Source organism: Falco punctatus (assembly GCF_963210335.1).
Source record: "Falco punctatus genome assembly, chromosome: 14".
In the NCBI taxonomy this organism is placed as follows: Eukaryota; Metazoa; Chordata; class Aves; order Falconiformes; family Falconidae; genus Falco; species Falco punctatus.
In genome coordinates, this window is record NC_137594.1 from 1,995,849 (window position 1) to 3,082,503 (window position 1,086,655).

Consider the following 1,086,655-nt stretch of genomic DNA (forward strand, 5'->3'; position numbering starts at 1 on the left):
GGTGCCTGCAGGACTGCGGTGGACTCTGGTCCCCTCCACAACGATGTCCCACAGCAGCACAGCCCCTGCTCTGCCATCCACCCCAGCAGCACTCTGCCACCTTCCCCACTTTGCGGGGAGCAGCACAATTGCCCATGGGGCAGGAGAGGGGTCAGGGACCACCCCACACCTTGGCAGAGCCCAGACCCCACAGCAGTACAAGCCGCGGCCTCTCAGCCTTGGAGCGACAGCATGCCACAGTGGCTGCACCCTGGAAGCCACCAGGACCCTGCACTGTCCTGCAAGTGTCCCAGCATGCACCTCAGCACCCTTGTGGCCAAGGGTTTCTTCAGGCACCTCAGAACATGGCCACGACTTAAAAAAACCAAACAAAAAAAAAATAATCAAAGAACATTTGAAATTTCATCTGCTGCTGGAGAAGTGAATTCACAGAATGAGCTTGTGAAGAAATGCACAAGTTCAGAAGGAAAAAAAAATAATATACAGGCAGTAGCATCCCAGATGTAGAAAACCACTTCTGCTCCAAAGGAGAGGGAAATCACCCCCACCAGCAGCAAGAAGCCCCAGGGAGGGCTCAAGGCTCTGTGGATACAGGTGGCTGTATGCAGGGACAGGGGAGAGGATGCCTGGCAGAACAGAACATCCTCCCCACCATCACCAGGAGAGGAAGAGCCTCCCTGCTCCCAGCCTGAGGACAACGATTACATACGGCCTGAAGGGTGGGAGCTGAAAGCTGTCAGCGGCTGGGCTTGGGTCTTTTCAGGTCACAGACAATCCTCATGGAATAACTCGAGACAATAATCCTTCCTAAAAGATTAACCCAGTCACAGCACACCAGGCACCAACAATCATTTTAATGCCTTCCCTGATGAATGGCAGATGACCATGTCATCACAGCTTGTTTTGCAAGAGCCATGGGGATGGAGCCAGAGGGACTGGCAGCTTTTTACCGAGGCTTCCCAAGGAACACACCTGCTTTTGCTCAAGCTCCCGAGAGCATCCCTGGAGCTCTGAGCCAGCGGGGCCACCAGTCTTCCAACATGGAACTCTGAGCTGCTCTCTGCAACACTAGTTTCTAACATCACACTGCAGGGTTATGCTGGGTTCTGCACACAGGTTTTCCTCAATTTCTGCTTGTGGGACACTTGCTATAAAAACTGCATATAAAGTTACTGGCCAGAGTTCTTCTCCTTGTCCTGTATAACTCTGTAGCTATAAGCTTCTTCCTATGTGCCCAAACACATTAACTGCATCTTGACACATTCTGCAAACACAGCAGCATGTTATGCACCGTTTATTCTAGTGAAGTCTTTTTTTCTGTTTCTATTTTATGTTCAGCAGCAGAGATGACCAAAGGTTACAGTGGAGTCGCACAAGAACTACAGCACCTCAGCCAGCTCAGCCTCACAGGGGTTTCACTACACTGACCATTCTGGCACTGACAGGGACAGCCCTGCACTCTGGCTGTGTCACACAGCACAGGCAGAGGCTTACAGGGACTCCTCAGGATCCTTCACCCTTAAGAACATGTACACTGCTCCCATGTACAAGAAAACTTGCCAGTGGATTAGACTTGCCCAACTCCTAATCACTACTACCCTGCTGAGAATTGATTTCAAAATCCTAAGGAGTTCTCCTTCCTGCAGGAAAAAGCTCATTAGAAGAGCTAACGTAGCCATCCCTTAATTTTTGGGTAACAGCAGCACAGAGATTCCCTGCTCAGTATCTTTGATTCTGGAGCTGAAAAGAGAGTCTGTGTCCAAAAGAAGCCTTCAGAGTCCTCCCATTCCACATCAGGAGTGGGCTTCATACTGGTCTCAGGCGTGGTTCTTCCTCCTCCTCATGGTTTGGTGGCTGCTGGGGCATTTCTTCATCTCTTGTGTCCTGCTTGTCTCGCTCTGCTTGAAGCCAGCTCTGAGGAGCTATCATTTTCTTTGGCCCGTAGGGTGGAGGCCCAATCAAAGCTTCAATGTCATCGTAATTTATCACTTCTTTCTCCAGGAGGGCATTAGACAGCTAGAAAGAGTAAATAAGACATAATGAGGCACAGGCGTTCAAAAACAGAATCTCTGAACTGATGTGAACTTCTCCCTGCCAGCTCAAGTGGGATCTCAACATCTGGACACAGCACGTGCTGCAGCCCGGGAGGAGCAGACCCCTGGCTACCACACCACAGGCAGGGTGACCCGAAAGCCTGCTGGAGCCAGTACAAAGTTCTCCAGGCTGTCGGCACCTTTCACAAGAGCGTGTTTGGCCAAGAACACACAGTATGACCGGAGGCAACGAAACAAGATCTAGAGAATGATTTGGCAAGGCACAAGCCCAGGAACAGTTAGAGAAGTGCCCTTCCTGCCACTGTCACTGCACCTGTGGCCCTGCCCGAGATGCCAAAGCAGGAGCAAATGAGACCACAGTCAGATCGGCACCCCTCCCCTGTATGCACAGTGCTAACAAAGAGCTGTCTGCTCCTGCAGGCACAGGCTGAAGGTCATCAGAAGTTCCTCTCCAGAAAAGTTGAATTCTCTGGCCCCTCTGCCAGCAGAAGGGCCACACTGGAGCAGCAGGTGACTGTCAAACATGGAACTGCTCAATTCTGCTGACAAGATGTGACACACTGGCCTGGCAGCCAAAACATTTACTCTGTAGATACTTTGGCTTAACTTAAAAGTTTTTCTGTGATGAGCCTCTAGCAAACATCTGACTCCTGTTAAATGAAAGAATCAGAACAGAGGAAGCCTGCAGAGAGGAGACCCCCTAACGATGCCTGCCTTCAGAGCACTCCCAGGGCACTGTTCCGGGGACAGGGCTGCGATATGGCCAGCAGCAGGGTGTCTGAGCCAGCAAGCTCTGGCTACCTTACTACGCACAGCAGGCCTGCAGTTGTGTAGTTGAAGGGGATTTTGTTGTTGTTATTTGTTTAAAAGGATTTAAGGAAAAGGACTGTTTTATTTCCAAAATATGCAACACTTGAGTTGACTCCTGGTCAACTGACTTTTGAATGTTATTTGACTCCTGACTTTTGGATGTTATGGACCAGACTTCTGAAGGAAAGATCAAGTAGATACACAGGGTGCTGCAACCCAAGAGTGGCTCAGCCCAGAGCGATGGGTACAGAGCTCCTGGCAGAGAGATGGGGACATGCCACAGTGACCGGTGTGGGGACTGTCAGGACACAAAGGGGAGGAGGTAAAGCTCTACTTCTGCAACAAGGATGCCTTGGTATATCAGGTATCAAGGAGCTGGCAGATGAAAACTGCCTGGAGTCACCAGAAAGCACAGACCAGCACCGATCAGCCAAGGTGACAGGTTCCATATTCCTTCACCAAATCCAGAAGCTGTCCACTTGATTCCTGTACATCTATAGGACCCAGAAGGATGAGCTGTTCCTGCCTTTGTACACTTCACAAAAAACAGGCACTGCTCTCCAGGAAATGACACTGCCAAGAGGCTAGCAGAGAACTGCAGGTGAGGGACACAAATTCTAGCTTTGATCACTTCCACCCTGACTCCTCTACCCTGCAAATACCAGCTGGTGTCAGGAAGCAGACTACTTGCTGCTGGAAAAGGCACACATCTCTCCCCATGTCTGCTCCTAGTCTGGGGGATATGCAGGAAGCAGTCCCTTGTTCACAACACAAGCCCCAGCACATCCACTACAAGACTTTCTAGGACCACAGAGACACTGCAGCAGCCGAACTGCAGAGCACAAGAAGTAGCAAGGCAAGAAACACCAGTTAAAGAAAACCCCACAAAACAAAAACAACCAAACAAAACCAACTTACTGTTTGCAGCTTGTCCCGGTTCTCCAATAAGAGTTTTTCTGTGCGCCTGTAAGCCTGAGCCACTAGGACTTTCGCTTCCTAGAAGACAGTAACAAGACGAGAGATTTGGAGCGTAGGTGGCAAAAAACACAACATGTGAATAAACAAGGAGAGCGCTGAGGGATGGATCTGCAAACTGAGCCAGGCAGAAAGCTGTTCCCATCAACAGAAAATACAGAGAAACCATCTGAAAAAGCACCAAAGGAGTACTCACAACAAGGAATGGTAAACTCCTGCACTAGTACAACTCTTCAGTAGAGTCCCAGCTGATGGGAAATGCAGTCTACCTCAGGAGGCTGTCCAGCAGCAAAAGATGCAGCTCAGCACAAATCCCAGGGAAGCACAACCATAGCACTTCTGAACCACAGTACTTTTTCATTTCCAACTATTTGACTTTTCAAATAAGGCAATTTTTTTTTTCATTAATGAAGCCCAATTTCCTGTCAAAACAGGCTAACATTTTTCAGTCTGAGCCATTGTTTTGGGTAGATAGTCTCTCTGATCTAGGAAGTGGAGACATTTAAGTTGTGCAACTGAATCTTTAAGACACAGGTTTCTTGTAGTCTAAGCACTGCACAGTCATGCTTAGATATACAAGGGGCTCTCGAGGGCCTGGAGAGACTTCATGCCACAGAATCTTTCCCTAGCTGGGTATTTATCTGCAGTTCCACAACTCCCCAATCTCCCCAGACTATTCTTCTTCCCTGGCAAAGCATTTCTCCTTCTCTCCAAACATCACAATTGCACCTCCTGTCTCCCAGAAGCTCACCAGGGTCTCGTCCACACTGGAACCAGGACTGCAGCTTTCACAGTCAGCTTTATGCAGTGCAGCATATTCCACAGCCCCTCACTGCAGCTGCAGGCAGCACAGTGCTACTGGGCTGAGCTCACAGCTCTATGTGATCTTAGCTGTCCTTAAAGCCTCACTGCATAGTTTCAATACACTGTAACAGAAAAGGCAAGCGCTCGCTTGTTGAGATTTAATCTTTACTAACTAAAAGAAAAATGCAAACTGTTTGGGTGCAAGTTACTTGTGTGTTTTCACTGAAGTGAAGACAGTAAAGAACAAATGGGAACATGTAACCAAGGGTGCCCTTACGTGGTCCATCATCTGCTGAAGTCCCTGGCTGAAAGGGCGCCGACCAATTCCAGCTGCACTCTCCAGGTCTGGGAAGGAGAGCTGCCCAATGCTGGGCACCATCCCGTACTGCTTCACCATAGAGTAGGCTATCTGGGTCACCTTCTTTAGGTCATCCTGTGCTCCTGGGAAAGAGTGATGCAATGCTTGTCAGCTCTGAGCTGAGTGCAAGAGAAGCACATCCTGCACAAACATGCATTCCACTGGTTGAAAGACCAGAGGACCCACAGCGGTGAACACTCCACCTGCTGATGGACCTTCCCACACATGCTGCAAGACATGCGCAACGGTGAGCGGATCTGCTGGCAGCGAGCTCACGTGCAGCGCTTACCTGCCACTGCCTGCTGTTATCCTATTTGGATATAACTAGTTGGAAACACGGCACAGAAAGCTCTAGGCCTACCCATGTGTCAAAAGCCTCACCAGGTAATTCCATCTGTGGCCTTAGGCTTTGGAACAAGTCTAAGACAATACAGTGGCAACCAACAACAAGAGACCTCTGTGCTCACAAACGCAAGCCGAAGATCAAAACATGCAATTTGACATTTCTTCCTCCTAGTGCAGAAAACCTCTTGTCTCTTGCTCAGATCACCCTTGGACAGAGCAAGCACGGAAGTTCAGGCTCTCAGCACAACCTCCACCTGCCTGTGCCTGGGTCTGGCTCCTCACCTGTAGTGACTTTGTTAAAGGTGATGGCCTCAGACACTCTTCCCCCCAGCGCCATACACATCCTCTCCAGCAGCTGTTCTTTGGTGAAGAGGTACTGCTCTCTCGGAAGGATCTGAGCAAATCCAAGAGCTGCGTTTGTTCGAGGGGCTATGGAAACCTGCAACACAGAGCCGATCCCTCAGTTCAGAGAGCAAAAGAGCTCCTAACTACAGCAACAGAGGGGAAACAAGGAGGCGCCTGCATTCCCTGTGAAATTTGTCGGAAGCCATGGACGGGCTGATCTACAAAGACGTGGCCAAGGACTGCAGTATGTCACCATTCCTCTGCTGAAGGCTCTGCCTTCACAGCTACAGACATACACTTTGTGCTGAAGAAATGAAAAGGAAATTGTCCTTAAGAGCAAGCCAGCGAAATTCTGAAATTTAGGAGTTGCTTTGGAGGCCAGAGTTTGTAAGGCAAACAGTTCACTGTGCTGCAGAATCACTGAGACTACCTGGAGAAAGACAGGATGTCTTCAGAAAAGTAAGAGCCATTTCCCCCACCATTAAATGAGAGTAATTAACAACAGTTCAGCTTATACAACAGGTCATTCGAAGTGAATTTGCTGCTGGTGGCCAGCCAAGGAGCTGTTGCCCTTGTCATTTCCAGTCCCCACCTCCCCCCACTGTCAAGGCTTTTCAAGGAGATGTGCACCAGAGAGAGTGCACCCCGGGGTGCCAAAGCGAGGCCTTTCCCTACAGAGAAGGGCTTCAGGCAGGCAAGCTACCAAGAATGTCAATCTGAAAAACACATCTCTTTCCATCAGTATCAGAGCAGTTCCTGCAATGATAACTTCACTGGCTGCAACATGCTGGCAAGCCATGGCAGGGGAAGAGATCATATATGCATGCACGCACACATGGAGCAGTGCTTTGCGCCTGGAGCTAGCGCACGAACTGAGCAGCAGTGTCAGGGGACTCAGTTGCTCCAAAGAGCTTTACAGTTGGCTTTTAACTGCAAGGCTTCTCCTACAGCTCATTAATCAGCTTTGCACCATTGCTATCATCAATAGAGCCTAATAACGGACTTCTCCACAGCCTATCTTAGGGACATGGCTTAGTGGTAGACTCGGCAGTGTTAGGTTAAGCAGCTGGACTCGATCTTAAAGACCCTTTCCAACCTAAATGATTCTATGATCCTGTATTTGCCATTTATTTTGCTGCAGTATTCACAGCTCCAAGCTCATGGAGGCCAGGGTAATGCAGCAGGATTCAACACAAGTACTACAAAGCAATCAGTGCATCTTGGACAGGGGAACCCCAAAGTACTGTTTTCCCACCCCGTGACAGGCTTCATTACACAACAGCTGGTAGTGGAGTTACCTTCATCACAGCCTCGGTGTGCTCCAGCAGCCAGCCAACCAACGCATGACCCGATTCATGAAATGCCACAACCTTCCTCTCTTCTGGTGACAAGATCTTACTTCTCTTGGCGGTGCCTACAGGAACGCGGACAAGGATTCAGTAAGAAGCTGGCAAGAGGTGTAATTGGTAGGGCATAACCATGTACACTTAAGTGCACAAGCTAGCACAGAGTGTGGCTGAACAGCCAGCAAGTTTCATGTTGCACTCCATTCTAGGGAGAGGCCGTAAAAAGCCCTTCAATTATGTGCTGTGGAAGAGGTGCTCTCTGCCCCTGCAGCAGAAAGCAATCCACAGCTGGATTGCTTGAAAACACTGGCAGAAACTTTTTCCCCTCTCCTTACAACAGACTTAATCATTAGGCAAATAATTTTACATTTGATTAGATCACAGCTCTCGAATATAAAGCTCTGTTTTGTTCCCAAGTCTGCCAAAGGCATGTTACGCTATATCTCTGCCCAGGGACAGATCTGCAACAAGTCAGTCTACCATTTGGAGGGGAAAAAAGCCCCAAACCAAACCCCAAAACAACAAACCCCGAAACAGACAAGCTAGATATCACACTGATTTCGCTGTATGTTTTTTTTCGGTCCCTTAGGCAGAACATGAGAGAAGCAAGATGTTGCATTATATATGAGAGGCCCCCGTTGAGATTCTTGTGCATTAGGAGTGTTCAAATCAGCAAAAGACCAAGAGTATATACAAAAATCTTTCTCCAGACCCTGAAAATGTCTCTGATTACACCTGGCATGCTTCATATAAGCTTATTCTCAGGCCCCTGGGAACTAGCAAATTAAACCATAACTCACACTTAATACTTCCTCCAAAAAGGTGATTTTTGAAAGTTTCAGTTTTCCAACCCAGTAGTCCATAACACAGAATCAAGTCCAATTAGGATTAAAAAAAAATAAATGCTGAACGGAAGTAAAACTTCTAGCACGTAGAAAAGATGTTAACTACAGAATACACTGCATATCGAGCACTCATTATAGCTCTGCATGTGGAAAGCAAAAAGGTACCAGTACTTTAAACCCGATGTCTCCGCACAGTGCCAGGAACAGTAGGGGGTAGAGCAGGCAGAGTCAAGAGCAGCCTACCTGATGTCTTGGAAAACAACATTCTATTAACATTAATTTTTAAACAAAGTCAAGAGCTTTATTAAACAGGGAAACAGCAAAATTAGTGTGGCAGATCTTGCAAAGTTACTGCTCAGGGGCCCTGGAAACCACTGTGCCCTGCAAGGCATGATGGTGATGGAACAGCAGATTAATTGCAACAGCCTTGATTTTCATCAGTCAGTCCCTTACCCTGTCTTCAGCAGTGTCTGCGCGTGTGCCTGAATGTCTCTTTCCATAGAAAGATGTATATATACACTATATATATATATACACACATACACAGTTTAAAAATTCTGGAAGCATTCCTCTGTCAGCCCACCAAGGTGGGAGGGACTGTACTCTTCACAACAGCATGCACTGTGCCTACAAAGATTATTTCTTTTCCTACATAATGTAATCTCCAGGCAGGAAAGTTCTCTGAAGGCCTATACTTTCCACACTCATGAGACAAACAACCCAGGAAACAGCTCTGGTGCATCTTTGCTGGCCTTACACAGTGTATACAAACCCTAACAAGAAAAGAGGCTCCATTACATCTTCTGAAGACAACCGCTAAAAGCCCCTGTGCAGTCAGCAGGTTTCCTCCCTCACTCCCAGGAGACCTGACTTACTAACTGCTTTCTGTTCCCAAACTAAAAACACAATGGGAACTACCACAGAGAGAAGTTCTTACTCCTCCCTTACAGCAACACAAAGCTTTAAGGCTGACAGAGCCTCTGGACTTGCAAAGTTCTCTTTTGATTCCACACCACTCTTATTCAAACCAGAAGCTTATAATGGAAAGCACAGTAATATCTTTTTTTCTTTCAAGAAAAGCTTTTATAGCAACTGAAATGCCCTCTGGATTATGAAACCCAGAAGCATTCCTATTACATGGCGAGGGTAAATTTAATATATGGGCCTGGAGGGTTGTTTGGGGTCTTTTAGACTTGGTCTAGAAAAAATAGCCAGGTCTTGCTAATATGAAAGAATCCGATTAAGCAACAAAAAAGACTTTATGGCCTCCTACACACCACAGAGCCTTAGTGAAGTAAGCCAGCTTGTCAGCAGTGAAACTGCTGAAGCTTATGCCCTGCAATGCCCCACCACATTAATCCCAGATATCCCTTCTGCTACACATCCCCTGTGGCCTTACTTGGCTTTTTTCCTTATCTTCCAAGTCTGGGGAGCTAAGGCAAGGGTGGAATTCAGCAAGAAAATCCAAGCAAATCTCTACAATTTTGGTGGGTTTTTGCCTGCAGATGGGAAGTAAAGCACACCTTTGCTCTGGCTGATGGGGACTTCTGCATTACAGTTAAGAGTCATCTCGCTGTCCATTCCTAGGAGCTGCTGAGTACAGTTTCGGCTTTGTGCAAGCATGGCCGTGGTTACCCGAGCACTCCAAGGGTTTCATTTTTAAGAGGCAGGTGAAACTGCCTGGAATTTTCTCTAAAATTTTCTTTTACATGAGGAATTGTTAAGGCATTTTCTGATAAAGCAAACTGAGGACTAAATTTCAGGATCAGGAAATAACTGACCTAGTACAAACATCCTGTTCCATACGCTCTACTAAGAAAAGCACAGAATGCCAGCCTGTTTGCTCAGGCTCACCTCCTGGTAATGACACTGCAGCCTGGAAGCAGTTAAGTGTCTGATTATGAAAACCATGGCTTGGCTACAGGGCAGTTCAGATCAAACCCCACCAGACTCAAATCCCTCAGGTGAAGTCAAGAGTTCTGGGAACTCTTTTTCCCCTCCCTATAATATACTGCTACAGGGTAATCTCCAGAGGTTCCTCTGCTGGCAATCGCACAAGCGACAGCGAAAGGCTGACAGGATGTTCTCAGAGGGAGAACAGTACTCTACTGTCTTTCCGTTTATTCTGCCAATTCATCAAAGCCTGGGCTTTGAGGCCAGAAAGAAAAATCTCTAATTTCTTGCTGTTGAGGATGCGTAGCCTGTTTGCTATTCGTGTTTATGTAGCAGGTGTCCAGAACAGCAAGAAAATCCCAGAGATACTTCCACTCTTTTTCTTTAAAAAAGCCCCACACCAAACCCCAAAACCTTTTTAAACTAAAAAAAGCCATACAGATTTGAATTTCTCTCTTTACTGTTTTGCTACTGGCCATCCTCCCTGAGCTACAGGTTCAGGTGGCCTGCAGATTCAGGAAGATCGATCCATCCGGGGTCCTGTTCGGAGAACTTTCTGTGACTATGGCATCTAAAGGCCTTCAGGACGGCTCCACAGGACAGAGCACAGTTCGGACCCATCCGTCTTCCTCAAATGTAACCCACTCAACTTGAGACTTCTCTCAAGAAGCGTGGTACAGACTAGCAAGACAGCAACAGAAATGGCTGGATCACTTACCGGCAATGACTCTTTCCACAGCATACTCAAAGTTTGAAGTATCGATGGATTTGTGACCTTCTCTAGCAGCATGAAGAGCAGCCTCGTTACATATATTTGCTATGTCAGCTCCTGTAGACAAGAGTTTACAAGAATTACATCAGATTTGTTATGTGACAGAGATCTGAGAGGACAGAACAGGCAAGAACAAATCTGGAGAAGGACCTAAGGAAGCCAAATAGCCTGCGCTTTTTTGTTCCTTGGGAACAGAGAGTAAACCTAGTCCACGGTGTTTATGTTGGATTTGAACAATACAACAGCCTTGGCAATGAATTGCTGCATTGCCACACAGAGGATAGAGTTCAGCAATCAATTAACAGGCTAAAGCCAAGGCTGGCTCTCAGCAACAGGGGAGTGGTGTGGGCAGTCTGGGTTGGCATGGGCTGCTGCACTGTTCATACAGCAACTGCACAACCTCTGTGCGGAAGAGAAAAAACATCTGTTCTGAGTTTGTGTGTGTGGGTGACGGTGGCGGGGGGCTGCTGAAAGAAGTCACGAAGAGGCAGTGTGCTGGGGCCTGTTAGAGGGGAAACCCAGAAAGGATATTCCAGGAACTCCACATAAACAGGAACTCTGGAGCCTCTTGCTCAGCACTGTTCCAAACTCCCAGGGACCTACCCTGGAAACAGGCTCAATACATGAGCCAGGCAGAAGTTGTCCAATTTCTACTCTGACCAACAAAATAATAGCTATTCATTCCTCCTATTGCTTTCCCAGTTACATGTATCAGCTTAAGAGTCTTTCCCCAGAAGCACAAAATTTCATCTTCCACAACAGCTTGGGCAGGAGCATAAGCAGTGGTTCCTCCCCTTAGGAATTAGGAACCCAGGCATTATAAAAGCGTATTCTTCCCTACTCCCACACCCTGCTAGTCCCAGAAGCTTCAGAAGATTGAAAATAGCCATGAACAATTGCTCATCAGAGCTCACCAGGGAGCTGGTTAGATTCCCACTATTTCCATAGAGATGGAGAAGACTTGAAGAAAAAAGCCTTTTAGACCAAAATACTGTTAAAACTAAGCAACCAAGAAACTCCAGCTTGAACTGCAGAACCAGCGTAGCAGCAGGCAGAGCAGCCCCGCAAGGGCACAGCACGTCATACCACTGAAGCCCGGAGTCAGTTCGGCGAGGCGCTGCGAGTAGAAGCTGGCATCTTGGATCAGTTTAAGACCCTTCAGGTGCTGCTCAAAGATCTCTCTTCTCTCCTGTAAAGAACACAGAACACCTGAGCCCAGCAAGCTCTCACAACGTGGCAGCTTCAATGCAGCCCGTCGCAGGGAGCAGGGGAGGAGCGGACCTCCGGCAGCGGGGACACGGTGACATTGCCACCAGAGGGCAGGGCTGTCCTTACAGCGTTTCAGTGCTACGGGAGCCCTGATAAACACCCAGCTCTCAAATTCAGAACAGATGTGTGAAGGCTTACCGTGAGTCACTGCTTTCTCTCTCAGGGCGACTCTCCCCTCCCAACTTTCACTCTGATCTGTCTTAACTTTTCTCTTACCATAAAAGCACTCGCAGAAAGGAGCTCCAAATACCTCTACCTGCTCCCTCACACACTGCAAACTGAAACCCCCATCTACTAGCTGCTTAGCCTGCAACCATTTCCCAGAGAAGGTGGGGTGAGATGATGGCTGGCAAGTAGCCAAAGAGTGACTCATTCAGCTGGTCCAGGAGATCCAGATTATAACAATGGGCTCAGTTGCCAGGGTTTTTTCCCCCCTTCCTCCTCGAGGGCAGCTGCACAGTTCAAGCTTCCGGTGCCAGATTCTATCAGGCATTTAAGGTATTTCAACTGAAAACTCTGAGGATGACAGTAAAGCACAGATGGGAGAAGAGCCTGTGCTGGCAGAGCAGACAGATCTTTACTGCAGCTGAGCCTATTCCCAAAACTCTGCTACAAATGTCAACACAGCGGACAAGGAAGGCTCCTAGTAAATGGATTTAAAAAAGCATTCAGAAAGAGAGCGTCACTTAACAGGCTGCCTAAAGGAAAATGAGAAGCCTTACAAGGATAGCGAGACCTAAAGAACAAATGGTGCTCAAGGCACATGACAATTTAAGCTCTGGCACAAGCTAACTTGCCAGTTAGGTAGTTCCCAGTTTCCTTTAGAGAAGACACATAGTTCTATGTCTGCATGGCAAAGAGAACCTCACAAAAGAATTCACTGCCAAAGCTCTTACCAGAGCAGAGACACTTAAAAACAGCGAGTTGTTGTTTCAGAGAAACAAGCAACTGCCTTAGCATGTCAAATCCTTGATTCAGAGCACATAAATAAGGGCAAACAGAAGCTTACCATCTCTGTCTTCTCCAAGCTCAGCCATTGCCAGGCCAGTGAATTACCAGCAAGGACTGGGACACTTAAGTCATTAGGGTTATGGTAAGGACAGGGCAGTAGGTGGAATATACCTGGAGTGTTGGAAGATCGATAAAGATGTGCCTGTCAAGCCTCCCAGGTCTCATCAAAGCGTTATCCAAGACATCAGCACGGTTGGTGGAAGCCAGCACTATGACATGATCTGTGGTCCCCATTCCTGTAGATAAACAAGCAAAAACCAAAGGTGAAGACTTTCACCATCACAGAGACCGTGTTGCAAGTATACAAAGGGATGGGGCAGGGCAGGATGCAGAGAATGTCTTACAAAGCTTCATCACAAAGCCAGAGGGTGTTTACCGCATCCTTTGGAGCAGCTGAGACTGAGAAAGCGTGCTCCTAGCTGAAGAGGACAAGACAGGAAGGAACCTCCCAAGTCACCCAGGCCAGCCTCTGGTCATTACAGACACTCACAAATTCCTTTTTCATGTACTTAAGCCTTGGTTTAAAACTTCCCCCCCTTTTGCCATATTTCAAAATTGCTTCAACTAGAAACCACAACAGAATGAATCTCTATTCTGATGAGTTAGGAGATGCCTTCTCACCCCCAGGCTTAAGTCAATTCCTGCTCCTTTTGCTCCAGGTTGTACAAACAATGTTTGCTAGCTGAGACAGCCTTTCCCTCCCAAATATTTCTGTGGAAAACCCTTTCAGCTTTTGTTTACTTTTAGCCTTCAGTCACAGATAAGACCACCAGGGAAGTGATGGGCTTTCTTCTGACCACCTCGGGTTAATGCAAAGAGAACACAGCCTTGCCACCCAGCAAGGGGCATGTTATAGCACGATTTGATCTCTGTCTTCTCGTTCATCTTGTATCACTCAGAAGGCACCCAGGCATACTGCAGACCAGCGCAAAGACCAACCCTGCAGAACTCACACAACAAATGTGTAGGCAGACAAAACACAACCAAACAGCTTTGCAGCGATGATTAGCATACACTAGCTCAAGCCACAGCCAGAGAAGGTTTTGTCTCCATGTCTGAAACAAGGGAGCATCAGAATCTACAGCCGTGAGAGCAGCCTGCAGTATGGAGGCATCAAAGCCGGCAGGGCTTCCTGGGGAAGCCAGAGCACTAGCAGCTGGAGAAGGGCAGAAAGGGGCAGGCGGTAGTGCTGCCTGGGTGGGGAGCCAGAGATCATGTTGAATCACTCAACCACAGTGCTTATTTATTACATTCCACCAGGTGCCCGCAGGCCCCTGGGTATGAGTCACCTGCTTACAGCAGATTCAACAGCCCTGGCATACAGCAGCCTTCCCAGGGAAAGGACGCGTTAGTCCCATGTGCTTCCTTTGCTGCCAAGTCACATGCTGCAGAGAGGCAGCTTTACGCACGTAAGCTGGGTGAGCTTCAGCTCTCTCCAGCTCCACCAGAAGAGCTGCCAAATGTGTCAGCGTACAAGAGCTCAGCAGACAGATTAAGGTTACAGGTAAGTCAGAGGACTGGCTCTGTCAGCTTGTGCTACAGCAAACCTCACTTCTTCCTCCCTGCAGGATGCTGTCTAAATAAGCTCCTGGAGAGGATGAAGCAGACCATTCTTCAGACATGTATCACACTGCACTTTGGAGTGTGATAAATAAGCAGAGACTGGCAGGCACTTGGGGGATAGCAAGCTTCATTCACACGGCAGGATTAGGTGGTACAGTACATTATCTGCTTTGCAGCTGGGAAGACCCTCTTAAAATAGGTCTAACTATTAGAACAAATAAAAAACCGGAACCGCTGAGAGCATCTGCCTCACATCAGCTTCTGCCCTACTTGCTCTCAAGCCTGTATGCCAGCGCTGCGAAACACTGCTCCATGAAATCTACATGCAGCCTCCGATTCGTATTACTGTCCCCTATGCAACATCACCTGGCATGTAACAGGCTTCGGCTTCCACAGGCAAAGATCAGCAGAGAGAACAATCTACGAAACCAACCCCTCAGTCACATCAACAAATGAAAAACAGCTCTTTAAAATTTAGCCTAAAGAGAGCCGTCATATCTACAATGTTTACAAATGAAGCCACTTCAAAGGAAAAAAGGGTGCACTGGAAATGGCAAGTGCATTATTACACTGCGTAATTCTCCAGCCATTTGTTCAAAAGCCTTTTGGACATCATCTGTGAACAGTATCATTGAAACATGAGCACCTTCATGAGGGAAGCCTTGGGGTCAGAAACTTGCATACAGCACAGATCAGGGGGGAGAGGTCTTGTCTGAAGACCTTGGGTGAAGAGCTACTATCAAAACATGTCCTGCGTTTTCATTCACAAAACACAGATGAACCCAGGACTGTCAAGCTCCTCTCAGATGCATTCAGAACAGAGGAGATATTTGGGTCACATTCCTCTTTGGCTTGTTTGCGGCTTGTGAGGAAAGATTCACTATTCAAACCAGGCACCTGTTTTGACAAAGACTGGAGTACATGCGTCACTCTCATTTTAAAAACAGCTTTTGTACATACAGGCTCCCTCCAGTCCCTCCCCTTCTCCCACCAGACTCCTGGTGCTGCCAGAACACGAACATAGCTGTCAGAGTGAAGGAAACCAAGGTCGCTTGTAGAAGAGCACTACAATTACTCTAAAATCTGCGTACCAGAATTATAGCGTATCAAACTGCACATTCATCCCATACAGCTTAGCATAATGGCTTTTTTCTTGGTGTCCTCAATCCTTCCTCCAGCCTGCAGAGCAGGTCCCATATAGCTCTAACCCTCCTTTTCTTCCTCTACCTCACCTCAGAGTGATCTCATTCAAACACACAAATTTGACAATCACTGCCGATGACTCACAGAACTACTTTTGTGCACAATTTTTTTTTTCCAAATTAATAGCTAACTCTATGGTGTTGCCTTGCAGAACTTCAACCATCAGTTTGAGCTAAACACAGCTAAAACAGAACTCTTAACCTTCCATTTCAAGGATTCCTCACTACAAACACATCACACTCCTCTGCCTGTGCTTGGGTAGAACTGTTAACCTCCTAAAAAAAATCTTATTCACTAACACCCTGAAAACTATTTTGCCATGATGCATATAGCACTTCAGTGTTCGTTTAGTTAACATGCTCTGTTATCTAACATTTCAGTAACGTGTGCCAAGATCACTGCTGATGAGTACAAGTCAACAGTGAGACCATGTTTCTTATACTAGCCTGCCAGTCCTTGCCAGCTGTCTCCCATTTGACACTGTAAACTCCTTGGGCTATTTTTTAAGTATGTGTTTGATAAAACTTAGCAAAATGAGAGACTTTGTACATGCCCCTCATAATATAATAAATAATGAGACAAATAATGAGACAATACAAATTTAAAAATAAACTAGGCAGCACACAGCAAATAAGGGACTATTAAAGTACATATTGAGGATAATATTCACCTTCTAAACTCCCCTTCCAGGAGAGTCGTACCTTAATTTCTGAATTGAGACTCACCAAGAAAACACTCTAGAAACCATGCCTCATTTCTACAGACTGCAGGAAATCAGACATTTTCATTTTCAGTATAGAGATGTGGATTGTACCGACTACGTATCCCTGAACAGACTCATGGGTTCCATTTAATTCAGTATTAAGCTGTTGCCAGCTCACCCTACAACTGTCAGAGGAGGAAAAAAAAAAACCAACAAGCCAGGACTACTGCTGTTCTGTGTGTTACTACTGGCCTTTTGTGTTGAGACCATCTACTATACAGATACAGCTGTAAACAGTTATATTCATGGCAAATATGTATATGTGCTTGGCCAAGTTGCCTAAGTTAGTGCATGTGCAAAGTCCCAGGGAACCGTATACACATATTTAAGGTAATCTCTGCTATCTATGGAGGAGCACCGTGTGTTTCAAGCATGTTCCTCTGATAACCAGATTTCTGTCTGGTTGTTTAGGACCTACTTAAAGCTCATTCCTCTCCTTCAAAACCTTCACGGCACCTCTGCTGAAGCAGAGCATGACCTGGAGGGTCTCTGTACAGCAGGACCACTCTGTGCTGTCTGTACCACACTGTGCTCCTGCTTACCATTTCTCCTCCTTCTGCAGGAAGGGCAGAGATCCAGAATTACAGATCATCTTGTGTGCAGTATGGAGGAACATCTACCCTTCGCTGAAACCATTTTTACAAGTCCCAGCTTTTCTCCTTGAAAAGACAGGGTTGACTCCAGAGCAACCTCGCTGCTCTGATCCATGAGATGCACTTCAGCAGGGCTGCAAGCCATTTCACTGCAAACATTCAGGAAAAAAGCAAGCAGTTTTAACTCCTTTAACAAGGTCTGGAGAAAGTGAGATGCCTTCAGTGCAAGACTGTTTTTAGTTTCTCATATGAAGAGCGTGATGAGACAACGTGTCACAGCTACAGTCAAGGGAAAAGACAGCTCTGTCCCACGAAACAGCAGACCAACACAAACACTCCCTGATGGGCAGGCAGGTAGTTTCTCCTTACCCTGCTCTGCAGTAGTAAGATTTAGCAACAGAAACATTGCAAGTTGGGTCAGTGCTGCAGGCTCTGACAGAGTTATGACTAAGAATAGCCAAAGGATCATTCTTTTTGGCACTTGTGTGAAAGCGTCTGAGAAAAGGGCCGATTCCAGATACAGTACAGCCAGAAACCACACAGAAGTGTGGCATCAGACCAGGACTTGCTTGCAAAGCTTCTCTCTTGCAGTTTAGATATGGGCTCCTGTAGTCAGGCAGACAGCACAGAAGTCGAAGGACAGGAGAATTGATCTATTACATTGCTTATGTCCCTCTGGGACAACTAAACTTTAAACCTTAACAGGCTTTAAACCACTACCTGTCTTAAACTGAATATAGCAAGTATCCAATAACATTTTATGGCCAGCTGGACCTAAATGTTACCCTCTACAGACAGCAGTGCCCTTGCTGCCAATTCATTTTCTTTTGGTTCCCCAGTACTGTAAATAATTCTTCTCCAATTGCCAGTGGGAAAACGTACTCCAGAACTGAAGTCATTTACTACCGTAAGAGTCTTTGGGGTTGCTGCCCTCTGCCAGCCATGATCTCTAATGCACATTTTCTGTTGATATCATTAGCAGGTGAATGCTCACGTGGCTGTTCGTGCAAATTCACTCTGGATGTGACACTACACTCTACTGACTCAGGGTCTTTGGCAGAATCACAAAACCAGCTGGTGCCAGGGTTTTAAAATTTACTAGATTTAGCCCCAAACCCTTAAAAGCCTATATAAATGTCTGGATTTCAAGAGGGTTATCTCCACAACTTAGTCATAGCACATACTCAGAGATCTGTTCTGAACTCAGTTACTTCCTTAGGCACCACCAGCTCTGGAGTAGTCCTGCCTAGGGGACAGATGAAGAGAGATATGGGGCAGCACCTTTAGAAACAGGGACTAACGATGGGGTACATGGGTTCAGACTCCTGCTTGAGGAGATTCCTAAGGGTTCTGCAGCAAAGCCTGGGTCAGAGTGAAGAAAGTACTGGGCACATGACTTCCACAAACCCTGTGCTGAACAGCAGGTGCTGCTGCCTCTCTGCACTCAGTGCGGCAGCTGGTGAAGGGGAGAAAGAATGCACTTCAAGTGAGCGATACGACCACCCCTGAAACCAGAGCAAGGCCAGCCAACAAGGTCACACCAGTGTCCACGGCAGAACAAGACATCCTGGCTTTCAGGGCCACAGCCCCTCCCACTAAGCAGTAGTCTGAAACACAGTTACCTCTTGTCATGCAGGTGGCCTTTTAGCACGGACATGACCAAGCTGTAGTTCTGGGTTTAGTCCTGAACAGACTGCAAGCGCAAGCTGGCCTTGCCCCAGGGAAGAGGGGAATGAGATTTGTTTCAATGCAATGCTAATTACTTCAGCAAGAAGAGAATGCTGAAGAGGCATGGCAAGTTCAAGCAGGAAAAAGATGTACACGCCAACAGGTTGGATCTCTAAAGTGATAAGGGCCCAGCTGCTGAGAGGCAAGAGAAAAATACTGACCATCCATTTCTACCAGCAGCTGGTTTAAGGTCTGCTCCTCCTCAGCATTGGCAAAACCAGATATATTGGTAGAGCGTTTCTTGCCCACAGCATCAATTTCATCGATGTACACTATGCAGGGTGCGCGAGCCTGGGCTTCTCTGAAGAGGCTCCGAACTCTGGCTGCTCCAAGACCTACGGGGGAAGGGAAGAAGAAATGAGCCTTGTGGCTAACATTGTCAGCAAAGCTGGAGAGCAGCGTTACTGGCCCCCAAGACACCTGACTAGGCAAACCCTCAGTATATGACTCCCTCTTTCAACATGCCCAACACAAAGAAATAGCCACAGAACTCATAGGTTTAGTCCTTAGGCACAGCTCCTCCTGGAGCGTGCTGGCTTTTAACTGAGCTCCTAAAACTGCAGAGAAGTCCTACAGCTGCTCTAAGAGGAGCTCTGCTCCCAACTCTTAACATGAACTCCTGTTCCTTACACAGGTCAGGAGCAGAAATAGTCTGCATTTTCCTGCATGTTGACCCGTGTCAGGTCTCAAGAGATCGAGGAGGAAGGAAGAAAAGGAGAAAGATGGAAATCCCAAGGCACAAAGAGGCTATACGTTCCCCATCAGCAGGGAGCAGCAGAAAATCCATCAGCATTCTTATACAAGGAAGGAAGCCTCAGTCAATGGCTTTAATAATAGGTACAGGGAAGTCAGAGATAATGCTTCAGGTGAAGAACCATGGCTGTAACCCAGAAAGAAGCAACTCACAATTCAGAGGACATGCAGTTTAGATACCACATAATTAAGTACCCTCTTATCACCAAAAACCTTTTATCATTTCAGGGGAAGTATCCAACTCATCTTCCCCATGCAAAGACTAAAACTCTGCCCCTTTGGCAGAGGCCCAGCCAGCACCCTCCAACTCCACAACAGACCAAGTAACCTCCACACCCTCCCGAGGAGCTCACCTCCTATCACCTCCACAAACTCAGAGCCTGCCATGGCCAAAAACGGCACTTGTGCTTCTGTAGCCACTGCCTTTGCCAGCAATGTCTTTCCACAGCCTGGTGGTCCAAGTAACAAGGCACCCTTGGGCACTTTAGCCCCAAGCTGAAGGTAACGATCAGGATTCTGCAAGAACAATACAGCTCTGTCAGACCACAGCTGAAGGATCTGCACCACATGAAGCATCTGCACAAGAATACAGCCTCCCAGAGCCTCCCAATACTGTTTTCAGCCTGAGCAACTCAGAGCTCCTAATGGGAGCAGCTACATCTGCATTCCTGTTACAGAACGGGAAATATATAGATTAAGTCATGCTGATTACAGCATAAAAAGCTGTCAGCTAATCTAAACAGAGGCTGCTCAGTATCATGAAGGATGAAGAGAAGAATATACCCTCCCTCCCCAGGTCACCCATCTATCCCAGAAGACAGGTAGCAAGCAAACACTTTGTTCTACTTTTATATACCTTTAAATAGTCCACAAATTCTTTGACTTCCATTTTTGCCTCATGCATTCCCGCTACATCCTTGAAGCCAATCCCTTTTCCAGATTTCCCATCCACAATAGTGAAACGAGCCATTTTCAACTGGTTCTGTGGAAGTACATACAGCACAAGTACTGAAGACACGCTCTGACTTTGGACACGGCAACAGTCTGGAACGGCTATTTGCTATACTTTGGGAGATGGCACAGCACAGGCTACCCTTACCAAATAACACTAAAATGCCCAGCAATCTGTTGGTGCTTTACTAACTTTTGCTTTGGAAATACTTCACTGCCAGACTGTTGACTCAAACTTTATTTATCCACATTTTGTTTGGAAGAGACAGAATAAACCTTCAGGAATAGTCCCAACATAATCCAGCTCAAACTCCAGGTAGAACAGGCAGGGATACTTATTAAAACCATGCAGAATGTCCAAAACCTTATTCAGGATCTTCTCCCCAATTTCTAAATGCTCTGATCCTTAATAGATGGGGGACAGGTATAGTTTTGAGGAATACGTATTGATGGCAAATAATTGTCAGTGGTAAATAATTACCAATACTGTCTTATAAATGCATATAGACAGACACACTGCAATGCTGTCTGATGCTGCCACTAGTTTCTACTGCAACACAACCCAGGACAGAACTATAAGTTCTCAAATTTAAGAGACACCACATTTCAGCCTCCTGGTGTGCGTTAAGCCACAGTGACAGTCAAAACAAGAATTTAGTTAAACGCCTACTTGTAACTGCTCATTATGTTCTACTGAAAACAGCTACTCAGGATTTTTTTTTTTTCATTGGAAGTTTATAGCTTCTCACACCTCAGAAATGTCAGCTTATCCAAATGAAGAGTTAAACACACAGGGTCTAGCTGTTCCCACTTATGCAAGGACAGAATCTAGTTTTGAAGGCCCTCATTACTCCACGCTTCTTTAAAAATACTCTTCTCCTCTGAGCAGCTGCATCCCTTTGTGTAAAAAGAATCCCAAAGCCAGAAGAGAACTGCAGAGGAGACAGAGTGGAAAAACCCAAAAAGGGACTGAAGTCACCATATTTTCATCCCCAAATCCCTGTGGTCAATGGCAATGCACCCTGGGCTGATTTCTACAGTTTCATCAGCTGATCCAGGCAAGGGTGGAAAAGGGGAGGAGATGTGACTGATGTTGCAAGTGAGGCATGTGGATGAGCGGAACAGGCCAACACATAATGAAATCCAGAATCTGAACATATTTTATAAATTGAGAACTCATTTTGCAGAAAGCAGCAATTCCTACTTCTGGCTGTATGGGAGGCATATTGGCAGGACCCAGTGAAAAACACCATCTGCAGCTGCAACTCATTAGCAAGCTTTGAAAACAGCAGAGCAAACTGGACTGCAAATGCACTGAGATCAGCCCTTCCTGCCATTGGGGAAAGAAAGGGCCTCAACTAAGGCCAGTTACAGTACAAACTAGTCAGATGATCAGGGCAGGAAGAGATACAAGATGTCTCAAGACTGGAGAGCCCTTGGCACCAGTTAATTCTCATTCTGCATTGACCTTGCTGGGGAAAGGGGAGGAGATCTGGCCAGCAGAGGACAAGGCTACCCACAAGCTGCAAAACAACATCAAGATCCAGGGTACTCACAAAAGCGTTGAATCCTCCTACACGGCTTGCAACTCTAATAAGGCGGAAGATGCTCCACAGCATGGACACAGCCACAAGTGTCACTATCAGGGAAATGATGTCACTAAAAGGACAAAAGCAACACAAGTACAGATTGAAATGTTCGGCTGCAACTTGGTAAATATTACTCAACATAGCTTTTTTCAGGATTTTAAAGACCCTGACATGTAGGCTACAAATGCAACGATAAGCAGATATGACTAAGAAAACAGAACCTTTACAGGTTGGTTTGATATATATATATAGATATATATATAAAACAACAAACCCCAACAATTACATAACCTAAAAAGTTAAACAGAGGACACTGCAAATACTGCTTTCAGCTGTGGAAGAAATTCGACCTCACCACCCCCCTTCAGAGGCATTTCAGCTTATAAAACCTTCAGGCAGTCAAATCACACCCAGAGCAGAATCCGGTGGGGCTGGCAGTCCATCCAAAGGGAGCTCACTGCAGGAGACCTGTGCCTGGCAATACTAGGGAGATTCCAACTCCATAATCCGGGCAGAAATCCCAGTGCAGGTCTCCCATTAAGAGGTGGCTCTACCTTGTCTGGTTGGCCTTCCCTGGTCAAGTCTCTCAGCAACCCTCATTATTCATTTTCTGGATCTTTTGCAATTCCAGTTGCATTAGGAGGGAGATTAAGAGCAGAGATGACACTGCAGGTCTAATACAGTTACAAGACAAACACGCAGAGGACAAATATCCCATAAGCTCTGAACAAAGGATGCTTTCAATAGGAGGAAAACTGATCATGTCATGTTGAGATTGTGGGACCCTGTTGTGCTTCACATGCCTGTGAAATCCATCTGGTGTTGCCGCACTTCTGTGTCTTATCTTTAAACTAGGAATGTGCGTTCCATCTCTCAGAGGGATGATTTACTGAAGCAAGGGCATCAGCATAGGCTATACATCCAGCTGCATGTTTCTTCCCAGTGAGATCCTAGGCAACACCAGAAACTGAAAGGCACCTTCAGTTTGTCAACTAAGCAAACAGGATTAATTCTGAGACATCAAGCACCCACATCTCAGAGTAAACTGAAACCAAGCTGTAAGTGCTCTGCACCTCACAGGTTCGAACTCCAGACAGAGACTCTGATTTCTCCAGACATTCATCAAATCTCCTGAAACACTTCAGAGCCTATCATCACTCTCAAAAAAACCAACCCCAAACAACTCTTTTCAGGGGCGGGGGAAGCAGCTTGTGTTGGTGGCTGACTGCCTTTTCAGTCTACTCTTCCCATTTCACACGAGTTTGGAAATATTGGCAAGCTCTCAATTTCAACTAAAGGTCTCGGACTATATGATCAATTAAAAAAGTTTCTCTTCATATAAAACATGTATTAAAAATGTGTAAATGTTCAGAGGACAATTAGACAAAATCCATTCATATATGAACACGACATTTGTTTCACATTTTGGTAAGGTGGCTGGGAGGAAGAATTACACACACTGGCCACTCCTATCTACAGTGGGAAAGCCACTGTGCTCCAAAACCCTATGAGCTACTAAAAGCAGATGACGCACCCTGCATGGTGCACGAGCAGGTGACCAGGCCATCTCGGCAGGTAACTGTAGCGGCATGATGCTATCTGTTGTCAGGATTCAGGACTTCTTTACTTCGCAGACAGGACTTGCACGCTACATCTGTTAGTACTTACAAGAAGCAATTAGTTGAGAGCTCTCCAAACACTGGAGTCTCTCCACACATTTATGGAAAGCATCTCTCTACATCAGTGTAATGGCCATCAGTGGGGGAGGCGGACTTCTTCCACAGCCCAGCGAGAGCTTCACAGGTCTGTTTTGTACTCAGGACCCCATAAATCTTGTTTTGCAAATACAAGCTGCTGGTCTCAACAGAAGGGCAAATAAGCCACCTCAGCAGCAAGTGACCACAAAACGTTAGTACACCATATGAAAGCACAGAATAAAGCCCAGCCAGTGCTCTATAATCTTTTGACAGATCTTCCCTCTTCTCACTCATTACGGCTTATTTCAGAATTAAAAAAAAAGCTCAAACCTTTAAGAAAAAAATCTTGGTTTCAGGTAACAGAAAAAGGCTGAAAGTTTAATAGAAGTACTCCTCTCAGTGAGATTTTGTACACTAGCATCAAAGCTGCTCTGCTCAGTATGGGGCACACAGCTGGAGCGAGCACCAGTGCAGGCTGTCCTCTGATCTACAGCTGCCGGAGAAGCAGGCCAAAAGTAGGTGTTTATTTTTACAGGCTGAACAACCACCACAGGCCTTCCTTGAAGCATTTTAATGGGGGAAGGCTTACTGCACCACCAGCATTCTCCACAGACCAGGGTGTAACATCACTTGTTGAGTCAGGATTTCTACCACACTCTGCACTTGAATAATTCATTCTAAGGACAAAAAGTGCTCAGCTGTGCAAGAACGCAGACCTTCCTCAGACTTGCTGACACTGGCCTGAAACATTCTGGTGTGCTGCATGCTGCAGTTCCAGACACCTTCTTAGGACCCTCACTTTCAAAACATTAAGGTACATCTAGAGCATGCCTATTTCTGAAAGACAGCGTTAAGTGCTCCAAAACAGAGACCATTTTTTTTTGTTCTGTATTTATGTAATAATGTTTAGTGACTTTCCCCTCCAAGTGAGGGATGGTGCAACCAATATAAGATCAACAGTAAGCACAAATTTATATCATACTTTCCATAAAAGCCAGGATGTTTGTAGGAAACAGGGATTCTCTCTCTCTCATCAATATTCAGCTCATCCTCCGCAGCTCTCAGCTTCTCTTCAAATTTGTCAATGTTTGCCACCCTCATTGTGAACAACAGGGTAACATTCTGGGGACAGGCAATCAAAAGCACATATAAGTACTGTAGTATAAGGATACAGCAATGAGAAGTAGCGCACAATGTGGACAAATTGGATAAAAGTTAGCCTTATGTTACACCCTTTGACACTGCATCAATGAACTCATGAGCAGATAACCGACACTAGGGCCCCCAAATGAACTTGGGAACACCTCTAGCCTTTTCAGCACCTTATGAAAGCATAAAAGTCAAGAACTAAGTCTCAGCTCTCTAGAAACAAGGAGACACAACAGCTTTGTAGACAAGCTGAAGGACAGAATTAGTATTATAAACCCAGTTATACCAACACCTTGGGCTCTGACAAAAGTTTTTAATTACATATGGAAAACTACATCTTTGGAAAGGAGGGGTCTTGTGCTCCACTTGGACTTCTTGGATCTTGTATCTGTCAAATTATTTCATCCAGCAGTTTGCAAATGGATCATAAGCTACTGAACAAAATGGGATGTAACCCAGAACAGTATTTTAAAATAATCTCTTAAGCCAGCTTGTAATGACTCTTAGTTGCAACTCTTGGAAGTAAGTGCATGATCAAACTTCACTTTGTTTGCATTTTGGAAGATTTAAGAAGGAAGTTTGATGGGAGTTTGACAGAACACATGAGACCTAAAAACCAAATAGGGAGAGAATTTTGAAACAATATCTAGTAATAAGAGTTTACAATCTTCTAGACGCCTTCTTACATATCAGGCTGAGCTGGCAGAAGAAGCTAATGAATTTTCCCAGCTTTTCAGATATAGGTAGGATTTTCTTCCAGTTCATTATGGAAGAAAATTTCATTTTTACAATTTAAACTAAAGTCTTAGCTTTCAGGTTTATGTGAGTAACAGAAGTGCCCCGAAGTTCAAATACAAGAAAGACAAAAATTAATGGAGAGCAAATTTACCAGCTAGATTACTGAACATACGTATTCATTAATTACATTATTTTCAACAGTATAGTCTAAAATCATTCAGCTGTAGAAAGTCACTCACAACTTGTCCATGGGGAGTTCCTCCTGGGTGCAGATAAATTTCCACAATATCACTCTCTGGCACCACTTCAATTCTCTGGACCTCCCCCTTTGCCAGCATCTCATTCACAAAGTAGTTCCAAGAAATGTTGGTCCCTTCTCTGTTCTCACTGACCATGAATCGAAGCATCAGCACTACGAAAGTTATGATGAGAAGTGCCCGTAAGCGTTCAAGATGCATCTGATGTTCCCTTTTCCTGCGCTTTTCATCCTCTTTAGAAAAAACAAGATACCAGAGAAAAAAAAACAGACATGAGCATGTAATTATGAAGCTTTCTGACCCAAAGAAAGGACAATTAAATGACAAAGATCAAACAATAGTACCTTTTGGGGTTTTTTTGTTTCCTTGCACGTTTGGTTTCTCCTGAAGGACTAGACTCAGAAGCAGTACCTAACTTACATTGCATGGGCAATTTTCTGGCTTGGCTCACAAAGGAGGTAGTGTGACTTGCCCAAGGTTATGCAAGTGTGTCAGTTTTTTGGATTGCGTGACATTCCCAGACCTTTCTGGCTTCTAGACTGTCCGACCACAGGGCCTCAGCTGTACACATGAAACAGCACCAAGTCAAAAGCCTGGTTATGAAAGTGCAAGCACTCAGATGTAAACTTAACAGCTACCTGAAATGAAGCACATTTTGCATCCTGCTAGCCAGCAAAAAATCTGCTTGCATCACATTGCTGCAGCTATATTCAGCTGTTCCCCAATACCCCAAAAGCCACACAGTGAGGCACTGTGCACACAGATTACGGAAAAGATGACGGAGGATCACCTCTTTGACTTCCAGTTAGAGGAACTGAAGCACCAGTGAGCCAAAGAAAGCCCCTCACTCCCAGCAATTATTGATTGTGTACAAAGACAGACAGCAATCTCAGACATCTTTTGCTCTGGTCAGCATTTCCTTTTTCTAAGGCAGTCTAATCCTGGTGCAGGAGGCTTCAGATGGTCACAGTCCACTAGACCCATTATAATCCCACCAAACGTCATCTGTTCTAAAACAAAAGACTATCTCACTTGCCTGGCCTAATATGAATATAGGTCAAATAAAGCCATCGGACCCCTTGCTGCCAAAAATCAAACTCAAGAATGACTATAGGCCACTTTTACAAAACATGCTTCTACACTGCCTCGTCCTCAGGTTGTTGCTAGCACATCCACTGGAAAATATTAGGAGTGAGTAAAGCCAGTCATAGTGTCACTGGTAAATCACATAACACAGTATTATAAGAGATAATTGCTTGCCAGTGAGCTCCTGACCTGCTGGCACCCTGTGTCATGAGACCAACAACATTTCAACTACCTAAGAAAACATCTGCATTTGCAGTAAACCTGAAATAGCACAAGAGACATGATATGCAGCTTTCCTATGCGTATAAATACACTGCAAATCAATCTTACTGTCTTAAAATCGCGCAGATTTTCTCCCATGCTTACAACTAACTTCATGTTTAAAAAGGTCTGATAATTTGTCCACATTAAGGATCTGTATTAGAGGCATTGCTGTGCTAGATGTGCTTCCCCCTGCCTTTACTGTACTACTGGCATACTGAAGCGATGAGAAAAAGGGATGGTTTACTTCAACTATTTGCCATCAAGCCTTTTTTTCAGACTCCCAACGTTTTTTTGCACTGCGTCAGCAAATTTAAAATTCTGTGGTCTGCAAAGGACTGCCACAGCACAGTTCAATGTCAGCTGCTAGCTAGTGTTTGAGTTAAGATGACAATAAATATCTCCTCCTCTTTCCAGTCATACGTGGAGGTTCTCAATATATAATTTAGCACTTGTTCTTGATATACAATTTAACATCAACATGGCATACATAAATACTATTCTACACCCAGAAATAAATTAATTCTGTGCCACTGGACTGCTAATGCATCTGCCTGCAGCAGCCCAGATTCGATTTATTTGCAAATTCATAACAAATGTTCTGACACTAGCATTTATCACTAGCCACCAATTAAACCCTACACACACTGCAACAAAACCAAGGGACAAACATATGACCCAGGCAGATGCTAAAAAAAGTACTCTGTCCTTCAGATACGCAGCATCATTTTTCACTTGTTTCCCAGCTCTGGTCCACATTTAACAGGAAAGGCTTGTTCCTAAATAGAAACAATGCAGCTTTTCAGATAACGCCATAATTTCAAAAGACAGTGACAAGCTCAGACACTGCGTCCAGCCCATCCACTTTGTTCTTTGATACCATCTCTTCACTTCTGCGTTATCTGCTAGATCCAGCTTTATTAGAACAAAGCAATTCATCACAAAGCTGCGGGATGACATCGACTATAGTCTTATTAAAGAAAATTAAAATACAGTATGGTAGAGGCCTTATTCTGGGCAACACCCTGAAAAGCTGAGCATGTTCTAGATAAAAAAGATTCTCTAAAGAAAAGAAACTACTCTAGAAAGTGAGTATTGATAGAAAGTCCATCTATTGCTATGCAAGTGCCTTGGAGATGTGAGAGTCAACTATTGCAAAAGCACTTTTCTGTATTAAATTTGACACAAAGTGAGGAGGCATATAATATGTTCTAAAGCACATATAACTGAGGATATGGTCACAAAAAGATCACCACAAGGTAAAAGCTGGCCATTAGGTATCTCGGCACAAACATTCTCTCCGGTTTCTAGGAGTTAGACTTGTCTAGGACCTACTTGTCAACCTGCAGCTGAATAACTTCAGGAAAAAACACCATTTCTAGAAAGCTAGAAGGCAATGCAAAGCTTTCCTCTACTCTGCATTTAATCAAGGACAAAATCAATCTATTTCTAAGCTTACGTAAAGTGTGACTATCTTTATAGTACAACATTCATGTTGCACCATAAGCTACCCCACAATATTCAGTAAATGAGAACCAGTAACTGGATGTGACACTGGCAAGTAACAGCTGTGGGAATACTTCCAGCTTTTCAGTCTCAAAAAGCCTCCATGAAGCAATGATTTGCCATTAACCCCAAATCTGAACTCTCTGATTAAAATCTTGCAAGGGCTGCAGTGACAGTTCGAAGAGTTCTTTTTAATAATTACTGCAGAGACAAGTATTCCCCTGGAGACATGGGGTAGCATTCCACCTCCCAAAGTCAAGCTATCCATTAATCACAGGAGAAAAGAGGCCACTGAAAACGGCATGTTACTGTTTACTAATTTTAACAGCTACAATACTTCAAGGCGCTGTGCTCACAGTCACCCTGTGCAGTCTTGCAAACACCAAGGGCCCCAACCTCTAAGCTCTGACTTGTTTAACCAGGAGTCTTGTGATACCTGCACTCGCATCCCCATTGAAGACTTCAACCCAGTTAAATGGATCAAGCAGGCAAAGGGACTGCTCTTGCCTTAAAGAGACTGCAATGACATGAGTCAGGCTAAAAGTCAGCAGGAGCTGACTGCTTTTACTTCAAAAGTTTGTTAGTCCAAGAGGATTTGACCATTATGTTTAAGCACAACAAAGGAAAAGCCAAGCTATCACATTATTTGATGACATTAGGCAAAAGTTTATCATATAATTCATAAAAATCTATTATGATCTGTGTGACAAGCATGATGTTAAATGCCTTCCAACTCACAGTACAGAGGCTGGAGCCCTCCATCTACAGGTTTAGCCCTCACTCAAAGGTCCAGGAAACAAGCAGCACAGCAGACATCCATGAACCCACTCAAGACATTACCAGCCCCTGCAAGCATCACCTAACGTCATAAAATGAAGGAAATTATCAGCTCTTCCACAAGCATTACTGACAAGACAAGACGGAAGAATGAGATCTTCACTTGGGCCACTTCTGACACCTTTCTTGAACTGCCCCACCAGGCCAGCAGATACAGGACATGCCAATCACCTGTACAGCTTCACAGCTAAAAATCTACACCAGAGAGTCTGAAAAGATGCTTATCTAGAACCTAGAAAATCTTTGCATGCACTTCAGTTCTCAGGAGGAATGTACTCACAAATAAGCAAAGAATTTTCTTTGCAGAAGTGGAAGAGTCAAATTACACTTTTTAAATGGAATGCAGATGTTGTCAATCTACAAATAGCAGAAAGTTGACAACAATACCAAGACCCACAAATCCACTCGTATTTGAAAAATGTTTGGTGAAAACCTACTGGTACATGATAAAAGTACCTCCTACAAGGCTCAGAACCCCGCCTGTCAGAAGTTATGCAAGGTTTTTGTCTAGTACACTAGAAGTATTCCGCTGCACCCCGCACCTCCCATTTTTGTCATTAAATCCCTCATCTCCTTAAGTTTAAGGTAAAGAGAGGGCAATCCTCTAATTCTCAACATCATCTGGCACACCACATAGGTCCCTAGGTTCCAGAACACATTTAGTGAGATAAAACTCATTTTCAAAAAGTCCCATACAGCAGAATACCTGGGGTTTAGGCAGTATAAGACATGCAAAAAACCAGTATCTAGGAAGATTGATTTTAAAAAAATACGAGAAAAATTCTGAGCAAGTGCCATTAGTAACACACCTAAGAATTCTTGAAGGAATCAATTTTTAACTTTGAGCTCTGTATACCACTAGAAGTAGAGACACATCCACAGTGTGGGTAAATGAAAAAAAAACCCCCAAAACAACCCATAAACAGAATCCAGCTTAAAGAACAGAATTTAGTTAATACAACTTTATTAAGTCAAAATACTTTACACCAAAACCTTCTAAGCCAAACTTGATTGATACTACTGTTCCCCTTTACAAAAAGCGGCAAAACTTAAGGTAAACATCAATGAAGTTATTTGCATAGGATGCAAAGTGGGACAGAAAGAATCAGTTTCATGATCAGTCTTGAACCTCGTTATTGCCTCATGTAAGCCAAAATACCCCTTCAAACTTGTTCTTAGACACAGGCTTGTAGAGGTGGTAATTTACAGGTTTACAGTAGCAGAGATTGAAGCAGTACGGTGGACCTTCCATGCTGTCTACACTTACCCCTCACTCACACACATGGTTTCACTAAGTATCTTCTTGACACATACATACCCTCGTCCTCCTGCGGAGATTTCTTTTTGAGTCCTCCATTCTTCTGGTTACTCCCCCGAGAGCTTGAAGTAGTAAAATAGTAAGTGCTACCTGCAGGCAAACACAGTTAAGTAGTTATTGCCAGAGGACCTCAGGAGACAGTGAGAGAGGGGGACAGAGGATGGCAGAAATACACGCAAGCTCCAAATGCATGGAAAGCTAAGCTCCACATCCACTGAAGCGCACAGCTTCCTTTGTGTAGCAAGGAAATGGGACAGGCTCACCACAGGGAGTAATGGGAGGGACAGACTCCCTCAGTTTCCTTATATAATATAAATTTTTCGACAATCCCACCAAAATACGGCTTTTTTCAGAGATTATTTTAATGAAGCAAAGAAAAATTATCTGGAGAAATTTATTCAATGCTGAAACACGTAGATGTTTTCCAAGGTATAGCCATAGTTAACACTGGTATGATCAGTTAAGAACAGCCTCAGACTAGGAATTGTAAATGCTTATTAAGGAAATATACGTACTGGAGTTAAATGCAGGTTTCTCAGTAAATGCTGTTAGGATACTCTTAACAAAAGCCAAGAGAGTAAGGCTACAAACAGTAAGACTCACAGTTGCTGCTATAAAACAATAAACAAAGGCTTTCTGCACCAGGAAAATGCAAAAAGTTCAGAAGCAAGACAACTGTCTTGACAACAGCAGCTTCCATTTCCCATGGTCTTTCGAGAAAGGCTCCAGAAAGGGGAATAAGCCCAGAAACTGGGCTGCTTGTCCACTGCTAATTCTACTAGAAGATTCACTGCCATCTGAAAGATTATGCATATACTGTTATATTAACTTAAAAAAAAATCCTCTCAAAGGTAAAGCAGCCCAAGCTCACCAGGCCCACACTGGCCAGAACAGCTGTGACAACTTTCATTCAAATCTCAAAGGCATCAGCAAACTTGTCTTTCCAATTTGAAGAGGGTAGCAAGAACAATAATTTCCTTTATTTTACCTTGCTGAACTTTTGCTCTAAGAATTCAAATAACATTTCCTAACATACACTTTCAACTTGTTCCAGTGCAAGGTTTTCAACAAGGTCATATGACATGATTTCTGACCAAGGTGAACGACATTTTCGTCTTAGGCTTTGCTAATGAGGCAGAGAAAGATTCTCTACTTTAAAGTCTGCAGTTTTTAAATTAGCTTTTAGGTCTAATGACTCAAGTGCTTACTTAATCATGCTGAGCTTCTTGTGGAAAGGTGCCATTGTTCATCCCTGTCACCAAACAAAAAAAACCTAGAACCCCTGCAAAATGCACACAGCTCCAAAGCCAAGAACAGAACGGGTGGGTTTATTTCAGTTTCAGAAACACACACAGTGAAGGTAAGAAAAAGTCAATACTCTTACTAAGTACTACCTTTTCCCCTCCTCCACCTGTACGGTTGGTCTTTGGGACTCACCTAAGAGATTCCAAAGCCTGACTGGATCTTGAATTATATGTTGTTTCCCCAGGACTCCACTGAGACCTTGACGTGGGGGGAAAAGTGTTTGCGACAGAAGGCTCTGAGGGAAAAAAAAAAAAAATAAAAAAAGAGACAGCTATTGTAACCTTTCTGCATGTCATGAGACTAAGATTTCTACATGTGAAAATATTGTGGGTAAGCTGCAGGACCTGCTTGTGCTGTGCACTTGCCACAAGAATTTGAAAATATTGTTTATAACCCAGTTCAAAGAAAGCACATGCATAAATAGAAACATACTGACACTTGAAAATTTTATTTTTTTTCCTCCCTGTACCTCCGTTCTTCATTCTAAAGATGTTGGAAGTAATTTCTTACAACATAAAGATACCCTCCCACAACAGGAAATCTTAAGGACTACTACTTTGTAACCCTACTGCGTGGCAGTAAGGACAACACAGCTATTTACCTGTGGCAATGCAGCAATAATCCTGCAGTTGATATTCACATTTAAAGGCCAATTCACAACATCTGAACTAACGCGTACTAACACTTTCACCGAACACAAGTCTTGGCCCTTCTCTGTCTCACCACCCCTCTACTGCAAAAGCACAAATTTCTGTGCAGCACACCAGCCAGGAACACTGACTGCTGAAATCCCTCACCCTTTTCTTCTGGTTTGCTAGGCAGTGACAGCTTGTGGTGGCCCGAGACGGCTCCCTCTTGGGATTAGTACTTTCTAGAACGGAACTAGCTTAAACTGATCACAGGAAAACCTGGCATGATTCACAAAGCAGTCCTACAACTGTTTTTCCTCCATCGCCTACTTGGGCAGCCAGTGCTTTTTCCCTGCCCTGAAGAAAACCACAAAGAAGACTGAAATCACGTTGGAGGCCTCGTTTAAACAAGACCCTTACCTTCTGCATGAAGGGGCTGTGCTGGGAGGGCCCTGCCATACCAGCAAATGGGGAACACGCATCTGTGGCACACACCGAGACGGTGGGTGCTTATATCCACGAGACGCAAAGAACCAAGCAGGAAAAAGGTTAGAAACACACCCTTTAATCAAGATTATCTAGCTTACGACAGCCTGGTACCGCTGGTACCCCCCAAGGTACTGCAACGTAGCACTGAAGCGATGGACCTTGGGCATGGCCCAACCGGCGACACCTCCCACGGGAAGCCCTGTCTCGAAGCAAGAGGCCGTTTAAACGCAAAGCCGCCGGGGCCGTGAGCCTCCCACCCCGTTCGCCTGCTCCCTGGGGGGACGCGGCCCGGTCAGCGCCCGGGCGGGCGGCGGGAGGCCACCGAGGAGGCGCAGGGCTTCGTGAGGCGGCGGCGCCGGGCCCCAGCAGCCCGCAAGGCCTCCCCGCCCGCCCAGGCCGGCGGCCCCCGCCGCTGCTCGGCGCTGCGCCCTCCGCCGCGTACCGGGGAGGCGGAGCCCCGCCCCGAGGCCGGCCCCCGCCGCTCCGCGGGCCCCCCCGCCGCCCCGTTACCTGCAGGCCGCGTCCCGCGCCGAGGGGACGGCCGCTGGGCCGCGGGCCGGCCCAGGCCCAGGCCGGGGCGAGCGGCGGGGCAGGCCGCCGCCAGCAGCCCCGGAGCAGCAGCAGCCGCTGCAGCGCCATCAGCCGCCCGAGCGTCCCGCTCCGCCCGGAGGGCGGCAGCTGCTAGCGAGCGCCGAGGGGTCGCTGAGGGGAGGGCCGCGCCCGCGGGCAGCTGCGTTCGCCGCCGCGCCGGGAGCCAGAGGCCTCAGCGGGGACGGAAGTGCCCGGTGAAGAGCACGCGGCCATGTTGGAAAGGGGCCGGCAGCGGCGGCACTGCCATGCCTCAAGATGGCGGGGGCAACCGTCGGCGTCCGTCGGCCCCGCCCCCAGCCGCGCGGGGGCTGCCGGCCCGGCCCGGCCGGTTACTGCGGCAACGGGGAATCCCGCTCTCGGCGGCCGCCGGCCCCTCTCCTGAGGCCCGGGCCAAGGCCCAGCCCAGCCCGGGGCCCCGCGGCCCGGCCTCGGTGGGGCACGTCCCTCGGCTCTGCTTTGGCCGGGGCCCAGCCGGGATCCTGCGGCCTGGCCTTCGCCGGCCCCCCAAGGCGGGCTGCCTCCTGCAGACGAGCCCCAGGCCACGGCTGCCTGCCCAGGTCCCCTGGAGTAGCCGATTCCCACAACCCAGCTAGGCCTTGTCCAGGCCCTGCAGTGCAGGCAGCCCCCCAGCCCAGCCTCGGCCAGCCCTATCTTCGCTGCCCCAACAGATTTAGGCAGGAGGAGAACAAACACCTGGCAGGAGCGAGCAGGTTCCTGCAGGCACAGGAGAGAGTAGAGGCTGCTGCCACCCGCCATTGCTGTGGAGGCATGGCACTAGGAAAGCAGGCCATGCTGGGTCTCAGGGTGTGAGTACGTTAACTAGCTCCACTGTGGGATTTTTATTACTCTTAATGTCACGTCCCACATAATTGTAACATCTGGGAAAAGAGGGAAGAAACAACCTTTGCAATCTTGGAGTCAACAGAGAGACCAGCTCCCTCCCTTTGCAGCTGTTGCTGAGGAAGACTCCCCTTCTGATAGCTCAAGGTATGAATTAGCTGATAGAAAACAGCATTTAGTACCAGCAGCTGAGCATGATGAATTAACAAGCACACTCAGAAGTAAAATGAGTGAACAAATGTATATACATTTATATGTTTGCTCTTTGTCATGCAGGTTAGCTGGCTCCCGTGGCCTATTTTCTGTGGAAAAACCGTTACAATGTGTTTGACAGCTCACAGCAGCCAAACTACAATGCGACTGATGGTCTGCATGCATGTTGGTGCACGTGTGCGGTTCTCACAGTGGTGGAACCCCCCCCCCTTAAGCATTGCACCAGAGCGTGTCAAGGTTATGAGTAGTGTTAAGTTCCCTATGTACAGACACCACAAAGGTCATTGTATTTTAAGTCCCTGATCCTAAATCTTGTGTAATCTCTTCCTATTTTGCACTAGTGAACAGCAGAGTGGGTAGGCTCAAAGTCCTCTGCCAAGTATTTCTTTGGGGCAGGAAGGCATTTCAGAGCAAACATCATCTGCCTCCTGCCACAGTTACACCCTTCTTGCTCTGCTGAAATTAATATTCTGTTTGCAAGGCCTGCAGATCTGATCTCTCTAGCCTGCTTCCTTTGATGTGCCTTCAAGAAGTCATGTTTCTTTCTTTTCTCCTGTCTGCCTGACCAGAATGGTTTCTGCAGCTTTTTCTCCCTCCCTCCTGTCCATGTCTCTCCCCTCAGGTGGCTTCAGAACAACTTTTAGCTATTGTCACTGTTGTTGGTTCTCCTAACTTACCTGTCCTAAAGAATCTCAGGCATTCTTGAATGGGAGGTTGCAGGGCTACATAAAATAATAATAAATATCTCCCTTCCCAGCAGGTCTGAATTACCATCCTCTTTCTAAGAGTCTCTTAGGATGTTAATTGTCATCTGCCCCCTGGGATGTGTCTAAGTAAACCTTCTACCAGCAAGGTCTATTAGCATGTTAATGTCCTCCTCACTCCTGGAAGTCTCTTTGTATCACTGGCTTAATCGTCAAACAGCTTAATTTACAGACACAAAATTAAACTGGTTGCAATTAATCCATATTGGCTGGTCATAGCTTGCAGTGTCGCAGTAGGGATGTGACAGCTGGCTGTGGAGACACCAGTGGCTCCTCCACCCCACAGATACCACCCGGCACAGCCAGATTGGCTGAGCTGCCCAGGGAGATGCAGTGTGGCGTGCACTGCTACCTGCCTCCACTCCATGCTGGCCACGTGGGCTCTTCTAGCATGCGCGCTGTCTGTAAAGAGAGTCACTGGCACCTGCTCTGCCTGGGGAGGGATCTCTGCCCCTTGTCCTGGCTGAGACTGGAGGCTGTGAAACCCAAGGCTGGCCCCTTTGAGGCTACAAGGAGCCCAGGTCCAACACAGGTATGCACAAAGCTAGAGGTGAAATGGGTGCTGCAGAGCTGCGGTGGCTCTAAGTGACTAGACCAGTGAAGGACAGTGGAAAAAGCTCTGGCTCAGCACAAACACGGGCACAGCACAAGCCCTCTGTTCTATGCCGACCCACACTGCTGCAGAGCTGAGTGTCACATCTTCACCCACCCTGCAGAGGTATCCATGGTGGGGGGTTACATACACTCCAGCTGTTTGGAGGAGGAAACGGCTCTTTTGGAAGTGCTGACTGTTGGGGGAGGCTCCCTGTAACACAGACGCAGAGAAGTGCAGTAGTTTCAGTGGGGAAACAGGATGCACCAGGAACCATGGGGCAGTGGGGCCCCCCAGTACCCCCAATCACTGCAGGGTACCAACACCACGTGCATCCCTACCTCTGCTTCACTCAAGGCACATCACACCTTGGTTTCATCCATCTTCTGATTAGACCTGTTGCTAATTAGACCTGATCTATTTTTAAAGAGTTGCATCATTTAAATAGAATTACAGCCCGATTAGAAGTGAAGCAGTGCAGTTTGCTTAACACAGGACTTTACAGACTTCTGCCGGGCTGTCCTGAGAGAGCACCAAGTGCGTTCCATTATGCCTGCCTTAGGTTTGCTCCAGCTTCAGTGAAGACAACCTCACACCCATTTAATGGTGGAGGGCAATGAGAGCTGAATGGGTCCAAACTCTAGCACAGATGACCACCCACAGCTGAGTCTGGGCGGGCTCACTGACTGAAAACAAGCAGCTTTTCAGGTCTGTAGGCCAGCTGGACTCTTGCTGTGACACTCCCAGACACAAGATGCAGGCCTTGGTGTGACAAAACTGTACTGAACTATGAGGACTGGTTATTTACAGACGTGCCACATAGCTGGAGTTGACGCAATTCCTATTCTTCCTTTCACACTGTGCCTCAAAGGCAACCAGATGATGAAGCACCAGGAAGGAGGGCTGGGGATCCTTGCCTTGCTGGTGGCGACACAAAGTGATGCCAGAACGGAGTGTCAAGAGGTTTTGCCCTACATGCAGTCAGCAACTGCTATGGCTGCACTGTGACTTTTGCGTGGACGGCTGAGGCTGTGCTGCGTACGTGGAAGCGAATGCTGTCCTCTGTGTGTGCGAGAGATGACCTTGGGAAAGGTGGCTTCAGTTGCTGCCCTTGGACTGCAATATGCTCCTTTGGGAGTAAGCCAATATTCAGAGAAGACAGATATAACCTGATCCAGGCTTGGCCTCGCTGGGATGTGCTCCAGCCGTGACATCACTCAGCAATGCCACGTGTATTTACTACTGGGGAAAGGTGCTGGATTGGAATCTGAAATCCCTGGTTTATCTCCTGAGCAGGTTAGGAGCAGGAAGCAGCATTAGCTGCCCCGTCTTGTATTTTTCAGGCCAGGAGTAATCAGTTTCCACAGCCAACACTGCTCTGCTAGGTCTGAGAATTCACATCTCCTATTTCCACGCTCCCTGTAAGACAGCCTTGCTGCCCTTGTTCTTGCCCCCCCAGGTCTCAGGAAGCTCTTTGCAGGATGCTGTCCGTCCCCCAGCTTAGCTCAGACTCATTTCAAAACAGCAAACCGAGTGAATGGATACCTAGAATCAGGTGGCTGCTGTGTCATCCACAGACTTCACATCAATAATGAATCAAAGGATTAAATTGAGAGCTGAAGCTGCTAGAAGGTAAATTCAGACTTTCTGAAAGATGAAAAATTGCTCTGTTACTCACCCAGCAGTGTAAGCCAGGACTCCTCCATGGCAGGACAAAAATGCACAGCCCGGCGCTGGGTAGGAGGCCCCAGAGTGTTCCAGCACCCCTCAGCAGCGTGCATCTCTGTCACGTACCAGATGGGGTTTTTTTAGATTACGTCTTTGCAGATGACAAGTCAAGGTCAAGGGATAGATGCTTTCCTTCAGAACAGCAAGGCCAAGCACCTAGGAAAGCCTTAGGCTCAGGAACAAAGCACATGCTTAAAAGACCACACATCTGTCCCTCAAGCACAGTGAAACTGCTTACCAGGGAAAGCTCTGTTCAGCAGTCAGCCTTTTATGTGAGCCAGCCCAAAACCATCACACCTATTCCTCCAGGAACAGCTTGGGATCGCTGCATGTTCCAGTGCTTCCTTGCCAGACCCACTTCTTGACCTGCTCCCCTCCACGCACAGGGGACACCGTGGCCCTTAAACCGCTCCTCCCTGGGTGCAAGGGGGACACCCCATGGCAAGGCAGCCCACGAGCTTAAGGCATAACTGGGACACAGCACTGGGGTACAGAATTTTATCTCTGAGTCGCCTCTAAAGACCAGAGCATTTAACTTTAAGATAGGTAGGTGACAGATGGCTATAGGCAGGGGATCGCAGGGTATCAGCCATATAGCAGCAGTGACCAAACTGTCTGCCAGTCATGGCTTACAAATTACTAGAAAAGCAAAGTAAATGCACGCAAGAAGGACTGACGCCCTGGGTACCTCTCAGCTTAGTTGCCGGGGTAGAGAGGGAGGCGGCAAATAGCTTGTTTCTGACTCAAAGGCCACGAATGAGCAGATTGCTCCACGGGAGTGTGTTCCCTGGAGAGCTGCTGAAGCGTGCAAAGCTCAGGAGCCGCTCAGGAATCCATCTGTGTGCAGGAGGTGGCTGAAGTCATCTCCAAACCTCGCAGACTGGAGGAGGTCAGTAAGCTCCGAGTGAGCAACTGTCACTGCACCTCTGAAATCCATAAGCAGCCTAGAAACCTAAAGCCTGTCATTACAAATTGTAAAAACAGTAATTAGAACAGGACTGTCATGAGTTCACGCCTAGAACATCATATATGAGGCATTTACCCAGCAGCAGGGGACCACTGCCCTCAGAAAGCATCCTTCTTTAGGGATGCAGGATGCTCCATGGACTTACTGTTCGCATAGGCATAAGGTCTCGCAGGGAACCATCTAAATAGACTTACTATCCATGAGAGCAGCTCACAGCTTTGAGGGGTCCATCAATACTGCTGCCTGTGCAGGCCAAGGGCATGGGGTAGCACGGGAGCGAAATCAGCTCCCGGTTTGCTGCCTCTGCCTGTCCTGACCCCAGCGTATGGTCCTGGGGCTTCACTGGGACTCAGCTGATTACACAGTGGGCTGCATCGAGGATTTAAACTTTCAAAAGAATACTGTTTTGGTACAAGTGAGCTGCTGCATTAGTTTAGCCTTATTATTTAATCACATCTCATAGAGCTGTGAGCAACCACCTCATTATAAAGCAGGTGAAAGCCCAATATTTTATTTCTTAATGGCATCACAGGCAGAAGGGCTTGTTTTGAACTGAAGTTGTCCTTTAACGATGACAACAGCAAAAAAATACAAGGATGGCTTGAAAGTAGTTTTATTTAAGAAAAATGAGATTGTGTGCAGAGTTAGGAAGGTTTCTGCTGCAGTACCAAGAGCATCAGCTGTACTCCTTGCTGGCTTTCCAAATGGCTGCCTTTCTAAATGGCTGCTTTGTTTGCCAAAACCATCTTTCTTCAAAATGTTAATAGATGACATTAATTAAAACACGAGCCAAGCTTGAAGTAAAGGTTCTTCTAATCAAAGTTCTTCTAAAGTTTTATTCTCTTGGCCTCTTTGATGTTGGCACTTGACTGGTCACACAGGATTTACCCTGATGTGTGACTGTAGCAGTCATAAATCACACATTGACTAATCTATTAAAAATAGATTCCCATCTTTGCATCCTGATAGGAGCTGAATCAGCAGAGAACTGCACCCACATTAATGCAGACCAGGTATTTTTGACCTTATGGGTGACATAATGGTTCCTTCCACCACAAGACAGTTGCTGTACAGCTTCACAGGAGCTCAGCTGAAGCAGTGAGATGGTTACCTACTGGTTGCAAAAGCAGGTGAGCAGCTGACACAGGTGCCATCTCCAGAGTTAGAGAGGAAAAGAGTAACAGAGCAAGGACCAAAGGGTCACAGAGCTCTTTCCCCAAAGTTAGTGTCCTTTTCTTTTGCTGTAACAGAAATAAGCCTGAAAGCATATTCCCCAAGTGGCCTAATTTCTCTGCCCTCATGCAATGTTCTCTTTCCTCCTCAGCACCAGAGTATTTGTTTTATTTTGGGATTTGAGAGCTTGCAACCTTTAGTGAAGGATAAAGGTGCTCTCAACAATTAACTATAGTTTTATTTCCTCTTAAGAATTGCAATGAAGTTGCAAGGAGCAAAAACCATCCCAGCGTAGAAAAACCAAGCAGGGTAAGTGTCCTCATTGCAGAAGTCTCACCTAGAAAACCAGCAGAACAACCCCCAGCTGAAACCATTCTCCCCTCCTACTCCCACTGTTAACTTTCTTTCACCAAGCACTTTTAATGTCCCTCCCTGAAATAGGCTGATAGTCCACACTGTTGTGTTCAAATAGAAAAAGGTCAGAATGACACAGAAACGATTTAACTTCTTCCCCACCACTGGATCTTTGACCTGGATGACATTCAAAGCTGTCACGGAAGCAGTTACAGCCAACTATATTTAGGAAATAAGAAAACATATTTCCCCTCTCATCTACTCAGAGGAACCAAACTGGCAAACACTTGCAGTGTTTTCAGTGAAGGTAGACAAGAAGCTTAATAGAAGGGAGGACAAAAAAAAAAACCTACCCCAAGAACCTTTTCTTTTGACTGTTTTAGTAGGTCTTATGGAAGAGGAAGATGGGTAGAGATAAAAAGACTAAGCCTAAGTAGAACACAGGACCAGCTTAACAGGCTCAGAATAAATCTCTCTCATGCTGTTATTTAACACTGAAGTTGTCCACGTGCTCCTGAGCCACTCCTCCATCACTACTGAGCCCAGCAAAGGGATTTTTCTTCCTGGGGGACTGCTGGCACATGAGAACAATCCTTTTGGCTGCCAAATGCCAAAAAAGCAATCAGAGTTATGGACCACACTCCTGGAAGAGGGGGTTTAAAAAAACAGAACAATTACCGATGAGGTCACTGGTAGAGCTGCTCTCTCAAGGGTTCTCCATCCTCAGCAACCAAAACAAAACGCAGTGACACAGCTGTGCAGGCGGCTGCCACCCACACCAGGGCACCTTGGCCACCTGGTCTGGGCAAGGAGCAGTGCATGTTATCCCCATTTTGTACTTGCTGTAAAGATCTACCCCATAAACTTCATCTTCCCTGGGGGATACTGCAGCATTTGTTTTACCCTGATGATGCAAAGGGGCTCTGGCACTAGATGTGTGGTGTGAAATACAAGGTATACAATAAGCATTCCTATTCTGCAGAAGGGTGGTGCTGAGCTCAGGCATGGGCAGTGAGTAACAGGATCTACCGGTACTTTTGGAGTTACCTTAGTGCTGGAGAGCATGTGTTTAACAGGTGGGAACACAGCGACTCTTGGGAGCAGATAAGACAGCCTCGCTGGGGCTGGAGGCAGCGCTGCAGCCAGCCAGGACAGGCACCAGCAGTGTTTTCTCAAGTACAGGAACCGAGCCGTCATGTGGCTGCTTGTCTGCACGGCACAGCAGAAGCACGCCTGCACTTCTGCTGCTTCCACAAGCCCAGTGGGACAAAGGCAGAAGGCTTATCCAGCAAGAACGGCCAACCCCATTTGGAGAGCCAAGGGTTTGGTTGTTTTAGAAGAAACCCTGTGAATAAAGACAGCACAAAAAATTGATATTATGAAAGGATTAAAAACCCCACCAAACCAGGCACAACCAAGGCAGCCTGGTCAGGAGGAAGCAACCTGTCCCAGGGCCAAGAGGGAGCAGGGCCTGTTTTGATGCGCCTTTACTGTACGGTAGAGACCACCCAGGCCTGGCAGTGAAGCCCCACTTGGCCGCCTTCTCCCCGGAGGGTGCGGGAGCTGCGCTAACCCCGGTGCCGGTGCCACAGCCAGGCCTCGGCACCCGCAGCTCCAGCCAGGGCAGCCTGGAACTCCACCCGCCTGGTCCATTCTCTCTCTGACCCTGGCAGCGACATACGAACAATGGTTTAGCTCAGTAACTTCCAAGAGAAGTTTCTCGTTAACACAGCCCCTTCTGAAAGTAAAAGCAAACATTTAGCATCAAGAACTTTTAATGAAGACGTAATTAAGGAACTTGGCCACAAACCATGAAGCGATTTGTATTGCAGCATCTATCCACATGCTGCGGCCACACCATGCAGATACAGCCGATAGTTGGATGTAAACACCAAATTAACGCCCGGTGCCTCCTGACGAGCGGCTCAGTAACGTGTAACTTACCGTCCCCTCGAGCCCCCCCTGGCCCTTAGGGTATAGCCCCCCCGCCAGTGCCTCACCCCGACGATGACTTTCGAGTGTATCGGTGCGCAGACGCCAGCGGCCCAGGCACCGGACCCCGCACCCTCCATCAAACCGGGGAGCGCCCGTTCGCGGTGCCTCTGAGCACAAACAAGGGACAGCACCCGAGGCGCGGCAGGTGCCACCACTGAAGCGACGGAGCGCCTGGGCTGCGCCGGCACCCCGGGACTGTCCGCCCGGAGCGGGGCAATCCCGGCAGCCGGTGGGGAAAAGCGTGGGGAGGGCGGCGCGAGCGAAGCGCCTGTCCACCGGGGTGGGGAAGCATCGCCCGCCCTCCCAGAGAGAGGGTGAGGACAGAGCACGGGACCGACCCTGCACCACCTGCCGCCGTTCGTGCCGCTTGGCAGGCCGGGGCGGGTGGCACGACAGCGGACAGTCTGCGTCCCGCACCCCGCACGTACCGCCGGGGGAGCAGAGCCAACCCGCCCCCCCTGCGTCCCGCCCCGGCGCCCAGCGCTACGCACGAAGACCCCACCCCGGAAGCACCGCCACACTCCTGACCTCTGAGGAGCTCGCCAATGAGCGGCCACGTCGCGGGACACGTTGGCCAATGGCGGCCGCTCCCCGCCTCCCCGCTCCCGTCGGCCCCCGCGCGCAGCGGCGGGGCTTGGCTTGGGGGGGGCGCTGCGGCGCCGAGTTCCACCGCCCCCCTCCCTCACCCCCCCGCGGCGGCACTGGCCGCGTTCCGCCAATGGGGCGCGCCGACGCGGCGGGCCAATCAGCGGCAGCGTCTCAGCGGTGGCCGATCGGGCGGGCGGGCGGCAGCGCTGCGAGCCGAGGCCGAGGCCGAGCGCGGCGGGGCCATGGAGCGTGCGGCCGGGAGGCGCCGCCGCTACTGCCCGCGCCCCCTCCGCTAGTTCCGCGCCGCCGCCGCCGCCCCCCAGCGCCGCCGCCGCCGCCGCCGCAGTCCCTTCCTCCCCCCTCCCCCCCCCCCGCCGCCTCCTCTATGCGGCGGGGCCGGCGGAGCCGCAGGCCTCGCTTCCCCGCGAGGCTGCCCTCGGCCCGCTGAGCCCGGAGCGCCGGTAAGGGGCGGCGGGGGGGCGGGAGGCCGTGCCCGTAGGAGCGAGGCCCGGGCGGGGGTGGGAGCGAGGTACTACGGCCTGGTGGTCGGGGAGAGGGGCCTAGGCGGGGGCTGGGGGGCAGCGGGGAGTGGAGGGGCCGAGAGAGGGGGCAGCGGGTGTGTTTGAGGGGGGGTGCGGGGAGAGGGCGGGACGGGGTCGTGCTGTGGGGAGAAAGCGACGTGCAGAGGGTGAGGCCGAGGGGTTTTGAGGGGGGGGCGGTGATGGTGAGGGAGATGAGGGGCCGTTTGGAGCGAGGAAGGGCTTTGGGGGGCTGCGGGTGGAGAGGGGAGCGCGGGGGAGCCCTGGGAGCGGGGAGGGGACCTGGCGGGGCAGGCGGTGGGAAGGGGCTGCGGGGAGCGGGAGGGACGGGGCTGGCTGTGGTGAGGAGGGGTTGGGGGGCTGCAGGTACAGCTCGGAGGCTGTTAAATATTTCGGGGCTCGGGGGCTTGCGGGGGCAACGCGGGCAGGAGGAAGAGGGGGCTGTGGGTCGGGGTCGCGGCCTTGGCCCGTGCCCCCGCCGGGCTGTGTGGGGGCGCGGGTGGGCAGCGCGCACGTTGGGGTGAGCGCTGGCTGGGGGAACAATACCAAAAGTTGTCTGAAATGGTAATTTCCGTTTCCCATTTCATCATCCCTGGGTAGGCGTTAGCCCTGCGTGTGTGTGCGCAGAGGATGGAGCTGAACCGAGCTGCCGCCAGCCAGCCTGGCTGATCCCCGTTTATTTATTTATTTTCTAGTTTAATCTTTAAATTGCTTGGTATTTTTCTCCTCCGAGGAGCCTTTGTGTGCCGGGGAGGGGCTGCTCGACACCTTTGCCCCTTAGCAAAGGGGGGGGGGGGGGGGGGGGGAGAAAAAAAAATAAAGAATCCCAGCCCAAAACAGCTGCACTTCTGCAGTCCAGAATTAACCTCCCCCAGTCCGGTAGATTGATTGCATGTTTAGAAAGGCAAATCGCCGCTCTCCCCCAGCCCTCGCCTCGAAGGGAGCGGGGATGAGCTGAGCCCTTGATGCCCTCTGCCCTTTCCCAGAGAGAGCAGCTGTCCTGCGAGGGGGGTGTGCGTGCAGAGAGAAAATCGGCCTGTTCATTGAGGCACAAGAGTCGGTGTGTTTACGGATTGGCTTCTACTCTAAGCTTGGAGATCTGTTTTGATATCCAGTTGCAGGAAAAGGGTTCCTCCCCCCTCCTGGTTTTGTACACAGAGTACTCTCTTACCACTGGGGACATGGCCCTATAGGCAGAGAACAAATTCCAGGCAGCTCTTGAAGCAAAATTCCCTCCTGAGATGACTTCTGAAATTGGGTATAGACAGTTTTTATTTTTTCTTCCTGTGTAGGCAGAGTTACTTAGCTGAAAACATCTTGCCAATGTAATGCTTTGTAGTGGCTGTGTGCTGTGCTGAAATTTGTATAAAATTAAGGAACTTGGGGTTAAATGTATTTTTCTTTCTGGTTTCTTCATATAATGGAACGTTTTTATGTAATTGCTCCAATTATTTCCTTTTGGGGGGTGGTGGTGGTGGAAAACCCCCACTCCATGAAGTCATGGAGGGGGAGAAGATTAACTCTCGCATGTTTTCAACTGGCATTGGTGCATTCTTTTGTGTGTGCTCTACCAGGAACTAAATATTTGACTTGATTAAAAAGAAAAAGTTGGCATTTTTACAGAATGGATTTACTGGCAGATTAGAGGTGTGTTATTGGAGCACTTTTAAAGGGTTGTGGTGGCTTGCAGGAGCAGGGTTTAAAATGCTACGTGGAGCAGGGAAACTCTTAGGCACCTCATTTCGTTATGCCTGTGAAACGTCGCCCTGAAGCTGCGTGACCTGTTTTCCTTCCATGGGGAATGCTCTGTCAGTGGAAGATCTCACTCTGAGAGGTGGTCCGTGACTGCGTGGGTGTGCGCTCAGGGCTCTGGTCGAGCTGCTCCTGTAGCACAGTTACCCTCACGGCCTTCGCGTCTCTGTCCCTAGAGCAAAGCCTTGTCTGCGCTAGCCTGTCTGTCCTGGTGCCTGCTCTTGCTTAGGCGTGTCTGGGGTTTGTGGAGCTCAGCTTTTTGTATGAAGAGATGCTCCGGGTCTCTGCTGCTGGGAGACCTTGTCAGTCCTAAAGGAGGTAGTGCAGGAAGGTATAAAACTTGCCAGGGCACATTTTGTCTGTGTCCTACCTGGCAAAGGGCGGTCTGGGCTTTGGAGGAGTTTGCTGTGAACCTGTATTGTTAGGCTAGCTGGGACTTGCATCACCTCCAGACTTGTCTGAGTAAGTGGTAAGGGTTTGGTTTGCGAAATTCACAGCAGACTGAGTTGCCCATGCAGCGAACACCGCACTGGAGTTTGGAGCGTGTACAAGCCCTTTGATGTCTGCCCTCCCACTTGATTAGTTCCCAACTACACACACACACACCCCCCCACCCCCACCCATTTCTGTTCTAAATAGTGATTATAGGAGCCCTGGTCATGTAAGTGTTAGCTGCTTTGACAGGCTGGAAACTGAAGATGTTATGTTTAGTGTTTCACTGTTGGTTTTACCATTCAGTTCTGCTTCTGCTTTTAAAAATGAACTCTTGTCTGTATCTCCATTTCATAAAAAACATGGCTCAGGGTGAACTGATTTTTTTTTAATGTGCTGCTCTTTGTTTTTACGATGTTGTAATAGCATTTTCTCAGACTTAAACATACAGATTGTCCAATATGAATGTTGGTTTTGGATGGGGGAAGAGAAATAAAAAAAAAAAAAAAAAACCAGAACAAAACCCCCTCCAGCAAAGTGCTGGTCTTCATTTCTTCCTTCATGTGTGGTAGACAACCTGTTAAGATTATTTTATTTTCTACTTATGTTTTAATTGACTTAAGTCCCCAAATATGCTTCTAAACAAAACGGAGCAGTGTCGTGCAGTGTTCTTCAGCTGTTCAGTAGAGCAGACAAATGTATTTCTCTAGGGTCAGTGAAGACTAGTCGTGTTAATCAATACTGTAGCAGCAGTGTTCCCTTTTCAGTAAACCAGATGGACTGCTTACAACTGGTGGTGATTATTTTAACTGTGTAATTGTAACATGGCTGCATGATGACAGTGTTTCCTGCAGACACTTCAAAGGAAGGTTCCTGACAAGTATATCTTTACAGCGTTTAATCTGTATTCTTTGTCTTTAAGTTGTGGCTTTTGGACATGTGTTTGAAGTATGAAGATTTTTACCTCCTGCTTTTCTGTACATTAAAAGGTGATACTCTGTGATAATGAAGTGTCTCAAGTATGGGAATAAACCCAGGATTTTGGGGGCTCCCACAGTGGTGTATTGGTTTCAGTTAGTTTTAGATCCTTGCAGGGACTAAGGCAAAAACTAGGAAGAGCGTTAAGTAACTTTGGAGACACAGCAGCAGGTTTTTTTGAAGTAGTGCTTGAATCTTCTAAAAGCATGCATGTGGGTTTGTTTTGGGGAAAATATGTTCTGTGGTGACTTGAGTCTTAACTGGGACGGTCTAATTACTTGGTGAAGAAATCCTTCTCCAAGGGAACGAAATGCACAGGACCGGAGCTGGTTAATTACATTTTATAAAATTACTGAGTGACTGCTTTCTTCCGAGGTTAGCCCCTCTTCCTGCCTCCGTGCGGAGTACCTGAATTTCAGGCTTGACAGTCTGCTTTACGGATTGAAATTCTTCCTCAGTATTAAGATTTAATGGTGGTAGCTACAGAGCAAGTGGTGACAGGTACTATTGCTTTTCAGGACAGCAAAGCAAATAATACCTGGAAATACATGGTGGTTGTTATTCTAATTGTATTCCCTTGATGAGGCTCTGGTAGAGGTGGCCTGTCTGCTACCTCCATTATAAGTGAGAATTGTATGTATTTCAGTTGTAAAAGGCTGTGGAGAGAAACTGTGTCTCCATAGCAAAGATTTTAGTGTTTCGTGATACACTTGCATATATTTTTACCCCATCTAATTTAAAACAGTCTGCACAACACTTTACAGGAGTGATTTGTATGCAGCTTTTAAATATTTTCTTTTTCCCTGCAAGAGAGATTAGCGGCACGGAGCTGCTTTTTCTGAGGGCGCAGAGCACTGGGATTCTCAGCCAAGTGTTACGTAATTTGTATGCCACTGATGTACGGTCATAAAAAAATACTCGCATAAATGATAAAGGAAAGCTTGTGTAGTCAATTATTTGAAATCGCAAGCATCCTAAACAGTATGGGTTTGTGCAGCTAGAGCCTCAATAAAGTATGCTTGGGCAAAATGCTGTCTTTGGTATTCTGCTGTGAAAGGGGTAGGAAGCTGTCACTGCCCATGGTCTGGAGGCTGGTTTTGAGTGTTTTCAATCGTACCTGGAATTTTCAAGCTTTCCTGTGTGAGAACTGGTGTGTTCTGTTGTATTTTCTCATGCAACTGTTGGGTATTTAAAAGTCTTTAATTCGTCTGAGTCTGGGTGGTGGTGCTAGCTTCATCTGTGGCTAGTTAGAGGTGATGCCAATTTGTAATCTTTTACAAGTGTATAAAAAAAATAAAAAGAAGCTTAAATGCTAATAGCAGTGAAAAATCTGTTCAGCGTATAGAGTGTGCGAAGGAAGCAGGCACACACGTTGGTCTGTGTAGTCTCCGTCAGCTAAGCTGAGGGCTTTTAAAAATCTGTTCTAATTTTTATGCTGTATGTGGAATGGCTAATCCCATAAAAGCCTCGCACCTTTTGACAGATGAAACGCTGCTGTTCTTAACTTATTTGAGTGAAATATTTTTATAGATGGTATTAGCTCTGTGGCTCCAAGGGTAATGCAGTCCTTACACGAGAAAGATCTTGCTTTGATCTGACAGCTTTCAAGATCCATTTCCAATCACTGAGTTCCATTAACTCTGTTTATAATGGTGCCCTCAGACTTTTTTCTGTTTATGTGACTCTTCAGGGTGTTAACATTTCTGTGTATATGAGTTCTCTTTAATAAACTGAAGGAGTAATTGGGGTCAGGAAAGGAAATAATCCTGTTAGAAGGTGCAGTTAATTATATCAGGTATTTTGGGCTCCAGAATTCTTCCTCTTGATTCTTTAATGTTTTCTCCAAACTGTAGAATGTAGAGAAGTTTGTCAAGTTGCCACGAAAATGGGACAGTGGGGCAAGGTAGTGTCTCTGTGGTTAATTTTGGGAGCGTGAAACCAGTGCGACTGCAGGCTTGCTGACTGTGAGGGACATGGAGGAGCGGAGGGGAGGCTGCACTGGGTCCTACCCCTTCTGCCTTGTTGCGACCTTCAACATGATCTTACCAAGTCCCATGTCTATCAAGCTTGGTGTGGGAGCCCAGATGGTGGGTGCTGGCTGTCAGCAGCCCTCTGTGCCTGCTCTTCTGGGCACCGCTGGTGTCTTGCCAGACCTCACGAATGAGAAACTGTCCTGGGTTTTCCTGTCCCTTTCGGTTTTGGTAGTGAAAAGATGTGAGCTCCTGAAGAGGATTTCTGAAACCTGTGTCTTTTCTGGTTGATTTTCATTTTCTTAAGTTCATCATGTGAATAAGTTGTTCCACTCGTTGCAGTGTAGCTGTTGTGAATGGAGGCTAAAATTGCAGTCTGTGAAGGCTGAGGAATTGGGAGCCACTACCCCAAAGTAAACAAAAAGTGTACAGTAGTCCTTAGCGTTACGGGGAGCAGTGATGGAGAGTGAATTAGCTGTTGTAGCCAGAAGAAAGTGATGTTTTTTTCTAGGTCAGGGTTGAAGTCACTGTCAGGGTGGTGATGTGAAGCATATATTACTGTCTGCATTGTCCCTGCCATATGGATGTGTGCAGTAGTGCCCTTGGCATTCATGCATTGAATTATTTATCCTCTGAAAATCTGTAGGCAGCCTTTCTTCCCCTGTCTCCAAGAAAACCAAACTGATCTGATGAGTATTTTTAAAATAAATCTTCCACTATAAATTATTGCAGTGGCAGGAGCAAGCTATTGATTGCATATTGTGTTTGTATTAGTAAAGCAAAGGTTACAACATCTGGCATTTTGTGGAAACATTGAGCTATTAATTCTGCTGCTAGGTGCAAGAGTGTTCATGCTGGTGCTGGGTTCAGTCAGAGGTGACTAAAATGCATGCCTGTTTCTTCTTCAGCAACAAAATTTTACAGACTTTGAAAATGGAAAGGGTAGAAAACTTTTTAGTATGTGTAAAAGAAGCCTTGTCTCAGCTCTGTGCTGAGGGAACTGATGTTTTTCCCACATATGGACAGCGAGACAGCACCTCCTTTCCTCTTGCGTTGTGTTGGATTTGCTCTGAGAAAAATGTTAGGGGGGTCCTTGTTTGAGCTGTAGGCTTCAGGTCCTCAGCTGAGGACATCAGGGTCTGCAGGGTGTCATGGTGGGGCAGTTAAATAGCTGTGGGTAATCAGGGGAGGGAGGGAAGGGGAGCAAAAGCTGAAGGAACCTGGCTCTAATTTTTTTTAAGAGACTGATGGCTTTGCAGCATAGAAAAGGTTGAAAAATAATTTACCTTCAGAGCAGCATAAAGCTGCTAAAATTGTGTCGCAGGCATGGTGAAGGAGGGAGATGTTACTCTCTAAAATATTCGCCACAATCCAGGGGCAGCCTGTCCCTGAAGGCTTGACAGCCTGTGCGGCAAAAGGCTGAGGAGCTTGGTTTTGAAAATACTGTATTGCTCTGAATGTCTTGATATGAAATGAAAGTATGTGTAATTAGGAACTCCTAAAAAACCCAAACCAACAAAACCATTAAATAGCTTTAAAGGAAAAGAAGGTGAATGGAAACTTCATCATTAAGTATAAAATGCTTAACAACAGTTCATGGTGCATCTTCATTTTAAATAAAGCATGCATGAAAGTGCCCCCCCCGCCCCTCCGCCCTGAGCAGAGTGTTATCAGCTTATCTGGGCAGGAGTTCAGAGCCATAAAAACTATATCCTGCTTACACCTTCCAGCCTATCCTATGACCTGCTCTGTGTAAACAAGTTGTACCAGGAGCTCCAAATTACTAGCAAGTAGCTGGGTTTTCTGCAGGCTGGTTAGGTCCAGGAGGAGCCCAGATAAAGTTCCAAGAAGTTCGCCGTTGGGAATGGCCTCCTGATAGCTGCCTTCTACAGGGAGGAGGTAACTGATACGCTGCTGGCTGTGGCAGTGACCATATCCTAAGAAAAGCAGTAATCTTTTGGGTAGACTTTACACTTTCGGTCTGGTGTTTTCCATGTTCTGCAGGATGATGGCTGTTGCAGATTGTGAAATGTCAGTGTTGTCGTAACAACACACACCGCTTGCTGCACTGACTGCCGTTGCGTCAGGTCTTGGATGGACTGAAGATGTAAGCCTATTTATAAAGTACTGCTATAGTTACAGCTTTAGATGGATGGATGAGATTAGCCATGCTAATGCTGGGAATAGATCTAGGTAGATGAGGGGACTGGGTGTGTGTGTGTGGAAACAAACATCCTGCTCGTGGCTGTGCTATGGCTGTTTAAATACCACTGAGTGAGCTGGTGCTCTAGTTACGGCGTTTGGCTGCTTCCCATAGCTAGCTGTCTCCTTGGTTTCATCTTGCAGCTAGGCACAGGCAGATACATTTAACTGAACTAGATTGTGGGTCTATATGAGCAAGCCTGGGTATTTTTGTGTGTAAAACTCTTGTCTTTCTGAGCAGTCCAAGAGTTGAATGCGCTAACCAGGCTTGAAGATGAAAACCTGTTCTCCTTGGACGTTGACCTTTTTGTTCCAACTCGCGTGGTTTCTTGTCCTACCAACTCGAAAGGGACATGTGAGACTATGCTAGTTTTGAAAATGAGGATAGCATCTCTATTTTTTCTAGTTTCCTTCCTTGCCATAGCCTGTCTCTCCGCACATGTTGGGGTGCTGCGTGCTCACTGTCCTAGTCTCTGATCTGTTTGACGCTCTCTGTTTTGCCACCTGCCCAGAAGGCTTCTGACTGGGATCTGAGGTGCCCTGCATTACTCAGAGCTACTCTCTGTTGTGGGTGATGGTGGCAAATCAAAATTGCCTTCCCCTGTGATCAGCACTTGTACTGGGGTGTTAAACTTGTTCTGTGGTGAGAGCTAATTCAGCCTTTGAGTTAGCCCTCATCCAGAGCAGAAGAGATCAGACAAGAATACAACTTTGTGGCTTTTTCCTGGTGTGCTGAGTAGTGCTCCTTAGATAGAAAGCTACAGGTTGTAGTCTTAAAATGCTGAATTTACTTCTGCAGTCTGTTCTGTCTGCTAGCTTCTCCTACCTCACCCACCATAATATTCCTTCTCCCTTCTGTCTGTGCCTCTTCCTTCCCAGGAGCCTCATCTAATGGAGGTTCTGCTTGCCTCTCTGCTCTTGCTTTGGTCCTCCTCATCCAGGATTCTTGTTTCTAATTTTAGCCTGTCTGCCTTTTGATGTTCCTTCCCGTCTGTTCCTGCCTTTCTCCTTTTCTCTGAGATCATCCTGCGTCTTCATCTCCCTCTGGAGATCTGGGCCTTGTTTTTTGCATGGTGGGAGGAAAGTACTTCAAAACGGGAGCAAAGCTGCAGTAGCATTGAGAGGTGAAGGATCAGAGGGCGTGGAGACTTCTACCAGGGGTTGAGAGTTTGGGGTGCTGGCAGCACTGGGTCTGCTGTTGTGTGCTTATTGTGCGTACCACTAATGGCTCGTTACCTCCTTCTACCACCTGTTGTCTCTGGTTAGGTCAGCTGTCTGAATCTTTCTGTTTTATGGATTCATCCTGTATTTGAACGATGGGGCTCTTTTCCACGACATTACCGGTAATAGTTGTAGGCAGAATTTACTCATATGGAGCAGTGCAGGTAATTGAAATCCGCAGGAATCCTTCTGATAGTCTCTCCGGAGCTGTTATCTTGTCCATCTGGTGCTAATTCACTTGATGCAGCTTGCAATAGAGAAGGGTGCATGGGAGGTCTGCTGGCAGCGTTGCATGAATAGTATTGCCTAGCAGCCTGGCTTTCCTCTGAACCTCCTGCCGTTTGCTAGGGCATGAAAGCTGCAAAGCTGCATGGTTTTCTCTAGAATTTTACTTTGCGTTAGCATGCATTTGCTTACATTTACAGAGAAAAATGACTTTTCTAATGCATATGCGTTTTGACCCAGTGAGCCAGTTCTCCGCAAAAGGGTGCAGTGTGCATCAGCAGAAAGCAGGGTGCCCAACCTGATAGCTGTGGCATCCAGAAGGTGGCTTGGCCTGGTGGGATTCATCTGCTGGAAGACCAGTGAGGGTGGTGTATGTACGCATAATCTGATTTGTGCACGGAATATAAATACTTGCTGTTGCAGACATGCAGCCTGTGGTTTTAGAAGTTCTTTTGTGAAAACAACGTTCAACCTCTCCACCACTGCAGCAAAAAGCTTCAGTAGAAAACCGGTTCTAGCAATTAGTGAAGGTTTTAAAAGGAACCTAGCAACTGCTACTGTAGTTTGATTTGCAGATTTTTATTTGATTTTTTTTTTTCAGTCTTCAGGTTTGCAGCTGTTGCATTGTATGGAGATAGTCTGCATATTGCTATAGAGAGAAAGGATGAGGGAGTCGTGGATCAGTGACTAAATCAGTTGAAATGATAATGGTAATGCTGCTGTGGGCTCTGCAGCAAATGATCCTCAGGGAAAGTGGAGCATGACTGGAATATATTTGGTGGTATGTGGATTTGGTGTTTGAGAGTAACCTGAGCTCACCTGTAAAGAGTTTTGTTACCAAGATACTTTCTGACCTAACTTGCTTTTGTCAACATTCGCACCAAATGATTAACAAATGATGCTCTCCGTGAGTGTGGTTATATAAAATGTTAATATGCAGTGTTTTTTCAGATCAGCTTTATAGCGTGCACAGGGCTTTAAGTCAAACTTCAAAGAAGGTAGTTTGCTTTATGGTTGAACCTATGAGCAGTTTTATGTGCAGGGTGGAGTGAACTTGTGGAGAATATTGCAGTTTTCCCACTGTCATAAAAAGTTATGATCCTCATGATTCAAGTATTGTTCTGTAGGTGGAGGAGAGAGACAGATGCAGAGGTCAGCGGGAGCGTGTACAGAGTAAGTTCAGATGTGTCAGTGGAGTGAATGCAGTCCTCTGTGTTCCCGGCTTGCTGAAACGGGTTCAAAAAGTGCCTTGTGCTCTTTCTGGGTCTTCCTAAGAAACCTGCACCTGTGTTACTTGCGGAACAGGCAGGCCATTTCTATGGGAAAGGAACTTGGCAGGGGGAACCGTGAAACGCGGCTGAGAAGGGTGCTTTTTTCCAATGCAGTATTTTAAACCGTTCTTAAAACGTGGCGCTTCAGAGTGGAAAGGAGACTGTAAGTCAGTTTATAACCTACTTTCTTTGGGCTTTTCTTTGGGGTACAAGCCAAGTGAGTTAAAGAAATAAATAAGTGGCTGCCTCTTGAATGAGCTTCATTCCAATTAACTTCACTCATGATTCAAAAGATATTTTAAAACTGAGATATATTCTGTCAAGAAAAAAAAGAAAAGGACTGTAGGCTAAGTGATCACGGTGGGAGAGTAGGGTAACCTTTTAAAGCCTTAATTGTGGGCTTTTCTAAAAGTATCTGACAAGGGGTTCTGATTGACCTGTGCCGCTTTTAAACTGCGGTGAGGTATAAGGCTCTCCTAGCTGTGGAGTCAGTGCTGCAAATTCTGAGGTATAAAACACTTTTCAGCTTTCAGTAAGTAAGTTATAGCTGATTAAAATAAGGCACTATTCCAGTTTCAGTCAGATCTCTATAAATATTCCAAGTGACTTAACCTCTCATTTAAAACATTTTCTACTGGGATGGGGAGGTATAAATGTGCTCTTTGTTTGCAGCCAGGAAAATTAAAGGATCACAACATTCAAAGCTGTACATGTTAGATCTTTGGAAAAATTGTTTCTTAAAGAATGTAGACCATATCTAAATGTGCAGATACCTTTGTTAAGGTGGTTTGTTTTCCATTCTGTTAGCTTGAAGAATTTTATTCTGAATACATTAAAACTTGGGGGGTGGGGTGGGGGAACTATGATCTTTATCTTTGGATGATCCATTAGCTGTTATAGATTGCCTTTTATTTATTTTTTTGTAAACATATGTGAATGTAAACATTTTATCCAGAATGGCCTTGCAAATGTTCTTGCATTAACATATATTGTCATGGAGAATAATTTTCATTTAACTGTAATTTGCTTTATATTTTCCTCCCTGGTTGCCATAGAAACGCAGTCCGATGTGCCAGTGACTACTCACAGGAGCTAGGTTATGTATTGCCTTTATAATGGACCTCTGTTAATCATGCTGCAGTTTTCACTGAAGGAACCATGATATTTGCAGGAGGCACTTTATTTATATAAACTGTAAGATGCCTGTGGTACCTTGGCTTAATATTCAGAGTTATCAAGGCTGCTTTTCTGTTCTGCAGAAGTTTTGTCATAACTATCATGTATTATGATGATTGTGGAATTGATACATATTTACTTAAATTTAATGTCAGTTAGACTTCATTTTCAATTTTAGTTTCATTTGCTGTAATAGCCTAACTAGTAACACACTTTCCTATGTTCAGTGTAGGATCTTAAATGTTTGAAATACAGCAGTGAAACATTTGTTATCCTTATCTGTGCATAAAAAGTTGACTTGCTTTTCATAATAATGTGTCTGTGTCTTTACGGTGGTGGTTGCAGCCAGGCAAACGCCTTCTCTTCCACCCCAAGCCTGGCTTCTAACAACAGTGAGCTTTGTCTAACAGAGTGATACCAAAGCACTTAGTCATGCTTATAAGGGAAAAAAAAAGTTTCCTTTTGGCTAAGAGCAGGTAGAAAGAGGGTGAAGATGGATTTTAGTCATTTGTTGCCTGTCTGTGGATTTTGGGTCTGTTTTGCACCTCTCATTTCTGGCTGCCTTGTCCATGTCTACCTCACACCATGGCTGCTCTTCTTCTGTACTGTGCCCACGTTTCCTTTTGATTTACTTCCACTCATGAACCCCCCAGGCTCAGAAAATGCAGATGTGAGCATTATATATGTCGACTGCAGCTGGCAGTGGGAAGCTGATTTTACAGCTGAAGATGGTGGGGCCATCCCAAGGCAGAGGTGATTTAAGGCTTTAGATGCTACCCCTGCATACAAGCTGTAGTGTCGTGGTGGGCTTTACCCTCGTCTGAAGGGGCTGGGGGCTGTAAGGGGTCCCGTAAGCACGTAGAAGTGTGTGCTTTCTTGTCTTTACTGTGACTTCACGGGTAAAGTACAACACGATCTCCAGGAGTATTTGTGCTCAGGTGCGTGATGATTTTGGACAGGCTGAGAAAACAGAATGATGCTGATCTCTGCCTTTGTCCATGACTTGTTGAATCCTTGGGAGGACTTGCCTTCCAGCTACCGAGATAAGAATCATGGTGGCATTGGTTCAAACTGAACTCGTCGATTAGGGAATGATTCATTTTTGCTTAGGGATGAGCTAAAGGAGAGAAAATCAACCACATGGGATTCTCTTTTGTCTGTGTGCTTTCGTGGCAGTAACCTTAAATTGTAACTGGAGAAGCAAATTTCACTTGCCTTCTGAATCAGACTTCTCAAAATGAATTTCTGGTTCAGTTTTAGGTCTTAAAGAAAATTTGTATGTTAGCCCTTTCTTTCCTGCTCTTCGTGGTTAGACTCCAATTGTTGGTTACCTAAGTCCGGATTACTCCAGGACGTGGATGCTTTCAGATACATATGGTCTCACAGTTATTTCTTGGTACTTTACAGAAAGAATTGGGCAACATTTTGTTCTGTAATGCAGTATTAAGAAACCAAGCATTTTTTTCTGTAATGGTGTATAAACAAGTAGTGGTAACATCCTATTTGGAGGAGGTAGGGCTAAGGAGGGAAGGCAGGGCTGAATCAAGGTTTATTTTTCTTATACCTACCCACCATATTTTAGTGCAGCTTTGCTTGCCTTCCATGAAAGCTGTGAGGTATTACAAATGAACTATGTTTTTTTGAGGTGTATAAGCACAGTGCAGCGTGTGTGCTGTGGGTAGGGAGCAGCCATTTTAATAGATGTTACTCACCTCTGTTCTCCTTGCGTATTCCCGTGTCTTTCACTCTATCATGTTGGTGCTCCTTTGCTGTTTACAAGAGGCGGATGTGATTCATAGTCAAAGGCCAATCTAATTTTAATAAAAGTCTGAAAAATGGCTTGTCTGTAGTCAGGACTTCTGGATTTTGTGTACACTGTCGTCCCCCCCTCCCCCCCCCTTTTTTTTTTCTACCTGTTGTCACATAAATGACAGAATTGACCAATAGTTTGTGTTCTTCAGTGACATGTTTATTCGGGATACTCAGATTTACCTCTTTAAAGGACGTAGGTAATGCATTATGACAATGCCAGCATCTCTAAGCTATCAGATGGGGCAGTCAGACTTGCTGGCAATTTATGAAATAATTAACACTTGTGCTAGGTAATTTGTAGGTTTATCTTAATTTATTGCGTTTTTGTTATAACTTAAGCTGCTTGAAAATCAAGTGATCCACACTAAATGCTTTATAATTTGGAATTATTTTGTTTGAGAGTTAAGTATGAAAATACGTAGTTGTGCAAGAAAGTATTACAAAGCAATTTTTCATGCTGATGTTGAGCTGATATTTCCAGTATCATAGGAACAGCCTCATATGGGAGTAAAGGTAAAGGTGTAGGATGTATGTTTAGCCCGTGGTTCAAGTCAAGGGGATGGTGTTACATTGCTAGAGCATAGCTGGGCATTCTGCTTAACTTGTTTAAAACAACCAACCAACCAAAATACCCACATGACCCATAAACTGTAGATAGATGGGTGTGTACGATGGCTAATTTGGAGACAGCTTATGTTTTTTGACTTCTTCCCAGGTCTGAGGCAGCTATCTCGGCAAACTTTTGAGGTATTTTTTTTCCACAGGTGTGGTCCTGAAGGGCTGCTTGGTGAATTGCAACGGAGCACAGTTGTAGGTATAAACAAATGCATGTGGTGACTAAGTTACCTTTTGTGGACTCATTGAATAGACTACCTGATTATTGGGTTAAACATTTATTGCTTAGGGAGAGAAGGGCAGAGTGGCTTTGGTGGCAGAGAGAGTATTTGACTTTCTGAAGCTTCACTTTGAGGATATTTTAAGGTTCACTTATTTGCTCTTGGGTTTGGTCTGACAGCTAATACGTTACCTTATCAGAAGTCATGAAGAAGTGTTAATCGCAGATAAAACATTATAAAGCCAGACTGTCGTTCTGCTCCCTCCTTTTTGTGGACACTTTGGTTGACTTTGAGCTACTTGCACCCCATGTCATGCCTTGAAGAAAGCGTTGAATTTAGCTTTAATTGTGCTAGAGATCTGGATGGGAAGAGTGCTTTCTAACACAGCCTGGACATGGTGCTGTTACCAAAAAACGGAGCAGATTTGCTTGGGACGGGGGGCAGTGTAGAGTTCAGAGGAGCTGCCTTGTGTGCAGTCATGGGAAGAGGGATTTCTTCAGGGAGTGGGTGTATTGCTTCCTTCTGCTCTGAACAGCCTCTTAATGAACTGCCCTCTCCAGGGTGTAGGGAGATTAACCTCCCATGGCTAACTTCAACCTGAGAGACTTCCACCGTATCGCTGTCTTCAAATGTTTGTGTCTAAAAATACACTTGTGCTGCTGTGCAATGGACTTGAGGCATGTTAGTATTATTTCTTAAAGGAGGCAGCTTGTGTTGCTGGATGAACTACTGTGTAAATCGTATATTTGCTATGCAAAATTACCATTTTGTTCTTCCAACGGAACAATGTTCTGGTTGGAATTCCCTCTCTGACAACAATAGCAGAAATGGGGTGGGGTTGTTTGAAAATGTTTAATGGTGAAAAGTTTTAGAGGAGCAAACTCTGCCAAGCTGTGCAAGGCTTCGCCGCGTGATTCCTTCTTACTGTTTAGTCTTCTGCAGAAACGTCTGTGTTCTCACAACTGGCTGGTTGAATGGTTTTGACCACTTCTGTCTCAGAAGCATTCTGTTTAAGAATGCTTTGTCTGTATTGGATCTCATTTGCTCTACTACATTCTCTCGTTCAGCTGTGTTCGTTTGGTTGTAATTTAGCACTTGCTTCTCTTCGGATGAGGAAGAATGAAAGCCTACCAGGCTAACACCTATAAGCAGGTGTTTTTCACGTTACTTTTACCTCTGTGTGTGATTTATCTTGGAGGCAGACAGCTTGCTGCCCTCAGTCCCTCACTGTAGTTCCAGACAAATTCAGATGTTGTGCTTCAGCATTTGGCTTGCGAAGTCTCAGTGGTGATGCTTCTGTTTATTATAAGGCTGTGTTTCTAGGTAACTTTGGAGAGTATTTTATGGTAGCAGTAGCACAAGGGCTAGTTTAGACAGTGCGGATAGCTGTAGGTGAGTTTAACTGCCTTGTGTGGAAGGACTTGGTAGCTGATCTTTTTGCAGCAAGTTTTAACTTGAATTCTTGCTGTTTGTGCTGCTGGGGAAGCTGCAGTGGGGCGTTTCGAGGTCTGGGATAAAAAATGACTTGCAGCAAATATTGCATAAGTAGGTGTAGCTTTGGTCTTGGCACTTGCCATTTTCTGTGTGTTCCTATGAGAGAGGCTGTTTCTACCTCTCAAAAGCTATTTAAGATTCAGGGTATATTTTCCTCCTTTCATGTTTGGCTTACCTTGACTCATTTTGATCCAGGAGCTCACCTGCTACATCTGCTAGACTTTTATCTGCTACACCTGCCTGTGTTTTCCCCAAGATCTGCTGTTGATGCTGATCAGCAATAGGGCTCAGTCGCAGGCTACGTAGACAACCTAAACCATTTGTAAGGAAACTTTCTTTGAAATATGGATGGCATTAGAGGGACTTGGTCTTAAAATTAGAAACTGTTTATAATGCACAGTTGTAGTTGTTTACCTTGAACCATAATTATCTTATTTCCTGAGTTAAAAACGTCACGTCAGCTTGCTGAAGCAAGATTTGATGACAAAGGAATTGTTTTTAGCCACCAGCAGAGCAAAGAACGCTTCAAATGTGTGTCTAAATATGATTTTATAACCTGAAGTATAGCACACTCAGGATTTTAAATTGGCTCTGGAAGTTGTGTGGGCTTATGGGTAGGCCATTTGGCCAGGGATCAAGGGACTGGGTTTAATCCTAACTCTGTCCTTTTGTCCTCTGAGCGTTTTCCTTGCCACCCTCTGTGCTGTTTGTTTGGACGGCAGTGTGTTTGAAGGAAGGGATATGCCCTTTCCCTAGGTGTTTGTTGATTTTCTCGGGGTGTGGTTTTGTGGCAGGGCTGGAGGGGGTTCACTGCTGCTGTGGCAGGGGGCGAGGCTCACCCACCCTCCCCTGCGAGTGCTGCCGCTTCCTGGGGTGCCCCGGCCAGCTCAGCCCCTTGGAGGAGCAAGTGGGAGACCAGTGGGCAGAGGGAGGCGAGTAGGCTTTCTGCTGGGCTGGCGGGATAAGCCAGGTTATGGACGAACTTCGGAAGTATCCCGAGGGATCCAGCAGCTGAGCAGGGGCAGAGATGTCCCTGCTCAGCTTGGCTCAGCTGTAACCAGTAACTTCGCCCACAGCCCTTGAGCCCCTCCTGAGGAGCTGGGGTACCACTGACGTACGCAGACAGACATTTGACTTCCTTGTTCTATTATTCAGTAATGCTCTCTGGTGAGTCTCTTGCTGAGGTGGCCTGTGTCCTCCTCTTGCTGTTTTCCAGTCCTGCTTTCTGTAGCTGGGTAGGACTGCAGCAGCCTGCTGCTTCATCACTGTTACCTGGTGCTGCCAGGGTGTTCATTTTTCAGGAGAAAGGAAAACGGGAGGGGAGCAACTTCTTTAATGATGGCAACTGCTACTTAAACTTGTTCAGGGCTTATAATAGAAGGGGTGTGGGGGGAAATCAGTGGAAGGTAGGTGCTTTCAATTTATGTGGTATTTTGAAGAATCTTTTTATTCTGACCTTAATTCGCCAGGACCTAGACAATAGGGGAGAGAAGTTGTGTGTAAATCAAGGAGGCACTTCCCCTACCGTTTCCCCTTGCTGTGTAATTTGAGGCGATTGTAAGGTGCTTGTCATAACTCTGGAAACTGAAGAGCTGAGTGCATTTTAACAATTGTGTTTTTCACGTGGTTTTCTGGGGAACCTCCTGGGTCATCAAGCCAGGTCTGCTGCTGCGGCTGGTAACGGTGTCGTCTAATCCTTATAATGACTGTATGTATCTGGTTGTGAGCCTTTGAGTGAGACCTGCATATTCTTAAGAAAAGAAACCTGTATCTGAGTTAGTGAAGTGTGTGGTTGTAATATTCATAACACTACACCGAATTTTCTTGGCTGAGGAGGTTGTATAATGCTGCTTGGAGTGGGTGATTGTGCACTCCTTGGGTAAATTTCCTCTGTTTTTCTCTTCTTTGATAGATACTATGTGTACATTTTTAAAGACTGAGCAGTGACTTCCTTGACTCCTCCTCGGCTAATTAGTATGTTTTAAAATGGGATACTTGCATCCTTTTCACAAATCAGCTTTCAGAAAGGAAAGGAAATAGTTCTGTTATTAATAGTAATCTGTATCCAGTTTGCCACTGAGTTGCATGGTTGCAAATGTTTGAGACTCTAAAGGTAACAAATGTGTCTTGTCAGTCTTTTTTTTCTTCTTTTTTTTTTCTTTCCTTCCGAAGAATGGTCTCTGTTTTCTCAATGTGTTAAAATTGAGCACAGAGTGAGAAATTGCAGACTCATCTTTTTAAATACAGTGGTGCTCTTCCTAGCCTAGCAGCATCATTAACCCTCCTTCCTTCCCTGAGAAGAACTTACAAAGGGAATTTGAGTGGATTTGAGTAGTAAGGGGCTCTTTGTAAAAGTTACAGGGAAGGTATTAAGTCTGATGGCAGGAAGTATGTCTTAGACCTGCTTCAGATTTGTATTTAGGAGGAATGACAAGGAGAAGGTACCTGAAATTTGACAGCAGCTGTGATCTAACTTTAAATTACTGGTTTAAATCCAGAGAACATACTTCTTGCTTTCACTGGGTTGTTTAATGCGAGCATCTTGAAGCTTAATTAGGACAGGTTGAAGCTTCAAGATTTTCTTAGCTTGGTCTCGTTCTGTTTGGCATGGTGGGTTTTTTTGAGCTCTAAGATGGGCAGTGCTTTTGCCTGTCTTCAGAATTCACCTTTGAGTTCTCTTTTGATGGTGTTTCAGTGTGTTTTTATCATGTGTCTTTTAGCTCTCAAATGGTAGAAATTCCCCTAGGCCACTGGGGTTATTTTTGTTTTTAAGTGCAGGCAGGATGGCTGTGATGAATGTAAGCTAGGAAACTGGCAGCTCAATTTGTTTGCCAGATGAATCTGTTGCAATTCTTTACCCAATTCCTGTCCACAGGTATCTATAAATCTGGCTGTTTTTTGTTAAAAACTTAAATTCTGTAGGTTTTTAATATATGGTAAGTTTTCTAGTAATTGCTTAATTTCTTTTAGTTTTCCCATAAACCTTCCAAATTGTCAACACCTGGGAATATTACTGCTCATGTGGTTGACTCTGGTAGTGCTAGTTTTCCTTTATTTCTACTTGTTTGTATGCCTAAGAAGAGCATTTGTTCTCTTTGCCTCCTGCCTTTTACGTGAACTTACTGAGGTTTGGTTTTGTGTTGACCTGAAATTCTTCTTCTGGATACACACATTCTGAAATGTTTGATTTTCAGTTATGTTATGCCTTTCATTTTACATGCCTACATGTATGTTGCTGTACTTAAGCTTTAAAAACAGTGCTATTCATACTGGCTTTGTATTGTCAGGCTACAGAATAACTGGATTGGAAATTTGCTACTTCTCAGATGGGGCTCAGCAAATGTTTAGGATACAGAGGTTGCAATTTCTGCTCATTATCATGTGAACTAAAAATAATCATGGAACAGTTTTGCTTTGAATATCCACACTATTGTCTGTCCTGGGTCTCTTCCAAATGGCTTAAGAATTAACAGCTTACTACACACTGAAATAAACAGCTTGAGGGTTCTGTACATCTTGTTGCTGAATTTTATGGCTGGATAGCTCACCAGTTCAGGTTATTTGAAAGTAGATATGATGCTGCTGTTCTGTGCTGATTTTCTCGGAAACGCATTCTCGTGGTCTTAATGTGTATATTCATTTTTGCTGTGTACCAGTAATAACAGTGTGTTCTTCCAAAGCAAGACAGTGGGTTTTTGCTTTGCACGTGCAGATAATTTAATAAAGAAATGAGCCTGATGATGCATCTTTTTGGAAGAGATTCAGCCAGGCTGGAAAGACCCAGCAGTCTTAGGTAATTACATTTCATATTGGAGCTCTAAAAAAGACAAATGATAAGGTCTGGGGGATTATTTGGAGGCATTGGGGCTGACAAACAAGGATGCCTATAGCTCCCTGGGTGGCTGAAGTGACACTGGATAACCATTTTTGGGTGCCTAACCATTTTCTTATTTCCATCCATGATAGAGATGGCCATTTGATGTACATTAATGCTGGTATAGGGCAAGCATTGCTAGTATAGTTAAGACATCTTTATCTGTTCGGTGATAAAAGTGTGTAATCTTTAAAGTATTTAACATTTTTTTTTAGAAGTAGGAGAGTTTTCTTTATTAATTTATGCAGACTAAATTGTAGCATGGAAAACAGCATGTCCTTTACACTGGCAGACCAAGCCTTGTCTCTGCTTGCTAGTACAGAAGGGCAAGCTGTAGCCTTGAGCTTCAGTCCAAGGTTGGTTAAAGAAATCACAGAAGCTGTATTTTGACTTAATACTTTCCACTCATCAGAGAAGCCACAGAAGAGGGTGGTAAGGGTGAAGGAGGAGAGATGAGGGAACATGCTTGTATATTTCCAGAACTCTTAACTTCGTGCACAGAATAGAAAAATCTGGTTCAGTGGAAACTGTTCAGGCTTGCTTTGCTCTTCTGCCACATCACACCAAGGAAAAACGAGTTACTTCAATGATTTAAGCTTTCAGGTTATGCTGGGAGCTGGGACACTTCTGACAGCCCCAGTTTTTTACCCTACCAAGTACCTTTAAGGCTGCTTTCACAGATCATTCTAGGAGAAATGATCGGTAATTTTAGAGGTTAGCAATTTGAGATACTCTTGAGGGCAGGGGAATTTAAAGTCTGATGTGAAGAAACCAGATAGCCAGTAGTAAAGTTGGTGTGTCTAGTAATTTCAGAGTTTATTGCTCAGCTACATGTTGTGTGTTTGTAAGGGTCAAACTCAGTGAAATGTTAGGCTTCTGCTGCTAATTGGTTTTTTTGTTTAATACAATTCAAACACAGATAGCATAAAAGTGTATAACTACTTCTTTTGACCTACTGAAATGAACTACAGAATTTTTATTTGAACTTCTCAAGTCTCATTTCTGTAATGGGACAGAAACCTACTGTACATAAGTGTCATTTCCCATTCTCCTTGCAAGCACCATGTTCAGAGTATTTGTGAAGTAGACAGCAACGGTGTGCAGATCCTCGGGGTCAGCCAAGAATATTGGTGATGGAAGTGGAGTCCAATCGTTGTATCAGTGTATAAATGCTGCAGCTGGTGTCGTTTAATGAATAGAAAAAAAGCACAAATCTTGAGGAATACCTGAAACACATTGAAAGTAGTTATTTGACATCACAGATTCTGGGTTTTTCACTGGGTTCATTCACTGGAGGTCTCTTAACAGCTTAGTTGTTCCTGGATTGAGACTACTGTCAACCTCCAGTTTCCTGTGGACTCTGTTGTCCATGTCAGACTTCCAGTTAAAACACTTAAAGGACAATTTGGTTCCACAGGAATTGCATCTTTCCCTTCCATCGTGCTTGTTTCGGTGGGAAGAATTGAGCCTCAGACTCTTCAGCCCACACAGAACTATCTTGATCTGTATTTTTGAGGACAGTATCAGGTTATTTTGTATTTTATCAAGTGGCAAAGATGACAGGAGCTTTAAAAAATGTAGATCTCAGCATACATGTTATCTGCAGGGCAAAATAAAGGAACTTTTGAGAACAAGAATATGTTACCTACTTAGTTTCTGAAAGCTATCAAATTAAATTTTACTTGATGTTACAATTTTGTCATGATCGAACATACTGAAAGGTGGGTTTTTTCCTTTTTTTTTCTTTTAAGTACTAGTGGAGTTCTCTGCACTTGTGTAATTGGTACTGTATGAGCATAGCTGGCTATTAAAATTGCTTCAGAAATATTTGCTTCTTTGTAAATTCTAGTGAGTGGCAGTTTTTGTAGCTCATATCACTACCGGAAATTTCTTAAAATGTAGGGACAGCTGCATGCGTGAGCAAGTGTGACTGGTCTTACTGAACAACAGTTTGCTCAGCATGCATTTGTTTGGAGGTGGTTGGTCTGTAAGCTGCTGATAGGATGCAGGGCATTTCAGTTAAAGGCATGTTATTTATCTCTAATTTCTGCCTAGTTCTTGGAAAGAAATCTCCCCCCCCCCCCCCCCCCCCCAATCTCCAGTGCAACACCTCTCCTTTTCCTTCCTCTTTCTAAATAGCGTCAAGCTGTGTAGAGTGGTCTGGGTGTGCTTTTCCAGGCTCTTGAGTGAAATTGCCACAAATCTGATGATCTTTATTAGCCGTATGTCTGTCAGCGGGCTGGAGGAAAGCCCTCACTGCTGCGGTGGGCAGGACTGTTCTTGGCTTTCAAGGTGGTGTGAGAAAAACCTGCAGAATGAAGGGGAGGCAATAATTTCTACACTGTTTTTGTATATGTGGCATTTTATTTTTTTCCTCGAACTCGCCACTTGTCTGGATTCTTAAGCGACATGGGTGCTGTAACCAGGCAGGAATAGAATCCCTGTTGTTGCAGAAGGTTCCTACAAATACTCCTAGAAGATCTGTAGTTGATAGTAAGTACAGGGGGTTGGCAGTGCTGTCTGCTTATGGATTCCCCCCATTTTCATTCAGATTCTTGAATTGTAATGTGATTTGTGTTTTTTTTTTTTTTTTTACAGTTTCTGAGAATAAGCGTTCTTCACCATTTCAGCAGGGTGAAAGATCAGTTTTTGTATACAGGGTGCTGTGCAGGCAGTCTCTCACAGTTGTTCTGAGCATGCCTATGGGGGTGCGTTGGAAACCATTTCTCCCCCCACCCCCCCCAGTTTGTTGTGCCTGTGCCTCCTTGAGTTCTGTATCTGAGGTAATGGAGCATATCTGAAAGCGTGAGCTCATTGGTGTCTTGTGTGTTCCCCAGTGTATATTTTTACTGAAGCCCTCAGAGAGATGCCTTATTGAAATTCTGTCTCTCCCTGAAATTATTTTGAGGGAAGCAGATGAGCGCTGTGGAAAAGGGCTGTCCTACTCCCTAGAGATTTTTTTCCATTCTCAAGTTGGTCTAAACCAGAATCTAAATATCACACTGATATCCTGTTATGCTTCTTAGTTCTGCATCACCATAAAATCTGAATTGATGCAAGCCTGTCTTTAAATCAAAATACAACTTTTTGCTTCAAAGAAGCACTAATAAAAAATGTAGTTGCTTGTGGGGAGTTTGGCCTCTTGGTTGCTTGAAATGAGGCTTTGGCAGATGGCTTCTTTCTTACTCCCTGTAACATGGAGATTTAAGTAGAACCCTTTCTGCATTCTGTTGATCAAATTTAGAAATATCTAGATGCATAAAATTGTTGAATCTTGAACATATTTTTTAATAGTGACCCTTCTAAGTGACTCTGCGCCTGTACAGAACTGGTCTGGTTTTTTTTTTTCTTTTATGGCTGACATCAGTGTATTGAGCCACCTTCCACCTTGCTGCTGGAACTAGTTAGTGGTCCTCTGCCAGTTTGCAACTGCCTGGCCAAGCTGCTTTGAGCTTTGATGCAAGTAGACTATAGTTATCTTAATGCAAGTATACTTGGGTTTTTTCAGGTCACATCTTGTGGTTGTAAAGCATTTTCCACCTTCAAATACTGATTGCTGTGAAGTTACGAGATACCCTTTTATTAAAGAAGTTTGAATTACTTAATTCCTGGATTTTTTCAGTGAAAGCCAGCAAAAGCTGTACCCTGCACTCTTGATCTGAAGCTTATTGATTGGTGTGGGCATGCAGCAAGAAGAATCAGTAAGTGATCTGTGGGGAGCTGCTGAGGACTTACATGGTCAGTGTTACAGAACAAGAGTTGGTGGGAGAATTTAGAGGCTGAAACTTTTTTTTTTAAATGGAACTCTCTGCTTACCCAGAGTTTCCAAATTACTTCACATTAATGTAAAATAAAACATCACAGGTCTTGAAAGACTGAGCCTGTTTTTAAAACAGAACCTGGTCACCTTGAACACTTTAATTATTCAGGATTTATACTACCATTTCAATGTGAAGGAAGACTGAATGTCTGCCATTTTGCATTGCAAAATGATTTCTGTGTAACTACAGTTAGCTCGGCATGCACCAGAGTGTTGTCCAGTGGTGAGCGTTTTAAGTTCACAGAAGGGAAAACAAGGATTGTAATGTTAGTTTGTGAAGTGATATGTTTTTGTCAGAAGCTAAGAAAATTGAATGGATAAATGTGTCTAACGTTATTAGTTTAGGCTTTTGGAAGTGCAGTTAGTTTTAAGTTGACATATAGGATACTGCACAACAGCAGTGCTGTGTGAGGGACCCAAATACGTATAGCCAGACAGGTATTGCCCATGATCTGTGCGTTGGGCATCTTCCACTGAAGTATTAGCTGTACTTCAGAAGTAATTTCATAACCATTTTGTAAAAAAAAATGAAAATAATGGTACCCTATTCCTTATGAAAGTTGTTTGGCTCATATGTGGTCACTAATTCAGTGTTACAACACTTAATGTATGTTTTATATATGAATTAAGTAATGAATAAAATTGCTCTACATAGGCCAGGAAGCAGGTGTAAATAGAACTTCACAATTGTGTATCAGTACGTCACTGGACAGGATTTCTGTAGACTTTTTGATAATTTTGCTCACAATTGATCATAGTCACTGCTGTCAGCAAGTAGCACTACTGAATTTTGAGCTAATGTATTTGGAAGTTCAGCTTCCCCCCAGCCCCAGTTTATCTTTTATTATTGTTTAAGTGGATAGCTCTTATTAGAGTTGTGACTTCTGTTATGGAGAAGAAGAGTATAACAGGAGCAGAGGAATCATGCTGGAAAAAATGCTGTGTGGATATTGTCATCACACTCCATAGGACTGCAGTTCCCCATCAGGGGATCCTTCAGTGCCCCAGGACTCGCTTGCCTTGGGAAGACACAGGAGGTAGCTGTATGTCTTTATCTCCTTTGCTTTTTTGAAAGAAAAGTGTCACAGAACTTTAATTTGTTTCCTTTTTTGCTCCTTTGGAAAAGTTCACCTGCTGCAGGATTTACTTTCTTTGAGTCATGACCGTGCGCCTTTGTATGTTCCTTTGGATTTTCTGGTTTTACTTTGGCCTGCTCCTTTTAGCTGTGGTTCCTAAGGCTTTCCTCAGCTTAGTTGGTAGCAGCTCTGGGCTGGATGCAGCTGTGTTCCTCATCTGGAAATCTTCCCTTTGACTTTTCATCAGGGAGTGAAAGTTTCTCAAAACAAACCAGGCTTTCCCAGGGCTCCCAGTCCCCTCGGCTCTATATCCCGGTCAGCCGTGCAGTCTCTCCTGGATGGTTATTTAAAGACCATCCTGTTGGAAAGCAGGTGTCCAAATCCAGCTACATCAGCGAAGTGCTTTGTAAGGTGATGGGCAGCAGTGAAGTATAAAATTGAACTGCAAGTCATGAGCTCTACATAGGCCAGTCCTGTGGACTGCGAAGTTGTGAGAACATCATAGGAAACTAAATCTGTTGCTGTTTAAAGAAGCGTTGCACTCTGGAGTGTGGTGTGAGGGAGCTGGGCCTTGGAAGTTGTGGAGGCAGAATTCGGGAGGATAATAATAGACTAAAACAAGGTTTTAAAAGTAGTGGTTGGCTGTCCCAAAGGAGCTCCATGGTAAAGGCATCTGTGTGTGAGAGGTTTTAGAAAAAGAACACAAGAAGCGGAATGTAGTTAGGAGGGGGACCAGTATGTGAAGGTCCTAGGAGTTAAGGTGGTGGTCAAGTTGGGGAGCTTCGGCACTTTGTAAGGCGCAGCTGTAAGTGGAGCAGGTGAATAAAAGTGGTTGGTAGTTTTGCTGAAATGCACGTTTTGTACTTTGTAGTTCCCCACTTGTAACTTTATATATGCAAGGTTTTGAGTATAAAATTGGTTTTTAGAACTTTTCCTTTCAGAAGAAACCCAAATTTTCCATTGTCAGCTGGAACAGGGGTTGGTCACTGTGTCCCTTAGTGTGGTTTACAGAGTCTAGAGATCAGGTGAGACGTGGGATTTGAAGAAGGGAATTTGGCATTGAGCACTATGGCATTGGCAGTTAACCCTTTAACCTGTTTGTCTGAACCAGAATAACTTCAGTCGGATGGGGCAAAGCCCAGTGCCTGTGCTTCAGGTTACTGCTGCTTGCCTGGCACAGCTGAGATTTAGCAGTTGTAGTCTGCGGTACGTCATCAGCTTATTTCTTTTTACAAAGTTCCGCTATTGAGCTGCTTTGCTGTGGAAGCATAGCAGAAGCTCAGGTATTGCTGTTATATATCTAATGCATGTTTTGAAGAAATTTTGCTTTTTTGTTTGGAGCACATATTGACTCTTTCCGTATTTACAGGTCCCTTATGGGTAGAAGTAAGAACCCGCTAACGCTCAGTGGATATCAGGAAGCGTTTTGGTTTGTCATGGATGTAAAAAAATCCTGGGATAAGACAATGTTTTACGTGTGGCTCTGCCCACGCTTTCTGGTCTTCCACATTGCAAACCCTCAAAAGTGCTTATTTGTAGTTCGGGCTTGCCCTTGCTCATATAACTTGTACGGGCTCCTACTGAGCTGTGCTGTCTGAAACTTGTCCCCTCTGCAGCTGGGGAGCAGGTCAGAGCACCTGAAAACCAATATTGACTTCTGTGGAGATCTCATCTGGAACAGACTAGTTTGCTCTGGCTGGGAGAGAAATTTATTTCTGAGCAAACGTGCTTGTCGGGCATGCAGGCGAAGCTGGGTGACTCACAAGAGAGGCCGGGTTTAGCTGCAGCCCCAATGCTTGTCAGGCAAGTTGGGTTTCTGCACGCGCTGACGTGACAGTCACCTGAGACTGCTCAGCTCCACACAGCTGAGCCTTCCTCTGTCGTGAGAAGTGGTGAAGGGCTCAGGTACTGCATTTCGGGCTCAGAATCGTCTGCCAACCCTTTCATGTACACATTCAGTTGCCCAGTTAATGAATGGAATTCCTCATTGCTGTGGGTGCTGAGAGCTCCGGCTGGTTCGTGCCCGACGTCAGAATTTTCACTTATGGGAATTTGTAGATGGAAAAATATCCTTGAAAAGTGCAGCAAGACCTGTTAAAAAAAAAATAAAAATAATTAGAAGCTTGTAATAGATTAGCTGCTATTCAGAGCAAGGATCTGAAGGTATGTTTAAAAAGAAAGTGCTTGTGTCACGGGTAATTCCACATAAGTTGTTCAAGTAAGTGAATTACTGGGACAGGGCACCTGGTAGCACAACGTGGGCAGTTCACTCTCTCCCTGCGTAGTCTGTCGGTTCATGGGTTTCTCACAGTTGGGGGGGTGACATACATTTTTTCCGTAAATAAAATGACTGTAAAACCACACAGATGGTTACAGAAACCTTGAGACAAGTAAATTTTTCTTCTAATCAAATAGAAGAAAGTTATGGAACTTGGCTGATGCTCTGCTAAGCTTTTCACAGTTTCTTTTATTATTCTGGTTGTGCAGATTCCCAATCAGAAACCTTATTTCTGGATCAGGCAAGGATTTGTATTTAGTAGCCTTCATGTACTCAAATACAGCATGCTTGTGGTGAATAAAATTATGTGCTTTAACTTTCTAATGAACAAATTCCTCTGTTTTTCAGATTACACAGTGTTTTTGGGACACATCTCTGTTGGATTTTAATATATGTCCTGCTAACAACAGCTTTCAACTATGGAATCGGTAAATACTTACCTTGCTTCTGTCCAAATTTCCTGTTTTATTACTGAACAAGTGCTTGTGTCCATGTTGATGTGTTTGGATTGGTTTTGTGCTGGTTTACCCCCTCTACCCCCCCGCCTTTTTTTCTTTTATTTTCTGAAATTTGAAGGTAAAAATTGCAAACTTCCATGGAATAACTTAAAGGTACTAACCCAGAATATATTGGGAAAAGTCTTTAGTTCTAAGATGCCCTTTCACTTTTACGTAACACCAAGTGTAGCCAAGTTTTTCCCTAACTTAAAGTTAACTTTCCTGTGGGGGCAGTTCCAGCACTGGTTTGTCCAACAGACTGTGTAGTTTGTTGGTGCTGTTGACTTCTGAGTGTTAAATACTCTCCTGCCTCTAGTATATCATGGTTCTCTACTTTCAAAAAGTCTATTTAAGAAAAAAGTTATTAAAAAGTGCCAGTTGCACAGTGTTATGTCTCCTTGTGATTAGTATAATTGAAACAGATGGCACCTATGTTTCATTTTGGGCAGAGAAACCTCCCAATATGCCGAGAGTACAGTTTGATTTTGCATTAGGATTCAACTTTTTGGTAGCATCAGCAGATGTAGAAATAATAGGCTGTCTTGGAGTGGAATTTAGGGGAGGGGAAAAAAGATTTTTGCCTCAGTATTTCTGAGAGAGGTGGGTGCTGTTCTCTGGAAAGCAAAATGATGTAGCTGGTAAGGAGTTTGTTCTTGCTGAGTTTTTTTGCAGTGCTGGCAGTTTGGTGTGTTGCAAGCTGAATAAAAGCTGTTGTTTGCTGCTGTCCATGAGCTCAGCTTTGCGGTGCCTGTCGAGGTGGTGTTATGGAGGGGAAGCGCATTGGTGCAGGGTTCAAGGTCATCCTCAGTGTGCCCAGAAACGCTATGGAGAAGGCTCTCAGTGGATAACCTACGGTGTGTTGCTTCTGCTGTGGCACCTTGGGTACTTGGCTGACCTCTTGGTTTATGCTGCAGTGGGATTATTTGTGTTGAAGTTGTTAATACGATAAAAGGCCATTATTGAAGGAGAGTTTCTCTATGTGGAAATACAGGTCTGCTCTGTTAGGTGGCTTTGAAAGCTGGTAAGTTTCTTTCATCCTGGATTTTCAGAAACCAAACAAAAGAATCTTACTCCTCAGTGTTCTATTTAGTAAATCTTAGTTATTTATTATTTAGCTTGTCTGTAATAATTCCAAGGTATTTAGATGGAGAGAAGATGTTATTTCAGTTTCCCTTGGTGAATATTAATAGTGGTAGAAGCCTTTCACAGTGAAACAAAACGGACTAGGCATCAGTAACTCTCCCCTGCTGCAGTTAAGTAATTAAAGTGTATCAAGTGTGAGACCTTTTGCTGTAGTGTGCAGTAACTCTTTCTTTAATGGGTGCTCTGCAGTCCCCTGAAAAACTGAACTGAATCCTAACATCAATTATAAACCAGGTTGTTTACTACCTATTGCATTTCATAGTTCGTTACGATGATTTTTCATTTAGAGTTTTGAAGTAAATGGTGTTTTGCTTTCCTGAATGCAAACCGTGCTTTTAAAAACAGGATAGAATTAATTGCAATACCTTCCACTTTATCAAAAACTTAATAAATGTTCAAACATATTTGCACAGTATACTTGCCCACTGGGCAAAATGGCTTGCTTCCTGACAGATTACAGAGCATTACGGTGGCTTGCATCTCTCCAGGGCCTTTTGTCTGCATCACCTGCCTTTTGGCCACTAATACCTTTTAGGATTATTACTGAGCTTAAATTATGCGCTGCATTGCTGTGGTTGCTGCCCTTTAGAAAAGTTTGCCATGTAGGCTTTTCTCCATCTTTAGCCCTTTTCTCTTTGGACATTTTGTACTTTCTCTGAAGCTGCGCTGTGTTGATTGTGGGTCTAGCTGAAACCGTGGATGGAAGAACTTGACAGATGAAGGTTAAGGATGTATCATGTGACAAAGCATTCAGACTGCAGAAAGAAATAATTACTTAGGAAGTCAGATGTTTCTCTGACTTCTGAAACAAAACAAAGAGTGATTTTGCTTTGTGGGTTGTGTGAGCCATGGGAGGAGACAGTTGAGTGACCTTTTCCAGTAAAATTGGTTTTTATCTGCTGTTCTGCAGAGACAGACTATTGTGTTACTTAAAATGCATACTGGTCTGGGGTCTAATAGCTCCATTCCTGGGCCCCTCCAGTATGGAGATATTGGCGAGAAGAGAACATCAGATCCTCCAGTGCTGGCTGAAAAAAAATTACCCAAACCTGGCGTGTTCTGAAACTGTAGAGGTGAGTTCATAGGCTTTGTGCTGTCGGGGAGGCTGTGGCATACACGATCACTGCAGTGTATCACGCAGGTACCAGCCAGTGCGCTGATGTGCAGTTTATGCCATCCTCTGAGTAGCCCAAAGATTGAACAGAATTAATGTCTGGCCCAAGCTTGAGTAAAAACTTCTCCTAAAAAGCAATGATTCTAAAAGCAGGTCATCATCTTTGACTCCTGAGGCTGTGCATGCTTAAAACCCTGGGGTGCTTCCATACCCAAGTGCCAGACTAGCAGTGTGATGATGTGTCACCTTCCGTCTTGTCTGAGGAGAAGCTGTTGTCATGAAAGTGCTCAGCTTTTGTCACTTGTCCATTTGTGACCATGAGAATGAGGTTGCCTTTGCTGTAAACCTGTGAGTGAAAATGCACTGGGGCACAAAACTGGTTTGGTTTTTTTTCTCCTCTGTCCAAGCAACATGATCTGAAGAATGATGCACGGATTCCCCACTGAAAGGGACTAAGGAGCCTGACTTCCAGGACCAAGTTTACCTCTGTAGTAAAATCCTGCTGTGTTCACTATTCCAACAATGCTGTCCCATGCTTTGAGGCTTGGCTAATGGAAATAAAGCTTCAGTGCTGGAAGGGGACTTGGAGGGGTACCACTGTGCTGTCCCCTTTGGTTGCAAACCTAACGCAGGGTGTTTCTGTCCCTGGGAGGTGGTTTGTTCCCATCACATATGCCAATACCACTGCTTGTGATGGTGTGCTGTTAAGCTGATGCCCAAGATATTCAGCATTTAAATAAACCTCTAAACATTTATGTTTTATGTGGACTGTTTGTGGCATGATGTGCTGACCCAGAAGTAGTTGCATTGGTGCAGCTGGAGGACCAGTAATGTTGTGGTATTTTGCAGGGAGGGAGCAGAGGACCTTGTTCCACCGTAGGAAGTGCTATGAAAGTCTGAGATTTCTCCATCTTGGTAGATGGCTCCTTTATTGTGAAATACAGGAGATGCTACAAACATTGCTAACCCTTAGTTCTCTAAAAGAGACTTACAGGGTTTTGTGCATGTTTTTAGGTTCTCCATCCCCGTGCCCCCCCCCCCCCCCCCCCCAGCTTTCTGTAGTAGAGGACCTATCTAAATGAGTGGAGAAAAAGGGAGCTCAGTTGACTGTGTGAGTTGCCAGCTTCATGCAGTATGAGCAGCCGCAACACAGCACCTCTCATGCTGCAATGAGTAGGACAGGTATTTTCTCACTAAACAGTTTTGAACAGTTTCCTCAAAACAAGCCAGGTCCATCGTGGTAGCTGCTTTTTGCTTGTTGACAGCAAGAAATTGCTCCATTGCACTAGGCTTGTTTTGGGGTTCGATGACTTGACTGATTTGCAGAGCTGGTCCCCAGCGCTGGAGCTGATGGCTGGTGTGATTCGCGCTTTCCTGATGTCTTCATTAGGGGAAGCAGAGGGGTCAAGGCTTTCTCCAAGCAGCAGAGAGATTGCAGTGGCTTTTGATGGTGGTTTTGGCTGTGGTATTTTTACGGAGTTCATAATGAATATGTAGGTGTAAGATTAAAAGAATGAATAAGGTAGGGCTGCTAAACAGAATTGCTTTTCAGAGCTGCAGCCGTGCCTTGTTCTGACCTCCTGAGAAGGATACAATTGTAAAGCTGAGGCCCATAGTGGAAAAGCAATTACAATACATGCTTCCAGGATTGAATTGTCCTCTGAAAAAAGTCAGATGCTGCAATAATGGTAGTGTTGTTTAGGTGAAACGTGACTTTACTTAACTGCTTGGTGTTTTTCTATTAATGTTCTTTAATATGTTCATACACAGTTTTCAATTTTCACTGCTTTGGGGAAAATAAAGCTTAGTGTTCCACAAGGAAGATATTTCTTTGCATAGAAGTGTTCTTCTGAGCTCTCTGGCTTTTTTCCACATCTTTCAATTCTTATCCCTTCCGAATTAGAGGGGTTGGAAGATAACACAACAGAAGTGCAGCGTATGTTTTTTTTTTTTATTTAAGATGTTGGTCACAGCCGAGCTGAGCAGGGAGGCTTTCTGTGTGGGTCTGGGGTACGGTTCGAAAGCACTGTTTTTTGGGGTGAGAAGCTGATATGTTATGAAGCAGTGCCTGGAGAGGAGGGGTGGGGAAGCCGTGTGCAAGTGGAATTAGTAGTCCTATGTAACATTAAAGAACTAGAGCTGTGACTTGTGGGTTTGATTGACTTTTGCTGTGGTTTGCACCCCAACCCTGAAATGGTGGAGCCCTTTCTGTCATAAAAAAAATCAGATTTTGAAAGTGCTGCGCAGCAGCTGGGTGGCTCTTTGGGTGCAGGTTTGCCTGGAGTGATTCAAATGAGGGAGTTTGGGTTTGTGCTGCTGCGTGGCTCAGCCAGGGAAGGCTGCAGCCAGGGTGGACAGGAGATGGATTGGTGGAGAGTGTTTCCTACCCAGTGCTCTGCTCTGGCATTGTGCTTGTATGCTGTCGTACCTGCATGAATGCAAGGTGGGTTTCCATGGCCCTTAGAAGTGGTAAACTTTTCTGCCTTGTCTATTTTGTGCTCTGTAATGGACAGCACTGAAGTTAATCTGAATTTAATTTTTAAAGCTGTATCTTCACAGTAAGCAGAAGTTAAGCAGAGGTGGCTTTATTGTGAGCCTAGATTTCTAGCCTGGCTAGAACAGGTGTTGAGTTTTTGGATACGAAACACTGCTGAGACATGCAGAAAATCCTTCCTCTGTCCCAGTGAAAAAGCTGGATTCTCAGATGTAATCTTAGCCTAAGTGTTTGATTTGAGCATATGAATTGCTGCTTTTACAGTTCTCTGTATTTTATCAGAACTTGTTAAGTTGCCGGTGTTACTTACATGCCACTTTTGGCAGATGTCACCTACATGCCCTCAGTCTGGACGTACCTTTTAGTAGAAGTGTAGGTAGGGAGGCTCCTTTCTTATGTCAGGTGTTAGAGAGTGGAGCGCTTGTGTTAATTTACTTTCACTAACCTTTCCACTGCTAATAAGCTAACCTGGCCCATGTGCATAGTGCAGCCTTTAATGAACAGATCTGAGCTAAGCAGGAACTTCTTTGAAAAAATGTATTGCTTGGCTTGTTCTTTGGGTGTAATTCAGATCTGTGTGTTCACCATGGCATAGAGGGAGTTCTTGGTAAGAGCAGTCCACCACCAAATAAAACACTTGTCTTTGTTCTTGTGTTCTGTTTAGAACTAGGCAAAGCTGTGGCAATAATTACCTAAAAAGAGAAAAGGTTGGTGTGTGTCCCCCGCCGGAATCTACTTGGTTTTGAAAATTTATTCTCCGAAGGGGCTACATTATGACAACAGAAATCCTAGTTTTTAAAAGAAGTGTACTTCTGAGTTAGGGTGTTTTAGGTTTGTATCAGCTAAGGACTCTACACTTAAAAATCACGGTTGCGTTTAGAAACAAGCTTGTGACATAGATGGCACACAGGATCATAATTTCCAGTAACTGGCGGAGTCTTATTTCTTGGGGGAAGATTCCTGAGAGACATATAGCCCAGGTGACACACGGAGGCACGATTTTGGGAAGGGAATCTGCAGGTTATTTGGTATGTAAATGGCCAGTTAGTGTTTCCGTTTTTGTGCAGCAGTGTTCCTGGGAGCACCCTCTTCTGAAAGTAAAAGTGCTTCCTCGCGGGTTCTGGTGTGGTGGGTGAGGTGCAGCCTTTGGAGTAATGGTTTTATTTATTTATGAGTGTTTTGTGTAGCACCAAAGTTTATTCTTGAAAGGGACTGAAGTTACAGTCTCCGCCCTGAGGAAGTGACACTCAGGGTGTGAGATGACAGGCTTTGCAGGGGAACGGCAAGATTACACAAAATACGGCTGAAATCGCTTGTTTTCAGAAGATATCCATCATGCTGTGATTAAGTGCAGATGATGCATTTGGCAGCAAGAGGTATGCAATCTGTTCCTACCCGAAGGAGCTTGCAGACCAAAGGCCTGCTGATAAGACCAGACTCACTGTTGTACTTCTTGAATGAATAATGGTTTAGGGTGTTCTTGTTCCATTAACTTTTGCTCTTTTAAATAATAGTGTAGACAGTTGTGAGCCTGGTGATTTTGACATTCAAATTCGTGAATTCTTTAAGTCGGGGGAAGTAGCTTTTTGTGGGTTTGGGGGAATGCATTCCTGTGGCATGAATACTGAGTAGATGCATCAGCGACTTGGGCATCTTCCAACCCCAGCCATTCTGTGATCTTCAGTGGAGCCACAAGTGGGACAGTTGGTGTCCGACAGGTAAAAGTCAGCTGCCTGACACCCCTCAAGGTGGGAATCGGTGGTGTGAAGCAGCAGGAAACACAAGTCTGAATTTTATGGAAACCTTGCATGGAAGGTGATTTGGCTGAACCACTGAAGTGTCTAACACCATAACAGAGAGGTGCAGTCTGTTTCTGTAACACGTACATACATGTAAGAGGGGGAAATGATTATTGCAAGCAAATGCAGAATTGAGGGATATGCTTTATTGATCCCCTTAGAAGGGAACTCCTTATAAAAACAGGAGGTGCTTCTGAAAAGTAAGTCTTAATTGTCAAGTGTGAAGATGGAGGCTAGGTGCCATCATTATTTCTGTTCCCTTGGTTAAGTTCTTGGCAGAGCTTTAATTTTAGAAGGACAGGACGACAAGGGCTGAGATTTGCAGGCTCAGTCTAATTCATTACAGGCTTAATTAGATGCTTTAGAACACAGGTACTCTTGAAAATTTTTGCAACGCTGCTTGTTATCCCTGTTTTATAGTAGTGTGCTGGACTTCTCCAGAAATTCAAAGATCACTGAGTTGTATTTAACAAGTTAATGTTTTAATTAGTATTTTGATCTTGTGTTGAGACTGGGCAGGCTAATTGTTTCCAATTGTGGAGATGTGCAGGAGCTGGGAGAGGGATTTCTTGGGTGTTTTGAAGAAACTTGCATCTTGTGGACATTCAAGCGAGTGAGGGTGTGTAGGCTGTTGCCTGTGCTCTTGGTGGCAGAGGCTCTGAGGGGCTTGAATTCCCAGAACCTCCCCCTGTGCCTGGGTGTTTTGGGAAGCTGACACGCCTGGCTTTTCTGTCCTCAGAAGTGGCTTTGGTTTGGTAGACAAGTACTAGAAGCTCTGCTTTTACTCAGAACTGTTTAATCGACATTGCCTGCCTTCACCGCTGCCCAGGCTCATCCCGGCTGTGGGCAGATGGCTGCAGGCAACTGCATCGGGGCATTTTGGGAAGTCACAGCCTTTTTGAGAGGGCCGTGGCAGAAACCAGAGAGTAAAGCAGTTTTCTGAAGCACTGTGGGAATGCCTAAAACTCTCCTCTTCCCCTGGGAGTGGTGGTCTCAGCTGTAATGTTTTTAACTCTTGAATTTGGAACAGACTTAGAAGCTCACCTTTGGGGGTGGTAGCTTGTTAAGTTGTCAATACTATTGCCTGTAACCATCTGTTCCTACCACTAAGTAGCTGCAAAAATCAGTAATTTATTTTTTTTTTAGGCTTGGGTGTAAATCTTCTTCCTTGTTATTTTAATGGCCTCCCTCATTATAAAAGACAAGCATCTCCACAATGCTGGAAAGGCAGAACAACATTCTTTCTTTAATCTTTCATCAAAATTTATTTGAAATTTAAATTCAAATAGTTACCAATATTAGAGGTTGCTTTGGAGCACAGTAGTTGTTTCTGGTGAAGTCAGTGCATGGGTCTCCCTTATCAAACAGGAATGTGCTTGTGTAACTTCACCTTTCTGGGTTAACCGCTGCTAAGAGGAATGGAAATGGCAGGCGTGTGTACAATTTGTTTTGGGATATTGCCACTGTATATGGATGCTGTGTTTGCTTTTGCAAGTAAAACTTGTCATGGATTCTTATTTTCTATTTATGTTTGTCCTAGTGAGTTACTAATCCAAGTGGGCTGGCATTGGTAGTTTTGATAATCAGTTGCTGGTGGTGGTAGCTAGGGTCACGGAGGAGAGGTGGTCTGGTGGTTGTCGTGTGGCAGTCACAGGAGCGCTGACAGCAGCATCAGTTGTTGGACAGACAAGACGGGACTACTGCATGTTGTACCTTGAGTTATCCAGGGCTGGGATTTCACTCAGAGATTCAAACTGCAGAATCAAAATGGATTGACCTCAAATAATGATGTTAGTGTTTTGGGACGTGAGATCCCGGTTACTGGGGTTGTCTTCAGTTCTGTCACATGGTGTGTAGTAATGACACTTTTCTAATACGGGAAGGCTTTGCAGCCCGAGGCCAGGTGTTCTTCAGTTTTTATTCTCTTCCTTACTGTGTCACTGGAGTTCAGTTCTGCAAATGTTTGTTTTGGTGGTTATCTGAACAGAGTGTATGCCTGAGGGCTCTGTTGAGGTAATGTCCAGTTTTTCCCTTCTTCATACCATCTGCATGCTCACCACTGATGTTGAAAGTTGGGTTTTGTCTGATCTAAAAAACAGCTGTTGGATTTAGATGGGGTGTGATGTGATGTGTCTGCCTGGACTCATCCTATTATACAGTAATGTAAAAATATGGTATTATCTTGCAGTAATATACAAGCAGCAGTGACCTGACCAGCTCTCTTCTCTGGTCAGGCACATGCTGCTGCATCTCTGTGGGCTTTGTTGGAAACCTTCAGGTGCTGTGCATGGCTGAGCAAGGCTGGGAGCAGTGCTTGGGTGAGAGTGGGTCCTGTGCCTCGCTATCGCGGCAGGAGAGCAGCCTTGGTACGATGAAGAAATGGAGAAGCTCTTGAGGGATTTAGTCCTGGCTGTAATGAATGGTTTGGAGGATTTGCAGGATAGGAGTGGTCTCCAAAGATTGACAAGGAAGCCCAGAAACGTGCATCTGTTGTTCTGGCAGCTGTAGCTGCCATAAAGAAGGACCTGGCATGCCACTATTAATTTCTTGTGTACCCTTAGAAAATTTTAATACTTCCAGACTTCAGAGTTTTTCAGGAAAAGTTGTTACTCTAAAAGTTGTCATGCATCTTGCAGGGGGGCTTGAACTCTCTGGGGCAGAGCTCAGGTGTCCTTAAAAGTACATTTTCTGTGACTTGCCTTGGCTTCAGATGATAACATTTAAGCTTAATTCTGAATTTCCTGGAATTCTTGACAGTCAGTTTGTTTCTAAGTTTGGTGAAAGGCAGGAGGGCAGTGTTGAGGACTGGATGTGTTTATGGGCACTCGAGTTTTTCCCCCAAGGCTGACTCGCGGTCCAGCGTAGTTGAGCTCTAGCAGTTGGTCAGATGCTGACAGCAAACTAACACGGGTGGGTGGGTGGGTGTGTAATTCTTGGAGGAACTGTAAAAAGGAGAGGAGCTGGTCAGTTTGATGCATGTGGGTAGGTATGGTGGGAGGAGTTCTTTTGATATTCATCATTTTTGTCCTTCTATATAATTTTTCAGCCATTTAAAATAATGGTATAAGGATTCAAAGGTCAACATTGAATAGCTCTGGTTATTCTCTGCTGGACCTAGACTTATTGCTGGTGTCGTATAAGAAATATACTTCCTCTTCATGTTACACGGTCAGAAGAAAATGATTTTGTCTTCAGTAGTTTTTACCTCATTCTTGTAGTCTTGCCAATATCCTGTATTTGTTTTTTTGCAGGAAGCCTTTAAACGTTTTCTTAATTGGAATTAACTGTTGTAATGGAAATGCACATTTTGGTTGAAGATAATGTAGGAAGTAAATATTCACAGAAATTTTATTTTAAGTTAGTGGAAAAACATTCATTGGAGAGCTTTGCTTTGGAACTTCAACTTCTGAGAGGCTAAAAGAAAGCTTTCTTTGCTCTAATAATAAAGGAATAAACCAACTTTACTGCTCCTGAATTATCTTGAGCAACTAACCTCAGACTGATAGTAAGTCTGTTATTGTATTATAAATGATGTTAATTAATGTAATGATGCAGATTTAATGCTATACAAAAGTTATATGGAGTCAAAATCAAATGACAACAGGTAATAAATAATTTGGCAAAATAAAGACATGAAAACAAATAAAGAATGAAATAATATTAATCATGTATTCTTTTCCTGTCAACAGTTAGGACTGCATCTGTATGTAGCAGCTGGCCAGTCCTGAATTCATTTCTCCTCTAGTATTTAACAATGTTTTTACGGCAGTCTGAAAGATCTCTGTCTAAATGAACTGGTAACAGGGACATGGTGCCTCTGGGCTTCAGTTCGGTGAGGTATCACACAGCTAAGTTCTTTCTTTCTCCCAGTAGTATCTTGGTTATTTAGTGCTTTAATGTAAGGAGTACTTGAATATATGAATTATAGAGTCGAAGGTTTGGTTAAAGATACAGAAACTTTCCTCGTTCCCTTGACCTCAATCTTGCTGAAGGTAGGAATGCATTTAAATACCTATAGCTCTGGCTGTATGTATGCAGCTCTTATGTGTACATGCATATGTATTTTTAAATGTCCCCTATTTCAAGGTCATCAACAATTAAAGTTGAAGTGCAGACTGGATTTCCTGTAGCAAGATACCTGTTATTGGAGCTAATTCCCATGATCTGAAAGGAGTGTGGGATGGGGACCAAAGGTTTTCATTTGAATCCTGTGTGGTGCTTTGTACCTGCTGGGATGAGAAGAGTCCGTGTTGGCAGTCTCTTCCCACAGTAGTCTTCAGAGCTGCTTGATCTGGTTTTTTTTCATACTTGTGAAACGGCACCAAGCTTTGGGACGCTCCTGCGTAAGCTTAGGCAATGATGAGCAAGACAATTAATTAGATCTTCAAGAGAGATAACTATAGCAATGAGTTGTGCATAATAGTAGCTTGGAATTCCAATGACGTGTTTGCAAAATGCTGTGCAACATGCATGCCTTGGCTGAAGCGTAATTATTTCTCAGCGTTGCATGCCCAGATGCCTCTGGGCACTGTAGCAAAATTTAGTAAGCAAATTGTGTGAACAAAAAAGCTCAACTTTGATGGTTTTGCACACACCAAAATAGTTGTCAGTGAAGCGATCAACTGCTGGTTTGGTCATCTGTGGGTGGCGTCTTCAGTGTACTTACAGACGGCAGTTTGCAATTTGGATACCTCCAAGATGCTGCTGTAGGCTTAGACTTACTGGTTTGTAATCCTAAATTAAAGGAGGAAAAAGAATAAAAGAATTAAAATTAGATTGCAAGTATGGGGATTTTCTGTACTGTTACCATACAAATTGTGTACATTTTGACCAGGGATGCGGGCAAGTCTACCTTCTTTCAGAATACTGTGCTGCCCCTAATACTCCTGCCCCAGAGAATTTGGTGGCTTAAAAATAGGTGTCACTTTAAAGTGAAATGCTTTTGTTAGTGAAACTTCACTTAAAATCATCCCCCATTCAGAGCTTTCTTTTGCTCGCAGAAATAGTTTCTATATTCATATTTAATGTACAGTAGCTCAGAGGAATGAAGAAAGTACTGGACTTTTTTCTTTTTTTGTATAGTCTTTATTAAATTTCTTTGGAACAACTCTTGGATATAAACAAGGAGGACACAGTGTACTGGGCAAAGTAGTGAGACATTTTTTGTTAAAACCGTAAGTGTTCATGGCTTTAACATTGGAAGGTAAAAAACGGTGAAGTTCATCAGATACCTTAAAGCAGTTCTAGTTACCACTTGTTCTTTTCCACCTCCTTTTCTGAAGCGATTCTTTGTAGCTTTACCTCTTGATACAGGTTTAGATTGTTTTGTTGGGTTTTTTTTGTGACTGAAAACCTTGCATTTCTGATGATGACAGTAAAGAGCTGTGTTCTGTAACTTAGGAGAAAGTTTGGTCATAATTCAAGATGTGGTCCTGGAGAGGCTTCAGTTAGAAGGTGTTGAAAGATGGCTGTATTTTGAAGTTTTCAAAGTTGGAATTTTTTTCCCTGTTAAAACCTTGGGGATCCCTGGGAAAGGAGCTTGATCCTAGCTTTTTCTGCTGGGTGAGTAGGAATCTAAAACTTCACCCCTCTGCTTTGACCTAGTTATGAAGCCCTTGCCTGTAAAAGTATTAATTTGTGGACTCTGAGCCATTTAGTATTAGGCTTGCAGAGTAGTGTACACTTTTCTGTAGAGCCACCTTGAGTTTAGACGTTAAAGGATGGTGATAAATCTGATAAACTTTGTAGAATATATATTCTAGTGTGCTATAAACCCTTCTTTGTTACTCTGGAATTAATCAATGACTTTGACTTCTTTTTTCCCCTGCTGAGCTATACTTTCAGAAGGTATAATTAAAAAAAAAAAAAAAAGCTATAGTTTTCCTTTTTGTTCAACTCTGCTGTTGTTGAACTATGTGTGGTTTGGACTTCAGCCCTCCACAATGTTGGCAGAAGTTCTTGTCTGGAAAGAAATAGTAATTCTTTTGGGGTTGAAAAATGGGGAAGGAAAGATTGCTGTAGCAGAGATGGTTTAAAGCACAATAAGTCAATATGTGTGTATGTGTCTCAGTGTACGTTAAGGTTTGTGTGATGTTATACAGAATGTTCCTTGGTTTTGTGAGGTTTGCTTATTTTTAATTTATTGTAGCCAATCTTATTTTTAAACCCTTTATGTGAAGTTTAATGCACTAGCTAAAATTGCAGTAATTGAAATAACTGAAATTTAAATATTGCATTTTAATTCAGCTAAAATGATACCAAGGGTGACCTTAAACTGTCTTTTTAATACAAAGTTTTTCCTTTTGCCTTCTGAGTGCGTAACAGAAGACTACATGCATGCCTTTCAAGCAGCTCATGTCCTCTCTTGGGGTCACAGTCTTAAGTCAGCAATCTGTGTGCCAGGCTATTCTCAGGTGAAGTCTTTGTGGAAATACAGATTAGATGAAGAGGAGGAAGGAAGGGGTGCAGACGGGCCTGGCTGCCTCTGCCATCCTGTGTGGGTGGTGGGGAGCAGCTCTTCTGAATTATGGACACCTTATTGGGCTGGTGGTTTTGAGCTCTGAACTGGTGTCAGCTTGCTGTATATCTGGTCCTGGGGCATTAATGCATACCTCTTAACTTCATGTTGGTTTATGGGAAATAACTGAACAGCCAAACATACAGTGATATTCATCCCATTGAGCTTACAGCCACAATACCTGCTGCAGGCCAGGCTCTGCTCAGAGGGATGTTGTGTTGTGTTTACAGGCTGGTGAGTGCGTTGGTGGTCTGTTAGTGCCAGCCTGAAAGATGCTGTGGAGGTGCAAATAGCATTGTGCAGCAACACAAGATGTTCTGTGGCACTGTTCTAGGTGACTGTGCTGGTACATCTGCTTTTGTTTCAAAAATAAGCAAGTTTACGGGAACAAGTATAGGTGCGTATACAGACTGAAAGGGGAGATGTCCACTTCTTTCGGCTGAGGGAGTTGTCATCTCTTTTTCTGGAGAGATTAAGAATGCTTCTCTTAACAGCAGCGCTTATGCAAAGATTATGGACAAGATTATTGCCCTGTCGATACTGGAGGTCAGAATAAATTCATAAACTTTGCTGGCTGAGCTTCTCCTCATTCCCCGGCAGAGACACAGACAGCAGCTTTCCCAGCTACTCATCTCCAAAGAACTGAGTCCTTGTGGAAATCCGTATTCAAATGCAGGACCAAGCTTAGAGTTGCTCTTAGTCTAACAATGTTAACTACTGTGTAGTTTATTCTTTTATTCAGCTTTGTTTTGCTGTGTGAGTGATGTAACTGCTGTGGCTGGGGGGACTGCTGTGTACGTATGGTGCTGGCGGCCAAGCCGGAGTGCCTGGCTGCTCCTGGGAAGCAGCAGAGCTGGAGCGTGGCTCCTCTGCGTTGTGGTGCCAGGAGACAAGGCCACAACGCCCAAGTCCAGGGGCTTTCCCAGGGTCCATGTGTGAAGCTCAGCTTGGATTTGCGGAAGGGTCTTAGCTGGGATTACTTTTTTAACGGTGCGTTGGGAAGACTTGGACCATTTGAAGAAAGCAGATGCAGAACTGATGTGAAGTGTGAGTGGACTGCTGTGTCACAATTAAAATTTAAAAATGGGAAGATTCAGTACTTGATTTCACTATAGGGCCATAACACTAATAACTCCAGCTTAGAGCTATTTTAACAAATTTTCTGACAAGTTGGAGATACAGATGTCACTGTGGGTTCGCTGCGTTCAGTAGCCTCCTCTGTACCTTTGCAATTTTAGGTAGCTGATGAAGCAACATAGTGTTGAAGTACTTGAACAAAGAATGTATCTGGAAGTGGCTAGTGGTCATTCTGGCAGATACTTAAGACCAAAGCTGCTATTGTTTTTCTCTTAGTTAAACAACAGTCAAGCTCATGCTGTGGCTTTTTTCTTTTCAATTGCAGTATAATGTTAGCTTTTATATATCCCCCGGGCCCACACCCGGGTGTGTGGTGGGCCAGCACACAGATGCATTGTTCGGGGTCCTGCATTCCAGGGAGATCAAATGCTCCGTGCACCACATCAGCTGCACATCTGCAACTGCTAAATCCTCTGCAGTCCTTCCGGATCCAGGTGCCATACAATTACTAGGTTAAAGGCATCAAGAGCTGCTGCTTCTAGGTCCTTTCTGTTTAATTCTGCCTGCTTTGATTCACTACAGCTGGTGAAACAGTTAGACTTGGTTCAGGCATGTGTGGAAGAGAGCTCATTTCATGCTTGGAATTGTAATTATGTTCTTTTCTTTCAAGCTGCCAGCAGTAAAAGATGTCTTCCAGTGTGTATTATCTAAATAAGCTGTAGTGTTTAAATGTTTTCTTATTTCATTTTAAGCATGTGGCAAAATAAATTGTGCTTACTCTTCTAGTTTTGGTTCTGGAGCAATTAATTCCCCATAGCTCTCTCCCGTGATTCAGGCATGCTTATTGTCTCTGTGAAGCTGTGATGTTACGCTGCTTTTAAATAGCTGTGCGAAGGAGAGTGTTGTGTAAGTGTAATGGCCCTGCCCTGACTTGCCCAGTTGGCACTGGTGGTGTCTCTGTGTGCTCTGACTGCGGTCAGTATCTGGTGTTAACAATCTGTTCCATCCCAGTAATCTTTTATACTTAAATAGTAGCTGCTTAGTTTTAGTGAATTTTCATGTGTTTAATATAAGTGAGCAAGAGACAGTACAGTGCAAACATTAGTTCTCTCTTTAAAATAGCCTTTTCTGTGCCTGAGTTTTTCCACAACGACTGGATCTGTTTCGGTGTGCCAGTTAACAGTGGGCACCACAGTGATGCTCCAGGTTTACTTCTGGAGGCTGCAGGTGTGAGATTTTGAGCACACAGGTTTGTGTCGCGCTCTTGGTACCAGTCAGCTAGATTTGGGGAGGAAAGAGCCTGACAAGAACGCAGGTGGTTTTAACTCGTGCTCATGGGTATATCTGCAGCTTGGATCGGACTACCCTTGTAGGTAGCACCTATTACCTCTCTTTTCTCACTTCTCACCTTTATTTTTCACGTAATGCCAGCTGTACGGGTCAGATCCTTCCCTTCCCTTGGAGGATAAATACTGTTCCTTGAGAGCCTGTCTTTCAGCGGCCTGATCTTTGGGAGGAGTATGTTCCCTCAAACATGATCCACAGGAGACCGCTCCACTTCTCTTCCCCTGATCGCTGAGAGTCCTGTTGACTTGGAGCGGTAGCTGACACTTAACATGCAGGATAGTTCTCCAGTGGGAGTTTGAAGGCTGCTGTGGGACAGTGCCTTGGCTCATGGATGCGCCAGCTTGCCTTAGGTAGGGAATGTGCTTCCCTACCTATAGTGCCAGTGAACAGTTCTCTGAATGTACCTGATCTTCTGGAGGGGCTCCTGCATGTGCTGTGACCCAGGCGAGTTTCTTTAAAGCAGTGTTTGTGGTCTGGTCCTGGGCTTTTGACTTCCTTACAAAGATAAACAAGGGGGTTTTCCATATGCAGCTGTTGCAGCCTTTCTCTGATTTTTGGGTGTCTGGAGTCAGCACTCGGATCTGCTTTCCCTTGTCTCTGGAGTCTGTCTGCCTCATCTTGTGGTCTCAAGATGAGAGTGCCTGATAGCCATTTCAGTGTCTCTGTGATTGACTGGAAGTCACAGTGGATAAATCTTTCATGATTGGAAACCACTCAAGCCACGAGGTGGCTGATGATCACTGGTTATTAGTGGAGAGGTTCTACCAAACAATCAGAGAAAATTGAGTGGCAGAACATATAATTTATGACTTCATCCCAGCACTGTGGGGGCAAGTCAGTGAGAACTGAAACAGTGAAAGAATTATATTTGACAGATATTTTAAAGAATGACTCCAGTTAGTGTCATTTATTGCTGGAATGTGCGGACAGATCTCGAGTCAAAGCCCTCTTAGGGGCAGTGCCAAAACCAGATATGAAAGAGTGTGCAAGAAAATGAAAACGCAGTATGTGGCCAAGGGCTCAACTTTTCTGACAATGGGCAAAAAGAATGTTCTGAGGTTTTTTAGGTTTTTTTCAGGCAGTTTCCTTTGATAATAAAGTTTACAAATTCTACTTAGTGTTTGTTAAAACCCCTGAGTGAAGGGCATTTGTTGGAGCTTGTAAATTGAGCAGTACTTCTGTTGCATTGAAGACATTATCAACCTACAGAGAAGTCCAGTTAGAGAAACTTTTGGAATATTCTGGAAGTAATTTTCCTTGCATTTAATAAGTGCTTTCAAAAAAATGCCTGTAAAATTATCACTAGGATATCTTAATTTTTGCCTAGTGATGATACATGGCATAGGAGAAGTCTGTTGCCCTTTGCTGGAATGTACTTTAAAAATACCTGGGCAAAAGTTTCATGGCTGTTCATGCTGTTGTATCTTCTTCCGCATGCATGTGACAGATAACTACTGTTAACTCCAAAGGAGGAAAAATTCTAGAAAAACATTCTTTCTTCAGATGTTTTGTAGTGGTAATGTCTCTGAAGGTATTAATCTCTCTTGTCACAATTTGGCACTCGCTCTAGTTCCCAGCAGGAGTTTCTCAGCTAATCCCCGTCTGGAAGATTTTGCCTTACCTTAAGTTAATTTCTGATCCCCATCGTGGCCTGACATTGTTTGAGGGTTTGTATTCAGCTTAAAGCACATCACAGGCCTTCCTATCCCACTTTGGGTTAAAACATCAGGACAGTTTTAAGTCCCTGTAAGTGTTCCTGGAGCACTCACCTGTGCTGCTTGCACTTTCTCCAAAAACTCTATATAGTGGACTGTGTCAGTGTGTTATTCCCTCATGGCCCTGGAGAAATCATGTGAGAAATTTGGTTTCAGATGCAGGATTTTCTTAGCGCAAGTGGCTTGCTTTGAGAGGGAAGTGGCAGATGTTCTCACTTTAGCCCACGAATGAATCAAACATCTGCCTTTCTGCTGGAGTTGTCCCCAAATGCTACCATGCTTGAAAGCCCTTCTAAAACTTGTTGGAGCCAGATAAGCCTGTGTTTGGTGTGCAGTTGGAAACGGAGGCAGCTGCCATCAGCGTTGCTCCTTGCGAAGGCAACGGGTGACCCAGGAAGGAGCGAAGCTGTGGCAGCATAACTCCTTGCTCCGCTCAGCTCGAGCATCTGAACAGCATCGGGTGATGCTTCCCTGCTTCCCGTGCAGGCTGGCTCGTTGTTGGCATCATAGCTGACCCGTGTGGTTACCTCAGTGTCAGACCTAAACCAGCAGTGCTGTAACTGTCTGCTCCGGAGATGTGTTTGGATTTGGTAGGTTTGCCCCCATGTACACAAAAAAATTGCTGTCATCATGTGTTGGTGAGGATTGTCTCAGGTCCCATTTCTCTCTATGTAAGTGCATGAAAACACTGAGGAAAAGGAAAAAATCCCAGGCTTTAACCTTCTCAGTTGTAGCATTTCTCCTGTTGCTTACCTTTTTGACCAACAGACTAGTCCATTTTGTGACTAGGAGGATGTGAAACCATAGCCCTGGATTAGGGCTCTGTACTGCAGGGAAATGCATCCCGGTATGGACTCAGCCAGTCTAAGGGAATGAGTTTGCTGGTTTTATTCTCAAGTTTTCTAACTTCTCAGGAGCTAAAGTTTCTGCCAAGTCTCTGCTATAGACCCAAGGTGGCAGGGGAGAAACAGTTTAACTAATTAAACATTTTAATTACCTTTTTGGGGGTTTAGATTTGTAAAAACAGTTCAAAACAAAGTTTTCAAAAGCAGTCATCTTCCAGGCTTAGCCTACAAATACACCCAGCTTTGCTTGGTTTGTGCTTGATTTATTTTTTTTTCCATCGCGATGGAAGTGAAGCTGCTGGCGATGCAGCCCGAGAGGCTTGTGCTCCCTGCAGGCTTCAGTGCTTTGGCTCTGCCTGCCTGGCTGTGAGCTCTGCCTTGTCGAAAGTACTGAACCTCAGCCTCAAGTTCAGACCTGGTCTGCTTCTTGTCTTAGAAAAAGTAATTGTGAAATTATCTGCCTCAGCCCTGCCATGCCTGGGTGAAGATTCTGCCTGGGCTTTGGAGAATGTTTGTGGTGTCTTGAGAAAGGGAGCTGGCAGTCACACGCTTTGTAGAGGGGGGAGTGTGTAAACTTAGTCTAAAGATAATTTATGGTTTCTAAAGCTGCTGCTGCTGAGTAAAACTTTCCAAGGCTGGCTTCTGACCTAGCTATCATCAGTGCTAAAACTGAGAACAGTCATCTTAAAGTAGCATTTTTAGTTGCGCTGAGGGGAAGGAGGAAAATAGGCTACCTTGCTGCTTAAACGTTTCCTCCGCTGTAGTTTTGTAGCGCAAGTGCAACTTTTTTCCTTTCAAACTTGAACCACAGGGTATCTTTTCCGTTACCTGAGCCTAGACTGGTTTAAACTTGGCTTATCACTTAGCGTATCATGGGGTTTTACTGGGTTCATTTTAACAGCAAATGTGAAGTCAGGAGTATAATAAGACCCTTCTCGGCTGTTTCCGCACAAATGCGGAGCGCGTCTCGCTCCCTCCCTGCGTTGCCGCAGTAGCATGCCGGCACCGGGAGGGAGAACTTCGGGTCACACCGGGTTGAGCTGTTGGCAGCGACACCCGCGTGTTGGCAAGAGCTTTCCCAACAAGATGCTGGAGAGCAGAGGAAGATTTCTCCTTGTTTTTGCAAATTAGCAAATGAAACCCTAAATAAGTTGCTAAACTCACTTTCCTTCTGTTGGGTTAAGAGGAATGGTGTGCTTGGAAACCTTCGAAATCTTAATTGGCCTGAGCGTGCTAAAAACACCTTCTTTCCACCCCAGGCGCTGCTTGTATCTTTTCAATACATTTGGCTCGTTTACTGGCAAATCGTTATTATAACACTTGAGAAACTGTATAGCTTCAGAAAAACAGGATGTGTGCCCTGCCTTATATTTTGGATTTTCTTTCCAAGTATTTTTCAGGGTTGCTAAAAGAAAAAAACCAACTCCCTTTTGGGGAATGCGTTGGAGCTCCGCGCTGGCAGGACAGATAGTGGCACTTGGGCGGCCGTTCATCAAATGATTGATAATTGGGTTAAGGAAAGTGTGGGTTTATTTGAATTGAACGTAGATATCAAGGCAGACTCACCAGCCCTTCCCTCTTTCTGGTTAACTGAATTTCTTTTTGCAAAGGCCAAGTCTCTATCAGCTCCTAACCAGGAGTTCTCACTGAGGTCACGTTCAGATACTGTCCCCCTTCCCCTCCCAAGCTGGGGACGAGTTTCTTGTCTCTTCATCTGACTAATAACGGTGATTCCTCCTCCCCACAGAAGGCACTGGAGTTTTTTTGAAGTACAGTATTGATACTAACTGTTTTCCAGGGTTTTCTGTATTAGGTGGTTGGTTTCTGTTCTTCATGGCTTTGTCCACTTAATTTTGCATCTGATTTGGCATTAAATTATTTTTTTTTTCCACATAAAGTTTCCCATGAGTAGGGCTGCAGTAGCTGGAGAACCGCAGGTTGTGGTGAAAGTCCCATTCTTATTTCCGTTTGGGCAAGAAGCAGGGATTGTAACAAGCTCTGGTAGCGCTCGGAATCCTGACGGATGGTGCATGTGAGGGTTTGTTGGGCATGGAACAGGACGGCAGAGAGGGAGACAGAGGAAGACTGAAAATTTCACTCTAGCTCTTTGAGATGAAGTTTATCTGGAAAGACTGGCCAGCTAGAGCTGGAAATGTGAGGCTGTTTCTCCAGTTATTAAATTATTTGTTTGTAAGTAATTTTCAGAGTGGAGAGCCAAAGTTTGGATATCTTCTAAGACGGTTTTTCCTCTAAACCAGTAGATGAGATTGCCCCAGAAGGAGCTGACATGCACCTGAGGTATCACAGCTTCTTGCAGCATGTTTCCTTCCTGGCAGTAACTGAATATGCATCTGCTGATTTAATTAATGTAGTCGTCATGATATTTTATTTGAATCTAGAGGCAAGAAAATCTTTTCAGAAGGACTTACATTTTCAGGTATGGCAGAGGAATTTTTATTACTGTTTTCTTCAGCTAATTATAACTGAGCAATGGGTGGAGGAGGAGCTTGCCAGGGACGGCAGGAGAACCTGCTGCCTTTCCAAAAGCAGCCTCCAGTCTTGGCTTAAATTTTCTTCCTAGTCCATGCTTTATTGTTTTTAAATAGTGTTTCATTGCTTTTGAGTATAACCACAATATAAAATGCTCTTTATCTCAAATAATATGTCTGAGCTTCTGTGAAGGTAATGCTTTTTGTGCATGCAGCAGCAAGGTTTCTGGCTCAGGGACTCTCCTGATCCATTTCTTTGGCCATTTTTGTTTCTTGGATTTTTCTGACTTTCTCCCGTTTACTCTTTCACAGGGCAGGGAGTGACAAGTTATTTGAGATCTTGCTGTTGCAATTTCTTGCTTTTACGGTTTCATGTAGAGAGCACTTCAGTTTTTACAGTTCCCCAAGGAAGTGATGTGCCGTTATTAAAAGGAAAACATTGACTTACCGCATTTTAGACCTGGCCTACTGGCTTGTGATTGCAGTAGGCTTTAAAGTGACAGTAAATTACTTGTTACAGTCTCCAGCTGCCGTGTCCCAGGGTAGGATGGTCACAGGGCAGTTGATGGGAGTTATGCAGAAGAGCCTGGTAAGCCCTGGCCCCGGATGCTCACAGTTGGCTGCCCACAGCCACCCACTTCTACAGATCTTGGTAACACCATGCTTGAGTAAATGTGGTCTCAGGGCAGGTGTCTTATCATCCTGAATGTGTACAGATATCTGTGGGCTGTGAGTACACAGAGGCTTCTGGATGAGGGAGAGCCAGAAGCTGGAGAAATGGTCTCACCATGGGGAGTATGTATCTAGTCAAGCACTACTGGCACTTTAGCGCACAGTGATTTGGGTAGCTTGGTTTCAGAGCAAACGCAATCCTTGCTTTATAAAATTGAGTCCCCTTTGCAGTACTTCTCCTTTGCCCTTCCCAAAAGCCTCCCGCATCTGGCAGGACACAACGCAGTGCCTGGGGTGGCTGGTGAGGAGTGTGCAGTGCACTGGTGGCCAGCTGGGAAGAACAGGTAGTGGCTGGGCCCTTACCTTCCTGCAGGGGTGAGCATCTCCTGCTTGGCTGCCTGAGCCCTTCTCTTCCTTCAGGCTGGGCTGCGTGCTAGGGAGAGGTGGGCATGCTGCAGCTGTGGGCCTCATTTCCTCAGGAAACCAGGCTAAAAATACAGAAGAAATGCTATGGGAAATGTTGCACATCGTCGGTCCTAAACAGCGTCTGTTCAGCTTGTCCCTGAGTTACGTACATCGTTGAAGGCTTGTGTTAGATGGAGGCACTCGCTGGCTGTTTCTCATTCTCTATTTTCCTTTCACCATACATATACCATTTACAACTCTGTCTCTTAAAAACAAGCCCCCCTTCCAAATCCTTACTCCAAGTTTTAGTTTCCTTTTTGGTGACAGGAGAACATTCAAATCGACAGGAGATTCATCAATCTATGGAGAAAATAAAGCTGCAGTTGGAGTTGGAAGAGTGGACAGTAGAGGCCATTAAGAGCTTACCTTTTAATGAAAGTGGTTCACCTTTTCTCATGGCTTGCTAGTGGTGGAATATTCTTTGATTGGAGTGTCATGGATAGAAAATGACTTGTGGCTGTGGAAGGCTGGGACGCAGTTGGGTTCTGCCACACTTCGCCTGCATGTGTGGGTACAGTGCTTACTGTTCACCTGCCCATTTTGTAGAAACAAAGCTGCACATGGGTGTTAAGTATGTTACTACTTGCACTTCGAGCATTTCACTTCTGTAGGGATTTGGTAACTTGAGGAGGTCCAGCCCTGCTCCACTCATGGAGGTGAATGACAGGAGGAGGAGGATGGGGGGCAGCTTTGCAGCAGCATCTCCTGTTCCTCGTGCCGGGTGCTCTTCTCTGGTGCTGGCAGATGCTCAGAACGAAATAAAGGATTTCATGTCTGTCTAGTGTCTGGCAATCACATTTACATGCACTTAAATTCTTAAAATAGTCCATTTTTATTAGAATCAGGCTGTATAGCCCTTGGGTTCCTGGCATGCTGCCATGGTGTCACTGCGCTGGGCAGAAGCTTCGTGATTGCTCTGCAGCAGCCACCCATGGGTGGGATTCCAGAGGCCCTTCACGTGGGGAGAAACAGTAGCCTGTCTGGCAAGATTTTTATGCGAGTATTTTGTCTCTTCCAGTTGCTTAGCATAACCTGACCAGGGAAGGAGTCTAGGTCTTTAGGGGTGTGTGTGTGTAGATATATATATATGTGTGTGTGTGTATATATATATATATATATATATTTTTTTTTTTTAAGGAAGATCTGAAGTGGTTGTATTCAGAGAAAGAAGTAGGGGTCTTAAATAGGGGCACAACCTTTGGGTATCATCGTCTGCTGATCCCAGCCCTTAACCTTTATCTCTTCAGAGCAATGCTGCTGGGGGAAGAAGTGCTCCTATCCCATGGGTTTGCATGGGAGCACTTCATGGGATTCCCAAACTGGGATCACATAAAAGTGCAAAAAGAAATGCTTCGGTGGAAACTGATCTCAGTCAAGAGATTTGCATGAAGAAAGTTGACTTCCGTGGCTATTAAAGTTCCCATTTTAAAAAAATGATTGATTTCTTTCAAATATTAATTGAAAAAAATCACTTGAAATATGGATGTGTTCTCCTAAAGAGCTTTAAAACATCACACTGAAGTAATAGACAAATTGAAGCTGAAACATTACATTTTTTCCACAAATGTGGACAGACTCCAGGACCATAAAAAGAGTTTGGAAGGGCTGTAAAACACATGTTAAACAATTTTTTACTTGAGGCACCTCTAGAAATATTTCTTTTTAAATAAATTAAATATTTAACTTGAAAAAATAATCTTTTTTTTCTGAAAAGACTTTGGTAATTAGAAACAGAATGTTTCTTCCTTAGCAGATGAATCTTAAGAAAGCTATACGGCAGCATGGTAAAATAAAATTCTAACTGTATAAAACAGTGATTGTACTTAAGGATGTTCCTTTCAAAAGCAAATGTTTGACTTTACTGGCATAAGTAACTCCTGTGGTGTGGTTTTTTCTTTAATGTTTACTATGGTATATATCCTAAACCAGAGTTAGAAAAATAGATGATTGTGAGATTCAAAATCTGTGAAAAACTGGGCAACTTATAGGCTATGTTGTTCTAGTGTCTTTAACTCCCAGTCTCATCAGAGAACCTTAATACTTGATGCTGAAATTAGTTTATGAATTAAGTACTATGGGGTTTTTGTACAGGAAGTAAAACTGGCATTACTGGTAAGTGTAAATGGTATACTTAATATATTTTAATTTAAAATATTTTAAAGACTTACATAAGCTTAGCATTGTTTGAAGAGGAGGATAGACTTTGGATCTCAGCACAGATTTGTTAATACAACTCAAATGTTGAAGCAATGGGAAGTTCTCAAATTTTTTGAGTCTAGATACATCTTTTTAAATTAGAGGGTTTTCAAAAGGGTGCCTCCTGACTGGAGACTAATTCAAGCTGTATAAATGCCAGTGATATGTCATGTGTTAAGTATGTATTATTTTCAGTTTTTACAGAGGAGTAAATTTTGATATTTAAACTTTTCCAAATGTCAACTGTTTCTGCACAAAATAATCTTGCCTTAAGCACCCTTAGTTTCAGCCTAGGCAGTACGTGCATAAAACTCTTCCGCTTTTTACACCTGTTCGTTGAAAATCAGAAAACCTTGTGGGAGTTGAAAAGCAAGAAAGTTTTCCCTTCTGCCCATCTCAGAACAAAGTCATAAAGAAGAGGACATAGTCAAGGGTTGTGAAAACGAGCTCTTAAAGGCAGATGTGTGCAAGACGTGTCTGTGCAGAGGTGTTGAGCAAAGGGAGCGCAGGACCCATGGGAGGCACCGGTCAGACCCCAGCATGTTGGTGGGCAGCAGGCATTGCCGAGCAGTTGCAGTGATCCATCATGGCATGGTGTTTAATACTTAAAATTCAGGATGGTTTATTAAAGCATTAACTTAACATTTTCAACGAGGTCCAGTTTCTATCTGAAAATGAGGAGCAAGTACTCTTTTAAATGCTCCCCCCCCCCCAGCTTTCTAATGCGTGGTGTGGTCCGAATAAGCAGCAAGCTGTGTCAGTATTGAAATGCAGATGTCATGTATCCCTCTTCTCAAAACGGGTCAGATTCAGTGCTAAATCAGTAGTGTTGTCAATATGTGCCAGTTTCATTGTTGGTTGGTGCAATAAATGTTCTTATGGGAAAGAAATGTAATGTTCAGTTGATTCAGCAGGCAAATTTAAAATATTTTTGCTGTCATCATCAAGTTTCTCTGAAGAAGAGGCCACTCTTGTTTGAAGATGAACACTGGTCTAAGCTGTTCCGTGGGCCTTGTGGTAGGGAGAGAGTAGAATACTAATTTAATTTGTTTTGTAGCTCTAGCTGCAAACCTGACAATTTTTCTCTCCGAAGCTTTATTGAGCAGACACATAGTTGGTGTGTTGGACTTCAAAAACTAACAAAAGAATGGCTCAAGTATTTGAAGAGGGTAAGGCTAGGATTTATTGGTCTGAATGTGTCCATAGCCATGGAAGCATGTGGTGCTGCTTCTGTTTATCGCCAGCAACAACTTCAAAGCCTCTGTGGAAATACTGGCGTTTTGCAAGTGAGACTTCAAAAATGCCCCAGAAATAATGGAAGAATGAAAGTGCTGTGTAGCCTGTGCGTGTAACTGGGCCTGCCTGCACAGCAGGTATGGTCTCATCTCAGCACCTTTGCAGCAGAGAAATCCCGATTCTGATGCTGTTTGGGAGGCTCTACTCCCTGCTGTCTCCTCTCCTTATTTCCAGTTCCCAGCTGCTAAAGAATCACCGAAGTTATGTCCTTTGGTTTTTAAAAAGTTTTCTTCTACACATTGTAATAAATGTCTTGCAATTAAGAGGATTATTTGTTGACTGCTTCAACGCTGTGTGTCTTTGCAGTAAGGCCAGCCGGTGTTACAAGGGGTCATAACATGATGGGCACAGAAAATTTTTCAGAAGTTCAGCTTTTTTTTTTTAAATACTATTTCTAAGAAAAACCCAGAAATCATTCCTGTCACCTGGTGCAACGGATACTACCACTGCATTAAGGTGTCTGGTGCTACCAGCAAGGCCAGCATGCTTTGAGCCTTGGTCTAAAACCTGTAAGTCTAGTCTTTCCCCACTCTGCTCTCTCCAAACCTGTGCTGGCATGGTGTTCGCCAGTGTCTGTCTAGTATCTGTGCATATTAGTCCTATACGAGAAAAAGTACTCAGTTCCTACTGTTAGCCTGAGTAATCATTAGGGCTGGTGACTTTCAGTATTTTTCCTAAGCCTCAGCAGAACTTAGCTGACTTAACCTTTAATGAAAATGTAGAAAACAGCATACTTCAGACTTTATATAGTAACCAGACCAACCAGTTCAGTTGTCCCACCTCCCTGGAAGGAATTGCTAAGGAGCTTGTTGGTCTAGATGCTTTTAAGTGTGGTGTTTAAGGTGTAAATGTGGTCAACCTTTTACACATGAAAGCTTGCTTTTTAGCCAAAAGATACTCACCTAGTAAGGAGGGCAACTTCAAAACTGTCTAGAGAATTGTTCACAAACCAGCTATTTATTTGAGAAAGTTAATTTTTCTGATGGCTTGTTTCTGAACTGTCCGTTCATTGGGCGTAATGCTAGGGAAAAAAAGAGCACCGTACATTTTCTTATGGATGAGGAGTGTTGCTTGCAGTTTAATAGCAAGTGGTTTCATTCTGAGAGGCAGCTTCTCTGTCTTGAAGGGGAGAGTTGAAGGAGTTTAAAACCTAAAAGCAGGGTGGTGGATTCCAGGACTGTCCACTTTACGTTGTCTACAGGTAGTTGTGGGTGATGAATTAAGGCTGCTGAGGAGTAATAGGGAAAAATTTGGGAAAACAGGCAGTGTCTGGTCAGACTTGGTTTTCTGCATTTGAGCTATAAAACCTGTCTTCATTGAAGACCCTTCTGTTTGTTTCCAAAGCATGTTAATCCCAGGAGTGACTGAAGGGTTATGGATTTGAGCGTGAGGAGTCGTGTCTGTGTTGGCTGAAGGGCTCTGCATAACCTAACACTTCGGTCCAGGCAGACCTGGGAAGCAGCAGCTGGATCCTGGCTACATGGGGGTAGAGAGTGGGGCTCTGTCTTGGACCCATGCAAATCAAAACTAGTGTGCTCCCACCCTCCGCTCCGTTTGCAGGAACAAATTTTGTTAAAAAAACCAAACCCTTCATATAAAGCTTAGTTTCAGAGTTGCAGTTGAAAAGGCACTAAATTAATGTATGGCATTTGCTTCTCTTTATTTTTAAAAACTGTGCTGTTTTCTAGCCTTCATGTGGCACATCATCAAACACCAAATGCTGTTCACTTGTTTACAGAAGCTGTACTTGGTGAGCATCGTGTTTGCTCTGCTGTGGCTCTATTGCCTTAGCTTTCAGTAGCTGGGTGCAAACTTATGAGCTATTAAAGAAACTTCCACAAACCACTCGGTTTCTCAGACTGCACTGAAAGTATGTGACTGCTGGAGGGGCAAGGTACTAACGGGTCAAAAGGAAACAACTTTTAAAGAGGACTTTCTAAAGAGTTGTCTGTAAATGTTGGATCGTTACAGTTGTGAAAATTGGTAGAAATCCAAATGGTCACCAGACATTGTAGAGGTATTGTAGAAAACACTGCTTGGGGAATACAGTTAGGGATTTCAGAAGAACTGCTTGGGGAATACAGCTATGGATTTTAGAAGAAGTGTTTGGGGAATATAGTAGTGTATTGTAGAAAAATTACTTAGGGAGCATAGTAGTGTATCTACAGCTTTAGAGTGCCAAAACACAGTGGAGAGGTTTGGTTTCTGCACGGTGTGTGACCCTCTGCACAACTTAATGTGGATGTGATTTGAGTCAAGTTTTCAGTTCCATGTGAGCTGGGACATGTGGTCCTGCCTCGAAGCACCTCTCTCGCGCAGCTGCTCTCTAGCGATGGGGAGGCACGTACTGCGTAAACCCCCAGACTGGGCTCGGCTCTAAGCAGGGCTGCTCGGCGGCCTTTCCTCGCTGGAAGGCACGGTCCCGGCAGGCTCCCTTGAGGAGGAGCTCGAAGAGGCTCCAAGAAAGGCACATGAGCGGGGCAGCCTGCCAGCTCGCGCCTCTGCTCTGCGCTGGAGGACGTCGGCTGAGCCGGGCATGGCAAGGACCGCTCCCCTCTTCTCGGGGTGCAGGGGAGCTTGGGTCTTAATGCGGGTGCAATGCCATTCAGCTTCACGGTTTTGGTGCGCCCCAGCTGTCCCAGCCAGGCTGCGGGAGAGCCAGGCGAGGTGTGTGTTTCCTGGGGAGAGTTAATGTTTGAGCTGAAGCCTGTCTCGCCTCCTTGCGTGGAGCAGGACCGACCCAGGCATGCATGGGGCGAGGTGGTCGCAGCCCCCCTTCGTGCTCCCTCCAGGAAACCAGACTGGAGGAATTTTTCACATCTGGCAGTAGCAATGCATTTTATTTTCTTTTAAAGGCAGAACAGCTTTTCAGTGATGTTAATTCGAGAGGAGCCGACTCAGTTCTACCTACCATAGCATTGCGTGATGGGCTGAGGGCCTGACTAAGAGTGCTGGGTGGATCTCAATCCTTCCCTAAACACGCGGCAGTCGGGGTGGCTTTCCCCTCCTCTTGGCAGCGCAGCTGTAGCTATGCATGTCTCTGCTTCGTGAGTCATTTCATCTGTTTCAACAAGTTTCTGGTCCTGGGCAGCAGCAGAGTCCGGTGCTTTTCTCTGGGGTTGCAGCAGTGATTGTACAGTGCTGTTGCCTTACAGCTTTCATGAAAAATGCCCTGTTTTAAGCAGGTTTTTGATCTGGCTCCTGCTTGAATGTTGAATATAGAAGTATCTCTATTGGGGTGGAGGAAATGAAGACCTTTTCTGCATATTGGAATGTCTGTTACTAGTCTTAGTTTTCTCTAAACCTATTAAAATTTATATTCCATGTGGGCTTTTTCTGCTACAGTGCAGGCGTAACTACTCATCAGTTGTGCCAGCGCAGCCGTTTCTGGGCTTGTTGGAATTGGATTAGAGATAGAAATTTTTATTTATTTATTTATTTATTAAAAAAGAGGTTTTTTTTGTCTGGCTGTGTGTGTTTCCAGCTGAGTGGGTTCCTGGATCTGAATTGCAGGCACGGTGGATTGACAAGGAGGGTGGGTTAATTTGACATGATGGTGCTTTTGAGCAACGCCTTGGGTGTGCTAGGGCACACCAAACCCCGTGTGATGACGAGTTCAAAGCTCATGAAAAGGGGTCTTCAAAGATGGTGCAGTTATTAAATGCCATGTGGCTTGCCAAGATCTTGTCTGTGTGCTTTCTGTTGAATGATCCACTTAATGCATATTTAAAAACAAAGCTAAAAACCTTAAGATACTTAAATTGGTGTGTGTGAAGGCACTGGAGATCACCTGGTTGTCCTGGTTTTCATCGTGCTTCTGGTGGGGTAACCTGTCTGAAACTTGCTCCCTTGGCTGGCTGATGTGCCTGTCTGCTTGCCAGCTGTGTAATGGTTTATGCATGCATGGCTGCTGCCGTACAATCTGCAGGGACACGTTCTGGCAATTAGTTGGGCTTTTTTTTTTTCTATACTTAAAAATACCTTATAGGGAAAACGAATCAAATTGACTCTGAGCTTCTGGAGATGCAGTGACAGAAATAGCAAACGTTTTTGTTGTGAACTTGCTGGCAAGCGCGAGGCATCCCTGCTTTCAGTTTAAAGGCTTTTTTTACCCCTCCGCTCCCTACAAATACTTTTCAAATTCTGTGATCCTGTTTGGGCAATGGGGTTTCTTTCTTGAGAGGAGTTTTCAGGGCATGTCCATGTTTTACTGTTCCTCAGACAAGCCGTGGTAGTGCTGCAGCTCAGGAAACCCAGCTTTGTTGGTAGAAGCGATCTGTCCCGATGGAGATGGAGCCCGTGCATGTGTGGTGGGAGGGCCAGGGAAGAGGAGCTGTGGGTGAAGGGGGCCGAGCATGGAGCAGCCCCTGCCTCCCCCAGCCCACTTGCTTCCTCTCAGACAATAGTCGGCATTCCATGTATATTCTTCCTGGGAATTAACTTGTCCCCAAATCACAGAGACATGTACGCACCAATTTGGTAAGCTTCCTTGCACCTGTCTGATGCACTTTACAGCCTCAGCATCACAAAACTGTTTGTCATTCAGGGGGGACAATGTTCTCTTGTGTGCTGGGCTCCCAGCAGGGAGGGGATGGGCGGCTGTGGCCGGGGCACGGCCCCGCTGGCGGATGGGCTTCCCATGTGAAATGAGATGGGAAAACAAATTGCTTCCAGACCAACGTTTCACACAGGAGCAGCGATCCTGCTCGAGCTGTGTTAGCGGCCTGGTTCACGTTTTCCTTAGCTAGGTTAAATATAAAAGGGTGTAAGTGTGGGTGAAGAAAACATGAGTAAGGGAAAGAGCTTTTTGAGAACTCCTGAGGCTCGGCTGGTATGCTGCCTTCTTTCTGGAGATGGGCTGATGGTACTTTAAACACTGGCCTTGAGCAGATCCAGTGCAGAGGATGCATAAAGATCACTGCTACTGCCGAGGAACTTTCTGGTCACATTTGCAGAAATACCTTGGGTTTTGTTCAAGGTCTCTTTTCTGGTGAAACTTTCTGCGTAGTGTCCTTCTCACAAGGACCTCTTATGCCTGTAAATACCATGAAACCTTGCATATGATGTTTTTTTTAAGAATAGCTTTGTGTTATGTGGGTGCCTGGAAGATGTTTTCACTGTAGGAGAATCCAGTATTTTTTCCATGTTGGGTAGGTATATGTTAAAGAAGATGCAGCAATGTGACAATAGCTTTCTTCTTCTGATAATTAAATAGAAATGAGAGTTCAGGATTGTAAATAAACATGAGAATTAAAGTTCAGTGGAGGTAATACAAAAGGTAAAGTACAGACTCACCTGAACTGTCTGTACCTTTGTAAAGCACAGATAGTCTCATAACCTGTTCCAAAGCTCATAACAGAAAAAAATCTTACTGTTACGTAGCACAAACTTGTGAGTTTTGGATAGTTACGATGAAGAGTGTTTCATTTGGGAAAATTGTGATATTGCTACTATATCCAAGTGGTTTGTGGAGCTTGATGTTTGTTCTCACTCGGTTATGCTCAGTGAGAGAGAACTGATCTGCAGTTCTTGTTGCCTGTGTTTGCAAATATTGCAGACCCAGTAGTTAAAATTTCAGTAAAATTTTAAAACTTTTCGTGAGTTGGGAGATCTTGCTATTTCTAACTCCTTCTAGGTAAAGGAAGAAACAGAATTGAGTTGGCTGCCCCATGAGGAAAGAAGCAAAAGAGAAGTATTTCCATTTTCTTGGTGTGCTTTGTGAATTAATTCCCAGCCTTATGGCATGCTCAACACGGTGTCACTTTAAGGGCTACATTATAATATTTCATTAGTGGCAACTGCAGTATCAGCACAGCAGATGATCACATTTATTGCCGGCAAACCCTAGAAGCACAGCACAGGAGCAGTGTGCTGGGACTCCATTCATGTCCCATGTCCCTGCTTGGGTGGGGGCAGGAGGTGAGTGAGGGGACACAAGCCTCCTGTGAGGACACTGTGCTCAGGAAAAGCAGAGGTGGAGTTGCTTGTGGAGCAAAGGATGGGTGGCAAAGGGAGAAATTCCAGGGGGTGGAGAGGAGTGAGTTGCAAGGTTGTAAGGAAGGAGCTTCTGCAGCAAATCTCCAAATGGTGAGCCAACGCTGCCGTTGTCAGCGTCACTCAGTGTGCTGGAGGACATTGGAAGCCCAGACCAGTGAGGGTAATGTAGTTAGCAGAGTGTTACTTTCTCGTTATATTTGCTTAAGAGTTCTTGTATTAAAATGGGTGAGAGTAGAGTCCTCTGCCTGGTTCCTGCAGAGATGAGTTGGTGTTTTCATCAGCTGTTGATCACGGTCGGCTTTCTGCTTGAGCCTCAGGGTTGGGCTTCTGAAATTGAGTTGGAGAGTGATGTGTCTGAAACAGCATTGCCACTGTTAGACAGGGAAGCAGAGCGATGAGGGTTTCCAGCAAGGCCTCTGTGACAGTAGCTATGCCGTAAAGTCCCTTTCGTAGGTTGTTCCTGAGAACAGGGATCTACAGCTACTGACCTGCTGCTGGCACTGTGCTCTGAGCTGCCAGCCAGCAACTGAAAACCAAACACCCAGCAGAGTCCTGCTTTGGACAGGGTGGCCTGGCAAGGGGGTGTGTGGTAGTTCCAGTGGCTCTGTGCTGCTTCACAGGAGGCCTCAGGTGAAAATCTCCTGCTTCGGGTGCAGTGGCTGCTTGGCACAGAGGGCCATTGTGCTCCGTGCTGTGAGCCTCCCCGCTGCCGCATTCACTGGGCCTGGCTCTCCAAAAGCACCTGATAAAGATAATGCAGCCTAATTGCTTAGTCTCTCTTTTGCCTTCATCTGTTGCCTGCATGTCCCCTGTGTTATGAGAAAACTGTTATTGAATCGAAATATCGCAGCTTGCACCAAGTTGAATGAACCCTCGTTTGCAGGTTTAAATAGTAGAGAGAAATGACAACCTTCGTTTCAGATATGATTGTGTGAGGGCTGGGGAAGCCCGTTTCCCGTAGCACCACCTCCTTCTCGCCGTCTCTGCTCCTCTGACAGTGTTGGCTGTGGTGCAGTTCCAGACTGTTTGGTTAAAACCCAACATTACCTATTAAATTAATTGCTCTGCTGAACTAACAGCTGTGGTACATGGGGAGAGGCAGTGTGGGTGACAGAGGAGTCGTAGTCCTCTTGCCAGGGCAGATGTGTAGAATGTTCAGTTGGGTTTTCATTGGCTGGTGTGTCACAGCACTCTCCAGACCAGCCAGCTGCAACAAGGTCTTTTACCATCTCATACCAACGTACCCTTTGTGCCAGTCCCTCTGCTGCCTTCTCCTCGTCTCATCTCCTCATCCCGTCTTCATTCCTCTACAGGTATATTCCTCCAGTGAAGAGAGTTGAGCAAAAGCCTTGAGTAGTGGTCCCCTCTGAAAGGTCATGATGTTGAGGTCATGCAGATTCTGTCACCACTGTGAGTGCAGGCTTGGTGTTTTTTTCAAAATGGTAGATGCTAACATGCATCATTGGGCAGTGCCTTTTGAAGAGGAAATGTGATGCTTGGCGGTAGCTCATCAGTGGTATCTTCTGGGCCAGGCAGGGGCTCCTGTTGTGTTCAGCTGGTGGGAGTTGGGAGATGCTGCCTTTCAGGGAACATCTGCCCTGGTCCTGCTTGTGCTCTTTCACGTCTGCCCATGTGCCATGGAGTGATGGCTCCTGACTCAGACTGTGACTTTCTTGAAAGCTGTAGAAAACTTGCCCATACCCAAGCCATTGCCAGCACGGTTAACAAACCCAAAGTGTGTGCGGGCAGCATGCAAAAAGCACCTAGCTTAAGTGACCATGCGGGCAACCACCATTTGGTCTGGAGGTGCTCTTACCAAGGCTGGCAGCTGGAGCACCGCTATCTGTGCAGCTCCAGCTCTGTGAAGGCTTTGGGGCTCACACGAAGGGTGGGTGTCAGATGCCCTGTGCTGGATGATGGAGTGCTTTGCTCATGTCTTGTAAATGACAAACCCTGGCAACAAATAGCAGGACCACACACACTGAAAATGCTGAAAGGTGGGATCTGTGAAGCAAGAAGCTCGGCGTAAGGTGCCATAAGCTTTGGGTTGAGCACCAAAAGCTGTACCAAGGGAGGTCAGAGATGGCCTCAGCTTACAGGATTTTTAAGGAAACCTCTGATTCTCCTCAGCTCTGTCTAGTTTATTAGAAGAAAGGTAAATGGTCTTAAAATCTTAAAATGCAAAGCTTTATTATTTTTTTTCAGTATATAGAAGTTCATTCTAGCAGCTCACAATCCACATATGGTGCCATGTCAAACCTTCACGCTGGTTTTGGGTGTCTCTTTGAATCAGACCATTCTCTCTAAGTGGAATCAGTATTAAGCAAGGTGTTGACCTGAGGAAGGATCTGTAATCACCAGCGCTGTGAGCTCACATAGGCCTGTACAAGTGCGGGAGTGCAGGGTCTTCTCGGAGCCCTTTCCAGCCCTGCACAGCACACTCTGCTCTCCCCCCTCCCCATTCGTTTGGATAGGCGCTGCCTTTTCTTTCTTTCTGGCTTTGTAAGCTTGCGCTTTCCATCGGCTCGAGCTGGGTGTGTGCATGGCCCCTTCCCGCCCTGCTGCCTCCGGGCACCTTCCCGTTGTACATTGCCTTCTTCCTGTGTCTTGCTCGTGCTTCTGTCCTCATCTTCATCCCATGCCTGCTGCCCAGACTGCCCAGGCACTTCTTGACTTTAGTACTTCTACCAAAGTTTTACAGCCTCAGTGCAGCTTTCCTGCCTAGGTATCTGCTTGCCTGTCTTTAGCGTGTGCTTGAGGCTTTCATCAAGGCATCGGTCAGTGGATTCCACCCAAGTACTAAGATGAATCAAGTCTTTGCACATCTTGGGTGAAGGAAAGTGGGTGTAGGTGGTGTATGGGAACACCTGGGTGAGGCACTGCTTTTCACTTGTACCCAGGTGAAATTTTGTGCAGGGCTGACTGCCAGGTCAGCAGGCGGCTGACGTTTGTAGGACAGCTGAAAATACAGACATTGCTCAGGTTGCTTTGGGATCTCCTCTAGACAAGTGTTGTTAACTTGTGAACAAAGCTTTGGTGGCAGTTGTGTGGCTGTGCCCGCAGCCGTACTGAGGGGAGCAGTGGCCCCCACTCAAAGCCAAGGAGTGAGTGCTGGAACACTGTGGTGAGTGATGTTACAAGGACATGGGTGTGTGGAAAACAACCCAATCACTTGTCAAATGCTTGGCGCGCCTCTGAAGGGCTGGTAGATGCTGTGATACTGACGAGACTCTTCAGCCTTTATGGTATTGAGTGAACACGGGGACCGGGTGGGGTGGTGACGAGGTGGCACTGCGCTGGTTCCAGCGCACTGATGTCCAGCGTCTTGGGCATCATCTCTCTGTGTACGGTAAAAATAGCTCTTCGGCTTGTCTGAGTGTGCAGTAGCACTAACAGAGGCTGCAGGATAGGCCAAGCTCAGTTTTGTGTCATAGTTTGAATGCCAAAAAAAAGAGAAAACTCGCCTTCTTCAGCGAAAGAGGTGAGAATGGTTGTTTATAGCTGTTAAGTTTTGGCTCAGTTTGTTGCAGGGGAACAATGGAGGGTGCGGTGGTGACTGTGGTGGCTTAAGTCTAATGTGTTTTGTCCAGGGACTGCCTGCATAGTCTGGTGATTAAAAAAAACCCCAAACCTGCCCTGTGCTCAGGCTTCTGCAGAGCTGAGCTTCAAGGGACCTGCTGCTTCTAGCATGGGGCTGTAGCCAGGAACTCGCTGGGCCACAGAAACTGCAGCTTTTTCACTCCTGCCGTGGAAGGCGGGTGGCCTGTTCTAGTCAAAGGGGGTTTCAGGCTGACTACATCACTATTTTATTAGTAATGTATTTGGTACTCTTTAGAATTGGGATTATTGTGCTTAATGCAGTGCCTGGCACGAAAAGGCATGTATGTGTTTAGAGAAGATAGTGTCAGGCTGGGGGGGATGTGGCTCTGCTGTGCAGCAGGGCTGGTGTGGAGGAGGCTGGCAGGAGCTCTCGCTTGTATGTGGCTTTCTTGATCCAGGCCGGAGGAAGGGAAGGAGGAAAGAGAAAAGGCTCAGCTTGCTGCTTGTTTTGCTCTTCTCAGCGAGCTTCATGTCCTGGGTATCTGGCCCGGGGTGGGTCTCTAGGGGCCAGCTGCTGAGACCGTATCTCAGGGAGCTTCTCAAACATTAAATTGCTCGAGGGAGAAGCCACATGTCCTTGCGATCAGCGACAGGCGGGATGTGGGCTAGGAAAAAGCTTCTGACCCGGGTGTTATCCTGGACAGTAGTAGCGTGTGCGAGCTACTACTCTGAAGCAAGCGGTGCGGGGCTGAGCACAGGGTCAGCCGGTCTGCCGGGTGGCACAGGGGGAGAACGCTGCAGCGAGAGAGGAAGATGTAGCAAATACAATATTGGGAAAGATGAAAAAATGAGTGGGTGGCAATGAGAAGGAAGAGGAGGAGACAACTCAGACGATGAAGGAAAACAGGATCTTCTGTAAGAGATGGCAATACTGGAAGGAAGCCAGGAAGGAAGCCTGAGGAAATGGAGAGAGCACTAAGGCAGCCAGTATTGCTCTGATAATTTCAGCAGGTATTCCTGGCATTCAGTTTCAAGAAGCTGCAGAGCATTTGAAAGCCTGGTAAAATCTGGTGACATGCACTGATAGTTTGAATATGTTTATCTGAATTAAACTTTTATTGTCTTGACTTTTTTTTCAAATGGGATTTGGTGCGTGGTTTTGACTTGTCCAAGGAGGAGGGAGCTGACCTTGGGAAGGGCTTAGGGTGCTTGCCCGTGCCATTGTGGCTAGGAGAAATCATCACCTATTTAGACTTCTCTGTACTAGGCAATTTAATGGATTTTTCTGTGGATTCTGATGGGGAAGCTTCCCTGCCAAAAAAAAAAAAAAAAAGTAAATAATTTTTGGAGCTGGTGCTTGTCCATGTGGGCAGAAAAGCCCTCTGCTTTGCAAACGGTGCCCAAATTCCCTCCTGGTCTGACAGCAGCGGGTGCTGGGCTCCCACCTTGGCCCCGAGAGCCGCCTGGATCCCTCTAGCCCGGCTGAGTGTGGTGAGCCAGGCTCGGAGAGAAGCAGCTCCTGCTCCGGCACCGCAACCCATTGGTTAGTAAAAATAGCTCGGCTGCTGGCGTCAGTGCCAGGCCTCGCATCTGGCTTCCCCAAGCAGCTCCAGCACACCCGTCCTCCCTCCAGACAGGGTCTGCTGGAGGACACATGGTGTATTACGGCTGCAGCACCGTTCGCTTCCCCTCCTGCCTCCAGCACTGTCGTGACAGCCCTGCTGTGACAGCCCTGCCGGCTTCAGCCTTCAGGAAGTGCCGTTGTGCTGGTGGCTGTCTGCAAACCACGGTTTAATGAAATAATCTCTGCTGCTGCTGCTTGGTAGCCCTGTCTAATAAAATGGGAAATAATCTTGAATGAGTTAAGCCAAAGGTGTCTCTCTGAAGGCCGTACCCTGCAGCTGGAGGTTTCGTTCAGAGCTTTTTGGTTGTTTAGGGAAAAGGTGAACAGCTGAATGAGCGTGCAGACTGTGTCTTGCTCCCTTGTTGCACAAGTGTTGACTTGAGTAGGTGTTTAAAAACAGTTTTTTAAAGATGGCCGTTTCCAGTGTCGTGATTTCTTTTTTTAGTTTTGCTTTTTTTCAGCGTTTAAGCTACTGAAAACAAGGAGATACCTAATGAAGTGCAGGAATGCTCTCTTTGTAGACGCAGAAAGAAAATGAAGCAATGTTGCAAAATTGCCTTGAAAATTTAGTGGTGGGCTTGCATCTGCTCACCTGTATGACTGATAGTGGAACTGAATGTTTTACATCCTTTTCTAAAAAATTAAATTACTGGGGCCCCAAATGGTATTGCAAAACTGTTGAATCAGGCAGGCTCATGGTGTAAGGTGGCCCTGCAGACTGAACTCCTTTCCCAGCCAGGGCTACTGCCACTGCTCCCTGCCCCAAACGCAGACCAACCGCCTTTGCCATCTGATCAGGGATTCAGCCAGTGTCTCACACGTGCCAGGAAGAATAATTTACATTAAAAAAATGCTGTGGATGTTTTCTGCTTTGATGTCAGTCTGCGATCAGCGCTAGATCACTGCTGGGAGCTTGCTCTGCACACCATTGAAAGCCTGCAGAGGATTTCTCTTCCTGTGCCACTGGTGAGCCCGGATGGCTGCCTGCTACCTAGCAGATGTTTCTTCAGTTTGCAGCCTGTAATTCCTGATTCTTCTCACGAGAAACATCTTGAATGGAGCTTCAGGATCTGGTGAGCTTAAGGCAAGCTCCTCTTCATGCCATCCCCAGACCTCCTGAGCACCACACCTCTGGAAGCATCCGTCCTCCCAGCTGAGGGAGTGCAGGAGAGCCGGGCCCAGCCCCACCGCTGATCCGGTGCCATGCAATGCAGTGGTGCTTTAGGTAGGCTTCATTCCATGGCCTTAGCTCCTTTTGCTTCTTACAGTGTGGAGTTTCAGTTGATGAAATTTTTAGTTTTGGAAACGATGAACTAGTTCAGTAAATGTGTGAGTTTTTACAACTTCAGTATAACTGATGTTGCTTTTACATTGAAACTGTTTCTGGAAGGCAGAGGGTGATACAAACCTACCCTGCTTCCAAATTTAAGCCTGAGGAGGTCTGCACATGTGTAAGGAGGAGGGGAACAAAACCATGCTGGGCACCTGTGCACAGCTCTGGGCGTTTTGGACCAGGACAAGATTTCGGAGGGGCCACCAGCAGCCCTGAAACCTGGCACAAACCTCGCTGCTGTAATCTGGGAATTTTCCTCACTTCTGTTTAATGTAGAAGATAATTGAAGAAGTTTTGTTGTAGTAACTGGAATAATATTTCCAAGTTATTAACAGTTTTGTTTTCAAATTACTTGCTGTGAAGTGTACAGTTTTCTTTTTCGGGGAACTCAAAACAATTAGCAGCATACCTTACGTAATTACTGCTTTGCTGGAAATTTTGTGTTTTTAATATATACACAGGGCACATGTTCATGTGCTTTAATTCGGGAATGTTAGCCTGTTGTTTCTGAAATCTGCTTGTTCAAGTGCCATCAGTATATTTTTATCTTAAGAAAATGTTTAAAGTATTTACTCAGTAGAGGATAAATGAGACTGTCTAGTGGTTGTGTAACTTGGGAGTCTTCAGAGATGTGGACAAGCTGAAGGAGGAGTAAGTAGGAGTAAAAAGTATGCACTGTTCAAGACACCTGCAGATTTTGAATGTCATCCTTTTATGCGTTTCACTTCAAGGCCCCACGTAACCGTGTGCTCCTCTGGTCCCGTAAGGCAGAGTTAGCATTTCTGAGTGCTGGTGAGGCCAGGAGATCAGATACCTCTTTGGTAGCATTTGTTACGGTAGGGTTTCCACGCCTCTCCACATGTTGGTTCGGCACATTCATCTGTGCTAAAATGTGTGGTGTTGGAGGGGAGACAGAGCTACTTTCCACCTTTTCTTTAAGAATTTCGATCGAATCCTGAAGTTACATGGGCAAAGTCCAAACTGGGCGTTAGTCTGGTGTCAGTTTGTCCCTGCATCTTCAGCTCTAAACTCTTGGGCACAAGAGCAGGGGTATGAAAACCAGCTGCTGGTCTGCTGGTGGTGTGTCAATGGACGCTTCTCAGGCTTTTAAGGCTGCTTTTTCTTAACTGAGACTATTTGGCACCTACCTGATCTATAGAGCTATTTCATGACAGACCCTGAGATTTTTTTTAAGCACTTAAATAACATGATTTTTGCTTGATTTTCTCCGTGCCTCTTAACTAAATGAGACCGAAGTAGCCAAGCCTGGACCAGGCGGTTCTGGCTTCTGCCTAGGGAGCTTCCAGGCACTGTCATGTCCCAGTGTCCATGTTCTTTAAAGTAGGCTGTCTCCAGCTGCAGCATTTTCAGGTAGACTCTTCTTTTTTTAAAAAAAGAGGATTTTATTCCGTAAGAATAAAAGCTCTTTGCTTAAAATTGTGCTCTGTTACTGGTTTAGTATTGCCTTAAATTATTTAAGGTATAGTGATGGGTAAGGAAATAAACCTGTATGGTTGAGAGCTGTGATCTACAGAGAGTTAATCTCTTTTCCCTCGGAGGAAGCTCTGTGCATCATGTAAAGCATTAGCTTTCATTTCAGTCATTGATTAACAGCTCCCAAACCTACTCTATAGCCTGCAAATCTTGAATTTTGAATAACAGAGTTTATAGCTTACAGTCAGAGTGGCATAATTTAGACTCAACTATTCTATGCTTTCTTTGTTTGGTCAGTCAGCTTGAAAATCTACCTGTCTATGATGAAAAAATAATAATTGTACACTTTGTGTGAGCTGAGGTTTAATTTATTTTAATTCACTGTTAAGCATGCAGAAGTCTCTTCTTGCACTGGGGAGTGGGCAGGGGGAGTTGCCCAGCTCTCTCAGCTGCCTGTTTGCGGTTGCTGGATTCCGGGGGGGGGGGGGCTTGTGGGCCCTAAGGTGCTGCTCTTCTCCCAGAGATTAGTCTTTTTTTATTTCTGCTAGAGTCTGATGGTTGAGTTTTTGGAGATGCATACCTTACAGGCTTGTCCGGGCCCTTTCCTTTCTACTGGTTTAATGTGTTCTCCTGCCGAGGTAGCGTTGGCCAACCCAGCTGCTGCTGGCTAACACAGCTCATGAATCCACAGCATTTTTGGTGTGTTTTGCTGCTTCCATCTGCAGCCCATGCTTTGCCCCAGGTGAGTGCTGGGCTGTCAGCCCTGCCAGCTCCTGCCCGTGGCGGTCGGCACCCCAGTGAGAGGCAGAGCCAGAGCTCGGGGTGCTCCCAGGACCTGCTGTGCCCCTTGTCTGGCTGAGCCATGCTTGTACTGCCGTGGTGGGGTGTAATTCTGTGTGGTAATGAAACATCACGCTGAGCAGGCCAAAGAACTAAAGCCTTATCTCCATGGCTCATGTTATTTTGCTTTTTATCTCCCATCCTGCCTCTTAACTTATAGATAGTATTACCCAGCCCAGGGCTCAGCTTTGGGAGATGCTGCTACTGGGGAGTCTGGTGATGGAGCGCTCTGGCTTTGAGGCTGGTGCAAGAGGTGCCTGGCCTTCGGGGTGGGCAGGGAACCCTGCCTGCTCTGCCTGTGCTGGGCAGCCACCGTGGGGGCAGGAGCTGCATGTTGGGCTTCCTCACTTGCTGCAAGTTGTCCAGTTTAAAGAGTTTAAGTATTTAAACTTGAAAGAGCACATGTTAATTGGAAGTAATGCTTTGGAGTTAAAGGAACTCTCGGATGGAAAAGCAGCTATTTGGTACACATTCCTGTTCAGTGTTGAAGGAAAGCACGCCTGTATAGAAAACAAACTAATGTGCTGGCTCACAACAGCTTTTCAGAGTTGGTTGAAGCTTTAACCTGTCCTCGCAGCAGCAGCAGCTTTACAATTGGACTCCAAAATAATTTCTCCTAGAAACTGCGGGCTTTGGGGAGGTGCGGTTGTCTGGGATTTTTTGTTGTGTGTGTTTTCTTTTTTTAAAAAAAGTTATAATATTCCTGTGCTCCTGGTCCTGTTTTTATGCATTTAAATGTGCCATCAGCTTTTTATAATTGCTTCCAACTGAAAATAAACAGCAAGCACTTTGGTGGAGGTAAAATACTATTTTATTTCAGTAGGAGACTGGGGAATGTATCGGTAAACAACACAATTCAGCTTCAAAGCCTTTTCAGCTAAAACGCATTGTTCATCCTTTGAGTCGTTCTGCCTCACACCCTAATAAAAGTGGAAATCAGGCATGGGGGATGGGGACGCAGCAGAAAACACAAGCTGAGAAGTGGAGATCAAAAGGACAAACAGAAGCAGAAGGCAGCGAAAGGGAGGCACAAAGAGTCACAGCTGAGCGTGCGAAGCCTGAGAGTGATGGAGGAGAGAAAACAGCTATTAGAAAAGGCGAAGGAACAATGGGGTGAATGTAGCACGTTTTTAGCTTTCATTTCGGTTTAACAAAGCTGCCTTCCACCAGCATAACTCCGCGGAGGCGGTGGCCTTAATTCATCTTGAAAGTTGTTGGCTTGCTGCTCGCCAGGGCGCTGGCTGGAAACACGCTTCGGCACAGAAACTGCCCCTTGCCGAATACATGAATGTCTAAGTGGATGGACCCGTTCGAGGGCCGCAGTGATGATTGCTTTCTCCCAGTTCACACTGTGGCAAAAACGTTTCCCAGTTTGAGTTGTTTTGGGTTGGTGAGAGTTGGAGTCGAGGGGACTGTGGGAGAAAAGAGCTGCTGCTGACAGCGGTTCTTTTCACTTAAATTGTGTCTTGCAAAGCCTGAACGTGCTCCCTAAGCACACTAACAGCTTCTCCAGCTGATTAAACCAGTTCTCAAAACCTGGCAGCCTGTGTGCAAACCCAGCTTTGTTAGTAAAGCCTCAAGGCTTTCAGTGCAAGTATTTATTGTAACAAATAATTTATACTGGATTAAGAATGAGGAATATTGTTTTTGTAGAGCCAGCAGTACATGTTGCTTAGGCTAGCACCAGGCAAGAAGGCTGGCCGGCGGCATGGCCCCCTGGCCGGCTGCGCCCTGGCACCGCGTGCCCCCGGCATGTGTGGCACGCAGGCTCAGTCCTGCCCTCCCCGGCTTAGTGCTGGAAGCTGCTTATTCCCTCTCCCCATCTGCCTCACCCCGCTTGGAGCTGTGCGTCTGGGGGGGCTCATCTATGGCAACCCCTGTTCCGGGGGTGCAGGGAGGTCCCTGGGGAAGGAGCAGGGTTTATCTGGCAGATGGGGAGGCGACTCCTCAGCCTCCACGTTATTCACAGTTAACTGCTGCTGAGCTGGGGGTTGAGAGGTTTTCGTTTTCCACCTGCACACGGGATGAGGGCTGTGCTGCTGGGGAGTTTGCTGCGAGGCGTTCTCAGGCAGGCAAAGCTTTCCCTTTGGCCGTAGGAGTTTCTAGACCTCGGTTTGATTGCGAAAATAATAGCTGGGCAGGTCAATGCAGTTGTATCCTGCTCCTCCCTTACAGCCCGTGTTTGCTTTCCTTTGTTTGGGCCTTGTCTTGCTCCGACTTGCCTCTGCCAGCCTTGCTGGATGCGGCTTTTGCAGAGCGAACGCTTCTGTGTGAGCTGCTCTCTACCTGGGCGCTTAATTAAAAGGAGGAAAGATGTATTCCAGAAATACTTGGCTTTCTCGTCTGACATGTAGCGTGTTGCGAGGCTTGCTGAGCTGGTGTTTGAGAGAGGAAGCGAACGCAGCATTCAGCTGACATAGCATCTGAATAGCCGTTTGGGGCCGAGGGAGCGATAGTTCAGGAGGGGGAAGGGAAAGTGAAATGGATGCTGAAATCCTGAATCTGCTTCTTAAATTTCCTCTCTCCCTGGAGAGGGAGGGAGCGAAGTTCAGCGTTGCGTGTTTGGCTTGGCTCCCTGTTACCTGCTGTCTCCTCCTTAGCTGTGCACTTGTGGCACAGATAAAGGATGGAGGGTTTTTTATGGTGTGAGAAAGTACTTTTTCCTTCAGCAACATTTGCTTGTTTGTGGTTGAATCGCATTAAAAAAAATAATCCACCATTATTGAAGAACGAGTGGGCGAATAGCTGCATCAACTACCATGGTAACTTTTAAAGGGCTTCACCCATAACTGTCAGAGCGAGATTTTTAGTGCTATAGTGACTTTTAATGTAGAGTAGTTTCCAGGCCATTTAATTATTTTGTCTCCTCATTTAAAAACAAAACAACACAAACCCCCTCGCTTCTCTGAACTACCTTTCTGCTGATGTTCTTTCTGACCTGAATACATCTGTACGGTGGGGCCCCGTGTCAAGTACCTTACTGGTGCTCGTGTCTAAGGAGTGTACATGCTGCAAACCGCTGCTGGCCACGTGCTGCACCTCAGGCAGCCTGTGGCAGAGGGTCCTGCTTGTGTAGCCCTCGTGGAAAGAAGCTCCACGGTGGGTCTGGAGTCTAGCTGGTGGCTGGGAACCTCTCGGGGACCCATTCCCCTGCAGGAGGGCAGTGGGAGGGCTCTTGTCCTCCGGAGTGCTGCTGTGCTGCCTGTTTGTTTTGGCAAGGTGGCCCAGTCCTCCCAGCAGCGTAGTGGGGTGTTGGCTTTGGGACACCTCTGTGGACTCCGCCCTGCATTTCTCTGATGGGACCCATCTCCTCCTACCTGAGGCAGCAGCCCACAGCGTTGGGAACCTAGGTGTGCCCAGTCACCCAGGAAGAATTTGGCGGTTCTCGGACTCCACGTGCCACCCCTGCTTTAGTCTCCCATGCCTGGGGGACAGCACAGCTGCAGAAATGGGTCTGCAGCATCATCTGTGAAGCACATCTGCATGCATGATGGTTGTGAAGCCACCATGTTGCTCACCAGGCTGCCCAGGCACATGAAGGTCACCATGCAAACCGTATTCTGCTCGGCTGTCTTTATTTCCGTTGCTTTATGCTGGGCTGGCAGGAAGAAAATACAGGAATACAAAGGCGTTTAGTGCTCAGACATCACCGATGGCGTGGCTTTGTGGGAGCCTCCTGCGAATGAACGTGGCATGGCAGGCCCCTGGGCCTTGCACTCAAGTTGATGTTGCATCTCTGAGTGTGATGGGGTACCCTTAGAGCTTTGTGTTCAGTTAGTTCAGAGTGTTTCATGGCATTGGGTTCAGACGGTATCAGCTCTAACTGCATTTGTAACCTTCTGTGTGAGGAAGACCTGGTTTCTGGTCATGTCCCTGGCAGCTTCCTCTGCAGCACCACCCATCTTAGCTTTGCTCAGCATCCCAACAGAGTTTAAAATGGTTTCATTCTGAATAATTTATCTCCCAGGGAGAGAGATGGTGGAGCAAAGTGGGAGCCGTTGGTGAGGGGCGCTGCAGCAGGGGCAGCAGGAGGCAGGGGTGGGGGACGGGGGACGGGGTGCTGCCCACCCCCAGGCGCAGCGTGCCGTGCGTCGCAGCCCCACGGCCTCGAGGGGCTTTGTTGCTCCCGGCATTTTCTGCCGAACAAAAGCTTCGGGTCCTGGGCAGAGGCTCCCGTGGGAGCCCTCCCGCCTCCTGACCCGCCGCTCTGCCCTCCGGTCCGCTCCGGCACCTCTTTGTTTCCCTGCAGGCCTTTTCAGCAGGCTCCCCTGGCCCCGTCACCCTGCCTGCAAGCGGCTGGCAGCGGTGCCGTGCCTGCCCGGGCAGTGGGTGCGATGGGCCGAGGTGCAGGCAGGTGGCTGAGCGGCGGCACGGCCGGCTCACCGGGGCAGGACACGTCTTTCTTAACGGTTGCGAGCTTTAGTAAAGAGTTTCAAAATGGAGGCAGCTCTGCCTGCCTCCCCATCGTACGGCATGGGTATGCGCTGCCCTACTTCTCGCTGGGATCAGACAGCCCTTTCTGAAGCTGTACAAAGAGGTTTGAATGCATTAGTTTACATGGAATTAATCTCCAGATTCCAAACATGCTTTCAAGCTGGTTTGGCCTTATTTTCCTGCAAAAGGAGGCCAGCTCTGCGTTGTAGGCAGTGACTGTTGTAAGTGAGAGTTGAGCTGGAGCGGTGAGAGACTAGCACAGGCACCATATTCAGTCCATTAGAAGGAATTTTTGGCTGATGGACAAAACAAATTGAAAAATCTCATTCTTTGTGTACCACATCAGCGGTGACAGAAAAACAGAGCAAGGTTGTGGGGTGATCCTTCTAGTAACCACTGTGCTTTTCATAAGGGATTTGAGGTCCAGGTTTTGATAGGAAAATGATAAAGAATTAAAATGTGCCATGAATGATTGTTTAGAAAACCTAGGGTGGGGGGGGAGTGCTGGAAAAGTGTTGTCGTCGGAGGTCAGGAAAAACTGGTACACTACTGAACGGAGGTGAGGTGCTCCCTGCAACAGGTTGGTCTGAAGTTCCTGGTGCTCCTTTGTCTGCTGCTGGAGTGATGCCATCCAGGGAGGGAACAAGGAGCTCAAGTGCTCCTGTTATTTTTTGGATAGCCTGTCATCCCTTAGAAAGGAACAGTTGTGTGGGGGTGGGGAGCGTCGTATTTAAAAGTGGGTGAAATGGAAATGAGCCAAAATTCTGCAAATTTATAAGGAACAGCAAACACTGATTTCTTTGAGAAAAGGTCGGTGCGTTTACTTGTAAGCACAGCCCTGGTAGGAGTGTGCGAGGAAATGGAAACTGTGCTCCACTATGCAGGGTTTTTTCATAATTTAACCAGGCAAAGATACACAAAGATGCTTATTTTGGGAGATGGTGGAATGTTTCTGTAATAATTTCAGCAAATTTTGGTTCACACAGAGCATCTGTAAGAGTAGCACACCCACAGTTTCATGTAATATGTTCTATTTGTTGAAAAAAATTGCTTTCCCTTGAATTTGGAAGTGGTTTAACCCAGAAGAATCTATGCTGCGTTTATTTTTCCTCCTTGTTTAGTATCCTAAATCTGCCAGGTCCTCGCTGCTTGTCTCAGTGACGAACATAAGGCGTTTCTGTCCGAATGATACCTGTCCCGGCTGCAGATCATGTGGAAGCCCACGCTGGACTGCAACGGGCAGAGCTGAGAAGCACACTGATCTCAGCTAGAGGAAAATAATTAGAAAAGGAGCTGAGATGGCTCTCAAAAGGAGAGGGTTGAAACGAATGCAGGAATATCCCTGCGGGGCCTTCGCAGTGCACCTGGTAGCCTGCTGTATAGCTAATAACTCATATTAGGAAGACTTCATTTTGGTCTGACAGTTTTTTCCCCTTGTTGACATTGAACATGTAGAAGCATGTAGCGTTTGAAACACAATATGCAAAGCACTGTATTAGTAACCAACTACATAACATTCCGGCGTTGCAGCTAGGCTGCCTACAGTGTGCTGATTTTATAAGCCTCTCATATGAGCTGGCAAAGGGAGGACGTGGAAGTGGTGAGCTGGAGTCACAAGTGAGCACGAGCGATCGCCTTTAACCATTTAACCAGTACTCAGGCTTCCAGTGGCCGCCGGAGTCTCTGTGTGTTTGCTCTTTCCAAAGGGAGGAAGATACCAACCTTCTGCAGCTTCAGCTGGTGTCGTGTCTCTGGAACCGGGACGGAGTATTTATTTTTGTATCGGCTCTCACGGTGGTGGTGTGGTACGGCTGTACCTCTCAAAGGCGGTTGGTCTTAAGAGGAGCGAGGCTTTGGGCATGTGGAGTCGCCACGAGGTACAGGGAGGTATCAGCTGGTGAGCATTTGGCTGATTGCCTCTGGGCAAGCAGAAACCGGATTTATCTTCAGCAGATAAGCAATAGCAAGAAAACACGATGGTGTGTTTTACTGCATACAGGAGTCTGTTTTTTCTGTAAACAAGTTCTTTTGCAGAAATGTCTGCTTTCAGACAACTGGCAAGGAAACTGAGAAGCCAGGTAGTGTGAAAACGTTTGGCTGGAGAACAGGGCTCTTAGTTGGCCATCTTGGCTTGAAAAGGAGATGCTGCAGATTGCTCTGCCACTTTAAAATGAATTTGAAAAAAAATACATTCAGATCAACAGCGATGCTGGGCTAGAGTACAGCCAACTTGCTACAAATATATGAAGAAGAAGCCACCAAAATAGAAAATTTCATCATTGCTCACGGGGCGGCAAGAGCTGAGCGCAGCACGTTGCTGAGAGCGATTGCAATAGTGGAACAGGAAGTCTCCTCCCCCTCCCCGGGCTCCGTGCAGAGTGCTGATCAAAAGGATGTAAAGCTTGTTTACAAGATGTATGCAAAATATATTTGGGAAGAAGCGTAAGGACTTTACAGACCAGGATGCACTAAGAATAAATGATGTCACGTTAATATAGGTTGCAGACTGAGGCTACAGAGCATGTGACCCAAAGTCTTCTTAATGTCGAGGAGCAAACCAAGAAGGTGCCTTTCTCTGTAGGATTGCATCTGGTGAGCTGCTCGAAATACACGCTGAGAAAGCTTCCTGTGTGCCTGATAATGAAAGCTAGTTGTCATGAAGTCTCAACAGTACTCCAAGAGCAGCCTTGTGCCCGCAGCTTTAGGAGCCAGTGGCGCTGCCATCCTTGGGATGGTTTCTCTTGGGCTGAGTGCTTTGAGTAGCGCTCCTGGTACACAGTGGGAAGGAAAGCGTTTGGCATTTGAAAGATGCATGGTGGTTTTGAAGCCACTTCGGAGTCTGGAGTGAAATGGCAAAGGTGCTGCTAGACTGATGATGGATCGGTGATAGACTTGCCTGTGTTTGTGCGTATAGAAACAGGTCACTTCTGCAGTGGTGATAAAGTCGCACTGTACAGCCTTCAGCCTCGTTCACCTTCCTCCGCTTCTGTGAGAGAGGCACTTTCCTACCTCACAGGGAGTCTTAAGGCTTAATCCATTGTTTGTAAAGCTCTTTAAGATCCTTGTTTGGGAGCACTGGAATCCGCAGGATTAAAAACAATTTATTTTTGTGTATCTTGTATAATGTGCATCTCAAAGACTTTCCAAAGAAGGAGGAATTGTGAGCCAGAGGGAGATGGCAGGTCTGTAAGGTAAACACAAGGGAGGAAGTGGCTTGGAAGAACAAAGGGGGTAAAAGCAAAAGGCTGGTTCCCCGTTGTGGATACTTGGCTGCAAGGAGGGTGGGTTTCCAGCCCTGGAGGAAAGGGCTGGATGTAGTAGAGCTGTCTTCCTTTTAATCCTATTTAAAGACCCATCTGGTCAGTGCTGCTGCCTTGTTGTGAAGGGCAGCGTGCACGTTTTCCCTCTACTGTGTATGTGCCCTTTGGTCATATGTATAGGGAGGTGGGAATCTCACTTGTTCTCACCTGGTCTGTTTTGTCAGCCCTAAACTATCAAATAATCTCATAAGCATTTATGTCAGTGATCTGGACAAGGATGGTTATTTAAAACCAGATCTAGAATGGTCAAGGAATGGCCCCGCTTTCCCTCTCACCATGCTGTCTGCAGGTACATGCGGTGTGTGCCCTGGTTTCTGCTTGCGTGTCCGTGCCCTGTCCTCGGCAGGTCCATGGGTGAAGGTGCATCTTCCTGGGGGAACCCCGTGGGGGGGGAGACCTCGGCCATGAGGCTCCTTGCACCTACCAGAAAAATATCGCTGGAAGCACTGCCACTGTGGACCTGCCCAGTGCTCCTCTTCTGGAGAGGCTGTGCATGTATGCAGACATTGGTGCTCTTGCTCTCAGAGAGGGCTTTGCCACCTTCCTCATCCTCACCTGCCTTGTCCCCATGTCCCTGGTGCAGTGCTGTCATCCTCCAGAGCAGCTGCCACAGCTTCTTTTCATTTCCAGAACTTCACATGCCAGGTCTAAAGCATTGGAGAAGAGGCGACCCACTGCTTTGGACACAGGCGCTGCCTTGGCTCCCGTGGGGGAGCAGAAACTGGTTATTACATTCTTTCCCCAGGTGCAGGCCTGAGTATTTTGCGTAGGTGTGTTGCCATCACGTGACTCGTTGCATTTTAAAGATGATGTTTTACCACATGAATTTGTTTAGGGTCACAGAACATGTTTCTGTTGTTCTCGATTGTAGCTGAATATAAGATGGGGCTGAACTTAGACTGCACTGGCTGGGATTTCTGGTTTGGTTTCTCACCAAAAGGTGCCCTAAATACTGGTGATGTTACAAGCAAGCGTCAAGGCAGCGGTTTCCAAATGATGTCCAAGCACCCTCGAGACTCTCAGTATTTTGTTATTTGAGCCCTGTGATTTTACAGAGAGGGGAGCTCAGCAGAAGTGGCCACCAGCTGTTACTTGAGTGCAGGGGAGACTTGTGCGGGGCTGGAGATGGCTGAGGCTGTGGTGTATGTTGGCAAGTAAGTGCAGGTGTGGCACAGGGAAATTCTTGAGGTGTGGGTGTGTTGGAGCCGGGGAGGGTGAGTGACCAGTGCCAAGGGCTGAGTGAGGCCAGTGACTGGCACTGCTCACCTGCAGGTGATGCTCGGTAGCATTGTGATGTGATACAAGGGTTGCTCTGGGTCCCAGGGCCACTGCTGTTTTTGTTGGCCTGGCACCATAAGGTTGGGTTATCCTAAACCCAGTAGTATTTCTTGTTTCCCAGTACCCCTGGGGTTGATGTGCTCCCTGTGTTATAGGAGCCCCTGAAGGTGATTTGGGTAGTAGGTGGGACCAACTCCCAGACTGGCTTTGCCATAGCATAGCTAATGAGATTAACATAGTATTCACTTAAAAAAGAATAGAAGAGGCTGGTTGGTTGAATGGGACTCAGAAGACTCGTTTCATGCATTGGGAGCTGGAAACACAAGCTATTTAGCTTAGCAAGGAGAAAGTTGAGAGCATCTGGTGGGTTGGAAGCCCATGTGTTATTGACTGCCAGAGCCTGGGCAGGGTGCTGGGGAGTTTATTCGCCTTCTAAACATCTGCTGCCCTCGGGTTTTGGGCCGACCTTGCCTGACACCCATCCTGCTTGCTTTGTTCTGGGATGTTTTTTTTAAAAATCGAGGGAAAAGTCCCTGCCTGCTGGAAGTTGAACCTAAAGAAATTAAACTGAGAAACAAAGCACCAGATTTCTTGGGAAGGTGGCTGGTGTGAGATCAGCTTAGCTGGTGGCTGTAGCAGATCTTGCGTTTCTTAAACATAAGGACATTAGGCTCCCCTTTAAATGCTGTCTTGGTTTTATAATATCTGTTGTAGTTGGTCTGTATTTGTAGACAATGCAAGGAGAATTAACTCAGGGATGTTCTGTCGCCTGTTGGGCTGTTTGCCGAGATGACTGCAGCAAGTCCTTTTGGCTTTGAAAACAGTTTTTATTAATTTGAACTATTTTCCTATTTTTGCAGTTCTTTCTTCACTTACCTCCGTTATGCCTGTGGCTCTCTTGCCTGCTCCACTAACGACTTCTTGAAAAACAGTTACTTCACGAGGGCACCAACTTAACCTATTACAGGTGCAGCTGTGCCAAATACGTGCAGTTCCCTTGTGATCTTTGCAACAGTTATCTTTGCTTTACCCCCTCCCTGTGATCTGGTAATCTGTGCTGGCTTCCCTGCTTCCTCCTGGTTCTGTGCAACCTCAGCTGAAGGTTATTTGATGGGGACTTCAAGTGCTGTTCGAGCTCTAGAAGTCACATTTCCCTCAGAATATATTTTCCCTTTTGTTCCTCTTGATCTTGCGACTATTAAGTTGTTTTAAACAAAGATATTTTTTTTTTGTCTTTTGCACCCTCTGCAACAATGCACGGTAGCTTTTGAACAGGCACCGAAATTTTCTCTAGCACAGTAGAGAAATAATTCTAAACTTGACATAGACTTTCTCTTCCCCATGACTTCATTCGCTGTACGCAGAGCTGGTGTGCATCCCCCCGTCCCCAAACCGTCGCAAAGTTTTTGTAAAGCAAACAGCATATTGTGCGCGTTACAGAAACCCAGTGCACGCAGAGCAGAGCAGAACGAGGGCAGGTTTCCTCGAATGCCCGGAGGAGTGGGAGTTGAGCGTTTCAGGGGAATTTTTAATTCCTTAGGGTTAATCTGTGGCACATGAACAGCCATGCTGGAGTTCTGTCTTTGGAGCAGAGGTTTTATGAAATTCCACTGCTGACACTGGGAGCTGCTGGCAGATATTTCAGTTTTTACTTCTGTCAGATCTAACCTCGGCCGATGCAAAGCTTGGATGCAAAGCCGCTCTGCACATATAACAGTGGGAAGATTTGCTGGGGTTGCTATAGTGAAAGGCTGGAGATGACTTCAGGAGTTTAAATTAGGCCTGTGTGCTGGTAAACAAGGGCTCCGCCTATAGTACAGGCTGCTGCGGTGTTTGGAGATGTGTCGGATGGTGTGGGAGGTGGCGTGCGCTCGCTCACGGGGTGAGCAGGGGTGCTTGCACAAGCCTGTCAGACTGAGTGTGCCAGTGGCATGCCCAGCGAGGAGCGGGCAGGTGCCAGGGGCTCGCTGGTGGGGTGGCGTGATGTGCTGTATTTCAGGGAAAAGAGAAGCTGGAGACACTGGTCGTATTCAGAAACGTGCTACTGATTTTTCGTGGTTGAGCAACAGCCGGTTAGTTATTCCTGGTGCCTGAACCTCCTCCGCTGGGGTCTGTGCCCTGCTGCTTTAGTCCTCCTGTAGTCTAAACCAACAGGCTAGAGATATTGCTCACTGCAATATCCCAGCCACACTTTTATTGTCCTCTCCTTCTCGACTTCATTACATTTTGATCTCTGTAACCTCTTTAACATGTGTAAATACTGAAATGAGATTATCTTTAAAGAGCCCTTTATTAAAAATGTACTGACCTTCCTAATCAGAAGAAATGTTCGCGTAGCTGCTTTTCTCCTTTCCTGCATTTCAACAAGCAGTGAGGGCAGAATGGTGAATCATCTCACCAGGATGACAGCTCAGGCTGAAAACTGGGCAGGTTTTTCAGACACAGCACCAATGTGATGCTCTCTGTGCAGCACATTCCCAGCACCTGCGGCACTGGCTGCTCTGTAGCACGGGAAGGTGGGGTTGCTCCCACGGGAGGGTCCCAGGGACATGTACCTCTTGCTGGGCTTGCAGTTTAAAGCAAGCCTGAACCTCATTAACCTTCAGCTTGGTGGCCCTCAGTGTGGTGAGCACGGTGCTGAGGCCCACTCTGCTCAGCTCACGATCAGACTTTTTGGGTCATCAGTCGCAGCCGCTGCGAGCCATGTCCCAGCACCTACCGAGGGGTTTGTGCATGGTGCGCTGGTCTCCAGTAGATACAAAGGTCCTGATGAATATCCTCCCTGCTTCCCCTCCCAAACCAGCCCTGGGTCTGAGCAGGTCGAGCTGACGTGGGACCTGCACCCCAGCATCGTGCCGGCAGCCCCCTGGTCGATGAGGCCAACCAGCCCTCCCTGCTGGGCTTCAGCCCTGCAACCCTCCTGCCGGGAGGGTGTTTTAAAGCAGAGGGAGGATGAGGTGTATAGCTGCGTGCTGGCTGCAGTGGGCTGTCAGTGCAAAGCCTTCATCAGGCAGAGAAGGCGTACCAGCTCTTAGGCCCTGCACAGCGGCTTTGGGTTCCTGGCAGAGGGAGAGAAAACCTGCCAGGAAAGACTGGCATGTGAGGGGCTAAATTGCAAATAGTTTGAAGCCTTTTCAGTACATGCTTTTAATGAGAGCTTTACAGATATTTGAATCCAGCATTTGTTGCGTAGAGCAGGGGCAGGAGAGCAGACAGCTTCCCCAGCGAGGCGGCCGTGGCCCTGTTGCCACCTGAAGAGCAGATGGGTGCTGTGCCCCTGCAGCTGTGGTGCTGCCCATCCTCAGGTTCTCAGCCCTTTGGGCAGCGTTGGTATTTCTCCTGCCCTGGGCAGCAGAGCCCTTCCCTTGGGCCCTGCGGGCAGCTGTGCATAGTTGTGCCTGGGATCCTGGGTTCCTTGAGGGATTGCTGGAAACTCCCCGCATCCGTGTGCTGTTCATCACTTCAGAGCTGAACGCTGGATGAGCAGGGTGGTCTTAACTGCTTTGGCACTGATAATCATCGCTGGAGCTGCTCAGCCTTTCCTGTATGGTTCTGGTGTGGAGTCTTTGGTGTGCAAGGATGATCAGAGAGGTTTTTTGGTGGTGTGTTTTTTTTTCCCCTTGTAAAATATATTCCAGCTCCAGTTTGTAATGTGGCAAGAGGGGGAGCGAGAGAAGGGAACAACAGCATTAGCGGATGTAGAAGTAGCTGGAATGAGAAGCTTTTGTGCCATTAATAACAGTCCTGGCTGGCAGCCAAGGCTGGGAGTGTGGGATTAGCCTGAACAATCAAGACTGCAGGATCAAAACAAGGAGGCAGGAACAGCGAGGTCACACTGCTGCCATCTGCGCTGCCGCAGTGGTGGGAGGGAGCGGAAGAGGGGGATGCGCTGGAGGAGCGATGCCGGTAGCGCAGGCGGTGGGGCACCCGCCGCCTCCCCCAAACCAGCCACCGCCACCGCCCCGGCTCAGGGCTTCGGGCTTCACCTCCCGGGGCTCTGCAGGCACCTTCCCGGCGGCGCTGCCAGCCCGTGGAGGGGGCGGCAGCCGCAGCCTGTCATTTTTAGGAAACGGCTTCTGAAAAACAGAAGCGCCTCGTTAGGGCTTGGTTCGTGCACTTCTGTGCTCTGGACTGAAGAGCCGAACGGCCTTTCTGGCCGTGGCTTTGGGACGAGCGTTTTCGTGTGACAGTGCCGATAGGCCGCCCCGGCGCTGGCGTCGCTGCCGTGCAGCTTGTGCATCCATCTGGTGACCGGGGGTGGGGAGAGGTCACCGGACGGATTCAGCTGCAGCTTTGCTGTGTGCAAAGGCTGCCTTGCTCTCTCCCACGGCGTGTGGGGCGTATGGGCCTTGCCGGGGCTCTATGTGCTAGTTTACATCACCCCTTTAAAAAGAGTGACTTGAGTTTTCTGCCGAAAGATGATTTTCAAAGCAGATGGAGGCAAATTTGTTCTGTTTCACTCTGGTCTCCATCAGCTTTTGCTGAAGCACCTTCCAAGAGTATCAGAAAGCAAAATGATTCACATCGTTTACATTGCTTCTCCTATCTTTTTCCCTCTGACCTAGTAAATCTTACTGTCCTGCAAATGTAAATACAAAAGCTGAAATGCAATGGAAGCAAAGCAGTGTCCCACAAACAGCCTCCCAGCTCTTGCTAAAAATATCTCTGTGCGGTGCAGTAACTCCCAGGCATTCTTTTGTCTGACTGCTTTTGAGTTCCCTAATTGAAGTTGGTTGGAGGGCAGTGCACCAGTTTCCTGAATAGCTCAGATGTTGATTGTGGGTTAAAAAACAAGAGCAAAATTGTTTTCTCTTTGTGCAGCCGCACTTTTATTTACCTCCTCCCCCGCCCCTTCTAAATCTCTGTATTTTTACTTGCAATTTGATTTTGTAAGACAACTGCATTCAGTACATCAGTACATCTGTGGAGAAGGGGCCCAGGAGGCAGCGAGCAGGAAGACACAGTTTTCGGTACGTGATGCCACGTGCGTGTTGGAGCTGGGGTGCCGCTCCATTGGAAACGTCCAGGCTGGCGCAGAGATGCAGTGTAAATGGAGCTTAACGTAGTAGGAAGTGTTAATAATGGTTCCTAATTGCCTACTAATAACTAAATCTGTGGGATTTGGCAGCAATTGGGATATAGTTTTCTCCTGCAATCTGTCTGTTCCCTCCAGAAAGAACAAAGTTGCTTCATTGACATACAGCAACGAATCTTTAAGTCGCTGAAGGTACTGGGGGAAAGTTTTCCAGATTCCATGTGGCCTCCACCCCTCCACAGAGCCTGCAAGGGTGCTTCCCCAGGCGAAAGCTGCCCTGTCTTGGTCCAACTCTCCAAGATGTATCAGAGGAAGAAGAATAAAATCAGGCTGGTTTCTGCCTTTCTGTTCGCTTGGGGGTTTTGTATTTTTCATTTGAACTTGGAAACAGAGAAACCCAGGCTCGTTTCAAGCGCTTCCAAAAGGCTACTAGAAGCACCCTGTGTGCAGACAAAGCACCCAGATGACTGAGGGTGGGTCTCTGGGCTCTCATGGGGACAGAGAGGAAAAGTTCGTGACCAGTAATTTGTGATAAGTCATGGCCGGTCCAAGAAGCTCCCCAGAATATATCTGTTGGGTAAATGTGATAAACAGCAAGTGCTCGGTGCTCCTCTGTGGCCGGTAAACAAACACAAATGTTGCTTTCACTACAGCCTCAGTAAATTAAAGGTTTGAAATTGTGATGGAGATTGGAGAGAAGCTGATTTCAGATGCTGCTTCAGGAGCCGGGATTTATTCAGGCTCTCTGTGGTGGGAGACATTTCATAGCTGCTCAGCAGCAGCAGGAAAACAAGCACAAATTTTTCTGTCTTCAGGGATAACTGCAGTGAAGCATGCAGGGGGGAGGGCTGTGCCTCGCGCTGGTACCGAAATACCTCCCCATCCCCCATGCGTGTCAACAGGCCCTGAAACTTCCCCAGCACGTGGGGCTGGGTGCTGGGTGCTGCACCTGCCCGCAGGCATGGGGACCAGTGCCTGCAGCCCCTGGCGTGGGGGAGGCAGTCTCCTCCGGCACTTTTTTGGAAATGGAACATACTCATAGTTCGACACACATGAAAATAAGATGCCAAACGGGTGCGAGCTGGTGGCCTGTGAGCTGGGTTTGCTGCCTCGCGCTCTGCCGTAGAGCAACACCAGGAAAATGTGTTTGGAGGAGCCTGCAAGCATGTGCGGCAGCAGGGAGAGTGGCATCCTGCCTCCAGGCACCCCACTTTTGTGTGCAGTGATTGGGGGGCCCAGGTGCCGGCTCCCACCTTGCTTTCCTTGCCCCCCTTTCCCACAGGCAGGTGGATTTTATAGGGGAAAAACACCCTTATTGCCCAAAGCCTCCCTTCCTCTCCAGAAACCTGGCACAGTGGGTGCCAGCGCCGTCTGCTCTTGGGAGAGGTGGTGGCATGGCCGGTGGTACTGCGGAGGAGCCCTGCCAGAGGCAGTGCAAGGGAGCCAGGCTGCTGACGCTGGGGCAGGAGGGTTGCATGCTTTCCTCTTAGCTCCTAGGTTAACGTTTAACCTGTTTGTGTTTCAGTACTGGGTTGTTCAACGTTACAGGGCACTTTGTATGACTGTAGATGAGCAGCCCCATCCAAGGGGTACGGATGTGGAGGAACGTGAAGAATTTCATAGGGAGGAAGATTTTTCCCTTTCCTTGTGGAGGGAAACCAAGTCTGGGTGGGTGACATTATAATGTTTTATATACACAGGCAGCTCCCTGCTTTGGGAGCATACAGTTTCCACCTGGGCAAAACATTTTGCTCTGACTGTAAACCTTAGAGGGGAGAGTGCTCAAATGGAAAAGTTGACGCAGCCTTATCTGCGGCACGGCCTCAGTATGATAGAGGAACCCGAGCCCTGGCTTATGTCAGGCTTGAAGCTTTCCGCTTTCCATCCAGCAAACTGCATACCGTTGCCTTGGAGCCGTTCCTTCGCTGGGGGCACATCCTTCAAGGAGCGCAGTTTGGTCAAGAGTACAGGTCTGGGTTCACTTTAAGTATATATCAAGTGCTGCCTCCTTGCAGCAGCCCAGTGTCTCTTGAATGGTCCTCCTTGGAGTGCCACGGCATCAGGCTCCCAGTGAACGGCAGCATCCCTTTCCCAGAAACTTTAGCCCTTGCCTTCAGTGTGCAATTATTCTTGTAGGAGACATTCAGGTCATCCGTCCCCCTCGTGTAGTAAGTGACACTTCTACGAATGACTGATGCTTAGCATAGTCAAGGGTCACCTTACCCAGCTCTCAGTGCCTAAGGCTTTCATTGCGGTGTGCATGAACAGTCTTTCAAACTTCCTGCCGGCTCTGCTGCCGGCAGTTCATTAACAGGAAAAAAAGAGGCTGGAACTAAATTTTCCAGCAGTGCCCAGACCCCATCGCATCTCTGCCTGATGAGGTGGGAGCCACTGCCAGAGCTCACCGCTCCCCTTGCACCATAACCCCGATAACTGACCCGAAACGGCGGCTGCGGGGTTAGGCTGACATCTGGCACGCTACCGGCACCGCTGCCAGGAGGGGAGGGAGGTGGAAACGTTGGCTGCAAGGGAAGGAGCTGGAGGAAGGACTGGAAGGGAGGGGGAGGGACAGAGCCAGGAGCTTCTGGAGCTGTGGGGTGAGACATTAAACCAGAGAAGGGGCAGAATATAATGCTCAGTGATTTTTGTGCAAGCAGACGGCTGCTTCCACAGGACGTCTCAGGGCTAAAGGCAGTGCTTGTTTTCTAGCAAGACACTACAAATAATAAAAATAACAGTTGCAGTTAATTGCCATGTATCCATCATGCCTTGGTTTTCATTTGTCTTAAGGCAGGATGCATTTGCAGATGAATTTAGAAAATAGCTGAGGATCAAATGTTGGTGGTTTTTTTTCTTTGGCACTGATTATTTTGCTGGCTGTTCGTGTTCGGTGATGCAGATCTGCATGTGCATTCAAAGCCTGTAGCTAATGTTACAATTTTCTTCCTGCTATGAGCTTCTGTTTTCTATGCTCACACCTTTCTGGAAGCCTCCTTTCAGGCTACAGTATTCCCTGCTTGGTTTTGTATTAAAGGAATCTTTTTCTCTAAGGGTTGAGAAAAATAATTTCCTTTTAGCTTTTGGTACATAAAGGAATAATACTCTTTTCACCTGCTAAAAAAACAGACCAACATTTCAGAAGGCTGAGCCTGCTACAGTGCGTTTTGTTGAGGAAAAAGCATTTCCCTAAGTGGAGCAGCTTTTCCTGCTGAAGCAGATGTTGACGATGTGTTGTCCTGGTCAACACCCCGTTCCCCAGCTCTCGGGGTGTTGTGTGTGTGTGTGTGTGTGTGTGTGTGTGTGTGTGTGTGTGTGAGGACTCCCCTGCTGCCCGCTCCCATCCCATGCCACCCAGCATGTGGGTTTTGGGAGCGGGTGCGTTCCCGGTGTTGTGGGGCAGAGTCGGGGGCTGTCCTGCTCCGGAGGCGACTGGGCTCGGTGCTCCTGGCTGACCCAGCTCGCCGCGAGCCCTGCCGGGCGAAGTGAGATGGGAGGAAGGCTACAGTGCCCGGTTGTTTACGAGATCGCCCGTTTCTGTGCCAAGATTGCCACAAACAGGCTTCCTTTTCTTGGGTGCTCCGAGCACGTCGCGTCTGCAAATGGGGGCTGGTGCTTGTGCACCCTCATAAAGATCTTAATTTGTTCAGATGGGAATTTACTATTTTAAAATGGCTTTGATTATCATACGGAAGAATTGTTTACTGGCTGTACATATGCTATGCTGTCTCTGTCCCGTGCTTTGCTAAGAATAGAAACCAAAGCATTACTCTGCGCATCTTACAGCTGTGGCTGTTGAAAAACTGACTTGCCCAAATGTTTTGTATGTTTGTGGCTGAGTAGGCAATGAAGCTGAAGTTCAAAACTGCCACTTCTCTGCTCAAACCACTAATCAGCATTGCTTCTGAAAGGACTATAGATAGTGTGTGCAAGCTGATACTACAAAAATAAACTTTTCATAACCTCCCTTTGGTTTCTGTAAATCCCCAGACTTGCAGGCCTGCACCATTATCTATAGGCACTCACAAAGCCATCCTCACCACGATGTTCTCACCACTCTATTTAATTGCAGAGGAGCCTTTTGGAGTAGCCTTTAAAAATCCCTATCACTGTTGCACTATCTTCATTAAATGAATGGGGCTGTTGTACATCTGACAGCTGCCATTTTAATGCTGTGGTATTGTATTTCCTTGCAGGAGGCTCAACCTCACGAGGCAGATTAGGACTGAGAAAATCCAGGTTCCATTAGAAACCATTGGAAATGAGTTCCCAAGTTGTTCTAAGGTAAATCAATAATGAATATAATCTCCCTGGCTGGACACAGTGACCGAGCCAACAGTTCATTTAACCACTTTTGGTTTTTTTAAAGCACTTCCAAAATCATTCCTGTTGAGATTTACTTCTCACTCTGAATTGCTGTTATGAAATTCTCAGGCAGCGTTTGTTTTTGAGTGCTGCCAAAACGTTGGTAATTTCCTCATCCCCATGCTTCAGAGGAATTGTAGTCACTGCTGTGATGCCCAGCCTTGCTTCAGTACCGAGGTAGCCACTAAATTGCTGTGAGTTTGGGAGTGGAGGATGTTGCTCAGCTTGCACGCACCTCCACTCCTAGATGCGCTGCTCAGACCCTGCATCTTGGTTCTGCCTCCCCACACAGTGCCGTGTGAGCCCTACGTTTGGTGTGTCCCCAGCCCCCTTGCCTTCTTCCAGTCAGTGTGAGTAGCTGGGAGCGTGCTCCATGCTAGAGGCACAAACATAATCCTTCATTCGTCACCATTCCTGAGGGCTCTGTCGCGCTGCCTCTGCTGTCTTGAGACTGACCCTGGAAAGGAACAGGAGTTTGGTTACAGAATAATCAAATTGAGAAAGAAGAATCCGTTTCAGTATTGCAATAACAGTTTTTTCTAATTCTTAATGTATTTGAAATTAGCTTTAATAAGCAAATTGTCCTTTCTCAGAGCAAATATTCCAAACTCATGTATCTTTCAAGCTAAATATGATAAAGGACCAGTGATTTTTCCTCTTCTGTTTGAAGTAATGCTTGAGTGAAGTGAGGAAGATGATTAACTTGTAAATGAGTGCAAGAATGCAGCCAGCTCCAGTGGCTTTCCATGCTGGCACTGCTGGGTTGCTTGGCACTGTGAGCCTCGTTGGGATCAGGCATGAGCAGGCTATCGTGTCTGTTGGATTATCCAGCACACGGGGGATGGCGTTCATGTGAGCCCTGCTTGGGGCTGGTGACAGGCGGGTGAGCAACACCCGGTACTACACAGAGCTTGGAAGGGCAGAGTTGCAAATTACACTGCTTTTTTATTTTTTTTGGTACCAATTTGAGGTGATGCAATGAGTTTTTGTACTAGATAACTGTTTTGTGTGACATGATAGTCATCTTTTTGATTCTCTAGTAGCTGCCTTGTGATGAAATTTATAATCTTTTGGAAACTCAGCCTTATTTAGCAGTACTTGAACTGTCAGATAGTAAAATAATGTTTCTTGAACCACTTGAATGGGATAAGACTTGGCTTGATGTATGGCTGTGGTCTTAGAAAACCGGTAACTCCTCCTCCTCCCCCTGCATTGATATTACTATCAGATTTTTCCTTTTAGCTGTGGCAAAAAGAAGATTGAGTTGCTAGAGCATGATCTGTTTTGATCAGTAAAAATCTCAGCGCTGCTAATTTAGTCAGCTAGTACGTTACAAATGTAGGTTCTGTGTGTTCAAACTGTTCTTAGTTCTTTTACTTAATAAGTTCTCCAGATAGTTGCCATGGAAATAGTCCTGGATTCTGAGAGGATGTAAAGGTCCTGAGGATGCTGGAGCAGTGGCAGCAGTGCATGGTCTGCATGCTCCAGGCTCTGCTCCTGGTCAAAACCTGGTTTTCCATGGTGGTGCCACCTCTAGGATGGGAACCAGCTTGTTCCTCCCGTGGCTGTCCCAGTTTCCCCCTTCTGGAGTTTTGGGCAGAATTCTCCTGATATTCATAGTGAAGAAAAGTTGAAGAAAATGCTCACTGCTGCTTTTCACTGCTCAGAGGTTAATTACAATTTTCTATCTTGTGTTTGCCCTGAATCGTGCTAATGTGAAAGGCTTTGGCTGTTGCCTTTGCCTTAGCCAAGCCTCTGTGGCCGTGCTGGGGGCCTGCACGGAATTTGAGAAAATTTCCCCTGCTGTGCTGCCGGAGTGCTGGGTGCGGGTCTTGCTGCATAGGGCAGTACCGGCCCCAGCAGTGCCGCAGCAGGAGCCTCTCCCGGGCCCCTGCTGGTGCCGCAGAACAAACCTGCTTCCTCCGGGCCTGTGTTTTCTTTTTCAACAACTTCCTTTTTGTGCAAATGTTGCATTTTCCATGAAGTTTCCTTGCGTCGTTTTCAGACACAATCATTGTATGTCTAAACCAAACTTGGGTACTTCTTGTTGCTTGAAGTAAACCAACCAGTCCTAATTGCAGGAAAATACAGGTTATTTACCTGGCTTTGTAAGACTTGAAAAATACTATATTATTTAAGCTGGAATTGACTTTAGTTTGAAGCAGGGCACAAATATTTGATGCAGCATATGGGATATGTGAGTCCTCTTGGGCAGCAGGATAGGACCAAGTGCAGGAGCTGTAAAAACAGCAGGTCATCTTCCTGCACCTGGTTTTTGCCAGAACAATTTCCTAGGGAAGCATCTCTTTGCAGTGGTAGACACCCTGAAGAAGCTAAAGTTAAGATTTCATTGCCTTCATATAGATATCAGGCCAAACAAACAGTGTGTATATATTTCAAAGGTTTGAAGAGTGGCCATGGTAGATTTAATTTCGAGGCAAACAGTGGAAGAGGGGTGCTGGTGAGTTGTATGGACAGAGCCTTGAGGGCTGCTTTCCTGCGTGGTGGGCCAGTACAAAGGGATGCCGTCCCTTCCTTCGTGGTGAAATACAGGTGAACCAGACCTTGGCTGTGCACTTCCAGTTATTAGCTGGAACAAAAACCTACTAGAGATTTTTCCCTTCATTTTTTAGATTTAATTTTTTTTCCTCTGGAGAGCTGGTGTGCTTTCTCCTCCACCCCCCCCCCCCCCCCTCAATATTTACATATGTTATTGAATAGCTCTTGCTGTGATGCCTAGGAAAACATACAGTGCATCCTGCCCTTCGCGTGGCATGGTAACAGAGACGGAGAACCCTGCCACACTGCTGAGACATCCCACCTTTCACTCCCCTGGAGCATGCTCGCCCCGAAACCCTACATGTTTCGGTCATCGCGGCGACCAGGGGAAGTCTGAAAGGCAGGTTTTAAAAAGCCAAGTCAGCACTTTAACACAGATTGTTGAGACCCCAGCAGCGTGCAGTAAGAGCCCACCTTCCTGTTCAGCTTGGGGAGGAAGCCAACCAACCCAACCCAGCCAACGGTCCTGCATCCTTTTACACTGCTTTGGGTGTATTAAATTAGCAAGCAGAGTGACAGCTGGGCAGGAGGCTGGGAACAATGCAGATAAAGTTAGCTTTCAGCGATGTGACCCTCTCCAGGCTGCGCGCCAGAAGACTATAAATAATTGATAGGAGCAACCACCCTCGCCAGCACGCTAATGTACAGCGTGGTTCATACAGCGAGCAGAGCTGCATTACCCATTACATCACCGCTGCTCTCAGCCCGGGCTCTCCTATCAGCAATGTAATTTTACTGCTTTTAAATAATAAATTGCACTGGGAGTTGAAATACTCCTTCGCCCCATTCAAGCCTACTAGGGTGTGCAACTACACAAATGAATTTTACATATGGTAAAATAAATTTTGTATCAAGCTAAAGAAAATTTCTTGCAGGAGGAGTTTAGCCCCACGGTCTCGCCCAATATCGGTAACAGGGGTTTAGGGCATCAAAGGCAGGCGGTTCCAGCTAGTGACTTTTGATCTGGCTCGGTGTCTGGAATGATTTTGAAGCTTGACTTGGGGTCACTGGCCTAAGTTCATGGGTGGTTTCAGGGGGTAAAGTTCTCCAGTGTTGCAAGTCAGAAAAATCCCCTTGGCTGCAGCCGTTTCCGTGAGCGGAAAGCGTGCGAGCGGCATGCATGAGCTCTGTGGTTCCACAGCACAGGAGCTTTCACTTTCAACGGCTGTAGTTTTCAAGTAGTGAAAAGACCTTGATGTAACCCAAACCCTGCTTTTTTTTCCCCATGGTCTTTAGAGAAGTCCTGCAACCTCTGCTTATCCACGTATTTGTGTGGAGAAGCTAAAATGTGCTTTGAATATTCCAGGCTCTGGGGATGGGGAGGGACAGGGGAATGTCTACATATGGGGGCGCTTTTGGTGGACTCTTGCAGCATTTTATGCTTACTTGTGTGGGTCTCCAAGGGCTTTGAAAGTATGATTTTTTTTTATTTTTTTAAAAATCATGTAACGGCTACACTAGAATCTGTAAGCATCAAAACCTGCCCAGTTGTGCAGATCGTGCTGCCCCATTGCTGTTAACTTAGTGGTGAATAGATGGAGAAATCAAACTGGAGAGCAGTCAGCTGTTGGTGTGGAAGAGATGAGTGACATTATGGGAAAGCACAGAGCAAGGACCTGTGGTGTGTGAGCAGAGCAGGCTGGCAGCAGTGGGGCACAAAGGTGAAAGATGCTGAAAAGCAGGTGTTGAGGGTGATGCAACTTCATTCAGTGGGACATGGTGCACAGTGGGAGGGTGGGCTCAACTGAGTCCTGTTGGCTTCCAGCGTTGCCAAGGAGGGTGCTGATCCCGCTGTGGGAGTGGGGACAGTGAAACACAGCACTGGGGGTGTGCAGTGTCCTGCAGCGAGACAGTAGCTGGGCAGGGAGGAGAGCCAGTGGCTGGACAGTGCTCCCAGGAGGTGTGCTGGCAGGCATGCTCTCGGACATGGTAATTTCAGGACAACCAGCCTTTTTTTATAGGAGAAATAAAATTTCGGAATGGTATCATAGGAGATGACTTAATTTGTTGAAAGAAGGTAAGGAACAGACTTTGGCTGAGGGTATGGGTCAGGTAAAATTGGAAGCACATATTGATGGTACAGGGTGCTGGCATGACGGGCTTGTATCTGGATGTAAAATTTCTTCTGTGACTCCTCAGAAAGATCACCTTGCTTTGCTCTGCACTGAGTATGAAGTAGATGTTTGGGACCTGCTTTCAGGAGACATCTGTCCTATGTGTGCACCTTTACAAGTCTCAGAATCTCTGCAGGGTTACTGTGAAAACGGTGGCTTTCACACCTTCTAGGGCAAGACTTAAAGAATTATTATTTCCAAATCAGGAAGTGAGCAATGTTGCAGAGCCACATAAGACAGCATAAGCTGCTTACGGTGGATTAAAATGACTGACCGTTTAGCTATGCAATTAGATGGGGAGATGGTGTGATAAATCATGAGTAACTAGCTTACCTGTCCCGTGATATTGTTTATCTCCAGGCACATGTGCACCAGTTTCCATAGGGTGTTTGAGCATTTGCTTTTAAAGGCATAGGTCCCTGAAAAAAAAGGTGAACGTATCTGGTTTTTGTATGGTTTTCTGATGTTTCTTAGCTACCCTGGAATGTCAGGTTTGCCCTTCAGTTAAACCATAGCTGTTTCCAGAAGAGTCCAGGTGTGTGTCACCCCATTGAGCAGGCGGCTGTGCCACAGCGGGGAAGTGGGGCTGCCCGAGGCAGGCAGAGCTGCAGCTCCCGCTCAGAGGTGAGGTGGCTTCCATTTCTCAGGGGGATCCCAGGCTCCTCTGGCACAAGGCCACAGGCTGCCATGCCTGCGACGATGGTGGCACCAGCCTTTTTGTGCCCTTCTGGAAGCGAGACACCCAGTCTCTTGTCATACCGATACCATTAAGTACGAGTGCAGCACCCAGGAGCTGCCCTGCAGTGGGACCTAACAGGAGGCCCGACAGCCCACGGGAAACTAGGGTGTTTTCCAGGGATGCTGAGCTGCATCAGCATCTAGGCATTGCATGTGCTTCCAAGAGGATCTTGTGGTTATCAGGCAAAGGTCTTCAGATGACGAGGTGATGCTTGTTCTCTCAAGCTGTGGAGCATGTCCATCCCTGCAGAGGTCTGAGGTGTTATTGACTTAGATTTGCAAATGCTCTGGACATAGGGAAGCTTTTATAGGGCAGTAATGTGTAAGATATTTCAAACTGTTTATTGGTCCTGCCAGATGGCTTTGGGGCTCTGGGGCGGTCTGACTGCCTGCAGCGCTGTGGTCAGTCAGTCCCTGCTGCGGCAGCCATCCGTCCGGCGCATCACTGCTGTGAGGCTCTGAGTTTCAGGACCAGCAATTCAGCAATGCCAGGTTTGCTTTTCCCCATCCCGAGAACTCTGCCTTACCTTCTCCGGCTCAGCAGCATCTTCTTCATCTCTCACAGGTGTACAGCTTAGCAAACGTATCCAAAATGCTTGAAGATTTTGGCCAGCTCCAGTTTGGAGAGCTCAGCCCATGCAAATGTGTTCAGCGTGTCTCTTTTCATAACAATGTGACTGTTTGGATCAGTTATTTTCTTGGGTGATGGTGACAGGTCACTTTGTGGCCAGACAGGAGCCCAGCCCTGCAGATGTACTGGCTGTACCTGGGGCACAGTGGTTCTCGTACTGATATAGCAATCCAGAATTTTAGTGTCTGTCTGAAGATTTGACTCCAAAAGCTCTGAGGTACACAAACAGTCATGCAGGCTACAGAGAGGGACTTCCAAAAAAAAAAAAAAAAAAAAGAAATTGATTATAAAGATGCCAATTAGACATCCTGGAGATCTGCTGAGGGCAGAATGCTAGCCTAAGCCTCTGCTCGTGCAAGCAGAAGAAAGGCAGGAAGCAGGAGATGCTGCTGCACCTCCTTGTCTGGGACGTCATCAGCCTGGTCCCACGCTGGCTGACCCTGGCCCACACGGTCCCCTTCTCCCCCTGCGGTTCTCAGAAACTTCATCCTTCCCCTGCATCTCACCTTTCCGAGCGCTCAGGAAAGGGGCTTTGCTATTCTTAGCATCTCGGCAGAAGTGCTGCCGCTCCAGCGAGACGCACACAGGAGCCTTTGATAAAAGGAGCAGGGGAGTAACCATGGCAGGCTCGCTGAAGCTGGTAACCATGGATTACAGAAATTAAAGGCATAAAGCAAATAGCAGGATTATCTTTGGCATGGTGGTTTTCTAGTGAACAGAAGGCATTACCTGACTTCCACATTTAGGTGAGGCACTGTAAATTACCTGTAGTTAAAAAATAATGCTAATTAAATTCAAATGCAATAACGATTAACACTGCTGATCTCAATTCACTGAATTTCCCTGCAACTCTTAATTGACAGAGAAAAAAAACCCAGCCCTGTACAGAAAAAAGGAGGGGGAATTTCTTGCTTCTGGCTCTGTGCTGCATCCTTTTTCTGATGCAGCTGTCAAGTTTGCATTTTCCATTTCCCTAGCCTTATTATTTTTTATTTTTAATGCAGGGCGCTTCACAAATCTGATGAGCTTGATTTGCTGGTCCGTTTGTAGGTGAGCGTGCTGCGGGCAGGGTGCCTGGTGGGCCAGGTCGGTATCTGGGGAGCTGGCCTGAAGCACTGCCCGTGCCGCACCCAAGGGACCTCGCCAGCTGCGCAGCAGACAGGTGGCACGTGGTGAGTGCCGACACCGAGCCCCCCCGGCACCCCATATCCCCCTGCACCTTCCTTGCCCTGATGTAGAAGACACTCTGCCTTTCTCTTCCCTTAATCATCCGGAGGAGAGGGCGAAGGAGTCCAGGTGGCTTTGTGCTGCAGGAGCAGCGTTCCTCGGGTCCGCTTAGCATGCAAGCTGTGTTCTTTGCACAGCAAATTTTGCTTTCAAGTTCAGCGAGTGCTAAGACTCTGCCTAAATGGGCCTGCTAAAGATATTTTTTGACATTTGAAAATCCTATTAAGCCCATTTCTCCCCTCTCCTCTCTCCCTCCCGGTGTGCCAGTTTAACATGGAGGCACTGCAAAGGTTTCTTTAGCCGGCCGGGTCACATCCTGCACAACAGACCTCAGAAATATGGGTCACAACGAAACGAGGAAAACAAAAAGGTTATTGTCCTCATGTCTTACGCTGATGGCTGATTGAGGGACTCCCTAAACGGACAGTTTAAGATCTTAATGAGGTACCAAACATGAGGTAATGCAGAATATGCCCCTTTCATGCTGTCTGCTCGCCAGCATGGCCTTCCAGAAATGGGTTCCTCCTGTGTGTTTGTGCCTGATGCTGCTTTAACTCTTCTTTACCAGGGGCACGGGCCTGGCAGCACGTCCTTAAAGCGGAGTTTGCCACGGTTCCTGTTCACAGTTTCTGCGTGAGTCAGTGATAAAGCCCATGAGCGCATTGTTTATTTTCTTATTTACAAATAATTCTCCTAAGTTGAGGTTATTACTCATTGGCTTGAAGCACAGGGTTGTAGGCTGGAGCAGGTCTCCTTTAGCCTGCTTCATGCTGTGTGAGGTTATCTGCAGATTGTTCTCCAGGCTTTTTAAAATTAAATTTGAAGAGGGATTTCTATTAAATCCTGGTTTCTGGGAAATTTCTGAGAGTAGCCTGCAGTGGGGCAATCACCAGTTGTCCAGGTAGGTGTGTAATTACACAGGTTTTGGGGAGCGGGGATGCAAACAAGTTTGCATACATTGAATTACAGGCAGTGTTTTAATAGTATGTTTTTTAGGTCTTGGCTTTAATCCAGAATTTTTTCGTGCTATTATCCTCTATTTACAGCTTTCAGAAATCAGCTGATGTCACTGCACATATGTTTAGAGCCGTTGCTAAGGTGATTAGCTCCAGAATTCAACGCCTACGCAGTCCTGATGAAAAGCTGAGAAACTGCTCGGCAGCGTCTGTTCAGAGTGGTGCATTGTCGGCTTGAACTATTAAGAACCATAAAACAATATTACCCAATTTTAGGGTAAATACGTTGGCCTTGACTGATAGTCATGCATCAGGTTTTACAGGAACAGAGGCTTTATCTGGCATGTTTAACGAAGTCTGAGAACATTTTTCACTGAGAAAGCATTTAAAATTACCCGATTCCTAATTTCCATGAGCCCGTGCAGTGTTGGCAGGGTTTCCTCTGCCTGCCGACTTGGGAGGCAGAAGGTGGCAATCCAGGAGCAGGACTGCTGCCTCGTAGATGTCTAATGTCTGTCCCATCACTCGGTCAAACTTGCAGAGCGCACGCGGCAGAACAGTGGACTGCAGCCCAAGCGTGGGTGCTTTGCAGCTGAAGCATTGCCCAATATCCCATTCAGTGGTCAGCCGCTCACGTTAAACTGGGAACTGTCCTGTAACCACCACAGTGACTGGGACACGCAAGACTGTATGTCTTGCTGCTTCCCAGCGTTGCCTGCTTCTCAGCTGAACAGAAATCGCTCCTGAGAGGAGATGACCGCCCACCACCTCAATTTCCATGTTTTCCATTTTCAGGCATCCAGCTTGCGCAGTGCTCCAACAGAAGGACCCTGTCTCTAGTGGGAGTCTGTCCTCTTTTAATAGAAATTAAAGTAATTTACCTTCCTCTCCCCTTTTAAAGAACAGTATCAAGTTGCCTTTACCGGTGGGGCTGATGATCCTGTTACCTACTGGGCTCCTGCTTTCAGTGCAGCAGAAGAATAGCTTTTATTCATGGCAGAGAAGCCATGAAATACAATAAAGTTGCCCATAGCCTGCACCAAGGACAGGCTACCAGATTACATTTTAAGAGCGTTGTAGGCGAAAACCACTTTTCGGTTTAAGTCGGTGCATGAAATGTGTATGAAGAAATCTTTTTTCCAGTCTAAGGTACTTTGCTGTCCTTTAAAAAGAATTATAATAAAATAATCTACCATTTACAGTGTGAAGAGATGTGGATATGTATATGTATTTTTTCCCCCAATCATCTAGTGCACAGTAAGATTCTTAGATGATAACAAACATTTTCTTCCCTGGGAGCTCACTGTTCTCTCACTGATTATTTTTTTCCCTTTCCCTTTTTTTAAAGCATACCGGCTAAGGCTTGACCTAGTTTGGCTGTGATCACAACGTGAAACGGTGTAAATGTGCACCTAACATAGCTACCTATATTTTTGTTCTATAGGCTGTGCAAAAATAGCCATGCACAGCAACGAGCTGTGTGTGAGTACCAGTGCAGCATGTGGTTTTGCAGGGACCAGGGCTGAAAAGATGGTTTTGCTCATTCCCTTCCCTGGTCTCTGTGTCAGGGGCTCTCTCAGGGTGCAGGCGGAGGTTGGACTGGGCAGTGGGAGGGGAGGTGTTTGTCTGCAGGAGTAAAACCTCGTTTACAGCTCCTGTCCCCCACTGAAACGAGGAGGCTTGGCTAATGGAACAGGTGTGCTGGCACCACTGTGGGAAGCACACATCCCCGGGTAGCTACTTTTAGCATAAAATATAAATCGTGTTAATTACTGACTGTGGGAGAAACACTGGGTCAGGGGTGTGCAAAGGTGCTTGCATCATCCGAAACACATTTGTCCATTCGCAGGGTGAACTGGGATGTGTTGCATTTGCCGTACAGCTGCACCCCAGCACCCCATTACTCTTGCCTGGGCCTGGTGGCTGCTGCCTGTGGTCACATGCTGCCCTGCGCGGGTCTGCAGCGTGCGTGTGGCCAGGGACCTTCCCAGGGGGTGTCCTGCCTGCCCGAGCTGGTGCACGCACAGCCCAGCATCGCTAGGCGTCCTCCCTGCAGCTTAAATGCCCCCAGTCCTATGTTTTCTGGTGTGGCCTTTTCTTTCAAGAAGTGGCTTGATGGGGATGGTTGCGATCTCGTTGCATGGATTCCCCCGTTGGGGTCTGTACCGATCCCCTTGAAAGTTTCTGATGAAGGAGAGCAAATAGGTTGATGCAGCGCACCATCCTTCCACCCAGCCTGGCTCCCGAACTGTCCTCGGGCCCCTTCCCGGCTCCTCCTCCCCCAGCTTTCCTGTCCTGGGCTACAAAGATGTTCCCAGGGCTTGGGGAGGGTGAATAGAGGTTGCACAGCCCAGTTCCCGCTCCACTCCGTGGGGCCTAGAGCCCGGGAACAAAACCCAGATTATGGCCTTTCTCTGCAGAGCTGAAGGGGCCAGGGGGACATTGATATGCAGATCCTGTGTGTCGGGGAACCGCAAGTGGCATTGTTTTGAAATGTCCACATGTAGGGTTCATGAAGCGATAGAGAAAAGAAACTAAGTGAAATATTCCGTGCTGAAGCGTGATACGAGAAATGCTGCGGTGATGTAGCAATTTTCTAATACAACCATATTTCCAGGAGGCCTTGACTACTAAACTACACTGTTTATATAGAATTTGCGCGCTTTCCCAACCTTCTAATTTTCTAGGGTTCACTTTAAATGGATTTTTTTTTGTTGTTTAGCTCTCCATTTGCAGTAACGACATCAAAAATTTGAAAGTGATGTTTGGCTGACTTTTGTTCTGCTTACCTGGGGCCAGGCTAACGCACACAAAAGCAGTGGGAGGACTGGTGGTTATCCAGTGCTTTTTAAACAAGATTCTTGTGCTTTACCCTCTTCCCGAGAGCAGCACAGCACTGTTCGAGTGCACCCTGCTCCTTCTGCACACCTCTTGGCTTGTGGCAGAGCAGGTGGCTTTCCCGAGGGGCTGCCCATACTGAGCAGCTGGGATGAGTACCTGTTCGTGACCCACTGGTCCTGAAGCTCTGTAAAACATCGAGGTGAGCCCTTTGCTTTGTTGTGACACAGGGGTGGCAGCGTGCATACGGCACACCGCAGGAAAACGCTTTCTACACCAAAACTTGATGTGAGCTGTGGGAGCCAGAGCCCATCTCGTAACTTTCCAGAGGAAAAAAATGCACTAAACAGGAAAAGTTGGTGGGCTTGGTTGGGCCAGCCTGTCTGCTCTCGGGGAGTTACTCGCTTGGTGTTTGCTACTTTGATGTTCTTGTTTCCTTGCACGGTGAGCCCCTGCTAACAAAGTGCTTGAGAAAGCTTGCAAGGACACAGCAGCCAGCTTGCTGGGATGACAGGCAGAGCATGCACACCCCTCCGTCTGAGCTGCTCTTTCAGCTGTGTGTGCCTGCGGATGGGCACTGCTGGGGCTGACACCAAAGGTGAGAGGTTGAAGGCTCAGTAAAATTAGAAAAGAGCTTGGCTTTTTGGGCTTGTTTGTTTGTTTTTTTTGCTTGTTTTTTAAACGGTGCGTTGAGGTGGGTTATTGTAGCACGAGTTGCTGGCTTGCCTGTTGCTCCTCACAGCATTGCAGGTGTGTGGGAGCGCGTTGTGCTTCATCCCCATAGCAGTCTGGGGCTCAGTGATGAGCTAAGGGGTAAAAAGAGGATTGAAGCAGCAAAGGTCCAGCAGGCAGGTGGGGGGGAGCCCCAGGTACACCTGGCATGTGAATTAACCACCGGCTACTCTGGGAAAAGGAGAAGGCAGCTGGGTGGTAGGTTTGCAGACAAGGAGCTTAGTAGGTTTTGAAACCCAGGAGGACAGTTTTCTGGGCTAGCTTTGGGAGCAGGGGAAGCACTGTCCTGTCCCTTTGGTTTGATTCAGCTGCTTCAGAGCGCAAGACCCCCGGTGAGGGCGGCCGGCTGCGGCACAGCTACGAGAGCGGCTTCCCGGGTCAGCTTCTCGCTCATCTGGCTCTGAAGTTCAAGGCTGCTGCTCGGACCCTCCTGGCAGCTCTTGATCTGTGATGGCCATCGAAAAGCTAAAGAAGCAACAGATAGCCGAGGTTTTATCTTAGTATGTAAGAGTTTTAGGAATTGTACCTTAAATAAACAAACCAGCAAACCAACTCATGACTCCAAAATGGCATTGCGTGGCATCATGTGTTCTGTGTAGTGGAGAAGTCTGTGGTTTCTCCCCTGCTTTGGAGCAGCGCAAGCATTCCTCGAGTGGGAAGGTCTGCACTTACCAGCGCTGCTGGGCCGGTCATGCTGCCAACATCTGCAGAAAGAGGGAAATATTGCACTTTTTTTGCTGTTTCTAGAAAAGTCTTCTGTCTTGCTTTCAGCCTCACTGCTTTGAAGAGTGCTGGGCTCTCTTCTAGTCTTCAGCCTGCTCCCGTGTTGGGGCATTTAATAGCTCCTGCAGTTCCTGGCCTACAGACATCATCTCCTGTGGTCTGGGTGCAAGTGGGGATTTGCATGTGTGTGGGAGGGGTGTAGCCACGCACACCCGCCTGAAGATTTGAGCTTTTATTCTGGGAATCCAAATATAGTGCCGTGTGATCAAGTGCTCATGAAGAAATCAAGTAATCCATACTTGGGACAAGTCCAGGGTTTAAAATCGGTAATAGCCTTGTTCCCGGGCTCTGCAGCATGTGCTGTGCTGAATACATTTTGAGAGTCAAGGTCTTTGCTTCTGATGGTTTAATTTGGACAATGAGTATCACTTAATAGTAGCATTTTATTACATTCGTTTCACTCTTACTTTTCAAAGAATTCTTCTGATGCATTCAGGCTCCTGCCCTTTGGATGCTAATGGACTTCTGCTGAGATTTTGTTTTTGTTATTAGGTAGCACCAGGGCTCCCATTTGCAGGGGCTTGGTATGAAGAATGCTCTGCCCTGAGACAATGCCTCCATTCACCGGCCCTGATACAATGGGGGTGGAACAGTTATAATGTAAATTAGTATGCAAAGCCCCATCCTAATCAATGCGTTTTGCTTGGTGTCTGTGTGCTGCATGTACCACTCCTGCAAAGTGCTGAGTTGTTCCTTCTGCACAGCCAGACCGTCCTGCACATTTCAGTGCTAAAATAGATGTGTTCCTGAATCAGTTTTTAGAAAGCAAGAAAAAATTCCCCGTTCACAAGAGTGGAGCATCTGCAAAAATCGTGGTAGATGGAGACCAGCTCTGTGTGATGTCCACAGCTATTTTTGCCTGTCCTTTTTGAAGTAAAACCACTACAAATAATGGTTGGTCCTTGCCTCCTACATCTGTGTGGACTGCTGGAGCAGGGGGACAGTGCAGTGCTGGCTGATGGGGAGAGCAAAAGGTTGAGAAAAGCCTGGCTCACCACCCCGGCACCGCACAGTACCGGTGCCTTTATGTGCAATATTGCTCATCTTCCTAAGAGCTGCAGGTAAGCATTAACCTGCAGCAGATTATTTTTGCAACCTTTCATATATTCTTTTAGGCCATGCATGTTGGCCCTTGTTACTGACCGGCACAAACAGCAGCTACATGGCAGAGGTTTTGTTTGATGGAGCGATAACAGCGTTGTTTTGTCCCAGCCTGTAGTTATTAACGGCTTTTAAATGCTCTTCTGGCAATAGAGCTGCGTAGTGTAAAGTGAAAGAAAATAAGGAGTTCTTTGGACTGGCCTGCACAAATCCAGCGGGCTGGAACATGAAGTTTCCCAGTCTATAACCAACAAAGTAATTGTGCCTGAGCAGGGGGAAAGCCTGGCAGAGGATCTGCAGCTGTTTGGTGGCAGTGGTTGAGGAGACGGAATCATCCCAAGGTCCAAACTGAGGCAGCTCAGGGAGAAGCAGAAAGGTCAGGATCCTCTGCCAGGCTTTCCTGGCATCTGTGCACCATGCTCCCTGTCGTTTTGTGAGTGTGGTGGTGCTCTTGTCGCCCAAAGCCAGCTCACAGACCTGCCTGCGTAAGAAACCGTTGCTGTTCAGTGATAGCCAGGCCTTGAGAGAGTGTTTGGCTGGTGTTTCTGCATTGCTGTAGCAGGACAGCATGGCATGTTAGAGGAATTTGCTGGAGCTTTTACCAGAGGAGCTGTAAGCAGAGGCTGTGCGTGAAGCAAGCATAAAATCCCAGATTTTATAGCAACCTTTGCAAAGCGTCATCGTAGAGAGCCTGGAACAAAGCTCTGATGCACTGGGAAATACCTGTATCTTTTGTGAAAGCGGTGTATGGTTCTCCATTTGTTCCTTTGATATAACACCTTTTGATCTAATGGCAGAGTAAATTAATCCATCAGAAAGTGGGGAACAGGGACTCAGATAAATCCTTGCAGAAATAGGGGAAAAAAGGCTAATGGAGGAGCATGGTGCTACACATAGGGGCTACAGCGTGATACATCCTCACTAGATAAATGCGTGGTTCTAGCCAGGCAGAATTGGTTTGTTCATCCAAAGGTTAAGCTGTGGTCCAGAGGAGGATACCAGATTAATTTAATTCGCTGTCATTCATCCTAGCAGAGGGCAGCGTAGCCACATTTTGCTGTAAATCCAATACCAAAATATCCCATAGAACCCAGTATCATGGGATGTGCTGGATGCATGGCGTAGGCGCAGCCTAGGAGCCCTGCCTGGGCTCATGCAGTGGTAAAGCATTGCTTCTGCCAGGGTCAGTGCCTGTGCAGACCCGGTGCGTCCCGGCACAGTGTGGCACCTGGTGCTGCAGCGTGGAGCTTGTATCTCATGCAACGTCCCTGTGCCGTGGGAGCTGCTGGCGTGCCCGTCCCTGTGCCGTGGGAGCTGCTGGCGTGCCCGTCGGCCGTGCTGTCAGCTCCCACGGGGCAGGCGCATGGGCGCTGTGTGCAGCAGCTCGGCCCTGTGGGATGTATTGGCTGAGGCCGGGTGTGACATGGAAGCAGCTCTCTGGGTGCTGTGTCAGAACCGGCTCCGGAGCAGCGTGGCCGCGCTGGTGCAGTGCCGCATCCCGGCTAACAGCCCTGAGCTGGCTCGCCTCTGCGCCGCAGATAATCTCAGCCTGGATAATCTGGCCGCGGAGAGCTGGGAGTCAGTGGCATTAGTGAACCTCTGGGCCCAGAAAGGTGTGGAGGTTGCGGGAACAACCTGGTGATGGTCCAAGCATCTGCCAGAGAGGACTGGGGGTGAAGCGAGGGCTGCCCGAGGTGGCAGAGACCTACTGTTGCTTGTAAAAAAACCCAGCAAGATCAGGAAACACACGGTTTGTCCTTACACCCTCCGGTTGGTACCTAAAGTAAACAATTAACGCTTTGTGTTGCAAAAGCTGGTTTTAATCTCTCAGTTTCAGTCATGAGGCTCCAAGGTGAAAGGGTTTATAGAAACTGAAATGAATTGGGCCCGTCCCCTTCAGCACTGGGAGGTGGCCGCCAAGTGATGTAGTCCTGGCATAGCCAGACTGTGTGATCCAACGTGCCAGGAGGCACAAGAGGCCGTTCCGCTGCCCGGGCTGGCCTGCGGAAGGGTCTGGAACACAACGGGTGCCGTGGCTGGGACAGGAGGCTCCAGAGGTCCATCCCTGGTGGCTCCTGGCATGGTGCAGCAGCCTGTGGTGGAGTACCACTGGATTGGTTTGTTAGCGACTGGCATTTAAGGCAGTTGTAGCTGAAGTCTGGCCTTAAGGAGTCTTGTCACTCGTGCTATTTTCTGTGAAGGTTTGTTTGACCTCTGTCAAGTGGCAAATTAGCCAGGCAGTGTAGGTTGGAGACCTGGCCCTCGAGTCCAGCCACACTGAGCTACCTTACTGAGCTGCAGCTCTTGTGAGCATCAGCACTGTGATGGTGTCCGGGTGCCAAGCCTGGGAGTACAGGAGGGTCTCGGGGCTGTGTAGAGGTGGTGCCATCACCATTCTGCCTCTCCAGCTGCCAAGAAGAACAAGTCCAGGAGCTGATGCCATCCAGAGGAACTCCACTGCAGAGGGATTTTTCAGCCCAGGCAGGTTCCGTGATTCAGCTCACGGCATGGCCCTGAAAGCGATTGCTCCTGATGGAATGAGATGACAGGCGGCAGGGGAAGCGAAGGTGGCTTCAGCCAGCAATTCTGGCAAAAGCAGCACTCAGTGAGCGAAGCCGTGAGCGCCCGCTGTGGCGTGGGGCTGAGTCGATCAGAGGCAGGCAGCAGTGACAGCGGTTTCGGTCACCCAAATGCCTATTGATTTGGCGTTAATTCAGGACACAGTTCAGGGAACTGCTGCCCGGATGTTCGCAGTGGCTTTCTGTTCTGGCTGTGACACAGGCAGCTGCCCCCCGGCTGCTGCCCACGTCAGAGGGATACCAGGCTGGCAGCAGAACTGGGTGTAAAAAATTGCAAAAAGTGGTTTAAAACTGGATAAGATAAATTCCTTGATCTACTTGGTAGTGAGCATTGGAATGGCTGATGGAAAGCAGGAAGAAACCATGGCGATGTTTCACGAAAAGCAGTGTAAACCACTATTTCGCTGGAAAGCAGATAATTTTTAAGAAAACGTGATAGCAAGTCATTAGAAAGGCTGAAAAGCATATTGAAAACTTGCAGCGTTGCTGTTGGAATTTAATATCAGTGAGGTTCCCAGGCAGTGACTCCATAGAAGCGCAGAGGGGGACAGGAGGCTGGAGGAGTCATGTGCATTTAAAGGAGATGAATGAGAGATGGCTTGGGACGTGTCCTCATCACAAATGAATAAGTAAATAATGTGGGTCTGACCTTTACTGGGTGTCATGATGGTGTTTGCAGCCTGTGTTCTTGTGTAACGGCCACTCACCCTGATCAGCAAACTTAACTCTGCAGTAAGATTGGTTTTTTGAAGTTCTTAAGGCTTCTTAATGGACTTAGAGGGGGGTCGTAAGAAAGATGGGGACAGACTTTTTAGCAGGGCCTGTAGTGATAAGACAAGGGGTAACGGTTTAAAAAAAAAAAAAAAAAAGGGTAGATTTAGATTCGAGATGAGGAAGAAATTCTTCCCCGTGAGGGCGGCGAGGCGCTGGCCCAGGCTGCCCGGAGCAGCTGTGGGTGCCCCATCCCTGGCAGTGTCCCAGGCCAGGCTGGACGGGGCTGGGGGCAGCCTGGGCTGTGGCAGGTGTCCCTGCCGGTGGCAGGGGGGGGACTAGATGGTCTTTAAAGTCCCTTCCGACCCAAACCGTTCTGTGACGTAGATTTACAGGGTAACCTGTAAATTTTAAATTTAAATTGTTTGCCTTTTATTGTATGGGAGAATTTAGCACTGAAAAAAATGTCAATCCTATGGAACTCAGAATCAAAAAATGTTAAGGGTAGCAAAGAGTTTTAGGGCTTGCTAAAACAGACAAATAATACCATTTTTTATAAAATGTAGCCAGGAATAATTTCTCCACAGGGGCTACGTTCAGCTGTCCTTCCGAACCTGAGCTGCCCTGGCCACTTGGGAAGGAGCTGCATTCCAGAGCATGTGGTGGGCTAATCGCCCTTGAGAGCTTTCCTTGCTGTTTGTGTCTTGGGCGAAATGTTTCCCTTGCTGCTGTTGTATAGAAGGTGGGTTTGGGGGGAACACCAGTCGGTGAAGCCCCCTGGTGCGCTGCCGTCTGGGCTGTGGGAGCTGCTGGGCACGGGCAGGTGTTTCCTGGCTCCAGCCGTTCGGTCTCTGGTGGCTCAGGGCACACCGACCCCAGCTGATTAGCCGCTGCAGTTTGGAGTGATGGGGTAGAGATAGACTTTACCCATACAGTGCTGAGGTGTTAACATTTTCCTTTGAATTTTAAGCAAATTGCTTCATATGCAGGCTTGGTTGTGACTCACACCCTTGGGCTGACAGCAGCAGCAGCGTGTTTAACTTGCACTACAGTGAGGGCAAAACTCAGCTGAAGACTGGAGTCATGTGCCGCAGGTGCAAAAGACGTAAGGATGGGAGAGAAAACCAGCCCGGGTGAGGTCCCCTGACCCAGCGGACAGACCCCTTTCCATCCAGCATGGCAGTGGCAAGCCAGCTGGGAGAGCCTGCTTCCAGCTCCAGACTGGCAGTGTTCCCTGCAGGCACACACACTTATGGACAATATATTATGGCCCATCAAAAGTAGAAACAGGTGTTTTCTAACATTAGAAAATCAGAAAATTGTCCTCTTCATGGCATAAGGGTCTTCCCTCTGTGCTCTGTGAAATGTTTAGTGTGCCTTTAAAATGGGAGAAAGTGGGAATGGGATTGTGGGTGATCTTTGATTCCACATTGACAGACTATGGAAAGCTGTACTGCTCATTTAAAAAAAAAAAAAAAAGCAGGGGGCACGAGGAAAGTCAAGCTGAATTAAATGTGCTGCTTATAGCTGTTCCTGTAAAATCATGTGGCGGCTTAAGGGTCCAGCAAGGTGGGGAAGTGCGAAGCTGTAAATGGGAAATCTTACGGGAGGTCTGAGGCTCAGGAGAGAGAAAAAGGAGGAAAAAAAACCCCACAAACCCAGAAAGGTTAGAGCCAAAGGAATGGGCTTGGCTTCAAATCCTTGCACTTTTACTTAACTTAGTGAAAATAGGTTGTTACAGTGTATGGATCATACAGAAACAGGTTGGGCATAGGTGGGGATGTGAAAATGCCTTTGGGTTCGGTCAGTGGAAATCTCTACCTACATAGACGGGCAGTGAGATACGGTGATGTGATACAAATGGATCGTGTAGGTCCCGTCTGAAGCTGCTGCTTCTCCTCGCTCTCCAGTGGTCTCTGCTGGAGTGGGAGGAGAAGGAAGGCTGGGGAAGTCTTTGAAGGTCACTGCGCTCCCGAGCTGTTCAGGGTAATCTGACTCGCAGAGCAGCGCACCAAGCCCGCCAGCCATCAGAAGAACATGAAAGAATTTCTGTGCGGTTCTATTTATATTGATATTCTCAAAAACATGGCGAGTAAAAAGCTTTTAGAACCATTGGGGAGTTCATTTCAAGTATTGTAGCTATGCAGCCTGCGCTTTCCTTCCAAAAACAAAGACAAGGGCAGGGAGGACCGGAGCGTACGGACTGAGGTGCTTTGGTGATTGCCTCTCCAGCAGCACCGAGCAGCCCGGTGGGGCAGGAGCCTGCACCGGGGCAGGGCACAGAAGAGCCCGTCTCAGGCTTTCGACTGTGGCGTGTATCTGCGCTGCTGGATCAGGCTGCTCCGTCCCGGGGCTGTGTCTGCTCTGGCTGAACGCTCCAGTGGGAGCAGGTTTGTACAGGAACCCTGTCCAGACCAGGCTCTGACTAATTCAGTTCAAACCCCAGTGCATGATGCGTGCAGGCGCTTCGTCCTGGTGCCAGGCAGGGTTTTAAAATGTGACTGCGTTAGCTACCTTGAAAAACATCTCGGCTTATTACTGCAAGTTCCCTTAGAAAAAAATGCTCACACAACAGTCGTTTTTAAAGTGAAAACTGAGCTGCTTGCTGCAGCAACCGGTGCATCCTGAAATCCTTGACAACTGCCTTGTAAAGTAATCTTAATGCCTATCTGTCTTGACAGTGCCTCTTAATGGCTTACTAATAATGCTGTAAGATTTGCTGGAGCTCTGCCACAGCCCTGCTGTAGGTTTGTAATGGTCTACTAAGCTCTCCTCCAACCTGAGATCCCCCCAGTTTTCCACGATGAAACAATTCCTCCAAACTGGGTAGCTTGGAAGGTATTTTCCAAGTGTCCTGTTGTGGGAAGGCGTCTGGAGCGGGCAGGGGGGTCTCTTCTCGGCAGTGTTCAGGAGTACTTTCAGTTGTGGTAGAACTGTGGGTTCATTATCATCTATAGCCATTTTGTCAAGGGTGATACAGGAGCTACAAGGATTTCTAGGAATTAAAATAATTACATGAATTCCACAAGCAAAAATTCCAGCTCCATAAACACATTTTGCTACAGCGTTGGTTTTGTGCCTGTCCTTATGGGAAAGGGGTCGTGTAATCCAGACATAGAGCACTGGATTAAATTATTGTGTGCTGTAGGGTATTAAATCTCAGTTTTTGCTCTCCTGTGTGTGGGGGAGGGGGATTACTGGTACAGACCAGCATCGCAGCTAAGCTGAAGGATGTTTTTTAATCTAAAGTAAAATAGCAAGCAGAACTCTCACTACATACCTGGGCTTTAGTCATCACCAAAGAAGGTTTCGTGTACAATCCTGACAGCTCTGCCAAAGGGTGGGTGACTCCGGAGCGTTTCTGGGGGGAAGAGAGATGTCAAAGCGAAAGCAAATGGAAGTGAAGAGCTTAGCTAGTGAAATATTTGAACGGTCAGCTTTACTTGGTAAATGTTTGGGAGAATATGTAGGTTCAGCCAAGTAAATGAAGAAACCTTGGACTAAACAGGGAACAGAATTCATCGTAAGTCCGGATTTTGTATTTAAAAAGTACTGACATGCTGTGTGCTCTAGCAAACAGGCAAGTGCCAGGCTCTCCTCTCCGGCCAGTCCTTCCTCCCACTCCCCTGGGGTTAACTTACGCCGTGTTAATAATTACTAGAATGTACTTTCAGGCAGGTTATTTGTTTTCCCTCCTCATGATGTGCAAGAGCGGATAATGAAATTAATTTGCACACTTTGTGAGTTTGCAAAGCTGGCTTCAGCCACGTTGCCACGATACTGTGCGGGTGCCAGCAGCTCCCGGGGCCAGTGTTTGCACAGCCGGGGCAGCAGGCTGCTATCGTGGGTAAACAGAGCTCGGAGGGGAGATGGGATGTACCCAGCCATGAGAAATGCTCTCTCCAAAGCCAGCGTGGAGCATGCAGGCTGTAAAACCCCTTCCCAATGCAGAGCGTTTAACTCTGCTGATGCCAATCAGTTAAGCAGGTAAACAGCCAAACGAAGCCCTGAAATTCCAGCGTTGCTCCTGCAGATTGTGGAGCTCACGGTACTGGCACTCAGGCACAGCAGAGGAGCCTGCCGGTGAATTCAGATACCATACTATACCCTTGTCTTTAAGTAATGAGTCCCGTACCCTCCAGCTCGGGGTTTGTGGTATGCAAGCCACGGCGTTCTCTGGGAGCGCTGGGCAGTGGTCCTCAGTGCTGGCCAGGCTCTGCAGGGCAGCTGACAAGGCTGCATGGTCTGCGGGAAGCTCTGGGGGGGTGGCAGGGCTTCACCGTGCAGAGGGTGGGCACTGCAGCTCTGGGTGTTTTCTGTCCCCCTCGCCTCTGTGCTTGGCTGCGGGGTAAAAGCAGTTTGCAGGTGTAGACCTGGCTGAGCCATTTTCTGCGCCCTAATTCACCGCACAGGTACGTGCAGTAAGGGACCAAGCCAGGAGCGTGAAGCACCAAGACTGTCCAAGCCTGACACTCCTGTCCTGCCCTTGAGACCCGCTGGGGCTGAGCCCTGTCAGCACCCTGGTGGGCATCTGCATCCTGGCACGGGTGGGAGTGGGCTCGGTGTGGCCGTGCGCTGGGCTGGTACTGCCATACAGCCCAGGGTTGCGTCCTGGATTTTGAGAAGGTTTAGTCCTCAGATCACGGAGACAGAAGCTGGTTGTGCTCGCCTCTCAAGGCTGTTGTTCACAGGTGGTGTGGTGCCTGGTGCAGTGTTACCGGGAGAACCAAATGTCTCCTTTGCCTGCTGTGATCCTGCTGAGAGCACGTGTGCGGTCTGCCAGGTGCCAGCCACGTCTGCCTGGTGCAGACCTGGGGGACCAAGTATAAATAGTACTGCTCTGGTCGTACCATTCCTACCTGTATCTTAATGATTTATGCTCCAAGGCTTGGCTCTACAGGCCCCTTAATGTGTTATTTTAATCTGTTTGCAGACTGACTTTGGGCTGCTCTTTGGGCAGAGACTACCTTTCGCTGCTGGTTTCTGGGTTTTTTCCCCTGGGGTCAATAAGCCTGACTTTGATCCTTCCCTTTTCCAAATTTTACTGCCGAGTGCCATGTTGTCACGTTGGGCTCCTCAGCCTGGGGGAGGTGGGCGAATCCAGGACGCAGCTGGGAGACAGACCTTTCTTTTTTAAGGAAGACAAGGAGGCGGCAGAGAATCTAGTTGTTGGGGTTCCCCCCCCCCCCCCCAACTTGCCACACATACGTTTTGTCGGCGTATTGCCTTTTTAGAGATGCTCGGGCTCCTGGGCGAGCCACGGTGAGGATGTGCGGTGGTGGTGGGACATCTGCAGAGCCTCACGCTTCCCAACATGGCACGTGGCCGGTCAGCTGCTGAAATGCAGCTCCAGATAGTCTCAACTTGGCTCAGTTTTCGGCGAGTGTTTAAGCAGTAGCTTTATAACAAATTGTCTTACAAGAGGCCTCGTGTACGTGTAACTTAATTAGGCTCAAAGTCAGGAGAGGCTCTCAATTTTTTTCGAAGGGTGGAGGCCCATGCCCTTACAGAAACGATCTGTTAAAGCAGGCCCTTTTTTACAGCTTTCCATCACTCCTGCTCTGATGACACATTCAACAATAGCTTTGTAGAGAAAATTGAATACAAGAATATCCCCTTTTTGGTAAATGCATTCCTATGTCTTTATGTACAGTAGGTCACCTTCGAAAGCACTGTAATTTGAGAGATGGAGACAGAGGAAGAAGACAGGAGAGCTGCAGAATGAACCTTGGTTTGATTCTTCGCAAGCCAGCAGCAGGGTTGTGTTGTGCCCAAACCTTCCCTGCCATCCCCTGGAAGAGGATGGCCACTTTGTTCTTACGTGCTTACAGCTGGGGTCCTGGGCAGCGTGCTGAGCCAGGTATGAGCCTCCTGGCACCGGTGCGGCCGTGGGCAGGGACCCTGCCGGCACCCGCAGCAGCGGAGGCACCGCTTGTTGGACCAGGAACAGGAAAAGCGGCCAGGGAATTTGGCTTCTGAAACAAGGCGAGCAGAAGTGACGAAGGTAGCAGGCAAGGTGCTTCTCCCCGTATGCCTGGCAGCCGGCAGCGGAGGGCATGTGGTTTGCTTGGAGAAACTCAATGCTTTGTTTTTTCCGCGTTGGCTGCAGCGCGCAGAGCCCCACAGAAGCCACAGCAAGCTTTTTTCCTGTTGTACAGCTTGTTAAATAGCAGCGTGGTGGTGGTCTGTCATCAGCAGACGCACAGCTACAGACAGAGCTCTACTTCCAGCTCGGGCTGCAATAATCTGGGAAATCTGCTGTCCGTATCAGTGTGTCGGGGCTCAGGGAGCCGCAGCATCGTTTTAAGTAGTACAAAAAGCGTGGTGACAGTTTTGCTGGGAGGGGGAGCGGCGGTGGCTGGGAGGAAGCATTAGCAGTTCAAAACTGTGCATGGAGCCAGCTTGGAGAGCAGCACCGTGTGTGTGTGTGGCTGCCCTGCAGGCCAGAAATGTGTGCAGCAGACCTTCCCTAGCGCTCGCTCCCCCTTCCCTCCCTGCCTGCACTGCAGCACAGACCTTTGAAACTGGCAAAAGCCTTTCCCCCTCCGTAGCCCGGTGGTTGCCTGGCGTTGGCTTTGTGCTGTGCTTGCTCCATGAGGTGTGGTGTGTTTGTAAGAAAAGCTTCCCTGCCCGGGTGCTGCCCTGGCAGAACATTGAAACTTTACATGGGCTAGACTATATTTCCCCCACCAAGTTCCTTGCATGCTTACAGGCTTCCCAGTTTAATGTGAGCTATGAATCAGTCTTTTCCATATCTTGAGGGAGAATGTCACATGAGCTTGGTGTTTTGCTGGGAGCACAGCAGATTTGCAGCTTTGATGCATTGTCCTGCGCTGGGTTTTGGCTGTGGTGGTGGATTTGGCTGCTGCACCTCGTGGTGGACAGTGATGCCTGCAAGCGCTGAAGGTGGGAGGTCTGCCTGCTCAGGGCCCTGGGCTTGTTAGTAGAGAAGGAAACTCCTTCAGAGCAGAACATGGCTTAGGCACCTTGGGTATTCTCAGGATGTGCATCTGCTACCATGGCGTTTGGGGGTTTAGGGGAAGCAGAAGTCCCATGCGTGAAGCCGGAGCGGTGGCCTGGCAGCGTCAGTTGGAGGGGTCCGCCAGCTCACCGGCTCCACCTCTCCGCTTGAAGGCAGGTTCTTGCCAGCACTAGGTCAGGGGGTATTACCTTGCTGTGTGTTTCCAGTATCAGGTGTGTGTGCCTGTGTGTGAATAAAACTTTGAGAAATGTGTTAATAGAAGGTTTGGGAGGCTGATGTGGTACTTCTGATGTGAGCCCTGTGTAACTGGAGTCTTCTGGTTAGTCTGGAAAATCAGAGCATCCAAGGTTTTGCTGTCTTCCCTTCTCTACTGGAATAACACTTCAGGGTTCTGGGGTTTTCTGGTTCTGTGCAACTGTTTTTTTATGTCCATCTCTGTTCAGTTCTTGCCCTGTTGTTTAAAAGCTGCCAGTAGTATGGCAAACAAATACCAGTTTTGCTGCAAAGTGTTTTGTATATGGATAAAACATCGATCTCGAGCCCACTGGCCTCAGTTGGAAAGGAGAGAGGCAGACAGCCAAAACAAAACTCCTGTGTTTGCAGACCCAAATAAGAGTAAATCAGTGAAGTTCTGTGTTTGCTTTTTCCGTAAAGCCTGATGCCTTCAGGGCCCCTGTCTGGAAAGTGGTTATGTGTGAGGTTTGTTCTGTTGCCTGGTCCTTGCTGCGAAAGTCACCGAAATACTCCTGAAGTTCCTGTGCTTGAAGGAAGCTTTGCAGTTTGCATCAGGATGCAGAGATGGGGAGAGGGAACCTGGGAAGAATTGTGCAAGAACGGGGAGGAAGAGAAATGTTTTGCTGAGATGATTATGGTCTTTCATGCTCACAGCTGGGAGATGATGTTACTTGGCTGTTGCAACATCGTGGACTGAACACGAGTTTAAACACAGACATCCTGAAGCATTTGTTCAAATCCGCCAAGGGTCGAGCAGAGCTTTTGTTAGGGTGTAGCTGGTGACTGCAGAGCCCGTGCTGCGTGAGGCTGGTTGTAGCAGAGCTCTGAGCTGAGGGTCTCCTCGACTGGAAGGATCCTGTTGCAATGGCTGTGGCACCTTTTACAAAATATTTTTGGTTTCTTTCTTATGTAATGAAAACGTGCTTGGTCATTGTCTCCTCTGGGGTTTAAGGGCTTAAGTCATGTAGGTTTCTTTGTAGTAGAAGTTGGTCTTTGTCTTAGACTTGTACGTAATGAAGCATGGAACACAGAAAATTGGACAGGACCGGAGCAGGAGCCTTGTTTGGGGTTTTACTGCGGTGTGCACATACATTAGATGTGTTTGTGTTTTTGCATGTGTGTGCATGTACATATGTATATACAGAGATACACACTAGTAATATGTAGTTTCTATTTCATTAAAGCAGCTCAAACTCACAGGACTGAGTCTCGGTTCACTGCTAAAATCCGCCTGCTGCGCCCCAGCCCAGCTGCATTACGTCAGTGCAGATACCGAGTTCCTGGAGGGAAACAAGGCACAAAGTTATTGGTGATTTAGCCACGTAACAGAGACACCTGTGTGAACTTAGATGGCCAAAAACAAGCACAAATGCATTCTTCTTTCTGATACCTTCCTGAGCCTTCTCTGCCGCTAAGCAGCAGATGGGGCTCACAGGAGCTAACATGAGCTTTCTGTAGGAATGGTGTTCACCCCGCAGCCTCCCCTTGGGACAAGTCACTAGTGCCAGGAATGGGAAGATGGAAAACACGCAGGTGGGGAATGCAGAGCAGTCCGGCCGAGGACGGAGCAGTGTGTGCCAGCAGACCCTGCCAGCCTATCACGCCTGGGTCCCCGGGCTGCCACCGGGACAGTGGGGTAGGTGACGCAGCTCGCTGCCAGGGCACCGTCGCTCGCTGCTGCTTCATCTGTTGCCCTTTGGTTCACTGTGATTTAGTCGGCATCAAATCAAGGATAGTGATGGTCGGGAATTTGTCTGCACTGACATGTTTCTCCATCTTGAAAATCGGGCCCAGCTCGTTTTTGGGGCTTGGCGAATGCTCATGAACCCCTCGAGCTGCAGTTCAGCAGAGCAAGCCACAGCCATAGCACCCTGCCAGGCACGGGGAGGGGGCAGAGCCTGGCTCCCCAAACCGTCCTGGGAACAGAGCAGATTGTGCAGATTTGTGTTGTTTAGATTTTGCCAGAATAATACAGCTCTGGGGGATCCCCATCTTTCCCTGCTGGTGGGACCTTCAGGACAGGCTCTCGGCATGTTGGTGCACCGTGTGTGCTGTGGAGGTTCGCCCCGCTTGCGTCATGGTGAGCTGCAGGTATGGGCTTTGCACTCCTCGTACCTCTCAGGCCATCAGGGTCTTTTTCTTTTTCCAAACCATCCTGCACACAGAAAACAGGAAATTTTCCCCCTGTTTTCTGTGTGCAGGATGGTTTGGGCTGCGTTTTCTCCTCTTAAATGCATGTGACATGCAATATGGTGTGCAGTCTGCTTAAAGTTAGCATTGCCGATCACTGTAGGTGCACAGTATTGCTTTCTGTAAGTCCTTGGGATGTAAATTAGGGAAATATTTTTCCTCCCATATACAGCAGCAGTGGGAATATCCGAGTGGAGTTCATCCCTCTTTTAAGGAGGTTGATGTGCAAGAAGTCCAGTAGGTGATTGTGTGGCAGATGTGGTTACAGCTCTTACCTGGTTGAAGCCCAGTGGGTTTCTGTGCGAAGCAGAGAGGAGATGGGCCAAGTGCAAAGTCTTCCCTCTCCAGCAGGTTTTGGTCTGAGCCGGTGATCTGGAGCCATCCTGCAATCGTTCTGAGAGGGCATGGCGTCGTAATCGGCTCTTCCACTCTGACTAATGGTGGTGTGGCAGGGCCACACACTGCTCCAGCCTCCCTGCAACGCACCAGCCGCTCTGAAGTTTTCCTCATCGCAGCTGATCCCACTCCCAAACCACAGCTCAGAGAACTGACTGAAACAACAGTTTTGTAACCTTGGCCAGAAACCAGATAATCAGTGGCATCCAGAAATGTAGCAATATCAAGAGGCAGCTGCATATAGGTAATTGAGGGAAGAGTTTGTGGGAAAAACTGCTCCCGGAGAAACCACACAGGCAGAGTGGTTGCTCGTGGTTGCAGGGTACTGTCAGGGCTCGCTTTTCAGACTTAGTGTATCCCAAGAACGGTCCCAGCTGGAGTATTCTGAATCACAGGGTAGTTGGTCATAAATTTCCAAATATAATCTTGTTAGATAATAACACTGAATGGAGCAGAAAAACTTCAGAGTTGTCGGAATTTGAGACCAGTGCCCGGTCTTCTGATGCTGGGCAGGAACTGACACTGGCAGGTTATGTGTAGGGTAGCAGTTTAAATTTAACCCATTAGCAGGGATGGTTTCATATAACAAGTCATGGCTGGAGAACCATTGAGGAGCTGGATGTTCACAGCAGCTGGTGAGGTCCTGAGCATCATCTTGACCACGGTCCTTGAAGATATAAGTGCACATCTGTGTGCACAAACTGCTCAGCAGGCTGAGCTTCTCCATTGCGTTGTTTTCTGCAGGTCCTAAGAAACACCAGGAAGGGGCATCTGTTTACAAGTCATTGAAATACCAATAGCTGCTTTAGTTCATGTTGCTGAGTGTACTTGGCTGGGGCATATTTCAGAAACCAACGAAGCTTTGCCTGAGCCCCAAGCCAGTCCATCCAGGTGTGAGTCATTAGAGGCACATCAGGTGGTCAGGAAACACTGTGTGGGTTAAGGCGAAATAAATATTTGAGAAAGGTGGAAGAAAGGAAAGTTATTGTGGGGACCAGGTACTGATTTTGAGAACAGGAGAGAATCCATGAAAAAAGGTGAAGAAAGATGTTTCATCCTAAGGACCAATATTCCTCTTCAAAAGTCAGGAATAAAAAGAAAGCAAGTTCCCCAGGGTAAAGAGGGAAGATGTTGAGTCGAAGGTGAGGGCATGATGGAGCTGGGAAACTGGGGTAACCCCAGATGTGACATCAGGCAAGTGTGCTTTCCAGCCGGCTGGGTTCAGAGCAGGGAAATGTGGAGATCTCTCAATTTCCCTTGTCTTGGATAATGGCTGTAAGAATTAGCACCTCGTGCTGCACTATCTTATTAATAGCTAATCTTTGTGATTACCCATTGTAAGGCTGCTGAATGAAACACACCTGTGTTTGCACTGCTGGCTTGCAGGCCTCCCGCTGTGCTCTCGGGCTTATGTACCGATGGTGGAAAAAGACGGACTTTACTCTCCCAGAGCCAAGCTGGAGCACAAAGAACAATTGTTCCTTGTTCCCCAAAGTGCATGTCCCATCGGTGCTCACAAGCAGTTTTAGGCACTAGTCGTGAGTTGTGTAGGCCTAACAGGTAAAGGAAAACACGGTGAAGAGCCTGTCTTTGGTGCTGGGAGCATGTTGGTAAACCAGCACTGAACAGGATGCAGGTGGGCAGTGCTGGGTGGAGGCTGTGATGGTGTCTTTTTTGAACGTGCAGCCTGTTAGTGATACACACCATGATTTTTGGTGCGGACTCAGCAGGTGCTGTGCTACTGCATGGCTGGGAGATGGTCTTTGCAGGGCTGACGAACATCTCGGTGAAGGTACCAGCAGGCTGATGGAGAAGGACACAGTTCAGCATGTTGAAAGACTTGAACTTTTGTTTTATTTCCTGTACTTTCCGGTGCTGGGGAGAGGGAGGGTGTCAAATTTTGGATGCGATCTGTGTGAGTTGTTATTTTAAGGCAATATTCAGAGATTTAAAGACACCTCTTTTTCTGGACAGAGTCCTCAAAAGGAGCCTGAGGTTTAAAATTTTTCGTGTTTTGGTGGGGCTTGTTCATATTCCAAATTTTTCAGACCAAACAAATGTGTTGAATTTGTGCAAATAACGTCTGTGCCTCTAATTGCCATCCTTGTACTGGAGTTTTTTGTAAGGGGTAAGAGCCTCCAGCCAGCTTTTTTCTTATTGTCTGGCATTTAAGGAAGTCTGCACAATCTTCTTTACTCCAGGCTGCAGGGTATGGGCAGGCTCCGATGCACAGATCTTGGGCATGTGCTAATTTGTTGTGGCTTCAGATAGAGATGGCAGGAGCCCGGCTGGTGTGCTCGCAGCGGGGTGAGAGGCTGTGCAGGGACCTGCGGGAGGGCAGGCTTGGAGGGACGGGGTGGGCAGCCTGTGGTGCAGGCAGAGCCAGGGAAAGCTGGCGCTCCACCTTGGATATACGTCTGAAAGCATTTGAGGACTTCAGCGTTTTTTGCATTTTCTGTTGTCACAGACGTGGATGCTGCTCTCTGTGCCCGTGAAGGCAGGAGAGGTAGGGATAGAGGTTTGGATGCACACGGGGTCCCCGCTGGGTTTGTTAACGGTGGGGAATCTCCCCCATCAGGCACGATGTTGGCGTCGGCTGGCTGGGGCTGCGTGGGCTCTGGCCATCCCTGTGCCTGTCCTGATTTGCCCATGGCCTTCACTGGGAGCCTGGTCCTGGCTAACTGGTGTGACTGGTCCTGTGCTGCCTCCCAGCTGCCCAGACGGCCTGATGGGCTGAGCATGGAGCCAGCAGTGCTCTCCTCCTCCTCCTCCTGCAGCTTGGGGGGACAGATGACCCCCCCTTCCCTTCCCTTCCCATCCCTTTTGGGACCATTGCCTTTTGAGGTCCTCCACAGAAATGTTTGGTCTTAGTGTGTGGCTTCGCCTTGGCATGCCATGGGCGGAATAAAAACCATTTTCAACTGGTTCCTCGCCCCGGCGAGGGGAGAGGAGGGGATCGTGTGTGCTCGGCCAGACTGGCTCTGCAGAGCCCCGCTGTTCCCGGACGCACAGCTCCAGCCCCGCTCCTGGCCGTGCCCCCACAGTCCCGTTTCTCCACCCTCCAGGAGGGTGCTTGGGGATGCTGTGAACCCCCATCTGCCAGCCCCTGCCGTGGGGGGGAGGCAGCGGCCAGGAGGGTCCCCAGCCCAGGAAGGGCCACAGGGCAGCCCATCTCCCGCTGGGCTGGGTGTCGTGTCAGTTTTTCCAGCTTTCTCCCTGCAGGCAAAGTCGTGTGTGCCATGCTCCGGCGGCTGGGACCGCAGTGGCCTTCCCCGCGGGCACGTGGGGCCGCTGGCTGGAGCTGGCTGTCCCAAACCGGCGAGAGCTGCCACGGCCGGGCTGGCCGAGCCCCAGGGCTGAGTCCCCTGTCCACAGCTGCTTCCCCAGGGGACCCGGCGTGGGACCCGGCGTGGGACCCGGCCTGGCCGGCTGCGGGAGGGTGCTGCTGGCCGGGCGAGGGGCTGGGTGCAGGGGACGGCGGCGTGCGCAGCTGGGGCTGGCTGCTGGCCAGAGGTAAACAGCTCCTTTGTTTTCCTGGAGAAGTACGAGGGATTATATTCTGTTGAGCTCACTCGGTCTCCCACTTCTTATTGTGCAGCAGACATGTAATCATTTAGTTCAAGGAGCTTAGTTAATTGTTTACAAAATAGGAAGGGTGATGATTGTCTCTTGGTAAGGAGGTGAGGTTGAGAGGGGTGTGGTGGAAAGGGGGCGACTTGTCCAGCTCCCAGATTAGGAGGGATTGAAGCCAAATCGTAATTCTGCAGCCCTAGATTTGCGACTTTGAAATGCTTTGCCGTCGCTCCCGCAAGCTGGGGATAGCTCTTCCAAACCGGGAATTTGTACCTCCCTTCTGACTCTTATTAGACCGTGCTTAAAAATGAAACGAAGACTGTGTGAGCCTTGTTGGTAATTGTTGTGCAAATGTAATACTCCCTCCAAGCTGTTAAACAGGCCAGTGCTCTGTTTACATGGAGAGGCAGCCAGCTTTCCAAGTGTAATGAGTCAGCTAGATGAACAGAAGGGGTGCAGAATTAATCTGGCATCCGTCTGGCCTTTTCTCAGTTAAACAGGTTTTTGAAGCTCCACGTGAATAGGTACCTACCCCGGTTACAAACAGCCACAAAGGCATCAGGAGTGGGCAGAATTTTTTCGAGAATAAATTGACAGCGTGCAGGCCATGAAACAGTTGTAGCGAGGCGCTGGAAACAACGTGGGGTTTAATTTTTGGCTGTTTGTGGTCAGGAGCGGAGTGTGCCCTGGTCCCAGCCGTGCTGGTCCCTGCGCTCATCACTGGTGTTAAGTGAAGCTGCTTGTTTTTAATATCCTTTCCCGAGTGCAAATTTCCATTGCCCTGCACATCATCTGAATTGCCACTTCTTAGATTTGCAGTGAATATTGAAGGGAATCTGTTCAGGTGTGTGCAGACTGTGTGTCCTCCGTACAGATGCAGTGCTCCTGCCCAGTCCTGCTCCTCACAGGCATGTGCTCAGGCACTTGCTGGTTTCTCCTTTATCTGCACCTTAATGAGCACCAGTAGGTGAAACTGAAGGGAAAAAATTCTTAAACTTTACAAATCGATTAACGATGGCTGATGGTCATCAGTGATGATGAACAGTGATGTTCTTGAGGCTGTAAATGGCTGGAGCTGCTTCTAGAGGAAGCAGTTGCAGCATCTGGGACCCCCATAGATGTGCAACACTGAGGGAACGCCTCGGGCTCCGGAGCAGTGCTTTTGGTGGAGTATCACCGGCGCCAGGAGAGCCTTGCTGCTGTGATACGTGATGTCTCTTTAGCCACCGAGCCCCTGGTTGGGTGTGCGGCAGCACAGGGGCCAGAGCCGCTCACTCTTGCCTTCAGGTTTTGCGAGCTCCAGCCTCTCTCTGCCGGCACCCGGCGTGCCCGAGGACGGCTGAGCTGCCTTTTTAAGGTGCTGTTTTCAGTCAGCCCTTGTGGTGCTTGAACTTTGGCACTTGTCTTGGGCTGCAGGCCCTTCAAGTGATGAAGAGCAGAAATTTGGAGACACAGATTTCTGTAGTTGGTTCCCATGCTCTAACAGAAGATTTTCTTTTTCCATTCTCTCTTTATGGACATGCTGGGTTGGTATGCTGAATTTTCTGCACTTTCCCTGCTGTTTTTGCTTCCCAGCTGCAGTGATGAGGAGGGGGGCTGATCAGCCTGCTTTTGTCTTTGCCAGTTCAGGTCCTTTCCTGCTCGTGCATCTAAAAGGAAAAGGGCTGGTGACTTCTGGTTGGGGGTCCCAAAACTCAGCACCATGGCTGTCCTTGCGTCGAGCAGGGAGACATGAAGAGGTCTCAATCCTTGGAGCCTTTGTTACAAAACACGGGTGACCACCATCCCATAGCACAGGCAAAGGAGCTGGGGCGGAGGATTAGCCACCTTGGAAAGCACGTTTCCTGCTGAAAATGCCAGCTCCGGGATGTCTCAGCACTGTCTGTGCCGAGTGCCTTGGTCTAGGAGTTTGTGCTGCTGCGGGGCTGGGCTGGGACCTCTGAATCACTTTTTTAAAAAAAAAAAAAAAAAAAAACCAAAAAACACCAAACCCAACCCAACCCAAAGGGCTCTGAAGCACAAATGAAACATTTAAATTATGAAGGGATTTCCAGAGAGCTTCTAAAATACGAGGCTGATGAAAGCACCATGCTAGTGTTCCTCCAGCCCTTAACCCCCTCTCCTGCCCCGGCCGCCGCAGGTGCAGGGACCCAGCACCCAGTGAGATGGTGCTGGGCTTTCCTGGTGCTGCCCAGGAATGCGGTTCAAGGTCCACGCTGCTTCGTCCCCCGGCCCTGAGCATGCGGGAGGGGTTGGCTCCTCTCCTCTCCTGTTTTCTTTCACTCTCCCCGCCCACAGAATTCCCATCTTGTGATGGAGCGCTGCATGACTTTGTTCCTGGACAATTTCCTGCAATTGTAGCTCTGCAGAAACCCAGCCGCTATTATAAGAAGTTAATGGGTGCAATGTGTAGTGTTGTCAGGTGGCAATTAGCTGGGGAAAGCATTTTCAAATGGTGCCTGTTTATGCTGTTTCAGCGTAAGTACGACGAGACCTTTGCTGTAGGGATTGATGTGGGTCACTTCTTGGAGATATACTGTTGCACGGATGCTTTTTAGCCTCTGGTCTCGGGAGAGGAGATATTTTTGTTCACCTAAAAAGGCCTCGCCTGCCTTGGCTTCAGCCAGTATTTCTGATCCCTGTTGCAGCTCATGCTTCGCTGTATTTCAGAAGTCAGTTGTCTTTTCAGCCCTGTAACCAGGCAACACATGGCAGGAGCAGGGAGCGCTTTGTTATTCTCCAAATTGTCTTACCTAAGCCAAGGTATGGCAGCAGCACTGGTGCCAGGGTGAGGAGCCTGTGACAAACTGTGCCGGGAACACTGTGACCCCCTTGGCAATTTCTGGTCTCGTCTCATAATGGAGACATGTTCAAAAAGTGCATTTTATAAATAGATTTTGTAATTGGGCGAAGTGTGTATTGGTCCTGCGAGCATCTGGAAATTCTGTGTGACAAACTGGAGGGTCAGGGGTGTCCCTGCCCCAGACATGCACCTGGGAGGTCCATCCCCGTGTCCCTGTACTCTGGACAGAGCTGTACCTGCAAGAAACTTTTTGTAGGCTTGGAGTGATGCTGTGGGTGAAGAACAGGAGGGATATTGCTCTCTGTTTGGGCATGATCTGTTTTAGGCTATCCCTTGCACATCAAACAAGTCGTGTCTGCAGCTGCAGGTCCCAGCTCGCTTCTCATTTGGAAGGTGGCAGAAGCCAGCAGTGGTTTTGCCCGCTCTCATCTGCGGTGTGCGGCATTCAGAGGCGCTCAGCCATCCTGGTGTTGCCGTTCAAGGGCTCGGTGGGAGTTTATCCCCATGGGAAGTGTCTTGCCTTTTTTCCCCCCAGTGGAAAGATCCTTTTGAGATGTCTAACTTCTTTTTTCCTCTCTCTAAACAGACGGTTGATGATGAGGCGATGGCAGCATAAATGAAGATCAAGTAAGGAAGGCAGAACGATGCCCAAGGGTGGGTGTTCTAAAACACCACAGCCAGAAGATTTCTCTCTCAGCAACGACATGGTGGAGAAACAAACGGGGAAAAAGGTAGCACGTTTGGTTCGCTTACCTTCCTTTAGGGATGCTGCCTCTTATGCCTGATGTCTTTTCAAGCCATGGCTGTATTTCATGTGGCAAGAGGTTGCCATGGGCTGTTACTATCAGAATCAAATCAGCGTATTGGCTCTCTGCCAGCTGATGCGGTCCACTTCATTTCTCAGTGGCCGCAGTACTTCCCAGGAAGTGCTGCCACTGTGTAGGCCCGACCCGGCCGAGCCATGGGGGGATGCTCTGCAAGATTCTCTTGCAAGTACTGTGCATTTGTAAGCTTCTGTGCACTAAGCCACGGAAGGACCAAATGCAGCGATTGCGCGATTGCGTGCTGTGCGAGGGAGGAGTTTCTCCTCCTCTGGCTGCAAATGCTGTGCCGGTGTCAGACTCGGCTGGTCTTGCTTCACCCAGAAGTCTGAGCGTGGCCTGACCAGGACTCGGCATGTGAGCTGCTCTGCTGAAATTACTGTTTCTGTGGTTTTATTTGAGGTGTTTAGGTTTTGACTGGGCTTGAGGTGAGGTTACTGAGATGAAATCTGAGTTCAAGGATAAATAAGTTCATACTTTTCCTCTTCGTTCCCAAGTTCTTGTTTTGCTCCAGGCTTTAGCTCTGCTTCCTCTCATTCAGCTTTTTTTCATCCTTCTCAGTATTGGTAGTTTCCAGTAAATAGTTGTGCAGAATGCTGTGTACGAATGTCACCTTTAAATATAAATTAAAACCTGCATCTGCTGTATTCTGCCAAGGAAACAACTATCATCCACTTCCCTTTGATCTCCTTGCTCCAGTTTCTCAGCATTCCCCCAGGAGTTTCTGCCAGGCCCCGGGAGCTGAAGCCGAGCTTTGCAAGCACCAGCGATGCTGTGTCTCTTGCTCTGTCACTTCCCCTGCCATCCCACCCGCACTGATGACAGTAACTCCTCTTATGACTGAGGTCATATTATTGCCAAAATGAGGAAAATGACAAATAACCGATGGGAAAATCCCAGGCAGAAATTTGATTATCCGGCACGCTGGTAGCACCTGCCCCCTTCCCCTTTCTGTTGGCCATGCATGCGCAAGTCCAGAGCAGGAGCATCGCCTCTGTGCGGGCACTTTGCTGGGCACAGCATGGGGCTCCTGGGAGGGGGGTAAAAACTGGGAGCAGGGGCGTTGGAGGTGAAACAGCTGCCCTGTTACATGGGGAAGATGTCAGCATTTACCCTGGCAAATGAGGCTGAGCCCAGCAGCGCAGGATATGTAAATACGGGGTTTTGTCTGCGCTGCGTAAGAAGCTTAATGTTGGCGCAGGTGCTTCAGGGGGGAGAGGATCAGTTATAATATGAATCAGCTCCCATTTTATTTCATCCACTCACGGTAGCTTAAAGGCTGCATGTTATTTACAGAGCAGGTTTGTTGAGCAGTGCTAGGGACGCCGGGAACTGGAGTTATCTCCCGCTGGCTAAATAACTAGGACACAAATGATTTTATGCTTCCCATTCAGAGGCATCGGCGCAGACCTGTGGAGAGCGGTATTGAGTAAGGATGGGGAAGAGCCTTTCTGCCTGCTTAATTCGGGCCTTCTCAATGGAGAAGGCTCTTGTGCTCCGGGGATGGAGCTGAGATCCAGCCTAGGTGGCCGAAGGACACGGCGCAGCGATTCACCCTGTTCAAGTTAACTCTGAAGTGGGAGCTGGAGCAGTGACTCAGGTTGAAAGCACTCGGGCGTTAGACCTCCTCCTTCCAGACAGCGTCGTACCTGCCTGTCAAGCAAGCCTCTGCTTTTAATTTATCTTGCCCTTGTCAACACTCCAAAGGCCCGAGCCTGCACCTTGGCACAGGCTTGCTGGCGGAGGCTGGCTAGGGAAGGCAGAGCGGCTGCGGCAGAGCCCCGGCCGTGCCACGCAGAGGGACCCACACCCACCGAGGCTGCTGGCGATGGTGCACGGGGAGAGCGCAGCAAAGCTATAGCTGCATCGCCACTTGAGTGTTTTCCTCTCAGTGCGACCTTGGTATCCACACTTCTAGCGTTGAACAGGCTTCATGTGCTTGGGCTCCGAAGCTGTAGCACTGAAGGCAGGTGGGGGTGCGGGGTGCAGGGTGCTCCTCGGCCCTGGTGTTGCGGTGGGCTGAGTGCTGCAGGAAACACGTGAGTTCTGCATTTGAGCACGGTACAGCCAGGCTCTGGGGGAGGCTGCCCTTTCTGCACAGGGCTCCTGCTTGGTGGAAGAGGGTGTGAGCCGCTCTCTTTCAGTTGTAGAGCTCACTGTAAGAGGGAACTCCTCCTGGCTCTCTGCTCCCTGCCCTTCCATGGGAGGGACGTATTAACTAGTGAGATGTCGCTCGAGCAACGAGAGTGAAGTGCTTCAGAGGCTGTGTCTCTGTTGCCCTCCGTGGCCAACAACATGAGATGGTCCATCTGCTTTGCTGCTGTGGAGCAAGGAGCAGTTTCTCCCGGGGTTAGCGGAGGCAGCGGGGCAGCCGGTCGGGCCCTGGCAGCCTTATATGGCTGCGCACAGCCTGCCCGGGGCGGGCGCTCGACAGCCCCGCAGGCTCCTTCTGCTTGAGTTCTGACTGAAGGATTTTGTAAAAATAAGCATGCCATATATGAATAATTCTCCTTTCTGGTGTAGATCCACAGATCCCCATACCAGGAGCAGATTACTCACGACTTAGGCTGTGCAGAGCACCACAGCAAGAATTATATCAGTTGTCGAAACCATTTCCTGATGTGCCTGGGACCGCTTGCTGCGTGGTTACACCGTGTGCTCAGAGGCTGCGGCAGAGGATTTGTCTCTTTATGAGGAAATGCTCCCACTTGTGCAGTTTAAATTGTATTTTTGCTGCAGTGATTGAACTGAATGCCAAGCAGAACGATGTTTGACCACCGGTTTTTGCTTGTAGGAGCTAGCGGAGGTTAAAAGAAGCTTTTGCTTTTTCTCCTTCCTTTTCTCCCCAATTTCAGAAAAGCAAACATAGTCCTTAGTTCTTGATTCTTCTTGAAACTTACCGGGCTGTTAGGGCTTTCCAGCACAGTATGGACAGGCGCTGGGCTCTGTGTCCAGCACAGAGTCACTCGCCAAAGCGTGAAATGTGCAGGAGCACTGGGTGACTCAGTGACGTTCCAGTGAAGATGAGCAGCCTGTAGTCATTGCAGGGTAACATTTCTTACAAACCTCAATGCCTGAGGCATACAGGAATGGGACTTCGGTCCCAGTTGACTCCATACTTCCAGTGTTTTGTTGCAGCATTGATAATGACACAAATTCAGACTTTTTGAAACTTTATGTGTTGTCCTCTGGTTTTGGAATGGATACAAGGGACCCAGATTTAGGGAATACCAGGGTTCACTTTCCAGAATGTTCACTGTGCTCTCGGGGTAAAATTGTGTCCATCCCTTTTTTGTGATGCTGGGTGAGAACTACTCCTGCCACTTCTCTCCCTCTGCAACGGGCAGAGACCCGTTCGGGAAATTACATGCTGCTGTCACTGTTCGAGCAGGGAAACTCCTGCTCTTGCAGTATTTGCTTTTTGCAGCGTGGGTTGTTTTGCCCACGGCAGGAGTTTGGTGTGCTGGCTTGGCATGGGGCATCACCCGGGGGATGCAGGCGTTGGAGCCCTTGGTCCTTTTGCGTTTCTCCTCGCAGGCTGCCGGTGCTGGTTTTGTTCGTTGCTGCTTACTTTTTACTAGCATTGCAACCTGAAACACTTTCAACTCATTTTGGAGAACAAAGGGCTTTGGGGATTTCCATCGCTGGTAATGCAAGTCTTTGCATAAGCGGCTGGGACGTGAGTCAGGTTTTTTCAGTGTGAAGCGCAAGCACGGCTCTGGCGCAGCTCTCGGCGGGCGGGCAGAGGCAGCGGTTCAGCGTTTGTGTGCGGGCACTGATCGCACAGCCCTGCTGCGTGCGACTCGGGCGGACAGAGGGGAGGAGCAGGCTGCAGATGCACAGCCCATCCTGTAAAGCAAGCTAGAGACTTGCTTAGCTTCTCTGCTGGAAATACGGATTTCTTCGCATGGGTTTGTAAGTGGCTCTGCCTCGCAGAATCTTGCATTTGGAAAGAACTACGTGTTTGGTTTTGCTCTGAATACCAGTGTTTGGACAGTAATCTGACCTAGCTGGAGTTTTACATGAAGGTGAAAAGTGGCTTTTATTTGTCTGTGTCATAATGACCTGAGCAGATCAATATCGGGGTCTCGCTCACTGATTAGAGATCTTTGTCCTAAAGAGAAGTTGGCGCAGACCCAGTTAAGCCCTTCCACTCCACACACCACGTGCATGGCTTATGCCGACATAGCATCTCGCATCGGGCCAGTTCATGATCGGTTTGTGCTCCAAACCACGACAGCTGATAACAACTCGTGAGGCTTCTTTTAGCTGTAGCAAGCATAACCCAAGGTGGGTTCAGTTATTCCTGTAGTAAGTCATACTAAGAACATAAAGTGACAGTAGGGGATTTTTCCTGAAGTCACAGTCTGCCGTCTCCCCTTTGCCAAAGCAACTTTTAGTAACGCCTACAAAGGGGAACTTGTTTCTGTTGCTGAGCTCTCAACAGCACCCCCAGTCCCCAAACTCCCTCTCTTACTCTCGGCAAGAGCTGCCCCAGCCTTGGAGAGCCCCAAGCCTGTCTTACACACAGACATTCGTACAAGTTTCTCTGCAATGTCAGTTGATTTGGATTTGTTCCTTTTGTGAAACCTACTTCAGATGAGTCTGAGCTTACTTTAAACATGAGAAGACCTAAAAATGAAAACAGCTTTTACTCATAAAAAGGACGACATTCTTCATTACCAAATTGGAAATAATTAGGGAAGTAAAGCTTAAAATAAGAACATGAAAATGCACGTTGCTTTCAGGAATATGACTCTCCCAGCTGCCTTAATTTCTCTGCGATGGTTTCACGCCAACTGCTGCAGGCATCCTCAGCGGGTCGCTGCTTTCCAGGGGGGAGCAAAGTTTGGATCTTCCTTGCTCCAATTAGTATAAAAGGTTATCATTATGCTACTGTACAAATTAATCTTCAAAGCAGTGCTGGGACTGCCACCGCTTCCTTCGTTCCTCGGTAATTTAGTTTTGCTGAACTGACTGGATCGGCAGCTCTGAGCGTTTGGACGAATGCAAACGAAGCATTGCCCGAGCGTGCCCAATGCTGGGTTTCACAGAGCCGTTTCCATCTCCATGCCGGGCTCACCATCTTGCCTGGGAAGGCTTTTTGCCTAGTTCCTCTGCTCTGTCTCTCCTCCAACATGGAGTCTTTAACAACGTTGCAGAACTTTCTAGAATAAGTTGCGTTTTCACCTGTCGGCGCTTTTTCTTATTCCCAAGTGCAGAGATCCCGCACAGCATTAACATAGCAGCCTGACCTGGCTTGCAGGCACTGCAGCCCCCTGGCACCTGCAGGTTTAGGCTGTTGCGCCGCAGCGGCCAAAGCCAAAGATGAAGGGAATTTTAGAGAAGGTATATTTTAAACAAGCTGTCACCAGTTGTTTGCATTTAAGCGGGGTGCAAGAGCAGCAGTGCTGCCAGCCGATGCCTGGAGCTGGGTTGCCCATGAGGCAGAGTGCTTTTTGGGCAGCAGAGGACATGACGTGATGGGTTTGCTCCAGCTGAAATCTGTTTAAAGGTAAACAAACAATGAAAAAAATGTAATTTTTGTATTAAGCACAATTGACCTCTTGTTGGAGTTCTCAATGTGAAACGTGGTGTCTGGAAAAAATGCTGGGAGTGTAGGAAATCCCACTGCAGGGTGCCGGGGGCTCCGCCGCATCCTGCCCCAGTGCTGCGAGAGCAGGCAGAGCATCCCGGTACTGAGGTGCAGGAACAGCCTGCCTGAAGGGGCCGGGCGAGGAAATTGCAGTACAGACAGCGAGCACGGCGGCTGGCAGAGGGAAGTGTCGTTTTTGAAGTGTCAGCTATGACTGATCCACCTTGGACTCTTCTAGAAGTGTCTCTCCTACTGAGGACTGCTGCCGCTCGGTGCTGGCAAACCCGAGCTGCCGGTGTCGGGCGTGAGAGGTTCAAATGCACCTTCAGAGCCCAGAGAGGTGCCGGGTTTCACCGGCACTGTGATCCTGCGGCTCCCGATGCTGGAGCAGCTCGGATGCCATGTGTGCAGGTGTGCCCTCAGACCTGGGCGCCGGGGGAAGAGACGTGCACGTGGTTGTCTCTGCTTTTATGCTCTTGTCCCAGGCCCCGACTTCTAAAGGGTAAAAAGGGTTGGGGTGACGGTTGTCTTGAAGCGCAGTTGAAGTTTTTGAGGGGGACGCAGGGAGCCATGTCTCTGCAGTTGTTATCCCCGGGGAATGTTCCCCCCGCATCAGCATGGCCTCTCGGATGCTCAGTGGGGTTTGAGTGTAGCGTTGCTGGTTGAGGCTGTGTTAAACTGGGGAGCAACAGGGCAGACCAGCATACCTACTTGCAACAAGGCAGCCCTGGGAGGCAATCCATGCTCCCTGGCCTTGCTGGCACCTCTGAGCTGTTGGGAACAGCAGCTGGCATCATTTGTTGTTGCAAACTATTTTTATTCCCGTCAGAAAAAATAAGATTAAAGCTTTTAAACCTGGAGGGTTTAAATGAAATGCTGGAGTGTTTGTTTTGGCTGTAGTGACTTTGTCCCGTTGCACTGCTGACTCCTGTGCTGAGGAAGGGCTCTCAGCGCTGCTCTCAAGCAGGGCTGCCCTTCTTCAGGCTCCAAACGTGCCTTGGCTCCCTCCAACCACAAAAGCCACTGTCAGATAGGTTTGTTTAGCTTGCTTTACCAAAAAAGGGATTCCCCAACCCATTTTTTGGTCCTCACTGGAGCGCAGGCGAGAGGGGCCGAGCATTGGGTGTGCAGCCACAGGGCTGTCAGGCTGCCCGTCGCGAAGGGGACGTGCAAGCAGAACCCGTTGGTCCAAGTAAACAGTTTGTCTTTAACCTGCGGGTGAAGTCTGGTTGCCAGACAGAAACTCAGAAAGAGGAAGGAGCAACATACACAGTGACGACGCGGTCTTGTGACTGCTGGCACAGGAGCCACCTGCCAGGGTGCTGAGTCTGATGCAGACAGCATGACTGGGCTTCTGTAAACAAGGGAATTTCTGTTAGATTTACTTGTCTGAGTTTCTAGCGATGGTCTTGCATGATTTAATGCATTGAGATAATCTTAACTCTGTATCTAAAGCTTAGGGTCTAGGTTTTGCTAGGTTATTGAAATCAGATCTATCACAAAGCTGCTTGTTCTGGCCTTGTTTATAGAGCAGTGGCACAGTGCTCAATCCAGAAGCGCTTGCTTAAAATAATACTGTTTCTCATGTACAAAAAACAAAAGTGCATGACTTCAGTCTGTATACATTCACAGCATACTGAACTCCTGAAGTTTGAGTTATGTACCCGCTCTTGCTGTTTGTGTGAAAAATCTTGTCTGTCTCAATACTTTGTCTTGCTCGGGATGTTTCTTCAAAATTTCTTCCTGCTGCTTGTACCAGGGAGCCCCCAACATCACCTTCTTCACCTTGCTGCATGTTAAAATCCAAACCGACCCGAATAAACAAGACGTAGGTTGGCCTCTCTGAGAAAGCAGTAATGCTCAGCCAGCATCCGCATTGCTTTCCTTGCATTTATGCAGCGTTGGTAGGTTTGTTCTCAAGGTAGCTTCTCCTTCTACAGTCCCAGTTGAAGCTTGCGTGGGAGACAGACAACTAAACCATTCAGCCTCTGGGAATGCCTCAGCTGGTGTTTGCACATAGTTGGGACTTAGAGTTGATCAACCCCAGAGTATCCAGCAATACCCAGCATACCCCAAAACACAGGTCTGGGGGGGGAGCGAGCTTTGCCAGGGCTGGTGCTACTGGAACTGCTGCTTCGCTGCTGGATGTTGCCACCACGGGACCCTTTGCCCCATGACGGGGCAATTGCAGGAGCACCTGCGGAGCTGGGAGCACCTGGAGCTTCTTGCCCTGGGATGGGGGGTGCTGCCTGCAGATACCGGCAGGGCCGTACTGGCCTTTCTGGTACGAATCGTGACGCTGACTGTACAGTGCAAACCTTGTAAGTGCATTTGGCTGCGGTGCTGATCCTGTAAACAGTCAGCAATGTTAACAGACTTATCGGCTGCCAGAATATTCTCCAGAGTAACATGTTATCACGTAAGCTCAAATAGTAATGCTGTATTCTTGTGCTAGAAATACTGCAGGCCCCAAGGAGCAGCCCTCAGCTCCTCACGTTGAACCAAGGGCCTTAACGCTGGGTTTTGTGTGTGTCCCAGGCGTCGTCTTTGCACTCCCCTCCATCCCACTTCTGCTTGGGATTGGGAGCCTTTCCCAAATGATGGATCCTCGGGTTCCCCAACCCCAGCCTGTCTTCCCCTTGTGCTCACAGCAGGCACACCCCTGCGGCACACGAGGTGTTGGCTCCCGGTTTTCACGTGAATTGGTTGCAGGTTTGGCACCACGTGGCAGCCTTAGTTGCCCTTGCTCTTCTCTGGTGCTGGCTGAGCTTTTTAGCTCGGTGGAGGCTGCTTTCCGCAAGACACTAAACCCTGGTGCTGGAAACCCACAGTAGAAAGGAGAGAACAAGTGCTGTGTGAGGCTGGTGCAGGACTTTGGGGGTTTAGGTGAATGCAGTCCGCGGAAGGCTCTTATTAATCTGGTCTCTTCTCTTTCTAGGATAAAGATAAAGTTTCTCTAACCAAGACTCCAAAGTTGGACCGGAGCGATGGCGGCAAAGAGGTGAAAGAGCGAGCGACCAAACGGAAGTTGCCTTTCACTGTTGGAACAAATGGAGATCAAAAAGACTCGGATACAGGTACAGAAATGACATATTCCACCCTCAAAACATGAGTGTTGGGGCTGGTGGGGAGCACACAGCGTCCGACACACAGGCAATCCATATTGAAGTGTTGTCTGAAATTTCCTGTATTTTAGTTGAAGGAAGAGGCATGTGGACAGGAAGATAACTGTTTTGGTGTGCACGTAGACATCTGGAGCTGAGTGGGTTAATGCCGTTAAGTTCTTAATTATGTATTTAACTGGACCAAGGGGTGGCTTTCCTTCCTTTGGCTGGTGGTCCCTTCTCCTCCATTTCTAACTAGTCCAGTTCATGAACTGCAGCTTAGACAAGCCAAGAAACGGTGCTGGGCTTGTTAGTAAGAACTTGGAAAATAAGAGAATAAAGCTGAGTACCCTTTTAAAAGAAAAACAACAAGCAGAAAAAAAAATGAGCTTGCATGTGGCTGCTTAAAGTAAACCTGATGCATATGTGTGTGTATGTCTGTAGGAATACGTATGTATACCTCTCTAGCCACGTTTTGTTGTTTTGAGGCTTTAAACTTGTTGTACTTCACTGTCTTAAACTGAACAATTATTTTCAATTGGTGTGTGTAAAACTGCCTGGAGGCCATACTGATGGGCTGGAGGTGTGACTTTGGTGACTGGACCTTTGAGCGTTCAGCTCGGCTCGCTGGGGCTGATGCAGGTGGTCCTCAGGACCATCAGGGTATTAAGGTGACCTGTTTGCCCCAGTTCTTGGGGCTGCCAAGGTTGCAGCATGTTTGCAGCGTGACAGCGGCATGTCCTCAATCCACGCCTTGTTTCTGGGAAGCGTTGGTGCCGCTATGGGTATTTCAGCCTGGCTTGGTCACGGTCAGGCAGGTCACAACTCGTGGCAGAGAAGTGGCTGGTACTCGTGGCTCTTGCCCACCGTGGTCCCACGTAGCTGTAGAGATGTTGAATGGGCTGTTTGATTTGTAAGTGATTGGGAAGAGCTGTCGCAAAGCTTTGACAAGGAGAACATGATGCTGTTTGCTTGTAAGGGGCTAAGCTACGGATTTATGGGCAGAGGTTTGAGTAGATCTTCTGTACGTTTCTAGGAAATACGCATTTGGAAATAGTTCTGGTCAGGTAAGGATCAATAATTGTGCGAAGAGAGAGACTGGACTAAAAGTTGGGAATATGCTTATAAATGGTGAAAGATGTTTTGCTGTTACTCTCCGGTGAGCATGTGAGGTGGTTTGGCATGGGATGCAGTGCATCGGCCTTCCGTGAGCTGTCGGCCAGTCTCCCCTGGTTCAGAAACTGGGAGGGCAGAATTTAAAAGGTCACAAGTGCCACCTGGGACATGCAGCCACTGCAGCAGTGAGGGCTGCTTCACAGGCGAGGTGGCATGTCCTGGGGCTGGCCCGGCATTTCCGTGGGTTTCTGTGTGCTGGATGGTGATTTTCACAGTTGCTGAACTCCCTGTCCGGAGAGAAAGTTTCAAAACATTGATTCATTTATTAGATGACAGCTCATACTGATGGCTGTTTGCATTTGTGCAGGCGGGCGAGCACATCGCAGAAAGGATAAATTGGGGTTTGCCGTTGTGGGAGACAGGGTGGTCCCGGGCCACTGGGGAGCAGACGGGGTTACAACCCAACGCGGGTGGTGTTCAGCCCCTCCTGACAGGCATGAGGGGAGTTTGTGGTGCTGTAGTTTCACTTGCATAAATGAAGGGGGGTGTGTCACCTTTGGAGGGAGGATGGCCAGGGCAAGGCAAAGCTGATTAGCCAGAACCACAGCTTCTGCTTTTTGTCAAGGGTGTTTCTGCCATTCGATACTTGGTTGAGAATTTAAATGCAAACTCGCTTCAGGGCTGTCTGACCCTCATGACAGCTAAAATGTCATGGTAGGGCTCCATCAGCTCGCTTTCCCTGTCTCCCAGCAGCAGTTATCTGCTTTTCAGAGGGCTCTGGTCTCTCTCTGGCTGTAGAGATGTTAGGAATGTTTCTCCTGGCAGCAGCGAGAAGGAAACCAAATTAAAAAGAGAGCAGCAGGGCAGGGAGCAGAGTGCTGCTGGGGGGAGGCTGTGGCTGCTGCAGGGTGCAGAGGGGCTGCAGCTCAGCCCGTGAGACACCCCTAGCCATCAGCTCCCACGTTACCCCTCTGCTTTCAGCAGGCGTGTGACTTGATCTTCTGACACATCTTCCTCTTCCTCTTCAGGGCTTGTCCTTCCTGGGGAAGCGGGGGTGCAGGCGGCAGGGCCGAGCCGAGGGGCAGCAGCAGCCCAGCTCCCTGTCGGCACGCAGGACAGCCAGAGACAAGGAGGTGGTGGTTGTGCTCCAAGATGCGTTTAAAGACAAGCTGGGCTCGACAAATGCTGGAAAGGTGTAGGCGAGCCTCTAGCAACCTGTTTGGTGGAGACTGAAGGGAGGAAGTGACTCAGCCACAGGGGAGGAGGAGATAGCAGCAGGGAGCTGCGGATAAACGCACGCAGAGTCAGGCTGATACTTAGCAGGAGCCAGTTTCTCTTCTCTGAGATCTTTTCCTTCAGGAACCAGATGCTTGAGATGGGGAAAGACTTCCTGGCACCTTGCTCTCCTCTTGCACCACCCCACTGCAACCGTGGGGCGTTACAAGCCCTTCTGTTCCTTGGCCTGGCTCAAGACTGGCTGGAGCAGGTAGAGGCGTGTTCATCAGTGCACAAGAGTTGCATGCTTCATACGGGGGCGGCAGGGTGCCCCCGAGCCTGTGCACGTGTAATCAGTGGCACTCATCTAACGACACGCACCGGGCAGTGCACACTCAAGCCTTCATGGCTAGCAGGCTGCCGGAGGACGCTTTTGTCTCAAACAAAGGGGCTGCAGTGCACACACCCTGCAGCCCCTGCTACCTCCCCCCTGCCTGGGCAGAAACACTGCTTGCCCGCATCCCTGGAGGAGGAGGAGGCTGTTTTTTCTTGTTCTGTTCCTAAACTTTGGTTTCAGCTCTTGGGAGAAGTGGGATTGCAACATCGGTGTTTGCCATGCCAGTTGCAGAGTTGACCTTAGGTGATTTATGTAACGCAGTCGTGCTTCCTGGGCTGCTGCACACAGGCTGTTGCGTGTGTGTGAGGGTAGTTTTGCTAGGGTATTCCAGAGCAACATGGAATTTAGCTGTAAGGATGTGGAGCTGGGAGCTAGGAGAGCTCTCTTTTTGCCCGTAGTGGGCTATTTTTTCCCCTTCTTAAATGTTTAAGCAATAGCGTGAATCCTCGTCCCGATTCATTGCAGTGACTCATTTTCCTTAGCACGGTGTATCTGTTGCTTTTTTTCCCAAATAGCTCTGGCTCAGCTTTGATATCTGTACACTGTACGTGGGGCAAGAAGGCATCTGTTAATGGGTTTGCCTTGCCGTCAGAAGGCAGCGAAGCCCCCACCGGCCGGGTGTTGGGCAGCAGCCGGGTTGCCCATCGGAGCCGTCCTGTGTTGGCAAGATGTGCTGCAAGCTGTTGGCGTGCCGTCCGGTGCCGGGACAGCCAGTGAGAGCCCGTGTGTGTTATTGCCTCTGTTTGCCTCCTCGGTGCATGGGCACCGTCCCCTCACCAGCAGGTTGCAGACGTTAACCTATGCCTCTCGCGTGCGCCTGTGCCGCCTGTCACCGGGATGGCTTTTCCAGTTGCACCCAGGTGTTTGCCAGGGATGCGTGTGGTCCTTCGCTGGAGGGGGGCAGCTCGCCTGCCCCTCCTTTAACCCTGCTCTTGCAGCCCGCTCCTTGAGCTGGCTTAGGAGGGTGTGCTGCTGGCAGAGTGCTGATGCGTTCAGAAAGCGAGCAAGTAAGCGATTTCGTTCTTGATCTGGTTTTATTTGCAGCAGCCCACTGCCAGCGTGGCGTGCCTTTACCGTGTCCTGGTCCTGAGCAAGCACTCCCAGCACTGCTCCAGGTTTGTTCCTGTATGGAGACGGGCTTGCTGTGAGCTCCTGGAGGTGCTGCTGGCCAGTGCTCTTTTAGTATCATTTTGGTACAGTAGGTTCAGTGCTAAATCTTTTCAAAATTATCTCCTTCAAAATGGTTTCTAGAGCAACAATTCTGGCTCTGGGGTTCCTCGGAGTTAACTAAATAAACTGTCTTTAGGAGGGGAAAAATTGCGTAAAGCTGTGAGCTACCAGACTCTGCACGTTACAAGATCCAGCACTGTGGGAGCAGCATCTCTCTGCCTGAGACTTCTTCCTTCTCCTTTCACTCGTGCAGCATCTCCCCACATCCACAGACGTTGCCGAGAGCCTACGTGCTGCCTGGCAGCCACCAGACAAGTAAAGCCAGCTTTTCTCCCAGAAATTTCAGCAGCTTGTGTGAGGCTTCGTGCAGCTTCTTGTTTGTGTGCTGCCCTGAAAGGGAGGTGAGGCATTTTAAAAAAGAAATACTAGAAAACTGTAATATTAAGAAGCATGCGGAGGAGCGTCCTGCAGAGACGGCAGGGCGAAGGGGGACAGTCCTGCTGGGAAGCCACCTGCGGGAAGGCGGCGGGAGAGGTGGGCACGGGCGGCTGGCGCAGAGCGGGGGGCACCGGCGCTCCTCCCGGTGCTGGTGCCTGCGGCACTGAGCCGCGGTTGAGTCATGGGCTGACTCAACGGCACCAGACTGCTGGCACAGGGCCGGCGCTCCCGCCTCCTGCGCAGCCTGCAGAGCCGGCGGCAGCGCAGCGGCTTCGCGCGGGCAGCTTTGCTTACCGCTCTGTGTCGTGCGTACCGGGTCAGGTAATGCTGCTCGAAGGTCAGCTGTGAAACGCACAGTCCGGAGTGCAAAATTAACTATATCCACTCGTCCTGCGGTTTCGTTTGCTGGATGTCAGGCTGTCACTTGAATCCCTTGGCTCGAGGTGGAGCTGTGGTTTCCAGGCCTTTAGTCATCATTGGGGAGAGTTAGGACTTAGTATGAATCTGTGAGTTAATTTTGGCTGCCGAGAGCTCTTCCTGGGAGCTGGAAAGACCTGAGCAAGGTTGGGTCAAAACTGCTGGTCCGCAGCAGTGCGGGGTGCCCCATTACCTCCCTGGGTGCAGATGGTCTGTCTCTTCTGAGGATGCTCTCAGGAGAAGTGAGGAATACACTGGATTTTATTTTACTTTTGCAGGGTTACTGCTGGGGTTTTGTGCCTCTCTCCCCTCGACTTCCAGCGCTGCTTCTTGGGCTTGTGCAGAATCATGAGGACAGGGTTTGTGTGTGTTCGGTGGTGAAGTCGGTGCCTGTAAGAGAGAAGCTCAGTTTTGTCTAGATCGTGTCCAAACCTTGCCACCACTAAATAATACCCAGGGTTAAATAAATGTACTCTTTAAAGCAGAGGCACTGAAGCCATCCTGTGCTCCCGCTCGCTGCCACGGCCACGCAGAGCTAGTGCAGCGTCTGCTGCTCTTGGCCGGTGGGAGCTGCAGGTGGGGTGCCCAGCCCGCAGCCAAGCGCCTCCCTTGCTTCCCAAACACCAGAGAAATCCTAATTGTGAAGTGTTTTGTCACAGAGACTTTGATGTCTCTGGCAGCTCTTGAGCTGAGTGCTTTGCAGAGCTGAACTCTCCCTACAGCTCCCCGAGGAGAGAGCAGGGGGAGGCAGGAGGGGTTTGCGTGCTCTGAAAGTGCTGCGGGAGGGGATCTTGCGTGGGTTGGATGCAATGTCAGCCCGGAGGGCGATCAGCTGAAAGCTGGAGGCCTCGGGTCCAGCGGTGATGCCAAGCTGCCTCCTCCTCCACAGCCCAGCAGCGGCACGCAGCCGAGCAGGAGCCCAGTTGTGTCCCGCTGCCTCTGACCCGAGCTGTGCTGCTTCCAGGCCCTGGGAGGGGTCATCGGTGTGTGGTTTAGCAGCATTGTGGCTTCAGGTCATGGGATTTCTCAGCTTCGCTTGACGTTGTTGTTGTTGTTGTTGTTGCTACAGTTGTTTGAGTTGAACCAAATGTCACAGCAGGCTGCACTGCCATGGTGGGGCAAGCGGCGGTCGCGGTGGCAGTGCCATGCATGCCGTGGTGCAGGGCACGGAGCAGGAGGAGGCTTCTGTTCGGGAGATGGAGAACAGCAGCTTCCCGTGTTGACAGAAATAACAATGGCATCATCTGCGTCTCTTGTGGTCTCGTGGCATTTGATGGTCATCTCAGCTCAGGGGGGCGGGGAGAGGTGGCCAGTCTGTGGATGGGGAGGAAAGATGGAAAACGTCGCCTGAGAGCCCGGCAGGCCCCACGGCTGAGATGTGAACGTTCTTAAGCTGTTTCTGTGCCTCACTTTGAAAAAAGAAATAAAAGCAATAGCATGCTTTTAAGTTCTTGAATAATAAAGTAGGTGTAAGCTGGGAATAAGAAGCTGGTGGAACCACTGTGCGTCCCCAGCCCTCCTGTGCCACCAGCCCCTTGCTCTCTCTTGCCACCCCTCCGGGCTGCCCGTCACACACTGCCAGTGTTTGGACGGGGTGTGGGTGACACCAGCCCCGGGCTGGCACTGTGCGGGGCTGGGCAGGGTCCAGCCAGCCAGCTCCCCTCTGGCTTGGAATGTCTGGGAGCTTCCTTGCCCCCACCCTGAGGTGTCTTCTCGACCAGGCAGCAGGTTTCTGAGGGTTTCCGTTGCAGTCCCCGCGATTTCTTTAGAGCCCACGATATATTTATGTGGCAAGCAGCCCTACCCCCGGAGCAGGTACTGCTGGAGGTGCTGTGGGTGCCCCTGCCCCTCTGCAGAGCACCTGAGCGCCCATCCCAAGGCTCCACCTTGGCACAGCGTGGGTTTGCTTTTTGGGGAAGAGGGGAGAGGCAAACCCCCTGAGCTGATCTGTGCACCCCGACCTTTCCCTGGCTCTGGAGGGCTGTTCAGGAGCCCAGGGCTGAGCCTGGGGGCCCGTAGCTGGCTGGGGAGGTGCTGCTGGTGGACTGGGGTTGTGTGAGCACGGACAGCGGGAGCTGGCCTCGGAGCCTGAAACTTCTGCAGCTTCTCAGCCTCCTTCGTGCTAATCCCCCGAGTATGTTATGTGGCGCTAATTGCTAGGTTAGAGAATGCTTGATGAATCAGATGACCTGAACCATCATCCTCTCCTGGAGCGGCTGCTGGGTTGCCTAATGCCTGTGAGTGTTCTGAGCGACATTGCATGGGAACGGGCTCGTTAGTCACAAGTAGCGAGGCTGGCGAGGGAATCCGTGAGAAGCAAATTGTTGGCTTATTAAAAAATGCATCTGCGTACGAAACTGTTATTTGTGCGCGTTTTCTGTCGCTGGCTTCGGTCTGATGTGTGCAGCTGGAGGGCTCTAATGGGCTGTGCTGCATTGGGTCTTTCTTTGGTTGTATAATTTCAGTCCTTTTACTAAAATAGTCAAGAAACTGTTCTCACCTAGCAACCAGGGAGAGAGTGAATGTCAGAGCTTCTCCGTTTCTAGCTGGGCTCCATAATGCCGGTACAGTGTGGATAGACTGGCAAACACCAGCCTTCAGATCACCCTTAGAAACTCCCCGTGTGCATCAGCCATCTGGGAAGTGCTGTGCGGAAAAGCAGGTCGTTTTATGACGAGAGCTGCCATAAATCTCCCTCCTCCCCTCCCCTGGCATCACCTCCTTAACATGCAGAGTGAGAGGTTGCAGTGTGCTGTGTCTCTGTGAACCAAAAATCTATCAATGATGGCTTTTTCCTTAATACAAGAGCTTTTATCAGCGCTGTCTGCAGAGTGTCCTGCCCCCAGCTCCCAGGAGGGGAGGGCTGGCCGGGCGGCTGTGTGGAGCCTTCCTCCCCCGTCCTCCCTCCTTCGGCTCTTTCTGCTGCGTGGGAAATGAAAGGTCTGGACCTGAAAATTGGTGTCTCTCAGAATTATTCACATTTAACATGGAGATTGTTGTTTCTGATAGAAGTCTCTCAATTCCTCTCGCAGCAGTTTGTTAGCCAGTGGCCACTCTGGTGAGAAGATGCATTTACACATTTCTGCACAACTGTGTTGTCTGACCTACAAGCCTAGGGAAAACACTTGTATTTGGATCGCAGGCTGTCACACAGCATTAAACCTCCCTAGCCGAATTAATACTTTTAAAAATACTGCAACCACTGGGGTCAGGGCCTGCAGATTCTCTGTCCCCGGGGAGGCAGCTTGAGCAGTGAGGACGGTGGGCTCAGCTCCACGCACAGTGACCTGACGTGGTCATAAACGGGCTCGTTCCTCCCACTGGCACCTCTCCTCTGCTTGTGACTGCCAAACCCGACATCTCCGCCATCCTTTCAGCTTAGCTGTGCAGGGTGAGTCTCTGGCTCCGGACTCTCTCCATCCTTCAGATTAGGGAACACTTACTGCTGTACAGGAGCGGCTGGGGGCACCTTCCTTGCCATTCTGCCAAAGCAGACCCTGCTACAGCCTTTCCTCTCGTTTGCCTCCTGTTTCCTTTTTGGCACCTGCTTTCATTTGGCTGATGAGCCAGACATTGTCTCCCATTCCAGCCCCCAAGCCCGTTTGTCCTGCAGGCTCTGCAGGGTGTCCGTGATCTCCTGGTGCAAATCGTGCCTGCCCCCGCACTGGCTCTGGGGCGCAGCTCTCCAGCTAAAGTGCCTTGTTCCTCTGCTTTATGGTGGTCTCCTTGCACTCGTGCCAGCCCCGTTTGCCCTTCTCGCAGAGCGCTCTTCAGCCTCGGTTCGCCTGGCTTCTGTCCTGCTCCCCTGCTGCCCTCTCTTGTTTATCTGCCCGTGCCATTGTGCTGCTTCCCATTTCACGCCGCTGCTGCTGTCCTCCCTGCGCCTCTGCAGTGCTGCCACCTCAAAGCCTTCGCATTGGCACCGTCCTGGGTGCTGGTCCTTAAATTCTGGGGTGCCCACAGAGCCTTGGGATGTGCTTGTATCGTGCGGCTGTAAACCTTTCGACTCGTGATCAGTTCTTCAGCACAGGCCGGTCCACATCTGCAGATGCCCTGCGAGCATGTGTAAGCATCCGCGCGCTGGGGCCCTGGGCTGCCCGCGCTCAGGTTAAACCTGCTTTTCCCCTGATCTGAGCTGACATGCTCCAAAACGTTTTATGCCCTACAACTTCTGCAGTAAAAATGAGTCACTCTTACGCATGCTAGGCTGTGGATGGGGAAAGCAGAGGCTTGTGCGGTCTCTCGGGGGTGCAGTGCAGTCTCTATTGCTGTCTGTGCCGTTCTAATTTATTCTTATTGATCTTTTGTTTGTGTGCTTGCTCGGCAAATAAACTGTTGAAAATCCCCACTCATCAGCAAGCCAACAGTCAGTTTCTCCTGTGCAGCACTGAGATGTTCAGCATGAGCTGCTTATTTGGAAATGGTATTTTTCCTCAGGGTACCACCTTATATGCGTGTGTTGTCATGTCGGAGCAGTTTAAACAGATGCTTTTTGCATTACAGGGTACGACGCGTTTGTGGGGAGCGAGGAGCTGTGCTGCTCAGCCACAGCTCTGGGTTGGAGCTCCCATCCCTGCAACCTGCCATCGTCTCACACTGTGTGTTCGAGAAATCTCTGAAAGATTTTCCATCGCTGCGCTTTTCTCTCCTTCCTTCCCTGCCTCTCTTCTCTCTCCCATTTTGGCGGGGGCCGGGGGCCTGGCACGCAGAGCCAGCCCAGCAGCACCGAATGCCTCTGTGCAAAGCAGCGCCTGCCCTGGGACCTCTGCGGAGGCCTCCAGCAGCCCTGGATTTGTGCTCCCCGTTGCGGCAGCGTGAGTGTCGCATGACCCGGAGCCTAATTTGAGCATGAGAACCACCTGTGGGCTAATGCTCAAACGCCTTTGTCCTGGGAACCTGCTCCGTTTCTGCCTTCCGTGAGCCTCTGGGGTTTAGTGCGATGAAAGGAGGGAGCAGCAGTTCCCGGGCTGTGTTTGGCAGCCACAGCTCTGCTCAGATCCTGCTTTCCCCTTTAAGCTTGTGCACGCGGTTCCTGCTAGCGTCAGCGTGAGGGAAGAGCCGAGCAGGATCCCCAAATTAAACCACGGCAGCGCCAGGCTGAAGCTTGTACTCTGTAGGTTTGCAGAAAGCTGAAGCAAGCAGCAAATGAGCTGCTTTAAAAATAGCTGAATGGAGGTGTGGCTGAGCCCCGGGTGGGTGCACAGTGCATCCCCGGCTTGCTGTGGTCTTCCTTCCCGCTGGGATCGGTGTGCAAGGTCCGGCCACCATCTCTGGTGATCGGCAGTGAGATAACCCGGGGGAGGGGGCTCCTCTGCCCACCCCCTTGTACCTCTGTTTTTTGTGCTTCTATGCAGAGACTGGCATGCATACAGCCTTGCTAACCTGTATTCGTGTTTGCTGAGGTATTTAGCCACTGTGAGCGTTTCTCTTAATTTGCTCCATGTTGCTGCAAGGTGTTACAGAAAAGCATTTAATTACAGGAGAAGGAGCAGCCTGCAGGAGCTTGAAGCCATTCAGCAGAGATCTTTGTGCAGGTGCCCCTTTTAAATCTGCTGAAAATCAAATTCTGATTATAAAGTCTGAGTTGAAATAAAACACGTTTGCAGTTCTGTTAGCCTGGGACCAGCCAGGGCCAGGGAGGCCAGCCCAGAGCCTTCCTGGGCGCTTCTGCTGAGGCTGAGGGTGGGAAGCGGAGCTGCCAGCGGCGTGTCACACGTCTGCTGGGAGCAGCTCCTTCCCTATCCTTCCTGCTCACCTTTCAGACCCGCTTTGGGGCCTCGCTTCTGCAGTCCCTCCGTGTGGCACGATGCTCGGGCAACGCAGGGAGCTTGGGGCTGCCGTGCTGCCCGTACCGGGGTGCCAGCACTGGGAGCCATCAGCCTTGCCCCGCTCCTTAGGCCACCCGCTTCCCCCCAGCGCCTAAAGAAGTCGGATTAACCCCTGTGCTGCAGCAGCCATCTATTCACCCGGGGGGTAGTACTGCTTCTCTGTGCTGCCTTCCAGCCTCAGGGGGGTGGGAGGAGGGAGAAATCCCTGTGCTGCTGGGCAGGAGGAGGCACCACGGAGCAAAGCGCTGTGAGCAGGACTAGATGTGATCCTTCAGTAACAGGGATCTGCGCAGCACCGGGCGATGCCGCCTTCCCACAGGGAAGCACGCGTGAGCCCGAGTCCTCGGCTGCCTGCACCAGCCCTCGCTGCCTCACCACGAGTGAGAACACAGCAGTCGCTTTCCAATTTATTTTTATCTTGTTGATCACATGCTTTTTAATGTTAAATGTTCTGTGGAGGAGGAAATTTCTGCAACTGCAGAATTAATAGGAGTTTAGGGGATTTCAGTAGAACTTGATAATCAATTTTTGCAAATCACAGGTTCATGCTGACAACCTGCAGTAGCCAAGTAATATTAATGAAAATGTTCCCATTCTAATTGTGGCTTCCCTCTGCACAAACGGATGGAGCAGCCCTCTACCACGTACAACCCTTGTGCATCGCTTGTACTTCAAAGACACTGCCCGGTGGCACTGGCTGAGGTGTAACCCCTGCGAGCATCTTTGTGCCTCGCTTTGCGGCACGGCTGGATGCGGCCAGCAGCTGCCTGCTGAGCCGAGATGTGTGCTGAAGCCGAGCCTGGCCAAATGGATTTAACAAGCCTGCTCTGAACAGCAGCTCTGGAGCCTAACGAGGAGGAGGAAGGTGCTGCCTATGCAGATCAGGTGTCCCTGTGCTCAGAGCGAGCGTGCCTGGTGGGACATGCAGATCAGTGGCATGGCTCCTGGAGCTGCCTGGGCTAAGTTGTTTTCTTACCATAAGCGCATTGAGTTTAATTTTATTTTAAGCCATTCAAAAAATATCCACTTTCCTGTGATCCAGTTTCATCTTCTAGTTCTGTTACAGCTGGCAGGGTGACTTCAGTGTGGCTTCAGAGAGTTAGACCGGGATTTTCCTTCAACACCCAGATGTGTTTCCAGGGCTTGTATTTGAAGAAGGGTGGCTCGTGCTGTCTGGTTGGAGAGGTTCCCTGTTACGGAGTTGTTGTTTCTTAAATGTACAGGATCCCAGATGCAGGGGGTCGATGGAAATCATCTGCTCTGGGTGAGACCTTTGCAGAAGGGAGAGCAGCAGAGGATGTCATGCTGCAGGGAAAAGGTTTATGGAGCTGCCTGCTCATCAGCCGAGGGAGTACAGGATATGCAAAAAGCACGAATTGAGCTGGAGCAGTGGCAATGTCCCCACACGTTGCTGCCCTCATCTGCCGGAGACTTACTCCGCTGGCAGACTGGCGGATGAACGAGGAAACCTGTGCAGAGGCACAAGGTCCAGTGACTGAGTTCAAACCCGTCCTTTGGTAGTTTCGCCTGTTGTGCTGGACTTTGCACAGAGGCAAAGCAGGCTCTGTCCCACTCCTGGCCACGTGCCAGCGACCCGCGATGGAGTTTGACAAAATGACAACGTTGGATGAGCAGAGCTGGGTTAGAGGTTGCAGGATTTGCCTTTCCCCAGGCTGGCAGACCCTGCCCTGGCAAGAGGTGGGGGTAGGGAAGGGCCTGGGTGCAGCTAGTCGGTTAAGCTTGCATCTGTATGATCCGTCACAAATCATCTTGGACCTCTGCAAGCTCCCCATGCACTTTTGACTGCCAGTTCCAGGGTGCTGGAGCTTGGGACTGGGCAGACACTGGGTGGTCATTTAGTGGGGTTTCCCCTCCCTGGCTGCTGGGAGTTGAACCCTGGTTTCTTGGAGAGCATTATCAGATGTTTACTTGTTTGCAAACACCCTTGTATCCACCTGGGATTCTCAGAATATCTCCGGGAAAATAGTAAGTATGCTTAGAGTCAAATGTCTGAGTAGATGAGAGCCCTCGCCTATGCTACCTCACTGCAAGCCTTGGCTTACCGTATCAGCAGCATGGTCCGACCACGTTGAAGTATTTCTTCGGGGGGCAGGTACTTGCAGGCTCGCTGTGATAAATAACCCCTTCAATTCCTCTATTCTGGCGGTGTCTGGCGAGTATCAGTCCCTGCTGGGGCTGAGCCTGGCAGGACCCAGGGGCTGCTGGCCGCGCGAGTCAACGTTCTTTTGCATGAAAAAGATTTTTACTTTGTGCTTCAAAGTCACAGGTGGGTTTTGCTCTCTTGAAAAACAAGTGGGATCAGTTTGAGAACAGTGTTTCTGCTTGTACAAGAGGTTTTGAATCATCTGTACTCGGTATTTTCGTTACGTCAGGGATGCAGCGAGGTGTTCTGCTGCTCGCGTTTCTTGAGCAGCATCGAACCGGCCTTGGTTCTGACTGATGTCCGAGCATGCGATGTGAGGGCAAGGAGCTGCTCACCTGCGTTTGATAACTTTCATAGCTGGGGCTGCTAAGAGTGTCATTACCAGCTCTCTGCACGCAGCGGGAGCCCTGCAGTTAGCCTGGTTATAAACAAATTATAGCAGTGCTTAGAAATAGGTGTGAGCAAAGTTGGATTGGCCACTTGCACACACCGTTACCTTTCTTATGCTTCTTTGTGAGTTTAGGACAGTTGCCTGGTAGGAGGGATGCAGCTTGGCTGCTGGCAAGCAATTGCCATGCTGCTCTGCAGATAGGTACTCTGTCTGTCTTGCTTGGCTGGCTCCGTGAAAGGAAACTTAATTTTTGTTTCCTGAACTGGCACCTTGAAACTTTGCTCACCAAATGCACCCCTGCAGTGGGACTCTGTCATGGCTGCGGCTCTGCAGATCCGCTGGAGAGCACGCAGCAGGATTTGTGCTTTCACCAGATAGCATCAACAAGCAAGCAGACCAGAGGCGCAGAGGAAGGGCTGCTGACTCTCCTTGCATGGGAACAGGATCAATACTGGCATAAAGAAAGCTGGAAAAATACTTAAGAAAAGCTGTGGAATCAGGCTTGTTGCAGAGGCTAGGTGTGCGAGCTGGGCTGAGTTGGGCAGCGGGGAGGGAGGCAGTAAGTTGCACAATGCTTGGCAGGGTCCAGTTCTCACCAGCTTGCAGCAGGCTGCTGTGTGGGTTGCTGGGAGCGAGGCTGGAGGTGCAGGGAGAGGCTGGGGTTTTGTCTCCTTGTGCACATGGCATGCCAGCAGCAAATACCGGCTCCAGAGGCAGTTGCACTCAGTCCCTCAGCAGGAGCTGCCTTTGTGGCTGGATGATTTAGGAGACCGAGTGTCAAGCTGGGATTTGAAGGGGTGACAAGCCAGGCACAGGGGTTTCTTCTTCCCCTCCTATTTGTTTGGCAATTTTTCAGAGGGATGTAGGAGTAGATGTGGCTGAGCAGTCGTCGGCCTGACTGCAGGTGGGTGCTCTGCGCTAAGCTGGAGGCAGTCACTTTGGGAGGAGAGGGCCAACCCGGTGCTCCCCGGGGCAGTGCGCCCCTTTGGCTGCAGTCCTTGCTTTGGTGGTGATGAGGAGGAGGAGGAGGTGAGATGGCAACGTTTCTAAGCTGTCAGCCTTGTTAGCACTCTTTGTTGATACTTTTAGATGCCTCCGGTTCAGTCTGTGCTGTGGTGGTGTAAGGCTGCGTACGCTCCTGGAAGCACCATGGCATGGAGGCCCCTAGGAGCAAGATGGAAGGTACCGTGCTGGCAGCAGCCCCACGAAGGACCCGCTCCCTCCCTCTTGTACTGCTCTTTGATGGTGGAGGGAGAATTGGTAGAAGCCTGTGCCAGGAGAGGCTGTTGGAGGAGCCGGTGGGCAGCAGGAGCGGTGTGTGTCACAGCAGCATGAGCCTGTGCGGCTGGCCCAGGTACCGGCGCATCCTTCACTGCAGGCTTCTCAATTTGTGAGATACAGAAACGAAGTTGGAGGGCCGTTAGCACTTTGCTCAGAAATGAACGTGGTTTTCAGTTACAGCAACATTCATGGCCTGTGCTTCTGTGTCTTCTTGCACCACAGAAAAGCAGGGTCCAGAGCGGAAGAGGATTAAAAAGGAACCCGCCACCAGAAAGCCTGGCTTGCTCTTCGGAATGGGCCTTTCGGGGATCCGGGCAGGCTACCCGCTCTCCGAGCGCCAGCAAGTCGCTCTCCTTATGCAGATGACAGCAGAAGAGTCTGCAAACAGCCCAGGTGAGATCTGGAGGGTGGTTTTGCTCAGCAGCGTGGGGGGCGGGTGCAAGCTTTGCAGCCAGAGGTTCACAAATACCTGAGTGCCGAGTGCCCAGCGCTGGGGGCACCAGGCACTTCAGGTAGCTCCTCGCTGGAAGCAGAGATGAGCTGCCACCCCCGGTGTGGTGCAGTGGGGCTGGGGGGCTGCTCCATGGGGGCTCCCCACTCTCAGCACCGTAGGTGGGATGCTGGAACGAGGCAGCAGGACACCCACTCCCACGGGGCGCTGCCAGGCACAGGCTGCCGCTGGGGTTCTCACATGGCTGCGGCTGCCATTCCTTCTTCTAGTGTAAGGCAGGAGCAGATACTCCACAGGCCACATCCAGGCCACCACTGAGCCTGCCCTGGCTGCTTAACTAGAGCTTCGGTTCCACAGGAACCTCCTCCACGTCAGAGCTTCGCATTTTCCACTGGCGTCTCAGGCTAATTCAGTAAAGGAACATTGTGAATAAAGTTAAAATATCATCCTCTGTGGGTTTTTTTTTATGTTTCTTCTTGTGGAGGAGGGATAAGACATGTAACCACTGCAACTGTAACTTGAGATGCAGAGCAGCTGGAATGTGTTTACCACGGATTCTGTATTTTAGTAATTTTTATCTGTTGCATACATGACCCCCCAGGGTTTTTAGACGCTGTGCTATCTGTACACGCACATCTGCATCCTACACATAAACGTTGCAGCTTTGAGCCACGTATGTTGTTCTTAACACCCATCTAGCTGCTTGCGTTGCTGTTACTTGGGGCGAGGGGGAAGGCAAAAGGCTGTGCAGTCTGGAGAGCGTTCAGATGTTCTCCCAGGAAATGCGCGGTCTCCTCCCAGGGCTGCCAGACCTCACATGTACTTGGTAAAAAGGCCGCTTCCCTGAGGAAAGGAGGTTTTAGGGTAAGGAGCTGCATTGTCTGCTCCTTAAATCATGGGGATCGCCCACGGCCTTTGCAAGGCCCGCAGTTCTCTCCAGCGGGCTTTGGCAGCCCGCAGTCAGTAGCCGCGCTACGCAGGCGGCGGCTCCCCTCTGTTCGCACCGGCCGCAGCGGCGCCACGCTGACACGCGTTGCAAGGGCGCCCCCTAAGGGCGAAGGGCTGCCTTCGGGCTCGCGCGGTCCTGCAATCGTTTCGGTTGGAAAAGCCCTTGGAAGATCGTCAGGTCCAACTGTGTTTAACCCATGGCTGAGTCTGGTTCTCTTCTCCCTGCAGTTGACACAACACCAAAGCATCCCTCTCAGTCTACAGTTTGTCAGAAGGGAACTCCTAACTCTGCCTCCAAAACCAAAGATAAAGTAAATAAGAGAAACGAGCGAGGAGAGACTCGGCTGCATCGAGCTGCCATCCGAGGAGATGCCCGGCGCATCAAGGAGCTCATTATTGAGGGTGCAGATGTCAATGTGAAAGACTTTGCAGGTAACCAGCCCGCTGGCACCACTGGCGGGGTAGCCCACGGAGCTGAACCTTTTCCCACCCGGTTGCATGTTCCGCTTCGAGAAGGGCTCCCACCAGAGAAAGCAGAGCAAGCAAAACATGGGTTTGCTCCTTGTGAAAAGAGAGGATTAACCAAAAATAATCATTTTACCCTTTGGGGAGGAAAAAGTCTTGTTGTCCTTTAAAAAAAAAAAAACCACAACCTACTACAGATTTATCAAAATAATAAAACCTTGAAAAGCATCGGTTCCTGTGTTGGAGTTCGGGAGCTGAATTCCCAGGCTATCCTGTCTGCTCTGAACATGCTCCCAGCCGGGGCGGTGGTGCTGGGCTGGGCTGCATCTGTTGCGATCCCTGGGGCTCCACGCTCTGAAACTGTGACCGGGACCCTCGGGTGTGTTTTGTTGTGCCCTTGCACATGGGTGCCACCTGGGAATTCTGGAGGGGAATTTGCAAAGGGAGGTGGGCTATTTTAGCTCTTTTTTTTTACTTAAAATACAAGAAGTAATGTGCACCAAAATGTTGCAAAGAGTGAGTTTGTAAAGTCACGGCTCCAGAGTTGAATGGCTGATGCCTACAGCTTTCTGGGTTGTTAAGTACCAGACGTGGGAGTGCTGCTGATGGGGAGCAGAGCGAACGGGAAGGGTGAGGTCAGGCTCCCAGCTGTGCTAGCCAGGCATCCGAGTTAGAGGAGATGTTGACTGTCCTGAGCCTCAGCTCAGGAGCAGCACCACCTCCTCTGCCTCCTCCTCAGCAGTGCTGCCAAGCTCCTGCTTCTGCTGCTGGGAATGAGGAAAGGAGCCTGGGTCTGCTGTGGCCGCAGCCAGGCCTGGGATGGGAACAGCCCTGAGTCCTGTGGCGAGAGGGCAGCTGTGAGATGGTGAACGGTGCTGTTTGTGCACACCCGTGCACCAGCAGGGCTGAACAGGCGCGAGGCAGCCTTTCTTCCAGCACCTCCAGGAGCTTGACTTTGCTCCTCGCTGTTCTCTTCACACGATTTTGGGGCTATAAATAGATATGCGTGTTCCTCCGCCTGTATGATTAATATCAGTGCTAGACTGAAGTATCAGTTGTGATTAATTCTGGTCACAGGTGCCCCTCTTTAAAGCACCGAGTGAAGGTAACAGAATGAACTCCCACGACGCTATCAGCAAAATACCGAAGGAGCCACGCACGTTCTCTGGGAAACTTCAAAACAGTTTCTGCTTAAAAATAGTCTGTTTGAACATGATAAAATACTCCTTTCTGTGTTCTTTGGAGGTTTGTTTGAGAACTAGAGCCACTGTTACTGTGGAGACCTGCTGTTTGGTTTCTCCCAGAGCTGGGGGCCTGTTTTGCAGCGGCATGGCTGCTTGCTTTGGAGAGTGCACAGAAAATATTTGTGAAGTCTGTGTGGGGGATGTTTCAGAACGATGCCTGCAGCTCAGAGCCCAGTCCTGATCCGGGCGGCAGCGTTTCCCTTACAGAGGAGTTGGAAGGGGAAGGGATTTGAGACCTGACTTCCACTCAGCATCAGCAATTCTCTTAATTTCCTACATAAAACTCTGCCTTTCCATTTCCTGCGGCTGTGTCCGTTCTGGCAGATGATCTGTCTGTAGCACATTGCGTGACCAGAGGGAAAAGTGGGATTGATTCAACCACCGCCTGGTTGCAGTAGCAAGGCAGAGCTGCACGTTTCTTCCTGCTGTGCCATAGGGAGCCAAGCAAACGAGCCCCTCATCCTGGCCATCAGAACAACAGACTCCTTGACACACCGGCACCTGCAGCGCCTGGGGATGGAGGTTACTTGTCACTGTCACTGACTTTTCTCTGTGAAGGTGATGTCCATGTTCTGAGTGTCCCTTTGCTTGCAGGCTGGACGGCATTGCATGAAGCATGCAACCGGGGTTATTACGATGTCGCGAAGCAGTTGCTCGCTGCAGGCGCTGAAGTCAACACAAAAGGGTTGGATGACGACACCCCGCTGCATGATGCAGCAAATAACGGGCACTTCAAGGTTGGTTTTTGCTGGATTTCATAGCTGTGTTTTTAATGACTTTTTTTTTCCCCCTTGTGCTTCAAGCAGCCAACTGTGCAAATACAGAGATTCTAGTTATTTTATTACCGTTTGCTGCTGATAGCCGTGTAGCGGGAAAGAATTTCCCTGCCCCAGTGCTTTTCAGTGGTTTATTTGGAGTTGCCCCGTGCAAGGGATAGTTCATTCTTCCTTTTCTGGAGGTGGGGAGAGAGCGTTGTGTCTTGTTCTTCTCCCTTCCCTCCTGCCCAGGTTGGTTCGTGGTGCTGGCTTTTATCTCCTTTGCCACTGGTGACTGTCAGTGCCACCAGTGTGCCTTGAGGACATCCCCTGTTAGTTACGTACGGAAGTTGTACAAAGAGCCTGGAATCGAGACGTGATGAGTGCTCAATTTCTGTTTTCAGGTGGTGAAATTGTTGTTACATTATGGAGGGAATCCTCATCAAAGCAACAGGAAGGGCGAGACGCCTCTAAAAGTAGCTAATTCTCCCACCATGGTGAATCTGCTCCTGGGAAAGACCACGTACCCCTCTAGTGAAGAGAGTTCAACAGGTGAGATTGACTTTTATGTGAACATGGGAGTGATGTTTGTGGCCTGCAGCTGTCTGTTAATACAGAGACATTAAGAGGACAGTGAAGTTAGACTCTTGTCAGAATATCTGCACGCTGCTGCCACGGTCAGGAGTCCATCTGTAGCTGTAACCCAAATTCAGACAACATAACTACCAGCTTTAGCTCCGGGAGCTCTAGCTGTTTGCCCTGGAAGCCTACGTTGAGATCCCTTGCCTGGTGCAATCGAGATGTAGGATTGGAAGCCAATTGCAGGTAAATTGATGTCTTACCTTTAAAATGTGCGTAATATTCCAGCTTGTGCGTAGAGAGGAGGGTGTTTGCGTGCACGTCGTGTGTTCCCATCCCTCCCTCGCGCTCGGCTGTACCCGTGCTGACGATTCAGGTTGTGCTCCTGGGCTGTCCCTCAGCAGAGCGCCCTGCTAGAGCCTGTCCCGCGGGTGCCACCATTGTGGCTCGCCAGGTGGGAAACGCTGCAGGTTTTAACCAGTGCTCATTAGAGTTCCAGTCTTACGGGGAGTCCCCACTATGCTGTGTGCAGTCGTACCCCTGTTAAGAAAAGTTCTCTCGATACAGCCAGGTGGTTGTTTTGAGGAGGACCCCGTGCAGGTTTGAGACCAGGTGGCTCTTCCCTTCTAAAAGATCATCTCCCAGCCTGGCATTTAGAGCTTTCGGTGGCCAACTTAGCAAAGGCCAGGTGAGGCCAAAGGACGGCAAGGCCGTTCGCAGGGGTTCACGTCTGTGGCAGACCGATGATGTTCCCTCCCCGAAGCCCCTCACAGCCCTTAACAGATTGTTCTTCTCTCTCTGCAGAGACCTCAGAAGAGGAGGATGCCCCTTCCTTTGCTCCCTCCAGCTCTGTTGATGGCAATAACACAGACTCAGAGTTTGAGAAGGGTTTGAAACACAAGCCCAAGGCCCAGGAGCCCCCCAAAACCATCACCCCGGTGAAGGATGAGTATGAATTTGATGAGGATGATGAGCAGGACCGGGTCCCGCCAGTCGATGACAAACATTTGCTGAAAAAGGATTACAGAAAAGAGACTAAAGCAAACAGTTTCATTTCCATACCCAAAATGGAAGTGAAAACTTATACTAAAAATAACACAATTACACCAAAGAAAGCTGCCCACCGCATCCTGTCGGACAGCTCGGACGAGGAGGAGACCAGCGTTGCTGTGGGGACGGGGGAGAAGCTCCGACTTTCGACCCACGCGATATTGCCCAGCAGCAAGATTCGGGAGCCCGCCAGCACAAAGCCACAGAAGGAGAAAAGCAAAGTAAAAAAGAAGCGGAAGAAGGAGACGAAAAGCAAAGAGGTTCGGTTTGGCAAAAAAAATGACAAATTTTGTTCCTCTGAATCAGAGAGTGAAAACGTGGAGAGTGAGGAGGATGATAGAGACTCTCTTCAGAGCTCTAGCTGTGTAAAGGACTCCAGGCTAGTGCTAAAGGAATCCTCCTTGTTTAACTCTCTGTCTGCCTCATCGACCTCTTCTCATGGGAGTTTAGCATCCCAGAAACATAATCCTAATCTGACAGAACAGCACTCCAAGCACTGGAGGACGGACAATTGGAAAACCATATCTTCTCCAGCTTGGTCAGATGTCAGTTCCTTATCGGACTCCACCAGGACGAGACTGACGAGCGAGTCAGACTACTCGTCCGAGGACTCGAGCTTAGAGTCGCTAAAGCCAGTCAGGAAGAAAACAGAGCACAAAAAGAAAAACACCACACACAATACTGTTTCTGAGAAAAAGAATTCATTCCATAGCAATGTGGATGGAGCAATTCCAAAGCTGGACAAGGAGGGGAAGGTTGTTAAAAAGCATAAAACAAAACACAAACATAAAAACAAGGAGAAGGGGCAGTGTCCCATCAGCCAAGACATTAAAATAATCAAAACGTTTTCTTTTGAGTTTGAGGACTCTAAACAAAAGCCTGAGAAAGGCTTGATAGTAGAGACAGAAAATCCAGTCGAAAACAAATTGAAAGTGTTAAAGCATGAGCGAGAGCACAGTAAGAAGGAGGAGAAGCTCCCCAAAGGTAAAGCGGAGGAGAAGGAATGGTTGTTTAAAGATGAGACTGGAAAATCCTCGAAAGAGGAGAAATCGTTAAGAAAAGTCAAAGATGGCAGTAAAGACATGAGCAAATCCTTCAGAGAAGGATTAAGTAAATCGGAAAAAGAGAAACCTGTAAAGGAAAAGTCTCCCAAAGAGGAGAAGCCGAGACTACACAAGGAGGAGAGAAAGAAGAAGTCAAAGGACAAGCAGTCAAAATCTGAAAAGAAGAACGAGCTGAAGGAGGAGAAGGTTTCTAAACTAGAGAAGGAAAAATCCTTCAAGGAGGAGAAAGAAAAATGCAAAAAAGAAAAGCTTTACAGGGAAGAATCTGGATTTGACGAGTTTAATAACAAAACCCAGTTTCCCGAAAGTGAGGACACAAAGTTCAGCCTTTCAGATGATCAGCAAGAAAGGTGGTTTTCAGACTTGTCTTCTGATTCATCCTTCGATTTCAAAGGTGAAGATAGCTGGGATTCTCCAGTAGCAGATTTCAGGGAGATTAAAAATGACACCGTGGCAAAACTAATCATAGAACCTGTGAAAGAGGAAATTAAAGACAAGAAAAAGGAAAACAAAACAAAAGAGAAGAAGGAATACAATGAGAAACGTAACGAAAAGGACACTTTCTTAAAGAAGAAAGAGAGGGACTATGTGGACAAAAGCTCCGAGAAGAAAAAGGACCAAACGGACAGGCACAAAGTTACTCCTAGTTACTTGCCTGAAAAGGATAAGAAAAGGAAGGATTCTGCAGAGAGTGTCAAGGAGAGGAAAGAGAAAGATACAGGTGAAACCAACAAAGACAGAAAAGATACCTCTGATGGCACTAAAGATCGAAAAGATGCCAAAATGAAGCAGGAGGAGCCCTATCGAGATGACTTTAAAGAATATGGCTGCGAAACGTTCTTCAAGGATAAGTCTGACGCTGAATTCAGTGGTAAAACTCTGGAGAGCTGGGAGAGGCACCATTCTGGGAAGGAAAAGGAGAAGAAAGATGCTCCCGATAAAGAAAAAAAAGAAAAGGTGAAGCCAGAAAAATACAAGGAAAAATCCAAAGAGGGCGACAAGGAGAAAAATGAAAAAGTTGCTCCTGAGAAAATGCTGAAAGACAAAGAGCTGGACAAGAGTTTCAAAGAGAAGAAAGAAACTAAAGAGAAGTACAAAGACCTGCACAGCAAAGACAAAGAAAGGAAGAGTTCTTTCGACCAGGTAAAAGAGAAGAAAGAGAAAAACTTCTCCACGGATCGAGAGGACTTCTCTGAGAAAAAGGATGAGAAGAAAGGCAAGGAGAAAAGCTGGTACAGCATTGCAGACATCTTCACAGACGAAAGCGAAGATGAGAGGGACGATTACAGCTTGACTGGGTTCAAAGTTGGTGACTCTGCTGGGAGCGAAATGCATCGCCTGGACAGTCTGCAGGAGAAGGACGACGGTGCAGCTGCCGAGAAGGAGCTGTACCCCGACAAGCACCGCAAGTACTCCTCTGACCGGCAACATCCAGGAGAGAAGCAGAAGGATAAGGACTCCAAAGAGAAGAAGAAGGACAAAGGAACATCAGAAGGAGGGAAAGAGAAGAAGGAGAAGAGTTCCTTTGAAAAACACAAAGAGAAGAAAGATAAAGACTCTACCGAGAAGTACAAGGACAGGAGAGACAGAACGTCCATAGATTCCACTCAAGAGAAGAAAAACAAACAGAAGCTCCCGGAGAAGGTTGAAAAGAAACATGCCAACGATGACAAGGTGAAAAGCAAGCATAAGGAGAAGCCGGATAAAGAGCATTCCAAAGAGAAGAAGTTTTTGAAAGGAGGGGAGTCAGAGAAGAGCCTGCTGGAGAAATTGGAGGAGGAGGCTCTGAATGACTACAGAGATGACTCCAATGACAAAATCAGTGAGATCTCTTCTGACAGCTTCACAGACAGAGGTCAAGACCCAGGGCTGACCAGCCTCTTTGAGTCTTCTAACCTCTCTCTTACTGATGCTGCTGAAGAAAAGTTTAAGGACTCTCTCCCTTTACCCTGCTTGCAGGACAAACTCAAGGAGAAGGAGAGACACAGACATTCCTCATCTTCGTCAAAGAAGAGTCACGAGAAGGAGAAAGCGAAGAAGGAGAAGACAGAGAAGAAGGAAAAAACAGAAGAATTCAAAGATTCCAGCAGCAGAAAGGATTCCACTCATTACGAAAAAGATTTCTCGGTGGATGGGGAGGCTTTTAGCACTTCCTATAACATGAAGGCAGAGCCTGATGAGGAACCAGAGAAAAGCATTGATTACTTATTTTCTGAAAAGAAAGATAAAAATGATTCTGAAAGAGAGCTGTCAAAGAAGGCGGAAAAAGAAAAGACGTACAGTTCCAGCACCATCAGCACAGTTAAGGAGAAAAAGAAGCGAGACAAACACAAGGAAAAATGGAAGGAGGAAAAGGAAAAGCATAGAGACAAACATGCAGATGGTTTCTTTAAACATCACAAAGATGAGCCAAAGTCAACACTGAAAGACAAGGACAGTCCTCAAGTTACCACCTTTAAAGATAAATCAAAGGAGGACAACCTCAAATTCGGTGAAACCAAACTGAAGGAGAAGCTCAAGGAGAACCAAGAGAAAGACAAATCAGAGTCCATAAAAATAAGCAATGGGAATGAAAAAATAACCCTTTCCAAAGACAGCGGCAAGAAAGATGCCAGGCCAAGGGAGAAACTTCTGGGCGACGGCGATTTGATGATGACCAGCTTTGAGAGGATGCTGAGCCAGAAGGACCTGGAAATCGAGGAGCGCCACAAAAGGCACAAAGAGAGAATGAAGCAAATGGAGAAAATGAGGCACAGGTCTGGAGACCCCAAATTAAAGGACAAACTTAAGAGCTCGGAAGATGTGCGCAAGAGGAGCCTGGATCTGGCAACAAAGAAGCCATTAACGCTGGATACTCAGCTCAAGGACAAGAAACTTAAAGAGTTGGGTCCGCTGACTCCTATACTGTCACCGGAAAACAAGGCGCAGCCTGCTGTTGGGACGGACTCGAAGGACTGGATAACGGGTCCTCAGCTGAAGGAGATCCTCCCGGCATCTCCCAGGCCGGACCAGAGCCGGCCGACGGGTGTTCCGACCCCAGCATCTGTCGTCTCTTGCCCGAGCTACGAGGAGGTGATGCAGACACCCAGGACTCCTTCGTGCAGCAATGAAGACTACACAGACCTGATGTTTGAGTGCGCGGACTCGCAGCACTCACTGCCCATATCCACGATGTCCATGAACGCCTGTTCTCCATCCTTCTTCGACAGATACGCGAATGTTTCCAGTGGGCTCCCCGAGAACCCGAGTCAGACCCCAACTCGTACCATACCCTCCACAAACCTGTACCGTTCCATCTCGGTTGATATCAGAAGGGCACCTGAAGAAGAATTCAGCGTTGGAGATAAATTTTTCAGACAGCAAAGCGTCCCGGCGACATCGAATTACGACTCTCCAGTGCAGCATTTGATGGAGGAGAAAGTTCCCCTTCCTTCTGTTCCTGCTGAGAAGTTCCAGTGTTTATCTCCTGGGTATTACTCACCAGATTATGGGGTTTCATCGCCAAAAGTGGAAGCTTTGCACTGCACGCCAGGGGCTGTCAGCAGCGTCGCCCAGTCGCCTGAAAGTGTCTTTTCTGGTTTACAAGCAAAATCCTCCCCTTCGCACAGAGACGAATTGCTGGCTCCTTCAGTAGAAAGTGCTCTTCCCCCCGACCTCGGCATGCCCTTGGATACCACGGAAGAGCAGCAAGCTACTGCCTCCATTATGCCACCAGAATCTACCTACTTGCCACCAATTGAAGAAAACCATTTTAGTTCGGGTATGCCAGAACAAAACAATATAGACTGGGTTAACCCTCCTTCCAGAAACCCCAACGCCACCATTCCTCCCAGCCTGATGGGTAACCCAGCAGAGCACCCTGTCACCTGGTCCATGGGCTCAGAGCTTCTGATGAAATCTCCCCAGAGGTTTTCCGAGTCCCCTAAACCTCCACTCTGTTCCCTAGAGCCGATTCATCCTACACCAGTAGCCTTCATTCCCGCAGACAGTTCCTACCCTGTCTCTCCCATATCTTACCCTCTGTCAGTGTCTGAACCGGGGCTCGATGAGGTCAAGGAGGATGCTGAGGAAGCCGTTCCAGGAGAAACAGCAAACGCCGAAGAGCAAGCTCCGTACATGTCCCCTACTAGGTTAGACACGTTCTTCAATAACTGCAAACCCCTTCCGGAAGAAGCACCTGAGATACCTCCAGAGCCCCCTTGTATGCCAGCAGAACCTCAGGCAGAAGTTGTTAGCACACCAGAAAACACCTATTTGGAAAACAACAATGCCACGCCTGCAAATACAGAGGAGGCGGTAACGTGGCCTGATCCCTTCACCAACACAGAAGATGACTTGGACCTTGGCCCCTTCTCCCTACCAGAGCTGCCGCTCCAACCCAAGGATGTTGCAGAGGCAGAGATGGCCGAGGCAGAAGCGGTGGAAGAGAGCCCAGCAGCAGCTTCGGAAGCAGGCGCTGGGATGGGGAAAGCGAGCACGTCCGTGATAGCGTCCGGGGAGCCAGAGGAGCCTCTGGCCAGCCAGGCAGCTGCTGTCCTGCCCGTGGAGACGGAGCCACAAGCCGAGGAGCAGAAACCAGAAGTGGCTGCGCAAGAAGCCACCTCGGAAGCACTGAACGCAGCTGAGGAAAAAGGAGCAGAGGACTCGGAAGCACAGATTTTCCAGCAGACCCCGTCCGAGTCTGCTCAGGCAGAGAGCAAAGAGGTGGAGGCCGTGCACGAAGACCTCTCTTCTTCTGGTGGGGTGGCAGAGAGCGGCTCCCAGCCCTGTCCCCCACCCACGGCCCCCTCCGAGGGCAGTGTTTCACAGGAGGGTGCTGCGGCACGTGGGGGGAGCCAGGTCCCTTCCTCCCAGGCTGATGTACCTCCGGGCAACGCTCAAGCAGAAATCGCTGAACCAGTACAAAAACCAGTAGCAGAAGCTCCCAAGCCACCCAAAATAGAAGAGATTCCTCAGCGGATTACCAGGAACAGGGCTCAGATGCTCGCCAACCAAAACAAGCAGAACGCTGCCTCTTCTGAGAAGGAATTTCCTCCCGTTTCCACGCCCGCCACACGTGCCAAAGGCCGCATCACAGAGGAGGACGATTCCCAGGCTCAGCACCCGCGCAAGCGCCGGTTCCAGCGCTCCAACCAGCAGCTGCAGCAGCAGATCAACACTTCCACCCAGCAAACGAGGGAGATGATACAGCAAACACTGGCAGCTATTGTAGATGCTATAAAACTGGACGACATTGAACCTTATCACAGTGACAGGTCCAACCCCTACTTTGAGTACCTCCAGATCAGGAAAAAGATTGAAGAGAAGCGGAAAATCCTCTGCTATATTACTCCCCAGGCTCCACAGTGCTACGCTGAATACGTTACCTACACGGGCTCCTACCTGTTGGATGGCAAGCCTCTCAGCAAGCTCCATATTCCAGTGGTGAGTCGTCTTCTCTCTTTAAACAGCACCATCAGGGACCGTCCCCTCCCTTGCTGCTACAAGCACGGCCAGATTGTCCCCTGTGTGCCACGAGAGTCTTTGCAATGCTGAGAGTGCCCCAGCCACAGCTTTAGCCTACTTTTAGAACACGCTTGTGATGACGAATCTAAGTCTCACTAAGTGGATGGCTGCGTGATAAATGCATCCTTTGAGGTGCTGCGTTTTTGCAAAGAAGACCTTGGGCTGTGCTTAGGAACCTGAGTTTTGTTCAGGCTTTAGAGCCAGTTTGTATAAATCCACTGGATTTGAAGCTGGAAGGCAAAAGTGCTTTTACAAGCAGTATAGTAATTGGATAATGAACCTAGAAGGCTAAGAAAAAGACAACTGGGCTCTTAACTCCTGTTTTCGTTTTCCCAAGCTCTGATATCCGACTGGCCGATAGCACTTGCTCCTTGGCAATGGGATCTGCATTTCACTGCTGTGCTGCATGAATGGACTTGCTAATACAAATGCATCAATAAACTTAATGCTGCAGGCAGTAAATCCAGGATCCAGCCTGGAGGAGGAGGGTCGATATGACCGGCTACGTCAGGCTTCGTTCCCTGCTGCAGGCAGGGTAAAATACCCGGGTCTGCGGGTATTTCTGTCGCAGCGTAGCCCATGCACAAGTTACCGTTCGCGTGTGTCCTGCAGCAGTTGTAGCCTGTGTTCACATCTGCCTGTTCCTTCCTAGACTGACCCAGAGCCACCTGCGCCTGTTCTGCGGTGCGGGGCTGTGCCGGGGCAGCGCCTCGCTCCCCGGGGAGGCGCAGGACAGATCGGGACACGAGCACCCTTCCCACTGCGCGGACTGGGCTCTTCCCGGCAGCGTTGCTCCACGTGTGTCATCCTCTGTGTCAGACATGCGCCGTGCCGCAGGGGCGGTCTGTAGGGTGCTTTAGGCTCTGGTTCTGCAGGCCGAGCTCGCCTCCCAGCACTGGACACCTCTTGCCGTGGTGCCTCACCCCTCGCTGTGGTCTGAGCACCGGCAGGACGTTGTCCTTTGCCACCTGCCTGCTGAGGAAACGAGCTCAGGCGAGCTCGGCATAGCACCCCGCAGGGCGGCACAGAGCCGGTGGCCGGTGTGCGTTTCGGCTGGGTGGCTGTGCTGCAGGCAGGGCCCCTGTGGCTGGGGAAGCAGGCACCTGCCGGCCTGCACGCAGCAGCGTGGCTGGCTCTAACCCTCCGCTGTCGTGTGCCCGCAGATTGCCCCGCCACCGTCGCTCGCGGAGCCTCTGAAGGAGCTCTTCAAGCAGCAGGAAGCCGTCCGGGGGAAGCTGCGGCTCCAGCACAGCATAGAGCGGGTAAGGGAGCGCTGAGGGGAAACTCCTGCTGGGGAAGAGGCCTCCGATTCCTTCTGCTGGGGAGACAGAGGCTGCCACGCTCACTGCTTCGTTTGCTTTTCCTCAGGAGAAGCTCATCGTCTCCTGCGAGCAGGAGATTTTGAGAGTTCATTGTCGGGCAGCAAGGACTATTGCCAACCAGGCTGTGCCCTTCAGTGCCTGCACCATGCTGCTGGACTCCGAGGTCTATAACATGCCTCTAGAAAATCAGGTCAGTGCCTGCCCTGGTAGGGAAGAAGTGTCTCAGAGGTGCTGTGCAGGACCCCGAGGGAGAGATGTGCTTTTCTGGAGGGAGGGATGTGTGCAGGAGTTACTAATGCTCTTCCTGCTCGGGTGCCTGTCGCCCACCGCAGCACACGGATGCTGCTGGAGCCCTCCCCAGCACGTGCCCAGGTTGCACCAATTTCTGGTGTCGCATGTTGTGGGATACCCCGTGTGCGTGCCAGGGAAGGAAATACATCCAGGAACATGGGGATCCAGGGAGCATCATGTCTTGTTAGAAGCAGAGATGACTCACCATTTATCAGTGAGTCGCAGGATCCTCTGCCCTTCTTCTTGAGCTGGATCGTCTACACGCTTGAAAGGTTTCTTTTACTGCACTCCGGGATACCTCTTCCTGTTGAAGGAAGGGGAGAGAGCCATTAAATTGATTTGTGTCTGAATAGTGGCTTTGAAAGAGCCAGGCTCTGTCTCACAACCCGCAAGAAATAGTCATTTCTGCCTTTGATTTCACATCGTTCAGTGCTGGAGAAGGGGGAATCACGTCCAGTTTCTGCAGCCGGCGGCCGCACGGTGGCCCGAGCCATCCCGCCAGCACCTGCAGCCTGCGCCCTGTGGCTGCTGCCAGCCTGGCTGCTCAGGGAAGCAGGCTGCTGCGAGGCCAGAGGGATCCTGTGCAGGGACAGGATCCTGGGATTTATTAGTGACCTGGTGTGTTGATCCAGGAGCCTTGATTTCTCCCGCAGCGTTTTTCCCTCAGAGTGTCTTGGTTTCTGCAGTGAAGACGTTACTATCTCGGGCGTGGGTAGAAGGAGACAGAGAGGTGCGGGTGCTGTGACGGGCTGGCACGCGCAGATTCTCTGCAAACCGAGTAGAAACGGGGAGTGTGTGCACGCGTGTGCACCTCTGAGGCTGAAGCCCTGGCAAAGGGCTGCAAGAGCACCTGGGAGCAGCGTGCTGGGTGCAGGCACCTTTCTTGTTTCTGATGAGTGTGTGTCCTAAGAATGTAGCTTCTTAGACCTGTAACTGCTTAAAGTAAAAAAAAAAAAAAAAAAAAAAAAAAAAAAGAGAGATAAAAAGAAAGAAAGAAAACCCACCGTTTAATTCCCTTTTGCTGTCGTTTGCTTAGGGAGACGAAAACAAATCGGTCAGAGACCGTTTCAACGCGCGACAGTTCATTTCCTGGTTGCAAGATGTGGACGACAAGTACGATCGGATGAAGGTGAGCAGGGCAGGTGCTCTGAGCTGCCGCTGTGGCATGTGGGCAGCAGCAGGTCCTGCTGCTCTGTCTCCTGCTGGGAGGGTTTCTCCGAGAGGGGGTCCTGGCTGCTGCTGTAGCCTGGGATCCTGCCTTCGTGTCCCGAGCCGGGCCGAGCAGCGTCGCACAATGAGGGACGCTGCTGTGCACGGCACAGTGGGGAGGTGGGAGCTTGGCTGGGGCTGGGGAAGCACGGTTGCCTCTGCTGGGTCCAAAAAGGGGGAAAGCAGAGACATTCTGCTGAGGGTCGGCTGGCTGGCTGTTATTTTCCTTCAGCCATGTGGTCTGGAGCTTTCTTGGTCAGTTAAGCCCTCGGGGCCTGCTCTTCACCAGCGATGCGTGCTGCAGCAAGCTCAAAACCTACGGCAAACTTCAAGGTGGCAGGAGCCCATGCAGGGATTTGCAGAGTGCTCTGCAGAGCTCGGGGTGGCAAACTGGCACGGTAGGGAGCAGGGCCGGTTGTGCTCTCAGCTGCTGACACGCAGGGAGTTGGCAGCTCCCACGAAGGGAGCAGGACCCTGTTCCCAGGCAGCCAAGGGCCACTCTTGGGGCCGATGGGGACTGGCTGCCAAGGCTCGGTGCTCTCGAGTGCTTATGAGCCTTTAAGAGCTGCGCCACAAGGCCCTTTCGGGTCTGCCCCAGCCGGAATGGGGCTCAGCAGACATCCCAAGTCCAGGTTTCCTTCCTGCGAGGATGCATGTGGTGCCCCTTGCTCGGCTTGCTGCTCTGCCCGCTGCGATGGCTGCAGGTCCCCTGCCCTTGCTGGGTGGGACCCGCAGCAGGAGCCTCCTGCCCTCTTCCCCCCTCATCTCTGCTCGGTTTTATTTTCCCCCGATCCAGACGTGCCTGCTCATGCGACAGCAACACGAAGCTGCCGCCTTGAACGCAGTGCAGAGGATGGAGTGGCAGCTGAAGGTGCAGGAGCTGGACCCCGCAGGGCACAAATCCCTCTGTGTGAACGAGGTGCCCTCGTTCTATGTGCCAATGGTCGATGTGAACGATGACTTTGTGCTCTTGCCGGCATGACAGTTCAAAATCAGGAGACATCACTGAAAACTGGCACGGACGGGAGCCCTCCGAGGTCGGGCGGTCGAGCTCACATTCACCCTTACCGCTTGCTGATGAATCCCTGGTCAGAGGAGGAGGAAGCAGCTATCGGCAGAAAACAAAACAATAAGAAAAATAATTGCACTTTCTTCACAACGTGTCCCTCGCTTCCGGACTGACGGCAGCTCCGCCGGGCAGCGGGCCGGGGCACATCTCCTTTCCAACCGGCTGCTGCGGCAGGGAGGCAGCCGGTCTGCGCGGGCAGCGAGCACTCACCGGCCAAGAGACTGGCAGAGGCGTGGAGGGAGGAGGCCAAGGACACCATTTGTGTGTGGCAGAAGCTGCTGAGCGGGGCCAGCAACCACGTGATTCATGTACTTGTGAACACCGTGATTTCCAGCTCTCTGTTTTCCACCGGTCGCGGATCTCCTGTTGGAGAAGCTGCAGTAGGAAACCATGGGGGGAGGGGGGGGTGTTTTGAGTTTCTCGTTCCATCCTGGGTATGTCTGAAAAAAAAAAAAAAAAAAAAAAAAACGACAAAAAAAAAAAACAAACAAAACCACACATAAAAACAACCAACAAAAAAACCCAACAAAAACAATTAGAAACAAAAAGCGTCCAAGTTGGGCAGACGCGGCTCTGAAGGTGTGGACGGCTCCGGCTGCGAGGTGGGGTGCGCCCGCGGCACCCCCGCACCAGCCCCTCGCCACCGTTTCGGGAGAGCGGAGGAGCTGCCTGTGCACCGTGCGCCGGGGCGGCACGGCCAGCGGCGGGCGGGGAAATGGCGATGCAGAGAAAGGACTTTGCCAACTGTGTTTTTAATGGAGTAAAATCCATGTGGTTTATATATTTTTTCCTTTAATCTTGGGCATTTCGTTTCTCTTTCTGAGAACATAACTTGAAAACACTACAGAGCCAATACTCATATAAAGAAAAATTGTATCCCATAAATGCTGTACAGTTTTTATATACATTAACAATGTACTTTTGCTGCCTTCTAGATAATTTATTTTGCAACACATTACTGCACAGTTGTAAATAACTTATGTACTGTAACATCACTTTCAGTTATGTGTAAAGAAATAAATAAATTAATTAAAATTATCTTTCTATGTATAGTTCACCCTAGGCAGCACTTTCCCTGTCAAGGAACAACCAGGGCCCAGGACGGTGCGCGGTGTTACATGAAAGCCCCTCAGATGCACTCGGGTAAGCGCAGGTGGTCCGGCCGCGGTCCGTGCTGCAGGGGTCTCCGGTCGCTGACCTGGCTTCTGTCACCGCCTCGTTTGTCTCCTCTTTCCTTGGCCTCTTCACGTGCGGGGGAATTGCAAGCCCTGCGGTGCCGACCCTGCAGCTGCGCCGCAGGTTGGGTCGCAGGGAGGGGGGAGCCCTGCCTGCTGACGGGGGGCACGGGGCAACGCGGTGGAGGCTCTTCGGGCTCGGGCTGCTGCGCTGACAGACCCCGTAGCCGCTGCGAGTCCGGGAGCTGGTGTGGGGCTGCCAAGCCTGGAGAAGGACGGGTGGAGGCCGGCGCAGTGCCAGGGTGCAGCTCGCTGTGCCGGGCTGCCGGCGCTCGGTTGCGGGCAGGGCGGGCAGGGCAGGCAGCGCGATGGCTTCCTGGCAGCTGGGGCAGCGCTGCCGGCGGCGCCTTGTTCTGGGGTGCTGCCACCCTGCGTGCCGGGGACAGGCGCCTGCCAGGGTGCCGCACCGGCCGTGCTCCCGGCAGCCGCCTCCTTTCTCTGCTTTTTGATACCGAACCTCGGGAAAGGGTTGCGTGGGCCGCTGCCGCCCTGTTTGCTGAATCCACCCGTGCTTGTGGGGCTGGTGAGGATGGCGCTGCAGGGCATGCGGTGCCGCCGGCTGCGCTGCCCTGCCGGGTGTGCAGTGTGTGCGCTGCAGGCGCTGCATGTGCACGGTGTGTGCGCTGCATGTGCGTGGTGTGTGCACTGCGGGTGCGCGGTGTGTGCACGGTGTGTGCGCTGCAGGCGCTGCATGTGCACGGTGTGTGCGCTGCATGTGCGTGGTGTGTGCACTGCGGGTGCGCGGTGTGTGCACGGTGTGTGCGCTGCAGGCGCTGCATGTGCACGGTGTGTGCGTGGTGTGTGCGCTGCAGGCGCTGTGGGTGCATGGTGCGTGCACTGCGGGTGCGCGGTGTGTGCACTGCAGGTGCGCTGCAGGCGCTGCATGTGCACGGTGTGTGCGCTGCATGTGCGTGGTGTGTGCACGGTGTGTGCGCTGCAGGCGCTGCATGTGCGTGGTGTGTGCGCTGCATGTGCACGGTGTGTGCGCTGCATGTGCGCAGTGTGCGCTGCATGTGTGTGGTGTGTGCGCTGCGGGTGCGCAGTGTGTGCATGGTGTGTGCGCTGCAGGCGCTGCATGTGCACGGTGTGTGTGCTGTATGTGCATGGTGTGTGCACTGCGGGTGCGCTGCAGGCGCTGCATGTGTGTGGTGTGTGCGCTGCATGTGCACGGTGTGTGCACGGTGTGTGCGCTGCAGGTGTGCTGCAGGTGCTGCATGTGCACGGTGTGTGCGCTGCATGTGTGTGCGCTGCATGTGTGTGGTGTGTGTGCTGCATGTGTGTGCGCTGCATGTGTGTGGTGTGTGCGCTGCGGGTGCGCTGCAGGCGCTGCATGTGCGCTGCCTTGTCCGCAGGCCCCAGCCTGGCGTGGACGCTGCCTGAGCTGCCCAGCCCCGGGAGCCAGCCCGGCGCTGCCGCCAGCCGGCGGGCACAGCCAAGGCCCGTCCTGGCAGAGGATGGAAGCGGTGCCCGGTGGGAGCCCGTGGCCTTTCGGCAGGTGCCGTTTTGCAGGTGGCATTTTCTGCCATTGCGCGGACGGAGCAGAGCACCAGCGCGATGCTATTGTCTTGGTGAATGAATTTTTAAAAGGAGAGACAAAACAAAGAACCAGTTGGTGCTTTGTTGGCTCTTCCCCCTGGCTCACCACGGTGCTGGGTGCCAGTGGGGCTCCAAGCAGTTCCCTTCTGGGGGGGCCCAGACCCCCCCAGCCCCCTTTGGGGTTTAGGGGGACCCGGGTGCCTTTGTGGGTGTTCACAGCCGGGCCTTGGCACCCCCAGCTGCACCCCAGGACCCCCAGCACCAGCTGGACCCATGGGTCCCCCAGTGCCGAGGGGGTGCCTTGGGTTGGAGCACCATGGGGCAGGAGGGCAAACTGGGTTTGGGGGGATTAAGTTGAGGCTGGGGGTACTGAGCCAGGGCTGGGGCAGCCTGAACTGGGCTTGGGGGGGTACAGTGGGCTGGGGGGGAACTGAGTCAGGGCTTAGGGGAGTGAAGTGGGCTGGGGGGTGCAAACTGGGCCTGGGGGGGACAAACTGGGCTGGGGCACTGAGCTGGGGCCGGTGGGGGCACTTGTCCAAGCTTGGCAGCCCCACACCAGCTCCTGGACTCACCGCGGTGGGGGCTCGGAGGGGAAACCAGGCTGGAGTGACAGAGCTGGGGCTGGGGGGGACCAGACTGGGCTGGGGGGGGGGGAAACCAGGCCAGAAGGGGAGAGCTGAGCCTGGGGGGTGTGAACTGGGCTGGGGGAGACAAACTGGGCTGGGGGGAGGCAAACTGAGCTTGGGGGGAGACCTGGGGGGGTTAAACTGGGCTTGAAGTGGGGGCACAAGGCTGGGGGGCTGAGTCAGGGCCTGAACTGGGCTTGGGGGCACTGAGCCGGGGCTGGGGGCTGGGCTGGGCTCGGGGGGGGGGGACACAGAGCTGGGGCTCGAAGGGGCAAACTGGGCTGGGGGGGAGCGGGGAGCGGGGCGAACAGGGCTGGCGGGGGGTGCTGAGCCGGGGCGGGGGGTGCTGAGCCCCGGGGCTGGAAGGGGCGAACCGGGGCTCGGGGGCCGCGGCCGGCAGGGGCGAGCGCGGCAGCCCGGGGCGGGGGTCCGGCGCGGCGGGGCGGGGCTGTCGCGGGGGCCGGTCCGCGCCGGGGCCGCCCCCACCTGCCCGCGCCGAGCCCAGCCCAGCCCGAGGGTCCCGGCGGCGGCGGGCGATGGCGGCGGGGGCGGCGGCGCGGCCGCGGGGTCGGCGGGCGGCGGGGGGGTGGGCGCCGTGCGCGGCGCTGGCGCTGGGGTGGGCGCTGGGGTGGGCGCTGGGGGCGGCCCCGTCCCACCGCTGCCGGCCCGACGCGGCGCTGCTGCCGCCGCCGCTCCGCCGCCTGGCGGGGGCCGCGCTGCTCCGCGCCGCCGTCCCGCGGCTCCGCGGCGGCTGGAGCCCCTGCCAGCTGTACCGGTACCGGCCCGGGCCCGGCCCCGGGGCCGCCCGCCCCAACGGCACCGGGCCCTGCACCCGCGGCTGGCACTACGCCCTGCCCGCCGCCGGGCTCCGCTCCAACCTCGTCACCCAGGTTGGGGGGCGCGGGGGGGCTGGGGGGGAGTGCCCGGGGGTGGGGGGACACCCGTGGGTCGGGGGGGTGATCTGTGGGTCGGGAGGAGGCCGGGGGGATGGACGGCTGGGGGGGGGGGGGAGTGCCGGGGTTTGGGGGTACCGGGGGTCCCCAGGGGTGGAAGGATCTGGAGGGGTCCCCTGGGGACAGGAGGGGTTGAGGGGTGTGGGGGGGTCGGGTCTGGAGAGCCATCTGGGACTGGATGGCTAGGGGGGTGAGTGTCTGGGGTTTGGGGGGTCCCGGGGGTGGGGGACACCCGTGGGGCTGGGGGTGGTCTGTGGGGCTGGAGTGATCAAGGGGGGGCTGGGGAGGCTGTTGGGGCTGTTTGTCTTGGGGGTACCTCGGGACTGGGGGCTTTGAGAGGGTCCCGGCGGGTCCCAGGGGTGGGGGGGTTCTGTGGGTCTGGAGGGGACAAGGGGAGGGGGCTGAGGCGGTGGATGTCTCTGCGGGGGGGTCTAGGGGGTACAAACTGGGGATCCCAGCCCCTGGAACAGGGACCCCAGCACAGGTCCCCCAGGAAAGCCCTGGCTGTGGAGGGGGGGTGTCCTGGGATGTGGGGGGTGAGGGAGTTGGCTTGGGGGGGAGCAGGGGTCCTGGGGAAGGGAGGGGGTCCTCAAGGGGAGAAGGTGGGAGACACCCGGGGCGGGGGGGGCAGCTGGGGGGAGCGCTGGGGAAGGGGTGCTGAGGGGCTCTAAGGGCCACCAGCACCATCCTGTCTGGCCCCACATTTCTGTTTGGGGGGCGGGGGGGTCTGCCCAGAAACCCCTCGACGCACCTCCTGACTGTGGTGGGGGTGGGGTGTCTGCCGGGATGCCCGTGCTGACGTCCCCCCTCCACGTGCCCCCTCACCCGCAGTGGGACCTGGTCTGCGCCTCGCGCTGGAAGGTGCCCCTGGAGCAGACCACGCACTTGCTGGGCTGGACGCTGGGCAGCGTTGCCGCCGGCCTGGCCTGTGACAGGTAACCGGGGGTCCCCGGGGGCGGGGGGCTCGAGCCCAGCCCCGCTCACAGCCCATCCCCCGGCAGGTTTGGCCGCCGGGCTGCCTTCGTGGTGTCCCTGGTGCTGGCGGTGCCCTTGGGGCTCGGCGTGGCGTTGGCCGTCGACTTCGTCATGGTGCTGGTGGCGCGGCTGCTCTTCGGGGCGGCGCTGGCCGGCGCCTTCCTCTCCCTCTACGTGGCACGTGAGTGTGGTGCGGTGCCCTGGGGACCGGGGGTGCTCCGGGATGCTCTGGGGGACAGGATGCCCCGCACCTGTGGCACCCACGGTGCACCCCTCCCCCCCTCCCCCCCCCCCCACCAGGGCTGGAGCTGTGTGACCCCCCGCACCGACTGGGGGTGACGATGGTGGCCGTTTTCTTCTGGATCGCCGGGGAGCTGCTGCTGCCGGGGCTGGCTGTGCTGTGCCGGGACTGGCGGGTGCTGCAGGGCACCGTCACCATGATCCTGGCTCTGCTGGCTGCCTGCTGGTGGTAAGGCCCCCCCGGGCTGGGGGGTCCGTGCTCAGGGAGGGGGGTGCCATGCCCAGGGAGTGCAGAGGCAGCACCCAGCACGCCCTGCCCAGGGCGGCGGCGGGGATCAAAGGCTGCTGGGGGCTCTTCAGGTGGGGTGCGGGACCCCCCGCCCTGGGTAAATGTTTGCTCAGGTTTGAACTTGAGGGTTTCTGGGCAGCGTTGGCTTTGAAACCGGGAAAGGGGGGGGGGGGGGGTCAGCGCTGGCAGGGGGCCAGGCTCCTGGGGAGCCCTGTGACACCAATGCTCGTGCTCCAGGTGCCCGGCACTGCTGCTGGAGTCACCGCGCTGGCTGCTGGCCACGCAGCAGCTGGAGAGGGCCAGGAAGACCCTGCAGGCGCTGGCCGAAAGCAGTGGCCCTGGCGACGACAGCTCCGGCCACGAGGAGAGCCTCCTCGCCGGTGCGTGGTGGGGGCTGCCAGTGTGGCTGCTGGGCCCCCTCCCCAAAACTGTGGTGCCGAGGGTGGTGGGATGGTCCTGGCTCTAACCCGGCTCCCCTGTCCCGGCAGAGCTGGAGTCCCTGTCTGAGGGGTCCCCGCAGCCCCGGTACCACGCCGTCTGCGAGATCTTCGGCACCAGGGTCATCTGGAAGAACAGCGTCATCCTTGGCTTCACGGCGTGAGCAGGTGGGGGGGTGCCGGTGGGGAGGGGTCTGGCCCGCGGCCCCCTGACCCCAATCTCCTGCAGGTTCATCGGCTCTGGCATCCGCCACTGCTTCACCCGCAACCTGGCCCCCCACCTGCCGCATTTCTTCTCTTCCTACTTCGTCCTGGTGGGCACCGAGGCAGCTGCCTGCCTCTTCGTCTGTGTGACGGCCGAGCGCTTCGGGCGCCGCGCCATCCTCCTGCTCTGCGCCATCCTCACCGGCATCTCCTCCCTTCTGCTGCTGGCCCTCACTCAGTGTAAGGATGGACAGGGACCCCAGCCCTCCCTGCAGTGGGATGCAGCCCCCAGCTGGGGGTGGGAGCAGGGTGCTTGGTGGGGGTTTGTGTGCAGGATTTGACCCCTGATGGTGCTTCCCCCCTCCCCCCCCCAGACCTGCTGGACCTCATTGTCCTGACCCTGTCCGTGGTGGGCATCACTGCCTCCCATGCCGTCACCATCCTCAGCATCTTCTTTGCCAGTGAGGTTCTCCCCACCGTGGTCAGGTAAGGGGGCAGCCGCCACCCTCCCTGTGCTACCCTGGGGTGGGGTGGGTGGATGCCTGGGGAGGGTCCCCCGGGCCCCCTCTGAGTGTGTTTCCTCCCGCAGGGGTGCAGGGCTGGGCCTCGTCGTGGGGGCCAGCTTCGTGGGCAAGGCAGCCGCCCCCATCACTGCCATCCCCAACAGCCGCGGCTTCTTCCTGCACCACGTGGTGTTCGCCTCCTTCGCCATCCTCGCCGTCCTCAGCATCATGCTGCTGCCAGAGAGCCAGGGCCGCAGCCTGCCCCAGTCCCTGCAGGATGGCGAGAGCCAGCGCCGGCCCCCCCTGTTCCGCCAGCCCCCCCGCGAGGACCACCTGCCCCTGATCTCCCCCCACAGCATCCCCCATGACTACTCCCACCTCGCTGCCTCCACCAAGGGGTTGCTGAGCTCCCCGGCTGCCCCCCACAAGATATAACCATGTCCCCCCTCCTCAGGATCTCCCCGCTGTGGGGGAACTGAGCACGGTGCTGGGACCCCCGCCCGTGGGTGCTCGCAGGGGCGGTGGGGTGCAGCAGGACACATGCAGCGGCCGGGCTGGGGGGGCTGCGCACCCACCCCATGGCGGGGCTGGATCCTGCCTCAGGAGGAGCTGTGCTGGGAGCCCTGGGGCGGGGGTGATGCCCCCCCAGGGTGTCTGTGGCAGGCGCCCGTGGGCTGCCAATAAAAGTGCCTTGTTTGTAGGGGGGGCAGCTGGCATGGTCGGGGTGCACAGTGCCCCTGCCACCGGCCTCCTTCTCTGGGATCTTTATTATGGGGGTGACCGGGGGTCTCCTCGCCCACCCCACCCGGCTCTGCGGGGCCTTTCCCCGGGGTGTCCCCCGCCCCCCAGGGTTGCCCATGTGCTCGGCCCCTGCCGTCCTGGGGTTTGCTGGGCACGGGGGCTGCGGCCACGTGCAGGCAAGCAAGCCCCTGCGCAAGGCCTCTTGGTGCACACGCGTGTGCAAAGCCCCTGCAGCCGGGTGTCTTGTGCACGGCCATATGCAAAGCTGCTGCACCTGGGCATCACGTGTGTGCACAAGCCCCTCTGCCCGTTCCCTGCCCCAGCCCCTCGGGTGGGCAGTGGGGTGCCCTCCTCCTGCCCCCCCCCAGGTCCCTGCTATTGCCCGTAGAGGTCGGCCAGGCGCCGAAAGCGTGGCCCCCACTCGTTCAGGTAGTCGTAGTCCTGGTCCTCGTCTGTCAGGCTGGAGACGATGGAGCTGAGGGGGCTGGCGACTGAGCCCGAGCCCTCGTAGTCGTAGATGAGGGCCGTGTCATAGGGGGGCATGCTGGGGTCGCTGTCGGCCGCCTCCAGCCCCTGTGGGGACAGGGGGACATGGTCAGCCTCGCCAGAGACGGGGAGCTGAAGGCAAGGGGGGCTCTGAGCCCCATCCCCACCTCGTTGATGAAGTCCTCGATGTCGGAGGGGCTGCTGGGCAGCTTGCGGGGGGGCTGGGGAGTGACAGAGCTGAGCGGGGCGTCCCTGCGCACCGGTGGCTTGGCCCGCAGTGAGAAGAGCTCGGGGTGCCGAAGCTGGTTGATGTCGTAAGCGTCCTGCGGGGGTGGGGGGTCAGGGGTGCGGGGCTGGGATGGGCACCCCTCTCCCGCTTCCCCGGGTCCTGCTCACCTGGTCCTCCTCGCCCCCGCCCTGCTCGTCGTAGTTGAGGATGTTGTCCCGCATGTCGTCCTGCGAGCGCTGCAGCAGCCCCTTGCGCAGAGCCCGCCGGCGCCCGCGCGCCCGCGCTGCCCCCAACGCTGCCAGGACTGCAGGCAGAGGGGGGAGCATGGGCTGGGGGACCAGGGGCGTGGGGCACGCAGGGATGGGTTGGGACAAGGGGCGATGGGTGGGGTGCAGCTGGTTGGGAGAGTGGGATGGGGATGCAGGTAGGGATTTGGGGTGGGGTGGGGTGATGGGGTGGGATGGGTGATGAGGGAAACGGTTGAGGGGAGGTTGGTCGGGGTCAGAATTGGGTGATGGTGTTGGGAGCCATGGGTAGGGACAGGATGGGATGGGCCAGGAGCAGGATGGGGACATGGGTAGGGACAGGATGGGGCGGCCAGGAGCAGGATGGGGCGATGGGTGGGGGGCGAGGTGGTGGAGCGTGCTGGTGGCACTCGGGATGGGTGGGTAGGACCAGTGCTGCGTGGTAGAGCCACGGGGCTGGGGCAAGGTGGAGGGGGCGAGGATGGTGGGGGTCTCACTCACCAAGGAGGAGGATGCTGCTGCCGAGGATGATCAGGAGGGCCCCGAGGGTGATGCCGGCCCCGGTGGCGGTGGCAGCCAGGACACCGTCCTCGCAGGTGCCCTCCCGGCCGCAGTGGCACACCGAGACGTTCAGCAGTTGCTGCCGCTCCCGTGGGGGGGTCCCCGAGTCCCGGAGCAGCAGCGGGAGCGAGTAGGACCCCCTGGGCAGCTCCACCAGCACGGCCAGCACGGCGTGGGTCACTGCAGGAGGGGCATGGGCAAGGGGTGAGCGGGGCCCCCCCGGCCCCCTGTGCAGCAGCCCACCCCCCGGGGCACCCCTCACCATTGAAGCGGGTGATGCTCCAGTTGCGGGCGAGCTGGGGGTGCTGGGGGCTGAGCTGGAAGTGGAAGGGGGCACCGTGGGGGGGCCGGTCATCGTCCGTGGCCCCCAGGAGCAGGCTCCCCCCGCGGCCTGGCCGCCCGCAGACCACCCCGGCTGGCAGCTGCAGCAGGGGCGCGTGGTCATTCACCTCCAGGATCTCGATGGAGAGGGTGCCGGTGGCGGAGAGCGGGGGCTCGGCTGGGGGCACAGAGCAGAGGGTCAAGGGGGGAGGCAGGAGCAGGGGGACGCAGCATGGGGGGGCCGCTCACCGTCATCGCGGGCGAGGACCAGGGCGATGTACCAGCCGCCCTGCAGGAAGGCGGAGGGGTGCAGCAGCTCCCGCTTGGTGCGGACGGTGCCGGTGTGGGGGTCCAGCTGCAGCCAGTCCGCCGGGTCGTAGAGCAGCGCGTAGCTGCGGGTGCAGGGGGTGCATTACACACCCCCCCACACACACCCACCCTGGGCTGCGAGTGCGGGAGCTTCAACGCAGCAGGTGCCGGGAGGTGAGGCAAGGGGACCGGGTGCCGAAGCCCATGGCCTGCGACTCACGTGAGGGTCTGGAGCTGGCGGGTGTCGGGGTCGCTGGCGGTGTAGGTGGTGACAGGGGTGCCCGGGGGGGCCCCCTCCAGCACGCTGACCCGCCGCGGGTTCTCACGGAAGATGGGCGCCTCGTTCACGTCCCGCACCCGCACCCGCACCGTGGCCAGTGCCCGGGGGCTGGCGGGGGCCGTGGGCTCCAGCGGCTGCTCATTCTGCACTGACACCGTCAGCTCGAAGCGGTCCCGCACCTCGTGGTCCAGCGGCTGCCGAGAGGGGCCACGGGTCAGCCGAGCCACGGGACCCTCAGGCCTCCCCCCGCTGCCCTGCACCCACCTTGGCCACGGAGAGCACGCCATCGTTGGTGTAGGGGTCGGTACGGATGGCGAAGGCACCCTCGGGGTCGCCCTCCAGGATGGTGAATTTGGCCAGCCAGTTGGGCGAGCCGGCCAGGTCTTTGTCGTGCACGAAGACCTTGCCCATGTCCACACCAGCCGCCTGCTCCTCCACCTCCATGGAGAACTGGGGGAGAGTGGCGTGGGGCTGGTATCTACCCCCTTGGGATGCTGCTGCCCCCGAGGGGGCTGGCTCCCTCCCCACAGACCCCTGCATGTCCCCCCTGGCCACTACCTCCTCCTTGGTGAACTCGGGAGGGTTGTCATTGATGTCCTCCAGGTAGATGATGGCCATGGCGGTGGTGGTGAGCCCATCCCCGGACATGTCAGCTGCCTGCACCGTCAGGTTGTACACCCCCATGGTCTGCGGGAAAGGAGGGGGGGGTGGCCCTGAGCCCCTCCAGCCCCCTGGACACCCACCATGTCCCCACGCCTGGGGTCTGCTCATGGCTGGAGCTGTGGTTTCACCAGCCAGGGGGTCTCTGGCTACCCCCAGACCCAATGCTGCCTGTGCCCCCTCTGCCCGCTACCTCGCGGTCAAGGCCGGGCCGTGTGGTGCAGATGTCGCCGGTGGTGGCGTTGATGCTAAACATGCTGGTGGCACCCTGCTCCAGGATGGAGTACCGCAGTGCCGCGTTGTCAGTGTCGGGGTCATCAGCATCAGTAGCATCCACCGTCATCACGCAGGTCCCTGTGGCCACAGGAGCCCCCTGGTGAGTGCTGGCAGGGGGGATTGGCTCAGTCCCCAGCCCCCAGCTGGACCCACCTGGCTCAGCCCCCTCAATCACATGCCCAGTGAAGACATCCTGCCGGAAGAGGGGCCGGTTGTCGTTCTGGTCCACGACAATGATCTCCAGGTCGGTGGGGTCCTCCAGCGTCACACCGCCCAGGTCCAGCGCGAAGGCTTTCAGCTGTGGGTGCAGAGCGGGTGGGTTGGGGCCTGGCTGGGGGGGGCGGGGGAGCTGCAGGCAGCCAGGTAGCATCCTTACCCGGAAGCGGTCGTTCTCCTCCCGGTCCAGCATGGCATTGAGGAAGACCTTCCCGCTGAACTTGTCAATGGAGAAGATGCCCAGGGGCTCCTCGTCCACCCCCGGCCCCTTGATGCTGTAGATCACCCCCCCCGGCTGCTGCTTGTCCGACTTGATCTACCCCAGGGAAAACAGGGCTGGCAGTCCCAGGGCTGGGGGGGGCTGTCTCCTGCCTGGGGTCCCCCTCTGCCCTGGGTCTCCCCCAACACCATGTTCCACTCCTGGGGGCTGCTCAGAGTGGCCCCCACTCTGCCACCTGAAAGAGAGGGTGGGGGGCTCCCCACCTACCTGCACCAGGAGGTGAGGGATGCGCTTGTGGTTCTCCGAGACGCTGATGGGGGGGATCACCCAGGCCCTCTTCACCCGCCGTGGACCCTCGTGCTGCCTCCAGGGCTGGGGGCTGCCCAGGGCTGCGGCGCCTGGCTGGGCTGGGCTGGCACCCTGAGAGAGACACGCTGCTGCTGGTGTTGCTGGTGTGGTCGGTGCTGCCGGTGACCCCAAAACCTCTGGAGGGGGTTGCGGTGTCGGGGCAGTGGGCAGGGCCTTGCTGGGTGCACAGGTGCTGGGGTGCACGGTGCTGGGGTACACGGTGCCAGGGGCACGGTGCTGGGCCCCCCTGATGGGTTTGGGTCTGGGGGAGTGGAGTGGTCGCCCAGCTCCCCAGGGAGCTTAGTGCCAATGGTCCCCTGACAACCCAACATGATGGTGGTGGGTCTCCCACCAGGCTCGGTGCCTCCCAGATGACCCCAGTGGTGCCCTGGGCACGGCCCCACGCCACAGCTGGGCCCCATGGGACCCCTGCAGTGGGGACAAAGGGGCTGTCCCGGGCTGGCGGTGCCTGGCCGCAGCCCCAGCCCATGTCACAGCATGGACGTGGCAGTGAGGGCAGAAGGGGCAGGGGCAGGTTTAGGCTGCATGGGTGGCCTGGCTGGGCCGCAGAACTGGGGTGCTGGGGGGGACAGGGAGCTGGGGGGCTGGAGTGGAGCTGGGGGATGTGACAGGGAGGGGATTAGGAACAGAGTCTGGGGGAGCAGGTGTTATGGGGGGCTGCAATGGAGGGGGGGAGCTGCGTGGGACTAGGATGGGTTTAGGAGCTGTGAAGGGCTGAGCTGGGGGGTCAGGGATTGGGGGCGTGGTACGGGGGTCCAGAGCAGGCATGGGGCTGGGAGGTGAGGGTTGGGAGGGGCGCAGGGAGGTGCATGCAGCCCGCAGCCCACATCCCCCACCCCCAGGTCCATGCCACCCTCGTCCTGGGACCCGGGGGACCCGGGCTGTTCCCTCCCTAGGGAGGGAGCACATCTGGGCAGCATCAGCCCCTGCACCCACATCTGCACCCACCCGTGGCTGCACCCACCCCGGGTGCCGGGGTGTCCCGGGGTGCCCCAGGTCCCCGTGTGTATCCAGCCCGGGCTGGGGGAGTGGGGCAGCGGGGGTGGCTGCGCTGGGGGTCCCTGGGGATGGTGTGGGGCTGTGCAGGGTAGGGGGGCTGCGTGCCTGTCCCACGGGATGGGCAGAACAAGGAGCTTGTTTTGAGGCTGTGCCGGGAGCTGCCCTGTGGCTTCCAGCTGTCCCCCTGCCCTCCCCGGGAGAGACTCCCCTGCTGCTGGGGGGCTGCTGGAGCTCAGGGAGGGTGGGGAGGGTGTGAGGGGGGGCGATGGGGGCTCTACTGCTGGGGGGGGCCTGCCTTGCAGGTCCCCTTTCCTTCCCCTGCCCTGAGCACCCGGCCATGGGCTCCAGGCCAGAACCCCAACAGCCCCATGTGGCTCGGGCCTGAGACCACGGCGAGGGGCTCTTGGGTGACATGCGTGGACAGGGGGGTGCAGGGAGGGGGTCTGGGACCACAGCTGGGATGGGAAAGGGGGGAGCAGAGTGTTTCCGAGTGCCTAACCCTCCCCCAGATCCCATCTCCTGGTTCACAAACGCAGGCAGTGTGCCGGAGCTGCAGGCTCCCCGCTGCCGCCACCATCTGTGGGGTGGGAAATGCCTCCAGAGGGGCAGCAAGCCCCCGTCCCCCCATCCCCATCCCCGCCGCCCCCCAGGACATGCCTCCACGGGGTCTGGGGTCCAGCCGCCCCCCGGCACCGCGTCTGGGTTCCCCATCCCGTCCGACCTTCCCGGGGCATAGACCGTGGGGGTCCCCATCCCTACCCGCACCCCATCCCCATCCCTCCCCCGTCCCCCCGCGCCCCTTACCCGAGCGCAGAGGGGGGCGAGCAGGCAGGCGAGGAGGAGCGGGGGGCCCATGGCGAAGCGGGGCGCAGGGCGGCCGCCAGCCCCGAGCTGCTCGCCGGCCCCGAGCTAAAATAACCGCGGGGCTGGCTGAGTGACAGCACATGTGCTGCCGGGCGGGCCGGGCCCCCCCGGCCGGGCAGCTGTCCCCGCCGCCCCCCCGGCGCTGCCTGCAGCCCCTGCCCGCCGGGGGCCCGCCGGGGCGGGCGCCGGGGGGCCCGGGGGGATGCAGAGGGGGGCGCCGGGGGGGGCCCCGCTGCCCGGGGCGGGGGGCCGGGGTGCGCGACCCCCGGGGCAGGGCGAGCGGGAACGCGGCAGCTGTCGCCGGGCGCGCCCCGGGGATGCCGCGACGGGGCGGGCGGGAGGCAGAAACCCGGCCCCGCTGCCCCCGCCACGGCTGGCCTGGCACCGCCAGCGCCACCGCCACCGCCACCGCCACCGCCACCGGGACAGGGACCGGTTCTGCCCGCCCCGCTTCGCCGCGCCCCCCGTCGGGGCGAGCCCGCCCCGGCCCCTCGGCCGTACCCGGGGCCGCCTGCGCTGGCGGCGGGGCCGGGGGGCCGGGGCGGGCTCGAGACAGCGGCATCCAGCGGTGTCCCGGTCCCGGTGGGTCCCCACGGGGCGGAGCAGCACCGGGCTGCTCCTGGAGCCCCGGCAAGGCCCCCGGTCCCGCTGCCGCCCTCGAGCCCCAGCGCCGGTCCCGGTGCTGCTCCCGACGGCCGGGGCAGGTCCCGGTGATGCCCCCGACCCCCAGTGCCTGCCCCGGTGCTGCCCCTAACCCGCGGGGCCGGTTCCGGTGCTGCCCCCGACCCCCGCTGCCGCCCCCGACCCCCGCTGCCCTTCCCGGCGGCTCCGCGAGGCCGCGGCACCAGGTGGCAGCATCGTCCCGGCCACCGGCCCCGGCCCCGGCGGTCCCCGCCTCCCGGGGTCCCGCAGCGGGGAGCGCCCCCCGGGGGGGGTCCCGGGCTGCAGCGGGGCTGGGAAGCCGCCCTGGGCCTGGAAATTCCCTGGCTAGGGAGTATGCGGCGTTTCGGTGACACTGGTGGCATCACTGGCTGCTGTGGGGACCCCGGCCCGGCCGGTGCCGCTCCCCTTCTTGGCAATAAGGGCCCTCGGTGCCCCCCCAGTGTGCGGCATCATTTGGGGCGCGGTGCCCTCGTAGGGCACTGACACCGGGTATGGCACCAGGTGTGGGACGAGGGACACAGGACATGTCTTCTGTCCATCCCCAGCAGCTGAGCGGTGGTGGCAGGGCTGTCAGTGCCCCAGGGACCGTGGGAGGGGACATGGAGCCATGCCATGTGTGGGTGAGCGCTGGGCACCGGTGACCGGCGGCGTGGCTGGGCCCTGGCATGGGCAGTGGCGCTCACTTGCCTGTCCGTCTGTCCAATCCCATCCATCTGCCTGTTCGCCCCGCCACCCCGCATCACCGTCACGGCGAGGAGCTGCCCCGCTGGTGCTGGCTGGGGGTCCTGGCAGCCGCCGCTGACCCTAACGCGCCGTGGCAGCGGGGTGGTGGAGCAGATGTTCCCTGCCACCGGCACCGCGGCACGGGGGTGCGGGGGTGGCAGACGTGACAGGCTCTGACAAGGTGCCAGTTTCAGCTCGTGGTGCCGGTGCTGCCAGTCACAGGAGCTGCCTGGCGCCGGTGGCATGGCTCTGGCAGTCACGGCCTGACCTTTGCCCCCGCACCGCCATCCCCTCCCCTTGCAAACTGAGGCTCCCACTGGGGGGGCAGGGCTTTGGGGTCCCACAGCTGCTGGGCCCAAACCTGCGACCTCCCTTGTCATGCCAAGTCGGAGAAGGGGTCACCCTATTTTGGAGGGGCCCAGTCCCCCTGTCCCAGCTGACACCCTCTGATGTGCCCACGCCACTGCAAGAGCTGTGGGTGTTGGGACCAGTCGTGTCCCTACTGTGGGTGCAGTGGGACCAGTTGTGGCCCCAGCGCAGGGACTGGGGGGGCTGGGCAGTGCCCTGTCCCCACCATGCCCAGTGCCGGGGAGAGCGAGCCGCCAGGAGCGCGGGTTGAGGTGCTCAACCACGAGGTGCCAAACACAGCGCAGCAGCTATAAAGTCACTGGAGCTTCGGGTTTTATGTGGCAATAAAAGATAATGTCAGCGATAAAGCGCGGAGCAGGCCCTGGTGTGCCAAGCGCCTGCCGAGCCGGGGCAGGGTGAGCTGCTGGGCGCGGGGTGGGGGGGACATGGGGGCGTGGGCATCCCCAGGGGACACCCCGGCAAGGTATCACCTTGCCCGGGGCAAGCAGGTCCCCGGGTGCCCCAGGGTGGGCTGCAGGCAGGGGGATGCTGTGGGATGGCCAGCACTGGTGGGGCCAGCATTACTGGTGGACACATAAAAGGTGCTCCTTGGGCTTGTTGTTGTTTTAATGGTTTTATTGCGCGATGCTGGGACGGGCCTGGCAGGCCTTAATGAAGGAGATTGATGGCTTAATAGCCTGTAGCCATTACGGGGTAATTGAATGGTTGTGTACATATGATCAGACCATTAATGCGGACGTGGCTCGCAAGCGAAGCGCCCGGAGGAGCCGTGGGGGGGACATGTGCAGCCCTCCCACACCCCTGACGGATGTAGCATGGGGGGAGCAGAGCCCATGGCCTTGGGGAACCCCATCCATCCCTGAGGTCCGTGCTGTGTTGGTGTCCCAGGGCCACATCCAGCAGTGAGGGGATGGAGCAGGTCTCCAGGTTCATCCAGTGGCACCGGGTCACTCAAACCCATGTCCTGCCAGCTCAGCTCCCAGCCTGGGCTCTGGGCCACCATAACCAGGTGCTTTAACAAGGCTTTTAATTAACAGGCGCCATATATAGGGGTAAACAGCAGTGAGGGAGTAGAAGTGGAGCTGTGGGGGTTCTGCAGGGTTGGCAACCCCAAAACAGGGCTGACCACTGACCACCCTCCCTGTGAACGCCGCCACCGAGGAGAAAACCCAGCAGAGCTGCCGCTGGGTCCCCGAGCCAAGGTGTGAGTCAAACTACTCATTTTAGTGTGTGACAACCAGGTGTTTTACAGTATTTGCTACCTGTGATCATCCATCAAAGCAATCGATAGCGTTCCTGCAGAGTTTTATTAATGATCTTGTCACCGGGCTGGTGCTGGGTGTCTGGGGTTGTCGAGAATGATAGATCATTAAGAGCTTTTGCTGCTATTTATTCTCCAGTGACCTTGTCTCTCTCCATTGTTGCTTGCTTAAGAGTTATGAATGTGAGACATGATAATTTGATATTGATCTATTTGGTAAGTTAAAAAATTTACTGCATCGTCAATGTTTTAACAAAGGATCTGCCCGGTCCCTCCCACAGACCGGTGGTTGCTGCACTCCGCGGCGAGGGGGCAAGCCGGGCACCGTGCCAGCATCCGTGGGCTGGAGTGCTGGGCCTGCCGGCCGTGGGATGGCGAGGGGTGGCTGCGAGAGCTCTGCCGTGTTCCTGGTGCCCCTGCGAGACCCTGTCCCAACCCCTGCTGAGCCTGGAGTACCGGCACCCTGGTGCTGGCGCTGCCCTGGAGATGCTGCCGCGGGCAGGGTGCAGCAGTGGCCAGAGCGGGCGCCCGGCTGTTCGGTGTCATCACTTGTGCTCCCTGTCCCTTCCCAGCGCCTCCAGGGTCCTGTCAGCTGGTGGAGAAATCTGGGGCTCCCTGTCACCCCCTTGGCACCGGACAGGACCAGACCAGCATCCCACTGCTGTGCTACCTCCCAGGGCACTGGACCCACTGGTTGGGGACCCACAGCGCACGGCCGCCATCCCTCGCTGCTGTTATTGATCGCCACCGCCTGCTGCCGCGGGGCTGGCAGCTCACGCATGAAGTCAAACAGGGACAAAAATCCGTTTATAAAGGTACGGCTTATCGATACTGCCTGTCCTCCAGGAAATCGATGACCTTCAGACGGGGGCACTGGTGTCAGCCGCGCACACACATGCAGTGTAATTCATGTGCTGCATCTGCTCCCCAGTGCCTCCAACACCCTGCTCGGCTCTGCCCCCACCCCACCCCAGACCGTGGCCCCCCCGTGGCTTGCACCCCTCACCACTCCGTGGCCAAGACCAAAAGCCGAGCCCATCTCCGGCGCCTGCCCAGCCACGCTGTTCCTCCCCATCTCCCTGGGCTCCCTGCATGTTCCTCAACGCTTCACAGCTCTTCTGTCACACTGAGGTCACCGCAAGCCCCTGGCAGCCATCCCGGCCCCTTCCTCCCCGGGTTTTTCCCCTCCCCGTTATGGGGCAGGTGCCACAGGGCTCCTCAGCACTGGCCAGGGCAGCGGGGCTCTGTGCCGGTGGTGTCACTGCCCCTGCCATCGGTCTGCGCCGGGCACGGGCTGGCACGGGAGCACCTGGCTGGGGGAGATGTGCTGGGCTGGTAACCGTAAGCCAGTATTTGATTTTTACATTTATTCTTTACTTCTTCACTTCTGCTGGGAAATGGGAGGCAGGGCCTGGTGGAGCAGGGAGGTGGATGCTAACGATCCACAGCAGGTAATGGGGCATCCCATGAAGAGCAGGATCCCACCAGTGAGAGGATCCACTCGCCCTCTCAGGCTCTCCTCCCCTGTAAACCAGACTATCAGGAAAGCTGCTCAGTCCATGAGAAAGGGCAGAGAGGATGCAAAATTACCAGGCGTCACCGCAGCTGGCTGAAGACAGTTTAATCTAAAGAGTAATTTCATCTGGCGATGAGTTGCACGTGGCCTGAGGTAGAGCTATAACGAGGACGAGCATCCAGAGGCAGATGAAGGCAAGGTGGGGAAGCCAGGGTGCCCGGACAGCCCTTCCCACCCAGGCAGAGCAGCTCCACCGGCTTGGCATCATGGGGCTGAGACCCACCGAGGGCCAGCCGGGCTCATCTGCCCCAGCAGCTGCGGCCGGGACCAGCTTGGGGTGGATGCGGGGGTGTCTGTGGTGTCTGCTTTTCACCTGCCTCCCACCACCTCCATGGGGGCTAAATAGAGCAACTTTGGCCAGCAAGCGCCCGCTGCCAGCACTGGCACGGGTGGCAGTCCTGGCCCGGGACCCCCCAGCATTCATCCCACTCTCCCTTCTAGACCCAGGGCTGCTCTGAGCCCCCTGCAAGGGGCTCTTGCACAAGAAAGGTGGCCCTGCAGCTCTGGCTCACTTCAGCCAAAGAGACCACATGGGTTGAATCCCACTTTCACTGGACTTTATTTGTGGAGCAGCCTGCAGTAAGCCCAGACCTGCCACTGTTAATCACTGCTGGCACCTCCTCAGCGCTGTTGTAGAGGGGGAACGGATGCGGCGGAGGACCAAGCGCCCCGGGCTCCCAGTCCTGCCCGATGCCGTGCACTAGGCTGGGTAAAAGCGCTGCAGAAGCTCCTTCTTGTTGACTTTTCCCATCTGATTGCGTGGGATCTCCTCCACCACGATCAGCTCGGTTGGGATGGTGTACGGTGCCATGGTCTCCCTGCAACGCAGAAGCGCAGTCTGTTACGGCTGACCAAGACCAGCACTTCCAGCTCATCCTGAGCCCCCTCAAATGCCACCAGACCCGGGGATTTGCTCCAGGACCCTGCATCCTGCAGCAACTGAGCCACCCCAGTTCTCCAGGCAGCGGGGCCACAGGTTTTGGGCAAATGCTGGCCATACTCTGGCTCTTTCCTAAGGGCTCAACACAGACCCTGAGAGAGCCGCAGGGCTGACTTCACACCAGTCACGCATTGCTGTGCTGCAGGTGGGGGTTAGAGAGCAGCCCCTCTGCCGGGTGAGCTGTCCTGGGAGCACCTGTGGCCCCATCAGCCCCAAGCGGCCCCACCTGGGACCCCCCCCCACACACACACACACCCCCAGGAGCCCATTCAGGCTCAGCTCTGAGCTCCCAGTCCCCGCTGAGCTGTGCTGTGCGGTGTTTGCTCCCAGGACAGGTTCAGAAGTGGTCTTGGAAAACATAGATATTCAAAAAGGACAAATGTGAAGTTCCACACTTAGGTAAGAAAGGGAGCTGTGTCGCCAGCAGCTGGTCCCAGGAGGGGACCCCTTGGCGGTGCAGAGCTCATCTCTAGCCCTGTCCTTGCCCAGTCTCCTGGGAGGACTTTGCCCCCCCCCCCCTCCCCCCCACCTCCATAGCTCATCTCTGGCCCTGTTCTCCTCCTGCCTGTGCTTCCCCGGCTGCACCCTGGAGCTGGCTCATCACTTGCTGTGTTTTGGGCTGGTGAGGGACCCTGCACCTGGTACCCAGCTCCGCCTGCCGCGCTCGGCCCCGCCGCAGAGGACACCACCAGCGCTGCGCTACCCTTGGCCGCCCTTTGGGAGCCAGCCCTGCCATGCAGCACCTAGAGCACTCGCAGAGCACAACGCACCCCAAAACACCCAGCTGCCCCTCGGGAGGAGGCACGGAGAGCCTTCAGCAGGTCAGCTGGTGGCAGAGCCCCCAGTGCAGACTCGCTGGTCCTCCATGATAGAGGCAGCATGGGAAAGCAGCGCGGTGGCACGATGGATGCTGCACCCCGATGTGTTCCTGGTGCCAGTCCCTAAGGGCAGGCACCACGGGTTGCCCACCTGGCTAAGTGCGTGCCGGTGACTTGCCAGTGACTCGTGGCCATGCGCTCCGGCCCACCGGGGGGGTCTTCCCGCTGCGGGAGGGAGTCTGAGTGCTGAGCACCATCCCCCTGCCATTTGCAGAGTGCAGAGGGGGGGCTCTCCTGCCTTCTGCTGCCTGTGTGTCACCAACCTGGGGCCGTGCCCAGCTCCAGCAGTGTCCTGGCACTGACTCTAATGCGAGATGCCAAGTCTGCTGAGCCCTTCAGCCATCGCCCGGCCCTCCTCCTCCCGCCCGCCACCAGCACCCCCTGCCATATGGATGCCTCTAACTCGGGATGGCGCCTGTCGCTGGGAAGCACGACTGGAGGCGAAAGCTGCAAAATGAATCACTCTGAAGAGGGACATGTGTCTCCTGCCAGGGAGCGCGAGAAAAAGGGCCAAACGAATGTAAGTGACATAAAAAATAAAGGGGAGAGACAGGGCGAGAGGGAGAGGCAAGTGGAGGGAGCTGGAGCAGTGCCTGGAGCCGGTGCTGGGCAGGGAGAAGCAGCCCCGGAGGACCCTGGGTGGGCAGTCAGCCCCTCTGACTTTCTGGGGGCTTTAGTTTCAAGGGCTCTCACTCCTGCTCTGCACAGGCAGAACAGCACCGTGTCTGCCCACTGAGCTGGGGATGGCGATGGGAAGAGACGTGCAAGGACAAGGGGGAACATCCTGGGAGGGGGGCAGGCAGTGGAGCACATGGCTGGCTGAGCGTAGCCCCCTGCCCTGCATCAGGGACCCCCAGAGCAACACTCGGGTGACCTATAAAGTGCAGCCATGATGGTAGATAAAAGGATCTGCTGGGGTCACCAACGTCCCTGCCAGGAGGCTTAGGGATGAGCAGTCACCACACAGCATGGTGACGATCTCCCTTCCCAGCTCTCCATCGCTCCTGCTCTGTGCTGAGGCCATGGAGGGCCCTGGACGGAGAACCCCGGAGCACCAGACCCCGTACCAACCAGGACAGGCTCAGCCTGGCTGAGAAGGGGTATCTCGGCTTGCACCAGAACATCAGTAAAATGAAGCAAAAGCTGCTGGTGGCTGTGGGCTGCCCTAGGCGGAGCAGGAGCCCCAGGTGAGTCTGGTGTCCCTGTGCACTCACAGCCCAGAAAGCCAACTGTGCCCTGGGCTGCACCCCAAGTAGCGGGGTGAGCGGGTTGAGGTTGAGGGGGGGATTCTCTCCCTCTGCTCCATTCCGGTGAGGCCCCCCCTGCAGTGCTGCATCCAGCTCTGGGGCCCCCAGCATCAGGACATGGAGCTGCTGGAGCGAGCCCAGGGGAGGCCACGAAGATGATCCGAGGGCTGGAGCACCGCTCCCCTGGAGACGGGCTGGGAGAGCTGGGCTGGTTCAGCCCGGGGAAGAGGAGGCTCCGGGGAGACCTTAGAGCAGTTTCCAGCACCTACAGGGGCCGTCAGGAAACCTGGGGAGGGGCTTTGTACAAGGGCCTGTGGTGACAGGACAAGGGGGGTGGCTTTGAGCTGGAAGAGGGTGGATTTAGATTAGAGATGAGGAAGAAATTCTTCCCCGTGAGGGCAGCGAGGCGCTGGCCCAGGCTGCCCGGAGCAGCTGTGGGTGCCCCATCCCTGGCAGTGTCCCAGGCCAGGCTGGACGGGGCTGGGGGCAACCTGGGCTGTGGCAGGTGTCCCTGCCCGTGGTGGGGGGGTGGAAATGGGGGGGCTTTAAGGTCCCTTCCAACCCAAACCATTCTGTCATTCTATGACCAGCAGCCAGAGGGTTAATGTGTGTGCGCAGTGCAGAGGTGCCAAGGGACACCCTGGCAGGGTCTTGGCCCCTCTGCCCCAGCAGCCACCCATGTGCATTTCATTTCTTTGTTTGCTTCTCTTCCCCCACTACGTAACTGTTTAATCAGAGCAGCAGCCGGCCAGCTAGCATCTTCCTTGCATTTGCTAAATCGCAGTCCCCCAACTGTGATTTTTGCAAATCCAGGGGAAATCTTTAATTGGCTGCTGCACAGACCCTGATGAAACAAGTGCTCCTGCCGCTTACAAAATAGCGCCAGCCTCGCCAAAAATATCCGCAGCCTGAAGGAGGGAGTTACCAGGAAAAGAAAGAATCTGCTATTAAATATTTTGCTAATGAAATATTAGCGATAAACGCGGTGATTCTGCTTCCTGGCTCCCGCCTGCTTACGCTCCCCTGGCTGATGCCTGAAACCCCAGCACTGGCCGCACTCTGATTTAAACAAGGAGGTGTGGGTTTTCATGCCAAAATGTTGCAGGGTGGCAGGTGGCTGCTTTGCGCCATGCTCATCAGTATTGCGATGACTCCAAGCAAGGTCTGTGAGCTCTGGTGTCTCCCCCCCTCTCCCAATCCCATGGGAGAGGTCTCTGGGGTTAACTGGGCACTGGGCTGGACTGGCTTCCAGTGGAGAGGAAGGCAAGCAAGGAGCGACTGCAGCAGCACCGGGAAAAGCTGAGCAAACGTTCTTGTTGCTGAGATAACACGAAGCTTCCCTTGTCCTGGTGCTCACTCTGTGCTTTTCTGCAGGCAGCTGGGCTCGGGGCTGTGGGGCAAGAGCCACTTGGCCGCACCACACAGGTCATTTATCAAAGGCACTTTTGGGGTGAGAGGCCCATTTATTTCCATTATCTCACATGCTCGGTGACCTCCAGGTTGGAGCTGTGGTCTTTTCTCCATCCTCAGAGCCTGAGGCACTATGTCATTGCCGGCCACCTCTTCACCCCTCCTCTGACATGTCCCTAATGAGGATGCTGCAGGCTTTGAGCCCGCTTTCCCTGTGCCGTGCTGCTCACCATGCACTGCCCCGTGGCACCTTACCTAGCCCAGACTTTCAGGTCCTTCACGGAGAGCATCTCACCCTTGCGCAGCTGCACAACAGCACTGACCCGCTGACCCCAGACCATGTCCGGTGGCCCGATCACAGCTACATCTGCAGAGAGAGCAAAAGACTCAGGCTGAGAAAGCAGAGCAATTTCTGGGGTCAGGGGTGGGGTAGAAGAGGGGTCCAGCACTGCTGGCAGGTGCCTGCGGCAGTGGTGTGCAGGGAAGAGCCGTGTGTGGAGGAAGACGCCATGGGATATTAGTACAGGAAAACACCGGGGACTTCTGTGCTGACACAATTTCCAAGAACAGTGCTTCTCTCTGGGGAAAAGGCAGGAAGCCCCATGGTGTTTGAACAATTTAGAGTCAACAGGGAGCAATATGATGTAGAGAGCGGTGCAGAGCCGGGGACACCACTTCTGTCCCTTCACACAGGGTCACGCACAAGGGCAGGAGAGAATTAATTACGGTCCCACTTCCAAAATCAGATGAGATTTTGGAAATGAGAGATGAGAGCTGCTGCTGACTCAGCACCCGGCCACAGGCTTCATGACTTCAGCCCTGGGAGACAAGTAACAGCAGGCTTTAAATGCAGCCTGCTCTTTGCTCAGACCCAGCCGCGCTACGGGGAAGGCTGGAAAAAAGCCTCCAGGCATGAGTGAGCCCCCGGGCAGCCCCGCGTCTGCACCCCGAGCCAGGTCTGAGCCCAGAGCCAGGCTCCCATGTGCCATCCCTTCTTGGCACAGCCCGGCACGGGGACCAGGACCACCAGCATACCTGTTATGTGTGGGTGCGCGAGCAGATGACGCTCCACCTCCAGAGCACTGATTTTGAAGCCCCCGTTTTTGATGATGTCTACCGAGGTGCGGCCCTTGATCCAGTAAACGCCGTCTTTGTACGCTGCTGTGTCTCCTGAAAAGCAAAACTAGCTCAATCAGAAGCCATCCCCTTGCTTCTCCTCTGCCTTTCGTGACCCGTGGATGTGACACTGGTGATGCCCTGGGCAGGCGCTGAGCCCAGCTCCCTGTACTGGCCTGTGGGGACAGCTGCACTTAGTGCAAATATCACGAACATTTCTGCAGAGACCGCCAGGGATGGGGTGTCAGCTTTCCCCACAGGACAGCCTGCTCCTGGGGTCACACCGAGGGGAAAGAGCCCTTGCTTTTCTGTGGAAGGAAAGGGAAGAATAAGGCTATGTACCCAGAAGTCCTTTAATATGGAAACAATGAAAATGGGAGCCATCGCTACGGGTGGAGATGTTCCCCAGCGCACTCTCAACACGGGCCACAAGACAAGCAGTCTCCAGCTCAGCCCCTTCCTCGTCTTCCTGGCAATCAGCACATCACAAAGATCTTGGTTGTCCCTTCCCCGTAGGATGTGACACTTCCTAGACCTCTGCCATCCTCTGCCATCATCAATGCTGCTGAGGTCCCCATCACACAGTCCCCAGCCTCCTCTTCCTCCCACCCGCTTGCCTGTGCCAGTGATGAGACACCCGCAGCCAGCAGCCTGCAAGAGCCGTGGTGGGTCTTTCCTGGCAGCTCCGGTGCCGTGAGTGCCCTGATCGCAGCCACCAGCCCCTGCCACCCCCTGGAGCCGCCCTTGCGCTGGGGACCGCCAGCTGCTTGTGAAGGGGCCTTTCCCCCACCCCTGCGTGGCTACCGCTAATAATAAAAGGTGGGGGGTGATGTTGGGAAGAGGAGACCGACCTAAGCAACACGTTGGATCTGACCTGTCCTATCTGCGGGGGAAGAAGGCGTGTGGCAGGTGTGATCCGGTAATTAGCTGCTCGTGCTGAGGCTGGGAAGATTGAGGAGAGAGGTCATGTCAGCACAACCTGGCTAAATGCTTAACAAGCTGGTGCACTTTGATAGCTACTTAAGATGATTACTCACATCCTGCTAATAGAGCCTTTGCCAACCGGTGGGCAAGGGGGGGCTGGGGACCTCGCATTTCCATTTCAGAGCCTTGATGGCAGCACCAGGGGGGCCCTTAGCTCTCCCCTGCGTGTCAGTCTCCATCCTCTCCTTAATGATACGCGCTGCCATTGTGTCCACACACCCGGCCCGCTCCCCGCTGCGGCTTCACTCGCAGACCTCATTTCACTGCTGGCTGGAAAGCTCAAACACGGAGATGACACGGAGATTGGCAGCGGGGAAAAAGCAGCTTCAACAAAGCAGGGTGAGCCGGCACTGCTGGGTCTGCAGGAGCTCCCCCCGTGCTTGCCTTGCCCCCGGTCCAGCCACACGTGCAGAATATGGGGAATGAGGACGGCCGGGGGTCGTGGACCCCAGCATCCCTGTGGCCGGGAGCCCGCAGGGCCAGGAGGACCTGCTAAACCTCTGGTGAGGGGGAAAGCTGTGTAAGGAGCACACCAAGAGGGCTCCGAGGGCTCTGGCACCCGTCTTGAGACCTGGGAACTTCCTTGGGTGGCCCAAGGAAAAGCCTCCCTGCTGCCAAGGACCATGTGGACCCCCATCCTCTCCTTCAGAGATGAGGTCCCCTCTCCTCCCAGGGACTCACAGTGTCACGCCAGCAGAGGCAGGCACACCCCACCATGCACATCGCTGAGCTCCACCGCACTCCCCTCCTTCTTGGTGCTCCTTTGGGCCCCCTCAGCGCTGCTTTGCAGCCCTCCCAGCACGCTTCACAGCCCAGGTACCGCAGGACGCGTCTGTCGGCTACGCAGCTTAACAACAGCCCCTTTCCAGCTCACATCTGGCACGCCGCGGAGTTTGCACGTGGTGTGTGCAAAGGCAGCGAGCGCCCAGAGATTTACGGTGTCAGAGCAACGAAACATCGGCATCAGTTCTGAATTTGGGCTGCTCCCCAAAAGAGCTGTGTCCCTGCTCAGCTGGCACATGCCGCAGTCCTGAGCAGCTCATCTTGCTCAATTCAGCCAGGGAATGATTAATTGTTCCTGTACTTGCCTGCCTGCCTCCTGGCACTCCTGTGGATGTTGAAGGATGTCTGGAATATTTTAAAAGTTGTGGGAGAGTTTTAAACTCGGGCTCTCTGGGTGTTTGGCTGCTCGGGGTTGGAAGGAATTCACGACCGCTGTGATAAACTACCTCCTGCGCTCAGTATCACTGTAGCATGTGTGACTGACACAGGACCAGAGAGTGAACATTAATTAAAACGTGGCGCTGGGGACCGGAGAGCCATGAGCTTTCGGCAGGGAGATCAGGAGCTGCTTATTCATGCAGAGAAGACAGGGAGAGGAGAGGGAATTCAGACCTGGTTCAATGACACACAGATCTCATGTTGCTCTTCAGGACTTAAGCACATGAAAGCTGCCACATTTGCATTTTCCTCTGCTCTGCAATGAGAGAACAGTCCCAGGGACAGGTCCAAGGGACAGTTGGGACCATGAGGCAGATCTGGGTGGGGGCAGGAGATTTCTCTGCACCAAGGTCTCCTGATGTGAAAGCTGAAAGGCTCTGTGCCTGTCCAGACAACTCATTCCCCTCATCTCTGCTTACAATGAGCAAGGACTGAATTCACCCCTGGTGTGCCGTGCTCTTGAGTCTGCTGGGGACGTGGCAGCCACGGCTGATTTCTCCAGAGCCTGTTTGCAAAGCAAACCGCCAGGGCAGAGCCTGTCACCAGGGTCCCGTCTCTGCCCCGCTCCCACCCCCCCATGCACGGGGCTCAGGCAGAGTGGGACACACAAGCCCCAGCATTGCCCAGCCTCAGATCCCACTGCCGGGGAGGGAAGTCTCTGTGCTTTACTGGTGGCAGAGGGATTTCAGGGCGCATCCGTACCATAACAAGACACCTGAGCTGGCAGCAGCTTGAGCGCACAGTGCCATGTGGAGCACCCGCCCCAGCCCTGCAAGCTGTGCCGAGGCGCTGCAGGCGCTGCACTGGAGCGGGGTTGTTAGGCTGGGCGCTGCACCGGGCTGGATGAGGGCTCGCCCGTGTGAACATCCCTGCACGGCCACTGCCTGCATCCCTGCGTGGCCGTCCCCTGCCTTCCCGGCTCTGGCAGGAGCACGGGCAGGGTCTGCTCACACCTGCCTCACACTCAAAGTGGCACTGTCAGCTCCAAAACGGGCTTTTTGAAGGAGATGCTCCCCAAGCTGCTGCCCTCCCAGATGTTCCCCACACAGCCAGGGACAGGAGGAAGAAGACAGACAGGACTGGGCATGAAGAAGGAGGGGAAACCCCCTCCTCGCCACTCACTTTCCATCCCTGTGCCCCCCACACCGTCGCTGCTGCTCACACGGATCCCTCCAGCCCCGTCAGCAGCGTGGCACGGCGGGTGGTTAGCATTATTATTGTGACTATTGTGAGCTTCTGGGACCAGCTCTGTAATTTCCCCCTGTCTCTTTCTTTCTGTCTCCTCTCTCCTGTAAGCCGAGCGTCAGGGTCTTGCTGTCACTTCCCGGGCTGACAGGACAGAGCACGCTCCGGGGGACTGCCGTCCGCCGAGGACAGCCACATTACCCTCTGCCCCGCGCCATCTGCTACCAGCCGAGCACATCAAGACAGCGTGTGCGCCGGCACATCCAGCGCAGCAAAGCGCTCGCTGCCTCCCAGGCCAGCGGGGATTTCCTGGGCCAGTGAGACCAGTTAAAAGGATGCTGTCGTTTGCTTAATGACTCTCCCCCACATGCTGCCATTAAACAGTGCTAAGAGCATCATTTCCAAACCCGGCACTGCACCGAGGGCTCGTGGCAAGGGTTGCACCCATCTCCCCTGGACTCCCAACGTGTGTCCTTGTGCATGAGCCCACCCAGCCCCTGCACCCAGCCCTGCTGCTGGCGCTGCGCTCCATCCCCTGGCTGTCCCAGCTTTTTCTGCTCCGTTACACAGGCTGCCCCGCCAGCAGGCTGCAGACCACAGTGCCCCTCGCCCAGCAGCTCTGAGCGCTTTGCCAGTGCGGGTACCTGCTCCCCAGCAGGCAGGGGCAACGGAGGTGCTGGGGGGGCATTTCCAAGTGGTGAACGGAGCTCTCCCCCATGAGATGGCACCACCTTCCAAACCACACTTCTGCTGACACTCCTTTCCTGTTGGCCATGTCCATGGCTCCCAGGGAGCGCTCAGTGCCACAGCACAGGGACAGGAAGGATGCTGTGGAGTGGTTCATCAAACTGTGGGTTCAATACCTGCGTGATGCTGCTCCTGAACCACCATCTCCTCTTGTGTGAAATGGGAACAACTGCCCTTGCTATCTATCACCCGCCCATCTCTCCTCTCATGCCTCACGCCAGGGCTCCCATGCGCCCAGCCTGGCCAGAGGCCAGAGCCGTGCGGCTGGAGAGGAGCCCAGCCAGCTGGAAGATACCCCAGCCACCCCAAAGATACCCCAGCCACCCCAAAGATACCCCAGCCAGCTCACAGATACCCCAGCCAGCCCAAAGATACCCCAGCCACCCCAAAGATACCCCAGCCAGCTCACAGATACCCCAGCCAGCCCAAAGATACCCCAGCCACCCCAAAGATACCCCAGCCAGCTCACAGATACCCCAGCCACCCCAAAGATACCCCAGCCAGCTCAAAGATACCCCAGCCAGCCCAAAGATACCCCAGCCACCCCAAAGATACCCCAGCCAGCTCACAGATACCCCAGCCACCCCAAAGATACCCCAGCCACCCCAAAGATACCCCAGCCAGCTCACAGATACCCCAGCCACCCCAAAGATACCCCAGCCACCCCAAAGATACCCCAGCCAGCTCAAAGATACCCCAGCCAGCCCAAAGATACCCCAGCCACCCCAAAGATACCCCAGCCAGCTCACAGATACCCCAGCCAGCTCAAAGATACCCCAGCCAGCCCAAAGATACCCCAGCCAGCCCAAAGATACCCCAGCCAGCCCAAAGATACCCCAGCCACCCCAAAGATACACCGCCTCCTCCTGCTACACCAGCCTCCTGCCCGTGCTGCTCCGGAGCTGCGCCCCTACTCTGCTGTCAGGAGGACCGATGTGAGCTTGCAGAGTGAGACCACCTCACTTTGGGAAAGGTGAACCCCAATCGCACCCCACCACCTCTCCACCCTCGCTCCCAAACCCCTTCCTGCTCCCTCCGGCACAGGAATCGCCCCGGCAGCACACAACAACACAGCCATGCCTGTGCTCCAACACTTCCCGCAGCACCAAGCCAGAATCAGTATTTCCTTCCTCACAGCCAGCTGCGCGGGGACGGGGATTTTGGCTGACGAGAAGATTATGGTCTCTGACACCACATCTCCACCTCTGCTTGCCCAGGCCACCTCCAGCCGGGCTCCTTTCATCAGACAAAGCAGCCAGCAGCAGAAGCCTCCATTGCACGTGGCTCAGCGTCGGTGCTGCGGCGCAGCTGATGCTGCCGAGGCCATGGGATTTTTGTTTCCCTGACAGCAGCCATCACCGCTACCTTTGGATTTGTTTCAAGATGCTCAGTGGGCATCTGTTCTGCGAAATGTTAAAGGCTCTGCTGAGCTGCATACTGAACAGGCTCCTGCGCTGGGCGAGCTGGGGGTGGGCTGCACTTTGCTGGAGTTTCAGGCAATTTTATTTTTTATATACGTATATATATATATATATGTATATATATATATGTATATTTATATAAAATCATAGAATCATAGAACGGTTTGGGTTGGAAGGGACCTTAAAGGTCATCCAACCCCTCTGTCACAGGCAGGGACACCTGCCACTAGACCAGGCTGCTCAAAGCCCTGTCCAGCCTGGCCTGTTGTATACGTATATATATATATATGTACTAGGCAGCAGACTGGCCTGAGCGGCATGGCCCCGAACAGCGAGAGGAGGATGTGGCCAGGCCATCAAGCTGCCAGGGGCTGCCCATTCAGCACCTTAAAGCAAGCCATGGACATCTCCATCAGGCTGCAGACTCAGCAAGTAAGCACCACTGCACGCTGACCCATGGCTCAGCCTGCAGAGACCAGAGGCTGGCAGGAACCGTGCCATGAACCACCAGGCACTGAGTGAAAGCCATAAAAGACTTTTTCCAGGCTACCTTTGTTTTAAAAATGAGGCTTTGGGGTGAGATCTATTTATAGGGAAGGGCTGTCTATAGATAGTGACTTGGCACTGGCCGCTGTACTGTGGAATCATAGAATCATAGCATCATTTAGGTTGGAAAAGACCTTTGAGATCACCAAGTCCAACTGTTAATGCAGCACTGCCCAGCCCACCACTAAACCATGTCCCTAAGCACCGCACCCACGTGTTTTTGAAACACTTCCAGGGATGGTGACTCCACCACATACCTGGGCAGCCTGTTCTAGCGCTTGACCACCCTTTCAGGGAAGAAATTTTTCTTAATAGCCAATCTAAACCTGCCTTGGCACAACCTGAGGCTGCTTCTTCATCCTATCGCTTGTTATCTGGGAGCGGAGCAGGTGCACACAGATGCATGCGTTGCCCAAACGAATGCCAAGCAGCAGCCACGCTGCCATGGAGACCCTATTTCCCAACTGAAACCCCGGACATCTCCGCAATGAAGTTCTTCAAGTTGCAAAATACTTGTTGCAAAGACGAAAGGGCTCTTGTGATTCTGCCACTACAGCCTTCAGTTTGTGCACCTCCTTCACAGAGTGGAGAGATGTCCCGGTGACTAATGGGGATCCTGAGCCACTTTCACAAGACGTGCTGAACAAGAGCCTCTTTGCTTCCAAGAGCCAAGCTACTGGAGCAAACCCTCCCTGGAGCTCCTATGCCAGCACCCTTACCCAAGGGTCAGCTTGTTCCTGGCAAACGCAGCAACGTTTCTACATCAAAGGTGTCATGAGCAAACAACTATTGACCAAGAGAACACTTTGGCTGGAGAAAGGAAATGCTGAGCAGCTTGGAGAAGCTCTGAAAGTGGAGAAGTGCACAGGAAAAAAATGAGACTTTCCAGGTTAACCATGAGGAATGGTGACTTCAGCCCAGTCTTGGTGCAGAGCTGGGAATGTCTTAGGACCTGCTGGAAAACCACAATGAACGGTGATAGTGCTGCCCTCGTTAACAGGTCTGGCCCACTGGGCTTCATTAAGCAAAGACCTCAGCCCTGCCCACGGTGCTGAGGACAGGATGGCACCCGGGAGCTGCACCTCTGGAAGAGCCCACCCTAGACACAGCCGCTGCCAATACATCCCTGCTCACGAGGGACAGGTGTCACTCTGACGCCTGGAAGGACATCGGGACAAAAGATTGTTTGGCAACATGTGTCACCAGCTTTGTGGCAACGACAGCATCGGCTGCGCTGCGACATGCCAGCTTCAGCTGCGGCTCTGCGAGCCGAAAACTGCAACACTGAGATGACACGAGAGCAACACGGCACCACACTGACTTGCAAATTGTCACATGGCCTTTCCTGCCTTCTGGGAGGTTTTTTGCCATCCCCGCATTACTTATACACCTATTCCTTTGTGTTTAAAGCAAAAGAGAAGCACCAGGCATTTCCTCAGGGGCTTGCCCTGGTGCCCCAGCAGATGGGACGCAGGACAGCACAGGCACCCGAGCACGTGTCCTGCAAGGTTTGCAAACCAAAGCCACGCAGTTACCAATGCCACAAACAGAGCCTGGCCCGGGAGTGCCAGACCGAGCGGATTTTGCTGTTTGCAGCTGCAATACGAATGACTCACTCAGGACCTCCCGGGCTGTGTTGCTGGGCAGGATTGAAACTGGGTAGATCCAGCACCGGTAATGCTCGGCATGGCAGCATTTGTGCACTTCAGCAGTGGGGAAAAGCAGCAGGGAATGGAGGCCAGTGCCCTGGACTTGGGTCCAGCCTCAAGAGCAGCCCTTCCCGGGCTCTGCTCAGGCACTGGCAGCCTGGGCTCACACCAGGTCCAGCCTTCACAGGGGCACTAGCGAAAGACGAAGATAGCAGCAGACAGCGCACAAACCCTTTGCTGGAAGCATGCGGGAGGCTTTATAAGACACACTGTGCACAGCTGTGGTGTCAACGAAAACCTCAGCCCTGCTTCGTTGTCAAAACTGGTCCAGCTTGAGGACGTGGCCCCTGAAGGACAGGAGAGCTGGGATGCTCGTGACCGTCTCCCCAGGGCACCTCACAGCTGAAGGGCCTGCGAACATCCCTGCTCACCACTACACAGTGCTTTTGCAGACCAGGTGTCGCTGCACAACAGAATATACCGAGAAACAGCAAAACATCCCTTTGAAAGGGAATCTATTTTGTTGAGAAGCAGGATGGTCCCCAGGAAAGCATTCTGATCGGTCACAGTCCCTGCTGTGACACTGCTGACACTCTGCTCCTGCTGCACTCAACACCTGCTCTTTTGGGAGCCTGTAAGCCTCCCGACCCCCGACCCCCCCCCCAAAAAAAAAAAAACAAACCCAAACCAACCTCCAGGAGGAATCCCCTGCTGTCACCTGTTCTCTTGGCATGATGATCCCTCATTTCCAGAGAAGAGCTGGATGCTCACCCTCCCGCATTCCTCTGCACTGCCAGTACCTGGAGAATTGCTGCTCTCACCAAACGAGCATGTTGGGGGGACTGGCAGGCTCCCAGCTGGCAGACCCCTGGGAATCTTGCAGGGAAGCAGTCAGAAAAAACAGTCTTTGCCCTTCTCTGGTGCCTTTCAGCTGAGGATCTCCAAGCACGCTGATCCAGAGGCTAATTAGGCAGAAACAGGAACAGCTGGCAGGACAGGGGAGGGATGCAAAGGGGCCTCAATTGCTGCTGGAACTGCAGCGGGCAGGAGGCTGTGTGCCTCCGCTCTACCCTGGGATTAACTCTTACCTGTCTCCCACTTCCCCAGAATGGTTGTTGATGCTCCTGGCCTGCCCCAGGCTGAGGCAGAGCTCACCCTCCGGCAAAGAGACACACATTGGGGCAAAGAGACACACATTGGGGATTAAGACGATGTTTTCCAGGTAGGATCGGTCCAACAGTGTGGGCAGGCAGTGAGGAGCCTGAGCCCCGATCCTGATGCTCTTACCATTTTGGAGAGCAGAGCAAAACCCTGGGGGCCCAAACCCCCTCTGCCCGAGCAGGGCTCTGCTGGAGGGAGTCTCGCCCCCGGGCCAGGTTTCAGCAGCACGCACAGCCGCACAGGAGCTCGCAGGGGCCCAGCCGAGGCTCCTGGTGGCCGCCCTGCCCACTCCAAGGCAGCTGTGGCGCACAGCTGGCAGGCAGGTCCTCCTGCCTTGGAGCGCAGCTTTCCACGGCTGCAGACCAGGTGAACTGTGGGCTGTTACACGCAGCCCAGCAGCAGACCGCAGGAATACTCCTTCCCAGTCTGAACACCGAGTTTTTGGCTTTGGGAGCCCCCTGGAGCAACAAGCTCCACGTGCCCATGATGCCTCATGTCTTTCCATGAGTTTCAAGTTTCCGTGCTCTTTCCAGGCCAGTTCCATGTCTCACTGGTCTCCTAAATTGAAGGAAATTATTTATTTGTAGGTAATGCAGGCACAGTGGGACCGGGAAGCTGCAGAGCATGGCATGACAGCGTCACTCCTGCAGCCACTCTGCCCGTCTTCCCAACCCTCTGAGCACAAGCTCCTGGCGCAGGTCCCAGCCCCAGGCCCGATGCTCAGAGTTTCTTCCCACTGCCAGAGGCTCCTGTGCTTGAGAAAAGCCACGTAAGATGCAGGGTGGACAAACGATTAGAAGGCAAGTGCTAAAGGCCGTCTGTGGGAATTAGTCCTCTCTGTGGCCAAGTGCCCACCTTGATGGGCAGAGGGACAGGAGGCTGTGCGATCCGTCTCCGTTCTGGACATAAACCTTTCCCTCCCCCCATACAATGAAAACTGCATCAATAGATCCCCCATCTGCTCACATACATCACACACTTCACTCCAGTTTATTAGCTGGAATAAATCATAAATATTTCATTATATATCAACAACGCTCGACTCCGGGAAGGTGCAATCCATCACCTCGACACTCCTTGCGACCTGCCGCCATGCAATAAGCTTTCCAGTCTATTAAACAAGATTGATACAGTGTGCTAGGATGGACTAGGGGAATTTATTTATGGAGCACTGGGAGAGCGAGGGCATTGAACACATGGTGCTGCATGGGCAAATCGGAGCTGCTCCCGTTAGCCCCTTGGACGGGGCAGCCCAACCAGAAAGCCCTGGAGCAGCAAGAGGCAGAGTCCCCTGAGCGTGGCATGGGACAGCCACCGTGGTAAGAAGATGCCATGCCAAAGCAGGCTGCAGGCTGAACCCCAAGAAGCCCAGATCCAGATGCAGGTCCTGTGCCAGGAAGGGGAGCTCCTACACCCAGGCTGGACTGCAGGGATGGATCGGCAGAGCTCAGGCAGAAAGCTCCCACCTCTGCCCTGCTCAGCACCCCCATGCTCAGCGACATAGAGAGGAGAGCCCAGCGCTGCTGTGGCCGCACAAAGAGCAGCAGCTGCTGTTCTGTGTTGGTGCATGGGTTCCTCAGCGCTGTGAGAGCTGCTGGGCCCAGAAATATTTACTGTAGTGCCAGGATTTTGTTGCATTTTGTAGCTCCAGGCTCATTTAATGCCACACCTTCTCCTTTACTTCTGCCTACTGTGAAAGCAAACAAGCTCTCCAGCTCAGCAGTGGCCAGCAGCACATGGAAGGGACTTTTCCAATGCACAGTGCAACCCCAGCGCTGCTACTTGACCTCTACTGCCACCACATCCTAACATGTGGGGCACTGCCACCCACGCTTCACCCTTACAAACCGTGCTGCTATTGCACGCGGCAGCAATGCTCCCACAAACTGTTGTTATCTCCCCTCCATCAGAGATGCGAAGATTAAGTGATTCAGCGAGGATGACACAGAGCAGCTCTGAGCCCAAGCTTAGTACTCGCAGCCCCTTTCCACGCTGGAGCTGACGGAAAGCCCAGCACCAGCCCGGCAAAAGCATGCTTCCTCTGGCAGGGACCTTGCAGACAGCTGCAGGTCAGCCCCCAGCTCAGGAATCCAACCTCATCCATCCAAGAGAGACCTCGTCTCGCCAAGCCACGTCTCCCTTTAGGAGCAACAGCGCCACTGCTGCTAGTAACTCCGGTTGGGTGTTGGGTGTGCTGAGTTACCAACGCCGGCTGGATGCTCAGCAAGATGCTAACCTGCGCAGTGGTAACCCGGAGCCTCTCCGCGGCACGCTGCACTGCTGGGATTGATTAGAGGCAGCCTTGCTCCTGGAGGGGATTGACACAGCCTTGGCAACGATGATGTATGTGTACATATCTATTTAATGAAATGCTAAATGATAGGCTAAATAACAGAAGCAACTTTAGCTTGATTTATGGCATGGAAATGAGTAATGTTTGTCACTGCTGTCAGCCATCTTGGCTAAGAACAGAGGTTACGGGCACAAATTGTAGCTAATTAACAGTAATTAGCACTTCTGAAATTGTGGATTTTGGCTCCTTCGCAGAGGCCAGTTGCGCAGCACCGCGTGTCCCGGCTCACGTGGGTCACCTGGCTGGGGGGCCGAAGGCTCGTCACCTCTCCCCACTCACTCCCATGCACCCCAGCACTCCAGCACACAGGTTCTCTGAAACCAGGCTGCTTTCCCAGCCTTGCTCTGCTCCTCCTCTGCTCCCCCACTGCTGTCTTGCATCCCCAACCGCTTTAGCAGGAAAACGCAGCAGGAAAACCTTGGGCTCCTCTGACATCCTCCCGGCATCAAAATTAACCAAAGCCACCCCCAGACCTCATCCTTTCTGCAGGTTCTTGGATCCTCTTTTGAGTTACAAGGGGATCTGAGAAAGCTCCTGCTAATCCTGATCCAGGGCATAAAGTTGAAATCTTGAACTTGAACTTCTACTTCTGCACACCTTTTCCCTCCTGCACAGACCACGATGGCGAGACTGGCCCAACACCCAAAGACCAATTTGCTGCTGCTGCTGGCGCCTGTCACAGCAGTGGAGCAGCTCCCTGAGGGTACTCAAGTCCATCTACCTTCACCTGATCACTTGGACCAGCAAAATGCATTCCCTGGGCTCACAAAAGACAATGACGAAAAATAAACGGGCTGCTTCTGCAGGGGCAGGGGGCTGCTGCAAGGCACCACTCCTGTTGCGGTGTACCGAGGGTTTGGTGTGCGCTGCAATCATTAATAAAGCATCAAAGGCTCCTGAGGGGGAGAGTTTGAAACTTCTTCAAAAAACACATGCATATTAATAATGCACCAATTATTCATGAGGAAACCATCTCCCCTCCCAGCAACTTCCAGGGCTCCTGCTTGCTCGGGTGCTGCCTGGGTGCAGTGCAAAAGCCCTTCCCAGCGACCCAGCCCCGGCACCAGCTCTCCACTGGGAGAAGTGCCGGCACTGTGCTTCTTGAACCTGCAGCTACCCTGGCACTGCCAGCCCCGGTGCAGCACCTCAACGCTCTCGCTGGCAGCAGCCCTACCTATCTGCTACCCGTCTTGCTGCCAAAACCCTCCAGCGGAGCCAGGGAGTCGCAGAAAGGAGAGCGGCTCAGCAGCTACAGCCCAGAGATACGTTCCTGCAGTTGCGAGCGGGCAGGTCAGCCCGGAGAGGAGCCGGCTGCTCCCCTCGCAGGTCCGAGAGCCTGGCGAGCCCTGCTGACGACGCTTTGCAGGGCAGTGATGGGTTTCCTAGCAAACCCCAGCCCACAGCCCCCTCAAGGTCCACAGCAAGCTTGGCTTCAACCCCCTGGAAAGGAAGAGCTCTTCAGCCTCTGGTCAGACGCAGGAGCTGCCCTGAGGGGTCTGGATGATGCCTCTTGCTCTCCTGACGTGGGCTGCACAGCCACACACAGGGAGGGTTGCTGCTACCTTCACTCAAACTGCCCGGCAGCGGTGGGTGCCCTGGAGGGAGCATGGACAGCCAAAGACAGCGATACAGCGAGGATGGTATCGGTTGTGCCCATGCCTCCCCACAAAACAATATCTGAGAGTAATAGGTGGCTGTCATGCTTTGTGGGCCACTGTCCACTGAGGCAGAGCAAAATTTCGACACTGTTACAGATTTCTACCTGTGTGAAATCTGGAGGTAATTTAATGGCTCACGAGAAAGGAAATAAATCTATTAGAACGGAATCGCTGTTTGTTTACGTATCTTGCCATGAACATCACCACGAGCAGCAGCAGCAGCAGGTGTATGTGCAAGCACCATTTATTTACATAATAAAATTGCCAAGTAGATTTGTAGCTCAGGGGCATCCCTGCCTCTCCGTGCGCGTGCCTAACTCCCATTAGCACTAATGGCAGGCGCTGTGTGCTCAGCAAGCGGGGAACAGACCCTCCAACTGCCCTAATGGCTGGTACTATGAGATGTAGGGATGTAGACTTGGTCAGGGGATGAGAATTACATCGCAGCTTCAAGCTGCTTTGCAGTCCTCCCCATCTGCAAGAGCTGTCGGGTCTGCTGTGAGCTGCCTGCTCCTGGGAGAGAGGGGGTTAAGCAACTGACTTCCCAGTGTCAAAACTTCTCCAGAGACCCCTGGAGCATCCAGCAAGAGGAAAAAAGAAAAGCAGAGGAAAAAAATGAAAAAACGCTCCAGCCTGGAATGAATTCCTGTCATGCTTTGTAATGGGGAAGTTTGTTTGTATTCCACAGGCAGCAGCACTGAGCCTGCTGTCAGAGCCACGCTGGGAGAAAGGGCAAAACCCTGCTGAGATGAAAGAATGTGAAGCACTGGTACAGCCTCCCCTGGCATTTACACCTGGAAAAAAAAAAAATCACTCAAGGGCATCTCACAAAGAGCTGTGCTAATAAGGCACTCCTCCCCACGATGTGTGGCTGCCCTGGTGGAGTGGGAGATGGAGCGGTGCAGGGAATGCTAGCAGCATCTCCAGGTACCTGGGAGGCGACAGCTGCAGATAAGAAAAGTCTGATTTCAACCCAGTAATCCTGAGCTGCACTCTCCCCATCTCTGCTTCCAGCTAGGGGAAAGGGGGGAGTTGGGGACTTGCTGCTGGACAGATGAGGAGTGCAGTTACCACTCGTCTTGGCTGATAAATCAGTGATACCTTCCCCTCACACACACGTTTTTTAAAGGTTCCTTGAGTTTCTGGTACCTCTCCGGCAGCAGGGCGAGAAGCCAGGATGATGCCTGCTGACCCCATGCTGCACCGAGGTCTGCCCTCGCGGCTCGCTTGCACAGCGCATTCCCTTTGCCACCCCAAAGGGTGTTGGGTGCAAATCCCCCCCTCCATGCTCTGCCCTACACCCCAACCTGACCGCCACGAGTGGGCTCACGCACCACAGAGACCTGCCTCTGCTCACAAGAGGACTTTTCTCCTGGGGGACCTGGCTCAATCAGCCGAGCACAGGAGAGAAGACAAGGTGGTGTTTAGGCAGGGACAGGTTAACCTCTTGTGTCACTTTGTCCTGCTGCACCGTGCCTTCACGCAGGATTCACCCCAAGGGTGCAAAGGGCTGGTTTAAGGCTGGCGGTGGTGTTGGCAGTGCTCTAAATCCCAGAGACGAACAGAACTAGCAGCTTGAGCTTCATCTGCAGACACATCAGGGGAGCTTGGAAAGCATCATCCACTGCATCCCTTCCAAATTCCAAACCCACTCCCACCCCCTGCAAACAGGTTTCCCAGCATGCACAAACGGCCAGCAGGTTTTGGCTAGCAAACACAGAGGCCCATCTCCATCCTACAGTTTCAGGACCTCAGGGATTGCTGCATATGGTCCCTGCTCCAGCCTTGGCTTAGGTTGGCATCAGACCTCCTTCCATGCCATAAGCCAGCAGACAAAGTCCTGGGCACCAGCTTCCAGCCAGGAGAGGACAGGACCAAATGGATTAACAGAAAACTCAGACCTTGGCAAAGTCTGGCAGCATCCTGGGTCCTGCCTGCCCTTGGCATCGGTGCTGGACCTCATTTCTGGGTACACTCGGCACATGTAGCTCAGCATGACCGGGAGCCTGTCCAACCCTTCAGCACATCGCAGACCTGAAGGACAAGCAGCAGATGAAGACTCCACAGGCTGCACACCCTGCTCCAAGGGTGCCATACTCCTCTAACAGAAAACAGCAGACAAACCAGCCAAGCCTTTGAACGTCTCTGCAAGCCAGGCAGCCAAGACTTTGCAGGTTCACTCATCATTACCAGGAACTCATGGGTGACTGATATGACACAAGTAGGCTGGGCAGAGGGAGCCCCCCTGCCTCCTGCAGCCAGAATTACTGCAGATGGGTTTGCCCAGAGGACAAGCCAGAAAAGAAAATGGGTAAGTAAAAATGAAAAACGTTTGTGTGGTTTTTTTTTTTTTCACATTAGCATTTAAATATTTATAGAAATCCCTGCAGACAACAAGATGAAAAAGAAAACTCAAAGACTAATAAATAAGTAAATGCTCCAAGGTGTGGCAGCCCAGCTGAACACAGCTGCCACTCAGCTGGCGAAACTTTGAAGAGCGTGGTAACCATACGTGCACAGCTAAAAATAATAATTGTGATAATAAAAACATTAGACTAAACCCCTCTGCTTTGGCTTCTGCCCTCTGCAGATCAATTACACCTTAGCTAAAGAGTGCAGTATCTCTTCTTTTCCGTGCGGTGACTTGTCCCAGTCTCCGGTGAGACAAACTATTAAATAAAGCAGAGATAATGATGGGAGGCTGTTGACTAAGAGAGGCAGTGGTGGGATACGAGGAAAGATATCTGCCTTAAATTGTTTGCTTAAATATACAGAAGCCTATACTTTTGCTTACAGCATACTACCATTAGTCGTAAGTAAATATGTTCTCAATTGTCTTGAGCGAAATCCAGAGGGATGACTCTTGTGGAAAGTAAAGAGCCTCTCAAAGCCAGGGGTGTTCAGCTCTTCATCAAGCACTGTTACCAGCCCAATAAAATACCTAACAAAAACCTCACCACTTCACAGTGCTCAGTCTTGGATCACGCTTGCTAAAAGTGATCCCTCGCTTTCCCGTGCTGAGGAAGGAAGGAAACCGGGCCACTGGCTTCCTGGCTCGTCCTACGAGCTGTAATCAACATGGCAATTCCCTGATCCTGCTCTGCTCACGGCTGTGTGCTGGTTTAAGTAAATCAAACACCAAAAATTGTTCAGCAAGCTAAACAGATTGTGTGGGCACCGGCAGAGTGCCTCAAGCAACAGGAAACCCGGCAAACAAGGAGGAAGGGAAAGCTGAGGATGTAAAATAAAGTGGAAAAAAGACAGACAGACAAAGGTGGAAGGAAGGTCTATTTTCAACAAATTTCCTCTTGAGCTGGGCATCTCTGGTGACAGGTCAGGGCTGAAGATAACCCCCATCATCACCCAAACCTGAAGAACAGGCACCCCTGTGGCAAGCAAGGCAGCCCTTCCCACCCGTGGGCTGCTTTAGGGGAAGCTCCCGGTGTGGGATGCTGTGCAAAGCAGCCCACCAGGACACAAACAGTGTGTGTGGCAGCTGGGACACAGGCCCACAGGACCATCAAACCCAAAACCTGCAGTGCAACTGTTTGAGCATCCCCACTGACCTGCTCCTGCTCTCTGCCCCAACTCCTCGCAGCCTCTGCAAAATCTCAGAGCGAGCAAACGAGGAGGTTTAGCTCCTGCCAGATTGTTGCCAGAGTGAAACCTTCCTCCCAAGAGCTGGGCACGGCAGCTTGAGCGGGATGAGGCCAGGCAGCAAGCAGGCTTGCCTTGGCAAGGAACTGAAAAACGAAGCACAAACAGTCTGTACGTAGATCACAACTCTTGTCTGGAGCAGCGAGTTGCCAGTCTGGCATCTGCAAAGCTCAACGCTGTTTGCATTTTGGGCGATTGCTTCAACATTCAGTCTTAATCGTTACCTCTCCTACCCTGATGCTCTCTGCGGGGCTACAAGTAAATCCAGCCCATCAGTCACTGCTGCAGACAACTCTCTGAAGCACCGATCCTTTCTGCTGAAGAGGCTTTCCAAAGCCTCACGGTCACGGGGCAATCAGTGGTAGTAAAGACACAACGAACACTTAAGTCTTCACAGCACCCAAACCATGAGCATGGACCAGTGAAATTCCCTGGGGCCCCGTTCCAGTCGTACTCAGGACAATTTCATGCCATGGTCCTCTCTTCTGCACGACTGTGCAGGGATCTCACTCATCTGATTTGATTCTGACCTTTCCCTATGGGGTATTTAATTTGGCACTGGAGGAAACATGCTATTTATACAGCAGTAAGTAGCCACTTGAAAGAAAGCCTTGCCAATGATCCCACGGGCTCTGCCAAGTACCATGAGAAAGACGATTGTTCAGCCCATTTCTTTACCACATCCTGAGCTCAGTCCTGCACTTTCCCTCTTAGCCCACTTGCTGGCTTGCAGTTCTCCTGCTAGATCTTCTGACAGGCTTGCAGAGCCCAGCTTGACATCCCTACAACATAACCCAGCTGGAACTGCAGCCAGGACTCCTTGCAATAGTCCCTGGGATGGGATGGGAAGAATCATTCTCAGTGACCAAAGCCTAAACGAGCCCCTCTCCCTTCAGGCTGCCGTAGCACAGCTTGAAAGGGAAAAGCAAACAGAGACTGGAAGGGAACAGCCTGGATTTTGGAGACGCAGGTGCCTGCTGTTCCCACCGGCTCTCAGTTGGGGTGCAATTGCTCCGTGCCTCTGAAAAATTGGATGTCGTGTAGCAGAGGTTCTCAAACAAGTAAAGGGCTGGCATCCAAGACGTTTGATACAACTAGAGCAGAGCTTTGCAGAGAGTAAACAAATTCTGTGCCAAAAGCCGCTCTCATTTACAGCTACAAAAATCCCAAGTCACTCTCTGAACTGCTGAAAACATCAGTCTTGCAAGCAGTCAAGGAAACACAGGGTTTCATTTCGCTGTGTCCTGATGACCCTAAGACTTCCAGCCATCAGGTAAACCCGGCAATATTGTCTCCTCAAGAAGAACGAATAAATACTGAGGCAGGAAGCAGAAAAAGCAGATTCCCTCTCCACAGTGTTAGAAGTGTGTGTGTATAAGGAACATTTTGAGAGGATAAAGGAATCTTTACACACAGCTGATATATTGGACACCATGCCATCTTTATGTTTTTACTTCTTAAATGAGGGCTGAGTGGAAATGTGAGCCCAGAACACATCTGGTTTGGCTTCACCCGGAGAGGTGCCCAGCAGGTGCCTGCAGCCTCTCCTGTCCTGTGCGATATCCCAACGGGATAGCCTTCCTAAAGCAGCACGTGGAGCTGTGTTTGGGGTATGCTTGGCATTTTTTTCGGGTGTCCCTTCACGTCATCTGTGGGGATGTGGGTCCAAGTTCTAAGCCGCTAGCAAAGGGAGCAGGTGAGCACTGCCACCCTGCCCAACTCATGAGCTTAAGCTATGACAGACTCAAAAAGAAGCTCCCTCAGCCCAGCCTTGGACGAAGACAATGCTTCAGCCAGTGGGCTTACCAAACTACATCATCTGCAACACATTATAATTAAAGAATTGTTCCTTTAAAGCTAGAATTTGCATTAACTGGATTTGCGACTAGGAAAGACACTGCAAACAAACAGAAAACCTGCAGATTAGGATGCTAATCAGATGCATTTCTATTTATAATCTGCCTTGATGAAGCTGAAGTATTTTCTGTTTCAGGTGTCAGTGCTACACCCACGAATGCAAGCAATTCCCCTGGCAGGGAAACACCTGCTAGTCTCTGGAGACAGGCAAGTGCCAGGGAAAAAGCCTATGCCGGAGGGACGGGGGGTGCGTCGCTTGCTACTTCTCCTGCCCCTTCTCCTTGGGGACCAGCCTGAGAAGAGGAATGGGTTGTGTCTGGCCAAGGATGACCTACGCAGGGTGTTTCCTCAAACACCAGATTTTTCTGTGCTGGAAAACTGCAGGCAGCTTTGCCTCTTCCATCAGAAGTGGCGGGCTGGAAATCTCCAAAGAGCTGTGGCTGGGAATGGCAAGGATCTGCAGCTGGTGCCAGCGGCCATACCCAGCCAGGGACTGGAGAGCTCAGTCTGCAGAGGACAGATGGACAACAGGAGATCCCTGAAACCTGTCCGAGAGGGTCACTGGGCTTCTTCCCTTGGGATTCACAGCTGCAGCAAGAGCAGGTCCCATTTCTGCAGCAACCTGCAGTGCTACGTAGGATGCTCCCAGCTAAGCCAAGGCTTATCCTTGGTGCCTGAGTTTGTAGATCGCAGAGGAAAGGCCTGAGCTGAGAGAACGGCATGTTCAGCAAGCACAGGCAGATGCACAGCGTGCTGCCAACTACCCAAGCTTGGCAGCATCTGAACGCCTGCCAGAACTGATGGGTGCTTCTCATTTCTCCTGATGGTGTCTTACTCCAAATTAACAACTTTTTTCCTTTTTTTTTCCCTGGAGCTCCCTCTTTCACTCCAGAGCATCCATAAGGAATAAAGAGATAGCAGGTCCACCCTGTTCTCCTTTTCTTCTAAAGCCTTCACTAATGCTATATGGGAAGTCTTTGGGGCCATAGGAATTATTGTTAATGAAAGTCCGGGGAGGGCTGTGACTTGCATAAAAGGATCTAACAGGAATTTGGTGATAAACCAGGACTTAGCAATGTGAAAACCAGCTACAACGTTGTTTTTTTAAATGCAGCTTAAAGAAAGAAACTTAAAAGACATGAGTCATCATTTTGAGATGTGCATCAAACAAGTTAAATAACTCTTACTTTCTTAACGACATATTAATCAAAGTGCATTGATTCTTGAATCAGATTCTACTACCAACAAGCCTTCTATCTTCTCCATCCTGATGCATGCATTAAGAGAGTTTTACTCTGACAGATACAATATAGCAATCAATAAAATCTTATTATATGGAGCTGAGATACATGGATTTGTTGCAGGATTTATGCACTACTTTCAAACCTGGTGCTATTTCATGTCTCAGCCTTAATCTGTAATTGAAAATAAATCTCCCTGAATACACCAGATTCTAATTTTCTGGATGTATGGGCAAATGTGAATGGAAGCCGGCCTTCCCTCAGGGAGAAGTCTGCTTTCTGATCGTATCACTCCCCCTGTGCACGCCACTGTGTTGCCAGATTCTTCTGGAGAAAGCACCCTGCCTGGCCCTGCGCAGGCAGGAAAACATGTGCGCAAACGGGTAGCGCCTGGTCACCACGCTGTGCAACTCCATCACGCCTCCAAACCCTCCGTCCCCTTCCCCACACCTCCAAAGACACTCGCTGCCCGAGGATTGCTGCCTCCTGGGCAGAGACAACGCAATCTGACAGCACTAGAGCCTGAGTGACATGAGCATCGCAAGGCTAGGTTGGATGAATAAAGATCAGGGAGAAGGATGACTGGAGACGCGGGTGTTTCTCAGCTGCTTTTCTCCAGCTCCCGGGGTTTGCTCGGGGATTGCTCATAGAATGGTTTGGGTTGGAAGGGACCTTCCAAGGTCATCTAGTCCAACCCCCCTGCAAGAAGCAGGGACATCTCCAACTATATCAGGTTGATCAGAGCCCTATCCAACCTGACCTTGAATGTTTCCAGGGATGGAGCATCTACCACCTCCCTGGGCAACCTGTGCCAGGGCTTTACTACCCTCATTGTAAAAAATTCCTTCTTTCCTTATTTCTGTCTTCCATCCTTCCTGCTCAGCATGCTGCACGTGAGCCTGCGTGGAGATTGCCTCTCACCTCACAAGGCGTGGGACAGCTGGGAAGGTAATGCAGGCATTTTTCCTTTGGGTTCGTCTCAGTCTGCAAGGGCTCGGTGCCGCTTGGATGTATGACAGCAGGTGGATACCCAGCAGTCTCCCTGGAAATGGCTGGAGGGGACTTTGATCTAAGCAGCTCTGTCAACAGCGTTAATACAATAAAAATAATCAAATTCACTCAGATGGGAATGAGAGAGATGGAGAGATAGGCAGACAACAGTGCAAATCGGAGGCAATAAAGAGGACAGGAGCAACAGCAAATCACCTATGCAACACCACGAGTTCAGATGCTTCTCAAAAGACCCGCAATCTTGAATTCATCAAAAAGTCACTGCAGCATCATGCCTTTTTTTCTGCTTTCATTTTTTTCCTTTAACACATAACACACGTGCTTGTTCCTTTTCTAAGCAGAGGCACAAAATGGGCACATTTTCAGAGGGAGGTCTGCATGGCCTCCTGCGTGGCACATACATGGTATCTGCCTCTCATCCCAGGGGAAGGAAACACAGGTTTGCAGTTGTTGCACTAAGTGCCTGGTCTTTCCAAGATTTCCCTAGAAACCGAGCAGAGAGCTGCAGAAGCATGCTGAGGAGTGCTGGCGGCTAGAGTATGCATCGCTATTTTTTTCCTCCTATCGTGGAGGGAATGACCATCCTCAATATGAGGCTGTTTTCTCGGGAAAGACAGTTCCATGGGAGAAAAGGGGATTTCAATAAAGGAGTTGTCAATTCGACAGGAATATGACTCCTCCCATCAAAGTGTTGGCTCTTCTTTTTTTGGGTCCCTATACTTTCTGAAAAAAAAAACCCCATGATAACTCAATTTACAGGAACAGCAACCAGAAACGGAGAACTGGCCTGAGGAAGGCACTAGGGAAATAAACAACAAGCAGCTAGAAAAGACTTCAAAATGCAAGACTCCTTTGTGAGCCTTGCATTGGAGGAAGCAGCCCAGAAAAGCACCCACTGGAACACTTCAGCAGGTGGCTCGCAAGGTTTAAGCATCATCCCTCACCCCAGGGGCAGGTGTGGAAAGGAACAGGCACTCAGACTATGCAAGCCCCATGCAGCAGTTCCAGGTTAACTCTGATCACAAACCCAAAGGAGGGAACGAACTCCACTGACTCTTGGCTTTGCGCGTGTGCCTCCGAGGACGGATACCCAGGCAGAGCCCCACGCCGGTTACACTCAGCAAAGCCAGCAGGACATACCACTCCGTGAGATGGCAGTAATGCACGGGGAAGGTATGCACGGAGCGCACGGAGCCCGCGTTCGGTGCTCAGCATGCAGAGACATCACATCGCCTTCTGTTTAATAGTACAGCAAGCGCCAACCGCGGGACGCTCCTCCCCACGTGCCCCATCCCTGTGCGGTGCCACCCCAGAGCAGTGCCCTTCCAGTGACAGACTCCCACAGAGTGCTGCCAGGCAGCATGCCAGGGCTCCCCCTGCTATAATTATTCTTCATTTGCTGACCCACTGGTATATTTTGGATCACCATTAACAATGACAGCTGAGGAGCTACCCGCACGGTCTCCAAATTTACCCTCTCGAACCTCGTCCCTGCCGCAGCTGAGTGCACATTCCCCATGTCCTTGGGGGACGGGGGGACCTGGTGGCTGGCTGCCTGCAATCACACCGTCATCTGCTTTAGCTGACCTGTAGGTCACTTGGGTGGGGACCCGCACAAGGGTCCGGCAGCGAGGGGAATGCTAGCACGGTCTAAGAAATACCATCACCCATTTTTTGGGAGCACCATGCACACGCGTGCAGCCTCACTTTTAAAACACTGACCTGTATGACCTGCAAATGTCAGATACAGCAGATTACAGCCTGGTAGCGGCCAGGCTTTGCCTGTTTTGGATTCTGTCAGTGTAGTCTCCACTCCAAAGTCACCCACCTCTGCTTAATGGGGATAATTCACCTTCCAGATCCCAGTTGCTATGATGGGACACAACCTCCTCGCTTCCCTGAAGTGTTTTTTTTTTACCACCACAGGGACATTAGCCGTTTCTGAGTGATCTCTGAAGACTGTCACCGTGGCAGTGGCAGCAGGGCGAGCAAGGGGCGACAGGGCTTGCTCACGGCACTGCCAGCCAAATGAGGCTTAGGAATAAAATAGCCCCATTGACCCAACATCCACCAGAGATGCAGCAAGCGGTCAGGGGAGGAAAGGAAGGAAAGAAAGGCAAAGAGTGGGGGAACGGGATGGGGAAGAGGTTAAAAGCCTGCTGTCCTCCCTAGGCAGCTGCAGGGACATTGGGGAGGCAGCCTGGCCAGGGGTCTGCCACTGAGGGCGTTCAGTCAGGTACCCTCAACCTGGCCCAAGCCCCACAACGGCTGTCTCCACTCCCCCCCCACCCTTATTTCTAGCTCTGAGTTTTGCTCAGCTAGCGAAAGGGTTAAGTTTAATTTATACTGATTTCTATTTAATATCATTCTCTCCCCGTAGGAGCCGGCAGCTGTGAGCTGATTGTACTCTCTCATTATGCAGTCTGTATCACTAATGGCCTGTGACAAAGGCATGCCATCTTCCCGGCCTTACCCCCGAGAGCCAATTAAACACACATACTCCCTTCCTGTTTGCAGAGCATTACAATGAAATTAAACTGAATTTCAAAATCATTTTCTCCTAAAGACATCTCTTTGCAATAATTAATGCATGCTATTCCTTTGCATCTGAAATATTCATCAGGAGTGTCGACTAAAAAAATTTTTAAAGCTGATTGCCCTGTACCCTACACATTGCCTGATGATGCTCCAGTCCCAGCCTGCGGTACCTGCCTGGGATGGGGACCCATGGTGACACTGCTGGCAGGGCAGCTCCACGTCTGCTTCTGGATAACAATAATAACAAATCACAGCTTCTTCAGGAACCATAAATAAATAAGACTACACAGAAGGCATCAGAAACCCAGCCTGACTCCTGACTTGGTGGCACTGCTAACGCACAGTGAAAGAGGGGACTGGCAAAGTCAGAGCTGTGTATATGCTAAGGCCAGGCAGAAATGAGCCAGCCTGCCCGTCTACACCGGCAAGATTAACCGGCGGTGGGGCTCGGTGCAGGCAGACAAGTGCGCTGCCTGTACCTACCCCACTGCCCAAAGAGCTGCCAGCCGGCAGCGGGGGCAGCAGGAAGGTGGGCACGCCAAGATACCAACCAGCGGCCGGGGCCAGAGCCTACCCACCCATCCTGCAGCTGGTTTAGTTCTCAATCTAAATTGCAGAATGGCCCTGGGGGCCAGGAACCTCTGACCGAGGAGTCTCTGATGCTCGTCATGCCACACGCAGATCGGGAGGTGTAATTTGAAGCACATAACTTATTCATGGCCTGTCAGATCTATTCCATTTGGGAAAGGTCTTCAGCCCGGTATCCTCTTGAATTTGTTATCCCCCATGATGAGCAGGATTAGCCATGAGCTCTCCTCCGAGAACTTGCCATCCCAGCCACAGCAGCTTCAGGTGGGGACAGTCCCAATGGCATCTGCTGCTACCACAGGGTAATGCGATCTTTCTTCTGTTTGCAAATATTTGATAAAACCTACCAAGGCACACACTGGACCCACCTGCAATAGGTATTATTATTATTAGGGTATTACTGTCTAGTGAAATTTGATTTGAAAGAAGCAAATATCAGAGGTTTTCCCATCCCTGGAAACATTTTATGCTTCAGAAACTGTTCCCTTGCTTGAAAGGGAAAGGCAAATCCTAAGAAAACCCAGAAAAAGACACATTTCCTTTGCATTTCTGCAATGTATCACATGTAAAAATAAAATAAGCCTTAGTTTCAGATTAAAAGGTCTCATTATTTGGAATACTGAGACTTTTCACTTTAAAAAAAATGTTCTGGCAATTTCAAAACCCTTGCCTGAACTGCTCCCACACTGAAGACACCCGCTGTGATTTTTCCCCAGAAAGTTCAGCTTTCCATCAGTTAGTATTTTCTGACTTACAAACAATGGTTCCTTGAAAAGCTCCCTCCTGACGCCGGCGACCAAGCTCATGACCCCAGCCCACCCCATGCGGCCGCGCTGCCCGTGCTCATGACTTCAACCCTACGCACCTTGTCCTTAAATACTCAGCCATAACCAGGAGAGCAAACTCCCCCACAGACACCCAGCAGGAGGCAGGACAGATCCAGCACCTTGGAGTTTTCCACTGATGTGGTCCCCATGTAGGTTAAGCTAAATCCCACCCATTTACAAAGTTTAAGTCCCCATAAAACATTAAGTACCAATATAGTATGCTTACAACCCCAAACATACCCCATTACTTGGCTAACTGTAGCCAACATAAGCAAAGCCCCTCCCCGAGCCCAGCGTTTGGAAGCATGTCCAGCCTGCATCCCTGGTCAGGCTGTGACCATCCCATCTCCAAACCCCCACCAGCAGCCAGGGAACCCCAGGGACCAAACCAGAGCTGCTGCCCCCCCGTCTCCCTGGGCTGCCCTCTGCCAGGCACCACGGGGAAGCCATCCCAGTACCTGTTTTGAACCAGCCGTCGGGTGTGAAAGCATCTGCTGTTTCTTTGGGTCTGTTCCAGTACTCGCGGAAGACGGAGGGTCCCTTCACAAGCAGCTCCCCTTCTTGCCCCTCAAGACCCGGTGTCACCTAGGACAAGCAGACAGTGAATGCATCCCAGGGAGCAGCAGCAAGGAGTTGTCCCTGCAGCCGCATTGCCTCCACCACTTGTCCCCCAGCACCATGGTTTGCTATGCAGCATGGTGGGGGGCAAGCAGGACCCACACCATGTGCCCTTCCAGCCTTCACCAACCTCCGATACAGCCTGCCTACCTGCAAGACCTCTTTCCTCAGATGGAAGGGCTCACCTAAGCACCTTTGATATTAAAAAGCACTGAAAATAGACATCTGTGTTACATGGAAACATGAACTGCCATCCTGGAACCACAGCCCAGGCAGGCTGACGCCTTCCAGCTGCTGGCAGAGAGCAGAGGACAGATCTTGCATGCAAACATGTGGGAAATACTCTTGGGAAAGAGACGGTCCTTTCTGACCCCTGGATGGCCTGATGCAGACCGGCTTCGTAAGAGCTCTCTGCACCCTGCTCCCACTGCAGCACCCATCAACCTCTGCCAGGGTCAGGTTCTCTCCCAGGAGGTAATTCAGGGACCCCTCGCCCCAATCCCCACTTGCTGCCCTCGGCGCTTCAGCACAGTCTGGGGAGTAGGATACTGGGGGTGCATCAGCAGAGGCAGCGTGTCATGCTGTGCCATCTCCAGGCACCTCAATCCGGGCACCCACCGGGTCAGGGGTGCCATCGTCTCCCATCTCTCTCTGGCAAGATGGCCCTTCCCCACAGCTTAGGCTCTTGGGGGATGGATGAAACCAGGTCACAGAGGCCGTGTCCTGAAAGACCCACGCATCCCCAACTCCAAGTCCCATCCCCAGAGTGCTGCCGACCTCCAGGCCTGTAAATCTGGCAGTGACAGCAGCAAGCCGAAAGGGCGAGTGGCTGGCTCAGCCATGGAAAGAGCAGCCACAGGGGCCACGGGCCACCAGCTGCACTGCTTGGCACTCGCAGCAACCTGCCGCTGGGCTGGCAGCAGCGAAGCCCTGCCCTCCCTGGGGAGGGGAAGCACGGACTGCTGTCCCACAGCAGCTGTGAGATCGGATCCTCATCTGATGTTGAAGGCACCGCCACCACTCGCTCTAGATGCACTGGATCTGGTGTCTCAGGGGCGAGGACCACCGTCCTGCACACAGCAACCAGGCAATGCAGCCTGGGGGCCGCCACCGTGAGGCAGGGGGAAGCAGGGGATGATGCGCTCCCATGGCTGTGCCACACTGCTGTCTGCTTTGTTGATAGATAGAAAACTTGGTTTTCCAAAACTGTCAATCTAACACTTTTTTTTTCCTGAGGAGGTGGCAGGAAACACCATCTGATTTGTTCTCTGGAACACGCGGCTCCTTTCAGGCTCACTAGAAGGCAACGCTTGTAGTGACAACTCAGCACCCTGCAAACCTGCACGGGCAGGTTTTCTACGGCAACAAAACAAACATCCTGCTGTTATGGAAACTGGAGAATCACAGGAAGGTCACAGACTTGCCTGACATGGCATGGTATCTCATCTCCCCTGCACATACATTGCTTTTTAATTATAAGGACGGAGGCAGGCTATGGGATGAGGCACTAGAGAGGCACAAACATCACACTACTCGTGGGACTGCGGCAACCTAAAGTCCTTTGCAGGGAAGATGTGCAAAGCCACTCCTGGGATGGAAGGTCACTGCGAGATGTGCTTGTACACATTGCTCCATCCCTTTGCAGAGAACATTCCAGTAACAGGAACTCCGAGCCACTTTGTACTTGAGCTGCTGCAACACGGCCAAGATACATCTGGGACCCCAAAAGACAGCAATGCCAGAAACGCAGCCACAAGGGAAAGCAGTAATAGCAGAACTGGAGTGCCAAGCAGAGTCCCAGAGCAGGGCAGGCTTTGTGTCTCAGCACAGCCTTTGGATGGAAACAAAGCTCCTCTAATGTAAAATACTTAGAAAGCTGCTTTTAAGGCACAATTTTTGTTTTAAGTCGTTCCTTCCTGATGTCCTGTCTTGGAGGATGGGGTGACAAGAGGATCTCTGCCCATACAGCCCAGGCACTTCTACAGAACTGCCTACATGCCTCTGTGTGTCCCGGGCTGGGCTGAGCCCCCGGAGCTCTGGCTGTGCATCATCCCCACTGCCTGGAAGATGCTGCAGGAGAAAAGCTCATTAATGCTGATGACAAGAGTTTTGCTGAGTGATGGCAAGGTGAAGATGGTGCTGGATGAGTTCTCCCCTGGGGATCTGAAAGAGGGAGCCTGAAGACCAGACCATCCACAAGCAGGACAGCACAGAGAAACGTGAAGTCAGGAGAGCCCAGGCCCAAACCTCCGTACCTGCAGCAGCAAAAGGGCAAGAGGCACAAAGCCTGCGTGGCAAGCATGTCAGGGATGTGGTGGGTGACACAGGACCAGCAAGGCAGGGTTTCAGTGCTGTTACAGAGGCTGCATGTAGTTTTACAATGCAGCTTTTTCTTCTCGTTCCTTTTCCTCCAGCCATGGAATCAGAAAACAAGCAACTTCCCTGAGCAACCCAGTGCCCACAGTATTCCCAGTTCCAGTTTTGCCCATCACGTAACCCAGTCTTTAAAACCGTGCCAGCAACACCTTTCCTCCCAGGGGGAAACTCCACCACCCATCTCCCTGCAAACGCTGTGGAAACGCCGCCACCACTGTATCCCGTCCGCCCCTTCTCAACTAGAGATAACTGACTATCAAAATCACCCTCACATTAAAGGCGCTTTAATTACTAGTGCGAGCCTGCAAAGTTAATCCCTTTAGCCGTCAGGCTGCTTCTGACTCCCCCAAAAGGGCTGGGGAGGGGCTGGCAGAGGTAAGAACGGTGAAGACCTGTGAACAGTTGCCTGAGCTTCATCTACAGATCCTGCCAGATTTTGTCTTCTGCTTGTCGGCGCTGAACACGAGAACGGGTGGAAATTTGGCTACTAGAAGTGTCTCCAGCCCCCGCCTGCCCAGCTGAGCCCTGCCCTGCACAGGCATTGCACAGTGCCAGCCCCACCTGCACCGTGCCCCGGATCAGAGCAGCAGAGCTGCCCCAGGGACCAATCCTGCACAGTGTTTACCTGCACGCTGCAATGTCTTGTGTGAATCAAGCCTTGAACCAGCTCCAAATTTCTTGTCATATCAACTCAAATTTTGGCAGTGGCTCAACCCACATCTTATCTCGAGCAGAGCTCCTTGGCAGCAGGCACCTCCCTGTTGTGTAATTTAATGATGTTATAGCTGGCTTGCAAACAGTAAAACAGAAAGGCCGTGACGTTATCTTAATAGGATTTTGCTTGCTGAACTCCGAATGTCACCGGCACTGCTCCCCAGTGTAGCAGAGGGGACACAAACCACCCCAGTGCCAGCAGCTTCTGCTGCTTACAAACAGCATAAATTAAAATTCAAGGTTCGAGGCATTTAGCTCCTACAACCCCTTGCATCTGATCCCTGCTAAAATCCCACGTACACCAAGCTAGCTGGCTGCTAACCCACTTTGAAAGCAGGATTTTGATGGCAGCAGCATGGCTAGTCTGTTTGTTTCCTTCCTTGTCAAATCTCAGCGGCACCCGTCGTTGATACACTGGATCGACGTTGCAAGCAGCTGCTGAAAGCATCAGATTGCTAATTGCACAGATATCCTCCTCTCCCAGTGCTATATTTTAATGCATGTTTCAACCGCTTTAATGCATTCGAGCAACTTTAACACCCAGGCACAGCGTGCCCCCGAAGGTTGCCGTTTGATAGCTTTCTGCTGTAAAACCGATTCGGCAAGTTGAGCTGGGCCAGCCGGCATACTATAGATAAGATTACATTTTCCACGCATGAAAATAAAAGGTTGTAATAAATCCTTTGAAGGACTAAAACTGGGTGATTATAAAATTCATATTTTCCCTGCTTCCATTTTACCTCTTTATTAAGAAGGAAGCGAGGGCAGTTTGTAAATAGCAGGGAATCCCCGCTTGGCAAGCGGCCCTGGGATTTGTTCAAAGTGGCCATTTGTTTTCTTGCGGTCTCTGATATACGCTGCCCCACGCTCCTCCGGGAACTGCGGGAGAGGAGCTTGTAATGGACTGTAATGGAATTAGGGGCTTTTATGGAGGTAGGCTCAGAGCAGCACGTTTTTCGCTGGGAAGCAGGGGAGGCACGGTGGATTCCTAAGCAGAAACATGTGGAAGCCGCAGAGTGAAAGCTGGAAGGCGAGGCTTTAAGGGGAGGTAATAACTTGTTATTGGGCTGATAGGATTGGGAGGAAAACAGACAAGCTTTTAGGAAAAAAGCCAAACACCTTCTTCGGGCTGCAAACAGTAAGTTTCAGGACACATTTAACTTCTACCAGACCCCTCCTTCCCCCCACCCCCCAAAAAATAATAATCTGAACCTCTTTCCTCTGGGTGAGTACCAAAGGCTGCGGATCAGAGCATCTTCTTCAGGAGGGATGTTAAAAAGGACCTTGCAACTCTCATGCCCCAGAAGCACAAGACAGTGCAGTTGCAGAACAGCAGTTTGCCTGAATGGGCTGAAGAGGAGCAGGGCACCGCAAGGGGGTCTTCTTACCCTGCAGAATGATCATTTTCCTTTTACTCTACTTACACCTCTGTCCCTAGGTCCCCACTCCCTGTTCCACCCTCCTGCCCACTTTCCAAACCCTCCGCGGTCCTGGTTGCATGAAGAACCAGTTCCCAGCAGCCAACCTGCACCCACAGCTCCCACCATGCTGGGCTCTGAGCAGCCCAGCTTCTTTCACAGCACTGCTGCCAGAGCAGGAGAGAATAGCCTGGGGCATGCACCAGCTGGGCACCATCACTGGTAACAACCAAGAAAAGCAAAAGCCTTTACATTTGTGGGGAGGAAAGAAATGCCTCTGCAGCCCTGCCGCCTCCGCCACAGCCCTACTGCACTGCTCAGCTTTGGAAGTGCTTGGCATTTTTCCTCACCTTGTAAATAAGTGATTACTGTGATCAAAATAATTAAGCAACCTAGCCTTTTAAGTGACTAATAGAAGACAATAATTTATATGCGTGAGGTTTATGGAAGTGATGAAGCCCTTTTAGCAGTTCTCGCAAAGTAGTAACTTTTCTCCATTGTGGGTTGTTGTGGGTTGTTTTTTGTTTTTTGTTTTTTTAACATACCAGAGCATGGAAAATAAAATAATGAAGCCAAAGTACTGCCGCGCCTGCCCCTGGCACCCCAGGGTGAAGCTGCGGAGCATGGGTGCCCTGCCACACTCCCCACCGCACTGCTGCCGAAGCTTGCCTGCTACCAGCGCTTCCAGACACAGGCCCTGTCCCTCATGAGACCACTCACCCGCCCTTTCAAGATTTTGGTGGCCCAGAGTGCTGCAATAGAGCAAAGCCCTGCCCCAATACAGCGTCCAACAGCTCAGCCCCCACTGACCTGGAGAAAGCACGGGAGCTCCAGGCTTTGCTCAGACTGCTTTTCCAGACCTGGGGATCACGCTACATCCAGAACTGGTACGGTGGGTGATGGCATGCTCACCTGCCTCCAAAAGGAAGCTGGAAACCAATAATCTGCTTGACAGTGCCTTTTAATCACTGTCTCCCTGGGCCATATTTGAATGGATGTCCTAAAGGTGTGAGGCTTGCTAGAGCATTACCAAATTCCCAGGCAATTTGAACTCTCATGCACATTCATAATTAAAAATTCCCTGCTAAGTTGCTTGGTTTTGTAAAAGCATTATCGTTCCTCTGAGCTCCGTGTCCTGCAGCATCCTGCAGAAGGCTAGCAGGAGGCAATTTAGACACAGAACAATTTTCCTCCTGCTGGAAAAAGGCAGATTTCTGCTCCTTGGGGACACAGCACAGAGAGAAAGAGGGGAAAAAAAACCCCAACCAAAAAACCCCAAACCCAGGCTGTAATCTACAAGGCCACATTTCACATCTGTTTTTGCAATGTTAACTTTTATAAAAGGGCTGGGAATAACACAATCAATTTACTTTTCATTTTGGAGGGTTATAAATTTAAAAGCAAGACTGGTGCACAGTGGAGCTGGAACACTGAAACTTATTTTCAGAAAACCCAGCCCTCTACTTAAAGCAAATGTTGCTCCACTGAAAACAAAAGTGACTGTATATATTTTTAGGCAATACTGATTTTTGAAAGTTACCAGGACTGATTAACTCCAGATGATCCCAAAAGAACCACAGAAAACAGTTTGCGAAAGGTCAGTCCTCCCTGCAGTTGCTCCATGGACCCAAAACTTCTTGATCTATATTAACACCATAAATTAGACATGTAACACTATTCCAGAAACGCCATCAGCTCTCCACGCTGCTGTTCTCATCCCTCTTGTTTGCAGGCTTCAGAAGATAATAAACGAGGCGAGATGTCAGCACATCTTCCCACTCCCTCAGCTCTCTTCATTAGACAAAGGCTCCTGACGTGCCCTCACAACGCCCGCTCTGATTTTGTGCTCGGGGGCAGGCAGAGGACCAGGCAAGGATTCAATTAGCAGCCCACCTTCGGTTCGTTTTTCATAAGCCTCACTTAAAAGTTGAGGTCAGCAAGGCTGTGATGTGCTGTGACTACAGACGATCACGCTGCCTCTAATTGCTTCCTTGTGCTAAGCCATCCCGCAGTAGCCAGTGCCTCCTTCCTTTGGCTGGAAGCGCTCTGGGGCAGAGATCGTCCCTTTTTCTTCTGGTCTCTGTGCTTCAGCATCTCCCCACCACATCCAGGGCTCTTTTGCAAACATCTCCAAGACACGCTACAGCAGCAACAGCCTCCACAACCCAATGGAAGTCCAACAGGCATATCATGGGAGAAGGCACGCAGCCTGAACCCATAGCTCAGAAGGACTCACCTGTGAAGTTGCAAAAATCAAGCAGAAACAAGCACCAGCAACTGTGTTGGCAGGAGACCTGCTTTCATCCCGTGCCTCCCAACACCAAACATGAACACCCCAATCTCCCAGGCTCTCCTGGCACAGGCAAGGACACAGAAAAGGGTTGAAGACCAACACCAGCCAAGATGGGATGAGAGAAGAATCCACCCACCTCTTGTCACTCATGCTGGGAGAACCAGGACTGCCAGCCTAGTGAAAGGGACCGGTCACCGCCCCGCTACAAGGAGAAATGAAAGCATAAAACAATAATAAAGAGATGAACAGAGATCTTGAGGGTGCTATGACAAAGGTTAGCTCAAAGGGAAGACTTGTGGAAAGAGGGTTCTTCTTGACAGATTCAATTTCAACGTGCAAGAAAATAGTCTTCTGGAATCAAGGCTGCTCCTGGGATAAGAAAACTTTTCAGCTAAGAAACAAAGGGACATGATGCTAACACAATTTGCCTCCCTCCACTTCTACTACCAGGAGGAAATAAAATGCAGCTATTTTCACAAATTAAAAAAAAAATAATCAGAGGACAGACAGAAAGAAAGAAGGAGATATAAATACCTATGAGAATGCAATTACTGACTGAGTTGACTAAAGAACTGGATGAGATCAATGAGAAGCAGCTAAAATGTTTATACAGTAATGAAAGCAGCCTGGGCAACCAAGTGGAGAAACTTGAATTACTTGGGCAGGACACAAAATAGGATACCGAGGAGACGAGAGGAACATAGTGAAACAATAATTGTAACGGGAACATACACAACTGCAGTGTCTAACACTGTGAAGGCTTTAGAAGGAGTTTTTGGAAGAAGCAGAGGCAAATGGAAAGTGGGAAAAAATGCACACAGCTTGAGTTTACCAAAGGTGGATTGCACCAGAAAACCTGAGGACTGATGTTCCAGATAGAAGAAAAGCAGCAGATCTGATTCAGGCTGCCTTCAACAACACATTCCCCACGCTGCCTGCCCAGAAGGTGGCTACTGACAGGACAGATCACAGGGCTGAGAGCAAGATTCATGAGGTGGGGGCCAAGACCCAGGTAGAGGAGACTAAGCCCAAAGCATCCCGCAAGCCCCTATGGTAGCCAGCCAGCCTCGCTAGCCAGCCTCCAGCTCTCCATCGCTCAACTCGAATGTCACCCCAAGTCTCAAGTCACAGCGTGACCCTGAATCAGTGACTTGCTGTCCTGATGAAGGCACTGTAAGGGGCTTCAGCACCATATGGCATGTCCTGCACCTATAGCAGCAAGCCGCTGATGGTAGATGGAACTGGGACACTGGAGGTAAGGTTCATCACCGAGACACCTGCGGGAGGTACCAGTACCTGCAGATGGGATGCAGCAGGGATGAAAAAACAGATGGAAAACTGTACCATCGGGAGGAGAGATGTCTGGGAAGTGTAGGAGCACTGAGGACAAAGAACACACTGGTTTAGGCTGAGGTCTTATCAGGATAGGAAAGGAACAAACCAGGGTGGCTCCCTGGGCCAGGTGGTCATGTCCCCACCAGCATGTCCATACCTGTCCATTTTCAGGAATGCCAGTCACAGCTGGCATGTGCCTATCTCTAGCTTCAGGAGCTACACACAGGAGAAGAGCCAGGTACATCTGCACCAGCTGCTTCAAAATACCTGGACGGATGAGAAAGAAGAATCAACCACACAAGAGGTACATGTGCAACAGCACCTCTATGTGGGACCTGGCCCAGAGAGGTGCCAAGTATCCAAGTCATAGAATCATAGAGAAGTTTGGGTTGAAAGAGACCTTTAAAGGACATCTAGCCCAATCTCCCTGCAAGGAGCAGGGACATCAACTACATCAGGTTGCTCGAAGCCCGGTCCAACCTGACCTTGAATATTTCCAGGGATGGAGCATTCACGATGCTCCTCCTTGGGTCAGCAAAAGATGGGGAGATGCAAAAGGTCCACGGCACCCACCCCCAGAGGCAGCAGCCATGGGGGGTGCCCAGACCTTGGAGGAAGCCTCCAAGACAACCCTGGCAGCTCAGTGGTGACCAAGCACCTCCCCACCGCTTCTCCAGAGATCTGGGCTGAATGTCAGTGAGATGGAGCCATTCCTGGTCCTCTCCACAGGGGCATCAACAGTCAAGACCTCCGGTCATAACAAAGGGTGACGGTGCCAGCTGCCCCCAACACCCACAGCCCTGCAGAGGTGCTGGCAACCAGCAGCAAGCTGCTAGCAGATGGCAGAGACGCAGGAGGCATGGGGAGGAGGGGCCAGGAGATACTGGTGGCTTTCGGAAGGGATGGCCGCAGCCGAGCCGGTTCCAGTCCAGGACGACAGCTTGCATATGGATAAACAACGAGACAATTACAACCTGAGGGGGGGGGGGGGGGGGGGGGGGGGCGACGAGAAAAGCCCATGGCTGCAGCGTCCTCCTGCTGCCAGCTCCTGCAACCCATACGTCCTGCACAGCTCCCTCCGCAGCCTCATCACGAGAAAATTACTTGCCATAAAAGCCCTGGCTAGCGCACTGCATTAGATACAGCTGTGAAACCATTTATCTATTGATAGACCCCTATTGTCAGGGACTAGGGTTTGGCTTTCGTGTGAGTGAGCAATCTGGGGAAAAAGAAAAAAAAAAATCAACAAAAATGACAACCCAAAAAACCTACCAACCAACCAACAAACAAACAAATAAAGAAGGAGAGAGACAATACCCGACAGCTTGCAGGGTTTCCAGGCCTCTGCCAGCTGGGAAGCTAAGCATATGAAATATGCATTGCACTGAACAAAGCAAACTGAAACGTTCAGCACTGGAGAGCTGTAACCCTTTCCTGTGTACCAGAGCCAGGCATGGGGAGAGCGAGATCCCTGGGCTGCCAAAAGTTAAGGGGGTTGGGGGTGGGGGGAAACAGGAGAAAAAGCATCCAGGGCCATGGGTAAAGATTACTGAGCCTGCCTATATGGTCAGACAGACTCAACAGGCAGCTGCTTAAGGTAGGTTGAAAGTTTAGGAACTGCTTTGGACATGAGTGGCTGCAGGAGCAATAGCTGGGATGGCTCAAAGCAAGCAAAGCTGCTGCCGTCTCCTGACATCCACCTCCACACCTCTGCTCTCCAGGGATGCATCCGAGGGGAAGCACTTCTCCAAGCACTCGAAGGACAGTATGTCTCCAAGGGACCGTGCTCTGCATCACCATGCTCCTGCACAGGCAGGAGCTGGGGGACACTGTGTCACTGTGACACCAATGGCAAGTGCCACCTCCTGCCCACATGGCCCCACCGCAGATGGGCCTGTCCCACACCAGGTTACAGAGCATCCTCAGCTGGGAACAGACCACGCAGTGAGGGGATCTCATCGGGCTGGAGCACCTTGCTTCGGCGTTGGCAGTGATGGTGCAGATTCAGGCAGGGCATGGGTGACAGCCTGATCACACACGGCTCCATGTCAGCTCCGTCAACCAGCCTGCAGCCCAACGTGTGGCAGCAATTAGCAGAAGCAGCACAAAAGCCAGCCAGAAAACCTGAGCAAACTGGGTGCAATGGAGCACAAGGCTCATGAGAGCTGCAAGGAGATTGAAGGGCTGGAGCACGTGCATGAAAGGAATCCAGCACTCTAATCAAGGGATGGGAGAAAATGAAGGGAAGAACAGAGATCCAGCAAACTTTCAGCTAAGTAGATTATTGATCTTCAGGGTGTGCCAGAAACCAGCTTTGCAAATTACAGCAGTCCCCTGCTGCAAGCTCAGGCAGTTACCGGATGGCAGAGCAGAAACACTCCCCACCTCCCAGCTCCAGCCACCCACACACCTTCCTCTGCCACCGCCGCGATGCCGCTGAGCTCCCGTTTGCATCTCACTGCGGCAGGACACCCAAACATGTCCAAAGGGTGGCACGAAAGGAACCGGCGCGATGCCCCGCCATCTAATGGGAGAGACAGTGTCAGTGGGGAAGAAACAGCTCAGCAAAAGTCTTGTTGTCTTCTGTTGTCAAGAGGGAGCAGAAGGCAGAAACCTCAGCCCAACACGAGCGGGGAAGGCGGTGACCTTGCAAGGCTCATACAGCTAAGCAAATCTTTTCCTTGGCAAAGGCAGGCACTCTTTCTGCTCGCAGTCGGGAGGGTTTCTGCACAGCAGAGCCAAGGTGTGAACGCCTCGCAGATTGCCCTGACAATGCGCCTAACCCCCGGCATGAAGATCACCTGCTTGCAGCAGCCGAAAGGCTGGTGAGAAGAGATGCCTTGGAGCCCAACTCCTATCAGGGTGCTCAGCATCCCAACCAGATCTTGCCCTCAGTGCTCACCCTTAGCCCTCTGTACTGCCAGGCACGGCCACCCCACAGCACGGCTGCCCCACAACACAGCCCTGTATCCCCACTGCGGCCAGGACTGGCTCCGGCTTGGCAGTTTCATTATCATCTGTGCAGCGGCACAGATGTGCACTGCGCTTTCTGTGTACAAAGAGAGGTCCCTGCCCTGAACGTCATATAACTGTGGCAGACGGCAGGCGCTCCCTGCGCTGGCCCAGCTGCTGGGAGGTGTTTTTTTCCAGCAATCCATTATGTGACATTTGGTAATTTTTCATAGTATCAATGCCAAACCAGAGAGAAATGCCCAGAGCAGGGATGGGGCTGTGGATGCTTGTTTCAAACCCAGGCAGGCAGGCACTGGGAGGGCTGTGTCCCTCCTGCCACCAGCCCCCCCCGCCACTGTCCTTACACTGGGACCCCTCTGCCTTTGCCAGGTCCGTGCCACTGACATCCTAGTCCTCGACCAACATGCTGGAAGCCTCAGAGCCCTCCTGCGAGGGAGGTGAGAAGTATTTCTTTATTTCTTTTCATAAGAGACAAGGAAAAGGCCACACCAGGGTCCTCCAGTGGCACAGGCAGAGAGGGTGACATCGACTGGGTCTTCTCATCCCAGGGACAGCCCCTTTGCCATGCAGGAGCTGGTTTTAAACAAAGCCAGGCCTTTCTTAGAGTGGTGGAGCGTGATGAGCGCTCAGACTGTCAGATCCTCCTTGTTTTAAATAAATTCCACTGACATACTCTCTTCTGACATAAATTATTAACCAAGCATGATGCACACAGTGTGCCAGCAGCAGCATCTCAGGGCAGGAACAAGCAGCAGGTGAGGCTTTCTGCCTGTGACCGCAGGTGTGAAGCAGTTAAATTACACCATCACTGGGAGAAGAGGTGTGCCACCGCGGCTGCCACCTGCCCGCAAGCGGGCTACGATGGAAAGTCACACTCCATATAAAAACCAAACGCCTGGCATCTCCACGCACCCCTCGGTGCCAAGACATGCTGAGAGCGGAGACCATTTTTCCCACCTTGCCATGGCCCTTCTGGCAGCTCAGGGACAGAGGCAGCCGGCTCTGCTCTGCTCCTTGAAATGCTGTGGATGTCCTGGAGGTACCCAGCCAGCCACCGTCTCCTACAGTGGCCTTAAGCAGATGGGACCATTTCTCTCCCTTTATCAAGAAGAAACTCCCAGTTAAGCTGGGACAAGGGTCAAGGTGAGTGAGATAGGGAGAGCCTTTCAGAGAGTTACCTACCCATCAGCCAATGCCCAAAGGCAAACTCTACCATCTCCCCACGTCCTCCCCAGCTGATGTCTTGAGAATTCACCAGAACACCCAAAATAAACCCAAGGGAGAGCCTGATGGAAAGCCAGCCATTAGCAAGGGGTGCGGGGCCAACGCCAGCACTGACGGGAGCTCCTGGGAGCACTGCGAGACATTGGTATGGACCTCAGCTGCCCGCGCCGGGGACTGAAGGGTGCATGTGAGAAGCGGCTGAGATACAAGGGCAATTCCTCTGCCCCAAATATAAACTCAAGCAGCCTGAAGCCAGAGAAAAGTTATGTGAGCCTGAGCTCTCTGGAGCACTTTGGGGGAGGTGGGTTTCCAGCACCAGATACAGGTCATCTGGGCTCCCCTTCTCTGGTCACTCAATACAACCAGAAAGAAGGGGAAGGAGTATTGAGCAGGAAAAAAAAAAATTACATATTTTTCCTCTCATAATTTAGAAGAACAGTGTCTATGTTTTATCCTGGAAGTAGCTACACTTTGGGGATTCTTGTGTCTGAGACTTAATTTGTAAAGCACCTAGGCATCCCTTAGGGTAAAAAAAGCATTATAGGATCATTATTAAAATGGACATATATTTCATATCTCAGTTCCACACAAGTGGAAAAAAATGGCCAAGATCTAACTCCAGGATGAGGGGACAAAACCGTGAAACATAACACTCATCCAGCAAAGTGACAAAACAGAGACACTGCTTCCTACTTACTAAGCGTTGCACTGATGCGCTGCTCCAGGTCTCCTGCTTTGCCCACTGCTCCGCCATGCCACAGCAGTGGCACAGAGTAAGAAGCAGCAAACTTTTTTTTTTTTTTTTTTTTTTTTAATAAAAGTCAGAATCCCTGGCCAGAGTGGTCCCCCCTCTCAGCTCTCCCCTGGGCTTGTTTTGCATGTTTGGGGTGGGATCCAGCACTTCATTACAGCATCAGAATGCAGAACATAACCTGCTGCAGCCTGACTACAACCCACACGTGGGGCTGCCCATGATCCCACTGGCTTTTCCAGCTGCCAGCACAGATAACCTAGAGGGAAAAAAAAAAAAAAAAAAAAAAAAAGGCTTTCCAAGCCTTTCACCAGCACTTAACACCAGCAGTGTCCCTGGTATGCACTGCCACAGACCGGGAAGCTCCTTTCAAACCCTTGACATGTACCTGGCTAGATGAGAAGCTATTTCCCCAGAGAAATAAGTGAAGCCACACATTTCAGGTTGAATCTCGTGCCTGCCTGTCTCCCACCCACACGGCGCACACGGTTGCTGGCATAATTTCTCTCAGGCATACAGCATCTATCTACTCAGCAGAGTCCGTACATCACCTGGCTATTGATCTGCTGGAGGCGACATGACCTGCACCTGCAATGAGGGTACAAAAGAAGATGCAGCGGGAATGCAGTCCCTGTTCAGACAGAGAAAGGGGCTGAGGCAGCAAGACACCCTGGACCCCGGGCTGGGGGCTGCTTCTGCAGCGGGGAATGGCCAGCACCCCAACAGAGGGGCAGCTCACAAGGAAAAAAGCCCAAGAGCTTCACCATCAAGGATATCCAATTTCTGAGGTACCAGAACTGCTGGTGCAGATATCACCTGGCAGATGGAGCTGGACTTTCATGGAAAACTGATGGGTTTCCCCCTGCATTGTTTCTAAATGAACGCAACCCTCAAGGCCACAGGTCCTGCCCTTCCAGTTCTCACTGCTAAACCTCTGACCAAACCCAGTGAAATAAACACAGACCCTATTTCTAGGGTGAGAAATCACTCATCCTCCCCTGCAGACTGCAGATATTTAGTGACTCTTTAGACCAGAAAATCGTCCATCTGAATCCCCTTCTATGCTTTGTTCTTACCTTCTACAGTAGACTTCAGCTTTTTGTCCTGGCTTTCAAAGCGCAGGCACTGCTCAACTCACTGCTTTCCTCTCAGTCATCAACAGCCTTAGCAGACACAATTACCATCATCTTACACTGTAGCCTGTAGCCCTTATGCTGCTTTCACCTCCCACCCCCATGCAAGGGGTGCTGTTCTCTCAGGTGGTGCTCACCTATGCAAGGACAACCCTTGTGTGGTTCATAAAGCACCATGACTATTGTAGCCCATAAAAAAAATAAATACCACAAACAACAACAAAACAAACAAGCAAGAGAAAACTCTTAAATAACATCACTGAGTTCCTGGGAAGAACAGCAGTGCAAGCCTCAGTCCTTGGGGCTTCAAAGGGCTGGGGAGGAGAGAACTTTTCATGAGACAAAGCGAAGCAGCAGAGAACATGGCTGAGCACTACCTGTGTGTTGTTTTCATCTCCCTGAGCATGGATGGTGTAGGAACGACCACCGTTCTTCAAGGTCTCAGTGGCAATGCGCACTTCCACCCCTGGGAGCGGGGTGCCCACAGAACCTACAAAAGAAAACAAGACTGAGACAGTGGACAGCCTCTGGGAAACAACAAAATCGAGGATGCAAAAGAGCAGCTGCTCATCTATCAATGGCATCTGCAGACTGTGCTGGCACTAAAGAACTTCCTAGCAGGGGGTTACCCTTCAGGAAGGCTTCGATCATATCGTATGTCTGCATGCAAATGTCACTGCGGTGCAATACGCTGTTGTTCGCTGAGCAGGCAGTGTTGGAAATGCCTAGGAAAACAAATGTGTCTCCAGCCCTGAACAGTCTCTCTTGGCCATTCTTTGAAGACATCAGCACAGCTTCGTAGCTCAGTAATGAAGCTGTCTTTTTTAAAAAAAAAAAAAACCACACCATGAAACCTACACAAAGATGCGAAAAGAAAGAGCACAATGATTACTACAGTGGCTCACTGCTTCTCTATAGCCTGGACCTGACAGAGAAGGCAAAGGCTTAACAGTGTGAGAATTGCAAGGGATTATCTCAGTTTTATGAGACATCAATACACTGTATATAAAACATCACAGGAGAAAAGCAGAGATCAAAACCACACCATTCTTCCACAGGTTTCAATTTTCAAAGCCAGGGAATCTGACACAGTGTCTCAAACAACTGCTATTAAGCTCCAAGATGGTTCTGTGACCCAGAGCTCCCCTACCTGCAGCCTGCAGCGTTCCCACCCCTTGGTTTAGTGCATGCTCTTCTTGGTGAGCGTCTGAAAGCACAAAAGAAAGGGCAGCTTTGTTGCTGCAACCTCTGTCTGATGGGGGGCTCTGGGCTCAGCAGCAACCAGAAGTCATGGGCATCTGCTGGCTCAGCAGGTTTCGCTCTGCATATCGACAGCACAAGAGGCTTTCATTGCAAGATGAGGCCCTTGACTTTTGCCTCCTGCCAAGTGGGGAGAGAGACATCAGCAAACAGCAACCTGCGGCTCAGGAGAACTGGACAGGTCTGAGCTTAAATCAGTAAGATTTTTTTAAGAGATGATCAGTTTTTCCCCCTGAGAGCCTCCAGCTGGTGATGCTTTCTGGGTCTGCTAGTATCAGCTTGGCATTGGAAAGTCCTTAGAGCAGGGTGTGCAGGACCTGGAGCTCAGCACTGTCTGCCCCTTGTCTTCTGTATTTCAGGCATCTGGGTTCCGGTGGCATTTTCCCTATCCTGGTCTCATTCTCCTGTTCAAGCCCTGGAGATCCGATAACCATGACATCATGATTTTGTTTGCTACATCGGTCAGTTGCCATGGAAATAGATATGTCGTCGTAGCCCAGATTTATGGCATCCCTGCAGGATCAGCTAAGAGCAGATGGACTATGAGGGAGTGAGATTTTATTGCAGCAAAACTACCCGAACAATTAGCAAATCTGGCAAGAAATAAACAGAAAGCGACATGGCAAGTTCTGTGATGCATGTCTGTTCAGCTTGAAATTGCCTTCAGCATTCAGGTCAGCCAACATGCAGCCAGGTCCTTCTCTTACCACAAGCATCGCCTGGGCTGCTCTCCTCTCGTGGCCAGGCACTGCCAGGAGTCGGAGACAGCAGACTGCAGCAGGGTAAGGAGGGAGAAGCATGAGCCAGAAGAAGTGTCCGGAGGTGCTGTGTAGAGGTATTTATGTATTATAAACACTCTGGTACCTGCCACGGTAGACTCCAGGAGGACTCAAAGCAAGTACCAAGTCATGGAAAACACACCAAATGTTTGCATGCCGAGCTTGCTGAAGCCACCTTCTAGACTTCTATGGGAACGTTTTCTCCAGTGTGAAAAATGCCAACCTGCCTGCGAGATGTGGCAAGGGATGGCAGGCAGACACTGCAGAGTCAGTCTTGCAAAGCTCACGGAGGGAGCAGTAACCAGTGCAATGAACTGCCATGGTTGCCACCTCTGGAACCTTTCAAATCAAGATCAGGTGGATGCCTTCCTGGAAGGCTGCTTCTTCCCTGTGTGCAAGCTACCGACCTCAATGCAGAAATGTAATGGGCCGATGCACAGGCTGCAGAACTCAATGATTAGTGCTCACTTCTAGTCTCAGGCTTTGAGAATGAACTACCGAAGATCAGCACAGCACTGTCAAAGAAATCCGAAGACACAGAGAAGGCAACACATCCCCCATACAGTGTTTCAGATCACTTACAAATACAGCTCCATCAATTTATTTCCTACTTAGCTAAAGTAAAACCAACATTTAAGATAAGTTCCTCATGGAAGGCTGTTTCCTTATATTCAGTCTGGAAGAGGCTTTCTGGTATTTCGGAAAAATGACAAACTTAAAAATCAACATCTGTAAAGGCTGAAAATGCTCACACAACATTGATTAGAGCTACATGAACCTGACAGTATTTATCACATTTGTGCAAAAACAATGACTGGAGCTTCTCAGGCCCATCTGCTTTGTCAAGATGCATGCCGTGCCGACTCCAACAGGTCAGCAGAAGGTTGAGCCTGTTCCCAAAGGAACAGCACCAGAGGTCCTGGCTTCACCAAGACCACAATCAAGGGTGATCAGAAGGCAGTCAACATTCAGCACTGGCTTCCTTTTTTGCCCAGCCATACTCCCAAGGGGAAACTGGGGGAGAAATCCCTGCTCCTTCCCCTCTTGCTCCCTCCCAGCTCTCTCCAATTTGCAGGCTCCTGAATGTTAAGAAATGCTGGCAACATGCCCGCAGTGTCAGCTCAGCCAGCATCAGCCAGGCTGCAGTCGGGAAGGAGTGACACTATTATTCTTTCACCCGTTCTCCTCTGTTTAAAAAAGTTGTCAGCTCTTCCCAGATAAATTTAATTGGCCCTGCGGTCTGTGTCCTTCGGTATCTGGGGACCTCAATGCTGTTATGTGCAGTGGTGTCCTGGGAGAATTGAAACAGGCCAACGATAAGGCACTCAACGATCTCACTGTCAACAATACACGGAGTCCCCGCTGTAGGAGCTATTAGCCGCCTCTGATCTAAACCTCCAATTAAAGTGGTGATTAGGCCCAGTGAGGCATTCTGTGTCCATGAATTATTCATCTCCCTTCACAGTAACAGCACCAGGGGGGATTAGAATGAGAGCTGGTGAAAACAGAGGCATTTTAAGCAGGGTTTTAACCATATACAAGCAAACATTTATCTTTCATATCTTTCATCTTTTCTTCTTCTGTAAATTAAAGTCCCCGGCTGCTGTCCCTGCCCCTTCAGACCTGTGCTGCTGGCGGAGAGCAGTGCCACACTGCCAGAGACACTGGTGGTGACATGGGCAGGACAGGCAGGTTCCGAGGACTCACCCCTTCCCCAGCCACACCAAGCGGGTGGAAGCGGGCAAGGAAAGCCCCAGAACCTCTCCTCAGAGGCTCATGAAGCAGCAGAAAAGGACATGTGCTGCTTCCACTCCAGAAGAAATCCCCTGGCAAGCGTGAGGACCCCTGGACTTATGCACAGGGTAAAGTGCCATGCTTGCAGTGCTCCTTTTTCAAAATACAGCTAGTAATCATTTTGGCCAGCGTGCAGGTCTGTGGTCACCACTGCCTAGCATCGGTCCCTGTAACACCAGTACCAGCGCCAGTGCCGTCTAAAGTCTTTTTTCTGGATACTTCACTCTTCCTCCTGCCCAGGCCCTGTACCCAGCCCCTCATTGCATTTGACTCTCAGCTGACTCTCTTGCACTGGATGCTCTGTGGTACCTGGTGACCTTACATCCCAGCCTCTAATGGGGTACTATATCAAAAGCTTTTCCACAGCTCCAGTAAATTATGCCTCAGCTTCACCCATCTGCTTCCCAACTGACACTTCCTGAAATAAATTAATCAAGCCTATTCGATTATATCCTTCTTTCTGTAAGGTCTCTCACTGATCCACACCTTTGTGAGATGCTTTTCTCCCCTCTTGGGGCTGCAGTGAGCCCCTGGGCAGTGGCTGGAGTGACGGTCAACCGGCCTTTATCACCAGCCCCTCTGCTCGTAGGTGGACAACAGAATTTGCCCCCAGCTCCCCTGAAGACACTGGTACGCTCACAGATCCTGCCTCAGCTCTGTTCAGGAGCGGAGCCACGCAACTCTGGAGTAGGAGCTGCCCTTTTGGGTGATAACATCTGTCTTGCCCATGTCACTTTCAGTCTTACTTCCTTTCTCCTTCTGTCTCCTGGGAAACTTCTAGAGCCTCCACTCATCTTCCCTCCTGAAGATGAATTAAAAGCAAATATAATCAGGCCACAGGGACATTCAAGTGATCTCAGCACTGTCACCCTGTGGCATGGGGCTCACGGACAGCTCAAGCTCATACAGGTGGGAATCTTGTTTCCCTGCATGCAGGGATGAGACTTCTGGAGGAAGGGAAGACTGGCTGGGGTGGAGGAATGACAGTTACTGTGCAAAAGTAAGCTAGAGTTTGCATTTCACACAGCCCCTGAGCTGTTCTCAGGCTGAGGAGCCAGAACAGGGGAGCTGTGGCTTCTCTCCCTGTGAGATCCCTGCAGGGGCACGGCTTCTGCATCCCGGGGGACTGGGATGCTGTGGGAAGCCATGATGCCCAGCACAGCCCCCCCCTGGGTAACACCAGTCCCCCCAGGACACTGGGGACCAAGACGATGCATATGGTGCTATGCCTGCACAGACAGCATGCGGGGAGGAGAAGGTGGTATAGTGGTGGGCTGGGTTGCTCGGCAGACAGATGGCCACGTTTTTAACCAAAGGGAGGGTGAGGGCATTTGATATTTTTAATGTTGCAGATCAATTTAATTCTAGGTTACATAAAGTACAGATATTGAGAGAAGTCACAAAGTGTAGCTAAGACAAGTAAGACAAGGAGAGAACAGAACCAGAGTGTACAATGAGGTGTGACAATTTCTAATTCCTGAAGAGTCAAGAAACTTGCACTAAAATAAGAGCGAGCAGACATCCTATTTTAAGTGTTCAGTACTGATCAGTTGGACAACAACTGCTGTGTGGAGAATCCTGTGTCAACACTGTACATAAATACAACTCCATAGAGCAGAAGCTGAAGATGCAGTCCCATCACAGTACTTGAACTTGTTAAGGCTTTGGAAATAATAAAGCATCAGTATGGTCCCTGCCTCCTGGACAGAACCAGCCTGGCTGGTCAGGCCATCACGCACCACCGTGAGCTCTGCATACACACCTTTGCCAATCCACCACAGCCAGGGAAACCCACCAGCCACCGCCCATGCCCCCTCCTGGCTTCCCAATCCCAATTCCCCTAGCAGGATCATTGTTCCTACCGTAGCCTGTTCCCAATCATGACAAACAGCAATTAGATGTATACTCTCTGTGATGAGAAAACCCAACAACACTTCAGAGCCAAACGCCTCCAAACAGTGTGCACCCTCTAGAGACTCCTACCTGGGACACGAACTCCATGCAAAGGGTTAGAAAGCGCCATCCCAATCTCAGTCATCCCATACCTCTGCAGCAATGTGTGCCCAGTGATCTTCTTCCACTTCTCCAGGACAGGCACAGGCAGGGCTGCTGAGCCTGACACCATTAACCTGCACAAGGAAATCTCGTGTAAGCAAGTATCCAAGATCACCTTTGCTCCAGGGAATCTGCAGTCTAACATAGGGTTACATAAAGCCCATTCCTACATAAAACCTTAAGACAGACACCCAAAAGCCTTTTAACCTGTACCAAAGATGTTCCTCACATATAGAATATTCTCTGTCTGATATGGGTTTTAAGTTAAGAAAGGACAGCTTCCTAAAAGAAGATCCTCAGGTTGCAGGACAAAGTCCTCAGTCTTGTGCTATGTGGGGTGACATAATGAGCGTGCAGACCCATTCTGGCTTTCCCATACAAGACTAGCTCTTAATTAAATAATGTCACCCTTATTCTTGCCAATGAGACACTAAAGAACAACCACCAGCACAGCAAAGAGGTGATGCTGAAAACTCGGCAGATCCACTGTGGAGACAGCCAGTCACCAGCAGCTCCTGCCCAAAGGGGCATTGCTCACCCACCTGATGTTCTGCTGGCAAAAGGCACGCACAAAATCCTGGACTTGGGGCTGAGAGAAGTGCTTGTCATAATACTCTATCAGCTTGGCATAGATAGTGGGCACTGCCATGAAGACACTGATACAGGGAGCTTGGGAACTTAGGAACTTCTTCCAAACCTAGAAAGGAAGGACACACACGTATAAAAATACACCTCAACCTAAAGTGTAGAGAGAAGCAATTGTCCACGTTGTCAATGCTACACTCCCTCAGCACCTTTGAGAAGAGGTTCACAAGTGAGGGCGCTACAAATGCTTCACAGGGCAGTAAGCCCTGCCCCTGCTCCTTTGTATAGTGCAAGGAGAAACTGAGGTACAGGAGTGCAACAGGCTTGTCCAAAACAAGGCCACCCTGGGCTGGTCACAAACAGCCAAACCTCCGCTATCTAAGACTTCTGGAAAGTGCAAACAACTGAAAGCCTGTTGTGTGCACCTCATCCACGTCCGGAGCAATGGCTCTCAACCTTCATCATGCCCTTTTTGCTCAAAGCACGATATTCAACTTTCTCATTCCACCAGAGGATCACCCACCTGCTTTCACTCTCAGTGAGCACAAGATAATGGAAATGGCATTTTTTAGTACTTTCATGTTACAGCCAAGGATTTGCTCACGAAGCCATAAGCTTGTGACAGAATCAGTGAATTCCTTTATCATGCACAGCTCTTTAAAGGCTACACAAAGCCACCAGCCTTTCAAAGCATGGGAGCTCTTCTTTGGAAAGACACTATGCCACATCTGAAGAATACGACACGGGTATGAGCCCACAGGCTCAAACCTTTGAGTGAGAAATGCTTTTAAGACAGGTGGCAGAGCTGGAGAGAGAGATACCACACTGGAACTGGGAGTGAGACTCCACTGCAACAGAAATGGTCATCATCTGGGGCGTGGGTACAGAGACAAATGCCCCCAGTGAGCTCAGACCAGCCATCAGAAACCTCAGGTAAGCCAACTGCAGTCAGGAGGCAGCAGCTAGCCCAGAGGGCCACTACACCAACCATGCTCTTCCCAAGAGGAATGGCCCCTGTGGGACAGATGTCTGTCAGCTGCAACTCCTGCTGACCTGTGGGAAATACAAATAGAGGCAAATTCCAGGAGCTAGCTCTGCTCCTGGAGTGGATGAAGACTAAGGGGTCTGCCCTGGCTGAGAAGCCCCACCTAGGAGCAGCTAGAAACAAGTAGGAGCCATCAATATTGCAGCTGGGCCCGTTCCTTCCACACCTCACCACTCTTCCCCCTAGGTAAGCTCTTCCCCAAGACAGGAATGATCCAAAGACATCAATAAATAAAAGGCTACAGTGACGGCCACCTCTTTCCTTTTGCCCCGGTCCCTGCCCCGTTGTTGACAAATGTATTTCCTAACAGCTCCTGACAACACGTACCGCCTCTCCCCTCCCTGCCCACATATGCTCAGCTGCACACAGGCGCGTGCGACAGCGAGAAAAGGCAGGAATTGATTGAAGGTGAACAAGTGATTCTCCTTCATGCTGTCACTCTGCCCACTTCCCTCTGTCCTGCTTGCTCGGGCTCTATTTCATTACTTTCTACTTCACTGCTCTGGTGCCGCCTCCCTCCACATCTCTCACTCCACTGCTTCAGAACAATCAACTCCTATAAAAAAACCCCAACCACCACCATGTTGTTATTCTTAATAGAGCAGGACACATCCAACAAAGGCACCGTCCTGCCAAACAGAAGGGAGTTCACGCTGCCTCCGAGCCTGGAGATGGTCCTCAATGGGGTGAGACAAACGCACAAGGTGGAAAACCCCTGGACACCTTGGGAGCTGGGACATGAGCACTGCAAGATCCCCTCAGAATCAGGGTAAGCAGAGGAGGAACAAGGCTTGCCCAGACCGACGGGTGACATGTCTGGAGAGGGAACATTGCACTCCCTTGCAGAAACCAGCACGATCCCCTAAAACAAGCCGAAACAGGCAAAATTGCATTTAGAAATTCAGAAGGATCTAACCCCTACCATACCGCTCCCAGCCTCTTTTCCTAAAGATCTTTTTTCTCTTCAGTGCCCCAGTATCTGTCCCATTCCATGCAGCAGGATGGAGAAGGACATCCCCAAAGCCAGGGGTTGAATGCACGGACCTGCTCTCCTCAGCCTGGTGCTTCCTAGAGCCATTGCTTTGGGCATGGAGAGATGAGTGATGGTAAGCAGGGATCAGGACTGTGCCGAAAGAATTGAACGGAAACAGATGCTCAGGGCTGTTCGATCCTTGCTGTGGTATCTTCTTTTGCCTTCAACCAGTCCAGAGCAGCTGTGAGGAGCACAGGCAGACTTCCAGTCTGGCCACGCAGCAGTTATTTTCACATGGATTTGGATCTCAAAAAAACCCAAACCCATCACTCCAAAACACAGATGATCTCTCCTGCACCCCAGAGTCCCCTGTCCTCATAGGCCTGCTCAACTCCTGCCCTAGATAAACTCCTCCCTACCACCGCTCCAGCCACAGGAGCGGCTTTTTCTGTGTCAGTCTGACTCGCGCCAGCAACAGCCCCTTCCTGAAGATAAGCAGCTGCCTTTGGATTTGTGCCACCAGCTGCCGGGGTGATCTGCTGACAGCCAAACATCTCCACCTGCTCTGTTCCTGCTCAGCCAAATCTGGATCCTTCCCACGTGTTTTAATGGTACTAAGCACCGAGCCGTGGTACAAAGCTGGCAGTCCCAAACTCTCCGCAGACCCTGAGCTGTCCGTAGGGCTTGTCACTGCCCAGCCAGCTGTAACAGCTATTTCTGTTTTATAACTATAACTTCACGGTTTGAGAGAAGGATCTGGGAAAGTCTCACTACCTGGGACTAATCAATCAATCCCAGGGCTTGGACAAGCTTGTAGCAAGAGGCCTGCTTTGCCCATCCAGCACACGGTATCCTCCAACACCGTCAGGTTTACAGCAGCACAATCAATCTTGCTCTCCGTTATCCCATGTGTCACCATCACCACATCAATTACCTGTGGACAGCTTATTGGCAGCCCGTCATTTCATTTTATTTTGCTCTCCTGATACCTCAGGACTCCAAGTGCTTTTAAAAAGCCATGGAGGCAAACACAGCACTGCATGCCAGGGTTGCCGGACTTTACAATGAGTGTTCACTGGACACAAGGGAAGCAGCAGTCTTCCCATGGAATATGTTCAGGAGATGGACTAAGATTCCTTTTAAAATAAACAAGGGCTTGACACAAAAGGTCTCTAAGTGGAAGAAAGCAAGAGTGGGAACAGCAATAACGGCAGCAAAAGCCCAGGGCAGGCTTACAGGACAGGGCTGCCTGAGCCAGCAAAGAAGTGGGAGACCTTCTGTTCCCAAGAGTCTTCCCGTCAGCACAACATTCCTGATTTTCTTCCCCTCACACTGCACAAAAGCATATCTGGGCAGTTCCATGGGCTGGCCAGTGGGATTTTGCCATCAGCAAATGAAAAAAAAAAAAAAAAAAAAAAAAGAGAGAGAGAAGATTACACCAGTGGGTACAAAACAACCTCAGTGAGACACAGCTGTAAGATTTTTTCCCACGTATTCCTTCCAGCACACAGATGGCATGATGGTGAATGACAACAGAGGAACACACAAGCTGCTCCAAGAGATGGTCATTTCACACAGCAACCTTCCCAACCAGCCTCCAGATCTGCTGAGATCACCTGAATCAAGAGATGCAAGCACAGAGGAGAAAAGGCAGTAATTTTTTTCCCCCCTTTACAATGGCCTCACCTTCAGAGGGACATGTGCAATACCCTAAGCTAGACAGAAAACACCAAATCTACCAACACCCAGACATCTTCTAATGCAAAAAAGAAGAGGAGATGGCAACAACCATTTGCATGCTAAATCCTGCAAGACTTTGCCTGATACAAGACTCCCAAAAACATCCAGAAGAGACCCCAAGCAACAATGCCCAAAAGCCATAAAGGAAGCGAGTATCAGCATGGATTTTCCCATCAGACCACAAACGGGTAATAGACAGCCTGCGTTGCTGCCTCTAACAGATACAACAGCTCTTCACTTCTATAAAATTATTGTATCATTTTCAGTTGTTATTGAATTTTTTTTAAACCTTTTCAAAAGTAACAATACCTCTAATGCAAAGTTAAATCATCCCTTTACTTCCCTTTTGATCAGGGAGATGGGTTTGTGTTTTGCATTGATCGCTGCCATGCGGGTAGCATCGCTGGTGAGAAAAAAGGCTCTGCAATTTTCAGAGTATCTGTGAGAGCAACAGGCATCAACGTGGCTGCAGCTGAACCAGCTCCTTGTTTGGCGAGACCCGGTGCCTCAGACCGAGGACAGAGAGCTCTCGTAACTCTTCGGAAGCACCGAAAGGATGGCAAGACCATACACCCGCATCTGACGCCAGTTCACCCCTGACAAAGGCAGACAGGCACAACATACGACGGGAGAGCATCAAGGGGAGCTCTGCTCTCTCCCAAGGACTGAGCCGCAGACTCGGTCGTGAGCAATATGCAGAAAGAGAAACATTCTTCTCTTCAAAGGGAAATTGGGCCCTTGGTGGCTTCGTCTCATGTTTGTTATAACCCCAAACTGTTTGCGCTCTGCGTGACTCTGGTTTTAATCATTTATTCATCAGTGCAGTTTGATGGCCCCTCTGCATTCCAGGCTGAAGCTTTTAAACCCTTCCTATGCTGTAGGCATACTGAAAGGAGCAAGTGCTTTCCCTGGGACCTGATAATATAAGTAAATATGACAGGCTCTGGTTCCATTTTTTATATTTCCACACACACATCAAAAGACATTACTCCGTAACAGATGCTGAGGACAGACGGCAGATCTGGGGAGACGGGGAGAAAAACTCTAACTTTTTAAAGCCAGGTCTGCAAGAAGTGATCAAACATAATCCATTCACTAGTGACCTGCTCCTCCCTCCATCAACTCCTCTTTGAGTCTGAAATAAAATTACTCCTCTGAAGCCTCCTATTAACAGACAAAAAGACAATTGCCTTTCTCCAGCTGAAACTGGATGGGAGAGACAATCCCCAGCACGCTCCCAGCAGCATCTTAGCAGTGCTCGGTTATTGGAGATCAGACTCCTCTGCTTGGATCTGCTTTTCTTTTTAAAATAAACTAAAAAAGCTGCCCAGAGTGATGTTTGCAGAAGTGACAGATCCAGGGGAGAGGCTCACTGCAGTGCATGCTTCTCCTTCCCAGAGGCAACTGTGACTGCCGAGCCATAGATCTCCCTGCACAGCCCAGCGAAGGTATAAAGCACCAGTGCCCAGCCTCAGCCCAGCCTGGTTTGCACAGATAATAGCAGCAGCAAGGACAAACAGTTTGCCTGCAGAAGCAGCCTGCAGGCTGCTGGCTTCATGAGGAAATCAGGAGTGTAGTGCAGCAGTAACCCTGGAGCAACACCTCACGCACAACCTTTACAAGGATCAGCTCTGCAGCACCCTCCCACCGCGGGATAAAAGCTGCCACAGGTGACAGCACACAAGACATCAGGAGAAGCTAGTCCCAAATCACATGCTAGCTTTGGGCACTCATCATTCTCATCTCACTAGAAAGAAGGGTCCAAATAAGATTAACAATTTTGATGGCTTTGTGTGTGACATTGTAAAACTGGGTATGAATTTTAGAGGGCTTGGTCCTTGGAGGCACCTTAAGTCAGACATGCAGTAATGCTGGCACCAAAACAACAGCTCCTTTTGGAACTTTAGGGCAGTAAATCTGCATCTCAGTGTATTTATCATGGAAGCAGTTGCAGGGCACAGACAGTGTTGTCATTCTGCAGGCAGCACACCACAGCTTGAAACCCACCCAGCAGAGCCAAGTGGACAGCACACCCCACAACTAGGTCACGCAGAGCTGACATTTCTATAAGCTTCCCCCATCACTCAGAGCAAGTTTCTACCTCCATGTTTTTTGAATACTTTTATTTCCCAATCCGCACTTAAGACTGAAAGACCGCCTGGGATCTGATCTCATGTTTATCATTGCAAAGAGCTGACAGAGAACATCTTTCCCTTAAGGTGAGATCAGAGGTGGTCCACAGAAAAGACAAGCCATTCCCATGGTTCAAACTCAAGAGTGGATCCACTTCAGCCAAAAGCCTCAGCAGAGGATCCTGCAAAGCAGACACTGACCTCACAACTCATTCCAAAAGGCTCCTGTTTGCAGGGTGCCCAGCACAGCTGAGTCCCAGTCCAAAACAGGGCCATCAGCATGTGACTATCACAGCAAAAGCACTGGCATGGAGGATGCCCAGCTTCTCTCCAGACTCACTGACATTTCCATCGAGTAACAGTCACAACACAGGGCGAGCTCAGCCTCAGCAGCCATCACTGAATTGATGCAGGGAAAGGAGATGGAGACGGGGAGTCACTAGGGAATGGATGCTCTAGTGTCTGCAAGCCCTGATGCTCACAGCAGCCTTCAAAAAGCACTTGCTCACGGGCTTTCTCCGACACCCAGTAAGGAGAAGGCTCACCTTGCACTCCTTCCTTAAGCACAGGCATTAATCTCTTCTCCTCTGGCCACTAATCTGCACAAGAATTGTACAAATCCAGCATCTTTTAAACTTCTGCTCCTACACAAGAAAAAAAGGCAGGCATTTCAAACAGGTTCAGATGCAGCTGATAAATGCTGGCTGTCTGCAAACAGGAATAGTGCAGCTGGAGAAGTAAACTCTGCTTGGAAGCAAGTTATGATGGGAGGATCATACAGGGATGCTTAGGCTACAGCTTGCTGTGGCTCCCAAGGAGGTTTCTGCCCTCACAGTTCTCATCCTTGAAAAAAGAAAAACAACAACATCGGAGCCACCCTGGCCCCACACAGCTGCTGGGAGGAATGCACTTTCAGGCTCACTGCTGCTTTCCTGCCTGCTCCAGAGTCCACATGCCCGCAGCAGCACCAAAACGTCTCCCCTGCCCAGTCAGCGCTGTTATTCCCAAGCACCAGAAGCACAGGCAGGAGCACCAGGTGCTGCTCCTACAGTCTCCAGGCAGGAGTGTGGGCAGCAGCCCGAAAAGGGCTCCCCGTGAAGACACACTGCACCCCAAGGAGTACACACACCAGATGACTTAGCACGTCACATACAACTAGACTGTAATGCTGGAAACTAAGGGTCCATTTATAAACCCTTTATTAATACATGATTAATAGATGCAGCCATATTTTTTAATAACTTACAATAAAAAGATGCTACGAAAGGCTTAAGCAAGACAGTCTTAACAGATGGTGCTATAAAGTGAATTATAATATGTACAGTAGCTAGCGCAAAGTAATGGATGTCCTCATTTAATAAAAAGAATCTGATTTTATGCAGCAACTTTCACGCTTGAGGCACCTCAATACACTTTAATGAGCCCTTGTGGCCCCTGCAATAGCTTGCACGCTGCCATGGACATCAGATGCTATTTCAGTAAAAGAGCGGACGTTGGTCAGGACACTGGGGTTACTCCACAGTTTTGATTTTTAACCTTTCCTTGGACAGCTACCAAAAGCAGATGGAAGGGTCTGAAAGATGCCACCTCCTAACACTGCACTGCAGGGAACGACAAGCAAGCCTTAGTCCGGGGCTTGAAACATCTTTAACCCAGAAAAAAAAAAGAGCATTATTATGACCACCAAAACCAGACTGGCATCTGTATCCATGACTATAAGGCACGCCGCAAATTATGTAATTTAATAAACACTGTAATAATAAAGTATTTATTTTGTATAATGAAGTGTTAGTGATTAGAAACCAAACACACACTGGGCATGCTGCTGCGGTTTCTCTTGAACCCTTGCCAGTATCACTCAAGGCTAAATATGTCTGCAGCAGGTTGAGAGTAAGTTCCTAGCCTTGTTTTGATCAGCCTGTCAAGTGTTTTAGCTGCCATTCGAGTTTCTTTATATCACACTATAATTGGCTGCTTTCTCAAGGTGCAGTGAAGGAAAAAAAAAAAGCCACACAGCAAAACTCAGGCTCCTTTTGCAAAATTCTCCACTGAAACTCTGCTGCTTTTCTGAAAGCTGATTTCAGTAGCAAAAGGCATTTTGTAAACAGCTGGTGAAAATAGACTGGAACTGAAAGGCAGCTTGCATTAAACTCCACAAGAAAGCCTTATTTACCCTCATGTGCTTTCTTTGTAGTGTCGATCAAACCACTTTCAGCTCCCAGGGGAGGCCCTCGGAAAAATAAAGGGAATAAAAAAAAGGAGAAAAGCAAATTACGTTCTTCAGAGCCTGAACGCACCTGAGAACCCTCGGAACGGCACTCGCTGCAGCAGGCACGCTTGCCACGCCGACCTCCCTGCCCAAGTTCAATCTCCAGGGTCAAGCGGATGTCCCCAGCCCTGTCCCCACTTGCCCTCGATTGTCAAGGCTGGGGGAGAGCTTTGATCAGAAGAGGCAGGCGGGGTGCCCAGCTCCCCCCGAACCTGAACCCATCCTTCAACGTCAGCTCATTCATTTGCAGATGTCGGCAGAGAGCAGAGAAACACGCGAGGGTGTAAGGGACAATCAATCACCGATGGCACAGGACGTGGAGAAACGCGCCCTCCAGAGGGCTTGGCTTTGCTTCCAGCACGCTCCTCTGCCACCTCACCAGCATCACCAGGGCTGGGCACATGCTGAGCTCCAGCTCTCGTGGGGCACGCATCCCTACTGAACCCTGAGCTTTTGGGGAGACACCCTAAAGACAGATGAAGGCAATTTGGCAGTGACCAACGAGGAGAGCACTGGCTACAGCTGCCAAGGGACCTTCCTGCTTTCTTCTACCACAGCATCCTATCTATTTACTCTGGAAATGCAAATGCAGAGAGCCGCCCTTCCAGGACTCTGGGCCTGTTCCCCACCAAAGCACCAGTGCTCGGGCAGCAAGTCGGTGTTCAGGTGTCAGGGCCATCTTGAAACAAGAAAGGAAGCGTGCATTTTCTGTGGTTGTTTCTCTGAGAAGCAGAAATAAGCAATGAAGAATCACATGGTCCTGCAGTTGCTCAGATCAGAGCCCTGGCTCACCCTTGCCTAGCAGCAGCACAGTCATAGGCTTCTGGGTGTATCCCACACCTTTGCACCTTGTCCTTTCGGCCAAACAAGGCCACCCAGCATATGAATAAATATTAATAGGCAAAGCGGCCTGTTTAGCTACAAAGCACAGGCTTGACAGGCTCTTTTTTCACTTTCCCAAGGAGTTCTGTACTAACAATGCACGTCTCCTTCCCGCTACGAGTTGGCAGCAGCACCTGAAAACCCAATTGATCCGTTAACAGCGACATTGCAGATTCCGACATCTCTCATACCACCCACAACACTGGGAGATGCAGATGAACAGCACTGGATCCCAGGGGCTGGTAACTGTAGAAACTGCTCTACCTTATCGTTGGTTGCCCCTTTTCTTCCTCTCTTTAGGTCGGCTGCCTGCCACCACAGCAAGGAACAAAAGAGAAGCAGAGCACTGGGACTGGCATTTCCTGTCTCAGCTAGAAAACAACATTATAAGCATGTCTACTGTATTCAAGCAAGGTTTCCCTCCTGCCACCTCTCCTGCAAGGCTGCAAGAAGCTCTCTATTTGCAAACTCTCTCGCATATCACTGAGTCTAAACCAACAGATCTGTTAACACTTGTTTCTCCACAGAGGAAGAGCAATGCTTGCATGCAAGCGATGACTAGCGGCACTTCTCTTACTTGGACTGCAAGAAACTAAAGCATGTGTTCTGTCATGTAATGTTATATAAAACACAGAGGACACAGGACTGGAAGGGAAAAAAATGCGGGCTACTAAAAATGTCCACAAGCAGCATAGCTTCAAGCAGCACATCGCTAACATGCAGGAGAAAAATCCAGTATTGCCCCCTTCCCTGGTACTACTAAATTAACAACCCTTATTCCAGGTGCACATGCTCTTAGTGGGTATATAGAAGCCCACCTTTAGTCAGAGACCCTCAACATCACGAGGAGGGGCAGCCTAGCATTACGATAACATACATCACACTTAAACAAGTTGTATCCTCCAGAACAGCACGTTTACCCCAAAACTGAGTGTTCAACTAAAAGCTTTATTAATGGACACTGCGAACCACATGCAGCCAATAGCTAAAGAGACTGGAAGTCTTTAAGAACTTATTTCCAAAGTTGCTCTAATTACAATGCATGGGGTCTTACTGCTGAATTTCAAAGGCTACGGCACAATCCCTCCAGGCTTACCATCTGTGCACTGAATTCGGGTAACATGATGCACGTCGCTCCCACCCAGAGAGGACAGAGGAGCTTATTGATCACCCCGTGGACATGATGTAAAGGCAGCACATGCAGAATAACATCCTCCTTCTTCCATTCCCATTTTTCAACCAGTCCTGTGGTCTGCAGAAGAAAACATACAACCCAGCATTAGGGCAGGAGGAAAGACTCTCATTGCTTGGAAAGCCCAAGGTATCTGCACCCCAGATCCCCTGGGCACAGCTGGCGGCAGAAATCCCACACCTCCTGGAATGATGCCTGGGCACAAAAAACCCTTTCCTTTAGGGTTAGCACAAGCAAAATTCCCACCACAACATACAATACAATCTATATAAATAGAAGACACAACTTGTCAGTAGGTGTCTTCATATGCATCAGCAAAGTCCTTCCTCATTACTGAGAAATAGTCAACAGTGATTTTAAGCAAGGCCTACAAAATTATTAGCCTGCTGCTGCACACACAGCATTGGCAGAAATTGTAAGCAAAAAATTAATCTTCCCAGAACTCTGTAGACATAGTTTGGACACCAATGACATTGGGCTTTCAATACCTGTAAGGGATAGTCAATAGGAGCAGAAAATCACTGTCTAATAAAACAGAAAGTAGGCTTTATGTTAGCAAAAAAATATTAGTATATCAAGCTTCTAAAATACTCTGCTATGAAGGCATAATCATCTAAAGTGTTAGACCTCAGGCTTCTGGGTGAACAATGCTCCTCAGAGCCCAGCATTAGCAACTGGAAAGCTTATTTCCAGCCATCTAAAAATAAAAGAAGCATTTGAAGAGTGGAATTTAGTCATGTCATTCACAACCCTCTTCCACAGGGCAGGGAGCAGGTTTTAGGCTTTTTGCAAGACAGCTCAAAAGATGGTGACTGCTCAGGCCACCTCCCAAATCATCAGCATATTTGTAAGGGAACAGATTCTTTGCCCAGTATAGCCAAGCCCTGGCTCTATCCATCAAGGCTTTCATACCACTCCCGACATTGCGGTATCTGAGCACCCAGTAAGCTTTTGGAGGTATCCGTAAGGCACGATGTATTCCCTGCCCTTTTTCCCCTAATGGCATGAGTCTATCAGTTGCAGGCAGTGATAACCAACTGGTGAGGTAGTCAGCAGGCTCATTCAAACTTTTAATTCCTTTTGGCTCAGAGAGCTAATGGATTTTTTGCCTTGGGGATATATAGCTGAATAATGCACAGACTTCACACAGTACTGGGCTGGGCTAAGTTATATTCCTGTTAGGGGCAAAGATTCTTTCCTAGTCACAGTGGAGAAAAGAAAACTGCAAAGAAAGCGGTCTCATTCCTTCTGCTTTCCAGGAAAGCAGGGAGAAGAGTCCATCTGCCTCAGCTACAGCCCAGCAACACCAAAAGGACCAAGTTTAGAGCCTCAAACGCTCTTCTGTGTGTCCATCTTAAAAGTGTTGAGGACTCCCAAGACACAGCCCCACAGCTCCGTGCAGGAATTCGGTTGTGCTAAGGTGTGCTGTGCTTTGGAGTTTGCAGCCCCAAATCACCTCTGAAGGCCAAGACCTCTGTAACTGGAGATTAACTTCGCAGAGAGAAAGCAGCACTCACCACAGCTTGCACATTCTCATGGGTGCTGAGGACACCTTTTGGTCTTCCTGTTGTCCCACTAGTGTAGATTATCATGGCTCCCCTGTCTTTCCATGAGGAGCATGTTGTCAAGGGACCCTCTTCCACTGCTGCATGACTTGTGGATCCATCACTATGAGACCTAAGAAGTGGCAGAACTGGGACCCCCAGCTTCTCCGCACTAGGGGCTATTTTCCCCACATATTCCTCTGCTGCGATGACTAGAGCGCTCTGTGAATCCTGAATCACATACTCCAGTTGTTGTACAGGGTGTTTCTTGTAAAGGGGCACTGCTATGCCCCCGCTCATCCAGGAAGCCCACTGGGCCACCACATATGAGGCATCATTGGGACACAAAAATGAGATCCTCTCTTCCTTCAAGTCCTGGCTGGAGCACTCCAGAGCTCTACAGATCTCCCGGGACAAGCGTAGACTCTGGCTGAGAAGGTCCCTGTAAGTGTGCTCACCATTTTGGTCAATGATGGCGATTCTATCTCCGAAAGCCAAAGCCCTAGAGAAGACAGGGGTAACATCGCTGCTGTAGGTTGCCAACGTGGTTTGCAGACCCCTGTGGGGACAGCCAGCCCTATTCTGCCCACGCAACCCCCATCTGCAACGGTGCAAGTCCCGGACGAGGCATCGAAGGGGCTGGCTCACTTGGGGGAAGAGCAGGGAGACCAGCATCCTGCCAGCACTGCTTGTTTTGAAGTGATTCTGCAGAAAGCAATTATAGGAACAGATAAGTATGTGCAGCAATTACCCAGGTTTATTCCCACAAAGGAAAAGTGGCAGCCTTCATTTGAATAATACCCACTGTATTATTAATGTTTATGATTCAGACTGCTGCATTCCCAGTGTGCTAAGGCCCTGCCTGGATGGAACAGGAAACAGAGACCCTTCCCTAAGTAGTCTCCACATCCCTAAAAAAACAGTCTAACTTTGAGAAATAGTTTTCATTGATCAGTAATCTTAGGACACTAAGTGGTGGCTACCTGAGGTGCCATTCTAACTCAGTGAAACTAGCATTTAAAGAAATTAAATAATTGCCACAGTCCTTAGCTCTCAATTTGCAGTTTCCACCACCTTGGTAAACCATTGCCTTGCTCTGTGCTTCAAGTCAGGCAGCACAGAGCTAGACACAGAAGGTTTAGCCCCATGGAGGACTGTTTCCTGTGTGAGCTTTCCTTCAAGCAACAGCACATCTAAGTTCAGGAAAGTGCCCAAACCCTCCCAACTGATGGGTCATCCATCACAAACCCTGCCTCAGCTCAAAAGCTTTCTTATGTGACAGACCAAGTGGTTAGCAGCTCCCAAACAGCCACAGCCCTGCTCACACCGAGCAGCTGGTTTTCCCAGCAAACAGCAGCAGGGAAGCACAGCCACACACATGCTGACCTGTGGGTTTGGTACCGCACTTCTGAAACTACCAGCCTGGCAGCACCCAGAGCCAGGCAGAGCATCAGGACAAGCTCAGCCGTGGCATCAGGCTTCACCTGGGCAGCCAGAGCTTCATCTGAGCCCAGCCTATCCATCACTCCAGCCATTCTGCTGTAAGCAAGAGCTGTGACATGATGCACAGGGGCATTTCAACAAAGAAAATCTCCAAAAGGGAATGGGGAGGAATACCAATGCCAGTAAAGAATTTACAGGAAGACCATGGGCTGGCACAAACGTTGCCTATTCTGCCATTGTGCTTAGACAGCACGAGGACATTAACCTATCCACTCATGGGAGAAGTTAGCAAAAAAGCTTTTGTGGTGACTGGTGAGAAATAACAGAAGTTTGCTCTTTATCCCTCTTTTTATCATCCCTCTCCCTTTCAAAAGGAAAGGTATATGTAATAGTATTGGACACTACCTGGATCATCTCACAGAAATATCATGGAAAAAGTTAACACACAGCACAAAACCCTTAAGAATATAACGGGGAGACAGAAACCTCAAGGGACTACAGGAACACTTTGCAGAGGAGACCACTGGTACACAAAGACAAGAGGAAGAAGTGATAAACTGAGAGGACAAAGTGATAAATTGAAAGGACTTGAGGAGATGCCTCCAAAGAACCCTACCCCCCTTCTGCACGTAGCATGGATCTCTGGCTGGAAACTCAGCAAGAACAAGCACCCTCTCCATACAGAAACTGACACCAACATGGGAGCACAGAGGAAATCACAGGGCTGTGGCAGAAGAGAAAGGGATTTACTGCACGGCCTATCTAACAGCTGCTATTAAACACCACCACTGAAGTATCCCCCAGAGAGATGCTATGACAAGAGAAGATAGCCGAAGGATGATGACTTCTCACTCTGTAAGAGTGTTCATGACACTTCCTTGACACTGGCAATAATTACTTGATTTAGCACAAAAATTTTTAATAAAAGTCTATTAGTGGTGCAGCTCAACTCCAACAGCCTTCCAGCTCAGCTTCCCACCATGGGGAGGAGCCGAAACAAACAGGATCCAGAAAACTGGCAGCTACACAGGGAAGAGCTGAATACAGCTTAACCCAGCTCAGGCTGCACAGGCAGCAGCGTTTATTTTTGCATAGACATAGCTGCAAGCCCTGCAGTCTCCCATCCACCTTCAGAACATTTTTCCAGCTCAACATTGGCTTTGCATGTATTTTCTTTTGCATACTGACCTCAATTTCTGCTTCTGCAAAAGAAACTTGTGATTTAGTGCGGAAACATCTGGGAGGGAGGGTGAGAGAGGCTTTAAACCCAGAGTGCGGTAACCATGCGCACTCATGACATATAGCATCAGGATGGAAAAAAACCAAAACAGGTCATGACAAAACTTGCATGACATCTTTCCACTTCTCTGTAGAGACTAAAATATAAAAAGGCAACACCACTCATAACCTAAACCAAACCTGCGCCCAAGGCCAGCTCACTGCCGAGATGTTAATGCCCCAGACATTACGAGGGGCATTAATCGGAATCAACCATTTGCCAGGATCATGCAGTGCTCCAGGCCACTGCAGCTAAGTGCACTTGGCACACTCACTGTTCCTCGTACAGCTCTGGAGCAGGTGTTAGCTGCTGCTTCACAACAGCGCCTTCCAAAAATTACATTATCCCCCTTTCGCCACAGCACCAGTCCAGATTTAATGGAACAATAAACAACAGCACCTTTAGCCAGGCCTGCGCATTTATGGACTTCACAGAACTAGTGCTGACTGCGTGTGTGCAGGCTTACAGACACTTGGGTCAGGGTGAAGGCACACCAGGGGCTGTGCCCTTTACGGTGCCCTCTGCTCAGGGATAACTGGTAACACAGAGTCTGGCAGAGCAAACCTAGAGACAAAGTTTGTCCCTGGGAGCCTTGGGCAGAAGACGGTGGCAACGCAGTAGATGGGCCTTTCATGCCCTACCATAGAATCATTTAGATTGGAAAAGACATTTAAGAGCATCAAGCCCAAGTGTTACCCCAGGACTGCCACATCCACCACTAAACCGTGCCTCTCACACCCAGCCTCACATGGCTGAAGCAGGAGGGGAAAACGGCGGGGGGGGGGGGGGGGGGGGGGTCGCCCCAGCTAGAAACCATGAGGCTGAACCGCTCCATCTCTCCCGAGAAGGTCAGGCTTTATTCTTCTTTCACCCCGGGTGGATCTCCCCCCCTCCAGCTCTCTGCCCCTTACCCTACTCACATCCAGCCTCAGAGCTGCAGCAGGACCCCCTCGCCCCACAGATTTCCACGCTACCGCAGGCACATGGGCCTGAGCCCCCTCACACGGGCCGCTGCGAGGCAGGGGGCAGAGCCGAGGCCCCTGCTCGCCCCAAGCACCGCCTGACGGAACGTTTATTGTATTTTAATTAAAAACAGCGTTAATGGCAGCGACACCCACCCTCCCCTCGCCCGGCAAGGCGCCCCTGCCACAGGCCGGCGGGACCCGCAGGGGAGGAGAGCCGGGCACAAGGGCCCCGGCCCGCGGCTCGCACCGGCCCACGGCACCGGCCCACGGCACCGGCCCACGGCACCGGCCCACGGCACCGGCCCACGGGCCCCCTGCCGCCTCCCGCAGCCGCGGCGGGGCCTCACCTGGCGGCGGCACCGCGCCCCGGGACCGCTCCGCCCGCGAACGGGCTCCGGCGGAAACGCGGCCCCGCGGCCCCCGCGTTCCGCGCCCAAACGTTCCACCCCCATCCCGCCCCCGTTTTACGGGGATTTGGACCCAAACCGCCCCCTGGGGGCGGGGCTGGTCGGCGGCCCCCGCTGGCTTGGCAGCGTGCCTCTGATGTCACTGCAGCCCCTGCGGCGTCATCACGGTGGCCTCTGATGTCACGGCGGGTGGCTGTGATGTCATGGAGCTGTGGCTCTGCCGGGGGGGGGTGCCCAAGGAGCTGGATTATGGCATGGCTGAGGGAGGCCTGTGCGGAGCCCGGAGCCATGGGGCCTCCTGCGGGGGACAGATGTCCCGGGGACACAGAGACATCCCGGGACACACAGACATGCCCGGCCATGCGGCCATCCCGGGGACATAGCAGTCACGGTGGTGGCATGCGGCGGCTGAGCTGGGGCTCCCCAGCCATGGCAACACTGCATCCCGCTCCCGCCGCAGCCCCACGGCTGTGTCCAGCACCCAGCCAGGCTGGAGCGAAGCCCCACGCGTGTCCCACGGGAAGGGGCACAGGGCAGCCGGGCAGCACAGACCCCCACCCCGCGGCACCCGGGTTGTTATTTTCGGTCGGTCTGGCTGCAGATTTGCTTTTGTCTCCGCAGCGATGGGGGCTGTGCCGGGCAGCTGGACCCTCTCCCAGCTCACCGGCAAAGCCTGGCACACGGCCGGGGCACCCATGGGTGATGGGCACAGGGCAGCAGCTGTGGTGGGATGAAGCAGGAGTCCCCGCACGGCTTTGCCAGCCTTAGCGCCGGGGATGCTGCTGGTCCAGCCGCGATGCGGGCAGCGGGGCAGCCCCTTGCACAGAGGCATGTGGCCTTTGTGCCATTCAGGCTGCCATGTGCTGGCCCTTCTCTGGTGGCACGTGTCCTGGTGCTGTCCCCTCCCAGACTCCGCAGCCCACTCCTCCACTGGAGCTGTGTTTTTCCGGCTGTGCGCGGCGGTGCATGAAGCGGGGCGGCCGGGGTGACCCCCACCCACCTCCCTCAGGTGCATTTCCACCCAGGGCCGGCGGCCGTCAGCCCAGCCAGGCGCAGCGGAGCTGGGAGCGGAAGCGGGGACAGGAGCCCAGCCTTGGGCAGGGCCCAGCCATGGTGAGGTGCGCACCCCCAGTCCTGTGCTAGCCATGCTGCACCCCATTGCACACCTTCCCAGTATGTACCTCCTTATGGCACAGCTCCCCATTGCACGGCTCCCTTCCATTGCACGTCTTCCCAGTGCACAGCTCCCCATTGCACAGCTCCCTTCCATTGCACATCTTCCCAGTGCACAGCTCCCCATTGCACAGCTCCCTTCCATTGCACGTCTTCCCAGTGCACAGCTCCCCTTGCACGGCTCCCTTCCATTGCACATCTTCCCAGTGCACAGCTCCCCATTGCACAGCTCCCTTCCATTGCACATCTTCCCAGTGCACAGCTCCCCTTGCACGGCTCCCATTGCATGCCTTCCCAGTGCACAGCTCCCCATTGCACAGCTCCCTTCCATTGCACATCTTCCCAGTGCACAGCTCCCCATTGCACGGCTCCCTTCCATTGCACATCTTCCCAGTGCACAGCTCCCCATTGCACGGCTCCCTTCCATTGCACGTCTTTCCAGTGCACAGCTCCCCGTTGCACAGCTCCCATTGCATGCCTTCCCATTGCACAGCTCCCTCCCATTGCGTGTCTTCCTAGTACACAGCTCTCCGTTGCATGGCTCCCTCACTGTTGCACGGTGCCCTGTTGCATGGCTTCCTTCCCATTGCACAGCCCCCCATTGCATGACTCCGTCCCTGTTGTACAGCACCCTCACCATTGCACACCTCCCCATTGCACGGCTGTTGCATGGCTCCCCATTGCACACCCGCCTGTTGCAGAGCTCCCTATTTCATGCCTCCGCAATGCACGGCTGTTGCACAGCTCCCGCCCCATTGCATGCCTCCCCATTGCACACCTCCCCATTGCACGGATCTCTGGTGCAGAGCAGCTGCAGGAGGGACCCAGCAGCTCTGGGCAAGCCCCCAGTGCCAACAGGTGCCCACCTCCCCACCAGAGGGTTCAGGCACCTGGTGCTCATGTGCTGCCCTGCAAAAGTGCCTGGCTTCTGCCACCGCCCGCTCCAGCCCTGCCACCACTGCTTTCATTCTCCTTTTTGCACTTGCCATCTGTCATCAGCCTCCCCTGGTCCCCACAGGCTGCAGGGATTACCGCCACCCCCCCCCCCCCCCCCGTGGGGGTGAGCAGGGGTGCATGCCCGCAGGGGGGTCTCTGATGACAGAGGGGTTCCACTGTCCCTGCAGTTGTCTAGGGGCTGGCAGGGACAAGGTGCATGGAGTGGGGACAGGGCTGTGACAGCCACAGATGCATGTGCCACAGAGGATGTTCCTCTGTGACTACACAGCCCCTCCATGTTGTGCAGGGACCCCTGCCCAGGGCAGGTGATGGGGCCATACTCCCCCCCTGCCCATGGCAGGCTGCCGGGCCAGCTGGCCGCATGTACAGCAGATGTCCACCCCAAGCCACCCTCTGCCGCTCCGTCCCTCGGCACCTGGTGCCCACCGGCCATCTGGAGTCGGCCACGTCCCCAGAGACAATGCTCAGCCCTGGCCACCACAGCACCGGGCCACCACCATCCATCCCAGGGGCTGCCGGGGCCACACGCTGCTCCCCAGGGCCGGGAGGGAGGGAGCTGCCACCCGGCAGTGCCGAGCCAGCCCCAGCCCACACCAGCGCCGGGGGAGTGGGTTATGGTTTATTCAGCAGTGGCGGTGCCATCTCACCCTGTACCGGTGTCTGGCTCCATGGGGAGAGATGCGCGGTGCCCAGCCCCATTCTCCATTGTGGGGACACCGCACCAGGGGGTGGGTCAGTCCAGATGTGCTGTCACAGCTGGGAACAAAACACCCAGTGCCTGTGGCTGCTGCAGAGCAGCCAGGCGCCACAAAAGCTGAGACCCATGTGCAGCGCAGCCCTACCTGCCCATGGACCCCCCTGGCCGTGGGCTCGTGGGGCTGCTGCAATGGTCCCCAGGGCACTTGGATGTCCCCAAGCTGCCACTGTGGTTCCTCACCTCCCTCCCAGCTGGGTAGGAGCCCTACAGCCCATGCCGGTGGGAGGGTTTTCCGCTTGCTCCCCCCGCTGCCTTACACAGCTTGCTGATTAATTATGGATCCAGCAGAAAGCTTTTATTACATTAGAGTTTACTTGTGGCAACATCCGTATTTATTAAAAAAAAAAAAAAAAAAAAAGAAAGTAATTACTCTGGTGGTGTAAACACCGCAAACACCGCTGGGTTACAGGGAGCTCGATGCTCAGGGTGAGCACCGTGGCTGCCGGCAGCTCCAACCCAGTGCTCCATGGTGGGATGGGATGAGGGCACAGGAGGCTGCCACCATGGTGTTGCTTGGAGTGAGGATGGAGCACAGTGAGGGGAGAGCCCATCCATCCCTGCTGGGACACCCCAAGGCCATGGGCATCGTGTCCCCAGCCCCATCCCACTGCAGCCCATAGGAGGGACACAGAGCCAGAGCCCATGCTGGAGTCCCCAGCTGCTGCTGAGGAGGGAGTAGTAAACAAGGTGGAGTGAAATGTTTGATCTCCATCCATCTGCCGGTGCCTAATCTCCCACCCGCAGCCCTTGTCGCCTCCCAGCCCCCCTAATCTGCTCCCTGCTGGCCAGCAGAGGGTCAGAGCTGGGGCTGCTGGCCATGCCCCCTGCCACACACCGCATGGCATCAGCACAAGAGGGAGGCGGCCGTGTTACGGGAGCCCAGCTAGCAGGGCCATATGGTGGGAGAAACCAGATTAACTGTCCCAGTTTCAGGGTTTAACCCCTGTGCTGCTGCTGCAGTGGCGGGAGGGCACGAGCCAGGGGACAGGGTCCTGCTCCGTCCCCCTGTGCCTGCATCCCGTCCAGCATAAGCATCCTCTGCCAGAGCCGCTGCCTACACCGGGGAGGCAGGGAACGGGTCTGTCCCCAGGAGCTGGCATGGGACAGGATTGCCATCGGGACTCCCGGGGGATGGGAGCAGCTTGGAGACGCTCGGCGTGAAGTGGAGCCGTAAGTGCCTCCTGCGTCACGTGGCGAGGATAAGTGCAAAATGGGCCTATTATGATAATTGCGCGAAATTATGATTGATGGAGATTAGCTGCTTATTTGAGGAAATGGCAGGCACACGTGTGACACAGGCAGGCCAGGGGACGACCACCGGGGGACAGGGGCACGGGCAGAGGGGCACGCTGGGATGGCTTCTGGGGCTTTTGCTATGGCATGGACTGTCACTGCCATCCCGGGAGCTGCCGCATCCCCAGCTGGTGGCTCTCAGGCTGGGACATGTCACTGCATAGGGACACCAGGTGCTGCATGGCAGGATGGGGATGCACAGCCCCATCCTGCCCCATGGAAGGCACCTGGCATCTCCTGCCAACCCCATTAAAGGCATCCCTGATTAGCAGGTAAACCTGTTAAACGGTGATGGCAGGCAGGTCTCTGTGTGCCGGTACCTTGACCCGGTGCTCCGGGTGCTCTGCCCCACCAGGCTGTGCCACGGGGCTGTGCCGTGGGGATGGGAACAGGGCAATGGGGCAGCCCCAGCACACCTGCAGCTCTCAATAAATGTGGCTTTCAGTAAACGACTCATTTTGGATGAAGTTGAGCAGGGTGCTGGGAAGCTTGGGGTTGGCAATCCATCCCCGGCCTCCTGCCTGGCCATCCCCACCGGTGTCCCTCGATCTCAGGGACCCTCCTGGGGTATTGGCACTGGGAGCACTTGGGCTGCAGTGGATGCTCAAGCCACACTCCTGTTTCTCCCTTCAAAAAGACATTGAGACCAGGAATTTGGGAAAGAAAAGCTGGAGATGCAGGGATGACTGCAATGCCAATGGCTGGCCAGGACGGAGCCATGGCATGACTGCACTGCTGGGGCCAGGATTTTGGCATCGGCTGGGCACACGGCTGGAGGGCACCCCAAAACCACCCACCCATCACCAGAAGTCCCTCCTCCACTCTCCCCTTCCCAATTTCCCGGGCCTCCCTACGCGGCAGACGGATGCTGGGTAAGAGGTGTGTCTGCGGGAGCCGTGCTCGCCATGCAGCATCGCCGAGCGGGTCTGCGTCGGCGCTTGCCATCCCCGGGATGGGCTCTCCCAGCTGGGCTGGGGGCACAAGTGGAGACAGACGGGTCTGAGCCTCTCCACATGATGCCAGCACCATGGCCAGGCTCCTGTGTCCTCCGCCGAGGGACGAGGACATCACCCAGGTGGCCACGGCGAAGGGAAGGGGTCCCCGGTGGGTCCCCCACCACCGGGCACGGTGAAGCCAGCTCCTCTCTGCTGTTTTCCCCTTTTCCTCCCCCCTTGTTTGGCTTTTGGCAGCGGAGCCACCGCGGCGGCTGGGGCACACGGTGCCGGGGAAGGTCTGCCAAGCGTCGGCAGCCCCCCGCAGCCCCCCGGCCCCCCGTGCCAAGGCTGGTGGCTGGCAGAAGGGCTGCCTGCGCCTGGCGGGGCTCTGTCAGCTGCGGGAGGATCCCTGTGCCGCGCTCGCTGCCAATTTCCCTGTGAGCTGGCACCACAGGCAGCTCCGGAGGCACCGGCGGAGAAGGCTTGGGAGGACGGATTGTGAAAGGGAGAGAGAAAAAAAAAAAAAAAAATGGACACATGCCATCGCTGGAGCGGCGAGGCTGCTGCTGCCAAAACGCCAGCAGGCAGCACGGGGCCAAAACCCGCTGCGGCAGAGAGGAGGGTCTGGCAGCCCATCCCAGCGCGGGACACATGGAGGACGGGCAGCGCGGCAGAGGCACGGCGTGGCCGAGGCAGGACGGGTAGCAGACAGTGGAGCCGGAGAGGAGAGAGGTATTTGCCTTCGTTTTAAAGGCTGCGTGCGTGCAGGTGTCTGCTGCTGGGGCTGCGCATCCCGGCTGGCTCAGCCCTGTGCAGGCTGCCCATGGCCTCCCTGGCCGTCCCACCGCTCTCCTGCCTGCGGCCTGCCCCGTGGCTCTGGCAGCCCTTCGCTGCCTGCAGCCGCTGCCTGGCACGGGCAGGCGAGGGCTCCGGGTGCCGGCTGGGCTCGGCCGGTGGCTGCAAAGGCGGATTTACCATGCCCTGGCCGTGCACGCAGGGGCCGGTGAGGGAGGTTGCGGCTTTGTCTGGCTGGGCTTTGTCTGTCGGCGGCGGCGGGGCCGGGAGCTGCGCAGGCAGCGGGCAGGGGCGGCCGTGGCGGAGCAGGGACAGTGCGAGCCGAAGTCCTGCTGCAGGCAGGGCTGGCACGTGGGAGCCATCCCCTGCTGCCAAACCGGGGCTACCGCGGAGCCCAGCCTGGGGACGAGGGAGCGGTGTGGCCGGGCGAGAAGAGAGAAAGGGAGGGTGGGCAGAGAGCTCTCCGCACCCACTGCCATGCTGAGGAGGAGGAGGAGGAGGAGGGAAGGGGAGGATTGCAGGACACCAGGGAGAGGTGTCGGGAAGCTCACGGTCCCAGAGCCACAAACAGCGTGATGCTCGAGGGGCCGTGGCCACGGGGTGCTGGGTGCAGAGGCTGGGGTTGCAGGTGGGTGTCACGGGCTGTGGGTGTGGGTGTGTGTTGGGAGCCCTGGGGAGGGGGCTGAGGGGCGCAGGGCAGAGCTGCAGTCCAGCAGCACCGATGCTGCCGCGTGCTGGTCCGGGTCAGTGAGCGTGGTGCCTGCCCCGTGGTGCAGGAGCAACGTCAGAGCTAGCAGCAGATGCCAGTGTGCTGGGAACGCCGTGGCTTCACAGCTCTGCTGGCACCCACACGAAGGCAAAGGGCTCCAACCAGGCCCCCAAGCACCAAACCTGGCTGGCACCGGGGGACGGGGCCAGCACTGGGGGAAGGAGCCGACACTGGAGGGAAACAGAGATGTTGCCAATGCCAAGCCCCTGCACCACCCAAATTCCTGCCTGCTGCTCTGCGGCCCTGAAGGACCTGGGCTGTGGCCAGCAGCACCCCTGTGCCCAGGGATGTCCTCTCTGCACCAACACCACCAGGACAAACCTCCCTCAGGGTCCTTGATGCCAGCACCCATTTGCCTGCAGGAGCCAGGGCAGGGCCCCTAGCATCCAGCTCTGAGAGCATCGGCATCTCCGTGGGGGGGATGTGGAGTGAGTCAAGAGGAGCCATCCTGTCCCACCCCATGCTTAAGCATCGCTGACTGGGTTGGTCTGTGCCTGGCCACCCCGCAGCCAGCCCGTGCATTACACCTCCAGAGTGGAGGAGCAGCTCTGCCCATCCCTGCATTGGATATTGGGATTAAACACAGCACCCTGCTTGCAAGGGACAGACCATGCTGCAGCCAGGTCCCCAGAATGTCCCATGGAGAAGGATCAGAAAAGGTCCATCCAGCAGCCGGACGGCACTGCCGCAGCCCCTCCACCGCCCGCAGCCTCCCAGGGCTGCTGTTCACGGGAGGACGAAGCCCTGCGCCCGCCCTGTGCTGCCTGTCGCAGGGCCTGGGGGGGCAGGAACGCTCCCTGTGTCGCGGGATGCTCCCCCCATCTCCCCCTCTCCCTCATTTTCCTCCATATTTCACAGTTCCTGCTTCCTGCACAAGGCAGGGGTCTCCAGGGACTCCAGCCAGATGTTCTCTGCAGCACACCACATTGCTTTCCTAATGAAATATTCATGGAGCCTCTCCGCCTTTTGCCATGAAAGACTTCTGCAGCTCCCAGCCATGGAAACGCTGTGCAGGCAGCATTCCTGCAAAGCCGCCCGCCCCGGGCTTCTGGCCTCCCGCTTCCCGCTTCCCGCTCGGCACCTTCCGCCACTTCCTTCCTCTTCCTCCTGCCGTAGGCAGTGCCGGAGCGGGGCCTCGTCCCTCTCACCTCGTGCTGAGCCATCACCGCCGGCACAGCCAGCGCCAGGTTCTGGGGACATGGGTGACCCTACATGGCCATCACACTCCTGAGCCTGGCTGTGGCTGCAGGGGGTGGCGGGTGGGTGCACACCCCAGTATGGCATGCGACCCCCCCCTCACCCAGCCCCTCCGAAACAGCCCCGGGAGTCACACTCTAGCATGGTGTGCGACCCCCCCTTAGCCCACCCTCCCCGCCAAACGGCCCCGGGGGCAGCGGAGGCCCCGCACAGCCCCCAGTGCTGCCGCCGGCTCCCAGCCAGCCCACAGCATTAGCGATGCTGTGCACTATAATCCAATTAGGTTGTTTATGCAAACAATCAGGTTTTATGTTTCGGTAAAAAGCTTAAATAACCTTAATCAAAGCGAAAGACCTGAAATTATCGCCAGCAGGGGCTGTGGTTTGCTGGGTGGCAGGCAGGATGCGCTGCCCGGCTCGTAGCACCCTGCCCAGCTTGTGCCCACTGCCAGTAGCCCTGGGACCTCCCAGGGGAGGCTCAGCACCAAGGACCATGTTGAGATGATTTCCTCCAGCCCAGCGTTGCTGCCAGAACATCTGAACTGTCCCTGTGGCAATCCCAGCATGGGGGGTCCCAGTGCCTTTCAGCATCACCTCCTGCAAGCCCCATCCTGGCCCTGCAGCCAGGGGGCTGGGGGTCGGAGTCCCTTTGCCTGCAGCCACCCACTCAGTGAGCCCATGGGGACGCAGCACACCTGCCTCTTCCTCCTCCTTGCCCCAAGATCATTAACTGAGACTCCAGAAGCATTAATCAACCAGAGCAAGACCCCAAGGAGGGAAGGGCGGGTGCAGAGTTGCCATGGGGGGCACCGGAGAGATGCTGGGACACACATTTGCTGTGCCAGCCAGGGAACACATCACTTCTACAGCTACCTCTGGAGTTCCCTGCTCCAGGTGTTGAGCACCCAACCCTCTGGTTCTGGACCCCTGGGACCTCTTGTCACTTAACACCTATATGAGTCTATAAACATGGGAGCATCCCTTTGCATCGAGGTGTGGCGTCTGGCTGGGGGGATACAGGAGATGCCAGCCAGCGACTGATCCAGCACGCTGCCACCAGCCCACCTCGCATCACCAGCCCGGGCTGCACCAACCAGCACTGGACAATGCCGGTACTGGGAGAAAATGCCTACTGCTCCAGCTCGGGTCAGGCACAGCAGCACGAGGTGGCGTGGGGGACTGTGCCATGCTGTCCCCATGCCCACCCAGGCATGGTGAGGTGGGGAGCAGGGTTGCTCTGGAGAGCCATGCCTGCCGGCGCTGCCTCCTGCACACCCCGAGTTTCTGGTGGAGTAATAAGCTATGCATGTAGTGTAGAAATAAAACATGTTCTGCAGAACAAATGATGTTAATTTGCTGAGAGGCTCTGAAGCTGAGTATTAGCGAAATGCCTTGAGGGAGAGAGCGGCAGCTGTGCTGGAATTAATGGCAACGTGCCGAATTAGCACCGCTATGCATCATAGTCAGAGGGAAAAATTACCGGAGAGAGGGGGAAAACAACCCCCTCTGTGTACCAGCCCCGACCCCGAGGCACACTGCGGAGCAGAGCGGGCTGTGCTGGGTCCCAGCACCTGGGGGCTACCCTCGCCCCAGCCTGCCCTGGGCGCACGGTGGGGGAGGCTGCTTGCTCTGAGCCCAACGGCCTCCTCTGCAAAGGTGTGTCCTTGGGAGTGCTCAGGATCCCTCTGAGACAATCAACATCCCTCCAGGGTGCTCAGCTACCCTCTGGGATGCTCGATGTCTCTCCAGGGCGCTCAGCATCCCCCTGGGAGGCTCGACATCCCCTCAGGGTGCTCAGCATCCCTCTGGACCAAATGATGCCATTGCACCTCACCCCGCTCCAAGGGACAGTCTCCACCAGGGTCTGCATCCCTGCTGCTCCCCCATTCCTCCCCCTCCTTTCTGGGGGGCTATTCATCTCCTTGTCTATTTATTTCTTCTATTTATTCCTGGTGGTTGAGCACCTAAAGTCTGTAGATCCTCATTGATTACTGACAGTGCATCTGGCTTACGGCTCTGCAGCCTCCTCTGGAGCATCCGTCTTCCTTCCCCGCTGCCTTCCGCCCCACCGCCTGCCACGGTGTGCCCCAGCTACCGGCAGCATGCTGCAGATTGTGCATTACCTCTTAATGGACGGTTCCAGTAAAATCCACACCTCTGATGAATATTTAACACCGACATCCATCTCTGCTGCCTGGGGGGGGGTTGGTTCGGCAGGTCCTGCTGCGGCTGCTGGGTCAGGGCTGCAGAGCTGGCTGTGGCCGCCGTGCTGCTGGATCTCACCAGAAATTGGGCTCAACCCTGGCGTGGCTGAACCCAAGCCCACGCAGGCAGCAGTGAGCAGTCAGCCCAGTGGAGACTGGGGCTGCTGACATCCTGAGCCCATTTCCCCGTGAATCCCTCATCATTCCACATGTCCGTTGCAGCCCGCGGCTGCTCATCCCCAGCATAAAACATCTCCCAGCCTAAAACATCTCCCTGTTTGTCTTGTCACCCTCAGCCTCTTCTCCCACTTTTGCCTCTGCAGGTCCCCAGCTCAGTGGGTGCTGCCTTCCTCGGGGGACAAGGCCACGCTGGACAGAGCAGCCCCAGCCTGGCCCTGATGCCACCGTACCATCCAGCCCTGTCGTGGGACAGTCCTGGGGTTGGGGCTCCTGCCTGGCAGAGCTGCGGGCCACGCCGTGTGATGGATGTGCATGTGCCACCTGTCTGGTCCTTACTGGGATGCTCCAACCCCTGCTGGGCACTGAACCCACTGGGACGTTGTGACGGAGATGGGAACCTCCCCGCATCAGTCAGGTGCCAGCATCCGCAGGAACATGTCCAGGCAAAGGAGGTTTATCCATCTGGAGGCTTATCCATCCAAACACCAGCACATGTGGAGCTTTACCAAACATGCTTAGGCCCTGCCAGATGCCTCAGGGGCCAGGATTTGGCCTCAGAAGGAGAAATGTGCCCCCAGCCATGTTCCAAACCACAGGAGCATGGGGGCTGATGGTGGCATCAACCAGCAGGACCTGCATGGACCCCCCGAGGGCTGCACCAGGAGCTGCTGTGCTCACCCAGGGCACTGTGAGTCCCAACCCCAGCCCTCCTGCCCCGCGTCCCAGTGATGCTCTGGGGCAGGTGCCCCATCCCCACCCCAAGCTGGGAGCTCTGGGTGCACAGGGCTTGGCTCCACAGCACAGGGCCATCCCACCCCTCCATCCTCCGGCCAGGAATTTGGCTGGGAAATCTTGTGAAGGGGTTGATTTTGGAGCAGGAGGTGAGAAGCTAGAGGAGGGTGCTGCGGGTGCTGCGGGTGCTGAGGGCATGGGTGCCCAGGCACAGGCAGGGCGGTGGGGGCTGCCGGTCACTGCCAGGTTACATCTGCTGGGGCACGCAAGAGTGACTCCAGATGCATTAGAAGTGCCGTGCTCCAATTTCAATTTCATCGTCTCACAATCATTTTCAGGCTCCTCTTAGTGCCACATTAACGAAGCCTGCTCGTTTGAATGCATAATTAGCCCAAGCATTCTACCTCGCTAATTTTGAAGCGAGGGAGGGGGGGAAGGGGGGGGGAATTTGCATATTAATTTAGCAGAGGGAGAGAAAAACTGTTTACCACTTGCTTCTTGCTGTTGATCACAGCGGACTTAACTCTTTCCCGGGTGCCATCTGGAGCTGCAGAGCTGGGCACCCAGCCGGCACGTGGGACAGGATGCAAAGGTTACACAGCAGCAATTAAATCCTCCTCATGGCACTGCAGCCATCCAGACCACCCTGGTTGCCTTTGCTACTGGGAGCCAACTGGGGGGACTGGGGCTGCAGCTCCTGGGAGCACAGGGCAGGAGAAGGGTGGCCAGGGCAGAGGTGCAAGCTCCAAGGTGCACCCCAGCCCTCCTCCTCATGTGGCCTTGGGGTGAAAAGTGCCATCATCACCCCCAAGCCCAGGGTGTCAGGGTCCCATCCTGCATCTGTCCCTGCCATCCTTGGCAAAGCTGGTGCGGTGCCAGGCTCAGGGATGTCTGACAGCATCACCCCTCCTGCAAAAGGTGGCTGGGTGCATGCCAAGAGCACTCTGTCACCCTCGGCGTGTCCCCTCCAAGGCAGCAGCTCTGTCCCCACATCCCATTTGCTTTTTAGCATCACTCACCCATAATATGATGTCAGATGCTCACATGTGCCATCCCCAATGGCCCTTTGCAATGGGGTGGCTCGTGGCACTGATGTGTATGGGATGCCCCACAGATACGATGTACCCACGGACAAGTGTGGGCAGCTTTGCTGAGCACTGAGAACTCGCTGCACCCTCCACTGCCGTCTCCCTTTGTTTGGGAGTCTGTGGGCATCTTGAGCTGAGGTTGGTGGTAATTTGTCTGTCTCCTGCAGCGGGCTGTCATCTCGCATCTGCGAACCAGTTCCATTTGCACTGCCATTAAAAAATCTCAGGTCTGACAAGTAGTAAAAAAAAATTGAAAAAAAGGAGAAAAGCCTAAAAAAACCCCAAACACCCTGCTGAGGAAATCCTCGGCAACAGGATGCTGCTGCAAATACCGTGGGCTCGTTGCATCTGTGACCACCCTCAAACTCAGTGGTAGCTGGATTTGAGGGTGGTCGCAGATATGAAAAGCTGTATTTTGGCCTTTGGACATGCATCCCCATGTGATCTGGGCTTTGCATCTCCGTCCCCACCTCATCCAGGCTCCTCAAAAGGGCTTAATGACCCCTGGAGAGCCCCTGTCCTGATGGGGCACCCTGTCTCGCTGGCTTGGGAGCCATCCTGGCACGTCACATCAACTCGGGGGACAGCTCCATCGCTGGCATCCCGGTCTGGCTCTTCCATCCAAGCCAATGCAGAGAAATGCACAAGGGGTTTATCCTGCACCTGTGAGTGCTCCCAGGTCACACAGCCACAGGGCTGGGGAACACCCCACATGCGGACATGGGGTCCCTGGCATGGCTGGAGCATCGCGGGCGCTGCCGTGGCACGTGGGGCTGGCTTGCAGAGGGTTAACAGTTGATTACAGCCTTTGTCTCTGCATCAGTGTACATAATGCGCCCCGCATTTGCATACTGCAGTGTGCGCTCAATTAAAATGAACTTTTAATTTCTTCTAAGTAAATTACTTCTTCCCGGTACGTGACGCGCACAAATGTCAGAATAATGGGAGAGCCTTAATGAGCTGGGAATGAGGGGCGGGGAGGGAGCACTGGGGGCCCCAGTCCCCCCTGGCCACTCCACAGCCTGCAGCCTCCCTGCCCAGCGAAAGGACGGATCCTGCCTTCTGCCTTCCCTGCTGGGTCCTGGGACACCCCTGCTGCCAGCATGTCCCCTGGGCAGGGCAAAGGTCCCCATCTCCTCCTCCCCGTCACCTTCTTCTGCCCATGTTCCTGCAAGGGGCTGGGCTTTCCAGGTCCTGCCTGCATCCTGGCATCCAAGGATGTGTGGGGACACAGGGACATCGGGGCATCCTTGCAAAGGGCTGAGCTCTCCAGGTCCTGCCTGCATCCTGGCACATCTGCATCTGCATCTTCTGCCGAGGGTGCCCCAGGCCACTCTGCCCTCCCCACAGCAGCTCGGGACAATGCTCAGAGAGGGACATGGAACCCTGCACCCCAACCCTCCTGGCTGCCTCCCACCCGGGGCCGGGGCCTGCCGTGTGTCTGCAGGGGCCAGATGGCAGGCAAGATTACTGGAATTTGATTTTCAGATAAATCACAAACCTGGATGAGCGAGTGCTGCTCCAGATGCATTATCCGTAATCCCCTGGAAGGGAACCTTTCGGAGGAGACGGTCCCTGTGCCAGCTCAGCAGCAGCTGGGTAATCCCGGCCGGCGGCACAGCCCCACGCAGCCCGGGGGGATCAGCTGCTCCCTGGCCACTCCACGGTGTGTCACCCGCGCTTGCTGCGACCCACATTTGGTCCCGCTGAGCCTGGGTGGAAACAGATGGGACCAGATGGAATCACACCAGGAGCACATGGGCACCAGGACGAACCCATGCCCGTGGTGCCCGTGTCTGGCTGTCATGCCGCCCCACTCAGAGCTGCAGAAGGAGGCCAAGGGGATACAAGGGGTCGCTGCCAGGCTCCCCCCATCCCGCTCCTCCCCATCAGTGATGCCTGGAGCATCCCCACGCTGCCCAGTGCTTTAGTGCAGGGGCCACGGAGAGCCCTCCTTTGCTCACCCCTCCATGCCCAGCAGTCAGCAGCAAGAGCATTGGTCAGTTAAGTTGTAATGATGCACATCCACTCATTGGACTCATTAACTGGAACGCTGGAGTGAGTCCCAGGCTGCAGGGCCAGCCCTGGTGAAGTGGCTGAGGAAGAAGAGGGAAGGGACAGGTTGGCCACAGACAGGACCTGGCACCTGCCTGTGCCTGGGGGTCCCAGTGCTCTGGGCTGCCTGTGGGAATCAGCACCGCAGAGCTGGGGAGGGGGGGTGTGTGCAAACACTGGGCTCCCCAGCTCTGCTGGGGGCCATGCTGGGGGCTGCAGCTTGCTCTTGCCCTTCGCTCCACCCTAGGGCTGTGCCTTGGGGGCACATTGAGCTTTTGGGGGTTCTTAGTTGGGCATCAGCTTCCTGAGCCCCAAGGCTGCCTTGTCCCTACCCTTGGGAGCAGCCTTCTGCAGCTCCCCCTCTCCTTCAGAAGCACAAATTCAGAGACATCCCTCCACTTTCTGCAAATAAATGCAGACTGCAAGTGGTGGGAATGCAAGGTCCAGCACAAAGCCCCCCGTCTCCCCATGCTGCCCAGTCGAGCGCAGCTGCAGACCCCAGGGCTGACCCTGATTTCCCGGGCAGCGGTGGCAGGGTCGTGCCCACCCTGAGACAGGCCATCCATCACACACCAGGAACGGCAAAACAGGCGACGGTGCATCACAGCACAGAGCAACCCTAACTGGAGGATGCTGCCAATCAATGGGTGCATTAACCTGAGCCTGCGCCCTCTCCCTGGGGGCTGGGGGGAGGCAGTGGATATTAATTCCTCTCCAGCTCCCGAAGGAAGAGGAGATGGCAAAAGCCAAGGGAGGAAAGCAAAGCTTTGCCTGGCTGCTTTTGATGCCCAGCTTTAGCGTGGTCTGGGAATGCCACCAGCCTGTGTATGAGGACAGTCCTCAGAAGGCTCAACCCTGTCTCCACTAAGGGGAAGGGCCCCCCAAGCTGGTTGTGACACCAAGTGTATTAGCAAATGTGTATTTTGGGGAGACAACAGCAATACCAACCCATGGCCATCGCTGGATTCCGCTTTTTACTTTTTTTTCCCAAATCTCCTCTTTTTGCATCCTCATTTACTGGTAGCCTATCTCCCTGGGCTGGTGGCCCATCTCCATGGGCTGATGGCCCTTCTCTGCAGGCTGGTGGCCCACCTCTCCATGCCCTCGATGCGATGGAGCTGGGAGGCAGTGCTGCTAAACACCAGCACCTCTAAGGGCAGGCATTACCCATTCACTCGTCCACCTCGCCAGGCTCAGTGGTCCCCCAGACCCTCTGCGGCAGGGTCCCAGTGGCAGCCAGCGTGTACTGGTGTGCGAGCGAGGGAGCGTGTGGCGTCAGCAGTGCGCGAGAGGCGAGCAGGACCACGCTTTCCCCCCAATGCCAAAATTTACATTGAACCACAAATTAATTTCATAATTTTTTCCTCTCTAATTATGCCAACATCTGCTGCAAGGCCCAAGCTGTGCACATGCATTTTAATACATCCCTCCCCCCTGTCTCTCTCAGCACTGAACTTTTCAGTAATTATCGCCAGGAGAAGGGCTCTGTTCGGCGGGAGGGAGAGCGAAGGCTGGCAGTGGGCAGGGGGACGTGGGTGAGGGCAGGCAGCGCGGGGCGGGCGGGGGCTGTGCCCGATCCGGGGGTGTGGGAAGCTGCAGGCAGCAGTGGAGGATTTGCCTTACTAAAGACTGGGGTTTATTTCTAGGAGAAAAGGGAAAGAGGAAGGATGAGGCTGCTCTGAGGGTAGCTTGGGAGAGTGAAGGGTGGCAGGATTGGCAAGACAATCCACTGCAGCCTGGGCTGGGCTGGGGCCTGGAGTGCCAGCTCTGCCCCAGGGATGCTGCACCGTGCTGGGTCTCCACGAACGGCCTCTGCCCCAGGGATTCTCCCCACCAGGGCAAGGCCAGCCTGGGGCTAGAGGTACCTGGCCCACCTTGGGGACAGTGAAGGACCCCTGCCCCCGGACATCTTGGTCCTGTTTTCATCCTGGCATTTCCAGCTGCACAACAGGCTCTCAATACAGGTCTTTGCTCCTTGGGATGTCCCACCTGCACAGGAGGGGAGTGCTGGGATTGTGTGAGGTCTGGGGGTCCCCGTGCTCAGCCTCCAGCATGCTGTCCCCTGGCCTTGTCCCCATCACCGGCCTGTGGGTCCAGGTGAAGCTGGTGGCATGGCAGCTCCCTCCCGTCCTCTGCTGCACATCTGCTCCCATTCAGGGAGATGTTTCATGGCCTTGCTGGCAGATGCAAAAGGTCATTTGGCTGCCGAGTAATTAAAACCTGGCAATTATCAATTTAGAACAGCAAGCTCCTGGCCTGGTGAGTGCTGCGGTCTTCCTGTGTGAGCTGTGGGTTGCAGTCAAGGGGCAGACACAGGGCAGGCGCTGGGGAGGGGATGGGGGGATGATGAATGTCCCCCGTGCTGGGACCTCACCTTCAGCACAGGCAGCTCACTGGAGGGCCTGCAGGGATGCTGTGCGCTCATTAGATAGTTCATCAAGTGTTTTAATTAAAAGGTGCGGGGATGAAGGTGCCTCTCAGGGTGCAGGGTGAGCTCAGCTACTGCGCTCCAAGGAGGAAAAGCCTCTGTCCTGCTCTAGGCACGGATGCATGGCCCAACCCCAGGTTCAGCCAGCAGCTCAGAGCTGCCTCCATGATGGGAAGGGGCCTGATCCTGCCCAGGACTGAGTGCCGAGTGCGCCATGGGCCATGGCACTGATGGCATGACCAAGGGGGTGCAAATTCTCTTCCCTTTTCCCACCTCCCGCTGCCAAGGGGGGCCCATGGCACGGCACGAGGCACCCCCTCACCCCACGGAGCATCACCCCAGGGGGCGGTGGGGACATCCTGCACCCCACACAGCTGCTGCATGGGTGCTGGCCCAGCACGGTGCCGGCTCTCACGGCAGCCCAGGTGTGACAGCAGGAGTGGGGCCGCGTCAGCCCCGTTAGGCTGCTGCCGCCCGCCCAACTCGCAGCCGGGAACAGATGGCAGGCGACAGAAGCTGCCGATGAATAATACACATCTAATGAGCGCCGCTCCCAGCCGCCCGCTCCTCCGCGCGCTGCCCCACACGCGCCCGCTCGCTCCATCTGTGCCCGTCACCTCGCACGGGGCTCTGCACCAGGGTGCCCCTGCCATGCACCTGGCACCCACGGGTCCTGCCCCATACCAAGGTGTCCCTGCCACATGCCTGGCACCCACGGGTCCTGCCCCATACTGGAGTAACTTTGCCATGCACCTGGCACCCATGGGTCCTGCCCCATACCAGGGTGCCCCTGCCGTGTGCCTGGCACCGATGGATCCTGTCCTGGGCTTGGCTTCCCCTGCCACCCTGTGCGTGCTGAGGCAATAGGATGGCTCGGGGAAGGGTGCTGGGGATCCACCAAGCACTCTAGATACCTTGCCTGAAAATGCTGTGGTGTCACTAGTGTCTCTGGTGTGGGGCTGGCAGGGGAGGAGCATGTGGGTGCCACAGCATGTGGCAGCCCAGCATCCACGCTGCAGGACCAGGAGCAGAGGAGAGGAGGCAGGATGGGGATTGGCTGCCCAAGGGCCTGCTCAACACCTACCCATCTCAGTAATGAGACCCCCGCCAATTAGGGCTCTAGGGAGGGCTGCTGCCCTGGTTTTGGGCTTTGGCTGCTGCATCTGGGAAACCAGCATCGCTTGGGCTGTGGAAGCCTGAGTTTCTCCTAGTGGAGAGCATGCAGGCAAATTTTCCATCATCTGGGCATGTGGGTCCTGGCTCTCCAGACCTGGGCTGCTCCACTTGCCAGCTCTGAGGGGTTTGTGCCTCCATGCCCTGATGCCTTGGCTGATCTCCCAGCCGTCAGCATCGCCCTGCAGCAAAGCTCCCACTTTGGGTCTCCCCTTGGCCCCCCATCACAGTCCGGGTCCCTGCCTGGAGCAGCACCGGTCAGTGGACACCCGCAGCCACCGCCTTGGGAAGGGGAGGAGGAAGGTGGAAAACAAAACGCTGATGGACTGTAAAGCTATTGAAGTGCCAGCAAGTAAACTCCATATTTTTAACGGCATTTAAATGCCTCCAAGCAGATTAATAAGGTCTAGGTAATAGCAGAACCAGTCTATATTTATTCTATCTTAAACGCCAGTTTGTCAGGCTGTATTAATATTGATGGTAAGGCTTGGATTGAGGACAGTAAATGCTGGGACTTCACTTTATCTCTCCCAAACAGGCTGCCTCAGCCCCTTTATCAGGGCTGCGGCTGCGGCAGCAGCTGCCTCTTCAAGGGCTCAGCGCATCCCCTCTCCCCCTCCCCCCGCTCCCTCTTTTTAATCAGAGGAGGAGAAGTTGCTGGCTTGATCGTTCCATTTTTATCTCTTTTATTTACTCCATTTTCATGTCTTTCAGTGCATATTTTATTCCCATCAAGGCAGGACCATTGATAGCTTAAGCTGTCCCCCCTCGGCTCCCCCCACACAGTGTGACGGGGAAGGACGAAGGGTAATTACCAGGGAAGTGTCCCCCCCGCTGCCCCTCCTGCCCCTCAGCGGCCGCACACAGTGTGGCCCCCGGGAGGGGATGAGCTACCGTTTGGGGGGTCTGGGGAGTGGGGGTGTAACTGCTGCTGCCCCCCAGCCCCACCAGCATCTCCTATTGGTGTCACACTGCTGCTGTCCCATCTCCACTGCCACCAATGTCCCAGAGGACTCAGGACTGACCCCTCCATCCTACCCCATCCTGCCCCATTGGCACAGCCCTGGCAATGCCACAGGGCAGCACTGGGCACGCCAACACCCCAAAAAATGCTTAAATAGGTGCTGGGTTTCCTGGGGCTGTGCCACGGGGGGAGAGCCCGCTTGAGTGCCATGGGGTGGAGGGGTCCCACGCTGGCACCCCATGTGGGATGGCTCAGGCTGCGGCGGAGGCTGAGGACAAACCCATTTTCTTCCTGAATAGTCCCCAAAGCCCAGATTCCTGCCTGGCTCTTCCTTGCCAGCATTTGAAATTCAAAGTACGCTCTGTCTTGATTAGTGCTACAAATCATCCAGCTGGGGAGCAGCCGTGCGGCCACGTGGCTGGGGCGCGGGACCGGCATGGATGGCATCACCTCCCCAGTCCCGGGCTCTGAATATTCACAGCAAACTGTTTGTACAGCCCTTCCCTTTCAAGAGTGGGAAAAATGATGCAAAGAAATTTGCAAATGATTTCAGATGGGGTATAGCGCTGGCTCTCAGCTCTGCTTGTAATGAATGCGAAATAATCATAATAAATGCTAATTGCAAGAGAAGGGTTGCAGCCTGCCACAGGTTTTAAAGATAGTCTGTAAAAATCCATGCAGGCAGCAGGACAAGCTTCAGCTCCTGCTGTGCGCATCCTTGTCCTCTTGCTGGGGTGGCTCCTGGCTGGCCCCGGGCACCGTTTGCCAGCTGCCATAGGCACCATGGCCGGAGAAGCGCCTGCTCCCACATCACCCTCCACCACCAGCAAAGCAAACAAGTTGAATTTAACAGCCATTAGTCCTGGAAACATCAAAGGGCTCCTCTGCTGGAAAATGAAAATCCTCATTAACTAATAAAAAGCCCATCGCTCACTCTGCCTTTAATATAATTAACAGCAGCCAAGACTTCAATTAAGGTTTTATCCAAACTTCAAAATGCCACTCTCTCTCTCCATAATTACGGCGGGTGCAGTGGTTCCAACCTTCACCGGGGCTCCTCTGGCCACGCACACAGGTGTGTGCTCACCCACACTGCCAGCCATGCACACGCGTGTGCCCTCAGCCCGTGCCGCCCCGGGGATGGCATTGAGGCTCAGGATGCCGCGCACAGCGCAGTGGGCGCATACATCCCAAATAGGAAATGTTTGTGCAATTGATGCTTGGCAGGAGCCGGGTGTTTTGCTGGGCGGCTCTGACTTCAGCAGGGAAATATGCTGCTGGCGGGGAGTGGCGGTGCCGAGCGATGGGAACAGGCCAGTTCTCACCACTCTCCCCCACGCCGACCGGGACAGCAGCGCTTGTGTCACTTCGGGAATGGGAAAGGCCAGGGCTGGTGAGTCTCGCACCAGGCTGTCACGGGGCTATGTCACCCTGTCTCCCAGCCAGCCTCCTGGGGGTGTGGAGGTGGCCCCGAACCAGGAGACAGCCCCGATGTCACATGGAGGGAGGGTGGCAGCATTGGCTGGGTGCCCTGAGCCCACCTCGGTGCCCACGGGAGGATGCTGTGGGCAGCAAACCCCTGCCACCCTGCCCGGCACCGTGCCACTGGCATTGGCATGGCCATAGGGACGGTGTCCTGGGGCACAGCCCCAGCTGGGCACTGCTTGGTGGGCAGGGGACCCCTCCAGCCCAGTCTGTGCAAAACAGCCTGTCCCACCTCCAAGCAGAAGCAAGAGAGCCAACTTCATGTGAGCAGGGAAAGCAGTGACCGCATGGCTTAGTCCACAAATACATCTAAACCACAACTTTTATAGACCTTTTTTTCCTCTTTTTATCCACCTGATAAATCATTAGCTGGGGTTTTGCCCTGTCTTCCTCCCAGTTCCCAGCCTGGCTTTCCCACATGCCACTCTTTGCAGCCCTGAGGCTGTGAGATGTCATTCCCCCAGCCTCACATCAGTGCCACCAGCTTTGATTTGCAGCACTCAGGACCCTGGAATGTTTTTAGGGCAAGAGCTGGGAACTTTTCCCTGCTCCTTGGGGAGGCAATGGCCACAGCGCAGCTCCAGAGATGGCTTGGGGATGCAGAGGAATGCTCAATTCCCCAGGGACACACAGGGATGCTGAGTGCCCTGGGGATGCAGGAGGATGCTGCATGCTCTGGAAGTATGTGGGGAGGCTTGAGCACCCCAAGGATGCTGGATACCCTGGGGGTGCAGGGATGCTGGGTGCCCTGGGGATACAGGAAGATGCCTGAGAACACCAGGGACACACAGGGATGCTGAATGCCCCAGGGACATGCAGGATGCTGAAAGCCCCAGGAATGTGCAGGGATGCTGAGTGTTCCAGGGATGCTGGATGCCCTGAGGATGTAGAGGGATGCCTGAGCATCCCAGGGATGAAGGGATGCTGGGTGCTGTGTTATGTGCAGGACAGCATGTCTCCCACCCCGGGTGGCTATGAGCCCTTGCTCCCACGTGACCCTCATGGGGACAAGGTGCAAGGTCCAGCCCCACCAGGTGCACCAGGTCGGCGCTGCCATCCTGGGACTCAGCACAGACAAGGGAGAGTCCGGCTGGGTGCGTCAGGGGAGCAGACACGTCAGGAGACAGATACGCAGATGGCAGCTCTCTTGGAGAGACGGGGACTGTAATCCTCCCCATGGGTCCCATTATCATCTCTATCTGGTGAAAAAACTCTCATCCTGGATGTGTCTAATCCTAATCACTCCCTATCGCACAGGACCACCTCAGACGGGCCAGACGGACAGACGAGGCCTCCTCCTGCCCTGCATATCTGCACAGGCAGCCCCCGGACGTGGGGGGAGAGGCCACCCCTTCGCTCCTAATCCCTCCATGAGGCCTTCATTTAAAAGGGGATTTGCTGTTTATTCCCTCTGCAGGCTGCGTGATCATTACAGGGGTCAACATCTGATCTGGGAGAGCCTTGTTAAAAAATAATAATGGCATGTTAATTTAGGGGGGTGGGGTGGGAATTGGGGGGCTGGGTAATGCACTGGCGAGTTTCCAAGCTCAAGAGCTTTGCTTGGGCTTGTTGTCTGCAAGGGAAGGCTCAGGTCTCTGTGGCGGTGGCCAGCTGGGGATGCTCACAGAGACATCCCCTTCGACCCTCCCAAAACATCCTGGAGGTGATAAAATCCATCCTGGGGGTGAGGACTGAGGACACAGCCCCCCCATCCAGGCATTTCCCTGGGTGGGACTGAGATTTGGGCAGCACACAGCCCCTCTCCCCCATGCCAGCCTCCCCATGTGCATTTATTCCAGCCCTCTCCTGCTCCCACATCCATATTTATGGCAGGGATGGGTGCAGAGCAGGAGGGTCATCAGCTGGGGGGGTGTCTTCTGCTGCTCACCCAGCCCTGGGGGGGTGCCTGGGGCTGGCGGGTGTGTGTGTGTGTGGATTAAATCCAGAAGGGAAAATATCCTGCAGCAGGTGCAGCTTGCGACAGGTCTGAACGGCTGCCAGCCGGCTTGGAAATCCCAAACACATCTGTGCTCATCAGTTGGACACCAGATGGGCCCTGGGTTAGTATTTTGGGCTGGGGTGAGCTTGGGGAGGCAGGAGGTGAAGCTGGGAGGGGGCTGGCTGCTCCAGCCTGGGATGCTTACACCCTGCCTGCATTCCCCCGTATACTTAGCCTGGTATTTTTAGTGTGTTTTGCCAGCCAGAGGCCAGACCCCTCTCAGGGTGTGGGGTAGGTTGGGGCTACACCGGCAATCACAGCAATCCCTGCCATGCACCATGGTTCTTTGAGCCCCTGCTCTGCTCCCAGCTTCTCACCCTAAATCCCCTGGCAAAACCCAGCTCCTCACCCCTCCAGGGTCCTGCGAGCATCCACCAGGCGAAAGCTGCAAAGCCCTGCATGCACAAAAGCCCTGCCTAAGCGCTAAATATTATGAAACCCCAATATTCTTAGCCACAGCCACACATCTAATTCCCCGGTGGATGAGGACCATCCCAGGCTTGATAGCATCCTGTCTCCATCCCAGTGTCCTCCTGTTCCAGGCATCGGGCTGGCACAGGAATGGCCGCATCCTCCTGAACCAATAGTTCCAAGCACTCCTACAGCCAAACTGTGCTGGGACCAGCCCTACGTGCCCCAGCTCCCTGAACCCCAGCCCTGTGCACCCCAGCCCCACAGGATAAGAGCTGGAGCTCCCTGTCTGCTCCCCACGGCAGCAGATGCAGCTTGCCAGCCTCCCAGCTCCCTGCTATTTTTAGGAACATGTCAGTGGCTAAATCTGGTGTCGCGTGGGCTCGAGGCCTCCCAGCGCAGCAGTGGCTGCCACCCTGTGCAGCACTTTTGGGCTCCGTGTCTCCCCGTGCAAGCTGAGAGCATCATGAGCACACGTGGGGCCATGTTCCCTGGCTCGGGTGTGCTTAGTGTAGGACCACGCTGCAGGATAAGGAAAGCCATCCTGGTGCAAGGATGGCTGCAGCAAGAGAGGCGTTTCCCAGCCCCATAGCACCAACCCCTGCCCAAGTGAGTGTGGGCCACAAGGTGGGAGACAGCAGAGAGCACCAGCACCCCCAGCCCTCTTTAACAACCTGCTCCTGAGCGGAGGACTGAGAGGCATGCCCTGACCCCAAGCACAGAGATTAAGTACCCGTGAGGATTCAAAATGGTTTTCACCTGGTCTAACCTACAAGCAGGGGGATGCTACTGCCCATGTCCCTTTTCCCACAGGGCTGGGGTGATCAGGGTACCTCTTCCCAACTCATCTCTCCCTGAGCCCCGTGTCCTGGCTGAGCTGGGAGCCTGCAGCTGCTCTGATAAGACGGAGGAAGGTGTTGAATGAAGAAACGTGGCTGTGGGAAGTGGAGCCAGCAGGGACTTGCATGCCCATGAGGAGGAGGAGGATGTGCCTTCTTCCAGCACTGCCTCTGCCTAGCCAGGGCTGAGCCAGGGGGATGCAAGGGGCCCTTTCCCTCTACATCTTCCCCCAGTGCTACTGCCCCTGTGCAGGAGCAGGCACAGACCAATCTCCACCCTCGTCTCCATCCCCGTCTCCATCCCATCCTCTTCCCCACCTCTATCCTCATCCCCATTCCCATCCCCATTCCCACCCCTTTTCCCCTGCCCCGAAGCCCCAGAGGTGCTGGCACAGCCCTGGGGATGCTCAGGGATGCAGCACTCGGGGGCGCTTGTGCCCAGGGCACAGAGCTCGGCACCCCGGCTGGGAACCGCGCATCCCCACGGCTGGCAACGGCCGTTCTGCTCCTCTCTCCTCCTCCCCCCCTCTCTCCCTTTCTGAAAATTGATAATTAACCTTTTGTCCATGGGGCTGTTGTGTTTATTTGGTGCAGGCGGCTGCAGGGCGCTGATATGGAAATCGCAGCCGGCAAGCAGCTCCCCGTCCTCCCGCAATCTGCAGCCTCGCACAGCCGTTGGGCAGAGATAAGCAGGTGCTTATTCACAGCCCCGCAGCTGCCTGTGAGGGCAGCCCTACCTGATCACTCCAATCTCAGTGAAAAACTACTTGAGGTTGGGCTGCCGTGATGGAGAGAGCCGATAGGGACCGCGCCAGACAGCTCCCCCGGCTCCCCAGCTTCGCCTCGCCCGCGCCTCCTGCCTCCCTCTGCCCGCGTCCTCTCCGCTCCCTCCGTCTCCCTGCTCTGTCTTCCCTCTTATCTCCCTCTCCACATCCCTTTGATTTCTTTTTTCTTTTTTTTTTTTTTTTCTTCCCTTAAAGAATTTGTCTTTGTGTTTCATGTGAACTCTCAGCGGCTCCCATCTCCCCGCCTTGGCCGCCACTCTCCTTCCCATCCCTGGCTCTTGCCTTCGCTCCCGCATCCACATTTCCCCAGCGCAGAAGAGGCAGATTTGGACACAGCTGTACGAAAGCCCCATCCCAGCCGCACAACTGCCGGCAGCCAGCACCGTGCCTCCCACCGGCCCAAAAGGCAGCGCCTGCTTTGGGAGGCGGTGGTCTCGGTTTTGGTTCCGGCAGGTGCCGGTGGCGCTTGGCTCACGGGTCATTGCTGCCGCTTCCTTTGCCCTCGGCGTTCCCCGTGCCGGGGCGGCTGCATCACCCGCGGAGGGCAAGGGAGCGACAGCGGGGTGCTGCAGGGAGCGGGGCACCTGGGCAGGGGCAGCGCACGGGGCCGAGGGGGGGCTCGCCAGGGCATTCCCCGGCACCGGAGAAACATGCCATGCCGAGCACAGGGCTGGCCTGGCCCCGGTAAGTGCGAAGGCGGACAGTGGGTGTCACGGTGGGGCCCCGGCTGCTCCCCCGGGGCTTTCTGCCTTTCTGCTGCCCTCTTGCTCTGAGTATGGGGGTGGTGGGAGCCCGTCCCGCTTCTCCTTTACCGGGGGGAAGTTTCCGCTTGGCCGCAAGCGTCTGGCTCTGACTCAGAGAGAAACTGGCTGGGGTGCCAGCAAGCTCCCCAGAGGGTGGGCAGGAAGGAGGGGGCTCACCTGCGTCGGGGCAGACTCCATGCCCTCAGGGGTTCCCCCCAGGCTGAGCCAGACCCTGGAACCCCAGGGGTTCCCCCTATGCTGAGCCAGGACCTCAGGGGTTCCCTCCATGCCAGAGCTGACCCCAGGGGTTACCCCCATGCTGAGCCAGGACCTCAGGGGTTCCCTCCATGCCAGAGCTGACCCCAGGGGTTACCCCCATGCTGAGCCAGGACCTCAGGGGTTCCCTCCATGCCAGAGCTGACCCCAGGGGTTACCCCCATGCTGAACCAGGACCTCAGGGGTTCCCTCCGTGCCAGAGCTGACCCCAGGGGTTACCCCCATGCTGAACCAGGACCTCAGGGGTTCCCTCCGTGCCAGAGCTGACCCCAGGGGTTACCCCCATGCTGAGCCAGACCCTGGCACCCCGGGGGTTCCCCTTATGCCAGAGCAGACCCCAGGACCTCAGATGTTCCTCCCATGCTGAGCAAAACCCTGGCATCCCAGAAGTTCCTTCCATGCCAGAGCAGACCCCATGCCCACAGGGGTTCCCCCCATGCTGGGGCATTCCCCAGCCCCTGGCAGCCTGTTGCCACTGACGCACGGTGCCTGCAGCTGCCCAGGCAGGTGCTCACCTGTTTGCCTGCAGAGAAAACCCTCCCTGCAGGTGACGTGAGGACACACACAGCTGAATGGGATTTCTCTGGCTGGCCCTGAAACCCTCCGGTTTTGACTTGCTGCCCCAGGACGCTCCCTGGGAGCAGCTGCTCCCATTTAAACTCCCGTGCACTTTCTGTCTCCCATTGCAGCCGAGCCTGCCCCTCGCTGCAGGGCAGCTTGGCAGAACCCCGAGGCGATGATGCAGAGCCCACCTGGGCCTGCGGCCACCCATCCCACCAGAAATAAACAGGAAAGAGGCAAGAGCATGAAACACAGATGGAACCCCCACCAAAAGCTCTGCCAGTCCTCAGTCCACGTGGCTGGGCTGCTCTGCCCTTGCTGGTGCATCTCCAGGGCGCGTAGGATGGAGCTGGGATCTCCCAGTATCAACGGCACACAGGGTGAGGGTCTATGGCAGAGGCTCACTGCAGCTACAGTGTCTCCCCTCGAGTGCGCAGCCCTGGCTGTGGTGTGGGCTGTGGTTTGGAGCCATGTGGTCCTTTCCCCTAGCATATTGGCCCTGTGCCGGGGCTTCCCCTCACCTCCCTGCAGCACCCAGACCGTGCCTACCGTCCCGTGGGGCCCTGGCTGTACCCAGAGGGCAGAGATGTTGCCAACCATGCTGGTGACACCCCACTTTGCCCCGCTCTGTCCCACAGCCTGTGCCCCCGCAGCACAGCACCCCTGCACCCCCATGCTCTGGGACCCTCATCCACACTTACACCCCACTGTCCCTTTCCTGTCCTCCCCCCTGGGAGCCCCAGGCTGGGGGCATGAAGCGGGGAGCCCCGGGTACCATCTGTGGGAGCCCAGGTGGCCGCCGAGACACGCCATCTGCTCAGCCACCTTCAGGGACTGTGCAGGCGCTGCTGTATTTTTAGGACACGTTTCCTCCCTCCCACCTGCAGCCCAGAGCCGCCTTTCGGTTTTCTAACAAGTTGTTTCTCTCGCTGGTGGCTGCTGGGGAGCTTGAGCTGTGGCGCTGGGGGGGGGGTGGTGGCCTGGAGCCTGCAGGGATGGGCTGCAAAGCGGGGGTCTGTACTGGCCAGGGGTGTTAGCCCGAGTGCTGAGCAGCCCAGGGCGATGCCTGGAGCCAGGCCGGTGCAGCGAGCCTCCCTGGCTCACGCACAGCACCAATGCTGCAGCTGCAATTCAGGGGACGTCCTCATCCCCAAGGCTGTCCCCATGCAGAGGTGCCAGCAGGTTGTAGGGCTGCAGCAAGGAGGGGAGCCCTCCACGTTGCAGCACGCTGGTTGCACCAGGCTGCACCGTGCTGGCTGTGGTGTGCTACACAGCAGGGGCTGTGCTGCACCAGGCTGCACCACGCTGTGCTGCTGCTACCCCCGTGTTGCACCGGCCATGCTGTGCCAGCTGCACCATACTGCACTGCGTTTCCCACGCTGTCCTGCACCGTGCTGTGGTGCATCCTGCCGACCGTGCCGTGCTGGGCTGCGTCGTGCTGGCTGTGCCACAGCGGCTTGCCAGCGCAGTGCTGCAACTTGACAGCCACACCGTGCCGTGCCGTGCCATGCCACACCGTGCTGGCTGTGCTGTGCCGTGCCGCATGGTGCTGCCTGTGCTAAGCTGCACCCTTGACAGCCATGCCGTGCTGCACCACGCTGGTCCTGCCACGCCATGCTGCACCACACTGCCCATGCCAAGGTGCGCTGTGCCAGCTGTGCCATACCATGCCACACTGTGCTGGTCCTGCCGTGCCATGCTGCATGGTGCTGCCTGTGCCAAGCTGCACCGCGCCAGCCCCTTGCAGCAAGGAAGTGAAGCCGGTGCGAAGGGGAAGTTGTTGGAAAGTCAGACCGGAATGGCTGATAGGGAAGGCAGAGCTGGGCTTGGTCGCAGATGGTTCCTGTTGGGGAAGGACACGGGCGCAGCTGCCCAGCCTCCCCCCACCCGCTGCATTATCACTGCCCAGCAGCTGTTCACCTTCCCCCTCGCCATGGGACACGGCTCTGCTGCCACCCCGGCCTCATCCGTCACATGAACGGCCCTCGCAGCGGGGCAGGCACCAAGCTGGCAGGATACCCCGTGCCCTGCTGGTGCTCAGCATCTCCCTCCCCAGCGCGGCTCCTGCACCAACACGTGGGAGCAGGCTGGCTGCGCTGGCCCCTGCAAGGCTCACAGCACTGGGGCACTGACACCCATTCTCTGGGATCCCCGGGGGACCCCCCAAGCCGGACAGCCACCCATCCTGGCCCAGGGCAGCAGGCAGGACTGGCCAAGGTAAGGCTGAGGCAGAGGTGGGAGGAAGGTGGCTGGTGGCCGTGGCTGTGCCGTGTGCCATGCCATGATGCAGGTGACTCACCCCAATGTCAAATGCAGCCTCGGGTGGGCAGGTGTTCCCTGGGGGTGGCACGTGGCCAATGCCCGTCGGTACATCCCCATGCACTGGCACCATGGGGCACCATGGGCTTGCTGTCGCAGGGACCCATTCAGAACCTGCTCTGCAATTAACCTTTCCATAATGAGTAATCAGCCAGGATTATGTTTTATTTACAGGGTTTCAATGCTGTTTTTATTGGGTGTTTTTGTTCATTCTGGGGTCAGCAGCTCACATGTGGGTCAGAAGCACGTTCTCGTGCTCGCTCCCTGGCAGCAGCCAGATCCTGCATGCACCAGGTTGGTGCCATAGGGTCAGGATCCGACCCCATGGGCTTTCCAGGTGCTGCTGTTTGCTTGCAGTGTGGCAGCATTGAGGCTTTGCAGGGCCAGGGAATCCTACAGCCCTGTGCCAGAGCATCCCCCTGGCAACGGTGTGGCCATGCACAGGGCAAGGGGTATCCCACAGCCCAGCCTCGGCCGGGGGGCGGTCACAGTTCTGGGGGGGCCCAGGGTGCTCCTGCTGGGTCAATGCCCAGCACAGGACAGGAAAGCGGCTGCCGGCTGAGTCACCGGCATTAATCTGCCCTGAGTGAACAATAGTGGCCCTCTGCCTCACTTCCCCTCACACATCCCTCTCCCCAGCGGCACCATGCTCCGGCCACAGCTCCCTTCCCCGCTGCCCAGTCCTGACACCCACCCCAAGAGTTGGGGATGTGGTGAGGACAGGCTCCAGGGCAGAGTTTGTGGTACGGCCTGGGTGCTGCATCCATTGTGCCATGCTGGTTTGCCGTGGATGGGAGCTGTGCTGGGGTCCCTGTCCCCAGATCTGCCACTCGTGGCAAGGTCCGGTGCACCCCCAGTGAGGGCTACCCACCGACAAGGTGCCAGGGGCTGGGTGGGCACAGCACGGCTGTGGCGGCCCACTGGGCACCGTTGGCCAGAAGGCTGCAGTGAGGGGAGTCGTGCAGATTGCTGCGGGCTTGCTGAGCTGCCGGTTAGGCTCTTGGCAGGAGAAATGTTTATTTTGTTGGCTGAATATCTCTGCAAACTTCCTGATTTCCTTGTGGCCGGTGAGGCAGCGATAGGGCTGGTGAGGCCGTTGCCTGCCCCATGCTCCAGCTTCAGTGCGGAGAGCTGTTATCTCTGATGCGCAGCGGGCAGGGAAGAGGTGGAGAAAGGGAAATGAAATACAACAGAGGTGGCACATTTTTTGCTCTTGATAACAAGCCCTGCTTTTAGCCTGGGAACTGGGAAACGATGCAGGTGGCCAGAGACAGCCACAACGTCCCCCACTGCTGCAGCGCATCTGGACCTCGTAACGAATCCCAGACCTCCCCGCTGCGAGGCTGCGTCTCCCCACGCATGGCACGGCACACATCGCAGCCTCCCTGCTGCCGGAGCCTGGTGTCGGGGTATTTTGGCCCCGGGGGAGTTGTGAAAGCAGCCCCAGGGCTTTGCTCCCAGGCTGAGCCCTGTGCTGGAGCAAAGGCAGGCTGTGCTGCTCCACCTCCTGCTAGCTCCGATTGATTTTTGCAGGGATGCGAGGTGTTGGAAGTGCAATGCAAGCTAATTAAATTCCCATCGTTAAAGAGCCCCGTGCAGGCAGTTGCAGCCTGTGGGATGGGGAGGGCTGGCAAGCAGCCAGGAGCCCCATGGTTTTGGGGGGAGAAAGGGAGTGTGAACCCACTGTTAACGTCACTGGAGCTGCTCGCCAGGCAAGGGACAGGGAGCGTGGCTGTGGTGCCATAGCAGGGCTGAGAGATGCTCTTGTGTCCCCAGACTTCGGCATTGCAGGGAGGTCTCACGTGTCCCAGGTGGTGTTAGGGGCCAAGCCTTGATGACGTGGCTCTTGAGGCTCAGCACCACCATTCCCCTTGCCCAGCCCTGCAAAGGGGAGCAGTGCCATGGACAGGGGACCTCTCAAGGTGAGGGACTAGAGGAGCCACGGTGGGGGACATGGCTCATCCAGCATACTGTGCTCACCAGGGCAGCTCAGAGGATTTTATTCAGCATCTCCCAGATAAATCCTGCTGGCCAAGGCTGAGGCTGGCAGGACTTGCTGACAGTGCTGCTGCCTGGCACTTCTCCCATGGGGATGCCACCAGCACCCTAAAGCATCGGCTCCCAGAGGCAGGGCAGTATGTGGCTATCTCCACCTTGCAATTAGAACACTTTCCAGACTCTCTGTGGCAAAGAAAATCTGGAAACTTGGCTCCCAGCAGCCCCAAAACCTTAAAGCACCCAGAGGAATGGTGCCGTATCCCAGAGTCTCCTGGTGTTTAAGCCAATCCGGTGATTTTTCGGATCCTGCGGCACAGGGCAGGCGGAGATGATAAGCAGTAGGGGCTGGTTTCCCTTTGAGTGCCATGAAGCAGGAATGAATCTGTCAGCAAGGAAAACAGGATTTTTTTTTTCTTTTAATGGAAGATGCATTTTTTCCTTTTCTTTATGGAAGTTGTGGGAAAGCCACAAAGCCCCTGAGTCTGCTTCCTGGTGGCAACGGCTAGGGGGGCTGCTCCTTCCAGCCCTCAGCTGAGGAAGCGAGGGGCCAGGGCAGCTGTGGGATGGGTGACCCCGAGTCGGGGGATCCCCACGAGTGGGCACAGAGGGAAGCCAGGCAGAAACGAACCCCCTTTCTTCAGAAAGGCTGGCGAGCGGCACTTCCTGCTGAGCAGATGTCACCGCAGCGGATGCAGCTGCAGCGGGTGATAGCCAGCGGGCAGGCGAGCTGTCTTCCCTGGCTGCTGGCTCCCCACCAGCCCCTTATCTCCCCCATGCATTCCCTGATGAATTAACGCACAGAGAGGTGCGGTGCCAGCCAGGGCTCTTGCTGCAAGCAAAATGCCAAGGGAAGAACGCCTGGGGCTGCAGCTGGCTCCCGGCACTCGCTCTGGGCTGGGTTTAGGCACTGAGATTGAGGCCACCATGTCTGTGCACGCAGCCAGGGCAATGGGACCATCTGTGGTCACGCTGACCCTTCCCAGCCTGGCAGCTCCCTGCCTCGAGCACGGCATCCCCACTGGGATGCTCTGAGCAAATGGGTCCCCAGTCAAAATGGGAATCCCACCAGTGACGTGGAGCTTTGCTTCACTATGGCTGCTCGTGAGCACCTGGCCCCACACTGTCCCCAAGCTCTGCTCAGCGCTGTGCCAGGCAGGCACCCCTGGCAAGGCCACATCTAGTGAGGACCGCAGAGAGGCACGTGGAGATGGATGCTCTGCTCCCCAGGAGGGAACACATAAGAGACTGAGAAACCCAGATGGACAGACAGACTCACTGGGGGTGACACAGGAAACCTGTGGCACACCAGGCACTGAGTGCCTGCACGGCTCGGTGCCTTCACCTCCAGACAAGCCTCCTGCGACAGCCGAGCCGTAGCAGGACCCCCAGCATGGTGTGGCAGAGGGGCTGCGGGTGTCCACGGGTGCTGCCCACTGCAGGGCAGGTCTGCGTGGCTGCCGGTATGCCGGCGAGGGGATGACTCACCAGTGCGGTGAGGGGGAAGGTGTGATAAACCAACACCGTGGGCTTTTTTAAAAAGCCTGAGGCTTGCGAAGGGGGGACGCAGCCTGAATAGCAATCAGCTCTTCCAGGCACGCTAGGAAAGAATGGGGCTGAGCAAGAGCCCAGGTTGCAAGAGCTCAGGGAGAGCCGGGGAGAAGGGGGACAATACGGTGCTGGCAGGAGGCAGAGTGAGGGGCTGAGCGAGAGCTGCGGGGAGAGAAATGGTGGGTCAGCACTGATGGTTGGGCACCCATGAGGTGTGAAAAGGGACCCCAACACTGTGGTGGCTGCAAAGGCACAAGTGGGGCATGGCATTGGGGCTGCCCTGGTGGTGGCAGCAGCTGGTAGCACCCACCACGTTGCCCCCGGCCCACGTGCGCAGCTCCGATAGCGGGCAGGGGTCATGTGTGTGGCCAGATACAGGGCCCGGATGGCATGTGGTGGTGACCGTTTCCTGCGAGGCTTGGTGCCAGTTGCCCTCATCCACCCTCACTGAGCACCTTATCTGCTGGCATGCACCATGCCAGGCCCTGGTGGCCCCCTTCGCCCCCAGGCCATGCCCTGGGGAGCCCCTTTGCCTGGGGCAGGTCCTTGGCACATCCCCAAGCTGCCCCACTGCAGCCTTTCCCCACACACACCCAGCAGGGATGGAGGACATCCCTCCTCACTGTGGATTGGCCAGCACCCACCAGCAGAAGTGGTGGGTGATGGTACCCACACCCTCCTGTGGGACTGAGGCACCCGTGGGGGCAGCGCTGGCAGCAGCAGGCAGGGCAGGCAGCGGTGGCCACTGGGCAGGATGCTCAGCAGCAAGAGATGCTGGCTCCTCAAAACAAAGGGAGCGGGAATTGCCATAACATGTGCAGTTAATCCCCTGGCTGTTGCACGCTGTGCCATCAATCACGCGCTGGCGTGACCCACACCGAGTCATTGCAGGAGTTTCCATCCTCTGACGGGTGGGAACCCGGCGGGGCCCCATCCTGCCCCGGCTCCAGATTTGCCGGGGGAAGGATTGCCAGGCCCTGCACTGGGACAGATCCAGGCAGGCTATCGAGCCCTGGCAGGCACTTATCTTTCAGCCCGGCCGTTGCTTTCCTGCCGCAGCGGAGAGGGGCCACCGGATCTGGGGCCAGCAGCTCTGCCAACATGGGGCTGCTCCCATCGCCTGGCCCGCTGTGCCACATCTGCCCCATGCACCCAGGAAGCTGAGAGATGGGGGCTGTTTCCCCACCAACACTGACCCCAGGGATGCCAGACACCCCCTGAATCCCCATCCGTGGGACCTACGCGTGTGGTGGACACCCATGGAGCACATTGCAGCACCCAGCTGGCAGCCACCAGCCCTGGCTGGGCAGGGAGAAGGCTGGGAGGTGGTGGGTACGAAAGGGTTAAGCCGGGGAAGTTTGCTCACTCTAGGCAATGATTTAAACCAGACAGAAAGGTTCTGTCATCCATCACGCTAACAGCCAGATCATTGTGTTTTAAAGTGTCTGTAATTGCAGCAATACAGAGACTGGGAGAAAGATAAAGGCTGGGAAGATGCAAATGCAGAGGGGAAGCACCAGCCCCTGCAGCCAGCAGGGAGAAACCCGGGGAGCCCTGGGGCCAGCCCTGCCCACGGCTGGCTGAGCAGGGACATGGGTGGGGACAGCCATGGGGACAGCCAGAGGGTGGCACAGGTGTCCTCCTGCTTGGCCCAGCTCCCCTATGGCACAGGGAGAGTGCTGGGGAATCCCCACTGCAGATGGGAGCACCCACAAAACTCCGCAGGGAAACAAAACGAGGGACAGGCACAGGCAGGGAAGGGTCCAGAGCAGGTGCTGGACTCGGTCTGCTTGGCTCTAAATATTACTTCTATATGACCTTTATCTTGTGGCAGCTTATTTATCCCCGGCTTAGCGCTAAGTGGCACTTGTCTCCCCATCTCCTCCCTGTCGGGATCCAGGGATCCTCCGGGGACAATGTACAAAGGATGGTGAGATCCCACCCAAAGCAGCACTTGTCTCCTCATCTCCAGCACTTGTCTCCTCATCTCCTCCCTGTCCCGATCTAGGGATCCCCCCCCCTCCGGGGACAATGTACAAAGGATGGTGAGATCCCACCCAAAGCGTACAAGGAGGTGGCCACAGCCATGGCCACGGGTGCCTGGGCTTTGCCCCACTGGCCAAGGCCACGTGCGAGCACACCGGCAGGGAATTATTAACATTCAGACGAGGCCCGCTGAATAAAGCGAGCTAACACAAATGTTTATTTTCACAGTAGTGAATTATGACTTCAATAGACCAAAATTACAGGCTGTGTGCACGGAATAGAAACGAAGCGGACCCTGCCACCCAAACGCCGCCAGAGGAGTTGTGGCATGGCTCCCTCCTGCCCATGCTGTCCCCTGCGGGTCACGGAGCTGACGCCTGCCCGTCCTGCCAGCACATGGGCAGCTCTGGGCAGTGCAGCAGCCCTGGTGAGGCAGCCGTGCCTGGCTCCATCTGCTTTTGCTGCAAAGACCCTGTGGCGTCGGGCAAGGCAGCGCCCAGCCAGCAGGTATTTGGTAGCATCCTGCAGCTACGCTCCACATTAACCAGGAGATGGAGAAGTTGTGGCTTTTCCAGGCAGGTTGCCGTGAGGTGCCCTAGGCCAGGGTGATGGCAGGTCGGCAGGGACGGTTCGGTCACCACTGGGGTCCGTCTGGGCTCATGGCACAGCCCTAGCTGGGTATTTTGCAACGTATTCAACGGCTTGAACTGCATCAGGGTGGATGTGTGGGACAGCCGGTTCGGCTGAGAGCATGGTCACCCCGACGGTCAGGTTTCTGCTCCCCTGGTGAGCAGCCAGAGCCCAAAGGAGCTCCGTGCTTGCACCCCAGAAGTGTGGGGCTCTGCCTTGGGAGCATCCTCGGGTTGCCTCAGTGATGGCTGGTGCGTCTCAATGCGCGCACCAGCAGAGGACTGCACCGCACACCGCGTGTCCAACTGCACACGCACTGCCAGCATTTGCATGTGCCAGCCGGTGCCGCCTATGCAAAGCTGGGGGGGTGGCGGGGCGTGCGTGCAGCTGTGCACAGGGGCGGATTTTCCTCTGCTGCTCATGGGCCCTTGCCAGTGGGGCCATGACATTCATGCGCAAGAGGCTCCTCGAGAAAGGTCCCATAGGGAATGAGAGCAGTGCAGGCAGGGGCAGGAACGGGGACAAGCCCAGTGCTTCATGCTGGGAAGGGCAGGCAGGGCAGGCAGCCGGTGCATGCACGGTGTGTGATGCTGCCCAGACGCTGCGCAGTGTGCACACACTGCTGACTGGTGTAGGATACAAACGCTACCGAGACTCAGGTCCCACAGCTCAGGCAGTGCAAGAGCATGGCAAAGACCCCTGCCGTGGGCATGCAAAACCCGAGCTGGAGGTCGGGATGGCTGAGAGCAGGGGTGGAAGGGGATGGGTCAGGGTGCTGCAGTGGGGTGACATCGGGGAGCTTGGCTGTGGTCATTTACTGGCCATGCAATGGTCATGCAGTGGCCACGCAGCAGACACGTAGTGGCCATGCAACAGCCATGTGGTGCCAATACAGTGACCACACAGTGGTGGTGCATTGGTCATGCCAGGGCCATTCACTGGCCGTACAGAAGCCGTGCAGCGGTCCTGCAGCGGCGGTGCCACCCAACACTCAGGCAGCAGTTGTGCAACAGCCATGCAGCAGTGACTTGCTGCCTGGCAGAGCTGCCATGGTCCCCGGCGCCCAAGCACTGGGGAGCGAGCAAGGATGAGTAATACAACAACCATACGGGCGGCAAAGGCTCCGCACAGCAACTCGCAGAGGGAAGGCAGCTGCCAAACAGAGTAATTACGCAGAGAGGCAGGGCCTCGGCGCACAGGGAAATTAGCAGGGCTTGTGTTACCCGGCGCACAAGCTTCGTAGTAGGACTTGGGCGGGCAGGGGGGGATTTTTAGTGGTCCCCCCGCAGCTGGCACAGGGTGTGCAGGAAGGGCATGCCGGGGACCTGGCATGGGCAGGCAGCGCACTGAATGCATGGGTGCCGTGCACCGCTGTGGTGGGAGGGCCCTGCTGGCATTCCCGCGGTGCCAGTGCCACGCAGCTGCCCTAGGGAGCCCTGCCGAGGCCAAGTGGGGTGGGGGGCACCCCAAGGCCTGGCCAGGAGGGGCACATGGACCACTGAGGGCTGTGCCCACGGGGCTTGCAGCTGCTTGTGTGACTACTCCTGCTGCATACCCCAGCCCTCGGGCCTCTGGAGAGGGAAGCAACCACACTCCCAGCCCCCCACAGCCCCCCTCCAAACACCCCCACCTCACTCCAGCCTTTGCAAGTCGCAGTTCCAGCGCCTAGACTGTTCCCACGGCCCCAGACAAGCCCTGGCCCCATCCCCTCATAGTACCCACATCTCACGCAAACAACTCCTGGCCCCTTGCAGGCCCCCCCCGGACTTATGCAGCCCCCCCCCCGCAGCCCCCCTCCCCCAGCTTTGCAACCCTCAGTCTTCAGCACCGCCAACCCCTTGCAAACCCCAAGTGTTTTGCAAACCCCAGTCCCCTGCCGCCCCCAGGGCCCACGTACCCCCTGCACGGCTCTCTGGTCCCAGGCAGTCCTCAGCCCCTGTGCAGCCGCCAGTGTTGTGCAGCCCCTCCATGTCCCCGTGCAGCCCCCCCAGTGCCAGGCAGCCCCCCTGGTGCCAGGCAGCCCCCCATGTCTCCGTGCAGCCTCCCGGTGCCAGGTAGCCCCCCGTGTCCCCGTGCAGTCCCTCGGCACCATGACCCCCCCCATACCCCCGTGCAGCCCCCCGATGCCGTGCCCCCCGCCATGTCCCCGCGCAGCCCCGTGTCCCTGCGCAGCCGGCGCCCCCTCCCCGGGCCGCGCACCCCGGGGCCCCGCTCCGGTGGCGGCGGCGGCGGCGGGGCGCCCCCTGCCGGGCGCGGTGGAGGCGCCGTCTAAGGCAGCGGCGCGGGCGGGCGGCGCTCACTCCGGGGCGGGCGGGCGGCGCGGCGGCAGCGGCGGGCGCTGCGGGCGGCCCGGCCCGGCACGGAGCGCGGCCGCGGGCGCCCCATGGCCGCGACGCGGCGCCGGAGGATGCGCCGCCGGGCAGCGCGTAGGGGGTGAACCGGCCCCGCGGATTTACGGGCTTCTCCGCCCCCGCCCTCCCCCGCTTCTCCGGTGCCACCCCTCCGGGGGGGGGGAAGCGCCCCGACCCCCGGGCTGGCGGCCCCCGGTGGCCCCGGGCGCGGCGAGCGGCGGCGGGCAGGTGCCGGGGGCAGCCGCCGCCGCGGGGCCGCGCTCCGCCCGCGCCGGCCTTAACCGGGCCGGGGCCGCCGCCGCCGCCGCCGGGGGCCGCTGCCGGCTCTGCCCGCTCCTGCCGGCGCCGCCGGCCCCTGCCTTGGGACTTACCTCACGCCTCCGCCACACCTCAGGACGGTAAGTGCCGTCCGCGGGCGGGAGCGGGGACCGGGAGGCTCCCGGTTCCCGGCGGGGCTGCGGAGAAGGGCTGGGGGTGCTCTCGGTGCGCAGGGCACGGGGATGCTGCCGGTGCCCGGGGGATGCTCTCGGTGCGCAGGGCACGGGGATGCTGCCGGTGCCCGGGGGATGCTCTCGGTGCGCAGGGGACGGGGATGCTGCCTGTGCCCGGGGGATGCTCTCGGTGCGCAGGGGACGGGGATGCTGCCGGTGCCCGGGTGAGGCTGCCGGTGCGCAGGAGTCCGGGATGCTGCCGCTGCCCGGGGGGGCAGCGCCGTCCCCGAGCACGGCCACCCCCAGGGCGCGCAGCGGCGGAGCGGGGCAGGGCGAGCGGGCACCGGAGCCGCCGTCTGTCCGTGTGGCGGGCAGCGCCGGGAGCGGCTCCTCCAGCACAGGCGGGCCCGGAGCGGGGTTGCCGCCACCGGGGACCCCGCTCACGCAGGGGCGGCGGGATGTGCACCCCGCTCCCCGCCCCGCACCCGGCAGCCGCTTACCGAGAGCCAGGGTGGCCCAGCTACCCGGGGAACCTACGCGAGTGTGCGCTCCCCCCCGCACCTTCCCCGCAGCAAACCCTCCCCACTCGTGGCTCCCGACTTCTGCCCGGCAGGAGAAGTCGCTTTCATCCCTGCATCCCTCCTCCTCCTCCTCGGACCACCAACCCGCCGGCTCCACATCCTGCTCTGGCCGCCACCGATTCCAAGATGTAGCCACGTTTCGTGGCGAGGAGGAGCTGATCCACTCGGGCGAGTTTGAGGGAGGAAACCCAGGGCTGCTCGGTGAAGTTACAGCTGCGGCAACGTAATTCTGTGTTTACATGCAAGGACACAGGGGCCGTGCAGGGGACGCGCACCGTGTCCTGGCGTGTGCCGGGGAACAGGTTTTTGGATGCGGTTTTGGGAAGGAAGGTTGACTTGGGGAGCCTCCAGCTCTCCGCTCCAGCGCTGCCCTGCTTCTGATCCTCGCAGCCATTAATCACTGTCCAGCTCTTGCTTTCCCTTCAGAATTGCATTAAGCGGCGTTTGCTGGCACGCCTGGCTGCCCGCTCCGGCCTGCCTTGGGTAAGGGGATGCTGTCGGCGTAGCGATGGAGCGAGGCTGGCACCGTGGCTGGCACCACGCTCCTCCGTGGCTCCTCCGTGGCTCCTCCGTGGTGCTGGGGCCGGGGCACGGCCAGCTCTCCCCATCACTCCGCCGCGCAGCCCTCGCTGCTGGATGGTGCCTTCGGACACTGCAGAGCATTTCTCTGGTTAAACGCACCTTTTGTTGGATTTCCCCCCACCCCCCACCCCATTAGCCAAGAAAAACTTTGCAACTTTCCTTCGCTTTTGGAGAGGAGCTGCTGCTGCTGCTGGGTTTCATTTTGTTTTTTTAATTTGAGGTCACGTGCATGTTGACAGTGTCTTTGAATCTAAGCGATGGTCTCATCTCTAGCTTAGAGCTTTTGAGCTCTTCCCTCTGTTGTTTTCTCTCTGTTCAGGAACAAAGAGATTTTTCTGCCTTTAATTAAAAGGAATATTAATTCTCCGCTCCTTTGTCGAGCAACTTGAAGACACTCTGCAAACATCCGTCTGCTCGGCACCGCAGTGGGGTGAGCTCTGCTATGGTATGGGGCATGGAGATACGGGGGAACCATCCCAAAACCCCACAGCAAGCGCGGAGCAGCAGGCGGGGAGGATAGAATGCTGACAGCCCTGGTGCCCGCAGTCCTCGGGTGAGGAGCCCTGCGGGACCAAGCTGCCACCCAGGACAGGTGCTCGGTGCTTGGCTTTCCGGCGGCGTATAAGGCAGGTCCCCCGTGCAGAGCATTTCCACGCAGGGAGGAATTTTGAGTGTTGCTTTTGCTGTGGCTGGGAACACAAGTGGAGATGAACTTGGCTATGCAAAGGGGTTTTTCCCTGCCTGCTGCCTCCCAGCAGGCCTTGTCGGTGTCCACGCTGGCAGGTAAGGTTTTATCTGGTGATGGCCACGTCGGGTTTGTTTTGTTTGAAAAACATGTGACTGCAGATGTTGGCTTGTAGAGAGGGAAAGCCAAGATGCGTGGGGCTGAGAGGCTGCTCCCCTGTGGTGCTGGGTGCTGGCACGGGGTGGGTGCTGTGTTTGGGCAGGGTGGCACTGAGGCCTCATGTGGGTGCCAGATTTGCATCTTACATCTGGGACTTCCAGAGTGCAGGATGGAAAATACTGCGATGCTCAGCCCAGCTTTGAGCAGCCCCCCAGCCTCTGCCCGTCGCTGCGGCATGCTCAGCACCACCAGGTCAGGGGCAGCCCTGTGGGCACAGCTGGGGTGGGCTGCCCGCCGCCAGCATGCCGGTGAGGGGGCTCTGGCAGGTCCCACGCGGGGACACGGGCTGGCAGATCTCTGCTGATGTCCCCCATGTCCCTTCCCTGGATTTCTGCTACTGAGCATGGTTGTTTGCACGCATGGAAAACCCCAGGCAGGATCCGGGCAGCGTGGCTGCACAGCGTCCGGCTTTGCCATGGAAATGGGGTCTCGGCTCCACTCGCTGCCGGCAGCCGGCTTAAATCCCGGGCAGTCGGGAGGCAGCTCGGCTCTCTGACCATGGCCGTGCAGCATCCCCTGCCCCGCGGCTGCCTGGGGAAGGGGTGCAGGGTGCTGCGGGACCCCCCGGCAGGAGAAGCACCCCCTAAATGCCTGTTATTACATCTCCTAATGGGAGTCAGCGGATTGCCGGTGAGCCAACCAGGGCTGCCAGTGAGGCATGCACCAGTGCTGGCAGTGGGGCAGGGAGCTGACCCTCCCCAGGGGACACACACCAGCCTCTGCCACCGGCACCAGCACTGCTTCTGCCCCTGGCCAGACCAGCACAGCTGCAGTGTGCACAAGGTTTTGGGCAGATCATGGCCTGATCCTGCAAATGGAGCTGCCTGGGCCCTGGGAAGGAGCTGAGCTTGGTGCAAAGTTGGGCTTAAATGCTGCTGCTGGGGTCGAGGGGGCGTGAGTTGGATGCTGCAGCTCTGGCCAGTGCTTTCCAAGCTGGACCATGGGCAGGAGCTGGGTTTAGCTGTCCCACCAGGCTGGGGACAAGGGGGTTCCCCATGTGGGGACCCATCCTAGCAAGCTTTGTGCTGGCCCGTACGGGGTGAGTCCAGGCTGGTAGCACAGAGGAGAACCCTCCTGCCCGGGTGCCGCTGGTGTTAGTGCCATTGCCCAGTTCAGGATTTATTTTTAGATTTCCTGAAGCTTGTTTTCTGCCGTCCCTCCCAGCACGCTCAGGCTCCCCAGGGGCAACCCCACCTTGACAAGCCCGCAGCTTTCCTTCGGAAGATGCTGACCAATGTTTCCAGAAAACATCCAAGGGATTTCCTGTTTATTTTGCAAAATTCTCATTAATATTTTTTCTTGTGGTATTTGATTCAACCTCACATGGGCAAAATCGCCTTGAAATGTAGCCCGTGGGTAAAAAGTAGACAAAGAGTCGGTAATGCAGCAGCCCAAAGGCTGTGGGGATGCACGGCTGGATCCAGCACCACCATGAAGCCGTTACCATCCTGGTGGCTGTGGAGCAGGATCCGGCCCAGGTTCCCTGGGGAGCCAGCAGTGCCTCAGCATTCCCACGCTGCAGGGACCTTGCAGGGAGCTCCCCACCAGCGCTGGTGTCTGGAGCGGGATGTTTTCCCTTCCCCAGCCTCTCTCTGCCTCCAGAATGCCCCGAGTCCCCTGGCTGCTTGTGCCACTTGTCCCCACTCCAGCTATCCAGGCCACCTTTGGGGCTGAGCGTCCCTGTGCACATGGCTGGGTGGCTGCAAAAACTGGGGCGTTTTAGCCTGAACCTCTCCCTGCCTTCAAACAGCATTCGGCTCCGCAGCTGGGGCATCGGGCTGGTTTTGGGGTGCTCCTTTGGCAATGCATTGGTGGATCAGTTGCCCTTCCTGTGTGGCCACCACCATGATGCACCCACAGCCCTTCTTGCACCAAGGAAGTGGTTTGCAGCCAAGATGTGGGTGCTTTCCAGGTGGGGAGCAGCTTGGCCAGCGCTGCTGGTGGGGTCAGCCCCAGCCCTGTGCCGCCAGGCGTGCTGGGCTGGCCACAGCACTCAGTTTACTTATGGTGTTTAGTCAGTATATTTAATTTCCAGGAGTGTAAGGCAGCTGGGGAGCCGGGGGGGAGGTGTGTGCATGCCCACCTGCCCTTGCTGCCCCGGGAGCTGTTGGTGGGACAGGTCAGACGGTAGCACCAGGCGCAATGCTGCAGGCAGCATTTGCAGCAGATGCTGTGTCCTGGCTGGTGGGCTTGGCAGGGGTTGTTGACCATCCTGCCACTCCTCCAGCACCAGTGGGTTAGGGGACCCCCCCAGGCCAACCCTTTGCATGGGGGGACCCCAATTCCCAGCCCCTTTCTATGCTGGCTGGCCACGTTGCCGCCAGCCACTGTTGACTCACAAGCTCCAATGTCGAGTCCCAGGGCTGAGCCTGAGATGCTTTTACAGGCAAGGCTGAAATGCACAAAATGTTCGACTTGTAAAATATGTAGCGTGAGAAAATAGCCTTTTCTGCTTTCCTCCTCGCTGCTGCCGCTCCCCTGCCCCATCTGCTCGCTTGGAAAGCTTCCCACAGCTGGGGGGGCGAGGGGCTGATGGCGCCCGGGGTCCCTCGGCAATCGCCGCTGGCCCAGTTTGGGGACGGCATCCACCCCGTGCTGCTGTGTCTACATAGAGGCGTTGCCCCTCGGCAGCAGGAGAGCTCCTGGGGGCATCACGGCTGCCTCGAGGATGCTTTTGGTCCATGAGGATGTTGTCCGCATGAAGCCTCCTCCATCCTCCCCGTGCGCTTTGGTGTCCTGAGGTTTCTCTCCCCCAGGATACGTTTTGAGAGCAAACGCGGGGGCTGGTGCTGGGAAAGCCAGGCAGGCTGTGCAGCGGTCGCTGCCGACACAGGGGATGAGACGGGCAGCACTGGCGCATCCCACGGGGCCCAGGGTTTCCGAAACGGGGTGGTGCAGCACTTCTCGGGAGGGTGCCGGGAAATACCCCTGCGAGGCACCCGGCAGCACCCGGCTGGGCTGGCAGGGAGCCGCCACGCCGGAGCTGGCCACGAGCCACAGTTTTCACCAGCCACCTTAATCCATCATTATCTGGGCACATTTCGGATCCTTGCCAAGAGCAAGGTGGGAAGGGGGGGTTGTGAGCATGCTTTCCCTATTCCCCTGCCATCCTTTTTGCTGCCTGTGTGTAATTAACAGAGTAATTAAAAACAGGATGAGTTAATTGGTATTCATTTATGTGGCAGATGTTTTTAATTGAGATACGAAACAATTTACCTGTTTACATAAACAATAGCAAATGAAGGCTTGTAAAACAGAGAGGGCGCTTTTATTTTTTTGGCTTTGTTGTTGTTGTTGTTGTTTTGAGGAAAATCAAACCCATCTCCATCCTCCCCGGCCACGCCGGGGTGAGCGGGGAGCTGGCTGGCACTGCCAGTGCGGAGCTGAGGCAGCGGGTTTGGGTCCTTGGGCTTGAGAACTGGGGTTTGTGGGGCTTGGGGTGCACGGGGAAGCCTGGCTCCGGGTGGTGATGTCCCACAAGGAGCCATGCTGTCACTGCTGCGCTGAGGGAGCTGGAAAGGGGACTGGGCATCCAGGTCCCTGCTGGCAGCCGCTGCCCCGGAGCTGAGCGGGGAGCTTTGCCCATGGTGCATCCAGCAGCGCTGGACACCTGGGATGCTGGCCCGGTGCAGGCAGCGCGGCCGTGGGCTGCTCACGTGTCAGGGCTGTGGGGAAAGCAAAGCAAATCAGGATGTATCTGAGCATGGTGAAGCCTGCTTTGGTCCTGGTGTTGGATGGGTGGGAACATCCCAGCCCGGGCCAGCGGTGTGGAACCTGTCCCGTGGGCAAGGCAAGGATGGCAGGGACAAAGGCTGGCTCACCGACCAGCGCAAAGGGTTGTCACAGTGGTGCAAGGATGGTGGCAGGTCCTGCTCAACTGAGCAGCCAAACTAAATGGCAGGGGCAATGCCCAACCTTGTGGGCTGGTTGGCACGGCACGGCCACCCACGCTGGGCCAGGCAGCCACCACCCTGCCAGCTGGAGGAGCAGGGCAGAGCAGACTTGTGCCACTCGAGGCATGAGCATCCTTGCGAGGATCCCTGACTGCAGGCAGAGTGCAGGCAGGGCCTGGGTTCCTGCAGGGCTGGGCACGGCAGACACCTGAGCATGACGTGGCATTGCCAGCACTCCCCTGGTACCACCGGCGCTCCCCTGGCACCGTTGAGCACATCTGCATCCCACCATCCTTGCGGCAGCCTTTACCCGCGGCGAGAGCTCCCTGTGGTGGAGCTCCCCATGCTGACACACGGGCCAACACCTCCCTGGGCCCGGAGCTGGCCAAAGCTGGGTTTATTTACATCTTGTGCCGAGGATTTAATTAATTGGATTTCCTTTTAAATGGCTTCATTTGCACTGACGAGTGCTGGGGTTTGGATAGCTCCTTGCTAGCCTGGCTCCCCAAAATATGTATATGGAACACCCTGGCAATGGGTGCCCAGGAGTGCCAGGGGTGCGCAGCATCCCTTCAGCATCCCACAGCCACTCTCTTGCTCTCTCCCCCTCCACATGCAGCTGGGGATGAGCCACCTCCAAGCTGCCTGCTGTCACCTACCCCATCATCCCGGTGAGGGGATCAGGATGGGTGCAGGGTGCACGTGGCCAGTGCTGCTGCCTGGCTGCCGGTGCTGCACGCTTCCCTAACGTGCTCCAGCTGGGACAGCTCGGTCCTTCGCCATCTTATCGGGGAGTTGTTCTTGGCCCGGTGGCAGCAGCAGCTGAGGAGCAGGAATGCTTGCTTGCCTTTGTTTCAGAGGCAGCCTGGCTTAAGAGACGTCACCTCCAGCATCTGGATTTCATTTGTGGCCATTTGGAGAGCATGAAGGATGCTGGTCTTTTAATTCCCTTTTAACCCCTTCCTCACATGGGAAGCTTCGTCTGGCCTGGGAGAGGAGGGCTGCAGGAAGCCAGAGCTTTCCAATGGCCACAGCCAGGGCAGCTCCCTGCCCTCACCATCACCCTCCCTGGGGAGGTGGTGAGGAGAGCAGCCAGCCTGGGTGCTGGCTGTCATGGGGCTCACTCTGGGGCTGGCACAGCTCTATCACCTCCTCCAGCTACTCCCTGGACAGGCACCCCAGGCTGGGGCACAGCCTACAGCAGCGGGACGGGCTCCCCGGGGCCCTGGGAAGCAGCAGGCAGCATGCTGGGCTGGCTGCTGGCCCCCATTCCTCAGGCTGCAGGGTGCCATGCACTGGTGCCTGCTGGTGTGCACAGCTATAGGATGCCATGTGGTGGTGCCTACTGGAGGGCTCAGCTGCACAGTGCTGTGCATTGTTGCCCCTTGGTGTGCCTGCCTGTGTGATGCTGCGCGTCGGTGCCCACTGGTGTGCCCGGCTGTGTGATGCTGGGTGTTGGTGCCTGCCAGTGTGCACAGCTGTGTGGTGCTACGTGTTGGTCCTGCCAGCGTGCGCAGTTGCACCATGCCACATGCACAGCCGTACAGTGCCATGCATTGGTGCTTTCCAGCACCCAACACTGCCCGCTGGGGAGCACACAGCCGAGCAGACCCCCGGCCCCAGCTCTGGCGAGAGGCAGGGGACCAGCTAACATCAATGCACAAGCCAGGGCAAGCAATTCAGGGCTTGTCGGTGCCCAGCGGGGTCACAAACCCTAACCCCTGTGGCACCACCGGGGCAGCACAGCGCTGGGTGCCATGGGCAAGCCGGGGCCAAGCCAGGCTTGATCAGCTGGTAGCATCCACGCTGGTGTGTCATCACCCCTGTGGGGACCGCTGGTGTGTCATCACCCCTGTGGGGACCGTGCCCGGACCAGTATGCAGGGGGTTAAACCCTCTGGTGTGACAAATGGGGGTCTCAGGGTCGTGCGGGGGTGTGCGAGAGGTCCGGCATCCACTGGCCCCGGGAGGCAGGGTGGGGGACACCCACTCCTGCCAGCCAAGGAGAAAATACTAATCCTTTTATTTTTATATTATTACTTATTCATCTGGGCTGCACAGGCCTAATGGAAACCAGATGGAGGAAAACAGACACAGCCCCGAGCGGCTGGGACAAATTACCCCAAAGAAAGAAAAAAAAAAAAGAGAGACAGAAGAAAAAAAAACATTCCAGCAGAGTTTGAGTCATGTTGGGGAATTATTGTTTGGAGGCACTGCCAGAGGGCTGCCCCCCAAAACCCCTTTCGCCCACCACCGAGCTTGTCCCATCCTGCAGAGGACCTGGGCTGGTGCCCCGGTCTGGCTGGATCCCACGGCCGTCCCAGGCTTTGGGCACTGAGAAATCCCATCGGGTTTGAGCCATCCCTCATCCCCGTGCCCACATGGTGGTGTTTGCATTGCAGACATTGGGGAAAATTTATGACTTAGAGAAAAAAAAAAAGAAGGAAAAGACAAGAGAAAACACAGCCAGGCCCCGTTTCCCTGGGTGCTTGCTCAGCTTCATGGAAACTTTCGTCTCAATGGGAAGCTGTGGAAAAGATGTGTCGGTGCCAGAATGAGTGTGTCCAAGTTTTCCCCTTGGCATGGGCATGTGTACGGAGTCAGGACACTGAGGGGGACAAGGATGGGGGTGAGGATGCAGGCAGGGATGGGGATACAGGGAGGGATGGTGTCAGGGATGCAGGCAGGGATGCAGACAGGGACAGTGCCACAGGCAGGGATGGGGACACAGGCAGGGACCATGCCGGGGATGCAGGCAGGGGGGAACATCTTGCAAGCTGCAGCCTCCTCCCTCCTTGCAAGCAGCAGCAGAGCCCAACCCACGGGCGCAGCCCCTCCGCACTGGGAGCTGCACAGGCTGGTGCAGGTGCACTTACCTGGGCAAGCTGCCACGCTGTTCCCAAGCTGCTGTGGCTTGTCCCCATGCCCGGTGGCTGTTGCGTGGAGAGCCAGGGCCTGCACATGGGTGGCTGCAGTGTTGCAGACGTGAAGAGCATGTTGCAATGCCTCGCTGCACCGTGCTCTCTATGCGATGCCAGCCAGCACCCGGCAATGCAAACCTGGGTTCAGAGGGGGCAAGAAGGGCGACGGGGTGGCAGTGGTGCCCATGCAGAGCCCTGCATCACGGGGAGGTGCTGGCCCTGCCTGCTGCGGGCGGAAGCTGGCAAGCAGTGGCAATGCAGGCCGTGCTTTGCCGAGCTGGGTAGCAGGCGATGCCTGGGGGATGCTGAGCCCAGGAGGGATCATGTGGACACCTGGCAGATCAAGGTGCTGCGGCTGCGCAGATGCAGCCACCCAGTCTGTGTCGTGCTCTGTGCACGCTCATGGCTGGTCGTCTGCCGTCGGCACTGGATCCTGCTCCTCTGATTGATAGGAGAAGCCTGGAAGTCTGGAGGAGCCTTGCCCAGAGATGGGCATTTCCATGAAAATGAAAATATATGTTTTTCAAAACATACCATTTATTTTGGCAGGCCTGCAAGGAAACAGTTGTTTTATGGGGAGGGATGCTGCTTGGTCTTGGGGTTTCTCCTATGGCTGCAGTGGGAGAAGGGAACAAGGAAAGAGATACTGGAGTGTGCACATCCAGGCGGCTGCAGGATTACGGTGTGCTATGGGCAGGGAGGGATGCTCCCCTGTGCTGGAGCTGTCTGGAGGATGCTGTTGGGACCATGATGGTGACTGCCCAAGATTTTGGCCCTTGTCACTGGCTCTCCCATCTCCTGGTCCTCTGTGCATGGCATCAGCTATGGCATAAGCCCCGATAACATCTTGCTCAGGATGAGGCCCCGGTTTTATTTAGCCTGGACAATGTGCTCTTGCAGGGTTCAATTAATCTCACAACAGTTGTGGCGGATTAAGCATGCATATTAGATTAGTGTTTACCAGCCTTGCCTGGTGGGAAGCGTGCTGGGGCGCAGCGGGGACCCCGGGGCCGGGGGGCAGCCGTGGTGGCTGCTTCCTTCTTTGGCTGGGGCCGACGGCAGCAGCGGCATGGGCTCCGGGTGCCCTGACAGATCACTGCAGCTGCCCGCACTTGCGGCCACCCATCACCGCCAGCACAGCAGCCGTGGGGCCGAAAGCTTGCACCGGGGCTGCCACCACCATCTACAGGGGACAGCGCTGGCATGGTTCCCCTGGGGATGCTGCCACTGCCTGCTCTTTGGGGTTGTCAGTGCAGGGCACTGGGAGGGAGGCAGCAATGCCTGCAGGGAGCCCAGCACGGTGATGGCAGGGAGCCCTGCGCTCCCCCCTTTGCAGGATCTGGCACCTCGCAGGGCTCCTTGGGGCTGCAGGGGGACAGCACGTGGGTGCTGTCATCGCTGCTGCCACCGAGCACCAGCCGTAAGGAACCCACGATTTACTGCCTGTGCATAATCCCTGCCTGGGATTACGGCAGCCCCGCGCAGAGCTGCTGGGGACAGCAAGGGGTTAGTGGGCTGCCAGGGACTCTCCAGACGAGGGCAGGTACCTGCTGGCAGGAGGGTGCTGGTATGTGACAGCGGTAGCTTTGCAGGGACACACACGCTACGCTGTCTGTGTGCTGGGCTGGGCTGTGCCCTGTGTGGGGCAGAGTGATGTCCTGCCCTGTCCCCACCACCCTGCATCCATGCCAGGCCCCGGGCACCGTCCCCAGTGTTATGTGGCTGCACGTGAGGTCGGTCACCATCCCTACTGTCCTGTAGGCATACAGGACACCAGCCACTGTCCCCGCTGCCTGAGCTCTGCCCAGGGTGAGGGCTGCTGCCGTCCTGCTGGGGAGCAGAGACATCCAGGCCAGCCCGAGGGTCCCAAGGGTCCCCTCTGCCCCCAGCCCAACCACCGCTGGGAGGGGAAGGTGGCACTGCCCGGCAGACCCTGCTCACCGTCCCATGCCCTCTCCCTGCAGATAACGCGGAGACGCGGGCCGCCACCATGCCCGACTCGCCAGCCGACGTGAAGACACAGTCCAGGTCCACGCCGCCCAGCATGCCTCCGCCGCCGCCAGCTGTCACCCAGGGAGCCACACGCCATCCCTCCTTCACAGCAAACACCAGTGAGTACTGGGCAGGGATGGGGATGGGGAAGGGATGCCAGGCAGGGAGGCTGCCCAGCTCCGTTCGCCTCCAGGTCACACGCTGCACCCGGGACCAGCAGCGTCCTCAGACCCTGGCACGGTGCTCGGTGCTGGCTGTGCTGTGGGGTGCCATTACCCAGCCTTGCGCTGGAGAAGGTCTTTGGGCTGCACATCCCAAAGCCCCAGCTCATGCGTGTGGCTGCAGGGAGCACCATGGCACTGCCCGTCACCAGCAGTGCCCTGCAGGGTGCTTGGGGATGGGGACATCCTGGTCTCCTGCCACACGGTCACTGAACAGTGGCACAGAGCAGTGCGTGGCCCCAGGTGCTCTCACCCGCAGCAAGGCAACTGGAGGATGCTGTGGGCTGGGGGAGTCCCCGCGAGTCAGAGCTGGCCCCGTTGCAGGTCCTGGGCATGTGGGGACCCAGCTGCCCATGCGTGTGGCACGCAGCTGTGGCAGGGCGGTGCCACAGACCTCCTTCCCCAGCCCAGGCCATGGTGCTGATGGCATCAGAGGACTCGGTGGGGACTCGAGGTCCGAGTCCTCAGCCTCTGTAGCATCACTGAACTGGGGGAGCCCCAACATGCTGGCTGCACCAGTGGCACATGGGCTCACTCCACACCTGCAGGGCTTGCACCAGGGATCGGTCCCTGTGCCGGTGTCACCGACGTGGCACATGGCCAGGCAAGGCGCACGCGGGGCAGGGGCCAAGGCTGGTCTCCCCAGCAGGAGTGGCAGCGGCCATTGTGAGCGGTGGCTCCAGCTCCGCCGAGATGTATCCCAGTCAGGCACATGTGCATGCAAGGATTCTGCTCAGAGCTGCATCTTGCTTAGAAACCCCAGCAGGGAAGAAAACACCTCGGAAACAGCCCCCCAGCAGCGGCGCTCCCTGCGGCAGCCCTGCCACCCTCCTGGCCAGGTGCTCTCGAAGCAGAAAGCAGCTCGTGCAGGGCTGCGCGTTAGGGGTTCTGTTTTCCAATCCGAACCCTGCGGCAGATGTGGCATCCTGGGTTCAGCTCGGTGCAGGACACGGGGCTGGGGGCGCAGGCAGCCCCTCTGCTGCGGCTCGGCCCTGAGCACAACGGTGTTTTGGTTGGTTTTGTTCTCGGGGAAGTGTCGCGAAGCTCCCCCCGTGCCGGGGCTGTGCAGGGGTGGCCCCAAAACGTGGGGAGCGCGTTAGGCAGCCAAGCAGCCCCTGATCTCTCCATCTGGCTGCAGTGGGATGCAGGGACCCGGCTCCATCCCCAGCACACCTGGGTGCAGGCAACTTTGCCCGTGGCACACGTGCCCCCACCGTGCCCACCGTCAAGGAGTGTTTCCTGCAGGGACCCCCGGCTGAGAGCTGCCCCCTCTGCTCTCTCATCATAGCGTGTTTTATTTTGCTTGCAGATCGAGACGCTGGCCCTCCGACGTTTCTGCCTCGCGGCCGTTTTCATGGTTGCTTGAAATGGTCGATGGTCTGTCTTTGTAAGTAAAATGAAGCATCCGCTCTCATGAGAGACCCGAGCCGCAGCCACAGCCCCCCCAGCAGGCACAGGGTCCGGCGGGGGGCACGGTACCGCCGGGGGGGAGCTTGGGCAGGGTGTGCTCCCCCGTGCCAGCCCCTCGCCCTGCCCCAGCAGGTCACGGGCATGTGAACCCCGGCCCCGGCTGAGGGACATGTGTGGCGTCTAACTTAGTAACACACCTGTCGCGGGAATAAAAGCAGTTGTGGCCGCTGGGTTATTTTCGGCACCTCTTTAGCGGGCGGCTGATACTGCCCAGCCGTAGAGCGAGCGGGAGCCTGCCCAGGCAGGCAGGGCAGGCAAGGCGGCACAGGCACCGCAAGGTTAGTGCGATCCCAGGAGCCGGGTGCCCGGTGCGCTGCGGGGAGAGGCGCGGTGCATGCCCGGGTGCCGTGGTGGAGCAGCGTGCGGTCGGGAGATGGGGTGATGCGTGCCGTGCCCGTGCTGGCTGCCGAAAGGTCCCTGCAGAAAGGTCCCTGCACTCGCATGCTCTGCACAGAGGGCTGGCGCAGGAGCGAGGGGCCCGCTGTGCCACCCGTTGGCACCACCAGGTGTCCCCGCCTTGGGTCCCCTGGCATGGGGTGTTCCAGGCAGCTCCTGTCCCCCCCGCCTGGGCAGCGGGGCCTGAGGTGCCAGCGTGCTGCAGGCCAGGCTGAGCTCCATGGGAAATGGCTCGTGGCTTCTCCCTGGGGGGTGCTGAGCAGCTCCCAGAGGGGCAGGATGGAGTCCCGTATCTTGGCTACCTTGAGCACTGGGGAGCAGGATCAGGCCCTCGCTGCGCTGGGGCATGCACTGCATCCCATCCCTCCCTACAGCCCCTCACAGCACCGGGGACCAGTCCAGGGTGTGGCCCCAGAGATGCAGCAGTATCCTGAAGCCTCCTGGGGGATGCCAGCCCTGCAGTACCCACCAGGATGCTCCGGTCCCCACATCCCAGCCTTGTCCCCACAGTGCCAGGGCACAGCCGCCCGCTCTGACCTCCCATCCCTTCTCTCCCTGCAGTGATGAACGGGAGCAGCCACTCACCAACTGCCATCAATGGGGCCCCGTCCACCCCCAATGGGTTCAGCAACGGGCCAGCCACCTCCTCCACTGCCTCCCTCTCCACCCACCAGCTCCCACCGGCCTGTGGAGCCCGCCAGCTCTCCAAGCTCAAGCGCTTCCTCACCACGCTGCAGCAGTTTGGCAATGACATCTCTCCCGAGATCGGGGAGCGGGTGCGCACCCTCGTCCTGGGGCTTGTGGTACGTGTGCCAGGTGCAGGCATTGGGCTGGGGGAGTGATGCACCATCCGGGGATCCTGCACTGTCCTCTTGGGGTGGAGATGCTGCTGGAAAAATGGGAGCTGATTTTCCAGTGTCTCCTGGGATCTGCACAGCACGGTGCGGGGTTGGGTCTTGGCTGCAGGCGTCGCCAGCAAAGCCTTGAGCATGGTTTTCCCTCAAGCATGGCAGAGGAGCCTAGACGGGGGAGAAGTAGTAAAGCATCCCCTTGGGCGTGCAGGGCAGGCGGGGGGCTGTGGCTGGCAGTGCTGAGCCTGGGCTGTCCCTGCAGAACTCCACGCTCACCATTGAGGAGTTTCACGCCAAGCTCCAGGAGGCCACCAACTTCCCGCTGCGACCCTTCGTCATCCCCTTCCTCAAGGTGGGTGTCCCAGCGCGGGCGCTGCGGGGATGTTGGCGTTAGCATCAGCGTTGCCAGCAAAGGGGGATCAGGGGGCGGCTTTGGGGCCGGGGCTGGCAGCTGCCTGTGGGGCTGCCCGCGTCTCCCCAAGCACGTGTGTGTGTCCCCGGCACACCCAGCTCCTTGCATGTGTAGAGTCACATGAGGCCGGGGCTGTTTGCAATAAAGCGAAGAGTTCAGCCCAGCTGGTAACCATTTGCAATTCATTAAAAATCCCCCTTTTTTTATTTGCCTTTTAATTTCGCTCTGACTCTGCACTGTCACCCCGCTCCGGAGGGATTTGCCGGCCGCTGGCACGCCTGGCAGCACCAGCACTGCCGGCAGATGTTGAAGCCCAGTGTCCCCTGTCCCTCGTTAGGAGAGGAATAATGAAAAAGTGCAAAAAAAGCCCCTTTTCTCTGCATCCCCAGCCTCCTGGAGCAGAGGTCCGTGCTCGCCACAGGAATCTGCCTGCAAAGCTGCCAGAGAGGTTTGCTCCTGGCAGGGGATGGCAGAGACAAAACATGGCCAGGCTGAGCCGGGAGGGACAGCAGAGCCCCCATGCCCTCCTGCTTGGGTTTGGGGTCTGCAGGAGCAGCGGGATGGTGCATCCCCAGGTGCTGGTGGCCCTGTGGATTGGGGCGGGCTGGGAGCCATCCCTGCTGTCCCACGGCCAAGCGCGCGGCGGCCCAGCCGGCCGCCCTGGCACCCCGCTCCCAGCTGTTCCCACCGTGGGCTCCAGATGTTTCTCATTATCCTAACTGCAACCAGCCGGGCTCGGCATGCTTCCCAGACTTGGGGGCTTGCTTGTTTTTGTGGGGTTGGTCCCTGGCTGGGGAAGGGGAGGGTCCAGCTCTGCTCGCTGCAGCACGCATCTCCGGCTTCGGCGCTAACGTGTCCGACAGATGGGAGTCTGGCTGCGGATCAGCTGCCTAAAGAGAAACCCAGAGCTGGCAGCCAGAGCGCCCGGGCAGAAAGGGGTCTCTGCTGCTTAATTCTTGCTGCTCTGCATGCTCCTAGGGCTGCGGTGCCAGGGCAGATGCAGCAGGTGGGTGCATGGGGAGTTTGCAACCGGTCCTTGTGCCTTGTGGGTGGCAGATGGGCTGGGGGCTCCCCGGGCCGGGGGGTTAGGTCCCCAGGGTGAGAGCCCTGGGGACAGGGTGGCACAGGTGGCTGACCTGGCTGGGGTATGATGCTCTGCAGCCTCTGCCAGGATGCACGGGGGGCTCAGTTGAATCTGTGCCCGTGCCAGCACATGGCTGAACCCTATGGGGGGCCACATGTGTCCCCCCCTGGCAGCCCAGCTGACCTCGGCACGCTGCAATGAATGGTGTCCCAAGGATGTCCCCCTGCGGAAGATGAGCAGGACCCCAAAGGGAAGGGTGCCCAAAGGCACCTCCTGCTCACAGTTGGCTGGGGACAACGCTGGGGGGGCTGTGCTCGGGTGCTGGGCTTTGCAGGGTGCTCTGAGCCACTGGGTGCCGGGCTGGGGGGGTCTGCAGGGCTGCAGACTGGACTCTCCTTCCCCTCTCAGGCCAACCTGCCGCTGCTGCAGCGGGAGCTGCTGCACTGTGCCCGCATGGCCAAGCAGACCCCGGCCCAGTACCTGGCCCAGCACGAGCAACTGCTGCTGGACGCCAACGCCTCCTCTCCCATCGACTCCTCCGAGCTGCTTCTGGAGGTGGGCGAGAGCGGCAAGAGGAGGACGCCAGACAGGTGCAAGCCGGGGGGATGCGCAGGGTATTTTTTCAGGGATGCATCCCTGTCATCCCCACTGGGGCAGCGGGCACCAGTCTCCAGTGGGGACCAACCTCCTCTCCTCCACCCAGGACCAAAGAGAACGGTTTGGACCGAGACCCTCTGCACCCTGAGCACCTCAGCAAGCGGCCGTGCACCATGAGCCCGGCGCAGCGCTACAGCCCCAGCAACGGGCTGAGCCACCCACCCAACGGGCTGGGGCACCCCCCCGCCGCTCCCCCCCTGCCCCAGCACTACCGCCTGGAGGACATGGCCATGGCGCACCACTACCGTGACACCTACCGTCACCCCGACCCCCGGGAGCTCCGTGAGCGCCAGCGGCCTGCCGGTGAGTGGTGGCATCCCTGGTGTGCCAGGGTTCGGGGGGGTGGGCAGGGGATTGGGGCCCCCCTCCCGTGCAGAGAGAGGGGCGCTGCGGGGGGCTGACCCCTGCCCTGCGCTTGCCTTGCAGTGGTGCACGGGACGCGGCAGGAGGAGGTGATTGACCACCGGCTCACCGACCGGGAGTGGGCAGAGGAGTGGAAACACCTCAACAACGTACGTTGTAACCTTCCTCCAGCCTTTGCTCTCCATCCCCACCGTGTCCCCCAAGGGCGTTTCTCCCAAGCATCCTCTGCTCCCCCCAGCCAAAGTGGTACACCAGCCCTGGCACAGCCTGGCATAGCCCAAATCTCCGCCACAGCACCAGGCACTCCAGCCCCTCAGCTGCTTGCAGCAGAGACCCCCCCACCCTGACTTGTTGCCCCCCCGCAGCTGCTGAACTGCATCATGGACATGGTGGAGAAGACACGCCGGTCGCTGACGGTACTGCGGCGGTGCCAGGAGGCTGACCGCGAGGAGCTCAACCACTGGATCCGGCGCTACAGCGACGCCGAGGACATGAAGAAAGGCAGCCCCCCCTCTGCCCGCCCCCACAACAGCTCCTCCGCCTCCGAGGCACCCCAGTTAGGTATTGAGCCCCGGGGCTGCGGGGTGCATTCAGGGGGCTGCGCCCCTCTCCAGGGTGCCCGTGCTGTTCCCCCGGGGGTCCAGTGCTGCCGGCGGGTGGGTTTGAAGAGGATCGCATCTCCTAACGGCGTCACCCCCTCTCCTTCGCAGACACTCACCGGGAGTTCGTGCCGCGGCCTCTCTCCGGGTACATGCCAGAGGAGATCTGGAGGAAGGCTGGTGAGTGCAGGGCAGGCACCAGCACCCATCAGTGTCTGAGCTGGCAGGGTCTCTGCCCCTGCCCTCCCCATACTGCGTCGGGGTCCCTGTGGCACTGGAGGGGCTCAGGGTGCGCTTGCAGCAGGGGGAGGATGCTCGCAGCCCTCCCAGGGTGCTGCTGCAGCGGGGGATGCACGCAACCGGGGCTGGGGTGCTGGGACACCCTGTGCCATGCTCGGCTGCCTTCCTTCCAGAAGAAGCTGTGAACGAGGTGAAGCGTCAGGCTATGTCCGAGCTGCAGAAGGCCGTGTCGGACGCTGAGCGGAAAGCCCACGAGCTGATCACGACAGAGCGAGCCAAGATGGAGCGAGCCCTGGCTGAGGCCAAGCGCCAGGCTTCGGAAGATGCCCTGACTGTCATCAATCAGCAGGAGGACTCAAGCGAGGTGGGGGCCGGCGGGATCAAGCCGGGGGGGGGGAGGGGGGGGGCGGTGGGGTGGGGCAGGGTTGGTGACAGCACGGGTGTTTGGGACCTGCTCCTTTTGCAATCAAGTTTGCAGCATCTGTGCATGCAAGCATGGATACCAGCAGGGGCTGCGGCCACACCACGGGTTGGGAAGAAGAGATTTCTTGCACCAAGCTGGGGATGGAGTGTGCAGTCCAGGATGGGGATGCACAATCCAGGAAGATGTACATGGTCTGGGATGGGGATGCATGGTCCAGGATGGAGTATAGTCAAGGATGGAGTGTGTGGTCCAGGATGGAGGGACAGTCAGGGATGGGGTGCATGGTTGAGGGGGAGGATGCACAGTCCAGAGTGATGTGCATGGTCCAGGATGGAGGAGTATGGTCCAGGATGGAGGAGCATAGTCAGGGATGGAGTGCATGGTCCAGGATGGAGGGACACAGTCTGGGAGGGAAGTGCATGGTCCAGGGGTGGGGATGCACAGTCCAGGATTATGTGCATGGTCTGGGACGTGAGTGCATGGTCCATGATGGGGTGCATGGTCCAGGATAGGGATGTATGCTCCAGGACGGGGGAGCATGGTTCAGGGTGGGGGAGCACCATCTGGGATGGGGATGTGTGGTCCAGGATAGGGGTGCATGATCTGGACATGAGAGTGCCTGGTCCGAGATGGGGGTGCACAAGCTGGGGCTGAGGTTTGGCTTCACATCCCCACAGAGCTGCTGGAACTGCGGGCGCAAAGCGAGCGAGACCTGCAGTGGCTGCAACACTGCCCGCTACTGCGGCTCCTTCTGCCAGCACAAGGATTGGGAGAAGCACCACCACGTCTGCGGGCAGACTCTGCAAGGGCTGCCGGCCCCCAGCGCCCCTGCTGCCGGCGTGGGGCTGCCGCCAGGGCCGGGGCAGCCCGATGGGGTGGCCACCATCGCCAGCAGCCCCAGCGAGACGGGCTCGGTGGCCGCTTCCCGCGCCGGCACGCCAGCCACCCCGGCACCGCTGGAGAGCACGTCCCGCTGAGCCACCCTTGGACTGCTGCTGCTGCCGCCGCCGCTGCCGCCGCTGCTACCACCGCTCTCCAAAAGACATGGACTGCACTCGATGCAATTTCCTCAGCTACCTGACTCGTGTGACCTCCGAAACGACCTCTCTAGCTCTCACAAATAATCCTCACAGATCCTCAAACTGGGCTTTAAGTGGAGTTAAGGCAAATACCGGTCTTCTCTGTTCTCTCTTCAGTCTTTGTTTTGGCTTTTTTTTGGTTGGTTTTCTATCGGTTGGGGGATTGTGGTTCGGGTGGTTTTTTGGTTGGGTTTTTTGGGGTTTTTGTTTTCCTCATTTTTCTTTCCGGATGAGGGATTTGGCTGCAGCCTCACCATGCAGTGACGTGGGGAGAGGCCAGCCTGGCCCCGGCCCACATCGGCGCTGCCGAGGGGCTCGATTGCAGGAGGAAAGAAACTTCTTTTCTTCGTCTCTCTCTTCCTTTTTTTTTCTTTTTTTTTTTTTTTTTGTAAAAAAAAAAATAAAGAAAATAAAAAAGAAAACGTCGGACTCTTTGGCTTTAAGTAAGAAATTGTAAAAAAGGAAAAAAAAGTAAAAAAAAAAAAAGAAAAATCCAAAAACCAGACGACGCCAAGTCAAGCCGCGTGACGGACGCTCACCTGTAACTACCTTGCTAGCTAGCCAAGAACAGACCAGACTCACCTCTGCTCCAAAGGAAATCCAAAACCAAGGAAGATCCAAACATCTCTCCACTGCCAAAGTTCGTTTCGTTCTGTTGTCGCTTCCTTCCCCTCCCCACAAGGATGGATGGACGTGCCCCTGGGGCTTTAAAGAGTTTCTATTAAAATAAAGCAAAAAAAGGGTGTTTTTTTTAAAAGCAAGCCCCTGCAATGTGGGAGGGGGAGATGGTGGCTGGGAACCGCCCGGGTGGGCGCAGCTGGAGCCGGCACATCTCTACCTCTGCCCGCTGCTGCCCTGGAAAAAGAATAAAAAAAGAGATGAAAAGACTGATTTTTGGTTTTCTCCCTTCCCGAAGCCGTCGGGGGCTGCCTGTGGCCGGACCCCCCAGCCCTCCGCTGCCAGGCTGCTCCCACACCCCACGTCGGATTTATTTTGCAAGGATTTTTTAAGAGGAAAAAGGAAAGGAAAGGAAAGTGAGTGCAACCTCCTTCCTGGCCGAGGAGGCAGCCAAGGACGATGTTGATTATTTTGTATTTCTTGCATCATTGTACAAAGCGCAGAGGACGGGAGTGCAATACGGAAAGTCCCCCGGCTCCGAGAGGAGGGAAGCCCCATGTGGGGCAGGAGTGCTGTACGCTAATGTGAATGTAAATAGTGTTTTGCAGAGGTCCAAAAAAATAATAATAATAATAGTGATAATAATAAGAGACATTTGCCAAATAAAAGATGATGAGAACCCGCTGGAGGCTGTGGCATGGGGGAGCGAGGCTGGCCAGAGGCAAACAGAAGTCGTGTGCTCGATAGGAGCTGTAGTTTTTTCCGCATTTGCAAAAACCATCCTGTGTGTTTTCTGTAGGGGAGGAAGAGGAGGGAAGGGCTTGGGGCTGGATCGGTTTTGTTGCCAGTCACCCAGGGGCCCGGCTGCTGGTGCTGCCTTCACAGCTGCCTCCTGCGTAGGCTGTGCCATGCTGTGCCGTGCCGCGCTGCAGCAGGGCTTGGGGCATGGGGCACCCCTAGGTGACATTACTGGCCCTGTGCCACCAGCACCAAGCCCTGCTGCAGGTTTCTGTGCACCCCAAGATCTTGATGCATTCCCCCAGGGGTGGGTTTGTGCAAACTGAGACCTTGGTGCATTCCCCCGGGATGTTTCTGAGCACCCCAAGACCTCGGTGCATCCCTGGAGAAGGGTTCTGTGCACCCTGAGACCTTGGTGCATCCTCCCGGGGGGGTTCTGTGCATCCTGAGGCTGGGAGCTTTGCCAGGTGCCCCTGGAGTGACTGCTCACTTTATTTATGGTGTGACATATGTAATATTGTCTATTTTTCTTACGTTTCCTGAGAAGAGGTAATATATAAGAGTATTGCAGATGCACCTGCTGTGGGGCCGCCTGCTCTCCCGGGTGTCCATCCTGTCCCTGCCCTTCCCACCATGCGTGTCCCTGCGTGTCCCCACGTGCCCCCAGCCCTGCTCCACGCCGGGGCTCTGCCTCTCTACCTCCGCCTCGCCGGGAAACCGCGGACGAGAGCATTTCTACAGAGACTGCTCTTGCATCCACTCCCTTCTGCTTTGCTTTTTTTTTTTTTCATTATTATTTTCTTCTTGCTTTTTTTTTTTTTTTAATAATAAAAATACCCTACAGAACCTTGCATTGAAACCAAAAGCCGAGGGAGGGAGGGGACAGGCGGCACGGCGCTAGCAGACGTCCAAACCAGAATGACAGCTTTAAAGTGTAATATTTCCCAAAAAATTAGTGATGTGGGGAGGACGGCAGCGGCGGTGTGGCCGCAGGGCTGGAGTGATGCGGACGTGGAGAAAGCTGTGGTGGCTGGGTACTTCCATGGGGTTTTGCTCCAAAATGATGTTGGGACATGCGGGGGGGCCAGGGGACACATGCCCTGTGCCATGCCTGCGTCACATCCTTTGGTGGCTTTGTGGCATCTGGGAGGTGGCAGACGGATGAGCCGTGTGGTGCCGGCACAGCCTGGCTGGCGGTTAGGAACACCCTGGAGGCTGTGGGGCAGCTTGGGGACACAGGGTGCCAGGGTGACCGGGCATGGTCCTCTGCCAGACTGGGTCCCTGTGGCCACCCACAGCTCCCCTTCTTGGGTCTCCTCCCCGCCATCGCAGCTGGGGCTGGGGGACAGTGTTGGCGGTGTGGGGACAGCCTGCCCAAGGTCCCAGTGCAAGCAGAGCTGCTGGGTGCTGAGTGTGGCACCAGGCTGGAAGAATTGGCAAGAGAGATGTGGCTCTTTTCTGGCACTGAGTGTGGCACTGGAGCCCCATCCCCAGCAGGCGAGGGACTCTCCAACTCCTTCCTCACATTCCCAACCCAAATTCCCAGCTGAAACCAAAGTGCCACAACCCTGGCAAGGCTGGACGCCCTGGAGCAGGGGTCCCTCACCTGCCTGGGCTTTGCTCCATCACTGCCGGAGTCCCCCACAACCCCCCCACAGCCTCTCCTCACCCTCCTCCTCCAGGTCCCCCTTCTCCTCAGGGTGCCTCTCTGGATTCCCGTGGGTTTGAGGTCAGGGACAAGACACCGTCTTGTTCCCAGGTCCCAGGGACTGTGCTGAAGTGTCCCAGCCATGGTGGCAGCTCCTGGGGCTCCTCCGATGCCACCAAACACCATGGCCCTGGGAACAAGGTGTTGTGCCGCTGGCCCCTATCGGTCACGGCTGCGTGGGCAGCACCGGTTCCCTGGTCCTGGGGTGCAGGGCTGAGCCCTGCCCACGTCACCCTGCCAGCCCTGGGGACAGGGATACTGGAGTACCGGGGTCCCTGGGGGGCTGGAAACCAGCACCCCCAGCCAGGAGCAGGCAGGCACAGCGGCAGCCTGTCCTGCCCCACCACGTGGGTTTTGGGGGCCAGCCCAGAGAGACGAGGTGGTAGGACTTTCCTTCGGCATGCTGTCCCCCCCCTTGCTGTTCCCCGCTTTCTCTAAGTGTACTGTATGTTTGACCTGTGAAAGATGTAAACTTTATGATTCAGGTTATGTCTGTTCTTAACTCTGTATCTGTGTAATAAAGACAATTTAATATCAGCCGGTGACTCCATAGTCTGGGCTTGTGCTGGGTGCCCTCACGCCCCTCTCCAGGCAGCACCCTGCACCCCGCAGCCTAGTGGGGGGCATTATAATCGGGGGGGGGGGGGCTGTGGAGTCATTATAGCCCCGGGGTCAGTGGTTGCACCGCGTCTGGCTCTGAGGAGTGGTGTCCACAGCGGGGGGGCACTCAGGGTTGTCCCCAGGGAACCCAACGGGATCTTCCCTCCCTGCTGCAGATGCTGCTGCCCCTATGCCAGAGCTGGCTGCGGTCCCCAGCACCACCATGGGGGTCGATGGACAAGGAGGGCCGGGGGGAGTCCCCGAACCCAGGTGGGGGCAATGCCGTGCCCCTGCGCGGCCACGCGTGTGCTCCCCGGGTGCACACGCGTGTCCGCTGCCGCCCCCGGGACTCGAACCAGTAACCCCGTGGCTCACAGCTGGTCAGGGCCGCCTCCCCCGCCCTGCAGGCACAGGGCGGGGCCTGGCGCCGCGCCCTGCCTTGATTGGCCGCTGATGTCTGAAAGCGGCGCGCCGGCGGGAAAGGCGCACGTGGTGGGGGGAGACCGGCACGCGGCGCCGCCGCTCAGCTGGTCCCGCCGGCTCCGCGGAGGCAGCGCAGCATGGCCGGGGACCGGGCGAGGTGGGCCGGGGGACAGGGCCCAGCCCGGGGTCAGGGCCCAGCCCGGGGACAGGCGCAGAGGCTCCCGGGGCTGGAGCGGGGTCAGCAGCTTACTCGCGGGGGCGGGGAGGAGGTTGTCCCTCTGTGGGCTCAAACCAAGAGCCCCGGGGTGGAGGGGTGCGGGTTTGCCCTTGCGGCGGTGAGGCAGGGCTCCCTGCTGCTCCTGCTGTGCAGCCTGGCTGCCCTGCTGCTGGGGCACGTCTTGCCCCCTCTTCCACTTCCCTGCTAGCAGGCTGTGATGCTTGTGCTTGGGGTTTTTTTCCACCCAAGGGAAGCTGCTTCCAGATCCCCTCTACAGCCCCCCTGGATTGTTAGCAAGCAGCTCAGTATGAACTGGAGACCTTTCAGTAGCCCTTGCTCCTGCAGTTGTGGGCTCTTGCTGCAAGCCTGCCTGCAGCATCGAGAGCAAACCGCTGCAGTGGCACCTGTTCGTCCTTCTGCTGGGAGCACCCTTAGAGCCTTTGCCTGGTTGCTGTTCTGCTTTAGGTTCTATGTTAAATGGCTGATTGTTTGTTTGTTAAATGACTTTTTGCCCCTGATCCTCCCCAGTTCTCTTTTCCTGGATGCTTCAGAGACCTGCTGGCAGGACCCATCATCTCTGGCAGCAGTGGAGGTGTCCTGGGACGTGACAGAGATGGCAGCTCTGCAGAAAGCTGCAGATGGTGACTCGGACTCCCCCCTGGAGGGGGACAGTGCAGAAGAGCTGGCTGTGCAGGACCCAGTGAGTGCCTGGCAGAATGTGGAATCTGTTTTCTCTGTTTCTCCAAGGAAACAGAAAACCTTCTACACCTCTCTTCAAGGCTTCCAAAAATTAAGAATAATCTTGGGCACCTGATGTTAAAATCCATGAGCTGAGAAGCTGGAAGTAGAGTTGTTGCTCTCCTGCTGCCTAGCTTTTGCTGCTGGGATGTCTTCCTGGCTGAGCAAAAGTAAATGGCTCGTGTTCGTCACCAGCTTAAATCTCTGGTTCCCGCTGGCAGCTGTGGTGCTTCTGGGGCACCTCTGCTGCAGCACGTGCCGCTGTGCAAGCAAGCATGTGAAAGGAAATATTTGCCTGGTTTTTTTCTCCCTAGTGAAGCTGGGAGATGAAGTCCCTGTTTGTGGGACAGGCTGTTGTCCCCAGCACCCAGCCCACCCTTGTCCCAGCCTGGGAGGGCACTGCTGGTGGAGCTGTGTGCCGTGCAGCACTGCAGTGTCGCAGGCCAGGGTGAGGAGTGGGGTCAGGGCATCCCAGCTTTGTGTGCTGCTGGCACAGGTCTTGGTTTGGGTTGCAGGAGCTGGAGGCCATCAAAGCCAGAGTGCGGGAGATGGAGAAAGAGGATGAGAGGCTGAAGGAGTTGCAGATGGAAGCTGAAAGCCGCTTCATCATGAGCGCAGAGGCAGGTATGGGCAGTCCCTGGGTGTTGCTGTGTCCCCCCAGGGACACTCCTGGGGCATGGGGTGGCAACTGGAGCTGGAGCAGCCCGGGGCTGGGCACATAAGGTGGGTGAGAGATGGGGCTCCCAGGCATGGAATGGTGCTAATGCAGGATATACCCGCTTCCCTGGTAGTGTACAGGCTAAGATGCAGTAAATTAATTTGATTAAATTTAATTCAGTTAAGTAATTGAGTTTAGCACCAATAGCCCCAGTATTCACCCTGCGGGGGGGTTCTGTGAAGAGAAAGGGAGCTAGGGGATGGAGGAGGAGACAGCAGTGTGGGGATTTGGGTATGCCCAGATGTGATGTGGGATCTGAAGAGCTACGCAGTGTGTCAGCTTGGTGGTGGCAACGTTGGTAGCAGACCTGCATGCACAGACATCCCTCTGGCAGAGGGCTCCTGCAGCTGCCCAGCATGGTAAAGCAGCCCTTGTCTCTGCAGGTCTCTTCCTAAAGGCAACTGAGGAAAAGATGGAGGTTGACCAGCGTTCCATCTACGTGGGCAACGTAAGTGGGAGACCCTGGAGCAGAGCCTCTCTCGCTGCTCTTTGTCCAGCCGGACATCTGTCCTAGACCCCTAGCGCGGGGGCCCATCCACTCCCACCAAAGGCTGGCTGGTCCCATCCTGAACGGTTCTCTGCCTAGCCCAGACTGGGAATGTGGCTCAGCATCTGCCTGTGATTCTTAGCCACTTGCAGATAATCTGTTGCAAGTGTCAGCTCCCCAAAATACCTCTCTGGAAGCTGCAGGTTGTGCAATGTTGCTTGTTCTCTCAAAGCAGGGGCAGCTTTAGAGTCCATGGAGTCTCATAGATTTGGGTTTCCAGGCTGGAGCATTCAGCTGGAAGGGTCTCCTGAACCTCAGGAGGTGGTGAAGCTGTGGTGGCAAGGTGTGAGTGGGGTCAGCCAGGCCCTTTGCCTCCTGTGATGGTGTGTGAATGCAGACCCACAGGCCAGGAGGTGCTGGCTGGAGGGCCCGGGCCTATCGTTGCAGGTGGATTACGGGGGCACAGCAGAAGAGCTGGAATCTCACTTCAACAGCTGCGGGCAGATCAACCGAGTGACCATCCTCTGCGACAAGTTCTCGGGGCATCCCAAAGGGTCGGTGTTGTGTGCAGGGGCCGGAGCTGGGGTCTCAAGGATGCTGCCCTGTGCTCCCCAGCCTTTAGGAGCAGTGGGGTGTCCCTGGGGCTCTGCTCACCCTGTCCCTTGCAGGTACGCCTACATCGAGTTTGAAGAGAAGAGCTCTGTGAAGGCTGCGGTGGAGCTGGATGAGAGCATGTTCAGAGGCCGTATTATTAAGGTAAGAGCTGGATGAGGCTCTGGGGTGCTGCACCCATCCTTCCCAGCCCCATGTGTGTGGGACTGTGCTGAATCCCAGTGCTGGCTGAGCCACCCACTGCCTTGCAGGTGCTGCCCAAGAGGACCAACATGCCAGGCATCAGTACCACCGACCGTGGGGGCTACCGGGGCTGCTTCCAAGCCCGGGGAGGGCTGGCCCAACGGGGAGGCTACTACAGAGGGCAGCACCCAAGGGTGCGAGGGAGGATGTACAGGTGAGTGGCTGGGCAGGGGTGAGTCTGGCATATTTGGATCAAGATCCCTGTGGAGCAGAGTGTCCCCAGGATGATGATACCTGCCCCTTACTCTGGCTGTGCTCAGCTTCTCGGCTTTGCACCCCCCACCCTGGCATGGGCAGGAGGAGGGAGGAAGGGCCCTGGCAGGAATATCCTCCTGGAGACCAGTGCTAGAAATGTCTCCTGCGCATCGCGTGCTATTAGCATCACCCCGGTGTCTGTGGGGTTGGCAGGAGCCTGGCGGCTGGCCTGGATGGGACACTGGCATCTTGGGGGGGGGGGGCTGTGGACAGCTGGGAGGGGGAAGAACTGAAGTGAGCAGCCAGCAATGGTGTGGCAGCTGCACCCACACTGCTGTCCCGGCATCCCTCGCAACCCCAGCACAGGCCTGGAGCTGTTCTCCAGCACACCTCCTGCTGCTCGTGCATCTGTGAGCTCGCTGTGGATTAGCTTCAATGATGCCCCAGCCCCTTCGGCACTGGTGGCGAGGAAGCGGGGAAAGAGCTTTGGAAGTGAAAGAAACACGTGGAAATGTGCTGCTGTCCCTGCAGGGGTTTGGGGAGTGGTTGGGTGGGCATTGCATTCTCAGCCTGACCAGTCCCAGAGCCTGGCTTTGGGGCTCCCTGTCTTTGGGGGTTCAGTCTAGGTTGGCTGGGGCAGGAGGGTGAATCCCAGCTCTTGGAGGGGTGATGGAGCAGGTAGCTGTGCTTTTTGGCACCGCTGATATCTCAGCTGAGCAATGCTCCTGTGCTTTAGGATGCTCTTTTTGTTCCCGTTTAGGGGTCGGGCAAGGCTGCTGCCTTGGTATTTTCCATACTAGAAGGGACTGGACTGCCCTGGTGATGCCGATGGGACTGAAATGGGGAGACAGGACTGGAGAGACTTAAAAATACGCCTACCCAAGCCAAAAAAAAAAAAAAAAAAAAGATTTTTAAAAATGCCATCTGCCTGGCTGCAAGGATTACTGGTGAGGCAGCCATGTGCCAGTCTACGGGAGGGAAGACTGGATCCACTCAGCATCCCAGGAGGGTCTCACCTTCACCTTGCTTAGGGGTTTGAGTTTTCATCAGGAACAGTCTCATCCCCAGCCATGGGAAGGGAAGAGCTCTCCCAGATCATCAGGTCTCATTCTCATCCCATAGCAAAGGGCTGTACCGGAGGGTTTGGCTTGGCTTCTAGATGTCAAAATGCTCTCCACTGCGCTGCGGGGGCGGACCTGTCCTGCTCCACCCATGAAACACCCTTTGCAAACTGTTTCTACAGGAGCTGCATGCTGCTTTCTCTTGCTCTTAAAGATCCTAAAGGCCTTTCCAAAGACTGTTTTTCTTCTCCAGATCAGCGGAGAAGGTCTTGGGCTGCAGCTCTAGATCTGGCTGTTGGGGAGCTTTTCCTTCAACAGCCTTGTGGATTAGTGACCTTCCTCTCAGGAAGAGGATGGAGCCTAATGATCTGGCTTGGATCTGTTTTTTTAGCTCTCTGCTGCTGTTGTGCATCTGACCACTACAGGAGGGAAGAAGCATCCCTTGCTGTTTCTCTGGAAGCCTCTCTGTGGTGGTTAAACAAGACCTGGGTGTCAAAACTCTTTTATTACAAAAGCCATCAACCCTCTTTTCCCTGCTCCTGCTTGTGTTCTAAAGCTCCAAGGGTCAAAGGGTGCTGCCAACTTAGATTTTACTTTTTCTTGCAGTAGCACTATTTCAAAGTCATCTCCAAATTTAGTCTGAACCTTCTTCTTGACTCCCATCACCTTTCCTCCTCTGGATTCCCATTTGGGGATGGTGTAAGCCCAGCTAGATTAGAGGGTCAGGACCAAAGTGCATCCCAGGAGCTGGGTACTGGGGAACAAGCGCTGCCTGGCACTTCCCCTTCCTGCTGATCCTTGTGTTTGTGTGAGCTCTGAAACTGCTTTTAGAGGAAAAACTCTGCTAAGAGAGGTAGGCTGTGAACACCAGCAGACTGTTACTGTGTGAAGTTCTGCACTGAAATTGGTTTTATTATATAATTCTCACACTAATCTTTCGGGATCCTTAGTTAGGATTCCTCTAACCCAGATGCAACTGACTCCTAAAGCAGCTTTTCACAGCTCAGGGGGCATTGCCAGGCTAAAAATCCCACTGAATTCTGTGCCCCCCCCCACCCCCTGAAGATCACAAGATTATTTTTTTTCAAGCTTGGGGACTTAACTCTTCATGTTGCATTGATTTTTTTTTTTTGCCCTTTGCCCGGTGTGGTCTGTGCTGCTGAGACTGGCCTTGATCTGAGGTACCCTTAGGCCTAGACTACAAAACTGGCTTTTTCTAGCGCTTTAAACTTTCCATTTAGTAGCTTTCTAAATTCTTGAGACTTCATTTTTAATAAAAAATACTTTGGGGTGTTTAGACTGTGTTGTGGAAGAGGAAATGCTAAGCTCCTGTCTCTGGGAGTGAAAAAAAAGTGAGTATTTTTTTTATATGAAAATGTTTTGGAATAGCAGTGTACAGCTGTGCCTTGTTTAGATGGTGGGAGAGGCTTGAACACTTTCATCTCCCATTATTTGACAGGTTGTTGTTGATTAAATGTATTTAAGTTCTGTTTGAGAAAGTATTGTAAATGTCACTTATTTTTAAAATAAACGATCTTGCTGTGTGAACTTCATCTGCAGTGAGATGGTGCTGGCTGTGAGCTGACGCTCTACACTGACCTGGCTTTCTCCAGGCTTCTTGTATCCTTTGGAGCTGTGCAGCTATTTTTATTTTTAGCTATGTTTTATGTATTTTTAACCAATTGGGTGCTTGAAGCACAGACTGCAGACTGTGGGGCAGAAGTGGAGTAGAGGTGTATAAAGTACTGAGTAGCTGTTTGGTGCCTATGCCTGCATTACCTCTGCTGAACGTGCTGTAGCCGCGCGGCCTCGCAGAGGGCGAGTGTACTGCACAAGTGATGAAGCGGGGATGCCTTTCTAGTTTAGTTTGTGTGTTTTCTGTATAAATACCTGCTATTGATTTGGTAGTCTTTAATTAGAACAGTGGGGAGCTGCAGGGGGAGGAGATGCTAATAGAGTTTAGTTTGGGATGAGCCAGGCAGCTGTGCAATCCTAATGTCTTAATCTCTTGGTGTGGATTTATCCCAGCTGTGCTACCTGTGCTCCCTGGCCTGGGCTAGAAATAACTGCTTGGTGTGCCCGGCCTGCCTGAATGAGGTGCAAAGTGATAACAGCAAATACTGTTGTGTGGGAGTCATCCAAAGATCTTCCCCAGGAAGGCAAGACCAGTGCAGGGCTTGACTGGGTTGAAGGTGGTGCTCTGGGCCCAGCTGTTTGCCGTCTGCCAGAGCCTTCTCGAGTACGTAAACAGTGGCTGGGGCTATAGAGAAACCTGGAGCCTTAATTGCGGAGTTTTCTCTTTCCAAGAACTAACGCAGTAAGGGCATACAGGTCTGAGTGCTCCCAGCTAAGGAAAACCAGGCTGAGGAGCCCGCTTATGTTTGAATTAAGCATTGCTTGTGATGTTCCTGTCAGAATGAGCAGTCCTGAGCAGCAGCAAAGGGGGTTGGCAAACAGCAAAAGGACTGCTGTGGCTGATGTGCTGTTCCTGCTTCAGAGGAACTGCTCTGAAGCACCATTACTTCTGAGGAACAGTGCCACTCTGCATCTCAGCTGACTAAAATCTAGGTTGACCCTAATAATAATCTCCTAGCTGTCTCTTGTGCAGCTGTGCTTGCTCTAATCACAAGCACAGCAGGAACTGCTGTTTTTACAAGCCCAACTTCTACAGAAACATCTGAGTTGCACAGAGGCACAGCTGCACACATTTCTGTAGGGAACAAACCTCCTATCTGACACAGTATCCTTCCTGAAGGGAGAGCTGCCTCTCACATGTTACCTGAAGGCATAAAGCTGAACAGCAACTTCTGTGCTATACTCAGGAAACCTTGCAGACATCAAGTTTATTCTACACAGAATAAAAATATTACACAGAATGAAGACAATATATACATCAATTTGTAGGCACACGCCTACATGTGGGGAATGTTCTCAGTGCTTGGATGAGAAGGGGAGAGCTTCAGCACACCTGCATCATCATGGAGTTCACCATGCTATCAAAAGCCCTAGAGAAAGAAAGGAACACAGAATATTAAAGGAAGCAGCTAGTTCTGCACAGCAGACCTCTTGTAAAAAAGCCAATGGCTAACAGTGCCTCTTACTGGTTAACAAGCTGGCTCTCCCTAAGTGGAATATATGGTTTTACTCTTTAACTACAGCATGCTCCATTGAGTAAATAATTACTTTTAATTAAGTGAAAGTAAGGGCAGGTCTTATCCTGGCTGTAGGGGACCCACACTGGAGCAGCTTGTGAAAAACTGCAGCCCATGGGAAGGACTCATGCTGAGAAGTTCATTGTGGACTGTCTCCCATGGCCTGCCTCAGCAAAGTATAAAAGAATTTGTTCTTGCCTAGGCAATGGAAGCTCCCAACAGAATTAAAATTCCCTGTGAGATTACAGGTGAGAAACGGTGGGCACTAGCCGTCACATGTGAGGAATTACACATGCTGAATGCCCACCTGTCCTCACCCAAGGATAAGTGCAGTTGTTCACTCTTTAAGCTGCTCTACTTACCTACATTTATTTTCATATTTACCTATGGAACAGGCAATTTTTTCTCCTCAGGAAATTAATTTTCTAACACCAGCTCTGAGGTGGGAGTGGGAATTCAATGAAACTTCTCATGAGACTATCAGTTTTCTGTTACGCAGTAAGGGCCCAAAGACAACACAGCTGTTCTCCATTCAGGCAGTTAGAGCACACATGTGAACTGGGCAACCACAGGGGTTATGCTCTTGGTCCTATTAGATCATAGATACACTAAAAGTTCCACAAAGATGACAAAAGATCAGCAAGATCAGCATGGTCATCCCACTTACCTGGAATGGATACGGTCCCCAGGGTTATAAAAAGGGTTGCACATTATGTCTGTATATGAATTATGCAGCTTTCGGAACATCTGAAAAGGGATTATAGTTTATAATTATTTTTTTTTTCTTCTCAGCACTTTATGAATAAGCGGAAGTAGTAAAAACACTGATGTGGCAAGTTGTGCTGATTTCCTGCACTTACGCTGCGGATCTCATTGTCTCGAAGTGCTGTGTTTGAAGAATCCACCACCATAACAAACTTCACCTTCGAATTTGTCACGTAGCCGTATCTGTGCATCTGTTAAGGCATGTGCTTCTGACACACCAGAGCCTGGCAACGCAACTAAAACAAGGCTGGAATACACTCAAAGAAATAAGCTGAAAGGAAACATGATGTTCCTGCTGTGTCCAGCACATAGCTAGGACTAGATCAGGGTAAGCAAGACACTAGAATGCAGGAACTGTATCCCCTTTCTACCTGACTTCTGCCATCTTTGAGTACTCCAGGGCCAGTAAGGCATGCCTTGCAATTTCAGAAGCAGCTTCCCACTAACTATTTTGGAAAGGTTTCTCTCTCAAGAAACATTTTAACGACACAGCCACCTTATCTATTCTTGTTTGGGAGACCACAATCAGAGACCTGGAAAGATCTTCCAATATCGGCCAATGTGACCCACCTCCAACTTCATGAATTAACAACCAGTTTATGGAAACCCAGAAATCAGGTCTGCTGATAACTTCCATCTGTGGGATTCAGAGAAAAAGCCAAAGAAAGTTCAAAAGACCAACTTTGTGACTTAAAAATGCTGGGGAAGCTGTGGCCGTGGAGTACAGATCTTAGGGAAATCAGACCTGGGATTTAGGTACTTGACCAGAGATACCTTCATACTCCTGCTGCTTTTGCTGGAGTTCTATTGGAGTCTAAGCTTTGTCCTAGTCGCAGACAACTGTTTTAACTAATTGGGGAATAAATCACCCAGTTTATGAAAGGTGAAGTCTAGCTGCACCAGGCACTGTTCACACATTGCACTCCCTCATGTAGGCTAAAAGTAATTTTTTCCACCACCTGGTTGGGCAACAAAGCAGATGCTGAACTGACCAAGGCACCAACCTTGAACCGCTACCTGACAAACTGGTCAGTGAACAAGTCTGTACATTTTCTGCTGATGTCTTTAACATGCCACCAAGTAGGAAGAGAGTTTTCCCAGGCAGAGCCCCTTGCAAGAAAGAGCTTAAAGATACGTAATGACATGGCAAAAAGCATTAGAAAGATACACCTTGTAGTCTTCAGTGGGGTAAAGAAGCCCTAGGTACAGTTCCCTCTGATCTACAAGAGCCTTGCCCATCGCAGAGATCTTTTCATCCACAACATCAAGGGAAGTGTGCACAGTGTAGTGGAACTTCAGCTCATTTTCAGTTGGAACACTCCGGATGTAGAGGGGATAGTTCTGAGAAGGAGAACAAGTTACACTAACTAGGACCAGCCACTCTGCTGTGTAAAAGCAATGGCTGATGCCACAACAGTGCTTTCACCCAAAGCACTGCTCTGTTGGAAGTAAACTATTTAACCATTTTACATTCACAGCTGTCACAGCACAACTCCCCTTTACACCTTGCGGTACTTGTGAAGTGGATCTGTCTCCATGCAGCAGTGGTAAAAGAATCATTTGCACAGGCACCGCACAAGGCTCAGATCTCTCCGCTGCTTGACCTGCCTCCTTGTGCCAGCAGAGCCTGCCCCCAGCTCTTTCTGAGGAAAACCACTCTCCTCTCCTGGCAGCAGGACACCCCAGGGCACCTTCACACTGTCCCTGTGCTCGCTGCACCAGCTCCCTCTGCCCTGATCCCAGCCTGCTCCTGCCCAGCCCACTTCAATCTCCAGTGTCTGCCCTGCTCCCGTCTGTATCTGCCAAGGCTATGCTCTGTTTCTCTTGCCCCTGCCCCACAGCCTCACAGCAATGCTGCTGCCATCCTCACCCCTCTTCAGGCCCCACAACCCCGCCTGGCCCTGCTGCTCCACTCAAGACCTGCAGCCCCATACTCTGAGATCCAGCCCCTCTCCCCTCAGATCTGCTCAGGTCCCACCTGACCCCCCTGCCCCCCTCAGACCCCACAGCCTGACACTCAGCCCCACTCCCCTCACCCACGTTCAGGTCCCACCTGACCCCCCTGCCCCACTCAGGACCTCCACCCCCACACCCTGAGAGCCAACCCCTCTCCCCTCAGCCCTGCTCAGGCCCCACAACTTCACCTGTCCCCCCCCAGACCCCAAACTCTGGGACCCAGCCCCACTCCCCTCACCCGTGTTCAGGGCCCACAGCTCCACCCGGCCCCTCAGCCCCGCCCAGGCCCCTCAGCCGCCCCTGTCCCCTCAGCCCCCCAGCCTGAGGCAGCCCCACCCCCCTCACCCCTGTTCACCTCCACCCGGCCTCGCCCAGGCCCTACAGCACCCCCCACGGCCTGCAGGCCCAACCCCGCTCCACCTCCTTGGCGATCACGGCGATGCACACCGCCATCTTGTCCCCGCCTCCGCCGGCCCCGCCCCGCCCCGCCCCGTAGGCGGGTCACGTGACGCGGGCGCGAGCCGCGCTGCCGTAACGCGCGGGGGGCGCGCGGGGCGGCCGTTGCCATGGCGAGGGCGCTGGTGCTGCCCCTCTGCCTGAGCTGGGCCCTGGGCCCCGCCGCGGCCGCGCCGCCCAACCTCCTGCTCCTCCTCATGGACGACGTGAGTGGGGCCCGGGGGGCAGCGGCCTGTCAGCGGGGGGCAGGGGCCCGGGCCACCGGGAGGAAGTCGCTTGTGGGAGGTGTTAGGATGGAGGGAGTGGAGGTTGGTCTCTGGGGAGGGCGGCCTGTTTGTGACCCAGAAGGGGGCTGTGTGCCTGTCCCCAGAGGGGGCTTGGGTACCTGGGAAGGGATCGCTGTGGCTGAGGGAAACTGGGGGCTTGGCTCCACAGAGTGCTTGTTATGGTGTGTGGGCTGGTGGGGCTGGTCACCAAGGCAAGAGTGGGGTGGTGAGGTGGGGTCCCAGGGCTGGCAGAGGGGTTCTGGTGGCAGCCCACCCTCTCCTAGGCCCAGGGTCCTTGGCAAGGATAGGTTGAGCACCAGCACCTTGCAGGCAGGGTAGCTGTTCAAAAATGTCTTGAGGTCTGGGAAATTTCTACGCGGTGCATGCAGGGCTGGTCAGAGACACTGTAGCGGTGGTCCCTGAGCTTGCAGGAGCATCATGGCCTGTGGGCTGGGTCCAAAGCTGGACCGGTGCTAAGGCAGAGACCTTGAAATAGGAGTTTCACCAAGTTGGCTGCCCAGGAGCCTTATCCTGTAAATTACTCTTCTGGACATCCTCCTAAGTACACATCAAGGGCCATTTTTGGGCCTGGCAAGATTTGTGTTTTGAGAGCGTGTCTTGAGCATTTATTTGCTGCTTTGTGCTCCCTAGAGCGCTGTTTCACTGACTCTGTGGAGCAGAGCTCTCCCTGATGTGCACAGTCTCCCTTAAGTCATAGTTTCCAGGCTCACACATCATCCCTTCCAGGTGGCACGGCCTTCGTGTTCAGCTGTGTGCCACATCTGTTCCCTTTGTCAGCAGGCTGGGGCCTGTGGGGTACCACATGGACAAGGTCTCTACTGTGATTCATGGTCAGAGGTCTTCAGCACAGTGATTCAGGCATAACTCGGGGGCTGATGTGATGATCTGGAAAAGTCTGATTGAAATAAGCAGGAATAGTTGAGTAAGTCTGTAGGTACTTACTCTGAAAGCCATCATGCTTTGTTGCTTTCTTGAGTCCTTGCCATATTTTGTGTAAAAAGTGGTGAAGAAATGAAAGGAAGGCCCAGACCCAGCGTATCCCTGCCCTAGAGACACTGCATGCAAACCTCTTGCTATTTCTTGTGTCAATGTCCTGATGAAAACAAATGAGACCTCTCAGATCTATAAAGTCAAGGCCATATGCAAGCCTTTTGGAATTGATGCTTACACACCTACATACCTTATCATCAACCTAATCATCTTATCTATCAGTCTGTTCATAATGGCTGAGCAATTAATTCCTCAGTCCTTGACAAATGATTCCACTGGCTGGTAAATGTTGAAAAACTGTGTCTTGGTGATTTTTCAAACCTTGATTGAATCATTCTGAAGCTAAGACTTGGTTTTGTAGCCTACAAAAATAACTGGCAACCGAATACCAGTGATGGATGTGGTTGTCGTAGCACTGAATAAGGTGTATCTACAAGTGTAGACAAAGAAAGTCCAGTACATTTCAGGACATGTTTTAGAAACCCAAACTCCTGGAAAACTAAACAAGAAGAAAACTCATTCTGCTAATTTTTATTCTCTGAACTGGGGCAGGGGGAAAGCAACAAATCTGAAGAGTGGAGGTAATCACAGATTTGTTTCCAATGAAAAGTCTTTTCATTTTTGCATGTTTTCATTTTTGTAGTGGTCTTAGCCACGTAGGTAAGGAAATACGTTAATTTTCAACACATTCAAGTTGCTGCCATCTTCCTGTTTTGCTTCTCTAATAATATTTTCATGTCACTTCAGGTGTGTTTATAGTTGAAATGCATTGTGTGCTGTTTTAAACTACTTGAAAAGCTAATGAGGGTGGGTGTGTGACTCAAAGGGCGGGCAAGCTCTTATCACCTGTTTGGTTCTGTTCTGCCATTTCAGTGTGACAGTTGTTTTCATGGTGTTTCTACACTCCTGTACAAGATAATTGCCTTGTAAGCCTCATTTTTCTGGCCAGTTGAGCCTCTGGCAGTCCATCTCAATTTTCCATTCAGGAATATTTCCCCCTAAGCTGGCACTTGTAATTTTCAAGATGAAAGCTCCTTGGGACAGTGATTATCCCACTCTAGAAGTGTTGGTATGGCATGAGACATGATGAGGTACATATCCTGACTGGACCTTCTGTGAACTATTTATTTATTTAATATGCTGTTCATTAAAAACACTTCTCCATGGTCTTTTGACTTTGGTCCTTCACTAACTTCTGTGACTCTGTCACTTTGTGTGAATTAGAGCAATGTGGTAATGTTTTTTTTTTTTTCTCCTTGATGGTAAAGATGGGGGTGATCCCACTGAATCCGTTTTAATTCCACATCCTAGTGTTAGGTGGTACCGTTTAACTGCTCCTTGCTCAAACCTCAGCAGCCGGCTCTGCAGCTCTCCAACAATTTTTGTTTCCAAACTGCACCACTGCAGTGTAAATGTTAGACTTTCAAATGGGACCAGACAGATGGTTTTCTAAAGATCTTGATACATTATGCCCTCCATATCAGTTGCTCACCTGATACGCATCTGTATTAAAGAAAGCTATTGCCTTTTTTAAAGCATAATATAATCTCTAGCAACCATGGTGCCTAATTGCTCATTAAGTTGTTCCCTTCTAGAACCTTCTGTTTTAAGTCACTTTTATTTGTATTATTACCAGTAATAGTTTTCAGCAATGAACGCAGTCAACATGATGGTAATTTTATGGTTTTCCTGGCATGTGACCCCTCTGAATTAGGAGGGAGATACAGGGTGAAACCACTGTCTTACAAATAAGTAGAGTGACATATAATGCCTTTGGCAGGTTTCTCCCCAGAGCTTGCTTTTAAGAGAAATGCTTTCTCTCTTTTTCCTGCAGCACTGCTTTTGGGTTTAGACCTTTTCCTTGCATTTCTAGTTACTTGTACACAGATGAATAGATTGAGCAGGCTGACATGGAGTCCTGGAGTCCAACACAAAGACATGTAGCCAGGGACTGAAGGGTCAGATTTTGCAGGTGTACAACATTGAACATACCATGTGTAACTTCCTTTTCCTCCCTGGTATGTTTGCGTTTGCCAGTCTTCAGGCACTTGAGTAAGATTGAAGGCATTAGGGTTCTTACCCTGTTGTGCTACAAGTGTTTTAATGCCTGTTAGCAAGTCATTTAATCTCATGTGTGCCTTGGTTTCCCATTTGCCAGTGAAAAGCATAATAGTTCCCTGCTTCACAGGGCTGGGGAATATAATTTTTATCACGTGAAGTAATCCCTATGTAGGGAGATGAGCACTATAAAGATTTAGAAATGAAGGGATACAATAAAAGTGTTATGTGGGCCCAGAAGCATTGTTGTTGTGGAAGAGTAAAAGTACTTTTACATCTTTTGGTGTGTTCTTTTTACAGATGGGTTGGGGTGATTTGGGAGCTTTTGGAGAGCCTTCTAAGGAAACTCCTAACTTAGACCAGATGGCTTCAGAAGGGATGCTTTTCCTGGATTTTTATACTGCCAACCCCCTCTGTTCTCCATGTAAGTAAACTGGAGTTTTAAACTAGCATATAAGCATGCCACCTTCTGAGAAGATTGGGACGTTTGCCAGCATCGGACGTGAACTAGTAACCAAACCAGTGATTACCCCCAGGGCAGAGTTTGGATTTGGTGCTTTGATCTTGCATTTTGCTCCCTTTTTATTTATGTTTTGATTGGAAAACCTACAATCTTCAGTTCATACAAAGCACTGTTTCAGTGATCAAATCAGTCCATCTAAAGGATTTTTTTACTACATTATGGTTTAGTATTCTAGCCTTAGTTGTTGCATTTTTTAATCTTTCTTGGTTTCGGATAAACAAACAAAGCAGTATCTAAATTGTTGCTGAACATAGTTTGTACATAGTTTGTTGGCTTTGGTAAGACTTTAATGCAAGGAGTGGCAGCAGGTCGTGTCCTGCTTTTGACCCTGGTGGCTTGCAAGATTCCTGGAGAAAGGGACAAGAGATAAAAGAAACGTTTGGGTCTGGGAGACACAGATATTTTTATCCTTATTGGTTTTTTTCTGTGGGATGGATTTTTTTTCTTTTTTTTTCCTCAAACCTGATTGGCAGCCAAGAACTGAAACAAAAACGAGGAACAGGGGCTTTATATTTGGGATTTCATTTAGGGTATAATTTGTCAGTGTACTGATGACTTCCTTGCTCAGAAAAGGCATTTAAGATATGAAATCCTGCTAAGTCAAGTGGTGGTACTGCATGTGCTTAAAGTTAAACATCTGTTTAAATGTTCCCTGCAGTCAGGACCTGACTTTTATTGTCAAAGCTGGACAGCTCTTTCTTCACTATTACATGACTTTTGTTCAGGCAAGCTTGAAAACTTAGCCTTAAGCATCTAATCAGTTTGTGTTAGGATTTCCTCTTAAATATATATGTACATCAGGAGTTCCTTTTATAATTACTGAGATAAGGGGCTGCTGCTTTGACTATTGAAAGTAATTACTCTTTAGCCATGGGTAATTTAACAGAGGGGCCAAATTTCAGTGGGGTTTGTCCTTACTCAAATGGTATTGCATCAGAACCTGACTATCTCCTTGGCTCACCGAAGAGGAGAGTTACTGCGTCTTCTAATGTGAGTGATCATAGTAGCTGGCTGTGGCAAAAGGACACTGACATGCTTCAGTCAGCATGCTGTCCTCAGCCTTAATGCAATAATGTTAATATTAAGCAGAGAAAGCATGTAAAATAAAATGGTTTTTTTGTTATTTGCAGCAAGAGCAGCACTGTTGACGGGCCGTCTCCCAGTCAGGAATGGTTTTTACACCACGAATGCACATGCCAGAAACGGTATGGGCTTCATTCCTGATTTTCCTTCCTCTCTCAATTTCCCTCTGCGCTTGGTAGGAAGTTTTGCTTTGGACAAAGGCTTGGCTCGGTGGTCTTCCCCCATGGATCTTCCAGAGTGGCACAAAAAGATTACCATGTTAACTGCTGCTAATAAGCGTGAAATGTATTGCTTCCTCCTCATCAAGCAGAAAACCTCCTCGCATTAAGAGACATAAACAAGGCTGGTTGATCCATTTGCTTCTACTGGCTGAGAAATGTTTCCTCTGGGCAGTCTAATTGCTGTCTGGTGAAAGAAAGTCACATGGGGTGTATGTTGACACCCAGAGTAAAGAACAAGCTGCTTGCAGTTTTATTCAGCAGCCAGTTTTCTAACCATTTCAGCCTTGGCAGTTTTATAGCACTGTTGTGCCCGTAGTGCTTCTACTGGGCAAGATTACCAGTTCATAACATCCCTGGGTTGATTTTTGTTCCTGTGGTTGGTTCCAGTGTGACAGATGCCATATGCTTGGGCAAGAACCAGTAGCTACATGCTGCATTCACACTGCGTAATAGCAAACGTGCTTGGCTATCTCGGGCCTGACCAAAGTCACACCTTAGATTCTCAAGGGCCAGAGAACTGTGGACATGAGATGTAATTTCTTTCAGCTCTTGCAGTCTGAGCAAGTTTATCAATCATTTGATTTAGGACAAATACGCCTTCAGTTCAGAAAATATAAAGCAAATCTGCAAGAGCAAAGGCAACTCCAGTGCACACCTAAAGCACTTGCTGTCTTTATGAACCCCTGCTTTCAAGGGTGTTATCTTCATTCCATGGTGGCAGCCCCCTTTATTATTGACTGTGGTGTGCAAGGAGATGGAGTTCTCCCTTTGATCTCATTATTAATTTTTTCTCTTCATCTTGTGGCCTGGGAGAACTTCCAAGTAGTGATATTGCTGGGATTTCAAATTAATTGCTATTTCTGATCCAGTAACAGTGCTTCTAATTATAGGTAACCACGAGCTGCTTGCTCTAATATTTGTAAGAGTCAGAAAGATTTTTGTTTGTTTTATGCAGCATACACACCACAGGATATAGTAGGAGGAATCTCAGATTCTGAATTACTGCTTCCAGAGTTGCTGAAGAAAGCTGGCTACATCAATAAGATTATTGGCAAATGGTAAACTTATTTTAAGATGTCTTGCTTTGAGATTTCAGTGTGCATGTTTACATATTGTGAAGGAGCAGCAGAACAACCTGAACTGCAGGGAAAAAAAACCTGTTCTGAAGCTCAGATGTCCAACTTTTGAAATCTGTGGTGGATTTTCCCCCCTGCTGTGATCAATTTCTGAATTGAGTGTCACTATTGCAAGTACATACATATATCTTCATACAAAGAGTTGAAGAGGTTTTAGGGGGTGTGTGTGTGTATTTATTTATTTATAAACCCTTCAACTCTTTGTGCTTTCATCCATCTATCACACAATTTAATCAAAAAATCCAAGATGTTCTGTTGGAACTTGCCTTGAGCACCTACATGCTTTTTATCTTTGGCCCCTGATATGTTGAGGTTTTTTGTTAATAGACTAAATTGTGAAAGCTGCTTTTTTGGGAGCTAGAAGCGTCTGATACAGAAATAGAGATGCAGACATCTCCAGGGCTACATCAAAGATTGTTTTTCAAGTGTAGAAAGTCAGGGTGGATAGGAACAGGCTTGACTGGGACAATTGTTACCAGGTGTTTTAAAAGACCTAGAGAGCTGATGACCGCAAATACTGTGTTCAGGTTTGGGCCCCTCACTACAAGAAAGACATTGAGGTACTGGTGTACATCCAGAGAAGGACGACAAAGCTGGTGAAGGGTCTGGAGCACCAGGCTTATGAGGAGCAGCTGAGGGAACTGGGGTCATTTAGCCTGGAGAAAAGGAGGCTCAGGGGGGACCTTATCGCTCTCTACAACTGCCTGCAAGGAGGCTTTAGCGAGGTGGGGGCAGTCTCTTCTCCCAAGTAGCAAGCAACAGGAGAAGAGGAAACAGCCTCAAGTTGCGCCAGTGCAGGTTTAGATTGGATATTACGAAAAAATTCTTCATGAAAAGGGTGGTCAAGCACTGGAACAGGCTGCCCAGGCAAGTGGTGGAGTCGCCATCCCTGGAGGGATTTGAAAGCCATGTGTTTAGGAACATGGTTTAGTGGTGGTTTTGGCAGTCCTGGGCTGATGGTTGGACTTGAAAATCTTAAAGGTCTTTTCGTACCTAGATAATTTTATGATTCTGTGGTCCAATGCTCTGTGAATATTGTTCTTCAGCTTTATGAACTTTCATGGAAGTACAGTATAATCTATGTAGAGGATACAGAAGAACTTCTAAAAAACAATATTTTGTGATGTCTGCAAAGAATTGGAATGGAAAAGCCTGAAAGATACTCAGATCAAATGAGCCCGGTGGAATTACCAGTCTTAACAGTTGAAACTGGTGCAGTTGTAACATTCGAATTTCAAATGCACTCGTGGGCTGTAATGGAATCCCATGGGGTCTGGGGATCTCTGAACAGTTGATTCACAGTTTGGAACAGTGCTGTAATAAATAAATGCATAAATAGCAACTTCAGAACTACAAAGATACCAGAGGAGTACTGCTTGGTTAACAGAGTAATTGTTAATGAAGAGACTTCAGGCAGGAGTACTGTCAGAGAGATACTGTTTAGGAAAGCAATGGGATACAATTTATCTAACAGTTTCATTAACAACTTAGAGGAGAGCACGTTTGAATTGTGGTTGGATTGACTGGTGCTGCTGAAGCTGGAAAGAAAGCAAACTAACCTAAGACAGTGAATTATTTATTACCACAAATCCGAACAGCAGAGTGGCCATGAAGAATCGGATCAGTGGGCTGAATGCAATAAGATGCAGTTCAGTGCTAATAAATGTAAATTCATACACCCAGGGAAAAGAAATAAACAACACAAATACAGATTGGTTCCAGGCAGTTATTTGGAAAACAGCGAATCTGGAAGGACCTGCAGCTGTTAGCAAGAAGCAGACTAAATACGAATGTGCAGTGCACTATCGTTGTGCACCCAAGAACTGTTAATCCTGGACAGGACGAGGCAGTCTCTACCATTTGTGCATGCCACCTGCTTCCTAGAAAGCTGTAAAGAAATGCAAAGTCCAGTAGTTAAATTGGGGTCTTACCATAGCCATGCATAGAATTTTAGGGCTTTTAAGGACTTACTTTTCCAGCAGAAGATTTTTATATCCTTTCAAAATCCCTTCTAAAAACTTTTCAGGGTGTCCTGTGACAGTAAGTTCCACAGTTTAATTATATGTTTGCAAGTCAAGTATTTTCCATGGCTGTTCTAGAATTTGTTGCATTTCATTAAATATCTTTCTCTTTTTTGTGTTGTAGGAGGGAGAGAGTAATCTGCATCTCTGTAATTATTTGATACTTTTTTCAATTCTCTCCTTCTGTGAGATCTGTTAGGACGTACTCAGAATAAAATATTTTTTAATGTCCCTTGTTGTAGAAACATCCAGGAATAGCTTTGTATTATCATATGTATAAATGAGGAAGGGATAGAATCCTGCAGGTCAGACTTACAGTTTCAATTACATCACTGAGATATGTTCATAGCTGGAATGACGACTGTTTTCTGTTATAACTCATTTTGGAATAGCTCAGAATAACTCTAGGGATCATTTTACTTCAGGGAATGCATTTTATGTCCCTTACATCCAAGAAGTGTGCAGGGGGTGATGGCACAAAATGGACAGGTTGCAGATGCAGACTTGTGAGTGGAAGCTGGAATGATTAAACAAGCATTAGTCTGCAAAGAGTCTTTTAGAGACTGGGAGAGGATGGGCATTCTGTATCTTCAACATGGTATAAATGAAGGAAATGTAGAATTTGCAGTGTAGGAGCTGTGGAATACAGAGGAGCTTTATCTTGAAATTAAGGATGGAGAATTTTCAAGCTGCATGGTAGAATGGAACTGCCATCAGGAGGAGCTAAACAAGTTTTATGTTCACATGTGCACGTAAAGAACTCATTCTCATTTACATTCAGATCTCTTTGTACCATTTTGGCAGCATGAGTACTCCATAAAAGGGATGCAGATATAATGGTACATTTCATGAGCCTTGCTTTGTGTTTTTACAGCTTAGTGGTATGAAAGTGACTTGTCGTAGATCAGAATCCTCTAAGTAAAACGTTATGTACATCTTTGCAATGGCTTTGGGCAGTGTGGTCCATCAGTGCGGATCATCGAGAGAGCATGAGAGAAGACACCAATGGAGGGAAATAACGGAAAACAAAGATTGGACATTGGATTAAAATGGGATATATGCAAGCACTGGAGTAAGTCTGCATGGACGTGCTTGCAGCAAGTATGAGAAAGATCAAGAGAGCGCTCTGCAGTCATTTATTTGATTGAAGTGCTTCAAGATTTTTCTTCTTAGGCAGAGACTGTTTTCTTGCATGCCATTCTGATGAGATTATTTTGTTCCTTGTAGTAGAATTTTAACTCATCTGTTTCTTCTGTTCCTAGGCATTTGGGTCACCGGCCCCAGTTCCATCCCCTGAAGCATGGGTTTGATGAATGGTTTGGATCCCCAAACTGCCATTTTGGACCTTTTGATAACAGAGCACTCCCCAATATCCCTGTGTATAGGGACTGGGAAATGATTGGCAGGTAATTCAGCTACTTGCCTGGTAATGTTATTTTCTTTGCTTTCCCTGCTGACACTACAGTGCTGGAAGATAAGCGCTAGCGTAGAAAACCCATTTCAGTGAAAAGGGGTTGGCAAAACCAGCAGCTGCTTCAGAATCAGAGTTACAGACCTAGTTGGATGGGCAGTCATCTGCAGGTGCTTCACTCTGTGCATAGGACTTTTACAGTGCGTCAAGCATTGGGAATATCCTGCCTCATATATGATCCAAGATCCTTATTAGAGAGTGCCCTGAATATCCTGCAGTTCAGCAGTATGCCAGTGCAGAAAAGATGCTTGTAAAAGGTCATGAAACACATGAACAGCCCTCCTGGGTCAGGCCCAAGGCCCATTTAATCCATTGTAGTCTGCGATGACCACTAGTATTGAACGCCTATAGAAAGGGTATAAGAAAGCATACGTGGAATGGTCTTTCTCTTGTATGGCGGTCCACCTTCCTAAACTGAAGGTTGTGTCCAGATCTTTAAATAGCCACTGACTCAACTTCTATGAACTAGTCTTGTCTCTTTTCTAAACCCATTCGTGTTTCTGGACTCTACAACATCCTGTGCCAGCATCTCATTTCTTGCTTTGCCCTCATACTTTTGAACAGCATTTTCCCTCTAGCCTGGGGATGGCCAATATCCAGCCTTAAAAGGCCTGGGTGGTGGTTTCCAGTGGAGCCAAGACAGAATTAAGGGAAAGCCTTGCTGGAAAACACACAAGGTAGACAGAAATGGGAAGGTATAGATTAACTGTCAAGAGAGGTGTGAGTTTCACATCTAGGAGAGGAAGCAAGGACAGTCCTTCCTGGGGAAAGAAGAGGTTTTGAAAAGGCAATGCTGGCACTCAAGCACTGTTGCCTGGGCAGTGCTTGCTGCTTCTCAGTTGTGGTTGTGGCACTCTGACTTTGCCAGTTAAAGCTGAGATAATCCAGACCTACTTCTGTGGTATGGATGCCCCTCACAGACTAGACATGGTAGTTGACTACTAAACTTTATTCTAAACTCCTAACCACTTTTTGTAGGAATCCTGTCTTCCCCATCTCTACCTTACCATCTAAATTTAAAGTTGAAGCTTGTTAAATATGAAGCTAGATGTTTGATTCTGAGTACCAAGGCAAACCTGCAAGTTGCATGTGGACTGTCTAGGGATGTGACTGCTCTGGAGTGCCATCTGCCAAAGAGAGATGTTTGCTTATCCCATTGAGCCCTAAAGGCTTCCTGTGATGATTTCACTCCTCTACTTCTCTTGGAAGCTGGTTCCATTCTGTACTGAAAGACTTCTTTATTCCTTCTCTTCCTGTTTGTAATAACCTTTTGTCTGTTTGCATAACACCATTCTGTGCTCCAAGTCTGTCGTCTGTGCCATTCCTGTCCATTCACTTTTGAGTCAGATATCATCTTATTTCACTTGCTGTTACTCTCCTGAAGACTGCCCCCAGCCCTTCTTTGCTTAATTGGTGTCTAAAGATACTTCTAACATAATGTTTTCAAAGCAGTCCAAGTTCTGATTCCAGGATTGCTCTGTGTTGCTGGAAGTTGTTTTGTACTTCTGAAAATTTGCATTTTGAACAGCTCTCTATTGAAGGAGTAGCAACATGAGATCTTTAAGCATACTACCCCTGTTCTGCTAGCTTAACAATGAAAGGTCAGTGGCTCAGGTTTGTCCAAAACTTGCAGTTGTCATTAATTTAGATCTAGCTGTTTCACTGCTTTCTCTTGTAAGAAATAATATGGTGACATACTTTTTAATATCTGAAGAGAGTTTGCTGGGTAGCAACTGTGACCTCTTTGTCACCTACTTACACAGTGAGTAAAGGGGAGGGGGGAAGCCTTTTTATGTTGTATATTCCTTATGATTGGGGTTTTTTTTTCTCCTCTCTGATTCATTTTATCTTAAGATATTATGAAGATTTCAAAATTGATCTGAAGACAGGTGAAGCCAACTTGACCCAGATCTACCTGCAGGTACTGTATTTTAATACTGGTTTCTAAGCCACAGTGACTTCATGCTTCTTTTTTTTTGGAGAGATTTATATGGCAGAGGATGATTCTGTTAAATTCATTTTTATTGCTGTTTACAGGAAGCTCTCGATTTTATTAGCAAGCAGCAGGCCAGCCAGCAGCCATTTTTTTTATACTGGGCAATCGATGCTACCCATGCTCCTGTTTATGCCTCCAAACAGTTCCTGGGCACTAGTCAGAGAGGACTGTAAGTCTTGGTTTTGTGGGTATTGGTTTTGTTGGATTTTTTTTTTAATTAATACCTCATGCTGCAGAAACAGAAACCCTAAGCATTGTTTTCTAGATCTGCGCATATAGATAATTTCTCAAAAGTGTATACGTGTGCTGAAATACATTAGTGAGGACTTTTCTTGGATTGTTCTTTTGATGATTTTACTATAATCTGAAATAAAGATCATGTGACTAAAATGGGGTGGGAGGGGGGAGTCTAAGCTCCTTTGCCAGTTGTGTGAGTAATGAAGTGCTGTATGTGGCACAGATGATTTTTTGGAAGGCTTTTGTATGATTAGTGCCTGTTTTAAAAGCCTATAAATCAGAACAGCAAGTAGAAAAGCATGCATGAAAACTGTAATTTACAGGTGGCAAGAGCTCTGTAGTTATTGTGAGCCTTGCTTCTGAGAGTGCAGTTTCAAACCAGCATCCATAAGCAAAGCTATGTTCTAAGTTTCAAGTCGATGGCAAAGTGGCTTTGCCTATGTTTGAGAACTTTACAGCTAGATTTGTATCAGTTGCTGGTCTCTGTCCAAGAGTGGCTTGCGTCTGAATGAATTCTGACTCTTAATACCCAAGAGAGGTTGCTCTCTTCAGGTAAGAGACGCGGGTTTTGCAGTGACAGTGGAAAACTCTGTTGCAGGACCTGATGCATAAGAGCAGTATTTCTGCAGCACAGGTATAAATTATGCCTGCTGAACATTGTGGCTGATTGTAGTGCATTATGCTGTGTGACACTTTTCCTCTTTTGCTGCCTTTAATGTTTTGCATCTACTTTTGCCTCAGATATGGGGATGCTGTGCGAGAAATTGATGATAGCATTGGAAAAATCCTAAAACATCTTCAGAAACTGGGTATCAGTGAAAACACTTTTGTGTTTTTCACCTCTGATAATGGGGCTGCTCTCATTTCAGCTCCTAAACAAGGTGAGTCTCAGATAAATAAACCTGGGCTGGGGCTGTGAAATCAGGGCTTGAATATCTGTCTTGGGGGGGTGGGGAAGAGACATGTACCTGTGGTTTTCCTTTATGCAGTTAGGAGAAACCTCAAAATGCAGAGCGTTTATGTTTAGAGTTAGCTTATGTTCATTACTTCTGGTCACTTTTGGAGGAGTTATCCTTGTTTAAGTGGACTTTTGGCCTAACCCGGTGTGGTTGTTCACCTGTGTGCATTTCTACATGGTGCTCCGCTGTCAGGGGATTAATATTTTTTTATTTATTTAGGACCAGGCACAATATCCATCTACCAAATGCATATTTGAGCTTTCTGAATAATTACAGAGTTCAAGAGTCCCTCCTTCTTTAGCTCTCATCAAAAATGTCAAGAAGAAAAAATATTTTTGTTACTTCGCAAGTTTTCTTTTGTTTAAATGATTGTTTCTCTCAGAGTCATTGCAAATTGATTTTATAACCCACTCTCTTCTATGTGGAGGTAGGTTGTCTCGTGGTTATTGGACCACAGAGCAGGGAGTATCCTGAGTTCTGATTTCAGCTGAACCGCTGTGTTTGACTTTGTGTAACCTGGAATCAGTCACAAGACCTCCCTGTTTTTCCTCAGCAAGCTTAGCTACAAGGTTGGGTTAAAAACCCAGGCATTTCTGCAAAGCACTTCCTATCTCTGAGAGTGAACATCCAGGGAATGCACAATTATTTTTCTCACTCTTGTATCTGCATCTAATACTGCTCTGGTACTTTAAAAGGATTATGAAAAAAAGATACTATTTCTGCCTGAAAGCGTCAGATTTCCTTTAGTTACGAACAGCAGTTAACATCTTTAGAGGGAAGGAAAATGCTAGCAAAGTACTTTCTGTTTGTTTGTATGTTGTTTGGGGGTTTTTTTCTTTGTTTTGTTGATAGCAAGTTGTGTTTAACTGTCACTTTCTCTCTGTGCTGAAAAGACACTCCTACAATTTCATCACAAACAGATATTTTAAAAAAATCCAACGGAACAAACAAACAAAAAAAAAAACCCCAAACAAACAAAGCCCAACCCAAAACAACCCTGGACATCTTATTTGAAGAAACATTCATGCAGAAATGAAAAAACTTAAAACTAGCCTAAACATTTCCTAGTTGACAGTGTCCCTTTGAAATACAGTGTTGCATGTTGTGGGGTTTTATGGCTTTTTTTGTCTCTCTAGGAGGAAGCAATGGTCCTTTTCTGTGTGGCAAACAAACCACCTTTGAAGGTGGCATGAGAGAGCCAGCTATTGCTTGGTGGCCTGGACATATACCTGCAGGAGGGGTGAGTGTCTGCTTGTAACAATTCTGATCAGTCTAAGTGGACTGAAGTGAATGGAGTTGTTCTTGCTGGGTTCAGTGAGCTTCAGTTCGGACTTTTAACATGCCCAGCATGTCAGTCCAGATGCTTGTCTGAAAAAGGAGCTGAATGCTGCCCCAAGAGAACAATGCCATTCTTGTTCATTATTGTGAATTTGCATCTAGAGTGTCTAGGATCAACACTTCTGTGAGCGCCAGGCAGTCTGGTCTTTTTGTCTTCCTGCTCTATTTAAACCCTTCACTCTTTTCGACCATGGTATTTTTAGTGGGTTATGTATTTGAACAAACTGAAGTATAAAGACACATTGCTAATGTGTGCCCCAGTTTAAAGGAGTGTTTTGCCCACACACACTCTCCGTGCCCTGAAGTATCAAGTGATTTGACCCTCAGGGCTCTCACTTTGGTGTTTGATAAAAGTTCCACTTGGGGGGAGGTTTAGATACCAGACTGTTGCTCTTTCCTGCCTGTACAGATATGATCACTTCAAAATAATCCTCCAGTGGCACTACCAGCCTCTCTTGTCCCAGTTCTCATTAAAGAAGGATGCAATCAATTCTTCTGCAGGCAGGGTTCACAGTAAATAATACAGATTCCTTCCCCGTTGTGAGCATCTCTCATCCCTGAAGAAAGTGATACTTCATTAACTGGGCACGGTGCTTAAGACTGCAAACTATTCATAAATAAAACATTTTTCTAAGTTGCATTCCTTTTGATGGTTTGATTGAGTCAAGATAATGATAATTTATCATTTACATTTAGGAGGAAGCCATCAGATACCTTAGATCTGCAGCTGAGGGCAGGAGGGTAGTTTGGTTACATCATTTTTTTTTTAAAAGAGTTCACAAAACCTACTAGGGATGTTTTATTATTTTTTTAATTTGAAATGAAAACAGTCTTTTTGTTTAAATTTAAACATTTCCATAAAGCCTTTACAAGCCAAGTACAACAGCCTTGGGCTAGCATACAAGAACATGAAACTGAAGCTGACTGTTTTGTTTTCCATGTCCAAACAAAATAATGTGCTAAAAGTAAACATGCATTATAAGTGGGGACAAGTAAATAGGAGATTTAAAAATTCTTTCCATTGTAGTAACTCAGGGTAATTAAGAACATGAGTAGAGAAATCACTGTGCCTGCTTATTTTCTAACTGTGACTGGCTGGTACCCCTCTCACAGGTAGTCTTTTGCATGTAGTGCAGCGGTGAAGCTTTACATGGCACAGAACACTCTCAGTAGCCTGGTGTGGTGCATGGCTTCTGCTTCTGCCACGGCTGAAGCTGCTGTTTGAATTCCTGTTAACAGCCATTTCTGTGCAGAGTTAACGTGTTTGTGTAGGTGGGTGGACTGACCTCCAACTATACTATCATGAACCCACACATGCTTGGTGAGCTGGTGAGTGTGCTTAAGGTTTATTGGGGCACGTATGCGCCTGAAAATCCCCTCCTCCACCACTGCTGATATCATCCTTGGCACTTAAGCACATGCTTAACTTTAAAACCTTCCTGTCCTGGGCTCCAATTCGTGATGCTGCCTGCCAAATGTCTGCATCTGCAGGTGTTACATCCCAGATGTCCTCTTGGACTCCACTCTGGTACCTTGAGGAGCCTGTTCTGAACTCTGTCCCCAGGATGTGCTGCTTTGCTGAGTTAGACTGCCATATGATGCTACTGATAAATAAATATGTGATAGCTACTTATATGTCTTTTCTGCTTGTATTCTTGCCATCGAGGCTGCAGCACTGGTACCCACAGCAGCACTGACTACAGGTGAGAGGTTTGGCATTGCTTCTGTGTAATACAGCTCACGCTATGTTGGCCTGTAGGGCACCTGTAGTTATTGATTGATAATTGTCTCTTTCACTGACATGAAGTGACAGACACACATGTTTGCTAGTACAGTTTTGGCTTCTTTTCTGTATCTTACAGAGTCTGTAGCTTCAACATTTTCTTGACTATGAGTTTTTAAATCAGTCAGCCTAACTCCTGTGTAGTCCAAGTAGCTGTAAAACATGGGAAAACTGCTTCAAACTCCTCATTGCTCTCTCTTTTCGAAAGTGTGGAAGGAAACAAAGGCTTGGGAGCCTTGAACCAGGGTGGAAGTGAAAAGCTTCTCAGGAGTGCCAAGCACAAAGCTGAAGGGTCAATTCCTTCCTACACTGGGGTTGCTCCAGGAGCAGTGGTTGTTCCTTTCCAGCCACAGACATTTTGAGGAGCGGACAGACAGTCAGTGACCATTTCAGCACAACTACAGCCAGAAAAAGAGAGTTTGTGTCTCTGGCTAGTGAAATCCAGTTATTGAGTGAAAGGCTTATTCCACTGATGGGATCTGGCAGTTTATTAATGACCTTATTGATATATAGGGTTGGGGGGGGTTGTTTTTATTAAAGAATACATTTGTTTGCTGAAATAAAGGAGTACCGTTTTATTTAAACAAAAGAAGTTAGGTGACAGGATTGTGAACACTTGGCAGGATATCGATAGAGGTTAGGATAATTGGTGCAGTTGGCTGATTTGCAGTTTTTTTGGGGAGAGGAATGCCTCGGGAGTGTGTGTTGCTCTTGGCATCAACATTCAGTTAATTCTGGTCCCCCCTCAGGAATATTTATTCACACACAAACAGGCTTTCTGCAGTTTCCTCCTCAGCTACGTTTTCCAGGTGAATTCACAACAAATCAGCATTTCAACATTCCCCACATCACATCTGCCTTCTGGAAGGATCCAGCTGGAAAAAAAAAAAAAAAAAAATCATATTCTGTTGGTATTTGAATCCTCCTTCTCTCTTCCCTCACCCTCCTCCCCTTCCTCTCTCGTGCCTGCTTCCTGAAGGAGAAAAGAACATATCAACCCAAAGACAGCATTGCAACCTTTTCTTCACTATCTCCCATGGGGCGCAAATTGAAATTGAATTAGACAGGGATATCAGGTCTGCTTGCTGTGATAACTGTAAAAGGATTTTATTTAAAAACACCCTGACATTTGTTCACCCAGTTTCAAATATTTAGCTTTCCTCCTTTCCATTCCTGGCGGGGGCGACTTTATTAATTGTCGCCTTTGATTCAGAGTTAAAGCTTGAAAGCACTGATAACAGCAGTGGTGACTATTTCTTCTAGCAACGTGGCCCACAGCAAAAGGATTTCATTTTCTTAAAGACGTTATGTGTATACTGAGAGTTTATTAAAAAGAAGGGGGGGAAGGAGGGGGGAAAAATCCGTTCTTACGTGCGTAATACCGGCTGTTTCTCACTGATACGAGCAATATCTGATCTCGCTCTTTTTTATATATTATTTATTTTCTCTGGGCTGTTGCCCTCTCTGGATTTTTCTTTTTCTTTTCTTAAAATAAATAAATAAATGAGAAAGGCAACTAGAATGAAAGAGCACTGTTGACAGGAGAAAATGGTAATTTTTTTATTTTTCTCTGAAAATACTTCAAAGTTTTTATATAAATATTAACCTTTCCCCCCTCCCCCCTTCTTCAATGTGGTGCTGCAGAGCACAGATAAATCCAAGTGGCTGTGGCATGGGCATTTAATTTCCTTAAGAAGTTTTCTCTGCTTCACGGAAAAATGTTGTCTGAGACCAGAAACGTAATTGGATGATTAAAGAGAGTCATCTACATCTGGTTATGGTTAATAAGGGCCAGTACAAGAAGACCATAGTGGCCCCACAGGATTGTCACAACACGATGTATAAATTAGATGATATTAGAGGCACAAGTCTCAGGTCACCGATTGCCTCTTGCTGCCTGTTATCAAAAGATTGAGGCGAGGGAATGCAGTGACAACAAGTAAAGTGACTTTTGGATTTGGCTTATAAATTGTGAGAGGTCTAATTACAAAAAGTGTCAGAAACCAGTTTGCCTGCCTGCTCCTGACGTAGCAGTTGTCAGGGAGCAGACGTGTGCCAGATCTCCTCTTTATTAGACTCCAAGCTCTGCATATGGTGTTCTGCTGACCCTGCAGCTCTCCAAAGGCATGCTCGGGGTAAATTAGCCAGCCGATGAGCCTACAAGGGGCTGAGCATCTTCGCTGAGATGCTGAGTGCTTGTAATCCCCTTTGACTGAGGGAGTGCAGCGTTCCCAACACCAGTGGCTCATGAAGCTGTCCAGCTCTGTAAGGAGTGAGCTGGTGGTTTGGGGTTTTGTATACTGTTTTTTAATGTGTCCGTCCTTTCTGAGTGCACAAACAAGACCAGAGAAGAGCCTATGCAAGGGGCCGGTCCAAGGAGCACGCAGCAGTGTCCCGCAGCTAATCCCACAGACGACGTGGCCAGCTTTGGTTCTCCCCAGCGGTGCACCTTTGCCGAATGGCCCCGGGGAGACCAAGGAGCAGGGTTACACCATCAGAGAGCTCAGTTCTGTTTCCCTCTCCACAGCTGTGTATCAGAAGATCCCCATTCTTTTCTCCATGTAGGGAGGGAACTTGACGTATACATCTGCTTTTTGTGAGGGATTTGTGGGCTCACCTCTGTTTGTCACCGCCTACAAGGACAGGCTGAGCATGACCTCTTTCAAGCTGCCTGCTGCAGCAATGCCTGTGAATAAGGCTTAACCTCAAATGCCCGAGACCTTCTGCAAGACCTATTGATCTAGGTCAACTGATCCAACTGCTTTCCTGGGCAAGGATTTCCATGGTCAGGCTTCCTCTTGTGCTTAGAGTTTTGCACTTTGTTTTCTTCTTAAGAGTTGCGGAGGTATTCTTGCGTGCAGCTTTAACTTCATGTGTTCCTGCCAACATCTTTTGATGAATGAAAGCCATTAAATTTTGAAATTACTATAATCAAATAATGTGATATTGTAACGTTAAACTTGTAATTAGTCCCCTGCATGTTGCTTTCTCCAGTTTCTTTCTTTTTTTAACTTAATTCTTCCTTTGTATTCACTTTTTTCAGCCCAGTCTCTTAATAAAAGGCTTAGTGTCCCAGCGAAAATAGCATTTTTCCCTTTAGTTTTTTTTTCTAGAGTCAGCATCTCACAAAAATTCATTTATCACGTTATCATTTGTTTTCGTATTTAAGTAATGGGTGTCAGCTTTCAGGCTGGGAGTCTGTTTGTGAGTAGGAAGAGGATTCAGAGCTAAAAAGTCTTTGATAGTCCCAGCATTGTAATGTTCACACTGCCATTCACAAGGCTGCTGCTAGGACTTGGATTTCAGTCAGAAAGTGCTTCTGTACTTACAGATGGGGGCTTGTATCAGATGGCTTCTTGTTCCGAACAAGTGGTATGGCTGAAAAGGCTCTTTTATGTTGCATCTTGTGCTTGTGTGTCCTGGTGCAAAACAGTCTTGCTCTTGATTTGAATGTATCTGCTTTAATTTAATGTGTCACTGGCTAATTAAACATCCTGCAACAGGTAACTGCAGCATACTGCAAGCAGGGGGGGAGCAAAGATGCAGAAAGAATCAGTCAGAACAGACTTTTTAGGTTTTTAAAATATAAATAATTAAGACCAGAGAGATTAAGTATGGCTTCCAATTAAGGAAAGGGGAAAAAAAGCAGGGGGGGAGGGGAAAAAAAAGCTTGCACATCTCCATTGGCGCCAAAACCAGATGTTTTTCTCCCTTATTAAAATATATACTAAAAGTACCACAACTTTACAGTTCTTGTATTTCTGGAAATGGTTTGCAGATTAAGTCATTGGGCTCTTTTTGTTATTATCCATCTATCCCTGTGCTTTCTGGGAAATCTCTCAGGGCATTCTGGATTCCAGAGATGACCTGGAGAGGCTAGAAATCAAGGACCCTTTTTAGCGCCCCCGCCCTGGGTTTAAGTGCTGTTTTTTCAATCCACAAATTACTTGCAATTTGCAAAATTAAGTTGAACTCTGCAAAAACATGCTCCTGTAAAGCGGATACATACAGAGAAGTGAGAAGAGAGGAAAATGAAAAAATGAATCAAAATGCAAATGTTCACTGGAAGTGGAGAAATATGGATCATCTGCTTTCTTTTATTATTTTAATAGGAGGTTTGCTGATGACCACAGCACTGTAAAGGGAGATATTCTCAAAAGACGTTTAGCTGAGAGGGAGGTTCAGGAACCAATGCTTCTGCTTGGTGGAACCAGCCTGTTTCATTTTGGCTTTTACTGAAGGTCTTTTTGCAAATGCGTTTCTGTTGATTTTTCAGGTCAGTCATCAGCTGGGCAACGTGATGGATTTGTTCACCACCAGCCTCTCCCTGGCGGGATTGCAGCCTCCTGGTGACAGACAGATTGACGGCATTGACCTTTTACCTGCCATCTTGCAGGGCAAGCTAATTGACAGGTTAGTTATGAGCCCAGAGCTCCGACCCTTGCATACTAACTGAAGTGATGCCAAATTTTGGTTTATTTTTTAAATCAGATTTACAGAAATATTTTATAAACTGAATTGATGCCTCTTTGCTCCTGCTCAGTGAGGTGGGGTAGCACCAGAGATTTACACTTTGTGCTCATTCTTCCAGTGGAGCAAGCAGAGGTGAGATTTCCTGACATGTGGCATGTTGCCATACAGTGGAGTCTGGGGACAGATGAAAATGTCAGGGGGTTAGCAGGGATCCCTGGAACAACATATGGCAATAGGGGAGATAAAAGCCTGAGAAACGTAGCCTGGGTAGGGGAGAATACATTATTTATTACTGGAAAAACATCCAAGACTATGCTGGGTCCTTATAGCCCCTGCTCGCAAGAGGTTGAAGGTAAAAGCTGCACTGCTGCAGCTGATCTGGAAGCTCATCTCCTCCCAAGGTCCTGTTTCTGTGGATGCTTCTGCAAGAATAGATTTGGGTTAAAGACCTGGGATCTTTATGGGCATGGAGTGCTGTCAGCTGTGGGTACAGGCACCAAGATCTGACAGCAGATATCCTTGGTGCTCTCATTGGAAGGGCTGGAGGTCAAGAGAGGTCTTGTAGTTGTGATTTTGATGAGAAATTTGGTAGCTTGGGAAACCTGAATACAAACATATTCTTTGTCTGTGAGATAGCAAAGAAATGTGTGTATGGAAAACATACCTGAGTTCTTTTCTGTGTTGGATGTGAACTTTTATTCTGTAAAATTGCATTTGTGCCTGTTAAGCAAAAAGCATGCCTACAGTATTACCTGAGAGCTCAGCCAGTGGCTGATGAGGGGCATTGCAGGTTCCTCAAACAGTTTATCCCATCTATACTTCTGAAAGTTTGTAAAGCTGCTTTGTTGTTTTAAAAGATAACTTCATTGCAGTCACCAACCCCTTGGAACTGGTGCTGTTTGTGTAACAATAGCAGTCAGTCATGGCACATCATGGCTTTTTTTTTTTTTTTCCCCCCTAAACACGACCAGGTCACAGTTTCCACAGTCCCCCAGAAACTTTCCAGGAGATGAAGTTGTTGTGTTCTTTTAATCTTAAAAAGGAAAAAAGCGAATGGGGGTAAAAGAAATCAGTAATAGAAGAATTTAGAGTATGTACTGTAATCCTCTTTCAAAGATGGATTTTTTTTTTTAAAGCAGAAGCCTAACCCCTACTTCTTCAGTCAAAGGGGCACATAATAGCTTGTCAAATAATGAGTGTTTACAGCAAGGAAAGAGGAGACTGGCATACTTTGAGGCATATTTCTTTGGGCTTTTGTTTAATGGTACTGGTTTAAATCAGGTTCTGTACTTGGGCAGATCTCTCAAGCTGCCTTTATTTCACCAGCATTTCAGGTACCTTAAGGATGCAGGAGTGGGCTCTGCTGGCAGTGGCATTTCCCCTTTGTTCACGGACAGTTCCTGGTGACAAAGGAGAAAAGCTCATCCTTTGTGTAAGGAACCTGCAGGGGAGGCTGCAATTTTAAAATAGAAGAGATCTAAGGCCACTCCTGTCATTCAGACATGGATATTTTAATCTTATCTTGCATTTAGGGATTGTTTTTTCAAGGTGGCATCACTAGAGTGAGTATTTTTTGCTGAGTGGCATCTCTGAACGAAAGACAAAGATGTATGTACCCTACTGACAGTGATAAACAGATTCACCATCTCGTCCTGTCAGCAGCCTGAAACAACTGGAAAGAAGAGCTGACTAAGTCTGATGTCCCTGTGTGATGAGCTCCACCAACAAATCAAACTTCTCTCCTGCAGATAGTCCGTTTCAGTAAAATTTTGTACTCTTCCCTCAAACAACAGTAGCATGTTATTGGGGGATACTGCCAGGAATGATGCCCTAGGAAGGGGTATTGTGTGCATGTGGGTGCAGACCAAATGCTTCAAGCGAGGTGCATTTCTCAACTATATTTTTAATTAGGAAAACCTTCGGGGGAAAAAATTGCAGTTTTCAGTGGTATGTTTAGATAGTGCCAAGGGAGGTTTTGCAAAAAAAAAATAGTCAGGAGATAATAAAGCATGTCTGGCTGCCAGGTTTTTCCATACAGAGTTTTCCTCAGGTGTCATCCAGAACAGATCAGCACCTGGTGTCCTCCCTGACAGACTCTCCTGTCCATGTGACACTAACGGTACATAGCTTGGTGCTGCCGTAAAGTGGAGACTAAGCATCACAGAGTCTGCAGATCCCCCTTTCTCTTGTGTGCGCGCACACACACACACACGCCACTTCTGAGGCATTTGGTGTTTAAATCGGCATGCTCTATAGGAAATAACAGGGTCTGATAGTTCAAGGATTAACAATCACTGGCAGCCAAGCTGTATAATGTTTCATTCTTGCGCTGTGTGAGCTCTCAACTTGATGAACACTTTAAAAAATGTTAATTGAAAACGTTGCAGTAGAGACTATTAGGAGGCAGCCTGTTTCTGACTGATAGCCGAATCGGAAGTCAGACACCATTAAAGTGTTTGTCTCCCTTATCAGCGAGGCTGCTGCGGTGGTGGCTGCCTGGGCCTAGTGTGTTGGCGTTTCTCATGCAGCTCTGCTCTCCTTCTCAGGCCCATATTCTATTATCGTGGCAACGAGATGATGGCGGTGAGAATCGGGCTTTACAAGGCTCACTACTGGACCTGGAGCAACTCCTGGGAGGAGTACAGCAAGGTAACAGGACACTGACCTGCACCCTGGTCTCCTTGGTTCTGCCAGGGAAAAAGAACCCTTTAAAGCAAAGTTTTAATTTGGGGAATGTCACTGGGGCACTTGCAAACCAGCCTATTATTCACAGCCTCTTAAGAGCTACCAGATCTGCTGGTGAAGAGGTGTCACCCCTCTACTGAAATCGGAGACAAGTGAAGGAAAATGAGCAAAGTCCAAGTTGTTCTGAGAGGTGCTCCCTTTAATCAGAACTTAATGCCCCTTAATATTCAGCTTCTTTCCCTGTGGAATTCTGAGCTTTCATGTGTACCCTTACAAAGTTTGGAGTCCGATGCTGAATTGATCACGTATCTTACAATTTCTAGTACAGAAGACCTGGTGCCCTGAACTACTTAAATGGAATAGGGATGGGTTTGTTGGTTTGGCTTTTTTTTCCCCTTGAATGGGAAAAGGAAAGCCATAGGAACGGCACAGTGGAAAGAACAGCGGTTGTTGAAAACAGTAGAGTACATGTATTTAATCTATTATCAGCATTTTTGTGAGCCCATATCACACTATAAGATGTTTTACATTTTATTTGCCAAATAAGCACAGCTTTTGTAATTTCCTGGCTGATCTTCTCACAATTGGATGTTAAGCACTATTATTTTTCTTCTTTTGTATCTTTCTTGCCTCAGACTTGTGTACTAAACTCTGGGGCATTTCTTGAATGGCAGGTTCACACATGTGCCTTGCTGATTATACCTTTAGACATGAACTAAATGCATTATGGCACAGCTCTCAGCAATTTTGACAGCAGGCTGGTATTGGGGAGGGATTGTTTGTATGATTTTTTTTTATGTCTTTTTTTTTTTTTTTAACTTATGGTGGGTCCTCAAGGCATCACAGGTGCAGAAATAAGTGCTGATGACATTTGTCGATATAAAAGTGCATGGTTTCTTTCATTGGGATGTCCTGGGGGTAGAACGAAACGTCAGCTCCAAGGGAGTCATTTACATTCAGGGCTGTAAATATGTGCATTTGTCTTTTTAAGACTGTAATGCTCCAGGAATCAAAGTTTCTGTTTTACACAGAGGAAGGAGGAGGAAGGTTGGCTCCAGAAATGCATTGCACACTGTCTCAATGCTAATTCTACGCAGCTAAAATGAGATAACATATCTGTCTAGGTTAGTATGCAAGTAAAACCCATATATCACACGAGGCGCGGTGTGGAGGATTTTCCCTGTATGAGACACACTGGGAGCTTGCATGTACGTGTGTATGGGTACATGAATGGGCTTAGAGGCATGCTTTTCCCACGTGTGTGGAAGATAATGTCACACGTTATTTGCTCTCCATTGTCATATAAGCACATACACACAGTTACCTACCTAGCTGGGAAATAAATAAACGTCTGCGTTGATCTAAACTTATTTGTACATGTCTGAGTATGTGTGTAGCTGTGATAATGGGGACCAGTTACTCATTTCAAAGGCTCTCCTACTGTGAGCAATGGCAGTTGTGCAATTAAGGAATATTTATTTCTTTCTAAGTCTTTGTTTAACCACTGTCTGATAAAAGTCAGCAATTATACTGTACATCAGAGAGATTATTAAAAATTCACTTGCTTTCCTGCAGCTTGTATCACATGTGGTTGATGTGGGTAAAATTGGAGCACATTAGTGGACAGGCTAGCCATTAACAACATGCAGAGGAAGCTGAGACTGAAATTTGTTCCAATTCTCCTCATGTCCTCAAGCCATTAATTACAAACCTTGCAAGTTTAAAAATAGAAATAAATCAGAATGCAGGACAGTTCTACAGTTCTGAGTCCTGTTTTAGGAGACCCGTAATCTCACCTTACAATACAGTTGCCTCTTTTAGTGACTGGTTTTCCCAGCTGTATTGATATTGGACTACAGTTACGCTGCCAGAATATAAAAGGCCAATTTGTTTGCTAATTTAATTTGAAAAATGTATTTAAATACAAGCACGTCTGCGGCATTAGGAATTCTGACTGTTGGCAGGTTTGCCGTTCGATAAGTTTGATTTGCTATCCCAGTAGAACTTCAGCTAATGAGGCCTTGTTAATTGTATGATCTTTAGCATGGGTTCCTACCATACTGTGAATCCAGTGTGATGACTTAGTAAACTTCCAAATATGATACTCTCTCTGTGTGAAGGTCCAAACTCAGACGTGGAATAAACAAGTGTATCTGGTTGGCATGTCACCCATTTGAAAGAGATCTGAAGTTGGCCAGATGTGTCAAAACAGCTGTCTGCAAATTTTTAAGAGGGTTGTTTTATGGGTAGTTGAGTATCTCATTATTTTGACAGATACATGGCATGTTTTAGCCAAACCTTCTTTCACTTTCAAAATTCCTTTAATTGACAGTGTGGGAAATCATTGATACAGAAAACTTGCGCTGTTTTTAATGCACACTCTGTGAGTTTTTGTTTGACTTTTAGATGAGATTATAGCATTAAAGCAGCCAGAACCATGTTTTCATGTTGATATTGGAGAATATGAAATTGGTGCATGTCCTGGGTCTGTTTAGGACTACCAGGTCTTTCAGGATTAACTAGAAGGAATGTGTGCAATTTTGGCCTCTAACCTGGAAAGCTATGTGTTTCATTGTGGCATAAGTTAGTTAAGTAATAAAATATGTATACACAAATAAAAATGTACCAGAGAGACGCAGTTTACGGAAAGCAAAGCCTAGCAAAGCAGAAAGGGATATAAATGCTTCTCTCCATATGGCACTTGGAATATTTACACTGGAACGATCCCATGCAAGCAGTACACAGGTTTACAGTCATCTTAGACTCCCATGACATTAACATGCCCTTACTGGTCTGCATCCTCTGCCTTATGGCCTGGGATTAAAATTTGTCATCTTTCACAAAGATGAAGTGTGCTGTTCTGTTCTTCCTATTTTTTGTTTGTTTATTTTTTAACCCTCAAGCAATTTTTTTCTAGTCTGACTCCTGTCATAAAGTCTCGTAATCTTGCTCAGTGCTGGAGGATACCTTGATGCTGTCTTTTCTGCTGGCTTAACTTGATTACTCTGGTAACTTGCATTCTTGAATGGTTAGTCTTTTGAAAGCATAAAGGGAAAGCTCACTCAACAGAAGCAAGTGAGTGTAAGCACTCTGTGGGTCATTGTCCTGTAGGTTGCATAGGATGCTTATTTGGGTCTGTTTACCTGGCTTCCATCTCCTTTCATATAGGTGGCTCATGTTTACATAGTTTGACATCTCTGACATTCAAGACGTGAGAAGTGGGACAGAGATAAATGAAAGGAAGCATTGCTTGAAAAATGTGTTTATATTTTTAAATAGTAGAAAAATTGTAAATAGTTTGGTGGGGAGAGAGAGATCTTCCTCCAGCCCAAGGGCTGACTCCCTGTTGCTCTAGGACTGGTGGATCTCAGTGCATAAGCTTTCCTGCCATCATTGACCAGCTTTTTTCTTGTAGCAAAAATCAGTAGTGATAAAAATAGCCATGCGCTGTGTGTTGGAGCGGAAGTAAGAACTAAGGATAAAGCTGGGGAGATCCCTCTCTTGTATGGTGTAACACGCAGGACTGGAAGTCTCCTGTAAAATGCTGTTCTTGTTGCTTTCACCATCCATCCTTTTAACCTGTAAGTCATGCTTGTTCATTACCAAATTTGAACTGGATTGCAAAGTGCATGACAGATCATGCAAACTTGGCGTTTCTGTTTTACTGCTGCTGGTGCCCAGAGCCATGATGCCAGGTGCACAGCGTCCCATTCCTCAAATACGCATGCCGAGTCTGCATTGTTATGAATTATTTTGTCCACTGGGTTGAAGGGAGAGGTACATTTCACCTTCCTTGTTCAGGAGAGGTCTGAAAGCAGGGGGAAAAAATGAGTATTCTCTATGGATTTATCTGAGTAGTTAGCAAGTCCTTCAGGAATTGCCTAATTTAATGCTATGTAGAGGAGGCAGGAGTATGAGCTGGCAGGAGAAAGGAAATTTCCTTCTGCCTGCCACAGAGACTATCCAGCAGAAAATAGTTCTTGTGCCCTCCAAGAGCAGTGGTGCAAGAAAGGAAAAAAATAATTAAGAAAAAAAATGTGGAAAACGCCCTTCAGTTTGTTGGAGAGTGGCTGATAACATCAACCTTTCTGCTGTCAGCTTAGTATCTTGTTAGTAGTCTTCAGTGGTTTTTCATGAGAGCTCCTGTGTCTTTAAATGATTGGTGTAGGTGCCTGCCAGAAGACCCTATTGTTTTAATGTAAAATGCCAAAGGGGTTATTCCTGCTGCAGTCTGTCTGATTGCCCTTCTCCTCTACGTGAAGGGATCGATAAAGCCTTTTCTGCAAGGGGGATGTGAAGTCAAGTAGAACCTCACAAATAATGACATTTGATTGTGGTCTTCTGAGCATATGAGCTAGCCATTGATCGCTTCTGCTTGAGAGCCGCTGGAGCCTTGCTGATCTGCCCATCTTCTGGGGTCTCTTCCAGACAGTTAACACATTAGAAGCAATTTTTGTTCAACAGGGTTGAAGCTTGGCAGTCACACTTTCAGGTGTCTGGTCATTCAGAGATCCAGTTTGGGAGGCTTTTGCTGGGAATTGCCAGGCGAGTGAGAACAACCACTTACCCATGCTGTGGCAAGCAGCGAGAAACAACATTCCTGGCTTTAATTAACTGCTGTTCTTTTCTCCTTCCAATATTAATACAGTTCTGCCGCTCTGGGTTTTGTGTGGCGGAATGAGGAGACATGACCAGGAGACAGACCCCAGATTTGCTGCGCCACTATCAAAATCTGCAGCCGCTTGTCAAGTCGGAGGGATCTGGGATAGCGCCAGTGTGACGAATTGCCAGAGGGCTTACGTTAACACAAGTGGTGATTCCATCGCTTGGCGGAGAGCCCAAACTGGCAACCAGCTGTATTTGTCTCATGTCTATATTGACATAGCATCTGTGGTCCATTTGCTCTGGAAATTAAAGCATAAGCTGTGCAACCAATAGCTGCTAGATTTTAGGAACGGAAAAACAATCCAGGTTACATGATTGCTGGGGAGAAGGGCAGAAAGACGTGCTCGCTGAAAGGTTTACCTGATCTGCAGGAAATGTGGGTTTGGTTTTTTTTTTTTAAATAACTGCTGGAATTTGTCCTGCAGCAAACATGTCTGCACAGTGGTACAAAATACTGCGCCTGTGTAAGAGACCGGGTGCAGGAGCTAAGCTATTTCTGGTTGCCATCTGATGCTCTTTTATGGGCTCCCTTAGAAGGCATCGAGCCACTCCAGATAGGATATTCTGGTTTGGCTTTCATGCTTTTGTAATTGAGGAAAAAAGCTCCAAGAATTTGCTTAAACACAAGGAGTGATCTTTCTACTTTGTTTGATCAGTGTTACCTGTGAACATGCAAATTACAGTGGATGGTGTGCAAAGTAAAATATTAGGCATGTGCTTTAACTTGCTATTGATCCCCTGCATACTGTCATTAACAGTCTGACAAATAACTAGCTTGAAGGAAATAACAGCAGATGAAGTGGTAGTTGGTTTGGGGTTTATTATCCTGGTGGATAGGGCAGGCATAGCTACCTCTTTGCTCTTCTCAGACATAACGTATCTTTATTTCTGGGTGAAGTTGCCATCTTGTTGGCAATGCCAGAGAGCTGAAGCTGGTCCCTTGGTGTAAATGGGGAGAGCTTCTCTGCAGCCTATGGAATGATGAGGCTTTTGCTGCTGCTGGGAACCTGGCACATTTGCATTTATTGTTAAAGCCTGCAGTGTTCTTGGGTCCACAAGGCACGTTGTCGGCTCAGGCTTTTACCAAAAAAAAAAAAAAAAACCAACAAAAAAAAAAAAAAAAAAAAAGAAAAAAAGAAAAAAGTTTGTTTAATGAAGGGCAAGAAACGATCCTAAATGGTGACATGATTTAAAATTATAATCTAGAAGACAGTCCCCTTCCTCATCAGCCCTGTTCCGCAGCCTGCTGGGGTAGCAGAGCTGGAAGGCAGTTCCTCTCCTACCCAAGGCATACACAAGGAGTTTTGGCATGTCCCTCTGCCCCAGCTCCCAGTACCACACATGACCAAATTGACATGCTTCCCAAACAACCACAGGCATTGTCCAGATGCTCCAGAGAGTGGATTGTCTCATCTTTAAATATTTCTTAAATCTCAAGCAGATTTATTTTATATTGGTTTTGCTCCAGAAAAGCAAAGCAATCCAGACTTGGGGACCTCAGACTTTCAGTTCACTGGTATAGCTGGTTTTTCTCTTCCCATCCTGAGAACTGAAAATGCTTTGACTTACAAAACAGAATGGCATAGAGCTATGGATGATAAATTAAATATTCTTTTCTGTCAAAGGGACAGAAGACTAGGCTCATACTTGTATCTGTAACGTATTACTTTGATGCGGGACAATGCCTTGATGAGGGGTGTAAGAATATAATTTTATGTCTTATTTTTTGCTCATTTGTTGATGAGCAGGTAGAAAATAATTTAAACTCTCTCTGTAAGCTGAATATTGGCAGTTACACAGTATGTAAAAATAATAATAGTTTTATTTATGAATATAGAAAGGCCTTAGAAATGTAAAGGGTGGTTTCAGCCATATTTTAAGTGTGTTATTTATCAATATCATAAAACGATATGCTTGATTTTATTTTTTAATTTATTTTATTTTTTCCCCAATAGACTACTTCTGAAAAGGGTATTGAATGCTTAGATTAGAAAGACAGGTAGCTTTTGGCTAGCGGCATCAGGCAAGTTGTCACAGCACTTCCTTTCCTGGGAGCCTTTGGGATGTAGCCTGGGCTGTGTTCTGGAGTCTCAGCTACAAGGACTTTATGGGAAACAAAAGATAAAATGTAAACAGAGGATTCTATAAACAAATACCCAAGAGACTAAAATCTTCTTTCAAACTAAAGCATTTGCAGCTGAAGAGCATTGTACCAATTAGCAGGCTCTTAATTAAATTGCTTGTTTGATTTGCATCCAAATTATAATTTGGATGTTATGTAGGCTTTGATACCTTTTCATTAACCGTTCCTTTTGAGGAAAAAAAATAATCTGTTTTTCACTGTGTGTTTCAGAGGCCTGTGGCATTGCAAGGTGGAAAGGTCAATCATTTTTGTATCCATTTAAAGTCCATTATTAGTAGGCCACTACAACCTATCAAGCAACTCTCTTATTTTTCCAGTCAGTGATTCAGGAATCTATAGCTCTGTGCAGATAAATGGGATTTCATGGGCTTCTAAACTTCTTGCTTTATTGAAAAGCAGAATATTAACTGCTCCACTGATCAGCTGTCCATTAAAAACACAGGATATTTTTAGAAAATTGTTTGCCAATCAAATCCTACCAACATCTGTAGAGAGCCTTTTCAGTTTGTTTGTTTTATAAGCAAATGCTAGAGCTGCTTTCCCACCTCCATTGAAATATTCCCATTTACCTTCTCTCCATGTCTGTGTCCGTGTCTCGGGGCATTTTGAGGTATTGTAAGGAGCTCAGCATGTTAGCTGGAATTGTAAACCTGAGCTTTAACAAGTTCATTTGGTGCTAGTCCTTGCTGGCCTATGGGGCCCCCTGCTTTATTTGCCATTCAGTGAAATTAGTGCTTTGCATTTTTTGCTATTCCTAGGGCTTAAATGGGTTCTGTTAGCCCTCAAGACTGCAGGCCAGGCTCTAGGTGGTTAGGGAGCTCGACACCTGGCTAATAACTGGCTGGGCTTCCCGAGATGCAGCCTGGCAAGGCATGCAAGGGCAGATGCAGATTGCTTGCTGCGCTGGACTTTAGAGCAGGTGGCTCGCTTTGTCCCTCGGTGGCCAGCAAGTACTTTTAACCCATTGCTGCTAGCAAAGGAAGAGTCCCAGTACTTGTGCCCTGCGTATCCACTGCTGGGATTATCCCAGCTTCTAACCCTGTAGACTTGAATGTTAGTGACAGGAACATCTCCAGACAATACAGTTCTTTCAGCCCCGATGTGCCTTAGTAACAGCTTGTTATGAATCAGATCAACAAATGCACCCATTTCTTTAAAATTAATCAGATTTGCTTTGTTCTTCATCAAAACAGATCCTTCAGGTCTGCTGTCAGGTGCTGGCAAGCTGTTTTCAGGGAGGCTAGCAGGTGCCCATTGCCTCTCAGGGTGATGCCCCTTGGTTTGGCTGGATGTTTCCCCCTGGGACTGTTGCTTTTTGATGAGAACTGCCAAGTGATCCGATGCTCTCTGTGTATTTCAGAGCCATAGAAACCAAAGAGAAGATAACTTTCCACATGCAGAATTTTTATCATTAAGTGGTTTCACCTCTTTGTCTTTTGTTTTGCCATTTCATTTTAATGAATATTTTATAGAGATTACTTTTTTATAAGGCAAGAATGTAAGGCCTGCTTCAGCTTTTACGTCAGTGTGATGCCAACGCTGTCAACTTATTTTACACCATCAGATCAGAATCCATTTTGCAGACTGAAGTGGGCTCTCAGTTTAAAATAGTTCTGGGTGTTGTGGGTATGTTGGAACAAGGTGCTGAAGAAAGTGGCATCAGCTAAAATTTTGCTCCCTCCCCTGCTTCACCCTTGATGACCTTTCTCCTTTTCACCGCAGGGCATTGATTTCTGTCCCGGGCAGAATGTCTCTGGAGTGACAACACATACGCAGGAGGAGCACACTACCCTGCCACTTCTTTTCCACCTGGGGAGGGACCCTGGAGAGAAGTACCCATTAAGGTGAGCCCGTTAATGAAAACGTGGAAACTCAGCACTGTCAGCATATGCTTTGTAGAATTAATTTGCCTTGATAACGGTTTCTTGCAATCTGCTTGAAACCTGTCCCAGAAAGCCATTACTGGTGAGAGTAGTAAAAGGAAAGGAACAACCCTTCGTTTTCAAATGATCAGGTTATATGGATGTGCACGTGTCCATGGCTTGACTTGTCAGTCTGTTCTTGTTCTGTATCCTACAACCCAAAAGAAAGGTTTGTAAATTGCATGCTTTTGGACAGGACAGGACTGAGTGCAGGGCAGCTGTGGAATAAAGTGGTGGTGCTGGCAAGCATGCGCATCAGAGCTGTGATTCTCTGTGTGTTTGGGGCTAGGGAAGAAATTACTAGTGGTCTTTGCACACTGCCATGTTTTTCCTCTGTGCATTGGAATCTGTGGTTGGCAAACGTGGTAACCTTCCTATCTCCTAGCACCTGCTAAAGGAGCTTCTCCAGAGAAGAGCTTCTTTAGGAAGAGGACTTTCTTCCCAATCCTGTTCCATCCTTGGACTCTCCTGGCTGTCTCAATCCATTTTGCTATAAGCCTACTATTGTAATATTTATCTCTGGCACACACCATGCCCTGAGAGATTTCTGTAGGGATTTATGTAGTCATCAGCCAGCACAGCCCACTTATAAACCTGCCACCTCCAAAAAAAGCTCCCAAGGTGTCCCCACCTCCCTCTCTCCTTCCTTCTACTGACTGAGTTTTACCCTGCAGCAAAACTAGCTGTAAACAGGGGCATGCAGCCTCATCCCTCACCGGTGTCTCCAACTTGGAGAATGTGGAAATAAATAAAGAAAAAAATAGTGCTGCTGTGACTGCCTGCATAGAAATGGGTTTGTGCAGCAGCTTTAACAGAGAGATGTTTTCTGAGCTGACAGGACTGCAATTACTCAACTGTTTTAAATAATTGAGTGGATACACTCGCTCCATTGCTTTCAAAAGAATTGAGCCTGTGCTGTCCACTAAGTGTTTTCACTAGAGAGAGGAGAAGAGGAAAAATATTTTCACTTCTCTCACTTAACAGATGAGCACCCTAGAGGTGCATTATGCAGTGTATAAAGTTCTTCAGGAGCCCAGAACGTTAGCTCTTGCTTTCTATTGCATTTCAGCACTAATAAATAAAGCAAATCTGCAGCTCTTATATTTTGAATTCAGCTCAGTGAAACTACATTACTGGGTTGGGATTCCAGATAAGACTGTGCCCTGTTCAGTTTAACAACTGTTTTGTTTTAGGAAGATGAGTGGATAGAAGTGACCTCTTTTTTTTCCAAAAATTAAACAAATGGGTAGCATGAAGTGAACTGTAGTTCGCCTACTCTTTGTGTTTCCTCTGAATGTGAGGGAAAGGGGCTCTTCCCTAAGAGGTGTTGGCAGGACACCTGCTTCCCTGTTATTTAGATGTTCTTTACCACCACCATGGACTGAGCATTGAAATAAATTCCAGTGTTAGATCTGCAATCGTTTCTCATACAGTTCCATTGATTTCTGGACATTCACAAGCTGTTGCTTTGATTGAATTTTATGGTGAGATTATGACATGATTATGGAAAGCTGTGATGTTTAATATGCAGACTCTAACAGAAAGCCTCTTTTTAGTAAATGAATCTTCCTTTCTGCAGCACGTTCTGTTGCTATTGTCTCCTCTCTGGTCACAATGGAAAACTCATGGGAAGTGGGTCTCCTATATCAAATGTGGTAATTTAATTATCCTCATTTGTGGAGCTGTTACTGTTGTGTATTTTTATTTGGTTTAATTATCCCCCTTGGCAGACAGCCTGTTGGGAGTCCCAACTCTAATGTTTCTCAGAAGGGAATCCAGCATTCTCCTCCAAGCGTGCATCTGTCTGTCCGTACACGCTGGGTGTGCTCATATCGCTTGTGCTCCAGCCCTAGGTTTGTGTGTTTGCAGTCTGTGTTAGCCACGCTCCTCTGTTCACCCTCCTGCAGTCCCGGAGGAACAGGACGTATCGTACAGCTCCTTCACCAGCATGGCTGCTCTGGTGCATTGTTATATCGCCAAAGCAGTTAGAAAATTCTGCATTGCACCCCCGATTTATTGGTACCTTTCCCTCTTTTATGTAATTTACTTTTACCATTTTGCTTTGTTAAACCTGTACTGGATTTTATTAGTTTTCCTGCTGCTGTGGAACGGCAGCATAGCACACTGATGCCTTGTTCTTTCTGCCAGCTTTTGCTCAATTTTTATTTCATTTATTCCTTACTTTAGTGTAGACTTTTCTTCCTAAAATTATTTTAATAATCTGTTATATCTCTTGATTTTCATTAGTTTGGAGTGGGGTCACATGCAAAACCACTAGTGAGAGGTTTCATTGCTGCACGTGAAGGCCAGGCATCACATCTCACTTCCAGAGAGATTTACTGCTTATGTGTTTGGACTGTTCTAGGATTGTAGGGGATCTCCGAGCCAGGGCATCTGACAAATCAGTCAGCTGCAGCAACACTCTTGACTTGCAGCGTGCTTATGCTCAGCTAGTCTCATCTGAAATGTCTTTGGGTTGTGACACTGTGCACACTTAGAGACTTTTTCAAGGCTACAATTTCAGTTCATCTAATAACATGGGGATTGGCCTTTTCAGTCTTTGCTGGAGAACTGGCTGCTAAAGGGATCACTGAAGGTGGAAGTCCTTCAGGATCTAGAGACGGCATGTAAAGTTTTCAGTTCCCTGGGTTTCATGGTGAAGCAGGACAAGTCCTTCCTCTTCCTGACACAGTTCACTGGATTTCCTGGAGCCTGCCTGGAAACACTATCAGCAAAAGCTTATCTCCCACTGGAGCACTTTTCATGCAGTGGAAAAACTGGCCAGGCAATTACAGGCAGGTCCTGTCATCATGTTGAGGACACGTCTGGCAGTTCGGAGCCATATGGCACCCTGCACTTATGTTCCCCTTCATGTAAGGCTGCACATACATCCCTACCCACATCTGACTCTAGGAACAGACCCTCCCAACAGGGTTGTAACTGATTCTTCCTGCTATTGCCCCTCTGATTTTGGCTGGACTGCCTCCTGCACGGACCCCAGCTTCTGCCAGGGGGGACAGTTGTGTTTACCTCTTCACCTTGAAAGATAATTACTGATGTTTCCCCAGAAGATAATTACTCTTGTTTCTCTACAGTCTGGACTGGAACTTCCCCCTGGCAATCCAATCCATGGACTTTGCTTTTTGTTAGCTGGGATTCATAGCAGTGCCAAATGCATGTTACGGTTCTTACACTGCCTGAGCTTGCCCAGGTGACAGCACATTTACAACATCACATCAACAGAGTGGATGGAGCAAGATCCCTGTCCTGTAGTTGACCTTCAGGACTGACATGCTCAGTGCTAGCATCAGATACATTCACTACCAACCTCTTACCTCCCTCCCTCTTGGAAGGAGGAGGGCTCTCCTGAGGACTGCAGGACTTTGGGCTCCTAGCGTTGAGAGAAGCTTGGCACCATAGGACAAGCTCAACATTTATGTGGCTGCAGGGTGAGGTAGGGCATGAATGCGCCTGCAGGTACTGACCAAGCAAAACTGGCATCTGGAGTGACTGGTGACTGTAATAGGAACACCTGCAATACCAGGGTGTATATGGGTAATATATGTCAAAGAAGTGTGGTTACTGGTAATTAATTTTCCTTTTGGTTGTGTAGTGGTAGTGTAACTGCACTGTTACATAAGTAAGAGTTACCTTGTTATCTGGTCCTTGTGTAGTGAGAAGTGAACCTTTTGTATCTTTTGTCATCCAAGCGGTTGACTAGATCTATGTTGGCTGAGATAGAAGATCTGTCTCTTTATGTGCCTCCCCCCACCCCAAGCCCTGCCGGTAGCTTTCAACTTTAAAATAAAGTAAGATTGCATGTTAGGCAGCACACAAAGCAGAAGCATTTCCCCCAAGTCTAAGCAGTATTTTGTTTCCTCCCTAGATGCAATTACTAGGGGTTTTTGCTTCGTACAAAACCACTCAAACTGTGGGGTGCCCTTGTTACCAAATTTATCAGAATGCAGAACTGAAAGACCTGATGAGTCTTTTCCTTTACTGAATTGTGTTATGTTTGGGATATTGTGTGTCCACCAAGTACCACACAGGGAACTTGTTTCTTCATTCAAACCATATGTGACAAGTTCAGTAAAATTATCTGTTAGTAACATCTTCACAACCAGTTGTCAGTTTTATTACCCAAGTCACAGATTACTGTTTATACACACCCTTACTAAAATATTTCATTGCCAGTCAGGAAGAACACAATAATATATACCAAAAGCTGGCACAGCTTAAGATACAGTTAACAAAATACCTAATGCAGACTGAAGTAGAAAGTGTCTTGAGTCAGACTCCATAGCTGCAAAGATAATTTATAACAGAAATCTCTGAAATTCTGTCAGTTTGAGCAAGAGCTGCAAAGCTTTAGTAACAAGTACGTACAGCATGCTCACAGCTTGTTGATACTCCAGATTAGTAGTGACTTCTGCTTTGAGTGATTAGCCTCTGTTCAAAACTGAGTTTACTAACTTTTGAACATCAAAATACCTGTGTTTTACTTAGGGCGATAGATTTTACTATTATGGAAAAAATGGAAGCGATAAGGCTTGGTTGATGAACATAATTATTTTAGAACACATTAATTAACAAGAGAGCTCACAAGTGCCTATTTCAAGCAGATGGAAAATCCAGGAAATCATCAGAGAGGTAATTGCACTGGTTATGAAGCCAGAAAATAAGGGAAGAAGCTCCTGAAGGGAAGCTAAAGGGGAAAGGATCTGATGGAGAAGTTGCCAGTCTCACCTTCCTGATCAGAGCAGAAACCTCACTACGGGGAACAGAGAGAAGGTGCAGAACAGGGGAAAAAAATGTGTATAACAAAAAGCCAGAATCTTGCCCGAGAGAGATGCTGACTCCTCATCTTGAAAAAGGAGGAAATTGTACCAGCTGCATTGCAGGGACAAATTAGCTGCTGCCACAGAAGAGGTGGCATTGAGATGTTCCTAGAACTGTGGAAACCATGGAGAGCTATGGATAAAGAGCCTCAGTGATGCCAGTAAAAACGTCGAGCATCAACCATGCAGGGGCTGGACGCAGCAAGGTTTTCAGAAGTACGCAAGCCAGGTGTCACAGCCAGTACATAGCCAGCCCTGGGGGGAAGAGGGCTGAAGAAAAAAATATGTCTGCAGAGAACAGTCAGTAGCCTGGGGACAAAGAATGGAGGCAAACTTGTCTCAACTGATAGCTGCTCTTTGCCCAGTCCGGCATCAGCACTCTGCATTGTGGCATGCCATCTGATCAACCTGTAACTCGTGCTTAATCATGGCAGACCAGCAGCCCACAGGTGTTTTGATGAGTAACTGTCTAAACTAGAGTGATGCTTTATAAAAAGGAATATTAGAAGGAAAAAGCCATATGAACCAGTTTCAGAAATGCAAAATGCAGTTTGAAATGGATATCATGTTCTTCAGAGACAGGCCCAGGCAGTGCTACAGCCTCAAGAAAGTAGCCTGAAGAAAATTCTGCTTAAATTATGATTCAAAAATACCATGGAAGCAACTGGCAGGAGGATCAGATGGATCGTCGTTATTGTCTGTTGCCTGTCCACGCAGAGACTAAGGCTTTACGTAGTCACTGCCTTTATCCCCTCTGCAATGTGGTTGCTCACAGTGAAATCCAGCAGAAAAGCAGGATTCTCAAAGCTGAGGAGTTCCAGTTTCCATGAAAATATATGATGAGATAGGAGGGTCAGTGTGATCACATCCTCTTGCTGCAAGGAAGGCTGTGGATACCACTAGAGAATCCACGCAGGTGAGAGGCATCATCAGCACTCCAAGTATTTCTGTGGCTGACTGGCCACATGCCGCACACCTCTTGGGGGTATTTGCATCTGGGTCCTGCAGATGCTGCTGGACCAGAGAGGTGGATTAGGGTATGGGGCACCCTTCAGACTTTGCTTTGATTCCTTGTTGGTTTTCCTTTGGCCCTGTGAGTCTCTCCAGTAATTGCAAGTTGCCACGTTTCAGCAGCAGAGCCCCAAACCTGTTGTCTGCTTCATGCATTCTGCAGACTTTAAATTGCAAGTAAACTTGGTAATAGAAGAGAGGAAGTGAGGAAGACTGAATAATAAGACAAGATCAAGACTTGGATACTACAGGGCTGAGCATCCTCAAAGCACTGATAACCGATAAAATCAAATTACCTGAATCTGGGTGTATTTCACAATTAAAAATAATGTTTTTAAATGAAAATAATTCCAGTGGAAGGAAGTAAAATATGCAAATAATTACCCATGTTTTATGCTTTTCCCATAACTTTGTGTGCATCTGGTAAAACATGCTATAAATCTGAAAGCTGCTATTAAGATCCCACTGTCAGGTTTCCGTGAAGCGCACTATATAATACCCATTTTGTTACATTCCTTTCAATAACAACATGGTCCTGTCACTCCCAGGATAGACATACTGCACTGTGCCCATACATGAATCATCAGGACAAGGTATAAAACACCAAGATCCAGATTGCAAAAAACGCTGAAAAGGCTCTTTAACGTGCTCCAGTTCTGATCTGTTTGAGGGTGTATTTATGATGATGGAGAATCGCCCTCTCCCTTACAGCTCAGGATGCTAGCAGACCTGAAAGTGAAAGACTGGAAGAGTAAACCCAAGCTCTACCACCAAAAGTAGCGTGTGAGGCAAACCCTCCTTCTTCTGAACCTGGATTTCAGCGTAGGGCATGGTGGGGTTAATAGCAGAGCAGGTTACACTGGAGTTGTTTGGAGGGAGGAGATGGGAACAGATTGCCAAGGCACAATTACACTAAATGAAGGAAGCACAGGCCACACCTGTGCCTGGGACCCAGTGTTCATAATCCAGCCCTGATTGGATCTCCAGAGACTTCCCGGAGGTAAAGTGTCAATTAGTGTAATGACCCTGGACTTTGTCCACTCTGTTCGCTCATTCTGAGTGTGGAATAATTTCATGTACGCTGGGGGATCTCTTTTAGCAAACTCCTCACAACACCACCTGCTCACCCTCTCATTCTTCCAGTGCTATTCCCAGCTCTCCTTCCTCAGGATTGTTGAACTAGAATACAAAATGCAGCATGCCCCGGAGGCAGTGAGGTCTGGATCCTCATGCAGACAATAATGCCCAAACATCTGTATAGATAATATCATCTTTTTTTGGAACAGAGAATGTAGCAAGCCCTGCCCTGGCAGCCCAGCGCTGCATACGCATTCATGGAAATGATGGAACTCCATGTAGGAGAAGTTCCCAGCTCTGTTAACAGCTCAGACTGATTACCACGAAGTAATTATCTCCATCTTATATACAGATTAAAGGCACTCTTCTCCTGCAGATTTTGTCTCAAAATGCACTTCTTGCGTAGGGCTGGAGGCAGTTTTAACCCCCTATATGCAGTCAGTAAATACGTTATAAATCACTGCATGGATTGTGGATCTTGGTGCATGTTGTGAAGCTAAACAGGTTTGTCTCAGCAAAACCTGAGCTCCTCGGGGTGAGGAATGGGGATCTGCATGGGGCCAAGTCAGGAAAACCAAGCCCCACTGCCAGCACCACGTGAATGCTGGCCCAGGACCAGTGCCATCCTGCAGGCATTGCTCTCCCCTGCTATGCACAGAGACTTGGTACATGTCAGGATGAGGAAGATTGTTCATGTGATCAATGGAGGCATCTGAAGACGATCTGTGATGATCTTCCAGTATTGAATGACACCTTACGGCACTCGGGGTCTGTCGCTGTCGTGTACTTCACCACAAGGAAGACAGCTGGAATCGGATATGTTTTAAGCTAGTGTCAACAGGTTTAGCCAGCTTAAGAGCATGTTAAGCCCTACTGAGACAAGGTTTATAGGTTAGCAGTATGACTTGGAGCATAATCTATACGTGTTCTTCAGCTTTAGCCAGCTTTGTACTTATGTGAGAAGTGCGAGTCTTTTATATGTGCCAAGCTGTTTCTATCATGCTTTTGGGGAAGTCGTTCAGCCTATGCTAAGTGCTGAAATAATCTAAAAGTGTAGAAGCTGCAGGGGAGAGCAGTTCAAAAACACCAGGAGCTGAGGTTAGGCCAAGATTTTCTGTCACTGCTGAGCTAGCTGAAAAAGCCAGGAGTGTCCTGAACATGGGAATTAAAGCAATAAGATGATTTAAATGACTCGAGCCTACTTGTTATACTGCGGCATTCACGTGTCTTAGGTTGCTAATGAGCAACAATGCTGTGGATAAATGCAGTAGTTAAGATTATAGCAAAAAGATTTTTCTCGTTGCAACAGGACTGGCATATTTGGAGCAAAAAGCAGCAGTCATGACAACATATTGTTTATCTTTTATCCAGAGCACAGCTGTGTTTTCTACTGGTCTGTCCAGATTATAGCTAATTTGGAATCCTATGTATGAAAAGCCATTTCGATGGATGAAATTGGGCTATCTCTTTAGCACTTAAATATTTGCAAAGATGCCGTGGAGCTTAATTAGTTAGCAGCAACATTATCTTATGGGTCCACTTCTAAAAGAAGTTCTTAAATGCTGGAGAGGTGACACAAGTATGTGACAGAAATAAACACATTACGTAGTTACAAGAGCAGCAGTAGGAAGCATTAAGTAATTGATATCTAGAGTATCTGTTATACTCTAACAATTGATTAAAATATGTATTAATTCATATTAATCCTTAATATGAGGATCTTAATAAGATGTGATTAGCTCAGGTTTGCAAGAGCTTTCAAATCATGGCACAATAGGTGCATTAGAAATCAAAACCACTGAAATACACGTGTCTCCCTAAACTGTGTTTCATCTCTGTTTCCATCACTAGACTGCATAGGCTTTAAAATGTTTCTGGCTCCCCGTTTCACCCAGTCTCCAGCTCAGATGTCCAACATGCTGTGTGCATCCCTGGTACTCGCCTGCGGTTTTGGGCAGACTCCCTCGGTGTGTTTGTCTCCGCAGCCTTTTCTCTCCATGTGCAGGCTCTCCCATGTTCGCTGTCCTCTGCATGTCAACACAGGTTAGCTTTAAACCCTCTCTGCCTCTTTTAAAAATCGGGTTTGATTTTTTTCAAGCATGCTGCTGGGCGGGCAATCCTGTGAACTTGAAATGCGACCAGAGGGCTTCCAGATAAAATCTCACCAAACTGAAAGGCCATTGTGCCACCGGGATGCAACACTGGCTGAGCCAAGTGATTGCTGCCTTGACTGTCCTCAGCAGGGTGTGAGGCGGAGATGGATGGTCTTTGGCAGCTCCCAGACTTCTGCCTGTCCCTCATTTTTCAGTGGTCTTTGGGGCAGTGCAGGAAGAAGCAGCTGGCTGCTGTGAGAGCTAAGGTGGGATGAGTGGGGAGAGCAGCAAGCAAATTCGGGAGCTTCGCAAGAGCAGTCTAAATGTCAGGGTGGTCCGTACAGATCACACAGGCAGTCTCGGTGATAGCCTCTCCACCAGGATACAGCTAGCTGGGTGTGAGAGCAACAGATTAGTTTGCTCAAGCTTGTCATTTCAAATTCCCTTCCGGTTCTCTATCAGCAAAGCTCAGGCCCATCCCCACAATCAGCTTCTCTCTGGATGGCTGCCGAGATGTGATATTTATAGGGTTTACTGGAAACTGTTGGCACATTGCTGGGCTTTAAAATGTGATTGTTTTTCAAAGAAGGAAATTAGCTGGAGCGTGGGGCTGGTGGCCAGCTTGGATTGTAAGCAAAGGGAGCCCGAGGTCAGGACCAGGCTGCATTGTTTCTTTTATCTTCAGAAGTAATTTGCCGCTCTCTGTTTTTTAAGTGACTCTTAAGGTGATGGACAAAATGAGATCATTGGGTAGTTATCCTCCATTTTAGAAATACTTGAAGTATTAGTGAAGTACACTCTGAACCACTTAAACAAGTACCTACTGGAGTAATCGGGTGGATAAATATTGGGTAATTTATAACCCTGTATGAGGGCTTGGAGCATAACAGATGGGTCCCAGCTTGGAATAATAAAAGCTGCAATGGAAGAATGTAGATGGGGCAGAACCCTGGGATGTTGCAAAATGAAGGAGATATTCTTGTCTTGGACAAGTCACTTCTATTCTTATTCTTCATCTTCCTGTTTGCATAATATTAGTTAATCTTGGTGATTATGAAGTTTTACTAGCCGGTGGTTGTGTTTGAACCCCTTAGCTTGAGAACACTCTTGAAAAACAAAATATTGATATTACCTTTGTTTTCCCTGCAATAAATGCTTCTATGTGATGCACGTGTTACAGAAAAGCACTTGAAAGAGTGGAGGATGAATGCTCAGAGAGCTGGGTGACCTCTTGTGTGATACACTGGAAGGATTGTCTCAGTAAACTTCTTTGTGTATTAATGTGTCTGGCAAGGTGTTTGTCCTGTGTTCTAGCAAGTCTCCCTTGATAATTGTTTAAGGCACAGCTTATGGACAACCCCAGAAGCACCCTTCTTTGTACATGCCACCTTTGCCAACAAGATCCTCCTCGGGAATCACCACAAGCTTGCAGCATATCTGCCCAACTAGGAAGCAATGCATTTGGGGCCGGCAGTTTGGAAAGTTGAAGCCACATGCTGAGATGATCTGCCAGGAGCCATGTGCTGCTTCGGGGAGGCAAGCCACCTGCCATCCTTGCTGCCCTAAGGAGAGCAGCTCAGACCCACAGCCTCCAGACCCAGCCAAGCTGGACTCTGTCAGCCCAGATGTTTCACTCCCCTAGGAACATGTGGGTAGTTAGTATCCACTGCATGTTTACATACTCCTTTACTATGACCCAGGAAAAGTCTTCTGACCCTGCTTAGTGATACAAACACTGTAATGATGCCATGTATGAAGCCCTACTAATAACGTCTGTATTTTTTTTCATGTTCTAGTTTTGCCAGCGATGAATACCAGAGGGCTATGGAGCAAATATCTGTCATTGTCCAGCAGCACAAGGCGACCATGGTGCCAGGGGAGCCACAGCTGAACGTGTGCGACAAGGCTGTCATGGTGAGCGGTTAAGGCATAAATATATTTGAGAATCCTTAGCTGCAAATACATTTTGTAAAGGCTTTTATAAAATGTTACCTAATGTTGGGAAGGGATGGAGAAGAGATGCACACTTGCCCATTTGAAGGGCTGTCTGGCTGTTCCATGGAGGAGGCCTGTTTGTTACCTGTGGAACGCAGTGGCATAGGAAGGTTCATACAGAGTGGGGTTAGGTCTGGGAAGTCTAGCAATGTGCTGTGATAAATTCTGTGGCTTCCTTCCTTAGAGGTATGGCAGTATCTACAGCTGTAAATCCTTCTTCTTTCTAATCTCCTTCTTCAAATCTCAGAAGTCCTCTGTGTTTAGAGTGGTGGGACTGGGACAGTGCTCTTTTTCAGTGATGTGTGTGTTTGGTCTTGCTCAGACTCTTCCAATTCCACCCATGCCTGACTTTTCCAAAGTCTTTATGGCTTGAATCGCAACAAGCATTTTAAATTTTGTTTTCTGTTTCAAATTGCACGTAGGAAAGTTACAGTTTGGCTTCCCTGTCAAATGCTTCTTGGTTTGTTGAGAACCTGGGAAAGAAACTGGATAGTTTGTAGGAGGTGAAGTTGTCAGATTACAAGAGTTTGTGTAGTCTAAGGGGATGTGCCTGTAGACTGACACAAAATAGTAATAGGCAAAATCTTTCTGACATTGAAATAATCTTCTGAAACAAACAAACAGTGCTTGCTGCTTAGGGTCTATCGCCAGCCAGCCAGAAAAGTACAAAATGTGGAGCTGTGTCTCCTTAGTAAGAAGGCAAAGATCTTTTTTAGCTTTGTCACATCTTTTTATTTTTGGAAGTTAAGTAGGAAAAAGATTTGAAGGACCATTGTTTCTGTGTTGTTTTCTTTCATTATTCAACTTTTCCCTTAATAAACACTGTTCTGTGCTCCTCTGGGACTTTCTGGGTTCAGGCACTCTCCCCAGTGCCTGGCTTCTGCCAGAGACCTCCACTGGAAAGGCATTTCTTCTGTGCTAACTCCAACTCCGAAACTGGTTCATAAATTGTAGGCATGCTCTGCTGTTTTGTGGCTACCCTGGTGCAGTGTGTTTAGGTGCTGTGAAAACATCTGGTATCCCTGTTTGTCAACAAACAGTGTCTTTGGGTTGCATAATGGAAAAAGTGCTGAACTAGAGGTCCCATACATTGTCCCGTACTCCAGTCCTCTTTACGGGGCTGTTGAGGGTCAGTCTTCTCCCTGAGCGTGCCTTGTTCTGTCTCGTTTGGGTAGAAGTTTTGCAGACCGTGGGCTGCCACTTCTGCTTTTGCTATGGCCATGTCCAAGGCTTGGCCAGCCCCAAGAAGAGGCAGCTAATGACTGCTCCAGTGCTTGGCCGAGCTCAAACCAGATTTCAGGCCGTCTGAGGCAGAAAGCCCTTCCCGGTGGGCTTTCCCAGGAGAAATGTTCAAATCCCAGCAGGAAATGTTATTAGTTTTCTGTTCTATGTAAACTCCTAACAGGCTAATTACCCAGTCACAGAACTAAAATAAACAGGCAACAAATTGTTGTCTTTTGAGACCAGAAATGAAGATAACCAAATCTTTTTGGAGTGATAGTATTGCTGGAGTTGGTGGGGCCCTAAATCTGTCTTTGGGGGATGCTGGCAGATAAATATCACCTACTAACACTATGCCTAATGCTGTCTTCTAAATTCTGTCACCTCTTTACGTGATATGGGTATTCAATATCATTTCTGGGACAGAAGAGGAGAATTGTCTTTACTTATACATAAGCAAAGCAGATTTGTAGCGTTTTGTAGCTACTGCAGTCTTGGGATTGATGTAAGCACAGCAGCCTCGGCCCTCCTGAGCAGGGGAGGTGTTTGCTGGACGGCTGTGGTGTATCCCACTAGCAGTGTAGCTGAAGCTCCCGTGGAGCCAGTTCTGCTGTGTTTTCCTCCTGTGGAAGTGTAGGAAAAATTGCTCCATGCAGTGGTTCCATGCTGGCTTGACTGTGTGTTTGACTTGCAGCACACATGGTGTCCTCAAGGCTCTCAGCACTTAAAGCACAGATCCAGGAAAACCTATTTGGATTTCAAGACCCAAGCAGATAGGATTTGTCGGGTTTTTTTCAAAAGCAAAAACGTTTCATTTGTTTCTTTGCATCTCTATTGCTTCTACAATGTGGTCAGACCTCTGACATTTCTAGCGGTAGCTGTGCATTTTAAATTTGAGAAACGGATTTAGAAAACAGCATTAATTGTTCTTAAACCGTCTGGAGCCCTTAGTGCAGTGAGGTGCCTTCCTCCAAAGCTCCCCGCTGTGGTCTGCTCCTTCTGCAGCGATAGCTGGTGTCTCACTGCCATCTGTTGTCAGCTGTATGGAATAGAAACCTCCTCTGGTATTTTTTTCTGGCGTTAAGCTTTTCTTCTCCATAGGAATTTAATTGCAAGGAAACATAAATGACTTGAAGGATAAACATAAGTAAAATGAAAGGCAATAGGTCAGAGCTGAACTGACCCTTAATAGGTGACAGCAGCAATCTCCCGTGGATGCATAGACCTTCAGAGAGGGCAGAACAGAAAATGAATGGAAAAACAGAAAAATCTTTTGATTTCTGAAGGCAGAATGGGAATTGTAACCTGCCATTCACATTACCATAGTCCCAAATTTTAAATGGCAAAACCCCTCTGAAATTGGAAAAGTTCTTTGATAAATTCCTTCCTCCGTTAACCCTTTTGGAAACCGCGGTTTGCGTAGGTTTCCTTGTTAACATCATTTCTCTGTTGTACACATGCTGGAGAAAGGTAGTTCGAGAAACATGGAAATGAGGGAGGAAAATAGTTGTGTTCTGCATGCACTGGAGTAGTTGTCTCATAAATGCCTCCTACTCTATCTGTTCATGAATTCATCCATCAAAATGCTCATTAAAATACCTGCATTCTTATCTCTCTCACACCCTTGGCCTTCTATTGCTTTTTGCTTGTTTCCTCAAGAAAGTGCATGGATATCTTAGTGCTAAGAATGGTAACTCTTTTCTGGATCCCAGGAAAATTGGGGGTTTCACCAAAACCTCATGGTCTGGTTGCTCCATGAAAGAATCATCTTCTGTAGATTGTAGTCTTTCCCAAAGCTTTTCTTGAATAGTGCTTGAAGTTGGGAAGTTGATGAGCCTGGGAGCATCAGCTGCAACAGGAGTTTCATTTTTCAAGCAGGGCATAAGAACATCTTTGTGAGGATCAAAAAGGGTTGGTTAGGATTAGGGCTTAGCAGATACTTGGTATAATTCATCTTTCTGTATATTTTTTGTTTGGTTTTAACAGAATTGGTCTCCTCCAGGCTGTGAGAAGCTAGGGAAGTGCCTGAAACCACCTAAGTCTGATCCTAAGAAGTGCTTTTGGCCTCATTGATCTTCTCTGCAGCCCTCAAGAACTACACAGAAAAGCTATAACCAGCTGGACATAGTTTACAAAACATGTCTTCTCATGTTGGCACTCCTGTTTACACAGGAAGGGTGTGATGTATGTATGATATCATCATTTGATCTTCCAAAAGGGCCAGTGTTTATACTGCTAGTGCTCAGGGTTTAGCCCGTACTTTTCTGTTGTTTTAGTTGTTTCCGTAAATGGTAACTTTTCAGTGAAGACTTGCAACTGGAAAAGCTCTCTGGACAACCACAACTCTGTCACCACCTCAGAAATGCCATAGCTGCACCTTTCTTCTTGCTCCTTCCACCCCACCTGCTCTCTCAAATCATTGCTCATTCGGATGCCCCAACAGCAGCCAGGGGGGACTGTTCAGGAAACTTACAGCCGCCAGAAAACCCTGCCCAAACTGCCCTTGTTTTGTTTGCCTGTAACTTGTTGTTTTAACATTTGATTTCCATTGTGAACTCCGGACACCAACTTGTTTTTCCTTTCTTCCTAAACTTGCGAGTCTGGGTGCAGCTGTAAGGCCCAGACCACTGTTGTGCATTGCTGAGTGCAAGCAAGTGCTCCCTCTTTTTCCCAGCTGAGGGGCTGGCTCCAGGAAGAACACCCTGCCTTCCTTCCATCTGTGACTGCAAACATTCCCTAGGTAATGGTGTAAAGAAAACTGAAGAGAGTGTTCATGTAAGTATTGCTTTATTGATGGTGTGCAACACATTCTTGGGGAGCTGTGAGTCAGCTCTTCATTTCAGGGGTTTTCTTCATTTCCAAAAATGTGGGTCCAAATATGGTTTAAGTCGTGCTTCTAGTCTCATGATCTGGGCCGAGCCAACTGCAGGCTCAGAAATGCCCATTTACATCAGATGTTAACTCTTGACCCTGTTTCCAGCGTTCGCTCTCTGAGGAATTCTTGAGCAAACTTTCCACAGCCTGGGTGTAGCGCTTCTTTAAACAGAGTTCATGGTAAATGCCGATCCTTCGCACAATTTCACATTACAAGTTTCTCATCTGCTTTTGAGCCCATTTCACGCCCTTCACTATTGCTAATAAATGTGTCTCAAACAAAACCAGGCCAGATAACTCTGGGGCTTCAGGGAAGCAGCTAGAAACACCCCTGAACATGCTGTTTGCACCACTCACAGCTCCACTTCCACCCCTCCGGTGTTTTTAGACAGTACAAATGCCCTCTCTGCTTGGCACTGTGCTGCCTTGGAAAAAATCGAGGTGCTCTGTACCTGTAAACAGCCCTCCTTTCTTCCCAAGCAAAGCTTGAGGCTGGCTTGGGGTGGGTTGAGAATTCTGCTTCTGTGGTAACTGCTGTGCTGCTGCCTGCCGCAGGCTTCTCAGCTGCTTGTCCTTCCCCTCCCTGTAATCCCAAATGCTCTCATTCTCTCTGTTCCCATGGTTTTTGCTACCTGTAATCCCCTCCACAGTAATTCCTAGTGTATATCTCGTGAAGCTGGGTAATCCTGTAAGATTGTAATAAGAACAGCACTTGAGTCAGCTCTTACTGTTCCACATATCAGAAATCACAGCCAATATTTCATCAGCTGGCAGAGCCTCTGCATCTCTGTGCATCTGCAAATGGCATTTGTTTATAGTCCAAATTTCTTAGCTGCCTTACGATGTTCTTAATTGGCCTTGAAGTATATCAAAGCGTTTCCTACTTCATCCATAACATTTTTACTTGTTTTGACATAGTGTGGATAACTCCAGTCTTGAGAGAGTCTGATCAGTGATGCTGGTATGAGAAGGACCAGTGGGAGGGCTTGCAGCAGTCATGTGCATCTGTCAGCACAGGAGACCGGACAAAACCAGTAACTTTCCATTTGCTGGGTCTGGTCCACCTCTGCTTTAGTGCTTCCATCGCCCAGAATTGTTCAGAGCCCTGCAGCTGGCTATTATCAGCAGATAAAGATACCACCAGAGGAGGGAGTCCATCACTGCAACTCCCTGAAAATCCTTGTCAGCCCTCAAATAGTTGTGAACATACCTGCTGCGAACTCTAACAGTGCTTTGTCTTTCTCTGTGCTGTGTATTGAGAGATCACATCACAGGATCACAGCTCATCGTCTGAGCACTAGCCCAGACATGTTTCTCATTTCTTAGCATTTGCAGTATGCACAACATGAGCATACTGGATGCCTGCTACCCTGCGTCCCCTGCGTGGCTGGCTGCTGCTTCATTCTTTACTCTTTCACAGCTTGCAGTTTTGAAGATACCACTTTTCCCCTGTCTGTGTGACTTGCTTGGACAAGTCATCCTGTTCTCAGTACACACACTGTTTGTCTGGTTACCCAGCACACAGAGTCCTCATTCCTCATTGAAATAATCCCTCAGTGCATAGATACTGGATGTAAACTTTGCACTAGAAAGCTGGCTGCTCTGAGTGAATTGACTTGATGTCTGTTTATTACCTGCTTTATGTCTGTTTATTATAAAAGATCAAGCCTTAATGTGAAGAAGCTACTGCTTTCAATTTAAAGAAGAACAGTAGTTTTACAGCTGGATGGCTAGGAAGAATTTCAAGTCAATGCCTTTCCCAAAGATGTACAGATTTTAAAATTGTGAGATGAAGAGCTAATGAAAAAAAATAAACTGCATTTCATGGTTTGTCTGTGTGCACCTGTAAAACAACTGAGTAACACCTTGCTCTGGGACAGTCTCACAGATAGGCCTTGCAGATCATGGGACTGACTTGGGTTAAAAATAGTTTGTTTTGTTTTTCCTGTATTATTTTTAACATGGATCAATTTCCCAGTCCACACGGCTGCCCAAGTGCAATTCAGAGGCTGGTGCGGGGACCAGGGGCGTACATGGCCTGAAGCTGCGTCCACCAGCACAGCTGCAGGGATGAGCACTGCCAGCCTGAAGCTTCGGTGTGGGGCAGCTCAAAAACACCCATACACACTTTGGATCACAAAGCACCCAGTGTGTATTACTGTATCTGCCCTTAATCCTGAGCCTCTGATCTGAAGTTGGCTCACGTGATAGTTGCCCAGTTTGGGGCATTGCCCATCCCAGGGCAGTTGTTGGCTTTGCAGGAGCCGGCTGTGGGACCTGCCTGGGGTTCTGTGTGCAATGGCAGTCAACGGTGGAATGGGTCTCGTGGGGTTTACTGGCCGGTCAGGAACCTGCAGCAGTGAAGCTGGTTTGCTGGCGGCTTCCTTTCTCAAGCTGCAAGACGTAAAAGCTAAAGGAAAGATGATGTCTAAGACTGCTTCTATTGATGTTCCTTTCTTTATATTTAAATATGACTGCTAAATGATAAAAGCTTAATATCTGCTTGGGCTAAGAGTCCAAGGAATTTCTTTCTTGCCTTTAATTTCCAATTAGCTGAGCCTCTCGAGTCTCCCTGCTCTGCCCCTGAGGCTATGTTATCATCCAACCCTCCATGCAGAGAAGCTTCTGAAATTGATGTAACTAATAATCATGGAAAAAGTCTTACTGCATTTACACTCTATGGCTGCAAAAATGGAGCCTTGATTTAAAATCCTGCAGCGACAAATGGATTATTTCAGTGGCAAATTAGTCTCTGTAGACCAACAATTTGGGGATCTGAACACTGGAATTGGAAACCAGAAGATCAATTCCGAACACTTAAAGCCAAGGTTAATGCCCTGCAAACTGTATTGAGTGCAGTGGTGAAAGATAACATGCCTCTGCATTTTAAATGGGAAGCCGAGGAACACAGTGTTAGAAATGAAAATGGGCAAGTTCGGAAAAGAACGAGAGCGAGTGATCCCCACGTATTTGCTAATAAAACATTACACAGTGTCTGGGGCCTGAGTTTCCAGGAGAGTGCTGAGAGTGACAGTGGGCTTCTGCTAAAGGAGCTGGGACTAACATCGTCAAGAAGGAGGCTGTTGGACTTGGGACACTACTGCCGCGTGGAAGCTGGCAGTTCTCAGTACCTGCCAAGTCAAGCTTTTCCTGAACATGATGGACAGCTTCCAAAAGCCTCCTGGTTTCACATAAAGTGAAGCCGACAAGATGAGGATCTCCCGAAGGTTAGAGAATACTCTTTTTTTCCAGTGAGGACATCTTTGCAGTAACCATGAAAAATAATTTTGCAGCTGAAGAAAGATCTTTTGAAGGTGAGAATGGTTTGAATTGGGGCTTTGGGCCGGGGAGGGCAGTGCTGGGAGGCAGTTTATTGTCTGCAGAGTTGCCAGCAGCCTCTGCAGCACAGCTAGCTGAGAAATCTGTCCCCAGGGATCTTGCTGTTGTCCTCAGCACTGGGAAACTTTACAAACTACACGCACTTTTACTGTCAAGAGTTACTCTGCTTGTCCAGTATCTAAATAACTGTTTTGCAGTTAGAGTGGCTTGTTTTCCATTTCTCTTAGCAGTTATAATACTTGGAAATAGACTTTTGGTTTTGTTTTCTGATAGTATTTGATGTGAGGAGTTTCTTGTATGTTACCAGAAGATGACACTGTGCCTATTAGTTTTTAAGAACAGTTGTAAAGGAAGAACTGAAATCTCATTCTAAGTTCTTTTTTCCTTTGGAAAATGGCTATTTTAAACACCAAGAAAATTCTCCGTTTGCCTGTTTTCTTTATATCCCCTTCCACCATTTAAAGTTTTTTTGTTGCTCGAAGTCTAGTTCAAATTATATAAATCCTAAATAAAGGTGGATCCCTAGCCAAAAGCCTGTGGTCTCTTAGGAGTGAAAAAAACCCTTCTGCCATACAGCTTCTTGAGAGAGCCAATCTGGCAGCTCTCTATGCCTTTGTCCCTCCCGGAGTCACTTAATACCCTTCTGGGTGATATGTAGGTTGGTAGCACGATTCCCATCTGAAAGGGATAGGGGATGAAAAGCCCATCGGCCCACTCGCCAGCAGCGGGGAATGCGTGCCAAATCCATTAGTTCTGGATCAGGCTCAAAATCCCCTCCTGGCTCAGCCAAGCTGGCCAGAGGAGAGAGAGGAGTTTTGTGTCTTCTCCAAGGGCCTGATCCAACCTGCTGCAGCAGGCAAGAGGTGCTGGGCTCGGCTCCATGCAAACAAGGGTGCTGTGGAAGAGTAGAGCTGGTTCATGATGCTTTCGCCTCTTTTAGGGGGGCAAAGCTAGCTCGTTACTCAGTATGGACGCTTCAGTCCTGAGACCAGGGAGCTGGCTGGGGAACTGCATTCTTCTGCTGTTGAAATAAGATATTTCAAATTTGGTTGTTTTTTTTTTTTTTTTTTTAAATGGGTTTAAAGTGCATGCGTTTCTAAAGCTGAAATTGAGACGAAACGTTCCAGCGGATTTGAAAGGAAATTTTCGTTCTCATTTCCCCTTGTGGGGTATGTTGAAATTTTGGGCATTTTGTTCCACTTCACACTGAAGTTTTAAAATCCTTAACGGAACAGAAACTTCCATATTCAGCACAGCTCTTCTTATTGCCCAGTTAAGCTGATCAGAGCTAGCTCCCAAGTTTTTATACCCCCAGTTTCTGTGTTCACCAGATAACAATGTGTCTCGTCTCAGGATCTTAAATCACTTTTAAATCATTGATTACCTCTTTTGGCATCCAAAAGAGAGGCAAACCAGTGTTCCTCTGCTACAGTACCCTCTGGGGGTCCATATCTGAGGTGGTGGTTCCTCTGCCAGGCACAGAACAGCCCTAAAACTCTCCGAGCTGCAAGCAGATGTTGAGACACCTCCCCCGTGATATTCTGGAGCTGAAGTCCTTTGACATCACATTTGGAAATTGATCCTAGGAAAGTTCTTTTCAGATGGAAACTGCAGTAGGAGTTAGCACTGTTGTTTGTAAGGTTGAACAATTACAGGGAAAACTTACTTTGGATGTTAAAAACCAGTCTCTACTGGTAGGTGCAATTCATATCCTTTGAAATGGAGGATTAATGAGGTGAAGTTCTGACAGAGATCTGAGAAATGTTTTTTAAACCTGAGCTGGCATGTGGCATGATTTCTGGCACCTGAATCATTGGAAGTCCAATTTGGTGTAATCTTTATGCTCTTCCTGGCAGAACTGGTCGTGTATAAAAGGCCTGATCCCACGTCAGAGAAGGAGAGATCCCCCCAGCTGTTTCTTCACCCAGCTGCAGGACACAAAGGGACCCATGGGAGCTCTTGGCAGCTCATCCTGGTGAGAACTGCTGGTTTGCCCAGGGTCGGTTGGCATGAGGTGCCTGGAACCTCACTTAGCCTCAAGAAAAATGCGGTGGCGTCTTCTGCTAGTATCGGTGGTGGTTGTGTAGGAGGGTCACAAACAAGAAAAGCATGATGAAGACCCCAGCTTATGGTTTCTCCAATTAGTGAAGCAGAAGGTAGGGGTGCCTGGTGATTGCACTGCAGGCAGGCTGCAAAAGAGCCCTTTCCCAGCTCCTGCTTATTTCCATGGGTAGGCAGATAAATTCCATCACTTCCATCCGCCAGGAAGAAGAGGAGTTGCTGGAATAGCTCATTGTCTGGTATCATGGTTGGTAAGAGAAACCCTTCCAGCTCATCCAAGGGAGTGAGGGTGTTACGAAGCCCCTGTTCCAGTGGAAGGCTACGTGCTTTGTCCGTGTTGCTTCACTGGAACAGCTGCTAGAGAGGACTTTTCTGGTGCCAAAGAGATAATCTGACTTCAGGGAAAATCTTAGTCTGTAAGGGAATGGTTGTGAAAGGAGGCACGCTGACCTCCTGTGCAGGCTGTCTGCAAGAAAGGGAGCAATCTTTGTGCTGGCCTTCAGCTTGTCTCCGTTTGCACCTCAGGCAGACACCCGTTAAACGGGTGGCTTTTGCAGTCTATGGATGAATTAGGAAGAAAACAGAGCAGTGGAGGACCCAGTGTGCAGCAAATGGTTCCCGAGGGTTTGCACCAAGCACTGGGAACTACACAATGGCCCAGGACGTGTTGGCTGCTGGGTTGCGGGCAGAATCGGTTGTTTTGTGAGCTGTACTGTGTGCATGTGCCCATCACAGCAAAGTTGGAGAGGACATCAGCTTCCCTTCTGACAGCTGCTCCTCCCGTGTGAGAGCACCTCCTGCAGCAGGGAAGACGTGCGGGGCTGTTGGGAGCGACCGGTCCAGCAAAAAGTAGGAGAAAGCAGCTCCACGTTCATTACCAGGCTGCTGCAGCCCTGAGGACCCATCCTATGGGATCCACATCAAATCACTGCAAAACACCTGGGGGTAGCTGCTGGCACACTGTCACCCGCCTCAAAGGCAGGCCCTAACGGCTGTGCAGAGGGTGTGGAGCTGAAGCTGCTCCCATCGCAGCTATCAGCAGCAAAACACTGAGCTCGGTCAGGGGTGTTGGCATGCTAGGACTGCCTTTGCTTCCTGCAGCAGGTTGTACCCAGATGCATTTGGACCAGATCCAAGTCGTATTTGCTAATGTAAGAGATCTGTACTCATTCAGCAGTGTCTCTCCTGCCCGAAGTGGATTTTGCATGGACAAACGGCTGTTCACCCATCAGGAGGTGGGAGATAGGAGCTGTGTGAGAGTGCCCTGACCTGCCGTACATATGAGTAACACCAGTAACTGCTGAGCTGTTAGTCCGGGGCGGATGGCTGTGTTATCATCCTGTAATCCAACGGTTTTAACAAACACAAAATGCAAATCCAGGAGTTCACAAGAAGTGACCGAGGGTTAGAAAAGCGGGAAATAGTTCAGTCCTAACAAGCTTGCTGTCTATACAGGGTGCTGGGCAGGGGTGAGGGAGGGTGGAAATGTAACCCCTTGGGCATGGGACTCCTTTCTGAAGCTGGGGGAGGGGCAAGGCAGAGTCCCAGGGCTCCGTGCACTGGGGAGATACGGCTCCACACACTGCAGGTACCAGAACAATCTTCAGAGGGGAAACTGGAGCTCCGTACACCAGGATACCAGGGCTCCACACAGCAGAGGCACCAGGTTCCAGAGCACCATGCACTGTAGGTGTCAGGGCAGTGCGCATTGAGGTGCCGGGGCTCCCTGCTTTGAGGTGGCGGGGTGCCATGCTCTGGGGATACCTGGGCTCCCTGCACTGGGATGCCAGAGTTCCATGCTCTGGGGTAGCGGGCTCCATGCACGGGGGTGCCAGAGCTCCATGCACCGAGGGGTTGGGGCTCTGTACCCCAGGGTAGCAGAGCGCTATGCGCTGGGGAGGACCAACACTCTGTACCCCAAGGTACCAGAGCTCCAGGCACTGGGGGGGACCAGTTCTCCATGCCCTGGGGTACCAGAGCTCTGTGCACCAGGGAGTTGCGGCTCCGTGCATGGGGATGCCAGAGCTCCACACATGGGAGGATTGGGGCTCCACGCGCTGGGGGGGGGCACAGTGCTCTGCACCCCGCCATACCAGACCTCCTTGTACCAGGGACTCGGGGGCTCTGTACCCCGGGATAGCAGAGCTCCATGCACTGGGGGGCCCAACGCTCCGTGCCCCGAGGTGCCAGAGCCCCGTGCCCCGGGGCACCAGAGCTCCACACGCTGGGGCAGGCCGATTCGCCATGCCCTGGGGTACCAGAGCTCCGCGCCCCGTGGTACCGGCGCCCTGTGCGCCGGGGGTTGGGGGTGGTCTGTGTGCACGGGGGTGCCAGAGCTTTGTGTGCGGGGGGGTGGGCGCTCCGTACCCCGGGGGGCACCGGCTCCCCGCGCCCCGGTGGTCAGGGCTCAGTGGTGCGGGGGCTCCGTGCCGCGGGGTGCCGGGGCCCCGCCCCCGCCGGGAGCCCCGCCCGCCCGCCCGAGCTGCGCACAGCGCGGCCGCCATGAGCGAGGAGCGGCTGCGGCGGGTCCGCGACCGGGTGCGGCCCTTCCCCGACTTCCCGGTGCCCGGCGTCCTGTTCCGGTGCGGAGGGGCCGAGACCGGGGCCGGGGCCGGGGCCGCCAGCTCCCTGCTGCCTGCCCAGCCTGCCCCGGCAGCAGCCGCCCCCCCGGCGGGGGCAGCTCGGCGGGGAGCCGGGCCAGCCCCCGGCGGCACTAACCGCTCTGCCTCTCTTTGCAGCGATATCAGCCCCTTGCTGAAGGACCCCGCCGCGTTCAGGGCTTTGATTGATCTTCTGGAAGATCATTTGAGGGTATCTTTCCCCCAAATCGACTTCATTGCAGGTGAGTGACGGTTGAAGCATCCCTGCAGGCCGGCGCCCAGCACCGTGGCCTCGGGCCGCCCGCGGGAGCCGGGGAGGCGCCTGGGCTAACGGGCAGCGAATGCTGTAGCCCTCGGACACGGTAATCACCTGCGTGTTGGCCTCAATGTGTGGTAACGCTGAGACAGGTTATACCCTTAACCTACTCCTGTAGTTTCCTGAAATACTGGTTTGGGATGTGGCAGGTACCATCTGATGATATTTCAGTGCCAATTTCATAATTCGTTGCTTTTTCATTTAAAAAAAAAACAACAAAAAAAACAACAAAAAACACAACAGTTAGGGAGTGCAGAAAGCATGCTGCGCCTGTAAGGTCTTGCACGGTCCCTGTGGCAGGGACGGACCCTGTTCCAGCATGTTTTCCTTCTCAGGGGGCCTTTTCGAGCCAACAGAAACAGTCTCTGCGGCGATACTGCCTTGCAGCACACCTGTGGAGGAGGCTGAGAATGAAAGTGCTTAGGAAAGCAGTGCTTGGGCTGGGCGATAGCCCAAAGTTCAAGGCGTCTAGACCAAGCTGGGGCCAAGTGCCTCATGATAACTAAAGTCTGTCCCCACAGCGAGACAAAGTCCTTGGTTGTGTGGCCGAACTGATAGCGGGGCTTCGCTGAGCTTATCTCTTAAGAAAGGGAGCAACGGGGAGGTGAAATGGGCTGATGGGGGGGGGATCGGTGGGGTGCCCTGAAGCCCATCAGCAGCACATCTTGCCGAACACAGGCAGCACAGGAACGTGGCATGTGTTTTCAACCCACGGAAATGACGCCTAAGAGCAGATTGCTTCTAGACACCCCCCTGAACATGGGAGGATAAACCTGGGATGTTGTGCAAAGACCCGCCCTAGTCAAATGGCTCCGTTCTGAGTATTCGTGCTGCTCTGCTCCCCCAGGCCTGGACTCCCGTGGCTTCCTCATAGGCCCCCCTCTGGCTCAGAGACTGGGGATTGGCTTTGTGCCAATACGGAAAAAGGGGAAACTTCCCGGTCCAACCGAGTCCGTCTCCTACGCCTTGGAATATGGCAAGGTAATGCCCAGGGAGGAGAAGAGGGCTTCCAGTCTGGTCAGTGCAGGACGGGGGGTGTCAGTGAAGGGACAGGGTGATAAAACCAGTGAGGGGGTCCCCAAGCTGGGTTTCACAGCCAGCGCTGATGCCAGGGGCAGCCTGGCACAGCACAAGCTTCAGGAGCAGTGCTGAGCTTCACCTGCCCCAGCATGGCAGCTCCCTCCCTGAGCCGTGACACATGGTGTCAGCGAGCCGCACTGTGATTTTTTTTTTTTTTGGGGGGTGGGGTGGGGGGGCTGGTGGTAAGACTTGGTGCTAAATTGCTTTCTTTGGCTTGAATTCAGGGGCACGAACATGGAGTGTGTTTCCCACTCTTCCAGTAAGTGGTACAAGTAAATGCCTTTATTGCATGGCTTCAAAAAGAGCGTTCGCCTCGTAACACCACAGCCTCGCTGATGGAAGAGCAGAGGTGTAAGCCTAATAACACGCTACCACTGTAACTAACAGCAGCCAGGGACTAGCAGCAGAAACCCCAAACGTAGGCATTATTTATGAGGATTGTTTGGGCCAACCCCTGCCTGGGACAAGGACGTGCCTGTGATGGTTTGGGCCTGCCTTGGCAGCGCTGTCAAAGCAGAGCGCTCCAGCCCGGTGCATTACAGGAGATTTTCCCCCTGGAGAACTGCTTTGGGATAAGGTTTCATGATGGGACCATAACTCACTTGATGAATGTTTGGGATCTTGACGTGCCAGAGGGTTGGCCCAGCAGTCACCTAACCTGCTATGTATTTCCTTGACACTCCCCTGTAGCTGGAGTATGTGTTTTTTGGGCGTTTAGGTGCTGAGTGTTAAGGTTGATCTTTGCTGAAGAGTTGCCTGCGTTCCACCATGTGTTAGCAGTTTGTGAAGTGTTTCTCTGTAGGGCAAGACTAAAATGAACCTGCTCTTTCCATCCTGCAGGCTGAACTTGAAATCCAGAGCGATGCCGTGGAACCGGGACAAAAAGTAGTTATTGTGGATGACTTGCTTGCAACTGGAGGTGAGGGAAGCAGATGATGTTAGAGCATGTGTAACCCCTGCAAATGTGTGTTGGTAGCAGCAGGAGTGGCTGTGGGGTTTGAAGCTTGCCTTGGCGCTGCTCAAGTGACAATGTTTGCGCTCAACCTCTGTGTCGCGCAGGTACCATGTGTGCAGCCTGTGAGCTGATGAAGAGACTGAAGGCTGAAGTCCTGGAGTGCCTGGTGATCATAGAGTTAAAACTCCTGAAAGGATCGGAAAAGCTCAAGTCCATCCCTTTCTACTCTCTGCTGCAGTATGACTGAGGAGGAGCAGGGAGAAGGGAACACGCACCCTGAGCTGCGAACAAGTTTGGGTTTGGGGCTTTATTCAGTGACTCTTGATGTCACAAGGGGGTGGGCAAGGGGGAACCATACAATTTTGATCCTGGCTAAGTGCTATACAGTCTTAACTCCTGTTTTATTTTCCAAGCCACAGATTAAGATGTGTTGAGTGTAAAGATGATTTTTGGAGTTCATCCTTTTGGGAAGAAGGAACAGCCTGATTGTTTTGGGGGATGAAGACCAAGACGCAGCTTCACTGAATATGTATTGTTTTAGGAGACCAAAGTGAAAACACTGCTGCTGAGGCAGGAAAGGTGGGACAGCTTAGGGGACCCAGCATTGCCTTTTGGTTGAGCCGTGCCTCGTCAGCCTCCTGGGAACCCATTACAAGTTTGCCAAAGAAACAAAAGATGAGCAAAAATCGATTATTTGTCCAAGGGATCAGTTCCTTTTTTTGACCTCAGGGGATGGTCTGGTTGCTCTCTGCTGTTGCTCATGCCAGAAGAGCAACTTCTGCTTGCTGAGTATAAACTCCTAAAATCAGGAGGCAGCCTCTGCCAACGCAGCGGAGGTCATGGGTATAGATGAGCTCAAACACCGCGTCAGCTTGCAGCCTGGCTGGTGTTCTCCTTCCCTTCAGACCACAGCAGGCTGAAGGCGTCTGCTGTGGGAAGCCGTCTGCCTTCCCTGGGTGCAGGATGGTTATTAGCAGTGGTTTTTTGCAAAACTAGGAGCAAGCTACGTCATGAGAAGTAGCACACAGCTGGGTGACAGCCAGTGAGGAAAGGGACATGCACATGCTCAGGGCTGTTTGCCTGCCTTCTGTCCAGCAGCACTGGCACCTACCAAAGCCTGCAGCTCCAGTTGGGACTGGCAGCTTTTGTTTAGCACAAATACCTGTCCACCACGAGGTATCTGCCTGCCAGTGCTGCCAACCCCTCTCTGCTGCGTTAGCCTTGGGGCATTGAAGGGACAATGCCAGTTTGGAGGCCATTCTTGCTGGTACGTTTGGTGTCACATAAGGCAAGAGGAAAGAAAGAAAAGGTGTTATGCCTGCAGCTGAGCTCTGGCAGTCTCAGCTTGCGTGATGGATGACGGGTTAGGACATGTTCTTCTATAGCATGGTTCGGTTTGGTCACAGGCATAGCTAAAACCCAGTATGCCAAATCTTTCACATACCTGAAAAGATTAGGGACTGTGTCCCTGTCCTAGCAGGAGCTGAACTCACTGGTAAAATAAATGTTGACTCACTCTTACTTTTTTTCTAAACCGTCTCAGAGCTGTTCTTGCAGTAGCTGAAGCTGTTAATTACCCTTGTGAGCATCCTCCTCCAAACCCAGGCTGTCAGTGGAGAACAAGGCTGTGGTGTGAGCTCCCCCTTGCCACCCCAAATGCTTGGAAGGAATCACTTGCCCAGACTGAGCACTTCAGGTATCTTTTCACCACGCCGGGCACCATCCTCTAGCTGGGGTGGGGTACCCAGGCTGGTCCTGCTGGATTGCAGTGGAATTTCCCAGTGCTGGTGGGAGTGTAGACCAAGCTCACCTGCTGCATACCCTGCTCTTACACTTGTAAGCGCTATTGCAGCTATTTTTGTCACCGTTTCTTGAAAAGCTACTTCATCGCTGCTCAGTTTGCACTGAGAAACACTATTCCCCTGGGAGAAACCTACTCCAGGGCACTTGTTTTCACAGCCAGCCCCTGCACAGAGCCAAGGGAGGCAGCGCCTCGCACGCATACTTGGCACAAGGAGATAGTCCCTGCTGCGAGGTAGAGAAGGGAAAAATTAGTTCCACCCCAAAGAGCTGTGGAAAGCAGCTGCGCGCTGTGGAAGGGAGCGTAAGCCCTGCCAGTGCCAGAGCTGGCTGCGTGAGGGGCCAAGAGGTGACATCAGGGAACCCAGGGACAGTGCCTTCGCCTTGGCCAGGCTGTCAGCGACCATTGATGCAATTTGCTCGCAGAGACAAGGCTGTGCAGGCGTGGCTTGCAGGTGGGAGGCAGGGGTCCGTCCCACGCAGCAGCACAGGAGCTCGCAGGAGCGTTCCCGGGGCACACAGCACCTGCCAGGCTGCCGAAAGCGGCTCCTCTCCCCCACGGCGAGGTCGGGCAGCCTGGCCAGGAGCCCAGCCTCGCACCCCCCAGCCCTGCGCATCCCTCCAGCCTCTGGGCCAGGCTTAAACCCCCTTCCCTGAGAACGGGGCTACCCCCTGCCAGCAGTGCCGGCCAACTGGCTGCATGATGGCAAGCAGGGTCTTGGGGAGGAAGAGGAGAGCCTGCCTGCTGCCAGCACTTCAGGTAGGCATGCCGCCATGGTCCCCCACCCAGAGGGATAAAGGACAGTCACCTTTCCACACAAGCCTTTGACATCCCACGCCAAAAGCAGCCCAGTTTGGCTCAGGAGGCGGCGCGAGGTGTGCCCGACGTGGCACTGGGGCAGGGGCAGCTATCCCCTCCTCCCCTGCACCAACGCTGCCCATCCTGCAGCAAACGCCGACCTGAGCCGGGCACTGGGCCAGGCCAGCACCTCCGCAGCACCTCCTTGTCCCTCTTCCCAAGCCGCTTCAGCCAAGTGGTCCGAACTTTTCCCTGGGGAAGAAGCCCACCCCTGTACCCACCCCCAGCCCTGCCTGTTCCTGTCCCCACGGGAGCTGCTCTGCAGCCCCCATTTACAAAAGCCACATTCAGTTCCCTGCAACCCCACGCTCACTTTTTCCAGTAAGTCTTTCTCCAGGAGCTGGATGACCCAGCCCTTCCCTGCGTGTGCCGGCTGGCGCCAATTGCCATGGAGAACCGCGGAGCTAATACGGCACAGAGAGGCAGCTCACCGAGGAAGAGCGCTGGGTTAATACAAGTCAGCTATATTTAAAACATTTAATACAAATATGTTTTGACAAGTCCTGTAGTTGTTTCCAGTGAGTGCTGGAGATGAGTTTTCCCTCCCTTAAAAACAGACAAGGCCCAGAGCTCCAAAAACATAAATTTGTGACTTCTTCTCTCACTCCTTCCTGCTCGTCACCCTCTCACCCTGCCCAGTCCTGCCTCCACCCCACCAGAGCCACACAGCTAATGGAAGAAACCTCCTACATCAAACCTTCTGGAGAAGGCAGCAAAGGCGAGAAGAGGGTGCTAGCTCCTCTTCGCTGTCTGCATTGTCACCCTAGGACGCAGGACTGCCTGCCCCCCCTCAAGAGTTAGGGGAGCTACGATCCTTGTGGACCCTGGCGGAGGGGTTAGTTAAAATAAGGCATTTTGCTCTTCCTCAGACATCCCGGAGGACGAACCCTCCCGTCAACCCATACCAGATCCCAGTTGAGATTTGCTACATTTAGAGGAGATTGAACAGGGGAAGCCTCAACCCTTGGGGGGCTCAGAGGGCTTCTGCCTCACTTGCTGCCTTGGTGAGCCTCTGGATGATGAGGCTGAGGTCCTTCCCTTTGTCCAGTTTGATGTAGGTGTCTGTCCTGATGGCGTGGATTCCCACCCAGTCGGGCAGCAGCTCTGCGAAGAGGTGCAAATGTTTCTCCATCTCACCTGCAAACAGGAGCAGCAGCCACTGAGTCAGAGCTCAGCTCCCCAGCCCCATCCTCCTGCAAAGACCCTCCTGTGCTGGTGAGACCACCCCTTGCTTTCCTACCGGGAAGCATCTGTGTGGCGTAGCTGTCAGCCATGCGGGCACAAGCCACCTCCATGGTCAGCGCCTGCTTCTTCTCGGCCACGAAGATGTTGCGCAGGATGCGGGCCATGGCCGGCAGCCGCCCCAGCATGGCGAGCCGCTCCTCTTGCTGTGGGTCCCGTGTCATCAACGCCTGGAGCTTCTGCGCCTCCTTCATCCGGATCTAAAGACGGTGGATTTAGATTAGATATTGGGAAGAAATTCTTCCCTGTGAGGGCGGTGAGGCATCAGCACAGGTTGTCCAGAGCAGCTGTGGGTGCCCCATCCCTGGCAGTGTCCCAGGCCAGGCTGGATGGGGCTGGGGGCAGCCTGGGCTATGGCAGGTGTCCCTGCCCGTGGTGGGGGGGTGGAACTGGGGGGGCTTTAAGGTCCCTTCCAGCCCAAACCACTCTGTGATTCTATGATCTTGGGGAGTGGAGAAAATGGGGGTGAAACAGGCAGGTCCCCCCAGCACCAGCGTTGCGGCCAGGATTGAATTACTCACCCTCTCAAGCAGGGCCTGGGACACCCCTTTCAGAGCACTGGAGGTGCTGGCAGGGGACGGTGCTTTGGAAACGGCCGGTTCTTCTGCACCGGCTTCAGCGGTTCTCAAGGCCAGGTTGGCAAGAGCTTTTTCCATCTGCTCATGTGGAAGGAGGAGGAGTTGGGTTACAGCTGGGAGCCGCTCGCACTGGAGGAAGGAGAAGTTTTCCCTCTGCCGCCCCCGCCACCACCCTGCAGCCCAGCGCTGCCACTCCAGCACGTCCGACCCATCCCTGCGCAGAGGACAATCGGGGTGCTGCATCTATCTCCTCTGCCAGCCCCCAAAATCAGTACTGACAGCTCCTCTGGCCTGAAACCAGCAGCGGTGACAGCCAGGCTTGCATTCCCACCTGCCTACACATTTCACAGTGCTCCGAGCCCTGTGGCTCTGAAATGGTCTTTCCCGACCTCGGTGGTGACACCCTTCCTGAAGAGACAGCTAGTTTGAGGTCTGCCAGCCCCAGACGGAGCCAGACCCCAGTTCTGACTCACCTTAGGGATCAGCATCCCCCGAGCCGTGCTCAGCACCTCCTGGGCTGTGGTGAGCCTGTCCTCCTGGGGCGGCTGTGGCAGCTCTGCTGGGCTGATGTCCGGCACCTCATCCACTTTGAAGCGGGGATGCCAGCGGGTCAACTTCTCCTCTGGCACCACCATGGGAGGGCTGAGGGCAGCCAGGAATGCCTGGAGAGAGGCAAGAGTTGCATCATGGCACCTGTGGGCCAGGTATGGGGGAGCCGACCGTTGTCCTGCACTCCCACTATGGCTTGGCAACACACGGCAGCTGGCTTGGAGGAAGATCAGAGCCAGATTCCAGCTGCCATCCTCCTCATCCACATCCAGCTGCCAAGAGCATCCCACAGGAACCAGACATGTTCCTTAGCCTGGATGCCAGCCCGCACCTTCCACCCGCTTCCTAGACAGGAACCAGAGCAACCCCAGACTGCAAAAAACAGCGGAGGGTGCCAGGGGTCCTCACCTTGTGGTGCTGCTTGACAATGTTCACCAGGTTGTGGTTGAACTCCTTCCTGCGCTCCAGCAAGCGCAACGCCGACAAGTGTGGGCGGCCGTTCACTTTCTCCTCTACAAGGACAGACACGAGCATTACCTGCAGCACCTCAGCAAAGCACGGCAGCACGACGACGAGGCCCAAACCTCAAGAGCCTCAGGAAGCACAAGATCAGAGCCGTGCCGTGGTGCTGAGCTGCTGCCAGAATCACTGCCCCGTCATCCTTCCACTTGTCCCAAAAAGCATTTTCCACTCCTAACACGCTCAGGCTCTTATGCCTCTAACAGACCAAGCAGGGAGCATCCCTGGGGATTCAGGGATCCCAGCCAGGGCTGAGCGCACCCCAACTCTTTCAGGCACCCCCCGAGTCATACATACCTTCCCCCAGCACTGGCTCCAGTGTGAGTTGGTAGTCAGACTTCTTCATGCCGTTGCTGAAGGTGGGGATGTTCTTCTCCTGGCGCAGCCGGTACGAGGTGGGGTATACCGCCTTGATCTGCCCCATGTGCCGCTCCTCAAACTGCCTGCAACAGCACTGGAGGTCGGGAACCCCAAAGGCATCGGGACAGCAGGGCAGCAGCCCCGATAACTTCAGCTGGGACCCCCAAACGAGCTGCCCACTGCTGCTAACTTACTTGCGCATCATGTCCTGCACCCCCTGCTTGACCTTCGCGAAGGTGATGGTCTCGGCACGGTTGAAGAGCATCCCAGCAATGGTGTCCACACTACGGAACATTTCCGCCAGCACCTTGAACTTGTAGGGCAGCGTGAGCCCTGGGGGCAGGTCCTGCGCGAGGGTGTGGAACCGCTGGTACGCAGGGGCCTTCTCGCTGCTGGGAAAGGAGAGGTCAGGGTCCCCCGTGCCCAACAACCACTGGGCATGGTGACTGGTGCGGGGACAGCCCTGAGAGTGCAGCCAGGGACCGAGACTGGCCAGCATGGGGGTCCCACTGCTGACAGGGTGGACTCCAGAGCCCAGGAGCTGCGTGCCCACCCTAGACAGGGGAGACCCCTCTCCTCTCCCCATTCCCAAACCCTTCCCTGAGCAACCCATGCCAGTATCTGGGTCACATCACCCATCCAGGGGACGCCGATGCCCCAGCGCTCACAGCAGTCAGGGTGGCTTGGACCACGCTCAGGGAAGCCCTTTGCATGCGGTGGGGCCCCAGAGAGCCCCAGACCCCCCTCATGGGGTGGCAAGACCCCTGCAAAACTGCTGCAGGGCTGAGCAGTGGAAAAAGTCTGTGGCAGCCACTGGGACAGCCCAATTTCCCCTCAAACCTGGGGCTGCATCCCTGAAGCTACTCCTCACCCAGCCTCTGCTGCAGGAGCTGCCACCCCAGTGTCCTCAGACGGCTGCGCCTCCAGCACGGCTTTGCTTCCCGCTTTCTTTTGGCGGATCCGCAGTTCCAGCTGCCGCACTTGCTCCAGACGGCTTCGCAGGCTGATTCTGGCCTCAGCGGGGACAAGGGGCGGCTGGGCCAGCATCTTCATCCTCTGCAGGCGGCACCGCAGCTCGGCCAGGTCCTCCTGGGTGGGGAGGGGGCACAGGGTCAGAGCAGGGCTGGTGCAGCGGCAAGGAACACAGCAAAACATGGGCACAGAAAGCTGGGCTCATCCCGCACCCGCTGCAGCTGCCTGGCTGTCCCCGGGGGGGCTGTGCTGGGCTGTGTACCCCCATCCTGCTCGCGGCCGGGGGAGAGGATGGTGTTGGGGGGGTGGTCCGCTGCCAGGTCCTGCGCGGGGGGCGTCGGGGGACATGCTGCAGCTGGAGACGAGGGGCTGGCGGCCTGCAAGAGAGCAGAGATGTGTTAGAGGCTGCCGGGGGATGTGTGAGGAGCCCACCCACCGGGAACCCCTCCCCGATGTCCCCCCACAACCTTGCGGGGGGGGGCGGGGGGGAAGCCAAGGAGGAAGCCTGCACTAGGGGCAGGGGACAAGCCCTGGAGAGGGGTGTCTGCACCAGAACGGGGGGGGCGAGCCCCGGGGGGTCTGCACTAGGGGCACGGGTTCAGCCACCGGGGGGTCGCTCCAGAGACGGTGTCCCGGTTCCACGGCTCCCCCGACCCACTCACCGCCCCAGCTCCCCCCCCCCAAGCCCGCAGCCCGGGGGCTGCACACATGCCCGCCCCCAGCGGCTCCCTACCGCAGCCGGTGGCCCCGGCTCCGCGTCCCGGTGCAGCTCCAGCCGCTTCCGCGCCGATTTCCCGCCCGGCTCCCCGGGCCAGGCCCGCGCCGGTGTCTCCGCTTCCATCTCCCGGCGGCTCCGCTTCCTGCCCGCCAGCCCCGCCGCGGCCGGCCAGCCCCCGCGGGCCGGGGTGCGCGGCGAGCCGGGCAGCGAGCTCAGCCCTGCCGGGGCACCGTCCTCCTCCGTCCCCCGCGGCACCGGGGAACCGGCGAGAGCGGCCTTGGGCCGGCGGCCGCCGCCGCACTTGGCCGAGACCCCGGCGGCCGCCTTGGTGCGGCCGAAGAAGTCGGTGAGGCGGCGCTGGGCCATGGCGGCGGTGGCGGCCCCGGCCCCGGCGGCGATCGCGGTCCCGGTGCCGGTCCCGGCGCACCGACACGTGAACCCGCTACGGCGCGCGCCAAAAGCTCCGCGCTTGGCGGGAACGCACGCGGCCCCAGCGCCGCCCACCGCTGGCCGGGAGGGGTCACGTGGGCGGGGATTGGCGCCACGGGGCTCTTAAAGGCGCCGTGTCCCCATATTACGGTGCTGCACGTGGGGGCCGGAGAGCCCGGACCCGGCCCGGGGTGGGGGTCGCCGGCCTCGCCCGGGGCCGCAGCGTCCGGTTCCGTGCGGCATGGGCAGGGGTGGCGGCTGCCCAGGCTCGGGCTGGTGCAGAGGGGGAGGGGCTGCGAGCGGGGGGAGCCCTGAGCAGGGGAGAGTTGGGCAAACAGCATCAGAAATGGTGCTGGCCCAGCTAGCCCTTGGGCTGGTGGTCGCCCCTCTTAGCAGCCCAGGGAGCTGCTTGCTTGCAGCTCTCACGGGGCCCAGCCCTGCCTGGCTTCCAGCGAGAGCTCTGTGGTGGCCACAGGGTCCCCTTGAGGGTCACTGCCGCCTTTCCCTACACTTGCAGCTCTGGGCAGCAGCCGGTGCTCTGGCTAGGGATAGCCGTGGGTGCAAGGGGCTCCAGAGGCACCCACACCAGCGTTCCCTGCCCCACGGCGTGCCTGCGTGCTAATGGCACTGCCCGGACGTGGGAGAAGCTTGCTCGCCCATAAACCGCCTGGCCGGGCACTCAGGCCATGCCCGCAGCACATTACGGGGCCGCACGCTCCTCCAGCATCTCTCTTAACGCCTGAGCCAGGCCGGCAAAGTGGAGCGAGGCCACTCAGGGCCGGATTCGGCAGCGCGAGGCAGGGCTCTGGGGTGCCGTTCCCGGTGCCCATTTACTCCCACAGCCTCCATCGTGCTCAGCGCCGGGCTGGGAGTGAGATGCCGGGGTGGATGCTGTGCACCACCCTTTCCTGGATCCATTCTGGGTGGGGGGATGCAGCCCGGGGCTTGTGCAGCGGTAATTTCCACGCCTGGGTCCCACGGACGTGGGGTTAATGCAGAGCCGGGTGGCTCAGCACCACAAATGCTTTATTTACATGAGTGAATCCCTCTGGGTCCCAGTGGTGAGGGTCGCTGCGGCTGGGCAGAGGGGCCGAGTCCCTGCTCAGGGGTGGTTTGGGCAGCCACGGCCTGTCTCAGCTCCCACGAGGGGCTGTGCCCAGAAAAACTCATCTGGCCGCAGGTGTTTGGGGGCCCTCAGGCCCACCCGCCCTTGGTTCAGTGGGCAACGCTGTGCAGGGGGCTGGGGCTGTGGCACATCTGGGGTCCGGGGTGCAGGAGAGCCCCAAGAACACTGGAGTGAGCCCAGGGAAGAGAGCAGAGCCCAGCAAGGTGGGGAGCAGGTTGGCAGGCAGCCCGCCAGCTGGATGCTAATTTATTAAATGAGTTCGGAAAACAAATGCGGGGAAGCCAAGGAATGCGGAGAATTTCATGGGCCGATGCTTCCTGTTAGGGGCTGGAGGTTACCAGCGCTGCCCAGCTGCTGCCCGCCACCCAGTGCCTGCAGGTGATGCCACCTGTGCCACCAGCTGTGCCCAGCACCCTCCTGGCCAGGGCTCAGCTCAGGCTGCGGCGGTGAGTGTGGCACACAGCCCCCGGGCTGTGCAACTGTGCGCCCAGCACCCCTCATCTGGGCACCCAGCTCGGTGGGTGCGTGGCCACCCATCTGCCTCCCCAGGGCATGCCGCGCGCACCCATTTCCAGGGATCTGGGGCCACGCACCCAGCGCTGGGACACAAGATCCAGCCCCCGAGGTGCGCAGCCAGGCACCCAGCACCCCTCGTCTGGGCACCCAGCTCGGTGGGTGCACAGCCGTCCATCTGCCTGCCTGCCCAGGGCGTGTGCTGCGCACCCATTTCCAGGGATCTGGGGCCACGCACCCAGCCGTGGGACCACAGCCCCCGGCCGCGCACACGGCTCCGGGGGGCACACGGCCCACCTCCCCGCTCCCGTGCGGGGCTCTCTGCCCCGGCTGCAGGGCTCCGCGCCCCAGCGCCGCCTCAGCTCCAGCCTCCTTGGTTTATTTATTATTTTTTTTTTTACTACGAAGCAAACAGGAAACACATCAGCTTTTTTAAAAAAAAAAAAAAAAAAAATTTACGATAGCTTTCCCCCCGTGCTACCCTTTCTGCCAGCGGCGGGATCCGGGGGGGCTGCGGGGTCCGGGGTCGCTACCCCGCACCCCAGGGCCGCAGCGCGCAGCTCCCGGGGCCGCCCCCGCTGCCGTCGGGGCTGAGACCGGCCAACTCGTGGCAGCAGTGGCGGGGCTGCAGTGCCGGCGGGCGGCGCTAGGCGGGGCGGGCCGTGCCGGGCCGGGCCGTGCCGGGCAGAGCGCAGCCGGGCCGTGCCGGGCAGAGCCGTGCCGAGCCAGCCCGCCGAGGGGGGCGGGCGGCGCCGCTTATAAAGGCGGCGGGAGCGGGGTGGGGGAAAGCGCGTCCCTTCGCCGCGCTGCGGGACCGGCCAGCGGGGCCTGCCCAGCCCCGGCGGGGCGGAACGGCTCGGCTCGGCGGGGCTCGGCGGGGCATGGGCCGGCCCCCCCCCGCCGCCTGAAGGGATGGAGCGGCGGGCGCTGTGCGCGGGGCTGTACTGGCTGCTGCTGCCGCTCGCCCTGCTCGCCGGTGAGTGCGGCCGCACCGGCCCGGGGGCTTCGGGAGGGCTTTGGGGTGCGTGCGGTGTTCCCCCTCCACGCGTGAGCCGGGTCGCGGTACTTCCCACCCGAGGGAGGCGGGCGGGACGCGCGGCTGTGGCGGCCCCCCCTTCCCCCAGCCCCACGCGGGACCGAGCCCGCTCCCGGGGAGCGCTGCGGCGCCTGCGGGCCGGGTGCGGGCACCCCCAGGCACCCGGGGGCCGCTGAGGGCCAGAACCGTCCCGGTTTGTCGCCCCGCTCGCCACTCTGCCCGTTCCAGGGTGGGCGTGTGGAGGGCGCTGGGGCAGCGGGGATGGGCGATGCTCGGGGGGTGGCTGGCACCTATCGCGGCCCGTGCCCGGGTACCACGCTGCCGCCGGGAGCGGGGGCACCCAGCCGGGCTGCAGAGCCTCTGCAGGGCCGTGGCTCCCAGGCTGCTCCCTGCCCGCTTTAAGCAACGCTGGCCTTTGAAGGCAGATGCGCCACCCACCAAGGCAACCCTCTGGCTACCGGCCTGGAAAATACCCGTGTCCTGGGACGCGCAGAACAAGAATCAGCTCTTTGAACCCTGGCTGCTCAGGGGAGCCTGTTCGGGGACTCCCCGTTTACCTATAGACGCAAAGGAAAAAAACCCGTCTCCATAAACAGGATTGTTCAACGGGTTCCTTGTGCCCGGGCACAGGCAGGGTCTGGCTGCCGCTGGGCTCGCAGGACCCGTGCGTGGTGGCACGGCTTTTGGGCTAGCGTCACCCGGAGAAGGGGTGTGCGCCCAACCGGAGCAGTGTCCAGTCAAGCAGCCCCTGTCCCGGCTGCATTTTGGGGTGCACGGTGCTGGCCGTGCCGCCGGCACGGGGTGAGCCTCGCTGGCAGGGGAAGTTGGTGACTGTTGAAAAAGCTTCTTTATTTGCTCTGGTTTGCTCGAGGAGTGACTCAGTGCATCGCGCAGGATGTGAGGAGGTTAATTATAACCCTGCCTACGAGCGGGGCTGGGAAGGGAAGGTGGCCGGGTGCTGCTTGCACAAGGCCTCCCAGCCGGTGGGGTGACACCGCCGCTCCGGGGCGCGGGAGCTGCTGGGTGCATCCCGTGGGTGCACGGGGCGACACGTGGCCTCTGGGTGCGGCCTCGCGCATGGGGCCCGTTTGCCCCAATTTTGCCGATTTGGCTCCAAATTGTGCCAGGCTTGCTGGCATACTTGCCCTGCTCCGGTTTGGGATGTTGTGCTGGGGATGTGCCGTCTTCCGCTGCCGGTGATGCTGGTGGCGTTGGCGTTCCCCCCGGTGAGCTCGTAGGTGGCTTGTTTAAATTTGGGGCCCCACTTGGGTGGGGGCTGCCCTGGAGGAGCGGCTCCCTTCTGCTCCAGCCGCTTGTCCAAATAGCCGTGGGGGTGACTCGGCGGGGGCCTGGGGCCTCGCACCTGCGCCAAGAGGGGAAACTGAGGCACAGGGGCATGTGGCTCGTCCTGCTGCACCTGGGGGGGAGGAAGAGCCCCGGAGCACGACCCGCCTGCAGCACTTCCTTCCCCAGCAGTTAGGCTCTTCCCAAACGTCCGGACGATGTTTCCTGGCGGCTCCCGGCCAGCTCCAGGCCAGCGGAGGTGCAGGAGCTGTGTGTCCCATGGCTCTGCTTGGGGCAGCCCCCATTCCCATGGCTGGTACAGGCATGGATCCCTGCAATGCAGCTCCCAGCCGTGCCACGGGACGTATCCCCACCCTGCGCAGGGAGATGTCTCGGCTCCATCCTGCGTGCTGGGGATATTGGGGTGCACGGAGCCAACGGGGGCCTGCTGTGCCTTCCCAGCAGCATGCACCCCATGTGTGGGGACACCAGGCAGCTCTGTGCCGAGACACCCGGGCTGGGTGATGGTTCTGGCTCACAGCTCTGGTGGCTCCTTGGTGCTTGGTCATAAGTGATGGGTGAGGGTGGCAGCCCCCCTCCCTGGGCTGTGGTGCCTCCCAAATCGCAAGGCCTGACTCGAGGTGAGGTGAGGACATGGCCCCTCTTGGATGAGCCCCCCTGCCTGGCCAGAAGGTGATGGGGTGCCAGGGGGTCCCTGAGGGGTCCTGGGTGCCACAGGGGGCTGCTACCCAGCTGGGTGCTGGCGGGCATGTGGGCTGCAGCCAGCTGCCTCCTGCGGTCAGGTGCTTTTTATAAAATGAAGGGAAATAAAAAAGAGGAGGGGAAAAAAAAAAAAAGAAGAAAAATTAAAAAAAAAAAAAGCCACCGCTGTCTCCAAGAGCAATAACTGCCGTTTCCTCCCCAGGCGCACAGGGGGATGGGAGGCACCGGGCCGGCTGCCGGCAGCCTGCCCGGGCTGTGGTGCCCATCTCCCCAGGACTGAGCCTTTTGCAAAGCCCCATTGAGGTGGGTGATGCTGTGGGGGCTCCCTGGGGGTGCAGTGGGTCCCCGCTTGGTGAGGAGGGGTGTGTGTGTGTCTGTGTTTGGACACTCCTTAGCGCTACTGTATGGCAGCCACTGTCATGGGAATATTATGGTGGATCTGGGGATGTCTGCGTGTGATGGGGATATGAGTCCTGGTGCGCAGGCGGGTGTGCAAGCGGGAGATAGGCACAGGCATGCCGGTGCTGAGCCCACGGCTCTGGAGGTCCCGAGGGCTGCTCCAGTCCCTTGGCACGGGCTGTGCCATCCCAGTGCTGGCCCCCATCCCAGTGCGTGCCCGGTGTAGGGGCTGCAGCTCCGGGGCTGTGGGTGCTGGGGAAGGGGGTGTCCCCAGGCACTGGGGTGGCAGCGAGCAGCTGTCCCCACAGCCGCTGGGTTCCCTGTCCCGTGTGTTCCCTGTCCCGTCGCTGACTGGCTGCTGGGGTTTCCCAGGCTGCAGCCGTGGCACACGCTGGCACCCAGCCCAGTGCCCTCCTGGGGCAGCTCCTGCGGCATCCCTGGGGAGCAGGGCTGGGGGCTGGCAGGAGCAGGATTAACTTTCCACAAAAACAGGATATGGCGGGTGAACCAGTGGGGCTGCTCCCTCTTCCCGGAAAGAGGAGCCGGGGCTGGGAACACGCCGGCGGCTGGCTCTGCCGACCCAGTGGCTGGCTGCTTTGGGGCTGACCAGATTTTTGGCGTGGGGAGAACCTCTGTGGCCGAGGTTCGTCAGCCTGCCTCTGGTTTACAGCCAGTGGATGCAGAGCGCAGGGTCCTGGGTGCAAAGTGCCACCCTGGGGAGCCTGTCTGGGTCACCCTGGGACCCCAGCTGGGGCCGGTTAGGGGGGAGGCAGGACTCGGCTGCAGGGAAGCAGATTGGCAGAGCTGCCCACTTCCAGCAGCAGGTAACGGGCCTGTGTGAGAGCAGCAGGGCAGGCAGGGAATTAAAGAGCTCTTCTAATTAATCCTGAGCGGCCGCAGGTCCCCACAGAGCCAGCAGCTGCGCGGGTGCCAATCGGTGTATGGGCCATGTGTGGGCACAGGCGGGCTGGTGCCGTGGGGCTGGCGTGTGGGGCTCCCCATCACTGGCAGGGTCCGGGGAGCCCCCTGCCCCCCTGCTGTTGGGTATGGGTCCGTCCCTGGGAGCTGGCTGGGCACGGGATGGGTCTGGCACAGCCCCCTCCCTGCAAACCAAGCACCCAATCCTCTCCCGCAGCTGCTCTTTCCCGGTGTGATTATGGTGGGAGAGACCCCGATGCCAGCTCTCCCCGGCTGCCCACACCTCACCGCTGGGTCCCTGCCCTCCCCCGGGTCCCCGCTGGCCTCCATCCCCTCCCACGGGGGGACCTCAAAGGGAGATTATGGGTTGCTGCGAAGGGAACCCAACACATCTCGCCCAGCTCCCTGGCGCTGCAATTTATCCTCCTCCCGGCACATTAACGTCGTTAATATTTCACTCGCCGCTGGTTGCCAGCAGCGGCCGCGGTGGCGGTGAACTCCTGGCAGCGTGGGAGCTGATCCGGCTGCTCCCGGGGCTCAGCAGGGGGGTCTGGGTTAGGGTCCAGGGTAACCTTGCCGGGGGTGCAAGGGGGATGCTCAGCACAGGCCATATCCTGCCCTGTGTGTGTGGCAGAGGTGAAACCGTGGGGTGTCGTGGGTGGTGGGTGCTGCTTGCGCAGGGTGGGGGACGGTGGGTGCCACGGTGCTGCACCCACCTGGCTCCTCACCGGGAGGATGGGTGCGGGCAGGTGGGTTTCGCTGCAGGGCTGCTCTCCCCACCATCACACTCCCCACATGCCAAACTGGTTTTTCTCCCGGCACTTTTCCTGCTGTCAGCACTGTGGGGAACCGGTTTCCTCCGACTGTGCAGGACAGAGCACCCACGCAGGCTGGCACCACGGCACGCCCCGGTGCAGCCGGCCCTGCCGAGGAGGTGTGGGTGCAAAGCTGGGCATCGTGGGCTGCGCCATGCCGGGGGGCTGCTGGCTGCCCAGCACACCATCGGCATCTTTTTAATGTGGTTTTTTTGGTTTGGTTTTGTTTTTTTTTTTTTCCTTCGTTATCCCTTAAAAGCTGGTTGAAGCTGGCAAGCACTGGCCACCCTGCCGGGAGCTTTCCTGGTGATGCCTCAAGCTGGGGCAGAGGGGGAACCATCAGCGAGGGGGTCCCATGGGTGCTGGTTTTCAGCCCCAGGGCGCAGTGGGGTGCCCTGCATTTGCAGGCAGCTGCTGCCAGCCCTTCCTGGTGCCACAGGTGACCCCAGGACACTGCCACCGAGGTGCCTGCTTTGTGCTGGCCCCTGCCCGGGAGTGACGTCCCCAGTCCCAGGTGCCAGTGGCATAAAATACGTGGGTCACACTGTTGCTTTGGGCACGGGTGCTCCCTGCAGCGTGTGTGTGCCCAGCGATGCTGGTGGGTCTCCCTGCAGTGGCCACGATTCCTGTCCTCCTCGCAGCTCTTGGGCAGACCCCAGGTGGGCGACGCCAGCGGAGCTCTGGCACAGCCAGTCCCCTCCGTGCCACCAGCACCCCCAGGGTAGCCATGGCTGGTTCACCCAAAGGATGCTGCCCTGGTGCAGCGGTGGGGTCGGTGCTGGGGTGGAGGGTGCCGGTGGCTGCCGGGGGGCTGGCTGGCTCCCACGAAAGCCAGAGCAGTGGCTCGCCCCCGTGCTGGGAAGGCTCCTCTCAGCCCCATCACCGCTGGCGGGAAGGAGAATATTTGCTCCATGAGATCATGGTTTGCCGAAATGTAGCCAGCAACCCTCGGCAGTGGGGAGGTGACACGTCCTGGGGTCACCGCGGAAGGGTGGCTGGTGGGATGGTGGTCCCAGTCCCCCCACCCTGGGCACCCTGTTGCCCCCCCCCCCCGTGGGGGCTGCCTGCGCTGCCCGGGGCGGGGAGCCGGCTGGGGACCCCGGTGTGGGACCAGCTTTAGCCCCGACAGGTGCCACGTGGGATGTGGCCCGGGCTGCTGGGTGCGTTCCAGGTGCCTCCTCTCCCGTCAGCCCCGCACCCTCCAGGGACACCCTGGGGTGCTGGGCTGCTCATGGGGGGCGGCGCAGTGTCCCCCTTCACTGCGTTGTCCCTTGCCCCAGGATGTGCCGTCCCATTGAAGCCTTGTAAACACAGGAAGGGCTGTGCCGGGCTGGTGGTGCTGAGCACGTCTCCTGGCGCTTGGCCTGCCCCTCGCCTCGGCCCCCAGCCCCATGGGGCCGGGGGCTGCCCTCTCGGCCCCCACTGCCTCTCCCTGTTCCCAAGTGGGGTGCCAAGGGGAGCAGGTCCCCTGGCTACACAAAGCTGAGGTCCCCAACACTGGGGCTGTCCCCTCCCTGGGCTGCTCCGGGGGAATGTCCCCTACCCAGAGTGGGGTCCCCCACCCTGGAGGGATCCCCCTACCCAAAGTGAGGTCCCGCCAGCCTGCTGGGGGGGTGACACTGGGAAAGATTCCTCTGGTTTGCAGGGGAGAGGATGGAGGGACACCCTGGGACAGGGGCTCAGTTGAAAGCGAAGTCACCCCTCCCCGTGACTCCCTTCCTCTCCGCTGGGCCGGCGGGTGCCTCGAAGTGGCCGTGCCCATCACCGTGGCCTCATGGCTGGGCAGCCACAGGTCTGTCCCGTGGCTGGTCCCAGCTCGCACCGCTCCATGTGGCGGTGTCTGTCACCGCTCGTCTGGCGTGTGCATGCAGCCGATGGGAACGCCACGTCCCGTGCGTCCCCAGGCACGGCGGCAGCTGCCCTGGGATGTCCCAGCCTTTCGGTCTCTGTCCCCGCTGGTGGCAGCTCCACCGGGTGCTGGCTCATCCCAGCTCCCTGCCCAGCTCCTCATACGGTTTCGTGCCTGCAAACAAGCTGTAATTTAGGTCTAAAAATAAGCGAGAGGGAAGGTGGTGAGCTGGTGGCGCGCCCGCGCCGGGGCTGGGTGCAGGTGAGGGGCTGTGCCAGCCCCGGGGTGGCCGTGGGTGGGGGTCCCAGCCCAGCCGCGAGGCTCCCTGCGAACCGTGGCGTGGGCTTGCAGGAGTGATGTGCAAATGCAGCAGGTTCTGCTCGTGGCTCTTGTCCCCCTGTCACCCCACATGTCTGGCAGTGTGTCCCCTCCCTGTGTGGGTCACTGGGACTGACCCAGCCCAGGCTCCTGCCTGTGTCCCTCCTCCCACCGGTGTCTTACGGGGGGCTTGAGCCCCCATCCAGGACTACCCATCATTTTGGGGTGCCTCTTGTTTTGGGGATCCCCAGGGTGGGAGGGAATGTAGCCAGGAGCCTAGTGGGGTGCAGCACCCTCCCGGTGCTGCATCCCTGGTGCTGACGCTGCCCGTACCTGTGCCCGCAGCCTGCCTCTTCCGCTTCAACGTCCTCTCCCTGGTGTACCTGCTCTTCCTGCTGCTCCTGCCCTGGTTCTCGGGGCCCACCCAGCACTCCGCCAGAGGTAAGGGGCTCAGCCTGGGGTGCGGGGGGTGGGCAGCAGGGTGGGCAGCTCTGCCTGGGGGAGGTGGGCAGCGCGGGGGCTGCCAGCCATGCTCCAGTGGGTACCTGCCCTCCTTCCCCTGCGGTTTCCCCCCGGCTGAGCAGCGTGGCTCCGCGTGGCAGTGTTGCTCTGTTAATTATAGCCCAGTGTGGCTATTAATAGGCCTCCTGCTCCAAAACGGCCAGTTTTGAGCCCCAGCCTCATTAACCAGAAACCTCAGGGCCAGGCTGTGCCTGCCAGGTGGGCAGGGATGGACCACAAGCAGCCCCCCCACCCTGCCCGGGCACGTGTGTGGGGGGCACGGGGGATGCGTCGCCCGTGGTGGGTGCATGGGAGCATGTCCCCGGCAGCGGGTGCATGGGACGTGCCCCTGTGCGGGGCAGGGAGTGCCATAGCCCCCGCTGTCTCCCTGCCCTCGGTGCCACGCTGAGCCATGCTGTAGCACAAGCCAGCAGTGCCTGGCACGGCTGCAGCTAAAAGCTTTGCCCTCTGAATATTTCATGGGCTCGCACGGCCCCGCAGCCCGGGTGCTGCTGAGAGCCTTCATGCGGATTTACAGGAAAAAACAAGTGGAGGGAAATTTTTTGGCCCAGGGCCACCCCCCCGGCCGGTGTGCAGCTGTGGTGGGCTCGCTGCCTGTCCCGTGGCTGGGAAAACGGGCACATGGCCCAGGGAGCTGGGTGGGATGGGGGCACAGCTGCAGCTGGTGGAAGATCTGATGGAGCTCACGGTGTGGGGGACCCCTTAGCAGCCACCCCCAGTCCCCCTCCAGGACATTCCACCAGGGATCGGGATGGGGATGTGAGCTGTGTCCCGATGCCAGTCCCCATACGGTGGGACCAGGGAAGCGCCTGATGCCAGCTGGGTTGGAAGGTGCTGCAGGGGCGACGGGAGGGAGTGTGGTCCTGGGGCTCTGGCTCCCTGCATTGCCCTGTGTCTCGGTTTCCCCAGTAATGCAGTAGAAAGGATGCTCTTAGGCTGTGCTGGGTGCATGGTGAGACCTGCAAAGTCCTGGTGGGACCCTGTCCCTGGGGAAGACCCCTCGCATCTCTGGGCACAGTTTCAGTGCACCCCTTCCCAGCTCTTCCCAAGGGTGCTAGGTCCCCGCTGGGGATGCTTGTTCTCCCCGGGGCCACCTTGGTCGATAGGTAATGGGTTGCCCGTGTCTCACAGGTCACACCAGCTGCCTCCTCAAAGCTCTGCTGGGCACCAGCATCCTCTTCCTCCTCGCCCACTTCGTTTTCCAGATATGCCTGTACACGCTGCCCGTCCTGGATCAGCTGCTGGGGCCCAGCTGTGAGTACAGGGCACCAGGGCAGGCTGCCGCAGGGGTGCCCGTGCCTGCCCTCGCCCTCCCACACCTCTGCTCCCCCAGGCTTCACCCACTCACTGTAGTGCCCCGGGGCTGGACCCCCAAGCAAGTGACATGCAGGTGCGGGGATCCCATCCTGCTGGGTGCTGGGGGGCCACTGGGGCTCTGTGGGATCCCAGCGCTGGTGCATGCTGTGCTGTGCCAGGGTGCCCACTTGGCAGCCGCTGCACTGGGCGCAGACCCCATCCAGGGCCCCCATGAGCTGGGACGTTCTCCCTGTGGGGAAGCCCCCTGCTCTGGGTGGGCTCGGAGCCTGCCCACGTGGGGTCTGCCAAACTCAGTGCCTCCCTGCTTCCCCACAGGCAGCACCTGGGAGGTCCTTGCCCGCCACATCGGGGTCACCAGGTAAGGGCACCGCAGCAGTGTGGGGTGGGGGCTGGCAGCGGTGGGTGGGGGGCACCCCCAAGCCCTTCCCTGCCCCGTGTTCCCTGCTGCAGGCTGGACTTGAGCGACATCCCCAACTCGGTGCGTCTCGTGGCACCCGACGTCGGCATCCTGCTGGTCTCGTCCCTCTGCCTGTGTCTGTGCCGCCGCCTGGTCCCCAAGGCAGGTGCTGCCGCCCGTGGCCGGAGACCCGAGTCCCTGGAGCCCCTTGAGCAGGTAAGAGCCAGCCCAGGCGCCATCAGCAGCATCCCACCCAGAGCGTCCCACCGAGCCCCTCCAGCCTCCCTGGGGCATGGCGGGGGGTCTGCTCCCTGGGGAGGGCAGCCTGGCACATCGGGGCTTGGCAGAGAGGTGTCCCCGGTGGCTGGGGACCCGGGCTGGGGCAGTTTTGGCCGCCTGGCTGAGCAGGCGGTGGTGGAGGGGCTGGGTCATCACCACGGCACCTCCTGTGGGTTGGGGTGACTCTGCCGTCAGCAGTGCCCGTGTTTGCTCCCACGTTGCCGTAGGGATCCCAGCAAACAGCCCGGCCCCACAGCACCGGTTGATGTGGGGCTGCCCCCGGTGAGGGGAGCGTGGTGCGGGCACCCCCAGGCTCCGGCTGGCACTGCCACACCGAAACCCCTGGGCTCGGGAAGGGCGGTCGGGGGGGCTGCTGGCACCCAGCTGGAGCTCGCCCACAGGGTGCAGGGCTGGGTGCCGTGCCGTGCCAGCAGGGCACCGGGGCGCTGGGCTCACGGCACTGGCATCACCCGGGCAGATGCTGATGGCACCCCCAAGCTCAGCAGACACCTCTCGGGGCTCAGCCCCGTTTTGGGGTGCTTGGCACTGGTCTGGGCTGTCGTGGCGGGCGCTCGGCTGCGGCTGGGCTGTAACCGGAGTGCCGGCCGATGCAAACGCCTTTGCCGTGAGCGCGGGGCCAGCGCGGGAGGCAGCCTGGAGAAAAGCTCAGTGCTGGGAACCTGGGTGCCGGCGCCAAGAAAAACAGCCGCCTTTCGGAGGTGCTTTCCAAGCGGCTAATGAGATAAACACGGCCCGGTGCCGGGCTGCGCGCCCGCACAGCACCGGGCAGGATGCCCCGGCTGTCCACCCATGCTCTCCCTCAAGTGGGAAAACTGAGGCATGGCCTGGAGCAGCCTGGAGCTGGTGGGCTGCCCAGGGTCAGGCCGTGGGGCTCACGCCACGCTCTCCTCACCTGGCAGGGGGAAGAGGAGGACGTGGAGTGGCACGGTGGCACGGCTGACACGAACACGCCGCTGAGCACCAGGCTGCGGGTGACGGCTCACTGGCTGCTCTGGGTGGCTGGGAAGGGCCTGGCCATCCTGCTGCTGGCCTTGGCTGGTGGGTATGGGACGTGGGGGGCATTCGATGCCCTGGGGGGTGTCTTGGTGACCATACTGCCAGAGGCAATGCTCGGCCCAGGGCAGGATGCTGGGCCGGGGGCGGCGTGGCCGGAGGATGCTCGGCTGTGCACTGACTGCCTGTGGGTGCTGCTCCCCAGGGATCACCCTGCCTTCCGCCTCCTCCAGCGTCTACTATCTGCTCTTTGTGGGGCTGTGCACGTGGTGGGCTTGCCACCTCCCCGCCAGCCGCCTTGCCTTCAACACCCTCTGCATCCTTGTCGGCGTCTACGCTGCCGGCCACCTTGTCTGTCTCTATGCCTACCAGTCACCCTTCGTCCAGGGGGTCTTCCCGCCCCCCACCATCTGGGCACGGTGAGTCCCTGGGGAGGGAGCCGTGCCATGGGTCCCTGTGCCACCCTGGTGGAGTGGCCAGCCCGATGCCTTGCTTGGCTCCCATCCCACTGCCAGCTGCAGCGGGGAGGGTGCTCAGAGGCTACCCGGTGAAGCCATGTGCGGTGCCAGCACCGGGACGGGACCTTGGCTCATGATGGGGGTCCCGGTTGCAGGGGTAATGCCAGCTGCTCCATCCCTGCAGGGTGTTTGGCTTCAAGGACATTGTCCTGTACCTCAACTGCTCCCGGCCCAACGCCCTGGTGCTCAACACTGGCCACCCCTGGCCCGTCTACACCAACCCTGGCATCCTGCTCCTGCTCTACTACACCATGGCCACCCTGGTGAAGCTGCGCCGACTGGAAGCTAGGGTGAGGGGCTGCAGGGCACAGCCGGACCCCTTGCTGATGCCCAGCGCACCCTGCTGCTCTGACTGCCGCAGCCCTGGCACCGGGGGTGCCTGGTGGAGGGGAGGTGGGGGTCAGGGGGGTGCCTGCAGCAGGGGGGTGCCTGCAGCAGGCCTCCCCCCCTGGCAGCTGCAGGTGTGCCCTGAGCTGGCTCCTGCCCCTTGCAGAGAACCGTGGCACCAGCACAGCCACCAGCGAGGGAGTTGGTGGAGCTGGAGAGCTGGCCCAAGAACTCCGATGGCATAGCTGAAGACACCAAGGTGGGTTTGGGAGGGATGTGCCCCCCCCGGTGATGGGGGAACAGGTATGGGGTGCTCTGGGGGTGCCAGGGTGGGCTCTGAGCCCTTTCTGCCCCCCCAGCCCATGCTGTCCTCCAGCACCGGGAAGCCGGGCAACGACACCGAGAACTGCACTGTCCACATCATGGGCAACTCGCCACAGCCGGGTAAGCCCGTCCTCACCACCTCCCCCTGCCCAAGCCCTGCCCATGGCCCAGGGGGTGGCTCACGGTCCCCTTCCCCGTGGCCAGGCAGGAGGCGTCCAACGGAGCGGCTGCCCCTGCACACCCTGGGCCACGTCATCATGAACCAGAGTTATGTCTGCGCCCTCATCGCCATGATGGTAAGGGGCTGGGGAGGGGGATGGGCACGGAAGGGCCACCTCCCAGCCTGAGCCCGGGCGAGCAGCCGCATCCCACCTGCCTGCAGGTGTGGAGCATCACCTACCACAGCTGGCTGACCTTCGTGCTGCTGCTCTGGGCATGCCTCATCTGGACGGTGCGCAGCCGGCATCACTTCGCCATGCTCTGCTCGCCCTTCCTCCTCCTCTACGGCATCGCTCTCTGCAGCCTGCAGTACGTCTGGTGCATGGACCTGGCCCCCGAGCTGCCCACCCGCGTCGGCTTCATGAGCCTTGAGCAGCTGGGGCTGGTGCGCCCCAAATATCCCTGCTTGGACCTGGGGGCTAAGGTAAGCCCGGTGCTGTCCCTGTCCCCATCCCTGCCAGCACCCAGCTGTCCCTGCTCACCGCCTGTCCCCGCAGCTCCTGCTCACCCTCACCTTCTGGCTGCTGCTGCGGCAGTTCGTTAAGGAGAAGCTGCTAACGAGGAGGTGCCCAGCCACCCCGCTCCTGGAGGTGACCATCTCGGACACAGGTGAGGGCTCCCAGTGTCACCCATTCAGAGGGACCCTGTGCCAGGCTGAGCGTCCCCAGGTTGCAAGCGCCCGGAGAGAGGCAGCTACTGGGTGGGGGGGGACACATGTGCCCCCCGCCCGACTGCCTGCAGCCCCTTCCCTGCCTGGCAGAGCCCAGCCCGCAGCGGGACGTGCTGAAGGCACTGGGGGACCTGGTGCGGGATTTCTACGCCAAATACTGGATCTGCGTCTGTGCCGGCATGTTCATCGTGGTGAGCTTCGCCGGGCGCCTCGTTGTCTACAAGATCGTCTACATGTTTCTCTTCCTCCTCTGCCTCACCCTCTTCCAGGTAGGGGGGCCGGGGACCCTTCCCTGTCCCCATCCCCGTCGCTGGCGCGGCCCCGCTGATGTCCCTGTCCCCGCAGGTGTACTACAGCCTGTGGCGCAAGGTGCTGAAGGGCTTTTGGTGGCTGGTGGTGGCATACACCATGCTGGTGCTCATCGCTGTCTACACCTTCCAGTTTGAGGACTTCCCCATGTACTGGAGAAACCTGACAGGCCTCACCAATGAGCAGTGAGTGCCCCCAACCCGCCGGGGGGATCCCTGCTGCTGCCAGCCCCGGGGTGGCACCAGGACGTGGCCAAGGGATGTGTTGCGAATGGGGAAACTGAGGCACAGGGGGAGTGGGGGTTGAGCTCCAGTGTGGTGGCCGAATGCCCATGCAGGATGGGCTGAATGTGGCCCCACATTAACCCTCCTGTCCCCGCCCAGGCTGGGCGACCTGGGCCTGGAGCAGTTCAGCGTCTCCGAGCTCTTCTCCAGCACCCTCATCCCAGGCTTCTTCCTCCTGGCCTGCATTCTCCAGCTCCATTACTTCCACCGCCCCTTCATGCACATCACTGACCTGGAGCACATCCCCGCTGCCTCTCCGCCACCCTGCGCCATCCCCAGGTAAAGCCCTGTGCCAGGGTGACCACCCCTGCACCCCGAGCCCCCCGTCCCTGCTCTGAGCCCACCTCCCCACAGGCCAGAGGAGCTGTATGGGAGCCGGCTGCTGCGGGGTGCACCTGCTGCCGAGAGCGCCGAGACAGGCGACTCCAGCACTGTGTCACAGGGTACCAGTCAGGGATGGGGGGACAGGGCTGGATGGGGTGTTCTCCAAGCTGGGAAGGGGCTGGAAGGGAGGCAGGGATGGATTTGGGGTGTCATCCGAGTGTGGGAGGGTACAGGGATGGGTTGGGGCATCCTCTGAGCCAGGAAGGGGCTGGGAATGGGTGCAGGGATGAATTTGGGGTGTCCTCCAAGCGTGGGAGGGGATGGGTGTGGGTTGGGGCATCCTCGGAGCCAGGAAGGGGCTGGGAATGGGTGCAGGGAAGAATTCGGGGTGTCCTCCAAGGCTAGGAGGGGATGAGTATGGGTTGGGGTGTCCTCTGAGCCAGGAAGGGGTTGGGAACAGCTGCAGGGATGGTGGATTGGGGTGTCCTCCAGGTCTGGGAGGGTCTGAGGATGCATTGGGGTGTCCTCTGATCCAGGAAAGGCCTGGGAGAGTACAGGGATGGATTAGGGTGTCCTCCAAGGCTGGAAGGTTGTGGGAATGGATTGGGGTGTCCTCCAAGCGTGGGAGGATACAGGGATGGGTTGGGGTACCCTCTGAGCCAGAGGGGCTGCAGGGGTGTCCGTGACAGTCCATGTCCCTGCAGCGCCTACCAAATGGGGGCTGGTGCTGGAGCGCCTGATCGTGCTGGGCTGGACCTTTTCGGACAAGCTGACCCGTGGACAGGTCTTTGTGGGGCGTCTACTGGAGCTCCACATCCTCAAGCTGGTGGCTCTTTACACTGTCTGGGTGGCCCTGCAAGAGGTACCAGCCCTGGGATGCTGGCATGGGGGGGGCTCAGCCAGGCACCCTGGGGTGCTGACGTGGCCACTGCCCCAGGTATCGCTGATGAACTTCTTGCTGGTTTTGCTGTGGGCCTTCGCCATGCCCTACTGCCGGTTCCGCCACATGGCCTCCTGCCTCTCCACCGTCTGGACCTGCATCATCATCGTCTGCAAGATGCTCTACCAGCTCAAGATTGTCGACCCCCACGAGTACTCCAGCAACTGCACCCAGGTGCCTGGGCGGCCGTGCCAGGGGCATGCCTGGTTCTTGGGATGCTTGTGGGTTCCCTGGCTGGAGGGGGGGTCTGGTGGCAGGGGCGAGGGGTGCTGACGCCCGGTGGTGCTCCTCTTTGCAGCCGCAGCAAAATGGCACCAACCTGAGCCCAGAGGAGCTGGGCAACTCCACGCTGTACCGCGGCCCTGTGGACCCTGCCAACTGGTTCGGCATCCGCAAGGGCTACCCCAACCTGGGCTACATCCAGGTGGGCATGAGGACACCCTGTCTGTGGAGACCACCGTGTCAGGGGGATGCTCAGTGGCATGCCGTGGTCCTGAGCATCCCCCCCGCCCTCCCTGCCCCCAGAACCACCTCCTGGTGCTGCTGCTGCTGGTGTTCGAGGCGGTGGTGTACCGGCGCCAGGAGTACTACCGCAAGCAGGAGCAGCTGGTGGCCCCCGTCACAGAGACCATCTTTGAGGACATCTCCCGTGAGCACCTCGACCATGGCCTCGGCAGCTGTGCCAAATACTTCCTCAACTATTTCTACTACAAGTTTGGCTTGGAGGTGGGGAGCAGGTGCTGCGGGGTGGGGTCCCACCACTCCCAGCACCCCGGGGCTGAGCCTCTGCATCCCCCCCCGCCCCAGATCTGCTTCCTGATGACGGTGAATGTGATCGGGCAGCGAATGAACTTCATGGTGATCCTGCACGGCTGCTGGCTGGTCGTCATCCTGACACGACGCCGGCGGGCGGCCATCGCCCGCCTCTGGCCCAAGTACTGCCTCTTCCTCGTCATCTTCCTCCTCTACCAGTACCTGCTGTGTGTGGGCATGCCGCCCGCCCTCTGCGTGGGTAAGGGGCAGGGCTGGGGGCACCTGGCCTTGGCAGGGGTCAGTGCAGTGGGGGTCCGTGTGCGGGCAGGCTGCCTGCCCTGGCTCGGGGCTGGGGGCTGGCATGCAGTGTGCCCGCTGCCCCCCCAGACTATCCATGGCGCTGGAGCCGGGCCCTCCCCATCAACTCGGCGCTCATCAAGTGGCTCTACCTGCCCGACTTCTTCGTGCCCCCCAAATCCACCAACCTCATCAGTGAGTACCCCCCTCCCCAGCCCCAGCCGCCCCCTACCCACCGGGTGCCCTGGCTCCCTGCTCCAGCCCCGGGCGGGCACCGCCCTGCCCATGGGGCACCCCCAGCCCCCGCCATGGGGGTCCCAGGCAGGCAGGAGGGGTGGGAGGAGTTTGGTCAAACCCCACCCCCTTTGGGGAGGAGGGGCCTGGGGAGACCACATCCCCTTTGGGGGAAGCTTAATGAAGTGTCTGAGGGGAGGAACCCAGAGGGGGAGGAGCATGGAGAGGTCACGCCCCCTTGTGTAAAGATCAATGAACCTCGGAGAGGGAGGAGCCTGGGGAGGCCACGCCCCCTTGCGAAAAGCCCAAATTAAAAACATCCGAGGGGGAGGAGCCGGGGGGCCACGCCCCCTTTGGGAAAACTCAAGCTCACCTCCCTTGGGGGAGTGGCCTGGTATGCCCCACCCTTTTTGGGAGGGGCTTGATGGGTGCCACGCCCTTTGGAGGAAAGGGGTGTGGCCTACCAGAGCCCCGCCCTCCCGGGCTGAGCCATATGCCTGCAGATGACTTCGTGCTGCTGCTGTGCGCGGCCCAGCAGTTGCGGGTGTTCAAGGCCGAGCGCACCGAGGAGTGGCTGCGTGCAGCTGGCGAGAACAGCGACCGGCTCGACCTGGCCCGGGACCCCCACAATCCCACGCCCAACTTCATCCACTGCCGGTGGGCACCCGCCGCTGCATGGCACTGCTCCGCAGCCTGGGGCTGGGGTGGGCTGGGGTGCCTGGGGCCGTGGGGGTGGGACCTCCCCTGGGGTGGGACTCCTTGGGGGATGGACAAGACGGGACACCCCCTCCCCCCCCGGCCCCCAGAATGACACCCCTTGGGATATGGACAGGATGAGACCCCCAGGCAGTAGGACCTGCTGGGTTAGGATCCTCTAGGATGGGGATGGGAGCCAACCAGTGCTGGGAACCCTTAGGGGCAGGGAAACCCGCCCCCTGATGCTGGCATGGGACCCCCTGCCACTAGGATGGTGTCCCCTGACTGGGACAGGAGCACCCTGAAACTGTGTTGGAAGGAGATGTGGTGGTCCAGGACACCCCTGGTGATGGTGCAGGACCCCTGTGGGCACTGGGACCCCACAGACTGGGACAAAGCACTTTTTGTCTCCAGGATGGGACTGATTTGGGGACTGGGACCATGCTGGTTTGGCTGGTGTGGGGGGTAGCATCTCACTGCACCCTAAACCTGTGTGGTGGCAAGCATAGGTGCTGGGAGGAGATGGGGACCCTGCTCTGAGGACCCCGTCCCACAGGTCATACCTGGACATGGCGAAGGTGGTGGTCTTCCGCTACCTTTTCTGGTTTGTCCTGGTGGTGGTCTTCATCACCGGGGCTACCCGCATCAGCCTCTTTGGCCTTGGCTACCTGCTGGCCTGCTTCTACCTCCTCCTCTTCGGCACTGCCATGCTGCGCAAACCAGCGCGGGCTCGCCTCGTGCTCTGGGACTGCCTCATCCTCTACAACATCACCGTCATCATCTCCAAAAACATGCTGTCGGTGAGGACTGCTAGTCCCTGGCTAGGCAATGGCACCTGGGCTGCTCCTCGGGGCCACCCACCCCCTGGGCATCCCCTGGGGAGGGGATGGGTGGCAGCACTGTCCCCATCTCGCTGTCCCCAAGCCAGCCCATCACTCTGCCCTCTCTTCCTGCAGCTCCTCTCCTGCGTCTTCGTGCAGCAGATGCAGAGCAACTTCTGCTGGGTGATCCAGCTCTTCAGCCTGGTCTGCACCGTCAAGGGCTACTATGACCGTGAGTTGCCAGCTTGTTGGGGTCTGGGGGCTGCCCTGCCTGAGCTTGTGGGATTGGGGGTGCAGATTGGGGCTGCTGCCTGACCTGCCTGCACCTCTGCCTGCCAGCCAAGGAGATGGGCAAGGACCAGGACTGCTCGCTGCCCGTGGAGGAGGCGGGCATCATCTGGGACAGCATCTGCTTCTTCTTCCTCCTGCTCCAGCGCCGCGTCTTCCTCAGCTACTACTACTTACATGTTATGCTGGACCTCCAAGCCTCTGCCCTGCAGGCTTCCAGGTGGGATTGAGGTCCTGGAGGGTCCCTGTGGGTGCCGGCGTGTGGGGGTGCCCCCCTTCACCCTCCCGCTGTCCCTGCAGGGGCGTCGCGCTGTTCAAGGCCAGTGTCCTGAAGAGCATGCACTCCCACCGGCAAGCTGAGAAGAAGTCGCTGGCCCAGCTGAAACGGCAGTGAGTGGGTTTTGGGGGGTACCTGGGAACCCTCTCTGCAGCTACCAGCACCTTGGGACACCCCTGTGTTGGGGGGTGGCTGGGGGTGCCCCCAGGGGGTTTGGGGGAGCAGGCTCCACAGCAGCCTCTGCCCGGCAGGATGGAGCGGATCCGAGCCAAGCAGGAGAAGTACCACCAGGAGCGGCTGCCCGGCAGTGGTGGTGAGGGGCAGGATGAGGCCAGGCCAGGTGAGAGCTGGGGGGTCCCTCCCGTCCCCCCCCCCAACCCCTCTCCGGGCACAGCAGAGTGACTGCGACCCATGGCCAACGCTTGTCCCGGTGGAGCCCCACGGAGCTGCGGTGAATCCCCTCCCCGCGCCACCGGCTTGCCCCCGCGGCGGGTGCCCCGCGTGCAGCCGTTCTCAGCCCCCTCCCCATCTGCCGTCCCACAGCGCCCGGCAGCCCGGCGGACCCTTCCCGGCAGAGGGAGCGGTGGTGGCGGCCATGGTTAGACCACGCCGCAGGTACTGCCCCGGCACGGGGCGTAACGGGGCGCAGCCCCTCGGCAAGGTCCCTCCGCTGGGGACCACTAACACCCACGGGGAGCGGTGGCGATGATGGTGCTTTTGGCAAGGTGACACCCTGCATGTCCCCTGTCCCCGTGCTCGGCCGCAGGGCACTAACCAGGGCTTCTCCACTTCCCAGCACTAACGGGGCGTTGGACTGGGGGTGCTGGGCTGGGGTTGGGCTTACCAGCATCGCTTGTCACCGATGCCGGAGGGACCCCGCTTTGGTGACGTGGGAGTTGGGTTGTTCACCCTGACGGTGAGGATCCCCCCGGGTGTCCTCGGCACTGTGCCAGCAGCGCCGTGCCAGGCAGGGCGCCCTGGGGAGATGGCAGCAGGGCCAGCCTGGGCGCCGGCCATGCCGTGATGCCCTGTGCCGTGGTGCCGGCCATGCCATGACACCCCGTGCCACCCTGGCAGTGCTGCATTCAGGGGAATACTTCCTCTTCGAGTCGGACAGTGAGGAGGAGGAGGAGGCAGTGGTGCCAGAGGAGCCGCGGCCGGGCAGGCAGAGTGCCTTCCAGGTGAGCATGGCTGCAGGGCTGGGGGGCCTGGGGGCGCTGGCGGTGGCACTCACAGCCCCCCTCTCCCTGCCAGCTCGCCTACCAGGCCTGGGTGACCAACACCAGGACGGCACTGCGGCAGCAGGAGCAGCAGCAGCCAGAGCCACCCGGTACCGAGGTCGCTGCAGGTGGGTCTGGCTCACCCCAAAATGGGGCTGGGGTCCGGGGGGGGACACCGCCCCGTCTCGTGCCCGCTATTTTCCCTGGCAGCAGTCGGCATCCTGTAATGGGGCATTGACTCAGTGGGGTTCCTGGCGTGTGTGTGGACTCTCTGATGGCTGCAATGGGATTGGGCACAAGCCATGCAGCTCTCCTTTGGTGCCCGTGCTGGTTTTGAAGCTGAGAGGGGACACACGGGGTGATGAGCAGGAGAGCCCCAGTGGGGGCCAGAAATGATGTCCATCCTCTGCTGAGCTGGTGCTACCCCTTCCTGGGGGAATCTGACCCGTGCAGAGGACAGCGGAGCGAGAGAGGAAGAGTTGCAGGCACCCGAAGAGGCTGAAGGCCAGGAGGAAGAGGAGGAGGAAGGCTCAGGTAGGTGGGCAGCAGGATTGCAGCACAGGGGGATGCTGGGGTGGTCTGAGCAGGCATGAAGTGGTGACACACCCACCCACCCCCCCCCGCCACCTCTCTCTTCTTGCCCTGGCAGAGCGGGGCAATGTGGTGCAGCGGGTGCTGAACACCCTGCGGTTCCTGTGGGTGCTGTGCCGGGCCATGGTGGACGGGCTGACCCAGTGGCTGGACGCCTGCACCCAGGAGCATGCTGACATGTCCACCGTCCTGCGCCTCGAGAGATACGTCCTCACACAGCGGCTGGCCAGGGTGAGCCGGGGGGGGGGGGGACACACAGGGGCACGGCAGGGCAGAGGGGGTGGCAGCCCCACGGTGGCACTGACCACCTGCCCGCTGCAGGGAGAGGATGTGCACCGCGGGGTCCTGGATGAGCTCTACCTGCTGCCGCCGGAGGAGCCCCCAGAGGAGCCAAGCCCACAGGGGGCTGGGGGTACAGACCCCCAGAACAGCATCGCTTCCAGGCAGGTGCATAGATACCCCCCAGGGGGGCAGCCAGCAGCGCCACAGGCAGGGGCTGGTGGCAGGGAGCTCACCCCTGTCCCTGTGCCGTCCCCAGCAGGCACCGAGGAGCCACCCCCGCCCCAGTGGGATGCCCGCTTCCCACTGGCAGCCAGGAGCAGGTGACACCCTGGGGGTCCCAGGAGGATGTGGCAGGGTCTCGGGAGCTCCTGGCCCTTCCCCAGAACCGCAGCCGGACAGCCAGCGAGCTCCTCCTGAGCAGGTACGGGGCTGTGGGGATGTGGGGCTGGCGGGGCTGGGGGCGGTGGGGCTGGCTCACCCCCCTCCCCACACCTTGCAGGCGGCTGTACTTCCCCGAGCTGGAAGAGTCGGAGCGGTTTTATCAATCCCACAACCGGTTCCTGAAGCTGCTGCTGGCCGGGTACCGCTGCGTGGCTGCCCACTCCGAGCTGCTCTGCTACTTCATCATCATCCTCAACAACATGGTGACTGCCTCCGTCATCTCCCTCTTCCTGCCCATCCTCGTCTTCCTCTGGGCCATGCTCTCCATCCCCCGGCCCAGCAAGCGCTTCTGGATGACCGCCATCATCTTCACTGAGGTGGGCAGTGGGTGCCTGAGGAGGGGGTGATGCCACCCGGCCCCCAGCTGCCACTGATCCCAACTTCTCCGCAGGTGATGGTGGTGGTGAAATACCTCTTCCAGTTTGGGTTCTTCCCCTGGAATGGCTACGCCATGCTGGTGCGCAACGAGGGCAAGCCCTTCTTCCCACCCCGCATCCTGGGCTTGGAGAAGACTGACCGGTACATCAAGTATGACCTCATCCAGCTCCTGGCGCTCTTCTTCCATCGCTCCCTGCTGCTGGTGAGCCCTGGGGCACGGGCACTACTGTGGGCATTGCCTGGGTGGGCGCCCCTGGGAGCTGGACGTGCTCCTGGGGGTGATGGGTGCTCTGGAGAGCACCCAGTGGGTGCTTGGTGGCTCTGCCTTGGTTTCCACCCCAGGCACCCATTGCTGGTTGGGTCCCTGGGATGCAATGGGAGCTGATGCCGCGGGATCGGGGGATGCGGTGCACGGGGATGGGGGGCATCAGGAGCCCCGTCCCCCTGACCACGGCCCTCCTCAGTCCTATGGGTTGTGGGACCACGAGGAGGACCCCTTCCCCAAGAAGAAGGCAGAGGCGGAGCGGGTAGAGGATGAGGAAGAGGAGGAGAGGCGGGAGGAAGCAGCATCCCCGCCGCCCGCAGCGGACAAGGAAGGGATGGAGGCGCTGGCAGAGCCAGGGACACTGGGTGCAGCCGCGGGGCCGGAGTTGGAGGGCGATGCCGTGGGGCAGGCAGAGGAGGCTGGGGCCACGCAGCTCCGCTTCAGGAGGAAGAGGCGGCAGGGGAAGAAGCAGCCAGAGGCAGCTCCGGAGGAAGGTGAGCCCCGGCTCTCACCCCTCACACCCCGGCAAGGGACAAGGCTGGTGTCCCCCAGGGCAGAGGGGTGCTGGGGCCACGCAGGATGCAGCCCTGCAGGACCCTGCCTGTCACCCATGCTGCACCTCACTCACAGGGGATGAGGAGGAGGAGGAAGAGGAGGAGGAGGAGGAAGAAGCAAAACAGAGCCACGCTCAGAGGAAGCTGAAGGCGTTTGGGCTGCGGGTCAAGCTCTTTTTCCTCACCATGTGAGTGCCCGCGGCGCTGGTTGGAGTGGGGGACGCGGGGTGCAGCTCCTGGTCACACGTTCCCTCTGTCGGTCCCCTCCAGGGCACAGAACATGTACCGGCCGGTGCGCGGGTTCTTCCGGGACATCCTGCACACCCAGCACCGGGCAGCCACCGACGTCTACGCCTTCATGTTCCTGGCAGACGTGGTTGACTTCATCATCATCGTCTTCGGCTTCTGGGCCTTCGGGGTGAGCAGAGCCCTCCTGCAGGGCACCAGCCGGCCAGCTCCCGCCGCAGGGACGGGCTGGGCTCTGTCCTGACCTCTCCTGCATCCCCAGAAACACTCGGCAGCTGCCGACATCACCTCCTCGCTGTCGGATGACCAAGTGCCGGAGGCCTTCCTGGTCATGCTGCTCATCCAGTTCACCACCATGGTCATTGACCGTGCGCTCTACCTCCGCAAGACCGTGCTGGGCAAGCTCATCTTCCAGGTCATCCTGGTGTTCAGCATCCACCTCTGGATGTTCTTCATCCTACCAGCCGTCACCGAAAGGTACCGAGCATCCCCCAAAGATGCCTCCCCAGGGCATGGTGTGGTTCTTGGGTGACACCTTTGTGTCCCCAAGCCCATGTGGTGGCCTAGCCTGGCCAGGCAGGTGGCCAGAGGGATGACATCTCCCTCCCGCAGGTTGTTCAGCCTCAACACGGTGGCCCAGCTGTGGTACTTTGTGAAGTGCATCTACTTCTCGCTGTCAGCCTACCAGATCCGCTGCGGCTACCCTACCCGCATCCTGGGCAACTTCCTCACCAAGAAATACAACCACCTCAACCTCTTCCTCTTCCAGGGGTACGGCACGGGGCCACACAAACCCCCGGGTGCCCAGAGGGTGCCATACCAGTCCCCTCTCCCCCTGTGCCCCCCAGGTTTCGCCTCGTGCCCTTCTTGGTGGAACTGAGGGCTGTCATGGACTGGGTCTGGACAGACACCACGCTGTCCCTCTCCAACTGGATGTGCGTGGAGGACATCTACGCCAACATCTTCATCATCAAGTGCAGCCGTGAGACGGAGAAGGTACATCCCCGCCGTGCTGGGAGGGGCTCCCCAATAAGCCCCTTGTTGCTGGGGGTCCCCCTGAGCCCTCCTGGCGCTGTATGCTGTCTCCTCCCCTGCCCAGAAATACCCCCAGCCCAAGGGGCAGAAGAAGAAGAAGATTGTGAAGTATGGCATGGGGGGCCTCATCATCCTCTTCCTGGTGGCCATCATCTGGTTCCCGCTGCTCTTCATGTCGCTGGTGCGCTCCGTGGTGGGCGTTGTGAACCACCCCATCGACGTCACCGTCACCCTCAAGCTGGGGGGGTATGAGGTGAGGATGCAGGGGGTGGGGTGCTGGGGTGCCTGGTCTGGGTGATGGGGTCCCCTGCCTGACTTGATGGCACCCTGTCCCCCCGCAGCCACTGTTCACCATGAGTGCCCAGCAGCAATCCATCCAGCCCTTCACCCCCCAGGACTATGAAGCCCTCACCAACCAGTTTGAAAGGCAACCGGTAAATCCTGCCCACCCCAAACCCCCCTGCTCCATCCCACTGGGTGCCCAGGGAGGGGGGCTGGCACATCCAGGGGTGCCCCCTGCATGGGGGTATCCTTGGGTGGGGGCTGAGCTGTGCCCCCCACCCCGGCGCCAGGTGGCCATGCAGTTCATCACGCTGTACGGCTACGAGGACATTGTGACAGCCCGCATCGAGGGCAGCTCGGGCTCGCTCTGGAGCATCAGCCCCCCCAGCCGGGAGCAGATGCGGCGGGAGCTGCAGAACGGCTCATCCGACATCACCCTCCGCCTCACCTGGACCTTCCAGAGGTACAGCCAGCACTGGGGGGGGGGCGGGGGGAAGCCCTGCCTGCACCCCCCGCCGTGCACACAACTCAGCTTCTGCTGCCCTCTGTGCCCACAGGGACCTGGGCAAGGGGGGCACGGTGGAGCACACCTTCGACAAGCACACCACCGACCTGCAGCCCGGCGCGCCCCAGCGCATGGAGCTGGCCCAGCTGCTGCAGGGCACCCGCGATGCGCCTGTGTGAGTGTCCCCGGGGGGGCTGGACTCCCGTGCTTGGTGCCCCCCCCCCCCTCCGGCTCACCCCACTCTCTTGCAGGCAAGTGCCCAAACTCTTCCCCAAATACATCCGGGCACCCAATGGCCCTGAAGCCAACCCTGTCAAGCAGCTGCTGCCAGGTGAGTCCCACTGTGTGCCCCCCCTCCTAAAAAAAAAAAAGAAAAAAAAAAAAAAAAGAGGTGTTGGGGGCACATCAACAGCTGTGTTGTGTCCTGATGGTGCCACCCCCTCCGGCAGATGGGGAGGACAGCTACCTGGATGTGGAGGTGCAGCTGAAACGGGAGCGTGCGGGTGCCGGCCGAGGAGGTGACAGCTTCTTGGAGTGGTGGGTGGTGCGGCTGAAAGAGGCCCCCCCTCGTGATGGCAACATCCTCCCCATGGTCATCTTCAACGATAAAGTCAGCCCCCCCAGCCTGGGTTTCTTGGCTGGCTACGGGTACGTGGAGTTGTTGGGCACCGACCACCCCAAAAGGGGTGCAAAGTGTGGGGTGGTGGGATACAGGATGCCAGAACCTGTGTGTGTCCCCCCCCCTCGCAGGATCATGGGACTGTACGTCTCCATCGTGCTGGTGATCGGGAAGTTTGTGCGGGGTTTCTTCAGCGAGATCTCGCACTCCATCATGTTCGAGGAGCTGCCCTGTGTGGACCGCATCCTGAAGCTGTGCCAGGACATCTTTCTGGTGCGGGAGACGGGTGAGCTGGAGCTGGAGGAGGAGCTCTACGCCAAGCTCATCTTCCTCTACCGCTCCCCCGAGACCATGATCAAGTGGACGCGGGAGAAGGAGTAAGGGGAAGGGGCTCTGACCCCCCCCCCCCGCCCCCAGCTCCCAGGGACATCACCGCCAATGCCTTAACCAGCCCCCCCCCGAGCTGGGGCTGCATCCTGCCGGGGAGGCAGTGGGACGCAGGGTTCTCGGCGCTCGCTTTTAGGGAGGATGTTTTTCTTACGTTGCTTTGAAGCCGTCCGAGCTGTGGAGACCATGTTGTGCCTTCCCAGGGAGGGGGGGACAGGAGCTGGCCCCTCCACCCCACCCACTGGGCACCCCTGGGTGCTGGGGGGGTCAGGAGCCGGGTCATTCTCCCTCCCTGCTCTCCCCAGCCCCGCTCCAGAACCAGGTTGAACTCCGAAGCAATAGCTCTCCAGCCCAGGATGGGGGTCCTGGGTCGTGGCCACCCCTCAAGCTGGGGCCGGGGGGCGGGGCTGGCAGCCCCAGCCGGACTTTAGACACTTGTGACTTTGGTTTTGGTTTTTTTTATTAATTCAAATGGTTTATTTATACAGATATCTAATAAAACAAAGCTGAGGCCTCCCCGGCTGACGCACGGCTGGGGCAGGGAGGGGGTGGGGGAGTGCAGGGTGGGACAGGGGACCTGCTGCCCTGGTGCTACCAGCACCCCTGGAACCCCAAAATGTGGTGTAAAAGCAGCTGCCTGGGTGCTAGGGCTGCCCAGGGGCTCTGGTTCCCCACTATTGTATGGAGCATCCCTGGAGGGGGTGGCACCCTGCCCCACCAGCGCCCCAGGGGGATGGGGGTCTGCATCCCCCACTGTCCCCAGCCCCTTCAGCTCTTGCTGGGTTCCTCATCCTCCAGTGGGACCTCCTGGCTCTGCTGCTTCATCTCCGCTCTGCAAGGGATGGACACCATTGCTGGATGGATGCAGCACTGGGAGCAGAGCCAGCGTGGAGGGGACCCCCGTGCCCCCTACCTGTGGATCCTGCGCTGGGCCTCGGCACGCACGTAGGGTGGCAGTGTGGCAAGAGGGCCCTGCAAGAGAGGGGCTGTGGGGATGGGGACCCCCATCCCTGAGGAGAGCCACTCTGCTGCACCCCAAAAGCCTTACCAGTTCCTTGAAGGTGAGGCGGCAGCCGTAGCACAGCAGCGGGATGAAGGCAGCTCTGCTCTCAGCCCTGCGGGGACAGGGACCCTCAGCAGTGCCAGGGTGGTGACCCCGGCGCCGGCACAGCATCCCCCCTGCCCATGTGCTCACCCCGCTGCTGGGGTGTCCTGGCAGCACCCGTTCTCCTCTGGCTCTTCTATGATCAGTGTGGGCTCCAGGGCCAACTCTTCCTCTGCAAGAGCCGGAGCACAGGGGTGCTACTGGGGGCTGCATGGCTGCCCCCCCCCCCCCCCCCAAATCCCCTGAGCCCCCACCCTACTCACCCCCAGCGATGTCCAGGGCACACAGGCACAGCAGGCAGCGCTGGGACTCGCTGCTCGCCTTGGCTGGAGCTGGGCTCAGCTTCTCACCCGTCCTGCAGCCAACGCAGCAGGGTGAGGGGGTGCCCCCCACTAACACCCCCCCCCCCCCCCCATTGTGCCCCTGCACAGGGGATGCTGTACCGATAGACGGTGCTGATGGTGGAGGGGAAATCCTCCTGCAGCCCCAGGAGGAAGCGCTCAATCACGCGGTGGATGCTGGGCTTCTCCCGGCGCTGGGGGAGCAAGCAGAGAGGGCAAAGGCAGGATGAGAGTGGTCCCATCCCTGGCATGGGGATGCGCAGCTCGGGACCCCCCCCCCCCCCCCGCACGGGACAGGAGATGCCCCTACCTTGGTGGAGAGGAGTGGCATGATGACGGTGGGGACATCGAAGAAGTGGTTGTAGAAGGCGATCTCCTTGGCCATGTACTCCCGCATGGGTCGCACCACCACCACGTCGCCATGGCGGTTGTCCATGAAGCCCTGCAGGTACATGGCTGCTGGGGGACCGCGCCACCACCAAGCCACAGACTGCCAGTCCCCTCACTCGGTTGCATTGCGTCACCCCTCTGGGTGACGCTGGCTGTCTCCAGCTTGGGGACAGGGTGCCAGTATGCTGCTCACCGTGTCAACAGCAAGGAAGGCACCACGACCCAGCGCCAGGTTAGTGAGGAGTTTGATGGCCACACGGGTACAGCTCTCGCCTGTCATCACCTTGGCATAGCCCCTGGTCCGGGCCGTCTGCAGGATGAGATGGATCCTGGGGGACAAGGTGACACCGGCTCAGAGCCACCGTGCCATGCCCAGTGCCGGCGCTGGGCAGGGTCGGTCCCTCACCGCAGCATCTGCAGCAGCTCCTCTCTTGCTGTCGACGTCTCCACAGCCTCAAAGAGCTGCAGCAGCTCCTGGGTGCGGGCAGCAGCAGGCAGGCGGGGGAGGGGTGGGGACCCCCCTGGCATGTCCTGAGTGCTGAGGCTGTCCCCGTCCCCCTCCTGCCTCTGCTGCTGGATGAAGCCCTCCACAGCCTCCTTGTAGGAGGTGCTGGGCTTGCTGGACCCCTCTGGCCCCGGCTGCAAGATGGACGGAGGCAGCTCCAGCGCCTGCGGGCAGATGGATACCAGGGGTGGTCAGGCATGTCCCCCTGTCCCAGTGTGTCCCCCCCCCCCGCCACCCCATACCTGCTCCAGGTGGACCAGGTGGTAGGGGAAGCCGGTCGCCTGCAGCAGGGTCTCCATGCGGGCCAGGCTCTGCTCCCGCTGCGCCACACTCTGCCCACGCACCGCTCCCTCTGCAAGGGCAGCGCCGCGCTGGGGAGAGGGCACCCCCCCCCCCCCATCCCGAGGGCGAGGGGGACGCTCCAGGGTGCCAGAGCCTCACTGGGCTCGGTGGCAGCCCCCAGCCCTGGCATGGAGCCCGTGCTGGGAGCGGGCAGTGGGGCAGGGAATGGGCATGGGGCTGGGGGCTGGGCTGATCCTCACCATCAACGTAGATGATGCCGGGGACGAAGCGGAGCCTCTTGGCCGTCTCCCGGCTGAGCCCCTGGCAGAGGCGCAGGGTGAGGGGGGTGGGTAAGTCGGGCCCGCCCAGACCCCCCCCCCCCATCACCCCTACTCTCACCTCCTGGACCTGACGGAGCATGGCACTGGAGGCCGCCCCCCCTGACAGCGCCAGCAGCACCTGCGGGGACATGAGGGATGGTCACTGGCCCTGGTGGCACCACCCAGGTCGCCCCCCCTGCCCCCTGTGTCCCCCCACCCGGTACCTTCTCTCCCGGGAAGATGACGCGGTTCTTGCCCAGCATTGCACGGAACTTGTGCACAAAGTACTCACGGAAGCAGCCGCTGCGGGGACACAGGGACACGGCCCTGACCCATGGCACGTTCCATGGCCCCATCCCCCATGTCCCTGAGCCCCCTGTCTCCAAGCCTTGATGTCCCTGAGACTCCGTGTCCCCAAGCCACAATATCCCTGTGCTCTGCTGTGCTCAAGCCCCCTGTCTCCATGCACCGCTGTCTGTCCCCAAGCCTTGATGTGTGTGAGACCCAGCGTCCACAAGCCCCGTGTCCCCAAGCCTTGATGTCACAGACACTCAATGTCCCCGAGAACCGTGTCCCCAAGCCCCAATGTCCCAGAGACCCAATGTCCCCAAGCCCCATGTTCCCAAGACCCAATGTCCCCAAGACCCGTGTCTCCAAGCCTTGATGTCCCCAAGCCCCAATGTCCCTGAGACCTGTGTTCCCAAGCCCCAATGTCCCAGAGACCCAATGTCCCAGACGCTGTGTCCCCAAGCCCTGATGTTCCAGACATCCAATGTCCCCAAGCCCCATGTCCCCGAGATCCGTGTCCCCAAGACCCAATGTCCCCAAGCCCTGATGTCCCAGAGACCGAATGTCCTAGAGACCCAATGTTGCCAAGCCCATGTCCCAGACGCTCCGTGTCCCCACACCCCGATGTCCCCAAGCCCTGTGTCCCCACACCCCATGTCCCCACACAGGGCAGCCCGTGTCCCGTCCCGGTCCCTCACCGGCAGAAGGCATCCCCGACGCGGATGACGAGGGCGGCCGAGCCCTGCCCGCACTTCACGCAGGGCCGCGGGTAGCTGCGGGGGCACGGGCGGTCACCGGGCAGCACCGGGGCACCGGATCCCCACCCAGCCCGGGGCGGTATCGACAGGGGGCGGCGGTCCCGGTCCCCGGGGCAGTACCGGGAGATACCGGAGGGGACACCGGGGTAGCACTGCAGGGGGATCAGAGGTGGCAACGAGGGGCTGCCCAGGGGGGTACTGGAGGGATAACGGGGGCGGTACCGGGAGGGTACCGAGGGCAGTGCCAGGGACAGCTCGGGGGGTACCGAAGCCATAGCGGGGACAGCACCGGCGAGCTATCAGGGCGGTACCGGGGGTTACCGAAGGTACGACAGGGGTGGTAACTGGGGCAGTACCAGGGACAGCTCAGGGGAGTACCGAACCGATACTGGGGACGGCACCGGGGAGCCATCGGGGCGGTACCGGGGGTTACCGAAGGTAGCACGGGGGGGGCACACGGCGCATCCCCGAGGGACCACCCCGGGTGCCGTGTCGGGCTCCCACCTGTGTCCCGGTACGCGGCGGCGCCGTGCCGATGCCGCGTCCGCCCCGCACCCCGCATCGTCCCCCGCCGCCTCGCACATGCCGGTCCCGTCCCGTCCCGCTCCGCTTCCGGCGCGCGCCGGTGACGTCACGCACGCGGTGCCACCGGGCACCGCCCCGCCGCCGCCATGTTCCGGAGCCTGCTGGTGGCGGCGGCGCAGCGGCCCCAGGCCCCGGGCGGGTCCCCCCGGCCGCCCCCCGCCTCCGGCCCCGCCGCCGAGGCGCTGGAGGCGCAGTTCAGCTGCCCCATCTGCCTGGAGGTCTTCCACCGCGCCGTCGGCATCGCGGGCTGCGGGCACACGTGAGCCGGGGCTGGGGGCGGGGGCGGCGGGGACCCCCCATCTGGCCCGGGCCCCGGGGCCGGACCCGCACCGGCATCGGCATCCCTCTGCCCTGTGACCCCAGCCGCTACCGGGGCCCCTGTCGGGCACCCACCTCGCCCCTGGGCCGGTACCGGTATCCGCCCCATAGCTGACGCCTGGGCCCCCTCCCAGCCTGGCGTGGGGACCCCGATTCTTTCCCCTCCCTTCAGCCCGGTACTGGGACCCTCCATCTCCGCACCGCGGCCCGGTACCGGGGCCCCCAGCCTGACCCCCCTTGGCCTCCATCCCTGCTGCTGGGCCCTGGGACCCCCATCCCCCCCCGGGCTGCTCCATCAGCACCAGGCACCTTGCTCCCGCCCCAGACCCCCTTCCCTGCCCGGGGAGCTGGGTGCTGCCCTGTCCCCCCAGCCGGACCCGGTGTGGGGGACACCCGGGGGTCCCTCCTCGCTGAGCACCCCGACCCCAGCCCCCTCAGTGCCCAGGTCTGGCTCCTGCCCCAGGTCTGGCAGTGCTGGCTGGGGTCTCACCTGGGTGGGAATGCTTCCCCGGGTGCCATGCCCTGTGCCCGGGGAGGGGCTGCCCGAAGCGCTGCCACGCGGACCTGGGGTTTGCTTGTCACCCCAGTGTTTTGGTGGCACCTTGGCCCCCTTTCACACCTGCTTTGTGGGACGGCACGGCTGCCTGCTGAGGCTGTGGCTTTGCTTGGTGCCCCAGTGTGGTCTCGCTCTTCCTCCCCCCCTCCCAAGCTTGTTTGGGTCTGGGGGCACTTCACAGGGCTGATGCCAGGGAGCTGGGGCATGGGGCACTGTGACCCCCTCGCACGCTGTGCAGTGGCTTAGCAGCGTTTCGTTCCCCCGCCCTGGGTGCGGTGGGCTGGGTGGGCAGGCGGAGGGGACGGGGGTGCTGTGACTGTGGGGACCGAGCCCCTCCCTCTGCCTCGCACCTGGGGGTGCCTTCCCACCCATCCTCTGCTGCTTTGATTTCTCACCGGCGCTCCTGCAGGCGTAAGGACCTCGGAGGGAGGTGAGCCGGGCTCTTAACGCGCTCGCTCGCTTTATTCCTGCGTGGCCTGGATGCTCGGCGCTGGGTTTTGTTCAGTTCCATTCAAATCCGCTCCCGGCTGTGGATCTTGGAGCAGCGACCGTGCAGGGGAGCTCCTCCAGGGCTTGGGCTGTGCCTGGCCTCCCGCACCCTCACCCACGCTTCCAGTTCTCCCAGTGGGGATGCTGATCCCCGGGTTTTGGGCCTGCCCTGCAGCCTGGGGTGCACAGGAGCCCCTGGGAGTGGATGTGCTCTGGGGCTGGGGTCCTGCTTTTCTCCCCCCTCGTCCTCCTGGGCTAGGACACTGCTGGGCTGCTCAGTGCCACTCTCTGTGTCCCCAGGTTTTGCGGGGAGTGCCTGCAGCCCTGCCTGCAAGTACCATCCCCACTCTGCCCGCTCTGCCGCATGCCCTTCGACCCCAAGAAGGTGGAGAAGGCTTCCAGTGTGGAGAAACAGCTTTCGTCCTACAAGGCTCCCTGCAGGGGCTGCAGCAAGAAGGTAAAGCTCACAGGGGAAGGCTGCCTGTCCCCGTCCCACTGCCAGTCCTGCAGCCGTGGCACCGGGGGAGGAAGGTTGCTTGCTGACTGTGGTTTGGTTTGTGGAGTCCCCTGTTCAGCAGGTCCCCAACCTGTGCCTGTGAGGTGTGGTGTCCCCTGCATGTCACGGCTGCTGCTGTGAGCCGGGCGAGCGGGGCTGTGCAGAGATGAAGGTGCTCTCTCCTAGCTGCCTTTGTCAGCAGACCGGAGCTATTATTAGACAGTGGGGACCTTCAAAAGCAGGCTGAGGTTTTCCTGCAACACGGGAGAGGCTGAGGCAAACCAGCTCTGCTGCTGCTCCTAATAAGGGTAAGGATTTAGCTCTTGCTTAAGGTGCTGTGATCCCAATGGCCGTGGGGAAGCTGAACCAGCAGCATGGCCTGGCCCAGCCTGGGGCGAGTCTGGTCTGGGACGCTTCAGGGACCAGTTGTAAAGCTGTGATTCATGGTGTGCCTCCGCTTATGCACTTCACTTTCTGGCTTCCGTTAACTCTGGGGATCTTCTTGTAACTCCCTGGCTGTGGCCCAGGAATGATCCTGTATGGTGTCAGAGTGGTTTGGGGTTTCTGCCTGTCAGCAGTTCCTCCTTTGCTAAGGAAAACAGAGCTATTGCTACAATAACACAGCCTGGGTGGCTTGTGTGTGACCTCTGCGGGTGTGTGCAGCAAGCATGCAGCCCCATATCTCTGTCCTGCAAGGAAGGAAAGGCTGGTGCGGCGTTTCCACGCTGGTGTGGGTCACCCTGCACAGACCAGTGTTTGCTCTGATGTCAGTTGACCGAAACTGAGCTGTTAGCGGAGGCTCTAGTGCTGTTTGGAAGGTGTTCCTGCAGCCTCTGGGAACATTTCTTCTTGTTTTCCAGGTGACCCTCGCGAAAATGCGCTCTCACGTCTCGTCCTGTGCGAAGGTGCAGGAGCAGATGGCCAACTGCCCCAAGTTCGTTCCAGTTGTCCCCACATCCCAGCCTATTCCTAGGTACAGTTGTTTGTTGGGCAGGGAAATGTGTTCATCCTTGCAGGCTGCACTGTCACGTCCCCTCCCTTACAAGCCCTAAAATCCGAGCGTGTGTTTTTACTTTCCCCTGGGCAATCACAGGGGGAAACGTCAGCACCTTTTCCCTCCTGGCATCTGCACTGCCCTGTGTTTCAGAGCGTGGTGTGAGAGGAAGGACCGACCAAACCAGGGTGGTTCAGCCTGTGGCTAGGGTGGGAACGGGCTGGTCTGGTTTCTGCTGCGGGTGGGTATCACAAGGCTGAGCAGGGGGTGGCTGGGTTAGTTTGGAAGGAGTTGATCCAGTCCCTTCCCAGGGGATCTGAGCTTGTCCTTGCTCTCTTCAGCAATATTCCAAATCGCTCAACGTTTGTGTGCCCGTACTGCGGGGCCCGGAACCTGGACCAGCAGGAGCTGGTGAAGCACTGCATGGAGAACCACCGCAATGACCCCAACAAAGTGGTGAGCGACACCAGGGTGCTGGGATGGGCTGGTTCTGCATGGGGTAACTCCTGGAAATGCAAATACACCATGGTCGATGCTGCATCTGAGGCCACCAGCATGCAGAGTTGCTGCTGCATGTGAAAGTTCAGCTGTGTTTCTAGCTGGTTTAGTTTGTTTAAGTCCCTTTGATGGGAGGTGGGGACCTGCCTCTGTTTGCTTTGTTAAGAGACTCTCTGGAATGAGCTGCCTCTCTCCCCCTGTGTCTGCAACCTGGGTGGTGCTGGATTTCCTCTCCCCATCCATGCTGGGTTGCCTGAGGTGGGGAACTTGCAGTTCCAGCACTGTCTCGGAGGCGCTCAGGTGTGCGTGTAACTTGTCAGTAAGCTAAAAGCAGCCTGGGCCATGTGCCAGAGGCTCTGTGCAGCAAGGGATCTGCTCGGGGGACTGAGGGATCCCCTATTTAGCACATCCTCTGCAGATCGCTCTGTCAGAAAGAGAGGGAGCACTACTCTCCTCTCCAGGGGATAGAAGTGGAGGGGTCTGTGGTCATAGTTGTCCTTTGTCCCTGCCCACCGCAGGTGTGCCCCGTCTGCTCAGCCATGCCCTGGGGGGATCCCAGCTACAAGAGCGCCAACTTCCTCCAGCACCTCCTCCACAGGCACAAGTTCTCCTACGACACCTTCGTGGTGAGTACAGCCCTGAGCCGAAACAGGGTCACCTCCCCCGTGTCCTGTGCCGAGCAGCGGGGAGATGAAACCAGGTCTTCCCTTCCTGTGCTGGGAGCAGCCTGTCCTGCCGTGCAGCCCCTGGGGAGGGGAAGGGGACAGATCCTCCTTTGGGCTTTGTGGGAGGCACGTGGCACACACGTAGCCCCACTCAGGACACCCCCGTGGGCGTGGGGGCTGGACTCCCCACCTGCCCTGGGGGGTGCTCGAGCTGGTTGCCATCAGACACGCCAGGAAAATGTCTCTGAAGGCGAAGGGAAATGTTACAGCTCTCCGTGAAGATGGGTTGTTTCCTCTGTGCGCTCCATTAAACTCTTCCCCTGAGGAATTACGACACAAAAGCCCGTTTCTTTAAGGCTTCACAAGTAGTGGGAGGGGAGCAGCCCAGCCTCAGGGCTTGGGGGGGGGCTGGCTGCTGCACGTGGGGGGCATCTGTGGCCTGCTCTCATGGAGTCGCTGACCCCTCCTGTGTGGGGGTGAGAGTGTGTTCACCCAGCCTGTGCTGCGGGGCCTGAGGGGAGGTTTCATTAGCATCCTTTTAGTGCAGGGCTGTTAGGTTTCAGGCAGAGGAACCTCTGAATATTTACAGAGATATATCCCCACTTAAGGAGCTATTGCTGTGTTGCATAAACCTGAACTGGAATGCTGGAGGAGCCCGTGGTCTGGCTGGAAAGATTTGCCCTTTGGCCGCAGCTTCTCATGCGGGCATGTTTCATCCCTGCCTGCTGCCAGGTCTAAGAGCAGAGCCGCCGACATTGGCAGGTTCCAGGCAGGAGGAGGGCCGTGGGCGCAGAGGACACCCCAAAGAGCAAGGTGTCCCTGGGACCTGCCTCCCGGAGGAGATGGAGGCTTGTGGCCTCACTGGCACGATGAGGAGCAGAAAGGGCTCCTTGCTGTGGTGGTCCCCTGTGCTTGTTGAAGGAGAGACTGTGTGGCCCAGCTGTGCCGACTCTCCTGACCACCCCTCTCTTTTTTTTTTTTTTTTTTTTTTTTTTTTTTTTTTAGGACTACAACATCGATGAGGAGGCAGCATTGCAGGCTGCCCTGGCGCTGTCACTCTCTGAGAACTGAGGGTGACTGCAGAGCATTGGTTTGGACCCTCCTCATCACCCCGTCTCCTTTTGCACACTCAGCCTTCCTGCCGGGAAGGCACAGAGCTCGTCAACTGTCCGGCACCCCTGGAGACCCGCTGCCGCCTCTCTTCCCTCTCCTCTCTGGGCAAATCCCACCTTGTTTAAGAAGGTGGAGTCTCTTTAGCGTCACACTGGACTGGTGAGTGAGCAGAGACGTCCCGCTCTGGGAGGAGAGAGGAGTTGACACCGAAGGGCTGGGATTGTTCCTTGGTTAGGCATTTCATATCCGTGTACGGAGTATATACCTGTGTCCAGATCTATTTATTAGTAGATGCTTTTTGGCACCGTTTGTCTTCATGCTCTCTGTTGCAGTTGAATAGGTACGTAAAACTATGATGCGTTTTATGCACAAATGCCCTGGCTTGAAACTGTGATCATCCACGTCCTTTCCAAAAAGGAAGAAAACGGCACGGAGCATCTTTTTTTAGACTCTACAAGGCTCTTTCCAGAGATGTTGGTCTGTCCCGTCCCCCATGCTGCAGGCAGGAGCTGCCTCCTTTGCCTGCTCCTTGCCAGGCCAGGCTGAATCCCAGGGCGAGACGGTTGCCCTGGTGTGCCCCGTGACAACAGGGGGTTTGGAGGAGTCCATGGGGATGGCACCCAGCATCCCGTGAAACTCTCACCTTCCTCGTTTTGTACCGGTTCTTGTGATACTGAGTTCTTGCATTTTTCTACATTAATTGGCGTGATGCCTTTTCCACATTTTATAGAGCGGGAACAGAAGCTGTTACTCTTCACACTGCAATATCCGTCACCAGGGACAAGAATATTTTTATGAAACATTATTAAGAAAGTATATTTTTAAAAAAAAAAAACCACAAAACAAACCAAACAAACGTGCTGTGGATTTGAAATCAGGTGGGAAGCAGGAGCCGGACCCCAGGCTGGCGGGTAGAACTCTCGGGGGGCCATGGCAAGCACATGGGTGTCCTCTTTGGTTATTTCTGGGCCGTTTCCTTCCCTTGTTGGCATGTTCCTCTGCAGGTGGGTGGTGATGGAGGAGAGGCCGGGTCAGAGCAGCACCTTGTCAGCTGGAGGAGTGGGTGCCGAGCAGCTCACCGGGCTGCCTTTTTGAGGAGCAGCCCCGCTCGTGTTCTCAAACAGCTGTTTGGCCAGCTGTGCTCTCTGGGCTGCTGCCCCTGGCCCGGCTGTGCAGTCTGGCTTGGGACGGCTCTCCCTTGCAGGCAGAGCTCTGGCAGTGCCGGCTGTGGCCGCGGGCAGCACGAAGCCTGGAGCGGTGGCTCTCTGCCCTGAGGGTTGTGGCGTGCTGGCACTTGGTGCAAAGCAGCTGAGTTGTGTCTGGGCGACGGTGTGCGGGAGGGGTGTCTGCCCATGCAGGATCCCGTCCTCAACGCTGAGCATCTTGTCCCCCTGAAACAGGGGATTGCATCTCTCTTTCCCAGATCTCTTCCCTGGGAATAGGGCACATCTGGGCAGATGTTCCCAGAGGTGCCCCCTGGTCCCTTTCCTCTTTGCCCTGCCTGCTGCTGGTGGAGTTTGCTCTGCTGGGCTGGGAGAGGGTGGAAGGGAGATCTGCGCCAGGCCGTGGGTGGGCCGCTGCCAGCCTGAGCGTGGCCCCCCGCCCTGTGCAGCACAAGTCCCATCCCATCTGAAGGGTCCTCGCTGGTGCTGGGGGAGAGGAGCTTTGTGCTGGGACCGTGCTACCCTTTGGGATCAGCTCAAGGCTCACCGAGGAGCTGTGGTGATGCATGATACCTCCAGGTTTTGCAGGGAAGAGGTGTAGGAGAGCCATCCTCTGTGTGCCCCTACTCGGAGAAGTGCCCTTTCGTGATCTGTCTGAGACTTGGCTCCAGCTCTGCTCTAGCAATACAGTCTTGTTTTTTACTTTTGGTTTAAATAGTTTGGGGTGGGTTTGTGGGCTGTGAGCCCCTCTGTGCCGCCAGCAGCCCTACGAGGAGCGTGCAGGGACCATCTGCTCCCCTGGCAGAGGGCAGGGAAAGGGCTGGAGCTGCTCCACTCCCCTGCCTCAAGCTGGGCTAGCGAGGAGGGACGGGGTCTTCTCTTCCCAGCAACAGCATTGCTGGCACCTGCCCAGCCCGGGGGATGTTCCTGGTGGGATGGAGAGCACTGGCATCTCCCAAAATGGACCCAGGAGGATTTCCCTGTCCCGTCCTCAGCTGGGACCCTCAGGTCCTGGTGCAGCCTCCACCAGAGCTCTCAGCTTGCAGGGAGCTCCCTGCCTCTGGGACAGCACTATTAACCTCTTTGTCTCCTTCCTTCTTTCCTTCTCTTCCTTTTTGCCCCACCACGCCAGAGCAGGGGCAGCAACAGCTGCTTTTGTAAAGCACTTTTAAGGCCCAGGCTGTGAGGGCGCGGGCGGGCGCTGTGCTGACGGGCAGCTCCTGCCTCTCCCCACTTTGTTCGGGGTCGGATCCGGCTCTGCCCGCTGCCAGCCGGGCTGTGCCAGGGATCCCACCGCGCCGCCGGCTGTGCTCGTCAGCGTCTTACCCGCAACTTTTTGCATAACTAGAACTTTTCACGAAACGAGCTGTTTTTTGAAGAAGAATAAAATCGATTACGTTATTTGTAGCGAACCATTTTTCTCAATAAAGGCAGTTTCATCCATGGGTGGCCTCCTTCTGCCGCGGCTCCGGGTTGTGGGACATTGCTGGGGGTGGGTGCCCCCCCCCACCCTGGTGTATCTGGGTTGCTCCTTCCCCAAACACAGGGCTCGTCTCTACACCTTTGTCCCTGGCTTGTCAGCTCTTAGCGCTGCGTGCTGCTGCAGAGTTTGGCGATGCTGTTTCATTGCCCTGGGCTCCCCCAGCCCGAGCACTTCACAACCTGCTGTCCCAGTGCCGTGCGTTGCCAAACTGGCTGGGCGCTGGTGTGCTGCTGGGGGGGGGATCCCCTGCCCCACCCCCCAGCTGCATATGCCGCTGCTGGCAGCCAGGCCCTGACACATGGCACCGTGTGCTGTCCCCAAAGCCTGGTGTTTTTTCTCTGGGTGTCCCTGGGAGGTGTCCTGGCTCCGAGCCTGCGTGGGGCTGTCGGGGTTCCACAAGGACACAGGCTGTACCCAAAGGAGCCGATCCTGGGAGCAGCTGCTGGTGTCCCCTTGGAGGGTTACAGGGCTTCACCCTTGTCCTGGTGCTGGCCAGAGCGTGCTCCTGTCCCCAGGTTTTGGGGATACAAGGGCCAGGGCTGATGGCATTGAGGAACAGTCTTACCTGCTCCCTGGCCCTCCTCAAACAGCCCCTGCCAGGCTTTCTGGGGCTGGGAGGGCACCGCGGTAGAGGGGACAGGCATGTGGCCATACAGCCAGTGGGGTGGCTGGGGGGGTCCCTGTGACCTGAGCTGCCAGGTCTGTCCTGCCCCAGCTGGGTGCCAAGGGGGGGCCATGGCAGGTGCGAGCCAGACTGGCTGGGCAGGGGGATGCTGTGGGCAGCGGGAGCCCGGCTGTGGAGCACGCGAGGTGACAGTGCTGGGGGACAGGGCTGTCCCCCAGGCTGTCCCTTGCACCTGCAGCGGGGCGTGCTGGCAGCCAGGGCCAGCCCTCGGGCAGCGGTTGGCCCCAGGGCTCCCCGGGGGCTGCCCATGCTAATGAGCCCTGGGGCCTTATAGCACCCGCTGGCACCTGTGGGGACACGGTGCAGGGACACAGCCCTGCCTGGCCTGCCTGTCACCCTGCCTGCCCGGCCATGCCCCGCTCCTTCCTGGTGAAGAAGCCCTCCAGCACCCGCGTCCCCAACTACAGCCAGCTGGACACCCGCGCTCACGGTAAGGCTGTGCGACACCGTGGGCACCCCGGGACCCCCTGGACCCCTGGCTCCCACTGCCACCCGGTGCCCACCCATCTGCAGGGGACCAGGGCACCCCTGGCTGATCTCGGGGTGATGCTCTGTGCCACAATGCTGGGGGAGCGTCCCTGGCTCCGTGCCCCCCGCCCTCAGCCCCATCCTGGGTGGCAGCTGGTGCTGGTGACAGTGCCAGAGGTGGGGGGGAATTGGGATCACCCGGGGGCTTCCCAGGGACCGTCCCCTCCAGCACGCCCCTATCCGACCCACCCCTGTGGGGGTCTCTGTGCTGCTGGGGGGCGCTTGCCAGCGTGGTGCGTGCGTGTGCGCTCCCCCGGCCATGCTGCCGCAGGGGATGCCCAGGTTTTGGGGTGCACCCAGCCCAGAGGAGCTGGCACCCAGACTCAGGCTGGGCTCTAGCTGGTGCTGGGAGTGTCTGAGATCTGAGGCTCCCCTTTTTTGGGGACAAAGGGCCGGTTTTGCTCTGTTCTGCAGTGGGTGCGTTGGTGCTGCCATACAGAAGGGCGGGAGCAGAGGGGGGACCTGGTGCAGATGAGCCCCCACCAAGTGTGGGACACCCAGGGGGGCTCCAGGGACCAGGCGGGCAGCCCGGCTGCCGTCCCTTGGCCCTTAACCCCGCTCTCTCCTCCTGCAGAGCTCAGCGGCTTGTGTGACTGCGGGGGGTTGCTTGCCCCCAGTTACCGCCAGCCCCCCGTGCCCCCCACTCCTCCTCGCCCACAGGACCACGGCCACCTCCTCGCCCGCTTCTCCCTCCCACTGCCCCCCGATGCCAAGGCTCCCCCTGTCCCAACGGGCACCCGCAGCCAGGGCACCCCCCTGAAGGACACTCAGACCCTCAACCTACCCCCGCGGCGGGGGCCACACCAGCGGAGCTTCAGCTGCCGGCACTGCGCCCAGGCGTACGCCAGCCTGGGCACCCTGAAGATGCACATCCGCACCCACACCCTGCCCTGCCTCTGCCGCCTCTGCGGCAAAGCCTTCTCCCGGCCCTGGCTGCTGCAGGGCCACATCCGCACCCACACAGGTAAGGACGGGACCCCCGGCTGCTGCTGGCCCCGTCGGCACTTCTGCTTTTTGGGAACGATTAGCGCAAAAAATGTTTTGCGCATTTGCCACAGCTTGGCATCGCTTGCTCTCCGGGAGGGACCTGCTTGGGGTGGGCACAGCTGAGGATCCTGGTGCTGGGGTGGTGGCACGCACAGTAAGCCCCGGGAGAGACCCCACGGCAGGTCCCACTGTGGTATCACCCACTGGGAAGGCACCGATGGGTTCTGGGGACTCCTGGGTAGCGCCAAGGGTCGGGGAGAGGCATGGGGAAAGGTGATGCATGGGAGGGGATGGGGCACGGAGGGCCAGGAGGAAGTCGGGGTACAGGGGTGCCCTGACCACATGTCCCGCAGGGGAGAAGCCCTACGCCTGCCCCCACTGCAGCCGAGCCTTCGCCGACCGCTCCAACCTCCGTGCCCACCTCCAGACCCACTTGGACGTCAAGAAGTACCGGTGCCACGCCTGTGCCAGGACCTTCTCCCGCATGTCGCTGCTGGCCCGGCACGAGGAGGGGGGATGCTGTGGGGCATCCTGAGCTGCCCACCACACCCAGCTGCCCCAGGGAGGGCAGAGAGCCCCGCGCTGTGCCGTGCCGCACCGTGTCGTGCCATGGTGTGCCACGCTGCACTGTGTCGTGCCATGCCATGTTGCACCATGCCGTACTGCACTGTGCCGTGCCATGCTGGTGCAACACCCCAGGAAGGGACACGAGAGTGTCGTCACACAGGACTGCCTGGACTTTCGCAGCAGGTCACCGAAGCCCCATGGCTGCTCCCCGGTGGCTCTGGTGCCGGGGGACACGGTGCCTTGCCTGCTCCCCTGCGGCTCTTGGGGAGGTTTCTTACCCCTCACATTGCAGGAGACATTAAAAGCGGAGCTGAGCACCGCAGGCATGAGCAGAGCACACGTGCCTTATTGCTGCCGGGGCTGTCCCTGCGCAGCCAGCATCGTGTCCTGCCAGCCCTGGGGCAGGATCCGACCGGGGCCTGACTGCCACCCCTTCTGCGTGTTTTGGAGAGCATCCTCCTCCCTCTCCTGCATCCCTGCAGCTCCCTACCCTGAGAACGGGGACAACACTGCTGGGGGACCGCGCAGGGCCCCTGCCTGGCCTCGTGCCCCAAAAAAATGGATCTGGTGGACGTTTGGGCTCGGGGCTGCATGGCCCCAGTGTGGTGCTGGGCACTGGCCTGGCCAAATAGCACTGGGATGGCAGAGATGGCAGGCACAAGGACACCCCGCAAGTGACCCTGAGCATCTTCGTGGCGTGGTGAGACTCAGGGTGACGGCGGTGGGACCACCCTGCTGCAGGGGTCCCGGCACCCTCTCCACAGTCCTGTGGTGGCGGGGACAGGGCTGTCCCTGCCGGTGTCACCACGGCTGCTGGGGCTTGGCTTGGGTGGGTGCCAGAGGAAGCCGCCGCGTGCACCCCGTGCTATTTGCAGCTCTGCCCGGCTAAATCGGGCCCCGCACCTGTGCCGGCAGCGGGGGGAAAGAATCCCACACCCCAAAATAGCCGCATGCCAGCCCTTCCCCTCCCACCCATGGAAAATGCTTATAAATACCCCGGGGGTTGGAGGGGCACAGCTGGGGAGCCCCCCCCCCCCAAGGGGATCCTTCGCTATGCAGGGGGGCAGGCAGGGGGATGCTCCTTTCATCCCTCCGTTTTTTTATTCAGGGTGGGGTAGGACCTGTGCCCCTCACCTGCTGGTGGTGACACTGTGGGAGGGGACCGTGCCCCCCAGCACCACGGTGTCACCCACGTGCCCGGCGTGTGCCCCCCACCGCCCCTGGGCACCCAGATTTGTGGGATGTTTTCCACTGTGAGTGACTGGAGGATAAAAATATCCCGGGGGGACACACACACGGGCGGAGGGGGGGCAGCCGGGGGTGCCCAGGGGGCTGGGATGGGGCCTGAGGGTGTGCTGGGGGGCACTGGGAGCACTGGAGGCTCTGGGGCTGTGGGGGACGAGGAGCACTGAAAGGATGCCGAGGGCAATGGGAGCACTGGAGGGGCACAGGGGTATTGGGGTACTGGGCATAATGGGAGCTGCAAAGGCACTGGGAGCACTGAAGACAGTGGGGTACTGAAGACTCTGGGAGCACTGGGAGGGTACTGGGGACACTGGGGCAGCGCTAAGGTAACTGGGAGAACTGGTGCATTGGGGATATGGGGGATATTGAGGTCACAGAAAGCACTGGGATAACTGGAGTGCTGGGGTGTTGGGGGCAGAGGGGTGTTGGGGAGTGCTGGACCGATACTAAGGTATTGGGGTACTGGGCATACTGGGAGCACTGGGGGCTGCAAAGGCACTGGGAGCACTGGAGGCAGTAGGATAACTGGGAGCCCTGATGCCTCTGGGAGCTCTGAGGCATTACTGGGCATGCTGGGGCAGTGCTGTGGTAACTGGAAATGGTGCATTGGGGTTCTAGGCATAGTGGGAGCACTGGAGGGACACCGGGGCAGCGCTGGGGTAACTGGGAGCACTGGTGCATTGGGGGCACAGGGGATATGGAGATCACGGGGAGCGCTGGGGTTACACCGGAGCACTGGGATGTTGAGGGCAGAGGCGTGCTGGGGAGCACTGGGGCGCTCGGGACCACCGGGTGACCGCGGTCCCCCGCTCCCCAAGGGCGCATGCGCAGCTCCTTCGCGTCTCGAAGATGGCGCCGCGGCGTGCCCGTCCCTGCGCCGCCAGGGGGCGGGGCGAGGCGGCACCGCCCCGTGGTCCGATCGCTGCCATTGGGCGCCGAGAGCCGGGCGCCGCGGCGCCGGCCAATGGCGAGGCGGGAACCCGCCACGGGCCACCATCACGTGTGTAGCTCGGGGGCGGGACCTGAGGCCGCCCGGCCCCGGCCGGGAGCGTCCCGGTAGCGGCGGCAGCGCTATGGCGGAGGAGCGGCCGCTCGTCCTGGTGACCTGCACGGCCCCCGTCAACATCGCCGTCATCAAGTACTGTGAGTGCAGCCCGGCGCCGGTGGGCGTCTGCCGGCTGGGGGCGAGCGGGGAGGCCGGGCTGGCCAGGGCCGTGCCGTGCCCAGCAGTGCCATGCCGTGCCGGGCCGGGCCGGGCCGGGCCTTGCAGTGCCGTGCTGTGCCGTGTTGTGCCATGCTGTGCCATGCCCAGCAGTGCTGTGCCAAGCTCTGTTGCACCGTGCCATGCTGTGCCATGCCGTGCCGTGCCGGGCCGGGCCTTGCAGTGCCGTGCCATGCCGTGCCCAGCAGTGCCATGCCGTGCTGTGCTGTGTTGTGCCATGCTGTGCCATGCCCAGCAGTGCTGTGCCACGCTCTGTTGCACCGTGCCATGCTGTGCCATGCCGTGCTGCAGTGCCAAACCAACCTATGACAAGCTGTGCCATGCTGTGCTGTGCCGTGCCCAGCAGTGCCATGCCGAGCTGTGCCAAGCCCTGCTGTGACAAGCTGTGCTGAGCCGAGCCGTGCCGTGCCACATGGTGCTGTGCTGTGCCCAGCTGTGCCGTGCTGTGCTCTCTTTTGCAGGGGGCAAGCGGGACAATGACCTCATCCTGCCCATCAACTCCTCCCTGAGCGTGACGCTGCACCAGGACCAGGTTGCTGTGGGGTCAGGGTCAGGGTCAAGGTCAGGCCCCTCTGCCACCAGCCCGTGCCTGTGGGGTGCTGAGCCCCCCACCCATCGCACTCACCCCGCTCTCCCTGGCAGCTGAAGACCACCACCACAGCTGCCGCCAGCCGGGACTTCACAGAGGACCGACTGTGGCTGAACGGGGAGGAGGCCGACGTGGGGCACCCCCGGGTGCAGGCCTGCCTGCGGGAGGGTGAGTGTCCCCCACCCCGGGCACCGCAGGGGGGCTGGGCGGGGTGTCCCCCGTTCCGCCCCCCTACCCGGCTCCTGTCCCCTGGCAGTGCGGCGCCTGGCCCGTAAGCGCCGGGGCGGCAGCGCCGAGGACACGGCCGCGCTCAGCCTCTCCTACAAAATCCACATCGCCACCGAGAACAACTTCCCCACCGCCGCCGGCCTGGCGTCCTCCGCTGCCGGCTACGCCTGCCTGGGTGGGTGAGCGGGGAGCGTGGGGCACTGGGAGGGGGTGGCCGGGGTGTCCCCCTGCTGCTGACCCCCTCCCCTGCCCGCAGTGTCGGCGCTGGCGCGGCTGTACAGCGTGGAGGGCGAGCTGTCGGAGGTGGCACGGCGTGGCTCGGGCAGCGCCTGCCGCAGCATGATGGGCGGCTTCGTGCAGTGGCAGCGGGGCGAGCGGCTCGACGGCAGGGACAGCCTCGCCCACCAAGTAGCCCCCGAGACGCACTGGCCGGAGCTCAGGGTTCTCATCTTGGTGGTGAGGGACTAGGGTCGGGGGGAATGGCTGCACCCCCTCCCACCCCACCCTGCCAGGCTGGGTGGGATTTGGGGAAGGGGTGCTGGGAGCACCCCAACCCCTTGTGGGTGCAGCGCTGGGTGCTCAGGGGCTGCCTCTCGCTGGGGTTGGGGGCTCGGGGCAGGAGTTGTGTCCTACTGCCTGTGCCCCTCCCCAGGTCAGCGGGGAGAAGAAGCAGGTGGGCAGCACGGCGGGGATGCAGACCAGCGTGGACACCAGCCCTTTGCTGAAGGTATGGGGGGCAATGGGCCCGATCCTGCCCAGGGCGGCTGCCTGCCCCCTGCCCACAGGCAGGGCTTGGGGTCCCAGTTCCCTTGGAGGGGGGGCATTTCTCCATGCTGGCAGGCACTGAGGGAGGCGGGGCGGGGGTCTTGCTTCTGTGGTGCCGCCTGCGTAAAGCCCAAAGGGTCACGATGCCTTGGGTGTCACCGAATTGGGGTGACTGTGACCCACCTGCTACGGCAGCACCGGGCAGAGGTGGTGGTGCCAGAACGCCTGGCCCTGATGATGCGGCACATCCGTGAGCGGGACTTCGAGGGCTTCGGGCAGCTCACCATGCAGGACAGCAACCAGTTCCACGCCACCTGCCTCGACACCTTCCCTCCCATCTTCTACCTCAACGACCTCTCGCGGCACATCATTGCGCTGGCACACCGCTTCAACACCCACCACGGACACACCAAGGTACCAGCCGGCCCCGCGGGGCTCCGGGTTTGCTGGGTGCTGTGGTCCCTCACCGTGGCCCCCCTGCATCCCACCACAGGTAGCCTACACCTTTGACGCTGGCCCCAACGCCGTCATCTTCACGCTGGCTGACACCGTGGCTGAGTTCGTGGAGGTGGTGAGGCACAGCTTCCCCCCCGCCACCAACGGGGACCAGTAAGAGCAATCCCATCTCTTACTGGGGGGCGGTGGGATGGCAGGGGCTGTGAGCAGAGGGGCAGGGACTGAGCTCCTGGCTGTGCCGCAGGTTTGTGCGGGGGCTGCCTGTCGGCTTGGCCTCGCTGCCGGAGGAGCTGCTCACGGCCGTGGTGACTGAGCCGGTGCCGGGGGCTGTCCGGTACATCCTGCACACCAAGGTACAGGGCTGGGGGGGGCTGGGGGGGTGTGGGGCAGGGGGACCCATCTGCCCAGCCTCTGCGGTGATGCTCTGGCCCCGTCCTCATCACCAGGGGGATGCACAGGGCCCCATCCCTGTCCCCAGGGGGTTTGTGGGGGACCCCATCTCTGTCCCCTGGTGGCGGTGTGTGGGACCCCATCCCCAGGGTTGCACAGAACCCCATCCCTGTCCCTGGTGGAGGTGTGGGACCCCATCCCTGTCCCCAGGGTTGCACAGGACCCCCATCCCTGTCCCCAGAGGTGCACAGGACCTCACCCCCATCCCTGTCCCCAGGGGGGTATATGGGACCCCATCCCCAGGGGGGTGTACAGAACCCTACCCCTAGGCGTGTTCCCACAACCCATGGGCTGGTCTTTCAGGTTCTGTGGGGCCCAGAGCTGCCCCACAGCCCTGAGGCGGGGGGTCCCTGGTGCCAGAATCTGGCCCGTGCTGCCTCTAACCCATCTCCTGCCCCACAGCCCGGCCCCGGTCCCCAGCTTGTGGATGACCCCAGCCAGCACCTCCTGGGAGCGGACGGGCTGCCCCGCTGCCGTGCCTGAGCCCGAGGACACTGCCAGCGACGGCCGTGACACGCCGGCGTGGGGGGCTCTGCCAGTGCTACCTGGGGGGCTCAGCGCTGAGTCGGGCCTGGTGCAAGGCTGTCCCCAGCCCTGGGGCAGGATGTGACCCCCGGGGCTGGTTTTTACTGTTTTGTAAGGAAATAGAGGGTTTCTGGCTGCAGCGCTGTTTCGGCGTGTGCGGGCTCCGTGGGTGCTGCTGGGTGGGGGACATCCCCAGCCAAAAGCAGGGGGCGGGAGATGGGGCGGGCCCTGCTGGGACTGATCCTGCCCACCTGCACAGCCCCTGGCCCCCCCTATCCATTGTGGGCTGCTGCTTCCGTCCCCTGTCGCTCCAGTTGTCCCTTGTGGGGCTGATCCTGTAGTCCTGCACAGGCCTCGTCCCCCTACGTGGCCCCTGTCCCCCCACCATATCCCTTGTGGGGCTGCTTCTGTCCTCTGTCCCCCGAGTTGTCCCTCCCTGCATAGTCCCTGTCCCCCCACATGGCCCCTGTCCCTTGCAGGACTGATCTTGTCCCCGATCCCTCCGTGTCCCTTGCGGGACTGGCCCTGTCCCCGCACGGCCCCTGTGCCCCCGAGCCTGGCCCTGGTCTGGTGCCGTGTCCCTGTGTGGGCGGGGCTTGCGGGAGGGGGCGGGGCCTACGAGAGGGGGCGTGGTTGAATAGTCTTCCGGGTCTGCCCGAACCGAATCGGGCCGAGCGGAGCCGAAGGGACTCGGGCGGCGCCATGGGGCAGATCGAGTGGGCCATGTGGGCTAACGAGCAGGCGCTGGCGGCCGGGCTCAGTGAGTGCGGGGGTCCGGGGGCGGGTGGGAGGTGCTGGGTACCGGGGACCTGGGTGCTGCACAGGGTGCCGAGCGCCTCCGCGTCGCGCAGCGCCCCCGGCCCGGCCGTGGTGGTCCCCGGGGCAGCCCGTGTCCCCAGGCTGCAGGGAGGGAGCGGCGGCTCGGGGGGCTGAGCCCGGGGGTCCCGCAGGCACGGTCCTGCTCGAGGGGGTGGCAGCCCCGGGGGGGTCCGGTCCCGCCGGCCGGGGGGCGCTGAGGGCGGCCGGGACGTGCCGGCCCCGCTGGGGGTGCCAGGGCTAGAGGCTCCGCTTCCTCTTTCTCGTCTTCCTCTTTCTCTTTCCTTTTCTCTTCCCTTTCCTTCTCCTCTTCCTCTTCCTCTTCCTTTTCTTCCTCCTCTCCCCCGTCTCCGCCCAGGTTTCCTGTCCCCGCCGGGCAGCCGGAGGGGACCACAGCTCCGTGGCTGGAGCTGGCACGTGGCCACGGGGGCAGAAACCTCCCCCAGGCTTGAGCCCCCCCCATCCTGGACCCCCCCAGCACACCCCAGCCTGGACCCCCCAGCACTCTCCAGCCTGGAGGCCCCCATTTCCCTTCCCTGAACCCAAGGGGTCCCGCACAGCATCTCCCCAGCGCCCCGCACATCGGGTGATAACCCTGGGGTTGGGGGGGGGCTGTATTGCGGGCTGGGGGGCTGTGCCCTGGCTCGGGGGGCCGTATTAGTGGGCAGGGACCCCAGCATCCTGCTGTGTCCCCACAGTCATGCTGACAGGTGGCATCGTGGCCGTGGCAGGGCAGTTCAAGGACTGGTACTTCGCGGCGTATGCCATGTATCCTTGTGGAGAGGATGCCCGGGGCTGGGAAAAACCAGGGGAAACCCCTGTCCCGGTGAGGATGGAGGACGTGGGTGGGGGGAGACACCCTCCTTCTCCCCAGTCCGGGTGTAAACCCCCTCCTTCCCTGCCCCAAAGAGCCCATTTTTGGGTGAGGGGTGTGACTAGGGACTAATCTTGGCCCCGAGCGCCTCTTTCCTTGACCCCCCGCAGCGCAGCAGGTGCCTTGGTCTGCCTGCTGGAGTACCCCAGGAGCAAGCGGAAAAAAGGCTCCACCATGGAGAGGTGGTAAGTGGTGTGTCCTCCTCCCTCACCCCTGGGACTTGGGGGTCCTGGAACCCCCCCAGACACAGGGACGTGGCTCTGAGGGTGGGAGCAGTGGGGCTGGAGCAGGGCTGGATCCCACAGATAGGTTCCTTGGGGTGTCCCATGCAGGGACAGTGCAGAGATGAGGGTTCTTGGGGCTGGGTGTCCCCCCTGGGGTGGGGGTGGCCTCTCTGACCTCCCCAGTGTTGCTCTGCAGCGGCCAGAAGTACATGACGGCGGTGGTGAAGGTGTTTGGGCCCCTCACAAGGAATTACTACATCCGAGCCATCCTGCACGCCGCGTAAGTGGGGTGGGAGGTCAGGGCTGAGGTGCAGCCCCCCCAGCCCCCTCCTGACCCCCAGTCTCTCGCACAGCCTGGCTGTCCCTGCTGGTTTCCTCCTCTCCACCATCCTGGGCACCGTCTGCTTGGGCATCGCGAGCGGCATCTACCTGCTGGTGAGTGCAGAGTGGCTTTGGAGGGGTTTTGGGGGGGCTGGAGGCTCTGCCGGGGGAGAGCCCCCCCCTCAATGGTCACCATGGCTTTGCAGGCGGCGGTGCGTGGGGAGGAGTGGAGACCCATTGAGCAGAAGCCCCCAGAGCGGCTGCACATTGGGGACACCATCAAGCAGCCACCCAGCAACCCTCCGCCCCGGCCCCCCGCCGATGCCCGCAAGAAGCAGCCGGTGGAGGTGGGGGGGCAGGTGAACCCCATCCCCGTTGAGGCTGAGTAACGGAGGGGGGGGGGGCCCTCCTGTCACTGCTGCACCGCTCGTGCTCCTGCTTCCCAGATGCACCCCAGCCCCTCGTGGGGAAACTGGGGTGCCTGGCTCCTGGGGATCCCCAAGTCCTCAGGGCTCCCCAGCTCCTTGGTGGGTCCCCAGCTCCTGGGGATGCCCGAATCCTTGGGGATCATCAGTTCCCCCGGGGCTCCCCAAGGAATCCCTAAGTACCCAGGAATTAGCTCCCTGTGAGGTTTGCAGCTCCTGGGAATCCCCAAATCCCCAGGGATGCTCAGCTCCTCAGGGGCTTTTCCAGCTTCCAGGGGCTCCCCAGCTCCCGAGGATCCCCAAATCCTTGGGGATGCTTAGCTCCCTGTGGGGTTTCCAGCTCCTGGGGGTGCTCAGCTCCCTGTGAGGTTGTCAGCTGCCAGGGGATCCCCAAATCCCCGGGGATGCTCAGCTCCTCAGGGGCATCTCCAGCCTCCAGGGGCTCCCCAGCTCCTGGGGATTCCCAAATCCCCAAGGATGCTCAGCTCCCTGCTCTCCAAGCAGTCCCCAGGTCCCTGAGGTCTCCCCAAGTCCCTGGGGAACACCAGCTCTCCAGGAAATACCCAGCCCCCCCGAGGGGTCCCCAAGCCCTGCAGCCCTGTGGGGTGGGGTGGGGGGATCAGGCAGCTCTGCTCCCTGCACCAGCTCTCACTGGTTTTTTTGTCACTTCTGCGGTTGCTGTTGCAATAAAAAGTGGGAAAGGCACCAGCTGCCCCTGCCTGCCACTTCCCAGGGGGGCTGCAGCTGCTGGGGCTGGGCTGGGGCCAATTTTAAGGACAAACAGTGCGATTATGGGCAAGCGTTGTGGTGCAGCTGCAAACTTTGTGGTGCAGCTGCAGTTGGCGTGGGGACGTGCAGGGCTGTGTCCCTTTTTTGTGGGGGACAGGGAGGTGTCCTCAGGGGGCATGTGGCATGGGGGCCCCACAGTCCTGCACGTGTACCCCCCTTCCCCAAAAATCTTCTGTGGACCCAGTGGTGGGGTGAAGCAGGGGGGGGTGGGGGTGGTGGTGTGTGAACCTGCACTGCAGCTGCACAGCAACTCCCAGAGGTGCCCCCAAAGCCGGGGGGAGACCCCCCCCCCCCCATGGCGGGGTGGGTGGGTATTTCACTCCTTGCTTGTGGGTGCAGGGGGTGCCCAGGTGTGATGTGAGGCCATGCGCTGCTTGGTGGTGACAAACCCCTGACCCTCTTGGGGCACCAGCAGCTGCTCTGGGCCCTACTCTGTGCCCCTGCCCCCCCCCACTCCCACCATAAACCCTGGTCTGGCACCCATGGGTGCCGGCAGGGCACGTGGGTGGCCCCAGCAGGTGGCGCTGGGCCCGCGGAACGTGGGTGCCCGGGAGCCAGAGCCATGGGAAAGGTGTGGGTGGTGGGATGCTGTGGGTGTGGGGCTGGTCCCCTCCCCAGGGCTGGGGTTGTGGGATGCCCCCCTGCCCGGCCACCCTCTCCATCACCCCCCAGTTCATCCTGCCCTGCCGCACTGGGTGCACTGGTGCTTTTTACCTATTGTGCTGGGGCCAAGAGATGCCCCACAGCTGAGCATCACCCCACGGGACACCCATGGACGTGCCCTTGGCCCCATCCCACACCCCTTTTCCCCATTGCGCTGACATCCTCACACCCCCCCCCCCCGCCCCCAGCTGGGGAAAAAGAACAAGGACCGTGCTGGGGGGGGTTGGCCTTTATTTGCAGGCTGCACGCTGCCAGCTTTAAATAGCACATATAGAGGAGACAATAAATAGCTTTGCGGGGGGAATAAATAACCGGCGAGCCCCCAAGCAGGGCTCGCAGGATCTGACTGCGGGGCCATGGGCACCACGGGCTGATGCTGGACCCGGAGTTGCAGCCTTGGCAGGGGAGGTCAGCAATAAATACGGGTTAAAAAAATAATCCTCCGGCAGCAAGGCTCATAAATAAATCATAAATAACAAGGTGAGGGTTTGGGGGTGGAGGGGGGCCGGGTGTGTGCTCTAAAACAAGCACGGGTCGGGATGGATGCAGTGACACAGTCACGCTATGGGGCTCCACGGGAGCAGGGGGGGCTCAGCGCCCAGTGCGGGGCAGGACGCAGGTGCAGCCCACCGGCACCCTGATGTAGTCTACCTCGAAGGTGACGAGGCCAAGGCCGGTGGGACGTGGGCAGGGTTTGCGCCGCAGGACCATCATGGTCTGGTGGATGGCCACCGAGTTGAGTGACGTCGTCTCCCGACCTGTCTTGACATCCACGCAACCACTGCAGAGGCACTCGGCGAAGGCCAGCTTGCGCGGGTAGCGGTTCTCGTCCTCATCGATGCTGTGGGTGAGTTATGGGGCATGGTCAGCAAGCCCCTTCCCTGTGTCCCCATCACCCCCCCGGTCCCCATCACCCCCCAAGTCACCCTGCACTGGGCAGGCAACGGGGATGCCCGTGGGAAAGCGCAGCTGAACGATGCTCGGGGAAGCGGAGGCACGGTGCAAGGGTGCTCGGGGAAACTGAGGCAGCAGCCAGTGTGGGACCGTGGAGGGGTCCCCGGTGGGTGGCACTCACCGGTATCGCCATGGGGAGATGGAGCGCTCATTGGGCTCACTGTGGAGGCCGGTGCGGAGCTGCAGCGCGGGGCAGGCACGCTCACGGTGGCGGCGGTGGCGGCGGCGGCGGTGGCCGGGGGTCTCCTGCAAGCGCTCCAGCTGCGGCACCAGCTGCACGGGCACGTAGTGGTCCCAGCGCAGGCTGCGGCCCAGGAGGTGTGCGGGGGCTTCGCCGTCCCGCAGCTCACCCGCGCTGTAGCAGTGCACCTGGGGATGGTGCGGGGGGCTGCCGGGGCGGCGCAGGCCACAGCACAGCACCAGGGCACCCAGCAGCACCAGGGCACCGAGCCAGCCCTGCGCGAGAGCCCGGGTCAGAGGGGGCACCCGCACCCCGCACAGCACCCCCCTCGGCACCCAGCCCCGGCTCTCCTGGGGGGCAGCTGGACCCAAGGACTCCAAGGGGTCCTTGGGGTGAGCTTTTACCCACACCCCTCCCCAAAAGCACGGCTGCACCCACCCACACATGCACCAGCACATGCATGCGCACACATGGGGTACTCGTGCATGTGGTACACACCCCTCCCCTAAAGCAGGAGCACATGTATGTGCGTGCATGTACACACATATACATATACATGGGGAATACCTGCACATACACATATATACATCTACACACAGACACATATACAGCTATACGTAGACAGGGAATACCTGCACATATACACACACATTGCTGTACATATGCAGGGGATACCCTGTACATATATACACACACATATATACCCATATGTATGCAGGGGATACCTGTACATATACACACAGACACACCCCCTACCTATACATGTGCAGGGAATACCCTGCACATACACACACAGCTATACATACACAGATACTATGTGTACATATACACACACACAGAGCACACGTAACTATGCACAATCATACACACACAGGGTATCGGCACAGGCACATGCACATGTAAACATACCAGCACACGTTTGTAACAGACATTAGTTCCAGTGTGTGTGCATGCATACTTGTGCATATATACAAGCACATATATACACACACATGCCCTGCACTACCCTTCCATGCATATATACACACACACACACAGACGTTACATACATACAGAGGTATCAGCCCGTGTGCATCTATGCACCCACAGAGCAGTACCAGCACATATGCATACATGCACATGGATGGCTGCATACGTGCAAACACACATGCATTAGCAGCACACATACATACAACTGGACTACTCTTCCATGTGCACACCCCCCCCCCCAGCCAGAAACACACACAGCGCTAGCAGCTGTGCACACAATACCAGCCAGCCTTTACACGTACATACCACCCACATACCACCACACACACATGTACACATGTGCAAAGCCAGCAGCACGTGCACTTCCCCAGCCTGCCATGTACAGGCACCAGCACACATGCAGCTACACGCACATTCCAGCTGGCCCATTGCCCCCAGCTGGCCCATTGCTCCCCCCCCGGGCTGGGCAGCCCTCATGCCCACTCCCACGTGTGCACATCCTCCCCCCCCGCGCCATGGGTTGCACCCTGCTCTGTGCGCGCGCACACACACACACACACACACACACACACACACACACACACACACACACGCTTTCACCACCCCCAGCTGCCAGCAGTCCCACCCCATGCTGCGCCCACCCCTGTAGCCCCCCCCCCCCCCTCCCCCAGTTACCATGGGGTGGGCGTCGAGGGTGCGGGAACACGCTGGAAAAACTGGGGGGGCCCTTACGAACCGCTGCCCCAGGGATGCGGGCAACCGAGTGGCAGCACCGCCGCTGCCGCCGCCTTTATATAGGGCTCGGGCAGGTGATGTACACACACCTGGAAACTCCAGCTCCGGCTGCCTTCCTCCTCCCCGCGGGCCGTCGTTACTTCCTTCTCAACTCCGCGTGTTCCAGCTCGGAAATCAGTTCCTGACACCCGCCCCCCCCCAAATGAATTGTGGGTGGCTGATGGGGCTGGGCAGGCACAGACTCGTTGGGAAGGGGGTGGCCATCAGTTTGGCTGCCCTGATGTCCTGGGGATGGGCATAGAGAGAGCATGGTAGGGCTGCATGGTCCAGGTCACGGGAGGGCTGGGGGATGGGTACCCAGGGCATCCCATGCATGGGATGCCCTGGGTACCCATCCCCCAGCCCTCCCGTGACCTATGGGGGCAGGATCCCCGTGCCCAAGGCCATGGCCCCAACCCTGGCCCCATTGCGTAAGCCCGATGGTGATATCACCGTCACGTTCCCAGGGCTGCCAGAATAGAAATCCCAAATTGGGCAATGCTGGAAAGGGCTGAAGGGCTGTGTCCATCCCCTCTGATGCTCCAAAGTCCAGCACCAAGGGGTGTTCCAGCAGCGGGGATGCTCAAAGGCACGATGATGGTGTTGAGCAGAAAGGGGAGGATGTGGTGGGACCAGGGTTTATTTTTCCATTCTGGATGCAGGATATCCAGAACACGGAGCCCCGCATCCTTCAGCGAGTCCTCTCGTACCCCAAATCACTGCTGAGCTGGGCTTGGCCCCACCTGGACCACAGCACCCTGCCAGCACCATACGTGCCACACGGGCACTGTGGTGTGCAGGGTAACAATTCAGGGTCAGGGCTCTTGTCCCCATAGCAACCCAGTGGTCCCAGTATAGCAGGAAGCACAGTACTGGACAGGGGCGAAGCACACGGACAGCAGCTTTGTGTGGCTGTGGGACCAGGCACAGCCACACTTTGGTCTTTTATCAGAAAGACAAGATTTACACCCATTTTGGCAACGACTTTCTTCTGCCACCCCGAGCAGTGGGGAGGAGGCACACAGAGCCTCCCCCAGCAGCGCACAAGAGGGGGGCTGGACCCCATTTTTCATCCCAAGGGTCTAGATAAGCCCAGAGACAACCCCAAGTTAGGCCAGGTGAAGCCCGCTATGGCACAGGCTGCAGAGGGCCCCTGCTAATGCTTAACACCAGTGGGATACTGGTTTAACACTGGGCTGCAGGCTGGAGGGCCCACAGGTTCACAGGGGGGTCAGGGGTGCCATGCTCCCCCCAGGAGCGACAGCAGCTCTCCCAGCTCCACAGGGCGCCCAGAGAGCAGGAAAAATTAACTACACAGCCCAAAGACAGGGACATGTGCCTTACAGCAAAGGAGAAGGAGGACAGGGGTGCAGAGAAGAGTAAAAGGAAGAACTGGTTATCAAAATACTTTATTTCAGATAGATCCCTCAAAAAAAAAAAAAAAAAAAAAAAAAAAAAAAAAAGAAAAAAGGAAAAAAGAACCCTCCTTGTTAGACAGACATCCCCACAACACCTTCAGGGCTCCTTTTAAATCAACTAAAACAATCCGATGCTTAAAATAAAAGACAGGTCATTTTCCCAATCAGACTTTAGTCAAGAATATATATATATTTTTGTTCCTGGGGTGGGAGGGCAGGGGGAGAAGGTGATGTTGCCAGCAGTTCACAGCAGTTTTCGGCTCTCTCATTACACAGTATATAGAACTGCATTGCTGAAGACACTCAACACACAGCAGGGCTAACTAGGAGAATACAACTCAAGGCTAGCAAAGAGGAGAGGGCAGAGAGAAAGAGAGGAATAGTGAGAGCATCCGATGGGGCTGGAGTCCTCTGTGCATAATTTACATGGAACCGGCACCGGCAGAGCCAGGGGCTGGCCCCGCTCGCCCTTCAGGAGCCGGAGCGAGTCGTCACGGGCGTCTCAGCTGACAAAACTTCAGTATTTTTTTTTTTTGTGTGGTTTTTTTTTTTTAAAAAGAATCGCAGCCAAAATAAGACAGAACTGCAAAATCCCAAAGTGGCCGCTTTTACACTATTTATAAAAACATGAACAGTCACTAAGGGGCAGAGCGGCGCTCCGCGCACGGCCCACTATACTTTCCCCGGGATTTTGGCCCGCTTGCGAGCGATGGCATCTTCCACCGCCTTGAGCTGCTTCAGGAGCTCCTCCCGTCGTGACAGGGTGCTGGACTTGCCTGCCTTGGCACCCGTGGGGCCCGGCTCAGATGCTTTGCCTGGTACGCTCGTGACTTTGCTGGAGCTCTTGGACTGCGGCGAGAGCTGGCGTTTCCTGGCAGGGAGAGAGAGGAGAAGGTGGTCAGACGGTGCTCACCGGCAGCACGCCACGCTGGAAACAAACCCCACTGGCGTCTGCTCCAGTAAGGAAGAATCGCTCGAAGGGCCAGTGGAAGAATGAGACACGAGGCCTTGGGTTGGAAAACTGGCTGAAACAGTAAAAAAAAAAAAAAATAAAAAAAAAATCAGCTGCTCCAGGGGGAGCAAATCCATTTGGCTGCCCTAGAGAAACTTAGTGAGTCCTTGATCACCTCCTGCCTGGGCACAGGGCACGTCAAACCCACCACACGACACTGACAACTCAAACAGCAGCAGGCAGAAGAGGGTCAAGAACCAAGGGTGCAGCCACCACCACCGGTCTGGAAAGCCGAGGTTCCTCTTCTGCTAGAAAATAGGACCTCAGGGCCTGAAGGACAGGGCTGTGGCAGCCAGGGCTAGGTTTTGGTTTGGGAATATTCAGATACACAGAAATTGAGGTTCACCCGTGCCCCAGGCTGGACAGAGGGGATGACACAAGTCCTGCTGGCCACGGAACACAGGGGTGCTGGACAGGGCTGTGCCTGTTCGCTCACATAGATCCTCGCAGAGATGACACTCGAGAAATGCAGAGCAGCGCTGGCGGGCTGCGGGCAAGGAGGACAGAGGAAGCTTCAGGTGTGCTGCGGAAGGTGTTCCACAGTCCCTCAGCCAAAGGGCTCCGAGTGGAGCACAGCCCAAGGCCCCTGGAGCTACACGTCCAGTTCTGCAATGGGATGTTCCCAGCACAACAGTGGGTACAGGCTGCCAAGAAATTGGACATCAGCTGGTCACCTGTCACCAGAGGGGATGGAGAGGAGCTAGTCACTGTTCAGTGGCCACATTTTAACATCTCACAGCAGCAAAGTGAGCAGCTGAGGATATGCTGGGCTATCCAAGAAAGGGAATCACACACCTGAACCAGGTGCCACAAGGAGCTCGGCAGCAGAGCGAAGGGATTGTACTTTCTTTCTCACTGGCACTACACAGCGCCAGCGGCACTGGCGTGACTGAGCTTGCACCTAACCCAGTTGGCTCCTCTTGCTGGGACTGACCTCAAGAAAACCCCCAGGCTCCAGCTTGTTTCTGAGCTGGAATGGCTTAGCCGGTGGCTTCCGCATGAACCCCTGAGCACCTTTGGCTCCTGCCCAAGGAGCTTCGCGTCCTTCCTCTTGCTGTGCCTCCATGGCAACTGGAAACTACGGCCAGAGTGCCTCAGAGCTGCCCCAAGAGGAGGGACTGAACCGCTGGAGAAGTGTGGGCCAGGCTGGGCCTCACAAGAGACCCGTGAGAACAAGCAGGCACTGACCTGTCTGTCTGCGCTGGAGAAGGTTTCGTGTTCTGACCTCTCTGTCGCTCTTGCTTGGGTGAAGAGAGTCTCCCAGTTGCCTTCCTGTCACGAGAACCTATCAGGAGAAGAAAAGGTGAGATGTTCTCCTGCACTGCCGAGGTACAGGTCGCTACCTTGCTCAGCGTACTGTTTCAGCAAGCACATGGACACTCTCCGGGGACAGACCAGACCATGCCAACAAAAGACCAAGTCCGATAGCAGCCAGAAAAGGAACCTACTGCTGTGCATCCCATCTTCGGGGGGAGCAGAAAAGCTAGCCAAGGCTGTGCCCCATGGTCAGCTGTACAAACCATCACCTGTGGGGAGCCGCACCGTCCCGTCCCTCACCCTCGGGCTGCTGGAACAAGGCTCCTCCACTGCGCTTTCAGGCCCTGCTTTGCTCGCAGACCTGCAGGGCAGGGCTGGCCCTCACAGACGAGCTCGTGCTCCATTATCCCTTGGCAGATCATCTGGTTTGCGCGGCATCCGAGCTGGCTCTGTGCTGGCCAGGTAACAGGGTGTTTTGGCTTTAAGAGTGCTGGGCGAGTGCAGCTCTGCCACTTTTGGAGCTGGCTGGGGCCAATCCCCAGGTGGCATCACCCCCATGTTTGTTCAGCACAGACCAAACTGTCATGCCCTGCTCAAACAGACCTGCCGTGGGGACTTGCTGGTGGTGGGAAGGCCACTGGGGTCCTGCAGCAGCATTATCCAGCTTTGCTGGGTTTCCCAGCTGCCGCTATCCCAGCACACAGAGAGCAGCCGGCGTGCTTGCAGGGCTGTCTGTGAGCCCTGGGGATGAGCAGAGCAACACGCCCTGCTACACTGCACCAGGTCGGTGATGCTAGAGCCTGCTGACCTCACTTTCAGCGGCACTCCAGACAGTAAAGGTGCTCAGTTCCTCGTAGCAGCAGCCGCCTGTATGTGTCGGGACAGCCCTCTGCTCCTGAGGACTGACACCATGAGAAAGCCAAGGCTGCATACGCTGCAGATCTGATCACAGCAAGGTTACAGAACAGGGATGTGAGACTTGTGGCACAAACACCGACCAGCTTTGTGCTGGGACACCGAAGCACAAGCTGCACGCTGGAGGGTGCCTCTCGCTCAGTCCCAATTCAGTCAGGGGTACACTTGCCACTGGGAGGTGAGGCAGAGTTGCCTTCAGGGCTTGTGTCCCATTTGCTACTGCTTAAAAGTGCTTTATAATGTATAGACAACAAATAAAGTATATAATTGCATCTGCATCTATGTATCTATAAAATCAGCACAGTCTGCTAGGTTGGCCCATTCACTTGTCTGCAGCTCAGCAGTAGTTGTGAACTAGATCCCAGTGAACTCCAACCTCACCCAGTCCCTTCCATGCTGCCTTTGCAGGAGTCAAATGCAACCAAGCTATTAGCACAGAAATTTTTTCTGGCTGGCACCCAGAGTCAACAAGATACACCTACAGCCGAGACAACAGGGAAAACAACGTCACGTGTCAATGCTGGCTTGTACGTCAAAACCACGCAGCTCTGGCCAGCTACTCCCCCCGCTTTGTTTTTCAGTGGCGACAGCAAAGGCTGGAGTGTGGCGCTGAGGTCCCTCTCAGTGCGGCTGGCTAGCTCGATTTTCCCAGGTGCTAAGCCTGCTGCTGAGGGTTCAGACGCAGGAGAACACCTGGAAAGCCCGTGTCTTTCTAAACATAAAGGGCAGATCAGATTGTGTCACACGCAAGTGGGGAAATCGTCTCATCTCGCAGGATGGGTGACCTAGCCAATTACTGCATCCAGCCCAGAGCCTCGGCAGCCCGGGCTCCCTTTCCAAGCACTGCCACAATCCTGTCTGTCAGGAGGACTAAGATCCTTTGGGATGCACTGAAATAGAAGGCAGAGGAGGCTCCAGGATACAGCATGGGGAAACCCTGTGACTTCCACAGCCACCTCCAACAACATTACTAGAGAAGAGGTGGCTGCTGTAGGATGGATCGTACCTACAGCATGGAGATGAGCGTGCCATCTCCAAAGCTAGGGTGCTTTTTTTTTTTTTTTTTTTTTTTTTTTTCTTCTTTTTCTTTTTTTCTTTACAGTAGACTTACACAGACATAGTGGAGCCAAGGTACTCGCAATGTGCACCACAAGACAGCTAGGCAAGGCCGGGTTTGGCCTGCCCAGGGCTGACCTCACCTCGCTTACTTCACAAACCCGAGTGTCTCACCTCAACCATGTTTTTGCAGCAGGCCAGCTAATACGCCTGCGTTATCTGGTGGCAATTGCACGCTCTGAGGTTTTGGAAGGACACATGCCTGCAATTAACCTCTCCAGTGAGTGGACTCTTGCAGCAGAGACTTTCACAGGACATTTGTTGCTCGAGCACTGCCTCGAGCAGCAGAGCAGGAACCCAGCCAGGCCAGGAGTCCCTGGGATGGCTGATGTCTCACCTCTGTCAGGTGACAGGTTCGCCCGTTTGGCTGGAGGAGAGGTCGGCCTGTCTTTGTCTGCTGGCTCGTATCTCTTCCTGCTTCCTTTGTCAGCTGCCTAAAATGGAATTAAAACAGACAATGGATCTGAACAGCCACTTCCCTCTGGGGAGGGAAGCAGGCAGAGATTTTTGCTGTGATGGGTGCCGGCGATGCGCTGGCTGGCTCATGCAAGTGCATCTCCTGTTAAACTCCCTTGTGTACACCAGTCTCAGCCATCACTGGCACTATGCAGTTCCCCTACCACCCATCCTCTGGCACCAGGACTAATGGTACGCTCTTTTGTCAGAAACAAGAAAACAGCAGCATTTTGTAGAGTTTTCTTCAGCAGCACCAAGGATAGCAAATGTCAAGGAGGCATCTGGAGCCGTGCCTTCTTCCAGGATCTGACCATGCCAGCTGGTAGTTATGCGTAACTGCACACCCCTCCCCACGGAGCATGCTTCAGACTCGATAAAGGCGCCTCACGTCATAGCACAGGGAAGTAGGGAAAACTGCAGCCTCAGACTGCACTGGGGAATTTGGACTGTCAGAAAAAAACACATTAATGCTTCAAAACCAGGAACGTACCCACGTGACTGGGGCCAACACCCTGCTCTGGCACAAAACCCCAAGAGGCCAAACTCTCCCATATGACCTGGACTGCAATCTCAGCCAAAGGCACCAACCCGGGGAATCTGGCTCAATCGTAAAGAGGAAAAAAATCAGGCTCCCTGCGGAAAGTGCGGCTTGCAGCGGACACCCCAGAGAGACAAGGCAATGGCCACTTTTACCTCCTGACTCGGTTAATGCCTTGTCAGCAGTTCGCTCCAGAGCAGGCAGTGGGAGACGAGCTCTCTCGGAAGCGTGCAGCAAGCATGCTTTCAGTGGGCAAGGCCCCAGCACATGTGGGACTGCGCCACGCACGGCTTTGCCTCGGTGCTCTGGCTGCAGCCCTCGACAACGCGGGGAAGAGCCCTTGAAGCTGCAGCAGGAATGTGCCCCAGGGGAGCCGCCAACACAGTGCCAAGCTCAAGCCACCACAGGGTGTGTGCTGCAAGACTGGTTCTGTCTGCCGCCCTTCAATCCCACCTGCAGACCTACCCAGCTGAGCTCATCCCGACAGCACGGAGCCTGGAGGTCCCCTTCCGCCAACCCCAAGCCCCAGGATCCATCCTATCCACTCCCTGAATTCCCTGGGTGGAGGGAATCGCACCCCTCCCCACTTCTCACCTTATTCAAGAGCGTCAGTTTGATCTCTTTGTGAGCGCTGAAGCCCCCCTGCTGCGACTGGGGGGCTGACGGCTGCTGGGTCTGGAGGAGCTGCTGCGATTTGCTCCCCTGGGTAGGCTTGGCTGATTTCAAGAGCTGAGCAGGCACATCCCGTTTCCGCTTCTCTTCTTTAGCACTGTCTTCTTTTTTTGACTTTCCTGTTGAAACCAGAGAGCAGAGGTAGTGACTTGCGAGTGATTCCTTCCACCTGCCCTCCCTTTGGAAGGCAGGGCAAGAGGATGCTGCTCCAGGGACTGGAAAAGCCCACACCAGTTAGTGCAGCTCGTGGCCCCCAAGGTTAAAAGATTCAGGAAACCAGAATTTCTGCAGGGAGGACACTTAACGTAAAAAACAAAGACAAAAGGCTCTTGCTGCCAACTCTGCTACGATCTACAAAGAACAGAGCAAGAGCAACATGACACTGGAGCTGTCCAGAAGATTTAGCATCATCTCATGAATGTGAAAGAGAACAAGGCGAGAGGTGGAATCAGGCAGAACTCCCAAACAGGAAAAGGCATCTTTACAGCCAGACATGCAGGTATGGAAGGATGCAAATGTCTATTTGCTCCACAGCCTCCCTTTCTCCATGGGCTCACCCTCCTCAGGTGAAGCCTCTGGGCCTCCCTAGTCTACACCAGCCTCAAGCACCAGCCTCCGCTCAGCAATTTTCCCGAAGCTCACAGAATCACCAAGCAAGCTGTATGCAGGTCTCTGCTCCCCCCCTGTTTTTCCCAGGACCCCTTGGAAAAGAAAGTAACAAACCAGGTACCTCTACCTTTCTTCTGCTGCGCTGGGGTTGGGGATCGGGAGCTGGCTGAGGAAACAGGACTGGCCAAGTCCGCGTACATGTCTTCAGAGTCGGCGCTGCGTACAGAGCTGCTGCTGGAGGAGGCACTAGAGACAGAAGAAACGCTGCTCACGCTCAGGGACCTGGAAAGAGCCAACAGGCCGTTACAGTCACGAATGCAAACAAGAACCAGGCAGCGGTGAGACAGACACCTTTGTTTCAATTCTGCTGCATGGCTGGGATGTCAGAAAGCTGCTAAGGCAGGCAATAACCAGGAAGAGACAAAGGTTATGTGTCCTTGGGTACAGACGATATGAAAAATCCCAAACATGTTAGATGCAAGCCTAGAAAATACCGTTTATTTATAAACAGAATTAAGGCAACATGTAAACAGGTCACACTTTCCCCAGGTAAATAAAAAGTGAAAGTAGGGTGTGCGCTATCATATACAGGTCAGTGTTACGGCTCAGGTCAAGGGTTCCCTGGCAATGTTTTTGTTGTTTGGCTCACATTTATTGATGGAGGCTTTAAAAGCCCTGGAGTCCTACAGCCCACAGCTCCTGCCCAGCTCCCCAGGGTACAGGAGAGCCCAGCTGCCTGTTTTGAGCCTGTCACGACTGATAATGACAGGGAAGATGTGCGTAAGATAGCAATCTTCTAATAGTGCCTATAAGATGGCTATCTTCTAATGCATTCACAAGATTAAAATTGTCAGACAATCATTACATTAAGGAAGACTTCCTACTGAGAAATGTACCAGACAAAAACACAGGGCTACGCATCAGACTTCCCTTCAGGGGCATACCACCACCGCAGCTTTGCTGCACTGAAGCGGCTCCAAAAATCCCAGCTAGCTGGGACCCAGCTGGCAGCGCAGCCCCCGGCGTGCGGGCCCTGGCGTACACCGACTACATGAATATTCAGGCAACCTCTCCAGCAGGTTCCGCGGGCCGCATGACTTCTGTGCTCCAGCAACTGCCCTGCCAGCAAGGTCCAGGCTTGTGCATGACCGAATGGGCTGCGGCAGCTTCAGCACAGACTAGCCCTGGAACAACTGCAAACTACCTGCTGGCACCCTGACAGGGGTGCGTTCTGAAAGGTTGCAGGGACTGCTGCAACAGCGACTGGATGAGCCAGAAACTCCTTCTGCAGGAAAGCTCCTGGCTATGAGGTTGTCCCAGCAGACATGGTTTGGGCACACATTACGTTTCCTATGCTTCCTCCTTTCCCACACACCTGTAAAAGCTGCAAGCACAGCCCCAGCGCCACACAAGCAGCACCTGGGACCAGTTTTTCCCATCTTCTCCTCTCGGGCCCTGTACCGCAGGGCAGCGCAGAGCCAGCGTGCCCAAGTGCTCTCTGAACCTCTTGCATCACCCCTACCTGATCTGATGAATGTGACAAGCATGCAGTAAACAAGTTTGTATTTCCGTAAAATAATGCGGATGTTGAACCCTGGAGTTTCATAGAGTTCAGATGCGTGAATTACTGCTGGTCAGAGCCAAGTCCTACTTAATCCACTAGTTTTATGCTACAGGTCTACTTTTAAATCTGCATCATGGGAAGCGCTGCGTCTCAAGGCTGCCTGTGAGGTTTCAGGGATTCCTGCACCTAAATAAATGCAAAAAAATCTGAATGAAGGACTTGAAAGAAGCTTATTTCATGACTTTTTACCGGAGGGAGTTAGCTGTTTACAAATCCCACAGACTAACAGCCATGTAACTATTCACTTGGGGCTAAACACAAAGGGAACTGGCCAGGCAACTTTGCCAGCAAAGTAGAAATATCATTAGCTGGGCCTTTTAGGTATTTTCTGACCTACCTCTCCCAACAGACCAAGCATCTTCCCTAAGGACATTCAGTAACAAGAGGTAGTAAAGAGGTTTGGAAGAGAAAAGCTCTATAGCCTGAAACTGTTAACTCGTAAATAAATTAGGATGTGAGATCACCCTAGGTGTAAGATGTTTTGGTCATCATTTAGGTAAAAATGGGCCGTTTGGCACAAACGACAAATTATTTCCTTGAATAAGCCACAAGGACACTACCAATGTTGTACTGCTGTCGTGATTCAGGACTTGGGATTTTACCACCACACAAAGAAATAATCTCGTTTCATGTCCTAGTTATCTATAGCTTCTGATACTTGAAGCTAGCGAGAGCGTTCACAGCAAGAAACCACAGCAGTTAAGAATAGTTATAATCTCCTCTTACTTCAACAAAGGTTATGAAGGGTCGAGGCTGTACCTGGATTTCCTGGACCCAGACGGGGAGTGGGAGACTGAGGCAGATGATGATCTGGAATGAGATCTGGAGAGAGAGCGAGACAAGGACCTAGATCGGGAACTGGAACCGCTGTAGCTGCTGGCACTTCCACTGATGCTGCCGCTGATAGTCCGCCTGCAAGACAGCAAATGACATCCTCACCTCGCTGTGCTCTGCTGTGAAACGGGGTTAGAAGAAACTGTTTAGGGATGGTTCGAGCATGATGCTGTTGTCCTGTATTGTATACAAGACTGGTGCTTTGCAAATGTAATTGTTTCAGATGTTCTCCTCAACCTTACATTCCCGGTCCTGAGGAAGCACCTGTTTTCTGAACAGTAACTGTCTTCTGCAAGACTCAATAACGCCAATGAAAGCCAGGCAAAGAATCAGCTGAAACACCTTAATCCTGTACTGGTAGCAGGAGTAAATGCTTCCTACAAAGAAAAATTGCTAACTGCGTAACACAGTGGGACTACATTGTATTTCAGGCCATAAAAATAACGATACACATTTTTGACTAATACACCAGTACCAACACAAATAGAGCTGTTCTGTCATTTGCACAGCAGGGAGAGTGTAGGGCAGTGGGGTTTGTGTGGGTATAAGTGTGAAAAACAACAACAAATCAAACCCCAAGACTGGAATAAAGAATAAGGGAAGGCGGCTGAAGACATTCAAGGTTATTATTAACTAGTTAAAGCAAAAAGGGAACTAGAACTGATGGAGTTTCTAGGGAAAAGAAATTGTCATCATCAATTTTCACTATGGAGACATAACTGCTCAGCCCAGGCCTTTTCTTTAGCTACTGTGAAGAAACAGGAGACTTAATCCCACACAAACTTAAGAATTGACATGGGATGAGTCTGAAAAACCTGAAAGGAAAACAGAATTACAGCCGTCTTCAAAACACATTGACGAAAAGCATCATTCAATGATCCAAGAACACCTTCCTGCAGGCATAAAACATTCTCCATCTCCCTGTGTGCTCATAAAAAGAGAGACATTTCTAGTAAATACATTTCTTACACAGAGAGCTACTGCTTCTATAGACACACAGGTACCATAATTATTTCAAAACTTCTAACGCAAGAAGAATGCATGATGAGTTTCAGCTGTGCTTAGCTGACTGTGTCCCTCCAAGAACAGGCAATGTTACCTGCGTTTATCCTGTAACATTTATCAGGCTTAATCTGTTGTACTGTACCTAAAAATGTATTTAAATACAGACAAGTGCTCCTTGTTTGAAAACCATCAGAAGCCCCTCTCATTTCAAACGCAAAGGGAGAAGAAAGGCAACAAAACCAGCAGACAGACAGCACAAGTCACTTGAAACATTCAAACTAGTCACACTGGATGAAGCCAGGAAGAGCAGGGGAGCCGGCAAGCTGTGTACTGGGAACAGCAGAAGTCACAGAGTTTTTCCTCCTCTCCTCCAGTGGTACTGCTAGATGCTGACAACCCAGCTCCTGGTACCACACAGAAAAATACTTCCTGCATAGCAGCACACGTTTAGAGGACACAGGGTCCAAACCCATCACCACAAGCCCTGACCCTCCGACACGTCAGATCCGCTCTCTGGACTAAATGCAACTCTGCTTCCTTGCTGCGTGGCCTCTGCAACCAGTGGCTCTCAAACATGCCTTTTTGTGCGCTGCAGACCCTGCCTTTTAACCCATTTCATGTACTCCCCCCTTGCTTTATCTCCCAACCAGCCTTCAGAGGTAGGAGCCACTGGCTGTGGCAAGTCACCAGCATATGCCCTCAACTCCTTCCTTCTCTTCCCATCTCCTTTCTGCCCCGGGAAATGTATTTCTCCTTAATATCGAAGAGCCTTTGTAGCTGATGCTCCTGACAGAACCCCAGGATTTGGTCTATCTTGCAGGAGATCAAGCCTCACTCCACCCCACAGCTCTCTTACCTCCTGGGTGGAGTCCTTGTCTGACGTTCCTTCCTTCTGGCCTCTCGGTTATCCCCTGGTTTGGCTGGCTCTGGTGCAGCTGTTGTGATTTTAGTGAGCGGCTGAGGGACTGGAAGGGCAGCTAGCTTCTTCACAGATTTTTCACTACAAGAATTAAAATTTTTATGTGTGTGATCAGAGTCAGTAGGTACAGACCACAGACATTCTCGAAAGCAACAAAATGTGCTCATGTTTGTTGTTGACTAAATATTATATAGATATGATTACTGCAGGTACAGGCACTTGGCTATTTCACTGAAACACTCTCAAACAACATGGATTCCCGCTCCCCCCCAACGGGATCTGTTATCCATATTCTACAAGTCCCCTTTTCAGAGACAAGTTACTAAACAACAGCTAATTTTGGAGACTTTCAACTTGTAAACTAACTAGTGAAGTAGACTGTGTGAAATCGCCATTTCTTATCCAATTGATTCTGTGCATTTTTATCCAAAAGACATACACCTAGTTAAAATCCGCCTGTCAAGCTTCAGAATCAGATGCACATGGTTCATGCAAAAATTCTCTTTTTCACGCCATCACAGAGATCAGCAAGGTGCAAAAGAGCTGCTCACTTCTGGGCTCAGCTCATTACTGCTCAACAACCCCAGCACGGACGTCACGCCTACTGTTAACTGGAGAGGAGGCGTCTGTCTACATACAAAACCAGAGACTGTTAATTCCTCCTCTTGGGCTTAAGAATATCTGCATTCAACCCCTGCAGAACACAGGATTAAGTGGATGCAACATTACACAGCAAAAACAATCCCCACACTAGTGCTGGCTGGTGGTGTGTGTTACCAAACCAGCACTGCAATGTGCACTAGAAGGGTGTAAAGACATGACTGCACACGGAGAGCATGTCCTTAAAGGGTTGAACCCTCAGAGTTGAGAAGAAAAAAAAAAAAAAAAGTGTGCCAATAAAGGCACGAGGAGTGTGGCAAAGGGGACTGTCCCGTATTCTGGAGAACTCAGGGGATTCCCATGGTGTAATTTATTTGCAGGTCACCTTAAGAGGTGACATCACTATGGTGTTGTGTCACCCTCCAACATATCCATAATTTACTACGTATTACACGAGTTTGTGAAACAGCAACTTCAAGTATTTTAAAAGAGCAGGAGCGCTGGCATAATCTGCCAAGAACAGTTTCATAGCTATAGCGCTGTTTTAATTTGCCTCCGATGTTGTAAGTAGATGAGGCTGAACCATTTCTTTATTCTAAGGCTGTGCATTAACTAAAGCCACAGTAGAGGAATGAATTAAATGTTCCTATAGCTCCTGTATAAACATACCTGCACACACAGAATGTTTAAACAGGAAATCATGCATGTGTTTAAACACTCACGTATACATATAATACTTAAGGATATTTGTACAGTTTAACTTGGATTTAATAAGTAAAAATGTCATCATTTAATTAAATATGCAAAGCTAAGCACTCTTCTACGCAGGTCATATTTTGCATATTCCATTTCTTCCTTAAATTGTCAGCCAGGTCAGAAGGGTCTGACTCAGGGACTAGGCTACTGTTTGGAGCCTCTTCTGCACTGTGCTATCAAAGCGGAGAGGAAGCCTTACCCTTTACCGGCAGGCGGTAGTAACTCCCCTTTAGCCTTCGCAAGCGGCTTGTGTGGAGACGGTGTTGGAGAAGGAGATGGCGAAGATGAGAAGGACCGCGATCTAGAAACGACAGGATACAGCACTCAGCTCCGTCTCTGGCACTGCCAAAGGCTTTCCGTCCATTTAGCCATCACTCCCTCCTTCAGCCAGCAACTGCACCCCAGGAACTAGTCCCTGTGGGTCTGAGCTTATCCTACTTTTGTACTTGGACTCTGTTCAACAAAACTAACTTCTGTTACCAGACCAGTGGTAAAAGTAGAAAACAATACAAAACAACAGGGTCGGCTGCAAAAGAAGCACTCTCAGGTATTCCATACCAACACCTGAGGTTTCTCCATACTCTCTGTATTCTCTCCTTAGGGAAAACGTGTCTATCGGGAAGTAAATAGGATTTTGACTTGCAGGTTCAGCATTTATTTCAACCTACTTTATGTTCCTGTTAACGTCTAGTGCAGTTTATCCTTTAAACAGCAGAAAAAAAACCAAGAAAAAGAAAAAAGAAAAAAAGAAAAAAAGAAAAAAAAGAAAAAACTTGGGAGAAAGACACAAAAAATACATCTAACTGGATGCCTGCAATTTCTGGAACACAAGGAGAAAAATCAAGCAGAGTATATCAAAGCTAACATATCAAAGGGCAAGAGCTGTCTCCTGACATCAGGGCTGACCAAACTGACACAGCACACCAGATGCTGGTGTTCAAGTGATTCACCCCACTGCCAAGACTGTTTTGCAGCCTAGTACTTCAGAAAGCCAGACACCTCGGTGACTTGCTTTTTCTGAAGAACAGTTAGGCACCGGGATGTTCCTCAACCTCAATCTAGCAAAGAGGCATGCTAATCAAAGCGTGTCACCGATGCCTGGCACTGTCCTCCAAGGAACCGAGCCCGAGATGAGGTGGATGGGGGAAGGTCAGCCTGCTCCCCACAAAACACATACGTGCTTGTGTAGAGATCAGCTCCCACCTGAGTCTTTCCTAGGGGCAACCACGTCTCCAAAAGCGACACTGTGCACTCCCATCAACTGCATGATCCACTCCGGCTATCTGTGTGATTTCAGCTCTAAAGAGCTGCCTACCTAGGGAGCCAGTTCTCCTACTATGCATATTCCAGACTTGGGAAACTATCTGCAGGGGCAAGGAAGCAGCAGAGTAATAAACATGCCTCTGTTTAATCAGCATGGGACACTGAACTGCTACTTTGAAGTGTGAGGACTATCACAAGACAACTGCTTTAATAAAGAAATGTGATTTGCCTCTTTAAATAGAATTTCCAGCGCAATAGAAGAGAGATGCCAGTAACTTCTTCCAATCATAAAATGCAAATGATGGAAACATTTATCTCAGCCAGGCTTCTACAACTGTTCAGCTACCACAGGCATGGGAAACAGCCCAGCCACAACAGCACGGTACTCGTGGGTGCCAGCACTGGGGAGAGGAGGGGGTGGCTGACATATCTGCTTCGTTCAACAACCAAACCAGCAGGCTGCCTTGCAGTCTATCATATTTCCCTCGCTCAGGAAAGTGGTTTGAATGTTTTATCTCAACAGTTGGCTATCTGCTTTTAAGCAGCAGCAAAAGCAGCTGTTAGCAAGTGTTTGGAAAATAGTATACCATTACTTTCAAATCCAAGGAGCCATTACCTGGACCTGCTGCCTGAGAAAGAGCTGTGTCTTGAAGAGCGACTAGAGTAAGAGCTGTAAGAAGATGATCTGGAACGAGATCGCGAGGAACCTGAACCAGAATAGGTGGATGAACGAGAAGAGGACCTGAAAGAGAAATATTAAAATTCATCACCTCTTGAGAAGTCCTCTGAGACCAAGGTCTTGTTTCCAGTACACTCTTACCCCGTTTTCAAACAGTGCTCCAAAAGCTACCTGTCTTCTCCTCGGTGACCTGTCAGGACCACAGCCTCTCCTCAGCGCCCCCCTTTTTTTTAGAGAACACCCTGTTGTAGCTACCCACTTTGTACCCTTGAACAGGCCTCTGTTCCTTTAGCTACTGATCTGCCATCCCTTTTTGGGAACTCCTTCCACAAATTTTTATGCCTTTGCACCAGACAATGCCCTGATAGGTCAGGTCACACAGAGGAAAACAGAAAAATCTCAGGTGCAGTGATCCCAGAAAGAAAAGCTATCTACTTCAGGAGGGCTTTGCTTTACAGATCTGTATCTTCAATTCAGCATGTTCCTCATTCCTCTAATACTTTCTTCCCACCTCTTTTCAGTAGCTTCAAGTTCAAGCATTTAAAGAAAATAGATCCAGCTTATGCCTCAGCTCTCCTAGATTCAGGGTACTTCTTTCTGAAAGGTGGTTTTTATCTTGCACCCGTTGGTTTCGAGCTCCACTGCAGCCCTCTAAGGCTCTGTCAAGCCTTCACAACCCCAGTTTTTCCCTAGCAGCATCAGCATGCTCTTCCTGGAGTGGGCTCACCTCATCCCTCCAGCACTCCTAGAGTGAACAGGCTCCAATTTTTACAGCTTCCAGCTCCTTCTGCTCCTATTAAGGTCAGTTTTAATCTAGGTGAGTTACTAATCACCTGGACTGCACCCAGGTCTAATTTACCTGAAGAGTGACTTTTCCAAGGACCTGCCTTTTCTTAGTCTTCCAGAGATCACCCACAGCAACCACAGTTATGTGCCCCCTTTGGCTTCCCTCTCACTACCTATATGCTGGTGTCCATAGCTGTTACTGAGCAGCAAGCCTTGAACTGCTTTCCCAAACATCTCAGCATCTTCCACTGACAAGAAACAGTGTGTCAGGGAATGTGACACGACTAACAAGGCTCAGACGTGACATGCTCTCTGCCTTCACTCACCTTGAAGAGCCAGAAGCAGATGCTGAAGAAGCAGAGGTTTTTCGGCGCCTACGTGCACGGCTGGGAGAGACAGACACACCAAGTTTCTTTTTGGGGGACTTGGATCGGCGCCAAGGGTCCTTCCATTCATCTGCTCTCTTTGACTGAGCAGTTGTAATTGTGGTTGCCTCCTTCTCCTTCTTTGGTGGCTCAGGCTGACGGCTGGAAAACAAAGAGGAATAAGTAGCTGGGATTTTTTTTTTTATTTTTTTTTTTAATATAGTAAAACTAACAGAAACACAGGCCAGGAAAGATCTCAGAAATTCATCCTTCATACCAGCACTAGCTCTTAACCTCCACTGCAGGATACTCAGCATCATTTTGGAGCGATGAAGTGTTAGAACACCTATCATTTTGTACATCAGTGACTGCAAGCCCATCAAAACAGCAGTACCTGCAAGTTTCATGAACTACTTTGTTGCACTAACCAAGCAGTGTGACCTGCCAGCTGATTTCATCTTTGCCTTTTGGCCTCCAAGGAGCAGACACAAGCACACCTTAAGAGGGAAGGGTATGGGAAACCTGGTTCTTCCTACACCTGTGCCAAGTAGCTAAAGCTGGAGCAACCCCAACCTGGTAGGCAGCTCCCAGTGCAATGAAAAAAACTAAACAGAGCTAGACTAAGGACAGATTTTAAGCGTGCATCTGAAACGCCGGCTCGACACAGCGAACTGCTGCAACCAACCAGCAGGCACCAAGAGAAGAGATTCAGCCTGAATTACTTCTACAGTTCCCTTATCAGAACATCACGTGGGACTGTGTCACAAGTCTCACCACAGCCAAGACACATTGATCTACTTGTAACTCTTACAAAGGGGATGGTTACCTCATCAGCTGAGCATAAAGCAGTTCCTAACGGCTGTTTTATGACTATTACTCTCTAGGTGTTTATAAACACTATCAAACATGTGCTCTCCTGTTGTTAACCATGAAGATCTGATGGTCAGGCTACATACCCTCCATCTCCTCCCTTCCCTTTTAAGGGCTCCATTTGTGTTTCCCCTTTTGCTTCGGTTCTCTGGGCTTCCCTTCTCCTCTACAGCTTCCTGAAAATAATCCAGGACTAACTTTTCAGCATGTGCACCACATAGTTCCTTCAGTATTCCAGAATGAGTTTCTTCAGGCCTAGACTTTATTGCCTCTCTTATCTATGGGTGATTTAACTTGGGATTTTTCCTCATCCTTACTCTAACCTGCACATGACCGTTCAATTACCTGCTTATAACCTTCTACCTTAGGTTTCAGGCAAAGTTCGTGCTTGCTTCAAAGTTTATGAAGCCTGTTGTACTCATCAAATTACCAGCACGATGGCGCGTTTATTCCTTTTCTCAGAATAATGAACCCTCTCACTCTGAGAACTTGGGGGAGGAAAGGCATCATCCACAGCTGGGTTCAGCCTGTACCACCCCATTAGTCACACGACCGAAGCAACCACTCCCCATGCAACTTCCTCTACCTTTCGAGATAAAAAAGCAGCCTCCGAGTTTTCTAATAATTCTACGGACTGCGTTTCTTGCCACAACACTTTTTCAACAGACAACAGGATAATTAAAGCCTTTCGCTAGCAGCCTGTTCAGCCCTTTGAAGGCCTCACTAGTCACTACGAAGTCTCATCTCCTCCTTGCTTAGCAGTATTAAAACACAGTCTCAACACACTTAAAACTCCTGTGGCCTCTCACCTCTTCCCTGACTCCAGAACTTGTCAACTTTGAAATCCAGTTGAGTATCTTGCTCTTTCCCTATCTTTGCTGATACAGCTACAGCAATTTTACAATTCGTCCCGCATCTATCCCGGTATATACAGAACTTTATGGAAGGAGAAACCCTTCCACATTCACCTCTCCCAGAAATCTCACTCCAGCTTCAGAAGAGGACGCTTACATATTAGCACACAAAACTGCTGACTGCCTAGTAAAAGAGTCCCAAGCAGGGTTATGGCTCAGCATTATTCACCAGCACCTTCACTTCGCATCATCACCCTTTCCAGCACCGCTCTAACACACACAATTTAACGCAGCGCGTGTTATTTGCGGTGGGCTGGTCTAGTTTTCCATATTACAGCCACAACTAATATCTGAGTATCTAATCATGGAGGAAGACCATGACTCTGAACATGGGGCTGAGATAAGACTGGACCTCTTATTTATACTCTGATAACACTAAAGTCACAGCCAGGGTCAAGCTCTCATTCCAGCAGATATAGTACACGTTCATTTTGAAGCCGTCTTGACCTCTGGAGTATCTTCAAAGCGACCAAGTGCAAAGCAGGAAGAAAAAGAAGGTTGGGAACAGCCTACACACCTCGCATCAAGCAGCAGGCTGAACAGCTGCAGAAGGGAGGAGGACACCACCTGAGGATGCTCATGAACAACACCAGAGTCGGTCCCCCTCTGGTGCCCCAGCCTGCGTGCTTTGGGAGATGCAGGGGGAATATTCTGCTGGCACAGGCGGGCAGAGAGGCGGTGTCCATGTCAAGACCTGGATAAAGCCTGCTGAGAAATTTTTCACTGCAGCGTCCAAGGTGACAAACGTGAAAGCCAACAATTAATGAATGACCTCGTCCCTCTCCAGGCTCACCTCTCTCCTGCAATACTGTTCAGACAGAAAAGTCTCCTACAGAATTTATTCTATCTCAACCCCCCCGTGACTTGCTCACATTCACCTCCAACAGCAGCACATCCTGGGAGCTGGACCTCAGCTCCAGCCCCACGTGGGAACAGCTTACGCTGAACTCCACAGCTTGGGCGCGAGCTTGGAGCAAAGATGACTATGAAAGCAAATCTCATTACTTGCACCTATTACCTGGTTTGATGCAATTCTCTCCCGATGAAGTCACTTTCTGGAGGAAAGGTTTTTTTCCCCAGGAAAACCACAACAGAAAGCCTCATTTCTGAATATGCTCTTTGACTCAGCAGCAAGTAAGTTAGCGTACTATAACCAAGAAAGAAAGATGATGTCCATGTCAGGACATTTTCAAAGTCTTTCCTCAAGAGCTACCTGTGTGCCCAACGTGTAGCATCATCAAATAAACCTGTTCAACTTAAAATGAGGGACTGGTATCTGATGCCGCTTGGCTCATCTCCTCCAGCGGAATCCAGGAGTCAGAACTGAAAGCAAGCTGCCAAGACCTGCACCATCCACCTTAGACTAACATCTCAGTTACAGCCTACACGAGTTTCACCGAAGAGACTATTAGAAGTGAGCAGCTCATGAAACAGTCGGTGTTTCAGTTGAATTTTACTCCCCCATACTGATACCGTGCAGTTGTTGGGATGAAAGCGGAGGAAGCCGTAAGGCTGGCAGAGGAAAGCCCACCGAGAGGAGGCAGGCAGCCTGTGGCTCCCAGCCCAGATCAGCCAGGAAGGCTGCCCAGCGCTACACCGCACACGATAGCTGCTCCTGGTGCTGTGCTGCTGGGGGGGCTGAGCGAGGTATTTGATCCTGAGAAGGGGGAGGCTTTCTCCCCACTTTCACTCTTACAACTGGGTAATTTTTTTCCTTCTCATCTTGTGCTGGATCTGGTGTTTGCTGGAGCTCTCCATGTGCCGCCTCTCAACTCCTTAGTTCAATAGGGAGAGGAAAAAAAAAAAAAATACAAGGAGCTTGCTGCTGGGTCAGTGAGTCCGACCAGCCCTTGGCAGGGTTTGAAGAGCCGCCGGTGCTGCCCCACGGTGAAGAGGAGGGAAGGAGAGCTGCCTGGCTGCTGTGGGGTGCGCAGCCACGCATCACCCTCAGCCCAGCACGGTTACCCCCAGCCAGTGCAGTCCCTGCTACAGGCCAACATCACATGCTTCAGCACACTGAAAAAGCCATATGCTACCAAAACGTACGTGTGAATCCCTGTCTCCTTTTTCACTAAATCCCGACTTTTAGGAAACATTTCAAATTATCTGAGAATTAACTCCCAAATTAGGTAAGCCTATGCCACAAGGTTAAAAAGAAAAATTAGAGGGAGTAAAAGAGACTGACAAGACAGACCGATCAAAAGCAGCTTAATTTCCTTCCAGAGCCCTGAGGAGCAGCATCCTGCGTCACTAGGGCACGAGCAAGGTCTGCAGAGCTTGGCTATTTCCGAAGCCCATTTTAACCTTAAAATAACTAAATGCTTTATTTTCCAGAACGAACACGTTAATGCATATTTGGCTGGAATTTAATTACAGCAATCAAGCGGAGAACTGAAGCTGAACGTGGCTTTGGCAATGAGAGGAGGAACAAAGGCAGCTCCAGCTGGCAATGCAAACCACAGCGTAGGTCAGCCAGCTCCCAACCGCACGCGTACCGGCTCCCAAATAAACCCCATTTGAAGCACGTCACGGAATTCAACAAGAATTTGCAGTGGGAAAAGCAGAGCCGCACGGCTCAAGTTTTCCTCCTCATGTATTATGCAAATGATGCCAAAGTATTTATAATTTTAGAGGGGAAAATAAGCTTCTCGGGGAAAGTGCTTCCTTCCTTCCCCCTCCCCGTGGGACGCTGCTCCCACAGGTAACGCAAACCTTATCACCCATGGTCACCGGTGACGTCAGCCTGGCTCCAGGGCTACTGTTTTGGCTGGCAGTTACAGCTCAGTTTTCTGAAAGAGGAAAGTCCACTGATGATTTAAAAGCCTTTTCGTCTCTTGCAGGAAAGCAAGTGTTGCGTCAGCAGCACCAGTATGAGTTTTCCTTCGGTGTCACTGGAATTTTCCAGAGGAAGTGGACTCGAGGAACAACTGGAGCCATGTGCCAAGGCAGTTGTGAAGGGATCTGCAACTACTGCAAAATAAACTCCAGCAGCGTGCATGCACACTGGGAGATTTTTTCCCCGTCTCTGCACAATAAAGTCACTCCTGTGGCTGGAGGGGGACTGTAGTTCCCAAAAGCCACCTACGTGTGGCTGTGACAGGAAATGCTGAACCCTGGAGCCGGTGCTGATGGATCTTGGTGAAATATTAGCAAAGAATATGCTTTTCTCAAGATGTTTCAATCTAAGGCAGAGTTATCAGTCATGTAAAAAAAAAAAAAAAAAAAAAAAAAGAGCGAGAGAAAAAAGATTTCTTCAAAGCCTGATGGGGAGAGGCCTTGAAATTAAATAGTGGAGATACAATCTGAACCTACAGTATGAAATCATCACAGCAGGTAGATAAACATATCTGAGATGTGATCTACCCTACGGGCTGAGCATTTGACGCCTTGAGAGCCTCCTCTAAATGAGAGGTACCTGTGTGCAGCGATTCTGCCCCAGTCTTTGCCATGTTTTAATAAAACCCAGTGTGGGAGATCTCTCCAGTAATTCCATCTCTGAAAAGCCAAAGAAAAACACATTCCTTGAGATCCACATCTGAGTCACTCAATGCCCTTCATCTTGATTTACGGTTACAAAACCCTTCTCCTTTTACTGTGGAGGCAGAACGTCAGGAACCATGAAGACTAACGAAAACTCCAGTCAACAGAAATGCTTTGCGGAGAACTTTGAAAAGTTCTGCTGATTCGGTTTGCGGAAAGCTTTTATCATCACCAACTTCCCAAATGAACTGGGAGCATAAATGAAAGCAAAGCTGTCTAACCAGGTTCCATTGCTCTGCCTGGAGCTGCACCACAAAAAATGGGGATGTAAACAAGTTGTTATAATGTTTATCATCACAGCGTTGCCATACAGGGCACTCGACTACGAGTGAAGAACTGCAGAGCTGCGCAAGGCATGTTCTATATGTGGGGAGAAGGGGAATCCTCTTCCAAGGAGTGCTGTATAGTGTGGCACCGCAGGCAGCATGGCAGACTTGATGTGTGCAGAGAAACAGAGGTCCAGCTCCAGCTCTGGCCGACAAGCCCCGTTTCAGCTTGGGAAACCCAGTGGCCCGGGGCCATCTGCTTCTCCTCACTCACTGGACTCCAAGAAGTTGCCCAGGGAAGGTGCAGACACACCTGGAGAGCAAATCTATGCCTCCTGACAGAGGCCACTTTCCCCCCTCAGTACCTTCTCATGGATGTAAGGCTAATTCAGAGCGCTCCGGGGTCTTACTGATGCCTGACTTGACTCCAGGAAGAGCACACAGTTGTTTATCCTGCCTGCTCTTCCTCCTGTGGCAGGACAAACAGGAACAAATGAAGGTTTTCTTTTTAAGAAACAACATTTCCACAGGGAAAACCATGAGAAGACAAAAATCCATCGGCCTACTTCATCTTTATACAACAGGATGAAATGTTATTACTACGCCCACCAAAACACCTAGCTCCATTAGAGCAACCACTGCTTTCATACAGAGCCCCTACACTCAAAAAATAGGGAGCAGATCCAGCCAGCGGCACGGGGAGACCACCAGAAGCTGTCAGGAAAGATGACAACAACCCAGGAATACTTAGAATTACAGATTCTTCCAAAAAAGTTCAGTTGGTTTGTGATCACACACATACACAATCATGAATCACTCAATTTGCATTCCCTTACTTTTGCCACTCCTTTATCAACTTCATTCCAACACTTTTCAAGTTGTAAGCCCTGGGTAACCTAACATCAATTTTAGACTCCAGGTTATCCTGTTCCTCCATAATGTGCTCACCCCAGAGATTAACAACGACCCGTTACAAAACTTGAACTAGCATGAGAAAGCAACGCAAGGGTGAACTCTGCCAAGAGAACACACAACCTTTTGTCCCAGGGTCTGCAGCATTACAGAGCATCTCACAAAGCTACTGCCACCTCAACAGAAGCTGGAAAGAAGCACAGCGCTCCTTGCTGGAAGGGTTTTACAAAGCATTTATGATTTGCTACAGAATAGCTGCCCTTTCTGACATTGCTTTAAATTTTACAGTGTCCCTACTTGCAGGTGTTATTTTTATTTTTTAATGGCTGCATAAGTGCACTCCATCAATAGCCTTTAGCCCAGCTGAAGAAAACTTCCTTCCAAAAATTGTTGTGTGTGCGATAATCACAGGACAGCTTTGGAGCTGCTGTCACCTCCTGTCCAGGCTCTGGAACACCTCTGAGGACAACTGCCACCTCCTCCTCACCCTACTTGGCGCCCACGTTCCACAGAATCCGGGGGTCTGTATTACGGGCGACCAACCTTATCTGTGTGGGAACAGCTTTCAGGTCAGACTGATGGACAAACTCCCTCGAGAACTGGAGATGACACATTTCTCACCCGAAGGTTCATTTTGTCATGCTGCTTCTCACCAGGGCCCACAGCATTCCCTGCAGAGGAGACCCAGGCGGGCAAGAAACCAATGCCCGTGTCCAGGACCTGCAGCACGGGATTGCTTCCTCTTCTTCCTCTTCGCTTGGCCAACCACCACCTTGCCAGCCAACAGGGCAGCGATACAGAGTCTGCTGCCCTTGCCAGTGGGTCCAGCTCCTCAGTGCTTTGGAAATACAACCGCTAACAGGTCCCACAACACAAACTACATTGCTTAACGTGCTCCTGAAACAATCCCATTTGCTCAGGTAACTGTGGGATAGAGACCTATGCAACAATAGAAGGATTAAAGCAGGTTACTGTTGCTGTATGTAGGGCTTTTGCTCACACCTAAAGGCCAGCAGCCTAGATAAGAACATCTTGCACTGCTCTAAGTTTCTTCAAATAACATATTTCATGCCCCTTTTTATCCCTGAAATGCTTTGCACAACAGCGAGCTACACTGGCAAGACGGAGATATAAAGCAGAAATTTTGCACTCAGCAAAATCAGTCACAGCCTGGGGCATCAGAACTCGTTCTGGAGATGGGGAGCACGAGGACAGACAGCCAAGTTATCCCTCTAATTGATCATAAAGTGCCCTGGCTTGTTTAAGTGTTTGATGCCTGAGGAGGGGGAGGCACAATTTTACTAGCATTGTGATCTCAGATTATAAACTTCTTGGACTGCTCATCTTAACCTTGGGAAAAAACCAAAACCCAAAGCATAAAGGAGCAATTGCACACTCCTTCAAAAAAAAGTCCAATCCACACACGATGATCCATCCCTACTTGAACCCCAAAATGCTGCAGCCTCTTCTTTTGAAAGGTTCAGAGAGAAACATTTGCCACTGAGTCCATCAGGGTGTACAACCTTTGATAAATTCTAGTCTTCCTCATCTGTAGCAACCAGTGATGCCAGGCAGTCCTCTGGCTTCTCTGCGTTATCAGCCTCAACTGCTCTGCTGTTGTTCAGAGATCAGATTAAACCTTTCTGCTTTCAATATAATGGAAAGGGAATTTGTTTTCATGTTCCCGGCTCTTTGCTTTTTGAGCTTTCATGCCTTTCAACGCTGCATTCTGTATGTCACAGTTTGTTCCTTCCTCCAGCCTTTACTCGAGGGAGCTTGTACACCGATGGACAGACCGGCATCTACCTGTAATTACAGACATCCTCAGCTCTGCCTTTGGCAAAGCTCGCTGCCGGTTGCACAACCTCTGTGGAGCAGTTTTCCAATCTCCCCAGCTCATTAGTAAGTGAAGAGCAGGGCTGCGTGGGCTCCGGCTGGAAGCGGCGCTGCCTTTGGTGCAGGAATGTTAACGGGCAGCTGCCTGCAGCCTGGTGCGAGCCAGCCCCCATCGCCTCATGACGCCTGGAAAGGCCGGACTTGCCAAAAGCTGGGATCTAGCAATTAGGGAAAGCCCAGAGTCTATTTATAGACCCGCAGGTGAGCACCGTCCCACTATCGTGCCCTGCTGCCCAGGAAGTGCGAGGCAATCACAAGCGTTTTGCACATTAAACCTGGGAGCTATTTAACCCCAAGGTGTCAAACCTGACCCTCTGGAGCATGGCATGAAGGTATCTGGAGAAAAGGTGAGACGGCTCGAACTGCCGCACCACCATGAGGAAGTACAGAGCCTGTCAAAAAGGTTGTGTGGGACAGAACGGCACTGCCCAGAGCCAAGTCACACCGTAAGTGCGACGTAGCCTTCTGGGGAATGCAGCGTACAGAAACCCAAACTGCTGGGTGAGGGACATCTTCTCCAAAGGAAAGAAGTTTAATTAAGCTTTCACTTTGTTAAAAAGCTTTTTCAAAACTTATTTCTGCAGTTTTATTTTCTCTGCAAACATCCATACACCTGTAAAGGTTGTGGTAAGAGCACTCATGTTGACACAGGTTTCAGCAGCGGGAACTCAAGTCCCACTACGAGTACTTGGAGAGCTGCCTTCAACAGGGTAGGGCTTTGGGGTTTACTGGTAAGTACTCCTATTAGTTCCACTCTCCTCTAAGGGGAGATACTGTGTGTAGGTGCCAACCTAAGATTCTTTTGGGGAGATTTTCAAGCTTTCTGCTCAGTACTAGTTCCCTATTCAACACAAAAATTACGAACACTTCTTGCCATCAGCTTTTAAAGCCTTGCACAAATGATGCCAAAAGCAAAAGCAAGCCCTGCTTGCTGTCCCTCCCTCCCCAGTGCTCTGCCTGGCCCTGCAGTCATCAGTGCTTGCACTGCAGGACAAGCCTGAGGACACTTCCAATAGCAGATTCTCCATGATCCATTTCAGAAAGAATAGCAGACTTCAAATTAAAAAAAAAAAAAAAAAAAAAAAAAAAAAGCAGCAGCATATCAATGACTATTTTTAATCTACTGAGACTTGTCTAAAGACGCCTATTTTGGAGACCCAAGAGGCATCCACAGCTCCCTTAAAAGCAGTGCTTATGTCAGAGACGGGGGGGAAGCAGGGAACCCGTATCCACAAAGCATATAACATCACCAACACTGTAAACCCCATCTCTCTGCTCACACAGATGGTTACGCAGGGTGAGATGGATCTAAGATTGGCCACCACGGCCACCACTCCTATTCAGCAAACCTTGGGCAGCATTAATAGCAAAAGCTCTCCCACAAAGCCCTTCCTCATGACCCAGCACAAGTGTCAAGGGAAGGAGTAACCAGCAGCCTCAGCCTTGTGCACAGTGTCCTGGTGACGGTGACTGTTAATGACTAACAACCTGAGCTGCCCATCAGCTGATGTCACTTTCATCATCGTCATCACCTTCATCACGTGGCTCTGCACAGCCAGATCTCTTCCACCACTAACCCAATGACAGCACAAACCAACAGCAAATGTGGTAATTAAGGTGCACAAATTATGGTTGTAAGTGAAGACTATAATTAAATATAGTATATGATTAAATGTATTCCTATAACCACTCTTGACACTGCTACTGCACCAGAGCACTCACAAAACACCTTCAAACTGTTCTGAAACTGTGACCCCCTCTTGGAAAAAAGGGTCATCATGAAAAATCAGCTTTCCTTCTAGTAATACAAACAAAAAATTATGTCAGATTGAAGACCAAACTCTGCTCTCACCTGGAACTACACAATTCCGCATGGCACCTCATTCCTGGCCTTCTTTGCCCTGTTCTTTGGTAAAACACATTTTCCTCACAATCATGATCTTTCACGTCTTCCTCTAGTGCTCAAAAACCACCGCAGACATCAGGCAGGAGGCGCTCGGATATGCCCTGGGAAACAGCTCCCCTGCACCCCTCTTCGCCCCAACACGCACATAAACACGCTTGTGTATCCGCGTGTTCAACACGCTGTCAGAAGGCTCCATCTGCAACTCCTTCCAAGACACTGACGCTGCTAATCAGCTTTCCTGGAGATGTCCTTCAGCAAGAAATGTGATACTTTTCCCCTTGCGACATTAGAACTTCCCATAAAACAAGTTCTATATTCAGCTGTGATATTTATACAGTGCTTTACAAATACGCCTAATACACAATATGCTGGTAAGCCACAGCACTTAAATAACTGAAGAGAAATAAAATAGGATTCACTTTTGAAATTCTTCGACTTTTAGTCCGTCTGGTTCAATTTTCTCTTTCACACTAGTCAGAACCAAGATTTTTAGAAAAAACGAGCAGTCAGAGGCAAGGAACATGACCGCCACACTGCAATTCCACTGTTAACACCTGGCAGAGGCTCATTTCAAGGCATACAAACCCTTCACCTTTCTCAGCCTCCTTTTGGAGTTTTACTTAATACTGTCCATGAACTCCCAAACCAGGCCTGGCTCTTGTCAAAGGGCATTTGCCAAGACCTCAAAGGGAGTCGCCACCATATGCAGGACTCTCAGCACTGCGGACACTCAGCCAGCCTCCCGAGAGGTTCTCTAGCCTCACGGGTACAGGGACAAGCTGAACATCTCCACATCTCCAGGCCAGGGGACAGACTGCTCTCCTTTCAGAGTCAGGCTATGCACACTGGGTTCTTCCTGATGTTTTAGCTCCACTTAGTGGCCAGCAAGGCTCATTTAGAGTTTCCTTCCTCTTAAAAACTACCACTTCAGAGTTGTGGATGGAGATCTTCCCCACTCTGATCAGCATGAGCCTGGTTCTTGATCCACAGCTAGAACATCATCAACTGAAATGTCAAGCCCGAATTTCAGCAAACACCTACCTTGGTAGCAGTGGGGACCGAGGCTTTGGTTTTTCTTTCTCCTTTTCACGGTCCCTGTCCCGGTCCCTGTCCCGGTCCCTGTCCCGGTCCCTGTGCTGCCTGTCTTTTTCATCTCTCTTCACTCGTTCTCGCTCGCGTTCCCATTCTTCTTTCCGCCGCTGGCGCTCCTTGTCACGCTCCCGTTCCCTTTCCCGTTCTCGTTCCCGCTGCCGTCGCTCCCGTTCCCGCTCTCGCTCCCTCTCACGTTCCCTTTCTCGTTGTCTGTTCTCTCTTTCCCTTTCCCGTTCTCGCTCTCTTTCCTTTAAAAAGAAAAGGGAAATCATTGTGACACTGTGGTAGCATCTCCTAACAAAGCGGGCAGCTGGGTTTCAAAGTCTTGGACAATAAGCAATTACATACACCCTCCCATGTTGCAGCAAAGTATTGAGATAAATAATCTGGAGCTTGCTGGCCACCACTGCTCGCTGAGCAAGCACAAAGTGGAAAAGAACAAAAACACTGCATCATATTCATCACAGCTGTAATTTTCAAAAGCAACATTCAAAGATTAGTTTGGCTTATTATGCTTATTAAATAAATGTATTGATGTTTACACGTATTCACTCTGCTAATCGTGCTTATAGTAAGTTAATTAACTTTACAAACAAGCACCATGAAAATAATTGATGGTGCATTCAACAATAGCGAGGACAGGCTTTGGTTTATGCACTGCTTCTGCAGAGCAGCAAGGTCTTTCAGCAAAAGGAAAGCCACTTTTTGGTGGACTTGACGAATACCACTGAAAAGCTCCCTACTGAGCAGGATTTATTATTTTTGCCACTATTCTCAAGGCTCAACAGTTTGCACAAGGGCAAAAGGAAGCGGAGGGGAAGGGTTCGTAGCCTTATTTTCACTGAGCTCTGTAACTTACAGCTGTGCAACACCAACCAACTGCCTCGAGGACTTCAGCAACTGGCTGGGTGCTTTCCTCGCCTGATTCAATCAACTGATGTGCACCTCCACCAGCGGTGGACAGTCATGCCGGAGCCTCTGTACACAAAGCACACCTGTCCAAATCTAATCTTTTCCATCTGTCCCAATAACTAACAAGAAAAACCATTCCTCAAGTCAGGCTAGTTCCTGGAAACTCCCTCCCTCTCCAACATTTCCAAGAATGGCTGCAGAATGGCCGTAAGCACTGCACAACTGCCTGGACCGCAGAGCAGCAGCCAGTGCACGTGAAGAGGAACCACCTTCCCATCTCAGACATGCTGCTGCCTCTACCGAACTGAAATAGAACATCCTCCCATCCCTGCACCGAGAGTGTGTTCTGTGTAGTAATGAAATCAAGATGTAACTATAACATTAAACATCTTGAAGAAAAGTCCCGTTTCAACTACTGCACTGGAAACATGACAAGCGCCAGAAGCACCTGGAACAAAGTTGAAAGGAAAAGCACGGAAAGGGGTATTACCTTACTTACTCTGTAGTTACGGTATGGATCTGGGTCTGTATACTGAACCCTGAAATTCTCATACTGCCCACCACGCCAGAACCGTTCTATTTCATAGTCATAATAGGGATCTGTATAAGGATCAAGCCTACAATGAAAAACAGGGAAGGTTAGAAAGGGAAATATCACCTTGTTGCCATACAGAAACGCTACATATTCTACGTCAGGTCTTAGTCACTGTGCACTGACAAGAAAAACCACGTTCAATGGGGTGACCATACAAAGTAGTTTATTTTCTACATATCCCACAGTCTTTTTTAAGTGAAGCTTATCAGAGAAAAGCACAAACCTTTCTTGATAAACACAAATAAAGAATGCTACAAACCACACTCAGCCTTCAAATCAATGTGGTAAAAACGCAGAAACACCAATTGCTTTTTATACCTACTTCAAAGCTGTGCAAATGTAACAGAACATGTTTTGCCTCATTGATTTAGGGCTGCATTTTCTGTCCATGCACACACCGCTAATCTCAAGCGCCCTCACATCAGAAGTAGAACGGATGATGGTCTCCTACTCCCCTGCCACCGGAGGAGGTGACGGGTGCATTCCAATGCCACCAGCACAGGACACAAGCTGTTGCTGAGCTTTCCACTGTGAAAAGCTAGCTTCAGGGGCAGGCCAGCAACACCTGCCCCTACACCTGGAATTATTCCATGCAATGAAGGTAACAGCACCTGCAGCTGATATTCTCCAGTGGAAAACAGGTGCTGGCCCCCCAGCACACAAATGAACTGGCAAGCGCATAGCACACCCTGCTCAACTGCAAAACAGCAATTACTTCTGGGGAGGAAAGGGATTTAAAATCCACCCTCCTTAAATCTGCAATGTTTCCTCCAATTGAGGATTTCTATTAACATTAGTTGATGGTTTTAATTCATACGCTCAACAATATCCAATCCCTGCCAGCCACCTGGAGTGAAAATATCAGATCCACTGTAAAGATGGAGAGGTGGGTACAGGAAACAAGAAACTTCCAGGGCCACAGAGAAGTCAGTGGCAGAACTAAGATAATAAAGCAAATGCTCCCAAATTCCAGATTGTCCATAATGAGACTCTGACTTGCAAGTAAGAGGAGTAAAGGGCCCACTTCTGCATTTTAAGTAGTGCCAAACAATCTAAAAGAGGCTAAGAGGCAAGTGCTGCCCTTCAAGTCAAGTGGCTACCTGCATTTCTTTCAGTGCTTTTAAATGGTTTAAGATTTCTATTTTTGCTGAAACAGTAAGTCAAGGGAAAGAGTACCAGAGATTCTTGAATACAGATTCAGCAACAAACTTCTGATGCCAACCAGACAACAGTCTGGATTCAGTGACATCAGGTGTTCTAGGAGACACAAAAAATCTCAAGCTACACCAAAAAGGAAACTACTTTTTAACACACCCTCAAGTCCGAATCTCCCCATTCCCTTCCTGTAACTTTTGTGGATTTTTGTTCATTTAAACAAGCATCACCGCTGTGCATTTAGGTAATTCAGTGCTTAAATCCTCAAATAACTGGTACCACCCAAAAAATCAAATACATTCACTCAGTTAATAAACTGCCCACCACACCTGATAGGACAGTCGTCTGTGGCCTAGGAAGTTTTAAAGAAGTGCAATGGAGAAAGGAAAGGAAATATTTTCTTACAGTTGCAACAGTACTGGAATCAAAGACCTGCTTACCCATAGTTAATGTTTTCTTTGATGTCCACCTCCCTATAGTTTTTCAAAAAAGAAAAAGGGATTCATGAACTATTTAGACATCTTCATATGTCACAAGACAGTCCTGAAAGCATTTATTAACATCCCATCTGCACCACCAGTAGTTAGTTTGCTGCAAGGTGTCAACCTGTGCAATAAGGTGTGTGCGTGTGAGGAAAAAAAAAAAATAATCACCATTTTCTAGAGTTTACAGCAGCAGCAGCTTCGTAACTTTTGCCTTTACACACAATGAAGATATTTTAATGCCAGTTTGCTTATACATAAAAGTGCTTGAATTTTCAGGAATTTAATTTTTTTTATTACTTCTGTTTAACACCGGCTACATGCAACACTTTTTTCTTGACTATATGAAAATCAAAGTCCTGTACCTAATGCAATTCCTGCATCAGTGAGAGTGGCATAAAACAACTAGAACGCTGATGCTAGTTTTCATATACAAGCGTAAATTAAAGGTACTGCATGGTCAACCCACAGAGCACTGGTGATATGTCCCAGGTGCAACTGAAAATCTCAGAGGAACAGAAGACCAAGATACAGACTTATTCCTACCCAGGAAAAAATTAATATGGGGCAACTGTTCTGTTTCAGGCTGCAGAACTGAGTACATAGCTTCTTTTTTAAAATGAGGAAAGGAATTGCACTCCAGAGCAAATCAGACTATTGAAAAAAGCTTAAGCTACTCCTTACTCCTTTTCAGAGTATTTTTTTGCAATTCATTTACTCTAAAACAGACAGAACTAAGCCTTACAAACATGTTCTCTGTGTGAGTGGAAATATTGCTGCAATCTGTACATGTAGGAAGAACAGAGGATGTATGAGCAAGAACGAAACAGAGATTCACCTGTATTCCTGCAGAATACAAGCCTCTCAAAGTCTTTTTCCGTTCCATTTCTTGGCTCAAGAACTACTAAGCAAGTTTCCCAGAGCTGACTGAATCACCCTCACACCTTCTCCAGCCATGACAGGAGTGTGTCTGAGGTCTCCCAACATTTTATGTGTTACCTCCTTAAAAAACCAATCACCTGAACACTTAAGTTTGGTGTGTTTGTTTTGGCCTAGGCTATGCCCTGGCAGCTAACAGGTTTGCTTTCTGACCAGCATCTTAGTGAACAGTTTACCTGGGACTGATCAACATGTTTAAGACCAGCTGCTTTGCCAGGGCATTGGCACATACAGACCTAGCTGCTCGAGACAGTACAACTGCGTCCCTGAAGCTCTTGGCTGTTGAGCATACTCCAATTCTGCAGCCCCAGCTTTAGCATTTTAAAACTCACATGGGTTGGAACAAGAAAAACAAGAGGAAAAACTGTCGGAAGAATGCACTGGTGTGAGGTAAGCAATGCCCAACTAACAGCGTCCTTGAGGGACCAGTATGCTAGTGACATTGAAGGCAGAAAGGTTTAAAGACAACTGTAAAGGAAGGTTGTGTTGAACCTGAGTGAGTGGAGGCGGCTCAGCTTTTAAACTGGTGTACCTACTGCTTCATGGAAGCTGTTTCCATTTTCTGAGGTGAGCATTCCTCCAGTCTGGAGGAACAAGTTAAGACTGCCATAATGCACTGCATTTCCCACCCATCCATTCCATGTAGCAAAACCAAGACTGCATCTTACGCTGGATCTCTGACGTCTCTGGTGATGCGGTAATTCCAGTCACGGAAAAACTCGTTTTCTTTGTCAAATTCACGCTCGTCTTCTCCTATAGTCACAGTGAACCTCTTCTCCTCAAAGTCAGGCTCCTGCTCTTTTCTCATAGTTGCCTTTTTCAATACCTGCCATAACAAAAACATTGTAAAGGGAGAACATTTCTGAGGCACAGAGAAATTGCAGTAATAAAAATCCTTCACTTGGAAGTAACCTGCCCTTCATCTAAAGCACCCTTCTTCTGCCCAAGCCTCATGAAAGTGCAGGACACTGGACTCTCCTTGACACAGAAAGTGTAATTCACTACTCCATCAGCCCAGAACAGCAGCAGACAGCAAATAAAAGGTTTCACGCATGCTGACCCCATTTTCTGCAGTGATCAGACACATGGATCCTATACGTGCTAAACAGGTACTGAAGTAAGGGAGATTGGATCAGCTTAAAAAGTTTTGCTTTATGGAGGGCTTGATTTCAGGGCCACAAATTCCCCCTAGCTCATGTTAATATAAAAAAAACAAACCTGGATGTCAGCTCCTCTTGACTGTGTAACAACTGTGATATACAAGACGACACAGTTAATAGGTTAAAAGGCAAAAAGTAAGGCTCCTTAGGAAGGGCAAGACACCATGTGCTCCAAAAAGAGCAATTCTAACATCCTGCTCCCGATGAAAAAGGCTAGCAGATTCTGGAGACCATCAGCACAGTTCCTGAGGATGGCATTTACCTCTTTAGCGTGCCGGAGTCCTCTCTCCCAGGCACTTTCTGTTGGAGGGTCTGGAGGGGGTGGAGGTAAGATTTCATCAACGACTGGCCCTCCCTGTTAGAAAGGTGAGAAGGGGAAGGAGACAGATACTTGATGTCAGTTTTAAGTAGCAAACAGGTACTCCAGAGATGTATCAGCAGGACATAAACTGCGACACATGGAAAATTACTTCCCTCTACTAACAACCTCAAGACCACCTTTTAAAAAAAAAATAAAAAATCACATATCCAGTTGATGTACTGAATTTTGCTAAAGTACTAGCTCAAAAAAAAATCTTCACTTCTTCTAGAGCAGGAGACAAAAGCTACATGCAGAAGCCACAAAGTCACAGAAAAGCTATCCGTACCCAAGGGTTGGCTGGCATCAATGGGTGAGGGCCTATAGGAGGAGCACCATTTGGGGAGAAGGGCTCAGGCTTGGAGATCAAGGAGTAGTTTCCTTTGTCATTGACGCCAGGGTGAATAAATCGACAGTTCATGCCCCAAGTACAGTGACCTGCAGAGATACAGTTCTGTTAGACCCCTGTATGCCTACAGCAAGCATTTATTCAGCCCTGCAACCATTTAAAAGCCATCAAGGAATAATGCTGTTCGAGACACATGACTTCTCTTCTCTACAACTTTGTTAAGATTTACCTGTTTCCATACATGTGGAAAGATGCTCCTGCCTCCCACCTTCCCAGAGAGAACAAATAGATCCCGTCACAGATGGATGAACGTACAAGAACCTTATTACAGAGGGGAGAAGGGAGGGATGGATGCATACACACCATTAAGCAACTGCAGTAATAAGCCTATGAGCTCTTCAAGTCTTACTAATGACAAACATTTCAAGTTAGGAACTTTACCTTTTACAGAAAACAATGAATGAATATAACCTGACAGCAAAGAAAACCTCACAGTGCATCCAAAATATACAGCGCTCTGGTGAGGCATGAAGTACATTAAAGCTTTTCTCTCCAGCCAAATCCACAGGCTTGCCAGCACAAAGCAGGAAAGACGACATCACTGTGGAGTGCAGCAGACAAATCTGAAGCTGCTCATTAGCTTCAGGTACCACCCCCGAAATAAATGGTAACATTCAGGGGTCTCTAACAGGATACAAAGCTAATTCTCAGCTTTAATTTAGCTTGCCTTAGAAACAAAATACCTTTTTTTTTTTTTTTTTTTCCTTCCAGCAATCCACTCAACATCAGGCAATATTTTGCAGATTTCCCAGCAGACAACTGCATCAAAGTTGTCACTAATTCTGTGCTAGCTCAGGCATTAGTGCACTGACTTTGGAGGCAAATGGGGAGTTAACACTGCTGTGGCCCAAGGAAGAATCCCTGATCTCAGCTGGCAGGGCAACATGTCAGAAATTCACATGGCACCTGCATCCCTGGAAATGCTCCTCATCAGTCCCAGATTAACCATGAGCTGGTGTTCTAAGTCAGAGGTAACACTGGATGCTTTTGTACTGTAAAAGCATAACACGAGCAGAAATCCCTTTGCACAGCAGCTCAGGGAGCGGCGCATCCTTTCTCGGTGCTTGAGCACCACGTGTAGGGGCTGCCAGACACCTACACAAACACTTACTATTCCTACTGAGGTGTCAAGGGGAACGATTGCCCTGACAATAAGGGGCTCTGCTACATACATCAAGGTGGCTACACATCAAGCTACTTCACTGGAAGGCTCTGCAAGCTCGTCACTCATGCTACTGGACAGCCACAGCCACGTGAGTGCTCCCCTTCGACACATCAAGGACAAAAATCTGAATGTCTCCAAGGTCGCACGTGAGCAGCATCTGATCTGCCTGGTGGCAATAAAGCCTTTAAGGGGTGAGCAGGGGTGAGTGTCATCGTTATCTGAACCGACGCAAAGTCAATGAAAAACAATTGCGGCAGGAGATTCTGCAGTCTGAACTTTGACTCAGGCAAATACTTCCATGCTGCACGGAGGCGTATGTCACACTAAGGATTCAGGAACAAACACCTCTCCTTGCTGAGGAACTTCCCTGTTCCACCATCATCACCAACACATTCGTGTCTCAGCATAGGCAGAAAATTTGATACCGGAAGACATGCAGGAAGCCAAGTACGTGGTATCTGATGGTCATGTCTCCGGAAACCCCCTAAGCAGTTCCCTACGTTGCATGTGCCACTGACGCAAGGAATAAAAGACTACACCCTGTTCTCCACCCTTCTTTTAATTTCAGATTTTCATAAATTCTTTCAAGGGCAATTGTAAATAAAACCAAGTAAATGAGCAAACATTAAATGAGATGAAGCTGAAGGAAGTGGAAGAGAGCTAGAATCAGTTTAGATAAGAAAACTTTTAAAACCTACTCTCTATACTAAAAGAACCGCAGGAGAGCCTAAAATAGCTGTTGTGCAGTTGCACAAACTTTGGGGAATTTCTATTAAGAGACAGCAAAAAACACGTTTTATGATTTCCTACCCCAATTTGTTCCAACTGAGGCTGACAATCCCAATCGTATTTCAGAAATGTGGTCTCTGATACAGTGCACAGCAATCTTCTGGCTTGAGGAAAAAGCTTCTATTTACATGAGGATTATTTTTTTTATTCCAGTTGACCATTTCCTCAGCCCAGTGGAAGTACCGGCCACTGGCACATCTCGCCCTGTCAGGTCCAGCATCATCCCTCAAGCACGCCATCCTGCTGGGGTTTTGGGGTTGCTTGTGAAAACAGTTACACCTGAGTTGCCAAACCTGACACCACTACACAGGCAACACAGGAGCCTGGTCAACAGATGCACTTGCAGGGGCTGCAGCAGCTCAGTGGGTGTCAACATACTGTCACATCGGTATTTCTTACAAAGAAACTGCATTTCTAGCCCTATTTTCAATTTTAAAAATTCAGTGAATGAAGTTTAATAAGCGAGGAAGCAAGATGGATATAGGATTGCAAGAAACAACTAGATTTTGGCAAGGCGTGAGCTTGATAAGGACTAACAAGCATTTGCCATTTTTGGTTTCCACAAAATAACCTCTAACCAGTAGTTGATTGTTAAATCAGTCCAAGCAGTTTTATTTCATGCTGTTTAAAAAACACTAGCAAGTTTTCCTTTAGTTGCTTCCACTGGGCTCACCACACTTCAGGCAAAGCCATTTTTGCATATTGGCTCTATGTAAATTCAGCACCCGGCCACCAAGGAACAGAAAGGTAATACTGAGGACACCTGGGGCAGAGTTTATCATGTAGACAGCAGCTTAACGGGTACAAAGATCAAACGACAAAAATTACAGCATCTTTGGTTTTCTCCCACTGTTACAGCATGTCATTACCTTTCATGAAGAATCGGCAGGTGGGACGTGGCCTCACTTTTCTGTCACTGGGGTCTTTAACTTCTCCTTCTTCTAAGTCATCGTCCTGGAACAGATAGACAAGCTGACATTTCACGTGGTGCATTTTCTGCAGCGACCTGACATTTCACAATATGGTCAAATATCAGTCACTGAAAACACACCCTGGAGCAAAACACAAGAGAGAAACAATACAAAGTTACCATAAATACCCAACAGCATCTTCACAATGTGCTGCTACAAACAGGAAGATCATCAGCTTCAGTGTTTCAAAGGTGACTGCAAAACCTTCAGGTGTTACGGATGTCTTGATGTCACAGACCAAAGTTTCAGGCTGCATCATTTTACCTTATATACACTTAAAGGCTAAAAATCAACAGTACAGTGGATTAAGATCTTATACCTCAGTTGAATGAGGCTGGCTGTGCACTTAGCCAACATCACGTGCAAGGCAGCTAGAGGCAGCTTCATGCTCTTTCGAGGCAAATGAGCTAAATTGCATTACCTGTCCTTCCTGCAGGCTAACAGCAAGCACGCCGACAGCCACCACGGCTCTGCTGGCGTGGGGTAATACTACAACCCTTCAGAGCCTTTAAACTGGACTGTCCCCTGCTCAGCATTCATGTCATCCCTGTTCAGCTCAAGCCAATTCCTTCTGCTCACTAATTCAAAATACACAGTGGTATTCCTGCATTAATGCAATAACCCAGCACAGACATGACTCTTCTATCTGTACAACAAGTTCTGAAGGATGACTGCTATTACAATAGCTAATCATAAAATGCTTTCCCACTATGCTGAGCAACAATCTCACATAGAAGTTTTTCAGGAAAAAAGCCATATGTCTATTTCTTCCAGTCCTCTCTGGCAACAACTTGACACCTTTCCTTCCACTCCTCAGCTCCACACAGGCTCAAACAAAACTCTGCATCATCCCCAGGCACAGCAGCCCCAGGAAAAAAATCTGGGAGATGGAGGTTGCTTTAAAGATCAAGAACCACAGGGGATGAGCGTGAAATAAGTCATGAAACACCTCCAAAAGAAAGTTGTTGAAACTTTAAAGTATCAGTCTTTGCCTTTGTTCTCCAGGGCCTTCCTTCCAGCTTTATTAGGCTGCACCTGAAAAGTCAGAAGGAGCTAAAAGGAGGTGGTGATGCAGAAGGCAAAGGCAGCCACAACTAGAGAGCTGTCAGAGGCATCTGGCAAAGAAATCAGTTATTCATCCTAAAAGGCAGCCTGGCCTTCTGTACTATGTCTGGCTGAGCCCCAAAGCAGCCCATGTAGCGCTGTGCTTGTACTGGTAGCTCCAAAGGTGGTGATAACACACCCGTGTTTTGGCTGCTGCTGAGCTCGCACATCAAGGTTGGCTCTCCAACCTCCCCCTCGCCAGCAGGCTGGGGATGGGCAAGGTTTGGGAAGGGGCACAGCCAGGACAGCTGACCCAAACTGACCAAAGGCATATTCCATACCATACGATGTCTGCTCAGATGTAAAAGCTAAAAGAAAGAAGGAAGGGGTGGGGTGGGGGTGGGGAGGGGGGAGGCATTTGTTATTTATGACATTTATCTTCCGGAACAACTGCTACGCGTACCGAAGCCCTGCTTCCCGGGAAGTGGTCAAACACCGTCTGCTGATGGGAAGCAGAGAAAAACTCATCTTTTGTTTTCCTTCACTGCTGCACATGTGGCCTTTGCTACTGCTTCATTAAACTGCCTTTATCTTGACCCCCATTTTTTCCCCCCTATCTTATTTTCTCCCCCACCCACCCAACTCCGCTGAGGAGGGCAGCGATCGAGCAGCTTGGTGGGCATCTGGCATCCAGCCAAGGTCAACCCACCACACCTTCCCTCCGTCTGCCTCCATTTCACCGTCACAGAGGTTTTCAGCATATGAAACATCTGAAGAGGGAGCATCTGCTGGAGGCTTTCCCGCTGCATGGTGATCGCAGCAACCCTGTGGCAGCCACAGCAGCTGTCTACATGGAAAAGATTAGGAAAGGTATGTACCCTGATCAATTCAGCAGCTGGAAAGGAGGAAAAAACCATCACTTGACTGTTGACAAACAAAGGATCTACAGAGAGATGGGTTAACAGCTTCTGCTGCATCCCTGTGAGGGCAATGCAAAGAGAGCTCTCCTGAACGAGAACGGATTTAGAAGACTACATATATATTCAAATTAAAATTTGCATTAATATTCCCCTCCCTCCAAGACAGAACTCTGAAAGCAGAATAAAATGCAGAGATTTAACAGTTTCCCCCAAAGCTGGGGATGGCATTCAATGACGCGTGAATGGTATAACCAGCTCAACTCCGCTTCTTTCAAAAGAACTGTGTGAAGTCTTTGCAAATGCTGTACTTGAACAAAAGGGAAAGTATTTATTTCTGTGAGGTCTCCTTGGAATCAGGCAGCTGGGAACCCTGTTATGAGTTAATGTATGAAAACCAGAGTACAGATTCATCTTGTGCTTTGTAAGGAGAGCGCTCCCAAGAATGCCTTAGACTCTAAAGGAAAGCATTCATATTTTAATCAAGAAGCAGGCATGAAGTCAGGACTCCAGGAATTTCCCCCCCCCCCTGCCTGGACTCTCCTGCAACATGCTAAATTCCTTCTAACTGAATCAGAAATAGACAAAACTTTTGGAAGACTGTGTTTAACAAAATCACCTGCCAGAATGGGCACGATAAAGAAAAATTACATCACCTTTTTTAAGCAACAGAACCTGTCAAAACACCATTAGAGCAAGAAATACACCATATACAACCATAAAAAGGGAGGATGGTGTCTCCAGTGAGGCTCCGCCAGCCTCCCAAGCATGTGGCCAGGTCAGCTACACAGCAACGGGGACTGGAAAGCAACACCATCTCCCAGGTCCAAGCCCTCCCTTCCTTAACTGAGAAGCCCCACCAGTGACCCCATCCACAGTCCATTGCTTCCTTGCCTGGTCACCAGGACATTCTCACAACACTGCCCCAACCTAGTCTAGCCGTGCAGGAGCACTTTGGGCACCAACAGCCAGGAGCAGAGCCAGCTGAAAGCTGTGGTCCGGCAACTTCTCTTTGCACTGCTTTTTGCACTCCCACTATTCAGATTCAAGTAAGGTGTCCACCAGACCAGGAACAGGAGGGTTCCTACCCCTAGAATCGCTTTGCCCTGTCTTCTTCTGCCTGCAAGAGGAAAACTAGTTGTATTAAATACAACTGCTGCACTGCAGTGCTTCCTATCTGAAAGCAAACATGAATAAAGAGTGCTATTTGCCCTAATCATGAATGCAATTAAACCCAGTTTTCAACTTTTCTAAATAGCTGCACTTCTCCTGACCTGTGAAACAGTAGCTACTGGGACTGTGCATTCTTGAACACATCACCCAAACCATGCACAGAGGTTGCCTGGTTAGAAAACCAAGCTTCCAGAAAGCCCGGCACCTTTCATTCCTCTTCCATGCACCCAGATGCTGCTAGAGCCCACCAAATAGCTCAGGGCCACAGGCTTCCTGCACACAGCTGATGCCTCAAGCATGGCAGCCACTCCACAGCACCAGCCTCTCAACCTGAGCTGATGAGACAGCTTATGAACACCTAATCCATGGCTAAGTAATCTGCTGTCGGCATCATTCAAAAGTCCTCTGGAGAGCTGAGGCAGAATAGTTTCTTAAAGCACTGGAACCCCTCCATATTCAATGGGAACAAAGGTTATTTGTGACAGCTTTGACAATATTCAGCACAAAGCTTTTCTACAGTATGTGGTGCTGAATGTCCCAGCCACTGAGTTTAGGACTTGGTACATAGTATGGTCTTACCTCCAAAGAAAGTGGTGTTTGCACACTAGCGACACAACTAACAGATATTCATGTCAAAGAAGAAGGAAAGCATGGCAGCTTAAGAGCCAAACAGTTCTGAAACACAAAGACAGGTCTCTCCCTGCAGGGCTCTGCCCACCTCAGACCAGCTCCTACTTACATCAATTTCTCCATCGTCAATTTCTCCATCATCTTCTTCTTTCTTCTTCTCCTTGAGGGGATCCTGGCCATCCTTTTCATCATCACTTTTGCTGCTGGATTTTTTCTCATCTTCAGGGGCATCATCTCCTTTCTCCTCTTCTTCATCATCCTCACCAGCAGCTTTCTCACCGTCCTCCTCTGCAGCAGCAGCACTTGGTTCCTCAGGAACTTCCTCATCATAGTCCAACTCGTGCTCATCTAGTTCACGGGTGACAGAGGATGCTTCATCACCTAGGTCATTTGTCCGGTCTTCCTCCTCTCCTTTGCCAGGTGGAGGGCTCTTCAGCTGCCCAGTCTGCTCGTTGTTGTCAGACTCCTGAGACTTGGTTTCACTTAAGCGGTCTTCTTCATCCGAGTGGTTCTCCTCTTCACCATGACCCAGTCCCCTGGCTGCATCCTCCTCCTCTCCCAGGACACTGCCTTGTCCACCCTCTCCATCAAGTCCCCGTTCTGAACAGCTCTCCTTCAGGACTTCATCATCAGAAAGCTGCTGGTCCTCTTCATCAGGAGAGCAGGGGTTTCGCTCAGGGCTGTCGGAAACATCCATCAGTACCCAATAGTCTGCGGAGGGTAGAAAACAACACTTGTTAGGGGGAACAAGGTGCGAAATCAAGAAAGGCTCACCCTGAAGAATTTGTATTCTTTTATTTTACCCCCTAAAGAAGAAAAGGTTGCTTGAACTCATGAACATGGTTTATTATAGTACCTTCAAGACAGAAATACAGGGTTTAAACTGCATAAAAAACGGATTCCAGCATTATCCCAGACTAGAGTGTGCTACCCTTCACATACAGCAACGGAGCTCAAGGCTGAAATTTCATCTACCAGCTCTAATAGGTGAGGCTGCACAAACACTCGCACCAAATCACCATCAGAGATCCCCAGGCAGCCCTCACCCCAGGCACAACTGGCAGTGGTGTTTCCTCTGTGAACAAGCAAGTAAGCTTCAGAACACAGGGCCAGACTGTCAGGTGTATTTTGTAACTATAAGCACACGACACCACAGATTGCACAGACTCCAGAAGAGGCACAGAAGCACAACTTATGGTGATGCTGGAAAAACAGCCTATATCTTTACAGGGGTTTTTACACTGCACCCGGGATAGATGTGAAAGCAAGGGCAGTATGCATTCATGAAAACTCTCGGATTTTTAATCAGGTTTGATTTAGACAGTGCATGTACTGCCATCTAATTTCCACTTGCTTTATACAGTAAAGATTCAAAATTCCTTCAAAGCAGCAGATCAACTTCATAACTGTCTGCATCGTGCAATTTTGTTAGAAGCTCAGTATGAACATGTGCTTGACATGAATATGTTAAAAATGAGACGTCTGCTTTAGAATAAGCATAATAAATGCAACAGAAAGGGAAAAGATGTAAAGTAGGAAAAACCCCCAACCCATACATCTATTTATTTTACTCCAGAAAACAAAAGACAAATTATAGAAGAACCGTCTGACCCAAGGAACCGGTTGAGCTGTCTCTTACTAGGAAGATTACTGGTTCACATCTAGACAAAAGCTCTTGGTGATGAAAAACTCTCACCCTTCAGCTGTGGTCTCCTGCTGCAGCATGTCCCTACCACTATAAACAAGGACAGCAACTCTTTCCTCGCCACGCCCCCCTCCCAGCAATAACCAACAGTGCTTGGCTGCCCCAGAAGTGCCCAAGCTGAGAAAGATGTCTTGACAGGTTTTCCAGCACCGAGGCGGCCAATGCTCGGATAAAAGCACCACCAAAGTCCTCTGGTTGTACCAGTGGAACAGTTCAACAGAGGCACTAGCTCCCCTCAAGGCAGCACCTTTCCAGGGGACTGAATTAACCGTTTCAGTACGAGTCATCTCCTCCAAACCCAAAGGCCTGTACTAAGCAAGCCTGGGGAGCCGTCAGACAGAAATGAAAAGGTAAAGACAAACCCAAGGCTTACAGAAGCATATTTAGGGCTAAAGAAAAGCTGTGGAGTCACAAATCAACAGGACTTCATCTTAATACGTATCATGTTTTACTTCAGCTGCTCCTAGCTACACCCTCCCTGCAAAGCACATTTACTGCTGGTGCAACAAAAACGTGGCATCAATTACCAGATTTTTACCTGTTATTTTTAAGACCCTTAGAGCAGAAATGCTAAAAATACAAGAGTCTGGTAGCTCCTTTAAACACATCCAGCAATCCTTTGCTAAATAAAAGTTATTAACGCTAGGCAGCTCTCTGCTACTTAACCTTTTCCTGACCCACCCTGTGACTCTGCTGTGCTCCTCTGACTGGTTCTGCACAGTAAAGGTGGTTATTTACCATCAAAGAGCAAGAACAGACAGGCAGAAGGCACACCAAGCCACAGCATCCAAACAGAACGCCACGTGCTGTAAACACAACCAAAGCAAATTCAAGCCTTCACAGCATCTGAAACCCAAACCATCTTGGTAATGACAGAATTGGGAATCTCAGTGCTGAAACACAGCAGGAGGGGTAAGCGCAGGGAACATGCAGCATCTCTTCCGTATGCTAAGAGCCCACGCCTGGAAACCACGAAGGCATGACAACTTTGTTATCCGTGCTACTCGTCTGCTTCTTCATAAACTTGCAAAGACCAGGGCTGTTGTATTTATGTCTTGTACACTGCCAGATGCACTGTCATCACTGAGATAATAACTCTTGCCTTCACCCTACTGAAGACGTTAACTGGTATTTCCAGTAAACTCTCAAGATGAAAGTCACATTTGAGAAAATGCTGCTTGTTATACTATGGGAGGTCTACAGAGAAGGAGCTTTAAAAAAAAAGAAAAAAGAAAAAAGAAAACCACTCCCAGAAGCAGTATGCATCTACGCATTCATACCTAACAACTATGCTCTACTTCAAGTCTTCAAAGCCCCACACGGGTATTAGCTAACTGATATACATGAGGATGACCTAAACATTCAACAGGACCCTGAGCAGCAGCGGAGTCACATTTTGAGCTTCCTACCAGCTACTCTGTTTTCTCTGCACATTTGAAGATGTCTCTTGCTTATAACCAAAGTTTTGATTTTTACTGAAAAGTTAAAATCCCAATTAAAAGACAGCAATTGCCTCCTGGATATAGCGACTTTGGGCAGTTAAACAGGATGTAATCCAAAATTATATTCTTACTGAGTATAGAAAGGTTGATGCTCAGTTCATAAATGCTTGCACAAATTGTTACTGGCTTTAACAGCAAGTTTATGGCGGTGATTTCAATTGTTTAAGAGCCTGAGAAGTTACACTTTGCGTGCATGTAGAACAACTTAGTGTATTACATCTGAAAGGTCAGCCTTACCAGGCCAGTAGAAATATAAAAGCTGTCAAGGGCAGATGTATTCAGGAAATTTGTTTTCTCATTTGCAAATAAGCAGCACCAAAGAAAAAAGCATCTAAGTGAACCAAATGCCCTTCTGCATTCGACATTGAGACCTTTAGAGGGATGGGGGAAAACAAATATGAACGCATTCTCACCACCACCTAAGGTGGTAAGTATAAAACATCCACCTCCACCAGCAACTATTAAAGCTATTTTAAAAATCCAGGCATCCATCAGTCCCAATAATTTCCTATTAATCAGAAATGATAAGAAACAGAATAAATGACAGCCCAATTGAAAAGGGTTCACAAAATCCAGGCGGCCCAGTTTTGGTGTGTACTCCCTGGATTCAGGTAACAGCAAATTTCCCCTCAGCAACAGGCCTTCCATCCTCACCGTGCCTCTATCTGCGCAGGCAGTGAGGCAACGCACAGAAGGCACTTACAGTTCCTCCACCACCTCTTATGCCAAATTATTGCAGTGAGAGCCCCAGTCCAGCCAGTCTCCAAGGGCTGTTGCTCCAAGTTCACTAGCAGGCAAGAAAAGACACCCCAAAACCAACGAACTGGATTTCTGCTTCAATCTCACCTACAGCTGCATGGAAACACCCCAAAGGAAACCCACGATATGCAAGGGTAAAATCAGAAGCAGGAAAAAATAGGGAAATGGAAATTAAAAGAAAACTGCCAGACTAGTGATGGAACAGGACTAGACAGCAGTTCTGCCACATGATGGCAAGATGCTGCTCTAGCAGCCATCCAAAAGTTAGGCTTCCTTCCACTAACTCGCTGCCACAGCAACTCCTCCTGCAATGGGGCAGATAACACCCCTAAAACAACCTTTTTCCAGCCATTCGTTAGCTCTGTTCAGGCCCAAGGCTCTGAGCCCAGGAGGAGAGCGAGGGAAGAAGGTACAGTATTCCAACAAGCAGCTTTATGGCAACAGCAACGTTACAGAAGTGTGATCCGACATGGGAGAACACCTTATCACTGAGCAAGTCTGTATTACTCATAGTCACTCATTTGCAGAAAAAAAAAGAAATATCAAACATTATGACAGGCAAGAGTACCATAGTAAGAGTTTTGTGAAGTGCCAGAGTACTTCACTTGCTCTAGCCACCCAAGTTTCCTTTCAAGCTCCAATGGATTTACTCTTCGCGTGGTGGCAAGTTTAACTCCAGTTTAAAATGCGTGTCCCAAGCTCTGTTTCAGAATAATCTGCAAATCACAGTTTATCCCAAATCTCTGGAACCCTGCAAGGTTAACTTCTAACTTACAGACAAGACTGTTTGACTTCTAGCTCAGGACGATGGAGCAAGAACCAGGTATTATAATGATACTTCTCACTTAGCAGTGTTTTATCTTCAGAGGTATCTTTAAAATTACAGGCAGTTTAGGCAAAGCTGCCTTTGGCCAAAGCTCCGCAACCTCTTCTATTACAAGACTGACTTATTTGCTCAAAGCATGTCCAATTTTTCCGCATGTCTGAAACAGAATAGTTCAGGACAGGTCACCAAGTGTTTCAGACAAGGCTCACAAAACCCTCACTTTGCCAGGCTAAACAAGCTGGTACAGCCTTTCCATTGAGGCGCCTTGGTGCAAACGCAATAGTAGGGCACACTTTCAGCCAAAAGCATGTCATTTACTGTCCCTAGAATCTCTTGTGTGTGCCTCCCTGAGTTGAAAGCCCCTTAAAAGCAGCTCAGACGTTCTCACTGAAAAAAATTGAGGATCTGGCAGCTAAACTTTCCAGCCATTGCACCCGCAGTACGCACATGCCACCCTCCCAGGTGTGAGCCAGACGGCACTCGCTGACCCCACAGACAGCAGTCAGGTCAAGCAAGACTTTCCCTCCAGTTGCTCCGTCTGGATTCTCCTGCCTCCAGCCTGCCCCTGTTGGCTTGCAGCGTCCCTGCTAGTGCTGTGAGGCAGCAGTATTAGAGACAGACTACCAAAAATAGAAAGTGAAGAAATCTCCTCAACAAGAGACCTGGGGCTTTACCATCTTGTTTTCAGTATCAATGCCTCTGCATCATGCTCAGCTCACCAAGCGGAACTCCACTACACCCAGCTACAACGGAGAACACCTGGTTTTTGCAAACCTAAGTTCGGCCCTTTGGTCACCAGGTATCTAGACATGACGGAAAGCACTCTGAAGAGACATGCCTAGCATCACCTAGATCCTGGATGAAAAAGGCTACAGCAGCCTGGCGTCCTTAGGGGACATTAGGCTGCAATGATCTGCAGCTTTTCTTGGCACAAACGTGTCTTCTCTCCCTGCAGCCCCTCACCTCTCTCCCTGCACGTGCACAGGCTGCTGGAAGAGGCACAGCCAGCATGCTCACTCAGCACACAGCCCTGACTGGCCTCCAAGGCAGCTGCTTCACACACACAGTCAGGTCTGGCAGAAAAGAGCAGCTTTTAGTTACACAATACATAATCAACAGGAGGCAGAGCTGAAGTTTCACGGACTGAACTCTGGAATTTATCAAATTAGGGAATGAAGGATTAACTACTCCTTAATTTGTCAGTGTTTCATGGCTTGCATACAGTGGAACAGAGATGCTCCTTTTAAGTTAGGCATTCACATTGCCATCCTCACCTGCAAGGACCTGGATGCAACAATGAAGGGGCCCATTCTGTTCCACGTTATTGGAAAACATTTAAAATTACAGAGATTCTTCACCCCACTCCCCAGGTAAAAAGGCACTGCACACTGAGGTGGTATTATGGAAATTTAAATTCATCTGCTTCAGCCACTTTATAATGTATTTTTTCCAAAGCTTAATGATATTCAAGACTTTTCGTAACTTAAAATATAACATTGAGATGAAAAAGCCTTGACACAGCCCTACAGGCAGTAAGAGAAAAGCCCTTTGCTACTCTAAAGTTGCTTTTTAAAGCTCAACTTCAATATTGCCAGGTAATCCCAGGATAGATTTTAAATATTTTTAATCTTACACTTTTGTTAGATGATTTGCCCAGTGCAAGAGGTAGGTGAGTCAACACGTTGGAATTCTTTGCAGCAGGTCTGTTTTCAAAGAACAAGCCCAACTTCTACTCTCTTTTAAATGAACAACATCAAAAGGTGCAAAACTAGAACGAAGAAATGTCAACCAGCTTTTAGTCTGATCATACATGTACCTTGGACACTACTCTAAGGCAGTGCAGCCTGACACTGACACACATTCTGGATCCGTGGCTCTCAATGCTGCCCGTTGCTGCCAAGAGGCTCAATTTCTTTTTCTTCCTGGTCTATGCTGCGCTGCTTCCAATTAGAACTCATGAAAAGTTTGAGCAGCATCTTCAATTAAGCCTACAAGGTCAGGCTTTGTGTACAACTGACTTGCTGCTGCAGGTAGTGTCTTGGGAGCAGATGAAGTGGAACTCATATGGAAAGGATGGCAGCTTGCTCTAACCCACTGCAGCACCTATACTGATACATACACCTGTGAGTTGAGACAGGATTGGAAACAGTCACCAAGGAAAAAAGTACTCCTGGCAAGCATTATTTCCATTCATTAAATTCCCCCCTCCAAGGCACCTTTATATGGTGCCACAAAAAGATTTTTCCACATGAATGAGGAATACACCTTGGATATAGTATGGGAATCAACGGCTCAGATGGTTCCAGCACCTCTGGTAGCAGGAAGGCACCAAGTACCATATAGAAAACTGGAGCTTGACAGAGCCATCAGCTTCAGTCTTGAAATCCTACACATCAGTCAGACGGCAAGAACCAAGCACGTACCCAACTTCTGTACCCCTGAGCAGAGACCTCACAGCTCCTGGGGTGGTCACAGGACAGATATGAAGGAAAGAAGCAAGGAACCTTTTTTGCTGCAGGCAGAAATCTTTGTGACAGAAAGGATAAAAAACACTTTAAAAGCCAAAGAGCTTGATGCAAAATCAAAACATTTCCATTAATCGGATACGTGAAAACCAGGGGTTAATGCAGACCAGAAAAGTTCTGGAGCATGGTCCAAGTCCAGCCACGAGGATGGGCGAAGAATGATGAGTGATTTAAGGAGAATGAATGGGAAATAGCGCTGACAGGGCAAGTCAGAAGAGAAACAACAAAAAACTGGAAAACAGAAATGAAGGGCAGGAACCACAACAGCGAAAAAATATGGAAGAGTAGTGACAACAGGAAGAGAAGGAAATAAAATGCCTCGTGATCCAGGAAAGGAACATCACATAAAACTCTAAAGACGTGTAGAACAAAAGCAAAGCAGCCAGTCCTTTGCTTTGAACGAAACTACAGTCATTAGCAGGGTTAATTAACCAAAATACACACTTATCTGTCATCCTTGGAGAAGCACTGACTTTGAAGACGCATAGCAAACTTCAATTACCTAGCAGCTGTCAAGGAAGCTTTTAATGCAGAAAACTGAGCTGCCTTTTGGTATTAATTCAAGAGAAGTGCTTGGTGACAGCCATTTTTTAGCAAGCTGACTGTTAAAGAAGGGCTCAGAGAGCTCCAATCCAGAACCTTAACCACTGCTTTCTGTTGGGCAGACTTTGGGACCGAAACCTGAAGAGAAATGGCGCTGTAAGCAGCTGGAGTTTGTTTTCACAGTGTAACTGATTTCCCTGTTGCTGGAGCACACACGGCTCTTCCTGCAGCTCTCCGCTGGCAAATGCTAATTTTGAATTATCAATTCCTCGGTCCCATGAAGAAAACAAGTACAATTATGCCTGTATTCTGTAGGATTTATGGCTAATCACACTCAAGAGGCTAACTTTACTTAGAACACTGAATTAGCAGTGTTGCAAAGAATTGTCTTGATTAGACCGCAACTCTTTTCCTTCATCTAGGCAAACCTTAGGAAGGCCAGGAGAAAGAATTCATGCCTTGGAGGTGCTGCTCTTGCTACAGCCAAAGCAGCACTGTTAACAGTTGTTGCAGAAGTTGTGAGCTACCGATGGCAGTAAAAGAAAACACTGTTAGTGTGGGTGCCAGAAGGACAGCTCTGAGAAGAGACAACCCTGCTAAAGCAACTCAGGGAGGGAATTTGAACCATGTGCAGCAGCTACGTATTATAACAGTAGCAAAGACAACAGCAGCTCTGAGCAGTGAGCGCTCGCAGCTCCTGCTGCGCTGGGCGGACAACTAAAAGCAGCACTGCATGGGTGATGAGCCCACCCATCGCAGAATGGACCCCCATGGGTGATGCGCCCACCCACCCATCACAGAAGAGACACCCACATGCCACTGTGATTCCCCGGCCCTTCTTCCCACTGCAGACCCCAGCTCCCCCTGTGCCTCCCTTACCTCACAGGGCCTCCTGCCAGGCTGAGGTCCTTCTGCTGTGCCCCCCAGGCCGAGGCTGCTGGAGCTCTCCCTGTTTCCACCTGCCTGGCTGGGGGGGGATGACAGGGGGACACGACAGTCAAAGCTGCCTGTACCCTAGGGGGCCGGACACCCCCCCAAACTACCCCCCAAAAGGCCAGCTCCCTCCCCAGTGCCCCCAGTTCAAACCACTCGCTTCTATAACACCCACCCCAAACTAAGGCTGCCCCTTCCCATCCCCACCAGCCCCCCCCACTACCTCGGGCTCAACACCCCCCTCAAGGTAAGGCTGCACCCCCGCCAAAGGAGGCGGCCTCCCCAGAGCACAGCCCCCCCCCCCCCCCCAACTAGGGGATGCCCACGCCAAGTACCCGCTCCCCACCCCCCACTCAGGGCCGTCTCCCCACTCCGCTCCGACCATGGGCTGCCGCCCTCCCTCTCCCCGCTCCCCTCCCCGCAACGGCCCCCCCCCCGCGCTGGGCCCGCCCTCCCCATCCCCAGCGAGGGCCGCCCCTCCTCTCCCAGCACCCCCCCGGGCGCTGGCCGCCGCCCCCCCCACCCCCCGCCCCGCGGCCGCTCACCACCCGGTTCCGCCGGCGCCCGGGCCCGGGCCCGCCTCCCCCTCGCCGGCGCTAGGCCGCAACCGAAGCCCGCCGAGCGCGCCGTGCGGGCGGCAGCTCACCTGGGCGGGCGGACGCGGCGGGCCGGGCCGGGGCGGTGGGCGGGGGTGAGCCGGGGGCAGGCGCGGGGCGGGGGGGGGCGGCGAAGCGGCGGCTGCGGCGCGGGACGGGGCCTCTACTCGCGGCGGCGCAGGGCGGCCATGGCGTGACGTCATCCAGGCGCGACGGCCCTCGCGCCGGGGGGAGGGGAGGGGGGGGCAGGAGGGCGCGCTCCCTTCGCCACACCCCTCCCTGTGTGCGCATGCGCAGCTGGCCCGGCCGTGCCGTAAAGGGCACGCGCCCGCGGCGGGGCGTGGGCACGTGTGCGCGCACAGGTGTGCGTGGTCGTGCATACATACATGCATACCTACACGTGCACACAGGGAGGGATGCACACGTGTATGTGCATATGTGCACGGGTGCACATGCATGCACAGGGAGGTGCAAACGTGCTTGCACAGATGTGCATGGGTGCACGTGCACATATGCACACACACACACACAGGGAGGGGCGCACATCTGAGGAGGAGCACAGGCATGCATGAACACGTAGAGGTACATGTTTACATATGCAGACGGGTACATGTGCACATGGAGATAGACATGTGCATGCACACGTGGAGATGCACATACATGCAGGTGGACACATGCAGCTAGATGTGTGTGCACATGTTAGGCACACATGCATAAGCATGGGGATAGGCATGCATGGGGAGGTATATGGATGCGAATGCACACGTGGAGGTATGGGAACGTGCACACATGGGTACATTCACATTCACACATACCCCCACGCATATGCACACACAGAAATGTATGAACACACATGCACTTACATGGATGCATGCATGAGCATATGCACATAGGCACACACAGAGGTACAGACACGTGCAAATGCACTTCTCTGTATGGATGTGCATGAAGATGGACACACACATGAAGGTCTGCCTGCATAGGTGGAGGAACACGCATGTGCTCACTCACGCATGCACACAAACATGCCGGGATGATGGCTCAGGGCCATGGGGTGCAGCCTGCCCGAGCAGCCCTGTACCCCAGCTGGGATGGTGCTGCGGGCGCTGCTCCACCTGCTCCCAGTGCCAAGGGGAGCCAGGGCCAGTGGCCAGAGCATGGTCACAGGTCCTCACCAGCCTGCTCAGCACCCTGTCCCCATTAACCAGAGTGTTAATGAGCTACCCTCAGTGCTGCCAGGCTGCCTGGGCATCCCCCATGCTGGGTGTGTGTCCACGGGCCTCCATCCTCAATGCAACTTCTGCTTTTGTGGGAGCCTGTGGCTGGGGCTGCTCTGTGCTCAGCACAGGATGTGACCCCAACCCTGGGGCTACCCAGCACCCACATGGCCCAGCTGCCCTGCATCCTGGCTCAGCATCCTCTGCAGCAGCCCCAAGGTCTGGGACCAATGGCCCCACAGTAGCCCCATGGCAACCGCAGCTCACCAGGGAGCCATGGCCGCCCCTTCCCCTCCAGCCAGCTTGGCCTCTCCGCCTGGGCACCGAGCACCGTGCCCCTTATCCCCACTGTCGCAACAGCCCCCTGGGCCCCTTGCTCTCCCAGCTCCCTGACACGGGGCCAAATTCTGCCCTGGGGAGACATCCCAGAGGCACAAAATGCCCAGGAGGCTACTTACCGGGAGCACTGGGAGGAGGCTCGCTACTGGGAAGGGGTTTACTGGGAACAGTGGGAGGGGGCTTACTGTGGGCAGCCCAGAAAAGTGATGCTGAGGCAGCCCGGAGGGAGAAACGATGGTGAGGCAGCCCGAAGGCTGCTAGCAGTCAGGGCAGGAGGATGCTGGTGGTCAGGGCAGGAGGATGCTCCCTGAGACAGGGGAATGCTGATGGTTCATGGGGCAGGAGGATGCTCTCTGGGGCAGGAGGATGCTCGTGGTCCCTGGGACAGGGGGATGCTCCCTGGAGCTGTCTGGTGGTTGCCCCCCCATCACCCTGTCACAGCAACCCGGGCAGCAGTGCCAGGCTGGTCCCGCCCCCTTGACTAGCTCCTCCCCTTGTGGCAGCAGGCCAGGGGGTGATTGGCTGAGGCAGGAAGGGTGGGGCTGGGTGGGCGGGGTCACTGCAAAATATATATAAATGTGGTGGGGCCGATCTGGCATGGAGGTGTTGGTACCTGCTGGGGGTGAGTGGTGGTGCTTGTGGTCCACAGGACCCTCCCTGTGGGTTCCTGGCTGGAGATGTCCCTGGAGCTGCAGGGCTGGGGTCACTATCGTGGGCGCCCCTGATTCCCAGAGCCCTCGTGGGCTGGTGTGGGGGTGCAGCCCGGTGCTGGTGTCTCACCTCTGCTCCAGCACTGACTCACAGCCCCATGTGCCGCTTTGCGCAAGAGCCGTGCTGGCAGGGGGACTCTGCCCGGGCGGCCACCGCCAGCCTAGCCCCGGCCAAAGGGCAGGCACAGCCCCCGCGTAAAGGCAGCGGCGCTGGGGTGCCGGCTCAGTGCTGTGCTGGAGCCGAGCGCGGGAGGTGCTGGTGGGTAGGGGTCTCCTGAAGCAGTTCTGGACAGACCACCCTGGCCCAAGGCTGAATCCTTCCTCCTCAGCAGGCTGGACCGTGCTGTTTGCCAAGATGGATTACGCCAAGTCACTGAGCCTGCGCCTGGCTGCTCCTGTCTCCAAGTAAGTGCTGGAAGCCACCGTCCCCAGGGTGGGGGACACCGGAGCCCTCCCTGCTTTAGTACCTCTCAGCTCCCCGAGCGGATGTGCTGCTCCCACTGAGTCCTGGCGCGGGCTGGCACTGCCCAGGGCTGGCTGCAGGTCTCAGGACACCCCAATCCCTCCATCCCTCCCCAGATGTGTCTCAGCAAGTGCCTCCATGACCCAGCAGCTGCTGTTGAGCCCGGCCCCACGGCCCCGGCCCTACCGTGTCTGCAACTGGGACCGCAGCGTGCGCAAGGGCATCATGGCGCAGAGCCTTGCCGAGCTGCTGTGCCAGGTGAGCCACGGCTGGCTGGGGACTGTCTCTCCACCTGGGTGGGCGGTGGGCTAGCTGCCCCTCAGCCCTGCTCACCCCCTGCACCTCCACAGGCTCAGAGCGCCCTGCTCGCCCCGGGTCCCATCTCGCTGGTGCTGGATGAGGATGGCACTGTGGTGGAGACGGAGGCTTTCTTCCAGACACTGGAGGAGGGCACGGTGCTGATGGCCCTGAGCAAGGGGCAAACCTGGGCTGCCTCCAAGGTGAGTGCACGAGCCTGCTTTATCCTGTCTGCATCCCACGCTGGGATCAGTGGGGAGATGCGATGCTTGCTGGGATGTACCTGGGATGCTGGGTGAAGTGGGACTGGGAGGAGGGTGAGGGTACCAATAGGTAATCCCGTTCCCACTCTCCCCTAGACGTCTGGCTACCAGCTGAGCCTCTCCCACAAGCCCCCTCGGAGGATTGATGTCGCCTGTGTCACCTTTGACCTCTACAAGACCAACCCGCGGGACCTGGGGTGCCTCAATGTCAAAGCCACACTCTATGGCACCTACAGCATGTCCTACGACCTGCGCTGCTACGGGGCCAGGCGGCTGATGAAGTGAGTACTGGGGAGGGGCGCCCAGAGATGGCTCTGGGAATGGGGATGCTGCAGTGGGGGACCAGCCCTGCTGCCCATCCCCTCTGTGGGCTGCAAAGAGGCATGCTCATCCCCTTCCTCCCTGCCTAGGGAAGCCCTGCGCTGGACACTCTTCACCATGCAGGCCACCGGCCATGTCCTGCTTGGCACCTCCTGCTACATGCAGCAGCTCCTGGATGCCACAGAGGAGCCAAAGGAAGCGGAGAGCAGCCCCGCACTGCAGAACCTCCTGCCCTGCAGCCTCCCACCCCTGCCCCGCAGGAAGACACTGCAGTGAGCTGGTGCCCTGTCCCCCCTTCTGTCACCTCCCCTCAGTTCCTGGGGGTCTCAGCACCCCGCTAGGTCAATGCCCCAGGGGAGGTTGCCATAGTGCCCAGCACAGCCTCTCCTTGCATCCCGCTGCCTGAATGGGGCCAGCTCTTTGTATTATCTGCTGCTCTGTAAATATATTTATTTAAGTAAAGCTCTGCTAACTTCAGCTGTGTCTCAACCCATCTTTGTTGGCTGGGGGGATATCAGCCACTTGCTCTACTTGGCACTGTGGGGCTGTGCTGGGTGGTGGTGCAAGAACACGCAAGGAGGTGACCTGTGGCAACTGCTCCCTGAGGGAGCTGCTGCCTTCCTCCTCCTTGCCACCCCAGCACCCTGGCTGGCATGCAAGGCCTGGCCCGCACCCCCGGCACACAACTGGGACCCCCTCCTGGCACTGCAGGCAAGCCATGAGGAGGGCACAGCGCAAAATCCCCAAACAGCTTGTGGCAGCTCCTGCTCTTGCTCCACTTAAGGGGATGAAAGATGCCCCCCCACTGCTGGTGGTCCTGCTGCTCAGGGCACTGACTGTGCTATTGGCACCTGGAGCAGGACTGGCACAGAGGGATGCTCCCCTCTTGCCCTGGGGTGGGAGTTTAACCCCTGTCCCCCTTGGCAGCCCCTGTGTGTGGGAGCCCTGGTGGCCCCAGCCTTGCACAAGCCTGTGGGCTGGTGCTGCCCTGGCCAAGCCCCATGGGACTGCAACTGCCCAGCTGCTCCAGGGATACCAGACTGGGAAACAAAACAGAGCCCGTGTGATGCTGGGTTGTGCCGATCAGGCAGCTGGGGGACCATACCTGAGCGGGAGCCCAGTATAGTGCTGGGCACTATAGGGAGCCCAGACTGGGGCCCTGCAGTGCAAGCCCTGCTAGCCAGGGTGGGCAAGCTGAGATGGAGGGGAAGGACTGCCACCCACCTGTGCTGTACTAGGAAGCACTGGGGTGAGCTGTGGGGAGGTAAGAAGCCATGCTCTTGGGGTGCTTAGGGGCACCCCCCCTCCATGATGCACTACAGGGGCCGTGGGACACAAGCCATGCTCACCTGGGGATGCCACTGCAGGGATCTGGGGCTCCAGTGCAGGAACTGCTGATGTGGCAGAGACCTGAACCAGGTTCAGGGCAGCACAAACCCACCTGTGGCTGTGGGAGTTTAATTAGCCTCATAATTAATGAGTCATCAGCCTGCAGCCCAGCACCAGCTGGAGCCCGGCCTAGGGGCTGGTGGCTGCATGGCCCCGTGGCACAGACGTGTGACACCCAGGGCAAGGTGGGTGCCACTGAAGGGTGCCAGTGACAGCCCAGCCCACAGCACACGTGTGACAGCCGGGGTAAGGTGGGTGCCACCAGGGAGTGCTGGTGACACCCCACTCTGTGACACAGATGTATGACACCTGGGGCAAGGTGGGTGTCACTCAGGGATGCTGGCACAAGGACATGATGCTCTGCCCCGATATTGCAAGCTGTCCCTGCCACCCCATGGCTATACACACCTGATGTCCCCAGCCCGATGTCCCTGACCCCATGGGGTGATGGTGGCTATGCCAGGCCCCGTGGTGTCCCCTGCATGCAGGCAGCAGCCCGGCTTTATTAGACATATTTATTTCTGTACACACTTATACATACAGTTCCCAGGGTAGCTTCATCCTTGCCTTCAGTGCTGCCCCCTTGCAGGGTCCGGTCTGTGCTGGGGGGCACCCACATGCTTACTAGGGTGCCCAGGGCCAAGCCCAGCCACGCTGTACCCCCTCCCCACCCCTGTAGTGTCTACTTGGGGGCAGAGCCCCTCCTGCAGCTCCCTGGCCAGGGCAGGGCCATGTGCCTTCTCCCTGCCTCAGTTTCCCTTTGGCACTGGCCCTGGCTGCAGCAGAGGCAGAGGTGGGGACACCACACAGCCCATGGGCTGGGGCAGGGCCACCAGCACCGTGCTCACCCCTGCCACAGGGTCCTTGGCCAGGGGCGCGTGAGACCCCCAACCTGGGGTGCAGTTTGGGGATACTGGAGGGACCTGCGGATCCTGAAGCTGCCCCAGTGGAGCCTCCATCACCCTGACCCCTGCAAGAGGGGGTGCCAGCCATTGGTTCCCAGTCCCCCAGCCCCTGCAGCCCCCCCCGGCGAGCGGTGGGGTGGGGGCAGTGTCGGGGGGGCTTTACTTGACGTGCTCAGCGGCGTGGGAGGAGCAGTAATACTTCTTGTGGGCGATGAAGGTGGAGAGGCTGCTGAACTTGATGTTGCAGAGGCGACAGTACCTGTGGTTGCCGTTGGGCACCGGGCTGGGCACAGCCTTGGCCGGGGGGGTCTGCACGCCCCTGTCCGTGTAGGCAGGGGGCGTGGGGGGCTTGCGGGTGGCTTCCCGCAGTCCCTCGGGGGCTCCAGGTGAAGCGGGGGGCCGGGGTGAGGCGGGGGCCCGGGGGCTGCCATCCTGACCCTCCTTGCCGTTGAAGCTGTCCCGGCGAAGGCGGGGTGCAGGCAGGTGGGGGGGTGACGCCGTGGGCAGCGGGGACTCGGGTGTCCTGCCGGCACTGGGTGCTGGGGCATCAGGGAGCCCCTGCCCGGCCACCAGCGGCTTGGCAATGAAGAGCCCGTGGGCGTTACGGAAGTGCTCGAGGAGGTCACTCTTGATGGCCCCATTGAGGGGACAGTAGGGACAGGCAGCCAGGGGTCCCTTCGCCCCCGGGGGTGGCAGGGGACCCTTAGGGTGTCGCTGCAGTGAGTCCGCCCCGGATGCACCGGGGTAGGGGATGCCAGGGCTCCCCGCCGGAGCTGCCCTCACCCGCACGCCTTCGGGGTCCCCTTCGCCGGGGCTGCTGGGGCTGCGCCGACCCTTGAGGGGGGCTGGCATGGTCCCCTTCATCTTCTGGAGGTGCTCGAGGGTGCGGGGCTGCAGCGGGGTGGCCGGGCACTGGTATTTCTTGTGGGCCAAGTAGCTGTCGAGGCTGTTGAAGCTGATGCGGCAGGCAGTGCATTCGTGGTAGTCGGCCAAGGGCAGCACTGGTGCCGGCGTCGGATCCCCCTGCCACCGCGGCTTCTTGCTCAGGTCGATGGGACCGTCGGCATCCGGGCTGGAGCGGGGCGAGGGGGCAGCCCCCGGGGGGTCAGGGGCTGGCAGGGGGTCGGGGGCTGGTGGGGGTTCAGCGGGGCGGTGAGCAGCCCCGTGGATCTCGTAGAGCTTGCGGCGTTTGCGGGTGCGGAGAGGCTGGGGCATGAAGGGGACTTTGGGGGCACTGGGGCGGCGGAGGGGGGGATCGTGGCGGGAGGCACAGTAGAAACGCTTGTGCACCACGTAGGTCTCGTGGCGGCTGAAGCGGATGTTGCACGCCTCGCATAGCGTCTTGCTGGGGTCCTCGTCCCCCTCATCCCCTGCCGAGCTGCTGGGGCTCTGGCTGTCCTCACTGCACCGCCCTGACCCCCCCTCTGCCTCAGGGGACCCCGCTTTGCCCCCCGTCTCTTCTGCCTTAACCTCTGATGTGGCGGCCGGTGGCGTGGCATCCTGTCCGGCATCCCCGTCTGCTGCCGGTGTCCCCTGCCCATCGCCTGCTGGCGGGGACAGCAGTGTCCCTGGGGCAGGAGGACCCTTGGGTGCCCCGGGGGGGGCTTTGAGCTTGCGCACCCCAGGGGCGCTGTCCTCGGCCAGGTGCCGGCTGGAGCAGTAGAGACGCTTGTGCACATAGTAGTTGTTGATGTTGTTGAAGGTGATCTCACACTCGAAGCACGTGGCACCCTTGGGCACCGGTGTGCCGGTGTAGATGTTGGGTGGCACTGCGCTGCCGTGGCCCTGCTTCAGCCGGCTGTGCACCAGCTCCGACATCTTTGCCAGGATCTCCGACGCCTGCGGCACCACTGCGGCTTCGTGGCCGAACACATACTGGGGTAGGAAGACGGTGCCGCCGGCTGTGCCAGTCCCCGGCTCGCTGGGCACCGGGCTGGAGCCTGGCGTGGGACTGGCAAGCTCCGACTTGACCTTCGCCGAGGGCAGGCTGCGGGGGGATGAAGTCCGGGAGCAGGCGTCGGGGCTGCCGCCCCCCTCCCCGGGGCCACCGCTTTTCGGCGCCTCCGCCTCGCTGGCTGGGCTGCTGGCAGGCTCCTCCTTGACGCGGATGGCCTCGCCGGAGGAAGAGGAAGAGGAGGATGATGATGATGATGATGGCCCTTCCCCGTTTTGTGGCTGGGCTGGTGGTGAAAGCTTGCCAGCCCTGGTGTCAGGGGGTGAGGTGGGCGGTGCTGGGGGGCCCGTGGCGTCGGGGCCAGGCGGTGGGGCGGGCAGGGGGCCATGCAGCACCACATGCTGTGCCAGCGCCGGCAGCCCCTCGGGCAGGAACGCCGGCAGGCTGCACTTTCGCAGAGATGCGTTGTTCGTCTGGCTCAGCCCTGCCAAGGGGACAGAGGCACCGTTACCGCCATCCCCAGCACAGGCGCGTTCACCCCGTCCCCCTGTCCCCCTGCCCCCCTCCTCGTGGCTGGAGCCGTCTGGGGACACGGCCCTCAGTGGTGAAGCCAGGCTCTGCATGGGTGCTGGCACGCGTCCCCCCGTGCCCACAGCCTGTAGTACCCACCGGGGGCGAGGGGTTTGGCGGTGGGCAGGGCTGGTCCCGGCGAGTACACCTCTCCCTTGGAGCCCGGCTGGCAGATCATATGGTTGGTGACCAGGTGGCTGTAGAGGATGTCCCTTGTGGTGGAGATGAAGCCACAGCTGTGGCAAACACCTGCAGGGAACATGGCATGGGGCTGAGCAGGCAGGATGGCACCCAGCAGGGCAGGCAGAGACCTGCGGGGAGCAGGTCCCTGTCCTGGGCTGTGCTGGAGGGGACAGGGGTGTCCCTGTGGGGACACCGTGCAGTACTCACCGTTCAGGGTGTCTGTGTGCACCTTCAGGTGACGCTCGCAGTTGGCTTTTGTGGTGAAGGCGGACAGGCAGATCAGGCAGACGAACGGCCGCTCTCCTGCAGGATGGATGGACAGGTGGACGCTCAGCGCCGAGGGAAGTGGGACAGGGACCGCGGGCACACCCCAGAGGGCCAGCTGTGCCAGCCAGGAGGGTGCCGACTGTGGGAAGCAGCACGCCCTCTCCATCTTTACAGGGCGGAGATGGGGGAAGCCCTACAAGTGAGCTGACCCAACCCAGTAAACCAGCTGGGGGAGAACCTCATCTAACTGGTCAGCTGTGCTGCAGCCCCACAGCCTCCCTGCCCCTCCACCCAGCAGGCTCCGGGGTCCTTGTGCGTGGCTCGGTGTCCCCAGGCTGCAGCAGCGTGCTGTGCCATGCCGTGCCGTGCCGTGCCATACCGCTGTGGCTCCGCATGTGGATCTCCAGGGAGCTGGCGCTGGGGCAGCTCTTCTTGCACTGGGGGAAGGGGCAAACGCGTTCGTTGGGGTAGGTCTCCTTGGGCTTCTCCTCCAGGGCGGGCGAGCTGGCACTCTGCCGGCTGGCACAGTAGTACATCAGGTGGGCTTGCAGGTTGCGCTCGCTCCGGTACCAGATCCCGCAGTCCTTGCATGGGAAGACATCCTCTGCAGCAGGAAAAGGACACAAGGAAGGGACATAGACCATGTGCACGACAGGCTGGGGACCCCCGGCATGGTCCTGGCCCCGCAGGTTTCACCATGTCCCCCCTCCCCGTGCTCTCCGTCCCCTGGGACTCACTGTTCACCACAGCGGTGGCCAGGATGGCGGCCATGCCGGCTTGCTGCGGCAGCAGCTGGATGTCCGAGTGCAGCGCGGCCGGGTACAGCGAGTCGCTGGGCTCTGCCTTCACCGCGTGGCTGTTGGGGATGGCCGGCGGCTCGGCCACCACGAAGGCGCACACGGCTTCATCCTCTCTCAGGGCGCGCGTCGTCCGGCACCACAGGGCTTCGTCTGGTGGGGGGAACAGTCAGCACCCACCCCCTGGACCCTCCCCGTCCTGCTGCTGGGCTGCTGCCTGCATGGCTCTGGGACCCCTGTCCCCTCTGTCCCTGTCCCCAGCTGCAGCTGGTGCTTCCTCCCAGCCATGGCTGAGCCCCAGCCTGCCTGGAGATGGCGGTGTCTGCCCGCGCCGGAGCGCTGCTGCCGGGCCCAGCTGCCAGAGCCTCCCCTCGGCCTGCACCGCGCTCCCGCTGCGCCTTGCACCCATGCATGCAGTAATGCCTGCACCGACTCCTATGTCAACGACCGCAGTAATGCTCCCGCTGCGCCTTGCACCCATGCATGCAGTAATGCCTGCACCGTGCTCCCGCTGCACCTTGCACCCATGCATGCAGTAATGCCTGCACCATGCTCCCGCTGCGCCTTGCACCCATGCATGCAGTAATGCCTGCACCGCGCTCCCGCTGCACCTTGCACCCATGCATGCAGTAATGCCTGCACCACGCTCCCGCTGCACCTTGCACCCATGCATGCAGTAATGCCTGCACTGAGTCCTACACCGATGCATGCAGTAATGCTTGCATGGAGTCCTATGCCAATGTCTGCAGTCATGCTTCCACTGAGCCTTGCACTAATGCATGCAGTAATGCTTCCACTGAGCCTTGCACCAGTGCTTGCCCCAAATCTTGCCCCAGCTGCATGCAGCAACACTTGCACTACTGCTTGCACCAGTATTTACACTAGCCGCTGCGTGCTGGGACCCTCCTCATATCCCCCAGCAGCTGGGGAGGGCTGGGACAGGGGTGCTGGGTCACAGAGGAGCAGACACTGCCCCAGCAGCTGTGGGGGGGCCATGGGTGCTGGCAGGTGTGGGCAGGCACCGGCAGCGGGCTGGGGGCACAGGGATGGAGGGGGGACAGGGACCTATCCCTCCGCAGTAGCACCCCTTCCCCCACCCAAGTGCCGAGGTGGCCATGCCTGGCCCCCCCAGCCCCCCAGCCCAGGCACGGGGACACGTGGCACTGGTACCAACCCTTCCTGTAGATCACGGCGTTGGCGTCGGGCTCTCCAGGCACGAGGGGCAGCCGGGACAGCCAGCAGCTCTCGTCCCCCAGCACCAGCGTCACGGGTGGGCTCTGAGGGCAGGGAGAGGGGGTGAGCACCGCGCCCCGAAACGGGCTGGGGTCAGGGAGCCGCGGCAGCCTCCCTCAGCTCATGCCCGGCTCTGCCTTCCCGCATCGCTAATGAATATTAATGAGCAGAAGGGGGGGGAGGGAAATTAATCTGCCTGATCCTCCGATGGCTGCCGCAGTAACGATATGAAATCTAATTATTCGTCCCAATATTTCTAAACCCTCCAACTCAGCCTGACAGTCGCAGCCGGTTGAGGCCTTATCACCGCCAGGAGCCGAGTGCTGGCAGCGTGATAAACCCCACGCGCAAGCGCGGGCAGGCGCTCGCACACACGCGCGCACGGCCCATGGTGCACCCGCAGCACCCGCACGCTGCTGCCGCTGCTGCGGGAACCCACCTGCCCCCAGGGACAGCGGGTGGGAAACGAGGCTGGGGGCTTAGGGCCCCCCTGCAGGGGAGGCGGGGATGGGTGCTGCTGGTGGTACCGGGCTGAGCTCCCTTGGGGACCATGGTGGCCCCTCCATGACCTGTGCTGAGGCCAGGAGGGAGAGGAGGGTCTCTGCAGAGCTTTTGCTCTGTGCGGGGGCGGGGGGGGATCTGTGGGTACCTCCTGATGGAAGGAGGTTCCTGCAGCACCCCAGGGTGCTCCCAGCACCCCAGGGTGCCTGCCCCAGCTCCCCTTGGTGGCCCCAGCCCCTGCGTCAAGCCCTTCCTTGTTCTCCCTGGAACAAAGAGGTCAGTGTCTCCACTCTGCACCAGCCCGATAACCATCGGAAACCCTATCTTCTCTGCATCCGCTGGGATGGTGTTATCAGGACGGCCCCATGCCCTCGCTGTCCCCCCGCCATGGGCATCACCCGAGGCCGGGGGGACACGGGGCAGGGATGGAGTGGGGGGACAGCCACAGGGCGAGCCAGCACGTGGGGCTCCATGGTCCCTTGGCACTGCTGGGCTGGTGACGCTGGTGGGTTTGCACACTCTCCTGAGAAAGGCTGTTTTGGGGGAGCCCCATGGGATCAGCTTGGGGGTGGGAAGGCATCTTCCTCCTCCTCTTCCACCTTCTCCTTCTCCTCCATCAGTGCAGCGATGGGCACGCATGGTGCTCCGTGCCACAGAGGCATCAAAGCCACCCGGTGTTCCCAGTTCCCACTAAAACCCCAGGATGGGATAATCTCCACATGGAAACGAACAGCAGAGCCAGGCAGGATCTGGGGGAGACCCCCTGCACGCCCCCCCTGCTGTCAGCAACAAAGACGAAGGGACCCGAGGGCGACAGCCCATATCAGGGATGGGGCTGCGATTCCTTCCTCGCTTCCCCAAGCAGAGATAGGGAGGGAGGCGAGTGGTGGAGGAGAGCAGGGCTGGGAATCATCAGCCGGGCTCGATAAGGGAGCTGCTGAAATGGGAGCAAAAATATTTAGACAATAAATGAAGTATCAGAAAAAAGCCGCGCATATCTTTAAGAAATCAATCATCCTGTACCGGGTGTCTGGACACATGGCGCCAACCAGGAGATAGGGAGCCAAACTGGGCAGATAAGGGTTAATCAAGGATTTAATTCGGCAAAGATAAACGGGCCTGAGCTAAAAAAAAAAGAAAAAAAAAAGAGAAAAAAAGAGAAAAAAAAAGAAAAAAAAAGAAAAAAAGAGAAAAAAAGAGCAAGCGAGGGAGGAGAAGGAGGTGGGGATGGAGCCCGGGTGAGATTCTCCAGCCTCAAAGATCCTGGGCTGGAGCTGCTGGCGTGCACCTCCGGGGCAGGGGAAGGATGTGACTGGGATGTGCGGATCCAGCACCCACAACACACCGCAGGGTGTGTGCTCACCCCGGTGCAGTGTGCTCCTGCCATGGAGAGCCACCAGCGCCCCGCGCTGTCTCCTCTCCTGCCCCTTCCCCATGGGCGACAGAGCCCTGGCGCTTTCTAGGCACAAGCAGAGCCCCCTGGGAGCAAATGTGGGGTGGGAAACCCAGAGACCACATCTCCTCTGTGAGGGCACGTGTACCACCAAGCAGCCTGCTTGCCTGCAGCCATGCACAGGAAGGGATGGGAGGGCATGGCCAGCATCCCATCCCTGGGCCTGTGGGGATGCTCTGAGCTTGGGAGTGTATGGCCAGGGAACCTCTTGGCCACCCAAACCACGAGATTCCCAGGGAGTCAGGAGCTCAAGCATGGAAAATCCCTTCCAAACGAACTCCTCTCCCCAAACAACTTGTTTCCTCAGGACTTTCCCTGCCACCATCCCTGGCAGCCCGCGGCAGTGCTCCTTACCATCTCGCCGTGCCCCGGCGATGCCGGCTCGCTGTGGATGCTGCCCTGGAAGGGTCCCCAGGAGAAGCCCTCGGGGAGGCTCCTGCGGGCTCGCACCTGCCTCTCCCCCTCCTGCACAGCCAGATCCAGCTCATCTGTGGGGAGACAGGCACAGCATCGGCATGATGCCCCCCAGCCAGGTCCCTGGCCTGCACCAGCCCCAGGTCCCTGCAGACATGGGCACCCACCAGGAGCTGAGTGCTGTGGGGCTGTGTCTGCAGTGGGTGGGTGGGATCTGGCCACTCGCTGGGGGGTCCGGGCATGGCCCGGGGGTCCAGGCACAGCACAGTGGCGGAGAGGAAGGAGCATTTCCCATCCCGGCACCCAAAGTTGCAGAAGCTTCAGGGCTTAATGGCTTTGATTATCTGATAAGCCTCTGGTTTAATGGGTTAGATAACATGTTAATACGCTATGAAGGCTGCTCTAAAATGTTTTAACTGTGCCTTTGTCTTTCGGAGCGCAGATAAGATGGCAGGTAACCAATACGGAGATGGATGTGCGCTGGCTGCCCCTTGCTGCACAGCACGAAGGGGCCAGACACTGCTCCCCCAAAACCAAGATGCTCCCCGAGGACAGCGAGCCAAACACTGGGCCACCAGCGAGGCAGGGTGCCCAGGGCACCCATCTGCAGCCAGGAAGGCTCCTAACTCCCCAGGGTGCTCTGGAGAAGAAGTGGGATCCCCCCACCATCATGCCAGGGAAAAGAGCCCCCCCTAAGGCCATGTGCCCAGAGCCCTGTCCCTCGAAGGCTCCATAGCAGATGCAGCTGGTGCCCAGGTCCCGTGGGCAGGGAGGAGGCTGCACTCGTTTGAAGGCAAAATTGCTTTCCGAGCTGGGAGCGCGGGGAGGATAAAGCGATCCCATGGCTGCGGAGATTGAAATCTGATGTGTTTATTAGCTGGGCTGACATCTGGATCCTCTCGACGCTGGGGTAAATTAAGGTGAGTGACTGGAAGTGCTGGGTGGTGAGCACGGGTTGGCAGCACCGGCGATTGCTGGGTCCAACCGCCACCCACGGGTCCCCTCCATCCGCTGAGGAAGCCCTGTGCCGCCAAGGATGTGGCTCTGAGTGACATCCCAGCGGAGCAGCCAATCCCCCTCAGCAAAACCTGCCGGGAGGTGGGCTGGAGAGGGGGTCTGTGAAGGTGTTGAAGGTCCCCGAGGTCTTTGGGGTCACTGGACTGGTCCCCACGCTTAGGCACATGCCACCCTCCATCCCCGTGCCCGCAGCCTTCAGTAGACACAAGGGAAAGACGCGCTCTGCCCGGCCGGGGTGCAGGCAGGGCTGCCTGCTTCCCCTTCCCACACACCTTGGTGCTCTCAGCCGGGGAGCCCTTGGTGCTGGCCCAGCAGCTCCAAAAGCTGCCCTGGCCGCGGGGATCCTGGCTCTGTTTCTAGTTGAGATTTCATCCCTAGCAAAGTGGTTTTGGGAGTGAGCACAGTGCCAGTTCTGGCCACCCTGCATCCCTGGCATGCCCTTTCCCCGCATCCCTGGCATCCCCCTGCCTGTGCCCCCACCAGGTCCATCCCAGGATAGGGAGGAGGAGGAGGGCTGGGACATTTGAGGAGCTGATGGGATTTACTCCCAAGCACCAACTGATGATGAGGAGGGGCAGCAGCAGCCCCTCGACTGGCTGGTCCCTCCCGCAAAGGAGCCGGGGAGCAGGCAGGGAGCAGGATGCGATGATCAGCGGGGCCTCGGCGCTGAGCTGGGCAGTTGGACCCTTGCACGGTGCACACTGCCCCATGTTCCCAACACCTGGCTGACTCCCAATGTGCTGGGGTCCCTCCAGGATGCAGTCTTAGCATCCCAGGCTGCCTGCCCTCACCCCCTCAGCTCCGGAGAGAGGACAGCGAATCCCCAAATCCCCAGGAGAGCCCCAACAATGGTGGTGGCTCCTCGCTGGCTTTGCCACCCTGTAGAGTCTGGCTACTTTTGGGGAACGGAGCCCAACCGCCACGTCCCCTCCTGTGCCCCCCCTTTTGCCCCTCCTTCCCCCTGTCTCACTGGTAATCAGCGGCGTTTGGGTCAGGAGACCATGTCTCTGAGATAAGAGCGTTCGCCTGACACTTCCCATGTCAGAGCACTTCATCTTCTGTGTATCAAACCCCAGCAGAGAAAACACGCAGGCGCTGATAAAGAGAAAACCGTTCCAGACAGGGGGACAAAAATAGTGTTGCCGGAGCTGGCCCCGCTCCCCGCCAGCACCCGATGGCCACGGCACCGGCCAGTGGCCCAATCCAGCAGTGTCACCCCAAAGATGTGGCGGTGGGGTGAACCCCAGCCAGTGGTCCTGAGCAGTTCTCTGTCCCAGTGGGTGTCCCTGTGCCCGGCTGGGGATGCTGCCGGAGCCCCTGCGGTACTCGGCTGCACCCACATTCATACACCAAGGAAAAAAGAGAAGGAAAACGGTCATTTTTCAAACTAAGCACACGGCATTGCTGTGCTTCTCCCTTTGGCACGAGGAAAATGATGCTGAGCCGGGATGGGGTGACCTGGGAGATGCTGTTTGCTCACGCTGCCCGCACTTGGGAACAAAACCCGAAGTGAGCGAGCTATGTCCCCGCGTGGGGACAACCACACAGCATGGAGCAATCCCCATCCCTATGCTCCAAAGGTGCCGGATTCAGCCACATCACCCTGCCTGCAACCTGGGAAGGTTGGGAAGAGCTGGTGCCAACCTGTGGGGTGCCCCAGGTGACCCCCAGCAGTCTCCCTGGTGAGTGGAAAGGAGCAAAGTCCATGGGCGCCAGCCCTGCTCTGGTGCTGCCCTCCCCGCGGGATCCCCCCCGGCAGGTGAACACCACCCCGGGTATCTCGTCTGGCCATCGGTCCCTGGCCAGGCGGTGCCCCGCCGCCCACCAGCCCCGCCGTTATGTTATCGCAGGAGGGTTTATCTCCGGATCATTAACCAAATTGGGCAGGGACCCGGCTGTTTGCTTTGGGTTGCAAAGAAAAGCGGCGGAAAGGAGTGGAAAAAAGCCCCTGGTGAGCTGGGTGCACCTGCTCAGCGCAACAAGGACCCCAGTGCTCTGCCTGCTGCTGAAACACGGGGTGCTGGGGCTGCTCACTGCCCCCCCCCAGGCCGGCAGCGCCTGCTCACCCAGCACTGCACCTCGGCTTATCTCCCTATCGAGAGATTTCAAAGAAATAGGCTGAGCTGTGCTGGAGAGCAAAGATTAATCCTGTCATCACACCACGGCCACGCATCGGGCGATTGATGGCTGAGAAGGCATGGCTGGCACCCGCGTCCCCGGGGACCCGCAGGGCACGTGGGGAGGAAGCCTGCGGGGTCGCATGGTGCCAGTGAGGCATCACCGTGCAACACGGCTGCATCTTCCTCCGGCATGGGGTGAACGGGGTGTGATGATGATGAATTCCCACAAGAGCCTATCCGCAAGGTGACCCACAGCACCCTTACAGCCAGGGAAATAAACAGCACCACGGGTGGGGATATGCCAGCTCCTGTGGCCGTCCCGTGTGGATGCTCCCGAAGCGCAGACACATCCATGTGCCCACATCTGCTTTCCCTGCAGGTGGGAGTGAGCAGGAGGGAAGGGCGGCCCTGGGCCAAACCTATTCCATCCCATCCCCAAGCAGCTCCCGCATCCCCTCGCCCCAACTGCATCCCTGTGACTTTAATCAAATCCGAATGAACCGGCTCTGCCCCTCGGCGGGGATCTGGGCTCGGAGGTCCCCGCAATGTTTGCAGCTGCCTGGATACTATCTGGATAAGTACTGCTATCGGGGTGTCATGGGACCATGTCCCAGCACCAGCCATGCCGCGTGCCGCTCCTATTAATACAGCGTTCTGTGCCTGGCCCTGGGGGCTGCCAGCCCTGGGGGCCACAACCCCGCGTACAGCCCCCACCTGAGCCCTGGTGACGCAGAGCCTGGGAGAACGGGAATGAACTGGTGGTCTCTGCTCCCATCCCAGCATGTGCAGGATGTCCCTGTGGCATGGGAGCCCCCAAGGGGGAGGGAGGATGGATGGATTGATCCATCCATCTATTGGTACCCAACCTCCCGTGGCTCTCCCAGTCCTGCTCGGGGAAAGCCGAGCTGGAGAAGCCCCGACTCCCCCGGCAGCCGCCCTGGCTCGGCCCCGCGGTGTGCCCCAGCTGCTGTTTTTAGAAGCAGCGAGTGCACGGCGGAAGGAATAAATCCTGACAACTCAACTAGTGAAATGATGTGATGGCACCGCTCCGATAAGATGGAGGGAGCCGATTGGGAAGAGTCTTAAGCTGTGAACACGCAGCATCTCCACTCTTCACCTCCGCTCACAAAGGGAAATCTCTCCAAAGGGGCTAAGGAGATTATCCCAGCTTTGCCGTCCCGGGTGCTCGAGTAATCAGGGCAGCCTTGGGGACGACAAAGGAGCGAGGAGGGTTTAAATTCAAGCCTTGCTGGGCTCTGCCTGCTTGGGCTCAGCCTGGGGTTGCTCTGGCCGTGCTGCCGCAGACCGAGAGGGAACAGCTGTGGGAGAGCTGGGCTGCCGCTGGCTCTGCCCCCTGCTTTGGGGTACAGGAGGGCACCCCACTGCCCCCGCGGGGTGGGAGCTGGGGGGGGGGAGACTTCTGCCTTTATCGCTCCTGCCCATCGCTTGCAATTTATTGATTTTTTTTTGACAGAGTACAACAGCAAATCTTTATCGGGCTGAACCCTGCCCCTGGTTAATGGAGGAGCTCTGACCTACCCCGGGTGAGCAGAGCGGGCACCTCCCGGCGCCTGGGCAGGCCAGGGAGGGGGCAACGGCACCCAGGAGGTGTTGAACCCCAAAAGGTCTGGGCACCCAGCTTGCCAGCTGTGCACCACAGCTGGCAGGCACCGGCAGCAGGGCGGGCACCAGCCGTGCCATGCGTCGCCTGGGGATCGCCCTTCCCGTACGCCCCACGTAAGCTGGGGTGCCCTGCCCCAGCAGGATGCATCCCGATAAGCCTCCCTGGGATGTTTGCATTCGGGGTGTTTCTATGCCCTGCTGGGATGTGGCTCTCAGGGGGTCCCCATCCCCAGATATAAATGGGAGCTGTAAGCACCTGCAGTAGCATCAGAAAACGCTCAGGGAGGATAAGGAGGAGGAAAACTTCCTGGCTCCCCCCAGGGCTGCCAGGGGTGGCTGGACCCTTGTGCCAGGGACCCCCTGTCCCTGCTCTGTCCCCACGCGTGGGGCTGCTTGGACCCGCTGGCTCTGCCCAGGCTGGTGCCAGGCAGTGGGTAGGGGTGTGCTGGGGGGGCCAGGAAGCCGGGTAGGGGGGAGGAAGGGGAGCGAAGGGGCCCCCGGAGCCGATGCAGAGGGTAGATATCCCCTCCGGAAAAGAGGGGGGACCACATGGGGGGGTCACTGCCGCAGTGCTGGGCAGGGCCTATCTGTGTGGGTGGGAGGACCCCAGGGGGACAGCACCTAGACGTAGGAGAGGGGTCGGGAGCTCAGCTTCGAACAAGCCCTAAACCCCACCAGTCCTCAGATCCAGAGTGGCAAGGCAGCAGTGACTGACAGCTGTCAGTCACCATGAGCCTGGCAGTGTTGCCCTCAGGGCTCTCACCCCAAGTATGCAAGACATTCTTCTCCTTCCCAAGGGAAAATGGAAGGGAAGACAGGGATAGAGCAGGGGATGCTGCTGGCATGTCAACAGCCCCCAGCACTGCCCGACGCAGCAGTGTCCCTGCCAGGCTATGGGAAATGCTGGTCTGGGTGTCCCCCCATGCTGGCAGAGTCCCCAAACCAGCCTGAGCATCCCTCCACCCCAGCAGTGTCCCCAAACTAGTCTGAGCATCCCTCTGCTCCAGCAGTGTCTCCAAACTGGCCCAACTATCCCTGCACCCCAAGCAGTGTCCCCAAACTGGTCTGAGCATCCTTCCACTCAGCAATGTCCCCAAACCAGTCCGAGCATCCTATCGAGTGTCTCCAAACCAGCCTGAGCATCCCTTTACACCATCAACATCCCCTAACGGTCCTCAGCATCCCTCCACCCTGCCATGTGCCCGGAGGCTGAGCTGAGGGCAGGGATCTGCAGGTACAGACCCCAGTAGGGATGGGGTCCTCTTCAATGTCCCCAATCCAAGACAGGTGCCACCACTGGGACCATTCCCATTCTGATGTCAAATATGCCACTGCCTTTGGTGCCATGACGTGGCTTTGTCGGACGCAAGCCAGGTAGGGGGTTTTCAGGGCCTTGGGGGACCCCCTGACTCAGGGGGGTTACTGTCCCGAACCCCAACTTCTCCCTGTCCCCCAGCAATCTAACACAAACACAACTATCTGCTGCTCAGCCCGGTTCCCAGTGATAAAAAGAAATAGCTGGAATAATTTTTCCCACCCACACATACCAGGGTGGAGGGGAAGGGGGAGCAATGGGGCAGATGCGGCGCGGGGCCGGCCATCCGGACAAGCCGTCCCTCCTCATCATGCCCTGCTCGCCCTGATAATAAACCTTGAGGTTTGCAGACAAACTCCGGGCAGCCAGAGATTATTCAGGCAGGAGTCGTGGCACAGATAAACACAACTGAAGGCGAGCGGGAGGCGAAAGGGAAGGGGGAGGCAGGGGGGAAAGGAAAATAAAAAAAGTCTGCAGTTTTAATTAGATGCACCAAAAAAATAAGAAGTTGCTCCGTCCCGTCCCGGTACCCTGCATACAGGACTTGTGGTGAGGATGGATTTTGGGTTCACGGCTGGTGCTGGGAGAGGTGGACCCTGTGCCATGTTCTGTAATTAACCCAGAGTCATCGTTACCACCCAGGAGCAATTAAATAAACCCCAGAGAGACGAGCTGGCAGCGGGACATCGGGGGCTCAGCAAGGTTGAAATCTTGGTGGAGACCCAAATAGTGATGCTGACGCAGAAAAGGGGAGTGACCTGCTCTTTCAGGGAGGGTGGTGGGACACGGCCACAGGGGGACGAGGCAAGAGCCACCCCTGGGTCTGGTCCCATCTGCTCCATCCTTTCCCTACCAGCGACCCACCGGTGTCCCCACAGGGACAAAAGCAAAAAGCTTCATTCCACCTTGCAGAAAGGCAAGTGCCGCCAGGGCTGCCCCGGGCTGCAGCCTCCCAGTGGGGATTCGCCAGTGCCTCGTAATGCGGTTGAGCAGCCTGTCCCTCAGCAGGGCTCTGCTCTCCTCTGTTCCCCTGTCCCAACATCACCACGTTTGTGAAATTTGCTGAAGCTTTTCACCTTATCCCTCTGGGAGAATTTGCCTGACTTGGTGAGGCTGGTGGGCAGCGATGGGCACGAGGGGACAGCCCTGGGAGGGGAGCTGGAGGCTGCGGGTGCTCCTGGAAGCCTTCGCTACCACCCTGCTCCTGAGCAAACAAAAATGGGTGGGAAAGATGGAAACCTGAGGCATGGCAGAGAGCCGCTGGTGAGGCTGCAAGGAAGGGCTTGGGGGAATTTGGGCAGGATGGATATCCCCTCTCCAGCCCCACCAGAGGATGAAGTGGCTGGCCTGGGTGGGCACAAAGCGTGGCCACGCTCCATCCCGCGATCCCATTGGGAAGCACAACCGAGGTGTCCCAGCACCCCGGCACATCTGTAAAGGCTCCCAAGTCGAGGATTACATTCTCCAGCTCCCAGGGATTTGCATATCAGCCAGGCACGCAGCAGCCCCCTCCAGCTAACAAGGTCATTTCAAAGATAAAACAAAATACTCCTTCTCCTGTGCCGGCATGCGGGGCCAAGGAGCCCCACGGCGAGGTCCTGGCACGCTGCATCCCCGGGCTGCCAAGCCTCTGGCACAGCGATGCACCTCGGGGCAGCAGATTTGGAGACCCACAGGGCAAAACCATAGTGGGGGTGACCCAGTAGCCCCCCAAAAAAGGGCCAGGGGAAGGTGAGACCCCCGCAGGGCGCGAACAAAGGTGCCCGGAGCAGCCCGCTTGCCCCTCCCGTGTCGCGCCGCATCTTCGCAGCTGCCATTGCTGACATATGGCGGATCCTGCCAGATAAAAAAGAAAATTCAGGCTGCTCAGAGTTTCCCTTTTCGCCAGCTCCATCCCTGATAAGTGCAGAGCCTGCAGAGCGCCTGATAGACGGGCTATCGTGGCGGTTGGTGCGAAAGGAACACCCTATCGCTGCAGCATCGCCGGACCGCCATCAACTCCCAGCCACACAGAAATTAATACCACTCCAATTACCAGAATAGAGATGGGCTGAGAGAAGGCGATAATAAAATCTCTTTTACATAAAGAATGCAAATAACCCGCTCTGGCGAGGGAAGAGGGGGAAGGGGAGGCATGGCCAGGGTCGAGGCTTCGTGGTCCCTTTTGGGGAGCCCGTGGTTGACGGTGCTGCCAGGATATGGGGCTGCGCAGTGCCGTGAGCCCCGGGGCACAGGGACACCCCTCGGTTTGGCACCGCAGCCCCTCCCCCCCCCCCCGGCCCTGCCCTGGGATGCCAGTGCCGGAGCGGGGAGTGCAGCGGTGCTGGGGGCAAAGGGCTGGGGAGCAGATAAGGAGGAGCCGGGGGCGGCCTCGCAGCTCCTTCCTGCTCGGCACGCAGGAAGGGCTGGGATATCAGCGGAGCCGCGAGAGCTTCCCCTTGGCTGGGGCGGGAAGGAGGAGCAGGGCCATGGCTCCTTGCTGGGCCGTGGGGATTTCGGCAGCTGCAGGAGCATGTGCGCTGGCAGCCGGCCTTTCCCAAGGCCTCTCCATTGCCCAGCCCAAGTGGGACGCTGATGGCCTTAGGGACACACCAGGATCCCCCCCGTCGCGTCCATCATGCAAGGGTGACCACTGTCCTGCATCAGGGTCACCCCTTCCCATCACCCGCTGCTCCACGGGGCTGCTCCAAAACCAGATCACCGGCATCGCCCAGCCAGGGGCTCCCTGGGGAGGAGCGGGCTGGGGGCGAGCGCTGCCGGCACCAATGGGGCCCAAAACGCAGCACATCCACCCTTGGGGGTGTCAGCTTCCCCCGGTCCCGTCCCCATCCACCTGCTGGGTGCCGTCCCCAGCAGACTGGCACCCACAAACCCAATCTGCACGGCGGAGCCCGACTGTAACCCCATCGGCGGGTCGGTTTGGAGATAGCAGGGTGATAGGGCGCGGGGTACCCACACGGCGTGCCTGGCCTTGTCGGTGCCAGCGGCCCTGGCGCGGAGATGCTGAGAGGGAGATAGACAGCTGTATTTGCTCCTTGGGGGTTTTGATAACCATCATAAAACCACTCGAGCGTCGCTGTTGTGGTTGCCAGGATGTTTGCAAAGTGCCCACGCGAGCACGGGGCAATGCAGGATGGGGTCCAAACCCTCCCTGCGCTGGCAGCGCGATACCAGCCACGGTGCCGACATCCCTGCGGCTCCTGGCTTGGCTTTTACCATCCCAACAGCAGCTTGGGGGACAACAACCATCATCTCGTACCTCCTTTCCCAGCAGAAACGGTATTTTTTCACTTATTTGCAGCCTGTCTAGCTCCCAGTGCTTCCAGTCCTCCTCATATTGCGTTCTGCAAGAGGCTTGCTCCAGCCCGCGGTCCAGCTGGGATGGAGCAGGATGACTGGCTGCACAGCGGGGACTCACCTGGCCCATTCCAGGTGTCCGGCTCCCGCGCGTTTTCTCCAGGATCCGGCTTCTCCAGCTCCTTCGGACTCTCCAAGGAGTCTCTGGACTCTGCAGCAAGAGAGGGAAGGCAGCAGGTCACACGCAGGGAATTTCAGAGACTGGCATCCCACAGGGGTCAGGACCACTGGACTAGCACCACCACGGGGCCAGGATGCGTGCAGAAGGGGATTCACTCTCACGAATGTCCATGGGGGGGGGTCTCCTCGAAATCCCTGTGTCCAAACCCCCCGGCTGCCCAGTCATGGGGACCCCACAGGATGACTCATAAGGACAGCCAAGCCCACCCATCCATCCTCCCCAGGGATTTCCCGAGCCACCCTCAGACGGCCACCCACCTCCCACCCCGCTGAACCCCCCCCCTACTTCTCCACCATCCCACCCATGGACCCCACGTCACCCGGTTCAGCCCCACTCCCATCACGGCTCTATTTGTGGCGTATTCATAGCAACTTGATAACAATTATTTTCTCCATTAACTGCTGCTGGAGATGCAGCTGATAAGGCCTATCTGCATATGACAGTGTGGAAGATTAGCGCCCAAAGTACATGTTTGCCTTTGCGTCCCGGGCGGATAACCAGCGCGGAGCCCAATCGATCGGCGCCAGAGCGAACACCCAGGGGTGACGTCACCAGCATTGGAGATTATTAATACAGGTGATAAGCGGAATGATTAACATCAAATAAATCAATCACCGGGTATAAAAGTCCTATTATTTTTGGCTATAAATCAAAGTGCCTGGCATATCGATTTTTATCCATCGCGCTGAAAGCTTTAGTGGCCGTTATTGCTGCTCGGCGTTATCTCTGCTATCACCTTTTTATCGAGGCAGGCTAGTGCCAGGTGCAGCTCCGCACCCAGGCTCCCGGCTCCCTCGCCCCCAGCCCAGCTCCCCCATCAGATAAGAGCCGCTCGCTTCTCCCTGCTGCCGAGCAAAGTTTGCCGGCGAGCCCTCCCTGCGCCCGTTATCAGGGTGCTGGCGTGGGTCCCCGCTGCGCTGCCGCGTCGGCTCCTGCAGTTTTGGGGGATGCTTTGCTCCCCGGCTGCTGGCAGACGAAGGCAGCGGGTGTTTGCCGGGAACCCCGCTGCCTGCCGGGGACTGGCCGGCTCCATTAGCCGGTGCAGCCTTGCCCTGCCGCGGTTATCTCGAAGGGCACTGCAAACATTAACTGATTAGGATTTGCCCCCACCTCCACAGGAAGGAACTTAGAGGATATCTGGGGACTGTTTCAGCCCGGCCCTGAAACACAGCCACCTCTGGGGTGGGGCACGGCTCGCACGGCTCGCACGGCGGCAGGCAGGCGGCGTGGGCAGGAAGCAGGCAGCAACGGCCCTGTGCCCCCATCCCCGTCTGCCCCACCGCCGCTGCCAGCACCTGTGGCCTCGGTGGCCAGGGAGTCACTTTGCACCCCACAGGATGTGACTTTGCGCCCCAGAAGGTCACTTTGCATCCCTGGAGGGGGTCACTTTGCACCCCCACATCCCTCCGCTGCCACCGGTGGCTCAGCACCGGGGCGGGTGAAAGGTGCTGAAAGGGATACAGGGTGACCGAGCTCATTAGCAGCCATCGTGGCAAGCCACCCGCCTCCGGTTTCCAGCAGCCCAGCCGGTGGCCCACCCCAGCATGCTGCTGGCCCAGCCAAGCCAGGATTGCTCCTGCTTGCACTGGCTGCGGGGAGCCCTTCCTTGCTCCCAGCCGGTTGCTCACCATCACACCGGGGCCAGGCTGCCCTCAGCGGGTCCTGCCACTGGCTGGAGGGATGGAGCACCCTGGGGAAACTGGGGGGTCTCACGTAACCAACAGCCCAACACAATTCGGGTAGGCAGGATACTTCATTTGCTAATTAACACCATGCACCAACAGCAGAGATGATGCTGGCATGCCTGGCAGGTTGCTCCGGTGGTGGAACCTGTCCCTGTGGCAGGGGGGACACCATGGGAAGCCCCCTGGCAATGTGGCAAGGCTCACCTTCGCTGCTGGGGGGGCTGGAAGTGTCGCGCTCAGCAGAGCCCTCGTGGTCCGAGGCAGCCCCCTCCCTCTCTGAGGGGCTCCTGTCCCCCGCCGGGCCATCCTCGCCTTCCTCCATTGCTGCCAGGGAACCTGCCAAAACACAGAGGGGGCGGTTAGAGGGGGAGAACTGGAAACCCCTGAGGTTTTTTCCCAGTTAGGAAATGTGGGATGCCAGTGTCTCGGGGGCTGGCAAAGGTCCCTTTCTGTGACCCACCATGAGTGTGGGGCCAGGAGATGCCTGGCAGCTCTGCGTGCCATGGGAAGGGAGAAACCCCCTCCCTGGCCAGCCATGTGGTCCATTATTAACCTGGGTTCCCTTGTCCCCTGTCAAAGGGAGGTTTGTAGAGCCACCATCTTGCTCTTTGATGTCCCTCAAGGGATGCCGGGTTCCCCCTCAAGACCTCGAGGGAATGAGCCCCACACTTGCTGGGGAAGCGAGTGGGGTCCCCACACAGAACTGCCACATGGCTGTGGCACGGTGAGTTGCCCAGCCTGCTGCACCGCTCAGCCGTACTTACCACCCAAACCTTGCCCCGCACCTGCCCCAAATGGGGTGAGGGACCCCAGAGCCTGTCCCCCACAGTCCCCAGCACCCCTCGCCTGACAGGGCAGCCGTGACACAGCCCCCCACCATACCCACAGCCCCGGACAGCAGGGGATGATGTGGCAGGCACAGCGGTTGCAAGCAGGGCGCACAGAGGATGCAAACGGGGTGCACACGGGGGATCCCCTGCCCTGAACAGCCCTGCCAGCCAAACGCTGCCGTTTCCACGGCAACGCAGCATCCCCCATCCACGCCGAAATCAAGAAAGAAAGAGACGGCGGCGCACGTGGCTCGCGCCGCACGAAGCCCAGCCGGGGGCTGCCCGGTGCCCACCCAGCACCACCCTGCCAAGCCCAGCGCGGGCAGGGGAACGGTGGTGGACAAACTGTCTGCAGACCTCAGCTGCTCTCTGTGACTCCAGGCATGTATATTTACAGCAGGAGAACAAAGAGCCCATAATCTATACAAAGCAGACAACAATGAGCGTGAATAAAGAGGCTGCCGGAGAAGGGAAGGCAATTTATTCTAATTCTGCTAATTTCAGTTCCAGCACAATTAAAAGGCTCTGATAATATTCAGAAACAATCGCCAGCTAACAAATCGTTTCTCTCGCTGTAAATGAAACATTGTTAGGCTAATTTCTTCTTTCACGCCTTCACGGCTCTTGGGCTTCTGATAAAGTTAACCCGACTCTCGCCTGCTCCATGGCTTGGCACCTCCAGCCTAGCCAGGGAGGGATGAATGTGGCCAGGGAGGGATGGACGGTTCTGGGACTGCATGTGGCACCCACCCAGGGGTGCCCCGACCACCCGCATCCTGCCCTGACACACCGAGCCCCAGCCAGGAGAGAGATGGGGATGCTCCATATAGAGGCGATTGTGTAAAACCTGGGGTGTGGGTAGGGCAGCTTCACTGACTGCCTACAGGGATGGTGGCTGGCCGGCAGCATCCCGGCACCATGTCACCGCGGTCCCTGGATGCATCCCAGCACCCAGCCTGCCCCACTGCAGCATCCTGCTCCCAGCCTGCCCACACATCCCTGGGGGATGCTCTGGCATTGGTGCTCCCAGCGCTGCTGGCTGCGTGGGTTAAATGAACTACTGGATAGCTTAAAAAAAAAAAAAAAAAAAAAAAAAAAAAAAAAGGACTGGGGGGGGGTGGGGAAGAAAAAAAAAAAAGCCAGTGAGGGAGAGGGAGCATGGAGCAGGGAGCTGAGCGTCACTTCTCCGGGATTGCTGGAAGCCCTGCACAGTTATCACCGCACACAGCCTCCCTCGGCTTGCCTGATCTGTCTATTCTTCATTAAGCAAATACGCTGAAATGGAAATGAAAACATAATAGCTATTTGATTTTCGGCGAGATATTTTGCATATTGGTTCAGTGCTGATAGTGGAATTTCATCAACTCCCTTTTTTCATGCTTTAAAACTGAATTACTGAGGCTGGCTTTACAGAGAGGGGAAGAGCCAAAAAATGCTCCCTTCCAAGATACTCCGCTTCGACGATTAACTGTTCTCCCTCCCTCCTTTTTTTTTTTTTTTTGATAACAAGGAAGGATTTCTTCTTTTTTTTCCCCCAATTATTATTTTTTTTTAAACTACAGCGATTGTAAAAACTTGCAGGAAGCAGAGGTGATGTGCCCATGTCACCCGTGTGCAGGCTGGGGATGCGGGTCCGGGCGGGCACGAGGGTCGGCATTCCCAGGGCTCTTCCAGTGGTAGGAAAACCCATCGTTACCCAGGTAATGATTTGATCATTTCACTCAAATTAAGGTTCTCCCGGTGCAGGAACAATAAACCTTTTCTTGCTTCTTTGTGCTTAGTAAATTAAATCGAAGGAAAAAATAATAATATAGAAAATAAAAAGGGGGGACTTCTCCGGGCTGCCAGGAGTGAGACCCTGGCCGCTCTGAAAGCCGGCACGCAGACAAGAGCAAAGCGATAAGAGGCCTCAACAACAGATAGAAAATAGCAACAGCCCCAGACTTTCCCACCGGCTCTGGAGCAGGAAGGGGGGGAGGAGGAGGAGGAGGAGGAGGGGGAGGGGGAGGAGGAGGAGGAGGAACAGTCCCAGTGGCAGAGAGCAGGTTCTGGACTGAAAACGAAGGCTGGGGGCGACCCGCCTTTGCCGTCTGGCGTTCATCGGCTCGCAGCTGACGCCAAAACCGTACTGGGTTTTTAAATTGAAAATCAGGTGGGAGGCCGTGGGTGGGCTCTGACTCCAGTGCCGCCTTTGGGCAGCCTCATGCCCCAAACCTCATCTACAGGCGCCTCGGAGCTCGCTGTGCGGTGGGACCCCAGGGTGCTGGGCCCCGGGGTCACCCTGTCACGCTGGGGGACCCGGGGAATGTCCCCTGACCCAGGGCTCAGCAGGACCACGCAGGCAGTGGGATGGAGGCTCTCTTCATCCTTCCACCTCCTCCTTATCCTCCACATATATATATATATATACACACACATATATATAAAGTCAAGCCAGCCCTGATTACACCTTCAAATTAAAAATAAAAAATAGTAATAAACTGATAAGCCCCAGAGCAGCTGGGTGAGGCTCCCCACCAGGTCTTGGGGCACATGAAGCGTCACCACGATGCTCACCCACCATCTCACGACTGGAATCCAGCTCTGGCATCACCTCCTCAAGGCAGTGCCGCTGCCTCTAAATCTCTTTATTTTCCCCCAAATTTTGCAGCTGTGAGCAAAGGGCTGCAGGAGCGGGCACGGGGCTGGTATTCCCCAAGGAAAGCCACCGTTGGAGAGGGGAGCAGCCACTCCTGACCCTTCCTTGCACTGGCTGCAAAACCATCTCTGGTGATTCGGTGGGGTGCGGCACAGCGCGGGGATTCCCCAGGGTCTCGTAGCAGGGTTATGCCATGTCTGCCCCGCAGCTAGCAACACCCAGAAAGCAACCTGGGCTGCAAATCCAAAAACCAGCAGTATCTGATGGGACACCAGCCTGCCTCTTCTCACCCAATTCTTCCCCAGTACGTATTAAAGTTTGCTTTTTCTGACGACCTCAGGTGCCCCCAAGCCAGTTCTCCGAGGATCGGGGATGCCAAGCTCCACAGTTGAGGGCAAACGAGGTTTTGGTGGCTGGGAAATGACGCGGGTCCTCAAAGGTCACGTTATCCAGGGAGTTATTTTTTCCCTCCCCTTTGCTGCTGCTGCTGGGATCCAGCATTACATTGCAATGCTTTCCAAAATCAGGGGTCCCAGGCGAGACACTGCCCCCAGACCCCTGTTCCGGAGGAAAATGGACCTTTTTGAGGCCAAATCAACCCTCTCCCCTATCAGTCTGGCTGCAGCATCCTAGGGCCGGGCTCCCCCTGCGGATATCGGCACATGCAATATCAGCCCCATGCACGGGGCCGATAGCGGCTGGGGCTGGCTCCAGCGGTACCTATCTCTAATATGGGGCCCTTCTCCATCACCCCCAGATAAAACTCACCCCAACCCTTCCCGCGGTGCCCTGTGTTAAAAGGGCAAGGAGAAAAAAAAAATATGTGTTTGGGGAACTGGTAGATGGAGAGGGGATTTATAATGTATTTGTAATAATTTATTATTAAATCATGCCTAATTTATCCAGGAGAGGGGAATGAAGGCTAGTGGGGGAATGAAGGTAGTGGGGATGCTGTGATTGCTGGTGGGATGCTGCAGCTGCTTGTGGGAGGAGATGCTGCGATTGCTTGGCGAGGGGGGGAGGGGTCTGATAGTAATTTATAATTAAATTTACGAAGTATTTAGGCCTAATTTATCCAAGAGGGGAAATGAGGGATAGTAGGGGGAATGAAGGTGGTATGGGATGCTGTGATTGCTCATGGGGTGGGGCACGAGTGCTGTGAATGCTCATGATGGGTATTTACAATAATTTATGATTAAATTTATAACGTATTTAGGCCTAATTTATCTAGGAGAGGAATGAAGGCTAGTGGGGGAATGGAGGTGGCAGGGATGCTGTGATTGCTTACGGTGGGGGAGGATGCTGCGAGTGCTCACAGGGGGATGCTACAATTACCAATAGGGGGGATGCCCATGTCCGCAGCATCCTGACCACCCCAAAAACATACCGGGGCTGGCATCCCCACGGCGGCGATGCAGAGCACCCCACCGCTCCACCCATGGGGCACAGCACCCCCGGCATCCCTCCCCGATCCACAGCAGCGCTGCCCCGGGGGAGCCCCCACTTGCAACCGTTGGGGAAGAAAAGAGCCGGAGAGAAGCAGAGCCTGAGAAAAAGCAGCCCTGCTGATAGGGGAGAGATTGGTTTCAGCCGGAGCTGCTCCCCCTGCCAAGTCCATATCCTATCTGCGCGGGGTGCAGTTACTTAACATTCATCACCGCCTGAACTCTGTAACTTTATCAGCGGCCGAGCATGGCGCCATCGCCGAGCCCAGCCATTCCCGGCGCTCAGATAGGGCCGATAAACCGCTGATAGATTACAGGAGATTGTTTCACTTCAGGGGCCGCGATTACTAATACTAATAGCGAGAGAGCCCACATCATATCAAACAGCAGCTGGGGGGGTTGGGGGAACGGGCCGCGGGGGGCACAGGAAAATAATGAGAAAGAAAATACAGGGACAATGACAATGAAGTGACTTTACGTTTCAGATGGGGTCGATAACGCCCTGATAGATTTTAAGAGAGAAGAGAGTCTAATAGAGCCGTCCCCGGCCCCGGCACATCAGATGGATGGGAGCAGATTGCTCCGTGAGAAGGGGATGCGATGCTTAACATTGTCCTGCCTTCCCGGCTGGCGGGGAGCTGGGGTGAGACGATGTTCAACGTGCGGAAGGGAAACTGAGGCAGCTGCTGGGGCCCCTCTGCAGCCAGCAGAGAGGGACCGGTCCTTACCAGGGGGTCCCGAGGGTGTCCCCCATCCCAATCCCCATCCAAGAGCAGTTTGAGATGTTTAACCCTGTGTTGATCTGGGCAGGATTGGGGCAGCCTGGTGCGAGCCCACAGGCAGGGAGCAGCTGGATAGCCCCCCAACACGGAAAGGAGCTCCATCCGTGAAGGTCAGGCTCCAGCTGCCCAGGGGTGTGCAAGGTGGCACGGCCACCGCACCTCCTGCACTGCGTGCCTTCACTGCTGCTGGCCAAAGGGAGATTTTCTGGGTGAAAATCCCCTCAATTATGGTCCTTTTTCTCCCACCCGGAATAAAGCTATTCCGGTCAGGAATGGCTGGGGGTGGGGGGATGCTCAGCCAGCAGCGTGGCCCTGCAGAGCCCATCAATACCAGGTGACGGCAAGGACAGAGGTCAAGCTCTCTGCTAATCTAGCGACAAATTACCCCAGAGATGCCGCGCTGGAGCCGTCCCCCTCCCCGTGGGAAGCCGTTTCAGGTCTGCTGGGACCATCCCACTGCCAAAAGCTGCTGGGAAGGGAATGGGGACAGATTTCAGCCTCCACCCTGAGACCTTCAGTCCATGATAGCACCAGGCGAGGACAAAGATGGAGGGATGGGGACAGGGGGGATGGTGGATGTGACCCAGAAGGCCACCAGACCCATCACCAAAGATGCTCCAGCTAGGGTGTCCCTGCTGTCCCCAGGGTGCCCAGTGCCATCCTGGACCACCTCGGGCTCTCCTGTCAACACTCCAGCACCAGTGGGGGCTGGAGGATGCGAGGGTGCTCCAGTCCAGGAGCAGAAAAGGACCCAGAGAGGGTACAGCACGGTTGGGTGGCCCACCTGCCAGAAGCAGGGTGGGCTGCTGGCACCAAGCCTGGCAGATGAAAGTCACCAACAGCAGCTGGGACAGCACTGTCCCCAAAACCCCTACCACTACAGCCCCCCACCCCACCCCCCGGCCTCGCTGCCCTTGCCGGACCAGTGCAAGCACCTGCTGTAGCACAGCCCCTCCATCGCCAGCACCTTCACCTGGCACCCCCAGCCCTCCTCTTCCTCCAACTCCAAGCAGCGTGGCCGTTCACACCCAGCTCTGCGGACGCCGAGTTTGCCTCTGTGCAAACGCGTGTGCCTGCGCTGCCTCTTTTTATTTTTTTTGATTTTTTTTTTTTCCTGTTCTTGGCATTTTGGTGGAGTGAGATAAGAGTAAAAAACAACAGAGCTGCTCGGAGAGTGAAAAAGGGAGATAGATAACACAGATACCGACTCCTACACAAAACAGTCCTGGCTTTATCACTGCTTTTTATCACAGTTCCCCTAAAAAAAATAAAGAGAGCAGCCCAACTGGAATGGGGCAGCACATTAAAAAATGAACTTTATACTGTTTGCTCTTTAGTTTTATATTTAGATGAAACAAACTTAGATTCTTGCGGTCGATACCTTTTCCAATGCAAGGAACCAAAAAGTCTGGAAGCCCCATTTGCTCCAGTGGGGATGAGTGAGGAAATTCAAACATTATTTTTAAGCCCGGATGGGCCAGCGGGATGAGGCTGGTCCCAAAGCATCCTGCTGGACCAGGCATCATCCAGCAGCAGAACGAGTACGGCTCAGGCTAGAGATGGGTGTGGAATGGTAGATGCTTCCCAAGCATCCCTGGGCCCTGCCAGGCGGCTGCCAGCCCCTGGGAACAGCCAGAGCCCATGCGACATGCTGCAGCCAGCACCGGCATCCCGACCATGTGGCATCACTGCAGCTGCCAAAGCCAAACACCCCTGTGATGTGATCGGGTCCCTGGCAGCTGAGGGCAGCATCTCCATCCCAGTGCGGGGATGTGACTGCATGCACGATGCGCCCCATCCACATGGCTCCCAAAAATTCTTTGCCCACCACGACCCGTCCCCCGTCCCCGAAAGCACAGCCCCGGTCGCAGGCTGGGGAGGGGTTCTGGAGCAGAAAAACCCCAACCCACAGGGCATGGCCAGAAAGAGGGAAAGGAAAAAAAAATAATAATAAAAATGGACTGGAGGTTTTTCCCTCCCCTCGCACTCCCTTCCCTACCTTCTTTTTGAAAAACATAATTTATCTGTGTATTATCAAGAAATCCAGACACTTTAATCAGTGAGCTATGAAGTCAGTATTTCCATTCTTATCTAGCGGAGGAGTGGAAATGGAGAGCAGATAGGCAGCTCCGAGCCGGTCCGTGGTGGGGAATGTTAATGGGAGGAGCGGCAGAGCCATTGGCTACCGAGCTGCCGCTATCGCTGCCATTATCGGGGCGTTATCGAGGCAACCATCGCAGCGCAGTAATGGGGCCAGTTCAACTTTCCGCATTATCATAGGAGCTGGAAGTAGCATGAGAGGCCTCAGCTGGGAGACAGAGAAGCGAGCGAGCGGCCAAACTTCCCGGCGGAGCAGGGAGGGGGGAAGCTAAAAGCAGCTTTTCCTCCCCGTAGTCCCCTGAGCTGGGTGATGCGCAGGGTGATGCTCTCCTGCTCGGGCATCCTCCTGCACATTCCAGGTGCCGACCCTGAGGCACATCCCCAAAGCCCTGCATGTGCACCCTGGGTACCAACCCTGCTGAGCATCCCCAAAGCTCTTGGTGCCGACCCCGAGGTGCATCCCCAAAGGTCCAGGCACTGACCTCGCTGAGCATCCCCAAAGGCCCGGGCACCAACCCCCAGCTCACCAAGGACAAGAGAAAACAATGCATCTACATTTCATCAGATGAACAAATTAGAGGAGCACATTTCCTCCACGTGCTATCAAACGGGAGATGTCAAGAAAATATGTTGATGTGAGAAAGAGGAGATAAAGAATTATTTTGGAGGAAAAAAGCCGTGGAAGGCTCTTATCTGGAGTGACTCATAGGCACACACTCCTTAACCCCACTGCAGCCCAAGGTCAGCAGTTACATTCCTTTCGGCATTTCATCCCTTCCAAAAAAACATGTTGCTGCAGGAACAATGCAGAGCCTTTGCCGGGCAGCCATCGGAAGAGGGAACTGTATTACCCCCGAAACACTTGAACTTTCCTGATAAAATAAGCAGCGGGACAGCAGCTTGGCCAAGCCAGAGCGTCCAAAAGCCCTGAGTCAGGCAACAAAAACAGTCATGGGACGTGTCACAGAAAAAAAAAATAATAAAAAAATATATATATATTGGCCTCCTGCTCCTATTCCTGCTCTTCTCCAACAGTGGGGAGCCGATTTCTTCTCCGCCCAGGAAGAAAACTCCATGCCCTGGGCACAGCCATAGGAGTCAGAGCCGGAGCGTGATGTGGGGCTGGCAGAGAGGAGCTTTCCACTTTTTCTTCTTAAATAATAAAATCTTAAAAGCACAAGGTTTCTCCGCTCCTGCCATCTCCCCCACTTACTCTGACCAGTGCTCAGAGCCGCGCACATCCCTCTTGCTGGGCAGGCTCGGGTCCCAGTGCTAGCCTGTGCTGCCGTGTGGAACATCTGGGCTGGTTTTCTCTCTGCAGCATCACCCTAGCCAGCATTTTCCAAGGCAAATAATTTATTTTAAAACAGTTAGACGGACAGCATGCATGGAAAACATCCTCTTCCTTTTCCCAGAACAGGTGTATGTGACCCCAAATTCACCAATCCCAAGCAGGGCACAGTGGCTCCTTCCCCAGGTTGTGCTGGCCTTGCCGCTCCCAGTTTGGGCAGCGTTGTCCCTCCTCTCCCAGGGATGCGGGCGGTGTCGACTCCACAGCTGACACAGGGCTGGGAGCGTCGCACAGCATGGCATGCCCCAGGGATGCTGCAGACTGTGCGTGTGGACACAGTGATGCTGGAAGGCTTGGCTCCCCAGTGACTTGATGCCACGTTGTCTTTGGGATGCTGCCATCGCTGGGTGGCTCCGCTGACTCCCTTGCGAGGGACGGGGCTGCCCCTCTCCAGGACCCACGGATCACCTGTACCGTGGCACTATCACCTTGCACAATCCACTGCAACACCCATGAGGAAAGGCTTGCTTTCTTCCCAAGCCCTGATTGCTGAGCTGGCCGGCTCGCAACTTGGCGAAAGGGGAACCTGCAGCTTGTTAGGTGGCCTCATGATTCACGATGGAAAATAAGACCTTGCCCAACAGCACAAGTTCAGATCCAGAGCCGTAAATCCCAGCTGGAGGTGACTTTCCTGCTCTGACATGAGATGCTGGGGATGGTCCCCACGGTGCAGGCATCACCATGGCTTCACGCCTGCTCAGGGAGGGGTCAATGCGGGGGTGTCCCCCAGGGTTGCAGGAGGTGGAAGAGTGGCAGCAGACACAAACCAACCCAACCCCAGCACCCACAGGCCCTGGAAGCAGCCGCCTGCCAAAGCTGCCGCAGCCTCGCTGGCGCAGCCACCAGCACCTTCCCGCCCTGCGGCTGCCGGCAGGGACGTGTGCCGGGGCTCTCAGCAGAACAGGTTTTGCCGTGCTGCCAGGTACCCCACGCACTCACCCTTTGAGCATCCTGCATGCATCCTCCCTGCCCGATGCAGAGATGAAGATGGCCAGGGAGGGCCATGCTGGGGATATACCCCAAGCAGGGTCCCAGAACGGGCTTGCAGGATGCCCTGGGACATGTCCCACGGGCAGCAAAGCACGGGGCTGGTGGCATGGGGCAGCCCAGAGCCCTGTAAATGGATGTACTGTTCCAGTGAGATGTCAAGGCATGCTGTCCCACTGGTCACCAGCTGCTGAGCACAGTGTCAACCCCTGTCCCAGACACAGGGCCTGTGGGGATGCTCACACCTGGACCACTGGTCATGGAAGAGGAGAAAAACTTCTTCCAGCGTCTCCTGCAGCTGGTCCAAACCCTCCACCGAGCAGAAGCGTGGCTTCCCTGTGGTGCTGCTAAGTTACCACCAGGAAACAGCTGGCGATGGCTGGGAGAGCTCACCACGGCAGGCTGCGGCTCTGCCAGATGCATCCCACCAGCACTGCAGTATCGCCAGCCCAGCCTGGGTCACCCCATGCCTCGTCCCACTGTTGGGGACCACGATGGGCCCTCACCTCTGGGAGCCCCCAGTGTCACCCACAGTGCATCCCAAGAGTCTGGCAGCAGCTGGGATGGGCAGAACTGCTGCAGGAGCAGATGTGCCACAGGGCTTTTCTGCCTGCATCCCTGCCAACACCAAGCCATCACTTTGGGATGCCACTCAGTCAGGGCTGGCAAATGCCTCGGGGGGGCCTTGCACAAGAGGGGAGGGGCTGGCAGGGAAGCAGGCAGTGTCAGTGGGTGTAGCAGACATGTGGGACACAGGGATGCCACCCTCGGGATGCCAGGAGCCCAGCATGGGGAGGGGGCTGCAGTGCTGAGGCAGCCCCTGAGGAGGTGCAGAAAATACTGGTTTTGGGAGCAGAGCTGGGAGGCCCTGCTGGCACCCAGCTCATCTCTGGGGAGCCATCAGCAAACCCTCCCCACCCCACCGCCCACCCCAGCCCAGAGCATCCCTTCCCTGGCAGGTGCGGATGGGGAAACTGAGGCACAGAGGCTGGTGGTGATGGAAAAGTGCAGCATCATCGTAGTGATGGGAGGTGGTGGTCGGGGGAAAGCAAGTGGAGGCAGTTAGTCACCTGCACGGACCGAAAGGAAAGGAGCGAGTCAGCAAGCAAAGGGAGCAGGAGAGCAGCGGGCAGGAGGCGTGCCAGGAGCATCCCATGCCACCAGCTCACCACACCGCAGCTAAAAATAGACACCGGGTTGGCCACTGTCATCTTTACAAGAAACGCAATTTTCCAAGCCCCTGGGAAGGATGGCTCCCACAGTCCGGCAGACACCACGACCCCCTGCTCGGCACCACGACCCCCTGCAGGACCAGAGAACCCCCTGCAGGACCAGAGAACCGCTGAGCTTACAAAAGAGGAAAGGAAAAAAACAAAAAACAAAAGCTGAAAAAAAAAAACCAAAACACCCAGCCCAAACCACTTCATCAAGAGGTGGCAGGGTTTAACAGAGCAGATGCACTTGTTATCTAACACCATCTAATAGCAATTAAAGAAAATCCACACACAAAAAAATATGACGGTGCTTTTGCCACCCTTCCCCAGCCCCTGCGCTTGCTGTGGAGCAGAACCGGAGATAATGATCAAGAAGGAAAGTCAAAGCTCTCATCAAACTAATGCAACATCTGCAGCTGATAACAGGCACTGGGGAGAGCTCAGCTCTCAACGCTTGTTTCACAGCACACATGGGGGGGGGGGGGGGTAACACCACACCTTGAGAAATGAAAATACATACGCAGCTGCCCCCCATCAGATAATTAAAGCACCTGCATTAATCACATTTGCAATGGAACAAATTGCTGGAGCCCTTTCGCCTCTCTTTGCTGTGTTTGTTGTTGTAGCGAATCCTGCTCAGGTCTGGTGGGGAGAGATAAGGGGTCCTTATCTTCCCCGGCAATCTCTATCAGGATGGAGATCAGGCCTGGGCACTTATCAGGAGCTCAGATCTACTGTAGCTGAAAGCAGAATAGAAAGGAAAAAAAAATGGGGGGGGGGGGGGGGGGGGGGGGGGGGAGGAAAAAAAACCCCCACCAACAGGCCCCTGCAACTACTACAAAAATGTTCACTTCCAGTTAATTTTGGAAGGAAAAAAACCCCAAAAGAATAATATCTATATTAGAACAACAGAGGGAGAGGCACATCAGCAAGATGAGATCAATCTCCCACTTATCAGTTTCCCCCATCGGAAGACCCGGCGCTGCGAGTGCACGCACAGGCAGCTGCCAGCAGCCTGGCGCATCAGCTGTGTGCCCGCGCTCCCATGTTTGAAGTTAATAAATATAACAGGCTATCTGGGCTGGAGATCAGCTCCTGCTCTCTATCAGCCCCTCACATCTATCTACCAGCAGAACAAAAGACAGAGGGGGGAGAAAAAAAAAAAAAAAAAAAAAAAGAAAAGAAAAGAAAGAAAAAACAAAACCCCTATAAAGCAGCAGCAGCTGCAGGGAGGTTGCTGGGTTGTACAGCCACGGATGGAGCAGGGGGTGAAAAGCAACTGTCCTCCCCGGGCAGGTACCCTGCAAAATTAAATAAATAAAATTCTCTGGGTGTTTTCTCCGCTATTGGAAGCCACCATCTAGATGCAATCGGCTTTCAAAGCCTCACCACCGCGTGCCAGCGGTGCTGTGGGCAGAGCGAGTGCTGCCGGGGAGGGGGACTTGGAGGGACCCTGCTTCACCGGTACCCCCAGACCCCTCCATCATTACATTGCTCCAGCCCAAAAAGCAAAGAAGAAGGTTAAAGCAGCCGGTTAAATATAGTCCGGTGTCTGATCTTTGTCTTATCGCTCTTGGCAATCGCCCGCTCGCCCAGCGATCTCCCCTGCGAGCCTATCTGTGCATCGCATCGAGCTTTCAGAAAAAACAAAACCCAAACCCCAGAAGAGATGAAGCCAGAGCAAGAACATAGCGTCACCCAGGAAAATAAAATCAGCAGATACCAATCTGGAGGAGGTTTTTAATGCTCCAGCTGAGATGATAAAAAGGATAGACTTTGTGGAAACAGGTCCGGTCTGTACATGAGAGGAGTCTGGTTACCGGAGCCCTGATTCATGCATACCTTCCCTCGGCGGGCAGAGCTGTCGGAGGCAGCGGCAAGGCGCTCTCGCCGCGCTCGCCGGCTCTAATGACTGTTTTCATGTTGACACATACAGGAAGGGTTCCAAGCTTTCAGCTTTTAATCAGTTTTGGCCATCGCTGGCGGCCTGAGATCAGCCTCCCACTTTATCATTTCTTCACATCTCTGCAGAAAAGCAGCAGAGGAAGGAGGTACGAGCCGCCTTCGCCCAGCCAAGCTGCCACGGCCTCATCCAGCTCCGTTTCCCCCCTCCTCCACAGCACCCAGGGCCACGCTGGTGGGTGCTGGGACCAGGTGGGCACCCCAGCGTCGGCGTGTCCCCCACGCGCAGCTGTCACCCACAGCGGTGGCGTTATTTTGGTGGCTGCGACGCTCCTGCGCGCTTCGCTCAACGCTCCCGGTTTAATGAGCTGGGGTTAGCCAGGGAGGGATCGCTGGGCAGCCGGGCTTTTTGCCGAAAGAAAGCCGCAGAAGTTGGATAAAGCTAAAGGAGAAAACTATCACCACCACCAAAAAAAAAAAATAATAGGAGGCAGCTGGGACTATTTTTAACTCTACCAGGGTAAAAGTCTAGCTGAGCTTTATCACCAGAGCAATCACCCCAGGCAGGGAAACAGGTAGGTGCAACTCAGCCTTGCAATTATTTCAAGAGAAAGATAAAGCTAGATTATCACATGGTGGCCAGCCTTCCCTATCCTCCCATCTCCCTCTTATCGCCAGCTTCCATCGACTCGAGGGGAAAAAAAACACACGCACATACACACACCAGAGAGGAAGGGAGAAGAGCCAAGCTCAGCCCATCACCGAAAAACTTCCAGCACTTTGCAGAATTTCTCAGCACAGCCGGCACATCCCCACCGGACTGAAACCAGATCCCAGCCAATGGATGGGATCGATGGACGGGATCGTGGGGAGCGTGACCCTCCGGAGATGGCCGCTCGGTGCGGGGAAACACGGATGGTGGCCGAAGGCCTGTGGGACCCCCGGGGGTCTCTCCTGCTGTCAGCCCAGGTTGTCACGGCCCCGTCCCCACCCGGGCTGCGGTGTGAAGTGGGAGCCGAGGGGCCCCCGGGCAGGGCGAAGGGTTGAGGCCAGGATGGCCGGCGGGGACGATGGCGGTCAGCGGGGACGATGGCACACGCGTCCGGTGGCACCAGCGGGGGTATCCGTGCGGAGAGGGGAACCCCTGGCAGGGTGACAGTGCCAGACCCAGGGCTCGGGGCTGCTGGCAGGGCTGGGGTGCCCGGGGCGGGACCGGGGGGGGGTTGGAGTCCCCCGGGGGGTCTGGGGTGCCCCTCGCCCTGCTCACGGCGCTGGATGGGAGGCAGGCGGGGGAGATAAGATCACAATTTCAGGCCGTCCCGACAGAGCGATGTTATCAAGACGGGACTTGCAGAACGGAATATTTTAAAGCCTTATCGGGGCCCCATCGGGAGCCGGTACCGGAGCCACCGCGTTGGCGGGGGGAGGCGGCGGGCAGAGGGAGGCGGCGGCGACGGAGACCAAAGCGGGGCGGCCGGTAGCGGGAACGGGCACCCACCGGGGCCGTCCCGGGGGGGTACCAGAGTGGGGGTGTCAGGTAGTACCGGGGGAGGACCGCGCTCCACCGGGGGCGGGGGTGCTGGCGCCGAAGGGGTGGTGCAGTAAAAGAAGAAAAGGGCGGGGGGGTAGGACAGAAAAGCTGGCGGCAGCGGGGGGGCGCCGGTACCGGACACTCACGTTTGATCTGCCGGGGGTTGCTCTGTTTCCTCCTGGACATCGCTCGGCGAGGGGCGAGCCCGGCGCCCCGGCTGGCGGCTGGGCGGGCGGCAGGTGGGTGGCGGCGGGCGGGCCCCCGGCTCCTCGCATGCCCGCCCGCCCGCCCGCGCTGCCGGGCCGGGGCCGGGGCCGGGCCGGGCCGTGCGCGGCGGAGCGGAGCCGCCGCCGCCGCCGCGGGATTTTCTCAATGGGGCGCCGCGGCGGCTCAAACCCGCGGAACGTTCCACGGGGGCGGGGCCTGCCCCCGCCGCGCACCGCCGCGGCCGCCCATAGGCCACCGCCCCCCCCGCAGGCCACGCCCACCGGATGGCGTAGCTGCCGCCGCGGCGTGGGGCGGGGCGGGGCAGGGCAGGGGGCGGTGCCCGCCCCCCCGCCGGGGGGGCCCGATCCCTGCGGGGGCGCAGGCGCCGTCCGCCGCCGGGGTCCCCAAAGCTTTGCGAACGTCCTCAGCCCCATTTTGGGGTGACACGCCCCCCCCAGGGCCCCGGCCCCTGCCTTGGGACCGGTGTCCCCCACACTTTGGGGTCCTGACCCTGCCTTGGGGTCCCCAACCCTCATGCCTGTCCCCAAACCCTCATGCGTGTCCCCGACTCCCACTTGGGGTCCTCAAGCCTCCTTTGGTATCCCCAAGCTGCTTCCTTGGGACCCCAACCCCCTCTTGGGGTCCCCAACCCCTCTTGCATGTCCCCAACTCCCCTTCGATGTCCCCAACCCCTCCTGCATGTCCCCAACTCCCACTTGGGGTCCCCAAGCCTTCTTTGGGGTCCCCAGACCACTCCCATGGGACCCCAACCCCTCCATGGAGTCCCCAAGCCCTCCTGCATGTCCCTAACTCCCCCATTTGGATTCCCAACACGCTCGTTTGGCACTCCAGTCCTCTCTTGGGGTCCTCAAGCCCCTCCTTTGGAACTCCCAACCCCCCCTTTAGGGTCCCTAAGCCCCCTTTTGGGACCCCAACCCCTCCTTTGTTGTCCCCAAACCCTGCTTTGGGGTTCCAGTTGTCCTTTGCCCCTTCACACCCCTTCTGGAAGGTCCTAAGTTCCCACAGGGTCACCAATCCCCACTTCTGGGACCTCAGACCTCCCCACTGGGGTCCCACCCCCCACGTTGGAGGTCCTCAAGCCCTCCTGTGGGACCCTCAAACCCTTCTGAGGCCCCCCCCCCAAACATTTCTGTGGGGTCCCTGGGGCCCCTCTTTAGCATCCCAAATCCCTCTTATAATCCTGCTGGTTTGTAGATGGATGGTCCAAAAAGTCCCACCTGTGACTTCCAGGGTCACCGTGACGCTGGCTGGGGAGGACGGACGTCCCAGGGACGGCACGGGGGGTGCTGGGATCCCCCCTCAGCACCACCCCAGCCGCATGAGCCCATCCTCGCCACGAGCATGCAGCCAGGTGGTGATTTTAGGGCTAATCGTGGGGTAACCAGGAGCTGCTTATATTTTGGGTCTGTGATGGGAATATTCTGTGAAAAATCACCATTTCTGTCACACCTGACCCTCAGCCATGGCCAGTCTCAGCTCGGGGGGGCGGGGGGGGGGGGGCGGTTACCAGCACTGACAATTGGTAGTCCCCAATTACCAATGCCATTTTTTGATCAGCGGGGGAGCGGGGGGCTGGTGGGCTGCAGGGACACGGCACAGCACAGCGGCTTGGCTGTGTCCCCTCTCCATCCATCTATCCCTTGACGTGGGGTGTGGTTTTTTTTTTTTCTTTCCCCCTCTTTTTCTTTTTTTTTAAAGGGTTTTTAATTAACTTCCTGTTCCAATGGTGGGATAATGAGTTTTAAGCAGCACATGATTCCAGTAAAGAGGTCAAGCCAGCAATGAGGATGTCAAAAGAAATTAAGTTAGGAATTAAGAAGAGTTCCAGGGGAGAAAAAAAACACCAAACCATCGAGGGAGGGAGATGCTGCCAAGGACAAGGCTTTGCTCACCCCCCCGCTTGGCCGCCTGCCCCCCAAAAGGATCCTGACGGCGTTTTTCACCTCATTTGGCCCCGAGTCGCAGCCTTCCTGGAGACCATCACACCCCAGGGCAGGCAGCTCTGCTTCCAGAGCCTTCCGCTTCCCCACCACCGCTCACGGGTGTGCTGAGCTCCCTGCCACGGCTTCGCAGGGTTGGGCTCAAGGAGGCTTGAGTGGCCTCTGCTTTGCGTCAGCCGTGATGGGTGCTGGCTCCATTCGGGCCTGGGTGATGGGGAGTCGAAGCTTTTGGGGGGTCTCCATCCCTGCTGGCACAGCCGCGGGTGTTTTGGGGTCGGGGCAGTGCTGCAGAGCCAGCGGGTTCCTCCAGCACATGCGTGGCATCGCCCGCTGGCACGGCTCACAGCACCCAGGTTATTTACCTGGTGTGTTTGCCTACACTAAGACAATTAGACAAACCATCTAATTAAATGCAACACCATTAACTGCATGGACCTCGGGGGCTCGGCGGGAGCGGACACACACAGGGTGCCCAAATTTCCTCTCCCCAGAATGCAGCAGGGGGGCGTTGGCTATTCCCAGCTCTTTGTGCTAGCAGCAGCAGTGGCAGCATCCCTCGAGGGACCAGTGGGACAGACCCCAGCCACTGTCACACCCTCGGGGGGCTGCAGCTCGCCCTTGCTGTAAGAAGCCAAAAAAGCCTGGATGGAGCCGTGGGGTGCTGAACACCGGCATGCAGCCCTGCCCCGGGAAGGGGGGCCCAGCTACAGGGAGGAAACAGGTTGCAGTCCTTCCCTGCGCACATTCCTTGCCAGTGTCCTTTTAATTAGCTTTTTGGCACCATCCCAAAGCCTCTTAGATCCCCCTAGGCCTGAGAATTTGCAGTCACATCAAACAACGCTGGGCCAAGGGCCGGATCCCCAGCGTGGGGACGTCCCTGAGTCCCGCATCTCCCTGCCCCATCATCCCGCGCATCCCACCCCGCCGTGCGGGGGACCCATGGGTGCCCCTGCATGGGGACAACCAGCATGGTGCCGGTGACAGCGGCATGTCTGGGTGTTTCCCCTCCTCTGCCTCCGATCCCGTTGTGTTTGCAGAGAGATTGTTATAGGGTAACAGAATAAATAGCGTGTTTTCCCGAGGAGTGAATTACACGCCTGCAGAGCAGAGATAATGTGCAAGCAGCCGTTTCCCCCATTGTGAGCGAGGTGACATCTTTTTATGGAGCTGTGTACATTTGTATTAGTGCCAATTAATCTGGGGTGATATTATTAGAGACGCAGGGAGAGGAGGTGTCGGCGGAGGAATGTAAATGGGAAAAGCTAAGGCACTGCCTCGGCCATATTTCACGAGCAAGGGGTGGGTGGCAGAGATGCTGGGTGCTGCGCTGAGCACCCTGAGGGGGTCTGGGTGCTAGCGGGACCACAGGCTGCCCAGCTGGTGGCATTACCTACTGGCACAGCTCCACTGGGGCTGTAGAAACAGCTCTTTCCAGATGCAAAAAGTAATGTTTTAAGGTTTTTTTTTTGCTTTTGTCCCAGGAGGGAGGAATGGCATCTTGGTGCCCCTGACCATGGGTAGGCCCTGCCACCCACCCAGCAGAACCTGGCCCTGGGTGCCACTTGTCACCTGTTTGTGGCTCAGCCCCAGGCAGCTGCTGGAAGCCCAGGGTCCTCTGTGGCTTAGGCATGGCTTGGGCACGGCTTGGGCATGGCTTGGGCATGGTTTAGGCATGTCCCTCCGCTGCTTGGGCATGACTTGGGCATGTCCCGTGCAGAGATGTTGCTGCAGGGCTCCCCAGAGCTGCAGTGGCAGCGCAGAGGTCTTTGAGTTAAAACAAATGATGCAAAATGATGCTGGATGCTACTGAAACCCAGTGGGAATGTGCGGGTGAGCAGCTCTCATGCCCCACATTCAAGGCTGGGATTTCTCAGTGCTTATTTCCTTCTCCCCATCAATCTCCCACTATAGGGGCGATGCTCTAACTCACAAAAGGACCGATCCCCTCGTTCCTGGGGGCTGAGCTGCAAAACTGGGCTGCAGCTTGAGGGGCATTGCTGCTGGCAGGATAGGAGTCCCTGGGCGGGTGCATCACTCCTGCATTATCTCCCCAGTTCCCCCATCCCCACACCCTGCAGCCACCCAGGCTCAGGGCTCCCCTGCCTGAAGGCAATTCAGCTTCAGGGATGCAAGAGCCTGCGGGTGCCTGTGGTCCCTGCCACGCACATACGACCAGAGGGATGTGAGCACCAGGGTTCCAATTCCTGCTGTGCATGGAACGACCAGATTTGACTCAAAAGCAAGAAAAAAAAAATAAATCTTTAGCCCCTGCTAGCAGCATGACAACCATGGTGGATCCCATTATCCTCCAGGCTTTATGGAGAGGCTTAAAGCACCTCCAGCTCGGAAACTTGGGTGTGCAGCTGAGCAAAAGGGCTGGCTGGATTTGAGGGGGCTTGAAGAGCGAACAGCAGCTTGAGGAAAATTTAGGGTGGTGGCAAGAAGCCAAGAAATCCCCTAAGGGGCTCTGTGCAATGCCAGGCACCCTCCACTCAGACCCAGCCACCCTGCAACCCGCTGGGGTCAGCTACAGGATCATTCCTCTCCGCCGAGGGTGTGGACTGGGGCTGCGGATGGTGCAGCCCACCCGTGCTTCCCAGTGGGGTGCAGCCCTGGGACCCCTGGGCATGCTGGGTCCCATGGGTGCCCCCCTGTGCCACCAGCACCCCCCAAGCAGCGAGTTAATCTGCAGCTGGGAGAAGCTGCCCAGCTTTGCCTTCCTTGCTGGAATTACGTTGACGGGGACCTGCAATCTTCCAAGTGACAAGCACTGCCGGATTAATGCGGGACTCAGCAAACCCAGGGGCTTTAGGGAGCTGAGGGGAGCTGATGGATGGGGGGGTCACCCACCCAGCTGGTGCTGAGACTGCGGGAGGGGGATGTGGGTGAAAGCAGGGGGGAGAGGATGGGGGACACCCCCCCCCCCCTCATTTAGAAGGTAAAGAGAAGAATTAAATATTTCAGCCTTCAGAGATGCAGGGACGATGGTAGCATCTCCCCGGGGAGCAGTGTTCAACCAGGAGTGGTACCCAAGGCGAGCACCACTTGTGGCCCGTGCTGCAAAGTGGTGGGTGCTGATTTAGGACGGTGCCCCCTCCCCCCCCTGCCCAGGGCCCCGGGGATGGCTCCCATCCTTTGCAGCAAACCTGTGGCTCATTTCCAGGTGCCTGGCTTATGAAGCTGGAGGTGCGGGAGAGCTACAGTAACCACCAGGCATGAAATACTCCTCTGCCCCGTCGGCTTGCTGCCCTGGTGAAATATAGTAGAGGGAAAACATAAAAGTCCCATTTCCAGCTCCATAATATTTCCTGCCAAAACAAAGTAAAATGTGCTGCCTTAAATTTTCTGCAAAATTCTTTTGAGGTTATTTTTTTCCCTAAATTAAGCCATACTAATTATTTTCAGCCACTTTATCTCCACTCTGCAACACACCAGGAGGGTGCAGGCGGCAAGCATTTTAAGCCTCCATAAACAAAAGAGTAGTTTGGAAAATAATTCTATCAATTAATCAAATTAATCCTGCAGTTTTAGTTACAAGCCCCAAGTGGCAAGGATTCTAGCCTGCGGTTAGGAGCTATCTCTCATTGACAGCATTTAAATATTATGATTGCAACAGTAATTAAAGAATATAATATGCCCAGCTTTGTGTCAGCCTTCTACCTTCAGACCTCAGCGCTGTGCTGGCAGAGGTCAGCTTGAGGACAAATTGATGATGTCTAAACTTGGCCATCACCACCACCAATTGGTGATGGGCAAACCGCCCCATCGCTGTCACCAACTGATGATGACCAAACTGGGCCATCACCAGTTGGTGATGACCAAACTGGGCCATCACCATCACGTTGGATTTTTTTTTCCCCCAGGACAAGACACTCAAGCCATTAGTAGGACTTGGCCAGGATGCAGGGAGGAAGAGGAGATGCACAATCACCTTCACCATTGAGAAGCTCCACGGCTTTGCAAATGACTGAAAGGTGACAGCAGCCCCACCAACGTTCTCCCACAGCCACTGTCCACAGGACACCGCGATGGCGCACAGAGCATCCGAGCATCCAGCTGTCAATCAGAAACATCATCATTCGGTCAGAGATGTGCGTGGGAGGAGGGGACCGTGGGGGTATGGGACAAAACCAGGGAGGAACATCCCACAAACATCACGCAGACAGGGAATTTCTGTGAAAATATTGGAATATATTTGAAAAGATTAATCATGTATGATTTTACAGTACCACCCCATATTTTCATCTCATACTTTATTTAACAATATTAAAGAGGCACTTTAAAAGCACACATACAACATCATAAAACGGCGTTTCCTGCTCTCTCTGCTTCTCTGACAAAATATCAAAATAAAAACTTTTGACAGAACACATTGCACCCAAGGTAAATTACCTACAATATTTTTATACAATACAAAGAATTGTAAAGATACATATTAACAGAATAAAGCCTCTTTTTTTTCCTTTTAAATCTAAAACAAAACAAAAAATAATTGCAGGACAGACGCAAAGTACTCTGACTGTTCATATCACATCAGTGCATTACTTCACCTCCTTGACTTGGGAGTATTTCAATAGTATTTTAATTATCCTCCATGTCCTTGTTTGCACCTGAGATTTCTTTCCGGATTCAAAAGTTCGGTTGTATAACGCGCTTGTTTAATGTGACGTAACCTTTTTGTCACTATGGAGTACCAGCATACAGGATTTTTTCCTCTAAAGTTGGATTTTTAAAATTTTTTTTTCCTGCTTTGTTTTCTTTTACAGGTAACGGCTACTTCCTAACGGTTCCCTTTTATTTTTCAATCAAGGAAGTCTGTATTCACATTACAAAAGAAGAATAGCACCAGTAACTGCATAGTAAAAAGCGGATACCTATATAGCCACTAACTCAATACAGTAAGATAGTTTAGAAGTGATACTGTTGAGGGCACTCGGACAGTACCGGTTTGGTGCGGTAAGTTGGCACAGTTTTGTCGTTGCGCAAAAATTCCCCTCACAAACAAAAAGAAAACACACGCACGCACACACCCCCACCCCACCCCACCCAAAATATCAGAGTTTGTCACAAGTGTCAAGGTGCAGTTTGCTCGCGGTGGCGGCTCTCCTCTGGTTACATCGTCCACAGTGGTCACAGAGCGGCAGCATCCTCTGAAGGGCTCGGGCAGCCCCAGCAGCCCCAGAGCTGGTTCGTTATTCTCTTGACGATGTAGAAACAAATTCATAGGGATGGCTGTCAAAATATAGGACACTTGATTCTTAATTTAATTTTTTTTTCTCCCCTAATTGTATCATCTCTTAGGCCAGCTCCCAATTAAATGAATTGTACGGGATTATTTGTGCAAAATCTTCAAAAAAAAAATTTGCTTTCTACAGTGTACTGCACCTTATGAATAAGACGTCTACGGAATGAAGTTCATCTCTTCAAGTACTTTGTACAAAGATAACACAGACACAGACTCAAAAGGGTCTGAGATTTGCAAGTATCCTTATAACCTCAGCACTTCTGCAATAAAGCAATTGCTCTCGACGATTCAGTCTGCCCAAAGCGATTACAATTTCAGTTCATGAAAATCATCAGCAACATCAAAGTTCTAGCATTTGCATGATAAATCAGGTGAATTAAAGTAGATTAGTAGACACAAAGCAAACTATTTCACAGAGGCTGCAGTGCAAGTTCATTTAAGCTAGACAGAGAAATCATGCTACACAAACGAATTTAATGCTTTGATAATTTTTCCCTTGCAAACCCCATGAAAGCAGCTGAGGATCACCATAAGTCACTTCCATAAATTATTCTGAAGTATCTCTTCTTAAAGGAATTTTAAAGCTAGTTAATTTTTGCCCAAAGAGTTGGCTTAGCAGGTTGTTCTGGGACTCGGCGGTGCGGTAGCTGGATGAGCCGGCCGGCTTGGCACCGCGGGCAGCACGCGGGCTGTGCAAGGAGCCGTGCGGGGACGGCACTGGCCCCTTGGCCAACACTTGGTGGAGGCTCTTCCCCAGAATGGCCTTCCTGCGTTTCATGTCCCCGTTGGCATGATGGAGCTCCCCCTTCTTCTGATTGTAAGTGTCCAGGACCATCTTCTTCAGCTGGGAGCCTGTTTTGGGCTTGGGTACCAGTTTGTTGCAGTGTGCCTCCCTCCTCCCGGGGGAGAGGGCAGAAGCTTCGGCGTTGCTCCAGCCGGTGCCTTTGAGGTCGCTGGTGCTCTCACTCCTTGCCGGGCATGGGGTCCGGGCTTTTTTCTTTTTCCCATCTCCCTCCATGTTCTCCCGGGAGCCGGGGCTGCCCCGGTGGCTCAAGGACTTGTGCTCTTTCCTCCTCTTAGGGTGAAACTTGCCGGCGGCTTTGCTCGGCTCCACGTGGCCGTGTCTCACGGTGTTGCTGGACGCCTCACCTTGGGGCTGGTGGCCAGTGGATTTGCTTGGGTTGCCACCTTGCTCCTTGGTGTCAGTGCTACTGTCCTTGGCCTCAGGCACGGCTTTCTCCCTCCCCGAGATGGGTTGCTGAGCCTCCTCTGCACTGCCATCAGGGCTGCCCATGCCAGGGGCAGCCTCACTGCTGGGCTGGCCACCTGCGGTCTTCTGTGGGACCAAATCTTTGGCAGCCCCGTTCAGGGTGGGCGATGCCGTCCTGTCCTTCAGGGGCAGGGGGTGGTGCGCAGCTTCTGGAGATGCGGCCTTAGAGGCACCTTCACAAGAAGAGGCATCACTGGCACTGGGGCTGCCCCATCTATGGGTCTCCTTGGCTGATGGAACCTCTGCCTGTGGGGAAGGAAGCTCTGAGACCTTCTTGGCAAGCTGGAGAAATGGGATCCCATTCATGGCATCGCTGGCTGCACTGGGATTTTCCAGGACACCCACTATATATTCATCTTTGTTGCCTGCGATTGCTCTTTTATGGGCATCGGTGTAGCCACGTTTCTCAGTCAGGTGTGGAGGAGAGAGTTTTTGGTCTGTGGCCTGGTTACAAGCCAACCCAGCAAGGTCAATGGTAAACTCGGGCGAGTCCAAGAAAGGAAGTGGTTTCCCATCAAATGCTCCTTTCTCCAGCTCTTCGATAGACAGGGCAGTGATATGGCCAAGCTCTGGGCTGCTCGCCGCAGCCTGTGGCAAAGGCAGGGAGAGGCAGGGTGGCGGAGGCAGGGCATCAAACTGGGATTTCTCCATCTCTGCCAGGAGGTCGGAGAAGTCACCCACCAAGTCTTCTGTTTTCACAGGGGGTTGGGGTGCTCCCGGGTCACTGGGAGTTGCAGGGAAGGAGGCGGTGGGAGCTTGCAGGCTGGGGCTTGCAGCCTCTACTAGCTGAAGGTCACTAGTGTGGTCCAGGTGGACCGGCGAGCTGCATGGGAGCGAGCTGCTGTGGTGAACAACCTTCCTCTTCTTGCTCGGCGGCATGCCCTCCCGGAGAGAGCCATCCTCTTTCACCTTCTCCCTGCTCTCCCTAGAGGCAATGCCAGGCCTCATGACCCCTCTGAATTTGAAAGTCTTGTTGCTTCCTGCCAGGTGCTTCTCCATGTGCCGGTCGTACTGCTCTTTCTTGGAGAAGGTGTAGTTGCACATGCTGCAGATGAAGGACTTCTTGATAACATGCATGACGTCTGCACAGAGCTCGCAGGCATACAGGGTGGTGTGCTTGATCTCCTGCTCCTCCACTATGCCATGCTCCTGGCTGAGGTGGTTTCGCAGCTCCTTTGTTTCCTGGTAGAACATGGGACACTTGTGGCACAAGTAAATCTTCTGTAAACTGTGCACGACTAAGTGCCGCTGGAGCTTGAAGGGTTTGGGAAACTGTTTGCCGCAGTGATGACAGTCCCTGGAAGGGTCCTTGCAGTCTGGGTGCATGGGGACAGATTTCGGGGTGCCTTCGCTTTTCGCTTTGTGCTCTGGAGACGGATTGGTGGATGCTTTAGAGGAGCTGGGTGCAGGTGGCTTCACCTTGACGTTGCTTTCCAAGGGGTCTTTCATTGCCTTGGCCTCCTGCTCGAGAGGCAGCTCCTTGGGGCTCTTGCTCTCTCTGCTAAACACATGCTTGCTGCTAGGGTTGGCGTGCCGGGAGGACCTGCTGGGCTTCCGATACATGATGGTGTTGAGGAAGTGGGTGACGGCAGCATTGTCCTCACCGAAGCAGGCTGGCAGGCCCATCACGGACTTCTGCGCTTGCCCCTTGCGAGCGAACTGGGTGGCGTGCTCCCGGAGATGCTCGTTGTACATCCAGACATCAGAGATCTCCTTTAGGCACATCCCGCAAGCCCACAGACCTGCTTTGTTTTTGGCGTGCTTCTCCTTCAGGTGGTCCCTCAGCTGCTCCCGGGAGCTGAATTTGCGCTGGACACACATGTAGCAGGTAGGTGGAGGGGAAGGGTTATGGGAGAGCTTGTGGAAGTCCAGCTCCCCCAATGTCAGGAACCACTGGAAGCAGACTTTGCATTTGTACTGCTTGTCTTTGGTCTTGATGGTTAGCTCACTGCGGTTTTTCCCCAGTTTCCCATCTTCTGGCTTACTTCTGTGCTTGCTGTGCTGGCCCGGCTTTGGCTTATAACTCACAGCATTGTCCTCCTCCTGGCCAGGAAGGTCTTCACAAGGGCTGAAGAAGCACACGTCTCTCATTTTCAGCTTTGCATTCAGCATCTCGATGTCGATGGTATGAAACTCAGGAGAGTCTGAGTCTTCATTAGCCTTGCCATCGTAGGGCTCCTCCGCCAGCTCGGGGGGCTCAGAGCTTGCTTCTCTGAGTGAGTGCTCATCCTCAAGGTCCATCAGAGGCTCAAACATGTCCTCAGCAGAGAGGCTTTCTCCCTCCTTCTCCAGACTCCCCCAGATGTTCAAGCTGGGGATGTTGTCCACCTGGCTGCTTTGGCACAGGAAGGTTAGCATGTTGTCTTCCAGGTCAATGTCCTCCTTCCCGTGGTCAATCTCGCAGCCCGATCTCAGCGCAATGCTTCTAGATCCGCTGGGAGCGGCATCTCCGCTCTTTGCCTTGCTGCCGTGACACATGTTGAGCATTAAGGCATCGTCAACAGAGATGGTTTCGTATTCGCAAGGGTCCTTGGTGACACAGAAGGAGCTGTTTTCACTGAGGTCAGAAGCTAGTCGGATCGTGAAGAGGTCGACAGCACCCGCTGGCTGGAGGTTTACCTCAGTGGTGGGCTTGGGTTTCTTGCTGCGCTTCCCATACACCCGTGTGCACTTTCTCCGGACAAACTGGTCGTCCCGGGGGAACAGCTGGGAGAATGTGGAGTCATCATCAAACAAGCTCTGGAAGTCTGAGACGGCCGTGCTCTCCATGCAATGCTCTCTGCCTGGTGGCATGTCTGCCTTCACCCATTGCTTTGGCTCTGCAGGAGGAGGGCTGGTCCCTGCCGTGGTCTGCAGAGTGCCTTGCCCAGGAACATTTTGAGTGGCTGCTGAATGACATGTCTCCAGCGGCAGACCGCCTTCGGCAGGAGCCGTGGGACCCTGCGGGGCATCACTCCCATTCCCAGAACCACTGCTTGCCCCTGGACTGTCTCCTGTCTCAGCATCCACCTCCTCTGCGCCATCAGTACCACAATGCTGCTCTTTGCCTACCTTGCCCAATCCCTTTGCCACTTGCTTCACAAACCCGCTAACCCGCTGTTTGCAATCCTGTGTGTCTTCCACTCTGTTTGGATCTTCCACCTCCCCAGGACAGGCGACTGTGCTCGCCACTGACCCCTTGCTGACCATCTCCTTTGAAGACACCATCCTGTCACCCAGATCCTCTGCAAGTTCAGCTGCACAGGGGGACTGTTTAGCTTTTTGAGACTGCTGGGTTGAGTTGGACCTATTTTGCTCCTCTGTGGAGATGCAACCACCTGGCTCATGCAAGCCCTCTGTGATCCTGGGCAGACCAGAGCTGAGGACAGCAGGGGGAGGACCTGTGCTCTTCTCCAGCTCACATGGACCATCGGGCTCAGTTCTGCTGGGAAACACCTTTGCTTTCCTTCGTCTCGCTTTTCTGTTTAGCTTCTTTTCAGAATTGCTGTTCACTTCTCCGGGATCTTTGCTTTGGCTCCTTCTGCCCTTTTCTCCCTTCCTGGCTTGCTGTCCCGTGTCCAGCTTCCCAGCTGCTGCCTTGCCTGCTCCCCTTGTCTCCAAGCGCGGTCCCTTTGCCTTCATCTCCCTCTGGAGAACACGTGTGTGGTGCAACTCCTGGGACATCTCGAAGGAGATCACGCTGAGGTCACTGAGCACTCTGCTGACCACTTCTTGCATCTGCGTGCTGGGCTCTTTCTCCAGTTCTGGGCATATTTTCTGGGAGACGTGTTCAATGTTGGGGGTCAGCATCTGTGAGCTGCAGGTTTTGTCTTTGACTGATGTCTTCAGGCTCCTTGTGGGCACCTTTTGGGCTGCTTTCGATGTCTTGTCTGTAGGAATCAAAGCAGACCTGGGAGTCTTGCTGGGCTGTGGTACGCCACTGCTCTTCACCTGGTGCTTGACAGCTTTGTGCCTGGTCAGGCCAGGTTTGGACCGAAAAGTAGCTGAACAAATGTCACAGGTCACCGGGAGCCCATTTGGCTTCTTTTCATTGTGAAGTTCAGTTTGGGAAGGGTTTGGAGTACTGTCAGGCGTGTTGCCCTCTCCTTGGCCCATACTGTTTAACACACAACTTGCAGCTTCTCCAGCCCTATCGCTTTTGGGCTTCTCCCCTTTTAAACTCTTTCCTACATTCTCTGTGGTTTTGGAAAGATCAGGTCCCACCTCTGCTGCCTCTGAAAACTTGTGACCATTTAAGTCATCAGGACCAAGATCTTCAGTACCTGTAAGACCTCTGTTGACACTAGCTGGCACCTGCTGAACAGCAGAACCATTGCACAAAGCCTCTGGTTCACTTTGATGCTCATTTCCATCCTCAGAGCAGCTTTCAAGCCTGTTCTCTTGGTTCAGGTTCACCTCTCTTTCTCTGATTGGCAGAAGACCCGTTGTGGTCTGGGCTGGGTAATTTTGGGTTTCTGGAGGAATGGAGTTGATGACTGTATCTGTGATAGTGCACACTTGGTTTTCTTTAAAATGAGAACTTGACAGCCCAGCGCCGGTGCTTTCGGGTACCTCTTTCCCAACACCCTTCTGGTCAAAAGGTGTTGAGCAGGGAAGAGAGCAGCCCTTCCCGTGCGGTTGCTGGGCACCATCCATCTCCAAGGCAGAGCCCACCAGACGATCGGTGTGCAGCAGAGCACAGGGTCTTGCTGTCCCTTCTCTTTCAGGTGATCCATAGTTACTCAAAACACCGTCGGGGAGGTGATGGTGACCATCCTTGACTGTCTCCATTGCCACGGCCCCGCAGTGATGCAGTAAGGGAGGAAAGGTGGGTGCCCTTTTCCATGTCCCTTGCTCTACCGGGCTCACGGAGGGGTGATGGACACAATGGCTGTTGGCCTCAGGAGGACACCTTTTCATGGTGAATGAACTTGATGCATTAAGCGGGGACACACCATATTTCTTCTGACCTGAGAGCTGAGTGCCAAAGCTGGGGACCTCTCCTCCCTCAGCCCCACCGCTTTGCAAACATTTAGGGTGAGAAAAATTGGCTGGCAAGGGCAGGTTGGCTGGAGATTCGCTTGTGTAATGACAGCCATTGAGGGACTTCTTGCCATTTCCTTCTCTGGGAACCTTTGCAATGATTGTTCTGGCTTTTGTCTCCTGCACCAAGTGGTGATCCTGGTGGGGATCCTCCTTGGAGGGCCTGGGGGAGCTGGTGGGACTTGCGGGAGCACTGCGCTGGGGCTGTGCCCCCTGCCCCACCTGAATCCTTTCCAGCCTCTCTGCTGCTGCACTGCCCAGTGTTTCTTCCTCGAGCAAACTATGGCTTAAATGCGATTGCTCATGTTTTTTAAATGCCAAGGTTGCTTTGGTTTTATCTTGCTCTGGCTCTTCCATGAGCTGATAGGCTTTCTTTCCTTGCCCTGGCAGTGGGGTCACCTCTATGTTTTCGAGTGGCAAGAGGTCATTACACTCTTGGGAAACACCATCTGCACGGATATTAATGTCATTCAGTTCCACGTGTTCATTTGCTAAGTGCTGCAGCTCCGTTACATTATTTTGCAGCTCTGGCTTCACGAGCGTGGATTGTTTTGCATGGTAAGAGCCGACTGCACTGAATGACTCCAGCTGCTCACATCCACCAGAGAAAAGCACGGCCTCTTCTGCTGGGGCAGCGGCGTTTTCCGTGTTGCCTCCAATGAGGACATCCCCCTCTCCTTGGTCAGGGCAGTATGTCCGACTTTCCCCCTCCATGGCACCACCACTCTCCTCTTTCTGCTCCGGCTGGATGCGGGTGGTGGCAGAGGGGTGGCTGGGGGCAAGCAGCATGGGGAAGCACGGCATCAACAGCTCCTCTTCGTTGCTCTTTACTGTTCGGGCAACGAAGAGCTGCAGCTGCTGCAGAGGGTTGGCAGCTGTCTCCTGGGGTGCCAACACCTTCTGGGAGCTGCAGTCGCTCTCCTTGGGCAGACTCAGCATATCGAACAGGAGCACCTTCTGCTTGCTGGCTTTGTCACTGGCTCCAGGGGCTGGATAGGTGGTGGGGCTCTTCCTGTCCTCCGTTTCTTCTGTCAACGCAGACCCATCACCATCCCCTTTGAAGTCCTCGGCACTTTTTGCCATTTTGGGTGACTCGGGCCTGCTTAAAAGTCTTTCTTCTGTATCTGGGACCTCTTTGATGTGAGGCGAAAAGGTGAGATCCAAGCCTGGAGTGGGACCCTGCTGAAATCCAAATTCAGGTTTACAGTTTGGAAGATGGGCATCAAACTTCTCCAGCTCTGCAGCACCAGTGAAGCTTTCATCTGCTTTCCCCGGCACAGGGAAGCTCTCGGCACTGCACTGGCGTGGCAGGGATGGCAGGGGATCTTTGGACACTTCTGCTGCCTCCAGGATCTTGGGGAACACGGAGTTGGTGACAGCGGGAGGGCTTTTTGTCATGGGCTCTGTGTAGACGGGAGCCTCTGTTTGGTCTGGTGTGTGTGAGCCAGGCAGACTTTTGGAGGAAGACCCATTTTCCATCTTTCCGGGGTCACTTTCCTTGGTGGCCGTGGCTCCTCGGAGCTGCTCACTGTTGTCCTTGGAGCAGAAACGGTTTGCAGCAAGCGGGGCTGGCGTGCATATCCCTGCCTCCAGTGACCCCAGCTCCACCGGGCATGGCCAGGGCTCCCTGGGTCTCTCATAGTCCCCACGGGTGCTCGCAATGGCTGGCTTCTCACCTCCCAGCCTCTCCCCGATGCAGAGGCTTGAACTGCCCAGCTCATCTGCCAAAAACAGTCCTTTCTCATGGCCTGTCTCTTGCTCGACTGGCAGTGGTGGGAACTGCTCAGCCGCCTGTCCTTGCAGGTGGGCAGCAACGTCTTGCTCGGGTTTCTGAAGGGCAACGGATGCCTCGTTATCCAGCTTGCTGGTTTGCAGTTGATTTTCCAGCTCTGTGACTAATCGCTTGATCTCCAGCTCATCAGCTGATATGTTGTTCATAAAAGTCACGTTATAATCTGTTATCCTGTCTGGTAGTGGCAGGGAAAGTTGGCTGGTAGGGACAGGTCCTTCCTCAGGGAATTTCTTGGCTAGTGGCTTCTCCACTGAAAGGCTCTGGAACTGAGTCATGTCTTCTGGCAGCATCGGAGCCACCTCCTCCATGAGGGACCAGTCTTTCTCTGGCATGAACGGTGGATACGGTTGCTCAAATGGCAGTGGCTTGCTGGGGGGATTGCCAGGACAGGTGAATGTTGTCACATAACCATCCTTGCTCGCAGAAACAGTCTCGTACAGTGGTGGATCAAACTCGGTGACAGGAAGATCTCCAAATATTGAAGAGGAATCAAAGCTGAGAGGGGAGGAGACCTTGCCCTGCGGCGTTTCTGCAGCGTACGGGGAGATGCTGGCATGCTTCTGCTCGAAGGAGCTGGCATTGATGTCATCCCGGCATAAGTACATGTCATCCATGTGTGAGGAGCCCAAGGCTGGGGGCTTTGAGAAGAGGTTGTCATTGTAGTGACTGGGGGGGCCTTTGGGATCGAAAAAGGAGTTGTCACTGCTGACATATGTATCTGGTGCCTTGGCAGTGAGCATCATCCCCACTGCATCCCCCCTGTACGGGGCAACCGGTGTGGGGTAGTCCTTCCGACCGTCACACAGCCCGTGTGCCTTCAAGTATTTGATGCCCGCTTCCGCATAGGCAGCACTCAGGCTGCCAGGACTAGCTTCGTTATCGCCGTGGGATGTAGGAATTAGCTCTTCTGCATGGTACTTCAGCCCGTCGCTCGTGAAGGGGGAAAACTGATGCCTCTGGTTGACCATGGTGAGCTTGGGTGAGTCCTGAGACTCCAAGGTGGGTTCTCCTGCCTCCCCCATGTGATCTGCTGCTTCTTTGGGCTCTTCTACCCCCTCCTTACAGGAGACCCCAGCGGGGCTCCTGCCCGGGGCGGCTGTGCTGGGCAGCTGCCTTTCCTGGGGCTGTGGTAACAGTTCCTCCTTTCCACAGTCCATCACAGCAACATCTCGTTCAGTACTCGGACCTGTCCTGGAGCCTGCTAGCAAAGGTCTGGCTGAGCCAAACCGCCTGCTCCCCCTGGGAAAGTCCTCTTTGCTCTTCTGGCTCTTTTTTGGACTCCTGTCTTCGGGAAGGCTGAGTGGAGTCCTTGGTGCATGTGCCGGGCTGCCCAACCGCCTCCTCCTCTGCGTGCCTCCCTTCTCGCTGCCCGAGCCGGCGCCATCAGTGTGGGGTGGGCTGGTGCCCATCTCGTTGGGCATGCTACTGCTGTGGTTGCTGCCAGTAGATGACTGGCTGCTTCGTCTTCGGACTCTGGAAGCACAATCCTCTTTTGTGGCATCCTCCTGGCTTGGGACCCCCCTATGCTCCGTCATATCCCTTTTCTGACTGTCCCTTTTCCGGCTGTAGCTCCAGGCTGGGTCTTTCTCTTTGACTCTCTCACTTCTTCCTGGGCGTTTCTTACTGAAGTTGCATTTGGTCCTCCCGATGAATCCCGTGCCACGCTTCTTCCTCCCCCGGAGCTTGCTGCGCTCTGCCCTATCGTCATCCGAGTCGGAGACATAGTCGTACTCCTGAAACTTGCCCTCCTTGGCAGCTGGCATCAGCCTCTCGGTGACCTGGGGGCACTGTGCCTGCTTGCTGCTCTTCGCTTGCAGTTTGTGCAGCTTGTTCTTCTGCTGCACGATCTTGTGAATGAGCTCCTTGCTCCACGTGCCACTTCGGGGCTTCCGCTTCTTCATGTCCTTCATGGAGAACCGGGGTGGCTTGGAGCTCTTGGTGGCAATGCCTGGTCCCACCTCACCCTTCACCGGAGGCTCCTGGCTGAACTTCCTAGGATGCTTTTGGCTGGAGGTGGACTTGGAGGAGGTGGTGGATGCTGGGACGCTATTCTTCCTGCCCGCCCGCAGCCTGGCTGTCCTCTCTGCTCCTGCTGCCCCGGGATCTGGCTCCTGGGCTGCCAACCTCTGCGCTGCCCTCCCCTTGTGAAGGTGCTGCTTTCCTGCTCCTCTCTTTGCCTGCTCCGCACCCGGGTGGCCATCTTCATAAAAATAGCCAGCCTTGGGCTGGCCCACTGCCTTCTCTTCTGCTGTTTCCTGCTTTGATTTGCTCTCTGAGGCCAGGGCTTCCTTCGCCTTGTGGGACATCCCACCACCGGCTGCCTTCATCCCCGTCAGCTCCTCATCAGCAAACACATCTATGAAGCTGCTGTCTATCTCTGGGTTATCTGACTGGTATCCCATGCCGTTGAGAGCTTCGGTGATCAAGCTGTCCAGCTTGGCATCATCGATGTCCAGGTCCGAGGCGGTGAGCGGCAGGGAGCTGGTGGTGAGGCCATTGAAGAGACCGCCCTTCAGAGCATCTTCCTTGCCCTCGCTTTTGCTTTCCCCATCCAGCAAGAAGTCATCGCTCTTGTTTAATGCCAACAAATGCGCCTGGTGGTCTGGAGAGAGCCCCAGGCTGGGGGGTTTGGGGGGCTCTGGGGGGAGTGTCTTCCGCCCCTCGGCTGCCCGGGGAGCATCCTTGCCCTCTCCCTGTAGAGTGGGATGGGAAGCGCAGAACTGGCGGTGCTGCAGGAAGGAGGAGAGGTTGCTGTAGTTCTGGTCGCACTGCTTGCAGGTCAGGAGCACGTCCAGCTGGTCCAGGCTGGCGCTGCTGAGGGAGCTGGCCAGTAAGTGATGGGAAGAGTATGGTGGTGGAGGCTGCTCCCCGTCCAGCCCATCCGAGCATCCTTTGGCCACCTCCACGCCAGGTTTGTGGAATGGGCTCGCCGGGGTGCATTTCAGGAGGTTGTCATCTTTCAGGGCATCAGGAGGGAAGTGGAAGGACTTGATGGAGTCTGTGGGGTGGTAATGAAGTGAGCTGTTGCTCAGGATGTCAGAGGGGTGGAAGGTTTTGTTGCTGTCCTTGGGATGGCAGGGGTGCTGGAAGAAGGGAGAGGGGGTCAGCGCTCCGGACATCTGGCTGTCTTCGAAGCTGGGGTTGAGCGGGCTGCTGGACATGGGGGAGAGTGACGAGCAAGTGCTGCCGCAGGTGGGGTTCGGGACAGGGGATGGCAGCGGGGACTCACAAGGGGAGGCAGCTACCAAGGCCGATGGAGGCAGGACCAGCGCTGAGCCTGACGAGCTCCTTGAGGGAGGAGGAGGAGGACCTACTTGACCCATGCTGTAGAAGAGGGTTTTGCTTCTTGAGTCACAGGCAGGAGACCCCGGCTCCTTCCCACTCTCAAAAGAGAAAGCGCTCGTTGAGTTGGGGTCTCCCCTCTGGACCCCAAGGCTCTCTCCCGACAAGAGCTTTTTGCCGTGATACCCTGGAGAGTTACTTACAGGGGGCCCTTTTGGGGCTTTTGTGCTCCCCTGCCACTCTGACGTGCCCAGCGGGAAGGGGAGCTTCTGGCTGGTGATCTGTCTTGACAGCTCTAGCCTGTTTTGACCCGGCATTGCAGAAGTAAGGTGTACTTGCTGCCAAGGTATCCTGGCATTTTTCTGCCTGTGCTGCCTCTGCTCGGGGACAGACTGGCACTCGAATGAGAACTGGTTTCCAACAGGGTTTGAATAAGGTGCTGAATTCTGGTCCATGGGAGAAAACGCCTTAGCGGCACCTTCCCAAGCTTGCACAAGCCTGGGGTGGGTGGGTGCCGTAGTGGGAATGCTTGTCTCGAAAGGCACGGATCCTGTGCTGGCGCTGCCCGCGGGAGAACTGCAATAGGCTTTGCTCTGAAAGTGCACTTGGGAGAGAGAGTTTGGTGGCATGTTCCTTCTCAGAGGGCTGCTCTGGGCCAGCAGCTGTGGGCTGGGGACACTGTCTTTCGCTGAGGCTTGCCTCTTACCGACTGGCTTTGGCATACTAGGCGAGTGTAAACTAGACAGAAAAACAGCTTGGTTTTCTTGGAAAGTGCTTGGGTTTTGGTCGATAGCACCAGATGACGAGAGAGCACCATTGGGGTCAGCGGGATGCTCGCTCCTGCCCTTGCAGCACGGCAGAGGGCCGTGGTGCGGGGCTGGCGGAGGCAGCGGGTGCAGAAACGGCGGCGGTGGTGGTGGAGGGGGCAAGCCGTACAGCCTGCCCTCGGGGGACACGCTCTCGTAGGAGCTGCTGCTCAGTGCCTCCTCTTGCCACTCTCTGGAGGACGAGTGGAAGGCGAAGGTGCCGTGAGCCAGCTGGCCGGTGGCAAGCCCAACGTCCAGGTACTCCTGGCTCCCCGCATCGCTGCGGTACGGCTCCTTCCCCGCATCATGCAGCAGCTGGAAGGGGTACTGGCAAGGCAAAGCCCCCAGACCGTGGGCGCTGGCTTTGCCACCCTCGGGGAAAGAGCTGGGCTTCTGCACCGAGATCCCGTAGCTAGCACCGGCAAAGCTCTTCTCCGGGGAAGGCCAGGAGTCAGCCCTGTTCGCCTGAAACTCTAAATAATGTAGCTGCCCATTGGTGCCAGGGCTCTTGAGGGGGATGCTGGCAGTGGGGGGCTGCCCTCTGGGGCCGTGGGAGGGGGTGGGCTGTGAGGTATAGTTGGCGGAGGTACGGCCGGCAGCAGCATCAGGGAAGCAGCGGCTGAAGCCAAGGTCTTCTTGCCGGAGCTCAGCCTCGCGCTGGGGGATGCTGGGCACGTGGAAGCGGTAGCTGCCAGCCACAGGGCTGCAGTTTGCCTCTGGCTTCTTTGGGGGGGTCACCTTCTGCTGGGGGTAGGCGATGCCGATGGTGGGGTTCGGCCGGGCGCCGGTGATGCTGAGCCGGTAGAGCTGGTGGTGGCCCCGCTCCCCCTTCCCCGAGCGCCGGCCGCGTTCGCGGGCTCGACCCTTGCCTGGGGGGGACTGGGGGCTGCCCTTGACCTCTCCCCAGGTGCTCTCATTGCCGAACTTGGGTTTGCAGTGGAGGGATTTGAAGTCGATCTTCCCTGCTTGCTGTGGCCGGATCACAGCTTCCCGCTGGCTGTGGGGCTCCTTGTCCTTGGGGCCGGGGAAGGGGGACGTGCCCTCCCCGCCGAGCACCCTCCCATCCTTCTCCCCGCAACCTTCAAAGCCAAAGTCCTTGTCGGGGTCTTTGGGGCTGGCCTCAGTATCCCCAATGGTGTAAACATGCTGGGTCTCTCCAGTCATGATACCGAGGGGGAGGGAAGGGCTAGAAAGCCCCGTTTTCCCGTCCTGCTGCGAGCTGCCGTCCCTCCGTCACGGGCATGGTCCTCCTCTGGTGGGCACCTGGGCGGCGAGAGGGGCAGCGGCTCCCCGGGGCCGGGGCGGCGCGGGGTCCCAAGCGCCGGTGGGGCTCTGCCGCATCGTTTCAGACCTGCAGAGGGGAAAAGGGAGAGAAAGGGCGGCCGTCAGCTGGGGAGGGGGACAGCGGAGGGAGGGGGGATAGAGTTTGGCCCCTTTTCTTGGCGCTGCAGTGAGGAGGAGGATGGAGCAACGGGCAGTGTGACACACATACAACCCTCCCCCCCCGCCCCCACCCCAGCAGCTTCGGGGTAAAGCCCTCCAGCTTTTGGCTCTTCAAAGGATGCTCGGAGCATTGCACCTTTGGCAAAAGCTGCTGAGGGAGGCACTTTTTTCCTCCGGGGAAGCTATTTCTGGGTTACTTCTTCGCAACATAAGCAGAAAAAGATGACAGAAGAGCTCCACCTACGGATTAGCGGGAAGGGCTGTCGGGCCAGGCTGGGAACGGCTCCCTGTCCCCATGTCCCTGTGTCCCTATGGTCCCGTGTCCCAGCTCCCGCGGCCGGAGGGGTGCTGAGGTCAGGCTGTGCAGCAACAGGCTTTTGCTCCACCACAACTCCCCCCACACCGCATCCCTTCGGCCAAGCCACTGCTCTGAAATGCAAGCCCTGTCCCCAGAGAAAGGGCTTGAGCTTCTGCTGCCTCTGCCTTAACTTTAACATACCCAGCACCCCGCCCCGCCCCCCCCCCCCCCCCCCCCCCCCAAACTGCCCCCGCAATTTTAGGCACCGTTAAGTAGGTGAAACCGTAAAAACTGAGCCCTGAATTTACCAGTTGATTTTACAGCTCAGGGACCTCAGGGCATTAGACATGAAGCACAAGTCAAGCGCAGCCTTTTAAAAGGTACCACCAGGATTTTAGCCCCAGACACAGACTTTATTAAAAAAAGAGTAAACCTCTGTTTTAAAGAGTCTCTTTAAAAAAGTCTGTTGGAAACAGAAAGGGTTTCTTTTTCCTCCCTCACTAGAAATGCTTCCTTACTGTCTGCTGCAGGGGGCAAAGGCATGATACTGCTGGGATCTGGGAAGGGGGTGACCTGGCTGCAAAGCAGTGTGAAATTCAGCATATTAGTCTAATCCTGGGAGTAATTCTAGCAGCTCCCCAGCCCCATTTGGGGACCACCTCACACTGCACAGCCTCACCATCCCTGCCCAGCAGCGATCTGAGCAGAAAATGAGAATTTCTGCAAGAAAAGGGGAGTGACCTGCATCTTTTCAGGGTCTCTGCAGCGTGCACGGCTCATCTCTCCATTCACAGCTGATGCTTTGCATGCGCACAGAAGCTGGGGTGAGCACCTAGCGCTCTGCGATGCTGTACAGTGCATATGCATTAATAATATTATCGCGTATATATCGAGATAGCAGAGGCACGGCTGCATCCCCACCACTCCTTCTGCAAAGATGCTGCAAGACTTTGCAGGGAGGGGCAGGCAATGCTGTGGGGGGCGCTCCCTGGGGTCCCCTCTCTGGTTTGAGCTGCCAGGCTTGAATTCCTCCACAATTTCACACCCCGCTAAGTGAAATGAATCCTGGGCTGATACGGCCGGACCCTATCGTGCTTGCTCCCCGCGTGCCGGCCAAAGCTCACACACGGCCCTTTGGCATGCAAGGGTTTTGCTTGCAAAACAATGCACCACTTATGTCTCTTCCAGCCACAACTGCAAAGCCTGTTTGCTGCTGTTTAAATTTGCAAAGGCTCCTTGCCAAGATAAAATACTCAAGGCCAGCGCTCGCTACATTATCACAGTCAGTGCTCTTTCAGCCACATAAAGGAGCCTTTTTTAATTTTTTTTTTTTTTTTTTTTGTAAGGAAAGGCTCGTTTGTGTATCCATAAAGCTGCAGGATTTGCATGGCGAGGGCTGGGGATTGCTGGTGCATTAGTGCGAGTGCCAGGGGAAACAAACACTGAAGCTCCCTGCGCTGGCAGAGTGCTGGAGATGGGGAACGCAGAGCCGGCGGCACACAGGACCATCCTGCTGATGCAGGGGATCCATGTGCCATGCTGGAATGCCTGGTGCTGGTGGCAGAGCCTGGGCAGGAGGTGGGCATGAATTTATCCCCTGTGAATGACAGACAGTACATGGGAATGAGGGCAAGGTGTAAATTAGGGTTTTGTTCCCCAAAACCCTGAGGTTTGTCTCCACGCTGGGGCTTGGGGGTCCCTGTCCCTGCGTTGGGGTCCCTCCCGCTGGCTGCGGCCATGGTCCATCACCATCTGCACACCCAGAATCGGGCCCTGATGGCTCCGGAGCCCTGGGAGCAGCACGGGGAGGAAATCTGGGGCCTCTTGTGAGGCTCAGCCCCTGCTGCTCCCGATCGGGCGTTCGATAAGGAGGGCTGGGTGTGTTGATTTAAAGTGATATTCCTCAGGCAGCTGCCTGCATCCATCACCAGAGGGTTTACGGACCCAGCCCAGACATAGCCCACCCCTTGCAGAATGGGAAACCCAAAATAAAATGAAAATAGGGACTATTGAATCTTTTTTTTTTTACAGGCTCTCAGCCCGCTCCTTAGTCTGACCACGGGACCAGCTCCTCTTTGGGTTACCTCTGGTATCGCTTCTCGGGTTTTAATGTTTCAGCTCCTGAAAGAGGAGGTGGAAAGGGATGAGACAGGGGCAAAGGAAGATTATGCTTTAAAAAAAGAAGCACGTGATATTTATTACCAGGCTGCTGGCCGCAGGGAGAGTGATCCCCACCTGCAACTGTGTGCCCTGTTGGGTGCTCAGCCCTTTCCTCATCCCTGGAGCATCCTCCCACACCAGGGCTCACGTGGGGCCAGCTACAGCCTCCTGCTGTGGCTCAGGGACACAGGGACAAGCCGAGCAGCGATGGCAGGAGCCTGGCAGGCGAGGCAGAGTGCAGCCTGCTGCTCTGCGGGGCAGGTCCCATCCTGCCGGGAGCCCCAACGTGCCAGACGGGTTGTGATTCACCACCCCAGCTTTCTGGCACCCCGAGCCAAGTGGTTCAGCTTTTCATGCCTTGAGAGCTGGTTGTGCCCGAGGAGCTGAGCCGAGGGTCCCCTGGGGCTGCCTGTGCTCCCTGAGCTCCTCAGCAGTTATTCCTGCAGGGCTGTCCCAGCACACATGTCCTGGGGGACCGCATCACCCCCAGCCCTGAGATCATCTCCTTCCCAAGAGAGAAGAGCCCTGAATCCCACTAGCGGGATGCTGATGCACCTCAGCCAGGACCCTGTATGGGGTCCACACCATGAAGACCGAGGGGACCACAACGTCCCCACTGTGGGCAGGGCAGCAGCAGGTGAAACATCTCCCCAGAGCAAAACCCTGCTCTGTTGGAAACAGCAGTGAGGGGAGAAAACGGTCGTGTGAACAGCAAAAAACCCACACCACCCAACAAGAAAACCCCACCAGCTGCTGAAGCAAAGGAGGAAGATAGGGTTGAGACGGCAGCACTGCTCACAGAGCGACAGGCTCAGCCCTGCCTGGGCTCAGCGGAGCATCACTCCAGGCAGAAGGCAGAACTCCTTCCCTTCGGTGGGGAGCGGAGGATAGCCTTGCTGGGGCACTCGGCAGAGCCGGGTTCAGCGCTCGGCTCGGCCTCTCCCTTGCATGACCTTGGGTAAGTCAGTTAATCACGGTGACTCAGCCCTCCATCTGTAAATCAGGCGCGATAATGCTTCCCCTCGCCTATCTGCTCTTTGTATCGTCTATTGAGATTAGCAAGGCAGGGACTGTTCTTGCTGTTTGTATGTACAGTGCCCCGTCTAGCGAAGCCCGGATGGGGCTGGGAGATGTGCAGGGCTGGCTTATTATAAGGGGCTCTGGTTGGGTTGGGGGTCTCGGGGCTGTGGCTCCAGCTGGGGTTCAGCATGGGTAGGCTCACAGGCTGCCGCTGCAAGGTGAATGAAAAACCATCCCATGATGGGGCTGCTGTTATCTGGGTGGGTATCGCGGCTGGACGCACTGCGGGCTCGCAACAGCAGCTCAGGGACGGGCACGGGAGTGGGTGGAAGGAAAAAAAATCAATCTGCTGGTTGCATGGCACCAGCCAGGCAAACACCCTTCGCTACGGCTGGCAGGAGATGGAGGGGGGGGCATGCGGGGGTCCCACAAAGAAACTCCCTGGCTTTATGGGCTTTTACTGGCTCTATGAGACACGGGGGTGCCTCTAAACATGCTTTGGGGTTTTGTCCCCAAAAAGGGGTGTTTAACCACTGCCTAAAGGATTTAAATCCTACCCAGGTGGGTTGATCTTACTCAGCGTGGCTCTGGCTGGGGCTGTGAAAAATCCCTTCCCCTTGCAAACCGGCCCCTTCTCAAACCCCATGGCCTCTTTACACTTTGTCTCTCATGGCTGGGTTGCTGCGGGGCCAGGAAAGCAGCCGGGGAGGTCCCCGAGCATCCCTGCAGCTGGGGCTTGGGGGGGTCAGGGGCATCCCCTGAGCTTGTCTGGGATGAGGAGGAGAGTGTCTGGCTCCCAAAAATAGCATCCGACCCTGTGCTGTCAGCTGGCCCATACCTTGGCACCCTCCGCCGCTCAGCTACTGCCGGGACTCACTTTCACCTCCCATGAAATATGAATTTCTTGGCTGCAAAGGAAAGAGAAAAATATGTCAGGAATCTCTGTTTGGCTTGGCTGCCAGCACTGCGGCACATGGGGAGCGCTCAGCTGCCAAAAGGAGGGGTTTCCACCCCAAAATGCTCTGTCATGGCCACCCCCAGCTGGGTCCCCCTGGGTGGGTGGCTTTGGCCAGGTGTGTGGTCATAGGGTGCTGTGGGAGTGAGGAAACCGGGGCATGGATGGAGATGGGATCCTGCCTCCCCCTCTCCTGCATCCCAGCTCCATCCCCTGCATCCCAGCTGCTGAGTCCTGCAGACCCTGTGCTTTGCAGGGGCTCATTGCAACCGCGGTCAGGATACGGCCCAAGAGGCAGGAAACAGCCTCATCGGTGGGAGGAGGAGGAGGAGGAAGGGGAGACTGAGGACAGCCAAAGCCACAGCCCTGGGCACGCTCAGGGTACTGGCCAGCCTCCGGCAGGTGCTGAGCACCATGGCAGGGCAGCCACCAGCCTGCTGCCAGCCAGGCCTCATCCTGTACCCTGCACCCAGCATGAGCCCAGGTGCCCCCCATGCCAGCCCCGACCCTCGGTGCCCCCCAGCTGGGTGGTGACGTGCCGGTCCCTGCGATGCCTGTTGAGCCCCAAGCAGGCAGGGGAGGAGCAGCCCACCTCCCGGCGGTCTCCATCCTGTACCGCGCCGGATCAGGCCACGCTCCTGAAACCGCACTCGCTTACATTACACCTTGGGAGCGAGTTGGGAAAAAGCTGTTTTTTCCCAAGTTTGGGAAAAGGGGGGGGTGGATTTTAAGGGACTGCTGTTACCTCCCTGCCAGCCCCAGGTCCAGCCTGGAGTTAACCCATGTTTGCTGCTCCCCAAGAGTGTGTGGGTCATATCCAGACACATCAAACCCTGCTCTGACATTAACCCATTTCCCGGTCAAATCAAGAGAAAAGCAGGATGAGGGGTCTGGTTCCTGCCCGGGCATGATGCAGTGGGTGGGAGCATCTCACCGTGAGGGATGTCACACCTCCCTTGCCAGCCCTGGCTCCTGCCTGTCCCCAGGGAGGGAGGCTGGGGCTGGGGACTGAGGCTGGCTCTGTGCCCGGGCACCGCTCAGGACCAAAGGGGCAGGTTTGGGGATGGACAGAGGCTCTTTCTGAGAAAGGATGGGTAGAGGCTGGAGCATCACTTGGGCAGGACCCGCAGTGAGAAAGAGCTGATCCCTGGTGCCAACAGCTTGAAAAGGACCTTGTAAGAGGGGCTGGGAAAGGTGCTGGGGGTGTGCAAGCACACACACACACACACACACACACAGAGTCCTGGATGGTCTGGTCTGGCTGGGTCAGGGCAAAGCGTTGTTTCCAGCAGATTTTTCTGGCCCAAAGAGACGTTGGAAAGTTATTCAGAAAGTTTGTTTCTTGCTCATAATGGTCCAAAATTGATTTTCTGGATCTGAACAGCTTTGAATTTCCAAGCTGGTGATAATCCAGCTTTCACTCAGGATCCAGATTTTGCAAACAGTCCTAATCCTTCCTCGGCTTATAATGCGGAATAGTGGAGGAGGGCAGGTCCCCGGGTGGGCACGGCCGAGCCCAGCAGCTCCCCGGGCACCCCACGAGATGTGGGGATGTTGCAAGCTGCCATCTCGGTGCTGTGCCTGGGGTCCCTCCCGAATTTTTATGCCACCCAACCCCAAGGTGCTGCGAGAGGAGGCTGCATGTGGCAGAGGGGATGCCCCACAGGACACGGCACAGAGGAGGTGGCTGGGGTGGAGGGGAGAGAAGACATGAGATACAGCTCAGCCCTGGCTGGAAGTCACCCCAATTTAATTTCTGTGTGAAACGGCACGGGTGGATCAGGGTGACCTGGCAAAGCAAACCCCCTAATTCCCTGGCTGGGTGGTTGCGGGAGCTGGGTGTCAATCAGCTACAGACACCCGCTCCTGTCCCATCCCCAGCCACGGCCAACAGCATCCGAGTCTTTTCCAAAGGAAATAAGATGCCCGGTGATGGAGAGCGGTGAGCCTCTCCCAAGGTTTAGCTCAGCTTCTTCTCACCCATCACGAAGCAGGAAAGGCAGCTGGGATGTGCGAGGCCAGGAGCTGCCAGGTTGGAGCTACCCCAGGGAAATCCGGGCTGGGACCACACATCCTCAAGGAGGGAGCGATGGCAGAGCTGGGACCTGCATACTCCTGCCCCCGCCACAGCGCCGGGGCTGCTGGTGAGGTCAGGGTCAGCTCCCAAAGTCCCCCCAGAGCAAGGGGCTGGCCTGGCTCTAGTGTGTTTTGGCATGGGTGAGCAAAGCCCTTCAAAGCTGCTGCTTCCCTAAAAATCCAGAGGCATTAGACATCTGAGACCTCCTCCCCTCCCGCTTGCCGAGCCCCCGAGACTGCGGCGGGTTTAATCTCCCCCAGGAATCAGCATTGGGGCTGGGCCTGACAGCAACATCTTTGTAGGGCTGTAATAAAGAATGACTTATTTTGACATTTATTTAAGAAATATTAATCTTTCATTTTCCTTCTAAATGCTCCTGTTTGCTAAGGAACTATCTGTTACCTAAGTGCTCCGATAAATCTTCTAAGGTAAAATTACATGTTAGATGCTGCCAGAAGGGTACATTTAAGAATACTTCCTAAATTATCAACTGCATTAATCTTAATTACTTCGGTAAAAGTAGAGTCTGGCATTAGGGTGAACTAAATTGAACGGGTGTTTGTTTGTCTTTATCATATCACATATTTGAGATCATTTAACAAAACGCAGATAAAAGGCATGTGGGGCAGCGAGGTACAGAGCAGCTGCCTAATGAAAATGATGGCTCCGGATGACAAAGAGCAGGCAGGAGGGGACCACAGGAACCCTGGGGTCCCTGACATGGCAGGACCTGCCTGGGGCAGGGTGGTACACAGGCAGAGGAGCACGGCAAAAAACCAAAAAACCCCCAAAATTAACTCCTTAGATATCATTTTGAGTGATAAAAGCAGAACATTGGAAGGATCCGGGTCCCACCACATGCTGGGGAGGCAAAGGGCTCTGGGTACCAGCACATCCCACATCACTCCGCGGGTGCCCTGGCAACCGGCCCGCATCCTGCCGGGGCACAAACAGACAGAGTGGGATGCACTGCAGCCTGTGCTCAAGTTTTTGTTGAAATTTGGCTGCTGTCTTGCTTATTCAGAGAATTGTGGTGCGCCTGAGTGGGCCCAGGTCCTCGCTTTGAAATGAGCGCATCGCTCGGTATTTTAAAGCACAGAAATGAAATTAAGCATGGGATTAAGTGCTTTCTTTCACTGGAGCCTCGGAGAGGTATTAAATATTGCTGCAATGAAATCTCACCATCTCCCCAGGTCTGCATGACCTGGGCAGATTCGTTATCAAAGCAGAGTGAATTTGCATATGCCAAAAGGGAGGATTTTCCTCTGTTGCTCACTTTTGTTTTTAAATTAACAAAAATTTGTCCATTGACACCCTGTGTGTGAGATGCTGAAGAGGAGCTGGTTGAAGAAGGGGAGGAATTATTCTGCATATTGCCAGAGATGCAGATAAAGGATGGATTTTGGGGAAGGGGAGCGCAGCAGCCACATCTTGACTTGTCCCCAGCCCTGGCTGACCCCCTTGGGCATCACCAGGACACGGCACGCCAGTGTCCCCTGTCACCATATCCCCCTCGACCCACTTTCCTGGGATAGGGCCCCACTCCACATTTCCCTCTTAGCCTTCTGTGACCCCCCAAAAAGGAAGAAAAAAGCGAAAAAGCAAAGGCAATGACACCATTCCCAGGCCAATATCACATTTCCTTCCTCCTGGCGGAGCCTGGGTCTGCTCCAAGCTGCCTTCCCCTCTGCTCCCGCTCCCAGCCCTGGTCAAACGGGGACAGGAAACCTGAGAGCAATGAGCACATCACTGGTATTTTCACCCAAGCCTCATTTAGCTCGTTGTCCTTTTGGCATCCTTCTCCTCTCCTTCGCTCAGCAGCACAGCTGCCAGAGTGGCTGCTCAGGGATGGGGGGGGGCCACGGCAGATCAGGATCTGCCCCACGTTCATTTGGCCAGTTCTGCCTGTGGGCAGGCACATGCACGCATACACGTATTGCTGAGTGCAATTAATTGGCTCGTTGCAATTAACGCAATCAGAGACTTCAATTGGGGTCAGCTAGATGCACGTCAGCGTGCACATGAAACCAGACCTCACACATCAGGGTGCTGTGCGCCCCCCACCCACGGCGAGTGACGGAGGAAAGCCACTGTCCTGCAGGTCTCGTCCTGCTAAGGACAGTGATCCCCAGTGACACCGGGCTGACACTGGGCTGACCAAGCCCCAGCAGACAGACTGACCGACCACCGCCTCTCTGGGGGAGGCTGGTCTCCGCAAAAACAGCGAAATCTCATAATTCCTCCCCAAACTGCTCTGCCTTAAGGGCTGTGGTGGCCCCCGAGACTGATGCACAGCCGGTGTTCAGCAGGCGGAGGGAGCGGCATTTCACACCGGGGCTTAGACAGACCACGGGTGGCACGAGGAGCACGGGTGGCACAAGGAGCACGGGTGGCACGAGGAACATGGGTGGCATGAGGAGCACGGGCAGCACAAGGAGCACACATGGCACGAGGAGCACGGGCGGCACGAGGAGCACGGGCGGCACGAGGAGCATCATGGCACTGGCCAGTAGCCCCAGTGCAGATGCTCTGAGCGCACCCACCAAGCTGGTCCAAATGAACTTGTCACCCTCCCAGGCTTCTCCCTGAGCCCAGGCAGGAGGGATGACCCACAGTGGGAGCCCCCCCCAAGCCCATCCCTGCTGACACAGGCTCCTTATCTACTGCAACCCACCTGGCACCATCCGGAGGAGTCCCAGCTGTCCCTGGTGGTACCCGACACCGCAGCAGCCACCCCACCCTGGACAGCAGAGATGCTCCTGTCCAGCCTGAACTAGTTACTGCAGGATCTGATAGGAGGAGACTGCTGCTAGATTTGGGGGCTTTTAAGCTGTCAACTTTCCTATAATTATTAGCAATGTTTTAAATAAGCTCTCTTCTGAAATTTGCTTCTGAAAGACAAGATTAATGAGCATTTCCTTTGGGGATTTATTGCACTGTTAATTATTCTCTTCCAGAAATTTGGTTCAGAATATTATCAGCTTTTTTTTTTCAATTAAAAGTGATTATAATTTGCTCTGTATAAAAGAAAAGTGGATTTTAAAAAAAATATATATATCCTCGCTTCCTGATTAAGTATAATAGTCAAGTGATGAAGATAAAAGTAGCCAGTGGCTCTGGCAGGCCGCGGCGTGCAGACATGAACTTGGTGTCCCCCCGCAGCTCCATCCCTGGTCCATCCAGCTCTCGGGATAATGCCGTGCATCCAGGCCGCCTTGCAATTTATGGAATTTTCCTGCAGAGGGAAGCAAAGGTGTCTGCAAGCGGCCGCCCGGCGTGGTGCCAGCTTTGGACAGGGGGTTCAGGAGGAGAACGCTGGGGTGGGGAGACCCACCGATGCTGCTCCAGCAGCCTCCTTCTCCCAGAGAATATTTGGCCGAAATTCCAGGGCTCGCGGTGGAAGCCAGAAGATGCTCCGTGGGAGACGGATCCCAGTAGGAGCATGCAGCAGTGAGATGCTGGCAGAAATGGTGGTTTCTCTTTTCACTGACAAAATGCCTTTTTGCACCAGGAAAGCTGTGGGGTCTGAAGCAGGGGCAGCCCTAGAGGAAGGGGCTCGGGTCCCCGAAACACAGCCCGGGCCAGGCACCAGCGCCTCACGGCTCACGGGCTGTTTGTCCTCCCCAGCAGACATTCCTCGTGTGTCTCCCAAATGCAAAACATTCAGAAAATGCTCCGAACACAAATGCTTGCTTGGTGGGGGATGGATCCAATTACACCCAAGGCACAGCGGGGAGCAGCCCCATGCATGGCTTTGCTGGAAAAACCCTGCAGACTGCACAAGACCCCGAGACCACAAGACCACGTCCACTGCAAGGTTTGCTTTAACCCCAGACTGTCCCTGCAAAAGCCCCGCTGCTGGGCTTGGCTCATAGAGAACAAGCAAGATGCTGAGCTCAATGCAAAAGCTGCCCAGGAGACGCCCTGTATCAGCGTGTCCCTCGCTGGGCCAGGCAGATTTGGTGGGTCTCTGGTGGAGTTGTGGCTGGGGTGACCCATGGGTGCTGTCTGTGACCCGGGTGGTGATGGGATGCTCTGGGCTATGTGGATGTGCTTTGGATGCCACCTACCCTGAGGAGCCAAGGTGCTTGCACTGACCCCTTCGAGAGCTTCATACAGCAAGCTGGGATCACATACCCCTGCCCAGATGCCCTGGTGAGGGACATATCACAGACCAAGTGGGATAAAGGGGTGTGCAGCCCAGCCTTTGCAAGCACAGCGTGCACTGCTCGTCTCCCCGCGCACCTTCCCTCTTCCTACCCGTGCTACCCATGCCTACTACACGTCAGCCCAGGGCACTGGGACCTCCAGCTGCAATGCTGTGGGTATCCTCATCACCCAACCCTCACCAGCTGGCATCCCTGTCTTGCATCCTCCGCAAACTCACACGTGCATCAGCGACATCCCTGCAGAATCCCCGCCACTCAGGAGCAATGTTGGCTCTGTGCCCTCCCACGGGAGCCCCGGTGCTTGCAGCCGCTGTTGTGCAGCCACCCCCAGGTACCTGCAACCTGCAGCTACGGCGCAGACGCTGCCACAAAACCCCCACAGCTGCATCCTTCCCCATCGCTGCCAGAGAGCAGGGACCCCACCAGCCTCTGCAGCAAGAGAGGATTTTAATTCCATCCCCTTAATTTACTGCCTGCTTACTCCTTTCCGTAAGTGATGTGCTATGCTTGGCCACCGAAAAACCAACAGGTGGGATGCACCCGTGGGTACCACATCACCACGGGAGGCAGGCGTGGGGCTTTTGTGATTTTGATGGGGAATGACCCAGTTTGGCTTTGTCCAGCTGGGGCCAAGCTTGCCATCGCCTCCAGCACTTTGCATGGCATTTCCCTGGGATTCACAGCCCTTGGGAGGCAGGAGGTGTGTGACACGAAGGAAACCACAGCATGGGGTCAGGGGTTTAGGAAAATGCTCGATGCTCAGACTCCAGCATCACCACAGCCCCTCGCCAGGACAGTCCCCAAGCTCTGTCATGCCTGAGCTACAAAATGCTTTGCCCCAGTGTCAGGGCAAAGGTATGGTGGGAACATTGTATTTCAGGCAGCAGGACCCCAAAAAATGAGCTGCCCCAGTACAGCCCCCTCCTGCCCTGGCTGGCTGCGGACGCTGGCGCTGAGAGATGCTCTCTGTTCTCCACGGGAGCAGAAACGTTCAGGGCCAAGAAAAACGTGTGGAGCTATAAAAAGGCTGGTGAACAGAGGGACATTCATGGCGAACTTCAATCAGCCGCTTCGTAAAGATGCTGGTCGCACTCGGGCGGGTTACATGGCCCTGGCAGCCCCAGCGGGGAGCAGCAGGAGGGCTGCCAGCTGCAGGCAGCACCCAGGGTGGTGAGCAGCTCGATCCCCTGTGCCTGCCAACATGATGTAGATGCGTCAAAGCATCAGTGATGTAAAAGTGGGATGGGTTTGTACACCCTGCTGGTGCATCCCTGGTTGGTGGGGTAAGGAGGAGCTGGACCAAAATCCAGCTGTGTTTTCCAGCATCTCTCCCAGGTGTCTGGTCCCCTCTGGTCCCTCTCTGGGAGGGTGACAGCAGCTCATGGCTGTGGATACCCTCCTGTGCCACAAAACCTCAAAGCTGGGTGGTTGCTTGGGTCAGGTTTGTTTGCAGGTGCCGAACACGAGTCCGGCACATGCCTGAAACTTCAAAGGGCGAGTAATGAAAAGCATTTTGCCGACAGGTTTCCAGGCACATGCAGCCCTTCCCGCTGGTCCAGCTGCTGGGTGGCAGATGTGGGGACACATCCCCGTGCACCAGCTATGGCAGGAGAGGGCACGAGCCAGGTGATACCAAGGTGGAGAAAATCCCCCAAGAGGCTCCGTGTTATTTCTTCTGCTTTTTTTTTTTTTTTTCCTTTTCTTTTTCACCAGGCACCATCCATGAGCGAGTGTGGCTTAATAATGCCAATATTCATTGCCTTGACAAGCCCAGGCTCTGTGTGCTCGGGAGGCATGTTTTCTCCAGAGACATACCGAGCGACAAAATCCCTTTCCTCATGCTGATGTATTTTTCTTTCATCGGTCAAAAAAATTAGCAGAGGTTATTTCAGAGGGCTGAAGAATGGCATCCTGCAAATATATTCCTTTTGATGGTGCTGTGTGAGGTGGAAAAGCACTCAGAGTCCAAGCCCATCCCTGCTGTGCTGCTCTGGGTACCAGTCCGGGACAACATCCCTCCTTAGCGTGTGCTTGCAAGGTGCAAAGCGAGGACTGGGAATTTCCCTTCTGCTTCGGGGTACGGTTTTCAGGCAGAGCAGGGAGATGTTAAGCCATTGTCCCAGGGAGACCAGGTGTGAGGAAAGGATGCTGCTGTCTTTCCTGCAGGGAAAACTCAGATGCAGCTGCTCCTGGGCTGAATCCCAGTGGTGAGGTGATGCTGCAAGCAAGAAGTGGCTGGCAAGCACAGAAATGGGGTGGGCATCTGTCCACTGCCCCAGGCGGGTGGCAGGCAGCATCACCGGGGACCGGGCTCTGTGTCTTCCCGTGCATCTCTTCCCTTTCCTCATCTTCGGCCACTGAAGGAGGAATGAAAAAGAACACCCTTCCACCCCCTGACCCTCTGGGAGTCTGGAAAAAAAAAGTGTATTTTTATATCCTGGCTGGAAAACTGAATTTTTCCAATCAGTGACAATTTTTTTCAGAAAAAATCTTGCTTCTGAAAACCAGGTGAAACCCACTCATTAGTGGTTTCTCATCAGACCCCAGTGGTGCACAGATGCGGGTATGAAAGGGGAAGGGGTCAGGGCATCACTCCCCATCTGACAGGCCACACTCATTCTGGGATTATTTTTCCTTCCCGCAGAAAGCATCCCAGACAATACCTAATCCAACGGACACCAGAAACTATTTATTTTCCCTCAGCTATTTAGCAACGACCGAACCAGGGCTAATGCAATATTACCAAACCCCACATATTTTTACAGTGAATTCACAGACCAAGAGAGTTTTTTCCTTCACCTGGAGATTTAACGCTGCTGGGAGTGGGCAGGAGATCTTTGCAGGGGGATGCCGGGTGAGTTATTCACGCCGGTGTGGGGACGGGGCTGCAGAGCAAATAATTTTGTCCATGTCTCATCTGCCCCACTCCTTTTTCCTCTGTTTTCCAGCAAAACGTTGCAACTAATAATTTTCGCACATGGTGCGAGAGCTGCCGTAAAGTGGCTGCTTATTTCATTAACGGCCGCCGGCTGCTATCGGGTTTAGGGAAGGGGGTGTTGGAGAAGGGCTGCCCGCGCCCCGTGGGGTATCGCTTTACCCCGCCGCTTCCTGCCCAGGTGAACCCACACAAACCCGCCTGTGTGATGGAAAACATTCGGGACCCGAGACACGTTTCCAACCGAAAACACAGGCTGCGATTCAGCTTCACTCCCCTGCCTTCCAAGACGTCCTCCTTTTAACACAAAAAGTGGCATTTATCTCGGGATTCCTCAAACCCACGGTATATAAAAAAAATAATATATATACATAAAAAAATTAAATATAGGTCTTGGCCTCGCTGGCCATCGCCGTGCCCGGGCTGCCCTTCTCCCCAGGGCAGGCAGTCGGTGCCCCTCGGGTGTGTGGGAATGTCAGGGGGATGCTCCCAGAACGAACCACCCTGCACAAGTGACCTACAATAACAAGCCGGCAGTAGGGTCAGCCAGAGGGAAATGGGTTCATCATCCAGGGTCCTCCCGAAAAAAGAGCCGAGTCGAGGAGACGGAGACATGGTGAGAGGACAACTCCCTGGTGCCCACATCTGCTCCCGGTACATCCCAGCATCCTGACACCCAGCCTGCCTTCCTCTGAGACACCCTTTAATCTTCCTCGCCACGTGTTTCTAAACTGAGAGTTACAATGATTGACCACAGCAAGATTTTGTCTGCTGTTTTTTTCAAGTTGGTTTGCAAAAACACATTATAAAGAGGAAAATATGCTGCCTGCCTCTGCCCCAGGACAGGGCCAGCAAGCACGGCGGGGGCTGCAGGGGATGTGGGGATTTTGCCTGCCATGCCTCACCAGGACCAAGCCCAGGCAGAGCTTGGGGGTTACTTTTCCCTTTCATCGGATGCCAGGTTTCAGCCCAGGATTTATACGGTCAAATCCAAAATCCCTGGAAGGCAGGGCTTGGTGCAGTGGGAACAGAGATGCTGTCTTTACCCTGCTGCTGTAATTATGCCACCAAACTTAGAAAGCAGCGGAAGAGCCGTATGTAGCACTACAATTAGGAGGCTGTTTAATTGCAGTGCAACTGTGTATTGTTTTCCTCTCCCTGGCTCCAGTTGCCAACAACCAGCTGAGCATCAGGAGCCACATTGCAAACCCAGGCACACCAGCTCCCTGGCACTCCACGCTCCTGCATCCTCTGAGCATCACTGCCACGGTGATGCACATGGCTGGACAGCTCTGGGGACAGCAGGCCTGGCACCCCAAAGGTGACCTGTCACATGGGTACAGCCCTGCTGGGTCAAGAGCAGCAGGCAGAGCTGGCCAGAGCAGCCAGCTGGGGAAGGAGCCACCAAAATACACATCTGCTTGATGCAAGAGGCTTTCTTTGAGCAACAGGCATCGTTCCCCTTGCTGGGACACCCCTTCTCCTGCCCAAGGCATTCTGGCTGGCCTCAGGAGCAGCCAGGCATGATTTCTCCCCATCAGCCCAGAGATTAAAATGGATATACGCGTGGGAACCTGTAGCAGCAATGGAGCCGACATGGGAGAGCAGCTGATTTATATCGTGTTGCCCCTGCAAATGCTGTGCATAAATCTGCTGCTTTTCAAGGCAACACGTGAAGCAGAATAACTCCACTCGACTTCGCTTTATCTCCTCACTGTGTGACTCATCCTCAGAGCATCAAGTTGAGCTTCCTACAGAAAAGTGACAGATGTACACGGCCAGCAGACCAGCTTCACGCTGGGGATTTCACAGCACCTGGCAGGAACGGTGCCACCACCAACCCCATTGTTGTATATGAAGAAAATGAGGGTCCAAGAGAAAAAAACCCTGTTGCTCCCAGTCCGACGCAGGCAGGTGCACACTGGTTTGGCCAGAGCCAGTTTGGGTCCCCTGCTTTTGCCCTCAATGTTGCCACATCCCTGGGGTCTAAGCTGGAGCAAAGACTCCCGAGATGCTCACCAGCCCCAAGGCTGCAAGAAGCTTCTGTGGATTTATCCAGTTGCAGCACCAGGAGGAGGGATGCGTGGGGAGACCCAGAGCACATCGCTGGTGGTGGCAGCCTGGCTGGGGCTCTGCGACTCCGACATGGGGGGAAGACAGAGCAGTGTCTGGCAGCTTCTGCAGGACAGCTCTAGGTTGATGGCGCTGCTGAAAGAAGGGATGCTAATACTCAAATATCAGGTTTAAAGCTTTCTGTTAAAGTGGGAGCAGATCTGGGAAGGAAGGCTGGGGGAGCCTACAGTCCCCACCAGGGCTGGGGTCTCCTCCAAGCCTCTCTCCAGCTGTTCTCGGGCAAGGCCCTTTAAAATGAGCTGGCACAGTGATTTAACGCTGACATGTCAACATTTCAATCCTAGAAGCCCATGTAACGTTTAGCAGTTGGCAAACGGGGCTGGGCATCCTCCTGTTGCGAAAGCTGAGACGCCCAATGCACCCAGTGCTGAGTCCTCTGCTCCCCATGCCGGGGCTTTGCCGGAGGAGCTGGACACATCTCCCACAGCATGTAGGAAGGCAGCTCCTCTTGTTTTCACAGCTGATGTCAGGTCTGGAGAGGCTGCCGTGGAGCTACCAGGGAGGAAATGCGGCAGAGGGTCAGTCAGCAGCTGTGGCCGCCGTTGCCTGTACCTGGGCTTGCCCTGGACCCATGCCGACGGGGAGGCTCCTGGATCTGCAGCAGAGGGGGATGCAGAGGAGGATTTCCAGGGATGAGCTCCTGCTCCAAAGCCCTGCCAAGCTCTGCATGCTCAGGAGCACGGGAGGAACAGCATCATCTCTGGGTGATGTTCTAGCAAGATATCAACTTCAGAAGCTGCTTGCTTGCTGGTTTGCTTAGTGGAAGGCACTGCGGGAGTGTAGAGGACCTTGGTCTTGTCCTGGGATGTCCTCAGCCCTCCTTCCCCAGGCTGTGTTGCATGCACAGCCTACGAGGGAGGTTATTTGGAGGTGGGGATGGAGAGTGTGTGGCGGGGACACTGGGTGTAGCCAGCAGCATGGACATGGTGAGAGTTGCGTGGGCAGCTACGAAGGCAAAGATGTCCCAGCAAAGCCCAAGCATGTGCAATTACCCTGGGCAAGGATGCTGCCTGGGGAAAAACCTGGCTCCAGGGAAAGGCTAGAGAGCCTCTTCCCTACCTTCCGTTAGTGATCTGCTCTCAGTAAAGTCACGGGCAAAAGGAAATATATACATAGTTTTTAAAAAATTATACAAAATATAAATATATATATATAAGCAAACCCTCTGGCTTTCCCTTCATTGCACCCTGCTGTTGAACGCTTCCCAGAAGGCTGCCGAGAGCTGAAGTGAACCCAACATACGCCTGTCCCCAGCAGCCAGTGTCACAGTGCAACTGCCATCGGCTTGTCCCCCTCTGCAAAAACAACAGGCGAAGAAAGAGCACTTTTGTTTCTTCCTCCTCTATTGACACAGCTGGGAGGGCTGGAGCTGGGGGAGGTTCCTCCTCCGGAGGGCCAAGAGCCTCCGCACACTCGCTTTGTGGCTCAGGCAGAGCTGGAAGAGGCAAAGCTCCTTTGCTCACCTCACACAGGCTTGCTGGGTGCAGCCAGAGCATCCCTTGACCCGTGCCTAAGCAAGGTGGCACTGGGGAAAGGTGTCACCCCAGCTGTTCCTGGTGGGTCCCCTCCGAGCCGGCAGCCTTGGGAAGGATCATTCCCAGGATGATGGTGATATGCAACCCCAAAGCTGCAGCTGCCAGTGCCATGCTGTGCAAACCGAGCCCAGTCGAGCTGCCGATTGCTCCTCCCGCACCCATCCACAGCCAAACCAGGGATGCTCCTATAATCCCGGGGGATTTGCACCAGGGGCCACTCTGTGCCAAGCTCCCTGCACACATAGGCCGTTAGCCTTTGCTTTTCCCTGCTCTGCAGCATCTTCCCAGCTCGGCTGGACATGGCACGATGCCGGCACAGACGGATGCAGCGGCTGAGCCGGTGTGTGCCTGCCGGTGAGCCCGGCTCCCTGGGCAGCCCTGTGCCGCTCCGCTTATAGCACAAAGGCACCGACCCCTCCTCTCCCTTCCATTTCTGCTGGAGAATTTACTGCGCTGGCTTTCACAGATGTCCAGTGCAGCTATTGCATTGCCATTTATTCTAAGCTCCCCAGCCATTGCTGTAACAACGTGGCAAACAGATTAATAAACCATAGAAAGGAGCTCTGTGTGTCCCCGTAAATAAAACCTCAGGTGTTGCTGTGCGCGTGTTTGCAAAGTGCCATGATTAGCTGGGATTCTGGGAGGAACCTGGTTCAGTGTCTCAGGGCAGAACGTGGTCTCCAAGCCATGCATTTAAGAGCATGAAGCATCCTGCTCCACAGCCCCTGTAAACATCACCTCCAAGCACCCCTCTCCCGGGATTTTGCCATGGACTTGCATGGAGCTGGGGTCGAATCCGGCCACCCGGCCATTGCGTGATTGGTGGGTTTGCTCCTCTTTGCCTCCGGCCTCCGAGGCAAAAGACAAATGCAAAGTGCAAAGCATTCCTTTATCTCCCTGCCTCTACCGAACGACAGGCAAAGCAATAAAATGCATTTTTTTATAGAGCTGTAAATTTAATTTCCTTTTAAACCATTTGCTTTCACTTATAACTCAATGGAAATCCTGCGCTGCTGGCAAAGCCACAGCATCCCTGTCCTGCCATCAACGTATAGAAGCAGAGGGCTGCAGTTTTTGGATGAGCTTAAAAGTTGATGGAAGGGAAGATGGGTGGGGGGAAGAGAGGAAAATTCTTAAGGCATTAAGGGCCTATTTTCCATCTTCCTCGTGAACCTTCCTCAAGGGAAGGGCCTGAGCTGCTTTATGGGGCCAAAATTGAAGCCGTCTCTGTCTGCAGGACAAAAGTTCAGCCCTAGTCACCACTGTGAAGCTCAGGATGCTGGTTGTGAGAGGGAAAAAATAACGATTTTCTGGCCTGACAAACCGCATGGGGCTTTAGATTTGGTGCTAAGAAGCAAGAAGCAGCCGTGTGGGCTCGTGTACATGTCCATCATCCTTACACCATCAGGAAACCAGAGGAATTTTCCCAGCGAGTGAGGTGGCAGTGCTGGGATCACCCGCCCTGGGCACGGGAGATCAACCTTGGCATGAAGCGGTGGGTGGGGGGCATTGGGGTTGATCTTCTGGAGCAGGACATGGATCAGGGCAGAGCCCGCGGCTCAGCCACCTCTCCTGGGAGCTTCTCGTTAGTCTGTCCCTTGATGGAGCTGGTAGGAAGCAAACAAACGGCTGCCTCCGGCGGGCTGTGGGGTGGCGGCCCCTGGTGAGGGATGCATGGTGGTCCTGGCAGTCTGGGGTACGTGTCACTTGGTTGTGGGTCTACCATGCCAGGGACCTGGATCTGGACCACTGCTCTCCTTCAAACCCCCTCCAGCCTTTGCACAGGAGGTGTTTGCAGCCTGCGCCCGCAGCAGTTGCTGTTTGGGGAAGGAGTGGGGCCAATGGATGGTGCTTGGTGCTGCACAAGGATGCTTGACCCGTGCACCTCACCCCAGGGCTGTGAGCATCCTCCACCAGCACCCAGAGCTGGCACTCAGCTGTGGACATGCTCTGAGCACCCATTTTGTGTCTCCTGCCCAAAGAGGGTGGCTGCATCCCCATCACCTACCTGGCACCTGAGGACTCCTCTGTCCTACTTGGGGTCCTCGTGAGCTCTGGATGAGTGGAACTCCCTGGTGTGGCAAATCCCAATGGATGGAGAGGCCATTCCTGATTGTCCTGGGCAGATCCTCCTGCGCTTGTGCTTGTCCTGTGCTACTCGAAGGTGGCAGGCTGCTCACTGGGCACTGGATCTGCGGGAGAAGGGAGTAACCCAGCTCAGCGGGGAACGACTGTGTGGAGATGCCGATGATAAGCTCCAAGCCGCCACCACAGGAACATCACCCTGCCACCCTGAGGTATCCATAAGTCCAAAGAACAGAGCAACTGAGGAGAAGCTCCAATGGAGAAGCCATCCCAGAAAGCCATCGCAGGGATTTCTGAGAGCCCCCTGGCCCGGCTGGGAGGGGGATGCTGCTGCAGGGGGCTCCCACCAAAGCTCTGCAGTGCTGCCCCTGCCAAAGCCAGCACCCCTGAGGGGACAGCAAGAGGAAAGCAAGCACCCATGCATGCTGCTGTCCCTCCTGCCTGCAGCCCATCCTCCTGGCTGCCAGTGGCACTGCCACGATGGGTAGGGCTGGGTGCTCTGGCTGCCAAAACCTGACAGGTGCCGCACGCCGAGGGATGCAGGTCACCTTCTCCCTGCCTTACAGCCTATCATTCTGAGCTCTATTTCAGCCTGCTTTTTTAATCCAGTGATGAGGAATGAGGACAAAAAGGCTCAAGACGTGTCGATGGGGGGTCTTGGTGTCTCTGCCACTGCCTGTACCAGACTTTATCTCCCAGTCCTCCTCTCCAGCCCGTTGCCTCCTCCAGGGATGCTCCCCAGGCTGGCACAGGCTCTCCAGCCATGCTTCAGGGTACCTGCTTGCAGCCAAGCACCCAGTGCCCTCCTCGCCCTGTGCTGGGGGCAGAGCTGCTTGCGAACACCTGCAGACACCTTCAAAACCCTTCGCCCTGCTCTCCAAACCTGCATCATTTCACCTAATATTCAGGTTGTTCCGGGGGACAGAAGCCCCTCTTCCTGCTCTGTGTCTGTGCAGCACCCCAGCACGACATGCTCTGGACTGTCAAAAAATATCAGTTTATAAACAAGCAATAGCAGTTACACTTCAAGCCCAGCTTAGGGCTTTGCACGAATCAAGCTTGATTCATCCCCACATCCTTGGGAGGTGGCTGTGTGACCCATGGCACATGGGTGCTGCTCGTTAGCAACATGGGACTCATTTGCAAACTGAACCAAGCCCGTCCACATCCCCATTAATCCACTGAAGGTGAGCAGAGCTCCCAGTGCTGGCTGCTCGAGGCTGGTCCCATCCTGGAGTCATTTGCTGCTGCTTCAGGAAAGCTTTGTGCTGTTGCTTCCAGCTGGATCCACGGCACCTCCGAAACAAGACACGAGGGTGCCTTTTTGGGGTGAGATTTTGGGCAGGCAGCCGCGGAAGCAAAGCAGAATGGAGTTTTACAACGACCCAGACGAATGCAACCCTGAAAACATCATCCAACATCCACGGCGTGCAGCTCCTCCGGAATCAGGACGTGATCTGTTTCCACTGCCCCAGGTCACAGCGGCAAGGCCAGATGTTCGGAACAGCAGCGGAGCACTCAGATCTTACCCAGGCCACAGCCCTGGGCTCCTTCAAGCATTACATCTCCCCGCGCAGGCTGCGAGCTATGATCGTATCTCTTCTGCAGGCTCCCAAGCCGGGGTGCAAGCAGTCCCAGCTGAGCCCTTGGACATCCCTCGGTGGCCATGGTCCTCAGGTCTGAAGTCGGGGTGACCCATAGCAAAGCTGCACCTGGTGCTGAAGGTTTAACCTCCCCCCGAAGTTTAAAGCACAACGTGAAGCCCACTTCAAAGAGCTGCAGCTTCCTACTTGATAACATCAGGAGTCTGGATCAAAGGCTGCATCCTAGGAAGACCAGCAAGGGAAGGGAAAATAAAATTGCTTCCTCTAGAGCATTCCTCACTGCTGAAAATCAGCTGCTGGATTAGGAAAATTAGACTGTGTTAAAATTATAGACGATGCCAAAGCGTGCTTCTCTAATGGCTTCACAGGGTTTGAAAGCGGTTTGCCAGCAGAGGGAAGGGGTGGCAGCGGGTCTCTGGTGCTGTTTGAACCCGGTACATCCAGCTCTGCCCTGTGTGGGGATGTGGCTCCCGGCTTCTCCCATCCCAGAGGGAACCAGAGCGAAGGGAAGGCTGCAAGCACCGCCTGGGATGGAGCAGGCAGCTGGGGACAGAGAGGCACCCAGCCATGCACAGGGACCCACGACCCAGCACAGGACGCCCCTGGCAGGTTTCAGGTTTGGGAGCATCCCTTGACCCCGGTGCCTCTTGGCAGCTGGAGGCAGATATTCCTCTTTTTAAGGCTGCTTCCCGGCTTCCATGCCAGCTACAGGCACAGCCACAGACTTTGCAATCCTCCCTGCTTTTAAGTGTTCCCTGTTGGCCGGTCCCTGCTGGGTTTGATATCAGCACTCTGGTATGCTGGCACTGGGATCTGGACTTCGCTGGAAGCCACGCTGGAGAACAGCCTCATCTCATCCTCCAGTTCCAATAATCAGATGAGGGAGCAAACCTCACCCAGTCGGGAGCTCCTGGCCGGGGCACCGTGCAAGGCTGGGCTCTCCAGATGCCCAAAAGCCACCGCTAGGTGCAGATGGAGAACAAGCTGTCACCCTGGGATGTCCTCATCCCTGCTTACCCAGCACCAGCCCCGCAGGACAATGCAGCATGTGGGGAACTCTGCCCATGGCTCCTCCAAAAGCGCTTGGTCCTGCGAGGCTGCTGAGGGGAAGGGGCATGGTGCTGCCTCCTCTGCGGCTCGCCTGGCATTTCCTAATGCATTTTGCAGGATGGTGACCATGCCAGCCCACTGGGAATCTCAAAGTCCCAAGAAACAGCAGCAAAATGGACAACTGCAATAAAAAGGCAAAGCCGACCAACATGAGAACAAGCCACGGGCAGTGCTAGTGCCCTGAGCTGACCCTGGACAGAGGTTTTCCTCCTGGCTTTGCAAACGCCATTGCTGAGAGTCAGGGTAAAAGCAACCCACCCATTTCATAAAGCAGGCTCAGACCACACCACCCAGAAACAATTCCATTGCACCCACCAGCAAAACCCCAGGACCCTGCAAAAGCTTGCGAATGCCCCACGCTGGGTGCTGCCCGAGCCCTGCGCCACGTGGGTGGGCTTTGCACTGGCTGGTCGGAGCAGCGCCCCTGGCACCAGGGACCATGTGCAACCCCAGAGGTGTTTGGGATGCTCAGACGCCCCTGTGCCACCCAATGCTGCCGAGAGCACGGGGAAAGGGTGCTGGAGATAAATCAGGGGGCAAGTGCACCACGAAAGCATGTGCTGTGTGCCCACACCATCAGTCACTGCTGAAACCTCGCCTGCTAACCCATCCTTTCCTCTGCCCTAATGTTCTGGGATGCATTTCCCAGATCCCCGTCCTGAGCGCAGGCAGGGGCTACAGCAGAGCCTGGACCCAGTGGGCTACAGCTCCTCCTTGCCCTTGTGCCCCTCATTTTGCATCCTGCAGCACGTGGGGACAGCGGATCCTTTCTCTGCCCTCCGCCTCCACGATGATTAGTGCCTTTCAGGAACATTTTTTTTTTTTTTGGCTAGCTGGCCCCAGATGAATAGCTCTGGGCAGAAGTTAGCAGACAGCATCCCCTGTATTCCACCCTTCCTATGAAAACCAGATGCCACGAGTACGGTTACAAATCAAAGCTGACAGGGGGACGAGAGGTTTACTTAGGAATTGAGAGAGGGCACGAAACCTTTCACAGGGGGCTACTGTGCAGCCCCTGATGCACAAACCCCAAATTGTACTGACCCTCCCTCTGCCCTGCTGAGCCTGAAAAATCCCGACGATCATCCCCTTCCTGTTATTCACGCTTTCCATCAGCTTTTCTAGAAATGATAACTGGATAAGGGGTTGGTACCTGAGGAGCCTTTTACTTTTGTTAGTTTTAACCCATTGCTGCTTGCATGTATAAGCTGGTTGGACGGCGCGGGGCACGAGCGAGCCTGGAAGAAAAGCCCTGCTCAGAGGTGAGGCAGTGGTGGCAGCATCCTGACGGGTGCTGAGCTCTAATGAACTGTCAGTTTGCAGAGGGAGAGCTGATGAAACAGCCGGGCTAATGTTTAGTGACAGCCGCAATTTACTAATCCATCCGAGAAATAAATAGGAGCCGTGCGGAATAAAAGCGGAGTTCAAGCCCAGCCCTCATCGGGGCATTCGCGATGAAACAAAACGTCAGGTTTTATAAATGACCTTTTCTTGTAAGTCCCCGGCGAGGCCCGGGAGGAAGCGGGGGGCGGCTGCTTGGGGAAGTGCTTGGAAAGCTGCAGAGTCAGGAGGCTGGTGCTGGATGCGGCCGCTGCAAGGTGGGACCAAGGCTGGGAGGAGTGACAGGGAGAGCATCTCCAGCCTGCCCGGCCAGAGGACCACCATCAGGGTGTGCATCCCCCACGCCTGCAGCACCCATCAGGGTGTGCAACTTGCATGTCCGCAGCATCCATTGCGATGTGCCCCCCCCACATCTGCAGCACCCATTGCGATGTGCATCTTGCACATCTGCAGCATGTATCGAGGCGTGCAGTTCGCATGTCTGCAGCACCCAACAAGGTGTGCATCTCCCACGTCTGCAGCGCCCATCGCAATGAGCATCTCGTGTGTCTGCAGCACCCACCAGGGTGTGCAGCTCCTGTGCACTGGGATGTGCAGCAGCTGTTTAACCCCGGAGCTGCAGAGAGAAAGTCCCACCTTAGACCTGCCACAGGCAAACAGGGCTAAAACTTTGACTTCCAACACCAAATAACGTTCAGATGTGCCATTCCTGGCCGCGGGGGTTTATCCAGCCCCACCAAGAAGCCATCCTGGCCAGGATGCAGGGCTGCGCTGGAACGTCCTCCGCAAGCCGGGCCCTTGCATTGCTGGTGCCACCATCTTGGGGCTGCTCATGCAAAGCAGGGTGGCTTTTGATGCTGCAGAATTCCCCAGCTTGCTCCTCCTGCGAGGCAGGGCTGCTGGCAGCAACACCCTGACAGCCATGGGAAGGATGTTATATTGAAAAATCCGTCGGGATGCAGGCTGGATCCACGCTGTGCAAGCCTTGTAACTGTCCCAAGGACCTTGCTGTGAACTCGGGGTTGTGAAACTTTCCCCGGCTGACATTCCCATCCGGGGAGCTCTGGCTGGCTGGCTTGTCTGAGGAAGGATTTCTCTCTACTGGAAAAAGACATTTTTCAGAGCAACCTGCCTCTGCTTCCCGACAGCCCTCGCTGCCGTCACAGCCCAGGAAACATTTCAGCTTGGGTAGTTGAACGGATTGCTGCAAACAGTTGGCAGCAAAGATCGCTCGGACTGTGGAAGTGCTTTGGGATGAAAAGTATGTGATAAATTAAGATTACTACTCTTTCCTCTGATCAGCCAGTCACTGGTTTCCAGCACGGCGCTGGCCAGAAAAGCCTCACCGAGAGATTCTGGCCTCGCCCCGAGAGTTTGCGGTTGAATGAAAGCAGATATTTTACACCAGCGTCCAGAGTCTGCTTTGGGCTCTCAAAGTGACAGCAAACTCACCACAGCTTTCGTAATCTCTTCCAAAATTAATTATCCCCGCTTCTCAAAACCTTCCTGTTTGAATTGCTCAGCCTGCAGCTCTGGCAGCTGCGCCGGCGATGCTGCAGTGTGTGCAATGGGAGAGCCTCCGCCACCAGGTACCTTCCCTCTGGGCAGGTATACTGCACAGGATTCTCACAGTTTTTGCACTAAAACAGAACTTAAAGCTCATCCCCAGGCTCTTGCCTGCATCACAAGACTGGGGCTCATCGCCCCAGCTTCCACAGGACTCGGGCACTTCACTGTTGGAGGCTTGTGGTGGGTTACTGCTGTGCCAACCTGCATAGCATCACCAGGCATCTGCCGCATCGCTTTACGCTGCTTCCAAATAAAAAAAAAATAATCCTGAGGAGTGAAAAGCAGTGAGCTGAAGGAAGGGATCCCTACAGAACACTTGGGGAAACACCCACGTTGCTCACAATTCCTGGCTCATAACTGCCTTGCTCGCAATTGACTTGCTTGCAATTTGCCTTGCTCGTAATTCCTTGCTCACAGTTCCTTGCTCACAACCGCCTTGCTTGCAGTTCCTTGCTTGTGATTCTTCGCTTGCAACCGAGGCGGAGGCAGGTGGAGGCTGGCAGGAAAGGGGCTTCAAACTTGCAGCTGGAGGGTGACAATGCATTGGAGCCAGGTGCAGTGCCCCTTGCACGGTGGCAGGCAGGGACCTGGCACCACTCCCTGGCACGCAGCGTTGTGCCGGAACAGCTGGGGAATGCGAGGTCAGGATCTCGGGATCGCAGCTCACCCACTCTTGCCCTGAGCAGGTTTCAAGGCAACAAAACACCAGTGCTTGACCCACTCTTGTGACCCTTGTCACTCGCAGTGACAGCTAGAGCAGGTTTTCATTAAAACCTTTGTCTCCTCGGGATGAGATCCTCCAGCTGCGGTGTGCGCAGGTGAAACAGGGCTTGGATTAATATAAATAATACAGCATATGCAAAACGTGGTGACAAGCTCTATAGGGCCATGATGGGTTGCTGCCTTTCCTTATGCCCGTGCCCCCATCGTGTGCTGAGTGGATGCAAAACAACCCATCCACACGAGAGCTGCCAGGTGCCACGCATGCACCCCCCGCTGCTCTGCCACCGGCCGGGCAGCCCGTCCCCTCGCTGCGGCACGACACACGGCACTGAAACCCAGAGGGAGAAGAGGCCACCGAAACACAATCAGAAGGACTTTCTATGAAATAAAACACTGGTCTTTGTGGAAATGCTACTGGGATGCCCACCACTTGCTGCACCGCTAGAGCTGGGGGGAGAATATGATGGAAATAGGGTTTATTACCCATAAATGCAGGTGTGAGCAGCTGGAGCTATTCAGTGATTTGTGTCAGATGAGAAGATGGATGAAAAAAGCCTGAATTTTCCATTTCAAGAGCAATGCCCCACCACTGAATTTAGCTCTTTTTTAATTTCCAAGAGGATGCCAACAGGATGGATGGAACAGAGACCCTGGGCACACAGGCACTGCGTGCACAGCGCTGGTAACGTCCCGTGCCGTGCTCGGTCGTGCTGCTCATCTCCCCGTGCTCCCTGCACCCTTCGGTGAGGGCCAGCACCATGGGGTTGCACCCCGAGGGTGGGCTCCACAGCACGCCCTGGCAGCACAGCACCACGGTGCTGGGCAGTTTCACCAGGGAGACGTGGGAATCCTCCCTGTCACCATCTCCCTCCCGCGCCTCTGAACGCCGGCCAAGGAAAACACCATTGTGCTGGGAGCAGACAAGGAGCTGGTGCCAGCGAGGTCCGAACAGCCGGCTCATTGTGTCCCTCCGGCTGCCGGCTTAGCTCAGGGTTAGGTCAGCCTAAGTGTGCAGCTTTGCACTTCAAGCCTTCATCAATGTATAGAGGAAATGAGAAACATTACACGGTAGGGCTGGTTTGCATGGAAGGCAAATGTGGAGAAGGAAAATAATCCTCCTTCCCTGACACGATGCTCCGCCAGCGAGCGCTGGCCCAAACCAGGAGCAGAGCTGCTGTGAAACGCAGAGATCAGCGGGACGGGAGCGATGCCACGGTTGCTGCTTCGCCTGCAGCCAGTCCAGCTCCTTCCAGCCCACCCCCTCCATTCAGCACCACATCCCCCAGGTCACCAGGATGCACAGGCAGGGGTTGGGGGTGCTCCCACCCCAGTGTGCTCCTTCCCCTCCCCTTTTGTAATCCATTTGCTGAAGAACAGGCATCCCACACGAGGCAACTAACCCAGCCCTTCTGCTGTGCCCTCAGGGGGCTTTTCCAGCTTCAGAGGGGTGGGAAGGGACACCCCAGGTGCGGGCTGGGACACCGGGACCGAGGGAGCGGTTCCTGACGGGCTCCCCTTTCAGCTTCATCTCTGGAATCACCTGAAGCGAGGTCATTTCGGTTCAGCTGCTCAGGGCTACGTGAACTCCTGGAAACCTCCACCAGCCTCGCAAGCTTTGCCAGCCCAAGCTGCCTGCTGGGCATTTCCCGCAGGTTTTACAAGGTCTTTTAGAGAGATAAGAGCAAGTGCATCCTTGGCATCCTCACATCTCTCCCCTGTCAGGTTAGACACCAGGTTTTTAGTGAAACCCACAGTCTGGAGGTTTAAAGCACCCACTTCTCCCTGCTTCCACTCTTGGAGCAGCGCAGGCTTTCCAATAGATGCTCTGAGGTGCCCACATCCCTGCTCTGGGTAGGAGTGGCTTGTCCTTGCACCCAGCCAGCCTCGCCCAGGCAAACACCTCCCAGCCCTGCTCACTCTGCTCTGTTCAGCATCCTTCCCCCACGCCCCTGGCAGCCGTGGGAGCCCCAGCCCCTCTGCACGGACACCTGTGCCAGCTTCCCCCATTCCCCCCCTCCCATTGCCCAGCAGGGACAGGTGTGGGCACCAGGAGCCCGGTGTACTCACACGCGTGTGGAGCACCGCGTGTTCTACCGGCAGGCTGTCAGTAAGTTAGCATTGCTCTCTCCAGTCCAAGAACTTCCCGGGCCCTTGTTTTGGTTTCAGCAAAGATAAAATGTCAACATTTTTAGGCACAGAGGGACGGCCGGATAGCCTGACCTGTCAACATCTAGAATAGAAAACACGCTCGTCAAGTACTCGGGATGAGGTTCTAATTACTCCCCACATACCAGCCTGCATAAATACAGCAGAACAGTCCAAGAAAAGCACACTTCCGAGACGAAGAGTTTTTCCCGGAGTTACACACGGTCTCCTTTGCCCTGGGAGCTGGGTTTCATCTCCAGTAGGTAGCAATTTGCTTCTGCTGCGTTTACAGGGCTTTATGGAGGAGCCCCAGCCCAGACAGCATTTCTCCGCAGAGGAAGGGAGCAGCACCCTCTGCGATGATGGAAACAGCGATGCTGAGGGACGCAACCCATGGTGGGAGCACCTGAACGGTGCTGGCATGGCCCTGTGGGCCTTGGGGCCATTGGCTGCATTGATCCCAAAGCACGGGAGGATGCTGTGGGATGCTGACATCTCACTAGATCTCATCCTCCCTGCCTTTGCTTCTGGGAAAGACGAACGGGGAAGAGATCTGATCGCTTGTTTCACGCCATGGGTCAAACTCCCTCATCTTCATCAACAACCTTCAGGCTTCCACATGCCCATCAGGCATCACAGGCGAAGAGATGCTACCTCAGAAAAATGCAACAAATTTGCTTGCAACAAATCCTCAGCTCCCAGCCTCATGTCCCAGCTCCTCAGAGAAGCAGTTTCTGGTTCCTCACAGTAAAAACCCCCTCTTTAAATCTTCCACCTTGACTTTGGACAACCAGCCCTCTCTGGGCTGGCTCCAGGCTCCAGGGAGGCAGCTCCTGCCTAAATCCCTGGCAGCAGCGATCCCGTGGGAAGGGCCCTGCCCGCGCTGCTGCTGAGGGAGGTCGGGGCAGTGACGAGGATGCTCCGAGCCAGGGCATGTCAGTGCTGCTGGGTGGATTTGTGTTTGTCTCAGCTAATCGCCGTGAGAACTGGGCTCTCTGCTGGAGACCTCCTCTCTCCCACTCTGTATATTATGATTTCTGCATCGCCAATGGGCAAGGGAGAAAATAAACTCAGTCAATGCTTAGAAAAACATTCAGGGGAGCAATATTCCTTGTTTTAGAGTAAAAAGACCCTAAACCACAGCTGATCCAGCCATCGGCTCCAAGGACACTTGACCATGCGCAGGACAAAGGTTGGGCTGAAGGACCAGGAGACTCCTTGGAAGCTAGAGGAGTCCCAGCAGAGACTGGGACAGGGTGGGAGGACACCTGGATCTGAACCAGCGCCGCCTCAGTTTCCCCTCCAGCTTTTCCCTGCCATGGATATTCCAGTTATAACATCCCAGACAATAAAGCGCTGCCTCCCGAATGGCACTTAAGACCACGAGGGTTCAGGTGAGCACTTCCATGCCGTTCCCAAACGCCCTCCCAGGGCTTTGCTTGGCAGCTTCAGCCTCGCCATCTGCCAATTTGCACTGCTCAAGAGAAGGAACGCAGGGCTGCGGCTTCATGCAAGGCACAGACCCTCTTCGGGAGAGTCTCGGGGGAGCAGCGGCGGTCGTAGGCAGCAGCCGAGCCTGCAGCGGCGCTGGCCGGGCTGTTTGAAGCCTCACATGGGGGACCTGCCCTCTGCAATCCATTTAGCACTTGGCACCGCTCAGAGGGCTATTTTTAAAAGGTATGCAACTGTCCCAGAAACCCAACTTTGAAGTGTGGTTCAAGGCTTTGTTGTTGTGAAAAGAAAGGGCTTTTTTACGTTTGTAATTAAATGCAAACACAAGTGAGTTATTGGACCGGAGCCAGCCAAGGCAGGTCAGCTCGGCTCTATCCATCAGGGCTGGATGTTATTCTGCTCCGGTTTCACAGCATGCCTGATAGACCGCCAGCCTTCTCTCCGCTCTATAAAATGCTGTCGTTTGCTGTCAAATAGAAAAATTTGTTTCCTACCCACTGATAAGTACTGGGAGAGCACAGGGTTCCTTCCCATTCTCTGCAGCCCAGCGCTGGCAGATGACGATTGTTCCCTCAGCCTGGGTGGGGTGGGCAGGGGACTTGTTAAAGGCAGTGTCAGTTGTGATCCCCAGCAGCAGGGAGGGGAGGTTGCCCTGAACCCCCCCTGCATCCTCTCTGTGTGCATCCCTGCTCCCAGTCTGCCTCCTCCTCCTCTTCCTCCGAAGAAGCCCAGGCTTTTCAGGGTCCATGCCTTGGCCAACACCTGTCAGGGTTAGATGATGCCCAATCCAGGGAGACCCTAGAACTGTCTGGAGAGGCAATACCAGCCAGCCAGTGCCACATGAACCCGTCACCGTTGCCCAAATACCTCCGTGCTGGCAGGAGACATCTGTAGGAGCAGTTTGCATCTCTTGGCCGCGTGGTTTCAGATGTGACAGGCAGAGCCACCGAGCTGCTTTTGCTTATCATCTCCCCGCAGCTGTATGGGACTGGAGAGCAGCCTTTTCCCCTTGCAGGGCTACTCCAGCTCCGAGTCTGCAGCCAGTCCTTCATCCGGGCATCCCTGACTGCAACAGCATGGTCCAGCTAAGAAGAAACATTAACGCATGGTGCGACGCTGGGAGGAACGTGGAGGTCCCCTTACCCTTCCGTCCCAGGGAGGTATTGTGGAAGTGTTGCTGAGTGGGAAGCCCCGGGCCAGCACCCGGTGTTATTGCAGCCTGGTTTTAACCTGGGCTGGGGCAGGAGGGTGCTAATTAAACACGACAGCTTGACAGGAAGGGGCGTGAAATAATTCCTGCCACCCCGTTTGTCTGGGCAGCTCCATGCAGCCACGGGGAGGGGGCAGGCAGTTCCCCTTAATTAAAAAGCAGCAAATCCAAACCAAAAATAGATCAGGCTCTTTTTTTTAAGGGGACGAGGATAGTCGCCTGCGGCTGCATTTTTCACATGCCTTCTGAAGGAGATCTCTATCGATGCAAGGGGAGGATGAGCTGGTTTGCGTCCTGCGCTGGCAGGATGAGCTGGTTTGGGTCCTGCAGTTTGCCATGCATTGCACCCGGGGACATGACCCCCTGCCCAGCTCCTTCCCGTGGGCTCCAGCAGCCTGTTCTGTGCACAGGGCGCTGGGGTAATGCGGGGATAGAAGAGACCTCGCCGGCAGGCGAAGTTGGTGCCAGGTGGATTTCAGAGCGCTGCCTGGAAGGCGGGTGGGCAGGCAGCAAGGGTTGGCACGGGGGAAACCGAGCTTGCAAGGAGGCCAAAACGCAGCGCAAACACCTGCTTGCTGCTCTGCCAGCACCCGACACTTGTGTGCTGTGCTCCCCTCCCTGCTCCCCGCCAGGTCAGGAACAGGTGACAATGAAACGTGTTTAAAACCAAAGATTAAAAAGCGGAAGAAAATACAGGGGACAGCACGAGCACTGGTCCTTCCCCACTGGATTTTGTTCCTGCATTTGCAGGAGCCCAGAGGAAGGAGGGATGTGCATCCTCACAGAGCAATATGCATGCTCCTGCATCCTGCTGCGCAGTGGAGAGGGCTGATGCCAGTGACCCTGTGAGCACGGGAATGGTGAGAAAGGGTCAGACCTCAGGGCATGTTTTCTGTCCCCATGTCTCTGAGAGCATCCCATAGTGAAGGATGGGGGGACAGCCCCAAGCGGGACCCTGCCCATGGGAATATGCTGGCTCTGGTCACCATTAATTACAGCCCTAAAGCTCCAGGTTGAATATTCCCTTCTGAACTGGAATTGTAATAAATCTCGATTGTTTTCTTAGATATAAATATCCTGTCCTTTTCCAAGATAAATCAAGTTGTTTGTTTCAGCCTCTTCCACCAGTGGCTTCATCCACCAGCTCTTTGCTCCAAGGTCTTTGAGGGCTATAAATAAGCTGGATCACAGAGCCCTCAGGCGATGCTCCAAGGGGAGACAGGCTCTCTCACACCTAATGGCTGTTACTCTGGAAAACTCACACCACACACAGGCAGGTGGGAATGCCCCGCCTGCCCAGGGTGCAGAGGGGGGTCTGCACGAGACTCCAACCTTCCCTCCCAGTCATCCTGCCGTCCCACATGGGACAGCTTTCCCTGAATCCTGGCTCTGGTTCACAAAACCTGGGGTTGGATCTTGCTTCTTCTAGCTCCTTCAGGATGTGGAGAGCCTGTGACAAGGCCAGCACAGGGATTCCTGGTGTCGTGGGGATGCTGTGGAACAGCTTGTGGACCATTGCCCTTTGCTGGGCTGTGGTGTGGGCGTGAAGGCTTAAAAACAAGCAGCATCTCGGCAGCGATTGCTGCAGGGGCTCCAGCCAGCCAGCAGCTGGGATTCATAGGGGACCAGGCCAACCCCAAACAACTCCGTGGTGTCTCCCGGGATGCATGGCTGTAATGCCGTTCGCTCTGCGCCGCACACGGCGCATCAATCTTCGCTTTGTTTGTGATAACAGAAGGGCGAGGGCAGGCTCAGCCTTCCCGGGAAGCCACATCCACACGAGTGGGTGTTAAGCGATGAGGAACACCATCGGCTATCCCTCCGTGAGTCATCATCCAGTTTCCCTTCCCCAGCTCCCTGCTCTTCAGCAGGAGGGGGAGCAAAGTCCCTTCCCATGTTGGAGTGGGAATTTAAACTGGGAAATCCTTTCACTTAATGCCAAGCAGACGATGGAGAGACCAAGACTGGCACAAATGTGTTGGCAAGCCAAGACCGTGCTCCCTGTAACTTATTCCTTGGAAGCCCAACTCTAATTTCACTTACACGCATGTAAATGAGACCTAATCCCACCAGGGCCGATGCTGGTGCTCCCTGTATGTCGGTGGATCCGGGTTGAGGAATTAAAAGCTGGATTGCAGCCTGAGGTGAGCCTCTGCAAAATGAATGCCTAGCAGTCAGGCGCAGATACCTTCAGGGGTTGATTCCCAGCTACATTAAGGCCCCTTTATGCTCCTCTAGCCATGTAAAGAGGTCTCTAAGTGAGTGTAAATTAAATTTAAGTTACCTTTGCTTCCTTTTTAAGGCCCCTTTATGCTTCCAGTGAGGGGTAACGGAGCCTTAGCATGACTGTGAGGCGGGCAGGCTTCCCTGCCAGGCACAGGCAGGTGAGAGCCCCTCCTGTGCTGCCTGCACTGCCCATAAAGCAGCCTCAGCATCTTTATGGGGTGACGGCTCCAGCCATGCTGGCGTGGGGTGTGACGGGGGCCGACGTCCTGGGGACAGCCAGTCTCAGGGCAAAGGCATGGCAGGTCACCAGGAACCACATCAAGACACTCCACATCCACGCATGGCCAAGGCCTCTTTTGCAAGAACAGGACAGACTGGGATAAGAATTTTAAATTCCTGGGAGATTTTTCCCCCCTACAGTGGAAGGTGTTTCCCCCTGTACCCCAGCCAACTTACAACACAGGTAACTATTCCGCTGCAAAGCATTTCCCCTGCAGCAGCCTGGTTAGGATGTCTCTCTCCCAAGCATTTGGCTGGTGGTGGTGCACAGCCAGTTCTTGCGTTTATCCCCAAAACCGACTGCATTTTTACGGTGCCAAAAGCAATTCCTGCCACTGCCGCTTGTACAATGTTCACTGACCGCAAGAGCGGTGTGGTAGGGTACGGGATGGCACAGCACCCGTGTGATGTGCCGCAATGCCAGCACCTTGCCGCAAGCCAACCGCATCCTCAGCCCCTCCTCCCAGGCACGAGGACCCGGATACATCCTGACCTTCCACACAACCCCAGAAGTTGCTCAGTGCACTCCCGCGGGTCACGCACTAATAGCGACTGAACAAATACGCGCAACTCATCCCACGGCCCATCCATCCCCACGGCATCTCTCCGTGGGCGCAACCTTGTGCAGGCGAACCCGCCTGGCCAGCTCCATCACCGCTCCCAAGCCGCTCGAGTACCAAAACCCTCCCATCTTTGCACTGCCAGGCCTGGGCTGCCAAGCCACTCAGCCCTGAAGGAGTTAATGGAGCAGAGCAGGACTCGGATTCCTCCACCTAACCCTCCAAAGTCCCCGTATAACCAGACTTGGCACTTTGAGAAAGCTCCACAAATCCAGAGGCTAAAACGCGCTGCCTTCCGTTCGTCAAGAGAAGGCAAGTCCCAGCTAATTGAGGAAACAGAGCCTTCCCCCAGCCCCCTTCCAGGCTGCTGATTTATTTAGGGGCTTTTTTTCCTCCTCTTTTTCCTCTTTTTTTTTGTTTTGTTTTGTTTGTTTTTTTGTTTTTTTCCCACAGCGAACATTAGGAAAAGAAAGTGCAAATTAATTTGGTGGGCCACTGCTGCAATTTATGATGCTCCCCAGCTGGCGAGGGCCATTAACCCCATCGGTGCCGGGTGCGGGTGGGTGCGGGCACGCCGCTGCTCCCTGGGCGCAGCATCCTCCCGGTCCCCACCGTGTCCGTGGGGAGGCTCCGCTGCCCTGCTCCCCACGCAGGGAGTGGGGAACGGCATCAGGAAGGCAAAAGGAAATGGTAGCTGAGGACTTTTCTTCCCTAAATTTTCCCCTGTATTTTTTCTTTTCCCCTAATTTTTCCCCTACATTTTTCCCCTTCCCTTTCTTCCTAAATTTCCCCTATAGTTTTCCCCCTAAATCTCATTTCCCCCGTCATAACTTCCTTTTTCCCCCCCCTTCTCTTGCTGCTGTTGAAGGTTTCCCGAGTGTACAGTAGTGCTTTTTTTTTTTTTTTTTTTTTTTTTTAACTCCCTCTGACTACTGCACACAATTCAAAGGAAATCTGGGAAACCAAATTCTCAGCTCTCCAAAGCAGCAAATGGAAAGTCACTTAAAGGGACTTCTGCCTTAAAGCGGCAGCAGCGCTTTTCTCCGGCGGCGGCGAACAGGGGTTAAACTCCCCCCCCCAAAAAAAAACCCCAAAAACCAAAGCAACAAAACGAGCCCCAGGCCCGGGCTCAGCCCTCCGCGCTGCCGTGGGGTCGCCCCCCCGGGTGACAGTTCGATGGCGACCCCACTCCCCTGGTCGCCGGTCCCTGCCGGCTCCCCGCCCCCCCGCCCCGCGCCCCGGGGCCGGCGGGAGCGCTCCCGGGGGGATGCGCATCCCTGGAGCTGGCGGTGGGGAGATGGGGGGGGGAGATATCAGCACCCCACGATTTCCCTGCGTGTCCGCGACCCTCTGCCAGCCACACAATGCTCCCGGGAACGGGGCGGGGGTGTCCGTAAATCCCCCCGGGAGGCGGCAAGCACCGTCAGAAGGGTTAAGGGCGGGGGGGGGGGGAGGAGGAGGAGGAGGAGGAAAGGAAGGACCGACATCAAAGGCAACTTCTCTGCTCAGCAGATGAGCAGATCTATCCTCACTTCATATTTTTTGCAGCTGAAGTCGGGGTGGGGTGTGTGTGGGGGGGGAGCGGGATTAACTCCTTCTTTCCCGGGGGGTCACTCCACCGGGGCAGAGGCGACACTTTCCCGGGAGCCACGGGACCAGCCGATGACAGGAGAAGAGCAGAGCCCGGTTCTCGGCGGAGGGGGAGCACCGGGAGCAGCCCCCAGCCTGGGCAGGGGGCTTCTGCCATCAGCTGCAAACCGGGGGCAGCTTTACCCTTGGGCGGGGAGGGTGGCACATGGGTGGCAATGATTTTTCTTTTAAAGTTCCGCGATGACACAAATAGCCTAAATACTTTGCAGCAAAGGAGCATCGTTTTTTAACCCTGACAGACCTCGTTGAGTCATTGAATGAGCAAGAAACGGGGAGAAAAGTTGTGTCCGAGGGACTTTGCAGAGCGAAGACACCGGAGCCCACAGGCAGGCGGCTTGCTGAGGCGCCCAAGCCCTAGGAAACCCCTGGAGGTATCAAACCCCAACACTGACATGTGGCAAACAGCACATTCTCCTTCTCCCCACTCCCTGTCCTTCCCCCAAACAAAAATAATATTTACGCGGCATCAGGGAGCAAGCCTTAAATGACAAAAGGGTGTTTACTCACCTCATTATAAGTCAGCCGGAGGGGAAGGCTGCATTCTCCTTGGCGAGGGCTGGAAAAATTAAAAAGTGAGGAAATTAAGAGCTGCCGTCTGGCCCTGTGCAGTTCCTCCGTAATCTGTGTATAAAAAGAGAAGTCTTCATTACTGACCACAGGCACGGAGCTGCGCTGCTCACGCCCCCTCCGTGCCGCACCAGCCAGTAGCACACAGAAGTTGGGCTACAGGAGAAGGAGACAAGCTGAGCCGAGACTATAATGATTTATCTGCACCTCTGGTAGGGAAAAAGAAAAAAAAAAAAAAAGGGGGATAGAAAAGGGGAAAAAAAAAAAAAAAAAGCCTTTGCTTCGAATATGACACAAGAGGAAAAGTGAGTCTTGTAGTTGCAGAAGGGTGACAGACACTGGGATGTGCCAAGTCCCTAAGGACAAAAAAGCCACACACCTCTTTAATCAGCCCTATAGCCAAAGCCTTAATTAAAAAAGCTGCTACAAAATATCAGATAATGGATTGCATTTTCAGGCCTCTCTGGAAAACCAGCTCATATGGCAATGTTTCTAAACTCCTGCCAGAGCAGGGAAAGCTGCCAGTTTTAGGTTACAATATCAAAGGCACACATCCTCTGCACCAGCAGCCCGCTCCCAGTTACACCGGAGTAAATCCAGAGCCACCTCGCTGCCTTCGAGGCAGCTGTGGCTGATTTGCAGCAGAGCAGGATCAGGCCCTGCCCTGGCAAACTGCTGGGCTGCTCCTGCCTGCAGCACCGCCGGTGGAAGGAGAATTTGGCTTCTCTCCACCCCCAATCTGTGATCAGGTCTGCTCACGTCTTGTGGTTAAAAAAGATAAAAAAAAAAAAAGAAAAGTTGCATTCTCCCAATTTGTAAGGATGAAAGGCCGAGAGGATTATCTCCTTTGCTCTCCTCTGACAGCAGCGGGTGTAATATCTGAAACCTTGCTCTGTGGCCACTATGACTTTCCATAGCATGAGACCCATGGACATTTTTCGAGTTGCAATGATGATTCCTAGAGCTCCATAAGCATCGAGAATGAGTCATCATCTAATCTCAGCAATCAAGTGGGAACTGCAATAAAATCCCTGGACTTGATGCCATCCAACGGAGCAGCCCCTGGATGAGCACATGCTTATTTACAGCAACGACTGCAAACTGCCTTTGAAAAGTCACCCTGGCTTTTGTGGGCTGCAGCGGTAGGGCTGTGCCAACTTTTGACATTGTTCGCAACAAAGCTTGTGTGGGTTTGAATTCCTCATATTTAACATCTTTTTCTTTCTCTCGTTTTTGGTTGTGGGTTTTTTTTTTTGTTTGTTTTTTTTTTTTTTTTTTTTGTTTGTTTTTTTTTTTTTTTGTTTTTTTCAGCCCCAGAAGCAAGCAAACATTTCTTGGCACTGCTGGGTTACGGCTGTGCCCCACGCCGCTGTTTGGCGGGGCACCGACAACCTCCCACCCATGGTTTTGCTCTTATGACGTCCAATACCCTATGGAAATACGGTATATAATAATACACACCACTTTGGATCAAAAGCTCTCCAAAGACCTGTGCAATTTTAGCAAAGGCCTATTTTGATGAAAACCAGAACTAATGGGATGAAAAATGCTCCCTTTGCCCGGTGTGCCTCCAGGCCGTTCCACTGAGCCTGAGCCCAGCTCTACACAGATCAATCGGTCCAGACTGACCCCCAGCATCCCAGCTTCCCACAACGCCCTGCCAGTGCTGCCGAGGCTTTGGTGCAGGCTCAGCTTTTGCTTTGGGAAGGTAAGCATATGCGTGGCTTTTTGCAGCAGATCTTTCCTTGGGGAGACCACCCCAAACTAACCTCTGAATAGCAGGTCAATTCCATGCATCCGTAGCGCGGAACTCCAGTGAGAAAGGCACCAGCGTGCCATCCTTCAGCATCCTTTTGGCAAATATCACCGTGAAACATTACACACAATCCCCCCTAGAGCACACACATCCAGGAGGAGGGATGAAGGAGGAAGAAGGCTCGTTTTAGCTAAAGAGGTAAGTCCAGAGAGACTTCCCCAAAGCCAAGGGAGCTACTATGGACTGAACCCAGTCTAACAGCAAGCTGTCAGCCACTTATTTAGAAGACTCATTCACAGGGCAAAACAATGAATTTTAAAATACACGCTGTATTCATAGATTTGTTTTGAACCCACTAACACGAAACCACTTACATAATTGTCACAGAGCGCACATCTCATTAGAAAAGAAATATTTCGTTTTGTCGTTGTCCATCCCCCCCGCCCAGTTCTGTGCTTTTTGCCTTGGCCAAGATGTTTCTCATGTAACATAAATCAAAGCCAGGTGCATCTTTATGCATGAAGCACTTCGTTAATAAACATTACTTAAAATACATATATGACTGAATTTAAAAAAGACCCAGCCCACCATTTGGAGGCCTCAGAATTCCCTTTCAGACCCAGAAACAGTGTTTTTTTCCCCAGGTGACGATGAGCCCATCAGCGCCTGATGCATTAGACATCAGGATCAAAGTGTCCTGTTCTTCCTCACACTGAATTTCTTCTGTGGTATGTAAGTCACATGCAAATTTGCTAGAAATCAGGTGTGCTTGAAACTATTCTCATCTTATGTGCAAGAAAATGATGTTTTCAACCAAGTACAGCTGGCCGCATGATTATTTTTAATGGTACCAGATTATAAGTATGTATTAATTATACATTATTAATATACTGCAGTGTTGGCTCGTACAGAAGATTTTACCCCTGCTTTGCTCCCTTTTAGCCAAAGGCTTTCAGCACCTTGCTGTTGCACACCAGGCAATTTGCAGGACCACTGCCTTGACGTGCTGCAACGAGCCGGGCCAGAATCTGGCTTTGCAGCATCTCTGCTCCATCAGGCCGTCTCTCCCCACGCCAGCCTCCTTGCAAGCACGTACCCCATTTGCACGAGCGACAGGGTGGAAACACTTTGGTCTGGCTGTAGTTAGCATCAAGGATGTCTGATCCTGATCTGAACCCACAGTTCCCGCCTGCACAGCTTTGGAGCGCACGGGCTGGCCAGGCACTTGGGTGAGATGGTCCCAAGGAAGGTGCTGAGCACCCAACCTCAGAGACAAGCCAGAAGCTGATTCATGGCCAGGAGCTTTGCAATCAGCATTGCTCATCTTTGCTGTCCGCTTGGTCTTTATCTCAGGCTCCTCAAAACCACAATCCAAGTGACTACAGGCTGGAAATCAGAGACCAAGGGAAAGGGGATGGTCCCTTTGCCAGCCCCGCCGGGAGCGCCAGTGCAAAACCAGGCTGCAGACCCGGCTGCGACGGTGCACGGGACACTCTATAGAGAGGCCTGGCGATGCTTAAAGGGGGCTTATAAGAAAGATGGGGACAGACTTTTTAGCAGGTCCTATAGCAATAGGACAAGAGGTAATGGTTTTCAACTGGAAGAGGGTGGATATAGATTAGAGATGAGGAAGAAATTCTTCCCCGTGAGGGCAGCGAGGTGCTGGCCCAGGCTGCCCGGAGCAGCTGTGGGTGCCCCATCCCTGGCAGTGTCCCAGGCCAGGCTGGACGGGGCTGGGGGCAACCTGGGCTATGGCAGGTGTCCCTGCCCCTGGCGGGGAGGTGGGAACTAGATGATCTTTAAAGTCCTTTCCAACCCAAACCATTCTGTGATTCATTCTATGATTCATTCTATGACTCTGATTCATTTTTGAACGGTGACTCCAGCCTGGGCAATCCAGCCAGGTAGCAGCGAAGCACATGGTCTGCTCAGCGGGACGGGGAGGCTGGGTAGCTCAGTATGCTTTTGATTTCAAGCCCAATGGGCTTTGCAAAGCAGATTTCAAACCCACAGCATTTACTGTTGTTGTTAAAAGTGTGTTTGTGGGGATACACTGTCTATGGAACAGAGGGAGCCAACACCATTCCCACCACATCTGGGTTTGCAGGAGCCAAGCCAAGCCATGGGGAACATCTACGGGGCCCTGGACCCCAGAAGGAGTCACCACCACTAGCAAAGGGACAGCACCTCTCCAACCCCCTTTCCTATTTGGGTGCTCATCACCTGGGGTTCGCACCACAACCCCTCAAATTTGCACCCCTCCATGGAGAGAGGACAACCACCGGCATCAGATGAAGGGAAAGAGTGATACAACAGCAGCAGCACCGTGAGACAGGGGGATGGCACCCCAGAAGAGCCTGGCTGGCCTCAAAGGGCTTCCAAAAACCACGCTGAATCACCCATGACTCTGAGCGACTTGTGAAGCCTGCAAGAATGGCAACTAAATCAGTGAAAGTTAAATTCACCACAGATGAGCTCTCACTGCTAACGGAGTAATTGCAAAGAGCCAAGAACCAAACAAGGTTCAACACTGCTGCGGACAGTGGATGGCCACCGCCAAGCTAACATTTTGCTATAACTTTCTGTTGAAAAGCCTGGCCCTTTCCCATTGAAAAACTTGTTGAAAGTTAATTTGCTTTACCAGGTCATCCATAAAAGCGGCAACTCAGTAAGCGAGCCGGGCCAGGGCCACGGGCTGATCTCGTCTGGAGGGTGGCAGAGGGGGTGGCGAGAGCCATGGCTGCTCCACGGTGCCTTGCTCTTCCTTCCCAAAGCAAATTCCCTCATCGTAACCCTTCTGTGACCCTCCGCATCCCAGCACGGATTTCTGAGAAACTCATTTTCTCGCTCTCCTCTAATCTTGCTCTCGTACAGGCTCGCTCAATAGCCTGACTCCCAAAAGAAAAGCTGACGTCAACCAAAACCGCTTTCTGCCCAGGGAGACTCACTCCCATCTATCCCACGTCTGTGATGCGTTTTTGCTGTCCAGCTCCCTTTTCCGAAAGATTAGAAGTGGCTACTAAGACCAGGGTCAGCATCCCCTGCCCATCGCACACTCGCACAGGCACGGAGGGCAAGGCCAGTGCAAGGGCAGCCCAGTCCACACAGCTTCAGCTATAGCACCTGAGACACACATGTGCACAGTGCTGCAGTCCTGATGTGCCCCCGAACGAGCACCAGAAGATCCCAAAGCATCTTCCGAGGGGTTCCCAGCGCCGGCGGTGCCTGTCCTGCCTGCAGCTCCCCTGCCAGCTTGCAGAGAGTGCTGCAAACCCATCGCTGCGGTGGGTGGAAATGGGGTCTGCGCGGGGAAACTGAGGCACAGGGCAGTCAGGGCAGCACTTTGAGTTGCTTTTATACTAGCACTTTTTTTTTTTTTTTTTTTTTTAAAAAAAAAACACCCAACCCCGAACCTGAAAGATTTTGGCTTTCTTGGACTACAGACTTCACGGCAAACGGTGGGGCAGGTATTTGCACAGCCCTTATGCTAATGGGGTTGTAGCATCTCTTCCTCACCCTTCGCAGCCATTCAACCTGGGAATCCTGCTAATGAAAGGAAAACAGAGAGGAGCTGCGGCGCAGAGGCCCAGGGTGTGGTAACTCTAGAAGGCAGCAGAGGAGGGATGAATGAAACCTTTCACTGTGGTCCAGAGGAGCCAGTGGCACACAGGCTTGAGGAATTCAAGAGCTCTGCACACCAAAGCAGGCGGTGAGCACATTTCATGGGACGTGGAGACACAACTTTCCTTTAATTAGTGGACAGGGAGGACAACGGAGGAGCTGCAAGGGGGGTGGGGGGGTGGGCACCCCGTGCTGGATGCAGACACCCCACGGAGGGAAACTAATACATGTACCATCAGTTAGAGAGGGGATGAAGGAGGCCAGCTTCCCAAATGCTGAAAAGCTGTCCTTATTTTTTCCTGTAATTATGTCTCCAAGGGATCACTAACATTTACATTTTTGTACGAGCTGTATAGTTTATTCACAGCCCTGCTCAGCAAAAGGCTCCTTTAATAAATAGACTTATTGATGCTCGCACTTCTATACATTATGCTACATCCACGCTCAGACAACCAGCCTATTTTACCCCGCTCTATATTGTGAACAAATTATTCTCCTCTCCAGCGTGGTGCGCTCCCACCCAGCCACGCGCCCCGCGCACCCCCAGCTGGGCCATGAATGGCTGCAGTGTACGGAGCCGCTCGCACCCCTGCCTTGCCAAGCACTTGCGGAGGAGGGAAAAAAAAGCCGAAAAAGAAAAAGGATGGGGTATAGAGATTCCTTCACACTCTTTGCCTTGGATTATTGCACCTCCCCACCTTCCTCCAGCCCCTTTTCCCACTCCAAAAATAAATATATAAGGAAAAAAAGCAGAGGAAATGATTCCTTAATACTTCTGCACAAAAATCCTGTGGCCTCACTCCCTGTTGTCTTCCTCCTGTGGCCAGAACAAACTCTTTTCTCCTGCCCCTCATCAGGGGAGATTACTACGGGGAAATGTTTTCCCTCCCACACTCTCAGCTGGCTTGGAATTATTTATATGAAACCTATCTGGAAGCTTCTCCACAGCTCGAGCAGTGCTAGGTACCTCTGGGCCACAGCCAAAAGCCTGGGTGAGGCTGGTAAGAGCTGTAACCTGCTCTCATGCATGAAACGAGTTGGGGAGGTCTCAGTCCTCTACAACGTGGCCCATGTCCACGCCACGAGAGTGCCCCGTGCACCGGAGGGTTCGGGGAGCAGCCCCCCCCCAGCTTATCCCTGCACTGTGCCCACCCCACTGCCTGCAAACACAGGAATTAGCCCCGTCTACTCCTTCATTTTTACGACTTTTTCTTAGAGCCAACATCTTTTTTTTGACCTTTTTTTTCCTCCTGCCCCGTGCATTCCTGCCCACGGCCACCGAGGCTGCCTGGGCACAGAGAAGCACCCCAGCATGAGCAGAGTGCTGCACCACAACAACCAAAGCCCCAGCAAAGAGCTGTCCTTGCCCCAAATCCCTCTCCGAGGGGGAGAAAAGCATTTCTGGCAGACATCGGTCTCGGGATTGCTCCCGGCATCCCTGCTTGCAGCCTCGGGCTGCTCTGAAGGCAAATAGTACCCCTCTGTGCCTCCGGCACGCAGCACCACGGACACATAGGTGGCATTATATTTAGCTGGCCCCAGATCTCGGGCATAATATTTTTTTTAGCAGTGGACTAAATATTTTTAACATATGCAAACATGCATGACTGAGGCAGCTACAGAGCGGCGGAGTTGGGATGCTGACGGCCTTCCAGGGCGGAACAATGTCACCTTTCTACTCCCCGGCGCTGCCTGTCCCTGAGATGACGACCGTGCAGCTTGAGAGGGATGGGAAGAAGGGGGCACAGAAAAACGTGGAAGCATTTCAGGGTGAATTTTGCAATGGTATCGCAGCGAAAGGGTCTGAATTTGCCCAGGGAGGAGAGTCGGGGATGCACAGAGTAGCGGTCTGTCTCTCGAGCAAACATACCTGCACGCGCGCCCGGCTTGGCCGAGAGGAAACATTCCCGGCTTTAAGCAAACAGAGAGGTGCCGGGTCAAATAAGTGGAGCAGAAAGTTCTGCCGTAGGTAAATAGGTCACTGTCAGCCCTGGTTTGAGCGGCGCAGCTGGGGACGTGCCAGCCAGCCTGGCTATGTACCCCAGCTCTCCCACTTTGCAGATGGGGAAACCGAGGCACGCGTCTCCCAGAAGCCACGTGCATTTGGCCGCAGGAGGGGCAGTGGGTGCTGCAGCGGTACCTGACCCAGTGCCGATGTCCTGGACCCATGGGCCAGCTCCAGAGTGGTTGAAGGAACAGGGTGAGGAATCCCAAACTGAGCCTTCGTCTTGCACCTCGAGCAGCAGCCTCGCCAGCTCAGCCCTCCGCTGGGCTGCACGAGATGTGCAGAAATCTCCCAGTTTTGTTGCCTAACTTTTTTTTTTTTTTTTTTTTTGCACCCTTGCTGTGGCAGGTGATCAGGTGTCAGCAAAGCGGGGTCGAAGCAGGGAAACGGAGGCAGGGAGAGGAAAAGGGAGTGGGTCCATGGCCAGGCAAGGAGCTGGGGCTGGTGGCCAGAATGGCAAACTGCAGAGCTCTCCTGCACTTCCCTGCGTGCTGCAGCCACCAGCCCCGGTCCCCTCGCTGGCATGGCTTTCAAGAGGCTTTGTGCAAGCCCACTCCTTGCGCTTCAGCAGCTTTGGAATGGCAAAGGAGGCTCATGAGGACACAACAAGGTTTTTCCAGGGAGAAGAGGGGCTGTGGGGATGGGGCTTTGCCCCATGGCAGCTCTCTCAGTCAGGCAGAGCACCCTCCCCATGCTGTCACCCCACTGCACACATTTCTGGCTCCTTATCTCAAAGCATCCCAGACATTTCTCCCTGCTAGACATCTGCAGCTCCCGTGTACAAGATGCTCATCTCAGCGGCGCATTATTGCTTCCAGGGGGCCAGATGTGGACCAGAAGCATGCGCCATCCCCCACTGGGCTTCGCATCCTCTTCTCTCCTTGCAAACAGGCACATTTGCACTGCAAAAAAAATGCTGGATTGCCAAAACCTGGATCCAGAATACCTCTGTCAACCAACAACCTCCATCAAAATCCCCCCTGCACCTGGGACGGGGCTGGTGTCACCCTGCCTGGGTGCAGGGGTAGGGTACATGAACCATCTCTGTTTCCAATGGCCATGAGCATGAGCTCAGCCCAGTGCGTGGAAGCGCGTGACGAGGAAGCTATAGGGGGGTGCCGCTTCCAAAAGCAAGATCCAGCTCAAATAGGAATATTCCTGCTGCTCCTTCCAAGTCACCGGACATTTGGAGCAGCTTGTGGTGACTGAAGGCACTAACCCAGGACAGTCCCAGGACCAGAACAACAGTTGTGTAGCCCAAATGGGTGCTGTCCCCTCAAGAGCTGGCAAAGGGGGAACCCCAAGATTACATCACCTTGAAGTGTTGCAGGCTCGACCCAGAAGCATTATCTGGGGTCTCAGCTCAGAGCACACACTGCTCTTTACCCTACAGGAACAACACAAGGTCAATCTTGGACCTTTATTTCTTACATTTCTGCTAACAGAAGTGTCTTTGCACCCAGACTGCCCCGGTGGGGCTGGGGGGAGATGCCCTTGGAGCAGCAGAAGACCTGGCACTGCCAAAGCCCCACCAGCTTCAGCACGGGGCAGGATGCGGCTGCTCCGGCTCTCTGCGGCTGGGACCCCATCAGCCGACGTGAGGATTTTGCTGCTTGGCAGCACTGGCACGGCTGCGACGTGCGGACTAGGCTCGGGACGCGTAGGAACGTCTGCTTTAAAGCTTCCTTTTTAACTCTAATAAAAACAACCAAAGCTGGCCTTGCCTCTTCTCCTGCTGAGCCAAAAAACTGCAACCTTGTGTCCAGGGGTGAGGAACTGAGCAAAACCTGGCAATGGACAGGAGTGAGATGTTGCTCTGAGGAACTGGTGGCACTGGCTGAGCCGGAGGGGACCGCAGCAGGGTGGCACCAGGCTGGCACAGGTCCTGCAGCCCTGCCTTGCCCACTGCCAGCTTTGCAGCTCTGCCCCAGGGCTGCCCCCGCTTGCCCCAGCGCTGAGCCCAGGCAGGCTCATATTGGATTTGGAAGGACGTGCGATGCCTGCTAGAAGCATGATGTTCCCTCTCCAGTGCAATGCGGGAGGCAGGTGCCAGCACGGTGCCTGGGGAGCAGCCGCTGCGTCCTCCCATTCCCGGCTCCTGGGCTGCCACCCCCTTCCCTGCACAAACACACCACTCATCCAGGGCTCCGGCACTGCTGTGACCTTGCAGATGTGAAACTCAAAGGCTCAATTTTCTGGCTATTTAGATGCAGAAAGATTGTGATTATGCCAAAATAGGCATCTCGGGGATGGCTGCTTGTTGCTAAACCCTTTCCTGTACCTTTTTGGGTTGAACAGATACTGCAGAGCATCCCGCCGGGATGGAGCTCAGCCAGACCCAGGCTCCCCACTCCCGTCCCCATGTCACCAGCATCAGCCCTCGTGCACATCACAAGCAGCTGCCAGGATGTGGGATCCTGTGCCAGAGGTAAGATGTGGGCTACCTGCCTCCAGCACCGTGGTAGGAACCCGGGAAAGAGCAGGCTGTGGCTCCAGGCAAGGTGAGCGGTGCAGAAAGCAGAGCTATAAACTCTGCCCTTGGGCTGGAGAGGTGTGAGAGAGCCTGGGGGGCTGCAGGGGTGGCTGCTGGCATCGGCAGCAGGAGGATCCATGTTTCCTGTGGGTTTAGTATTGATGGTGGCCACGGCAGAGCTGTCCCTGCTGCAGCATTTCCATCTGAGCAATGGGATTCCTGAGGTGCATCTCTATTTCAGACCTTCCTTGGAAAAGAAGGGCTGGGAATGATCCAGGAGTCAGGCAGGACCCTCTGCAGGGCACAGCCGTGGGGTGTCCCTGAGCCTCACACCCAGCTCCTGCCACCATGGGTTGACCTGCCCAGAGGGTGTCACCACATCTGCTTCTCCAGGTTCTTCTTGTTCTTTTACGGACCATGCTTAATACTGCAACAGGACTGAGTAATTTTCATTTTCCATTGGCAATCAGCTGGGTTAGCCTTGGATTTTCCAATTTCATCATTTCAAAATGAAACTTCTGGATGTTATCTGCAAAGGCAGGAGAACCCCTGAGCCTGTTCCTGCCTCCCAGCTGGCCAAGAACCCGGCTGGAATTTAATCCGTTTTTTCTCTTTTTTTTTTTTTTTTTGTGTTTTGAATTGAACAAGAATAATGAAGGAAGGAACATCACCTTCTTCTTCTACCTACCTTGACCCAGACACCCCCAGCCCTGCAGGCATCATCCCGCAGTTACTGCGGTGTGCTTGGATGGGCATGTGCCTGCTTAAGCCCTGCCACGGCTGCTGCGGAGTTGGCAGCAACGATGCCCTGCGGACCTGGGACTGGTCCTGGTGTCAGGGCACCACATCTAGTCCTGCTGCATCCTCCGACGGCACTGCAGCCATAAGCTTTCCCAAATTTCTCTTACAGGTATTTGGGCTTTCCCATGGCACCCCCCTCCATCCCGGCTCCCTTTCACACCAAGCGGCGCAGACCCTCTTTAAAGTCTTATTGTAGACGCAGCAGCTCAGCCTGAATTTTGCTCGAGTGTGTGAATAAAAAGAAGCTTTTCACAGAGTTTCAAGCCACATGCACGTTAAAAAAAAAAAAAAGTAATAAAAAGCCAAGGAGGAGAGGACAAGGTTGCTGCCCCGATCTGCAGCCACTGCTCCCAGTGCCGTGTCCTCTCTCTGCCCAACACCGAGGGCTGCAGCCTCACCCTGAGGTGCGCCGGCAGCTCCCCTGTGCGTTGAGATGAAAGGACACCTCACAATCGCTGCTTAATGCCGGATAAGTGTTTTTCCTCAAAATTATGGGAGAGGAAATTCAATATTTTTTTAGGACTTGGCTTTGCATAATAATGACCGGCGTGGGGAGAACAATTCAGCATTCACGCTCAACACAAACAAGCACCTTCCAATAACCTCACACCTCCGACTCCAGCCCAGCCACGGGTCAGGCACCAGCCTGTCCCCAGCTGTCACCCACGCTGCCAGCACACACTCCCAAGGCCACCCACCTCCCATGGAAGGCAGAAGGCTGACAGCATTGTGTTGTGCCCACCTACAGCTGCAGACACCCCCTGAGATGCTTCACAGGACTAGGAGATGCAGGATGCAGAAATATATATATATATATACATATATATATATATATATATATATATATTAAATGCAGCATTTGGGGAAAGAAAGCAGATATCCTCAAGGAAGAGGAGAAAGATCTCTCACCTTTGTGGTGGGAAGAGGAAGGGGCATGGCGAGGGGAAGGCAGTTTTACCCAGAAATGCCTGATTTCCACTGGCACACAGACCCAAGCCCAGCAGAAACATAGGGAGAGCCACCCGGAGCATGGCTTTGGCCAGCGCTCCTGAGGGGTTTCCAAATGACAGAGAACCACTCTAAGTCATGTCAAACGAATGGAGACAAGGTTGTTTCAGCCAGACAAAGGCCACTCGAGAAGCTGAAGGTGGAGACTGGAGCCCTGCAGCCCCACATCGCACCAGACCTTGCTTTTGGGTGTCTCTCCCCAAACACGTCTCACCATGTCGGTACTCTTGCATGAGCCCAACCTGCTCACATCCTCCATCATCATGGCACCCAGGCTGGGTCATCCTGGACCAGCCCCAGAGCCCAGCCCCAAAGTCAAAGACCCTTTCCCCACATGTTTCTGAAGAGGAGCTGGGTAGTCCAGCATCTCCCCACCTCCTGGAGGAGAAGGACCTCCGCCACTCGGCAGCTGGACCCACAGCAACGTTCGCTCTCCACCGAGGGCAGCCAAGGCACAGAGAGTTATTTACATTTTGATAAACACTGACACATCTTTTGGAGCAGAAGGCAGCTTTCGAAATACACAGCAAAGGGGAAAACGAGCAGCGAGTTCGCTGACTAAAACTTCCAGGGAGACAACACACTCAGTGGAGTATAGGTAAGGGACATACATAATCTCTTGACTCCCTTCACCAAATCCCAGTTCTTTTTGTCTCTGTCTTTTGCCGTTTATCCCCTATGTTGCCCTGCAGCCCTTTCTGAGCAGCTGCCCTGCGCTAGTAAACAGCCCACAGCCACAGGGCCAGCTTTCCCAGCACTAAAAGCCCACTTATTTCTGTTTGTCTTGATGAAACAGTAGCAGATTTGTGTTCTAAATCCCCATTAATGGAACAATCTACGCTGGCTCGTTCCCAATAGCACTCCCCAAATGAGAAGAGGTTTGTGTGCGTGCACACGCGTGTGAGTGTGTGCACACATCTCCCTCCCACAAACAGCAGCCGGGGCTTTCAAGTCAAGATCTTCCCATTAAATGCCAATATTCATACGCACAATCTAAATATTTCAAATCCTGACGTATTTAAACATACAAACGTCTTGTTGAGTCATTTCCTAGAAGGCTGCTTGCAAACAAAAGCCCGACACTTAATCCATGCACGCACTATTCATGGAAACGGTGGGAGCACAGGAGCACTTGTCTGAAGTATATGAATACCCCTTATGCATTGTACAGGCATGAAAAGGATTTGAATAGCCCCTATGCATTGTACAGGCACAAAATAGCAGCGAGGTGAGGGAGGATATACCCAATATGTGACGAATCCTCAGCCTGTTGATGGAGAGCCCGAATATCCACCGAAAACCAGTGAAATGCACCAAAACCGGTGCCGTGAGACGCATGAGCCCAGCGCCCCAACACCCAGCCCTAGCGCCAGCCAGCCCAAACCCTCAGCCCGCTCCTCCCCAAGGCATCTTCCTGAATAGAGACTTGTCCAGCAGAAGCAACTGGTTCTGGGGAACAGACCCCACATTTCACTGCAGACTGACTCCGACATGATGTGGAGTACACCTCAGCTTAATGCAGCTCCTGCCTAGCCAGTCCCTGGTGGGTGTTCTGGAAGGATGAAGTCCTCAAAGGTGTTTTGCTCAAGGGAGAGTGAGAAGCAGGGTGAATCCCTCATCTGCAGCTCAGGCTCGCTTGCTCCTGCTCTTTGCATTTTCTAGCTGCCAACGCAGAGCAGATCTTCCAACAACCTCCCGGGGGATGCAGCAGCTACACCGGCTGCAAGGTGATGCATGGGTACCCGCTCAGCTCCTGACGGCTTGCAGGCCATCCCAATTGCATGCAGCTCCGCAGTGTCCTGGACTCACTGACTTAGTCTTGCTCATGTCAGGCTCCAGAGACCTGTTTAAACCTCTTGATGTGGGTGGGGAAAAAAAACACATTAAGAGCCCAGTGGTGAAGGGCTCCCGGGAATCACGCAAGGGCATGTGTGAAAGCAGGAGGTCCAAGAGTCTGGAGCAGCAACGGTGGTACCAGCACAGCAGCTCACTCCGCACCGCCCCACAGGCTGGGGAGCAACTCTCCTCCGGCAGAAAACCAGTACTGACTCCTCTCTCTCCATCCCCTCCTCTCCTTCGTCCTTCTCCTTCCTCCAGCCATGCAGCCTGTGTATGCTGCAGCTGGGAGCACCGCTGCAGGGCTGCCCGGCGGGGTGCATCCCGGTGGGGTTGTATCCTGATGGGATGCATCCTGACTGGGAACTGCCCGATGGGCTGCATCCTGGTGGGATTTATCCTGCCGGGATTTGTTCCTGCTGTATGTTCGCATGTGGCAAACAGGTGGCGATGTTGTACTCCAGGACTTCAGCTTCCAGCCCCGAAAAGCCGGCTGCTGTCAGAAACCCGCTCGGAGCCTCCCTGGCTCCTGTGCCCCCCCGGCGGCCTTTGAGAACCAAGAGAGGTGCCGTGATGAACCCAAGCTTTCTCCTTCGCTTTAATTAAAATAAAACGCAAGCCAAAGCCTCTTTCCCCGCTCCTTTTTAATCAAAGCAAGAGATAAAAAGTGAGCTCTGAGATGCAGAAGAAAGTCAGGCTTGCAAGGGGGGCAAAGAGGATGCTTTGGGGAAGGTGCCCCACGCCACGGCTGCGGGCACAGGAGCCACAGTTGAGATGCACAGACCTGGGGCATCGCAAGCCTACGGCTCAAGCAGAGGGAAAAATTCCCGCAGCAAAGCAGAGATCCACCCTGTAAGATGATTTCCACCCACAGCAGGTACCTGCGCTGCCTAAGCTGGAGCGTGAGGTCTGCACGTCCTGCGTGCGCCCAAGGCACCGGAGCAGCGGGGAGGATAACCGGGGTGTGGGGTTATCTTGCCTGTACGTGAGCCAGGGCAACAGGGTCTCACAGGAGACTGGCACCTCACCGGAGCCATTCCTCATCTCAGAGGGAACCAGGTGACTGCGGTGTGTTGGGTGCTGTACACACAGGGATTGCTTTGTGTGTGTCCCCAGGGGATGCAGCACAGGGACTGGGGCACAGAGGGGACCAGCACCATGAAATTGGAGGTGGCAGTGCTGAGGCAGATGCTGGCACAGGAGCACACGGCCACTGCCTGCCCCATGTCCCTGGCTGCATGCCCTCTGGAGCACCTGCAGCGATGCCACCCAACATCTCCACGAAAGCAGGACCTGCAAGGGCTTTGCAACACTGCATCCTGCTTTCCCAGAGAAGCAAATCTGAAATTAATGGAGTCCTTCTCTGAACCAAGTCCCTGTCCCTGGGCTGGAGCCTGTCTCTTGTACTCACCATCCCTCAAAAGGAAAGGTAGAAGTTCAGGGAGAAGCTCCTTCGAGCCTTGCCCTTGCCGTACTGCTGGGCAGGAGATGCCCATGCTCTAGGATGTGTTGAGCAGGCCACAGAGCAGTGCCTCGTGCCCACAGACCGATGCCGTTTCTTAGCAAAGCCCTCGTGGCTTTCAGCACCGCCGCCACTGGGCTCATCGCTCACCAGCAATGCCAGACAATGGCGAGCAAGGGGACGGGGGCTCCAGCCTGTACCAGGACGAAGGGCTCCATTCTCTTAAGGAGTGTCACCTGTTCAGGAAATGTTGAGTGTGCTACGGAGGCGGCAGCCACAAATTCAAGGAGATCCTCAGCTGGTCTTGGGGTGGTGGAGGCTGGAAATGCCAGGGAGCATCCCTAGGCACAGTGAAGGCAAGATGAAAAACAATGGTAGTTTTCAGGTGAAGAAAGCAACTCCCCAGGTGAGGTGAGACGGGCTCTGTGCTGTAGGATGTGTTTAAAAGCAGGTTGGGAAAAGCAGCTGCGTTTCTTAGAGGGATTTCCCCGACTTGCTGCCTGCTGTCAGTGCCTCTCTTGCAAGGATCTCTATTTTGCCGGCTAACCAACCACACAAGCCCAAAAGACCCATCTTGCAGAGGGGACAGGAGTCATTTAAGGTCACAACCAAACTACTGCAGAGCTCAGGAGACAGGTCCCCTCTACCAAGCCCAAATCCCATCCTCACCTTTCCACCGTGACCAGCATCACTGAAAAGTCAGAGTCTGAAGCACAGCCTGTGGGATGACAAACCAGCCCTAGCAGCGACTGCCTGGCTCAAACACGTGCATTTTTCCTTGCAGCAAAACTTGCTGTCCTCAAACCCTGATAGATTATGGGAGCACAACTTGCTAGGAGAGCTGGAGAATGCCTCTGCAGAGCTCAGACAGACAGACATCTGCCCGTGGGGACAGGCTGCCTATACAGCTGTTTATACAGTGCCAGAGAGTGACAGCTTAGAGCTGAAATAAATCCACCTGCACATGTAAAACACCTTTGCTCGAGTGATGGCTTCCAGTCCTTCCACCAGCCGCACAGCCATCCCGCGAAAGCTGCCTTGGAAACAGCGCATTGGGTAAAAACCACTTTTTTTTTTTTTTCCCCCAGAGGTTTGCAAAGTAAATGTTAGCTTTGTGTTCTCTTGGTATTCCCTTGTACCTCAGCGGTGGGGCGGGCACCTGTGACAGCGATTCCTGGTCTCCCACCTTTGCCTGGAGCCCAGGCATTTCCCCAGGACCACTCAGCTCCTGCGAGGCAACTTCCCTGAAATATTCCCTGAGCAATTCACATCTTAAGGATCTGCGTAAAGACCCAGCATCAAACACTGCTGGGGTGACGAGCTCCCTTCATCAGCTGAATTTCCCTCTCTCTTAGCTGGCACGTGGTCAAGGCTCAATGACCTGACCTGCAACGAGCTGCACTGGGGTGAAAGCTGCAAAACGCACAGAGCAATAGCACACAACATCTGAACTGTCCCGTAACTAGGCATTAACAAAAAAAAAAAAAAAAAAAAAAAAAAGAGAAAACCCCAGCCTTAAGGACAGAAACCCGTAAATCCCAGCTTCTTGCTTATGCTATCTAGCAGCCAGAGAAATGCACATTATTTGAAACTGTCATAAATATTCGGGGATGTCTAATCTCCAAGGGCCAGCAGATTTGATGTGTGGATGCTGTCATCTAGGAACGAGCAGGGAGCAGCAGACATGCACTACTGACTCACACAGCAGAGATGCTGGGAATCAGCTGCAGTTCCCCTGTTTTCATAATCTCACATATTTTATTTGCTTAAGGTTGTTGGTAACTGTTGCTTAGTAGTGGGCCACGGGCCCTTTAACACCTTTCTCCTCCAAGGACAGCCAGCCAAAGTGGACGGCAGAGGATCCAAGGGTGTTTAAAGCCCATGGGACCTGCGGGCAGCTCCTGTCAGCTGACTTTGGGGTCCCTGAGTGCTACGATCCTCAAAAATCTGCAGCAAAAATCAGAACAACGCAACTAGTAACTAGTTCATTTGCACTGGATGCACAACCAGCCAGTTACGGCACAACTTGAGCTGAGATGGGGCTTGGGAGACTGACAAAATCCACGTCCTTGGTGGGACGAGGTGCATTCCAGGTTCCGAAACACGTTCCTGTCTCCCTTTGCAGGCAGCTGGAGCCAGCCCGACGGCCAGGCTTTGCCACCCACAGCTGGCGTGGCTGCATCTGGACGTGGTCCCGAATGCAGGGCTCAAATCCTACCCAGGGGAAAAAAAAAAACCCAACAAAAAAACCCAGAATTGGCAATTTTAGCTTTTTTTCTTGGGCAGCTTGGTACAGGCATAAGCCCTGCTGGCAGCTGGCTGGGAGGGCGCACAAGGTGAATCTCTGCCTCATCGTTCTAAATGATCTGGGGTGTATGATGGAAAGGTCACCCTGTGAGCTGGGGGTAGCAAGCCGGGCTGGGGGGGCTGCGCAGAAGCAGGTTGCAGCACCCAGGAGACCTGGCCAAGGCTCACCTGGGCTTGTCCACCCCTGCCTGCACCCAGGGTCCTTCCGTGGGTTCTCTGCTTGCACCCACCATAGGCAGGACACAAGATGCTGGGGACGGGGAGCTGCGTGAGGGAGTTCAGACAGGAGGCAATCCTCCTTGAATTTCCTCTTACTTAATCAAAACCGTGCTTGCAACAGAGAAAAAGAAGCTGGTGAGATGTGCCCAGGTGCAGCAGAGATGCACAGCTGGCCTGTCACGGGCAGCTTGCTGAAATGCCACCCTGGCGTGCAATGCACGTGGGCAACGGTGCATCTCCCAGAACGGGGAGCTCCTGCAAAGGGAAAAACCTCCTGGGAAGGTGGTCTGGGGGGCACCTACCTGAGCCCCTCCACCTCCCGAGGACGGGGGGTTTGCAGGGGTCTGCTTTGGGCTGGGGTGCAGGCGAACAGAGAGATGCTGCTTTTAGAATAAGTCTCATTAAGCTTTTCTAGCTAGAATGGGATATGAAGAAACAAGATGCTTCTGATGTAGGATTAAAAAGGTAATCGTGTCACCAATCTTGCTGGGAGTCCCCAGGCCCAAACAATTCTGTTAATGTTGATATCATGTTAACCTCCATATGGATAAAATCAAGGCAATTTTGTTTTTAAGGAGGCATTATTTGCAATATGGAGCAGAGTATTACAGGAGTTCACATAAACCCAGAACCTGGGTGCCTGTCTTCCTCGAAATACACTCTCAGTGTCACAAGCTTGGACACTTCTGCAATAGGAAAATTAAACCTACTGTGAGGCAGAAAATACAAAATTTGGGGACAGACCCAAAGACAGGCTGAGGATCTGTAGGAGCACTGAGCTCGATGCAGGAATTGAGTTGCTGGCTCATTTCTAACCGCTGTAAAGCGATGTATGCTCATCTTATCCCAGGAATAGTTCCAGGAACTCATAATCTTGAAGGGGTTAATTGCATTTGGTTAGGAGCGAAACTTATTCTGCATATTTTTCTTTCATTTATGATAAAGAAAAATGCATGTTTTCATGGTGTGACTTTTTATAAATTACACAGCACTGTCGAGTCATCAGCTCCAGCGTGGATTTGTCTGCATAAGTTACTGGGTTTAGCCTTAAGGCAATGACTTAACTAAAACTTTGCTCTGTCCTAAGTTTCTAATTTACTCCAAAAACCCCCATTTTTTACAGAAATGGTAGGAGCTATAAGCCTGTGAGCTGCCGATGCCAATGTGCACAGGCTCTAAGAGAAAGGATGATAAAACCTTGACACAGTTTCTTTGCAAAGTCCCAGAAGAGAAGAACAGCATTTTCTAATGCTGTTTAAACTGCCCACGTAGTTTTCAAAGGGGGACCAGAGGGTAAGGGCTAATGGCAGCTGGGTTCTGCTTTACTTGCTGTTCCCAGAGCAGCTTTCCAGCCCTGCTCTCCCAGGAGGTCGGTACCTGGGCGCAGGGGCCAGGCAGGGCTCGCCGGGCATCGCTGTCCCCCGGACACCGCTCAGCAAACTTTCCAGCTGCAGAGCAAGCACGAAACACCACCGCCGCTGTGTTTCCAGAAACACCCTCCTTTCCCCACCCCCAGCATTGCCACAACCCAACCACCAGCAATAGGATACGGAGAAACCCAAGGGATTTTCCAAGAGAATGCCCTCACCTTTCCGGCGGAGCTGGGAGCTGCCCTTTGCTGTCTTTCTAGTCTCTCACTGCACTATCTCCAGTCTTCCCGCAGCTCCCGCGGAGCTGGAAATATCATTAAGCTCCAGTGAAGCAAAAAAAAAAAAAAAAAAAAAAAAAAATCCCAGGGAAAGCGTTGCAATATCCAAAGGGAGGGGAGTGAAGCCAGCGGGATGGCTGAGCCCCGGGTCCCTTGGAACCCCGCTCCACCTGCACGCGCCTTGCTGGGATCCAGCGATACCCGTCCTGCGTGGAGCAGGCATGAATACTTCTCTGGTGTCTGCTGATGACTTCACTTCATTAGCATGCTCCTGATAGTTCTCTCTGACTGTCTTTTTTACTGACTTTAAGGCTCTGCTAATCAAAATACTGTAGTGTTTAACTATTTCCTGACTCTGGGGTTTGGGGAAGAAGAAAATCCATGGGGGAACAAAACCCAAATGGGAGCAGAACCGCGAGCCAGAGTGTGCAGTGGCCCCAGGCTCCATGCAGGACAGCTCGTGCCGTTGGGGTTTGCAGGTCACCGCTCTGAACGCCTTCACCTTTCATCTGCCGAACGAGGGTGACAGCCTCTCCGCTCTGCCAGACCTTTTTGCATGGGTGGGTGCAAAGAGGACAGCACCCTCCTACCTTGGTGGATGAGGTTTCCTCCCTGGAACAGTTTTATTTCAGGAGAGCTCAGGCAGAGGGTGAAGCAGTTCGTGCGCTTATTAACCTGTGATGCTGCATCCAATGTCCCTTCAAGACAAGGTGGTGCCACCCAGCGATGCCGCCCTCCAGAAGGGCCACCACTGCCTTCCCCTTCTGGCTCAAGTGCTTCGGGGGCAGAGCTGACTGCCAGAGGGGAAGAAAAGCCTCAGAACCCCTGGGTTAGAAAAGGGGAAAGCAAAGCACGGCAAGATAAAGCAGCTCCACCGGGAGCACACCTGGAGCGTGCGGCTGGGACAAGGACCCTGCTCAGGGCTCCCAGGTGCCAGCCTCGCGCTTCCCCCTTAGGGTTTCTAGCTGGTTCGGAGTCCATGTCAGGTTTTACTTCAACAAAAAAAACAGGGGTGGATTTTGCAACAGTGGGATAAGAAAAAAAATAAAAAAAAGATAAAAAAAAGAAAGACTGCATTAAGTGTATGTGCAGTTTTCCCTGGGTGTGCCCGTCAGTGCCTGCTCGCACGTACCCGTGCATCGCACCCAGGATCGCGGGCGGCGGCGTTCTGGGGCACACACCTGCGTGCCCATCCGTGTTTGCATGCAGACACGTGCCCGTGTTCTCCCCGTGCTGGTGCCGGCGCTGTGTCCTGGCATCCTGGCACGCGTGGATGCCACGGGGGGCGAAGCCTGCCCGGTGCTGGCACATGGCTGCTGCGCACACGTGTGTGCACGCACGTGGGGTGGGAACACCGGCTTCAACCACCTGGGTCCCCGCTCTGAGCACCAGCACTATGCCCAGGAAAAAAGCCATGCCTGCACCCGTACCCAACTAACACCCTTTCATTATAACTGAGAAAACCGGCCCCCAAAAGCCTTTAACAAAGGCCTGCGGCGGGGTTTGGGATCGGCGGCAGCCGCTGCCGTAGCAGGAGCAGCTGTGGGGTCCGTCGGGCTGGAGGCCTGATTCATACCCAGCAAAATGAGGTCAGGAGCAGATGAGTCTCCGAACATTCATTTCTTCGCACAGGAGGTGACCCACATTTTTTACTCCTGATTCACAGCTCAGCTGCAGACACGGCTATCTTTAGCCCCAGAGAGAGACGCGGAGAGGCCGAGGGCCCCTCTGCAAAAGCCGTAAGGTCCAGACTTCAGAGGGCTATGGTTTTTTTTATGATTATATATATACTGTCCCCTGCTTTCTACGGTGCGTCTTGGAGGAGAGCAGGACCAGCTCCAAGCGCAGGTTTGATGCACCGACCAGGAGAAGCCCTGCACAGGCTCCAAGAATCCCAGGGGTCTCCCTAGGATGCACCCACTGGGTGCCCACCCAGCCAGAGCTGACTGCAACCCATACTGGGACCCACTGGAAACAGGGCCTGCTGCAGAGGGTCAGGGCTTTGGGAGAGGAGTGTTTCCAAAACCATCTCGCTGATCGTGATACGTGGGTTAATGGGACCAAGGAGCCACCAGCACCCAGCTTGTAATTGTCCCCGAGACGGGGGCTGGTCTTTGTCTGGTCATCATGCCCCCCCCCGAAGATGGGGGGTTTGTTTATGCTGATAAGGGCAGAGGATGCTAAACAAATCTGTTCTCTGCTCCAGCTGGTCCCAGCGAAACTCCCAGGCACTTTCCCGGGCTGTGGAAGAAACTCTTGCGGTCGTGGCCGTATCCAGCACCCAGAGCGCAGTTGCACAAACGATAACATTTTAGCAATGTTTATCCTTCTCCTTCAGAGTGGGATTTCTTAAAAAAAAATATCTGTTTTCAGAGCCCTAAAGCACATGTTTACTTTCATGATGAGTAAAGTCTCTGGCGCTGGTGTGGGGGAGCCTCCAGTGCTGGTGTGAGGTTAAGCATGTGCTTAAAGGGCTTGGACTAAAAATGGCTTTTCTTTTTTTCAAGCGAGGCCACAGTGCCGCAAAACCCCCGTCCCTGGGAGTGTTACACGACAGCAATGCACATAAACAAGAGGGCTGCTCCCTGCAACCACCACCACCGTCCTTGGAGAGAGAAATGGACTTTATAGGTGGCCCTAAATGGCCCCGGTTGAGACCTGCAACCTGCCACCTGAAGACATGACTCGGTACCCAGAGGCAGTACCCAGCCTTGTGCCTTCTGGGCCAGACACTGGCACAAATTGCCTGTCTGCGTGCACTGATCTTCTCACAGACCAAGTGGTCTCCAGGCGAACCGAGCCAGGAACCTGAACAGGGTTTGCTGGACCCTCCAATCACATCAAGCCATGCTTAGAAGAGATTAAGGAGCTAGAACAGATCTCCTGGCACCCTGAGATCCTCTTCCACCGCTAAGCAGCAAACAGCCACCAGCGACACCTTATTTTATCCTACTGGGATAAATGGGAGGGTGTTTGCCTACTAGCTTTTGCGGCAGGTGGGAACACCCCATCAGGAACCCATCAGTTTGCAAGCTGGCAGCCTCCCTTACAGCTTCAAACCCATAAATATCCCCCTCTTGCAGCAGTGAGGGCTGTGCTGAGATCACCACATTGGATGTATCTTCATATACATATATATATGAATAATAACCTTGATTTCTCTCCTGGGTTTGGGTGGCCTCCCTTTGAAAAGCACGTAGCTCCCAACAATTCCTTTTCCTTAAGTCAAGAAACAGTGATTTAAAAGCCATAAACCCCAAGTAACGCTGCTTAAACCAGTGGCGTCAGCTCACAAGCAGGGGCAGAAAGCCCACGCACGCATCCAGCTTGCACCTGTCGTGTAACCGCAAAAAGAAACGGCAGGTCTGGTGTTTGCTCGGGAGCTAACGTGGATTAGCTGAGAGAGGGAATTTAAAGCTATTCCTGACTTGTTCCACACACGGACGCCGATCACACAAAGCTGATGCCCCGCCAAGTCCCCAGATCAGGCAGGTTGGGATGGGTGGGTGCTCTCTGTCCATCCCTCCCTTCCCCTCCTGGCTATACCATGGAAAATGATTCAACTATTTCATAACAAACACAAGTGGGGAAAAACCAAGTGAAAAAAAAAAAAAAAAAAAGGCAGCAGCAGCACATGCTTTCTTAAATAATAAACATATAAAAATGTTAATTAAATCATGCTTTTCAACAGAGAACGATGGGAAAATACTTTCACACAATGCTGAAGTCAATACAGCTCGCTTTTTTTTTTTTCATGTCTCCTTGCAGCCAGAGAGATGCAAAGACCAAGTGAGATGCGGGGTGCACACTACGCAAGCACTGCAAATCACAGAGAGCTACTTTCTTCTGCAGGAAAGCATCTTCCGTGCTAATGGGGGATGCCAAACGACTTCACATGCCACGAACAGCGCTCTAAATGAGTCTGCGGTAAACAGAGATATGAGACCCAGATGTTTGATATTGGCCTCTAATTTTGTGTGTCCACAACCTCCCAGTTGTGCTTCCAAACCGTAGTGGGGAAGCGAAAAGCTCTGGGGCCTCCCACCTGGGAGCATCACCCCTCCGGAGAGGGCAGGGCTGAAAACTCAGCCTTGCAATTTGGGGCAAATAGCTCCGCAAATTGGCAAGCAGACACCTGGCAGGGTGCAGGGCTTCTGCAGCGTCTGGTTGTTCCTTTGCAGCTGTGTGAGCTCAGGCAGTTGGGGGCAGTGGGGGGGTCTGCGGGGGGCTGAACCCCCTTCCAGCCATCGCAGGGCGTCGGTGCGTGCCCATCCCTTCCAGTAACAAACCTCGCTTGTCCTTCCTCAGCTTCCTGCGCTGCTTTAAGGACTTTGGCACCCCCCCCTCCCCCCGAGGTAAGCCCACCTTGCAGAGGGGTCTGCTCAGTCTCGTCTCTGTCCCTGCATACCCCTGTCTCCCCCAGAGCTCAGCGAAGCTGCCAGCACCAGCGATCGAGAGGGGCTCGTGCCATACGAAAATATACGGAACAAATCCTGCCCAGCTGCAGGAGACATTGCACAGCTTGTTTTCCTTATGTCTCCTTTCAGATCCTGGAGACCACACGTTCAAAACAGTTGGCTGCAGAGGAGTTATGAGGCCAAGCTCCCTCTGCTCGTCTCTGCCCAAAGCTGGGAACAAGGATCCCGCCTGGACACAACATCTGGCCCAGCCAGACCGATGCCCTATCTCAAAGCGAGCAGATGGAGAGGAGCAGGCAGGGAGGGCAGAAGCAAACACATTCCTCTGCAGCTGCTTGCCAATTGTAACGACTTTATGGCCATCTGGTCACTCCTGCAGCTCTTTTCTGTGGCATTAATCATGCTGCTACAAGCTTCTGGGCAAAGTCTTGGTGTCAGGCTTCCCCAGTCGCCTTGCTCAGTGTCATGCATGACCAAAATACCCTACCTCCTCCTCTAGCAGAACCCTCTAATAGCTGATGTGCTGCCTCTACAGCCTCTGCAAAGGTCAAGCGTGGATGCTTGGTGACTGCCAAACCTTCCTCACCTCCCTGTTTTATAGCTGCTAAAGACTTGGTGGGGTGAGGAAGGCTTGATAGGCTTTGTGTGGCTCCTTGTTGGCTCTCCAGCAGCTCTGCCCTTCCTAAAGTGCTTCTGGTGGCAATACACCAGGGACAACCGTGGAGGCTGCAGCCACGGGATGGGCTTGGTGATCGGTGGGAAGCTCCTTGCCAGCTGCTGGCTGGCACCGCACTGATTCGGGCTTTGCTATTTAAAGCCTTGAGCATCTGTGGAAAAAAATACCCAGAGCGAGTGAAATGGCAAGGGAGAAGGAGGTACCCAACAGCAAGAGGAGCAGAAACGGCACGCCTGGCACCGTTAATGGGCTCTAACCCCTTCAGCAGCCAAGTTGTGCTGATTTCCCGGGATTCTCCGGTTGCCTCCTCGGTGCTCACCCAGAGAACAGCCCTTGCTGAGCCAGCCCAAAAAGCAACAGGCAACTCCTTTGAAACCTGCTTATGAAGTTGCTGAACAATAGGCTAGCATGATCCCACGGACAGGCTCCAGCCTGCACCCAAGGCAGGACGGTGACAAAAAGCCAAAGGAGAGGGGACGTGGAAGAAGCGGGCTTCCTAGAAACTTGACAGCCACTGTGCACATGGCTTCTGTACCGAGGAGGAGGCATTCGGTGCCCCCTGTGTTGTGGGGACATGCTTTGGGATGGTATTGAAGTGGCCTGAGTCAGGCAAAAGCATTTTGACAATTATGTTCTAAGGCCAGAAATTAAATCTGAACAAAAAGTTGGAACTCACCCAGTAGGGATAATATAGCATGTGTAAAAGCTCACTGACTCCCAGCTGTTTGGAGAAAGCCATCCTTGCCACCATCCCCAGAGTTTTTCCTCCACCCTCTTGTAGAAAGTTCACCCCAGCTCTCATCCTCTCAACGCCAAACTGATGCTGTCATTCCAGAGCAGAAAGAGTCTGGCTCTGCTGCCTCCACCCCTTGTCTGTTCTTCCTACACTTTGAGTGAAGGCAAGATCCTCCTACACAATGCCATGGTGAGCTCTTTCAACACAGAGCTGCCTTCAGGAGCATGGCTATGGCAGGCACAACCATCCGTGCAGACGGAGCCAGAGCCCTGAACACGTTCAGGAAGCCCATCACCGGGCCACTAAGCTTTGCTTCTGCAAGAAAACCCCGGCTGGAATGCACCAAGAGTTCAAACACCCGCCTGAGCAGAGACACGCTCCTCCAGCAACGTGGTGCCGTTGGAGAAGAGTGGGTTTGGAGCATCACACCACGCGCTCCCATGTACCCCAGGACCTCCATCCCAAAGTCAGGAGCTCCAGAGGCCAGACATGACCTCAGATGCATGGTCCTCCCGTCCAGCCTCCTCCTCCCCATCTCTAAAGAGACCTTCTGGGGGAACATTTCTGGCAGCAGCTCCCTTCTCACCACATGTGACAGAGCCCTGGTAAGGGGGTGCAGCCCCAGTTGCTGAACCCAGCTTCACATCAGCACGATCCACCGAGCGGTGGGTCTCCCAGGCTTCCAAAACAAGCCTCCCTGTGAAACGCTTGATAGCCAGCATGAGTGTTCAGCTATAATGCAGGCGCAAGCCAGAAGACTATACCCATACATCCAGTAACTCGGGACAGCAGGGGGGAAGAACCGGCCCCCCAATTTGGGCAGAAAACTGTGAAGCCGCATTCTTGGGAGCAGAGTTTTGTTGACACCAATTCTGCCAAGGGTAGAGGGATGAGTGAACGAGCAGAGGCCACCGGCACAGTACAGAGGGTCACCAGCAAAAATGCAGATGCCACAAACAGCAGTCGTGCAAGCGAAGGACATGATGAGAAATGCTTCCAAACTGCTTCAGAAGCAAAAAGGCAGCACTCCACTCCAGATGGAAGTAAACAAGCCCCACGAAGGAACAGATCCAGCCCCTTCCCATAATGCTAACGCTGCCCTGAGCATCCTCAAAAGCCTCACTGCGGCCGAGAAAGGAAAGCAATTTAACCAAGAACCAGCCACGCTGAGTCACCCCAGCCCCAGCGATACACACGTATTGCAGCGGTCACAGAACAATTTTCTTCAAATATTCATCACCCTTCGGAAGCTGGAAACCCCTGTTTTCCTCCCGCCCATGCCAGCGTTTTTTTTCCCCCATCAACTAAGACAGCAGCTTGTTGCTGTAGGGCTGCTGCTGAAGGCTGGCTGGAAGTTTCCCAGTCTGCGATGGGTGAATGCTTGGAGAAGTTGTATAGTTTGGTTTGCACAATATAGTTATATATTTGTGGTTGGCTTTTTTATTATTTATTTTTTTGTTTTGCTGGAGTGATATTTTTGATGGTTTGCAGTCGGGGAGTGAGAAGCAACTATTTTTTTTTCACAGTCTCAGACAGGAGTGAAGAGCTTGTAAACACCTGCAGCCACATTATTTCCTACCCAGCAAAGCAGACCCCTCTCCTGTCATGCTTACTTGAACCTACATCATGTTTATGAATGTCTTTATCAAGAAAATACCGTTTCTGAAGGGTGACGCAGGAGCCTGGCACGGCAAGAGCAGCTCTGGGAGCCAGCACAAGCCCTGGGGGCAGCTGGGGAGATGCTGGTCCCCAGGCAAAACCAGCACAGACTGATAAACCAATGGAGATTCACTGCTCACACCGATACCTGCTGAGAAGCCCCATTCCCACGGAGAAAGGTGACTTTTCCAGCACAAGAACTGCGGCTCGGCGCTCCACTAACCCCAACACCCAATAAATCATCCCAGTCTCAGGTGGGGGGGAGGGGGGCCTGGAAAAATAGCTGATTTTTTTGGTTCATTGCAAATTCCAGTGAACCTGGAGGGGGGAAGCATGCTGAGGTTAGCTGAGAGCAAAAATGTTGAGGCTTGATGAGCTGAGAAGCTGTGGGAAAAACCTGCTTCAGGGTGAGCACAGTGCCTCATCCAGACCAAATCCATCTCAATTAGCGTGGCGTTTTGGCCTTTTCAAAGGAAACCGAGGGTGCTCCCATTCCTAAAGGGGAATTTGAAATGTTTTGAAAAGTTCCAGGTATTTTTGGATGTGTTTTTCCCTTCGGTCCCTTCGGTACGTGGTGCAGGGAAGCGGGGCAGGATCCGTGCAGCAGCCCGCTGCTGTGTCCTTCCTTTTCCCTTTTATAAAAACTGTTCTGGCCAAAATTTCCCTTCTATTTGCACTGCTTTATTAAGGGACAGGCTGGATTTCTCAGGACTCTCATCTTTCCCTTTGTTTTGTTTCCCAGGGATTTCTCCATCGGCTGCCTCCCCTGTCTTAGCTGCTGGTGTTTGGGCACAGTGATATCCTCCAAGCAGCTTGAGAGATGTGATCTTGAAAAAATAACATAGAGAGCACCTTGCTTTTCATCGCTGGCCTCTGAGATCCATTTCCTTTAGAAGTAAAAGGGACCCTGATGCCACACAGACCCCGCTTGGCAAAGCACTGAAGCCTGGCCATAGCACCGCACGGGTGCTAACTGCCTCCTGGAATCACTAGAGCCAGCCGACGAGAGCACCGTGGGCACCGGAGCAAGGCTCCAGCATCAATACTTTGGGAAAAGCCATCTCTTCTGGCTCCTACATCCCAGCAAAGACCTGCACAGCATTAGCCACCACTGCAACTCTTCAGAGCCATGACACCCTAGGAAATAAGCTACCTCCCTGGGTGGAAAATGCCACCATCCAGGCAGGCGCTGCGGAGCTGGCTCCGGCCAAGGCATCGTTCCTGCATCCCAGCGCATCGCGTCGCTGTCTGATAGACCCTGGATGGGCTCAGGCCTTGGAGAAAAGCCATCTCTGAGCATTTTCAAAACCCAAGAGCTGTGCTAGCCCTCCCCTTCCTCTTTTTCTGGCAGCTTTTTAATGAGTACTCCTGTTAAAAACAAAGGAAATTACATTAAAAAGGAGCGTGTTAAAATAGCTTTAAGGGCCTGACTCTAACTGACACCTACAGTTACAACACGTTTTGCCAGAGCGTGAATCATGCACAGATTAGCGGCCAACATGGGTGATTTCCATTATGCAGCCTGGAGTAGTTCAAGTCTGCTGGGCTGTTTGTACAGAGCTTGGCACAATCTGCTTGGCTCTGCTCCCACTGGTGGTATAATTTCATTTAAAAGCCTTCGACTATTGTAGCCCTCCAAACCAAGGGAGGGGGAAAGGGGGGGGAAAGGCATTTTTTGTGGCTGGCCTGAGCTGTAAAATAGAAATCTTCCAGCACGAAGTGGAGAAAATGCGTCTTTCGAAGACATTTGTCTTTGCTCGCTGACCGTAGCAGGGAGAAAGGTTTATTTATGAGCTTATTAACTGCTAAGGCAAGAGGAATTTGATAATTTCTAAGTGGCATCTTAGCCCATTGACTTTAGGAGCCTTCAGATTCATTTGGACCCCACAAAGAAGTCATTTTCCCCTCCATTCCGGACCCTAAAAAGCTGCTCTGCTCCGAGCATACCCAAACTTTCCAGGTCTTCTTGCTCCGGTGCTCGCCCACATCCATACTTCTCAAGCAGATCCTCCCCGCCTTCCTGCCAGTTTGGACTGAGCTCGCAGGAGAAATCCAGCCAAAAAAAGCCATTTCTGGGATACTTTTTAAAGATTTGGTTTGGAATTTTTGCTCCTTTTTGACACATACAACAGCAACACCACTGAAGGAAAACTCACTGCTTGAGAACAGTGCAAGGTCAGAACATTTGATTTCTAATAAAAACATAGTTATTTTCCAATTTTACAAAGGAAATGAAAATTTAATGTTTGGTCAAATGAGGCATTTTCACTTACATATCTCACCTAACCTGGCCCCAAGGGAAAGCCCTGGCAGGTTTTGTGGGGTGGGAGATGGGGGCTGTTCCCTCATGTGAAAAAAGGGCACCTCCCAGCACACAGGGCAAGGTCCCTATAAAAAATGCCAGGTTTAAATGGGCTCCGGGTCCTCTGGGAAGCTGAGGCCAATTTTGCATCCTCTGCTGCCCGGTTATTTTATTCCTAATAAACACTCCCCCCTACCAAGCCTCCCTCCCTTTCAAGAAGCCACACGCCATAAGAACCTGGCTGAGCTCAGGGACCCACAGACCTAAAGCGACTCCTCAGTCTTACAAGGCAGCAGCCAAATCCCAGGGCACTGCCCCAATTTGCTTTATTTTTTCCAGATCTAAAGATTATTTGAACCATACAAAGACGAGACGTTCATCCCGCCTGAGCATCCGACCGCTGCTGGATTGTCATCTTGTTTGGGGCGCTGCTGCTGTCGGCTGCATCTCCGTGCGGGCATCAACCGCAGGCAGCTGGAAAATCCCATGCCCCCCTTCCCCAGGGGCAAAACAGTCCCAGCCACCACCAGAAATACCACCTGGGAAATATTTGGAAAAAAATATTTGTCTGCTAGGACACATGCCTGCCCCATCTGTGGAGCAGGCAAAGGTTTCTGCGCTTCCCAGGGCGAAGCGGAGAGGCAGAGCGTGCTGTGAGCGCGCAGCCCAGAACGCCGGCGTCGCTCCTCGCCGGCACACGGCTGAAAAGCTGCAAAGGTTGAGGCGAAAGGGCAGGTACCTCTGTGGAGCTCGTGATCGTCTGTTGGCGGTGGCTGGCTGCCAGCCCCCTCCCCTTCAGTCTGCTACCGCTGAATTTGCTAACAGCCCCCGGCTCCACAGTTTCACGTGAGCATCTTCTGCCTCGACCATTGTTTCCAGTCCCACCTGCTCCAGCTTTCCCCCCTGCCCCGAAGGCTTTGGCAACGAGTTGCAGCATGTGGGATTTTTTTTTTTTTTATTTTTTATTTTTTCAGCAGCCTGACACATGCCAAACCTGAGAAAGGAACTTGATAAACCCAAGGTCAGGAAGGAATTTTAACTCGGTGTAATTGCTAGAAGGCAATTCAGATCCGTAACATACCTAGGCGGGCAATACAAAGAGGTGAGACAGATCGTGCAGGAACAGATTGCTAAAAGCTACTGAAAATATAAAGGGATTAGCTTGATTTTTTGTTTGGGTTTTTTTGGAAATCACATGTTCTGCCAGGCTTTCTTGGAGGCAAACATTTTTGTACCGCAGCCAGCCTTGCCAGCCTCAAGTATGCAAAAGTCCTGAGTCAGATTTCGAAAGGCAAAGTGATACTGACTTGAAAACAATTAGACTGAAAAAAACTACTTGATTTTCTATTCTGATCTCTATCCTCACTCTTACGACTTGCCCCCCTGCCCCCCGCAAGATTTCCAGTTACATCATTTTTATTCTAAATGAACCCGTGAATCTCTGTGAATCCCCTGCCTCCGGCAGCTGGGGCTTCGAGAGACCCAGCGAGTATCACAAGATTCGGGGTACCGCTGCCGAGGCTGGGGGAGCTGCATTTCTGCGTGGGGGACGCTCTCTGTGCTCCGTCCTCTGCCCTGTCCCTCTCCCCATCCTGCGCCTGGATGAGGCCGCTGCTGGGGATGAGCTGCAGCGCCTGGCACTGCTGCCCCGGTACCTGCGGCTGGAGGGGAATCCTCCTCCGGAGCGGGCCAGCCAGCACCTATCCCAACCGCGGCCTCCGTGCCAAAGCCTACAATTGGGAATAAATCCCTCTCCCTGCTTTCGGCTGCTTCGTCCAGAAATCTGGCCGGCGGGTTCAAGCCCGTTGTGCCTCGGCCGCCGCCTCTCGCACTGCCCTCCCTTCCAAGAAAAATGGAAACAGGAGATGAAGGAACTTTCCTACGCTGCATCCAGCTTTGCCCGCTGCCAGATTATCATCATGATATTATATTAACGTGCAAATCATGATTGCTCACAATAAAAAAACATATAAAGAACAGAACGCGCACGCCAGTGAGAAGCAAAGCAGAGAGCGCATGAGCTCCAGCTCAGCCTTTGGCAGGACCTGCTGCGACGGCAAAGCGCAGGCGCGTTGGGATGCTGTCACTGAGGGTATTTGGCACAGCCCCACGCAGGATTTGCTCCCCCCCACCCCGGAAACATTTTTAGTGGCCAAGGGACCCCTCTCCTCCATTGCCCTGTGCCATATTTTGCCCAGAGTCTCCCCAAGCTCTGTATGGCTCCATGCATCATGCTGGGCATCTGCGCGTTGGGCTCATCAGGGCTTTGTCCCAGCAACATGGGCCAGAAGGAAGATGTAAATTGGGTTTATTTGATTTGATTTGGGGGATCAAGAACAAGTTGAATCAGACTTTTTTTTTTTTTTTTTCCCCTTTGAAGACACGATAATCTCCAAACTGATCCCTTTTAAAAAGCTACGGTATCCTCAGGAGGCAGGATTCCCGCCCATAAACTGTTCCTTTTAAGTGCTCATAGGTTCATTCCTCTGGCTTCCAGGTTTCTGCATGAAAAAATCCGCAAGCAGCAAACGCTGCATCACCACTCGTGTTTGCACAGGGCTTCCCACCCGCCGACGACCCCAGAGCTTGAGAGACTGATGCCACTTCACAAACCATCGGCTGCACAGACCCACATGGACACTCCGCCACTGCTCTTAAAGGAACGCGAAAGTTGCAAAAGCAAAGTTAGGAAATTCCGGAATTGCTGTTTCCTGGGCAACCTCAAAAAAGCCTCTTTGTGCCTCTTTGCGTTTCCATACCTGCTCTTTCTGCTGGCCCCCACCTCCCCCTCAGCAAGCCTGCTCCTGCCCATGCACGCCCCGGCCACGGACTCCCCCGAGCCTCCCCCTTGCCCAGCGCTCCTGGCTCGGTTTGGGAGGCAGCTGGCACCCCAGATAGATGGGTTATTTGGGGTAGGGAGCACTGGGAATGCCGGAGCACCAGGTGGGAGGATGAAGGTCACAGGAACATGGCACGGCTGGGATGGCTGCCTCCCAGACTTGCTGTCCCTTGGCATGCCAAGAGCCACAAAGCAGTGCAGGTGTGCACGCTCTGCTGCAGCCAAGTCCCCGCTGGTGTAAAATGAAGATACTGGGTGGATTTCTGTGGTTTGGAGGAGCAGTAGGACTGAAATTGGGTCCCAAGCTGAGATTGCAGCTGTTTTCCAGAACTATTTTCAAGCAGTATCAGTTCCACCCTGAAACATGAAGGCTTTCCACAAATACCCCCACCCACAGCTCAGCAAAAATGCCAGCTTATCTCCCGAAAGTATCTGCATGGTGTCAGCGCGTGTGGATACACACAGGCTGGGGAGGACCAGAGCGGATGAGGCTGATAATTCAGATAGAAGTAGGAACAAAATTCCACCAGGACTGTTTTGGGCAAAGTAGTGTTGCAGATCCTGTCCCCAAACTGGTATATCTTTTTTTCCATCCATTGCATCACCATTGATCCTGAGGAGCTGGTACCGGAAAAGACGTGGGAAGCCAAAGAAGAAAGCAAAGAAATTGCTTTCAGGACCCACCTCAGGATCCTAGAGAAGACTAAAAGCAAAGCATAGCCTGGGCACACTATGACATGGCCTGGACACATCAGCTGTAGGCTCTGATGTCCCCAGGAAGGCTGTGTGTGTTTGTGTGCATGTCAGAACATCCATACGCCCTTAGATATGTGCCATAAACTCAGCAACGCGGAGCGCCAGCTTCCTTCAGCTCTGCATGTCACAGCCTAACTGAGCTCCAGGAAAATCAAAACAAGGTAATTAAGAGCAGATTTGGCCCGTAGCACTTTTTGTATACAAAACGCTTTGGAAACTAATTAAACCACTGTCCAAGGGGATGCTGTTACACATCCAGAATGCCACGAATGTACTAGCGAGAGCCTCTGCCTGAGGACGCGGTAAACATCAATAACCCCAAGCCGGGTGTGATGGAGCTGCCACATCTGAACTCCCCAGCATCTCACAACCAGCCTTCAGAGGCAGGTACTGGATTTACGAGGTGTCAGAGAGAAGAGGGGAGGTCGCTTGCAAAGGATCACCCACTTCCCCCCCTCCAGGGACCACGCTGTGTGTTTTTAACCAAGCTCCAGCTGAACGGAAACCTGGCTTTCCGCTGGCGGGTAGCTGGGATGGGCTGGGAGCAACAGGTCACACCAGTATGTTGCTACTGGGGAAAAAGCAACGCTGCGGCAAGGATCCGGGGCAGAGCAGCTGGATCACAGTTTTATGCCTCTTACAGATGCCAGAGCTTCTTAAACTACAAAATATTCTGATGCATCAGGAGAGGGACAGGCGGCAGAAACCCCTTCTGCAGGAGTGGGCTGTGAACCGGAGCAACCTCGGGACCGCTCCAGGGCACTACTGGCTTTTTGGTGATCCTCACGTTTGTTCGTGTTTTCATTTAAGCAACGGGACCAGAAAAGCGTTGCTTTCCTGAAAAGCCTAGCAAAGCTGCCCTCAAATGGGAGGCAGCAAAACCTGAGGCTGCGGGATAGGAGTTGGGGAAAGCACCGTCGAGGGGCAGCAAGCGAGGAGCCGCTGATGGAGCAGGACAGGGAGAGCAGGTGCTGCCCTACGCTGCTGCAATATATTTATATTGTGATACATATCAAATGCATGGAAAACATCTCACCTACGTGCTCGTACAAGACATCTGGAAAAGAGAAGCAGCCTCAAGCCACCATCCTCATCTCATCTGCATCCCTCCAAGCAGCCTGCAGCAACGCGCTGGGTCAGTCAGCAATTATTTTCCCCATATTACGATGAGGAAAGAGCTTCTTAGCTCCCTCATTCCCATGCAAAGACTTTGCTGGTGTTTTTGAGCATTTTGGCAGCCCATCTGTGGGACATGCCAGCTTGCTCAGATAGCAAATCCCTGCAGAGGTTGTGCTGGTCCCAGGTGGGACCAAATTTGTCCTGCTGGTGACCGCATCCCAGCAGCATCCCAGCAGAGATGGGTGGAGCGGTGCCCCAAAAGCCCAGCCGGGCTGATGGGCAAGCACAGGGCTGCAAAGAGGCGTAATGAAACATGAGTGAAAGTGCTGCCTGGCTGGGATGTGTAAGTAGGAGAAACAGAAAAGGAAGAAGATATGGTGGAAAGAGTGGGGCTACATACGGAGGTAATTACTGACGCACAAACAGATAATAACGGATGAGGATGCTAATTCCCAGGGGCACAGCATGCCCTTTCTCCTAGAGAAAATGAAGCACTGCAAAGAGGATACTTCCAAAAGGCCCCTTTATTTGCCCTCTAATACTTTGGCATCCCATCTTTCTGAGGGGGTCTAACACCCCAAAACTGCCCCAGCCCCATATAAGAAGCATTTCTTAGAGTTGGAGATGTCCATGCCCTTTTTCCATTTTCAAAGTCTCTATAAATACTCAGCTTTGATATAAAAATATAGGCAAAATATGTGGTGGGGTGATAGAGAACAGAAATGCCCCACTCTTTCTCTCTAATAAATAAATTAAACCCCAACTGGGCTGAACTTTGTTGGCCATGTATTTTATTAGTAATTCAAATTATTTATTGATGCCTTGAGATGGTCCCAATCACGGCGCAATGAGACTCAGCCATACGCACATCCAACCTCTCCACCATGCATCTGAGCAAAGTGTTTGCTCCAGCTCTCATCTCCAGAGAACAACAGATAAAAATAAGAAAATTTCAGGAAATTAAAAATGCACGCTATTTTGTCCAAACTCCTACATCACAGCTTTTACCTTTCGCTTTTTGCTCAGCCAAACCAGCCAGATACCATTTTCTCTGCCTGCTTATTCTTGGTCAACCTTTCGAAATTCAGGCCTTCTTGGGAGGAAACCCAGTAAAGACTGACCTTTCTTGAAACACTCATAAACCTTTTCTAAGTTTTCCTTTTGCCCTTAACGTTCTGTGTTTTTATTGGGACCCGAACGTAGAGTTTCTCTCCCTTTTTATTTTCCTCCCCTTTTTTTGCCACTGAATCTGACAGCGGACATCCCGGAGGAGGGGGAGTTTTCCACCCTTTCTGGTAGCAAATTCTTTATGTTTCATTTTAGCTTTTTGTGGCTTCAAAGAAACAGCTTGAACCCCAGAAAGGGTCCAGATTGGCCAAGGAAATATGAAACATCGTAATATTTCTAATGTTAGAAGAATTTTTAAAAGGTTACATAGTGGAAAAACAAAATATGAAAACCTTGTGGAAGCAAGGAGGTTCCTCGAATGCTCCTGCCAGTCCCCCTGCTAGTGCAAAAAAGGGCAAATAGGGAGGGGGGAAATGTCAAAAATCCCCCCTGAAAGCAAATTTCACCAAACAGAAGGAAAAGCATTTTAAATCCTGCAAAGCAGAAAACGCTCCAAAATGGCAAAAAGCTTTTCTCGACGTTTTTCCCATAGCTGACCTATTCTAATCATCATTTTCACTCTCTTTTTCTGGCACGCAAGCCCAAAGCCAGTGTGTGCATGTCCCTAAAGCTGCCTATGGACTCTCCAAACCTATTTTAAAGGAAATGAAGCAGTAATGGAAACATTTTGATTTCCTATTCGCTTTCCTAAAGCCCTTTTACTATGAAAACCTAAACTTTGGGCTTAAGCCATGCCGACAGATGTGTCTCTTGAATTCCGTTTGCAGGGCCGGCTGACCCCAGCCCCATGCGGGATGCTCCGGGCTGGCAGGAACACACAGCCACCCAGTGCCACGGGCTCTGCCAGCCTCAGCGGGCTTGGGGTACAGGCAACAGGATTTCAGAGAATATTTTATTTATCCAGAATCAAATAATGTCAGGAAGAAGCTGAGGTATTGACCCTGCCCATCACGAGGAGCTCGGATCATCAAGCCACCTGCACTGCTGGTTTTGGGCACATCGTTCCTGAAGGCTCTAACGGGAACCAGGCACCGGTTTGTTCGCTTCTCCCTCCACCTTATCAAACGAGGTGGATGTTGCCACTGCCTTCCCCGGCCAAGAAAAGCTCCCTTGCTTTCTCTCTCATTTTCAGCTGTTCTTTCGCTTGAAGAATGAGGTGGTTTATGAGGATTTTCTTCACAGGGGGGAAACAACGCTCCAAACTATCAGCCCTTGCAGGCAGAGAATAAGCTGATTTTTCAACACTTCAAAATTATGTCATAAGGGCCCAGAGAGAGGCTTTGGCGAATATATAAACACAGAATCTAATGGAAGTCACAGGGTGATTAACTAAAACCAGTGTTTCCAGAGAAATAATATCTACACAAACAGCCACATGCTTTGTTTAGCTAAATGAGTAACAGTGCTTCGGCCACTGCCAAGTGCCTTTTTTTAACTAAAAAAATAAAAAAAAGAAAGAAAAAAAAAAAAAGATTTGAGAAAGATTGGCTCTTTTATATAAAACGTAGTGTTGGAAGCAAAAGCCATACCCAATGGGTTTGACCTTGAGAAGTTTGGCCTTTATGGGATATATTTTTGCCATGTGGTCTGGGGGTCTGTGCTCACGAGTGTGGGTGAGCTCAGTGCCAAACCCTCGCCCATGCCCGGGAGCAGGCAGCTGCCCGCTCTGCCTGCACCGCCTGCCCGAGCTGCATCCTGGAGGAACCGCAGGGCTGGGCTGGGCTGCTAGGAGAGGTGGTCTGCAGCTCATGTCTGGAAGGGGTGTGCGGAGGGGAGGGGAAGCTCCTCTTTACAAGGCCATTAATCATCAGCACGGTCCCGCTGGACGAGTGCCAGGATGGAGATATTTGCTACCTGCTCCTCCAGCCACAAGCAGCTCTGGAACAGCAGCATCTCATGCATGGCCTGCACCTCTGACGGCAGCTGATGGCCGGCTCAGCCGGGGAAGTAAGAGCAGGGTGCAAAAATTGCTGATTTTTCACAAGTCAGCAGGTATCCAAAGCAGACGTTAAGCAATATAACATCGCAATAGTATTGCCCTGCCTCTCCCGGGGCAAGATTAACCCTTTGCAAACATCAGCCTGAGCCCTTGCAGCTGCCTGAAAGGGGCGGTAGGTGCTCTGTCCGCCCTCCCCACAGGGATTCCCCCCACCTCCGCCGAGCGCAGCGATAAAGGGATGAGCCTGGCAGGGCAGGGCAGCCGGGGGCATTGCCCATACCCTCCCTATTTTACCCTCCAGCTTTTCTCACCCATGCTCACATCTGCTTTTGCTCCTTTCCTGGAGCCTCCTCCCCACAGGCACAGGGGTAGTGCTGTGCACGACCCCCCTGCCCTCCATCTGAAAGGGATGCTCTCCCCTCCATCACCTCCTTCCCCTGCAAGATGCTCGTGCTGGCTTCCAGCAGCATCTTCCCTGCGGAGCAGAGCCACTGGGGTGGGCTGCGGAGCCCCATGGCACAGCCAGCTTGGAGCCCTGTCGGTAACACACCTGCGATGTTTAACTAGAGCAGTTTGTTTAAAATTTTTTTAAAAATAAAAAAAAATAATAAATCCTCTCTTCTCGCAACTGGAGGAGCAGCCCCTCGATTGTGCAGACTGTGCAATCACATAGACCTCAGAGCAAACACTGGGCCCTGGAGGAAAGTTTCCTATGGAAAGCCATATAGCACCAAGGGGCTGGAAAGGCTCCCACTGCCCGGGCGCAGCAGCAGCCCAACGAGGGGCTGTAACCAGACCTCGGCGCTACATGAATGGCTTTAGCAGGGCACTTTCCTTTGTACAGCATGTGCCTTCGGCCCCGAGTTGCCATGGTAAAGGGTGAATCTTTAAAGTAAATAGTCTGTGCAGTGACGTCCCAGGTCAGGTTATAGCCTTGCATCATCTGATTTGCATTTTATTATTCCCATCTCCCCCTCCTTGCTGCCTCCTCTTCTATGTAGGGACAAGCACAGAAATGCTCACGGCGAGGATCCTGCACATCGTTCTGCAGCACCAGCTGAGACTGCCGTTAAAAGTTTTCCTGCAATGAAAGCAACCCAGAAATGGAATGAAAGGCAGGCGTACCAGTTCCAGGGTTTGAAAAATAGACTTTTAGCTTCAGCAGTCTGAGGATTCATAACCTATCCCTCACCCAGAAGAATACTTGAGCGCTTAGCTGAAGTTAAGCAGATGCTTAAGCTCACTCCTACCCTTAAATATGTAAACTCAAGAGTCACTGTGCTGACTTCACGGGCATGGGGGAGTCCCAGAGGGAGCTCGGGGCTGAGGAAGGTGCGGGGCATTTTCTGGATGGGGCAGAAACGTCCCTGGTCGGGCAGGTCAGGCAAGTAGCAGCCATGAGTGGATTTTGGGCAGGGTGCACATGCACCACATCCAAAGCTCAGCACCTTGAACCCATAACTTAGCCACTGACAGCAGCTGCAAACCAACCATGCATGACACTTGAACAAAACTTGTCCAGAAATAAAAGCATTAGTAGGCTTGCACACTCTTATCACTTAAGACAACCACAAGTAGATGTGTGCCCTGCTCCCCTGCCTGCTTTCCTCCCTGGAGCTGGGGGTGCAAAACAGGGGGACTTGAATAAGCGTTAGTGCACAAGGTGGAGGATCCACTGGCTTGAAACCACCCCTATGAAAGCTTGCACAGAGGCAGCGGGGACTGTGCGAGAGAAAAGGCAGAAGCTTCCCTCCAAAGACGTTGAGAGGCAGGAAAGCTCTGGAGGAAACGCGCTCCCTGCCAGTAACGCAGAGGTGTGGAAATACGAAGCAATTAAGACAAATAGCAACTGTGAAACAAGAGTCCTCTGGACTGTGAGACATTGCTCACAACAAATAAATAAACCCAGAGCCTGACTGCAAAGACAGATATTCACAGGAGCTGCTTCTGTACCGAGACCTGGAGCCTTTCAGCAGGCAGCAGCCGCCCCGTGCCGAGCAACCCCCCAGCTCCGCAAACCCCCTCCTCTCTCAGCCCGGCAGCCACAGTGGCCTCGGCATGCCGGCCTTTTAATTAACAGGTTGTCATCAGAGAGACAGCAAATAGATGAAGCCACAGCAATGATGAAAGCAAATAACCTGATGGTGCAGAAGGAGGGGAAGAGCTGTGAGCAGCACGGGCTGCCATGGACGCATATGAATATCTCGTTAGTGCAGCTGCAATTAGTAGCCACTCTGGTTTTATTGTACAACACCCTTAATCACAGTATGGCAGGCAATTCCCTACACTTTTCCTTCTGGCACGAACTTCTTCCTCCTTATATTAGCTGTGTAGAAACAGCTCATTAATGCACACATAAGCAAAGCTTGCTTAGGCTAGAAATAATTAGGTGCTATCTGTTGTGCTTATGTTGTTCTGGCTTTGGCCATCTCAAAGGCTCAGACCTGAGCTCCAGATCTCCTGGGACCATGGAAATCCTCTGCAGCCCCCATGTGCGGAGGAACCCTTTGAACATGCTCAGGAACTCGTAGTTGAGCTGAGAAGTTTGCTGAGAAAAACTGGAGAAAAAGAATATATTTTAGTGGAGCAGGAGGCTGCGGTGTGGTGGAAAGGTGAGATGCTTCACCAAGAGCCCACATCGTGCGCTGGGCAGCTGAGAAGCCAAAGGCTCGGTGCAATCCTTGGGGAGCTGATGGGGTTAGAGGAAACCCGCGGTGCATCGGTCCTAGGAGCTGGCTCCTGCCTGAGGGATCACCGCGTCCGGGGGCTGAGATCCCACCATGGCTGACACTGCTAGAACCACCACCTGCTTAAAGATAAGCGCGGTTTCAGGTGCATTACAGAAAACCCAAGTTAAAGCTTATGATGAGAAGCGGTGTCAAAGACCAATTAAGCAGAAAGGAGGAAGAGGTTTAAAATAAGAAGCATTATTTAGATTAAAGCAGGTACTATAGCTGGATTAGGTTCAAGATGAACAAAACTGTTTAAGCGGCAAAATCCTTAAAGGAAAGATCTGCATAGGATAAGAGTGTAAAAATGTAACAAGTGCAGGCAAATTCCTCATAACTTCCCAGATTCAGTCAAGGGAATATTGGGATTACTGCTCGTTTTGGCAGAAAAATAATCCCTGGGATAATGGCAGAAAGGCTTTGAAGGTAGAAGCCAAGCGAATGGGCTGGCTGAAGCTGCGCACTCGATAGATGCACAGATAAGCTGGGACAGATATTATCTTTTCAGCACTAGCTATGAAAAATGTCTGTCTGTGCTCTTCACTTTCTAGCAAACTTAATCGCTTCATGATGAACCAATGGCATTTCCACTTCCATATGCTTTTGATATTACTTAATAAACTCAATTAGAAAGCAGCCATCCTACTGGAAAAATAACATTTCAGAGGGTTCCCTCTCCCTGGTTAGGAACAGGCCACGTTACATAACTGGATTTCTTTGCTGCTCCATATTATCACAATTGGGTTAAATTCCACTATTCATTTTTACAATACACAGTAAAGCTAAGCACCGTAATCATTTTGCAAGTAGGTAATAAAATACCTGTCTGCCCAAGCTTGCAGGTAATGCCTTAAAAGATATTGGGTATTATTAAAAAAGGATGTTCTGAGTCTGTGGCTCTTCCTATGCAACTTGTGAATTAAAGCCACGAACATCCTGTGTGCAGGGAGAAAGTAAAATAAAGAAAGGAAAAAACCCTCAGGGTGATCTGCGAAGGGGTGAGCAGCGTTACCTGCAGGGATGGCGAGACAAACCTGCTCAAATAAATTCTTCTGGGGAGGAGATGGCAGTCAGGAGAGGACCCGTCCCGGAGGTCACTCCAAATTGAGGGGACCAAAAGCTGGGGTGCATTTCTCCTCCAACCCGCCTTGTGTCCCCCCTATGCCGCAGAGCCCGGCTGCTCAGCATCTGCCTCCTCCACGTGCTCCGGTGATGGGCATGCACACCCTTTCCAGACGATTGGAACAGAAAGCAAAACCATCTGTACTGGTTTGAGGGAGGATGACAACAACTAATATACATTTCAGCCTTAATGTAAGGCACGTTGCTGGTATTAGGGTGAGGGCTTGCCTGCAGATAAATCTTGTCAGCCAGCCGGGACCAGCCTGCCCCGCGTGATGCACGGCAGCAGCAAAGCTCGCTCGTGGGTTTGGCACCCACGGCACGTTGTGCCAGTTTGCACGGGGGTTACTGGATCTCTTAGGCAAACCCCAGGGCCTGGTGCTCCCACAGCTGAGGTACCCTGCTCCTGGTGAGCCCTGCCCCCACAGGAATCCACTTGTACACTACCGTCCTCATCCTTCACAGCACCGTGCACTGGTCCTTCCTCCTCTTCTCCCCTGCAATGGCCTCAGAGGTTTCCATTTTTTGAACTCAGGGGACATTATCCGATGGGCTCTATTTCTTTAGTCCTCCTTATGGTTTGCAAATTATGCTCTACGAGAAAGAAGCTGGCGTGTTCAACCAGCCATTAAGGGTTTATTCTCTTTCAAAATTACTTGTTTCAACAGACAGAAAACCAGAGCAGCTTTAGCGGCCCCTCCCCGATCTGGCGGTATTTCAGGGGCAATATAAATTTCATGGCTTTTCTACAATGTGTAAGAAGAGTACACAAGCCTACGAGATTTGACGGTCCCACCACAACCTGGATCTTTCCGTCTGCAATGGGAAGTCATCACACACGAGCAGCGGGACAGTAAGAAAAGTCCGCGGGGTACAAACGGAAGACAACCCCAAGCGGAGCAGTGATGAGATTGGTTTTCTATCCTCAATTGATTCGTAAGACTAAAGATTTTCTTCCGTCTTTGCTTTCACACAACAAACAGTCAAGCTTATTACAATATCCCATGAAAAATATGATCAGCTTGCAAGAAACGTGATAACCTTGTGATGGGGTCTGGGGACCCAGGTACTGCCTGTGAATTCTGTTTGGTCACTGAGGACATTTTATGACTAAGAAGTCCCTGAATGTGGAGGCTATCTGTTTTTCCCATTGCCTTTTTCCCACCGATGCACCACTGGAAGCTCAGCAGCCAGAGACACAGGTACCGTTCAGGCAAACAGTTTTTTAAATCTGAATTCCAGTGCTGAAATAACAAAGCAACAGACCTGGTGAGATGCCTGGATCATATGCTGGGGCTGAGCAAGAATCATCTGGAAAAGGATGGGAAGATTATGAAAGAGAAGATCTCACAGCGGTTGTTTTTGGAAGCCAGCTGCAAAAGCAAGAAGGGCTCCGTGTGCTGGAGGAGAGCTCAGGTGCATCAAAGCAGGAGGAGGGAGGATATGGGATTATTTAAAGGGCTTGGACTTGCATTCAAAGACCTTTCAAGAGGCATTAAAAAAAACGAGGGAGGAAAACATACTCGGGTATTTATTATTTTGTCTAAATCTATGTGTTTCTTGGGTTAGCTGAAATAAAATGCTGAGGTTTCTTTGGAATCGCTGGTCTCCTCCAAGGCATAGCTGGCACTGGGACGGTATGCACTCCAATCTGCTTGCTGCAGAGCACCTGAGTGACACTGGGTGAATCCCTTAATCAACTTCCACTCTTGCAGCTGAGACCAGATGCTCGTAGCCATGGCTCTGCTCTCCTTGGGCAACTTTTGGTCCTACTACAGCACAGCAACAACTACCAGAGCTGAGAGGAGGAGGATGGGGGTGGAGGATAAGTGGTACTACGCACAATTTGGGGGTCATCATAATACCTGTCTACAACATAAGCAATCAAAGGCAACCTTTAACTGATTTTTCTGGCAGTCAAGTAATAACTACAATGTTGTTTTAATGTAACGTCGAGTATTTAACTTGAGATTGCTGGCACGCTCGCACAAGGATATGACTGGGAGACAGGATGCACTAATATTTGCCAGTGAGACAGAACAGAAGACAAGAGATAAAGAACAGGATTACGTACAGCACACTACATACTCACACAATAAAGAGCATTATTTCATTGCTCTTGGGACCGTCGTGCAAACTAATTAAAATGGTATTTCAGTATATTGAATTAATGACTCCACTGAGGGCAAGAAAGATCTTATCAACAGGCATTTTGAAACCTTGTTTACTTTAAAAAATGTACCAGATTGGTAATAATCTCAACAGTGAACTGGCAGACTCAAGTAGAAATGCTCGTTTTGTCCAGGTTTGTGTGGGGACGAATGCTGCTGCTTTGTAGCCCCCCAGATGCCATCGGCCAGGAGCAGGGCACAGCAGGACGAGTGCTGAGCACCACTCTGCACTCTGTGCACGGACACCGATCCCTTTGTGGGAACTCTTACCTTCTTTTTAGCTTAAGGAAAGGATTTCTGGCTGGAAAGAAAGGCTGCAAGGAGTGTTGCATTTTGCCCAGTTCGCCTCTCCTGGAGGAGATGCTGTGTTGCCTCCTCGCAGCCACATAAACGTCACCTATGCAGCTCCTGGCTTACGACCGGGGCTCTGCTTTGGGATGTTTTTCACCCAGTGCAGCTCCTAGACTGAAGATGCTTTGCCTATGACTGATAGGGGCCTCCAGCATCATTTGCTAATGCCAAAAACTATGTCAGATAGTCCTCTTCACAGATACAACCAAGTTCCAGCCCAGAACCAGCCAGGGTTTTGCCCCCCCTTCTCCCACGAGAAGGACATGTGTGACTCATGGCCACGTGCTATGCCAAAGTATGGATTGGTGTGTCTTGAAGAATAAAAAGAGAAATAAAATGCCTTGGCTTCCCTCCCCGCTCCTCCCAAGGCTCCCAGCAGCCTGGATCAGACCCTTGCACGGTGCAGCCCACCACTGGCGACGACACGGGCTTCACTGCCTACGTGCTTCGCACACAGCCCAGGGTCTGCAGGGTGAGCGGTGCCTCTAATCAGACATGTCACTGCCCCATCGCAGCCATAAAGTCTTTCCCATGGTCCTAAAGTCAAGTCTCAGAGCAAGAATCAGTGCAAAACCAACAAAGTCCTGGACAGTGTGAACAGATGCCAAAAAGATAGATGGGAAAAACTTGCATCTCCAAGGGCCAGAGAAGACAACGAGACATAACAAAGCTCTTTGTTTGGGAGAGGGTTTTCTTTAGGGAAGAGGGGAGAAGACTGGAAAGGGAGGGGGGGGGGGGGGATGATAGTCCATCCCACATCCCATCCAACAGTCAAATAATTCTCATGAAGCCAAAAAATTTTTTCACATCCAACCATCATGTTTTGGTGCCAGAGAACTCCCCACCCAGACAAGTCCCTGAGAAGTGACGTGCCCTGCGTTGGTCTAGCCAGCTTCACCTGTAGCACATAAACCCCAGCACCCTTTGGTTCAGCGGAGGCAGAGCAGAGCTGGCAGCTGGGATATACTGGGTCCATGGTGCACACACACCCACCAGCCCCGTTTGGGTCTGACGGGGACTGGGATGGGCACAGAGGATCAACAGGGGGCTGAGCATCTGCGCTGCAAGAGAGGACCAGCTGTGCTGAAAAGGCAACGTGTCCTGGGGAGGAGCAGGGAAGTGGGATGAGATGTCATCTCATCTAACATCTGAGAAATTCGAGCTGAACCACACAGCTGCTGCACACGGGTGTCGCTGCGGGGATGTCAGCGCAGTCAATGCTGCCTCAGGTACTCGGAGATCCCGACCAGCAGCAACACGAAAGCCTGTGTTGGCTTTCAGCAGCTGATTTGGAGTGACTGGGAGCTTAACTGGGAGCCTGACGATGTTGCAGCAGGGCTTCCATAAACCAGCGCAGGCATCTGGGTGTTTTAAAGCAGCTCTCTGTGCTTTCTGGACAGCTGTTGCACATCAAGAAAACACCTGTTACCAGTTAGGATTCAGGTTATGCAAAGGGCTATTTTTAAAAAGTGCTGGAGTGCATGGAAACCTTTGGCTTCTGCTTCCAAAGGTGATACACCTATAACGGCAAACACGTGAAAACCGGAGTACATAGCTTTCCCATGGCAACCTTTTGGATCTCTGGATCTGGATCACACTGGGGTCTCAAGGCACATGGCTCACCCGTCTGCAGTCAGATCCAACCTTCCCCTCCAGTCCCACAGAGCTGCAGTGCTTTAACTCGGCCAGCAAGCAGAGGGGGTGGCTGCAGGAGCACCCAGGTGGGCACCCACCATCCCTCCGAGTGGGGCTCAGGATGGTCCTCTGCCCAGCATCAGCTTGGTAGCCCTGGCAGACCAAAGCTGAAGATATGCTCCTGGGTAGTGTGAGGTGGAGGATCATAGAATGACAGAATGGTTTGGGTTGGAAGGGACCTTAAAGCCCCCCCATTTCCACCCCCCCACCACGGGCAGGGACACCTGCCATAGCCCAGGCTGCCCCCAGCCCCGTCCAGCCTGGCCTGGGACACTGCCAGGGATGGGGCACCCACAGCTGCTCCGGGCAGCCTGGGCCAGCGCCTCGCTGCCCTCACGGGGAAGAATTTCTGCCTCATCTCTAATCTAAATCCACCCTCTTCCAGCTCAAAGCCACCCCCCTTGTCCTGTCACCACAGGCCCTTGTACAAAGCCCCTCCCCAGGTTTCCTGACGGCCCCTGTAGGTGCTGGAAGCTGCTCTAAGGTCTCCCCGGAGCCTCCTCTTCCCCGGGCTGAACCAGCCCAGCTCTCCCAGCCCGTCTCCAGGGGAGCGGTGCTCCAGCCCTCGGATCATCTTCGTGGCCTCCCCTGGGCTCGCTCCAACAGCTCCATGTCCTGATGCTGGGGGGCCCAGAGCTCGATGCAGCACTGCAGGGGGGCCTCACCAGAGTGGAGTAGAGGGTGAGAATCCCCCCCTGAACCTGCTGGCCCCACTGCTTGAGATGCAGCAGGATGAGGACTTGGAGGCATAAACCCTCACCCTCAGCAGGCTGATGATGCAACTGCCCATAGACACCTGTTTTAGGACATGCCAGGTGCCTTTCCGTGGCTATTAAGGAGGTGAACAGTGCAGGCTTAGTTGTCTGAGCTTTAGATGCCTAAGGTAAGGCAGGTGAATCCACGCTTCATCTGCTCAGGAGTTACCGCTCAGGAGCAAAGACAGGCTGAGCCAGAAAACTCCCTGCCGTGACAGCAAAAAACAACAAAAAAAAAAGCCCCTCGAGTGCATTGACCTCCCAGTGAACTGCATGGGGAGAAAAAAATAACCTGTCAGTTCGGAGTAGCTGCTATCTCAGCCGTCATCACCGTTACCTGCGACGGTGGAGCTGACAGATCTCACCTGACGGTGGGCACAGGGCTGTCACGGGGATTGAAGCGCTTTCCTCTCCCCAGCTGGGCTGGGTTTGAAGGGAGCAGCTACCAGCATTGTAGCAGCAAAAAAACCCACCCCAAACCCACTTGATAAATTAAACTAATAATAATACATAAGAATTAGTAATTATTATCAATATTAGCATAATAAATAGTAGCTGTCACTGGTACCACGTGCCCTGGGATGGAAGGATGGGAGGCTGCCAGGGAGAGAAGAGCTATGCCAGGGACCCCAAAAAGGAGCAGGGATTCTGGAAAGCAACAGCCGCAAGTGCTGGTATCGGAGGTGGTTATAACAGCAGTTCACAAGCACCCTTTTTTTCCGGCCAGAATTTGCCAACAGCCAAGACAGTCTCCAACACGATGCTATTTAACACTGAGGCCACTGCTGCCATTGTGCTGACTCACAGAATTCATGGACAAGGCTCCTTGTGGGCTTAAAATAACCTTAATTTAGATGGACTGTTGATTACTGTCTGCCACTTCAGTAAAGCGTAACACCAGAGATCTCCTAAAGCAATCCCCTAAGGCAGCCCAGCACTGCGGCGAGGACCTGGAGCCCACCGATGCTCTCCCCCATCACCCTGGCATTAGGCTTGTTGATAGCAGGTCTGGAGAATGGACGTCCAGCAGCATACAGCATTCCAGACCATAAACCCCGCGGTCATTATGATCTGCTATTCCCTATTGACTCGCTGTTGCGTTGGCATCTTCTCTGGCAAGAACAAGCCCTAGGATTACTAGAATTGATACGGTCAGAGCTGCCCTACTGTGCCCCCTGGATGGATGGACCTGGATCTCAACAAACACAAATGCATTCAGCCTGCCCGTGTCTGTTTCTGGCTCGCTGTACCCATCCTGAAGCAAGGCGGCACCAGCCTGCTGCTGCCTCCGAGCGCTCACTAAATTAAAAAAAGAAAAAGGCAGCTCTGTTGTAGTTTCTGTGGTGAAAAGCGCATCAGCACGAAGAGGCTCCCCTGCAGCAGAGAGTGGGATATGAGCTGCTGGAAGAGCTTAACCCCCCTGCAAGGCACTGGGGCAAGGCAGCTCCACTGCGCCCGGCCACCAAGCCCTGCCACTGCCACAGTGACCTGCCCTGGTCGCATTGCCCATGCTGCTAGCTCAGGGCTGGTCTCCAGCCCACCGAGGGCACTGCTTCAGCTGCTACGATAACAGGGATCTGTTTTCCACATGTCCCCATTCACACCTGATGTTGAAGGAGTTTGACCTCTCCTTCCTTCCTTCCCCTCCGACAGCTCATTATGGTCAGCAGGAGATGGCAAGGAGAATAAGGTGGCGCGTGCTCCAGCAGAAGGAATTGGAGCCCAGCTTGAAAACACAGCTAATAAACTTGAAAGCCTGAGCCTACCCGAAGCCAGTTCCTTGATTTTTACGATAACCCAAAGCATCGTTTGAGAAAAGCGCAGCCAGGACTGGCTAGCTGGGGCTCGGCAGATGCAGAAGCATCTTCCTCCGACAGCACCGAGCAGAAGTGCTATGGACACCTCCAAACCCACCAGCTGCACCAGTCTGCTTCAAGCCATCATATACCTCTGCTCCACAACTATGCCGTGCCCTTGCGATGATAAATAATCACCTGACTAGAGGCTGCTGAATCCCATCAGGATCAAGTTCGTTTTCCTAGCATCTTTTATCCTCCCCATTTGTCCAACTGAACTTTGTGCTTCCCCCATAGTGGTAGGAATTTCCTGCTTCCTGAGACAGCAGTAAATACTTAAATATGCTAAATGAGACGCTCTGCTTTTACTCATATTTTGGAGAACGGGTCCTCAGTTTCTGCAAGAGCCGCCCCGCACTGCCCTTGTCTACGGCACCTCTCCCAGCCCACCCTGCCACCGTGCATTTTGAAGTCAAGTCTTGGCAACAAGTGACCAGCATTTTTCTGGTACCAGCAAATATCGCTGTGTTGGAGAGAATTCCCAATTCAGCAGGATTTCACAGAGCTGGAGAACAAAATAACTTTTTTTTTGTTGGTTTTTTTTTTTTTTTTTTTTTTTAGAAATCTCTCTCCCTGTTGCTGCTCTACTTCTAATTCTTAATTGGACAAGGCAGGTTCTTTCCTATTTCCAATAGGGCTGTACAAAATTACGAGATCCATTAGCTTTGCAAAGAAAAAAGCCTTCTCAAATGATTTTCAAATTCTTCCTTGGAACACATGTGCTCTGTGGCAGGGTAATTTTGTTTAGGATAATTCACTTGTACTAATTTCCTGTAAGTCTTACAAGATACACGACTATATTTTTTGGTTAGTTTCCACATATATTCAGCATTAATTTCCCTTGGAGCAATATTTACATGCACAAAATATCTCCAGAGACAGTGGAGCGGTTTTTTTGCTTGCAGGAACAGTGGAAATGCCCGGTGGATCAGATCGCCAGCTCGTTCGGTTCAGCATTTATCAGAGCAAGCAGGGAGCTGTTATTCCAAGATACATAAATGCAGCCTCAGACACAGCCCCAACTTTCCCCAAGGTCCTGAGCTCTCAGAACTGTAGTTCTAATTAGTCTGGGTGACTTCATTTCAGTAAATTGCTCATAATCGAAACATGCTGTTTCTGTGAACTGCAAACTATCCTGAGCAGGTAGAATGGCCAACATTAGGAATTCAGTGGGATAGTTAAAATATATGCTCAAAATAAATAAAATTTGGTGAGGATGCAGACACTCAGTGCCCAGGAAAGAGAAGGCTTGCCTGGAGGTGCGGAGGCTGGAGCAAAAAAGGTTCAGCCGTGAAGTTCAGAAGAAACCTGTGCCTCGGGAGGGGAGATCCCTTGATTCAAATCCTTGCTCCTGGCCCCAGAAAGCTCCGTGGTTTCCCCATGACAGAAGGAGCAGGGCTGGAGACAGACACCGGGAAAGATGCCGCCCGGTGCCGGAGCATCCCCTCCCCGCAGACAGGTTTCGCACGCTTCCCCAGCGCTTTTCCTTTAAACCATGGGTTCGTTTCCTCAATATAACCTCGGTTTCAGGTCGGCACAAGGTAACTCTCTACCCTTTGCTTTTTTGGTTCAGCTGCTGATATACAAATCCCAGCTGGCCACCGAGCCGCCGTTATAATTTGCTTTCACCTCCAGGTGGAGCGTTTCGGTTGCTGTTGCAGGGCTGAGCCCCGCTCTCCCTCCCACGACTGGACACCACGCAGGAAAGAGAAAAAAAAACAAAACCAAAAAAAACAGCCAAGCAACCAAGCACAAATGCCAAGCCCCACGGCACGCTTCGAGTCACCGTTTGCTAAGACAGACAGCCGGTGGCCGAGAGGTGCCTTGCTTTGGTGTGAGGGACCCCCCCTGCCTTGGTGGATGTGCAAGGAGACCCACCACCACCATCCCTCGATGGCAGCAGCAAGGATGTTCTGCAAAGGGCTGGATTTTGGGGATGTGCCAAATCAGGGGATGCGATGAAGGGATGCAGGTCTCCAGCACCTTCCCTGCCACAGCGTCGGCTCCCTCGGCAGCAGAAAGTTTCGGTTTTGCTGGAGAAAGTGTCTTGTTCCAGGGTGGATTTTCACGCTCTGAGAGGCAGAACTGGAAAGCAGGTTGCAAGCCAGGAAGGAAAAATTGCAAAACAGGAGTGGGGAGGAGGGGAGACCTGGATCAAAAACCACCCTCCTCACTTACAGGAAGGCAACTGGGAGAAAGCTTGGTGTGGAAATGAACTTCCCAAAATAAAGGGAATTTAATGCTAACCAAAACACCCAGACACAGATGAACTTAATCATACTGAAGTGAGTGAAGGTCATTAAATAAACAGCAAAAGTCAAAGTGTTGAGATTGGGGATATATTTAGCTATCAGCTCTTAGACAGAAAAAATAAACATCGGGAATTGCACAGCAAAAAGTTATCTGAAGCACTGAGACAAAGAGGAGAAAACAAATACGAGTCTTTGCTGACACATAACGTACATAATGGCTCTTTCAGAAGGACGTAGGCAGGGGTTAGGGGCCGGGTAGGAAGGTAACGCTGCAATGGCAGGGGGATTTCCAAGGCACTTTATATGCATTTGCCTTCTCTGATTTCTTATTCTTCTGCACCGTAGTCCCAACACCACCATAAAAAGATTTTAATGCTGGCTGCGGTTGGTATAACTATCGACGGCCACGGGCTGCACCGCGGCTGCTGGCTGACCCTCGCGTTTTATCTCCCATTATTGCAATTAGTTTCCCCAACTGCGAAGCCCGGTGGCTCGGGCGCACGGGTGTCTTTGTCAACCATTTGCAACTCCGCGGTATAAAAAGGGATATAAATTTTTATACTGCTCCTCGGGTTTTCCTTTCTATCAGCTTGGCAAGAGCCTGCATTTTTTAAACAGATGATCCAGGGTTCAGTTCTCGCTAGTGAATTTCACGTTCGTTCTGCCATTGCGAGAAAATCCGTACAAAAAGCGCACTACAAAACTTTTCAGCCTCTGCATAAACCCGATGTCCCGGAGAGCAGGTGCCCAGGGACCTTCCCGCTGGGCTCGGTGGTGGCTGCGGTTTGCAGCGCTCACCTGGCAGCCCTCTGCCCGCAAAGGTGTCTGTGAGACTTGTGGGACCCACAGGACTGGAACTGGCCCACGAGTCATCTGGAGCTTCTGACCTTGAATCACTCTTCAGTCTCCTGGATAGGGAGCTTCACGGGTTTTAACAGGACACGTGCTGAATAAAGCACTTGAGCCAATCTTTTCTGTTAAACCTGCACTGCAGAAACATCTTTGCAAAGGGGGTAAACAGAAGAGTAATTTTCTCAATATGAACAAGCAAGGGCCCTTTACATCTCCAAACACGGTGTTTAGGAGGGGGGACAGATGCTGAATTGCTATGGAACCCCCGTAGAAAAGAATATTCACGGAGCAATCACTTGGAAATACAAAGGAATAAATTATCCTTCTCAAACTGCAAGTCTATACCGAAGAGATACCTGGGCAGCAAGCGCATGTGCTCAGCAAGAGTAAATAAATAAAAATCATAGCTAAAAATCACGGGTAAACCCACCCCAAGAGTCCACGGGGATGTGCGTCTGGCTCCTGTAGATGCTTTTACAAGTATTACCTCGAGCTCTTAATGCCAGCAAAACCTCTGCTGGGCCCTCTAGGTTTTCCTGAGTCATTAGACAGTCAAGGAAACAGCAGGCCACTGGATGCTTGTCAAACTCCAAAGAAGAAACCGATAAAGCCATTTATTCCATACAGGAATCAAACCCAGTGCATACAAACTTCTACTCCCAAAAACATTTCGATGATTAGCTTTGATTAATGGCGCTGCCAGAGGATCATTCATCAGTATTAACTAACAACATCTTTTTCCACATTATTTCCAGCTCCCTAGAAGCTGCAAAGTGAAATATGTTTCTCTTTTATGACATTTTTTTTACCTCGTTCCCATCTATACACTAGTTTTGTGCGGTTTTTTAGGGTCGCCCACAAAACCTGCTCGGACACAAGAGGGTCAGTGAAAACCTTTGCACAGCACACGGGGCTCCTCCACTCCCAGGCTGTGGGCATCTCTCTTCCATTTGTTATTGCAGGGTTGCTTAGGAGCACCCCTTACTAGAAGGCTGCTCAGTGTTGTTGAGCTTCTAGAGCAATTTACACACATACACACACACACACACACTCATTTTTCCTGCAGGATAGAACTGCCATAAAGTTCGGAATATGGAAACCGGGCCATTACAGCTGGTTTTGCAAAGATACCCTGTAAGAAAACCACCAGGTCAGATTTTGAGCTGCAACTGCATCTCATCACCACTGAAGACAAAGGGAGGGCAGAAAGCGCGTCCCACACATGTGGGACCTTGAGCTCTGCACTCTCCTGGAGCATCCAGGAACGCAGGGGAACAAAGCACAGCATCACACACACTCGATGGCCAAGATCCCCGTGCTGCCCCAGGTACTCCCCGCTTCCCGAACGTGGGATTCGAGTGCTGGCTTTCACAGGCTGAATGTTTGCGTTTGTACAGAGAAATTATTTTGGAAGGTGTGGTGTCACCTGGCTCACCCTGACAGTAGCACCATGCCATCAGAACGTACGACCCAGCAGACCAACAGCCTGGGAAGGGATGGTGCAACCCTTCTGGGTGCAGGAACCGGGGAGCAGCCAGCAGTGGCTGGGGTGGCTCACAGCAAACTGGGTGCCTTCCAGCAAACACAACCTCACAAGCAAAGCCCACACGTACGAGACCACGGCACTGAAAATGTTCTGCACTGTGTTAGGCAATTTATCAATTCAGGAAAAAACAAGAAGCTATTTCCTTACCGTCCTTGGCCGGCTCCACGCTCCAGCAGGCAGCAGTGCTGTCTAGGATGGCCTCGACGTTAAGCCGTGCTCCCTCTCCTGCTCCAGTCCCAGCCCCTCATCTGCTGCCAGACACCTTCAGGACGAAAAAAAACCCAACCCAGCGTTAAGACTTTTGTTAGCAAACAGAAAGGTCTGTGTTACTGCTCCTCTGTTTTCTCACTAGTCACTTTATCAGGGAATATTAGCAATAAAAACAGCAACTAGGCAAAGCACCAAAGAAATTTTAGAAGACAAAGCTGAAAGGCAAGAGCAAACATCACTTGTGATAGCGGTGCTGATGTCTAACATCTGATACCCCCCCGCCAGATACAGGACCTTCTGTCAAGCTACACATCTTCCTCCAGCTGGGGCGATGCTGTGGATGGAGTTAGGGCCTCCTGTAGCCCCCAGAACTTTGGTTCTTTCCCCAAACACCTTCCAGCCTTTCCAGTTACCAGCCCCTCAGGAGAAGTGGCTCCTCCAGGCTTGGGGGGATGAAGCGGTGGGGACCCAACCTGCTCCTTTCCAATACCATCCTCCCAGTGCTAAATCTGGCCATTTCCAGGAGACCAGAGGAAGCAAGAATAAACCTCAGGGGAAGGCAGGACTCTCCCCCTGCTCCTCTCCAAATGCAAGTGGTGGAGCAACCAGAGCCCAGCCTGACGCAGCTCCCGCAGCAGGGTGTCCCTTGTCCCCAGCCTCCCCCATGGCAGGACTGCCCAGGACGGGGGGCAGAGGGGCCGAGCCGCCCCCCGGCTCCCGCAGCAGCCTGCCGTGGGTCAGCTCCTCACCCCGCCGCAGAGAGCAGCCAGCATCTTTCTGACAGCTCGGGGGATGTTTCCAGACCGCGGGACTGGCTTTCTGTCACTGCGGATAGGAAAAAATCTCCAGTCATCCAAAAATGGACTCCAGCGGGCCCTGCAGGTAATTCTTAAACCTTGAGACAGGCCTGGAGAGCGATCGTTCCCCTCTTAATCCCCTAAAAACATCCATGGGAATGGCAAGCTGGCTTTCCCCATGCCTGCCCCTTGCCCCGGAGCCCCATCTCTCCCTGTTCGGAGCCGGACAGACAAAGGCTGCCTCCAACCTCGGCTTTCCCAAGAGTTTAGTTTCAGGTCAATGAGCCTATGAAGAATAATTGCATCCAAGGAATGGCACATGCCATCGCCGTGATGTGATGGGGCTAGAGGGGCTTTCCCCAGCTGATGCTGGCTCCTGGGCCACGTTAATTCTGAACCACCTGGATGCTGCTCCATCCTGGAAATGCCAGCACCTCATCCAGGGAGTGGAAGCCCTCAGAGATGTGCCCAGCTGGTGACCCTTCACTCTTTTTTTCCACTAATATGCATTTATATTGACGTGTTAACATAATTATATATTTATAGTGTTTATAACCACACTCTACGTGTTTATTTGTTTTGCATTAAGCTGGTATTAATGCAGGTCTCTCAGCTGTGTAGTAGGTAGATAGAGGTTGCAATGGTAAGAAAAATAAACCTAGTGACCTACACCTTCCGCATGCACACACAGCTGCTCCAGGCAGGCTCGTATATGCTTCGGGAGCAATTTTCAGCAAACATACATCCCAGAATCAAGTTGCTGGACAAAACCATCTCCTGCCAGGCCACTGGGTAGTATTCTCCACCGAGGTATGCAGGCATGTACGCCCTCCCACGACACCCACTGTCCCTTACTGACAAAACCTGCCAAGACCAAACCAAAAAGGCAGCGGTGCACGTGAAGCAGAGGGACTGCGGCAGACGGGCAAAACTGGGAACGGCTCTTTGTATATGTTCTTTTTTTTTTTTTTGGCTAGAAAATGAGGCCGCCTGTATCCAAATGGCCTCATTTCACTTCAAGTGTTTCCCATTTTTAAAGCCTGTCTGCAGTTGTGTATATAGCGCTCTATAAATATTTCCCTGAGACCGCAGCGTGAGCCCTTTCCTTCCAGTTCATCCTTCGACACTTCCCTTTCGCTCTTCAGCGATGCTCGAGCAGGAGCTGCCAGGGGCTGCCCCCAAGCTGCCAGACCCCTGTGCCGTGCAGACCGGAGAGGTAGGAGTGATGGTAACAGCTAACGAGATCACGTAATTATAATTTCCAGAGTTAGGATCATCGTGACGCACATGGTTTTCCGCGGAGAGGCTAGGAACCAAACCGTAAAAGATTTTTTTTTCGCCTTTCTAATCATCAGCTCACTCGAGTAACAGGAGGAAGGCGGCACGATACCCTACCACCTGCCACCAAAAATGGACATGGTGGCGTTTCTAGGGACCGCTGTGTTGGAAGTGAGAATCACAGGATACAAGGAAAGAGAAACCGGGCATCAGCCCTCCTTGGGCATCACCTTAACTCTGCAGATGACTGGCTGGAACAAGTGTAAGTGCCACTTGAAATGTCCCTTCTGCCACTGCACCCGTTAATGGCCACGGAGGAGGAGCAAGGGTTAGCCGATCGAGGTTTCTGCTCCAAAAGCCTTTTTGGTGACCACCACCAAAGACCCACTGGCTATGCTGGGGGTCCCCAACTTTAACGTGGTGCTTTCTGTGCAGAATATTTCCAGCCCTTTTTCCTCCATTCCTTACAGACTTTGCTCTTCATTCACATTAATATCACGCGTGCTCCTCCCGGCCCCTTGCTAGGACTAGATCAGTCCTTTGGGAGGTCCAAGCCAGCACAAAGGATCCTGTCCAGTTTGTTTGCACCCAATCCCAAGAAAAAAACCAGTAGGTCCTACATGAATGAAGAAAAGGAAAGGAGGAGAGAAAGCATGACTCCAGCAGTTCTCATGGCATTCGGCAGGGCTGGAAACAGTGATGGCAATAATTGCCTGTAGCCTCCTGAAAACCGCTTGTCACAGATTTTCCGAATGCTGAAAAATACAGAGATATATATATTTGTAAGTAACCACCAGGCTCAATCAGCTCATCTTGACCAAATACTCCACACTGACATTATTCCACAATGGCATAATCCTTAAGAGAAAAACCACAGCATTCTTGGACCCCAAACAGAAACTCGACACATGTAATACCTAATGCTAGAGTGTACTTTATACCCTGTTTTCCTATGAGTCATTTTCCATCCCACTGTCTGTTGAAAAATGCTTTTTTTTGTTTATTTATTAAAGATTCTCTCAATGGCTTTATTGATGACAGAAGAAGGGAGCGAACGAGGCAGAGATTCGGCATCCCAGAGACCTGCCACCGAACTGGCCTAACTAAAGCCATCTGCTCGGGACAGGAGCCGCAGCCACCAGGCTGCTGCCAGAATCAGATTTTAAAGGGACAGTGCTAGAGCCGGCAGGATGCAGATCGGGCTCTGTGTTACCAAAAAAAAAAAAAAAAAAGACACATGCTTTTTAATTTACTGGGAGGGACATGGGATGGGAGGATGAAGTTGTTTTGTTTTGTTTGGACTGTCAAAGCCCAATTTTCTTGGCACAAATGGAAACACCCTCAGGCCTGTCTGGGAAAAACCCGTGCTGGGCAGCTTTTCAGACGGCACAAGAAAATGAGCAAACGAAACCATGTACCAACCCCAAAAAAGCAAAATTGGCTGGTCTAGCTCAACAGTCAGAAGCAAAGGCTTGATTCAGCCCTTGCCTGTGTTGGCATCTGCACAGTGGGACCCATTCAAAGCCAGCAAGACGCAGCTCAGCATCAGCCCCGTGGGTGCACGGCAAGAGAAAGATAAACCACCCATTTATTTAATAAATACATTTAATTGTACTATTTGATCAAATGCCACGATCTCAACAGCTCGAGCCTGAGCTGTGGGGGTTTATTTTCCAATTTAATCTTGACAAGACCCATTTAAATGTTAAAAAGTGAGTAGCAGCATCTTGTGGGGACGTTACAGGGAGCGGAAGGGCACTGGATGGAGTTGGGGCTGCCATGAGCTCGTACAAAGCTGGGTGAACGCAGTGCGGGTATCGCAGCACTGACAGCAACAGCTCCCAGCTTCAGTAGATGTTTAACCAACTAAACCTCTTCATTTTGAGTTAGGGCACTCACCTCTGCTGCCCCAGTCTGTTTTGGTAGCAAGCTACCAGGTCACTTGATAAACGGAAAGCTGACCGTTCCTTTCCCTCCAAAAAAGAGCTCCAGGTCTTTGCTTACAGGTTTTGCTGGATGTTAGGACTTTCCAAATGGAAAGAAGACTGACCTACAGGCAGAGATCTCAGCTCTGCTCCACCACCGGTTAGCTGAATCCTGCTGATGGCCATGGAGAAGGACTCATCCTAGCTTGCTCCACCACGCTTGAGCTCCATAGGACTGACAGTCACCACCCCACCAGCCGAACAGCCCAAATACCGGCAATGACCAAACAACATGACCCATCTGCACCAGTGACCGACGGAACAAGAAACAACACATTCATGGTCTGGGGGAGACGGGGTGAACCGATGGTCATGATCCACGCAGTAGGTGCCATGAATCACAGGGCCCGCAGCAGACACGCTCGTGAAGGAGCACATTGTGCGCAGCTCTCGGCACGTGGAGGGACTTGCTGTTCACACTAGAACTAATAATCACAGATCTGAAACGGTAACATTAGGAATACCTTTGCTTCAAAGAGAGGTTCTGTCTTCCCCAGCTTCAGCCAAATACAAAGAATAAAGTCAAATATATGTATTTATATACACATATCATAAATACACGACACAAGCAAGACAGCCAAGTCAGCTCTCCCGACCTATCTGCGGTGCTGACAGGAGATCCCTAGTGCAAATGTTACATATTTGCCTTATATTCATTCTTAAACAAAACGAGCAAAGGTCAAAACTAAGTTCCTGCAGAAGGACACATTTGTTGTCCAGATGGCAATGAAATATGAAGGGCTCTTCTGTGAGCAGAATGGACAAATAGATGCTCTGCAGCCCTAACGTCATGCTGACCTTCATGCTGTACAGTGCACACACGCTTTTTCCCTTGGGCTTATGCATCTGAGATGGGGTTTGGGAGCAGCAAAGCAGAGTGCAGGGAGGGCACCTTACTCGTACGGTACCTGGTCTTGTATCGCACCAAGCCCACCGAAGCTCGTCCTAGAGCTGATGCACCTTCGCAAAGCCCTTGGTGCAAAGTTCAACCTCGGGATGAAAGCCCTGCCTGCAGCACGTAGGGTTTCGTTTCCAACGTCTGGCACAACCCTGAAGTGGCTCAAGCGTAGTCTCTAAAAGCAGGAGAAAGTCTGCTGGGGAAAGAAAACAGACCCAAGGCTGGGGTCAGCATCAGTTTAACAATATTTTTCAGGACAGCTGGGTTAACTTGCTGGTCTCTAAAAAGCACATACAAAAAAAAATTCATCCATTTGCCTCTCTTGGGAAGAAGCACTGAGGCTCAGTGGAGCACGTCACCTTCAGCAGCAACAGCTTCCCACCCTTCAGCAAGATGCTTTCACTGGGGATCTCTGTTAGGGTGGTGTTGCACAGAGACTAGAGAGCTCATGAAAAGCTTCAAGAGGAGGATCAGGGACCTAGGGAACGGTGCTGCAGTGACTTTTACTGTTTAGCACTGACACCACAGCCATGCCTAAGCCATACCTGGCCATGCAGGAGAAGACATGGAGAGGCACAGCCCTCCGAGCCTCCATCCTGCCGTCAGCCAGTGGTTTGATGACTGCGCTCCAGGTCCCACGAGGGGGAAGACGCACATCCCAGCTCCACCCAGACCGCAGAGCAGAGCTCCCCCACGGAAAGCACTGTGCAAAATCTCAAAGGGAAAAAACCCCAACCAACAGGGCCATGGCCCCAAGTCAAAGTGCCTGGGTCCTATGGTCCTGGAAGCAATACTGCATACTGAAAGCTGCAATGATTCCCAGTTGTTTCTGTTTTGTTTTCTTGGCCTAATTTCTTTCAGGCTGTCAATAGCTGCATGTCCTCTGCAGAGCCAAGCATAAATCTAGTCAAATCCTGACTTATCCTAGAGGAAAGAAACGTCCTTATTGCTATTCTAGCCAGGAATGCACGCGTTTTTATTGGCCTGAGGAGCGCAATCAGTACCCTCGGAGCAAAGGTACTGCCCACCTGCCACCTCCTCTTTCTCTGTCCCACAGAGATATCAAGCTTCTTACAACCTGGTTTTTCCTAGGCTGAACTCCCAGGTAGGAATGAAGGTCTCCGAGGGCAGGAGAGCCGGCACTCTTCAGCTGCAGCTTTTGTATCTCGCTCCAAACGCTGAACCTAATGCAATCTGAAAACTATTACCCAATCGCAGAGGAAAGCTAATTCTCCAGGACAGTCTGAAACATGCAAATAGAACCACGATCTTTGCCATTTGCAACACAATGGAAAATTACTAATAAAAGTTCCTATTGTGTCGGGGATGTAATACTAACCTCATGGTATTTCTCTTTCCCTCCCTTCCCCTTTTGCAGCCAGGCAGCTAAAAATGGCTTAAAACTTCCCAGCCCAAATGCTCGGGGTCAGTCGGTGATGCTGAAGCACCACAATGAAAGGTCTGAGACCATCTACCACACAGCCTGTTGCTCCCTCCTGGGCTCAGGGGATGCAGCGCTCCTACTCCACGCTCCAAGCCCAGGGGCTGGCTGGAGGAGGACCCCCCCCCTGAAGCATGGGAGGCTGTAGGACTCCCCTCTAGCCCCCAGTTAATGCCAGCCCATGCTCTTAGCACCCAGCTGTGGGACTGGAGACACAAAATCCAACCGGCCTCCCTGATGTCTCCAAAATGCCACGGCAGCACCATCCTTCCCACCCCATCACTGAGCCTCTGCTCACGTTGCTTCTGACCCATGCAATGGGATAAGAGATCTTTCCCCAGCCTCACGGCTGAGAAGGCACCTTGCTTTGGCCACACTTCTCTCTCCTCCTTCCCCTAAAGGGAAAACGCATGCACACACATACACTGCGCTGATGTCTGCCTACACCCTTGTCCCAGCCCCAGGAAAGGAAGCCCAGACACAGGAATTAAAAACTAGGCCAGTATTTTCAAGGCTGGATGCCTAGAGCGGGGCTTCTTGATCCATCTTTCAACGCAGAGACAAACGACCCGATTGCTTTACGAGACATGTGAGCACCGGCAGCCTCCTTCTTTAACAGGGTCAGTAGTTGCAGGGATGCCAAAGGAGGGATTGAAACCCCTGCTTTGAGGGCTGTGAGTCTTCCCCAGGGTCTTTCCAACTCACTTCCTTCCTCCCTGGGCTTTTAGGCTCAAGCAATGAAGCGGCAGCAGCAGGACGGGGGTCGAGCAGGCGAGAGGAGGCAAGTGCAGCTCACACCTCTGCCCTGCTTCCTTGGACAAGGCACTTGTTTTTCCCACTCTGTGCTTTTTCCCCACAGCATCCTTTCTCCTGCCAACCCCTCGTGCCCCTGAGCATCAGCATCTCTCTTTTGCCCCAGCCTCTCCTCCAGCCCTTCCTCAGCAGAAAAGCGTAGGATTAAACTGTGGCGCACGTGAGATGCAAAACCCAGCGCTGAACCTCAGATCTTGACGGGCTGCAGGAAAAACACCCATTACGGGGCAATTGGGGGCAATTAAGAGATTTCAGCTGAAACCAGTGGCTTCAGTGTTTCACCGAGGCAGCCAAATGGCTTTTTATCTGTGTATTTGTTAATAATCTCATTATTTACAGGACCCATGTGCTCTCTATTACCTTCCATATTCCAATATTGAAAGGACATCTGAGGCTGGTTAGCCTGTTTGTAACGGGTCCATCTTCAGCTTTTTGGTATTTCCTGGCTGGCATGTGACCAAATCAACACACTCCTCTTTCCACTTAAAAATAGAGCCCCTCCGAGGAACTGTACTAAGCAATTACCTTGTTCAGCAATTCCCAAAGCACAAGCTGCCTTGGGACTTTATAGGTTTTAGGAAAAAAACCCCAAACAACAACAACAACAACAAAAAACCCCAAACCCAAACAACCCCAAAACTCAAAACAAAATGTAAAATCTCTTTGATTCCTGTAGTTGTCCACTGGTGAGTGCAGGCAAGAAAAATAGTTTGGATATTGGGAACATTTCCAATAAGGAGGTATTTCAAGGTTTTGCTTGGGGGGGTGGCGGTGCTGATTTTTAGGAGGATCAGAGATCATTAGCTGCAGATGTCAGCTGTATGTCTGCAAGCTGAGGACACGCTGCCAGCACCTGAACCTCTTCCACTCAGTTTTCCCCTTTAACTTGCAGCTGACAGAGGCTCAGATGGAAGAAGCCACATGAAGCAGCATCATCCCTTCCTGGATGCTGAAGGCATCTGCTCCAGCTGATTTAAGAAGCAGCAATCAGGAAACTGAGTGGTGTTCGCATCTCTCTCTCCTGCGCCCTGTGAGAATTATCACTCCACAAGGTCCAGTTTTGCTCTCCCTGCTGGCATTCCTACATTTCATGGTACTTGGGTTCAGCAAATCTTTCCTTACAGCATGCTTCTTCTGCCCTGGGAATCTCAGCCTGGGTTCAACAAGCCTGGGGCTTTTCAAGGAGATGAAGCCTGGGGAGGGTTTCCAGCCTGTGGGCTTCAGACAGAGCAAGTGACTCACTGAGAGCTTCAGCTCTGGGTGACCCATCCTCAGCCCCCCGAACAGGCACCTTCAGCTTGGCTTCCTCACGCCCACCTCTACCCAGCACAAAACCCAGGCAGAAACATGCTCCCTTCCCGACTCCACCACCCCCTGAAGCTGGTCCCACGGTGCAGCCCACTCTACCACCAACCAACCAAGGGGAAATCCTTTGAAAGCAATACAGATGGCTCAGGAGACTTATTTCTGTAAGCCACAGTATGGGACCAACATGCTGATTTCTCTTCTAAACACACACCCACGCGCACCCGTGTGAATGAGCGATACATTTCTGGACAGTTTGCGTACCACAATTATCACCAAAACTAGTAGCATGTAATGAGTCAGATTAAATTCTTCTCCAGGGCAGCTGAAGACGGCCACAGCTGGGATCCAGAGGGTGACATGCTGGGTCTAAACCTCCCCGTTCAGAAGAAGAGAGCCTGCCCTGTCCCCTTGAGAGATGAAACCGTGCTTGCTGCTTCCCACAGGGAGAGGCACGCCACTGGGATGCAGGGCCTGCCAGGAAAGCTTAGTTGCCATTATCATGCTTGGGTCAGAGGAAATTCAAGGGACAATTCCCCGACAGCTGTGACTGGCACCTGCAGAGATGCTAATGCGGATCGCACCCTTTCTCCGCCCCACCACGGGCTCCCAAGAGCAGCTAGAAGCCATGCAGACCCTGACAAGCCTGCCTCTGTCCTTCCCAGATGCCACCTTCAACACCGTCACCTTCTACATCACGGAGGCTATGACCAACTCAGCATGTGCCCATCAGCTGGGAGTGGTGGGGACCATCACAAGCTCCAGCTCATGACCACCTTCACTGCTGCCAATCCGGCTGGCACAGCTAGATAGGCAGATCTGCTGGCATTTCTAACTTCTCTGAGGTTCATGGGTGGCCCAGAGTATGACAAAATATTGAGTTGTTAGCAAAGCAAAGAGATTTGGGCTGGAATTCCTCGGTAAAACTGCCAGATGTGTCACTTTTACTCAGAGCTGAATTGGCAGATCATCGCCGCTGGGGAAAAAGCCGGAGGGGAAGGAAAGGAAATCAAACAATTTCCCAAGTCACCTGTTTTCTTTATGCCAGCGCTGCCAGCTTCATCCTGAAAAGTACAGCCTGCGGATTTAACTTGTGCTAAACCAGATTTCTCCTCCACTCTTCCATTCATTCTCCCACTCCCTCTGCATCCCTTGACTTGAGCCATTCCTAGGCATTTCACGCCTAATTATTTACTATCCCTAATGAATGCTCATCGTGCATTCACTCCTTTCCTCATCTGTAGCTGGTTTTAATCGGGCAGCTCCGTCCTCAGTGGCCAGGAGTTGTGCAATCGTTCGCACACATCTGCCACCAGCCCTGCTCCACCTCAGCTGCTATTAAATTTTAATCCCTAACGAGTCTTGAGGACTTTCTCCGGTCTGTCTGTTCAGGGAGAAGTGTCAGTCACTGCAGAGGGAGAGAGGGACCTCTCCAAGATAATGTTCCAGGCTGATGCTTAATCAACACGATGGCCTCATTAACAGCACAACCCAGATAACGCAATCCTTGCGGCGCTGGCATTCCGCCTTGCTGAGCAGGCACATAATAAATCAAGAGGAGATTTGGTGGGAAAGAAAAGCCCTGCTCTGTTCCCATGTGCTCTGGTGGTACAGCTTTCTGCCCCAAAGGCCTCTAAAACTTCTGCTGGGATGGAGTAACCGGAGACAACCAACCCCTCCTGCAAACACCCCCTGGCTCCCCCCGCGCTGGTCCGCAGCTGCACCCCTCGGGCTCCTGCCAGCGGCAAAGGCAGCGGGGTGACCCTGCAAGGGGCAGCTGGAAATCGGAGGCAGCCACCAGCAGAGATGCTACAAACAAATCAGCCCTTGAAACCCCCCCAGCGTCAGTCGGCTGCTTGGGAAAGCTGTGCTCTGCTTTCCCTTTCTGCTGCTTGGAGCCTCGAACCCCATGCAGGGCAAAGGAGATTTTGGCCCATTATTTTTTTTTTTTTCCTCCTCCTTGGGATGCTTTTCGCCTGCCTGTGATCATAATCTGAGCTCCTGCCTGGCAGGAGGCAGACAAACAAACAGGGCTGCTCTGCTCGCAACCCAGCCTGAAACCACAGTGTCCTCGCCCCAGAGAAGCGGCTCCTTGTGAAGCCGGCTCGGCGTGAGCCACGCTCCCGGGAGTGCGTCCACTCACTTGAAAGCTGACATGGAAACCCTTTGAAAACAGCGGGAACAAAAAGAGCACAGATCGCTCCTCGGTCCTGCAGAATGGAGCTCTGCCTGGCAGCCACCCATCCCACAGAGAAAAAAAAAAATTATATATTCCACAGTGTCTATTCTCCATTCATCCTTTCTAGGCACCCTGTGCTGTGCGCTCGCCTTGCAAAGGAGCAAGAAGATGAATCCAGGCACATTACGGACAATGTCCCTCATCCCTTAAATGCTCGCAGCCTCCTGATGCTGCTGGCATCCACTGAGGGCTGGGAGACGGAGAACTAATCTGAGGCAGAGAACTGTCTTCTCCTCATAGCCCCAGGTCTCCTGGAAATCTCACAGGGAGGGCTGCAGGCTGTGAGTAACCCAGCAGAGGTTGCACGCTGGAGAAGTTCAAGGGAGAGGGATGGAGGGAAAGGCCAAGAAGCAATCCAACAGCACAGCAAGTTTTCATTAAGACTGACTTCAGATTTGGCTTTCATGCACTGCTCAGATCCAGGCTGCTTCGCATAAAAGGACAGTTTTTACCCCAGCGAGCATCATGGTTTAGATTTACATCAAGGTTTTTGGTTTGAGGATGTTTTGCCTGCTGTGGGAATTCATGGGCAACTAATTTTTCCTTGGGAGCTCTCAAGATGATGGAGGCCTGTTCCAAAAAAGCCTGCCGCATACTTGCTGGGTTCTCACCTTGCACTTGGCAGCCGGAGGAATTCGACGACATCTACCTGACATCAGGAAAAAAAAAATCCATGTGGTTTGGATTCAGAAGAACAGTTGAGAATTTTGAAAGCGGAGGACACAAAGAGCCCCACAGACAGAAACCACCAACATCCAAACAACCTCACGTCAAACACCTCGGTGCTGCTCTCCCGTCCCCAGCACAGGGCTCGGCGCAGCCTCTCGCGGGCTCAGCAGAGCAGCCAGCGCGGTTCCCCACCAGACCCAGTCGTTCACAGCTCTCTAATGGGAGACAGGCCTGAGCAAAGCCCCACATCAGAGAGCCTCTAAATCTGTTGGAGGCAGGAAACTTCAAAATCCAAATCCAACCCCCAGTTTTTGGAGAGACCTTGAACTTTTTAACGGGCTTATGTACAAATGCACTGATGGATTTTGGAGGTGTTTGAAATCTGAACCAAATGTTACTTCAGGGCTTGGACCCCTCTCTCCAGTTCATTTTTCAGCTTCCCTTTTACTTGAGAAGCACCAGCCTCCCTCCTGACTTCAGTGTACTTATTTTTCCATTTACCCCAGAAGAACAGAATTCCTTCCCCAAGGGTTACCCCTGCAGGGTACCGGCACCTTGTAGAGAGCATCTTGCCAATGCACAATGAAAATCTTCACGGCAGCTCCAGTGCAAATGCTAAATGTGGTTTGCAGCCCCTGCCTGAAAACAGACTTAGGCAGATCTTCTGGAAACGGGTCCCGACTGTCAGTGAGCTTCACCTCCATTTCCTCCGGGACTCTGGGACCTTCGTCATTCCAAAGCCCTTTTAAAATGTCATCGCTTCAAGAGAGGCAAGTCAGTGCTTGCGCCAGGGCTGGCCTGCTGGGTGACGGAGTGATCAGACTCAAGCTTTGAACTTTGAACAGTCTGGAAAGCCGGGAGAAGCCAGAGCAGGAGCTTACATCACCCTATCTCGGAGGCAAGCAAGCACGGATTCTCCCCAAGCCTGTGCTCCGTAGCCACTGTCGGACAGTTACGGGAAGCCAGGATGATGAACGCATGAGTCACTGCAGCTAGATGCTCTCCTGGGAGGAAGGAGCAAGAGTTTCCTCACAAGAAGTAGCTTTTTTCCACTGTAAATCTCAGCACGGTGATGAGTCTGAAAGGTCACTGGGGCTTGGCACTGGTTTGGCAACTGAGAGCCAGATGGCTTTGATGGGAAAGAGGATAACACTGCCTCCTCCTGAGTGGCTCTCTGCTAACAGGCTTCACCTACAGCTTGTCTGGTTCACTATGGACCAGCTTCCTTCAGCTCCTGCCTGCTCTACGGTAAGCAGCGGCCAAGCACAGGCTTTTGCAGGGCTGGAAATCCTGGTCCTACCTAAGGGAAGGGGAATTTTGTCTTTGGCTTCAACAAGGGGAGGATTTTCAACTAAGATCCCTATTTGTATTTTGAGAAGGGGTCTCTAGCGGACAGCAAACTAAATCTGCACGTGTTCTGAGGGGCCTCAGTGGACACTGAGCTCCTCAATTTGCAGCGAAGGTCCCGAACACATAGACCATCAGCGCTTCACCCCCATTCAGACCTCAGCATTGCCATTCAGATCAGCGGGGCTCCTGACAGCAGCGGTTCCACACATATCTGTTATTCACTGAAGTCCCTTTTCTTGGATTTGGGAGAGGAGTGTCAAAATTAAAGGGCACATAGGAAACCCTTCACCTGGAAATGTGGAGATCTGCAGTGCTCCATGCTGGAGCTGACACCGCTCTGGCAGCAGTGGTACCCCAGCAGAAAGCACTCAGACACTGGAGGCTTGATCTTCAGGAGTGCTCCGGAGGGTGGGAGATCAAACCCCATGAAAGCAGCTGTGCACAGCTGTAGTCCATCCAGGACTGACCTCTTCAGAAAGGCTAGGGGTACCACAGGCAGAGGGAAAGCCAGTTAAAAGCAAAGAGGTTGTTGGAGGAAGGGTAAGAAGAAAAGCAAAAGCGGCATGATGAAGATGAGAAAAAGCCCCCCGTGCAATTGTCCCTCAGCGCTTCTAAAACACTAATTAAGAGACATAGGAACAACGCGATGATACCCAATGTAATAACGGCTTTCCAAGGTCCATCTAGCTCAGTACTTTTTCACTAGAAGTGGCCAAAAGCAGATGCTTAGGGAAGGATTTAAGAACATAATAAACATGCTGTGATTCCCCCTGTCCCCGACAATTCTCCCAGCCTCAAAAGAAAAAAAAAAAAAAAAAAAAAAAAAAGGCAGCTCAGGGATTTCCTGAGCTGAAGGAGGTGTTGTCTTTGTATTTAACAGGACTCGTGGGATTTCCCTTCTACAAACATCTCCATTGTCCCTTGGTTAATAACCAAAGAAGACAAAACTTGCAAAAGTAGAAAGAATTGCAAACTACATTGATGATTAGGTGTCAGCCTAAAACACAGGAAAAGAAATGCAAAATAATTCACCTGCAGCTAAAAGCCAGGTCAGAGAAAGCTCCGTTTCTTCCTTTGACAACAAAATCTTGGTTCATTAACAAAAGTTTTGCAGTAAAATCTTTCCCCTGACTTAATGGGACTGCTCTAATGTCCTTGGAAGGATTATTTCAACACTACAGGCTGAATCAGCTGGTTCATTAAGCAGCAAAGGTTGAGAAAACCCACAAGGGATTTCTTCATTGAACATTATTATTACCTCTACAAAATGTCTCCCTTGATTTTTCAGCCAGCTGCAAGCGAGTTTTTGCTTTTAAAGCAAATGAATCAGGGAACCATCAGCACCCAAACACATCTGTGTGGAAGTGTTAACTGGCCTTTTGGGGTGAACCTTAGAGCTGGAGAATGGTATTTAAAGGCATTCAGCTAGGAGGGATGGCGGGGGAGATAAGTCCTTCCTCACCACACATCTGGAAGGGGCTGCAGCTGTTCATTCTACCCCTGCACAAAACCACTTTTATAAGGAATTTGCCATTTGCTCTGTGTTGTTTCCAGTGACACACAACCTGGGCAAACACAATCTCACACACAAAGCAATGACCCTTTTGTACATCCCTCCCTGGATGGCATCCAAGGAATGCTGCTAGAGCTTTCTGCTCCGCTGGAGAAATCGGTGAGTGTATTCAGCAGGACAAGTCTGGGCAGAAGACTTGGCCCAGAGGACCTGCCTTAGCCTAATTTCTGAATCAGGAATTTCTGCCTGGCTTAAGCAAAGTTAATTTTCTTTGCCACTCTCGGGAACCATCACAAAAAATTCATCACTCAAGGGAATTTTTTTTTCCTTACTATGTCTTCCTTTCACTGGCTTGACACCGCTTTGTGTTATCCTGCTCACACATCTTGGCCACATACTGACATACCAGAAATCTAAACTCCAGACTAGTTGCAACATCTTCATTGCATATCACAAATACAAGACTCTATTCCATGGTGGGAAACAGACACTATTATGGGATGCACCTCCAACTCACTCCAATACCCACTGATTTTTTAAATTTTTGTGGAGATCTTACCAAAATTGGGCATGAAAGGATTGAGAAAAAAGTTATACAGCCTAGCAGCTCCTGGCTGGCGGTCCATGTACCACCGGGATCATGGAAAACAGCTGAAAGAGAAATTATTATAGAATGACAGAATGGTTTGGGCTGGAATGGACCTTAAAGCCCCCCCAGTACCACCCCCCCACCACCATGGGCAGGGACACCTGCCACAGCCCAGGCTGCCCCCAGCCCCGTCCAGCCTGGCCTGGGACACTGCCAGGGATGGGGCACCCACAGCTGCTCCGGGCAGCCTGGGCCAGCGCCTCGCTGCCCTCACGGGGAAGAATTTCTTCCTCATCTCTAATCTAAATCCACCCTCTTTTAATCTAAAAACACACACAGTCACTGTTCCGCTCCTGCAAACAAAGCAAATACAGCACAAGAAAAAAAATAATAAATCAAATACCAAATGAACTTTCAAAATTTAGTTTTGTTTTTGGTGATTCTGAAAAGCAACCACTCTCATGGGCACTGCCTTCTGGCAATTGCTAGTAGGCAAATAAAAAAATCTCAGAACTTTTAATTTTTTTAATGGTCTAACAGTCCTTCGAATAAAAAGTTTGAGAAAGACAGATCTGGGTCCCCCATCTCAAGGCAGGGTGAACTGTACATCATGGCATGTCTGAGGGCTGTCTGAATTACTCCTGAAGTCTGAATACTGGCAACACGGGAGATGTGATTGGGTCCAGACGTGGTGCTGCTGACCTCCCGCCACCGTGAGCAAGCCTGAAGTCCCCCTTGGAACACCAGCAGGGCAGAAAACCCCCCACCAGTTTCAGCTCTGCTTTAGCAATATGGAAAAGGATAATTATTTTGGGATATGTTTCCCAGTTTACTTCTATGCAGATCCATATTCATGAGGCACCTCCAGATACCAACCACAACAATAGCACTGAGCACACAAAAAAATATTTTCCTGGAAAACAGCAGAAAGAACAGAAGTGACCAGAGAAGAGTGTCTGCCCTGACTCTGGTTTCCACAGATCCTTTAACAACCCAGGGCTGCAGCACCAAGACCTTCGAGGACAACACGGTGTCCATGGAAGAGCGCGTAACCAAAGAGTGATGGGAAGAGGATTTTGGAAAAAGGAGTCGAGCGGCACCGGGTCAACACAGTGGCAGGGCCGATGAAGAGAAGAAGGAAAGAAGCCCTCCATCACACAAAACTGCCAAATTCCTCTTTTCCATGGCGAATACAAATACATCCTGCTATCTCCATGCCTTGGCTTTGTAGCCCACAAGCCCAGGACTTCCACGTTGGGCTCGACCAGCTAACGATGTGTAAATCATTAGCAGCGCACCCAATTTGTGTCGGGGCTTCCTGCACCCTTGGGCTGCTGGCTTGTTTATGCAGCAGGTATCCCAGGGAGAAGGCCCTGCTCGTCCTTAATGAGGCATTTCAGCACCTACTCAGGATCGTTATTGGTCTCTAATGAGGGAAAAGGTGTTTGTGGTATTTGACCGCTTCCCTAATTAGTTTATAGCACGAATGCTCCCTGCTGAGCCGGAGATTTATGAGCTTGAGTTTGTCCTGGAGAACAGTGCTGGGAAGGGAGCCGATGGCTGCAAACGCTCCTGGTTTCTCAAAGCACAGCTCCCACCTACCTGCTTACCCCGCTGCTGAGACATCCCGAACCAGCCGGGCAGCGTTTGGGGAGCAGGACCACCCCACAGGGCACAGCTCGCTGCCCCCACAGATCACGCATGTGGGTCTTCCCCCCCTGCATCTCTGGGGACATGGATCATAAAGCGGTTTGGGTTGGAAGGGACCTTAAAGCCCACCCAGTTCCATCCTTCTGGACACCTGCCATAGCCCAGGTTGCTTCCAGCCCCGTCCAGCCTGGCCTGGGACACTGCCAGGTTTGCCTTGCAGGTGCTGGAGTTCAACCATCCTGAAGAGCCTCAGGCAAGGTGGTTTTCCCCGTAACACATCCAATGCACAGCAAAACAGGGCCAACTGCTAACATGACACCTCTTCTGACTCAGCCCCTGGCTTGCAGACCCCTTGGCGGCTGCAGCCCACCCTACCAAACGGCTGCTCTGTGGGCAGGAACCCCTGGCCACCACTGGGCTCCCCTTGCTGGCACTGAGTAGCAGGCAAGGGTGAAATCCTGCCTCTGTGTCCGGAGGAGCACGTTCCTGCTGCTAGGTATGGGCGTTGGCGGGCCAACACCGTGAGTTGTACCACTGCAGATGGAGATGGAGACAACCCTTCAGGTCTTCATCCCCCTTCCCAAAGCCACATTTGGGGGATCTAGAAACCGGTTTAGCTTCAATTCTGCCTCACGTCCCTGGCAGTGCCAGCAGAGTGTTGCTTGAGGTGGGAACAAACTTAATTCAACCTGGTCTTGCACGACTCCTCACCGCCAACAGCCAGCATCACCATCCAGCAAGGATGATCCCACATCCTCAGTTTTGGTTGTTTCAGAGAGCACGTTGGGTTTCATTGTTAATGGGAGAACAATTGCGGTGGAGCTTCAGAAACTCTTCGCATTAAATGGAAAAAGCATCAAAAATTGAGAGCTTTGACTGAATTGCATCTGAAACCTTTGGGATTGGAAATCCCCGATGCAACAGCAGTACCAAAAGAAGAGCTACTATTTGTTGACAACCTCTTGAAATCATACACTCAAAAATGTCCAGTGACTGGAAATCATTTCCCTCAAATTTTTTAGCTAATTAAAAAAATGTTATAAATGCATCTTGGATTGCTAAAAATGGTTTGCTTTGCTTTCAACTATTAGATTCTTTCATATACATTTTTGAGTAAGATTTAGGAGAATTTCCAATGAAGAAACGGTTTCAACTGCTGTAAGAATGCCCCCTCCACAAAACCCCAAAGCCTTAACATCTAAAAAAATGCGATATAAATGCAAAAAAGAAATAAACCCATCATGCACATGCAATCAGCTTCATACACATCCATGTCTTCTGCGCGGGATGAAAAGAACATTTAACACAAAACACGTTGCAGCAGCTCAGCTTTGCCATGGCTGAGCCGGCGACCCCAGGACCGAGCCCACGAGCTGCCCCCGCACCCGGCGCTGTGGTCCCCAAAATGCTCGGCTCCCTGAGGGCTGGCGCTGGCTCCGAGATGCAATCCCCCTTCCAACGACCTCTTTTCTGTTTGCCTCAGCAGGAAGAGTTGTTTGTTTGGTTTTTTCAGTCGCAGCAAATAGCTTAATGCAAAGCAGGAGCAAACAAGCAGCAGGGCTTGCTAGATATACAGCATCTTTCCTGCCTTTCGCCTGTGGCTGTACTGGTTCCCTGTGCATTTTTTGTTCCTGCGAGTGTTCGGGTTAAATTCATAAATCATTTCTGACAGTCCCAGTTGGTAACTGTGACGCCAGCTCATGTAGGGGACTGAGAAACCGGCATCGCTGCTGCTGGGATAAGGCTTAGTCTGACTGGGATAGCAGCGGGCCCCTGAAATAGCCCGGTGCCTCCTTTCCCGCCCTGCTCCCAAAGGATGCTTGCCATGGCAGGGGCACACGGAGTCAGCAAACCCCCAGCCCCTCAAAGTACAGAAATAATGCTAACCCCTCAGCCCCATTTTCCTCCGTTTTCCCCCAATCTCCAGTCCTCAGCAGACACCCGTGCGGGCTGTCCAAAGGCTGCCCAGGGCAGGGGTTCCCAGTGCATCCCCGTTCCCACCCCAGTGCACCCTGCTCCTGCCCCAGTGCCGGAGGTTTGTCAGCACATCGGCTTACAGTGGTTGTGCAATAGCTTGAGGACAAGTGGAAAAATCACATTTCCAAGCAGGAGGTAATGAGATGCAATTCTGTCTGTACAGGACAATAAATCACCTCTTAGACTTTTCCAGGCTTAAAATATGTGGAGTGGAGGGCAAGGATACAACCGACGAAGGAAGACTGGAAGGACTAGGGTTGCTTTTGCCAGAAGGAAAAGATGACAGCTGAAGAAAGATGCAATAGCAGTCTTCAGATCTGCGGCAAAGAGGAAAGGAACAAAATATGCTCCACATCCACAGCGCATAAGACAAGACATGCACCACCACAGCCTAAACGATGAATCATGCTTTGCAGACAACGTCACATTCCTGAAAAGTCTCAATAAACGCACATTTTGGACAACAACAAAGTAGACCCAAGCGAAGCGTGCTCATTTCCCCAGCACCCAGGGCCAACACATCTCACCAAAGCTTCCCAGTACTCTCAGGGGCTTTCAGATATAATTGTTTTATTCTTTAGCCAGAGGTGCTAAATTTGGTGCTTATTAATAGACCAAACAAGACAACACAACAGTGTAGTAGAGGAGAAGAAAACAAAATGTCATCTTTCCTTGAAAATTTAGGGGGGGTTGGCAAGGAGGGAGATCTGCTAGAGTCTGACGAGGGACGTGTGCCCAAGTCAGCCTGGTACTGGCAGGCTGCCACCCCACCGGGTCATTCAGCTCCACTGCTGGCCCGGTAAGGGATGATCTTGGTCAAGCTGGTCCACCGCTGTCTGCCTCCCCTCTCCTCACCTGCACAACGGGCACGATGCTACTGCACACCTATGCGATGCATAGGGACACGGGGGTAACACATGGCGCTATGGAGAACCACGACATAAACCCCAGGCGGTGGTACTCTGCTTTCAGTCTAACCCACATGGAGGACAGCCCCTTCCTTCTGACTCCTGGTGTGTCAAGTCCTAGCAGAAAGCCCAGTCAAGTCACTTAAATGACGAGGAGCTCAGCATCTCTCTCCTACCAGGCTTTCAATTTAAAAAGCATTACACAGATGTAATTGGATTCAATTGCTACTACACATGCCATCTGGGGCTGCAGCCACCGAGTAATATTCAATATCAAAAAGATTGTGTTTGGCACGGCCCCTAATGAGGGCAGCTGCAGCACACCCCAGCCAAGAAACTGTCAGAAAATGACAATCAAAAATAATTATGGAAGGGAAAAAAACCAACAAAACCAAATCAGTCTAATTGCCACAAAAACAAACGGGCGATACATTTACCTCATATGGCCACAGAGGACAAGCTGGGTGTTTAATATGGTCTGCTTTAAATCAGGAAGACAATAACCGATCGCAGGGGAAAGCAATGCAGAGCAGCTGCTGACAGGCGAGACCCAAAGGTGCAAATTCGACACATGCTTTGCCTCTGCCACTGAAAAGCTACGGAGCAGTGCAGTGCCTCAACCACGCTGGCAGCTTACACAGGGTGCAGCCTCGCCGTGCCGGTACCCGCCCTGCAGTGCCAACACCTCACCGCTGCCACATCTCAACAGCTGCCGCCGGGGCTCCAGAAAATCTCCAAATGAGACCTACCCCCGGTTTAACCACCAAGGAGAAGCATCTCAAACATGCAACGCCAGCAGATACTAAAGAGGAGCACCTTCCCCCAAAGACCTGGAGTGGTCTGCGCTGTTGGTTCCTCTCTATTTCCAGTTGCCGAGTAACTGCTCAAACTTCTGCTAGGTTTATATCACATGTCCTTTGAGTGTTCTTTTGCCAAGTAAGAGCTTGCTGCAGCTTCCCGGGGAAAATCTTCAATGCCAATGCATCGAGGAACGCAAGCCACGACCTCTTGTTGAAGCACACTTGCCTGCTTGAATGGGGTTGGGTGGAGACAACAGCTCTCTTCCTATAAAGCACGTTAAAATCCAGCAGGAAAGTCATTTAATAACCGAAGCAAATCTGCACTAAGCTCCAGATTCACACTGGCATCCCATGCTTCCTCTCCAAGCCTTTATGCTGGAGAAACTCCTCCAGGACACGGGTCAGGTTTCAGCCTTTCTGTTGAGGTTGCCGGCACATTTACCAGTTACACCACTGGTGATAGCAGGTTTTGCTGCATGGGCGTCTTTTCTGCCATGTCGGCGACTGAGATCCACCACCCTGGTTTCATAAGCTACCAAACCCTCATCAGCCATCAGCGCAATTCGGTCATGGGCTGGATGCTAACCATGAGAGAGGCTCCATACAGCGCAACCCCCCCTGAGCTGCTCCGTGTTCCCTGAACCTGGGTATTAACTTCTCTCCTCTCCATCATTTTGTGGTTTGTGGTGCTCTCAGAGGAGCCCAGCTCAGCTGTAACAGCCCTGTGTGTAATCAAACAAGGGGGGAGGCAGAAGAAAGCTATGACTTTTTGGAGGCAGCTCCAGAGAGCACAGATGGACCCAGGGAACAGCATCACCCCCCCAGCCCCCGCCGGCATCGCCTCCGCCTTGCTGTGCAGTCACTTCTTGATGGGGGCTTCCAGAGAGACGGGCGTTTCTATTGCACGCCACTGTAGTCCTGCTCAGACCAGCTACACGCTGTGATTTTAAAGTGAGTAAATATCAACGCAGAATGGCCGTGACTGGGTGCAGAGTACAGCGTGCCCTCAGTCACGGGGACCCTCATTAATGCCCTCTCCGGTGCTCTACAGCAGGGGGCAAAGCGCACAAAGGGTTAGTTACGTGCCTTTATGGACGCAAAGCCTTGGCTACGTATTCTCGTTATCAATTCGCAATTAGCAGTCAAAGAATCCTAACATCCTGCTGGCAGTGCATAACTTAGAGGTAGGAGTCTCTGCTCTCTGTGCTACAGACATAACTTCCACTGACCACAGGGAAAGCTGTGGCATTATACAGAGGAAAGAAGAGAACTAAAAGATTAATTCAAGTTCTCCACTGCTTTGAAAATCAAATGCTGTTTTTGTTTTCAGAGGCTCAGAAGGTAAATATTCAAGATGGGCCCAAACCACAACATTCAGCTCAAAACCCAAATTTTCCCAAAGTTCAAGGAGGTATGAAGATCCAAGGTTTTGGGTTCAGCAGTGAAGTCTGGCCTTCAGTTTCTCTCAAGTTCAGGGATCAAACTGCAGTTTCTGGTCCGTCCCTAGGAAGTATCACACCTGCCTGGAGCAAGCAGTGAATCTCACCCAATGAGCCATGCACCAAAATGCTCACGTAGTTGAGAGGCAGGAGACACATAGCTGGATACCTCCATAGCCAAGGGGCACCCTAGATGTTCACCAGGGGTTAAAGAGGTCCAGAGAGGCAAGAAGTTGACCTGGGATTTGGAATCGCTCTTCCATTACCAACCTGCTTTGCTACATCTCCACTCTTCGTCCATAAAATGGCAGCGTCTCCCACCCTGAGAACAGTGACATGAAGGAAGATAAATAAATGAGCCTGAAGTGCCTGGATGCTTGTGTGCTGCAGCAGCTGCAGCTCATCGCACGAAGAACTGAGGACGTCAGAATAAGTAGCACTCTACATACTTGATCTTTTTATCCCCCCTCATTGCCGTTTCCTTACAATGGCTCAAAAGCAACTGGGCTGTGATGTTTCCCATACTTTGTCTAAACTCAGAGAAGGAAAAACATAAACATTCCAGCAACATCTACTGAGCCATTTTACTAATTGGCAGATGAGGTGAAAAAACCCCTCCACCATACTTTCCCCATATGTTTGTGAGTACATCCCGCGTTTACGGCACCAGCCACACCGCTGCATTAACTGCGTTCCTCACAAGATCACTGTGCATAGCTGGAAATCCCAATCCCAATCCTTAGACTGAGAAAGGAGACAAAACGGCGACAATTTAAAAAATAAAGGATTAATAACAGCATCTAGCACCAATGAGCCCTTCCATAATATTTTGCATCTTCCAAGTTTTATGCAAATTAATTATTCCCATAAGCAATATAAACATCACATGATGTACAACTCCCAAAGGATCGCGGGCAGTTCTGAAGCATAAAGAATAACTTTGCAAACCATTTGTGAGCCCAGTCTGTCCGCTTTCCTGTGGAGAAGATGGCAGCCCATCAGGGAAGAGACTCAGAGCTCCACACACCCCTGTATATCAAAGCAGCCAGGAGCACCAGGGCCACCAGAGCATCATCCAAAGAGACAGCCCGGTGCCAATGCCCCTTCATGACAAAAGGGAACTCTAATTGCATCTGAAACAGGGGTTTTAACAGCTAAAGCCGGATCCATAAATAAACCAAGATTAGGGATCGCAATTTATTTTGCTTTGTATAATAATATCCAGACCCAACCGTAAGAGGGAAATTCTGCACCGCATTAGCATCCTGTGCAGGGCCGGCAGCGCTTGGCTCTGGCTGCCACTTGAGGATGCGCAGATGCTGTGCTCCTTGCAGCAACACCCGCCCGCTGCCCGTGCCAGCCCCGCTGCTCTGCTGGGGAGCGTCCCGCTGGGTGACGGCCACCATCACAGCACAGGTATAGGCTGTGCCTACACACAGCCCTACACCAGCCAAAACGGCAGTGCTGAATGGGAAAAGCACCTCCGACCAACCTTCTGTGACCCCAGAGGCAGTAAAGGAAGGACCTGGTGGTGCTCCCAAGCAGGAGTCCGCGTGCACCACTTTTACAGCGAGACTGGCTCCGGTCGGGAGCACCTACATTATCTTAACTATCATAGTTTCTACAAGCAGGTAAGGCCACCTGGATCTCCACTTCACTTCACGTGCTTCAGAAGTGCCTTGAATTTCAGAGTTGCTGAACGGCCACAATTTTTGGTGAAGTCACTGCGGGTACTCACCACCTCCAAAACGCACTTGCCCTTCCAAAAGCCCGATTCAGCAAACACACGACAAGCATTAAAGCACTTGAGCAGATCCGCTGAGGTTACTCGGGCTCGTATACTGTATTTCACACCAGCTACTTGCAAGTAGCCCAGAGAAAAACTCTCTCTTCTCCCCAGACTCCCTCCACCAAGTCAGGCCCACGGGGTCCAAAACACGCTGTGAGCTGCTTTTTGTTACACTGAAACCTCACCCACGAGCTCTGGCAAAAGCCAACCCCCCCGTCTGCCTGTCTCGAAGCCAATGATCACAAGGATGATTATTTAATATTTATATTTTGGCGGTACCCAGAAGCTCCAGCGCAGAGCAGGACTCCATCCTGCTACGCTCTGTGTAAACAAAGCGCTCTGAAGGCAATAGCTGCCTCTGCTCCGGGATGCTCCAGGAGCTGCACCAGGCACTCTGGAAACCCAGACAAAAGCTGTAAAACCCAGGCTGCAGGGAAGGACCGGGAAATGGAGAACACGATAGAAGGAATTTCTCCATCTATAACCATCACCACTCCACAAAGTTGTTTAAAACAGGGAATTGAGACTGTTTTCTTTGTGGAAATCCTATGTTTATTATTAGTTATGCCTCTGAGTATAAATAAATATGTAACGGATTGCATATTGGTTAATTCCCTTCATTGTGAACTTAATTGCTTCCTTGTTTGCTTTATACTTTCCACTCTGCTATATCCTCATATTTCAGCATAAGCTCATCTCTTCCACATTTGTTTATTGTGTCTACATTTCCAGAAACCGAAAGGTCAAGAGAAAATATGATTTGTTATGGAACTTCCTAATACTAACATAGCTTTAACATACAGCACAGCTCCCCGCCCTCCCTTGGCACGCAGCTTAGCAGCTGAGCCCGATTTCCCTCCTAGCTCAGACACCCACCAACACCAGGCACGTCAGCTCGGTTCCAGCAAGGAGGCAGCTTCCCTGAAACATCCTCCCCTGTTTTCTTTCCCGGACAGGAGGCTTCTGTTCAACCCTCAGCTCACGTCCCCGAAGAGGGCATTCTCCTAACCCACAGGACAGATGCTGCTTGGGCAGGGATGCTGCCAAAGCAGACGGCATCCTGCCAGCACCTCCTCACCCTGGTTTTGTGAGGCCACCCTTGGCTGAGAAAGGAGTTGTCAGCCCTTTTGGCACCATCTGATGATGGTTCCCAGCAGGGATGGTGGTTTTTGCTACGTGGATACCCCCCTGCATGAGTCAGAGCCCAGATAGCTGCGTGCTCTGGAGCACAGCAAGCACCCACAGGGTGGGTGTGCTCGGCCAGGGTGCTCCTGGACCTGGAGCAGTGATGTGCTCCATGTTGTTCTGAACGGTGGAGGGGTCGTCTAACACCGACAGCTGCTAAATCTGCTCCCCAACCTGCAGGAGGGCATCATCCTGCCTGCGCACATCTCATCACAGGAACCTCTGCAACGCAACTTCAAATACACCATCATCTTCATTCCAAAAGGAGGGCGGGGAAGCTGCCACCCTCACTGCACACAACACGCCTGGAGGCTGGAGCCTTCACAGGCAGCTCTGAAAACCTGCGAGGAGGCTTCCATGGGCATTTGTTTCATGGGCAAAGCACTGCGTTTGCTTCACAGCAGAGACATGGGTGGGAAGTGTGCTCTAGCATATTTCGAAGGTGAATGCATGAGGGAAGTCACTCTGAGTTCATTATTGGAAGTACAGAGAAACACACACTTTTTCCAAAGCAATATTAGATCAGGATGATGTTTGTGCGCGGCGTACAGATGCACCAGCTGCGGGCAGGAAGAAACACATCCCATAGGATACAGCTGTACAAGTAGGTGTGTTGTGGAGGGTTTCCGTGTTCTCCGAAAGCATCCGGGAGCAGGCAGACCCGGAGGCACTGGTGGGACTGCACAGGGGGATGCCTGGAATTGCATGGAGGCAATTACACCCTCCAGCAACGAGATGCCGGCAGTTGCAGAGGCTGGGTTGCACACAGTCAAACTTAACGTGGCGGGAAGAAAAAGAAAGAAGAAATTTGTCTGAACATCCTGCAACCCTCCCTTTGCACCACCCTTCCAGTGAGCAAACTTCATCCTTCCTACAGGGCTGTCATCCTTCTCCCAGCAAAACGGCATCCCGTAGATGCTTCCTTGGGCAAGACGAAGGCATTATTTGCTCTCAGGACCAGCAGTGGGTCCTGTTGCAAGAGGTGAATCAGGCCATGTGCAATGTTCTCCTACACTGCCAGCACCCAATTAGCACTGGGCTTTATTTATTTCTTTATTTTTTCAAACTTGTCCTTGGACTATGAAGCTGCCCAGAGTTTCCAACAGCCCTGTCAGGACTCCCATCCTCAGTCCTTGTGCTTCTCAGAAAAAACGGGCTGCTTTTGGTAAACAAGCAGAGGTTTTAAATTCCTAACTCAACCTTATTAGAGGTAAGAAGAAAAATATGCAGGGACATGAAGCAAATTCCTGTCTAATTCCTCGGGAGACCCAATCAATGGAAGACTTCTCCTCTCTGTTTATTTTCTTCCCAGCAGAAGTCCCAGTCTGTCCTCTTCCTCTTCCAAAAAGACCGATCGCGCTCCACACCCAGGAGCCGTGACATCAGAGGATATTTTGGGAAGGCAAATTTGTCCCCAACACAGGTTTGGTCTCGTTCCCTTTCCCTCGCACAACCCCAGCCCAACCCCACAGCTCGCTGCAGAGGAAAGTCAAAGCTGGCTACTGGATGCCAAACCTGGAGGTAAAGTGGGAGTTTAAAAAAGAAGGAATTGTCTTTTCCAGTAATTTCCCTCAGAAGAAATAATATGCTTGGCTTGTCTCTGTGTTGATACAAGGGTGACTCATTAATCCAACAATGTGAGACTGTTTTAAGGTTAATGGCAGGCATCTAGAACTGGCATCGTGTCAGTTGGCAGCTTCCGAGCTCAGCTAAAAAAATGCACTTTTATCGCTGTAGTATATCCGGAATGCAGCCGTACCTAAAGATTTTATTCTCAGACTCATTTTTAAAAACTATTCTCAGAGCCCATTTCTCCTGGCTCCAAGCTCTGCTTGAAAATTACCCTTGGAAACCGCACTTGTGCCCACCCTTTGTGCCTTTGCAGTACACGAGAGCCTAATCACACCTCTGTGTGTTCTCATTTTACCCAGGTTTGGTCTAACCCGAAACTCTGCGGATGGCTCTGGACCCGGTCAGCTCACTGCAAGAACTCAGTGCAGGCAGGAGGTTTATGACTCTCTCAACACCCGTTCGGCACCATCCCTCAGAGCGTATCTGGGAGCACGCTCCAAAATGTCTCCTGACCTCCACCTGAGAGCTGAAAAAAGCTGTTCTCCCTAAAGTTTACTAGTTTTTCAAGGAGACTTCCAACAAAAACAACCACCGATAGTGGTATTTCTGCTGTGAGAAAAAAGAAAAGAGCTAAAATAACTACTTCCACCCTTCCTACATCATAAAATGAAGGGGAAAAAAAGGCAAGTATAGTCTCTCTTTGCACGTCACCTCTGAATTTTCCTTTAACTCTTAAAAGATGTTTGCTTGGTTGGTTACAGCCATCCTGTGGACAAATGCCTACATCCTTACTCACAAACTGCTCAGGCAGAATTCCCAGGGAAAACAGTGGGCCAAGTCCTAAACCGCTTCATCCAGTCCTACCAAAGCAGGGCTCTGCTGGCCAGGGACATGCAGAGAGCTGGAAACTCAGCCCCCTCAAAGACAGTCGGGCTGCCTTAAAAAAAGAGAGGAGAATGGGAAAAATCTTATTTTTCAGCATCAAAAGCATCACCTCCCTTCTAAGAGGGACGCTGGGGACTCTGCAATGCCCTCCCGCAGCACTGCGGACAAGCAGAAGGATGATGCAAGCTCTACGGACCAGAGTGGTGACACCAGGACCTAAGACCCATCCAAGGAAGGATTTGTTTCCAGCGGTGGCTAAGAGCCATGGGAAGAGTATAAAGCCCAGAGGCATAAAGTGATGCTCCCCCCGTGATACTCTATCAGCCTCCAGCTTTTCTGCATCACTGAGAAGTACCATGCCAGGTATTCTGTCTTTGTAGTTATCAACGCTTGGCTCACGCTCCTGCCAAGGTCCCTGTGGGGCAAGTTCTCTGTTGGGCTTCCAAATCCCATAACCGTGTGTAGCTTCGAGGCACAGCACAACCACGCTTGCAAAAGTGGTCTGATGAGTTTAGTATTAGTCAGGTTAGGCCTCATTAAACATCTGCTTAGCGTTTGCAGGACCATGCCTCAATGCTTAGGGTTGTTTTGTTCCAAAGATAATGATCCTTTTTCCGTCAGATTCCTAGCGACAGCACAATACATCATTCTAACCATGGGCAAGGCTCTCAAAATGCAAACCTGCTGCTGCAACCCTTTCAGAAATGTGCGTAATAATCAGTCTTATAATAGCAAACTTACACACCTATAAAGCAGAACAGACAAGTCCCAGAGGTTCAGGATTAGAAAGCGCATCTGCTGTTAGACTTTTGAAAAACTACCCTCTGTGTACTAGATACAGGGAAGTTAGAAAACGTAAATAAGCCAAATAAGTTATCTTTGCTTTCTATTTTACGAAATCTTCGAGCATTATTTGTTTGGAGCAGACAACATCATATTCCTGAAATCGTCACACTGTGACATTTGCTCATGGGTTATACGCCTTTACCTTCTTTTCCTGTACCTGCACCTATTTTCCTGAACCCCCATAATAACAGGTCACTTATCAACAGCCCATCTCCACAGTTCTCCACCCACCCACAGCAGCCTGAGGACCCCACCACAAACTCCCGCCCTTGCAAGAAACCTCTCCCACCAACAGAGCACAACCCTCACTTTCCAAAGAAAAGTAATTATAACAGTGAAAATGGGGAAAGACGTTGGAAAGAGCCTGGAATTGCTGCATCTCCAAGGGGTCACAGTCTGAGAAGGGACATCATCACGTGCCCGCTTAGCCGTGCTTTGCGCTCTCCTTTGCAAGGAGATGGTGGTCTCCCTTCACACCACGCAGCAAGAGCAGAAGCTGGGAGGGTACCAGCAGCATAGCTGGGTCCCTGCCTAAGGGATGTCAAAAGCCCGCATGTAGGAGATGGTGCCAAGGAGGCAGAGGGGGCCTCCAAACCACAGCAGAAAATGTTGTGGCTCCCAGGGCTTGGCACTTACTCCTTGGTTAGGCAACGTGCACCTGAACATCACAGAATCACAGAACGGTCAGGGTTGGAAGGGACCTCTGGAGACTATCTAGTCCAACCCCCCTGCCACGGGCAGGGACACCTTCCACTAGGTACCTCTTCCATTCTTGAAGCTCCATCACCCTCTCCCTGCCTTTTCTCTGGGTCAATACCTAAACCACTGACGCTCAACCAGAACTCTTGGGCATATCTGCAAGCGAATCAAGCATTGACGACTACACAGCTACTCCACGACGTGGGGAAGAACAAGGTAATTCCAGTAACACCTCCATCATATCATAGGATGGTTTGGGTTGGAAGGGACCCTAAAGCCCCCCCATTTCCACCCCACCACCATGGGCAGGGACACCTGCCATAGCCCAGGCTGCCCCCAGCCCCGTCCAGCCTGGCCTGGGACACTGCCAGGGATGGGGCACCCACAGCTGCTCCGGGCAGCCTGGGCCAGCACCTCGCTGCCCTCACAGGGAAGAATTTCTTCCTCATCTCTAATCTAAATCCACCCTCTTCCAGCTCAAAGCCACCCCCCTTGTCCTGTCACCACAGGCCCTTGTACAAAGCCCCTCCCCAGGTTTAATCACACAAGAGCAGACCATATACTGCTGCAGCTCATGTGGTGAAGCATGTGAGAGCAGCACAGGCCCATGCTGTCCATCGGTTGTCACGTTGAAAAGATCGCCTTAGCAACCTGGCAATGGTGCCGCGTGTTTTCAGGTTCCACCGTGCTGGGAACCTGTCCGTCCTTGCTCAGGCAGGATGGTTGCTCTCACTTGTTAAACGTGTGACCCATTTGGAAGGCAACAGCACCGACCCTCGTGGCAGAGCCACGCAAACTTGTGAACACGTCGCCTCTCCCTGCATGCAAAGGCCACTTCAGGTTTGCTGTATGATTAAATTGGGAAGTGACACGGAAGCTGCCGAGCCTCCAAGGGCAGAGTGGGCTGGCGGCAACAGCGGGCAGTGGTTGATTACTGCTGGCTGATTTGTCACCCTGTCACCATGAAAACATAAGACATGCTCCTAATGACTCTCCCCGTAAACTACGGCCACGTACAGTCTCAGCTGAAAGGTTAACTCTGGGAAATCTCAGGCAGCAGGTGAAGGGAGAGTGCAGGCACCACGCGCTGCGTCAGGACCCTCAAGGCAACGATGCGAACCCAAGGAAGCAACAGGGATCGCCCACCGCCCCGCAGGGACAGAGGTTGCCGCTGGGAGATCCTCCCTTGCTGTTAAGGTGCCCACCCTTCAGCCCAGGCAAAACCAGACAGACCAACCAACCAACCCACCCTAACCCCCCACTCCGCTCCAGGAACAAGACATGTTTTTATGTGCTTCAAAAATGTGTTTTGTTTTTTTTTAATCAGAAGCAATTTTCAAGTAAAACAGACACTTTCTGTTTCACCCAAACATCCCGGCCATTGACAGCCCCGATCTCCTTTGCAATCGCTCTTAATAAATCTTAATTAGGGTAGGAGATCCAGAAGCTTCAAAACTTGCTTGAGCATCTCTCAGAGAGAGGGAATCCCGGCAAAAAGCCTCAGCACCAACCCACTGGTCTGCTGTAGGAGCACGGCGGCAGTTCCCCTCAGCCATCCTCCTCCTCTTGCACATACAAGGCTGAGGTTATACAGCCATGTCCCTCTCATTTTATGAATAGCTTTTATTTTTTAAAGCAATTTTCTCCCCAGGCCAGAGAGTTCTAAGAGGAACAGAAGCAGAAAGGAGACAATTAAAAGCTTTTTAACAGCTTTGGAAAGCCAGGCCACCGACTACGCTAACTGCTAACAGCTTTCGTTACCAGCCCTCTCCTCCATCACGCTGCACGTGAGGCTGCCGCGCTGCAGCAAAGGGCTGACGTGCAGGGGAGGGGCAGGCTGAGCAGGACCAGCTGCTCTGCCGGGTGTCCCACGCCGCCCTGCAACGTGCTCCAGATCCATCATCCTCACGCTCCCCCAGCCCAGCAGCTCACATCCATGCTGCCCAGTTCTCGGCAAAGCCCAGACCTCCCACATCCAGCCACCTGGCCACGCGTGGCTCCCGCAGCCCCCTGCCCCACGTCCCCACACACGCAAGCCCTGACCCAGCCATTCTCCAACCCCCCCCAGCCTCTGCTCCCCCATGTCACCCTGACATTTGAAGCTTCAGCTCCTCAGCAGACATCTCAGCCTTGGCCTGTGGCACCCCGCGGATAAAGAACAGCTGTAAAACACTTCAGCCCAGACAACAAACCATTTTCTAGAATTTAAAAGGTCAGGAACTAAATTCATCTTATTGCACGGTGCGCAGCTTTTCGCCACGACGTGAGGCCTGACCCCTCCGCTGCTGGCACTCCTACAGTGTTACAGGAATGCTGCTGAGCAAGACACCGCTCCTGAGGGATGCTCGAGACCTTTCGGAGGATGTTGACCCCGGTACCACACATCCTATGTTCGCAGAGTTCACCTCAGTGTGCGCGCAAGGCTTTCCCTTTCACAGTCTGGCCCCCTTCCCTGCTGGCTGCATGCCTGTAGCTGGCAGTTCCAGCATCCCAGCAGATCCATAAATAATTCAACAGCTTGCTAAAAAAAGTGATCAATCATATTTATGGTTCTGAAACATGCAGAAAACGTAGGCAGAGTCTGAGACCCGGAGTACCAGGAATAAGTCAGGAGAAGTCAGAGGGGGATACTGTAAGGCAAAGCGTCAGGAAAGCCAGCTGCAATAGAGGGGGGGAAGACTCTTCATTATATCTTCAACAAAATAAAATAATAAACCCACCAACTTTTCCATTTCCAGACAAGAATACTTTAGGGCATAAACAGCCGTAAGAGAAGTTCCAGCTAGAGTAAGCCTTTTTACACATCTTCCAGTAGCATATGCTTTAAAAATCACACCAGAGAAAAGCATGCGTTTCTTTGGCTATTTGTGCCTATTTATTTCCCAGCTCTAGGAGCAAAGCATGCCACAGAGACGAATTTCATCCATCCTTACAGCTACTGCTCCGCTGCTGATATGCAAATATCATGCATTCATTCATGCTCTTTTTGAAGTTTATTAGCCCACTTCCCACATCACTGTTATTTTAGTAACACCATCCGAACCAGAAATCATGATTCCATATCCTGTATTCTGCAGATATTGGTGTAAAATTAAAAAGACTTTTCTTCTACAGAGATCTCCAAATCATTCTGGCAGGGAGAATGTCTGACAACCGACTGGGCTCCAGCCCATGCTGCTGAGTGCTGTTTTCAGTTTTCCTTTCTTTGGCTGTTGTGCTAGATGTAGTGAAAAAAGACAGACTCTTTTTTTTTTTTATGTCTCTCGTCTATATGTAAAAGCAGGGTCTTACGTTAGCAGGAGGAGCACACCAGCATTCCAGACCCCACTGGTCATGCACGCGGGAGAGGTCCTCCCTGAGCACTGCTCGCAGAACGACACGCTGCCCAGATTTTCTGCAGCATTTTCACTCTAGAAAGAGTGCCACACCAAAATCCTGGGGTAGAGTCAAACATTCATTTTCCTCCTTGTTCAGCAAGAAACACGGGATGTGGAGCTGACCTTCCAGCCTCCAGCTGCCCTGAGAGCAGCCTTGGGAGCAGGATCGGGGGGACAGGCTTAGGTGCCATATGCACCCACCTCCTGCTTTCTGCAGGCTCCCACCACTGGATTAAATGATGTTAAAGAGGAGAATAAAGGCAACAAAGGACTTTGGAATAGGAAACATTGCCTTATTTAAGTGTCGCAATGCAGGTATGTTCACAGTGAAGTATCAAATACAGTTTTCAACGGCTGGAGCAGGAGAATGCCTGCTGCTCTGTTGGGAAGGCTACGCTAGACCTCCAAAAAACCCTCCCTGTAATAAAACATGGTACCAAACCTCCTAGAAGAGGTTGAAGACTGAAGTACCTAATACAACCCTGCCGCTCACCTACGCTGCAAATCAGAGATGGTCCTCAGTCCTTTTCTGTCCCATCCTCATGCGACTGCTCTCCTTATGGCTGTGGAGTAGAAGAGCAGCTCCAAAGCAAAACCACCAGGAACATCCAGAGCTTCTTATGCAAAATCTCTTCCCTCTGAAGCAAACAATCCTAATCTGAAGTCAAAATAGCAAGGGAGAGTGCAGCTGCTTGCAAACTTATTAGGTTTTACTTATTTTCATGGAAGCAGGCGGAGAGCTGAGAGGAGCAGGACCAGTACTGTGGACATTTTGGATTACTGGCCCAAGCAAAGGGAGATCCTGACAGATTTCCTAACCATTGCAAAAGGCTGAATTGACATTGCATGTCCCATGTCATTTACCTTTCAATAATGCACTCAAATCCAGCTTTTTACAAAGCCACAGGTGCATGCATGCTTTGAAAAGCTCTTATAAACACAGAGAAACTTCCAGAAGACCAGCCCGAGGGGGACACCTCCCTTCCCAGCCCTCCATCCAGGCATTCTGCCCATGGAGTGGGACACTGCCCTGCACACCTGGCACTGCCCACAGGACTCCAGCTCTCCCTGCCGGCTCCCAGGCCAGGGAAAGCAAGCTGCTCCTGCCTTTCCTTCCCATCTTCCTTCTCACACACAGCACAGACTCCCTTTAGTCTGGCTGAAAACAAGTAGAAATTGTTCCTCAAAAAAACCCTCCCGTTTTTTTCCACTCCTCGTGCCACCTTTCCCACTCGATGCCTGCAACAAGCCTTTCTGATGGAACTCCGCCATGCCCCACCGAAGCCTGGCTTGCAGCTATTGCAATAATAAAGTAATTTCCTGGTTTAATCACAGATTCGATAAAAGGCACAGCAAGACTCTGCTTACAACTGCTGACTGCCCAAGATGCATGGCTTTACGTGGGTGCACGGAAAGAAGAGATTTACACCAAGATGCAATTGCTTTTTAGCACACTGGTTTGCTGTGTCCTCAAACGTCACCCTGTAGCCAGCACGCCCCAGCAGCAAGGACCTGCTGGATTTGCATCCAACCAGGAACACAGTGCTCCACGATGGCCCTTCATGGGACACTGGGTCAGCTATGATCCCAGAATTAGCTCCCAGCCAAAAAAACACCCCAACAAACCTACAGGTGTATGTGCAAACAGAAAACCTCAGCCTTCATTACAGCACTAGAGAGATGAATACAAGGCAGACAAAAGGAGGAAGAAGTCAGGTGCCCCTTGTGCAGCTCCCCACAGGCTTTGTGCATCATCTTCCTTAGGCTCTTCAGAATAAAGGCTTTTGGGGAACTGCTTTGCTGCTCAGGGAGGTTTTCCACATCACCAGAAACAGATATAGAGGATTAGAGGAACTCAGTTCCCCTTGTGTCCAGTCCTACCTACGGAAGAAGAGCTACCAAAGCACACTGACATTCTGGGGCAAGAACCATAACGGTACCTTTGGGGTGAAACCTAAAACAACCACATGCCCTTATCCCACAAGGAACAGGGCTGGCTTATAGGTCTGCCAAAAGGAAATGAAAAGAAGAAAAGAAGGAAGGAGAGGAAAAACAGCTGTGCTGGGGGAGACACAGTGGCTGCACCCAGTGCCTTGTGCCTGGGAGGTGCGTGGTGGGTGAAGCAACAAAAGCACATAGCAGGAGGTGGTGTCAAACCCATCTACAGTGTGTCTTCCTGGCCACGGGGAGGGTGCAGGCTGCAAGCCTTTGAGTGAAAAGCTGTTTCCAACATGTAATGGCCTCTGGCACCTTCTGCGGGACAGATGGGTGTTCAGAGGGTGCCTGTAATTCAATTGCCTCTGAAGGATGAAAGAGGCTTTTTTCCTCCCTCTAAAAAAAACCAACAAAAACCACCAACAAAAAACCCCAAAACCAAAAAAGACAAGAAAAGAAAAAAGAGAAAAGCAGAAAAGCATCCAGGTAACAGTTTCCTTTGGGAACAGAGTCCTCCAAAACGTAGGTGGTAGGACAAATACATTTCTGGAGAAACTATATTGAGAACTTGGCCATGGTGAGCTTCTATCCCAAACATGCCTTATTGCTGTTGGGCTAGGAGGCTAATTGCAAGTCCAAAAAAAAGAAAAAAAACACTCAATGGAACTGAGCTTTAAAGACAGTAACTTCCAAATGCTATTTGGACACTGGCAAGCACATGCTCCATTTCAAACTTGAGGAGAAGAGAAAACAAACATGCCACTACTGGGAATGCACTGGAGGTCTGTAGCTGGGGCTGTGGAGAGGAAGCTCCCTCGCTGGCCCACACAACCACACACACGCAGGCTCACGCAGTTGGATCAGTTGCTCAGAACAGAAGGAAACATTAAGTGCTTTTGGAGGCAGACGCTAGCCTGGTGTCTCCAGCGACCTGCCCCATCACATATCCTACAGCTATTCCAGGGCACAGGAATTGCCATCCAGGAGAGCCAGCGAGCAGGTACCCTGCCAGGGAGGAGCTACAGCACCTCTGCAAGCTGAACATCATCATCGTGGGGTGTTTGCATCAGACTTTGTGCATCTGCTCCCAGACGGTGGCAAGCATCCAAGTAACGTCGTATTTCAGGTACGGCTGAGGAAGCTGCACTTCACCTACCCGCGGTGTAAACGAGGCATTACTGACATTCAATACGTTTTAGAAACCTACAAAGTATTCAGAAAATCCCACCACAATCCGAGATGAGCGGAATAAAGGAAGAGACTGGTGAAATGGACCTGCTTTCATTTAGCTTGGTTTGAGAAAACCAAGAGCTAGAGGAACTGACAGCAAGCCTGGATTTCTGCAGGGACATAAGGGACCAGCACTGCCAACCATTCGGCCTTGAGCTACGTCCAAGGCGTTTCCTGCTCCGTGCTAACCATCAGCCGGAGCTTGAGCTTTGCAGAAAATCTCTTCCATCCTTCCTGCCACCCTGCCAGGTCCCACCACTGCATCCCTCTCTGCAAAGGGCATAACTGGACCACCCTTACGGCAGGACTCGGCACCCCTTGGTCTCTCCCAAGGGTGGGTTTTGGGTGAAGAATGGCAGGTTGGGGGCTGGACTCAATGGTGGTATATGGGGCAAAAGCTCCTTCAAAGGGTTTACACATCCTTGATCCGTCAGCAGGATTTGGTAGGAGGCTGACCGCCTCTGCTGACCGCCTGCATGTAATTAAACCTGTGAGTGCACCTCTGGCAGGTCATTTTATTTCCCTCCTCCTCATATGTTTTTTATATCCCCACTGGCAAAGCATTTGACAGCTTCACAACCTTGAGTGTATTCAGCTGTGGGAGGGAAGGCAGAGCTGGCATCTCTATTTCACCGCAGGGGCAGAGGGAAAGGAGGAAAGTCGCTGGGGAAACACGGGCCAAAACAGAAAATGGACTTGGATCCCCCTAAACCTAAAAAGCCACTCTGCTTAACCGAGGGATAATCTCCCTCTGAAGGCCAGCTACCATCACCAGCAATTAAACATCTCAAGTTTGTGTTTTGCAAGGCTCTGGCACACAGAAGCCATGGAAAATGCTGTGTGGTGGCGGTGGTACCTCTGTAGGCCACAGTGTGCAAGCTGGGGGATGGCTCTCCACACATACACCAGTGGTCACCAGTGCCTTGACCCAGTCAACAGTTGTTCCTCCCAAGCCCAATTTCATCTTCAGGTGTTTTCAGTGGGTTTGGGTTTCTTTTCCATAAGCATTGCAACACCATTGATAACGTCGCTGCTGCTTTGCAGGACACCCAGCGTGGAGCCTTTGTGAGCACACTCAGGGGTACCGCATGATGTCAACAGAGAAACAAAAGGCAAAAGTACCATTTCTGGATGCTTTAACTCCTATAGATGCTCAGTTCCCACAATATCCCTAAAGAAAAAGGCCTTTCGTTACTTCCTCTTGACAGCAGCAGATGTGGAAAGCCAGTGCCTGGCACTGCTGAGCAGACAGGCAACTTATCCACTGCGAAGGGGATGGGGAACAAGGTAGAAGAAGGTAAAAGACCCTTGAAAGTCAACAGCATCAGTGACTTGAGGACAGGGATGGGTGGGAACCCTGGATCCTTGCCTCTGCCACGCTCCCTGGGCCAAGCACAGCCCTCCACAACTTCACTGCAGACTGGGAGGGTCTTTGCCCTTTCCGTTGGAGGTCTCCTTTGGAGACACCACCCTCTGCCCCTACCACCTCTCCAGAGGATGGACACGATAAGCCATGGCTGTTTCAACAAATTTGTTCACCTGAAGGCTACACTGGACTGTGGCATTCCAAATAAAACCAGAGTGTGCTTCCAGGGACCAGCCATGCTTATGCAGAGATGGAAAGGGAGGACTGACAGGTTGCGAGGGCAGAATAAATTCAGAAATAATAATTAAGCATTGCCATGCACGGCATGCATGCTCCAAGACATGTGATGGAGAGCAGCAATTTCCTCTCTGCCCACCACCTCTCAGCATCAGCGCCAGGTCCAGCTCCTGCGTACAGGACACTTCCCACTCGCCTGCTCAAGGGGAACACAGATGCGAAGCTGCTGAACTAAACCAAAATAAAATGGTAGATGACTGTCTGATCCTGCCTGTAATACAAATGACTTGCTAGAGACCAGCGAGAGATTTTATTTCCTAAAAGTATTCACAGCCATCCTAGGAAGGGTAACTCCCATTCGTCAGCTTGAGTTTTTCCTGGCAGTACCTTCTAATCTCTTGGCACCCGTCTGCAAGTTAAAGCAAACAGATGTGTACATTTGCAAATCTAACTCGTGCACACAAGTCAGGTGTGAGAGATGATCAAAAGCCCCTCTAACAAGTGTCAGGACCGCATTTTGATGACAAATTAAGTTTTAATTAATTCTTTTAAGTGATCCATTTCCCCAGAAGATATCAACCATTCATCAAAAATTTAGGAACAAATTTGTCTAGGTTTTGCTCTGTCACATTTTGTTCTCTCCAGAAGAAAAATCCAAGTTTTCCCTTGGGCAAAACCCTTTTTCTTTCAGCTCCAGCACAGCATCATCTGCATATGCCATCAGTGAACTGTGCTCTACAAAGTTAGAGGGATCATAACAAATCCAATAGAAGCAGCAGCATAAAGCTGGGTTTTTTTTGTTTTTTGGGTTTTGTTTTTTTTTTTTGTTGTTGTTGTTTTTTTTTTTTAAATCACCTCTTTTTCCTGAGCACTCCCACAAACGTTTTTTATTAACCTTATAACAACATATCCACCTTAAGAACAAAGCTTGTGCGCGACATAACGTGTTGCTTCAGCGACCGCCAGCGATCCCGGGAGAACTTCCCACTCCATCCGGCCCCGTGGCAGCGGCCCCGCTGCACTCGGCCGTAGCCTGATGGATGGGGCGAGGACAGCTCTAGGTGCGTGTCCCCGCTGCCAGCCCGGCCCAGCACCAGCTGATTTACAGGAGCTGGAGCTCCCCGTGCTGCTCCACCGCCTTCGCCGGTGCACGGCAGCATGGCTCTGCCCGGTCGTGCTCACGCACTGGCGACACGTGGGGCTGCGAGTTTCCCTCCCCGCAGCACCTCTGGTACAAGCTACGGGATCAAGACTACGTCAGGTGTGGATGATGGGGGTGGCACGGTGTCACCCATCCACACAGACTGGATGGGACGTAGTGCTCCATAAGGTCCTGCCCCCCAACACCTCCCAGGACCAGGGACACGCCACAGCGTGCGCACAAAGCCCTTCTCCTCGCTAACATCGCTATTTTCTCCTCCTTACAGCCCAGCCAAGTGCAGTTCTCTGTGCTGGGGGAGGAGGGTGTTGTGTAAAGCCCACGGCCCCAGGGGAGCCTCCGAATTCCCTATCAGCAGCCAAGTCCTTCGGACAAGCTTCTCCGCACGCAAAGCTGCTGGGACAACCAAGGGCGTTTGTCAGCAGGATTTCCCTCCCTGTAATTTAAGGCAGGCGGGCGCCGAGAGAGGCTGCAGCCTGTTTTCCTGCAGCACAAATCCCATCGTAACTCTCCAACAACTGGCCAACTTGTTAACACCCAGGTACAGGGGGGTTACACAAGCAGTCACATCTTCAGGCAGTACAAAACAGTTGCTAAACCCTGGACAAAACAAAAAAAACCAAAACACCAACACTAAAAGAGACAAGCAGAGAGTTTGGAAGAGCAGGGGGTGAGCTGCTGCTAGTCCTGCCGCTTCCCATCTCCCGGGTCCCTCCTCCTGGGGCCGTCGACAGCGAGAAGCAGGAGCCAGGTACCGTGCCTGGAAGGAGGATCCTCTCACCCTCCTGCCTTGAGAAATGATGCTTTAAAGGAAGCACCAAGCAGGCTGCGAACCTGCCCGGGCAGTGGGGAGCCCTCAGGCCGAGCTCCTTGTTCTAGCTGTCACCGTCACCCGCAGCCTGACACTGCCGATGTGGCCCTGATGGAGGCACAGACTCGTAGCTTCAGTGACAGTTGTGGCAGGAGATGCCCTCATTTGTCCACATGTTTTTTTTCAGTAAATAGTTGGGGGACCATGTTTGTTGCCTTGCAAATGTCGCCTTGCCGCAAAAACAACAAGCTCAAAAATGACTCCTTGGTCCCACAGCTTGATGGCCTTCATCTCCGGGCTGTGGAAACCCCTCCAGGGCTTCAACGATATTTGGAAGGGTCGACCCTCCAAGACATAACTTTTAGATGGTGTGTGTGTGTAACATGCCAGGTCTGTATCTTCTACCCCATAACAGAAACCAATAGCTGGCTTACCCAAGGTATTTTCTTTTATTGGCTTAAAGACATCCCTAGAAAAATAAATAAGTCTGTTAAATGAGTGATTTTGCATCACCTGGTCTGTCAAGCAGCAAGGTACGCAACACTCTGGACCTCAGTTTATCTTTCTATATCAAGGCAAAACTTGACGGTACAAAACTTGAATGTAAAAAGCAATGGGACCACTTCAGAAACACCAGCAAATGGTAACGTCCCTCGTCCCCAAGCTTCGCACCCTCCACACATCCATCTTGTGGAGGCTTCGGAGCCAGAGGGGTAGCAGTGAAAAAACAGAAGAGTAAGACAGGTCTGTATTTCAACCAGACTTACCCACCATTGAACAAACCCTGACGCCTGTAAAAAGACGCAAGTTCTTGCCTGAATGGGGACTTCAGGATTTGGCCAAAGTTGCTTTTTTGGAGAATACCAGAGGAATTGAGTCTTTAGGAAAGCTGGGCAGTTCCCCCCTTAAATCAGTTATCACTGCAATCCAGAAACAGCTGAGACATGCAAGTCTAGTCACAACTGACATCCTAATGACTCAACACTCAATTAAAAAAAAAAATCAAAAAAATCAGTCAGCTAAGTTTTACCAGGCCAGGTGATGGAAATAGTTTAGTCAAGAGGAAAACAAAAAAAGTCTTCTGATCAGCTACAAGCCTGTGTAGGCAGCATCACACATCCTGACACCAGAAAGGCAAGCAAGGTTGGAAACGGGAATCTAGAAGGCCCACGGACCAAATGTATTTATAGGATAAACCTACGCCTTGCTGATAGGGAAGGAATGCACTCACAATCACAGTATTTTTATAGGCAGGGACTTGTCTAAAGCAGAATCAAAGGAACCCACAGAGATAGCTGTCCTTCCTTTTCCTTTGCTATTATTTAGAATACTGAAACCCAGATAACACCACTTACTGCTAACGTAGAGAACGACTGCAGTTTTACAGCATTTTTGCTGGTGCTGTTACAGCCTGGAAACGTTTCTCTACAAAAAAGATCTGGGGAGCCATGAAACATCTAGTGTGGGATCATTTTCAAGGCAGCACCTTAGAAGGACCAGCATGTAGAAGAGCCTCCGCTAACATTCAAATTCCTCTTGCCTTTCTGCTGAAAGACATGGACAGTCAGCTGCGACCACCAAACCATCGCTGGCTGAAGATCCACGGGCTCCGCGTGCACCCAGCACCGGTGGGTACAGACCTGGGGGTGCATTTAAAGCTGTCATCTGATGTCAGCCAGGACAGTGGCACCCCAGAAACCCAGCCCGGGGGGTGTTCTCAGCTCTGTTGCGTGCTTTCCACGTGCCAGGGGAAGTCAGACCGGAGCATTCCAATGCAGCAAGGTGTTTTTGAAAACCCACTGGTTGTCTGGCTGCACTTCGAAGTGCCTTTGGAAACTGCTGCACTGGCTCCTCCATGCTTCACCCCCCAAGAATGGGGGAAATCTGTGCTCCGGTGAAGGAAGGAAGGAAGGACACGCCACTGGAAATGGCTCTAAAACCTCTGATGACGCTCAGATACTGCCAAAACGGAGCCTCTTCTATTACTCACAGCTGGTGAGAACCAGGACCACCGTCACCTCTCCCTGGCTCTGCTTCCGTCTGAGACAAGATGCTTCCCTCTGCTTGCTCCCCTCCAGAGTGTCTGTCATCCCGTTTAGACTATGATCACTCTCACCCTTCATGCAGTGAGACCCCCAGGTGCTGCTGACACATACAAAGCGGATGGGAGCAATCCTGCAGTCAGAGCCCAGCAACAGCCGAATTACGAGCCTGGAACTCTTGGCACAGGACTGCAAAAGCATCAGGTATCACAGTGTTTGCAATACAGCAGGACCCCTGGCATTCAGCTGGGCATTCATCATACGCCCTACAGATACCTATAACCATATAATCACCCAGACTGTTAGCGGGGGCAGGGCAGAGATCCACGAGGCGCTGTTCCAAGTGGTTATGCTGTTTGGATGGGAGGCAATGAGAAATCCCCCAGAGATTTGCAAGAACGCTCATTGTGCTCCTAAGATTTATTGCATGCACGCAACTGTGGTGCTTAAAATGAAACATTCTTTGTGTGATTATCCAAAGAAGGTAGAAGAGAGAATATTAATTACAGGAAGAGGCTACGTTTTACTTTAAATCCAGTAAAAGTGCAATCTAGGCAATTGATTTACTTCATTTCTCCTCTATTCTTTGGAAGGACAAGTAAGACGGTTTGGCTGGATGTGAACTGCAGCCTCTGAACGCTCCCAAAGCTCAAGGTGAAGAACGACTCTTTGGTCACATCCATCCTGATGCTCTGTGCTAGCACCAGCTCCAAAACTTCCCTTCAACTGCCCCAAGCATCGGACCCTCTGTGTGGCATCGTTCAGAGGGACATCTCATGGAAGCTACCAGGAGAGGGAAAATCTCCCCGCCCGATAGAGACAGAGCAGTGCAGAGCTGAGCACGCGCCCCCAGGACTGCTTTCTGCCAGGGCTCTGCAGCCTGCAAACAGCCTCCGATCCCTGCTGTCCATGCCCAGGGTTGCAAACTCTACCCTACTGCAAGGCGAGGATAAATTCGACCCCACAACAAGCACTTGTACCCTGACTCCTACCCCAGGTTGTCCTTTCAAAGCCAGCAGCATCACTGCATCCTTGCTCTCTGCAACAGATGCTCAGCAGAGCTGACACAGGGCTCACCTTGAGCTGCACTAACAGACGAGCAGCTGGCGTCCTGTGCGGTACGGTGGAGCCTCCTAGCAGTGAGTTTTAGAGCCTGGTTTCTTCATCCTTTTATTTACAACCCAAGTCAATTATCAGCAGCACAAAACACCTCCCTCCCTCCTTGACAAGAGTTGGTGGTGCCCCTGCTTCTGCGGGGAAAGAGCCCCTGCTCAGCACCTGCCCCATAAGCCCGTCCCTTTCAAAGCATCCTCACCAGACACTCCTCCTCCCAGGTGAGAAAGTTTTTTCAGATCTGTCAGCTAGAAACCTCTGGGCTGATTCTCAGCATTTCTGTAACTGTGTGATGAGGCCAGCTGTTTTTTAAGGTGTTTAAAGGGCTGCACACTCTGTCACACCCTGTCATCGTGCACAATGCGGCACCTGGGTCAGCTCATACTGGAGGACCACAGGGAAAGCAGACATGCCAGGCTGCACTAGGAACACACGCAGATGCAGACTGCCTCACCAGGTCCCAAAATTTAGTTGCTTTTGGCCATCATAAACTTGCAGACATGGGAACACCAGGACTTGCACTTTCCAGCCTGTGCCAGATCCATCCCCTGGGGACTCGGTACGGGTTTGGCAAAAGCAGTCAAAATGTTGCAAGAAGCTATGGAAGAGGTGATGACTTTGCCGGAAGAACAAGTACGTCCTGGCTGCTGCTGGCTGCGGCTGGCTGCCCAGCATCCCCCAGTACAGCCTCATCCCACGTATTTCAAATTCCTTTTAAAGGTCTTGACTACAGAGCCCGTTTTATGAGATGCTGGGAATCTCCACCACCACCAAGTCAGGAAGAACCACAAACTGGTCATACCTAAACCAGACTTGCTCCTAAAGCATTTCTCCAGCATGAGCATGGATTATCCTCAGACAAAATCAACAGGACAGAGCAATGTTGACCGAAACAGGGCAGACAAAATGTATCAGGACTTGCAATGAACAGGATCACACCGTGGAGTCACTGGCAGATTCAGGAATTACCTTCCCGTGTCCCTTTGCTGAAGGGACTCCTCGTGCTCTTTGCCAGCGAACAACAAAGCATGCATGCAAGGGAAGGAGATCTGAGGAACGCAGCAACGGCTTGTTTGTGTTTCTGCTCAACTGCAGCTGGATGTTGCTCAGAGGCAAAGTTGATGGGGACTTGATTTATTTATTGGATGATGTACGCAATTCAAAAATATGGCACTGAACCCGGAGTTCTGCAGCATCTGTTTAAAGGCAAACATAAATCAAAAAGCACGGCGGAAAACCCACGATCTGTGCTCTCACCGCACGCCACCTTTACCTGTTACCTTTTCATTTGCCCCAAACCCATTCAGAGCTGCGGTCGTCCCACTTCTCAAATTGCTCCTGCCTCGAGCTGCTGCTGGGGCTCAGCCCTCGCACGTCCATTCCCACGCACCGGTGGGCTCCTCCTCCTGCAGCACTTGCACATCCCCGTGTTTGCACAGCGCTACATATGAAACAGCCTGACTCACCCCCCCAGCACTGCAGACATCAAGGAAAATGGGAACCAATACAGTCAGTCTTTTTTTTTTTTTTTTTTTTTTTTTTCCTAAGGATAATTTCCCACATTGGCTTTTGGCTCCTGTGCACGGCGGAGGAGCAGTGGGTTCTGCTTAGGCTCACCCCATCGGGTGCATTAGACCAGGGGAAGGAAAAGCCCCTTCAGAAGCTTTACTGCTGATGTCTATTTATACTTTACATCAACAAATCTCTTCAATTTTAATAACATTGTCATCTCACCTATGTAAAATATGTATTAAAACCCATGAAGTGTGGGTCTGTCACTGCAGGTTAAGTAAACATGACTTCACAATTTGCTGTTAGTCCTATAGCAAACACTCAAATTGTTCACGTTATTCAGCCAACCTATTTTTTATTAATAAAAAAAGAGAACATACAGCAGAATACTACAATTCATGCTCAGAATACGTGACTGTGCCATAAGCTTTCCTCACTCAGAAGGGACAACACAGAATATTGCACGCCTCTCCCAACAAATCCACGCTGCAGAATTATAAACAACCTGGATGCAACATCGAGCCTGTTGCAGCAGGGATTTCACCTGGAAAGGGGTGGCCTGGCTCTGGATATCTGCCAGTTTGTTGCCAAGAAATATAAGGAACCCAGAGCCCCAAACTAAGTTTGTCCTAGCTGGTCAGAAGATACAATCCTGCAAAGCAATTGCACACCTGGAGCGGGCTCTGAAGCAGGCGAAGGATGTGCTGAAAGATCCGGTTCGCCTGTCCCGCTCAGCCACGCACGCTGACCAGCCCCGATGACTTTGTTGGCTGCAAGAGGCTGCTTAGAAGAGCAGGCACACGGGAGCACCTTGGCACACCACCACAGGCCTGCAGGATTTGGACTCGGCTGCCTCTCTATTCTGAAACAACCATAACATGAGCGATGATGATCTGGGGCAGGATTGTGGCAGCGTTACATGGAAAGGGCAGCAGGAAGGTTATAAGATCAAACACCTCTTAATTGCAATGCACACATACGAGCGGGAGCCTTTCCAAGGGGAAGCACTGCTTCCAGCTGCTTACCTGCGATGGAGGGGAGAGTCCCTCTCCTCCCGCCAAGGCTGAAATTTAAGACTAATCATGGATTAAGCTACAGAAGGAAATTCTTTGTTCCTGCAATGTTTAAATCTGTATGAACCTACAGTGGTTCCACGACAGCATAAAAGCAAGCCTCGTCCATAATTTCCTTCCAGAGAAAGCCCAAAGGAGCGAGTCAAGTCTCGCTCCCCATAAATGTGCTGGAAACATAATAAATATTATTAAATTCCATTAAACACTACAAATGTGAAAGCCTTGTCTGGGGGAGGGGGTAGTTTCTGACATAGGGATGACTGATTTCCAGTAGAGCTAGGAATGTGATGCGTGCTTAATGCAAGTAAAATACATGTATTTAAGTCTTCCTCCTCACCAGGAAACTGCAATGCACACGGCTCTGTCTCGGTGCAGTGTCTGTCGTGACAATGAATTAGGGCTCCTTGGTGGTAAGGTAATAAGTAGGTCCTGACCTGTGCTGCTCACAGCTAAGTGCACAGCACCGCCACGTGACAGGTGAGCCCTGGCAATCACACACCTCCGAAAAGGGGAGCAGAAAAAAAAGCACACAAAAATACACCATGTGTAACGATGCTGCCATTATGCCAAGGGACCTTACTTTGTGTCACGCCTACGCTCGTGCTGAAAAACATATGCGCGTGCCTGCACTGAGGCAGGATCTCATACTTAGATGTTCTTTAGGGCTTTCGCATGATTGCCTGGATGCTTAGGCAGTCATCACTGGAAAAGCTCCATGGACAGCAAAGATAACATCAGGAGTGCGGTGCCAAGTTATGCCCAAGAAATGGGTGTTGGGGGATCGCAATCCCTGCCGCTCCAGTGCCGCCGCACATGGTTGACTCTGCATCCTCTGCTACGTTTTGTTCTTATCTTGCTCCTCCTTGGCTGGTTCTCCCTGAGAGCAGTGCCGAGAGTGCAGATCCCTCTCTGAGGATGAACCTGGTGAAGTTCCATAACCGAACATGACACCAGGACTCCCACGCGCTCCCCAGAGGCCTGCTGAGCCCAACCCTTCCAGCCTGGCCACTTCCATGCGCCGCTTCCACGAGTCTAAGGTTTCTAAGAACTGGCCCCAGATGCTTGGAAGCTCAGGATGCAGCTAAATCAGCTCGCGTGGCCTTTAGCCTGGAAGGATTGAGAAGGACAGGAGAAACCAAGCTGGGGTCATTTAACATCAAGCCCACGAGCCTCCCACTTGAGCTGAGCTTGGGGAATGCAGCTGTAGGGAAGCAACACGGGGATTAACGCCCCTTCCCTGCAGTGAAGCTCTGGGAAGGGAGATAACAAACATGAAAAGCCTGGTGGTACCGGCTTCCAGAGCCAGCCCCTGCGGCCAGCGGTTAGAGCCAGGGACAGTGTTGCTAACTAAGGTCCCGTTTTCTACTTGGCCGAGGATCTACTGTGCATCCTTAGTCAACAAAGTGCTCCATCTCATCTGAGGAACAGAGATAACAGAGATGAAAGATACTGCACACATGCAAATAACAAGCTGGCAGGAGGAACCGCAGGTCCTACCCTTGGCAGGGCAGAGGGCAGGCGCATATAGCCTGCCCTGCTCAATTTTTTTTGGTCTGTAATCGTACTCTGCTGTCATTAATACCGTACACCCAATCTGAGGCTTTCCTGATGTTTGGAGACCAGCCACAGCCTCCTTCCTCCTTGTGTACACGAGGTTTCCCCGCTGCTCTCGATGGCTCAGCCAACTGAGCTGCCTGTCCTGGCAGCATGTTACTCTCTGGGGAGAGAGATTCATCTGGTATTAAATTGCAAACGAAAAACCTAGTCGTATTTGCAGGTTTCGTTGTTAGAACACTAAATGGAGGCTGCTACAAATGCTTCTTGAGAGATGCTTGCAAAGAAAGGGAGAGAGGATGGGGTGCTGAGCCAAACGAGCACGTTACACCAGAGCCAGGCGGAGGGGAGCTGCAGGTTTGCATGCCCATGACCTGCCTTTAAATCAGTTTTAAGCATCAGGTCTTAGAGGGCACAGCAGGCATTACCCAAATCAGCTCCATCAGGAGCTTTCTGCTTTCCCTGGACTATAACTGATCAAACCTGGGTACATGCCATTGCTCCCACCCCCAAGCTGGGCAACATTTGGTTGTTTTTTTTTATAAAATGGTTTCACCATTTCAGGGTTCAGAGCTCGCTCACAAACACAGAAAATAGCCATGTTCATTGACAGTGCCTTTGCCTAAATGGAATAAATGCGCTCCCAAACACCTGAGAAGAAAAGAGCAGAATACTGTCAGAACTCACACAGCTCTTAAAAACACACACGAACAGTCCCTTCTGCAGTACATCCCCACAGGTCCATCACATGGACCTTTGGAGTTGGGTTTCCCTTGGTCCAGCAAGATAAGCTCCTCCAGGAGCCCCGTTGCCCTTTGCAGTTAGGTGGTAGTTCGGGATGGAGCTCCCCCAGACAAGCCAGCCTAGCTATTTCCAGTCTTCTAACAGGCACCAGAAAAATCTATCGGGTGAACAGACCCGAGAGACAAACACCTCCCAGGCATCCTAAGCTGCAGCACATGTGCCACCATAGACACACATACCAAGGTTGGAGTCCTTGTTAGAGCCACACAGAGCTTTGTGGAACATCCAAACATCTCTGGTGCAGGAGCATCAAACAGCAGCAGGTAGAGGTGGAGAAATTAAATGACCCAGAAACAGACGTTTGTCTGGGTTTTCTTCCAGGAACAAGGCTAGGGGCACACATACACATGCTCATGCCCCCAGATTAATATATCTAGACTTTGATTAAACGGATCCCGGGTAATCACAGCATTTCAGCTACCATCTCCTTTGGAAAGCACAGCAATCTTTCTTTCTAGCTTTCCTCCACTGGCCCAGCAGCAGGTTGCTGTTAGCTTGTCCTGGGCTAAATCAGCAGAGGCTAAAAATAATTACCCTTAAAGGAAATCCAAACACTGCAATCTCCTCTTTCACTCACTACCTAATTAATAGTTTCCAGGTCACCCCGGCTTTCTGAGAACATCTGTTTGTTTTCACTACATTCAAGGGAAGTCAAAGCTGGCCTGAAAGGGGAATATGAAAGCGCGTTTAATATTTGCACAGTCTCCCTTCCGCAGACGTATCCACACGTTGGGGCCTTTGAGCAAAAAAGTGCATCCACAAATGCAGATCCATGACCTCAGTTCTACAGCGCATGCGCCTGCTGTTCAGGGGCAGCTATAGATCTCCGCAGCACTAGGAACAGATCACCCGCAGGTTCTTTTAGGAGCATTTTTGCAAAAACATAGAAACAAATGCAATTATGGAAAAAGACGCCAACGAGTCACCTTAAAGCCTTCGGTGGCATCGCATGAGGAAGTTGCACTCAAGCAGATTTTTGGCATTTGGTTTCTACACGTGGGTGAGAATTGAGTCAGCACATGCCTATACAGGAAGGGTCCTTTCTTTCTGTTTAAGTGAGGTTTGCACCTATCCAGCCCTCACATTTATGGCTGGACAGGGCACATTCATCTTGCTTTGTAGGGATTGGCAAGACGCAGAACACCAGGCGGCTCCAAGTTTGCCATGCAGGCTGGTGGCACTGCTCCCACACAGAAACGTTGCTGTGACAGCACCCCAGCTTCCCTCTGCTCCCCATCCACACAAAACGACGTGTGAAGCAGAGGGATACAGCTCCAGCAAGAGTACTGGAGGTACATGGTGAGAAAGACACCGGCACAGGACAGCGGATGTACTGATAATAAAGATGGAAAATCACGGACAAACTGCTCCAGGCAGCAAGGGCTGGAGAAGTCAACAGCATGAGGATGAGCAGAAGTAAGCATGGGGAGATACAGTCTCTAAAGGCACTTTCTGAACAAAGAGCAATGGGTAATAAAATGAATGGTGGCAGGGAAAGAGCTGGAAGATGGAGGAGATACGAGTGTTCTGGCTTTCCATACATCCAGGGATAGAACCCGGCACCAGGAGCTCTCCCGGAGTCTGTCAGCACCTTCAACCGAGTCATCACTTCACAGCACAGCCCTGATGCAACTCCCAAGCTGTAACACAAACAACACGGCTCTGCGGCTCAGATCCCGGCTCATCCCCAGCCGCGGCCAAGGATGTGCATTCCTGCGCGCTGCGTGCCAGAAGGCAGCGCACTGGCTGGGTTGGGAGGCGCTGACAGAAATTAAGCAATCACTCATTATTCTTTGGTGTCAGAGCACTGTTCCACCCAAGAACACCAAGTCCTTGGGTGACAGGCACTGGAGGGACCTTTGGTAGCTTCTCAAGTAACATCAGCTGTGCAAACGCTCACAGAGAAGCAGAAATGACCAAGCCCTGCACGCCTGCCACACCTTGCACCTGCACGCTCCGGGGAGGATGGGGTTTGCCCACCTTCTCTCTGCGTCGGGGTAAAGCCAGCATCGCAGTTCAGTCCGTTACCGGCACCCACTTAGGCTAAATCGTTCCCTCCTCCCTGCAGAAACTTTTTCAAGCAATAGGAGCAAAAAGACAAAAGCAAGACATAAGGCCAACCGTGCAGCTTTGCTGTTTCTCCAGAGCTGCTGAGCTCTGCTTGTAGGTCAACATGTGGGTCATCCCATCTTTCCCTGTCCCACAGCTTCCCTTGCACTGGGATGGCGGGGGAGTTTGAAGAATAGACCTGGGGTTGCAAGAATCATCCTGCTTAAGCTCCTGGGATGGGATATTGCAAGGGGTAGGTGCATCTCAGAAGTAGTTAGCAGGGCACCTTCCATAAGGCTGGAAATTAATTTTAACATAATTATCTTTTTACTTCATTAAGTAGCCAGCACCACCAAGACTTGTATTTTTCTTTTATCCTCAGTTTTATGCTTTAACACACACCCCTAGACACCCCAGTGCCTGGCTCCGATTTTTCTGCCCCGCTGCTCAAGACATGGGAAAACAAGTGCGGTATCACACAGAGCGGTGTCAGCGGTATTTGCTTCGTTTCAAGAGAAGCTATATTTAAAAGCCAAACCCAACGTGCCATTCTGTTTACCATGGGCAGATGGAATAACACGCGATGCCTGGAGCTGCCCGGGCTGTGGGACAGCACGTGTGGCGGATGCATGGAGGCAGGCTTGTACGATGGATGCTGTGCACTGCAGTGGAACTTGAACGCTGGTTAGCTATGGAGCCATTTACTTGGCTGTACTCATTTTTCCATAGATTTTTTTCTCAAGTATTGGATAACGTCAATCAACAATGCAGCAACCCACCAAACCAGTGAAACCTTCATTTAACGGTTTTCCCTGGTGAGACCACAGCTGAGCCTTATGCTTTGCATTCCAGAGCAGCGCATACAGTCAGGATCAGTGTCACGGAGCAAGAGCCCTTGCATCCCAACCACACCGCCCAAACCACAGCAGGGATCCTCTTCAACCACAAGGAATACTTTAATCCTGGAAAATAAGCAAATCTTGTGGACACGTTCAAACAGTTTAAACTGTTGTCCTAAAGTGCAATGAGTTGGATGGTTCACAAAAGCACATTCTGACCTTCATCCACTCACCACTGGCTCACACCAGTGGGATCCCAGTCTGCTCTTCTTCCATTCGAAGGGCAGCTAACCTGTGTGCGCTCAAGCCGAGAGCAAAGTGACCATGGACCTCAATTCGCAAAGGATGGGGTCTTGTCCCCATCAGCGGCAACTGCTCTTGAGAACAGCCACAAAGGAACGAGCATCCGGGAAGTGTCACTTCCCAAGATCAAAGCGGTAATTAAATACTAATTTGTTCTCATGATGAGAAGCTATGGCTGAGAAAGCACCCATGATGCGGAGATTGGCACTGAGACTCAGTCACACAAATAACACAGCCAGATTCACCAGCTTATTCAAGGGGTGAAAGAAGGTTATATTTTCACTAGGAATGAAAAGATTTTCAGTTGTTTTCCCCCTTCAGCAAAGGAAAAACAAAAATAGTCCTTTATGTTCAGGTCAACCAAAACGCATGACCAATCGCTTTGATTTGGTAGTCTGCATAATTTTTCCTTTCGGCAAAAAAAAGATTGCAAGTTATGAAACAAAATGTTACTCCCAAATGGAAGAACTTGAATATTTAGCTCTGAAAATGTTGAAACAAAACATAGCTGCCCTTTACAAAAAGATTAGCTACCGGTGCCAATTCAGTAAACAGTTTCAGTCAACCCCAAAATTGCATTTCTCGGCAAATAAACTATTCAAGGTTGCCCAGATCTACGCAGGCTCCAAAAACAAAGCGCTCCACTATTTGAGCTCAGAGCAAATCTCCATCACCGCAACCATGCTAATGACTTGGATCCTCTCCGAACATTCCCAAGCCACTACATGGAAATGGAGTTTTAAGAACTTTGATAAAAGCGATTTGTTGGTGCTAAGCTTTGTTCTTAGGAGGAAAACCGGAGAAGTAATGCTATTTTGCTCCTTTCTTCAGGAAAAAAAAGGGGGTGGGAGATGGGAATTTTGCCAGGCAACCATACCAGGCACTTGAACAGGTTAAATGATCCATGTAAGCAGATACACCAGTTCTGAAAACACATGACCCCATTACCTGGCCGTTAATATTTCTAATATTGTCATCTGCTTTGCCTGACCATTTTGTGGGCTTTCATAGTGGAAAGAATTGAGGGATTTTTATAGTGGTGGCTCCACAGAAACAAGCCCCAGTAGAGGCTAATGGCAGAACCGTAGTCCCACTTGGGTTTGGTTTGTTATGGGTTTTTTAATAGTGCTGACAGCAAAATCCTTTCATCTTCTGGGAAAACAGCAAATAGCCTCCAATAAAAGAGCAAAGCCATGACCCTGCCAATTAAAGTTCTCCAAACCAGGCATCTCAGCTCCCTGAAAATCGAGACTTTTCCTCTGTTCCCAGCACCGCTTCTGCTCTGGCAGAGCCCAAGAAGAGAGGAACGAGCACCCAAAATTCACTCGCTACCTAGGAAAATAAACACGCACATCCATACCTGGCAAAGGCCTGCTTCTACGTGAAGACAGATCTCAAGAGATGACACATGCAGACATCAGCAGTAACGGGGACTAGTCTTGACCCTTCATGAGGTTAAATAACATCCAAAAATTAAAGCCAGCAGAAGCATCACAACTCTAAGTTCATGTCACCTAAAGATGGACTTGACCTGCACAGATCCAGCAAGTTTTTTTACAGAAATACTGCCCAGAAGAAACACAAGAAACAAAATACTCACCCAAACCCCCTAAGGTTTGAAAACCTAATGATTAAACGGGAGCTGAAAAAGTTTATACCTGAGGCTTAGGTCTTCTGTCTGTCAAGGAAACTGAACTAGATGTTACTGTTCCAGATTGGAAAATCTGCACAGTGAAGCTTAAATCGCATACAGAGCCAGCTCACCACTGCGGCAGCAAGAACCTCTCTATCTGAGCAGCCGTACACATCTTCCATTTACCCTAGTTCAGTCATCAGAGCTCAACCACCTGCGCACATCTCGAAAGAGAGGACTCCAAGGTGGCAGAAGACAAGACTTCTCTTTTGCCAGTGCCCCAGCCCTCCAGAGAAAAGTTTTCTCAAGAAAAGCTGTTTGCTTCACAAAAAATGTCTTGTCCCTGAGGAGGGATCCCCACGTGCACTGCCCAAGCTGCTGAGACCTTCTCTCTATCCTTTTTTTCTCCCTCTTTTCCCTCCCACAAGACTTTCCCACTCTTCATCACTACCATCAGCTTTCCCAACAAACTAAGAGGGCTGAGGCTAGAACAAAAATAGCCAGCATTTGACATCACATTCCCCAACAATGTGTCTTGGTAATCAGGACAAATCCAGTCTCAGCTCCTGGCAAAGCTCCTCCTGGAAGAAGATGACCTCTCAGACTAGGTCAGCATGAGATGGGAGCTCACTTGCTCCTCAAAACAGAAATGTGAAGGAATAATAATAATAATTAAAAAAAGTACCTAGGGTCTTATTCTGTTCACACTTACAACCAGCTCCACACTGGGGAAATCCAGCTGATTTCCTTGGAGCTGCTCACAGTTGACATCACCATGAGCACCAGAAGAGTCAGGCCATTCACTGTGCGTGCTTCACAGCACTGGCTCGAGGCCATAATGATCTGATCTCAATCTACATTTTCATTAAGCTTGTGGGTGGTTCAGAGAGAGGGTTTTATTGGGCTCAGAGACAATAGGGTGCAGCTGTGAAGTTTGCATCCGGATCTGAACTTGCAAAGAGTTCAAATCCAGGGTTTTGGGTCAGATCCATCTCAAGCATTAGTTTTCTAGATATCAAAATACCACCCTTGGGACTTGCAAAAGCAAAGCCAATTCTGGCGCACAACGGTGTAACAGCATTGCCCTCCATGGAGTCTGTCCTGATTTACACTAGGGAGAGATCAAAATTCATGCCAGGGCAGCAGGGAAGTTGTGCTTTATGTTCATTGCCATGATTCCAGTGGACACAATAACATCTGCTTGCTCCAAACCAGGAAAATATCCTAATGTGCTTCCCATCCATTGGTTATTATTGCCAGAAGAACTCTAAGTGCATTTTGAGCTACTATTTTTGTTTCGGGAAGCCATGCACAGCTCCTCTGCTTTCACATCCAAATGGTCTTTTTCATCCTCCTCCCCTTCTCCCTGGCAGCTGCTCGTGCTGCATCTGTGCCTGCTGTGCGAACCGTGCGAGCGGTGTGTTTTTATAGCTGGGAACTGGCAGTCGGTGTCCTGGTACCTGCTGTGCTCTGGCTGCTGCTTCGCTGCAGCTCCGCGCAGGTTTCACCACGCTTCGCAGGACTCCCAGCGCCACACAGGGCTGTGCTTTCGGGAAGGGTGTTACTAAAGCTTCAGGATCAGGGACCGAAAATCCGGCAGGGAGGAAGCACAACCTCAAGCTCACGTACAACTCTGCGTTGAGCGTGCCTTTGCCAAACTCAAGGGCGCACGAGCTGGGGATGGCTTTCCAGAGACACCCCATGGTGAGGCCACGGGTGTAACCGAAGCCCAGGAAAGCTCCCAAGGACCCAGCGGCTCTGACCCAGCTCCCAAAGCGATCGAGATATGCAGAGCCGCAAGCCTTTGGATCCAAAAGAGAGGGAGTTACTGCAAGAACAAGCACAGGGCTGCTCAGCAGCAACAGCCCGTGCTCACACCACCAGCCCTTTGCAGAAGGGAGGTAAACGGAACGAGCATTAAAGGAGATTTAAGCAGCTCCAGAGCTCTCGTGTTTGCCATGAGCAAAGCTGGACAGTCGCCAACAAGCAAGTGATGGACAGTAACTAGTTGCCTTGCCAGACCAGACTTCCAAAGGCTTTAGCACAGTAGGATGCAGGGTGGCTCCTTGCAGCCATCTCAGCGGACTTTTCTGGGACTCAGATGTTCCCCCAAGAATTATTTTCTTTAAAATCACGGTAAGCGCACATGGGCATCGTTAAACGCTAATAATACTTTTGAAGATCAGCAATATGACAGCATTGAAACCTCTAATTCACCTCTATCAGTATATCAGGTGATCCTAATTCTCTCCGTTCACAAGGTTTTTGCAGCCCCGAGGCACCTGGTGCAACGCCTGGCTGCCCGTCCTGCCGCCCTCCCAGGGGCAGCCAGGCATCGCTTCACACTCCCACCCTTTGAGAGCCCGACGCCCTGACAGCTAAGCGTATTTGGGTTTTGGCTTGGGAAAAGCCAAAAATTAAATATCTCAGCTCACAAACCTGCCAGTTGCTCACTATTTGAGGCAGAGCTATGAAAAGCAGCTGCAAAATCTCTGCTCAGCTAAGTGAAACTGGTCTCACCTCAGGAGGTATAAGCAAAACAACAGCTCCTTTTCCTGCAGGCGTGCCAGCTTCAAAGCACCAATCCTCATTTAGCAGCAGAGTACACAGATTCAGTCATTTCCAAAGAAGAGTTTTGTTTGAGAACGATTAGGCAGGATTCTCGCTTCAAGATATACTTATTAGAAATATTAGAAAATACACAAGCGCCTCTCGTAAGAAATATTAGAAAAATACGCAAGCCCTTCTCATAAGCAAGATGCTAAGATTTTGAGAGGTGGGGGCTTACCACCAGGGTTTCAGCTGGAAAACCAGACCTCTATAGAGGCTAACGGATGCTACAAGCGGACTCCTCCCCGCACAGGAGAGAAAAGGGAGCTCCAACACTCTGCCCCATGGGAAGCCTGACCTGACAACTTCATGGTATAGAAATCCAGAGGCAGGCAGAGGCTTCCAGGCAGTTTCCACCTGATCCTGAGGATGAAGGACCAAGGAGCATCAAAGCCACCAGCATCCCTGTACGGCCGGCACGCTGGAGCTTAAGAAACACATTTAAAATTAACAACTACTTGTGCGAAGCCATTAACATCACATTTAGCGTTGAAGCATCTGTTATCTTTGAAAGAAACCTCCCAGCAAAATCACAGGAGGATTGCTGATGAGAACTGTTATCTCTCTTGTGTGGCGGGATTAACATCGCTAGTGACCACCTCTCAGTGCACGTCAGCCCTCGCTGCCCCCAGCAGCGTCCTCTGGTTCGGGCAGGCTCGGTGACATCCCTGGGTGCTGGCAGGGAGCTCCAGCACCAGGGCTGTGCGGGGAATTTGGCCCAGTATGTTTAAGTACGTTCAGTTTAAAAGGTCAGGTTGAGAAATGTTTGCACGCTCTTTGTGTCTGGAAATAGGAGGTAAGCGCAGCCATTAAGCATAGCTAAAATACATTTTAGTAAGAGATTCTTGGAAAGTCTAATGGTCTCCAGTGTCTTCACCTTTGGCCAAGAGCAAAGAAAGACTCGCTCCCACTTAGTCCATCTCAATCACAAACAGGGGGCCTTCTACAGCTGCATAAAACTGATGCTGGTGGGAATTAATACATACAAAAATTCCTACGGAAAGCCAGTCCATCCCCTCCTTACTGCAGGGAAAACAGTGATGATTTTTTTTTTTTTTTTTTAATTATTTTTCTTCTTCTTTTAACTACCAGATACAGGCTCCAGAGTTGGGAGCAGCAGCACTGCTGCCCCTACCACTGAGCTAGCAGGCGACCAGAGACAACCCCCTGCCCGCCCTCCAGCTCCTCTCTCAGCATCACCAACAACTGGAACCGTCTCTTCCTCTCCCAGCACAGTGCTGAGGACGGTGAAACACCAGTTTGCTGTAAACGTTTCTCATGCTGCCTGATTAGCACTATTTAATGAGGTATCAGAAAAATATGAAATGAGGCCAGATGAGATTATGCACCTTGTCTGTGCTGCAAAATGCCCCTGTGATTTCTAATCAAATTACTTGGGAACTGTGTAATAGACAGCGATGTACAGAAAATTTTTGTTAATCAATTATCCTGACAACTTAAAAGACAGAAAAATGCACATTCACCAAATAGATTACGTTACTGTGACATTTCTATTAAAGTCAGATTTGTTTTAGGTGACACTTGCTAGCAAGGATAGCGAGGGGACACTGCAAAGCAAAGAAACCTCCACAGAACCGAAGAGTAGGAGAATTCAAAGCATTTCTCCACGTATCTAAGCAAAATAAAATAAAATAAAAAAATAAAAAACAAACGTCCTACAGATCTCACTGCTACAGGATCTCATAGAGGCCAAGAGGCAGCAGGATTCAAAAGCATCACATATAAAGATGTAAAGTGAGAATATTGGGAGTTCTAATATGAAGTGTTGAAAAAAAAACCCAGAAGCTTGGACAAGCTGTACAGCCCCTCTTGCTCCAGAGCTTTTGGTAAAATATAACCACCAAGAGTCAAACGCCAGTCGCCCCTTCAGCAACGAGCCCAGCGCCTGTGCCCTCAGAGCAGGTGTCCAAGGGACATCACTGCTGGGGCGGGCTGAGGGCAGGATTAGTGCTCTGGGGGTGCCCGGCAGGAAAGCCTCAGCTCCGCCAGCCTTCTGCAGGTCTGCACAGCCCACGGGTCCTGAAGGAGAAATAAATAACAGAAATAAAAAGGGAAAAGTCACCCAAGTGGAAAGAGCAGAACCAAACCGGGCAGGAATTCCTTCCTCTCACTCGCCCTTACAGAACAGCAGCCGGCAAGCCCACAGCTGCCCGCTTCAACCCCGACGACCCTGGCAACCTCCCTCTCTGGCCACAAACCTTAAATCCCGTGGCAGGGGTGTCACGCCAGCTTTCAAAACTGGAGCAAGAAGCAGAGCCAGCCCTAACGCGGCAGCTGCTCCAGCACGGTCCCAGGTAGGCAGAAAGCTAAGAGCACACACCTGGCGCCCAGCCAGCCCAGCGCCGCCAACATCTGGCTTCACTTTATGCTTTCTGTTGGCGCTGTGCATCAGGATACGGAGCACCCACATCTTCCTCTGCAGTTATATCCTCTCAGGATCCTCGCTACAGCCCCTTGCTTTCAGCTGTTGTGTTTTATTTGGTTTGCGCTAAAAAGTGTTCTTTAATTAAACAGTCATTTTTTTTCTGGGTATGTTTCTGATTGTATCATATTTAAACCAGACCCCTGAGTCCAGATCAACATCTCTGACACAAACCAGAAAGCTCTCCATAGAACAGTTTCCCAAACCTTAATTACTATTTTTTTAAATATGTTACTGCTTTTCTACTTTAGAGGCCAATACAGGGTCTTGGGACAGAAAGCTTGAAGCTGCATCTTGAAATTGCCCACAAATTCAGGACGGCAGCGATGCCAGGTTCCTGCCCTATTAACTTGGGCAGGTGCTGTTAGGAAACCGCTGGTATCTCACATCCAGTTCGGTCCCTGACTCTCGAGCTCGGGTGATAAACAGGGCTGTACGGACTCTTTCACAATGTGGAGAAACACTCAAGATCCCTTGCAGCAACTTCACAGAAACCCTCTGTTCTTTCTCCCATCGCTTGTGTTTTTACTCTTAGGTTACCACCTCCCCTTGAATATTTGAGTCTATCCAGAACTTTTCCAGGGCAGCTAGCAGGTGCAGAGCTGGGGGATTTTACAGTCTGGGTTTTGGAAATCCTAGCTGCAAAATGCATCAGACTGGAGGGCGCTGCTTTGCTTGCCTCAAGGCGTTTCCAGAAGAAATAGCCAAGCAAATGGTAAGGAGGCACCACGGCAGCTGAGCTGCGGAAGCCAGCCCTGCAATGCAATTAAACAGACAGCCTTCCAAAGCCCTCGTTAATTGTCTGCAGGCAAAGGGAAGCGCTGTCCGGCGAAGGAAGTTGGATCAGGGAAAAGCTCAGGGAGTTCAGCAGGCTGCTGATGAGCGGATTATGTTACTGTTAGTTCTTAGACTTCCTTCCATAGGGACACTTACATATATTGAAGCCCGCATGAAAAAGCCACGCGCTCTCCAGACTAGCCAGCATTTAAACCATAGATCTAAACCTTCGGATAACGAATAGAAAGGCAGATACAAAGCCTCATTCAGCATCACTGCATATGAGCTAATAAATCCTTCTTGGAGTTTCCAGGAACCCAGTGCACCTCGATTGCATACCAGTGCTTTTCTTTCCAATACACATTGTCAACACAATGACATAAGCTAGCACATACATCCCAATACGTGCACCTCTTGTCCAGCTCTTCGTTTCACTTGACTCACCATAAACATGCTACTCCCACTCTCTTTTGACTTCAACTGTCATTAATCTTTCTTCTTGGGAAAGTTTCAGCCATCAGTTAGCCTAAACCTACAGCAATGAAGTCATGCTCGCGGGGCTGTCGGGGGAACTGACTCAGAGGGGCAGTGACTCACCCGCCTGAGACAAACTTGCAAATCTCCATACGCTCATTCCTGGATTGAGCCGGTCCGGAGGGCCGTTTTAAGACACTGGCCACTAAAATGTTTTGGGGAGAGTTTAGCACAGATGCATCGGGAACACTGGAGAATTAAGCGGTGGGGCACGTGAACGTGAGCGCACGCGTAGGTGAACGCCGGTCTCCACGCTTGCAGCTCCCTGCTGATGTGCCTCAAGATGAGAGGCGAAGGTGCGAGCCGTGTCTTTGCGGCAATCTGGGAAGACTTAGCTTTTGCTCCCATTCCCATGCTTCTGTCACACATCGAGGCTAAAGCTAGGAGGAAATCTAGACCGGAGAGGAACTTCCAGAACCGCTCTTTGGCAGAGCTACCCAGGAGCAGACACGCTGTAAGGACAGTTTTGTTTGGCAGCTTGCTTGTAGGAATATATATGTATATATTTTGATACCTTTGGCAAATAAAGGATCATAAAAAGAAAAGTTGGTTGGCCTTCCTGGCTGGGCAAAGCACATACTTTAGGTTAAAAAATAGACTCTGAATTGAACAGGATGAAGCAAGAAAAGAAACGCTTTACCTGCCTCCAAACCTGCCTTACGTATCACTGATGCCCCAAATCGGTGTCAGGGTGAGGAGAACACATTACCACAGACAGGGGTTGGCCAGCAAAACACAGGCGTGCCACACCTTTAGGGAAACATGTTAGAGACTAGTATTTTTTCAGTCGGGTCCAGAAAAACATTTATTAATCTGCTCTCATAATCTGGAATGAATTTCACCCGCTGTAAATCACTGGGCTGACAATGCAAATGAGGCAAAAGAGCAACCACATGTTTCACTGTGGAGTTGTTCTCTTTTCCTTTTAATTGCCTGACATGAATCCCAAAGCCCGCAGGCTTTCCCTTGCTGCACACCCCACCCCCCACCCCCCCCCCCAGTTTCTCACTAGCCTTGGGACTGTATCAGCACCTTGACAATTAATGTGATTTTTTTTTCACATGGAGAAGGAAACTGCTCGATGCAGGTCTTCTCTGAAGCACTAAGACAACTCCTAAGCATTGCCTCAAAAAGTGCATGCTTTTTGCACATGCCTAAAAAGCCTACTTCAGCACGATAGATGCATAACATAAGTTGCAGACTAATAAAATGGTGTCGCTTCTGTGTGAAATGCCCATAAAGGTAATTGGCCTGTCCCCTACATCATCTGCATTGCTTCAAGAGCGCTCCAGGACACCAGTGCTTGGCCAACGCATGGCAGTCCAAGAAAGAACAGCAACCCACATGTGTAAAGGATGTTTACGAACAAGATCCTAGCAGAAAACATCTACAAGCACGCAGCCATCCAGAGGAACTAAGTTATGGCGGGCTCCACCAAGCCAGCCTGCTCTTTTGGGGATGTGACACTTCGTCGCAATGCTGCACGTGGTGAAAGCCCGTGACACTTTTGTGAGAGCAGGACTGGTGCTGCAGGGCTGGCCCAGTGAACGTGAGTTACAGGGAATGAGCCCACCGATGACACTGGGTTTTACACCAGACACTGCACAGGATCTGGAAAGACACTTGGGAGATTCCTGCTCTTAGGCATCCATACGCTCTCTGGCATCCTACGAGGAGCCTGCCTGTGAGGTTTTGTCGAGCTATAATACTTCAGAAATCTAGTCCTAAACACATAAAGTAATAACGAAGTTATTAGCACAAAGAACTGATGATGTTTTGCAGAGATTCCCACAGATGTTACTAGAATGTTGTCATTTACCTTGCAAAACAGCTGTCCATGAGAAAAGCATTTGCTAAGCAAACAACACATCCACACACTCATGGTGGCATTTTAATACCGTGACAAAGTGCGTGCAAGTGGCACCAAAATTCGCCTTTATCACGTTTGCAAGGTGTTGGCGCCTGGTACTGCAAAACTCAGACCCTCCACCCAAAGGCAGAGGCAGGTGAGCTGCTGCCTGTTCATTACCAGTTCTGTACCATAAAAGAAATGCCTGCAATGCTTTACAGCGTGTGAAGCATACTACCCGAACCACAAAAATCTCTGCCTTGGGCAGCTTAAAATATTAAACAACCACGGTTAGGTACAGCTGGTGAGACAGAGGAGGATATAGGTGCTTTTGCTGCTCTGACAAGGCAAAGCTGGAAAGCAAACTGCGGTGAGCAGCTGTGCTTGACCCCAAGGGACCTCTAGACAGATGTGGAGCAAATCAACCTTAAATTAAACGACCTCGACTGAAAAAACCCCCAACATATGGGTAGAAGGACCAAAAGAGATACAGGTGGAGTACCAAGATCCTGGTTGAATACTCGAGCCACTAACCACATAGACACAAGCTCAACCGCGCTGTGTCCAGCTCTGGGGCCCCCAACATCAGAAGGACATGGAGCTGCTGGAGCGAGCCCAGGGGAGGCCACGAAGATGATCCGAGGGCTGGAGCACCGCTCCCCTGGAGACGGGCTGGGAGAGCTGGGCTGGTTCAGCCCGGGGAAGAGGAGGCTCCGGGGAGACCTTAGAGCAGCTTCCAGCACCTACAGGGGCCGTCAGGAAACCTGGGGAGGGGCTTTGTACAAGGGCCTGTGGTGACAGGACAAGGGGGGTGGCTTTGAGCTGGAAGAGGGTGGATTTAGATTAGAGATGAGGCAGAAATTCTTCCCCGTGAGGGCAGCGAGGCGCTGGCCCAGGCTGCCCGGAGCAGCTGTGGGTGCCCCATCCCTGGCAGTGTCCCAGGCCAGGCTGGACGGGGCTGGGGGCAGCCTGGGCTGTGGCAGGTGTCCCTGCCCATGGTGGTGGGGGGGTGGAACTGGGGGGGCTTTAAGGTCCATTCCAGCCCAAACCATTCTGTGATTCTATGACAAATGGACAAGTCAAGAGAAAAAGTGCTTAGACAAGGGAGAGCTCTATGCCTTCAAGCTCTCCTTTGGACAGTAGCACATCAGAGGGCAAAGGATCCCTGCAAGCCAGCCAGCTGAATCTTACTTATTTGCAAGCTGTGAAATCCATGCCGACAGAAAATAGTGGTGTTTTCGCATTTTGAGCTAAATTTTACCAAGAAGTTCCACAGGAAGTTATGTTAAGAAAAGTTCGTTCGTTGTCTTTTTTTTTTTTAATCATTCCTCAAATAGAAGCCATATTAAAAGTATAAATATACAGAGTATTTCAGAGTTTCCCTATCCTAACTAGCAACATCACCACCAAAAAAAAAAAGAAAATAAAATTAGAAAACACAGAACTGTTTTCAGTGAAAAACAAATTCACTTCCCTAATCTTCTTCCCTAGGCTGGGACAGCCACCCTGTGAGACAGCATTACCCTTCTCAGGGGTGGTGAAGGATCAATAAACCTTTATAAACCTGACCTTCCAAATCAGAGGATTCCTGTGTTATGGGAACAACTACAGGGTTAGGCAGTTTATACTTAGTTTTTGATTTTCATGCTTTGCTGGTCATAAGCGGAGAGCTCTGCGTTGGCTCCTCAGCCTTTCCCTGTCCCATCATCCATCCTTGGCAGATGCGGCCAAGAACAGATTCGAGATGCTTCCAGCCCACAGGGAAACGCTGAGCGCTCACAGCACCATCCCTGGAGCCTCCAAAGTCTTGGCATGGGGGGTCCGGCATGTGTTAAAGAGACTTCTCAAGCCAGTTGCAATGCTTTCATGCTTTAATACCTCTCCACCCAAGCCTCAAAACCACCACAAAAATGAGAAACAATGTCAAAACCCATGAGAAACCAAGCAGAAATCGCAGCTGCCCCCCCTCGGCGGCTCACCCATCCAGGCATGCACACAAGTGGCCAATCTGCCGCAGTGCTGCGTCAGCGCAGAAACGTTTGCTCCCCATTAACTGACTCATAAGTTGGAAATCCACAAGCCATCACAAGAGCCTTGACGCATTTGTTGAGCTGATGGTCAGGAACATTATATTCTGATAAACACAGGACCTAAGAGGGAGTGCCTAAATCTCACTTGAAAATAACGTTTTCTGCCAGTGTGGGAAAGAAGCGTCCTAGTCTTCCCTCCTCAGAGGGACACCCCACCATGCCCACAAGCTCCCAAGATGCTTTCCAGGCCTGCTGATGACTCTTGCTCCCAGTGTACTGCAGAGAGAAGTGGGGTGTGTTCATATGCTGCGGTGCTCTGATGGGAAAAGAGAGATGAGCTACCTCTGGAACAGAGAATAAAATATCTAACCGGGCTTCTAACATCCAGCCCAGCATCTCTGCATGCTGCACAACAACCACCACGAACACAGCACCGCTCCGAGCGCCCCAGGAACCTCAGCCTGATGGCCAAGCGAGGCAGGCATGCCCCACAGCCCCCCTTTCCAGCTACATCTCTTAATCCCATGCATACTGGTTTTGGTGCTCGATAACACAATAGAAAACCCACCTAAAAATTGAGAGGGAAATCTGCTGCCCAAGCGAGTGTGTGTGGCAGGCCACAGCTGTAGCTTCCATCGACAGCTGAATTATTCCCTATTTTTAAGGTTGCATGGCTCTCCTTTGAAACATCGCCTTCAGCGTTTGGATGCCCAAATATTACTAAACCAGTGACTCCAAATCCCACAAGGCAGCTTTGCAAACTAGCTCCATAAATGTCATAAAGATATTCCTGGGAACTGGTTCTATCCAGAGACAAACATGCATCCAGCAAGAAGAACTGAGCCCAAGCTGTTGTGCTAAGCAGAAAAAAAAAAAAAAAGAACAACCCCAAACCCAAAAAAACCAAATCTCTTCTCTAGTCAACAGCCTTTCAAAACCAATTACAAAGCCTCACAGGCCTGGGGATGCGACCTGAACTGGCAAGTCTGGCAATTCTCTGGCTGTCAGAACAAAACACTGCGAGGACTGCTGTTGTTGGGAATTTTGCCACTTGAAAATAAAAAAATAACCACCAAAACAAAATTTAAAAAAACCAACCCCCACCACTTTTAGAACTTTGTCATCTTGCCGTCTGTTAGAAGTGAGATTGTGGTTGTTTGCATAAGCTTCTGGCACAGACCCAGCTCTCCGCAGCGTAAATACAGCCGCAGAACATCAGGCTTTTCAGAAGTTGTTTCTTCCGAGTGTGTTAATGTGGCTTTTCAGGCGGTGGGAGATGGAGAAAGACTATCTTCAAGGAATCCTGTGTTAGTCTGCTTTATATAAAACAGCACCAAACAGCAGCCAAGTTGTCTCAATTTCCGACTCCGACGTAAATGTTTACCAATCTCATTGAGAACCCATTGCCTGACATTCTGACAACGGGGGTTGTTGAAATTAGAGATGCTCGGGTCTTTCGGGGAGCTTTGCAGGGTCAGGTTCCCAAAGCTTGCTTTGCAGCCGTCCTCCGGAGCCTGGCCTGGCCATTCTCCCGAACACCGCGTGCCTCCAGGCTATCACCAAACTGCACGGATGTTTCCAAGGGAGATGGGTCTAAACCAGAGGATCAGATCCAAATAGCCTTAAAGTAGATATGAAATCCAAACCAAAGAATTTAAGCTTCAGACTTGTCCATCTTTCCTCTTACAGGATGAGAAGAAACTCCACCTTCCCACACCTCCAAAAGTGAAGTACTTTAACGTCGAGGTCTGTCTGCTGCAGGCATCCAAGCCAGTATGTTAGAGATTTACTGTCTGAAAAGAATCAACCGTGTTGCTAAGGATCTGGACTGGGACCCAGGAGGCTTGCGGTCAGTTCCATACAGCTATCCAGCGTTCATCTCTCTCACAGAGCAGTGTATGCCCACGTCGAGCCCAAATCTTGGAACAGAGACATTCTTACACAGCAAACAGCCCACCCCCAGCCACCGCCAAGGGGGCGAACGGAGAGACCTGCTCTGCAGATGCGGTTGAGACAGGCCACAGACCAAACAAAGGTTTGGAAACCTGAAAGCTTTTTGTCAGGCAGGCACGCTCAGGTTTGGATCTAAAGTCAACGACTTCAGCTGACCCATAAAACCCACCCCAACTCGCAAGCACAAGAAGCTGACATTTGTGTCAGCTCTGCATAATGGCAGACCCTTCCCCAGCCTCTGACGGTTTGCCCGTCGATCCCTTTTAATGCTTCGTAATAAGCGAGCTCAGTCGTTTCGAAGCCATTCTGCTTGCAACAAGGGAATCCATCCCGTTCACCCTACCAAATGTTTCCGTTTGCAGAACAGCAGTTGAAACGAAGTGGCCAGGTTCCACCTGCAAACCTGCGGCTGAAGAGCGAGCTCTAGCTCTCCTCCAGTGGCACACACGCGTCTGCCTGAGGGCTCCTTGATGAGCACAAGATGATCATTGCGAAGACACGATGCTGACACCGTTTTATCAACCACCATCTATCTGGATGCTCTTGGGTTTAATTATCTAGATACACACGTGTGTATATGTACATATAATTTCTTTGAAGGTTTGGGCCAGCCCTAGCAGAGCGCAGAAGGGAAGCGCTGCCTGGTCAGCTCGCAGCGGAGCAGCTCCCAAAGGTCAAATCAAGGGAACCCAAAGTACACGTGCCATGGCACAGCCTCGGGTTTTAACATATCTTTCACCTCGAAGGCCGACCAAGCCAAGCGCCTCCCGAGCTATGCCTTGGCAGCTTCCATGGGACTCACAGCCATGGGTCACAGCTACACCTTCCCCACCAGGGCTGTGCAGCCGTCGGCATTGAAGGGGCCGGGAAGCGGCTCCCGGAGCAGGACTTGTGTGTAGTGCCTTAAAGCACCCCGAGATGGTCCCTGACCTGGGGAGATTGCTGATTAAATAAAGAGACAACGCGGGACTAAAGGAAGCTACGAAACTGTCCTGGGCAATTTGTTTGACACTGCCCTAAACACTGACCGCAGCCTGGCAATCAGAACAAGGAAGATGAAACGGCTTCAAAAGTGTTCGCAGATAGTTTACCCCAAGCTTGAGATGCAGCAACAGGAAAGGCTGGGGGTGGGGAATGAACCAAAAAGCCAGAAGGGAATAAAGAAAATCTCCAGAGAAGGAAGAAGCCCTGAGAAAGTTTGGAGAAGCAACAAGAGACAGAGGATGGTGGCACAGATATTGATGAAGGATGAAGCTGCCAGAAGACAAGCACGGCCACGGCAGGGTCCTAAGGTCAGGGACAGACCCTGGTGACACATCGTTTACAACCACACACAAGAGTAGCCAAACAAGGTAAGAGTCTAGAGATGGAACCAGTGGAAACTCAAGCAGCATCTCAGGTGAAGGGCATCTTCAGTGAGCTTGGAGGTGCAGAAAGGGTGGGAGACCACATGGGAACCAGGTAGGGGGCCTAAGGGCAGCAAACAAAGCATTTACAATGAAGTAGAACAATATGTGTTCTGGGGAGAGCGCCATGGGGAGCGAGACCAAGGAAGGAAGGGTTTATGAGTTTTCCCTTGGAAAAAGCTTGTGCAGAAAGGGCAGCAGGGGCTGGAGAGGGTGAGCACGGGGAGCCAGAGCAGTTCAGCCACGGCAGGATTCGACCCCTGCCAACAGCATCGCTGAGGCCATGCTCAAAAGCGCCCTGCAAACCACATGTGAAGCACACTCACCTCCGAGGGCACCTTTCCTGGGAGGGACACCCAGACCCCTCGCTATCCAGCCCTGAAACGCCGAGGTGGATGTCAAACAATGGATTTTCCTTCCTACCATGTGGAGCCAATATGGAAAGCCAGGTGGAAAGTGGTTTACAGTTGCAAGTCAGGAGGCTTCTCATCATGCCAGCTCTACAAATGACATCGCTTCTCAGCAAACTGGCTGGAACTAATGCACAGAAACGCCCAGTTTAGCCGTTACAACATTCTGCAGTGCATTCTAGTTTAGATGTATACAATGCTTCCAGTAACAGACAACACCACGCTCCTCACAAGGATCTCTTAAATTCTATCAATGCAATAAAATCATGGTTCAGGGGGAGCTCTACAAGGTTCAAAAGCACAGGCTTCAGCAGGAGCCACCATGCAAGCCCCTCTTCAATAATAAACCTTTTCCATACATCTGGAATATACACACTCACAAGCTCGCAGCACTTTCTGCTCTCCCTCCCTGGCAAGGTGCACGATTGCACCCTAAGGGATGGACCGTCTTTAACCAGACAATAACTGCCCCAAAGTCCCCAAGACCGAGTCACGAAGCTTCCTTTAATTTGAGATTGGCTCAACCACAGGCAAAGCCAGAGGCTTCGCTACATTAAAGCCGTGCTGTTGTCCTCCTCTCCAAACTTGGGGCTCAGCTGCATTGAGAAAGCAGCAGCAGTTCGTGGGTGCCATACCCTGGAAAGGCATTTCCCAACATCTGTCCCAAAGCGGGCATGGAGAAAACACCATAGGAAATCGAAGTTAAAAGAATTCAGTGGGAAAGGCAAAGCTGGTCTGGTGTCTTCCCTGTGGTATGGCAGGGTGTATAGCGCAGGGGCATGGCTAGCTGCCACTGTGACAGACATCCATCCCCCTTCCTCACTGCCTCACTCCCAGTAAATCCCCAGCCGAATCAACACTCAGGCCAGGTATGGATCACTGTCCAAAACAGCCATTTCTGATCATTTCAAAGTGTACACAAAGGTTTTCTAGAAGCAGAAACAACGAACAAGCCAGGGAGCATCTTTTCAACCTTCAGAAACATCCTGTTCTTTTACCTCCATTTCTCTCCCCATATTCTCTAAAGAAACACGTATTTCTCACGGATGTCCAGTGGTTTTCTCTCTTTTCCCTCCCCGAGGGAAGCCCACCGAGAAGACCCTGTCCATCACAGAATCTGCCACCAGGCTTCCAGCACGACACCACACCACGTTCGTGCTGCCGAGCGGAGCTGCTCCAGCCCCGGGCTCTGCTCCAGCCCCAGCCTGCACCTAAGCAATGCCCACACAAAGTCTCACACGCTCCCACATTTCTTGCTGTTCTTCTCATTTCCTGGAGAGCAAAAGGCAGGCACCGCCGAGAAAGCTGTGAGCAGCCTCGGCTGGGGTCACGTTGGTACACGGAGTTGGGTGAAATGACCCAGCAAGCATCAATAATAATAAAGAAAAATATTAAAGTTGAGTAGCCCTGCTTTAAAGTACAAGAAACTCAACTGCCTATAAATAATCCTGCTACTTTTATTGCAAAGAAAAACATTTTTAAAAGTATAGAGCCCTTTCATTTATGTACATACAGCAGAGATCAAATTTATGTTTCTCTTGCAACTATTAATACGAGCAACTACACCAGCAGAGGCATCCAGGATCCTCACAGTGTTTTAGAAACCCAGAAATATTTATGATCAGGCTTTGGGCCTCTTAATATCTAAAAGGAGTATTGGAGGGAACGACTGGAGAATGCACTTTAGAAGATTTACTTCCCTCCCACTGGGAATTCAGTGTCTGAACCAGGAACAAATTCTGAAATGACATAATATTCCATAAAAGAAAAATATGGCACAAATATTTTGTTTGTACATAAAAATCATAGTTTTAATTAAAAGAAAAAACATATAGCAGTCTTATCAGGGCTTTTGGCAAGAAATAAGTGATACGTTCAGTGTTATACAACCAAAAACTACTGGATTTTTTTTTTTTTACTTCATTTTTATCTATCCCGAGACACATTTCACAAGCAGAGTTATCGGAAGGCTCTTATTCTGGTTTTGCTTAAAAGAATAAAATGGATAATCGTGTTCACTAAGCACATTTTAATTGTGTCACTGCAGATCAGTCCCTTCAAGGTCACTGTCCTGACTCCTTCCCGGAGGCAAGCCACCTCGCAGAACTACTCCAGCCCACCCCTCCATAGCTTGGCTCCTTCTCCAATTTTTGGCATTTGCCTAGTACCTTTGTCCAGTTTTGGTTTGCATCAACTGCAGTTCCAACTAATTTCTCTTGGAACCAAACTCAATGACTCAAACATAACACAGTCCAAGGCATCAGCTTCTGCCTGGTTTTTGGTGGAAATCAGATGACATTTTCCCTTCTACCGCCTTTCGTGTGGATCCCACCCGCAAGTGTGAAATGACCTGAGCTCCTTCAAAGCACCAACCCTGGATGGGTCACGCTCCATTTAGACCCGTATTTGTTCTGTTTAGGCAAAATCCTTTCTCAAGCCAAAAGCAGCACACAGTCTGTGCACCAAAGCTCTCAGAGGTGCCTCTGTGTCTCGATGAAAGCTCACGGAGAGCATTGCATCAAGCGGGCACACTCATCCCTGCCCTGTCCCATCGCTTAATGTTCCCATTATTGCCCAGTGGAGTTCAAGCCTCACTGGGCCCTTGCACAATTCCCTGCAAAACTATCATGTTTTTGTTATCCCGGTTCGCTTTGGCCATTCCAGCAGCCACCACCACCACCAGCATCTCCGGAAAAGGTGGGAGGCCACACTTATTGCCCATGGCTCTGCAAGGCAGCGGTTCCAGCTGCAAAAACCAACAGCTGAAATCACAGAGGAAGGCCAGTGCTCTGTTCTGGTATCCTGATAATACCCCCTGATGCTCCAGCCACCGAATCAAAGCGCATTCAAGCAAGGCTGAGTCACCCCCCCAGTTATTCTGCAGCAGGACCTTCCATGCCCTGCTGTGCCCCTCACGGCAAAGCTCAGCAGGGATCTGCTGGCCAAGCCCCACAGAGCGGGACAGAGCCACAGAGCTCCAAAGATGACTCATGTCACACACATCAGTCTGGGCTTCTGGATTTTATTTTTACTTCAGCAAAATATTCAGCTTGCCCTGGAGCAAACCTATTAGTCATGCTCGCTTCTGGGAACGGTCAGAGTCCAAAAGGGATGAAGAGTTATATGTGGTTTCCTTCTTTTTCATTTGATTATTATTCATCAAGAGTGAAATTCCTTCCTCTGCACAAGCCCCATCTATCATGCATCCTTTGGACGGAATATAGGTCACCTAATTCCACCCCTGAAGAAACAAACATTTGCTGAGAAAAATCCCTTTCAGATTCCTGAGAAACTTTTTGAAACAGAAGAAACCCTTGCTCCTTGGCCTCAATACCCGACACCATCTCATTTTAAGTCAGAAATGCTTGAGTTAAAGCATGCAGTCTCCATCCTTTCAGAGAAGATATACCCAAAGAAAACAGAAACTATCCAAAATAGCAAGTCATATTAACATGGAGGTAGAATAAGACCCAGACAATGATTAAAGGTTTTAGTAGGACCCTCGGGACATTCTACATGCACAAATTACTTGTTGTGTTTATCAATAGTGCTCCATGATTCAACAAAGATAAACCCATCTGCTATAACTTACAGCTATAACTCAGATATAACATGAACCTCCAAGCAACGACACGCAGTCCTAGGGATGCTCTGCGGAATGCGGTGACTAATCACTCCAAGCGCAGACAGTATACCACAGCACCTCCCCAGGCAAAGGGTCTCCAGATCTCCTGCCAAACACGGAGAAGACCTGTCTCTCAGCTCTGCTTCTCCACACGCAGAACAGGCATTTAAGCACTAGACATAGCAAAAAGTAGATGCTTTTCTCATCCTTTCATAGAACAACTTGTCCTAGGGGAGAGGGGTGGGGTGTTCTGATTAATAAGCAAAGTTAAAAGAAGATAAATTCAACTCCAACCCACTTCCAGCCATGGGTGCTTGTAGGGAACCTCCCTCCAAACTGCTCATCCCACATGCTATGCTCATCTCTCTAAAGACCCTTCCTGTTTCCTCTCCATCCAGGTGGGCAGTAAATCACTGGCCATCAGGTCAGCAGCTCTCCCTTAACTGTTTCCCAGCAGAGTCTGCAACTACAGACAGGGCAGATGTTTCATGCAAACACCAACAGCTCTTTGCGGTATTTTGTAGTGGAAAAATTGCCATTTAAGAAAAACCCCATTAAACCCAGCACTGTTTTGCAGAAATTACTTTCACTGGGATGTAAAGAACGTGAAACATTTTGTTTCAGCTGGACCGAAAGTACCTTTGCACTAGAAATATAAATAGCAACTTAATCCGAGCCAGACCTTTTCCCAAAGAGAGAGAATCCCTCAGATTTCCTCCAACCCATCCAGATTTTATCTGACTCGCTGCTAATCCAGCTAACTTCTTCTAAGTTACCAGCAACAGCGAGACAAAAAAAAGAAAATCACCGTGGGAAAACAACAACTTGTTTTAAAATGACTTAACACAGGGTCACTGTCTTCAGACACAACATCCACTAGCAAGATGATGGCATTTATCACTTCCAGTGGCTCTTCTTGTCAGGGTAGCAGGGAAACAAGGGCTTGTGAAATTGGGAGAACGTGACTGTGTCTCTAAGGGATTCAGCAGAATCGCATCTTTGCTGTGTCTGCTTCTCAGCATCCTGTGAGTACCTCTCGGCACAGGGCACGCTGGTGCCATGCGAACTGCTGCTGAGCCTCCTGTCACTCACCCCGCATCAATCTGCTCCCTATCGCTTTGTTTTGTTTTTTAACCCTGGTTGACACTCCCAATTTCCCAGTTCCAGCCAGTACCTCTCAGCACAGACTACAGTTGTCTCCAGTTCAGAGGCAGCGTTGGAGGACAAGGAGATCAAGTGACTTGCACGGAGTCCTGCAAGCTGATCACCCGATGAATTAAAGTTCCTGCCCTGGCTTATAACCGTGCTGGGCTGCAATCACCTGGGCTACAAAATAAACTACACTAAACTATTTCACCAGATTTACAGGTTTTATTAAGTTTCCCCTACTAATATGTTTTAAAGCCAAGACAGGTGCAATAATACATCAGAGGACAAAATCCAGCTCTTGTTTTCCCTAAGCTGTAATGAATGTTAAGGCTCATTACAGCCATACTGATATTGCACATGTGCTTACCTCCGCTACAGACATCTTTGAAGCGTGCAGCCACATGATACCAGACAATATAAGGGACATGAAAAACGTAAAGAAGTAGTAAAAACAACAACAAAAATATAATCCAACCAAGGATTTTGAGTAGACTCATTTAGTGCAGAAAACGTTATTAACAAAGCAGGCATCCTCTCATAAAGCACACGCAGAATCCCACAGATCTCTCAAAGACTCGAGAGGTTACCACTCAGCCTGTGAGATGCAATCCAGGGTAGGACACAGCTACAGTGTGGGACACCAGAAGAAACTGAGGAGGAAAGTGCTGTAATGCATTCTGAGAGGAAAGACACACACAGTTTAGTGGTTTGATCTGTTTTAAAGCACTTCCAGAAGTCTGCCTTTTCTTGATAGTGAGTAATAACTATATATCTAATTAGAATACACTTTGTTACGGCAGCAAATAGATATTATATCTAAAGAAATGAAACAGCAAATCAGAGGCTTTTTTTGGTTTTGTTTTGTTTTTTTTTTAAAAAAAGCTTCAACTAGATTTGCAAAGCATGCACATGTTTGCATTTCACAGCAGGGCTGAGGAGCACAAAGGTGCTTTGATTCCACAACTCTTCCAAAACACAACCTCCAGCAAATCTCCAGCTGGAGACAGAGAAAAACCATTAAGACCAAACAAACAAACACACACACACCCCCACCCAGAATAAAATAACCCAGCCAGAAAACTGCCCAAACCATCCCAACTCCCCCTCACTGTTCCCTTCAGGAACAGGCTCACAGATCCTGCTGGCTGATAGGAAAAGGGCCAAGCCCCGGCCAGCTCTCCCTCCCACCTATTCAGGAGGAGCAGGTGGGACATGGGACGGGAAGAGCAGGGGACAGGGCAGACCCCGTGATGTACCCTCCCAAGAGCACAGGGCTCGCTCTGACCTTCCTCCTCAGCCTGTGGTCCCAACGGCGGGGACTTCACGCTGCCACCCACGTGGCAGTGCTTGGTGGTCTCAAGAACCTCAACCATGAAGGTCAGCGCCTCCACGTTTCCTTGTGTTTGCCTCCAGGCAATGGGATCCCATGGGATACTCCTGGTTATCTTTCCCAGATTCCTCTCCAGGAGCACAGCAGTGATGCACCTTTGCTTTCAGCTGCAGATCCCGAGGCTACATTCACTATTTATTACGGCATCTCTGCTCCTGGTTCCCCACTTACTCACCAAACAGCGTCTCCGCAGCCAGTTGACGCAAGCGGTGGGTGATGCGGAAGCCAGCTCCGGCCCCTGGGACTACTCCGTCCTGCCTACTCATCCTTGCTGCAGAGAAGTGGCTGTGGCCACTGGCAAGAGTGGGGACGTCCAGCTACATCTGCCGGAAGATGCATCGTTTCTGTGTGGTCCTCAGAGGGAGCCCAACACTGCTGACATCTCCACTCCCCCACCTTCCAGCCCAGGCCAGCTTGCCCTGATGCACAGCCTTGACCATCCTGAACTTTAGCATCTATAAAATTTGTAAGTGCGGTCATTAACTGTGTCATCATACAAACACTCCCTGGCAGCGAAGTGCTTTCCTGTTCCGTTACATTCCCAAAGCCTGCAAAGGAGAACAGCAGCGCGGAGGGATGCAGAAGCTGCTGGAAGGTTCTGCCCAAGAGATGAGAAAGGAGAAGGAAAGGCAAGCCAGGCTAACACAGCTTGCTGCTCCTCTTCCGAGCTCCTCCAGAGCTCAGCGCCATTCTGACAGCACCACCAGGCCAGCCATGGCTGCAATCCCGTCGTGCCACATCAAACGGTGGCTCAATGAACAGGCATCAACGGCGGCTTTGGGGCGATGCTTTGTACCGGTCACGTGCCGTGCAGCAGATACTTCCAAACAGAGTTTGGAAGCCTACACACCACATCACCCAGTTACCCTGCTCTTTCTCACCCTAAAAAGCTAATTAAATACATTATTCTTGAGGGCAGCGGGCCCAATCCCACCGGGAGAAGAGGGGCTGTTCCCAACCCCAGGGGGCTGTGCAGGGAGGGCCCCGGAGAGCCGCTCCCCCCAGCCGAGGAAGACGGTGCGAAGGCAAGCCGCAGGCTCCCCTTGGGATCAGCCCCAGCCTCACCCCATAACTTGACTTTATTTCCAAACTCCTCTGCATGCTCCACTCCCTTTCCCCACACCTGGATGCTCAGAGGTGTATCCCACCCTCCCCATCTGGCTCCCCTGCCTGGGGCTCCTAGAGGGCACAGGGACGGGCTGCAGCTCCCTGGCCCTGGGCTCTGCTAGCTGCACCTTGCAAACTGCCCCCTGGTCGGGGCAAGGAGAGCCTGTGCTCCATGCCAACCCCCACCCCAATTCCTGACCCGGTATGACGGGAGCTCATGCCTCACTGCAGCCCCGCGTGGGTTGTGATGCCTTTGGTGAACACGAGATGAACAGAGTGACTGCTCCCTAAGCCTAAAAACTGAAAGGTTGGGGATTCCCCCCCATCTCTGAATTGCTCCACAGAGCAGCAACCACAAAGCAAACAATTGCCATCTGCAGAGGCAGTGCTCTCCTTGCAGGAAGGCGAGGGGGTGTGGAAAGCACCCTCGGGAGAGGGCTCAGCTGCTGAGCAGGATGTTCTGATGAAAGACAATTAAATCAGAGCTGGTTAAAAGAAGGCAGGTGGGTTTTTTTCTCCCCCCCCCCCCCCCCCCCCCTTTTTTTCCCCCTCCACACACACCAGCGTTTGCTCCTGGGGACAGCCCCCACTTGCCTGCATGCCCCACAGCCGTCCTGCCAGCAAGAAGCCCCCCACCTTGGGCTTTCCCTACCCCCCGGCCAGGGGTGGCAGTGGGGACACACTCTGCACCCAAAAGAGCCACCACCTGTGCTTTGTGGGAGGGAAAGCAGCATGGCAAGGGGGAACAACATGCCCAGGGCCACACAGCAGGACTGAAAATAAGTATCCGTAGGTCCACTTCCCACCTTCTGGCTGTAATCAAAAGACCATTTTTTCCTCCCGATGCCATTTCCCCCTCCACTCCTCCCCAAACACGCATAAAGGTAAGGAAAGCTCATACAGCAGAGAGGAGGGATCAGATGTTTTATCCTGACTCATTACTATGCACTTCATTCTGCATCGCTCAGCTATTAAAGTTTGATGACAGCCCAGAAGACACCAGGAAATACCTCATTTTCACAAGCGTGCAGAAGACTGTACGCAGCAAAGCTGTAATCTTAGCTACGTCATCATTGTCTTCAACCCACCTTTTCCCCTATCAATTTGTATTAGGCTTAATGTTCTCTGAGCAATAAAAAGCAGGAAATTGGAAGTTTCAATGTGATTCTCAGACGCACTGAATCCCTGGGTCAGAAACTTCTTTGCCCTTTTTGTGAGCTGAAGTTTGGAAGTCTGACTAAAGGGATTTTTCCTTTTCACTTTAACAAAGATAGCTGAAATCCTGCAAGGCATTCAGCAGAAATTTAGTATAATTTAGCATGCGTCCACCACAGCATAAATACATTAAAGACATTAACATTACAATGAATTTAATCCAAATCTATATTATAATAGGGCCAGATGTTTGCTCTGACAACGAGCTCAGAGGAAACTTATACGCTCATTTACACCAGCTGGAAATTTGGCAGAATAGAAGGGGAACATCTGAGTTTTGCAGAGTACCATAAAGATGTGCTAAAAGAGATTTGCAGCAGAGGCGTTAGAGGAGCGCTCTCGTTTCAGATATCGCCTCAAATCCAGATCAGGACAGTAACTCATCCAAGTGCTGTTTGCACAGGACTCAGCTCGTGACTTGCCCGATGGACAGTGATGGCCCACGCCTCTGAGAGGTGGTGGCAACCGTAAGATCCTTTGCTGCAATATTTAACGTGGGAGTGAGAGCCCAGTCCTGGCAGGTTCATCTCTCCACACTTTCCCAATATTATCACCAGCCTTTGCACCAACAGCCGAGGACCACTATGGAAAAGTTATAAACCTACACGTTATTGTTCAGTTTCAAGCAAAGACAGAGACATGAAAACCCTAGGCACTTTTTTATTCTCCCACCTACATACCATTCATTCTTCACTCAAAAAACTACAACGTTTTCAAAAAAATACTGAATTATCCTTAAAAAAAAGACAAGTCATGCACAAAGGAGATGGCTGGCACCTGTGAAAACATGTTTCCCAACTAATTCCAGTGAAAAAAACACAGCCCTCACCCAAAGCAAATCTGAAAGCATCCCTAAAAAATGACACAGGAGAATGTTACACAGCGATTGATAACAGCACACCGTGTTATTTGGTACCCAGTAGGTTTTCATTATGCAGGGTTTCTAATAACACTCCCGCAGCAGAGTTCAGACGTTTGTATTTCGCTTGCAATGGCTCACTACAGATACAAAAAGAATTTTTGGAGCAGGCTTCACCTACCATATGATTAAACCAAACTTCAGTACCAAAGGATACATTATTTTTTCTTGCTGGTTTACACTGAAACACCTATCCTCAAGATCTGTTTGTAAGGAGTCTGTCCCCAAGCAGAGAGGAGCAAGCAGAGATTTTTCAGGTCTCTTCAGGCACATGTCTGGTCTCCACCACGCCGCACACTTTGGGTATCACCAACACAAAGGTGATGAGACCATCACAGCCCCTCAAACGGGGCTCACACACGGCACAGCTCCTCTGACAACACACCTGCCCAAACGTGCTTCCCCTCCGCTCCCCACGGCGGGCACAGATGTAATTCAGCATCAGACCCAGACTTACGTGACAGCAAAAACGCGCTAAAAACCGAGCACGGCCAACTGCTGCCAGGCTCGGAGCTGCACTGCGCTCAGCCCTGCAGCTGAGCCACCATCACAAGCTCTTCCCAGGGATGTCTGCACCCAACATTATGGATGATTTGGAAAATCACCTGTGCCCACGAACAGGTTCCCGAGATGCCACTGAACCAGGAGTAGTTTTATTAGAAATAGGCAGATCAAAGATTCATTTGTTCAAATGCCGAGCTGTTCACAACATCTGCTGGGTTGTTACTCTTTAGAAATACTTGGGAACTCAGCACAAACATATTAGCTGGGAGAGCAACAACGCATCTCCCTGCTTGGTTCTTCACAAGATACATTCTTTTTTATTGCTCAAAACAACACACTTCTACTTGAACACAGCTTGTTAGGATGAGCAGACAGTTCAGAAAAATAAGAAGTGGCCCACGCCCTGAAAATCTTTTATCGCCAGCATTCAACTGAAGACAGACATTTTTTGGAGGTTAGAAAAGCCATTTTCCTTCTGAGCTTGTAAATTTCTACCCCTCTCTGGGAATCCAGAAAATTAGAAAATACTCTACAGAAAGAGGTTTTCTGGGGAGCATGATCCAGTCTGGAAATAGGAGGAGGCTCCCTGCATCGCCCAGGTTTGGGACACGGGCGTACCCTGGGTTCGGGATGTGTCTAACATCGACGCAGACTCCAGCCCAAGCCATCCCCAGCCTCCTGCTCCCTGACAGGCTGCCGGGTTTGAGAAATCCCAGTCCCCCGGCACTCTGCTCCAGGGCTATTTTTGTGTGTGCACACATGCACATAAAACCAACGGGGTCACGTTGCAAAAAGCAAGATCTGCCATCTGAAAGCACTTCAGAGATGGGGTGTTCGCGCGCGCAGCGCAGTATAAATGTCAATACAAAGCAGCACACATGTAAACTTTTAGATTTAAGTTTTATGAGGACGGGGAAGTAAACATCAGCAAAGCGCTGGAGGTCTGCAGCGAGAGCACTAGCTCTTAGCCGACGGGTGCCTGAGAGGTTTCGTGGATCGGCACAATAGCTTTGTGTTTTCCAGAGGACCGGTCCAGCGCTTCCTTTGAATTCCTCGTCAAGCCGTTAGTACTTACACACATGGTCGCAACGACAGAAGGTTCCACAGCATAAAGCTTTACAAGAAGTCCTGAGAACAGACAGAGCCCTGCCTGTGCAAGAGGATTAAGCAAAAGCGTAGGAAAGTATCGCACAATTTACCATGAGTACCCTTTTTACCTGCAAATAGCAGTTCATGTGTCCTATGGGCAAAAACCACTGTGACCACAAGTCTTCTAAATTTGAAATATTGTATGAAAAGGTCCTGTTACAAGCCACGGAGGTCTATCATGGGGTTATAGTAGCAGACATTTTATAGCCTTCCTGTTGTTCAGGCAGTTGACTTCAGAGTAGAAGAGAGATCTCAGGCAAGTCTGCAAGAGAAAGATATTCTTATACAGCCTATAAATACCATTGACCCAAACTGCGAGGTGCTTACGCTGGCAAACTTTCACGACACTATGTAAAGAAACCAGATCCCCCTACCCGTGATCGAATCCACTCTTGGTGGGGAGCTTGCGAAATAAGACAAAACAGGAGCCTGCTTCCAAACATAGCCAGCTCAACCTAAATCTTGAACTACTAGTTTATTGCTGATGGGAAGACAAAGTATATAAAAAAAACCAACCAGCCACCACCCAAAACTGGGTGGTAGTATTGCGGTCGTAGACCAGATGAAGAGAAGACTGAAGAAGGACCAGTAACAAGAAGGACATTTTTCCTACACTAACATTACCTAGACTTGGTAACATTTTACTAGAAGGGTTTATGGATACCCTTTACAGAAGAAACAAAGCTTTTCAACAGAGATGTCCACTGAAAAGCTGTGAGTTTGTTCTGTGGGGGTTTTTTTCTCTTTTTTTTTTCTTGTGGAAACACGTCAATATTAATTAAAAGTTCATTGGAGAAATTTCACAGCAGCTAGAAGCATTCTGTTGCATCCTTCCTTTGCATAATTATTAGCTACTTACTATACAGCCAAAAGTTAGCGTTTAGATTTCTGACATTATCAAAATTGAAAACTGCCCCTTTTTCAGTAATATTCTTGACAGACACCACTCCACATAAATTTCCTCAACTGCACTGCTATTCAGCCCAGATAGAACCTTTTTTCAGAAGATATAGAAACTTTCCAAGGAGAATAATTTTGTTTTTCAGCTAATTGCAGTCATCATCCAATTATGAGACAGTATCACAGAGTATCTGGCTCCCAAGAAACAAGGACTCACCTAGGATCTTCTTTAGAAGGTTTTTCTTTTATGCTCAGAGGATGCATTCGGCATTATTAAAAATGATAAATAGGGTTTGGAAAACGTCCTGTTTCTAATCAAAGATAGAGAGGAAAAAGGATGCAATTTGGAAAGGATGCAGCTGAAGAGAGGAAAAAAGCTGAAGAAGAGTAACTGGCAGTGACCTACTTCTTTTATCACTTTCCAATCTGTTCTCACACTTTGCCCACTCTGAAAAAGGACACAGATTCTGTGCAAACAGAAGAAGGGGGCGGGGGTGGTGTGGGGGATGAGGAGAAAAAGAAAAAAGGAAAAGGTTTGCTTCTGTCAAGTGAGATTAAATTTCCGCAGTGGGAAGGCAGGGCAGGATGATGTCATCCCATCTCCTGCTTTCCATCAATTAGACACATTGAATGTGTATCACTAGTTACAGGGGAAAACCCAGAGTAGCCATGTATCACAGTCAGGTTAAAGACAGGAAATAAGCTAACTTCCTATTCAAATACAAAGCATTATGTTCCTTTTGTATTCAGGTACCATTCTGTTAGTCCTCACAACCCTTGTGAAGTAGTGATGAATCATCAAATCGATATTTTCCAGGCAAGGAACCTAAGCCAAAAAAAGAGCTCAAAGCCAAAGTCAAAATCGAAATTAATCCTCAAGGCTTCCTGATGGCCCATCCCACAGAACCTACTCCTCTGGAGCTGGATCCACGCTTGAACATGCTCTGCATCTGAGAGTCAACTTCCTTAAGGAAATGTGTTCCTTCCTTTCCTCTACCTTTTTGCTGATGACAGCTGATCTGGTGGTTTGAAAGGCTGGAAACAGGACGCTGAAGCCTTTGAAGACGTCTACTGTGTAGCATTTGCCGTTAGTGCTTAATTTCCTGGAGCCTGTGCTATGCCTCTAACAAAAGCATCCTCAAATTAATTTGAGGAAAGATGTACAGGAGAGCAGGAAAATGACTTGCCCTAAGGCGAGCATCAACGCCGGGCAAGCCCCGGGCTCGAGGCAGCACCGCTTTGCAAGGTGACTCACCGTAGGAAGAATTTGGTGTTTTTCCAGGCTCCAGGAACTGGTAACGGTAGACGGAGCTAACAGCCCGTTCAAACCAACCCACATCAATACAGCCCAAAGGGGCCATGCTTTGAGGGGTTATGAGAAATGAGCTGGCGAGCCTCTGGGCAGCGTGTTTGGCAGGTCCCCATCCCAGGAAAGGGCCACCAACGCTGGCATCCCTCCCCAGCCACTCTTGGCTGCCGCGGTGAGGGCTCTTGCTAGCTGCAAGACCACCCGAGAGACCGGGAGGCAGGCGTTTCAGCAAGCATGACATTTGCACCGAGGTGGTTTTTGGGGACACCTGCGCTCAGCAGACAGAGCCCACCCCAGCATTTGCCACCGGGCTCTGTGCCCGGCGGCGCCGCGGACGAGCACCACGGAGCCACGAGCCGTCCTGCGCCCAGCTGCTCCCACACTGCCGAGCACATCTGGGAGCCCAGCCACCAGGAACAAAACAACTGAAAACAGCTGGATCAGGAAATTAAGGGGGAGGATGGGGATCAAAATGCCACACTGGAGTGCTCCATCAGGCTCGATTTGCAGAACGCAAATAAAAACTGAAATAACTGTTTGCTACGATTCGGAGACAAAACACGCCTAACCTTATCTGAAAGGATCGTGACAAACCCAAAGCAGAGGCCGTGCTTTCCCAAGCAAACAGAGGAGACCAAGAAAACAGAACCAGAGACAGTTCATCTCAGTATTAGCTTTTCACAATTAAATCCGCGTGTGTGCTTGCGCAGAGGGGCTTGCTGAAATTTAAGCAAATAGCAGCAAACCTCAAAGAACAGGAGAAATCTCACTGCATCCCCAAAGTATGCAGCAGTGGAGATGTTGCAAAGATGCCAACTGGCAGGAAATGAGGAGGGAACACAGTATTCCTAAGAAGCCTCCTCATTTTTCCCATTGATGATCTGAGCCAATCTAAAGGACCAAGGGGCGGGGGGGGGGGGGGGGGGGGGAGCCAAACCTTTCCCCTAAAGCAGGGCAAGAGGGAAAGAAAACACTGTAATTTCAAAATGAGCGGACCACACAGTAAAAGAGAAATAAAAATAGTAACAGAGAAAGTAAGCTTATTTTGCCTTAGTCTCTCCTTACGAGAGACTTAACTATTTTGTCCTTAACTATTTGCTCAGGACTAACCAAGAGGTACCACGTTCAAAGCGTGTATCAGTTCTTTGCCCACAGTCCATCCGTAAGGGCTGCAGTCCTCAGCACTCGCCCCAGGCCAGCCTCGCATGATGCTTCACAGCCAACACCAAGCGAGAGTGACAGAGGACAAGACACACGTAGGGATGGTGAGGGCAGCCTGGCTGCAAGGAAACCTCGCCTTTTAAGAAAAAGGTTGAGCAGAAAACAAAAATGCCATAGGGTGGTCTGCTGCTCGTGGCAGAAAGGAGAGCGTAGCCACTGGGGTATATCAGAAGTGTATAAAACTTCAAGAAAACCAGTTACATTGTCTTCCATATAAAGAAAAAGCACGTGTGATGTTTTCTCAAAGGCAGCCCCTGGGCAGGCTGCCCTGAGCCCCGTGGTGCTTTAGGGTAAGCCATGGTCCTGCTAGCAACCCAAGCCTGCTGTCATCAGCAAGTCTTCTGCCCTCACAGAATTAAGTGGGAAAACACTTATTTAGCTATGGTTTGCAAAGAGAGAGGCATGACCGAGGAGGAATTAGCTGGAGCTGCAGCACCAGATAGAGGAACTAAACTCCCACAGAGATCAGAGGCGCCCAGAAGATCCTGAAGAAGGGAACAAGGGTTGAAGTGCCAAATCTGCAGCCGAAATCTTCGGGAGGACTCACTTGGAGGACATGGTAAGGTGCTGGGTCACCAGAGAGACGGGACAGGCAGATTTCTTCCAAAACCACCAAAGATTCAGCCATCCCAGCAAACCAGCAGAACAGCAGCTCTTAGGGACAACAACCCCCCTGGGAACAATAGGTGGAGACAGCTAAAGCCAAACAACCACAAGAACATAATGCTGCCCCTCAGCAACCAAAAGGCTGGTTTGGGTCACAAGGAGCCACGAGGCTTGGTGCTTTTTTCAGCATTCCCCATCCCCCACTGGAGGGGTCCCACAAGCTTGTGGTGTCATTCGGCATGGGGGAAGGCGGTGCTGGTGGAGGTCAGAGATCTGCTGGAAAGCACCAGCCTTCCCCACAGGGTGCTACAGAGAGCTCAATCCAGAGCATGACTCCTGCAAAACCCATTTCACAAAAGGATATTCCTCAAAACCCACCGCGCAGCCAAGCAACTCCAGACAGCTTCCACTGGGGCAGCAGCTGGTCCATGCCGCCTGCTCCGAGAAGCGGCTGGAAAATCGCCTCAGGTCCAGGCAAAACAGCTTCACTAAAGCAAGAACAGCTCCAACAGCTTTCTCAGGGGAGCCTGGTCCTCACCCCGAGCAATACAGCCCTGCACGCTGGGCCAGGCTTTTACCGAGGTAGCTGCCGTGGTGGATGGTGGTTTCACCTCCAGCTGTGCGTTACCATCTCCCCAGCTGCATCCCACTAGCAGATCCACAAGCGCTGCTCACCAGCTGCGGTGCTGACTCAGCTAGAGTGGCTTAATGCTCATCAGAGGCACTTATAGCTCATTTGCACCCCCAGCTCAGCTCAGGGACCAGTAACCTGCCACCAGCCAGCCAAGAACACCAGCACCTTAAACACCCGCTGCTGCTCCTGCAGCGAGCATCCATCTGCGCCCTGTTCCAATGCTCACCTTGGTACCACAGGCAATTTCTCCTCCTGAATTCCTGGCATGTTTCATCCCTGCCAAAAAAATTAGTCAACTAATTTCAGAGCTGTAAAGTCATTTTAAAAACTAAAATCCACACTGCAAGCTAATTAGGAAGTATTTATATTGCAGCAACCCCTGTGACTTGCAGCCTGCGCACCAAGCCCGGCATTACTGGAGCTGTCAGAGGCAGTCCCAGAACAGCTTGCTTGTTTGTTCTGGTGCTACTAGTGCTGGTTTCAGAGGGCAGGAGGGAAAAAAAAAAAAAAAAAGAACACACAAAAAAAGTGTTTGTATACAAAAATGTTGCAAAGATGAACGTGTGCTGGGCAGCTTTCCTGACACACAGCTCTCGTTCTCACCACCCTCCGTACGCGCTGACCCATCCACGAGCCAGGACCCAGGCTGGCGTGTGCCCCAGAAGCAGCTATCACGGTGCATCTGAACACAGGGACTGTCACCGCTGCTGATAGCAGGGGCTGGAGGCACAGAAGGATTCTCATCTCCCAAAGGGAAGTTTTGGTCTGAACGGTTAGGGAAAAAAAATATCCTTTTTTCCACTCCAGTATTTTACGGGGAACAGCTCAAGCCAAAGCTCTGGACGCAGCATTAAGCTGAGCAATTGGGCTGGGTGGTGAGGGACACCCCCCCACCCCACCCCCAGCTCAGCAGGGGCTCCCTGCAGGGCCCCGAAGCTGCCATGGGGGTTCCTCTGAGCTCCTCCAGGTGCAAGGGGGTGCAGTGGCCCTGCACAGGTTCACCACAGAAGTGGCTTTAGCAAGTACAACCCAGAGCCTGCACAAACCATTTGTAGCTCAACTGGGGCAGCTCTGCTAACCAGTACCACCAGCAGCTGTGGGAATTTCATTCTGCAGGATGGATACGGTGGCAGATACAATCCCAGCCTCTATGTAGAAGCCACGGTCTCACGCCCAGCAGCTCTGCAAGCCCTTGCTTTCGAGAAGTCACCCATCCCAATTCACCCACCTCCCTAGCAATGCTTGCTCCAGCCCATGGGATCCTGAAGGAGAAGCTGGCTGCTTTCTCTGTCTGCTCGGCTGTCTCGAGCTTCAGGACTACCAAGCAGCGCTGCCCAGGGAGCCACCGCGGCTCCCTCTAACCCTGCAGGGGAGAGAGGCCATGTGCCAAGTGGCCACATCCTCCTGATGCATCACCCAGAGCCGGCACAATATTCCTCTTCTCTGAGCTGGCAGCAGCCACATGTACACCTGGAAAACTCCGCCACGGACATGGCTCCTCTGCCAAGGAGCTAAATCCATTTTCTGGGGTCTGCTCCCCCCTCAGCAGAGCCCCCAGCCTGCTGCAGCTGGTAGGCTTGCCCACCTGCAGCATCCTTTTCATAGCTGCTTGCTGCTCCTATCAAAGGGAGGCGTGATGTGGTCCAAGAGGGAAAAATGCTCAAAGAATCCATTCTGCAGGAACACAGGCCCCTTGTAGACAAACGAATTGTTAATGGATAGATTCCCCTTCGCTTCATAATGTTCATGAGTCCCTTGACCTCCACGTACATAAAGTGGTCTGAAAATTTCCCCAAGCCCTTTATTTGCAGCTGCAAACCACCACTTCCCATCTCACTTAAAGTGTCGGAGCATGGCCAGCAACGTGTCATTTTGATATTCCCCAAGACTGAAACGTTTCTTGGGTGTCAGGAATATCACAGGCACCAGACGGTGCCGAGTTGAGACTAGCCGGAAGGACATGTCCTTTCCACAGCTGCAGCAGTTGTGGGACATCAGAGAAGCACCGTGTCGGACACCCTGAGCCACGCAGTGCTTTCTTCTGTGATTGCGCCTACTCTTCCCGTGCCCTTGCCTCCCTCCTTCTCACGCTGTAGCTCTCCTTTACCTCACTTGCACTTTCCTCCGCTTACACTCAGTTTCTTGTTCTGCCTGGGCACCACACTCAGCATGACAGATCCCAGCCACAGCCCTCCAGGCACTTCCGTGATAGCACCAAATAATGCTTTTAATAATACAGAGATCATCCAAAGAGCCTTCGTAGGAAGCTGTAGCCCTCCATCTCCAAACAGTTTTCCCCACCGCTACCTAACTCGTACAGTGCCGGAGCAACCTGAAGATGCCTTACTGAGATTCAGAATGAAAGTTTTCTTCTTAAGCTTCTAACGTTCGCGTGGAAAGCCCTTGCTGGCTAAAACCTTCGCGCTTATTCTTAGCTCCTAAGGGATGCAGGTACCTGGGACGTCTGGAGGAAGGTGGACAAGCCTGCACCAGCAGCAGATCAAACCCAGACCCCCTGCCCCAGCCCTCCTCCCAAACGCTCGGGCAAAGGAAAGGGACCTTCAAATCATACCCAGACCACGCAACCGTGCATCTCATTTTGCTCACCTCTGTAATTTCGAGGGCTCCATTTGGCTACAGCTGAACTCCTTTCTGACCAAATTAGGCACAGCACAAGCTCCCTCTCCTCGCTTTAAGCTATTCCTGCCAGATTCAGCCAGCTGTTGTAGCAGTTCTGACCATGGCTATGTTCAAGCTTCTGCACCCACCTGCACAGATGGGCACGGGCACACACACAAGGATTAACCTACCGAATGGCCTGTGGTCCTCCCCTCCTTCCACGAGGGGAACGTGTTCTTTCTTACACGCCACAGCCCTGGGCCACCTTTCCAACAGGAGCTGCCAGATGAGCTCAACCCCTTGATATGACAGCAGGGTAAGAGCACGCACACGCGTGTTCAAGCCCACGCACACGTGTATTTGCATCGCCCAGACACCCAACGTACATCACCCTTGCACATGGGAGAGCTGAGCTGTCAAACCGGGTGCGTGCAGGCACACAGCCCTGCTGCTTATTGAATACGCGTATGCACTTCACAGTGAAAAATTAGCCCCTGGAAATCCCTCACTGCGGGGAATTCAGCTGGAAACATTCTCTGACATGAGATATTCTGCAAGCCCGATGCTCAGCACTCCCGCAGACAGGATGCAGCGAGTACCTCTTCCCTCTCTCCTCCTCCGAGGATCTGGCTGCCTATTCTGGCTTTCGCTACAACACCTTTACCACCCCGCTGTCCTTTCCCAGACAGCAGCGTTTCCTCGTGTCCCAGCTCAGACCACAGCACATTAACATGATGGAACAGTCTGCAAAGGTCAACGCGATTATTTGATGCTCTCAAATGTCTGGATTCCTTCAGGATTTCCCTTGCTTTTTCCCTCTCTATGAGGAGAAGAAAAAAAAAAAAAAGAAAAAAAGGAAAAAAAAAAAGGGTGGAATGAAGAGGGGAACCAGCCCCAGCCCCAGGTGCAGCCCACCCCAACCCCTTCCCAGCCAGCTGAGCTTCCCTACGGGTATCTGCTACAACCCCTAATAACAAGCAGGAGCTATCAGGTGGTCATGAGACATCGAACTGCTGTCAGGAAATTTCTCCACCATGGTTTGAGGTTGTGTCTTTCACAATATTATTTTCCTCAATCTCCCTTTTCTTTTCTTGAAAATAATCAGTTTGTTCAGATTCTTGCGGTGAAAAGCTTCCAGTAAGTTCCAGCATGGAATCTAGGCAGAGGGACAGATTATCTGCCTGCAGTAGGACACCTCACTTAGAGCAGCCTAATAACATAAAAAATGATATATTTTAAGTCCTGCTCCCTCAATAATACCTTTTAACGTACTCAACTTATTTTAACATTATAAATAAAAGTGCTGGCACACAGTGAGGTTTCTTTTGGAAGGGGGAGCAGCATGCTCTCCAGCTCTTTAGCCTCTCTGAGGTTTGGTTGCCAACCTCAGAGCTGGAACTCCAAGTTACTTTAATAAGCAAAATATTCCATTTTCCATGTATTGTTGCTCTTCAGAATGGATCCAGTTCTTGGGAGTGACGATGAAAAGCTGCAGATTTCTTCAGAGCAAAAGGCAAACCTCATCAAAACCACATTACAGACCGTTACGATAGGGCTCCAACTGTCGCCTGGACATGCAACTTCATTTTTCTCCAGGAGGAGAGGACCGGCTCCGACTTGCCGCGCGCTGGTGTCTCATCCCCATCAGCTCCCAGGTCCCTCCTGCTGCTGAAGGTTTGGTCACTCTTACCACGCTAGTCTCCGTGCAACAGAAGCCAAAAGATTATTTCAAGCCCACATCCCTCTGTTGCTCCGAGTCCCAAAAGTCTGGAAAACTGCAAACCCAGACCCAAAACTTGGTACTTTGAGATCATCTTTTAATGTGGGAGGTTGGAAATAGCCATGAAAAGATATTATCAGTGGTGTTTTCCATAGTTTCATGAACAAAACTTTCTCTATTTTTTGTTTTTAATAATTCCAGTGTAAATTGGAAGCTCCAGGGGATTTTTCCACATGCGCTAACACATCGCCTACAACCCCTTGGATGCAGGTCCGTTACTGTAGGGATGGCTAATGTGTTGCTGACAGTACTAAGCACCTCGTTCTCCAGGAAAGAAGAGCAGAAAGCCTTTTGCTGGGGGCAGGGAGAGAAAATAAAAAAAAGAGAGAGAAATGAAGTTTGGCAACTTCAAGCTGATCGCAGGGGGGATGAGGCAGTATCACCAGCACCCGCATTCACAGATGGCCGAGAATACAAATACCTACTGACAGCACAGCCCCAGAGGTATCAGAAACTCACTGTTGCCTCCAGGCCTTCTGGAGGCAGGTGGGTTCCTGGATAAATGGTTTTGTTTCTCCTAATGACTTCATCATGAAGAAGGGTGGCCACTGGGCTTGGGGGGATTGCTGGCAGCCACGCAGAGCCGCCCTCCAATACTCCCTGGCTCAGTCGCCTCCCCCAGCACCATTATCTCCAGTCGTGCACAGAGCTCATCTCACCGCTCCATGTAGATTCCCCAGGCACCGGCTTCCATACGATAGGTTTTTCTTTTGCCAAAAAACACTGAACAACATTGACCTCCACGTTTTGGCATCACCGCTACTCATGGAACACGCGTCTGCTTTCACATCCAACTAGGATAACTGAGGTTGTTTTTGTTGTAATTCTGATACAGCTGCATGACTGAAGAGTCATAGATGGAGCTGTTGTGGAGTAATTGACCTGGTCTGCTGCTCCCCAGAACGATGATCGCAAGCAGACCAGCTGAAGAGTGGGTGTGGAACTGGCGCAGCTAAACCAAGGGGTCCCCACCCCATCAACTTCTCCTTTCCCCAAGGGTCTTGTATTAATAAGAAAGGGTGTGTCAACATTACGCCAAGAAACCAGAGCGGCGTTGCAGTTGCATAAAGCGGGCAAGCTGCTCTCGTCCTTGCAGAGGCTCGGGGTCGGATCCCAAAGAGGGCAATGGAAAGACACCCTGGGATGAAGCTCTTCCAACATCTGCCCAGCAACGTCATTTCTAACAAGCCTGATCAGGTATGTCCACTCACGCCAAGCCTTGCGGTGGGAACACCCTTGCTTCCTCCAGCTAGGCTAGGCACCCAAAGGGGTCCCACAGCATCCCGACCCCGAGGCCCTGGCTGCAGAGAGGCACACAGCATACCCACCACTGAAGGAGTAGAGCCCATGATCAGCATTTGTTGGTGTAACCATAATACAAAAGCTACTCATGATTTGTAGCGTCCACCCCTGGAGCTAAAACCAGAGACTTTTGGAACTGACTCGGAGCAGCCGTCTGAGCGGGTGCAGCTGCGAACCTTTACGGGCTTCCCACCGGTGCCAGCAGCAGCCAGCTGTGGCTGGGTCCAAGCTGAAGCTCAGCACTGTAGAGAAGGCAAGGTCCATCTCCACGGACGTTCAGGTTTTGAACCGTGGTTTTATTCCAGATCAGAGGAAAATAAATTGGAAGTCTTGAGCTTTCTGCAAAGCAGCAGCAAAGTCCAGGGGGGAGGGGAAAAAAAAAACCCCAACCAACAACCCAAAAAACTCTTCGTTTCAGGTGAACTGAAATGTTCCATCTCACTTTACAGCCAGAGTATGTGCTTATACGTGTCAGAGCTGGGTACGTTAGTTACGCACACCACTAGAACATCCCAAATTGCTTCTGTGACATGTAACGCTTTACCCTGAAAGCACACCTCAAACCAAGAAGTCTCTCCTCATTTTCAGGCCCTTCTTCCCCCACAGCCACGCTTAGAAAACAGCGGATTCCACCTCCCACTTCACACTGAGGGTGAGTTACAACTGCTCTATCTCAGCCAGCCCTCCCTGCTAACAAATACATCCTGATCCTATCAATCCTTGCAAAACTTCTGGAATGGCTTTTGTTTATAAAGGCAAGACCTACAGCAGGACACTCAAAATATTTCATATTATGCTATGCTACAGTGCCTTCTTGACTGGCATGTTCAAAAACACTTGGAATAGATATGACCGGGGTCAGAGCTCCCAAGCCTTTTGCCTGGTTTGGGGAATTTACATGCAAAGCCAGTAGCGATAAGAAAACGCAGGATGATGAAGGGAAGATATTCTCATAAAAGTCATTGGTGTTGTCCAGAAACCAGTAAACCTCCCTGTGGGAACCATATCCAGTTTCATCCCTACGTCTGAATTTAACACCTCACTGAAATCTCTTTGTAGAAGCACCGAGTGCTACAGCAGAACAACCATTGACATCAAAGGTTAACACCAAGTGTCCTTGGGGGGGTGGGGGGAAGTCACCAAAATTTCTCCTGAATTCTGCTCTCCATTCATCCCCACAGACAAAACCAAATCCACTTTGATGGCACAAGCGTCTTCCCTGACAAAAATGCAAGGAGAACACCGGTGACTGCATTTCATCAGCAGTAGTTTTTATAGGGTTTTTTTTACTGGTTTTACAGTATTTCCTTCTGTGCAACTTTTCTCGTGTTTATACTGCTCTTACCAGCCAAGAATCTCCCACATCAACCTTCCAGCATGAAACTGCCTGTTGTTTTCACACTCGGCCAACGAGCGGTTGCCCTGCCAAAGCCACCAGCAGTACTTATAGCATTTCTATATCCCCAAAAGAAAGGTAACTGTGTCCAGAACTGCTGAGCAGCGGCAGTGTGGGACCAGCTGGTGACCTGCCGGTCAGCTGCGTTGCAAGGAAGGATGAGGGAAGTCAGCGAGTCACACCAGCACCTCGTTGCTCCCGGTCTCACACACACACTGCCCTTGCTTTGACAGCACAGCCTGCGCTACACGTGCTAAGAAATGACTCTGTGATGCCCGTTAGCACCTCACATAACCAAACTCCCCATCTTCACAGGAATCCAGAGTAATTTTAAGTCAAACTTGTGTCAGTCCATTAAACAGAAAACACCAAAGCAACAGAGCAAAACTCAGATAATCTAGGTTCACTTCCTAGTTTTGCAGCAGGCTTTCCTGCTGTTCTAGCTTCCCATCTGCTACGAGGAAAACGAGAACATCTCCCACCCCAAGTGCAGAGCACCCTAAACAAAGCCCCTGCCTTAGCCCATCACAGCTCCTGTAATTCAGTTACTATTCAGTTACTAAAGTCAAGCACAAACCTTGGGTATTCAGGCTCCATATATCACAACCCCACTTTCCAAAAAAAAAAAAAAAAAAAAAAAAAAAAAAAGCCACCTCTATCTGGTAAGGACCACGCACTGACTTCAGCTCAGATTCTTCTAGAACAGTCTCTTCCACCAGACCTACAGACAACCCGGGAAGAGCAGCTACCTGCCCACAGGCTTCCCTAACAGGACACAACAAGGTTGCTGCACCCTAGGGAAGCTGCAGCAAGAATCAGACCACTCTATCGGCCCCTGCTCAGACAAGCTGAAGCAATAAGCTGATGATTTCTGCAAGCGACAGCACCAGTGTCACTGGGAGGTAAGCCCAGAAGAGATGGCTTTCTAAAAATTAAGCTGCATGGGCATGCAACCAGCTATTTGACCACACATCTTTTGTTATTTATCCCCCGGCTGCCGCACAGTCTGTATAATCACCAGCAACATACCAATGTAGATGCATACACATACACTGTGCTTTTCAAAAAGCAGGAAAAAAAAAAAAAAAAAAAAAAAAAGAAAAAAAGACTGCTGAAAAGCTGCCTTTGGGAAAACATCTGCAGCTATAGACTCCTATCCACTATCACACCATGCTCCAAAACTCCAGGCTCAATAAAACAGATGAATGCACCTCCAAAATAAGGAAGAGGTCTATAGGCATGATCCACAGCAGTATCTAAATGAGGAGTCCAGTTGCTCTTATGAGTTCTCGTGTAACTCCTCCTTAGACATCTAAAAAAATAATTCAGATCTTGGGCTGAAATCAAGAGCTGGAGATGCCCACGTCTTCTCATTGACTGCAGAGGGTCTGAAGCTCAGTGGGATGGAGGTGAGATTTTGTTATCCTGGACAGTGAATGGTCACCCACAGAGTTTGCACGCACCAAACTGTCCTGCACAGGGACACATACACCGCTTCTGTGGAAGCACGTGCCAAAAGCAGCTCCCTCTCACCCAGGAGCACAACTGAAAGGGTAAGGGCAGATTTAGGACCTCCAACCTTCAGGAGCAAATGGCGAGGAGAAAGGACTTTAACAGCCAAGCAGCCCTTCCTCAGCTCCCCTGCATTGCCACCAAGGCGGTGAAGGCACACGGCCCTGGCTGAGATCGGAGCAAACCGGAGGCAGCAGGTTGTGTTTACACAGAACTCCATATTAGCTAATTAGCGTGGCTGATGCAGCCAAACTGCTCCTGGTACCCAGCTAAACCACTGCCCCAGCCGTTATCCTTGCACAGCGCTGCAGGCACATCCCTGGTGACAGCAAATGGGAGATGACACGGGAAAAATGAGAGACAAATCTACAGTTCCCGTCTCTGCTTTCTTCCCTCCAACCATTTCCCTAAGAATTTCAATTCCAGATCAGGCTCAGAGGACAAAACCTTGCTCAACTTAAGGACTAAAGATGTGGTTTATGATCCTGGAGTCAGCTACTGAGTCTTAGGCAGTGTAACTGAGCTTTGGGTCAAACAGAACTTTCGTGGAAAAATCCCCAAGTATTAAATTAGTGGAGATATGGGACAAGCTTCCATTTCTGAGCTTTTTTTTTCTTACCGTGAATCTCACGTCCCGAGAAGCTCGCAGTTGTGGGCGAGCTAACTGAAAAGAGCAATGTAGAGCTTGCTCGTTCAGCACATCTCCTTTGAAATGCTAACAGTGGATGTCAGTAACTGGCCGTGCTGGTGGATAAATGGTCTGCACTAGATCCATCCCTTCCTCTTTAGGGCAGGGAAGTGCCCAAGTCCAGGGTCTGAGGATGTAGCCCTAGCTCCTGTTTTGATCAAACGAGCTTCCAGGCTGGCAGGAAGCAAGGCATCAACAAACTAAGCCAAATCCAATTACAAAAATAAGGAAAAAAGCATATAAAGTGTAACAACTGAAGACCACAATGCAACAGCCTACGGTACAGCGGAAAAAAAAAAAATATCAATAGTAATCATACTAGTGGTCTCCAAGCCCAAAATTTGATGAATTTATGAACTATCAACAGCACAACAGGTTGGAAGCCCTGACTTCATTAGCGATCAGCACCAGACATCCATGGGAAATTAAACCCTCCCCAGAATGTGCCCCGGCTTGAAGATCAGCATCACCCAGGGACTTCTCCCTTGGCTCAGCAGAAGAGTACGATAAGGAAAGATTTGCTCACGTGCACGTTTGAGAGATCTCAGTGTGTTCAAACTTGGCTATACTTCGGCACTTAAATACACTCCAGACCTGGATGGCTCAAAGGGACAGCATTGTTTGAAATCTCCAGACCTCCAGGAAACAAATGGAAAACTTTTGTAGCTAGCATGCAACAGGGGTCAAGGGCAGAGCAAACGTACACTGCGTGAGTGTCAAGATGTACATTTAGGAAAACAAATCTGTGCATTTAAGTTGGAAGGGTCGTGGCCCTTCTAATCACTGTGGGATCATCTCCCCCACCCCACCACGCAGCAGGGAGGGAAACGGGGCGACTTATCTTCCACTTGTGCGCCAGGAAAACCAAAGTCATACACTTGCCCTTTCCAATGCAAGATGATGGATGAGAAGCGATGCATAAAGCCAGTGTAGGCTTCCTCCTTGCAAGGGGGAAGCTGCCAGACTCAGAGGCACAGCCTGCTCTGCCATCTGCTCCTGGAGCGGTACGGTCCAACACCGGCCGTCACACAGGGCTCGTGGAAAAGGCACTGGCTGGTGCCAGCCCTCACCGGTTGGAGTTTCTTGGGGCTATATTTAGTCTTTTCAGGGAGGAAAGGAGTGTTCTTGGTTGTTACTAGCACAAAAACATGTGATTCGATCAGCAACAGTATTTGATTCCACCAGACCACACTATCATGTGAGTCCTTGTAGCAGTCGTGGCTCCCCATCCCTAACTTCCCGAGCACTATTTTTCTTATTTACTGCAAACTCCGCAACACATTGAATGAAACAGAGAGACTTGCTGCATGCTGAAATTTAGACCCACCGTGTCCCATCCAGATCAGGGCAAAACAGCTTAGGATTGGGAAATACAATCTGCTATACAATGTGATTTAACCCATAAATCTATGATTTCACTGGCACAGCTGCTATTGTGTAACATCAGACTAGACACATCAATAAGGAAAGAGTTTGCTGGCACTGCGAAAGCCTATCATGTGGCTCAGCTAATTAAAAACTGACCTAGTCCATGATCATTAAATGTTGTAATCACATGCCTGCAACTGATTAGATGTAGAAACAGACACCCCCCTCCTTGTTCCCATAGACCAGCAGCAGAATAAGCCTAACTCAAGGGCCCCGATGCCCCATCCTTTTTACAAACACCAGGGCACGGCTTCTGCCAGTGGTGAGGACCAAGGACCTGGGACTGCTCATTGCTCCACCACCACGTTTTTGCAGACGTGGGGTCGGCAGCGCTGCCCGCAGCCCCCCCCCCCCCCCCCGCGGGCAGACACTGCTTCCCTGCTCCACCAGGCACTCTGCACTGGAACTGGATCGCAACCAGGGGGCTCAGGCTAATATATCTTAAGCAGTGCCAGGAAGGTGATTTAGGTGAAGGTGATACCATCAGCTACTGGAGGACAAATTCCAGCCTTGGTACTCAATCCTTGACAGGTACATGAAGACAAAGAAATTGATTTTCAATTCTCTGGAAACTTTGCACTCCCTCTTACGTTAATCTCAGGAGTACGTACACTCAGCAGAATGGGAGAAGTTAATTAAGGGCAGATGAAAGATGATGGAAGTAGAAGAATGGATAAGAAAGGACAGATAAGAGGCAGCACATTCCTTGGAGAACGGAGAGAGAAGGTTGCATCGAGAGCCCACAGCTTATGGGATTCTTCACCCCCCAAAACCCCAAGCCTGCTCTGCGCTCAAAACCCTGGTTCACAGAAGTAATCACAAAGGTAAAGATCTCTTTACTGAAACAACTACCAGAGGGTTACCATCACCTCTCCTGTACGGGCTTCACCTACACCCAGCAAGCACCTCTGCCCCCATTCACCCTGTGAAGAGGAAGAAATTCCGCTACACTGCAACAGTAAACAAAAAAAATCCAAACCACATATGCTTGTTTATACACTCCTTTGTCTTGATTCATTGGATTCTGATTGCCTCAGTAGTTTTACTCCAAGATATCTGGGGTTTTGTTTAGTTGCGGGTTTTGAGGTGAGGTTTGAGTCTTGTTTAACTCATCTCAGTGGCAACTTGCAGAGCTCATGATCATGGTGTGAATCTGCACGGTACACAACAGCTTCTGACAATCCAGTCTGCCGATTTTTCAGTTTAACTGAGCATCTCTTTTGCTGCATTTCTCCTCAGAAAGAACATTTAAGTCAACTTATCTCCTTGCTTTATACTCCTTCCAATGACTTTAAAATTCACTATGGGGAAACAGCTCCAAAATATTAAAATGCTAACTCTCTTCACTTTTCATGCCTCTGAATTCCTTATTACTTTGCCATCTCCTTTATGAGATGAATTTACTAGAATGGAAGACAACGTTTCAGGCACAGGCATTCAGCCGATTTATATAATGGCAAGATATTTTCCATGTGTTTTGCATGCCTCTTAACACTTCTGTTTGCTTTTTTTGACCACTGTTGTGCATGGTGCCAAAGGCTACATTGAGCAACCACAAAGAAGTTTAAGTACTTCTTCTCGATTAATATAATAAAGTTAGAACAGAAAAATTGTAGAAGCAGCTCCAATTATTTCTTCTACTGTGGCTTACTTGGCATTTGTCAGTAAAGAATTCATCTCTTATTAGCTTCTTTCAGCTTCCTCCTAGCACCCAAACCGTGCTCACTTCTAGTGCCACGTCAAAGCTGGAAAGAAGCCAACGCTGAAACCAGATGGCCAAAAGGCTACTGCATCTTCCAGCCCTGCTGGTCCACCGGTGGAGGCAGGGCCGAGAAGGAAACAAATGACCCACTTAGAAGCATCATAAAATAGCATATATATGTGCACTTAGCCAGGATCCGCTGGGTGTGAAAGAGGAAGGGAGTGAACACCACGGCAAGGAGACTGCATGCACTCAGTACTTCTGCACTGTCAGTTTTCTAGAACCAAAGCCTTGAACAAGTCAGCATATTCACCAGCGAGATGTTGTGACTGCAGATGTACCAGCAACTCCAAATCTTTCCAGTATTTCCATGAAATCAAAACCCCGACCCCCCTGGACCAGCTCACAAGGAGGCCTTTAATATGCTGGTGGGAATCCAGCTTCAAAACACATACAGGAGGGTCAGAGCTTATAATGTTTGAGCACACCAGGAGAAAAGGTAGTGCTCAATCATTTATACAAAAAGGAGCATCATGAAAAGCAGAAATTGTGTATCTGCAGGTACGTCATTTAACATAAGCAGATTTCCACAAATACAGACAGGATTGCCTTAAAGCCATACCTTCTAATCTGAGCTACATTACTGAAAAGTTTCCTTAATTTTAGCCAGAACCCACTGATTTCTTAACAAGTGTAGATTATTATTTAGAATTAACATTTTAAAACTCTGGCATAAGATGTCCTCTGTGGCCTGATGGGGGTGGGGGGAAGGGAAACCCAAACTAAATAGCTTTTGTTATTTAGCTTTGAATAGGCTTAAATAGCTTTTATTATTATTATTTAGACTTGGGATGTACTGTGTATGGTTCTTGCCTCTGCTGGTGTACTATGGAGACTAATGCCTTGGTAACCGCATTTACCTACACGTGAGAAGGGTAGAATAGTCTCCATAGGTAAATAAAATTGCCAAGGGTGCTCCAAACGAAGCTGTGAGGCCAGACCGTTTGCAGACAGACAGTTTAATATTGCACTTATGTTTTGTTCTGAAAAGCCTGTTAAAGGCTGCAGCTCATTTCAGTGCCAACGTGAGTGACATTATTTCTTAGAAGGACACACACACAGAGGCATAAAGTCAGTATCAGCCTAGACCGTAGGCACTCCGTATATCAGGATTTCAACATGTCACTCGCTGGCGGTTCACGGAACTCCCAGTGTTCCTACCGAAAGACGTGTCGCCTTCACACCAGGACCCTGCTTTCTGTCCCACCGTGTGCCAGTCACAAGTGGAAACATCGCGTCTTGCAGCTGAGAAGCATGGGCAGGAGGGTCACATCTCCCATCTCATCCTTGGATCACTTCTCCAAGTCTCTCTGGACTCATTCCATCACCACTGTATTGGTCATCCTTCCCTCCTTTTGCCCTATATCCAGCCTAGAGTTCTTCCCTTACCCCCGCTCCCTGCAATCCTCTCTCCTGGCAAAACAGCCGCCTCCTCCCTCCAAATTAAGAGGAATTTGAGGTTTCTTCACCTGACTGGTTAATCACATGGCTTCAAAGCTTGCCAGAAAGTCTCTTTCAAACCTCACTCAAGCAGAGCCTTTTTAATTGCTCTTCTGTGCTCCTTCCTCGCACCACACGCTACATAACATAAAAAGACACCTTATTGTTCTCGCACGCTCCTCCTTTTCGCTACAAACTGCGGCTCTTCCATCATTTGTAAAGCAGAACAGCGCTTTAATAGAAAGGCCAACTCCCAGGAGGCTGCTGGATTTACTGAGCATTGACAGGGTTCTTGGTGCTCCGCTAATACAGAAAAGAAAGAGGAGCTCCTTCTCCGAAAGGCTCATGATCTAAACCAGAGCTGACAGGATTATGGCTGCATTAAGCAGTGATCTGGCTCCACGCAGCCCCCAGAAGATGACACGTTCCCAACCCTCACGGCACTTAGAGGCCAAATAGATGTACAGTATAAAACAAGCTCCGAAGGAAAGGTTTCTCAGAATATTTTTTTCTTAGGTATTTAGGCTTCGGTTCAGCATGTTATTTCAGCATGAGAACAGTCTCCCTGGACATAAGGTTAGTCCCATGCCTTAACCTAGGAATGTGCTTAGCTCCGCTGCTGAACTGTGACCTCTTGGATTTACGCTGGGTCAAAAATTGTGCTTGCAGCAGGGGAGAGCAGTGAATCAGAGACACAGGATGAACCAAGATCCCACCTCCCAGCTGTGCTGGGCGTTTATTGTAATTTTTACACTCTAACATCTCATCGCCATATGGTGTCATACAAGACCTGCACGCATCCATCCAGCGGGCTCACTTTAAGGAGACCCAAATGCACAGAACAAGCAAGCGATTTCCTTAAGCCCTGGTTTTGCACAGAACAGAGGCAGACAGCTCCAGAAGCTTTATTCAGTCTGACTTGTAGGCATTAAAGAGGTCCAAGGTTGTTACTACTTGGTTATGCAGAGACTCCCCTGCGTTCGGTCCCTGCAAAGGTCAGCGCTCCGCAGCCTGAGCATTAGACACAGACCAAACCAGCGCTATGTGCAACAGCGACGCCTGCGCTAATGAGATTCAGCCCGTCGAAACCAAGACGGAGTCAAGAAGAAAGGTTTATGCATCCTTTTCAGACTCGCTTAGCTTCTAACGCCAGCGGCTATATACCAGTCCAATGACGTTTCATGAGGCTTTAAATTCCAAATCCAGAACTGCTACACATCCCAGCTGCACCTCAGTGCCATAACCCAGACCGTGCTCCGCCCTGTGACGGCAGAGGAGATTCCCAGAGATACGGCAGTGAATGGCACTAGGAGCCGCTGAGCTACTAAATAATTATTTTTAAAACCCCAACAAGCCAACAAACAAGCACAACACAGGTCTAGCAGTGGTTCTAATCCTTCAGTACCCCATATAACCTCATTGTAAACGGGGTTTTATAAGTTCAGCACAGCCTCCACACCAAAATTTCCATCAGTTTGGGCTCTGGGGCCCAAATAAACAGCACTAGAACCTCTCCCTGTTGAAGGGGAAAATCCTCCGTGCCAGTCTGCTTCCATGTGGTCCTGGCACAAGTCGAGTGCTTCTTAAAAATAAGAAATCACCCCTTGTTTGAGATGTTTATCTAAACCAATTACATTGCGACACAAGGCTAATGGAAAGACACCCAGAATCCATCCTACTTGTCTGGGAGCAAAAGGCAGGCAAGAGGCATCCAGCAATCCTTGCAGGGACCAGCACCTTCCCTCGCTGAGGAGTTCTCGTGTTCTCCTGGCTCTGCAAGCAGCGATGCTATTGCACAATACACAAAAATAAGTGTGCTTAGAGATTTATCTTAGAAAAGAATAAATGCTTTGCTTTCCGATAACATCAGAAGTCTACGGAGTGGGAAAACTCTAGGAAAAAACCTAAATACTATAAAATCCTGGAAAATAATTAATAGATTTTTCTGTGCTTTCATAATAGCATTCACTTGGGTAACCATAAAAAGTGATTATTATGGTAATAAAAAAGGATGAATAATTTATTATAAATCACAGGCAAACTGTTCCCATCCAGAATTCAAGATGCATATGAAAATAATCTCTTAAACGCGAATACTTGCCGTAGCCATTGGGCCAGAAAATATCTGCCATTCTTTATAGTTTTATTGGATTTCTTTTCCAAAGTTTTCCCAGGGAATTGAATTAAAAAGGAAGTATAAACCTGATCACATTGGCACCCCACCGCACCTGCAAGGTTGTTTAACCTATGTCTTCCCAGTGATGTAGCACAGGGCTCAGTTCTGTCGCCTGCCACATTTCAAAGCACACAGAGCACGTTGGGGGACTTGCACGTTGACCCCCTCCCCAATGCCAGCACCATCTCAACGGACAAAACCTGTCATCCAGTATACACTTGCTTGCAAATTGCGTCTGCGGAACTGCAGGCATCTTTCCCGCACGGACTAGCCACCACAGTGACTGAAGTGTTAAGAATGAAGGAATACATCAGTTCTTTGCAAGACACCACCACGCTGAAACCTGAGAGGGGAACTTTTCATCACCGAGAGCTGAATAAACTGTTAAAAGCTTTTACAAACCTCGGCATTATTCAGAAAGAACACAAAGTCCTGTGGCTGCTGCACACCATGGGGCCGTCCCAGCCGTGTCACCCAGCTTGCCGAGCCTGAAGCCACCCTCTCGCTCCCGTAGCAAGTCACCTTCCAGCTGTGGCCAGCTACAGCCCCAGGCGCCACGCCAACGCACCCAGTGGCTGTGACACCTATAGCTGCCACACACAGACCCTTCCATTTTCAGGAGTTTCCTCCCAATTCAGGCACTGAGGGGCCACACTCAACACATTTGTTTAACAAGAAAAATACGCAAAGTTCCGTAAGTCTATCCAAACGGTCCGATGCACTTGTTTATGCGAATACAACCTCTGAGCATCACCTTTAACCCACATCCCAAACTTTTACTTTGTTCTGTCCCCACTTTAAGAGATGATCTTTTTAAGAGATGGTCTTTCAGGTGATACCAAGGTCCCATGAGAGATCTACTTAAGAAATTGTCACCTTCTGTTAAGCATCAGGCAGCCTCCACTCCTTTCAGCAGAGGAGATGGGACCTCTCCAACTTCTCAGCTACGCAACACCGCTGCACCTCAGCCTGAGCACACCAGTGCAAGGCATCTCTTTCACACTGGTGAAGACAGACCTTTGGAAATTCTTCCAAATATAATCATCAAAATCATTATCATTCAAAAAAATAAGCATCAAAAGGGTAGGAAAAAACCCTATGAACATGGAAATGGGCTTTTCATGGGTCACCCAATGGACCCATGGTCTCCATGACAAAGTGCAAAGCATAAGAGAGAAGAGGGAAGAGAAGAGAGCTGCTGCTCATCAGGAGAACGTGACAAGGACCAGCAATAAGCTAAGCCCCGAACAGGAGGTGCAGCCACCCAGTGGTTACTACCCTAGGGTGATGCCCCATTACCAAAGCCATCCTGTCCCCAGATCTGCCTATGGCAGCAGGTTCCAGAGAAGCCCCGAGTTATCGTAACACCAGGATTACCAACGAGTACAGACAAGAGAAAAATAAGCAAAGCTCCTTCCAAAACAAACAGCCATAATTCAGTATTTAAGACTTCGCAAATTACCTATTGAAAATAGCAGAAGCTAGATCTTAATGAAGCATAACTGCCTGGTTTGGATTTCACAGATGTTAAAAGCGTTCACAATCTGGAATTAAACTAGGCTAATGTAAACCATGAACACGAACCATCGTTTGGACTATATCTGTAACCCTCTGGTTCAATTCACAGCTCATTTTTCCTAGAGTTCAACAAGTGACAAATAAACCTTAGAGAAAGAAAAAATTTTGTTAGTGTCTAGTGTAATCTACTATTAAATAAGTCCTCACATAAACCATAATAAAATTCAATTTATGGTAGTTTGTAAAATGTGATTCCCCACCTTGATAATTAAAAAGATATTGTAATGAAAGTCTTTAGTCCTCATGTGCTCACATTTTTTAAGATCTGATTTTTATCCGAGTAGAAGGATTATAAGGACATGGAATTCCTGTTACAGCCCTTTGTGTGCACGCACAGTGTTAAGGGAGGCAGTTTTGGTGTTACATCCGTACCAGGCAAGGAAATTTCAACCTCTGAGCCCTCAGCACACTGCTGGACCAGCCCAGCACGGACCAGTCCTGCACTCCACGGCACCAGCCTGGCCTCCCAGCAAGGACACCGGGCATCATTCAGCTTCTGCCTTCCTCTGAAGATCTCTGCACCGCTTCCAACATACACAGACCCTGGGTCTGAACAGTGGGCTCAGCACCACCCTTCTGCTTCGGGTTCAATGGTGAGCTCCGAACAAGGGCTCTGGTGGTCACCTAACAGGCAGGAGGGTCAGAGGGGCAGTACTGGCCCTTTCAACCTGCACGGTTAGCTAATACCCTGGATCATCTTGCCTGGTTTTCAAGAGAAAGAGTCAAGTAGCTTCCTGTTCACTGAAAAAATGTGCGTGCAAAGTCATTTTTCCCCTGAATCAAGCAGGAACAGAAGGAGAATTTCCTCGCAGACATTTCCAAGCCTACCTTCGTAGCCAACACTCCGCCTGAGAAACCTCTCCTGCTCTTGGCATCTTCTTGGGGCACAGCACCATCGCTTCTGTGGATTTTTCCTGGCCCCTCTGCCACTTCTGACACATCGCCTCGCACACCCACAAGCCAGTCAGGGCTCCAGCCCTGTGCTCACAGCCACACGCTGGGAAAACCCTTCCAGTTACCCCCAGTCAGTTTGGAGTCGGGCTTTCTGCAAGGACAGTGCTTTGAGCGGTCCTTTCTGTTGTTCCAGTTATCTTGGCAAAAAAAAAAAAAAAAGTCTGAATGTTTCTCCCACCGAGCTGGTGCAAGAGGTGGTAGGTATCCCTCTTGCTCCAAACGGAGGAGCTACCAAGCACTGCTCAGGAGTGCCGCTCTGGAGGCTGCAGCCTCGCAAGCAGTGCCTGATACAAGCAGTCTGCTGGAAGCAAAAATAGGATGAAGCGCAGGGAAATGCCATCAACTGCAAGTCACAGCTCAACAGTGAGATCCTGAAGGGCAGGTGCTGCACCTCATACACAGCCCTGCTGACCGGGACCCCGCGCTCCAGGGGCTCACCCACCGGGACCACGTCTCTGGCTTGTGTCATTCTGCTCCCTGATGACTTCCCTGGGCTGAGCGCAGCACCCTGGCTCTGAACATCTAATCTCACCCGTTGGGGTAAGCACAAAGGGAACCCAACCGCAAAACATAAATCCTTCACCCAAACGCATCACCATTCCTAAAAATGAGGCAAACGCACCCAATTCTAGAAAGCGCCCAAAGCGAACGTTTATTTAACACGCATTCCTCCACCTCATTGGAAACTAAATACAGCTAGCTAGACATACACTCCCATAACACAGTAAAAAAAAAAACAAACAAAAACCACACCACCAAACAAAAAAACCCCTCTGCTCCCTCTCGTGCTGCAGCAAAAAAGTTTGCAGGCACCGGAGAAGTGGCGTTATAAGCCTCATAAAAGGTTTGAGTCTTACCCCTAGATTAATTATTTCTGAGTCTGTTCAGAAAGCAAGAACCCCCCATCCCAAGCGGATTCCCAGCACAGTTTCTCCTGCAATACCACCCTGCCCATTGCAGCGTGACATAACCACAGCCCATGTCACACACCGTCATCTCAGGTCCGTCACCTTTAAAGGGCACTAATTTGTAAATGCCTTTATTACAGCACTAGTCAAAAAGCACTACTGCATTTCTAGTTCACATAACAGCACCATACATACCGGGCTGTAATTAAGTTCATTCATTCCTGTCTAGCCATATATTAAAAGAACGCTTCTCCGTAAAGCACCCGGGAGCTTTAGGCTGGATAACTTTACTCAGATATGTCCTCGCAGAAAGAGAAAGCAAACTTAGCTAATTGCAAGAGTAGCCAAGAGTAAAACATGACAATAGATGGAGACAGAAGAACACAAGGACCGTTGCTACCATATGGGGATTGCAATTTATTACACAGAGCCTAAGCAGCATAATGATTGCGATTTTGCATAGCAACAAGCCAGGACTGGAAGGAAGATCACACTGAAAGAGGGGCACAGGAGAAAGCACGCAGATCTCTCATTTGTAGAGTCCATAGCAAACCAAGAACTTCGGCTTCACTAGGCATTTGAAGCAGTCCCACTACAGTGGCAAACAACAATGCAAAAAAAACACCCCAGCCATGTGTCATCCACATATTAATGCTGAATCTTTTCTTTTAGGACTATTCTGAAATCGCATTCTACACCTGAATCCCCAGTTTCTGGCACATGAGCACACTTGCTGCCATCTGCATATAAACCACTAGAATCTGTGCCAGCTACAACATGACAGTCAAAGATAGGCAAAACCTTTCGGCTTTCCCCCCCACTAGAATAAATTCATTCATTCAGCATATTGAATTATGAAGGACATTAAAAAAAAAGTGCCAATTCTTTTACATATTTTGAAATATCAGTACACAAAAGCTTCTCCAGCCATCACGCCACGTAGAGCACCGGGAGGGAAAAAAAGAGCAAGGCAACATGTGGTGACAGGTCAGTCTGAATTTCTTACTGACCCTCCAAAGCCCAGGTCCAGTTTGGGGAGGACGCGCCTCCAGCTCCCCGGTGCTGCACACGAGAGGGCACTGTTCTGTAGGCTCAGGGATAAAGCAGCACAAATTAATCATGTGCTGCAGATGAAAATTGTTGTGCTAACGCCAAGCAATTAGACCTTCTCTGGAGAATTAACTGCGTAGCTAGACACAAACCTGCCAATTAAACCAGCGTCTTCAAACACCTGAGGTGATCCTTCACTTCAGTGACCAGCATTACCTGGGTTTTTTTTGCAGAAAATGTAGAAAATCCAAGCTATTTATCTTACCACAATTATCAGTGTTATCGGTTTTCAGACATTGCAGGACTGGAGGTGACTCCCCTCAGGACGAGAGGTGCGGGTACCTGCAGAAGCCCGGTGGGCAGGTTACACACGGCGCAGAGACCGTCCGGCAACTTACAGGTGGTCCGACGCAGCCACGCAGATTTAGCTGAGTGTTTAAAGTTTAAACAAACTGATCCAAAAAACTCTGATGAAAGTCAACGATAAAGTAACTGGTTAGAAACTGAAGTGACCTCACAGTACCTCCAAGTTGTACATCAGCCAGAAACCAGGCGCCAGCTTCTCAGGTACCTTTGCCTACTACTAAGCGGCTGCAGAAGCAGCAGGAGGGACAGGAGCTGGGTTCTAGCCAAAAAAGCAAACCAACAAGCAGGTGTAACCAAGGTTAAAAAGCACGCAAAGCTGCGGTCGCTCTGGACTAAAAGCTGCTGAAGTTTATTAATTTTAGCAACACCATTCCAGATCTACCTTGCCATGGACCACAGGGCCTACATTCTGCTTCCACCCCCAGACTGACACCCTTTCGCAACCCGCTGCGCTCCCGACACGTTCTCTGCCCTCTGAGCACAAAAGCACAGCATTCATTGCAGCCTTCCTCCCCTTCTGCAATTCACCCAAACAAAACGAAGAGGAAAGAGTATTTTATTATTTAAAACATAGCCGTTCACCTCCTGTCAAGTCCCAGTTTTAGGCTTCTGTATTGCCCTAGCAGCACGTGTTGACAGATGCCACATTCCTCACGCTGCTGTGAATTTCTGCAACGGGGGAAAGACAGAGGCAGACTATGGCCCTGCAACATAAGCGAGGCAGGAAATTGCTATCTGTTCATTTGGTATAAAAAGAAATGTACGCACGGCTTCTTTGAAGATAATAATGTTCCTGCGGAGGAACTGGGACCAATGCCTCCATACCAGAATACCTGCACCCCAGACCATTTTATTTCCCTCCCATTCACATTTTAGCTTTCAAAGTCTTATAGGTGAGCAGCCAAAACCCCCCATCAGTCTAGTCATCGTGTCTGGTCGGTTGTCACGTGCTTGCTCCACTTTCTGCACTCGCAGACCAAGCGAGCACCCCGGCATGCACCAGGGGTGCAGCTGGAGGTGGGCACCCAGTCCCGCCACAGTGGGGGGCACAGCCTGCCACTGCCCCCATGGCAAGCCCCCCTCACTGCCCTCCCCCAGCACCACAGCCGGCTCAGCACAGCCCTCTGACCCACCTCCCACCAACGGGACTTCACAGCAGAGCAAGTGTTGTGTAAAGCCTCTGGATTAGAGGCATCCTGCGAGTGCCAAGTTGATTGTCAAGCGGAGGCTTTTCTGAAGTTAAATAACCTGAAGATGATCTCAGCCCAGCAGTGTTGTGTGTTACCAAGGACAAAGTGCACGCCTGGAACAAAAATCTTTTGTCCTTAGGTAGCCCGTGAACTTCCTCAGCTCCTCCAAGCCGATGAATCAGGCGCTCATCCCTACATGCCACACGGAGGGATGTTCGTGTCTCCCTTGCCAATGCTCTGCATGGCTATGGAGTCATTATATCATCATCTGTATTTCAGAAAGAGGTTTCAAACATCTGATTAGCTTTAAATGTACAAAACCACATGCACGCATCAGTATTTTTCACATTCATCTGCCTCTCTCACGGTTATGAGAGAACACAAGAGCCGATGAACCTCAATGACTCCTGATCGATGATGGACATTCTGTTTACATTTCGGCTGCCAACAATAAGGTATTTCCTCTCCAGCTGCAGCCAAACAACAGCAACAAAAAAGAAAGAACACCACCAACCCCCTAATCACGAGTCACAGACTCCGAGCCCGCTGTCCCCGGGCCACACAACCTACAGAGGTAATAACATCACAGCAACAGATACACAGCATCCTTCACCCACATCCCAGAGGGATGCAGATGGATAACATTATTTTACCTATTGCTCAGAGGCACTTACCTCCGATCTGGAAATCATTTAACACAATAGAGATAATCAAACTTCCTTACTCAATTCTACGATAATAGAAGCAAAATGGAATTTCACAGAGGCGCAAGATGGGCACATTGCAGCCTGCAAAAGAAAATGCTCTGCTATTTTCAGGGACCCCAGGGAGCACAGCATCACCAGGATCCATTCCTCAGCTTCATCACAACATAGTATAGCACGGGATTAGAACAAGAAATCATCACAAGTCACATATCTGACCCAAAAATATTTTTTTCCTGGTTTTGCTACACAGCCTAAAATATTTGCTTTCCCAAAATAAAGTACATCCTTTTTTAAGTCAATAAACTGGTTTGGTGGGTGGGGGATTTATTATCGCTTTCTGCCTCATCAGAACAGTCTCTTCTGATGAAACACTGGAAACGTGACAAACAGAATAGTACCTACAGAGATCTTCTAAGAATCAGATAGATACGAAAGGAAGGAAAAACATACCCCGAGTTTCCCTTGCCTTGACAAAACAGATCTGCCTGCGTTTCAGAGCTCCCAAAGCAAGGCATAAACCTGCCCTTGATTTCAAAGATTTGTTCTGTAAAGACCTAGAGATATCTAATAACCAGCTGTTTTACTTGACTGGTCTTTCAACTAAATATTATTTTCTGTGATCTCTAGTAAGACTCCAGAGCTATAGGGCTGGTAAGGAGCATCGGCTCCAAGCGCCTCGATGACAGCATGGGGGGCAGGAGCCAAGGGGGGCTGACCCAGCACCGCCTGCTGCACCGCCCCAGCTGACGGGGACGTTAGCGCGGCTGCAAGTCTCAATCCGAAGGAACGCCAGCCCTTGCCGCTGGACTACAATAGGATTTTCAAACGCGTGTGTTCATAAAGCTTGGAGTCCTGAAGGGACCATGATATCATCCGTTCTGACCTCCTGCGTCACCCCAGCCGCTACCTTTCACCCACTCACCCGGCTGCACAAAGCCCAAGAACTAAAACCCCACAATTAAAGCTTCATTTGGGTCCTGGCAAAAGCACTCCTCCCGTGCAGGCAGGCTTGATTTGACAAGCACCAAGAGACAGTAAATCCTCTGTGGCATTCATATGCAGGAACACGTGCTTTTTATCCGAGATTGAATGTGTTGGGTTTTAGCTTCCAGCTAGGGCTCTCACTGTGTCTTTCCCTTTAGTTTCCAAAGTTTTCTCTCTCAAAATGATCCCAGTGCATAAACACCAAGTCACCTCATTTCTTAATAAATTCAGTAGATCAAGAGCTCTTAAATATCTTGCTTTCCCCAGCTCTCAAATAATTTTTCAAGCCCTTTTCCACACCGATTTCTATTTGGGGACATCCTTTGGAAGGCGGGTGGGGAGGACCAAGGCCACACGGTGTGGTGGGGACACACGCAGCTCTCCCGCACGCCCACCCCAGCAGCATGCTGCTCTTTTTGCCAGCCGGGTCCACCGGCAGCTCGTTCCGCCCCTCGCAGGACATTCCCTCCGGCCGCACAGCCGGCAGTGCCACCGGTGCCGCTCGCCTGCCCCGTCCCCCGATGCAGAGCGACATCTTGCATCCAAGCGTGTTTTATTTGCGTGGGCTGAGCTTACCAAACCTTCCAGACCACACGGCGTTACTTCTTTAGTCACCACTCCGCACTTGCCAGCCAAAGCCTGAGCTGTACAAAGGCTTCATCAGCAGTAATTTTACCATGACTTTAGGTCGCTGATGAGACGATGGAATAACAGCGCGCCAAGCTCCATGAAGCCCAGCAAGCAACCTCTCTTATTTCACGAGGGCTCCCCGATGATGACTATTTTTTCAGATGTATCAGCCAATTCTTAGTCCATTTGGTGTGCGCGCTTTATGCTGTAAAAATGCTAATTGCTTTCTTCAGATACGCGTCCAGCACTTCAGAAAGACTTCCAACTTTATTTCAGCTACCTCTGTCAACCAAATCCTTAAAGGATGAGACAACTTTTGTGTGACAGTTGACCTCCATTTAAAAAGCATCCACCAAAAACCACACTTGTCTACAGAACCACAACTGGAACCATTTATTAGTGCTTTCTCATCCACTACAGGAAAAACAGAGCGAGCAATCAAGCAGTGACAGTTTACTCAGTTGTGAAGTCCAATCCGAGTATCAAAGGCAACAGCTGCTTTTCCCAGTACTTTGTAAGGAGAGAAGCAGAAAGCCAGATAAAAGTATCCATCAGTGCAGGGTACTGAAGCAGAGAGTCTGGGACTCCCAAGAGATAATCATGGCTCTGTCACAGCTCTCCAGAAGCATGGGCATTAGCTGGTAATTGCTTCAAGAACACTCAAAACAAAGGTAAATAGCCTTCACATCTCCCTAACATAATGCTCCGTTCATTTCCCCAGCAAATCCAGCTCTCTGTTTAAATCATAACAACCTCTAAGCTGACTGCAAATCTCCCACAAGTTCCTCCAGCCCTGATGAATAGCCTGAGCAGACAAACGGGAGTTACTACAGGCAGAAACGAGTTGCTCGTAGTCTGGGCTACCAGTGCCACTCGATTAGTCAACCCAGGCCAGATGCTTTCATTTCTACCCCAGACCTGACGATCAAAAGCTTAGACAAAATACAAGGCTTCCTAACTCGTTTGCCAGTTGCCCACCAAACAGCTATAAACATTCAGCAAGTCTCTTTGTGAGTAATCGGAAGAGAATTCACAAGCAGCCGTGCGAGCGCTCTCGACGTGGATTCTCTTGTGAATATTTATTCGCACAAGTATGCAATGTGATGTTGCTTTCCCACAAATGTTCTTGCCAGCGCAATTTTTGCTCATCTGAAGCAGTTGGGGAATAAACAAAGAAGTGTGGTCAAAAAATACCAGCAAAGCAGATCAGCAAATTCTAGACTGAAAAATATTCCAGGAGGATGATCCTGACTGTGTGACGAGGAATGGCTCGGTGCCTGGGCACTACAGTCCCCCCTCGTGCAGAGCAAGGGGGCAAATGTGACTTTCTTCTCCCCGCCCTATCTTCACAGCCGCACATTCATTCATTTATAAGCAAAAATAGAGGTAACATACAGCAGTAAATATCAGTAAGGAAACATATGAAAACTATCACGTAAATGGGTGAAGTTCTTCCCGCAGTTTAACCGTATAGCCAAGGTTCAGCCTTGCCTCAGGCTCCGTGGCCATCGCAGCATGCCATAACTTCAACATGATGAAAAGAGTTTGGGGATCAGTTTGACAAAAGCATTAAAGTATTTCAGACACTTCAGAAATGTGGGATGTCTCAGGTCACACATGGGGATTTTCCTCCTGACATGCTACATCTGTGATAAGAACCAGATGGGAAGTCGATCGCTTTCCACAGGCGCAGTACTCACAGTTGTGAGCGCACAACCCAAACCAGCGGGGACACCGAGGTCCTTCATCCAGCCCTAGCCACGTGCTCCTTGAGCAGCAGGAAATAAAAAACCTGGTTTTTGCAAGGCCTCCACATACCGCTCGACTCGTTCTGAACCACAACGTCCACACCATATTTCTAAGGGCCCTGTCAACCCCCGGGTTCCATGAGCAGAAGCATCTTCTTGCAATTAAAGAAAATTGGGATGCCAGCAGGAGGAGGGCAAAATACAGAGCCCAATTTCCTGAAAGCAAAATTAAAATCCAGCCATAGCATCTACCAGAGCATAAAGACCTTTCTGAAGTGCCATTAAATGGAGAGAGAGCACAGACAGCACAAAGAGACGATGAAAGGAAAGTACCACCTGGTGCAGGAGTTCAGGAGATGGAATCACACCGGACAGAATTGGAATGTTGAATCAATAATCCTGCCTGGAAAGAGAGAGGGAAAAGTCATTAATGCTTGTTCAGAATATAAAGATCTTCCATAACTGAACAAAATAAAAATCATCTGACTCGTTAAAACTTTCAATGTTAATTAAGCACACTCATTCATTAAGTAGTAAAGACCTTGGGTTTATTCTTTCTTTGCACCATGAACTTCCCTCTTTCCTATAGAGCAAGAGTTACCAAGGCTTACAATGATAATTATTTGTTAGAACAAAATATTTTGGGGGACTAAAAGAAGGCTGAATAAAATGCTTGGAAGAAAAATCTGAAATAGTCTTTAAAAAAAATCCCGTAATGCAAAAGTTTCAGGAACAGGCTCCTTCATGTCAGTGTGAAGTCTATCGGGCAACTTCTCGCTAGTACAAACGTTAGCGGTGACCATGCATCCCATTCATTCCACAGAACTTTGCAAAAACCTTCATGAAAGACCACTTTTGTTTGGTTGGTTTGTTTTTTTTTTAATTACCTCAACATCTAAAATAATACTAAAAATAATGATCTAACACTTAAACACACCTAAAGCTTCAGGGACATGGTAGTGATTGCCATTAGCAGTGTCCTCCACAAGTGTGAAGCGGCTCCACCACCAACCAGTTTCATTACAGCAGCGGGAACAAGGTTCAAAATCCAAATGCCACTAAAAGCCAAGCAAGGTCCTTACCCCTTTGGGATGATCACGGCTTTTCTCGCCTCTAAGAGAGCAGACACGAGAGAGCCTGCAGACCCAGCACCACCAGGACAGGCGTGCCTGCCCCATCGCTTCTCCCCAGAGCCCGCGCTGCCAGCTTTTACTGTTTTCTTACAAAAATCTTCAAACACTTGACGCATCTTTCAAAAGCCTCAACACCCAAAGGCCCTTTTGTCAGCGAATATTTCGGCTCTGCCATTAAAATTGAAGAACAAACCCCAAGCCACCGAGGTCACAGAGAAATCCAGAACGCGAGTATTGATTTTACCCAGAACCACAGCTGTTCGAAAGCAAGCCGAAATACCCTTCCGTTTATTTATTTATTATAAATCTCATTATTTTTAAGCAACCGACTCATGATTTCTAAGTGCACAGGGCTGGCAGAGCTGCAAATCCTTTTGACTCACAGCATTCGTGGGGGAATCCCCAACTGGCCCCCGCTCCCCACACCCGCCGGGAGGGCTGATGCAAAGGCAAACTTCTACCAGGTTCATAAACACGTCTGGAGGGGAACTTGCCTCCCCGTTCCTTACGGCCATCAGAGACTTCTTTGTCAGCGTATCTATGGCAAAGCTATTGCACAATAAACAACATGAAGCGTCCCGTTAAAATACGGCCAGCATTTTGAAATCATACAAAGAATGCTGAAAAGATAAATATTTACGGGGTTTGATGAACTGCAGCACTGCGCTAATGAAATCAAGACTTAGGAAATGTGCTTGGGCTGTCCTTTACTCAAAATGAGTAAGACTTCATTGTAAATACTGCTATTCAAAGAAACAATTTATATACTGTCTCAACAGCAGAGAGAGTACACATGGCAGATCAAAGGCAGACAGGGGAATCTTTTAATCAGGCTGCAGTGAGAAATACTAAACCCACCATGCCAACCATTTCCTCCTCCGTAACATCACCTGGCCAGCAGCTAAAAGGTGAGCCGTTATCATCGGCACACACGCTGATGGGCACCCAGACCGCGGCTGATCCCCACGAGCAGAGCATTCAACCCAGCTCCATCTCCCCTGGCCCGGATGCTGCCCGGGATGCAGACGTGGAGGAGAGCCCTTTCGGGGAGGCAAGATGATAACCGCAGAGATTACAGGAGTCGAGCTGGGGAAATCCTCCCGCATTCAGCAACCAGGGATGCCCCCCCCCCCCGCCCCCCGTTCAAATCCATAAGATGGCAATAACTTCCCTGCCTTATTTTCAGTCTCAGCGTAAGGACGGGGAGGCCAGCAGCATCAGGAAGCTAACCCCTCTGGTGTTCTGCGAGGGCTTTGAAATTCTGCAGCGCAAGAGTTACAATGCAAAGCAGCACCGAGCTCCCTTCCAGTGAGCCCTCGCCTGCAAATCCACAGGCTGGACTCTTTTGCAGACATCCTGCTTTTCCCACCCTGTAAAATGCTATTCCAGAAATTCCATATAAACTCCTTTCACATTGCATTATATTCCCCCAGCAAAAATAAGCCAGATAAGAAATGCCTGCCTACAAGTGTTATGATCGTACTTTTAACACATCTGAACTTCAAAGAGACCAAAGAGGAAAAACTGCTCATCCCAGCAAATATTTGCTAGAGCCCCTGCCCTCCAGTATCTTTCAGGTGTCTGATAATGAAGTTATGCCATGAAACGTGTGCAAATTAATGGATTCCCCAACCATTCTTAGGTGGCTGTTAAGCTTCTAACCCCCCCAAAAGATCAGTGAGCAAGATTAAAAAAAAAAACAAAAAAAACCCACACCACAACACAAAACCAAACCAACAAAACCCCAACACATATGGTAGCATGTTTGAACACAATGGTTTTAAAAGGAAATAAAAGCTCTCTGTAGACTCCACATCCTCTAAATCCGTTCTGTGAACAGATAAAAGCCACATTGTAGTCAAGTCTCCACCTAAACAGCTCAAGCAAAATCTAGGTCAGCGTGCTCTCATAGGAACTGATATATTAATCAGTGGCACTTCCAAAGGGATTTTTGACTAATGCAGTGTTTTTATATAGGAACTGGCAGCCACCACCTTTTGCAACTCAATACTCTCTCAAAGGCTCAAAGAGCCAAAAGTTACACTCAAAAAGTGCTTTTAAGCTGGTCAGAAAAACAAGGCTGGCTTTGCCCTTATTGAAAGAAAAAAAAATAATAAAAGATTATGCTATGCATTGATAACTGCAGCTCCCACACGGCACTTCCTACCCTGCGCTTCCGACAAGAGAGGTGTCCTCTCCTTGCAGGTGATGCCAACCCAGTTGCCCAAGGTCCCCAGTCAGCAGCTGCACATCCAGGGGCGCAGTCACTGGACCGGGACACCCATCTCCCCGTAAGCTGCAGGCATCCCAAGTTTGCACCATACCCATTTAAAGTGGGAACCAGTCACAGGAAGTTTTTCTGTGGTGCTTGATTTAAGCAGGATCGTCTTTGCTGGCTGGAAATGAAGTTTCTCATCCCAGTTCTTTGGGACTAGGACTCAGGACATGGTTCCTCTTGGCTGCATCGAAGGAACTTTAACATTTTCTGCCCAAACGGTCCAGAGAAACATGTATTAGTTCTGACAATATTTGGTGGAAAAGAATCTGAGGTCCAGCATGAGCCATTTGCTGCCTCCAGAGAGATGAAGGGAGGCAAACTGGTGGGAGGGGGAGCTTTTTCTATCCAAAACCAAATGTTTTGTCTCCATTCCATTCAGAAGAAAAAAAAAAAAAAAAAAAAAGGGAAAAAAATAAAGAAAAAAAGGAAAAAAAGAAAATCCCTCGTACTAAAAGGTCTTGTTTTCATTCCTTTGTGAAACTCAACCACATTTTAAACTTCTGTGTTTGTACGAAGCAGATTTTTGTTTTCTGGTCATTTATAACTTTCACTCTACCATCAGCTCCCACTGCCAAAGGCAGGTGATGCCGCAGGACAGGACACCGAGGGGAGCCCCCAAACGCTGGAAGCCACCGCAAGGGAGCCCAGAGCCAGGAAGGGTTTTACTCCCCGGCCCTCCGGCCAAAGGGATGAGTTTCCTTATTTCCACAAGGAGAGAAAAAGCTCTGACTATAAAGACAACACCCAAATCTTTTTTGGCCTTTATAAAGACGTGGGGAGGGGGACATCAGTTAGGGAAGGAAAAAAAAAAAAATAATGGAAGGTTAAAGTTTCTACCCTCCCCACAGGCTCACCTCACCAGGATCCAGCTCCATCCCATCTGAGCTTTCCACCATCCCCCCTCCCCCAAAACCTTCTGGCTCTGCAAGAGGCAGGTCCTGAGCCCGGCCGAGCTGCACGTACCACGGGACCGCAGCTGTGCCGGGCGGGCAAGGGCAAGGACACGGTGGGGATGAGAGGAGAAAGGGGGGGCAGCAATTTCACAGCAGCCGGGTGTGCAGATTTGGGTACCAATTCTGCCTTCCCAGGCCTGGGTAGGGCCCCCTCCCCCGGTGGCACGTCCCCTTCACACCCGCGCTTTCATTCTGCTTCAGCAACACCAACGACTTCCAGGGGTGCCCTCGGCCAGCGCTGCCTTTGTCACCTGCCAAGCAGCAGCTAAAATCAGTTTCCTTCAGTGCGCACCAGTGCTCAGACCGAACAGACGGGAGCCCCTGGGGCTCTGTTAACCCCCAACTCCTGTTTTGGAAAGGAACGCCCCCCGGCACGTTGCTTATCTGCACCGCACCGAGATGGGAACGCTCACCAGGAGAAACACGGAAGAACCGCGCACAGCGCCAGCGCAATTAAGCATTTCTGATTCCAGCCATTGAAGAAAACGGAACGACATCATTTTTAATAAAATCGCCTGCACCGTCTGCACAGGTGCCTGACATGGCTCAAGTTCCTCCTGAAGGATGCAGGCGCGACCTCACACAGCTGTGCCACCAGCCTCAGGAGACACGACAGGGCCAGTCACAACCCGTCCCCAGCTGCTACCTTATATATGAACAAGGGAGAGAGTCCTGATGGGGTAACATCCCCCAGCCAGCCACAACGAAGTGGTTGCATCCACCTTCTCATCCTGTGTTTAGCAAAGGATTTGGTTTTTCCATTGGCATCGGTTTTATGCCCCTCTTGCCGGTTTTATTGCATACGCTCATTTATGACATACATCTCCTTCATTCTTCTGACCCACTATCATCTCCAGAGTCTGCAGTCTCACTCCATGAGCCATTTATCTCCAAACCCAAAGAAAGAACGTTTTTAGACTGTGCCATTGCATAGGAAGGATGGACTTTAAGTTAACAGCTTGAATTAACAAGCCAGTAAAACTTTAAATTACCTTCTTTGTAGTTCTTGGCATTAGAGGAAGCATCAAGTCTTCCCTTTTTCTTTTCTTTTTTTGTTAGCATGGCAGAAGATGGGTGAATAGAGCACTGCTTACGGTATCAAGTGTTCCACTTCATTTTTGCTCTCTAACAAATAGAAGAAAAACCCCTCTCTTTTCCTAAAAGGATTTCTCTCGGAGACAGGCTTTTACTGAATGATAAACAGTATAATTATATTTTAACTTGGCTGCCCACAAAGAATCAGTATTCAAACTATCCACTGCATCCTTCGCAGCTGAAAAGGCTTTGCAGGGATAATCAGGGAAAATGGAGAAACTATTAAAATCACATTTCAACAGAATCATAGTATTTCTCAGTACAAGTCCATTAAAGTGATATACTGATACCTCCATCCCCATCGAGATTGTGTGCCTCTCTATGTAAAATGGGATGCTAATTTACTCGGGCTGCGCTGCAGTGTAATTCAGGAGTAGACTGCACAATTCCTCTGCCCCGACAGCTTACACCAAGCCCTGCCACGAGGGTGGGATGTGCCGCGGGCCCCCCTCGGTGGGCAGCCTGGTGAGCGCCCACGCTCTCCCATTTGCCCCGGGATGGACAGCCTGGGCTCCCTGGTGAATGCCCCTGCACATCCTACGGGCAATTTGGTCTCAGCACGGAGAAATAGATCTCAACATCCATTTTTAGAAGCTGCCAGGACTTTGCACCACACGGGATCAGACACCCTGCTACAGCCTGGTCCCCTGATCCATCCTATTCTCTTTCCCAGCTGTTAACACCACACTTCTTTTTTCACTCAGAGATCACCAAGCCCTTCCAGGTGTTAAGAAATTAAGGTCTCGGGTGCAAACGCACAACGTACGTACCATCACACCCGCTTCCCAGACAAGGATAATACTGAAGCCTGGACTACAGTAATGTTTCACTCCCTAATGCCGAATCAAGCAGCGACACTGGTACTAGCGACATTACTACGAGTCCTACCATTCCCTCGGAGACAGGGTTGGTGTCCAGGTGTTTCTGCACCCAGCCACACTCACTAGCCAAGCCTACCTACTCTCCAGCGCCAGCAGCAATGTTCTTAACAAAAGATGGCTGGGTGGGTTTGGTTTTTTTTTGTTCCCCCAGGATTTTTTTTTTTTATTTTTGGCCAGTACTGTTGCGAAGGAGACAAGTACCCTGTAGATAAAGCAGGACAGATCAAACAAAACGTTCCAGTTAAAAAAAAAAAAAAACACCACAAAACAGACCAGTTGTTCCAGTCTTTAAGAAGTACTTTCAGAGGAAAGCCGTACCATAGAGCGCTCAAACGCACACAGGGGTTGCAGCACAGCTCATGCTGCCCCTTTCCATGGCTCCCATGAAAACCAGCAACTCTCTATTGCAGGTTTCTGCAGTTTCGGTGCTGCCCAACAGCACCAGAGCCGGTGCCCGCCTGCCTCCTACTCTTAGGAGGAACAAGAAACAACTTCTGCAGGAGTTTGGTGCTTAATAGACAGTAACTCTGAGGAAACAGCTTTTTTTCCCCCTAGAAAAATACACCCAAGTATGGTATAGCACCTGCTGAAGAGGCTCAAGTCCAACCATAAGTGCCAGGAACCCTAAACCATGCTTCCAGAGCCCTTCAAATCCCCACCAGGCGAAGGCAAGCCCTTCAATGACACCTCCCCAGAGGCTCTCCAAAAATCACAGCTCAGCTGCTGCCTAATCCTAGAAACATTTAGGCCCTACGGATGCTCAAAACAACTTTTAAGATTTCCAAGCATCCGATACTCTGCTTCCAGTCAGGCAAGATGGATTTTACTCTGCAACTCAACACCTACTGCCAGACTTAATCAACTCCTAGCGATTGATACTTCCTAGGAGATGCCCAGCGAGTCAGGACCTGGCCTCCACACAGCTGCACAGCCCCATGCCCTCTGGCCAGGGATTAAACACGGACATATATAAAGTCACAAACAAGCGTGGCCGTGGTGTTTGGGTGTCCCCTCCTCACCCCCATTTCCTTTCATGAAGTGCTGGAAAGATTCTCTTTGGAACAGAGAGTCAAGATTCAGGGCATTCTGATAATGATCCCATCTGAGAAGGCATGGGGCAATTTTTTTCTTTAATTAGACCAACAAGGTGAAGGCATCTGTTCAGCACACAGCACAAGGGAGTTAATTACTCAGCTGCCTACGAGGTGCTTGGTGGCGATTCTCTCAAGTGATTGCAGCTGTGACAAGACGACGCTCAGCTGGGCAAGGAAGGCAAGAGAGACTTTAAAACAAAAGCAAGGCAAACATCGCAGTGTCTACTCCAAAGACCATTAAATCCATGGAAGATTTTCAGACAGCTTCCAAAGGTTTTGGAGCAGACCCAGAGGCTGCTTTTCATCCACAGTTCACAATGACTTTACTAGAGAGAGAACAAAAAGCCTTTTTGTTCCCATTTTCCAGATGTGGAGACCACGGAACAGAGAAAGCTGATGCAGAGCAGGTCGCCATGGCAAAGCCTGGGATGTGGACACTCCAGCTCCCCACAGGAGACACAGCAGTGGGGGGGCAGGAGACATTGAACCAGCCCCATCCTTCTCATGGGGAGCAAGAAGGGTTTGCACTTGCTTCCTTATTGCAACACACAAAAGACAGCTTTCAGTGGACAAAAGTTGGTGCTTTGACCGCAGAGGGTAACGCTGGGCATACCAGAGGCATCATGTAATTATTTAAGATTGCAGGGGGGCACTGCCCTCGGTCAGGCTTACAGGCTCACAAGGGAAAAGAACAGAAGAGGATAACAGCACCATCCAGCACGACAAAAGCAAGGCACTTGGTACTTCCACCTGCCACCATTTGAAGGCTACAAAGAAGGGGCTCATAAAAAAATAACGCAGAGACGTACCTTTCGATGACTCTGAAAAGCACAGGACCAAGAGGGGCGAGGCTTTGGGAGAACCAAGGAGGAAACCCAAAAGCTATTTTATTACTAGGGAATATACCTCTGAAACCAGAACAGTTTCTATGTTCTGAGACTTCTCAGCCTCAGGGCTGAAAGACTGGCACCAAATATTGTTGCAAACAAGAGGGGGAAGGAACAAGACGAGCTTTACATCCGAGACAGCTATAATCTCTCCTAACTCAGAGCAGGCAGCACAGTAGCGTAACTGAACCAAGAGGGAGCAAAACCAAACCACAGCTCAGCCTCCCACCCACACACACACACACCAGTAAATCACAAACCATTAAAATCAAATAAAGGCAATTCCGGGACACAGAGGAGAGAGATACCTCACGAACCTGCTGAGCTTGGAGGCTGCTGCTCAGGAAGGAAAGGGCAAGAAGATGTCCAGGGCTCCAGCCAGGTCCCCAAAGAGATGGCAAAATTTCCAAGGTCAGCATCCGCCCAAGCACAGCACCTCACAACCCAAAATCCAGGGGGTCAGGAAGAGCTGCGCAGCCCCCCAGGAGCAGGGGGTTCACCACCTATCCCCCAGCTCCTCACTGTCCTTAGCAAGCTATTAAATAAGAAATAAAATCCCAGCTCCAGGCAGCACCTACCCCAGACCCAGAGAGGGGAACCAGCACTTACCAGTAATTTCAAGCCCCCTGCCAGGTGGGGAGGCTGGGCTGGGCTCTCCCATCCCCTTAACCATTTCCAGCTGCCCACAGCCCCTGCTCCCCCCACCTGGGGAGCTCCAGGCCACCCTGCAGCGGGGGCAGCACCCAAGCAAGGGCTGGTACCTCCTGCAGAGCACCGCTGAGCCCGGCTGCTCTCCTGCCTACAGGCACCTACTCCTAAGGGTTATTTCAGGGCTTGGGTTTTTCTCCAGCAGTGCTCCCTGTCTATCCTTAGATGGGCGATTTCCTCCTCCACCATACCTGCTTTGCTCTGGGAGCCTAAGCAACGTCAGAGCAGCTCCCAGAGCCCCTCGCACACGGTGCAAGCAAGGTGCCAGAGGCACTTCTGCAAACCCTGGCTAAGAGGGGTGGGTGTCTTCATCACACGTGCTGGCTAAAAGCCGCCGCAGTCCTTCCAGAGCACGCCGGAGAAGCGTGTGCGTTTAGATGCTGACCCCAACGCTAGAGCAGGAGGCACGAAGTCCAGAGCTATGCAGAGCCAGGAACCCCAGCAAGCAGCAGTGCCCCGGGACTGTGCAAGGAGCCTGACCCTAACCCCACCTTCGCCACCACCTGTGTTACTCTGCCATCACACCGGAGGCTGATTTGGGGGGCGGGGAGGGGAAGGAAAGCACAGACTTTCTAGAACGTGGCAGTGTCTCAACAACAGAAATGTCTGCAGAGTTGAGAAGCTGAAGGTTAAGTTTCCACTGGAAAAGGGAGAGGAAAGCTCAGACACCGGAATGTATAGAAAGGCAGCGCTGGCAGCTCTCGCCACGTTACCGCGTAGCCTGTGCTATCAGCGCTGCTCCCTAAATCCAAGAGCTTTGAACCATGGGAAAACACAACAATTAACCTCCAGTAACTACTGCTTAAAATCCAGGACTTAAGATTCTAATGTGTAAGGTTGCAGAGGGAACTTCAAAATGACAGCAAAATGCTGCTTAAACTAAAAAAAAAAAAAAAAAAAAAAAGAAAAAAAAAAATTAAAATAACAAGGGGAGGTAGAGGAAAAGAACCCCACATTTATTAGACATATGAGACCTCATAATTTTGAAACCAGCCTTGTACATTTGGAAGCCAGGTCACAACTGACGAAGAGGGCCAGCAATACTGTGAGGGTGAGCAGAGACATAGTAGAGAATGTGAAATGTGCAGAGCTACTGGATACGGTTGTGTTAAATCCTTCACTTTCTTATTTATTTAGGTTTTATGTGAAAGGTGAGGCCAGACACCTACCCTGCCATCTGCAGGCAGAGACCATGGAGGTGAGTATAAACGATTTCCAATGATCAAAAGCTCCGTCTGCTTGCAGACTAAATACGCCACATTTATTTTTTTTTTAACTGGCCGAGGATGGTGGTTAAAGCCTTGCCCGAGGGACACGCGGGCCCTGCCCCAGCGCTGAGCCCACCCCGCGCAGCAGATCGGGCTGGCAAACAGCACCCTACCCACCGCCCGCACCGGGGGCTCGCGAAACCGCCTGGCTCCATCCCGCAGCGGGAGCGCAGCCTCACAGCACACAAGTGCCTTGTGCAGCTCCTCCTGCAGCTGTTACCACGCACATCTACTCCGTGCCTCTGTGCAAACGCGCTCCACGCCACGGGCAACGAGCAGTTTCACTGCTAGTCAGTGATAAGGACCTCTGTGATCGGCAACCGTGAGCACGCTGCCTCTGCAGCCGAAGCGCGTCCTTGCTCCGCCAAACTACTGCCGGGGAACAGGCACGGTTCTCTCTCCTCTACCTTCTTCCACTGATGCTGCTCCATCTTCTCTCGAGATAGAGGAGAAGCAGCTGCTTGTGCTGCGTGTCCCAGCGAGGCGAGCAGTGCCCGTGGAAGGGGGGAGCACACCGTGGCGCTGCGGCTTAGGCCCCGGCAGCAGAGGATGGAGGTTGTCAAACACAGCCCTGCCAGCCCCGCCGGCGTCTCGAAGCCTCGCAAACAGATCCAAGAGGTGCCTGGACAACGGTCTCCTGCGACCTTGTGTAAAAAACGGAGGGTGGAGGCAGCCGTGGCAAGGGGTGCCCCCTGCACCACAGACCCGCTCCACCTGCTCCCAAGCCACCACGACTCCTCATTGAGCCACTGAACCACATCAGTGCCGGGATGCCGCACCACAATCACAGCCTTGCTTAAAAGACACGTGGCCACTCTACCTGGGTCTGTTCCTTTTGAAATACACTTTCTTGTGAGCCAGCCCACGCGTTTATATTTAAGGAGGTATTTATACCTCCACGGGACTCTTGAGAGATGGCTCAGTTGGGCTTAAATGCTTTGTCCCCTTGCAAGAAGTCTCCTTGCAAAGCTTCACCGCAACCATGCGACCAGCCTGCTCTCCCGACCGCCTCTGTTAGACCACGCTCCTCCGCAACCTCGCACGCTGTGCTGACCCCGACAATTCTGTGGATGTGCAGCAACTGCAGCAGCAGGACCCTGAGCAATCACACAGAGAAATGCTATTTCTGGAAGGCCAAGAATGACAGCTCTTCTCCAGCTTTGCATTCGCAGACTAACTTATGAGATGTAGTTCCTATGGAGAAACCTTTCACCACACAATAATGGTGTCGACTCTGCTTTTGGAAGAGCAGCAAAATTCAGAATTGCCAAGATTCCTAGTTCCCCAGCAAAATATGGCCAAGAGAAAGCCAGCTGTGACACCCCTACAAATATGCTGTATATGAATGCTGGAGGGCTATATGGAAACTGGATAGCACACCTCTGGTATTTGCAGTGTATGCATTTTTTTCCGAGACCAAAGCCCATTTTCATGGGGTTATAAATCAGCTATAATAAAAATTAATTCTCAGCATAAACCACTGCCCAATAGTAAATTTTAAAACATGTATGTTTTTTTTTTGGGGGGGTCACATTTCCACAAGTTCTACTCCTGAAATCTTGTCCCACACCTATCCGGACATGCAGAGCAGGACTGTACTCTGAATTTTAAATGAAAACTTGCAGAAAATGGGCTCAGCTTCAATAGCCTGGACTCAACTTATAGGAAAATAGTAAAGGGAATGACTGCCCTTGGCAGGTCAGCTGTAATCACGCTGCTAAACCCTGCAGAGTGTTTACATACCACCGAGATAGGTGTACTGTGTAAATACTTAGGAACAGCTATCTGTGCGAGCATTAATTGAATTTCCCAACCATTTCAGGCTCATTTTGGAGAGCAGATTTTCCAACCCCCTCAGGGATCTGGGAGCACACATTCCTGCAGGTTAGTAGAATCCACGTTCCTCACCCTTTAGACACTTCAAAATGACAGTTTCAGGAACCAACACGGCGTTTTGTCTTCTTTTTCTTTGCTGAGACAGCAAACAAGGTCCCCAGACATTTTTTTCTTGTGAAAAAAAAAAATGACGGGTTTGCATCCATACAGGAAAGCTGGTAATGCACTAATCTTTTCTCCTTACCGTGTCATGAATTACTAGGTTACACTTAACACCATCCCAGCCCAAGAAATCCATTATGCCTCTCCTGTGGAGAGGGGGATCTTCCATGCTGCACTACTTTTCCAGGTGTTTTTGAAGACCATGCCTTTTATGAGGATAAACTTGAGCGCTAACATCCAACCCAACATTTTAGCTATTGGAGAGGATTTTCTTCTCCATTCTACTTTTGCTCACATAGGCAGTATTTTTGCACTGTTAATAGCACTGGAGAGAAAGAGGCAGAGACAGGCTATGGATTCCCCTGAGGTGACAGAAGCAGCACTGGCAAGGCCATCCCAGCTATCCCAAAACGCTCCTGACTCAGGAGAAGCGGGCCACCACTCGGTGAGTGCTAAAACCATCACCACATACAAATATTTATTTCATGACAGCGTGGGCACCGAGCAGGGACGGCCACAGTGCCCCGGCACGCTCAGCACACGCAGCTGAGCTGCCATCGCAGGCACCCTGAGGAGGACACAGGGCTGCTGCGTGCTCCCGAGCCGCACGCCAGGTCACCCACGAGCTGGAGACCCCAGCCAGCCTGGCAAGCACTGCCTACGAATATTTTCCCTGTCTAGGTCTGCACGTGAGCAGCAGCAGCTATAAATCGCTGCAGTTTAATTAGCCACCTAAAATAAGGTTTTGGCCATCCACTTGATGGAAAGCGATAACAGGGGAGCGGCCGGGGCCAGAAGGCTGTGGGATGCTGATCGTAGTTACCCTAAAGTGAGATGATGGATGGATGGATGGATGGATGGATGGATGGGTGGCTGGTTCCAAAATCAGCTACGCACACGCCAGGCAAATCCCCAGGCACCACACATTGGAGATTATTAGGAGTCAGCCCCTGGCAATGATCAGAAATGGGCAACTTTCAGCCAGAAACCCTGGGAATCTGTGAACGTACCTACTCCACAACCTGAGGACAACTGCAAATTCCTGCTTTTCATCTGTCAAATCACCATTTTTTTCTGCACAGACATCACCGTCTCTGCACCTTGTTTTCCTTTGCTGGCAACGACGTTGTCCTTGGCTTTGTTGTGTCCTTCCCAACTCTCCAAAAACAGTCTTATTTTTTCCACTTCAGATTTATTTTTAGCCATTACATTCCCTTCATCAAAGCAGGCAGCTAACATTTTTAAAGATATTTATCTTCTTTTAGTGGCCTGACTCTGACCCAACATAGCATAGAACAAATTGGGAGTAAACTCCCTGAAGTCCAAGAAGTATCGAACGGGTGTAAAAGGCACCACTCTCCCCAGCAGGAAATGTTGCTATAAATTGTCCCAGTTTCAGTCTTAACCTTACAGAGAAGAAGCTGAAAGCTCATCACTTATGTGCTTGGAGGCTGATTTGACATTGTAAAATCTGCCAAAACTGAAGGAAACTGCATGTGCAGTCACCCAGCTAGGTCTGATTGTCCGTTAGGAAAACTGGTGGACACGAGTGAGAAAATACAGCTTGCTCCGCAACAGCAGGGTTTGGAGAAAACGCTTCAGATGCAGGAGATAGAACATTTTTGCCTCTGATAGGCGAACAGCTTCACGCCACAGATCTGTGCTAATTGTGCGACAAGAGTTCAACGTGAATTCCATGTGAAAAAGCAGATAGCAGGGAGGTTTGCAGCATCCACAACTCCAAACGGGTGGGATGCCACCCTCCGCAAGACCCTCATCTGCAGTGGCATTGGGAACAGATGTGAAGCGAAGGCAGCAGCTCCTCTTCAGTTCAATGGCAGCGGCAAGCACCTGAGGTGGAGTGGATTTCCATGCAGAGCAAATATCTGTCAACTTGCTGAGAAGAGAGCCAAGAAACAGCGGGGAAAAGGTTGAAATTCAAATAAAACTCAATACCCAGAAAAAGGGAAAGGTCAAACAGTGCCACTGCAGCACTGCATTTCATTTCGTCTTGGACACGGTGCAAGCCTGTCTTTATGGGAGGAACATAGTGCTGGTGTCATCAGATTTTTCTTACACCACAGTTCTGCAACTGGCAGTGGAAATCAGGCAGGTCCGAGCCCCTGCACAGGCAGCTGCTGCGCGGCGAGGCTGCTCAGCACAGGCAGGCTCTCCCGCCGGCGTGACCCACGCTTCAATATCAACACAAGCCTCTGCCCATTGAAGATGGGAGAGCATCTCCCAGAAAGCTTCCCCTGCCACGTGGATGAAGCACCCCTGAGGTGGTGCTACCCGCTGCCACTGCCTGTCACGCCACCCTGTCCTACCTGTCCTCATCACCATGCTCGCTGCAGGGGACCCTCCGCCGCACGGACCCCCCACCAAAGCCCAGACAGCTCTCGGCTCCCACGGTCTGTGACTTTGGGGCTCTCGTGACTCTTAACAGTGTCCTGAGCCCCAGAGCCCTGTACCCACTGTCTCCCCCGGGGATTTCTTCTCCCAGAAGCAGCAATCCCAGCACCGGCCTGACATCTCTTGCATACTTGCAAGGGTTTCCCTTGGATGAATGATGGTAAAATTGAAAGGTAAGAACGAGAAGAGAAAGCTGAGCTGGAGAAGAAGGAGAAAAGCCTTTTTCAGTCACCAGCCCAGGGGAGTTCCACAAGCTTACGTGCATGCCTGAGCCAAAGCTCTGCCCATCTACAGCCCTGCGTCTTCTCCCACCCCCCACCCCATCGACGGTTTAAATGCCCTGGGCACTGCCCTGGCCGCTCTGCCTCATCCCCCTCTGCTTTCCAGCTGAAATTCACTTTGTGGCATTACAAAACTCTGGCACGGGTCTGCTTCTCCCTCCCAGTTGCTCGCCAGAGCGGTGCTGGCCGTGGCCTCAGGGCCAGCCTCCAGACCTGTCAGCAGTGGCAGCTGGCAGATAAGATCCATTGCTTGAGATGCAGGAGGTTTGGCGAGGTGGGGAAGGGGGGGGGGGGGGGGGGGGGGGTCAGTAATTGATGTGGACTTCTTCCAACTCTGGTGTCTGCAAAGGTGAGAAAACAGAACAAACAAGCAAGCAGCAAAGAAAGGATCTCTGTGATCTAAGAATAAAATTAAGCTGGGGAAGATTTCAAATTTCAGTGTTTGCATCATCCCTTTCTCATCTGCCCTTGAACAAAGACAGATAGTGAAATACCCCTGAAATAAGAAAAAATATTTAAAATGTGATATAAATGCTGTTAGCATGGGGCAGTAGCACTAGATATTTTATCTCACTCACCAGGACAAAAGGTTCATTAATCATGTTGCAGTATTTTATGCGCCATATCTTATCTTCAGATTGCTCCCTATACTCTCTTTTACAGGACATCTGTGAGCACAAGTGACAGCAGTAAAATATTGATTAATATTATTATATACCGATGTTCTTCACTGAAATTGCTTTATTACTTAGGAAGACACAAACACAAGCATTACTTTGCGCCAGAACACAGCCACCTCCTGGGTGGGATCTGCCCACCAGCAGAGCATTTGGAATAAATGGAAAATCCTCTAACAATGACGACCAATATAAGGCCGTGAGGAGGTGGAATAAGGGCACAAGTAGGAATTCCGACAGAACAAGTACGCAGAATCCCTTCCCTCTTGGGAAAGTGCTAACAGACCTTTGAAGTACATGACTGGTGCGAGACCCTGATTCTTCATTAGGTATGGAAAAAATGTGAATGTTCATTTGCACATTTTATGGCTCAGCAGACAAGAATCCCCAGTCATCAATTATTATGTGCTTCTACAGTTTTTACTGAACCTCTTGGCAACAGAGTCCATTCTCTGACATGTTAAATACGGGGTCTGTTTATGTCTGGTTGGGAACAAAGCTGATTTTTAGAAGTCTCAGAAAGAGAAAGCCGCAATTCCTATTTCCCATCAAACGACCAGCAGCAGCAGGGCTTGATCCAGCAGCAGAAGCCCAGCTGACACCATCTTAGTGTTATACAAAGCCCAAAACAAAGGAGATGCTGAGCTCTGGGCTCAGCTTAATCCCTGTAAAGCCCATCTCACTAACAACGCTTTCAACTTCCCCGCTGGAAAGCTGACCCTACAACACGTGGGAATTGTATTTTCTGAGGGGGCTTCACTGCATCCTCGTGCTGAAGAGCAGCATCCCTGGGGAAGCAGGTCCACGCTGCTGGGTCACCTCCTTGCAAAGCCCGTGCAACCTGTAGCGGAGCCGTGCTGATGGAGGGCTACACCCCACCGGGACCACCACACACAAGAGATGGAGATTAGGCTCCGGAATGGGCATACGCTGCAGGCAAGCGCCAGCAAACAGCCACAGGATTAAAATGATATCAATCCCTTGCAGCACTGAGGCCGCAGTCTAACGAGTTACTGCTGGTGCACACAGGTGGACACAAGCGGAGGGGTGGGAACCAGCGCAGTGCAGCCGCAGGTGAGCCGGGGCACCTGCAGCAGGGCTGGGAGACAACCAGCGGATCGACCCCGTCTCTTCGTGTGGTCTCCGGAGGTGCTTGAAGCTTTTTTTTAATTTTATGGGTTTCTTGAAGCCGCGGGTGGACAGGCACTGCACCCACGAGAGGGCAGCGGATTATGCACAGGCAGGTGTCACGGCAGTGCTGGGGCAGTACCCGTGGGTAACACGGACCATTGAAAATGGAAAGTAGGGGCTTGCTGGAAAGAGAAACGGCATGCTCGTGAAGTAATGACCTTCAAAGAGGTGGAGACTTAAGAGTTATGAACCCATCGCTACACACCCCCCACCCCCCACTTCCTAGCTCATGTATAAACTTACGCAATGATTTATTTGCATCCTGCAGAAAAACAAATGGATGTTTTACATATTTATATCATAAGATAAACCAATATTTAAACTGATCAAAGACAGCGGCAGATCTGGAGGCGATTACAGCAAGTGTTTTCTTAACTGAGGTCACGATGCACTTTGTGCGGGTGAGGCTACGGATCTGCTCAGCACATGTTAGCACACGATGAAGGTCAGCAGATAGAGGCGCGCACTGAGAGTCCCGGCTTTCCAAGAGCACTGACAGTTCAAGCAAAACTGAACCTGGCTCCCTGCATCAGGCCTTAGTAATTACAAATACTGGTCAAGGGAATAAATCTCGTACTCTTTGCAAAATAAAAAATTAAGTCCTTATGGAACCTCAAGCCTTTCATCTCTAATGGAAACAGGGTGGTAAGCCTGTCCAGCAGTTTCTGAAATCTGTCTCGGGAGATGTACAGATTACCAGTGTCCTGGGACTATGATTTCATCAGTTCTCATCCATCAGCTGAGCTGCGGTAACAGCCTGGACGCATCCTCCTGAGCCACTGTAAGAAGCACCGTGCAGCAGCACGCCAGCGGCCCACAGCCCAATGACAGGCAGCAACCTGCTCGCCTGCAGCACCTTGATTGCTCACCACCGGCTACCAAGCGTGAGCGATTTGAAGGGTGGAAAAAGTAATTGCCAGATTTGGAGAGATGCAATGACTTCTCTTGGTAGGGGATAATGCTCCTGCAGTTTTTCCAGGTGCACGTTCAAAATCCTCATAGCCAGGGCTCTGATTTGCAAAGCTGCAAGCTGTCTGCAGCAGAAAAGACAGATGCTTAATTCTGCAGAGCAGATTCTGGCACACCAAAGGCTGGCCTTGGAGAGATTCTCCTCTTCAGCATCTGAGGCTACGCACTTAACTACACTATCGGGCAGGTGCCCCTGCAGAAGCGGGCAAAGGATAAAATGGATGTAACGCTTTCACTCGCAAGCCTTGCAGTGACTGCGGCTGGGCAGAGGCTACAAGGTCCAAGGATGATCAGCTTGCTCCAGCCTGGCAATCTGGCAATACCCTTCTTCTGCCCCACCAGCTGTGTGTCAGGGAGACTTTCCTAACAGCCACCCCCATGAGAAACCCAGGGTGACAGTGGTGCAGAGAGATGTCCGTGGTGCATTCCTTGCCACTTAACTAAATGTCGTCACGGTGTGTTTTATTTCTGTCCACTCCCTCTGAAACTGCAGCTTCCCGCTCCCATCCCAGGAGCCTGTGAGCCAGCACACTCAGCCTGCCGAAGCCCAACGCCGAGAGAGCCAAGCTGTCCCTGCAACAGGCAGGCAGGAGCTTGCCTTCTCCTGGTTTTCCAGCCTTACAAAGCCACTTTGTGACTTGCCACCCTTGTCACTCAGCGTAAATGACCATGCAGACGCAGGGGAGACAGCCAGCTGGGACTCGCAATCCCTTAAAGAGGCAGAGCTGCTCCGGGATTTCACTCCCAGAGACATCTGGGTCCCTCCTGGCCTCTGCAACGGCACGATGCAGAACTAACTGCAAACAAGCTGCTGGGACGGAAACATTTCTCCTTCCGTTTAATGTGATGTTGAAATTAAAAACGTATCGTTTCCTTCTACCCTCTTGTCATCCCGTCTCACTGCAACCAATTTTCTTCACCCTCGCTCCTTCTGGCACCTTGGTTGCTGCAGGGAGGGCAGTGCCTGCAGCTTGCAGTTGGCTGCACGGGGCATGTCACCTTCCCCAAGCTGTGCCACCCCGGTGAGCACAGCCCTGATCAAGCCCGTGCGTACCACACGGAGGACCAGAAGCTCGCTCTCCCCCTTCGCCTCCCTCCCTCCAGCAGCCTGAGCATTCATCGCCATCGCTTCAATGTCAGGGGGCGTGATAACGCGCTCGCCAAGCTGGTTATCAGCCCGTCTTGGGCGGGATAGGGACATCAGCAGCTGCTGGCTCTGAAAGGTGGCTTTAACCACTGCCAATGTGAGGTCTGCTTTTAAGCATGGAGCAGACAGACTCGCTGCAGGTGGAAAACTCCCTGAGAGCCCAAGAGTTCAGAAACGACAGAAATTTTCCGCAAATCTTTTCCTTACGTGCCAACCAAGGTGACTGTAAGGCCGTCGACAAAATGCTCTGACTGCTGAACACCTCAGTGATGCTCTGGGAGGGATGCAGCCAGCGTGCTAGGCAGCAAGCAGAAAGCTTTGCAAAGAGCCCTCTCATCTCCCCTGAAAAACGTCCCTGAAAAACAGTAAAGCCTGAGAATTTAACAGAAAAGCTACAGACTTGTCTTTCCAGTTCCTTTCAGCAGCACAAACAGGTTGGAGCAATCTGTCTCACTGTGTATGGGTCACAGTCTCTCTACCACGGAAAAGTAATTATTTGGTCTATAAAAGGATTTTGATAGAAAATACGTGAAAGAACTAAGACTTCCTGTAGCCAGATTCCTGCATAATACATAAAAAGACAGAGACTTCAAACAGCATCTTTCAGAAAGTTTCCAGCAGATAAATAAAGAGCTGTGCTTTTAAAGAAACCCAGGGAACTGCGGCTGCCACACAGCATTTTGCAGTTTTTTTTGGTGGAATTTTCATGTTTTGCACCACCTACACCCACTAAGTAGGGCTCCCTGAGTTTTAAGCACATTTATTACTGGCGAACAGGGCGCATCCAGGCTAGATGCAGCCACGACTGGGCTGCGGAGCCCTCCAGTCCACTTGATGCTGAGCACATTCCCAACGTGGGATGGCCAAGAGGGGAGCAACAGCCCCGCAGGGCAGCACGGTACTTCTCCTCCTGCATCCTAACAGCTCTGGAGATCAAAGGTCCACGTCTTCAGACAAGATACAGCACTGGCGAAAGCAAGGCACGTTCCATTACTTGCAGCAAAATCCTAGTGATGACTCCATCCACATCCATGTGCACGTCTCTACCCTGAACGCTGATCCTGGGGGAAAGCCCACTGCGGGGAAGTGCTCGGGTCAGACTCCATCGCGCAGACATCCCCTGGCCTCTTTGCTGAGGCTTCCGGCAAGGGGGGTGTCCGTGCTGATGGTTTTGTCGGGGTTTTGCGAGATGGATGCTAGCCCTGTCTGAACTGGAGGGAGGCCAGCACGCCCAGCCTCCCGCCAGCTGGGGAAAGACCTTTGCAGCATCTGCCCTTCCATTTCAAAAACTTGTATCACCGGAGCACACCGGCACAGCCTGCATTTAACGGATGGCACAGGAACATTGCTCAACGGCAATCAGACTGGGGTGGAAATAAGCAAATGACCTAGAAATAAAGCATTTCACATCCATTTTCCCCAACCAATACAACCCCTTAACATGTACTTGATCAGTCTCCCTGTTCTTGGCAAGTCTAGTCCCGACTTTCCATCTGCATCCCCCCAAACCTCCGCGCAAAGCCCTCGGAAAAGGACAGATTTCATCATTCTTATCTGAGCTTTGTAGACAACATTTATCTTCTCTGACAGAAATCATCTTGGTTTGTGAGCAAGAAGACAAACTAAAAGGCCACGAGACCCAGGAGGGCCTGGATTGTTTGAGCTGGTGCATTTTGGGGGGTGAACTCTTAGAGATCAGCATTCGTTTCCAGTTTGTCCCTTTGCACGTGGGGTGCCCGGACCGTTCAACACGGCGGCGCTGGTGGGAGACTAAGCAGGGCGAAGCCACGCACAGGGAGCGCAGACCCCGGCAGCTGCAAACACGACGGCTGCGGGCTGGGGGCTGCGAGCCTGCCCTGCCTGGCAGCCCCCCGCCCTCCCCGCGCTGCTGGGGCTGTCCTGCAGCCACGTTTCTGTTGGCTCTCGTGCCGGCTGGGCTGCAGTACAGGGATGAAATAATATTTGGACATGCTAAACGTTAACAGCAGGGGTTCGCTCGCAGTAGCGTTGCGTGCCGGCAGGTCTCACAGGGTTTTAGGAAGGAGATGAAAGCCGTTTGCCCCGCTTCGTGGGTGGAGAAATGGTTCACAGTCCATTCTGACCTGGTAAAACCAGGCTGTTCTGGATAGGACCCTCTGCTCGAGGTGGGGAAATGCCACCAGAATGGTGGAGCAGGTCCCTAAAGCCCCAGGCTTGCTGTGCACTGGAAGGGAAGAGGGGTTTTGGAAACCTCACTTCCACCAGGTTTCTGGCAACCCTAGGCTGCTAGAATCAGTCCCAAACTAGCCACGAGGGAGGCAAACCAGCCCCATGCTGGGCACCGTAAGGTCCAGATACACCCATCAGCTGGGGCAATGCAACACGAGTCAGGATTCAGACAGAGCTCAGACCTCCCCGTCTGTGGAATAAGTGTGGCAGCTGCTCCGGGGACAGCAAGTGAATCAAAGCGAATTCCCTGCCCGAGACAGGGATCCTGGTTTTGCAGGTTAGACCCATTTCTCTAGGAAACCCTCCATCCTTCCGTGCCCTGCACAGGCTGGATTCTGAGCAGAGAGGGAGGAAGCACTGGTCGGGAAAGGTAAGAGACATCTGATGCACACACTCCCTGCGCATTGTGCGTTGGTTAACAACTCTGTCTGCATCAAACACCTCTTCTTGGTTTACCCAGAGCCTAAGCTGCTTCCTGCAGCGTGAACAGACCCAACATCCAGCTCAACGAAAGAGTCCACTGCAAACTCTGGAACGTGCCAGAGGTCTCCAGCCAGGCAAAGCAGCCCAGTCTCAAAAAACACAGTGTCCTGCCACGGAGAGGGTGTCTCCACTGACCTTACTCTATCAAAGCTTCCAGGTTTTGTTTGCTTGAACTCTTAATTCCTTTTTTATGGTTCCCTCGAGCTGACATACTCATCACGGACTATGCTCCTGAAGTGACCCATCGTACCGAGATCAAATGGCCAGACAAACCCTGCAGAGGCCAAGATACGGAGCAGCCCAGCCAGCGCCGTGCAAAACAGGTCCGAGGAGGTGGCGAAACCAATTCACAAGGAAGCAACTGAGAAAGCTGCTCCGGTTGTAAAAAGCCCCTCAAGAGAAGTTTCCAAGCTCATTATTTCAGGTTGAACAGAGCCAGCTGAGCACGGAGGAAGCCTGGGGCTGGGTTTATCCCATCGGCAGGTGCAGCAACACGGACCGCACGCCCCACCAGCCAGATCCGCCCGCACCAAGCCTGGAGAGGCACCTGGAGATCTGGCACACGCAGCCCGGCAGCACCAACGTGTTTCTGCCTTTGGCCAAGTTCAGACTCCAGATCCAGCCATCCGTGGGGCCTTGCAGCGAGAGGACTGCTCCCTGCCTAACAGAGAAACTTTTCATTTTTCTCTGCAATTAAATGAACATGTGCAGAACTGAGCCAAAGAGATCAGTTCACTCCACAGGGTTTTTCTTAACATGCTCATCACCACGGTATGCTGGCTGCGTTTCGAGTGGCACACACGTTTTTCTCACAGAAAATGCCGTTGGTGGATTTTGGCAGCAGTTTTCCAAAGACCTGAAAAGGAGCAGGCACCAAACGCTCACAAATAGCCGTGGTAGTTAAGCGCACAAAGAACTCAAGCTAAATGGAAAATCCCAGCTGTCATTAGCAAGAGACCGCAGGGGGATGCTGCTCCTCCCCGCTGTGAGTTACCGCACACCTCCCGCCAAGCTCAAGTCCAGTAGTGGTCCAAAGAGTCCGACCTCGGTAGAGAACTTCAAGCAGCCACGAGTGTGGGTTTATCCTCCCCCATCCTCTGAAGGCAACCATCGCTAGCCGCGCTTTTCACCTTCGGGCTGAGATACAGCGGTTGTCCATGAGCAGCTTCTAGCGTCGGGGCGGCTGAAGTGCCAGACTGAGGGGCTGCCCTTTCAAACGCTTCCCAGCAGACAATTCCGAGCAGTGGGAGTTCAGAACCTCTGAAAAGCGCACGGCTAGAGCCTGACTTAACCCCCGGATTAGAGGCTGCTTCTCTTAAGGAGGTGATCTTAAACAACACGCTCAGTGCATTGCACTGAGTCCATCCACAGAGCCAAGACCAGATTCCAGCTCTTCTGGTTTCTGTTCCTCTCCTTGATCCCACAGACTTTTTCTAGCGGTTGGTCCCTCATGCACTGTCGTAGCAAGAAGCCAAAAGTTCCACCAGCACCAACAAGCTCAGCTCACCCGTGTTCAGCGCGTGCCCTTCCCACCCCACCCGCTAGGGAACCTCAAACAACTCTCACGGCACTGGGTCACGTCAGCCCCTGACTCCAGCCCCACGACAGCTCCTCCAAGCCAGCCAGCAGTTTGACTTCTGGGGGGGCTTCCACTGGCACATCTGCGCAGAGGGAAGAAATGAGCCGCTTCCCTGAAATAAAAGCTGAACAAGCCAAAACAACCCCACACGAAAGGCTGCAGCTGCCATCCACTGTCGCAGGAGCCTGACTAAAAGAAGGAACTATCTCAGGCAGAAGATGATTGATGGTGACTGCAACTACACAGGGGACAGGGCTTGTGGCTGGGGGCCAGGGACGCCCCGAAGAACCGGTGGTCCCCTCCCCTGATCTTGCGAAGGGTCGGGATGATTACAGAGTTATGTGGGCAGGCACCGTTATTCCCCATCAGACCGAAAATCGGGGGGACACTGGAGTCACTCCCTGATGCCAGCTGCATCCCTGGCAGGTGTCTGCCCAGTGTCAGCAGGGAAAGCTGAGGGAGGAGGGCTGCCAGGACACGCGGTGGCTCTGAGTACGGGGCCGTGACCGTAACTTGCTGGCCCAGCCAGATGAAGGCTATAGATCTCTTGGATGCTCCTGGGAAGAGCAGCCCCGCTGTGCTTAATGTGGAGCTGCCACCAATTTTAATGCTCTTTTTCAGAAATTCCCACTGATGATGGGAACAAATCCCACGCCCTTTCATGCCAAAATCTCCGCCCATTAAAGCAGCAGGAAACAACGGTGCATATTTCTAAGGAACAAGAGGTCCTCTTTGCATAAAAGGCCACGGAAGAATAGAGAAAATAATCATCACACGGTTGGAGAAGCGACTTAGGGGTGGGGGCAGGGACCGCGATGTGGCTCAGGAACAGCAAAGCCGAGAGGGATACAGCTTCTCTGCAGGTAATGAACATGCAGCACTTCCCACTCACTGTTCTCTAGTATCTTTTCAGGCATGCTGGAGGTAAAAAACATGAAGTGACACTTCAGACCTTTTCCTGTTTCCTACAAAGATTTCTGCAAGTATACGAGCATCAAAGCAAGCCCAATCCAAGTCTGCCCTACGAATCTGAACGGAGCCAAGCATCACTTTGTGTAAAAAGCATCCCAACAATTTTTGTCTTAAAAAAAAAAAAAAAAAAACAAAACAAAACCCTACTCAAAGTCCAATCACCGACCTCATCATCATCACCAGCAGCTCCGATCCACTCCCACGGTACTCCTTGCGTCTCCCCACCCTGCTGCGGCTGCTGACAGGGTTCACCTACAGCCTGGCCAGCGCTCAGGGCTGGATCCACCCAACGGTGGCAGCGCCAGCACTGCTGCCCTGGCCCTGCTCCAGCGCCAGCTCTGCTGCGGCAGCTCTTGGCTTTCCTCCCTCCCGCGTCTGCTCCCGGCGGCCACTTCCCAACTGCCTGCGGGGCCCCAAGGAGGAGAAGACATTTCCCCACTCCTTGCCCCAGGAACTTCATGCCTGGAGCAAAAGAAGAAAACCACACCTTCTCTTGGGTTCAGCATGGTCACTGATACCCCACTGCACCCAGCGCTTGAATTACCAGCTCAGACCAAGCCCAGTCCTGCAAGAAGCCCCTTCCAGCCTCCCAGAGGCGCAGTTACCCTTGTACGAAGACGACGGAGGTGTGTGAGCAAAACTTCCCACCATCTGGGCTCTGACAAAGGGATGCCAAGGCTGAGGAGTGGGGACTGCCTCTCCGAGGGCTGGGCAGGACTCTGCCTCGGTTTTGCTTTTTAAGGGTTTTTCTCATGTTGTTTGAAATTTTGGGTTGTTTATCCATCTGTTTGTAATTCTGCTGAGGTTTGGGTGTTTTATAGTTAATGAGAAAATTTTTTATGCACCCCAAGCTATTAAGAGTGGGAGAAAGGGTGGGGGTTCTTGGAAGCTGTTGCTACGGACAGCTGAGCAAAGCAGATTTCCTACAAGGCCCTTTACGTTTTGAGTCGCAGTGCTGGGGTCCTCCAGGGGACCTTGCAGGAGTCTCTGCTCAGCACAGATGCTGTCCCCATTTTCCTGCTGCTTTTACTCAAAAAGCTTGCAGCAGGGAGCCTGCTCTCCCACGCAGACACACAGCATCCGTCCCTCCCACACTGGCCAACTCACCCCCCTGCCACCTGGCTGGGGATGCTTTCGCTTCATGCATCACCCGTCCCTAAACCGCCTCAGGTTTGTTACAGACCCCCAAAACGACCCAGTGCTAGACCCGTGCTACTGTGGAAGCGAAGAATTCATTCACTTCACTACAATATAAAAATTGTTTCTGCGATTCAAGATGGGGTCATAGAAGAGAAAGACATCCCTCAGCAACCCACACACTGGTTTGGCTCTCACTGGCTTCTCCATCTGGATCCCACCCAGCTGAAAAGCTGTCTGGTAGCTCACAGAGCACTCAGAGGAGTACTGGACCCTAGTCAAGTCCTTATCCGGGGTGTTGTATCAGCACAGCCTGTTCTTTTCTAACCATTTTCTCCCCACGGATTGCCTCTCGATTCAAATCTCACTGCCTGTGGCTCCACTTCATAAGCTTGGTACTGAATCAAGATATCAGCTTCTAACTATTTGTTGAAGGATTAATTCCTCTCATTGCCTTCCTTTAGAAACGTTCATGCCCCTCAGTCATGGTTAGACTGAGTCACTTTCTGGCCAGACACAAGCAAAACTGCTGAATGGACAGGCAAAGCCAAAGGACCAGCTTGGTCCTTAATTTGACTACAAATAAATCATTCATCCACTGTGAATGAAGTGCTCCCAACAGAGCAAGGGGAAAAGGTTCAGGCTTTCGAGCACAGCCTTTACGCATCCAACCGTCCTTCCCACCAACGCGAACACTTCCTACGGTTGCCACCTCTGCACTTTACGTGGCCATGTAAGACAGCAATGACTTTGACTCCCCGTTTGCTCAGGAGAGATGCTAGATATGGTACTAATGCAGGAACTATGGGCTGAGTAACCTCAGATTTGGGGTGCCTGAAACTGAGGGACTCTAGGGTATTTTACCGTTTCAAAACCAGGCAAAATGATGGAATATAATCCATTGGGAGCAAATCTCTGGGAAGTGTTCACTGCTGGAAGGGGCTGGAGAGGATGCAGGTGGGTCTGAAACTCTCCCTTAGCATCTCCAGTGCCTCTACGACAAAGGCAGAGGAAGAGGGGATGGAGAAGGTTGCATCAGCTCCCTCTGCTCTGGCGTACAATCAATGAACCACTTGCACAACTCACTCCAACGCATTTGAGCTCTGGGCAACACAGGTGAGAGCACTGCATCTCAAACAGTAACATACTCAAAACAGTAAAACCACATAAAAGCCTTAGCAAGGCCACCACAGAGCTTGAGGGACTCTCTGTGCATGTTTCAAGGAGGGAATACCAACATGGCTTCATCTTAGCCACCACTTCTGTAGAAACAGGGCATCTGGGTACACCAGAGTTATTACAGGAACAGAGTTAAGTCATAAATAGTAGGAAATTAAGAGGTGCAGGCAAAGAAGAACAGACGTGCTTTCAGCTGAGATCTGGAAGGAGATAGGGAGATAAAGGCATATGTTGCTCCAGATGGCAGGAGCAGTGAAGAAGAAACACTGGCACATACTGTCACCTGCTATCCAGCTCTTTTTGGAGGTGGCTGGGGTTTATTTTGCTAGGAATTAATAGGACAAAAGTAGAACCCATAGCACTGCAGCAGTGAAGCGGCGCTTAGCCCCCAAAGTGGGAAGGAGACTCACTTTTTTTTTTTTTTTTTTTTTTCCCCCCCCAAAAGTGGGAAGCTACAGCACCTGCCTGCAGCCCGAGGCAAAATTCCCGTTTTGTCCCAGCCCTCCCGTACTCAACACTGCTGCCATGCCACAGCCCAGACCCTCAACAGACTCATCGGCATCAAGGCAACCCATAGTTCCCGCTCTGCTGGGAGCGGGCTGGGCTATGGCAAGGTGTGATGTGACTGACAGCTGTCACTGCCGCGGCCGGGCTCATCTCTGAACCTGCAGCCCCCGAAGGTGAATGATTCATCCTCCCAAACTCCAGCAAAGCCTGCCCAGCAGCCCTGGGGTTTTCTTCCTTCAGGAGGTTCCTGGCAGACCACCGGCACGCAGGAACGGTGGGTGGAAGCCAGAGTGGGCTCTGAACGTTTTGGAGGTCATTTTTCATAGTTTTTCCGGGGTGTTGAAAGAAACCCCTTCATTCCCCATGCCTGTGGGAGCTCAAGAAATACAACGGGGTGCTGCTGGATCTCTGGAGCTAATTAAATCCAAACACCGAGCCTCAGCAGTTGGAGAAAGCTTGCTGAGCGTTACCGATGCTGTCAGCACTGCATAGGTGTCTGCCCAGCAGTCCTTCCCCGGCTCGCACCGAGTGCTGTAACATCCCCAGAGGGTCCGTCTCTGTGTATCGAGAAGCCCACGACTGAAACGCGATGGTTTTTCCATACCATCCATGCCTCAGCGTTGAGCCTGGGCTCCAAGACCCACTGTGAGGACGGGGAGCGAGAGGCCACTCTCAGCGAAGCACCGCAGTGCTCGCGCCAGGGTGAACAGAGCCGTGCACATCACAGGCACGACCCAGCGCTTGCAGCAGGGAGCGGAAGAGACTGCTGTGAGAGGTCAGCGCCTGGATACTTTGAAGAAACTTGCTTTAATGACTCACCAAAACGAGGTTTGCATCAGAGCCTGGATTCAACCCCTCGTTTTCTGAGCCCCAGTCCCTTCCCAGGCATCTGTTCTGCCTTACACAGCATAGGAGCATGTGCGAAACACGAGGCTGTTTCGCAAACTGAATCCATCTGTCAGGTGTCCCAGTGCACCCCATTTTATCAAATAAATCTTACCCACATTTCCACTCACACCAAGCCAACGGTTTTCCAGACAGCACCAAAGAGGGAGAAAGAAACACGAGCTGGATGCAGCAAAGGAGCTGCCTGCTTCCTTTGACTTGCTCGTGTGACCGCCTGGTCTGCCAAATGGCGAGGGCTTTCGTATGTGGACGGGGGCAACCACAGAGGGACCTCCAAGCCTGTGCAACTGAGAGCAAGTGACTTAAAAAGGGAAAAACAAAATTAATAAACCCCCCTTTGTTCTGCTTGGACCCAGCTGAGAGAGGTTGCTATAAAAAGCACAGAGAACTGAAACAGAGGGAGAAGGATCACTCGCCTGCCAGTTGTGTTGTTCAAATCCAGCTCCCTCTCGGTAAGAAAACAAAACACGAAGCCAAGACCATCCCTACGCAGAGCTCCACGCTCACATCCTCATTTGCATTTTTCCAAAGGATGGCTCGCTTCACACTTTTGCATTACGGTGCCCGAAAGCTGCAAGACCCATGTGTGCTCACACCCGCCCATCAGGGTCATCCCGACCCACCACCGGCCACCGGGGAGAGTCCGTGCCCACCCCGGGCTGCCACGGCGCTCGGGGAGCACGCTTACCGCAAGGCAGGAGCTCGCCAGCGGCCTCCGTGGCTTCTCGCTGATTCTTATTAATGATTTTTAATCTGATGCTAAAGAGGTGAGGCCGGCCGCGCTGTGGGTAACAGCTGTCTCTGATTAATTCTGCATCGTGGAGTCATTTCCATTTGGAAGCCCACAGCCAACTATAAACTCCCTTTGGAAGGCCTTGGTGCCATTGTGTGAAAGGGAAAAAAAGAAGAAAAAAAAAAGAAAAAAGAAAAAAAGTAAAAATCTCAGGAGGCAATTAATTTATCATCTGCTTCTTACTAACGTGTGTCCACAGGATGAACCCCTGTCACAAGACAGGGGGAAAACCAGCCTTTGTAAAAGCCAATCTGGAGATTTCCTCAATCCCCAAGGAAAACAAGTATCTGCTAATCTCAGAGTCTTCGGGCCAGAGCTGACTATCCATCAGACTGGGTCAAAGCCAAAACTTCAACTCTAGTCCTCTGCTTTTGCTTTTTGCATTGGTTCTTTGTTTGTTTTTCAGCGAACGGGTGAACGCCGTGCCCCCCTGCAGCACGGGCCGTGGGTGCCAGCCCTCCCGAGCACACACGGCAGCCCCGCACCACTGCAGCGGGGCACCGGCTCCGCCGCCGCACCAGGGAGAAGGTGCTGCCGCCCGCGGCGTGCCCGGGGGTCCCTCTGCCCCGTGAGAAAACACGTGTCTGCTGCAGCGCAGCACGGCGGTCCCTACGGACACAGCGCAGGGACTCGGCAGGGATTGTTACGGCCGGCACCCGGGCACTGCACAGTTACTGGACTCACAGGCTCTGCCGGAGCCCAGACACGCGCTGCCATCCCGACAGGGCACTGCTGCCGCTTCCCTGCTCAGGCCAAACACTCGCCGTACCCGTCCCACCGCTCCGTCTGGCCCCACAAAGCGCTGCGGAGCTGGCCCAGCTCGCCTTCCCCCCGCCTGCGGTCCGGGGCTGCTCAGCGCACTGGCAAAGTCACATCAAAAAACCATGAGGCCACCAAGACCTCTGTGGCTTGGGCCAAACTTAAACAAAGGTCTCCAGGAGAGATAAGCTGGCAATTAACCCCTCCAGCACATCTTCCTCAGCCCTCTGAGAGCCATGGAGATTTTCCAAGGCAGCAGTTCCCCAGGGGAGCAGACCACCCAGAGGTAACCATCTGGAAGAGAGGGCTTTAATTATTTAATTTTTTAAATGGCATTATTTTAACCTGCGGACAGTAATTCTAGGAGGGGCAGCTCATCTCCTTACGTTTCCTTCTGCCCAACGGTAAACAACGTTCGCAGAGATACAGAAAACACTATCACAGGGACACCACCGAGGTAAATCCCGAATCTTCACACCTACATCCCAGGACAGAGCCTGCAGTTGCAAGCACAACAACAAAAAAAAACCCCAAACCCAACGAACCAGAGATTTGCCTCTCCAAAGCTGTGATTTGTCCAGCTGGTGACAGGCTCAGGGATGCTACAACACACTCAGTATTTGAAACCTCCCTAAGGAAACCGCAAAGGGTGACATACTACGCCAAGACCCCTCTTCCCCTCTGACATCCATTACACAGGAGCCAGCTGGTGAGCACCTCCTCGCATCGCCGTCCTCTGGCGAACAGCATCAGACCAATCTGATGTTACTTCACTCCCAAATTTGACGTTACTTTGCTAAAACCGCAGGAGAGTTTCCCCTAACTGGGTAAGGGAGGGTGGGCACCTGCAGCGGGGCTTCTGCTCCCTCCTGGACGCCGTGTCCCACGATGCTGGTAAGGTGTGCAGCCCATAAACGTGCCCGCCGGCTCTGGCATCCACCACATCACGAGACCAGTCTGATAACCTCATCCACTCACAAGGTGTGTCACCAAACTCTAATTTTTGCACGAAATTTTAGTTCATTTTTAACACAGCAACTGCAGGAGCATTTTTGCATGTGGTTAGTTGTAAAACCTGGCCCAAGGTTTCCTTCCAAGTGGCTAAAGTGTTATTGGGGGCAGGGGAAGAGGTTGTACACACAGAAAAAAGAGACCTATACAAGTTTCAAATAAGTCTTTTTCTGTCCTGCAGACTAAAATTATTGGAGTTTAAATCACTGCTGGTTTTTAGAATAGCGTCTGGAAGAAGGTTTAACCCTCTGAACAAGCATTACTTAAAAAAAAAAAAAGCAAGTTTATTAGTTCTATTCTTCAGAGGTATATAACTCCTGTATTATTAACAGCATCAGAGATTATTAAAAAACGGTGAAAGCAAATTAAAATCTAATTCTGCTCTCACCATTTCCTGACCTGTTATGCTTTCCTATATCCTGGAGTGTGAGACGTTGCGAAAGACTGGAGGGACGGATGGGGGCTATGATGGGAAGGGGTCTCCCCACAAGGTGGGGAACATGCCGTCAGTGGCTTCCCTGCCACTGATAACTGACTTGCATTTTCCATTTCTGCTTATTTTCACTTTCTTGTCCGCACACGCTGGGGAGGCAAACAGTGGGAGTTCCCAGTTTGCATTTTTTCCCCCCCTCACTTGGTAATTTGCATTTGCATCAATTACAACTTACTTTTTTTTTTTTTTCCCCACTGCATTTTATAAAATAGTTTCCACAAAATAGGAGAGAAAATCCAAGCTCTTGCTGTCTGAATGTAGCCCTCAAGCATAAGGAAAACTGAGCACTGGGAAGAGACTCAGCAAATTAACTCATTCCTGTTAAACCCGTCATTACTAGACACAGCACCATTAAACATAAGAAGCCCAGTGCCAAACTTGAGCAGGGAATAATTAACACCCAGCCCCTTCCACGCTTTCGCTGGTGTTTCTGTTTCACCCTTTCCTTTACGATATGGCCAACTCATGCAAATTATAACCACCACTTGTAAAGCACCGATTACTTAACTTTCAAAATGCAAACAAACAGATGCTCACCTTCCAACCAGAACGGTAGAGAGGTAGTAAATAAGGGAGAAAGAGATTCATCTGCTTACCTTGTTGTTTTTGAAACACATATCCCTGCAAACACTTACTTGCAGGTGATATTTATTCTCCAACAGGTAATTTCATATGCTGTTGCAGTTCCAATGTTTCTTAAGAGGATGTGACATAAACCCAACTAACCTCGAACTACTGTGGGCTGAGAGCACAGGTCACTCTGCGGATCTCTCATTCACGAAGAAAACCTTTTTTTTCCACTGCAAGAACAAAACTGCCTGGTGAGAAGGATCAGAATGAGTTTGTGTGTTGACAGGCTTTTTCTGGGACATAGCTCCACCTCAGACATGAAAATAAAATAAATAAAGGGGGTTAAGAAACAATTGGGAACAGTTGATTTCTATTAAGTTCTACAGAATTTTTCCTATGCTGTTGTTTTCAAGATGTGTCTGATCTTACGAGATAGGACACACAGGTGGCCCGGGTTTGGTGAGCACACACAATTCCTTTAATAAATGACATGTGCAAACTCTCCGTCATCTACACACAATTGTTTTTCATCTTTTTGCATTTGTCAAAACAAGGAGGTTTTCCCGGGAGGGTGCCATTCCTTTTAGAAATGGCACATCTGCAGATTGCCGTGGAGCACGAGAGGTTGCTTTTCTTCATTACTCTCACAGACCCCGTGACAGTCCCCCATAACCACACCAAAGTCCTCTGCTGGCAGGCGGATCTACAGCTACGTAAAGAAAACGGACAGGAGCATCAGGTCTCCCCAGGATATAGAGCAGGAGAGGATGCAAACTTCACGCTCTCGTGGTTGAGCCTAAGCAGCCCCTGGGCCATCCGCGGGAGAGGCGGGAGCATCTGTGTACGTGTCTATGCAGGTATTCAGCATTTCTCGGAACCCTCAGGTTAAATTCTTAAGGAAAAAATCACTCAGCATAAGGCAGAAAGCCACAGCCCCTGAGCCTCCCTGTCTCAGAACATTTTGCAGACTTAAGATATTATAGCTGGTGATTTCGGGCTTATGTTTGGTTTTTCTAAAACCCCACAGAAAACCATAAAACCTGGTGGAAATAAATCTATACTGTAAAGCAGAAGCCATATTTGTAAAAAAAAAAAGAAAAAAGAACAGTATTTTCCATACAGTCCTTTTTCTAACCTACCACTGATGCCTCTATCCGAGCGAAGAGCCACTTTCTATCGCAGGTGCTCTGAGGCGTAACCGTGGGAGCACCTGGGCTAGGAAAAGGGCTGCAGCAGAACACGCCAGCAATAGGAAACCTTCAGCCTGAGGTACCAGTCAGCCACACGTGAAAACAAATTCATCACGTCCAACCATCCAGCTGGGGCAGGCAGAGAAAGGCAGAGGACGGGCACGGAAAGGAAACAACCTGAACATGACTTTCACTTGTCTGGAAAGGATGTAATTAGTAAAAGGCAGTTAAGAGCTGAGGAAAAGGTGCTGAACCACCTAGAACAGCCAGAGTACCAACAAAAATGGGTTTAAGTCCCTTTTGTCAGTTTTTATGTTCATACTGAAACAACTTTTGGGGTGTTTTCAAGATAGCCCATGGAAAACATCCAGACAGGCATTTATTGCAGCACTTATCAGCTCTGTTTGCACTAACACTTTATAGATGTTTCCAGCTAACCCTGCAAAGGAAGCCTATATAAAAAGGCACAAGAATCAGCTGCTCCTCTCCATGCTGAAGTTTGTCATAAAAAAAAAAAAGTCCTTAAACTACTGGGTAATTTTAACTCTGCAAGAAGCAGAACTGGAGCACAGTGAGAATAACAGAGATGGGATTCACTGCTCACTGTCTCAGTTTCAACTCGTATATCCACATCAGAGGAAGCACGTGGGTGGCATAAAGACTAGGGCAAAGTGTCCCCAAGTTGATGGGGGCGGACTGGAACGCTGCAACTGTCCCAACAGTCCCCAACAATCCTGCTGGGGTGGTATTTTGCCTTAGATGTGTGATTTTTCCTGGCTTTCCCCTCTTAGGCCAAGACTCTGGGACCATACGCAGGTTGTAACAGCGAACATGTTCCTCTACAAACACTTTGACATCAGGGTTATTCCGAGTCTCACACCTTCCTCTTTATTTACAAAATCTAGTCACCCTCTCAGTCGAGCAAAATTGACCGCAGGCACTTTGCTGCTGGCTGGAAGGGGGTGCTGGGTGGCTTTCCTCTTTCTGTAGGGGACGAAGGGAAGGACTGGCTTTGTGACCAGCCAACAGCCAAGTATAAGCTCCCCGCATCATCTGGAAATTAACAATTAACAAAATTTCCCAGGGGGGAAATGCAGAACTCCCCCAGGCTCACCGCCCCACTCTCCTCCTCCTCTCACGTGCCACTTGCAAACCTTCTCCCCCGTCGCAACCCTCCCGAGGCAAGCGCAGGGGACAGCAAACCCGCGGCAGATCATGTGCCCAAAGGCAGCGACTCTCAGCCCTGCCTTCTGGCCCGAGGCCACCGAAGCAGCTGGAAAGGAGTAAGGTGTTTATGTACCAGGACGAGGATGACTTCGGGAAGGTAAGGGAGAGGGGGAGGGCCACCCAAACAGCCCTCACAACAAAAGCCATAGGAAGCAAAACATACAGTGCAATTAAGGTGCTTTTTGGGAATTTGGGAAATTTGGGAAAACAGAAAGCTCTACCGGGGCGGCACTGAGAGCAGCCAGGAAAGCCAGGGCCGGAACTGCAGGAGACAGCTAGGAGAAAAATAAGCATTATTTAGTAGCCAAAGCAGTATTTTCCTTTCTTTTCCATGATTATAAAGGTTATGAAAAACAGGGTCTGCAGAATGCTGCAGAGGTCAGAGGGTTAACCCAGGTCGCTTCTTGCTTTTGCCGTACATCCATGTGTATTAACACTCGACTTCTTGCACCAAGTATGGCCTGGTGAAGCCCCCGTGCCACCACCTCCGGGGCAGATGAGCAGCAGCGTCACCACATCCCGCGTCTGGAGGGCAGAGACAGTAACCTCCACTTCCACAGCCCCTTTGGCTCAACCAGTCACGGTCAGGACCCGAGGGCTCAGTCGGAAATACACCGGTGTGACTTAAAAATGAACTGGTTTCCATCTCAAGGGTCCCAGAAAGCTGGAGAGAACCTGGATAAAAGGCACGTATGACTCCTCCATCCTGCTAACTGCAAGCATCCTTTTGCTGAAAAAAGTGTTATTCAGCCACTGATGTCACTATATCCCGGGACAAACTGGGGGATTAAAATGGCAATACTGGTGTGGAGCCCGTACCTCCTGACTCTCCCCATCCATTTTCCTTTTCTTTCAGCACCCGCATCACTGTGTGGTATCTGCTTTGATCATTTATGGGTTTTACTGCATAATCACCACTAACAATTTCTACACACTATGACTATTAGGCATGCTTGTAAAGTGATTTCCTACCCCTGAGAGACCGTGCAATTGGATACCTTGTGTGCTAACCATGAATTTTATCTGCTTCAACATATACAGGGGCCTGAGGCCTTGAGGAAATTAACAATCCAAACAAATTCTGCTGAGGTTTAAGAGATGAATTATTTTAATAACACTGAACTTATATTGGATTCTGGTTTGGAGACAGCTCTCTGCAAAATCAGGCAAAATGTCTCAAACCAAGAGGGATCATACCAAACTTCAGCTCAATCGTCACATAGTTTTCTGTCTCCTTTCCTTGCATTGCTGATTAACAAGATTATTTACGTCTAAGCACAAGTTCAGTCTCTTGCTTATCCAGAAGCTTGTTCTTTCCATGAGTCCCACAGAAAAAATGAAAGTTAGTGGATTAAAAATAGAAGAAAAAAAACCCTGCTATCTGAAATGAGTTTTGCTTCTGGCACTTCAAGAGCTGTTCCTTGTTTTGTTTGCTTTATTTCTTGCCTTTTTGTCTCCTTCTTCTCAACAGCAAACTGCAAAGGTCAGACGCTACCACGATACATATGCCTTCTGCAGTAAGAGCTGCTCTGCAGTACTTGGCAGACAGAAAAACCAGACAGTTCTTTAAGCAAGGTCACAATCCAGCCTCGGTAAGATCACCACCGAGCACCACAGCGTGAACAAGCCATGGGAACCCTGAGTCATAGTCTGGCGGCAAGAGAGCAGACGCCTCTCCCATATGGGTATCAGATGCAGAGCAACAAGGGAAGGTGCCCATCCATGAAGAAATAAAGAAAATGAATAAATAGGTAATTGAGAAAGAGTAGATTTTTATATCTGGCTTCTGCGCAGAAGGAAGCCATCCAAACATCCACACTGCGAGGGTGAAGAGGAGCTCAGCTGCTCACAGAGTTTTAGAGAGGAAACCAAATAAAACAGCTCACGGGTGAAAAAGAACTTTTGAACTAAGAATAACCTGCACCAGGTCTTTCTGTGGAAGGTGAGGTTCAGCTGTCACTGCTGGAGTCCTTTACAGTTTCCAGTGTGTTTTATCCCAAAATGGATCATAATCATGTTCCATGAGATGCTGCAGCTGTGCAACACAGCCACCACAGTGGCAGAGGGCAGGAACCAACTCACCAGCAGGATGACACCCTGCACTTTAAAGAGGGAACTCTTTAAGTTCCCTCCCTCCTGTCCTGCTCTTACTGAGTTAATGCTTTTACACTCCACGATCTTTACCAGACACACACTGAGACAGGGTGTACCTTCAGAACCATTTGGCAAACATCATCGGTACAGGCTCTAAATGTGTTTGACCTGGAAGGAGCCACACTACAAGATGCCTGGCAGCCACTATGACTGTGTACCTTCCCACAAAGGGCCTGCCGGGGTGCCAACCTGCAGCTTCTCAGGTGGCTAAAAGCATTTAAGACCTGCTGCTTACCTTGCCTAGTAATTCACTCACCTGTAACATCACCACATTTCTGCCAGGCAGGCCTCTGGTGCAGTTGTAAGAGGCTCAGCATCACGTGCATCTCAAACACTTGCAATACAGAAAGAGACATGAATTTTCTTCCCTTGTTCTTCCCTAAATCCTAGAGATGACAGCTCCCCCAGCCCCAGCAAGCGGCTTGTCCTTTTCAGACACCTACCCACACCACGCACATATACGTGCTTGTGAGCAAGCCTGAGTTCAGCAACAAATCTATAGAGCAACAGATCTGAATCTGTACCATAAACAATGCCGAAAGCTTCTCTCTGTTGCTGTTGGACAGACCTGGTGACCTCCGTAATCTCCGTGATCTCTGGGAAGTCAGGCTACGGGTGGAAGCCAGTATTCACGCAGGAGCGACCCATCAGTTAAAGCCCAGCTACAGTAGCAGCAGCAAATCCCCTGGCTCAGAATTGCTTTAATAGTTTCCGAAGGTAAATATACCATAAAGCAACACCAGAGGAGGGAAGGGGGAGGCCTCTGGCTCAGAGGAAGAAAGGCAGCACCATCGGCTTAGCCGGCTGTGGATCGGTGCTGCTTTTATGGCAGGAGTTGGGTTTCTCTCTAGCAACTTCCTAGCACCAAACAGTTAATAGTTAACACTTGTGTCACAGGACGTGACTTTTGAAGAGTGTCACACCCCACAGCTTGAGCCCCTTTCCCAGTTGCAGAGAGCGAGCCCTTGCTAGACCAGTGGGGGTTTGTTTCCAGGCAGCTGCAGTGGGATGGGTGAAGCCCAGCTCCAACCTGGTCCCTAAAATGGAAGCAGATGGTCACACCAGGCTGCCAGGCCACCCTGCTGCTCTGATGAAGGTTACTTTTACCCAAAAGCACTTCCCCACTCTCCAGGGCTCACAAAGTTCCAAAAGTGAAAAGAAACCAGCTCCCCCTGCCCTGGGGTTTCTGCTTTGGTCTCAGCCTGGCGTGATTCCTGCAGCAGCAGTGAGGTTTCTTCTAGGAAAACAAAAATGCCGTCACTGACGGATCCAGCTCCTTCCAAGCTCTCTGGGATGAAGCGGCTGTTGCCTACAGATCCAAAGTCCTCACCATTGTGTCCTGCAGTCTACCCCCAAACTCCCACACTGCCCACTGGTCCTTTAAGGTCTGTGCATGAGAACCTTGGCACAGGCCCCTTTGCCTTGCCTGTAGGAGGTGGGGGAAAAACCAAACTTGTTTCCAAAACCCTGCACTGAAAAGTACTATTGTGATGGACTAGTGGGACACGGGACTGCGGTCTGCGCCCAGCCTGCACAGGACAGAAAAGGGATCTATCACACCTCCAAGTTCAGGACCTTAGCTACCCACATCTGCGATTCGGTTCCTACCAGCCACGGTGAGAGCTCTCCCACTGGCGGAAAGGAGACCCCCGGCTTGGTCCCTCCACCCCTGTCTCTTCTAGGCTGACGGCCAAGCCTGAGCTGGAACAGAGGACAGAAGATTACACCCGAAGGCGCCCATATTCACATCTCTGTGTCACACCTTCACACGTGCTGGAGAGGAGAAGACGACAGAAGTTCTGGGAACCCCACTGCACATGGAAGGGACAACTTTTTCGGTGGCCCTCCCACCGCTGCGTGCGGCAGGGCAGAGCAGGGGCACTGCCGTGCTGCGTGACAGTGATGAACGCAGGCACCGGCGCGGTGAGCTCGGGGCAGGACATGTCTCCACAGGACAGCCCCGTGCCTCTGATGTCCTGCCAAAGGCGCTGGCCCTCCCGATGGAAAAGGATCTTCAGCAGCAGCTGAAATCCAAACTGTGGTGTTGATGAATTACAACAATATAGATCGGAAATATTTTCTGTTTTGCTAATGAATAAAACAGGATCATGGAATGAAGATAAAAAGGGAATTCAGCCGAATTCAGCTCGCTTGTTAATTGAGTGGGAGCTTTCACAGCTTGAAGTGAAAGACTCATTTCTGGGAACACATGAAACTAAACCAAACAAAAAAAATACTGAAAGTGGATTGCAGGAAGCAAGACTGTACTGGTAAGAGAATGGACTAGATCAGAGCTAGAAGGGCTTAGACCATCTATTAATGATGAGAAAAGATACAATAATCATGTAATGAAGCTGCTGGACCATGAATTGGAAGGCCTGCAATTAGTCCCTTGTCCTGCTGACGAGTGCACATGGTGAGACACTGCCACAGGTAGCTGAAGGACGAGGCTTAAAACCCTGGGAGGGGCTGAATGAGTATAGTTGGTCTTGGCTTCACCTCCCTGTCATAAAAACAAGTGAATTTAAGACACACAGGATAAAAAGAGGTAGCAACAAGTGCAACAGAAATAAAAAGTTTATGTATATTAACTGTTTATAGCAGCAGAATGAGTCAGTCTATCCCAGCAGTTTCCATTACAACCCAGATCAGGCCTTCAGCAAATCCCCACCTTGAAACTGGAAAAAGCCTCTGTACGTTGTATATAAATAGAAATTTTCTAGACACATGAGGACAAGAGCTCAGACTAACTGGTCAGACATCACCCCACAACATAAAACTACCATCAGGGGTTGTTGTTGTTGTTATTCTCATTATTGTTACTGTTATTGTTATGGTTGTTATTATTACTACTACTACTACTACTACTTAGAAACTGACTTTATTTATGGTAAATGTTAAGACCTAAAGGCATGGAAGAAAGGGAAAAGCTAGACGTGTTTACATACCACAGGATTCTTCCTTCCACACACTACAACAGGTGCTGGTTACTGAAGATTGCCTGTTCCCCCTCCCAGGAATCACGTAGCTGGATGAACTGAGTGTTCACCTTTCACGGGGGCAGGCTCTGCTTGACGCAGAGCCCAACAGAATTAATAACCCAGCCAAGGATGAAAGCCAGGACAGGTTGACTTGTGCCCAGTGACGGTGATCACACCAGTCTGGGTCTAGGCTTCTCTCCCACGCAAGTTTCCTTGAGCACTGACATCTATCGTTGCCTTTTATCCCCACACTCGCGTCCCCTCCAACAATCAATGCAGCAACAGCCTGCCACTTCCAAGTTCCTTTAGTCCATGTAGGACTACGGTGACTTACCTAGATGATTAATTCTTCCCTGGACCCAAGGAAACATCAGTAACAGGAAGAAAAGACAGCTGCTATTGCACACCAAACCCGAGCCAAGCACGGAGATACCTCCTGAGCTCGCAAGAACCTCTCAGCTACAGCCTGCTTGCAAAGGGGCTCAGCATCCATAAAACTAAACTGCATAAAACGCGGCTAAAGGAGCCCTGGGCTTTCCCTACAAAAATCCATGGGATTCCTGTGATCCCAAGCGAAGACCAGCAGCTGTCTCCAGCTGCTCCCTGCGTAAGCCGTGCTGCAAGAAGGTCATGCGTGGACTACTTGGAACAAGTTGGTGTGCTAGAAGGAGGCCTTACGCTAAACAACTCTGAAGAGCTGGAAGCAGATTTACAGGAGCACTAACCACAAGTGCTGCAAATGCAAGACAGTGCCTCATGGCCTTGGTAGCCTTGATGCATCTTTGGTTCTGGGATTATTATATTATTATATTTTTTTTTTTTTAGCTTCTTGGCTCTGCAAAACCACTTTACAAAGAATAAAAGTCTGTCCTGAGGAAAACCTTGTAGCAAAAAGCCTCACCAGAGCTGAAATCCACTAGAAACGAATCAAATGCAAGGCTGACAAAACCAGAGGACAATGGCATTAGTTCAGGGACGGCTTCATAGAAACAAGAGACAGTGCTGCAATGGAAGCAGATTTTAAAGCAAAGGTGCACAAAGCAGCATGGAGCCAGCAACGGGAGACCGAGAATAAAGTAATGAGGTAAAACTCAAGGTTTGGTGCAGAAAGCTTGGTCTTACTAATGGCACCTAGAGATGGAAAAGATAAAATTATTATGAACCACAAAGCCAGGAAAAGAAGCAATAGGTTTGTTACACTCACAGGTTACTTCAAGAAAAAAATTCTGTAGAGGCAACATAATTGTAAGAATACATTAAAAAGAAACATTTTCCATTACCTACAAAGAGAGAAATTTTTGGAGAGATGTCTAATGCCAAATGTATTTCTGTGCTTGATGCATCAGCAGTGTTCTGGCAGGTGCCCTTAGAAAAATAAAGTCCATGTTTGTGGGCATTCAACACTCTCTTTGAGAGACACTTTCCTCAGCCTGTCACTTGGGTCGAGTTCAGCACCAGAGGTGTTTCACTGGAAAATACAACATATTTTTGTTGGTGTATCCAGGAGGGTTCCAAAGTCTACAGAGCTGATGCTTACATCTGGGGAAAATCTGCAGAAAACGCATGACAGAAAGCTCCAACCCACTTTGGAAAGAGCTGGAGCTCCTAAGCTAAAGCTGAATTCCATGTACTGGAAATGAAGGAAAGGTATCAGGCAGAGAAGAGTTTGGCAAGATGTACCCAGCTGCCAGAGCAGACGAGGAGATTCAAGGATTTCCTGGAATGACGATGGGCAAACAAGGCTGCCCTACTTCAGCTGCTCAAATTAGCAACCCGCGAGCACTACCGCACGGAGAGCTGTCCCAGGAACAAAGGATGCTGATCTTAACGGACGACATGTGGGAACTGGGGCAGCGAGGCTTCAGTCCTTAGCTGCTGCGATACACAGCTAGAGAGGATATTGGCACAGTCTCCATCACCAGCATGGTCAAAATCAAGATCTGTGCCGTGCATACCTCGACACTGACAGAACTAGTATGCTCAAAAGGGATGGAGGTGCTGGCCACAGTTGGTGGTTATGTGTTTAAAAGCAGAAGTGACTCCTGAGGAAGACAGATGTTATCCGCGATCAACCACAAACATGAACACGATTGGGATCCATGAACATGACCATCACTGCTGCCAAAAAGATGCTGACAAGGCACTCCTGGCGAACACGGTTCTGCGTCAGCTACAAACACATGATCTGCAAAGCAGATAAACACGCCTGGTGGTTGCAGAGACACACTCCCTCATTTATTGCTCTGGTAATGCCAACAGCTTTCAGCACCATCACCACACCTGTACTCGGAGACCTGCCGATGGAAGAGATGGATTGCTATCTCCTCCTGCCCCAGAGGTGGGACCCCAGAACTACACCCTGCCCCAGCTCACCCCCAGAAGAACCTGCCCACCCAGCACCCACATTACCAGAAACAGACCTACCACATTTGGGGATCTCCTGCACTAGAAAATTTGTCAGCATTAAATGTGTAAGTCTCACAGCCAAAATATTTACAAAACACCACAAACCAGTCTGTACACATTCTTGGAAAAAACACAGATTGCAAATGCCAGATCTATTGTAGAAGATGAGATCTCACAGGTAGGCACCGGACCAAGCGAGTACACTCCTAACGCATCTTTAATCTCGATAGGATCTTTTGGGTTGGTGATGGGGTTTTGTTTGAAAGCACTAGGTTAATAGAAATGCTTTTCACTAGCTGAAATAACCAGTCACCTGGAAGCAGTAGGGCAGGATAGTCACATATGGCAACACCAGCCAAACAGGAGGACAAAAATCAGTGGTCTAAATAACTTCTCACCAAACAGCGCAGGTATATTTTCATTAAGAAAACTGTGGGTGATCTGGATTATTAAATCTCTTTCCAAGATACAGCTCGCTAGAAGACATGGCAGCTAACAAGATCAAGCTGATTCTTGCTAAATACCTGGAGTAATAGTCCTCGTTGATGGGCTTGGTCATCAGTAGTAAAATCAGGATCTGGAGTTTCCTTCCTGAGTCGCTCCTATTATCATCAGTGTAACGGGCTGGTGTAAAATGCCAAAACAGTGAAGGACTTACTAAAAAAAGCTACAGAGTCAGACTCTCATTTAAATGTTTATATTTTGTTACTACTATTGTTATGTTTGGCAAGCAAAGAAGAATGTGAGCAGGGACACCTTTCACAGGCACTTCCAAGAAGCAGTTGGACGTGGCGGCAGTGCTGCCCAGATGCTCATGTTACAGCAACGCAGAATGAAGCCCTGAACAAAACAGGTCTCTGCTAAATGTTGTGGCTCAAAGTCATTACTGTACAGCTCAGCTCCCGATTCTGCTGGAGCCTCCTAAAAGGCTAGAAAACATCATCCCTGGGAAAAACCTGGTAGGAAGAGAAATTCTGGAAGATGCAGCCCGATGCCAATGCATGCGGTGTTGGTGTGGAGCGACGTGGCCACAGCTGGATGGTGCAACACGAAAGCGTGGACACACCGCTGGGGAGACCCCAGGTGATACCACAGGCACGCATCGTACCCAGAACGGGCACAGCTAGTCTGTCGTGTCAAGGATACAGCCAGCCCACAGGCACCCATTCCGTGTTTGAAAAAAGCACGTGCAAGTCCAAACCACTCGGGTCTGAAAGTCCCCCCGGGTCCAGCCGGGCGCTAGCCAGAAGTCCCAGAACACAGGGGAGGAGAGCAGAGCTGCAGGCTCCTGTCCCCCCAGTACACCCATGCCAGGAAATCCACAAAGACCCCGCTGTCCAGGGAGGTGATTATGGTGATGGATTGTGGCCTGTGTGCCCTCCCAAATATTTTGTTGATAAGGACCCAGCAGACTGAAGTCGCAAGAAAGGTTTTGTTTCAACGTATCGGTGAAATGATCTGCTCCGCAGCAGACACCGAAGTTTTTAAAGAAGGCTAAAGACCAGCAGAAGGTTTCTAATCTGCAACCTTGAGTCTTGGTTTTATTAATGTGTGCTAACTCCAAGCTAATTACACTTAGCCTTAGCATAATTATAACAATTATTGAAAAAAGAAAAATACCACCTCTTATGCATTAATGACCAAAGCCACTTGTATCCTACAAATAGGGCCAGGGGCTGCACAAGGAAGACGGGATGGTCCAAGCTTCAAAGAGACAGAAGGCCCATAAAGACAGGGAATACAGGGCAGGAAGATAACATCACATTTAGGAATAACATTTAACATAATATTTCGGCCTAAAAGGAAGTAGTCTTAGCACGCCAGCAACTGAAACAGTCAAGATTTTCCTGATGGGCACAGAGAGCAACACACCACAGGAAGGGACCAAAGGGCACGGAGTAAAGGCTGTTTGCACGTGGCATTTTGTACTCATCAAGTGCAAGGGGCAGCGTGGAGGAAGGAACAAATCTTAAATGAGAAACAGGATGTAAGACGAGGACAGGCCAAGAAGGACCGGAAAAGTACAGGCAAGTATTTGATGTGATAGAGAAGAAAAAGCCAAATGAGAGGATGTTTCTGAATGGATATGATTTGGGCAAAAGTCAGTGTTCATCAAGGCCAAGAGAAAAGGATGTTGCGTTAATCGAGACATGATGAGATAACAACTTGGACAAGAGTTTTAGCTGTGAGGAAGAAAAGGTTGACTACTTAGGGCTGAAAACACTTAGTACAGGAACAGGAAAACAAGATGCTGATTGGCCAGAAACAGAAGGAAAATCTTCATCCACCACCTGAATTGTATCTGCTAAGACAAGTCCTCCCAGGAGACGTTCCTTCCCCTCCCGCACTGTACAGCTTCCTCCTTTAACCCTGCTTCCCTCCCCAGCTTTCCATCCATTATCATTTGGATGTCTATCTTTTCTTCTGCAAAGGACCTGACCAAGGAAAACAGAGGGCTTGTAAATCTGCCCGCCCGAATGTGGCTTTTTGATGTCTGGAGCACAGAGACAAGCTGCTGAAATTTATGGTTTCCAAACGAGGACCGAGAGAGGGAGAAATTTATGTTAGGAAAATGTGACTGTCATCTTCGTTTATCTCCCAGTTTTGTAATGGAAAACAGGCATTTTACAAACACATACACACAAAGCCCAGCATGAAATGGTTTATGAACTCAAGCGCGTTAACCAAGAACCATTCCATAAAGACTGGTAATAATAATACTAATAATGCAATAAATCACACACCATCTGTAACACCACATCCCCATCCACCTGGCAGGGGAGAAAGCGCCCCACTGAGAAGCAAGACAGCAGCATCTCTTTCCTCTTCCATCCTTCACTCCGTATCAGTCAAAAAGACTCTGGATCCTTCAGACCGGCAGACTGACCGCAGGCACCCCACAGCCCTCACAGAAGCTGTTGTACCTTACACAGGCAGCAAATAAAACGTGCAGCTACACCAGATTTACACTGAGGATGCTTCAAAGCTGCTTCAAAGTGACAGCTTCAGGAAAGCCCATCCTAAGCACGTGGATTACCTGAAAACGTTCAGCTCATTACACCGAAGCAGGCAGATAACTAAAGCAACTCGAGCGATCAGCTGGAAGGAGTTAAGCCATTAAAATAGAAATGCTCAGATTCCTATATTAAAGAATACAGACAAATTTGCATTCCCGCTAAATGAGTGTGCTTTTCAGTCCTTGGCAGCTCATTTGGACTTTTGAATTTACAGCAGGAAACAATACAGATTATGCTTCAGACAACCACGGTTTATTTCTTGAGACTACTTGCAAGGAAACCTGAAACTTGCATTAAGATAAAAGAGTGTCTATTTGATCTGGTACCAAATAATTTGAATTCAAAGCTACCTCAGTTGCTGAAGTTTACATTGAGCCATTTCAAAGTATTTAAACCATTTTGCAAGCGTTTAGACAGGAAGCTTTTTCTATACTCACCCTGGAGGAAGTGGTGGCATTACTGATATATGTCCTGCACTACATTAAGTATGGCTGTGGAGTTATTTATGTGCTTTTCCTGACTTCTTTTGACACAGGAGTTGATTGCAGTGCTGTATGATTACGTCTGCATCTCTGAATCTTTCTTTCTCAGCTGGAAAGTCTCAAGTTCCAAGCTGGGATTCCCTCTCCACCCCCTTCTCGTGTACTTAACCCTCCTTCTGCTGGAAGCGTCTAGTAAACACCCACAAAAACCCCTCCTAGGTACGAAAGACGGCAGAGAAGCAGGAAGTGGGAAGGCAGCATTTTAGAAGGGAAAAAAAGTGTTTTCTTAGATGCTTTCTGCTTATTAACTCTGCGCTCTAAGAAAGCTCTTTTTAATTATGATATTTTTAACTATGGACCCTTAGAAACCAGTCCCAAAGGATTAGGGATTTCAAGTCTTTTTTTTTTTTTTTTTTTTTTTTTTTTTTTTTTTTTTAGTTTTGTTTGTCTTGAATTTTTTCTTACGATCATTATCAACCCACTCCTTCCTCGGTTCCCAGACCACCTACGGACAGAAGCACTGCTCATTAGTAAGACTTTTGCCGTCAGCTACAAACAAGCATCTGTGCACAAGAACCTATCACTTTTCTGTTTCAGTAGTTGCAATCCCGTAAAATGCACTTCTAGCCCATCTCAACCCTCATACATCAAGAGCTGCAAAGCAGACAAGAACATGTGCTCCCCCCCCCCGCCCCCCCCCCGTGGAGAGTTGTGCAGGATGAAATAGCTGCCACTGTCACCTGCTTCCTGAGCCAAAGGCTTCCTACGTGACAGTCCTGCCACACAGCCAGGCATGCCTGCCACTAACCGCACTCCATCGTCTTGCTCAGATCTGCACAGACCAACAGAAAAAGGAACAGCACCTTACGGCAGAGCTCAAACTGCTCCAAAGGTTTTGAGCAAACCTGGCATACGTAGACGAACGCACATATTACCTTGCGTGCTGCAGCTTCCATTTACCCACCAGAGCCAGCATCTCTGCTGCATGACAAACTCTACTGCCGTCCTGTATTTCTCTGGACAAAGGACACAAACTGCAAATAGAAACTAAAAAATACCCTGCCCAGGATGAGATGTGGGCAGATGGTAGCTCAGACCCAGCAGCCACAGCAAGGTAGCTGGCGGGCACTGCTGGAGCCAGCACATACAGAATCACAGAGACGTTTAGGTTGGAAAAGACCTTTAAGATCATTCGGCCCAACCATTAAGCCAGGACTGCCAAGCCCACCACTAAACCATGTCCCCAAGAGCCACATCTACACATCTTTTAAATGGTCACTTTGGGCTGCACTGGTGCCGTGGGAGCTATTGCCATCTCCAGGCTATGAGCTACTCGGGAATTTCCCTGCCAGCAATTGGAAGGATACCTGCTTTGTGTCCCTCAGCCACATGAAAACTCCAATATGCAGCTATTACCATAAAGAAGATTGGTTGCTCCAGACAGAATAAGTACTAACTTATGCAACAAAGTTTCCTTCCCATCCTTCCTCACACAGAACGGTGTTGCCCACCAGCACGCTTTGCTACGCACATTCGGTATTTCCATGTAGGTCTGTATTTTCAATGCTCCTTCCAAGTAACTACAGGGATTTCAAACGCTCAGGGCTCAGAAATATCCTTGAGTGGCAGGAGATGCTCCTTGGCCAGCCCGTTTCGCTAGCTGTGCGGACAGAAATGACCCTGGACACACCAGTGAGCTGTTGCCCGTGTTTTCTCTCTGCCCAAGCTAATGCAGCCAGTTGTTTGTGTGAAAGACACGAAGTTGCTCTGGGCTTTTTTCAGCACGTTGACAGTAGCTGAGCAGCCTCTTCTCAGTAACGCCCAGCGACAGGACTAGGGGCAATGGCACAAACTGCAGCACAGGGAGTTCCAACTGAATAGGAGGAAAAACCTCTTTACTTCGAGGGTGCAGAGGAGCGGAGCAGGCTGCCTGGAGAGGCTGCGGGGTCTCCTTCTCTGGAGACAATCAAAACCCGCCTGGACGCGACTGTGCAACCTGCTCGAGGTGAACCTGCTTTAGCAGGGGTTGGGCTAGAGCATCTCCACAGGTCCCTTCCAGCCCTGACCGTTCTGTGATTTAGGAATTTATTCTATTGGCAGCTGAGCCTTTTTGGTAAATCCAGAGCAAGGGTAAACAAATGTGTGATTAGTTTAGCGTTTCTAGATGTTTTAGCACCAATCTCACTTTCACATAGCTGCAATCTGAAAGGAGGAAAAGTGCTTGAGATATAGAGCAGAAACTCATTTTAAGATTTTCAGTCGATTAAAGCTAAAACCATAGCGAAATGGACTGGAAAAGACCCATATATGACAGAAGTAAGCACCGAAGACCTACACCAGAACTTTGCTAACAGAGAAAAAGAGAAAATTCTCATCAGAGAAGAATCAGCTTTCCAGCAGGGCAGCGATGGCCACGAGAAAAACCGTTTCAAGGCAGAACTCGATACCTTCATGAATTATGGATTGCATGACATAACAAAAATGCCAGCCTCTGCTGCTGTCATGAGGGTTTAGTCTGCACAGTTACTGGCACTGGCAAAGACCGAAGGAGAAACTGCTCACCCCGTCAGTACCACGTGCATCTCAGGGCTCAGGGTCCTGCTGGTTACCCGAAAGGCTCAGAAAGAATTTCTGATGTCACAGGAGACTGCCACTGCAAGAAACCAGGACAGCAGCCAAGCGCACAGTCTGTTATACTTTTTTACTTGTACACTTTAATTTTGCGGTGTTTGAATGTAGGGTGTTTCATACATTGTTGGGCTGTGCTTTATGGCACATGCTGTGTAGTGAGCGAATCAACGCAATGTTCTCCGAGCCCAGGGAGCGATGTAATGACTATGGGCTCTACTGCATGGATACATCATGGTGAGATTGGTGAAGCTCCAGACTGCGGGAACCACGGGCATCCCACGGGATAACCCTTGAACACGTATCACAGTGCCAGGCTCCATAGGTCAGGGCACACTCCCATTACCGTCACCAGCCATGAGCAGAAAGTACCTACAGATGAGGAATCCACCTCTCTCGACAGTTAGTTCCGCTGCTAATCCTCCCTCACACCCCCTGCCGAACACCCTGCCCCATCTCCCACCAGGATCTGACTGGCTTGTGGCTCCTGCGACTCCCTCTCTGCCCAAACCGAACAGCTCTTTGCTCACCGGCATTTCCTTCCCAAGAGCCACGCTCCAATCAAGGGCTTTTAAATCTTACCCTCTATTTGCCCAAATCTGCACACTGATTAAAGCTGCAAAGATTTAGAGGAACTCGGAGCCAAAAGCCTTCAGCCACGAGGGAGCTCGAAGCCAAGCACACGCTTCTGACGGGCTCATTGCTGTGCAGCACAGAGCACGCCATCCAGTGAAATGACGCGGGTAGAAAAAAAAAACCCAAAACAAGTAAAAGCAAAACCACACACGAAAAACCTTCATCAAACATACTGCCACTTATCATCTACAAACCTTTATCAGTGCCCAGTGTGTTGCATTTGCTCAAAGAAAGGAATCAACGTGGAAAACTGTCAATCCACGCAAAGACATTCAGAGAGGTCAAAGTTTCTTATGGGAATACTCCTACAAAAGTTGATTTTCTGGCAGAAAAGATTAATACCTTCCCATCTTTTACAACAAAAAGAGGAAAATATTTTCACTAGCATAAGGTGCATTCAGCCTTCTGCCACACAAGAAAATTTCCATGAAAATGTAAGGAAATGTCAGAGGTGGAAAGCACATTATTTTTTTTAAATTCTGAGACAGAACATGCCGGAGAAGCTCCTATTTCATTATAATGGTCAATTTAACAGGACTCAAAGGAATTTCAAGCAGAACCCAAAACAGATACAAGCCCCCCCAGATGCTTACAAGCTATATAAAAACATAGTAAGGTATAAACAAAATTTAAAAAAAAAACAAAAACAAAAACACAAAAACCCCCAAAAAACCAAACCTCTACCCTCCAACCTTGCCCCTGCCTACCTCCAAAGCTGCTGTTCCTCGGAAAAAAGTAGGATATTTCTGTCACTACTGTATTTCAGAAAATGAAGAACTTCTCAATGTGAACCACCTCCCTGGGCTGCGCGTTTAACTGTGGGAAGGAGCGAAAGGCAACCTGAATGAATGAAAAGGGAGGAAGGGATTCAAAACAAATCAACAGACTGTTTCTCATCTTTTCCTTGCTTCCTCACGCCTCCCCTTTTATGAACATTTTGGGGGTTTTATTTCTCCTCCGGTTTTGCTGAAGAGAGCAGGGAGCCCATTAGAGCAGGGGGATTAAGAGAGTTGAAGTAGGATTGAGTAATAAAATTGCTGTTAAATAACAGCAATTACGCAAGGCAGATGGCCCCAGTGAGAGAGCACAGCGTTTCACACGCGCCGGGGTGGGAAGCAGAACTGAGCCTGCTCTGCTTTAGCAAGAGCACATCATTTGTGTCTGATTAAATCATACCAATTATGTGATTATTAGAGAAGGGCCACCCTAAGAGGGTTATGACACCGGGGAGATGGAAGCAGGCATTTGGGGGAGGAAAGGCATCAAGTGACAAGTTTAGCTGCTGGTTAACCTAGACTGGAAATTAGCAAAACTCTAAGTGCAATTCACAGCACTGGCTACTGGTGTATTCACCTGGGTGCTTGCAAAAGTGGGTTTAATTTTGCTACCACGTGGGAACAGCAGGGGAAAATCTGGTTACTAAATTGAAAATGTTACTAATTAATGGCAGGCACATAATTTCCAACTGTGACAATTTTTGTAACTGTTAAAGAAACTAAGTAAGAGAGTTTCTTCCCCGGGCAGAAGGTCATGTCTGTAACTTTTTTTTCCCCTGTTAAATGCAATTTAGAATCCAGCAGACCAAGAGTTTCTGATTTATTTCTTTTTAATTAGAGGTGGCCAGCCAAGCTCCTCTGGTAAGATCAAAGCAGCAAAATGGATCTACATTTTTCATAAAAATAAAATGAAATGCTATATAAATGGGAGAGTAAAAAAAATATCAAAAGGAAGTGAGAGGAGGGGAGAAATGACTTCTAGGACCCAAGTGGTAAGGAGGTGAGCCACCCCCATGCACACACAAGCAAGAAGATAAACACATATACATATATATATATATTTATATGTGTTTATCTATGTATATACAGACACACACACCCACACCAAGCAAGCTGAAGTGCACCTTTCAGCTAGTCAAATGGTGCTGGCCAGCTCCCAATTTTTTTTTTTTCCTGCTTTACCCAGAAAGCCAAATGGTAAATTTAATATATAGTTCATCAATTAAGAATTAAATTATTTTAAATATAAATACAGGAAATTTGTCTTCCCTGTGGTAATAACAAAAGAGTAAAGCCCATTTGATTTCAGTGTATTTGCTTCAATTCTCAGATCCTGATATGATGCACCCAACAGCTTGGCAAGCAAACCCCCGTGCATCTTGAAAACAGAAATCCTAAAGACTCCCTCCTTCAGAAAAGCAGGGAACCAGCATGGAAAACAGTGATAATTATTATTTTCAAATTAAATACCGCAAATGTCCAGGTCGTGGCACAGTGAGGGACAATGACGAGTCTGTCCTTACAGCTGGCATCACAGCACAGCATGCAGAGATGTCAGGCGAAAGTTAGCTTTCCACCCAGGCTTTTGTTGATCTGTTTCACAACCACATTCACCTTCCTTTAACTAGTATAAAAAAAATCTGAAATGAAACATGTACTGAAAGATTATATAACATACAGTCTCACGCTCAACCTGAGCTGATGGACAGAGATGAAATGGGACGGTTTAAACACTCAAAACCACAGATTAACCTGAGGGACCGGAACAACTACAGAACTTTTCCCAGCCTATAGGTGAATTAAAAATATCCATACTGATGAAACCTTAAAATATAATTTTCTGCCCAAAATACAAAATTTTATTAAATACCATTGAAGGACATCTTTCATTTGTAAAGTGTAAATTTAGAAAAACTGAACAGGAAACAAACATGAGAAAGTTTTCAAAAGTTGAAGTTACGTAAATTTAGACAACAGCAAAAAAGTCAAAGGAGACATTTGCTCTGTGAAGTTGTAGATGAGGAAAAAAGGGTTTTCATCCAGTTTCCACCTGATTCGTCATACCGAAGAACAAGACCCGATTAAAAATCCCCTGGCACCTTTTGAAGGGGAAGGAGCGTTAACCCCTTGCCCTGGCCAAACTGTACGTGGGCAATCGCATCCCACACCCTTCGGTACAGCTTCAGCTCCGCACCACTCTTCTGCCCCCACCTGCTGCACCGTCTGTTACTCCTGTATTTGGGGTATAAAACAGCCTCTAAAGATGTCGAACCTTGTTTAGCAGAAAAATCATGTCCATTTGTACCAGCACCCTAAAAAAGCACTCTCCGTTTACCCCAGGCACCACTCTAACTGAATGACTTTCTTATTCCTGGCTTTATTGAAGGAAATGAGGTTTGACTGTTGAGCACTCATCTAAATCAGCAGCGCTTACAGAAGCGCTTTGGGATTGCAGTAAATGAAAGGAACATTCTTATTGTCGATAATGGGAAACAGTTTTTGTTGAATTACAGTTTGGGCTCTAAATTTTCAGTACTTAGATAATTAGGAATTCAGGAGGAATACTGATTGCCAACATAAGTTTGTGCCACGGTGATCTGGGCCTTTTTTTTTGTTTGGAAGATATTGGTTTTCTCACTGTATTTTCTAACGTGAAACCACAGCAGTTCTGTGAGGCAGACAATAAAGCACAGGGCCACCAGAGCACACCCGTACACATGCCAGGGTCTCCATGACTGAGACAAACACTAGAGCAACATTTTGGCCAGCATTCCTTGCTTTATAGGCAAACTGTCAATAATGAAATGCCTAAAAATGCAGCTAACGAAGGCATTCCAGTTTATTTGGGTCACAGAAGGGTGCTCATTTTTACAGTTTTGTTTTGCAAGACAAAATATGTAAAACTAACAAGGAATGGAAGAAAGAAAAACAGCAAAGAAATAACCCACATCCTTCACTGGTTTTAAACCAATTTTTAGTACAATCCATCAAAGCATAGAAGTTTGATTAGTTTTTACATCGGGACCACAGAAGCCCTTAAGAATTTATGAGATGGATGTTCTTTCAGGTGGGATTCAAGATTAAATGATCTGAAAGGTCATTATAATGGTACCATGCCGCCTTGTGCAGCCATAACTGCATGTCAAAAACTTTAGTACAACACCAAGATTAACGGTGAGGTCCTGGCTACAGTGAACTTGGTATCAAAAATAACCAGTGATGCCGAGCAGGATAACCAGAGGCTCCTCTCCCCCAAAGCCTGCCTGCCTAACTACACATTATTGCACACAACAAAATCAAACCCATGAAAACGGCGTTCTGCAGGTCACAAGATGAATTACAAATAAAGCATGCAGCTGATCCTAGTCTAACCTTAGACAAAACGTCCCCCTGAAGACTCTTGGTCATATGTTCTCCATCTCTGCCTCTTGAACAAAAGCAGCATCAGGAGAAAAAGAACACTTAAACCCAAGGATGTCAGAAGGTTTGAACCTTGCCATTTTAAAGGCAGAGGCTGTGAATAACAGCAGCAGGCACAATGAGAATGCATTTCCAGCTGACCTACTGAAAACTGTCAAACAGTGTTCGAGGGTAGAAGTACATCCACGGTGGAACACCACCAAGGCACCTGAGCAGAACGCCAGCAAAGCCCGCAGTACCCCCGCAAGATTTTAACTCCTTGAGTTATCTTGTAATACTTTTCGGATTTCTTACTGTTATGTTGATATGTTACTGTTACACGACACTCTCTGCACGAACACACTCTTCACCCTCGCACAGAACCTCAGACTCTTCACAGTCACAAGCGTTTCCTAGAAGGGAATTCATTCCTGAAAATTACCCTTCTCAGGAATTACTTACTTTGTACCTTACCCACCCTGCGACGTCTAGAGAACACACAAAACATTCCTGAAGACATTTCCTCCCTGGACAAGGACATAAATCCTTCAAGGACACAAAATCTACAGAAAGGGAACAGGGACAAGGATTACTCATAGGAATACCTGGCTCAACGTTGAAGCCTCTTCTCTCTTAAGTATAAACATAGTGTGACACAGCTTAGACCAACGTAAACGTTGACGTAACACTGAGAAACATTCAAATCTTGAGGAACACGCAGTCTTAACATTTGAATGCAGTGGAGGATCTTACTAAGCTGTGCTCCTTACCTATTTCAATTGATTCAAATCTCTGTTCCACACTGATGAAGTAGATTCCACTCTCTTGTAATCTAGTGAATGCTACTTCACTGCTCGACACGCCTGTGCATTCACTTTTAGCATGCAGCAGGCTAGCGGCTAAAGGAAACCTCTCCTGAACTCAATTTCATCTTGTACCTGAGCTGAAAAACGTGAAGAGAACAGAATTCTTAATTGCACCGTGAAACAGAGACAGATACCCTACAGTTCAAATGCACGTTGTGTTCCGCTCAAAAGGAGAAGATACCCAGGACAGAGAAGAAAAGCCGGGTAAGATTAAAATTTTCTGAAGATGACAAGAAAGCTGCTGTGGCCAATACAAATATAGCAAGACGGTGGTATGTGGCAGCACACAGTGGCTTTGCTATCCCAGCTTTCTCACTGTCATTTCCAAGTGATAAATTATTATTAAACAGCCATGCTAAAATGTACAGGCCTCGCTTTATTTTTAGGCTTCTGTTTGGATGCCAGGCTCTTCAAACATTACCCACTCTGAGAAAGACTATTAAAAAAAGAAACTGAAGAGTAGCCAAATTCTTGGCCTGTTGCAAACATTGTATTCAATAGGCTGTGGTTCAGTTTGGATTGTACTCGTGCGTCAAGAAATAGCCTAAAGTGAAGTAGGAATTTACATAAAGTATAATACTTACCAGGGACAACAATCCCAGAAACTGGGTGTGCTTAACCCCTTCTTTCATTTAAAAAAAAAAAAAAAAAAAGTTATCTTGAATTCAACCATCTAGAATTTGTGGCTATGTCTCATTCATTAACACATTAAATGCTTTATGAGCCCTATATTGACAATAACCATATAGCAAGTCAGCTGAAAAACAAATACAAAGCAATGCCTCCCCCAGTAACTATTTTTCTAAAACGTGCACATAAAGATAATCAGGTTATAGCAAACGTATCCTTTCCATTGAAACTCAGCAAATATGAAAATGTAGCTTTCTTGAAAGAGGTATCAAATGTCCCATAGGTTTCGGTGGCGAGAGGATTTCACCTTGCTGTTGCTAACAAGATAGGTATCACACTTTTGCAGCCCGGCTTTTTACGGATGAATCCCAAACTGAGGTACTGCCACTGCTGGACAAAGGAGGCAGGTGGAACTAAAAGGGAAACAGCTCAGAAGAATTGTTCACATAAAAAAAAAAAAGCATAAATTCATTGTACAAAATAGGATTTGCAGACTCAAAAGCTTAACTATCACATTTTTCTTGCACTGGAAATTTAGATAATTGCATGATCTAAGATCGATATCTTCCTTACAGACTTAATCTTCCTTCTCAGTTTGACAGCAGAGCTTGCCAGATAGCATCTGTCTTCTAATACTGCAGAACTACTCTCCCACAGCACAGTCCAGTCAAACCGTATTCATTCCTGAAGCAGAGAGCAACTTAGAGCTGCACTATTCATAAATACACATTTATTTTTCATTAGAAATGCATAATTACAGCATTAAAAGCATTTTCCCCTAGAAAAGTAGTTAAGCAACAGTACGAACAAAATTGTTAGTCTTCTGCAAATACAGTTTTCATTACACTGAACAGAAAACACCAGCAAAAGGCTAATACTTGCAGTTATGGGATTTTCCTTTTTTTAAATATTTTCCATTTTTGTTATAAACACCATAGCAAATAAAAAAAAGCTGTTTAAACAGTGAAAAATATTTGAGCTCTTGATCTTCTATAGGTGGTAAAGCAGGTATTGCAAAGCAGCAATACCCTTCCTAAGATATCTGCAGACATTCAAAAGGCGTATTTCACAGAAGAAATGAACAGGATGAAACATTAATTTAGTCTCACAGTTTGATTCATTACATTTTTTCCTCTTTAAGTGTACCTAAGGGCTGGCCATTTATTTTTTTTCTGACGGCCACATCCTCAGCTGATGGATGCAGTGACATAGCTCCAGCTTAAGTAACTGGGTCCTGATTTATTCCAGGTGAGGACAACCAGATAGATCATCAGAACTCTGCTATTTGCAGGAGATGTTCAAGGTGTCACTATTAGTCTAACAGGCATTTCCCTTCTCCTGTTGTCGCACGAAGACTACAGCGCTTAACTTCTGACTGTGGTTTGCTGACATCTTGGTTGACACGGCTTTTCACAATTCTCTTATTGAATTTGTATTGCTCCGTGTTCTATCTGCATTTCTGGCTGGATTGCTGACTGAAGGGTATCGCTGCCCTGCAAAAGGAAACATGAAATCAGTAAATCGATGCAAAAGTGCTTTCCATTGCTGCAGCCAAGGGAATGTGAACATATCATACTAATATAAAGTTCTTGTATAAACCAGTGCAAAATCTGCATGGATACCAGCTCTATGACAGAGTCAAAATGGGAATACACTCATAAAAATACACCAAAAAAACCACAGAGTCCACATGAAGTCTAAGCAGACTAATGCCCTTCAGACTGGAAAGAGACGGCTGAAATAATGGAATCATGATAAGGATCTTTAAGACCATGAGTGGCACAAAAAGAGCAAATAGACAACAATTATTCCCTCTCTCTTCCCAAAAAAGAACCAGCCCTAAAAAGAAACAAAATAAAACCCCGTGCCTGGCAGAACACATGCCGAAGCTGCGGAAGGACTTGTCCCAGCACCATGTACGTACTGACAGCTCGGGGGCACAGAGCTGAACAGTGTTACGGAACTAAACTCCCCCAAGGGTCATCACAGAAAAGAAAGTAGAAAGTCCCAGAGTGACAGAACTATTCTAGGTAAGAGGAGTAAAATGACCTGTTTGCCCTGTGCTCGGACTTTCCCCAGCTGATGCAGGACACAGCCTAAAACTGCTGACTTGACCCACTGCAGTCTTTCTCTGTTTTGTGTAAAATGAGAACAGCATTACTATAGTGAACTTTTTTCTCAAATATAATTCTTCGTACAGGTCTGATTCAACTCAGTGTCCAAGCAAAAAGAGTCCTCCGTGTAAGAATCTGAAGTAAACACAACTGACTCCTGTTGTCAAAGGAAGTCACCTTAAAAATTAAATTACTGCCTACCAGTAGTCTATGCTGTGAAAGGATAATCCCATAGCAAGCTGCCCTTTTAGCCAAGTTAGCTGGAGTAAGGAAAACTAGATTATGAAACAAACTCCGTCTTTAGAGCTATAAGATGAATAGCATTTAAGAACAGCTGTATTGGCTTGGATAAAGTCCATCACACCCAGTAAGCCTTCCCCTGATAGCAGCCAATGTCACAAGCATAGATAAACTACAAGGAAAGGGCAAGCATTTAATGGTATTTTCCTGTACACTCCCACAGATTCCAGAGATCTGCCCTTGATGGATTTTCCCTCCATAAATACATCTAATAGATGCTTTATGTAACACTCTGGATACAGAATTATTTCTGTGGCAGTACTTCTGTTATGAAAAAGTCTTACTTGAAGCCCTGCTTTACGCTCTCTGCCTAGCATCTACAAGATGATCCACAAAGACACAAGGGTGGAAACTCAACCGGATTTCCCATCCTTTACGTTCTACTATACAGGCACAACGGATTTATTCGAATGAAAGTACTTGGAGGTTCAAAATCATAAAGCATGGCTCCTAAATTAAGGTTTTGTTGTCAAATTACTTCTCTTCATCTCTCTGCCTTGTTGCCAGCGATCGCACACAGGTACAAGATTTTTTTCCTGTTCAACTTCATAGGTAATTTGGTGTTTACTTAATTGTTCAATAAATTAGTGCCAAAGTGGTGAATAATTCTATCAGATTGCTAAATCTGATAGCAGGTAAGGGACCACTGAAGTTTTCTTTCTCATTAGGGGAAAACTGTATTGAAGTAATACAATTATCAACAGCAGTACTGAGTATTTATCCAAGATTCAGAGCAAAAGCAGAAGAGCGCCCAACCAGATTAGAAGCACACTTTAGATCTGGAATTATGGGTTTTTTTCCAAATCTAACAGTGTTTACCACCAGCATATGAATTTGAGCACAGAATTAATCCAAATATTCTTTGACATCAGCATATTCTGTATTTCTGAATTTTGCAATCTGCTCTAAGTAAGAACACTATTGAGACATGAAAACAAGCCAACTAAACCTACATCTCCAAAATGCATCTGATTTCAAACCACGCCTCCTCCCACGGAACAAGAACTTGCAATTTTATGCCAGCAAAACACTGTTCGTATATTAAGTTTGTGTTTATATATGTGGCTTAAGAGTCACTAAAGAACTATCAGAATCCAAACTATTAATACTTCTGTCTACAGCTAATTTGCAAATGCAAAATCGTGCTTGAATACGTTGAAAATACTAAAGTGAAGTGGATATTGCTGTCTGCTTCAGCTGAAGTCACAGAAGGGATTCATTTCGAACAGCCTCACTCCTACCTTCAGCTTTCATGTGGGATTGCTTTCAAAGGCATGGCTTTCAAGAATAACGGTACAAAAACCGGTACAGTGTTTTCAGACATAAAATAAATTCACACTTGTGATGTCTGAAACATGTAATTTGCGTAGGGCACAGCATCAAAATCAGGTGGATAATAAACTCCACTTTTATAAGCTTTGATTGATAAATAGATACAAAATCACTGAAACCTCTCAGTACCCTGACTAAAAGCCAAAGAAAACAGATTAAAGTGTCACTACAGCCTCACCGAGAGGGTTCTCCCTTCAGATAAGATTCTTCTTTTCAGATAACAGATCTTTCTAAGATCATGCAGGACTATTCCATAACTTTAGCCAAAAAAAAGCTATTGAACTATCCATATAACTCAGAGTAATGTAAATACCAAGTTGGTTTCTCCAATTCATTAACAGATCCTTAGTTTTCAGTTTGTGTAAACTGAGGAAATATTTATGGCAAACTTGTTTCTAGTCTTGTCTGTTTTTCCTTTCATACTCTTCTTATTTCACATTCCTTTTCTGCTTCTCTTCAGCTTTGTATAAATCCCTGTGGTTAACCACAATATTAAAACCTAACATGGTGCAAAGTGTCCCTGAAGAGAAAAGTAACTCCTCCGGTGGCTGCCAGCTGTGTGGGAGATGGTTCCTGACTCACCCCCTGCCCTGCACGAGGTGCTAGCCAGGAAGGGCACGAGGAACAGACCCAGGACGAAGTCTGAGAGAGGTGAACTTGAGAACTTCCCAGGCCTGGGGTGAGGACAGCACCATGGGAACCATCTCCCCCTACCCGATGTCTATGTGCTTTATTAATTGCACGGGACCCGCTGTACTTGAGGACTTGAAAGAAATACGGCATAATTCCCTGTAGCCACACTCTAATTGTCAGGTGTACTATTACAAATGACTATAAATAAAATATCGAGAAGGTTAATTCAGAGACAAAGCCAAAGAGAGGGAAAAATTACTATTAAGGGCTCATCTGCACAGGAAGATCAGCGGACAGACAACCGGACCGTCGCCTTGCAGCACAGCACACCCGGACACCGTAGTCCGATGCTTTTTGCCGGGAAGCACGATTTTTCTGAAAAGCGTTTTGTAGCATCCAGGTGGGGAGCCAGTGTGGACCAGAGCAACTAAGAGAGTTTGGAGTTCTGGCTTTCCCACCGGCACCAACCAGTGCAGGTGGCACTTGGGCAACATCCAACACGGCCCCAGCTTTTGTCCAAGGCCCTTTGCCGCTGGGATAACTAACGTGCTCTAACTTCGTGTATCGAAGTGACCTGCAGATTGCCTTGCCCATGGAAGCAGCACTGAGCACTTGAGTTTCACACATGCAAAGTCTGGACGTGATTCCCGTGATTCCTTATGCGATTTCCTGCCTCCCTCCCTGCAAGGAGACTCAATATCTAAATGTTTGTAGCCAGATCAGAATTCTCTACAAAACTGGGCATGTATCAGACAAAAATCCCCTCAAATATTGGCTGCTAAGGATACCGTTATATTTTGGCTCGCAGGCAGCAGCTTATTTTTCACAATCACTTGGCATTCTCTAGAGAAGACGCTCACCAAGTGGGGTTCACAGAAGAATGTGCAAACCATCTTCAGAAATACTTCTTACAACTGTTTTAAGTCAGCATTCTTGTGCTGTCACCAGTCACAGCTTCAAGCCGATGAGAAACTTTTTCTAGACTCAGATACAAGACTGTTCAAACTGATTTCAAAAGGAAAAAAAAAAATATTCCTCCACTGTAACTGAGAGGATCAAGTGTTCACTTACAATTGCTAACATTGTGACTTCTGCGGGAAATCCAGCCTCTTGATCAAAATAACTGGAAAACTGCTGTCAGAAAGGGAGTAACGTTTTGAAGAGAAACCTCAGCCTGAAAAATACTTCTTGGATAGATTCTGAGCCAGTTTTTGCCCTGTCCTTTAACGTGGCTCTCAGCCTTCAAGGATGCAGAAAAGCAATGATGACCAAAATAACTATTCTCTAGAGGCATTGAGCAAGAACATAGAAGCAGGAATAGTCAAAGACCATTTATACCTTTAACAAAATTATGTTTCTTATTATAAATTTTTTTTAAAGCCTGTTTGGAAAAAGGATTGTAAACTCATTGGGACTGCAGCATTCATGGCTAGATATATAGTTCATCTGACAGATGTTTCTATCCAGTTAAGCACTTTCAAATGGCAAAAAGATATGTATACATACTTGATTAGTCGCAGAGTGGTCTGTCACTGGTGTCAGCTGCACATATTGGACTTGGATATCACTCCCTTGGAGCGGAGATCCATCAACACCCCCTGATGCAGGCTCAGCAGAAGCAACAGCTATCAGCTGAGCGCCCTGCAACACCTGCAGGGAAAGCAACAGAGAAAGCAGCTTGTAAACAACCATAATCAGAAATGCATTATGAACCATTTAACTTAAAACAGATGCAAACCCAAAGACTATTAAAAAGAAACACAAGAAAACTTGTCTATCGCTAACAGTTGCTTTAAATCATGTGGGTTTCCAAGAGGACATGGTACACATATGGAACGATTCCCATACTAGATGCTTGCCGCATTTTGCCTTATGAGATTCGTAATTCTGTTAATGATTATTGCACGGGCTAAGTGGGACAGAGAGCGCAGGTTACACCAAGAGTATGATAACGTCAATAGCACATAACAGTATCACTGAGTAATGCTTTTGCTGTTACATAAACTGGCACAGATCCAAGATACTCCTCCTCGCACCCAAAGGCATTCAACTTTTGACAATTTCTTACAGTCATGTTTATATTCCTATCGCATAGAAAGGTGTAGATTTAAGAATTACTGCTGATTAATGCTGACTCTGAACATATTTGCATTTGACTGGTGAAGACTGTAAGTCCCCTCCAGGCTTTAAAAACCAAAGAGCAGTTGATTCTATAAGTGCTTGCTTAGAAATGTTCTTGTGATGAGACTACTTTTAATTTACTTCTTGAAACACGCATCAGAATAAAATACATGTTTGTAAACAACGACATGTCACCAATCTCATTTTTTAAATTCAGCTAAAACACATATTCAGTTTTACTTTCTATATGCTGCGAATGGTGTATTTCTAAAATATGGTACTTGAACTGCAGAAAATAAAAGACATCTTTCAAATGAAGAGAGGACAAAGAACAAAAAATAACATTCTTAACAAAGGTTTTTCTTAACAAAGTATGATTTCTCAGCTGATCTGCGGGTGGGTGGCCATGAAGGAGTGGGTAGGCTAGAATTCTCTAGAGAGTGTGGGAGGCAAAGAGAGGTGACCTCCATAAATGACCTTAAGGGGTGTTGTCAGGATTTTATAGGGATCTTGGGTGTTCTGAGATACCGTCAACATCAAACTGCAGAAGGATGCTACATTTTGTTTTTACAGAAGTAAGCAAAATCCTCTCGTGCTAGAGTATTTGTTTTGGAACTATACGATACATAATGTCGGAACCACGTCACAGTCTGTCCTATCGATTACCTGCAAGTTAAATGTACTTTTTCTCATTTATTTCTGAACTACAAACTTCGGAACCACTGTAAGTGACTGAACAAGACCATCATTCTCACGTACAGTTTTACAATAAAGAAGCCTAAATAGTACACCAGCTTTCCTCTTTTATTGTATGTTCTCAACTGCACACCTTCCAGTGCACTGCAGAACTCCCTTTTACAGCAAACACTCTGGAGAAGATGAAGTAACTCTGTTATGTGTTGTAACAAACCTATTTGATCCCTAGTGATAACCTACCTCTACCATCCTGCCTACCAAAAAAAAAAAACACCTCACACCAAAAACCCCCACAAACCCCAAAAACACCCAAAAAACCAAACCCCAAACCCCAACAGTACTTGCATAAAATACTTTTTCACTGTCAAATTACACTTCCCTGTTGGTTTCATGTAAACGGTTATGTTTTCCTATTGTGTCTTCCAGCCGGATAAACTACTTGTAATTCCTCTTTCCTTCACAAAGAAGTGGGAAGCATTTTATAGGATGTAATGACGAAGCTGAGCTAGTTTTCACAGAGGTAAAATGGACAACGTGCCAACATCAGCAGGGGCTGGCAGACCCAGGTATTTACGAATTTCCATTGCCGAGGTCACACAGTGATTGCTGCCGCTCCGTTCCCCCCAGCTAGCCAGATTAAAACCAGTTTAGTTAAGATTAGTTGCGCTCCAAACCACAGCAGCGATAGCTGCACACACTGTGCTTGGTTTGCAGTTGTATAGGTTGAAAAAATCAGATTGGTAACGGGAGAGGTGAGACATCCAGCCCTGTAAGCATTGCCGTCGGTGTAGGTTTTCCTTCTTTGTCACGTCCTGGTTACACAGACCCCAGGGACTGCGGGCTTCAGTATTCACTACTGGAAGGTGCGTGGCCAAGCCAGGCGGATTCGCTTCCACTAGCGTCATGCCAGACTATCTGGGATTTGCACACCAGGTGATTGGCTCTACACTGGATGTTGCACTGGTATGTTTATTCTCTACCAATTGCCAGCTTTGCATTTTTCCCTATAGTTAGAAAATATGTCAGGACGCTTAGAAGCCAGGAAAGGGCCATTTTTCAAAACTAAGAACCATTTTGCTTCTTTAGGATTCTCTTTATCCATTCGTCCATCCTGCACAGACTACTTAATATGTGTTCAAAATCACTTGGGGGGGGAAGGAAATGAAAAAATATGATTTTGAAAATTAAAAGAACAACAATCTAATGTCGAAAAAGATTTCTTAATGTTTTCCACTTAATACACGCTAACATTAATAGCTGTCTTAGATTTCATTAAATACTGCCTAGCTTGTTGTTGTGGCGTAACTGGCTATATAACCAGTCACTGTACAAATGAGAATAAAAGCAAGAACAGGAAAAAGATCCCAGTCTTAAATTAAACCATCTGACGGAACTTTAAATGAAGGAATGAGCAACAAGCTGCTCTTAATATTTGCAGAGTTCATATACAGCACTCTGAACAAAATTACTGTTTTGCAATTTCTATTTGAATTACCGTACAGCTTCTGAAATTAAGATACAAATGGATGAGAGTAGAAGGGGGGAACTGCCATCTTTACCCCCCCCTTTTTTTTAGTTGGTTTTTTTTAAAAAAAAAGGGATTTGGAAAAAAAGCTGTTTCTGTAGCCTCAATAGCATTGTACCTTGTGATTAATCTGCTAAACCAAACAGAGCATCAACCCAGTCTCAGGCTCAGCCTGGAACACTTGATCCCACTTTGTATGTCTGAGTGCCTCTGTCAAATGTGACACGATCATGACCTGCAGCTTACTAAAGATAGCGCTTACCTAATCACACCATATTCATAACACAATTTATCATGATCTCAGGCATATCCAGATAGGAAAATCTAACGGAACTGACATAAAAAAGAGCAATAAATTACATTTTCTCTACGCATTACTGGGGATCATGATAAATTTATTATGCTTCTGTCTTAGCTTAAAAATACGCTACAAGTTTGTTATGCTGAGGAACTATGACTGATGTCACCCTTTCTGCATCTCACAAACAGCACTAAATGTTTTGTTCAGAAAAAGCCCGACTTTGGCAATTAGAGTGGCAAGTTTCGTTATGGTCCTTGCATTCTGCTTGTATTTGAAAAACCTTTTTGTTCCATGGTATTCACAGTGCCTTATAAAAACAGATATCCCCATTTCCTTTAACAGAGGGGAGAAAGGTCCCAGGGGGTAAGTTATCTCAAAATACATGCTGGTAGAAAGACAGACAGTTACAAACAAACATAATAAAGGACAGAGTCCACGGAGTGGATTCAAGTGGATTGAACAGGCTCTCTAATCAGTATAACCATGCTTCCCCAGATAAAAACAGGATTTAACTTCAGCCCTATAATTTCAATCAGCCTTGCCTAATAGTTTTGCTCTGTTCATGTCATAAGTTTTATATCAAACTATAGCGAGGCTGCAAAAATGAAAGACATAAAGGGATCAACATCTTTACACAACGTGGGGTTTGTGGAGGAGCTGGGTAGCAGAGCCTTTCGCAAATGGGGCAGGTACAAGTATATGTCTTTTCTTTGGCTGCTCGCTTCACTTCCAAACCAACACTAAACTCTGTAGTTCTTACCTGTCCTTGACCTTAAAATAAAGGAATTGTACCAAAAAAATAAACAACCCACCCTGAAAAAGAAGTTCTCTTCCCGATTCCACAAGGGCTTCTCCAACATCCTGCCTTACTGGTCCAAAACAGGTAGCGCAATACGGTTAAACTGAAAATAGTAAACTTCGCGCCTAAGAAAATGGATTAATTCATGCTCTTAACACACGCACAGAACAAGAAGCTTGAAGTCACCCTTCCCTTTCACTTGGGCACAAAAGCACGGAGGTATCTGACATGGAGTGTTGCTCCAGCTAACGCAGGCTAGTGGGAGTTCAAGACAAATTTAATCTTTCTAAAAAAGAGTGCCTTTAAAATGGACAAGCAGAACAAGAAGTGTTTTCTTTGTTAGTAGAGTATTTAGAAAAAGTACATTTGGCCATCTATTATTGCTTGCTGTCAGCAGTAAGATTTGTCTTGACAGTGACAAGACCTTTAGCTCTCACGGAGCCGGAGCCCACTCTTTACGTTGCACAATTATTTCCACTGCAAGCATAAGCAATTGCACAGCTGGAATGGTGCAGCTCGCGAAATTCTTCTGCTCTTTCAAAGCCTGCAGTTACAACCACAGATACATGCTTTTCCCCAAATACAAAACCTAGCGAAAAAAACATTTATCAAGACAAAGCCGAACAGTTTAGGAAACGCCTGTAAGATACTTCCAAGTATCTTAGAGATGTAAGCCTTGGAGAAGGTTTGGAAGCCACCAATGCTCTCAAGCACATTTTGTGACCTGGCCCAGCCCTTGCTGCCTCAAAGATCACCACACTGCACGGTGACCCTGGTGAGGACAACTTGCCTGAATTAAAAAGCAAGCATGAAAGAGCCCCTTCTCTCACTAGTCCCATTGCCTGACAGAATAAGAACGTTCCCTAACACCTTCAGACAGAAATATAAATGCATTTCTATCAGTTCTGATTTTAAATGGTGCTAGAAATACCAGAAGGAAAAGTATTTTGTTCGGATGTTTAAAATGAAGTGTGAACTCCTGGCATTGTTCGTGAATACAGAACCACAGTCTCTTTCACCAAACATTTATTTTCCTGAAAGCTCCATAAGCTTTCAGTGAGCCACACAAGAGCTGACAGATTTGATAAAACGAGCTAAGGGACAGGCAGCTCCCTCCTGCCCACCCCAAGCACACTGTGCCCATACGTCCCATCCCCCCTCACAGTGCATTAACCAACCCAGGCTTCCTCACGGCAGCTGCAGCAGGAGCGCAGCCCTTGCAGTGGCACCTCACTGACCTCAGTCTTGGCCTTTCTCTTGGGGTTTTTTCCCTCCCCTCTCCCCCTTTTCTCCTCTATCATTCTCCCTTCAAAGTCTTGATGATTTGGGACATGCGAGCTTTTGAGCCTGAAGGTCCTGGATTTCTGCTTTTCGTCCCTTCTTCAGTGAGATGCTTGCCATATAAAACATAATAATAAAATTAGTATTAATAATGAAAACCAGCTACTTTCTCTGCTCCCTTCCTTTCCATTTAAAGACCATTTTAGCCCATAACTAATAGTTCCCATTTAACATTCAACTGCCAGGGCAGGAAATAAAATTTGAAAAAAAAAGATTAAAATGTAAAAGGTTTTCCTTCAGTTTCTTCCAAAATTATTCAAGCATAGTTTCCAGCCATATTTCAATTCATATCACATCCTCAGCTGATTTTACTTATCACTGGGAATGATTCTTCTAGAAGCCCATAACTCAAAATATTTCTCTAGACCCCAGTCTTCAAAAATAGGTAACTGTTTTGGGATAGCTGGAGTTTGTTTATCAAAAAAGCCCATTCCTCAGTCTGGTCCTTGCCAGATTGAGCCTTCTAAAACACATTCTTGCTACTGCTGTTGTGAGCTTTTTTATTAATCTAGGCAAGCACATATGTTTGCCTACCTATAAAAAGCTCAAAAACAAGACACATTGGCATTTTGGTGTCTTTTTTCCATCATTTCTTCCCATTTCTAACACAGGAATGCAATAAAAGATGACGTTTCTAAAAAAAAATGAGGTTTTGAATCACTGAAAGAGTGGTTGTTTATAGAAGGTTCACATCTGAAAATCCTGTAACACTTAGAGCCAGCAAATAACCATTTCAGCAAATGTTGCACGAAAGAAACGAGTTGTGCATAGGAAAAGGGAAAGATCTCAGTGACATGCTCCAGCTAAAAGATTGGCAAAAACAACAGTTTGGGCCCAGAAATGTGAGGGTGGTTATGGGTTTACATGATTCCTAGAAAACAAGAAATTAAGAAAATGCCTGCCCATCATCTTCCTACACTGTCATTCATCAATGGCAAAATTACATGAATATATCGAAACAGCAAAAACAGCTCCTTCAAGTGATAAGAAGCTCTGTTGATAAACATGTTCACAAAAAAAGAAGATAACCCCCCTCTAGCTGGTTCTTTTCAGTCTTAAAGCTTTCTTGATGGAGCCGTAAGACTAAAAACATCCACTGTATTTAGTGCCAACGAAACACTCATTTAGTGGATTTACAAGCTTAGAGATGAGTTTACCTGGGGCCACTAGACTCTGTATTTAGGTCCAGAACTCAAAACGTTTTAGTATCAGAAATTAATGAGTTCCATTAAAACCATCAGAGGCTTAGACTAATCAAGGTCTCCGTCACCTTGGCACTTACTGAGGAATCTGGAACAGACAATCCAGAATGTCACAAGAACGCAGCTGTATGAAAGAAACGAAGAGTTTCTTCCGTAAGATTGTCTTTTGTAGTTCTTCATTTCACTTGATGAAGCAGAGCAAGACCCAACACTAGGAAACACGTCCAGTATGGAGGATACTAAAATACAAAGGAAAATTGGCAACGTGCTCTTACTTTACACCCCTTCCTCTTCAAGCTATTCGGTTCAATTTAACCAAGGTCAACCGTGTTGAAAAGCTCAGATCTGAGGCTGGCTGATACAAAGTTAGTTTGATGATTTTACAATCCAGTTCCAATAAAATTAAAGTGTTAATGTGCCAAAAAGGAGTGGCAGCAAAGGATGGACTGACCTAACTGTTCTCGAAGCAGCAGTCATCAGCACGCTAAGATCAAGCAGTGTTCAATGAAATCCACGGTGACCCCTGCGCTTTATTTAATCTGTCCCACATGTATATAAAGTATGAATGCATAGAGCCTGATGACGTGTAATCTTTGCGGAGAAATAAATTCACATTCAACCTGTACTTCTTCAGAACAAATACAGTATGGACCAAGGATCACTACACACTGCTGCATACTTTCTGTGCTGTATTTAAAATCAAGCAGTAAGTATTTTGCTAGAATTACAGGAGAGTTTTAAGGACTAAGTTTTATCTTCCCAACTTTTCAAAACATGAACAGCAATAAAAGACTGGAAGTTCCTCTCCCAAGAAGATAAGGAAGACAGATGGCTCACAGTGCTGCAGACAAAATATGCAGCTTTTCTCTCCCAGTAATCAGTGATGAGAAGCACACCGAGGTGCGAGTAAGCACATGGCAGATGTAACCCATCCTCCAGGGTCCCTTACTGGCCACCCTTTCTTAAGCAGAAACCTCCAAAATACAAGGCCTCTCTTCTTTCTAAGGTTCACATTTACGGCTGTATGTCTGACATCAAACTACTAAGATCACGCTAAAATCAAGCAAAAAAGAAAAATACATACCACTCACATTTTTTCCAAAATAATTACACATCATAGTTTTTTGTTTTTCAAGCTGAACTTGTTCTGATTATAATTTCATTTTTACCAGCATAACCACAAGAGAAAAAAACCCTCCAAGGCCATAATGTGTACTCCAACAACGCGTTTCATATCCAGCCACCAGGGAGCTTCCAGAAATTCACAGGTTTTTCTGTTTTATTCTTACAAAAGGCTAATCATTGTCTAGTTTGTCTTACATGGCATAAATTAAAGACCCCTACACAAAGCAATTTCCACTAAAACCACAACTGCTTTTTGAAGTAGAACATCTCTTTTAGAGGTTTTCCCATCTTTATTTTAAATACTTCAGCCTACAGAATAGCACGGAGCATGTAACATACTGCCCCATCTCTGATGTCTTCTCATTGCTCCCTGCAGGAAAATCACCTTTGGGAGGTGAAAGAGTGTATTTTAGTCCGTCAAGCAGGCCACCAAACCTTCACTGGTATACTAAAATAATTCTGGAATATTTATTTATTTATTTATTCTTAGAAAAATACATTACTTTGCATCTAGCTTTATTAAAAGGAAAGCTGAGTCAATCATATCTAGTAATCTAGGTCAGAGTGTGAAAGTGACCTGTTACTTTCATTACTTAGCCTTTAATTACACATCACTAATTATTCATTTCCTTTCATATCTTTGATTTAAATGCTGAATAGCATTAGCCAAAGATATTTGTGGGAAAACACCAGAAAATAAAAATTGGAAGGCCTAAAATTGCTTTTTGCAATACATCAACTAAATTCTTTTGAATAAAGTTCACACTGGCTTCAATCATTTGCTACAGGGCTACATTTTCAAATTATTGGAACAGCGCATCGGAAATAGAAAGCACATCAGTATACTGTCAGTCAAACTCATAAAAAATAGCCCATTTTTAATAAGTAACGCTGATCCACATTACGTATGCTAATGTTCTAATTCTTTACTTCCTTCTAAACTCCTTTACTGCCTTCTAAACACTTCCTCTAAACAGAGCATATTTATTGAATTAAAAATCACACTCTTCGGAATGTCTGTGCCCAGATCGGTCACATCAAAACGTCAAAGCAACTGATGCCCAAGAAAAGATTCATCTATGAAGTCCCCTTGAGCAAGGTACCAGGTATGGGCTGGGCTACGGAGAGAAGGAAAGAGAAAAAATAAGGGTGCTGAGAGACCCAGCAGCAATGAAGCAGCTACCGAAGTCTGATTCCCTGAATCACATGTCCTGTTAGCAGCTTCCATCACCCAAACCCACAGAGCTCCACTCACCTGTCCACAAATACTGCGGTGCTGTACGATAAGGGTTCTGCAGAAAATCACGCAGCAAGAGCTTTGGTAATGTTAAGGTAATATATTCCCATTAATGTCCCCGTAAGTTTCTCTTAAAATAAAAGTATGTTTGATCTAAGGGAACTGAAAGCAATATAAAAAGGATCCACTGCTCTTAAAGATTAAAGTATCATTCTGAAGTCAATGATCTAGTTCATAAAGCGTTACTTGGAGTCCTTTCCTTACTCCAACAACAACTTGTACCTAAATTTGCTATTTATTTCTTACATAAAGTGTGCCAATACAAAAATAAATTCAGCATATATAAAAGTCTAATATATAGCAGTTCAGAGAGGGAGGAACTCTCCCTGCTGTGCATTACTAAGTGTGCTGAATTGAACCATGCAAAATGTGACCTTAAATCTGTCAAAACTTCATTAACTAACACCCCTACAGAGTCATATAACCGAGAGCACCTCCTTTAAATTCCCCAAACTAACAGGCATGAAAAGTGAAACCGATTTCAGCTCTGCTAAGTGTGGAAAAATGAAAAGAATAATTCCAGAGTACATTTTTATCAGTGGCATTATTTCCTTGCATAACAAATAATAAACCACTTCATCTGCTTTTACTTGGAGTATATACCGCAGCGCAGCTCTGCTCTGTAACGTCTGCTCTGAGATTCCCTTAATGCGCCTTGACACAAACCGGAGAAATGCACGAGCACAAACTACAGGTATTGTGGTTACTTAAACAAACTTCACAAAAAAACGTCCATCTTCCCGGCTGCTGCGGTTGGACGGAGCTAGATAAGTGACGGCAAATTGTGGCTTAGTGTATATAAACCGCCTGTACCCTCAAAAAGCCCTTTCACGACACACCGCCTTGCTTCCGAGAGCCCCAAAAGCGCGCGAGGCTCAGCGAGCCCCAGGAGCAAGCCTCCGCCTCTGGAGACTAACTTCACGGAGTAAAGCCGCCGATATTTTCCAGCACTATGGTTTTACGGAGAGTAGCAGATATCGGTGAAATGTTGTCATGGGCCCTGAGCAAAGAAAAATGAGATGCACAGCGCTGCGTGAAGTTCTGAACGGGAAAGCGTGGCAGAAGTTCATGTTCTTTCTTAACATTCCCCATACAAGCTTTTTTTTTTCTGTTTTAAATAGTTTAGAAATAATTATTCTGAAGTCTTTGAAAAGCATTCATATCGAATTTGGTAAATAAACAGGACAAACATAAGGCGCAGAAAAAGACCCAGTTAATACAGTTCATGTTGTATTTTGTTAAAAAAGCACCTGCTCCCACCAGCACTGTCTCTCTGACCCTTTCCTAAGCACAGTCCAACTAAAATAAGCAATCTGACCCAATTTTTTTTCTACATACGGTATTTGGAAAACACATAATATGCAAATAAACCCATGAGGCTCACGATCTCTCTCCAGGTTAAACGCGTCCTGCCTACATTTATAGTGGATGCCTAAAGCAAAGGTGCAGTTGTTAGAAGTATCTCACGCTTTCACTGGGTCAACACACATACTCTTCCGTGGCAAGCTGGGGGTCCCTCAACAGACTAACAGCTCCCTGGAGAAGCCATCGGTATTGAACACAAAAGGGTAATCAGCGTAATTAAAACTTTATCTGTGAACTATTACACTGGCTGAAAGAGATGCAAAGTTAATTACTAAGAAATAAAAGTCTAAATCAAGCTTTGTATCATGTGATGGAAATAGAATGAGATTATGTGAAATCCTAATTGTAAGTAGTCCACGTTTACATCAGTAGTATTTTAATTCAGCATCACCTGTAGACAGACAGCAAAGTATCTGTCACCATCAACAGATAACGAAGCAAAGAAAGATACTGTTCTCAAGATGCTCTGGGGTCGCATCCCATGGAAGCCAAGTGGGGTCTCTCCTTTGGCTTCAGGCAGACATGGGCTTAGGTCATGATGTAAAATACATCAACACAAAACACAGGCTTCCATTGAAAATACATTTTGAACTAGCACACGTGCAAGACTTGATTATAATTAATTGGCAGTTCAACTGCAGATGTAATTTCAGTAAAAATGACTTGGTTACGGAAAGAAGAGTTACCTCATCTAACTTCACTGCATCAAATTAAAGAGGCTATTAGGAAGTACGAGGCTTGTAAGGAAATCCGTATCGTGGTCTCGTACGTCTGACCCACCTTTCGTCCGAAGACACTCTTCACAAACTGCCCACCACGGGGAACTTCCCAGAACAGCCTGGGGTTACCTGACAGCTCTCCTCAGAGAGAGCTTCCCGTACCCTGCAGCTCCATTTCAGCTGTCACACAAAAGGCAGCGTGACGTGCCTGCGTGTGCCAGGGCTCCCTCAATTAGATGGGTTCGGTAGTTTGTGCCCACCTTCTCAAGGCTCTGGTTAATTAATCGCTTTATTTCTTTTCTGGTGAGAACCCATGTTCTACATCATATGAGCTCCATGCACGCATATGGAGCTGTGACTGCCGGGTAATGAACCCACCAAAAATTATTTCATATATCCCTATAATCTTTTGGCAAGGGAAAAACAAACAAACAAGCATATATATATATATATATATATAAAAAAACAAACATAAAGCATTTCAGCTCATCCTTCTGTTACAGCTTACAAAATCTTTTGAGTTAATTCAATCTAAGAACAGTAAATAACATTCAAATCCACGCAATTACAACATTTTGTGATTAAATGGCTTACTGTTCACAGTAAGTATGGTACAATCGATGGAACGGCTTCCAAGAGGAAGATTTTTCAAGAGTGGACAATTAAATGTCTCTATGATAATTCACTATTTTGAGCCATACTAAAGAAGCCTTTGGCTTGAATGTTTTTTTTTTCCAACAGAATGTTATTTTTGGGTTTTATTCAGCGTACAACGGAGTGCTATTAAGAAATGGCTGGATAGTTCAGAGAAAAATACTAAACTGTAGCTGCTGAGTGCAAAAGCTCAAGAAACAAGTCACACATGAGCAACCCAGACTCCCTTCAACTGACCAGCACCGGCAAAGGTTATTCCAGTGAATAATAAATGGTGAGTCACACAGCATCTGGTTGGTGGGAAATTTTTTGTTGTGACATAACATAGCCAGGGGGGGGGGGAGGAGACCTCGGTCCTAAAGGACTGTCTTCCTTTACATTTTTATGTGGCAAGTCCCTGCTAGCCTAACAAATGTAAACATGGCTTCAAATGTCACCCTGCTGGTCCCATCCTCCAGTCTCAAATTCCTGATGGGATTAGTTATGCTTAAAACAAAAGGTCAAGATAAACGCTGAAGTACTTTCAGCATTTACTATGTAATTCTGCTAAAGTCGTCAGGCAATTTCAGCAGGAACAGCATTCAATCCTTTCATAAATAACTTAAAACTACAATTTGGACGCTGTGCTGATGAGAGGGTACATCGTCTCCAATGAGGCTAGTAGTAAATATGCCACTTAAAAGTAGTAAGAGCAGATCACTGAGGATCTACCAGAATCACATGCATCTGTTATTGTGCTTAACAGCGTCTAAAACAATTTCTCGGTTTCCCCTCAGAAAGGTGATTTTACTTTGATTCCAAAAAGAAAAGACATCTGGGGGGAACTGCAAATGTTTACATCATAACTGGCAGTGATTTATTTTTTTAAAAAAATACTAGCAAAACAACATCTAAAAGTTTGGCTCTCGTTGCTAGGGTAACAAAACACTGCTCCTACTGTACACTGCAGGATCCTATTAAATTTGAGAAATACGGATGGGAAAAGCAGCAAATGCGACGACGGCATGAGCGCTTTATACACAGAGGAACAGAAAAGTTCTAGTATTGCAGCGTTCAGGGAAAGTCCTAAGGAGAAGAAAATGAATGTATCGCCTCCTGCACTTTAATTACGAAATGATGTAATCAGCTCAATTTGTATCAATCAGTATCAGAAGGACAAAATGGCTTCAAAAGAAAAGCAGAAGAAGGACGGTAGGCACACCATGGTGGGGAGTTAACTGTAAGTGTGCCTGAACTATAAATCAGAAGCTGAAGAAAGTTCTAAGCCAGGAGCTGTCAATTAAAGAATACTTAAGTAAGAAAGCAGTACTCCTGAGAATTACCCGAATTACATTAATAAGTTTCTTACAGTAACTTGCACAAAAAAAAGAACGCTGTAGACATAATTCAAGGGGAAAAAAAAAAATCCCAGGAAGGACAAGAAAAAGTGTAAACTTGAGAGAAGTTAAAGAGCAGGTTCAGACACTCAGGGCTCTTCCCCTCCAGCGAAGGGAGGTGCTCCCCAACCCACCGACAGCCACCGGGTCCCCAGCCCCATCAGTCTCCGTCGTCTTTAGTTCTGCTTTTCCACTCAGATCTCAGCAATGACAGAGCTGTAGGTGCTCAAACACGGGGAGTTCTGTTCACATCAGGGCAATATGTACTCCAGAATTTAGGCTAGAAATAAAACATATGAAACGGCTGTTTTTTTCAAATGAAAAACATATGAGAAGAACACCTGGACTCCTCAGAATACCCGTACAGAAAGTTACAGGATAGGGGTAGAAAGATAATTGAAATACCCAATTATATCTCTAACCTGGGCTTTTATCTATTAGTGAAGTTCATGTAAAAATAATCAAAAATAATAGAAGCTTTATCTTCTTCATTTAAATTATTCACACTGAAAAAGATAGCGTTGCTGTGAACTGCTCAGTGTGCTCCAACGAAGACCAAAACTAAAAGCAGATGTATATTATAAGCTATGTATCACGTTCCACCTCAGAAAATCTTATGTTTCATGTCAGAAACATTTTCAGACAATAGTTCTCAAACAAAAGCAATTACGAAAAATGATTGATTTCTTTCATCGCAGTGGATGTTCTTACATATAGCCTCTGCCATTTTTAAAACTATCATCATTTTGACAAATTTAATAACGTCAGCCTAACACAAATCACCGTCCTCTGATTTCCAAAGCTCACCGATAAGGCATCGGTTACACATCCTTCCCTCCACGCGAGCCGTACCATTTCTGCCTAGCCTCGCCATCAGAAGCCCGCTCAGTAACGCAACCTCACATGTGCTTTCCCTTTAGTCAATGCACTAAGTGGACAAATGTTTCTAATACCCTGGAGAAGAGCTTGGGAATTGGTGCTTCTTTCACACCAGCCTTTGCAATGATGCAAACATGTTTTTTCTAATTTAAAGTCATAAAATGAAAATGAATCCTAACAGAGTGTCAGTTTGTTTGACTAAGTCATGTACTACATGTTACGGTACTGCAGATGATGCTTTCCCAATTCTGCAAATGAATTCCTGGTTACTGAATTGATTTCCTCCATTTTTATTTTTTTTTTCTGCCCTCAAGTGGGAGCCAGTAACCTGACATTTATGAATTATACAAATGTTTAAGAATGTGAATTGCCAGTCACATTCCACCTTGAGAACACAAGTAAAAGCATTTTCCTGGTAGTGATTTTCAAAATTTATTTTTTGCTTGCATGTCTTAGCCTACAACATGAAGTTCTGCATGGAAAAGCATTTTCAGAGAAACCCACGCTACAGAAGATGACCAGAACTCTGCTGTTGAAATTCTGAACACAGAAGAGTAAGAAGCGACTGTTTATCCACTTCACATCCCGTACTGCTCCGAAAACTGTATCAAGTCATTCTAAACATATTAGGTAACACATACACCCTTTTCTGCTATAAATCATTAAAACCTCTCTGCTTTGGGGGTGGAAAACAATTGGCACAGTAGCTGAGTGCCTGTTATCCCCAGTGAATTAAACTTCAACCATATGTCTCTTGTCAGGTCAACTTCACCCTTCAACAGCGCCAGCCCTGGTGGCTCTCCACGGTTTTGCGCACCCATCCGTGCGCCCCCGTGTAGCCGCCCATTTGTTTACCATTTGTGTTCATTTTCTACTTCAGTGGAATCCACGGCAGAGTGTTACTTCGGGATGTACTTGGAGGAGCCAACCACCAGTAAGAGAGCCTCCAAACCCTCCACCGCTTTGCTGTAGAGCTGAAAGTTTCACCTATGTGGAGCTTCCAGACCTTAATGGCCTGTGGTTGAACTTAAATCAGGGTCTCCCACACGGCAATATATTTCGCTACCAGCTGAGCCTCCAGGCCAGCCAAAGGTCTTTACTTTCTGAAGGCATATCCAGATAGCATTTGCATACATGTTAAACTTTCCGATCATCATTTTGGATTTTTTAAAATGCATTTTTGAACAACTCTCAATTTTTATTATCTTTTTTTTTTTCGGTGAGAAAAGGGAGAGGAATATGGAGTGTGAATTTGAAGCAGACTTCAATGAAAGCTCTGGACCTAAAACTATTGTTTTCTTAGAGTACACATCTGGTTTTCCCCAACATACTGCCAGTTCTGTAACTCAGTTTAATACCCAGCTGGGATAATGTAAAACTAGCATATAACCTAAAATAAATGCTAGAAGCACATATTTTTGTTCAGTAATACTTGTCTGCATTAAGTTCAACTTGACTAACGTTCTACCCGCATACTGAAAAGTTTGTATCAATGAAGGGGGAAGAGGCGGGAGGGGAAGGGGGAGAAAAAAACGAAAAAAAACCAAAAATCGCACCCCAAACTAGGCACCGTGCATGTGTGTGGCCACACAATTGGAAAACAGAACTAAAGCTCACCAGAGCAGCATAAAATCTTGCTTTTAGAAGGTTAAAATTACTGATTTTTACAATCAAAACACAAGTTTTTAAAGCAAAGAAATTTAAAATGTGGTTTTCTCACAACATCAGAAAGGAATTATCAAAGTGTCTTAACACCAGTGCATTGCAGGAATGTTCCCCAGGCTGCTGACAGTCTTTTCCCTGACCAACTCAAAACTTCTTTCTAGTCCATGGGAAGCACAAACGTCTGGTAACAACATTTTTAATTCTTAGGAAAACTTAAGGCTTACTAAAGTGCGAAAGGAAATTGCTGAACAAAGCAAGCCGAATCTACAGAGTACTCTTGTATATAAAATCACCGTCTTTAGGCAACTTTGATGGCCAAAACGTAAATCAGAAGTCATGCAGCAATAAAAGTGACAACCTGATAATGTTATCCTGAAGGCTGCTAAGAGGTATGCACGGAACAAGGGCTGCAGTGAGCTCAGTTTGAAAGCCATTTGTAAAGCGTTACTAAAGGAATTTAAAGAAGTGTCAGCAAAAGTTACTCCTTCTTCCACCCCATTAATGCATGAATTATTTTGACTTAGATTACCAGGTTTTTATTCACACAATAACTTTATATCCTACAGACTGAGTCTGACACTATGTCGCTGGCTGTTCTTATAGAGATGAATAAAGGCTTAAAATGGATTCAGCATTTTAAAAAAGAAAAGAAAAAAATAAAACACCAACAAAAACAACCCAAAACATTTGGACTTGATCAAATCTGGTCCTGATACAAATTACAGCACTTACAAACCAGATTTTCAGCCCTTGCATGGTTTCTGAGACTGTCTTGGGAGTGTAAAATGCCAAGATGCTATTAATATAAAGATTCCATACAGCATGTGCTCATAAAAAGCATTTTTTTCATATTTAATACAGAACATGCTACTTTTTTTCTTAAAAAATCAGCATATTAGACCAGCAAACTAAGATCATTAAGACTGGCACCCTGAATGACCTTGCCACAGTGCACCAAGCAGCGAGACTACTTACACTTAGTAAATTACTCCAGCTGACTAACACAGGCAGAATTGGGCCTCAAAATCACAGTTAATACAGGTATTCTGGAAATACTTCCTCTTACATTTGTAATTTCTTTCGGAACACCAAGGTGCTCCTAGAAACCTGTTCTCCTCCTGGTACCAATATTTTACTCTAGAAAAACCCGCGGCTGTACCTTGCAGTAACCCTAACAGCCCAAGTGCAAGGACTCCAACAGCGTACTACAGGAGTTACTTCACAACCTCCGTTAAATCCAAATTTCACACTCCGGGATGCTTTCTGGGGAGATGGGATTTAAGGAGGAGGAGGGGGTAATAGGGCATACTTAAGCATTTACCATAGCAAGAAGATAAAAGCACAGGAAAGAAGAAAGGGGTAAATCAGACTCCCCAAGGGTGCAGGAGATGTATAGCTCACCAAGTATGCCCTCTGATACTTGGCTTTTATTTACCTACCAACATGCATACTGCTTTTTCCTCGTGTATTTGACTTCGAAATTGGATCACACAAAGCCCAAAGAAACCCACTGTATAGTAAATAAGCCACAGAGGAGATAACTAATGAAATGGCACTGGAAAAAAATTTAAAATTTCTTTAATCCACAGTCATATTAAAAGATGTTTAGTAATTATCCATCCTAGCATTTCAAATAAATAATAAACCACTGTACATGACAGAGCACAATTAGCCAGTGTTATAAAAAAAGGTAGTAATACTTAATAATTAGTTTTTAAAGTTTAAATGATGGTAGGCAGAATCTAGCAGGCAAACAGTGAACAGGTAAAGCCTTCTAATAGGCTTGAGAGTCTACGCTTTGTGAAAAATTTCATCTTCAAAATACATGGCAATGAAAATTTCTAGCCATTTTCATAAATATGACAACATCCTGTATGTGACGGATCAGGGGCTAATTTAATTGCCTGAGTGTCCAGACAGAAATAATGAGGTGAGGAACAGTATGTCCCACCCTCCTTGAGTCCGAGCTACATATGGCAAATGTGCAGCAGCTTATGCCTGCACATTTGCTGCGTGCAGAAGATGCTTAAGTCCATCTCGCCAGCAGTTCTAAAGAAGCAAACTTTGGCATTGCCCAGGGACGATCCTTCTCTGCCTGCCATCCCCAAATTTTTGTTATTAGGGCTCCACGATCTGACACTTTGCTTCTTTACATTACTGGGGAGCAGACCTGACCCGACTGGTGAATTCAGCTGTCGTGTTTGTCACTCCAAATGCGCTCCTGGTTTGCCCCTTCAAGCTGCATCTCAGCTCCAAGGGATTGTCCTTCCCTCCTGAAACCCTGTGTGCCTTCTCAACAGCCGCGCCAAACGCCAGCCCTGCTCTGGTTCACAGAGCGGATTTTTTGCTGCATATTATATTAACAAGATCCAAAATGTCAAGAGGCAACTCAAGGAAAAAAATTCAATTTTTTTTTTTTTTTTTGTAAGATAAGGTTAGTCATAAGGAACATTTACAATTGAAATACCGTAATTTGAACCTTTGACAACCTTTGATATTTCTTCACTTGGTTCAGAATTTGTTACAGTGCTAATTTCCACCACTGTAAAAATGTACCATCATTTTGAACCGAACTACTGGTGACATTTACTGCGGTCTTTTCAGAGACCCACAGAGACCAGCCCCAGACCAATTACAGCTTTATTTACAAAGAGCTCCTTTGAGAGTACGAGCCAGTTCCATATAGATTGATGCATGTCTTCAAACCATTACAGATCTCATTACATAAAACATAGCTGCAGTTGCTGACATTCATAAATGAATTTCTGATGCATTAGGGCACAGGGAAGTGGTTAGGTCAGGCAGTTCCCTCTGGACTTCCCAGGGTCTCTAATGAGCAAGAGACCAGAACGTAGCAGCTGCCTACAGGAACAGGGCACCGCTGTCACTTCGCTCGTGCGGTACACGATGCTGCGTCGCAAAGGAACAAATCTACAACTGAGGTCGTACACCCCTCTGTAGTTTTGCTCATTATTGAAAAATATCTGTTAGAGAGCTTAGTAACAATACTACTGATAGCCATCACTTCTTCGGACAAGCAACCATTGCTGATCTTCACAAAGGCAAAGATTAAATTAAAAACAATCAGTTGACACTGGAAAAACCTGTAGAATTTCTCAACATGTTACTAAGAAGGAAAGTTTCTCAGTACCTGCAAACAATGCAAAGGCTCAGTACTGAAGGAGATAAAAGGTGCATGTAAAAATACTCAACGTGGGGCACAAAAATTAAGCTGAAAATGTTTACACATATCATGCAGGAAAAGTGTATCTCAGTGCTCAGACACATTGTAAACCTCTAGCTAAAGAATCAGAGAGTAAGGATGCAAGGAGAAAGAGAAATTCCACAAAAAGAATTCAGAAAGAAAATGGGAAGTTGCAAGTACCCTCGTCTATTTGACTTTAACAGAGTACTTTCAGGATAAAAATTATGGTGGAATATTGATGGCACGCAAGAAAAAAAAATCCAACAAAACAAAATACCCCACTGGCAAGCACTGCTGTTGCTGTAGTTACACAAAACAGGGCAAAAATGTGTTACTGTATGTTAAGATAAATGATGCAGGGCACAGTGAATAGGATTTATGTCTTGAGGATTGAAATACAGAGAGATATCTATATACAGCTGAGAAAAACTGCAGACATTATGTTGATGAACTATTAGATTCTAAGATAATTCAGCAGTAAGTAGAATTGCAATTAGTTCTTGTTGTGCCACATCCATTAAAAACTTAAAACAGAGAGGGTAAGTTCTGTATTGAGAAACAATTTGGAATAGTTAAAAAGCTGAGAAATTACACTCAGTTCTAAACATAAGTTACAAAGTACATCAGCAACGGATGTACTTACTATAAACAACCGAAGTTTCTATTCATGCATACAGCTTAACCCACTTGACCAGGAGCCAGCTCTGCAGTAAAAGCAACGCGATCTTTCCAAAGCTTCCAACGGAGTATTTTAGATATACAGATAAAATTCAAACTACATCATATTTATCACTGGAGAGAAAAAAAAAAGGGGGGGGGTGTAGGGAGCAAACATCAGTTTTATTATTTTTACTGTGGCTGGAAATTAGATTTTAGATTGAAAGGAAAGGACAAACAATACTCGGTATTATGTCTAAATATGTTTGTTCACTGTTGATAACTGGGGAGGTTTCCATCCAAGGAAAATAAAGTAACGAACCCGACCTAACAAACCAAAGGGTGAGAGAGGATTCAGTCTGTGTGATACTAAGGATACAAATCACGTTAAATTACGTGCTAATAAAGAGCTCTGAGCTTTACAGACCAAAAATTTCTCACGCTTATCCAATATTCTAAATGTTTCTGGCCTCGATCTTTCTCCGGGCGCAGCTGCTTCCCAACTGAAGTACAAGCAGATTTTGGCCACCGAGCCAGTATAGCCAGGCGCAGCCATCCAGCGTGGTGCAGTGCTCCCGGTCCTGTCGTCCCCTCCCGCAGGGGACAGGCACACATCCCAGCTCACTCCAGTGGTTCCCTGGTAGACCAGCACCTAAATCTGTGACCCATCATCAGCCCCGGGACAACTCAGACGATTCTGCAACCCTGAGCACACCTGCCACGCAGACCGGGGAAAAAAGTAGTGTGCTCTGTTTTTTAAAACCTTCGTAAAGTTGATTTACTGAACATGCCAGGCAACATGGAAAGCTAAACCAGCTTTGCTATCACAACGATTCGGGATAATTTATAAAAAAAAATGAAAGGGAAGATGAGTTTGCTTCAAAATCTAGTTAGAGAAAGTCTATCTCGGACCTCAAAAGCGCAAATGAAAATGAGTAATAAGCTGCTAATCTCCTACACGTTTCCAAGCCTTTGCTCACTCAATGGTAACAAAAGCGAATGGTCCCAGAATTTCTTTAATAGCCTATCGTTTCAATTGGTCACCTATGACTAACACTGCTAAAAGCATCAGATTAACAATTTTGGGGGATTAGACACATTTTCCTGACTTTGAAAGTTCTGCTTTCAATTTCTTGAACAGCATTATTGTCCGTTTTTATAAAAGGCCAAGAATTTCAAATGAAGAATATTTATGGGCTTTCATTTAACGTCTACCTTGTTATTTTTTTGATTTACAGGGCGGCACTATGACCAAAAACGTCTTTGAAAAAAACTTGAGGATTTTGAAATATCTGGCTAATGAGTGAATAATTGTCCAGTAACTCAATGAATTTAAGTCACTAGTATCCCAGGTAAATAGGAACTGCCTAGATACAGAATGTTCTTAGCAAAGTGTCCAAGACTGTGGAAACTGGCTCAAGAGGAGCTGCGTGGTTTTGGAAACACGATGCAGGGGAAGGACTTGGGGATGGACTCCTGTGGGACAGGCTGAACTGCAGGAATGTTCAAAGGCTATGAAAGATTTATTATATAATGAAACCTGATTTTTTTTTTTTTTTCTTTGTAAAAACACATCACGTTTTAAATTTCACAAGATACCTAAAGGGTGTTATCATCTTTTCTTCTATAGAGTGTTTCCATAAAAGTAAAGGATTCTGTGATAACCTGGGAAAACATTACGGCCACAACAATAATGAAAAATGCTAAGCAAATAACATGAGGGGTCAGTATAAAAGCCTTGACCAGCTATTCTGAAGGACAGACCACGGAGCCCCATTCCCAGTATTGCTTAAAGGCAAAAGTGAAGAGAGAACAAGTCCCTTTCACTTCTATAAACAGGGGGAATCTTCAAAATTAGAAGTATGCATTAAACACTTTTATTTTACACATCCCCAGCTAAAAGTAACAGGTTTTGCAAGGATTTTTTTTTACAACTGAAGGAAAAAAAAATTACTCTTTGCATTAGCAGGAAATCTTAACACTTCACTAACCTGTACCTCCCACTTGCAAAGCACTCGGGGGCACTTTACTCTCAAGAAGCAACAAGCTGTGTTCCACCCAGATCCAGCAATCCCAGTTTACTCAACCTGGGCACACTGGGACCAGCTGCACACAGCTCTGGGCACCTGAAGCTTAAATTCCAGGTGGGTCCCCTGTTCTCATACCCTTTTGTAATCAAACTGTAAATAAATTTTTACAATAAACTGTAAATAAATTTTGCAACAGAATATAATGTTATCTCACCTAGTATCTAACTAAATACTGCCAAGTATTTTTACAGACTTAGTAATTTATTGCTCCATCTTGTTTTATTGTGATCATAACCTTTTCATTAGCTTGTAAATTAATGATGTGAAAGAGTGAATAAAAACCAAGGATGAAGATATTCCAAAGTTGTCATGGCTATTTTTTAATAAAAACATTTTGAAAGCAAGTATTTATTTTAGCTGAAAACAAATGCCTCTATGTTCCTGTACTTATTTTATATGCAGCTGTAGGCAACTGCTAGATGAATGAAACATTCTGCAGCTACCTAACAAGAAACAAATATTTCTAGTTGAGATATTAAGAACAAACCTATTAAAAGACACCAATAGCTGACTTCAGGCTGTTTCTGCTAACATTCAGGTAACACTTCAGAAGGGATGTCAGAAGGGATGTAAAGAATCTAAGCAGGACTTCTAAAGTCTTTGGACTGCGGTTAATTATGAACAAGTTTTTCTCAAGGAGGCTCAAATTCACTGTACAGGCATATGGACCGTAGCCAGAATCTTTTTTTTTTTTTTTGTTGGAAAAAGAATATTGAAAGTAACAATGACTATGGAAGAATAATATTGACATATAAATAAAAGGATTGAAAATAATATCGAAAACTAATATTGAAAACTGGTATAATAAGTGGTCTAAAGCAACAAAAATAGCAGACTATTTGGATTGTAAATCAAAGACACAGAAGTCATAGAGCACCCAGTTTACCATCACCAGTGCAAATTTAAATCCTGTCCTCGTGGATGGTCATTCTGTTATAAATGAGAGGGGCTCCGGGTTGAAGGGCCAGCAATCCCGCTCCTCGGCCGCGCTGCTGCCCGTTCCTGGGGTGCAGCCTGCCAGGGCAGTTCCGAACAGACAGGGGACAGCATGCAAGTGGCACCTCCTAACCCCTCCCTCCCTGAATTCTTATTTCTGATTCTCATATATGCATGTGTGTGTAACTTCGAATACACAAGTCACTTTGTCAACTCAGTTTAAAGTTTCCTGAAATGACTGCATTTGCAACATAACAAAGGAGAATTCATTTATCTGAAATGCAACCAGGAAATCTAATCCATCCCAAAGATTCTGGGGACAAACCTATCACAAATACGCCAAGGTTCTCTGTCCACTGAGAATCACAAAGCATGTGAACATAGTTGTTAACTTGGAGAACTGCACTGCAACCTGCACCACGCACCAGAGAGCTCTGAAATCGCCGGCAAACATCAAAGTCCAAGAGGTTTTATGTAACTGGTTCAAATCTGGCAGGGTCAGGGTACTACGGATGGCTCCTACATAATTCTATGCAAAGCAAAACACGCTTGGCCAATTCACAGAAGAAGAAAAGTTGGAAGAGTTTTCTGTTATTAGTCATAAGCTGCTCAGCAAGGAAGAAGGGCTGAGATGTGATCTCAAGCTAAGCAAAAAGGAATCAAGCCATTTTCCTCCAAAAGCAAGAAACTTCTTTGGCTTCTTCCTTGGTAAAAGCAGGACAAAATCTATTATGAAACAGAGAATACGCTCGACGATGCAGAGAAGAAATCCAGAATTCGTCATTTCTCATCTTAGTTCCCTACCAACTGAAGTGACCCCGGGCAAGTCACCGCTGCTGCCCCTTCACCAGTACGATGGTGAGGTGGTTGCTGCCCCCTCACAGGGACACTGGGGGGGCTGACAGACATAAAGGCTCGGAAGATGAAAAACAAGGGTACGAGCTGCTTCTAGCAGCTACAGATATCTGGCAGCGACTCCGCTGTCAGAGCTGCACTTAAAAACAGATTTAAAACAGGAAATAAATCCCTATCCCCCTCTGGAAGTAAGCAACAAGTTAGAATATGAAATTTTAGATGGGATGAGGTTTTATGTCCCAGAATTTCCTCTGCCCTTTGTTTCTCTCAGTTTTTACAGGATCCTATGAATCCCAGCTTCAGCTGAAATCTGTCTGTGGCTATATGCTTTTCCATTGTTGGAAATACTCACACAAGCACTCTCTGGGATTTTGGTTTGCTATTAACCATGCAGCTAATTGATACTTTAGTTATTACTAAGTAACTTAGTAAATACCTAAAAAACATTACTAAATAGTAGGTGCACACAAATTCAGCTACCTTTTGTACAGTAACTGACTACCGCTGAAGGGACACAGTGACAGCCAAAAACCTGCATGTGGATGTTTAAGTTGAAGACGACGACCTCATTAATTGATACACTTCTGAAATTATAACAACAGTAGGATCTTGTAATAATGCAAAATATCTGTGATTAACCCCCTTCAGATTCTTCCTGAGGTCTGTTAAAATGCAAGAGGTGCAGTAAGTCAAAGTATCTTTAATGAGATACACTGCAATTACTCTCTAATTGTGAATTTATGGATTTCAAATCATGCATCACTAACCAAAAATAGTTCTGCTTTAAAATTGGCAATATTATATTCCTTACACCGATCTCAAACATTATTTCTTACCCTATCAAGGGGGAAAATTTTGCCAGTACCATGGAAAGTAAATTCTCCACTCAGCTGAAGGCAGGCAAATTTTGGTGTGCTAATTATGATTATTTGGACAGCTTTAATTCACAACTTCAATGAAAAAACAAACCAACGCAAAATCTGTGCAGACTGAACATTAAAAAGCTGACATACGTGTGTATGCACAAAACACAAGTTTTTCTACTGTTTCAGATGCTCTTATATTCATTATATTTGTTGAATATTATATGGCACATCAGTCTACACATGCAGCGATACTTTTCAAAGATTTTTTCTAGGAAGTTTCTAAAAAAAAGCATGTAACTTCTACCTTAATGTAATTAAGTCCACAGAAATAACCCATGTTTTTAAAGTCAAAAGATCAGGTTTCTTTGTGGAATCTTTGCTTAATTTAGCGTATCGTATGGTCTAAAACTTTATTTTTTTTTTTATCCTCACTGCTCTGCTCACAACACCTGGTCTGTACAAATCCCTCTTCTCATCGTTTTTCTTTTTTAACCTTTTCTGTCATTTTCCTGTAGTTAATAACTTTTTTTCCACAGCGTGTCTCCAAAAGCAAATATACCAAGGTTTATAAAGCATTTGTTCCAGCCAACACCCCGTTCTTCTGCGTTCTGCAGAAGAGTGAAAAAAAAAAATCCACCAACCAAACTTGTAAGAATAAAAGGGTTTTACTTCTGCTTGATTTATCTTGTGAATATTATTTTCATTTTCATAGGTGATTTGCAAGAACAACAAATAGAAGGGCAAAAATCCAGCCAGAGATGATATTTTTGTGACAATAAAACTCACTCCTCTCCTCTTCCCCTTGACTCTCCCAGCCTCGGGAGCACTGTTTATCATAACTCCAAACTATGAAAAATTAGTAACAAATGGTTACATTTGTAATAGAGTGAAAATATTTTCAATCCTCAGTGTTTTTAAATGGCATAAGTATATATATGCATACATACATATTTCACTAGTTTGTCTAATTAGGGCAAGTGGTTCAATATGCTCTTAATTTCTCTCTTTAAAAAAAAAAAAAAGATAATTTTTTAAGTCCTCATGTTGTCAGATGTGTACATTTTTCCAATTTGAACCAATTTCTACCTCCTCCCAAAACTCAGGGGACACTTCACACGTATTTCATTCCTGGACTCTGAATCCTGAGAGGACATACAACAGACTGCAAACGGGTTTTCACAGAATATTTGGGAACGCTTAAACTTTGAACTGATAAGGCAGAAAGAACACAGCCAGGAGCGTGACTGCAGGACTTAATCACAGCATGATTTAGTTTGGAAAAGACCCTTCAGATCGAGTCCAACCGTTAACCCAGCACTGCCAAGCCCACCACTCAACCACGTCCCCAAGCACCACATCTACACGTCCTCTAAATGCTTCCAGTGATGGTGACTCCGCCACGTCCCTGGGCAGCCTGTTCCAGTGCTCAGTAATGCTTCGGTGAAGAGATTTTTTCCCAATGCCCAATAAACCTGCGCTGGTGCAACTTGAGGCTGTTTCCTCTTGTCATGTCACGTGTCACTTGGGAGAAGAGACTGCCCCCCACCTCGCTACAACCTCCTTGCGGGTAGTTGTAGAGAGCGAGAAGGTCTCCCTGAGCCCCTTTTCTGCAGGCTAAACATCCCCGGTTCCCTCAGCCGCTTCCCATCACCCATCCTCTAGACCCTTCCCCAGCCCCGCTGCCCACCTCTGGGCATGCTCCAGCACCTCGATGTCTGTCTGGCAGTGAGGGGCCCAAAAGTGAACCAATTTTGTCAACTGCAGAGGAAAAGAGAAAAAGATAATCCGTTGCTAATCTCATCCAGTTGCTCCAAGTGCAGAACAAAGGTTTCAGTGAAACACAACACAGTAATGTGTGCCTCAATAAAACGCCACCCAGAGCCGATACATCACACAATGACAAGTAGTAACCAAATGATGGATTTACCTGTTAACGACAAATTAGAAAATACCAAGCAACCAAAGTAATGAGACTTTTGTAGCTGGAGCTGAAAACTTCAACGTCTGGTCCAGGGCCTGTCAAATCCAAGGCAACATTCCCAAGAGCTTGAAATGAAATAGCATGAAACGAAAGCATGAAGAGAAACAACCAATACTCACTCCGAAAAAAACAATTCAGCTGAGAATAAGAGTAACAGACACATGAGCTGGGACACAAGGCGAGCTGGGGAAACCCAAGATGAAACCCCAAAAGGTGCGGTAGCATGACACAACCTCTACAATTAAGGTAAACACAGCAAGTTGTATCCCGTCCAAGGCCAGAACAGCTTTTTCTTCAAGTACATAACTAAATACTTCTTTAATACCTCCACTCTGCCTTCCGATTCCCTGTCTTTGGATACCGTTATTCAGCAAGTTATAGCCACAGATAAGATAAAATATACCCCCAAGTGTGCGCACACACACACAAAATCTTGCATCTTTTTCAACTGCAGTGTGACACATCCCGCAAATAGTGAGTATATATTGAATATTTTGTTGCTTTTACATTGAATAAGCAGACTAAGAACATTGCATGGTACTTCTGATCACTTGGAATTATACAGTCACAGCTCAAAAAAGCCTATCTTACCACACAGAGCAGACCGTCCTGTTACATGTAAAAGTAAACATTTAAGAGTGCCTACCTATTACAGGACACAGAAAAAAAAATAATTCAGTGGATAAGCTAAACTACATTACATCCCTCAGCACTCTCAGTCATAATTCAAGTGACTTTCATTAAATTCAATCTAATTAGACTCAAAAGTGAATTAAGATATATGAATTAAATCCACTTGAACTCCGTAAAATAGTGCCCACACAGGGGTTTATTATGGTTTAAAATAATCCACTAAATGTATATCTTTGGTTAATTTAGATAAGCTTTTTGAAGTATTCTTGTACAGAGAGGCCCAAAAGAACACAGGTTCTCTCTAAAGGATGAGTTCAGTAGAATTATCAGAGGTATTCTCCTACACAAATCTACAATTCTTGGATTATGCTTTTAAAACATAATATAAAAATCGATCTGTTCACATTTTTCATGCAGATTGGTGCCCACAAAAATCACCTGCTAGAGCTTCATGCTTACTGCTGGCAATGCTTACTCAATGCTTACTGCAGGCGCCCCTGGATGGACCACCCCCCCCAAACAGTCTCCTGAATGCAGCGCATCTCACACTTGCCCCGTTACTGTTCAGACTTCCAGTCAGCAAAGGAGCACCAACATTCGTAAAAATTATATCAGAAATGCACTTCTGGGGGAACAATAAATCTGACCTTCGAGAACGTTATCTTAAAGATTATTGTAATCAATGTCCATAACAGACACATTTCTCTCTAATGCAATTTCTTCCCTGTTTATTAGAAAGCTTTGTTTACTGTATATATTAACCCCACGTCCATCGACTATAATCCTCTACTTTCACTCTGTTCCCCTTCGAGATTGCCACAGAAGAGGCCTCCCTCCCACCACCAGCTTCTTGTAATAATGCCTGGGCAGTGCTATGCTTCGATACTTTGGAGGCTGGCCAGTTCCAGCTATAACTCTATTAGTACTGTACATTACCTCCCTCCAAACAAATCTCTTTGGGTATTCCCCACGCTCCAGGAGGCAAACGTTCCTGGAACGTGGGAACTGATGCCAAAAATAAGTCCTGGTCCGGAGTGAGAACCAGCACCCTCTGCTTTATGAGAAATAAACTGAAAATGCTCCTGAGATCATACTGCAGGTGTATGATCCCCAGGACCTGCGGGGGACATACTGCTTTCTTCCTCCATCTGTCACACCTCCAACATCACAGGTTAAATTAAAAAAAATAAAGAGAGACAGAGAAGAGAAGGGAAAGTCCCGAGGCATTCTGGAATGATTAACATTCAAATGATAACTTACAATTTGATGTTACCCTTTAATTACTGCAGCATTTGGCCACGTCCTGCATCTTTACTAAGCCACAAATAAAGAGCTCACTGCTCTATAAACCACCATGCAACCGGAGCGCACCCACTCTTACTTCCATGACAAGATACAGTAATATGATATTAGCACGTGGATCACAAATCTACTATTTAATTACTATGATCTAAAGCACAATACAGCTTTTCATGCATTAAAAGCAAAGAAAGCCGGGAGCATTTACATCTTGTGTATAAGCATAACCTACACATGCGTTTTGTGAACACTACTCACGTTTTCCATTTATCTACTTACAATCCATTTTGAAATGCTGCCAAAGCAAAATCTAAAAAACCTCTCACTTACCTAGAAGCTTCCTGCAGTGAATATCCTAACATATCCATCAAGCACATCTACACGTTTTCAACGGTCTGAGAAATTACTGAAAATTTAATTAATAGAGTCATAGAATGTTTAAAGGTTTCTTTTTTTCCCTCCTCAGAGAGGAAGCTGATGCCTGTCCCTGATGAAGAATTATTTTCTAGGAGATTCCTGGGCTCTGTTTCTAGTTTCAAATACTTGTAGTTAATGGCAGCAAGAAATATCTCCATGGAAAATCTTCAGAAAAGCTTCATTCAAATACATTATGGTTTCATTTCAACACACTCTGTTACACAGAAACTGGAACAAAACCTGCTACAGTTTGAATGCGTCCGTTTACACAAATCCATACCAATTAAATCCCCGTGGCCCAAAAAAGAGACGCCAGCTCTATATTGCTGATACCTGTGCTTACTTTTGACAGCTGCGTCTTAGGGATTGTCACTAGATTTAGAAAAAGGTAAAGCCAGCCCGTCGAAGCAGTGGCCCGAGAGCCGAGGCTCTCGTGTTTGCCCTGCTCTCTGCGAGCACTCGCACTGTAGCTCCGACACGGTCATTTGCCTGGCCAGGCACAACCTCAAAATTGGAGTTCAACTTGCACCTTTTAAATGAAACTTTCAAAGAAATGGCAAATCGTTTTTATGGGAGAGATATGAACATAACTTTAAATATTGAAGGAGCACAAAAGCGATGAGAAGAATTCCATGTCCAGCACTCACAAAAGGCAGGACAGACAAAGCACAATCGCCTGCTGAGATCGTTCTGAAAGAGGATATTTGTCCTGTTCTTGCTGTCCTGGGCCTCTTTTGGCCACATTTCACCTTTGCCAGACTCACAATTGATGTACAGTTGTTTTTCAGACTTTACTAGGGTGTTTCTTGGAACTAGTAAACACCAAACCCATTTTCTTGACTCATTATGGCTTAAAATTTATTTTCCACTAATTCTGGTAGGGATGGGTTTCCCATAAGGGATTAATTCCCTGTGCTACCTAGGCTCTCCAAGATTTCTGTTTCTGTTTTAGCATGCAAGACGAGAACATTTTTGCCTGAAAGGAACACTCTTTACAAGAGTAATAACAAATTACCCTGTATATTGAGTTGGTATTACTCTGCTCTGTATGGCAAACTATTACGCAGAATCAAATACTTCTGGAAGTTGCTACACAAAATGTTTTTGCTATGGGATTTTTTTTTTTCATGCATGCAAAATAAAAAGTTGAACAATCGCATTTCTCCTAGTCTTTTGTTATCTGAGTTTTCAAAAAGAGTCACTTCATGGAAAAGATCGAAGTTCTTAGAATTTCTTTTTGTTAAACAAATTCTAAAGAACACAAGGTTAAAGTTGAAAGATGCCACTGCTATTGTTGGCTGGCTGTTTGCGAGCTGTCTGAAAAAATGTATGGAGAAGTCTCTCTGTAAAAATGGCCTTTCATTTGGATAACTGTAATAAAGATTTGCTTGGCAAGTGTTTTCGCAGGAAAAAGCTTTATATATGCAATCTCACCATAAAAAGACACAAACTGAAAACAGAGATAACGGTATACAAGTCTATACGGGGGTGGGGGGGGGGGGGGGGGGGAACCCCACAAACCACTCAACAATTTTGAAAACAGAAAATGAAAAAGAAAATCCACCACAGATAAAGTCCCCTTAGCTCCTATGCAGCCCTTTTTAACAAGTACTTTTGAGAAGATACTTGGATTCAAGCTTCTTCAAAGCCTGAACCCAGTGACTTCGGTGACTCTGGATACGATCCAAAGCTCATCTTTTCATTTCATGCCAAGTTTTGAACTGTCAATTCAATGGAGCAGACACACAATGCCAAAAAAATTCTTCAGCAGTTCTTTAGCACCCTGCTACTGTTATTCTGCCCTTCTAAATCCAGCTGCAACCAAAGAATCTTAAAACCCCTGCAGACATTAGTTAATTAGGCCTTAAAATTTGGACATGAAACCACTGCATTTTTTGGATCGGTTCTCATCGCATTTCTGCAGTGATGTTTCAGGCAAGGAGTGATTTAACCAGTAAATTCACTTGAGTTGAGATTGTCTTGTGTTGAAAATGCAAAATTTTGAAATTGACGGACTCACAGGACAGGGCTGCAGCCAGAGGGAACCTTTAACTCCCCAAAACCCACCTCTTGTCAGAGCTCAAGTACAGCTGGAGGGATTTAGCAGTAGAGAAATGACCCAAGTGTTGTTCTTAGTGAAACAAGGATGGGTTAAAGATATGGTCTGAACACTCTTGGTGGTACCCTCTTCTCCTACCCGTAAGTCCAAGACCATGCACATACAGCACAGACTGGTGCTCAGAAATGCATATGGAACAAGATTTAAAAATGGGATTGCTAGGGGAAAGCCTGGGGAGAGTCACTACCTGCGTTTGAGACAAGAATCCCTCCCTCAGAACAGCCTAGTTAGAGCCCACAGGAATCACTGATCGAATTCTTGCATTAGGGAAAAAAAAAAAAAATCCCTATTAGCATTTGCAATGTGTACAGTGTCACAGTGCAGCAGCAAGGGCTCACAGGGACAGAGGGAGGGAGACCCCCAGCTGAAAATAGTCCTGCACGTGAAAGGATGTCTTATGCAAAGGAGATATAGATATAGATATATGTATGTTACTTTTTTTAGCAGGCTCATTATTTTGAACTAGCAATACAAAGTATTTTGAAGGGATTCAGTCCTAGTTCTGTACCAAGAAACCCTTCAGGTTCAGCTGTGGCTCAATAAATTGAATTTTGCTTCAACTCTGTGTTTTACATAAACCGCATGATGCAAATAATGTCTATATCTTTTTACTCCTGTTTTAGTAAGAGTACAGGAATAATTAGACACGACCAGAACTTAGGTCTCCTTACTCTGAATTCTGTGTCTTCAGTTATTAGCTTGTACACGATCTGTACGTAATTGCAAGCGCTACTACCCACACATAATTGAAACTGTGTTGATAACCTATTTCTATCTGCAGAGAGATAAGTGACACAAAAACAATTCTCTTCCTTCCTCCAAAGCCTTGCAGCTAACGCTACAAAACCACACAACAGCACGCAGAACAAGCATCTCCTCATTTAATATGACGACTTCTTTTTTCTTTTCCTGTGTATGTGAATATAGGAGGAGGGACATTTACAGTCTGAGCTCTCTTTGGGTCGCAATCTACCCCCAGTTTGGAGATGCAGGTTTGGCTATCCACAGGCTTGCTCACAAGCTCGTTACTGTCTGCCTGAGGTCTGCAATAACACATTGAGAATAAAAGGAAGATCTGAGCACAAAGCTGCTATGCGCTGTTGGTAAATTAAGTGGCGGCGCAAAACGTTACTCCCCAAATCTACAGAGACCTGGGCTGTCTGCTAAAAAGCACGCAGCTTTACCTTCCACGTCCTGCCCCAGGCAGCTGCGTGTGGAGTGTTTCTTGTTCAAGAGCATTTAATACAATTTAGAAAGACTGAACTATCTAAGCAGATGTACCTAATTCCCCTCAAGTGATTTTACAAAATGAATTTAATTCCTCACGAGTGTTTTGAATGACCTACCCACTCACACACACACACCCCCCACAAAAAAAAAAAAAAAAAAAAAAAAAAGAGAGACAGAAATGCCAGAAATCTAGAACTTACAACTTTGCAGTAACAGACTGTATCTGTAAACAACTTAAAGGAGGAAAACAGCCCCCATTTCAGCTGTAGCCATGTTTACTCATGGAAAAAAAAATATGTTAGTTTACAATATTTTTACTTAAACTCAACTGCTTACAGAATGCTTTTCTTCTCAATTGTACCTTCATAACAGTATAAATAGAACTTCTGCTGAGAATGGTAGCTAGTCAGCTTACCTGTGAAAGGGCAAATCTTTAGCCAAGAATGCTGCATCAATTTCCTGATATTAGGAGAAACGCTACAGGATTTTTAAATTGTCAGGATTTTTTTTTTAACCTTAACATTCAGGAAGGCGGCTGACAGCACAGCGTGCCCATCCTGGGAGATACTGAACCATTGTGATGACAACAGGGTAACGTATAGCAGAAACTTCTGCAAAAGAATCCAAACCAACTTAGGGACACACAAAAGCAGCACAGTGGCAGGTGAAATTCATGCCCTGAAAGCACAAGGTAATGCCACACAGACTTACAAATTAACTATGCACGTTCACGAAAAAGAAACGTTAAACAGAGGTTGTAATGTCAAGCTAAACAGATGTGAAAGGCACGGGAAACAAGGAAATTAAAAGTGTCATGTCATTTTGTAAAATAGTACTTAGTGCCATGCCTTTAAGCATGCATTCAAGTCTAGCTTCTCAATCTTAGAAACAAACCAAAAAGAAAATAGAGAAAGTGGCCCAGGGAAAAGTAGTAAAACATATCAGAGACCTAAAGGTTCTTTCATGTGGAGGAGAGGTTGGAAAGTTTAAAGATTACCGAGACAAACAGGCACAAAAGGGCTGTATTTCCTTACACATCCTGATCTAGTTCAGCATCATGAGACGCTCTTCAGCTTTGCATTTTTGCAGCATTTTACGCAGTTTCCAAATGCAAATTGACAGTTACTTCAGCTCTTGTAGCACACGTTTTATGTATCCAATAACATCAGTTCCAGTTACCAAAGGTTAATTTCAACCGTGCAGAGCCGTGCAACACATGCCTAAGCGAGTCTCTTGTGCTCCTTAGCTCATGCTACTACGCTGACATGTTGCTGAAGTCCTCTCTCTACACAAACCGCGCTAGAAACTGCTGCTGTAACACCTAAGCACAGCAGGGTGAGCTGAGGATAAAGAGGACAAGAGTGCTAAGGGGAAAAAAGTCTGGATAAAAAGAATGGAACAGTCTTTAAATGAAGCAATGTTTGAAATGAATAAAAAAAGGCTTCTGAAACAGTCAACTTATTTTCTTCGTTGCTGTTGCAAATTAAGAAAAACTCCAAACTGAATTTGAGCAGCAGGAAGATTTAGGTGGGGTTTTTTAGAACAAAAGATTTAAAGAATTGAAAACCATGTCCGAGTGCTGTAACTTAAAGTTATATTTCTGTGTGACAAAACTTCTGAAACTGATACCATGTATCAGAGCACCACGTATCTTTAGCAAACAGATGTATGGTGACAGCTGAAGTGACTAACAACAAAATTTATTAATTTTGGTCACTACTAAAACTTTATTAAAAACTACTAACAGATTTCAAAGCCTGCCAGATGAATTCATTGCACCCTCAACAAAAAACAATTGAGAAAACTAAGATAATAAAAGATAATTACTAGATATTAGAAAAGTATGTAAGTTCTTACCAATTTCACGCTGTTCACTATTTCAGGCTGTGGTGCAGAATCTAAGCTAAGTGTCAGGAAGAATTCCTCACTCTAAAATGGCTCATCTTTAACATTCCTCCTGAAACGTGAGCACTCTCTTTACAGCAATTCACTATCTACTAGCTAAAATCTTCAGGATGTTCATTCCAGATACATATTTCTCACTACTTTGCTGAACAGATTTAAACAATGTCAACTGAAATAAAGCAGACACAGCTGGAAATATGGCTCAGAGAAAACAAAGACATTACAGACAAACTTTTAGCATGCAAAGTTCTTCAGTTAATAGGACTCTCCTTGCCAAGCAGGTATAAGAGAAAACATTATTTTCTAATCACCCTCTAAAACAGAGAAATTTTAGAAAACTTCCACCTTTAAGTTTAATAAACACAGCCTTATATCTTTCTTCCTACATATTATGAATGTTTACACAAATATCCAAATACTTTTTAAAAACCCCATAACCTGCACATTCTACAAACATCAGATAAAATCACCAAAACAGTCCATGAAAAAAAATCCCCTTCTGTCACTAAAATCTGCACAAAATAATAACAAATTTTTTTCCTTTTTTACACATCTGTTTGACATCAAGAAAATAAAATTTCTGTTTTAAAATCCTTCAGCCTAGACATAGCAGTAAAAACAGTGGTAGTAAATTAGCAAGTATTTTTATGTAAGCCCATGTATTTTACCAATCAGTAAAATCCTACCTCCACCCATATGGGTTTAAAATTTTTTATACAGGATATTAATAAATAGTAAAATGCTAACAGAAAGCATATATTCAGTAGGGTATTTTTTCAATATTTCCTTTAATCTATCATATTCTAGCCAGTTTTTGTATCATTCTTCAAAATAAAAGATGTATGTTATCAATGAAGAATGTTGCCCAGGGAATATATTACTTAAGGGATCAGGAAAACATCTGTTATTCTACCATTTCTTAAAAAAAATATAAAAAAGCATCCAACCTGTTCTCTTCTTTGGCAGGAATGTGCTAAAGCTTTGCAAAAATCAGCTTTAACAAAGGTATTACTAAATATTCCCTTTTTCCACTTAGGCTGTAGGATATTTTTTTCCCCAGCAGAACAGACAGTTAACATGCAAAAATACTCTTTTCCTTAGAATTTTTATTTCCTTATGTACTAAAGACCACTGATATCTTTTGCCAGAACACTTCTCTTCCCTGCAACAGAGGATCTTCAGCGTATCGCACCTCACACCGCCTGACACACTCCCGGCAAGCTGCGTGCAGGGTATACTGGTCCACATGCCCCAGGGCACTGGGGAGAGGCAGAGAGCACTGGCAGGCGCCGAGCTTCATCACCCCCCCCAAACGCCTTTCCTTTGATTGCTTTTGATTTGCTTTGATTGCTTTTGATTTGCTTTGACGCCTGCTTCTGAAAAGCACAGGCTATGGAGTACGCACGCCAGCAATGCAACCCATATTAGCGGATCAGTACCAGGGAAGTTCTTTCTGCACAGCCATGGTGCAAGTGCTGTCAACATTAGTGACACCTGGACTTCAGTTCTTGGAATTAAAAAAAATAAATAAATCAGTTCTAGCTAATTTACTGAATACAGCCTTACACGTGTTGTGTTGGATGAGCTTTTCAGCAATGCGGATGCTTTGAGCTGACAGAAAAGCCCATTGTTAATTAAGATATTACTTTAGAAAGTCACTCAATGACTTCACTAGACCGTAACAGCCTTGCCCACCAGAGTCACCTCAAGGCCTTCCAGGTTACAAACCACAGCGGGGCAGCTCGAGAGCTGGACACCTCAGCCAGGAAGCTCACAGCACTTATTTTTTGCTGGAAAAGCTTGACACAAGCAGCCGGACTGACCACAGCGTGACCACCACAGACAACACACATACACCGCCGTGCAAACTGACCTAAGAGCAGCAGCAGAGCAGCTCCTCCCCATCACCGGGGAGTAACTTGCCTGTACAGAAAACGAGCTGCTTGCAAGTCTGCCACAGATCTTAACACAGGGCTTGGCCACTCCTGACCTTAAACCACTGGCACAAAATTATGTGCTTATTACCTAATTAATCCAGTCTTCTGAGACTGAAGTTAGTGTAATCAAGTTGCTCAAGGGAAGAGCTGCAAGGACTATGTCCTTCAATTAAACTGAAGAGGACAAATCTAAACTATCCATACTTTGCTCCTGCAGAACATCTTGGAATTCTGACAGCTCTGGGATGTGCAGAGCAGCTCCTGCTTCCTGCAACTCATTGGGGGGGGTGGGGGGAGAGAGAAGGTAAAAACATCTGAGTATTTCTTTATCTGTACAGCTGCATATTCTGAATCTTGGGCCTGTACTGGGACAGCCACCAAGCCAAGCTGCTGAGGGCTGCTAGCAGTCTTGGAACAGGCACTGTCACTGAATTGCTCTCATGTTTTACAATCCAGCTTCATCGTTACAACTGTTACTAAGATCTAAGGCCAACACAGTCCCAAGTGGCAGAATGCACTGAAATCGCAGCTTATCCAAGTGTCCCCCTTGGGGTGAAATTGTTTTTGCCTTGTAAAACAGCTGAGAAGAAACCCATGGAGCCATGCAATGACCTAAATGTTATCAGACAGCATTCACCAATGAAGAGGCAGGTAACATCAAGCGCATTATAACCACTGGCAGTAACAAACGGTGCTGAGAGCACGATTAATTGGGAAAAGTTTCCAAAGATGTTGAGATTTCAGGGCTTTCTGCAACCATGGCCGACCAGGTTCACACAGTATAAACCCTTAGCTTCTGTAAGCCCGTTGCAAATTCTTTGTGGCTTTACTCTGCCCTACCTACCATCATTCTATGGTCAAGGATGACTCAGGGGAGAATACCAGCGGTGCTCTTGAACTGGCAAGGGATGGATAAAAGCATGGGAGAAAGCAGATGGGCTTTGCAGTCTTTCACACATCAGTTTCCTGACACAATGTTTTGCTGCTGTCTTACTGTAACCCTGCCAATATTTAATAAGAGAAGGAGGACTACGTGGGTGGAAGGAAAAGCAAAGCTCTAGCTTCGGCATGCTTAGTCCTTTATCTTATTAAAACAGCATTTCCCTGTTTAACACTGAAGAACTGCATGAAGGCAAGGCACCTAAGAGTTTTCAGATTTCTCAGAGCCTTTTGGGGATGTCCTTGGCATCTGCATTTGAAGTAGCATCATCAACTTGTTCAAGAGAGATCTGCCAGTCTACAACCTTGTTGCTGCAGGTTTGTCAAGTGAAATACCTGCAGGTACAGGCCTTCCTGGGATACAAGGCTCCCTCCAGATGAGTGAAGGTACTCACAGCCTTTTATCTATTGCTTGGCTTTTTCACGGTCAAAGCAGTAATCCGAATCCATGAGACAACAGGGAAGCCGTTGTCGGCACAAGAGATCTTTTTCCCCGGCTTTAAAAGAATCTTGGAGGTTGTCAGCGACAACTGAAAAACCTCATTTCCTTGCCCTGATGTATAAAAGTACTTAATCAAAAAATGATGCAAACTGCAGAAAAATCTCAGTATGTTATGTCTTCATATGAGGGGTGAAGAGAAGCAGACACTGCCCTTTAAGCCCTCAGCATGAGGCACATGTAACGGCAGAACTGATACAAAATTCAACTCCCAGTTTGGGAGTATGAGGTATATGAACAACCACAGAGGAACGTACATATGGATGGGTTTTCATTACATTGAGAACAACATGTTTTACAAGGGAAATAAAAAACAAAACTGTTGTACATCAGCATAAGCCAAATTAAGGAGATATTTCAGTTTCAAGCCTGGGCACAAAATGAGAGGGACTAAGTATTTTTCAGAAACTAACAGACAACTGTGTTTACTTTGTTTCTAGCACCATCAACCACATTCTTTTCCATATAAATTAAGCCCAAATTTTATAAGAAGAACATTCAGAAAATATTTGTTAAATAATCTAGAACTGTGATATGAATTTAAGCATAGAAAGTTATTCATTTATAAAAAGCAACTCTTCTAGAACCCTAAGTAGTTTGTGGGTTTTTTTCTTTTAATATTTAAAAACAAACAAACCAACCCACCCCAATCTGGTACACCTGGCATGCAACCAAGTCCGTAAGAGTAACTAACCCAGAGACAGCAGCACAAGGATGGGAGCTGGAATGTGCTTGGGTCAGATGAACTTCCTAACCCCAATGTGGATGTCTAAGGTTTGCTGACTTTGTTTGGTCTATCTCACCGGATGCTTTCCTTGGCATTGATACAGGTGAGGGTTTTGCAGTCAACTAGATCAGTCTCCAACTGTAAAATTCTGAGCAGTCGTTCTGATGTTAAAGAACAGAACTCCTGACTGAAGCTTTGGCTGGGATATTAAATTCTAAACCTAATAAAAGACAAAAATAGTCTTATAAATATTTATAATTTATTCTTATTACATTTTATTTATTACTGCACAAAGTATGAACCATGGAAAATTACACTGAAGCCATCAAGCTTAGCGTATTATATGTGAAAGGCCATTTTTTACATTCTAGAAACAGATAAACAGAAAGGCTTCTAAATAAATCCTTTAAAGCTCCTAATCCAAGACAAACATGATGATTATGACTGTAAAATGCTCCTGCAGAGCATTTGTAGGGTACTTTAATTGTTTCATGCAGTAGAAATAACCCTTCCACTGATAGGACAGCAGCCATAGCTAAAAGCTAGAGCACATCTGGTTGTTCTACACAAATTAAAAATGGTTTCTTGTTCAGACATGCAACGACCACTAAAACAAACCAACAAACAAAAAAACCCACACCAAACAAACGGTGAAACCCCTTATTTTTCCTGGTAAAATATTTTGACAATATCCATGCTGGAACTCTTGAGCTGTGCCATTGCTTTTGACAGTGGAAGTAATGGTTGTTACTGGCCCAAGCTGCTACTACAGCCCATAAACAATGGGGCTGGATGGGTCCCCTCTGCCGGCAGCTCGAGCGAGACCTGGCGGGTGCTGTGAGCACATTAAGGGCACAGGCTCTGACTGACAACTCAAGTGTCAGCACTGGAATCTCAGTATGTTCTTTTCATTACTATGTATTATTTGCACTGTAGAAACTAAATTGAAATTGACGCAAGGAAGTTATTTGCCACTTGGTCTTAAAGTCTCAGAAAACTCCCCCTAAATTTACAGGGAAATCTGAACCATGGTCAAATTTTGCCCACTGACACCTTCTTGTATGATAATCAATAACTGATTTAGGCTCTTACTTTCAAAGAGAGAGAAATTCAAATCATGATGCTACGTAGTGAAATACCCTTTTGATTTTAGTCAATCAAGAGACTTCCCTTTATTCTAGTACCTGGAGTTCTTTGCCTACAGGCAGCATTATCATCCAAAAATTAAGCTGGCTTTAAGGTTGTTGCAATAAAACATAAATGACCAGCAAACGCAACAACAATGAAAAAATGGTGAGGGAGAAAACAACAAGTTCAGACTTACCCTCCTACTTCCACGTATTTAACCTACGTATTTCAGGAAGGAAGAGGCCAGATAACATATTGATTGCTTTTTGTTGTGAATCACCTTCATTCCGAACTTTTTGATCTTAGCCTTCTCATAACCTTGCAATCCAATAACGATAAAATTCCAGAGATGATATGGAGACCACAAGGGCGCTTAACTGAAGTGTACTGTTGTTACCAATATGACATTCAGAATCAGGCCTGGAGTTGGCTGGGCAGATTCTCTAATATAATAAAAATAGCCTTTTCTTTCCCACATTTTACTATCTGTCTTTGTTTATTCAACCATTCAGCAAACCCAGCTGGATCACAGACATTGTCATCAAAGAAACATTCTAGGTCAGCCAGAAGTGGATGCCAATTGTCTAAAAATAAATAGAGGCTTTGTCACTGGAATATAATTTTAAGGCCCCTGTAATGAATAATGGAATAGAAAATCTTTCCAAGCAAGTGGGATACACTGATTTCAAGCAGAAAGATTTCACAGTTAATCTGAAATTCACAGTTATTGTAAGCTCCAGATAACCTAATTTTTATTTTTCTTCAATAAAAATGATATATAGAAGAGCTTATTAAAAGGTTTAGTATTGTTTTTAAATACTTAAAGAGCTGCAGAATGCCTTGGAAGACAGATGAGACTAGCGCTTACCTATCACACAGACAAGAAAACTGAAACGATGTGGTGAACCAATTTCCTATGGGTCACCGAGTGGCAGAACTGGGATCAGATTTCACACTTTCTAGCTCTTATCCCTGATATAATGCGCAAATTATTTCCTCTAAGCTAAGAGAAGAGACAAGATAAGAACACATAGCTTTATCAGTATAGCCTAATTGCTAAAGATCTTAAAGGAGCTTAAATAAGAAGCAGAGCACCTACAGAAGTCAAAGATGTTATAACAACTACAGCTTGGCCCTGTAAACATATTAAAGAAAATACTTATCTAAATTCCTTCACAAAAGCTTCTAAAAGCTACTTCCTCAATGGATAAATACAAAAGTTTTCCAACTGAGATTTAGCCAAGTCTCATCAGCTAAGATGAGATTTTGTCTCAGTGCTTGTCACTAAAGAGTAAAAGATCATGGGGAAACTCATTGTAAATCTGTAAATCAAACAGAATTTTTGCTCCATATTCTTTGGTCTTCCTTAATTCCTACCTTAAATATTTTCCGATTTTCTCTACTCAGCTCTAGGTGCCCTAGAAATGGCAGGGTGCAGGGAAGACACACCAAAGCTTTGCTTCTGCCAAGTTGCACTGTAACAGCGGCTTTTTCTATTGTGGAACCTGAGCTACCAAACAAGATGACAGTAAGTGCGAGAGCCAAACACGATGGGTAACACCCGCAATAACAGCACGAGTGACTGTAATCACAGCTCATTTCCTTGGTGCAGGCTAAGCTGGCCTGGGATAATCCTGAGCTACCTTTCCACCACGGCATCCAAACCACTGAATAACCCTGCAGAGTTAAAAAGCGGTGCTGGGCACATAGAGAGACGATAAAAAAGGCACTCAAAAAGAAGGGGCATTCAGATAGATGAACAATTTACCAATTATTAACTGTGTCTGTCAATTCACCAAAGTTAGAAGTACCAAGGAAGCGCAGAGATTTGGGGCAGAGCAGCACTGGGGTCGTTTACACTGAATTAGAAATACTTTAATTTCAAGTTTTTAGAAATACTCTAATTTCAATTTTTCAGAAATGAGTCGTTCTGCCCCCGATTCCTTCAGCTTGTTAGAATGAATCCCACCTTGCAAAATGAATCCAAGCCCTGTTAAGAACACAGTAACCTTTTATAAGACTACAATTTCAGACTCATTAAGTTAGATGCAAGGCACTTGTTTGGTATCTCCTTTCCACACACAACAGAGGGGGCACAGGAAGGGAAACGTTTGAAACTCTGGTGCTGTTGCTGGGACAAACTGCACATCATACGATTGCATTTTTTGTATGAACTTTTTGGACCAGCTCAGTTCTTACGACAATAAAATACTACATATTAAGAAGCTTCGTAATGCAGTAACAGCCTCACGTTTTACATAAACTCTGTTAGCAGCTGCTCTCCCCCGTACCAATAGGAAAGGCACTTTTTCTAAAGTTACACTCAGCAATAGCAGGCACAGGATTTGAGGAGGAGTAGTTTTGGTTTTCTGTCCAGCACTCAATGGATTAGATGACATTAAGGAATGGACTACATCCCCAAGCACCATAAATTCAAGTCCTAAAACAACAAAGTATGTCAATATTTCTTTTTGGAATGGGAGTTACTAAATTGATCTTCACTGAGCTGGTTGTGTTTTTCGCTTGTTCAGTATTTTGAAATCAAGATAAAATGTCCAAATAATGACATCGTAACCGAGTAAGATTCAAGTGAATATAATCCACTGCTTCTTGTAAAACCAGAGAATTACTGAACACATTGCTACACTTCTGGCATTGCCTCTGTGAGATATAAGCTCTCTTATGCTTTCGACATCTGATGTTGCTGTAAAACACATTAGAAATGATGTTACATCTTTTCAGAAGGAAATCCAACCAATTTCTAACCTTCCATAAGCTGCAGAAATTGTTTAAAATCTAGAGCAAGCTATCCCAGACACAAATAATTTTCTTCTCTAATGGGTTGGAATTCTACTGTTAGTTGAAAAAAACACCAACCTCCTAACAAAATATTTCTTTACAGTGCTCTCATTCTGTAAGTGTTACAACTCAAAAGGTTCTTAGGTTTCTCAAAGTGCTTATGCATTCACAATAAAAATAATCTGGAAAAAAAACCATTTAAACAGGGGAAAAAAAGGGAAGAAAAAGGTTTTGCACGTTTTTCTCATCAGGTCAGATTCTAGTTTTCTATTAAAGTTATTCCAAGAAAGAAATGATTCACACTCCCTGAGTTTAAATGCTGAGAAATTTATGGTATCTTCCATCCTCACCCTGCCTGCTTCAACGAGCCTGCAAGCAATGGGAATTAAAAGCCACAGCAATGACAAGAACGTGAAACCAATGCTTCCCAGCCTGTCTGGGAGAACATGTCGGATACTTGTGACCGCAAACTTGCCTTTGTTTACTCTGTTGTGAAATACTTCATATTCTGATCAGTTCTGTGGTTGAAAAAAGGCTTAATGAATAAAATCTGCTTTAGAGATAATACACAGGCTGTTGTGAAGACAATTCCCTGTAAACATTGATACACAAGCACTACCCTAAAGATACAAAAGATAAGGGCTGTCTGAAATGACTCTAAGAACAATCTCATGGTATTAATTGACACAAAACAAGCGAAAACCTTTTTGAACAGATTCATCTCTTCCGAAGGAAGAAATGAAAGCTGCAAGACTCAGCAATCATCATCTTCTCCTGCTGATGAGATTCAGACAGGCAGCACTCAAAGGGAAAGGTGACAAGATAACACAGGTTGCTCTGCACAGCTGGAAGAGTTTATTTCTCCTGAATTAAAAGATCAGCTCAAGAGGAAAAATTTAAGAAGCTGGAACACTCTGGCCTTGTGTGGCGGTTTTGTGCTCACTCAGTGCTGAAACACTTGCTGGAGCGCGGCTGCACTGTGCCTTTCCTTCCAGCTGGCTGCCTACGGGCAGAAAGTGTTTCAGCACCCCTCGCCCAGCCTCCAGCCGGGAAGCTCGGCTGTTAAAAGTCCCTGACATCACGTCCCCCTTCCAAGTCAGACCTTTGAAACACATTAAAAGATTTAGAGAGTAACATCAACATAACATGAAATATCTATAGTGGACCTTGCGGTTGAGTTATTTACGGTTCAGTTAGGAAAGTGCTCTCTGTGCCACTGCTTGAACCTTCTGGGCTCCCTCGAAGCACTGGTACTGCTAAGGTGACAAATGGGGCTTGCTCACCAGTTCCTCGCCTTGGCATTCCTGGTCTCATCCTATAGCCCCTGCTGGTTGGAAACATTTTCTGGCAGAATCACCTTCTTTCCTCCCGGAATTTGTGCATCAATCTCCTGCTACTCTATATTCTGCCTGCCTGGGTCGACTCTTACACACAGCCACAGGACAAGCTCCCGTGACATCCCTGCTCCTTGCCGCTGTTCTTCCCCATTGCAGACCCACACAGGGTGACTTTCATAAGACAAAACCAAAACCATTTATTAATGTTAGTCATCTGGGATCTTTCAGTGCGAGTCTTTCAGACATCACTTTCTATGCAGTATAGGCATTCTGGTTTTCATTCTTCTGTTGGAAAAAATGTCAAAAGGTGATACTCAGTGCTTCATTGCTGCTATTTTGCAATTTAACAGTATCGAGTTTGCAAGGGTTTTAATGGATCTGAGGCTACTGTAAATTTTGGGATTAAACAAAAAATAATTGAACCATCATAGTGCATCTTTTTCAACACTTGTTTTGAACAAATCAATGAGAACTCCAATTTGCTGCCTTAAATAAAATCCCTCTAGTGACTACCAGGCCTACTGAATTCACACACTGACGCTGGAGATACACTGCCTCAAGCCTCCTGCTGTAATAATTTGAAGTGTTTTCTGCAAGCTCCCATCCTCTGTGGTAGCTCTGGCAACTGCAGGCCACATTGTGTCTGAATCTGGACAGGCTTTGTTTGTGTATAGTTGGTTTTGATCAGGTTGACATGTACTAAATTTAACTCTGGTCTTTGTTCCACTGTGCTTTTGGCAAAAGCTCTAGAAACAATGTCTGCAAACATAAAATGTCTAATAGTTTTTTATTTCATTGGCTAATCGTATATCTGCAGTCAAAACAGCAATCTTTATATTCTAGTGGGATATCACCCATTTGCTCTATTTGGCAATACCAGTTAGTGGCTGATGGTCAGCTGGCCTCTCGAAGACGAATCATGAAAACTTCTCACATAGCTGAATCAAAGCCAAAACCTCCTCCTCTTTTTGACTCTACCGGTGCATAATTATTTATTTTCTTTTAGCAACTACATCTATCAGTTGCTGAGTTTTGGCTCTGATTACACAGAGGTAAAAGTAGTGTACAAAGTCAGGAAGCTGAAGTCATTTCGGTACTGTCACGGTCCCGGGGTTTCCCATGTTTTGGTTGTTTTGGGGGTGGCGGGGGGAGAGCAGGGTGCATAATTTGTGGATTTACAATCAAGTCTGGACGTTATCTTCACCCATCAGCACCTTCAGGCTGCTGATTCAGGTTCTCACATAGGAACCTCTTCTGCATCTCTTCCTAGTCTACCTAGGACAGCAGAGTAGTAATAGCTACACCTTTAGTGGGACCTTTTTGCACACTCCCTGGTGCACCTCCAAATGTGCTACCAACATAACATGGATCTGACACTCTACACTAAGATTTCTGTATCTTTTTTAAACTCAGCTATACCACCTCTTCTGAAAGCGACCACTCCGGCCACCCAGATGCAGCTCCTCTCCTTCCACTCTTACCAGCCCTGGATCTATCCTACCCAACACAAGCTGCACGCTGAGAAACCCCAAAAGAGTGGCTCTCCCTTGAGCCTCCTCCTTGCACTGCTCTTCCTTCTGCTCCCAGGCTCACTCTACCAGCAGACGGTACCCTCTCCTCTTCTGCTTCCAGTCCTCCACAAACTGACCCACAACCTGAACACCTTAGATCAACCCACACACTACCTTCTGCCTTCTCCACGGGGCCCTTTCACAAGCTCTGCTGACCGTAGGTCAGACCAGCTCCAGCACGTTCTGTATCGCCTCTCCTGCCAGCTGAGTACACATCCAAATACAGCGACAGTGCTGCTCAGGCTCAAAAGAGATTTTTCTAGCATATGAATACAGACGAGACTGCTGCAATGACCATCCATCCAGTCAATAAACACTTCTGGCAGGCCAAATTGTCCCCCTGGGCTGTCCCTTGGCCATCGCTGCTCTGTGCAATCAAAACCACACTGTAATTTTCAGCAGAGCATCTCTGGGGTTGAACCGAACTCAAACGATAATCTGAGAAAACTGTCTCTTTCAAAAAGATTAAAATGCAAATAAAAATGTACTTCTGCTTTTTATGGGCTGTTGTTATGACCCTCCTGTCCTCATGAGGAGGCAGAGCTGCTGCATTAAACAAAATAAAATACTTAACAGATAGATTTCTGCTGGACTCCAGCTCTATGATCCACATGGTTTGTGGCTGCACGTCTCTTCTGCAGCGTTTTGTATCCTTCCTCATGGCCACCGCAGCAGAACGGTTTCCACAGTTTTTACCACAACAGAATGGCTTGATTAATGGACAAACTCTACTGCTTCAAAAAGCATTTGGCTTCTGAGGCTCTTCCTCTCTTATCACCGACACAAAAAAGCTAAATGAAAACATTAAAAAACCCTACAAAATGGAAAAAAAATTCTTGAAACTACAACTCACAAGTTACTAGTCACGGGGTTTTCTACGATTTCAACCACTTTTAGCACCTTCTGTCTTAAAAGGCAAAAATGCATCTCTCCCCTGTATTTCAGATGTTACTGGAATGCAGCACTGTTCAAATTTCTTTGATTCAATTTCACAGTTAACTTTCTCTTTCAGAGTTAAAAAAACCCTGTTAAGTGTCTCAAGTGTGTCAAAACCTGCTGTTACTGTCCAGCCAGTATTCCTTTTTGTTATGCTCAGTCCATTTGCATCTAAACTTTCCTGTACACCTGGCAAATTTCAACTCCAATGCATGTTTTACATCCCCTGTTCTCCCACTGAGAATATCTTCTATTTTCTTTTTATGCCTCGTACCACAAGGAATTCAGTCATCACATGAGATTTTTAAAAGACTGCATCTGCATGGTTGTGATGGGTTTTTTAGTTATACATCCCGCTCCAAGTTGGCTATGCAAAATAACAACATAACCTTTACAGCCCTATACATGTGTTTTGTCTCAAAACCTCAGCGTTCAGAGGAGCTGTCCCTAACACTGCACCTTTCCAGCTAAGAGCATGATGACCTGGCACATTAAGTTTTTTTCCTGAAATAAGTATTTTGGAGCTCTCCCATTGCTACCAAGAAAGGCTGCAGAAGAAGGATTGACTATATAACGTACATTGACAGGACTGATACATAAGGAAAAATATGATATTGATGAGGAAGGCAGCCTCAAGCAACTCAACTGAAATGACACTGAACAGGAATATCAAACCACCATGCAGAAAACGTGAAGGAAAAAAAAAAGTGGCACTCCCTTGTATTTTCTGATCTCAACTACCACTCACACTCAAATGTTGTGATTTTTACATGAAGTCATAATTTGAGATCACATTTATGGTGCTGTGCCAGAACCTTTGTGCTCCTGCCCGCACGGGGATAAAAGAACTGGAAGCCTGACAGCGACCGATCTGCTGAGGTTTTACCTGGCAGTCACTGCAGAACCCAAGGGACCAGGTTGCCCAAATCACTCTGAATTTGAGAAAAGCTGTTAGGTCTTTGAAATCAGTTACACAAAAGTGGCACGAGCACACTTCAAAGGCACTAGTGCAGTATGTTCATCAAGTTTCAGCAAAAAAGCACAACCAAGAAGGAATGTCAGGACAGCCAGGAGCCAGGAAGGCAGCCTTTGATGGGGCTAGGAGAACAGAGACCAGGGGAAACCAAAGCACAGCCAAAGTCAGAGGATACTTAAGGAGCCAAACTTTTCCTGGAGCAACTGAAGAAAAAAGATGCCAAAGATATCCTGAGGGAGAAACAAGCCCCTGATTAGACATATGGATGACTATTGTAAATGAAATGTAGGAGAGTAGAGAAAGTCTACTTTTTGCCCTAAAAAAGAGCCGCTCAAAGAGGCTTCAAAGAACAGGGCAAAAATAAAAATTTCAACTAATCGTTAAGATAGTATTATATAATCCTGAGAATAGAAGGTCCATGCCTGTTTTTCCACAGGAAAAACACCTCTGCAATCAAAACAATTCTAAAGCACCTATAAATTTATAGCTCTCACTAGTACTAGTACTCTAGTACCAGAGAAGTCTGTGTAAAAACCATGCAAATCAAAGAGCTGGCTTCTGTCAAGCCCATATTCTCAAAAAGAAAGGTTCCCTGCTACCTATCGACACTCATTCCAAAAAATAAAAATAAGGCCTGTGCTTTTTTTTTAAAGGGATGCATCTAATTCAACCTCATTCAAAAAGGCATGTGGGTCCCCGAGTTCATCGAGTTCTCTGTTCAACTCGTATTCTTGAGGCTACAATGGAACATTATAGCTTAAAAGACATGCTACATCTCTTCCACAATTTAAAACAGAGATTGTAGAAGAAATGTTGCCTTAGTGTCCACTAACATATGCGAAGATGAAGGAAGTAACACCGAAAATTCTCCATAACTGAAGTTCTGGCCACATTTAGCATCAAAACAAGCCAACCAATGCTGCAAACTGCTACGGGACAGCAAACTGCTCTGCTGTCCAGACAACATAGGTGCAAATCGTATAACCAAGTTATCTTACACCCATATATAAAAATATATATATTTATATTTAATTGTTACACATTTCCCACAGAATTTCTACTGGATGGAGCACTATTCTTTGATCGGTAGTAAGGGCTGGTCTCAATGATGATGCATTCACACTTCAGGGGAAGGTTCCAGAACAACAGAATAGTTTGCCTGTTTGCAACAATAGCCCTGCCAGACTCATCTATCTATGTTGCTGAGGATCGCAAATGTCTCCAAATGCTCCAGAACCCCACTCTGTTGTTAACCCTGCCCTACAGCTCTGTTTTTTATCATTAGCTTGTAAAACTTTGTTCACTAAAACAAAATATTTTTGTTCAACATTACATTTGCTTTACAGCTTAAACAGTCCATCTGAGAAAGCCCACAGCTACCAAATTATGCCTTTAAACTGTTCTTTTAACTCCTCGCAGCATCTATTGGTCAGAGAAAACAACGTGCAGTTTGTTTGTGTTTTGTAACTGCTGTGCTGGCTGTGACACCATCGCTCCCCAACAGTATTTCAGTAACAGGCGTCACAGAGAGGGGCATATGGGAACTGCTCCTCTGCATATTTTTTTTTCCCCCTATTTAAAGTGGCTATCCTCAAAACGATTTTCCTCTTAGCTACAGACTGAAATCTTTGCACTGGCCATAAGAATTACCATATATATATATACACACACATATATATACATATATATAAAACCATAACAATGAAGGAAAAAGCATTATTTTAAAGCAATTTTCTCTAAGAACGCGTCACAAACTGGATGCCACAGCAGCACGCTGAGCACAGCCACAGCGCATCACTCCCCGCTGCTGTTTTCTGGGGCTTTTGGATTGATCTTCAACAGCACCTGCAACCCAGCGAAGTAGGCTACGCACCTGAGAAAGCCTGCACCCGCCCATACTCTTAATTTCACAGAAATAGGGACCACAGATGTTAGTAAAATCTAACAGAGACAGCTCTTCAAACACGAGCTCTTGCTGCTTTACACAGCCTGGCACGAACCACTCCTTCCAGGAAGATGCTATCAACAACAAAGCAGATAGTGTCATATGAACCATAAAACTTAATGGACCATAAAAGTAAATACATCATAGCCTCACAGGAGGCGGCTATCATTATTATTATTACTATGCAAGTTCATACTCTTTAAAAAGGTGATTCTAAAGCACACTGGATTTTTTATTTTTTTTTAACACTGAAAACAATTTTTTCCCCTCACAAAAACATTTCATTTTGACATATTTTGGTTGGAATACTGCAAAATGGTATTTGTGTGTGTGTGTTTTTACTCCCATATTTCCCTACTTTTACTGCTTATTATACTGCAGTTTTTCCTCACTAAAGCAAATACAGAAAGAACTTTCCAAATCAGGAAAGAGGAAGTCTGGAGATTTTTTAGCTTTTGATTTTTGAACTCAGTTGGGTTGAAAAAAGCAAGGATTTTCATTTCATTCAAATATTTTGCACCAATTTCTGCTTTAATAATAATTACAATAAAAATGCAAACAGATGACAAATCAATTTATCTTTTTAATAAAATGTTTTACTTGAAATGGAAAATGCAATTCTCAACAAATTCGACATTTGGAATTAATATGGCATTTGTACGAATTTAGAAAAAAATCAAAATAAATGTCAGCTCTTGTACTGACATCAAGGTCTTACTAATAAAAAACAAACCAATTAACCGCAGTGGCTGGAAGTCTGTGACTTTTAAGTCCTTTTCTTGATCACTAGTGTTTGCAAATGCTTGGAATAAGGCCATGTGCCATTGCAGAACTGGAGCCAGGGAAAACCACCTTGTCACTTGTGTTTTCCTGGTCTAAGCAAAACAGATTTAGAGGGACACTATTCACTTTCAGGGAATAATTTAAATAGCACTGATTTTCTTTATGAGCTATACTTCCTTCTTTTACAATTCTGCAGTAGTCCATAGTTAACAGGATGCGAGTTTTTCATTACTAAAAATTCTGAAGCGGGAAAAAATACAGATTTGTCTGGAAATGTCAATTACTTGAGGAAAGAAACAATGAGGAAGGTCAAAATCTCTCTCAGTCAGTATTGATGAAGTCTGAGGATTAGAATTACACTGTTACAATTCTACAATTTATACAGACTTTGAGATAGATGCTGAAAGGAAAAGCTTTTCTACTTAATATTTCAGGCAGGGGAAAAGTTCTAAAACAAACAATAAACACTTATGAAACAATCTGGCTTAGTCAAATATAATGGAACAGGAAATCAGATTAAACTGTTAAAAACACGGAATATTGATACTTCTTCTGTAGAAGACTCTGCCTTCCAACGGAGCTCAGAAGTCACAGCCTTGCCCAAAGCTAACACAGCCCTGCCTGCGTGCTGCAAAGTGCCACCACAGCCGCCGGGCTGACACAGGGGCACCAGTGCTGCCGCCGCTGGAGCCAGACCCACGGCAGGAACAGCGGCTGCTCCGTCAGCTCTTCTGCAACCGTCTAGGAATTCTTCTATTCCTCTCTTAGCTTTGCTGCAAGTTTTCGTCACAGCTTTCCAGAAAATCAAGTGAGACGAAGTTACTGTATGGTGAGGACAGTTAAAATTTAGTGGTATTTAACTGCGCTTCTAGCAGTGTTGCAAGCTATTAAATATGTCGTGTGACTATTAAAAAAAAAAAAGATATGTTCACAGAAAACGAGTGCCCAACTCTGACCGCAGATGTTCTGACTTTGTAAGGGTGTCATTCCTTTTTCATTAACCGAGTCAGTCTTGATCCACACTATCATCAGTGAGACAAAACTCTGCTCTTTTAAAGGCCAGTGATGGGTTTGGGGGCAGGGGAATCAAGTTTGACAGCAGTCTGCAAATATATTCCACTATCTACCCGCAATAATGAAAAAGACACTATTCAACACATGGAAAACTAAAGCATCTGTGTATCTTCAATAAAATAATTCCAGTAAGTCCCAGATATTAGTATGCCAAGATTTGTTTTCTTCAAAACAAGTGATCTAAATTGAATTTTCCAAAAGGAAAGGAACACTTCTAACGAAGACATTTACAGCTGATGTACCTATTAAATGTTCTTATAGAACAGTATTTGTTACAGCAACAGAAGAAAGTGCCCCCTGAACAGTTTCATCTACCATTTCTAGGTCAGGCACTCAGAATCTTGGATTTCATCAAACGCTACTTGCCTACTCCAGATAACGTACATGGACCCAAATGAGAATCATCTTAATTTGGAACGTCTCCATGGAAGAAGGAGCATCTACGCCCTGTGCCTCTGGGGCTTCTCAAGTATACACTGACATGAATGGTCATGCAATACAACCATGAAACTCACAAGCGATGTTGGACTAAAGAGTTCAGTGTTGGACTAATGGACTCCAAATAATGGTAAAACTGTTAGTATCGCTTGGAAAAGAATTAGGCCAACGACAAATGTTTTTGATACTTCCATTCCCATTACACAAGTCTAAGTCATACTTCATTTAACTAAGAACAGATGATTCACTGATCACTCCTTTCTTGAGGCTTCAGATAGCGTGTCTGACGTATCACCATCCACAATGAAAAATATACACCAAAAAGTAAAATCATTTGGTGTTTTACCATACACCTTTGAAGGCCAGCATTCTGTTCTCTGGTAACATGCAGCTATACAGACAGAATAGTCATTCCTCTTGGAGACTTGCTGTTCATGCCAAAACGCAACCTGTTAGCACACAGATGTGAGGGACCTACACAGAGCGAATATCATAGGCAAAAATTTTGTCTCCACTATTGACTTTGCCATGCCTCTGTATGCAGCAGTAGGACACGTTCTCTTTTCTATACGCTTGCAACCAATTTCTACAATCTGACAAAGTCTTTTTTATGTATTGACCCATTACAAAACAAGCTTACCCTGAAGGAAAACATGATCCCACCAAAGTCAACAGCAAAAGTCGCTATGCCATTGTTGAAACAAAGTCATTTATTTCTCAGAGCACGGTCTCTGTTTAGGTCAGTCTTAACACAGGCATCTCCTTTATCCATACCTACAGCGTAACAGATGTCCTATCCCTGAACTGTACTCTAGTGTCTTCCCACTGTTATTTGTGCAAAATGCTGCAATACCTGCCTTCTGCTAAAAGAAAAACTTTTTTTAAAAAAAAAGAAGGCAAAAATCTCACAACACAGTTCTGGAATTTGAAGTACTGATCAGTATGTTTTCATTGCCAGCTGTTACATGCACTTATTTACTGGCACCACATTTGCCCCTGACTGAATTTGATGCATTACAGCACCTTCTGCAGCACTCAGCGCCTTTCCCCATAAAACCCGTGAACTGACTTAGTTTTAGAGTCAACGCTGTAGTACCAACTCAGAAGCAAAACACAACAAATCTTGGAAACCATACACAAACTAAGCGTAAGATGGGTGGGATACAAACATGGTGGTACTTCTGTGTCACCGTGATCCACCTATAACAAAACAGTTAACTAGAAAAATCACACTAACATGATAAATAACTTAAATCTAACGCTTCCTCCTGGTGAACTCTGTAACACTTCTGCTGTTTAACACAAATATTTAGCAACATTCCAGAAGCATGGAATGACATATTTCAGGAATAAAAATAGTTCTAAAAAAATGAAGCAATTTATAAAACAAATTCATTCATAGCTCAACCCTGTTTGGAGCCCAGAGTTTCTATCAAAGAAAAAGAATATCTTGTAAATATTGTGTAAAGCAGTACTGCTTTTTGCTTCCAGACCAGTCAGGAATTGATAGCTCTAGCTGAATAATTGATGGAGCCAGTATACAACAATTAATCCCAGCAGACTGGATCAAATAAAATGAAGCAAGTTTATAATTTAAAGTACTTATTCCACAAAGAAGAATTTTGTTCACAGAACACTAAAGAAATGCTAAAGCAAGCTACAACAGATGATCTTCCAAACATACTTTCCAAATGTTACTCACAGTAATACATAGATCTACTTTGAATAAAGTAAATATCTCTCAGCTAATTAAAACAGCATCTGAGATCAGAAATGAAAAGTATGCTGTTGATGTGGTATTTCAATGTCTAAAATAAGCAAAGTGGTCATCTTGTAGGCTTTTTCTAATGTAGGCACTTGAAATAGAAACACACATTAACTATTAAAAAATACACTGAACTATATGGCACCCTATATCATTTGTTCCAAACAGCACACAAATCACAAAATTAGGCTCTTTGACGGTCCTTCTTCAATTTATTAGACAGTCACTCAGCTACTCTGAAATATTTTAAGGACTCTGGAAAACTGGACTGAAAATATATTTGAACTATGGAAAGGCTTAAATACATGAACAAATCATGTTCATGGTCGAATCTCACTATGTTCAACATTATCTTGTTAAAATCCTAAAAACTCTGTGTAAATCACACAGGTTTTCTTCTAAAAAGATAAGCTCGTTCTTCATTTGCAATTGAGCCATTGTGGTTCAAAAGGGATCGCTTTTGTGAACTAACTTGGCAAAAAAATATTGGTTTAATGGAGAGGAGGAAAAAAGGGAGCTGTTTCCCCATCTCCCCATACTTAAATTAGTCACAAAAGATTTCCGAAGTTATGACCGCCATTTGTGAAATACCACAAAATCCTATTGATTGTTTAACCTAGGCATACAATATGGAAACCGGGGAACAGATTTAGGTCATCAAGATTTACTGTTGCGCTTCACATAGCGGAAAGATTAATTTTGTTAATGGCCTGAACTCTATATTCGCCATTTAGTAACCTGACAACACATACGCATGCACACACTTATTTTGTTTTTCACCAGGATGAAACGAGAACTCTCCACATTCAACAGCTAAGCAATCATCAGGGTCTGCCAGAGCAAGCGAGTAGTTGGTATCCAGCCAAGGATATTAGCATTATAATGTATCCAGTATCAACCCACCACGGGCATTGACTGTCTAACCATACCCAGCATTACCAAAACCCTTCCTGAGTTGGAATTTGGAACGTGAGACAGTGAATTCTGAATATACTCATGATGCTAGAGGCATCTCTAATATTTAAAGTAACTGAGCATGGCACTATTAGAGCATATGAAGTGGAACAGTGATGGGATAAGGGCAAATCTGCAGCATAAAGACAGGGCTAATATCACATGATGAGAAAAATCATAAATGAAAAGTACTAAAAAAAATAAACAAAACAAAAAAGAAATGATTTATCTAGATTAGCACAGTAAGATAGCTTTGTGATGACTGCTATTCTACAAGCAGAGATTTTTATTACCAAAATCTCTAATAAGAGACAGCTTAGACCTATGCCTTCTATCAAGGTGGAGAAAATTATTTTTCCTTATATTTAAAAGATTATCACTTCATATCTCATCTCCTCTTATTAAGTTTACAGCAATATTAAAACAAGATTTGGGTGAATAAAGAACATAATATACTCCAAAATAGAGAACATATTCTTTGGAGCATTATAAATGCTTCTGTCTGCTTGAATGGAATTTTAATGGAACAACCCACCCTCTTAGGAGAAAAATAAAAAAAGATGACAGAAAATATTATCCAAAACCTTCATTAAACAGTCTTGCTTTACAACCACCACAGATCACTCTATGGACTCTTGCTCAGGGACTGTATCAAAAAAATCACCTATAAGAGATTAACAAATCACCTTTATGAATTCTCACCACCAGTCAGAACATTTTTACAACTGGAACAAGTAATCGGGAGGGGAAAAAAAAATCCTCATACATATCAGCATTAAAATAATGGCCGATTTTAACCTATCTCTGTATATTTTACTACTTTTGATGAGCAAGCCAAAGAAAAACAACCAAGTTTGTGATGTGAGAAAGGTAACGGTGCACAGCTCCACCCGTCATTGAGAGATATTGTATAGGGAACTGGGGCTTCTGAACAGACGACAAAAATAGTTGCGTGACATAATGTCTAAATCTTGAGAAGCGCTGGGGAAAAACTCTGTGTTTAAAACACAGACATTATATTATGTGCTTACAGCCAAGTATCTGCTGGAATTTACTGTTTGCTCCCAAAACAAATCTTTACCTGCGTCACTGAGATGAAACATGAAAGCAGGGTCAAACTTGAATCCTCTGATACTAATGGGAAGCTATTTCTTTATTGTCACACTTTGCCAAATGCTGAAGTGACCAAAAAAATGCCATAAATCTAAGATTTTGCTGTCGGAGACTTGGTTTACTTTGCCTTCAGCAGAGATTTTTTGGGTCCCAAATTAGAAATGACAAAAGAAAAAGACAAAACACTGTGTGGCTGCTGATGTATGGCAATTAATGATAATTAGTAGATGGGGTAAAACTTTTTAAGCAAGTTTACTTGAAAGGTTACTGCAAACTTTACTGCATGTTGTCCCTTAGGAACTATACTAAAATGCTGGATGAGACAAAGTGTTATCACAAGAAAATTAAAGGCATCACAATTACAGCTGCCCACGAGACAAGATCAAGGACTTGACAAAGAAAAGCAGAGCAAATGCCAGCAAGTAACCATCACAAAGTGGCTGACGAGGAATTCAGAAGAAAGGTGAGTATTTTTCCAAAAGCACTGTGGACTGAAGATGCTTATCTTTTCACCAAATGCTAAAACAAAAATGGCCTTTTAAGTCTCAGACCATCCTTGGCACCTGATGAGCATTACCGAACTTCAGTGGAGACAGGGAGCAGGCGTACCCATGATTTCCTAAGCTCACATTTTAAAAACGGGTGCTGAACCACAGATTAATAACAATTAATGACCTTTGATAGACTACAACATAAAAATACCTACACACCAAACTTCAAGTACACTAAAACAGCTTAGTATTTGTTTTATCTCCAAAGTAGCGATTCCTTTCTTCCACTCCTGATAAACTTGACTAAGCCTATTTCTTTCTCCCCCGTTTCCTTCCTTTCCCACGTGTAAAATCTACTTGGATTCATTTATCTGAACATAAAGTACTCTTTCCACCCTCTACTACACTTAGGTGAAAAGTTCACCACACATCAGATCAGTGTATTTGCGCATGAAGGGCACAAATGTCTTAATAGTTACTGCTCGTACCACCCCACGCTAACACAAAAACGTTGCCATTTATTTCATCATCATATAAAGGCTGCTTTCAAGTTGAAAGAAGGAAATGCAAAAATAGTTGCTAATTTTGCAACATCTTTTACTCAGTCCCTACTCAAGGTTGATTAAAGGAAACCAAGTTAACCCTGCAGTCAGGATCAGAACCGGCCAATGAAAGATTCTCTTCAATAGCTGGAGATATCGTTAAGAAAATAAAGGCATCTAAGCTATAATTTTTTTCTCAGCAGCATGAGAAATTAAATAAAATTAGATAGCTAATTTTAGTTCGGTATTGAAAAGGCTGGGAAATGGTGCCACTACTACTCAATACAAAACCCCTAAAAAGCAGAGTTGTATACTTTTTGCCTACACCAGGACAAGGACTCATTTTGTCTTGTCCGTCCTTCCACCAATTTTATGTAAACTTAAATAACATATGGAAAAGAGGCAGAGGCTCTGGAAGTCACTGCTAAGCACTCTGAAAACGGGGAAATATTTATTCACCATGATGAATGAAATAAAGTCCAATTTCAAGAGGACTAAACTACTTCAAGGGAGTGCCAATGTATACCTGCTACACCTTGGAACAGAAAATGTAGTAATAAACATGTCTTATTAGAGTGGAAAATGTTGAAGTACTGATGGCAGTCAGGTGTAACAATTACTACATTTGAGAAAGGGCCATGCTGCTGGAAAAAAAGTTTTTCCTCTTGACCCAGCTCAGAATACTGTTCTTGGTGACGTATTAGGCATGGACAGAGCTGGTTTTCTCCATAAAATAAAGCAGTATCTTCTGGCACAAAGGAGCGCAGAAAGAAAACTAAATGCAGCCAGTTTGCAAATGAAACTTATGACCCAATAACGTCTGCAGGGATCTGATACCGCTGACTCTCTGGTACAAAAGATTTTTTTACTGCCTTCCCAGCAGCATGCAGCAGAAATGAATGAGAAGATGGAGAGCGCACAACGGAAAGAAAAACAGCTTAAATCTCAACAAGGTGAAGGACAACACTTGTATAAATAGGAGCAACTAGGTATCGCAAATTTGCCAGGGTCACCCCTCCCACCCCCTTTTTAACAAATCTTAGTTTAAGAAGAGTTACAATACATCTTTAAGCCACACAAAAAGTGACAAAAATTACTAGATGTGATCAGGTTAATGCAGTGAAACTCCCACAGAAATTAATTAAATAAATAAATAAAAAGACTCCCGCCTTTTTTTTCCTTTACCTTATATCTCAAAAGACTTAAAAAAAGCCTAAACAACTATTAATCATTTCTTAATTATTAGAAGATTAAAAAATGTGCAAGCAAAATATTCAGGTTTTGATTCTTTAAAGAAAAAAAATATATACATTTTGAGATTTAAAACCGTAAGAATAAAAATTGAAGCTACTTTCTAATCATGGTGTCTTTCAGCATCTGCTACAGCTTTCTGTGCTGATAAATGAACTTTAGTCATCCAGTAACTAATTTCTGAAATTTTACATTATTAACAGGGACAGAAGTACAATTACACAGAGAAGCAGGACATAATTGTTATTAAAAAATGCATTCATTTCCAGGCCTTCCAAGACAGCTAAAAGGCAGAAGGGTTCCCCACCTCAGGGGCACAGACATGGAAAGAAACCATCCTGTCACCATACCTGCATTAGAATTTAAGTCTTAACGAAACAACACAGAATCCCTGGATTTGCAATACAGGTGTTTTTGAAAAATATTAACTCATTTATAAAGCAAGGCCTGCTGACTTTCAATGAGCTTCTAAATCACTCATTTTCCCTGAAAGTGGATAAATTTGTTACGTAGTAAAAAACATATGGCATTTTCAATTAAATATCAGAATTAGTTTCGCATTCTGTAACCACAGAGAATTTATTTTCCCATCAATATTTCTTAAGTAGCAATTTCCCTCCTGTGGTTTTTTTTCCTCTTCTGTTATGTTTTGTTGACTGCCATTGAAGGACTGTATTTTCACCAAGTACTGTCTCCTCATACTGGGGTAGAAGAATCCTGTTGTTCTACTGTCAAATATAACAACCTGAAGGAAACAATTTGCACAGATTTGTTTCAGGAATCTCACGGAGAGTGATGACAAGGACCGCTGGAGATCAGTTGCCATTCTACTGGACAGCGTCTTACCCTGATTTACAGTTACAAAGTAGGTGCAAACCTTCTACAAACACGTTTTAAATTTTGCAGTTAAACTATAGCCAACTAAGTTTATTACAGCTACTTTTTTAGTTACTCATAGTTAATAACACAAATGTTAAGTTTTTCTTATAATAGCAATTTTTCTAGAGATATTTTGTTTACTACTGATCCCTTAAATAGTAGGGATTTCCCCCAATTTTTTTTTAATCCATTCACATTTGCATGTTTCAGTACAGTTAACTGCTTCCAAATTCAATGTCTTAATTTTAGTTTGCTAAAATAAACTTTCTCTCGCAAACTGAATTTTCAGAACTTATGGTGAGTGTTTTTGATGATCTGCTTTGAGGAACAGTCAAAGGGGAAAACACCTCTTCTGTGGAATGCCAAATTAGAGTGTATGTGCACAGAGGACTATTTTCAAGAAAAAAAGATTCTTGTAATTAAAATTTCAGACTGAAGTATTTTAAGTAATCTGACTTTATCCATAAATACACCGTGCTTCTACATGAAATGTGCAGAAAGCTCGCTTTTTTTTTTCAAAACTGTTCTCTTCATTTTTGCTCCTAAAACCTACAAGACTTTAGTGCAACATATTACTGAAGAAGTATCAGTTAAAAATAATACTTTATTTCTTTTCAAAACCATACGAGCCGTTTTTAAGTTCCAGCTGAACTCTATTGGGGCTTTAATTTTGTTGGTTTTCTTCTAACAATCCTGTTTGTTTCTCCAGGCATATTATTCAAAGCAGATAAGCTGAAACAAGAAAAAGCCTTTTCAATCCGCTACAGCAGCTGCGGCAGAAGTTGCCGTCTTCGTCCTTCCTCTCACTTGCACGCAGGCAGACGCTCGTGCACACACAGACCCCACGGCAGCAACGCATGCAGGAAAACTCACACTGTCACTGTGTCTCTGTCCCCATGGTACGACAGTTTACAAGGTTGATGTCGGAGCAGCACATTTCTTGCACTTCAAATTTCCTCCTCATTTCTTCAAGCTTTCGCAGAGAAAGTAACTGACAATCATCTTAATACTACTGCCCTCTACTGCTTAACAATTAGGGCCAGGAAAAAAAACCTCTTCTATTGTATTAATTCTTGACTGAGGAACTCAAATATAGAATTTTAGTATTTTAAAATCTAGAACTTTTTAATTAGATGCATTATATGAAAATGAAGAACTGTGGAAGACGGCTCTCTCCTCTGTTTTGGATAAAATTTTATTATGGAAGTTGTTCTTATTGATAGAAACTGCAGTATCTATTCCAATGGTTTAGTAAAGGCAATTAGAATGCATATTCACAAAATATACTGAAGAATTTCTTTCCCAATCAAATGACACCTGCAAAATGCATAAAAGCGAGCAGAAGCCAAAGTTAATACTCCACACATTGTTGTTCGTATAACTGAAAATCATGCTTGAGTTACAGATTAAATTGGACCTTAAAAAAATGTGGTGCCCTCACTGAAAAGGTGTGAGTATCTTGGTAACGATCAGGGATGTAAACAGAGATACAACAACTAGATGTTAAGACTCAGTTTAAGGCTGTCCCGTATGTCTGTACATAATTTCCTCCAAACAAACCAACCTATTTTCATTTTAGTTTGACCTAGTCGCAAGTAAGATTCACTGGATATTACATGGAATTACTAGAATAGGGGTTCTTTTCCCCCTGAACATTTGGAACCATTTTAACCTCTTTTCCATTCCTCTAAGATTTAACAGCTTGCCCTTCACTTCAGACTTCAGCAGAGTACAGAAATAGGACAGATGTTTCAAAGAGAGGTGATGAGGTCATATCTCCTTCTGAGCTATATTACAGCGTGTACTATGTGTATTGAAAACAGATCTGAACGAGACATCAGATTCATACTCCTCCTGAGGACATTAAAGACAAACTCTCACTGATCTGTTTCTCATACACGTCTATTTTCTGACCTTTCAGGCCCAACAGCAGCTAGCTGCTACTTCGCAGCACTCAAGTCTGCCGTATTTCTCCATCACTACAGCAATTTTCCAAGAATATCTTTTCTAATCACAGATTCATATACTCTCACACAATCCTTACACATATGAGGATGCTTTTCTAAAGCTTCCATGGTGAGCTACCTCCACAGCCCTGTATCTGAACTCTCCTAGACCTCAGAGCTGTCATAAAGCTCAGAACAGCCATGCCAAAGTTCAGAAAAAGATAATGCAATCCCTGCTCCATACAAATACCTCATTAAGCAGCAGAAAAATGTGTTATTAATGTGATTCCCTCTCCTTCTACGTATATGTAACTCAACAGTTATGGATGGGTCTCAGTGCACCACTTTGATTACAAACTTATCTGCAAGAGACTGTGTCTACAGATGTGTAGGATGCCAAGTTTCTTTTTGAAAAATGTGATGTAGCAGAAACAGTTCTGCATGTTCATTTCATATGCACAGGGTAAGATGATTGATACTACAAAAGCACGTTATGCTGGCTAACTTTTTGCTGCTAAACCTATCGTACATGCTGTTTGTTCTGGATTCTCCTGCTTCTTTAACTACAGAAACTGATTACATGCTGCTCCTCTTATTAATTTTTTCATTCATTGAGCAGAACAAATTGTCAGCTCTCCAGGAATACATATGATCATATTTTAGATTTTAAAGTGCATTAACTTTTTAATTTAAAAACTAAGGCTATTAGTGGAAGACCATTTGCCTGGTGTCATTTTAATTAATTTCTAAGCTGGAGAAACACTGGCTGTAAGGCTGTACAAAAATGCAATGTCTAAAATGCAGAATCAAGGAATGTCAAACTACTCGGAATTTCCGGTTTTTACATATATATATTTATATATATACACCCCACGTATATTCGTGAACACTGTGGCACTACGTCAGCTTGTCCAGGACACCCATTGAACACCTCCTGGGATGAGAACACTGAAGCTCAAAGGACAGAAAGGATGGAGTTAGGGAGAAAGGAAGGCAGGTAACCAGAGGAAAGAGAGAGGTAAATTAGAAAACTTCTGGTAATTCATAAGTATAAAATGCAAAGTCCAAAGAAATTCCCATTAGTCCAAGGCTTCAAGTGTTAGTTAATATAAAGTCTAATTATTTTTTCAGTTTGGTATTTTTATTAAACGTGCACTGAAATATGAGACTTTCAGCTAATAGAACACATGTGTAGGTAGACAGCGGTTTTTTTGACATGATTTCATTAGTTCCATGAACAACGATGCCAGAAAAACAAAACCTAAATTCAGTGCAACTACCAGGACAGACAATTGAAGGGGGGGGGGGGGGGGGGGGGTGGTGGTGTTAAAAGCAACAAGTGGAGGCATTCTCCAGAGAAGCGAGTATTTATTGCTAGTATCACAAAGCTTAAAATACATCTATCACCTTGGAAATTTTACCGATAAAATTTCACAGTAGATTTATGCCACTTTATGCTTTAGTTCATACAAAGCTAACAACTTTAGTCTTTGCAGTCCCAGGTTCTTGTAAACCTTTTACTCGCGGTTCAAGAGAAAGCCTGCATCAGGCAGAGTTACTGAACCTCACCTGAACAGAGAGAATGTCTAACATCTGTTAAGTGTACAATAATATGTGGAAAACTGCAGCATGAGATGAATTTTCAAAGGGAATATTCAGTAGCCAAGCTAAGATCCAGTACCATTAGTAAGTATATATTAGGCAGCTAAAAATATTCAGTAACACAAGTCCACATCATTCACTTTCCTTGTTATCAATATTCTTTGGTGTCCCCTGGCAGCATGCATTAGAGTTCAAAACATGGAAGGAAAAGCCACTCTCCTGAAAAGTAACGGACAGGTGGGAAAACTACAGAGGTCTCTTTGATCACAGGTCATGTACAGATGACTGGAAGCTACTAGATTGTTATGACTTACATTACCACTGAACCGTATCATATGACAGGTTTTTGTGTTCTTATCCCACTACAAGTGCCAAGGAAAATGTATTAGTTTCAACTTCCATTCTTAAACCACAAACACAATTTAGTTTAACTCATTTTCCTTTGCAATTTTTATTAGCTAATAGCTCAAAAAATGGTCGCTTAACACAGATCAGCTGATGGGCAGAAGCCAGTTGAGCCACAGACCTCCCCTCTACCACCCTACCTAACACACACACTGCTGCTGTTGCAAGGAATCATGTGAGTGCTACTCATCCGCTGCAGTGCAAAACAGCCCCACGTGGCTTAAACTGCTGATGAAGGTTTCTGTACTTCATGCAGAATGGAGAGAAAAGTCCCCTAAATATTCGCTTGCTCCTAGTTTTTGGTCCACTGGAAAACAGTTAGGCAGCAAATCATTTTGGAGGAGCTTGAGGGTTCCTCTGAATTTGCAGAGATGCCAGCCGAAGCCTGACAACACCTAGCTGTCCATGCTCAAGAGACAAGTAACTATTCTGCACCAAAATGCAGCTGGCTGCATGCAGAAGAAAAAACTCGGCACTTCACCATTTGTTTTCAAGGGAAGTTTCAAAGCAGGGCCCAGAGTACAGTTTGTTGGAAAAAAAACCTGGATGCTAAACTGATTTCCTACATACACATGCACAGCCACAATCACTTCGGCAGAACCAAGATTATCCCAAATATGATACGCTATGCAATCACAGATTAAAATAATAGAATCATTTAGGTTGGAAAAGACCTTTGAGATCGAGTCCAACCATAAATATAATACTGCCAAGTATAGATGCCTTTACATAGATAAGATGATGTTCATTTTTTTAAAAAAATCAATTAAATCATGCTTTTCTTCCCTATCTTGTGCGTGCTCTCACACACTTCACCAAACATGTACCATGTATCCATATATATGCACAGACACATGTATATCCACGTTTACAAACATATACTTTTAAAACGTGTTTCTTCCAGTATAGCCTTATTCTCCATATACTAATGCTCAGATGATCAGCAAGACTCCACTTACAGGTATTTAGCTCCGAAGCATTTTACTACTCTAGAGTTCACAGTTTTTTACTTCATGACTATTTCAGCATGAGACATGGCTGAATTCTATTGTTGTATGAAAGGACTCACCTCTCCCTGCCTAAAATAAGGGTTTCAGGAATGTACAGCCATCCAAGCGTTTCCCTTAGAAACAGCATGAACTCACAACATTTTAAACTGCATTCTTTGGTTCTATTTAGGAAAGAGAGATGTGATTTGTGGAATGTTAAAAATAGGTATTTCAAGGGGAAAAATAATGGTATTAGATTGTAATTTAAAAAAAAAATAACAATCTAATGCCCCTCAGAGACATAACGCCGCTCAGTATTAGTAAGGTAACATGATTTGGACAGCAGTATTTCACAAAGAAGGAAAGAAGAACAATAACTACTAAAACAAAGGTTCTGATAGATCTCCAAAACCAATCACTTTTCCTAGTCTCACTTCTATGAAAGTACTTCTGATTAAAGACTCAGTAAAGAACACTTACAAGGTTTTTATTATTATTTTTAAAATATTTTTTAATTTTAAAAAATATACATGAAAATATATAAAAAAATAAAAATTTAAAATATTTGAAAATATATAAAATATCTAAAAGGTAAAAAAAAATTAATTAAGTTAGACTGCTTCCCCACATAAATACTGTAGGTGGTCAAAAGTTCAGAGTACTGGTAGCTTCTCAAGGCCTCTGAGTTCAAGAACCTTCATGATGTGAGCCTTTTCACTTCAGGGCAGTATTAAAGTTCTAGCCATATGTCTCACAACTTGTTAATATTCAACAGGAATGAAAAAAATTTTGTGTAACATTTATTCAAGTGGCCTAGCTAGAAAGCTTCTTACAGGAATATTTTTGTGCTGTGGATATTTTAATATAGCTCAACATTTAGTAAAGTATGTCTGAGATCAAATGTTAGCAATTTTGCTGACACCTGACATGGAAATTCTGCTTATTTAATCACTTATTGACTCACCACTCAAAGTAAAAGCTTCTTTTTCTTACCTCATGTATGCATAAGCACCTAATAAAGCCATCTTCTCAAAAAGAAGAAAAGCAGATGTGAAAGATCTGTTTCTCCCAAGACAGCCATAAAATGAAAAATAGCTGCTTAAACCTCAGCAATAAATGTTCTTAGGTTTGCATGGACTGCAGTCCACATCTGGCCATAGTGACAGTTGATAACAGAGAAAAGAACATACTGTACACAACGTAATCAATCCAGTTAGTAAATGTAAGAGTGAAGAAGCCAAAGACAAGGAAGTATAAAACACAGCGATAAAGTATCTTGCAGGAGTAATGAAATAAGCTTGGTGAAATACTTTGAGTCCACAGACAAAATACTTAGCTTATGTTTTATCATTTTGCGAGTTGTTTATTTAAACAGAAAGACTAGAACAGGTTTTGCTCTATAAAACAGCCACTAATAATGTGAGATCATTCCAACTGCAACATTAATTTTCAAGACCAAGGTAAAATGCTGTTTAAAACTCAGTTCTGTTCCTACCTGCCCATCCTGACCCACATGAACTTGATGTATCTGCAGGTTTCCCTGTAAAACAAGAGCATTGACAATAAACACAACTTTGGAATTTAAAAAGTTGATCTGTCCTGAAAAAAGCCTGTTTCTCATCTCATTATTAAACAACTCCAATATTAAGGAAATCTATTAATTTAAGAAATTCTGCTGAGGGTTATTTTGGCAACCCGGCTACAAGTCGATGGTCAGCACTTTAACCACAAAGGATAAGCAGACTAAAAAGCAAGGAGGTTTTCCAGCACCAGCACGTTTTGCTTTTTGAAGTTTACCATATAATGTACAGTATTTTTGTGCAAAGTTTGCTGGGATGGCTTTGCAGGTAAGATTTTTGGTTTTCCTGATTTATATGTAACTGCAAATTTAAGTCAAAGCCTTACTAAACTAGAAGTGTAACATTTCTACTTGTATGGAATGCTATTTACTATTTGTTGTTCTAAAGTTACTGCCTGTACTAACAGGGTTTTTATCAACATTCATTACCAAAGACCAACACAGTTCTATTACAGGACTGAAATCTATGACAAAAAATTCTCAATAATGTAAAGAATTTTAAAGGAAAGTGTAGCTACGAAGTCTAAAATGTAAAGCAGTATCTCTACAAAAGTTTTTATTCATATGCTCAGAAATGTCTTTTCAAAAGTACACTTAGATTAAGAAACAGCTTCCCAAACACAGAGACTTGCAGTGAAATAGCACATTTCTTTGAGGAATTCTTTGATTTGCATGTTTTCTGCATTTTCTCTTACTGGCAGCACTTCCTCTTATTTGAAGCTGTGTACACTGTAATAAATTTAAAACCAGATGTTTTCATCTGTCACAGGCAAATGTAGTCCTTAAAAGTCTTACATACGGGAACCTGAGCTGAAGCCAACGGACACTGGGGTGTGCGTGAACCTCCGGATCAATTACAGCCAGTATCTGCTGAATCACAGTTTTTCCAGTGGCTCTTTACCCAAGAACTGCCTCAGCTTTACTGTAGCACACTATGCATTCCTTCAGACTTGGAACGTTTTGATCCTTTCTTTTTTCTCTCTAGGTCTGACAAGCTCTTCAAAGGACACTGCCTTTAACGAAAATATTTATATAATATTTACAATAATATTTATTCTACAGTAGCTCCCAGTGTTAACAGTATTCCTTCGCACCAAAAGTGGTTTTATGAGATGTGATTTACGGTACTTTGAAAATGGATTAAACTAACCCACAAGCAGATATGCTTAACGTTGAGTAAAAAACTCTACAGGGAAATCATACAGATTAAAGTTGTAGTCTGTATTTATGTAGGCTGTAGTTGTAGGCTGCATTTATGTTTAGCCTTATTTTGCTGTTGCTTCTTCATGCAAACATGCTAAGTGTACAAGAAATCTAACAGCAGTCAGGAGCCTCTGTATACTCTTAAATAACCTACAATAGCACTCTCACTCGGGCACGTTCATCTGGCTTTAATCGCTGTTTTGCCCAAGTGGGGGAAGAAAAAGATCAAAAATTGGAGTGTTCAGTATTGCATTTATCCATTTTGATTCTACTCTGCTACTTTTATGGAAAAAATGATGACCTGCAAATACAGCAGTGCCAGATTACTTGATCAGTACCAAAGGTAAGTTCACTTCATTCCGCAATATATCTTCACTAGATGGCATCTGAAGGTTTCTCCAACTCCTGGTCACCAGGCTCCCACAATTAAAGACACTGAGTGTTAACCTAACTAAAACAATATCACTTCTCAATGGCAGGGCAAGTCCTGGCCAACCAACATCTGTTCCACAGGCAACCAAATTTTTTGACTCACCTCACTGTCCTGTGTGATTTGGACTTGCTCGCCTTGAGGAACCTGGGCTATGTGGAGATGGCCCTGTGGGATCCGCAACAAAAGAAAACACCAAGGAGCATCAGAAGAAAATCACAACTAGAGGAAGAAGCTATTACCTTGGATTCAATACAGCTTAGCGTATGGAAGCAAAATGCTTATTCCATTAAAAACATTAAAGATGGCTTTAAAAAAAACAAAGTGCATCCATATTTCCCCAATTTTATTATGCAAAGTGTAAGCAGAGTGACTTTGAAGAAAGAATGCTTCATTTTCACATAAGAGGAAAGAAAACAGGCATAATAATAAATAACATTTGTATGTCATATATTACATGGTATCTGCATTTGTCATTGATACATAAAGCATGGAGCTCACTTGCTGTGGTAGATTAGCATTGTGTCTGAAATGTTAATCGCATCTGAAGACCTTGGAAACTCAGTTTTTAAAACAAATACACCAAGACTAACTACTCGCTAAGAGCAAGGTTTTAAACGCTACCTGTAAGTACACGTATCCTTGCACATTCACATAGTTACCGTGAAGCACAGTATCATGCTAAAGACTCTCTCTCGAGCTGCTTTCAATCGGCATGAAGTCATTAATTTGAATGTAGTTACAGTGGTTTATGGCAGTGGAGAATCTGCCCTCACAGTTTTAATAATGTTAATGTATTGCTGACCACGCCCACGATTTCAGAACAGTATCAAGCCTACCATTTGATCAAACACGGATAAGAGAGTGGACAGAATTCCTCTGCATCCTGACTAGCCTGGCGAAGTCTTTGCTACTGTGATTTACCTGAATGGAGATTGGATTCTAAATAACCTACTTCAAGGTTTATAAGGCTTTGTGTTCATTTTAATATGCCTGCATGAGACAGAGATTAAAGATAATCATTTGGAATTCTGTCAAAGGCTCTTCTTATTTTATAACACAAGAACAATTGCATGTGATTTTCAAAGAAACACAGATCCCTCTATTTCAAACAGTTTCATTTCCTTTGGAAGGAAACTGTCTATTTATAGGGAGAAAAAACATACTGAAAGTATCACTCTGACAATAGGGACTGTATATAAAATTATAGCACAGCCCAGTCCATGTTGAGATTAGAATCACTCTCCCTCCTTAACATCAAACTCTCAGGGCTCCCAGGAAAAAGCACTGAACATTTAAAAGATCCATTTATAGTGTTTTCAAATATAAGCAAACCTTTCTAACTAAAGGGAGGGGGGAGACAGTGACTTCATTCACCTTTGTATCATGCAGCATTCCAAAAAAGAACTGCTCACTCATCTTTCGCAGATATATGACTGGCCTTTAAGGACAGTCCTTCTAGTTTGTTCACAAATTCAATACTGATTGTTTTTTTCAAACATACATAGTGTAAATAACTCCTGCCTTACTGATGACTGTTGCCTGATCTACGTGTATCGCTCCCTAGGGCTGGAACAGCAACGCCATAGTCCTGTTTCAACCCAGGACCCCTCTACATGTTTAACAACTTATGAAAACACGTAGATAGTGGTTGTGGGTCTCAGTGGATTTTTGCTGGATTTCACAATCAATTTAAAGGATAACTGATAGCTCCAGATCCTTTAATGAGGCAAACTTTCATCACATCTATAAACATAGTTGTTTTGTCATTATATCCATGTATTTCATAAAGTTTTCCCTTCTATCTTGTCTTCAAGGCTTGAAAAACTTTTCAGTCATCAATTAAAAAAAATCTCATAAAAAGATGCCTACAGCAGTTAAGAAGATATACTCTATAAAATACACAGAGAAACCAAGAGACAAAGAAATCCACACGATAAACCTGTAAAGCTACGCCAAAAGCAAAGTGGAAATGGAACCTTTACACCCAGTTCCTGCAGAAAGAGCATTATTTCACAGAGGATGCTCTCAACAACTGACAGGAGGGGAAAAGAGAGTTTGCAAGTTCATTTCTTGAACTTCCCTTTAGCCCTCTTCCAAGTTTGAGAATAGTAACTCAAAGCATTTAGGATCTATTCCATTAAGCAATCATTCTCCAGGATTAGCTCTTTAACTTAATTATTTGAGTCATATGGTATCCAGGCACGTAACAGGAAAGGGCAAGGCCTTGGGAACACGAAAGGGGTGGCCAGCGGGACCGGGGCAGTGCCTGTCCCCGTGCTCGGCACTGGTGAGGCCGCACCTCGAACGCTGGGTTCAGGTTTGGGCCCTCACGGCCAGAGAGACCCTGAGGGGCTGGAGCGTGTCCGGAGCCGGGCAGGGGCTGGGGCACAAGTGCTGTGGGGAGCGGCTGGGGGAGCTGGGGGTGTTTAGTTTGCAGAAAAAGGAGGCTCAGGGGGACCTTCTCGCTCTCTACAACTACCTGAAAGGCGGCTTTAGGCAGGTGGGGTCAGTCTCTTCTCTCAGATAACAAGCAACAGGACAAGAGGAAATGGCCTCAAGTTGCACCAGGGGAGGTGTAGACTGGATTTCAGGAAAAATTTCTTCATTGAAAGGGTGGTCTAGCATTGGAACAGGCTGCCCAGAAAGACGGTGGAGTCACCATTCCTGGAGGGATTTAAAAGATGTGTAGATGTGGTGCTTCGGGACGTGATGTGGTGGTGGGCTTGACAGTTGGAAGGTCTCTTCCAACCTAAATGATTCTATGACTTTCCAACCCTATCTGAATCTCACAGCTAATGGTTCCTAGCACCTGTCACACCCACACTTCAGGTCTTTCATTCCTTTATACACAACTTTCTTCACTTTGGAAAAATATGCTCTACTGCAATTTCCTCTCCACAAGTGTTGCAGTTGCTATCTGGAATTCCTCTCAATCACTTTCATCTCAAACCCGTTCCACTTCCATGCACTCCTTAAAAAACATTCTGGCTAATATATTTCAGTCCTCCTTTTAAACTCTTGTCAGTTGCCCTCAGCTGTGGGCCACACATCTTGAAATTTTCACCCAATTTCCACAACACTTCTCTCCTCTGATTCTTCCACTGCTTCTCAGGTAAACCTTTCAGCAGACTTACAGGTGTGTCTTTTCTGATAGCATTACAAAAGCACCTGACCTTCATCGCCCTCTTTTCTTCATCACATTTCTGAGCAACTTCACCATTTCCACACTGGCTATTTGCAGCTCTATACGACTAGACGAGCACTCCTTGTGTTGATAGAGAGTTTTCATTCTTCATGTGTAAAGTATTTAATTGGGCACATTTGCTCCCTCTCCCCTGCATTGCCTCTTACTTGGGGAGAGAATACTCTAAGTATCTACCCAAAGATGATCTACTATCCTACTTCAGACCCTTTGTAACTGCATTGACTATAAAACCTTTGCAACAGCCCAACCACTGGGTACTACGGTTTATGTTGTTGAATAATATGTCTTAAAAATTCTTGTTTATTTGCCCATTTCCGCCTGTTTCTTTAGCCTGGTTTCTAAGGAAAGTGGGCTTCTGTGAACGTGGGGAAGGGATACACACATGTCCATGCACGTTTCTTTCTGTGCTTGGCCACTGCCAGGCACAGTCGAGTGCTGGCCCATACTCCGACTTCTGGGTCGCTTCGAAACACTAATACCATCAGTAAAAAAGTTGCTGTGTTTTATATGACTGCGTATCAACACTGTGAACTGCAAAGCCTGAGGTTTTTGAAAACTCATGGCAGACAGATTTCACACATTAAATTCTCAGGTTTCTACCACAAAAGAATGAGTGTGCAGATATAATTCACTCTTTCTGAATGCTGCATGTCAGAAACGCCACACAATCCATCATTTCATTATTTCCTTCTACATTTTTTTTTTAAAAAATTGAATTTAAAACAATCCTTGTAGTCAAACTGTGGCACACAGGAACTAAAGCCAAGGTGAGTTTTTTCAGAGTACACTAAAACCATACATAAAAATAATCATGGCCTGAGTTATGGTAGGAGTCTCAGACTTAAAAAATGTCAATATTTATATCTTTTACATATATACATGCATCTAAATGAATACACATGTAAAGGATTCAGCTAACAGATGTTCAAAAATGCCTGAGAATGCAGGGTTGGGTTTTTTTAAATGAAAATAAACAAATGCATGCTTGTTTTGTAAGTCTGAGCTAGATCTACCTCTGAAGCGTAAATCGTACGCTTAGTAGGTCTGCTATTAATACTATGGCAAGTGCAAGCAAACAGCCAGGTAGAGACCAGTCAGTTCTACACACAGTAATGAATGTGCATTCATTTACAACAACTGCGTGAGCAAATCCTGCATGAAGATTTCTGCCAAATAATTCTAAAACTTTTTCATAAGACTTCAATGTTTATTTTCTGAAAATCGTACTTAAGAAGTGATGAAAGGTCACTTTTTTTAAATAAAAAATTATATTTCAACTGAACCAAAGTTTGCAATAACCTAGATTGTTTAAATGGCATAATTTAGAAAAAGTTGAGTACATACTACTTGGACTTGCCCATCTTCTCCTATTTGGTGGATCTGAACCTGCTGAGCATTGGCTAGTGCATAGTGTAGTGCCTGCGGCTGGTTCTGCTGGATCTCATTAGAAGCTGAAACTGAACTCTGCGAACCCTCTGAAAGAAACACAAAAATCCAGCTTTATTATATGTGTATATCCCATGCCAGTGGCCATGCAACAATGCATACTTGAACATTGTGGAAAACAAATGCAGTCAGTAAGAAGATGCAGATCTTTTATATGTTAATATTCTTACGCACATTCATTGCTCACCTGTAGATGTGCTACAAATTCCAAAGGAGTTCCAAAGGCTATTTTGTTCTCAGAAAGCATATGTTTAAAAAGCATCATTTTAATCTAGATTAACAATTCTGCAACTGTAAAAGTCGTATCACAGCAAAAACGTATACACTTCCTAAGCAGTTCAACACTTTTGTGCACCCATGTAGCTGAGAACTTTTACTGCCACATCACCACAAGGATACATTTGAAAATCCATCCTGTAAACTGAAGTTTATCAATAAAGGATATATCTCAGTTGTTTTTCAAGATCCATCATCTATAATTGATACTGAGCCTGGAAATTATTTTTTTAACCTCATGGCAGGTGGATTTCATTACTTAGATGAATTTAAACAGTACCTCACACTGCAAAGTGAAGCCTTCTGAAAATGCCCCTACGAAAACAAAGACACATGTGTATTATCTTCGGGTAACACTGACAGCTACCAGGAAAACCATCACATGATTTCAAGTGGCAAATGATTTACATTAGAAATAGATTTATCTGTGATAAATTCTAGGTTTTCAGATGCAGGGAAAGGATTCTTCTAAATGTAAAGAGGAAAAAAGGTAAGTAAGAACTAAATACAATTAATTTTTCTTAGCATAAAAGCATTCATACCTTTTGGTGTGGGTTTGTGGGTTGGTTTTTTTGGGCGGGGCGCGCACAGGGGAGGACATTACTTTTTTAATGCATTCCATGTCAGTGATACTCAAAGACTAATAATGTCAATAATTCTGTACTAAAAGGATGAATTAGAACATAATGGACCAGAGATTAATACCGTGTATGGATCTTCCTACAGATTAAGACACCACTAGCAAGGAAGTGTATTGCTGGATACCTTATATCCTTTTAGGAATCAGGAAAAAACCTGGGGCTACCACTCAATGATGCTTTTGCAACACATGTGACAACTTCAAGTACACACTGCTAGGAAAAACCTTGAAATGTCCCAATATCATAATAATATCATACTAAGATTCAGCATCAGTCCTAGTTTTCTTCCCTTTCTTTTTACTTATTTCAAACACATCGGAGAACAAGACTATCGTAAAGGACTTTCAGAATAATGTACTAGTTGAATAAATTACCTTTTATATACAGTATTCCTATAAACAATTTTAACGTTTGCCTTTTTCTGTGCCACAAGAATACAATAAATGAAATCTCCGAAGCACTAAGTCTTTTACAATTTTTCTATGATTATTTATTGCTCTGACAATTACTTTTATGCTACAAGGTAATGTAAAACATTAACATCTAACATGTAGTAACATTCAATACTATATGGCTTTCAAGATGTCCCAAGTACTGGAAACAATAATGGAAATATTTAAGACACAGTGTCACTCTACTTCCATTGTAGATCACTTCCTTACAAGACGCATTTATAATATAACTTATAAATGCATCTTTATATATCTTTATGCAGACTATAATGTAACTGTAAAGTCCAAAAGCCTGTGTTTGTAAACCATCTTTTGCTTCACAGATGCCAGAAATTATGCTTTTCAGAGGTGGGAACAGGAGACAGACTGAATGCAGTCACACTGTACATCTCACATGGTCACTTATAAATAGATTTCAGTTTGGCTTCACTGCAAAAACAGCAGTTGGGTTTTCTTTCTTTTTTTATTGGATTTTGGTGGGGAGTTTTTTCTTCTTAGGAAGAAAGAAGAGAGAGGATTCAACAGTGTCTGAAAACAAAACATCCTTTATAAGTATTGTTTTTCCCCTCTAAATCTCTGACCAGACAAAAGTAATATTTATCCATTTTTAAACATTCCCCATTAAAAACAAACACAAACATGAATAGCACACAGCTTGAATAGAGGATATGTCAACAGTTATAAATCACTATCATGTAAACTATCTAGCCTCACATTTATAACTTTGATATATTAGAGAATCCCTGGCACTGGGAAGCCATACAGCTGAACTCTTGCCTTGAAATGTTTCATCGTGCTAGTTATAAAGGGGTGCTCTGACATCAACCGAACAGCTTATGCAGTGCCACTCCTGAGCACATCAGCCATGGTATTCCCAAAGCACCCTCCACTCGACGGAACAGCTCTGCAGCCACCCGCAGAACGGAAGATGCTGCACTGACCATTCCACAGGTGACTAAGTTGTGATATGAGGAGGGGGTGGGACACGGGACCTGACTGCTGAAATATTCCTTCCTCCCAAGTAGGAACTGGACCTTTGACATTTTCCATTTGTTTACTGCATGTGCGTATGAGTCAATGAAAATTTAGCCGGTGAGCCTGTCTTCTCAACAAATGTTCAGAGTTGGCAAAATCACCTCCACTGAAGCAGTTACTTCTGCCACACCTCTGAAAGCTAAGCTTCCTCGGACACTGCTGAACAAGATTAGATTTGTCAGACAAACATAATTTGTAACCATTTCAAGAATACGTGTGTTTAATTCTCAACTATGATCAGTTTTAAAATTCTCACTTCAAAGGCAAAAAACCTTTGTCATTTTCCAATTCTTTCCTATTCTACTTTACATTTATCTGTTGAGCATCTGGCTTCTCATTTTGAAAGGAAATGTAGGAGGTACAGATTCTGTAGAACAGGGGATTCACACTTAGTCACCTTATATGTTTATTCAAAATTGTTTTCCCAGTGTATAGGCCTCCCAGCCTCACACTTCTGCTTACAAACTAGGACAAATTTTCTTGCTGTGTAGTCCTAGCAAGGAAAGGTTAATGCCCAGATGTAGCAAAGCAGTCCTCAAAAACAAAAAGCAGGAAAAACTCCATTACTGAACAATTAATAGAAATAAAACTGTATACCATAAACCATTATCTCAACTTGACTCATCCCATGCTAAATGCCTCCAATTTTGCAGAACAGCTTTGAAGATTTGGCTACACATCCACTTTTATATGTGACATCTCAGCACAGGCTGAGCACTTCAGCCTAAGTCTACATATAAATCCCAAAGTCATAGAACTAATTAAAAATTCCAACATGGAAAACCGTGATAACAGCTTTAACAATCTTAAGAGAAATTAAAAGAAAGGAAGAAGGCACTCTTCAGTTAATCCTCCTCCCAAAAACCTCATTTCCTACTGCCTTCCCTCCACAGACTGCTAGCATTTTTAAAAAGACTATCTGGCTAAATTATCATGGCAGCCATGTGTACAACCCTTGTCAGAAAAAAACAGAAGAGAAAAAACACACATTAAGGACCAAACTGTTGGCTCTAACAAACAACAAGAGCTGAGCAATTAATACCTCAATTGCAACAAAAGGCAACAGCTTCAAACAGAAGAGCCAGATAAAATAAGGAAAGCCAACTTCTGCTTAAACACAACAGCCTGCCACGACAACTTTATGCAACCCATAAATCTTGTGGCTACTGTAAAGCTGCACAGTCAATTAAATGTAGAACAATCTCAATTAGTATATCGGGGGTGAAGGACACAAAAGAGATACTCATTCATATTTTCCTACAAGCTTCCTTAAACATGTTTTTGTCTGTAGATCAGCTCCCCTTGAGCTCTTAACACTTGAACACTATCACAGAAGTACAACGCCAAAAATCTGTAAGGCTACGTAAGGACTATGGGCTCAGCCTCTGCTTTTCTATGTCATTTGCATGGCTAATTTTTCCATATGATAAACACAGCAGAGAGGAAATCTGTTATCATTTTTTAACTGCATGACTCAAATCAAAGCCACGTGCTACATAAACTTTTACACACAACAAGCAGAAAAAGCCTAGAGGTTTTGGCACGTCCAACAAGTACGTAAGAACGAAGCTCAAGAACAGTAATCTTCTTTAGACGTAAATAATTCAGAATTATTATGTGTGCAGTAACTCATAAAAATCACAAAATCACAGAATAGATGAGTTTGGAAGTGACCTCTGGAGATCATTTAATCCAATGCCCTTCCTCAAAGCATGGGCAACCAGACCCGGTTGCTTCAGACTACGGCCAGGTGGATTTTGACTGTCTCCAGGGATGGTGTCTCCGCAGCTTCTCTGGGCAACCTGTGATGGTGTTCAACCACCCTCAGGATTCCTCAGAGCCTGAGAAATCAAAGTCAGGTCACAGGCAGGTGAGTTTCAGGCTGCTACATTTATTTATTTAAATAAGGCAAATTCATTGCTGCTAAAAGGCAGCTCTGGAAAATCAAGTCCCCTAATTCACAGGGGAGGATGTCCAGCAGGGCGGTGACCATGCTGACTTGAAACTATTTCAGGACTAACAGAAATATTATTTTTAATGATATGTAGAAACAGTCAACCATTTTCACTGCCAAACAGAAAATACTAAGCTATTCTAGACTTTTAGCATACCAGCATTTAAGAAAATATTCTGTAGCATAAGAGAATGGTGCTCCTTTGCAACACTCTTGAAGGAAGTGCCAATACATTTCTGCTGATTGAAACATGTATTGTTGTACTACAACATAACAGAAAGCTATCTTGCTAGAGATAGCTGATGAAAAAAATATTACTTTGTGCCAATGAAAGACAATAATTTTGGATAGGAGCTTTTTTTTTTTTTTTGGCACCTCTTGAACATAATTTTAATACGAAATTCTACAATCACAAGTTCAGAAATGGGAAAACGTTACCAAACTCCAGAAAAAGTTCATACAGGGAAAGTGGTGGTCGTTCATTCACACTCAGGACACTGAAACAGTGTTTCAACCTCTTAATGATATTTTCAGAACAGCTCAACTGCATGGCAGACACAGTGATGCTACAGGGCTGCTCAAGGCATCTGTTGATGGCAACAGCGCACCTTAAAGAGAAGTGCTTTATGAAGATTATTGGAATATCTTCTAGAGTAAGCACTGAAACTTCCTTAGGAATTATCATCATTTAGCTAAGAATCAGTGGGTTTAAGTACTTCCACAAATAGCTTAGGCTTATCATATTTAAACTGGGAAAAGGGGAGAGAGTGTGAATTTTTCCCCCACGTGACATAATCTGAAATGCTTGTTTAGAAGAAATGAAAAGTGCTTTCCTACTGAACATGTGCGACACCACTGCTGTATCTAAACTATCAGGGATGCTGACACACTTACCTTAAGGTGCACAGTCACCTAAACTGACTAGTCACAGAACCAGGCGCTACTACACGTCCTGATCAAACTAAATAACAATAGCGTCTCTGAATAAAATTCATACAGTCTTATACTGAGTGGAGCCAAAGCCAGAGCTTCTCAGAGAACATTATGCAAGAATCCACACTGCACGTCCTCGCATCCTTCACCGCGTAAACATGACACAGTAGCCATTCACAATTGTTTAAGAGCTTTTTTTTTTTTTCCATTATATCTTTCGTGAGAAGCAGTTGCTATATTCCACCCAACAGATAAACAACTCCAATGCCTGTTACATGTGAACGGACATGGAGGTGAAACAAAACACAGGTTTCTGCAGACAGCAGCAACCAGGGCTGGGCGGAGACCTGACATTTAGCACCTAGAAGCTGATCTTAATAGCTGTAACTAACAATAGCGGGACAGACAGTTTCTCAAGTAGCTGAATTTCAGACTGTTCAAGGCTCACCTTAAATTGCCCCCTGAAACAAATGCTACCATAAAAACTGTCTGGGTTCATATGTAACACTTTAAAAAGCCATATTTGACAGCTATGTTGTCATAACTGTGAAATACAGACCTCCTTTACTTCAGAGCTGTGAAATATTACTTCTCTTTCCTGCTAGCTGGCAGCAGGAATTCTGCTATATCCACTATACAGTGTGTATAATAAGGAACAGATGCCTGTGAATTATGATGCTGTAATTCCATTGAGGGGTTCCAGGGTTGTCAAACCACAAAGGCAGTCTGAGCAGTCTGTGAAGTCACCTGAACACTGTTCGGTGAAATTACATCCCTGTCATGCAAAAGTTACCTTTTTAAACAAGTGTGAATCTACATTTTGTCCTTCCATCTTTTCTTCTTCTTTTCCTTATACATTCACTCAGCATCTCAACTCACTCTCTTGTTTTTCCTCATACCTCCTCTTCCTTCTTCAGGTGAAATACCACTCCCACCTGACTTTGGAATGAAATTAATTTTTCAAAATACCACCTGATTCTAAAAAGCAGTCTGTCTTTCTAAGAGCTTTTTCACAGTGGGTGCAAACATAGTGGTGAATTCATCTAACATCTTTACAGCCTCCCAAAAAACGAAGCCAATGACATCCTGAGTAAGAGCAATACTTCAAAGAAAATTAACAAAAGACTGGATCCATGGGAACATTTTCATACACCATTACCAAAGGCAGCTGTTAATGCTATTGCCAGTACTCTGCTTTTGGCTGGGCAGTCTATACAGACCTGCCAAGGACATGCAAAGATGCCTCAGCTGACCTTCATCATCTTCAGGACCAAAGACATCTTTATAAGGACGTGCAGCCACCTCTTTGCTACCTAGGGGACTTGGGAGATGAGACAACCTGTACGGCAGGAGATGCAGGTGGCATAAAAACTCCTGGGGAAATCCTGGAGACGGATGGGCCACAGCAGCCAGCTCAGCCCCAGCTACGGGAGCTGGCCTGGGTGCACAACACAGAACACCAAGGTGGCTCCTGCAGAACCAGCTCATGAGTGTCTGTCCCACGTTATTCCCACCTGCTCAGATAACATGCTGCTGAAATCCCAGGTTTTAATTCAGGTGTCTTTGTACCCATGCAACAATTTACTTACAAATCAGGTTAGCGGAATTGGGGGGGAAATTTCAGTTTTCAGCTTAACCACAACAACAGGAAAACTCCACCAAAACTTATCTTATTGCCTCCTGAAGACAAGAATTCACTGAGTCTGTGTTTTACGTCTCTACACTGGTCTCCCCAAATCTCTAAATAAATAAAGGAGATTAATATTTTTTAATAATAAATCTCAACAACAGTCAAGGAGTATGGTCTAATGAGCACAGGCCCATAATATCCACTTACTACTGCATTTCTATTCTAAAATACCAATTGCTAAGAGACTGAAACTAAAAATCGCATCAACATATATGGCTTATGGTTATCATTACGTTGATTAGTTGTTTTAATTTGAGAATTTTGGATATGATTCCCAGTTCCAGCACATAAAATTTTCCATTGAAAGCAGATTTTGGCATTCTTTGCATGAGATACAGTGGTTAGTGTTAACATGCAACCAAAAATTTTATGCAGGCAAATAAACTTACTTCCTTTTCTTTGGGCTCACTTCCAAAACACTGTTTTTAATATATGATGTACAAACGTCCCATAACACCACTTTATATTAAAAGCATGAGCCAGAAATGTCCTATGAGAACACTTAGGTCAGTCTTTTTCATTTGTTATTATTATTCATGCCTACATACCTATATGGAAATATAGAATCACCTACAACATATTTTATTTCTTCAGAGGAAAATACTTCAGGAACAAAACTTAGCACGTCCTACTAAATGGTGTGAACAGACTGAGAAAGATTTATTCGCTTGAGTCCTCTTATGAACATCAGTTGCAGAAACATTTTGACCTCCCACTCAAAAAACTGAACATGGTAAAAAAACCCATATGATCGCACAGAGCTGCATGTGCTGAATTTTTTCAGTTAACACATGTGGATGGATGCTCTCAAGCACCTCAAGTGATGCCAGGCACTCAGATGAGGTACAAATCAGCAAAACCAATCTTTCTCACACACTGGAATGTGCCACACTTTCATTTCTGGCAAACCTGTTCTTTACTACTGTTTTAGAGACAGACTCCCTTCTCCCTCTTCTCCTTGCGAACACACACACGCATCTCACTTCCTTTCCAGCATCAGCAACGCACTGCAACTAGGAGCCTGACCGCAATTCATAGATGAAACACGATTAGAATCTCAACCTACCAGGCATGTACTTCAGCACAAGCCCCGTGAGGCGGCAAAGGATTCCAAATGTACCAGGAGGTGGCTGGCTTGCCCTGAAGGCCCATGATGATTTAACTACAACGGGTTGGCCTCAGTACACTTGGATACACCCCTTGAGTAGCAGCGCAGACATACATACACGGTAATAGAGAGGCCTCTTCGCCAGTGATAAATGGTACTTCAAAAAAAACATGCACTAATATAAAAACCACTCCAAAAATTCAATTCTGAGAAATATGAGTTTCTCCATTTCTCTTTGTTACACAAAAATGCTCATATTTGTGGATACTACATGCACCTGTTGTAAATATAACTTAAAGATCAAAATAATTTTGAGATATATTGAAAAACAAAGGGCATTATTACTGTAAGTTTTCATTTCTGCTGGGGTTTGTTTGCATTTTGGTGGGGCAGGGGTGGGGGGTGTTGTTTTGTTTTTTACCTGAACCGCTGTAAGAGGATGATGAAGGTGTTCGCCTTGAAAAGCTTTTCACAGCAAGACTCTGTCCTCGCTGTTTCCGCCTCCAAGCTGTTCGGCATTTGGAGTCTATGCTTTGCTTGATTCGATACCAGTCAGATTCTGTGATTCCAAATTTATAAAATAGATGACCTGTAATTAGAGAGAAACACAAAGGGGTGAAAACCAGCATAAATCCCTATTTTCTGGAAAATGCAGATGACACACTCACAGACAAGACGAACAAAGCAACTGTGAAAATTTTACAACCGCCCTCATGCTTGACACTGCCTAAAGGAATACAATGACATTATGAAAAACGCCAAAACTATAGTGATGTGATTTCAACAACCATTTACAAAATTAACTAATCATACATATATATTTTAAAATGTCAGCAGACTACGCAGTTTTCTAATCCACACTTTCATCCATGGAAACTGCACTATCACATTCAAGCTGTTCAACATTAGCCCACAGAAGGATCAGCACTCCAAAGCCAAAACTGGCTAAAGCTTTATTTCTCATCGATAGTGCCCCACAATATGTGCAGGTGTTAGAAGTAGGAAGATACATGTATCTCCCTATAAGAAAAGCCTCTTAAAACTTAGTTCAAAATTCATCAGAAACCAATAAAAATGGAACACACAAAATTAGAATATTCTGACATGTTACTACCAATATTAAGTCACTTAAAGAGCCACGTTATGCACTTTCCAGCACTTGGTGCTAAGTTGCCAAACTGCTATATAAACACAGTGTTGACTCGTGAGTTGAACCGAGTGTTTTGAAACAAAGCTCATATGGATTGAGTCCCACGGCCAACTCAAACCAGGTTCATTATCATGTGCAACCTCTGCACCCGAAGGGGAAGCCTAGTTATACAAGAAACAGAGGGAGCAAAAAGACTATTTCAGGTATGACAAGAAATACTTGTTTCGACATCTGGACAAGTGGCTTTACAACTGGGCAGGAAACATGTGCACTGTCAGCTGTTTCAAGGTCCTCCTCATATTGCTACATACGTTTACCATTTCACTGTAAGCTTCAGTGTGGTTTATATTTTGCTTAAAGCACTAGCAGTTGACTGTAAATTAAGAGAAATTTATAATCCTTATGGCTGCAGAAAAAACACTTAACGTAAACTCGAAGATTCAAAACCCGTGAATTAAAACAACTATCTGAACATTTAACATTCTCTAAATGTCAGTACTTCTAAACTTTCCAGATTGAGATACGCAATACTGCAGTTCAAAAAACAATCCAAGGCTGTAATACATGCTTTTACTCAATATGACTATGCTTGAAGGATTCTTTTTGGTATCAGTTCCTTTCTGTACCCTGCAAAGTAAAATAATCTTTTTGACTTATTGGGTTTTCAGTCTTACTCTCAAATAGGATCCTGATCCTGTGAAGTACTTGCTTAAGCTGTTGTATTGTCCTACAAACAAGATACGGTCTGTTCCTTTAAGACAAATCATTTGAAGCCTACAACTGCAAAATTCCAGCTTTGCACAGGCTAAGAGCTTTGTACTTTGTCACAAATGAGCCTGGAGTCCACAGAACCTGAAATTTGCAGGTTACGCATTTAACATAGGCAAATGGAGTCCTGTATCTACTAAGTCATCATCATTTTTTATTAAGTTCCAATCTGTTCAAAAAGCTATTTGAAATTAAGTAGAGAACATACAGGAGGAAAACACTGGCATCAAAAAGCTAATTCAAAAGTGCTTTAAAGGCCCCAAGATTTTTCTACTGGCAAGTGACGGCAAGCACGTTAGAGACGGCTTTACAACCCCTACATTATGTGTCCAAAAAGGGGGTGGAAGTCGGAAAGGAGGATAATCTACTGAAATTATCATCTGCTGCTGTGCAACAGTTTCCTTTCCATAGGTGTCAGCAAATGGAAAGCACATTCTGTATTGTAAATACTGAGACCACATTTCTCAGTGTAATCTATTACTAATATGCACTACACAGAGAAATGGGTTTATAAATGTTTGCAGTAATGTCCAATGAAAATAGTTGTGCTTTAACTCTTGACACGACTTCAGCTGTCAGTATGTACAAAAGTACTTGTGTAGTCCTACATAAAACAGTCATATGCTCTGCGGTTATTTCGAAAAAATGTCCATATTTCATTCATAAATACATTTTAATGACTTTCACATTGTATGGTGCTCTGTTTAGAGAAGTGACTGAATCAACTGTAGGTCAGAGACAACTCTCACAGAAAAGCAGTCTAGCTAGGAATTTTAACTATTTCAGTGTAATCCATGGCATATTCCAGGCCGTCACTTAATTCAAAGATAAATCAAAAGCGATATAGATATATGGGACAAGATAAGTCTCAGGTGCAGTGAACTGTTCATACTAGGAGACCCACACCGTGTAGGACAAGAGCTTAAGAAAGCTGAGTGCCAGAGCTGTGACATAAAATGTCCCAGAAATTGCTCTATTGAGGGAAGACAGGAAAAGACCTTCTTCCACTTACTGATCACAAAAGCTATAATTTAATCAATATGATAAGGAACAGCCATGAAATACTGGATAGAGACGGCTACCTTAACGGAGAGAGCACGACTACAGAGGAAAGTATGGAAAACAGATAACAAGCTGAACAGGCTAGAGTCAGAGAAGATTTTAGGCTAGGGAGACCTAAGACATCAGGCACAGATTTTCAAAGCCAGGCATACTTATTTCTTTTCCCTTATTCGTGAAACTCCTACTTAGCTGTTACGGTGGTCAAAGGTGTAAAACTGGTATAGACGAAAGGCTTGCTGTCTGCACAGATATTTTTTTTTTTACCATAACTGCATACTCAGTCACAGTAAGTGCATGTGCAAATTAGGCATGAAAAATTAGCCCTTAAGTACAAAGATAGTTGATATAAAGGTTAAATGAATTTCAGATGTATAAATCTATCCTGTTGGTATTACAGTCTAAAATGTTATTCTACAAAGAGGTCTTTAGCAACCACATTTCATAACAGTCCACCGATGACTGAAGAAAAATCTAATGCCCATGACAATGGAGACTTTTTTAAGTAGATAAGTTCACCGTAACATTAGAAATATGATTTACCTGTAATAGATATATCCCAAAAACACGTGCAAACAATATTGGAGAACTGAAGCATGCTGACTTTCTGTTCTCTATCCATAAATGACCACATGCATGAGAGCTTTCAGCTGTCTCATTCTGAGTATATCAAATACCAACAAAGTTAGAAAGGCAGCACTAAAGCAAGATACTGCAAGTGAGACATTTAACTTGGGAAGTTTATATTAGAAAAGGCAGAAATACTTCACTGAGAAGGGATTTTACTTTTTTGGAACATTTGCTAGTCAAAAGCAGCATGAAGTATTGTAAGTTGTAAGCAGCAGAGTTATCTATGAGCCACATAACCCTGCAAAAAACACATAAAAAATACGTTCAGCAATGTAATTCAGCACTTTGGCAAAAAGACAACCATATTTTGGAAGACAGATGCACTTATAGAAGAAGAGTGAAATAAAGGATTTAGATCATCTAAGGATGGCTGACTGTTTTTAGCGATCTTTCATTTAGGACAATGGGTTGTCGGTAACATTCAAAACAAAGGATGTGCTTGTTTTTAAACACTTATGGTCCAAGTTTGCTTTCTTTGGGAACCTCACTTCCTAAACAAAGCTTTCTATGAAAACACACCAGAGACTTAAAATACTTCAGTTATTTAGTAAATTGCAAGAGCTTGAGTGATTTCTATAGACCAGATACATACTAGCGAGAGCTTTAGAGACAAAAACGTCTGCACAAAGAATTCACAGACACAGGCTATTCTGAAATGCACAAAGAGGAAATCACTTCGGTTTGCAAGCAAGAACCAACGTTCAAATCTTATCAAGCAAAAGCTTAAGAGAAAGGCATGTGTGCACCAGGAAAATTAAAGGTCAGCTTTAGAAGCCAACAGGTGCATCATACTAAGTTTTGCCTTCCACATTGTAGATCAGAAACAGGGAGCAGTTTTGCCAAAGTTGCTATAAAACTAAAAAGACGACTGACCCAAGTTCCAGAATGCTTCCTGTGCACCACAAAATAAATCTTTCTGTGGTTCAAAAGGAAAAAAAAAAAAAAAGCTTGGGAATGCAGTGAAGATTATCCGGTTCTGACACAAAGATCATCAGCAATGATGTCTGAAATACTATATACTGCCAAACTTCTGGGGCAGCTAATGTACAAAGCTGGGGGAGAAAGGGTTCAGGTTTTTGAAAACAGGACTAATTAGGAGGAAAAAAAAGGAAACCCCATGAAAACAGTGTTCCTGAGAAAGTAATCCTCTCCTTTTTAAAGGTCAGAAGTCAGTCAGCAGACAAAACAATCCACATAAAAACATTAAATTGTAAAGAAATTTAATTAAGAACAAATTGAGGAGGAAGAGAAGACATTTGTAATATCAAAACCAGACACGAAATACTCCATCTTGATACTGCATTCAAAATCAGCCTCCTAAAAACCAAACTTCATGTCAACAGCTTTCATTTGGATATTGCTAGGTCATGCTGCTTCTCATTCTCCATGAATACCACCCTGCTTTAGAAGATTAAAAGGTAAATCATTATTTTCATGGACTTGGCAGAGTTCCCTCTGCTGCCCTTTATAGTGAGATGGCACAGACTTTCCCTCTGTTACTGTTACATTTTGAAAGATTAGGGAAAGTATTACCACTAGAGAGAATTTAACAGCCACATGCCTAAAATAAAGACATATTTACATTGTATGTGTAATCCAAACAGATTTGGTTAACTGTTCCTCCCATTTCCAAATTCAACATAATTTTTAAAATCTAGAGGAAAAAGCAACAGGATGTCATATTCAAAATTCAAATCATTAAACTGATGAACAGAATTTTTTTTTTAATTGACAAGCATATGATGGATATTATGAAAAACAAGGGCTTCAGATTCTGCTTGCACAGAATCATGAAGAGGGGCGATTATTTGGGGGTTTGGCTAACAAAACGCATTTTTTCACATAAGGGTCATACATTTGGAGTTCTTTTTATTAAACGAATAGCATATGACAACAAAATCTGCTGTACTAAATATTGGAACAGTGGAGAAAAAATTAAGCACCTCTGAAGTTACTTCTTGCGCCTTCAGGCTTCAATTCTTCAAACGTAATTATGGTCATACATTGACCATATTGAAACAATTTGAAAAAGAGGAATTGTTTACTCATTTAACAGCTGGGGGGATGGGAGGGGGGTGTGGGGGGTGGGGGGGGTGTGTGTGTGCATGTGCGATTTCCACAGCTGGGAGGCAGTTTTCCCCTCCAAAACTGAGGCTTGTTTACAGTTGGGCAAAGGGATGCAGGAGGAGAGAGCAACATCATCCTCATTCAGGGAAAACTCATCCCGTTACAATCGGTGGGATGGCAGAACCTTGGCAGCTTCTCCAACATCACATGCTTGTGAACAGTCATGTCACCAGATAATCACTTTCCATAACACTGTTCTCATCCACAGGCTAAACAGCATCCAAAAAGAGACGGGGGGAGCTGTTAAAAACTTGGAGAGAGGGAGGAGAGAAGGAAAATCCAGCTACCAAGCAATTAGTCTGTTTTCCATTTTATTTCTGCAGTTCCTTTGTTTAACTATTACATTCATACCTTTCAAACAGCAATAAATTTATAGACTACTAGAGACTAGAGTGTGCACATGTTATAGCACAAACTGTGTTCAGGGGGTAGTTATGAACAGCCTTAAATGCAACTGAAGTCCTGTTCTACTACCCATACCTAAAGGAGAATTTACTAAACCTGTGTCAGTAACCAGAATATTTGTAATAGTGAAATATAAAAATCAAACACTGTAAAATATTCACAAAATCTGAACTTTTCCATGAAATTTTCAATTGTCAGCTTTTCAAGAAAAGAGATGCCCTGTTTTCCTAGGTACAGGAGATATGGTTAAGGAGGATTTCTGCAAATAAGATTCCATAGAAAAAGATTATTCTACTGTACTCTTCAAATAAGTTATAATAATATGTAAACCTCAAAATTCCATGCTAATCAAATCCCTTTCTACTTTGTCAGTAGGAACTCAACTCTATACCAGAGATCACAAGGAGTCTTATCTTGGGTACCTTTATGACAAAACACATTAACTGCTAATTTTACAACTGCTTTACAACAAATACCTAGAAATTGGTTACCTACAGTAAGAAAGTTAAATCTGTCAGGACAAGAGAGTAAGGAAATGCATAAATATCACTAAAAGCATAACTGGAAAAGCCAGGCATGTTCAACAAAACACTTTAGATGTGAAAAATGTCAGTGAAGTCAGTGACCTTAAGTGTGAGCATGTGATTAGACAATTTAGGGAACAAGGACTAACTTTAGGGACACCAAAAAATTGTTTCTTCCAGGAGTGCATTGCTCATATTGCTTAATTCTCCTGGCTTCGAGATGCCATCATGATGTGCATCTTATATAAATACACCCATCAGCACATTAAGGAACCAGACTCTAAACATTCTATTTTCATACCTTTTACTGGTATGGTAACTGGATGTAGAAATGGATTCCAGATAACTGGAACACAAGTGAGACTGTGGACATAGATTTCTGCAGACTGAACTGACATCAGCCTACCAGCACCCCTTTCCCCCGAATCCCAGCTGTTATAGGTCTCACAATGACCAAGACACCACCTGTCCCTAACCATAACTGCTAGCAGCTCCCTGAGCGCATGAACAGGACAGCTAGAGGTAACACCCTGTCACTCATTGCTTCCCTTTTAGAATTAAAATCTGCGTGTTAGCTACTTCAGGAAAACTAACCACTTAAAAGAATGTTTTCTCATCTCAGCTCCCAAAACAAAGCCAAATTCAAATTAAGTATCTGCCTGGTAGGAATACTTTCCGGGATCAAAAAGGTGCATTTTGATGTACCAGCATCAAAGATCAGAAGAAATGTTAAACTACAGTCAGCAACTATTTATAAAATGCTAATTACACTGTTTAGACAATTTGCTGATTACAATCTTATGCAAATAGAACACTAAAGCGTTTAGAAGAACAGGCAAGAAAGTTTTCCTCAATAATGTCAAATTACTCTAAAACATCGAAGAAGCATTTCAGAAATGAACTTGTTTTAAATATCTACCAAACACAAAAAGTGTTTGCACATATAGGCTTGTGTCTCAAGTAACAAATTAAAGTGAAAGTGAATTATTCACTGCTTCAGTTGTTACAACTTTCTCTGTCAACCTGAAGCTGCAGATCCGATGATTTGGTCTATGCAGACAGATGGCTGTAACCACATCTATTTTTCACATTTGTCTCAAGCATACCAGGTCAAAGACATACTGCAGGAGACCATTCACCTTTTACAAGAGGTTCGTAGAAGTATTTCTGCTTCAAGCAAAATACATGGTGTCCAACACCCAGACAGTTTTTTGCCTTTTTGTTGGGTTAAAAAAAACCAACAAAAAAAAAACCCCAAAAACCAAAAAAACCACACAAAAAAAACCCCCACACATACAAAAAAACCCTCACGACGACATTGTAAGAACACAGTACAACCCAAAAGGCATGAGGTTTCTCTGTTCTTGCTCTCTGTAAACCATAGACAGAATGTCTTGTATTTTAGAAGCTTTAGATCTTTAAACCAAACATTACATGAGAAAAATAAGCACCTTCTTGACGCTCATATGCAGATCTGGCTCAGATTTCATTATTTCATTCTGGCAATGTGCTGTTCCTCAAAAGAAATAATAACTAGTATTCCATTACCAGAATACTTAACATGTAATTTTATTTTATTAGAAGTTAATTTGTCCAGATATTTCATTAATATTTCCTAATATTTATTTAGCATATTTGCCTGAATATTTCATTTTTAACAAATCACGGAGCCAGAGGAAACATGAAGTTACACATTATTTTAAATGCCCTTGTTCTACAAGTTAAAAGGACACATGAAGGTCTACAGGACCCTACCAGAAGTTGTTTTTTTTAAAAAAAAAAAGTAATTAGCATCTAGAATCTCCAAATTCCACCAACGTATCCTCTTCTAAAACATAAGAGCATCTACATTCAGGCACATCTTATCACATTTCTGGAAAACCAGCCCGTCTATTTTTATCTATTTTACCAAGAGCAGAACCTGGTTTATTTTGACTCATCAAGAGACAGCCATAAGCACGCAAATAATGCCATCTAGTGGAACGTCAGATTTACCAGTCTGGCAAGAAACACCCGCATTTTTATCCGTGCATGTGTATGTTTGCTCAATCTCCGACTCCCTCGCAGCGCACGCCAAGTGCTACAAAAGGTTAGCAGAACTGCAGAACCAGAGATATGCTGTGAAATGAAAGCGAGCAAATCACTCACTACAGAACTAGAGTATTTCTGATGTTCCTGGTCGCACGCTTTGATTGAGGTGAGCTCCATATGGGTTTACAGCAACGGCCGTAAGGCGTTCCCGTAAGGATCTTTTGATCACATTTCTCCAATGGTGACAGAATATCAACAGCTGCATAAATGTAACTGTTTAATAACCAAATTATCAAAAACATGAAGTGTCTAACTCATTAAATGAATCCATCAACTCCACAAGAAAATAATTCTAGAACAAATCAGAGGCTTTGTAATCTGAAAATAGAAAACTCTTCATGTCAACCAGTGCAGACTTGCTACAGTTCACAGGTTACGTGAGAGGTACTCCACTACAATGATACCGGACAAATGACATTTGCTTCTATCTTTCCCCCCATTTTCAAAACACATAGCTTGCTCTAAAAAACATCTTGCAAAAATCCAAAGACAGAGCAAATAAAAAAACAAGATACCTTGAAAAACGATGTATGTTCCATTTCCTCCCAAAATGTATACTTTCATGCAACATTTATATCTCAGTAAGAAAGCAAAATTGCATACTTCATATAGCTATAGCTGTACAGATAAAAATTGCAGTGGCAGCATTCCATACAGACTGCACAAGCATTTTTATCTGAAATGGCTTTTCATGAAGATTAGGACCTAAAGACTCCAACGATCATTTCACTTACCCAGCCACTAACAATCTCCTTCCAAATAAAACACCTAATGTGCTCATGATAACTATTACCTTCTTTTTGCATAATAAAAATGCACTTACAGGACATTGTGCTTTTAAGTCTTCAGTTAAATTTACCTTTTAGTTTTGCACATTCAAAATGTGAGAGCATTCATTTACGATCGCAGTCAGCAAGCAAAGATCTCGCTATTTCTTTTACTCGCTGGGAGAAATAATCCCACAAGGCTTATCAGACATCATTCTGTTTTGGAATGGAACATACCTAAGTATATGATGTGTTTATTGCCAAAGGATCAACTTACTGTTTCAAATCACAGTCTGATGCTCAAAACAAATGGAATCACCTAAATTGAAGCAATAACTTTGATCGAAATAAATACTTCTGATTTTAAGGAGCCGCTGCCAGTAACCACACATCAGGTCATTTTTGATAGCCACAGTTTTACAGAGAGGTTGATTAAACAGCTGTTTGTCTTTCAGACAGCAGCACAATGTGATCTGACAGAACCAGCAGCAGAACCGATGGAAAAAGGAGGGTTGTTGCTTTAACCACCCCCTTCCCGAGACATCGCGTTACATAAGCCCTCGCCGCAGTGCCTCGGGAGCCCATCTGGATGGCAAACACCACCACACGTGCCGCCAAGAAAAACTCACTTATGAATCAACAACGAAACTTTCTCCCCTTCCGAAGGAGCTTGTGGCTTTGGAAAAGACTGGCACGACAGAAACCTGAACGCTGCGGGAATTTATTTACATTTTACTTGCAGTCAGCTTGAGGCATCTCCTCACTTCACTTCTTAACCCTTGTGAAATGGAGAAAAGAAAGTTCAAAGCCAGGAAAGGAAAAACTATGCAACTTTCTGGAATTCCGTTCATGAGATTTTGTAAAATCACAGCTCTCTCCTTGCATGCAGCAATGCATTTTCCAGACGAATGTACATTACTTTTGCGCTGATCAATCTGTGTTTGGTGGCTGAGCTGCTTTTCCTCTCAAAACGTCAGGGATCAAATACTTGCTTAGACTCTTCATGTCTTCTAAAACCACACTGCAGAAGTTCAATTTTGTCATTTATAGGCCTTCGATAGCAAAGAAAATATTTCTTGTCCGGAGTCCACTGAAAGTTCATTAGGAGGTTTTATTTATGCAGGAATTGTGCCCAAGTGACACCGGGTAACCACCAGCCTCCTCTGTAGATGGTGAGAGGAAAGCATGCTCTGCATCCTTCTGAGTTAGGTCCTAAAGGGACACCATCACTGTACACTGGAGTAACTACCCTGCCAACAGTCGTAACACTGGAGAAGTTTCACGCGTGGAGGAATCAGCCCAAAGCAAACAGCGATTAGTTCAACCGTGGTACAAAGAGTCCTCTATTTCACTTGTCACTTCATAGTTCATATGGGTCTTCAGTATTGATAAAGATGATCCTTGGACATCACACTCAACGCATCAATTATAAACGGTCCAATACTGCTTGCTGACATCAGGGCTGGGGGCTTGTTAATACATGAATATGTAATGAATCCTGAAACCTACACAAGACTCCCTTGATTTTCACTAGAAAGAAACAGCACTTGCTCAACTAAATTATTGTATTTGTAGCAGTAACTTTCCCAATGAGCGCATCTTTCTTACAGATTACGCATCTTGCCCCTTTTTTCATTTTACAGTCCAGAAGCAACATTTGAAGTCATTGGGAAAACTGCTTTCATGCTTACAGACTTATCTGAATGTTTTCAGCTGCCTCTCAAGAAGCGAGGACCAGCATACTTCAGCATGTATTTTAAATAAGTCCAGCCAAAGCAGAAAAGTATTGACAGGATGGAACAACTGTGCATCAGCTGAAATGAGATGGTCCAAGTGACCTAATGCATTAGTTTTCTTCTTTCTGTAGAGCCTATGAACTCACAAATGCTTGACAGCACATCCCACACAGTCAAGTTACATGCAATCACAGTTGCAACTGAGAAGCTAAGCAGCTGCTTACGTTCAAGAATGGAAAATTAAATTCACCGCTTGTATCACGCAGAAACAACCAGAGAAGTGTGAGGAGAGAGAAAACAATTTATTTTACTTCCCAAGATTGCTGCCTTTATTTCAGTTTATTAAACAGTAACTGGCCAGGAAAGTAATTGAAATAAACATAAGTGCCCAGGAAAGAAGAAAACAACAGCCAGCATTAAATTACAGTGCTTACATAAAGTCAGTAAGCAAGTGCCAGCATTGATGCCATTTATGAGAACTGCGGTACTGAGATAAACTCAATGGGTTCTCATATTATCTTCTTGCCTAGCCTCAAAAGAGGTTATCGCTTCCCTCCATGTGGCAGCATTTAATTGATTCACAAAGCAGCAGCTATTTGGAACTGAAGCCAGACTTTCACAGCTCTGTGGAAGACAACATGTTTGAAAAAAGCAGCACTGCTGCATCACAAGACCTTTCCCGAGGGTGCTGTACGGAAAAAAAAAAATGCTTTCTGGATATGAGAAAGGCACGAAAGAAATGTGTTCTTTCACTTCTTTCCTTTAAAGATGTGCTGAACTCTCAAGACTTTGCTTCTCACTGTCTTCTTGAGTACGAGATAGTTCAACACCTCTGCAAGCTCTCCCTCTTCTCTTCCCAAGCTCTGCCCCTAACACCAGTCACCATGCTCATGGGCTTCAGAATGAAGCACAACGCAGCTTTTCTGAAATTGTCAGATGGAAGCGGTCCACTTGCTAAGATTCAGAGTAGAGGTTTCGACTAGTGCACCACTCAGGAGAACCTGCTTCCACTCCCCCTCTGCCACAGACATGAGGCTGCAGAATTGGGTAAATTCTTGTCTGCTTATACTCGGCCCTTCAACCTGTAAAATGAAGTCTGTCCTACCTCTGAGCCGTGACCTGGCAGTTGAGAAGAAATGCACTACAGCATCTGGTAATACCACAATCTTCAAAGGAAAACGCCGAAGCAAATTTTTACTTCCAAAGAGCTACAGTCCATAGTATTTGTTACTAGGAGAAGACAATGTTGGCAAGAAGTATTTCCAGGGACCACAAGATTAGCTCATCCATGTGGATACAAACCACGCAACTTCTTGTCAGACTACTATAGCTCGGAAGATTAGTTAACGTCCTATATAATGAGGAAACAGAAGCACGGGTTAAACCGAAAACATCAGAGATCCTTAACAAATCACTAGCTTGAGCACTGCAACTAACCCATTCCTCTTCCCTCCAAACCTCAAGAGCATCCAGAACACGACTGATTCTTCAGTTAGCTAGTCTGTCAAGGGGGACGGACTGAAACAACAATTAGCAATGTAGTCACAACAATCTAAATTACATAAAGTCATCAATTTCTAGTGCTGATGAAATATTGAAGAGAGAGGACAAAATGGCAATTGGAAAAAATTCCGTTTTTTCTTGAAGATCTCCAACAGTCTCCTGATGAAATCCAAGGTCTAGATGCATGACTACAATTGCTGATAATCAAGACTTGTAGCAACCACTGTTGTATCTAGGTGTAACACTGTTTTAAACCACTCTCTATATACTATACAGTTACTAAGTGGTACTATATTCAGAAACGAGACACGCAAAGCCCAGAATTATAAACAGGAAATGAAAGGAAGACACAGAAAGTGTGCAAAAGTAGTACACAAAGATTAGAAAGGAAAAACGGATATAAAAAGGAAAAAAGTATACTTCATAAAAATACAGCAGTAAGTCTTTTAAAGTGGAAAAATAAAAAAAACCCACAGAAAATACTAAATCCATTCCGTATTTATGGTGTATATCTTCAGTAACTGTTTATATAAAACATGCTATATAATGGCAACAGTCTGCAGTATCTCACAAAACAGATCCACTGGTGAGAAACATCAGAGCTAACAGTTTCTCTGTGAGAAGCAACTTACGACTCTTCCTCCAGTATTTAAAAGCAAGGTAATGTTTAAGAAAGATGGAACAAAAGTGTGGTATACTCATTGTTTATCCCGCACGCTTATTAAGATCAAAATCTTCATTAAAAGCAAATGAGAAGCTGAAACAGTAGTGACTTACTGTGATCTGCAGATTTTACATGACTCAAATTAGCAGCTTAAAAACTGGCCCAACCTGCTTTATGTTTGGGTTATGTGCATGAATATATATATACAGACACTGATCTAACAGACATACGTTACACAATCAGGCAGGAGTCAAATGTGTTTCCTATTAAACAAATGCGGGTGGTCTGCGTCTCAAGCAGTATTGTGTCAATGAGTACAGTGCTTAATTCTGTTTGAGCAGCCCTCTGAAGAGGACATGGCTATATTTCATTCTTCCATCAATGTATATTAACATCTCCATCTAGTACAGTAGAAAAGCAGTCCCATCTTTACTGGAAGCAGTATTACAACACCAAGCTTTGATTACAAATTTCTCTCTATTCTACATTTTAAATTGCATCTTAAGAAGTCAAGTTAAGTGCCATTTGAAACAGAATATACACCATTTACCATACAGTTAAAAATCAGACTTTACATAAGGTCTTTTCAGGTCACACTTTTTTCCTATGTTATTTAAATGACAGGGATGCATACTGGATGGAATAAATGTTAACTCGTGAACAGAAATCACAAAAAATTCACTCTATAAGTAGTCTTGGAAGCAGATGGAAAAATTCAAGAGAATAGTACTAAGCTGGCTCTAACAGTACTCGGACATCCTGCACCATGGTGCCCTCCCCTCTACAGGTACTGCAGGTTTTGGGGTGGTTTGTTGTTTTTTAAAAAAACAATCATGTCCCTAATATGAGAGTTATTTCCATATGCATAAATAGTTCCCTGAGCAACAGACAACTGTATGTTGCCCAGAGAGGATTTCTGGTGTCCAATTATACAGCTGAACTAAGGGTGCAGGTTCCCCTTAATGCTATCAATTGAATTTTAAACTCTTTCCTCCACTCAACCACTCATTCTGCATGTAATTTGTAGGTACTGATCTTCTATCCTTTTGTCATAATTAGGCAAAACTGAGAATTATATTAAAAATGGACTGGAGAGAGCCTGCAAAAAACCTATGTGCAGATGCAAGAGGCTTTCACAGAAATGACACACTAACAAAGTTACACACACAGGAAATAACTAATGTTATTTTGTTTCCACTTAATTATTTTAAAGAATAAGAACTATTGATAGACTCTTCTTTTATGAACTTCAGAAATCCCCTCTCACTTTATTCCAAGACAATATGTAAAAGCATTCTTTGTGTTATCAAGTTTTTTATAAATGCAAAATTCTGAATTTGGAAATCTGTTTTTCTCAAACTTGTTTATGGAGATTGCTATAAAATCCCAAAAGAGCTAAACCTGTATTTTTTGTAACACAAAGAAAATTACAACTGTGGATGTTCTTGTATCCTATTTCACCAGGAAACGTCTACATTTTTAGTAGGGCTGAAGTAATGAGCTACTTAATGACATATAGTATGTTTAAGTCATTTTGGTTTCTTGCCCAAAAACTCTCTTCAATACCACTGCCACCCCACAAGCAAATTTATACCACAAGAGAAAATGTATACTTCCAAAGATAAACTTTCATCTCTCTTGCGGTAAATTTTATGTAGTGTATCAAGAATTTCTAATAAACATAGATCTCTTCATTTTTTATAGTTTTTCCATATTACACAAAATATTCTCTCTATTAAATACAGATTTGGTTGGTGTTTTCTTCTCCTAGAAAAAGCAAGGGATCTCTTTCCACTGACAAACTTGAAGAAAATTGAAACAAAAGGAAAAATAAAATCCTTTATATTGGCTTGAGCTTTTCTAGCTATGATTGGCAAATGCAAGGCTGATGACATTAGATTTTTCATTTAAGTTTAAAGTAATGCATCAAAGTATTACTGCTCAGAGCAGAAGCAAACTACATTGTTAGGACAACAACCTAATTTAGTTCCCATGCTAGCACTGCACTCAGTTTTTGGTAGATTTTATGGAACAATACTTCACCAATAAAAAAACCCCACATGGTCTGTGGACTGGTAAAGCAAAGTGGATATGGCATGGCAAGGCTCTTCCCAGTACCTCTGTGACAAACATTAGGGATGAAATCGTGGCACAGCTGAACGCAACAGGAGTTCTGCCACTGAACTGAACATGGCCAGAACGTCACCCTTGAAAGTTATAAGTCATTTGTATGCTCACTCACATCATAGCAAATTCATAAACAGGCTATTGAAATCAAATTTCATTCCAACTTAATCACTCACAGCGGTGACATACTAGGTTATTACATGAAGTCATCATTTCTGAACCAACGTTGTTACTATTAAGTTTGCTGCTTCATCAGGTTTATATGGATTTTCTTCATTTGTTGCCACAGGATTCTTTGTCATTGCCAATACCAAATCTCAATAACCATTAAGATTTAGGTACCCAAAAAGGTAAACTCTGGCCAGATTCACACCGGTGTGGTTTTTTCCAGAAGGCACACACAATCCCTGGTTTGTTACGGACTGGTTCCCAAAAGAAAGCAACGCACTAGTCAACACGAAGAAGAAAAAGATACGTTTCCGATACCTGGATCCCAAACCTTCCGAACGGTGCTTATGACAAAGAAGCAGACAGTGATTTCTGTGCTCATCATTCAGAATGCTGCTGCTTACCATCTACTGCTGTTACGTTTCTGCCATTGCAGACCTTTTCCAACTGCAGGGATCACTTCTATAATCCAATTTCTTCATGGCCAGAATGCCTCATAAAAATGACATAATCCCTAGTTCGAGCGTTCAGTCACACCAGCACATTCTTTCCCCGTGCTCACATTTTCAAAAACCTGTTCTTCCTACACAGACAGTTATAAACTCGATCATTTGATTTGTACTCACAGATTTCAGCAATGGGGAAAAGGGCTGTTAGTGACTTGCTTTAGCATTGAAGAAAGATTCATTTCTTCATGTTTTTAATAACTATTGTCAACAAACATCTAAGTTTTAAAAATACAATGGAACAAGATCATTTACATTGATGAGATCAATAGATAATGGTCTTGGAGATCCAAATTACTTTGAATCATAATCTCCCTTAAAAATACATACCTAATGTATTTACAGTAGAAGCCTGAAGTCTGCTTCAGGTACATAATGAGACAAAAATTGGCCTAATACAGCGAACTGAATAGGTTAGTTTAGCCTATCAATTTCCCCGAGACAGCCAACAAATTACTAGAAACAAAAGCAGGTCAGTAGGACAGTATTTCCTCAGCTCAGTTCAGTAGCAAGAAAGCACAGCAGTCTCATCATCAAATATTCTTCACATTTTCTTCCACATAACTATCACACACGTTGCCCTAACAGAAGCATAAAAACAAAACATCAAATTCTTCAAACACCATTCAAAATAAGCTATGTTCTCTCTCTGGCTATGTTCTTAAAGCTTAATTGGCATTCCAAATTGGCAATTGCATACAAAACACTCTAGTATAACAAATTATTCCCACTCTACTAATCCATTGGTGACCTACATAAGATGTGACTATAAAGAATCTTTTAACAGTAAGATCTACTGGTATATTAAACCCTAGCTCAATTAGTAAAGTTGGTCATTTTTAGACTCTGTCCTAATTCCACACTAACATTTAAATTTTTTTCCTCTCTACATGCATTGCAAAAGTACCACGCAAGAGCTGTAACACTTGTGTCAGATGCTTGGCTCTTTGCAACGCGTCCATCTACCTGCTTTACTGGAAAATATTTACACCATAGCTCATGGAACAGACTTGGCTGTCCTCAACGTATCCACTGAGTAATCCTCTACTAGAAGTCACCTTATTAGAGCAAGCTGCGTATGTACAGATTCTTCTGCACTCAAAACTAGTGGCTACGCTTACTGTATTCTATACGCAACACACGCTTGATTCCTTTTAAATTGACAAGAATTGCATCTTCAGTACAAGTAATATCTGTTCATTACTGCATAACAGTTTAATAACCAAAAGCCTTATGCCACTGGAGCAGACAGAAGTACATTAGCATCATACGCATTCCCGTTATGAATAAACAGACTCTCCTTTAATAGAGATGGCAGATTTCCTCTATGTCAATGTCAGTTAGCCTTTTGAAATAATACACATAAATGGGAAGTAAAAAACGTAAGATTCAAGGCCATACTGTTTTGAACGCATCAACAATATTTAAATTTATGTGGTTTACTATTCATTCCATTAGCTGAGAAAGTTATATTTCTCTGATATTTACTACACTTGGTATGCTCACAGCTTGTAGTTACAAAGAAAACTGAACTCAGATTTTAAGACTGAAGAGTTTCTGATGAACACCCACAACAAACTAAATTAAATCAGCCCATTAGGATTCCTTACTAAACAAAAGTTAACAAAACATCTGTCTGGCAAGAACAATACATAACCCATTCTTACAAAATTTAGTTTAACTGCAAGTAGCAGACAGTTTCTGCCTTATTTACACCGTATAAGTTCAAAAGTTTCAGTATTATACTCACAGCGAATTCCATAAATCATGAGAGGATCAAGTTGCTTCTTCCCATGCTTCCCCTGGCCTGAAAGGTTGGAGATGGCCTGAATTTCCCGATGGAAGAGATAATCAAGCAATGTCAGTGCCATCTTCTCGGCTGTGCGGCAGTTCGTGCTGATGTGCAGCATGTCAGCAGGGGTGATGGGGCAGCGGACCCGCATCTCAGGATTATTTTCATCTCCAAGCCACGTCCCATTGGGGTAATCCTCTAAAAACAGAGATTGTGGAAATTCTAGTTGTGGCACAGAATGGAACAGTCAGGTTCAAGTTACAGTCAACATTTCTTAAGCTATCAGAAGCTTTTCCAGTTTTCTTCATAGTCTCCATAAACTTCTTTACAAATTAGCATGACTAATAGGCTCATAAGATTTGCTGCAGATAAAAAAATTATTCTCAAGTTCACACCAATGGTCCACAACAGTTATTGCCATTAACATTCTGGCCTACATGGAGAATCAATGTAATTAGTCCAGATGTTTAACTCGCTCTCAGATATCTTTTCAAAATACCTCATACTAGACGCCAACAGCTGAAAGAGCACACTATATTCACAGTGTTCTCATTCATCAAGTCAGTCATCCCCTAAAAATTAAGATTATTGCAACCACATAATATTCTTAAAAGTATAGCTACTTTCAGGAAGCTAACAGCTTTGAACCACATTTTTTCCGCAAAAGCATCAGATAAAAATGAGTGTAAGCAAGGTTATAAATTTAAGAAATTATAATCAATAGTGAACAGTAACTCTTTCAACCACCTAAAAGAGTATTTCAAGCAATGACAATCATTCAAAACATAGCCAGAGATCCCAATCAAAATACTGGTCTTTCTTCGAATTTACTGGCCAGTAGCCTGCATTATTTCCTAAACAACCCGTTTAACCAAGGAAGAGGCCCAGCATAAAGATAAGGAATCGATTGCTAATCATCTGCTAAGTGCATATTCCCTTCTATCCAGGTATAAGCTCATCAGCAGAACCATGCCTAACTTCTCTTATGTATAGACACACAGACACATTACGTATATAAAGAAGTTTTTTGATTTCTGTCCCAGCCTCTCAGCCTGGTGGGAAAAAACAACCTATTATTTTTAAGAGGAATACTAAGCCCTCACTGGAAATTCATCTTTGCAGACAATGTCAAAAGTTAGTGAATTCAAGACTAACCAGAAAGCAGAACAGAGTTCATAAGGATGACCAACCCCTACTGAAGTGGAGGATGCAACACAGGACCTAGGAAGAGACTCTCATTCCAGATAAAATCAAAGTTTCCAGTACGCATCTTGACAACGCTAATAGGAATTGGATAGAACATTCCAGTACTATTTCCTGACACAGACCATTTGGATTTGATTTCTGTGTTTGCTCAACTTTGTGGTGTAAAACAAAGCTTCCTGACTTAGGAGTCCCACAGCCCTTCCACACCAGAGCTTTACAGTATTTCATTGTTTCACACGCCTTCAGAATGGCAAAAATGTGAACAAGTCATTCAATTACGTGATTCATTTTTCATCAAATGCATTTAGCGTTTCATTGTATATACAAAGTCACAAACTCCTGGTTTCCATAACTCTTCTAGGCAGAAAATAGGGTGACAGAGTTCACACAGATGAGCCTATCCTTTTCACATTGAATGGGACCCCTGAGCAAGCAGCATGTGTATTTCCAGGTACTGGCATAGGCTAAGCAGCCGGCATTTTACTAGACTACAAGCCAAAAGTACGCAATAAAATATAACATAAAAGCAACTGAAACACTAAAAAACATTCTTCTAATATGACCTTTGGGTTGAGTCATACCACATGTCAGATGCGAGTTTATTGCATTGAATAACGACCGTATGAAGCAAATGTTAGATTATGCAAGACTGATATCATCATAAACATCAGATTATCAACTACGATATTTACAAAGAAAAATATTTATTGCTCATGTACATAGCAGCTAGTCCCTCGAACTTTTTTCTGTTGCAATCAGAACTTAATGCTCTGCTTTGAATATATTTTCATACACTCACAATCTTTTTAATACATTTTTTTTTCTTATTTAAACCTTACTTTTTATCCTGAACTATGTAATAGGGCATACTAGATGTTTTCTGCTCACAGTACCAGGTGCCATCTGAAAAATAAGGTGGTTCAGATTAATTACGACTTGTTTTGAATGCCACTGTGTCTGGCCTCACCACAAGTCTGGTTAACATTATCAGGGAAAACAGCAGTCTGTTCCTGAAGATAAACTGACTGTTTTATAAAAATTTGGGCAGAGCTGGCAAAGCAAAAACACCTCTGGATAAATGTGTAAGTTCTTCAAAGAAATTCTAGGAAGCCGGAGTAAATGATTCTACATTCTATCAAAACCTTACTTCCTTACCAGTTCACAGAATTACTATTAGACATAAGAGTTACTACTTAAGGAACACCTTTCACCTGCAGTCTTGTTTAACAAATGCGATCAACCTACTACACGCACCAAAGATTTTTTTTTTCTATTTGCAAAATAATGCTGCTTTTTTTTCCTCCCACAACTGGCACAGAGTCTAGAACATACTGTTTTTACCACATTCAACTTTTCTTTTATTGCTAACAGCCTGGAAAAAAGACACTATCTTGTTATGCTGACCTATGGACACAAGCCCCACAGAATTACCTCTTGCATTTTCCTCCTGCTTTAAAAGCTTCAACAGAAAGGCAGTTTGCTTTAGAATGATTTTACATTAGAGTGGAAATTGCAAGACTAAAGTTAACCGTGACTCTACTGTCTCACTACAGCTACTTGAGGGCACAAAAGCTAAACTACTCCTTATCTTATGTAAAAATAATTCCTACCGGTCTGCCAACACATCTAGCACTTTGCATAGAGCAAATTTAATGAGACTGGCACCGAAAAAGAACGGTGAAGAGAGGAAGTAGAGTGAGGGAGGCAGAACTACACTGAACAAGTCGTGTGGTATGGGAGAAGACAGACTGAATAAGGAAAGAGAAAAAAAAAAAACACGGACTGGGAGTTTGATGGAACTTCTCCCTAAACAATTGAATACATAAATACTATTGATTAAAGCTGCATCATTTGAAGCTCCTAGCACTCAAATATCCTCTTATGCTTACTGAAATGTGTATTTTATCCTCACTTTACATGTATTATTAGGCATTATACATAATATCTAGATAGAATCTAGATGGGTCAAGTTATTTAGTACATACATTGTAATAGCCAGATACCAAGTCAGGAGGCATTGTACAACCATACACGGCTGCTTCCATTCCTTAAAGACTAGTGAAACACAAATAACATGTGAAGGACTGGGAATGCAGAACACAATCCAAAAACACTTTTCGTAAAAATAAAAAAGCACAAATGCACACACTCCTTCAGTTAATCACAGGTTTTCGCTCATTTTGCCCTGAAGTATTTTCCTTTTGTTAATTCTCCTAATGGCCTTGCTGAAGTTTGAATGCACTTTGAGTGCTATGTGGAAAGGTACTTCCTTGTGTTTCTTTACATCATGAGAGAAGTGGCTCTTGATCATTTCTACTTGTAGTGTTAAAAGTCCTGATATTTAAACCGATTTCCTCTCTGTACTCTGAAGCTCATTTCAATGACAGACTAATTCCTAGTTTCTCTTCAATGTTTTTCTCAGCTCAGAAAATCTGCCTTTATCTCCATTCTACTGAATCCAGAATTAGTTCGCTTTTCAACACAGTTTTCAACTCTTTTTTTTTTACTGTATTAAGTCCATTTCTTTTATCTCACAACACAGCTGACCGTTCCTCTGTTTCAGCAGGGACACGCAAGAAGATGAGAGGTGACTGGGGCTGCCATGCAAACAAGCATTTCTATGGAAACAGGACCAGCGAGATTTAAGGTTAGTATTAAGAAAACCTATGTCAAGGAAACAAAATCCAGACAAGAGTTGCTATGGCTTTCGGACTCACTCTCAACTCGTGTATGTGTCTTCCTGCCCAGGGAGATGACAGACATTTCACTGGTACTCACGTTTTTCCATTGGGATACGCTCCCCTAGATTGACACACGAACACTAGGAGTAAGAGCAGAAGCAAAGCTAGGCTCACTCTCTCGCTAGGTGCCATCAGTCACTCCTTTAAAACTAGGAAAAACGAAAGGAAATGCCTGCCCACATAAACACTTAAATTAACATGTTTCGTTATTCAGAGTACTTGTGTTTCTTTTAATAACAAGCCTGCAAATGCCAGATTTGCACCCAGCAGAGAAAAATGACTGGTAGCTACAGTACAAAGGCAGAAAGATGAATCAACCTTAACATAAAAATCCTAACGACAAAAATAAACACCCATTTGTAAAGAAATTAAATAATATTTCAGCTGATGCACAGAAGATTAAACATAATGTTTTTAAATAAACTTCTGTTCATTAGCCCAAGTCTTTTGCTACCCCAACAACTCACAAGGGTAGGGAATAACTGACAGTGACTACAAAGCACTGACTTTCAATCATTAAATATAAGGAACAGGGTGATAATCAGCCTGTACATTAACCGACAAATCTAGCAATGTGATTTAAAGCTTGTGCTAAAAGGAAGGTTAGAAGACTGGCTTTAAAAAACTACATTCACCAAAACCTCCCACCAAAAAAGCAGTTAAGACACTGGGAGTTCTGGCAAAAGGAAGCACAGAACACACACAACTCCACAAACATCAGGAACCCCGGACACAGAACTGGAGTTTTTTGCTTGACTGTTCTCATGGGGGATAAAAAGGGTTTAATTTCCATGTAAATATAAAGGAAAGATAGCCAGAAGAATCTTATGCCTCAGGTATAATCTTCTGTACAACAGAAAGGATTTGGCTAACAGAGACATAGTTCAAGTTAACTTCTAAGCCCCTACAGTTAGAGGACTGGTACACTATTCAAGATATTCTGAAAATATATCCTGCGCTCGTGGTTTCTTCTGTGCTGTCTGACAGACAGCACACAGCATGAAAGAACCCTGTGGGCACGCAGTACCAAAGCATACTTGTCTCTGCAAACACTATAGTGTGCATAGAAGTCCCAGCATAATGTCAGCAAGATTGCTTAGTCTGTTAAAAATAAGACCTCTGTTTTAGTACATGGTTAAATCCATGAGAGGCAAAAAAGATTCATTTACTTTATGACTCATGGAAGGCCAGGGAATACATTTAACAGAAGCAGAAAATGAGGACTACTACATGATCATCTGTAACTTAAAATGATCAGCTAAAAAAAAAAAAAAATAGAGATAAAACTGAGAAAATCCATGCACTTAGATGGCTTTTTAAAACCCTTAGAAAATGTTTCATATCAGAAATCAGATTTCCGATACCTGGAAGAAACCATTGTTCATGTTTGTTCCCAATAATCAAAAAGTTTAAAAAAAAAAATTACAAATCAAAGCAATTCAATTTCTATAGTTTTCTCTGGCCTTAACAAGCCACTGAAACTCCTGAAGTCTCAGCAAAGTCTTCGCATCAGCTATAAATAACATTGTTTTAAAGGTACAAGAGTTTGCTATTTAAATGTTCATTCTCGCTGTCTGTATCTGGTCATAAGGAGCTTGGCAGCAAAAGCAAAGTGCTGCAAACGATCATACAACATGTGAGATTTGATCTTACAGTGAACTGGAAAACCCTGTGAACAGGTAAGTCTGGGGCACGTACAAAGAGCAGCTTGGATTCACATTTGGAAAGCAAATTCCAAAAAGCACTATTTAATACTACTATCATAAAATGACTATTTCAGAAGCAAAGTCGAAGAGAATGTGTGACAATTATTTGGGAAAATATTATTCATCCTTTAATTAACATACTACATAGACCAGTCTTCCCTTATCTTCTCAAAAAATATTCATGTTTATGTTTCTAATGCTGTATTTCTGATAGTCTTAAAATGCAGTAAAAGGAATGCAGAGAAAGCAGATACAATACAAAACCATCATATATGGTGCCAAATATCGTATGTCAGTGTATCAAGTGGTAAGTTCATTGAACCAAATTCTAAATCAATGGATCATGCTGTTTTATTTATATCATTTAAAACCAGCTTTCATGGAGCTCTGTTCAAGACCATTTCACATACTTGGGAGACACTAAGGACAGTGTGTTTCTTTCTCAGCAATTTCAAAGCCTTGGCTTTGGCATAGACATTTTTTAAAATATCTGCTTTTAAAGCAGTATAGTAACGCTGAATGGGACATTCTTACACTACAAAGATGAGAGGTCCTGCTTTTTCTTCCTTCCATCTTAAAAATAGGACACTAACACTATTGTGAAAGATTTAAATGGATAACATAATGTGCATTAATGTTTTAGGAACAGATGCTCCTCTTGTTTGTACAGCAAGTCACAGATTAAGTACTTTAAATGTTGCCATAAACTGAATATGTGTAAGAACAGTATTATACAATATTCCTTACATCTTGAAGCACCTTGACTCTTGAAAGCAGTATCTAGCATTAAGCAAAATAATGCTCTCGTCATATCTCCTAGAGAAGTCTGCAAGTATCACAGTGCCCTTCGATAGCTTATTCTTTTTTTGAATAGTAAGTATTCAACATTTGAGCTTTGGTGAACTGAACTGAAGCAGGTTTAAGTTAGTATTTTTTCTGTACATAAACTGCATAAAAAAGCAAATTCCATTTTTTAGCAATATTCTAGAGCAAGTTCTTGTCAAGTTTTTCAAAGTAAAATTCAACACCTTCAGAGGAAACATGAAACGCCTGATCACAGCAAAAGCAGTAAATGTATTTGGATATTATCCATTCTTTGCTTTCTGCTGTTTGCACTTGTTTCTTGATAAAATAGTACTTCATGTAAATTTCTGAAACTGCTACTAAGTGCAAGCTCAAGACCTACCACAAAGTTATTTATGAACAGTGATCTCTATGCTTCAGTCCCAAGCGGTTTCCCCAACAAATGAGAAACCACAAGTAAGCAACCGCCACACTTTTTGACAGTTTCCCATAAATCCAAGAGCGTAACATACTTAAATCGGAATCAAGCGTTGCAAAAGGCACTTTGTAAGTACAAAACAAATACAACATCCCTACCCAGGAATTTTACAATGCAAGAATAACACAGGAGACAATAGGTAGATTAGAGAGGCAGGCAGGTGACAACACACATTGAGCTTGTAGGCATTCCCAAAACAGACTGTATCTTAAAGTATCTTAAAAGAAACGTGTCTTAACTATGGCTAAGTTTTACATAAACACCATGAGAAAAGACAATTTTATTAGTGAGTATCGTGGACAGGAGATTGAGGGAGGGGGGGTGTATATAAGGATCTCCTCCCAGGGAAGTAGAAGAAAGCATAAAAGTCTCTGTGAAAAGATTACAAGCAAGGAAACCTGTCACCTATAGCTGAGGAAGTCAGAGCAACTCTAGGAGTGACTGGGAATGGCAAAGGGTCAGGTCTTCCTTGAGAACAAGGGTGCCACGGAGTAGGGAAAGAGATGCAAGCAGAAGATGATGGGGTTAAAATGATGAGTTTGGAAAATCTTAACAGCTTTCTGAATGTAAGGCCGGAGAGGAGACCTCACAGTAAATAAGCCGGGAAGTAACTGGAGCCTGGACAAAAGAGTACTTTTCATCTGAGATGTTATCTATTCAGGACATAAAAGGTTCCATTTAAGCATTTGGAAATCTACTCACCCTTCTTAACAAAACTTACTCCTTCATCGTTACTGCAGCTTGCTTTTCTTTATCTAATGACAAAACTCTTCAGTTAAAAAGTTTAGACAAATATATTTGAGAATGTCAGAATACTTTCTAACAGATTTGTGGTGAGCATAAAAGTGCGTACAGCTGCCAGGTTATAGCTTAGGCAATTGAAAACCAACCCTTGACAGGATTACAGCCACATACCAGTACGAGAGAATTCATTAAAGTCAGAAAACAATATAGGTACTTAATATCATAGGTTTAAAACCTCTGTAATTTAAAACTAGTGTGGATCTAATGTTCTTCACGATACTATTTTTTGCAGTGGAAGGCAAAATCCAAAAGAACAATGTTAGAATGAATGTTGTCATAAGCAGAGACTATACACAAGGTCTTTCTTACCACATAATTAGCCAAGGGCCTAAAGAATCAATTCGCAAATTAAGTTCTGTGCAAGAAGGACTAAATACCAGCTGCATTTTAGGTTGTGGAAACCCAGTCTACAGTCTATCAGAGTCTACAGACCTCTGTAAATGTACAACATTTCTGGAAAGCACAGAAAAATAGTCTCCTCAAAATAACAGCCTCATCTTCTCCTTATCTTACCACCCTGAAAGTGCAAGTAGTACGGTATCTGAAAACTGACGAGGAAAACAGAATCGTGCCATCGCTTCATTTAGCACACACAATTAGTAAAAAATAAATTTCAGCATGTTTAGTATATAAAACTTAACAGCTCCCCCACTCCAAAAACGTACCAGTGATACTAATAAAATCTCTATCTGTGCTCTCTCTGCTTTGCATAATACAGTGAACTGCACTGAGCTGGAGGGTGCCCATGACATTTAAGTCACATAATTCTGCACAGCTCCAATACACCTGAGAAATACTGACTCCCTTCCAACCACAGCTGAACAGATGGACAGAAGTCACTGCATTAGAAACCATTTAACACACATCACAACTAAATACTCACAAATGGACAAAAAAGGTTTTTGTAACAGTTCCTGAAGATCTACAAAACCAGCATGTACATAGACACCAGGCCCAAACGATGATGTTTCAAAAATGTTCTTCATTAATCATTTGCTCATTTTTAAGCCTAATTAGAAAGTACAAGATTTAAAAAAAAAAAAAAAGCACAACTTTGTTTAAACTGAGAATATGCTGTACTCCAAAACATAGAGTAAGAACACATTCATGTCAAAATTAACCGGACTTTTAAAAGAGAAAAACACATCTATCACTTGTTGGCATTTACTTTAAACACTTCTTAGTAATAAATATTTTTTCTTATTCCATTAAATGAGAAAGATGTGTAATCCATGGTGGGGGAAAATAAAAAACAAAGAGAGGACGATGAACAAGAAAAGTTCCCTGTATTTTTAAACACAGGTTTCCTCCAGATTAAAGAAAAAGCATACAGTGCATCAGGCGAATACAGCAAAAACATTAATTTTCATTATATTTACATTGGTTTTATCTACTAAAACCTTTCAAAAAATCAGCCTCTATCCAAATTCTTTAGATACTCACACAGTAAAATGGTTTGTAAGTTTGACAGGTCATGCTATAACTCATGTTAGGTCATTTCTTTTCTCCAGAAAACTTTTCTGCTCAAACAGACATGTTCATGTATTCAGAGAATAACCACCACACAACAGACTTCTAAAAATGTGGGAACAGCTGTGTACATCAAATTTCTAAAAGCCACTTCAGAAAGAAAACATTTATATCAAAACACAAAGGTATATTTCCTGACGTAAACTGCTTAGCTGCATTTCTCCCACGGTATGCAAGTTACCTCTATAGCTTTGATGTTTCAAAAGACAGAGAGGGGAAAAAAGGTTAACCAGACCTGAGATTTATTTAGTTGAGTGCACTGTGGGTAAGGACAGTTCCACAACTGTAAGAGTTGCTCTCCAAACACTTGTCCAAATCAGAACTCCTTAGCTAAAATTGTAACCAAGATAATTAAACAACATAAAAATCTCTGGTTTGAAACAATGACTCCCAGTTGAAGTGAGGACCTCTTAAAAGATCATCAACATACCATGTAAAAATACAAGGAGATTTCTTACTAAATCAGAAAAAGAAAGAGAAAAGAGATGGGCGATGATTAAGTCAATTAGACTTTACAGACAGCACTTACAATTAAATACTTTAGCACTGCTTATGCAGTTTAAATTACCAGAATAGAGCAGCTTGGGCACAGTTTTATTTGGTAGGTTGCACGTTTGCTGCTTTAAGACCTTTTGGCTTTTTCACTTCTACTCTAATGTGAGTTCGGTAGTGGGTCACACGTGGGCTTCTTCATTCGGTACCTTGTTTCAGTAGGATTTAATGAAGGCTCCAATCCAGATCTCCAGAAACCAAAGATTCAAAGTTAATCAATTTTAAGTTGATGTCCCTTCCCCATTTAAACTCTGACAGGCTCAATGGCATTCAGTTCTTTCGAACAGTATTTCTGGAGGAAGAGATCTTCTTCAGTAAAACAGAGTTTTGAGCTGTGATCTTAGTATTAAATTACCCTCCCACTTGCAGAGAAGTAATTTTACAACTAAAGCACTAAACTTACACTACTGTTTATACCATCCATACCAGAAGATCCACTTGGGGTACAACAAAGTTAGAGAGAAGAAACACACTCTAACATATTCATTCAAAACAACAGCAGACTAATCACTTTTGACAGTTATTAGAATCCATGGGGTAAAATTACAAGTTAAATGAAAAAACACTATTTCTTAGTTGGCTGAATAAAGATACACTTGGTATTTTCTATGCCAAAAATATGACATAAATATAGTACGTCACTTACTAGTAAGCCTTCTAGCCTATTTTAATTCTATTTTAACTGGTAATTCAACACTGAACAATTCTATTCTTGCTCAGTTTTATCTTCAATTGTGAAAGATTACTCCACTTTTAGAACTGCAGTCCAATGAATATGTCAGGTGTTGATATTTCTACCATCCCTATACAAAAGGACATTAATTATCCCAAAGTGAACTTTGGAAAAAATTCACAAAATTTCACAAAAATCAGAGATTCAGTATGTCTACATGCTTTCAGCTCATAAATACTACATCTTAAAATCAATGCTTGTCCGACCATTAACCCTATCTGGAAAACGGATGAGCATTTTCAGTTTTCTGAAAAGCAAAAGCATCTAACTGTTGCTCAAAGACAAGACAGAACACACCTTACTGCACATGCAAGAAGAGTAATGTACACTGAAGATCAAATAAAGTCAGAGTGTTCAGTCAGGAAAAAAACCAACAAAAACAACAAAAACACAACCTTAACCTAGACCATTACTGGAAGTGGGCTCTATGCTTCTATGTAATTCTTTTTCAGGAATAGAAATGCTATAACACTAATATTTTTTAAACTCTCCGATGTGATTAAATGCTCTTTGAAAACAGCCTGCAGAGTGCAAACAATGTCTTTACATAAATCTATTAACTAAATTCTGATATATCCACAGGTCAATGCCATATTCAAAGTCAGCTAAAGCCCAACTATAAACACGATTTAGTTTTGCTTTCCGGACACGAGATGATGGATGGGAGTCCTGCTGAAAGCCTGTTGTTTAGTCTCAGTCCCTAAGGGCTGAAGTATGCCATTTGTATTTTACAATCCATCGAGATTCCTTTGAGCAACTCCAAGTCACTCAAAATTCTTCAACAGCCGATGAAAGCAAGCTGATGGGTGCTGTAACTTTTGCTTTTTACTGCTGAAGAAAACAAGTCTGCACAACAGACCTATTATTCTTCATCACTTCCTTTATTAATAATTTAATTTCTGTGACATACTGCAGGCTAGTTCGTTTAGCATTCCTTCTGTGCAAGCGGTCCTCTCTCATCTTTGTGAGGGCAAGAAGAGGTAGGTGTGGGGGATTACTAATCTGATTCTCAAAGCATTCATCAATCTCAGAGAGATTTTTAATGGATGAGTGTTCTAAAGGTCTGAAGAAAATCAGATCTGAAGACATTAATGGATTACCTGTTTCTTCAAAATTTACATATACAACAATGGCATAAAAGGCCAACATCACATTTGTCTGTGCAAATCTGTGCCAACCAAGTCAAAAAGGGCAGTACACAACAAATAGCCTCCTAACGTTAGAAACTTCGTTCCTGGTATAGCTGACAGAGCTGTATGAAATATTAACAGACTCCACAAAGAGTACCTTTTATATTTTCACATCAAAATATCAGCACTATCTGTAATCTGACCCTATTTTTGAGGGGAACTCCTCAAACAGTCTCAGTCTCCTTTAGTTCCCTATTAACCTAAAATTAAACACCCTTTGGAAGCAACTTTGTCTCACAACACGCAAATAGACTGAGCCTAACTTTATAATATGCCTAAGTTGTACAAATATCCATAAAAGTCAAAGAATCCTAAGTTCATATGCCTTAGAACAACGTTTTCAAAAACTATCTTTGGTGCATAAGACTTTCAGTAGACTGACTTCTGAAGTTCTCCAAGTTTTAGTTTTAGTTTTCAAATTAGTTAGTCAAATTGTTAGTCAGTTCTGAAATCTATGAATGCAACTCTTAAATACTCAGCTTCTGGCTACCTTGAATTAATCCTTACCACTAATTGTATCCTAACTTGTTCACACCCAACACGCTTTTACCAATGGCTGGAGATCATGCAGAAGAAACTGAATCACTCCTAATTGAGGAGTCCTTCTGTTTCAACGTTAGAGATCAAAAAGACAACGCATTTACCTCTTAATTACAAGGGTCACCTCCTAAGTGCATTCTGCTGCAATAATTACCCTGAAGTAATTTATTCTTCTCTGGTACATCAATGTAAATATGAACTACCACATCCAGAATAACACTTCAGTAAATATTCAATCAATAAGTTTTAAAAAATAATTAGGAAAACTATTAAATTGAACTCTAGGATTCAAATTACATCTGCATAAAAACAAAATCACTGATACTTTCAAATTTTAATTTATCTTATGTTTTCACCTAAAACTCAGAGATCCTTACATCATCTTGTTTCTGATTAAAATAATAGCAATTAACATTTACTTCAATATTTCAAACCACATAAAATAGAATATCTTTATTAGGCTAATCTAAAATTTTTAGATTTCTCTACATTTGATTTCTGTGTCCAAGGCTTAAAGAATTTTCAGAAAAATCTGACACTACACACTATCCTGTTAACACTCTTTTTAATACAAATTTCCTTATAAAAATTGCTTACATTCACTAAAATAAATATTTCACATTCATGAGAATTACACAAGTGGACTATTAAAGTTTCAGGACAAGATAGACTAGTAGATTTTATTTCCCAGAGAGGACATTTTTTTTCCTGAAACAATATTCCAACTTGGTGACAGGAAATCCTGCAGGTTGCATGTGTTAATTTAAAGGGTTTAAAATAGAAAAATACACTGCTGTAGTGGGGCGTACTTTTTAAATTTTTATAAGGAATTTTAATTAGCTGTTCTGCCTGCAAAACTAGTAAAAATAATTAAAAAAAAAAAACCCTATTCATTCACTCCTATCTGACACTTGCTGTATTGCCTAACAATTCAAGGTTGGACCCACGATACCATCTCTGAAGCTTCCAGTTGAATCTTAGTTCATTCCACCACCACATTGACTTTGCTCAAGTAGCCTTACAGTTAGATCAGCATACCTTCAGAGTTCAGCGTAATAAGCGTGACATTGTTCCCAATACTTTGGCTTCCTAATTGTCCACTGTTGGAAACTGAGTCACTGGCCTCAGAGCCACTCTCTCCGTCTTCATTGTGACTGTCATCGTGCCCTGGCACTTTCACCACTATGGTGTTCTGCCTACGTCCAGGAACAGCACTATGGAAAAGAAAAGTATGTAACTTTGGGAAAACACAATGCTTGACCAAAGACGACTGATTATAAGGGAATTAAAAGCACTAATTGACAAAAGTAAATGCATTACAAAAGCATGCTGCTTTAAACACAAGCCTACTCCTGTTTATAACTCAGAGCTACACAACAAAATAAAATGGAAGGAAAATAGCAGAAGAAATAAAAAAATGTAGATGCATACTTTCTAAATTTGCATCAATGGAAAAGCCTAGGCCTCGTGTGCAAAACAAAAATATTTTAATAATTTATTAAAACATATTATTTAACAGCTTCTACCCAGAATCTCAAGTTCCACTTAATTTAAAATTTGCTTTAGATTGTACAAACTCTAACAAGCCTTCCTGGGCTGCTGCATATTCCTTCTTCAGCTGGTTAAATACAGGATCTTGGCATGTTCCCAAGCAATCGTACATCTGTAAAAAATATGTAGCTATAGGCACTTTTTCTTTCAACTGTTTGCTGCCATTGAACTAATTCCAGATCCTCCAGGATGTTCTCTCCCCAACCAGAGCAAACCAAGAGTGTACCTATACTGCTGATAAGAGGCTTCCCTAGGCAGAACGGTCAGCCAAATAACATATTCAAGTACCAGTTCAACGTTTTTCCCACTATTATTACCTAGAACATTCCTTATTTTCCACTTCAAACTGCTGCAGAAACTGATACTGATCTGTCAAACGAGGGAGGGAAGGAATGGGGAGGATTCCCATAACTGCTACTAACTTGCTAAGGATATTTTCCAGAGAATCCGCTGCTCTGCTCAATGGTTCTTCCTGCCCAACCATCTTGGCTACAATTGAATTCTGCCGGTCGTTGTTCAGTATTACTGTGGTCTGAGGGACAACACTACAAGACAAAAATCAGAAAGGAAAATGGAATGTAAAGGAACAAACCTTATAAATAATACATTAACACAGTCTTACGGCTTAAATAGTCTACTTAAAAACAGAGAATGCCTCTAAGCCTCGCTCTTTATCCCAGCATCGTGGTTATGCATCCAATGCTAAAGCTGGTAATCCATCGAATTTGACATCTGTACCATTTCAAGTACTCAGATTTTTTTTCAGAGGATGGATGGCTTCAATGGAATTATATAAAAGTCCACAACCCCTGGCAAAGCGATAAAGAATTCAACTCAAGATATACAGGAGAAAGTTTGCAAATCGCAGTTCCAAAAAGCGACCACATTCTTCTTTTGCAAGGTCTGAGAGTGAGCATTTTCAGAGGGAGACTACGGCCAGCTCACATGGTAATACACCATCTTCAGTAGGACAATTCCTAGGAAATAAGTTTTTAAATTATTTATTGATTGGATTATGAGCTGAGTTAAAAAGCACATACTGTCTTCCAGTGCTGGGGGCTTGTGGAGGGCAGGGAGACAAGTGTGGTACTAGGGCATCAGAGCAGAAAAGGGACAGACTGTAACTTTAACGAATGACAAACCTAACCATTTCTTACGTGCATTTCACATACAAAAGAAAAAAAATCTGAAACAAGCAACAGAAAAGCATTTAGTGTGTGAGAAACCAGAAAGCCTTTTTTATCGCTTATGATGACAATGTAGAAGAAAATAACTAGAGAAGTGTTGCACAGAAAAACGCACTAAGTCTACACTATAATACAGAAGTAAATATGAAGTAAATAATTATCTCCAGCATGCATCTTATCCTATAATTTTATTTCAGAGATTAACGTTATTCCCACACCATTACTCAATATTCTAAGGCATGGTTTTGATATTTAAGACTGTTTTCACTGTGTTCATGGTAAACTTCAGGAGAAAACTTGGAAGATAATTTGTGTTTCAGTGTCAGAGAAGGCTTTCTTTTCTCTTTGCTTCCCACAGTAAATAGTCCGCTATTGTTTTTACTGGTCCAACATCTCAAACACGACTGACAGTCATTTATTTTTCCTAACTGTAGTCCTCAGCTAATTGTTGAAACAAATTAAACAAATCTGATGACAGCAACTCTGTTTATTTCAGCTGTAACCGAGTGCCTGCTTGCTTGAATATTCATGTGTCTACATAACACTTTAGGCACTACGATATCCATCATTAAGACCTAGAGAAAAGACAAGAAACTGTCATAAGAGCTAACAATAAATGGATCTCAACTTTAGCCCAGATAAAGTGGTTGACCACAGCAGTTTTGCATACAAAAAGCCCCGGAGCCTAATGCCCTGCCTCCCTCTTACAAGAGCTGCATCTGTTGCTAGCAACAAATGGGATTCCGCATGGACTGCCAATGATCTGTCGGACTGCAAACCTTGAGAAGCTCTGGAAGATGTTTGTCTGATCATAGACAAGTACAGACTGTACTATAGCTTTGAAGTTCAAATTGTATTAAGCAATAAATGAGTGTTTTCTGTTGGGTTTTTTTTTAGTTACTATCCAGAGTATAGGGATTTTCAATGTTTTCATGGTCACCTTTTCAAAATTTTCCCCATTATGAAGGGGAAAACAACTGCACATTTTTTATTTAAAAAAAAAAGGCAACTTCTATTTTCTCAATACCAGCACTGAACATTTTAAAAAAAAAAAACAACCCACACACCCCAGATATGCACCAATTACTTGATAAAACATTGATACGTGGCGATGCTGGCAGTCCCCCAACTCTAGCAGCAATATGTGTTCTCATTATGTTTCCCAAATTGTCCAAATAGCTACATTTGAAGTTTTTACAGGCCAGTTTAAAATGTTCAAGAATTTTACATTTCCTTTTAGACACTTTCCTTTATCACTATCTTTCTTGCAATCACTTCTGAATGCCTGTTTAAAATATCACTTACCAAAGCTTATTTTTAATGAATACTCTGAATAATTAATTTCAGCTGTAGAGATAAATGCAATAAAATTACATTTATACAGTCCTTAGGATTTTGCTCATATTAAGTTTATATTTGAAAAAGTCTTAGCACTGAAAATTGGCATAAAATAAGGAAGAAGTTGGGGAGGTTGCTCATTTTTTTTTATTAGGAATATTCATTTTTAAGGAAGACAATAGAGAGTGAGCTGGACAGCATCTAGCTAGCTTAAGCACACCTCCAGTAAGGCAATACTTGTATACAACCCATCAGCACAGATATATCCCCTGATCAATGCATCAATGTATGTACAAGTAGCTTGCTCCAATGCGTAAGTATTTCTTTCAAATTTATCCCTAAACACCCATGAAAACACTGGCTCCTCTCTAGCTATTAACTTTTCCCAGTTAGTAGAGTGGATTATTGACAGGAAAAATCCACCTTCGCAGTTGTTTTGGGAGGAGCCACTAACTAAACATACTGTTTTACTGACACGTATTTTCCTGGCTATACAGCATAAAGGCAAAACCAGACACCACATACACAAGGAAAACCTCTGTCACAAGCCACAGCTACCACCAAATTGTCCATCAATTGTTTTACATTTGGAAATGAACTGTTATCAAGTTGTACGCACTTAAAGAATCTATAAAGCAGTCTGGCAAGCAGAGTCACACAAAGCTCAGTGGTAGAGAACAGCTAAAATAAGCATTTGGAAACATTCAACACAAGAAATCTATAACCTCCAATTAACCTTTCCCTGTGATTAACCTGCCTAAATAGGAACTCTACATCTAGTTTGAAAATAACTAAAGAGAAGTTTCTTGTTGGACAAAAGATTATTTCTGTGTTCTGCATCTACTAACACAATGACTCTGGTAAAACTCACTCAATTCTTTTGTTTTCAGTCTTAAAGGAAAAGGAATTTTTATGTTTAATGCTTAACTCCTGAAGAATGACGCTTTCAAAAAACAGTCTGCATGAGGAGGATGAGGTAACCTTTCCATTCAAAATGTCATAAATATTAACCAAGAAACTACAGTTCTGGTCCATGTTCTACATGGAACAAGAAGGGTGACAGAATTTGCTGACAAATTCTGAAATGAGGCATCACAAGGCAGAAATTTTTCAGAGCTGATGCTGTGAAACTTGAGCAGTTACTTACCTGGAAGAAAAAGAAAGTAATAATTGGGACCGATACAAAAAGGCACCATTATGCTTGAAACAGGAGAGTTGCACAGGGTTGTCTTAGACTCCAATTAGTACACAGAAGAAATGGATATCCACAAGATTCCTTGCAGATACGGGAATGTGCTTCCCTTTAACTTTCCTGTGAGACATTCTAATCTCCATTTTCAGGTTTGTTTATTTATTTTAAAGAGACAACAAAAATAAATGTGCTGAAGACACACAAAATTAAACAAGGAGTTCTATGTAAAGTCAAAATATTGTGCTAACCTGACAAAACAAATCAGAAATATCATTAAAACTTATTACAGCCTAGTGCATCCTCATACTGGATTATTTCCTTTTCCAGTCTGTAGATCTCATACTGAAGGTGTATCAACTTTAACCATTACTTATGTACTAAAATACAGAGAACAAAAATCACAGAGAAGGAGGAAGAAAGCTTCTGATATTCACTCTGATCCCAAATGAAGCAATTCTTCCTATGACTGCTGCCAGTACTATACTCACAGAGAAAATGGAAAGAAAATATTAAAGGGGTTCAGTGGGAGTGCTTCAGAAACCCAGTGTTGTTGCACAGGCTTTAGTACTTTCCATTTGCATTCACATATTCCTTTCCCCATAAGCAGAGACTGGTTCTGCAATTTGCCTATTCTTGGACACCACTTAGTAAGAAACTTAAAATGTGTGCAACCTACAGATACTATTATTTTGGGAAATTTTTTTCAAAGGCAGTTGACAGAATGATCTGTTAAATTACAGGTGAAAATATTTCTTAAAAAATAAATATTTTCAAGTGTGCATATTTAGCTTCCACCTTTTTTAAAAAAATATAAAAGGATGATCTATATTTTGCATAAGAAAACTGCTGCCAAAGGTACTTTTCAGTATGGAAAACGTGTGAGTCATAGATATGATCATTAGTCTTAACTGTTGGTTTTTCATTGCCAATAACCTGTCAATCACACAGAATGCAGCCAATGAAATAAAAGAACTTTTGGCAATGCCAGGACCACCATCTCCTCCCTCTTCCCAGACAAGGTTTTCATTTAGAAAGAAAATAAAGCAAAAGAAACTAAGTGACATTTCTACCTTTCACAAGGTACAATATCAAAAGCATTCCAAATGGATGAAAATTACTTTTGGAAAAATTCAGACCAAAATTTTCAGACAAGAAGTTATTCTTCTTGTTTTCCTAGACACGCTAATATAGACTAGTTAATGGAATATTTGTAGCAGCGCTCAACCAGTTAAAGAAAAGAAAGAAGAGAGCCCTCTGTTTAGACCATTTCTGAGCCTCCTTTGCACATGAGAACATCTGCAAATAGGTAAATCGGAGCTCAGAGAGCTGGGCTTAGGGACACTGAGCTAGCCGCACCTACACAAACTGCTGTTTCCTCCCTATATAATACTTTGTGGTCACTGCAACGCCCACATAGTGTGTGCTGCTTATCTGGAAGGCAGGGCTCCTGGGGATATCATTCTCATCTTCCTCTAGTGTACATATTAGAAGGAGATGCAGAAAGAGAATAGATCAAGAAGGCAGGAGTCAGAGTTACTGCTGGCAGACTGCTTGTACCAGAGATCTCCAGCCAAACACAGCTTTAAGTCTGGGCAAGTCTGGGAAACAGACCTTGAACTCTAATAGTTTCCAGTTTACTGCTGGGGACAAACATGAAAACTTAAATGTATAGGTCATGCATGTGTGGGGGCTCTGAAGGAATATTACAATTAGCCCTACCATGAAGAAAATCTAAATATTTTTCAAATTATACAGAAAAATACCATTTTAGAAATGTGGTGTTTTCCTTAGCTTTTTTTTCCTTTTTTATCTTTCACCAACACTTGTGTCCATCTGCAAAAGCAGCCACTCTTTGGATCTTTTAATCACTTTTAAGGAAGATAATGTTGAAATGCTCCTTCCTCTTGATGACCACCTGCTTCCTTTGCCTTCTGCACACACAGTTAAGATCCCCTATCCAAACAGGAATGAGAAAACTGACTTACGAGTTTATAGTATAGTATACGTGAACAAAGCCACAAAGCATACACAAAATTACATTGGATTTATGCCCAAAAAAATGAATACAGCTCTTCATCTCCCAGGAGAAAACAAGCTTGCCAACAACCAAACCATTCACCAAGACGAAGACTTGGGGGACACCTGCAGTAGGGTAAGGAGCTGTATACGCACTTGAACAGTTAAAGTTTTAATGTCCCTAAACCATGCATTCGCCTAGTCACAGCCAATTGCCAGAAAAGCAGCAGTGCTATCCATCATTCTCAGTAAGAGTTCAGTCATCAAAAATTATCTTTGCATTCTTTGCATCTGGAACATCACATATGAGCAGACATTATGAAGACAGCACTAATGATTAGGTCCTGTAAAAAGACAAGCCAAAGTACACTAGCCATCACTGCAGAGAGATTCATGGATCTGAAAACTGAGAAAGCTGTAATCAATTTATAATAAAGATAAAGCAAATGCAGAATTTATTAAAACATACTGTTAACAGTTTAAGAACATTTAATATCAAATATTCAGCTCAAATATGTATGAGCCAGACATTTCCCAAGTTACAAAATACATCTATATAGAGTTTATTGTACTCAGCCTTACCTACAGAGAGAGCCTCTGAATTGGCTGACAATCAAAAAAACATCCATTGCTAGCTTTAAGACCGAATTTATCAACCAATGTTAAAAGCTGTTCACATCTGCTGTGGATTATTCCACTCTGATAAAAGCTAAACACACCTGTACAACCAAGTGTAATCATTCATGAATGACAACACCGATTTCCAACTAGTTCTCCAACTAACAAACAGCCAGATAATGCTGCAAGTGACCCAAAGAACCTCCACTTAAAGTCAAACGTATTACTTCAGAAATTTTACAACACTGGCATGGGTACACAAGCAACTTCATACCTTAGCTTTGCTTTAAAAAAATAAAAACAAAACAAAACCCACAAACAGAAAAAGAACCACCACCACAAACAGTTTCTCTTACTTTGAACACAACTGAAATTCCATAAAAATTAAATGCACAGTGAAACAGAGTCTCCAAAGAACCTTTTGGCCTAAGCAGATACACAAAAGCGGCAGAAACCAGTATATCCCAGCCATGTGCAAGCAACACAACTAGGACTGAAAAATACTGTAACAGAAATGGCACTTATTATTAGTCTTCTAATTATGGACAAGAAAAGGACAGGTCATGACTTAAAATAACAGGTCAATGTAAGCCCCTTTAAAGATAAATGTACTCGTAAAAATACAACAGCAAAGATATCTTTTTTTCAGACCGTATAGAAAGAAATTCATGGTTATTACCCTTCTTTGAGCCTTAACTTCCTGAACTAGATAAGCAGTAGTACTGCAGCCTACTGGAGATTGTATTAAACATGAAATGAGAAAGGCTGATCTATAAGGGAAGGACAGTCATTTTCCGTAACAAAATATGTAGGCTTGGCTGATCTTGAACATAGTTACTAGGAATGAAATTAGCCATTGCAGCCTTAGTACTAAAATAGAAATTGCTATACGTTTAGAAAACATTGTATGAAACAAAAGTAAAGAACCTTTATTTATATATATTTATATATATATTTTTATATATATATTATATATAAATTTATATAAATTGAACCCTTTATTATATAATTAGCTACTTAATTAAAGTTTAATTTCTAAATTTTCTTACAAATTCTAATATATAATATCAGCATAAGTCTGACTTATGTGGCACTAGGAGTTTGGGGGTGACAGAAGCAGTGTTATAAACTGGCTTTCAATACACTAGTTACAGCAACGAAAGCCTCAATGGTCTCCAGATAACAAACTGCAAAAAAATACAACACTAGGTTTCTGCAGACAGAACTCAATCAGCTCTTACAGAGCCGGTTCATAAATAATTTCCATTATGTATCTTAGTTTTTCTGGCTTTTTGTAATTACCCAACCAGCTACGTACACTTGCCACCACACACACATTTTTATAGAAAGGCCATGGATGCCATGGATGCTGCTACTCTCAGAGCTGGTACTGAATCTTTAATTTCCATATACCCTGAAGGGATGTTAAAGAAATACCACTCTTCACTTTTTACAAAGAATACAATTTTAGAAGTTATTAGGAGCAGATTTCCTGTCTCATACTCCACCCTTCAATATGGAACAAAGAGATTTAGCTAAAGATATGCAAAAATGTACAGTTCTACAAAAAGGGAAAATTCTGTTTGGAAAGACACTCAGATTCCAAACAGTGTGTTTTTTACGTTTGGAAATGTATCAGTTAAATAGCATCTGCTGCCAAATAAAGCAGATGGAAGACTGGCTCTTTGCCATCTTACCAACCTTGCCGAGACCTTGCTAGATGTTAGGCTGTTTCATCCTTTTGAAGCTCTGAATCCATCTATAGCTCTTTTCCACCTTGCTTAAAGCAAAAGTAGGACTCTCCAAAAACACTGTAGACTATTTGTTTTAAAACTATACTACTATGCATTATTTTCCATAAGTAGCAAGACCAGCTGTTTTAACAACTTATAAAAACAGTATTACTGGTACTTTAATCTGGTGTAAACTGGTATGCAAATTATTTTCGAACACAACTTCAATTTCTGTCCTTTCCAAAGGAAAATGAAAACTTGCCCCCTTTAATATCACAAGTAGATCCGCTGCTTTCTGCTTCATTCATTTTTTCTGTTGTACGCACAGAATGAAACACCCCAACTTACAGGAAAAGTTTCTAGGGAGTGCTCTTCTGGATTTTCAAACTCACAAACATCTTGAGAGACCGTAACATTAAAAATATTTAAACTCTCAAAATGGGAGTCCAAATGAATATATAAGGCTTTTCTGCCCCCTTCTGTTTATTATATGCTTGATATACTATACATTTTAAGAATTATTTATGTAACATACGCTTCCACAATCTAGTGCACTACAAATACATGAAAATTTTTAGTTTCACTAAAATATAATCCTAATAATCATTTTCACCCATTTTAGAACATTCATGAGGTAAACAATGTCCACTTCCATTAAACTATTGAAAAGAATGATGGTGTTTATTTAGGCAAAAGGAAAAGCATGAGCCATATGAAGGCATTTGTCCTGAACCAAATTTCAAGTCTGCACCCATTAGTTATTCCTTGAATGTAAGAGCTGGTTATGCTCACAGAACCATAGAATTAAAGTAAATGTTCTGCCTTCCCCAGAATTCATCTAATATGACCTTACGGGATTTGGCAAGGGGGTAGGTTAACCCACATTTTAATACTACTATAATTGGTTTTAAATGTTCTTAGTCTAATTACACTAGTAAATGTCCCTCTAATCTGTGTATAAAACTCAAAGCCTTTTTGATCCCCGCATACACACCCCTCTCTCATTCTCAGATACCCTTACAATTAAAGGATGTTGATTTCTAAAATGTCTTGGCACAAGGGGCAAGTTCTGTATGCATTCAGTTCTCTTGTTCCCGAGCGTACTGTTGTGAATAGCAGTATATTGCGCCACACGGGACTTCATACAACTGCATTCCTGGGTTTCGTGACATAATTTTCACATAAGGTTTTTCTTTACAAAATAAAAGGATTCACTGAAGTCTCAGATGCAGAACAAAGTTCCTGTGTATTAGCTAAGTGGGAATAAATAAACTGTTTACCCACATGTGGTTCAGAGCAAGCACAAATTACTTCCAATACTTTAAACCTCCTAATTTAATGGATTTCACATTTGTCATGGGCTAATTAACAACAGGAAAACTTACTGTACGATTACCTGGCAAACAGTAAAATACTAAGCCTCGTAACACATCTACAAGACTGAAACTTTTGCCTAAACCTTGAAGGAAGTCTACCTAAGACTTTCTTTTCAGTGTGTACTACTGAAAATCTTAGCTAGCATTATATTTAAGAGTGCAAGATTGTATATTTCTGAAATATTATTTCTAGTGTTTTAAGCCTTACAGGCACATTTTAAACACCGCCACCACAATTAAAGAGATCCAAGCCACATATTTTGCATCCATTTCTCAGACGTAAGTTAACAGCTGCTACCTGCTAGGCTCTCATTTGAATCATTGAGCTACTATAAATGACATTTCATCAGAAACCATTAACTTAAGAAAAGTTGGACTTGGGAAAATGAATCAACACAGTTCAAATCTTGGTCAGTTTGAACACTTTTATAGATTAAGTTCCATCCCATATATGCATGAATTATTGAACTCTCCAAAACACAGATGAAATGTTGGTATTGAATTGTTATTTTAATTCCATAACTGACCTTGCACTCTCAACCTCAACACTATCTGGAAGTTATACATTGTTTCTCAATTTATCAAATCCCAACAACAAATTACTAAACACTTGGCTCCTTAATATCTTAGTGCAACAATAATGGAATGCAAAATTCTAATGAGAGCACTGCTACGCAAGCTTCTTAAATCCAAGATGCCATTTCTCCTTAGTCCTGTGTGAATTTTAACTCCCAATAGCAAAAAAAGTATAAAATCTTCTCAGACTGATGGTTTTAAACAAAATAAATCTTCACTTGCTGATGGTCCATAACAAAAACTCCAGACAGACAACTAACAGGGCAGGCTTAATTTTTAAGTATCTAAATCTCCAGCAAAAATGTCCAAAGCAAGAATTACCATTGTTTGCAGCAAGCACTGCTGCTGTAGATCTTGCAGGATAAAGCAAATAATAATTAAAAAAAATCACCGTCATGAGAGTTCTTAAACTATTTTCAGTATAAAGTTGTATTGATCCTAAGTATAATGAATCACAGAAGTCCACTTAATTCATAGCAGGTACTTACACAAGAAATACATGTTCCAATGCAAGCAAAATAAGAGGTAAAGTAGCATTCTTACTGCTATGCAGGACCAGAATCAATCTCTAGATGTTGAGGCTGACAAGCTATTGTGACAAATTAGGAAACTTTGGAAAACATTGTCGTGTTTTTCTGGGAATCAAAGATGTCAAGTGGCTGGGTTTTTTCATACCACAGCCAAAGAATCTAACTCTGCAGCCCTGGCTAAAGAAAGAGGGGCTGACATCTAATCAAAGAATGCCTCTATTTGATCAGTTCAGTTTCATAAACTGAATTTTTGAAGGCAAGACAAAAATCATAATTTTCAGAGAAGCATGTCTACTACACCTCAAGAAGGTATTTGGGTTTTTCCATTAGTTCACTTATATATTTCAAGCCACGACAATTCTTCACGCTAAAATACTACTCGTCACTTGCTGGCATTGTAAGGTGATAGTAGCTAACCTCCTTCTTTTAAGAAAACCATGCAAAACATGCTTCACACATTCAACTTGAAAGCAAGAGTGAGTGAATGTGTTTATACATGAATGCATGTGTTAAGAAATACCTTTATCACCTGTTTTGCAGCAAGGATTAAAAAAAAATAAAAGGGAGACAGCAGAACAGAAAACAGAGGCCCCTAAAGGCATGAAAAGTAACATTGTGGATCGATCAATAAAATTATGAATGGCAGTTTAAATTCTGACTCCCTTAGTCAAAATTCCACTTTGCCACAATTTTTTTAGCACAGTATCAAAATTTTCCTTCTATTTATGTGCTCTTTAAAAACTTGAGATTCTAAACAAAATTTTTAAATTCGTGAAAACGGGTAAAATCCTCTGGTGTCATGAAGTTTTAACTATGATCTTTACATTTTGTTAATATTGACTTTGTCCCCTAAATGTGAGCGTACCTGAAATGAACATGGTGAAAATAGATCGCAGACAATCATGCCATTTTCCTTCAACCCCTTCCATGCCCAGACATAAACAGAGTGGGCTCGCATGAAAGAGCTATTCACACGAGGACAGCACAATCATCCCCAATTCTTCATGAAACAAACCTGTTAATTTTAAACAGAACCCTTACTGGCTGAAGCTACAGACATGACACTTGAACTGGTAATTTAAAATAAATGTTTGGGCACAGCACCATTGACTGATGACAGAAAGTGGCAGGGAAAGGTTGTAATTTATTGATACCACAGAATCCAATCCAAAACAATGACAGCAGCTCATCTGTGTTTTTGTCGGCCACTCCCAGACTTAAAGGTCTGCACTAAAGACGCTGCTGGATGAGGCCCCAGAAAGGGGCTCTAACATGAGATAAAGGATAAATAAACCTGGCTTGCTCATAGAAAGTGACAAGGATTTCTGAAAACCTGATGAGCTCCAAAGCTTCTCCAAATAAAAACTTTGTAATACATTCGAACACCCCAAATCGCTGACTGTATTTTCAAGACATCATCTGTAACGCTCCGCTCCCTCTCACCCCCAAAATAGTGGCTTAATTTTACATCTTCTACTGAGCTGCCTGCTGAGTTTTCTTGAGGACTGAATTGGCTTCTAGAGAAATATTTTTTCAGATCTAAAGTTCAGTGTATGAGATCAGGTTCACAGCAGGCAGAGTAACGTACCTGTAACTTGAAAATAAACCATATACCATACGTCTTTCAGGACACTATATTCCTCAATACATGCTTTGTTTCAAACTGGCTACTTAATCAGATCTGAAGAGGGTGTATTTCCAGGAAGAGACAGTTAGCTCTTAACTTCAGTTAAAGACAGTAGCAATTCCAAAGGTTTACGGTGTTAATTTATTTATCACTGAATTAAAAAAAAAAAAAAAAAAAAAAAACAACACACCAAAAAAACCAGCCATAAATTAATCTTTGATGGTGGTTTACATCACCTAATGAGTTATAGTATCAACCACAGCAGATGTGGGAAAGAGGTTAACTATATACACCAGAGACTCAACAGCCACTATTTAGCGATAAGGACTGAAGAATTACTATTCTTTCTAAAAGCCTAGATTAGCATAGTCGGATTATTTATTATAAACTATAAAAATCCTTATGATAAAAGTACAACAAAAATGAAAAAGCTATTCAGTACCTGATAACATGAATTTAGGTTGGTCAAGAGGTAACTCACAGGAAAAAAATATTTAAAAAATAAATTCTAGCTATTTGGGGTTTTATAACAATACCTTGATTATATTTCTTTAGGTTGGTTTGTTTGTTTTCCTAAAGGCTTTATGCAGGAGCAACAGTAGTTTTGCTAGATCTAGAGGAACAGTCATCCTACAGTCCTTTCCTCCCCAAATCCTTTACAATTGCTTTACAACTTCACTTAAAATCATCCCAGTTTTCAATTTTGCATTATTTGACTACAAAAACCACTTGTAAACAACGAAACTATCACACACCAGAAACAGAGATCTGGAACTTGGGAAATCCAGAGCCAAAAGGCTTGCCAACTGGCACGCTGCAAACAAAGTGGATGGACAAATCCTGTTCTTCAAAACCTATTACACCCTATTGATTAAACTTCATGGTAAAACAAACATATTAATGATCTACACCTACAAAAATAAAGCAAGTTCATACACCCCATCTGGTACACAACTGCATCAAGCCTTCTCTTTTGCATGTAAAAACTTGCTTTGTATCTTAAGACACACACAAAAAAAAAAAAAAAGAAAAATGCTGTTTTCTAAAACTAGCTGATTGAACCTGCCAACACCCCAATTAGCTGCAGACAAGACAGTCTGAAGCACCTCCAATTTAATAAGCTTATGTCCAGCCCACTAACAAGTCTTGTTCAAGGATGCGTGTTTGCACATTAACGGACTGCATTAAACTGCAATTCCATTTAACTCTCCAGCTCCCATTAAAAATAAAAATACATGCAATTCTCAGGGATCAGTATCCTTAATCAGTTAGCCACAAATGCATATGGTAAAGAATCAGATGTATGTGGTTTCCATTTCATCATAACAAAGGCTCAAGGAGAATGCCTGAACAAAAGAAAAATTCCATTTACCTATGAATCTCCACATTTCATCAGAAGCACTTCTATAATTAAGTACGAAGAAAACAAAAAATTTAAATTTAAATCCTCTCCAAAATGAATACACTTTTTAAAACTGCTCTCAATTACATTTATTTACCCAACATGAATTTCCAAAGTAACAGACCAGCATTGTACAAAGTAGTATTTGCACAAAATAGCTGTAAAAACAAATGATGGAGGGTTCTGCAAAACCAAAACAAATTCCTATGTTATCTGAAGCAATCAACCTTAACCATTTACACTAGGGCTTACCCACTCACAAAAATGATGAATGGAAAGACGTTGACAAAAATAACACTGTTTCTGGACTGAAATCTTTCGGATGAAATATTTACTTCAGAACATGGATAAAAGATTTCAGTTGCACTGTCACACTGTGTGTTCATCAATTTATAAATCTCAAGACCTGGGCACATGCTAAATTTCAGACTTATCATTTGAGGCTGCCATTCTGACAGGCCATCAGGCATTGCACCAGTTCTCATATCCAAGAAACTTTCAGCAGCTACTGGAATTTTTGACCAGCATGGTACCTCATAAAGAAAAGAGGTTAGAGGCTTTTAATAGCCATACTGCCAGGAAATGTTGCAGACAGAGGAAGAGAGTCAATCACTTCCTGGATGGAAAAGCAGGGCTGTACTAATGCTGCACAAAGCTGGACAAAGCTCAGAACACAGGGACAATACACATACTCCCATCACTAATTTATTACCTTATTTTGCTACTGTTCTTGGCTCTTTTCGAGCTCCATATAGTTCAACATAACTCTCTGCAATCTAAGGATTTTTGCCATCCATTCTACTAGTTCTGAAACCTTCTGACAGTCTTTCTTCCAATTAAGAAATTTAAAAATTTCTATTAACATTATGCCTTTGTAGGCAATCCTGACAACTACATATTTTTAAGCAGCAGCCACTAAAGATTGAGAAAATAATTTCTAAAACTCTTATTTTTCTCCCCCCTCAAAGAAAATGAGATTTAACATCATGCTGTTTCTCCAATCCCAACTAATACTTTGCATTCTTACGTCCAAATCTGACTAAAAGAAAGAGGTCAGAGATATTAACACCTGTTAAAATCTGAGGCTGGGGTAAGGACAAGCCCAAATGCTACACCCCACTAACAGGAAAGTCAGAAAGGTCTCATCCCTTACCCCACAGCAGCTAGCTCCAACAGTCACATATGCTACTGTCACGGGAGATTTCAAAATTCCACAGCAGGAGGCATCATGGACCGCACGGAATGTGAGGCTTCTCCAGTGAAAAGGTAGAAGACTTAGGACAAAACCCTATATGAAACCACGCTTGTTTAGTTCTGTTTTTCATGTGGTAATTCATTGAAATACCACAGCTACAAGTCTTTCTGTATTGTTTATGGCCTATTGCTGTTTCCCCCGGAACAGTTTACATCTCGCAAATTCAGAATTACTTACTTTCAAAGGAAATGTTCTCCTGTTAATTTTTGCTGTAGCTTAACTTCTTACTTGGAGATCTAAAAGTTAGCCTATTGTTCTTCTCTATCTCAGCTGTTCCTACAAATTTTTCATTATACAGCACCACATAACCTTTATTTTCTTCATCTGTACTGCAGTTAACTAGTAGATAATGAACAGGGGGGTAAGAGTAAACAATATGAACAAAAGAACTGAGAAAACCCAGCTTTCATAATATCAAGAGCAACAAACAGTACTGTAACTTCTGAATTCAGTATTTCATCGCTTTTCAAGAAACATCAGCAAGCCTTCAGAAATTACATATCTAGGAAAGGATGCTGGAAGATTTCCACGCATGTAATTCCTCATGTATTTAATAAAGAGACAGAAAGCTGCATTTCTGTCCTCGGACCTAATAACACCGGGTGGTTCTTGATAAAAACTTCTGCTTCATTTCCCTAATAAGAATTTTTAAGACATGGAAACATCAGTTTGGCACACAAAAAAGGCATAAGTTATCCCAAAAAATCAACATTAAGTTTACTAGAAAAGACAACTGATCACTGAACATAAATCTGACAGCCATTACAAAGCAAGGCACCTGCCGCCCTAATGCAGCTACATGGACAGATTATACTTTATCGCTCCATCTCATAAGCAGCCAGTGTACAGTGCTATACACAGCGCATCATAGTCAAGGCAGGCCATAGTGCGTAGCTGTGAATTCACTTGGCACACTGCAACTACACAGTTCCACCCAAGATGACACAGAAAAAAGTTCCTCTGTTCAAGTCATCCTTGTTTTCATCACACGATGACTTAAGCATATTTCAAACGACAAGTTTTAGGAAATTAATTTTAAAAGCACAGATACCACAAAGCAATCAAACTGGTTTTTATAACGCATGGTTCATACACTTTACTGTGTGCACTGCTGTAAAACAGATTTTGATTAAGTAAAATTTGCAACAACTTAATGCACGTAACTAAATTGCCAGAAACACCATAAACAAAATTCACTATAGAGTGGAAGAGAAAAGACCACACAGTTATTTATCAAGGAAAAAAAAAAAAAAAAAAGTCTGCTTTACTGGCAGCACAGCACCATCTGGTTGACACGCTTTTGCTAACTACATTTTCAATAGTGGCAAACCTGGTATATTACTGTAGCAGTAGAAAGAGGAGAAAGAAGTTCAAGAATATCATTCAGATGTAGAATCTGAAAATCACTGTCCAAAATACTAACTCTTGTTGGCAGCTCTCCATTGCCATCTGCAAGGTAAGGGGAACAGGGAACTATACAGAGTTGATACAACAGAACAGTCCCTGCAGGCTTTAATTGGAAATAATCAACAAGCCTTGAAGGTTTTTATGAATGAAACAGGGAATTCAATGAAACATTCTAGCTCTGTGAAACTGACACGCTACTAACGCCAAGTTAAACACATACACCCCAAACTGTTTTCTTTTGAGCCATATAGGCCACAGACTGCTACAGGAACAAAAAGTCCTCAGTGTGTTATTGGCAAGATGCATTCGATAATGTGCAACTTCATACTAACGTTAACAAGTATTCGGGGCAGAGGATCTTACAGTCTTCCAGACTGATATCTAAATTATGTTCAGACTGTTTGAGAAGCCATCATCATAAATTTATACACCCAAAACAAAAGATTAAACACCAAACTCACCATTAACACACAGGAGAGATTACTGATGGCTACAGAAATTTAAAAAAACAAACAAAAAAATCCCACACCTCAGGTCTGACAAATCCCCTAAGAAACTCAAAATAGTACAGTTTACAGAGAAAAGCACTCACTGATCACGAACTAATAGATTCCTAAAGGGGCCATAATATTTCTGGAAGTGTTTTTGAAGCCTTTTGTGTGCAAACCACAGTAAGAAGTTCAGCTTATGCACAAGAACTTGAAGATCTCTAATACAACGACAGAAAAATTAACAACAGATTTAAAGAAGCTTCCTTGAGAAGTAATTGTTGATAATGGGTATTAAGTGAAAACATTGGTATAATGTTCTTGTTACTTGCTCTATGATCCAAACAGTTATTCCCTGTACTTTATTTATTTTGATATAGAATTTATCCATAATTGACCTTTACAGTGCATGACTGGGAAGCCTTCAACAGCATAGGTAAATGTAGATACAGCACCTATTTTAAAGAAAAATTAACTGGAAAAAGGGAAAAGGAGGTTGTCCAACAGTCACAATGCTCATCACAGGCACAAGAACAAAGACCACTAAGGGAATTCTGAACTGGGGCCCAAATATTGTATTTGGACATCTAAACATGAATACTGTTTTGGAAAAGTTTGAGTACATCAACTGTTCCTAACTGGACAGGTGACTTGTTACAACAAAAGGAGCAGAAAGTACCCAAATTTACACTGAACATAAAAAGGACATTTTAACTTTTAAAACAGATAAAAAACCACATTGGGTTCTGTATAATTTTAGATTTTTAAACACAAGTAAGGTATCTTTTAGAAAGGTTACACTACATTCATCAGAAGTGATCATACTCCATGAACGTTTGTAAAGTAACAGTCTGCATTATGCAACAGGTACAGCTATGTGAGCAGAGTGTATTCCTCTTACACAAAAATCTCAAACTCTGAACCCTTTTCGCAGTAAGGTTATGCTCCATCCTGTTTTGTAAATGCATGAACTGAAAGATACCATAATGAAATGCCATTACAACCTTGAGATAATTTTTTAACGTAAAATACCTGTTATAAAAATAGCAATACTGAAAGAAAAGAAAGAAAAATACAGCAGGGACCAAGTAGTGATCCAGTAGAAAAAGGGTAATGTTTATGGAGGGTTGGGGTTTTTTTCTTCCTTACCTCACATGGATAAGACCCACAACATAAAGCAAGGTACTGATTTTTTTCTATAGACCTCTAGAGTAGTGCAACTGAAACACTGCACTGAGTATAACACACCAAAAGATATACTCAAAATAATTTTCAGATATTGACAAAATTCAGGGGGAGTGATGAAAGACTGGCAAATTATTAGTTAAGTTAGCAAAGTTTGACTAGAATGCTATGGCATATGGAAGTTGTCTATACACCTTTGTAATGGAGAATAAAGCGTAATTATGTAGAGAAGCATTAAGGGTTTTTTAGCTATAAAAATATGAATGAGGAGGAAAAAGTTGTTAGAAGAGTCTCTTGATAAGCATACTTCTCTGGCTGGCTTCATGTCCAGGGTAAAATGACATGTACGTCAAGATTTAGATATTTTAAACCATATTAGGCAACTCATACATAAAAGGTACTGCAGGTAAAACTTGCTCTTTCATCAAAGTGGATTAGATTTATTTAACAGATTTTCCACCTCTGGCTCCTAACCCCAAAATAAGCACAGATATTATTCTAGCAAGAGTCTTTAGAAAACAAGCACATAAACCAAATACCATTGTATTTCTAGTGAATAAAAGAAAAATGAGAAGCAATTAGAATGATTATGAACTCATTAACTCAAAACAGGCACATGAATAAAAGCCAGGCAAGTCTAAAAAACCTGTCTAAAATAGCTGATGAGACTTTTCCAGAGGATGGATGAATCAGTCCGGTTTAAGTCAAAATGAAATGTGGAAATAGTTGCAAACTGTCCATGGACCAGTGTCTCATTTTAAGTAACATCATGAAACTGGTACAAAAATTACCTTCAAGATAAATTAACTCTACATTCATAAACAGCATGCCAAGCTCTTGACAGCTATACAGAAAGCTGGAGAGCTTGATGCCAAAGAAATGGATCTACTTTGTTTTAAAAAGCACATTGACGAGTAATCTGTTCTTTTCTTACCATCGTACTTTATTGCACGTCTGTGTAGCGCCAAGAGGAGAACCTGCCACCATGGGGACTTGGATGGGGCTATGCTGTTTGTTCATGACAAGATCCAACTTCTCTTCCAATGATTTACAGGTAGCCTCTAGTGCCAGCAACTTTGCCTCAATGCTATCCAACCGCAGGCATATTGTCTGATTAATGGAATACAGGAATGACTAGAAAGGGGAGAATGCAAAAGAAACCGATTTTAAAGACTTAGACATTTATCTTCAGCAACATACACGTAAGGAAGCTCCAGATAAATGTGACTGGAAAACAATTCTAAAGGAACTAACAGTGTGCCTAGTGACAAAATTCAGCCACGTACAAAACTGATGACATCCAGGAGCATTTTAGCATTCTCAGATTCTTCCAGATCTTTATTTAGAAGCCAAAAGCATCTGAGCCAAACACATTTTCACCTAAGCACTTTGTTAGTATGATTTCATACACCACAAAATCATTTAAAATGACATGCCAAAGCTTTTCATTTGATACACATAAAAACAAAAGGATTATAAATCTATGAACACATCCTCCTGGATAAAGTTAAATAAGGTTTTTTTTCCTGCCCAAACAAATAAATTCAGATGATTACAGTGGAAATTATATCAACACAAATAACCTCAGAGACAATTAATGCCACTCACTTACATTTTCCCCTGAGCAGCGAATCAAGAAAAGCAAATAAATAAAATCTGTTTTCCTAAGCAATTTCATTCAAAAGAAAGCATATTCTACTTGGTTTCTCTTGGGAAAAATAGGCCATTAAAGGGTAATGTTGCTTTGTCCTTTGCAAACAGCAACTGTGCCATCTTGTGGCCCTCCATCACAAGCCACACACCTCATCAAGCTGGTTTACAGTGCTGCTCCCCCGCTGCTCTTTCAGTACAGAACTACAGTTTATATGGCCATTTCAAAAATATAGAATTAGACACTACGTAACGTGTGTGGCAATAAAATACTACCCATATACTTATGCTCCAAGAGAAAAAAAAAAACACACCACCTAAAGCACACTGGTAAGAACAGTGGGGGAAGTTCTGCAAGTACAGAAAAGCCTGAGCTACTGAGCCTGAACCAAATATGGTTTAACTATTAGGAGAATGTTGTTTTAAAATAATAATTTCAAATATGCTGAAAGAATCTAAAAATTCTAATATAATCACATGCTCAAGTTTATCTTGTAGGCCAACTTTATTCACTTTTCAAAAAATGTACCAATAGTGATGTTTGAGTCACTGGAATTAATTCTGATGACGTTTTATACTGCATATAAATTTTTTGTTACTGATTTTACATTGAAAAATTAGGCAATCATTATGCACAAAAATGAAGAAACATTTACAAGAAGGTTATGAATAATTCCAGCATTACATATAAACAGTTTGTTTTACATTCTTCTCTTTTAATGTATTTCACTAAGAAAGCTAACTTCATTGGTGTTACAGATAAAAAGAGAAAAAGGCATTATCATAACCTTAATAGAGGGATCTTGGCAGTTAATTTCTATACGCTGACGTTTCAGAGCAGGCTCTACATCATCATCTGTTACTTCATGATTCTCCAACACAACTGCAAAGAAAAATAAACATTGCCATAGTTTATAACACAAGAGGACAAGGCTCAAATGGAAGATACATTAAATGGATAAAACAAACAAATGTAAAAGGCATTTAATTAACATACCGTATGTATTCATTTACACTTGGGTTTTCTCTTGAACATATGGCAATGGTTTACTGCTTCTCAAAAAAACATTTATCCAAACCTAAAACTGTTTCAAATGCACTGAAGATTTAACTCTGAAGCGTTACCTTGGTTATTTTTTATAAGGAACTTACCACGACATAGCAGAGTTGCCACATTGGCTGTTCTGCTTTGACAGACACTACAGGTTTCTCAACCCTCATGTTTACATAAAACAATAAAAAGAATTAGTAAGTTCCAAAATAGATACTTACATATGCAGGCCTATAGGTTCTAACAGCCTTTCATCTAAAGATAAACATTTTGAAGAAAACATTAACAAAAAAGAATTTAGAATTGGAATTTAGAACTGGAAGACCTGGCTGATAAAAATCCAGAGGTAGAGCCCTGAACAGCTTCCCGGTCACAGCATCACCTTGGACCAGGTTCAAGTTCCTTTACCCAACTGAGCAAAGGAAGACTTGTGTAAGGTTGACCATACCACAGCTGACAATCTTGAACACCAAGCTACTAGGACAGGCAGGTCCCCGCTTCTCCTCCAGCTCTTTGGGAACATTTCTGAAGCAACTTTTCCATTTTGCATCATAGTTTTTTTGATATGTGTTTCTATTTTCCGTAACTGTAGTTACTGTTCTTGCAGTCACTTACGTGTAATGGCAGCGTAAGATCAACGTCTAGAGCCGATCTCAACAGGCTTTCACTTAGTAGGTCAAGTTCTAAGCAAGAGGTGTCACAATATTTGCTTTCAGAATTGTTTTTCAATTTTATTGTAATTGCTGTATGTACAAAGAATGTTAATAATGTATGAGAGTAACTATTTTACAAGCGAATATCCATTCATAATAGATGGATGATAGTTTTCACTTGAAGGAAAGCCTAAAACATGTGTTTGGTCTGGAGAAAAGATTGCAGGAGGCCGTATTTCTTTCAAAGTTTTTGGGACTAGTCCATCCCTGCTCAAAAAAAGCCCCAGGCAATAAAGCCTTTAAAAGAAAAGTAAAATAAAATAATAAATAAAAAAAACCACTGATCTAAAAGGTATTGAAGTTATACAAGTTAAGCTATTGAAAACCCTGTATGTAGTCTTAAGAAGCACCTCAAAAAAATCTGCAGCACTGCTTTATATTTTTTAAGGAAAGCTCAACAGTGATTTCCACCTTGTTAACTGGCAATATTATAAATGATCTTTCTCATGCCATCGCTACAATCTCTACTGTACCTGGGTTATCTGGAGTCAAGTCCTCAACAGCAATCTGAACAACATCTGCCAAATCCTGTTCTGACATCATTCAGGACCAGGCAGCAATATCCAGTCAAACACCACTGCAGGTCCACAAGTAAGGAATTTTACAAGTCATGCAATCCTGAAAAACAGCAGCAAGAAGAGTGTTAATACAGACATACTTGATATGTCAGTATTGCCTTGATTTCTTCACTCTTCCTCTATAAAAGCAGATGCAGTTCCCAACAGGAGCAACCAAACTACAAAGTGATCATTCAGTGGTATCAACTGCTACTTTATTCACTAGCCTCATCAAAGAGCAAAGGACAGAACTACCTGCATCACCTCTATGAGTAAATCTTTCTACACTAGGACTGAGACAGGACCTCAAGCTTTCCTTGCTGATCCACCTTTCTGCATTTTCCAAAAGGATCAAGAGAACGTTTAGCTTCAGAGATCTGACAGCTCATCAGTACGAAATACAAAATAATTTTTTTTCTTTAAAATCGATATTATTTTTTTTTAGAAGTTTTAAGAGCATACAAGACCATTGATAAATTGCAGGGGTTTAATTTACAAACTATTACTTCGGTCTTGGAAGTGATCAGACTTTAGTGCAGACCTAAAGGTTCTAACAGCCTTTCATCTGAAGGTAAACATTTTGAAGAAAACATTAACAAAAAAGAACTAGATTTAGAACTGGCTGGTAAAAATATAGTCTTGAGATTGCAAAAGCATATGAAGCTCCCAAGCTATGTTAGATTTGCAATTACTGCATTCTGTACAGACCTACGTCCACACAGGATCCTTACATGTATGAATCTTAACAGGCCTCTAAAATCTTCATAAACTTTCAGTGAGGACAGGGAACTTCCTTGCAGACAATTGTAACTAGACTTAGAGTAAAACTTGACTTTTTGTTACTTGGCTATTGAACTTGCCTGGTTTTTCTACAGCTCAGCTCTAATTAAACCATTTTCAGAATATGGTCCTGATTTTAAAGCCAAAATATTTCTCAGCCCTGCTCCCTTGGAATTCTCTGTCAAGGTTATTTATTAGTGTTTTAAGAGAAATCTTCAGCCTGTAAAATTGAATTAAAAACACTGGAACCATTCATATCTGTGCTTTCCCACAGTTTACAAAGGGATAGACACTGAATACTGAGGGATCGGCCCATTTTTTTCCTTTTTAACCTGAAGCAAAAAACACTTCGGAGGTAATTTGAGGTTTACCAATGGAAATGGTAATTCATCCCTTAATGCTGACAATCAATCAAAGCCAACTATGCATACAGATTTTCCTATTTTCCTCTTTCCCTCTTCCACTCGAGTGCAAGAAAGCCATGAAGCCAGACAGGTGGAGTACAGATTTTTGAAGAGAGCAACACAACCTACAGAAGAATTTTGAGACTGGCCCGAGCAACCGCTGCACACTGCGAAAGCCCATCTCAGGAGGAGGACTCCCCACACATCAGAATTGTTTACTCAAAATACCAGCACTGCCAATACTGAGTCATTTGAAATTCTGATCATGGTGAAAAACTGTTGGGACAGCACAGACTGTGGCAGCACGCCCAAAAAAACTGGCAATACATTAGTGCATATGGATGCCATTTTGGCAAATTGTATTTGCCATTTCTGAGAAATCCTGGTAACCAGCCAGGCTTAACATAATAAAACAGCTGTGCTACAGTTACTGTTTCATAATGTTACATACTGCTAGTAATATTAAGAACCCTGCCCTTAACTTGAAGGAAGACATCCACCACTCCAAACACTAAAAAAGGACAAACTAGAACAAAACCCAACTTTTAAAACTGTCTATTTACACAAATCAAGATTTCCCTGATACTTCACGTTGCATTTAAACCAGTTATAGCTACAAATACATCAATATTTTATAAAACATTCCAAAGGATTTGCAATGCTTTTGTTTAAATCCACTTTAATACTTCATGTGATGCACATATTTAGCCTTCCAAAATTCATTATAGAAAAAAATCACTGAAATTCAACCTTTCTTCAACACAAACAAAAAATAATTTCACATTTCTGACATCTGCTCTCCAGCTCTCATGGGTCATAGTCTGAAAGTATTCAATCTCACATCAGAAAACTACCACCGGAATATTCTGTCACGGAGCCTTAAAACACAGGCATAACCACCAAACTATGACTGGTAGAACAGCTACTACACATACACAGCAATGTATCTTCATAACGTTAGTATTTATTTCCATTTAAACAAATTTTATTACAATTTCAGTGTTAAGACACAGCTTATAGGCAATTAGCCAATATCCTGATGGAACACATTTTTGCCTTCTCAACAGGCAGAACAAAATACACTTCTGCTGTCACCAGACACAGCGAGCTCCTGTATCAAAACATAAGGGGAAAACAAACAAATTTGTTATTAACACTAGACATGTGGATTAGGAAACCAACGCCCACTGGGTACTGCAACCAACAACTCTAATAACATGGCCATCTTCCACATTCAGAATTTCAACTTATAATAGAAAATTTTAGCAGTGGTCTAACTTTCCTTTCAGAACCAAGACTAAAAGCCCGATAAAAATTAACAGCATTAGATTAGTTTATCAGCTTTAAAAAGCCTCAGTAAACAAATTCAGAATAACTTTGCCAATACAGTTACCACATACTCTACTCAGTGAAGTATTTACCACCATTTCCTCCTGTAAAACACTACTTTGCCTGAAGTTTGCTATATGTTCCCAAGCATCTTTTGTTTTCTTTTTTTTTTTTTCTCCTTTCTTTCTTCTGGCTGAAACCCTAGTCCTCATTAAATCTAAATTACATATATGTACACTGGCATTAAGCCGCCAATGCTGAAATATTACCTGGAGCAAACATTTAGCTATAAGAAAGAAATACTAACAGAAAGCCAGGAAGCTGAGGATAAACTACAACAGGGACACGAGATATGCCCACTTCTCCCCCAAGCAGCATATGGAAGTTGGATCAACAGAGCAGTATTTTATAGCCAATTTGCTATTATCTGAGGGAGGGGTATGGGAAGACAGCTGATAACCAGACAATGGAAAATATCTCATTAACACATACACTACAGGAGGCCTTGGCCAGCCAAACTCAAACTGACTCCAGCTGAGCTTTTAGGTGGATCTACACTGCACTCATCACTTCGCCTGGAGGGCTTTTTTGGGGGGTTGGAAGAGACTGCTTCAAGTCCTACCCAACGCCAAAACTGAAAAACAGCTTATGGTGTGTATCAGAGTGATGTGATTTTCTCCCACCTCCATTACCGCTTCAGCCCCGGGTGCCTTCAGTTCTCAGTTACCTCAGATGCTTCTAAACCCTTCAGACCTCTTGCAGCACGTAGCTGACGGATCAGCTCTTTTACTGTCCACTCTTTCCCCAGCCCAGGCACTACTGTGGTAAACCTGGCCTAATAAAGCCACCAGAAGCCCACTCCTGTTGTATAAAGCAGCACAAACTAAAAATTGTCTCATGCTTTAATCACAGTGAATAATGGAAATAATCACACATAGCAAACATACTGCATTAGCCCCTTATTACCTCCCAAAGGTAACATCTTTTTTCAAAATTTGAGAAAACAGCCCTAAGATTTCAAGACACAACAAGCATCAATATGGAGAAACAGAACTAAATCTTCTAAAAATATATAGCCTATTTCATTACTCATCAAAATTTTAAAAATATCAATTTCCCTGTTTATGTATTGAGTTGAAAGTGAATACAAACACTCCTCCCTGTTCTTGGCATTTCATATTCAGAATCAAAGCCAAAAAGGGGAGCAAAGTGCCTAGAGCATCCCTATAGCCACTTGCAAGGAGGTGGTTCTGGTACTGGAACACTCAGAAAAAGTGATCAGAGACAGCTAAATGTATAAATTTAAAGCAGATTAGATAAAGTGCACTAAATGTCTCTGCCAATACTCTTACTCAGAATTGATACACTTACCACAGAATCAAAGTAGCCTTTGTTTAATTTAGGAAATTAGTATTTGTAAGCAACTAAATTAAATTCACCTGAACTCTAGATTAGCTTTTCCACACACATGTTTAATGCAATTAATTAATCTATTTTAAAACATTAATTCAGAATAATTCTTCTGAGCAGTCCCTTGTAAACAAACCTATTTACTGAAATATCTGATGGCTTCACAAAGTCACAGGGCATCATTCCAAAGTGTATAATCAAAAACATCCAATGCCTTGTTAACATATAAAAACATGCACAAAAATTCTTCTCTCTCATACTAATTAGGGAGGGTAAACAATATATTTTTTTAAAAAAATTTTCCAGAGCTCTAGTCTACTTAGGGTGTTTAAGTGAACTTCTCTTACTCTGGCAGCTAATCACTATTTCTCAGTGCTATACACTGATGAAGGAAAAAAACATCTCGTAAACTTCAGCTTGCACTATGACAAAAATTTAGTCCCAATTGTGTGAAAAAGCTGAAGAATGCCATTTTACTTTGCCCAACCCAAAAGCCCCAAATCTTTAAGGTCACTTCCAACCCAAACCATTCTATGAGTCTATGAAATGTTTTTCCTCTTCGTTCTTCCTTTAAATCAATTAAGGCCAATTTTCAAATATGTAATTTCTGTTACAAATATATTTTCTCCTCTATACAACCACTGTTAGCCAATCAGCCCATTTTTCTGAGCCTAATATCTACCATGACTGGGACAAACAAAGGTCCTTGTCTTGCAAAGAGCTACAATTTGCCAACACTTTAAAAAAAGTCTTCCAAAACAGCAAACCAGCTGGGCTGCAAGGGCAAGCCTAATGATAAGAATGTATTTGATGCATGCAAGGGCATTAATCCTCTATGAGGACAACTTTGTGCAGAAGTAAAATGACCTTATGCTGTAAAGGGATTACAGTACATAGACCACGCACCCTCCGAAAGCGAAGATCCACAGAGGGTGTAACACTCATTAACTTTACCGCTTTAGTTAAGTCAGTTCAACTTCCCAGAGTTCCTGTCCCTTCAGGGAACGAGCTCAGAAGGAGCACTGGGCTTTCAGTCTCTGTGCAAAGAATAATCCACACCAAGAATGCCTTTGTGCAGCTCAGTTAAATCCACTCGGGAAGCAAATTACACAAAACCAGCAAAAAGGCACTCCAAGTACAAAACAAAATTTTTCACAGCATAATCTTAAAAGAATAACCTGCACACTCAGGTTACAGCCCTGGCTGACCTGGCAACGGATCTGCATCAACAAGTCTGCTGTGTCTTCCCAGGAAAGATCTCTGCGTGGTCCCATGGAACAAACTGGGAAACGCTCATGTAATTCAATACATGAAGTTATTAATGGGTACTACAAGGTTCAGAACCTGACAATGCCCTTTTAGTCTTGCTCTGTGACTTGCAACATTTTTGTAATCCCAAAGTCTGGCTTTCTCTCTAAGATAAAGTCACTTCAGTTGGCAGCTGGAGCAGAGCCTTCCTACACTAATTAATAATTCCCCAACCAACCACATCTGTGCAAATGTTAACACAGTGTAACAAGTGAGGAGTAACATAACCAAAAGCAACAATTTAATAGCATGTAGGCTTAAATGCACTGTAAATACAAGAGCTACCAGCCTCCCTTATGCTCCAACTCTCTGGAGCTGCAGTCTATCAGTATATGAAGTTGAAAACCATTTTCAAGGGGAGGAACTGAGGGGAGGAAGAGATCAGAATTTACACTTTAATAGTACTAAAAACAAAAGGAGAATATTCTAATCTTTCTTTGCATCTGTTTAGCTGTCATCCTTACTCTCAATCCACCTTAAAAGGCAAGTAAAAACATTGTGTTTTAAATAAACGTCATAGTAAAACTACATATGCATTTCAGTTTAACAATTTTAGAAATTAGTGTAATAATACACAGGCATCTTTGGTTCAGCCAAAGATCAGAAAAAAAAAAAAAGTCTATCCTCCCAAAACATGACAGAAACATTCTTTATCTGTGGGAGCACAGACATCAGCCATAACGTTCTGGAGATAGATACATAAAATAAATATCACTCACAGAGATGCTATGCTGATGGACTCCAGTACAAGTTAAAATACAGACAGCAACAGAAAAAAGGTAACAGCTGGTCCAAGAATAAACGAACTTGGAATTTCTTTGGAGTACAAGATCTTGCAGGGAGGCAGAAATTCTCAAATACTGCTATGAAAGCTCACATTGTTATTATTATTGTTTTGCTTCTAAAAGTATTTCCTCCCCCCTTTTCTTTTTTTCTTCATTCCACCTGATACAAACCATTATTTTGCCTGGATGTCTTTTTCTAACTTTTCTAATACAGTGCCATTGGCCACAATCCTAACACAACGTACAACAAACTGAAACAGAAATACCACTGTCCTGCTTTCCAGTGTGCTCACACCAGCTTCACACGTTCTGGCACACAGAATGACAGCGCTGAGCCTGTGGCCACACACACCAACTCAAGCACAAACTCACTCTGTGAACCCTGTATAAACACTTTCTGCCGCCATGTGCCAACACCCACACTGCCACATCCTTGATGCAACAACTCCCAAGCAAGCTAGGAAGGATGTGTTAACACCTATTACAAGTACACTTTCAGGTGCTTAGACCTGCAGAAAAGTCTGAATTTAATTTTACAGACATATAATCCCATTGAACTCAATGAAACTACCCATATGAACCGGGTATATATAAGTGTTCGCAGATTTAGTGCCTTAAAGCAGAGGTCAGTTTTCTGGTATATTTCATGGTATAATTATTCAGGACAGGTATAATTATTCAGGACACATTCATTAATGCTAGGCACAGTTTGTATGGCTGAAAACCAGCAAACACGAAACAAGCACTGCCCAGACAGCAAATGCAGTATGCAGAACCAGATGTAGTCATGTTGTTTTATTGTTTTCATCCACTAGATGGAGAATCTTTATTGGTAACAGCTCAAAAAAAACCCTGCAAGTACTTAAATTCAAAGAACAAACTTCCAGAATTAGCTTCACATTATTTTACATAAAAGTGTCTCCCAGCCTCAAGGAACTTCTACCCCTGACTAGAATTATTTTTTTTTAGATAGGTAGTCTAGATGTCCTCTGAACTTTGGGTAACTGTACCTTCATTTGAAGTTAGAATTTACTACTCGTTTTTTTTGTTTGTTTTGTTTTGTTTTTAACCTCAATCTATTTTTGTGGTATTTCATGTCGACTTCAAGGATTTCAAACCACTGCCTAACACAATCAGAATTATCTGAGGCAGATCTAAGGCATTTACAAAAACTATCACAGTGCTAGAACTATTTTCCTTTTGTGCCTCAATAAACTCCAAAACATCCTGCTGATGTTGGGAAAGGATGTCTTTTTGGTGAGAGCATCAGCATGACTTGAATGCTTGCAAAGCATACTGCAATTAACGAAGGCAGCTCCACAATATCAGATTCAAAGCAGACCTTAAAACGTCACACCTAACCCACCGTGCCCATGGCTTTACAGAGGTGGTTGTACCCTTGGGCCTTTCTACACCAGGAACAACTATCCTGAGAGTAAGTTTGGTCCTGTGAATTTCCTACTCTGGTGTACTTTCATATCTACCTAGCAAACTGACATTCCTGCTTAAAATGTAAAATCAAAAGCAAAAACTACACTCATGCTATTTCTAGTTGAAACAAACAAATAAGAAAAATAATGGAACAGAACTACAGCTACACCCCGATTCATAGTCATGTTGTCCACAAGCAGAAAGCTCTTACCAGAACGCTGAGTGTATGAGCAAGAGAAAAACTTTGCTTGAAATTTAATACTGTAATGTAAGTGGACTATAAAGCAATCAAGCTTAAATATTTGAATTCTCAGTGCTTTGTTTCCTATTCTCCACCACAAAACTCCAAGGACGTTACAATGTTAGGCTGCTTCAGTAATCCAAACAAGCCATGGTAATATACAGACTTCAGCAATGACAGGTCTAGTACAATGTGTGCTACTGGCGCAAACACCGTGCACACTGCTCAGCATTCAGTTTTGCCATTTGGCAAAGAAAAGGAAAAAAAACCCTTCCTCCCCAGAAGAAAAACCAAGGTGCAGTACCTGCCTGGTTCCTGAATAAAAGGTGTTATTTCAAGAGCTGGTATTATTCCTCCTGCAGGGAAACAGACAGGAAACAACAGTGATTTTTAAACATCCCACAGAACCTTCCCTGAGAAGTGATTTAAGATCCAAGGTGATGGGGGGAAGACGGGAACTTTCTTTGGAAAGCCAACATTCCAGAAAACACAGGTAGCCGAAGTATCACCGGCTATGAAATGAACTTAGTACCAACTCAGAGCAGGTATCACCCAAAGTTCTTGCACCACACTGATTTTCACAAGCTGAAGACAAAGTAATGGGGCAAATGAGCTCCGCTGCTGCTATTCAAAAGGTCTGCAGAGGTAGCTGAGCAGCTGACTGAGAAAAGCTGTGAGGTCTTCTTCCAGTCCCAGGAATCAAACACATGGAGGAAGGGTACAAGCAGTACAAACATCTTTTACAGACATCGGAACGTAGTCTTTTTCAGATGAGCCTCCTTTGCAGCAGAGGGATCTGCATTACGCTCACGAAACATCAGTCACTTCATGAAGGATCAAGGGAACACATTTTCTCCCAGCAAAGATGTGTAGAATGGAACAAGGTTTATCACCAGACCTTTCACCCTCAACTTGCAAATGAGAGAAGACTTTGGAGAATGCAATTTTTATCAAATTTGAGTTCTATTACTTCATTTTTAGGGAGGAGAAAAAGTGTACTAAAAACATTTTGAAATCACAATGGTACAGACAGATGTAATTTTGAAAAATTTTAATTCTAATTTCCCATATGAAGTAGACACCAAAAACCCAAAAAGTTCTTTAAGACTGTACACGATGCATTTGTAGCTGCTTTCTAGGTAACAATACCGCGTGTTGGTTAGAAAGTCTTTGAGATACTTTCTGTACAACCACCGGTTCAACTCAAAAGGATTTTAAGGAATATATGTACAAGAAGAATAACAGATCTAGATATCAGCTATTTATTCAATATTTGAACCCTTTTTGGAAAGTGGGAAATAAATAGCATAACGAAAGGGTTGCACTAAAAATAAGAGTTCTAAAAAACTGTCAGATGCTACCAGGAGAGCGAAGGAGGTGAAAAAAATTTTTAATATTAAACCACTTGCTAAAACTTGCTGAACAAATGACAGCTTCTGAATATTGACCACCTACATAACAATTTATACCTGATAAAAGCATTTGCAAGCATCTCTAATGTAGCTTCATTAACTATTTCAATATTAAGCAGCTATCCCATCAGTTTCTTTCCTGCTTAACCCTTTAATTCTATTTTACCGTGCAACCATTTGATATTTGTGAAAATCTATGCGATCTTTATTAAGTTGATTTCCCTTTTGCAAGACTGGAAATATACAGTCAAGATCAAAAGATGGGAAATAAAAAAAATTTAAAGGAAATTAGCAGTTTTCAATTTATACCTCTGAAAGCCCAGTTTTTCATTAAGTTGTCCAATCATTTCAGTATTATAATTTTTTTCCCCTCATAAAAAAAGTAATTTATTCAAGAAAACAGCATAATGTATAGTTATCACAGATGGTACTTTAAATGACCTCTGAAATGGCATGGCCATTAACTCAGAGCAATTATTTAAGAAGAAATGTTTACCAAAGAACAAATTTTAGAGTAGATTAAATTTTCCATGAAGATTCCCTCTTTTGGAAGCCCTCATAATCATGCAGCTTCGGTGGGGCTGGGCTCTGCCTCAGTGGGAAAAGGTACACCAATATGCCATGACACTTGCTGACCCCACAGGAAGGCTTAGTACCAATTTTGGCACTAATGACCACGTGCCAACAGTTACATTATCGGAAAAGCACATAATTCTTCAAACCTTCTAACCTCCAACAACATTTATTCCAGGCTTATAAACAGACCTAGAAGAAAGGCAGAGTGAAGAATAAGCTAGCAACCATACTATATAGAAAAAAACCCAACCTGGGTAAACTTCTGTCTGAAGGATTGAACTACTGAACTCCTGAACACTGTATTACTAACTCTGCCAAAGCAAATATTACTTCACTTTACAAACCAAACACTGCAGTTCAGTTTAAACAGAAAACTATTACTTTTAAATATGTTGCTATAAAGGTGTATGATAATTGTTTTATTAGAAATTTTATTACAATTATCCAAAACGTGGAAAAAGCATAACACAACCACACTTTTAGAGGAAAAAGCATTAAACGTGAAAAAAAAAATTATTTAAGTTATGGTAGATAGAAATAGACTTTTTAATAAAAAATATCTAGCTATTCACTTTCATAAACATCAGATTTAGGTTGGAGACTATTATTTGCTCTAAATAGTTAAAGATAACACCATTTTCAGAATACATTTCAAACTGAAATCAAAGCAGGAGGCAGATACACGTACATACATAGTTGATGAAACTAAAAACTGGCTCTGACACAGATCTCTCCAAGTTTAGCATCATCCATACTTTCCAATCATAAAGAATCAGAAAGTTCCCTACTTAAAGCCAAGTAAAAGATCATTTAGAAACTTCAGTTCGTGCAGAGCACTGCACATGCATTGGGGGAAGCACTGCAGAAATTAGTTGTCACTGTCTAGGTTAAAAATGAAAGCCACAGTAACTAAGCCCTGCACCTTGGAGCTGTGCTCTTGGGCCACGCACACCCCAAGAAATACAAGCGCAGCTCCAACATCATGACTACAACACACTACCAACAACAAACTATGCTGGGACTGGAACTGCGTGATGAAAATCCCCATCAGCGAAATTCCAACCGCCAGACACTGCTGAGGAGAAGATCTTGCTCCATGCTGGTTTGCAAGAAAACAGCACTGCTGAGAAGCCACTTCCATCTGGCCCAACTGCTCTACGTCCCAAGCTGCTGCTCTGCTCGGCTCCAAGACACTGTGTGCACGTCATGGGGTGCTCTCCCATAATACATCATTTGTCACATCTGTGCAGCACAGCACAGACCCTATGCCAAAATCTGTTTTCCTCTGACCATCATATTCCTTCACCATGTTAAAACTAGCTTTTCTACAGAAAATAACCGCAGAGGCAGTATGTGAACCTGACCTCCTTCAGTGTGTAAGACATCCTTGCTTAGCACACATGTTTTCCAACGGCAGAAGGAATTAAGACTTTCTAATACTGTAACATTCCAGTTTAATTGCCTCTTTGCAGGAAAGAGGCTTTGCTGTATCACTTGGACGCTTTGCCTCGGGAAGTTGTTCAGTCTGAACACAACAAACACCCTAGGACCAGTATGCACTATGACAACCACCTGGCTCAAGTTCCAGGGAAATTTGTGCAAAATGCTTTTTTCTTATGCGTTCAGCTTACCTACAACAAAATCTTTAACAAAAGGAGCAATATAATTTAATTTTTTTTATCATTTTATGTTTTTTCTAGTGTGTACACTGGAAAAATCTTTGAGCTACCAGTTCCAAGGGGGGTGGGGACAAGGACAGACACCCATGTCAGCAACAGGCTTCTGCTATCATGATGGCCGACATAAAATACACAAGTAATCTGCTTACTCAAAAGTCTTCTATTAGATTTATCTCCTGTAGCTGTCTAGAAAAAGGAAACATTCAAGCTGCTGAAAAAGACCTTAGCACTGTTTTAAAATAAAGGGACAACACTAGTATTTTAAGATTCTGACCAAAAATACTTATGAAAATACACTGAAGAGCATCATTTCAGTAGAAAAATGTAGAGCAGTTAGTTCTTCACATTCTGAAATACTTTCATTAGCACAGACCAAACCTGTTTTGCCATTCCCCCTCCCTCCGCTAGAAAAAAAGTACAGCTTTAAACTTGCAAGACTATAATTCATAGGATGTTAAAGAGAGGTAAGTTGATACATTGAACAGATACACTTGTGCCTAAGGAGCAGGGAAGGAAGGGGTGTTTACAGTTTCCTATGAATTCAACTCCACGGGTAGGAGAGATGCATTGGTTTTTCATCATAAAATACAGATGCTCCAATTTTCAGAAGAAAATTTGAACTTAATGTATTTTTCCCTTAAGTGGTCTAAGTCAAGATTTTACAAACAGGAAGCAAAATAATTTTGTTCAGATGACATTACAAATTATTTTATTTGAAGTCCCAAATGCAAAGGATTTTATGTTGTTAATCCTTTTGTGCACTTCTGCTTTACGGCTCAACATGCGAACTAACAAGTGGTAGGCAAAAATAAGCACTTAACGGTAGCTTTAAAAACCTGAAACTGCAAGGAAACAAGTGTTTGACATAACTTAAGACATTTTATTCTTTTTATTTTTACTTGGAAAAAAGATTATGATGTAGCCTTTTAATGAATACGTAATGAACAAATCAAAATTACTTCAGCAGTTAACAACTAAATACCAAGTTTCAAACTAAAGGAAATCCAATCTGTGAAAAAAATTTTATTGGCAAAGTTTAGCATACATAGACATTTTGTTGTTCTAATTCTAGTCATTAGCTTTGCATTGTCTCCTCCTACAAGTAGCTCTTGCTGTTCTGCTCAATTCACATAAAAATTTTCTGTAGACCTCTGGGACAAGAGCTTCCGTGCACAAAGAGAAATACCCATCTCTTCCTTTCAAAATGAAGATGCTGAGAGTCTTTACTTTCTAAGGACCAACACAGCATTTTCAGTTCAAGGCAGTCTTCAAGGAAAGACAGGAAGACATTCAAGTTCTGACAAAATAAAGGCTGCACAAACGAAGGTTTACAAGTTTAAGGAAAAGCTCAAGATGAAGAGGAGGGACAACCTCAAGTCCTTGCAGATGTGAGCAATTACTGTAATTAACGAGGGTCTGAATCCCACAGCACTACTATCCCTGCACCTGTGAAGTAGCACTTCTCACCACCTGGAGCTATGACCTGCCGTTCACCTTTCTTCACCTAATCAGTCCCAAACAGTACAGAACAAGTACATTGCCCAGTGTTAAAAACAGCACAGGCAGGAAACAAGACTCTCTCAAAACGTGTTTAGCAGAATATGTGCTGATGGAACCCTTTCAGGTGTGAACATGGATAATCAGCACTCATTATGTTGCTACTGTTAATGTTATTATTCAATTACTACTCTGAATGTTAGTCATCAATTACTCTTTTAAAAGCACCTTAAACTTTAAAAGTCGTCCAGTAACCACACAACTTACACACGGCTGAATAATGAAGACATTAAAGCCAGTTACTGCTATTGTAAAACTGATTATAAATTACAAAAAGGAAAAAACATTACGAAATATTTTCATCTTCTGAAGGAAACTGAATGATTCCCAAATCCAAACTCAAATCTTTTTACTCCCTTCAACAAATTAACTAGTCTTTCTTTATAACATCTTTTCAGGTATTCCTGAAAACTGAACTATCGCCAAGTTGTCATTTAGTGTACAGAATAAGGCTCAGTCAGTTTCAGAATCAAATTCTAGTTAGTCTGGTCAAGTTCCATGGACATTCACTTTAAACACATACTAACGCTTTCCAACAGAAAAAATCCATTGTTTCAAGAGGTACTGCTATGACCTTATTAAGACAAAGGCGCTTTTTTTTTCCCCCTTGGTCTTTGTTTTTTAAGATCTTGCTTGAGTACTCAAAATTCTACCAATTTTTTGTTTGCATCTTGAAAGCCTGACATCAGCAGGGTACTACACTTAAGGTAACCTCACACCAAAGGCAAAAAAAGGAGCAAAAAACGTTCCAAATTATCATTTTACAACAATTTGAAAGCTGCTTCCACTGAAGCAGTCACTCAGTTGCTAACACCGCTCCAAAACTGTTTACTTAACAAAAAAAAAATCTTCGCTTGAGAGCTCTAAAAATAAACTGATACATAAACTGTATGTCCCACAGCAGGATAAAATTACTATATTTGGTTAAGTACACAACCGTTCCCACTGGACAAGGTTTTAAAAATAAAATAAAGAAGCAGCCCTTGAATTGCAAATAGGGAAAAAGGGAAGACCGAATGTGTTGGCAAACAGATCACTAATACGAAGAGATGAGAGAATCCCAGCCCCGGTAGGGATGTGAACAACCTTTACCATGACTAAATGACCACACAAGCAAAACAGCACCTGGGGAGACACTTTTTTTTTTTTTTCTTTTTTCCCCTCCCCCCACCAGCAGGCACGTGAAAGGCAGCAGCCCCTTTCCATTACGGCTCCCTGCAAGCGGCGCAGAGGCAGGCGGGGCGGGCGGGGGGCGCCCAGCGACACCCGGGCCCCACAGCGGGTGCTGCCCGGGCTGGGGGGGGGGCGCCGGCCCGCCCCGTCCTTCAGGACGGGAAAGCACCAGCGCGGGGGAGCCGTGGGGGAGAGCGGGCACGGTCTTCGGGGACACTGCCGGGGAGGGACGGGGCAGACGCTCCGCCTCGGCCGCCGTACGCCCCCGCGGTGGCGACCCGCGCCCCCCCCCCCCCCCCCCCCGCGGCGGGCATCAGCGGGGGCCGGCACCGGGGAGCCCCAGCCCTGCCCAGGCCCGGAGGGAGGCAGGCGGGGAGCCAAGCGGTGAAGAGCAGCCCCCCGCGAAGGGCCCTGCGCCGGCGTCCGGCGGCGAGAGGAGGCGAGTCCCCGGTCGCCCCCCGGCCCGGTGCGGGTGAGGGGGCGGGAGCCCGCAGCCCCCCCGCCTCGGCCCCTCCCCGGAGCCGCCGCCTCACGGCCCGGGTGCTCGGGCGGCGCTGCGAGGAGCGAGCAGGCTGTGAGGGCCGGGGCTACACGCCCGGCGCCAGGCCCCCGGGGAGCTCAGCCCCAGCCGTCCGGCCGCGGGGCGCCGCGGTTACCGTGTGCGGTGCCGAATTCTCGTGGTGTTTGTCGAGCGGCTGCGATAATGGCGTCCTTCCTCGCGAGAGATCTTCCTCTCCTCAGCACGCAGGCGCCGCCGCGCCGCGCCCGCTCGGCCCCCGCCCGCCCCGAGAGCCCGCGCAGGCGCACGGGGCACGCGGCCTGCCCGCCGCCCTTCACCGCCGTGCCGCCGGCCGGGACCACAATTCCCAGAGGGCCGCGCGCCGCCCCTCGGCACCGCCCCCGCCGAGCAGGCCGGGACCTGTAGTACCCGCGCCCGGCGCGGTGCACGCCGGGAACTGTAGTCCGCCGCGCACCCACGCGCCCGCACGGCGCCCACCCGGCGCGGCCCCCCGCTCCCGGCCGAGGCGCACAGCCAGCCCTGCCGCAGCCCTCGGGGCTCCGCAGAACCCGCTCCTCCCGGCCCGGGCGCCGCGCCAGGGGCTCGCTGTTCACCCCACGGCGCTGACAGACCCACCGGTGTTTCACGCAATGCAGACAAGTGTTTTGCGTGGCCCTGTCCCGCCGCCTGCCATCGCGGCCTGCGGGGCACAGCTCGGCCATGCCTTCCCCGACGGTGTCTCGGAGCTACTGCAAACTCCAACGTTACATCTGGGGGTTTTATTATTAAGCGTTTCCAGGCCTGCCAGGCAATGTAGCCTCAGGATTTGGCCAGCGGAGTTGCCAGCAAGCAGACGAAACATGTACCTGCCCCTCGAGAACTGCCTGCACCAAGCCGCTCACACACCGACACTTTCCCTTCACGTATTCCTTTCTCTGGGACGTCCATTATAAATTTCTACCCGCTCAAACGGCTCCCAAGCGCTCGCATCGCTGAAATGGGATGATCCGAACATAAGCTGTCATATTCAGGAGAAAAATGTCTCCACGCTCAGAGCACAGCTGAAGAACAGGCAGCAAGTGGGAATTTGCTAAATTAGCTCATCAGACCGATTCTTCTGTTGCTTCGTTCCTGCATTTGGTGTGAGAACAGAATGACTGGGCGAAGGTGGAAAACCTTCTGGGAATGATAAAAATACGCAAAAGCACACAAAGGAAGCACGGAGGAAGCATGCAAGTAGCTCTGAAAAAAAAGATAAAGATTAGCTTATTTCACTATATCCCCATACATCACAGTGTTGCCCAGAGGAGACCATCACCATACTTCATTTCTCAGCTACAGCACAGCCAGCAGTGATTTCCAGACTTCCACACAAAAACGTTCCTTGAACATTGAACGAGACACTCAGTTCCGTTCTGCAGAGTCATGACGTGCAATTGAACCCACTCGGGTTCAGCTGTAATTGGCCCCCCCGACATGCACAGACCCATGGCTAAATGGAGTGGCTGCTGGGGCGGTTGTGCTAGGGGTTCCAAGTGCTGTCCTCAGGCACTGTAGCTTCGTCATGTTCGAACTCAAGGTGTCCACCGCAGGACTTCTGTACCTGTATGAAATTAAACAGCACCTGTCACAAAAGCTCCAGTTTCTGAAGCGTTTCAGACCCCAGGGGACCATCTGTCTGGAAGTTACAGAGTCAGAGAACAGGACTTGAGTGGTTTCACGTGTCAGGCAGGGAAATTTATGCTGACAGAGGCACGTGCACCATGCCTTTCTTCACAAGTGCTCATAGTGACTTCTCAAGCTGGGGGTTTCAGTAATAAAAGAGTTGTCACGGGCCTGGGAATTAACCACCGATGGGTTAGGAAAACCCTGGCTTCTGCTTCCAGATTTGTAACTGTTTAGCTGATTCTGTTCATTTATTTATTGTGTTCTCTTCCCTCAGAAGCAGATTACAAAGTTCAAAGGTTCAACTACTTATAAACTGACTTTTCACACAGGATTATTTCATGCTTTGCTGCACAGATTTGCCCTGCTACAGATTTGTCAGTTTCTGCTGCACTCAAGCAATTGCCAGGTCCTGGCTACAAAAACAGCCATACAAATATCAGCTTACTACCTGCTGTGGAAAGTTGCTAGTAAAAGCCTTTGTCGTCATAAACCATAATCTAATGTAAAAACTGCCCTGTTTTCTCATCAGTACATTCCCTCCCAGAGATTATTAACTCACTTTCTGCTGAGGATGTGAGCTCCTTTCTGTACGGGCAGTAAATCACTTCTCAGCTAGAATACCACAAACCAGAAAAACTTTCATTGACATGAACCAATTATACTACTCACCTATAGTCATCAGATTAACTGCAGGAAATACTGGCAGGATCCAACTGATGTCTACATCTTTGATCAGAGATAGCAACATAATAAAAAAATAATATAGCAATTTATCACTAAGGCTGCAGCACTGCCTTCTGCTAGCAAGTCAGTCTGCTCTGATCATTACCGCAATCTGCAGTATGCAATTAATTTACCTCTTGTAAGGGTTTTTTCCCTTCTTACCAGACCAGATCTTTTCCCCCCTAGCATTTCTTACAAAGCAGGGGGCATTTCCTTCTAAAATTTTGAATCACACCAATAAATCATTAAGAGACTCTGTTATCATAGCCTAGCCCTTGTTCCCCTCGAGACTGACACAGCCAGATATGACATACTCTTCACGCCGCGTGAAGTATGACAGAAAACTTTGGTAAACAGCAGAAGGAAGAGGATCTTTCTGTTCACAACCTAGCAGCAGAGACCTCCTTTGTGCTCAAATCAGAAGGCCCAAATTTGCCTTTTAGTCTTTAACTTACAGTACCAACACAAGAATGACTTAGCTGAGGACGATTGCCTCCCGTGCCTCACAGCCTCCTAAGCTTTACAAGCTTTCAGAACTGTGCTCATCTGAATATTTCTGCAAGAATGTAATGAAATTCAGTGTAAATCCCCCCTAGTGAATGAGGGCTTGGCTTCAGGGCGGGTAAGAAAGTGCCCATGAGCAAGCACCAGGAAGAAGTTCATACACTCTAAATTATATTCTGATTTAAACCACAGTAACTTGCTCAAGTGCCTATGGCAAACACATATTTTTTTTTTTCCTTTAAAATAATGAATAAGAATTCAGGGTGCTAATATGTCAGCTACATTTTTTGATTTTATAAAAGAAAATACACCTTGTTGCCCCATTAGTCTCTTGTCCCCAAATAAAATAACCAGGTATTTCTTTCGTTATTTCCTCACCTTTTTCATCCTCTTTTTTTTTTTTTAGTCTCTCTCTCTCACTCTCTCTCCTGCATTTTATGTATGTGCTAACTTTTCTCTGTCATGTTGCGAAGAATCATTTGGTTTCAGGAAATATCTAGCTTATTTTACTGTTGTATCAGCATTCATTTACTATTGTTTCCTAAGGAAGTTGCTGCTTTCACATGTTCTGTGTGGATCAAGAGAGATCGGTATCTCATTCATTGGTTTCCTTTTTTTTGTTAGGAAAAAAAACTTACCATAGCATCAAAGGTAAAAAATTAACACACTGTGCACACAATTTTGCAGCTGCATCATCAGCAGAAAAACAAAGGTTGCCAAACAAAGCATTTGTTTAAACAAGTGACAGGCATTCATAATTATTCTCACTGCTGAGCATGAGAATATAGAAACAAAGGCATGAAGAACACAGAAGATGTGATCAGGGCATAGAAGTAACTCCAGAGTATTTGCCATAAGAACTCTGTAGGAATAATTTCCTTTCCTATGGAAAAAATCCTTGATCACATCCTATGCTATTAAAATAAAAAAAAAAGAACTCGAAGTTCCCTTGTTTATTCATTTTCTGTTTGAGCTACTTTATTCATTTTCCATATACTAACTCTCATAACTGGAGAGGGACACAAACACATCCTTGTGAACACAGCATACACTATCTTGTGACATAGTGATGCTTAAGAAAAGTTATACAAAACACATTTATTAAACAAAGGTAACATTAATGCTGTTTTTAAACTTGCTGTAGCATTTCTCCTTTTATCCATAGAAAACTTCTCCGCTGTTGAAACCTGTGTCAGTTTTGCTCCTCCAAGTACACACTTCCTCACCACTTACTTTTCAGACATCGTGTCCATTTTCAATTCTCTCAGAATTGTTCTTTGATTTTATTACAGAAAACAGGTCAGGATCAAGTGGTTTTACTCCTGAACATACTTCAGCTAGCGCTATGACCTAGGGCAAGACATAGACTTTCCTGTTCTAACTCTGATCTCTCTTCTGGTATCATGGCTAAGTAAATTTCATTACATTCAATGAAGATAATCCTAATTTCAATGAATGAGGATAGAAGAAAAGGCCTTGAATTCCCACAGCAGAGAGAAAAACACATTTGGTCATCTAGCTGGTCAAAGTTAGTGGTCTTGTAAGGTCAGTTTTGCCAGTCTGAGAAATAAGGTGAGAAGGGTCAGGTGTCATCTCAGTGTTCTCTTATTTATTTAAATATTGTTCCATCTCCCTGTATGCATCATGGAAAATAAATTACTCCTTTCTCAGAAATCCACCATTCTAACAAGCTCTGTATGCGCACTTTGCCCGACTGTGATCTTCCCAGGATCACGATCGCAGCTGTTCCTGCTGCCCTTTTACCTCTGTTACACAGCTGCTATCTTTCCCCAGTATTTGCTAGTTTGCCCAGCTTTGTTCAAGTTTGCCACAGAGCATGTTTACTTGGTCAAGTACCATTTTCATCATCAGTCTTCTTTAATCCACTGGGATTATCAAAAATCTGAAGGGGAGCTCATCACACTCACTGAATTTAGAGGATTTAATCCTTTTCTTCAGACTGAGGATTGCCTAAGAACTGGTTTTTTGTTCAGCGTGTAGTCCCCAACTTCTTTTTTTTTTCAGAAATCCAGATATAAAATGTTACACAGCATCAATTTATCTGTTATTTTTTTAAAATTATCAATTTAAATTATCAATTATAAAAAAATATAATTTTAGGATCTCAAATCCTAAAATTGCAACATTGGCAAGTCAAACCCAATAACTCAGAAAAAAATGTAGGCTTACAGTTTTACTGTAATTAAAAGCAGCAGACAGGACAATCAATCAGGTAGCAGGAAGCTGCTTGGGATGGCATTGCTGCTGGGGGGTCAATGTGAAACCTCTGTGGAGTAGCTAAAAATATCACGTAGGGCTGCTTTCACAAAGCAGCCGGGTCATTACAGGGTGGGCTTTAATATGCATTGCTTGTGGTTTGGCTCACACTAACCACCTTGGGTGTATACTTCAGCCGATGGGAAGCCTTTCTTTGATGTCCAGATCTCACTAGGACACTTAGTAATGCAGCTGATCTCACCAGCCTGCTCACCGCCTCTACTCCCTCCAGTTTTTCATTCTCCCTCTTGCATTAGGGGTCCCCAAACAGGACAGAGTATTCCAGATGTGTCCTCACAAGTGCTGAGTAGTGGGGAGTAGTTACTTCATGTGCTGGCTGTGCTCTTTCTGATACAGCCCACTATGCCATTAATCTTCATCATTGCAAGGGTGTGTGTAAAATTTAAGAATAAATTTTATGAGAGATAATGAGACAATAATAGGACAAGAACACCCTTACAAGCATGATGCCAGGAGAATCAGATTTCTTGAAACACTAAATCAAGGAGGCAATTTTCTCTGCCATTAACAGCATTCATTTGAAGTTAACCAGAATGTAAGTACTGGCAAGCCTCTAGCAAGCATCAGAAACAGAAACACCGATATTGATCCTCTCTGTCCATTCCGGAGGCTCTTACCGCAAAAGCCAGATGGGTAACGACAGCAAGCAAATTCTAGATTTTACTTCTCTAGTTTCTGTGAAGACAAAGTGAGCACATTTCCACTGTATACAGTCACGCTCCACATATGTAAATATCCACAAATACCAACAACAATAGAAGTTTGATTTGGCCGTTCTTAGGGCAAAACTCCTAGCTGAAAATGGCTTGCTCTTAGATACTCTGAAGTAGGCAGCCAAGGTAATAAATGACAAGCATTAAGAAAGACTCTTCTAAATAATAGGTTTTGGAATAGTAAATAGCACAGATAAGCTTGCCACTTTAGGATACTAAAGAGGATTCCCTGAGCCTGAGCCTTGCTCTTACACCCTGTGTGATAAGACATGACAGACATGCATATGTTGAATGAAAATATCACCAAGCAAATAAGCTTCTAATTCAAAACACCACAATTTGTTAAGTGACAAAAAAACCCTCAAACTATTGAAAAAACTTTCAGGGATAATTTTATGGATTAAGAAAGGAGTGGTCTTTAATAGCAAATTTTTAATGGCAGAATGTTGAAAGTCCTATCATTTCTGTTCGCTCTGTCATTGATACTCTGTAGCTTTTAAAATAAGCCCTCCTCTGTGCTTAACGGAGGAAAATAATCACATGGGTTCTGTAAACACTTACATGAGAATTATTAAAGGCCCCACAATACTTTCGTGTTGAGGCCACTGACAAGTTTTAATGGCCCTGACAAGGCTCACCTGCAGCCTCCACCCGCAGCCCTGCCCAGGGGCATACTCAAGCCCAAGCCCTGGCCCTAAACTCTGCTGTTATGGCACTTGCCTTCAGCCCTGTCTTTAGGAAGGACTCTGGACCCTTGTTGTTGCTTGTCTTTGGCCTTTCTCTTGCCCCTGTCTGGGTTCTCTGGCTGGACCTTGGACCTGGTTTGTCATTGCAGTGTTTGGGATTACCAGGGGACCCTTTTACCAATAGCTGGCTCTACCTGCTGTGTTCGGGCTCTGCAGGGTGGCACCCTGCCTGTGCTGGGGTCATCCCTGACTCCCACTCCCCTGCTCTTGGAGACTAGCTGGCCCTTCCTGCTCCTTGATGTGCCTAGGCACCCTTTTCTAATGGCTCTCCATCTTCATTCCTGTTTGGCCTATTATAATCCGTAACATTATGAGAATTCTTTAGAGAATTAATTGCTTACCTGTGTTTCTGTGCTTAGTCTGAGAAACTACAGCTCTGACTCAGAAGCTGTTTGTGCCTGTGCCACTTACATGGATTGCAGCTACAGAAGAAAGAGCAAACATCCCAAAGAAAACCGAAGGATACCATTTTTATACAGATCTTCCACACAAGGTAAAAAAGTTCTTGGAACTGCATGTGGAAATAGTAAGACAGTAATATTCTTTATGCTTTCATTTCTAAGAAACATAGCTCAGGAAAACATCTCAACCTGTTCTCCTCACTGGGAGGAAAAAACCTCAAAGCTTCAGCTGGGTCAAAGTGGTGTGTGAGCGGGAGGAGTAATTATGGTTCCTTATGTCTGTTCCTATTTCTAGTCTACACAAAATTATCCCTCTTACGGGACTTTGGAAAGTTCAGAAGAACAAATTCCTCACCTTGAGGCTGCAGTGATACTGTATTGCACACTCAGAGCTAAAGCACTCCTGCAGGAGGCTGTTCCCCTTCCTGTTCTCCTGGCCAAGACTTGTATATCCACCAGATCACTGTGAATTCCTCAGTTTGAGCAGTTCCCAGAATTCCAGCTGTTACTGACAACGATTCTTAGCTATCAGCATTCAAATATACAGCTATTCAAATTCAAAGTATGGGGCACGAGGAAATGATAAGAAATCTCTCCTTGCATATGAAAGAGTGGTTTCTGTAACCCTTTGGTGTTCTTTGAGCCAGTTAAGGAAAAACCTGGGAAGCACATGTAGAACAATCATCAACTAGCTAGCCCTCCAACAAAGTAAAGAGCCAATGAAGAAGCCAGTCCAGGGACAAGTTGAAAATTAACTACTTGGTTAGCTCCACCTCTCCAACCAGGAAAGGGTGCTCTCAAAATTTTTTATAAATAGGTCTGGAGACCCCTTAGTTAACTTGAAGCCATATATCCACAAGATTTTTTTTTTCCCCCTCTGCTTTGTGTTGATAGGTCGCTGGACTCTGGAAAGCTCCTCTGGATGTTTGAGACACTGAAAATTTTAAGTGCCAAGGCAATAGCAATGAACAGTGTGAAGGCAAACACCCTGGTGCATTTATACAGGCAGCTGAAAACTATCTGGAGTCCAGCAGCAGTGCCAGCACGACTCTGCAGCCTGGCCACCTGCACTCGCAAAAACAGGAATGATGCATGTAAGTGTATTTAATTTTATCAAAATAGTATTGGAGACCTGCATAAAGAGATGCAGAGGTACAAAGACAACAAGTGTAGTTGTTTCTCTTCTTTCCTATTTGTCAGTTAGCCAAAAAGGGAAATTTGGGAACGTGACTGAAAGATTAAAGAAAGAGTGAATAGAATGAGAGGAACTAGAGATAGAAATACCTTATCGAATTGCATGATTTAACTCCATGTGCAGGATTAAAATGTTCGTTTTTATTTCTGCTGTGTCAGTGTTACTGGGTTGTTTGCGATTTTCACTTGTAACTACAAGGAAGAAATAGATGATAAACCAATTCATTTTTAATTTTGTCCTGCCATGTTTTGAGTAGTTTCAATGAAAACTGTATTTCTAAGTGTAATTGAAAGTGTGTTTAGCACAAACTGATACTGAGTGACTTTGAACAGATGCTACAATGTTTCATTTTGAAAATAAGGCCTAATATAAGCAGAAACCACAAAACCCTCCAAATGTGGTGTATAGAACTACAATGAATTGCTTCCCCAGATGCAGGACACTACTGGAAGATGTCAAATCTTTAGTTACTTAAAATACTGATTAACCTACCTACAGATAAGATGAGGCCAGCCAAAGACTGTCTTACTCGCTTGTGTGCAGATAATGTCAGCTGAAGCAAAAATAAGGAGCAATTTTTTACATCCAGGAAATACTTTTATTGCCTATTTTTTTCTCTATAAATGTATTCAATATGCTAACTTCGCCCAAAGAACAGCCAGATCCCTCCTTGAATGCTGTGATTCCCTTCTATGTAATTTATCAAACGACAAATTTTGTATTTACTTAACTGGTAAAACAGATGATTTTGTGACAGATATAAAACAAAGCAGAACAGAGACAAGCACAAGGCTTTGTTTATTTTGAAAGCCAGAAGAAATATTCTGTAACTGTCAGTGGTTAATAGCTCTACACTTGTAAATGCATTTTTTAAGATGATGCCAAAATACTTTCTGCCACTGAGTGACTAGCATTTGAAAAAACCTGGTAGATTAACTGCCAAGTTCAATGTGCACTGTTGTATATATTCGTAGGCACGGAGACTTTATGTAATATATATAGCATGCAAGCTCCCCTGTCACTCAGCACATCAGAAATAATTCAGAGCAGTTCTTAGAAAGATAGTGTTTGCAGTGTTGTTCGGAGTTCTCAGTCTATATTTTCTTTTTGTTCTGCTACTCAGAATAGAAAATGTGAATTGTATTCTGAAAGCTTAAAACAGAACGGGCACTTCAACATAGTAGCATAACTTGTTAATACAACACTTCACCTTCATTTTAAAAAGCTGCCTTTTAACTCTGTAGGAGATGCCTAATTCTAGAAGCAGGACTAGCATTGAATTGTTTTATTAGGGAAACAACCACAAGAAGGAGCCTAATTCCTAAGGCAAAATTTAAATGATCACATGTGCATCCATGACAGTATTTTTGCTTTTTCTGACTTGCATAGAGTTTACCTAGTACAGTTTAAAAGTCTCTTAAACTTTTACTTCCTTCCCTACCAGTTTTCTCTTTGCAAGCATGCTCAGAAACTTCATTTTCCCCCTTAAAATAAGGAAAAAAGGACACTGTTCATCTACTCAAAGCAAAGCACTACAGTAGCTGAGAAAAACAATGATTCGGCCTTATAAAATAGTAGCTCTTCTAATGAATTAATATTAATTAGGTGCATGTAATAGTAGCCTCTCTAATGAATTCATATTTATTAGGTGTTAATTAGTCTGTACAACTTTATGTACACCCACTCCACCCAAGGATGTGTGCATATGAAAGAACATATTCTAACAGTCACAAGCAACGTATGTCTCCTTTATCTGCAATGTATCAGCAAACTTTTTCAGCGTTGCAGACTGAACAGGTAAAACCAAAACCTGTGCCAGTACGAGTAAGAATGCTTGGGCTCATACACTACCGCTCATCAGGTGCAGTGATACAAATTACTGCTTCAGAGGGGAAATCCAGAGAACGCACTGTAATTATGGCTAAAAAGTTCTGTCATTCTGTATTTTAAAATTATTTTTTCATTATTGTTATATTTGAAGATATTAACTAAGATTGCAAGTGAATATTCACTGTCAGTCCAATGACTTACAATTTCAGAGGCCACACAGACAATATAAATCAACATCCTTCATTAAGAAAGTAATGAAACCCCTGAATCAGCAGCACAGGATCCCTCTACACACTTCCTAATTCTTCTGCTTGTTCAGTACTAATATACCACAAAACTTTATGGCCTATAGAATGAAAAACTTCAGGAATGGAACATGTTACAATCAAGTGTTACATTGCTGTTTCATCAGTGAAGGTGTTACTCTAGGAAAATAACTTGAAATTGTTCAGTGGAATAAGAAGGGAAACTGGAGAAAAGCTGAGATCTCTAGATTTCCACATGTGATGGAGAGAGTAATTATTTTATGGTTACCCACAGTCCATCGGTTTCCAGTGAGGGGTTCATGATGCCATATTTTTTGCTGTGTAAATTTGTCCACAGGGAACTACCGAGAAACTAAAACTCCCTTCATGGTAACAAACATTCCAGGAAGAGATCATACAAGGCTGTTCCATCATAAGACCATTGCTGATTAAATGAAGTACAATTGCTATCTCTCTCTTTTTACTTGTGTTCCTCTTTTTGATGTAAGACAGATGCTATTTATTACTTAAATCTTTCTCTACTCCATGACATTCACGCAGGAAATGCCAAAACAAACTTGATTCAGGAAAACACTATCTTTGGAATGGCTGGTTTCAGCTGCCAGTGAATAGACACTAGCTCTGAGTAAGTCAGCCTGTGGGTTCTCCCATCTGGTGGCTAGCCCCTCTGCGCACCATGCATTCACAGCAAAAAGCACATTCAATTAAATTCTGCTCTTCCCAGCTGACGGTATGAACAACCCTCTCAGTGACAAAAACATGATCAGAGAAACAGTAAAATTGGACTATTGAGCTCTTAGGTAACATCTTCAATGTAAAGTTCACCATTTTCTGAACTTCATCTGTTCTCTTTCTCCCCTCACCCTTCCCACACACAGACGTTGTCTCTCACAGAGCTGGGTGGCGTTGTTTTCACTTGGCAGTTAACGCAGACATTTGCTGTGAGGACACAGGCTAAAAAATTCAAAGGCTGACACTTTGTAGTGCCTTTTCTGGATTCCCCTTGCATCCCTACAGGAACAAAAGTATTTTTCTGCACTTCATTGAGAAAGAACCATAGAAACATTGCTGAGAATTATGGCATATATGTAAAAATTTCTAGTGATGCAAACTACCGCATTGGATGTCTGTACTAAGCTCTGTGATCTCTTGTAGCAATCCACGGGGGGCAGTGGTTTCGGATGCATTTTAATACAATAGAGGGGGACTTGCTGGAAATGCCCTTCATAGGGATTTTAAATCTATGGAGTATACCCTCACCCTAATAATTATTGCCAGAGCAGACCTGAGTGGCTTTTTTTCTTTCTCGTCCTTTTAGAAGAAGTTACAAGAAAAGCACAATCCTTCAAGTTTTTTCTAAAGAATTGTATAAGTACAGCAACAACACACAATCCAGGTGTGCCATCTCCAGGACTGCACCTACAATTGCAGTAACTACACAAATTGTCCACGAGATATCTTCTAAGCCCTTTCCATGTGGAGTTACTAAGCCTGCATGCATAATTTTAGCAAATGTTTTTATACAGAAAAGATAAAGCCTCTGTTTGCTTTACCTTGCCAACTGGAATTACCTCCTCCTTATCTGGACTTAGCCTCAGCCACTGCCTTCTCATCCAGGCTCCTATCTCAGCCAAACATTCTGGAAGCAGAGAAAAGCTCAGCATTTCACAATCTGCGGCTGCTTTCCTGTTGAGCTTAGAGTAACCTGTCAGTTACATCCGTTTGATAAAAAGCACTGGACTGTTTATCAATAAACTGGCCTACATCAGTCCAAATCTGACATCAATTCAGCAGAACTTTCAACACCTTGTCACAATGGATCTCAGCCAACCATCACGGTTACCCTCCAAAATCTTGATTCATACTAAAAAGCTTCAAAGAAATCAACCTATCTTGGATTTCCTCTGACATATTCAATCCAAGTGGCTGAAGCAGAGCCATGGTCCTTTCAAGTTTAAAACGTTTTTTTTACTGAGTTTCAGTAACGTGTTTGTTTTTATTTTTCTAATTCAGAATATGTTGCTATGGAAAGCACCCCTGCTCGACTTAGGACAAAAACATATTTCTGTCAGGTAGGTAGGGTTTCTCACCTGTTCCCACCATGCTGTCCTCCCTGTTTTACTTCAGAGCTGGGTGACACTTGTTTGAAAGTCCCTGTGTAAACAAATCAAAGTGCTTTATTCAACAGGTCTTTCCTTTTTCCCCCCCCCCCCCCCTTTTAAAGATTAAAACCAAAAGACTGAAATCCACTGAAGCAGAGTCATTTTACCCCTCATTCTTACTTGACAACTTGAATTAATTTCCATACTCTTTCTTCTAATTTTGTAACCCATACGTAAGAACTCTCTCCTCCCCAGGATACTTAAAGGGAATTTAAAAATGAAACATTGACAGAAGTTTTGTGTCTTTAAATCAAGTTTACAACAATGTAAACTGGCAGTAAATCCTTTCATTTAGCTGAATTTATTTTGGATTTTTACCACAGAACTGTGGCCTTCAAAATATTTTCTTGGAAATAGTGTTATAAATTATGATAAACCAGTAACGTACAAAATTTTCATCTGGATCTTACTAGATCCCACTCCAAAGCTTTTGATACTTGTATCAATGCTAAATGAACTTTTTAACAATTACTCCAAACAGACCTGCTAAAGCATCCACAGCTGCAATTAATTATATAAAATAAAATCAAAAGACTGGGACTATTTGGATGGCTCTATACATGTACTTCAGCTGGGAAAGGTAGGGGAAAAAACAGTGCAAATGTAACAACCCTCCAAATACTATAAAATTAAATGGAGCATCACTGTGTCTGTCTGGAAAGGTTTAAAAAAATAAAATAAATCAAGCACAGATTAGGTCTGTTTGTGGCAGATCTCTCTTCACGGGTGACTCACATCTTGGTCATACTCGTTATATTGCAGTATTTACTACAACTGTTCTGACAATACCATAGATATGCATATTACAAAAGTAAACAAGATTAGACCCTTCCTCAGTGAACTGATCTACATGAGGCATGCATAAAGCGAAGGGTGCAAACTGCATGCTATCTTAATTCTCACCCTTTTTTTTTTTCCTTCTCCTTTTTAACTTTGCACATTTGAAAACAGACCTAGTAGACGAGGTTTAGATTTCTCTTTCCATGCAGATTCTACATCATTTTAACTCATCCTATAGGCCAACTGCCAGATTTCTGGTTGTGGTGTTCCCTATACGCACAAACCACTCTCAGTTCAGGAACAGAGAGAGCATAGCTGAAACCTCCCAGATGGTCCTGAAACATAACAGTTTTTGAAAAATACAAGAACAACAGACAGATTATAGTTCTGGCTGCTATTGTTCTCTCCAGCTTGCTGCGTGAGAGCCATGTCTCTCTTGAATAAATTACCATCTCTAGCTGAGACATGGCCAAGGAGAAATTGTCTCTGGAATGGTCCAGAAGATTGGCCATACTGGCTAAGTGCAGGGAACAAGGCTGAGGGCTTATGCTTCCTTATCCACAGGTAGTTTTTACCTTTCTGTCTGCAGTTTCCAAAAGAAACCATATCACTGAACTCATATTTTGAAGGTTTTTTTTTAATCCCCTACAGAAGAAAATATTTTTCATTAAATGCTGAACTTTGACTGAAATTTATGCAAAGTAAGAAATAACATCTGCATGTAAAAAAAATGGATGCAGATTCTGTGAATGATTCAGAAGGGAAACAAATGTGTTGTAGGTCAAAGTTATTTCTCTTTAGTTTTGTACCTGAACAGCCCGTCACTTCCAAAAGCCTGCGCCGTAAGTCCTTTGGTTGTGCTGTTCAGCCCACAAGAAATGACTCATTCTGTTCAGCTTAGCAGGTCTATAATAAACTTTATATTTTCAAAACCTTGCAGGATCAAATACATAAAAAGCTTCACAAAGCTTGGTGATCTTAACGCCACAGTGTAGAACGGTGGAGCTTGAGGCTTTTTTCCCCACTGCTTTTATCACACAGAAAAGTGATAGTGGTACAGAAACCAGGTTATGCTCTGTACCAGTAAGCACCTATACCATGATATAGGGCATACATACATACGTTAGTCAGTTTGGTAGATGGCACTTCTAAGCTGGCCAAGATTATCAACTGTATTTAGAGGACACATCATGGAAGAATGGAATGTGAAGGAATGACAATCTTGTTTTGTTAGCAGATGAGAATAAAACTTAGTACATCTTGTTTGTGATGAATATTGAAGTACCTGAAGCTATGTCTGAGCTCCCTGCTGCAATTAAGCATGAAGCTCGTATGGGCTGTCCTCATGGCTAGGAGTTACCGGCTACTCATAAGTAGGTTCAGCAACAGACGTGTCTGACCTTTCCTAAATGCAGCTGCCTAACCATGATCAATAGGCTATCAAACTGTAATTAAACCTGAATAAATAATTATGTTTATGGGCAGCAACTGTTTTCAACTTCATCAAGTACCTACCCCTTCTTTTTAAGTTCCAGGAAGCTGTATGTCGAGGGTAGTAAATTAGCCATCCTGAAAAATGTTGAGAGTCAAACCAAGAATTAATTGTTTGCGATTGAATCCTACTATACAAAAATACCTTGTGCTTTAAAGAAGGCATATCTTGCCAGGGAGGAAGCAAAATTAAATTTAGCATCCTAAGATCACAAGCTGTTTGCACATCTCCTGACGACCTGTTTGCTGATTATGTAGCCACTCAAAACAAATCGCCTGTCAGATTTTAGCCTCTTCTTACCCAACTCAGGAGTACTTTAAATATGTTTATGCTGTGAATGCAGTGGAAACTTCTTGCAGTATGTTGTAAGCTAGAGCAAACACTTCTTGGCTGACTCTAGTAGAGTATCTAGTCTTGTCTCCATTCCAGTGAAACACTCCCAACGCTACGTCAGGTTCCTTGTGAAAATGTAGTACTCACCCTTAACGTGATTAATAATCCCCAAAAGGTAAATGCAGTTTTGCAAAATGATTTTAAGGCAGTAACCAAGAAACATGACTCGAAGCAGGTAGCCAGACGAAGGCCAGGAACTGAGGTGTGCTGTTTCTGCTCCTGGCAGCTCAACAGACTGGGCAAAAATGAGGACACTTACTCCACCTCCGTGCTCTCTGACACTCGGCTCCCTGCAGCCCGCCTCAGGTGCTGCCAAATAACAGGGGGTTGAATTAGCCCCTTTTACCATCCCGGGTGGGCCTACTTTGGCCTCCAGCCTTTGGGGCAGATGCAGTCGGAGAAAGCGGGCATCATGTTAACTTTCCCACGTGCGGTTTGGGGCAGGGGCCTTGCTGTGCTAGGGCCACCTGCCCCTTTGTGGGAGTGGGATCACACCCCGGCCCACCTTCGGCTGGGGGAAACCAAACCTGCTACCCGAGGAAAACTAACCAGGCAGGAATAAACGCTGAGCCCTGAGGCGCGGGAGCGAGCCCTGCCGCTAGCCCCCCGGCGGGAACCACTGCTTTGGTGTGCCAGGCACCGAGGTGAGCCTGACGGCGGGAATACACGCACACGGGGGGAGCTGCCGGCCCGCCCGGCCGCTGGTCGCCATGGCGGCGGGGGCCGGCCCGGAAGGGGCCGGGCCGGGCGGTGGCGCAGGGCGGCTCCGCGGAGCGCTGCGCGATGCTGCCGCTGCTGCGCCGGGCTTGGGTGGCCGCTGCCTGCCGGCGGGGAACGCGATGGTGCAGCCTGGGCGCCTGCTGCTCCTACCGCCTGCGAGACGCCCGTGAGTGCTGCCGCCTTCCCGCGCCGCCGCCCTCGGGGGCCGGGCCGCCCTCAGGGGCCGCCGCCGCCCGGCTGCCCGCACCCCCGGGCCGAGCCGCTCCCGCCGCCTCAGGGGCCCGGGCCCGGGTAACTGCCGCGTCCCTTCCGTCCTCGGGGCCGCCGCGGCCCGGGCGGGCAGCGTAGGGCAGGCAGGGGCGCCGAGCCCAGCGCGGTTTGTCGGTGACAGTTTCCTCTTTTGAAAGACGAGGAGATGGCAGCAGCAGAGCTGTGGCGCTTGGGGGGGGGACAGCTTCCCTGGGCGCCGCTGCATGACCTGTGCGCGGCGACCCTGCGCAAGCCGGGAAGTTTGCCCCTTGCTGAGGCGGCTGAGGGGAAGGTTTTTAGCCACCCCTTGCCTGAGCGGTTTGTTAAACGGTTCAGTTTCGTTTTTCTTTCCCTTTACGAAAGCCCGTCGGCAGCCGTACCTGAGGCCGTGGCCGGGACGCAGCGCCTCGGAGCCCCGCAGGCCTGTTCAGGGCACAGACGCTGCCTGCGGGTCAGCAGGCCCGGCCACACTGGGCCCAGCTCTGTCTTTAAGCAGAATAAAATGCTGTGGGAGCTCTATTCCAGCTGCTGGTGCCAGTTTGAGACGCCCAAGCTGCCCCCAGAATTGGTAGGTTAGTATTTTAGGGGTGTGCGGCTCAGCTGTAGGTCCCGAGTGAAGCAGCCCTGCTCCGTACTGGTATGGCTGGCTCGGGAGCGCTGCACCTTGGGGGGTAACCCCCAGGTTGAACCCCTAAGTGCACATAGGCAAGAGACAAGCACCTTCAACAGAGCGTTTTTGATTTCTAGTGGGAGTTACCTTCTGTCTGGCACAGTCTGACCTCAGTGGATGGTACTGGGGCATGAGGAAAGCCGAAGTGGTGTGCTCAGACTCTGCCAAAGCTGCGAAAGAGAAACCACCCTACAGCCAGTTGGCAATAAAAGGAAAACAGCCTGCTGGGTGTCCTGGTTTCAGCTGGGATGGTTAGTGGTGTTCTCAGGAGCTGGTGCAGGGCTGTGTTTTGGATTTGGGGTGAGGATGATGTTGGTAGGGCGCTGATGGGTTTGGTTGTTCAAGGAGTTTTCAGTTTCTCAGGCCCAGCCAGCGAGAGGGCTGGAGAGGCACAGGACGTTGGGAGGGGACACGGCCAGGACAGCTGACCTGATACTGCCAAAGGGATCAAAGGGATATTCCATACTGTATGACCATTCCATACCATGTGTGTATACATATATATATGCTGTATATATATATATATAAAAGCTGGGGTAACAAGAAGGAGGAGGGGACGTTTGGTGTTATGGCATTTGTCTTGCCAAATAACTTGTGTGGTGGAGCCCTGCTGTCCTGGCCGTGGCTGCGCACTTGCTTGCCGATGGCAGGTAGTGAATGAATTCCTTGTTTGGCTTTGGTTGCGCGCGCGGCTTTTGCTTTACCTATTAAACTGTCTTTATCTCAACCCACGAGTTCTCTCGCTTTTACTCTAACGATCCTCTCCCCCATGCCGCTGGGGGGGCGGAGGGGGTGGGGGTGAGTGAGCAGCTATGTGGTACTTAGTTGGAGCTGGGGTTAAACCATGACACTGGGAAATAAGTGGACAGATTTTTTTTTTAACGCGCTTTTTGCAGAGGCAGAACGGTATCGACACAGTTGTAAGTCAAATTACTGCACTTCCCTGTGTGGCTTTGAGTCATGCAACTGGAATGTTGTTTTTTTGTTTTGGTTTGGGTTTTGGTGGGTTTTTTTTTTTTGCTTTCCTGTGCATCAGCTGACTTGAATTAGCCTTTGGAGCCAATATGCCAAAGCACCTTCTCCTGCAAAAGGGTTCTGAAGTATTAACTTGGAAGTTCCGTATCATGCATTAGAGCCTGACTCTCTTCATTATTTTCCAGTGCATCCACTTTGGCAGAGTCCGCTTACAATTCCTGGAGGCACCCGACAGTCTCCTATCAATATTCAGTGGAGAGACAGCGTTTATGACCCCTTTCTGAAGCCTTTGAAAATCAGCTATGACCCAACGACGTGTCTTCACATCTGGAACAATGGATATTCATTCCTGGTTGAGTTTGATGATTCTACTGATAGATCAAGTAAGCAAAACTCGGAAAAATCTATTTAATGTCTTATTAATGCTTAGACAGGAGAAATATTTGTATGATGTAAAACTGCAGGATAAATGTTGAAAATGAATGTACATTAAATGAACACTTTAGCTAAATATGGATTTACAGTGATGGGAATTGCAGTGCAGATGTTCTGTCTAAGCCTCATTTTTACTACGTATTTATTACCACGGATGTTGTGCACAAATCCTCTGTTGTAAGTTGAAACTTACTCTTATTGCATAAGCCTTAATGCCCTGCCTTTTGATTAGTCTTGTAATAGCACAGCTTTGTCTACTTGAGTCAATCTTCAGTCATACATATGTATCTACTTGATTTTAAATGAGATGCCATCATTACACTTTAATAAAGTAATCTGCCACTTAGCGCTTTTGCGGTGTCAGCAGATATATTTAATGCATTTGAAATAATCAACAGCAAAATGACTTTCAGTTGGAAAGCATACCTACTTATCTCAATAAGCTTTTGGAGAATTAAATAATACTGAGCTGCTACCATAAGGAGCAGTTGCCTGTGTTCCTGTTGTTCAGTATAAGCAGGAGTAAATGCAGGTGAAATCACATTATGCATTCCAGCAATTCAATGTGAATAAGCACTCTGACTTGAGCAGCTAAATCTTTTTGAAATGCTTAATAGGATCAAGTGACTTAAAATCAAGATATTGCTACCAAATTCCAGATTTTCTGTCCATTGTTCTTGTCAAAAGTTGACGTTACCAAAGGATATTCCTGGTATGCATAAAGAAGATATTTTGTAAAGGGAGGTGAACTGGTAGCAGTTGGTCAGGGATATTGTGAAGCACGTGATTCATGTTGATTACTTAAGTTGTCCTGAAGGGAAAAATTGAGGGACCCTGGGTGAGTTTGAACCTGTTTGATTAATTTATGTTTAAGGTGACTGCTTACCATGAGAGATGCTAGAACGTCCTAAGGGATTTAGTAATGCTCTTGGGAAGGAAGCTTTCAGCATGTTAATAAACAAATGCTTCATCTCCGTGATGTCAGTATTTTGGGTTGATGTTTCAAAAGAAGCTGATAAAACAATGCAGCAAAAATGGTAGTGGTGGAATGCACAGAGCTTTCAGAGGCTTGTGTGTTGTTTGGGCTTTGAGTTTTTTTTTCGTTTTTATTGTTTATAGCTGGTCACCCAGACTATTAGTTTCTGACCAGACTATATTCTTGCCCTCATTCGTTTGAGCACTGTTGTATGTAATGAAGAGACTGAGTAGTCCCCTTCTGTTTTTACAGTACAAACTGCAATTGTGTTAGTGAGGTGGGGTTAGAGGTTAGACTGAAGATGGAGACATTGCTTGTGAGCTCATCAGCGATTTTTAACTTACTAACTTTAGATAAATTTTGCTTTTAATTTAACCTTCTTTTAATTTATGCAGCTGTACCCCACTATCTATTGAGGATGCATTCCTGAAAAGCTTAATGGTTTGCAGTTTGATGGATAACAAATTCTTGCAGGAGGTTAAGAAATACCCAGTAGCTAAATACACAGGGACGGTTTTTAGAAGCAAGCATGGAATCATCAGGACTGTCAAATATTATTAGGAGGGTGCTGGCCTTTCAGAGCACACGACAACTCTGAAAGATCTTACTCGCTTCATATGTAAGGCTGAACATTTGGGTAAATGTGTAAGTGTGAGCATTCTTGCTGCCTCTTTCTGGATGGCTGCCTTTTCATCATCATCATCTTCCTCAAATTAATTGAAGGGTGATGACAGCTAGCAGAGGATGGCATTAATCAAACAGTGACAGGACTCCACAATGGCAGAGAAATGACAGATCACAAGATATTGCTGTATAAATGGCCAGGTTTTCAAGTGCCTATTTCTCTCCTTCCACCTTTCTCTTTACTCTTTCTTTTTCTGATTTTTCTTTCTGCCAGCTTCTGTCTAGTAGTAATAGAAATCCAGAGAAGAAAGCTTATGAATAAACAAATAAACAAAGCAAGAAAACTGAAACAGAAGATGAAAAAAGCAAAATGAAACATGCACCCAGGATAGACAAAAATGCCCAACTTCTGAGATGAGGCAAACCAAGACTTGGGCAAAAGATGAAGGTAGTGCTGCTATGGGGTGTTTGCTTACGAGCAGAGGAGGAGGCTGAAGAAGGAGGGTGTGGGGAAGGTATGTACAGATTGTGGTCCTGTCTATGTGCGTGAAAGCCATCTGCTGCAAGGAAACGAGACTGAAACAGGACCAGGGCTATAATAAAAAGCTGATGTGATTATTTCCCTGGTTGTTGTTAGAGCTCTTTTAAACTTCTGTTTTGTTTTGAAATTATCAAGAGTGGTAAACTGAGAGGAAATGAAATGGACAGAATGCTTGTAAAGGGACTCTAAGTTCCTGTTTGCTTCCTGTCACTTTCTGGCATCCACTATAGGAACCGTTTTCTGCATATATGTTCCTGTGCCTAACTTTACTCATGAGGCAAACATTCAAGTGAATGTGATTGTTAACATTGCATTTATGTTAAGAGGTCAGCAGCAGTGGATGAAATAAATATCAATTTACATAGCTTGTTTTAGCTTATTCTTTTGTCACAAGCAGGCCTATCTAGTTAGAATTTCAAAACTGCTGGCTGGCTGACTGCTGGCTTTGAGAAAAAAAAAAAAGACAAGAAAAGCTCTTAATGCCCCTCATTGTTTTCTCCTTAGCATTAAAGTGATTAACTTTTACGAAGTAGTGTTGGGATTATGTACTTTATCCAGTGGTTTGCTATAAAACTGAACCATGATGTACATACAGTTCAGTAAAAATCAACATATGAGTCTCTACAGCTGCATATTTGTTGTTAGCCCTTTGGAAGTAATTATGGTCTCTCATTTACCAGATGCGGTGATTTAATAACTAGCAGGGAGACTTTGCAGGATGTTCCTGGTTTATTTAGGAGGAAATACGTAAAACCCAACAGTACACAGAAAACTAGACGTAGACTTTTTCATTCATGTCTTTGCAAAATAATGAGAGGCCTTCGGAAATCAGGAGAGCAGGCTGAATGTTTGCCTTGACTCACTAAAAAGTGCATTGAAGTTTCCAGAAACTCACAACCTTGACCGTAGGCAGACTGTATGTTTAGATACTTTATGAAGTATAGCTTGAACAGTTTACAGTAGGCACAATGTGAACATATTTCTGACTGGGTAGGAAATCGTTTAACATTGGTTATGCAATCTGAAAGCTGCACTGAGGCACAATAGTATGTTTGGTTTTCTGTAAGTTGGGGGAAAAAAGCAGAGTTGAATATCTGACAAAATGTACCGATTTTTCTGCCAAAATTGGATTCTTGAAGTCTTGTAACGGGAAATTTCAACATTTTTCATAGATATTGAGACTTCGCTGGGATGTCATTTAAATAGATGTATTCATTGCTTTGTCTTCATACATGTTGCTTATGGTATGGCAGTTCTTGTGCTTGCTCAAAAAGAAGAGTGGAGAACATAACATGTAATCACCATGATTCTGGCAAACTTGATGTGAATTAGAAAAACAAATTGCTTGAGGGGAGATGAGTAAGGAGACTGTTTAGCTAATCTTTTGTCTGACATGGTTGATCCAGACTGCAGGGAAAAACAGCGATGTGTTTGCTCGAAGAATTTTTGTCATAGCAAAGTGAAGTCTAAAAGTAGTGAAGCAATAAAGGGACTGTTTCAGTTAAGATAGTTGTTCTACCTGATTTTTTTTCCTGGGGAAATTTACTTCAAGGAGCACCTTGCTGTGTTATTTGTCTGGGCAATTGTAAATCATGTTTATTAATATGTGTGTCTTGCTTTGTTTTTTAGCAATCGTTGGAGGTCCCTTGGAAAACCAGTACAGGCTAAAGCAGTTCCACTTCCATTGGGGAGCTATAAACGAGTGGGGTTCAGAGCACACAGTTGACAGTAAATTTTACCCAGCAGAGGTATGAGATCGAATGCTGAACAATGCGAATAACCTGTGGGGACTGGAGGCTAGGTCTCAGGCTGTCTGTGACTATACCACGTGCCAGAAAACTCCCAATTTGAAGAACTGCATCTTAGTATTAAGGATCAGACCCAGTGGGTGCTGCAGCTCATCTACCGTTTTATTACTAAGCTCATGTTCACTGTGTTTTCTGGAGAAGAACACAGTCTTAAAACCGAACGTTGGCCCCATTCCTGAAAGTTTTTTCTTTTCCCTGGAGAAGTGTTTTCTTCTCCCTGAATGTCCTCAGGGGTAGCTGCCGGACAAGCCGTTGGCGGGCAGCAAAGTATCATTGCTATTCCAGCTCTGTCTGGATGGAGTGGCACAACTCTGCTTGTCCTCCCTCCTTTGAAAGGGGAGAAGGATGAGGCAGAAAGCAGGCTGAGGGCACAGTCAGGTCTTAATGAACTCCCAGGTCCCAGCTAATCTGATGCAAATCAGGTGGACAGCAATATTGAGGTAAATGCACAAGCTCAGATCTCAATTAAAAAAATTAAGTGCTTTACCTTTGAGTTGCAGTAAGCTAAAAATTCCCAAGATGTATGGTCTGTTTTCTTGGGAGTACAGTGCGTGCGCTGCATCTCAGCTGCTGTCTCTAGTGGACCTCCAAATTTCCCAATCCTTGCTGCTTTAAAATCACTTTGTTGTTACTAAATGCAGAGAAAACAAAGTGCATACTAACTACTCTTTTTAAAAATACACTTAAAGAGAAAATAGAAAATTTAATGCTCACACCCATACCTGTAACTCAAGAAGCCTGGTCCTGCTTACCTTGTATATAGTAACTGTCTTCTGTATGTGAGCCCAGAGCCTCGGCTAATGTTGGAAAGTTTATTCTAGTTACCGACAAATTTTTTTGTGTTTCTTTAGAATAACATACAGCAGAGTTCTATGGTAATTATAGTGGTTATCATGATCACTATATTTTCTGTTTTCAACTCTTCAGCAATTGTTAAAGCAGCAAAACTTTTGTGATTAAGTGATTGCTAAGGCAGAAAGAGGGTCAATAAAAAGCTTGGAGCCAATGGGGAAAAATATAGAGTAAGTTGCTTAGAGAGGAAAGTGTAACAGGTATAAACACAGTGGTATGCCAAAGGTGGAGAATTTGAAAAATGATTATTGCTTATTTTTGAGAAGGTGTTTATCTACTGTTAATGTGTTCATAATGGTGCCTGTCAGCTTGGCAAGATACTTACTAACAGCAGGACTGCAGGACTAAGTTTTGGGACTGGTGCTGTCTATCTATTTCATACAAAAAAACCCTTAATGGAATGCTTGTATTGGACTGTAAGCACTGCAGAGGAAGCTTATGTTACATGCAGGAGAATGTTATTTAGCAGAATAGCATACTCTGTTCTTCCTGCTAAGAGGTGGAAGAGTCCTTCTGTTTCAGGTATATGAAACTTTTTTTGTGCCTTTAACTAGCATTCCTGTAATCAATCAGTCTGTCACAGACAAAATCCCTTTTGTGTGTGAAATGCAGTTTGAGTCTTTTTGTTTTGTTTTGCTTAAAAAAAAAACTGGGGGGGTGGGGGGGTGGGGTATGTACCATTATTTTCCAGTAACATTTTGGTCCTCATTTTTGTGTTGGGTGATTTCTGAGGTAGCTTGCTGCAGTGTCTCAGATTGCCAAGGACTGAATATAGCAAAGATCAAACCTCAAGTTTCCTGAGATTATCATTGTGCTCTGTGCATGCGTTGATTTCTCGTTCATTTTATATTTCAGTTACATTTAGTACACTGGAATGCTGTTGCATACCCAACTTTTGAAGAAGCTGTAATGGAGGGTAACGGCTTGGCTGTTATTGGAGTGTTTTTAAAGGTAACTGCACTTTATGTAATAAGCTGTAATGATGCCTTTTTATTTTCATTTTGTTAAAACCAATTTAGGACAAAATACCTCCAGATAGTGGTTGTTTTCAAAAAATACTGGTTAAGGTAGATATGTAGAATGTCATTTTATTGATTCTCTAACTCCTACCTGTCTTTTGCAGCTAGGAACACATCATGAAGGGCTGCAGACACTGGTTGATGCCTTGCCGGCAGTTAAACACAAGGTACGTGTTTTTTAAGCAGTTATCACTCAGCATAGCTAACGCAGTCATTCAACATAAAGAATACTTTGAGAAGAGCAAAACACTAATAAGTGCATAGCTAACACAGTCATTCAACATAAAGAATACTTTGAGAAGAGCAAAACACTAATAAGTGCTTTCTTCTTTAAATGTCAGTTGGGGGTCTGATCGAAACCTTGGGTGAATTTTTGATTATACTGGGCAGGGGGGGAAGCTATTTTTTAAAGGAGGAATTGTATACTTTAAGCTTTCCAAACCTCTTGGTTTAAGAAGCGATGCTCTGGAGATTGTATCCACTTAGAAAGGCTTGCACATGTTTACTGCTGGCCCTTGCTGAAGCCTGCCCTTCTGCTTCTATGAAAGCAGGTGCCACTAGAATAGTTATCATATGGTTTTTAACTTGAAGGAACTTCCTGTGCTGTGAAAAGTGGTAGTTTATTTCTTGTGGAATTAAAGCTTTCTGATTTTTGTCTGATCTTTGAGGAGGAGATTATTGTCTTGCTTTTTTTAAACGCTGTAAATTTTGTGCTGGTGGGACTCTTTCTTCATAGCTGATTTCTGACTTCTGCCAGGGGAGGGAGTGCTGCGTCTCTGATAGAGCTCAGGAGCAGCTCGTGCTCCTCCAGGTGCCCATTCGTTTTTGAAAGTACACACAAAAAATACACATCAAGAATTTTGCTGGCTTGTAAGTGCATGCAGTTGAAGTTGCTCTGCCATTATTTGTAACAGTAAGGATTCTTTTTTATCCAAATACAAAAATATTTATGGCAATGCTGTGAAAATTCTGTCAGATAAATGTCAGACAAGTCAGTTCAGTACCAAAAGACCTACAAAAATCTGTGAATATATATCCATTATGAGAATATAACATTTTATAGCATATGAATATGAAAGAAACAAAAGTAGAGATCTTAAAGAAAGAAAAAAAAAATATTAGTATCAAACATGAGGCTCATCAAGCTGTCAAGCTACCTGTGGGCTGCTTGGAAAGGGATATAATTTCCAAACAGTGTCGGTCACCCAGTAACTCATTAGCACTTGGTTTAAAACATTTGAAAACCTTTGTTGCCTTGCCAGCATTATCACTGACTTAAGCACTGAACCCTGAAGAGCATCACCCTGGTTAGGAGAAGGAGGGACTTCAGATAATACCCATTCTGATGTCCTTGCACCTTCCTCTCACGTGAAGGGTGAAAACTCCAATCTAGAATCCAACTAGAGTCCAACTATTTTTGAAAAATTCTTTGCTGTAATATTTCTCATTCTCAGTGGGGAACTGGTGAAGCCTATCTAAGGAAACACAGGATCTTCCTTTCCTGCATTGCCAGTATATCCTGGAAATATCCCAGGAGTAAAATGTCTGTGTAGGAAATGATGGGCTCTGAAGCTCCTACATACTGTCTGGTATCTCACTTGTGGGAGTGTGCATTCTGGAGACATGAATACTTGGTGTGATTTAAATAGAACTTTAGTTCTCTTCCCTCTCCCCACTTCCTAGAATCATGTGGTGAAATGTAAAAGCATTATTGTTTGCAGTCTCTTAAGTGTACCTGGCAGAACTACCTGAACTTACTGTACCACTTATTCTTTTTCCTGTTTGCTTCGAGCTCCCACAAAGACATAGTCAGTTATTCCTTTGCACTCCTTGTTTCTTCTGCACTGAATTCCTAATGGCTTGTGGAGACAACCGCAATATTTAAATTTTGTCTACTTACTAGCTGCCTCTTGTGCCTCAAAACCAGCTTAGCAGTTTTGTACAAGAATCATACAATCATTTAGGTTGGAAAAGACCTTTAAGATCATGGAGTCCAACCATTAACTCGGGACTGTCAAGTTCACGGCTAAACCATGTCCCAAAGCACCACATCTATGCATTTTGTAAAAGCTTCCAGGGATGGTGATTCTGCCATCCCCCTGGGCGGCCTGTTCCAGCGCCTGACCACCCTTCCAGTTAAGAAATTTTTCCTAATATCCAGTCTAAACCTCCGCTGGCACAATTTATGGCCATTTTCTTTTGTCCTGTTGCTTGTTATCTGAGAGAAGAGACTGACCCCCACCTGCCTAAAGCCGCCTTTCAGGTAGTTGTAGAGAGCGAGAAGGTCCCCCTGAGCCTCCTTTTTCTGCAAACTAAACACCCCCGGTTCCCTCAGCCGTTCCTAAGGCTTGTGCCCCAGCCCCTGCCCGGCTCCGGACACGCTCCAGCCCCTCAGGGTCTCTCTGGCCGTGAGGGCCCAAACCTGAACCCAGCGTTCGAGGTGCGGCCTCACCAGTGCCGAGCACGGGGACAGGCACTGCCCCGGTCCCGCTGGCCACCCTGTTGCAGACACAAGCCAGATGCTGCTGGCCGCCTCGGCCAGCTGGGCACACTGGGGTTCATGCTCGCAGCCACCAGCCCCCCAGGCCCCGTCCCCCCGGCAGCTCCCAGCCCCTGCCCCAGCCTGTCGCGCTGCGGGGGCTGGTGCGCCCCAGGTGCGGGGCCCGGCACCAAGCGGGGTTGAACCTCACACCACCGGCCTCGACGGGCCCAGCCTGCCCAGGCCCCTCCGCAGAGCCCCCCGCCCTCGGGGACACCGGCGCTCCCCCCAGCTTGGGGTCATCTGCAGACTGACCGGGGGGCACTCGATCCCCTCGTGCGGATCGTCGGTAAGATCCTGACCAGGGCTGGCCCAGTACAGCCCTGGGGACACCCCGTGTGCCCGGCGCCAGCGGGACGTGACTCCATTCCCCACCACGCTCCGGCCTCGGCCGCCCAGCCAGCTCCCGACCCTGCACAGAGCCCCCGGCCCGGCCGTGAGCGGCGTTTCTGCAGGAGATGCCGTGGGAGACGGTGCCAAAGGCTTCAGTAAGGCCCAGCCAGGCGCCGGCCACAGCCTCTCCCCACCCACTCGGCAGCTCAGCTTGTTGTAGAAGGAGATCAGGTCTGTCGAGCAGGACCTGCCTTTTGCAAACCCAGGCTGGCTGGGCCTGATCCCCTGGTTGTCCTGCACTGCTGCGTGATGGCACTGGGGATGAGCTGCTCCGTAACCTTCCCCAGCACCAGGGTCAGGCTGACAGGCCGGTAGTTTCCCAGATCCTCCTTGTGGATGGGCATCACTAACCTGCAGTCTCCCGGGACCTCCCCGTTAGCCAGGACTGTTGATAAGCTTATGGGGTTTTAAATTATTATGTAGATCCTTATTAGTATTCACAACACCTAATTTTGCATGTGTATATGTATCATATACAGTATTTAATCTCAGTGTGAAATTCTTTGTAAATATTTTTCTCAAAATATAATAATTTTTTTTCTGGGGTTTAGGACACTATTATCGAGTTTGATGTCTTTGATCCCTCTTGTTTGATACCTTCGTGCCCTGATTATTGGACCTACGCAGGCTCTTTGACTACTCCCCCGCTTACGGAATCAGTCACATGGATTATTAAAAAGAAGCCAATAGAGGTTGATGAAAATCAGGTAAATCTCCTGTTGACGTTTCAAATCTCATGCTAGCATCGTACCGTACCTGTTGGACTGCCTGCTGCCAGGAGGGGAAGATGCACAGAAGTAGTTGCTTACCAGTACCAGTAATTCTCTGTGAATACACAGAGATCAGTGGCTGCTTCGCACCAGGTATTTGGGAGGAATCCTGACTTAACAACAGCTAATGTTGAAAGATGCAAGATGTCTTCAGGAAGTAAATAAAGGTGCTTCTCCAGCTCTCGTGATAGTTTTATCTTGATCTGTGATAAACAGTGCCTTATGCTGGAAGCTGGCCCTTGAAAACTTCTAAAGTTACTTATTGAAAAGCTGGATAATTTTGCTCTCCTTACCAGAATACAGTCCTTTTTGTGGTAGGGAGGGAGGAGATAGTGCAGGTTTTGTGAAATTCCAAACTCTAACCTTTTGATAGCTACATGCATTTGCAGAGGAATCTTGCGGAGCTAATCCTCTGTTCTTGCCTTGGTGGACTCTGGAGGTAGGGAAGGGGTGGTGGGTGGCTCGGAGTCCTTCACGTGCCATTCCGATGGTGGGAGATAGGGTGAGTCCCCATTGGGTTTTCTCCTTTGCCTTTGTAGTCATGTTTACTCTATATTTGGCCTTATTGTCCTTGAATTCTTTTTCCTTATACCCCTTTAGGAAGGACAAACAAAGGTTTCAGCAAATGTTTGTATTGCAGAAGTTATTTCAAGTAGAGGAGTTTGTGGGCAATAGTGTGTTCTGAGACCAGCCCTAACTTGTTACCATATGCCCTCTACTGCTTTTAATTTTAGTACTTCATGTTTCAATGTACTGTTATTCCTTGGTATGAAATATGTGTAGGGGCAAGTAGAAAATTGTCAGAAGGAAGACTTACTGGAATTGTACTACAGTTGTGTGTTTTTTGGAAGTTTTTGTGTTGTTTTTTTTTTTTTGTCTGTTCAAGGAAGCGGAGTACTTTGAGGGCTGTTACAGCATAGAACAAGTCTGGGAGATTGTTGCAAAGCAAGTGAAAATGAACACCCCCCCAAAATCTACCATATTTTTGTTACTTAAGAGGCACTGCAAGTTAACTGTGCATTGTCTCTTGGTTTTTTTGGCTTTGATGAATAATGAAGTGTGAGTCCAATGACATGAGGCAAAATACTAATTATTTTTTTTTTTTAATACAAATTTTGCATGGAGCTAGTCCATCTAGAAAGCCATGCTCCAAACAAATGCTAATTCTGAAGAATAGGCATGTATGTGATTTTAATGGTTTAGTAAACTTTTCCTCTTTTTTTTTTTTTTTTTTTTTTTTTTTTCCCCTTCCCTTGGCTCTTCACTCATTCTTTTTATGGCATAGAAAGGCTTATTGTTTACTTAACATTGTAACGCCCTTGTGAGCATTAAAAGCTGATCTGCTGCATACCTTATTTTAATCCCCAGTTATAAACAACTGAAAACAACTATGTAGATTGTTGCTTGTTGAGGTTCCCCCATTTCTGGATGCTGGCATATGCATGTCTGTAGAAGATAACAGAACTCCAGGAAGGGCGTGAATTAAGAAGGCTGGCGAGGTTTATTTAAAGATGGCATATGTTCCAGTATTTGAACGGGAATCAGTTCTATCTCAGACATGCCACATTTGAGATTTAATTTGCCTGAAGATGGCAGATGATTGACAATTCATCTTCTGCATTGATACGGAGGATGGTGTAATCCTTACCAGCAGGTGACAAAGAAGTGCCAGAAGTTCCTGCTAAAATTTCACGGAATGCAAATGTAATAGTATCTTTGATTTTTTTTTTTTTTCCCAAGTATGAATGATTGTGTTTTGTCATGAACTCAAGTAATTCTCCAGTTAGTAAAGTCACAAAACTGGACGTTTCTCGTTCTCAGCTGGAAGCATTTCGGATGCTGCTCTTTACTTCAGATGGCGAAGAAGAAAAGAGAATGGTAGACAACTTCCGCCCTCTTCAGCCGTTAATGAACCGAACCGTCCGTTCATCCTTCCAAATCAGGCATCTCTTAAATACTGAAGTACAGCCCAAAGACCGTGCTGAGCAGATCAGGCCATAGATGGCCCATGAAACATCAGTCTGGACATTTCATCCAGACATATCCGTATACCTGGGCTGGTGTTATTTTTTAATTATTTTTCCTTTTCCTGCAGTGTGTGTATGCCGTACAGTTTAATAGCCAGCCAGTTTCAGTTCTGCTAAGTGCCATTTGACTTCTATTAGAGAAGCTGTGGGGTCGTTTAGTTCTGCTTTTTCAAAGAAGTAAATAATATTAACCCTTAACAAACTGACTTGCTTTAAAGCAAGGATCAGTAAGGAATTATTTTGACAGTTAAAGGAAAAATAAGGGCAGGAGGTCTCTTTCCCGATCTCTTTTCTGAACTGTTCTGTGTCTCTTCAAATGCTCTTTCAGTAACTTGCATGAATTAATAATCCAAACTAAAAACATGTAAGCAAGCAGAAAGTGTGAAGAAGTTAATAGCATTAGTACTGATCAGGTCCTTTTTGTGGAATTGTTTCAGAGGTTTGAGAACTAACTTCTCTAGTCTGATATACAGAGACAGTTTATCTTCTTCCTTATTTCTTGGTGTTTAGGATGACAAGAGGAGAAGGAAAAACGAATTACAGAATCTAACCTTTTCCCATTGTATTGACTGTATGATCTCTGTTTGATATGGATGTCATGGAATGTCCATTCTATCTACACCACAAGTCAGCAGACTTTTTCTAAAACCTTATAACAGATGTAGAAGTTTTTAGCTTTGGCAGCTTTTACATTTCTGCGTTAATAATGTACCAGGAGAAGAAAGCAGAACAGAATTTACCAGTATTTCGAGACTGGCAAGAGCAGCAAATTAAGCAAAAACGTCCAACTGATCCCAGGAAACTGATCACATCAAAGGAAAGCAAAATTAGATATGCCCCAGCTGACCTTCCCAACGGGATTTGGGGGGAAAAAAAAAAACAAACCCCAAACAATTTCTGAAACCTAATCCAGTGCTAAGAGAGTATGGACAAAATGCAGCATTCAGATACTTGGAAGGTTATTTTTTTTCCTTCAATAATTCATCTAGCAACAGTGCACTCTCTTCAAAGTCTTGTCTTAAGATGTACTTCCTTTATAAGAGAGTTATCTAGCTTCAAGATAACTGGGGACCAGATTATATTTATAGCACCTTATGGTACCAAAGTTCAGTGGTGGCTGAAATTTATTTGTGGACCAGACAAAATTGTTGTGTAAGCTGCCAGCTGTGGAGCCTTATCCTAGAGTTACGATCCAATTGCCACAAGTATTATCTACCTCTAAGCATACTACTACTAGCCATAATTTTCTCTCAAGCACCTTTCTCACTGGCTTTTTGTGCTTTACTGTTTTTAACAATGTGCCTGTACATGAAAATCATGTATGGTCAGATTTTCTGATGAGGAGCAGGTCTATCTGTAGACTCATGACATGATCTTGATTGATTGTATTTGAGGAGTCGTCCTGTAGAACAGATGTTGCTTGGTCTGCTCCTGCCAGTAAGCGAAGTCACTAAGCTGGTGTGACTCAGCACAAGTGAAGCCAGGACACTAGCTCGTCGATGCTAAATTCAGAACTTTAGAATTTATACTTCTGTTTTTTTAAGTCTAAGTGTTGAGTTTAAAAGCACTTTAACACTTTTTAGTGTGACCTTGATGATTTTAAGTTTTTTTTATGTTCTTATTTAACCAATTAAGTGCCCAGGTCCTGCCTTTTCTTCCTTAATAGCTCTACCTCAGGCTGTTGTTAATGTTGCAACAGTTGTGCCTTTCTGTCTTGGCAATCTGAAACGTGCCCACTTCACCTCAGAGTGACTCTACACGGTAGATGTAAGAAAATCTCTTTTCTATTCCAATGTAGTATACTTACTTTTACTGTGTAGTACATTCAACATGGCAGTATGTGTCTTCGGTTTCATTACCTCTCCCAAGCCCTTACTGCTCAGTTGACCCATCTTGCTTGACCTCTGTAGAGCTATACCATCTATACCAACTTGGTTGAACGATAGCATCCCACTTGAATCTATACAGTCTTTGGCATCATCTTAGAATCACAGAGTCGTTTAGGTTGGAGAAGACCTTTAAGATCATTCAGTCCAACCGTTAACCCAGGACTGCCAAGTCCACCACTAAACCATGTCCCTAAGGGCCACATTTACATGTCTTTTAATTATCTCCAGGGATGGTGACTCCACCGCTTCCCTGGGCAGCCCATTCCAGTGCTTGTTAAGCCTTTTGGTGAAGAAGTTTGTCCTAGCATCCAATCTAAACCTCCCCTGGTGCAACTTGAGGCAGACAGGCTTTTTACTATGTTCCTAGTCCGCAGAATCACATCAGTCATGGTTTCGCCAGAGGATGCTAGGTTCCAAAATAATTTTGGAAGGGATATCTACAATTCTGGCAATAGGAAAAGAATTCTTTTGTTTTCTGCCTGAATGTATGTGCTGTAGTCATTGTTAAGGTTGAGGGGTTTGTTCAGTGCTGTTATTGCAAATGCTTTTCTGAGGAGGACCCCGTAGAAACATGGCAGTGGTTCAGAACTTGTCTTTCTTTGAGATTTTTTGCTGCTTATTATTAGCAGTTAAGAAAAACTGTAATATAAAGACATCTTAATGTTGCCTTCACATTTAAAAATACAGGTGACTCAGCAGCACTAAGCTAGATATAGGTAGCCTGCATCAGTATCCCTATCGTATATAAATAGGTTGTTTTAAAAAGCTTCATACGATTGCTCAAAGTTTTTTAGTTGCCTTGGTAATTTTCACCAAATTTTTATGTACATCTGATCCACTGAGCCTGTTTCACTAGTTAATAGAGCTTCCCTAGCATATGCAAATACAAAAAAAAAGTATTTTGCTCCCAGGGAACTACCATAGCGTAAACGTTTAATCTTCAGATGCTTCATAACGCTCTAGTATGCTCACACCCAACTGAGATCTCAGTGGTTAGGTTTGCTGCACTGAACCAGATTTTCTTCCTGGGTGTGTAAATCTCTGTAAGATGCTCACCACCATGCATCCATCAGAGAGAAAGTTGACTACTCTATTTTCAGTGATCTATCTAAAATTCTCATAGAAATTTACTTTGTTAAAGTATTGTCGTGGAAGTTTTGTTAGAGAATAAGTATATTAGCCAGTCATACAATCAATAAGCTATGCTCCATATATATTTACATAAAATCACATCTAAGCATACTGACATAAACCTAATTATTTTAATTTCAGCACTGATAGTTTCAAATATCAGGAAATGGGGTCGACGTAGAAAAACTTAACTCTGTGCTACAAATATAAGCTTTACAGGGATTTTCTGTTACAGTTATTTTGCTGGTTTTTGAGTCTTGCATTTACACATTAGTGTTTTAGCATCTCTGGGTAAGGTCAACAGTATCTCAGTTGCAGGGTGGATTGTTGTTGAAATTAGCAGTCTGAAAATTAACAGAAAGATTGTTTGTTTGTTTGTTTGTTTGTTGGGTTTTTTTAACTTTTAGTTTACAATGACCGTACTGGCCTTGCAAAAGCTAACTGTGAGAAAAATAATTCTGCATTCCCACACAAGTGTGTAAAACAGGAGATGGGATATAATTCTTTTGCCTTCTTCTTTCAGTTGCATGAGGGGAAAACCAATTTGATTTGATTGTTGGACTAGAGCGAAGACCTGTAATGATTTTGCACAGCTAAGTTGAACTCTAAAGTGCCTGCATAGGAATCTTTGGGCTCTTTGTTTTTATGGTACAGTCCAAAAGGGTCAAAGGACACATTTGTGTTTGTCCTTGCATAGTAGTCACTTCTGTTACTTAACAGGGTACTGGGAGGCGTTCCTGTGGCAGTAAGCACTAGGAATTAAAGACTGTAACAGAAATAATTTTGAGGACAGCTTACTGAAAAGGGAGTAGGGTTTTGGGCATAGGTCTGCATCCCTGTCAGTCTGACTTCCAGTTGCCTTTCAATGTTTCTGTTCAGTGTTGGTCTTACCAGAAGTCTCGTTCTCGGTGACTTCATAGTTGAACGACTTAATTTGCCGTTTGGATGGTTGCTCTGTGTTCCTACATTCCCGAGCATCCGCACTGGTGCACTTCAGGTGTGCGCCACCACGTGTACCTGGCCGCTCTTTTGTTCTCTTCTGTCAAGAATGGTTTGCATTGGTATTTTTACTGCAGTTCTGACAGGAGTGTATCTTTTGGCTTTGAAAGCTTTAGAAATGGAGACTGCTTTGATCTCCCAAAAATCTACTGGGTTTTAGAGTACTGGAATCCTGCACAGGTTGCTTTTGAGGAAGGGTCCTTTCTTCTGCTCAACTTAATAGTCAATAGCGTTTGCTTTAAAAATTGCATGCCTTTAATTTGGAATGTCTTAACTTGTATTTCTTGGCACATCTTTGTTTTTTCCTTTGTGCCTCTTGTATTCCTGGCAGTTATTACATTGTGTATTTTAATGTATGTTATCTGCATAATCATAATTTACGGAAGTAATTGTCTTTGCGGACAACATATGTAACCGGGAATGCCGTTTGTTCTCCTAAGATACAGGCCTTTACCGTCAGTTTTTACCTGATGTAAAGAAACTTCTAGCTGCTGGATTTTAAACTGTTACTTTAGTGTACAAACTATGTAATAAAGAAACACAGAGAAACCTGTGCCTGTATCTCGTTGTGTTATTAAGCTCTCCAAGTTAAGAATTAGATTTTCTGTCAAGAAAATAATACAATTCCTCCTTGACAATGAACCAGTTCATTAGGAGTGGAGTCTAATCAAATGTGAGACATTCTGTGATACTTAAAAGCTATGAAAGACTCTGCTGAACTGTATTATAATTGGAATGAAAGAACAATGACCTCTCTGTTGCTGCTGTACTGATGGAAGGATGTCTAATTATTTGTTACGTTCAGCTAGATGCTGCATGCTGTCTAAAATGGGATTACAAGTTTTGAGGATCTTTTCTAAACTACTTCATTTGACACTGATCATTAAACTTGATGTGGCAACTAAGCTCCTTTTCCTGTGCTATAATTGGTCTTGATGAAACGGAGCGTTGATGTGAAACTCCCAAGAGTTTCGCATTTAGTGGATGTGGCTACAGGAATCTTATCAAATGACCTGAAAAAAACTTTTGAGTAAAATAAATTACTTTTATCAATAATACAAGTTGGCTAATCAGGTGAAATTAAGTGTTAGTTTCTCTGATGTTAGTTTCTCATGACTGCTTAGCCATGCTTAGAGTCTAGTTATCGTATAGATATGTTTAGCTGAATTCATTCAAATGACTTTCCGCTTCCTTTGATGGGAAAGGTAGGTTATATTCCTAGTTAAGAAATCCCCCCCTAAAATAACTGTAGGCAGTACTTTTCGGTAAGGCCTCCCAAACGGTGCGATTTGTTACCCTTTGTGGTAGGCAAGCCATTCTGAGGTGAAGAAAGGGTGACGGGGCTTAAAAGTGAGGCCAGCCCCACCGTTATTACTATTTAAGGGTTCTAGAAGCTACCACCACTTCCAACAAAAGAGCTTCTGAGCTCTTCTATTAGTATAGCTGAGGTGTTTGCTCAAAAAATGGCTTATTTGATTCCAGCAGGCTGCCTTATTTTGATCAAGGCAGCTTTGCTGATACATGGTTAAGAACATACACGTTACTTTTAACAAATGGCCAATTTACTTCTAATACTGGTAATTATTTGTCTTTCTGACAAATAATTCTTTTTGTCTTTCTTTTTGATGTGACAAACTTGAAGTGCCTGAGTATTAGCATATGGAGAACTGATTGTATAATCAAATAGTCTTCAAAGATTCTGCAGAATAACTTGGGGGCCCGAGGAGAGTTAATGTTCGTGGTCAGAACTGATAATAATACTCAGCATTTGTGAAGTGCTTTGAAGATATAAAGCACTATATGAACACGCCCTAACACCATGACTGCAAAGCAGGTATTTTCTCAGTAATAGAAATGGAGAAACAGTTGCAGAATTAACGCCGATTAATTTGCAAGACAAGTATGTGGTTGACTTTAAATATGGCAGTTCAGTGGCTGCTGCTCCACTGCTGCTTGATCCCACGATTTCCAAATGGAAATGGTGTCAAAACTGAGACTGAAGTCTGCAAATTCTTAGCTGTCTGTTAAAAAATCCCCTTTTGGAAGAATTGGATGCAGAGAGAAAAAGATAACTTGGTCCCATCCTTGTGAAAGTTAATGGAAATGTCTGTGAATTAGGTTGATATCAGGTGTAAAATGCCAATGATCAAGAATTAGGTTGATATCAGGTGTAAAATGCCAATGATCAAGAATTAGGTTGATAGCAGGTGTAAAATGCCAATGATCAAGCAGTTAATTTGCCTTAAGGTAATAACTTAGTCCAGGCCGCTGGTGAAGTAAAAGCATTGATGAATGGTTTTGTTCACCCAACTACACAACTGAGTTGGAGCATTCGTCTGAGCAGACCTGAAGCATCCCATCTTACTCCAGTGCCAGCCCAGTCTCCTGGATCCGGACTAACGAGGCCAACGCAGAGACAGTCCCCTGTGTTGCAGGTACCGTGCGTTTTCCCTGATTTTACGGTTGCATGAACATTTTGCCTAGGATAAAGTATGAAACACTGTAACGAGTGAATGTTGGTAAATCTTACTTTGAGAAAGAATCGGTTTAGCTTACGGCCGTATAGGCTGTGTGATGGGGCCGATGTGAAGCTAGAGAGGCGGAAGAAAGGCTTCTGGGGTTTCAGGAAAATTGTGTGATAAATATGCTTTCCCGTTTAATTAATTGTCACAGTCTTTTCAGTCCCTTCAGGATCACGTTTGTCTTTGAAAACTAGAAAAAACATGCTGGATGCAAAAGTAATTTTTGTTCAAGCTTTCTTCTGAAATATGGACGCTTCTTTGAAGGGAGAAGCGGTGGAGTTCGAAGCCCCCGGGCTGGTGTGTAGCAGCCACTAGATGTCAGGTTCTGATCGGTGCTGAGGGGCCGCTCGGGATTCCTGGCGCGGTTGGGAGCGGCCGCGATGCCCGTTACCGGTTACTAATGTTCCTACTCGGTTACATCTTTCCCCAGAATGCAGATCTCACCTTTCTCCGAGGTGTCTTGCAGAAACCTCCTGACCCACTGCCTGTCCTGAGGCAGGGGAGGGGGATGGTCCGGGCAGGATGGACACCTTGGCTCTCAGACTTCGGGCTCCCACTTCTCGGTAGAGGTACCGCCTGCAGCCCGGGGTGGGAAGGAGCCTCGCTGAGCATCAGGGCTTCCAGGCTGCAGCCTCTGAGCTCTTCTGTCCCACAAGGACCAGAGGGAGCCTGAATTTGACAAAGAATTGGCTCCCTGGGCACTGTTGTGAGCTATCCGAGTAAGTCTCCTCGGGTTCAAACCCGACGTCTTCACTGAGGTGGTGTGGTAGAAGTTGCCCGTTTTGCCTGCACACTTGCCAGGTTAGCAGAAAGGTTTTATTGTATTTTTTTTGGCAAATGCATCTTTTTGGTAGTCTGGGTGCCTGAGATGACGGGAAGATGCCTGCAGTGCCTCTGCAGAAGCACGGTGATGCAGCGAGTGGCCTTGGCCCATGGATCTGTCGAACAGGAGCACAGCAAATGCACTGAGATCAGGGGGGGCTGAGATCAGGGGGGCCTGGGGGGCTGAGATCGGGGGGGCTGGGGGGGCTGAGATCAGGGGGGGCTGGGAGGGGCGTGTGTTGCTGGATTTGGGGTTTACACACAGAGACCCATTCTGCTTTCTAAGAACAGCAGCCCAGTCTGGGGTGCAGGGTGACCCCCTCCCCTCCCGGCAGCGGGGAGCCCCCCGGGGGCGGGGGCGGGGGCGGGGGGGCTCTTTGGTCCCCTTGTCCCCCTCCCCGCCGCGCCTCTGGCCCCTTGAGGGGGGTGCGGGTGGGCTGCGCGCCTGGAAAGGGACCCATAGCCGCCGGTTCCCGGGGCCCTGCGACACCACCCTTCCTCCTCCTCCTCCTCCTCCTCCTCCCCCCCCCCCCCCCCCCCCCCCCCCCGGAAAGGAGGCCAGCCCCGCTCCCCGCCCGGGCGGGAGGCGCTCGGCGCACGCCGCCCACCGCCGCCGGAACAAAAGGGGCGGCAGCGCTGCATGGTGGCGGCCCCGCGCCCTGCCCCCCCCGCCCCGCTCCGCGCCCCGCTCCGCTCCGCTCCGCGCCACCATGTCGGGCAGCGGCGGCGCCGGCAGCCCCGGCAGCAGCGGGGTGAAGAAGCGGAGCCCGGCGGGCTCGGCCGCCTCGCTGGCGCAGGAGGAGGAGAAGCAGGCGATGGAGAAGATGCTGGAGGCGGCGGATGGCGGAGCGCAGGAGAACGGCTGCGTCCGCTCGCCCTCGCCCTGCGCCTCCGCCGAGGCCGAGGGGGTGACCCTGCAGCGCTCCATCACGCTGCTCAACGGCGTGGCCATCATCGTCGGCACCATCATCGGCTCCGGCATCTTCGTCACCCCCACGGGCGTGCTGCGGGAGGCCGGCTCGCCCGGGCTGTCGCTGGTGGTGTGGGCCGTCTGCGGGGCCTTCTCCATCGTGGGTGCCCTCTGCTACGCCGAGCTGGGCACCACCATCACCAAGTCCGGCGGGGACTACGCCTACATGCTGGAGGTGTACGGCTCCCTGCCCGCCTTCCTCAAGCTCTGGATAGAGCTGCTCATCATCCGGCCCTCCTCGCAGTACATCGTCGCTCTGGTCTTCGCCACCTACTTGCTCAAGCCCATCTTCCCCGTCTGCCCGGTGCCCGACGAGGCTGCCAAGCTGGTGGCCTGTCTCTGCGTCCGTAAGTACTCGCGGTCCCTCTCCAGGTGCCCGCTGTCCCGCTGCCGCACGTGGCTGCCCGCTCACCGTCGCCTTCCCCAAAAGTCTGCCCAAACGGCTAGCTGCCCTTGAGCCTGCCGCGTTGCAGGAGGTGCACCATCTCTCCTCTGCTCCGCTGGCTGCATACTGGGGTTCGGGGGCTGTTGTGAGCGGAAAATGCGTCCCATCCCAAATAAATTAAGCAAAATATTCCCCAAATGCCGGTTACAGGCTAGCGAGCCTCTCTGATTTCCAGCAACGCAGTGAGCAGCGTGCAGCAAATGCAACATGCGTTTTGCCTTCGTGCTGGAATGGGATTTCTCCTGCCCTCCCGCAGAGGTGCGTTTGGCCGGGGTAACATCCTTTTGCAGCCCTGCAGTGCTGAGGGGCCGCGGGGGCTGCGGTTGGGCGTTTATGTGCAGAGGTACGTGAGGATAACGTGCAGTTGGCAGATTATCTGTCACAACCAACTGGTGCTGAACATGGCCTGTGCTGCAGTGCCTGGCTGTTTTCAGCACCAGTTTTGAGATGTTTCTTGGCTGTATGTGCACTGATAGCAAGCTCAAAACCTGGGGTTTTTTGCTAGCAAACATTACGTTTCGTGAGGCGTTGTCTTTCAGTCATGCTGTGATGAATTTAGGGCCACTGATGTTGCCATTGGCATGCGGATCAATCTCTCCTGCTGCAATTTTTATCATCGCTGGTATTTTGAGGTCTGCGGTTTTGCCGCTGACACCCCATTTTCCATTCCTCCAGTGACTGCAAAGTCACTCTATCCAGATTTCTCATCCTTTAAATACAGCATCATTTTCTGCCTTTCTCTTCTCGTTTTCTGTTCAGTCTGTGTTCTACTCCACTGGTAGTTCTTGTGCTGTTGTAAAGATGTACGTTGGGAGAGGTTATAGTTTTTTGTGAGGGCTTTGTAAGGCGCATGTTCAGTATACGAAGTGATGATCAGGTGGTCCTTTTATTTTTTCATTTTGAGGTTGTGAAGGGAAGGCTGCTTGTTCCTGCTGTCCAAAGGGAGATTGTGTTAGATTCCTTCACCCTCTGAGGATCGCAGGCATTCAAAAGTGGCAGCACATGGTCGTTACAGGAAGATAGATTGTCTGTAACTGTCTTCATACACACACTGACCAATTCTTTGGTAGATGACAATAAGATAAATAACAGGTGGGACAGCAATTTGTACATTCTTTGGGCAAGGTTGAAACTTACTCATTCCCCAGATAAATTTTTAGGAACGTAAGGACAAGTAGACAGGCATGTGGACTTTCCATCCAAGTTTTTAACAAAATGAAGTGCATCTCTTAAGGAAATGCACTAACCCAACTGAGAAAGCTGTAGCGGGGTTAGAAAAGAGTTCTGCTGATGGGTTTCTTGCCTCAAGTAGGGCCTTGTGAAAAACCTCTTTTTAGAGCTTTCCTTCAGTCTGCAGTGTGGTTTCTTCAGTGACACAGAGACAAGGGGCATGCATGCATGTGGCATTCACGTTTTTTTGCTGAGAAGCTAACAGAATTAGAGCGTTGATTAAATGGGCTTTCTTGGTGTTTTATGTCAAAGTTTCCCTGTGCAGGAACATATTGTAGTCGACAAAGCCTTTGAGAACATGTTTCTAATAATAAGTAGGTTTTCCTCTGCAAGATCTTTCCCAAAATAGGTAGGATGAGGTTTTACTGATCAGAAAAAAAATACAGGGGTGAAGCAGACTTGCCCATGGCAAGATCTGGTTCTGTGACCATGGATTGCAACATGAAATTTCTTGATGCCAGGTCTCATTCCTACTTAAGCTTCTCTAATAAGTAACATGTCTCCAACCTCCTTTTGCTAGCAATTAGTAGTTTTCCTGAAGCAGAATTTGTTCTTTAACCTTTATCCTGAAATGCCAAGGAAAGAGTTGCTAGTTCTACAAATCTGCGTAATTTCCATGTGTTTCTTCTTCAAACTTTATCCCCCCCTACACCCTGGCTACTATTTTGTTTATGCTTTGAGTTAAATTTTTGTTTGTCTCTTTTGCTACAAAAGGTTAGTTCATCATGCTTTGCCTTCAGCAAGTTAGTGTTCTGTAACTTTGATTTTGCAGTTAGCTTGTTGACTGTCTGGTGCCAAAACCACATCATGATCTAGGAACAATAAATGAAGTAAATCTGGTCCAAGGACTTAGCAAGTCACAGAAAACTTCTATGGACTAGCAAGCGGCTTTGTTACATGGTTGTTCCCAACATACCCCTACCCAGGGAGATATTTATGTTTTTTCAAGAGCCCTGGGGTAGGAAAAATGGCCTATTTGTACATACGCTCCAGAGCATACACTAATGAGTTACCTCAAAGAGGGGAAGAACAGTTTAGGAAGCAACAGGGGAATGTGGGGCCCCGGGCTGGAATACAGTTGACTTACTATGTAGCTAAAACCCAGCCGTCCAGAACAGTACCAGCTGTATTCTTTGCAAAGTTTGTATCTCAACATAAATGCAATTGGCTGCATGGCTTCTAGTAACAGGAGAAATAACAACAGTTACTTGTTTCCACTGCGAGTGTTACCAGTGTTGAACAGTTGAATAAATAACCTGTTGTTTGGTATTTGCCACCGTGAAGTACAGAAATTGAATTCCTAGGCATGAAGATAATCTAAATAAATCACAGTCTTGAAAGAAAGAAAAAAATAGCTGGATTAGGGAATTTTGTTCCCCTTAAGGTGCTGAGGAAAACAAGGTGGGTGGCAAGTAAAATTTCACTACAAATAGGTATTTTCTGCTATCAAGATTACGATCTCCAGCCAGTTAGTATGCAAGACTGCTTCTTCCATAAGACAACGTGAACGCTTACTATAGCTGCCAAATAAAAGTGTGGGAATTCACTGCGGGGAAGTCTTCCTGTGGCAAGATGGGTCAAGCTGTTCATCATTAGTGCGGTGTATTTTATGTTCACCGCGCAACAGCCAGTGCTCCCTGGTTGTAAGAATTTCCAGGTAGTTTGGCTTAATGCTTTTCAGGCTGCGGGTTTCTTGGGAAACTCAGAAACCTGATCATGTTATTTTAGCTGTAAGACTGGCTGGCTGATGCTTTTAGAACTGATAAATCATAAAAGCAGATGCTAAGGGATAACAAACACAAAGTCTGTGTGGTATCCAAGCGTTTTTGAACAGGAGAAGTTAATGAAACTGAGAATTTGTGCATCTGCGTGAATACCCAACAATAATTTGAATTCCCCCAAATACAATCTTATCTAAACCAGCTTTACCCCTTCTATAGAGGATGGAGGCGCAGTTACTATGTCCTGAGTTTTTGTGTTTGATGACATCTACATTACAGTATTAGTATTGTACATGGCAAAGAATTAAACTGCTAAGGATTCTGTACTTGGTGTCTCAGGCGCAAATTTGAATCTACGTAGATAAATGAGGATCCGTTGTATTTGTTGTTGGCTCCTCTTGTTCTCTTGAGAAAGCATCACAGCGGAACGTACATTCACACTGTACTTCCAACACACTTGTATCTTTTTCTGCTATTTTCTACAGTTTATTTTTACAGAATATTTAGGTAGCAAGTGTAGCTTTGAAAGAACTTGTTGTTTATATACGTTGCAGGACCATCTTCATGTAGCAGAAGCAGGATCGTGTAAACCTGTTTAATCCTGTCTTTTTTTTCCCATGGAAGAGATGGCGTGGAACAGCATCCAGTTGAAGGTGCATCCCTGATATCTTCCAGTGCATGTCGGTCAGATCCTCTTTTACAGTTGGCTGATGCTTGTGTTAACATTTCTGAAATCTGAACTGATAAATCTTAACAAAAATCATTAAAAAATCACAGAGCACAACCTAATACACAGTGTCTGTTGTAGATATAGCTTAAAGATGGAAAGTTTCAAATTGCCCAGTTAAAGTTAACATCCATGTTCCTTATTTCCACCTGTTAATTTGCAGGTTTCCTACATGTGAGAGGTCTCTGAACTGTGGTACAGGGAATTCCCTGCAGATAAGGGGGACGAGGAATAATGCTGCTTCCAGCCCCGAGCTGGTTCTTGCTTGGTGTTTCGCTGGTGCCTGAACTGTTCTTTGTACACAGGTTCTTACACACGGCCTGCCACACCCCCGCTGTGTGCTACATAACAAGTTATTCTGTAATTTACTTATTTCTTGACAGTGTAATCTGCTCCACAGAAGCTTGAGAAACCCTGCCAGTTGCATATAATTTTACTCTTCATCTTCAATGTCAAATCAGTGATTTGATTGTTAGCCTCTGAGGCCTTTTATCACTTGTTAATTATATATGCTTATCTGGCACTAATAACCCCAATATTGCTGCAGCAATATCTGCTTCTTCCAAAGCTACAGTATCTTAATCTTCTTCAGAATTTCTTTAGACTTCCTTTGCTGCTTCTGAAATATTATTTTGGGCGCTTCTCCTGCAAGCATGAAATTCCTGCAAGCATGATCACCTATTGCTCATTTGTCTCTTTTGTTATGAACAGCCTAATAGTGGAAGAATTAGTAGCAGTCAGCGCATTGACTCAACGAGTTGAGTCATATCTAATAGCATAAGTGCCTGACACCCCCCTGAGTACATTGTGAGTTAGAGGAGAATGGTATCAAATCCGGGGTTTGGCAAAAGTGTCTAAACACATGCCGTGAGTGCTTGCCAAATTATAGCTGTAGTCCATAAGTGAATATTCACTGTCAGCATTTCAACTAGAGATTGCAGATGTTCAAAGCAGGAACATCTTCATTTGGTATTAAGGTTTTATTTTAATCTGACAAGTTTGGCTGCTTGACTAGCTGTTCAAAGTGAAGCTATGGGTAGATTTTCAACCCATCAGGTATTAGATGGTTAGCAAGGCAAACACAAAATACATCTTGTGCTTGTCTAAGATGGGTTTTATTTTGCAGCATCGCTACTTGGATTTAATCTGCCAGGACAAGCAGGGTGTGAAGCTTTAAAGAGTTTGAAGACTTTCCACCGCTGCCCCCTCCCCCCCCCCAGCCCCCAGCAAGGTGGATTAACTGGCTAAGCTTTAGCAGTAAATATGCGCTTGTCTGATCAGAGTGGAGGGAAAGGGCCTTTGTAGAATCCCTGCTGTATGCTAATGCTGCAAATCTGAGGTTGCTTTTTTAAAAGCTGTGTTTAATTAGAGAGAGTAGCATTAATGAAAACAGCCTCTGACACTAGTAGGACTCTTCTGAAATGGATGACGGTTTGGAGGACTCTTGAAGCACAGTAAGCAACTACTGCATTTCTTGGCACCCCTCTCTTGGCTCTCGCAACAAATGTCCCATTAAATTTTATTGTATTTGAATGATTTACATTACCACTGAGATCCTTCAGAGTCTTTCTCTTCTGACATGAACAAATTAGGAAGGCTTTCTCAGAGAAATTCTCCATCAGTCTAATTCAAAGCAACATCACTAGGTATTTCAAGTATTCCAGGAGTCTTATAGTCCCAGTGTCAGATGTGGCCAATAGATCAAATGAGAAGGATGTGAGAAAGCGGGTTCTCGCCAGTCAGCGTGCAGGGCTGAGTTCCGACCCCCTGCTTCGCATAGGTGGTGTGATTCAGACTAAAACCTGCCTGGAATTTTTCGTTGAGTTCATGACCCAGAGTTTAGCTCTCAGTGGTGAAGTTCAACCACCTTTCTGTGGATTTGTGGAACCTGCTTCAGTACAATTATGGGGAGGTGTCTCTGTGAGCATAATGTCTCTGTGGGCCAGGTAAGATGCCGTGGTTTGCAGGTCTGGTAGCTGACCGTCTGTTCGGCACAGATGGTGATATGTCTGTGGGGCTTAAAGTGCACGTAACGTATTAGTAAGTGTTGTTTGCTGTCAGGAAGATGTTTCATATCAGGTGGGCATGGTGGAAAAGATGTTTAGCTTGTGATAGTTATGGGGTCCTTTTAATTTGCTGGGAATGGAACAAATCTACCTCTTTCTCCCATTGCAAAGTATCTTTTGTTTGTCTTCCTGTGGTAAAATGACCTGTTTTGTGAAATTGCGGCATCATGTAATTTAGAAACTTTGACAGTAAAAACACAAGCTTCTTTCTAAGGAAACAAAATAGTTTACTACTACTACTAGCGGCTAGGAGTTAGCTCCCCTAATATTAATGAATTCTTCATAGTTTTTATTCAAACCACACAGTTTGAATAGCGTAAACTGAACCTGCCATTATTACGGAACCTGGTACCAAAGCAACGGGTGCGTTTACGTAGGCTTGAGATCCAGCTTCTGCGGTACCTGCACACCGTGCAGTTAATTGTGCGCTGAGCTCGTCCTCCGGGCAGTCCTGGCGCTGCCTTTTGGCCCTGCCTGCGCCACACTGGTTGGCACAGCTCGTGAGAGAGAGGGATGGCAAGTGAGTGCTTGTTAATTTATTCTTGCGGAATTCTGGAAACCGGAGGGTGTGGATGCTGCTGGGATCTGTGGTACGTGATGAAATGATAGCAGCATCCTGCTTTGCGCTAGCGGTGCTGGCTCCTGGTGCTGGTTCCTGGTGCTGGCTCCCAGCTCCGACCTGTTTCAGCACCAGGGACTTCCTGGAACTGGAAGCCGGTGCAGGGATGGAGCGGTGACACTTTCAGGGGTCTGCAGCCATTTGTTGGGGAGATCCAGAGCTCGTGGTCTCAAGGCGGGTCTGGAGGCAATCTCTTTTCTTAAACTGCAGCGTTAGGGCAGCCTTCACCTTCTCCTTCCACCTGTGGTCCTTCGATGCAGCTGTTCCCCCAGTCCCCAGCACTGCTGTTTTGGGAAGGAAAATAACAAGGAGACTGTAAACAGTTGCCAGTTTATTATTATAAGTTGATACATAAAGATACATTTGCTGTGGGGTCAAGTGCTCCTTTCCAACAGCCTCCTGTGCTACTAAGCGTTTCCCTTCTGCAGACTCATTGCCCTGACTGTTCAGTTTCTCCAGAGACTTGTCCTTGAAGAAATATCTGCAAAGTTTTTCCTTCTGCTTTTTCTCTTTACTGACTTGCAGGGCACAAGTCTTCACTCAACACCCATCAAGGTGAAATTTCCCAACCCGTTTTCTGTCTCTGTTCTTGTCTGTATGTCTCATGCTAGGTTGTGCTATTAGAAATAAGACATCTGAGACTACTGGAAGACGCTGCGGCGTCACAACCACCTGAATATAAAGTGTGGGAGTTTGGCCTTAGCGTCTGGTTAAGGCATTGACTTGTCCCGTGGGTTTAACCGCTGTAGTCAGTATAGCATAATTCCTTGTTCGTACTGTGTGGAGTAATTTTATTTTCCATGTGTCTGACCTCTGGTGAGCCTAGGTAGCAGGGTTTTTTAAAGCACGTGGACCAGTTTGTGTCTGTGCCACGTGGTGCTGTCATCCCTGTGGTTTGGCTCTTGGTGGCCACAGGCTCAGTGTATATTGTCCCTGTGTGAAACCTGGTTGCACCGTCTTTGGTAGAAGAGGAAACTGCTTGTCCATCATCTGCGCTTTTGTCAAGAGCGAAAGGAGCAGCCTTGCTGTGGAGCGGGGAAATGGGAAGGAGCTGAGAACTGTTCTGTAACTGTGAAGAGAAAATCAACATCATCTCGTGGTGGATGGTAAACCGCAGCATCGTCTTAGGACTGTAAGGGCTAAGCGCTTTGGAAATGTGCGTTACAAACAGGAATCATTGCATGCTTTATCCTCTGTGTGTGGAGGTGTTACAGCCCCTGTTTTCCTGGAGGGGAAGCTGAGATGGAGGATTTCCCTTCATTCTTCCCGTTTCCCTCCACAAGCCCCGTACCTTACTATGCATTTTCATGCTAGTCCTGTAATACCACAAAAAAGAATCCGTGGGTAACTTGCAGCAAGTTAATTGAGTTCACTTCTTTAAAGCAAGCTACTTACATCTATCCTTGTCACAGAGGTGTATACTGAGTTATATGGGAAGCACTACAGGTCAAGACCAGGGAAACCTGTAGGAGGGGAAATAAAGGACAGAAGTGGCGTTGTGCAAGGCTCCCGAGGTATGTAACCTCACAAGCAGCATGAATGCAGCTGTGCCAGTACCTCAAGAATTCCTACAATGAAAAACTGCTAAAGATCTTGGGTTGAGCAGACTCCCGTCCCCCATCAGCAAGTTACATATGGTGCTGGAGTTGGATCCTTTTTTTCCCCTGCGAATGAGGACGAGTGCGCAGAGCTGTGGATTGGCTCCTTGCTTGTTTGCTTTTTTTTCTCTGAACAAAGCCTCCGTGAGCAGTGTCTTTACTCTGCCTCTGATCCACGGCCGTGTTCCATTACTCCAGGAAAGCTGCGGCCCTGCCTTTTTTCTGTAGGGTAGTTGCCAGGACTGTTGCATCATAAATGCCAAGCCCTGTTGGTTTACCTGTGTGCGGGCTTCCTTCATGTCCTATTTGCTTTGGGCAGAACCACATACCCTCAGGGCAGCTTTACTACATCCTGCCTTTCCTTTGTAGACATAGGAGCCCTTGTTACATACGGTGTGTTTGTTGTGGACTTGTTCTACGTGGGGATTGTCATGATCCCTTTCTGTGTCTGCTTTGTAAGGATTTATTCCTGTTGTGATCTAGAAATCAGGGTTGGGAGGCATCTTGGAACTTGAGTTCAAAGCAGTATGCCCATAAAATGTGAATTGCGAGGAGACAAGGTTCTTGGTCCTATGCTGTAGTAATCAGTTTATCCTTGGCTCCTCCCAGTAATGGGGAGATTACCTGACTGGGCAGGTGAGTGCCAGCAGGGCAAGGTTAAGTGACGTGCCTGAAGCCAGCGAGGACTGCTAGAACAGAGTAAATAACTGAAGCCAGACCCGCCGTTGTCTTTAGAAAGCCAAACTTCTCTTTGAAAGCCTCTGGCATCCCCTGTGGCTTGAGTATTTTGCAATGACACTCTCAGCTAGCTTGGACAGTCACTGGGAGAGATGAAGGGGTGAACACCACCTTGTGAGCACGTTCTCTCGACAGCAGTCAAAAGCCAGTATCTTTCCTACTTCTGGCAGAAGTACATAAATATCTTATATCTGCAATCACTGCAGCTTTCTAGCTCCTATTATCCCAATTATGTACAGTGTTTGGAGAGGGGCTGCTGGATCAGACAGAGCGTGTCACGCCGGGTTGTGCTGAAATCCTTATTCCTAGAACGATTCCCGAGAATGGCCCCGACAGGTCACGCTGCAAGTCTGCCTGGCTGCACAGCCGGCTTTTGACAGGGCCAGTGGCCTTAGGAAAGGTGCTGCAGAAATTAGGGCAGTGCCATCCGATCTTTCCCTGCTTTGTGTCATTGCCCTGATGTATAAAGCTGTGGCCGTACAGCTTTCCCCCGTTGTTCACGCGGAGCAGTTCATCTGAGGTGAACGGAGCAGTGCCAGGAGGAGTCCTGCAGCCCCTGCTTTGCAGAGTAGCATCTTGGATCAAAGGAATAAAACTTTCTGCTGTAAGAAACCCCAGCCCTCTGGTCTCCCGAGAAGTTGAGCAACCACTGGAATTTGTCAGGGAGCTTTACTGAAAAAGTACTCGGTCTGTCTTTTCGTCACTGTGTCTGTAGGATCCTTTCTGGTGGGTGGGACTGGGTTGTTTTGGGGTTTTTTTTTTGGCCCTTCCTATCTTGAAAGCATTTAAATGTAGTAACTCCACCACACTCCTTTAGGAAAGACAAATATTATTACATGGTGGGAAAAGCAAAGCAGAGAGATTGTGACTCAAAGGGCTCTGAATCACAACTGGCGTGGAAGAAGCTTTCAGTCCTGCTTATAGTCTTGGCCCTAAGTGTTTTCTTATTTTTATAGAGCCTGTTTATCTGGCACCAGTGTGTTTTTAAGGGCTGAATACTGACACTTCCATTGCTTTTCAGTTTTGGACTGTGTAGAAAGCTTTTGCCTTTTATGTACACCGTTGCCGTCCCACGGTCCATCCAACCGAGACTCTGTACAGAACCAGAACGTGAGAAACGGCCCCAAGAAAGTCAGTATTTACCGTGGGGGTTGAAGCAGCTATTGTCAAAGACACAGAATGCCTAAATGGGGAAGGGAATGTCACTGTCACACCTCTGAGGGCTGTCTTCACCAACACGAAAAGTGTGCTTTTAGATGTGTTAGCTCATCCTTTAAATATCCCTCTGTAAACAGGGAGAGTTTTATTTTTAGCGTAATTGCTGGTCGAAGTGAATCCTGGATCTTTGGTTTCCTCCCTCCCCTCCCCATTAAGGTTCACTAGAGGTGCTTTTAGTAGATGAATTGTCATCTGTGCTTAGTGATACTTCGCTGTGTCCTCTTCTCCCCCCTCACCTCCCCCCTGTAGCACAGGCATATGTAAGCTGACCTTGCTTACCTTTGTTTTCCCCTCCCCGTGTATCTGGACAGTGTCCCTTTTGGCGTACTGGTTGGAGGCAGATCCATTGCAATCTTGCTGCAAGGGGACAGAGCTTTGCCCCTGCACAGCGCTGACACTGCTGGCCTGCTGCTCGAGGCTGAAAAGCCTCCACGCCTGGACTTTTTGGGCTTTCGTGCCATGTCTTTCGAGTGAGATGCACCGTATCGGCCCTGCAGAGCGCAGGGTGAGGGACGCTGGGACAGGGTGTTACACAGGGGGGAGGTGGTGTGGCCAGTTGGCTGGCACGGTTCCTCACTGCTGGCTTTCGGCTGGGGCAACCAAAGACCAGCTCGTGCTGTCCTGTGGCTTGTGTTAAGAGCTCATGGGAGTACGGGTGTCCTTCCGAATGGAAACAGCTCTGCATTGTTTCAGTCTCACCCACTCCAAATACCCAGACACCCCCAGAGTGCCAAAGGGGCTTGAAAGGCATGATAAAAAAAAAAAAAAAAAAAAAAAAGTGATTCTGAAATGCCTTATTTCCTTCTGGCTTTCATTCTTGTAAGGCATATTGGATCATGTGGTTTTCCTTGCAAAGATGTCCAACTCTTTCATTTCTCCAAACTTTAAATACTCTTCTGTTGAGATGACACTAGATCCAAGGGGTTTGGGGGTGTGGGAGCCAACTATCCCCAAAGCAGTCGTCATACTCTGGGATGTGCAGATGGAGCTGGCTTTGCTCTTCCCTGCCCAACGGTCCCCTACCAGCAGCCTTTCCCTGACCAACGTGCGGACACTTCAATCCTCTCAGCCTGACGCGTAGTGGGCGTAGCAGCTCCCAGCCCCCTGTGAATGAACGACACACTGGATCCCTTCTTGCCTGCCTGTGCTCTGAGTCACCGGGAAGCCCTGTCACACTCGGCGCTCACTTGAGCAGGAACACAAAGTCTCATCATTGCTGTCAGACCCCGATACTGTGGTCCCTGGTGACCGAGCTCTCTGAAGCCAGCCTGTGGGTATGTCTGAGCCTGTCCGTGCCCATGTGTTCCAGGAAGGCTATTCTCAGCGCTGGCATGGGCTCTGTGTGCATCTTCCTGAACTCTTACCAATGCAGTTGCTCTCTCACAGGCAGGGCAGGATGGCAGTGAGGCGATAAGGCCCTTTTAAATGCCTAAATACTTCTTCCTCCTCCCATGGTTTTATTTCTCGGTTTGCAGTTTATTGTGCCGTTGCTGGGAGGCAGGGTGTGAGGCTGTGGGAACGTGCCATAGCTCCAAGCTGGTGAGGTATCGGCAGCTCTGGTGCTTGGTCCTGCTGTAAGGCAGGAAGGCAGGCTCTGCCGGTCCTGTGCCACCGCCTCGTGTTGCAGGTGCTGAGCGAATATGGGGGGTGCTGGTGCCTGTGTCCTGCACTCGGGGCACACTCAGCTGGGTACCGGTCTGTAGCTGGGAGGCCACCTTGCTTCAGAGTAGGGGTGCACTGTGGTTTTCTGTGATGTGTTGAGGGTCTTAAGGCACTGGGTGCTCTTGAGGGTGGTAACCAAGCAATCCAGCTACGGGTATTTCTGCCTCCTGTGGGGATTTCTCCTATCCATCACCTTCTGCCTCCATTCTGAAGGACCCCGTGTGGCTCAGCCCCATGGGGACAGGCTTGTGGCCAGAGTCTCCACCAGCAATCTCTTGGAGAGGCTGGTGGCCTGACAAGGATGCTGCTGAGCCCTCTCATTTCTCTGGGGGTTTGATTAAGGCTGAAATATCTCCATCAAATGCTCTGGGCTTTAAACTGCGAGTGCAGATATAGCCCGTAACCTCAAGAGAAGGGTGAGCTGCTTCCGAGCTGAATATTTTCAGGAGCAGCTGTTTGGCTCTGGTCGAGGCAGTGGCGTCCTGTGAAAATGAGCTGCAGGATATGGGAAGGGGCCTTTGCAGGAGGGCAGAAGCCAGCTTGGAAATGATCCCACTGGGAAAATCCAGCTCAAGACGAAAGGTTGAGATCTGCTCCTCCCTGAGCTGCTCGGTGCCGGCTCAGCTCCGGGGGCTGCTGGCAAGCTGGTGCGGAGGCAGCGAGGGGTGGCTCCATGCAAGGGAGACAAGGAGGAGGGGAGGGCATGCAGCACGTAGGGCACTGTCATTCTCTGTGTGACATTTGCCTGCCTCTATAACAAGCAACAGGCGCTGGGGAGCTGGGAGTGAGCAGGGCACGAAAATAGTAAGTGATTTGGAAGAGCAGTAAAGGCTTTAGCCATTATTTTCTGTGAAGCAGGTGAAACTTGGCCAGTCAGCATCTGGCTTTAGATAAACCCTAGTTCATGCTGTCCCTTGCCTGGTAGGAGTGCCACACTAAATAGCAGCAGGAGTGGGTGATACAGAGGAGGGTGGTGGAGGAACAAGGCAAAAAAAGGTAGGAAAAAAGGTTTCATTAGGTGCATTAACCACAGAGCAATTTGTCGGTAGCGGGAGCTTCTCGACAAGCAAAATGCTGACGGGGAGGCAGCGCGATCAAGTCCAAGAGCAGCCACAGCACATCGGAGCCGCTGAGCTGCTCTGTGCAGCCGTCTCTTCCACTGCTGCCGTGCTGAGCGCCTCTGAGAGCCGGCACGGCCGCTGGCACCGCTGGTGGAGTGGGTCGGGCGGAGGATGAGGGTCTCCTTAGATCCAGCTGCTCTTCCCAGCTGTGCCACTTGCCGAACGGGTCGGGCCAGGGACGTCTCCTCCAATATGTTTAGGCAGTGGTGTGGCCTCCATAGCCTTTTAGGTGCTAATGTTACACAGATAGCTATATATCAGTTCTGGGAGCTTGTCCTGATGTTTCTATGGCGTTTTCACACCGCAGCAGCATTAAACTGGATCCACTTAACAGGGATTGCAACCAAGCACTTTGATGCTAATGGTTGCAGTAAGGGCTTTTATTTATCTGCCCTCAGAAGCATACTTCCCAGGGCTGCAGGGCAGTTCCTTGTCCCAGGGAGCGTATGAACTGTTCAACCCACCTATTGCCAAAACGAAAGACGAAACAGAGAAGTGTGTGGCTGCAGAGCCTTGCTTTTGAAAAGTTACTACTTTAGGAAGAGAGTCTTTGCGTTTGTTTAAGTTTTAGCAGAAAGCAAATGCCAATTTGTCATAATTTGGTTTGCATTTTAAGTGTTTCACTGACAACTGATGTGTCTCTTCTTGTCCATTTCCCTCAGTGCTCCTCACAGCAGTGAACTGTTACAGCGTGAAAGCTGCTACTCGTGTTCAGGATGCCTTTGCTGCGGCCAAGCTGCTGGCGCTGGCTCTGATCATCATTCTTGGCTTCGTGCAGCTTGCAAAGGGTGAGTATGTTTCCCTGTTGAAGGTGGTGTGCAGTTAAAGCAGAATCTGGGAATTAGGGATAAAGCCCGAGAGTCCCAACCCAAGCATTTCAGAGATAGCAGAAGTGCTTTACAAACATCTTCCGTTCTCTTGCATGCTTGGGTGATACTTCCACCTTGTGCTTTGAGTGCTTTTGTGCATTTTATTTGCGAGATTTTGTATTTACTTAGCCAAAGTTATGCTTGATTTCACGCTACTGGAACCCAGCATATATCACCCAAGCTCTTTCCCACTTGGTGCAGTCACTGTGTGGCCTCTCCCTTTGAGATCTGCAGAGCTGCCAAGTCTACAGGGAATGAAAATTTTGGTGCTGTGGCTCTTGGGAAGTCTTTTCTGTAACTGGTGGCTGGTCATGGCCATTCGCTAGTAGAGAATTATCTGCATGTGCAAACCAACCCCCAGTAACTTTCCTTCTTTCACAAACTGCCCCTGCACGTTTCCCTTCCTCCTGCCTCAGGTATGGAAAAGCTTGGTTGGATCTGTGGGGTCACACGGGATCAGGCGAGGCTGCAGAAACCACATGATGAACAGTGATATTAGGGCTCTCAGCTGACACTAGCACACATGTCTGTCAACTAGCATCTGAAGGAGGAGATAAAAATGGGAAGATAAAGCAAATTTCTGGTGGTTTTGCTTGTTTTCTTCATGCACACTTAAAGTCCTCTCAGACCTAGGGAGATATTTTGTTCCAAATCCATCTGATTAACTAATCCACACAGATAAGCTTTACTGTGTGCTTTTTTTGTGGTGTTTTGTGGAAATAAACTTTCCTTAAGGAACAGTACAGGCCCTGTTTGTTAAATGTGGATAAAAGTCTGCCCGTAGTCCTGCCTTGCCTGTCTCTGCACTGGCAAGCATGTATGTATGCTTGTGTGTGCACGTGGGTCTTTTTAATTCCTGTCTCAGCTATGGGAGCCAGTGCTGTCTTTGCAGAATTTCTTGCTTTATCAGAGGTTTTATTTTCTTCCAGCTCAGTGCCTACACTCAACAGAAACATTGTTTGAGGCTTATCACAAAATATACCTCCTTCCTCTTCATAACTCCCCAGGCTGCTTTGCTCAACTTTTTTTCTCTCTTAGAAGGACAAGGATAAATAAACAGAAATCTGTGTTAGTTCTTTAACATTTTAACGTAAAGGTATATTTACAATTGTTTTTTGTCTGCAGATGACAATGTTAATTTGCATCTGCAGAATCACTTTCCCTCCCTCTATACTGTCCTTTTGTCAAGGGTGGATCGCTTTCTGCCCTGGTTCCCCAGGTATAAGTACATGATATTTCCATTGACTTGCAGCTGTAACCAATAAGAGATTTCTGTCTTGTGCACACACCCCCATACCCCCCCACACCCCCCATCCTATATTCCTCTGTCTCAGAAGCTTTTTACCTCTTACGAAGCCTCTTACAGCTTCAGGTTTTCCTAGCTTGGAGAGGTGCAGCTATGACTTGTGTGCATCTTGCCCTACAGGCCATTGCACATGACATTTAGTTTTCTGCTAAACCATCCGGCCGCTTCGGACAGATTGGAAGGTAATAAGATCAAAAGTGATAGTTAGCTAGTAACCTCAGAAGGCAAACCCTTTTTTTCCTGCCTGTGCACACAGTGCTCCAGGTAAAGCAAACTGGTTTAGAGTGGGAACCTTGGGATCTACAGAGGGTGCTCCTCACAAAGTCCACGTTTACACCTTGTCCCAGGTGGCACGCTACTGCTTGTCTGGGTTCCTATTTTACAACGTGCTGCCTGGGATTCTACTTGTGGTCTAACGTGGATTGTATTAATCTCCTTATGGAAGTTGCAGGCTCTCCGGTAAGTCCCTAAGAATGTGCAAGCTCCTTTCGTATGCCTTCCCATAGCTTCCACCTACATTTTGCAACTTTCTCAATTTTTCTTTAAATCATGCCAGGTAACATGATGCTTTTATGTAGCAGGGGTACATCAAGAGACTGTCTTTTTTTCTTCCTTTTTTCTTCAAGGAAGGCATACTAGCATCACGTAAAGCATACTGAAAATGGGAGAGTACTGCGCTGTTCTCGATCTTTGTTGGGACAAGAAACGATGGCTGCAAGCTGTGAAGCAAGGGGTATTTAGATTAGTTGTTAGAAAACCACTTTTAACTGTATATTCAGAGGTCAAGTGGGTTGTCCAGAGAGGCTGTCTCACTGGAGATGCACAAGGACGGATTAAGCAGTCTCTCTCGGGAGTGGTTTAAGTGAGTCGAAGCTGCCTTGGAGCAGGGGGGACAGAGCCGGTGCCCCTGGAAGCTGCTGTGCTGGTGCTCTCTGCGGCCATGCTGTCATTACTGGTACAGTGCAGAGCTGCTGGGTCTTCTCTAGGCAAAACACTCCAGACCAAGTCTTTTAAAGCACTGATGCTTTGAAATGGGTAGCTTTTTTCTAAAAGCCCATTTCACCTCTGGGTAGGTGGCTGATCCTGATTCCTATACGTAACCACAGGGCCATGCCTTTACTGCTCCTCTGCGTGCCCTTGCTTTCTGTTACACTGGTTCCAATGCTCTTCAGACAAAGAGGACTCCTACCGCTACCAGCTAGGTAAATTAAGTCCCAAGCCAGAGTGAAATACACACCATGTTGATTTGTCTGGGGCTGCAGTTTCTGCAGCGCTGGGGTTGTGTATCCCGTGATGGTCCGGACAGCACCTGAGCAATGCTGATTAACTCGCTTTAAGGGTTAGTGTCCCATTGCTGGCTTGTGTTTACAGTATCTATAAACAGAGGAGAGGAGCAGTGCCACAGTTTCTTGCTCAAATGTGGAAACTTCTGAGACTTCACAGAAGTATGTCTTTGTATTGACCTCCCACCTTCAGCTTTTGGCTTTTCTTTTTTCCTTTCATTGGATATTTTCATTATTTTCAGAAAAGCAGTAACATCTCAAGACGAAGAAATATGTGGCAATATTACCACACAGAAAATGGTGTTTCCTTGTGATCTTTCTGTGGACAGCTGTTTTACATCACTTCTTTCATGTGACTTCAAAAGAAGGGTGGAAGTTGGTTTCCTACTTAGACAGCCTTTCAGCTGCTTGAAAGTTGACTCAGTATAGCTGACCCATTTGGGATGCAATTATTTTACTAATACAAAAGTTGCACTTTTAAAAGCCTTTGGGTGGCTGCAGTTGTGTGGCTTTAAAAGTTCGGTGTCCTGAACTTGGTATATTGGTGTGTAAAACCTTATATATGGACCCCCAACGGCAGAGCCCACCAGTCTGTAGCACTTAAATAGCATAAATAACTTACAGCACAGACAGGATCAGTATTTTCTCACTCTGATATTATGAAAACTAGGCTTATTTTTGGTTCTACTGTTCTACCAGCTCTCAGAAATTGCCTTCTGTCCAGCCACCTCTGGGTACTTTTTGGCGATATTCTTGTCCTGGGGAGCAGGATGCCCAGGACCGGACTGCGCAGCTGCTTTGGGCAGTGGCTGTGCAGGTTTGAGGGATGCTTCCCGCACTGGGTGCGACACGGTCTGCGGTTAGGTCTGCAGCTGTGCTTTTCATACCTGATCACCCTGCCACCTCCTGGTACCTTAAAAATTAACGTGGGTGCGATGTGGTTTAAAAAAAGTGCCAATCTTTAGGGACATGGTCACGCTTTTTACATGCAAGGAAATTCAGGAAAGGTTTTGATGTAAAAAAAAAAATAATTCTAAACAAACATATCACAGCCATGTTTCATATATATTCTTGTCCATTGTTGATGTCCTGGGGCTTCTGAAATGTTTAGTTACCCACGGGCAGATCAAGCAGAGAGGTGCCATCCCCAGGTGCCGCACGTTCGGGGAGTGCTGTGGTGCTGGGCTCCAGCACTCGCTGCGATTCCTCACCAGCAGTTCTGCTCCAAGAAAAAAAAAGAAACCGGGCATTTGGGACTTGGGGAAATAGAATTTGACGCTTGCTTTATTGAATTATTTTTATTGAATTTATTGTCCCTTTTCCCTCTTAATGCCTAATTTCTGATCTTAAATTTCTTGTCTGCGGTGCCTCGAGTGCCTGTTTGATGGCAGCAGCATTATTCTCACTTAAGTCCCTTCGTTGGGTTGTCAGAGACCAGCAGAGCTGCATCTGCTGAACAAGCACAGGGTGAATTAAGGACAAAGCAGGCAGGTTGAACTCCAGACATTTGCCATGGAGAGTTCAGACTAGGCAGGGAGTTTTGTTCTTAATCTTGGGGTTTTCTTTTAAATAGATGCATACAGTGTCAGCCAGCACTGGCACCCCTCACTCCAATATCACATGTTCTTTGTAAAAAGATGTTTAGAGGTGTACTTGTGGCTGGCAAATTCTGAACTCGACATGGGGGAGGGTTCTGAAAGTACTGAAATGAAGAGTCAAACCTTTGGTCATTAATGTGTGCTTAGCATGTTGGTGAAGCCTCCTAAAAATACCATTAAGTACTCCAGGTGTGAGGCAGAATCTTGGCGCCGTGGGGCTGTGTGTGCATCTGGGTGCTGCTTTCATTTATCGAATCCCTTTGCATTTTGCTAGAAAATGCCTAGTTGGTCTCTGTCTGTCTCTGTGAGGGTTATTTTGCTAGTTCCCTGCCCAGACTTTTTTTCTCTGCCTTTTTTTTGATGAAAAATCCCATGATTAAGAAAGAACTGAGGGAGAGAAAGTTTACTCAATCATCCTTTCCTCCCAAATTTTCTTCTCTGCTGCCAGTGGCAACGTCAGTTGAATGTCCCAAAAAGCCCCTTGAGGCAGCTGTGGAGGGAGAGCTGGGGCAGAGCTCGGCCAGCAGCAAAGGCGAGGGTAGAGCCGAGCATGGGGAGGGCAGGGCTGCTCTGCGGGGGTCCTGCTGACACGACAGGAAAACTTGATTTCATGGCTGATAATTAAAATCTCAGGCTCCCTCAGGTCTCAAAGCACAATGGTGCACAGAGGCTGGGAGAAAACAAGAGTGGTCATTGTATGAAGTCTCTTTGGTTTGTACCTACGTTTAATCACGCCTGGCCGTCCAGAGATACACGAGCCCTTAGCACAGCTAAAGAAATCTGCTGCAAGTTTTCCTTTGGCCTGGTCTCATCTCTCGTGTCCGTAGCGTGAACCTGATCAGCAGGTTGATGTTTAGGAGTTTGTTTTCAATTGATTTATTGATTTTTTTAAAAATATTTTTTTCCCCTGCCCCATCAGTCACGACCTGCTTTTTTGCTAATGGAGGGTAGATGCAGCAATGCCTCTGGCACACTCTCTGTCATGGTATGCAGAGTGGTGGCCATTGCCCTGGTGGCCGTGCCCAGAGGAACAAGCTCACCTAAGGGACTGGCTCTGTCTAGGACACAAGCTGGGACATGGGAATCAAGTGATAATAGAGCTGTAGGTGTCTGAGAGGAGTTTGGAGCCCAAAGCCAGCGCTGACGGGTGTTCAGCCAGCCAGCCCGTGACTAACTCGCACTGTAGATCCTCTTTGGCAGACGGGAGGCAAAGCCTGTGGATCAGAAAAGGTCCCTCAAGCTTTTGAGTGCATCCCTGCAAGTTGGGGCTGAGGCTGGCGCACAAAAGATTGCAAGAAAAGCGTGCCCTGCAGCTGCCCATGCTGTTTCTTGTTACGCTGGCATTCAAAAATGCCACTATAACATGATTTTCAAAGCGTTAAGCTTTGAAAGAAAGCTGTTGTGCTTCCCTTACTCACCCTCTTGTTCACGGAGCACATGGACAGTGGAAGACTGTACCGAAGGAGAGCAGAAACAAGGAAGCTGGGAAAGCTGCCAGCATCCTGAACCTCTAAATCACATCAGCCATATGTCGGAGATTAATCAGGCGTCTTAACACTGGAGGGTTGATGCAACACAATTATGTTTTATGGGCCTCTCACTCTCTTATGTTTGATTTTTTTTCTAGCCAAAGGTGGATGCAAATGTTGAGGCCAGGTGGGCACAGCAGGTTAGCGTGCTCTGCAGCTTGCCTGCTCTGGTTTGGAGTGAGCAATGTTCATTTCTGCTCAGACAATTTTTTTTCTTGCCCTCTCTGCCCAGAAAATTTTCAGCAATTATAGATTCAAGGATAACAGTTCGGCTTGCTGGGACTTTTGCATTTTACAAGTGCAAAGTTGCCTGTCCAAAAATAAATAAAATGCATTTAATAACAACAAACCAACAACAACTCCTCCCCCAAAATACAGAAGCAGTCGGTCAGTGACCTGTGCTGCTTGTTAAGCTCACTGTGAGTTGGAGTGGCTCTGTATGCGCACGCTGGAAGCTCGGACTCTAATGATGATGTGAACCGATGTTTGTTTAGCGTTGCGTATCGAGGCTCGTAGCTGCGTTAGCTCTTCAGGCTGGAAATGTGCTGTGACACCTGGAAAGCTGCTGCTTTAATCCAAGGAGTTGTGGATCGTAGCACGTTGCTCATTTTCGGCACGTGGAACGAAGTGCCAAGCGCTGAGCTGGATCAAGGTAGGTGCCTTGTGTGGGAGGCTGAGGAGCGCACCCACAGGGCACCCTGCTCACCCCTCTGGTGGGCTCGGTGGGTGTTAGGGCAGCTGGTGTGAGAGGCTCTGGTGGCTTCACATTTTTCCAAGTTCAGCTATCCCAGCAATGCAGACATATTTAACTAGAGAGCAGCTAATTCTCTGGTATTTGCTTCTTTGCATCTCTGTCGGGCTCTCCTGCCTCTGCCTCCCTGAAGTCTCTGGCCGCAGCAGGAGCAGTGGCTCATGCCTGAGGTGTGTCAGCGATAGCTCTGCCTGTGTGCGCGCGCGTGCCTTTGCTTGCATTCGAGACTCATCTTTTCCCACAGCCTCCGGCTGCTGGGCTGAACTGAGCGGCCTTGCCTGTGGGGCTGGAGATGTGGGTGATGGGCAGGGGGATCTCCCTCCCCAGGTGCTCTTGGCTCTCCTGCGCGCCAGGCTGGTTGGCTCTGTTAGCCCCCAGAGCCTGGTCAGCTGGCTCCTTCTTGCTTGTCGTTCTCAGTCCCAAGTTTCTATGGATGTGGATTGCATGTGTTGCACAGATAATGAAAAGAAAAAAGCTTATGGAAGTGACTAGAAACCCACTGGCTGGTTTGTTCAGGGTTTGCACCTTGCTGTGACTTTGCCCAGATAGGGGCAGACAAGGGGACATGTAGGAAACACCTTTCCATGCCATGCTAATGATCGAAGGGACCCTGCTTATCCAGGGTCTCTGCAGTGCCCCTGGGCTTTCCAGCTGCCGGAGGAACCCAGCATTTTGAGGTCAGAGCTTGCGCCGCTGCTTCTTGGTCTGCTTCTCTCTTTCCCATCAGCAAATGTTACGCCGGCTGATGCAGAGGTTGTGAAAATCGAGAGGTTTTTGCTGAGGAGGAAGATAAAAAGGTCTTCTGGTGACATCAGCAGGATGCAGAGAAGGTGGGAAAGGTGCTAAATGCTGTCTGGCCCAGGTGGTGTCCTGGTGGACAACTGCAAAAGGAGGAGTTGTGAAGCTTGAGTAGTGGGGTGGAGTGAATGCAGGAGCCCAGACCCATGGTTTCACCCTGAAGGAGGAATAACAGCTCTTTGTAAATGGTATTGACAGAGCTTCCCAGCACTGGGAGGAGAGGAGCTTTTCTGTAAACCAGAAGGTTGTAGCTGAAGTGAGGGGAAGTGTCACAGCCTGTCCGCAGCTCCTGGTGAGAATTGGGACGTAAGCCAGGAGCCTCTGGCTCCTCCTTGGATGCCCACTCTGCTCTTCCAAGGTTCTGGTGCTGTCTTTCAGACCCATAAACTTGTCTGCTGTGGGACTCAAGTTTAATAGCTGCTGTTCGAACCTGCTTAATGCAAAGCTGTCTGCAGAGTGGTGGCAAGCAGAGAAGAGCAAACGGCTTATGTGGCTACCAAGTGTGCGTTTCCCAGGGAGCTCCGAGCTGGCGAAGAGATGCTCTCCTAACCCTGGCCCCTGCACGTTTCTTGCCATCTCATTATTCTGAATCAGTCTACTGAACTCTCGCTGCTTTTCACAGAAAATGGCTCAAGAGCTGAGTTGATCTTCTCCTCTGGGGTTTTTCCATGTATACAACACATTTCTCCCTGGCTCAGTTTCTTCCACGAGTGAGACACACTGAGGGCCCCCCAGGTCTTGCTGAGCTCTCTAGATGGCCATGTTCCCTCTCCTCGCTGTTTAGGCAAGTTAAAAATATTTAATTATCATTAAATGCTTTCTGCAAGAGAAGATTGCTGTGCTATTAAAACCGGAACGGACATGACTGGGGAGCAAATGAACATTTTCAAAGAAAGGGTCTGAACATGCAGCGCGTGGACCTGAAACAGGTCCCTCCCGCAGAAAGGCCCCAGGTGACCCATCGCTTGCCGGCGCAATTACCAGAGTCTTGGCAGCTGGCAAGATCAGCAAATGGGGTTTATGTCAGAGCTTGTTACCTTAATTTGGTTAATTGTAGAGCAGAGTGCAGTTGAACAGCCAGTTCAAATCAGGTTTCAGATCTCTGGGGTGCCGGGCACGGGCAGGGCATTGCCTAGAGAGCAGTGGTGGCTGCGTGGGCTGGGGGAGGGCAGGGGAGCCGGGAGGGTGGGCAGAGCATGGCTTCGCCCAGGGTGCGCTCGCTGGCAGACCTCTTGCTCTCTGGGAGCAGTTGGGGCCGTGCTTGGCAGCCTCACCTACAGATCTGTAACCCTAGTTTGATCCAAAGTCTGTTGGGAGCCTTGAATTGCACATCGAGGCTTGAAAGATGCAGTGTCTGGGACGGAGGCTCGTGCCTCCCTTTGGAACAGCAGTTCCTAGGGGCGTTTGTACTAGAGGAAGGAGGTAAGAATGACCCTGCTGGACCATCTACCCAGTGTCCCCAGGCTCCAGCTGGGGCCAGTAGCAAGCATCAGTGGGTAAGTGCAAGAACAAGGGGGACTCATGGTGCTCCCTGGATGCTTTCTCAGCCTCCAGTGCACCTCTGGGTCTTCTGCACCAGATGAGGTATCTTTGTGTGATGATTCCTCCTCCAGGGATCTGTTTAACGACTACTTGAACCTCTGTCTAATTGTGTGGGGAGCTGCTAAAGAGCGTCAGGTGGACACCTGAGAATATGAGCTTGTATCTCCTCCTGCTCCAAGGGAACATCTTGGCTCCTCAGGTTATTTGTGTTCTGACATGTTGCTAAATCCATTTTACCATGGGAGCATAGAGACATGAAGTTCAGCGATGTGCAGCAATTTTTTGGAGAGCTACAACTCTTGATAAGCAAGGCAGGGAGAAGGCAGCGAAGTGTCAGCTCCTCAAGTGTTGAGGAGGAACGAAAAGTCCCTTCCTTCCTACCTCGTCTCCTCTCCTGGCTGCCTCCACGTTGACTTGCCACTCCTTTGCCGGTAGCTGCATTTCAGTGCCAGTGCTTCAAAGAGATGTGTTAGGTGCATGCCGCGGCAGGTTCAGGGAAGAGGTGTGCGAGTAATTAGTTATGTTGCACCCATCCATTCCTCTTACCCGCCACCCCCAACCACAGCATAACAAAATGCCAGGCTTTGTTTTAATTTCTTTGCTTCAGTGCTGCTCCTGTAGCGGTCCCGCGCTGCCTTTCCTTCCTCTTTTGTTCATGTTTCCTGGAAGGCAGGCAGTCCTGACACACAGCCAACGTGTCTGGACAGCCCAGCAGGCCACCCACTTGGGCTGGGACCCTTCCTTGCCCACAAGCTGAAGATACCCCTGGTTCCCAAGCAGGGGGCATACCCTGAATCCAGGCATCTGGTTTTGGGCTGGGTCCCACCGATGCTCTGCTCCCCTCCCCTCCCGGCCAGCTGGGCGAGGGTGGCAGCTCAGCCCTTCCTCAGCAGCACCAGCACACGGTTTCTGTGTGAGGTTTGGGAAGGCAATAGAGTGAAACCTGCAGATGCTTCAGAAAAAGGAACATTTGGCCTGAGAGCTTTTTGCCTGTGATAAACAGAAAGAGGCTTGGTGGAAGCCAGTGCCCGGTTCTGGGCAAGAAGTGGAAGTGCGAGCCCACGGCGTGATGCTGCTTGTGCCCTGGCTGCTCCCGGATCGCAGCATCCTCCTGACGTCCAGGTGGGAGCCAGGCTGCTGGCAGATCATGGGCAGACCTTTGAGAAGAGAGGTCCCGAGAGGTGTTTGAAAGGCCTGGGGAGCTCTCCTGCTCTCCTAGTCTGTTCATCTGCCATTCCAGTAGCTAATTACGGTCACTGTTAACAAAAAGTGTATCTTATTCCCATAACAAAAGACCTGGAAAGAACTAGGCTGGTGATTATTCAGAAGGGGCAGAAAATAAAGTCGGGAAAGCTGAGCCCGAGGGACCCAGCAGAATGTGATACTGTGCACACCCGCCTCCTGCTCAGCCTTTTTATTCACAGCCAGTCCAGGGCATTAATGCTAAATTAAGATTATATGACTGAACGTATAAGCCAGGAATTAAGGTTAAACTCACAACGTTGTATCAGTCTCTCTGCATTTCCTGGCTTTCCTGTTACACTCTGATGCGCATTTTCTAACCTTGCTTTTTAAAAACAGTTGGTGCATGTTGCTTAAGGAGATTCACCAGCTGAAGGGGCATTAAATACAACCAGCATATCCCAAGGTAGATTCAGAAGAGACCTTCCTAGCGCAAGGAGGTTCTGGAGAGAGAGGGGCACGGTGACACCAATGGGGAACTGCAGCCTGCAGTGAGATCTGGGCACGCAGAGCCTCGCAATGTGCTGGACGTAACTGCACGGGGTTTCCCGGACCCGATTGCCCAGTGCAAGAGCTGCTCCTGTGGTCCCGGCTCTTTTGCAGCTCACACCCACAGCATTCCCTTGCAAATGGGATAGTGACAGGTCATGGAAGAAGGCAGAGGGCTGCTGCTTTCCGGGGTATCTCTGTGAGCAGAAAGCACCTTGCGCCCCATGTTAGGGAATATCTTTTTTGACCTGGTTAGGACTCAGCAGGAGCAGGAGGGAGAAAGTTGGTGAGGGGAGCAATGCCCACGATGGAAAGGATGGGGACAGAGCTGGAGGGTCAGGTAGAGGAGGTGAAAGACAAGATGTAGCTCTCCCATGCACACAGGGCAGTTCTGTGTCACCGGCACAGATGCAGAGCAGTCCCTTGGGATGCACCAGCAGACCAATAGCGTGTCAGGAAAATCTGCCTTTCCCACCACCAGCAAGGCATTAAAAGGCCCGTGCATCTGCATTTGTTACTCAGCCTCTGCAGAAGTGGCTTTTGGTGGCATAGGGGAGTGAAAGGTCCCAGCATGAGATGGGAAAGAGAGCCCATCCAGAGGGAAAACGCCTGGTGTGTTAGCATCCCTCTCCTTTCCCCATACGCACGTGTGGGGTACCTTGCACTAAGAGATGAAGGGTTAAGCTCCAGGCCCTGCTGACTGCCATGTGATGCAGTTGCTCCAGCGATTAGCAGAGATCTGTGCCTTAAGAGGAATCACATGGGCTTCGACAGGTCTCCCTGGATGAAAACGTGCCCTGCCAAATCCTGTCTCCCTCCCTCCCTGCTTCGGTCCTCACCGAGGAGCGCGCTGGGTCCGGGAGGGGAGCGTGGCTTCGCCATCGCAGGCTTACACCCAGGCTCCACATCAAAAGGTAGGGAACAAAACAACTGCAGAGCATTTTAAAGCAAAATAAATAAACCCTTGGCTGCTCTGGGAGAATTCTTACCAAAGGTACAATCGAGTTGTCTATTTATGGCTCTCTGTTTCAAAAGCAGGTACATAACAGGAACTTTTGATATTCAAGCCCTAAAGAGGCTAACTTCTGACATTCAAGCCCCCAAGAACCTGACTTCCCACAATCAAAGGGATTGCCACAACCTTCTGCTTTATCAGGTGGCTGGTGGGACTAGAGGAAATCCTGGGTTTCTGCTTTACTGGGTGGCTGGTGGAAGTGGAGGAAATCCTGGGGTTTTATCGAATGAAAGCAGCTTTCAGTTGAGAGGACAATGTGACAATATCTGTTTGCATAGCATCTTCCAGCAGGAAGGTACCCAGAATATTTTCTTTGCAGGGAGAAGAGATGGGGGAGATTACCTCGATGATAGCACGTTGCAGTGTGAGAAAGTTTTGAGGGCTCAGTAATGGCCAGTTGCTTGAGACGAGTGTATTTGGGGCTGATTCTTCGGTGCATTACTCCCGATGAATTAAGCACTGTAAAACTGGATAAATCAGCCCAATACTAATATGTGCCCATGCTCCCTAGCATAACCCAAAGTGCATCAGCATGACAATTTATCCTAAGAGCAGCTTTTGCCTCCAGGTTTCTTTGTTTCAACACCCACAAAGGCCCTTGGGGTTCACAGTCCATCTACATTGATCCTTTCTTGTTTTTGTTTTGTGCAGGTGACGTGACAAGCCTGACTCCTGAGCGCTCCTTCGAGGGCACAAAAGTAGGCGTGGGGAACATCGTGTTAGCTTTGTACAGCGGTCTCTTTGCCTATGGAGGATGGTAAGATACAGCCCTCTATATTTTTTTAGTGCTAAATATTGCAGTCCATTCCTTTTGTCCCCAGATTGTGTTTGGAGGAAGAGCGTGGTCCAGGATATTCCATTTTTCACGTAACCAGGGCAGTGAGGTAGATGCTTTGGGTTTGCCTAGTAATGTTTTATTGTCATACTTCACACCGCATTTCCAGCCGGGACATAGAAGCACAAAGAAGTGGAGGTGATCATGGGATTTTGGAGGCAGCAGATGATGGGTGATGATGCACCGTGATGCTTGGTGCAGCTCCTAGGTGTGTTAGGGGAAAGCAGCAGGGTTGGGTTTAGCTAGCAGAAGAGAGATGTGCTACGTGCCAGTGGACTGACTTTGAGCACAAAACTGAAGCTCCCAGAGGGCTGTTTTGGCAGTCGCTTTGAGCACTTGCAAGCACAAGGAGCCTGCTCAGCTGGCTGTGAGAACACGCCTGTTGCAGCTGTCCTTATTGCCTGGAGGGACGGCCCTGTCACTCGTGGGTCCAGCTCTTCACCAGCAGTCATCCCCCTCCCTTGCAAGGAAGCTGGCAGCATGGTGTGCTAGATCCATCGGCACCATCCAGGGCTTGTGCTTCACAGGTTTTGTGCTGGGGGTCTTGGAGTGGGCATCAGCCATCACAAGTTTTACCACAGATGTCAGTCTCGCAACCCCTCCTGAAATTCCCCTGCAGATGAGTGAGATGAAGGGCTTCATTTATTCCATGGACTAACCAGAATTAACTGCCGTTCTTTTTAAATTACAGGAATTACTTGAATTTTGTTACAGAAGAGATGATAAATCCCTACAGGTAGGTGTGCGTCCTGTGATAACTTCCCTGGGAGGGAATCCTGTTGTTCTTGGGAAGCCTTTCCTCATGTGTGTAACAGGGTTTGCTAATCAGCCCAGAAGCCAAGGCCTTTTTCTGGGGAAATAGAAAACAAGATAAATTAATGGCATTGTTCCTCCCTGTAACAGGGGAAGGGGAAGAATAATCTCTGTATAAGGAGGGCTGTTGCTTACACTGCTTTCCTGTACTGCTAATGTTACCAGTGTTAGAAAGTCCTGCTTCCTTGCCATGGCCTGCTCGTGCCTTTCAGGGTTATGCAGGGGACTCAGTGAGATAAGGATGTGCCACCCTAAAGCAGGACATCACCGATGAATCAGTTTTGCTCATAGGGAAGGTGCCTATGAGGCACTTCTGAGATGAGCTTTGGGGTCACTTGTGCAAGAACCCATTCCTGGCTGGCCCTGGCAGTGATTAGTGCCTGCTGGGAAGCATAAGATTTGATATGCCTTTTCCTTCACAAATACAGTTATAAAAAGGTTTTTGCACTTTGCAATTACTTTCATGTCTTCTGAATGCAGTCATGGTATTTGACTCTCTCCTCCTGTGGCTTTGAGCTCCACTAGACCAATTATACATGGCATCAAGCAGGGTTTCCTTTTTCAGTTTCCGTTCGCAAATGAAGTTAAAAATATTTGGAAAGGCAGATTTGTACCAATGCAGCCTTGTCTTTATAGACCTGCTCAGACTGTGTCTGAACACATTTTCTTTGAGTTTCCTTAGTCCAGCCAGCTGCAGAGTTAGAGCCTAACAACTGCATGCTAAATCCCAGATCTTCCCATCTCCTGCAAGAAACCCACCAGCACAAATGATTCTCCTTTGTCCAGAAGAGAATACACGTGTTAATGCCACTGGCTAGCAAGAGACATGGGGGGGTGTGTGTGTGTGTATTTTTAATTAATTGCCTTTGCAGTGAGCTTGGATTATTGCTTGCCCAGACAGCCAGAGTTTCTCCATGCAAAAAGTCCCTTCTGCCATAATCCTTCACTCTACATCTGTCAGTCTCCAGGTTGTTGCTGTGGGGGCATCTTCTGCTCCCCCAGGGGAGCAGTGTGCGGCTGGGAAACTGGACGTGCTGCAGAGTCAGAGGAGCAAAATGGCTCAAGCAAACTTTCAATGAGTACAGGAGGGCTGCAGCATGAGCCACCGATCCCTGGCATCAACAGCTCTTCTGTGAGCTGCAGCGCTCCATTACAATTTGTATTTTCTTCCTAGAAACCTGCCTCTGGCTATCATCATCTCACTACCTGTAGTCACTTTGGTTTATGTGCTGACAAACTTGGCTTACTTCACGACCCTGTCGACAGACCAGATGCTGATGTCCGAGGCCGTGGCTGTGGTAAGATAGGTGCATTTCTGACGCGACTCATCTGTTTTCCAGGGCTGGTTATATCAGACTTACAATCTCTGGTTACATCTTCTAGTTCATTCCAGGTTGATCACAGCTGCTTACAAAAAAGCTGATGTTTGACAGGAATTAAAGAGCATCTGTGATGGGAGCAGGGAGGAACAGCATGATACCCAGGGGGATTAATCCCAGACAATAGGAAGGGTGGGCAGTCAGTTAGCACTGCGCTTGTAAACATGCAGGGCTGCTGCTGGCCTCATGACTTCTCATCAGTTACCAGAGCATGATATTTATGGGGAAAGGTCATTCAGTCAGTACTGAACTTGATTGTTCTCACTCTGTATCTTCCTTGTTTTAATTAAGACAGAAAAATAATACTTCTATTAATTAAAATGCCATTGCGGTCAGAAATCTGATTGCTTCAGAAGCGAGCAGCATGGTATGACCTTGCAGTCTGAGCGTGACCAGGACTGTTCAGTGCTTCAGGAGGAGTCTCACAGTCCAGGATAAGCTGGTCTGGGCCATTCAGGTGCTCCATCCTTTGGGTTAGTACCAAGCTCCGGCTCCAGCCTGCACCTATGCAGTACTGAATTACTGGAGATGCCAGCCTGTGTCACGTTGCTCTAGTTGGGTGCCTTTGCAAGACTCACAAGCAATGTAATAAAGGCATAAACCTGCAGTGAAGCAGTGCGGGGTCAGTTTGTGATAAAAAACTACAGCTCCAGGTCACTGTTTTTCTAAGGGGCTGTGTCCCAGGTCCTTACTCAGCAGCTGGCAACATCTGCCTCACAGTTTCCATTTGGTCTTGAACTTTTGGGTAGCCATTCTGATAAATGTGTGTGAGAGAAGGGCTCGCTGCTGATTTTTTTTGCAATTCTACAGTATGCTTTTTCAGGAAGGAGGAGCAGCAAATGGCAATATGGAAAACTCTGTAACAGCTTCAGCTCTAAGCCATGTCATTTGTTCAGATTTCCACAAATATTAAGTCTTTGTAGGCAGCTGTGAATTCTTTCGGACACTCTGGGTGTGACAGATCTGTCTTGTTGCCCCCATTTAGGATTTTGGGAACTATCACCTTGGCGTCATGTCCTGGATCATACCCGTCTTTGTTGGTTTGTCGTGCTTTGGATCCGTTAATGGATCTCTCTTCACTTCTTCCCGGTAGGTTTCTTGCTCAATTTTGTGGGTTTTGTTTACGAGTCGTGCTTAATGCCTCTTCGTTTGGAGCTGTCCTCCAAAGAGTGGCTGTGGGTAGACACAAAGTCTAAAGGATCTGGAGGCCATGTGGGGAATGCAGAAAAAAAAAGTGAGGCTTTAAAACCATACCCAGTTTAAAGGAAAACCTTTTAGTGATCTTAGTCTTCTATTCCTCAGGCAAAGTCCTGTTGAAGTTATTAGAACATAAACACAGGTTTGGGGCTCAGTGATGTTGCCCAAGAAAGTGGTGTAATGAAAAGCAGAAACTTAAGAAACTTCAGGGCTGAGAATCCCTCCAGAAAGCGGAGATAAGATGGGCCAGAACAGGGACTGAGATAGTTCCAGCTCTGACACACATCTCCCAGGTTGTCTTAGGAAAGTCACTTAATTCCTCTCTGCAAAGGAGGATATAAATACTTTTTTTTTATTACACTCTTCATCTGTCTCCAGCCTTCCTTCTAGGACAGGGACTTTCCACTGTGTATGTGCAGAGCAGTCTGTGCTGGTGGCTGCTCCTGGAGGGCCCACTCCTGAGCCAGCGACTGGCAAAAGGGCACAGCTGGCATTGTGCAAGGCACTACCAGGGTGGAGAACCTGTGTGGAGCCTGGGCATCTCAGTCTTGCTGCCTTGACACTCTCTAGGCTGAGCCTGGGCTGTCCCCACTTGTTTTGTGCTGAAGACAAACCCCAGCCCAGGGCATAAGGTTGCAGAGGTGATAATTGTTCTGTCTCCTCCCCCCAGGCTGTTCTTTGTGGGGTCCCGAGAAGGACACTTGCCTTCAATCCTGTCTATGATTCACCCCAGACTTCTCACTCCTGTGCCATCCCTCATCTTTACGGTAAGTACCTGGGTCTGTGGTGGTGAGTGTTGACCTGGTATTGAAAAATAGTAGGATCCCATCCGAGCGGTTGGAGGGGGACTACTTGGGCACCACCTCCAGACACAGCCACTCCTGCATGTACCTAAAGGAGGGGATGGACCCTCCTCCTCCTCATATCCTCATATTTCACTTCTGTTTTGAAATTGCTTCAGGCAACTAGTTCTTCTAAAATACCTGTATTTAGTGCTGTAACATACATGGCTCCGCCAACTCCCTCTACTAATGGCTTTTTATTTTTTGGATGCAGTGCATCATGACCCTGCTCTATGCCTTCTCCAACAACATTTTCTCAGTCATCAACTTCTTCAGCTTCTTCAACTGGCTCTGCGTGGCTCTGGCCATCATCGGCATGATGTGGTTGCGTTACAAGAAGCCAGAGCTGGAGAGGCCCATCAAGGTGAGAACAGTGTGATAATTGCATGGTCCTCCCTGAGCCCCTTCTCACCAAGTTCAAGTATGGCTGTTTGTCCTGTATGGAGGAGGGACTGGGGTTGCAAGCATGCAGGGGAAATGTTGTGTAGTAGCTAACACAGGTGTTCCTGCTGCATGGAATTTGCTAAATGCGGATCAGGGTGGGGGGACGAAGAGCTGCCGTGGCCATAGGGACACCAGCCTGAAGGAGACTCTGAGTGTCAGAGATGCAGCGTGTTATGGTGGGGTAGCCCAGTAGGAAGCTCTCGATGACTAACATATTCCCCAGGACAAATTACTGGCTGTGGCTCTCAGTGAAACACTCTGTACCATCACAGAATTAACTTTAAATAGTTTTTTAATAAAGCAGACAAACCCACGCCTGCCGAGATGAGAACTTTGTTCTTTTTGTCCTTGGCCAGCTTGGCAGTACTGCGTCCATCTGGGAGGAGGCCAAGATCATGTCAGCCACAAGCGTGTCTGCCTTCCTTAAAGGCATGTTTCTCACTCATCCCGCAGCACACGCAGGTCTCTGCCAGGCAACAGGCAGCCAGACAGAAACAAACTCTCAGACCTGTACCAGTGCCTTCCCAAAGGAACTCTTGGCAGGGTGTTTCCTTTGTTTTTTGTTTTTTCTTCTAAGACCTGGGCTGCTCAGAGCAGCGTAGCCGAGTCCCCTGAGAAACCGCTGTGAAGATGCTATGGCTTGTGCTGTGGTTGCTGCTGAATTTGATGCTGTACAGGTGCTTTTTATAAGGAATCATTCAAGTATGGAATTGGGGTCAAAAAAAAAGGGTGCTGAGAAATGCTCACGGCTCTTGCAAGCCACATCTTTGTGCTTTGTTTTACTGGTTTTAAAGGAACGTGTTAGGTGTTAACCTAACATCTGCTTTTTCTGGGGCTGATAAAGAGCACTGCCTATATCGATACCTTCCCCATGGCAATTCAAGGTCATGGTCCCCTTGTTCAGAGCACTGGGACAGACAGGAGCACCATCCATATAGGGGTCCCTGGTGGAACATGAACTTCTTCCCTCACCGGGCTGTACAGCAAGATAAACTTCCCTGGAAAGTGTACCCTGTTCCCCTGATACAACTTCTAACCTGTTCTTTGGGTCCTTATTTAGGTGAACATCTGCCTGCCCGTTTTCTTCATCCTGGCCTGCTTGTTTCTCATTGCTGTTTCCTTCTGGATGACGCCGAAGGAATGTGCGATTGGCTTTGCAATCATCTTCAGTGGGATCCCTGTTTACTTCTTTGGGGTCTGGTGGCAAAACAAGCCCAAGTGGGTTCTCCAAGGCATCTGTAAGTATTAGCAGTGAAAAGCAAGGGTGCAGCCTTGGCTTTTCCTCCAAAAATAGCAGGTTTTCGGTGAGCATGCTACAGCTAGTAGCTAGTACCGGCTCTCCTTTGTGTAGTGGCGGCTTCCAATGTCTTGGCTCAGATCAGTTCTTCTTTAATGGTAACAAGTTTTAACCTGATGATTACTGTATCTACTAAGCACCCAAAACGGACCCTGACTTGTGATAATAGCTAAGTTTGGGCCAAATACCATGTCTGTATTTTTTTTATCTTGGCAAACAGGTTGTTATGCAGTGGAGCGTAATATCCTGAGCACATTGCTGCCTTTCTTCTGCCTCCTGTAAAAGCGCAGGTCAAGCCTTTTCTCACCAGAGAGTCCCTTTCTAGTGGTGTAGGAAAGGAAAAGAAGAAACAGCCTAACGTTCTGAGCACAGTTGGCCTCAATTTGACTGCTGAAAATGCATAATTAGTCCCAATCCATCGCTTAGCCAGCGCTAACGTTTCTGGTCCTGTCAAAGCCCTCCTTGGCATCAAAATGTGGCAGCAGGGCAGAGGGAGAGGAAGATCCTTTTGACGTTTTCTCTTATTCTCTTATGAGTTTTTTTTTTTTTTAGCTACCTTCCTACAAGTTTTTCCAACAGCTGATGCTACACCACAGTGTGTTTTGAAGGGACGGAGAGGCTGTGCTTGGCACACGTAACCTCTGTCTGAACAACTGAATCAAGAAAGTCAATCCGTGTTGTCCAAGTAACTAAACTCTACCATCTGCCTCCTAGCTCTCATACAGCAGGCTGACCTAGAAAAGCAGACAAGTAGAAATGCCCAGCCTTAGCTGGATGCTTTTTATGAAGAAGAAAAAGGCTTTCAACAGTGCTCAGCAGCACTTGTTATTCTTTCCCCCCCATCTCTCTCTCTCCCTCTCTCACACACTCACTTTTTCATTCTGAGTATTAGGCTCAGTTCCTGGAAAAGCCATTTTTGCAGTGCTTGGGTGGCAAATTACCATATTGATTGTTTACCACCATCAAAAGCTTTAAGGAGAATATAGAAAATATTCTGGGAACATTTTGCGGGAATGATGATCCTGCAAATGTCCAGTTAGAAACATATGAACTTTAAACACATATATATTAATATATTGCAGGTAATTTGATCACCTCCAACTGATCTGGGTTTGACTTTGCGTGTATTTAGAATTAGTGCTAGCTTTACCTGGCAAGGCTATCTTGTGATCTCCAAACACACAGCGAAGCAGCAGAAAGCACAGGTGTGTTTGGATACCAGCTACCAGAACTAATGGGTGGAAAAATAAAGTTACTTCAGTTTAGCACCTTTCCTGTGCAAACTTGCATTTGAAATGCTTCCTTTACTCCTCACCTGCTCTGTGCAGGGCAGTGGCCTCTGCCTTCTGGCAGGTTTTCTGCCCAGGTTTTGCCCTGGGTACTTGAGCCTTTAAGGAAGCTATGTGCACATAGAGCCGAGGTCTCCAAAATTGGAAGTAAAAGCATCAGCTTTTTGTATTTTCTATGCCCTTTTGTGCTGTTGTGCCTGAGTCAGTTTTGTCTGCTTGTAGTTATGGCATTTAAACATAGTTACCCTATCACCACACAATTAGAAACTGCTGTTGGGAGGTACCAGAGGCTCTCTTGGGGCAGTACTGCACCCTTGCTGCAGGAGCAAAGCTCCCAGTGTTACACATTGAGGTTCTGGGCATGAGTAGAGAGTAGCCCATGGCTTATTTGCTTTCAAGTCTTAAATTGTATTTGGACTAATCTTGCTCAGAATCACAGTGGGGAGGCAAATGGGTCAGCCTTTCAGAGGCAGAGCATCATGAACCAAGACCAAGATACATGTTGGGCCCCTGCGTGCGATTTCTGACCTGTACTTTGCTTTCTTCCCCGCAGTCTCTGCAACAGTCCTGTGCCAGAAGCTGATGGAAGTGGTTCCACAAGAATCATAAGCAGGAAAAGCAGAGACATTCAGCTCGAGGAAACGCACAATATTATTTTAAGACAACACAAGGAGAAAATGCTTCTGATCCCTCGTAAACGAAACCTAGGCACTGGAGCAGCCCGTTGGAGCTCTTCGTGTCTGACAGCACGCCCCCAGCTCTGCCTTGCCTCCTCCAGCCCCTCCATCACCACCCTTTAGCCTGGCAGATGAGCAGCCCTGAGATGAGAAGTTCTTGGTACGAACGTGGGTCAGAAGGAGGAATTCCTGCTGGCAGCTTCAAAGGGGTCCTGCCTGTCCGGCAGCAGCGAGTCCGATTAGCATCTCTGTGTGTGTGTGATACCGAGAGCTGTACTTCAGTTCCATGTAGGCTTACTGGGCTTGGGTCTGGGATCCCTCAGATGATGGCAGATCTGCTTGCAAGCCTGGTTTGAGTGTTTCCAGCCTTACAAACGTGCCTGGGGCTGGGGCTGGGACTGTCACAGAGCTGCAGGGTGGTTCTGAGCCTGGCCCTCCTGCCTTACCTAGTCAAGGGAGGGTGGTTGGGAAGCAAAGGTTGGCTGAAGATGGCTCATGTGCTCACACACACACAAACTCATACCAAAATACGTGCTGCTGGATGCTTTGACTCTGTCCACTGGAGTGACTTAGGTGAGACAAGGCAGAGCAGTGTCAGGGTCAGACAAATGATGTGGGGAGGCCTGACTTTCATTGCGTTCCTGACTAGAGCACTCAGGGTCCCCTGCCACTGTCTGGCTTTAAACTCTCAGATCCAAGCCATCTCCCTGCTACTGAGCCGGTCCTCTGGGATGCTTTTCACCAAACGTCCATCCCATGGCCCTGTGAATTAGCACTGGGGCAGGTGCAGGCCTGAGGGTGGAGTTCCTCCTGATAAACCCAGGAAATTGCAATTATCAGAAGGCCAAGTCCTTGGCTTGCTCACTCCATGTTTTTCCGCAGATAAGCTATCGTCCAGCATGGGATGAGCAACACCATGCTCTCCAAATGGCCCTGTTCATTGCCTGCAGTGTGATTCGTGTTTTCCCCTGAACCATTTGCAAAGAGAAAATAAGGGTGGGATTCCCTTAGCTCATTCCCTGGGGTCTGTCTGTGCATTGCCTGTTGCCATGCCCTCCGTTATGCTGTGTCTCTTCTAGAACGTGCAGTGGAGATGGGACCAGCTGGATCTGGGGGCATAGTAAAGGGCAGATGTCCCCGGAACGGCTGGAGCCTGGCTTTAATCTTGGGCTGCTGTAGATGGTCTGTTTGGCTCTAAGAAGTAGGGCCTGGGGGCCTCGGAACTGCAGCATTTGGCTTGGTGAGATGCCCCCACCAACACCCTCCCATTCAGGGAGTGGTCTCTGAGCATAAAACCCACAATCCGCATGTGAAATCTTGTTTTGCCGTTGTGGGTGGTGCAGTCCCATCCCCTGACCCCACCCCAAATGTCTCTAGTTCCCGAGTAGCCAAAACTGTCCTCTTAGGAACACGTTGCTTCATTTGGTCAAAAGCATCACCTTTTCAGCAAAACTGCAGTTCTTGAACAATTTGCTTATTACGCCTCTGCGCTCAAGGTGATAGTTGGAAATCAAAAGCATCTTTTTCCCCATAAGGGAGCTGCTTCAGTCTCTGCTACAGATCTTTGTGCTTGTGCTTTGTGCAAATGGGTTGTTGAACTACTTTTTCTCCTCAATATTTTTGTAACCTAAGCCGTTTGGAAGCCGGGATCCTCCAAAAGCTAATGCTTTCTACTGGATTCTCCTTGTAGCATAGAGTTATTTTGGATGAAGAGGCATTAAGGACGCCAATGGTACTAGCTCATGCTTTGTCCTTGTAAGAAGTTCCTTAGCAAAAAAAAAGTGTGTGTTCTAGCAGGTGGCAGCTTCTGTTCAAGTGTGTGTGACAATGACCATGCCTATGTCAGCGAGTATCTATGTGCAGCTTTTTGCTATTGCTTCATCAGCCACGCGTCTTTACTTTGAGGCAGTGCAGGAGGAACGGGCGAGACAATCATCACGCTGAAAAACTTTGCTGTCAGGTAGCTTATTCAATGGCAGCACCATGTAGAGATACCCAGGCCAGCTCAGGTGCCACTTCATGTGTTTTAGCGTTGAGCTTTCCGGGAGCTAAGTTAACCTGTGGAGAGTTGCAGCTGGTTTGGGTGCACCTACAGTGCAGAAGAACCCAAAGTTTATGGCCAGTGCCTGGCTGTTCAGGGACCTACGTGCAATGAATTGGAGCATCTCCGATCCAGTGCCTGCGGAGAGGCGTTTGCATAAATAAGGTCATGAACCATAAAACCTAAACTCAATTTTTGGAATCCTCGTCCAGCTGAAGGCTGAGATGTTTTGGCAGGGTAGTGATGGGAAATTGCTGCTTATGCTGGACCTGTGTCATGGAGCGAGAACCTCAGTCTGTCACCTTCCACTTGGTCTGCAGCTTTTTTGGCTGTAGCGGTCTCAGAGCCAGCTTCCTGCAGGGCCTGGGTTCAGTGGAGGGACTCAGTGCTAGCAGATACCAGCAGAATTATTTGTGATGCAAAGGAAAGGGATTTTAGCTCTCATCCACCTCAGTCCAACATAAATTAGCACTCAAGTCCCATCCACAGAGCGCTCAGAAATGGGTCCAAATCTCCCAGAGGTGTGGGGTTACTTGGTTTGGACACATCTTTAAACGAGTTTCATCAGTGATGAAGACCATCACTACATTATATCCTCTTGGTAAACCTTTCACACTGGTTTTGACAAGGAGATGTCACACTGAGAAATATTTTTTTATTAATTAACCAATCTTAATTAAATCCTTAACTCGCTTGCTGGCTCTTTATGAATATTCATGATTTTTCACTTGCTGCTGAAGATCTTTCTCTTGTACTAACCTGCTGGCTCTGGCATTGATACCATATGTTTCATGGTGATCTTGCCAGCATCTCCCTGGCAATAGAGCTACAGGAAGAAACTGAACCAGGTACCAGCACAGAATGACAAAAATGTTGAACAGCTCACATCTCAATGCTGACCTTTCAAAAACCTGACTTCTTTTATCCCTGATTCATTGACCCCAATAGTTCCCCAGCACCACTAGAGCTTGGTGATACGGCTGTAAGAGGTTGGGTTATTTTTTTCCTGGAGGCTAGGGAGATAAAGAGTAAGGGGGTAAAACTGAATTTCATTTTATAAAGAAAACACAATAAAATAATTTCTCGTGTGGGTGAAACTGATGCTAACAGCATCTGCTGTCCAGTGTGACAGCTTGTAACACAGATCAGCAGACAGGAGTGTCTCCTGCCCTCAGGGGCATGCCGTGTTCAGCTGGATTTTGGTATGGCAAGAGAGACAGAATACATCCCCATGAAGACTTCCTTGCTGCTTGATTTCCTGAAATGTGGAATGACACGTGTCACAGAGGGTGAAATGAGCAACAGAGACTTCACAGAAAATTTCTTATCTTTCCCAGCACTGGATGTGGCATTTTTTTCTGTTGTTTCTCTGCTTGTGCTCTTTTGAGCCTGTGATCAGTCACATCTGTTGCAAGCCAGCAAGGGAGATAAACCCTTGCCGCAAAGGATACATAGAACCACAGTGACCGTGAGTTTATTTTTCTAAACAGTAGCTACAGTTAAAGGATGTTCCATGTGAATCTATTTCATATGGCAAAGACAGCTGGAGTGGTCATGTCAGTGGAATCATGGAATTGTTTAGATTGGAAGAGACCTTTAAGATCATCAGGTCCAACTGTGGAGCCAAGGCCATGTATTTCTGCAAGCAATGGCAGTGCTGCAGTAGCCCCTTGGTCCTTGTACTAAACCCCCCTTTCAATTATTGCTACTCTTAGCTTGTTTTTAAGTGTTCAGACTCCCAGGCAGTTGGTTGTTGGGGTGTGCACGGAATAGCATCCTGCAGGGGTTGCTCAACAGTAGGGCAGGGGTGTGCAGGAGCTGGGGGCCGGGCACTTCCTTACCCGTTGGGTTCCTCTTTCCGAACAAGAAACCTTCCTGACTGAGAGGGGAACCAGCCCCGCTCAGCCCTGCAAAATCTCCTGGCCAAAAGTCGGGGGGATTTAGGTCATCTTGGGTAGAATGTATTATTATTTTTTTTAAAACTTCCTGCAGTATTTGCAGTGTTTTCCATCTCGGATACCATGTTCTGGTAAACACGCTTTTGTTTTTAATGGCACCCTCTGTGGATACTAAGTTCAAAGGGACTCTGTCACTGTTGAACAAACTTTAACGACCCTTCAACTGGATTGAGGTTTGTAATAAGTGGCTTTGTTGTCCTCCGAGCCCTCTCCCTGTGGGTGGCTCAGGCAGGACAATAAATTGGGCTCCTCCACTGTGGGTCTGCCCAGGAGCAGAGCCCGTGAGGGGCAGTGGTTTTGCAGCAGAGGTCTTTGCCGTGGCTGCCACTTACCAACCATGGGGAGGTGTTTGCAGTGACAGAGTCCTGGTCCAGCTGTGGGAAATCACAGGGAAGGCTTCCACTCAGTCTGGGAAGGTACCCGTGCCTTCAGCCGAGACTGCAGTGTTCTTGGGCTTTAATAAAAAATAAAAATAAAAGTAAAAAAAAGAAAAAAGGAAATTACCAAATGTCATTACACAACACTCTGGCTGTTTGGGGCTATTCTTGTGGGATGCCAGCTTTTTCATCAACCCGTTGCACAACTCCATTTCTAGTGACATCAAAGGGGAAGGCAACGTTGGCTATTGAGAAAGGGCTGGAATAAAGCTTCCTACTGGAGCTTGGGAAAGGGCAGCCCAGGGGTGGGATGGCTCTGGTTCCCCTGCAGGGCTCATGCTGAGGTCTGCTGGCCAGTGTCGCAACCTCGGCAGAGCCCTGTGTACTGAATCACAGCTTTGTGCTGGCCCTGGGAGCCTGGCGAGCATCTCCAGCTGTGGGCCCGGCCAGCGCGGCTGGAGCCAGCGGTGCCTGGCTGCTGACCAGGGAGCGCAGCAGCCGACTTCCTGCGGCGATGGGAATCTGCTCCCGTGCCTCCGCTGGGGACCTTGCCCAGGCTGGGGCATCCCTTGAGACCTTGGCACTGAGGGATGCTCAAAGGGCTCTCCATTTCTGGTAGCTTCTTGAGGAGTTACAGCCCGCCAGCCTTATGCTGGTTTTGCCCATACTTGACAAGTTTCTTCCCAGTTTACACGGTCCAAACTGGAACTAGTAGGTGGGGTGTGGGGGGGGTGCGTGTGTGCGTGGGATGCTCTGGGCTTGGTGGAACAAAGAGCTCCCCGTTTGGTGCAGATGCTCTCACCCACAAGATGTAGTAGTAGGAAATGTGGCTCGGGTTAGGTCCCCCCTAAGGAACCAATGTCCAGAGGATTATTTCTTTGCTTTTAGCCCCCTGTTCCTTGCGTGAGAAGGGGTGTTGCTTCCTCCAGCTGTTGAAGTGTTAATGAGAAAAAAATTATTTTTTTAAATATTGAATTAATTTTTAAATGGCCTAAAAGAGACTTTATATCTACATCTAAATTGTTCCTGTTGGGTGATGTTCATCTCTGCGCAGGGGCTCTGTAAGCACTTGGATGCTCTCCTGCATCCCAGCCAGCGGGACGTGGCACTGCAGGACCTGGCTGCATCTCCTGCGCTGGGATGAATATCACATGTAGGGAAAAAGTCCTTATTTGTTCAGAGGACAGGGTGAGGTCTGTGTCCCACCTAAATCCATGCAAAAGGAGAATTTCAAGTGGTACCCAGACCTTGCACTGGCCCGCAGAACATAAAGAGGGTGAAATTCACTTGTAGTGAATAATCTGAGGCATCAGAGATACCGTTCTTCTAAAGTTTGTATTTTTGTTGGTTTTTTAAAAACACAGAAAAAAAAAAGATCTTAACATACAGAAGAAAATCTAGATCTGATTTACAATTTTGTTATATTTGATTGCTTTAAAAATATTTTACTAATTTAAATGTTGCTGTAGATGACTATTTATTTTAAGGGGTAAATATCTTTTAGTCTTAATACTTCTACAGTAAGCGCTGTCTATTTACAACGTTTGTGTTCCTGTCAACACAGCTATTCCACGACTGACTGAGTGCTGGTCAGCCAGTAGTAACTTAATCAAATTGCCTTGTAAAACAAGATGTCTCCTGCAATGGATTTTTTCTAGTATTTCTTGATTCTTTTATGTCTGTGTTTAACAAATCTGTTAAATGTTTGGGTTGTTCTATGTTTTGGGTCATTGTTTTGTTTTTTTTTTTTTTAACAAAGAAAGCTGAATTACAACTTTCTTGTTGCTGGTCTTTGCCTCTAAAACTTGTCTTTTGCAAAAGGTTGCCTTGTTTATCCCAGATCCACCAGCACCTGAGCCCTGGGATTCCAAGTGTTTCTCTTGCAGATGGGTCTAGAAGCACAGCTGAGTGATGACAGCATCTGTTCCTCTGTCACCATCCTCCTTTTTAAAATTCTAGTTACCATTTCTGGGTTTGTATGTGTTAAGACTAAGGGAGTGGGAAAATGGATGAGCTTTGGGCAAGAGGTGGGAGCAGAACATGAATGTCCCAATTCCCAGCGTGTATCTGCATGGTTACATGATGGAGACACTGCTCATGCTGCTGAAAAGCCACTAGCCAAAAGACATCATAGAATGACCGAATGGTTTGGGTTGGAAGGGACCTTAAAGCCCCCCATTTCCACCCCCCCACCACGGGCAGGGACACCTGCCATAGCCCAGGCTGCCCCCAGCCCCGTCCAGCCTGGCCTGGGACACTGCCAGGGATGGGGCACCCACAGCTGCTCCGGGCAGCCTGGGCCAGCACCTCGCTGCCCTCACGGGGAAGAATTTCTTCCTCATCTCTAATCTAAATCCACCCTCTTCCAGCTCAAAGCCACCCCCCTTGTCCTGTCACCACAGGCCCTTGTACAAAGCCCCTCCCCAGGTTTCCTGACGGCCCCTGTAGGTGCTGGAAGCTGCTCTAAGGTCTCCCCGGAGCCTCCTCTTCCCCGGGCTGAACCAGCCCAGCTCTCCCAGCCCGTCTCCAGGGGAGCGGTGCTCCAGCCCTCGGATCATCTTCGTGGCCTCCCCTGGGCTCGCTCCAGCAGCTCCATGTCCTTCTGATGTTGGGGGCCCCAGAGCTGGACACAGCACTGTGGGGAGGGGGTGTCAGCAGAGCAGAGGGGAACAATCCCCTCCCTCGACCCGCTGGCCCTGCTGCTTGGGATGCAGCCCAGGGCACAGTTCACTTTCTGGGCTGCAAACACACATTACCGGGTCGTGTTGAGCTTCTCATCCACCAAAACTCCCAAGTTTTTCTCCTCAGGGCTGCTCTCAATCCAGCCTGTATTTATGCCTGAGATTGCCCCAACCCATGTGCCAGACCCTGCACTCTGCCTTGTTGAACTTAATGAGGTTTACACAGGAACCTGTCTATCAAGCAGGAAGGCATCAGACTTTATAAGGGGATCCTCTGCTGCCATCCCTCTTGCCCATGTCCTTCCATGCAACAGAAGAGGATATTTCAGTGGGAAGAGACCTACAATGATCACCTAGTCCAATTGCCTGACCAATTCAGGGCTGACTGGGTCTGCAGGGGTCCTGGCTCAGGCATACAGAAAGGTGGAGGCATGAGGGTTGCTTGCAGACTTGCAAAGCTCAGAAGTTTTCCTTCCTAAAGGAGGGGACAGTGCTCAGGCCATTCTTTGGACACACACCCACCCCTCTACTAGAGGAAGAAATGGGTATGAAATGCTAATGGAGCTCTGAAAGGCTGCAAAGAAAACCCAGTAGTAAAGTGAGACTTCAGTGATGCCTACGTAGGCTGAATAGATATTATAGACAAATTTCTTAGTGAATTTTAGGTGCAACAGCCAACCGATGTCTTGAACAACGAGAGAATTCACAAGAAAAAGGCAATTCTTGATTTACTCTCAAGCATTGTGGCTGTTTCAGAAAGTAACACTGGAAGAGAGAATCTGCAGTATTATATGCTCAGGCCCAATGTCCTCGCAAAACTGAACTCCACTACCACAGCAACGTTTAACTTTAAATAGATATATGTATATACAAAGGACAAAGTCAAAGACGCAGAAAGGAGAACGCAGTTTCAAGGATAATGTGTGCACCAAGGGGCACAGAGGCTTTCCAATATGGCATTAAAGGCTCTTAGTGGAGGAATTAGAGTAATCTAAGAAAAACATCTCTAAAAGCCAGCATGGCTAAACAGCAGAATAGCCTGTGCTATCAGCCATGTAAAACAGATCATTCAAAAAGTGACAGCTGTGGCCAAAGAAGGAAAACAGAGGAGAGAATAAACTCTGGCAAATTAAATATAAAACCTCAATACGACAAGTCAACAGTACATTCACAACTGGGACGCTGACAGCAGCAGCAGAAGAAGGGCCGTGACGCCTGCAGGAAGCCTGCCAGAGACACAAGTGGGCCCCGTGCTGTGCTGCAAAGCGCTTTAACAGACAGATAAGGCAGTAGCACAGAAACAAAATGAGTTATTTGCATCTGTGTTTGCTACAGGCTTGCTTGGAGAAGTTCCCATACTGGAGCCTTTCTTACAGGGAGCAAGCCCAAGGAATTCCTCCAGCATCGTGTTTCAGAGCAAAGCTCCAGCTGTGGGATTCAGAGGCCCTCGAGACCTGCAAAGGGTCCCAGATCAGGTTAAGTGCTACCAGCAGGCATGTGCAACCCACTGCACAATGCGGCAGCAATGCCCCTGGTATGGGAGGTGGCAAACGTGATGCCAGTACAGGTACGGGGTCCAGGAGCAGCCCAGACTGGTTGCAAGAAGCCGGTGTAGAGGATACAGTGAGCAGAGAGATGGAGAAGAGCACCCTGAGGAGAAGCACGCAGCTTTCATACAGGGAGGTCAGTCCTCAGCAGACCACCACGCTTCCAGCCCCTTGTATCCTTGGGTTTTCAGCAGGCTCAGGTCTCACTGAGCTTCCCACGGGGTCTGAAAGAAGGAATTAATCTTGATCATAATTGTTTGGGAGGGAGAGAACACTGCTGAAAGTAGTTCATAATGGAGGGAGGTGGTCTGCAGAACTTGCCTATGGATCTTCTCTTGGTTCAGGCCAGTTCAGCACACATGATCTAGAAAGGGAGATGGGCAAAACCTCCTGGAGAATGAGCATTTTCCAGGCTCATCAAATATCAAGTTAGGAAGTGAGAATGAAAGACTCCAAGGATGCTATGTAATGTTGCTCTGTGTGCCTGTCCTGAGTGCTGAGCCAGCCCGGTTACCCTGCTGGGGTCTGGGGCTGCACGAGGGAGAGCGGGAGATGACTTGCACTCACTGTTGCGCAAGCACGGGGCAAGCTCTCAGGCGGATGGCCCGAAACAAAGGCAGGAAGTGTTTTTTTGCACACAGCAGCATTAATCATGCGCTCGGTGTCAGGGGATGTAGTTGAGACTTTTCTGTGTGCATTAAAGTTCAAAAAGGGCTCAGATGAAAGGGTTTGTTATTAACTGCAGGAGCCTTGGTGCAGCCTCTGCCTCAAGGAGCACTGTCTTTGTGAGTCTGAGGCTGGAAGGACAAAGTCGGGAAGGGATCAGACCTCATGTTTCATAGGAGTTTTCCCTAAAAGATCACTACTGATGGCTGCTGGAGACATGGTTCTTTGGCCATGTGTTGACTCTTGGCTCCCCCCCAGCTGTCCTTTCCTTTGGTGCCACTGTGGCAGCCATGCCTCCATCTCTGGAGGGTGAACTTCGATAGATCAGCGGCGGCAAGGGAAGCCCCATGGTGGTAGAGGAAACTTCATGCTGGGCTTTGCCTGGGAAGGACACACTGCGTGGGGACCACACATGGACCCAGCACAGTCCCCAGGCAGCACTGAGCTGTCTAGACGGCTGTCCCCAGCTTTGGCCTTGTGGCTGCTGGTCTTTTGGAGGTTGCAGTGGTGATGCGAGGGAGCAAGCGTGGGAATGCAGCCCTTCTGGAGGACACACAGGCAGTGAGACTGATGGTTTTCCACCCTTAAACCAAAAACATGACATTTTTCTCCCCAAACCCAGGAGTGCCTGTGTGTTTGAGTAGCACGGAGAGAGGCACGGGGGTCTGCCACCAAAGAAGGGTGAGACCCTGGAGCAGCAGGTAGAAATACTTCTGCAAACTGGAGGCAAGCCCAGCAAGAAGCAATAAAACCGTTGTTTATTTGAAAATTTGTGTGAAAGATGAAAGGCATTAAATATGTTTGGGTTGGGAAGAAGCCATTAAGGGTGGGGTATGACATGGGCTGGGAACTGCTTCAAGGGTGCAAACAAATGAAAGCAAGGAGCTGACAAGGAATTGTGTATAGAACTAATAAAGGGATCCTCAGAGGCAGATAAATTAATACACCAAAAACAAGATACAGGTATGAGGAAAATTAATAAAAGGAGAATCAATGTCAACAGACTTCCTTGCAGCAAAACACACCTGACAACAAAATTGTCCCCTTAATATTGAGGCAATGGAAGTTCCGCTTGGAAGTCTTTGTTCTTTTCAAAAGGAGTTGTTAATGTTTCACCTGTTGCACAAAAGCCATGAAATAAAGGTGCCTCTGCAGAACATGCCACTCTGCCCTGGTCTTGCTGGAGACCCATTTCAGGTGTCAGAGCTCAGTGGCACTGAAGTGGTATAGAAGAGTGGGTGTTAAATAAAGTGTACCCCCAACCTCCTGATTACCAGACCTTGGTAACAGAGGGATTATTTTTTACAGATATCTATACGGTTTTATCCTCCCTGCGTAGTTACTGCACATGCAAGTTTTCTGCCTATCTTGGACTGCCATCCGCCGTGCTGGGGATGGGTGGCACCAGAGACGGTGGTGTGGTTGGGGGGGACCTGAAAGTCTGGGCTCTCCTCCAGCCAGCCACCATTGTGCCTGGCTGTGCCTCAGCTTCCCCAGCTCTGAATGATCTTGCCCACCTGCGGAGAGCAGATTAAAAGCTCTGTCTGAATCAGGTGGGGCAATAAGTGCTGGCAATTCCCCTGGTCTTCATCCAAGCTACACAATACAAAAGATAAATCCATATTTGAACCCTTACATCAAATTAGAGACCAGGCAACTAAGAAATGACAATTCTTCTTGCCTGAGCTTCTCTTGCCTGATTTAACTAACTTGTCCTTCAGATGCTGTCCTTCTGGGGTCACTGGGCAAGGCACCTCGTGTTCATATGAAGAGCTCTGCCAGCACCCTGTCCCTGAAAGTCAGCTTGCAGTCAAGGTTTGCTGGAGCAGAGAGTACCTATTGCCTTAGTCTTGTTAAATACATGCCTTGGAGATCTTGTCCCCAGATCTGGGTGAGCTGAAAGTGCTTTCAGCACAATCCAGTTACCCACTGTGTGCACTGAGAGCTGTGGCCAGCAGTGCTGGCCAGCAAAGAGTCAAGCGGCAGCCCAGTTTGGATGGAGCTGGCAGGGCACTGAGCAGGGGAAGGATGCCGGGGTGAGGGACACTGTCTGAGACAACGGAAACAGGCAGGATGACAGATTATGTAAGAAAAATAATTCTTCTTTTGTATTAAGAGCTCTTTTCAACACCTCCTTTTGGAACCGATCCCTTGCCTCCTCTTTGCAGCCAGAGCAATAAGGACTGAAATGATCCATCTTGAGGATCCTATCCCACTCCCCCAGCTTCCCTGCATGAGTTGCCATCACTTGTCGCTGTGTCCTTCAGAGCTAGACCACATTGCCAGCAGTGGCAAGGACACGCACAGGTCACAAAGAGTCTCAGTGGGATGTGTTTGTGCATGTCTGCCTCTGAGCAGACCAGTAGAAGGTCTTTGCCTTTATTGTGCCCTGCCTACGCATCATGCCAGGCTCTCTGCACAATTAAAAGCAAGTTTTGAGTAGGGTATCATCAAAGACCTCTCCAGACTTCTGAAAATGAGGTACTGTCTGTAACAGCATCAAGTTATGAATCTTGTAGCCTCCAGAGCAGTCAATAATATTATCACAAAAATGAGTAATAACAATAAAAGGCACAGAGCTTTGTGCACCCTAAGTGCCATAAGCAAACTCTAAGGATGTGGCAATATGCCTGTACAAACCCTAAAAGTGTAACTGCATGGTGGGAACATGAGTGTGTTCTCCACTTTGGACCAGTTTTCTGGCTGGTTTGGTCAATGTCTCCAGGAGCCTGGCTTGAGATTTCAGTGAGGTCATTTCTGCTCTGACTTGCCTAGGAAAAGCATGGGCTCATCCTTCTCCCTGTGCAGCTCCTTGCCTTGTGTAACCGCTGTGTGTTGCAAAGGCAGGAGAGCTCGTCCCTCTTAGCCTTTGGCTTTGCAGAACTCATAAATCAGGTCCAGGCATTTCAGGTATTCACGAGGTTTTGTGGTGTAACGAGCTCATAGAGGTGCCAGTGCATGTTGTATCTGAAAGCAGCGGTGCTGCAAAGACACTGGATCAGTTTAAAAAAAAACACCCAATGTCTGGAGGGCATGAGTTGCCTCTGCCAGGAGAAGGGCAGGTGGTGAAGCTCCTGCTCATTCGATAGGGACTAACACTCTGCAAGTCTGTGTGTGATAAAGAATATGCAAAACACATTTGGGCCTGCAAGGACTTGAAGTGAGGTTGCTGCTGGCCCTGGTTTCAGTAAACAAAACTCAGCAGACCAATTGCACATGGGTAATAAAAACAACAGTACATGTAATCTTTCTGCAGTGAGTCTTGAGAAAATCAAGCTGAACATTTTGGGATTGTACCAACGGCAGTTGGGGAAGCAGCTGTGTGGCCACAGGGAGATCTCAGCAGCCACAGACATGCAAGGAGGACCTTGCAGACATTCCTGCAAGGACTAAGAAGGTTTCCCAGACTTGGCAGTCCACCCTGCGTTGCCCCTCTGGCAGGCACTGGCAGCTGTGAAAGCTGCCTGCAAGTCACTGGGGCATAGGCACTGCTGGGGGATGGCTGGCTGCACCAAGGAAAAAAGCACCACGGGCCACAGGGACCCAAAGGGAACATGCTTTGGTGACCAGAAGCTGCCCGACATGCTGGGCTTTACCACCTTTTCACTGTTTCACTATTTCTTGCATGTTCGAAGTCAGCTGATTGTTCAGATCTTGAAAAGATTGTCCCAGATGACCCGATGAACTGCAGGAATTGCAGGGCTCAGCTCAGCCAGGCTGAGCTCCCTGCTGTTAACTGCAGTCTCCTAACGCTGCTGTTGCCGGCTGTCCATCTGTCTGCAGCGCTGCTCTTGCTAAATGGTATTTAGCCATTTGCCAACATTGTGTTTGCATTAGGGGGGGAAAAAATAATCCAGATTGACAAAGTTGTTTGAAATAGTCTTTTCAAAGAGGCACTGGCTTTCCACAACGTAAAGAGTTTAAGCTCTCACGTGACACTCTGGGTTGTGCAATTACTGCAGAAATCAGTGTTGGCTCTAGACAGTGTGGTCATAGGGGGTGAGCAGGAACCTAAGAAAGCAGTCAAAGGGAAAGGTCTGATGAGCTGCTAATTGGACAGTCCTTCCTCAGGTGGAGAAAATAATTGCTTCAAAATGAAAATTGCAGTTCCTAGAAGAAAGCCACTTAAAGCCACAATAATCCCAGTGTAGGTCAGACCCTCCAGGTAACCAAAAACTACTATTACCGCTCACATTTTTTTCTTTAGAAGGAAGCTTTGGAGATGGAAGAATCCTTCTGTCACTTGTTCATGTTTGTTTTCTTCATATACCTCTAATATTTTCTAGAGAAAGCCAGAAGCCTGGCATTACCTAGTTAGAAAGCCGGCAAGCCTCAAACTACTCTAGCTTTTCTTTAGTTTCCATGTTTAATTAAAATCAATACTTTAAATTAAAACACAGAAAACTTCAGCAAAAGTAGTCTTTTTTTCTAGTACCCTGTGGAGGTTCTGACCAGGTGCTATCACTGCTGAGCAAAGGTTAAACAGGTTTTGCTTGTCTTATTCATTAAACCAAATTTGAGAGAACCTGCTGCACCCAAGTCAAACAAGATAAACCTCAAAATCTTGCAAAATATTCTCTATGGGATTTTCTTCTTGCTGTGTGGGCCAAATACCATCTAGATTTCTTCCCTGCCCTCAGCACAGAAAAATAAGCCTGCAAAACCACTTTTACACCTGCCTAATTCTGACCGTGGTCTTGTAGCCTCTTCAGTGTCTGACGCAAGACCTTACCAAAGGCTGTTGCACCAGAAGAAAACAGCAGGAGCCATTTTGCAGGCTATGGGGTAGGAAAGCGCCCGCAAAGGCACAGCTCTGCCTCGTCTTCCCCCAGAACTGTGGGCTCTGCTTCCTTCCTCGCAGGAGGCTTTTTTTTTTTTTTGCAGGATTGGAGCCTTATACTCAACCCAGCAGCCACAAGGCTGCTCAGCACGGAGCTGTAACGGTGTCTCAGAAATTGGTGGTTTTGCTACAGAACAAGATCCCCGGCAGAAACACAATTTATGGCAACTATCAGTGATTTAACCACCTGCTTGTTGTGGCCTGTTCTCCGCCCATGCCCTGGGAAAAAGGCTTCAGGCTGAGAGCTTTTGGATGCTGAAGCCACCTCTGTTGATTCATGCAGGGGGTTAGGTGGGGAAGGAGGCTTACATTTGATTTTCCTTGCCCTTATTAAACAAATTCCAGGCTTTCTGTGGAGCTGCACACCCTGCTTTGTATGCCACCATCTCCCAGGATCCAGCCATGGTCCTGGTGCAAATCACAGTGGGGCAAGTGCTGCGTTGGTGTTTCAGGGTGGTTTGCTCCAAGCATTGACACAAGTGCCGTGAGGGGTGATCTGTAGCATCCTTGCCCCTGCAACCCTGCTGGGATGCAGAGCTGCAACTGGCAACCTGCAGCGGCTGCATGTTCAAACCCTCTTGGGGTCTGTGTTGGAAAGAAACCACAGTCGTGGTGGGAAAATCCTTTCCCACCCATCTCTGAGAAAACAGCATCGAGATGAAATGACAAATTAATCTCAAGGCTGGTTACCTCCAACCAGGTGTGACAGAAACAGAGCTTGGGAAGAGATGGGGCATTGGAGACAAAGAGGAAAATTGACCTGGAATGAAAAAGGGATCTTAATTCTGCATTAGATCAAAAAGCAAAAGGGACATCAGGAAGAGCTTCCCTGCCAGGTAGGTTTGGTGGTGGGGCAGACAAAGGAGCTGGCAATCCTCCTTCACAAATAACCCCAAAGGGGTGGCAGGAGGAATTGGGCCACAACCTTTCAGTTTGGATTGCAGTGCCTTGGAAAGTGACCGCGGCTTAAAGGTCAACCCAAAGTCTCTGCACTGTTTAGGTGAAGTTCTCCATGTTTTTAGACCGATAGAGTTACCACCTGGATTTTCCCTAGCTGGGTTTGGTGAGGTTCCCCTCACGGCCTCAGATGCAGGCAGTACCTGGCTTTCTGCCTCTCCCCAACAAATAACCACCGGCATGTTCGAACTCCGCTAGCCTCCAGGTGCAGCGGATAAAGGTGAGGGATTTGGTAGGAATGAGGAACCCCAGCACCAGCCCACGCCTGCCTCCAACTGAGCACTTCACCAGGCAAGTCTGTGCCTGGGGAGAGCTGTCAGCCTCTCCTAGTAGCTGCTTTGCAGTTCAGAGCATCACCAGATTGATTTGCTATGTATTTGTCTGGTATGTACCAATTCCCACAGATAAAAAGCTGTAACACAGCTCATATGAGCTAACAGCTCTGTGCAGAAGAAATGACCTTCCTAGCAGACCTCTCTGCTGGATGTCCCACAGCAGCAGTGTCATACAGAAGGACTCGTTGCCCTGTGTGGGCTGTGCAGCATCTTTACTTCATGGCATCTTGAAATAGCCATACTCTTTTTCATGAACTAGCATCCCCCAGTGCCACAAGTGAGCAGGAGGAGCCTGTCCACTAAGGCAGCAGAGGGGAATGTGCAGCTTCTGCAGCTGGCATTGCACAAATACATCCCCTGTGCTCTCCACTTCCTGGAGCCTGTCCTGGTCCCTCACTTTGTACCTGAAGAGCAGGGAAAAGTGGTTGTATTAAATCAGAGCTGGCCTTTTGCACGCAAGTATAACCTACCACTCTGCTGGCTGGTGTGTAGACACCCTGGGCAAGAGGAATAGCACCAGAAGGAGCATCTTGCAGCCCACCAGACCCAGGCACCCAGCCACGCTCCCACTCCCTGCCTTGTGTGGCTGGGTTGCTTTTCACCTTGGTCCCATAATGTGACAGTTTATCTTGTGGGAAAGTGTGAAGCTGGCCTGAGTGTAAACAGCCACCATAGAAACCCAGTTTACACTCCTGATCCTTGCCAGACAGCACTGCAGAGCCAGCAGCAGATATCAGAGTAAATACTGGTTTCTAAATGGGACCTAATTCCCATCTGCTTCATCAGCAGAATGGATCATGTGTGGCACATTGTGTCAGATTGTTTTTCATGTGGTTGTTTATAATAAAGCTGCGCTTTCCATTCAAACAGCACAGAAAAAAGCCCACTGTGACATATCACCAAGATCTGCTTTTCGCCTTCCTGTGTGGCTTTTTCTTTTCTAGTAAGAGAAATGACATCACAGGTCAGGAACCCAAGATGGTTATTTCTGAGAGAAAACAGTACACATTACAGTGACAGAAAAACCTGTTAACAGGTATAATTTTCACTGGGATTGCAACTTGAGGTCAAAAATAAACCTTTTCTTTAAAAAATGAGTCAGTGATAGGCAGATAGGGGATTATCACCTATTACATCATGTCTGTAAAAACACCCTGAAACACGTTCAGAAGCGGACATGATGTTGTCTTTTAAAAACTAAATCATACTAATTGGTGGAGTATGAATCTATCCAGACAGTCAGTGCAGGAGAACAGTATTGTGATAAGGTGGTGGGCTTTGTAGATGTCACATAGTGTTCTGCTGGAAAGAAAAAAGTTTTATCTACATGTCATTGTCCTTAAATTGCTAACCATCTCTAGAGGGTCCACTGAGTTTTTGGGGTTCACATGGAAGAGTAAGAATGAGGCAACCTGATGTAATTGCAACCATGGAGCACGCGTCTCCCATGTCTCCTGCTCCATGCATGGTTTCTCATACCCACCACAACCAGCACAATCACACCAAAGCACAGACCCCACTACAGCAGCTCCTCCTCCTACAGGCTAGCGACATTTCTGCTCACAGGAGCGGTTAATATACCCAAGCATACCTTTTTAAGCCATTGAGAATGAACAAATATTTTCTTTTCTTTGCAAAACCACAAGGAATCTTGTCAGGGTCATCATTTCCTGAAGGTAAATGTTTAGCATGATAAGGGATATATAGAGCTATCTTTACTGAGGGGCTAACAAAACCAGACTGAACTGGAGCAGAACATACCAAATCCCTCCACAGTGCGTTGCTCAGACTGGTGAAGCCTTGTCAAATCAAGGTGACAGCAGCAGGTACAGCAGTAAGCGGATAATCTGATCCCAATAGCTGTCACAGCACTACCAGGAAAAGCAAATGTCTATCAGGGCAGGGTAAGTGGCTTTTTGTGAAAAATCAAACAGAATTAATTTCATCAGTGTCACTGTGATCAGGGCTGAGGTAGGTAGAAATCAAAGACTAAGGGTCAGTCCCTGTTCTTTATCGCCCCAGCTGTAAAGAATTGTAAAAGTTTGTCATGGGAGAACACTGAGAAACGACTCATGCCCACCATCACTACAAGGCAGCTGAACTCGCTCCAACCATCTTTTGCTCACATTGGCCTCACGGGGTCTTAAACATGTCTTTGGAAATTTCACAGCCACCTCAGACAGTCCCATCTTGTGTCTCACTCACCTAGCAGTCAGTACATTTTCTCTAATGTCTAAATTAAACCTTTCTCTACTAACATATACGTCAGCTGCCTCATCCAACCTGCCATGAGATCACTACAAGGTCTCCCCACTCGAAAGCAAGTCAGGCAAGCCACCAAGACCAGGTTAATGTGCTCTCTTATGAGCTGACAGAGAAAAATTGGTGCTTAAGAGCACCTGAAAGGGAACATTGTATCTAGCCTGATGGCTGCAACAAAAGGCAGGTGAGATACTAAACCCTGCTCCACTACAGCCTGCCTTTGTATTACTGGGGATATCATGTGGCCCCAGTATTTCCTTCTGCATTAAAGTGAAACACTCCTCTCCTCTAAAGTATTCAGAGATCCCATGATGAAGGTGTTCCTAACAGAACAGGGTGTTAGCTAGGTGTTAATAGAGCACTGATTATTTTTAAGTGAACTTGTGTCTGCTTACTGAGGGAAAACAGGGTATGCAGCAGCCAGTCCTTTGTGTCCAAGAGAAAGCAGTACCTGCAAACCCACTGCACGCTCTGGCTCTGCAAATGGTGTACCTCAATAACCAAGTGCGGGCTGTTCAGGCACCTCATGGCAGAGTAAGTCTCCCTGGATAAAATGAATGTGCTTGGACTTGTTCTTAGGCAAGCAAAACTACTGGATTAATACTGAGTACCTGCTGGAACCGCTTTCTCTGCCACCTAATTCTTGAGGATTTAAGAAGAGGGAAGGACTACGTGAATCCGGAACTACACAAAAGCTGGAGAAACAGAAATACAGAGGATTTCTTCACCTAAACAGCCTTCGCTCACTTGAGTACATTGTGCTGCTTTACTCCTCGCATCCTGAAGCCTGACCCTGGGCTCGGTTATCCCCTTCCCACTAGCAAGAGCTCTGCACCTCCGCAGATGACGCAACGTCTCAGCAATTCTTGCACTATGGTGCGGTGGGAGCAGGCTCAGGGCCCTTCTCTGCAGAGGAGCTGACATCTGGTGGGACACGAAAGCCATTACAAGTCTTACTACATTCTAGTCTGGGTTGCATCAGACTTAGGATTTGAATAATGGGGGGAGGGGGTGTGTGTGAGGGAAAGGGCAGGGGATTTTAAGGTGGTTTTGGTTACTTTGCTTTTATGAGCAATATGACCTTCGCTGTCCAGAACTCACTTCTCACCCCAGGTTTTCTGGGGTTTCCTTTTACTCACTTAGTTTCTATCTTGTTCACCCAATTATTTATACTTCTCTTTAGAAATGACAAAGTGGATTCAAAGATACCTGGGGTGCTGTTGAATGGGGCTGAGCCCCGAACTGTGCATGTGAACCCCATCTCTCTACAAAACCCTGAGCCCAGGATGAGGTGAGCCAGGGACCTGTGCAATGACACTGGCATTTAAGAGTAGCACCTCTGTGTCACCTTGGTACACAAATGAGCGGAAGAATATCAAACCATGGTCATAAATAAAGTGGGAATAGAGCAAAACAAGCCTGATGACAGGTAAGGAAAAAGAGTTTCAGCTGGTATCAGCCAGACTCCATGCCGGATATTGTGACTCCTACTGCCTTACACAGTGAAGATTAAGCATCTCCAAAGAAGCTTAGGTAGCCTAATTAATGGTTCACTAGCCTAATTAATGAAGATCCAGGACAGACATAAAGACAGTCTAACATTTTTGCTTTCTCATCACTGTTCTGGGAACTGGCACACTGACTCCAGCAGATTGATGGGGGCCAGTGTGACAGAAAGATGTGACAATAGCTGGACAGAGATTTTCTGTGCAGCTGCTGGAGCAGTTTAATCAGGAGCAGCTCCAAGGCTGGGCTGGTAAATACTGCCAGAGCTCGTTCAGTGACACCACTGACACCCGACACACTTGAAATACCACCATCAAAGCTGCTCTGATGAAATAGCAGAGGCAAAGACCAGTCCCTGCAGCAATCCATGACATCTGTAAAAGGACAAGCAAAAGAAGGCAGTGACAAGTGCAGAAGAATTTGGCTGTTCTACGAGGAAGTATGCAGGAGGCATGAACAGCATGAAAACAAATTCCTCAAAGAGTCCTGTCCTCCTGTGCTTACTCGTATGTGTGTGCACGTATGTATGCTTGTATTAAGTTAGCAAAACCTTTCCTTGAAAAGAATTTCTGGGTTCTGGTGCTTGTGAGCATGGTGGTAAATTTGAAAGACGTGTTCAGTAAACAGTGGGAGCAGACCTTTCTCATGTGGCAGCTGTTCACAGTGAACAGCTGAAATAATTCAGCAGTCTTGTGCTCCTCACTGGAAGAGAAGGTGCATGGCCCATAAACAGGATCCCTTGGCAATACAAGGCAATCAGCATTCAGTCATCACCCTTGTAGGCTGTTTCAGCTGTTTTACACATATCAGAAAGTACTTATTTCTCCCAGTACATAGCCACCCTTAAAATGCTGATCAGCCTTATCATTGAGCTGAATATTTTACTACCCTGAGAAGGCTCCTCTATTTCATCTTCAAGGCTAGAACCAGTGCTTGTGCAAAATGACCTTGTTTTCAACCTAGAGCTATCTCCCACAAATGAGCTTGGCATGACACTGAAGACTGAAACATTGCAGCAGGAAATACATATTAATGCTTCCTGCTCTGTCTCTACGCTTCTTGACCTGGCACTTTGTGAGTAAATTAATTAAAAATGAAGCAAGCACAGCCAGGCTGGGCAAGCTCCACATGTACAGATATATGGTGTGGAGGGCCTCAGTTTTTGATGTTAAAGCCAAACTTAACTATTTTCGGCATTAGCTGTTCGTTTTGGTGCTGAAATGGAATCATTTGCATTCAAAACCAGAGCTCAGAGAGGGGAGAGGCATGTTCATTTGCTCTGGCTCAGTCGTGGAGATATTACTTATTTGCTGTAGATTAGTGGTGGTTTCAGGTGAGAATTTATTTTACCATGTCTGGGTTTTTTTTTCCTATAGGTTTTCTACATACTGACTGGAGCTGCCACCTTCCTTATTACTGGTACTGATGCACTATAACAGCAGAGTGCTATAACATCCTCGTCTAGAATATGTAATATTGATGCATCATTATTAATGATCTGAAATGTGAATTTTAAAACCACTCTTCTCCTCGGTCTTGCTTTTTAATATTATCTCCACAGCTTTCTTTTCGAAAGTGCAGAAAACCCAGTGAAAACCCCCTGCAGTGGCAAAAGTAAGGGCTTTCACAGATTCACTGGGAATTCGTAGCTTCAAGTGTGTCAATTTGCTGATGGATTTAGGTTGATGTCCCTTGGGAAGTGTATCTGAATAAAGCCACACTTCTTACTTCCCTCCGGGGAAGCCTCTGCCTTCCTCTGCTTCCTCTGTTTTCAAGATATTAAAGCATCAATTTCCAATCAGAAAATTCAGGAAGCCAACTGAATGGCCATGAGATATTATCAGCTTCTGGTTATAAATGAGCCTTGAATGAAACAAAGTACCATTGCCGGCTTGCAGCAGCTGCTTGCCTGGTCTGAATCCAGCTTCAGGTGCTACATGCATAAGCAGGGGCCGAGGGGCCTCTGCTGGACTGTGAGCACAGCCAGGATAAAACCCCAGACTTTCTGACACGAGGGACTTTGTCAGACTGAGCCTTGGTTACAGACATGCCCCTGACTCTCAGTTGTATTTGCTTTTGGAGATGAATGAATTTGGAACACTATCACCAGAGCCTACCGGTCATTTTTTTGGGTGGTTTTCTCCTCCCTACTTTACATGCGTGGAGGAGGAAAACTGCAGCCTGAGCCTGGAGGAGAAAAAGGGACCTGTATTTTTGATCATTACCTGGAGCTTTCCTGCATGAGTTATACACCACACAGCAGCTAAAGAAAATACTTTTTCTGGGCATCCTGACGTGTCCCAGGGCACATGCGGCACTCGGAGCCCTGCGTATGCTGATCTTCTGCAACACACTGGTGCTCCTGGGCGTTATGCCGGCATGATTTTGTGTTCCCCTGCAGCACTTTCAGTCCACAGGCCTACGCCAACATCCCATTGCAGTGGATCCTACCAGCATGGTTGAAGCAGTCCCCACTCAGCAGTCCCACGGTTCTGTTTGCAGGGCTTATCTTCATTCTCATCTTTCTATACAGACACTGTCAGAATACTCTAATGCACAAGCTTTCCTACAATTGCAATGCATTTTTGGTTGACTTAGTTACTGTGCTGTCAGCATGTCCTCCCGCTTAATCTGTGTCATTAATTTCTTCCTTGCTACTGGCTTCAGAAAGCATTAACAAGGGAAAAATAAATCAAGTGTTAGAGCACAAAGAAGACTTGTGGGAAAAAGCTTTTGAGTCTTTTCTGAAGCTTTCATGCCTATTATTCTTTACTTTGCTGATACAGCTGGATTTACCATCCTGTTGAATGAGCATATTCCAGACTATAAAAAAATAACAAAGTAAAACCACGTGCTCTTTGTATAGGTCAGAACTGGAGACAGGCTGCCAGATATAACAGCATAGAACAACTTCATAGCAGTAGAACGAAATGTGCAAACACAGGCAAAGTCGAGCTTATGCTATGTTTCTCAAAACAAAGTGGAAACAAAACCTGAGACATAACAGAAATGAGTGTGAGGACATCTGTGCGTGGGAGCATGTGTGCACGCCTGAACTCGGCCATGTTTGGGAGCACACATCTGTCTGCCAGCTGGGTGAAGATGTTTGTATGAATGTGTAGGAGTACATCCGTGCATGTTGTGTGGGAATGCAGAGTGGCCCTTCCCGTTCAGGGTGACGGGAAGCCTGTGAAAAGAGCTCACCAAAGTCAGTTTTGGAGTCTTAAATTAATGTTTTGGGGCACTGGTGCTCTCATGTCACAATCTTTACTCTCGTCTATACAGTCAAGGCGTCCATCGGATCTCTTCAAGGAAGACACATCTCAACATTTACCATCGTTGCTACAGCAGGATTTCTCACCATGGTGCAGCAGAGGTATATTTATCCCAGAGAAGTTCATGCCCTGTTTCATGCTTATGTTGTGCTTTGTACTTTCAAAGCGCAGTGCAAAGTTTTCTTTGTCCTTTCACCCACTTTTTTCACATAAACCATGAGAAACTAGACTATGTAGTTCAAGAGATCAGAGAACTCACACCAAGAATGTTCTACCCCACGCAGTTCATCACGTGGTGACTAGCTCCAAATGACCCCAAACATCTGAAACTACACTCAGATATATGGAAATAGAAGTTTTGAGAACGAAATGTGAGCTCACACAGCTGAGGATCTCTGCACAGTTATAGAAATAACCACAAATGAAGCAGCAGCCAAAAGGCTGATGCAAACGGGGGCAAGTGGAGCAGGATCTGCATGAGGTGAAGGACCCCTTGCTCCCCCAGTAAACCAATGTCTGGTGAAGACCTAAGAGCAGGTTTCACAAAGATGATGCCTTTTTCATTTTGAAGTCCCCCTAAAATGAGTTTCAATAGTATCTGGGTCCAGAGGAATTGGTGACCAAACTGCTGTAGATAACAGGAGGGGATGCATTTTCACACACTGGTGTCTTTTTGAGGTTAAAGACCAAGAAGCAGCAGGGAGGCTTCCTAGTCTGTGGGTAGGACCAGGGAACTTGGCAGAGCTCCTGCATTTTGTGTTGGCTGAGAAATTGCCCCATTCACTTGACCTG

General features: G+C 49.6%; 25 protein-coding genes and 4 long non-coding RNA genes across 79 annotated transcripts; 16 read left to right on the top strand and 13 right to left on the bottom strand.

Moving 5' to 3' along the window:
- Positions 1-834: 834 nt before the first annotated feature.
- Positions 835-42,909, bottom strand: SPG7 (SPG7 matrix AAA peptidase subunit, paraplegin). Of its 5 annotated transcripts, none has more exons than XM_080364854.1 (18): positions 41,512-42,909; positions 37,921-38,025; positions 32,257-32,359; positions 30,820-30,909; positions 25,794-26,044; positions 24,650-24,789; positions 21,938-22,040; positions 20,287-20,412; positions 19,784-19,946; positions 18,839-19,012; positions 12,939-13,063; positions 11,634-11,736; positions 10,494-10,604; positions 6,990-7,105; positions 5,629-5,785; positions 4,921-5,084; positions 3,783-3,860; positions 835-2,016 (listed from the first exon to the last, which is right to left on the bottom strand). In XM_080364854.1, the coding sequence occupies exons 1-18, from the start codon at positions 41,659-41,661 to the stop codon at positions 1,807-1,809; spliced, it is 2,469 nt and encodes an 822-aa protein (XP_080220980.1). In that variant the 5' UTR covers positions 41,662-42,909; the 3' UTR covers positions 835-1,806. The 5 variants fall into 5 exon arrangements, with proteins under 5 accessions (XP_080220980.1, XP_080220984.1, XP_080220981.1 ...); XM_080364858.1 differs by lacking the exons at positions 37,921-38,025; positions 41,512-42,909 and adding exons at positions 33,315-33,441; positions 33,753-33,877; XM_080364855.1 differs by lacking the exon at positions 37,921-38,025 and having other exon boundaries at positions 41,512-42,907.
- Positions 42,910-43,210: 301 nt separating this feature from the next.
- Positions 43,211-202,941, top strand: ANKRD11 (ankyrin repeat domain containing 11). Of its 10 annotated transcripts, XM_080364844.1 has the most exons (15): positions 50,420-50,617; positions 50,723-50,825; positions 70,352-70,431; positions 128,698-128,785; positions 162,600-162,744; positions 171,369-171,507; positions 186,174-186,344; positions 187,579-187,782; positions 189,654-189,796; positions 190,219-190,366; positions 191,198-197,931; positions 199,176-199,274; positions 199,381-199,524; positions 200,662-200,754; positions 201,631-202,941. In XM_080364844.1, the coding sequence occupies exons 5-15, from the start codon at positions 162,658-162,660 to the stop codon at positions 201,814-201,816; spliced, it is 8,148 nt and encodes a 2,715-aa protein (XP_080220970.1). In that variant the 5' UTR covers positions 50,420-50,617; positions 50,723-50,825; positions 70,352-70,431; positions 128,698-128,785; positions 162,600-162,657; the 3' UTR covers positions 201,817-202,941. The 10 variants fall into 10 exon arrangements, with proteins under 10 accessions (XP_080220969.1, XP_080220967.1, XP_080220975.1 ...); XM_080364843.1 differs by lacking the exons at positions 50,420-50,617; positions 50,723-50,825 and adding an exon at positions 43,211-43,508; XM_080364845.1 differs by lacking the exons at positions 50,420-50,617; positions 50,723-50,825 and adding an exon at positions 44,420-44,844.
- A 2,796-nt stretch (positions 202,942-205,737) lies between these two features.
- Positions 205,738-209,468, top strand: SLC22A31 (solute carrier family 22 member 31). Its single transcript, XM_080364891.1, has 9 exons — positions 205,738-206,190; positions 207,085-207,188; positions 207,255-207,409; positions 207,529-207,697; positions 207,995-208,137; positions 208,246-208,354; positions 208,424-208,638; positions 208,773-208,884; positions 208,988-209,468. Exons 1-9 carry the CDS (start codon positions 205,837-205,839, stop codon positions 209,334-209,336), a joined length of 1,710 nt encoding a protein of 569 aa, XP_080221017.1. The 5' UTR covers positions 205,738-205,836; the 3' UTR covers positions 209,337-209,468.
- A 427-nt stretch (positions 209,469-209,895) lies between these two features.
- Positions 209,896-215,739, bottom strand: CDH15 (cadherin 15). Its single transcript, XM_080364859.1, has 14 exons — positions 215,618-215,739; positions 213,713-213,865; positions 213,386-213,541; positions 213,163-213,307; positions 212,927-213,087; positions 212,632-212,760; positions 212,338-212,523; positions 212,014-212,267; positions 211,734-211,876; positions 211,426-211,662; positions 211,104-211,343; positions 210,525-210,661; positions 210,296-210,451; positions 209,896-210,215 (listed from the first exon to the last, which is right to left on the bottom strand). The coding sequence occupies exons 1-14, from the start codon at positions 215,666-215,668 to the stop codon at positions 210,018-210,020; spliced, it is 2,346 nt and encodes a 781-aa protein (XP_080220985.1). The 5' UTR covers positions 215,669-215,739; the 3' UTR covers positions 209,896-210,017.
- Positions 215,740-220,813: 5,074 nt separating this feature from the next.
- On the bottom strand, positions 220,814-288,978 carry ACSF3 (acyl-CoA synthetase family member 3). Of its 8 annotated transcripts, none has more exons than XM_080364877.1 (10): positions 287,624-287,885; positions 283,563-284,294; positions 281,950-282,105; positions 271,770-271,924; positions 271,156-271,301; positions 265,717-265,829; positions 250,963-251,089; positions 225,780-225,914; positions 225,000-225,111; positions 220,814-221,087 (listed from the first exon to the last, which is right to left on the bottom strand). In XM_080364877.1, the coding sequence occupies exons 1-10, from the start codon at positions 287,726-287,728 to the stop codon at positions 220,970-220,972; spliced, it is 1,899 nt and encodes a 632-aa protein (XP_080221003.1). In that variant the 5' UTR covers positions 287,729-287,885; the 3' UTR covers positions 220,814-220,969. The 8 variants fall into 8 exon arrangements, 7 of the variants coding, with proteins under 7 accessions (XP_080221003.1, XP_080221006.1, XP_080221007.1 ...); XM_080364880.1 differs by lacking the exon at positions 287,624-287,885 and adding an exon at positions 287,430-287,543; XM_080364881.1 differs by lacking the exon at positions 287,624-287,885 and adding an exon at positions 287,232-287,407.
- Positions 230,759-234,271, top strand: LOC308053541. Its single transcript, XR_013923659.1, has 2 exons — positions 230,759-233,720; positions 233,786-234,271. It is a non-coding gene; the product is annotated as an uncharacterized lncRNA (long non-coding RNA).
- A 25,494-nt stretch (positions 288,979-314,472) lies between the features above and the next one.
- CBFA2T3 (CBFA2/RUNX1 partner transcriptional co-repressor 3) lies at positions 314,473-344,713 on the top strand. 5 transcript variants are annotated; one of them, XM_080364887.1, is made up of 12 exons: positions 314,473-315,698; positions 335,589-335,735; positions 337,147-337,224; positions 338,265-338,506; positions 338,817-338,906; positions 340,459-340,640; positions 340,754-341,010; positions 341,134-341,219; positions 341,436-341,631; positions 341,781-341,849; positions 342,086-342,273; positions 343,011-344,713. In XM_080364887.1, the coding sequence occupies exons 2-12, from the start codon at positions 335,615-335,617 to the stop codon at positions 343,308-343,310; spliced, it is 1,809 nt and encodes a 602-aa protein (XP_080221013.1). In that variant the 5' UTR covers positions 314,473-315,698; positions 335,589-335,614; the 3' UTR covers positions 343,311-344,713. The 5 variants fall into 5 exon arrangements, with proteins under 5 accessions (XP_080221013.1, XP_080221012.1, XP_080221014.1 ...); XM_080364886.1 differs by having other exon boundaries at positions 314,481-315,698; positions 342,083-342,273; XM_080364889.1 differs by lacking the exon at positions 314,473-315,698 and adding an exon at positions 324,398-324,711 and having other exon boundaries at positions 342,083-342,273.
- Positions 344,714-344,865: 152 nt separating this feature from the next.
- On the top strand, positions 344,866-354,507 carry PABPN1L (PABPN1 like, cytoplasmic). The gene is made up of 7 exons (XM_080364895.1): positions 344,866-348,416; positions 348,970-349,078; positions 349,556-349,620; positions 350,107-350,213; positions 350,328-350,415; positions 350,523-350,668; positions 351,470-354,507. Exons 1-7 carry the CDS (start codon positions 347,934-347,936, stop codon positions 351,507-351,509), a joined length of 1,038 nt encoding a protein of 345 aa, XP_080221021.1. The 5' UTR covers positions 344,866-347,933; the 3' UTR covers positions 351,510-354,507.
- An 87-nt stretch (positions 354,508-354,594) lies between these two features.
- On the bottom strand, positions 354,595-358,152 carry TRAPPC2L (trafficking protein particle complex subunit 2L). The gene is made up of 5 exons (XM_080364901.1): positions 358,064-358,152; positions 356,856-357,028; positions 355,783-355,870; positions 355,590-355,669; positions 354,595-354,775 (listed from the first exon to the last, which is right to left on the bottom strand). Exons 1-5 carry the CDS (start codon positions 358,094-358,096, stop codon positions 354,730-354,732), a joined length of 420 nt encoding a protein of 139 aa, XP_080221027.1. The 5' UTR covers positions 358,097-358,152; the 3' UTR covers positions 354,595-354,729.
- GALNS (galactosamine (N-acetyl)-6-sulfatase) lies at positions 358,129-407,029 on the top strand. 2 transcript variants are annotated; one of them, XM_080364892.1, is made up of 14 exons: positions 358,129-358,305; positions 361,735-361,858; positions 363,088-363,162; positions 364,217-364,319; positions 367,681-367,824; positions 369,744-369,810; positions 369,927-370,054; positions 370,864-371,003; positions 372,218-372,321; positions 378,479-378,615; positions 381,222-381,324; positions 389,891-390,012; positions 400,906-401,023; positions 404,312-407,029. In XM_080364892.1, the coding sequence occupies exons 1-14, from the start codon at positions 358,210-358,212 to the stop codon at positions 404,396-404,398; spliced, it is 1,548 nt and encodes a 515-aa protein (XP_080221018.1). In that variant the 5' UTR covers positions 358,129-358,209; the 3' UTR covers positions 404,399-407,029. The 2 variants fall into 2 exon arrangements, with proteins under 2 accessions (XP_080221018.1, XP_080221019.1); XM_080364893.1 differs by lacking the exons at positions 361,735-361,858; positions 363,088-363,162; positions 364,217-364,319 and having other exon boundaries at positions 358,177-358,305.
- Positions 407,030-413,045: 6,016 nt separating this feature from the next.
- Positions 413,046-417,084, top strand: APRT (adenine phosphoribosyltransferase). The gene is made up of 5 exons (XM_080410675.1): positions 413,046-413,181; positions 413,338-413,441; positions 414,363-414,496; positions 415,436-415,514; positions 415,655-417,084. The coding sequence occupies exons 1-5, from the start codon at positions 413,102-413,104 to the stop codon at positions 415,795-415,797; spliced, it is 540 nt and encodes a 179-aa protein (XP_080266801.1). The 5' UTR covers positions 413,046-413,101; the 3' UTR covers positions 415,798-417,084.
- A 1,568-nt stretch (positions 417,085-418,652) lies between these two features.
- On the bottom strand, positions 418,653-423,699 carry CDT1 (chromatin licensing and DNA replication factor 1). Of its 2 annotated transcripts, none has more exons than XM_080410646.1 (10): positions 423,163-423,699; positions 422,642-422,806; positions 422,329-422,546; positions 421,652-421,846; positions 421,395-421,540; positions 420,987-421,090; positions 420,503-420,691; positions 419,973-420,107; positions 419,450-419,651; positions 418,653-419,346 (listed from the first exon to the last, which is right to left on the bottom strand). In XM_080410646.1, exons 1-10 carry the CDS (start codon positions 423,511-423,513, stop codon positions 419,183-419,185), a joined length of 1,869 nt encoding a protein of 622 aa, XP_080266772.1. In that variant the 5' UTR covers positions 423,514-423,699; the 3' UTR covers positions 418,653-419,182. The 2 variants fall into 2 exon arrangements, with proteins under 2 accessions (XP_080266772.1, XP_080266773.1); XM_080410647.1 differs by having other exon boundaries at positions 421,652-421,849; positions 423,163-423,657.
- A 1,987-nt stretch (positions 423,700-425,686) lies between these two features.
- PIEZO1 (piezo type mechanosensitive ion channel component 1 (Er blood group)) lies at positions 425,687-450,688 on the top strand. Of its 5 annotated transcripts, XM_080410624.1 has the most exons (51): positions 425,687-426,191; positions 432,903-432,998; positions 434,211-434,333; positions 434,712-434,754; positions 434,847-435,009; positions 435,993-436,131; positions 436,292-436,505; positions 436,729-436,894; positions 437,098-437,190; positions 437,291-437,375; positions 437,460-437,551; positions 437,638-437,898; positions 437,972-438,083; positions 438,235-438,413; positions 438,490-438,638; positions 438,837-439,016; positions 439,092-439,180; positions 439,766-439,923; positions 439,999-440,175; positions 440,300-440,425; positions 440,527-440,727; positions 440,809-441,013; positions 441,142-441,246; positions 441,789-441,942; positions 442,538-442,781; positions 442,938-443,034; positions 443,142-443,310; positions 443,391-443,480; positions 443,619-443,707; positions 443,911-443,982; positions 444,445-444,548; positions 444,622-444,715; positions 445,041-445,121; positions 445,237-445,409; positions 445,500-445,621; positions 445,717-445,881; positions 445,960-446,218; positions 446,293-446,481; positions 446,744-447,038; positions 447,175-447,286; positions 447,369-447,516; positions 447,607-447,821; positions 447,957-448,115; positions 448,193-448,340; positions 448,444-448,632; positions 448,721-448,813; positions 448,952-449,124; positions 449,219-449,341; positions 449,418-449,497; positions 449,616-449,814; positions 449,917-450,688. In XM_080410624.1, the coding sequence occupies exons 1-51, from the start codon at positions 426,128-426,130 to the stop codon at positions 450,164-450,166; spliced, it is 7,506 nt and encodes a 2,501-aa protein (XP_080266750.1). In that variant the 5' UTR covers positions 425,687-426,127; the 3' UTR covers positions 450,167-450,688. The 5 variants fall into 5 exon arrangements, with proteins under 5 accessions (XP_080266750.1, XP_080266748.1, XP_080266749.1 ...); XM_080410622.1 differs by having other exon boundaries at positions 437,291-437,551; XM_080410623.1 differs by having other exon boundaries at positions 437,291-437,551; positions 445,720-445,881.
- Positions 450,689-454,800, bottom strand: CTU2 (cytosolic thiouridylase subunit 2). The gene is made up of 15 exons (XM_080410661.1): positions 454,666-454,800; positions 454,102-454,176; positions 453,340-453,418; positions 453,195-453,254; positions 453,056-453,116; positions 452,756-452,865; positions 452,415-452,677; positions 452,202-452,337; positions 451,929-452,060; positions 451,721-451,812; positions 451,541-451,632; positions 451,368-451,449; positions 451,221-451,287; positions 451,086-451,144; positions 450,689-451,004 (listed from the first exon to the last, which is right to left on the bottom strand). Exons 1-15 carry the CDS (start codon positions 454,743-454,745, stop codon positions 450,941-450,943), a joined length of 1,452 nt encoding a protein of 483 aa, XP_080266787.1. The 5' UTR covers positions 454,746-454,800; the 3' UTR covers positions 450,689-450,940.
- Position 454,801: 1 nt separating this feature from the next.
- Positions 454,802-462,481, top strand: RNF166 (ring finger protein 166). Of its 3 annotated transcripts, none has more exons than XM_080410670.1 (6): positions 454,802-455,005; positions 456,410-456,566; positions 457,466-457,578; positions 457,941-458,055; positions 458,616-458,723; positions 459,768-462,481. In XM_080410670.1, exons 1-6 carry the CDS (start codon positions 454,833-454,835, stop codon positions 459,831-459,833), a joined length of 732 nt encoding a protein of 243 aa, XP_080266796.1. In that variant the 5' UTR covers positions 454,802-454,832; the 3' UTR covers positions 459,834-462,481. The 3 variants fall into 3 exon arrangements, with proteins under 3 accessions (XP_080266796.1, XP_080266798.1, XP_080266797.1); XM_080410672.1 differs by lacking the exon at positions 454,802-455,005 and adding an exon at positions 456,673-456,913 and having other exon boundaries at positions 456,427-456,566; XM_080410671.1 differs by lacking the exon at positions 454,802-455,005 and having other exon boundaries at positions 456,428-456,913.
- A 118-nt stretch (positions 462,482-462,599) lies between these two features.
- On the top strand, positions 462,600-465,617 carry SNAI3 (snail family transcriptional repressor 3). 2 transcript variants are annotated; one of them, XM_080410674.1, is made up of 3 exons: positions 462,600-463,636; positions 464,309-464,698; positions 465,075-465,617. In XM_080410674.1, exons 1-3 carry the CDS (start codon positions 463,558-463,560, stop codon positions 465,254-465,256), a joined length of 651 nt encoding a protein of 216 aa, XP_080266800.1. In that variant the 5' UTR covers positions 462,600-463,557; the 3' UTR covers positions 465,257-465,617. The 2 variants fall into 2 exon arrangements, with proteins under 2 accessions (XP_080266800.1, XP_080266799.1); XM_080410673.1 differs by lacking the exon at positions 462,600-463,636 and having other exon boundaries at positions 464,073-464,698.
- A 1,903-nt stretch (positions 465,618-467,520) lies between these two features.
- On the top strand, positions 467,521-470,907 carry MVD (mevalonate diphosphate decarboxylase). The gene is made up of 10 exons (XM_080410653.1): positions 467,521-467,676; positions 468,217-468,287; positions 468,398-468,512; positions 468,601-468,747; positions 468,829-469,028; positions 469,225-469,299; positions 469,533-469,751; positions 469,831-469,946; positions 470,038-470,146; positions 470,646-470,907. Exons 1-10 carry the CDS (start codon positions 467,607-467,609, stop codon positions 470,724-470,726), a joined length of 1,203 nt encoding a protein of 400 aa, XP_080266779.1. The 5' UTR covers positions 467,521-467,606; the 3' UTR covers positions 470,727-470,907.
- A 462-nt stretch (positions 470,908-471,369) lies between these two features.
- On the top strand, positions 471,370-474,133 carry CYBA (cytochrome b-245 alpha chain). The gene is made up of 6 exons (XM_080410663.1): positions 471,370-471,528; positions 472,283-472,352; positions 472,569-472,643; positions 472,879-472,962; positions 473,036-473,117; positions 473,210-474,133. Exons 1-6 carry the CDS (start codon positions 471,471-471,473, stop codon positions 473,390-473,392), a joined length of 552 nt encoding a protein of 183 aa, XP_080266789.1. The 5' UTR covers positions 471,370-471,470; the 3' UTR covers positions 473,393-474,133.
- Positions 474,134-474,279: 146 nt separating this feature from the next.
- IL17C (interleukin 17C) lies at positions 474,280-479,228 on the bottom strand. Its single transcript, XM_080410662.1, has 2 exons — positions 475,956-479,228; positions 474,280-475,721 (listed from the first exon to the last, which is right to left on the bottom strand). The coding sequence occupies exons 1-2, from the start codon at positions 476,618-476,620 to the stop codon at positions 475,472-475,474; spliced, it is 915 nt and encodes a 304-aa protein (XP_080266788.1). The 5' UTR covers positions 476,621-479,228; the 3' UTR covers positions 474,280-475,471.
- A 140-nt stretch (positions 479,229-479,368) lies between these two features.
- On the bottom strand, positions 479,369-528,170 carry ZC3H18 (zinc finger CCCH-type containing 18). 6 transcript variants are annotated; one of them, XM_080410637.1, is made up of 20 exons: positions 528,117-528,170; positions 527,417-527,504; positions 518,787-519,388; positions 514,812-514,896; positions 511,869-512,017; positions 511,484-511,576; positions 510,730-510,887; positions 509,081-509,113; positions 507,381-507,507; positions 505,928-506,226; positions 494,544-494,744; positions 493,369-493,494; positions 491,689-491,790; positions 490,071-490,214; positions 488,135-488,287; positions 485,873-486,033; positions 485,065-485,261; positions 483,814-483,910; positions 481,377-481,473; positions 479,369-480,047 (listed from the first exon to the last, which is right to left on the bottom strand). In XM_080410637.1, exons 3-20 carry the CDS (start codon positions 519,372-519,374, stop codon positions 479,849-479,851), a joined length of 3,009 nt encoding a protein of 1,002 aa, XP_080266763.1. In that variant the 5' UTR covers positions 519,375-519,388; positions 527,417-527,504; positions 528,117-528,170; the 3' UTR covers positions 479,369-479,848. The 6 variants fall into 6 exon arrangements, with proteins under 6 accessions (XP_080266763.1, XP_080266766.1, XP_080266765.1 ...); XM_080410640.1 differs by lacking the exon at positions 528,117-528,170 and having other exon boundaries at positions 485,879-486,033; positions 507,390-507,507; positions 527,417-527,563; XM_080410639.1 differs by lacking the exon at positions 528,117-528,170 and having other exon boundaries at positions 507,390-507,507; positions 527,417-527,563.
- Positions 528,171-528,317: 147 nt separating this feature from the next.
- CIDEC (cell death inducing DFFA like effector c) lies at positions 528,318-532,786 on the top strand. 4 transcript variants are annotated; one of them, XM_080410667.1, is made up of 5 exons: positions 528,318-530,737; positions 530,912-531,053; positions 531,146-531,295; positions 531,452-531,636; positions 531,766-532,786. In XM_080410667.1, exons 1-5 carry the CDS (start codon positions 530,688-530,690, stop codon positions 531,950-531,952), a joined length of 714 nt encoding a protein of 237 aa, XP_080266793.1. In that variant the 5' UTR covers positions 528,318-530,687; the 3' UTR covers positions 531,953-532,786. The 4 variants fall into 4 exon arrangements, with proteins under 4 accessions (XP_080266793.1, XP_080266791.1, XP_080266790.1 ...); XM_080410665.1 differs by having other exon boundaries at positions 528,318-530,244; positions 530,665-530,737; positions 530,912-531,295; XM_080410664.1 differs by having other exon boundaries at positions 530,912-531,295.
- A 780-nt stretch (positions 532,787-533,566) lies between these two features.
- Positions 533,567-573,331, bottom strand: ZFPM1 (zinc finger protein, FOG family member 1). 3 transcript variants are annotated; one of them, XM_080410628.1, is made up of 11 exons: positions 567,507-573,328; positions 565,770-566,973; positions 552,785-552,916; positions 550,776-550,865; positions 541,223-541,356; positions 538,856-538,958; positions 537,622-537,834; positions 537,264-537,488; positions 536,825-536,920; positions 536,534-536,683; positions 533,567-536,348 (listed from the first exon to the last, which is right to left on the bottom strand). In XM_080410628.1, the coding sequence occupies exons 3-11, from the start codon at positions 552,900-552,902 to the stop codon at positions 534,130-534,132; spliced, it is 3,348 nt and encodes a 1,115-aa protein (XP_080266754.1). In that variant the 5' UTR covers positions 552,903-552,916; positions 565,770-566,973; positions 567,507-573,328; the 3' UTR covers positions 533,567-534,129. The 3 variants fall into 3 exon arrangements, with proteins under 3 accessions (XP_080266754.1, XP_080266753.1, XP_080266755.1); XM_080410627.1 differs by lacking the exon at positions 565,770-566,973; XM_080410629.1 differs by lacking the exons at positions 538,856-538,958; positions 541,223-541,356; positions 565,770-566,973 and having other exon boundaries at positions 567,507-573,331.
- Positions 573,332-573,698: 367 nt separating this feature from the next.
- Positions 573,699-813,417, bottom strand: ZNF469 (zinc finger protein 469). 2 transcript variants are annotated; one of them, XM_080410620.1, is made up of 8 exons: positions 806,854-813,417; positions 792,304-806,579; positions 748,174-784,463; positions 676,376-676,490; positions 616,170-624,245; positions 607,679-607,862; positions 592,705-592,774; positions 573,699-588,296 (listed from the first exon to the last, which is right to left on the bottom strand). In XM_080410620.1, the coding sequence occupies exon 8, from the start codon at positions 588,107-588,109 to the stop codon at positions 575,321-575,323; it is 12,789 nt and encodes a 4,262-aa protein (XP_080266746.1). In that variant the 5' UTR covers positions 588,110-588,296; positions 592,705-592,774; positions 607,679-607,862; positions 616,170-624,245; positions 676,376-676,490; positions 748,174-784,463; positions 792,304-806,579; positions 806,854-813,417; the 3' UTR covers positions 573,699-575,320. The 2 variants fall into 2 exon arrangements, with proteins under 2 accessions (XP_080266746.1, XP_080266747.1); XM_080410621.1 differs by lacking the exons at positions 607,679-607,862; positions 616,170-624,245; positions 676,376-676,490; ... (1 more) ...; positions 792,304-806,579; positions 806,854-813,417 and adding an exon at positions 746,914-747,879.
- Positions 624,240-635,649, top strand: LOC308072996. Its single transcript, XR_013931861.1, has 2 exons — positions 624,240-626,675; positions 628,055-635,649. It is a non-coding gene; the product is annotated as an uncharacterized lncRNA (long non-coding RNA).
- A 25,317-nt stretch (positions 813,418-838,734) lies between the features above and the next one.
- On the bottom strand, positions 838,735-991,267 carry BANP (BTG3 associated nuclear protein). 6 transcript variants are annotated; one of them, XM_080410655.1, is made up of 14 exons: positions 991,134-991,239; positions 984,385-984,436; positions 976,309-976,453; positions 974,860-974,954; positions 973,356-973,555; positions 954,809-955,036; positions 953,979-954,154; positions 940,615-940,854; positions 923,061-923,228; positions 914,449-914,579; positions 910,002-910,073; positions 908,180-908,224; positions 843,907-844,050; positions 838,735-839,514 (listed from the first exon to the last, which is right to left on the bottom strand). In XM_080410655.1, the coding sequence occupies exons 3-14, from the start codon at positions 976,376-976,378 to the stop codon at positions 839,443-839,445; spliced, it is 1,641 nt and encodes a 546-aa protein (XP_080266781.1). In that variant the 5' UTR covers positions 976,379-976,453; positions 984,385-984,436; positions 991,134-991,239; the 3' UTR covers positions 838,735-839,442. The 6 variants fall into 6 exon arrangements, with proteins under 6 accessions (XP_080266781.1, XP_080266784.1, XP_080266783.1 ...); XM_080410658.1 differs by lacking the exon at positions 984,385-984,436 and having other exon boundaries at positions 910,002-910,064; positions 954,914-955,036; positions 991,134-991,267; XM_080410657.1 differs by lacking the exon at positions 984,385-984,436 and having other exon boundaries at positions 954,914-955,036; positions 991,134-991,267.
- Positions 991,268-991,662: 395 nt separating this feature from the next.
- LOC308072998 lies at positions 991,663-1,006,871 on the bottom strand. The gene is made up of 3 exons (XR_013931863.1): positions 1,006,407-1,006,871; positions 1,003,411-1,003,474; positions 991,663-992,579 (listed from the first exon to the last, which is right to left on the bottom strand). It is a non-coding gene; the product is annotated as an uncharacterized lncRNA (long non-coding RNA).
- CA5A (carbonic anhydrase 5A) lies at positions 1,006,872-1,025,317 on the top strand. Of its 2 annotated transcripts, none has more exons than XM_080410668.1 (7): positions 1,006,872-1,007,033; positions 1,008,947-1,009,144; positions 1,012,967-1,013,085; positions 1,014,853-1,014,948; positions 1,015,121-1,015,183; positions 1,018,500-1,018,655; positions 1,020,459-1,020,680. In XM_080410668.1, exons 1-7 carry the CDS (start codon positions 1,006,931-1,006,933, stop codon positions 1,020,465-1,020,467), a joined length of 744 nt encoding a protein of 247 aa, XP_080266794.1. In that variant the 5' UTR covers positions 1,006,872-1,006,930; the 3' UTR covers positions 1,020,468-1,020,680. The 2 variants fall into 2 exon arrangements, with proteins under 2 accessions (XP_080266794.1, XP_080266795.1); XM_080410669.1 differs by having other exon boundaries at positions 1,006,878-1,007,033; positions 1,020,540-1,025,317.
- Positions 1,021,726-1,029,457, bottom strand: LOC308072997. Its single transcript, XR_013931862.1, has 2 exons — positions 1,029,353-1,029,457; positions 1,021,726-1,028,224 (listed from the first exon to the last, which is right to left on the bottom strand). It is a non-coding gene; the product is annotated as an uncharacterized lncRNA (long non-coding RNA).
- SLC7A5 (solute carrier family 7 member 5) lies at positions 1,028,682-1,069,583 on the top strand. Its single transcript, XM_080410660.1, has 10 exons — positions 1,028,682-1,029,425; positions 1,042,886-1,043,011; positions 1,055,297-1,055,402; positions 1,056,172-1,056,216; positions 1,057,468-1,057,591; positions 1,058,658-1,058,761; positions 1,059,540-1,059,636; positions 1,059,926-1,060,075; positions 1,061,216-1,061,393; positions 1,063,295-1,069,583. The coding sequence occupies exons 1-10, from the start codon at positions 1,028,819-1,028,821 to the stop codon at positions 1,063,348-1,063,350; spliced, it is 1,593 nt and encodes a 530-aa protein (XP_080266786.1). The 5' UTR covers positions 1,028,682-1,028,818; the 3' UTR covers positions 1,063,351-1,069,583.
- The last annotated feature ends 17,072 nt before the right edge of the window (positions 1,069,584-1,086,655 follow it).

Bases quoted from the DNA above. Each gene is read 5' to 3' on its own strand.
- CYBA (XM_080410663.1), top strand. From the start codon at position 471,471: ATGGGGCAGATCGAGTGGGCCATGTGGGCTAACGAGCAGGCGCTGGCG. The intron at 472,644-472,878 runs GTAAGTGGTGTG...GTTGCTCTGCAG, and splicing joins GGCTCCACCATGGAGAGGTG to CGGCCAGAAGTACATGACGG. The intron at 472,963-473,035 runs GTAAGTGGGGTG...TCTCTCGCACAG, and splicing joins CGAGCCATCCTGCACGCCGC to CCTGGCTGTCCCTGCTGGTT.
- PABPN1L (XM_080364895.1), top strand. From the start codon at position 347,934: ATGCTTGTGCTTGGGGTTTTTTTCCACCCAAGGGAAGCTGCTTCCAGA. The intron at 350,214-350,327 runs GTCGGTGTTGTG...TGTCCCTTGCAG, and splicing joins TTCTCGGGGCATCCCAAAGG to GTACGCCTACATCGAGTTTG. The intron at 350,416-350,522 runs GTAAGAGCTGGA...ACTGCCTTGCAG, and splicing joins TCAGAGGCCGTATTATTAAG to GTGCTGCCCAAGAGGACCAA.
- SPG7 (XM_080364854.1), bottom strand. From the start codon at position 41,661: ATGACGGCTCGGTTCCTGTACTTGAGAAAACACTGCTGGTGCCTGTCC. The intron at 32,360-37,920 runs GTGAGTAACAGA...TTTTTCCCTCAG, and splicing joins GTCCTGGCTTACACTGCTGG to AGCCTTCTGTCGCAAACACT. The intron at 19,013-19,783 runs GTGAGCTCCTCG...CTTCCCCCGTAG, and splicing joins GTTTGTGGAGGTGATAGGAG to GTCTTGGAGCAGCCAGAGTT.
- CDH15 (XM_080364859.1), bottom strand. From the start codon at position 215,668: ATGGGCCCCCCGCTCCTCCTCGCCTGCCTGCTCGCCCCCCTCTGCGCT. The intron at 210,452-210,524 runs GTGAGCAGGACC...CCACCCCCGCAG, and splicing joins GCGGGGGCGAGGAGGACCAG to GACGCTTACGACATCAACCA. The intron at 210,216-210,295 runs GTGGGGATGGGG...CTGTCCCCACAG, and splicing joins TCGAGGACTTCATCAACGAG to GGGCTGGAGGCGGCCGACAG.
- GALNS (XM_080364892.1), top strand. From the start codon at position 358,210: ATGGCGAGGGCGCTGGTGCTGCCCCTCTGCCTGAGCTGGGCCCTGGGC. The intron at 369,811-369,926 runs GTACTGTATTTT...TGCTGTTTACAG, and splicing joins TGACCCAGATCTACCTGCAG to GAAGCTCTCGATTTTATTAG. The intron at 372,322-378,478 runs GTGAGTGTCTGC...TTGATTTTTCAG, and splicing joins GACATATACCTGCAGGAGGG to GTCAGTCATCAGCTGGGCAA.
- CDT1 (XM_080410647.1), bottom strand. From the start codon at position 423,513: ATGGCCCAGCGCCGCCTCACCGACTTCTTCGGCCGCACCAAGGCGGCC. The intron at 422,807-423,162 runs GTAGGGAGCCGC...GCTCTCTTGCAG, and splicing joins AGCCGGGGCCACCGGCTGCG to GCCGCCAGCCCCTCGTCTCC. The intron at 420,692-420,986 runs GTGAGGACCCCT...GCCTCTCTCCAG, and splicing joins TTGTCAAGCAGCACCACAAG to GCATTCCTGGCTGCCCTCAG.
- ZFPM1 (XM_080410627.1), bottom strand. From the start codon at position 567,546: ATGTCCAGGAGGAAACAGAGCAACCCCCGGCAGATCAAAC. The intron at 550,866-552,784 runs GTGAGCCTTGCC...CTCTTGCTGCAG, and splicing joins CAGCCCCCCCAGCAGCGAAG to AGTCCAGAGACTCCTTGGAG. The intron at 538,959-541,222 runs GTAAGGAGCACT...CCCTGCCCTCAG, and splicing joins CGCCGGGGCACGGCGAGATG to AGCCCACCCGTGACGCTGGT.
- ZC3H18 (XM_080410637.1), bottom strand. From the start codon at position 519,374: ATGGATGTTTCCGACAGCCCTGAGCGAAACCCCTGCTCTCCTGATGAA. The intron at 511,577-511,868 runs GTACGGATAGCT...CCTTTCTAACAG, and splicing joins TGATGCCAGCCAACCCTTGG to GGAGGGCCAGTCGTTGATGA. The intron at 486,034-488,134 runs GTACAGCCTCGA...GGCTCTTTCCAG, and splicing joins TCTGGGTCCAGGAAATCCAG to GTCCCTGAGCGTGAGCAGCG.
- ANKRD11 (XM_080364843.1), top strand. From the start codon at position 162,658: ATGCCCAAGGGTGGGTGTTCTAAAACACCACAGCCAGAAGATTTCTCT. The intron at 199,275-199,380 runs GTAAGGGAGCGC...GCTTTTCCTCAG, and splicing joins TCCAGCACAGCATAGAGCGG to GAGAAGCTCATCGTCTCCTG. The intron at 200,755-201,630 runs GTGAGCAGGGCA...CCCCCGATCCAG, and splicing joins ACAAGTACGATCGGATGAAG to ACGTGCCTGCTCATGCGACA.
- MVD (XM_080410653.1), top strand. From the start codon at position 467,607: ATGGCGGAGGAGCGGCCGCTCGTCCTGGTGACCTGCACGGCCCCCGTC. The intron at 468,288-468,397 runs GTTGCTGTGGGG...TCTCCCTGGCAG, and splicing joins TGACGCTGCACCAGGACCAG to CTGAAGACCACCACCACAGC. The intron at 469,752-469,830 runs GTACCAGCCGGC...ATCCCACCACAG, and splicing joins CCCACCACGGACACACCAAG to GTAGCCTACACCTTTGACGC.
- BANP (XM_080410654.1), bottom strand. From the start codon at position 976,378: ATGATGTCAGAACAGGATTTGGCAGATGTTGTTCAGATTGCTGTTGAG. The intron at 974,955-976,308 runs GTACAGTAGAGA...TTTTCTTTGCAG, and splicing joins CTTGACTCCAGATAACCCAG to TTGTGTTGGAGAATCATGAA. The intron at 954,155-954,808 runs GTAATAATAGTG...TCTTTTCCATAG, and splicing joins GAAAATAAGGAATGTTCTAG to TGCTGTTCCTGGACGTAGGC.
- SLC22A31 (XM_080364891.1), top strand. From the start codon at position 205,837: ATGGCGGCGGGGGCGGCGGCGCGGCCGCGGGGTCGGCGGGCGGCGGGG. The intron at 206,191-207,084 runs GTTGGGGGGCGC...CCTCACCCGCAG, and splicing joins GCTCCAACCTCGTCACCCAG to TGGGACCTGGTCTGCGCCTC. The intron at 208,639-208,772 runs GTAAGGATGGAC...TCCCCCCCCCAG, and splicing joins GCTGCTGGCCCTCACTCAGT to ACCTGCTGGACCTCATTGTC.
- SLC7A5 (XM_080410660.1), top strand. From the start codon at position 1,028,819: ATGTCGGGCAGCGGCGGCGCCGGCAGCCCCGGCAGCAGCGGGGTGAAG. The intron at 1,058,762-1,059,539 runs GTAGGTTTCTTG...TCCTCCCCCCAG, and splicing joins TCTCTCTTCACTTCTTCCCG to GCTGTTCTTTGTGGGGTCCC. The intron at 1,059,637-1,059,925 runs GTAAGTACCTGG...TTTTGGATGCAG, and splicing joins TGCCATCCCTCATCTTTACG to TGCATCATGACCCTGCTCTA.
- APRT (XM_080410675.1), top strand. From the start codon at position 413,102: ATGAGCGAGGAGCGGCTGCGGCGGGTCCGCGACCGGGTGCGGCCCTTC. The intron at 413,182-413,337 runs GTGCGGAGGGGC...CTCTCTTTGCAG, and splicing joins GTGCCCGGCGTCCTGTTCCG to CGATATCAGCCCCTTGCTGA. The intron at 413,442-414,362 runs GTGAGTGACGGT...CTGCTCCCCCAG, and splicing joins CCAAATCGACTTCATTGCAG to GCCTGGACTCCCGTGGCTTC.
- IL17C (XM_080410662.1), bottom strand. From the start codon at position 476,620: ATGTGTCTGTGTGTAGATGTATATATGTGTATGTGCAGGTATTCCCCA. The intron at 475,722-475,955 runs GTGAGTGCCACC...ACTCACCCACAG, and splicing joins ATCTCCCCATGGCGATACCG to CATCGATGAGGACGAGAACC.
- RNF166 (XM_080410670.1), top strand. From the start codon at position 454,833: ATGTTCCGGAGCCTGCTGGTGGCGGCGGCGCAGCGGCCCCAGGCCCCG. The intron at 455,006-456,409 runs GTGAGCCGGGGC...CTGTGTCCCCAG, and splicing joins ATCGCGGGCTGCGGGCACAC to GTTTTGCGGGGAGTGCCTGC. The intron at 458,056-458,615 runs GTGAGCGACACC...TGCCCACCGCAG, and splicing joins GCAATGACCCCAACAAAGTG to GTGTGCCCCGTCTGCTCAGC.
- CBFA2T3 (XM_080364886.1), top strand. From the start codon at position 335,615: ATGCCCGACTCGCCAGCCGACGTGAAGACACAGTCCAGGTCCACGCCG. The intron at 335,736-337,146 runs GTGAGTACTGGG...TTTTGCTTGCAG, and splicing joins CTCCTTCACAGCAAACACCA to ATCGAGACGCTGGCCCTCCG. The intron at 340,641-340,753 runs GTGCAAGCCGGG...TCCTCCACCCAG, and splicing joins AAGAGGAGGACGCCAGACAG to GACCAAAGAGAACGGTTTGG.
- CTU2 (XM_080410661.1), bottom strand. From the start codon at position 454,745: ATGTGCGAGGCGGCGGGGGACGATGCGGGGTGCGGGGCGGACGCGGCA. The intron at 452,338-452,414 runs GTGAGGGACCGA...CTTGTCCCCCAG, and splicing joins GAGCTGCTGCAGATGCTGCG to GATCCATCTCATCCTGCAGA. The intron at 451,813-451,928 runs GTAGGGGCATCT...TTGCTCCCCCAG, and splicing joins TGCCACTCCTCTCCACCAAG to CGCCGGGAGAAGCCCAGCAT.
- ACSF3 (XM_080364877.1), bottom strand. From the start codon at position 287,728: ATGGGGGTGGAACGTTTGGGCGCGGAACGCGGGGGCCGCGGGGCCGCG. The intron at 271,925-281,949 runs GTAAGCCTGGAG...CTTCCTTTCTAG, and splicing joins CCGAATTCAGTGCACAGATG to GTTTGGAAGAAGTTCCTAAG. The intron at 225,915-250,962 runs GTACTGGGATGG...TTTGCTTTTCAG, and splicing joins CGACGGCTGGTTCAAAACAG to GAGACACAGCAGCGTACAAA.
- SNAI3 (XM_080410673.1), top strand. From the start codon at position 464,206: ATGAGCCCCCACCAAGTGTGGGACACCCAGGGGGGCTCCAGGGACCAG. The intron at 464,699-465,074 runs GTAAGGACGGGA...CATGTCCCGCAG, and splicing joins CCACATCCGCACCCACACAG to GGGAGAAGCCCTACGCCTGC.
- TRAPPC2L (XM_080364901.1), bottom strand. From the start codon at position 358,096: ATGGCGGTGTGCATCGCCGTGATCGCCAAGGAG. The intron at 355,670-355,782 runs GTAAGTGCAGGA...ATCCCTTTTCAG, and splicing joins GAGACAATGAGATCCGCAGC to ATGTTCCGAAAGCTGCATAA. The intron at 354,776-355,589 runs GTAAGTGGGATG...TTCTTTCTCTAG, and splicing joins GGGGACCGTATCCATTCCAG to GGCTTTTGATAGCATGGTGA.
- PIEZO1 (XM_080410622.1), top strand. From the start codon at position 426,128: ATGGAGCGGCGGGCGCTGTGCGCGGGGCTGTACTGGCTGCTGCTGCCG. The intron at 436,132-436,291 runs GTGGGTATGGGA...GCTGCTCCCCAG, and splicing joins CCTGCTGCTGGCCTTGGCTG to GGATCACCCTGCCTTCCGCC. The intron at 439,924-439,998 runs GTACCAGCCCTG...CCACTGCCCCAG, and splicing joins TCTGGGTGGCCCTGCAAGAG to GTATCGCTGATGAACTTCTT.
- ZNF469 (XM_080410620.1), bottom strand. From the start codon at position 588,109: ATGACTGGAGAGACCCAGCATGTTTACACCATTGGGGATACTGAGGCC.
- CIDEC (XM_080410664.1), top strand. From the start codon at position 530,912: ATGTGTCTCAGCAAGTGCCTCCATGACCCAGCAGCTGCTGTTGAGCCC. The intron at 531,296-531,451 runs GTGAGTGCACGA...ACTCTCCCCTAG, and splicing joins AAACCTGGGCTGCCTCCAAG to ACGTCTGGCTACCAGCTGAG. The intron at 531,637-531,765 runs GTGAGTACTGGG...CTCCCTGCCTAG, and splicing joins GGGGCCAGGCGGCTGATGAA to GGAAGCCCTGCGCTGGACAC.
- CA5A (XM_080410669.1), top strand. From the start codon at position 1,006,931: ATGCTGCCGCTGCTGCGCCGGGCTTGGGTGGCCGCTGCCTGCCGGCGG. The intron at 1,007,034-1,008,946 runs GTGAGTGCTGCC...ATTATTTTCCAG, and splicing joins CTACCGCCTGCGAGACGCCC to TGCATCCACTTTGGCAGAGT. The intron at 1,018,656-1,020,539 runs GTAAATCTCCTG...TCTCGTTCTCAG, and splicing joins TAGAGGTTGATGAAAATCAG to CTGGAAGCATTTCGGATGCT.